Source organism: Saccopteryx bilineata, chromosome X (assembly GCF_036850765.1).
Source record: "Saccopteryx bilineata isolate mSacBil1 chromosome X, mSacBil1_pri_phased_curated, whole genome shotgun sequence".
NCBI classification, from domain to species: Eukaryota; Metazoa; Chordata; class Mammalia; order Chiroptera; family Emballonuridae; genus Saccopteryx; species Saccopteryx bilineata.
Genome location: NC_089502.1, coordinates 139,743,567 through 140,896,999, shown reverse-complemented (window position 1 = coordinate 140,896,999; position 1,153,433 = coordinate 139,743,567). Strand labels below are relative to the sequence as shown.

The window sequence follows — 1,153,433 nt, the reverse complement described above, 5'->3', positions numbered from 1 at the left end:
TGACATGCTTCTAATCAATAAAATATGGCAAAGGTGATGGGAAGTCACTTCTGTGAGACTGTAACCTGCAACTGACTAGCCAGATAGGGGTGGCTGGTGTGTGTCATCTCTTCTGGGGTTCAGGTTGGTTTGTATTAGGGTAGATTAGCTACTGAAGCAAAGGGAGCCGAGAAGGGCTAGGAATTGCAGCCTTTGGCTCAGTGGCCATTTCCCTAGCAAAAATTCTATATTAAGGAGAGGGAGCAAACATTTTTGGTGGACATTTATGCTTTCTGACATACTGCTTCTGGGAAATTGAACACTTTGCAATAGTTTGGCCAGGTTAGCATTCGAATGTGACATGAAAGGGTTAATGTTCCAGGTGCCTCCGGGAATGACTATTGCTTCCCACCAACCCCTCCATGCCTGCTTTTCCCACCCCAGAACCATCCACCAGACCGTCAGCCACCACCTGTGGTTGAGCATTGAGACTATTTCAGGCCTTCTGTCTTCTTATCCCAGGAAAAGGGGGAAATGAGATGTCCACCCTGACTGTGCACTGAGGAGATATTTTTTGCACTGAGCCTCAGGGCAGCCTGCACTTGGGACCGTCCTCCCGGCAATCCATCTCAAACTACTCCATCCACTGGCCTTGGCATTTTCCTCATCAGAGTCATTGCCTCCTTCTTAAATCATTTCTTCCTTTGGTTTCCTTGGAGATCACATTCCCCTCACTCCTTGTCCGCTCTCTTTACATTGTCAGGGATCTAAAATTTTCCTTATAGACTTCTGACTTCCTATCTTTAGCCTTAGTGTCTCCTTTGAGCTAAAAACTGTACCCTCGGCATTTCCAGGTCCCTCTCCATGGGCCATCCACACTTCGCATGTCTTTCTTGGTGCCATTCCTGACTACTAATTATCACTAGCCAACCTCTCCCACTCCTTGTCAAATAGCCACTTTGATTGTCTTTGTAACACTTATCATTACCTGAAGTTATTTGTTTATGTATTTGTTTGGTTGCTTATCTATTCTAGATATATACACCTCATGGGTGCTGAGACTTGATTTGCCTTGTGCAGAGCCTAGCACAGTACCTGCAAATAGGAAATGCCCCATAGGTATTTGTCAAATGAATACATGAAGAATTCATAGGGAGGTCCTCTTGAAGTCATAGGGACAGATTGAGGACACTAAAATGGAAGTAGCAGACTTATTGGCTGGGTGAGTTGGGGATTGTTTTTTCACCAAGATACTCAACAGGGTTGATATAATTGTCCATCAGGGTACTGGAGTGCTATCCTATTGGGGGGGCAGTGGTGAGGCAGGTAAAACCCAACAGCTATTTAGTAAAGTTTGTAATTATTGCATAGAAAAAATAATGTTGATTCACTAGACCCCTAGATCAGGGTGGGCAAGCATTTTTCTGTAAAAGGCCAGGTAGATATTTTTGAACTTGTGAGCCATGTGGTCTCTGTTGAAACTACTCACTTCTGCTCTTGTAGATAGAAAATAGCTGTAGACAACATATAAACAAACGGGAGTGGCTATGTGCAGTTAAGCTTTCTTTATGGACAGTGAAGTTTGAATTTCATATAAATTTCACATGCCACTAGATTTTATTCTTTCAATATTTCTCCAACCACTTAAACATGTAAAAAACATTCTAATCTCACAAGCCATAGAAAAACAGGCAGCAGGCAGGATTTGGCGCCCGAGCTGTAGTTTGTTGACTCCTCACCGAGATGATCAAGACAACTCAACCTTGTTTATATGGGGGATTTTTCTCGCAAGCTTTCACGATGACTTTACAGATAATGTTTCATAAAACATTTTCATGTAATCCTTGGACTTGAGTCTCCAGGGGTGTTCTGGGTGGGAGGAGGGAGTGGGATGAGAATCTCCCGGGCCTGAACGGTTAACATTTATATTGCAACATAAATTATTCTTTGCTCCAGATTGCCTGCACTATCCATGTAGAATGGTTAATGTCAAGATGATAAAATGATGCAGTCTCTTGAATTTGATTCCAGCTGTTCCCATCTTTGATATGATTTGTGAATGACAGTTATATTTTTCACTGGTGATTAGTTAATGCTGGGAAGGACAGCCAGATGATAGCTGTCTAGAATTCTAAAGCCAAAGATTTACTTGGCTGGAAAATTGTTCAACAGAATATCGTTACAACATTTACCACAAATTCACTTAGCATTTGTCATTAGAAGATGCTTAGCATTGGGGAAGCAATCTATAGCCTGAAGAATTTCTTAGACCTCCTGATTATACCATGATTATAGAACAATGGTAACCAAAATAGGCTTCCATCCACATGATACATTGCTCTTGTTTGGAACACAAATGAACTAAAGAAATGACTGCATTTTCTTCCTAAGAGCCCTTTATCAACTTATTCATGGCTAGAGGACATCTCAAGTGCGCATCTCAGTTTGGAAGCCAGGTGTCAAAAATTACTGGGTTTAGTCCACAGTGGTAACAGTGACCATTAATGAGCCACTTGACAATGTGCCAAGCACTACACTAGTTTATATTCATTTTATCTTCACATCAGTGCTTTTAAACATTATGCTATATTTTCAGAATATTTGTCCACACACCTAGTCATCAGGAGGGCAGGCAGTTTGGTCTCTTTCTCTCTCTACATGTGTGTGTCCTCTTAAATTGTGCTTCTCTGTGGATAAGGAAGGGGTGAGTTTAACTCAGGTTTCCTCAGCCTCAGCTCTGTGAACATCTGGGGCTATATCACTCTTTGTTGGAGAGGCCGTCCGTCCTATCCACAGTAAGATGTTTAGGAGCATCCCTCGTCTCTACCCAGTAGATCCCAGAAGAACTCATCCTCCCCAAGTTGTAACAGCCAAAAATGTCTCTAGACACTGCTAATGTCCCCTGGGGGACAAAATCACCACCAGTTGAGAACCACTGGTTTAATGCAATCTCCCTCAATGCAGCACTGATCATATAAAATTGTCCTTGGGACTTGACCTGTATTTTCACTTCCTATGTGAGAGGCCATCTTGGAATGAGTTTCTCTTTACTTTAGGAATCATAATCGGAACTGTGTCTAATTTATCATGAGTTCTGCTTTGTAGAAAATAGAGTTCATTATGATGCTGACAACAGTGACTGAATTCTTTATTCTGGATTCAAGTTAGTATAAAGAAGGTGTCAATTTTTTTTTGATAAGTGGAAAGAGAAGATAATAAAGGACTCTTTATCTTTTTCTCTCCCTCTCTCTCTCCTCTCTCTCTCTGTTCTTCCTCTCCCTCTCTCCTCTTTCTCTTCTTCTCTCCTCTTTTTCTCCCTCTTTCCTCTTTCTGTCCTCTTTTTTCTCTCCCTCCTCTATCTCCTCTTTCTCTCTATCCTCTCCTCTCTCTTTCTCTCCCCCCCTCTCTCCTCTTTCTTTCTATCTCTCCTCTCTTTCTCTCACTCTTTTTCTCTCTTATCTCTTGGTAAACATCTCCATGACCTTAAGGTAAATAAACTAATACTTTCTGTACATATTATTTTTGTTTTTCCTTTGTTCTATTCTTTAACTTCAAAACTTTCTGCAATAAACATATATCATTTTTTAAAATAGATAAAAATGCCTTTAAAAATGAAGTCTCTAATCCACACTTGGATTTCTAGCCTTTGTTAACAATTTCTTTGGGCAATGTGAGACTTAGCTTTCTGATGAGAACACTAATGCTGTTGTAGCTCCAATGAAAAAAGTTCTTAGGGAAACTTGAATGGTGGATACAGAAAAATAATATCAGTTAGTTAATCATGAAAATAAAATTAGGGCAACATCCTAAAATATGAAATGCCAGGGACCTGAAAAAAATGAACCTCCCACCGCCAGTTTTGAGTTATTTAATATATTCATTAAGGAACAATGGAGGGCAGGAATGGCAGTTGCTTTGAATTACATGCTATTTGGGATCAGCAACAGTGGATTAACAAGATTTTACTACATTTCAGATGTTTGTCAATGATTGATTGTCGGCATTCATATCTACATATGCTTACCAGGCTTTCAGGGCACAGGGTCTCTGAGACAGAGTTTATGTCTTTTATTGATCCTGTGCGAGGCCAGACCACACGGGAGAGCCCTAATATGTTGGCAGAGTATTTTGACCATTGATAACAATGTGCAGATTATTTAGCTCAAAATCCCAAGGCCTAGGTGGAAAGAGCCTGGGAACAAAGTCTGCAAAGGCTTTTTATGACTAAAAAGCCCCAAAGCAAGCCTAGAGCTTTCCCAATCAGCAAAAGTACTTGGCTCCAGCCTGTCATTAAAAAGTAGGCATGGGCCCAGCGCAGGGCCCAGGAGAGCAGCCCCCTCCAGACCCACGAGCAGGCTTCCCCAAGCAGAGCAGGAAGCCCTGGTTGCAGGCCCCTGGCAGCCCAGCGGGCTCCCGGAGCCGCCTGGACGCCCGCTCCCACCTGGGTAAGTTGGAGAAGTGACGGCTTTCGGGCTGAGGCCTGCAGAAGCAAAACTTCCAAATTCCCAGCCAAAGAACATAATCCTGAAGTGGAAAAACAAATGCAGTTCATACAAACTGAACCCAACAATTCCCTTTCCTCTCTGGAAAGGAACTGGTGGGAGATAGCTGGGGACAAACTTCTTCTATGGCAGAAGCCCGAAGAAACTCCGCTCGGCGCTAACGAGGACAGAGGTTCAACCCATCCAAGGGTCCCTCTAACTGGCGGCGCCCTCCACCGGGCTCTCCGTGCCATCACGACAGATTTCCTTTGGTTCTTAATTTTTGTTTAGCTTCTGGTTCTTTGACCAAGTGAAGCAATTGGCTTTCTTAACCAGAATTAAATTGTTAAGTCCCCATTGCACAAGGGAGGAAACGTTCTCAAGTAATTTTCATTCAGATGAAATGGGGATAAACTGGTCTTGAAATAGAAGGAAAGAATTAAAATAGTAACTCTATTCCCAGGTATGTTTTTCTCCCATAGGAAACAGTGGTTTAAAGTTTATGGAGCAGGTTAATGAGTTGGAGAACCTTGCCTTTTGGCCCATGTCCTAAAATAAGACTTTTAAACACACTTCAAAAATATACAACACTTCTCATTAATGGCGAATAAAGAACTGGGTCTTGAATCAGGATGTAAAGGCAAAATGATTCGTATATAATATGTAGCAGAAATGGGGTTTTTCAGAAATAAAAAATTTCATTGATTAAATGATTCCTGAACACCGAGGGCATTTATTTTGCTTTCCTTTTCTTCTTTGTGTTCTTTGATATTTTTCAAACATTTCTTAGATAAATATATATTATTAGACTGGAGAAAACAGACTAAATTTGAGAGTTGAAAACTTGATGTGATTTAAAGAGGACCTTTCGAGAAGTAGAGCTGCCTTCAACAGTCTGTAGAAAGGGACAATTAAAAATGTGTGGCTTTGCTTGAAGGTCAGGGATGGATTGGAGGACTTTTAAGCTTGTTCTTTTATTCTAATTTGGTTTCTTTTTTATGGCTTCAAAGCAGAGTCTGCCTTTGTCTCCTTTTCTACTCTTAATTTAATGAGACCGAGTGTAACTTGAAAAGCATCTATTGACTTGTGGTGGCTTAGTTTTCATTCAGTTGCATCTCTTGGACCATCTAAACGAGCACATCGCTTCTCTTCATTGGGGTGAGCTGCTGGGTGGGAGGTGCTATCGATCTCTGGGTTACAAGACAGCAAATGAGGGTGGGTTAGGCTTAGTTACCGTATTTTCCTGTGTATAAGACGCTCCCATGGAGAAGACGCACCTTCATTTTGGGGCCTGAAATTTGAAAAAAGAAATGTATTACATAAAGTTATTGAACTCAAGTTTTATTTATCATAAAATTCATACAACTCCTCATCACTGTCAAAACTCCCATCCATTAGCTTGTCCTTGTAGGAAAATGGCTGAGATTAAACTGCATCCTTGAGACAAGACTCTGGTGCGGACTTCCGAACGCCAAGTCCTGCGGGGGCAGAATGCTGCCCCAGCAAGCTCTACCGTGATTGTTTATAGGGAGCGGCTGATCTTGGTAGCCATTTCCCACATGCCTGGGGAGCGTTGGTCAGTCATCTTTCTCTGCACCTGAATCCATTGTAGACTAGTTTGACCCAGGCTCTGCTATTTTGCTTGATGAGCAAAGAGACCAATAAATATGACGAGGCTGCAGAGATTTGGGCTCTCAGTCCTAGAGGCTTGGAGTCCCCTGTACCCATCTTTTCTCTATGCTGTGTCTTGTGTGATTTTTCTTAAGTCCTGCAGTGCCTTCCTTTTGTGCACGCTGACGGCTGAGCTGGTCTTGGCATGTCCTCATCTGTGTCTGATGACGAGTCACTGTGTTCATATGCTGCCTCGTCCTCAGTTCCATCTATGGCATTTGAAATGCCACAACCACTGTATAAGATGCACTCAGTTCTTAGACCCAAAGTTTTTGAAAAAGGATGTGTCTTATACATGGGGAAATCTGGTAGTTATCTAAATCTTTTAGATATTGGAACAAATTTGAATTGAGTAACATATAAATCTAACGTTGATATTCTCCCTTCATTTCTTTTTTATCCTTCTATTTTCTTTTCTTCCTCCATCTCTCCTCTCTTCCCTCCTTTTACTCTCTCTGTTCCTCCATTTCTTCTTCACTCTCTTCCCTTCTTCCTCCCTCCTTTCTTCCCTTTATCCTTCCTTCATCCATCTACTGAAGGCATACAACAAACTAGGATCAGTGTTAGGCACCAGAGATATTAAAAAGTAATAAGCACAATCCTTACCTTTAGAAAGCTTACATTTTTAAAAAGAGTTTACTTATTGATTTTACAGAGAGAGGAGGGGAAGAGCGAGAAGTATAACTCATAGTTGCTTCATTGTAGTGGCTCATTGCTTGCTTGCTGTGTGTATAGACTGACCGGCAAGCCCAGGGCTTCGAACTGGTGATCTCAGCTCAACAATCGATCCACTTTTTAAAAAGAATTTAAAAAATTTATTTATTGATTTGAGAAAGGAGAGAAAGAGAAATGGGGGAGGAACAACTATAGTAGTTGGTTCTCACATGTGCCTTGCCCAGGCAAGCCCAGGGTTTCGAACCAGTGACCTCAGCATTCCAGGTCAGCACTTTATGCACCACCACAGGTCAAGCTGAATCTTACATTCTAATGGGGCTAAAGCCTTCAGGTGGAGGCAGAAATAGATGGGTTCTTCTGAGCTGTGTAAAGGAAGAGGGAAGAAAAGATATAATAGCTATACTGTGGGGCTACCTGTTCTTTCAAAAGGCAGGCCCCATATTCTATATAAAACATGTTTCCAGCTGTTACCAGAAAAACAAACAAAAAACTATTCTCTCGTTAGCCTAGGGAACACAAGCTTAATTTCCCGGCAGCAGAGCAATAATGTGGCTATGACCAGAGGCAGTGTCTTACCTTGAGGTCTAATTTGGAAAGGGAGGGTGCTGGTATTTCCTGTGTTGCAAGGAAGTCTGGAATAATGCATTTTGCTGTGCAAATAAGTATAGTAGTTTGAAAGCAAAGTAAATTCCTTTTAGGTATTTTTAAAAGCACATACTGTAAAGTCAATCTCTTTTTTTGCAGAAACAGCAATTTGTGTAGTATTATCAGCGAGTATACCAGAATTCCTCCAGCTGAATCCCAGGTATACCTAGAGTCCGGTCTCTTGGGAAGTTGCCTATTGGCAGTTTCCAGATCCAGGGAGAAGCCGGATGTGTTTACTCTTCCACACCCCGCCTCCTTCTTTCTTAATGGCACTGATAGCACAGTGGGCACGCCAGGGACATTGGACAAGGGCTGCATTGTCAACAGACTCCCGAAGAGTGCCTCCTCTGTGGCCTGGGAGCAAAGAGGAAGGGAGAGATATTGGCAGGAAGGTGACATGAGAGGAGTCTGTGGACAGAAGGAATGTTATAACGATAGAACATTGATATAACATTATAATGATATAACATTGATATTGTGATTGAAGTGTTTGTATAGGCTAGAAGTTCTCAAACAGGAGTGACTGTGCCCCCCCCCCAGGGGACATTTGGCACTGTACAGAGACACATTTGGTTGTCACAGTTGGGAGGGAGGTGCTAGTGATATCTAGTGGGTAGAAACCAGGGATGATGCAAAACATCTTATAGTGCACAGGACAGCCCCCTCAACAAGGAATGACCCAGCCCCAAATGTCCACAGGGCTAAGGTGGAGGACTTGTGCTCTACAGCAGGGAAAGTTAGGGAAAGACTGAAAATAATGAAAACAGGGCATCAAAGGAGTTGGTCCACTGGACAAGTGAGGTGAGGGAAAACAAAGTATTTATGGAAAATATATTCAACAGACACTGGCTTTCCTGTCCTGTGTGTCTATGAGGGTAGAAGATTATACTTGGTAATCTCATTAGGCTCAAAATACATAAGCAAACAATGTTTATAATATCCTGACTAAATTGAAAATGAAAACTTGACACCCAGGCTGTAATTAGCAAGAATGAACAACTTCCTTGTTTTTACCCAATTCACCAGGGCATTTTAACACTCAGCCATCTCATTTCCTTCCAGAGCTGTGAAGGTGTCATGATTTCAGTCTCCCTGCAGTGGAATTTTCCTGCAGCTCAGAGCTAGCCGTTCCACTTGGGTGATGTTTTTGACGGCTGTGCCTGACAGCGTCAGGGAAAATTGTTCACATTTGGGTCTCGGATGCTATCATGAGCTGAGCTCATTTTCCTCCCATCAGAGCTGTCCCTGAGGGCTTCCTGGTTTTAAGGGCAAAAACCTCAGGGAGAATGAGCTGCTTTTGAAAACTGGCGGCCCCAGCACGGGCAGTCCATCTCTGAAGTCATATAAACAGAAGCCCAGAGTGGCGCTCCTGTGTGGGCCCAGAAGAGTCTCTCTGGCCTGGCTCCCTGCAGGGAGCGGGGAGGGGGGGGGGGAGGGTCTTGGAGCTTCTTTGTGTTTGTGCTTACCCGGGAAGTTTCTGCGTGGCTATATGTAAGGACAATTGTACTTTCATCCCTTGCTCAACAAGTGATAGCATTGCTTGAACAATTCCACCAAGAAAAGATTGTCTGACTTAGAAATTTAAAAACTATATGTATTTCAGGGCCTAGAAACTGAGCTCAGGAGGAAGCAGGCAGCCTTCTGTTTTGGGCACCAAATCTAGAGGCATTGCTTAATGAGAACTGCCTGTCTGGTGGGATCAAGGGCTTGGGCTCTGCAGGCTGGTTGGCCCCCATGAACTCTGGGGTTGAGGGTTCGTGCCCTGACACTTCTGCTTCCAGTCAATCATTTGAAGTTTCAAACATCCCCCAAATCGCAACCTTCTCCATTTCAGGATGTCCTGAATGCCAGGTCTGGAATGTGGGGAGGGAGCAAGAGGCAACCGATAACAGATGCTGTGATTTGGACACCTCCCCTCCTTTCTCCGTGCAGACTAATTCTCCAGGGGCTAAAGGTCAGAAGCCGTGATTGGACTCGTTGTTCCACACTGACAGCTGGATGTTCATGTTTGTCTGTGTCTTTTGCTGTTTCTGAACCTGGCCACACCAAGCAGGACTCGCCCCAAGACTTGACATGGGAATTTAAACCAAGGCTATTCATCTCTGTCACTGTCTATGGTAACTTACTTATCGGGTACTAACAACACACTTCAAAATGCAGTAGCCCAGCCGAAAGGCTGCATAGCCAACTCCATTGAGATAGGCCGCTTGAAGATTTCCAGCTCCAGTGCCTGTTTTCTCAGCTGACCCTGTCACTGCTCTGGCTCTCATTCTTTGGGGCTGAAAGCAGACGGGAATAGGGGGGAATTATACTTTATTTATTAAGTGAACTGACTCTCAGGATATGTTCATTGTCTGGATGTCTACTTTGTCAGCTGTTAATACAGCCACTCCAGGTTTCTTTTGATTAGTGATTGCATGCTGTATCTTTTGTCATCCTGTTACTTTTCATCCATCTATATCTTTCTTATTTAAAGTGAGTTTCTCGTAGATTAAATATAGTTTAGGATAGATGAGCTTGGGGTTGTTCTTGAGTCACTGTATCTTTGGGGACATAGTTGTGACTTCTTTGTTTAAAGGGGCTGCAGGGCAGCAGATCTGGGGACATGGGGACAGACTGAAGTGAGGAAGGAAACGGCTAAGTCACCCACACACAGAAGCATGGCTGCAGCACCCACTTGGTGACTTAAGGCCAAGTTGTGCAAGAAAGCAGCATAAGTATTGGGTGAAATTCTAAGGGGAGGGCTGCCGCCACCTGTGACGTTCAGAGTACGTGCTGGAGATTGTATCAGAGGGAGTTCAAGGACAGAGAACCCAGCTACCGAGACAGAATGAGAGCGGAGGATGGGACTCTGTGATAATGTCGTGAATAGGGCACCTGCTTTCTGGCAAATTGGGTAGAACTGTCAAGGTGGTGGGACATCAAGGTCAGAGGGCACCTTCTCCAAGACCGAAGTTGACAGTGGAACCCTAGAGCCCATTTTATTTGCCCTGGATTGTGTGGGATGTGGGCTGAACGGACAGTCACATTAAGTGCAACTCTGATTAGTTGGTTATGGCAGCGGAGGGGACAGAGGTGAGAAAGCTCGGACTTGGAGCTCATGTGTAGGTGTGGAGAGGAGTCAATCAGTCAAAGGATATTTAAGAGGAAAAATCAAGAGGAGTTGGTGCTCAATTGGACATGGAGGCTGAAGAGGACGTCAAATGTGAACTTCTGTTTTTTGATTCATAAAACTGGTTGGATAAGGCAAGGTTCTGGGGAGAGATTGCAAGTGCAGTTTTGGACATGTCAAATTTGAGGTGCTCTCTAGGCATCCCAAAGGTCAGTGTTTGGGGCCGAGCTCAGCAGAGGCGTACAAATTCATTTGGGGGGGGGGGGTGGCAGCTGCACAAAGTGCTGAGGGAGGAGATGGCATGGATGACACTAAGAAGTGATTAGGAAAGAACTGAAGTGGTCAACATCTCAAAAACTGCTGTATGTCAAAATAAGGCCAAACACTGATGGGAACGTGTACTGATGCGGACACTTGTTGGCATTGGCGAGTACCGTTGGAGTCTGAAGCCCCAAATGCCTGATGGAGTGTGGGGAGGGACAACGAGAGGTGCGGACACAGAAGCAGAACCTCTGAACAGCCCTTCGAAGCACCTGACAGAAAAGAGGTGAGAGGGCAGACGCTGAAGGGCAAGTCAAGGTCGGGGAAGGTGTGAGATGAGCTTTATTATCTGAAATGCTGTGCTGAAACTCAACAGCTTTGAACATAATCAAAACCTGAGCTTTGAGAATAAATAGACTGTGCAAAAGAACTAGTGTTCATTAAATCATTTTTTGTCTCTCCATAATTGGTAATTGGTTTTTGGCTATGACACATTTGCTTGTTAATTGCTGTGCTTCCTATTTAATCGCACTTTTTATAATTCTCTTAGAACATGGCTAAAAAGGATGCAGAGGGAGACCCGAATGCCTTTCCATATTAGGGCAGGACAACTACAAGTCCTCGGCCCATTTATTTTACATTCTTGATCGAGCATCGTACAGTGAGAATGGCACTCTTGTGAAAAGGGTTTGGCAAGTTCCACATCTCCCTTTTTATGCTCCTACTATAATCATAAGCAGCTTCAACATATTTTACTTCTATATTTTAAAAAGAAGGTACGCTACTCTCTGGAGTGTATGGCATGCCCCTCAAGGTGACTTTGAAAGGTGATTAATTACAGCAGTGTCTGTTCAGTTTCAAAGTTCAAATTAAACGTACTTCAAAACTCTTATTAAAGAGAATATATTTGACACACCTGTCACTTGTGAGAAGGGCTGATTCAAGTCAAAATTAGGAAGGTGGCAAAGCTAATCATTAGGACTGGCACACCCTACTCTGTTGAATGAGAGAATCTTCTAATAACCCTTGAGCGGCCCTGTCTTAGGTACTCAAATTCTCTACGAGTTCTGTGACTTCAGAATTGATGTGATTCAAAGTCGAAAAGGAGTTGAGAGCTCAGAGGCCCCAAGCCAGGAGGGGACATGACAGAGTTGTCAGGGCGTGAGCGGGCAGAGCACACTCCGAGGGCCGTCTTTCTGCCAGCCCAGTACAACGTCTGCTCTAACAGGGATTGGCAAGGCCGTGCACGCGCCAGATGCAGCCCCACGCCTGTTTGTAAAGCTCAATTGGAACGCAGCCTCACTCATTCAGTTCTATCCTCTGGAGCAGCTTTCACTCTCCAGCTGGAGCTGAGTAGCTGCCAGAGACGGTCTGGCCTTCAAACCCTAAAATACTTACTAGCTGACCCTTACAGAAAAGGTGCAGAGCCTGCGACTATAGTGTTGGCTGCCAATCCTGGCTGCACTTTAGAATCACTTCCAGAAATGTACCGGGTGCGGGGCCACGCTCTCGACTTCAGCCTCAATCTTTCAGGATGGGGTCCAGGAATCAGTGATAGTGAACAAGGCGGTTTTAATGCTCAGCCTGGTTCAGAATCAGCACATGACATCATGCTGCTTCTACAGTACATTGCCTTGAAAACACATTTCAGGATCTAAGTGCATTTTTATATGGGATATGAGACTGGATACAGCAGGGCTCTGAAAAGTTTTGATTCTCCAAGGAATTCCTTGGAGGCCTTGTTAGAACTCTGTTTGCCGGTCCTGCCCCTGAGATTCTGACCAGTAGGTCTGGGCTAGAGCTGCAGGACTGGCGTTTCCAACCAGCTCACAGTGATGCTGATGCTGCAGACCCATGACCACAGTGCACAGCGCTTAGACCAAAAGGGTCTGCATCGCCAGTGAGAGGAAGCAAGTCCCGTGAGCTGGGAAGTTGGGGATAGATTTATGGCCCAACTGCTGAGACCGTTCCAGGCAGCACCGTAAAGACCCCCACTCCTCTGCTCTAATCATCCTTGTCTTCCCCTCCACCACTCCACCTAGCAGGTCTCCATCCCCCTACAGGTTCTCTTTTATTGTGTTTTTAAAATCCCTGGGTACTATTTTGAGTCTTGCAAAATAACTGTATTTTGAATGAAAAGAGGAAGGACGGTAGACGTGAGCAAATTTCAGGCATAAAGGAAAACAGATTATATGTTGCGAGGTCGACCAAAAAGAACAGCAGGAGTTGGATAAATATTTGTGTGGAAATCATGAATGGGAAAACACAAAATGATGAAAAGGCAACAGATAGGCAGGGACAGAGGGCCTTGGAACCACACAAACGATTTTATTTTGATCCAGCAAGCAACAGCAATGGAGAGAGTAGTCGGGGCTGAGGGAGGGCTTGGCAGTGTGACTGAGTACCAGGGACTGAGTACGTCCGGGTGGAGTAGCGCTGAGAACCGACTTCCCTTTTATAAACCCAGCAAGTTACAACCGGACCTTCATGACACTTGTCAGTGGATTTCCGTTTACATGGGCTTAGATTGCTTTGCAGATTTTGGATTTTGTAGTGACTGTAAATATTTTTGAAAGTGAAGGAGTCCACTGCAGTGAATATTTTTGTGTCTCCTTTTCTTCTCTTTTCGATATATCAGGCATTGAATCAGTTACAGAAAAAGTAGAAAATATTTGTGAGAGTTTTGCTTTAAGACATCCCCAAAGAACAAGTTTTTCATCTGCAGTACTAATATTTTGAGCCGGACAATTCCTCGTCGTAGGGCGCTGTGCTGTGCATTGTAGGGTATTGAGCAGCATTCCTGGTCTCTATTCATTAGATGCCCATAGCGCCTTCTCCCAAGTTCAAACAACCAAAAATAACTCCAGACATTGACAAATTTCCCCTTGTTGAGAAGCACTATTTTGAAAACCACCTCCCTCTCCCGTTATTGTCTTTGTATTCTCTTTAACATTTTATAAGATAGATCATCAACTTCCCAACACCAAAAGCACATGTAATTGAGCAGATATGCGTGTCTCTGCAAGCGATGCATATGTGCCCAGAGCCAGAATGGAATTCAACGTTCACTGGAGGGCGCTGGGTTGGTTCCTCAGGAAGTTTTGGGTCAATATAGCAGTACCGTAATCAAATGCCTCTATCATCTGCCCTTGACTCTTCTCCAGCAGAAAACATCTTAGTATTTTCAGTCAGTCTTGAAGTCATTTTCTTTTAAAGCTGGAAAGAAAATCTTCATCCAAGCCCACTGTCACCTTAATCCATTAAGATTCCTACTTGAATTACACGGCCAGTCACTTTGACATTGGATCTAGGTTTCTTCATTTGTATCCACCAAGGACAGAGGTGCCATGTTTCTGAGTTCTGTTACAAGGCCTGGCTGTGTAACTTGTGAGGCCCAGCACAAAATGAAAATGCAGGCCTTCTGTTCAAAACGTATTAAGAATCTCAAGATGGCGACAGCATTGTTCATGTGAGCATGATGTCAGACCTGGTGGCCTCGGCTAGCACTGCATCAATTTTGTTGTATTAATTGAAACTGCCATCTCTTTCTCCCCTGAATTACAATGCTTTCCGTCAAGCACGGAGGTTAAAAACAAAATTCTGTGACCCTAATTGACTGAAAGACTTGTACTGTAGCGAGTGTATATAGCATATATTTTTTAGACTTTCAAAAAAAAAATCCACACAGAATCTTTTCTACATCATTACAGTGATGAAGGTAAACAATGTGGACTTTCACCATATACATATTTTCTTGTAAATATGACAACACAAAGTAACTGCTATTATCCACAGTGTTCTTAAGTTAGCAAAGAGGGAGACTTCCACAACAAATAATAACATCACCCCTTGTCCTTACAAAAATAGTCAAAACTGAACCCAAACGACTTGCAGTGAAGATTTGGGTAGTAGTTGCTTTATATTGAAAAACATTATATTCATGAAACATTGTCCTCCTTACATTAACATCATAAGGCAAACTGTAGCATTTAGTGGTACCTGGAGACCACGAGTTTTAGACCCATTTATTTCAAACCTGTTCATATACAAAGTGCATTAAAATATCCATTATCCAGCTACCAAAAGCAGTATGTAAAAATTACTAAGACAACACTTTCAGTTTATTCCGGGAAGGCAAATACACATTGTTTTTATTTTGTAAAAAGTCCTATTAAGTTTCCAAAGAATGATTCATTTTTTTCCATTGAGGTGTGCATCTTTTAGGTGTGAAATTGTCCTAAGTAGCTATCAAAATATTCATCTGGGTATAAATAATATAGTAAATATATAGACTCTATCTGGTAAGAAAAGGGAGAGCGTCTGCCTGTGGAGACAGAGGCTCTGGGAAGCCACATGTGAAGTCCAGACGTGAATTCACATACTGTGATGCTGAGACAGTGGGTCTGTGGAGGGAATATAGGGGCACAATTGGTTGATTTGATAAAATTACTAAAAACAATGCCTAAATACACCAGTCCATACAGTCAAAATGGCTAACCCAGTAGCCCAGATAAATATTTTAGCAAATGAAACAATTTATAGGTGTCATGCCCTTCATCAAAGTAGAGCCAATGCCAGATTCCAGGTCCAAGAACTGCTTGAGAAAGCCTTACATCACAGACTGTACCGACACGTCAGACCAGTATGCCAAGAATCCCACCTGATAGTCTATTAGCAGGGTCTATTGGCAGGTTCCAGTGTGGGAATAGCAAATTTGTGTGTGTGTGTGTGTGTGTGTTACAACACTATGGCAAACTACTCTAGAATATACAGAGGGACCTCTACATTTTCAAGATGTGTTTAATAAAGGTCAGTTTATAATAACTTTTGAGGCACGTATACTAGTGAATAGTACTTTATGCAATGTTCCTTGTCATTACCAACTTATAAATATTAAGTGTTTTAGAAGTGACTTCTACTTGGACATGGTAGTGGAAGTCAGTTTCGTGTGCTGATGTCCTGGAGAGCAAAACCAATGCACAGTGGCACTGCCATTTGTGACAGAAAATGGTTATTTCCTCAGCTCCAGTGACAAAAAAAAAAAAAAAATCTTTGTGGGTGGGGGATAGGACAGCTCTTCAACGTAATGAAGAAATTTCACAGGCTTAAAGAAACTATTAAAAGGAAGCATGAAATAGATTTATATCATGAAATAGAATCCTACGTCTGATAAAACACAAACCAGCTTGAATTTCTGAATAATCAGTAGGATTCAAAGTGACTATTTTCAATTGCAATCTCATTCTTAACATTCTCCCAGAACCCTTAATCCTGGGAAGAGCAGGGCAAAATCAGGACGAAGGTTTCCAAACCCTTCTTTTCCACATTATCCCTCCAGCCACTGGGAGGCAATTAGCGATTCAGCCGTGGCTGATTCTGAGCTCCGTGGCCAATTCTGCCCATTCTCTCTCTTGCTCTCCATTTTAGTTGATCTAAAGCTTCTGACATCACAGTTAAAACATCTCAAGAAAAACCAGAGTAACAGACCCTATTTACTTCCCTATTAGGTTCAAAACTAGGCTTTATTTTGAAAGTAGCTGCAACTCTGCCATGCACTGTTAGAGACCATGATGAAACAAAGGTTACGAAGAGCTGATCAACATATGGGCCTTAATGTGCAAAACCAAGTCATTCCTGAAAGGGTTGTAATCCCGGTTCTGCTTCTTTTATAAATAAACTATAATTTTTCCTGTAAATACAAAACATTTTTGAAGAAATTATTAAAGACGAAACACAGTAAAAATGGGGGGCAGGGAATCGCCTGTTTTGAAATCTATCTTAGTGGATTTCTGGATACTTTTTGGCGAGATTTAATCACAATCTATAAGCCTGCACTTTCTCTGTCCCCTAAATGGTGGCCAGGAGCCAGACTTTCTATTCCCCAGAAAGCACCCCCGCGTGGCCCTGCCCTCATGGCAGCTGCTCTGTGCAGTCCAGATGGTCTGGGATGGGAAGCCCCGTTATAATGGTCAGACATTTATTCCACACAGTGAACGTGGGACACACTGGCTGCGAGAACGTGACGTCGAAGGTGTAGAGGTGGATGGAGTTCAAGGCATCGTAGAAAGCGACGGAGCCATTATCATAGTCTAGCAGAATGCCGACGCGCCGGAGGTGGGGGGCTGGCTCGATGGGGACTTCCTTGCTGTTGTGTCGCACCACCCAGTTGTTGTGGCAGCGGCACAGAGCCCAGGAAGCGGCGTTCTTCCCAATCCACTCGTGCTTTGGGGCTGATTTGTAAGCAAGGCCAATAGCATACCTGCAGAAATAAAAGCAAAAACAATGAGCATGTTGCACATGTACTTGAGATCCTTTCTGTGGTCCTTGGATCACGAGGACATGATTCTCTGTTGTCCCTGTTCATTCTCCCTCAGTGAAAACTTGGCAAGAGCCTGACGCATGTTCCTCATCTCCCCTCCCAAACACATAGTGGGCAGAAAGAGACCAATGCACTGACCCACATCCCTGTTTCAGCCCTAACAGTACAAGAGAACTTGAACTCTGTGTTTGCTGCCTTTTTTTTTTTTTTTTTTTTTTTACCCTTATGAAGAGCCACACAATGAATCTTCTAGACCGGTGCTGTTCAATAGAACTTTCTGCAATGACTTCAATGTTCTTTTCTGTTCAATATGGTAGTCAGTAGCCACTGGACACTTGAACTGTAGCTGCTAAGAATAAGAAACTGAACTTTAAATTTACTTTTAAGTAAGCGGAACGATTTGAAAGCCTGTGGCCACATGACCAGCACTACCCTACACTTTTCCTTTTGGCCATTGAGTTTTTCAACTGACGCCATGGCTGCCATTGCCCACAACTTCAAGTGCACTTTGTGGAAGGCAAGCATGGAGAATGATTTTCTTTATGGGGGTAAGTTCCTCGTGACCACTCAGCCTGTTTTCTCATCTATATAAAACAGGGACAGTGACAGTCTCCATCTCTGAGGGTTATTTTGAGGAGTAAAGAATATATATAAAATCCTGTGCATAAGGCCTGGCATGGAACATTCAGTAACTGTTGTTATTTTTGCCCAATGATACATTACTAATAAGTAACAGATTCAGAATTTAAACCCGGGATGACTCAAAAGGCCACAAACTTACACAGCATCCTCTAATGCCTTCCCTCACCAGAAAGTATGTCATTCATCACTGCCAAGAGCCGTTCTGCTTATAAACTTATAAACTACCACATTTTACAATTTTTATTTAGAAAATTAAATTTAACAGGGTGACATTGATCCATAAGAGAACACGGGTTTCAGGTAAACGTTTCTATAGCAGATGGATATCCTGGTCATTCTAAATGTTCTCTTGCTGCTCAAAAAAATGTTAGAATTCTTTCTGCAATATTCTAAGCTTCTTAATTTCTTTTTTACCCACTGAGCTATGGCTCCATAACATTTGTAGTATTTCAGTTATAAAGATAAGCAAAACCCATCGTTCTTAATAAAGAGTGAATGATGCAGACTTCAACTTTTTAATATGTTATAGCAGAAACTAGTCTAACTAGATAGTGGCATATGGTACCATAGCCAATGCAGAGAGAAAAACTTCATTGCTTTCTGATAAAATGACATTAAAAAATATATTGGGTGTAAAATACACCTTAAGAGTGGTGTGTTCAAAAATGAATATAACATGCCATGGTTGAATTAACAAAGAGCGTGGAATTGATAATCTGTTGGCCATCAATTCAGCCTCCCCTCGTCCTGCACAGAAATCCTGCCCTATGTTGCAGGGAGAATCCTGGGGGTGCATTTTCCAGATCCTCTTTCCAGTAGCAGTCTAGATCACATTCTGCCGCTGTGGCTCCCTTGCACAACACCCAGGAGTTCTAGGAAGAGGGGAGACGCTCTTTTGCAGACAGTAGACAGCAGAGGTAAGGTTTATAGAAGCTCTGGGCACACTTGCCTTTGGGCTGTGGGTAGCCTTCCGGCCCCCACAGCATGCTCCGGCTGCAAAGACTGTGCCCCCCAGCCCTTCCCAGGCTCCCTCTGCTTCCCTTCCCCCTTGCAGTGCCTAGGGGGACTTCCGGGTTTTGTTGAACCTTAACTGAGACAGTATGGAGAGGTGTTTGTTTTGTGATCTTTGTATTTTCCCTATAGACATTCTCTATGTCCTGGCAGATACCATCGCCATTTCTCAGCTAATTTGGAACCTACATTTGCATCACATATGTCTGTAGTGTTTCTTTTTTTTAAAAAAAGATTTTATTGATTGATTTTACAGAGGAAAGGTGGGAGGTGGGGTGGAGTGAGAGGTATCAACTCACAGTTGCTTCACTTTAATTACTTATGGATTGCTTGCCGTATGTGCCTTGACCGGGCAAGCCCAGGGTTTCAAACAGGGGACCTCAGCGTTCCAGGTCAACACTTTATCCACTGTGCCACCGCAGGTCAGGCAGTATTGTTTTCTTCTTGCTGCTGCACACCATTTTTATTTTTTATTAAAGAACTTTGATATTTATTTCCCATTTGAATCTTAATTGAACCCCCCTACGAAGTAGCTGCCACAGGTATGACTGACTTCATTCAGCAAATGGAAAAACACAGAGTAGGTTAAAATTAGGAGCAAAATCCAGGATCTCACTCCTTCCCCTTGACTTCTGGCCCAGTAATCTTTGCATGAACTCACATTTAGTTAACACCATTTCATAAAACACCAAATGCACATTAACAGTATTACAAAGTACTAAAATAATTACGTGTATAGTCCATTAAGCAAAGGAAAATACCATTATTTTATCATTAATCTGAAAAACTATGCACATATTTCTACTGCACTTGAAAGGAGCAGGCAAAGGTAATGTTCCAATAACTTCCACAGTGAGACTCGGAGAATTAAAGATGTATAAAAAGTATGTTTCTCAGAGCAATATTAACATGCCCCATTGCATGGATCATAACGTGCATGCTAATTTAAAGTCAAGACTATATTTCATGAGAAAATGTGTCATTAGCTGTTGTAAATCAAGGCATCACAGGAATTTGATTGTAGGGGTCACCCCTTGCTCACTAATACCTCCCAGGAAATGTTCAACTATGTTCTACATGAGAATTTTTCTGAAATTGACACAATCAGGTTTGTAAAAATCCAAAGTGTGGCAATTAATTAAAAAAATTTCCCCCCCCATGAGTTGGTTTTGACATCTGGAGGGTGTTTTCAAGGTAATGCTGATCTGTGTTTATATAACTGAAGTGGTCTGGTGGAATTTCCCGCACCATTCATCAATGGGAATGAGATCATAATGATCAGGTATCATTTATCATAAATAATTATTAATGGGCTTGTAATTATTTAGACACTGGATTCCATCCCAGATTAATACAGCACGTTAATTAACTAGAAATGTTTGCTTTTTTGCACCTGCAAAAATTCATTGTATTTTCCTTTGGGCTTTTATCTTGCCCCAGTGTAGTGAGAAACTGTAAATGCCAGTCTGGACCAGAGCCAAGTGGGCGGCAAGGATTTGTTCTCCACCCCCCGCAGGATGTTGGAACAGGAAAAATTCTGGGCAAAGAGAATTGTGAGGGTCACAACGGAAGAAAACCTCCTTGGTTGGCCAATATGGGTACCACTGTTGGGAGAAATGAGACCGCCAAGCTTGGGATTTCACTTAGCAGTTGACTTGTACCAATACTAGACGGCACTTAATCACACATTATCTGCATACATTTGAATTGAAAGTTTTTTTTTAAAATAAAGTGTGTTTGCACCTTTATCTCAACAATAACATTGTTATAATACTCATCCTCTTCAGATTATGCATTTTTTTAAAGCACGGATCAAGCCACCACTCATTAAGTACACCACTGTAAGACCTAAAGAGTAATATAATGTGTGAAAAAAGAGCATGTCGGTTAAGAGCAGGGATCAGCAAACTACAACTCGCAGGGCAAGTCTGGCCCTCTGCGTATTTTTGTACACAAAGTGTTATTGGTGCACGACCACACCCATCCAGGGATGATGTATGGACTATGGCTGCTTTTCCACTACGAGCTGAGTAACTGTGACAAAAATCACCTGGCCTGCAGAAGCGGACATCAGCTCGCCAGCCCTTTACAGGCAATGTTTCTGGCCTGCTGGTTCACAGCCTGCACTCTGACTACAGGCTGCCTAACTCTGCTACCCATGAGCCCTGTGACCTTGAGCAGGTGCCTCAGTCACGCTCTCTGGAAAATGGGAAACTAGCATCTAGCTTTGTAGGGTGTTAGGATAATGAGCCAAATGCTTAGACTAGCACCTGTGCTGGCTGAGGGCTGGCTAAGTCAGAAGGAAAGAGCTCCCTTTTTGAGCACTAGCAGCCGAGTATTCGTGAGCGAGCCAGCCGGAGTAAGGTGGGCATTTTGTGGCTGTGGAACAGGCAGGGTCAGCTTTGTGAGTTTGCTGGGCAGGTAAGCTAACTCCAGCATGCACCGCACCCTGACCACCACCCTTAGGCTTAGAGAAGTCTGAGGGCTTGAGCCCCTGGGCGGGATCCAACAGACTGCAGTGATTCCCAGCCCGCGGTCCCTCTGGCGCGGTCTAGAGTCACAAAACATACACGGCCCAGAAATTAGATTTCTATATTAGTTTTAGAGTAGGTATTGGCAAACTTTTTCAGTAAAGGGCCAGAGAGTTAATGTTTCAGCTCTGTGGGCCATAGGATTCTGTCTTAACTGCGTGACTTTGCTGTGCGGCTCCACAGCAGCCACAGACAAGCTGGAAGAGAATGGGCGTGGCTGTGTTCCCATAAACCGGAATTTACAAAAGCAGGCAGTCAGCCAGCTTTGGCCCAAGGGCTGCAGTCTGTGGTCCCACATCTTAAGGCATGAAAGAACGCTGCTGCCAGACTAGCTCTCCCCAGGGACAAGGATTCGATCATCTTAGCTGCAGTTCTTGCCATAAATAAAAATAATAGATGCACTTAAAACAAGTTATTTTTCGTACTGGCTGAATGGTAGATTAGATGATTGCTTGGCAAATATTCATTCCGTTCTCTCCTCTACGGGAGGAATATACTTCCCTGAACCATTGGCTTTGGGCTTGGCTACATGACAAGCCAATAAGAAGTTGTAGACATGTCCTTCTCATGTGTCCTTGAGAAGGACATGGTCTACATAGCCCACATATGCAAAGAGACTGAAGAGGTGCACAGAACAGACCTAGATGCAGCCTACAAGCTTAATGCAGAACCTAGCTCAGGGTAACCTCACTCAGCTGACCCAAGAGGTGGGCATTCATGAGCAATAATAACTGATTATTTGAAGCCACTGAATTTTGGGGTGTTTGTTATGTAGCATGACTGTAGCAACAGCTGACCGATAAAGGTATTCTGCACATTATTTTTCATAATGGACCCTGGTATGGGTTGATGCTCTGACAAAGGATAGAGTGAGATGTGCTTTTTATAACTGAAGACAACAGATATAATTGCCTACCATGTGCTTCCACTTATGACCACTTCCCAGTAATGCCGGCCACTGTCAATGAACACATTTCCAGCTACGCCATAGCTCCCTTGGCTGGTGAAGCGTTCAGGTGTGTGACTCTTCTTGGATGATGACTCATCACGTTCTACTGTCAAGTTATCGTGAGACACTTTTAGCTTTCGATGTGCAGATTTGGGGTCCAGTTTAAAGGGCTGGCCTAGAAAAAGGTTTACAAAACAAAGAGAAGAAGAGGAAAAGGACTGTTTATTTAATATGACCAATAACATCTTTTCAAAATTAGATTTTAAAAGCAGTCATGACAGGCCCTGGCCGGTTGGCTCAGCGGTAGAGCGTCGGCCTGGCATGCGGGGGACCCGGGTTCGATTCCCGGCCAGGGCACATAGGAGAAGCGCCCATTTGCTTCTCCACCCCCCCTCCTCTCTGTCTCTCTCTTCCCCTCCAGCAGCCAAGGCTCCATTGGAGCAACGATGGCCCGGACGCTGGGGATGGCTCCTTGGCCTCTGCCCCAGGTGCTAGAGTGGCTCTGGTCGCGGCAAAGCGACGCCCCTGGTGGGTGTGCCAGGTGGATCCCGGTCGGGCACATGCGGGAGTCTGTCTGACTGTCTCTCCCCGTTTCCAGCTTCAGAAAAATACAAAAAAAAAAAAAAAAAAAAAAAAAAAAGGTAGCTATGACATGTCTCAAAGATATAGTCTACAGAATTAACTTCAGGGAATTTATTTATTCATTTTTTCCTACTTAATCTCTGAAAAGATTTACCAGCAGAAACACAGAGGAGAAATTAGCTTCATATTTAAGAGTATGTATGTTAAATAAGTATATCAGGAGTAAAATAAAAGTATTTGACTACTGAAATCAGGGATTTGGGTTAAACGAGGGCCCTCCTGGGGAACAGCTATTGATTGCCTGGCTGGCAACCCTACAGCCTGGCACTGGCTGACACACTCCAGTTTGCTTTTGCATGGGAGGTCTTATGTAAAGCAATACCGTGTTCTATACCATAATATTTCTAGATCAAAAAGATGTAAAGAAAAAAGAGGATAAAACAAAATACATGTGGGCAGAGATAGGGAGAGAGATGACAGTGTCATGAGACACGTGGATAAACCAGATCATTCTTGTCACGGGGCTGTCCTGTGGGGGACATTTCCCACCATCCCAGGCCCCAAAGTACTAGAAGCCAGTAGCATCCACCTTAGTTGTGAAAACTAAAAGTATCTCCAAACACTGTTCAATGTCCCACCCTGGGGGCAGGGGGCAGAATTACTCCTGATCGAGAGCCACAGACCTAGGCAGATATCTGGAGTGAAATAAAGAATTCCTGAAGAAAAAGTTATTAATTTGCTAATCTGCAACAGAAACAACATTACCTGGCATTCACAGAGCCCCAGCTATATGTCAGACACACACACACACACACACACACACACACACACACACACACATATATATATATATATATATATATATATATATACTCTAATCCTCACAAGAACCCCTCCAGGATTAGTTTAAAAATCAAAAGTCTGAAGCCCAGAGAAGTTAATGGTCTCACAGTCCTTATAAGGACAGTCAGTTTTAGAGCCCAGAGATAGCTGAGGTAGCATCCACTCGTCACCCCTGGCTGTCCGCGATGCCTGCGACAGAGGAAAGGAACAGAAAGGAGGACAGAAGCAGCTGAAAAGAGAGACGACAGCTCTGTGGGGCTTATGGCGCTTACTGTTCGTCTTCAGCTTCCCAGGCTCGCTGCTGCGGCTGCCCGCCTGGTTGATGGCCTTGACCAGGAAGATGTACTTGGTGCCGCTCTGCAGGCCGTGCACGGTGTAGTGGTTCTGCTTGATGTTGGGCACGATCATCCAGCTGTCCGCTGAGTTACACAGACCTGTGAAGCCAACCGGGTGGGGTGCAGTTCTTTGGCACAGGCAGGGGGCAACATTTGCACAATTTGAGGGCATGTGGACCACAAGTGGAGTGCTTTGTCACTTCTTAGGGAGACAAGCAATAAACTCAAGTGCTCAGTGTCCTGACTCTCGTTGGTCAACCTATACTTACTATATATTCTTATTGGGTGCTCTAAAGGGAAAAACCACTTGAAATGATTGTATTGCAAATTTTGTTCAGTACGAATAGGAGCAGCCAAGGTGGTTCTGCCTGGGCCCTTAAGCATGGCTTATGTACTGATTCCTTGGCCCCACTCTCGTGACTGTCACTACATCACATCAGTGCCAAGCCTCACAGAAGGTGAGGAGAGGCTGAGTGATGTATGAGAAGTTGACTTTACTAATGTAGATGTAGTAGACTGCATTTCCGCCTCTTAATTCATCACCCTGCCCTGGATCCAGGCCTAAGTGACTTGGTAGTTGCTCCGTTAAAGAGATGGAATATGTTCCCTTATCACATGGCTTCAGATGGCCATTGACTGGCTTTAACCAATAGGATGGGGCTGAAATGTCAAGGTGCCAGTTGCAAGAGTAGGAACTGTAAGGCCTCGAGAGCGCCTTTGCCATTGCCATGGGGACAACGTTCCCCCAAGAGCCCGCTCACCCAGACAGGAAGAGGCACGGGGAATGGCTTTTGTCCAGCTAGTGCAGGAGGGGGCCAGAAGGGACTGGCCAGCTCCAAGCTAACTGCTGACAGGGGGGCTCAGAAAAGAACATTGGAGTTGCTTGTGACCCAGCATTATTAGTGTGGCTGTAGTTACCCGATTCAGGAGACCTGTTCCCAAGGGCACCCTGAAGCAGCAGCACCAATGGGCAGCTTAGGGCTGGGCGGGGGTCTGAGAAGAGCACCACAAGGATTTTGACTAGCTGCGTCCCTAGAGTGGCTGCTCTCAGAGTCGAGTGGGGCTGCTACCCTGGCTGCCTTCTCCAGGATGTGGGTTGGGGAACAGGCTGAGAATTTATGATGCTTGGAAGAATGTGCAGGAAAAAGGAAGCCCGTTTTGTTTTGCAGCTGGCTGATGCTGAAAACATCTCTTTGGTACTGGATCCAACTCTCCTCTCTCCCCTCTCTACCCATCAATCTCCACGCTAATAGAACCTTTCCCAGCTCCCTGGTGACTGGGCTGTCATGAAGTTTCCTGACTCTGGTGAATTTCCTTCACCGGTTTTTGGTAGAGGGCCTGGCCCCTCCACTTCCTGAGGGGCTCTACACTCACCTCTCCATCCTTTCCTTTCAGTAGATTTGCAAGTCAAAGGGTTAGTTCTTTTGATCTTAAGGCAACTTATACCTTACCATATTCTCAAGAAGCGGTCCCTTAATCTTTCTTTGGTCTCACCTCTGAGAGGCTAATACAACATTTCTGTGGAAAGAGGTTCACATAGGCATATCCATACGAACCCACAAATACAAACATAGCATTTCAAGGTATTCACATCCCGTGAATTCTGTCTTTAAATCCTACTAAATACTTTCTCCAACTTTCGAGTTGTTATTACTCATGGTAGTTTCACAGTTGAGAAGAACGTACAAGTATTTTGTCAATTGTGAAAATTCCCCTTGTATGATTTGTATCATGAGTGCAACATAATTTCAGACACACTTCAGTGAGTCTTTAAAATACATATACATGTGTTTGACTTTGTGAATTTCCTATCACCTCTTTACATTTCCTCCTGGGAACAGTTTTGCCAGAAGGATGGCCAGACTGACAAAGCCAGCATGAAGGAAGGAAACAATGTGAGACGCCAAGAGACTGTGTGTGTGTTCATGGTTGGAGATACAGCAGAGCTGCGACGGCTCTGCTCACCCCTCACCCGCCCCCAATTTGTTTCTCTCCAAATTATTGTGTAAGACTCAGAAAAACATCACAAAGAGTTTAGTAACATGGGACTCTCCCTACTACATATTGCTTTTGCTAATTTCTCACCTTACCTTTTCCTTGAACATAGCTGTAATAAACTCAATATTTCTGGATAGTGCCACAGCCAAATAGTAGATTTTGATCCAAGCAAAGAAGGGTCATTTTGAACTCTGAGCTCTGGGCCCCAACAAGCCTGTAACTGACTTTAGATATTTCATAATGAGAGTACAACAGCAACAAGACAAAAAACAATGAGTCCCTCTATTGCTGAGGAGAACCTCTTCATAGTCCCAGACCTTTGTCCACAGCGCTCAGGCACGGATGAAAACAATACCAGCATTCAGTACAATCAATGAAAATCCGATCAGTGTCACTGCACTTACACTGTTCCTGTTTCATTGCATATGTTACAGTAAAATGACTATTGTGGTCAAAGAAAGCAAATGTAAAAATGTTTCAATAAACTTTACATCACTGTACAACCCAGAGCCGGGATTAATGTGGTAGGGGACGGCTTTCAGCAACATTACAAAGCAGATGTCTGGAATCACTGCAGTCCAGCATCTTAACCCAACAAAGATGTCATGTTTCAGGGACCTTTTCCAAACAACAAAAGGGACCCTGACTATTTGGATTACTTTAAGAGGTCACTAATTTTTTCCTTGAATATTAAAAGAACAAAATGTTTATGAAGTAGTAAAATTTCATTGGCTCGCTTTACGTTGGGACAATGTACTCTCATGAATACTAACAACTATTACTTGCCAGGGTAATAATTGAGAAGTTGATTAAAAATGCCAAGAAAGCAACATTGACCACTTTCTTTTGGGGGCTGGAGCATGTGGGGTGCCTTGGAGTGCACTGTTATTGCGTCGCTAGTGTTGGTCTGGCGCCAGGACTTAACTTCCGACATACAGCGCCAAGGGCCAGACTTCTCTGCCGCGATACCCCACTGTGTCAGGACTATTGACTGGGTTTTAGTCATCTCTTTATGAAACACCCACTAACCATACTGAGTGAAACTTCACTTTCCTCCAAATTCATTTTCAATCATCTTTCAAGGTATTCTAACATTCACCTTTTCCAATTCCGCCTGAAGTATTAAAACAACAATGGAACTTGGAAGATAATTAGTCTGTGATGAAACTTAATTGAGTTTTTCAATTTTGTACATTTTTTTCTCATTCACAATGGGTCAGAAGCATTTCCCTACATAATGCTGCTCATTACAAGATCATAATTACATTTGGGATTTCATAGCCTTGTATAACAACTGTCATCTTGCCATAAGACATTATGTAACATGGACTCCCTTCGAAGAGGTGCATAACAGCTTCTAACATCCTTTGTTTAACAGATTGGACAGATATGAACATTCTTTACCTTCTCTATAAAAATAGGATATATGTGATAACTTTCATAAATATTTGCAAAACAACTAAAATAAATACAGATAACGTCTTTGACATAAAATCTTGAAGAAATGAATCTTTTGACTTTTTTTTTTAACAGAGACAGAGAGATTGATTCAGAGAGAGGGATAGACAGGGACAGACAGACAGGAACAGAGAGATGAGAAGCATCAATCATTAGTTTTTCGTTGCATGTTGCAACACCTTAGTTGTTCATTGATTGCTTTCTCATATGTGCCTTGACCGTGGGCCTTCAGCAGATCGAGGAACCCCTTGCTGGAGCCAGCGACCTTGGGCTCAAGCTGGTGAGCTTTTGCTCAAACCAGATGAGCCTGTGCTCAAGCTGGCGACCTCAGAGTCTCGAACCTGGGTCTTCCGCATCCCAGTCCGACGCTCTATCCACTGTGCAACAGCCTGGTCAGGCATTTTGACTTTTGCTAAGAATAAAAATAGGTTGCTGGAGAAAGGCACTAATAGAAGATTTTAAATTATGAATTAAAAATAGTTTTGGATAAATATGGACAACATTATAAAATTAAATACATATCTATTTGTTAATAAATCCATTAACATCTGTAACAATGAGTCTATTAATAAAAATAAAAAGTAATGTCATTAAGTTTGCATTAGACTGTATGAATTTAATTAATGGGAAACCTTTTATAACAGTGGTAGTCAACCTGGTCCCTACCGCCCACTAGTGGGTATTCCAGCTTTCATGGTGGGCGGTAGCGGAGCAACCAAAGTATAAATAAAAAGATAGATTTAACTATAGTAAGTTGTTTTATAAAGATTGATTCTGCCAAACTTAGTGAAAATCCGACATAAAGTACTTGGTAAGTAATTATTATTATATGCTTTAACTTGCTGTCACTCTGCTTTATAAATTTTACAAAGTAGAGTTACTTCCTTACTTTATGAATCACCATTACTATGGAACTGGTGGGCAGTTAGAACATGTTCCTACTAACAGAGATACAAAAGTGGGCTGTAGGTATAAAAAGGTTGACTACCCCTGTTTTATAAGGTTAAAAAGCTCCATAAATATTGTGATGAGAATTCAACCCAGCTAACACTTTGATTTCAGCCTTGTGGACCCTAAGAAGAAGACCCAGTTAAACTGTGCCCATGTAAATCCTGACCTATGGAAACTGAAATAATAAATAGGTGTTGTTTTAAGCTGCTTAGTTTTGGAAATTTTTGTACATAGCAATAGCAAACTGATATAATTCTTCCTAGATCAAGCAAAAACAATTTCAGAGAAATATAACATTCCTTATGTGGACTAAAATGCCACCTTTAAGCATAAAATGACTCTAAATATTTCTTTTTCTGATTACATTATTCACTCATCGATAGATGTTGCTTCTATCAATCCTCTGTGTGTTTTCAGAGAACCTTCTCTCTTTTTTGAGCGGGACAAAAAGCTTATTGACCCCAGTTCGCTTTTTGCAACAAATTATCCCTCCATTTTCTCTCTGCTCTTCTCAGACCTTCGTGCTGTCCTTTTCTGATCATCATGGGATTTCTGAGCATCTGATGAATTTCATCTTTTTAAAATGAATGTTCGATACAATCTCTGGTAAGTTTTCTTTTTTTTTTGTTTTGTTGTTTTTTTACAGAGACAGAGAGTCAGAGAGAGGGATAGATAGGGACAGACAGACAGGAACGGAGAGAGATGAGAAGCATCAATCATCAGTTTTTCGTTGCGACACCAGGCCAATTAGAGAGCAGAGAGTAGAGGAGAAGCTCGGAGAGGGGATATGAGGAAGACAGGGGAACCATTTGTTGGTGTTGGTCATTTATGTTTCAGTCACTTAGAAGTGGGGTCTTTCGGCATCTCTCTTTTAACTAATCCTAAATCAAATTTCTATTTTAAGCCTCATGTGCCTCAGATTTACTGAGGCTAGGAAGGAACCATGTAGAATAATAAGAGAGAATAGGTTTATGCAATACGAGCACATCAAGTTGATATGGATTTGTACAAAACATTTCTTTGCTGAAAAGTGACTTTTACTTTGCTAAAGAAGTTTCAGACTTGCTCCCCTGAAGTGTCAATCCTTCTGGTCCTTTGCTATTTACTCAAGCCACTTTAAATAACCCTGTGGGTGGGAGAAGTATCTCCTTTGTTATCATCTCTCTGGCCAGCTACAGTTATGTGAGAGCATTGATTGTCTCCGGTATCAAATAGGCTGTGGACCCCAGTGAGAGGGGCTTCTCTGTGTTTCAAGCAAGGTCTGAAATTCTTCCCAGGCCATGGCCAATTACTAACATTTCAAATGATGACCCTGCTCTCCTTCAAATAGAACTAGGTATCTGGTATGTTTTGGCTATTCATTTTATTATATCTTTTCTTTAATTGTGTAATAATACTCAGAAAAGTACATAAAATTAAGTATATGATATAATCATGAAATAATCAAAATGTAAGCAGAAAGTGCTGTTGACCCCCATATATTTCTTCCCAATGGTCCTACTTCCCTCCCATGCCAGAGGTAACCATCATCCTGACTTTTACTTGTAGTTCTACACGTATGAACGTATTGCTAAACAAAATAGTTTGATTTTTAAGTTATGAATGTATAAATGGAATTATACTGCATATATTCTTTTGTTTCCTGCTTCTATCTCTTAACAATATGTAAGATTCAATTATGTGGTTTGCTAGAGATGATTAATTTTCATTGCTATCTGGCCAGTAGTTTTTACTTGTTTAGTACAAGACAAGTCATGCTATCATCTTGTTGGTCAGGAAACACAAGTCACTAAATGTGCATTCTTTCCCTCCTTGTCATGCCTTAATCTTTAAATACAGAAATAGAATCTATCATAAAACAGGCATGAGACAGAGAACTCAATAGGGCATGTGATACTCACTAACAACGTTGGCTTGTCCAGTAAATATGGTGTACTGGAGCTCGTAGGAAACCACACTGAATTCATCATCAGAGGTCCAGTGAACGGTGATGGTGTCATAGGAAGCTGTGCAGAGCTCTTCTCTAATTGTTGGAGGGTTAGGAGCTGTGGGCATTAAAAATATTCATCAGTGGAGACGCATTCCTCTCTCGGAAACATTTCAGAGATGTGTGACAGGCAAAGCGGACCTTTCTAAATGGGTCCGTCAGGACTACTATCCTAGAGATGGTGACCCCATCTGAAAATTTGGTTGGCTTGTGATATTTTAATGCATAGTGTGACTTCAACCTGCTGGTATGGACTTATCTCTGTTTATCCTGAAAACATGCTTAGGAGATTAAGCAAACAATCTCCTCTATGAAAGAAAACATACTAAACAAAAAGTAAACAAGCTAAATTTTTGTAATTTCATCCACATTGGAGAAATGGCATTTTTTTTTTTTTGGTAAAGGGCTAGATGGTTAAATGTTTTAGGCTTTGTGGGCTCTGTTGCAACTACTTAACTCTGTCTTAGCATCATGAAAGCAGCCCATTTGTACTGAAATATTCATGGCCATGTTCCATTAAATCTTTATTTACAAACACAAGTGAGGACTAGATTTGGCCTGTGAGCCCAAGTTTGCCAACCTCTCATCTGTGAGGCCACATAATTTTGAAAGATTTTAATTAAACATAAATGAATGCAGAATACCCTAACTTGATAGAGTAGATTAAACTCAGTTAATTCAAAAGTAAATATTATGGGATAAAAGTGTTAATAAAATTATATAGGTTTCAAGTATACAAATTCCATAATACATATTTATATTTTAAATTGCATCCAATTAGAGAAAAATACCAGTTTGTTATCCCATAACAAATAAGCCAAATAACTGTTTGAAATTTTTCTTTCATTATTATTGTGGCCCTATTTTCTTCTCATTTTTCAATTTATAGGTGATATTTGAAATTAAGAACAAGATTAACAATCCATCCTATCTAAGAAATATATTTTCCTTCCCAAAGAAAAACATGACTCTTTGGCATTTGGTTAACTTTATCACTGGAGAAGGCTGCTGTTTTATGTCTTAAACACTTTCTAGAGCAGAAAAGTCTAAATCCTACCAAAATAATGATTTTAAATTGACTTCTACTGGATTGATTTCAGTGACTGGTTTTATGAGAAGAGTTTGTGAACAAGAAAAAGACTAGGCAGGGAGTGCTCCGCACTGGCAATAATATTTTAGATCAGGGGTTGGCAAACTAGGGCTTTGGGCCAAATCTGGCCCACTGCCTGTTTTTGTAAATAAAGTTTTATTGGAACACAGCCAGGCTCATTCATTGATGTATGGTCTATGGCTGCTTTTGTGCAACAGTGGAGTTGAGCTGTTGTGACCATATGTACTCTACAGGCGAAAATATTTACCATCTGGCCCTTTACAGTCAAAGTTTGCCAACCCCTGGTTTAGAGAATCAACCCAGGCCTTTATTCCTACTCTCTGTATACCAGTAGCTAACATCAAAAGGAGAAACATATATGCATTCTATAGAATAGTAGGAACCTTTGCTTACACTATGGCAGAGTTCTTTTATGCTCTAAATTTTGATTAGGATTCGCTAGTCCTAAACAAATCCCAAAAGAGAAAAAAGTCTATGAAAATGATAAATGTAAAATTCTGACTATTTTAGTATACTTCACTTTGCCACCTGAATACATATCCAGGACAAGTATCGGATGAAACAAGTGACTTTTATGTCTGCTGTATAAAGTCAATTAGCACAGCTTGGTCCATTGGTTATTGAGTACCTATCCGTGGCAGGCACTGCACTAAGTTGAACATTAACAATAAGTTGAACATTACAGCATTCTTCCTGGAATATGTATTTATACATTTGTCTCCTAAAGCAGCTATATGCAGGCTTTAGTGTCATGTACTGTGACTAGGATGTGGACAATCAGGGACAGCCTTCAGGAAATGCACTGTGTGGGGGAGGGCGGCTGCATTGCCAAGCACGCTTATTGTCTGTGTGGCCTCTGTCAGGGTGGGTCGCCCTGCATGGATCAGTGGAGAAATACTCATTTTCCCATACTCTAAATAGTTCATTGAATTATTTCCCCATCAACCATTGTGGAAAGATTTTGTCCTTTCTGCTTGCAATCTATGATTAAAGAAAACTTATGTTCAAAATAGGCAAGTGACTGTGAGATACATGGCAGTAGCTGCAGTCAGGGAGGAAATGTCACCTCTCCGGGCTATTAACTTGACATACCACTTGAAGGCATGTCACAGGGAAAAAAAATCTTGTTTTTACAGTCAGGCAGGCTAAGCTTGTTTTGATTAGAAATCCAATGGTTACGTCCTGAAAAGTCAATACCCAATTTACTGCAAATGAGAACAGGAGCATGCTGCCAATTTCAATATTCAGGACATTGGTACCCAAACTGGGATTTTCTTGCCTCTATCATAAACAGGACACGAGAAATGGTGGGCTAATACTCCACAAACAGTTCATTTCCTGCTTACAAATGTCTGATAAACTATTTGGACTTGGCAATATCAGCCAAGCATCATATGTTATGGCCAGAATTGATGTTATGTCTAGAAATGGGCCAAATTTGTGTTTGAGGTTGACAGCTAAGAAGGCATAATAGCAGGTACCCCATATGGTCTTTAGTTTGGCATAAACAGCCATCGGGATGATATATGGTGTTCATGTTACAAGTCAGTGCAAACTGCTTCCACAACTTCCCCTTTAATCAGTACTTTGGCATTCACATAGAGATCAGAATGAGCATACATCACTGAAATACTATTAAACAATTATTGGGAGATGGGGAGGACATAGTCTTGTCAACAAGACACGGACTTTGTGCAGAGTGGCCATGTGCTCAGCCAAACAGTCTTTCAGGCTTTTCTGCCCTTGGGCACGACCTTGCAGCATGGATCGGGCCCACAGGACACAAGCGGAAGTCTGCTAGATGGGTCTTCCGAGCAAGCTTTTTGTTTTCCTGGTAAACAAAGGCAAACTTGGCTGGCAGAGCTTTTTGTCATCACTTCCCCTATGCCCCTCTCTTTTTGTCTGTAACTGCACTGCAATACTTGCTGGGGGAGCTGTCATGTTGTGATCATGTGGCTGACCAACAAGCAACACAATGAAGGCAGCAGAGCAGAGAAAGAGAAAGCCTGGGCCCAAGGGCATCCCTGCGCTGCCGCGCAGCATCAGACCGTGCACCTCCGGTCTCCTGGTTTTCCTTGACGGCTTTAGTCACTGCTAGTTGGGTTTTCTGTTGTTGTAACCATACTCACTACCAAGTGATATTAAAAAACAAAGATCTTAAACAGGACACCATCATGAAAAACAGCTCAGCCAGAGAACGTTTTAGACCTCGGCTAATACAGGAGCCACAAACTACAGGTGGCTCTTTTCAATTTCAATTAAATTTAACACAAATAAAAGTAAAAACTCGCTTTCCACATTTCAAGGTTTCTACAGCCCCATGTAGCTAGCAGCTACCACATTGTACAGTACAGATGGAGACTGCTTCTATCATCATATAAAGTGCTGGTAGATAGTATTAGTTTAGCTAAATCTCACAGTTAAAAACTTAAAAAAAAAGGATGGCATTATATTCATAAATACTTGAAACCAGGCTTGGCTTTTTATGGTAAATCCTTTGTGAATAGATTTCTTTCTTCTGTAATCAGAGTGGCATGGTTTGAAAGAACAATGACAGCTGAGGTTTGAGGGATGACTCGCCACTCTTGTAAACGTACAAAGGCGAAAACAGCACCTCAGGTCCTTGCAAAGAAAAAACCGATCTTCTGGGTACACCGCTCCTTCAATTTAGAACCCTTTGCTTTCTGTGTGGACTATAAGAACAAGAGTCACACAGTGCTTCCTCACTCCGGCCCCGCTTTTCCGCAAACACGCACACGTGCAATCCGAGGGGAGAAGCTGATACTGTGCTGTTGGGGACACGGTCTCTCGAGGGCTACACAGCCTGAGCTGACGGCACACATCTGGCTTCCCTGTATCCGTGGAGCCTTCCTGCAGTTACAGGCAGTGGTGACTTTGGCTAACACAAACAAGCTCATCTAAACAGTCCACATTATACCAACAAATGCTTTCAGTCCTCACTTTACAGGTTAACAGCAAATAAATGTGGAAGCATGGTTAGGAATGGGAGTCGCCTGAAGTTTTCCTTTATTGTTGCTGCTTTGGTTTTTAAGCTTGGCTCCCCCTCCCCCCCTCCAATCATGCCTATTAGGAAGCACAGGACTGAAACATAGTACCAGGAATTCAAACCTGATTCGGGGCATGTTTGCATGGCAACCTTTACTAAGATGAAATTCAGTGTTTTACTAGAAAGAGCAGAGGTTTTTGGAGTCTGTACACACTCAAGCCGAATCCTGCTTCTGCAGCTCTATCACAACCTGACCTCCAGCAAGAATAACCTCCATCATTTGAAAAATGAGGATTAGGATCCTCTACCTCAATTCGACGCTACAAAAATTAAACAAGGTCACAAATACAAAAAGCTAGAGCAAAGTAATGTTAGCTATCAAAGTTAGCTATCTTTTTCCTCCACCAAGGAACTGTAAGAGATGCCTCGCTGATGTGAAGTGAGAAATACCCACGCTACCCTGAGTAACTCTCTGATGACCAACAAGTCTACTACTTGTGTTACCCATACTCTGAGAGTGAGGGAAATGCTGGTAAGTGATTTTTGTTTTGTTTTGTATTTTTCCAAAGTGAGAAGCGGGGAGGCAGTCAGACTCCTGCATGCGCCCAACCGGGATCTACCCAGCATGTCCACCAGAAGGCGATGCTCTGCCCATCTGAGGTGTTGCTCTGTTGCGACCAGAGCCACTCTAGCACCTGAGGCAGAGGCCATGGAGCCGTCCTCAGCGCCTGGGTCAACTTTGCTCCAATGGAGCCTTGGCTGCAGGAGGGGAAGAGAGAGACAGAGAGAAAGGAGAGGGGGAAGGGTGGAGAAGCAGATAGGCACTTCTCCTGTGTGCCCTGGCTGGGAATTGAAGCCGGGACTTCCACACGCTGGGCCAACACTCTACCACTGAACCAACCAGCCAGGGCCAGTAAGTATGCTTTTAATGATTGAAATTATCTTTTATTCCTGCATCCTCAATCAGTCTTGTATTGTGTTTTTTCTTTGTTTTTTTTTTTGTTGTTGTTGTTGTTGTTGAAGAAAAAGAGTGCCATAAATTGTTTCTGGGAATACTAGGCTCTGTTCCTATTGAATAAATCATAAGCATACATCTTGTGTTTTAGGGAAATTTATCTGGTGGCAAAGTATTTGTATCATTGAATATGCACAACATCAAAAAACCCACAAAGATAATACCTGTAAGATAATCCAGACATTCTAGCAATTTCTTCTCTCGGGAAAAATCTAAGGCAAAGGTATCAAATGTGTCGTTGAGGTTGATTTCAGGAATGAGAACCTGGGATGATGCAGTTGCCATGGAGACTCTGTAATTTGAACAAAACAACTTTTTAGAAATGTCAAGATGGCTTTCGCTAAACCTGCATAGGAATGATAAAGCTCATGGAAAAGAAATATCATTTAAAAATAGTGCTGTTTTTACACGTGAGCCTTAAAAGTATTCTCAGAATAGCACAGCACAGTGACACAAGGCAAATGAACTCAAGCTTACAGCAAAGGAACCGGAAAAACAGCAGAATGGCTTTCCCTTCCTTTTTACTACCAGGGAAAAAAGTCCCCATGGAGGCGAAAGAATATTCATATTTCATGTCGCTGTGTATTCAACAGCCTGGCCCCATCACATCGACCGAACCACAGCGAGGAGCACATAGCTGCAGGCCTTTCTTCACACATCTGTCTGGGAAACTGTTTGTTCCTTCCAGACTCGACCCTGCTCCACTTCAAAGAGGAGTCTCCAAAATTTCAAACTGCATAAAAGGCAAAGTGAAGATTAAAAAAGAATGTTTCCAGATATTGGATTAGTTTAATCAATTACTAGCCTCTCTCTAAAATAAACATTAAAAAAAAGAGTTTTTGTCTGGCTCGTTTTTATTTCCCTTGTATTCATTTTCTTGTGCCATATTCCCAGCAGATGGCATGGAAAATATTCATGAGCATTCTTACAAATTCCCCCAATGGCTACACTGTTTCTCCTCTTCATTTAGTGTTGCTGGCTAGATTTCTCATTTATAAACCATCATGCAAGGTATTAAGTATCAATCTCCTGCTATGGACTCTCAAGTTGATTAGTTGGAATATTTTGACTAATTAAAAAATACAAGTGATTCTCTTAAAAACAAGAAAATTGTGGCATGATGTAAACCACTACTGAGCAGATCAAACTGTGGTAGACTCGTAATCTTACTGATTTTGGTATTTCGTTTAGTTTGGTAAACACCACCAAGGACCTGCTATGTGCAGTGGGACACTGACTAGGGCAGTGTTTTCCAGCTGTTGGTATGCAGACCCGTGCAGGCCCGGCAGAAGCTTTGTGCCCGTCCACCCTGACGTTGTATGAAGGTTTCAAAAATCACTGATGTAAGGTGCTAGGAATGTTTGAGCAAAGATACAACTTTGAAATGATTTAGCTCTAAGTCTAGTTACTTATTTTCTAATTAAGGGCACTGATACTCAGGTATACAAGGCCACAAAGCTACCTGGCAATAGCCAGGAGAATTCCAGGCCTGTACTCTTCTTTTTTTTTTTTTTCCACAGAGACAGAGAGAGAGTCAGAGAGAGGGATAGACAGGGACAGACAGACAGGAATGGAGAGATGAGAAGCATCAATTATTAGTTTTTCGTTGTGCATTGTGACACCTTAGTTGTTCACTGATTGCTGTCTCCTATGTGTCTTGACCGTGGGCCTTCAGCAGACCAAGTGACCCCTTGCTCGAGCCAGCGACCTTGGATCCAAGCTGGTGAGCTTTTGCTCAAACCAGATGAGCCCGCGCTCAAGCTGGCGACCTCGGGGTCTCGAACCTGGGTCCTTCCGCATCCCAGTCCGACGCTCTATCCACTGCGCCACCACCTGGTCAGGCTGCACTCTTCCTTTTAATCTAGAAAAATGTCTTCTTGGTTACTCCAAGAGTTCTATCTCCTCTTACATTCCCTGATGGCTCTTAAAGCTTTGGATTTTATAAAGACAATATATTTTGGCTATAAAAAAATCATACCCGTCAGTGTATCAATACAATATAATATTCATCCATGAAAAGGAATGAAGTACCAATACATACTACAATGTGGCTGAACCTTGAAACATTACCCTAAGGCAGTGGTTCTCAAAGTGTGCACCAGGGTGCACTGGTGCGCCCTAGAAGATTTCCAGGTGTGCCCTATGATATTCAAGAGAAATATGTGCCTTTTGGGGACCATAAAACCAACGGGGGTTTTGGAGTTTAGATTTTTGGGGGACAGAGGTGTGGGGAATTGGCTGTAAGCTGACAGTCTGCCCAACCCCCCACCTCACTTGCCTGATTAGGCTGCAAAAGGCTGTTAAGCTGTGGTGCTGGATTGTTTACACTACCCCCCATGTTCCCCGGAAAGACTGGAGGTAAGTTTCTTCTATCCTTTGTTTGGTGTAATGTTAAGATGATATGTATAGTGGGGGTTTTCTGCACTCAACACAATTAAGAGTAAAAAGAGAAGAATTCTTCAATGTATTGAGGAGGAACCGAGAGTTTGCCTTTCAAATATATGCCCAAACATTGAGAAATCTCTAGGACACATCAGGCTCATGTCTCTTATAAACACAAGAATGAAAAAACTTAACGCAATCATGCCGGGACCTGCCGAATTTACTAAATCTTACTAAGAATGTATCTATATGTACAAAAAGATAATTTTTTGTCATTTTTTTATTTTTAACCCCTCTTTTTTATGAATTCTAAAAAGCATAACAAAAAATAACAAAAATGTTTTTTAATGTCACAATAAATTTAGTTTTGTCGTATTTATTTTGTTTAATTACCATAAAAGCACGCTTGGACTTTGTATTATTTTTCTTTAATATTTGACTTACTTATGATAACATATTTCTCAGAAATTTGTATATAGTGTGCCTACAATTATTTGTAGGATTTAAAATGCGCCCCGACTTCAAAAAGTTTGAGAACCACTGCCCTAAGTGAAAGAAGCCAGACACAAAAGGCCACACATTATACGATCCATTTGTATGAAATGTCTGCAATAGGCAAACCTACAGAGATAAAAAGCAGATGGGTGGTTGAGAGGGGCTGAGAGGAGGGGACAATGTAGAGTGGCTGCTCATGGGTATGGGTGATAAAAATGTTTTGAAACTTGATAAGAGGCAGTAATTGTCCAACACTGTGAATGTGCCACTGACTTGTACATGTTAAAATGGTTAATTTTGTTGTGTGGATTGCACTTCAATAAAAACAACTTCCATCTGTGAAATGCTCAAAATCTCTAGAAATAAAGTTTCTATAACTGCATTTCTATACATAATGAAAAAGTTCCTATAATTTCTGGTGCATTTTCAGTGCTACAGTGGGAGAGAAATAGAAGGAAAAATCCACAATGTAATAGAATGACATTGGGTCCAGAAGAAACGTTTCAAGTGTTTGAATAAGAGTGGAGAAGCTAAACCCCCTGCCTGAATCTTTTCACCAAGAAGCAGTGAATAACAGAGTTGTGATTTTGCTTGCTAAATATTGCACCCAAGGGAATTGGGCTAATTCTAGTGACTAACAACGCTAATTTAAACTAATGGAGAAAGGTATGGTTGTTAGGCATTTTTCCCATAGATGGTGAAACTGTATTTTATAAATGCTTTCCTTATGACCCATAAACACAAAAGCTCCTTAAAACCCAGAGAGAGCCTAGGATGTTCAACAAATACTTACTGAGCCCTCAAAGTATGCCATGTACTGAAGAGCCCAAAATATCTGCAACAATGCAGAAAAGTTTAAAGAAATACTATACACCTGAAATGAATACAACATAATATTGACTGTAAACTCTAAATGAAAAAAAAAATGCTACAGTGGCATTTGAACTCCTCAAATAAAAATTTCAAAGTAAGCCTGACCAGGCGGTGGCGCAGTGGATAGAGCGTCGGACTGGGATGCAGAGGACCCAGGTTCGAGACCCCGAGGTCGCCAGCTTGAGCACGGGCTCATCTGGTTTGAGCAAAAAGCCCACCAGCTTGAACCCAAGGCCGCTGGCTCCAGCAAGGGGCTACTCGGTCTGCTGAAGGCTCGTGGTCAAGGCACATATGAGAAAGCAATCAATGAGCAACTAAGGTGTTGCAACGCAATGAAAAACTAATGATTGATGGTTCTCATCTCTCTCTGTTCCTGTCTGTCTGTCCTTGTCTATCCCTCTCTGACTCATTCTCTGTCTCTGTAAAAAAAAAAAAATCAAAGTGAAACTTCAATTAATTCTGTTTCAGATGCAATTCTGTAGGGAGAATTACAATGAGTTACTATGAAACAAGCACCTAACTTTTGATGCCGTTTCCCTGTCATGCACACGTGACACAGATCTTGTGCTCAACGGGTCAGAGGGTCTCAATTGCTCTGAACAGATAACCTTGATTTAGCACCTCTTACGTCCAGTGGCAGAAGCCTCTGTTCATCCAAAATAGATTCCATTCCTAATTTCTCCTGGTTCTGTGGTCCACAACCAAATAAAACATGCTTTGGTCAAGTGACACTGTTAAAAATGCCTGCCTTTTGATGGTGGGAACTTTGGAGAGAATGGAAAGGATGCAAGTTCCTAGGCCTGGGAGGTAAAGACTGACAGCTGGACTCTTTGGAGATTACTGCAGCTTTTAATGCCAACACATTTTTTGATGGAAGGAAAGATATTTATCTTTGGCTACAATTTCAATTTCTTAATTGGAGTGACAGGCAAGAGGAGACCTGCCAAATTCAACATTTTAGGCCATGTTTTTATTCCCCAAATCCTTGTTGCCTATCTTGTGACCTTTCAGATAAGTTGCCAAAATCCACCTGGATCATCAGTGTGTGACACTTTCTCAATTCCTCACTCTTACAGCGCATGTGTGCATACACGTGTGCGCATGTTTGTGGGTATGTGTATTAAGCTCTTAACATATTGGGGAAAATAAGGGCATTGTGTTGCAGCTTGATGCTTAAGAGAGTGGGCTGCACATTCCTCCTTGTTTCTATATCTACTTTGATGCTCCTCATCTCTATGACACTCAGTTGCTAGCAGCCACATGGGGTTACTTTCCCAGAAGATGGGATATGTCTAGAGCTACACTGTTCACAGAGGTAGATGCTCTACCATTCCTGCTTAATACCCACCCCACTCCTGTGCCCAACCCTGACAATGGCACTTAACTAGGCCTCTCGGGTGAGCAGTCTACAATGCACATCACCATGGTAAAACCTGGTAAGGTCTCACAGAAACAAAATGTGGCTTACTTTGCTCAGCTCAGGATTTCCCAAGTGCATTTGGGTCAAGAGCCTTGTTGTTGTTTTAATAGCAATTAGCACCCTGCAGAACAGACTTCAAAAACCATTTATCACATGTGCCCTGATTCTTAGAATCAAGTGACATCTTTCCAGAACTGACAACTGGAGTTATTGGCTTTGTAGTCAGGGAGTCTGATGGATCCTTGAACTGACTGTGCTGGCAAGGGATAAAGGGGTCACCCTGTGGGATCTGAGAGCCTCCTACAAGCTTTGACAAATGCATAATATTAAGAGAAAATTTTCTTTAACTACCCTTTTGACGTAAATAATTTGCTACTAAAAGTGATTTTAAAATAGACAAAGACTAGCACTGAAATAAAGACACACAGGAAGGGTCGTACGGACATACTGAAACATGAAAAGAGAAATGTAACAAACATTATGGAACTGCTACGATGCTTCATGCCTGTTCTCCCTAGATAGTCACCAGCAAAGCTACCACAACTACTGATAGAAGTAGCTATTGTGAGCCCAGTTTTCTAAGTAGACAATAACTCATGAATAAATCCAAAGGATAACCATTATGAAGTGGCAGCACTGGGATTTGAACCCAGGTTTCCTGACTCCTAGTCTAAGCCTAGTGCCCTTTTACTGTATTTCAGTTGCTGGAAAAAGAGAAAGGCTCAGGAATCGACCAAGAGGATTGACAAATATAGACAGAGAGAGGGGAGTTGCAGAAACAGGGGCGCAAAGACCCCTAGCACATTTGTGCAGGCACTATATTATATATTCATACTTGATGGCGGTTTAGAAAGGTCAGCTTTCTAATGCCTGGGTTTAGTGAATAGTTTAGCTTATTTTAAATAATCTTATAAAAGTCTGCATATAATCACATCAAGAACTACACATTAGTGAGGCCTGAGAATATACTCTTGTACAAGTCATTTATAGAAAGAGAAATTAGTCATGTTCCCATTCTTGATGACTAGGCTTGTTAGAGGTAGAGCTGAATGGAACCAGAATGCAACCTGGTATGTGAGAGATCACACGTGGGCATTTGCGCGTGCATGTTGTACTTCAAATGCAGGGCTCCTTTCAGGATGTTCTATCTTAACTGTTCTGGGGCCACATTCTCTCCCCTCGTTAGGTGAGAATTTTTTCATTATACTTGCTCTAATTTTAGGGACTGCTGAGAAGTGCAGCTCACACTGGCCACTTAATCTGGACAGCTCATGATTTATAGCTGGAGGAAAGCACTCTTGGATCCCGTTGGAAACCATGATGTAAGTGTAACCACTGTCTAGTAGAGTGTCCTGCGTCCACTGCAGTACTACTGCTGTTTGCAGTTTTTAATTTTCAGATGACTATAAAACAGTTGGATACAGTCCTGACAAGAGCAGCAGACAAACACTTGGAACCTAGGAGTCAGGAGGAAAGAAACTGGCTTCTCTTAAAGAAGGGAGATCATTCTAAGGATATAAAAAGGATGATAATTAGCTCTTATTCACGTGCTCTGGAAGAGATACATGTCTAAGCAGTCACAGAAGAAAATTTTCTCAAGTATAAGGAATAACACAATGAAGCCAGTTGGATACTAGACCAGACTTATAAAAATACTGTGCATTATTGTCAATGAAAGGACAGTGAAAATGAAAATATCTATGCCTACCTCTATGTGGTCATTTATCACATAAAATTAGCACAGTCTCTAACACAAGCAAGTACACAATAAATGTTAGTTTTCTTATTCCTTCCTTGAAGAAATTCAAGTCCTAAGCTGTTATTTCTTTCCACTAGGCCAGGGGTTGGCAAAGTACAGCCCGTGGGCCAAGTCTGGCCCACTGCCTGTTTTTGTAAATGGTTCATCAGAACACAGCCCCGCCCTTGTCCTTTCGGTTCCATGTCATCTGTGCAGGCGATGTGGAGCTACAATGGCAGACCTAAATAGTTATGACCAAGATCTTATAATCAGCATAACTGTAAGTGCTTACTTTCTGGTCCTTTACAGGAAAAGTTTGCACACTCCTGCATTAGGAGAAAGACAAGCATGAATGAGCTCTCTGGGGTTTTCTAGGGATAGGATTCTGCTATTGCTTTATAGAAGGGGTCGGTGACTATGGAAATTAGAATGAATAAACAGTCCAGACCATTGGCATAGATTGGAGATGTCACTAAGGAGTGTTCACTGCTTTTCTTTGGCTCCACCAGAATTGCTCTAGCTGTTTGCATCAGCGAAAGTTAGTAATTTTTATGCCAATCAGCTGTGTACTGAAGGAGCACTGACCCTGCCAGTCTTACTGCTGAGCTAGACATTCACATGCTGTCAGTTTTATGTTCCCTATCCTGGAAAAAATGGTATTTTAAAAGCAGGAGGTATGAGATTGACAGTTTGGTCCTTTCTCTCCTATGTGAGCTGGCCTTGACCTTTTCAGGAGCAGTGGAGCTTCTCAAACAAATAGAAACAGGCCTAACAGAGAACACTGGACCACTTCTCTTTAGCAGATGAGCCCTGAGATGAAAGAAAAGATTCCCTTTTATGTGTTTGCCTTCCGATTGTTTACTATCAAGTATGCAATAAGATCAGGTCTGAGAGTCACAATACATGCTGTTTCTGTGCCATCATAAGCTTTTTCTGCACTAAAATCAGGTAGATTTTATTCTTTCCAACTGGTGGACTCTTTTTTCAAAGGCTTGAACTCCAGGTTCCTACTGAAAAGGCTTTGACCTATCAAAGGGAAGCTTCTTTAGTGGGAACAAAGCAACTCGAAAAAATCTCTTCTGCTGGGTACTCGGCCTTGAAAATGAAAACAAAAGCAAGACAAGGGCTAGGCCAACCAATCACACTCCAGATACAGAAGCCCTGCTGCTGAAAACTTCCCAGCAGCCCCTGCACTCACCTCTCAGTGATGTTCTTAGCAGTCTGGAGGAACCGCGCATGATCATTCTCCTTCAGGGAGTGTTCCGCTTGAGAGATGAGTGATGCCGACCGCTCAATACACTGCTTGCAGTTTGCAATCTGCTGGGCCAGCTTGCGAAGCCTCATCACCTTGAACAAAAAGTATGTGAGGATTACACGGGTGTCCTCCTGTAGTGAAAATGCGTTGGGCTGGACCCTTCTGATACGTGCCTTTTGTTGTATGTAACTCGTCCTTTAACAAAAGTTCAAAAAGTTGGCATAGAGAGATATTGAAATATGGCAATCTGTTGTGGGACTCTTGTCTTAGCTATTCTTTATCTCCTTGGAGAATTGTTGCTAATTTGTTTTATGAGGAAACACTGAATTGCAAATTGCTTCCCTGTTGAGGGGGAAACGAAGTGTTGCTCAGTGGCAAGTTACAGAGGGTCACCAGACCTCTCCCCTTGACTATTACACACAATTATTGTAAGGTCATAGAGAACCCTGGAATTTTATCTCAGTTTTTCAGCTGTGCCATCAAGAAAATAAAACACTTCTATAGGCACAAATGTATGGCTTAAGTAAAAGCCATTTTCTAAAAAGTTCTTTGCAATCCATGTTATAAACTTGTGATATAAAAACATTAGGTAGTGCTACTTCCCCACCTAACTAAAACTCACGTGTTAAATGAACAGAAAGGGAGCATTTTTCCCATTGATTAATATTTTTCCTGTTGAGCAGATGAGAGAAAGCCAAAAAAAGCACAGCTGGACCATTTCCCCTTGCCGGGCACGTCATTTCCAGGCACTTTGTGCTTTCTTGATAACCAAGACTATTTTGATAAGCATTTCCCAGTCGGGATAAAAATGCATGCTTGGTTCCAACCTCCATTCCAATTCCTGATTCTGTCTTACTAGAAAACGACCCTCAAACGTAATTGACCATAACCTCTGGGGCAGGCCGAGATAAGTCCACGGTAACCCACTTGACCATTTGCTCTGGAGTTTGAAATGCGCTATGAGATGAAGCTCTCTGGCCAGAAGCCAAGATAAAATTAGACTGCTAATTGGAATCGCCGTGTGCCTAGTGCCCCCATCCACACAGCCTGGGACAGGTCTTGGCCGGCTTCGTGATCATTCCGGAATGGAAAACAGCCCCGGGTGAAAGGGTAGGGAGGAGGCCAGTTCATCTGTCTTACAGACAAGGCTGGCTCAGGCTCCCTCCAGAATTCCTGCTAACTCCAAGAAATTCTTTCTTTCTCCAAGTCATCATTATCATCCCCATGCAACTCTAATCGAAGAAAAGGAAGGAAGGAGATGTCAGAGCTGGAGGCCTCTGAGGAATGTCCAATTCCAGCTCCGGCATACTGCACAAAGCAAAGGAAATGAGCGCAGCGCCGAGAGGCAGTGGCTGCAGATAGCAGGCCAGACGGAGAAAAACTCCTGAAAGGCAACGTTACGGAATGAAGTGTCAAAACTTTCGGGCAACCAATATGTGATCTTAAGCCTGGTAAAAGAATTAACTCATTATAATTATAGTGACCATCTGCAGCGGATTAACTGTGCTCATTTGTTGAATAAAATAACACTTATTTTAGAATTAAGCTTCTAACATCATTATCCAGAGGTGAAGTTAAGAAAAGCAGTCTAATTCAAGATATGAGAACATATCCATAAGAAATTGTCAGAGGAAGGAAGAAGAACTTCGAGTCCCTAGAAAAAACTAAATAAATAGAATGTTTCAATATGCAACATAAGGATGCTTTTAATTCCATGGCAGAATCGGAGATGTTTAGTACAATTCTAACAAAAGAAAAATAAAGTCAAATATTCCCTCAGAGTAACTTCATGCCAATCACTTATCCTGTCGGTGTGCCTATTAGTGACTGCACAGATCGCAGATGGAACCACACTTGGGCTCCGTTTTCTTCTTTCTTTTCTTCAGTCCTAATACTGGAAATTAAAAGTGACGTCAGTGAAAAAGAAATCGAAGCAACTTGAAATGAGAGCTTCCTTTGAAAATATGGGAATGTTTTACAGAAAACAATCGTTGGCATAAATTTAATTTTAGTACAATTTCATCTGATGCCCCAGATTGGAGCTTTTCAAGCCTGATGTGCACAAGAATCAACTGGAGATCTTTTTCTTTAAAACAAATAAAAACCATGTTGTGTGCTGTGGTCACTCTCCAATATCCTCGGTAAGGAACTAGCTGGCAGAACAGCAGGAAAGCAGGAACCAGCATTTTAACAAGCAATGACTGTTTTCTGATCTGTAGGTGATGGATTATTAGTATGCTCAGGACTAGCATTTAAAAAACTAACTAGAACAGGAGAAGCAAGGAGAAAAGTAAGTAGCTGAGTACATTCCTGGCAGAAAGGGCAACTTATGTTTTATAAAATGTTTTGTGAGTGTGTGTCTGTGCTGAATTTTATGTCATGTGTATTTCTTATTATAGGTTTCATTTTTAAAAAAAGAAGAGAAAACCACTGCTCTAAATTAGGTGTTTATAAGCTATGGTCTGGAGGCCATACCCAGCACAAAACCTGGTTGTATAAATAAAGTTTTATTGCCACTCTGACACATTCGTTCGTTTATGAATCACCTATATGTCTGACTTCACACTACAACTTTGGGCAGAGGTGAGCTGTTGCAACAGAGAACATATGGCAAAGCCTAAAGTATTTATTATCTGGCCTGGATCTTTACAAAAAAAGTTTGCCGACTTAAATGATCCTGATCACACGGCACTCATTTGAACCACACTCTGTGATACATTACCCTATGGTATAGCCCTTCAGAATCAGACACTTAGCATTGAGTAAAATACTGCTTTATTCATTAGAAAATACTTTTTAATGTATTATTTGAAAAATCTGACAAGATGCAATTTGATTTTTTCAAAAAGAAATAACTAGATACTGATACATAAGAGACTCTCCGTACATATACATGTATTACTACTGCGGAGGAAACTTTTCTGACTTGGCACTGTTTCTTTGTCCTTTGGCAGTTGTGATTGGCACACTGAATTCTTGAACTCATTCTGTACTCATCATGGAAACTGTCTGTCTGTTGGAATCTCCTTTGCGTGGGGACATGAGCCTATTTATGTCATTTTATTGGTTGTTTATTATACCTTACATATGATTTTACAAGTAACCCTTTATTTTCCTTCAAATGTATTTTAAATGCCTTTATCTCTAGGTAGGATTCCCATTCCAAAATTGCTATGTCCAAATAATTGATAATCATTTAACACAAATATCTGAATTGGCAATGAGGCTTGTCCTCAGCATTTCTATAAGGCTAAAGAAAAGCCTGAACATTTAGTCCAAGTTAATTATCTTAAAATTTGGAGATTTACAGTACATAGAAGCAGTGAAGAGAAGGACCTCTTTTTCTCTTTAGCTGTGGCCTTCCTCCACAGATCTGTGTCTAAACATAAAATGCATAATTTGCTTAATCTGGAATCTTCCATCAGCTTTTCATGTGTTGACATGAAATTTATCTCTTACTACTGAAGAAATAAGACAGTTTTTCCTGGGGTGTCTCATGGCTTGAGACTGCAGTTCATCTAAGTATAAAGGCTGTTGAGTTATTTATTTCAAAGAATGCACAATGTTCTGAGAGCAGGAATGACCAGCATGTACTAATGTAGAACAACATTGCCTGCTTGGCAACCTCCCCAGTGAGAGGATCTGTGGTGAGCTTGTTCCCACCAGATCTAATGGCCTGGTGATCGCTACCAGAGACGATGGAGGTACTCACAAAGTCGATGAAATTCGTCTTTGTGGTCTCCGCAACCCCACCAGTTCTTCCTCCAGCTCCCCAATCCCAAGTGCTGGTCAGAGCGCCCCACTGCCCTTCTCTGGATTCCATGTCCTCAGACTGTCCAGCCACCCCGGGCATCCTCCCTGGGCAACAAAGCCGCACTCACCCTCTCTGCCCAGCACCTCAGATTTCCAGCTGTGTTGGCACCATATTCTTCTTCAAAATGTAGAACTGACCCCACATGTCTCAGTCACTCTGAAGTCCAGGGCTTGGGATCAACTAGGCCTTGGTCATGTGCCAAACAGTAACTCAAGAGAAAGCTGAACCAGGCCCTGATCTTTTCCAAGTAATGTTTGCCTTCTAAGATAACGTTCCTGAGTACATAGGCACTTTTTTTAAAAAGGAGAAATTTCAGACAATTTAAAAAGTATTATGATCAACTTTCTTGTACAGAGTACCAGTTTTACCAAATCTCAGTATTTTCATCATGTTACTGTCAGAGTTTTCAAAATGAAGTAAACTACTATTGATAGCATTGAAGCCTTTGTGTCCCTTGCTAATTTCATTCATGTCCTGTTCCAGAGGAAAACACTTGCATGAAATCAAGGTTGAATGGAACTGTGTCAAACTAAAAACTTCTGCACAGCAAAAGAAATCATCAACAAAACTAAAAGGCAACCAAATAAATAGGAGAAGTTAGTTGTAAATAATAACTTCAATAATGGGCTAATATCCAAAATATATAAAGAATTCATTACAACTCAACAACAACAAAACAAATAACCTGATTTAAAAATAGGCAGGGAACTGAATAGACACTTTTCCAAGGAAAACATACAGATGGCAAACAGACACATGAAAAGGTGCTCAACATCACTAGTTATAAGGGAAATGTAAGTCAAAACAACAATGAGATAACACCTCACACTTGTTAGAATGACTTATCAATTAGACAAGAAATAACAAGTGTTGGAGAGGCTGTGAAGAAAAAGGAACCTCATTCACTGCTGGTGGGAATATAAACTGGTACAGCCACTATGGGAAACAGTATGCAGGTTCCTCGAAAAGTTAAGACTAGAATTACGATATGACCCAGCAATCCCTCTTCTGGGTATCTATTGGAAAATTTATTTTTAATTTTTAAATTTTTAATTAGAAATTAAATTTAATGGGGTAACATTGATCAATAAGAGCATACAGGTTTTAGATGAACATCTCCAGATTGCATTGTGTGCCCATCACCCAAAGTCAACTCATTTTTCGTCACCATATATTTGTCCCTCCTTTTCTTCTCCTCCCCTTGTAACCACTTCGATTTTATCTATGTCCAGGAGTCTCAGTTTTATATCTCACTTATGTGTGAAATCAAATAGTTCTTAGCTTTTTCTGATTTACCTATATCACTCAGTATAATGTTCTCCCTCGTCTGATTATTCATCTGAAAAATTTGAAAACACTTATTTGTAAAGATGCATATGGTAGGTAGAACAAAAGTAGCTCTATTTTGTCCCTCCTAACTCCCATTTTTGATAGGACTTTGCAGATCACAGTGACCACAATCTAATCCAAAAGGAATGAACATGGTTGAGAAACTCAATGGCTGTAAACACCACCCCAGTGTTCCTGGAACTGACTAAATACAGACTGACTCGCCTAAATTCCGAGGAGCAGATGAAGTTTTACCAGGTCCCTAGCAACACGCGAGTCAGTAGGAACTTTCAAACCCTATAAAACCCTGACTCCTTATCGGGGCTGATGCCTTTTTTGGCCTCAGCCCATCTGCAACCAGATGCACTAAAGTCCATTGTTTTACCTCCCTTGGCCTCCTGTGATTCCTCTCAATGAACCTAACAGCATATACCCCTATGTTCATCGCAGCATTATTCATAGTGTCCAAGACATGAAAGCAATCTAAGTGTCCTTCAACAGATGATTGGATAAAAATGTGGTGCATATATACAATGGAATACCACTCAGCCACAAGAAAAGATGAAATACTGCCATTTGCAACAACATGGATGGATCCTGAGAGTATCATGCTCAGTGAGATAAGTCAAATGGAAAAGGACAAGAACCTTATGATTTATTCATATGTGGGATATAAAATGAAAAGCAACAAATGAACAAACAAAAAAAACAAACTCATAAATACAGACAACAGAATGGTGGTTACCAGAGGGGAAGAGGGTTGGGGAGGATGAAGATGGTAAAGGGGATCAAATATAAGGTGATGGAAGGAGTTTAGGCATTGGGTGGTCAGCACACAATAGAGTATACAGATGTCATAAAGTTATACAACTAAAACTTATGTTAACCAATGTTACCCCAATAAATTTAATAAAAAACAAACGAAGAAAATCAGAAAACCAAATATAAGTATATATTACCTTATAGGATAAAAGGGGTTTTGCAGATGTTATTAAGGATCTGGAGATGGGGGATATTATCCTAGATTATCTGTGTGATCTCAATAGTATTATAAGGGTCCTTATAAAAGAGAACCAGGAGAGTCTGTGTCAGAGAAAGAGATTTGAGGATGGAAGCAAAGGTCAGAATGATCTGATGAAGAAACCATGAGCCAGGGACATGCATGGCCTCTAAAAGCAGGAAAGGCAAGGAACGCATTCTGCCCTAGAGCCTCCAAAAAGAAACAGCACTGCTGCGATCTTGCCATTAGCACAATGGGGCTGATTTTGGACCTCTGACCTCTAAAAGGGCAGATAGTAGATCTGTGTTCTAAGCCATCACGTTTGCAGTAATCTGTTACAGCAGCAATAAGGAACTGATGCGAGCATTGAGAGCCGATCCCGCACACGACCACGGAAAGGCAACAGATTCCCTTCCACATGCATACTAATAATCAGCTGCAGCTGTTCTTCTGGCAGTCACGTGTCTGAGAACCTGGAAGATGTCAGGTATGAAGAGACACACACATGCGGTGCATGATGATGGAAGAGGAAATATATCCTGTAAGGATTCCAGACTCACACTCAGTGTTGTTCTAAGTTGTACAATTTGTATGTGGGGAAAGGTAGCTTCTCAACATAGCTCAGTCAGTCCTTGGCCAAGGAACAATTTCATATTAATTTGTTAATTCACTGGAACAGCCTCAATAATTATTTGCTTTGGTTAGACTTCATCTTTTCTGATCACCATCACAATGTACATATAGAAATACTTTTTAATCTATATATAGAAAAAGTAATTTAAACATTATACAATATTAGGAGTACCTCTAAATTTTATAGAAAATAGAACACATACATTAGCTATTGTAATCTCTGTGTACTACTTAATACTTGCTAATTTGATTTAATTATACATATTTTATTATAGTTATGAGTGATAATAATATGCGTGAATTTGTTGTATCTTGAGTGAATGTTTCTACTTTAAATATTTACAAAATTATCTTTTGAGGGTGGCAGAGAAATGGCTAAAAGAAAATGAATCACAAGTATTTATTTTTCTTTTTTATTTAAAAAATCAAGTGAGAGGCAGGGAGGCAGAGAGACAGACACCTGCATGCGCCCCGACCAGCATCCACCTGGAAACCTCCATCTGGGGCCGATGTTCTGCCCATTTGGAAGCACTGCTCTGTTGCTTGGTAACTAAGCTATTTTAGCGCTTGAGGTGAGGCCATGGAGCCATCCTCAGCACCCAGGGCCAACTTGCTCATTCGAGCCATGGCTGTGGCAGAGGAAGAGCAAGAGAGAGAGAGAGAGAGAGAGAGAGAAGTGAGAGGGGGGAGGGGGGACGGGGAGGGGTAGAGAAGCAGATGAGTGCTTTTCCTGTGTGCCCTGACCAGGAATTAAACCCAGGACTTCCACACACCAGGCCGATGCTCTACCACTGAGCAACCAGCCAGGGCCACAAGTGTTTCAATATAAATATGAGTAAATTAAAAATAAAGTGATGGATTTTAAAGTTATCCAGTTTCCGATTGAATTTTGAGTAAATAAAAAAGTGGCTATAAAGAATATAATATGAATTTGTAATTGCTGCCTGACCTGTGGTGGCACAGTGGATAAAGTGTTGACCTGGACCTGGAGTGCTGAGGTCGCTGGTTGGAAATCCTAGGCTTGCCTGGTAAGGCACATATGGGAGTTGATGCTTCCCACTTCTCCCTCTTACTGCCCTCTCTTTCTCTCTCCCCCCTTCTCTCTCTCTCTTAAAATAAATAAATAAATAAAATTGTAATTGCTTTTTGAATGTAGGTTACTGTAAAACCATAGGAAATTTAAATATACAAACATTAGAAAAGAAGTACTATTAATATATCCACAAAGGGGTATATATGATACAGTGAAAACATGAGTTTTGCCACCATGAAATTATATGTATCTAAATTCCCTCAAGGACATAGGAAAGCACTTCATAATTTTTATGTTTATAAAGTCTGATTCATTTAAACATTTATTTAATACTGTGTTAATTGCTAGGACGTAGCAATAAATACAAAATGAATTCCTCTATGGAACTGACCTCCTCATAGAGGAGATAGAAAACAGTGGCCATACTAGACCAGAGTTTCATACTGCCCTCTAGAGTTGGATATGCATAGAAGACCATGACAATATAAAGAAAGGGGTGGGGGAAAATGGCCAAACAAGAGTCTTTGAACTGCATCTTAAAGACTTACAAGGAGATTATAGAAAATACAGAACCAGGAGATATTGAATATTTCTTAAGCTATTGAAGTGCATAGAAGTATGATATTTTATCTAGCTAGAGAATATGAAATCATCAGCCCTAGAAATCGTACCTTCCCTTCTTTGATCTTGGTTCCAATAATTTGTCGTCTTTGCTGAATGATCTCAATGAGAAGATCACATTCTTCCATTAATTTGGCTTCTTGACGTGAGGCATTGACCTACAGGATAGATAAAATGGGAAGCATTAATTTCGCCTTTGTTTTCAGTTAATGCTCTTTTTAATGTAGACTAGTATGTTTCTGGTAATCACTGAAAAGATATTTTAAATGTTGACTTTTCTTCCACTTATGCAGGGAAGGCAAATACAGGACTTAATGTTCACTCCCTATCTTGCATTCCTAGAAAAAATTATTATCCAACAATAGCAGTCTTTCTGCTAAACCAGATTTAGCCTCAGGATCTTTCTGAACACAATATGTACATGACTATTACCAATTAGATGGAAATTGACACTGGAAATATATTTGTAATGACTGCTTTTATATTTTGAGTGAAAGTGTGATTTTGGCTTGTTAAATATAGAAAAAAGTAAGTTTAAAAATGAATATTATTCATTTACAGAGGACAGATTACTATTAATGTCTTTTGGATAAATATTCCAAAAGCAAGTTAGCAAAGTCAAATCACATTCATTTAACTTTTCTCTTAAGCACAGACATCAACTTTGTATTTAATCACCATAAAAAATTTAAAAAACCCAGCATAGTTAAATATTTTCTTAATCTTATGACATAATTTAAAATTTTACTTCTGATATACTTCTGAAAGACCAAAGTTCTATAATGAAAATATGCCATTCTCCTGGAAAGAAAGATCATTATAAAATGGCTTGTATTTGAAGTTTTTAAGACTCATTGTATGCAAGGGAGGGTTAGAATTAGCTCATTCTTGGCAGCCAGGCTTGGGAAATACTCCCCACAAGCTATTTCCTCCATCTCATGACAATTCCGAAATGCTTATTCACAGAGACCCAGAAATCACAGCTGTGGGAAATGGAGAGAGCATGCATGAGTTTTATGATTCTAACACAGAGCAGGAGAATCTGCAGCACTACAAAGAATGACAATAGCATTGATTACTCTAGCATGTCTCAGGAAGGAGAACTGGCCCACTCATCAAGCCCTTTCGATTTGGGATACTTTATTTAACCGAAGTAATTTCATTCTGTGTAAATGAGATAAACTGGAAGTAGGGTCAGGAGTTCAGGATAAAAATCCATGGTGGCTTTTCAAAGGAATCGTGTCCTGTTTCCAGAGGCCAGGATTCCTTGACTTTTACTCGTGATCATTATAAACCCAGCAGAGAGACTACTCAAGGCATCTTCTTATTGAGAAGACGATGGTCACTGGTCACTTGCAGCAAACCACTAGATAATGTCCTATGTCAGACTGGTACACAGACATATTTGCTGAATTTTTAGTAACAAAAGAAAAAATTAATGCACTGATGGATAAATACAGAAAGTGAAACTCAGGCTAATGTTTCAAGGAAGTTAATCACTGGGCTCAATTTCCCTTTGTACTGTTATGTCATCATTTTTAGTTCTTGAGGCTTCCCAAATAAATTTACCTGTCTACAGTAACATTTAGTTGAAACCTCACTATTCTCAAGAAATTTCTTGTCTTTCTTTTTGACTTCAAATAATATTATAACTGAGCTGTGAAAAGGGCAGAATCATATTGAAACTAGGGGCACATCATGATAAAGAAAGTAAAATTTCTGGAAAGTAGTACCCTACACTTGAAAAGTATTTCCTAGACCTAGAATGAGCCCTGAGAACTAAGTTGCATTTGAGCATACAATCAAGGTAAATCTAATGGGATGCAAGCTCCATATGAGTAGGGACCTTTGGTTGCTATATTAAATGAGGCATCTATCCCAAGCTCCTGGTGCCAAACCTGGCACAGAATAGATACTCAAAAACTATCCCACTGTTAGGAATATACCCCAAGAACACCATAGCACTGTATGAAAAGAAGAAATGCACCCCCATGTTTATGGCAGCATTGTTCACAATAGCAAAGATCTGGAAACAGCCCAAATGTTCGTCAGAGGACGAGTGGATTAAAAAGGTTTGGTACATATATACTATGGAATACTACTCAGCCATAAGAAATGATGACATCGGATCATTTACAACAACATGGATGAACCTTGATAACATTATACTGAGTGAAATAAGTAAATCAGAAAAAACTAAGAACTATATGATTCCATACATAGGTGGGACATAAAAATGAGACTCAGAGACATGGACAAGAGTGTGGGGGTTATGTGGTGGGGGGAGGGGAAGGAGGGGTTTGGAGGAGGGGAGGGGCACAAAGAAAACCAGTTAGAAGGTGATGAAAGACAATTGGACTTTGGGTGATGGGAACGCAGCATAAGCAAATGGCAAAATAACCTAGAGCTGTTTTCTCTGAACATATGTACCCTGATTTATCAATGTCACCCCATTAAAATAAAAAAAACTATTTGTTGAATGAATGGATAGTGAAAATGAACTTCCAAGAAGAAACAAGGTAAAATTCAACGAAGCAAATAGCTATCATGAAATACTTACCGTATGCCCTCAATAGGCAGGTGTTAGATTTATTAGTTTTCTAGGACTGTGTAGACACAAAATTATGTCCTAGGGATTTTTTTTTTTTTTTTTTAGTGAGGGGGTGAGGAGGTTGACTTTCTTATACAGATTTATTGAAATATATTTCACATGTCATAAAATTCATCCATATATAAACTGTATAATTTTGGGGGTTTTAGCATATTCAGAATTGTACAATCATCATCACAATTTAATTTTAGAATGTTGTCAACATTCCCAAAGGAAATCCCACACCCATTTGCAGTAATGCCACAGTCGCACTACCCACCCCCTTCAGGCTTAGGGAACCACTACTCTACGTGCTGTCTTGTTATGGATTTGCCTGTTGTGGACATTTCATATAAATGGAATCAACAGTATGCGATTCTTTTTGTCTGGCATATTCACTCAGCATCATGTTTTCAAGATGCTACCACGTTGTAGCATGTGTCCGTACTTCATTCCTTTTTATGCCAAATAATATTCCATTTTAAGGCTGTACAACATTTTGTTTATTCATTCTTTAGTATATGGACCTTGGGGCTATTTCTATTTTTGGTTGCTATAAATACCATTGCTATGAACATTCATGTATAAGTTTTTGTGTGCACATATGTATTCATTCTTCTTGAGTATAGGAGTGGAATTACTGAGTCACATGTCAACTCTATGCTTACCTTTCTGAGGAACTGCCAGGCTGTTTTCCAAAGTGGCTGCATCATTTTACATTCCAACAAGAACTATATGAGGCTTCCAATTTCTCCACATCCTTGTCAACACTTGATATTGTCTTTTTAAAAAAAATCATACTAGTGGGTATGGAATGGTGTCTCATTGTGGTTTTGATTTGCATTTTCCTGATGGCTAATGATGTTGAACATCTTTTTATGTGCTTATTGGCCATCTGTATATCTAATTTGGAAATATGACTATTCAGATCCTTTGCTTGTTATGAAATTGGGTCATTTGTCTTCTAATTATTGAATTGTAGGATTTCCTTATATAGTTATCAAGTCCCTTATCAGATATGTGCTTTGCAAATTTTTTTCTCCCATTCTGTGGGCTGCCTTTTCATTTTCTTGTTGGTATCCTTTAAAGCAGCAAAGGTTTTGATTAAGTCTAATTTATCTGTTTTTCTATTGTCATTGTGCTTTTGGTGGCGCAGCTGAGAAATCTAATCCAAGGTCATGAAGCTTTACACCTGTTCTCTGAAAGTTTATCCCTTATTTTTAGATCTATGAGCCATTTTGAAGCTATGTTTTGGATGTGATGTGAAGTAGGGGTTCAACTTTATTTTTTCACTTATGAATATCCAGGGGTCTAAGTACTATTTATTAAAAAGACTGTTCTTTCTTCTATTGAAGTGTCTTAGCACTTCTGTCAAATAACAATTGATCATATTATGAGATCCTCAGGTTTTGACGTTGTCGCTAATACATTCTGTGTTTAAAGATATTCTGGTTTTGCCTGACCAGGTGGTGGTACAGTGAGTAGAGTGTTGGCCTGGGATGCTGAGGACCCAGATTCAAAACCCTGAGGTCACTAGCTTGAGCGAGGGCTCATCAGGCTTGAGTGCGGGCTCACCAGATCAGCACATGGTCACCAGCTTGAGTGTGGGATCACAGACATAACCCCATGGTCACTGGATTGAGTCCAAGGTCACTGGCTTGAAGCCCAAGGTCGCTGGTTTGAAACCCAAGGTTGCGGCTTGAACAAGGGGTCACTGGCTCAGCTGAAGTATCCAGGTCAAAGCACGTATGAGAAGCAATCAATGAAGAACTAAGGTGCTGCAGCTATGAGTTGATACTTCTCATCTCTTTCCCTTCCTGTCTCTCTGTCCCTGTCTGTCCCTCTCTATAAAACAAAAAGTCTCCTGGTTTTGACTAAACCTGACGAGGCCCCACTAGTAATCCTAGAGTAGGTGCCATGAAATGTGCAGTGTACTTGCTCTACTCATATGATGATATTAGGAAAGGAGAATCTCCATCTCTTAAGTTTCCTATTCTGTCACATGAGGTGAATACTATGTGCTCTTTCAGCTCTGTGGGATCACTGTGGTAAATACGTGAAATAATATGAGAGAATAACAAACATAAGGAAACCATGGACAAATCTGAGGTGGTATTGTCTGCATTGAGAAGTAGTTTTATTGACAGACTAAGGTTTGGTTTGTGATCCATTTCACTCTTGGATCACTGGGATTTGGGTTACTCTATGGAAGAAAACTGTCCCGGTTGCCATCGTAACTAGGTTCAATTTAATCCAGATTCTGCCTATTCAATATTTACAATGGATAGGTTTATTTTACAAAAAAAAAAATGGACTAAGATCTACTTTGTTGAGCCAAATATGTTTTGAGAAGGCTCACAGCACAACCACCATTGCCCCAAATTATAAATTCCCAGAAATTTAGAAACATGATCTGTTAATTTTAAGCCAACTATTTTCCTTAGATCTTTCAAAGAATATGGAGCTGACTCTCCTTTGAAATCAGAAAAGTGGAATCACTTTTTCTACTTTGATGAAGCTTCCAGATTTTGTAACTCTAGCATTCTTATATTCTAAAAGGTACAATAAAATAAATTGAATGCTATCCTATATTTCTAAAATTCTTCTACTACAAAGGAGTTTTCCACAGTTTTGCTGTTTCATATGTCACTTTAAAAAAGTTAATGATTTCATTGGACTTCTTTTCTTAAAGGGGCTATTAACTCCAATGTGGCAGCGTTTATCGGTTACTTATACCGTGTTCAGGTGTCTCTAGTTCCCAGGTTTGGTTTGGCAGCGGGCAGCCCCTGCTTATGATTTTAGCTTTCATTCCTGATTCATATCGTTGGATTCAGAAATAACTAAGGCTGATTGAAGTGCACTGAGTAGGCAATCTGAGGACGCAGGAAATAGCCCTGGAAAACCTCCTTTCATAGACCTATACTTCCACCATTGTCAAGTCTCCTCAGTCGCTAACTTAAAGAAAAGAGCGAAGGTGATTAGGAATGATGCTCAGTGGCAGGTGACTACTGAATGCTACCTCTGGACAACCGTGGACATGGAATCCTTATCCTTTGAGCCCTTGACATCATTGGACAAAATGGAGCTTACAGCTAAGCCCTTGCCCCATTGCAGGATCCTTAGTTCCTTTCTTTTTCATTTCTGTCACACTCAGTCACTTTCACTTCTTCCTGGGGAGGCCTCAGCCAGGACACAGCCTGCTTCTCCACAGCCAGAGGTGCGGCTTCCTTTCTTATCCAGAAATGTCTTGTTTTCTTTCCATCATTGTCTTCTAATCTTTAGTACTGACTTCATCTCTTTACAAACTACTCTAAATTAATTTCTTCTAAAGTTATATCCCATCTGAATTGCTTTTAGAATTTGTTTCTTCTTTCAGGAGTTATTATGAAAGGCCCTTACACCTTTCATGAGGCTGCAAGCACTATTGCTGACGTCATGCAAGCTGAAGCCACAGCTGCTATTACAAAGAACTTGTGGCTTTCACTTTGAAAGAGCTACAAACAACACTCAGAGTTCTTCATCTGTCCATGTGAATAATAGCAACTGGGTTCTCTAAGAGAGACATAGTTTCCATATAAGTGTAGAGGAACAGGCTGAAGAACTCATTAAATAAATATTTCAAATCATAGCATGTGCATAAAGAAAATTAAATTGGGTCACATACCCTGGTAATAAACATTGCTGAGTTTCTATCTGCCCACCAATAAAAAGGGTCCTTTTTATTGGTGGGCAGATAGAAACTCTCTGATAAGTCCGCTGGGGGAGGAAACAGAACCAGCAAAAAGATGTGGAAAGGGTGTTTGCAGGCACTTGTGCCTCTGTTTATTTTCTTTTTATTGAATTTATGGGGGTGACATTGGCTAATAAAATCATATAGGTGTCAGGTGTACAATCTTTATAATCCATCATCTACACCGTAAACTCACCACCAAAGCCACGTCTCCTTGTGCCACCATTTACCCCCTTTGGTCCTCTTCCACTGCCCCCGCCCCCTTCCCTCTAGCAATCACCACACTGTTTTCTGTGTCTGTTTTTGTTTGTTTGTTTAATCCCTTCACCTTTTTCACCCAAACTCCCCTCTGACAGCTGTCAGTCTGCTCCCTATCTATGAGCCTGTTTCTATTTTGTTTATTAGATTCCACATATAAGTGAAATTGTATGGTACAGGGGGTCCGCGGGTTATGACAATCTCGACATACAACGTTTTGAGTTTACAACGCTCACCCCATGTAAACGTAAAATAATTGAGACATTAGTGTTTCGGCTGAAGCCATTAGCATCGTACTATGGACTACGTGTGCGAACTAGCTTGGTTGCACGAGGTGGAAGAATACACAGTATTCTTTTCCTGTAGCGTAGTTGTGTTTTTATGTTCCGGATTATGATTTTACAACTATGTTAAAATAGGTAAGTGACTTAAGCTAAGGTGTGTTTTGATTGTCACCAAAATTCGGGTTATGTCACTGTCATAGGAACGGAACTATGTTGTAACCCAAGGACCCCTTGTATTTGTTTTTCTCTACCGGCTTATTTCACTTAGCATAATGTTCTCCAGGTCCATCCATGCTGTTGCAAGGGTAAGAATTCTTTATTTTTTAAGGCTGAGTAGTATTCAATTGTGTAAATGTAACTCTGCTTTTAACAGGCTATAACTCCTGACAAATTATATGCTCTATTCTTTGTATTCACAGATTCTGTGTTTGTGGATTTTCCAACATGCTAAAATTTAAAAATAATTTATAACCACCAATATGATACTTGTGGCCTTGCACATCCATTTGCAGATACGCTCAGGGCATGGAAAGATCTGAGTCACCTGGCCGGCACCCAGCTGAGGTCGCACAAGGATGCTTGGCCTTCTTGTTCCAGCTCTCATGTAAGTGCTGGATGGAGACGCAGGGCCCGGGCAGGGCAAGGGGCTCTGGATCTGGGGCTGGCAGGATGGGGCTTGAGTTCCAGCTCTACCATCTGTTAGTGAGGCAGCCTCGGGCAAGCCACTTAACACTTCAGAACCTCCCTTTCTCTTTTATAAAATAAAGGATACAGAATCTACCAGGATGACTTGCTTTTAGGATTTAGGATTATTAATCTATGTGAGGTGTGTGTGTGTGTATTTCCCCTAAAGGTAATGATTCAGTGTTAGCCAATTCAGTGTTCCTGACGATTTTATGGAACACAAGTACCATGAATGAGCATAGACAGTATTTATCTAGTGTGTCCACAACTGTTCTTAGTATTTTGCAGGCAAAAAGGGTAGAAGGGGGAGGAAAATTATGTAAGTAAGAAACAAGAACAGAGTCTCCTGTTAGCCAGTAGGGACTCATGTTTTACTAGCCTAGCCCTGAGATCTAATTCAGCACTGATGGCCACTCACCCTCATTAATGCTCATATCAGACACCAATAATCAGCTGCAGTCCCGTGTAAGTTGCTACTGGGGGCACAGTTTATCTGTCTTTTCTAGAAATGCAGTTACAGGTGTTCATTCCGCAGATGAATTAGTGATAACATAAGTGGGCTATTTGCTCCAGAGCAGTTGGTTGGCAATGCCCAGTAAAGAGCCACTGCTAAGTTTTCTGGTGAAACAGCATTACAGTGTTTCACAGGAGGGGTGAGGGAAGGCAGGCCATTTATTATTTTGTTCTTGTCATATATGTATAAACATCAAAGGGATTTAATTACATACACACACTAAAAACTGGACTATGTGTCTGTGAAATGTTCTTTTGCAGTCTGTAAACAGTTTTTAAGTATTTTGAAAAACTTGCTCTTTTCATTTGACTTTTATTCAACTGCAAAATGAGATGTTCAGTGCAGAGTATAAACATTGTTAGATTTCAGACATGTGTGGCCTTAAAAATCTTTGGAAATATTTTATGGAACTCTTAGAAGGAAGCATCAATGGGGGAAGATATCTGGCCACTTCTCGCAGCAAAATTGAGTTTATTAATATGCATTTTAGAAATCCTCATTAACTTCAGAATAAAACCTTTGATTGTGTTATATTATGATATAATAATTCCTCTCGTGAAAAGATACGTTGACTTGATAGATCACTTCCTAGTCATACACAGATGCAAACACTGAAGTGAGCTTAGACGAAGATAACCCTGATGTGTTGGAGAAAGGACATTTTATTTCAGGGTGTGGAGGAAGGAGGGGCACTGGAATTGCCCAATTCCAGATGCCATCATTCACTTGGAATTCCAGGAGAAGGGTGCCCTTCCACCTGTGCAACCCAGGAGAGCCCCATACCACACTGGCCCACCATTAGTGCACTCCGGAAATTATACAATCAAACCGTAACCCCTCTAGTGTAAGACCCAAACCTTTCTATCCTTGAAATCACTACCAACAATTGTGGGGGTTTAAAAGACAAATGTCTGTTTCACAAATTAGTCCTCCTGGCAAAAGCAATTCTGTACCATGATTCAAATTAAGGTGACTTTGAGAAAGGTTAAAACTCTTTTTTTATCTGCTGCTCTATTGCCGACGATATTGTTTAAAATTCAACAGCACTTTTCTCCATTAATAAGAATATGTAATTTTCAGTTTGCATATAAATATAAAGGCATGTTATTATATTTTAATAACACTCTTATTTCATATTGTTATGTTATAATGTCCATAACAATTCCATCACTCTAAAAAAGACAAACATTGGAGAGCTGAATTCTACTCTGCCCAGGGCTGGAGCAACTGAGACACAAATGGGCTGCAGATAAGCTAAACATTTGGCCAGGAAGATGAGGAACAGGGAGCCCTGTATTTAAGCAGGCTCTGTGCCTGCTGGGGACCGCTGACCAGGTGCAAAGAGAAACAGGAGGATCTGAAGGAGCTTTGGGTTTTATTGCCAAAGGCAGCTGTGATGAACATTCCAGAGCTTGGGGCAGGAGTTAGAGCTGCCAGAAGAACAGGGGAAAGGACTCTAATACTTGAGTTTGTATATAAAACTGAGCCAAACAGAATTGAGTAAGAGCAGGCTGTATTACTGTAATTCATCTAATATGTTTATATGTAATCTTCACCCTGAAACTCTCTCACACCAAAGTCAACTATTTGTGAACCTAACTCAAGTAGATGAAAGTGAGAAGAATGGCCAAGTTCCCAGGGCCCCTATCTTTGGAGGAGACACTGAAGTCCAGAACAAGGTTTTTTACTATTTAATATGTTAATTTCATATTGAAAAATTTTGACTAAAACTTTTAAAGCCCAAGAAAGGCTTTTTAGAAAAATAAAAAAGGAATCCCTTCCTAAAGTGCTTTTGGTCAGAAGTAGCAGAAGTGGGGCACAGAACAGCATGCGGGCTCCGCCTTTCTCAGAGTGACTTGCTGGGAAAGGCTCTGAGCCAGAGACGACTAGTTCTCCATATTGATTAACTATCCAGATGGGGCTTTGCTATATTTCTGGGATGAGAACAAAAGATACTTCCCAGGAACCTCATGATAAATGCTCTTTTCTTGAGATTCTAAGATTCTGAAGCTTGAGTGATGGATATAAGGAGCAAGTTGCTATTAAAAATGGCAACATACCGTGGTGAGCCAGGCAATAAACATCATCTTCTACACAACACACAATTATAACAATGCACTGAACGTCCAGCCAGAACACCACTGCTAATGCCTAAAACTCTGAAGCTTCACACAAGGAATTTTTCTCCCAAGAGTAGCACACACAACCTGCCCATCCAAGCTGTTGTTGATGTTGTTAATTTTTCAGTAAAGCGAAACTGTCAAACAAGGTAAAATCATTTCCAGTGAACAGGGCTAGAGAAGGCAGTAACTCGGAAGTCGGGGTCCTGGAGAAGTCTCCTTTACTTACTGTTGTAAGTTCTTGGGCACCTGCCCAGACTATCCATTTCTCACGTTCCTCATCTGCATAGCCAAAAAGATACCAACTGGGGCCATTTGCAATGGCTGGAGACATTTTCAGTTGTTACAACTAGGGGTGAAGCAGAGGTCGGGGGAAGGAGAAGGGTGTGCTCCTGGCATCCAGTTGGTAGAGACCAGAGATGCTGCTAATCTTCCAACAATGCTCAGGACAGCCCACCACACCAGGGAATGACCCAGCCAATATGACCTGAATGTCACAAGGGTTAAGGTAGAGAAAACTTGGGGTGGACTGAGTTGAGAACTAAATGAATTAGTACATGAAAAGCCATTGAAAATTGCTTGGCACGTAGTAATTACTCAATAAATGTTAACTAGCACTATTGCTAATAAACTGTTTATTTGGAATGTCCATATAGAATCAACACAGTAAGTTCTAGAACCAGTAAGCCTGTGTTGATTACCTAGAGATTTTCTAACATGAATCAAAACTTTTATCTGTTTACAGCTTTCACTAAAGCAATGGCTTGAGAAGGTATAGTATAACATCATGAGGACTAACTCCAAAATTTTGAGAGTTATTTTCAAATCCCAAATACAATCCTTAAAGGCTCCTTCTAGGTGCAGTGGGGGGAGGTGGAGAGGGAGGGTGGGAGGGAGAGACTGAGGAAAGTCTTCTAATGATATAGAATAGGAGTTGGGAAACTTTTCTATAAAGGGCTAGATATTAAACTTTGTGGACTATGTGGTCTGTTGTAATTGCTCAGTGCCACTGTTGTAGTAAGAAAGCAGCCATTGACATTATGTAATCAAATAGTGTATCTCTGTTCCAATAAAACTTTATTTACAAAAACAGGTGACAAGTCAGATTTGACTCTAGGGACACAGTTTACCAACCTCTAGCATAGAGGAAAAGACTATGGATTTTGCAGTCAAAAAGCTGCAGCTATGAAAAATGTGTTGAATTTCTTTGAGAATGTTTCCACATTTGCATATTTTCATGAAAATGTCTGTAAGCTACCTGGGCACATAGTAGGTGCTTGATAAATATTCATTTTCTTCTTCAAGGCATGAATAGTTGTAATTACTGCATTCATAGGATTTCAATTTGAAAATGAAGAGAAACCTGCACAATGTTTTTCCTTTCCCCATGATGTCCTGCCGACTTCTGTCAGTTATAATAAAGGCTGCTCTTCCCCATGCCTTTCTGAGTACACTCAACTGACTTCCATCTGACATTCTGGGCATTAATGCCACAGGCTTTTCTTTTTGAGTTTAATGGTAACTGTTCAAAGCAGTTCCAAAGAGCAGCAGCAGGATGGAAGGTGTTGCTCATAATTCATTCAAAAACAATAAACCCCTCCCTTCCTTTCTCATTAATTATACACTTTATAAAACAAATGCTTCACACCCTTCCGTTTGGGTTGGGCACACAGAAAAAAAAAATTTAACCTGTCATGGGCACTTGTTTCTATCAAGTCTTTTTTGTAGTTTCTGAACAGTGACACTTTCAAGTAATTTTTAACAACTATTTTCCAAAAAATTAGCTTTTAGAAATTGGGGTCAGAGCTAAAAAATAACTTAGAGAAAAGGATGGTTAAATGAGTGCCAGGGAGGATGGTGGTGATGTGTTTCAGGGAAGGGAAGTCATTTCTAATGGAAAGAGGAAGCTTCTATCCCATGACCTTCCATTACTCATTTTCAATCTTACATGCCATTTCTCATTAAGTGGAATTCTTTTTAGTTGTTTGCCATGATTCCTGAATAGAGATGTACTGGAAAAATACAAAGTTCAGCACCTATTCAGGCTTGAGTTACTCAAGCATAGATGCCATGGGCTTCCCTGCAAACTTGTGAAGAGTGAGGACTGGATCTTTGCTCTTTGGTATTTTTTACAGTGAGTGAGATATATTTGTTTTTGTGGGTTTTTTTTATTATTTTTATTTCTTAATTATTTTGGAGGAGATAGTGAGGCAGACTCCCACATGTACCCTGACTGGGATTCACCTGGCAACCTCATGTGGGGCCAATGCGTTGAGTACTGAACTGTTTTGAGTGCCTGAGGCTGATGTGCTCCAACAGAGCTATCCCCAGTACCCGGGGCCATGCTTGAACCAATCAAGCCACTGGCTGTGAGAGGGAAAGAGGGAGAAAAGGGAGAAAGAAGCAGATGGTCACTTCTTCTGTGTGCCCTGACTGGGAATCAAACCTGGGGTGTACATATGCCAGGTTGATGCTCTATCCACTGAGCCACTGGCTAGGGCTGAGTGAGATATATTTGATTAAGTCACTAATAAAGCTTGCATTTGGAAGTACAATTGGAAAAATTTAAGCTCTGTTTCTGTCTTTCTGATGCATCCACAAGTAATATCTATGAAATATCTTGCCTGGTGTTGCCACCATAGGATACCAGCAGGAGCTGGTAGACTGATTTTTAAATATCTTTGTTGCCTAGTGTTTAATATTCACATTTATTCAAATACAGTGAAAGAGAGGAGAGTTTGGGGAAATTAGCATGTGAATTATGGTTACGCTGGGGAAAAGAGATTTGTGCTATCATTCCTTTTTAGAGGAGATCTGTGAATTCTGTTCTCAAAGCTGGGCATGAAGCTAAGATGAAGTACAAATTGTTGCCAGGAAACACCAGTAGGGGGCGGCAAAGCAAGATAAGGAAAGGTATGAAGCCAGTGGAGTGTGCCTTTCCGAGACCACTGTGGACAACTGGAAATGAATCCAAATGGGTAACTTTGGGAAACAGTGCAGAACACTGCAGCGGATGGGGAGGAAGAGTGGTATTTAGCTCATCTCCATCTATCAGTGGCTGGTGGCAGGCTGTTGCCAGTGGATGAGCATTAGCTCACCTCTGGAATCACCTGGTGGGAAGAGCCCCAGGCGGAATCTTAGTGGTTCACAGCTGGAAGCTGTCAGGCTTGGGGACAAAGAACTGGTGAGTGCTCTATGGGCATGGCACTGACAACCACAGACAGGAGTGCTTCTACAAGAGGGAACTACAATCTGTATGTTTCTTAAAAAGGGTTTTTGTGGGTGTCAGTGGGCACTAGTCCCACTCGTCCAGCTCATTCTCTAGCACCAATGACTTAGGACTAATTACGGTGCCAAATAGAGTTTGCATTTAACAGTGCTTTCTACCCTAACCTTGGTTATTCCCAGCTTCAGAGACACAATCTATCTACATACATTCATTTGCAACTGACCATAAATTGGTCTAAATCTGAGCAATGGCAGGCAGAGTTGTCTGGGAAAGAAAACTCTTGAAATCCAGTGAGCTAGACTAAAATATATATATATATATATATATATATATATATATATATATACACACATCTGTTTATATAGAGACCCCTCACTTTCCCATCATTCCAATTTATTGTGAAATTGTTCTTTTTAAAACAATGGCTTTATAGCTTTAAGCTTCAATATGGACAGTTTCTGTAGTAAAACTGGATTTTAAAAAGCCCGAGTTAGGGATTACTCCACTATGTAAAACAGGGGTAGTCAAACTTTTTATAAAAACCGCCCACTTTTGCAGTGCTGGTCAACCTGGTCCCTACCACCCACTAGTGGACGTTTCAGCTTTCATGGTGGGTGGTAGTGGAGCAACCAATGGCGCCCCGATTGGCCCACCATGAAAGCTGGACCCCACTAGTGGGCGGGAGGGACTAGGTTGACCAGCACTGCAAAAGTGGGCGGTTTTTATAAAAAGTTTGACTACCCCTGAAAGATCAACTATATTTTTATATACAAACCTGACAGGCCTGACCTGTGGTGGCGCAGTGGATAAAGCGTCGACCTGGAAATGCTGAGGTCGCCAGTTCGAAACCCTGGGCTTGCCTGGTCAAGGCATATATGGGAGTTGATGCTTCCTGCTCCTCCCCCTTCTCTCTCTCTGTTTCTCTCTCTCTCTCCCTCTCTCTCTCTCCTTTCTAAAATGAATAAATAAAATAAAAATAAAACAAACAAACAAAAAAATCTTAAAAAAACAAAACAAAACAAAAACAAAAACAAAAACAAAAAAACCTGACAGGTGCTGCCTCACCTTCCTACCTGTGAAACAAAATGCTCCTTTTACGACTGTCAAGGTCGGGGATGGCAGAGATGGCATCCTGCCAGGTAATGGAAACACTGCTTGCTTTAATTTTATCACCAAGAACAAAGCCTTCTTGTTGTTTAATAGAACCTTTAAAAGTCGGCCTCATGGGCATAGTTCTTTTTTGTTTGTTTGTTTGAGACCACAAAGAAGAGGAATTCTTTAAGGCTGTTTCGTGAAAAACAGAAGGAAAAAATACTTTATTCTGCAAAAACTAATGCAATCTTTTGTTTAAGTAGCCAGAGCCTGACTCCAGGTTAGCAGTGGCGTGTGCTCTCTTTACATGGGCATTTGTTGGCACTGTTTGCCAGGCACCCAATCTTTCGTTAAGATCAGCTCGAGGCCATGTTGGGGACATGAAAAGAAAACCCACCTTCCTTTAGGATCTCATCCCTTTGGCATCAGCATTTTCAGATAACATGCAAAAAGAAGAGTTTGCACCCAAAAGAAACAAGTCAACACCCCCCCCCCCCCCGCCCTGCCCCGCAAGCCCTATTTATGAAATTGGGAAGCACACAAATTTTCATTTAGGATTCCAGCAGCAAACGAAGCTTTCAACACAGCCCCTGCTTCTCAGTGTCAAGTTTCACTTCTTTCTCTATTTAAAGTACAGGTGGCTAGAGCTACTGATTTCCCCAACTCTTTGCAATCCTCTTAGCAGCTAGGAACAACAGGGAGAGGAGGTGCTCTGACCACTCCATGAATGGGAAACTGTTGCCATGTCCCAGGGACAGTACCCAAAGCAATCCTATGGGCTTGCCGAGTGCCCGCAAGGTGCAAAGCACCACGCTAGGGCGTGTATGTAAATTTTACCTCAATTTAAAGAAATCTTTATGGGAACTTAATCAACTCATTTATAGTTGGAATTGATTGTTTAATGGGGTAGAGTCTGTTCAACTAGAGTTAATCAAACATTGATTTAAGGAGTCCTGAGAGTGATTATTCTTGGTTTTATAAAATTTCTTGGATTTATGAGCAGAATAATGAGATTTATAATTTGAACTTAACCACTTAAGGGAAACTACTCAGTGGTTTGTTGATATAGATGCAGTCTTTGGGCAGATGGTTTTTAAGTGCATGCCTGTTCCCTCTCCTAGTTGGTTGGACTCCTTGGGAAGCAGGATAATATCGTTCTTTTCCCAATATCCCCTGCATTGATTGAGTGAACAGGAACAGCACACGGCTGTCGATGAGATTCAAAATATTTCTACTACCCCGGAAACGATCCTCAAGCCTCTCTTCTAGTCAGTTATCACCCAATCTTAATAAAAATCATTATTCAGATTTTTATCACCAAATTCCTTTAACATTTTAAATTGCATTTATAATTGTACATATTCAATTTAGTTTATAAGCACTTTAAATGCCTAATGGGGTAAAAATAAAACCCTAACAAGGGAAACCTTCTCAAATCCTTAAGTAGCTTTTAGAAATCTAATAAATCAAAACTTCCAAATGTAGTGAAACTCAGGTTCTCTTGAGCATTACAATTTTGGTTTGAAACAAACTATTTTATGTATATCCTTAAAATCACAGGTCTAAAATCAACTACATGTTTCAGATTGGAATCTCAAAGCTAACCTGTCTAAATTCTGTAACAGGTCATATTCTTTTATGTGCTACAAACCCTTTAAGTACAAACATACATTTTAGTTCTAAATTGTTACACAAAATATTGACTCTATGGGTATTATTCAGGCCTTTATGGTTATACACAACTCTCAAACTTCTTGGGGAGGAAGAACAAAAGAACTTTATTTGCTAAAGGAAGCAAACTAATCATCTCCAAGAAATTGAAGGTACCAGGTCAAGGATTAATGTCCAAAGATTTGAAAATAATTCACAAGACCTGAAGGTTCACTGGTTCTGCTGGTACCACAGATGCGTGTTCATCGGGCCCGTTATGGTGGGGCGGACAGGGTTGCCCAGTCCCCAGCACACGGGACTGTTTCTTGCCCTAGAAATCTCTTTGTCTCTTTCAACTCTATCACCCGGCTTGGGTAGCTGATGTTCAGTAACCACTCCAGTGGCTTCACTACTTGATCGGATTCAATTCATTTCTTTACTGGCTGATTCTTGTTGTGTCTGGCTTCCAGTAACATTCCTCTGGTCATCTGAATGACTTTTACCTCAACAGGCTATTGGGATAATTAAATCAGGAAGTGATCGGAGCTTGGTCACTACTGTTTTTGTGTACATTTGCCTAAGTCCTACTGTTTTGCTTTTGATACACTCCAGGCTACACCTTGTTGTGGACCTATAACCACTTCAGAACAGTCATCCTATCCTCTCTTAACACCTGCAAGGATGAGCGAGTCACCATTTTTCCAACCTATGTCTTCCTTGAACTTTATCACAGCCTGATAACGAAACCTGGCTAGTTAGAGAATTAGGCTACTATGACAGTTTTCATCACCTCATGTATTTGAACTTGATGTTATATCGAGTGAAAATACTTTTAAAAGCATAGTAAAAGCTCTATCATAAATTCCTAGGCCGGGAAGTTACCTCACTTGGTTGTAAAAATCTTTATTTGTGCTGCTCCTCACTGAAAGCCCTTTGCATTCATTCACTGGTAGCCTTAGGCTTTTTAAATAGCTGAATTGAAAATGTCATCTTTCTGTTTCAAACAAAAATAACCAGTGCTACAATTGTGCTCTTGTTAACGAACATTTTATATGCATGACTCAATTATTTTGCTGGGGAATTTCAAAATTGGAACAAAGGTCTTCAGTTTTCACCACAGCGTTTAGCAATTAGCAATAAAAATAGAAACTAATCGAATAAAGGTAGAAGGTGATGTGTCCTATTTCTCTCAGAATCTGTAACAAAGATAATTTCAGCTTGATTATCATAAAAATCAATTTTATATTCATTTATTGGGAAAAGTAATTTAAACTAGATATTAAAAACCAGAAACTAAAGAGGTTGGTTCAGTAGCAAAATGATGCATGGTTGGGATCATGCTTGTCTCTAAATAGCACACACAGGAGCACTAACGGGACCTAATCTTCTACCTGACAGTTACTACCTGGGATCATTCCTTTCTCATCTGACTCTCTCACCTGGACCCGCTCAACTATCAAAATCTTAATGTGAAGGCTGAGTTAGAACTATGGTGGCCATTTCTTAAATTTGTCATGACCTGTTATTATTCTTTATATCATGTCAGAAACATCATCTCTACTGCTCTAGTCAAGCATGTAATATTTCAAGGCAAGGACGTTGTATATAGAATAATATAGGGGAGATGTGATAAAGAATGCCTACAATATGTGATGAAACCACATTAAAATACATCACTAAAACCATGGTTTCTCTCTCCATTCCTACTGCTTGTCCATTGAGCCCCCAATTAAGGCCCATTATTTCACGTCGCATTGAAATATTGGCTTTGGAAATCTGCATTACTAAATTCAGATGTCAGAGGGGCTGTCTTCAGAGGCACACACATATGATCATACTTCAATCTGAGCCACCTGGTAGGATTCTGAACATGACATAATAGTCATTCCATCCAAAATGGACAGATTAGCAGATAGCGAAAGGTTTGGATCATGTTTTTTAAAAATTTTCAAAGTTGAAACTTGGAAATGTTATTCTGAAAGTAAGGCCAAATTAAGTTTTATATTCATTTATTCATCCACACATTCATTCATAAGATTAATCTCTTATTCCAAAATACTGGAAGACTTTCTGCTGATATCTTCTCATTATTCCTCATGAATACAACTAAGAAGGTAACAGGACCTAACCCCCTTTATAAATCAATTTTTTTAAGGCAAGAGTATTGAATCTAAGGGGAGACACCGAAGTACTATATATGCTACAGATTACTTTAAGAAATAGTAAGTTTTATCTCCACCACCCAAAGCTAAATTTTAGCAAACTTTGGAGTAAATGATACACATAGCCCTTATATACATGCAGGAGTCAAAGTATGAATATTCTCCAAAGACAATGAATTTCTGTACAACTCTGAGTTGCTTTTCTCCTTTGGAAAATTCTGTGACTTGAACTTGTGAGATCAGCCTTTACCACAGTGGCTCATCACGATCCAGTGGCTGAATGCCATCATATTTGCACTATTGCATTATCATCCATCATCATCCTCAAACCATTTACACAAAGAACCATGGATGACTGTGGGTTACTTGATGTGGTTTACTGAGGCTCAGAATCTGACTCAAATTATACCTTGAGAGCTTTCTCACAAGTACTAAGAGAGGGTGGAAATCTAACCTTTATCTGCAAGTGAAAATGGATTATGACTGGACATTCAAGTTGGCCCCTAGCAGGACACACAGTATCCAAGATCAGACACCTGTCTACAAGATGTAAACAGCATGTCTGGTGTTCAGATGCTGGTCTGAATCCAATGGTTCTAGATGAAGCAATTGCCAAGGTTTCCATAGAGAGAGTACTTTGATAGAAAACTGCACAACAAAATTAAACACAAAAGTTCATCTTCCCAGAGATTCCTCCCCCTACTCATTTGCAATTGAATGTCTTATGGTCTTGGTGAATTACTGAAAAAGTCTTTTAGAGACTTCATCTGTTTTCCCAAATCAATTTTCATCATTTCACACAGGTACTACAACACATTGCCCTCTTCCCTTTCAATTTACAGAGCCCAACACCTGAACAAAAGTCAAATTAAATGCCATTTAATTTACCTACTAAAAGTTTGCCATAACACATGTCACCTAGCACTGGAAAAACTCAGAGAAAGCCAGTAACAGAGCAACTGCTTCATTAAAACAAAAGGAAAAAAATAGTGTAAAAACTCAGTGTGAAAAACAATAGCAAGAGGAAGTTTTTTAAAAAGGTGATTACAAAGCAACATAAGCCAAAGGAGCCAATGCCAGGACTTTGATGGGATGCTGGCTGAGAGGATGCCCTTCTAGGTTGAACCCGGCCAAGGACAGTGAAGTTAGCTGAGCCTTTATCTTCTCCAAACTGCTCTGGCAATTAGCCACCCTTTCACAGTTTTTCTTCCCCATCTCACTGTGAATTCATTCAGTCACTGGTCACTGGCAAGTTCCAAAGGGAACGTCTATTGTGTGCCCAGGTCTATTGTGTGCCCAGGCGTTATATTCCCTGTGAAAGAACTTGATTCTGAGCATGTGTGAGATTTTGGTACACATCAGTGATTCTGAGTACGAGTACTTGCTTAGTTAATAAACTAGGTCCTCTGAGTTTTAAAAGAAATGAAGGATGAGATGATGAAGAGAAAAAGTCCGTATTTGACCTAGAAATGTTAAGTTCTAGAGCTGACCCAGATTTTGATCACTTCCCATAGGCTTGTGCTAGATTCAATATATAACTGACTTCAAGCCCATCCCAATGGATTTTTCTACTGCATTCCTCTCCTGAAGAAAACAAAGCCCAGTGACTAAAACCACCTAGGTGTTGGAATCCCAGCAGTCAACTTACACCAACACTTCCCGGGAGTCAGCGGTCTCTGCCCTTTGAATGTGTCTACCTCTTGAGTCCTAAACTGCCTTGGCCTTCATGCCCTCCATACTCTAGTTTTAAACAGATTTGGTACTTACTATCAAAAAAGCCACTTCATTTGCTTACCCTTATTTTAAAAACAAATCATGAAAACAATGGGGATAGGGGGAGGCCTTCAAACTCTTTTCATTCTAAAGAAAAGCAGAAGTGAATCTCAGGAAGGAGGTGTGGACTTATAAGGATGTGGCATTTCCTCAGGATTCTGTGGGAACTCATTGATTTCATTTACAACAATTGAGAGTTGCCTCGGGGCTTTGAGTTTTTTTAGCTGCAGCTGGCAGGGGGATTATTTTCCAAGGAATGCTCATAGCCAAACACAAGGACAGCCTCAGGAAGGGGAACAGGAAGAAATACAGTCTAGGAACATAGGATGTGAACCAGGAAATTCTCTTCCACTGCACTGATCTAAAAGACTATCATGCTGGTGCCTAACAAATTGCACTACCTTATTAGAGTTCACTAGGGCGGTGATGTTTTCCCTTGGATGTGCAATCATTTTGCACCAAGATATCCGCATTATTTTCCCAATAACCAAAAGTTTCATTTTCTGAAAAGAGTTACACAGGGCTTTGTGTTCCTTGAACCGTCACGAACCCTTCACAACCAAATAAAGTTCAAACTTAGATGCAATATTAAAGTCCTCCCGGTGCTCATCTTTCCAAACCCAGTTTCAATTTATCCCAGTACGCCTTCTGTTTCTAGCTTTGTGTCCCAGGCCAACGCTCTATCCACTGTGCCACCGCCTGGTCAGGCAATTCAGTAGTAACTTTACTTTAAAAGCCTATATTTCAACTAAACATCTACTCTTTTGAAATAAAAATAAAATCAACTTATAAATTTCTTGAATGATAGATCTATCATTTGAAATTATTGAACATTACAGAATGTCATTTTCCATGTTAAGATGGGTAGCATTTTGTAAATTCTACCATACTGATTTTGTAAATCCAAGCCGTACTAATACTGCACTTAGGAGCGAGACAGTTCTAAAATCATTACAGCCCATAGTGAGAACCAGACACTAATGCTTCAAGAAGTAACTAGCTAAAATAAAATAATCACATAAAGCATTTGCAACATTTCCTCATAAAATGGGTATTTTTTTTAATGAAAGAGAAATAATTCTTTCTTATTATTCTAAATATCAAATGCCATCACCTCATAAAAACAAAATATAGCACCTGAATCATTCCATTTTGCTCATGCATTTATTCCCATAATACATGTTTACTTTATCCTATAAGGAAAGCATAATGCTAGTTCACCATCACTTACAATGTTGTTTAATCAACAAGGCTCATAATGTCCCCTGGGGGGGGGATTATTGCCAAAAGTGAACCTATCCAAGCAGAGGGTCAGAAAGACCTGGGGTCCATGTCTTGCCCTTGCTGTCATTGCCACTTGCGCGCTCTTGACATGATGAATGCCAACATGCTGCAGCTGTGGTCAATTTCATGGAAACATATCTGACAACCAAGATGTTTTTACCATACACCTGTAGTGGGTTGAACTGTGTCCCCCCAAAAGCTATGCCCAAGGCATAACCCCTAGTATCTGAGACTATGACCTTATTTGGAGCGAGGATCTTTGCAGATGTAATCAAGTTAAAGTGTAGGGTAGAGAAGGCTGGCCCCAATCCAATGACCATGGCTTTGCAAGTATTATTTGGACACAGATACAGAGACACACAGGGAGAAGGCCATGTGAGAAAAGAGGCAGATATTAGACTGCTGCAGCTACAAGCCAAAAACTCAAAGAATTTCCTGGAACCACTAAAAGGTGAGGAAAGGCAGGGAAGGATCTCCCCCTACCACCACCATCACTGCCACCATCACCACCACCCAGGGTCTTCAGAGGGGGCGCGCCCAGACCGACCCCTTGATTTCAGACATCTGGCCTCCAGACTGCTAGAGAAATGTCTGTTGTTTTACGTCATCCAAATTTGTGGCAACTTGTTACGGCAGCCAATCCAGTGCCTTTTAAATAGTGTTTTTCCATAGGCTGTTCTTTGTAAGTATGATTTGACTCTACAATATTAGGAATGCTAAGGAAAGTTGGATTAGGGAAAGCAGGCAATGGGAAGAGATTCTCTATGGTTCTAGTTCCTTCCAATTTCATCCATCTTATATTTTTTACTTCTGCAAAAGATCGAATTTTAAGAAGATTCCAGTTTTAAAAATATGTAGGTTGAGGGCATAAAAACCGTGATCTAGCAGCTTTTATATGAAACACATCACACAGAGATACTTACCTCAACATGTTGACAGGTTTGAATGAGTTTAGCCAAAAGGGTCTCCAGTTCTGTGTTCCTCTTAATAAGGTTGGTGAGGTTAGTCTCTAAGTTTTGCTGTTCAAAAAAAGAGAGGAAAAATATTATTCTGCATACTTTTAATATTTTACTATGCACAAATTACTCATACTCAGAAAACTGATACTTTTTTTTTTTAGAAACCTCAAGGAGATCTATGTGGTTTCAAGTATTTATAGATTTAAACTGGAATTTGAAAAGTCACATTTAAAAGAACCTGTTTAAAAATGTTCAAATTCCATTCTTTTGGTTCCTGTTTCTTGTATTAACAGAGGCATAATTAACTAAAATTAGTTATAGGTTACTTCTATAACCTCTATATATTTATTTCCACATCAAATCAACTGCTATTGGATTTTTAGGAGTTATCCTCTTGTGGGCAGACTAAGGTGAGTCCCTTGGAGGAAGAGATGAAGATATGAATTGTCCAGCTATTGCTGACACTATGGCCATTTATAGGCATTTCTAAGAAGTTTACTCACTCTTCATATCTTTTACCATACGTGCTTTTATTCTTTCCCTATCAACCTATCGATGCCAGATCAAATTTCCTTGAACACTTTTTTTTAGATCACTATCCTACTTCAGAATCTAGAATACTGCCTATTCCTTTAGAACATCAACTTTCAAGTTCCCCACAATGACTATTAAATATTATTTTCAACCATAATAACCTTCTATTCTGGGTAAGAGTCATTAAGAGTTCTACATTACTTCTCGTTCTGTATGCTCTTCATTTATACCATTCACTCATGCATTTATCCATTCAAACAAGTATATATTGGGTTTCTGCTATATGCCATACTCAGAGAGCTACTGGGGAAGAAATAAAAATATGTACTCCCTGTTCATAAGAAGATGGCTATGCAACAAGGAGAGACATTCCGTAATCAAGAGAAGAGTCCAGGCTTCTTGGAGAACACTGCTCCAAGAGGACACAGTCTTTCCACTGAGGCTGGAAAGATGTACAGGGAGTTTTTGGTGAACCAGAGTGGGAATTTCTTGGGACGATGGAATGGAGGTAGAAGTGAGCATGGGAAGGGTATATGGGCAGGGAATAGGACAATGCAATATACTGAGACCAGAGAGATGTAAGAGGGCAAAGGGTTAGGGAATCTATATGTTTAACATATAGATATTTTCACCAATACAATGAATATATGGAATAAAGGAAAATATGGCAAAGAAAATAGATCTAGGATTTGTAATGCCATCTAAGAAAAAGGTTTGGAAAGAGCATCAGGGGGATTTTGAAAATTAACAATTTCATAAGATGATAACAGTTCATTATGCTTTGAAATTTATTTCTCAAAATGTTTACTCTTTATCCTTTCCCAAAATTTAAGTTTAGAAAGATATATCCAGGAAAAGGATACCTTTTATTTCACACTTAAAATGCACAAGTCAGAAGCAGAAATCTCTTTGATTATTCTTAAACAAGTTATGCTTATTAATCTGGTATTTATCCCACTAATAACTTTTTTAAAAGGACAATGACCACATTTTTCATCTCCAGTAGGTTCTTTATCACATCTTCTTGTTGAATTACTTTTTGTTCATGTTCCCAGGATGCAATTCCCTCCTTCAAAATTTCAAGAGAACTAAACATACTTATTCTTAAGTTCTTTTTAGAAAAGGCAATTCATATTTTTCCTATGTTTGCATAACAATTCCCAAGACTAATTTTTTTTCTAGTTTTTTTTTTTTTTTTTTTTTTTTTTGTATTTTTCCGAAGCTGGAAATGTGGAGAGACAGTCAGACTCCCACATGCGCCCGACCGGGATCCACCTGGCACGCCCACCAGGGGGTGACGCTCTGCCCACCAGGGGCCGATGCTCTGTCCCTCCAGGGCGTCGCTCTGTTGCGACCAGAGCCACTCTAGCGCCTGGGGCAGAGGCCAAGGAGCCATCCCCAGCGCCCAGGACATCTTTGCTCCAATGGAGCCTCGCTGCGGGAGGGGAAGAGAGAGGCAGAGAGGAAGGAGAGGGGGAGGGGTGGAGAAGCAAATGGGCGCTTCTCCTGTGTGCCCTGGCCGGGAATCGAACCCGGGACCCCTTGCACGCCAGGCCGACGCTCTACCACTGAGCCAACCGGCCAGGGCTTCCCAAGACTGAGTTTATCGTGTGTCTTACAAGTTTTGTCTGACAGCTCATCTGATGTGAACTTTGGTTCCCGTGTTGCCATTTGGTGGCTGACATAGCCCAGTCAGGTGAGATGCCTACTCTGTTGTCAGGGCTTGAGGTTGCTTCCCCAGAGGGGTACTCCCACAGGACACCCATGTGCTATTGAGGCACACATGCTGGTTTGACTCGGTGCTTCTCCTTCTTTCCATGAGAATTTTGTCAAGCTTCAATTCCAGAGACGGCGGGAGGTAACTTTTTTTTTTTTTTTTTTTTCCATTTTTCTGAAGCTGGAAACAGGGAGAGACAGACAGACTCCCGCATGCGCCCGACCGGGATCCACCCGGCACGCCCACCATGGGGCGACGCTCTGCCCACCAGGGGGCGATGCTCTGCCCATCCTGGGCGTCGCCATGTTGCGACCAGAGCCACTCTAGCGCCTGAGGCAGAGGCCACAGAGCCATCCCCAGCGCCCAGGCCATCTTTGCTCCAATGGAGCCTTGGCTGCGGGAGGGGAAGAGAGAGACAGAGAGGAAAGCGCGGCGGAGGGGTGGAGAAGCAAATGGGCGCTTCTCCTGTGTCCCCTGGCCGGGAATCGAACCCGGGTCCTCCGCACGCTAGGCCGACGCTCTACCGCTGAGCCAACCGGCCAGGGCTGGGAGGTAACTTTTGAGCCAGAGTGTATCTGGGTGTCCTGGCCTCCAGGTGTCCAGGGTGGTGTCAGGCTCCTGCCATGTGCAGGACACACCCATGTATCCCCTCAGGTCCTGACTACCCCAGCTCATCTCTGCTTCTTTTGAGCAGCCCAACTTCAGCTTCCCTTCGCCGTTTTGCATTTCCTTTCACTTCTGGTCTTCGGAGACTTTCCACTTATGTTTAAGCATGGTTATTTTCCTTTAAATCCATTTAATAATATTTTATCTATAATTCTTCTGTGTTCACAATTCAGAGGAAAGTTTTGTGCATCTTTTACCTGGACTGGGAGACCAATTAGAAATCTTCAATTTTGGCTTTGAAACAAAGTGTCTCAAATATAAATATTTTAAAGGAGAAAAAAATGATCATTTCTCAGTTAAAGGATGAGATACAACAAAAAGTTGGAGAATGAACCAGACAATGATTTAAGTGCAACTTAATGATTTCTTGTTTGCATCAAGAAAAACTTTCTTTCAAAGCTCTTAATAACAAAAAAGCCAAAGTTTTTCTACTGTTTGGATGAAATGAATTGCAACCACTGGTTACTTTATGGTGAGAGACTACACATACTTTTGAGGCATTTCATTATTCAGTGTTTTTTATTAAATATGATAACTTTATAGAATATTTGTCAACTTCTTTTGGTATGTCAGTCTTAGGGAATCCTTCTTTTCTTTTTGGCTAACCCTTCAGAGCAGAAAATTTCTAGGGAAAATATCATCTAACTATTTACAGATCAATTGCCATAGGTATGACTTTTCTAAAGCTAGTCAGCAAGAGCCAAATAAATATAGTCTAACACATTTAGATTTTACAAACATCTGCTTGCTTCCCCCTCCTTTGATTAAGTACATTTCATATATAAAATCTGTTTTTAATCAACTAATATGTAGACTGAAGCCTGTGGTTTAAACATTGACCTAACTAGATCCTTTGGGGTTATTCAGATTTAAATAGCGCAAGTGTTACTGAAGTCCACAAAGAATTACGGAGCCAGTCAGAAGTATAACAAAGGGAAATGAAACCAGTAGAGACACTGTTTCCAAGAGGTACCAAAGGGGCTGACAGCACCTTTGAAGAGAGCTTGGCTAATGGGAAGGCAACCAAATCCAGTTTTCAGTGAACCATGTATCCATAAGCTTTCACTACAGGGACTTCTGTGCAGTTTTCCAGAATTTAACTGTCACTAATATCCTGTGTGGTGGTTAGCAGGTCCTATAACCTCTTGATTTGGACTATGCTTTATGCAAAAGAGAGATAATACTTTTGGCATAAGAGTCTTGGGACTAAGCAGATATAAGTATCTACTTCCCAATAGATATCTAAGGAATTCTATAGAGTACTCTGCCCACCAAAGGCTAAGTTTCCTCTCCTCACCTTGAGAACATCACTACATCCACATCTCCTTATGGAGCTGAGCTTTGTAGAAATTCAAGCAGTCAGGCATGAGTGACCAGCCATGTGAATGAAGTAAGGAGACTGGCGTTACCATCCCAGCTGAATTCTCACAGACAAATGGTTCTTGGGTTGCCTTTTCCCATCCATAATGTGTGGCTAAATCTACCTATTGTGCTATTGTTAAGATCAGGGGAGAAAATGAATACATACACCAGGGACTAGAAAAATGTTTGTTGAAATCATGGAGTATAAGATAAAACATTCAGTTTGGTGTCAGTACTAGACAGTCTAGAGGCCAACCTCATGCCTCAGGCAGTCACCATTTTCAAGCTGGATGATAGCTCTTCCTTGCAAACAACGGTTACTTTCAACTCTAGGTCTTTATCTGGGCCCAGGCAGGGCAGGCTGGGATGCTGAGACAGATCAAGAGGAGGCTGATGCCCCTCAATGCAGCCCTGAACCAGAAACTACTGGCAGTTGGTAGATGAACAGCCCAGTTCCTCACCTGAGGGTGGCACCACTTGGAGTCCTGTTCCATCAAATCTCCCAGAGAGCTTCACTGGGAGGAGCCCAGGTGCCCACAGCAATGACCTGGTCACAGCCATGCCCTCTTTCCTTCCCTTCTCTGATTGGCTTCCCGTTTCCCTGATAGATGCTTCCCAGATCACCTCCCAATGTGAATTCTGAGTCAGGGGCTTCTTCTGAGAGAACTCAACTAAAACTTTGTCCATAGACAACCTAATCCATTATTTTTAAGTATCCTTCTTATGAGAAATAGACATATTAATAGAAGATTTTATTGATTTTGAAAGATATTTGCAAATACAAGAGATTGTTTTCTCTTTCCCCATCTTTCTTCTTTCTACCTGTTTCACAGGTCACATATCCTCCAAACTCCAGGCTCTAAATCTGAACTGTCACTAAACCTATAATGTGAGCCACAAATGCAAGTCACATTTTACATTTTCTAATGGTCAAGTTAAAAAATGTAAAGAGGAACAGGTAAAATTAATTTTAATATGATATTTTACTTAACTCAATATCCAAAATATTATTAGTTCAACATGGGATCAATATTTAAAGCCTGATGAGCTATTTTGCATTCTTTTTTCCCTTTCTTTCTTTTCACTAAGTCTTTGGATCTGGCATATGTTTACCACACATAACACATCTCATTTCCATCACCACATCTCAAACACTCAGCTGCTACATGTAGCCTAATGGCTATATTATTGGACAGCACAGCATCAGAGTCTAGAATGGGGCTCAGCAAACTTTCCTGGTAAAGAGCCAGGTAGTAAATATTTTAGGCTTTCTTGGCCATTGCTCCCTGTCACAACTACTTGATTCTCCTGCTGTTTTTATAAGAAAACAGCCATAAACACTATGTAAATGGCTGGCAGGGCTGTGTCTCAATAAAACTTTATTTATAAAAACAGGTGGTGAGAGAGATTTGGCTCCTAGGTTAAGGTCCTTCCTGGGCTTGAGTACATGCTCTTCCTCTGGAATCCATGTGCATAGCAGAAAATACTACTACTACCAGGAGAGAACATAAAACTATAGTATGTCTTCAGTACCTGCTGTATTACTTACCACTTCTTAGTTCCTTCCCATTATAAATCCTCAAATGTTAATTGTGGGAACAATTAGCAGACAAAACTGAATATTCACTGGACAACCCTTTTGAAATCTAACTAACTAGTTAGTTCATTTAACAATACTATAGATTGCTAAAACAATGTATTGTACCCTTGTGGGCTTTTCCCATTGGTAGCAGTCTGAACCCAAGAAGAGGGGCTTGACAGTTTAGAAGCATTCTAAATACTATGTAACTACTTCAGGCCACAAGATTTCTGGGAAGGCAAATACTACATTGTTGAACAAAGTTTTATAAACAGGGGTTTATCTAAATAGATAATCTAGCCATTATCATTGTCTCAAATTTTACCTACAAGCAAAGTCAAGTTGCTCCTTGCCTTAATTTAGTACCTCTTCCATAGGTGGTCCCCACTATAGTACTCCCACTCTGTGAAGAATAAGGATGTACTAAATCTATCTGTTGAGAAGGATAGGCTTTTTTGTAAGCATGTAGCTGCTTGATGGAATTTAACACATCCCTCCCACCACCACCTTTAAAGAAGAACATAAATCATTCAAAATCATCTCCCTAAATGTAAAGATGCAAGAAGGCTGATTTAGTTTCTTAATATTAAGCAAAAGACTGTGTGAAAGTCGAATTTGTAAAATACAAAGTTGTAAAGCATGCGCTCCTTAAAGAATGAGGCAAAGAAAAACAACTTGGACATAGACAACAGTGTGGGGACTGCAGGGAGGGAAAGGGGGTGGGGGAGGGGGAGGCCGGTAAAGGGGGATGGATGGTGATAGAGGGAGAGGTGACCTGGGGTGGGGACCATGCAATGCAGCATACAGATGATATGTTATACAAGTATACACCTGAAACCTGGATTTTATTAACCAATGTCACCCTGATATATTCAATAAAAAGTTTTTTAAAAGAATGAGGTTCCCCTTTATACTTTATGCACAAAGGATGATAACTTGTCCTATAATCTTTGTTGTTAACGCACACACTCCTAATGCATTTTCATAGAGCCATACCCACCTTCTTTATGTTTTGTAGTTCTGAGTGAGGCTAACCTGAGTTGCTAATTTAACAATCCAGGGGAGGACAGCTGATTTTACACCAATCTCAATACGAGCCTTTGGGCATGGATGTGGACACCAGTTGAGAATAGTAAATTGCACTTAACACATGAGCTTTGTATGTCTCCCTGCACTGATACCCAATCAAACAGCAAGGTAAGCAGACAAAAACACCCCTCATTTTAGCCTTTGGAGACCTGTACCTAAGAGTCAGGTTGCAGGGAATTAATGACTTGTCATTGAGCACTACTATTAAAATGTATGCCTGAAACAGGAGATTTCAGTAATTCCTTTCGGGTTTGTCCAGGCCTTAAAGAATGTTTGCTCTTATTCTGAAGTCGATGCTTCAGAATGTCTTTAAAGTATAATATTAAGTCTGGATACCTTTCAAGGCAAACACAGATCTGGCTTGTTTCATTCCATCATATTCACAGCGACAGTCAGGAACTGTGCTTGTCAACCTGACACCCAACACCACCGCTCCAGCGCCATCAGGATATGAACATGTTGAGCGCCACAAGGCTGTATATTTTCTTCTAGGAAACTTTAATCAGAACTCTTAATATGAAAACACACCCGCATTAACACATGCCACCTGCATAAAAGCATAAATTCTTTATATGTAACTAAACTCTTAAGGTGTTTTAATTACATTGCGGGAGTTTAAGGCTATCTTCAGGTTCAACTCATGACAGACTGCAAATATGTGTGATTTATGCTGGGTCTATTTTTTAATGCCTTTTTTCATTGGTTATGATAGTTAACATTTCCAAGTGCCCTGGCAAGACAGGTCGCCCAGGGAACTTCAAAAACATAATAAAAACCCAATCTGCATACAAATTTAAGTCTAGTGTTCCACGAACTACAATTTAAAGCCATTTTGATATGTGATACTATATTTACCTTGTCAGGTTTTATTTGATATTTCTATATTAACTGCACAGAATCGGCTCCATCTATTTATAGATTCTATTGTCAAGAGTTCAGTATTTATTATTTCAGTCTGGTAGTCAATAATACACAGAGTACAATTTTTAAATACCATTTACAGTCCAAGAAGAGCTTTCAAATTTTAAGGAAGATAAATAAAATCTTAGTATAGTTTTGTTCACTTAGTTATCATTTTTGCAGCTCTAATGATGACGACTAGGTTATAGGTATTAGGGATGTGACTGGCCTTTCTTGTTCGCTCTTCACTGCCCTCCCTACTTCTGCCAATAATGAGAAGTGAGCAACTGACCAGTGAGCATATTTGTCAGTTTTGAGAGTCAATATTGAGTAAAGAAAGCTGAACTCTTAGGAACCTTTATAAATATCTAACTTAAAAATAACAATCTCCACTGCAAATTTATGCCCAGAGAGAAAAGTTTCAGAGAAAAGTGACTGTAACTTCTATCAGTGGAACCTACAGGAAGCATTTCATAAGATTATAGCACAGCACAGGTGTACAAGCCATGAATGTCCAGCCGGGCGGCTCTCCCACTGCCCTTCTGTGCTCATTTGCTGCCGCACAGGCTCACAAATCCTTCTCAATATGGCACGCTGGGCTGCCCGACACAGCCGCAGGCTGACTCAAGAGAGGCGACCAATTTGCCAGTCAAAAATTAGGTGGTGAAAGAATTATGAAAATATTGGTAAATAAACTAACAGAAGTTTATTATTTTTGCTCAATGAAAGATTTCAACTTGGGAAAGTTTTAAATTAAACGAGGGCCTGCAAACTACAGCCCACAGGCCAAACCCTGCCCATCTGTATGTTTGTGTATGGCTAGCCAGCTCAGAAGGATTTTTACAATTATATATGATTTTTAAAAATCAGAAGAAGGATAAAATTTTGGAGTTCAAATTTCTGTGTCCATAAAGCTTTATGGGAACACAGACACTCTGTTTCATTTCTGGGCTATCTGTCTGGTGCTGCCCCTGAACTGCAATGATAGAGTTGACTACTAGCCCTTTACAGAAAATTGCTGTCTCCTTAAAAAAAAAATCTTTTGCCTGACCAGGTGGTGGCACAATGGATGGAGCATCGGCCTGGAATGCTGAGGACCTAGAATCAAAACCCTGAGATTGCAGGCCTGAGTGCACACTCACCAGCTTGAAAACAGCTTGAGCATGGGATCACAGACATGACCCCATGGTGGCTGGCTTGAATCCAAGGTCGCTGGCTTGAGCAAGGGGTCACTGGCTCGGCTGGAACCTCCCCCTCCGCCCCCCTGCCCATCAAGGCACATATGAAAAAGCAAGCAATGAACAACTAAGGTGCCGCAACTATGAGTTTATGCTCCTAATCTCTCTCCCTTCCTTCCTGTCTGTCTGTCTCTCTAAGATAAATAACATCTTTTAAAAAAAATAATCCAAACACTTTTTATTAATACAGAATATTTTCTTTCTTGGTCCAACCATTTAAAAATTTTAATATAATTCAATTCACTTAATGTTTTCAACCCATGCTAAGAGAGTGCAGGAATAACCCTAAAATTTCAATCAGTCAGGTACTCAAAATTCTAAAGATCATTTTTGTCTCATTTTGTTGGCTATCATTTTCAATTCATAAGAGAAAAAAATAGCATTAATCAGGGATAAAATACAAAATCTGAGTAAATTCTTCTGTCAACTTTTGTTCAGAGAGGCAGAAGATTCAGACCGGGAAAGAGGAAGAAAGAATATTAAAGTTGGATGAAAGTTGCTACAGCAAGAGCATAGTCCAGAGTGAGTAAAAAAGGCCCAGCACAAGGATTCATTAGTTCTTTCCGGTCTGTGAATAAGTATAAAGTGTCGGGTTTATAAGTGCACACCGAATGTGGGATTACTCATTGATTGCTGTTTCTATCAATTTTATTTTCCTTTGTTCTTAATCATAAAATACACCTCAAAGTGGGAGGACTTAGAACACTACATAATTAATGTCTATAAAATCCCCTGATATTGATGGATGTCACACATGTTGTTTGTATATGTCACTTCAAGCTTTACTTCCTCCAGCACTCAGAGATTGAATAATTTTGATCTTATCCCCTTTCCTCTGTCTTAAGTACACGATGACATGGCCAGATACTCATTAACAAACATGTTCTGGCCTTTCTACTTAAATAGGGTTTTACCTGATCCCATCAAACATTTTTACCAGACCTGACTGTCTCATGGTAGGTTCTTAGCCTTCAATGAATAGAAATGCATTTTTATTTTTAAAATACGGTGGGAAGACCAAATTTTTTTCTAAGCCAGGACTTCAAAACTCTGCAGATACTTCATATTGGATGAAGTGACTATACTGAATACATTTCACACTAACATAGTCGAGTCTTTGATCTAACAACTTTGCATAGGTAACTATGATTTGCTTTGTTTCTACACCAATATTTTTAGGTTTTAGAAGAATATGACTTTTTGGACCAGCTGCTAAAAATTATTAAAATTCAACACACAGTCAGCTTTGCTCTTGAATTTGTGGCATTCCCAGGAAGGATCCATATTGTTCAGAGTTCATATCCCCATATGGGTGGTGCAAAAAGGATTAAAGCCCAGGGAGCATACACATTTCAGCTAGAAAAAAATAATAAAAAATAGTAAAATTCTATTCCATCCAAAGTGGGTCTGGTCTGTTAAGAATTTACAAAATCAATGTTATGTAAGAGAATCCCTCGTTTGGGACCGCCTAGAGAACCAGAGATGAATATGAAAGCATGCCACTGTTTCTCAGCCCAGAGAAACTATCAAAGACAGAATCTGCTTTGGGTTTTAGATGTCTGAATGTCAAATTCCTTGAATTCATTACATCTTTTGTCCCTGACTTCACCACCTTTACTAGGCCATTTCCTTCTCATTTAGTATGACTGGCACGGATTTTGTCCAATCAAGGTAGTTTTGACTGAGTTGAAATTTAAAAAACCATGAAAGTTATGGGAGAAAAGGAGCAAAATGACAATTGCTCACGAGGTGAGCGGCTGCCACACCACTTACACACTGCGATCACCTAGGGAACTGCACAAACACCATGTTCGGTCTGCACCTGCCTTCCAGCCAGTGTCGGAATTACTTAGAGTGGGGTCAGATCCAGGGATTAGGACCTTTCAAATTCCTCAGCAGATTCGAATGTGTAGCCACATGCAAGAACTCCCACTCGCCTGACTAGGTGGTAGCGCAGTGGATAGAGCGTCGGACTGGGATGTGGAGGACCCAGGTTCGAGATCTCGAGGTCGCCAGCTTGAGCACAGGCTCATCTGGTTTGAGCAAGGCTCACCAGCTTGAGCCCAAGGTCGCTGGCTCGAGCAAGGGGTCATCGGTCTGCTGTAGCCCTCCGGTCAAGGCACATGTGAGAAATCAGTCAATGAACAACTAAGGAGCCCCAGTGAAGAATTGATGTTTCTCATCTCTCTCCCTTCCTGTCTGTCTGTCCCTATCTGTCCCTCTCTCTGACTCTCTGCCACAAAAAAACAAAAAAAGGAACTCCTGAATCCTGAGGAATCAGGTTGCTAATCATTGGATCTGTGATACAGTGAACCAAAATTAATAATTGTTTCAGTTTACAAGTTTTACACTTGAAGATTTATACGGAAGAAAAGGAATATTTTTGTAGTGTAACATATGTATATAATAACTTAAGAATAAAATTATATGTAGAAGTAGCCAGAAATGTGAATTTATCATCAAAAATCACAGGAACTTTATAAAACAGTGCTTAGCAGGGAATACTGGTTATTAGTGTTAAGCAATTCAGAGGGCCTTTTTGACTTGAAATATAGGGAAATCCTTTGTAATTTCTAAAAGAACTCCTGAATGGTCTCCTCAATTTATACTCTGTAATAGTATTAGTATCAGACAAATTTGGTTTGTTGATTTTAACAGTAATTATTTCACCAGAAATATACCAGAAGTATATTTACAGATGTTTATAATTCAACAAGATTTTTTTACACAGTGTATCAAAGATTAAGGAAAAATTTTAAGAACTCTGATGACAAAAGGATAGATTGCTCCTCTACCCAGATTCTTTTAAAGGTCAGCTCAGGCCACACAACTGCCCTGAAGACCAGAAACTGCTCTGTAATCTAAAAGATAAAATGCAAAAATTTGCAATGATGGAAACCACAGTGGTAACATTTCATTCCTTCCATCTTTATCCACAGCATTCTGTTTCTGTGATGGATGGCCACCTGTTCGCTAACAAAAATAAAAATCTGGAAAGTTAATTATTTAATTTTCAGTGCTTTACAAAAAACCATTAAGGCATCTTCCCAGAGTTGATTTGTGTATATATAATTAAAGACAAAATGAAGGTCAATGTATTCGGGAAATGAACTAATTCTCATTTCCCTGGAATATATTTTAGTTTACACATACAATGTTTTGCTAAAGTGGAAGTCAACAAATAAATGTGGCTTAGGAAAATAATTTTAAAGCCATTTGGTTTTAACCCAGTGAGAGAAAATGGTCCAATATGCAGAGAACTGGGAGGATAATTCTGAATTATGTCCAATAATTATGAATTTTAACGTCTCATCTTGTCCGATGCAGAGAGTTCTCAAAATGCCCTGTGGCCTGGGAGTAGCAGGTTCGTGGGGAGCGGGTTGGAAAGGCAAATTCTTGGGCTCCTCCCCAGACATGCTGAATCAGAGACTGTAGAGGTAGGGCCCAGCACCCTGTAATTTAATAAGTCCTCCAGGCAATTCTCTTGAGTGCTAAAGTTGAGAACCATTTACTGGAATGTTGTAACATCACTCAGTGTGTGGGGAGGTTTACAATCTTTAACTAGAGGAGAAGCTAAGGAGAGGGTAAGTAAGTGATCCCAGCCTGCCCTTTGCACCTCCCCTTTCTCATGGACACCTTTTGATTCAATTACTCAGTCTTTGTCACCAGGTCCTATTCCCGGGCCTCTCCCTAGTTCCTTCCGTCTCTATTGGGGAACAAGGATCATAATGCTAGAGAGTGCTGGCCAAGATGCAGTGGAAAACAGGCAAGGCAGAGAATCGGGGAGGAGGGAGGATGTGACCAAACAGCATGGCAGAGAGAAGGTTTGGGAATAGATGTGCACCTCAGCCAACCATGCTTTTACCCCATTATCATTGGCAATTCTGAATTACTTTTTCTAATAAAAAAAATAGATAGAACTCAGATGTTCAGATTGTTCCAGAAAAAAAAAAGTCTTGGTGAAGTTACCCTAGTGTATTCTCAATTATTTATAAATGCAGTTAAAAAAATTTTAAGTGGTGTTGAAAGGGGGAGAGGGCAGTCAGCCAACAAAGGACCCAAACTCATCTGTTTATGATGAAAAAATAATGCCCCTCCCCTACTGGTTGGAGTCAGCACACCTCTAAGATTTGTTCTGACACAAAATATATCAAGCTAAAAGCAAACATGTTAAGCTTTACTCTCAGGACTTTTTAGTGTGACTTTTGTCATTTGATTTTCAAATGTCTGTGACCTTGGTTGACCAATGTGATAGGTCACTCCAGGGAGGCAGAATGTTAACATGTGACATCAGAGAAAGTTCAATAATTAAATGGTGACAGTAAGTCCTATAGTGGCCTTCCACTAACCATTGCCTTTCTCCAATATGTTACTTTTAGTTGAATGAACTATCACTTACATAGCTAATAAATACATTTTCGAATGAAACACATTTACTATAATTAAAGGCAGACTTCAGCACTGAGTAATTTTGACTATTGAGTTTTTCACTAGAATACATTCTTTCCATCTCCAAACAATTATGACAAAGCAATGACTTCATAGATGCATATTCCCTCAGCAAACATGAACTCTTTTACAGCTTCAGCTTTCTCCTCTGTCCTGATAATATTCAAATTGCGATCTCAGTCTCAACTATGATCTAAATGTTGGTCTCTTGTTCTCATTTCCATGCCAACTTTTCGCTTTGATTCCCCTATTATTTTAAAATCACTTTCTTAAACTGCATCATCTAACTCTTTGATATTTCTTCCCACTTTCTGATCTTTACAAAAGATATTACCATTCTCCAGGTTAGAACTGTAACATAATCTTAGACTGTGACCTCTTTTTCATGCCTTCTACCTTAATCATTCTTTAAGGTTGTTTGGTTTTTCATTAAAAGACCCCTTTGCTTGAGCCTTCCTTTTCTTCCCTAGGTTATCCCTCTGACCACGTCCTTCCATGAATTGCTGGTTTTCATTCCTGTAATTTTTGCCCAGCCAATTGGGTCTGTGGGTGGCCATCAAAGTAATCTTCCCAGCAAGTTTATATAACTATAACATCACATTCCCAAAAGTCCAAAAGCTATCCATTCTTAAAGGATCAAGTTCAGACTCCTGAGTTGACATGCAAAGTCCTCAAAACAATAGTAGATCTAGAATTTCCTCAGTAGAGGCTATGATTACCACCCCCCCCCCAAAGATGAATGTTCAACATCAGTTACAATGGATTCCTTATCGACCAATAACTGCCATGTCAGTTGCTCATTCTGAGTCCCTGGTTCTGTCTTTCCACCTACCTAGGATTTTAAAAATTCTTCTACAGTATCTCAGACTCTAGCAGAAGGCTTAGCTGTGCAAATAGGGGCACTAACAAATGCCTTTTCAATAAAAGAGCACATGAATAATATTAATACAACTAAAGATGTCCTGTGTATAATAGAAATCACATAAAGCTAAATCTTAGTTCTATTTCAAAATTGGATAGGATTAAATCACACCTTTCTGAAGATATCCATACATGTTTGAGACATCAAGCCAGAGCTCACCATACTGTAAAAACATTTTGGTTAAATAAGTTTCAAAAATTGCTCTCTGGCCACAGAGCTATCTACTACTCAGTGGATTGGACAATAAACTTAGACCATAGGTACTGACAGGTATAAGATGGTTTACTGAATTGTGAAGCATTAATAAGAAGATACACACTCTCTTTCAATGCAACATTATTTTACTCAACAAAAGCTATTTAGGAGTAAAGTGTACTAGTAAAATAACTGCAAACACTCCCCATATATCTCTAATTCTATATATTAAAAATAATCCAGGAATGAAATCATTAGATCGTGTTGCTGGCTCCAGATCAGACAGATGACTTAATAATGATCCATCTCCCTAAAATAAAGCTCCTCTCTGTCTGGTAATAATCAAAGAATTTACTCTACCTGTGATCTCCAATACTGCCTCAACCACATGTTAGCATTGTGATTTCTATGCATTTATCTGATTTTTCTTTGCAATGTTATTCCATTTTACATAATGATAACTAAAGAAACTGAGTCACATATTTAACTTTCTCTTCATGATTAAACTTGAATACAATGGTTTCCTGGGTTTTACCTTTTAACCACTTTCTTGAAAATTAACACTAACTATTTGCAACTATAGTTTCTCCAATAACCAATCAAAAAATTTAAAATAAAGAAAAATATATCTAAGGGGACTTCATGTTGGTTTAATAAAAAATAGCATCTTTGGTGCTTAGGATGGAAAGGTAACCCAAAGTGTCCTGAGACAGAGGTTAATAAAATAAATATATATCTATTTATTTATGGGGCCAGCTTGGAGGTGTCCCAATCAGAAAGACAGATTTTGTTTTGTCAAGATGGATTGATGTTGCTGGAGGATTTGATACTCCTGCTCTTAGGTCTCTAGACAAAATCTTAGGTTTGGAAAAGAGAGCCCTCTTATGAGCCCTCTTGAGGATGGGATGTCAAAGAGTTTGATTCTGGCAACAGCCAGCCCCTGGGGTCGGAGGAAGGCTGAAAGACAGTGGGTAGGTAGGTGGGTTTCTGGCTCCTTGTGGATCCAGATCTGTTTGATGAATCGTAATGACTATTTGGTTCCCAAGACTTGACAGAGGAGACCAGGGCCAGCAGTTATGGGACACTGCAGCACCAGGAGTGGCTCTACCACACTCCTGTCATATGGATGACAGACAGGGTGATGGGGCCTCTGTTCCCACCATTGTGCAAGTGCTTCAGTAGATGGAAATGGAAGCTTAGGTAAAGGCAGACCCCCATTGGAGGGCCTTTGCAATGTTTCAACATCTGGGAAATTCCCAAATTCTTCATAGCACCAAGTACTTTTGAAATCAGTTCAAAGAGTTCTGCCAGTGACCTTAGTCTGCTTCCTGGGCAGTTCACAAATGATTCTAACTGTGGTCTACAGAATGCTCTGCAATTCATAGAAGGAGTTCAAAGCTAAACTGGCTCAATTACAGAGTCTGATGCATTGTTTTAAAGTATGAAAATCAGTTTGTCTTTGATCATCTGAGACCCAGTGTCCCATCTTTGGCGTCACAGATCATGAAAGTCTACTGTTCCTATTTAGATGGTTCCTCCCAAATTGAATATTCAGTGTGAGCAGTGAGGATGCCACCCAAATAGTCAATTTGGTGAACATTAAATCAACCAGTGCCAATATTCTCTAGTAACATATACTGAGACTATCCCTGCTCTTCTTATAGTTAAGAGGACTTAGGAAGAAAAGACTCCTGAATCCCTCTTAGAAGGAAAGCATCATTAGGACAAGACTTCTGTCTCTTTTCCTGCACTGGATTCAAAGTATGCCCAATGCCATGCTTGCTGCATAGATTCTCAACAAATATCTGCTAAAGAAATGGATGGATTGGTGAAGGAGTGAGTGAGGGAGTGAGGGAGTGAGTGAGTGGGCGGGTGCATGAGTGGGTGGATGGGCAGGCAGGTGGATGGAAGAGGAAGTGAATTAAGGCTCCTATTGAGTTCGGGAAAATAATTTGACCTTTTGGTCCCAAATCGTGAGAATGAATTTAGGGGGCACGGAGGGTTCTCAGATTACAGAACTATGCTGGTGCTGCCTGGGAGGTGGAAGTTTTTCCAGTTCTCTTAAATGGGTACTTCTGATTCTATTGAGAGCTTTCTGGAAGGATCTAAGTACTTGGCATTCTGACATTCTATGGAAAGTACCGAAGGCAACAGGCCTATCAGTCTCCTCCTCTGCCCTGAACCCTGAATCTCTCCCAGACATGTGCTGAAAACAAGGGCTTCACTCCCGGGGCTATCTCCTCTACTCTTTGCCCAGAAAGCTGCTGTCACATGGCAGCAGACGCCATTAGTGGACACTTGTTTCTGGGTTACAGACAAGCAGAAAACACCGAGTTCAGGCGCTTCTAAGGGGTTTTTCCTTCAGGAATTCACAGCGGGTTACTGGAACTCTTTCTAAATATCTGAAATCACTAACTTTTACACTTGACCTGAAGGCAATATTCTTTGGTGCACTCTGATGCAGGCTATGTCCGTAGCACCCCTTTTGATGACCAATTACACAGATCGAGATTCAAAACCAGGAATAGAATAAGCTGTTCATTGACAAGCACTTTCTTCCCTTTAGTCCTAAAGTATGAGAGTTTAAAAATGAGGACATTAAAGTAGGTTTTTTTTATTTGCCTTTTGTATTATAACAAAGTATCTCCAAAACACATAAGCTTTAAATTGTACTTTAGTGTCTGTTTCAAGGAGTATCCCAAAAACATACAAGAAAATTGCAAAAATGAGTTCAAATCACAAAATAAAAACCCCAAGTGTGAACTTTCTGGGCACAAGTAGAGTAAATGAAGAGTCTGATACAGGAATTTGGGAGGTGGGTGGCAGCGTGGGGGTTTTAAGGGAGAAAAGCCTTACTTCAAAGACTTTTGGAACCCTTCATAAGTAGGTATTTCCACTAGACTTTCTGAGCCTGATCAGACTCCCCAGGACTGTGGTTCATTTATTTCCAAGCAGCCATTTAACCACTGGCTTAAGAGTCAACTCCATCAGGGGAGTTTTATCACCACTAATCGACCCTAGTGTGGACAATGTTCTTATGACGTAGGATAGAATTTGGCAAAATTCAATGGCCATTTAAAATAGTTCACAAACTTCTGGATCACATAAATTAAGTCCTTCATAGAATTTTCACCTAAATTAAACATTACAAATGTACAGCTGGAAGGCATGTTTAAAAAAACTTCAACTGTATACATTACAACCATTAATGTGCTTTGCAGATTTTTTTAAAGGCTGGGATGAATCCAAATTGACCATGTGTATGCTGTCTTTGGCAATCATATGGTTTTCCAAAACAATTATAGAAATAAGAGAAACATTTGCTCATTGCTACTAGTGTATGCAATGTCTCCATAGGGTACTTTGTGCTTTTGGAATAAATGCTCAAGACCTTAGAAAATCGTGTAGCTCATTATTTACCAATGTCTGCCAGTTGTAAGAGATGAAAAAGTCATGATGAGGGTTGGGGTAGGGAACAGAAGAATTAATCAATACAGTGATTAACATCAGAAATAGTGTCCCAACAAAGAGTGGAAGGATAAAAAAGGATTAAACTTAAACCTTTGCTGCTCTAAAGATGTTCTTTCCTTCAAAAGATTTCAAAGATGCTCCAACTACGTCATACAACATCATAATTACATTTGAATTTACTTTCCTTTTGGGTTAGGGAAAAAAAAAAGAATATTTAATGCAATTCAATTCCAGCTCATTAAGTGTAAGTCTCAGTTCAACTACCATGTACCAAACACAATTTTTCCCATATGACACTCACTGGTATAAAAATGTTCATGATAATATCCACATAACCACATCTGCATACTTCTAATTCATTGTGAAGTGTGTTAAGAATTTGTCAGCTTAAAAAAATCAAATATTGACCATGAGATAAACTTAATATCTGACAATATTCAGTTTTGGAAAAACAATTTTCAGTCACACAAACTCAGCACTGAGAGCACACATGGGTTCTCATACCCTCCTTGGTCCCAAGCTCTCCATGTTCTTGAGTTTATCTATTCCAAAGCATTGGGTCATTCTCCTACCCTGCCTGGAAAGGGGGGCTAGGATGAGGTAACAACTCAGTTGTTTAGAACTGGAGGAGATGATTCTTTTTCCACATAGCCCTCCTTCTACAATAGGAATCACAGTAGTAACAATGATAGTAGTAGTATATGAGTGGTATTAGCAGCTATAATAGCAGCATTCCAATAGCAATAACGGTAATAGCAGCTACCATTTCTCGAACATAATACTACATGCTGAGTATTCTGCATATTTTATCTCACCCTCTTAAAAATGTTATAAAGATGAGGGAGGAGGAAAAAGAAACACATCTGAAATAATGCCAGTTCAACACCTCCAAACAATGCTGGGGCTGTTCTGTGTGGTTGCTTTTTAAAAACTCTTCTTCACCAGTTTATAGTAGTCAATAATTTGCCTATTTAGTTTTTATTTTTTTTTCTTCTTTAATTCTATTTGGCAGTATTGACTGCTGGAGTAAATAAATAAATAAATAAATAGTTGAATAAGCTTATAGTTTACATATCCTTAACTTTAAAAAATATATTGAAATTGACAATGTATTTAAAATTGAACTCCCAAATAACAGCATGTCCTACAGGGACTTCCCATGGTACATAAGACTTCACAAGATAAAGACCAGGCCCCGAGCGGTGATGTCCCCTATCCTGTGAGGACATTCAGGACACTCCTGAAGCGTTTTGGTATCACAGTCACTGCTTGCTGTCTTTTATTGCATGGAACTTATTACTTAGAAAAAATTTTAAACATATTTTAAGATAATAATTTTTCTTTAAGCAGTAACAGCAACCCCTCCCCCCAAACAAACCAATATTTAGAAACAGTAAAATGAAGAATAATTGCCTCAATTTGGGGAAAAATAGTTCTGAAATGTTGTATTTTTATTTAAAGTATTTGAATTTCAGTAATTTATATGTCATTATTCAAGGGTTTTGTGGCATTTACTGTCCACGCTCTGTCTTCTCTATAGCTGTTTCTATAGCCTGAAACAAACCTATTTTGTACACCATTTTCTATGCCTACTGTCCATCCAAGACAACCTCAAGGATAGAACTTACCAGGATAAGGATCAAGTCAACCTTTAGCAGCTCTCTAACCATATAACATAACACTTCCTTGTCAGAAGAAACACTTGGTATTAACTCATATCACTCATCTTCTAGAACATTCCTCTGGAACACTGTTATTTCATAAAATCACTTAGGGCTATATAACTCTCAACAGCACTGGAAAAATGACTCTTCCCCTGAGCCTCAAGAATCAAAGATTAAGGCAGCAATAAAGCTTTACTAGGGTGGAGTTAGCAACGTGGCGAAAACCAACTTAGATATAGCTGTCCTCACATTCATGGGGGGAGAGATTCATCCTCCAGCATGCTGCACTCTCCTGCATTTCTCCTAACCTTACATGTGGCCATGAGGAAGCCCCAGGCTGCAGCTTAGGCCTCCTATGTCAGAGAGTAGAATAAGTCACAGCACTAAAGATAATCACTTATCACCATTTGGTGAAGATTTCTGAAGCACCAGATATTCCACTCGAGCCTTCAGGAGCATGATCTACATACTCCTCACATAAGCCATGAGAGGCAGTTGGGGCACGATCTACATACTCCTCACATAAGCCACGAGAGGCAGTTAGCAGACCAGTTTCTTAATTTGGAAACTCAGGTTTTGACATGCTCTGAAATCTTCTCAAAAGCAAACTTACCTAAGGCAGAGACAAAACTTAAATTAAGGTCGGTGGGGCTGTAGATCGCCTCTGACCAAATGTGAGTCAGAAAAACTCAAAATGCCAGGAAGATTACTGCCCAAAGCCTCAGGGAGCTGTTTATCTCAACCAGTTTCCGGATCTTCTAAAACTTGTAAGCCAATGGCCATGCATAGCATAGAAATAGGCAACAAGGGAAAAAAAGAGCACGATGCAAACATAAAATGACAAAAATGACCTATTGTTATTATGCATATTACAGTTAGTATGGGTAGGCCTCATCAAGTATAATCACTATTATTTACGTGGTCAGATGGAGTGGTAGATTATTTTAATCACCTATGTCCCATCTAGCAGGCCACACTCTATGCTGCCATTATCTGTGATGTCCCTCTCTCTATTATTCCCTATGCTGTCCTTCTATAATGCCCGTTTAGTAAACCTAGTTCAATGACTGCAGCACAGAGCGGGACATCACGATGGAAGGGCATCGTAGAGTGGAGGATGCCAGAGACAGATGAGACACTTCCTGTCAGAGACAAATTAGTTCTGTTTCACCATCGCTAGTGTTTATCCATCCTGAGAAATCATGGGCAGAAAGTGATTTTATCTTTGTAAATATGACTGTGATTTTTTTCAGGACAGGAAGCACTTTTATCAAATGTATTGTTTAAGCACAAAATGGGAGAGATGAAGTCATCTTCTCTGAAAAGTACAGGTAACTACCAAATACAGATAAATCAATCTTCAAGGAAAGTGACCAGATTCAATGACTTTTTGACCTTCCAAGAAACCCATTTTTGTGAGTGCACGTTGGAGGAAGGGCTACACAAACAGCAAATAAGAGCCAAATAACTTTCCACATTAATGGTGATGGCTTCGTTTCCACCACCTTGGCTTTACCCTACGGTCACTCCCAAGGAATCCTAGGAGGCACCTCCAGCTATTAGACATAACATTCAAAATTTCTCCAATTTATTGAAAAGAAACCTAAATAAAATATTCCCTCCTCAGTCATCAGCACAATGATAAAGAATGAAGAGATTTATAACCAATTTCTTCACTACTTGAAAAGAAACCAGATCCCACTTTCCTTAGCAGAATGTTTTTTCTTGCTTTGGTATTCTGATCACATCACTGTGTTTTCTGATATTCCAGCTGAAAAATGTCTGGGCAGAAATATTACTGATTGGCTCATGATGTTAGTAGAACAATCATTGTGATGATTATCTTAAATTTGATAAGTATCTTCAAAATGACGACTTCTCCTAAGAACAGAGATAATGAAAATTTCTGTGCTCCAGACTAAAAGTGTCTACACTAAGATACTTGTCTTAGCATACATAAGGTATTTATTTCACTTCTGCAGAAACTATGTATGTTACAGACACTGGCTCCTATAGGAAGACCACACCAAGTGGAAGAACAGTTACTGAAGGTTGGTGTATTTGTGGTCTATCACGTGGGTTTCCACTAATGAATTGTAAGTCCTAAACTAGGGGTTGGCAAACTACGGCCCGTGGGCCCAATCGGCCAGCCTCCCATTTCTATACAGTTTCACTGGCACACAGCCACACCCACTTGTTTATGTATTGTCCATAGCCGCTTTCACACCAGGGCTGACTTGAACAGTTTCAGCAGAAACCCATAAGGCCTGCAAGGCTGACAGTTTTTCATAGGTGGCTCTTATCCGTTTGCTAGCTCTTGCTTTGATGAATTAATCTGGGCCTCGGTTTCCCCATTTATAACTGAGGTTGGGCATAATTAAAGTTTTCCACCAAGTATGCACACTGGAATCACTTGGGGAGTTTGGGGTAGGTCCCGGGGCCTGAGCTGCACCTCAGAGGATCATGATTCATTGAGCTGGGCCCCGACTCAAGGAAGTCTATGAGCAGCCAGGGCAAGAACCCCTGGACGAGATAATGACAAAGGTCCATCCAGCTCAGGGCTGTCATAACATGAACCTCTTGGGAAATCCACAGCATCTGGCTGCAGGAACAAACACTTGGAAATTATGCCTGAAAGCCTTCGGCCGCGGCACTGAAGACTCACATTTGATTTATGCCATTCCAAGTCTTCAACTTCAGGAGTTTCAAATGTACCGTTCTGCACCGATGAAGATGCAGAGCTATGTAAATATAAACAGTTCCTTTGAAAGACAGATTTAAAATAGACTAGGAGATTTAATGAGAACTTTTGATCTATGGAAAAAATTTTCTTTGACTATTATCACAATTAAAACTATTATACACGAAATATAAGCCATTTGGGTGAACGTCTCGGCCGCCAGCCTGTTCTCTGCAGACTTCCCACATGGTAGAGAGCCCCAGGCTGTCTGACAGACAGCTACACCTGCAAGGTAGTCCTGGGCATGCGCTGCAGTCACTGGGAAATCCGGGGGATAGCAGATAGTATCAATGCACCTAAATCACGCTTTGGGAGGGGATTAAAGGATATTTAATAAGCCTTTGGAGGCTGCAATATTGCTGACACAGCCCGAAGGATGGCATGTGTGGGCCCAGACTGCTCAAGACGGGCCAGGCGCCTGGGGTGGAAGAAGGCCGCCTTGCAGAGCAGTGGGGTGGCTGCTGGCCTGCCGCTCCGAGGGGCTGCAGATGGTGGGAGGGATGCTGCAAAGGCTGAACTTTCTACCTCTAAGGGCAGACTTGCTCTGAGAGTGAAGCTATGTCTGAGAGTGAAGGTGAGCATTTCCCTTTGTGTGACTGGCAAAAATGCTTCAGGGCGTCTCAGCCTTGGCACCAATGATTTAGGGCAAATGGACTTCCTGTCATGGTGGCTGTCCTGTGCCTTCAGCCTGTTTAGAAGTATCTCTGGGCCCTGATCCACAAGATGCCAGTATCAACACTTTTCATTCTCAACTTGTGAGAATAAGGCGATTGTGTACCGAGTTTACCCTAAGGTCTTCTTCTGGATTTCTTACCATCCTGCCTCAAAATGGAATTCAACACAACTGTGCTGAGACAGCAGGGAACAAAATACATACACAAATGTGTGTGTGCGTGTGTATATACAATACAGCATTATTTTGTTATATCTTTTGTGAATGGTAAACATGTGAGCACCCTTGCCGGAACTAAAGTTTAAAAAAACAATCAAACGGTCTTTTTTGTAATCACTGGGGAGCAATTTGTAGACTCAGAAATGAATGTGGAGACTTGAGAGGCAACATTTTCTTGCTTATGTATTCAGAATTCTGAAGAATGGCTGGTGGGCTATGGTTTTCCTTTTTTATCTGATGGGCAAATTCTACTGACATAGTAGAGACAGTAATCTGATTAAATTATTATGGGCTGTTTCATTTGTTTCAACAAGTATTTACTGCTATAAAATACCTTGTTGTTTTTAAAAATGTTCTAGTCATTGAAAAATGAGTAATCAGATACAAAAGAACTATAAAATACAGTCATCGGACTTGAGAAATGGACAAATGATTGAGGCAGGAAGGCTTGGGCCCAAAGAATATTTATAAAATAATACAGAATGCTATGTAATTATAAGAGTGGCAAAAAAGATATGCAATGTCGGAGATGAAAGAATTTTATGGAAAGCTATGCTAGGGTAGCTTCAGTGAGCCAAGAGTTGGTCCTTTAAAACGATCTGGAGTTACTAGAGGAAGGGATGGAAAGATTGAGAAGGGAGATTCTTCACTTTTATTTATATAAACTTTGGATTGTTTGACTTCTTAGAAAAACTTGTACTGTCTTTGTAACTGCAGCAAAGGCTTCAAATTGGGAATAAAGAGGAGAAGAGATGGAAGCCCTCAGGGAATAAAATAGTAATGGCAGAATAGCCACTATCTTTTGTCCTGGGCTTCCGAACAACCAAGCATTACAGGATTCAACCCTCAATTATGACCTCTGTTGTACCGAGGAGGACATGAGGCTTAGAGAAGTTACTTTTGTTTCTTGCCTCACCCTGAGTTAACACTACTCTAAAATGGCTAGGCCAGGGAGCAGGTTGAAATCAGACTCCAAAGTCGTCTCGGACCTGCCAGATCAGAATCTGCATTCTCGTAAGACTCCCGAGTGGTTCCTATGTACATTTATGTTTGAGACATTCTGGTCTCAGAGTGTAATTTAAACTTACAGTCCTGACTGATAAGCAATCCTAGAGAGAAGGATGGATAATAGACGAAAAAGCTTTGTTACTAACATGTGGTGACCATTTTGATTTGCATCCATGCTTTGCCAAAAATAACTAAATAGGAATAAGAACTCATTTAGGACTCTTAAGAGATTTGAAATGTCAAACTCATAGACCAGGACTCTAAATTTCCATTTTTAACCAGGATAATCATATTTCAAGTGAATAAATGAATTTAGGGATCATCAGAGTCATTCATTCCTTCTTTTACCACTTACGTATAGAGTAGCTGATAAATATTAAATAATTCAGCATTATTGTAAATAAATAAAAATTCCACATGGATTTCCATATCTCAATTTTGTATTTTTACTTTTGTTTATATTAGAACTGAAAACAGATCATCTTCAATCATAGTCACCACTTTAAAGGAAACTTCTTTGCTCAGTCCAGGGAGCCCTTGTGTCCAAAGCTAATACAAAAATTCTGTGTCTCTCTGTCACCCAAGTTCTTTTTTCTTCTTACGTTTTTGAAATGTGGCATGTTTGAGCCATAGTTCCACTTGTTTTAATCATAGGCAATGCTTAGTTAGGGGCCAGATGGGGTCCCTGGGTCTGAGATCCCAACTTTCATTTCTCTAACCACAGTAAAGGTATTTAATTTCCCATGGCCACATGGTCCGTGAGGTTAAGTAGGTTCCTATTTACCAAACTTCTCCCACCCACTAGACACAGGGCTAGACGCTTGGACCTGTGTATTATCTCATTTAATCCTCCCAAGATCCCTAATGAGCAGGTATTAGCATTCTCATATTTTAGCAGGGGATACACGGTTGTTCCAAGGATCAAATAATACTTGAAAGTGCTTTGCAAACTGTCAATCTGGAGATTTGCAAATGCTAGTTATTACTCTTGGTAATAATAGCTGGTTCTTGGTGTTGAATCCACAAATACCCTTGAACCACACCTCAAAACAACTTAAAGCAGCATCTTGAAAGATAACTCCTCCTCCCTCCACTACTACCCAGCCCTGGCCTGCAAGACTTTTTTCTAGAAGTAAGGAGGCAGCATGACAGCCTTGTCTGTTTTCCAGATGGATTTCCAGAATAAAAGAGAAACTGGAGCCATTTCACTTATCTGGAGCTGGCGCTGAACACTATGAATGAGTGAGGCCACTGTTCACTGGGGCCATCTGGAGCTTGATTCAGCTATCCAGGGGCAAAAGGAGCACCCCCTCCAAGCTCCTTTGCTGGAGTTTGTCCAACTATCCCTGTCTCCTGCAGGACAGAAACAGAGACCTCCGAGGAAAGCTAAGAGGAGAGCTAAGAGTCCAGCCCATGAACAGTAGACCTTTAATGAGAAAGGGTCTGGCCCAGAACTGATCATGGATTGGAAGCCTGCCACACCAAAGGAACACACAGTGTGGATACCACTGTTGGTCCTCTCTGCACATTGCTTTTCATCAAAATGAGTTTTCACTTCAGCTTTTGGAATTAGGTGATTTTCAGATAGCAACACCTAAGTCAGATGGTTTTAAAAACTATCTCATGGACTGAGTTTCATGGAACTCTTTCCATAGCCCTTTTATATACTCTTATCACAAGTTATAATTCCGTCTAGACCATGGAAGCAATCACTTATCTTTGTTATTCATTTCTGCATTCCCAGAGTTTACCCAGCGCTTATCTCATTAGCTACACACAAATATTCCTTGGGTGAATAAATAAGGGTTCTTTTCTTCCTTTTTTTCTTTAAAGCAGTATTTGATAAAACAAATGGGGGGAAAGATTGTTTATAAAGGCACAAAGGGGAGAGAAGCTTTTCCTACTTTCCATAATGTTTCAGTAATAAAAACCTAGTCTATTCCAATGTGAATAAAAACCATTATTTTTCTGATTTTTCCACCAATAAGCAGTAAAGGGGATGCAAAGAAGGATGCAGAGGATAACGCTGCTCTTTGATGCATTCCATCCTGATGGCACAGAAGAGAGTACGGAGAACAAAACACCCCAGGGCCACTACAGCGGAGGCTGGATGCCTGCGCCTGCGCAAGCTCCTCCACCTCCTCCTGCCATCATCCTCTTGATGCTGAAACCCCGCCCTCCTCCTGTTCTAAGGGAGCCGCTGCTAACACACAGCCCAAGGCCGGCCCGCTCCATTCTTCACTCATACACCAAAGGCCATCTACAACAAAAAAGAGAGCTGGCCAACTGAGGTTGTGATCGTTCCTGTGTGTCACATCACCTATATTTGTCACATCTGTTTATACATGTCTGAGTGTGACAGTCGTGGCATAAAACCAAATGCCAGCTTCTCTTTCCTAGGAAGTAGTTGTAGGTCAGATAAACCAGGAACATGCAGTTGCTCATCCCCCATGAATTTCAAAATGGTACTTGTTCTAAAGCCATTTCTTTCAGTCCTCCACTCACTGCTTCTTAAAAGTCCATTTTACTACTTAGCCTGGTTTAGAAAGAGGGACAAATCAAAGTTTCTACTCAATTATAATTCCCCTGAGGGTTGTTCAAAGTTTCCCAAGTCAGCCAGAAACAGCATGGACCCCATAACCACTGAGTAATTTATGATACTGTCAGGAAATTCAGAACTGGATCGCACCCATGAAGTCTTTATTGTAACAGTAAATGCCCAGATATAATAATACCTCGTGTTCATGGAACGCTTACCATGTGCCAATCACCATGCTAAACACTTTACAAGCATTTTCTTTTTTGATGAGAAATATAAAATCTGCTTTCCTCTGCCAGCCAAAAAGCTATCATCATGGGTATTCAAACCCTTTAGTAATAGGCCCAAAAGTCAAAAACATAAACTGAGTAATTTGAAGTGAATTTTGTAAATTTTTTTTTTACAGTTTTATCAGATTTTTCCAAAATGTTTGTGTCCCATAGTGAAATAAATCAAATCCTGAGCCACATTCACTTTCTCAAGCCACTCATAGCCTATTTATTATTTATTTACCTAGCCAGTGTCAAAAAACTTACCAGTCTTTCTAAGAATAACCTAATTTATGGTTTATCAATGACATAGAATAAGAGAGACTTTTGCATATCAAAGCCTTAAAATATATTTAGTTGCTGTATTTTCAGCAAATTGTACTACCTTTAATTTTGTAACTGATCAAGATGAACTGTGTTCTTTCAAAACTTTTCAACTTAAGTCCAAATAGCATGCACAAATAGATATGCCTCACTTATGTTTATTTGCTTTGTATATTTAATATACAAAAATGTAATCGTTATCTGTACATTAAGACATTGAGGAAAACATTACCCTAAGAAGGAAAGTAGTGAGCCCATTTAACTGCAGTTATAATCCATTTGTTTTCACTTGAACATCTCCTTTCTTCTGTGCGGCCCCCAAGGTCATATGGGTCTATCTGTGTGAACCCAGCTCTCGGCATGAAGTCTGGCCCTTGAAGACAACCCAGTCTGCTCTGGCTCAACTGTAGGAAACGTCAGCACGGGGATACCTAAAGGCATCTTTTTTGGCGGCTCTAGAGGCAGCAGCCTACATCAGCGATGGTGGCCTACTGCCAAGCCAGGAGTGTGTTTAAAATCACATAAAATCACTGGATTTAGTCTGAAAACCTCAAAAGAAACATCAGAAATGAATGGATTGCTTGAAAGGCAGTGACATCCGAGCTGGAACTTTTGGCTGCAATAGGAAGTAGCCAAAGACACAGAAGAAACCGGGCAGCAAGGCAAGTGCATTCGAACCCCGCTCCAGAGCCGTCTCACTATGTGGTTGGGGGACAAGTCCCTTTCACCACTCTCAGCCTTAACCTCCACAGCTGCAGAACAGGCTGAAGCAATATGAGCTCCAAGGTAGTTCCTCGCCCGAAAATGGTACTTAGGAGGTGGCAACCACCTACTCCTTACAGTCAGTCCAAAAGCCAGAAGAAATAAGCACACGATGTCCAGTGTGTCGCTGCACTAGGGAATCAGGAAGAGAATCACACGTATGCCTGGGTCCACGAGCCAATTAGCAACGGCACCTCCTGTTTCTTAGTCTTCACGGCCAAGATAATTGAATCTCACACTTGCATGTGTCTGCTGACAGCGAGGCGGGTTTTCACCTATGATACTCTGTCACTTTACCAATTACAGAGACCACCAAATGTAGAGTAATGTGAATGTCGTTTCGCCCTTCTGTTTCTTCTGATATCTTTGTTTGACCTTACTTTCAAACATACACATCAGACTGTCTCAAAAACAAAATTAGTTTGGTGTGACCCTATTAGAGGAAAAATGTCCCAAACCCTTAACCTGGCATTCAAAGACTTTCAAAATCTTCTCCCAACATGACTCTTCTAACATTCTTGGTCCTGGCCCCTCAGTCAGCACGCTGGGCTCTAGCCAGCATTGTCTAGAATCCCTAAGCTGTCTTATAGATTCCTGCCAACAGGTCTCTGCTGGCCTCACTCCTAAGGAATGCCTCACTCTTCTTCTTTGATGCATAATCCACCGATCTGTCATGGCAGCTAAATCCCACCACCCTGAAGCAAGATTTCTTGTCTACTCAAAACCAGAATCATCTCTTCCTCCTCCGAATCCCCAAACACTCCTAACCTATCAATTCTACATGTCCATCAACAAGTGTTTATTCATTGTTGTGCCTCTGCCCTTTGCCAAGTGCTTTGGAAACAAAACTACAAAACACATTAAAGCAACAACATGAATCCTTATCTCACACACAAATAATACAAATGGTGGTTAAAAAATAATTGGCAGGCAGTCTACCTCCAAAGTCTACATCTTAACCATCAGGCCGTTCTACTCGCTGGTTGCTTACATCTATTGTGATGTTCTAACACATATTGTAGGCTTCCTCTGTGCCAGGCCCAAGGCTAAGGACGTTTTATTTTGTTCTCACGAGTTTCTATGCAAGTGAGTACATTATTGGCCCTGTTTCACAGATGAGTATAAGGCAGTGCAGGAACTTTAAGCAACATGTGCAAGAACTACATTTGTTTACACATCCTGTGAGCTTTACTTGTCTGTGCATTTTCCAAAACTCTCTAAGCTTATCAAAAATTGTTCCAATAATAATAAGTCATCAGGTAATAGTACATTCCTCTCCTCTGGTGAAGGAGGGGAGAGGGGGCTCATGAGGGGGAACAGACAGGTGAGAAGGAGAGGAAGGATGTAGCCTTGAGTTTCCTGTTAAAAACATATCCCTGGAGATGTTCACTTTTAATTCGTATATCATAAATAATTCTGTACCAAACTAAGAAACTTAAAATATAGGTTGAACAAATTTTACAAGTATTTGGAAACAATATTTTCATCACATGGGGACTTGAAAAGCATAGAGTGCAGACTAAAGAATTGTTCCCACCCTGGCCGGTTGGCTCAGCGATAGAGCGTTGGCCTGGCATGCAGGGGACCCGGGTTCGATTCCCGGCCAGGGAACATAGGAGAAGCACCCATTTGCTTCTCCACCCCCCTCCCCTCCTTCCTCTCTGTCTCTCTCTTCCCCTCCCACAGCCAAGGCTCCATTGGAGCAAAGATGGCTCGGGCGCTGGGGATGGCTCCTTGGCCTCTGCCCCAGGCACTAGAGTGGCTCTGGTCGCTGCAGAGCGATGCCCTGGAGGGGCAGAGCATCGCCCCCTGGTGGGCAGAGCTTTGCCCCTGGTGGGCGTGCTGGGTGGATCCCCGTAGGGCACATGTGGGAGTCTGTCTGACTGTCTCTCCCCATTTCCAGCTTCAGAAAAATACAAATAAATAAATAAATAAATAAAAATAAAGAAAAGAATTGTTCCCATGAAGTGAGCACAGGCAGAAGTACATTTGAAGGGCCAGTTGGAACCCGTGGGACCCCATACAGCCAAAACATTCTAGGAGTCATGTGGCTTACTTGTTTACATATCCCCATGGCATCATGTGGTAAAACATACTAAGGTGTCTCTATCTATGTTTTAGGTTAAAATCTAACCTGGAATTATTGTGAACTAGTTTGAAAAAATATATGGGATTACATGAGGGAATGTCATACATGGTAAAAATAAAAAAGAATGACTGATACCAGAGAATGTATAGATGTCAAGTAATTTGACATTGTTTTTTAATAAAAGGCCTGGAAATGGTGGCTGTAATGGTCCCTTTTCTGAGAAGCCACTCTCTGTCTCTCAGGTCTGGGGTTGGGGTCCCTGCTTTGAGCATGATGTGCTTATGTCCACCACCAACAGAAAGGTTTACCTGTTGGAATTCTGCACTAGACTAGAAGCTCCATGGAGGAGGAGAACTGTGTCTATTTCTATTGCCTTCACTTATTAAGCATACAGTAACTTTTTCATGATCTCTCAAAAAACCTATATGCCAGATATGGTTATTAGGAGGAGAAATGAAATAATAGGTACGATGGGACTATATTAAGTGTCCATCACATATCAGAATAAAACAAGTGTAAATTGTTCTACAAATATTTGAAATATAGTTTATATAAATTCACACCATTAAATTCAAGCCAACAAAATGCAGTGTAGATCAAAATAATGGTTCACATCTAATTGGACAAAATACATTATCTGGTTCTGCCTTATTTAGAAACTATCTTACAGATGCTTTGTCATATATATATATATATATATATATATATATATGAACATCAGCAATCTCAATATGAATTTAATTTAAACTTTCATGTGGGGTTAATAGTTGATGACTAATGAAGCAGCTGACAAATATTTACTGAGAATTATTATCTACAAGACACTGTGCTCAGTCTTAGGTGAGTGATGATAGTGTGAGCCTAAGGTCTCTGCCTAACTTAAGGTGATAAAATTCTTGATAGAGACATAACATATCTTCAGTTGACTAGTATAGGTTGAACTGTGGCTGCACAAAATGCATTTCTTGAAGTCCTAACCCCCAATACTTCAGAATATGGCCTTATTTAGGAATAGGGTCATTGTAGATGAAATTAGTTATTATGAGGTCATACTGGAGTAGAGTGAGCAAGTCCTTAATCCAATAGGATTGGTGGCCTTATAAAAAGGGGAGAGATTTGGACACATGGACAAGCACACAAGGGGAATGCTAGGTAGATGATAAGACACAGGGAGAAGACAAGCCAAGGAGAAAGGTCTAGAACACATCCTTCCCTTGCAGTCCTCAGAAGGAATCAAACCTGCTGACACCTTGATTTTGGAATTCTGGCCTCCAGACCTGTAAAAGAATAAATTTCTTTCACTTAGCCACCTAGTGTGTGGTTCCTTGTTATGGCAGCCCTAACTAATGCATTCAGTGATAAATGAATTCTTCTCACAGACGAGGGTTTCTCAGCCTGGGCACCATTGCTATGTGGGGCCAGATAAGTCTATGTGGTGAAGATCTGACCTGCACATTTAAGATGGAGCTGCACACCTGGCCTCCAGCCACTACGAGCACCACAAACACTCCTTTCACTGGAACCTGCACTATACCTGCTACTATTTTCAAAGAAGAGCCAATTCATAGAATTCTGAGGAAAACTAAAGAAAAGTCTAGCTCAGTATCCACTTACAACTTTCCCAACCGCAAATAAAATACAAAACTTTCAAAAATATAGAACCTTACAATCTGTAAACAAAACCCAAGAGTAAAACCCCAAATCTTCACCTCCAAATGAGAAGAGTTACAAAGGAAAGCTGAGATTTAATCAGAACCTTTATCAAACTATTACAAAATTCCAATGGGATGATCCACTGAAACAGGCATTATACAAATACACTCCCTCGGCCAACTTTTAGAGTCAGAATAGCAAGACAATGGTTTGGAACTTCAGCACCAGCTAACTTGAAGTGGGGCTATGCTGAAACTGAAGGGCAAGGAAAGGTCAAATTTTCTCAGTTTGTGTATTTTTATAGGTGTAACTAGAGAAAAGAAACAAGAGCTCCAAGATTGTATGTTGGAACAGAAGAAAAGAAATGACTGCGCTGTAATTCCTTGAAAACTCTGGAATGCATTATATTAAATTCTCTTATATGTTATGTGGTTCACAAACCAAACTTTTAATCCAAGTTTGGAAGACCAAGGGGCTTCTCAAAATTCAATTAAAATGATGTAAAAAGGTCCACATTATGATATGCTCCATTTAGAGAGTCATTTGGCAGGAAGACTTTTCTCTTTTTTATCTTAAAATAAGAGTTCAGGAAATGTTGGTTTTATTGTCTCTTTGCTTCAGTACTTTATGAGTGCTTTCCAATGCACAGTCTCTGAAACGTTAGGTTACTGACATGATGCTGTTTCGGATGACATGGAAGATTTTATTTGTATGAATTCTAAATGTTAGAATTTTTATGGGGTTTTTCCTTTTATGCCTAGAAACAAATTGTAATGTACAAAAGTGTTTGCCAAGTCCATATAGAAACATGTATACTGAGACCTAATATGAGTGAAAATGTCCCCCAAAGTTTAGTGCTGTTGGAAGAAATGATTATTTGTCATAATCATGGCTGAATTCCCCTCTTCAAATAATGGGCTTTTACTAACAGAAGGACAAAAAAAAAAATCTCAAACAGGAGACACCTGAGTCCTACGTATCCCAAATTAGTAAAGCAAACCAATTGCCTTGTCAATGAAATCATCCTTAGAGGCCTCAGAAAAATACAGCTACGGGCACATTTACTTTTTCAGACCCAAGTAATAATTAACAAAAATATGCTTCCTTGGTTTTTGTCCTTTCTGGGTGCTGTTACTACTTTCTTCAAAAATCAATGTTTATATTGTATTAAGGTTTATTAAAAAGGAAATATATACATTCATAAATATATGATAACTGAAATACCATAGACACCGAAATGTCATATATGCATATGATTCTTTTATTCTAACATAAGTGGCATGTTTTAGAACAAACATGCTATTTGTTTAAATGCTTATAAAAGCACATTTTGTGGAATGGCTGTAAATAAATGCTCGTAAGTATAGTTTGTTGAGCGACTGCAAATCTGTTTTGGTGCACTGGGTGCTGTTTATATGCTTCTATTTCTGTAATTGTAAGATAAAATATACTACATCGTTAACTGGCAGGCCCTCCCGGTGACAGTATCAACGTCCACGAATCCACTGACTTGATTAGACAAGTGTGCAGGGCTCATAACTGAAGAGTTCCATTTTCATCACAAAATGGGTTAGAACATGAAGTGTCTGTCACCTCATAAATTTGGAGATGTTAACTACATAATTAATAACTCCTCTGTGTCAGTATACAAGTAATGAGAAAAACTTGACTGTCAGGTTTAAATATCAAATCCGGGAGCTGTCGACTATCAAACATGATTGTGGCGTTTTAACAAGCGAATGTTAAAAGGTGGTGGTAATCAATGAAAGGAACATTTCTGATAAAGGAACAAAACATCTGGTGTGTTTACATTTTAGAAAACAAAAATACCTATGTCTAATCATCCTGAACATTTTGTCTGATCAAAAAGGGGTGGGAGGGTCTCTCGAATTTGCTAGCCATAGCAGTTTCCGAAGAATCTGCTCTAGAGACACAATTCATACATGCATCACCTTTGCTATTGTTGGCTTTTGTAGTGTTTCTGGCTCCTGCCACACAGCGTACTAGAAAACCAGCCATCGTCTGTCTTCCCTTGTCTAGATCACTAAATCCTTGGGCTTAACTGCCTCTCCATGTTTAAAGACGAATTTGCACCAGTCATCACTGGACACTTTAAGTGAGGCATGCTGCCCAAGTGATGCTTTTGTTCCCCAAGTGACATCTGGAAGCAGGGATTCACTTCAGCATGTCAACTTCCCTCATCATATCAAGAAATAGCCAAACCAAATCACAGACGTGGTCTGTGTTAATCCTAGTGTCACAAAATAAACTGTGAGGTCCTAGGCAAGGCAGACATCCATTCACGCTGAGAAGTGATAGGAGTCATTTGTGGAACGTGACGATGTGCCCTAAGTGGTAATACTCTTTTGATCATGTGATTCATTTTTTGTTTGCTCAACAAAATGGTGTGTGTTTTTCCTGAGAGGAAGGACTTCAATATATATTTACTCAAAGCTCTTAATTTATACTTCCTTTACCTTTTAATTGATGTCTTGTGAACTAAAATTAGCTGGTGAGCATAGTATCTTAGTATCAGAGCAAAGTGTCTCAGCTGAGGTTGCAATAATTAGACTCACTGTCATCTGAAGCTGAGCAGACAGGCATCTGGAGACAGCTTATTTCCTCCCTGGTGCATTCTATCCATATTTAGAGAGAGATTTCTTAATTTGACATACAATCATATTAATTATCATTCCCTGAGCTGGAGTTAATCATTTCATGTTAAAAGTGAAGTTTGGCCCTGCCCGATAGCTTGGTTGGTTAGAGTACCAACCGATGCACAAATGTTACGGGTTCCACCCCTGGTCAGGACACATACAGAAACAGATCGATGTTTTTTTGTGTGTGTCTCTCTCTCCCTTCCTTTTTCTCTAAAACTGATAAATAAAATTTTAACAAGTGAAGTTCAAACAGTCTTTCCTGTAACCATAACTAAATAAAAAGCCTCCAAGAAAAGGAATTCGTTCATGAAACCTGAGATGGTGGGAGCACGCTAGTTCACCAATAAGGTGGGTATCATTTTCACCAGGAGTAAGAGGTTACATGTCCTCTAAAATCCCACATTTACTTCCGGCATTCCTCCTCCTAGTCTTCTGTTTGCATGGTAACTAGATACAGGTACAATGTGAGTGAAATTAGTTTTCCCTGACGAGTGAGGGAAATAAATGCCCCCAAAATGCCCAAAGCCAGATTTTATCTGCAGTTCCTTCTTGATCCCTCTCCCTTTCCTCTTTCTCCCTATCCTGTCTCTCTCTCTCAACGGCAAGGATTGCAAATGATCCAGATTGTTTGACTTCGCTCTCACCTTGACAACGCTGAAATTACAAGCAGCAGTCAACTTTTACAAGATAGCCTTATTATGTAACATCTATATGCTGCCAAAAAACATGCTAAAACAAATCAGATAACAAAGGTGAAGAGAAAACCTTCACCTGCCATGTAGCTAGCAGTGAATACACTTTTTATTTCCATGACATTTGCTGGCAGAAAGGGGTTGGCTTAAGGCGGATCGGACTAACCTTCAATTTGTCATAGCGCTCACTCAAAGCTGCCACCTGATGATCTCGGTGCCGCCCAACCAGTTTACACAAGGCACAGATTAACTGGTCATCGGTCACACAGTACATATTCACCTTCTCATCCTCGTGCTCCAGACACATCAGCCCCCGGATGTGGGAGTCCGGAATTGGCTCAATCAGACGGTGGCCTGTGAAAGGCTTCTTGTTTGGGTGAGTGGCTTTCAGGCACTCATCACAGTAGGACACTTCGCAAGTGACACAGGTCTTCACAGCGTCCTGGGCAGGATCCTGGTCACAGAACTGACAGAGGACTTTCTCGGCAGAGGTCATGGCGTTGGCGTCAAAGGCCCGCTCTCGGCGGGTCTCGCTGGGGGAGTTAGGCCCGCTCACGGATGCTTTCTGGAACCTGTCGATGATGTTCTGCAGAGTGACGTTCCGCTTGAGCCCGTCTAGACCTCGCTGGCTGAGCGTGATGACATGTCGGCAGGTGGGGCACTGGAAGGCGGTGATAGACTCCACGGACTCGTTGGTGGCACAGTGTGACACCAGGATACGGTGGGCGCAGTTGAAGCAGAGGCTGTGTGCACAAGGTAGCAGGAGAGGGTCCTCAAAGAGCTCCAGACAAATAGGGCAGGTCAGCTCCGACTCCAGTGTTTCCATCTTCAGGCACAGCTCTGCTGGGTCATCAGCAAATTCCAAGGAAGCTGATCAGCTATCTGGAAACAGAACGGAAGATCTGATTAGGCGCAAAGGGGTCAGCCATGTGGGGCTGTCAGCTTTGAATGCATCTCAAAATCATTCCAAACACAGTTCATGGAAGGGCAAATCTGTGTACATTCCAAATAACTCTTTGTATTCACCGAGGAAATAAGGAGGGGACAGACACCCTAAGCAAGCAAACCAGCTAACGTTTCTCCAAGTTCCAGTCACCGAAAGCAGTTGTTTTGTGTGTGTGTGTGTGGGGGGGGCAATTTTATTCTTTAAAAGGTCTTACTCCAAATTGGCAAGTTATTGAGACTATAATTTTCATTTGTATCCTCATCACAATCAACTTATTGTGTCGCAGCCAAGTTTCACCTTCTGTTGAAAATTAAAATGTAGAAACATTAATTAATGAACTATAGAGTCTTTCATAACTTTGAATTTATGAACTTACATGTTCATGTATAGGTGTTTTAAGGACTTTATTTACTCTGCAATACCAAACCAGGCTTCAGAGAAGTAGAAACGCACTTATTGTAGAAACGGGTATGAAATGTGTATGAAATCAAATGCATGATTTCAGCGGAAATAATGCTTAAATATGATATGTTGGTTTTCAAAATCTATTCTTGATTAAAAACGCTGTTTTCCCAAAGATAACTGATAGAGGCAGCGTTCTTGGCATGTGTCTGTTACTCTTCTGAATAATTCTATTGTTCAGCGCTGGCAATGGGAGGTGGGTGGGCAGAGAAAAACAGAGGAAAATATCTAAGGGCCTTTTTAGTGGCTGCTGTGAGGTTGGGTACCAATAACTAATAACAATTTAGATAATTAGAACAAGGATTTTAGTGGCTACAATATTCATTTGATAAGTTGTAACACTGGTAATGACCACAGTTTAGAAAGCAGTTTAAGGTAGCCGCATTGCTCCAAAGCTGCTTGCAGGCTGCGGACGGAGCCCCCCCCCCCCCCCCCCCCCCCGCCTAAACACCGCCATCAAGGGCTCAGCCGGGTGGGCAGGAGGGCGAGCCTCACACTCAGAGCTGTGTTGGCCCAGCATGACCTCCAGCAGCTTTGTCGCTTCCCTCCAGGCTGCCTTCGGGTGGCCCAGCTGCACAGTCCCTTGGCCGTGAAGACTTGCTGCTTTTGTGAACTCTGCACATCAGCCCCAGTTCATTAAGGCGAAGAGGCCCCTGCTCATTAGCAGGCCTGGGAACCAAGCCTCTTTGAACCTTCTCCCTTTCAGGACCATTAGCAGCGAGCTGCGGAACAGTGCCTGGTGCACTACACGCAGCCGCTGCCAGCAGCGGCTGTGGACGAACAGTGCCATCCGCTCAGTGGACACAGGGTTCAAGCCACCCTCCAGGGAGTTTTCTAGCCCGATTTGTGGGAAGGCTTCATATCCAGAGCTCAGTTTAGCGATTCTGACAACTGCCCTTTTTGTATTCACACCTCCATTTATTTACAAAATTCTCGATTTCTAAAACACCCTGACCCTTTCTGAAATAGCATCCCTCAGAAATGCCATGTGGTGCTTGGGTTAATCTAATGCTTATCTTCTTACCAAGTGAATGCTAACCGCTCATTAAAAGTGTAGCATATGTGCTGAGCTTGCTAAAAATTAAAGAGCTTCTGGCTTCACAGAAGCCTGGTATCTTAAAAAATTCTTCACTCATTCGCTAATATTAGCTACATAACAAAGAACAAATGGGCAGCTGAGGTTTGAAATCTTCAAGCTTGCTTGTCTTTCCACAGCCTGTGATGGGAAACCCAGAGCTGCGTCTGCGAGAAACTTACCGTCCCTGCGTGGTCCCAGCCAACTCTTCCTACAGGTGGCTTGGAAGAAATTGAAAGGCTTTACCCACTAATCATTATTTTGGTTAATCATGCAAAAATAGAATTATCTGTAATTTCTTTTCTCTTTGCATCACAAGCATGTAAATTAAAGTAAAAAAAAAGTAGCCCTTTTGGTCTGCTTTGTTCTCGGGTGAAATAAGAAAAACATCTACTGATGGATCTCAACAGAGGGATGAGCACCAATTTCGTCTGGAGAGCTGTGATGACAGCATTTGTACACAGGTGCCAGGAATCCATCCCAGAGTGGCATAATCAGAATTTCTAGAGGTGGTTCCACTGCTGACCGCAATGGAAATGCTGACATTTTACTCAGCATTTACTGAATGCTAGGTATGGAGCTAGCTTGAGAAGCTAGAGCTGGCATCCTTACCACCCTACCTCTATGATCATGGGCCAAGCCAACATCATCTCTTACCTGGATTAGCGCAATGCCTTTCTAAATAGCCTCCTGGCTTCTCTCACTCTTACCCTTCCCTCCATAGCCTATCTCCCGCTCAGAAGCCAGCAATCCTGCTAAAACATGACCAGGCCTGCCTCTCCTCTGCTCTCCCCTCCAGGGGCTTCCCATCTCACTCAGAGAGAAGTTTACCAGAATAAAATCAGCCCTAGAAAACACAGACTTAGACAGTGACCTCATTTCCTCCCATGCTACCCACCCCTTGTTCTGCTCTGGGCACATGGCCTCCGTGTGATTCCTGAAACATGCCAAGCACATCCTGTCTCCCCCTTGCAAGGTCTTGGAATGCACATGACTTTCTGCCCCAGTGTCACCTTCCATGTGTACCAACATAAAAGAAATATCCCTGCTACCACCACAACCACCCACCCCTCACAGCCAGCCTTCCCCCAGCTATGTGTGCTTTCCTCCAGAACACTGATCAGTGACATTATATCATTTGTCTGCTGCCCCATCTCTCCCTACTGCCGCTGCACTAGGACATAAGCTCTGTGAGAGGAGAGAGACTTTGCTTTGCTCTTTGAGGGATGTCCTACCAGTGCCTGGAACAGCGTCTTGCTCATGGTGGGACTCAAACATTCATTGTCTGAATCAATAAATGAACGATATTGGGGTTAAACCCAGAAAAAATAACACATAACCACTGTCTTCAAGGATTTCTGAATCTATTAGAACAGAGCTCAGCAAACTTTTCCTACAAAGGGCAAGGTAGTAAATACTGGCGGCGCCCGGCTCTTCAGTCCCTGCAGCATGCAGGAGTGTACACAATCCGCGAACGAGTGCGTGTGGCTGTCCAATGAAACCATGTTTACAAAAGCAGGTAGCAAGCTGGATTTGGCCCATGTGTTAGAAGATGGAGACACGTGAAGCTAGGGGAAATATAATGAAAATCCCTCTGGGAGAGGTATGAATAAAATGCTGTGTGGGCAACAATGGCAGAATAAACTTAGACAAGAACGCACAAGTTTGGGTGCTATCAGGAAATGATATGCAATGGGACTTCACCCTGACATCAATGGAAATGATGTGAGCTGAATGTTATGGGGAAATTCGTGAAGACATTTAATAATAGCTGCTCAGAACCGGATCTTTTTCTTTTCTTGTTAGCACAGCACTTGGCACGACTCTTTGTGCAAGTGTCTATACCGTAAATGTTGGTTAAATGTCTTGAGTAATGACAAAATATCTAGATGCAAAGTGAGGCTCAGCCAGCATTCTGAACCTTTTACCTGCATGCCTGCCAAAAAGGAAGGGGAGTTTTGACTTGATATCTGTAGTGGATCCCATTTTCCCCCCTACATTTCCCCATATTTGGCCATTGTATAGATATCATCTTTGCTAAATTACAACACAATATGTTACTAGTAAGCACATATTCCATCCCCCCACATTAAAAAAAATTAGCAGTTTATTTTCTTGCTTCCTTTAAAAAAATATTTTTTGAGAAATGAAAATGCCATTCATTCTTTCATGGAGTACTGAAGTCGCTCTAGGTGCTTGATCCATGGACAAGGAATGATAACACCCGGCCCCTGTGCCCTTATGTCATGCAACAGAAGACAAGACACACGCCAAAGACTGGGGAGGGTGGAGTGAGGAAGCTTCCTGAAGGAGATGACATGCAAAGTGGGTTTTAGAAGATGAACAGGGCTTCACCAAGTACAGAATGTTTTTTTTTCTGAAGTAGCATAATTTAATTTCCAAGCCTGAGAGAGAGAGAGAGAGAGAGAGAGAGAGAGAGAGAGAGTGAGAGAGAGTGTGAGAGAGAGATGGTGAGAGAGAGAGAGAGAGAGAGAGAGAGAGAGAGAGAGCTTCTTAACCATCACTACAATGGAAGGAAATCACACTTGCATATCATTGTCAGGAAATTCTATAGCCCAACATTTTTCTGAATGGGCTGACTGGTCCTCATTCAGAGGAGGATGTGGGTAATTGTGGGAACCCCTTGCAACAAACTGGGAATGGCAACAATTCGCAGCTCACATTTCTGTGTGTCCCAGGTTTGTAGTCTAGAGCAGAGCAGAGAAGAGGGAGTGAAAGCAGAGAGCTGGAGGGGTAACCAAATGATCTAGAACTATCTGCAGCTTGGCTCTTTATTAGCTGCTGTGCCCCTCGGTGAGTGTCCACAGATGTTCCTTTTAATTCCTTCAATTCTAGCACTCACTCTAATCACATCCCTAAATTAAGCCCCGTATCCTGGGACATGCTGAATGCCAGACATCTTTTCAAGAAACTGTTACAGATTAAGGACTTCTGAGGAAAGCACTTCTTTAAAATGGAAAATTAATAAATGGAATAAAACAATGACATAAATGTTTCCACACCTCTCCCTTCCTCCTTTCCCTTCCTCTCTCATCCTGTACATCAATGAAATGGTGCTTTTCTGGTTTTCCTGTCTCTCTAACCACTGGTGACACTCCCTCCAGCTAATCTGAGTCTAGGTGCTTTCCAGCTTGCCTTCAGCGAACCAGGTTGGTCGTTCATTGCATGTTCTGCCTCTCTGAAAATGACTCCTAGGCATGGATGTTGCAGTGCCATATCTGTCCAGAATCCCAGTTCAGTACTGCCAGTTCTTTGCTCCTAGAAGTGCCCCAACTGAGGGTTCATCTCATGGGGTTCATCAGCTTCTGCCCCAAACTCATCTGCCCTACAAGCCTCCTGGTATTTTCATTCTCCTGGTCACGAATCAGAAACTTGCCACATTTTCTACTCCTTCTTCTCTGGGGGAGACAGAATAAAGGCCCCCAAAGATGTCCATATCCCAATCCCCAGAACCTGTAAACATCTTTGGTTATAAGGCAAAGGGAAATTCAGGTTGCAGATGTTATTAAGGTTGCTAAGCAGCTGACCTTGAGACCAAGAGATTAACCTGGATCATCCAGTGGACTCAGTGTAATCACAAGAGTCCTTAAATGTGGAAATGGAAGGCAAAAGAGTAGTGTCAGATGATGAGATGTGAAAAAGACTCAACAGGCCATGGCTGGCTTTGAAGATGGAGGAAGGAGCCACAAGCCAAGGGATGTGAGCAGCCTCTAGAACAGGGGTCCCCAAACTTTTTACACAGGGGGTCAGTTCACTGTCCCTCAGACCGTTGGAGGGTCGCCACATACAGTGCTCCTCTCACTGACCACCAATGAAAGAGGTGCCCCTTCCGGAAGTGTGGCGGGGGCCGGATAAACGGCCTCAGGGGCCGCATGTGGCCCGTGGGCTGTACTTTGGGGACACCTGCTCTAGAAGTTGAAAATGGTAAAGAAACAGATTGTCCCCTAGAACCTCCAGAACTTCAGACCTGCTGATAGCCTGATTATAGCCCAGTGAGACCCACGTCAGCCTTCTAACCTTCAGTGTTGTTTAAAACCATCAAGTATGTGGCACTTTGGTATGGCATCAATAAGAAACTATATATTCTCCAACCCCCAAATCCAAATCATTAACCAAGACATATAAGTACCAATCAATCCTGAGCAGTTCTTTGATGGCTTCCCTCTCTCTGTTTTATCTCTGTGTTCATCCAGATCATCTTTACTGCATTCCTAGACTATCACCCAAAAGAAATTTAAAAAAATTTTTTAATCTCCTAACTTCGTATTTTACCTCCAATCTTTTGTCCTTCAGTTTCACCTTTGCAACATACTTCTGACACCGCAGTTTTTTCCTGTTACTTCTCTTCAAGGCTGAAAACATTGTGTAGCTCACTGCTGCCCAAAGCACGAGCCCCGACTCCTTATCTCCTTTGCCCACATTTCTCCCAAACTGCTTCTTCTACTTTATTCCCAACAACTCACCTCCCATACCAGGAACTCAGTAAATGGGGCCATTTGCTCTTCCTGGGAATTGCCTTTGCTTTTCCTCTTGGCCCAGATCATTTTTCTTTTGGGAGGTATTTCTCTGTTTTCTGTTTATTTTCTTGTTTTTGTTTTCTTGTTTTTGAAGATGAGAGCAGAACCTCCTAGAGGCCCAAAGAGCCCTGGCCACTGCTGCATTTAGGGATTTGGCATTAAACAAATCATTGTTTTTAAAAGATGGCTCTAAATAGTGTGACATGTCTTAAATGTTTACAATTAGCAAAGTAAAGCTTTTAACTGGAAAACACAAAGAAATATAATTATCTTCATCACAAGTACTTATTGAATAATACTATTCCACCGTACACAGCAGTGATCAGTCATGGGACCCAGGTTTAAAGTTATATATAATCTCATTCTTTCAATACAGTTAGATTATTAGCCTTGAGACCAATACAGGTGTGCATGCGTGAGCGCACAAACACGATTCTCATATGGTAATACCATTCGGTATAGATTTGGGGCCAGTCATGAATGGGTAGCCTGAGCCAAAAGACCACTTCCCCTAACCCCCCCTCCACAATAAACCTGATGTAAGAAGGAGGCTCATACCTTTTGAGGTCAAGGAAAATCAACAGAGTCAGAGTGCTAAGGGTGAGGGGCTGTAGGGGTGATGGGACCTGGGCACCCAAGTGATGGCTAAGATGATCTGGCTGATCCAGCTGCCATGGCAGATGACCTCTTGCTACCTGTGAGCTCCAGGTCTCGTTATTCCAAGCTAGCACTCATCCCAGCAGGACTTTCCTGGAAGAAGAAGGGCTCTTTTATGTCCAAGGTATAGAATCTGGGAGGAAACAGATAGAGGTGGAAAGTTCCCAGTGGAAAAGGAAGGATGCTGGGACGTAAAGAGTTCCATGTAGGCTTTGGGCTTGAGAAGGGAGACAGAGAACTCAGGACAAGCGTCCTTATGAATTATGGAGTATTGTCATGGGGCAAGGACATGGAAGTTAAGGGAGCTCATATCTGTTGGACTCATCTTTTATGTGCTTCCCCTTTTGAAGTAAGAGGCAAAACTGCTGTCTTGGCAAGTCAATGCAGAGAAAACATTTAACCCCTGCCTCTGCTGTCACAGCCCTCGCCACCATCCTGCTTGGCCGCTCATTTTAGAATTTTACAACTTTATTCCCTGTTGTCTCTCTCCAGAACTTTCTATGAAACAATGGAGATAACCTGCACCCTGAAGAATCACCTAGAACCCTTGTGAAGATGTCATGCATTACATTAATCCATGGCCAAAGTTAATGAGTAGGCCTCCCAGTTCAAAATTCCCAGAGTATGGAAATTTTACCCATATATTCAAGAAGTGACCAGGAATTAGGCGTTTCCACACCAAGTGCATTCTATGAGTGCCATCACCCACTGAAATAGGGAGACATTTGATCGTCAGTATGTCATTCATGAATTTTTTTTATTCCAAATTTTTCTTAATGGACACACTGACATCTATCATAAGGCATACCCATTTCTCAGTGCTTCCCTACATATATTCTATAGCGTGTCTGCATAGTCCATAATCATTCTTCTAAACTGCAATATATGAAAAAAGAGCATGCATTCTAGCCACCAATGATTTTACTTTCAGTCCCTCACTTCATACAGTTCTGAAAGCCATCGCTATAGGGGAAGTTAATTAGTCACTAGCCCAAGAAATGAGCTTGGATACCAACAATGGGTGGCCTGTGATCAACTGTTGAGAAAGGACGGCTCTCAGCCGCAGCCCTAGTGGTTCCAAGGCACTTCCTCTTTTTTCCCCTCCTCAAATGCCCTCTGGGGTGTGGAAACTGAGCTTGATGTAAAATTTACCAAAACATGACTGAGGTAAAAAACACACTGTCAAAATTACACAATGTGACACCAGCCACATGAAAATGGTAGAGAAAGGGAAACTCCTCAAACTGTCAGGAAAGAGACAGCATCAGAAATGCTATGAATAAACTTAACTCTTTATGAGGCCTAAATTACAGAAACTCAATCAAGTCAATCTCCTATCCTCTCTCTTACATGGGTCATTAAGATTTAGTTGACTCATTGCCATCTGGAGTTTTGCTATGAGATTATGCCTGTTATAGAACCACAGGTGAAGTACAATGTGTCCGTAAAGTCATGGTGCACTTTTGACCGGTCACAGGAAAGCAACAAAAGATGATAAAAATGTGAAATCTGCACCAGATAAAAGGAAAACTCTGCCAGTTTCATGCCTATTCAGTGTAGTTCGTTGTGGGCTCACACACAGATTTTTTTAGGGCTCCTTAGGTAGCTATCCCATATAGCCTCTACAGCAGGCGTCCCCAAACTACGGCCCGCGGGCCGCAATGCGGCCCCCTGAGGCCTTTTATCCAGCCCCCACTGTACTTCTGGAAGGGGCACCTCTTTCACTGGTGGTCAGTGAGAGGACCACTGTATTTGGCAGCCCTCCAATGGTCTGAGAGACAGTGAACTGGCCCCCTGTGTAAAAAGTTTGGAGATCCCGGCTCTACAGACTCGTCACTGACTGATGGCCTACCAGACGGGGTTTCTCCACCAAACTGCTGGTTTCCTTCAACTGTTTATCCCACCGAGTCATGTTATTCCTATGTGGTAGCGCTTCGTTAAAAACGCGCCTATATTCACGTTGCACTTTGGTCACGGATTCAAATTTAGCGAGCCACAGAACACACTGAACTCTCCTCTGTACCGTCCACATCTCGACTGGCATGGCCGTGGGCTGCTCTACTGTATACACGGTGTTACATCATCATCTGCGTATGCGCACATGCTGCCACATCATCCTACAGAAACTGGGAGGGTTTTCCTTTTATTTGGTGCAGATTACACATTTCTATCATCTTTTGTTGCTTTCCTGTGACTGGTCAAAAGTGCACCATGACTTTACGGACACACTGTAGTTTTTTAAGGACGGTGGAATGATGTTTTCATCTTCGACCAGCAGAAATACAGACTTTCAGAGGGCTCCCGACTTCAGAATTGTGAAACGCTGGAATTATCTGTACTGTGTGAGGCAGATATGCAACAGGGATTCAACTCAGAAGTGACTTGCTCTCATCTCAGATAAACAATTTCTCATCACAAAACATTATCTCACAGAAACTCAATAGAAACTGGATGCTACATCCAAGATAAAGTCACCACAAACAGAGTATGTTAAATAACATAAGCACTCAATGCCTACATAGTCAGTCAGGGTGCAGTATTTAACTTTGATTTATAAAAACCACAGAATCAATATACTATCCAAATGCTACTTTACTGAGTAGGATCCTGGCTGATATGAGACACAGGTGAGTTAGTAAATCACAATAAAACAAGGCCATGAAGACAGGGAAAGAGGAAAGAGAGAGCTCCAATCGGGTTTTAATGACATTCTGAAAGACTGGAAATTGATGTCACAACATTGGCTATATTCCACCCCAGATTATGGCAGAGAGCAGTAAAAATGCAAAGAGGCTCTTAAAGCAACAGTATAAATAACACACTGAGTAGGAACAGGTGAAAAAAAAAAGTGATCCTGTAACATTCAATAGGTAATGCCTCCAAGATATCACTGTGGCTAACCTCCGACTGTCAACATACTCGAACTTGTTCACTTAATCAGTGACGACAACTAAGAATTTCTGCCAGCCAAATTTTAGGGCACCAGAGGGTCTGATCGAGAAAAAAGTGACAAGCAGATAAGCACTGAAGCACCAACCTCGAGATTTAAAACAATCAGTGCAACAGATATTTTTTGATAAGTTGTAATTTCATCTTTATTCTAAGGAGTGTTAAAGTTAAAATGTTTTACCTGACACCTAAGTAAGAACCAGGGAAGACTTTTAATTTCACCAAACATCAACCTGGTGGATTTCGTGCAAATTGAATTAAGCTGTTCATGAAACCTTTTCAGGACTTCCATGTCTGCCTATAACATGCTCACTTTTAGTAATTGGATCTCTAAGACATTCTTTAAAATAATCACATACTCTCTTGACCATGCAACCTGATTAATAATGAATGAACTTTCCTGCAAAGAATCATTTGAAAGCATGGCAGATATCTTTAGGGATCTGAAGGCTTTAATGATAAAATTAAAGAGAAATGGGACCTGGGTCACACTGCCTGGTTATTTTAATTGAAATCTAGTCTCCCAAATTTACTTAACAGAATGCTTAAATATACCTTCTGGAGTTCATCTACACAGCACACAAGCAAAAAGACACAAATGACAATGCAACAATGCAATCCTGATTTCTCCAGGAAAAAATGACTGATCCTACTGTCTTAACAGTGAAGAAACCCCCATAACAGTCTCAGAAATGCAATTCATTCCACCGAAAGGCTGATAAACAGGTTAAACACAGGAAGCAGCACATTTGTTCTTAAGAGTTCTTTTAGCATCTGTCCAGATTCTTACAAATAGATCACCTTGAATACCCACCAATGGACTGCACCCTAGTTCTTTTTGAAGAAACATCGCCGTAGGCAGATGGGGACCCACGAAATGACAGACAGGCCACGGAGACCAGATGGTGGGCGGCAGGCAGCACTGGAGCGGTCCTGTGTGTCTGTGAGAGCGTCAATAGTGCAACACAACAGGAAAATCGACGCGACAATTCCAGGAAGGCCAGCTCCACCTCATCCACCCCGCCGGGGCTGACGAGTTCAAGAATCAAAACTCCCTCTTGCTTTCTAAATGCCTTTTCCACGGACCCTGCTGTGGCTTCCCCATGTCCTCGCCCACTCAGTGTCCAACTGAAACCAAATGAAGACAGCTTCAGGTCAGGTCAACACGCACTGCCTTGCCCCCAAAACAGTCACTTGGCAGTGGGATCTGTATACTCTCATTGCTCACAGGGACCAGCAGTGGGTCAATGTCCTCCAGCTGAGCCCCGTGTGCCAGCTTTCTGTGCTGCCCACTGGGGCCAGCCCACCAGTGCCCGGGATCACCAAGGGGCACACCTCCCTTGCATCCTGGCCCTTTCGGGAGGATCCTACTGAGCACATGATCACATTGTGCTCTGGGTGCTGGTTTGTTATTTTATATAATATACTTACTATTTTGTGTCTATATTCTGAATTAAAATACAGAATCTGGAAGAAGGTTTTTAAATGCTATATCAGAAAGAATGATCTCTTGTCCAGATAGGATAAAGAAAAGTCTTTTTTTTCTTCAAAAAATAGAGATCGAGATTGTAATCTACAATCCTGATAACTGAAAATGTGTGTATGAAATATGCACATATGTATATACACACAACTTTTACACTCGTATACTTATACATATATAATATGCACATATAGCATATCAAACAGACATAGCGTATGTGTATATATGCATATACAACATAAGTAAACACACACACAACAAATCTGTGATGGGTGTCCCAATTTCAGTCTCCAGCATGGCAAAGAAAGAGTGAATTGAGAATGGAAAGTAATCTTGTAAAAAAAAAAAAACGAGTGTGCTGAGCTGCAGCTCTTTCAAGGATGTTGCTTATCACAATGCAAGACAAGAAACCGCAACGAAAGTAAATCATCAGGAAAGTGAAAAAAAACAAGTCAAACAAACACGCTGACTGCAAACCTGCAAGCACCACATTTATACACCAGACATCTGGACTCCACCAAAGGTGTCTAAGGAACGTTCTTGATAAAGGGCAAACAGGAGGCAGAGGCTGCTTCCTTGTGCCGCACGGTTTGGGCATCGCGACTCCCACTTTTCATGACATTGCAACACCTTGTGGGAAAGCAAAGCATGCTTTGCTTACTTAGACGTCAAAATGCAAACATCGATTTTCTTGGCGTATGTCTCTACAGGTCATAATTTCATTTGTCTTCTAACAATAAACAAAAGGATTACTCAATTTCACATACAGATGACTTCCCTGAGAAGTCCCTACGGTCCACAGAGCAGACACACATCAGCAAAGAGAATTTGAAAGAACTTTTAATCAACCAATTCAAAAGATTCCTTGTGTTAAAACAGTAAAATTGTCAAAGTTTCTCAGACATTTTGCTGTTGTAGTGGAAGATCAGCCTGAACATCTCAAGTTGCACCATCAGGAAACAACCGTTTACTCCAGCCCTCAGAAACAAAAGAAAACGATAAAGAACAACAAAATTATAATCTTCTAAAGGGCATAATCTGACAATGTTTACAGTAAAGTTTCCACTGTCAGAGGGTCTCAGACATTTCATTTCTCTTACAATTTATGTTGAGAAATAAAGCATCCAGTTTTAAAGGCAAATGGAACCTACACATATTTTATATTGTACTGAAAATGACTGAGGCTTTCCAGGTCTGCACTATACCGGGTGTCAGGCAAGCATGTGGTTCTGAAGGCAGTTATAGCAGACTTGAGGCAGAAGAAAGAGTGTAGGGACTTGTCACACTTAGTCTCCTGACAAATGTCTAAACCAACCCTCTAACGAGGCAGTGGCGGAAATGGAAACCCCTGATTCCTGTGACACCACCCACAGATTTGGGACGTGCTTCAAACACTGCTCTCTGAATGTTTTCCCAAGTGTATTTAAAGTTCGCTAGGCATTTCTATACACAGTCATAGGACAATCTCTGTCCATATAAAATCATACATCTGTCCACAATGGAATTAGGTTTTGTAGCCATATATAAATATGCACATGCATATGTATGCCCACACACACACACATCCATATACAAAAGCACCTTTGCAAAATTGCTTGGGACTTGATAGAATTCACTCTTCATTGAACTCTTGCATTAGGGCAACCTTCCGTCTGTGCAAAACCAGAAACCTGTAAATAATTTATGCATTAAAATAAAAAACCACCCACTCATATCTGAAAAGAGTTATCTGGATATGAGTAAACGTGATATAAGAAGTCTTGTCTCTGAAGAACAGAAGAGGTAAGCTAGATTTTTGCAGCAAGTAGATTCCACCTGGAAAAACACTTGCCGCTTGGGGCTACTTTTTCTTACTTCTTTTATAAAATACTCCTCTAGAAGGCAAAGTACACACTCCTCCCTTCCCACTTATCATTCATCAGGAGAAAAACATATCAACAAACAGTGGCTCATGGTGGCACTTCACAATTGTTCTCTTAAACTCAACGGCAGGAACAACCAATCCAATCCCACGACTCACTGAGGTAATGACAATGTCACATAGTAACTGAGTCCTATTGTATGAATGGATTAGGAAATTCTCTCAAATATGATAGCTCCTATACTCAAAGGAAATCACTTTTTCTCTCAACTTCAAAGTTCGCCACACACAAAAACCTCCTGCTCACAATACCCTGAAGCTACTTTGTAATCTCAAAAAATAAAGAAAAGTTATCTTTATTCACAACTCCTGGTTAAGTATTATAAAGAGCATGCTTTCAACATTTCCCCTGATCACTGAAGCCCTACACTCAGGGGACGAAGCCTTTTTTTTTTTTAAGGCAACAGAAAGAGGAGTGACTCTTTTGTTCTGAATTGTTATTGTAAAGCACCACATGAGAGAAGGGGAACGATGGGAATATGGCAATGAAAAGGACAACCATGCTGACAAATGAAAACAGGATATTAAGAACAGAGTCAGAACTGTGCGACGCTACAGAACAAAGGCGGGGGCTTCTTGGAAGACATTTGAGCAAAAATACTTTGAACAGATTTAAACACTAATGGATGAACTAGTTTTCCAGGCACCAAGCTGTCTTTAAGTCTGGGGCAGTAAAATTAGGTTATCATTAAAACACATACAATTTAAAGTATCATAAAATTAAAACTGCTTTCAAATCGCATTAAATCACTTTTCAACCTATGATCCACTGGTTGAAATATCCAGATCTATGTTTTGTCCCATCTAAAATAGGATACTGTTTTGTTTATGAAATAAGTGAGCTTAGTATATATTAGTAAGGATATTGAGTTTTTACAAAAGAAAAAAACTCTCCATTCAGAGCATACTCTAACTTACACTTTAAGAAAACATTTAAATACAGCTTTCAAGAACTCCGGACAGGTATGCAATGGGTTCTGTCTGCATTGAGAAGCAATCACAACTACCATATTTTTCACTCCATGAGATGTACTTTTTTTCCCCCAAAAAGTGGAGGGGAAAATGCCCGTACATCTTCTGGAGAGAAAAGTACGGTATTTTATTAAATATTTTAACACACCATTTGGTTCAGAATATTTTTTTTCTTATTTTCCTCCTTAAAACCTTAGGTGTGTCTTATGGTCAGGTACGTCCTATGGAGTGAAAAACATGGTAACTAGCTTACATTAACACAACTGACAGCTTTCATCGAGTCATGCTGTATCGTCTACTTTTCTTCTGGTGTACATTCTGCTAAAGCTGTTAGTATGGCAGTCCATTTAACAAGGTCATCAGAGTTCCTACAGTTTATTGGACTTATCACATGATAAGAATTATTATTATTATTGTTGTTTCTAACCAAGGGGTTCAGAAAAGTAAATAATATAATGCTGTGTTACATCTAAAAGTACAGGATCTTTCTTCTTCTCTGTTCTGATACTATTCTTTTTTTCTCTTTCCCATCCTTTCCTTCTATTGTGAGATGAGAGATGAGCTGATGCATTCTTCTTTTAGATAATGCATTTAATCCAGCTTTCTCTTTGATGTGCTGTCAGAAAACTTGGAGTTAAGCCCTGAGCTCAATTTGGCCCAACTGTCCTTGGTCTACTTTTGGCATGAGGCCATCAGTGTGGTGCCATGTAAAGAAATGTGTACCTCGAAACCACATAAACCTGAGTTCAAATCCTGGCTCTGCCATTTCTTAGCAAAGGTGGATAGGAGCTGGCTACTCAACATATCTTATACTCACAGATGCTCCACATACCTTATATAGTTTCCTTATCTGTAAAATGTGACAGTGAGAGCAATCCCAAAGGGTCCTTCGAGAATTAAGTGAGGCACGATTTGAAAAGTGCCTGGCAAACTTGTAGCTCTCATATCCTTCTTTAGACCTCAACCACCTCTTCCCACTCTTCTTTGAATACATTAGTTATCTGTACTTTTTACTGGCAACCTCATCAAACTACTTTTGGAAACAGGAAGGACATTAATCCAGTTATTTATTCAATAATGTTCATGGAGTGTCTTATGTGAAGGAACAGTATATGACTAATAAACTAGCATTTTACTGTTAATGTTAATTACTCTATAATAACTGTTTTCACATAAGCAATCTACTTTCTAGACTTTAACATACCTTTATTCATTACCATTGGATCCCAGCATGATCTTGAAGCTTCAGTTCCCTGCTTCCTGTCCCATATGAATTCTTTACCAGAATTTTTTATTTTGCAGGAAATAAGGGGCCCTGGCAAGGGTGGGGCAACTGAGACCACTAAAAACAGTAAAGGGTTTCAGATTTTTCCTACTTGCAAAATATTCAGTTAGCCTATCAGTTTTATGGATGCTGGCAGAAGACACAAGTTCCCTGAATCAGGGACAAAGGACAATTTCAGTTATAGGGCAAAGCAAGCACCATGTGTTCACATCAAAGCAAGCACATGAATGTTCACATCAGTTCTTCTGTCCCTTTCAGTCCCACCGAGCATCCCAGGTGTGTGTTGCATATGCTGGGGGTTTGCATCAGAGCTGAGCAACCCCAGTCTTAAGACACCCAGCGCTTATTATGGACAGACTGCAAGCAAAGCTGCCTGACACTCGCCCTGGAGACAGACACTATGTTTATTATAATGAACCACAAACAAACCTGCCTTCCACCCAGGATGGAAACACTCTACCTCCATGTTCCAAGGCTGTTTGCTATACAAACATCCTTGAAAACATAGTCTGGGACAAAGGCCATCAGCACCTCAGCGTACAGGAGGTACAGAAACTTGGGAGATTCATGGAGAATTCTTTCCCAACAGACACTGTTTCTGTCTCCTCCTGGAAATCTGGCCAATAATGGTCACCAGAAACCATATCACCATTAGGCTTTGTAGCAGTTACAATAGATGCAGTTAACTGACACTGAATTGCCCTTGCCAGCCCCAAGGAAGTGCTGTGTGCTCCTTGTCACCCTCCTCCAACACCAGCTGATGAATCCGAAAGCTAGCAGAGAGCAGGTGGGCCCACATGTAGCTTTCACCCAAATAAACAGAGTCCTTAATAACTTCCTCATTAGTCCCAAAGCAGCGTGTATCTGGTCTGCGAATTCAACTCTTCACTATTAACCTAAACTCGTTTTAAGAATTTGGAAGAGTAGCCTAGTTTTTCTTACATTTTTTTAATATTTTATTTATTGATTTTTTTAGAGAGAGAGGAGAGAGAGACAGAGAGAGAGAGAAGGGGGAGGAGCAGGAAGCATCAACTCCCATATGTGCCTTGACCAGGCAAGCCCAATGTTTTGAACCGGCGACCTCAGTGTTCCAGGTTGACGCTTTATCCCACTGCGCCACCACAGGTCAGGCCTAGTTTTTCTTACTTTTATAACATTAGAAATTGTGTATGTACATTAATTTGGCTTTCTTTAAGTGTTATTTTTCCTTTAGAAGTACTTTTGGAGGAAAACCATAGAGAAGTACATTTCTCTGATTATTCTTTCATTCAGCAGGTACTCATGAGGCCGCTGCATGCCAGGCACTGCTCCGGGCACTAGGAATGCACCAGTGAGTGTGAGAACAGAGGCCTTCCCTGGAGAGCTCTTGTTCCAATGAGGGAAACATAAAATAAATGAGAAAATGGGCGAGAAAACATGAGAATTACAAAGAACTATACATAAAATGAAAGAAAAAGAATGACATGATAGAAGGTAGAGGGGTGGGTACAGGTTTACTTTAGCTAAGAAGATATTTCTATATATATATCTGGACAGCTTTTCTTGTTATCCTGCCCTTTCCCCTTGCCAACAAACAAGCAAAGGGTATGTTGATTTCAGAATAGACATTTCCAGCATTTGGGCAAAGGGCTGTAAAGTTGTTAAATGTTTAGTTTCAGATTTGCCCAAGGAATAATGTCCTTTTTAGGACATTAAAGTCCAACTTTCACTATTTCTTACATGAAAAGACAAAGTGATGGATTATTGGAAAGCAGTGACCTCTTTATTTATCTTAGCAATGCAAGTTGAGAAAAGCCACAATCACAGAGTGTGCAACCCCCCCCCCAAAAAACAAAAACAAAAAACACACACACAAAAAACAGGAACTGTGGTCCTTAGAATTCCCTGAATGTTCATGTGTTTGATGGCAGGATGTTAACCTCAAGTTTGAAGTAACCATGGACATGCTGTCGAAGATATAGGGGAGGGTGTGGGGGAAATTAAGAGAGACATTTCAAGAGTCATTGGTTTTGCCACTCTAGGAGCAGAAATTTCAGGAAGAAAAAGGAAAGAAGTGGGGTAGCAGTGTGGGAAGGAAATGAGCAGGTACAGCCAAGGCTTCATGCCCAGAGGATCAAAGAGAAATTAAACCCGGAACATCCCATTGCCTGAAAGAGCTTTGGTTGCCTTACTGACAATGACAACAATAACAAAAACTATCTCAAATAAAGAAAGTCACTGGCTAGGTAAAACTGCAGTAGCAGCAGAATCCTGATGTTTAGAACCCATTTTTGAAAGAAGGAACGAGAAAGGAGACGACCAGAGAGAGAACTGTTATGGAAGAATGCAGAGTCCCTGGTGCAGCGGCAGCGTGAGTCATGGAAATGCTCGCTTGGAAGCCTGGTCGGTGGGTGCCCACTACTCTCCATGAAGCAGATAAAGATCAGGACAGGATGGAGTTGCAGGCATGGGCTGGGGGTTAGGGGGGAAGCAAATCATTCTCAGGCAGTGAGTCATCCCAATCCAAGGCTTTGGGGCCTAAAAACCAAGATTTAAAACATTTCTTTGGAGGCTTGACATTCTGTAAAATACATATTTGTAATCTATACGAAAATAAATCCCTTAAATTCCATTATCTTTTAAAAAAGTACTCTCAGGGCAGGCTAAACTCTGATTTTTCTTCCATTATTCAAATACGTTTGCTTTGTTGTATGTTTGAGAGAAATTATAAAAGTAATTTATAAAATGAGAAATCAACACATGGCCTTGAAATTAATATTAAAAACTATGATCTTACGGACTTGACTCTAAGCGTTTTTTGTTGCTACTTTGTGTATTATTTGTTTTTTGTGTAGGATTATTTGAGCCTTAAAAAAAGTTTCATTTTCATCTGAGAAATGTGAATTTCATCTTGTATATTTTATCCTTTCATTGAATCAAATTATATTAGCGGCTTTTTGAAGTAAAATGAAAATGAAAAGACTTAGTACTTGAGATGCAATCCATGTGAAATCCACTTGTGAAAAGACACCTAGCATTAGGAAGTGAGATTTCAAGGTGGCTAAGCTATATTAATGTGAATGTTAACTGGATAAAGAATCACAATGATCTGAGAAAGCATTACATTAAAGAAAAAACTTTCCAATGTCTGATTTATCATCTTTATGATAAAGATTGGTGGATTCTGTCTTGTTACGTAGCTTCTTTAGCTTGTCCTTATTTAAATCAATAGACACTTGATTCAGGGCACAGTTCCAAACAGTTCTGCCAGTTGTTTAAATCTATTCTTTCCATTACAAATTCTTCCAGTGACTCTCTCTTGTAAACGGATGCAAATATTCTGTTTCACAACTCTATTCATTTTCTTCCTTAGAACTCAGATTGGGAAATTGCTCTCTCCTGGGGCACTGGGGAAAGGGTGCCAGACATGGCAAGGTGACTTCCCAGAAGGGAGCTTTGTTGTGCCCAAGCCACTGCCAGGCAACCTCCCCGGAATATCAACTGCCAAAACATCCCAGTCCAAATAGGGGTGCTCTGAGCGCCCTCCACCCCCGGCCCCCAGCCCCAGCCCCAGCATCCAGAAGCAATTCTTTGCATGGGTGCTTCTTCATCATGATCCTGACTGGCAGTTCCAGGGATTAAACTCAGGTCCTTTATTGCACATTAGCCCCCTGGAGTGTTGAACTCCAAAACCTCAATTTTCTCCCTGGATCTCACAAAACCCTAGTTAGTCACTGTGGTACACAGCCTTTCTTCCATTCTGGGCTATCAAAAGAAAACAAAACAAAACACCAGCCCCTACAACAATAGGATGGAGATGGTATTTTGTGGGGTAGTGCGCAGACTCCAAGTTCTTTCATAGTGGAGACTTGGGAACCCATTTGCTTCCTCATCATAAAGACTTCACATTCTCATCAGCACAATCTTGCTTACAATGGCAAAAATGATCAACTGGCCCAATGAAAACTGTGTGCTGTGTGTGCATGTATATCCATCAAAACTGCTGAATGAAAATCAAACCAGTGTCTTTTTAATCAAGCAAATTTTCCTGCTTAATGACCACATTTAAAAAAAAAAAAAAAAAAAAGACCAGCCATCTGGCCTCTCTGCTAGTTGAGGTTTTGTTCCTCACTTCCTGGTTATCTTTAGCTAAACATTATAATTTCACTTATAAATTATTTTGACCACGATGCATTTCCTTCTGTACACTACTTTAAGAAACAGTAGAAAGCATTGTTCTATTTCTAAAAAATACTTCTTGATTCTAAATGGCTGATTTGAAAAGGGGAAAAAGTATTTGAAAGAGGAAGATGGAAGTCAAATAGTGAGAGAATTAACTACACTTGAATCTCTACGAACACTAGCACCTCTTACAGCGAGCTCTTTCTCTATCAAGTGCACAGACATACAGATATGTACAGATGTAGATATAGAGTAATATTTAAAATCCAAAACCAAAAAGACATACTTCCCTGTTCATTCAGAGTGCACATGTGCTAGGCACTTTCCAAGAAATGTCAGAAGATGAAATTCATTGCTGCATGGGGACTAAGAAGATTACACTAAAAGTACAAACTTCAATTAATTGAAATGCTCTGCAAATGGGAGAGTTCTGGTTAATTTAATTTTCTGGTTAACTGGACCCCAAATAGGTAACCTTTTTTCTTTCTTTCTTTCTTTTAAATCCTTGCTGAAACATTCCTAAAACGCTTGAGTCCACTTTACTTGCATAACTACAAACCACACACTGGATCTAATTTAAAGCTTCTTAGTAATTCCAAATTTGTTTCTTGGGATCTTCATCATAAAGATTGGTTTTTTTCCCCTTTAATCATAAATAGAGGAGATTTAAGAGACTGAGTTGAATATATGCTTGTATTCTGACCATGAATGTTTATATTAATCTCTTGGGAAAATATAATGTAGAAAACTGTGGTCAATAGAGAGGTTTGATTCTTTTGGCACAATTCAGATAAACTGAGGTTTTTGTTATGGTTACATGCTAAAGGAAACAGACAAAAATTCCCCCTTCTCTACCTGATGTTTAATAAGTGTTTAAAAAATGAATAATTTTCTTATAGTGCTTCCAATCAATATTATTAATACAAATTAAAGACCTTGTACATTCCTTTGATGTATATATTTAAACTCACTGAGAAAGCACTAGGGTTTAGGTTTCATGGTGGAACTCACTGCTGACTCAAAACTAGCCCCTAAATCTCCTCCCTTCCACAATGTGGTCACAAGCAATGCAGCCCTCACTTGGGCTCCATGTTTCAATTTCCCATAAGATTTTACATTGTGTCCCCTATGAGCTACCAAATAACACTGTATTGAATTAAATCATTACTCAACAGGCGGGCTCCCCTCCAGGGAGCATGCCCACGCCTTTCTTCCCCTACAGGCGTGCATCTCCTAAACTCTAAGGGACCCCAAGAGACTTGCACAGGGAGCAATGGACAGCTTGTCCTGGGCTAACCCCCTGAACTTGTCTCCAAGGCTCCCTTTCTCTGACTTTTTTTGTGTGACAGAGACAAAGAGAGGGACAGATAGGGACAGACAGGAAGGGAGGGAGATGAGAAGCAACAATTCTTTGTTGTGGTACCTTAGTTGTTCATTGATTGCTCTCTCATATGTGCCTTGATTGAGGGGCTACAGCAGACCAAGTGACCCCTTGTTCAAGCCAGCGACCATGGGGTCACTCCAGCCGGCAACCCGGCGCTCAAGCTGGTGAGCCCATGCTCAAGCCGATGACCTCGGGGTTTTGAACCTGGGCCCTCTGCGTCCCAGTCTGACACTCTATCCACTATTACACAGCCTGGTCAGGCTCTCTGAGTTTTCACTGAGCCAACAGCAGCCCGGCCTTGGCTTACTTCTGTCATTATGACTTTTATTTAAAGTGAGGCAAAGCAGCCTCGCCTAGGCTCTCCTGTTGCTTCTTCTGTCCTAAGCCCTTCCTTGTTTCACTGTCCCCAGCTTTAATGAACATACTCTCAAAACAAAACAAAACAAAATCATTGCCCAACAGAAAGAAACCTTTATTCTGACATCAGGCTTTCTGCCCTTTGGTGAAGACTATTGTAAGAAGGATTCCTGCATTGGATAGAAGATTGGAAAAATGTCAGCTAAGATCATTTCTAATTTCAAATGCCTTGACTGTGTGAGGAAAAATAAGACTGAGGCTCCTTATCTCTCTCTCTCTCTCTCTCTCTCTCTAACATACACACACACCTTTCGTAGGGGGGAGTGACGGGTGTCACCATGCACTCATCTTCGAAGCGGCACTAGGCCAAATCTAACATATATTGAAATCCTATTATTTGCCAGGAACTCTGTTAATTACTGGGCACATTGTAGAATTTTCATAAAGCTTTCCAAAAAGGACTGAATGAAGTTATTGACCTACAGAAGCTCTCCGTCTAGATCAATGATGCCATATTTAGTAGCAGTGTTGGCATTTCAGGACAATGATCATTTTGAAAATGGTACAGTTGTTACACCCTAAAAATGGGACTTTCTTGTGAGTCATAAACATACCCAGTTATATATTAATTTTATCAACTACTATGTCTTGGGCACAAATGTATTGAGAACATATGTACTAAGTAGATATTTCTAGTTTAATCTGCAACTCACTGTAGACCTTGCCCATAAGCAATGGCGTGTTTCTTCTTGCTTATTTTATCTTTCTATTTGTACTATCTTTTCTCAGTATCCTTTCACCAAGTCTTGCCCTGAAGAATGGTAGTGACACCCAAAATATAGGCATTTTTTAAGGACCCCTCAGGGAATACTATAGATATAACCTTCGATAATTCTGTAGAGACTTTCTAAGCTGGGGTACTCAAGAGGTGGTTTAAGGAACACAATGGTGATTTAGTTCCAACATCTCTCACCACGGTGATTTCCAGGTGATTAAGTGGGTATGATGTCCTTGGTCAAGGGTCTGGACAAGTGGCCCCATCCCATTTAGAATGACCAAGCATTCTTCTGGTTCATCTGTAGAAGCAGACTCAGGAAATAGTGAAGGTTGTTACCTGCTAGCTCCATGTGAAGTTGCCCTTCCATTAAATACTTGATTAGCTTCCTTAGAAAACAGCAAAGAGGTCTCATGATGCATTATTAAGTTAACTATTATGCCCCGATAGTGTGCTTATAACAATTCTTCACTGAATAAAACAAAGATTATCTGTAAAAGGAATTATTAACCTAATAGAAATAATATTTACTTGGGGGAGTTGAAGACTTCTGGGCAAAAACAAAGAATGCATTCATATACCTAATACCCAAATGATTGACATATAATGCAATTTATATAAAGCTCCCTTTGAATTTCCCCTTTTTTGACCATTCCTTCATATAACCATAGCTGACATCTCTTAAGTACCTATAATTTGTCAGGCAGTTTAAATACATTGTCTCTAATTCTCACCCAAACCTTTAAAAGAGCTACCATTGCACCCATTCTGCAGATGAGGAAACTGAGGCTCAGAGTTAAAGCATTGGACCCAGGACCACACAGCTAGCAGGTGGCGGAGTCCAGCTTAGAATATGGGTTTTTTCTGACTCTTTCCTCAACATGTTGCTGCTACATCTGCAAGGAATTGGAAATTTCTGATGTATGAATGTGGAGAAAATTTGGACGCTATAGATTCTGGTTGTGCTTCAACTACTTCTAAATTTTAATAGTAATAAAAAAAAACTAATCGTTAAACATTGGTCATGCATGTTCACCAGGATCCATTCAGGAATTTCACAAACTAAGCACTCCCCAATCTCCCTTAGAAGAACTGACATCTGGATCATATTGGCAAGTGTATGCTTTAAACGTGAGAGAAAATTAGGAGGAAAACCTAAGACCGGATTACTTCCACGAGCTCACTCACCAATATCTCCCCAAGTACTCTTAAAAAAATAATAATATGTGTGTGTGTGTGTGTGTGTGTGTGTGTAACTAGCTTGTCATCCAACCTTTATACTCAGTGAACAATGGCTTCTGACCTCCCAGTTAGCAAGTTCACAGGAGAAATATATCAGTTATAATTAATGTTTACTAGAATAAATGTAAATATTTTAAAACACACAACAGTTTCAAGCACATGTGATTTCCATTTTATTTTATGAAACACTAAAAATCCACTTGTCCACCCCATTAATTATAACCTGCTCTCAGCCCTGACCTGTACATAATTCCCTCTGACGTAAATTGGAACAAGGTGCTCAGAATGGAAGCAGCCTCCACCCCAACTGGGCTACAAAATGTCAAGTTCCCAAGCCTCTCCAAAGTGTAACCTGACATTTTTCTAAGATTAGAGGCAGTTTGTGAATTTAAAAAGAGGGTTTAAGGACTCACCACAGTTAAATCCTACAGTAACTCCTGAAATATCCAAAGTAAACAGGACTAAGGGGGCTCTGGGGACAGCAAAACCTTACTAGAAGAGAAGAAACACTCTTTATTAGTTGGTATTTCTTTGCAGAAAATAATGTACATGCATTCAACCAGAATTAAGAAGAATGCAACAATAAACTTTGAGGCAGGAAGCCCTCTAGAGATCTAGAGTCATGAATGGGCCATGCAAAATATTGCTCCTTTTGCTAAACATGATTGATTGAGTTTACACTGCCCATTAATCCTACATGTTGAAGGCAACAAAGAGAAGGGTTAACTTTTCTAATAGTATTTTCCTTGACACTGTTATAATATGTATTCATTTGTAACACTCCCCCCAAAGTGAAAGGCCTAGAATCTAACCACCAAGAAACAGCATTGGATAGATTGATCTTTCTAGTAGTCATTTTTCTGTACATTTTTATCCACAAAAAAGGGCCATACTTTACATTTTGTTTTGTGAGTTTTAAATATAATATATTGGGTGATTTTTCATGTTCAAAGTCTCTTCCGATTTCTCAGGATTAACCTTGAGTACCTTTTAGTACAACTGAAGTATTACTGCCACTTGCCAAATGAAATAAATCATGCAAGCTGAAAATTTAATAAATATTGAAATGTGGGCAATTTCTCTTTTCCCATTACAACACACTGTCAATGAGGGCGACATTGCCTTGGGCTGGAGGGGAGAAAGTTAGTTCTTGATGGCAAAAATATCTTATTTTTTATGTGCAAAGCATGTGTATACACACACACACACATATACAGTGTGTCCGTAAAGTCATGGTGCACTTTTGACCAGTCACAGGAAAGCAACAAAAGATGATAGAAATGTGAAATCTGTACCAAATAAAAGGAATACCCTCCCAGTTTCTGTAGCATGATGTGGCAACATGTGCGCATGCGCAGATGATGTGACACCGTGTATACAGCGGAGCAGCCCACAGCCATGCCAGTCGAGGTGTGGACGGTACAGAGGAAAGTTCAGTATGTGTGTTCTGTGGCTAGCTCAATTCGAATCTGTGACCAAAGTGCAATGTGAATATCGGCGCGTTTATAACGAAGTGCCACCACATAGGAATAACATGACTCGGCGGGATAAGCAGTTGAAGGAAACCGGCAGTTTGGTGGAGAAACCCCGTTCTGGTAGGCCATCAGTCAGTGACGTGTCTGTAGAGGCTATACGAGATAGCCACCTAAGGAGCCCTAAAAAATCTGTGTGTGAGCCCACATCGAACTGCACTGAACAGGTATGAAACTGACAGTTTTCCTTTTATCTGGTGCAGATTTCACATTTTTATTGTCTTTTGTTGCTTTCCTGTGACTGGTCAAAAGTGCACCATGACTTTATGGACACACTGTATAGAGATACAAATAGATATAATATAGTTATAGTATTAAGGAGGGGAGTGCTTGGGAAAAACTGTTTTAAAGGTAATGAAATATTATGTTATAGCACCAGACTTATAAATAGTGGTCTTTATATTGCTGAGCTTCAAAAGATGCATTTTTCCATCTTAAATGTCTCACCTTTGAATAAATTCCAGCCCATTTCTGAGTTGAAGAAACTAAGGTTCCACAAAACAGATCTTTAACAAGTTGATGTTTTGTGATACGCCCATGGTCCGCACATATCATATGTGCCATGTTCTTACTAAAGCCTCAGTGAGGCCTGGGCTAGGAGGCACATGTTGGGCGAGAAGATGCTGTGAAAGTAGATGAACAGAGCAGCTCTGAAAGGCCCAGGTCCGGTGAGGCTGCATTTCAAGCCTTTCCAGCTCTTGCTCTGTGCTGCCCTCTTGTGCTGTCTCAGCCTCTAGCACGCATCTTCCCAGCAACCTTAATTGGCCCGAAACTGATGGACCATCTGCCCTCCAGTGTTTCTTGGTACCAACACCCAGCAGGTGGCCAGAGAGAGAAGAGAATGCCCAAAGATACAGGTTTCCTTGCAGGAAGAAGCAAGTATCAGGAAGAAGGAAAAGCTGTAGAGTTTCTCATCTGCCCCTTAACCCTGGGAGAAAGTGGACCAACTGCCCACAAAGCTATATTGTTATCATAGGCAGTACAGGCTCACAAAGGAGCAAGGCAGCTGCTGAAAATCTTCATCATCTTCTATGGTAGGCAGACTTTCTTAAAAAGTGGCCCAAAGATGTCTGCTCTAACCCCCAGATCCTATGACTGTGCGCTGTCACTCCTGATTGCTTTGCGTTATACAGCACAGCTGACATGAGGGGAGAAAGGTGGTCCAGACAGGCCTGACCTGATCACAGGGGCTGTTAGACACTGAGAGAGGTTTTCTACCTGATGGCAGAAGAGAAACTGAAAGAGAGCCCATATATGCGAAAGACTCAGCGTGCTGTTGCTGCTTTGAAGATGGAGAGGGCCACATGAGAAGGAATGCAGGTGTCTCCTAGGAAGAAAGACTGAACCCAAGCTATCAAGGAAATGGGGACTTTAGTCCTAAAACCGCAAGAAAATGAATGCTGCCAACAACTGGAGTGAGCTTGGCAGCAGAATGTCCTCAAGGCCTCCAGATCAGAGCCTAGCCTAGCCGACATCTTGATTTCAGCTCATGAGACCCTGGGCAGAGACCCAGCAGGCTCCCCAGACTGGTGACCTAGAGGACCATGAGCTAATAAATGGATGTGGTTTTAACGTATAAGTTGATGGTAACAATAAACTAATAATACACATTCCCTTCTCTACTCTACAATCATATCAGTCATACCAATGAGTGGCATCCTGGCAATGTCTGTGTCCTAGGTCACAGACCCTGATCAGTGACAATTAGTTCAAATTAAGCTTCCAGTCTTGGGCCCCCCACTGACTTTCTCAACCCTTTGAGAATTTACAATCAATCCTGCCACTCAGGTCCTAGATCTTAATCCCCCACTCTGATCAATTGCACCTTAGGGAGATTTTCATCACCTTCACTTCATGATCCAGTTCCTGGTGCCCTCGACCTTTCCACCGTCCACCACCTGGTTGACTTAGCGCGCAACATCTCCACTCCGGCACCCATCTGATATATTTCACTCGGCTTGTCCTTCACCTGCTTACAACTTTCCCTTCTACATCTAGAACACTTCATTCATCTGTCTCTCTAAGTCCCTATGTCCTCATTTTCCTAGAATGGGCTGCTCAAAGGGTTATGTTAGAAGTGGAAGTCTGACTACTCTCCCATGCCTTAATTTTCCTAAGGTTTCTGTGTGGAAAACAGAAGCAGCAATTGCTAAGCTATACGGAAAAGTGCAAAGAGAAGGAAGAGGATTAGGCATCAGGTGTGGCTGAATTTGAAATTTTGCCAGTATTTTATCACCTCTGGGAACTGCAGCCTGGTTTCAATCTCCCAAGGCCTCATTTTCCTCATGTGTGCAAGAGTAATAGGAATATTTAACCCATAGACTTGCAGGGAGGTAAGGGCCCAGATGACAGAAACTGGAATATGCAAACACTTAAATATCACCGAGAGAAGAATTTAGGTCAGAGTTTGCATAAAATGCTTTCCATCTCTTTATCACTTCCATGTACACAGGGACAAAGCCACAGTGACCTTCTCTGAGGCAGACGTTAGCTCTGACAATTAGAGCATTGTAGCATGTAGAAGTAATCACTTGATGCTGTGTTCATTCCTTTATACATACATCATGTATATGCTTTAGAGTTTATATACCTTATATATACATTTATACACATTATGTATGTACTTTGTATACTTTATACATACATTATGTATGTATACATACAAACATAAGGAAAAATTTTTAGGATTAGGAAGAAAGTTCTGCAGTTACAGTCTTTGTTTGGATATTTCTGTTGGCTTTTCTATAAAGTTGAGTAAACCGTAAGCCCCCTGAGGACAGAGCCCATGTTGAATTCATCTTGGATATCTGCACAGTCTGTGGAGAACTGTGGTCTTACTGGGCACTTGACTTATTTATGCATCAAAAAATCAGTTAAAGAGTGAAGTTTATGCTGAAATCTGTGGTGAGCTTGACATTTCATCCCGCTCCCCAAATTCTCTTATGATCCTAGTGAATATCGGTTTTGTTTTTCTTCAAACAGACAGAGCTAAATATTTCGATGACAGAACCAAAGGGGACTTGGGGGCTTACAGGGAGTAGGCCAGACCTCTAAGTTCCTCAACTTCTGACTGGTGCTCAAATTGAAAAACAAACGCCCAAAGTAGACTATAAAATGGCCACCATTTCAGACTGCTCTATTTCTTTCGCATTTCCAGGCCATTGCCCAGGCAGTGTGGCAGTGCCTTCGGGTGCATCCTGCTAGGAGCCACCCAAGACCAACTGCTCCTGCCTGGGATGGAAAACTGGGCCTTCACGTTCAGATTTACGAGACACATTTGCTGAGAATTGTCTTTCTGTCAATGACTTGTCATTAAAATGACAATGGACACACTCACTAGTCAAATGAAAGATGATCTTTCAGGAAATGTATCAAATGCAGATAAAGGATAAAGAAGCACTGTTGGTAGTTTTAAAAAATGGGAACTTAATGAATAACTTTGCTGTTAAAATTCAGCAGCCAGGGGCAATGAAAAATTCCCCGGGCTTTCACATGCACAGCCTTGGCAGACTTCTTAATAGCCTATGTTCAAGCTATCCACAGCTTCCCCGCCTTGAAAATAAAAATCTTGAAACCACACAAGGTAGCATTATTATACTCTAAATACTCTTTGGAAAAGATCTTATTAGCTGATTTTTCATAATTTGCTAGAAAGTTGCCTGTTGCACTTTAGTCTCTCAAAAGCTTGGCCTTTAAACAGAATCTAGCATTATTTATTGCTGTAAGCTGCACACTGGCTTAAGGAATTTAACATGCTTTACAACAACCTGCTGATTAGTTGAATACCTTACTAACCCATTAGCCTAGAGCTGGGGGTCTGCAAACTATGGTCCTCTTCCTGTTTTGTGTGGCCTGCAAGCTACAAATGGCTCTTACATTTTTAAGGGTTGAAAAAAATCAAAACAGTAAGATTTTGCAACACGTGAAAATTATACAAAATCTCAGTGTCCATAAATAGGGCATTTTGCAGAGCACAGTAACCTCTCATTTAGGCTGAGCGGAGCAGTTTGCACAGAGACTGGAAGGCCCACAAGGCCTAAAATATTTGCTATCTGGCCCTTTACGAAAAAGTTTTGTGACCCCGGCTTAGATTTATGTGGTATGAGAACGGTGCAAACAGCTTGCAACTTTGCCCCCTGGGAGCACCAAGTTGTCCATAGATCCTGAAAGGCTCGCGACCTGGCTCTCAGCATTGCGCTTGTTACACTTTCATTTCCACGCTTTTTCCAAATCACTGGGGCCCAGGAAGGAGGGAAATCAACAGCAGCAGAGCCCACCGCCATTCTCTGTGGCTGCAGGAATGTTCTGCTGTGTTCCCTTTAGAGATGGAATAGGAGTATTTCAATTGGCAATAAAATCTACATAAAATCAGCAAGTGATTCCTGAACTTTTAACCCCCTTTTTAAATGCTGGGAGTGTGCTTAGCATTTTACAAAACAGCTTTACTAAAATATAACTCACATGTCACAAACTCACCCATTTAAAGTGCACAATTCAGTGGTTCTCAGTATGTGCACAGAGCATCCATCACCACTAGTTAATTCCGGAATATTTTCATCACCCTCAAAAGAAATGCCACGCCCACTAGCAGTGGCTCCTCATTCTCCCCTCCTCCCAGTTCCTGGCAACTACTAATCTTTCTGTTTCTATGAAATTTGCTTTTTCTGGAAATTCCTTATTAATAGATCATTCAATCTGTGGCCCTTTAGGACTGGCTTCTCTCAATTAACATACTATTTTTTAAAACTCCTTCATATTGAACATCACCAATCCCCAGGGTTAGAAGTATCTGATGAAAATAATCATTTAAAAGTAATGACTGTAAAATTTCCATTGGGTTTACTGAAATGGTAGAACAGCCCACAAATCTTTCCTTCTAGTCCATATGGACAGCTAGGAGCCTGAACGAGGCCCTTCTCTCATTGACTCACAAATTCTCACAGAGAGCCTGGGACATGCCATGGACCATTCAAGATGGGAACAGGACACCCCTCAGTTTCAGATCTAGCTCTTCACAAACCTTGCTTTTCGTTAGATCCCAGCTTGATCTGTCAACCCCTAAACATTGTATTGCCAGTAAATTGTGTGTATTTTCTGGAGTTCTAGTCTTTTGTGTAAAAATAATGTAATTTCTTAAGATGTGTGAAATAATTTAAGCTGCCTTCAACTTTCCAAATTTCTGAAGAAAGCTCCTGATTCCTCATCCTCTCCTTTTCTTACTTACGTGCTCCCTATTTTCTTCTCTTCCATCTTAGTTATTTGATTAATATTTTGAGTCCTATAACACACACCAAGATACTATTATAATCCATGGAGTACTAGACAGGCAAAGGGAACAAAATTCATACCTTGTCTGTCAATGAGTTTTTTTCTTAGTATCTAGAGACCTGCCATGATGTTATCGTCCACTCACTAGCAAAGACTCAGAATTTCCATTTCAGAAGTGAGCTAGGCAAAGTCTCTGTAATCCAGGCACTGAGAGTTTAAAATAGTGGCTTCAGTATCACTGGGTGTTAGAAGCCGAACGGTATCTCTTTCCTCCAATCAGGTGAGTCTTCTCCCATGGACTGATCATTTAACTGTTGGACATTTGTACTTACTAACATCGCTTGATCCTAAAGGATAGAGTCCAAATCAAACACATCTGGGCATATTTAACCTGGAAAATTACCCCCAGAAGGCCCTGTTAGCTTTGTCTTTGAAGTGCTGTCAGAGAACAGAATAACTGCACATGTTCTGCGCTGTATGAGGGGCCCAACATGGGTAGAGCAATAGGGAGACACAGAGATTTTATCTAGGGACAGACTTTGTACCTGCAAACAATGTCCCAAATTGGAATGGGTCTCGGGAGAATCCCCTGTGGACTAGCATTCCTGGAGCCATTAGAAAGGGGGTGTTGGTCACATTATAGTAATTGAAATAAGACAAGATACAAAGAAATAATCCAAGGCCTTTTATCCCCCCCCCACCCCCGGTGATGCAGTCTGTGGCAAGGGTGGTGATAAGGAACCCAGTTCGGGAGATTTTATTAATTTAAAGCAGCTATGATGGTTCAACTCCAAAGAATGGTATGTTTTAGAAAGTGATAAAGACGATGTCTCAATGTCAATGGTAACATATATATGTATTAAAGCATTTATGCAGCAATTAAGCAGAACAAAAAGGAAAGCATTAGTTAACATTTATAGGTAAATGTTAGAGATGTTTTACCTGTCCAGATATTTAATATTATATTTTTTAAAATAAAAAAGATATTTGGGCAAAAGGAATTTGGAAAAGAAAAAATATCTATTCATATATCTAAATTTGAATGGTAAATATTTGTTCCTTATATATAGATTCTTAAAATGATCATATGATCATTAGAAAAGATTTCTATGAGAAAACTTGAAATTTAAAAAACATAAGGCAGTATAGTATATGTCTGTTTTACACAAAAATCATTAACCATAGGGAGGACTCTACCTTGACATTAATTATGAAGAACACAATAATTTAAAATCTAGAAAGGTTCTGTCGCCTTAGGCTAGAACTAATCAGAAGTACTCGTCATTTCTTAAAATCACATTTTCTACCCTTGGTTCAAAGGTAAAAATCTCAAAACTAATGTACAGTTTGAAATGCTTTTAGAAGGCTTTGTGATCAGAAAAAATCATAAACTGCCTCTGCTATATACATTTCTAAGATTGACAAATCTTTTCTTCTATTGAATACTGCTTTCTTATCATGTTACAACTTGAGATGCTCCAATGAGGTTTAGGATAAGGGTATTTGAAAACCCCTACAGCTTCAATTACAATGTTCCATTGCATGGAAGTGACATTTTATCCCCAATAAGAAATATGTTACATTTAAACATTCACTTTCCATTAATTAACTCAGTAACCTCTACATTCAGCAGATAGGTAAGGAAGTTATATGCTAGGCGTTGAGGAAAATTCAGACCATCCACTGTATACGTTTCAAGGACTTATTCAAAGAGTTGTTTAAAAGAATTGGCAAAAATTGAAGTCTTTTCTTTTACTGACATTTCATGGATTTGAGTGAATGTTCAGCTGCTGTTACAATCTGAGCCAAGAATCCCAATTTGTAAGAAGATATTGTAATCCTAAAAGGTGACCTTATACAATCCTTGCATATAAAGGAATAAAAGAAGGATATCATGAAGATGGCTGGGGACCAAGGTAACATTATTAGGATTATACCATGACACTATACCTTAAAATAGAGCTTGTCAGGCAATATTGGAAATTAGAAGTACATTATTTTGGATTCTAGCAACCCCTTGTTATTTAACTCCAAAAATAAGTGACCCTCTTGCTCTGTTCATAAGGACTATGTAGGACACTGATGTGTGCATGATGTTCCTATAGCATAGATCTTAAATGAAGTTACATGAAGGATGATGCATGGAGTTCTGTAACTTCAGAGACTTTTTAGAAGAATATGTATTCTTACTTTGGATGTAAAAATTCCATTATGTAATCCTATAGACAAAAGAGGATACTTTTCTTGGCTTATGTAGATATTTCTTCCTCCAAAATCTTCTCTCAACATAATCTACAAATCCCTTTGAGCACTTTTTAAACAGAGTCAAGCAGTTTCAAGTATTTTTGAGTATTACTTGTTATACTATGAAATATTTACAAAAGCATTCTATTATTTTGGAAGTCAATCTGTATTTCAGTGCATTTTTCCTTGGCTAATTTCCTTATTAAAATTCATACATTCCCAAGAGCCTTTGCTGTATTTAAGTGTCACTTGAGTTTAGTCTGCTAAGATCACAAGCACACTGGAAAGAATGAGCACACTCCAGGACACACTATCATCTAGAAAGAGTGCTTTCTCCAGGCAGTTTATATATAAATCTCTATTCCTGAAAGAATAGAGATCTTCACTCTAGATTGGCTCTGCATCCCTGTGGGATTTGAATTACAATACAATTCAATGGCAGGGTCATATAGCTGTGAATTAATGAGAATTATGTTCAAATTCAAGCAAACTGTAGCAACTTATATTCTGTTACTAATAAGATGAGACAAGGGTGAAAAACAAAAGTGGAATTTAAATTGTATAACTGATATATAAATATTTAATTTTTACATAAAGTTATAGTTTATTTTTGTTTCAGGAAATTTGTAATTTATATGTAAATATAGAATACATATTTTAATTCCAATACCAATAAGAACATGCTATTTATAGTATTTCAAACAATAATTTTCATCCTGTTTTAATTCCAAAAAAATAAAAGTAGATTTATATAATATATTAAGATATAATAAATATAAAATATGTTATTTTAACCCTGTAAATATAATTTAAGGTAAAAAATATGTAACTTTTTATATGATAACTTAATTATTTTTACCATATAAGTTTAAATTTTAAAAACTGATAGCATTTTCTCTTGCCTCTTCTGGAATTCTTTAAATGTCTTAAGACCTCTACCATTAGACAATTCAGCAAAACAAGCTATGTCAAAAGAAGATAGCCTGACCAGGTGGTGGTGCAGTGGATAGAGCATCGGACTGGGATGCAGAGCACTCAGGTTCGAGACCCCGAGGTCGCCAGCTTGAACACGGGCTCATCTGGTTTGAGCAGAGCTCACCAGCTTGGACCCAAGGTCGCTGGCTCGAGCAAGGGGTTACTCAGTCTGCTGAAGGCCCACAGTCAAGGCACATATGAGAAAGCAATCAATGAACAACTAAGGTGTCACAACAAGAAATTAATGATTGATGCATCTCATCTCTCTCCATTCCTGTCTGTCTGTCCCTATCTATCCCTCTCTCTGACTGTCTCTGAAAAAAAAAACAACACAGAAGATATGGTATTATGACAACTGCTCTATAAAATTATGTATGCAGATATGCCTCATTTAATAAAGATGTTTTATTATATATTAAATTTTATCTCTGTTGAAGTAATTATCAAAAGTGACCGGTGCGCACCCAAACGTGCCTCACAATAAGGAGATGCTCATCAAGTTTCTGTGACCCAGTGAGTTAGCTACCTTGAAGCCTGAGATACTCCTCCTCTTCTACCTAGACCAGTGATTCTCAAAGCGGAGGCAAGGATGGCACTTTGCCCCCAGTGGACATTTGACTATGTCCAAAGACATTTTTGGTTGTCAAAACCGGAGGTGGGGGAGGGAGAGGAGGAGGAATGGGTTGCTACTGGTGTCTAGTGGTTAGAGGCCAGGGATGCAGCTAAACATCCTTAGATGGACAGAACAGCACCCTTGCTCAAGCTAGCTATATTGGGTTTTTTAAGCCAGGGACTTTTGAGTTCAAGTTGGCTAGCTGTGGGATCATGTGGACAACTCCCCCACTCAGGCCAGCAACCCCACACTGACAAGCCTGGGCTCAGAGCTGGTTACCTCAGGGCTTTGTACCAGCAAACTCAGCATTCTAGGTCTATGCTTTATCTACTGCGCCACCACCAGCCAGGTACTTTACAGGGATATTTTTTATATATACATGCAAATATATATGCATTTGTGCATGCACGTGCGCACACACACACATAGGTATCTACCTGAAAAGATGCCTTTAGACCATTATATCCATGTAATGCGTTACTCCATTGTATGTACATGTATTTAGATAGGCATGCCAATGTGTGTGAGGATGTGTGCATTCATTCAGAGGCAAACAAGTGAAAACATCCATAAAACCTAGCCTCTCTGAAACCGTAAGTTATTTCCAGCAAAAGAGAAGGTAACCTAACATTTCTTAATGCCTGATATGTAAACAACACTGTTAAGTGCTTTATATTTTATTTTTTAAATATAGTTCTTCATTTAATCATTACATAAGCCCTATGAGTTGGTGATAGCATTTCCATTTTATAGGTTAGAAAACTTGGAAAGCTTAAGGAATCAGCCAAGGTTACAGCACTAGGAAGTCAACATCCTCACCCAAGAGGTCTCTGATACTATGCTTTCGAATCTACTGCCAGGAGTGATTCTCTTAACTAAATAGTAGTTTTATCACTGTCAAAATAATGGCAAAAACCATTGTACAACACCTGGCATTTTCATTTTTTTTCTTAAAGAAAGATGCCTATGTTCAAATGAAATCTTAACCAGAAGCCCAATATTTTGGAAGTGCCAAAAAGCAGAATAAGCCCCGGGTAGCTCAGTTAGTTAGAGTGTTGCCCCAATACGCCAAGGTTGCAGGTTTGATCTCCGGTCAGGGCACATACAAGATTCAATCAATCAGCTTGACCTGCAATGGTGCAGTGGATAGAGCAACGACCTGGAACGCTGAGGTTGCTGGTTCGAAACCCTGGACTTGCCCGGTCAAGACACATATGGGAGTTGATGCTTCCTGTTTGTTCCCCTTCTCTCTCTTTCTCTCTCTCTTCCTTCTCTAAAATGAATAAGTAAAATTTTTTTAAAGAGTCAATCAATGAACGCATAAATAAGTGGACCAACAAATTGATGTTTCCCTTTCCTTTCCTGTCACTCTCTAAAAGCATTTTTTAAAAAAGCAGAATAAAACACCAAGCACTTCTTGTTGAAATGGCAGGGCACTGGAGGATGGCTCTTGTTCCCTCATCCCTTCCCTCATTCCGTGTATTCACAAAATTACTCTCTTTCTGCCCCATGCAGTTCTCCTACATGGGATTCTTAGAGCTCTGAAGATCAACGGTTGAAAGACACCACACTGGGCTACTACTAGGAGAAAATTCTCCATGGATCCCTGCTATTTTGCACATCTTATAAGCAGTGGCACTGGCAGTCTTTGTTCGAGACTGTCTTTCCAAGGACTTCTGTCTAGTGTATAATCTTAGAAGATAGTTAGTGTCTCCCCACAGAGCAATGGGCTGGCATGCTTACTGTCCATTATAAGAGATTCAGGTTCCCTCGGCTCAGGATCCATACCCATGAGGCAAACTCAACACTTGCATAGCATCCACCTGTGTTGTCCTGTGGGACTTGGAAGGAAAAGAAAACCAATGTGAATATGAAGCTAATAATACTTGCTGTGCTATGAATAATTAGGTCCTTTATCACTGACCCAGGATTCTCATGTCTTCTGCAAACATCCAAGAAACTGTGTCAGGCTAAATTGTTGGTTTGCAAGTAGGGTAAAAAGCCTCAGACCCTTCACAATTCTTGATAACTACCAATCTATAACTTATTTAACACACACTTATACAGAACTTACTCTGTATCTGGTGCTTTTCCAAATGGTAGACAAAAACTAACTCATTGACTCTTCCTTCATAATAACCCTATAACATAAGTATTATGACTATTATTTCCATTTTACAGGGGAAGTAACTGCAATCATATCTGATTAAGTAATTGGATCAGTCCCATAAAATAGTGAATGTTTGTACATATTTATAAACACTAGGTGATTTTCCTTATTAAGAGAAAGAACATACATTGAAACCCTAGACACATGCAACTGCTCTCCTCTGGTCAGTCTTGATCATAAAACCCCAGTCTTCAAGAAGGCTAATATGGAACCACTCCAATCTTCAGAAATATTAAAACTGCTCTTGTAAATGATGGGCCCTGACATTTGCTTTCTGAGAGGAAAAGTAGATGCTATTTCCTTAAAGACCTTCCCAGGGTTTTGAATATTTTAAGTGGAACCTTACTTCTTTGGAAAATGGTAGCAATTCCAACAAACTGAGTACTAATAACATAAGCATCCTCCCAGAATTAGACCCTCAGGAGCAAGCTTCCAATGCTCTGGATGTCATTTTTGCTTTATTCATTTCAGCCCCTTGATATTTGCTGGCTAAAGAGTAAAATAAAAAGTGATAAATGGACCTAGAAATCTAGAGTCTCATATGAATGTTTTCTGTGAACCAGCTTTACCTCCATTCATATGAAATTTTTAGAATTAGCTACATTAATACAGGAGTCCCTCTTGGATTATTTCCAACATACTTGGGGACAGTCAACAAGATACAGCATTATAATGAATAATCATAAAGACGGCCTAAAAATGAATATCGAGAACAATCCAAAACAGAGGATGTGAACAGACACTGCAGAAGAAATACAAATGGCCTTTAAATATGTGCAAACATACTCAACATCACTTAGAAGAGAAAGGTACAGCTACACGGTGATACATTTTGTCATGTATTAAGTAAGCAAAGATGTACAAGTTGGACAATGCAATCTTGGGGAGGCTGTGGGAAGTACTTACTGGGCACACAATTTTACTTATTCATAAAATTAAAAACTGCATACACCCTTTGACCTAACAATCCCACTTCTGGGATTTATAATACAGACACACCTGCCCTACACAAATGATGAATGCATGAGACTTTTCTATGTATAATGACAAAAAATTGCATACAACCCATGTGACTAGTAAGGGAAGGGTCAAATAAATTATGGTGCATTGTCACAATGGAATGCTGTGCAGTTGTTTATAAAAAGTAGGAAGCTCTATGTACTGTTAAGGAAAGATATCCTGGATATATTATAAAGTGGAAAAAATAGGGTGCAAATAGTGTATATGGAAGACCATTATCTATGTAAGATAAGGGAACCGTATTTGTATCTCCTATTATAATCAGAAATATTGCTGGGACTCTGCTGTCAATACATATACAGTGGTACCTTGAGATACAAGAAGACCAACATACAATTTTTTTAAGATACAAGCTGTGACTCGGTCCATATTTTTGTTCGAGATCTGAGTGAAATTCCAAGATACGAGTCATGATTCAGGAAGCTGCCGCTAGATGGCGTGTTGGTGCACGGGTCCAGTATCAGCAACACAACACCAGCATCTCGTTTTCTCACGTTAACCACAGAATCAAGTCGAATCTCATGTGCTATACTTGTTCTTGCACCATTTTTGCATTTTTTTACTAACTTTTTTTGTGTGCTATCATGGGGTCAAAGAAAGTGAGTGTAAAGGACAGTGGTGAGAAGAAGAAGAGAATGATGTCGATAGAAGCAAGAAATAATAGAAAAACATGAACATGCTGTACGAGTGATCGAACTGGCAAGGTTGTACAACTGCAATACACCTACAATTTGTACCATCCTTAAACAAAAGGATTCCATCAAAAGTGCAAATCCAGCGAAAGGAACTACAATTCTGTCCCAATTAAGAACAAATATCCATGAAGAAATGGAGAAGCTTCTGCTGGTGTGGGTGAAAGAGAAAGAGCTGGCAGGAGATACAGTGATGGAGACTGTACTATGCGAAAAGGCATGTATTATTTATGGCGAATTGAAGAAAATAGAACCATCAACCTCAAAAGAGGCAGCAGAAGATACGTTTAAGGCAAGTCATGGCTGGTTTGAAAATTTCAAGAAGAGATCTGGCATCCACTCAGTGGTGAGGCATGGTGAAGCTGCGAGTGCTGACGTTAAGGCAGCTGAGGAGTACATCACACGTTTTACTGTGCTTATCACAAAGGAAGGCTACATCCCCCAATAAGTGTTCAACTGTGACAAAACAGGATTATTTTGGAAAACAATGCCCCGGAGTACTTTCATCACTGCAGAGAAGAAGAAGCTGCCAGGCCATAAATCTATGAAGGACCTTCTGACCCTTGCATTGGTGCAAATGCTAGTGGTGACTGTAAAGTAAAGCCACTGCTAGTGTATCATTCCAAAAATCCTCAAGCCTTTAAGACTCAGAAGATTCTTAAAGAAAAACTGCAGGTTATGTGGCGTGCCAATGCTAGGGCATGGGTTACGCGGCAGTTTTTTATTGAATGGGTAAATCTCGTCTTTGGTCCTGCAGTGAAGAAATATCTTCAAGAAAATAAACTCCCAATGAAAGCATTACTAATCCTTGAAAATGCTCCAGTCCACCCACCTGGTCTTGAAGATGACATTCTCAATGAGTTCAAATTCGTGAAAGTCCTCTATCTCCCACCCAACACAACTTCAATCTTGCAACCTATGGATCAGCAGGTCATTTCCAACTTTAAAAAGCTTTACACTAAGCACTTGTTTTGCTGCTGCTTTGAGGTGACTGAGAATACAATTCTAACCCTTTGAGAGTTTTGGAAAGATCACTACAACATTGTGATATGTTTATGTATTATTGACTTGGAATGGCAAGAGGTTACAAGAAGAACCTTGAACTTAGCATGAAAAAAAGTTATGGCCTGATGTTGTTGCAGACAGGGAATTCAAAGGATTGAAACCAGAGACCGAGGTAGAAGTATTGGAAGAGATTGTGTCCCTCAGAAAGTCTATGGGTCTGGAGGTAGATAAGGGTGACGCAAATGAGCTCATCAAGGAACATGAGGAGGAACTCTCAACTGAGGAGTTGAAGGAGCTACAGATGATGCAACATACGGAGATTCTGCAAGAGATTAGTAGTGAGGAGGAGGTAGAGTTGGAGGAAGTGATTTCTACAAGTGAAATTAAAGACATGCTGGCAATGTGGGAGAAGCTTTCAAGTTTCATTGAAGAAAAAGAAACACCCAGAAAATGTTTCAACTTGTTATGCTTCAGCACTTTTTAATGACACTTGTTTGTCACATTTCTGTAACATTTTAAATGGCAGGCAAAAGCGAACCTCTTTGGATAGATTTTTATTCAAAAGTCTTACAAGTAAAAGTGCCAAAAGTGCAGCCAAAAAGGCAAAAACTGGTGATGATTAAATAAAAAATACATAATGTTAAGCTTAGGTTAAGTTTAAAGTTAAGAAAGTGCATTTTTTATAATTAACTTTTTATCTTATTTATTTATAATTATAATTTTGTGTTTTCATTTTAAGTAAAGAAAGTGCAGTTTTAGTTTTGTTTAAAGAAAATGCAGTTTTAGTTTACATTTAGTGTTAAGAAAGTGCAGTTTTAGTTTACGTATCTACAGTGCCTGCATCCATCCCTTCCTCCCTCCCTCCCTCCTCCTCCATTCACCTCCCTTAGCTGCACTCGTCTGTCTCCAAGGTAAGAATACAGTACTAAATAACACTTTTGTCTTTTATTTTTTATATTTTGTTATGCAGTGGTAAAGTATACATGTGTGTTTCTTAATTAAAAACATGTCTTTTTTCATAATTTAGGATGGTTTGGGGATGTTTCACAGGGCTGGAACGGATTAAAACTATTTTAGTTATTTTAAATGGGAGAAATTTGTTTGATATACGAGTTGACTGACTTACGAGCTTGGTTACAGAACAAATTAAACTCGTATCTCAAGGTACCACTGTAAATGGATATCGCAACTTGGGGCAGCTTAGGAGTGACAATGTATATAAACCAATTAGGGATTTCAGAAATCCTTTAAAAAGTTTATCCCCCCCCATGATACTAGTATTCAAATTAGCATAAGGACCAGACATGGAATATAATATTCTAAGTTGACTGACTCAAACAGTTGAAGCCTCTACGATCACAGGACTTGCGCTTATACCAATTATTTTCTTACTGTGTTAAAATGGTCCACAGCTAATCAGCAATTTACCTGGTTAAAATTCAGTTGGTTTAGTAGTGCTTTGAAGGAGACACTCCCTTCTGAGGTTTTCTGCACACACACAGGCGATTTGAAGACTAGCTAACAACAAAGGAGTTTAATTAGAAAACAAGAGCAAATGGTGGATTTTTGAAGAGGAACCACAAATACATACTCTGTGGGCTTTACCCTGATTATATTTGTTAATAAGGAATGCTAAAACGTGCCCCCAAAACTGTTCAAGGTCTTTTAGTAGCAAATTATACTTGTAAATTTGATATAAGTTGATCACTGGAAGAACTCACACTCTTTGAAGATTTGAATTCATAAATGTATGAAAGAATTAAATGATTCTTTTCCCTGGTGATGTAAAGTATTAAGTGGCTGAAAAAAAAATGTGTTTGAAATCAACTGAGGAAATAATTCATTTTGAAAATTATTCAATAAAAATGTTAAATAGGAAAAATATGTCTGGATACTTTATACTGAATAAATAAAGCAGAAATATGCAATGGCAAACGTAAGTGACAAGCTGGGAAATGTCCCATCAATCTCTTTGCCATCTTTTTTGTTGTTGTTTTTTTAACTATGGCAGGATTAGGCACAGCAATCTATTCCATCCCCATAATATGACAAAGAATGGAAGACTAATTCTGATTAGCAGAAAACTGGCTGGCCGCTTGGAGCCTTCAAGAAGGCAGTGGCTCAGGATCAAGAAGAAATGAATGTCTTTGAAGACTGCATCTTAGCTTGTTTTGTTAATACAAAAATCCTCTCCATCATGCAGAAGTCTCATTTCAAAAGGGAAACGCAAGTCCATGAGAATTAGTTTGGCTTCTTGGAGGTCAGAACTAAATAAACAAAACTAATAAAATGATGCTGAAATAAACAAGAATGTGAAATTGCTCATCCTTGGGGATGATGTAACTAATACTGACATAATTTCCAAGCAGAAAAGCAAAACTAGGTCAAAGCACATTGGCCTAACATAATAAGCATTTTTGCTCCCAGAATTTTACCGTGTAGGCTGTGTCTGCAGGCATTAATGTCTTCTGTTATCAATGTTCGGGGCTGTCACAAACAATTCATGTCTTATCATTCTTTGTTAGTTAAACCAAAACAATGTAGTTTACATGTGAACCATTCAATTCTGACAGCTGAAATGTTAGAAAGGGGAGCTGTTAAAATTATTCAGAAAGTATCACCTTTAGGCTGAGAAGCATTAAGCATAAATATTCATTATTTAATAGTCTACTATCATGTCTTTCTCTATTCAGAAAACCATACCCGTCTTAATCAGTTATGATAACCAATAAAAAAAAAACTCAACTGAGTCACTCACAACAGCCAGTTTTTCTACTCTTCTTTCCCCATATAGTGACTTAAAAGACTCACACTTTCTTCTTTCATTTGTTTCATTTCATTTTCCTGGACTACTTCCAGAAAGCACAGATAATTAATCCGTAGAAAAAAGGACTCACCTCATCCCTTAAACTTTCTTCCATATAAATATAATCCTTCCAGTTTTTACTCTGACATTTTCAACTTAACTAAAATCAGAACAAAAAAGGCATAGAAAAAAGGAGCATAAAACCCAAATATAGGACTATTTAACTACTTGGATTTTCTGTATGGTATTTTCTCCTAAAGGTGATCCATCTTTCCTGATATCTGTCTCATTATAAACCATCAATTTATTCATACTGTCTTGGAATTTATTAGCACAAATTAAATTAGCATGTGAGCCCTGGCTAGATAGCTCAGCTAGTTAGAGCATTGTGCGAATACATCAAGGTTATGGGTTCGATCACTGGTCAGGGTATGTACAAAAATCAACCAATGAATGCATGAATAAGTGGAACAACAGATTGATTTTTCCCTCTCTTGCTCTCTCTTCTCAAAAAAAAATTTATAAATTAGCATGTAACCTCAAAACACCCAACTTATATCTAGCTAGAAGGTATGTCATACAGTATAAAAATAAGTGCAGAGTCTTCTAGACTCAGGTTCTAGATCTAAACTTGCTCCCTGATGTGTGGTAATGCCATCATCTGTGCTAAAATTGGAATCCAAAAACACTAAACTTCTAACTAGTACTCTTTGTCTAAATTCTTAAAGCATTTCCTATAGAGGACTTGATCCGGTGCAAATAAATAGATTTCTAAACTTGGCGATGCCTTCCATTGACATATTGCTTTAACTGGCGATTCATCTAGTTACTGGTAACTCAGCAGGGCATTCGACAAATTCCACTTGTCCACAAACAGCTCCTTTCCTCTTAAGTGTTTGGAGAAGACCACTTCAAAATACATACAACTGAAGCCACACTCCACAACTTGACATATGACAGATACATTGTCTAACTCGTGGACCCTTTGAAAATGTATTGGCCTTGTTGTCTCCATAAACCATTAAATGTCTCAGAAATTTTTATTTCATCATTTTAACCATAACTCTCAGATGCTCTGTCACACCCAGAAGCAGTGAAAATGTTTTGTCCAGCATATGTCTTGAATTTCACCACAGAAAATGTGGCCGCCATATGCATGGAATAGAGTGGAAGACTTCAGTCTTCTAGAAACAACCTCTGTGTTTCTGAGTGACCTTGGGCATGCCCATCACCTGGCAAAATAAACCAATTGCACATGGGCCAAAGGCCTAAAACATCAGGTTGGGCTTAATAAAAGTAAACAGCAGATTCTATCTTTGCTCTAAGGCTTTGAGAGCTATCAGAGGGCACATCCCATTTCATAACCATTCTGTAGCCCCATCATGAAGAGTATAAGCCAAGCTGCCTGACATGTTCTGGGTTGTGTCCTTACCCAGAACACAGTCAAATAGACTACATGGTTAAGCAATCACAATATATTTTAATTGTCTTCCAATTTCAATTTATTTAGTCCTTGTTATTCCACCAACTTTTCAAAGACCTTTCTTTCTCATATCCCCTCTGATCTTAAGAAACATTTCCCGCCTGACCAGGCAGTGGCGCAGTGGATGGAGCGTCAGACTGGGATGTGGAGGATCCAGGTTTGAGACCCCAAGGTTGCCAGTTTGAGCACGGGCTCATCTGGTTAGAGCAGAGCTCACCAGCTTGGACCCATGGTCACTGGCTCGAGCAAGGGGTTACTTGGTCTGCTGTGGCCCCGGTCAAGGCACATATGAGAAAGCAATCAATGAACAACTAAGGTGTCACAATGAAAAACTGATGATTGATGCTTCTCATCTCTCTTCGTTCCTATCTGTCTGTCTCTGTCTATCCCCCCATCTCTCTCTGTCTCTGTAAAAAAAAAAGAAACATTTCCCATTCTCTTTCCTGATAAAATAATCCAGCATGTACCTATAAAATATTTAATAATTCTTACTGTGTGCCAGGCACTGTGCTTGGACTTGGGGATTCAAAGGTAATGAAGGTATAAGTCTTGCTCTTGAGTAACTCAGTCCCAAGATAGGCAAACAGAAATACATACTCCATTTCAATCACTTGTGTGGATAAGAGGAAGTTCCAACTATTTCCTTCCTATGTATTCTAGCCAAACAGAGCGTTCAGCTTACAAAGAGTGTACTTACAAAGAGCCCAAATACACAAATGCCATCACTCCCCTCACATGGCCGGCCCCTTGTGGTTCCCTGGCTGTCACTCACAAAGACTCCAATAAATCCAGAAGGTCAGGAAGGATGCTGAGAAACAAGTGAACAGGTCTGACCCCACTGATAGACACACCAGCAAATGCTGCCTGTCAAAGGCACGACCTTGCCCAAAAATACTGTCCTTGAAAAAGACAATTTTGCAGCTTGAGGCTCTACTGTCTGATATTTTCCCAATTAAAAATTCATCCTGAAGGTTAAAGGGCTAAGAGTCATGAGCTTGAGATCATTCAAATTGCTTCTCTCCCAACATCTGGTTGTCTAGATCCCTGGTCGGCTAACTGTAGCCCGAGAGCCACATGTGGCTCTTTGGCCCCTTGAGTGTGGCTCTTCCACAAAATACCACATGCGGGCACTACCTTGACAATTGTGGTTTGGAAGGAGGGGAGGGCAGGGTGGGAATATGGACAATTACAAAAAGCTGATTCACTCTCTATTAGGTTAGGCCCGGGAGAGACACCCCCGTGGGACCCAGAGGGTATTAGAAGAATGGAGAAAGAAAGGTAAAACTAGTGCAGACTTTCCCTATTTCAAATACTGCCAAGACTGGCCTGTTACAATAGTATGGCAGCTCGCTCTCTTTCTACGGTCTATCCTGTATAACATGGAGGCATGGGCTCAAAATGCAGAACTTAATCTTACATTAATCAGATTGGTTATTTTTTTGAATAGTGTTTTGAGATTATCTCAAATCATGGCATCACTTCTCACTGGAAAATGTTCTGACTTTCAAATAAACTCTTAGAGCATAAAGCATTCTTAGATTGGAGGAGACTGCCTTGAGTTATTTTTCTCTATTAAGAAAAATTAATTAAATTGCTATTTAATAATTATGATAAATCTATTTTAACTAGGAATTTTGACAGATGAATATGTGGCTAAAAATTAACTAAATTTCACAATTACAAATCATTCCTCAAGTTTCCTAAGTTAAGTAAACTTTTTTGGCTAAAGTCAATTTATCAGGCAGATTCTTATCCATGCAAATATAGTCATTAATGAGCATTTTGCTCATGAATATCTTATACTGTGTTATTGGTACAAAAAACTATATACCAGATCAATGAAAGTTGTTTGAGGGGAGGGACCATACCAAAATCATGTTTATAGCCCAAAAATGGCCTGGCTAAATGATAACAATAATTTAAAGTAGCTTCATTCAATGAATTAATGACTTTCTTAATTCTGTAAGTACTCAGTACATGTCTTTGAATGATAAAAGAAATGAAGAACCTTTATACTATACTCATCATAAAAAACTTTCTTTTTTGTCATTTTTACCCAGAACTATTTTATAGTACAAAGCAGATAAGTTCTTAAGAGTTTTTCTTGTTGTTATTGTTGTTTTTAGATATGTCTCCTCTAAGCATTTTTTTTCCAGTTATCTCAATTTTTGAGTTCCTGAACACCACCTGACCTTCCTGATCTGTGTCAATGAAATATTTCTCTCTGGAGGGAAAAAATCCTGGGGATTTGGAAGGGTCCCTAATATTTTGTCCTTTCATTTAAAGAAATTTCATGAGCATGTCAGTTCATAAAACTAGGCCAAAAACCCTTCTAGTTTCTTGTGAAATAAAAGTTGATAATGTACCAGAAAGAATCATGTTAATAAACTGTCCCATATCTAAATGGAGATTAGATTCCAGTTTGACCTGGCTTTGTAGCCCTGCCTTTAATCACAGAGTATTTCATATTCTCTCCCTTGAATGAACTCATTTCCATCGTGGCTTTGGTCAGAAGATTAAAGAATCACTAACTAATTGTTCCAAAGAAGCACAGCATTTCTCTCTGATTCTGACACCAACTCCCAGCAGTGGTGTCCACGGACTGCCCTTCCATCAGACACTTCAAGCCTGACCTCTGCAGGTGAATAATTGAAACGCACACCGCCTGATCAGATGGTGGTCTTTGCTTTTTCAAATCCCAAGTTCTGAAAATACAAACATTCACACTAAGTACAACAGCGCTGCTGATATAATATGTTGGACTTCCCTTTCATTTTATAAGTTGCTTTTTAAAAAGCATTTAAGTTATAGCTGCAAAATATTCTGGTTGTGGCTAGCTATTAATTCTTTTTGCCTACTGAGAAAAATCCTAATGATTTGGATTACCTGGGATCCTCAAATAATACGCATTTTAAAATGTCATCAGCCCCACCTTTTTCTAATAAAAAAAAGTTAGTCTTTGTCCAGTGACTAAATCCCCCTCCCATCAACGCACAGCCCAGGTTGCCATAGCTACCTTGGATGTCTATTTACCATACAAGGGATCAAAGCTAGGAGACATCTACATACACGCTTAGCCTTAAAACTTGCTGGAATGTCTGTGGATAACATGCAACTACCAATTAAAGGATTTGCTTGCAGCCTATGTGGTCCATAGCCAAGCAAACTACTAATGCAGGTCATAATGAATGAATGGCAAGAGGAAGAGAGAGAAAAAAAAAAGGCCATTTGAAAAAAAATATTTCAAATCAACCAATAATGACCTTTACTCTGACAGTAACTATTATGGTTATAACATTCTCTGTAAAGGATAGCAGGGAAGAAATGAAAATTCTTATGTGTGTTAAAGATACTGGACCTCCACCCCACATGCAAGAAACTTAAAACATATGCTGAAAGGGAACATTTCTTAGCCACATATTTTAAATTCCTGCTAGTTACAGTATCTTTCTATTTGATGTCATAAAAGCTGCCTGATCTCAATGTTGGGACAAATGAGAACAAAAATGCCTTTTAAACTGTTACAGGCTTGACTTTCAAATGAAGCAAACCATAAAACATACTTGGGATGCTACGTGCTGGTTACGGAACAAGAAAAAGAACACATACGAGAGTTCTGTTTCAATCCCTGGTTCCAAGGCTGCACAGGTAGTTTGTTGTTCGGGTGGTGAGTCTACACCCTCAGATTTGCTGTGTCTCTTTCTACCTCACCTTTCTCTGGCTTCACCTCACCATTTGTTCAATGAGGATCAAATTGCCACCTCATTCTCTCCTGGGGATGTGGCAAAAAATAAATAGATCATGTTTGTAAAAGGACTTTCTAATCCTCAAAGGAAAGATTAATACAAAGACATTCATTATTAAGCCAGATGTCCTTGGGCATTTTAATTCCAACTAAAGAATGCAAAACAGTCTAATCAAACTGAGTTACAGCTTCCTTATAATGGCACCATCCTGGCTTGTGAGAAGTTTAGCAGCTGCTTAAAGCATTGGCTAATTACCTTGTTTTCCCCTCCACACTGTAAGGTGACAGCAGTGATTTGCTTTAGTCCATCAGAAATAGTGTGTACCTTCTCTTGGCGTGGTTTCTAAAGTCATCGGGTTATTAAAAATACAAAATGTGGCTGGTAGGCAATTTTGTCTGGGGAACCTACTTTTTTTTCCAGCTGTGAGAAAGAATTATTTGTTCTTCTGTGCAGGGACAATGGGTGGCATGCTACTTGGGGAGGATATTTGCAGTTGCGGGAATGCCACAGGCAAACCTGTTGTTTTTGGCTGAGCTTCTAGAACAGGTGGCCATGCCTTCCCTTTTGCCTGGAAACATAGCAAATTCCTTCTCAAGGAAGTCTCAGGAAAGTTTCCCATTTATGATCAGAGTGCAGAAAAAGGTTGGCACACACTTTAAAATTACTTTCTGAAAAAGGCAAATCAGGTTTAGACTTTTCTTTTGACCTAACTCAGCATGACCTTAGGAACCCAAAAAATACCATGCTTCTATGCCACCCTTTTCCTGCCAACCTGGCAGAAGGTTAAACCCCTCTGAAGCTTATCGCCAGCCAAGCCGTTTTCCAATTCTGCTGGCAATTTCTGGCCACCCGCTGGTGGCTAGTCAGTGGCAGGGGTCGCTTGGCTGCCACACCATTGTTCGGCATTTGTGCAGCTCTAGGGACGGATCACTCCTCAGCGAAAAGATTGAATTTCACTGCTGAGCTGATGACACATGGACCTACTTGAGAGTTAACCCTGCAAGTCCAGGGGGGCTGCAGGGGTGAGATGATAAATTGGCTGGTAGGAGTCATTCACTCTGCCTGGATGGATGCAACAGTCAGTTTCCCCCCAAATGAAACGCAAAGTTAGGAGTATCCCACACCAGTGACTCCACCATCTCGCTCCCCTTACCTTCTTGTTCTAGCTGTGTTGGAACAATGTACTGGGTTTCTGAAATGCTGGACTGCCCGATTCTGTGGATGAGTGATGAGTAATGACTATCCCCGCACCCCTTCTTCTTCCCCTGCGTCCTACCCCATTCCATTCTCTTTCCAAGTACTAAAGAGACCAGAAATTTCTTAGACATACAGAATTGCAGGATAAAAAGCTGCCCATTCACTAAATAACCGAGCAGTTACTACAAGTGTTCCCTCAACACTCAATACTGGGCTGAATTCCAATTCATGTGAATGCCACAACGAGTAGGCATGGTCAAAATCATGCCAAGCTCCGGACAGCATGCCTTTGGCCTCAGGCACGGGGAGCATCACTCACTGCTCCAGAGGAACTGTGTGGGAATAGGGATTCTGAAAATTGAGCTCAGACACCATCGAGGAGGGGACAGGTGGCTCCACACAGGATCAAATAACTTCTTTGTTCCAGCCAAGGACCTTTGTAAAAAATGTTTTACATTCCTCATTTTCCTTTTAAATCCATTCTATTTTGGCTTTTTGTTCCTTTTCCCCATCCCGTCTGATTGCTCGACATAAAAAGAATGGGGTGAGTTTGCAGAACTTAAACTACGCCTCGGCCCCAGTTGCCAGCAAGGCGAGGACAATTCATTGCAAACACATGGCACTTGCTCCTCGAAATGGGCTTTTCTACACTCATTGAAATTTACCAAGCAGGCAGGAGGGCAGGGGGTCTTTGCACCTGACCACGGGGGGAGGGGAGGCTCTGCTTCACCTCCCTGGGCGGTAGGAAAGTGGCAGGAAGTTCTAAACCCCTCGCCCCAGGCCCCTAAATGGAAAGTTTGCTTCTTATGCAAATCACTTCCCCCATAGCCTGCAGGGTGGCCAGGGCTCAACACACAAGAAAAAGTGAGGATACTGACTTTTCCTACCCAGATTTATCCAGAGCTGGCAAAAGCAATCACTGCTCTCGTCATTCGCAGTCCTCAGCAGACTAGTGGCACTTTTTTTTTTAGTCCTGTCTTCTTCCCCTTATAAGTATTGATCTGGATATTTAAATACTGACATAAGATTCTTCCATAACTACGACCGAGTTGTAAATCACACCCTTTTGTTAGCTTCCTACATCCACTTTTTTTCTTTTCTTAATGGCAAAGCTGTAAACCTCTGCCTGGGCTGATAAGGAATTTTATCATCATGCCCCAGAGCCAGAGAAGAAGCTGTTGGTTTATAATTTTTTTCAAAGACTCAATTAAGTAAGTCCCGAGCCCTTTCTCAGTTCAACTACTTTCAGGGTTGTCTTCTGTCCAGAGCAATACAGTTTCAAAACTGCTAGAACAGAAAAACAAACGTGCATTTTTCTGGAAGGGCTGTCCGTGCTCATTTAGAGTTGGTTCCGCCTTCTCCGTCATAAAACCAGCAAGTGCTGAGAATGGGAAGCCCAAATGAGATAAGAGGCCCCGTGTAATTCTTTTTCAGTATATTCAGTTGTCTTTATTCTAACCCAAAGCATAGGATACAGACTAAAAAGCTCGGGATAGGTCCGGCACAATACATTCCAGCGACTGCGAACTGGAGTTGATTTACATATTCTACAAACCGCTTTTAAGCCCTTTACAATGACTGCCTGACATCACCAATCACCAGGAAAGGGAAAAGTGGGACGGGGTGGCGTAGGGGGACTGGGGGGGGTACACCTCAGGAAATCTGCTTCCTTGGTTCCCTTAGGAAAACGCAGCCCTGTCTTCACGCTAAATAGACCGCCCTGGCCAGGCTGACCCAGCAAGCGCTCTGGAGGGACACCCAGGGATCCCGAGCCGCGCCCTCCCTCTCCGCCCGCCGGGGCGGCCCCTGGAGCCTACCTGCCTCATGTTTAGAATTCCATGACCCATCCGGCAGGGAGCGAGCTGCCTCGAAGCCCACGCTGCGGTCCTCGGAGGGCAAACACCAACCTCAGCAAAAGCCCGCAAGACAAAAGCAACTCAGCTAGATCCACGGGCAGCAAAGAGCACGTTTTCTTCCGCTTTTTCTTTGATCTGTTGCTACATGCACTCTGCCCAAGGCAATGTCAAGTTTCTCAAGCTTTTCTCCCCCAGCCTATGAAAAGTCGGGAGCAGAGAAGCGAGGACCGCCTGGCTCTTATTTCAAATCGGGTCTCAGAGACGTCGTAGGTGGGTGGTGTGGGCCCCGGAGGAGCCTGGCCAATCAGGAGGAAGAGGTGGACCCTGGGAGCCGGAGAGGCTGCCTCCGGGAGGATTAGAGAACTCGCAGGATTTAAATGAGTGGAAGCAGCTGGAAACATTGCCCAAAGCTCCAAAAGTAAAGATGAGTTCTATTCTTATCTCAGAGCTCTGGGTGTGCTCAAAGCTTAACTAGCTTCGAACCTTAAGGCCTTGCCTTTAAGAAAGCCCTAACAACACTAAGCATTTGGAAGGTGCAGATATTTCAGCCAGGAAAGTGCAACACTCCGGACTCAACCCTGTTTTGAAAACGTTGCACCTGAAGCCCTACTTTTTCTAAGACACTCACTGGGGAGGTAACCTAATTGTCAGGCAGAACACCTGAACTGAACCCAGCACTCACGGGAGGAGGGTGCCACCTGCCTCGCTTCTATGTAGATGAACTATCTAACCACCTGAAGAAAAACAAATCTTAACGGAACGTGTGCGCAAACCTGTTGAACCGCAGCAAATGAACAAGAATCTTTGTCTATTGAGGGCCCGAGGCATACTTTTAGATAATAAAATTGATAACAGTAAAATAAACACTAATGTTCAGTTAAGAAACAAATTTTAAATAAGTGTAAAATAAGTGGGACTGTCGCTCACTGTGGTTTACCTTATCTACCGGGTTGATCCGGAGGACTTGTTATCCTCAGCAGAATTGGAGGAAAGCTAGTAACTAACTGCTTTCTTCACAACTTAAACCCAGGCTGAAAAAAAAATTTCCGAAGTTTGCTTCCTTAACTCCATATAAACAATAACTTTATTCAACTCTTAGCGGAAATGATTTCAATGCAAATCTAGTTTTCGGATTTCAAAAAGAAAATTGCAAGCAGAGCACAGACTACTTGATGTAGCACTAGTGATATGTTTTTCCTCCAAAGAAGTGGCCAAAATTTTGTGAGAATAATTCAATAAATATTTTTAAATTTGTGGTCTCTGAGAGAAAAATAACCAACTTAGCAAATAATGAATCGGCAGCTTCAGGAGTGTCATCCGCATGGGTTCAGTAGCTGTGAGCTCTGCCTAGATCTGTGAAAATCCCAGTCCAGTATCTGGGTGTGGGGGTCCATAACGTCCTCCCAGCCCCCACCTCAGTAGGCTAAAGGCCAATTTGGTGACACAAGCTGGCTTCAGTCCTCTTCTGGTACTTACTCCAGAGCTCTTCATTCTGACCTAGACCGGGATTTCTCTACCTCAGCACTATTGACATTTAGGGTCAGATCATTGTCTGTGGTGGGGCTGGGCTGGGCGCTGTGGGGTATTTAGCAGCAACCTTGGCCCACTAGATGCCAGTAATACCCCCATATTCATGACAATCAAGAGTAATCATTTATCAAATGTGCCCAGGGTGGGGGGCAAAAGCATTCCCCATAGAGAACCATTGATGTACCAGCTTTGAAATACTAGCTCTCAAACTTGAATGTGCAAGGAAACTACTGGGGAGATTGTTTAAAATGCATATCCCTAAACCCTTGCTCTGGCTTCAAGGGAATCTGATCAATTGGGAATCAGCATTTTATCACACTGCCAAAGGACTCTGATTCACTGAGAAGCACTGTACCTATTCTTGCCCTAGGTCCGCTCTCAGCCCCAGGACAGAGAGCTACCCAGAGCTGCTGACATTAAATATCATTGGAGTTAAACCTCAAGGCACAGCTATTTATCACCTTATCAATAGAAGTGTCTCACAAGTGCATTTGCCTTTTGCTATCATCACCTGAAAGAGAAATATGAGCTGGAATTGCCACCCGCATTTACTGTGCCCTTCAAAGTTTCCCCCATTATTCTTCTCCTTTGGCCCACTCTACAGGTCAAATGTCATCACTCTTGTGGTTTCCCCAAATGCCCCAGAACAAATTAATCTCTTCTCTCCTTTATGCCTGTAGACACCCAGTGGTGTGCTGGTAAATGATTAGGAACCAGTTCTCAAGAAAAAAAAAAAAAGCCAAAATTTGTTGTAGCCTTTGCCAATTTCCATGGTGTAAATGCTGCCTCCTTTGCCCCAGTGAAGACACTGAACATAGATTTGGAAAGAGCTGTGCTAAGTCAGGAGATAGCAAGCACTAGTTGGAACAAGCCATGATACACTTCTGCTGTTTCACTGCCATGCTCTCTGGTAATCTTACAGCCTGTAGTCTGTCTCTCCTACCAGTCTATAAGACTCTCCAGAGCCAGATAGTGTCCTATTCATCTTAGAAATGTCAGCCACTCTCACTGGACCTCCTGTGCAGTAGGTGCTCAACAAATGTGTTGAAAAGAAAATGAGCATGACCTGGGGTGACACAGACCTCCACAACAAATGTAACATAGGTCCCTGGGCAAGTGATATTGGCCAGGCTCTACTGGACATGGGTGGACACTGGTATGGCATCTTAGAGCACAGCTAGCAGTGCCTGTGCCACCTCTTTCAGTGTTCTAATAGGTTGGCGCATAGGGGACTAGTGTTGGTATAAAGACAAAAAATAGTATTGGTCACTTCATATACAATAGTTTATTGAAATATGTATCAGGACACATCATCGCAATCAATGAAGTTGCCTATTCAGCCACCTGAACAGTGTGCCCAGTGCAAGTGTACAGTCTTTGGGGGCTATGAAAAGAGTATGTTTTTTCTCCTTGAGAGGTTCCAGAAACCCAGTTGTTTTATACTTATGGCAGCAGAGGAAAATTTGAGGAATATTGTATTTGAGGTGATTAGTGAAGGAAATTTAATTTGACAATACAAGTCCCTGCTTAGAAAAGAAAAGAAAATCCCACCTATAATTCTTAAAAGATGTCACATGAAAGAAACAAGTTTCTACTCATTGAGTACAAGTATTCATTAAGTTAATTTTTTTCAATTGGCTAATGAAAGCAATGTGGCATATCAGAAGCAAGGATGTCAAATGCAATTTGGAGTCCATCTTCCATGTTGTGGCCAGTAGAGTATCTTATGGATCACAGATAAACCAACTGACATCTCTGAGTTAAAAATTTTTCAGTGGATAGTTGGGAAAATTATGAACTGAATGTTTGTGTCTCCTCTGCCACCAAATCCATTTGTTGACATCATAACACCCAATGGGATGGCATTAGAAGGTAATGTCTTTAAGTGGTACTTAGGTCATGGAGGTGGAGCCCTCATGCCTGGGATTAGTGCCCTTGGAAAAGAGACCTCAGAGAGCTCTCTTGCCCCTTCCACCATGTAAGAACACAGTTTCCATCAGAAACGGGAAGTGGACTCTCGCCACACAGTGAATCTGTTGGAGCCTTGATTTTGGAACCCCCAGCTGCCAGAATTATGAGAAATAAAATTCTGTTGTTTATGAACCACCCAGTTCATGGTACTTTGTTGTAGCAGCCAACATGTACTAAGACAAATAAAATCAGGGATGAAAAGGTTTTTTGGAACTACTGCTGGTTGTATGAATGTTTTGGATGGCAGATTCTGAATATAGAAAAAATCTGTGAATTCAGAAACAAAACAAACAGATGCACTATAGGAATCTTTTAGAAGAATATACCCTGTGGGCAGACTTTCAGACAGGACAGAGCTGACTAACTGGTCACTAATCAAGGCTTTTAAATAAATTGAGCTGGATGTTTCCTCACTTAAAAATTAAGAAGTCAAAACAAATCATGTTATTTTTTATTTTAATTATAACTTATTATTAAAGAATTATTTAATTATGCTTTTAGAGGTGAGATTATTTTGACATTTTCTAGGGTTTTTTATTGGTTAAATAAGACTGATTCTTCACTCTTTTCCTCTTAGTAATCTGGTAAATGCACAAAAAAGGAAGCACAGTCATAGAAGACTCCTTAAATTGGCAGTGATCTCTGAGATATATACATATATATATATATATATATATATATATATATATATATATATATATATTGTGGCAGAGATTGCAGGTGGCCAATTTAAATTGATCTTCCCTTGTTTCTTTCTACCAGAGCTTCAATTTATTTGGGAACAGAAATATGCCTCGTTCAAGAACATTTCCCAGCCTCCCTTACAGTTTATAGGCAATCATGTGAAACTATTATGGCACACGGAATTTTAAAACGAGCTATGTGTAGGGCTTCTTGGAAAACTCTTATAAAAAAGACACAACACAGTTTGCCCTCTGCCCTTCCTCCATTTCTACACCAGGAGTATGGTCTCAATGCCTGAGGGACTGGGGCTATTTTGTAAACTTTGGAAGGCTAGAACAAGAGAGTGACCTAAAGCTGGGAAACCCTGACCAGGGCCATGACTTTGGAGTACTGGGCCATCCGCGGGCTGGCTCACGCCACCTACCTGCTCCTGGGGTACCGGCTCAAACTATGAGGAAAAGGACACGATGGGGGGGTCCCGACTATAACAGAAGCCAGTGGCTGAGTGAACAATTCAGGCTGGGCCTGGACTTCTCAGTCTGCCCTAGTTCATTGACAGAGCTCATAGGCTCACTCACATTAATGCCATCCTTTGCTACATTGCTCGCAAGCACAGCCCCTGGGGAGATGAGAGAGGAAAAGATTCACATGGACATTTTGGAGAATGAGGTTACAGACATCCAAGTGTACCTGGCCATGGTCTGATACAGCCCTGATTTTGAGTACTTGAAGGTGCTCCCTGAAAATATGAAGCTCTTCTTAGTTTCTGGGGAAGAGGTCTTGGTTTGCAGGGACGAGCTCACCTATGTGGATTTCCTGACTTAACACTTCCTGGTATTTGGATGCATTCCGAGCTGCAAAGACTTTATGGTCTGCTTTGAGGGCCTGAAAAAGATCTCTGCCTACATTAAGTCCAGCCGCTTCCACCCAACATCTATGTACTCAAAGGCTGCCTAGTGGGGCAACAAGTAGGGCATAGAAGTCCAGGAGATGGGAGCAAGGAGCACACAGGGGCCTGGGAAACAGCTGGCCCTCCCTGAACCCACAGAACCAACTGTCGTGTTTTTTTCTCATTTTCTTTCCTTCACCCACACTCAGGTCCTATTTGCACCTTTCCCTTCCCCAATCACAGTTCATCCAGGTCTTAGCTCTCTAGCACTCCCTTTGCTCAGTGAACTCTCTCTCCCCCCCCGAAATTTCACTTACTACACTAAACTAGAACCAGCCAAACAGGCATTGTTTTCATTGGTTGTTTTGCTGTAAGGAGCCCAAGCAGGCCCCTAGCCTGTAGAGCTCTGCCCTGAGCTCCCACCACTGCCCTGAAGACCAGTACTGCTTGGTTTGCAGGTTGTGCTCCCCAGCATGGTCTCCGCCCAGCCCTGCCTGATTCCCGGTAAAGCCTAATCACATCTGCAGAGAGAGAATATGTATGAAAGCTAGACCACAAAAAAAGGTAGAAGGATCCTGGATTTCTGATGATACCTTAGAGACTATGAGTTAGCCCTAAACTCTATTTTCTGTGAGAAAAATAAATTGCTAATTTGTTTGGGCCAATATTTTAGAATTTGTGTTACTAGATGAACACAATTCCTAGCTGACAAATTAGATGGGGAAGATGTAGGGTGACAATAACGAAAATAGTGTAAAAGAGGTTGTTTCTTTTTTATTATATGTAGGATGTTAAAGATAATGTGTAGAATTCACAAACCAAGTAATAGAAATAAAAGTATATTATGAGAAATATGAAAGTACATACCAGAAGAAATATTTACATGTTGAAATTGATTGCTCCTAGAATGAAGTGTGAAGGGATTGTTGTTTTCATTACAAATCTTTGATGTATTTGCACTTTGAACATGCATTACTTTGGTAAAAATTTAAACTAACTAGAAGTTCTTGTCAACACAGCAGAGTCGGTGCATACTGCATTCACCTCCTCCTATGACCACATGAAAATTACAACTAAATTATACAACAATCCATCTGTATAACCATCTGAAAACTAGCTGAAAAGAAGCCCTATAACTAAACATACAAAGAAGAAACCATGTCAAGACTGGTAGGAAGGCAGAGACACGAAACAAGCTGGCCCCACATAGACATGTGGTGGTTGAGAATCCAGAGGGATATCACAGCTGCAGAGGTCCCCCCCCCCTTAGGAGTGAGAGGTTTCAGCCCCACGCTGATACCCCAGCCAAAAAAACTAGGGCCAGAAAGAGGAGCCCATATAACATCTGGCTGTGAGAATCAGTAGGGATTCCACCAGTCTCAGTGAGATGGAAGGCTGCTGGAAACCCAAGTGTCTTCTTACAGAGCCAGCTCATAAACTCTTGCTCATAGGCACTCACCTTGGGCTTGGGCAGAGGGACAGCAACTCAGGGGACACCAGAGACACACAGGAAGAAATGAGTTGTGTGGCTTTAAGGCAAAGTCTGGAGGGACAGGCGCCATTGTTCCTATGTTGAACCAACAATTGCCATCTTTCCTGGGTTGAGACCATCCCCAAATGGCCAAATCTGAATGTACATTAGCCTGGTGAGCTCCATAAGTTGCATCCTAACAAATCCCTGAGGCCCCGCTCTACCCAATTCGCACATAGCCTGAGGCTCTCTCAGCACCAACCAGCTTGGGCCTGCATTGCAGTTTTTCTTTCATAAAAAAGAAGAAAAAGAGCTGCAAAGTATAGAATGGTGAGAACAATTCCAGTGCCATGCGGACTTTTCCTGGATGTGGACTTTTCCTGGACTCCTGCTCCTCGTGACAGCTCCTAACAGACTGAACTGGGGTTGGGTTGCTTTTGTCAGGGATTTGGCATGGTGTTGGGGCCAACTTGGACTTGGTGAACATGTTAAGGACATTACTCTTTTATGGATTCTTGCTGTACTGGCCAAGAGTTTGCTTTAAGGCTTTAATCACTGTAGAAAAAAAATAGAAGACTGGATAAAGAAGATGTGGTGCATATACACCATGGTATGCTGTTCAGCCATAAGAAATGATGACATTGGATCACTTATGGCAAAATGGGGGGATCTTGATAACATTATACGGAGTGAAATAAGTAAATCAGAAAAAAACCGAGATCTGCAGGATTCCATACATTGGTGGGACATAAAAACGAGACTAAGAGACATGGACAAGAATGTGGTGGTTACGGGGGGGGGGGGGGGGAGGGAGGGAGAGGGGGAGGGGGAGGGGTACAAAGAAAACTAGATAGAAGGTGACGGAGGACAATCTCTCTTTGGGTGATAGGTATGCAACAGAGTTGAATGACAAGATAACCTGGACATGTTTTCTTTGAATATATGTACCCTGATATATTGATGTCACCCCATTAAAATAAAAATTTAGCCTGACCTGTGGTGGCGCAGTGGATAAAGCGTCGACCTGGAAATGCTGAGGTAGCCGGTTCAAAACCCTGGGCTTGCCTGGTCAAGGCACATATGGGAGTTGATGCTTCCAGCTCCTCCCCCTTTCTCTCTCTCTCTCTGTCTGTCTCTCTACCTCTCTCCTCTCTAAAAATGAATAAATAAAAAATAAATAAAATAAAATAAAATAAAAATTTATTTATTAAAAAAAAGAAGAAAAAGAAAAAAACCTTGTGAAATTTTGTCAAGCTTGGGGCATGCCAGAGACATACAATAAGAAACTGAGTTTTGTGTTGTCAAGATGAGAGCTGGCGGGATAGCTACCATTTTTCCTGTGTTGAGCCTTGCTCTTACATGGCCAATGAGCACCATTTTCCTGTGTTGAGCTTTCCCTCACCAAAGCAAAAGCTGAATCTGCATTAGTGTATGAACCCCACTGGCTCTACCCTGATGAGTTCCTGAAACCTTGCCCTACCCAACTCATGCACAGCCCAAGCCTTTCCCATGGCAACCAGCCTGTGGCCATGTTGGAGTCTTTCTTAAAAACCTCTCTTTCCATCAAGCTCCAAGTTTAGGGGTGAATGCCAGAGACATAAAGGGAGAACTGAGTTGTGTGGTATCAGGATGAAGCTGAAGGGACAGTCTCCATTGTCTCTGTGTTGAGTCCTTCCTCCCAGATGACTGAATCTGAATCTGCATTATCCTGGTGAACTCCACTAGCTCCACCCTGATGATTTCCTGAGACCACCCCAACGGCAAATGTCTGCAGGCTACAAGTTGGTGTCAGCTGGCATTGGTGTATCCTGACACTATTGCTGAGTGGTATCATTGGTACCAAATCTGATTCTGTATTAACCTGGTAGACACCACATGCCCCATTCAGCAAGTGGTGGTTCCCTGAAACCCTGCCTCAACTAATTCAATTTCTGACCAAGGCTCTTTCAGTGGCTGAACCTTATGTGTAGCCAGCAGATGGTGACAGTTCTCAGGATGCCTTGAGGCTTTTACTGACCGGCCCAGGCCTGTTACTGGTAGTAGCCAGCCTCGATCATAGCACATACCCTCCCATGTGACCCAGGCCCACCAAAGGCAGCTACAAGCCATGGATCACTTTGTTGCTCCTAACAGATAACCCTGGGCTGGTCACAGGCAGGGTCTGAATTGACCTGCACTGGAGAAGCTCCTGAGAAGCCCCGGAACCAACATACCCAGTGGTTGGCTTCAGACAACAGAGCACCACCTGATTAACTACACAAATAGCACATCCAAAGGAAGGTCTCTGCAGGCACCAGACCCCACTGGTGCAAATTCTGCTCCATGGGGTCAGTCCCTGCACAGCACTCATATGTTACATTCATGGCCAGTCCTCACAGCCACTAAACCTGAGGGTTAATCCTACCAACTGATGTGCCAACAGCAATTAAGGCTCAACTACAACAGGAGGGTGCACACAACCAACACAACGGATTCTTCTGGAGCACCTGGCTCAGGTGATCAGAGACAGTACCGCTGGGCTACACAGAGCAGATAATACATTAGGCCACCCAGCCAAGACTGGGAGATGTACCAGATTCTACCTAGTACCTAGAAATATACTCAGACACAACCAAAATGAGGAGACAAAGAAACATGTCCCAAATGAAAGAACAGGAGAAATCTACAGATAAAGAACTAAGTGAAATGAAGGGAAACAATTCACCAGGCCCAGAATTTGAAACATTGGTTATAGCCCTGGCTGGGTAGCTCAGTTGGTTAGAGCATTATCCTAATATGCCAAGGTTGTAGGTTCAATACCGGCTGGGGGAAAAAAAGGAGATAACCAATGAATGAATGCATTAATGGGTGGAGCAATAGGTTGATGTCTCTCTCTCTCTCTCTCTCTCTCTCTAAAGAATAAATCAATCAATAAGTAAATTTTTAAAACCACTGGTTATAAAGATGCTCAAGGAATATAGGAGAAGAATAGATGAACTCAGAGAGAGCTTCAACAAGAGATAGTAAGAATAAAAAAAAGACACAAATTATAAAATGTGTCTTTCTTTATTCTTACTATCTCTTTAAAACAAAGGCTATAATAAAAGAAGGACATGACATAATGATAAAGGGAGCAATCCAACAAGAGTATATAACCCTTATAAACATTTATGTATCCAACATAGGAGCATCTAAATATATAAAGGAATGTCCATCAATAAAATAATATTGATGGACACAAAGGGAGAGGTTCACAGTAACAGACTCATAATAGGGGACTTGAATACCCCATTGAAATCAATAAATCAGCCTCCCAGACAGAAAATCAATAAAGAAACAGTGGCCTTAAGTGATACATTAGATCAGATGGATTTAATTGATATTTTTAGAGCATTTCATCCCAAAAGCAGCAGAGTATGCATTCTTTTCAAGTGCACATAGAACATTTTTCAGGATAGAGCACATTTTAGACCACAAAACAAGTCTCATAAATTTAAGATGATTGAAATAATATCAAGCATCTTCTCAGACCACAATAGTATGAAACTACAAGTCAATAACAAGAAAACAACTGAAAAACATACAAACACATGGGGTCTAAATAACATTAGTAAATAATAAATGAGTTAACAATGAGATAAAGTAAGAAATCAAAAGATATTTGGAGACAAATGAAACTGAAAACATAACAACCCCAAATCTGTGGAATACAGTGAAAACAGTCCTAAGAAGAAATTCATAACAATACAGGCCTACCTCAAGAAACAAACAAAAAAACCCTCAAATAAACAATCTAAACTTATACCTAAAGGAACTAGAAAAAGAAGAACAAACAAAGCCCAAAGTGAGTAGAAGGAAGGCAATAATAAAGATCAGAATGGAAATAAAAGAATCTTAAAAAACAATAAAAAATATCAATAAAACCAAGAGCTGATTCTTTGAAAAGATAAACAAGATTGATAAACCTTTTACCAGACTCATCAAGAAAAGAAAAAGAGCCTGACCAGGCGGTGGCGCAGTGAATAGAGCGTCAGACTGGGATGCAGAGGACCCAGGTTCGAGACCCCGAGCTCACCAGCTTCAACCCAATGTTGCTAGCTCGAGCAAGGGGTTACTCGGTCTGCTGAAGGCCCGCAGTCAAGGCACGTATGAGAAAGCAATCAATGAACAACTAAGGTGTTGCAACGAAAAAGTAATGATTGATGCTTCTCATCTCTCCGTTCCTGTCTGTCTGCCCTGTCTATCCCTCTCTCTGACTGTCTCTGTAAAAAAAAAAAAGAAAAGAAAGAGAGAGAGAGAGAGAGAGAGAGAGAGAGAGGACCCAAATAAATAAAATCAGAAATGAAAGTGCCAAATGATACCACAGAAATATTAAGGATTATTAAAAAGTACTACAAAAAAACTATATGCACAAAAATTGGACAATCTGGAAGAAATGGATAAATTCCTAGAAACATAAATCTTCCAAGACTGAATCAAGAAGAAACAGAAAATCTGAACAGACCAATTACTACCAATGAAATCAAATCAGTAATAAAGGGGGAAAAAACAAAAAACTCCCAACAAACAAAAGTCGTGGACTAGATAGCTTCACAGACATATTTTACCATACAGGCAAAGAAGAATTAACACCTATCCTCAAATTATTACAAAACATTCAAGAGGAGGGTGGCTCACAAGCTCGTTTTACAAGGCCATCATTATCCTGATTCCAAATCCAGACCAGCCTGACCAGGCGGTGGCGCAGTGGATAGAGCATCGGACTGGGATGCAGAGGACCCAGGTTCAAGACCCCAAGGTCGCCAGCTTGAGCGCAGGCTCGTCTGATGTGAGCGAAAGCCCACCAGCTTGAGCCCAAGGTCGCTGGCTCCAGCAAGGGGCTGCTCGGTCTGCTGAAGGCCCACGGTCAGGGCACATGTGAGAGAGCAATCAATGAACAACTAAGGTGTTGCAACGTGCAATGAAAAACTGGTGATTGATGCTTCTCGTCTCTCTCCGTTCCTGTCTGTCTGTCCCTGTCTATCCCTCTCTCTCTAAAAAACAAAACAAAACAAAACAAAACAAAAAAACCAAAAAACAAATCCAGACCAAAACAAACAAATGAACAAAACAAAAAGAAGAAAATTACAGGCTAATATTCCTCATGAACATAGATGCAAAAATCCTCAACAAAATATTAGCAAACTGAATTCAGTAATACATTAAAAAGATTATATACAATGGTCATGTGGGATTTATTCCTCCAATTCATAAACTAATTAACATGATATACCACATTAACAAAATGAAGGATAAAAATCATGTGATCATATCAATAGATGCAGAAAAAGCATCTGGCTAAGATAGCATCAATTTATGATAAAAACTCTCATCAAAATGGGAATAAAGAAAACATACCTCAACATAAATAAAGGCTATATATGACAAACTCACAGCTAACGCCACACCAAACAGGAAAAGGCTAACATTTTTATAAGAAAGCACAAAAGGCCCCAAAGAGTCACAGCAATCTTGAGAGAGAAGAACAAAGTTGGAGGTATCATGCTACCTGATATCAAGCTATATTACAAGGCTATTGTAATCAAAACATCATGGTACTGGCATAACATCAGACATATAGATTAATGGAACAGAATAGAGAACCCAGAAATAAACCCACACCTATGTGGTCAGTTAATATATGACGAAAGAGGTAAGAAGATACAATGGGATAAAGACAGTCTAGTCAATAAATAGTGTTGGGAAAATTGAACAGCTACATGCAAAAAGAATGAAACTAGACCACCATCTTACACCATGTATAAGAATAAACTCAAAATGGATTCAAGACTTAAATGTAAGACACAAAACCATAAAAGTCCTAGAAAAAAAAAACATAGGCAATAAAACTCTCTGACATCTCTCTTAGTAATATTTTTTTTTCTGATATACCTCTTTGGGAAAGGGAAACAAAAGAAAAAATAAACAAATGGGACTACATACTAAAAAGGTTTTTCACAGCAAAAGAAACCACCAACAAAATAAAAAGAAAACCTAGTGAATGAAAGAAGATAAAATTTATAAAGAACTCATACCATTCAACACACACACACACACACACACACACACACACACACACACAATTAAAAAATGAACAGAAGAGGAGCTGAATAAACACTTCTCCAAAAAGGACATATAGATGGCCAATAGACATGTGAAAAGGTGCTTAGTGTCACTAATAATCAGAGAAATATAAATTAAAATTATGATGAGATATCACCTCACACCTGTCAGAATGGCTATCATCAATAAATCAACAAATAACAAGTGTTGGTGAGGATGTGGAGAAAAGGGAACCCTTGTGCACTGTTGGTGGGAATGCAAATTGGTGCAGCCACTGTGAGAAACAATATGGAGTTTCCTAAAAAAATTAAAAATAGAACTACCTTATGATCCAGAAATTACATTTCCGGTAATATATCTGAAGAAGTCCAAAACACTAATTCAAAAAGTTACATGCACCCTTATGTTCACTGCAACATTATTTACAATAGCCAAAATATGAAAGCAGCCCCAGTGCCCATGAATAGACAAGTGGAAAGAAAAGTGGTGGTACATATATACAGTGGAATATTACTAAGCTGTAAAAAATAAAACCTTACCATTTGCAACATGGATAAACCTAGAGGGTATTATGTTAAGTAAAACAAGCCAAACAATGGAAGTCAGATACCATATAATTTCACTTATATGTGGAAACTAAATAACAAAACAAATGAACAAAACAGAAACAGATTCATAAGTACAGAGAATTAACAGGGTTTCCAGATTGAAGGGGTCTTGGGGGAGGCTGGGTGATAAAGTGAAGGGATTAAGAAGTACAAATTGGTAGTTACAGAATAGTCACAGCAGTGTGAAGTGCAGCATAGGGAACATAGTCAATAATGTTGTAATAACTATGAATGGTGCCAGGTGGGCACTGGAATTATAAGGGGGGACCACTTAGTAAATTATATACAGTTGTCTTACTACTGTGCTATACATCTGAAATGAATAAAAAACATTGTTAAATGTCTAGTGTAATTGAAAACTAAAAATAAACCCAGTATCATTTAAATTAATTTAAAATAAACAAAATATATGCACTGGTTATTAAATCAATTTTTGTCCATGAGCCCACTTCCTGAAAACTAGCATTATTTTGTGATTATCTGGCCCACAGTTGACCAAAGTGTTAGGGGTTACATGCCTAATTGCCCATTCTAAACCACAAGTGCAATGTCACTATGTTATGGACATATGATCTGATTGGCATTTCCTTTTTCCTCCATCAGAATTTTTTTCCAGTTGAATTTATTGGGGTGACACTGGTTAACATAATTATACAGGTTCCAGGTGCCCAATTCTACAGCACATCTCTGTACAGGTCTCTGTATTGTGTGTTTATGCTCCCCCCCCAAGTCAAGTCTTCATCCATCACCATTTATTCCCCCTGTGGTATCCCCCACGAAAGCAAAGATTTAATTTGCTCAGCTAATGACTGATTTGCCATGTGCAGTGAGAAATAGTTATTAGACAGCCCTGACACAAACTGTTTTAGACAAACTTTTCTAGCTCTCTAGGAATATTCTACAGTCTAGATGCCTTAATAATTCATTAGGCTAATCAAAGATCCTATTTTCTTTTTATTCCTGCTTGCTATCATTCTTGATTTAAATTATTATTATTTTTTTTTAATGAAGAAAGATCTGAATTACTGGATCAGACTTCCAGTAATTCTATTAATTTTATTTTTTTAATGGGGCGACATCAATAAATCAGGATACATATATTCAAAGATAACAAGTCCAGGTTATCTTGTCATTCAATTATGTTGCATACCCATCACCCAAAGTCAGATTGTCCTCTGTGACCTTCTATCTAGTTTTCTTGGTGCCCCTCCCCCTCCCCCTTTCCCTCTCCCTTTCTCCCTGCCCCCGTAACCACCACACTCTTATCAATGTCTCTTAGTTTCACTTTTATGCCCCACCTACGTATGGAATAATGCAGTTCCTGGTTTTTTCTGATTTACTTATTTCACTTCGTATCATGTTATCAAGATCCCACCATTTTGCTGTAAATGATCCGATGTCATCATTTCTCATGGCTGAGTAGTATTCCATAGTGTATATGTGCCACATCTTCTTTATCCAGTCATGTATTGACGGGCTTTTTGGTTGTTTCCATGTCTTGGCCACTGTGAACAATGCTGCAATGAACATGGGGCTGCATGTGTCTTTACGTATCAATGTTTCTGAGTTTAAATTATTTTTTTGTTGTGGGTTTCAGTATGGTTAGGAATCACTAGTTATCATTCTTATTACCATTTTACTTCTCATCCTTATTCTTTTATCTTCCTTACTTTTCTTATATATGAAAGGATTAGTCTCTCAAACATTTAATATTTTAATGCCCAAAGCTGACTTTTAAATTCACCATAGAGATTAAAATAAATAAATTTTGCGAATCAGATTACAGTTATATGTTAGAATTAAGCGAGTAGGGCTGGTTAATTTATAATCACACGGACAGAAGGTGAAAAGAAATTTTAATCAAAAAAAGCTTGGAACTGGATTTGTGCTCCTTGCTTATAAAAAGACAATGCTTTCTCCTTTAGATTGGTCCCTCTCAAACACATAGAAAGATTGCTAAAATGGCTGTATTCCTTTTTTGATTGGTAAAAATCCTCTCCCACCTCACCCATAATATCTATACTTGGATTTAAGATGGCTGTGAAGATAAACACTACTTCAGAATCATGGTTTACATGTCTCTTTTGCTAGACACAAGTCAAGGTGTTTTTACTCTCTTAATAGCCCAGGAAATAATATTTGCCTTTATTTCCTTGTAACTGGATGGCTCACCATGAGCTTTTCTGTGCCAGGAACCACTTAGAGAATTCACACATACTGAGGAAGGCTTTCTTGTACCCTTCTCCTGGTACAAGATGCAAGATAAACGTTTGGAGTTCTGGCAAGAAAAAAATGCAAATGTTGAATATCAGAGCCTTAGCTTTCTCTCTTGCTTATTAAAGAACTCCAAATGTCTGAGAAACTGCATTCAAATGAAGTTTCATTTTATTTCTCCTTGGATTTATTAATTTACAAAAGAAAGAGCTTAATTGCCTGTCTAATTCATTTTTAAATACTTCCGTTGTTATTTTAATGCATGATTTAAATAACATCATACAAGAAGAAGCTAACTGTACTTATTTGTAGCCTTACCTACATTGTATCCAAAAACCCTATTAATATTCATCCTGAACTGTACCTACATGGGGGAAATATGGTCATTTTTAGAAACCAACCAATTGGTGATACTTATCTTCAACTCGACAAAGTAATCTACTCCAATTAAAGAAATTCCAAACCAGCTGATACACCACACTCTAAGAGGTCTAACGTAGTTAAAGCTTAAATTAAAAAGTGGATACCCACACTAGAGAGATGTACTATTTAACCCAATAGAACCCACCAGGAGGTATTTGTGTTGCACGGTAAGGGAAGACATGAGAGAAATCCCACGTTAGTCATGGACTACTTACGCATCAGGCAAACTTGAAGATGCAGCAAGTTCATGGTTTGTATGGTGTATCAGAAACTGGTGTATCTCTGACTCCAAAGCCCATGCTCTTTTCAGCACGTGGCATTGTAACCCTCATCCATACACGGCTCTCCTTTGGAAAGGAGAGTCAAAACCCAGCACACCATGACTCGCTCCCTCATCCTCTGGGCCTCATACAGGGCTCTTTCAGATTTACCCCTTGGGGTCTGATTTGGTTTGAAATACCCAACCTCACTCTATCTCCCAAAGTATATCACATGGCACCTTCAAGAAATAAACCAGGAGTTTCCCAGTACATTTTAAAACATACTGAAGCACTTTAATGATTTTATTTACCTTTAATGGTTTTCCAGATTTGGTCTGTGTTCATCTGATCATCGGTAGATGGGGAAAAATCCTCATGAAAAAATATGTCACTTTTGTGCTATGTAGGAAAGGGTGTGGATTGTAGGGCTATTTCTGTAGAACTTTGAATGAGGTTTTCCATCTCCATTCAGAATTTCTCAATGGCTTTACCAATGAAATACATTTCTGTGATTCATTTCCAGGTAGAAATGTAGCCTGTGGAGGTTTTTTCCTTACTCAAAGCTAATTGGTAAATCAGTGACTTAGCCATTGATCTCATTAGCAACATATAGATATCCATAAATCTCTATGAATTGATTTTCATAACTCCCAGGTCATACAAAAATCTCAGGTATAGAGACAGGTGCATCCTATAAGAAAAAGAGGCTGAGGAGTTCTCATGCCTTAACCTCATGCTAACCAAGATATGGTGGTATGCCCTGCTCATGCTGGAATGGCCAATCCCACATTCAACAAGTACTTATTGAGTGATTACTATGTGCTAGGCATTGCCAAGGGCTTCCCTCAACAAGTATACCTTCTAGTGGAGATGACAAACAAATCAACAAGTAAATACAAAGTGGGTCTGATGGTGATAGAGGTTCTGGTGAGGGGGGTAGGGAGTGTTGGGGTGGGGTAGGGAAGTTGGTGTTTTCTAGGGTGACATTTCAGCAGTTCTAAGGAAGTGAGTAAGCAAGACATTCAGCTCTGGTGGGGGCTGAGGCAGAGTTATCCAGGCCGAGGGAACAGTAATTGCAGAAGGAGCTGGGGTCCAGGAATGTGAGGGTGTGTGTGTGTGTGTGTGTGTGTGTGTGTGTGTGTGTGTGTGTGTGTGTGTGTTTGCAGGTCGTGTAGGATCTAGATCACTGGGAAAGTTCTAGGTGTTTCTCAGTGTTAGGAGGGGGAGACTCAGAGGCTCTGAAGCCACAAAATGATAACAGCCAACTGACTTTTTAAGAGTTCATTGTGGCTGCTGGGTGGAGATGTAGCCACACAGAGATTCCATTTTTCTACCATGACCCCTTCTCCTTTCTGTTCATTTATTCCCTTCCTTGATCATTAAGTGCTTAGGACATTAGATTCTGGTCAGAATCTGACTGTCTTAAGAACAAATCCTCAGGTCTGTTGACCACAGAAACAGAGTTGCAGTCAAGCTAAACATAACATCTTCATTTCAGTTGTGTTTCAGCCCCAGGGCCATAAGAACTGATAGACCCTACTGACTACACCCTCATGGAAACAGACAGAACAATGCCTAGGCTGACACAATCATCATCTACTCCCTACCCTGGCCCAAACCAATCAGTAGAGCTCACAATCCCAATACCCTCAGCCAACATGATTAATGATTTTTTCTCTATATAACTCATCCCCTGGAAGCCATCAGAAGCCAGGTCATTGAGCACAAGCTCACCTGTGACTCCAGGCCTGACATCATTTCCTTAAAAATAAACATTTACTTTCTTGGCTACAAACTCTTGTTTTGGTTTGATTGGACTCTGATGCCAAGGCAAATGGATCCCTTTAGGTCAGTAAAAAAGAGCAGCATGTTGGGTAGAAGGAAGATCACTGAGAAGGTTCTTTTGGTCAAACAGGTAAGAGATGGTGGTGGATTGGGATGAAGGTGGCAGTGGAGGTGGGGAGACTTGGGTGGATTCTGGATATATTGTGACGATAGAGAAAATGTGATTTGCTGATGGAGTGAATGTATCAGATAAAAAGAGGAGACTAGGTTGACTTCCATGTTCTTTGTTGGAACAGCTGAAAAAATGGAGTCACCATTTACTGAGATGGGGACAGCTGTAGGAGGAGCTGTTAGGAGGAGGGGCTACCCCTTGCTTCAGTCTCTTATGGGAGGAGGAGTCGGAGATACCATAAAATCATCCAGATAAAAAGAAGGCCTAGGGATATGTAAAAACACTGCCCATAAATACTTGATTTATTACTCCCAATCAATGTAGGATAGCACTGTGGCTAGGAGTCTTAGTCCAAATGTGAACTTGGTCATTTGGTAAAAGCGTAAATATGGCCCATCTGCTTATCCCCCCCCCAAAGTTACTGTGATTTGAAAGTAACAATTTGTTTACAAATATTATTTAACATTTACTGAGTGCTTACTAAATGCCAGACACCTGTAAGCACGTTTAATTCCCCTTTACCCCTATGAAAATAGGTACTCCTATTACCCCCATTTTCTAGGGGATAAAACCCAGGCACAGAGAGGCAAAGTGACTTGCCAAGGTCACCACCAAGCTAGGGGCTACAGACCCTGGTTTGTGCACATAAGGTAGCAGGTCCCTAAAAACATGCTTTTAACCACAGAACTATGAGAACACAGCACACAGTAAACACTCAAAACCGTAACCAGTACTCTGATCAGGTTAATTACCAAAACAATAAAAACATCCAGTGGTTGGTTGTATGCTTGTACAACTCTGCTTGTAATAATAACATGACCCAGTTTCCACCCATGCCTCACTTTCTCCAGCTCTATTTTGGGTACACAGCCTGTGTTCTTCCTTCCATGGAAGGCACAGTTATGCTGAAGTCTCTGCTGAGAAAATCAGAACAAAGCATTCATCATTTTAAAGTTCCCTTGAAAGAATGCCCAAGGCACAGGAGTCCTAGAGAGTCATAAAACCCATCATAAGCATGCAACTGCTGGTTTCTCGCTGTCATTAATGACATGCAAGGCTGTGACTTTCCTGTGTGCTCCATATATGGGACAGGAAACAATTGCTCAGACACACTGGCAAGTAGCTCCAGGCTTTGTCCTCCACCACAATCTTGAAGGTCTCACCTCGGCCCCAAAGTGCTTACAGATGGGACTGTCCTGAGCCTCTGCCCTTATTTCTTCCAATTATAGTCACATTGTCTGCCCTAACGAGTTTCTAAAGCTAGTTTTCATTTTATTTAGGACATGTTTCCAGATGTGCTTTTAATTAATCACTGCTAGCAATAAAAGATAACATGAGCCCTGAAGCTTCTGGCAAATACATTCTACTACAAAATGCAGTATTTTAATGCTCACGTATCTAAAGGACTGAAAGTGCACTTTCTGTACCTATTCTTCCTTGTTATGTATGTATCCTGAGCAAGAAGCTTTAAGTCTGTGGGCTTCAGTTTCCTCATCTGTACGATGAAAGCATTAGTTGCCTTGTCTGCCCACCGAAATCACTTGGAGGAGGTCTGGGTCTCACCCTCAGACTCTGGTGTAAGTGATCTGGGCTGGAATTTGGTGGGGGCATTTTTAAAAAGCTCTCCCAAGGAATTAGAGGAGCAGACAAGATGGAGAGCCACAGGTCAGTCTAGATCAGTGGTTGTCAAATTTGAGAAAGCATCAGAATCCCCCAGAGGGCTTGTTAAAATGCAAGTACGGCCCCACCACGGTTTCTGCCTCAGCAGGTTTGGGCTGGGGCCTGGAAGTTTGCAGCATTTCTGACAAGTTCCCAGGTCAGGTTGACACTACTGGTTTAGGAATCACCTCTCTAGATCAGGGGTCTGCAATCTCAGGCCTACAAGCCAAATTGTGCTCACCACTTCTTTTTTTTAATTTTATTATAAGATTTAACTTATTCATTTTAGAGAGGAGAGAGAGAGAGAGAGAAAAGGGGAGAGGAGCAGGAAGCATCAACTCCCATATGTGCCTTGGCTGGGCAAGCCCAGGGTTTTGAACTGGTGACCTCAGCGTCCCAGGTCGAAGCTTTGTCCACTGCGCCACCACAGGTTAGGCTGCCCACCACTTCTTATTGTGTGGTCTCCAGCTGAAAATGACTCAACATTTTTAAGTGGTTAATAAAAATAAAAATATTTCTATTTCTTGTCACATAAAAAGTGTATGAAATTGAAATTTCCGTGCCCATAAATAAAGTTTTATTGGAAGGCTTCCCCACTCATTCAGCCAATCATTACACCACGCTCAGGCCTTGTGTAACTGACTGCACACTTGCCTTTGAAGCCAGCCCTGACCGATACTAGCTAATACAAGCTTCAAGCTTGATGTGTGTACCTCCTGAAGGTGATCACAATATGCCACCCCAAAATATGCCACTTTGGCATCAGGATTATTTTGAGGTAAATGCAACTGAGAATCAACCAACACAGGAAGAGTTCTCTGCTCTCCTCTTAGCTGCCTAAAATCAGGGCAGAAATTTCCCTTTGAGAAAGGTGCCTCCCAAACCACAGACAGAAGAGGGACTCTTGTCAAAGATGAGGCAGCAAGCAGCACCAAGATGAATTTGCATAGATAGATGTTACTTAAAGGGCCCTCATCTTCTATTAGTTCCTCCTTATAACTCCTGGTTACTTCCCCACATTTTGTCTCCCCATGAAGTCAAGATCCTCTTCTTTGTGAAAAGGGCATATAAGTCCTTGAGTCTAACAACTTCTTTGAGTTTCACTCCTTTTCTGTGAACTCCTGCGTACATAAATATTTTGTAAACTCTGTGCCTTTTATCCTGTTAATGTGTCTTTTGCTAGTTTAATTCACAGACCCCAGTGAGTAAACTTCAGAGAGTAGAGGAAAAGATTTTCCTTCCTGACAGTCCTTACCCAAGAAATGGGAGAAGTTGAGATTTGTAGGCTCTCAGTTCTAAAGTCCCCATTACCTTACCCCAATTTGTCACTCGATATTATAAAAAAGCTGGACTCCTAGCTTTTCCCTGCAGTCTATATCATATAACATGAATGAATGGCCATTCCATCAGAGAGAGCTTCTTGGAAACAGGATGACATAAATCAGGTCACCTCACAAGAGAAGGGTCGTAGACTTCTACATGATCCCATGTCCTATCTGATAACAAATACCCACAAAGTGACTACCAAAGACCCGTGTGCAGCAAAAACCTCAGGATGGTAACCATGTATGTTAAGTGAAGGAGTTTTCTAAGAAAATGGTAGGCATGCTGTGGGCAGGAAGAAGAGAAAGGCTGTTATTTCTTCTTAAATATCTGAAATCCAAAGTTATTTCACAGTATTTTAATAAAAGTCTCATACATAAGAATCCTTTGGTGCTAGAGAAGGCGTGGAAATAGTCTACTGGGAAGAAACATGTAAGTTGTAAAGATTTCTTAAAAGCCCCCTTTCCTCCTGAATCATGCCCCTAATTAAATTTAAATCCAATATCATCTACAGTTAACTAACTGGTTTAATATCTCCCTGTCTTTTTGAAAAGATGTGTACCCTTTTCAGGTAACTATTCCCTTGACAAAGAGGTTGCTATGGATACATTTTTTTTTTAATTGAGTGCTGGTATTTTAAAACCTATGCAATTTAGTGAAGTAAGACTGGCCAGAGGGTTATACAAATTCAAGTGCCTGTCTTTAATGCTAACAATTTTATCTTAATACAGTTGCTCTATGCATTTGACACATGTTGTTCGGGAGCAGTTGGAAATTGTTTGGGAGTTCCTTAAGGAAAAGCAAGTAAGACAAATATCACGCAACTTACCTAACTGCAGTTGGATCAGCGGACACTTCACTTGCCTGGAATTTGTCTGTTCTCGGCATGTTTAACAATGAGTCATGCAGTGCATCTGCAAAGCTCCCAAGGCCAGGGCCACGTGATGATATTCTGCCTCTGAGTCCCTTGTCTTTGTTCAGACAGGCCATTAATGCATCCCACAAAGCTGACTTAATGTTACTTCAGTAGGCTTCTTTCTTTCTTTCTCTCTTTCTTTCTTCTTTCTCCTCCCTCCCTCCCTCCCTCCCTCCCTCCCTCCCTCCCTCCCTCCCTCCCTTAATTCCTTCCTTCCTCCCTTCCTTCCTTCCTTCCTTCCTTCCTTCCTTCCTTCCTTCCTTCCTTCCTTCCTTCCTTCCCTCCTCTCTTTCTTTCTCTCTTTCTTTCTTTCTTTCTTTCTTTCTTTCTTTCTTTCTTTCTTCTTTCTTTCTTTCTTCTTTCTTTCTTTCTTTCAGCTCAAATGTGATATTTAGGAAGTCGATTGTCAGGCATACAAATTGAGAGAAAAATATAGCACATGAAATCATGATGGTTTAATAAGGTATTACTCATGAGCAAGTGACATTTGGTTCTCTCCTTAGTTGGGGCAAGCTGAAAAGCATTACCTGCTACAGAGAAGAAATCAGGCACTTTCATGGGCACTCTACCTTTAACAAAGAATTTTGTGAAATATGGGCCAATTTTCATATTATGGCTGCCATTATTTTACCTGAAAATATAAGTGATCTTGCATCCTACTTTAGTCATGAATTTATTAGGGTAAGCATCTCTACCATTATGATTATACTTCAGAGGTGAAACACCAAACATTTCAAATGTTTCTAATGATCATTCTACCCTATAAATATAATATAACATCACCAAACATTTAGGAGTATTTCACAGTACTTCAAGAATTTCTTTTCAGAGCAACAGAAATCCTGAAATTTTTATCTTTCACTATAAATAAAAAATAATAAGATAGGTATTCATTTTCCTTCAAGTTCAATTGATTTTTTCTGTAATCTATAGAAAATGAAGTATATTTAAGAAGATACACTTAAAATTTTTTCAACCATACATGGAATTTTGCAAAAAATAAAGTCTAGAAATCAAGAATTGCAGTGCTACAATTCTCCAGATCATTCATACACTGATAGCTTTGCCTGCTACAAAACTATTGATTTGGTATTTGCCATGGGTCTTAAATTTTACATCCTTACATAGTGACTTAGACTCATGGACGTATATTCCTTAGGGTGACATATTTAACAGTAACATAAAACCAATGTCTACCATAATCATGTCTTTGCTCGAGAAGACTAAAAGAAATTTTCACATGAAGAAACTAAATCAGTGCTTAGTTGTCCAAGACTAAATACAAAATACATTATAGGCACTGAAACCATTTTTAATCCTCTTACTTACCTACAGATACTCCATTTAAGTTTTGAATTGTTTTGTTATATAAGGAGCAAAACTTAAAGGAGAAAGACAAAAACATTTTTAAATAAAACAGAGGGAACAGCATGGAAGTGACTATAAAATCCAGGTAAAATGTGGAAGGATAGAAAGCACATGGAAGTAAATATTATGGAATAAAGGCTTTTTTAAAAACTTCAGAAATATTCTTTGAAAATAAAGTAACAAAAAAAATTATGAAAAATTAGCAAATACTAGTAGGAAAGCCTTGCCTAATTTTCTTTTACTTGAGAGAAATAGAACAAGATTAAGAGATTAAAAATAAAGAGGAGGGCAAACAGTAATGTGTAATTTTTGCCTTCTTTCAGCACCTGCTCTGGACTCTTAATTAATCATTTACTCTAGCAGCAGACCACCAGGGAACTGCACTGAGCAAGGACAATCCAAAGCAATGGAAACCAAATCAGTTTTTACAGGTTTCCCCATTGGGATTTGGACCAGGAGTGAAAGGAGAATAATGGTCTCAGAGCAGCCTCTGGTGGCTGAATGTCAAAATCTCAAGAAGTCAGAGGCTACCTTACTGGTATTCTTAAGATTTTGTGCAAATGAAAGTTACTATTAAACAATTTCAAGGCAGTAGATCAGAATTGACTTTGTTGAGATCAAAATTAATTCATAAATCTCAAAGACTATTACAGATTATGTGGAGATTTGGTGTTGACAAATTAGGCTGTTCTGACAGCAAGCAGAGTATTCCTTGTGTTTGCTCATTAATTAAATAGTATTAAATACAAGCTTGGTACAGGGGAGTGATGTCAGAGGAATGGAAGTGTGAGAGATCTCCTTGGCCTCTACCCTCGAAATTTCAACAATATAAACAGCTATAATTCAACAAAGGGTTCCTTGCTCAACACATAAACATGTCTGAAAGATCTGCACATGGAAATATCTAAAGGTGGGCTAGTGGGAGCAAACGAGGGAGGCGAGAAGGGAGCAGAGCTCAAAGGAGCCATAGACACAACCCTGCAGCCTGGAGCTCATGGCCGGGCTAAGCCCAGAGAGGGAAAGATTCAGGTTGTGGCTGGCACTCCCTTGAGCTGGGAGGAGCAAAGAGATTTAGTGATCATTCCTGCAGGAGTGAGCAGTATGAGCTGCGGCTGAGCCCAGTAATCTGGGCAGGGATGAAGCACAGAGTTGTGGCCATGGTTGTCTGGCAACCAGAATTCTGGGAAGAGAAATAAAGCCATGAAACCTGGACACCTTTCCTTAACTTCCCAGACCTTGTCTCCCCTCACCCTCCATGTTGGGTTGCAGGGCGCATTATCTGTAAACCTGAGAACTGGTACTACAGAAACACTTTTTACCTAAGTCCATGATGGCAAACCTTTTTATAAAAACCACCCACTTTTGTAGTGCTGGTCAACCTGGTCCCTTCCGCCCACTAGTGGGCGTTCCAGCTTTCATGGTGGGCAGTAGCAGAGCAACCAAACAGTGCCGCGATTGGCCCACCATGAAAGCTGGAATGCCCACTAGTGGGCAGGAGGGACCAGGTTGACCAGTACTGCAAAAGTGGGTGGTTTTTATAAAATGGTTCACCATCACGAACCTAAGTGAAGGGCACATTCTGTGTCTAATCCCAGGGTTGGATAGAGGTGCATGGGTGATGTTGTAGAGGTTGCCATTGTTGGGAAGGCAAAGCAACAAAGGAAGAGCTGGGTTCCAATAGCTCACCTCACACCCACACATCAAGGTTATACTGGTAGTGTCTGGCTTGCTGGGGACAGCATTGGGATTTCACAGATTTGGAGCCTCATCCTCCACCATGTTCCCCTGTGGGATTGGTCCCTGGAACTAAAAAAAAAAAAAAAAAAGAACCACAAAGAAGATACTGACCTTCCCAAGGAAGATAGGTCATTTTCTACTGCCCTGCAGAGATCTGAAAAGCCAGAAATGTGCAAGACAGCTAAAAAACTTGTGATCCAATACCACATACTGGAAAACAATAGAAAGACATCTTATTATCAATCTATAGAGTAGTGTCACTCATATATAGATGCTAAGACAGAGAAGGAATTCATCAAACACCATGAATAACCAAGGCAATGAGGCATCTCAGAAAGAAAAAATTTTAAATCACCAAAAAATAAACTTAAAGACATGAAAATATGTGAATGATAGAGAATTTAAGATTGCATTTCTAAAAAAACTCAATGAGATGCAAGAAAATACAGACGAGCAATTTAATGATATCAGAAAACAAATCAGTGAATAAAATGAGTACTTTCCCAAAGAGACTGAAACTTTTAAAAAGAACCAAACAGAAATTCTGGAGATGAAGAATTCAATTAAAGAAATCAAGAATGAACTAGCAAGCAAAAGAAATAGAGCCATCAGATGAAGGAAACAACTAGTGATATCAAAGATAGAAATCTAGAATGGCAATTATCAACAAGACAGGTAATAACAAGTGTTGGAGAGGTTGTGGAGCAAAAGGAACCCTCATTCACTGTTGGTGGGAATGTAAACTGGTATAACCATTAAGGAAAATGGTATGGCAGTTCCACAAAGTATGAAGTATAGAGTTACCATATGACTCAGCAATCCTTCTTCTGGATATCTATCCAAAAAAGTCAAAAACATTTATTCACAAAGATATATGCATCCCTATGTTCACTGCAGTATTCTTCATGGACTGGATAAAGAAGATGTGGTACATGTATACAATGGAACACTACTCAGCCATAAGAAATGATGACATAGTGACATTTACGACAACATGGATGGACCTTGAGAACACTATGCTAAGTGAAATAAGTCAGAAAAAGCAAAGAACCATATAATTTCATACATATGTGGGATATAAAACTGAAACTCATAGACACAGACAAAAGTATGATGTTTACCAGAGGGAAGGGGGAAGGGAGATAATAAAGGGTAATGGGTTGAATATATGGTATTGGAAAAAGATTTGACTTTGGGTGGTGGGTACACAATGCAATATATAGATCATGTATCATAGAAATAGATACTTGAAAGCTATATAATTTTATTAACCAATGTACCCCAATAAATTTAAGAATAAAATAAAACAAACAGTATTAAATACAAAATTATCTCCAACTTTCCAATTATCTCAAATTAACGATGAACTAGTGTTGAGTGGCACCTGAATTTCTCTTTTTACTTTTTAAGCAATGAATATATATTTTTTTATTTAGAAAATTAAATTTAATGGGGTGGCATTGATCAATAAGAGTATATAGGTTTCAGGTAAACATCTCTATAGAATTTGAACTGTTGATTATGTTGTGTGCCCATCACTCAAAGTCAAATCACTCTCTGTCATTGCATACTTGCCCCTCTTTACTCCTCTCCCCTACATCCCCCTCCACTGGTAACTACTTCACTTTTATCTATGTCCATGAGTCTCAGTTTTATATCCCACTTATGTGTGAAATCATATATTTTTTTAGCTTTAAGCAATCTGAATATTTTCAATTTTTAAAAAGCTCTGTGTGTATGAGAGAGAGAGAGAGAGAGAGTGTGTGTGTGTGTGTGTGTGCGCACACACACACACGTAGAAATCTGTCCATTGGATACTTTTGGGCACATTTTCTTGTCACAACATTCCCAGCTAGAAAACATGTTTAGGACAGAGGCCCATAAATTCCATCTGGTAGAGTTCCCATTGAGCCATGTCATCTAGGATGTTTCCAAGGGCCTCTTTCCAAAATCTTGAATCTTATAATGTCACCTGTGTCAAACATCGTGTCAAAGAGTGCTGCTATCTGGGCCATCACGTTTCTGATCATATCACATTTCATATAGCAAGTTAGAATGTTTTGTTCAAAAAGAGAAAATCTACATTTTCTAAAAATACTTGAAGGTTTCAAATAGAGTTATGATGCATATTCAAACATATTTTAAAATCAGTTCCAATAGGGGTCAGCTTTACTTACGTTTAATAATTAACCAGTAGTTTCCCAGGGCATCTAGAAGCCATGGAATTCTCTTCGGACCACAACAACCTGACCAAAGATCATGGTAACTTCTGTGTGTACAGTGTTAAAATGATAAATTCCATTTATTGCTCACTCACAAAGTACCCCAGTCAATCAAATGTCAACATTAGAATGATCTAGATACCTAATTAATTCCCAAAATATAGCATATACTTTAAAATACAAGGAATTAATAGGAATGTACCAATGGTAATTTCTTAGCACCAACGAACATGGTACCATGGTAATCTAAGCTGTTAATGTTAGGGGAGCAGGATGAAGGGTATGTGGGAACTCTCTGTACTATCTTTGTAATTTTTCCATAAATCAAAAAAATGTTTTAAAATCAAAGTTCATTTTTTAAAAGTAGAAAGAATAATATGGGCAAATACACCGAGGGGAAGTGGGGAAGGATGGATAAAATTCTCTTATAGAAAAAAAGATGACTAATAGGCAGCCATTTATTATTGTCTGTTATGTACCAGGCACTTATACACCTTAACACTTACTCATTAAAATGGTGCCCTTTAAGTTCATTGATAAAAAAATGCCAGACATGTGGTGATTACATTTCAGTAAAAGAAAATTCCTGTATCTTCCCTCTCACTTATCTCCCTGTTCTCTCCTTCCCTAGGGTCTTAGGTCCACTCCAAACCCTATCTTTATTCCTTCCCTCCTTGATGTTTCTTTGTTATTACTCATATGTTTTGAGTGTCAGAATAATTGAATGTGTAATATTTGAATTTAGAGATCAATAAATCCTGATACTCAAATATTTAAATTCAGGAGTTTCTAGTACATCATATTATTTCCCAAATGAGAAAGCAAGGGGCGGTCAGTGCATCCATGGCAATGCAAGGACCCTAGTTAGAGCCAGCCTTGGACTGGCCGGGAGATCCCATTATGAATTCTCTGGACTTGAGGAGCTCCTCGCCAGCATTTGTCAAGTAACCTAATTAGTATCGCTGCTATTCTTAGCTCCAGAACAGGATCCAGAGTTCCTACTACAGTCACACGGCACAATTTCCAAGCATGACACAAAAATGTTACTTCCTTCCAAACTCAGAAAATGTAAATTGTACAGATTACAAGCACAAATAGTAGGTCACCAAGCCCAGTGTTCTTTTCAACCTCTCTTGCCTTCCCTCTAATTCCACTGATACTAACTCTAGCACTCATTAATTATTGATTCTGTTCTATCCTGCATGAACTTCTCTGTAGTTACTATTATTGAAGCCAGACATTTCTTCTGAATTTCTTCCCAAACTCTGTGGGTACAACTGCATGGCACTTTGCTCTCATGCTTTTTGACCACAGTGAATGGGGAGCTGAGGCCATGCAGTGTGGCTGAAAGTCCCAGTGAACAGGGAGTCAGGAAAGCTGTCTCCCATTCTCTCTGCCACCAGCAAGCTTCGTGGCCTGAGACAACCCTGTTAATGGGGTCTCAGAGTCCCCATAGAGGCAGCATGGGGTCGGACCTCACTCCAATCAACCACTAGGATGTACTGAGAACCATCCTGGATACCTCTTAGGTATCACATCAAGTGCTCTCGTCACTACTTCTTCCTCCAGCTACCACCATGGTGATGATTTCTGACATGGGCTTCAACCAATTTCCCATGGTGCAACTGATGGGGTGTTGCATCTGGGGGTCACAAGGACCTCTCAGTTCCTGCCTAGGAGTTCTTCTGACAGGACATGGCATTCATATCTCAGCTCTCCTAAATACACAACCCAGAAGCACAGGGAGTTGACTCTTACGGGGCCACCCAAGACTGATGGGGCACAGGAGCCTCTTGTCCCAAAGGGGAGTTGTGAGACACATTTGATAAGCTCCTCAGAACAGTCCCTGGGAGTGCTTATGGGAGGAGCCAACTTGATAATGCCCTTGGCATGGCTTTCCCACTGTCTCTGTCACTGCCCACTTCCCATGTAGACTTCCTGCGAGGAGACTATGTTCCAGGATCTTCTCTGGGGGACACAGCCTGAGACAAGCCCCTACTCTGCATCAGGCATTTTCATCCTTTCCTGCTCTAGAATGTGACGCTGCTGCAATTGCTTGCTGGCAAAGTTCAACTCTGCCCAGTGGTCCTGGTAATAAGAACAGGCTGCGAAGAGGCTGAGTGGCCAGAATAACTGAAAATTACTTCCAGCTTTTTGCCTGACTTCAAGAGGCCATCAGGCATAAGGTTCTGGTACAGTCCCCGAGTGTATTTGGCTACATCACATGGCCACCTAATATAAGTGGAAAGGAAATATAACAGGGTGTGATTTAAACAGAAATAGGTTGATGAGAAAGACCCAGAAACTGATCTTCTTTCTTTCCACTCTCTGATGTTAAGGAAAAGGTGAAGGGAAGGACATTTTCTCCTTCATTTCTGCTTAAAACAGAAGAATTTTTTTTTTTAATTTCTGAAAAACACATTTTTCTTGTTGCCAAAAGTGAGCCACGTGTGCTATCTCTGCCTTTGGAGCAGAACCAAGGGACACCAACAATTGTGTGTGTGTGTGTTGGGGCGGGGGCAGTGTTCTTTGTCGACTAAGTTTGGAAAATAAATTATGCAGCTCTCTTTTTTATAAATGGCAAGTTTTCTCTGAGCCTTTAAAATATTAATATATGTTGTAATTCTTTCAGAGGGAGACTCAGAAAGCAGCATTTCCCTAATTAGTTTTTCCATTTGCAGAACAAGGTGTGATATAGGCTTAAAGTAATGAAAAGAAAGCTGTCTTTTTTTTGCATGATTTGAATAATGTTTTAATTGGAGGATGTGGTAGGTAAATACTTGAGGCTTCTTTCTTGCTATGATCCTGATATAATAGTATTGGATAGGATACGGCTAACCTTTGCTTGGTGAGTTATGGTTTATGTGGCATTGCCCCACGTCACTCGCACCCTTCAACCTAAACAATCTGGGAGGTAGACAGAACAGGGATCCATATTCTTTAGTGAAGGTAATCAAGGGTCAGTATTTGCCTATGTTTAAATGATGGAGGAGGCAGAGCCAGGAAAAGTCAGGAAATAAGAGCTAGGTTTTCTAGTTCCTGATGCAGGATTTTTCCACTACCATATCTATATTTTGACATTTTTTATTAGTTTTCTTGTTTAGCTTACTATTCTATAAAAGATGAATCACTTTGTAATTTTACTTGCTGTTTGGCCTTTTCCTAATACGATTCCTACAAAATGAAATATATGACGTTGAGAAGGGTCAATATTGTCTTTATAAAACTTAAGAGGATTGCGTGTCTTTTAACTCTAATTTCAAATGGAAAATTAGATTCTAGAAGGGTTAATATTAAAAAGTATTAATTTTAGAAACCTCCAAACCTGAAAAGCAACAAATGATTACTTAGATACAGAAGAATAGAAGGCATATACAACTACTCATGGTTCAAAAAACAAATAGATAGGTTATAATTCGAGAGGGTGGTCATGATTGTAGGCTTCAGGTTGCATCTGACTATGTGCCCAGAGTATTTAGTGAGCTTCATCAGAACAATTCCATCCCTTTGTGTATAACCATGAAAAATAGTCACTGCCATTCAAATGTTGGCCTGGGTAAAACCATAGAGAATCAGAATGGTCTTACATGTAGGTAAAAGAGAATCAGAATGGCCTTGGCTGGGTGGCTCAGTGGGTAAAGTATTGACGTGCTGCACTGAGGTCGTGGATTTGATCCCTGGTCAGGGCATATATAAGAAGGCCATCAGTGCCTGGCCTGTGGTGGCACAGTGGATAGAGCACTGACCTGGAATGCTGAGGTCACTGGTTCAAAACCCTGGGCTTGCCTGGTCAAGGCACATACAACAAGCAACCAATGAACAGCTAGACTAAAGCACCTACTTCTCATTCCTCCCCACAACTTCGTAAATCAATAAATAAAATCTTTAAAACATTTTTTTTAAAAAAGAAGCAATCAGTGAGTGCACAACAAAATGAATGGGATAGCTTGGTTGGTTAGAGCACTGTCCTGATATGCTGGTTCAATCTCCAGCTGGGGCACATACAGAAACAGATCAATGTTTCCATCTCTCTCTCCCTTTCTCCCTTCTTCTCTCTATAAAGTCAATGAATAAATTTAATAAATGGAACAAGTAAGTTGAACTAATTGATGCTTCTCTCTCTCTCTCCCTTCCGCTCTCTCAAATCAATGGGGGTAAAATAATAAATAAATAAATAAATAAATAAATAAATAAATAAATAAATAAATAAATGAAGTGAAACTACTAGAAATTTCTCAGCTACATTTTCATTCCTTATTTTAGGGGTTCCCTTCAGCTGTCAAATTTGAACTTTGCTTTCATCTTGTACACATCACTTTGTGCCTATCAGGTTTATGAAAAAATTTGAATAAAATTCCTCATTAATCCTCAGCCACTGGTTTTATTCTAATTCTGGTTTTCACATCTTCACTTCTGGCAGAAAAAGATGAGATTCCACTGCTGTAAACTCAATTTTCAAAGGATTCATATATATACACGAGAGCAGCAACAATAGAAAAGGTTTCCCTGAGGCTGTTCCTCTCTGTATAGTTTAGCATTTGTTTTTGCAGCTGTGTTATTGTTACAGAGCCTCAGTGACTGTGTGAGTGGCTAAGCCTCTATTGCAGGTTCACCTACCTCTAGGTATGAATTAAATGCAACCAATTGTTAAACAGTGTACAAACTTGAAGTGTTCTATTCTTGTATATAAGACACTATGCCAGGTACTAGAGATTCCAAGCTCAATAAGACGCTCTTTTTCCTTAAAGAGCTCATAACTTCTTGAGTGAAAACCGAAACCCAAGTATGCAAGTATCACCATATTGTGACCAATAGTCTACTGACTATTAAGCAATGATATATATAGGTCTACACTAAACTGGCCATCAGGAAATGCACTTTCAGTCCTGCCCCTCCCCTTATCAAGCTGTATGTTCTTGAAAACCAGTCAACCTGTTTAAGACTCAGTTTATTCCTCTGAGTTTTACATAATTTCCAAAGTCCTTCTATTCAAACCCTGCTCGGGTCTTTCTTATTTTATTACTTATTTCTTTTTTAGATTTTTTTCATTTATTCATTTTTAGAGAGAGAAAGAAAGAGAGAGGAAGAGAGAGAGAGAGAGAGAGAGAGAAGGGGGAGGAGCAGGAAGCATCAACTCCCATATGTGCCTTGACTAGGCAAGCCCAGGGTTTTGAACCAGCGACCTCAGCATTTCAGGTCGATGCTTTAGCCGCTGCACCACCACAGGTCAGGCTCGCTCATTTCTAATACTTATTAAAAGGAGTGTATATCTGGCAGACACTGTTGGTTGACTGCCCTGTAGCTTTGCACCTCCATCTTTGCTCACAACACCTCCCCTAAGTGCTGTCCAGTCTAGGGCAGCGATGTACTTAGGGAGGTGTGCTCTCCAAGGGATTGTCAAGGCCAATCCTGGTAATCCCTTTATTTTGCCAGTGACTAGTTTAGGTATGGGCATGCTAATCACTTTTGACCAAGGAGCTAATAAGGGAAGTCTGCTAGTAATGTTCTAGAAAAGGTTTTAATGTCTGATGAAAAGGTAAAAAAAGGATGTGTGAAGAATAATTCTTCCTGCTTCTAGCTATGGGGCAGTGAGGAAGTGACTCTGGAGCCAGGGAAACCAGCGTCCGACCTCTCGCTAATATCAGCTGACTCCCCGAGGACAGCAGAGTGCAAAACCGAGACCTGCCAGATTCTTGATGACACTGTTATGCCAAGGAATGATTTCATTCTGAAACTAAGCATGCGAGATTTTTATTTTTAAAAGGAAAAGACAATTAGGCAATTACCTAGTGCTGGAAACTGAGGAAGGAGTAAGGAGTGACTGCTAATGCTTACAGTTTCTTTTTAAGAATAAAATGCTCTAGAATGTGCATTTATCTAAATATACTAAAAAACATTTAGTTATACATTTTAAATGGATGGAATTTATGGTATGCAAAGTATATGCCAATAAAGTTCTTAAAAATACAAAAAATAATTAAAATTTTTAAGATGAAGAGAATCTGTGCTATTCAAATCACCAAAAAGTAGCCAATTAAAACATGTAATACAAAAAGCTGAATTATACTTTAAAATGTTTACTAACTCATCCACAAATCAAATTTAATATTGTGAAAAAATGAATTCATTTCAAAGCATTAAGAGGATAAGATGAGTGATTTGGGGAAAGGAGTCCTTTACCAAATGTGATTTTGAATTTCCTCATCTGCAAAATAGAATCGAAAGTTTATGTAGCTGGCTGACATGGTAAGGACACACACAGTAAGCACATGCTAACTATTGTTCACTTTTATTATACATGAGGAAGCTGGTATGGCAGAGACAATGCTATAGGGCCATCAGATCCTGCTATATTTTGTTTTTCTTTTTGGCACACAGGAAGACCATTATTTCCCAGTTTCCTACATGAATAGGTTTTGATCATGTGACTGAGTTCTGAATTGTGGGAAAAAGTGATGCAATCCACTTGTGTCCTGGATCATATTCCCTTTCCACATGATCCCCCTATGACCCTTCTGCCAGCTCTACCAGTGTCATATTACTGCTAAACTCAAGGTATGAGACCAAATCTTCAAATTGGCCACTAAGTGGACATTGACTAGTTTAAGTTTATTAGAATATTTAATAATATTTCCTTAAATTTATAATGATCTCCTTTCACCGTTTCTTGCTTTCATTTAAAAATGAGAGGTGCCTGACCTGTGGTGGCGCAGTGGATAAATCGTCGACCTGGGATGCTGAGGTCGCCGGTTCTAAACCCTGGGCTTGCCCAGTCAAGGCACATATGGGAGTTGATGCTTCCTGCTCCTCCCCACTTTCTCTCTCTCTCTCACTCTCTCTCCTCTCTAAAATGAATAAATAAATTTTTAAAAAAATTAAAAAAATAATAAAAATGAGAGGCAAATTAATAATTAAGAAAGCTAGCTCAAAATCTATATTAAAATAAATATTAGGAAATAGCTTTAAAATAGTAGATAAAGTTTACAAAATATGTAGACAAAGTCTCCCCAGGGTAGCAAAGTAGAATAAGTCTGGCCACTCTATATCAGTATTATTTATGCCTAAACATCTACTAGAGAGAATGCCTGTAAAGAAAATGATGTCCTTAGGCACATACATTTTTTTCCTTCCTTTTTCCAAGCAGAGTATAGACATCTTATCTTCTACTGCAGCTTTTAACACACTCTCTGCATTTCCATTCTGTCTGGCGGGCTAGTTTAAAGAAAGATGTGGACTTACGAGAAAATGCTGAAGGAGAAATCTATCTCTTCTTCTAGCTGTATCACATTACAATGAGCAAGTACAAGGCCTGCGCCTGCTAATGTCAAAACAGGTTTTGTCTTATGAGTTGTATCATGTTTATAGCAACTTCTTTTTGTAGGCAGGCACAATAACAAAGTTACAATTTTTATTCATCTAAGTAAAAAAAATGCCATGAAAATAATTTCTATATAAGTTACCTAAAAGATAAATAAGTCTCCAGTGTTCTTCAGTGAACCCTTGCTGGCATCATAATTTATAATTCCATTATGTGGAATACCATTGAGTTAACATAGGAAATGATTTTAAAACTTGAGCACAATGAAAAATAATGTATAGTCAGTCACATTTGAATTTTGATTTTGTATTATATTTCACTTGAAACAGGGCTTAAATATGAATTTATTGATTTCGATATAGCTTGAGTTTGAAAATATTAATTTTTGAACATTTAATCCTAATGTATCTAACTTACTGGAAGATTTAAAAGAAATAGTCCTCTTCGGTAATAGTACGTACTTTATAACTTTAAAAAATACATTTTAAAATAAACAGATGGGTTCTAGAGAAGAATACAGAAATTGCATTTATGTTTAAGATAAGATTATGAAAACAAGACTTCAAAGAAACTTCAATGAACACTATACACCCTGTCACTTGGTAGTAAAAGTTCATACCCTCTGTTGATAGAGATACCTTAATGGAAAATTTTCAAATACACTGTAAGTTACTTGGTCAAGTCACTTTTCTCTAGCTTGATTTTGCTTCAAGAGTTTCACATCTAAGTGGGTGGTCTTGGACATATTCAGGGACATGAAACTCATTCCCTGAGCTGTAATCCCCTCTACAGTTGCATAGGTATATAAATTAAAAGATATATTAGGCAGATTAGTAAATCTCACTGTTTTAACAACCTCCAAATCTCCATGGCTTTCCACAATATGGATTTATTTCATGTTCATGTCACAATCCTACATGGAGTTCCTGTCCTGGCTCTTTTCACACACCAAGGCTCTCTCCATCTGCCATGTTCCAGGGCCTCAGAGTCTCCGCTGGGTCCTCTGTTATCTGGCCAGCAGGCAAGGGGACAGAGAGCATGTGAAAAATCTTGAAGAGGGTTTTAGGGGACGAGGCTAGAAGAAGTGTAAATCAATCTGTTGGGCAAATAAGTTTGTAAAATTTGTGTTATTTGATTTTGCTTACTTTTATTGTTAAAAATGGCCGCTGCCAGCCACTGTGGAAAACAGTATGGAGATTCCTCAAAAAATTGAAAATCGAACTGCCTTTTGACCCAACTATCTCACTTTTAGGAATATACCCCAAGAACACCATAGAACGGCTCCAAAAGGAGAAATGCACCCCCAAATTTGTGGCAGCATTGTTCACAATAGCGAAGATCTGGAAACAGCCCAAGTGTCCATCAGAGGACGAGTGGATTAAAAAGTTTTGGTACATATATACTATGGAATACTACTCAGCCATAAGAAATGTTGACATCGGATCATTTACAATAATATGGATGGACCTTGATAACATTATACAGAGTGAAATAAGTAAATCAGAAAAAACTAAGAACTATATGAATCCATACATAGAGGAGACATAAAAATGAGACTCAGAGACATGAACAAGAATGTGATGGCAACGGGAGTAGGGGGGAGAGGGGAGGGGGGATGGGGTGAGGAAGGAGAGAGGGGGTGGGGGAGGGGAGGGGCAAAAAGAAAACCAGATAGAAGGTGACAGAAGACAATTTGACTTTGAGTGAGGGGTATATAGCATAATCAAATGTCAAAATAATCTGGAGATGTTTTCTCTCAACATATGTACCCTGATTCATCAATGTCACTGCATTAAATTTAATTTTAAAAAATGGGGAAAAAATGGCCGCTGCCAGGTGAAACGGCTAATTACCTTCCTGCTTGGGAAGGGGCTTTGTTATGCTAATGTGTCCTGGAGGAGGTGTTTTCTTGCCATAAAGTTTTAAGAAAAGAAGGAAGAGGAGGAAGAGAACATGTTTTTGCAGAAAGAGAAGCAGCCAAGATGGCGGGGTGCTGAAGGAGAAGCTAGTTTGTGTAGAGATGAGACTGGAGAAGGCATGCAGATGGGGAAAAAGAGGTGTCTGAGACTAGGGGGGGCCCTTTGATTCTAGGAAAACCCAGATGAGTCAGTGGCTTTGGGACCCCTGAATGGAAAGGGAAGTGTTTTCCCTCTATGTGTTTGTTTTTACTCGCCTGCCGGGGTGCGAGGCTAGAATAAAGAAATGGCCCAACAGTTTTCGGCTCTGCTGTTTCTCTACCATCTGTCTGAATCTAATGTGAACCTGTATGTGCATGGTGGTCACATTGGCTGCAACTACTGGCCCTACACAATCCCACCTATGTTTTATTGGCCTGATGTAGGTCCATGGTCACGCCTAGTTAACAAGGGGCGGTAGGACATATAGTTTATCAGGGTCTCACTGATGGAGAGGTACTCACAGACATTGGCGAGCACTAGCAGTGTCTGTTATGGAGAGCTATCCTTCCATTGAGCTCAAGTGTTTCCTGTAGTAGCTTTTACCTATAGGACCCAGCTTAATTTTGGGTCATTTAATTCTGCTTTCACCCAACAAGTCTACAGATATTCACAGACGATCGTTCATTTGCTTTTGGGCTCCTCATCTAATCAGTCAACTTGTTCTCATATGATCTGTGCTTATGTCTTCTCATGAACTTTTGTTTTTCTTAGCTTCAGTAACTGTTATTTGAATGAAAACTAAAGGAAATATAGCAACAGTGATCCCACTTTGAGATGTAAATTTATAACTGCAAATTAACAGTGCATTCGGTTCTATTAACTCATGTTAAACTTACTTCTAATTGGTTTACCCATGGCTGCTGAGCTATATTTCTCTCCCTTTTTTCTTCCTCTTTATTGATGGAAGCCTTGATATTCTTTTCATTTCATGTTGTCAGATTTGAATACTATGGCTAGTTTAATGAGAACACTTTTGCTCCTGTCTTTCCCACTTCAAACACATATGACCATCCCTAAAAAGCAAGAGGTAGCCATAAACATGGCTGGATGCTCAGACCAAAATCTTTGTAGTTACCCGTGCTGTTTTTCTTTCCCTCAAATCTGACATCCAATTCATCAGGAAATCCTGTCAATCTCACCTTCAAAACACGCCCAGAATCTAATGACCTCTCATTATGTCCTACTGTTCTGGTCCAAGCTACTGCCATCTTTTGATTGCATTCTTGCTGAAGCTTCCTAACTGATGCGCCTGCTTCTACCTGCATTCACCCTGCAACCCCTTCCTAGCCTATTTAAAAGCTGTGATTCTTTTGAACTCCTCTGCTCAAAACTCTTCATGGCTCCCATCTCCCGCGGAGTAAAAGTCAAAATCGATGCAATGCCTACAGGGCTCTAAAAGGCCATCGCTGCTGCGACCTCATCTTTCCCAGTCTGCCCGGACTCATGCTGCTCTAGCCACTCTGAGCCCATCAGACCATGACAGAGACCGCATGCTTCCATCTCAGGGCCTTTGCCCTTGCCATTTTCTCTATCTGGGGTTCTCTCCCCTGGGATAGCACCATGATTTGCATCCTTATGTCCTTCAAATTTCTGCTCAACCATTATATATTTTTTTAAATATTCTTTTTTGTTTTTTGTTTTTTTTTAATTTTATTTATTCATTTTAGAGAGGAGAGAGAGAGACAGAGAGGGAGAGAGAGAGAGACAGAGAGAGAAGGTGGGGAGGAGCTGGAAGCATCAACTCCCATATGTGCCTTGGCCAGGCAAGCCCAGGGTTTTGAACCGGCGACCTCAGCATTTCCAGGTCGACGCTTTATCCACTGTGCCACCACAGGTCAGGCCCATTATATTTTTGAAAGGTCTTTTTAAACACATTCTATGTAAGGACAACCTCATTGTTCTTGTCTTTCTGGAGTCCCCTAACTCCCATACCCTGCTGGATTGGTCTTTATAGCACCTTTCACTATCTGATGCATGGGACACACTGTTTTATTGTCTGTCTTCCTCCATTCAAACAGAAGCCGAACAAGGACAGGGACTTGTTTAATTGACTTTTGTAGCTTCAGCATCCAGGAGAGAGCTAGACATGCTGTTGGGGCTCAGTACAGTTTTACTGCCCTCGGCTTCTGGCGTTGCCATAGCTGCCAGGTCCCCCAGCCTCGCTGGCCCTTCTCAGAAGGCTTACCCCCTCCCCTGAGTTCATCAAAATATTAGCTGTTTTAAAAATCACAAAAAATATTAGCTGTTTTTCCAGCCTTATAAATTATTTTTCAAACATATAAATTAATGAATAAAATATAAGCTTAATTAAAACACAAACTAATTCAGACTCTAATTCAGTAGTTCCCATGTCTTGTCATTTATTCCTGCCTTCTGATTTAGAAATCAACTCCCATACAATAACCAAAGTTCTCTCTAAAACAATATTGTTGGCACCAGGTATTATTAATGCAAAATCATCACAGTGCATTTCTCAGAAAATTGCTTTTAACAATTGGAGGTGAGGTCTATGCCTACCTTAAAATTTCTTATATATTATTGATCAAAAAGGTAGAAATAAAAACCTACATTTCTTTTTTAAAAAGGAAAACATGGTTCTTCTTGTGAAAAATCCAAGAATTGAAATATGATAATGAAAACTGTCTGAAAATTTTCCTCAAATTTGAAAACAATAAAATTTAATTATTTGATTGATGAAGGTTTTTAAAAAAGACAATGTAAGCTTTATTGTCTTTTGCCAAAATCTAGTGTCACTTTTTGAAAGAAAACACTTCTTCATAGGAATGCAAAAGAAAATTGCCAAAGAATTGATATTGTATAATTCGTTCCTGCCAAGCATTCTACTGGAATAACAAAAAATTCTACCAAAGTTTAAGTTTAATTTATTTTTTTCTACCAATATTTTAATAGAACTGTTCTTTAGCTTCAATGAACTAAACCCTTTAGTTAAGCATGAGACATATCTATGCATCATTTCTGGTCCTTTGGACAATGAATATTTGTGGAGAGCATATTTTATACACAGGGTTTGAGAAAAGAAAATTATTCTCAGCACAGATAGTTCTGAGAAAGATGGAATTTCTGCTGGGTGAACTGAATCTTTGCCTCAGGCTTCTGGACAGGAACATTAATATCATAATATTATGTAGATATAAACATAAAAACCAAAAGGAACTTGCTGTTATCTTATATAACAAACTTATTTATGCACTTCTTCTACCTTGAAAATATAACTGACATAGAGAAAACACTTTTGTCATGAGAAGAACTTTCCCTTCTAATTGTGTTAGCTACTTGCCTTTCTGTGGTAAATTGGTTACTTATTTAAGAACAATTTATGGTGCTCGTCCACATGCCAGAGTGGACAGGGCAGTGGGAGAGGAACATACACAAAATCTTGGAGAACCCACAATAGAGTGTGGGGGGCATTCCAAGGGCAATAATAGGACCATGTGCTACAGAAGACTGATTCATTCATTCACTCAACAAATTTGTTGAGTGCCTCGTATGTGCTAGGCACTGTTCTAGATGTTCAGGACACATCAGTGAAATAAACTGACAAAATATGTTTTTGATGTGCTTCCATAGCAGGATAGAAAGAAAATATACAAGAAACACAATAAGCAAGTGAATTACATAATATTTTAGAAGATAAACCCTATGGGGAAATAGAATATGGTGAGGTGCATTGGGAGTATTGCTGTGACAGTGTGGGGTCTGTAATATACATGAGACGTTGGAGAAGACCTAGGAAAGCACCATGATTCTCTCAACTCACTGAACATGCATTTGTGGGGTGATACCAGTATGCAGTGGAAAAATCTTAATTTGTTTAGTTCAACTGACTTGGATCAAAATCTGTTCTCTGTCATTTAATAATCTGAGCCCGACTTTTTGTCTTCAACAAAAAGAGAATAATATTTCAACTACAGATTGTTGGTAAGATTGAAATAATATTTGCCAAGCCTTTTTTTTTATATATAGCAGGCACCCAATCAAATTAGACCCTGGACTATATCCTAAGCTGAGGGACATGAGAGAGATAGCATGCACTGCATCGTTTCCATCTGTCGGAATCCAGCTATGGAGAGCGCCACCCTTCGTCCCTCAACATGCAAGCCAGGACTTCATTCTCAGAATTTTCTTAAATGATTCTAAGATAAGAAAATATCTCCTTCTCAGGTTATGATGCAATGAACATGTGAGTCCAAGAGCTGAAAGTGACCCGAGTCCCTGTATTGTCAAGACAGCTGGCCTGGTAGATTGAAGGGGGTAAAGCAAACAGAAAAGATGAGAAGCACAGGTGTTCTGTCACTGTGGCATTCTTGATTCCGTGTGTCCTTAGCTCCCCTGCTCTCAAGTAGATTGCGGACTTTGGCTACAGATTGCTAGAATCCATCCACTCATTGAATCTGGGCACAGCTATGTGGCTTTTGTTGGCCAGCAGAACATTAGCAAATGTGAAGCAAGCAGAGGCTCAAAAATAATGTCTGTGCTTTGAAACTTGCCCTCTCTTGCTGTTGGGAATCTTTCCATTAACATATGGAGTGGTCTAAACTAGACATCCAGAAGATGAGGGACAGATAGAGCAAAATCATATACACCATGCTTCTACATGGATGGTGTGTACGATCTAAGCACATAGCTGATGCTTCCTAAACCACCCAGCCTCCAAATGACCTGCCAGTGACTGCAGACACATGAGTGATTCCAGGCGGGACAAACAGAATCACCCAGCTGAGTCCAGTTAATTGCTGACCTACAGAATCATGAGCAAATGATCATTGCTTTAAGCCACTAAGTTATAGTATGGCTTATTATGCAGCACTGGATAACTGATACTCTCCTCTCTCACATACATCCAACACACACTTCCAATTATTAAAAAATGAAAATGGTGGTGGTAGGGGGTTGTGTATATTTTTTCCCCCATTTACAAACAAAAGAAATCCTGACTAAAATGAGGACTTTCTGTGCTTGCATCATTGACTTGGTGCCCTATGAAGTTAGTTCATTCTGACACTTGAACTATACCCCCAAATCCTAAGCTTCTTCTTCTGACCCCTACATCGCCACTGCCCACCTGTTCTTTGTCTTCACAAACTGCCAAAGAAACACGTCCCCACTTTGCCTCATGCCCAACACATGCAGACTGGGCCTCTTCCCATGGCCTTAGCTAAGGATCTATACCTGTCACTTCCTGTTGCCTCGTCAGTGCCAACTGCTCGACGATGTGACTCTCCATCTGTTATTGATCATCAGAACTACTGCTACCAGTCTTCACTTGTCTGTGCAGACTTCTTCTTGCAATTAGGGGAGCGATCCACTTGCCAAAGCTGATGGCCAGCTTCCATACTGGATGTTTGGTTCCATTAGGCCCAGCCTCCCACACTCTAATTCTTCTGCGTTGTCCTCTGTCTGCTACAGAGCTGGGTCTGCAGAGTTAGATGAATCTTTGGGAGTTCTAATACTCAGACGAAAATTTTATGAAGAACATGACTTTTTCAAAAGACAAATCATGCCTGACCTGTGGTGGCGCAGTGGATAAAGCCTCAACCTGGAATGCTGGTTGCCAGTTCAAATCCCAGGGCTTGCCCAGTCAAGGCACATACAAGAAGCAAGTACATACTGTGAGTTGATGCTTCCCGCTCCTCCACCCTCATCCCTAAAATCAATAAATAAAATCTTTTTTAAAAAGACAAATTATGAGGAAAGTACGCCTCTTCTGGTGGAAGAATAGCAACAAGGCTATCTCAGGAATGTGTGTGCTGCCTCTGGGGCTGGTAGGCAGTGAAGCTGGTTCCCAACAGTATGAACCAGATAAGCCAACGCACTACTTATTTCTCCTTAAGCCTTTCCATCCCATCGCCTGGATGCCTGATGCCCAACTGCCAGCCTCTGCTTCCTATTGCCAGAGAGCTTTTTCCCTGGTGCTGGAGCCGACTTCCGCTTGCTCTGGCAGGCAGAGGTGCTGAGGAATGAAAGCCTCCCATCTCCGACTCCACAGCCCTCACCCAGAGAGGGAGCAGAGTGGTATATAGATACCACAAACCTCTGTCACTTGGGTGGGATACCTCTGAGGGGTAGTTTTACACTGTCTCCCAGAGTTCCCCAATAGTTTTAGGCTCCATTGCCCATAGGGATAACTTAGTTGATAACACATTTTTATGGTTTCTTTTCCTCCCGTGTCTCTCCCTCCAACTAAATTACCTGTACTTGAAATTCTACATCCAGGAGAACCCAAACGAAGACAATAGTCCACCTATCAAATGTCTTGAAGGACAGGACTGGGTTTACAAAGGTGATGGCAACAATTTAGGGGGTGAGGAGCACTACAATGTGATGGTCAAAAGACCCAGTCACTTGGACGGTAAAGAGAGTAATAGCTGCCACCAGGCCCTGTTCACCCTCTGTCCAAGGGTCTGGATGATTGTCCTGAGAGTAGAGTAAGGGAACCAAGGATGAAATTAAGGGAAATTTTTGGTTTTAACTGGATTCATCTAAAACATGGGCACCAATCACTTTGCCCGATATCCATAGGGCAATATACTTTTGGAGTTTAATTTTTTTTTAATGTGAAGTTATTTAAGCATTACTTCGCAGATTTTTCTGGGAGAATGATACTGTGTTATGGTTTTTGTGTGTGTATAAGAGCAAAGTAGAACTTAAAAAGCTAACCAGGGGTGTTCCAATAACTATGTTCAAATATTTATGAAACATTGACTTTTTGGTTGTAGGCTAAAGCACAGAATTTAAATTGGTTAGTTCCATTGCCAAATGCCTTCAGCCTTCATTGACTTTTTTGGAATTAGTACAAAAGCAGAGATTAGATCCAAAACTTGTACAAAGATTCTGTGTGGTCCAGAAAATAATGATTCTTCACTTGTATAAATGAATTAAATATTGAATATGTTTACATCTTTTGGGACAGTGAGCAATCAAGGTGTCTGTACTGATTGGGGAAAGACTTCTATATAAATCTATGACCTATTCTTCTAACAACAAGTGGAAAATTTTTTAATAGTCCCATATTATAAACTTTCCAAGAAACAAAAGTGATTTCGGCATCTGGGAGGCAATGCGTACCATCTGAAGGGGGCTCCCTTTGCTTGCAGCCAGTATTGCACTCATTACTTTGTCAAGGATTCTGAGATCCTTCAAGCATAAAAAGAAGGATAGAAAGTCAAATCTCTATTTAATAGGGAATGTATTAGAACAGCTTCAAAATTGGCCTTGGCTCAGCTTAATGAAATTTTCCCATTGTGCAGCCGCAGCCCACCAAATCACAGCATTAAAATGACAGCCCTTCAACTGTAAAAAGCCTCCAAAATTAGAGAACTTATAAAACAAAGATCATTATTCCTCTTCCCAGGTTCAAAAAAAGAACCAAACCTGCTCTGCCTTTGAAGTAGGCTCCATGTTAGAAATGCCCTGATCCGGGAGGACACGCTTTACTCTGACAATGCACAATTGAGCACGTGAAATGCCTATGATATAGAGCCAGGAGTTTCTGCAATGAAATTCACCAGCCCTGCTGTGCTCGAGAATCATTTTAGAGGACAGCAGAGTAAACAAGATACATGAATTAGAGACAGTCCTGTTTGGTGTCGCTGAAGTTTCTCCGGTGGGATTTTACTTGGAAGGCCTTCCCCCTGGAGATTTCTCCTGAGCTCTGCTTAAATGAATTTGCCTTCATTGGCTTGCGATAAGAGAATTAGAATCACTTCTCCACCCACCCCCATCCTTTGCACTTTGCACATCCACACAATTTTTGTGATTCCAACTCCTTAAAATGTCACTGTAATATCCAATATTACCTTATCAGCATGTGCGTAAATTCTGACAGTCAAAGCTTACCTTTGATCACTCACTCTGTATTTACCTCCTTTTGGCCTGAAAAAAAAATAACATGCCCAAACTTATAGCCTTTGGAGCACAACACAGTGGCAATGTAACACACAAAGGATTGTCTGAGTCAAATGATACCGATGTCAAGTGCTGATGTGTGTAAATAATTCATTGTGTTTTCATTGGTGAGTCCAGTTTGATCTCTCATTGCTTGGTGACCCCTGGGGTCTCTGGCTCCCCAAGAAGCTGGGGCATTTCAGATTTTTTTATTACCAGCTCATAACTAATTTATACATTACTATGGAATCAGGTGACAGATTCAGCATCTCATCTATCATCATAAGCAGCTCCTGTGTTAAGGGATGGCTAATTCCCAAAAATCAATGAAGGGGAACAGAGATGAGGAAATGGGACATATATATATATATATATATATATATATATATATATATATATATATATTAAAGGAAGCAGAAGTGTCTCAAGGTAATGACTCACCAAGCCAACAAACGATAAACTTCTCTATCTCCTAAAGGTAAAACCCACTGTATGTTGCATAGAAAAATATATATCTATATATCTATATCTATATCTATATATATATATATAGATATAGATATATATCTCCATCTATTGCCCTGGCTGGATAGTTTGGTTGTTTAGCACAGCGTTCTAAGACACAAAGGTTACTGGTTTGATCCTCAGTCAGGGTGCATACAGGAACAGATGGATATTTCTGTCTCTCTCTCCTTTCCTCTCTCTCTAAAATCAATCAATAAATTTATATATATATATATATATATATATATATATATATATATATATATATATATATATCCAATTGTTATCAGTGATCATTAAAGTTCTTTATCTGGTTTCCCTGTCTGCTTTGCTTTCTTTAGTGACATTTTTACCAGAATAACTGCATTAGATTCAACCTTGTAGAAAGTTCTATTGTTGTTGTGTTTTTTTTTAAAAAAAAACTAGGTCTTTCTTAATGGGAACATTTTATTATTCTAGGAAATGACCTTAAAAGAAGAGGAAAATAGTGGAGCTTAATTACAGCTTTGATAACATATGGGCTGTGTCCTTCCTTTGGACAACAGCACTGAGTGTGGAGTTCATTTCCTTATGATTTTCTAAAGTGTGTTGCATTCTATGCACATGTTGCTATGGGATAGAAGGTAAAAGTGCAAACACTAAAAGGTCCATTTACTACATACCTTCAAAGAAACCAACAATGACTTAGGGATGTCTATTACATTCCTGAGTTTTACATGGTTTCCTGGATAGCGTTAACAGTTTTCTGCAAATGAACTAAAAAATTCCACTTCCGTCACAGCCAAGCATGTGTTCCCACCCTCTGACCCCTCAGTTGTGTCCCCACATTCTACACAAAATGCGTTCTCACAGAGCAAAGGAAAGATGGGCTACACAAATAAACCCGAACCCAGGGGAACGTGAAACAACTACTGTGGAATAAAGAAATCTCTCAACATATTCATAAGGAACATTTCTTTATGGTACTTTTCTATGTCTCAGGGACAGCACCGAAGCTGTGCCACATTCTGAAACTGTTGCTATGGCAAAGTGTCTTGTTTTATTGACTATGGAGCTCATTGTTGTGTTTAAGTCATGTAAATGATCAGGGCACAAAGGAGAAGGCCCTCAGCAGCCCCTGCTCAATCATGACAGCACCGGGGTCTTTCCCCCTTGACACACGCCATTTATGCAGCATGGGAAGGCATTTCTTTGAGAAAGCCCCGCTCCCTGGCTGCTGTGAACTGGTCTTTGGAAACATTTATGAGATCTCAACATCTTTCAGAATCCATTCTGCAGGGCAGAAAGAATACACAATGAGGAAGCACTCGCTTTTGTTTTAAAGCAAGATATTTCTATAGAAAATTTTGCATTCTCTACCTATTAACACACTTTTGTTTCCAGGATGCTGCTCTTGTCTAATATTTCAACTTTCTTTCAGTTTCTGTCACTTAGAAGCAAAGTAGGAGAGTTTCTCTTTTGTTTCCCACTTCTATTTCAAATATGTGTTTTTAATTCCTTTACTCCAGCATCAATTCACACTGATTAGACATAATTACAGAAACAGAATATGCAGAATACATTTTAATAACTCCTGCCATCTCTGAGGGAACAATGAGGATCTAATTTAATGATCTAAGTGTTGCTTGAAAGCAACATAGAGTTAAAAATAGTAATATATTTTGAAACGGAGCTTATTAGTATTTTTGGATACAAATATAAGTGAAAACGCACTATTATCTGGGTTTCAACACTTATAATTAAAAACAACAACAACAACAACCAGGCATCTTTTGTTTACGTGAAGAATTAAACGATACCCTTTAATAACAAAAGCTTTATCCAATGAAAACAGACAGTTCTGACACTCAGACTTGAAATTCTGTGATAATTTGTAGCCCAGTTTCTAAGGAAGATTTCACCACGATGAAACGCAATTATTGGGTTAATGTCGATTGCCAAGTATTGACACTATATGCGCCTCTGAAAGATGTTATCTTTGGGAGAAGCTGCAAGAAGTTTACACAGGAACTTTCTGTAGTAATTTTGCAGCCTGTGTGTCTTCAGTTATTTCAAAACACAAAACTTATAGCAAAAATCTATTTTTGATCCAGAATAGGAATGTATTTTTTTCTGACTTGTAGAGGAATGTGCTGTCTCAGTAGGGTTTATAGAATTACAATGACAGAACCATCCGATGTCTTATTCTAGCACGTGTGTGGGTGTCTGGAGTCAAAGGAGTTTTGGACAATGAGTTAACTTTCAATGGAAATTCTTTTTACCCCACATTTTCAGTTCATTTAGTAAAGAATTCTGTAAACAATTACAAATGGGAGATCTATGTGCTTGTCTTTCCTCAGATGCTCTTCCAGTGCTTATTACAGCAGTATTTACAGTTCCCATAACCCGGGGGTCCCTCACTTTCTTTAACTTTCCTATTCTCTTTTTAAAACGTTAAAAGTGAAAGCCATACTTTTGCATTCCTCACCTTCATTAGTGCAGTTTGGAGATATAAAAAAGGAATATAAAACATTCATTTGATTGTCACAACCAAAGTGGTATCTAATGTAAATGTTCGTTCGTATTTCATTTGGGGGTGATTATGTGTGTGGAGGGGAGATTTGCAATCATATGTCAGGAATGAGAGGACCACAAGAATCACCAAATTCAAACTAGATATTAACATATTAAGCATACATATATTTGGTATTTACAATACACGTTGCTGGTTATGTATTAAAGTTTTGCATTTCCATGGCATTCTTTGAGAGGCCATGCACACATCTAATGTTACTTTAATATAATTCTGTGAGCTTACTAGAGGTCTGTACCATTATTCTCACTGAGAAAAATGGGCAGTTAACTTCCAAAGATTAGACTTTGGCTTACTCTTTGTAAAGCATATTAATGGTGAGGTTGAGGATGAAAACCAAGATTCTATATCTTTGCTCAAGGTACTTCATTCTGTGACACAGTCTCTAAAGCCACAACCATGCTTTAATTGTTTTGATTGATATCTGCAATGGTGCCTCTTGGTGAATATATTTAATTAAGACAACAGGATTTAGTTATCTCTTTTTAAACTGTAACAAATAAAAAAGCATTTTGTGAATGACTTGGGAATAGTATCATACCTAATTTTTTTCCAGTTTTAAAGCTTCATTAACATACAATTGGCATACATATAATTCACTCATTTAATGTGTACAAGTCAGTGTTTTATTTGTATATTTACAGAGTTGTGCAACTATCACCACAATCTAATTTTAGAACAGACTCAACTCCCATAAAAGAAACCTGTATCTATCATTCATCACTTTCTGTTACTCCTACCCACCACCCCCAACCCCTGACGACCACTGATCTACTTTCTGTCTCTATGGATTTACTTAATTTAGACATTTTATACAAATGGAATCATACAACACGTGATCCTGTGTGACTGGCTTCTTTTACTTAGCATGATGTAGCATGTATCAGCACTCTGTTCTTTTTAAATTGCTGAATAATATTCTACTATATGTATATACTACATTTGATTTATCCATTTACCAATTGATGAACATTTGCATTGCTCCCACTTTTTGGCTATTATGAATGATGTTTCTATAAGCATTGATGTACAAGTTTTTGTGTGGACATATGTTTTTATTTCTCTTAAGTATATATGTAGAATTGCTGGGTAATGTGGTCACTAACTTTTTGAGGAACTTACAGATTGTTTCCCAATATGACTGCATCATTTTACATCTCCACCAAGAATTCCTTTTCTTCACCAGAGCTGACAAAGTCCCCGATAGCTCCTGTCACTTACTGTAGTTAGTGAACACCAAAGTCCCTTCTCTCACACACTGTGGGCCTGGCCAGGTGAAAGGGGGGAGAGTGCATTTGCTTCATATGATATCATAAAAGTGATCAGGAATTAGGAGGGGAAACAAGGAAACTAGAGATGTGTTTATCAATTCTACATCTAGAGCGCAAACCACATTTTGATGAGGAATTTAGAATTTTAGGTTACAAGAAACACACACACACACATACACAATTTCAGTAGGCCACACAAAAATAAAAAGCAAGCTAAACCAACCAACCAGTCAAACAAAACTTCCAATGTAGGTGTTTGCTCTTTGTAACCCTTGAAGAAGTAAGATATATTTGAACTGCTTTTAGAGTTTTATAGTTTTCAAAAGCAAGAAATATTTTTGGCTATAAAGACATCCATGCAAAAGTCGTCACACCTGCTTCTTGACCACGGACATACAGTTTTTAAAAAAATCTCCAAAGATGTATTAATAAACCTTTTATAATTTTTAAGATTCTTAAGTTTCTAGACAGGGATCCATAGTGACCCTGGCTTTTAAGGCAAGCTGGGACACCTTTCAGAGTTGAAACACATGCCTGGCCCTGACAAATCAAGGAAGAATCTGGATGTGAATTAGATTGTTTCTTTTTTCCACCGACCTAGCAACACTTCAACCAGCTCTTTTTGTGTGGGTAGAAAGGATGTAAACATTTCCTGGGCTGGTACTCCCAGGGGAATCAAGTGGCCATTTTTTTCTTCTTCACCTTGATTTTTACAATATCTATTAGGTGGTGCTTTGGACTTGTTCTTAGATGTGTCCTACGTGGCCTGATTCCAGTTAAATTGGTCCAAAGCTAGAAAGGAAAACTGGATGAGAGGCTTCTCTTCTTCCATGGCCTCTTTCTGTGTCACTCGCCATCAAGACAGATTTTCTGCCTGAGGAACAATCTCAAACAGGGGTAACTGGAAGGTGGTGAGTGAAAATAAAACAGAAAAAAGAGAGAAAATAGGTGTCATGAGACAAAGGTCAAAAGCAGAGAAGGGTGACAGAGAGCAAATAAACAAGAGCGATGGATCCTTGGGCTGAAGTCATTAGTGACTGGTATCCTCCTGCAATCATCCTAGTTCCCATTGATGTCTTTATGCCCTTGGTTTGTGCAGTAATTCATTGGTAATGCTCAAATTGAGTTTGCAAATAACTTTAAACCTCAGCAGGAGTTACCAGTGGTTTATAGCTTGGCAAATTGCAATTGAAACTCAAAATGCACATGATAAACTGCAAAATAATGTTACAAAGCAAATAGAAGAAGTCCCCTCTAGGTTATAGAATAGCACACAAATATTAAAAACACAATTTTTTGAATGGGAGAGGAATAAACAAAGCTAGCCAGCTAACTAATAGCAAGTATTGATTATAGAAACAAATTGAATATGGAGGTACACTACATTTTAAATACCTATCCTGTGGAAATCTGGCCATTCAAACTATTTCAAAGGTACTCTGCTTAGTTCTGAACTCCACAATTAAAGAGGGGTGTGGGGAAGTTGGAAAGAGTTCACAGGAAAGCCACAAAGACTGTCAAAGAGTTGAAGAAAAGGACCTAAGAGGAAAGAGTCAGGAAGTTGAAAAAATTCAACCTGAAGAAGAGGAGGTTGAGGAGATCATTTAATTATGGTCCTCAGCTCCCTGAGGAGCTTTTCATAGCTCTGAATTTCCACTATGGGTGGACAGAGAGGCCAGAGGCTTCGACAAGCAACATGTGAGGTATGAAGGATTGGCTGACATGTAAGATAGTAAATAACAACATGGGCTCCCGACTGTGGACAGGAATAAGGAACAACCTTCTCTAGTGTCAGGAAAGATGAGATTCTCATATATTTAGGTTGGCTTGTGGACCTTGTTGCTCAGTGTTTGGGTGGGACAGTGGGGGGTAGGTAGTGGAGATACGCTAACATAACATTCTCTGGTACTTTGGTTTTACTTCAGATCTGTGGATTCATCATTTGCCTGGCCAGATTTCTCACATTTCTAGGGCTTTGCACAAAATATCTTGCCAGGCATAGCACTTTGACATGTAACCATTCCATCTGTGAAAAAGAACACTGGAAAATAGCTTTTGAAGAGTGGGAATCTGGAAGAAAAAAGTCAGCTAAAAGGGACCCACAGGGGTGGGGGTGGGGGAAGGCACCTCAGAATGCATGCTGGGATTCAGGCTAATTAAGATGTTGACTGAATCTATGCTAATCATGTCCCACCAGACTCTGCTGGATTAGTATGTAAATTGGTAAACTCTGTTCTGAAATTGCCCTACCAGCTGAGGTCTAATTACTGACTAGACATAACAAATAATAATGGGATTTGTATTTTAGGATGTTTAATTATGGAAATACGAGGCTGGAAAAAATACCAGTTGTATTGTACAGAAAGAGCCTTCATAATGTTTTATCAAAAGTTTATGAAATTTTACACCTCTAATAAGAGCATCACGAGCTGGGAGGGTGGAGGAACCTTTTCTGAGATCCAGCATTCTGAAGGGAGACCAGAATAACAATGATTAATTCGCTGCTTGAGTGATTTCTCCAAAGCTTCTCAAAGACTAATTGTTTCATTGCTGATATACAGCATTTTGTGAGTATTTAGTTCTATCACCAAAAGAACGGGAACTCATCCATTAAGAATAACTGAGATGGATTTAACTCAGGGACTCCATAGCATGCATTCAAATGGAATTAAAAGCAACAGGCCAACAATACTTATGGGAAAGTAAGCCCCTAACATAGTCTTTCTTCATTAAAATTATTCTGATATCAAAATCATTACATTTATATATCAGAAAATGGTTATTCCCATTCTGAATCTAGAGTTTATTTCATGGTTTTAGAGAAAAGTAGTCACTAAATGGTATCTCAGAACAGAAAGTTCTTTGCAACAATTTATTGCATCATTCTGTGACCCACGCCTTCCACAAAGGAACTAACGTAGGAGGAGCTGTAAACAGTGTTTTGCACAGGGTTGTCATAGCTGCCTATATTTGCCCACCATATTGCTATTTCTCACATCATTTAAAAGTCATATGAATGATCATTAAATCTTTATTAGGTTTTATATCATAAAATAAAAAATTCATGTTGTTCTAATACATACTGATATCTTTACAGCCCTTCTGTCCACATTTAGCCATACAAATCTCATTTGCATGTCATTTTTATTTTAATTTAGGACCGGTTTGTTCCAAAACTATAAGGCTTAAAAGCCTATTATATCCCAATTATGTGCCAATGTCCCACACTTTTCTTGGGGCAATACAGTGGATTAGTGAGGAAAAGTTCTCATAATTAACAAAAATGGATGATTTCCTATTACTTGTAAGAAGTTTTAGAATGTTTGCTCTTGCTGTTATGTGGTGAGAGGATAGGTATTATCAAATAAAATTTCATGAGCAAGCTTATGTTTGCAATAGCTTCAAGCCTCTTTTGTTTGAAGTTACACATGTATATAGAAATGAAATTTGTTGGTCACCTAACTTGAATTACTGGAAATAAAGCGTTAACCTATCCTTGTGGTGCAGAGGTACAGGGTAAGCCAGTATTATTGTGGCCTGAGGGTATCTGCACTTTGTAATAAAAATTCACTGAATGAAATAATATTTAATTGAGGGCTCCGATTATTTGTCTTTGCAGATTTATTGGCATATTGATAACTGTATTTATTCAGGTTTCAACTGTGATGTAAATTTCTCAACGATTGCTAGCAAGCTATTTTTTAGAATTCTCTATTTTTGGGAATTCTCATTGTGAACCAAATTATACAATTACAGAGAGTCATCCTTTCAACAAATGAGCTTCGATATCCTCTTTCATTAAAGCATGCTGCAGATTATCTTGATAAATAAGAAGAGTGATCCTAGAACATGCCTAACTTTGGTCATGGAAATATAACCAAACCCTCCTAGTTTGCTGTTCCAAATGGAGAAATATCATGGAGTCCTTCTCCAGCAGCTCCAAGCACGCATTTTAGCTAGGGAGGTTGAGGGGCACGTGAGAAAGTCTTCCAGGCTAGGGTGCAAAAGCCAGGAGTTCCAGTTGGACCATGCTCTGAGATTTTTCTTCCTTTGCTGTGAAGGGGAACCTCTTAACTAGAAGTGCCAGGAACAAATGAAATCAAATGTGTTCCCAACCCACAGTGGACACCAAATAATTGATTGTTAAATAAACATCCAGAAGAAAAGGTTAAACAAATCCAAAATTTTCTGTTTTGTAAATTAAGGAGCAAAATGAAAGGGGAAGGTTTCATATCTTTGGGGTGATCTAACTATAAAAGAAAAAAGCATACAACATTTCTACCAAAAATATCTATTGGTATTTGTTACCTAATAATTACTATACATATATCTATATATAATTACTATATCTATATATATAATTACTATATATAATTTTAAGAGCCCATAGATATCTATAATTTTACATTATAACTTCTACAGATTATAGAATAGTTTAAAGAAGATAAAAAGAGATGCAAAAAAGATGTTTACCTATACCTTTCTTGGTAAGTATGATTTTTTTTAAAAGACCACCTACGCTGATACTCAACTCTTTATATACACAGTGCAGCTCCACCCAACAGACTAGTCAATAACAATAATAACGAAGAATGACCATGTCAAAACCGTATCAAGATACCAGAACCTTAAAGATGTAAACATAGGATTCCTGAGGCATTTACAAATTTTACTTAAAGATGGTTCTGTTTGGCACATTGAACCCACATCTTTTAAACATACACATAGCAGAGTGAAAAATGAGACCCTGGGTTCCAATTTTATGAAGATCACCAAGGTATGACCTCAAACAAATTCCTTCACCTCTCTACCTTGATTTCACCATTTATTAGGCTTCAAATCCCATTCTAGTAAGGATTAAATGAGAGAATGTGTAGAAAGGGCATAGCACATTGAGTCATTCACTGAATGCTTTTAGTACCCCTGCATTTGATCAGCTTGATCTCCCCACTGCCTTGTTCTTTCTCACTTCCTTTTAGAAAAGGACTATACCCTTACTTCAGATCCATCCAGAGGGCCTTGGAACCATTTTAGGTTTGATCATCCTTTTTTTTTTTCTTTTGAGAGAGAGGAAGGGTGAAAGAAAGAGAGAGAGAAAGAGAGAGAGAGAAGCATCAACTTATTGTTCCATTTAGTTGTGCACCCATTGATTGCTTCTGATATGTGCCCTGCTTGAACCAGCAATCTCATAGGTCATGCTGGTGCCCTCAGGATTGAACCAGCAACCCTGGGATTAAACTGGTAACCTCAGCACTCCAGGATGATGTTCTTTCCACAATACCACTAGCCAGGGCTTGATCATCTATTTTTTATTATTGCAATATGGTATTCTTCATGTGGATGCAAATTCCTAGATAGCAGGGAAATAGGTCTTTCTCTAATTGTGCTCTTATGCCCAGTTCAGTGCCCCACATAAATATTTTATTTTCTTAGGAATCATTCCCTCCTGATGACCAGCAGTCTGTAGGAATTTGCCTCAGAAAAATTCCGTTCCTGTCAATAACATACTTGCTATCCCTGCTGCCTTTGCACAAAAATGTACAGATTGCTCCCATACTATGTATCCCATAAAACAATAATTAATTATTAAGTGAGGTAGTAGACTGTCAGAATTAAAACCATGGACCCTGGAGTCAGACTACTTGGTTTTAAGTCCCTTTCTTCTACTTGCAAATTGCTTAAATGTGGGCAAATCATATAACCTCTTTGTCTCAATTTCCTCATCTTAAAAACAGGATGATAACATACTAGTATCTACCTAAGAGGGTTGGTATGAAGATTAAATGTGCTTGGAATAAGATAAAGTGCTTAATAAATATGAATCATTGCTATTATTATTATCAGGGTCTTCACAGATGGGTTTTGAGCTGCATGAGAACAGGTCTTTATGGCCACCGTTGTATCTGCAGCTCCTAGTGCAGTATATACACCTTCTCAGACTCACCCGTCTTCTCTATCTGCACACTACCCACCCGAGTTAGCCAAGTCAGAAACCTCTTCTTCTCAGCTGTCCTGCCAAGGCCCCCTTTTTAATATCTCTCAAACTCTTCCCTGTCCCCTCTTCTCCAGACACTATCACACGCTATGTTCTCAACTTCTCTTTCCTGCATTTCAGTTGGTGTCCTAGTTGGGCCTCCATTTTCCTAGAGTTCTCTCCATAAGCTTTCTAACATGGAAACCTGATTATTTATCCACTCCACTTGAAATCCTTCATGGCTCCCCATTACCTACAAGATCATGAATAAATAAAAACCATGCAGCTATGAAGAAACATATTAAAAGGTGTGGTAGTCAGAATAATGCTCCCTAAGGGATTCCATGTTCTAATTCTCCAAACCTGTGACTATGTTATGTCACATGGCAAAAGGGACTTGCAAGTCTGATTAAGAATATTGGGATAGAAAGATTTCCTTGGATTAGCCTGGTGGAGCCAAAGTAATCTCTAGGGTCCTTGTAAGGAGCAGAGAGAAGCAGGAGGGTCAGAGACAGAGATGAGGACATGACAACAAAAGCAGAATTCAGAGTGATGTGGGGTCATGAGCCAAGGAATGCAAGCAACGTCTGGAATTGGGAAAAGAAAGAAAGAGGTTCTCCCCTGGAACCTCTGAAAGGAATGCAGCCTGCTCATGCTTTGGCTTTAGAGCCATTTTGGGCTTTACACCTCAAGGAGTGTAAGAAAACAAATTCCTGTCTTTTAAAGACACTAAGTTTGTGGTAATTTGTTATAGCAGTGATAGAAAACCAATACAGAGGCAATTGGATAAATAGTGCTGACTAAATAAATGTACTGAGGTCAATCAGTGACTATACTATGAATGTGCTACACTGATGCATTTAGAAGTCTTGTTTAATAGCATGCCATTATTTCCTTTCTCTCACCTAATAGCTTTATTTTTTTTTAAGATTTTTATTTATTCATTTTTTAGAGAGGAGAGAAAGAGAGAGAGAGAGAGAGAGAGAGAGAGAGAGAGAGAGAGAGAGAGAGAAGGGAGGAGCAGGAAGCATCAACTCCCATATATGCCTTGAAGCCCTAGGTTTTGAACTGGCGACCTCAGCATTCCAGGTCGACTCTTTAATCCACTGTGTCACCATAGGTCAGGCTCACCTAATAGCTTTGGAAGAGGACTGGGGATGCATTTTCCAGGTACTTAAAACCTATCCTTTCCTCTACTCCCCTGCTGTCAGCAGGTGGTGGGGCGGAGAGGTGATAGAAACCCACATCTCTATAGAAACAGTGGAGGAAACACAATTTCATCCCAGTTTCTCAGAGTGAGGTCCCTTACTAGATGTATAGTGAAAACCAGAGCAGGCATGGCCAAAACCTAAACCAAATTCCCTTCTCATTGCCCCTAACCAAGCAAACCTAATATGCTGCATTCCTTTTTCCCAGCTTTCTTGAGAAATAATTTATATATATTACTGTATAAGTTTAAGCTGTACAGCATGATGGTTTAATTGACATATATCAATATTTTAAAATGATTATCCAATAGGTTCAGTTAACATCCATCATCTCATATAGCTGCAATATAAATAAAAGATAAAAAATGTATACGTGATCACACTCTTCACAACTTTCCTATATATCATACAGCAAGCAGTGTTAGAGTGCTACAGTCTCTATTGAAATCTAATGTGTTGTTTCTACATTGACACTTCAAAAGCGTTTTTTACTCATAAACATGTACAGTCCCTGTCCCATCTGTACTTACATCTATTGGTTGTCAGCTCATAAAGGAAGTTAGGGAACAGGCTGAAATTGTCAAGGAAGATTCTCTGGGAGCATTTAGTAGGCTGTAGGGAATTATCAATTGATAGGGGATCTGGGAAGAAAGACATGCGTATTAAGAGAGCAATAGAGGCCTGACTTGTGGTGGCACAGTAGATAAAGTTTCGACCTGGAAACTGAGGTCGCCAGTTCAAAGCCCCAGGCTTGCCTGGTCAAGGCACATATGGGAATTGATGCTTCCTACTCCTCCCCCTTCTCTCTCTCTCTCTCTCTCTCTCTTTCCCTTCTCTAAAGTGAGTAAATAAAAATATAAAAAAGAGAGAGAGATGAATAGAGGTGGCTAAACAGAGCAGGTCCCAGATCTGGGTTTGCAACCTTAGTAGTCACATGATATAACTGCATTCTTAATTTCTCCGGGCTTCAGTGACTTCATTTTTAAAATGGTTATTATAATATCTATTATGCTGTAGTGCAGCATTATCGAGGAAATTCAAATGATAACATGCTTGTGAAGAGGTCAGGGTAGTGTCTGCTACCGGAGAGATTCAACAACCTTTCATTTCTTTCCCATGGTGTCCTTTTCCTATTGCCATTATTATAAATCACGCCCAGCATTGTGATATATTATTTAACAAGACAAAAACATTTAACAAAAACCATCTAACAGAAAAAAAATTAATATATCAAGGCAAAATGAGAAAAAATGGTTAATTTATAAGCTATAAAGATTAAGCTTGTTCAAACATTTTGGTCCATATATTTCCCACCTTGTGTAATAGCGAGATGAATTAGTGAGAAATCTTACTGTTGAATTATTTAATGCCCAGAGAAGGGAATAACACACAGCATGTCTTGTGCAATGTGAGAGAATTATTGATTAACGCAACTCTCAGGTTCTAAGTAGCCAGTCATATATTTTAATGTATCAATAATTCAGAAGATTGAGCATTTTTTTTGTTATTGCTAAAACCACATTTGCAACTGAACCATATGAACATGCAAACAATTGTTAGAACAGCAAGAGTTGGTCTCCCCCTTTCTCTGCGGGGAGCCCCACCAAAACAGACGTTTCTTCTCTAACAGCAAACACGGGTCACACTAGTGACACCCAGGCACTTAGTACGCACACGCCAGATGAGTGAAAATCTCAAAGGTATTAGTGTAAAATGACCAGCAAAAGTATTTTAAAAGATCAACTTGGAAAGAAAATCAATTCTAATAAACTCAACGCTGTTGGGCTCAAATGAAGGTAAATAGTCTTTGGAGCTGGAACCAGCATGCAGCTGTAAATAGTAAATAACATTGATCAAACCTGGAAAACCTCCTAGGTGTCCTCAGAGTTCACAGATAAATTGATTAACTGTTATCTCACACTCAGGACCCCCAAATTAACTGCCTGCATTCCATAAACAATTTCTAAAGGGAAAGATAAACTGCTTGGTTGGGCTAGCATTTCAGTTGAAGAAGAATGGAAATGGAAATGGAAAGGGAAAGGGAATTAGCTTCTTTTTTTCTTCTTTTTTGGCAAAGGATACCTCAGGTAAATAACTTGCTCATTTTAAAGAAAGAGCATACATATTTTCAAGGTGTTCATATTAATGCCTATACAAAGAAACCAAATAGTTACATATTTTTAAAAACTACTATTTACACGCCTGCACATTTTCCATTTCTGAATATTCTAATAATCAGGTCATTTTAAGACTGCAACATTGAACAGAAACAACTCTATGGGCCTACTTAATTGAAGTGTAAGTTGCAGACTCTAATTAGTTGGTGCTGAATCACTTCACTTGATCATTATTTTCATGATGCATATATTCGACTGGAAAAATAGTAAGTGCACTATTTGGTATGTATTAAGTTCAGAACTAAATAATATCTAGCATTGGAACATCGTACAGAGCAAGGCTTTTAGTTTTCTTTTACTGAGGAGGGGGAAATGCAGAGTCAGCTACATTAAGCCGCATCCAGACTTTCTCAGGGAAAACAACCACAACAAAGATTACCACTCCTCCTCGTGGGGCGGGGGAGGGCGGGCAGGGTTTGCAGGAGTTTGCTTCTCAGCTCTGGGGCCAGGCTTCTGGGCTTGTCCATCACAGAAACAGCTGTCTGTCGCTTATATCTTCTCCACACATACTCCAACTCACAAGAATTTTAGTCATTTGCTTGAGGGGTAATTTGCCTCAAAGTAAATGAATATATTTCTAAACTATTCCAGCTCAAATTTCCCAAGATATAATAAAATGATATATCTATTGTTTTATTACGTATATATCAATGTATGTGTGCATATATCTATCTCCACACAAATACCAAAGTCAATTCTAAAAATAACAGATTGGAGTTAGGAAATAAGAAGTAACATTTGCCAAATAAGGTCGGAGAGCCAGCGTTCTCCAACCTTGAGAACGCTGAGGGAGACATGGTACCTATTTTTTCTGATTTTGGGACAGGTTCCTCATTTTTCCTTTCTGATTAGAACAATCGCTGAGTAGCAAATAGAGAATCTGAAGTTCTTTATGACTAACTCAAAATTCCGTTTCCCTCCTTTTAGTGGGACTTCTCACTCCTATCTCCTGCTCTCCGGAACTTACTTTTGGGAATCCTTGGTTTAGCAGCAGTGGCTCTGGTCCGCCGAGCCTTAGCTCCAGAACAGGTGACATATGTGATGGTAAATGCGTTCTCACAGGAAATAGACCGTTGCAGATTTTCCAGAAAGGCCCCATTTTCTCCTATCCCCACACAATTGTACTTCCAAATAATCAAGTTTGGATATACGTGTTTTTGCAGGGAACCAAAATGTGGCCACCAGCGACTTTTTGGGAATACCGATTTTAAGCTGTTTATTAAGAAACAAAAGACTCCGAAAGAACCTTTGACCCTCCCCCTTTCCTACCCAGGAGGTTTAGCCAGGGAAAAAATGCTTTGGGAAGAGAGCTTTAGGTTAATCACCTTAGGAATCTTCACCCTGGCAGGAAGACTTCGAGCCAGTTAGCTAGATACCCCCTGTGTCCCATTGTTTCTGAGTTGACTAGCAAGAATTTTCCTGCCTTGTGTCTTCTGCTCATCCTCAACTACCTCAACTAAGTGAGAATCGCCCATTCTCACTTCCCAAGCCTAAGAACTCAGCCCCGCTCTCTCCTTCACCCCGAAATGTCAGATCCACCCAATGATGCCTGACTGCCTTTGTCATTTTCATGCCTCTGTGAATTCTCCATGTGCATATATTAAACTTCTATTTTCTTCTATTTACCTGTCTACATTAATTTGATTATTAGCCCAGCTAGATGAACTTTAAAGGTGGAAAGCAAAGTATTATTTTTTTAGTCCCCACCCTTAAAAATATACAGTTATCCTATAAATAAGCGCATGCGTATATGGGCTCTAGGCTCTGCGTGTGCATATGTTTTGTCAGTTGCTCAAAAGTGATGGTATCAAGTTTGGGAAAAGTACAATCATGTGATGGCCAGCAGCCCTTTGTGCAGGAAACAGCACCTTTCCCAGACACTAGGCAGGGACAATGCAGGATGTCCCGAGATGGCTAGCCCATTCCCCTTCTCTCCAGCACCGGCACTTTAGGAAAGCAATGGCAGTAGCATCCCAGAGCAGTAGAAAAAAGAGCCTTACCAGTTTCTCCCACCGCGGACAAAAGCAAACAAGCCCCAGCCGCTCTAGGCCAGGCAACTCGGTTTCTTACAGTCACTTCAGTGAGGGGGACCACGAAAGCCGAAGTCTTCTTTCCCTCGATTAGGTTTCTCCCCAGCAATCCCTTCCAGGCTTTTTCTCACAAAGCGCTCGCCTCTGCCTCTTTCTAATCCCCTCCCAGGGAAAAGCAGCACACACACCAAATGACTTCTGCAGAAGCGCCTCTCCGGGGGCGGGCGGGCGGGGGAAGGGCGCCTGCTGGCATTAATGCCTTCCAGGCCAGCCCTGGAGGAGAGGTATCGAACCAGCATCTGCGCTCCGCTCCTCGGAGACACGGAGACACGACACCGAGTCCCAAGCCTCGGAACGGGGTGGCTCCCTGTCCAGGCACGGAGATGAGCGTTTGCATCGCAGTCCCCCCAGTGCCCGTCGGTGTCTCCGGGGACTGAAGGTAACTCGGCCTGAAACTTCACCTGACTTCCGCACCCCTGGTCCTCCCGCCCAGAGAAGAATATCATCAACCAAGCTGCACAGCAGCCAGCTCGAAGCTGCCCACATTGATGCAGGGCTTCCAGAGCCATGGGCCACTTAGAACGGCTGCTGGTCTTTCATTTCTCCCCAAACTGAAAATAAGCTGAAAACATCAAGAAAAGACAGAATACCACATTTGAAAACATGGATCTATGTGCTCTATCAAAGATTCTGAAAAATCACTACTTTTATAAAATCATCTTTAAAAAACCATGTTTTTAGGCTATTAGATAAAAGGAAAGTAAATGGCTAAGTTGTCAGGCATGATCATTCTTCAATATCTAAAGCTGGCCTCACCTTCCCCAAGGACAGGGGTGCACCCCTGTATTTCACAATATTCACACCTGATAAATCCAGATCCCCTTCTAACTGAACAGATTTCTTAGTATATCTCAGATACTCGGTGCTCAACCTGAAATTCCCTGTTTCCCCTCAAGTTTTTAAGAACAAGACTTACCTTACAATTACGTCATTTAAAACTCTGAAAGGAATAAATCAAAGAGGAGACAAGCAGATGGCACAGTTCTAGATTTTGCAACGAGGGCTGTTTGCCTTGGAGCCATTATTTCTAGGGCGATGCTGCTGGGCTTGTGCCTGTGTTCGGCAGCACGCCATTTGGGCCTTTGAAACCAAATGAATCAGCTTCCCACCACCAGCTCCACTGCCTCGGAACTCCTCAGAATGCCTGACCTGGGGCACGCCGCCTGTTTCTGTAGTGACCCTGCAGAGAATCAGAGGTGCCCGTTTGATGGATGAGTTTCCCAAGAGACAATGCAATCTGTGACATCACATCACGGTTCTTGCTGCACCCCTAGCCGAGGCCCCCAATCAGCCTCTCCTCTCTTGAAAGAAAATTGCCTCTGCTTGGTGACAATGCCATTTCAATAGCAAAGATGAGCGCAGGGTACTTAGTAAATGTTGTAACTTATCTGTCCTTCTTAACTTCAATTTCCTGGTTCCCCTTGGCTGGGGTGATGGCCGTAAGGCAAGCTGTGAATGTACTGGGTGGAGCATTCACACAAGAGCAAACAAAAATGCAGACCTCAATATGCTGAAAGTTGGCCGTCTGACAGCAAGAGTCACCTCCAAAAGGAACATTGGGAGTTTTTAACCATCACTATTAAACAATGAGACTGATGTCTTTCCGTTCCATGCAGTTTGAGTTTTTACAATAAAATTATATTTAGCAACTACAAATATATTTAAAATACCTATATACTTTCAGACTTAACTGGAACTTATTACTATCACATCTTTTTCTGGATTATAAAACATTTTCCTTTTTTCATTATCAAGGCATACGTAGCTCTTGAATGAACCTTGGCCACTTTGCTCTATTCTGTCTGTGTCTTAGTTCTCTGCACCAGTATGCACCACTAGTATTAACACTTAAAATAATACTTGGCTAACCCATTTGGACTTTTTTTTTTTGACAGAGACAGAGAGAGTCAGAGAAAGGGACAGATAAGGACAGACAGACAGGAACGGAGAGAGATGAGAAGAATCAATTTTTCGTTGTGGTACTTTAGTTGTTCATTGATTGCTTTTTCATATGTGCCTTGACCATGGGGCTACAGCAGAGCGAGTGACCCCTTGCTCAAGCCAGTGACCTTGGGTCCAAGCTGGTGAGCTTTGCTCAAACCAGATGAGCCTGTGCTCAAGCTAGTGACCCCAGAGTCTCAAACCTGGGTCTTCTGCATCCCGATCTGATGCTCTATCCACTATACCACTCCCTGGTCAGGCCATTTGAACTTCTTAAAGGCTTGAGGCTATGGTTGGCTGGAGGCTGTTGTCATCTGAAGACTTGCTCACCACAAGGCTAGCAGTTGATTCTGGCTATTGGCTAGAACAACTACCCACAGACTCTGCTATGTGCCCTGGGCTTCCTCACAACATGGTGGCTGGGTTACAAGGGTGAGTGGCCCAAGAGAGGGCTAGGCAAAAGTCATGTTACCTGTTAAGATCTCTCATGGAAGTCATGTGGCATCACTTCCAGTATATGAGGCAGTCATAAAATTTCACCCTGGTTCAAGGTAAGGGGACATAGACTCTGCTTCTTCATGTGGCACGGCAAGATTCAGAAAGTGAGGGGGAGGTGAATGAAAAGGTTGTTGCCAGTTTGGAAAGTATAACTTGCCATAATTATGCAGCCCTTAAAATGATATAACAGATCCAAATTTACTGACATGAAAGGACATTCAAATAATAGTGAATACTGGGTTGACAGAAAAGCAAATATGGCGACATCCAGTAGAAGTCATGTTGGCATATAATAGACGTTCAAATCTGTTGAATAAATCTTTGCATAGACATGAATTATGTGTTATGTTTGTGTCTATATTGAAAACATTCTAAGAGAAGCTACATCAAAATGTGAAGATTGGTAATATTTCTGTGATGGGATTACAGTTCAACTTTATAAAGATAGTGAGTTTATAATATTCTTATAATGAATGTTCAAAGGAAACTAAAAAGTATTTCAAAATGAATCTCGGAGGACAATAATCTGAGTTTATTGTCAGAAAGGTTAACCTAAATTGTCTTTTTTTCTTAGATAAGATAATTGAAAGCTAATTAGAATCCTCCCTGGCAAAGCACTCTTTCCTTTTCCTGCTTATTGGAAGAATTTATTGTTTAGCCATCCGTTAGCATTTCATTGATGTAAAGTATTTAAAGTATTTGAGGAATATAAAAATAACTTTCCTTTTCTTTTTAAAAATTTTTGATTGATTTAGAGAGAGAGAGAAAGAGAAACATCAACTTGTTATTCCATATATTTATGCATTCATTGGTTGATTCTTGAATATGTGCTGACTGGGATCAAACCTGCAACTCTGGCATATCAGGATGATACTATAACCAACTGAGCTACCTGACCAGGGCCTTCTTTTTCATTTGTAATAAAAAAGAGTACCAGCAACATAAAATACCATTAAAAATAAGGTATTTCATTAAAATAAATATAATTTATCTTCAACTTAGTAATGAGTGAGAATAATAATAATACTCACATTTAATCACTGAAATAGTAGGATATAGTTCAACGGGGGCCAGGATATCAGAAAGGAAAAATTGTGTTGTGCATTTCTTACACTTTACTGCCCTTTTCCTGGACATTAATATTTTTAAAAATACACGAAACAACTCACTTTTAGAAGCAAAATTGCTAACTTTTCGTAGAAGAGATACTTAGAAAATGCTGTTTACCCAAGATTTTAGAAATGATACGTGGACAAATTTGAATGTAGAATTTCCTCTTGAAGAGCAATATTCAAGAGTGTCAAATTTGAGTTATTGGGTGAAGCTGGACCAAACAATGCTGATATAATTGGAGTCATTTGTGGACACTAGGAGCATAGAGTTTAACTGGACTCATACACTGGTTTAACAGTAATCAGCTGTTAGTAAATTTTGTCATGTTTATATTCAATTGCAGCATTTCCTTTTACTTGATCCCAATTAAAATCTCAAATACTTGATGCTAGAGCTTTTACTTCAACTCTTGAAAGGTCACTCCTCTAAAAGAATGCATGGGTGAACTCAGCCCTGATTCAAAAAGGTTCCACTGCCAACTTTTAATGACAACATTATTAACATCCTGAATAAATACAGTTCCTCTTGTTTCTGGAAGCTACTTGTGTCTGGTCCTCCTCTTTGAAACTGGATCATTGTTCACTTGACTCACATGCACACACACACACACAGACACGTAAACTTCATTCATTCAATGAGTCAGTCATTCGATGGTAAACTTCATCTCTCATAAGTAAGGACTCAATAAGTGACATGTGCTGTGGGAAGGCTAAACATCAAGGCTCAGACTTTTTGGAAGGTCAGGATATTCTCTACAGAGGAAAAACTGCACTTCACCTTTCCAAAACTTTTTTCCTTTGTAAGTCAATTGTTTTAAGCAAATAAATGTTCAGTGTATAAATTTTGATATATTTTTAAATCTAAGGAAAAAAGTCACCTCTAATTAAAAATGAAGTGAGTACAGTATAATAGTTTAATACACAGATTTATAAATAGATAGATGATAGATACATAGATAGATAGATAGATGGATGATAGATAAATGATAGATGACAGACAGACAGATAGATAGATAGATTGATGATAGATATATAGATAGATACATAGATACATAGATAATAGAGATAATATTCAACTAGTTGAGTTCATACTGGATATGTATACATTTCTACATCGTGTCTTTTTAAAAGTATCATTTTTGAATCTTTAACAACTTCATTCAGGTGTAGTTTATCTGATTCTTTTTTTTTTTTTTTACTTTATTTATTCATTTTTAGAGAGGAGAGAGAGACAGAGAGAGAGAAGTGGGGAGGAGCTGGAAGCATCAACTCCCATATGTGCCTTGACCAGGCAAGCCCAGGGTTTCGAACCGGCGACCTCAGCATTTCCAGGTCGACGCTTTATCCACTGCGCCACCACAGGCCAGGCCAGGTGTAGTTTAAATACCATAAAATTCAGCCATTTTAAATGACTTTTAGTAAATTTGCCAAGTTCTGCACCATCGCCAAAATTTAGTTTTAGAACATTTCTGTCATCACATTAAGACCCTTGTGCTTATTTACAGTTTATCCCTGTTCTTACCCCCAACCCCAGGCAACTTCTTCCTCTCTATACAGCTCTGTCTTCTCTGGTCACTTCATATAAATGGAATCACACACTATGTGGGGTTTTGTGTGTGGCTTCTTTCAGTAAATAAATTATTTTTGAGCATCACCCATGTACTAACATATATCACTACTCCATTGGTGTTTATTGCCTAATAGTATTTGTTCAACAAACCTAGCATAAAAACACAGGGCTAAGCCTTTCCTTGCATCTTCATTTCTTTATGAAGATTTCTATGTCATGCAGGAGTTGTATTAAATAAACATGTATGCTTTTGTCTTGTTAATGTGAGCTTTGTTACAGGGGCTCATGGCTGAGGACTTGGAAGGGTAGAAGATAAAGATTTCTCCCTGTCTCCAAAAGTCTTTATATTTGGCTGATTCATTCCACAAATATTTATCAAGTATCTATTATGTGCTAGCCCATTGTCCGAGCTAATGAGTTCACATTAATGTTCCAGAAATGCAGAGTGCTGCTGCCTTCCCAGGGCTTGTAGTCTATTCAGAAGAAAGACACTGAACTTGAGGGGATAATGAAGTGAATGACAACTATGGAATGAGAGGTACAGTAGCATTAAGGCATGGAGCAGCAGAACCTAAGCTTTTTATCATTCTGTGGGCATCCACTTAGGACTCCAGAGTTGGTGTAAATATTACTTTAGGCTGACAGCATTTGAGATTCAACAGATCCATACAGAAGTCTTCTTAGAGCTTCCCTTATCTGACTAAAAACAGAAACTTGTGAGAAATGAGGACTGCCATAAATTCCCTCTGGAGGGTGACTTCTGCTCCGCAGAGAGACCAGAGGGACTGGGAGTAAACCTACCATCAATTCCTGCCCTGGAGCACCTCAAGGCCACTGAGATTGGTAAGGCTGCTCACACCTGCATAAGCAAACTTATGAGAGTAAAAAGTTTACTTATCATAAACTTTTTACTCTCTCAATTGTTCTCCTAAAACTCATTTGACTTCCCTAAGGAAACCTATTTGTTTTTCCCATAGAAGTCTTTCTTTCCCCATCTTCCTACTAAGTTACATAGGTAAGCCCCAAATTCTAACTAATCACCCCTTTGAGTTACTCATCACCAAGTACTCACATTGCATGTGTCAAGAGATTATTTGTTCCCTTACTAATATGTCCTTTGTCAGTTTAATTTTGTAGGTCCTCAATCATTAAACCAGAGGGTAAGAGTTAAAGTTCTTCCTCAATAGTTTTTTCCAGAAGAATCAATATTTGTGAAGAAGACATAGGCATTCGCCAGGTAGGGTGCAGGGACGGTGGAGAGCAGTGGTTTTCAACCTTTTTACACTTGGGGACCAGAGACTTAGCCAGCCAGAAGCAGAAACATGCAAAGAAAAAAGTGTTATCTCACCACACATAACAGTGTAACACAGTATAAGGTGGTGCTTCGTTTCCAAACTCCCCGTGTGCGATGCATTGAGTACTACAGAAGTTTGTCCAAATGCTCTTTGTCTATTGTGCATGACTTGTAAGTGTTTTGCATGGTGCAAAAGGTTGTTTGAATGAGCCTACAAGTTCCAAAGATATCTAGGACAACCTCAATAGTATTTTCACTGATGACACAGGTTGATAGACAGCAATCACCCTGAGTATAAGTGAATTCAACCAAGATCATTGGGTCTATAATCTTCATCCAACATCAGGGTGGTTAACTCTTTCTCAAACTGACATGAAATTTCTGGTGGACTAGCACCGGTCCGACCAGTGGTTGAAAAACACTGCTGTAGAGTGTTGCAGAGAGAGACTTGTACAAAAACCAAGGAATAAGAAACAACACTTGGGGTGATGGAGTTGAAAGAAGTCCACCAACGGTGGAATGTGAATTTTACAAAGAAGAGAGAAGAAATAAATGGAGATGGAGAAATAGGCAGGGACTAGGCTGTCCTGTCCAGTATGACAGTCCCCAGTTCCATGTGGCTATTGATCACTTAAAATGTAGCAGGTCTGCCTGACCTGTGGTGGCGCAGTGGATAAAGCATCGACCTGGAAATGCTGAGGTCGCCAGTTCGAAACCCTGGGCTTGCCTGGTCAAGGCACATATGGGAGATGATGCTTCCAGCTCCTCCCCCCTTCTCTCTCTCTATCTCTCCTCTCTCTCTCTCTCTCTCTCTCTCTCTCTCTGTCTCTCCCTCTCCTCTCTAAAATGAATAAATAAAATATAAAAAAATGTAGCAGGTCTGAGATGTGGCATAAATGTTAAATCTCTCAATAATATTTAAAATACTGATTAGTTGTGGAAATGATAACAACTTGGCTATATTGAATTAAATCCAATATATTGTTGCAATTAATTTAGTTTTTTTCTTTTCTTTTTAATTTTGCTACCTGAAAAATTTTAATCACATATGCAATTTGCATTATATTTCTATTAGTCAATGCTATACTATACCAGGGAGGGCCTAAAAAGTTAGGTTAGCATTTCTTTGTAACACAATGATGCATCCAAAAATACTGTTGACTGTATAAGTGGTCTCTATGAACAATTTCACCCAACTACATCCTAGCTAATAATTGCATTGTCTGAAACAAACAGGAGGCTGATCTTTGTCCATATTCAACCCATGTCTTTTTCTGAAAACAGTTTTTGAGATGTAATTACTAGAATAATTCTCATCTACCATTACTTTCTCATACATTTGGTAGCCTCTCCCTTCATTTCGAGAAAGACAGGGTTCAGGGACATCCGTAGGTTCCCAATACCATTTATCCTATTTCTACAAGAATTGGGAGATTGGGAAACAATATATTTCAGAAATCTACCAGGTGGTTTTGCTTTTTCAGTTACAAAAATCTGCTATTTCCTCCAAGAAAGAATGGATTAAGAGGGGTACTCTCAGTGGGGGAGAATTCTGACTATATTCTACAAAGGGACACATCTGCCAGCTCTTAATGGCTCTCTAATGATCCATCCAAGGATCAACATTCAAAGAACTGGACCCAGACCACATCAGGGGGCATTCCCTAAACTCAAACTAAACCAAAACACTGACATTTTTTAAAAGCTTAAAGCAGGAGAATTTGGAAATGAGATTGTCTCTGTTAGCAGGAGCTTTCAAAATAAGGACAGAGAAGGTGAAGATATATATACAGGGCTGCCTGTGTCCACTCATCACTGGTGACTTTCTTCCCCCATGAAAAATTCACTTTAACTCTTAAAAAAAGAGAAAATCTCAAAATATCCTTTTTCACTGATGGTTCCGTGTGCATGTTTAAAAACAGACAAGAATCCATTTTCAGTTTATTCTTGTGTATGGTACAAGAAGGTGGTCTAGTTTTATTTTTTGGCATGTATCTGTCCAATTTTCCCAACACCATTCATTGAATAGACTATCTTTACCTCATTGTATGTTCTGGCCTCCTTTGTCAAACATTAATTGACCATAAAGGCGTGGGTTTATTTCTGGGCTCTCTATTCTGTTCCTGATCAGCAGAGAGAAAGGGGGAGGGGGAGGTAGAAAAGAGTACAGGGGGAGAAATGGTGATGGAAGGAGACTTGACTTGGGGTGGTGAACACACAGTGCAATGTACAGAAGATGTAGTATAGAAACAGCTGAAACCTATGTAATTTTATGAATCAATGTCATCCCAATAAATTCAATAAAAATAAAAAATAAAATAAAACACACATGAGGATGAACTAATTGAAGGCTTTGGTCTCTTTCTCAATCGCTGGTGTGGTGTCTGTGAGAGTCCCGCGGTGGCGGTTTATTTTTGCAGCCGTGGTTGGGAGGCAGGGGTGGAGGCACAGTGACAGGCAGTGCATAGTGACGTAGAGCAGGTTTCTGCATCATGCTGCTATTGACATTCGGGGTTGTTTGTGGGGACTGCCCTGCATTAGAGGATGTTTAGCAGCATCCTTGGACTCTTCTCAACAGATGCCGGCGCAATACTCCCCACATGTCAGTTGTAACAACTAAATATGTTTCCAAACTTTGCCAAATGTCCCCTGAAGGGCAAAATTGCCTTCCTCTTCCTCTTGAGTGAACCACTGATGTAATCCCTTATAATACAGTATTTATAGATACATAGACAAAGGATTGGTGTGGTTTTTCCCAGTTGTTTCTTTCTTTCTTTCTTTTTTTTAATATGACACTCCAACCAACAGAGCTATATATCTGGCCAGGTCCTAGCTGTTTCTTAACCCTGAGTGACATGATGCATATCTTGATGTGTGTGTTTCTAAAATCTTTCTAACAAATTGGACAATGATGGAGAGAACATGTCTTCTGCTGAGCCATGAGCCTGTCAGGCAGGCTGAGATCCTAGCTGTGGTCTGGAGGGAGCATTAACTGGGGAGGGTCTGATCACACGGTGACATTCTGATGTGGTGAGTCCCTTCCCCACCCTCCACAACCATCCAAAAGAAACAGAGAAATGAGACAGACTCATAACACTGATTTGTTGTTCAGCCTTGAGTGAAATAAAATGAGAACGATGGTCCATCATACTTTTTCAAACACAGATCTTATTTAAATGCACAGCTTGCCTGGCTGGATAGCCCAGTTGGTTAGAGCATTGTCCTGAAGAACAGAAGTTGCCAGTTCAATCCCCGGTCAGGGCACACAGAGGAACAGAACGATGTTCCTCTCTCTCTCTGTCTGTCTCTCTCTCTCTTTCCCTTTCTCTCCCTTACTCTCTTTCTAAAGTCAATACAATAAACATTAAAAAACAAAATGTCACCTGATGAAACTCTAACAAAAATTTAAATTAAAAATAAATAAATAAATGCACAGCTTATGTCTTGACAAGTGCACAATTCTGGACAGAGAGGACACATTTAATAGCAAGGCAGATCGAATTATATGGATGTGCTATTCTGAATGTTGTACTAAAAGTGATTCAGAAAGGGTAATGGGGTGCCATTTCATAGTGAGGGGGTCAACACCCCAGTGTCCCCACTTTCACTTCTACAATCATATAGCCATTGAAGTGGACCCAAAATATGCCACTTGGATGTAATGATTAATCTGAGCTGAAGGCAATCGAGAACCAGCAGACATAGAAAAAGCTCCCCACCCTCCCCCATGGCCTAAAGGAGGGTTAAAATTTCCTCTCTGAATGTGTCCCCTCTCCCCTCTCCCATATCAGCAATGGGAGACAACTCTTATCACAGACACAGCATGGATTGTGATCTACATAAACACATTTTACTTAAATAATATGTATCTTCCATTAGTTTCTCCTATGTGTTTACCTTTTCACAATTTACTACCCCTAGTAAAGCCTAAAACCTTTTCTGTTGTCTTGTCGCTTATCCACCAATTTATAGCTCTTTGTTAAAATAGTATATAAGCCTCCAGGTCTGATTGCCTCTTTGGGGTTTTAATTTCATTTCTGTGAGGCCTCTTACATGCATATTAAATAAATCTTTTTGTCCTGTTAGTCTATCTTTTGTCAGTTTATTTTGTAGGGTCCCAGTCACTGAACTTAAGAGGGTAGAGGAAAAAGACTCTTCTCCCTCTCTGACTTTATATTGGCACCTGGAAGAGGCCTCCTTTCTCCCATCCAAGTACTAACCAGGCCCGGCCCTGCTTAGCTTCCGAGATCAGACGAGGTCGGGCGCGTTCAGGGTGGTATGGCCGTAGACGAGGCCTCCTTCCTAAGTGAACTCAGACCCGACCAAATTGACAGGTCATGCTGCAGTTGTGTAAATACTATAGGACTGACGTCTCCTATCGAGAAAAAAACTTTACCAACACTTTCATTCTATCAGCTGGCCTCGCCAGTTTTAACCATTACCAAATAACTAAATCCCTGGACGATACTCCCCCTATCTCCCTACAAAGAATAGCCCTTTTAGAAGCAGCTCCATTGCAAACTAGAGGCCACAACCTGTAGCTTTGCAAATGTGACTTATGATTGGAGGCGCGCATTGGATCGTCATTTGTTTTCTGTAGACTGTAGGTGTGGCTGGTCTTTCCCTAGAGCAGTTACCCACATTTGCTCCTTCCTCCTGAAAAATTATGTTGTACTTCTTGGTGGTGCCACACTCAGTCTCTGTGAGGCAAAATACATTTCTGGACATCACAGAGTCTGTAATTTAAGTCAGATGATTGCAAATACATGCTTTGAATATGTTAGAGAACTGTCTAAATCTTGTCACTGAGCACCCTGCAGATTTTAGATAGACACTTATATGTAGATTAGGTAAAGTGGCTAGCTGGGTACTTTAATGACGTTTTACTGTAATGCAGTTGGAAGGTAGACTTATCCTATGCTATAGCAAAAACTGTTATAACTTTCCTTATACTTAATATATGTTATATCTCATGGACTGTGGAAACTATGAGTTTAGGAGAAAGAAAATCCTGAAAATTTCTTTATATTTAGGAAAGTGGGATCAGGGGGAGAATCTGACATAGTAGCAGTGCAGGGAGAAAAGCAGGCAGCTTTGAGATAGCTTAAGGAAAGAATTAGATTTGCCTTAGATAAAATTAAAGGAGAGGCAACATATTTGATGAAACAATTGGGAAAAAAACCCAGGTCAGTGTTACCCGTGGTGATGGGAAGTCTACACATGCAAAGGTAATGTTCTTTTCCAATATCAATAGGAAAATGAACTTGTAAATTTTAGCATTATTTTTAATGCTATCTGCAAACTTCTTTGAAATTATGAAGACAAAAACAATTTCTTTATACAACTAAGAGTAGCTTGCAAGCCTGAACACAAACCATAGAGAATGCATTGCTGAAAAATCCTTTTTTTTTAAGATGTAAAATCCAGAACAGGCAGACCATTAAGCTAGAAAAAGAAATTAATATAACCTTACAGGAAAGAAGAAAAGCAAATATTCTAAAGCAGCCGCTGCCGATGCAAGCAAAGGTTAGAACAACACGGCTGTTTTCTAACAAAGTGTGAATCCCATTAGTGCTGAATGAAGTGTTATCCTCTCCTTAGTCCTTACATCTCAGCCAGAACAGATTTTTGATTTTACTCCCATCTGCATCTCAAGGTTGGTAAACAAGACCCATGGAGAGAAGCAAAATGGTGAAACCATTCAAAAGGCATCTTTACCTTCATGGAAGACTTTGACATACACACAATAGGCAGTGGCCAAAGGCTGCCCGAACACCCTTTAGCATGCTTAGGTGGACAAAACAAGGAGCTGTCCGCCCCCAGTTTCCCAGCTTCCCCTGCAGCCCCCATTGTCTCTTTCCAAATACACAGTGATGCTATTTCGTGATTGGTTCACTAGAAACAGAGCACTTGGAAAAGTTTCCATGGGGAGCACAGAATTTAACCTTGTTCCATTTAAAGAAGAAGAAAGTAGAAGAGATGTAGCTGCAGCTTAAAAAAAAAGTAAAACATCTGGAAGTTATCAATGATTTACTTGTTTGTGTGCCCAATACCAAGGTGATATACTAACTTAAATATTGTAGCCCAACAGACATTGATTGCTTATTACAGCAGTTCATTTGCAAGGATCTGTGATCCAAATTCTTGCATTTTTTTTTCTATATCAAGATCTGTCGAGTGTGCCTCCTAAGCCAGATTGTGCCATTGAACAGAACCAAATAAAATCACAAAATGAAGTTACCTTTTCTCATAAAGAAAAACCCAATGTAAGAAAAGCTTATACCTTGGCAAAAATTTTCAACATGGTTACAATCAAGTCATTTTCCAATTATATAAATAAATAACATTGACCACATGAAATATTCTGCCAGAAGTATATAGTTGTTATTTTTTTTAAAAGAAAAGGTGTAAAGCTAAGTGTTCAAATGTGAAATTATTGAACTTGGGTTCCATATTGAAATTATTGAGCTGAACGTGTGCAGTGAATGTGCAGGATAAATTACAGCCCTATGTGGGTAGGATAAAGAGCATTTCTATTTTGGGGGAAAAGCTTCTGATTGCCAACTGTGCAAAGCTGTACCAACTTGCCAAAAACGAGGAAATAAAAAAATCCACTGGAAATGACATTTGGTTATTCACATTAGCATTGATGACAACTGTGATTCAGAGACTTCCCCTTTTTTAATTACAGCAAGTAAACTATTTGCCAAATCTCTTTGGGAAGCTCAAATTTCATCCTAGTTGACTGGTCTGAAAATGAAGCTGTCAAGACTCCTAGGTTGAAATTGTTTTTCTAAAAAGAATGTTTATTATATAGTATGTTTCCAAAAATTGTGAAGAATCTGTTCAGAAAGGTACATCTCCAAATTGAGTTCGATGCATAGTTTTATTATTTAAAGTGAAGAAAATCCATGTGGAAATGTCATATATACATACATACATATATATATATATATTTTTTTTTTTACAGAGGTAGAGATAGACAGGGACAGACAGACAGGAACGGAGAGAGATGAGAAGCATCAATCATCAGTTTCTTGTTGCGCGTTGCGACTTCTTAGTTGTTTTCATTGATTGCTTTCTCACATGTGCCTTGACCGTGGGCCTTCAGCAGACCGAGTAACCCCTTGCAGGAGCCAGCGACCTTGGGTCCAAGCTGGTGAGCTCTTTGCTCAAGCCAGATGAGCCCGCGCTCAAGCTGGCGACCTCGGGGTCTCGAACCTGGGTCCTTCCGCATCCCAGTCCCATGCTCTATCCACTGCGCCACCACCTGGTCAGGCCATACATACATATATCAAGACCTTAGTTATTTTACTCATTTGCCTATAAGCATATACCATTCTCAGAACTCATGACTAAGCTGAATAAGTACCACTGTTTCTTTGAAGGCAAACTCAGGTTCATGCCAATACAAATTCTTCCCCAACATTCACTTAACCATCAGGAAAGTTCATTGATAGTTATCAAAAACTCTATTGGACAGTTTACTTTTTTCTGCCCTAACCCCTAATGTGACTGTTTGGAGAAAAGGTCTGTATGGAAATAATTAAAGTTAATAATTTAAAACAATTTTATTGGTTGATTTTAGAGAGAGAGGAAGGGAGAGAGAGAGTGAGAGAGATAGGAACATCAATCTGTTCCTGTATTTCTCTGACCGGAGATTGAACCAGAAAGCTCTGTGGATGATGCTTTAACCAAACGAGCTATCTGGCCAAGGCAATAATTTTAACTTTATTAAATTAATAAGTAATAGGGGTGGGGCCCTGAACTAATAGAATTAGTGTCTTTATAAGAAGAGACACCAGAAAGCTTGCTCTTATCTTAGTGCATGAACTGAGAACAGGCTATGTGAGTATACAGTGAGAAGATGGCTGTCTACTACCCAGAAAGAAAGGCTTTGCCAGAAAGTGAATCAGCTGGCACCTTGATCTTGTACTTTCTAGATTTTAGAACTGTGAGAAAATAAATTTCTGTTGTTTAAGTCACTCAATCCATGGTATTTTGTTATGGGAGCCCAAACTGACTAGTACTAAAATGAATGATATCATTTAGAAGTACAAATATATCTTAGTTTGAAATGTGTCATTACAGTAGGATCCTGGAGCAAACAAAGCATACTGGGAAAAGCAACTAAAATCACACCATCAGCATCTTTAACCTTTAGTATTTTTACTGTTTCTTGCTAAAATGCTATACTTTGCAAAATCCTCACAATTAAGTGCCATATTTAGCTACCAGCATATACAGTCCTACAAAGAGCAAAATATAAGGAGATAGTCATAAATTCATTATATCTAAAGTCAGGTTTTTTTAGCCATCAAAGGTAATATTTAATATATCTGATTATTATATATTTTTTGCAACACAAAATAAAGGCAAAGGAAATTCACAAACAAGGTGTGGCCTAAGAATTTCAAAAGTGCTTTGAATCATTTCTTTCAAAAGAATTTTCTCATTTAAAAAATGAGAAAAGACCAAAAGATAGAATCAACCTAAATGTTCATCAACTTGTGAATAGATAAATAAAATATGGTCTACCTATGCAATGGAATAATAGTCAGTAATCAAAAAGGAACAAATCATTGAACTGTATAGAACAGTGTGGGTGAATGCTGAAAATATTCCACTAAATGAAGAAACCAGATCTGGGCACCACATAATGTGTGATTCCATGGAGAGGAAATGTTCACAAAGGTGAGTGTACAGAAAGAGGAAGCGGATTCGTGGTTGCTAGGGTTTGGGGGTGGGAACAGGGTGTGCCAGTCAGAGGGAAAATGGAACCTTTATGGGGGATGGAAATATTATAAAACTGGATTATGATGAGGGTGTGTTGCACAACTCTTCACTTCATAAACTTATTGAATTGCACACCTATAACGAGTAAATTTTATGGTATGCAAATTATATCTCAATAAAGCTGTTTTATTTAAAAAAAAAGTGGCTTTGAAATGCATAAATGAGGAGCCTGGCCAGACTTCGACTGACCTTGAGAATATCAAGGGGTCCAAGCCTCGGAAACTCGGCTCTTCATTCAGATTGGTCAAAACTGTAGACAGACTTGGACCTGGTTTATTAACGTACCTTCTTTATCTTTCCACTTTTCAGTAGGAAACTGAATACAGAAAACAACACAGTGTGTGGTTTCTCTAATGTTGCCTTTGAGTTTTCATTCAGGAACTGGCCTATGTAACATCAGTGTTTCCCCAAATTACAGTGAACTTTTTTTTACATGGCAGAATTGAAATGACAGTGTTCTGTGAAGAGATTACTGATAGAGGTAGATCACTATTTATTTATTTTTTTTACAAAGAACATTATTTTAAGATTCCAAGACCCTGAATAACTTGTGGAATGCCTAAGCTTTTCAGTATCTATTTCTAGTAGCATGAACACCAGTAGCACTTGCTGTTTCTTTCTTTGTGTTGAGATGATACCAAGTTGTGTGCACTTCCACCCCTTCCTCGTACTTCTGCCCAAGTCCCCACTCAACACACACACAATACACTCCACACTGACTTTTACCTTCAATCCTTGGCTGGTCTTTTTCTTTGAAAGCTATCATCACCCCTTCCCAAGCCCACTTTCCTCCTTCTTCCTGGGGAAACCTACTCTTTCAGACTCAGGTATGCCATTACCTCCTCCGGAACTCCTACTCCTCTTGCCCACCAACAGCCTCAGCTTTCTTCTTGTGGTACTAAAAGTACTTCTCTCTGGGAACATCTCTCCAGCTGTGCTATTCAAATCAGACTGCACTTACATACAGAGCTGTCTCTGCCTCTAGGTCAAAAAGCACAGGGATAATAAAGTCTTATTCATAAATGTATCCTTAGGGTCTAGGATAGAGCTTAACACACAGTAGCTGCTTCTTAAATGTCACAAAAGGCTAGGAAGAAGAAGAAAGGGAAGGGAAGGGGGAAAAGAGAAAAGGAAATGAAAGACAAGAAAAGAAGACAGGGAGGGAGGGAGGGAAGGACAAAGGAAGGTGGGCGAGAAAATAACATGGTGAATGCTGTCTTCAGAATTCCCTCCATTACAAAATGTATTTGTTTTTGCACAGTTTAGCTCACTAAGCAGAACACGAGAAAATATCAGGATGCTGCAACCTTTCTAGCTCAGCCTCTTCTGCTACCATTGCCCTGATGAGCCCCAAAGCACTTATTGCCCTTCACCTTGGGACCATACCCCATTGTTGAAGGGAAAAGACTTAGGACACTGATTGGAGAACACTAGCTTGGAAATCCCACCAAATCACTGGGGAACCGAGGTCCCCAAACACTCTGCCTGTCTGCGGGCTCTGACAATGCTCTGGAATCTCCCAAATTCATGCAGGAAAGAGCTCTGAGGTTTGCAACAGACAGACAGATGTCTGGGGTTGTGAGGGTGTGGGGGCAGCAGGAAAAGTGAACTTTGGATTCTCTAGGTGCATCCTGAGTTTAGCCCAATTTCCCTACATCTTAATGGATAACCTCACCAAGTGGGGAATCATGGTCAACACTGAAGTGGTAATGGTAATGGTAATATACAGTACCTGCTACAAATTATGTAAAGGTTTCACATATCTTACCCCACTGGATCAACCAGAATAAATACAATTTTTGGTTCAATTTGTTCCCAGTTTAATGATGAAGACACAGATGTAGGTAGGAGATGTAAGCTGCCCAAAGTAACAGATTCAGCATGAGATACTTGGATCCCTCTTCCCTCAAACACTTGCTCTGCCTCCCACTCTCCTTCAGATTTTTGCAATTGTCTCCTTTCTTTCTTTTTCTTTTTCTTTTTTTTTTAGAGAGAGAAGAAAGAGAGACAGAAATGGGGGGAGGAGCGAGTTGCTTCTTGTATATGCCTTGAATGGACAAGCCCAGGGTTTCGAACTGGCAACCTCAGTGTTCCAGGCTGACGCTCTGTCCACTGTGCCACCACAGGAGAGCCCAATTGTCTCCTTTCTATGAGGCCTTCTTTGATCCTCTGATTTAAAATTCCAGCATCCCCCAAACCCCTTCTTTGTTTTATTTTTCTTCCTTGCACTGACACTTGCTAATCATTACAGAGCCTACACATTTGATTTTATATTGAATATCTGCCAACATTCTCCTCCTCAAGATACAAATTCCACAAGGGCAGTCATTTTTTTTTCTCTCTCCCTGTTGAGAATTCTTTTTTTTTTCTTTTTTCTTTTTGTATTTTTCTGAAGCTGGAAACAGGGAGGCAGTCAGACAGACTCCCGCATGCGCCCAACCAGGATCCACCTGGCATGTCCACTAGGGGGCAATGCTCTGCCCATCCGGGGCGTCACTCTGTTGTGACCAGAGCCACTCTAGTGCCTGAGGCAGAGGCCATGGAGCCCTCCCCAGCGCCTGGGCCATCTTTGCTCCAATGGTACCTTGGCTGGGGAGGGGTAGAGAGAGACAGAGAGGAAGGAGAGGGGGAGGGGTGTAGAAGCAGATGGGCGCTTCTCCTGTGTGCCCTGGCCGGGAATCGAACCCGGGACTTCCGCACGCCAGGCCGACGCTTTACCACTGAGCCAACCGGCCAGGGCTTCCCTGTTGAGAATTCTATTCCTAGCACCTAGACCTGGCATACAAAAATTTCTCATCAGAATCTGTTGAATATGTGAATAATTCAACAAGAACTCTGATGTCTGGGTCTGTGCCTTCTCAAGTATTTTTCCAAGATATTACACCACTTCACACCCAACTTGTTAATTGTATTCTTCTTTCTGGCTTTTACCAATTTTAAGTGTTAATTTAAGTGTCATATAAAGAAGCTCACTAAAGACAATAGGGGTGCCATCAGAATGTTAAATCTGCAGAGAACTTAATAGTGTAAAAATAATTGTGACTGGTTGACATAACAGTACATGTTATATATGCATGCACATCATCAAATCTGGATTTTCCTGAGAGTTAGAAATGTGATATACTTAATCCAACTAAAATAAATACTTCTTTATATATGTAATTATATACATTTAGGAGCTATCCTCATTGAAAAATGATGTGCTTATTTATCTATGTATCTCCACTTTAAGCATATTGATCAGGCACCCGCAGCATCTGGACTGAGTATAAGAGCTCTCTGAAGGGTGGAAATAATTGCTCCACAACCTCCAAATGCCTCTGATGTGTATTTCCTTGATATGCTTTCTATTCAGAATGTTACAAGACCAAGAAAGTGCCATCGTAAAGCCTCTGAGCGGTCTAGTCCAAAGACATCTGCATAAATTTGCTCAAACATTTCTTTAATTCATATGATCAAGGCACCCACTGTGTGTGAACATCTGTAATAACTCACTTTGAGAAAGCTTGTTCAGAACAATTACTTTAAACTCCTTTATTCTATCCTACACCAAATATCCCAACCATTCTCACCTTTCAGGGAAGAAGGGAGAGAGAGAGGATAGGAGAGATAAGAAAAGAGGACAGAAAAGTACAGCATAAAATAAGACAAGCTTTGTTCATAATGATTTCTTTTTTTCTTCTGGTATGTTCAAAATAGTACCTTTAAAACAAATCAAAACGTAAGGACTCAATGCCACTTTTATTTCATCTCCAAGATCTGACAAACAGGAATGACTTTTTTCCTAATATGAGTCACTAAAATGAATCTACTGCCAAAACAGCTCTTAAATATATATATTTTTGAGAGCTGTTGTAACTTTTGTTGATAGACTAATTATTGCTGGTTGCACTAAAACCATATGGCGTTGGTTTCACAGGAAAAGGAGACATAAATGAATGCTTAGAAACTAGTACCTAGGGAAATACTTAGCCTGGTCTCTTTCTCCACCCAGTGCCTTGTCCAGGAGGCACAGTAACTTTCCTATCAGTCACTTCCATTTTGGAAGTGGTTACAATGTCTTTCCTAACCATTTATACTTAGTTCTTCTACTTCATTGTGACATTTTAAAGGCGCATTTAGCTCTAAGCTTTACTTATTATATCATTAGCAGGTCAACGTTTTCTTATGAAAAATTTTTAAAGAAAAACAGTTCAGTGAGAGCCCAGGGACCACTACATTTCTACAGAGTGTGGTGGTTGTTAGCATCTGAACAGCCATATTTAAAATGGCCCACCACTCCTGTCACCAGTAGCTCTGCCCCCTCCCAGCCTTTGAGCCTCTAGACCCTTTTAAAAGTTATTGTGACTTGCTTTTGTGAAGCCAGTAAAGCTCCATCAAACTGATATAGCATGTGAATATCAATAAAAGTTACTACAGAACCCAAGTGCCATTGTCCTGACAAATATTACTGACAAAGGAGACTAGCTGAGAAATACTAAATTCAAAACATAAGAGAAAGAAAGGAAGAAGAAAGAGAAAGATTATAGTCACATAACTTCCTTTCTTTTATTATTTTATTTTGTTTTGATTCTCAAAACACTGTTAAATTGAATTTGCTAAATCTTGTTAAGCATTGGATGGATGGATGTTGGATAAGCTTTAATTAGAAATGTGAGGCTTTATTAAATCCCTTTGTTATTTAAGTCAATGTAAGTTTTATAGCACTCTAAGGTGGCTTTTTTTTTGAATTTTAAAATTGAGACAGCTACGAAAATTGTATCTAGGCAAGTAAACTTGTTCTCTGCCTGGTAGTATGGCTGTAGGTTTGCTCTGAGAAATTCATACTACCCTTGCCAGAAGTATTGGGTCGGTGTTATCACAAAAGAAACAGAATACAGTCTATAGTTATAAGAATCTTAGACTCCAGTAGATAAAACAGAGCGGGGACAAAGTTACAGACAAATATAGGCATTCCTCCTTTCTATAAATATTTAATATTTACAACTTTGATTTTCAAGGCTTGATACAATATGGGGCCAACAATTTTGTAAACTTCTGAATGTGTTGGCTAGAGTACATTATATGTTTGATGCAAGCTTCAGAAAGTGAGATATTGTCACCTAGCTCAATAAACATTGTCAATACCACATAAAACAAGCTTTGTGAAGCCAAAAGGAATAACCTTCACACCCTTGGATTTTACAGAAGAGAGTGAAGTTTTAGGAGTTATGTTAAGAAGCCAATGTGTTGTGATGGAGAAAACCTGGGCTTTGGGGTCTGATGATTCTCACATTGTTCTTGCCTCTCAATAGCTGTATGCTCTTGGGCAGGTTACCTGACATCTTGAACATTCAGTTTCCTCTTTCATGAAATGGAAAGAAAAAGTCTGATTCCCTATATAGGTTGAGAAGATTAAATGAGATGGTATGCCTGACACATGATAAAAGCCCCCAAAATACTGGTTCTCTTTTTTCTCAGTAATAATAAATTAATATTTATTGAGGGCCTCTCTGCCACTACACTGAGCATCCAAATTCTTCACCTCCTTTAATAATTACCACAGTTCCCTGAAGCTGGTACTATCATTATCCCCAATTTACAGATAAGGAGACTGAGATCTAGAAAGGTGGAGTAACTTGCTCAAGAACACATTCATACTGAGCAGCAGAGCTAAGGTTTTACTCCTAATCCTGCTTTAACCACTGGCCAACTATGGCCCTCTCAGCTGATTTGCTAATTGAGAGGCACTAAGTCCATTTAGTCATTGAACACGTTACCAAATATTCATGATGTTTCAGGAACTTTACAAATTGCTAAAGATTCATTGATGAGTAAAACAGATGTGACCCTTTCCCTCATGGAGCTCACGACCTAGTCCATGGGTTTTCAACTTCTGTGCTGTTGGCATTTGGAGCTGGACAATTCTTTGCTATGGAGGGTTGTCCTGTGCATTTTAGGATGTTGAGCAGAATCCCTAGCCTACACCCACAGCAGCCCCTTACACACCCACACACACGCGTGAGCACACACACACACACATTATGACAATCAGATATATCTCCAGACATTGCTAAATATCTTCTGGGGAGGAAATCACCCTGAATAATAACCACTGCTCTTGTGAAAACAATATTGAGTCTTGTGCTTAAGGAATTAAGGGAATTCCTACTCATCCTGAGACTCTTCCAGAAGATATACAGTTTCCCTTTAAAAAAACAAAAAAAAAAAACCTCCAGTTTTCTGCTATAATGGAAAGCCTATCATGGAACTATCACCTCATAAAAAGCCTTGACATTTTTCTATGAAAAGGATTTCTGGTGAAACTATCTCTCGTTTGGAAAAGGATGTCAATCAAATTGGCTCTATAGAAATATGTTTTATAGTCAACTTATGTGAAGGAGTGTGAAACATAAATTACTATGTTTTCAAAAAATATTAAAGGAATATAAAGACATAGTGACCATAATAAATTTGGGGCTAATGACACTGCTACAATAGGGCAGGTGAAGAAGCACTAAATTTGGGGAGGCTCAACTCAAGGCTTGCCAGGTTCAATCCTTCCAGCTTTATTAAAGTATCTTCAGGTTACTGGTGGTATTAATCCTGGCAGGGTAACTATTGCAATCTGAAATTTACACAGTCTTCCTTGGATGAGCCTGGTTTTTCTGCTCTTTTGGGGCGTTCCTCTCTACACTGAGCCTCTGGGACTAAAGCTTTGACAACCTCACAGCTCTTTTGCTTGAAGTATTTGGAGTTCTCGCCTTCACCACTGACAGAGGGAATAGAATACGCAGATGGTGATGGAGGTTGATATAGACCATGACTAGAATTCTGATATACTATTGAGAAGAACTCAGTTACATGACTGTCACTAACTACAAGGTAGGCTAGGAAATGGAGTCCAGCTACGTGTCCATGAGAGAAAGGAGACTTGTTTGAACATATAACCATTTTTGCCAATATGGTCAAGATTATTTTCATTACCTAAGAGTGATACATTGTCTATTTTTCTGGTTTGAAAAATTAGGATATTATGTATCTCATAAATATTCTATGAGGATTAATGAAATATGTGTAACCTACGTTCATCCCAAAGACTTTATGCTATATCTGCTATCTGGAGAATAATATACTATGCTAATTTATAGCCCCATTATGAATAGACATATTCTTAATCCCTGGAAGACATCCTGATGTGGTCAATCAGTTATCATTCACTAAGAAAAGGCAAATGTGCAATATACTGTACAAGTTCATGTCCCACAGCAATGGTGTAATATTTTCTTCTGCTCTTTTTTTTTTTTATTTTTTTTTATTTTTTTTAATAAATTTTTATTAATGGTAATGGGATGACATTAATAAATCAGGGTACATATATTCAAAGAAACATGTCTAGGTTATTTTGTCATCAAATTATGTTGCAAACCCCTCGCCCAAAGTCAGATTGTCCTCCGTCACCCTCTATCTAGTTCTCTGTGCCCCTCCCCCTCCCCCTAACTCTCTCCCTCCCTCCCTCCCATGTCCTCCCTCCCCCCCACCCTTGGTAACCACCACACTCTTGTCCATGTCTCTTAGTCTCATTTTTATGTTCCACCAATGTATGGAATCATGTAGTTCTTGTTTTTTTCTGATTTGCTTATTTCACTCCTTATAATGTTATCAAGATCCCACCATTTTGCTGTAAATGATCTGATGTCATCATTACTTATGGCTGAGTAGTATTCCATGGTGTATATGTGCCACATCTTCTTTATCCAGTCTTCTATTGAAGGGCTTTTTGGTTGTTTCCATGTCTTGGCCACTGTGAACAGTGCTGCAATGAACATGGGGCTACATGTGTCTTCACGTATCAATGTTTCTGAGGTTTTGGGGTATATACCCAGTAGAGGGATTGCTGGGTCATAAGGTAGTTCTATTTGCAGTTTTTTGAGGAACCACCATACTTTCCTCCATAATGGTTGTACTACTTTACAGTCCCACCAACAGTGAATGAGGGTTCCTTTTTCTCCACAGCCTCTCCAACATTTGCTATTACCCGTCTTGTTGATAATAGCTAATCTAACAGGAGTGAGGTGGTATCTCATTGTAGTTTTGATTTGCATTTCTCTAATAACTAATGAAGCTGAGCATCTTTTCATATATCTGTTGGCCATTTGTATCTCTTCCTGGGAGAAGTGTCTGTTCATGTCCTCTTCTCATTTTTTTATTGGATTGTTTGTTTGTTTGTTGTTGAGTTTTATGAGTTCTTTGTAAATTTTGGATATTAGGCCCTTATCTGAGCTGTCGTTTGAAAATATCAGTTCCCATATAGTTGGCTGTCTGTTTATTTTGATATCAGTTTCTCTTGCTGAGCAAAAACTTTTAATTCTGATGTAGTCCCATTCATTTATCTTTGCTTTCACTTCTCTTGCCATTGGAGTCAAGTTCATAAAATGTTCTTTAAAACCCAGGTCCATGATTTTAGTACCTATGTCTTCTTCTATGTACTTTATTGTTTCAGGTCTTATATTTAGGTCTTTGATCCATTTTGAATTAATTTTAGTACACGGGGACAGGCTGTAGTCGAGTTTCATTCTTTTGCATGTAGCTTTCCAGTTTTCCCAACACCATTTGTTGAAGAGGCTTTCTTTTCTCCATTGTGTGTTGTTGGCCCCTTTATCAAAGATTATTTGACCATATATATGTGGTTTTATTTCTGGGCTTTCTATTCTGTTCCATTGGTCTGAGTGTCTATTTTTTTGCCAATTCCATGCTGTTTTGATTATCGTGGCCCTATAATATAGTTTAAAGTCAGGTATTGTAATGCCCCCAGCTTCATTCTTTTTCCTTAGGATTGTTTTGGCTATTCGGGGTTTTTTATAGTTCCATATAAATCTGATGATTTTTTGTTCCATTTCTTTAAAAAATCTCATAGGGATTTTGATGGGAATTGCATTAAATTTGTATATTGCTTTGGGTAATATGGCCATTTTGATTATATTTATTCTTCCTATCCAAGAACAAGGAATATTTTTCCATCTCATTGTATCTTTTTCGATTTCCCTTAACAATGCTTTGTAATTTTCATTATATAGGTCCTTTACGTTCTTTGTTATGTTTATTCCTAGGTATTTTATTTTTTTTGTTGCAATCGTGAAGGGGATTATTTTTTTGAGTTCGTTTTCTAATATTTCATTGTTGGCATATAGAAAGGCTATGGACTTTTGTATGTTAATTTTGTATCCTGCGACCTTACTGTATTGGTTTATTGTTTCTAATAATCTTTTTGTGGAGTCCTTCGGGTTTTTGATGTATAGGATCATATCATCAGCAAAAAGTGATAGCTTTACTTCTTCTTTTCCGATATGGATGCCTTTTATTTCTTTGTCTTGTCTAATTGCTCTGGCCAGAACTTCTAGCACCACGTTGAATAAGAGTGGAGAGAGTGGACAACCCTGTCTTGTTCCTGATTTAAGGTAGAAAGTCCTCAGTTTTATGCCGTTTAATAGGATGTTGGCTGATGGTTTATCATATATGGCCTTTATCATGTTGAGATATTTTCCTTCTATACCCATTTTGTTGAGAGTCTTAAACATAAAATTGTGTTGTATTTTATCAAAAGCCTTTTCTGCATCTATTGATAAGATCATGTGGTTTTTGTTCTTTGTTTTGTTGATATGGTGTATTACGTTAACCGTTTTGCGTATGTTGAACCATCCTTGAGATTCTGGGATGAATCCCACTTGATCATGATGTATTATTTTTTTAATATGTTGTTGTATTCGGTTTGCCAGTATTTTGTTTAGTATTTTAGCATCTGTATTCATTAGAGATATTGGTCTGTAGTTTTCTTTCTTTGTGCCATCCTTGCCAGGTTTTGGTATGAGGGTTATGTTGGCCTCATAAAATGTGTTTGGAAGTATTGCTTCTTCTTCAATTTTTTGGAAGACTTTGAGTAGAATAGGAACCAAGTCTTCTTTGAATGTTTGATAGAATTCACTAGTATAACCGTCTGGGCCTGGACTTTTATTTTTGGGGAGGTTTTTAATAGTTTTTTCTATTTCCTCCCTGCTGATTGGTCTGTTTAGGCTTTCTGCTTCTTCATGACTCAGTCTAGGAAGGTTGTATTGTTCTAGGAATTTATCCATTTCTTCTAGATTGTTGTATTTGGTGGCATATAATTTTTCATAGTATTCTACAATAATTCTTTGTATTTCTATGATGTCTGTGGTGATCTCTCCTCTTTCATTTTGGATTTTATTTATTTGAGTCCTGTGTCTTTTTTCCTTGGTGAGTCTTGCCAAGGGTTTGTCAATTTTGTTGATCTTTTCAAAGAACCAGCTCCTTGTTTTATTGATTTTTTCTATAGTTTTTCTGTTCTCTATTTCATTTATTTCTGCTCTGATTTTTATTATCTCCTTTCTTCGGCTGGTTTTGGGTTGTCTTTGTTCTTCTTTTTCTAGTTCCTTAAGGTGTGAAGTTAAGTGGTTTACTTCGGCTCTCTCTTGTTTGTTCATATATGCCTGAAGTGATATGAACTTTCCTCTTATTACTGCTTTTGCTGCATCCCAGAGATTCTGATATGTTGTATTTTCATTTTCATTTGTCTGTATATATCTTTTGATTTCTGCACTTATTTCTTCTTTGACCCATTCATTTTTTAGAAGTATGTTGTTTAGTTTCCACATTTTTGTGGGTTTTTCCCCCTCTTTTTTGCAGTTGAATTCTAGTTTCAAGGCTTTATGATCAGAAAATATGCTTGGTACAATTTCAATTTTTCTAAATTTGCTGATATTGTCTTTGTGGCCCAACATATGGTCAATTCTTGAGAATGTTCCATGTACACTAGAGAAAAATGTATACTCTGTCGCTTTGGGATGAAGTGTCCTGTAGATGTCTATCATATCCAGGTGTTCTAGTATTTCGTTTAAGGCCACTATATCTTTATTGATTCTCTGTTTGGATGACCGATCTAGAGCCATCAGCGGTGTATTGAGGTCTCCAAGTATGATTGTATTTTTGTTAGTTTTTGTTTTAAGGTCAATAAGTAGCTGTCTTATATATTTTGGTGCTCCTTGGTTTGGTGCATATATATTAAGGATTGTTATGTCTTCTTGATTCAACTTCCCCTTAATCATTATGAAATGACCATTTTTGTCTCTGAGTACTTTTTCTGTCTTGTAGTCAGCATTATTAGATATGAGTATTGCTACACCTGCTTTTTTTTGGGTGTTGTTTGCTTGGAGTATTGTTTTCCAGCCTTTCACTTTGAATTTGTTTTTATCCTTGTTGCTTAGATGTGTTTCTTGTAGGCAGCATATAGTTGGATTTTCTTTTTTAATCCATTCTGCTACTCTGTGTCTTTTTATTGGTAAGTTTAATCCATTTACATTTAGTGTAATTATTGACACTTGTGGGTTCCCTACTGCCATTTTATAAATTGCTTTCTGTTAGTTTTGTATCTAGTTTGATTCTTCTCTTTTGTTTTTCTATCATTTGTTTTTGTTTGTTTGTGCTCCATACTTCTTTCCTCTGTTGCTACCTTTTTTAAGTCAAGTGTTTTTGTGGTGGTTTTTTAAGGGTGGTTACCATTAAGTAATGAAAAGGGTACCTACCATATTCATTGTAGTACCCTATCTTATAAGTATTTCTGCACTTCATCATCCTTTGCTACTGTTAATCTCCATCCTCTCCCCCCCTTTTTTCCTTTGTTGTCACAGTTTAAGTTTGGTTTTATTGTGTTCTTGGTGGAGCTGTTACTTGTGGTGTTGTTTTCTTTTGTTCTTTGAATCTGGTTGGAAAACCCCCCTTAGTATTTCCTGGAGTGGGGGCTTTCTGTTGATAAATTCTCTCATCTTTTCTGTATTTGTGAATGTTTTTATATCTCCTTCATACTTGAAGGATAGCTTTGATGGGTATAGTATTCTTGGCTGAAAGTTCCTCTCTTTCAGGGCTTTAAATATTGGGGTCCACTCTCTTCTAGCTTGTAGAGTTTCTGCTGAGAAATCTGATGATAATCTAATAGGCTTTCCTTTATATGTTGTACTCTTCTTTTCCCTGGCTGCCTTGAGAATTTTTTCTTTGTCATTGGTTTGTGTCATCTTTATTATGATGTGCCTTGGAGTACGTTTGTTGGGGTTAAGAAAACTTGGTGTTCTGTTTGCTTCTTGAATTTGAGGCTTTAGATCTTTCCACAGGCTTGGGAAGTTCTCGTCTATTATTTGTTTGAGTATATTCTCCATTTCATTTTCTTTCTCTTCTCCCTCTGATATACCTATTATTCTTATGTTATTCTTTCTGATGGAGTCAGACAATTCCTGTAGGGCTTTCTCATTTTTTATTATTTTTGAGTCTCTTTCTTCTTCTCTCTGTTGTGCCTCAAGTTGTTTGTCTTCTATTTCACTAATCCTATCTTCAATCTGGGCTGTTGTGTTAGCTAAGCTTGTTACCTCGTTTTTCAGCTCGTGAATTGAGTTTTTCATTTCTGTTTGATTTGTTTTTATAGTTTCAATTTCCTTGGTAATATATTCTTTGTGTTCATTGAGTTGTTTTCTGATCTCCCTATATTGCCTTTCTGTGTTTTCTTGTATATCTCTGAGTATTTTTAAGATTTCTATTTTAAATTCTCTGTCATTTAGCTCCAAGGCTTCCAATATGTTAAGTCTTTTCTCCATAGATTTTTCCACATCTATTTCTGTTACCTCTCTTTCTTTTGTATCCATAATATTCGATTTCCTCTTTCTTATCGGCATCTGAGGGTGGTCTTATTGATAGCACGCAGGCGCACTCCCTGGCGGCTTGAATGAGCGTCGCTGCGGTAGCTTCCTCCACACCCTCGTCTCTCAGATTCAAGTGATAACAGTCCTTTTGCTTTCAGTTTGTGTGGAACTCCGGAATGCTCCGAGGATAAATTTTTCTGTTTCTAGTTGATAAATTTGTTGTGATTTAGGGGAGAGCTGTCGGACGCGCTTCTCACGGCGCCATTTCCGTGACGTCACTCCCTTCTTCTGCTCTTAATGTGTGAATTATTAAAAACAAGCTAGCTACAATGTCATCATTTTTGATTACATCAAAAATAAGGGCAGAGACAGGACTGCTTCCAATTTGTAAAGTTGTTTAGCATTTAATATTCCCTTTGGGAAATCAATATGGTTTGTGGAGATTATTTATATACCACTAGTCAAGTGTGCTTTAAATAAATGCACTATGTTGCTAGAGCTATGTGAATGAATCTTTCAAGGCCAAGACTTTACTATTGAATAAAGAGATATAATCATAAATCAGCTAACTGGAAAATGCTTAGGAGAAATTATCTGGTCAGGCCTGGCCCAGTTACTCACTTGATTGGAGCGTTGTCCACATATGCCAAAGTTGTGGGTTTGATCCCCAGTTAGGGCACATAAAGAAGCAATCAGTGAATGCATAAATAAGTGGAACAATAAATCGATGTCTCTCTCTCTCTCTCTCAGGTCAATAAATTTTAAAAAACATTAAAAACTATTTGGTCATTATACTGATATAGATGAATATCTTAGGTTCTATTTCTCTAGTATTTATTCAAATCATAAAAATAAATGTCTGAACATTCTATGCCAAAACATTAATATTAAGTAGTTACTTAAAATGTACATTCTATGAAACAAATTTTATTTTAGGGGAGTGAAATGCGGGTTGATAGTTCAGACATGTATAAATAATTTTTCTTAATTTAGTTGGGTTAAAAAAAAAGTAATTGAAATGCAACAAGATAATTCCTACCCTTAAGTAGTCAGTAATGCATTCTGTAGAATTCAAGATTCACATAAATTCCTTCTCAGCTTGATGTAAGTTTGGATCAGAAGAGGACATCAGCAGGTCAGAAAGAAAAATGGAAATAAAGAGAAGCCTAGGGTTTCTGGGCTAAACCATGACCGTTCATTTCTCCTCAGACCACTTGACTCCTAGCAGAGAAAAACCAGAAATTCCTGGGAGAAACAAGAAGAAAGTACAACTAAAGGGACTCACTCCTCCGAAGATTCCTGAGGGTATTTTGGGAGTGAGAACTTGCAAATCCCACTTTGAACAGAGGGCGACCACTGGCTTTCCTTTTCTCCCTTTAGCTGTTTCTCAGACAACAGTTATGCCTTGCTAGAAGTAAACAGAATATGGAAGCAGAAGGATAAATTCATTTGTCATTACTAAATTTACAAAGGGATCCTATACTTTAACTTAACATTTACTATTAAATGTATTTAACCAGTGACTTTTTCCTGTAGCCAATGAAAAACATTTTGATTTATTAAAAATTATTTTCACATATTTAAGTTGAACACTATGAAATTGACAATGCCTGACCATTTTTGACTGGCACAATGGCAATTTCTTAAGATTAATCTTAAAGTTGAGCTTTCTAGGAACATATCCTTTGTGTGAAGTAAGATTATGTCCTGCTGAGGAACCCTGCAATAAACCAGATGGGGAAACAATGGAGTCAAATAATTCAAAGGGTTATTATTTTGAGGTAACTTGAAACCTCCACTATTCTGACCTCCAACACTCTTATATGTGAGTACTCAAGAAGTTTTTGACAAATACCATCTGATTTCACTTATATGTGGAATCTAATGAACAAAATAAACTAACAAACAAAATAGAAACAGACTCATAGATACAGAAAACAGACTGACAGCTGCCAGAGGGAGGCGGGGGGTAGGGTGGGTGGGTGTGAAAGGTGAAGGGATTAAGCAAAAAAATAAAAAAACAAAAAACCTCATAGACACAGAGAACAGTGTAGTGATTACCAGAGAGAAAGGGATCGGGGGGAGGTAGAAGAGGGTAAAGGGGAACAAATGGTGATGGAAGGAGACTTGACTTGGGGTGGTGAACCCAGAGTGCAATGTACAGATGATATATTATAGAATTGCACACTTGAAACCTATATAATTTTATTAACCAATGCCACCCCAATGAATTAAATAAAAATTAAAATAAATAAATACATAAAAACAAGTTTTTAACCTAAAAACTGACATTGTTCAATAACTCAGTAACTCTGCCAATTTGCAACAAGAACAATAACCTAATAGGTTGATTAATTATTGGACTCACAAAAGAAAATAAAGTTGTTGGCTGTTGGTACCTTCCCTTTTCCACTGTGTGCAATAAATCGTGTAGTTAGTATCAGAGTTCTCAGTCTTTTCATGTCTGGGAGAGACAGAGCAGCAGGCTTTAGGTGGCTTAGGCAAGTTTTGCCCTTCCTGGCTCATTTATCTAAGAAAGAATTTGGTGACTTGACAAGTTTCTGAAAGTGGGGGAAAATTATTTGAGTGACAGCAGCCAGAGGAACTTAGCAAATTCTGACTGCCATCATAGTTATCACCCACTGAAATTTAAACTTGAGTCCAAATTTATACAAGTGGATTCACTTACATTGTGCAGAATTCACATGCTGTTTATTAACTATCGCTGGGTCTTCTTCTGAATCTTGTACTTTTTGGATGGTATGACATTTTGGAAGCTGTAATCCTCCTATGAAATTTTCCTATTTTGTTCTAATTTAGTACACTCATCTTTAACTGCAATGACAATTTTGATTCAAAAGACAAACATTAGGAAAGGAAGTGGAAAAGTCAGAAAGTCTGGAGAAGGTTGTAGGAGGGAGTGTGTGTGGGATGTGGGGAGAGAGGGAGACAGCAGATTCTTCCTTTTTAAAAAGTGATTATTCACTTCTAAATGAGACAGCTCAATTTAACTGCCCTGAATTTATGGGTCTAACCATTGAGGAAGATTATGTGTCTTGAGTTCTCTGGGGAAAGAGGCTACCTGGCGATCCAACATTTGCGGTGAATTGTTATTACAGGTGTGGGAACTCGTTTTTGGCAATGAGAGATTTCCTACAGCAGGAAATTCAGGTGGGGTTCATTGATGGGGTGGTCAGAAGGCAGCCCAAAGTGTACACCAGTAAAGGGTTTAGGCAGCTACTGGAGCTAGTATATTCTGCTCTGTTCTTTAAAAGAATGGAGCAATCCATTGTTTGTGGCTAGATAGAATGTATGACCAATTTTAAGTGTCCGTTGACTTTATTTTGCCCTGAAGTTACACTAAAACAAGAAACAGCCAACTTTTTATTCTTTCTAGAATGATAAGATTATTTGTATTGTGTTAATAAGTCACATAAATTATATAATCATGTAATTAGTAAATTACACCAATTGATAAGTAATGCCAACAACATGATAGGCAACAATTATATCTTTACAACCAAAACGTGGGTATAGTGAAATGGCATAGCTAACAAATGCACGAGTTCCTTAGAACAACCTTAGAGAAAGGGCTGTTGCTATATCAACCAATTAGTGATCAGGAGAAATTGATGAGGTAGGTATACATTGATTTATTTTTTGAATAATTTTTCCTTTTAAAATTACTCAAGTAATTTATGGTCATTGTTTAACTATTAGAAAATTCAGGGATGTAAATCAAAACAACTTGTGAGCTGGACCACCTCCCAAAGTCAGCCACTGGTAGCACTTTATTGTATAAACTCCTAGAGTTTTTCCTCACATAAATATACCATAATATACTATACTAGAAATATTTGAAGTGGGATTATTCTATATATGCCATTCTATATTTTTCCCTTTTAATATTTTAGCCACTATATAATAGTCAATTGTACAGGTATACAATTCATTGTTTCAACCAATCCACTTGTATTGGTCCTTTAGATCATACAGTATTTTGGCTCTAATATAGATTGTTATTATCAACATCATTTTATACTCATGTTAGCAGATTTGTCCGATTACTTCTTTAGGATACATTTCTAGAAGTAGGATTGATTGGTAATAGGATATCATTCTTTTTGTGAAGGTTTTAATATAAGTGATGTGCTTTCCTTAGCTTGTATTTATTTTCAGCCCTACAACCATATCAGAGTTATTAGTTTGTTTTAAGAATTTCCAGCCAAGAAACTTTAGAGGGGAACAAGCCATATTTCCCAACTTCCTTCCATCTCTCTTTCCTCCCTCTGACAAACATTGATGGGTCACCTACCACATTCAGGCATTGGACAGAAAGTCTCCAATCACATTTGCTAGCAGGTATGGGAGAGAAATGATTTTGTATATTCACATCTTCTGTTCTCTTGAATAATACACATAAATATCATGGAAAATTCCAACATGTCAACTTCTAATCTCCTTTTCACAGATGCTTTTCACATCTGGAAGTAACACAAATTCTTGTGTCAGACCATGCTCCTTGATTTTGTTCGGAGAATATTGTCACCATCACTGTGGGAGACAGAAACCAGCCACATCCCATCTTCAGGCTGACTGCTGAACTCATTAATTTGCTCTTCTTTTTTCCTCTTCAATGATGGTACTCTGGTGCCTCCTCCCCACATTCCCACCGCCAGTCCCAGGTCGAAACCAGTGAGAGATCCAAATGCATGGGTTATTTACCGTTCAGTACCCTTCTTCCCTGACGTCAGACTCTCTATTAAATTAATGAGCTATTTTCATGATGCTCTAAGAAGCCAGAATGAAGAACAGTCTTTTTGTCAAGGAAAGTGACAGTTAATTAATGAGAGTTTTCTGTGTTGTCGTAAGTAGAAAGCCTCCAAATAGCTTTTAAATTAGTGAGAGAAAGCTCAGAGCTCACCCTCGCCCCAGAACAGCCTAACAAGCTTCAAGCCATTAACGGCTCTCTTTCGAGCCTCTGCAATGTTTGAGCTTTTACAGTGACTACTAAAGTCAAACAAACCATTCTAATAATTATAAATTAATAGAACACATCGAGGTGTACATGACATGAAACATGATTAAAACACTTCCAGCCACATTGGTCTCATATACAATACTAGGAGTTTAGGAATTCTGGTCATGCCTCTCTCAAGTGGTCCCAAGTAAAATTACACTGTATTTAAATTGTGGTTTTCTTCTCTTTTCAAGTATTTCCCCTCTTGAACAGAAAGAGAAGGAGAAAATGTTAGAATCATTGAGTTGAGGAGGCAAAGGTCAAGATGCAATAGGAAGTGTATGAAGATTTGTACTGGCCAAATATTGAAACTGAAATCGAGTTATGGTAGTAGGTTCTTATGAATGTACCTTGTAATTCTTTTCTACATTTCAGTGACTTTGTGAATGATTTAATGTAGTGGTTTTTAACGAGGGGTGACTTTGTCCTGCCAGTGGACATTTGACAATGTTTGGAATATGTTTGGTTGTCAAAATGAGGGTGAAGTTCTACTGGCATCTAGTAAGTAGAAACAGGGACACTGCTCAACACCCAAGAATTACTGGCTCTAAATGTCAGTAGTGGCAAGGTTGAGAAACCCTGATTTAATTTACTTCAGGTTCAGTTTTTGGATTCAGAGCTGACATTTGAATAATTGTTTCAAGCTGTATCAGTTGTGACAATATGCGATGTTAACAAGATTCACCTCTAGCCTAGATTATAGGTGGAAGTTTTCATTTTCATATCAGGAAACTTCTTTTATAGAGAGGCAGTGCCTCATAATATTAAGTTCTTCTAAAAGATATTAGTTGAGGGAAAAAATACTATGAAGAGGCTCAATGAGAAATGTGCCTTTTCTCTTTAAGGAAACACTGGATACATCTTTGGGTTCTAGAAAACTTTCCTTTGAAAACTCTTTCTAATTATCAGATGGGTTTAAGAAGGGTTCCTACTGAAAGTAATGCCTTTAGACCAGCCAGATGCTTCTGTAAGGCCCTGAAAGAGCAAGAGACCCCTATACGATGAGACTAGCTTGGTGGTTCTTGAAGTGGGGCCCTTGGACAGGAGCAGCAGCATCACTTGGGAACCTGTTAGAAATGTGCATTTCCAGGCCCCATCCCAGGGCTCAAGGAATGAGAAATTCTGGCGCTGGGCTCACAGGGCTTTACCAAGTCTTCCAGGTGATGCTAATAATATGCCCAAGCTCAAAACCATTGCTTTAGCTAAAAAATGGTGGAGAAATAGAGACAGAGAAACATAAGAATTTTTTTTTTGTATTTTTCTGAAGTGAGAAGTGGGGAGGCAGATAAACAGACTCCCACAAGTGCCCAACTGGGGTCCACCCAGCATGCCCACTAGGGGGCAATGATCTGCCCATCTGGAGGTGTTGCTCCATTACAACTGGAGCCATTCTAGTGCCTGAGGCGGAGGCCATGGAGCTGTCCTCAGCGCCCGGGCCAACTTTGCTCCAATGGAGCCTTGGCTGTGGGAGGGGAAGAGAGAGATAGAGAGAAAGGAGAGGAGAAAGGGTGGAGAAGCAGATAGGTGCCTCTCCTGTGTGCCCTGGCTGGGAATCGAACCTGGGACTTCCACCCACTGGGCTGATGCTCTACTACTGAGCCAACCGGCCAGGGACAAAGGGAATTTCTTAAGAAAGTCCTAGGTTTGTGTTACTCAAGAACAAATCAAGATAGTTCCTTATCCTTAACAACTTAAATTTAAAACATAAAATCTGGGTTGGGATTTTCTCTTAAAATCTTATTTCTAGTGCAGCCTGTGATTTCATGGATTTGTAGACTTAAAGCCCACTAGCTGAGATAGTTCAAGGAGCTTTATAATCTAAGTGTTGCTGTTTAGTAAGTTTCAGGTCAGGGGGTTTTGGGGTACCTTCATTTGATTAAGTTTCCTGGGCATATTCAGTCTTTTCATGATAAAAAGAGGGCAACAGTTAGTTCTTCCTATCTCTGCTGCATTCATCTCAATTTCAAGCTGTGAAAGAAATGTCATCATTCATCATGGCATTTCCATGCCCTGTGACAATGAAGTTGAAACACATTGGAAAGAAAATTCCCTGGTTCTGGTCACTATACTATCAGTGCCCTGGTTCCATCATGGAATCTTCCCAGGGGCATCACTGGACTTAGAACACCTGGAATTTTATGCTCTGGCAGAATTCCCTCTTACAGACTCCATACATAGCAAGATGCTTTCTTTTTGGATTTTGAAAAGATTACTCTTAAAAGAAAACGAAAATGCAATTAAAGAATGAGGGGAAAGCCTCCTTTTTTGCTAGTGCTTGGCCACCTAAACAAACAGAAATATTCATCAGCCCATGAGCAGCTCAAGGCCAGGAAAGAAGCATGCCTTCCCAGAGCACAGCTTAAAACAAAGCCCAAGTTCAAGTTGAGTGGGAGAGGGCATGGCAAACCCTTACTTCCAAGGGAGCCTTAATGATGTGGCTGTCGAACCCAGAAACCTATACAGCTCAAAGGGCCTTCATGCCCAAATAGAGAATTCCCCTTTTGAAAGAGGTATGACATATTCACCTTTGAGAGTTGTTCATCTTGTGCAGAACAAGCAGTCCCTTTAAAATCAGTGAGCAATCTATTATTGTTTATCAAATCTGGGACATTCTAACATGGTTTGTGTCTAGCATTTCTCATGCTTCCAGAGAGCCATGCATGAAAGTAAGTCACATGTAATATGCCAATAACTTCCTTTATAATATTCCAAACATAATGAAAGAGAACAAAAATAAAGCCATGTCTGGTAGAGCTTGAAAGGATTTTACATCCCAGGAGCCTGCCAAGATGCTAACATAAGGGAACAATATCATCAGACAAAAGGGAAAAAAATAACTACTACAGCAATTAGTGATAACATGTAGAATGCCAGGCTCTGTTTAAATAAAATAAAATTCTATCAGCAAAATATGACAATTTCAAGAAAGTGTTTATTCTAATTTCATTCTCATCAAGACATAATGTTCTCTTTTACATACTGTACATATTGCAAATTTTTAATTTTTTTACTAAGTGAGAGATGGGGAGGCAGACAGACAGACTCCTGCATGTGCCCTGACTAGGATTCACCTGGCAAACCCCCTACCAGGAGATGCTCTGCCCATCTGGGGCCACTGCACCATTGTTCGGCAAGCGAGCAATTTTAGCACCTGAGGCAAGGCCATGGAGCCATCCTCAGCACCTGGGGCCAACTTGCTCCATGGCTGAAGGAGAGGAAGAGAGAGAGAAAGAGAGAGAGAGAGAGAGAGAGAGAGAGAGAGAGAGAGAAGAAAGGAGGGGTAGAGAAGCAGGCAGTCACTTCTGTGTGCCCTGACTGGGAATCAAAACCAGAATTTCCACATGCTGAGTTGACACCCTACCACTGAGTCAACTGGCCAGGGCCCATATTGCAAATTTTAAAGAAATAATTTGACTGGTATGGATTAGAAAGTTGGTCTTGCCTGACCTGTGGTGGCACAGTGGATAAAGCATTAACCTGGAATGCTGAGGTCGCTGGTTCAAAACCCTGGGCTTGCCTGGTCAAGGCACATGTAAGAAGCAACACACAAGAAGCAACTATGAGCTGATACTTCTCGCCCCACTCTGAGCTTTTCTGTCTGTCTCCTCTCTCTAAAATCAATAAATAAAAAAAAACTTATAAAAAAGAAAGTTGGTCTTTTCTCACAAATGAAGTTAGGTGTTAAGAGGGTTTTTTTTGTGTGTGGTAAATAGGATAATTTCCATACATATTTGTGCATGTGAACAGATAGAGTTCTCTGCAGTCAGAACTAAAGGATAGCTTTCTACAGTGTGAGTGAAAGAGTGACTAATCCAGGGTAGTCAACCTTTTTATACCTACAGCCCACTTTTGTATCTCTGTTAGTAGGAACATTTTCTAACCGCCCACCGGTTCCACAGTAATGGTGATTTATAAAGTAGGGAAGTCACTTTACCTCATAAAGTTTATAAAGCAAAGTGACAGCATATCATAATAATTACTTACCAAGTGCTTTATGTCGGATTTTCACTAAGTTTGGCAGAATCAATCTTTATGAAACAACTTACTGTAATTAAATCTATCTTTTTATTTATACTTTGGTTGCTCCACTACCACCCACCATGAAAGCTGGAACGCCCACTAGTGGGCGGTAGGGACCAGGTTGACTACCACTGGCCAATGCCATATCTACAGGGCTGAGTAATAACTGATGTAAAAGCTTGGTATGTTTCAAACTCAGAGACAAATGCATATAAAATATAATTTTGTCAGTTCCTGGCTTATCAGAGCTAAAAATATAACATTTTTGCTAATGTTTCAGAAACACCAATCAATCAACAAATATTTTCCATGGCCATTCTGTGCCCATACCATAGGATCAAATTTCTCTTCATCCAAAGTTCAATTTGGAATAAAAGGAATCAAAAAACTTCCTTAACAGGCAATGCTAGCAAAAACAATTATTTTACTGGGCAAAGGAGATTAAATCTAAAAACATGTTTCTGAAAATTAGGCCAATTCAATAGTTTTACTCTTAAGACAGGATGATTTCTTCTGTAGGGTACAGGCTTGCGATTTTGGGGATTATGCACAGAAATATTTTCAAATTGGCATCCACCCAGTTATTTGGATATATGCTTATACATCTGAGTAAATGTATGGTTAGAAAAACATTTTCATGCTCTTCTATGCCAAGTATAATTTTAAAAGTAAGCACTTTGCTGCATAAAAATCATACCATACATGATGCTTCTTGTCCAGAGTTGGGAGACAGGGAATGTAAATTTCTCAAAAGCTCCTTCTAGTTCTAATATTTTTTTGCCATGTAAAAGAATCCTTCCCACTGGCTGAACTCACTGAAGTATATGTTGTTATTCTAAATGCATAGCAAATTATAGAAACAAATGTGAATTTGGAGTCTCAATCCCTTTAAGTATATATTATATGACATGGATATTTAGCAGTGCTAACCAGTTATTTATTATTTATTAGATGATAGATCTTTAAATAGTCCTTGAGGACTATTTAAATGACCATTCCAATGGGGAAAAACAAAAATCTAAGACAAACTGGAATTAAGTCAATCGTTCTCCCTCACCAAACTGGCGAGGAAAACAGCAAGAATACCTTCCTCGCTGAGAAATTTCCTCTCATTTAAATCACATAGTTAATGAATATCAATCCTCAAGGAAAAAATGGAAACATAATGCTAGTTTGTATTATTTGTTTATTTTTGCAGAAGGAATTGCTCAGGTGGCTGGAGATGTAGCTCAGAAAATTGACGTAAACAAAGGGAGGCCAGGCAGTCAGAAATTCAGCCCAACTATGTTCTAGGATAGTTATCTGTGGAGAAATCACATAGCAACCTCTGACTCTGAGTGCCTCTGTTAGAACGGCAGAATCTGCTGCCTGTGGCAAACAAAACTGTCTTTGCGAGTTTAATTTCTTCGTTATCAGAGAGATTGTGTGTCCAGGTTGAGGACCTCAAGAATCTTTATGAGAGATTGGCTGAAAATATGGAATGGATGGAGGTGGAATGATGCCCTCTGCTGGAGAGAATCAGTAATGTCACCCATGAGTTGACTGAGGCTGAAGTAAAATAAAAAATCTTTTGGTGGGGTGTTTCTGGTACAGAAAGTCCCGAGATGTACACTGCAAAAGAGCAGTTGCAAAACCCCAAACCACATGAAATTAGCTTGATTTTAAGTTGACAGTGGAATTTGAAACCAGCTGTACTTCATCCCAAAATGTTAGCACTATAAACCCTTCATCAAACCTGGAGACAATTATTTTCTCACTATCTGAACAAGACCACATTTTTAGCAGCTGAATTTTTCCAGGGAAGACTTTGCTCTCCCATTTTAGTTTTGCAGAGCGCCCCTCTTGCAGACTTGCATAAACAAGCCTCATTCAAGAACGAAGGATCCTCTGAGGCAGAGGTTGGGAACCTATGGCTCATGAGCCAGATGTGGCTCTTTTGATAGCTGCATCTGGCTCACAGACAAATCTTTAATAAAAAAATAATAATGTTAAAAATATAAAACATTCTCAGGTATTACAATCCATTCATTTCCTACCGCTCATGTTCATGGTCGCAGGTGGCTGGAGCCAATCACAGCTGTCCTCCAGGACAACACCAAATTTTTATTGGATAATGCATAAGGTACATGGGTTGTTGTGAGGTCAGGAAGTAAACTTCCCTCTTTTTAATCAAGTAGTCAGCTAGCTAATTGCAGAAACCCTTTTGATGAAGAAGATGGCTAAAAGAAAAAAAAAAGATGAGGAGTATTGTACTTTTCAGCAGGAATGGACAGAGGAATTCACCTTTGTGGAGAGAGAGAGCAGGTTCTGCACTGTGTCTAATATGCAATGATAAAATTGTATCAATGAAATGGTCAAATATAAAGTGGCACTTCAACACACACCATACTACATTTGCATCGAAATATCGAGCAGGGGACAGCAGGAAGAAAGCATGTCAAGAGCTACTATGCAGAGTGCAAGCTAGTTAGCAGCAACTCCGTGTTTGGACTCAACAAGGTGACTGGAATTCAGCTAGCTTTGCTGATGCTTTAGCAATTGTGAGAAATGGAAAGCCATTCACAGATGGGGAGTATGCCAAAACATTCATGCTTGATGTTGCCAATGAACTCTTTGACGATTTTCGGATAAAGACAAGATAAATGAATAAAAGACATGCCTCTGTCAACAAGAACTGTTCACGATCGTACCATTATGATGGCAAATCAAACTGATGCAACACAAATGAAGGACATAAATGCAGCACCATTCTTTTCTCTCACTTTGGATGAGTCAACAGATGTAAGCCATTTATCCCAGTTCAGCGTGATTGCAAGGTATGCTTTTGGTGACAGTGACACACTACGTGAGGAAAGTCTTGCTCTTTTGCCTATGAAAGAGACCACAAGAGGGGAGGATTTATTCAAGTCTTTCACTGAGTTTGCTAAAGAAAAAAATTTACCTATGGATAAACTTATTTCGGTGTGTACTGATGGTGCTCCCTGCATGGTGGGGAAAAACAGAGGATTTGTAGCGCTTCTTCATGAACATGAATAGAGCCCTGTCCTAAGTTTTCACTGCATCCTACATCAGGAGGTGCTTTGTGCTCAGATGTGTGGTGAGCAGCTTGGTGAGGTGATGTCACTGGTCATTCGGGTGGTGAACTTTATTGTTGCCCGAGCTTTAAATGATCGCCAGTTTAAAACACTGCTGGATGAAGTTGGGAATAATTATCTTGGTCTGCTTCTGCACAGCAATGTGCTTTGGTAGTCAAGAGGGAAGGTGCTCAGCCATATCATGGCTTGTCTGAGTGAAATCTGGACTTTTCTTGAAATGAAAAACGTCAAGCATCCTGAATTAGCTAACACTGAGTGGCTCCTGAAGTTCTACTATCTCGTGGACACGACTGAACATCTGAACCAGCTCAATGTGAAAATGCAAGGTGTTGGAAATACAGTCTTATCCCTTCAACAAGCAGTGTTTGCATTTGAAAACAAGCTGGAACTCTTCATTTCGAACATTGAAACAGGTTGTTACTACACTTTGAAAAACTGGGAGAGTTTAAAGATGCATGCACAGCAAGTGACCCTGCTCAACACCTTGATCTCTACCAGCTAGCGGGCTTCACATCTAATCTCCTGCAGTCATTCAAAGCATGCTTTGGAGAATTTTTTGAGCACACTCGTCTTTTTAAGTTCATCACCCATCCACAGGAGTGTGCATTGGACAGCGCTGACCTGAGTTACATCCCTGGTGTCTCTGTCAGAGATTTTGAGCTATAAGCTGCTGACCTGAAGACCTCAGACATGTGGGTGAATAAGTTCAGGTCACTGAATGAAGATTTGGAAAGACTTGCACAACAGCAATCAGAGTTAGCAAGCAAACACAAGTGGGGAGAAATGAAAAAACTTCAACCCATGGACCAGCTTATTGTCAAAACTTGGAATGCGCTTCCCATCACATACCACACACTGCAACGTGTGAGTATTGCTGTATTGACAATGTTTGGCTCTATGTATGCATGTGAGCAGTCTTTCTCACATCTAAAGAACATTAAGACCAACCTACGATCACATTTAACGAATATAAGTCTCAACGCCTGCATGAAGCTTAACCTCACCACGTATCAACCAGACTACCAAGCCATCTGCAAAACCATGCAGCACCAGAAGTCGCATTAATGGTAAGAAGTACTTTATTCATCATTGGTTAGCAACAGCATAACAACGTTATTAAAAAGAATTCAGAGACTTATTGTACTTTAAAAGTATTGGTCTTACATAAAATGCACACATTTACTTGTATTTAGTGTTAAACATATTGTTGGCTCTCACGGAATTACATTTTAAAATATGTGGTGTTCATGGCTCTCTCAGCCAAAAAGGTTCCTGACCCCTGCTCTGAGGTCTAGCCCCAATCCACTCTCTGTGATTCTGCTATTAAAACTCATAAAAGAAATTTGTCACAAAAAGCTTGCATCACATTGGCTTTCCCAGGCTTCTTAGAAACACTCTACAGGACAAAAATTTATTTTAAAATGTCATTTGAGAAAATTCAGGAAAACAGTGGTATTTCATTAAAGGTGTAAAATTTCTTCATTTCCTAGTTCTGAGGTTGAAATTATTAATCATTTTTAATTTTTAAAAAATTTATTCATTTTAGAGAGGAGGGGGGAAGGGGAAGAGGAGCAGGAAGCTTCAACTCCCATATGTGCCTTGACCAGGCAAGCCCAAGGTTTTGAACAAGCAACCTCAGCGTTCCAGGTCGACGTTTTATCCACTGTGCCACCACAGGTCAGGCAGAAATTATTAATCATTTTAAAGCAAAGGTCACTGCACCTTCATTTTGCACCAGGCTCTGTGAAATCAGTAGTCTGTCCTGTCCATACGCTTATTCAGCGTGTAGTTTTGAGCACTTCAGAGTAAGATGCTGTCCTTCCTAGGAAACACAGAGATATCTAAAGTGTGATTTTCACATTGAAGGATTTTATAGTCTTGGGAAAGAGATAAGATGTGTACAAGAAGAATAAGAACATGCAGCCACATATAATAATAATTCAATAAAAGAGGTGCGGGTGTTCCATAGTTCAAAGGGTGATGGTCAAGATCATTTCCAGCTGGGAAAACCTGAAACGCATCATAAATGGGGTGTTGTTTGAGCTGGGGCTTTCAGATAGATCTTTTTTAAATTTTTGTTTATTTATTTATTAGAGAGGAAGAGAGAGAGAGAGAGAAACATTGATTTATTGTTCCACCTATTTATGCATTCATTGGTTGCTTCTTGTATGTGCCCTAACTGGGGATCGAACTTGCAATCTTGGCATATTGGGATGATGCTCTAACCAACTGAACTACCTGGACAGGGCCAAATAGATTCTTTTTTTTTTTTCAGAGATAGATTGAGAGAGAAAGGGAGAGAGATGAGAAGTATCAACTCATAGTTGCATTACTTCAGTTGTTCATTGATCGCTTCTTATACTGCCTGATAGGGGGGCTCTAGCTGAGCCAGTGATTCAATGACACCTTGCTCAAGCCAGCAACCTTGCGCTTCAGGCTAGCAATCTTTGGGCTCAAGCCAGCGACTCCATGCTCAAGCTGGTGAGCTCACGCTCAAGCCAGCAACCTTGGGGTATGTATTTTTTTTTGTTTTTTTCTCTAATGTTGATTCATTCACACCAGATTTATTAATTTTAGTGAGAAAGAGGAAATAAATAGAGGAGCTTTTCCGTTTTGCCATCTAGTCCACATTGTGGCTTCACTCTTTTTCTTGGTCACCTTAGTTGACTTTGAAATAATAGAATTCAAATATACTTTTTTTTATTTTTTGACAGAGACAGAAAGAGTCAGAGAGAAGGACAGATAGGAACAGACAGACAGGAAGGGAGAGAGATGAGAAGCATCAATTCTTTGTTGTGGCATCTTAATTGTTTGTTGATTGCTTGTTCATTGGTTGCTTTCTCATATGTGCCTTAATGGGGGGGGGCCTTCAGCAGAGCAAGTGATGCCTTGCTCAAGCCAGCAACTTTGGGCTCAAGTCAGTGACCTTGGGCTTCAAGCCAGTGACCTTTGGGCTCAATCCAGCGACCATGGGGTCATATCTGTGATCTCACACTCAAGCCAGCGACCCTGCACTCAAGCTGGTGAGCCTGTGCTCAAGCCAGATGAGCCCACACTCAAGCCAGCGACCTTGGGATTTCAAACCTGGGTCCTCCGTGTCCCAGTTTGACTATCTACTGTATCACTGCGTGGTCAGGCTCAAATATACATTTACTCATAAACAGTGGTATTTCATGAGAAAATAGTTTTAATTTTTAGAAACCTGGGCACAGGTTCAACTGACCTGTCTCTCAGCAAGCTTCACTGGAGATGTCAGATGAAACCAGTGGGGGGTTTCATTTTCTAAGAGAGTCACTCCCTTAGAGCCTTATGTTACGAGCTCGAAATCTGTAGCATTGTGTGAGCTATTCAGGGCACATGTCTCCACAGGGTGGGTCAATCATACCATCTTACCACAAGAAAAAGGAAAGAAAAAAAAGAAAGAAAGAAAAAGAGAAAGAGAAATGGCACTTTTCCTCCTAGGGAGGATGTATGTCGTTGTGACACTGAGGGTGCCAAGCTCCATCTAGAAATCCAACTGTGTCCACTTTAGGGCCCTAAAAAAGCTCAGTGAATAAAATTAGGTACCAAAGGTACTATTTGTTCATTGCACCCACAGGTCCAGACTGCATCTCTCTCAACGTCTGCACGTGTCTTCCCAGCAAACACTCTGTTCTAAGAGAGATTTGGTTTCGGGGAAAGCAAAGGGAATACAATAGTATTCTCAAAGATCTGATATAAAAATTAAAAATGTATTCTAGGGATAAAGCTGCATGTAACCCATTAAAAATATTTTAAATAGTAGCCCTGTTAAATATCCAATATTAAAATAATAGCAGATTTTGAAAATCTTTGTACATTAGTCGACATAACCACACCACCTGCTTTGGGTCAACATCCTGAGAAAAATGAAAACATATTGCATAAAAGAAGCAAAGGCCAGTAAACTTTGCAGAGCACACAAATATATTTTCTTCCCTGCACTGTCCCATAGTTACTCTCAATACGTTCTATACTTCTAGAACCGAGCCTTCTTAATTCTTAATAAAACAAGGTATAAGTTTTTTAAAACTCACTATCTGCTTTTAAGCCTGTGACTATGGACAAAGCTATGTAGGCAAGGTATATGATAAATGATAAGTTCTGAGATTTTCCCTTAACCTTGCTTGTCTAAGCCCAATTTCTCACTAGATAATTAAACCACAACCACCAAGTAGATACTCTTTGGATATCAACTAAGCAGCATTTGTCATTATTCCTTACAAATTGATCATTTTGGTATGCCCCATACAAGACAATTAATAGATATCGCCTATTATTTTAAGAAGCTAGTAACATAATTCTCCAGAAGGGAAAAACAGTAAACATTTAGATTGAATTATCTCCTTGTACTTTGTGACAAAATGAAAATGGAGAAGGAGGCATTTGTAACATGACAGGGTTTATGTCAGGCTCAGATCAAAGATTGGGGGTTTTGGGTATCACTCTGTAATGTAAAGTTAGGTTGAACGTTTCTTTCTCCAAGAAAAGAACAGAATAATAAAGACACATTTGACTAAAATTCAACAGCCAAGCCTAGTTGAATGAAACCACTGTCTGGCAGGATTTATGAGAGAAAATAAAACTGTGTAAGTGGCACTTGGCTTTAGAAAGGGGTGGTGGAGCAGAACAAGGTCCAAGGACAGCAGAGTTCACCTTTGCCCTCATTTCCCATCTTGACAACTGTGGCATCACCACATGCTCCAACTTGAGTGACTTTGGTCTTCATAACCACTACACTTCGGCATTCTGGCAACTCGCTGACCCACACTTTTGGTGGCCAAACTGTGGTTGGTGTGGGCCAGAGAGCCAAGAACTGCTGACTAACTTCTTTCTGGAGCTTGTGGCTGCACAGGAACCAGTGGGCAACATCTGGCTGCTTCTTTTGTGCCTGCCTGTGGCACATGACAAAGAGGGACTGGAAGGGAGACCATTAGACCATCAGCAGATGTTATTGGCCTACTCTCTTGATCCCAATGGAATGCTCAGAAGAGCTAAAGCAAAGAACTAAGTCTATATTCAAATCTCCATTTATGTAAAGTCTCTGTTATGCAGCAGAAAAACGATTCACACTGTTTCTCTTTGGTCATTATTATTTTTAAACTCTGCCTTTGGAATTATGAAGGACTAGCTCATCAGAGCCATATGTAGATCCAAATTAAATGAGTTGTCTTCATTCTGCTAAAGTAGAGGGGATTTTGCAACTTCTTTTAAGACTCAAGAGCACTGAGATTCTGTCTAAACCAGTGGTTCTCACAGTGTGGTCCCCCATATAGTAGCATCAGAATGGAGGAAGAATAGATAGAGAAAAATGCAGGTTCTTAGGCCCTGTCTTAGTTCTATTGAATCAGAAGTCTGAGGTGAGGGTCCTAGCAATCTGTGTTTCATCAAGCTTTCCACGTGATTCTGTTGCGTGCTCAACTCAAGAATCAGTGATTTAAGGAGTCGCTACGGATGGGACTTCATGAGAGTAAACAGTGTCTGCCTCTCTGGGGAATGGCTTGCTTGCTAATATGTTACCAGGAACACTTCAAATTTTGTAGATGGTCCATGAAATCAGACCACTCTAGTTTAGTTGAAGAAAATAAGCCATCTGTCCCCTCAAATTCTATTATTTGACTTGTTCAAATCTGAGTTCCCAAAGATTTTTCTAAAACCCCAAAACAAAAAATATAATTTGTATTATTAAAGAGCAATTCTTTGGACCATTCTCCAGATATTGTAATTGGTTTTGTGCAACTGAAATCTTTACTTTCTCCTTGAAATAAATTTTTCCAACTTTATAGGCTTAAAGAATTTTAGAATTGGAGAAGATCTTTAAAAGTTATCAACATATGTATATATTTTAACCCAGGAAGAAAGTCAGGTAACAAGATGATGAGTACGAGAGTTTATGCAGAGAGATTTTCATGGGTTAAATGGAAGTAGGTCGCCTGACCTGTGGTGGCACAGTGGATAAAGCGTCAACCCAGAACTCTGAGGTTGCTGGTTCGAAACTCTGGGCTTGCTCGGTCAAGGCACATACAGGAAGCAACTACTATGAGCTGATGCTTCTCTCCCGTCCCCCTCCTCAAAAATTAATAAATGAAACATTTTAAAAAATGGAAGTAGGTAGCCAGCTGCTAAGCTATGAATTTCTCTATTAGAACCTGAAATCAGGGACTAACTGCATCTTCTCCATCTCCTCCCTTCCTCCACATCACAGTTCTTGGAACAGTGTGGGCACAGTTCAATAAACGTTTCTTGAAAAGTGATATGAAATAAAATGTGTGTTCCTTTTCCTTGCTCCCATAGAAGGGAGAAAGGCATTTTCTTCCAGTCTGCCAAGAAGGGATAAGTGAATATGAAAAATTACTTTAGTTTCTATTAAATAATAGGCTACTTCTTGGAAGCTACCAACCTAGTAGCCTATGACAGTGTAAGTGGATTCTATTAACAAGAAGCCCAGGATAACGAATGGGAATGATCAAGACTGAGATTTGTTGGAAAGGCTATTTGGAGATGTTTGTGTAGCACGTGTTCATTACTATGTCTGGCTCAAGTCAATTTTATTTAGCACCATAAAAACAGACTTAGCTTATGATATTTTAAGCATCTTAAACAAAGCAAGACTTATGCTTTTGGGTGTGACTTTAGACCTTCCACTATACCAGGTTTTCCACAGGTCTAGAGAGGCAAGAAACTGTTTCTTTATGCATTGCGAGTGCAAAGTTGGAAGCCCCCTCCTTCCCCCTTCTAATATCACCAGCAATGAATAGGCAGCGTGTTTCCCATAATTCAGCAATAACTGGGCTATTATTCTTTAATGCTTCAGTTTATTAATGTAACCACTGTGTCATTCCTACCATGCCCATGTAATTAAATTACCCGACAGACATTTGATATGAAGCTTGCAATCCCCACAAAAGCCCAGACTTTCTATGCCCCTTTGTGAGTCCCTAATGAATGAGTGGCACAGACACTTCTGTCATCCATGTTCACTCACTGTCCTCTCTGACTGCTCTCCTATGTCATGGGGGCTCGCTCCTGCCGACAAACTGGGAACCGTTCAAAAGCGGAGGCTCACATTTCCAGCAACAAGCACTAGGCATGCTATCACCTTCCTTTCTCTTTGTCCAGCTAACCCAGAGGCTGACCAAGTGAAATTCCAAAATCACATCTGCCTGGTTGAATCAACAGAACATTCTTAAACCTTGGCCACTGAATGCTAATCCTTCCTTAAGTCATGACTATAAAGGGAAAATCAACTGAAAAAAATATTAAAGCGATCATTGTGTCCATACAAGTACATGTCATCATGTGACTTTCTGAAAAGGAAAAAAATTCATTTAAAAATGAAGTGTATAACTTGAATTTTGCAAATGGAGCTATAATGATGACATCTCATCCAGATGCTATCCCAATGCAGTTAGTGAAAATGTACCTATGACCATTAATAAAATAATGGTCTTTCTCCTAAATCACTCAACTGTTCATTCCAAGCAATTGATTTCAAAACACAACTTGCTTTAAATATGGTAGAACTTGGACATGAATCTTTAAAATAATCAAAATAGATTGTACAGGGGGATTTTTTTTATTTCTAGGAAAAGCACTTTAAAGACTCCAGATATTTTAAAGATTTTTAAATGCATATTTTCATTTAACAAAATGCATGTAATACAATTAGCTTAGTATATATATGTTATGAGGGTAGAGAACAGATTTGAATGCAAGCCTTGCTTGTTTTTTTAATATTTAAATTACATGCAGAAAGAATGTGAGGAAATATAAATATATAGAAATAAAAATGGAGATATAACTTCAAAAGTGATCACTCTGATTTTGTAAGAAAAAAGCATCAAGTTAAAGTATATGATGCCCAAATCAAGGATATTGGAAATGTTTCCAACCAACCTACTTTCTAGATCAGAGCAAAGTCACTTCAATTGAATCTAGATAATTTAAATATTGCTAAAATCTGAATAGCAATTACTCTACTATTATGACTGCCCTTTAACTTTGAAATTTATGATATTTATATATGATTAACATAATTTTAATTTATATGATGTCTCAAGTGCAAAAGTGTACATAAAAGATATTGAATTTAAATCCTGAAAATATTTGAGATGATAGAATATTTGTTATTATAAGAGACTATTCTGTCAGTCTCAGAAGAGGGCAATGAAATCACAAGGAAGCATCTGGAACAGAGGGGACAGATAGAAAACAAACAGCTGGGTAGTAGACTGAATCTAACAATGCTGATGATTACATTACATAAAGAGCGACCAATGAAAAGGCAGAGAGTGTCAGACTGGATTAACCCTTTGAGTAGTGAGTTTATTTTTTCATGCTTGCTGATCCCCGGCAGTGAGTTTTTGTTGTTGTTGTTGTTTCAAAAAATGAAATTAATTCCAGTTACAGTTTTATTAACTTAAAATCATGTTTGTTTGATAACCAATTTATGGAAACAAGAAGAACATACATTTGCCTTTTTTTAAATGTTGCCTTACACATTTTTAAAATAAAAATTTCTGTATGATCATACTCTGCACGGTCAGGAGGCACGAAGACATACATGAATGTTTATACTACTCAAAGGGTTAAAAAAGAAAAGACCTAATTATATGCTATGTAGAAGAAATGGATTTTAAGTATAAAAACAAAAACAGGTTAATGTGAGAAGATAGAAAAACCATATACCATGTAAATACTCAGCATTAAAAAATGTTCAGGCTATATTACTGTTAGATAAGAGAGTCAGTGAATATTTCCAGAGACAAATAGGAAAATTTCATAATGACAAAAGGGCAAATCAGCGGGATGACATAACAACAATAAATTTAGATATTTTTCATAACAGAGCTTCAAATGAAATGAAGAAAAACCGCCAGAACTGAAGAAGAAAACAGAAATCTATGCTCATAGCTGTAAGGTTTTTCTACCTCCTTTTAAATAACAGATAAAACAACTAGACAAAAAAAAAATTAGGTCTTTTAAAAAGCTCCAAATGTTTGAAAAGTAAACAACACTCTGCTGAATAATCCACAGGGCACTCAGAGGGCATAAAGTCTTTAACTAAATGCTAGCAAATCAAGTCCAGCAATATGTAAAAGGCATGAATATAAATATAAATTATATTTTTATATAATTGTGGCAGGATAAAATACTAGGGCACTGATTTAACCTATGATAAGCAAGATCAAGATTAAAAGCCTGTAATATATTGCTAAGAGAAATTAAAATAAAAGAAACAAATGAAGAGCTATACCATGACTATGGCTTAGAAGATTCAATATTGTTAAGATGTCAATTCTTCTCTAATTGATCTATAGAGTCAGTACAATTCCTACAAAAGGCCTCAAGGCTGTTTCATAGAAACAGACAAGTTGATTCCAACATTTATATGAAAATACAAAGGAACTAGAACAGCTAAACAATCTTTAAAAGAGTAACAAAGTTGGAAACCCCACCCTGTTGTATTTAAAAACTAACTCTAAAACAAGAGATGTCAGAACAGTTTGTTTTTGTCTTAAGGACAGGCTGTAACCAATGAAATAAAATAGAGTCCAGGAAGATTTTCACATATACAAGGTCAGTTGATTTTCAACAAAAGGGCCAATGTAATTAAATAGGGAAAGGAATAGTCTTTTCAACAAATGGGGCTGGGATAAAGAGAAAAATCACACGAGAAAAAATAAACCTGACCTCTACCTCACATTATACAGTCATTAAATCAAGATGGATCATAGTCCTAAACTTGAAAGCTAAAACTGCAAAGCTTCTAGAAAAAAAATCAGAGACAAACATCTCACAGCCGTAGGAGAGGAAAATAATTGTTAGAGGAGATCCAAAAACAATAAACATAAAAGAAAAGAATAGAAAATTGGGCCTTATCTAAATCATAAAGTTCTGCTCATTAAAAGACATTGTTAAGAAAATGAAAACGCAAGATCTAGACCAGGACAAATATTTTACATATATATTTATATATGTATGTATTGATATATATACATATATGTATCTGACACACTAACTGTATTTAGAATGAAGTGCTCCTACAATTCAATAATAAAAAGACAACCCCCTAAACGGGTAAAACATATGAAGAGAAACTTCAAAGGAAAAATATATATGAATTATCAATAAGCACAGAAAAAGATGTTCAACATCATCATTTGTCATCAGGGAAATGTAAATTAAAACCATATCATTTCATACTCACTAGAATGGTAAAGGTTAAGAAGACTGCCATCACTCAGTGTCAGTGAGGGTGTGAAGCCACCAGAAGAATCCTCATATATTATGGTGAAGAGCGTAAAATGGTACAAGCACCTTGGAAAACTGTTTTTGCAGTTGTAGGCCTTTCCCCCCTCACACTAAAAGGAAATCTACTGTCTCTTCTCTATAAACAAGGTTGGGAATATCTGTTGGACTTTATGTATAGGTGAGAGTTCTGTTTAAATTTCTTATTGTTTAAACTTCAAAACATTCTGCCTCTAAAGACAAAGAATTCCTGCATATAATTCTATATATTCATCTATGATTTAAAAAATTATTTCTTGATTGATTTTAGAGAGACAGAGAGTAGAAGGGGGCAGAGAGAGAGACAGAGAGAGAGAAAGAGAGAGAGAGAAGCATTCATTTGTTGTTACACTCACTTGTGTATTCACTGGTTGCATCCTGTATATGACTTGATCAGGGACCAAACCCGCAACCTTGGTGCTTTAGGTGGCATTCTATTGGACTGAGCTAACCAGCCAGGGCCATTTATGAGTTTTGAGGTACACTGCCAGGGTTGATAACCTTCTAACTGGGTTAGCTATGATATCCTTAATCTAAAATTGTTGTCTTTGGCCCCAGCTGGTTAGCTCCGTTGGTAAGAGTGTGTCCTGAAACACTTAGAAAGGTTCCAGGACTCAATGCCTGGTCAGGGCACATACCAACACACACACACACACACACACACACACACACACACACACACCAATGCACAACTAAGTGGGATAACGAATGCTTCTCTCTGTTTCTCAACTCAATCAATAAATAATAGAAATATAAATAAAATTGTTGTCTTTATTCTAATTGCTATTTATACACAGAGTTTGATATTGCAGGGTTTGTTGTTGTTTGGTTTTTTTTTGAAAGACAGGTGGGAGGAAGTGTTTTTTAATTTTTTTTTAGATTTTATTTATTTATTTATTTTTTAGAGAGAAGAGAGAGAGACAGATAGAGAGAGAGAAGGGGGGAGGAGCAGGAAGCATCAACTCCCATATGTGCCTTGACTAGGCACCCCAGGGTTTCAAACCAGCGACCTCAGTGTTCCAGGTCGATGCTTTTACCCACTATGCCACCACAGGTCAGGCCAGGAGGAATTGTTCTTAAAGCAATACTTCACAATGGCTCAATTACTGATTCCAACTCCCCTCCTCCAAAGATAACCAAAGATATCACTGTTCACACCGGTTGGGGTTGGATGATGGAGGCAGGGTGCTGTTCTCAAGGTCACCAGGTATCTTAAGCCCCTGGATATGTAGCAGAAAACAGAAAAGACACGTTGCCGTGTGCACTTAGTCCGCTCATGACCAGAACATCAAACTTCGGAATTCAGAGTCTTGCTTTTTTGCTTGCTGCCTTCCTTTCCCTGCTGCCAACGGGTTCTTTGAGCTAAGGGCTCATTTCCTTTTACACTTACATGTGAGAGCTACTTAAGATGTCTTTTTTTATGGAATGCTTAAACCTAATTTAAACATAAACCAAGAAGTGGCATAGTATATTTAAATAAAATCAGAAACCCCCAAATTGTTCATTCTTTCCTCCCTAAGCATGGTTTATGATAACATCCTAAACAGTCTCTTCATATAATCAGGTATTTATATACAACCACAAGCTTTAGAGAATTCGGGCATACATGTACATGCACAGTATAGGTTCACAATCAGATATAGTTTACACACACACACATATATACTACATTTTTGAGGAAATACATGTACAGAATTATTGTATTTACACTGTAATATATACACACTCTCACACAAACATATACACACATTCTTATTTCTAAATAGTCTCTAGGTTTCCCCTTCAGGTTTGGGAAATAGAGTCTTAGAATATTGCTTTTCATTCTCAACAAAGAAGTTTAAGAGAGCTTATGAAAACCTTATTTTGATCCTTTCAAACTATGTTTAGGAACAACATAAGCTCCAAGGATAAGAGTGATTTGATGGATTTTCTCATAATTCTTGCAAAACTGGTTCCTGCAGAAACAAGCAAATCACACACACACACACACACACACACACACACACACACACACACACCAGGACCCCTGTAAGTGAAGCCCTGTCAATGCTCAAAGGCCACCAGAAAAGACTCTGCACTTTGTTTCATTCAGTAAGTCTGCCCTCTGATGGGTCCTGTTGCCCAGTTAAGCAGTTTTAACGTGTACATTTGGGCCTATTGCATCTTGAACATGTCACTGCGGCCAATGGCAGAGCTGGGAAGTACCAGTTTCATAGGAGGTCCCTGCAATAGTCTCAGAAATGCCACCTGTTTGGCACCAGTGGGAACGCATGAGACAGACAGGAAAGGGGGAGAAAGGAAAAGAGTGGGAGAGGCTGGGAGGAAGGGACAAAGAAGAGGGGCAGACCAGAAAGAAAAAGGGCAGAACAAGGAAACACTGGCATGCAGGGCTGTCAAAGTGGAAGGAGGAAAGGGAGCACTGGAGAAGCAAAAAGGAGGGAAAGTCTTGACAAGAAGATTGGAGAGAAAGGTGCAAGAAAGAAGTAGAAGGGTCTGCCTGGCTGGTGGCGTATTATCTATCCCGAGTGTCGACCTGGGACGCTGAGGGCCCAGGATCAAACCCCTAAGGTCTCTGGCTTGAGCTCAGGGTCACTTGCTTGAGAATACAGGGTCATCAACATCATGATTCCATGATCACCGGCTTCAGCATGGGATCACAGACATGACCCCATGGTCTCTGGCTTGAAGGCCAAGGTCACTGGCTTGAGCAAGGGATCACTCGCTCTGCTGTAGCTCCCCAACCCCCAATCAAGGCATGTATGAAAAAACAATCAATGACCAACTAAAGTGCTGCAACTGTGAAGTGATGCTTTTCATCGCTCTCCCTTCCTGTCTCTGTCTCTTTCTCAAAAAAAAAAAAAAAAAAAAAGTAGAAGGGGACTGAGAGAGAGCCAGACTGGCAGAGTCTAAAGAGAAGAAGAAATAAAACTGAGGGAAGAATGGAGGGACAACATTCTTAAGGGAAAGGAAGATAGAAAGCAAAGGGGAGGAGAGGTGCAGACTGGCAGAGGCAAATATGGGATAGAAAAGGAGCAAAGGGGAGGCTTTGTCTGTCAATTGAGACCACAATGACAGCTCAGCCACAGGCCAGGGTGGCAGGAGGGAGCAGTATCATTACAGCCCAGCTGTGGGGCTGGACAGCCTCGTGATTTTCCTCTGGGGCTGCTTCTCTCATGAAATGCAAATCTCAGAAGGCCAAGTTCAGGGAGCTCAGGTCACTTCTGCAATCATCAGGCAGTCCTGCCCTCAGCACAAATGTAGACAGCCCTGCTCCAGCTGTCTCACCCTCTTGATGAGTTACACAAAGCATTATTATCTTTCCTTCTCTGCTCAGGCTCAGAAGAAGAGCATACACCCCACAGGAAATGCCACAGTAAAGTAGGGAAGGTTGGAGCAGGAAGCAAAGTTGTAACCCTAAAGTAGAACCACCCACCACCTCCTGTTGGTAAACAGAGGGCGGTCCTGCCCAGGAAGGAGTAGGACTCAGACCTAAAAAGTACATGGTAATGGCGCTGGTATAAGGATACTTTGTTCGGAACCTTCTTTCTGCAGGAAGTCAGTGGGCATACACACATAGTTTTTTCCATAAGAATTTTAGGTAAATCACGAACAATGTTTTAATAGAAGTAGTACTCTTTTAGGATAAGCATACCCACGTAGAGAAAAGGAGAGACAGACAGGATACTCTGGAAAGCGGGGTAAAGTAGAAAGGAAGAGGAGAGACACAGAGTGGCAGAAACAGAGACAAATGCAATATTTTGGACATACTGATACTAGAAATTTATTCGTTGTTTCTCTGAAATACAAATTGAACTGGAACTGGGCATCCTATATTTGATCTGACAATTCAAGTTTTAGTTTTGTTTATCCACCTGAGTTATTTCCTAACTTATTTTCACTAAGTAATTGCACTGTTTCATTCTTTTTTTATATTTATTAGTTAATGATGACTATTAGGATACACCTTCATAGTATAGCAATTTGCTGATAAATGAAAAAAAAATGTTCTAAACTTTTCTTTCATGTGCTAGAATTTTCTGTTTTGTTTTGTTTTTGGTCTTGTTTGATTTTGCTTTTGATTGTAGCATTTCTTGATTCAGTCAATATTCTGTCAGGCAGAAAAGCAATGTGTTTGCTTCTCCAAATAGCAGAAGAGCTGGTATGTGTTAAGAAGAGTGTCAGTTGGTTGGATAGTTGAGTGAAGATCCAAGGAGCAGAAATAAGATTGGTGGGAACAGCTGAGGAGATGAAAATTGCAAAATTAGAAATTAGAAATCCTTTTACTGTGTGTGGGTAGCATGGATTCCCTGTCCATGGAAATGCTCAATGGAGCTATATTAATGTCTTCCTGTAGCAGTGGTGGGTAGAAAATGAAAATAAATGGCCTCTAAGTTTTCATCTAACTATGATTTTTCTGGCATTGCTTTAAAAAATGGGCCCATGCCCTGGCCAGCTAGCTCAGGTGGTTAGAGCATCAACCTGATATGCTAAATTTGTGGGTTCAATCCCCGGTTAGAGCACATACAGGAACAGATTGATGTTTCTGTCTCTTTCTCCCTTCTTCTCCCTCCCTCTCTCTTCCCCTTCTCTCTCCCTTCTCTCTCAAAAAACGGGGTAGGTGGCATGTGTTTTTCTTTTTCTCATTGCTATATGGCTTTAATTATTTAATGTATTTTAAATTAAATTTATTGGGGTGAAATTGGTTAATAAGATCATATAGGTTTCAAGTGTAAATTTCTGTATACTGCATTGTGTGCCCACCACCCAAAGTCACATCATCCTTTGTCACCATATATTTGACCCCCTTTATCCTTTATGAGCTTCTAAACCCCTCCCCTCTGGTAAATTTCATACTGTTTTCTGTGTCAATGAGTTTCAGTTTTATATTCCACATATGAGTGAAATCACACAGTTCTTTTCTTTTCATATAGTTAGCTTTTTCTGACTGACTTATTTCGCTTAGCATAGTGTTCTCAAGCTTCATTCATATTGTCAAAAATGGCACTATATCATCATTTCTTATGGCTAAATAGTGTTCCATTGTACATATGTACCACATCTTCTTTACCCATTCCTCTATCGAGGGACACTTTGGTTAGCTCCATGTCTTGGTCACTGTGAATAATGCTGCAGTAAACATAGGGGTGCATGTATCTTTGTGAATATGTGTTTTTGGCTTTTTGGGGGAGATACCCAAAAGAAGGATTGCTGGGTCATATGGTAACTCTATTCTTCATATTTTGAGGAACTGCTATACTGTTTTCCTTAGTGGCTGTACCAGTTTACATTCCCACCAGCAGTGAATGAGGGTTCCTTTTGCTCCATAGCCTCTCCAACACTTATTACCTGCCTTGTTGATAATAGCCATTCTAGATTTCTATCTTTGGCCTCACTAGTTGTTTCCTTCATCTGATGGCTCTATTTCTTTTGTTCACTAGTTCATTCTTTGTTTCTTTTATAGAATTCTTCATCTCCAGAATTTCTGTTTGGTTCTTTTTAAAAGTTTCAATCTTTTTGGTAGAATACTTGTTTTGTTCATTGGTTTGTTTTCTGAGATCATTAAATTGCCTGTGTGTATATATTTGCATTTCATTGATTTTTTTTAGAACAGCAATCTTGAATTTTCTGCCATTTCAATCACATATTTACATTTCTTTAAGTTTTATTTCTGGAGATTTTTAATATTCTTTCTGAGCTGCCTCACTACCTTGGTTATTCATGGTATTCAATGAGTTTCTTCTCTGTGTAGGCATCTATGTATGAGTGACCCTTCTCTAGTGGAGTGATACAAAGAAGTGTATTATTTATCAGTATGTGGCACTGAATCACAAATTTGTTTTGTTTTAGTTCTTTTGTACATCTCTGGATTTTCAGATCTCCAAGGAGTGGTGCAAATTGGGAGGTGGGTTCCTGCCTTGTGATTAGGTCATCCTAGCCCCAAGGAACCAACTCTACAGGAGAACATGCTGGGCAATGGGGCTCCAAGTCCATGAAATCCCAGTGCTAACCTCACAGCAGACACTTTTCTCAGTGTAGCCATGATGCATGGGGGTAGTGTGGGCTTGGGTAACGCAGCCACCTTCTCAGTTGCTTTGCCCTCCCAGTAATGATGACCTCAGATCTTCATGGAGTCTCCCCTGCATCCAAATCTTGGGACCATTCACAGAGTGCACCCTTTGCTCAGGGAAAAAGTGATTTTGTAGTATCAGTTCTTGGGTTTTTAGGTAATGTGCTTTCCAAACTGATCCCAAGGGTGAAGTGGAGAGAGCTCTGGGAGGTTAAGGTACAGCCTGGCTCTGTGGCTTTGATTTTCTGTCTGGAATGCTGACCACCAGACAACTGTGGTCACATGTCTGTGCTTTGTCCCTGCCTAGGTCACTGGACTCAGCCACTCATACTGCCCACTCCCATAGGAATGACCACCAAATCTCTTTGCATCTCTCCCGGCTAAAGGGAGTGCCAGCCACAATCTGATTCCTCCCCTCTCTGGGCTGAGCCCTGCTGTGAGCTCCCAGCTGTAGAGCTACGTCCATGGCTTGGTTCAGCATTTCTCGTTTCATACTTTCCCAATTTGCTCCCACTTGTCTACCTTCAGATGTTTCATTGTGTGAGTCTTCCAGGTGTGTTTATGCATTGAGCAGGGAATCCTTTGTTGAATTATATCTGTTCAAGTTGTCAAGGGGAGAGACCCAGGGGACTTCTCATGCCATCATTTCTCTGATGTCACTCTGTCATGTATATTATTAAGAACCTTTTTCCAATCCAATGATGAACTATCATAGAGCCTCACATTTTTGTGAAATCCTTCCTATTTGCCTGTAGAGGAATTAGCATAGGAAAGTTGGGAATTAAAAAAAGTGATAAAGTTAAAGTGTTATACTTACCATCAAATATTTTCAGAGAATACCAGGGCACTACATGGACTTTGGAATGATTCAAAAATGTGTTGGTGAAGTACCACTGGGTTTGATGGAATGTGGTCACAGGTAGAGGGATAAGTCTATGAACATGGATCAATAGAGTAGTGAGATGCCAAATGAAGATTAGAAACACTGAGTGGAGCAGACTATTCTGACCATGGAGAAACAAAGTGCATTTGAATGGAATGGGGCCTTGTGAACATAGAGTGCAATGCATACACCACCTCTTCTACCTAAAATCTAGGCTATCTTCATAGCATGTGGTCACAGCGTCATAAACCTCAGGGAAGAATCAGTCAGAGCCTAGACCTAGACCTTTGGGGGGAGGCTGCATCTGCTTTGAATACTGTCATGCCCCATGTGTGGGCATTGACCTTCTGTCAGAGAGGGCTTCAAACTTCAACCTCAAAAGATGTAAAGTTCTAGAAAATGTTGATAAAATTGCTTACATGCTTAAATATAAATCCTCTGTGTCTTTGACACATATGTTAAAGATAATCTAGAACTGTACTGCCATCACTTTTTTTTCTTATTTGTGAGAAACAGGATGCCATATGGCATATGGGGGAAAGATAAATGGAGAAAATCCAATAGGTAGATGGAGGTTGCCTTCTGTTTACATGGCACTTGACACTTTCCACCGGACTTGGGGTTGGCTACATGTTCACATTGTTATGAGGTAGGAATTAATAATGGCATTTTAGAGAGAAGGAAACAGTAGCTCCAGAAGTAAAGGCCCAGCCATGGGCCAATATAAGGGCTTTTAATTTTCAAGTTCCAAGCTTTTCTCACTCCAAACAGAGGTGCTTTCTACAATGCCATATAATTGATGCAAAGTAAACTGACCTTTATTTATGCTCAGAGAACTTACAGAGTTTAATGAATAGGGAAAAGACATGTAGTACAGTGATTAATTGCTGACTCCTGTAATCAGATCTCTGTCCATCATTTACAAGCTATATGTCTATGGGCAAGTTTCTTTCCCTCCCAGCATTAGTTTTTCTAACTGCAGAATGGGTTGAATAATATTTTATTCATTTAGTTGTGAGGATTAAATAAATCCATATGTGTAAAGTTCTTAGCACAGAAAATGTCTTTACCTACACTTATTATTTTCAGTATCATTATCTCAAGTTGTGGATTATAATTCTTTCCTTTTGTGCTGCACATTAATTTAGGATGCCTCAAAATTTATAAAGCTCAGAAACTGGGACTTTTAAAGGTAGTATTTTGTTGATAAAATATTAGAAGATGAAGCATGTTGTGATACTGTCTTTTGTTTGTGGACTCTTGTTTTGTAGGCTTGCTCTCTTAGAGGCATTTTTGAAGGAAGGGATTAAGAACTTCACAAAAAGTAACTATTCTTAAAGACTAGTCAAAGAAATCTAGAGAAATACTTTTAACCATTTTTGAAAAGTGGGCAAAATTATCAGAAATCAAGTGTGACATGTGGAACCAATAACAACTGACGAAACTTGGCTTGGAAGAAATGCATAGAAAAGAAAAAAATATTCATTGTGATCTTACAAAGGAGTATCTATGCTTTGTCAACATCATTTTTGCTTAAATGCCTCCAAATTTCTAAATCCCAGAAGATAAACTGGGACTTTTAAAGGTAGGGTTTTACTGATATGATATTAGAGAATGAAGCACTTCATGATATTGTCATTTTATCTGGGGAGGAACTATAGACTTTGAAAAAAAATTAAGACTACCAATTTCAACAATAAGAGGGTGAAAGCATGGAGGAATTCTGAAAATATTTTGAGATAGTGAAAAATCTACATGCTAGGAATCTGTGCGCAGATAAGATGTGCAGATAAAGGCTGGGCTGAACCCTGAATAAATGTAAGTGACAACAATGTAGGACAAGGACAAGCTTTCTTTTCTTTTCTTATTTTTTTCTCATATATTCTTTTCTTCTTAAGTTAAAGAAGAGAAGATTTCAGTCTTTGAAAATAATCTTTGTTCCTTTTATAGCTATTAGGAATCTAGACAAAAGTAGTTGTTCCAAGCCTGTCCATGGGGGGGGGGGAGAATAAAATCGTTTATCATTTCCTGAGCCTGCATAAGAATATATAAAATAAAGCTGAATAGAAGATTGACTCATTGTTGGGTGTGGGAAGACAGTTTACTAAATGAGTAACTTCTGAAAAAAATCATGTAAAATCAGGTCTCAAGAAGAAAGGTGATTTAAAAAAAAGAAGAAAGATGATTTAAGGAAAAAAAATAATATATAACATTTAATTTAGATGCTTTGTCTTTCTAGGAAAATGAGTGCGAAAAAAATGACACTCAAGGTTATAATGGAGTGGATGTCTGGAGGAACAGTGGCTAACACTATCTATATTCAAGGGAATAAAAAACATGGTATGCTTCTATAAAGCTCTTGGTAACAGAAATCAGTAGGAATAAGCAAACCAAGGAAACATTTTGAAATGAGATGAATTTGATAGTGAGGCCTCAATCTTCCAACTCAGTTTCTTTTTCCCCTTTTTGTTTCATGTTGCTTCCATGGACCCTCTCTTGCCCTGTCTTTCTGGCTCAATGCCTTCATTTTCTCTCTCCATTCTGCATTTGTTATTAATTTCAGTCTGAAGCTCTGGCATTTAAAATTATAAAAATTGATATGAGATTACCATATTTTACCCCCCACCCTTTTCCAGAATTGCATTCCACTAGGAATGAAAGATTAATGCTAAAGTAATGACTTTACATGACATTCAAGACTGTGGCCAAAATATAGGAAGATGGAATAAAGGGAGTTTGAGGAGGAAAGGGCCAACAGAAGGGTCTTTGTGAAAACATACTACATTATAAAGAAATCACTTTTCTACATATTTGGACCATTGACCTGCCAAAGGGTCCATGTGCTTAAAGCAGAAGGTAGAATTTAGCCCTTCTAATAACAAACCGAACTAAATCTACTTTTCTCAAATAGCAAAGAAATGGAACTTTTCACAATACCTTATTAGGACTTTTCCTTTGTTAGTACCTTAAAAACATTTTAAATGATGAAAGACAAATTGCTTGTGGTTTAAACAGCCAGAGGGCAAGATACTTTATCCTTGACTTTTTGATTTCTTCAAATAATTACAAATTATTCTCAGTAGAAAAATTAGACTTATTTTCTTCACAAGTCTATGAGATTTTCATGTCCCCATTCTAACATAAGTGTCCCTGTGGCATTTCAATTCTCCAGTCATTTGAACAATTGGTTGATTTTGGCAGTCTCTATGACTAATGCGTTAACTCCATCCTATCAAATGAACTAAAACCAAGTGTGTTTGAATATTTGGTCTACAGATAAACCTTTTGGGGGCATTCAAACAAATGAGGTGAACTTGACTTTTCTGGTCCTTTCATATTATGTTCAGGGGAAAGGTTCCACAACAGTGTAGGAGAGCCAAACCAAAAACATCCATTCCAAAAGCCTTCCTTTAAACAATATACTGTCTTTGCATTTTGTTCAATTTTGTTACTTGGGATTAAAAGCTTATTAGAAACAAGTCTTCCCTGCAAACTGACATATTCAATTATAGTCATCTGTTCTAGAGAACAGACTGCGTCTAGACAGAAGAATACCACTGTGGCTTAGAAGGAACATGATGCGTCACAGAGGCTGAGGCTAGGGCTGGGTGACCATTTTTATGATCTGTGTAGGGAACACTGTCTGACAAACTATTTTGCAGCTTCCCAAATGTATGTAGGTACAAACGACCTAAATGGCTACATCTGAGAAGAACAACAAAAAAATGAGATTAAATTACAGAGATGTGGTGATGAAGGGAGAGGAACACATAAGCCAAAGATCAATATGAAACAGCAGCATTAAAAATGCAAACTCAAAGTAAACATACAAAACCAGATGAACATAAATGAAAGCCGAGATTCCAGACTGTGTGAGAGAAAGAATTCTAGTCTTTGTTGCAGTTCCAGGATCTTAACAACTGTGTTGAGGGTGGGGTGTATGGAGTTATTTATTCACATATATGTGGAATAAGAACAAGCGGTTGGCTGGCTCTAAAAAATTAAGCATCTGTCCTGGGAAGGTTTCTCCCAAACAGAAACATACTGAGTACATAGCATACAGAGAGGAATAGGGCTACAGAAACTGGCTGTTAATGATAGAAACTTGTAAGAAAGCAGTCTTCATGTTTTGAAATGTTTAAGTTTAAATGCATGTCTAGCACTTCAGCAAGTTACAACGCAGTAGACATGTTTAATCTTATAAGGAATCTCAGTTTAAATCAATTTCCTAAGGATGAGTTTATGTATGCTATAAATCACACGTGCTTTGTAAAGCTATTGACAATATGTAAGAAAAGGATTCTGCTCCCTCAATAACCTCCCCCCCTCCGTGCCCAGCCCATGAAATTGGTCATCATTTTGAGACTGAAAATGCAATCATTGTCAATTTTCTGGTTTCCATGGCTTAGAAATATGAGAAGGCAGGGGTTCATTTCTTACTAAATTTGCCCCTTAGGTTGGAGAAGGAAGACACAAATGAAAGGAGAGGACATGATGTATGGTGGTTGCTAAGAAACATGCAATTGAACACAGGCTGCCACTTACTAATGGCCAGAGGGGGCATGGGCTGTGATAACATCAGCCAGGATAGCGCTGCCTCTCAGCCCAGCAGGGGCCATTGTTGTGGGGAAAATAAAAAGGAAGGCAGCCTTGTTAGGGAAAATGTAAGAAGATCTGGAAAAGGAAATGAAAGTCCGAGGCCCTTTTCATACTGACATGTGCTAGGGGCACCTTGTGGGAAAAGTTATGCTTTGTGTTATTTTCTACCAGTAATGAAGTTGGGTGGTATCAGGATGGATCTACACTCTGTTACTTGCTCAACTGGTAGACCATAGCTCTTCTTTGAAAAACCTGGGTCCTGTGAGTTCATTCATTAGGACCCAATGAGCCAACCCATGCTTCTGGCTCAATCAGCCTCATCAAAAGGAGAAAGGGCCTGACCTGTGGTAATGCAGTGGATGAAGAGTCGACCTGGAATGCTGAGGTCACTGGTTCAAAACTTTAGACTTGCCCAGTCAAGGCACATATGAGAAGCAGCTACTATGAGTTAGTACTTCCTGCTCCCCTCCCCCATTTCTCTATCTCTCTTTTTCCTCTCTCTAAAAAAATCAATAAATAAACCTGACCAGGCAGTAGTGCAGTGGGTAGAGCATCAGACCAGGACGCAGAGAACCCAGGTTCGAAATTCGAGGTCATAGGCTTGAGCGCGGGCTTATCAGCCGGAGAGTGGGGTTGCCGGCTTGAGTGTAGGATCACAGACATGACCTCATGGTCACTAGCTTGAGCCCAAAGGTTGCTGGCTTAAGCCCAAGGTCACTGGCTTGAGCAAGGGGTCACTTGCTCTGCTGTAGCCCCCAGTCAAGGCACATATGAAAACACAATCAACGAACAACTAAGGTACAGCAACAAAGAATTGATGCTTCTCATCTATCTCCTTTCCTGTCTGTCCCTATCTGTCCCTTTCTCTGTCTCTGTCTCTTTCACACACACAAAAAAAATCAATAAATAAAAATTTAAAAAAAAAGGAGAAAGAGACTTTAGCTCTGAGCTAACAACTTACCTAGCTCCAAATCACAATTCAACAGGCATAGTATATAACTGGCATGATCAACACAGCAGAAAAGCCAGAGTGTAGTTTCTGGGGTCTGGCCCACCTGGGTTCAATTTCTGATCCTTCCACTTGGTAACTTTGGGTAAGTTACCTAAACTTAAGTTTCAGAGGTCTCATTGTGTTTAACAGGGAATGATAACATAACTTCAAGGTATGCTTGTTTTCAGCCCAGACCTACTTCTTCCCTTTGTTCTACTAACAGGCCCTCCTCTCTTATTTTGGGGAAATCTACAGCTGATATAGGCTCTAGTGGGGGTTACAAATAAGAATATCAACACCTCCTATATCAACCCCACCTACAGCTACAGTAATTAGTACAAAGATTTGGGCAATAACTTCAAACCAGGCTGACCAGATTCATGCCATTGTGATTCAGAAAAGAGATCAGGATATCGGTTCACATATGTTCAGCACAGAACTAACTTTCTTTCTTTCTTTCTTTCTTTCTTTCTTTCTTTCTTTCTTTCTTTCTTTCTTCTTTCTTTCTTTCTGTATTTTTCTGAATTGAGAAGGGAGGCAGACAGACAGACTTCTGCATGTGCCCACTCTGAGGTGTTGCTCCTCTGCAATCAGAGCCACTCTAGCACCTGAGGCAGAGGCCATGGAGCCATCCTCAATGACCAGGCCAACTTTGCTCCAATGGAGCTTTGCCTGTGGGGGGGGGGAAGAGAGAGATAGAGAAAAAGGAGAGGGGAAAGGGTAGAGAAGCAGATGGACGCTTCTCCTGTGTGCCCTGGCCCGGAATTGAACCAGGGACTTCCACACGCCGGGCCAATGCTCTACCACTGAGCCAACTGCCCAGGGCCTGAGACCCCTTCTTTCTAGTGACGAAGCTGGCAAGGGTACTGGCAATCACATTTCCCATCACATTGGTTAAGCTGGTCTACTGAGGAAGAGAATGACATTGACAAGTAAAGACATGCAAAGACCAGAGAAAGAAGCTCCCTGGATCATATGACTACCTGGCTGTAGTTCCTGAGTTCCCTGAGAACATGGTGGTTCCCACCTTGCAGAGATCTAGATGACAATTAGAAAAGAAAATTCATGTAAAGCCTTTAACACAATGCCTGACAGAGACTATTTAATAAATGTTTATATCACTGCTTTGGAGTGAGGAAGAATCATTTCCCCTCTCTCATGCTTGGGTAAAGATGGCCATTGGAACAGTTATTTTTCACTCCTTTTGTTAATTGAGCCTCACAGAAAGTGGCCTGTCTAGGATGGAGGAAAGTGACTATAATGTGACTTCAGAGTGATGTCTGCTACTGAGTGACTGCTGACAGAGATCACTACCATTGTACCACCTGGCTCACTGAAGCAAGTTGCTGCAACTGCCCAGATGTTCTAGCCTCTGTATGGACTTATTCTTAGTGGCAAAGAATTCCTGGTTTTCACTAAGTTAAATCCAAACAGCAGAATGAAATAGGTGGGGCAGTAGTATTAAGAAAACTAGGTCCTGGCCTTGAATCTGCCACTTGTCAGTTGAAGGCTAAGTAAGCATCACTTACAGAAGGGGTGGAAATTAAGTTTACCCTTTGTGTTTACAATGCTATTGAGAAGATCCAATCTTTTGTAAAGTATAAACTCTAGAGAGCTTAAGAACATATGGAAGAATTATTAATATTTTCCTAGAGGGCAAGAGAGAAATTGGTGTGGTGACAAAGACCATTTCTACAGGTATAAAGAAGAAAGTTGAAGCAAAGATTTAGTCTACCAATTAATATACTGGAGCAACTTTTGTGTATTTACATTTAAGTTAGAGAAATAAAAAACATTGTTGTTCCTATGCTGTTCATAGTCTGCACAATGAAACAGACCCGAAATCAAGGACTAATGGAACAATGGAATCCAGAGGAAAGGCAATGACTTATGTCTGGGAGGAGGCCAGGGATGGAGACATAAAAGAGATAATATTTGATCTGAGCTTTGATGGTTGCCAGGCAGAGAGGAGCTGGAGGTGTTGCTGAGCAGAGGGAATTATACTACATGGTGTCAGGATGGTGGGACAGTGCAAGGCTTGAGAAGAACCCAAGAGGCAACAACTGTGGTTAGGACATGATATATCGGTAGAGTAGCCTGAATCTTTTTTTTGTTTTTTAGATGATCTAGTTGTAGCTGAGGGCCACTGTATCCCTTGAGATCTCAGTATGATTGACTGACATCCCATGGCCATACCTGCAACCAACTTTTAAGCTTAGACAAATTTGAAGCCAAGGTTTCTGGGAATTTCCAGTGGGTTACCAATGCTAAAGTTGTTCAGCTTCCTGCATTCTGCACATTTGACCATTGCCTCTTTGTTATTTGCATGAAATTCTGCCTTTTCAGTTTTTATCCAAATAATTATCTTCCCTCTATGTAGGAGCAAAATCTATTTCTCCACTTGGGTCATGCCTAGTGGTTTAGAAATCGATTTCAGTTGCTTGAATAGGCATTTTAGATTTCACTCTCCATCCTAGGTGGCTTATTAAAATACTTCTCTAAAGATTCTGATATCACCTATGAAGGTAATATTTCTTCATCACTACAGACAAGTCATAAATTGTTAAAAACAATAATATGAGTTGCTATGGAGAGGGCAAGAGGTGATGGACAGAGGGAATAGAGGCTTGGGGAGAGGGATGTGTTCACACTGTCAATGCCATGCTAGTCGGCTAAGTAGATGAAGGTTTTGGAGTTGAGTTAGGTGCTTAATCTGGGTATTAGCAGGGTCAGCCTGGGGACGGGGGATGGGTAGATGTGATGGGGGACTAGAGGAAAGAAGAGCCATTCTAACAGTTGAGGTCAGAGTTGATGAGAATTAGCACGACAGAGAGAGTTAAGGCAGTGGCAGCTGGGATACAAGTTTTTTTAGAAACCTAGGAGTCAGAGGAGTCAAAACCATTCATAGACCATTTCAAAACTCAAATATTTATACATTTCAAAGGAGAGCAACTCTTCCAAAATGGCAACCTCATGACCTCATTTAACTGCTGTATATGGTTTCCTAATGAAGGCAAAGGGGTATGGGTACTAAGAAATGGTAATTTGTGTGTGTTGTAGTAATATAAGGTTATAGTAATCAAATATATAGAAATATAAAAATATGGAAGCTATATAAAAGTAATTAAAATATTAAAAATAATTAAAATTAAATAAAATTATGCCATTTGGATAGGAATTAATATAGTGGCTTAGTGCCATAACTCTGTAATGTGATAAACAGACTATGACTTTCAAACAGAGCCCAGTTAGTATGTGTGTGAAGTTATACCTAAATAAGAAGTCGCTTGGTGTTATTTACATTAACTTTGTAAACTGACGTAAATAAGAACATCTTAAAAAGTGGTTTGATGTAAATATTTCAGTAGGTTGACTTAGAGGGGATTCCCTGTGAGGAACTTCCAAAAAGGTGGTTTGAAGTAATAATCCTGTAGATTGACACCTGTTAGAAGGCGTTGGCCAGAAAAGGTACTAAAGCTGAAGGGCCCCCTGCTGAGGTAGTTGCCCAGACTCCAACATTGATGTGGACTGTCTTCACGCCACTCTGAGCTCTGACCAAAGTCAGCCGAGATGTGCATGCTGACAGGGCCCCCTTAAGCTGTACCCAGGCATGCCAAAAGGATTTGTGAGTAATAAATTGCCTGTGTGATCATTGCAACTAATTTGTGTGTCAGTTGTGTCTTTCTTTAGGCGACCCCTGTGTTTTGGTAGTTCGACCCCCACCGGGGTTGCGACCCACAGGTTGAGAACCACTGGACTAGACCCAAAAGAGCTTTGTCTCCATAGGACACTGATAAATTGTAGACATTACCTAGAAGAGGAAAGCAAAAAGGCTTCAGTAGAGATGTTATCACTAAGAAGGAACAAGCCTAAGGAGAAAACCAGGACCTCACTACCCAAAGTGTGGTCCATGGACCAGCAGCGCTGACATCTCCTGGGAGCTTGGTAGAAAGGCAAAATCTCAGGCCCCACCTCAGGGTCTGCTTTTTAGTAGGATGATTTGTGTGCACATTGCAATTTGCACTGACTTTGAAGAAAGAACAGTGTTGTTAGTAACAAGGATGGTGAAGCTAAGGTGACTAAAGAGATGACTGAAGATAAGCTGGCAATTTTGCCAAGGACTCCCTGGGTACAATATTCTACTCATTGGCTCCAGAGCAGGTTGGACTCACTGTTTACATAAATACGCATTTCCAGATCACACCCCAGAGATTCAGATTCCACACATCTGAGGAGGGAGCCAAGAGTCTATTTTTAGCAAGCACCCACATGACGCTCCTGGAGCTGGTTGGTATTTGGATCTCCTATAGATCACTCTGAGCTCCCTACTTGCTACTACCTACCACTGGTTCTAAGTTGCCATCTTAACTTCGTGGCCATCAATGTCAGGATCTGGTTGCTAAGTAATCCAGTAACTTTCTCCAATCCATTGCCATTTTCAGACTTATTGACCATTGAAGGCTTGAAATTATCAACCTACATTTGTTGCTGGCCTGACTAGAGTTATCCAAGATAGCTGATGAAGTGTGAGTCTTGATTTAGAATCCTATTTGTGAACACACGTTTGCCGAGGGGAAATGCCAATGATTGAGAAAGTGGGGTGGACACAGGTTCTGTCTTCAGTATCACAGTCATGTTTGCTTGTGATGTTGTCACTTCAACCACAGTCCGTAAAATGTCAATGCAGGCTACATGATTTCTCTCACATAGTTTTCTCAATTAAAACAAGTATCTTCACAGCCTAAAATATAAAGGAAATTTCAGACCCTATGATCGAGCAACTAAGTATTTGCCCTCTCTGCCCCCTCCTGAAACTTCAGAAGAAACACCTAGCTCTCTGCTCAGTGGCCACTCCTCTCCTTGAGTCATAGGAAGGCAGTTGGCTTCTCTTGCAAAGGACTTAGTTTCAATTGCAGCACAGTTTGGAACTAGTCTCCCTTGCCTCCAATACAGGGTAAGGAGTATAATGCAGGGACCAAGATTGTGATCTCCTCAACCAATCTGCTTACTTCAAATTCTTCCAGACTCTGAGAAACAATGAGAACTTGGGCAAGTTAACCAGAGTCCCTGTGCCTCAGGCTGGCACTTAGCAAATGGAAAAATTATAATACCTATGTCACAGAGCTGTTGAGAGTATTCAATGAGGAAATGCAAGGCTATTTACTGAGTAGACAGCACTGTCAATCTGCTTCCCAAATAGTCACTCCACCTGGAAAATTGCAAAAGCAGATGGAGGCCAATTGGCCAGGCGCTTCCTCCTTGGCCTCCTGGGCTTCAGATTTCTCCAGCTTCTGCAGGGAAACTGGCACCCAAATGGGGACACTGTTTATAGCATAGCCCATTAGATGAAGATAGGTTTTTCTGCCTTTTTCTTGCTAACTTCACATTTCAGAGCCTGGAGTCCCCTACAGTTTTCTCCATTTTCTTTTCAAGAGCAAATTCTGCAAGAACTTTAACATGCCCAATCAAAATGCATCCGAACTTCCAAAGGCTCCATCCTGACCTGCCTGCCAGGCCTCTTTCCTCTGTCAGTCTCTGATGTATAACCAGTAGGGACAGACTTTCCTTCTTCACAAGTCCTGCCCCTTTCTGCAAATGCATTTCAGATCTGGCCCCTATTGGCCCTGTTTACTCAAATAACTTTTATGGTTTTAAAGGGAAATGGGAACAGGACATGTGGTGGGGAAGGGAGGGTGGAAACAAGACTCTTAATAGGCAAAACAAATGAGGGCTGAGCCCCCAGCCTCCACATGTAACATCCATGGGAGTCACAAGATTATAGAATGGTGGCAGTGGTTGGCTAGATGGGAGGGTGAACAGTATGCTCTGTGCTGGTTTGGCCAAAAAGACTGTCTTCCCTAGTAAGCAAATTATTGATTATAAACTGTTATGATTCCTTCAGAGCCATTGTGGCCAGTTGTATTATTCCATCTGCCTTAGACGTCTGCTGTGTTCCCATGCCAAAACCCTTATGAAATTTCCACTGTAAAAAAAAAGAGTAGCAAATTCGGGTCTCAGCACTCATATATAATTTCAGATTTCATTAATGGTTATTAAATACATGCCCTGAGGAAGGATAAAGTTCCTTGTATGAATGGAAAGAGAATTGAATTTATAAATAATGTGACTGTTTTCAAGGACTATTCATTAGATATATTCAGGACGCACTTAAAAAAAAGTTTTAAATGAAATGTGTTTAAAAATCTCAGAGGATAAAAATATAATTTGGGAATAATATAGCCCTGCTCAAAAAATTCTTAAAACCTTTAAGTTTGACAAATATATATTTGGCCTAGAATTTGAAAATGAATTTTGGGAATTTTTTTAAGTTATAAAATTGTTTTCATATTGTGGCCAAAAGATATTCACACTTAGAAAGTATGGAGAATATCTAAAGGTAGATGGAAAACTGGATGCTAAAAATAATGTGAAAATTTCTTTCTTTTTGAGTGGTGGGTATACAACATAATCAACAGTTCAAGTGGTATAGAAATGTTTACCTGAGACCTATTGTACTCTTATTGATCAATGTCAACCTGTTAAATTTAATTTTCTAAATTAAATTAAGAAAAATTTTTTTCTTAATTTTTTACAGAAGATCCACAATTACAGAAACACTAAAAGAGGCTATTTAAGTAATTTTGACTAAGCAAAGTCCTTTGAAGTTTTAGGCTACTAAGCCACATAACCTGGACCATATATTCTTAGTAGAAGTTGTGAGAAGTCCAAGTAAGAAATTAAAATTCTTTTCAGTCCTGTTGCAAATCTTCATAAAAACTGTACAGATGGTAGAGTTTTAGGTTAATTAGTATAAATAATAGAGAATGTTGAAAGGGATATCTTTTTCAGAAGTTGTCAAAAGTTGGAAGTACCAAGCAGTTTCTTTTTAAAAAAATATTTTGAGGGTAGTCCCTGGCTGGGTGCTCAGTTGGTTACAGCATTGTCCTGATTCACCAAGGTTGCAGGTTTGATCCTCAGTTAGGGCACATACAAGAGTATACCAAAGAATGTATAAATAAGTGGAACAACAAATTGATCTCTCTCTCTCTCCCCCTTTCTCACTAAAATCAATCAATAAATTGAAAATTATCTTGAGGTCAACTGAAATATTTGCCTGAGTGCTGACTTCTTAAGGAGAGTTCAACTCAAGATATTTTTATATCAGGTGAGTTTTCTAACATCTGTTTACATGGAATTGTCTTATTAGAAAAGAAAAGACAAGATAGTTTTGTTGCATCTGCTAGCCTGCTGCTGCTCCATGAGCCACCATACAGATGAAATGTACAGAATGCCTTCAGGAGTGATGAGTTCAAATATTAGCTTTGCTCACTAAAAAATGAACTTGGCGATATTTTTCAGTCAAAAACTGTTTTTATAAATAACCTTAACACAAATAAACTGTTGAAACAATGGAGACAATTTTTCTATTTGAATGTTCTCTCATAAGACCCCTGAAATGGAATTTTATCTTTTCAAACAAAGACTTCTCACCCAAACAGAGAGAAGCTGAGAAGAAAATCTCCCTCTCTCTGCATTCATTTCCTGAGTGAGGTGCACTGTGTGATGGGGCAGATGTGATTAGCCGACCTATAGGACCTGAAGGCCATTTTCTAGTGACCCTGTAATCTCACAATCAGTCTCAGACCTAGGGAATGTTCTCTTGAAAAGTTCATATAATTGCATATAAAAGGTCTCATTCAATAAGTCATTATTCAGTTGCAGAATACATCTAACATAATTCTTATTTTTATTATTTTCTAGGTATCCAAACTCAAAGAAGTGAGACCCAAACACATGAAAATGTTGTTTTTCATTATCTTAAAAATATTTTTTATGAGTTTGATTCTAAGATATGCGATTTTTTAACTAGGCTGTTTCTCATACCAAAAGTGCACCACCAGAAAACTGAACAGGAAAAGTTTGAAAAAGCCATTCTAGGGTGACATTTATGTAAGGGCATAAGCATGAGAATTCTGGTGCAAATCCCATTCATTTGGTTATTAAGGTGGACTGTGGCTGAAGTTTATACATTAATGAATTAAACAGAGATGCCTTGGTGCTTTGGAAAAATAAGCAAAAAGCAGTGTGAATCCAAATACGTCCTCCATTAGGCTAGAGAGCAGTAAAAGGGGCTCGTAGAGAAGATTGTAGAAAACAAAAACGTGCTTCCCTCCCTGAAACAGTAATGAAAAGTAGAAAAAAAAAATCAAGACTATTGAATCATTTCCATTGTCCAGTGTACAGATTCTTTTCAATAGTTGCTGATGGGAGATAGTAACTAACCTGGCAATGAGCGTTGAAAAATGAATTTTAAAAACCAACAAACTAAATATCAAATGATGTTTCCTGAAGCAAGGGGAGTTACCTGTCATTTCCCAGGAAGTATGAGAAAAAGAACAGATTTATCCATTTCTTACTAAAGACATTTGGTAAAAGGCAGACTAGCCTAGCTAAACCAGAACCCCAGCAGCCCCCAGGCCTAGGCTTCTTATCGACAGCCTGAACACTCAGGTGGCAGCTGTGGAATTTCAGATGAACTAATAAATATAGAGTGAGAGCCAACCGAGTTCAGCGGGAAAGAATGTCAGCAATTTACCGTGGATGCCTAGGAGTACATTGTGAGTGCATCTTGTTATGTTTCTCAGAGAAAAAGAGTTCCAGAAATTTCAGAATAGCAGAGATGGCCCACTGAAGTAAAGAAATTCAAGGACAAAACTGGGGTGGAACAGCTGGTGACAAGGACACATGACTTGCTTTTTGTCTCTGTTGTTGAATGCATTCCATGCTTGCACACTCACATGCCCCAAACTCACTACGAGGAAGCAGAAAATGAAGGTGCAGTTTGTAAAAAAAATATCTAATGAATAGATATTACTCTATGATGTGAATCTGCCACTAATTTTCTTGGCGATATGACACCATCTATCTTAACAAATGAAGGTGCTATCAAGGAGATAACCTTTTCCTACATATGCACACATGCACACAGACACTCCCCTGAAGAGGGCAAATTGAAAGCATATAGCAAACAGCCATCCACAGCATAGGTTTCTATAATCTATACCAATTAAGCTCCTTTGGAAGGGAAAAAATGTCCCATGCGATTTATTTATGTGTTTTCAAACAAGTTTCTCACATTATTTTATAAGTATAATGTAATCATTTACAAGTGAGCAGTGAAATGAAAAACCAGTACATTGTGAGTTTGGGGCAAAGCAGAGAAATTTCATAAGGAGCTTTTCGTTTCAGGAGGAACATTTTGAATAGAATATTAATATTGATTGTATCTAATTAAAATTCTGAATTATATAGTGAACAAAGAAAGACAAGTGAAAACACGTAGGGTCTGCAGACTTGTAGCGAAGGCCTCTGGGATCCCCCGGCTCAACTCCCTCCCTTTGCAGACAAGGAACCTGAGAGCCCTGACATTCCTACCATGTGAAATCACACACACAGTCTCGGGTCAAGGCTATGTGTCCAGTCACTTATGCACATATCAGAAGGGGGAGATATATACACACTCAAACACATAGAGAAAGAATGTGAAAGCAATATAGTACACAGTTGTGACAATATTTCATCCTCCAGGAAGAAAACACACATGCTGCATAGAAGAAAAATTGATCAAGTGTAGAGTCAAACCTTGCTGTTGTAGGCTGAAAGCTTGAGTGGCAGATAAGGACTTTCAGATCAAGTAAAAATGAGAGGGGTCAACATGGATGGACCTTGATAACATTATATGGAGTGAAATAAGTAAATCAGAAAAACTAAGAACTATATGAATCCATATATAGATGGGACATAAAAATGAGACTCAGAGACATGAACAAGAATGTGATGGCAATGGGGGTGGGGGTGGGGGGAGGGGGATGGGGAAGGAGAGAGGGGGTGGGGGAGGGGAGGGGCACAAAGAAAACCAGATAGAAGGTGACAGAAGACAATTTGACTTTGGGTAAGAGGTATACAGCACAATCAAATGTCAAAATAATCTGGAGACGTTTTCTCTCAACATATATACCCTGATTTATCAACGTCACTGCATTAAATTTAATAATAAAAAAATGAGAGGGGTCTCAATGTCCTTGTAAAGGATATCAGTGACTTCCCAGGGGACTGGACCTAAGTCCCATTGTCAGGTTATCTCTACGCTGTCCTCAGAAATTGATGGTACTCTCAACCTGTTTAAAAATGACCACTTCCTGTCTGAAGCCCCAAGACTGAAAATCATCTCGTTGCCACAAATATCCAGAGCACTGAGTCCCACTCATTACATTTTCACTGCTTCTGGCATGTACCCAGGCCTCCCAGCATGCTGGCAGTTGGGTCAGCATCCCCTGGAGGGCTTGTGAGGCCACGTGGCTGGGTACCACCTGCAGAGCTCCTGACTCAGTATGTCTGGGTCGAGCTCAAGAACTTGCATTTCTAACAAGTGTCTGGGTGGTGCTGAAGTTGTCGGTGCACAACTCACACGTGGACCTAGTACACTGTGCTAGTACAGTTTAGGTTGGTTGAAAATGGATTACTGAATTCATGGATGAAAAGCATCCTCCTTTATTGGACCACATAAAATATGGTGTGTGCGTCTGTGGTCTGCAGATGAAAGCAGTGACAAAGCCCGAGGTTTCCAGCATTGCCATCAGGAAAATATTGACAAGGATCCATTAGAAAAATTTTCCAAAGAGGGTTTTAAATGATCTCCGTATGCAAGATCAATGGGATGGAACTTAAAAAAAAAAAGATCTCAGTAATAAAAGCTAAATGAGTAATTACTGTAACTGTTGAGGTTTATGTATGCAGTTCCAAAGAGTGTGGGGAATTTTTATGTCATTTTTGGGTTTAATTTAGTATTTCTGAAACTACTTCATTAGAAAATAACTTTTAATTATTGAAACTTTATATCTGAATTCTTCCTTTTCAAAGAAAACTATTAATGGTTTAAGCTGGGTGTGCTTATTACTAAATTTTACTTTTTAGCAGAAAATGGAACTATCAAAGAGAAAATAAATGTTCTGCTCATGCTAGATATTCAGAACAATTAATTATTTATAAAGTAGGTTTTCTGCTTTGACTAACTTAATATGTACAAGAAATAAAAGATAATTTAAATACAGATTTGAGGGTAATTCAAAATTTTATTTATTAATCCTGGTTATGATTTTAAATCATATTAATGTATAGCAATTGCTCTCATAAGTCACTTTATATTTTGCATTAAAGACCAGTTTATCTATCTAGACAAGATACAAAGCTTCTTTGTTCTAAGTTGGCTTATTTATTCTCTTTAGTAACCCTCATCAGAATCTGTAGGCCATTGACATGAGTTTTGTCAGGTCTCCAAAAGGCTGCACATCTTCTTGAAAACAACCTTTAATAGTGCTTTCCACCATGTCACTCTCCAAATGTAATTCAAAGAGATTTTAAATTTTGTTTCTCAAGCTTTAACAAAAGCTGCAAAAATTTATAGAATGCCAATCACAAATATCTATACAACAAGTAGATGGAATGAACTATTTAAAATCTGTACACAGTTCATTCATTTTGCACTGACAGGCAAATGATTACAGATGTTCCCCACAGGTAACCTTTCCCCATTTTGTATCTTTTATCCTGTAAAACACTCATTTCCTTGTGAGAAGCTCCCAGACGGAAAATACTCCATTTTCAAGGGGCACCGAAAACATGTGTACATTATTTTAATTGTGCAGTGATGAAGGTGGGTGAAATCATGCAGTTTCTCTAGTAAATTACCATGGAGATAGCTGACAAGATGTTCCCATATGGTGAGCCCCTGAAACATGTCCTTCTAAGTGCTGTTGCTTCATTTTGCATCACAGTATATTGGAAGGAGATCAAGGGGGAGTTCGATTTGCATTTGGTGCCTCTAGGCTGTGGAGCAAGTGACTCTAATGATTTTCAAAACATTCTCCTGTGGTGTGAAGGGGTTGGAAACTCAGATGCATTGGACCTGACTTCCAAAGCCTGTGAGATAAGAAAGGTTCCTGGTGATCTGTGCTCACTGGCGAGATAACCACAGTCACCTTCACCCTCTGCAGAGCCACCTTGCTGTACCTGTTCCCCTGGGAGTGCCCATGCAGTCTCCATTCTCCAGAGACCTCCCACGGAGCCTTCCACTGCTTTCCCCTCTGCCCCTGGCTTTTCCTTAGTCACCTTTGTCATTGATGTCACTGTGCTGCTGCTGGAAATATGACTCTACACTCATCTCATCTGAACACGTTTCCATTTTCAACTTGTCTCTTCAGGGCCAAGAGGGCACTCAGGTCTCTAGTATAAGAAATGTCCACGTGGTTGGTAACATGCAACTTCAAGACAGATATCAAATGTATTCTAAGCAAGTGTGTTTAACTGCTCATATATGAGGCAAAAGGAGGCCCACTGGGGATCTGGGCTGGACTTGTCAGTTGTCCCCCTGAGAACACGTGTCCCCTCCTAACGTGCTCCCTCACATCTCTGCTCCCTTTACATAGGCCTCCACGCAAGGACACAGCCTCGTGGACGCAGTCTTCCCACAGTTCTGGGAAGAACTTTCTCAAACCAATCTGTTTGCAAAGCTCAACACTTTGCATCAAGTCAACCACCAGCCAACTACACCTCTGACAGATCAGTGCTCAATGACATGAGTCCTGGACAGGCAAGGTGAAGAATTTCGTTCCAAGGGAAATGAAAGTGCATGCTGTCTGAAAAATCTCCAACTGCACCATTTCCACAGTGGTTACTGTCCATCCTGCTTACTCTTCTCGTTTCATCTCTCTGCTGGCTTACTTGTTAAATCCCCCTCTCCTTAAGGCATGAGAAGAATGTAATATCACTTACATTCTTTATTCTAAAACTATAAAATGACTTTTATTTCCTTGGATGTGCCTCAGACAGCACAGAAAATGAAAAAGTTTACATTTTCTTTTTATACTGTCCTCATAAGCATCCCATCTTAAACATTTCATAAATTATATGTGTTTTTGTGTCTGTATTATTGGTGGTGTCAATATGAAGTTGTCTTTGTCTTGTCAGAAAAAATAAAACGAAACAGAAACTGCACTAATATAAAAAAAAGCGGCGTTGTCTTAAGCTCCTGCTAATCACAGGGGAAAGTCCATAGTTATGTTTCCTGGTCCTCCGAGAGGAAGAGAATCCATAGAACAGTCACACTGATCAATACCTCCTGCCTTGAAACTAATCATCTAAGGCCCACTATTGCTTTGATTTTCTATTAATGACTGGATAAGTACCTAAGAACTGCAGGGAGTTATCCGATCACACAATTGGGATCAACCATTATTTCTTATTTAGAACAACCAACAGTAAGAAAATGATTCCTTTTACCAAAATATAGACTAGTACTTTCAAGTAAATTTTTAGAAGAGTCTAATTATGTGGAGCCTGTGTTTTGTCCCTTCATATTTCTCTCTCTCTCTCTCTCTCTCTCTCTCTCTCTCTCTCACACACACACACACACACACACACACACACACACACACACACACACCTGTGCACTTTCGAATCTTCTATAGGTGAATGAGTTATAACCTCATTTCTTTAACTGGTGCAGAGACTTGCTTATGTAATCAATAATAATGTACTCCACCAGGCACCAACAGGGTCTTGTTCTCTAACCAAGTGCAGACACACCTTGGAGATATTGTGGGTTGGGTTCCAGACCACCACAATAAAGCAAGTCAGAATCTTTTTAGAGTGACTTGCCTTCAATTTGCAAAAAACACACATCTGTGAAGTGCAATGAAGCAAGGCGCAATAAGACGAGATATGCCTGTATTCTAAAGTGCTGGCTACTTTGGGGGCAGAGTTTAGTATAAAACAGAACTCAGGTGGTTGAAAAGGGTCCAAGGAACTCTGGGAGGTTGTGCATCCGGGATCGTCCATGTGGACTTCAGATGTTGCTCTCATGAGGTCTTGGTGGAGAACAATAGTTGGCTGCCTGTTTGGTTGCAGGGTAATTACAATGGAAAATAAGCACAATTGTGGGTCTGGCTTTCAGATAACCCAAACTAATAATATTTGGAATAAAGCACTTTTATTAACCTGTGAGTGAAAGATTGGCCCCAATGCTTTACCTCTGCCTGTATCTCAGCCTTCATCATAGTACACTGTGGGCAGGGTATACTTCTCTGACTCTTGACTTGGCCACATGACTTCTTTGGGACCACAGAATGAGGAGATTGACAGTTTGCTAGTCCTGAGACCAGTGTTCAAGAGGCTTTAGTGTTTCCACTTGCTCTCTCGCAGCTCTGCTGTTGCCATGAGAATGATCAGCTAGGTTAGCCTGCTGGTCCCAAGAGAAGGAGGGCACATGCTTGCAGCAGAGCCTCCCCAGGCCAAGAACAGATAAGCCAACATCCAGCTGATCACTAAACTTGGGAGACATACTAAATGATCATTGTGTTTGGCCATTACATGTAGGGGTGATTGGTTATGGAGCATTAACTAAGTGATACATCCTTAAATCACTACCAGCTAGATTTGGGTTGCAGCACTGATTGGTAGTAGTTCTTATGATTAGGTTATTTTTTAAATTTTTATTTATTGATTTTAGAGAGAGAGAGAGAGAAACATTGACCTGTTCCTGTATGTGTCCTGACTGGGAATTGAACTGGCAACCTCTGTGCTTTAGGACTATACTCTAACCAATCGAGCTATCTGGCCAGAGCTTGATTAGTTGAATTTTCAATTTGATATAATAACACAATAATGTTACACATATAGTCTTAAGAGAATCCTAAAATAAACACATTGGCTTTTGAGTCAAATGCTATATATTCATACAGAGGGAAAGTTCCTTCATCTCTCCAGGCCTTAGTTTGTGCCTCTGTAAAAGAATCATTACCATACTTACCTTGAAGAGTAGGAGTCAATAAATAAAATATATAATTTACCTAGCATATGGTAGAACAATAATACTAGCTATTATTTTTATTCAGTACAATGTGCAAGAAAAAGTCTATTTCTACTTGAGTCATTACTTGTATTCAATGATTTTGTTGTTCCTTTTCAAAAATTTTGCTCATTTTCTTCTGGTTTCACTTACATAACACCTCCCTTTTCTTATCTTAGGTCTTTTAAAAAATCAGTATAAATTATGCTATTCTCTTTGTCCAGTGTCCAAAAGATGAGTTACCAAAAGTAGTAAGTCCCACTGAGCTATTTACAGTGCTCTGGATACAAGTTTCAGGTCATGGAAAAAATTTCAAACATAAAATTCTTTTGAAAGAAAATCAAGCATACACATAGTTAAAAATATTCCTTAAAAAGTAAATGTTCTTTTCTTTCCCCTGTCTTCCATCAACTCCTTCAAATAAGTATTGAATAAAAGTGATATGTTGGCTCTGGCTGGTTGGCTCAGTGGTAGAGCATCGGCCTGGTGTGCAGGAGTCCTGGGTTCGATTTCTGGTCAGAGCACACAGGAGAAGCGCCCATCTGCTTCTCTGCCCCTCACCCTCTCCTTCCTCTCTCTCTCTTCCCCTCCTGCAGTCAAGGCTCCATGGGAGCAAAGTTGGCCCAGGTGTTGAGGATGGCTCCATGGCCTCTGCCTCAGGCGCTAGAATGGCTCTGGTTGCAACAGAGCAGTGCCCCAGATGGGCAGAGCATCGCCCCCTGGTGGGTGTGCCGGGTGGATCCTGGTCAGGCGCATGTGAGAGTCTGTCTGACTGCCCCCCCCCCGTTTCCAACTTCAGAAAAATACAAAAAAAAAAGTGATACGTTTTCTTTCTTTTTTAAAAAAATTAAGTGGGAGGTGGGAAGACAGAGAGACAGACTCCCCACTAGTGTCCCAACTGGGATCCACCCAGCAAGCTCTCTATGGGTTGATGATCTGCCCATCTGGGGCTTACTCTGTTGCTTGGAAACCAAGCTATTTTAGTACCTGAAGCAAGGCCATGGAGCCATCCTCAGCACCCAGGGCCAACTTGCTCAAGCCATTGCTGTGGGAGGGGAAGAGAAAGAGAGAGAGAGAGAGAAGGAGGAGGAGGAGGAGGAGGAGGAGGGAGAGGGGTGGAGAAGCAGATGGTCACTTCTCCTGTGTGTGCCTTGAACAGGAATTGAACCCAGGACTTCTGCACACTGGGCCAACACTCTACCACTGAGCCAACCAGCCAGGGCCATGATATGTTTTCAAATTAAACCCATGACTCATTGTGTATAAAGTGGTGACAACAACAAAATGCTTGCCTTCTTTTCTGTTGTAGCTACAGAAATAATTTTAATTTGGAAAATATTGTCAAACGATTTTTTTAGGAATGAGTAAATTTTTCTGAAAAGGGCCAGATAGTACATATTTTCAGCTTTGTGGAACACACAGTCTCTGTTGACTATTGAATTCTGCCATTGTAGCACAAAAGTAAGCATAGACCATATGTAAAAAAAGGTAGGACTGTGTTCTAATTAAACATTGTATACAAAAACAGGTGGGCCATAGTTTGCAGACAGCTACTATAAACACTCAACTATAAAATAAAAGTCATGATTTTTAATGTAAAATTAGTCACACTAAAGTTCAAATATGTTCTTTAATATAATAACCATTCTATATGTAAATAGCTCTTGGGCTTGCTTTTAAATAATAGACATTTTTTTAGGTTCTGTATAGCAGTGGTCCCCAACTCCCGGGCCGTGGACCAGTACCAGTCCGTGGGCCATTTGATACTAGTCTGCAGAGAAAGAATAAATAACTTACATTATTTCTGTTTTATTTATATTTAAGTCTGAACGATGTTTTATTTTTAAAAAATGACCAGATTCCCTCTGTTACATCCGTCTAAGACTCACTCTTGACGCTTGTCTCGGTCACGTGATACATTTATCCGTCCCACCCTAAAGGCTGGTCCGTGAAAATATTTTCTGACATTAAACTGGTCCATGGCCCAAAAAATGTTGGGGACCACTGCTGTATAGGACAATTATAAGGTTAGGATTTGTTCATTGTATCCACCCTCATCGTCCAAAGTTTCTTAACATTTGCAGGACAGAAAATTCCAGTATAAGTCCTTCTGGCAGGTTGATTTAATTTGGTTTCTATCTAATTATTGTGTTTAGGACATGCATTCTGTTATTTCCATATATATCAACATTGGGTCTATGTAGCATCAATCTAAAAGTATTTCCACCCACTTGCATGTTACTCAATCCTGCTTTGATGGTGACCTTATTGGACAATATACCTATTGTTTTCCAAATGGAAGCCAACAGGACTATCAATGGAAATACATATTTTCCTCAAAGACTTTCATATGGAATCTCTTCTTGGCTTCTGAAAGCTCATTATTAACATATACTTTAACACCATTTTTATTTAGCCCCTCTTCATGTTAACAGGATCTCACACTAACACAATTAGCACCATGGCTTACCCTTGTGAAGACTGGCTAACTAACATGCTCAGCTCAGAAACATGTTTGAGAAAGGTATGCATGTCCAGAGTTCACACTATCCCAGCTGCCCTGACATGCTTAAGAAAGCATTCATGTGCAAGCTAAGTTTGGTGTGCAGATGTTGGTGAATGGTTCATGAAGACCTCCACCAAGTCTGCTGCAGGGTAAACTAGCTAAAGATGAATTTTTTCCAGGTTTCCATCGTTAAAAATGTTTCATTGACCAAGATGAGTTTCAGCAATCTCATTTATTTTATTGGGTAACTTAACGTCCTTAATTTCAAAGGGTGGCATTTGGAGACAAAGCTAGACTGAGCACTATAGCCCTCTTGTGAGGCAAGATGCAGGTTCCTCTTGTCTTCCAGAAGAAATGATTTATCATGTAGCATGCAAGATCAGGCCGTAGGATTCCCTTTCATCTCTGAGCCTGTCTGTATTTCCAGGTTTTAAGACTTTGTATTTTCTTTCACTGCCCCGAGTTTGATTATTTTTGGTTTCAAAACATTATAACAAAAATGTCCCCAATGTAGGCTTTAAAGAAAAATTCCAGTTCATCACTATTGTAAAAAAAAAAAAAAAAAAAAAAAAAGATCGATTCAGGAAATACATGTGAAACTAGAATCCTGGGTTGAACAATGAACATATATAGAAATATCAGTGTTTTCAAAAGCTCACTTCCTGATGCTTTTTAATAGCATAAGGAAGTTTTTAATAGCAGAATTTGTGTAACAATTGTTAATAAAAAGCTAAAAGCAAACATAGAATCCTTTTATCTAGGAAGCATACTATTTAATGTCATGGAGGCTGACAGACCAAGACAATACAACATTTTTTTAAAAAATGGTGCTCAATCCTCAGAAGCAGCTAGTCTTGCCTCAGGGTCTGAGCAGGGAGCATCTACTCAAAAACCCCAAGGAAGACAGGCAGGGAGCAGACCTGAGCACACCGGTGGCATGGAAGAAAAAGAACAGTCATGTCACATGCGGTCATATTGCCCTATCTCTGTCTTCAGAGGACAGTTGATTGCCCCAAAGTAGTTCTCAATGTGTGAGTGCAGGTGGTGATTCTGCTCCCTTAGCACATCTAGTCACGTCTAGAGACATCTTTGGTTGTCATACCTGGAGGAAGAGGCTGTTTCTGGCATCCTAGTAGATAGAGGAGATGTAGGAGGCTGATATGCATCCACAGGACACAAGAAGGCACCCGGAAGACAGAATTGTCTGCTTCCAAATGTTAATAGTGCTGAGGCTGAGAAACCCTGTGGGACCTGGGAGGCTGTTTGGGGAGGGGGGAGGTCTATGATAAACTGTAGAGCACTGGCCTTCATAGGGGCAGCAGGTCTGAGCACGCAGCAGCTGATGTGGGCATGTGGGAACCTGCCGTGCAGGAACAGAACCAAAGGACTGAAACTTAGTTGGGATACCATACAATGACCTCAAATGATCTTTAGAGACAAATGAAAATGAAATCAAGCCAGAATCCCTCTTGACAACTCCACCCCCCCCCCCAAATACCAGGTTTCTCACTTGCAAAAAAACAGACCTGAGTCCGTTTTCCTTGCATTCACCTAAGTCAACTTTCTCAGGCATAAATCAAGGTCTTGGGGCACTAGTTCCCCCTCTGGAATCACAGATAACATACTGATGTATACCTTGAGTTGTTTTATAGGAACCAGAACCCCCACAAGATAGAAAACTGCTGGCTCTCTGACCACAGCCACATAACCCCAGACTAGATGGTGCTGGAGGGTTGATGATGAGAAATCCTAAAATATCTCTTTAACTCCAGCTCCAACAAATTAAAAGATACCCGAGAGTATCTTGATTTTATGTTGAAGACCCCTGCCCTCAATTTCACCGTTTAAAGCCAATAAGTAGACAGAAGTTCAGGTTTTTCAGCGCAAGCAGCCCACTCCCCACGGTTTCATGCTTTACAACAAATTCTTCTTTCCTTCACTAACATCTGGTATCAGTGGGCTGGCTGTGCTGAAAGAGGCACTGGGCATGCGAACCCCATTTTAGTTCAGTCCAGTAACTACTTGAATTAAAATAGTTTAAGAGTATTTTCCAGAATGACAACACAAATAAAAACAATTTCTTTCACCCAAATCTGATTTAAAAACTACGTAAAGAAATGGATCTAGGGTTACATGTTGACATGGTTATTCTAGATAAAGGAAGTCCCTCAAGGCTCACAGCATGTACCCTGGGTAATAGAAGCCTTCATGTCCTATATCTGGGGGTCAGATCCCTAACCCTTAAGCCACCATCTTAGCATCCTCAGTCAACCCATGATGGAAAACTCAATTGAGTGAATAAATTAATTTCATAGGGTCCTGTTGTTTTAGATTTAGGAATACATTTGGTAATTGCAGTGCCAATCTGAGTATGTGACTGGAAACATTTTTAATGTTTTAGAGGTTTTTGCACATTAGAAAATGAACATAATCACTTAGCATTTGCTAAATGATTAAATCTATTAGCCTTTTGATTCCAATTTTAAGTGTAAAATTCACTTTAGATTTGTGATTGTAAGTTGAAAAGTTCAACAGAATTTATTATTATTATTTTATTTTTTGACAGAGGCAGAGAGAGGGACAGATAGGGACAGACAGACAGGAAGGGAGAGAGATAAGAAGCATCAATTTTTCGTTGCAGCACCTTAGTTGTTCATTGATTGCTTTCTCATATGTGCCTTGACTGGGGGGCTCCAGCAGAGCAAGTGATCCCTTGCTTAAGCCAATGACCTTGGGCTTCAAGCCAGCAACCATGGGGTCATGTCCATGATCCCATGCTCAAGCCAGAAACCCTGCACTCAACCTGGTGAGCCCGCACTCAAGCCGAATGAACCCATGCTCAAGCCTGCAACCGTGGGTTTTGAACTTGGGTCTTCCGCATTCTAGCCCGATGCTCCATCCACTGCGCCACCCCTGGTCAGGCCAGAATTTGTTGTTTGGTAAAAAATATTGACTCTTCCAGTGAACTTTCAATTCTCTAAATAAGTATGTTTTGAGTAGTTAATAAACTTAATATTGAAAAGTTTAAATGGAAAAAGTCTAAATATTTTAAAGTTTTAATGGTAAGAAGTTGACATATTTAAAGTTTAAATGGTGATGAACTTAAATATACACAATTGCTGAATAAATGAATGCATGTATTCAATTTATAAAAGTTGTTTAAGTTTTAAAAAAAGATTCTGCCAGTTAGAGTTGTAAGTTTGCCCAGTTAGATAGATACTTTAATAGTTAAACAGAAAACAGTATATGTTAACTTTATAAATGTAGATTAAAATGTATAAAGAATTTTTAGCTAATTAAGTTTAGGAATGAGAGCAATTGTTTGAGTTTAGATTGTTCAACTTAAATTGATTCAACACTAATCAAAACCCTCTGTGAAACTATTTGTCTTTATTATATACAAAACAGTTACTAGAATTCTAAGCAGAAAAATAAGATTTGTAAGTTGAACTTAAAAAAGCTTGAGGACTATTTTGTTTTTTGTATCTTCAATAATTTAATATCAATTTAGAGCCTACATAACTGTACATAGACCTTTCTGCAGCAAGAGAAAGAAAGAAGGAAGAAAAAGAGAGCAAAAGTAAAAGAAAATGCCAGTCTTAGACTTTAGAAAATGATTAATAACAGCCATGCTTGCCTTTTACAAAACAGGAAATAATGTTTCTGTTGAACAAAGAAAAAATAGGCCATCACTCTCCAGGTTCCAAAGCTGCAAGATTTCTGGAGTGGATTCTACATGCCCCATTTGCTTCTAGAAAACCATAGAGGATTCTGTGGCCCTTGGCAGATAAGACAATGGTGCTGACTCTAGTCCCTTTTGAGAGCTCAATTATCATTAAATATAATATAAAGTCTGTTAGTTCTGGAAGAACCCTTACAGATCACAGGCCTCACCCTCCTCCTCACTTCCCCCTAGGAGTGAAATGGCCAGTTGCCATCAGGGTTACTCATGCATTCTTCCTGCTTTGTTCATTTCTTAAGGATTGTTCTACAGTATTTGCCAATTTTTCTATGGCAGTGGCTACACACCTCAATGCGTGAGCAGATGAGCAATGAGGTTCTGTGAAACCAAGCATATGGAGACAACACACTTCTGAGAACTGTCGGACAGTCATGTGCCTGAGTGTGTGAGTGTGTGCAGGAGGTGAAAGTGAAGGCTAGAAGCTACTTTTTTCCTCTAATTTTCTACCATTTTCAAAAAAGTTGAAAATTATAACGACACTGTGTGATACAATATCATAACATGCAGCTATTAAGAAAGGCATATTGCTTTTTTAAAAGAAAGGCATATTATTTTACTTTCTTTTATTTCCTGAATTTAGAAAATGTAATCAAATGACCTATAATGATAACTAATAACAGTTATAACTGGTATTTAGACAGAACTATGAGAGGCTAGTAAGCTGAAAATAAATGCTAAACTCTATGCTACTTCCTTTAAAAAACAACAAAACCAAGAGGCTAATTTAGCATTAAACCAAATAGTGCCATCTGCTGGCTGTTTGCTAATAGGTGTCTTTGTTTTTTGTTTTTGTTATTTTTCCTTAATCAGGGTCACCAAACAAAAGTAAACTCACAGGAGAAAAGAGAGAAACATGCACCCTCTCCACTCTTTCCTCTGTGCCCTGGGATTCCCTGTCATATGCCCTCTGAAATGCAGATGACAAGGCTTACTTCTAATGAAAAGCATTCCAGTTTTCTTTTTCTTTCTTTCTTTCCTTCTTTCCTTCTTTCTTTCCTTCTTTCTTTCTTTCTTTCTTTCTTTCTTTCTTTCTTTCTTTCTTTCTTTCTTTCTTTCTCTTTCTTCTTTCTCTCTTTCTCTCCTCCCTCCTCCCTTCCTCCCTCCCTCCCTCCCTCCCTCCCTCCCTCCCTCCCTCCCTCCCTCCCTCCCTCCCTTCCTTCCTTCCTTCCTTCCTTCCTTCCTTCCTTCCTTCCTTCCTTCCTTCCTTCCTTCCTTCCTTCCTCTCTCTGAAGCATACAGGAATTGAAATTGCAGTCCCTTTCCTTCCTTTCCTTTCCTTTCCTTCCCTTCCCTTCCCTTCCCTTCCCTTCCCTTCCCTTCCCTTCCCTTCCCTTCCATTCCTTTTTTCCTTCCCTCTTTCCCTCCCTCTTTCCCTCCCTCCCTCCATCCCTCCTTCCCTCCCTCTTGTGTGCTAAGCACACAAAAACGGAAAATACCTTTGATTTGGCTTGACCATCAATGAATACATTTCTAAGCAAACAAAGATTGCAGTGAATGCCCTCATCCCCCCTCCCACACACACTCCTGTTCTTTTCAATAAGGAGATGAACTACAAGCTCACTAACCAATCCAGTTATATGGGGACTTTGAATCTTTCACTGAAGCTGCACAGGACGGACATGGACAGAAGGAGGTAGAGATGATAGAGTTACAATTACTCTAGCATGAAGCATACTGTTTGCTTCTACTCACTGGCTCACATTTCGTTTCATTGTGGCATCAGGGCAAGCGAATTTTTGTGTAAACTCTTAACTGAGATGATACAGCTGGGCTTTTGACTGTCTTGCCATTTCCATAGATGAGTTGGCATGAAAAATATTTATATTTCAACCATACAAATACACATGAAATTATCTTTTTAAGAGTTTCTTTTCCTGTGTAACAAAGTGAAATGAGGGAAAACACTGAACTGACTAATCAAATTCACTGCTGCAAAGAAGCTCAAATGTCATCACTATGGCAACGTGTCAGCTAGGGTCCACCCTCTTCTCTTCCCTCAGATTGAAAACTGTGCAAATTGCCCTTCCTAGTGAATTAATGTGGCAAACACACTAAAAACAGTAAGTTTGGGGCTATGAAGAAAGGTCTTAAGACTGATTCCATTCATGAAGCATTTTAGCCTATTCTTAGTTTTCTCTCTCCAAATTTAATTAGCCTCTGAGGATGTGCTCTGCACAATGCATTGTCTCCCTTGCTCCCTCACTCTGTGTTTTCAGAGGGAGCTCATGCCCTTGTGCCCTTTGTCCTGAGGAATGACAGTGATCAGTTCCACTTTGGACCATATTGGGCAAATCCAGGTGATGTAATGCCGAAGGTGAGTCAAATATATTTAATAGGGTTTAATTTTAACATATTAAGAAGGTATGCAAAATATTCCATATTCATTGGAAGATCACTTATTGAAAAATCTGAATGAGTTTCTGACTTAGTTTTTCTAAGGCCAGGGTTTATGTAGGCAACCAGTTAGTTTTTAAACTCAGGCAAAATATCCCTTTTGTCAATTATGTGGCTGATATACATGTTCCATATTAGAGAAATTTAATCTGCACAGCTAGGCTAAATCACTCATTTTATCACAATTAACCATTTCTTTTTAAAATCTATTCTTAAAATTGTAGAAAATGATTCAACGCCATCTTCCTTAAGATTCTTTTTATACCTCATAAACTTACATTAGGATTGCTACATAGCTTTCACACAGGTAGGCCAAATCACTAAAAGTTCCTTTGTCAAAGAGCCAAATACACCAAATTTACCTCTTGTAAGTTTAATCACTTCAACAGTTTTAAGTGGAATGCTGGGTATTAGTGACTGGCATATATTTTCTGACAGTTAAGTACAGTGAAGGTAGCAGAAGAATCCTAAAGATATTAACAGTCTGGTGAAAGATAAGGCAACATATACTTACCACATGGAAAGCCATTTTATTAAAAAAATGGAACTTTATATGCAATGGAACTGTTTTAGTTACCTTTTATTTCAGTCTGGATGTTTTCAAATGACACTCCTGATTTTTCTACTTTAAACAATTTAACTAATTTTTCATGGGTTTTCAGTCTTTCCCTACTATATCTAGCAATTAAACTTTTTTAAAATTTAAATTTAAATTAAATAGAAATTAAACTTTAAGTACAAGTGAAATTTTAAATACAAATTAAAAACAGATCAGATAAATCAGCATTTTAAGTGATGAAGTTAAAATTTAATTCAAATTACTTAAATCAAAAGCAAAAATTCATAAATTACCAAAACATTTGATTATATGGTTTGATGATATACATCATTAAACTATTTTTAAAATAGTTGAAATTTATTGAAGGATTTAGTATGAGAGATAAAATCACATAAGGGATTGGAAAGGGATTATGAAAGTCCTGAAGGGACATACGAAGAGTTGAGTGAATAGTAGCATAATTTTAGACTACATCATTTAAACCTTGGCTGAGTAGCTCAGTGAACAGAGAGTCAACCCCACGTACGGAGGTTGCAGGTTCGATACCAGGTCAGGAAATACATGATAAGCAACCAATGAGTGTACAACTTAATGCAACAATTAAGTAGAACAACAAGTTGATCCTTCTTTCTCTCTCTCTCAAATTAATAAAAAAATTAAAAAAACTGTAAATGACATTAATTATAAATATATGTAATTGGGCATAATGGATCACAAAAATATATTGGTTAAAACTCCTAAACACGGGGCTTGACCTGTGGTGGCGCAGTGGATAAAGTGTCGACCTGGAAATGCTGAGGTTGCCAGTTCGAAACCCTGGGCTTGCCTGGTCAAGGCACATATGGGAGTTGATGCTTCTAGCTCCTCCTCCACTTCTCTCTCTCTGTCTCTCCTCTCTCTCTCTCTTTCTGTCTCTCCCTCCCTCTCCTCTCTAAAATGAATACATAAATAAATAAAATTAAAAAAAAAGAGATACAGGCATCAAAACTCCTAAACACGCTGAATGATGACTGCAAAAACAAACCACATTAAAAAGTCTCTAAACTGAAAAAAAATCAATTCTGATGTTTTGTTTATTGATAATGAACTAATGCATTGATGAGTGCTTTTAAAATGCTTTATTGATTATTAAATTGATTGGATACAAAATATATATGTAACCCATCATCAGTGGAATGGATCTACTGAAGCTGTTTACATACTCTTTGGAATGTTCTAATGTTATTTTTTAATAAATCAGCAAATCTACATATTAGCTTTTGGCACACTGCCTGCGAGCCAGTGTGTGTGTGTGTGTGTGTGTGTGTGTGTGTATGTGTGTGTGTGTGTGTGTGTAGTCTGGCTATTTGGTGCACTGCCTGCGAGCCCATGTGTATGTGTATGTGTATGTGTGCGTGTGTGTGTGTGTGTGTGTGTGTGTATTAAGTCTGGCTATTTCCTGCCTTTCCTCAGTGAATCACTGTTTGGCTACGGCACTGTAGAGAACAGCAGCTGCAATGACTTTTCCATTTTAGATGCTAAGATTCTGTTAACACAGCCTCAGAGTACATTGTTTGGTCCCCACGTCACACTGTGTCATATTAGAGGTTTTGGTCAACTGATACTGCCAAGTATTTTTCACGAGAACTGAGGTTAATCCGAATCTCCCTGATTATGCTGTTGTGCAGTTGACCTTTTTTGAACTTAAATACTCAATTTTTTCCAGGCTACATGTTACCTTGTTTTACACACTATGTTTATGTTGCATTGTTTTTAGTTAAGCCTACTCAGATTTATGGAAACCTCTTGATAAATCAAGGATGTGGCTTCTATGTCCCCCCATAGTTCTTTGCTTCATTTTGGCTCAAGACAGGCTATGTAACAAATCCCATCTGCTTACTGAAAGTTGTTGTCCTGTCCCAGGGTGCATACCTCTAAAACCTTCCAAGATTCCTTTTACCCAACTCTGTAAAATTAATATTATCATCTCTCCTGCCCTCATTAATTTGAATTTGAATTATTGAAATGCAAGAAAAAATGTGCTCACAAATGGCATTTGAGTAAAAATTCATCAGCAAATCATGCCAAGTTAGTGGAAAACTGAGATGAAAACAATATGATAAAATCATTAATCTTCTCAAAAGTGTTCAATTAAAAAATAAAGTATATCTTCATTAACATGAATGCCATAAATATCATAGTTACAGTGATTTTTACATAATGAACTTTAAGTTTTAGGCAGCTATATAAAATAACAAAAAAGAACGTCAAAACTACTTATATTTTATTTGGGATTTGGGTGTATTTCAATGGTACGCATACCGAGCACTCTGAGAACTGACCATAAATCAAAACAAGATAATGATAAAGAATCAAACAATAGCCCTGGCTGGATGGCTCATTTGGTTAGAGCATTGTCCTGAAGCACAAGGTTGGGGGTTTGATCCCCGGTCAGGGCACATACCGGGCACATGATGTTCCTGTCTCTCTCTCTCTCCCCATACAAATCAATAAATTAGAACAAAATTTAAAAAGAATCAAACAATAATGTGAAGAAAACCTCAACTTCAAAACCTCAGCAGTAAAGAGGAGGAAAATCTCTTACTCAATGAATAAGAGAAAAAACTGAAAATTTTAAGTGGCCTCTCCCATCCCAAATTCAGAATTCTAAAGGACACCAAGAAATGACTGGATTTGCTGGTGAATTCTCCTCCAGTTTTTGAGTAGCTATTCCCCATGTTAGCAAAGCCTTTCCTGAAGATAACTATGGCCTTGTGTCTAAAACCTGATAAACTTAAGAAAACGTTTTAGTGACCAATGTCACTCATGAACTGAAAAATAAAACATCAAAATAAAGTAATAACTAAAGTCTAATAATGTTTACAAATATAGATAATCCCAAACCAGGATGGTTTATTTCAGAAATATCAGAACTCAATGAATGGAGATCTACCCACACAGCTCTCTATACTGTACTGAGAAAGAATATTTCAAGAGGTAATGAAAGATACTTTATAAAAATGAATACATTTTCTTAAAGATTTAAATAAGAATAGAAATATTGCTCCTTAATGTATCATGTAGACTCACCTTACATGGAGAGCCAATAGCAACACTCCAGTACATTGCTGTCCAATAGAAGTTTCTGTAGTGACCGAAATGGTCTCTATCTGCACTGTTCTGATATCGTGGCCATTAGCCACATGTGGCTATTGTGATTGCAGAACTGAAGTTTAAATTTCACTTAATTATTATTCACTTAAATTTAAAAGACCACATGTGGCTAACGGCCACTATAAGGCACAGTCCAGCCCTAGAGCATGTTTCTTTATTTGAGGTGGGGGAGGCAATAATATATATTTTAACCATTTTTTGGATTGTTTGGTAGGTGTTTATATCAATCACTAAGAAAAAATTTAAAAACAATATATATTTTTAAAAGAGCTATTCTTTTCCACCCCATTTTTTTATAGGCAAGGAAATGGAGGTATAGGGAAATTAAATTTAAGTAAAATTGCCAAGATACAGAACTAATAAATGGCTGCCCTGGGGCTTAACCCTTTCTTCAAGGCCGGAAACCATGGCATTAAGACACCTGTCTCTGTGTGTTCCTTTTCTCATTTTTCTTTTTAAATCTGTCCTTTCTATTTCAAGTATTTGTGCATCTGATTTAAAATGTATCATTTGGGATTACAGAGGTCATGAGGCTTAAAACTAAAAGAAACTCCTAATAACCTGTGCAAAAATTAGTTTAAGAGTTTAGAGTTTATATAAGCAGGTCCAGCTCACATGCTAATAGTGAGCTAATAGTCAATGCTTAAGTTGGTTGTTTGGAGCAGTAAGCACTTGTTCCATGAGACACAGATAGTAATAAAGACATAGAACTCCAACAGTGATTGCTAACATACATGTTGGAACTGACACATTGAAGTGAGCATTGGTCCTTGGGAAGAATCATTCTGGAAGCCTAAATGTGAGTTCTAATTAAGCTAAACTTGTTCAAGAATTTCTACATCACTGTTTAAAAAGTTCTTCCAGAGTCAATTTATAAGTAACAGTAAAATTAGGCTTTAGATTTTCTGTGAGAAAATAACAACAACAACAAAACACTATTGTAAAAAACAATACAATAAAATTTATTAGGAATACTTAAAAAAATCATTTAAGTTGAATTTTGATACTCTAGGAAAATCTGTTTTGATTAGAATAGAACATGAAAGTGGCCAAACAAAGGCTTTTGTCAGATTCTGAAGAGGGTTTCTAAGCCCTTTCAAGTACTTCAGAAACTGGCATATTTGGCTCTTTACCATATCTAAGTCCACTTCCAACCTCAGTGGCATTTATTCTCTACTAAAGTGGTCTACTTCTAACTCCTCTTCCTTTTAGAATGAATGATCGCAATGCCTTGATTTTTATCAGGAAATAGTTGCAATGGGGTTTTTGGAGGTCCCAATGGCATTGGGCAGTGGGGCAGGAGGTGAGGGTGGAAAGAATGTGTGTGTGAGAGAGAATAGAGACTGGAGATTATAGAGCATGTGTATGAGATGAGATAATCAGAAGGGCTAGTTGGGTGGCAAGGCAGATTGGAAAGAAAAAGGAAAAGGGAGAATTTGGGTCAAGAAACCTCACAGTAGACATGTCTCCACATTGGACACCAAGGACCACACACTCAGATGTGCTTCAGTGGCTCCCTAGCATGGGAGAGGGCAGGGAAAGGGCAGGGAGGCAGGCAGTATCCCTGAATTTTTATATACTGATCAAGTCCAATTTTAACGGAGACATGAATGAATGATTTGTTTTTAGCTATCACATTGAGAAGCCTCATGAGGGAAGCAGAGCATTAAGTGTTACAAAGCAGAACAATGCAGGCATTCATGAAGCCCCTGCAGTAGACAGAGACACTAAATTTCTTTCTACCTGTCAAGGGCATTGTATCACATGGGACACTGCAAGCTAGGCCTGGCCTCCTTGAAATACCCTGGGTTTCTGTTGTGGGTAAAGGGACCCAAGAATGTCAGCCTGTATATTCAGACTGATTCAAAACCAGGTGACCCTCCAAGGAGAAAGATATATATTTTTTATAATTAGTGATAGCTTTACAGATTCTTAACCTCGGTTTCCTATGCAAACAGCTCCTGACAGGTAGATAATGGGAAAAGCCCCCTTTGAATACTTAGTCATGAGTTACAAGGACCAGACGGAGATAAGAGACTAAATTCCTACAGTCACTGTCCAGATTATATAAAGGCATTTAGACTTTCCCTCTATTCCTTCTCTACCGGCATGAAGAAGGATTTATAGGAGCCTTAACCCACAAGACAAAGCAAAACGCCAGTCTTTGCAAAGCTGAATCCTAACAATAAATTGTGCTCATATAGCAGTTTATGCCTTTTTTAAATATGCCTTTCTATTATCCTGTTTGATGTTGATAATATTACAAAGTAGGGGCAGGCAAGTTTTCAAAATGAGAACACAAAATATTCTAAAAAGTGACATGGTTAACTCATGCTACCCCAAACAAGTTAGTTACAGATTCCAGACAGTTTAGAAGGCTTGATGTCTACTCCAGTGCTCATGATAGCCAGAATATCCATGTTCAGGCTTCTCACTGGAATTCAACTTTTACTTAACTTTTTAAAAATTAAGTTCTTGCAGCATGATGAAAAAAGAGTATTCAATTCAACCTCACACAATTATTGAGTGCATAGAATGTTCTAGGTATTATTTTGTGATTAGGTTACAATAAACTAGATGTAGTCCCCACCTTTCAGCATACTGTCCAGCCTGGGAGATAAGAAAACAGGGAAATAAACAGTTAAATTGGTCAGTTTTTCCCAGGTGGAGAGGGTGGTAATAGGCATATGAACTTATTCACTTATTTTCAATTATTTACTCAATAAATATATGTTAAGCAGCTACTATGTGCCCTTAACTGTGCTTTCATGTTCAGGGGATGTATAGATAGAAAGGTCCACGAGTCCTTTTGTCTAGAATCTCTAGGAAGTAAATGCATAAATAATAGCTCAATGCTACACAATGAGGCTATTTCTAGGGCTAAGAGAAGCGCATACTAGGAGCTAGGGGATCAGACAAAGGAGCTGAAAGTCTACCTGGGGAGTGAGAGAAGCTTCCTCGAGGAGAAATCCAGCATGAAAAGTTATAGAACACCTTGTCTTGCCCTTATAAAGCTGACCACATAGCCAGAACAGCAGCCATAGAAACAGAGCCACAAGAAACGGTGCTAAGTGCCTCTGTGTTTATAAACACAGGGTGCGGTGCTAGCACACCATCTAGTGAGTCCCTTCTGGGGAGCAAGAGAGGAAGCCTCTCAGTGCTTGGGGCTGAGCTGGCCCTTGGCGCATGAACAAAAGTCTAAGGAGGTAGAGAAGGGAGAAAGTCATTCCAGGCAGACACAAAGATTGAAAACAAAAACACAAAAATCACAAAAGCATGAATGTGCATGGTAATGGGATTGGGAATAGTGAGGCATTGAGCTTGGAAACAGGACCTGATGTTTGATCAAATAGAAGACAGGAAGAAGGAGAGTGAATTTGGGAAGTATTTCATGAGTCTAGGGTAGAAAAGTAGAGAGCCTAAGTAGGATGAGTCATGATTAAGAAGAAAACATGTTCTATTTACAAGGATGTTCAGATGTAGCACATATAGGACCCAGGAAAGTTCCAACGTAAGGGATGGGAGAAAGAGAGGTGTGGAAGGTGACTCAAGTTCCCAACCTCGCTGGCTGAGTGGCTGGAGAAGCATCCAATGATAAAAGACACAAGGAGGAATGTTTCAGGGGGATGGTAGACAGAATGATGGCCCCCAAATATGTCCATGTTTTAACCCCTAGGAACTGTGACTATCTTACCTGATATGGCAAAAGGATTTTTGCAGAGGTAGTTATGTTAAGGATCTTTAGACAAGGAGATTATTCTGGACTCTGGAGATTATTCAGGTGGAGCCAGTGAAATAACAAAGGTCTTTTAAGAAAGAGGTAGGAGGTTCAGAGGCAGAGAAAATGTGATGACAGAAGCAGAGGAGAGAGGGAGATGTGAAGATATTCACGGCTAGTTTTGAAGATGGAGGAAGGGGCCACGAGCTAAGGAATACAGGTGACCACATGAAGCTGTAAAAGGTAAGGAACAGATTTGCCCATGGAGCCTCCAGAAGAAAGGCAGTAATGCCGAACCATCTTGGACTTTTTGCATTGGTTTCAGCCACTAAGTTTGTGGCAATGTTACAGCATCAACGGGAAAGTAACACAGGGAAAAACAGGGAGCTAAAGAATTTGATGTCATGTGTGTTGAGTTGGAGTATCCATGGTGCATTCACTTGGAATTCAGACCAAAGTTGGGATGAAACATGTTGAATTGGGAGTCTGTAGTATATGGGTCATGGCAACACCAAGGGGGTACAAGGGGTTGTCTCTAGGAGCAAGAACAATAAATGGATAGAAAACAGCAGCCTCAAAAGATCTCACAAGGGAAGAAGGATCAGAAAAGAAAATGAAAAGGAGGTTGAAGGGAAACCCTGAGGAAGCTGTGTCATAAAAAGCCTGGGTGAGACAGCTAGCAAGGAAATTGTCAGCAGAGTTAAGGTCTATTTTGAGGCCAAGTGGGAAGCTCTTAGAGAAAAGGGCATTGGACTTGACAATATGGCAGGTCTTTGGTGATGTTGGCAAAAGTAGCTCTAGTTCAGCTGTGGGATAAAAGCAAGATCAGGTGGAATAGTGAATGAGGCTGGGGAAAGTAGAGATGACAGTCCATGACTTCTAGAGCTTCTCTTGAAATTTGAGTGAGCAACAGGGCAAGAGCTGAGTGGGTCGAAGAAGTATTTAAGTACTGGTTTTTATACTAAATTTTGAAGTTGAGGGTTAACTGAGCATGTCATAGGTTGAGAAATAAAGATATTAAAGTGTAAGAAAGAAGAGAGAATGGTGGATAAAAGCTGGATTCTTTGAAAGCCTCAATTTTAAGAGTAACACTTGAGCAAGCCTACCTTTATTACCATGTTTAGTGTGAACATGTAACATGAGCCTAACTCCCAGTAGCTTTTCAAGTGTCCCTTAGCTGAGAAAATTCATATCTTCTCAATCCTGTGGCTTTCACAATTTATGTCATTAATTTCTATCCAACACCGGGGCTCTGACAGTGGGAGGGGTGTGGAGGAGTGAATTGAAGGTAAGAATTGTATTTGTATAAATTGCAGAGAACATCAGATAGAAGTAAAAAACTTAATCCAGGCACTTGGTCCTAAATAGAGAGATACGTCTTTTAATTTGGGGGGGGAGTTAAACTAAACTAATTGTTGAAACATTAATTCTAACCAGGAGCATATTTTAAAATACATTATAGGAGGAGAGAAGTAATTAATTCAACTAGACTCAAAGAAACATGGCTGAAGGAAGTGACGATGAATCCCTGAGTTCCCTTACACGGGTTGAGCTTATAGTTTAAGCTGAGGATGCGTATTGAAATGGCCTAGGTCAGAAAAAAAGGGAGAAAAATCTGTGTTTTGCTTAAGTACTCAAACCTACTTTGAACAAACAAAACCTCCTTTAGTTTGTGACTATAAGAGCTTCCAGTGATATAAGAAATAATGTATTATGTACTTTTTGAAAAGCATAAGGAGTAAGAATTATATTTGAAAATAAAATTTCATTGCCTGGCACTGTGGAAATTTGCCCCAAACACCTAGGACAGTGATACCTCTAGTCTATACCCTGGCATGTACAAGTTCCTTGAAAATAATATTCTCAAGATGGTTGCACTGCTGTTTGCATATTTAAATTTCATAGATGTGTTATGGATATTGAACAAGAAAGAAAACCATCAAATTGCTTTTAGTAACCCCAGGAGATTTCTCACAACCTTTCTAGTGCATCATTATGACATCAACTGTTGTTCAGAAGTCTCCAAAGATTCCATAACTCTTGTTAATTCAAAGGTAACTTTATCATTTGCTTTTGTGGGTTTAAAATAGTACCTATCTAATGACTTCCATTATTAGACCACCATATATACATCAGGTATACTTAGAAAGATCTTTTGGATAATTAGCACTACATTTCAGTAGGTTTGACCAATGTAATCCATTGTTCTTGGAGATGTGATTTTTGTATATATAAACCAATACATTTCTCTAAATATCAAGAGATTAAGTCGTCTAAAGCTCTCAAAGTGTTTCAAGAGCTCTGGATCAGTCCTACACCTGCAAGCTGCACAATACTTTCCCTAGGTGCTTTGCGTCACTAGAATATTATTTATCTGTGCCATTTTAAATGTCTATTTCACATACAAATAATCTTCATATGAGTTGCTCACTCAACAGGATGCTTTTCTGATGTGTGTAATAATGACTTACAAAATACACCTCTGACACAATAGTCTACTAATAGCCTAAAGAAAAGCCACACAGATGAATGAAGCTTAAATCTGATCTCAGGGATAAGAAAAAGGGTTTGAATCTGCTCCTCAGCATGGAGTGACTCAGGTAAGTCTTGTTTTGGGAAATGCCACTGCCGTCCCTCAAATTGCTCAGGATCAAAACCTCAAAGTCATCATTACTTCTGTCCTCTTCCTCACACACCACATTCAATTAGCTGCCCAGTCCTGTTGACTTTATGACCTCAGCATGTTTGTAATCTGACCCCTCTGTTCTGCCATCCTTAGTTCCTTCTGCCTGACTTTTGTCATGGTCTTGGAATTGTCTCCCCAGCTTCAGCAGTGTCCTTTCTCCATGACCCCTCTCCCCTGCCACCACACCTCTCATCTCATTACTTGGATTATATCATTTCCTTGCCAAAAGCCACAAGGAACTGCTATTATAAACAACATGCATGATCCTTAATCCAATATTCCAACTATAACAGTAAGGTATGTGGATAGGCTCAGTCCCTGAACGCCTTGGTGTGCTCTGCCATGGAGAGACAAAGAGAAATAGGGAGTAATCATTTAGAAACCTTTCTAGACTTTCTTTCTTTCTTTCTTTCCTTCTTTCTGATATTTGTTCTGATAATATTTATTGAAATGTAATTATATGTCTGCCGAATCTACTAATATACCTAGTTTTCAATTTGGTAAGATAAAAAATGTTAATACCCTTTTCTAGTAATTCATTTTTTGCTGTTAAAAATATATGTATCGGTATATTGAACACTGAAAACGTAAAACAGTGATCATGTGAAAGGCACTGAACAGAGCTACACCGAGTATGGCCCCTGCGTGGGCAGCATCTGCACCACTTGGGAGCTTGCTAGAAAAGCAGAATTTCAGGTCCCACCCAGCCTTATCAACTCAGAATCTTCAAGGGGATGTCCCAACAATCCGAGTGTTAACAAATCCTAGAGGTGCTTGCTGAAGTTTGAGATACGCTGATTAACAAACTTTCTGCCACTCTTCAAACCCCTGCAGCCCCTAATGGCCATTAAGCACTTTAACCAGTGTCACCCCAATACAATTCAATTAAAAAAATACAACTGTAGCTACATGATGGAAAATTTTACATTTATTCGGCTTAAATCTAAATAGCTACATGTGGCTACTGACTGCCATATTGGGCAGCACTGGTCTGTTCTCTATCCTGACATAGACAGCCACAACATCACCTCTGGGCTTTATTTGAAGCTTTTCAGTCCACACAGGAATATGTGTTTGCCAAGCCCAGCACTTTCATAACAATCTATTAAATTTTATACATCTTTCAGTATTTTCACCTGTTCCAAGAAGACCTCCAGGATTTTCTTTATTTAAATTGATTTACCTCCTTGCTTTCCTTTTACAGTGTTTTCTTTTCTAATTCTCTTAATAGAACTTATTACTTTCTGCTTTGTGCCCAAGTTACTTAGGAATGGGTTTGTCCTCCCTCAGGTGGAGAACTGTTGGTTTAATCATCTTTTATCCCACAACAGCACCTACTCGATACTTTGCAAATGGAACACATTCATCAACCATGTAATTAAATTAAATCCACATGAAACCAGAAAGAAAAGTCTTCAAAACCAACAATGCATCCTAATGTTCTTAGAAGTCAAGACAGATCAAAATGTTAACATATACAATTTAGTTTAGAATAGGAAAAATGTTAAAGCCATGGTGAAACATTTGTCACAGGATCAAAATACATTGTTATAAAAATAAACAGAGTGCTTGACTCATCATTTCTTTTGCAGCAGGAAAGCATTTTCCTTTGGCAATCCTTTACATCCATCAGAAGTGTTCCTTAACTAAATTTGAGATTAAAAACACATTTGGAGTTTTTTTTTTTAATGGCACTCTCATTGGAGAAATGTATTTTGGTGATATAAAAGCCACTTACCAACATTTTCAAGAAAGATATTAGACTTCCAAATGGATCAATATTTTGTTACAAATGAGAAAAACAATGTTTATTTTTACAGAAATGGTGAGAAGGAAACACAATTCATTCTGATTTATTTCAGAGTTCTATAGTTGATCCTATTTATACAAAGCTATAAAATTAAAATACATGAAATTAACCACACCAAACCAAACATTAAGGTGGTTAATAATTAAGTATATTCTGCCATCAATATAATAAACCTCATTAGACTTTTATAGGGATTACATACCCACACTGACTCACAAATACAGCACTCAAAAAAAACTTAACACTTCACAATGCCTTCACACAAAAGTGAATGGGAAACGTATGTTACTTTCCAACAATGAGCAATGGCAGCATTCATATTAGATTTGTAAACCTGAATGTCAAATACACTTGACAGTTTTCTGTGTACCTTTCATTATGGGAACTCATCAACTAACATCAATGCCAGCTCCCCTTGCAAGTTGTATTTTCAAAATTTTTAGGTTGTCTGATTGTGCCATGGTAGAAAATCACACTATTCAACAAGCATCTACATATGATACATTTGATGTTCTTCTCAATATGCTCTACGAAGCTTGGAAAGATGCAGGTTTCCAGGCAATACTTTTTAAAAATAGTCTGGCATTCCAAGACAATATATTTATCTCAAGAATCCATTTATTAGAATATAATGGCAACAAATTATTTCTCAGTTATCCATATGTCTTAAAAATATGCATCACTGATATAAAAAGATGTCATAGTACAAATTATATAATCTTAGTTATTTAAAAAATAAATATATGTGAAAAAAAAAGAATGCAAACACCAAACTGTTAAAATTGGTTTCCTTTGAGTGAGTAAGTAATGGTGCTGGGGGTAATAAGAAATATATTTTTACAAATTTATTTTTATCTATTTTTGCTAGTTTGAATGCTTTATAACAAGAATGTTTCTAGGAGTTCCAGTCAAGATGGCAGAGTAGGTGGACACTGAACTCACTTCCTCTCATGACCACATGAAAATTATAATTAAAGTATAGAACAGTCCACTTGAGTAACCATCTGAAGACTAGTTGAACAGAAGTCTTATAACTAAGAATATAAAGAAGAAGCCATGCTGAGACTGGCAGTAGTGGTGGAGATGTGACATGATTGGTCCCACACCCATGTGTAGTGGTTGAGAATCTGAAGGGATCTCTCAGCTGCAGAGGTCCCCTCAGAGGAGTAAAGAGGTCTCAGACTCAGGCTGACAGTAATACAGTTGTAGTAGGAAATTTAAATACCCCATTGACATGAATAGATAGATCTCCCAGACAAAAAGTCAGTAAGAAAATAGTGGCCTGAAATGACACATTAACTCAGATGGCTTTCATTGATATTTTTAGAGCATTTCATCACAAAGTAGCAGAACATACATTCTTCTCAAGTGTACATGGAACATTTTCCAGGATAGACCACATACTAGGCCACAAAACAAATCTCGGTAAATATAAGATTGAAATCATATCAAGGATCTTCTCTGACCACAGTGGTATGAAAGTAGAAATCAACTACAAGAAAAAAACTGCAAACACACGGAGGCTAAATAACATGTTACTAAACAATGAATGGGTAAGCAATAAGATCAAATAAGAAATCAAAGGTTACCTTGAGACAGTGAAAATGAAAACACAACAACCCCAAATCTATGGGACACAGTGAAAGCAGTCCTAAGAAGGAAAGTCATAGCAATACAGTCCTACCACTAATTCAAGAAAAATCTCAAATAAATAATCTAACCATACACCTAAAGGAACTAGAAAAAAAAATAAACAAAGGCCAAAGGGAGAAGAAGGAAAGAAATAATAAAAATCAGAGCAGAAATAAACAAAATAGAGTCTAAACAAACAAAACAAAAGATCAATGAAACCAAGAACTGGTTCTTTGAAAAGATAAACAATATGACAAACCTTTAACCAGACTAGTCAAAAGAGAGAGAGAGAGAGAGAGAGAGAGAGAGAGAGAGAGAGAAATGACCTAAATAAATTAAATCAGAAATGAAAGATGTGACAACTGATAACATAAAAATACAAAGGATTATAAGAAAAATACTATGAATAACCGTATGCCAACAAACTGGATAATCTGGAAGAAATGGATTTAGAGAGGCAGAATATACTGGGGTCAGACTACCAATAAATTGAATCAGTAATTTAAAAATTCCCAAGAAACAAAAGTCCTGGACTGGATGGCTTCACAGGTGAATTTTACCAAACATTCAAAGAAATAACACCTATCCTTCTCAAACTATCCCATACAATTCAAGAGGAAGAAAAGCTCCCAAGTTCCTTTTACAAGGCCAGCATTAACCTGGTTCTAAAACCAGAAAAATACATTGCAAGAAAAGAAAATTATAGGCCAATATCTCTGATGACCATAGATATAAAAATCCTTAACATAACATTAGAATACCAAATTCAGCAATACATCAAAAGGATCATAAACCATCATCAAGTGGGACTTGTTCCTGGGATGCAAGTTGATTGAATATCTGCAAATCAATTAATGTAATACATCACATAAACAAAACAAATGATAAAAATCATATGATCCTATCAATAGATGCAGAATAAACATTTAATCCAATTAAAAAATAGGCAGAGGGCCTGAATAGACACTTTTCCAAAGAGGACACACAGATGGCCAATAGACATATGAAAAGATGCTCAGTCAGCCATCATCAGAGAAATGCAAATTAAAAGTACAATGAGATATCACCTCACATCTTTCAGAATGTCTATCATTAATAAATCAACAAACAACAATCACTGGCAAGGATAAGGAGAAAAGGTAACCCTCATGCACTGTTAGTGGAATTGGTGCAGGCATTACGGAAAACAGTGTGGAGGGTTTTCAAAAAATTAAAAATATAACTACCTTTTGACCCAGCAATTATACTTCTGCGTATTTATCTGAAGAAACTCAAAGCACTAATTCACAGAGGTATTAGTACCCCTTTGTTCATTGCAGCTCTATTTACAATAGCCAAGACATGGAAGCAACCCAAGTGCCCATCAATAGATAAGTGAATGAAGAAGTGGTACACATATACATAAAAGAGAATAAAATCTTTTCATTTGCAACAACATGGATGGACCTAGAGGGTGTTAAGCTAAGTGAAATAAGTCACACAGAGAAAGACAAATACCATCTGACTTCACTTATATGTGGAATCTAAATAACAAAATAAATGAACACACAAAATAGAAACAGACTCTTAGATACAGAGATCAAACTGAAGACTGCCAGAGGGGAGGTGGGTTGGGGGTTCAGGTGAAAAAGGTAAAGGGATTAAGAAGTACAAATTGGTAGTTACAGAATAGTCACAGGGATATAAAGTACAGCACAGGGAATAGAGTCAGTAATGTTGTAATTATGATGTAGGGTGCCAGGTGGGTCCTAGAATTATTGGGAGGATCACTTCATAAATTATATAATGGTCTAACCACTATGTTGTACACCTGAAACTAATATAAAATAATATTAAATGTCAACTGTAATTGAAAATTTTAAAAAATGTTTCCATGTATTATTACTTGTGTAACCAAAAGTAAGAATTATTTTAGAAAAATAAAAAACATCCTACTTAGAGAAAAGCAGAAGAAATACGTATTTTTTTTCTGACAGAGAATTTCCCCCCTAAAACATAGTAAAAACAAGAGCAAGTGAAATAATTTTTTTAAAAAATATAATAAAAAATTAAACAGGACCCCCTAATGACCTCTGATTAAGCTTCATTAATAATTATACAGTACATAACAGTTTAGAAATAGCACTTTGCATTCATTATTGCATTTATTCATTTAATGGTGAGAGAGATTCACCACTTTTACAGATGAGGAAACTCAAACTAAGGCATGCTAAACCATTTGGCTAACTGATACTACCCAGGTAGTAAGTGGAAGGGCCAGAATTTGATCCAAATTCTGATTCTGAAGCTCAGGTGATGCAGCTCATAGAAACTGATGAACTGAATCTGATGAGAGAAATTAATCAACCCAATCTAAATAATTAATGAATTTGTAAAGTTGAATAGATTTATCTAAAGCAATTATGAATGAAACAGAAATATTTTTTTTAATAAATTTTTATTAATGGTAATGGGATGACATTAATAAATCAGGGTACATATATTCAAAGAAAACATGTCTAGGTTATTTTGTCATCAAATTATGTTGCAAACCCCTCGCCCAAAGTCAGATTGTCCTCCGTCACCCTCTATCTAGTTCTCTGTGCCCCTCCCCCTCCCCCTAACTCTCCCTCCCTCCCTCCCATGTCCTCCCTCCCCCCCCACCCTTGGTAACCACCACACTCTTGTCCATGTCTCTTAGTCTCATTTTTATGTTCCACCAATGTATGGAATCATGTAGTTCTTGTTTTTTTCTGATTTGCTTATTTCACTCCTTATAATGTTATCAAGATCCCACCATTTTGCTGTAAATGATCTGATGTCATCATTTCTTATGGCTGAGTAGTATTCCATAGTGTATATGTGCCACATCTTCTTTATCCAGTCTTCTATTGAAGGGCTTTTTGGTTGTTTCCATGTCTTGGCCACTGTGAACAGTGCTGCAATGAACATGGGGCTACATGTGTCTTCACGTATCAATGTTTCTGAGGTTTTGGGGTATATACCCAGTAGAGGGATTGCTGGGTCATAAGGTAGTTCTATTTGCAGTTTTTTGAGGAACCACCATACTTTCCTCCATAATGGTTGTACTACTTTACAGTCCCACCAACAGTGAATGAGGGTTCCTTTTTCTCCACAGCCTCTCCAACATTTGCTATTACCCGTCTTGTTGATAATAGCTAATCTAACAGGGGTGAGGTGGTATCTCATTGTAGTTTTGATTTGCATTTCTCTAATAACTAATGAAGCTGAGCATCTTTTCATATATCTGTTGGCCATTTGTATCTCTTCCTGGGAGAAGTGTCTGTTCATGTCCTCTTCCCATTTTTTTATTGGATTGCTTGTTTGTTTGTTGTTGAGTTTTATGAGTTCTTTGTAAATTTTGGATATTAGGCCCTTATCTGAGCTGTCGTTTGAAAATATCAGTTCCCATATAGTTGGCTGTCTAAAACAGAAATATTTTATACATCCTGGAATGTGTCTAATAACTGACCTCTACTCTCTCTAGTAATCCTTTCTTTAATGAAATGAACCAGCAGTGGGGGTGAATGACTTGTTCCCATGAATCCCAATCCTATGTTCATAGTTATGTCACATTTTTAAATTGAATTTATTAGGGTGACACTAGTTAACATAATTACACAGATTTCAGGTGCCCAATTCTACAACACATCTCTGTTGTATCACATTTGAAGTCCAGTTCAATGTTCATTCACTTGTTCCACAAATATATGTATATATTGATCTTCCAATATGTTGCTAATTGTGTGTGTAGGAAATGGTGTCAGAGAGAAGAATGAAGCATCATTCCTGCTTTCAGGGAAACCAAATCCCTGGAAAAATAGGTGTAAAATAACCCAATGTAAAAGAAAGAACAGCAACCCCAGAGTATTGGCAATGTTCAACAATATCTGGAGACGTGCCAGGTGTCTTAACTTGGGGTGGGATAGCATGTAGTGAGTAGAGGCCTGGGATGCTGCTAAACATGTTATAATGCACAGGACAGCCTCTGCAGCAAAGAATTATCTGGCCCAGAATGTTAACAGTGTCAAGGTTTAGAAATCCTTTGCTAAGGCATATCACTCTTTCTAGATTACTAAATGAGGAAATTTATATCGGTTAAACCAGAGGGATTTATAAGCCCCATGATAATCAGAGGATCAAAAATATGAGTAATCTACTCTTAAATAAAGACTCTTTATCTATTTTTATCTTTTATAAAGTATCTTTAAAGAAGGCAAGATATAATTTTTCTAAATGTGGGCTAATAACCCATAGTAATTCGGAAGGGTGGGAGATTCTTCATCTGCCCCGCCATGGCCGAGCTCTCATCAGCCCTCCCGCCCCAGCCTGGTGCAAATCGAGATCAGCTCTTCCCCTGTTCTGCTGTCTGAACAATTCCCCACTGCATCGGGGATAACATTCAACTTTGTTTAACACCTATGGAGCCCACCTCATACCTCAGCTCCAGCTCTCAATAAGCCCTTGTCCTTGCCTACCCAGAGGACGCTACCTTCTGGTGAAGTTGGCATCTCTCCTGTGTTCCCTTAACCCGCCCCCACCTCTGGAAGTAACTCCTTCATTAACCAATTTTCATTTGAATCAAGTGAATTTTGTTTCTGCCCAGTATCTTGACATTCACATTCCTCAATTTAAATCAGTATAGATTCTCTTTATTATTCTTTGTATAAATTCTCCCATGGCCCTTAATCATTTTTCTCCTGAGCTCTTATCATATTTTATTTTATTTTATTATTATTATTGGACAATTTTAATTAAAATTTTTTTTAGATTTTATTTATCCATCTGAGAGAGAGAGAGAGAGAGAGAGAGAGAGAGAGAGAGAGAGAAAGGAGATGGGAGGAGCAGGAAGCATCAACTCCCATATATGCCTTGACCAGGGGAAAGCCCAGGGTTTCAAACTAGCGACCTCAGCATTCCAGGTCAACACTTTATCCACTGTGCCACCACAGGTCAGGCTTTTATATTTTATAAATATGTGTGTGTTCGCATTTTAATTCTTTGTGTAGTATCTGTCGCCTGACCCAGCCAAATTATGTATGTTCCACAGGGAATATGGCTGTTTTGTCAATGACAGTTGAATGGACAAATTAAAAGGGCAGACAATGTCACTGTTGATGATAGACACCTGAATTTTAATGAAATAAATCATTATAAAAAACAATGTTAATATAATGAATTTATGGATGACTAAAATGACATATGAGATAGAAAATGCCCAAAGCTGTAAGTACATGCATGCATACATTCGACTACCATTTGTCCAGCACCCTGCAGTGCTACAGTCCTCATTCGGCATCGAGAGCAGAGGCATGGAAAGGACACGGGCTCTTTTCTCAAAGGCTCATAGGCCAGTGGGGAAAGTGGAAATGTAAAGATAATAAGGGAAGATGAGAGACTTCAGCTGGGGCACAGAAATGGAGTCAAGAAAGAAATCGCTCTCAAGGGGGGATATTTACAAGGGAGGCATTGGAAATTAAAAAAAAATAATAAAATAAAAGCATGATTTGGTTTTATTCAGAAAACACAATGGCTAATATGATTGTGAATTATTTGTTGTCCCTCAAATTCAGGGAGGAAAGGAAGAAAGTGACACCAAAGCCAAAGAGTGCTCTAGGTCAATGTCTCAGCCCAGATAAAGGGGTCCAGCTGGCATTTGCAGGCTAAGAAACATTGACATGAAAATTGCCTGGGTTTTACTACAAGAACCCAGACGTGTGGGTCCTGGTCATAATGCGAGCCCTTGTGGTACAACCCTGGTAGCCCCCAGCTGGAGTTCCTAGGAAATCTGCATTTTCTGAGTTCAGGAAGGTTTAAGTCATTCACCTGCTATCAAGTTTGATACACATCTGTATTTGTGAGTGTGTGTGACTATAATATGACACTTATAGTCCTCAAGGTAACAGTTATGTTCAACAACATTTTTTCTACTTTGAAATATTAAGAAATAGTCTAACATCCTTATTTTATTGAAATATTTGTTTACCTCCCTATGTAGAGGAAAACAGTTATTTCAACAAATGCTTTTATCACTTCCTCAATTTTGTCATGAGTTGTCCCAGCCAAAAAGGTTACAATGAGTCACAAATCATTCTGATCAGAATCAAATAAACACTGAGGTTCTGTCCTCAGTCAGTCATTATACTGGGGTCAGCGAGCTTTTGCTCTGAAGATAAGCTAGTAAATATTTTAGGCTTTGTGAGGCATACAGTCTCTCTTGCAACAAATGAACATTGCTGTTATAACATGAGAACAGCCACAGATAATATGTAAATCATGGGCATGGCCACGTCCCAATCAAACTTTAGTTACAAAAATAGACAGCAAGCCAGCTTTGGTCCATGAGCTATAGTGTGTCAGTCCCACACAAGACTATAGAGAAGGAAAGGGGAAAAAAATGAACTGAGAACAAGGAAGACAGCTCTCAAACAAGAGGGGAAATAAAATAATTGATGGCAACACTGCAGCGGTACCAAGAGGAGAATACTCTAGTTGTTAGACATGCAAAGGTAATGACAATAAATCAATGAACTCGCTAACCGCACACACATTCTGTCTTGTGATAAATGAAACTTATTGGTAGAATGTCCTACCAACTCGAACTACCGTGCAAAAATAATCCTATTTTGAAAAATATAAATAAATATATACCTCAGAAATAGGAGCTAACAATAACATGGATGAGCCCTGAAAACATGATGCTAAGTGAAGGAAGCCAGACACACAAGACCACATACTGTCTGACTCCACTTATATGAGACGTCCCCAGTAGGCAAATCCATGGAGACTGAAAGTAGATGAGTGGTTGCCAGGCTGGGGAGGAGGAAATGGGGAGTGACTGCTAAGGGCACAGGGTTTCTTTCTGGGATAATGGAAATGTTCTGAATTAGACAGTGGGGATGGTTGCACAATTCATTGAATGTACTAAAAAGCACTAATTTGTACATTTTAAAAGGGTGAATTTTATGGACAAGTTATATTTCAATTTTTAAAAAGGGGCCAGGACATTCTCATACAATGCTTCCATTTTTCTGGAAGGCAATCTGAGGCAGTAGATATTCAAAGTCCTGCAAATGTGGGAAGACAGAGAAACAGAAGCTCAGAAAATGTGGAAACTGAAGAGCAGCACAAATGAATGAATGAACTTAAAAATAAATGCATAATTTCAGCAGCTGGGATAGTTCCACAGATATCAATTTGAACACAAAAAGGGCTCTGTCATGTCTTGAAAGTGATTAAAAGGGAGTACATCACCTTTCCACACCCCTGGAGAACAGCTACAAATGCTGCATCTGTTTATATGAGCTAATGACAGATTTGACTGGACAGGAAATGATCATCACCGAGCACTAGGCTAGGACCCTTTCAACTTTGCTGATCCTTCTGACAGTTCTACAAGATTACACATTATGAACCCCATTTTATAGATGAGCAAACTGATGATCAAAAGCCATCCCTCTTAATCTCACAGGTCATATGTGACGTAGCTGTCAGCCTGTACCTCATCCCCTGAACGTTACTCAGCTGTGTTCCTTCCCTGAGAGGGGGTACAGATTAGATCCTGCCCACAAGTTCCCAGTATCACCATTTAAATTTCAGCAGCAGTCTGTCAACTGGTCTCTCTGCTCTTTGGTCCACAACTGCCAGAGGGACCTATTTGAAACTTCAATCAGCTCATTTACACCACCACCCTTAAAAAAAGCCAAGTCCTTCACCCAGATTTAGAAAAGTCTAAATGACTTGCACCGTTGGCTATCACAGGTGCTGAATCTTGCCCTTTCCTTGTACCAGCCTGTGGGCCTTCCTTCACATGAAGCCTTGAAGGCCTTTGCCAGCTGGTCCCTTTGCCAGCTGGTCCCTTTGCCAGGAATGCCCTTCCATGGCTGACTCCTCATTCACTTCACCTCCCACAGAAGCTGTCCTCATCTGCTGTTCTAAAGTAGTAATGATACACTCCTTTTCAATATTCTGCAAAGCTCTTGCTTTTTCATAGTTTCTCCTCCTCCCCTTCTTTCCCCTCCCCTCCCCTCTCCTTCCTCCCTCCCTCCCTCCCTCCCTTCCTTCCTTCCTTCCTTCCTTCCTTCCTTCCTTCCTTCCTTCCTTCCTTCCTTCCTTCTTTTTTTGTCTTTCCTCCCTCTCTTTTTCCTTCTCTCCCTTCTCCCTCCCTGCCTCTTCTCCATCCAGGAGAATACAAGCTGTAGGAGAATATGAACTCTGCGCTGTTCACTGAAGGATCACCTGCTCCAGCCCATTTTAGGCACTCAAATATTTGCTGAAAGAATTAATGATTGTGGATGAAACTTGGCAAGGTCCCATGTTTAGCTAAATGATTAAAGATCTAAATCCCACAGCACATAGTCTTGGTTCTGCAAAGGGCTACTTAATAAATGGGGGTCCTAATGACCACAAACTTCAGAAGGTCCAACACTGACCATTTACAGCTGCCCCTCCCCCAAAGTGCTGTGTCTGAGACAAGTATCTGCCTGGAGAGAGTTTTTATTACCTACTCATAAAGCCCTGAATCATGCACTTTACAGGGCAAGTGCTAATGCAGTCATAATTATATTGGTGTGAACACATTGTCATAGATATGCAGCAAACATAGACACAGGCATTTAAGAGAAACCAGCTGCTCCCAACACAAGATCAACCGTTGCATAGAAACCAGTCAGCAGACACACAGCTAAGGAACTTGAACTGAGTGACTGAAGGTGACACACCCTATAAATCAGAGTAAAATGACAGTTTGCAGCAGCACCTTAGAGTAACCAACTCACTACCCAGAGAGCAATGCATTTTGGGGAAACCTCCAACTAAGACATAGATGTCTCTTTCCTCCAAATGTGACCGCCATTTACTTTCTGTTTAATTAACCCAAGCATAAAATAAGTGTAAGTTTCAGTCTGTGGGTGATTTCCTTTCTTTTTTCTTTGGAAGCAGATCAAGAAACAAGAAGGGACATGACTTCATTATAAATTCAGCACTTACCTGCTTTTTTCCCCCTTTTTAATATTTGAAATAACAGTTGATCCCTTAAGAGACTGGAAGGTGAAAAATGTCAAGCCTTTGACCTTTTCTTAATTCACAAACCTACTGAGCCAATGAAAACATACCCACCTACCCACTCACTCCATCTCCACACAATTAGTACTTTCCGTGGACTCAGTGATGATTCTAAAGCAAGGTTTCTTGGCCTAGACACTAATGACATTTCGGATCAGATCACTCTGTGGTGAGGGCTGTCTTGTGCACTGTAGGATGTTTAGCAGCAACCCTGACCTCCACCCTCTAGATGCCAGTAGTACCCACTATCAGCCATGATAACCAAAAATGCTTCCATACATTGCCATGTTCCCTGGATGGTAAAAGTGCCCCAAGTTGAAAGCCACTGTTCAAGACACTGTACATAAAAAACTGGAAGAAAAAAAGATCAGTTAATTCTCTCTCATTGTTTTCCTCTTTTAACATATGCTGGCACATTTGCTCTCTCGGATGATATAAACTTCAATCCAGAATGCACACACGTTGTCCCTGTTGCTCTGAGCTGTGGTTGTTTCTTGCCATGTTTCTGAAAGGCAGTAAGGCCAGGACTGCTTTCATAGGAAGACTCCTTGAAATTCATTGCAAGATTTTATGCTTTCATCAAAAATTGTATGTCAAGATTACACTTTTTAAAAACAACCAGGACCTGTAAATGCCTCTGAGACTCAGCAATATTTGCAGTTGCTGGAAGGATCTTAAAACTGGTTTCAAACCAGACATTTAAAGATCATAATATTTGTACGAAGAGCTCTTTAAAGAGAAAGAAAAGAGCTGGCTTTAGTTTGAAACCAATGAAAAAACAAGTCGTTTGTCTCTGCCTTTTGCTAAAATAACTAACCTCTCTTAATGACGATATATTTAGATTAACAACAGCAAGAGCTGAACGAGCCCCGGTGTTGGCCTTACAAGATTTTACAATTCTGAAAAGGCCATTAATCACAAACAATCTATAAAGACAACCTAAAGAAAATGTGTTCCAACTGCTTCATTCCCTTGTCTTGGTCATAATCCAAGAGTAAATCCTCCATGTCTAAATCTTGCTACTCATAAAACTTCTTATCTGCTTTTACTACGTAAAGGCTATCAACCACATCACTACACACTGATTTTCCCATGGAGAAATAAGGCTGCGAGTTTGCTCACCAAGAGGCAAAAGATGGGAAGGAAGAATAAGCAAGAAATCAAACATAAATCTTCACCAGCCATTTAATGTAAAGCTGACACAGATTTAGAAAAAGCTTTTCTTCAGGGCTTTCATAAATTTTATTACTTGCCCAAGAATAATTTATTCTAATTGAAAAAGTACATTTTAAAAGCTGCCGACAATCATCCATGGATTATTTCACATTACACAGGAGCTGACCAATGGTTATGGATTTAGCAACAGATGTATATACTTCGCATGAATGGTATAATTTCTTTAAATGGTATAATTTCTGTTTACAGAGAGATGAAAAATCAATGAATACTTTTTTTCATCTTATTTTTTCTTTCTGATGAGTTAATGACTTGCTTCCCATAAGCCCATGTTTTTGTTTGGGCTGAAGAGAAAAAATACTTGGTAGAGTCTATCTCAATCTAACCTGTGGTTTTGCTTCAAAACCTCTATGAATAGCTTGCATCTTGTGATCTATTTACCACCTTGCTTATCTTATTAACAAAACCCAAACCAGACTATGTTCAGGATTATCAACTGGAAAGAATGTGGCTTGTCCAAAAAGGCAGGGATGTACCCAGCATTCTTCTCTAAGAAGAGTGTGATTCACCACAAATGTGGAGGGTGGTGTGTGTGGAAAATCTCCCCCCCCCCCCAGTTTAACTTTTGATTAGAGAGCGTTTGAGCTATTATTAATAACAATTTAAGCAGCCTTCTTTTCTATAGGTCTCCCATCAACTAATTCAACAGCTGCCTGCAGGGGCATACTGACATGATGGATTCAGTCTAGGAGAAGGAGTCTAAACGCTTCCAAATAACCTTAAGGTAATTTCTAAAAGAACCGATCATTAAAATAAATAAATAAATAAATAAATAAATAAATAAATAAATAAATAAATAAAAGAGCATCTTGTAGTTACAGGTCAAGGAAATGAATGATTTCAATACTACTTGAGTAACAAACGTTTTCCCTCTCATCTCCCCATTCAATGGAGATACATCCATCAGTATAACCTCTTTGCAAAAATTTGGTTGCTCATTTTAAGGTAAACAAACATAATTGAATCTCTTCAAACTACCACACAGTGAATGTCTTGGTGGGCCAGGCATCCACTGTATTCTGTCTCCTATTTTCAGAGGTAAAATACTTACAATTTCAAAGCTAACTCTTCAGGAAGTGGGAGGACAACTGGAGTCATATTTTGAGTGGGACTCCCTAAGCCAGGCCTGTGTAGCAGCACAGTCCTCATCAGCTTGCTTAAGCACTCACAGAGCAACCCATGGGACTCACACAATCCACCCGCAGCCTCCAGTGCCAACATCGGCTCCCTTTACCAACAGAGCCAAACTGACCTTCACCACCAAAACAGACACCTTGCAATGAGCGCTACTATGAGCATTATTTTATTCAGTTCTTTTATTCACCTTATGAAGTAGGCACCATTTATCTTATTTTACTGAGAGGTTAAGTAATTTGCTCGGGTCATGTAGCCAGCAAGGGACTGAGGCAGGTCATGAAGCTGGCTCAGTCCAAACACACAGTTGATGTTTTTCCCATTCTACGTTGAAAAGTAAGTCATCACCCTGGACTGCAGAGCTGTTGGCTCCCACTGCAAGGACATGCTGAATGGAACCACTGATATGAGGTCCAGGAATTGTTGGATAGGTTTTTCTGCACCCTGATACCAAGTGAGATACATATTTGATAGGGCACAGCATATAGGGCAGTGCCAGACAATATCAGTACTTATTACTAGGTATCATTCCTATATGTTACTGTCTCTATAAGACAAGTATGCAAAACTCCATGCTTGGTGCATTGCTACTCTAACAATGTCACCAGTGTAGTCCAGTGAATGCTGTTTCTTCTCCAGTCTTTGCCAATTAGCTGTTTCTTATTCTGCCAGCTCTTTAAACAGACAGAAAGCAGGCCTCGAATATAGGGCCAGGCTTTTGAAAGTGTCTTCAAATACAGTAACAAGGCTGCAAACGAGCACTGCACTCCAAAGCAGAAGTCATTCTACTGTTATTGATGCCTAGACTGCAGACAGGGCGGCAGGGTTCTGCATCAACAGTGGGCTTTGGTGACAGGGCCTGCAAGCTGTGGCTGTGACCTGTAGAAATCCTTGTGTTCTCCTTCTATCTAGAGCAATTATTCTCCACAGCTCCCCTTCCCAAAATGTGTTCCTTCACCTTGCACTAAAACACACCTGACCAGTCTATCCTTTCCACAAGACATGGGGTCCCCAAAAGCAGATACACTGCTCAGTATTTTGGATTGCCCAGGTGCTCTGACAACTGTGCCTGGTACATGCTGATGCTGCCCTCCCCTTTGCTCTCCTATTTTGGTGTATATCTTCTGAAAGTTCTCATCTGACTTCTTTAAATATCATTGATTCAAGTATCCACCCAGCTTTACAAGTATCCACCCAGCTTTACAACAGCAATTTACCACTTTGATTCCTCACTCCACTTTGCTTCTACTATTGATTCATGTTCCCTTATATTTTTATGGCAAATCAGAAAGGTGGAGACTTTAGAGTCACTAGCCAGCTACGTGGCGAGGGGCGTCTTTAATGGCTATGAGCTTACGAGGGTCCTCATTTGTATTTCTAAGGAAAGAGTTGAGTTCGGAAGAAGGGAGGGAAGGAAATAAGGAAGGAAAAAAAGAAAAGGGAAGGAAGGAAAGAAATAAGAAGGCAACAAAGTTAGTCTTCTATGGTCGTTGTAGGAATTTTAGAAACTGTGTTTTGTTAAGCACTTGGAATTTAATTGTCATTCATTAGTTAACAGTCATCTCTCTGTGTGTTCCAGAGTCTAGCTGTTGAATACTGCGGGGCTAAATAGAAGACATATCACATATTGAAATATGAGATTTGTCTTTGATTTTTTTGTCACCATGATGATATTTTGGGGTGATTTTTTTCTTCTTGTTGAATCTCATTGGAATTTTAATTTATAAAGTGAATTATGTTACATTAGTTCTTACTGGTATTAGGATCAACCCTGTAAGATGTCTAATATTAGCCAGCAGCACTTTTAGTTCATTAGATCAACACTCAGTTAAAGAGGGACAACCCTACTTAAACCCCTCTTACCTACCAGGCCACCAGTACTGATATTACTGTGATGTAGCCATCTCTACCTTAGTTTCTGCTGAAAAGTTTTTAATGTGAATTTTATTGGTCCTTCCTTTTTTCTTTCCTCAAGCAAATATTAGTGAGAAATAATGAACAAACAGACTTAAACATCTTCTAATCATATAATGAACCCTCAAAAAAATTTTAAAAGAGAATTGTATTTTGTTTGGACAAAATGATCAATTATTGACCAGCATTCAAAGTGCAATAAAGGAAAACACTGTAGAATTTGTAGGAAGCATAGATTTCTTATCATACATGTATGCCATAGCATGAAGGTAGCAGAAAAAAAATCTTACAATAAGGTCTGAATTGAACGTCTTCGGTTATTTAATAAACATATTATGATTGGACACCATCATTATCAAAAAGCCTTCATTACTGAGTTAATCAATATATGGTTCTGGCGAGATTACAAAAATCATTACAATTCAACATACTTCCAGAACTTCCAGAAGGTTTAGGGTGGGGTTGTGATACCAAACAGACTGATTAAAGTCTCAATTATGGCCATGAAGGTGGTGAAAGGGATATTACTGCGCAGTGAACAGTTACACCCGCCATGTGGGAGGCCAGCAGGCACTTTTTCTACATCCTCACAACTGTTAGGCAAAGCCAGTATTTTTATCCCCAAATTTCCCAAAGGAGAAATTGAGACCTAAAGAAGTCAATAAACCCTACCAAAGTCCAGACTTACTGGCAGTGGCCAAGCTGAGATTTAAAGTCATTTCTGGCTCTACACTCCTTTTGATTAAGTTAGGTCACAGAATAGTGACCTAATTATGCTGTCCTACAAATCATCATAAATGCTGCAGTCGGCACCTGCAAGATGGTCCCCAATAGTCCTTACCTCCTCACACCCGTCATTTGGTAATTACTTCCCCTTAAGTAACTTGCTTCTAACTAAGAGAATATGGCAACATTGAGAGAAAGCATTTCCATGATTGCTTTAAAGATATTGTGATCTTTGTCTTGCTAGCAAGCTTTCTCCATAGCTGGCTTTGATGGAGCAAGCGGCATGTGGAAGAGGTTGCCTGGCAAGGAACTGAGGGTGGCCTCTGGCCAGCAGCCAGGAAGGAAATATAGCTCTCAGCCCAACAGCCCTCAAGGAACTGAATGTTGCCAACAACCACACAAGTGAGCTTGGAAGCATACCCTTCCCCAGACTCCAGATAAGACCCCACCTCAGTGGATACCTTGGTCACAGCTTTGTGAGGCCCTCAGCAGAGGACCCAGCTGAGCCTGGGTTCCTGATCCACAAAACCTATGAGATAATAAATGTGTATTGTTTAAGCCTTTCAGTTTGGGGCAACTTGCTAGGCAGCAATAGATCATTAATGTAAGCACTTCCCAAAAGGGACAAATAAAAGCAACTGGCTTGCCACATGTAGCCACCACTTTGAGACCCACAGCAGATAATGATGCCAGTTTTCAAAGTAACAGATACTTCAACTCCCCACTAGATCGTATCAGAATGGGCGAAAACAATACAGTGAACACATTGCCCCTTGGGCCTGCTACCTTTACTCAACTTCTGTGTCAAAAGCATAAGACAGAAAAGGATGCAACCACAGGCAGAAAAACAGTGAACATAGATGTAATGAACTAATATGTGGACAAAGAACAAGTACACACTGAGTAATAGAAGTTTTATAAATCAGTTGATTTAACTAGGCTGGAGTTAGACAGAAATCCAACCTAAACTGAGGTTGTAAATGAGGGGATGGCTGAGTCATCCCCAGGGAATCATTTTGGCTGCTTAGGCTAGCTCTGTTGGGCTTGGCTTCATCGTCAGAAAATGGTCCTTTGGATTAGACAGTGTCCAGCTTTTACAGAGCTTTTATTTTGTAATAAATAGAGAATCAAGACTCAAATTCAAAAAATTTCTGGCCCAATTACATTTAGTAATATGAGAAATTGTTATTTCTCTTGGCTTTAAAAATTAGTCAAAGCTCACTTGGAATTTTAAAAATTCCCCTTTTTTGTTTGATTTTGTTTCCCTCTTCATTTGCAGATTGGCCCCTATGTTCAATATCAGTTCCTTTGTATAAATATTAAAAGTGACAATTTATGTTTGACAATTTCCATATTAACAGGTAACCATAGCTCTAAACTTTATTAAGCAAATGCAGAAATTTATAACTTTCTTTTTTGAGGCCAACATTTATTCATTATACTAAGTTATGCCCCATCAGCACTATTTCCTAGTACTGAGACACACCCTGTGGGGTTGAGTAGCTCTTGAGTTTGAATTCTGACCAGTTCACTTACTGACCAAATGGCCTTAATCTTCATGACCCTCAGTTTTATAATCTGTAAATGGGAATAAATATAAAGTCCTTGAGATGGAAGTTTCCATATAAATTAAATGACATGATGTAAGTAAAATGCTTATATTATGCTTGGGATATAATAAGTAGCTGTTACTGTATTTTCTCCTTGTCTTTGGTTTCCTGAAGTTTAATTATGACATGGCTAGGTAGAGACTTTTGGTATTTATTCTGTTTTGTGTTCTATGAACTTACTGGATTTGTGGTTTGGTTCCTGTAATTAATTTTGGAAAATTCTCAGCTATTATAACTTCAATTATTTTTTCTTCTCCATTTTTCTTTTTTTTCTTCTTCTGGTAGTCCCATTGTGTATATAATTATACCTTTTGTAATTGTCTTACTGTCCTTGGATATTACACTCCCTTTTATTCTCTCTCTTTGCATTTCAGTTTGGGAAAGTTTTTTTACTGGCCTATTTTTCAGTTCACTGATTCTTTCCTTGGCCATGCACAGTCCGCTAATGAGCCTATCAAAGGCATTCTTCATTTCTGTTATGGTATTTTTGTTTCTAGCATTTCCTTTTGATTCTTTCTCAGAGTTTCCATTTCTATTTATATTACCCATCTGTTCTTGCACTTTGTCCATTTTCTTCCATTAGAGCTATTAGCATATTAATCATAGATATATCTTAAATTCCTGGTCTGATAATTCCAAAAGCTCTACCATATATGAGTCTGGTTCTGATTCTTGCTTTGTCTCTTCAGGTGGTGGTTTTTCTTGCTTTTCAGAATGCTTGGTAATTTTTTGTTGAAAGTGGGGCATGATGTATTGAGTAAGAGAAACTGAGATGTAAGTTTTATGTTGATCTACCAAGCAGTTAGGTTGTGTTTGGTGTTTGTTGCTGCTAAGTGTCAGAAGCTTCAATTTCCTCAATATCCTTGTTTTGTTTTGATTTCCCCTCCTGTTGTTTTCTTGTTTCCCTAGAAACTCCTTTTTTTTTTGTACTTTTCTGAAGCTGGAAACAGGGAGAGACAGTCAGACAGACTCCCGCATGCGCCCGGCCGGGATCCACCCAGCACGCCCACCAGGGGCGAAGCTCTGCCCACCAGGGGGCTATGCTCTGCCCCTCCGGGGCATCGCTCTTCTGCGACCAGAGCCACTCTAGCGCCTGGGGCAGAAGCCAAGGAGCCATCCCCAGCGCCCGGGCCATCTTTGCTCCAATGGAGCCTTGGCTGCGGGAGGGGAAGAGAGAGACAGAGAGGAAGGAGGGGGGGTGGAGAAGCAGATGGGCACTTCTCCTATGTGCCCTGGCCGGGAATCGAACCTGGGTCCCCCACACGCCAGGCCAACGCTCTACCGCTGAGCCAACCGGCCAGGGCCTAGAAACTCGTTCTTAAATAGAGTCTGAACATTGCAGTTATTTCAGTTGTTATCTATTGTCATTATACAGGAGCTCTATTAATATGGAGTGTATGTGGAGGGGTAGGGAAACATTCTATAAATGTACGATTAGTTCTTAATTTTTCAGTGTGACTGTGCCCCTGGGCTGTAATCTTCACAGTGCATCTTAGCTTTTATTTTTTCCCTCAGTTAAGACTGAAAGACTAGAGAGGGCTGGAATTAGGTACTTCCCTTCTCACAAATCAGATTAGTGCTCTGGTAATTTCTTTCTTTCCCCTTGCTGCAAAGAATGCTCTGGGTTTGTTTCAAAATACTTACTTTTACCATAGGCTTCTTTCAAAATGTCTACTTTTGTACTTCAAAATGGTTACTTTGCCCCTCATCCTGACAAAGCACAGGGAAATTTTTCTGTGATTTTCACCATGACAATTTGGTGGGGAATCTATAAGTAAAACTCACGAAAGTCTGTTGACCCCACTTAGACTGAGCCCCCAAGAGTTTTAAAATCTTAAACTAGCTCATTTCCAGCTACTAGCAATTCACTGAAGTTACGGTTTAAGTGCTACTACCAGCTACTGGGTCCAATGACTTCTGCTTCAAGTGAACTGAACTACAGTCTCAGAACTTGCCTCTCTCTCCAGTTTTGGGGGTGGAAGTTTAACCATACACATCAGAGAACTCAAATTCTCTGATGGAGTTAAGGAAAATCATTGATTTTAAGTTTGTTTAGCTTTTTTCTTGTTGAGAGGGCAGAAGTGATGGTTTCCAAGTTCTTTACATGTTTGAGTGGAAACCAGATGTTTCTGATGTTAATATGTTTTATATTTATGAACAGGTTACACTCTTGTCAACTAGAGAGATCTATAAATCTAGGATCTAGAACTCCAATTGTCCAAATGCATTTCTATTATGGCATTCAAGTTCCTCACATTATCAACCAAAATAGGTCTTATTATATGAAATGAATCCGAAATAGGCAAATAACTGCTTCTTTTTGGTAAGTACAAATGTTACTGCAGTTAATTTTGAAAATATTCTTTTCAAGTAATCTAACTGGCAATTAATGATGAAGTTTCAAATGAAGAGTAATGAAATAAAGAAAATGTGAATAATTTAATAATGTTTTATAAAACTAAATTTATTTAATATAATAACTACTCTTTTGGGTTATGTCTTACTTATGTTTTTTTATGGTAAAATATCCTTAAAAATTTTTTTTGTGTGTGAGAGGGTTTTGTTGTTGTTGTTGTTGTTATATCGTTAGGGGCAAAATTTAAAGTCAGCAACTGATATTAGTCACCTGCCATTTAAAAAAATCATATTGGTCCCTGAATTTAAAGATTTGGAAAGCAATGCATAAGCAATGTCAGGACATCCTTAGCCAGGTAGTTAAGTTGGTTGGAGCATCATCCTGATACACCAAGGTTGTATCCAACCTTCTTTCAAGGGACACTTTGGTTGTTTCCATGTCTTGGCAACCATGACTAATGCTGTGATATACATGGGGGTACATGTACCTTTGCAAACTATGGACCAATGTCACCCCATTAAATTTAATTTCTAAATAAAAATAATAAATGTCAGGACAAAGCACTATAAAATATTACAGAGATTTGAAGTACAGTAAGGGCTAAAGTACTGAGTGGATTCAGCCAAGAAGAGGTCATCAGTGATATTATTTGGAGACAGTCTTGAAAGAGCAGTGAGGGTGGCAGGCAGGCTAACATGGGGACAGACAATTCTCAGTTATCTGTAGGTAACTAAACTTGAACAGCCACACAGAAAAAGTATATATTGGCTCATCACACACATGTAGTTGCATTTTGCTGGGTGTTAAGTTGCCATATCTTCAAGACACATGGAGAAGAGTGGTGACATAAAGAAACTAAGTAATTTAAGCCATAGCTCTGAAGAAAAAAGATTGAGAAACTCCCAAAATACTCATTTGACTCAATCAAAAAAATCATCCATTTTTTTCTGCCCCCTTTTGTTCCTGTCACTACCTTTTCTGATCCAAAACTAGATAAACGAGAGCACCCTGAAACACTGCTCTCTAAGCGTCTCTCTGAGGAATCAGAGTAATGATGGGTGATGCACACTGCTACCAGCACTGGGCCATTCCGGTCCTGCTCTGCCTGACCCTGAGTGGGGAGGACACCTCAGGCTGGAGTTTATGTCCATTCCAGTCTGTGTGGCATAGAACACAGGCCTCCCAGCCACCAGCCTGACTTGCCTGAGGACGGGCTATGTGGGAAGCATGCTCAAATCCCCACTGAACCAGTGTGGAGAATTAATTACAAGCCAGGGCACTTAGAATTGAATGTTCACCTACAATGACCTGGCAGGCGGTCTACCTGCACGTTTCCCTTTAGATTATATGATTTCAATGAGAAGGTTGTCCTTATAACCCAAAGGCCTGGAAATATTTTAAAACCTGAATTGGCCTCTTCTTGGAGACTAGTGAGGAACCTACTGGGATAACATCAATCTGCAAGCTTTCCCCAGCACTGAACACATATTTCATCCTATAATTGAAAAAGAGATTTGATTATATTCCACTGTGTCAGAGCCTACACTTGGGTCTCTCAGTGGAGAGGTCTGGGCAACAGGGAGATGGTCTAGTTTTGAAAAGAGATACTCCATAGACATCTGTGAAGAACACTGCAAAAGCGGAGTGGGAGTGATGTTTTCAAAAGGATAGTGAGGCCACTTTGGAGATCCTGAGGTTAGGTTGAAGGATGTGAGATGTGGAGCGCCCGGACTAGTGGCACTTCCGGCTCGGACTGGCATTTGCTGAGCCCCACTACACGTCAGGCACTTGACATATAAGTTGATTGAATCCTCTGAACATGTCTGAGACTGAGTATCATTATCGCTATTTAATTTTAATTTTATTTTACTTTTCATTATCATTATTTTAAAGAAGAGTAAGAAAGCACAGAAAGACGGGCAACATAGCAAGTATACATGCAAAATAACCCAAGACTACCTGTTATTGATCCAGTGAGTGACACTTCAGACATTTTCCTATCAAATTTACGTTGTGAACTTTTAGCATTCTTTTTCTTATTTTTTTTTTCGCAAAACATGCCTAGAAACCACATGTCTCTTGTCAGGGCTACCTTAGGAAATCCAAGTGCAATGGGAAGCCCTCACAGGACTGGTACCTGCTGGGCAATGACCCTGCGGTGCAGAGGCGGACGGACTTTCTCCGGAAAGGGTCAGATGCTCGAGGTTTCGGGCTGTGTGACAGGCAGTCTCTGTCACAGCAACTCGGCAGGGCTGCCGTAGGACAGCACTCGGATGGACGAGTGTGGCTGTGTGCCAGGAAAACCACTCATGGAGACAAGTTTAGATTTCATCTAGTTTTCACTTGTCACAAAATATTACTCTTCTTTTGAATTGTTTTTCAAATTCAAAATGTACAAATCATCCTTAGTTTCTGGGCTGTACCAAAGCTGATAGTGACCTGGAGCTGGCCCGTGGGCCAGTGTTTGCCAATCTCTGCTGCAGAGGATCATACCTCATTATTTTTGTCATATATGTTCACTGGTTGACTTTCAGAAAGTTTATAAAAGTAGAGAAGATCTATTGATAAATAATTAGTGAAAACTACTGAGTATAATGACATTTTAAATCATATTAACAGCAGTTTTTGGTTACTAGGGCAGCTGATAAAAAACAAGTTTTTATATTTCTTTAAAAAAATTCATTGAAATTTTTATTGTGGTAACTGTACATTCACATGCAGTTGTAAGAAATGACACCCTTGTGCCCTTTGCCTAATTTCTCTCTATGGTTATATGTAGTTGCCAAACTACAATATATATCATAGGCAGGATATAGACATTGATATAATCTACTGAGCTATTCAGATATCTCCAGTTTTACTTGTCCTGGTGTGAGTATGTATATTTAATTCTATACAGTGTTGTTACATATGAGGTCTGTCTGTCTACATCCAGAATGAAGCTACAAAAAGTTCCATCCCCACTAGGATTCTTTGTGTAACCTTCTATAACTACATCCACCTCCTTCTTTTCCCTGGCAGCCACTAATCTGTTCTTTCTTTCTTTTTTTTTAATATTTATTTATTTATTTATTTATTTTTTACAGAGACAGAGAGTGAGTCAGAGAGAGGGATAGACAGGGACAGACAGACAGGAACGAAGAGAGATGAGAAGCATCAATCATTAGTTTTTCGTTGCGCGTTGCAACACCTTAGTTGTTCATTGATTGCTTTCTCATATGTGCCTTGACTGCGGGCCTTCAGCAGACCTAGTAACCCCTTGCTGGAGCCAGCGACCCTGGGTTCAAGCTGGTGGGCTTTTCCTTAAGCCAGATGAGCCCGCACTCAAGCTGGCGACCTTGGGGTCTCGAACCCGGGTCCTCTGCATCCCAGTCAGACGCTCTATCCACTGCGCCACCGCCTGGTCAGGCTGTTCTTTATTTCTAAAATGTTATTATTTCAAGAATTTTATGTAAATCGAGTCATGCAGTATATAACCTTTTAGGATTGCCTTGTTTAACTTGGACTAATTCCCTGGAGATTCATACAAATTGCCAAAGATATCAATCGCTCATTCCTTTTTACGGCTATGTAGTGCTCCATGGCATAGATGTACCACAGCTTGTTTAACCCTGTACATGTGGGAGGGCACTTGGGTTCTTTCTAGGTTCAGACTCACATGAATAGAGCTTCTGTGAATGTTTATGCATAGGTATTTTTGTGGATATTTAATTTCTCTGGGATAACTGTCCAAGAGTGCAGTTTCTGGGCTATATGGTAATTTCATACTTACAACTTTTAAAACTTCCCTTTGCACATATTTCAAAATAAGCATTTTTAACATTATCACAAAAATACTTGATAACAAGTGATGCCATGATAAAGGCCCTCTAAAAAGTTCCTGCCATCACACATTCTCATTTTATAGGCCCATGAAGTCAGACTAGAGACATTAACTGACTCTAAAGGGTCACATGTTACAGAATGGGCAGTACACACTGAGCCAGGACCAGAAATTATTTCTGTTGCGCCATCTAATGCTCTCACCCTGCCACACTGCAGCAGAAAATTACAGATGGAAGCAGCCAAGGACAGGGTGTTTCTCACCATGGAAGACGGGACATGGTTTACCTGACTCTTCGGGACGCTGTGCGCTCACATCTAGCCACCTATCCTTGCCACAGCCTCCCTCCATGGGGTCTTCTGTGGCTTCTCCGCTCAAATGGAAATTGCTTATGGCATGGGCAGATGATCAGGGCCAGCAAAGTGCAAACACATAAACAATGTTTCCGAATTCTCCCGGGTGTGTATGGGAAATGGAAATGGAAGCTTTGCAGCTCCAGTAAATAAACCCTCTCATCAGGCCCCAGGGCTTACACGGCTGTACAGTTGACCAGTTGACTAAACCAACTAGGGAGGGTTGAACCAGTTCCGCTAAGGTTCAATTCTTCAAATCTAAAGCCTTACCAGGCAAATCCGGAGGTCCAAAACAGTCGAAAGAAGAATTTATTTCATTTCTGTGTTAAATCGGGCAACAGTTTTTTCCCCTCCACTGGGAATGACACCGTTCACTCTCTCCTCAGGACTTCAAGGCACAGCAACAGCGCATCCATACACAAACTAGTGCTGCCCTAAACAGTGTCTTTGGACCAGCAGTCTCAGCATCACCTGCACACTCGTGGGCAATGCAGACCCTCAGTCAGGCCAAGACCGGGAGGATCAGAATTTGAGCAGTTGGGGCCCAGCTACATGCCTCCTTGCTCTCTTCCCTGCAGACTCCGAAGCTTACCAAAGCCTGAGCAATGTCTTCAACCACTTCAGAACCATTTCAGGTAGATAATGGAGACGTAAACCATAACTGGAAAGTAAATTACAAAAGAACAGCCAAGAAACCGTTTCAGCCCTTTTCTGTCAATTACACAGTCTTTATGAGGTCAATATTGATATAAGCATAAGCCAGAGTTGTTATTTCTGACATTCAACAGATCATAGCTTTCTTCACACTTGCTATATTTCAGTTATGTTTCTAATGAAAATGTTGAGTTTGTGCTTCTACTTAGCACCTATTTAAAATTCTTTATCAAACTGTAATTTCCTTGAGGGCAGGAGACGTATGTCTCCATAGGCTAATAACTAGGTACCTAATAAATGTGGTTGAACAAATGAATGGCTTGTGTTTTATATTATAGCTGCTTCATCCTCTAGTAAACTGTGCACGTTAAGGTTGTACAAGATGCTAAAATATCGACCATGTTCTGACTATTCTTAAGTCTCCAGCAGATTTTCCTGAACACAACAGATTCGTAAAAACTGTTGAACAATTAGTGAACAGCAACAATCAATTAAATTGCATCTTTCGTGCTACTGCACAGACTCCAAATAATTTTACTATGAACATTATTTCCATGTGTATGTGGGAAAACAAATTTCTCTGTGCCACTTTGAATACTGTTTAACAAATATCATTACCTACAAAATGAACTTGAGAGCATGTTTGGGGAGCTGTACATAAGCAAAGGTACCTGTGACAGAGGGACTTCCTTTCAGAAGGGGCCCTGATGTAGCAATACTAAAGGAGGAAGGAGGTAGCGGATACCCAGCCAGATGAGCTGACAGGCCCAGCTTCTGTCTCTACCATATTTTTTCTAATTAAAAAACCAAATTACAGTCTCACCAGACAATCCAAATTCTGGCATTAAGGCAGGGCTGTCTCAGGCTCTTTGATGTTGAGCTCTTAGGTGTTTCCACGTTAGTGGTTATTCTCTACGATGGAGAGTAACTGACACTTCCACAGAAAGATGTTATGACAATTAAGCACTCTTGAAGGGTCAGGTGTGTGTGTGATGGAAAAAAAAACACATCTTGACTCTAAGGTAATTTAGCAACAGAGATCTGTGCTCTTTAATTTTCATCTAGCTCATGTGAAAGACGGGAAATACTAAGTGTTTTCTCCTCAGTGGTCTTTGTTATATATAAAACACTACAGAGGAATAGTTTTATAATCTTTCAGTAAAACAAGCAAATAAATCATTCACCTGTGCCTCAGAATCTAAGATGAGGAAAAGTAAAATTAAGTGTTTATGGTAAGTAGACTTCAGCAATGAAGTACTTTGAAAAACTTACAATTATGAATAATCTTAGGATGACTTCAACATAATTTTGTTTTCCATCAAAAGAACGTTTCCTTGAAAGTGACAGGAAGAGAAATGGGGATGAATATTAATTTCTTTCATTCCATATTGATGCCATTTTGCATATTTACAGAAATGGCATTTTGATGTTGATTAGGGTTTCTGCCCTCTTGAAATGTGTCTTTAGGACATGTGTGTGTGTGTGTGTGTGTGTGTGTGTGTGTGTGTGTGTATATATATATATATATATATATATATATATATATATATATATATTTGTATTTTTCTGAAGCTAGAAACCGGGAGAGACAGACAGACTCCCGCATGCGCCCGACCGGGATCCACCCGGCACGCCCACCAGGGGGCGACGCTCTGCCCACCAGGGGGCAATGCTGTGCTCCTCCGGGGCGTCACTCTGCCGCAACCAGAGCCACTTTAGCGCCTGGGGCAGAGGCCAAGGAGCCATCCCCAGCACCCGGGCCATCTTGGCTCCAATGGAGCCTCGGCTGCGGGAGGGGAAGAGAGAGACAGAGAGGAAGGGGAGGGGGAGGGGTGGAGAAGCAAATGGGCGCTTCTCCTGTGTGCCCTGGCCGGGAATCGATCCCAGGACTTCTACACGCCAGGTTGACGCTCTGCCACTGAGCCAACCGGCCAGGGCCTAGGACATGTATATTTTTAAAAGGACTAACATGTTTCTGATCCAAGAGGAAATACAAAACCAGTCTGGGTAAAACATCATCTTCCAAACAAATTTTAACTTTGTACTTAATTTGTTCAAGCACTTCACTAAGAATTTGTCTCCAGGCAAAATCCTTAAAAGTTAATTTTGAGCCAACATACGTTACAACGGTTGCTTGCAATCACTGAATATTTTAGTAGCATTAGTTCAAATTTATTTGAGCAATGCTTTACATGTGAAGCTTTAGGCTGATCTAGTCTCAGACAGATTTTTGAAAAGTATAAATCGGTTCATTGTGAACTGAATGAATGGCGTGGTAGGGGATGAGTGTCCACCTTCAGCTCTCAGGTCTCTGTCTCAACATGTTATCAATCCTTTTCACTAGCTATAGTAACAAAGAGACCATAAGTCCTGCCTAAGTCCACAGACTTCTGAAGGAAGTCTAAACAATTCTGAGTGCTTTAAAGTAAAAGCAGTATTAACCAACATATCCCAAAGCTCTTTAGCGGGTATCCTCTTCACTGAAGGCAGTGTGTTTTGTATGATTTGTCCTTCAGAGTGATAGTTCCACAGCTCACATGTTTCTCAAATATTAGGCCATCACTCTCGAGGAACTTAATGGGGATGATACTGACCAGTATTTATTGAGCACTTGCTCTGTGAAGAATACTGCACAGACATTTTCTAAGTTAGTCTTAACAAATGACTCTGGCAGGCAGGTAGTCAAAGGACTGAAGGTCAGGGAGTTAAGTGTTAAGAGTATGAAGTCTAGCTAGCAAGTATCATGGCAGAGATTCTAATTCAGGCCTGCATAGCTCAAAAGTTGTTCTCCTAGGTCAGTGCAGCTTGCACCTGCTACAAGTCATTAAACAGCAGTGGTGTTGGCTGTGGGAAAGTGAGAGTTGTGAGATCAAAGTGAGTGCTCACAGGTTTCCTTAGCTGGGATGGGAAGTGACACATATATAGTAGTTTTACTTTGGTTTATTTATAGGGAACAATATGCCTTATATGAACATATCTCTCTCTCTCTCTCTCTCTCTCTCTCTCTCTCTCTTTCTCTCTCTCTCTCTCTCTGTGTGTGTGAGAGAGAGAATATACTTAGACATATTGAAAAAGTTCCAAGACCACTCATCTAGTCTTCTAATTTCTCTCCCTTACTCACATCCCTCCATTTGTGACTATGGAACACTATATTCCTTTTCTTAAACATTACATTGTAGTTGTTACTTCATTCGATGGTCTTGAATTCTCCCTCCCATTCTTTTTCTCTTTCTAGTTACGAGGTATTGGTGTGCTTTTCCCACTCCTATTGCTTCCCTTTTGGTGTGCATTCAGTTCCTTTCTTAAATTCAATATTTAGGACTCAGAGAGAATAAGAAACAAATAGATGGTATATGGAAAGAAATTATAACCTAACATTTCCACATTTGTCTGTTTGGTCTCTGTGAGTTTTCATTTAGTCTTTGTCTTAATTCTTTGGCAAATTTCAGGGACTGTCCTAATCCTCAAATTATCACCTACCAATATTCTTCCCTTGAGCATCCCATGGAGGCCTCCTGCCTCCATGCAATCCTAGGATCTGAGTAGGAGCCATATTTCACGGGATATCATGAGAATACTCTTTGAGATGGCTTATTCTGTAACATTCTACAAGTTAAAGGATATAGTATGTATAGATATGTTCTCCCAAGGCCTTCTAATCAGTGAGCTAAGAGGAGCCTTCTACTATTTATTATGTCTTTTGCCAATTTTCTCATATCTGGGATTGTAATTCATTGGTTTTATCTTTCCCATAGGTAGAGCCTTTGTTTCATATTTCATTACTCTCATTTTCTTAAGCAGTCCCACTGGCTTCAGATCCTTAATCACCATAGAAGTAAGATAAAATTGCCATCAAGGCTCTGGCCAGTTACTCAGTGGACAGAGCATCAGCCTGGCATATGGATATCCTGGATTTGACCCCCAGTCAGGGCACACAGGAGAAGTGACCTTCTGCTTCTCCTCCTCCTACCCCTTCTTTCCTTCTTCCCTTCCCACAGCCAGTGGCTTGATTGGTTCGAGCATGTCCCTACCTAGGCACTGAGGATAGCTTAGTTTGTCCCAGTGCATCAGCCTCAGGTGCTAAAAGTAGCTCAGTATTCGAGTCCAGCTCATCGGTCCCAGACAAAATTTGCCAGTCCTGGCCGGGGTGCATGCAGGAGTCTGCCTCACTATCTCCCTTCCTCCCACCTTAAAAAAATTGACCATCAAGAGTCTCTGGAATACAGTCAGTGCCTTGGAATTAAAGTGAGGATCCTTGCTACCCTGAGTTTATCTGCATGGATGGGTAGATCACACTTGCCAGAGTAAGATAACTATGTAGGGAAGAAAATAGTGAAAACTTTCGGGGAAACTGAATTAAGCAAAGCCACAAAACTATGGGCAGTGAGCAAAACCCTCATTCCAGGTCAACTGTCCTACATTCATGAAATGAAAATGTGAATTTTTTTTGACCTAATGTGCTAACATGGATAGACATTTCACACAGCCCCAAAAGATATCAGGCCAGGGTACTTTAGTCATAATGTCATCCTTGAGAAAGGTCACAAAAGTAGAAAATACAATATTTGTAATTTTTGTGTACCTAAAAGGCCAATTATCTATTAAACAATTGTAAAGGGTGATTGTTTCAGGGAAACACTAAAAGAGTCTTTAAAAATAGTCGGTTGATTCCAGTGATTTACGTCATAAAGAAACAGACCATTTTAAGTAACACATGGGCAATAAAAGCAAGCAGATGTTTGCATTCTAACCAGGGCACTAATGGAGGTGCTATGGCACTGTATCAAAGTCATGTTTGCCATCTTCAGAATTGCCCACTGGAGTTTTAAATGCAGCTGCGTAACTTTGAGTCAACAAATGGGGAGTGTTCCTCAACCACTCTCATTTTCATTCCCTGCTGCAGGTAAGAGTTAATAATTCACTGCTAACATGCTGCGTCCAACTTGTTTCCTGAAATGAGCCTTGAAACGTGTGATTGACTATAAGATTTGAAATTGCCATAAAAACAATTCCTTGGGTTGCTGAATTACAAACAGAAGTTATTAGGAGCAAAATCACAGTAAAAATAAATGAGCAAGTCCAAACCCACAAGAGACCGGACTTGGAATTTCATGGGCAGGCTCTCAGCCTGGCAGTTACTGAGTCAAGCACTGGGTACTTGTATAAAGCTTGAGAGTGGAAATGGATTCATATACAGTGACCTCTTCCTCCTTCTCCTCTCCAGAAATTCAAGCGTTTAATATATATTAAGCCAGGTACTACTGGCCAAACAAATGACTCCTAGGAGTCTGGAAGACAATTGGAGTATCAGCTAGACCATCAAGCTATTGGTCACCACCCTAGAATCATTGTTTATTCAATCAAGAATAGTCATCTCCTCTGGAGCGCTACACAGCTTAGAAGCCCACAATCCCAGCTACACAAGCCTTTTCTAGTAGGGACATTTTCAAAGCAAGTTGCATTCATACTACTATTGCAGGTAGAATCTGTTATGGATTAGATGAGCTTCGCCACCTTCAGGGGCCAGTTTCACTGGGATGAGCCCCATTAGGACATTACTATGCAGCCATCTGGGACATGCTGCTTGGCTGGCTTCTCACATGGACTGACAGTGCTGCCTTGGCCTCGCTCATGCTCTCCCCCGCTCTCTTCCACCTGCCCACCTTCATTTCAGTGCCATCTACCCCTACTTTCATCAAGCCCCTAGAGAACGTCTTATCAGCCATTCACCAACACAAGCACAATGACCACTTTCGTCTCATTTCATATTTCTGATTTTTAATGTCACTTCCTCATTTCTTATGGTCTTCTATATTTCCCTTTTTTTGCTCATTTGCTCTAACTTTGCAAGAATCTCCCCTGAAGCTTCATTTTCACTATTTATTTTGTTCATGTCCCCCCCCCTTCTCTCCCCATCCCTTTCTTCCTCCCTCCACTCTTGGGTCGCCAGTATTTTCTAGCACTGAGTGGCTTGCCCCTTCTTTTCTTGATTCCTTAGTCCTCCACCTGCTTGTCTGCCAGGCTTGTGTTTAGATATGGAGGGTGGGCTTGGCTGGGGAGGGGTGAGTACATTTTTGTGGCTTGGGGACTTCACTTCTCCTGCTTCTCTCTTTCATTCTCTTTTTTTCTTTGTTTTCTCTTTCTCTCTTACCTCTTAGGACTTCCATTTATCTTCTAAATCATTATACTTGGTCTTAAAATATTGTGACATTTTCTCTTCATATATCTTGTGTCTGAATTTGAAGAAATCGGTTAAACAATGGCTACAGCCTATTGTCCTTAATATAGAGAAACTTTCAAAAGGGCACATGCATTTCTATATATGTAATACACAGAGAAACATACACAGATACATATAGTGTTACTTTATCAATGAAGTGACTCTAGTCAACAAGAACTAGACATAATAATATGTGGAAATATTCTACTAGAACTATAGAAGCCCTGAAAAGGTCTAAGAAGCAGCAATAAAAATTAACTTTATGATAAAAATCAATATATTTTGGCATATAACAATATGCATATTTCATTGGAATCACTAGAATTATATATTGAGAGTTAACTTTGAAATTCCTGATCAACAGCAATAAATTATATACAAGACACACACACACACACACACACACACACACACACCACTGCTATTTTCCTCACAGAAGGCAGGTCATTTATAAATAAACTTTTATATAATCTGAAACTCATATATTGACTTATGCTACCAAAATACAGCTTTGAGTAAGCAGAGAAACAAATAAATCAAATGGACAAGTATATATAAAATAAGCTGTTTCAGAGATAACACGGGACATGCTTTATTAACTAATTTATGACCTGCAATCTGTTGGCAGAGGCCTTCCTCCTCCCTGATTTCAGTCTTTCTGAGCAGGATAAACAGACCTGAAGGCCTGATGGTGTGTAAAGCTCACATCTTTATCTTTGCAAGAACTTTGTTTGGAGGACTAGAAACAGAAGTTCTCACCGTCTTTCATTCATTGTAATGTTGGATGTGTTTTCTCTTTGCTGCGATCTCCACTTTGAATCATTCTAACAGGGTCCTATATTATCTTTGAACTATTGGCAAAGGATTTAACGGCAGGTAATCATATTCATGGGCAAAGTGAACTCTTTCTCTGGTATGACACTGTCTAGCTCTGGCTTCCTTCTATTGCACTGGGATTCCTCAAACATCCAGAGTTAGGGCAACTGCTATTGCACATACTAATTGGAAGTTTCTATGGAATGCTCCTACTTTGAGCTTGGCAAAACTAAAGGCAAATGTGTCTTTCTGAAGTGAAGTAGCAGCCCCTCTGGGAGAAACAATTCAGATTTAGAACTGCCTTTTTAAACTGCCCTTATATCTTAAAATGCATTTGCACCAAAATGAACCATGCAGGCAGGGGAGGGAAGTAGAGAGAGGATGCTCTTAGAAATGTGCCTGAGACCTGTATTTCAGGAAATGGCTTCCATCCACTTCCTTCCCCACTGCTCCTGCACACCCAAATCCCAGTCTGGGTATGTACAGTAAAATCTCAAATATCCACATGGAGAATCAGGTACAGCCTAGTTATCTGAAAGTTCATACAAACGTTTCACAATCTTCCACCCAAACAGGCCACCAGTAAAATGACAAAATGGAATGCCTACCACTGTCTCCCACATGTTTTTCTATACGAAAATAAGTGTTTATTGTGTGCAAAAGTACCTGAAGGGGGTTTTGATGAAAACAATATTTTTGATAAGTCAGTGAGAGATAAGTTCAGCTCTTAAACAAGAAACTTAACAGTGTGTCAAGAACAAAGGGAAAGAAATGGAACAAGGCAACAGGAAAATTTTGGTGGTGACCTGGAACCTATAAGAACAGAACACATGCAGAGAGGGAAGCTACCTGGATTCCACAGGGCTCAAGCCCCTTTCCCCCTTCACCTGCCTATGCCCTGGTTTTCCTAACTCTATGGCTGCAGCTTTCACTGCCTAATGGCTCCCTTTAAGGAGAGAATATTTGGAAGCCACAAGGAATTTGCTGGGGTCACTCAAGGGCAGTGGAATCACACGTCATATAAAATTCTCGCTAAATTGATGCTAGAAAAATAGAATGGTAAAACCTTCACCCCAAGCCTACAGGGAGTGTGAAGTTAATCAAGTACGCTCATCTGTTAGTGCAAACTCTCAGGTTACATTTTCCTAAATTCTGTAGTCCTCTTACAAGTGACAAAGGATCTCAGCTGAGAAAAGCAATGTAGTTTAGTCTTGTATGGGATTCCTTAATCCAGGTTGAGGGAGCGGAGGAGAGGGGGTTGGAATGAAATAGAAGGAATTCACTAGACAACTGCAGTTAATAGCTGCCCTGTACATTATCAACAAGGAGAAAACTGCACTTAGGTAAACTTACAGAGTGTTGAGATCTCAGCTGTCAAGACTTTCATGTACCACCCCACACCCCAGGAAGTTATTGAAAACAGTTATTCTTCTTCCAGGTTTCATTGCTGGTGAATGTGTGGGATAATAATAGTCACTCATGTGTGTAGGACCTTAGACCATACGTGAAGTTATTTTGATTGTCCAAACAACCCTTTGAGGTGGATGTTCACGGTCTCATTTTTAAAGATGGGGAAACGGAGAGTCAGAGAAACCTAGCATCACACAGCTAGTAAATGAATGAGCTAAGATTTGAACCCTCACCAAAACTTTCAGACTCAAAACATTTGTTCATCTTCCATTCCATCAGACTACAAGGAATTCCTCCCTCTACCTCTAAACCAAGTCAACTTTCATCGTTCCCAATAACATTAATCAACACCACTATCCCTCTAGTTAGGAGAACAAATTCTGAGAGTCTGCCTTGACACTTCCTGGTACCTCACCACTGCCCATGTCTCATTCATCACCTACTTCTGTCTATTTCACCTCTGAAACATAACTAAAACCCACCCACTTCTCTTTATCTCTACCCCCATAATATTAGTACAAGTAGACATCATCTTTCCCTGGATCTCCCCCCCTAGGTTCCTGTCTGGTTCGCTGAATAGATCAGACACCCCTCAGATCTATTCTCCAGTTTGCTGCCAATGTGGCCTTTCCAAAACACAAATGTCATCTCTTGTTGAAAACTCTAATACAGTCTGACCATTTCCTCCTCCTCCAAATACACTGACTCATACTGTTTTGTACAACTCTCTGTATAAGCATCCCTTCCTTAGCAAAACTTGATTTCCTCCCCCTGCTCCCATTAGCTAAATCCTCCTAGTACAATCTCATAGTTTACACATAGCTATACTTTACAGCTTTCATTGTAGGTGCACCTTTAGCCCTGTTCGCGTGATGTTTCATCAGTGTTTGTTTTCTACACTAGACTGTTATCTACTACTGGAGTGCAGGCATTACTTCAGCCTTAGCGTGTAAGGTGATGACTGGTTCAGAGCAGGAATTTGAGAAATATCATTACCAAAGCAGTATATATGGCAACTACCCGTTTTGCTCTCTTCAGAGCCATTAGTTTCTACAACGACAGTCCTGATACTTGAAAAGACAATGAAAGCCTTCCTTAATGCTGAAGTTTTAGGCATCATCTGGACAGGTAGATAACATTATTTCATGAGTTCTCAGGGGAAATTCTTTGCAGGTGAATATAACTGATACTGGGATAATACCTGATACTTGTTGTTTGGGCTGTAGTCATGGTATAATATAATTGTTGTCATTGTCATCTGCTCTTCTCAGTCATGTAAATTCATATTGTTGTCACTTCTGTTGAGTCCTAGGTATTACTTGAAACAAGCCTCATACATTAGGAAAAGCCTGTCAAAGAAATGAAAAGGAGGAAAGGATTTCTCCAGGCCAGAGAGAAACCCTCTTATGGCTCAGAAGGGACCGGAGGAAAGTTGTCTGGACAGATAGTCACCAAGCGTGTGGTTCTTCATGAATTTGTGAACACATGTTAAAAGGGTTAAAGAATTCGATCACTAAAAAATACAGTAACTTGGTGGATATTTCTGGGGGTACAAATGGACAACTGTATTCTCAGGTAGGACCATTTAAAAAATAAATATAGTTTCGTTGTTACTTTTTTTTTTTTTTTTTTTTTGCATTTTTCTGAAGCTGGAAACAGGGAGAGACAGTCAGACAGACTCCCGCATGCGCCCGACCGGGATCCACCCGGCACGCCCACCAGGGGCGATGCTCTGCCCATCCTGGGCGTCGCCATGCTGCGACCAGAGCCACTCTAGCGCCTGAGGCAGAGGCCACAGAGCCATCCCCAGCGCCCGGGCCATCTTTGCTCCAATGGAGCCTTGGCTGCGGGAGGGGAAGAGAGAGACAGAGAGGAAAGCGCGGCGGAGGGGTGGAGAAGCAAATGGGCGCTTCTCCTATGTGCCCTGGCCGGGAATCGAACCCGGGTCCTCCGCACGCTAAGCCGACGCTCTACCGCTAAGCCAACCAGCCAGGGCCTCGTTGTTACTTTTTGATGGAAACTCAAAGACAGTACAGAAACTCTTGGCAAAGGTGTAGAAAATCATATTGTCAGACATGGAAAGGGAATATAAATTGGTACAGTATTGAACGTTAATTTTGCATTACCTTTGTAAAAAAATAAGAAATTTCACATTTTGATAAAGCCACTGCTCTGGACTGAACTGTGCCCTCCACACCCTAATCCCCAATGTGAGGGTATTTGAAGGTGGGGCCTCTGGGTGGTCATTAAGGTTACTCAAGTTCATGAGAATGGTTCACGATGATAGGATTAGTATCCTTTCTAAGAAGAGGAAGAGAGAGAGAGAGCTGGCTGTCTCTGCACCATGTGTGGACACAGTGAGAAGAAGGTGGTTATCTGCGAGCCAGGCAGACAGCTCTCACCAGACACTGAATCTGTCTACACCTTGATCTTAAACATCCCAGCATCCACAACTGTGAGAAAAAATGTCTAACATTTAAGCCCCTCAGTCTATGGCATTTTGTTATAGCAGCCTGGGCTGACTGAGATAGCTGCCCTGCTTCCCCATCACAACAACACCTGCCTTGGTCAGGAGTAAAGTCTACCAGGGCTCATCTGCCTAAAGCATACATTCTCTACACATCAGAGGAACCGCATCTGGTCTGATTCAATGTTCCATTCCACAGGGTGAGAGGCAGTGGGTGGGGAATGGGAGGACAGTGAGATCGAAGGTAACCTTGAAGGGCATGACACCTTTAGAGAGGTCCCTCTTAAGACCTCCGAAAAAACGTTATTATGGACTGAAGGCAGAAAGATGTTCTATTTGTGAATAAAACAAGTGGCTTTTATCAATAAATTTGGTAACTAGCCCAGTACCTCCCACCATGGCTGCTGGAAAAGCTTTCAAGCTGTCAAATTAATAAGTACAAAGTGAGTATTTTTGTTTTCTTTATAAAACATATTTGTTTTACCAAAATACCTTAAAAGGGGAAGTATGTTTGAAGTAACAGATTTTTTTTTTTTTAGAGAAGGAAAAAGCCTTTTGAACAAGGGTCTCAAACGCAAAGCCCTATAAGGGATGAACAGATAACAAAAATAAGCAAAAGGGAACTGGTGTGAGACATTAGAAACTATATCATGCTTCATCGAAAAGCAGATTTTTCAATCACCGAGTGGGCAAAATTGCACGCAGGCCATTAATGTGGGTCTCCTTCTACTCCAGTCTCTTAATTGTTTGTTCAAGATGCCTAATCTACTCCCACCCATTTCAGTGCAGCTAATACTACTGACCTCATGGCCAGCATTGCACTAGGTGTTTTCACACACATGACCATTTTCAATACTCATAACTATCCAACCAATTGTGTATTTATGTCTCTATTGATAGATGAGGAAATTGAATCCCAGAGAAGTTTAGGATGATTTGGCTGAACACACAATCCACTGCTTTGGAAGAAACTTGGGCAACACTGTAATTCTTTTGTTTCTTAACTTTAAGTTAAGTATATCAGTTCGAGTAAATTTGTTACCTGTTTTCTAGTAGTTTATATACTGTTTTGTTCCCCAAGGCAATACATGATGAGTGTGTCAGTACAGATCTAAATAACTGCACAATTAAGTACTTTGCCAGGAGCGGGGTGGGGGGTTAATTGGGGTTTAACTAACCAAGGCCTCTGTTGCAGAACAATACCTACAACTAATGCAGCATTTCCTGGCTCAGGCACTTTGACCAAAATTCCACTCTGTCACGTGTTAAAATTCAAACTGTCAAATTGAGGAGGTTCTGCTTAATTTCATTTCTGTCTCAAGTTTAGACAAGTGAAGAGCAGCCCACAAGAGAGTATGAGCATATGAGCACATATTATAGGGTGAGGCAGAAGTAGCTTTGCAGTAGTTCGTATGGAAAATAATATTATAATCAATAACTAACAGTATGAGAATAGACTGTTTCATATACTCACAACTGTAAACCTACTTTTGCTCCACCCTGCAAAGTGTCGAGCCATTCTTTACAGCTATTAAATACCGAGCATACCTGAGAAGGCTATATTCCACAAAGCACTGCTATCCATTTTTATTTTCCTTTTAAATAAAAAATAAAATTAAGAGACCCTTGGCAATAATATATAAAGTAACCCAATTTCTTTGAAAGTTTCACTCACAGAAGATTCCCTTATATGTAAATGCAAGCAATTAATTTAAAAAATGGAAATGTACTTTTTACATTTAACTAGAAGTCCTAGTCCTGTCTATCACCTTGCCAGCTAACTTTTCTTCAAATATATAGTTTAAATTGGTTTTGCCAATGCCCTAGATACTTGGACAATCCTACTGGCACACATCAGTTATTAATTCACGGTCCCTAATTCTGAGTCTTATATATACAACCTGAGAAGTCACGGCAGCTTCTTTTGTCAGCTTCATAAGAATTATCACTGGAACTTGTACCTTAATGATTGCCAGTTAAAAGTGAGTATAAGAGCTCTCAAGTCATCTGGAACTCTGGAAATATCTTTTCTTTATGTAGTGTCTAGGAACCTCTGACAACCCAAAAAAGTGTGGTCTTGAAAATGATGTTAAAATATAGAGATATCATCCATCTCTGTGTCATTTAAAGATGATGTGCAGGGTGCAAGGCGGTGTCTTTCTTCTGTAAATACACTAAGTTCGCTGGCATCTGCCTGACATGTTCCAACATGGAAATCCTCTCTCTGCTCACTGAAAGCATGAACCGTTTGACCTGTGTGTTACCTGCTTTGTGCCCACCAGTTGGAAAGCTCTGACTTAAAGAATGTCCCTCAAAAAGATCAACAAAAAAAATGAGTGGTTGAGAAAGTTTGTAGCCAATTATAGTTCATATGTTGCACACCATTCAAATAATGATATTTCTCTCTGCAGAAATGCTATGGGATGCATGAAGATTTGGTTTGAATTCATCTGTCTCTTATATACCCGCTTTTCTTCCAGAGTACTTAGCATAGGACTTCAAAAGGCACTCAATAAATATTTGCTGAATGAATGTAACAGGAATTAATAACGCAAAATGTTTTTGAAAAGGTAATTGATGTCAAATGGTAGGCAGAGAAAGCCAGAGAAAGTTCACCAGGGATAGGAATGCTGTGTACAAATTTGGTACTGTGTCCAAGGAAAGAATTTACACTTAATAAATAACTTTTGAAACCAGGTCCTTTTATGTCATTGCCTCTGGACAAGGCCACACTGGTGGTGGGAGAAGCCCAGCCGAACAAACCCCGATAGCAGTCTGAGAAAGGGAAATATAAATAATAACTTGATGTTACAAAGGATCCCAGTAAAAAAACACTCTGCCATCAGCTTTTCAGGAGATCCTTAAGAAGAGGCCAACGCGCGCGCGCGCGCGCGCACACACACACACACACACACTCTCTCTCTCTCTCTCTCTCTCTCTCTTCTTAAGGGTTAATGCAACACGATCGTGTTCTCACTGCCTTTCATTGGAGGATTAGTTTGGACACTGAAATAACTTTAATCTTTGAGAACAAATCCTCCTGGAACTTTATTAATACCAAAGTGTTAAATACAATAATCACTATTACTGCCTCCCAGTGAGCTACTGAGGAGCCACTGAGAAGTGGATTGGGGGGGGGGGGGCAGCCATCCGCAGTAATTCATACGCCACCCGCAAGGAGAACTCCAAACATGGGACTCAAAACCCAGTGCTTATCCCTCCGCCCTCCCCACCCCCGGAGACTTATCTATCTTTCTGGTTATATATTCCCTTGGCTGTTGATGTAATTAGTGTATAATAACTGTGTACATATCAACTCACAGGAAAAACGGCGGACGTGCTGGTTGATTTGGCTGGGAGCCATCTCATCGGCAGGGTGAGACAACCCGGTATAAACATCTGTTATTAACCGTATATTTTAAAATAGTGTTTTGTGTCTCCTGGGTTACTGATTCCCACTGAAAGCAATACAATATCAAAACTCCTGTTTTTCTGAGCCGCACCTAGGAGATAACAGCTTTAAAACATTTGTAACAGTCTCCTCGGTTCTGCTGCTTCTGTGCTCTGAAGAATTTTATTTATTAAAATGTCTACTATATCACATACACTGCTTTTCTGGGTTTCATTGTCACAGAGGTGAGCAGGTCTCACTTAAACTGAGTTCTTGTGAAGAGTTGCACTTTTTCAAGTCAAGGGCCCTAAATAAAACTGGCCACAGCTTTTGTTTTTATGAATAAGCAGTTGCCATTCCCTGTATTCAATCAATAGCTTCAGGAGGGAGTGGACTATAACTCTATAACTGTAATGTTTAAAAAAGGAGTTATTCTCTCCAATCTGCTTGTTTGCACTGATTATTTTTCTTGAACTTAATTTAAGAAATTAGTTTCTTAATATGAGAAATTAAAAATTGTTTTCTTGTGCCACTTGCTGTAATTGGTAGCATAATTCTGTTCCCTGAAACTCCTAGCATGAAGTCACTGTGTATGACAGAAAACAACAATATTTCTTTGATAGATGAGCCCTCATACATTCAAATGGTTTAACCAAGGTAACTCAGTTAAGAAATTACCTTGCCATAAAATATTAAAAAATAAAAATTTGGACCTGAGTCCCAAATCACTTTTGACAGCTATATTTAAAAAAGAAGACGAAGAAGAAGAAAGAAAAAAGACTTTCTTCAAAAGTTGTATCTGTGCCCCAGAACTCAGTTAGAATAGTTTTCTTTCTCAGTTGTCTCATAATTGGCTGTTCCCAAGTACAACTGAAATTCCCCTGCAAGCCTTTCACATTTCCATGTTTAATTACATTCAGCTTCAGATCTTTGTATACATGTAGAATATAGCCAAATTTTAAATCAATCTAGTGCAATGCCTTTGACATAAAGCCTTTATTCATCTTTCTCGCCCTATATGTAAATAGACACACGCTACTTGTCAAAATGCAAGAGTGAGCTTCTTTACATGATCTGAAACAAAGAGCCCAGGTCGGCTTCCCTGTTTCCTCAGTGTCTCTGAAGGTGCCCTTTCTTATATGCGCAGGATACAAGGATTTCGCTTCTGCATGAATGAAAAATGATACCTTCAGACTGCCTTTTCAATGACAAATTGCACTTCTGCAGAATATCACATTGTCTGTGGTTGTAAGAAGCCCACTTAGATTTACTATTACTTCCTTGGGGACCCAGCCTTCCCGCAAAGCACCCCAAGGCTCATTTCCAGTGTTTCCCAGTGCAACAAAGATGAGAAAGTTAGCTCATCGGGATGGTCTAGAAACTCCTGGTGACTAAAAACACTCTCTGGAATGTCTAAAGCGCTCAAATCATTGCCCCCGTGGAGTCTTGGTGTACAAAACAGGGAGGAAAAGTTGTGTGGAGGTATTTGCGCAGCATTGTGCGTGTTCAGGAAGGAGCTGTGGGGCGAGAGGCTGGGCTCAGCCTCTCTGCTTCCCGGGGCAGAGCAGCCGGGCTGCCACTGAGCAGAAGTGAGACAGAGAGATCGGTAAGACTCACCCGCTTCCCCATTTTCCCAGGACGGCTTTTCGTTCCTCACTGGGATCTGGAAGAGGCAAACCTGTAGTTCCTCCAAGCAGGCTGCCTCGGCTCAGCCCCGTGGCTGGGGCGTTCGGGAAGCTTGCTCTGTCCAGCTCAGCTCACTCCCCTCTGCAGGCTCCGAGCTTCCACGCCTCCCAGTAAGCGCAAAAATCCGCCAAACTCAGGTCAGCCGAACAGGTTTCCTTATATAGGTAAACATGAATTGCATTCCTGGTGAAAGAAGTTAACTAGGAATCCGGTAACCTGGTTAACTCTACACACGCCAGAATGGCTCAGAGTCAGTCAGTCTGAGTAGGGTTTGGTTGCAGTACAAAGGGATTTGTGCGATTTAATTAAAATCATCTTTATCCTGGCAGTCTGTAAAATTGGCCCTTCTAGTGTAACTGTGAGTCAACAGCCAGTATTTTATATCATGGGCTGTGACTAACCTTTTATTAACTGAAGGCATTGTAGGGGAGAAAAACCAAAGTATAGGATATTATTTGTCTTTCATGTTTTTAAAACTAGAGTAACTTGTCTTGAAATTATTTCCAAAGAAGTGAATAGGATGTGAATAGGAAGAAAATGTGAACAAACCTTTATCAAATGGGGCTCAAATGCCTTATTTGAGCAAAGTAACTAATAGTTATTCAACTTTCCCAGGCCTTTAGCAGATAACGCAATGTGATCATTTTGAGTATACTCCCTTTACAATGCAGTAATTGCCACTGTATTCTTTGATGGGCAAAATGACACATAATAACATCTATTTATTCCCTGTAATAACCCTCTTGAGACCACATACTGAACTGTTATTCGATGATTTCAGGAAAGAAATCTAAGACTTGTGAATTTGCATAATTATATGTAAAAAAATTTTAAACAACTTCCTGGACTTAAGAAGATAAGAAAAAATATTTTAAAAAGTACTCTAGGGAAAGCCGAACTCTAGGCTCAAAACATAGCCTTTAAATGTATGAAACTTCTGTCAGTGGCCCAATAATTGGATCTTTCCCCCTACATTTATCTACCACTAGTAAAGTAATAATTCTTTTTAATTCTAACCAATTCCACTAAAGTCTTACTATAAAGTACAGACTCAAGTGTTAGAGGTGAGGAGTGCCTGCTCAATAAAACTCACTTTAAAGTGAATCATTTGTTCTGATTTCATCCACTGCCTGACTGTTCCTTGAACAGTGACAATCTTAGTACAAATAGCTCAGTGCTGTATTTTAGGTCTCACTCAGCCAGGGCAAGGGGAGAGAATGAATGTTTACATACAACCTAAGCTAGCAACAGCACAAACCACTCATAAATAGTTTCTGTTAAGAGCAGTAAATTGCACAAATTGCACTGTCAGGAAGGATAACTAATCTTTGAATAGCATTTTACATTTGGCAAAGATGTTTGCATACAATTTCTTTTTATATTGCAACAGGAATGCTCTGAAGCATGTTACTATTTCCTTTCTGTGATAACAAAATTGACCTGCGAAGAATAAGCGATTGGTCCAAAGTCTTATGATCAGTCTGTGGGACATCCAAGGTCCCAGATCTTCTAGAATTTAACTCCCATAGAATTTCCAAAAATAGAGTCAACTTGAAGAGGCAGAAGAACATTAAAATGGCAGCTTTCCATGTACAAATATAATTTTTAATAATCATATGTCCAGAGAGTTTAAATGCAATATACTAAATGATTAAAATATTCTTTATAAAGTCATAACTTACTACTAAAACGACTGCCTTTAGATGATTCCAGAAAGATCATAAAATGATAAAATGAGATAGGAAGTGTATTTTTATTGAATATGAATTCGGGTTATAAAATATTATGAAAATATAACTTTGCAAATATTGCCCACATTGTTCTGCTCTCGGTACACACATTTCTATTGTATGAAGTTAAGATTCATCTTGATTCCTCCACCAGAAGGGATATTAGTATTTTTTACTTATTGAATTTTCATTAATCTTAAATAAAAACTCTGTGTGCCATGCTAGGCAAATGGCTTTCACTATTATAGTCTATTTATGATCCTGCACCCTTTATGTTCTCAGAATTCCCACTAAAGCAAGTTCTGTTTATGCAGGAACTTTAGACTTTATTAACATGTTGATGCAAGACAAAGAATGCATTTTTTTCCAGGGTAGGCTAAACATTTAAGTGCTGTAAGCTGGCCTCCAAATTTGTTCTTACGATTTTAAGCAAACAATCATTTAGGTTTTAAACACACAATATCTTGGGCTATAATTATTGAATTGGAAGGTCAAAATGAAGTTTGGATCCCTAAGTAGCACATTTCAAAGAGGGAATTCAACCCTCTGCTAAATCCATTTTGGATGCCTCAAGAAATGGTTTGGGAAAGGCTGGGTCACTGAAGCAGCATGAATTCGACCTAACCATAGAGGACCCCAATGAGAGAGTACTTGCAGCTGAATAATTACACCATGACAAAAGAACAGCACTTATGGGAAACTAAATAAAATACAAGACTTACTTGAAGGAGAGAAAATCTCATTGTGGTTTAAAGAAACATCAGAGGACAGGCTTTAGAAATTCCCAATGACATAACTAATGGGCAGTTGAGATATAATTCAAACCTTGGTCCATTTCATTCAAATACTTGCTATTTCTACTGCATCCTGGACACACCACACTACCCAAGGAAGAGCAAATGCCTTAGAGTCAGATGATGCTTCCATTCCCACTCCCATCTCCCAGGGGTGTGGCCTTGGGTAAACCACTTAACATTTCTGAGCCTGACCCCAAAGTGGAAATAAAGATGGCTGTACATCTTGCAGATTACAGATAGTTACTGATGATATCTTTTAAAAATCATTCTACACATATTTATTGGTGCTTTTTATGATGCAGGCATTTTGCTAGGTCCTAGGAATACAGCCAGTAGCAAGTTAGGCATGCCCTCCCTCCCCCTGGCTAACAACCTTACAGGAATGGCTGTGCACATCTATATTAAGGAATGGGAAACTCTAATGTTTCCCCAAATTTCTCATAATACAAGAATGTTTCATTGAATTTCCATATCAATGAAGAAATATTAATGGATAGAAGACCAAGCTGGTGCTATCACTGTAGTGAGTACAGGTTACTTTCACTGGCTGGAAGCCAGCCTTACCATGATTAGGCTGCGTAAACCTAGACTGAGCCACATAAGGCAAAAGATCAAACTCGATGCATCCATGATATCATGACAATATTTTTTATCTACCAAATGAGGAAGATGAGCACATTTGATTGAAAAGCATCTTGTAGATGTTTAGGAAGCTTAGTGTTTGAGTTATTTTTATCATTAATTCTTTATATTAAAAAGCAATGAAGGCCCTGGCCATTTGGCTCAGTAGTAAAGCATGGGCCCCGCATATGGAAGTCCTGCGTTCGATTCCCAGTCAGGGTACACAGGAGAAGCACCCATCTGCTTCTCCACCCTTCCCCTCTCCTTCCTCTCTATCTCTCTCTCTTCCCCTCCTGCAGCCAAGGTTCCACTGGAGCAAAGTTGGCCCAGGTGCTGAGGATGTCTTCATGGCCTATGCCTCAGGCACTAGAATGGCTCTGGTGACAATGGAGCAATGCCCCAGATGGGCAGAACATCACCCCCTGGTGGGCATGCCGGGTGGATCCTGGTCGGGCTTATGCGGGAATCTGTCTGCCTGCCTCCCCCCTTCTCACTTCAGAAAAATACAAAAAGAAAAAGTAATGGAAAAGACATCAGATCCCCTAAATATTGTAGCCAGTTATCTACTTACTAATCTATTATTAGTTCACTTCCATGCAATAAACATTTAATTGGTACATACCATGGATAAAGGTTTATGAAAGATACACACAGAAATGGCTACATCAAAGAATGGTCCCTAGTTTTAATGGAACTTTCTAGAAAAATCTTATGGTGCTCAATAGCTGTATCAGGGAAGATGACTGAGGTTATGTTCTGGTAACAAACAACCCCCAGATCTCAGTGGCTTATAACAACAAAGGTGAGCTTTCCATTTATGCTGCAGGTTCACACAGATCAACAGGCAGCTCTCACCTAGTCAGAGCCACCCAGGAACCCAGGCCAGTGGAGGTTACTTTCAACACATACTTCCATGATTACTCAAACAGGAAACATGGACTTGGAGAATCATGTACTGCCTTTCAAAACTTCTCTCCATAAGGGACACTTAAACTTCTGCTCACCTTTCATTGGCCAGAGCTAGTCCTCTGACCCTCTTAACTTCAAAGAAAGTGAGAGAACAAGAATGCATGACAAATTAATACATGGTAAATCATTTGGCTGGGGGAAAGAATCAATTAAGTCAGCATATTCAGTACCCCCTGGTATAATGATTGGCATTATACATTTGGAAATTACTGACTAGATCCAATTTCTATAAGAGTGGGAACTTACAGGTAGACTCAAAGATTATTAGTGTGTCTGTATGAACCTTGAGGGGAACAGTGACATTTAAAAAGGATGTCCTGAGGCAGGCTCTTCTTAATATTTCTATCAGTTACTTGAGTGATGAAATAAAAGACAAGTTGATTTAATTTGCAGATGGTACAAAATTGGATAGCTGACACCTCAGAGGATTGTATTATAATTCAAAATGACCTAGAAGAGTAGGGGGAAAATGACATTAAGAAAGAAGCTTGTGTCCAACAGTGATAAATAAAGAATTGGAATGAAGAGTCTATAAAATACATGGTAGAAAAACTGTATTAAGCTAATATTATTAGTCTGTGAGTTAAATCTACACTGGCAGATGACCACTTCTACTTGTAAAGCCTTTGCTATGGTGATATTAACCATGTAAGCGCTGGAAAACAGATATTTTCAGTGTACTGCTTCATGGGGATCCACATTATAAAAAATAAGAAAGCAGAGCAAATTCAGAAACAAAACCATAAATTTCCAAAAGACTAAGTGCCCTAGGTCAGGAATCATAAGCCTCTCTGTTGCAACTATGCTACTCTCCTGTTGTGTTCCAAACACAGCCATAGAGAATATGTAAATGAAGAGCCATGGCTGTGTTCCAGTAAAACTTGATTTACAATATGAGGCAGCGAACCTTGGGCTATACTTTGTAGACCCCTGCTGTGTACGTTATAAGATGTGTTCCAGGATGGTAAGGTAATCAAATTGACTGCAAGTGCCTCAAAGGCAAGAGAGACTCAATTTTGGCCATTTTTATACTGTTCAGTATCCTTGAACAGTGCTTTTCATATAGGTGCTAGTGAAAAAATTGGTGAAATAAATTTCATCAGCCAAAAAGTGTTACTATAGCAAGCCTCCTTATTAAATATGCAAAAAGAATTAGAACATATAATGCTTGAAAGTGTCATGGAAATAAAATTTAACATATAATTTACCTTCTTAATTTGTCAAATATTTATCAATTATACTGTGCTTATGGTACAAAAATACTAATGATTAAAAGACACAGTAAAACCTAGAGAAGAAGGATTACAATCATGAAAATAAAGGGACCAAAAATTTGCAAAGCAGAATATATGCACATAAACTTAATTTTTTCCCAAGTTCTTTATAACTAGTTGAGGTCAATGAAACAAATGCTGTCCTTATTAGACATAAGTGAAAACAGAGACAAGGAGAGATTAGGTCAGTTGTCTCATGTTATCAAACTAGTAGTGATGGAGAAGGAAATAGGACTAGGTCCCTGGGATTTACAATTCTAGGCCATCATAAACACCAAGTGCATAGGAGGGGAGAATAAAGAACCCACATGGGTGCAATGGATGTCTTGCTGTGTGTTTTTTGGTTGCCTCAAGGAAAGCCTAGCATTCTACCTCATCTCACCTTCCCTCCCCTATGTGCACCCACACTCCTCCCATCTAATCTGTGAACAAACATGGGGGCATGTACACATTCAGTGATGGAAAGTAACCTCATCAGACGATCTGATCATAAACTACTACCCGGGCAGGTCAGGGTGGGTAGCTATGCCCCATGCCATTAAGATCTTTAGTGAAAGGTTTGAACCAGCCCTGACTATTGTTGCTGTGCATCTGGGTTAGCACACCTTTGACATGCCAGAAGTAATCTTCTTTTCCAGACCCCTCAGAGGTATAGCCACCCTCAAGGAAGCACCTTCCTTAGGTCTAAATGCATAAAAGATAAGCCAAAACCATCTTTTAAAAATATACATCAGGCCTGACCAGGTGGTTGCACAGTGGATAGAGCATCAGACTGGGATGCGGAGGACCCAGGTTCTAGACCCCAAGGTTGCCAGCTTGAGTGCAGGCTCATCTGATTGAGTAAAGCTCACCAGCTTGGACCCAAGGTCGCTGGTTTGAACAAGGGGTTACTCGGTCTGTTAAAGGCCTGCGGTCAAGGCACGTATAAGAAAGCAATCAATGAACAAGTAAGCTGTTGCAATGAAAAAACTAATGATTGTTGCTTCTCATCTCTCTGCATTCCTGTCTGTCTGTCCCTATCTATCCTCTCTCTGACTCTCTGTCTCTGAAAAAAATATATACATCAGGGCCCTGGCCAGTTGGCTCAGTGGTAGAGCATCGACCTAGCATGTGGAAGTCCCAGATTTGATTCCTGGTCAGGGCACATAGGAGAAGGACCCATCTGCTTCTCTATCCTTCCCCCTCTCCTTTCTCTCTCTCTCTCTCTTCCCCTCCTGCAGCCAAGGATCCATTGGAGCAAAGTTGGCCCAGGTGCTGAGGACAGCTCCATGGCCTTCATCTTAGGTGCTAGAATGGCTCCGGCCACAGCAATGCCCCAGATGGGTAGATCATCGCCCCCTGGTGGGCATGCCGGGTGGATCCTGGTGGGGTACATGTGGGAGTCTGTCTGACTGCCTCCCTGCTTCTAAGTTCAGAAATACACACACACACACACACACACATCATACTACTGCTTAACACCTCTACTGGTATTCTCCTATGATTAGAATATAATCTCATTTCAGGCCATGGCCCAGAGAGCTCTCCACAATCTGACCTCTACCAGCCTCTCCAAACTAACCTCATAGCACCATGTCCATCCACACTGCCCTTCTTTCTCTTCCCCCAACATTCCCATCTTGTTCAGACCTCAGGACTTTTGCAAATGTTCTTCCTGCTGCCTTAAACAGCCTCCCTAATGGTGTAGGTAGATTAGTGGCCTCCCAAAGATATACAGTCAGAGTCCCCGGAACCTGTGAATATGTTCTGTTAAATGGCAATGAGAAATTAAGGCTGCAGATGGAATTGAGATTGCTAATAGACTGACATTAAGATGAAAAGATTATCTTGTATTATGCATGTGGAGCCAATGGAATCAGAAAGTCCTTATAATGTAGAAGAGAGAGGCAGAAGAATCAATGTCAGAGTGATGTCATGTGACAGAACTGACTATCTATTTGTGGCTTTGAAAATGGAAGAAGGAGACTATGATCCAAGGAATGTGTCCGCCACTAGAAGCTGGGGACAGGCTCCCCTCTGGAGCCTCCAGAAGGAACACAGCCCTGTCCGCACCTTGATTTAGCCCAGTGAGAATTGTGCTCCACCTCTAACATCGAGAACTGTAAGGAAATAAATTTAGGCTGTTTAAGACATTAAACTTGTGACAATTTGTCCCAACAGCACCAGGAAACCAATACACCTGACATCTTCACTGCTAAGTCCTTAAACCTTTAGAATTTATACAAAAATGTTCTCCAGTAAAAGGCCACCCCTGACAAAAAAGACTGACACCAGCTGTCCCAGCTCCAGTGGTTCCATAGCAATGTATCCATTTCATTTCCTTCATAGCACTGATCACCATCTGGCTTTACTGTAGTTTATTCATTGCAAAGCAAAATAATAATAATACTAAAATAAAAATTAAAAAAGCTCCACCTTGAACAAAGTAAAAAACAATGATAAACTTGAAAAATAACAATGTGGTGGTTATTTTATATTCCTTGGAACAGGAATGTTGGAAAAAGAACCAGGTTTGGATTAAGTAAAGAACATTTTATGTTGGATGAAAAGACATTTTTGACGGTAGTTGGAGTAATTGCACAATGAAACAGGCTGCCAAGAAGAGCCACAGAGGCCTAGATTGTGGCAACACTCACAAAAGAGATTAGATAACTCAAGTCAAGAGAATAAGTGGAGCTCAGCCTAGAGCATTTAGTTGATGACCTGCTTGTCCTTCCTCCAGCTTTAAAATGTGTGTAGCACAAAGCAATGAATCACAGGACAACATCTGCATGTAATTGCATTTCTGTTCCAATAATAAATGTTTCAACTGCTATGCTATTTACGAAAGCTGTTATCATAAAGAGCCAAGTGGGGGAAATTTGAAACACAAATGCTTATCTTAAGAAACCTTTCCTGTGCAATTCAGTGTCCAAGTACCCAAACACCGAATTTGCTGTGGTATATGAATTGTCCTGAGGAGTTTATTTTTGAAATTCTATTTTAAACTGATTTTTAGGTATTTGATTCCCTGTAAAAAGCCCATTCTGTTGCCCATGGTTTTCTTAGGATTTCTTGAACCCAAAGAGGAGCAAAGGCTAGAAATTGTTCCTATTTCCCTCAGAGACCTACCGTCTGAATTCGGGATCCACTGTCAATGGGAAAAAAAAGATGTTTTGCACTTCCTTTTTAGTCCTGAACATTTATTCTCAAAACAGAAGACTAGGATTACAAATTCCCCCACCCACCCCACTTCCACAAACCACCCCCACCTCAAGGGACTGTAGGCCTTGACATTGCTTGCAAAATGCCAGGGCAGTTTAAAATTATTAACAACCACCCTGGCCAGAGAGCTCAGTTAATAAGAGTGTCGACCTGAGCTCAAAGTTGCCAGTTCGATCCCTGGTCAGGGCACATACAGGAACATATCATTGTTCCTATCTCTCTCTCTAAAATAAATAAATAAATAAATAAATAAATAAATAAATAAATAAAATTATTAACAACCCATATAGAAAATAAAAGAAACTCTTATTTGCTCTGCTCAGCCGTGTGCTCTCACCTCCCGGCACTGGCAGATGCCTTTTCGGGATGCCTTGGCACAGGAGAAGCCGTCTTCTTCACTCCAAGTTCCCCAAGTCATTAGTGCTGCCGGTCAAGGCTAACAATCATTTAGGTCTTTTAAAGCTAGCTTTGAGGGAATGCATGGTCTGCAAAATAAAGCAAGTTGAATTTTTAAACAAGTGACTTTGCTTTGCATCTTTCAATTTCGTCTGTTGGCAAAGTAAAAATCACCGTTCTCCATAAAACATGAAAACCTGGTCAAGCTGCAGAGAAAAGAAAACCACAGCCCTTAAAAGGCTGCCTCTTCCCATTCGGCCAAGCAGGTGTTTCAAGATGATGTCGCTGAGAGTTTCTCTTTTAATGAGATGGCAAATAACCACGCGGAGGGAAAATCCTCAAAGAGCAATGAAAACAAGTAATTTTACAATAATAATTCTAAACTACCTCCCCATTTCCCAAGGTCTGTGTTTCTTCACTCCTAAATGCTTAGTTCTCACTTCATTAGCACTGTTTAAAACACCACAGTTGAATATCAAAACCAAATGAAAACTTAGAACATTCTTTCAGGAGGATGAAAATATATGATTGGTTTCCAAAGTTATTTTTAATTAACTCTTTAAAACCTAGACTGATGACAGTGTTTGGACTGTCAAATGGTCAGCATCTGTCCCTTGCTGGGTAGCTCAGTCAATTAAGAGCATCATCCTGAAACAGCAAAGTTGTGGGCTCAATCCCTGGTCAGGGCACACACGAGAAGCAACCAAACAATGCACGACTGAGTGGAACAACAAACGCTTCCCTTCCCCCTCCTCTCTCTCTCTCTGTTTCTCTAAAAAACAATAAAAATTAATCCCTGGCCAGATAGCTTGGTTGGTTGGAGCTCGTCTCGGAGTGTGGAGGTTGCAGTGATTCCCACATCAGGGTACATACAGGAGCAGCTCCATGTTCCTGTTCTCACTCTCTCTCCCTGCCTCTAAAAAAAAAAAAAGGTCAGCATCTAGGCTACACCATTTTTCCCACTCAGGGATGACCCTGACCCATGGTATAGATTAGGATGGAGACAGATATAGAGATCTTCATTCATTCACCAAGTAAAATCGGGTAAATACTAGGTGTCAGACACATTTATATATTAGGGTAGATAACAGCAACGTAAAGGTTGGAAGCGTTTCAAAAGCTATGTTTTAGTGAAACATATAAAACATTCCTTTTTCTTGTTTTGCAATTAAAAGCAATGTGCATTCAGTAGCAGCAAAAATCAACAAAAACCCATTGCCAGTGATAATGGATGTTGAAAGCACATACCTGTTATGATGTAGTGAGAAGGACATGTCACCTTTGTGGTATTTTTCCCAAAACCCATAACTCCATTCTAATCATGAGAAATCAACAGATAAAGCCAGTATCTTTCTTAGTCTATTTGGGCTGCTATAACAAGATACCATAGACTAGGTGGCTTATAAACAAAATTTTTTTTCTCATACTTCTAGGAGTTAAAAGTACAGGGTCAGGCTGGCATCATGGTTGGATATGCACCCACTCTGGGGCGCAGACTTCTTGGTGTATCCTCACATGCTAGAAGGGGTGCTGTGGGGTCTTTTTATGGTCAGGTCTCTCTTATAAGGGCACTAATCCTACTCATGAGGGCCCCACTCTCATGACCTAATCACCTCCCAAAGACTTCCCTCCTAACACCATCACACTGGGGATTAGGATTTCAACATATGAATTAAGTGGGGACACAAACATTTAGATCATAGCAATTAAATTGAATAACATTTTACAAAATATCTGACCAGTACTCCTCAAAACTGTGAAAGTTTTTAAAAGAATAGGAAAGAGAGAGAAAGTCACAGCCCAGGGAAGCCTAAGGAGACAAGATGGCTAAAAGCAATGTAGAGTCTTGGATGTGGACCTAGAGCAGAATGAAGGCATAGAGAAACATAAGTGAGGTGTGGAGTCTGGTTAACAGTAATGGGTAGAAATAAAAACAATGGGTAGACAGGATCTCTTGTGCTTTCTTTGGAGCTTTTTTGAAATCTAAAATTATTAAAAATTGCCTCACCAGGCAGTGGCGCAGTGTATAGAGCGTCAGACTGGGATGTGGAGGACCCAATTTCGAGACCCTGAGGCCGCCAGCTTGAGTGCAGGCTCATCTGGTTTGAGCAAAGCTCACCAGCTAGGACCCAAAGTCACTGGCTTGAGCAAGGGGTTACTCGGTCTGCTGAAGGCCCCCTGTCAAGGCACATATGGGAAAGCAATCAATGAACAACTAAGATGTCACAACAAAAAACTGATGATTGATGCTTCTCATCTCTCTCCGTTCCTGTCTGTCTGTCCCTATCTATCCTCTCTCTGACTCTCTCTCTGTAAAAATAAATAAATAAATAAAATTATTAAAAATTAAAAAATAATTAAAATAAATTCTAAAACAAGAACAAAACAATATATCACACTAGTTTTATATTGTGGCTAAAGAAGGAAAAAAACAAGATGGAGAAAAGATCCATCCAGGAAGGACAGAGACACAAAGGCAGAGACATGCCAAGACCGACAGAAATAGGCTGGTGGGCTCTGGGAAGGTGTTAGAATTCCACGGCCTTGTTGTAGGGCTCCCTGCTATTTTGTTAAGCTATAGGGGTCAGAGAAAAGGATCATTCTTTTAAAGAACTGAGAGACCTAGCATAGGTTACTGAGACACTTCTCTTCATTTTTCTACTTTCAAATGTTAGGGGTTTTTTTTTTTCCTGTGTGATTCTGAAGGTTTTACAGACATGTCAATGAATGGCTTTGGTTTAGCAAGTTTTTCAGGAACTTTGAAAAGACTGATTACCAAGCTTTTGACACTGGAAGCTGTTGTGTGCCAATATAATTCTTTTTTGAGAATCCCATACTCTCTAGTGCCCTAATACCAACTGTATACATTTAGAACTGGCCTTGACTTCATCCTAATAGGTACTTCTATTTAGAAGTCAATCTAGTTTTTGGTCTACATGGGAATAGATATAATGGGAAGCCAAAATAAATAAATAAATAAATAAATAAATAAATAAATAAATAAATAAAGAGAGAGAGAGAGAGAGTTCAAAAAGTCCCTAAGGTAAAGTTTTCACAATTGTATATACTAAATCTTTGGGGATTCTTTTCTTAAAAGAAGAGTCCCAGTATTTCACAGAACTTTTCCAGACCATTTAACCCCACAGTTAATCTGCAATTAATTCATGCTAAGAATTTCTTCAAACCAGTGTACACTTAGACTTTCCATGGTGTTTTTCTTAAAAGGACTTGAAAGAGTATTAACTGTATCAGGATAGTATTCACAAGGTGAGATATTAACAGCCAATCAAAGGTATTTGACTACTGTGTGCCCTAAATCAGTTTAAACATGTATTTTATGGGTGGGATGCTCACACCCAGGTCTACAAATCTTTAATTGGTATCGATCAGAGAATCCATACACCTTATAATATGGAAGAAATTTCTATGTAGAAACTGATTGAGACTGAGGTAATTGTTGGTGTGTTGGAAGTGGAAAAGTAAGGAGATAGATCTGGAAAAATATCTCAAGGGACTGCATATTTCATCTTGGATTAGTTTTATATCATAAATGTGAAGTTCTTGTGAGTTTGGATTTAAACTTTCATGCAGCAAATTACATAAACTCTTTAACAAGAGCCAAAGTTCTAAAGTGCTCTCTTGTATTTGTTTTCCTTTTCCACTGAAACAGCATACCAAATCTGAGTCTGATTAAGTCTGCTGACTTTGTTATCAGTGCTAGGAACTAAGTATCTATACAGAAAATTAACTTCACCTAGAAATGCATGTTTTGGTGGTTTTACTTCTAAAAAAATACTGATTAGAAATGCCGTAAATCCTGGGAAAGGCCAAACTTCACTTTTCCCAATAAAGCATTGGGTTTGTACAATACATAGGCTGGAAACAAGGCTGGGGTTTTGAGATGTGAAGACACATAATAACTTTATATTAAGTAGATGGCCATTCTCTGCCAAGCACAGTGTCTGGCACTTAGTATATATCTAGCTTTATTCCTCTGTCTCTACTATCTATCTATCTATCTATCTATCTATCTATCTATCTATCTATCTATCTATCATATATCTCTAAGTTTCTGAAGCTCAGACTATTGACATTTTGGATTGGATAATTCTTGGTCGTGTGTGTGGAGAGAGGGCGTTGTCTTGCATAGTGAGGGATGTCAAGCAACATCCCGCCACCAACTAGATGCCAGTAGCACACCTCCTCCCAGTTTCAACAACCAAATGTATGTCCAGATATTATAAAATGTTACTTCAGCTAAGAACTACTGGTTATCTCTCTCTCTTTCTCTACATTTCTATATAAGTGGAGAAGAATAAATGAATGAAAAGTTTTTTTATAATAAAATATCCAGGCTTCAACATAGCATGATCAACTGAGGTGAGAAAAATGAGTGAATTTATTGTATATGATAATATTCATAATATAGCTATTATAATAATATATATCATTATAACAATAAACTATAATACTATATAATGAATGCGAGAGAACATTTTCAGATCCTCCATGCTTCCCTCCCCTATTACTCTTTTTCTGCACACTGGGTGGCAACAGATGCTTCCCTGCACCCACTGCTTTCAGATACAGCTTAGAACCCACATAAGTCAATTGATCTACTGAGTCAAGTTAATAAATTTAGAAAAGATCATAATTATTTGAAAACTATAGTTCATTTGATCTATAAAACATAGGCTTTCTGAGGCAAAAATGGAATTTTTTCATTTAAAAAGCTTTTCTTAAAATATCAAGAGCCAGAACCTGACCTGTGGTGGCACAGTGGATAAAGCGTTGACCTGAAACATTGAGGTCGCCGGTTTGAAACCACAGACTGCCTGGTCAAGGCACATATGAGAAGAAACTACAAGTTGATGCTTCCTGCTTCCCTCCCCCTGCCCTCCTTTCTCTTCCTCCCTCCTCTCTCTAAAATCAATAAATAAAATCTTTAAAAATATATCAAGAGCCAGAGCTTTACCTAATTCAGATCAAGAAATGAAAAAAGAAATTGGACCAAAGAGATTTGGTTTCTGAAAGCAAAGAGTTGTATCCTATTTCCCATTTAGAAGACAGGAAAAGACAGTTTTTTGGGGGGTGGGGAACTGTCCAATGAGCCCAGTGGTTTGCATACAGTGTGTACTCAAATAATGTCATGTAAAATAAATAACAATACATAATTGGTTTCACTTCATACTAAATTTTAATCATTAACAAGACCATAATTGGAATACCTTGGGTCACTTGCTTTGAGTCAAAATCCTTGGGTCTGGGTCCTCATTACATATTCTTCCACCCCATCTCTCCTTAAACAGAAGCAAGATGCACTTGTGAATATCTGACTTGCTTTTAACACTGAGCACTGTTTGAGGGCTCCCAGGCCACCGAGCCCCAGGAGGCTGACAGAGTTAAGACTGGTTTCAGCCTAAAGTCCAGAGCAGCCCTGGCTGACCTGGCTCCCTGAACCTTGTCTAACTTTCAAAACATGGTGGATTTGAATATTTAATCCTGGGTTGGGTGACCTCCATTAACTTGACCCCTGGTGTAAGTGACCTCATGGCCTCATTCACTCATTCTTTCATTCATTCCTTCCCTGATGAACTTATTTCAAACTGTAGTTAAATAATGACACCGAGTTTTGTGGAAAATCAAAGGATAATTCAGGAATTCATTGTGTATACAATGTGTATGTATGTGCATGTGTACACACACATAATTATAATAATACAGATGATATGTGACATAGGAAGATCCTAAGGTAGTCTTAGAAGTTGATGAGAAAAAGATTACAGGTCATGTTTATGCTAATCTTTGTGGAAGCACATTGAATCTGGTCTTTGAGGCATGGACAGAATTTGGGCACAAGGAGAGAGTGGCTATATTGGTGTTCATTTGATAAACATTTGTTAAGCAGAACATATATGCTTAACTTCAAAAAATTTTGGCAGACACTTAATCATCATGCTTTTAAGGTTTGCACTACATTCTTTGCTCCTCTGACCATTCCAAAATATGGTATCTGAAATTCATATTTTAATTAGCCTAAGAAAATTATTTTGTCAAACCACTTCTAACAATAATTGGGGCATACTGATGAAATGGAAAACCAGGACTGGGATTCATCCATCTAAGTCATCTAAAACCCTGACACCAAGATAAGTTTCCCAAAGAAACAGAATCTATAGCTCTCTTTGACTTCTTTGACTCAATATTTCCTCTTCTAACATATGGATAATATTATTTGTCTCCCTGAGGTGTGTGGCTATTATGGGAGTTAGTAGGGTAATTTGTTCAAGTACTTTAATGAGCCAAGTGTATTTGAGATCAGTTCAGAAGATCTTTCTTCCACGGGCAGGCTGACCAAGGATTCAAAGACTAGTTCATCCATCACAGCATAAAGGGCCTTAGCAGAATCTACCAATGAGCAGAGGGTGAACTACTCACCCACAGTCCCTTGGGGGAAATTGACAACTAGATTGGTGAGTGGCTTGGAGGGCCAAGGGTAGCTGTGGGAAGGACAAAGGAGGAGAGGTCAGGTGAGATATAGAAGACAGAAAGTCCTGATATCAAGTAAGAAAATATTTCACCGGCTGGTAGCCTTGGAAGGTAAGTGATTAGAAATCTGGGACCTAGGGGTTAAGCCTAAACATAGGGATTTCTATATTCTAGTTATATTTCAAATCAAATTATACTAAGTGACACAGACAAAACAGAACCATCAAAAAGTAAGAACACAATAATAAACCAAGGGAAGCATTTGGATAAGAAAGCAAATCAGCAGTTATTATAACTGAACACAACTATTAGCTCCAAGAGCCCTGGTAGCCAGGGAAGAAAGGGAAAGAAGACAAATTACATGTCTCTGTGACATAAAGGAATAGATAAACCTTTTATGAGCACTAAGACATAGATATTTTATTCAGTGGATACTGTGGTAGGCAGAATAATGGCCCTCCAGAGATGTTCATATCCTAATACCCAGACCTAAATGTTACCTTACATGGAAAAAAGGCACTTCAAAGAGATTATCAAGTTAATGGTCTTGAGATGAAGAGATTCTCTTCACAAGGGTCCTTATATGGGAAAGAAAAAGGTAAGAAGTTCATAGAGAAGGAGATGTGATGATGGAAGCTGAATTCTCAGTGATTCTGTTCCTGGAATGGGGCCATGAGCCAAAAAATGCAGGCAGCCTCTAAGAAAAGGAAAGGAAAGAGAATCTCCCCTAAAACCTCCAGAAACAACCAGCCCTGCTGAAACCTTGATTTTAGCTCAGTGAGACCATTTTCAGTCTTTTGATCTCCAGAACTGTAAGATAATACATTTATGTTTGTTTCAAGCCACTAAATTTGTAGTAATTTGTTATAAAAGCATTAGAAAATGAATACAGACCCTTTTTCTTTTCTTTTTTTTAAACAATGGACCAAGAGAAGAATCACTGAAATGTAACTTTTAGGTCACTTCTGTTGGGAGTAAAAATAATATGGGTGAGTATGTAACTTTCTGGTGTGGCTGATTAGATATAAGTCTAAAGATTAGAGAATTTGAAGTGATGGTTTCTGAACCAGGTACATCAGAATCAGCTGGAGTGATGGGAAACATTTCATACTCCCAGGTCGATCTCCAGTCCTGGTAAACAGTTTCTATGACTGGGACCTGGAGTTTTGTATTTTTAACAAGCGTCTGTGTTAGTTATCATTGCTGCAAACAAATTGTCACACAACATCTCAAAACAACATGTATTAATTATTTCAGTTTCTGTTCATTAGAAATCTGGAAATGTTTTTTTTTTTTTTTTTCATTTTTCTGAAGCTGGAAACGGGGAGAGACAGTCAGACAGACTCCCGCGTGCGCCCGACCGGGATCCACCCGGCACGCCCACCAGGGGGCGATGTTCTGCCCATCCTGGGCGTCGCCATGCTGCGACCAGAGCCACTCTAGCGCCTGGGGCAGAGGCCAAGGAGCCATCCCCAGCGCCCGGGCCATCTTTGCTCCAATGGAGCCTTGGCTGCGGGAGGGGAAGAGAGAGACAGAGAGGAAGGAGGGGGGGGTGGAGAAGCAAATGGGCGCTTGCTTCTCCTATGTGCCCTGGCTGGGAATCGAACCAGGGTCCCCCGCACGCCAGGCCGACGCTCTACTGCTGAGCCAACCGGCCAGGGCCAGAAATCTGGAAATGTTTTAACTGGCACCTCTGTTTCAGGGTCTCAGAAAACTGTAGTACATTTATCAGCTGGGACTGGGACATAATCTGAAGGTTTAAAAGGGAAGGACCGACTTCCAAGCTCACAGTGGTGGTTGGCAAGATTCAGTTCTTTGAAGGTTGTTTGACTGAGGTCCCAGGCTCCTTGCTTGCTGCTGATAGAAGGCTGCCCTCCTTTCCTTTCCAGACAGGCCTCTCCAACATGGCTTATCTTACAAAAGCCAGCAAGAGAGTGAGAGTCTGCTAGCAAGACAAGGATTATAGTCTTAGTAATCTAATTGTGAAAGTGACATCCCATTACCTTTGCCATATTGTATTGGTTAGAAGGAAGTCACAGGTCTCACCCACATTCAGGGAAGAGGGGATTACAGCATGGTGAGATCATTAGGAGGAGGAGATGATTTTTGTGCAGAACCAAGTGGGAGGCATTAACCTAGGAGAATAAATGATTAGAAGGAATCAATCATTCCAGATGGGCTTTTGACAGGAAGTGGGTAGAAAACAATTTAAGACAGTGGGCTTTGGTGATGTCCCAGTTGTTTCCTTCCTGTAACAAATGCTAGGGACTAGCGTAGTGAAGCAGAGTGAAATTGTGTCCTTTCTGTAAGAAATGCTAGGGCAGGGTTTGGGAACTTATGGCTCACGAGCCAAATGTGGCTCTTTTGATGGCTGCATCTGGCTCACAGACAAATCTTTAATAAAAAAATAATAACGTTAAAAATATAAAACATTCTCATGTATTACAATCCATTCCTTTCCTACCACTCATGTTCATGTTCATTGGCTGGAGCCAATCACAGCTATTCTCCAGGACAACACCAAATTTTTATTGGATAATGTGTAAGGTACATGGGTCATTGTGAGGTCAGGAAGTAAACTTCCCTCCTTTTAATCAAGTAGTCAGCTAGCTAATTGCAGAAACCCTTTTGACGAAGAAGATGGCTAAAAGAAAAAAAGATGAGGAGTATTGTATTTTTCAACAGGAATGGACAGACGAATTTGCCTTTGTGGAAAGAGCAGTTTCTGCAGTATGTCAAATATGCAATGATAAAATTGCATCGATGAAACAGTCAAATATAAAGCGGCACTTCGACACACACCATACTACATTTGCATCGAAATATCCAGCGGGGGACAGCAGGAAGAAAGCATGTCAAGAGCTACTGTGCAGAGTGCAAGGTAGTCAGCAGCAGCTCCGTGTTTGGACCCAACAAGGTAACTGGAATTCAGTTAGCTTTGCTGATGCTTTAGCAATTGTGAGAAATGGAAAGCCATTCACAGATGGGGAGTATGCCAAACATTCATGCTTGATGTTGCCAGTGAACTTTTTGACGATTTTTCGGATAAAGACAAGATAATCAAACAAATAAAAGACATGCCTCTGTCGGCAAGAACTGTTCACGATCGTACCATCATGATGGCAAATCAAATTGAGGCAACACAAGTGAAGGACATTAATGCAGCACCATTCTTTTCTCTCGCTTTGGATGAGTCAACAGACATAAGCCATTTATCCCAGTTCAGCATGATTGCAAGGTATGCTGTTGGTGACACACTAAGTGAGCAAAGTCTTGCTCTTTTGCCTATGAAAGAGACAACAAGAGGGGAGGATTTATTCAGTCTTTCACTGAGTTCGCTAAAGAAAACAATCTACCGATGGATAAACTTATTTTGGTGTGTAATGATGGTGCTCCGTGCATGGTGGGGAAAAACAGAGGATTCATAGCGCTTCTTCATGAACATGAAAAGAGACCCATCCTAAGTTTTCACTGCATCCTAGATCAGGAGGTGCTTTGTGCTCAGATGTGTGGTGAGCAGCTTGGTGAGGTGATGTTGCTGGTCATTCGGGTGGTCTACTTTATTGTTGCCCGAGCTTTAAATGATCGCCAGTTTAAAGCACTGCTGGATGAAGTTGGGAATAATTATCCTGGTCTGCTTCTGCACAGCAATGTGCATTGGTTGTCAAGAGGGAAGGTGCTCAGTCATTTCGCAGCTTGTCTCAGTGAAATCTGGACTTTTCTTGAAATGAAAAACGTCGAGCATTCTGAGTTAGCTAACACAGAGTGGCTCCTGAAGTTCTACTATCTCGTGGACATGACTGAACATCTGAACCAGCTTAATGTGAAAATGCAAGGCATTGGAAATGCAGTCTTATCCCTTCAACAAGCAGTGTTTGCATTTGAAAACAAGTTGGAACTCTTCACTGCCGACATTGAAACAGGTTGTTTACTACACTTTGAAAAATTGGGAGAGTTTAAAGATGCATGCACAGCAAGTGACCCCGCTCAACATCTTGATCTCCAGCAGTTAGTGGGCTTCACATCTAATCTCTTACAGTCATTCAAAGTGAGCTTTGGAGAATTTTTTGAGTGCACTCATCTTTTTAAGTTCATTACCCATCCACACGAGTGTGCAGTGGACAGTGCTGACCTGAGTTACATCCCCGGTGTCTCCATCAGAGATTTTGAACTACAACCTGCTGACCTGAAGGCCTCAGACATGTGGGTGAATAAGTTCAAGTCACTGAATGAAGATTTGGAAAAAATTGCACTACAGCAAGCAGAGTTGGTGAGCAAACATAAGTGGGGAGAAATGAAAAAACTTCAACCCACGGACCAGCTGATTGTCAAAACTTGGAACGCACTTCCAGTCACATACCACACACTGCAGTGTGTGAGTATTGCTGTACTGACAATGTTTGGCTCTATGTATGCATGTGAGCAGTCCTTCTCACATCTAAAGAACATTGAGACCAACCTACGATCACATTTAACGGATATAAGTCTCAACGCCTGCATGAAGTTTCACCTCACCATGTATCAACCAGACTACCAAGCCATCTGCAAAATCATGCAGCACCAGAAGTCACATTAATGGTAAGAAGTACTTTATTCATTATTGGTTAGCAACAGCATAACAACGTTATTAAAAAGAATTCAGAGACTTATTGTACTTTAAAAGTATTGGTCTTACATAAAATGCACACATTTACTTGTATTTAGTGTTAAACATATTGTATGGCTCTCACAGAATTACATTTTAAAATATGTGGTGTTCATAGCTCTCTTAGCCAAAAAGGTTCCCAACTCCTGTGCTAGGGGCTAGCGTAGTGAAGCAGTCATGGTCATTACTCGCAGCCCCTCTCTGCTGCCAGCTGGGTTGCTCATTGTCCTTGAGCAGACCTCAGCATCTCAGGGCAGCAGCACAAGCTGGAGGGAGAGGGACAAAGGGACGGCGGGGGATAAATTGACATGGTTAGAGTGAGTCTCTGAAATTCATGAGTTTTTATTATTTTTACTTTCTTGTCAAAAAATGTAAATTTTGCCTTGTCACAATATAAAGAGAATTCATTTCACAATTTACACAGTCGATTTAAAAACCTATCCTATTTTAAGCTCTATCCCATTTTCCTCAGATATTGAAATGATATTCTGGCAGAAACACTGGCATGTGTGTAGCAAGCCCTCCTGGGCACAAAACTAAACAGCATTTCCCAGCCTCTTGCAGTTGGGTGGGATCAGGGAATGGAGTTGGCCTGAGGATACAAGCCTGACTTCCGAAGCCTCCTGCACAATCCCTGAAATTCTCTTCACTCACCTCTTGGCCAGATGTTGGGAACAAGAATATAGGAAAGTTCTGTGAGGGGTGACAGAGCCACCAGACTTAAAGAACCTGGGTTCCCAAACAACTCTTCCACTGTCATTGCCCAACTACACTGTAATCAACCATGAATGAGGAATGAACAGGTGTTGTGGAAGTCACTGTTCATACAGCAGCTGACATTTATGTACTTGGACTACAACAGTTGTATTATTTCCTTTGTGGGACAGATGTCACATGCTGGATATTGAGAGACATGTATTAGAATAGGTCATGAGGGTGGTTATGGGAACATAGTTCCTTTGTGTTCTTTCCTTCTCAACTATATATTAACATGCTCGATCATTCTACACACCAGTTCTCTGTCCGTGGAAATTGAGGGTTTTTTCTCAGTGAGTTTGCGTGACAGAGTGGGACCTCCTATTTTTTTTGTATTTTTCTGATTTTAAAAGCGGGGAGGTAGAAGGACAGACTCCCACATGCACCCGACCTGGATCCACCCAGCATGCCCACCAGGGGGCAATGCTTTGCTCATCTCGGGCGTTGCTCCATTGCAACCAGAGCCATTCTAGCACCTGAGGCGGAGGCCATGGAGCCATCCTCAGCACCTGGGCCAACTTTGCTCCCATGGAGCCTTGGCTGTAGGAGAGGAAAAGAGATAGAGAGAAAGGAGAGGAGGAAGGGTGGAGAAGCAGATGGGCACTTCTTCTGTGTGCCCTGGCCGGGAATCGAACCTGGGACATTCACACACCAGGCTGATGCTCTACTGCTGAGCCAACCAGCTAGGGTGGGACCTCCTATTCTGACTTGGACACTTATTCTAAGGGGGCTGATTGTCTGATTGTCTTGAATTGTCATATTCCCACCCTCTGACTTGACATCATGATACTGGCTGGCAAAAGGCTCTGTTGCCAGTCTGCACCCCAGACCAGAGAGCTTTTGTGATGATGCTGGTCTGGCCAAGCACAGGTTGGCTTTGCATACCAGCTAGTGAGATGCTGGTTTCCACTGGAAGGTTCAGTGATGGCCAAGCCCATTGCTTCTACATTCACACACAAGCCTGTGCTGTTAATGTACCAGCCCCTCTTGTGTCAAAATCCAAGACTTATGTTTTTAAAAAGAAGAAAAAAGAACATGCAAGTCATCAAATAGCAAAAGTCTTGATTTGCAATTGTGCTGTTTTTGAAGCAAGCAAATACTGGAAAATGCATTGTTTTCCACTGAGCTTTTTAGAATAACGGTGATAATAACAATAATTCTCATGATAATAATGTCATTTAGTAAGTATGAGGCCTTGTGCTTGGTATGTCATGTTATATATAGATTTATTTAAAATACTGCAGTAAAGTATTAGTATTATACTGCCATGAGCTGATGAAAAAAGTGAATCTCAGAGAAGTTGCCACTCAGCTAACAAGTGGGAGGAGCTGGAATTAGAAAGCAAATCTAATTCTAAAGGTGATATTTTATTATCATGTATGTGTGTGTGTGTAATAAGACAATCTCCAAGGAGTACAAACCAAAGTGGCCATGGTCCCAAAACACAGCTAGTGACAGAGAGGGAAGTCTAGCCTGAGTTTCCTCATCTATATAAGCTGGCTTCCTTAAAGTCAGCACATGGCGCAATGTTTTGCAAAGAACCAGAAATATGCACTTCCTGCATCATCCAACAGGAAGGCCATAGGCTGTCTAAAAGTGATGTGTCCCATGAATTAAAAAATATCTATATCAATTATAATAAATTATGCGGTAAAAATACTTAGGGATTAGGCAGAAAAGTGTTCCTAGTTGATGTTCAGCTAATGCTTGCTTCCTTATTTACTGAATGGACAAATGAACAAATGACTAATATGAGAATCACACTATTAAACACGAATGATGATTAAGGTTATGAAGTGTATGTCACCAATCTTCCTGAGTAAAACAAATCAAACGGCAGTATTTGACACACATATGAGACAAATGTCAGGTTGCTAAATATGATCTAATGATAAACTTGACAGTTTGGCTGAATTTAATTTATTAATTAAATTCTGATGCGGTTCCCGTTTGCATATTCCTCAGGTGGCCATTAAAAAATACTCGGTAACTTCAATAACAGGATTTTATTTCCTCATAGTTCTGGAGGCTGGAAGTCTGAGAAGAGGGCGTGAGCATGTCGGGTTCTGGTGAGAGCCTTTGTCTCGGTTTACAGATGGCCACCTTCTTACTGTGTGCTCACATGGTAGAGAAGGAACAAGCTCTTCAGTCTCTTCTTCTCAGGGCACTAATCCCAGTCATGTGGCCCTACCCTCACGACCTCATCTAAATCTAAGTACCTCCTGTAGATCAAATCTCCAAATATCATCACATTGGCAGCAAGGGCAACAACATATGAATTGGGGGGGGGGGACACAATTCAGTCCATAGTAGGGAGTATCGTAATGAGGAATTTGATTTTTACTTTTATAACAAATACTTTGGGTACATTTCTAGAATTTTGTCATACTGACCTCATATCACAAGCCCCTCACAGTCATGCTTATATAAAACCTGAGTTTCTTAATTTTATCTATATTTACATTTGGGGCTGGGCCATTCTTGGTTGTGATGGGCTGTCTGGGGCCTTGTAGGAAATTTGACAGCATCCCTGGTCTCTTCCCGGTAGATGCCAGTAGCCTATCCCAGAGATATGGCAACCAAAAATGTGCCCATTTACTGTCACATGTAACATGAGGGACTCAGTTGCCCCACTTGTGAAGCATGGAAGAATGAGGAGCATGTCTGTGACACCTTCCACAGGGATCTGTAAGCCATGACCAGGACTCAGTTGCAGCCATCAATTTTTGTCTGGGTGGGGCTCGGGACAGTGACCTTCCTTTCCATCTTCATTGCCTCACAGCCTCTTCTTTAAGAGATATCCTGAAATTAACCAATGACCTAGTCTAATCTCTCCACCCAGTTTATTTATTTATTTATTTATTTTTACTTGGGATATGATTGACATATAACATTGTCTAAGTTTAAGGTGTACAATGTGATGATTTGGTACATTACCACATAGTGTTAGCTAATACTTCTATCATACCACAAAATTATCATTTCTTTTTGTGGTGGCAACAATGAAGATCTAGATTCTAGTCTCTTAGCAACTTTGAAGTTTATAATACAGTACTGTTGCCCATAGCTGTACTGTGCATTAGATCTCCAGGACTTATCTGTCTACTACTAGTTGCAAGTTTGTACCCTTAAGCTACATCTCCCTAATTTCCCCACCCCCAACCCTTGGTAAGCACCATTCTACTGTTTTCACAAGTTATGCCTTTTTAGAATCCACATATACATGAGGACATACAGTCTTTGTCTTCCTCTGTCTGGCTTCCCTCATTTAACATAATACCTTCAAAGTCCACCCATGCTGTTGAAAATAGCAGTATTTCCTTCTTCCTCATAGCTGAATATATACATATTATATCTTCTTTATTCACTCATCTGATGTCAGACACTCAGGCTGTCTTCATACCTTGTCTATTGCTAATAACGCTGCAATGAACATGGGAGCGCACATATCGCTTCAATAGTCTGTTTTCATTTTCTCTGATTATATATCCAGAAGTGGAATTGCTGGGTTGTATGGTAGTTCTAATTCTAATTTTCTGAGGAATCTCCACATTGTGTTTTATTTTTCCATACTGGCTGAACCAATTTATATTTGCATATATCCAGTTTAAATTCTGGCCATATGGATAGGACTTTTTTTCCTCATCAGAATAGCTAAAGTTTAAAGTTTAATTCTCACCTAACTCTCTTGGGATCTGGCAGTTACTTCAAAAATACTGTGCTGTTCCATAGGCTACTTTTAAAAGGACTTAGATTGTAACAGATATTAAACACAGTGCATGTCACTGTTGATATGGAGAGCTATGAAATAAAAAAACACCTGATGAGCATGAGTGTTTACATGTTCCTTCTTTCTCAACAGAATCTTCCAATTAAATTGAACAATCTCTTTTGCCTACAGTTAAATGAGATTTTAATAATGTTTCATTAAGATTGCCATAAGATTTATAGCAACAGTTACATTGTTTTCAGTGCCATAGGAATCAGTTGTTTTTCTTCACGGAAACCAAGGCTTCTAAAAACACCTTATTGCTTGAGGAAACAGCTACAAATGCTAAAGGTTACTATTTTAGCCCAGAAATAAACTGAGGAAGCTTTCTTATCCTCAGAAGTGAATGGAGTTAATTCCTTAATTTGCTACCAAAAATATATTTCCACTGACTCTCCCTCTGTGAGTAAAATCCAGTCTGAAGTTCCTCAAAATGAAAGCATTTTGCAGTAAGTGGGCAGGTGTGGTTTATACAAAGAAACACAAACAATTATGCCTCCACACAGAAAGAAAAGTGACTCAAGAGTTTCCGTATTATGACTCAAGTTTCCTTAAGTTTCTGTGTCCAGATTTGCAAGTGCTATTGTCGGCAAAGTCTTCTCACAAGCAGAACATAACTTTGTATGCTTATTCTCTCTTGGCAATTCTCTAATAAGTTTATTTGGAACCAAGATATGTTATTTCAAGCTGCTCAGTCCTCAGCACAGCATGAGAAATCTGGGTTGTCTTCCATCTGCTTCTTAAGCCTTTTTCTCTCCATAATGACCCAGTAATCCAATTTTAGCTGCACTATACCCAGTGCTCTATCAGGCAGAATTTGGTTTGCTCACTTGCCTCCCAAGTACACAGGCTGATTAAAGTCTCGTTATTGTCAAAGCAAACAATGTGATTTGAAGGCTTATAAGGAACTAAAAGGACAAGAAAAAAAAAGTCAGGCCCTATTCTTTCAATATGTCATCTCTCTTTTTTTTTATTAAAAGGGCAGCAGAACATGACTTTATTTTCAATATAAAGTAAAAATTTAAAAAATGTTCTGTAAATAAGGCATGTTCTCAGGTGCTCCGTGGATGGGTTTCCAGGGCATAGGAAGAGCATGCGCTATGACTGAGAGGAAGGACTGATCAACAGTTAATAAAAAAGTTCCCTTTTCTTGCCACCCTGACTTGCCCATGTTAAACCTTCAGATAAAACCAGAGTAGAGTGCCAGCATATATTTATCTTGCTCTGCACAAAATTCTTAGCTTATATTGTTGGTTCAGATCATCTCCCTCAAGATACTTTAACCAGAAGAAATATTTGGCTTTAAATCAAGTGTCCCAGGTCTCAGCTTAAAATCAGTGCTATGCTGAGAACATTTCTGTGGGGCAGCACTTCGGTACATCTGCCTACCAGCTGCCACAAATGGAAATACCGAGAGCAAATTTTATATCACAGAGGCAGATATTTTCAATTTCTTAGAAGAAAAAAGGCAACAGAGAAAAACTGCCAAAATAGAGCAGGAAATCCTGCTTCTTACTCTGCCCTAGACATCCTTCACCCCATCCCGAGATTTTAAAAGTCATCCTACAATTTAGAACTCTAAGCTCACACTTCTCATGTTCTTGCTGTGGCTTCTGACCCCTGAGCTGACCCACTGATAACCCAGCATCAGAGAGATTAACTAACCATATGCTGAAAGGTTCGAACATCCCTTAGGGGGTATTACACTACATGGAGAACTCTGTGTCCTGGCAGGGGAAACACAGTGCAACCCAATTTTCTTACCATTACATGCATTTCACGGGCCTGGGAAAAATGGATCTCCTTACTTGTTTTACCAAACTCCATCAAAACAAGGCTAGGTATCGCCCAAACAACTAATCAGAGCCTGGATTGTATTGTGGTTCTCGAGGGGAAAGCAGAAAGATCACTGACATTTTCTTGGCTCTAAAGCTACGTTAGGGGACTTCACAACCCAAACATTCCTCAAGGGATATGAAATGTCACTATACTTGATGTGGAAAGGGTATTAACTCAAGAACCCATATATCCTCATTCTTGTTTTGGAAAATTGGTTGACGTAGAGGACAATCATCCACATAGATATTGTGCTACAATTGTTCCTAGTACCTTCTTAGCGCTTAGTCCAAAATATTGAGCTAACTCTCAAAGCCTTCATTCTGATGCCAGAAAATGAGCATGCAAGAATTCTGTGCATTATCATCAGCAAAGAGATACTGCTCAATATAAGGGCATTGCCTTCTGGGTAACTTCCATCCCAAACCAGTATACTGTTTTCCAATGGAGCCAAGAGTCAATACCAGGATGGCAAACAGCCATAGTCCCTTTCTCAAAGTTTCTTGGTCAAGGTGTCAAATTTTCCAGATATCTTTCCCAACCATAAGTGGCATCACCAGTTTCAATCATTTCTCTACTTTTCATTCTCTCTACCTCGGTTTGAGTGTAAGCCACCATCTTGTCTTCCTTGCATTATAAAAAGAATCTGTTTTGTTTGTTTCTTTTGGTAATAGTTATTAAGGTATAATATACAAACCACAAAATTCACCCACTTTATGTGTACATCTCAATGGTTTTATAAGTTCACCGAGTTGTAAAACCATCACTGTAATCTAATCCAGTTTTAGAACATTTCCATGACCCCAGAGAGATCCCTCTTTATTATCTACAGTTAATACTTGTTCCCACCTCTAGCTCTTGGCAATCACTAATCTCCTTTTTGCCTCTAGAGATTTTCCTTTTCTGGATATTTCATATAAATGGAATGCTAGAATATGTGACCTTTTGTGACTGGCTTCTTTCACTTAGTATAATGTTTTCAAGGTTCATCCACGTTGTAGCATGAGTCAGCATTTCATTCTTGATTATGGCTGAATAATATTCCATTTTTCGAATAGGCTGTACATTGTTTATCAGTTTACCCACTGATGAATATTAGGGCTATTTTCCCTTTTGGGTTACTGTGGATAATGTTGCTGTGAACATTCACATATGTCTTTAAGTGGACAAAGTTTCATTTCTAGGACTGGAATTGCTGGGCATAAAGTAAATCTTTGTGCAGCAATCTTTTAACTGTTCCACTATATCATATCTTAACCCATTTCAAGACCATATCTCTACTACAGCTAGAATGATCTTTTGAAAGTACATATCCAGACATAGTTTTGCTTCAGAAGCTTCCCATTGTTCTTAAATTAAAACCAAACTGCTACATTGTTTGAGTTCTGCAAGATCTGTTCTCACTTTTGTAGCCTCTAATCCTCTTTCTCTGTTTCATCTGGTTCCTTCCCTTTCTTTATATCAGCCAGATTAGATTTCAGTTTTCTGAACAGACTGTGATCTGTCAAGGCTTTAGTTTAAGCCTTTTCCTCTACCTAGAACCCTCTTAACTCTAGGGTTGTGGCAAAGACGGCAGCTCTGTAATGAGACACCTGAATTCACCAATTAAAGCCATGTGACGTTGGGCAAGTCACATCCCCATGCAAGAAATTACTTATTTTTAAAGTGAGGATTAATAATGGATCCTGACTCCGAGGGTCCGTGGAAGGATTACATATTACAATGTGTGAAGCTTTTAGAAGAGTTCTCAGTAAAACTTAGTGATGGCCAATGAATTCTTCATGTTTTGGCTTAGATTTGACTCCCTTTTAGAAGCGTTCACTAATCCCACATATATAGGCTTGCTCCTTTAAGTGTTCTCATTAAATTCTGTTCTCACTGTATGATACTATCATGGCCATCAAATTGTCATTTACTTGTCTGTCTACCCCTGGCAGCCTCTGAGTTTCTTAAGGAAAACTAAACCACCTCTATCTCTTCTACTACATACATCTCTCATAGCTTGGCTCTCAGTAAGTGAGCATTAAAATGTTGGCTGAATTGAAAAACTATGCTAGATATATTCTATGTTCCATCTGTTCTCACCATTCTTTGTCCAGTTCCCTCTCCTTGAGAGGCCTCCATGCACTGTTTCACCCAAACTACTGACCAGCTGAAATGTGGTTGGGTTTAGCCAAGAGGAAGATCTCACGAGATCTAGATGGATGGGTGGAAGCAGAGGTCATGGTAATTGCCCTTCCCACTTGCTCCCTGCTGTGGCTCTGCCGGAGGCTGCAATCTTCTATGGGCACTGGCTCTGTCGGGATCCCCCACTTCCACAGCTCTAGCTCTCTGTGGTGCCAGAAGGAACATCTCCTTCCTCCTCTTCTGACTTATGAGTGCCACCAGCAGCTCCCACTATTGTTAATCCCTTGTGGCTCTGCTATCCCTTTTTTCAGTCCTTCAACCCTGTCCAACCCTCTGTAAAAAGTTTGTTAACCACTCTCAATGTAAACTCATTTGAGTGTGTCACCCACTTCCTGTTGGGACCCTAACTGCTGCAAGGACTGATCATAGCCATTACTGCACATTTCACACTTCACATTCCTGCTGGGAGGCTCAGGTGGTGGTTGGTGTCTTGGGGGGGCTCTTTGCTGTGTTGTTGGAGATCTGGTGGTAAGGGAACATATGATTTCACTATTAAAATAGCTTGAAATGTTTACAGTTCTTATTTTCATATGTATACATGTCACTTGCCATATGCCCAGATGTGTTATTGCCAATGGTTTCCATATGGATTGTTCTTAAAGCATTTTGCTGGTGGATCTTGCTGTCCAGTGCACTTTCTAGTGAAGACTGGGTAGCAGTACTTGGCTTGATTGATGAAAAATCATAGTCCACCCAGAGTGCTAAGACTCTTCAAGTATCACAATTCTTTCCAGTTCCAGTGAATGAGACATTTCTTAGGCTATTAGTTCTAGTTCTACTTGATAAATAACACCGCACATGTGATACAGTAAGGTTTGTTACAGGAATAGGCTGTAAAAAGCCAAGTATCAGACTTGGCCAGGGAAGATCTGTAGGTCCAAAGACTACCTCATGGGGACACCTGTGCTTCTCGTGTTACCTGTCAAATGTGTTGAGCATGCATCCTTGCAGATCATGGTCTTGTTGGTGCACTTCCCAAGAAATAGGAGGCTTGGACTGAATCAAATAGTATATAACGACTGCTTTGTGTCAAATAGGTCTTTTGCACAAATAGGTCACCCACAGGACTTGACATTATTACACAATTAACATGATTTAAAATGATTCTCCAATATGACCAAAAGTCAGATTTAAAGAGCTCTAACCAAACTATTTCGTTGGAACCATCAAATTTGTCCTGCACTAAATGTAAGAGGCTATTCAGAGGAATTGATGAATTTTTAAAAGTGCATATTCTAAAAAGAGTGCTGTGTTGATTTCCTATGACTGTTATAACAAATTAGCACAAATTTAGTGGCTTAAAACAAAGCAACTTAATAGTTTATAGTTCTGGAGGCCAGAAGTTCCAAATGGGTCTCACTGGACTAAATACAAGAGGCCAGCAGTACTGTGTTCTTTCTGGAAGCTCCAGGGAGAATCTGTGTCCCTGCCTCTTCCAGCTTCTGGAGGCTGTCTGCATTCCTTGGCTCATGGCCCCCTTTCCATCTTCAAAGCCAGCAATGGCTGGCCGAGTCTTTCTCACATCATGTAAGTCATATACTGCTTTCATCCTCACATCTCCTTCTCTGCCTCTTTTGCCTTCCTCTTTCACTTATAGGACCCTTATAATTACATTGAACTAACATGAATAATCCAGGATACTCTTTCCATCTCAAGACCCTTAACTAAATCATATCGGCAAAGTCCCTTCTATAATATAAGGTAACATACTCATAGGTTTCAATGATTTGCATGTGAACATCTTTGGGGGTGATTATTCTGCCTACTATAACAACTATTTAACAGTTGTTAAATAATTATTATTTAACTATTGTTAACTAATTATTTAAATTTTTAGAATTTTTTGCCTTTGCTGTTACAAATAATGAAAAATGGTGAGAGTAAAAACTATGAGTCTTTTTAGTTTTCCTTATGCCATAAAAACCCCTAGATACAGTCTGTTGCCTTGATGTCTTTACAAATTAAATGAGGATAAAAACAACTACTTCAAAGAGTTTTTTAAAAAATTGATTTTAAAGAGAGAGGGAGAGAGAGAGAAAAACAGCGACTTGTTGGTCCACCTATTTCTGCATTCATTGACTGCTCCTTATGTGCCCTGACTGGGGATTGAACCTGTAACCTTGGCATGCTGAGACAATGCTCTAACCCAGTGATCTTCAACCTTTTTTGAGCCGCGGCACATTTTTTACATTTACAAAATCCTGTGTCACACCACAAAATGACACTCTAACACAGTACATATTATACATATAGTTAATAATATAGTTTCTAAATGTATTTATACTCACTTAGTGTGAAACCTGGGCCTGTTTCAATGAACACAAAAGGGATATCCTGGCAGGAATGGTAGAAAGACACATACGAAGCTCTTCCTCAACAGTTCTTAGTCTCTCTCTGTTTTTAGTTTTTATCGCAGTCAAGCTTGAAAAGCTCAGCTCACATAGATATGTGGTTGAAAATGGGAGCAATGTCAAAATAGCTTTGTTGGCCAGAATGGGGAACTCCTTGGCAACAGATAACCAAAAACTTTCCAAAGGAAGATCAGCAAACTTCAGCTTTAAACCACGATCTTATTTCAGTTCAATGAGTTCCTCTTGCTCCTTTAAAGTCATGTCCTTTCCAGCAACGGATACTGAGCTGTATGGGTCCCTAACCCAGTCAAGGCATTCTGTGAAGGCTGAAGAGAAATAAAATGACAACGTCTTCTCAAGAGTTTTCAAATGTCTGCCAATCACCTCGCACATTGCAGCAGTGTTGCCATCATGCTGTTTCTCAGTGAGCGGGAACATCTCAAGGTTGCCACGCTGCACATGTTGCCAGAGCTGCACCTTTAAACGGAATCCGTTCATTTTATCAGTGCTTGTAAGCAGGTTTTCATTTCGGCCTTGCATCCGTGTGTTCAGTTCATTCAGATAATGAAATATATCAGCCAGGTATGCCAGCTTTGCATACCACTCATCACTTGCAGCAGCTTTGAGTAATCGGACCTCTCGTTTGTCAGAAATACTTTAAGTTCCTCTCGCAACTCATACACACGGGCCAGCACTTTGCCACGCGACAGCCACCGGACCTCCGTGGGGAGCAATAAGATTTTATGTTCCGCTCCCATTTCTTTACACAAAGACGCAAATAAGCGACATCTCAAAGGTCGCATCTTCACAAAGTTCACTATGCTCACAACATCATTCAACACAGGAGCTAGATCTGCTGGTAAGGTCTTTGCAATGAGGGCCTCACAGTGCAAAAAACAGTGCGTAACAATAACATCTGGGTTTCTTTCTTTGACCCTACTTATGAAGCCTTTAATGCGCCCGACCATGGCTGCGGCTCCATCAGTGCAGACACCTGTGCAGTTTTCCCATGTAAGCCAGCTTTTGTCAAGATATTCCAATGTGACCCAAAATATTTCCTCTCCTGTTGATTTTTCTGGCAGTGCCTTGCAAAATAGGAAGTTTTCTCTAATGGCTTCTCCATTCACAAAACGCACGTTGGCCAAGAGCTGACAATGTCCACTAATATCCGTCGACTCATCAAGTTGCAAGGCAAATTTCTTACTGATGCACACCTTTTCCAAAACAACAGTTTCAATGTCCGCAGATGTGTCATCAATAAGTCTAGCAATTGTGTTATCTGAGAGAGGCACTTTAGCTATCTCTTTGGCCGTGGCAGGGCCAAGCATCTCATTTACAATGGTTTTACAAGCTGGCAGTATTAATGTTTCTGCCACAGTGTGGGACTTTTTTGATTTAGCTACGAGTTCAGCAACAAGGTAGCTAGCTTTGAGGGCTCTCTCGTTTACCTTTGTGGTTTTTCTCAAAAAAGTTGCCTGTTTCTCATTGTTTGTACATAAGCAGGCCGTAGTTTGGGGACCCATGTTTAACTTCCCCACGGCACACCTGACCATGTCTCACGGCACACTAGTGTGCCGCAGCACACTGGTTGAAAAACACTGCTCTAACCAACTGAGCTTCCTGGCCAGGGTCCAAAGGATTTTGATTTTTGAATTTTAAATGACTAATACAGGTAGAATTACTGATGTAGAGAAAGTGCTCATATATAATCCCTTAGTCATTATATATCACTTTTATACATATTATTTTCCCTGAGTTAAGAAACATAAATATTTCAGTAGTAATAATTTCAAATATTTTTGTTTCAGATGCCACTTTGTGATTTGAAAATAAGTTCATAGTTCATATCCTCTCATATTCAAAATTAATACAGAGGAAACACAATTTTTGAGACTACATGTAATTTTCACTTAAGTAGTTTTGGGTTTGGCTTTCTGCAAGACAGGAACTAGAAACTTTTATTTTTTTGGTTTCTGCCGTGGAAGCTAGGAATTCTTCCCCAAATTCACAAGCCAATCATCATATACGATTATCCATTTCAGCAACTGAGAAGTAATTAGAAGGTTGAAGGAGGCCAGGTCAGACTTCTTAGCACTGGAAAGGGCTAATAGCTGTGCCACTGTATTGACGACAGTGAAGTAAATGGCTACCAACAAAACTCACCATTTGAACTGATTGCCAGAGCAAGGGGTAAGGGTGATTCCAACAGGTGGGGAATTGTTTCTGTGGTGCTTGCATTCTAATGGAGGGTAAGAGGGAAACAATGCACCCACAGAGATAAGTGAGCCAATACATATTCAAGCAGCATAATTCCTAGAAGGGTAAATGCTATGGTGACAGTGATGTGCTGGCTTGTGTTTGTGGCAGAGGGGAAGCTAGTCAAAGGGCAGATGTCTCTGGAGAGGGGCCATTTGAGCTGTCATTTGATAGCAGGCAGCTCATGCTGTAGGTTCTTCAAAGCCCAAACCCCTGTGGCTACCCTCCTCATCTCCACAGTAGGGTATGTGTACTAAGCAGGGTGAGCAAGTCAATCAATTGGAATACAGGGTGAGAAGATGAGAAGTTTTACTTGTCTTCATTTTTATCTAGAAAATGAAAAAGAAATGAAAATTGGCTTATATTAAACTTTTTACATTGGCACCGTACACTCGGTCTCTGTGACAGTCACCTCCCTCTGAAGTATTGTAATGTATTGCATTTTATAAAAACCTAGGTAAGTCAATTTAGAGATTATAGTATCTAATTTTAACTAGAATAAATCTCACAGAAGGGATCAATGGCTTTTAAAGTTTTCTGTAAGGATACTTACCATGTGTTGAAGTAATACTACAGCGTGCTCTCAAGTTATTAATAAGGAAATGTCAGAAACAATTCTTTTCCTTATCCAATAGGCCAGGAGTCAGGAACCTTTTTGGCTGAGAGAGCCGTGAATGTCACATATTTTAAAATGTAATTCCGTGAGAGCCATACACGGACCCATGTACTTTATGCATTATCCAATAAAAATTTGGTGTTGTCCTGGAGGACAGCTGTGATTGGCTCCAGCCACCCACAACCAAGAACATGAGTGGTAGGAAATGAATGGATTGTAATACATGAGAATGTTTTACATTTTTAACGTTATTATTTTTTTATTAAAGATTTGTCTGTGATGCGGAGGACCCAGGTTCGATTCCCGGCCAGGGCACACAGGAGAAGCGCACATTTGCTTCTCCACCCCTCCGCCGCGCTTTCCTCTCTGTCTCTCTCTTCCCCTCCCGCAGCCAAGGCTCCATTGGAGCAAAGATGGCCCGGGCGCTGGGGATGGCTCTGTGGCCTCTGCCTCAGGCGCTAGAGTGGCTCTGGTCGCAACATGGCGACGCCCAGGATGGGCAGAGCATCGCCCCCTGGTGGGCAGAGCGTCGCCCCTGGTGGGCGTGCCGGGTGGATCCCGGTCGGGCGCATGCGGGAGTCTGTCTGACTGTCTCTCCCTGTTTCCAGCTTCAGAAAAATGAAAAAAAAAAAAAAAAAAAAGATTTGTCTGTGAGCCAGATGCAGCCATCAAAAGAGCCACATCTGGCTCATGAGCCATAGGTTCCCGACCCCTGCAATAGGCCATTGTCAGCCACATTGTGACTCTCTATTCATAGCTGAAGATAACTCAGCCACAAATATTTAACATTATCAAGAAAGCCATATAAAATGTGTATTGACAACCATTTTCATTAGAGACAAATCTTACCCAGGGTTCCCTTAAGATGAAGCCATCACAGTGAGCAACACATTTAAAAATATTATTTACTTACTTCCTTTTTATTGCATTATGTATGTTTTATAATATACAAAACATTCCGGCTCCTCATGTACATGATGTGTAAACTGATATACATATATTTAGGATTCGTGTGCATTTATTGTTACTTCTAGGCTTGCATAATCAAACATACTTTGTAATAACCGCTCTAAACTATTTGATAGTTTATGGCCCCTGTCAGTGACTGTCAGCAACCATATACAGGACAACCCAGCTCTGAACTCTGAAACGGATTTTCAGGACGGTGTGAAGTTTTGAGCATAATCAAGGTGCCAAGAATCACATAATCCAGCAGAATCCGGGTCGAATGGCAATTCCCTAGTGCTTTGGAAGGAACATTCCAGTTCTAGCTAGAAGCTGCAGGGAATCTGAGATGATCCCTGAGGCAATGCTGTAATTCCTGTGCCTTCGGTTCATACAGGATAGTGGCCAAGATCCCTCTGCCAAACCATTCCTCGAACCTAGAGTTCCACATCTATAGAATCTGATTAGTGACAAGTTCTGTAAGTGTGTGTGTCTGTGTACATGCACACATGTGCACCAACGTGACACCAGCCAAGGTTCCCTTTGGCCCCTTGTGATTTCATCAAACCCTTTTGAGTCACATTGGTGCTTACTTTGGATAAAGTATTTCATGAAATAGACTGTTACTTTCTTTAGTCAATAGCCAAGAAAATCCAAAGTATAACTATGAGTACATTTAGAATTAAAAGAGTTAACTATATTTTTAAGCGTCCGCGTGTGTTTTACTCTAATGGCATTGATGAGATACTTTGCAGTTTTGTTTGTCCTTAAGGACAGGCATTAGATGCATCAAGGTTTTAGACATTCTAACGTAATCAATTGCTGTGGTGCAAAGCAGCTGCCACTCTGTAAGGATTTCTGAGTGATTAGATTGTGGATGCTCCGACATGCACAACAGGATGCATTCCCAGGAGAAGAGGGACAGGAGAAATTCAATGGTGCCCCAGGCATCGCATGTCCTAGATCCCGCATTCATCAAAGTAATAACTGTCTTGTCAGAGATTTTTCTCTGCATCCCTTTCTCCTTTGTTTCCTCTTCAGCTGAACACACCCATTTCTTCTATCACAGACTAACTCATCTCAGAAACGTGAGCAGGGGAGAGTTTCCTCAGACTCAGCCAGTAATCAGTATCTTCAGAGATTTGGGGCATTTCATTTCCGTTTTTATTCTACATCTATAATATCCCATGCTTCCAAGTATAATACCACATAAAGAACACAAATAAAAGCATCTTTTGTAGATAAATATGTGTGTGTTTTGGTTATGGTACCTACTATCTTTTAGGAGAAGATAAACTCATGAAAATTTTCCTGGAAGTCACTGCTCCAGGCATTTGAGCTTTAGTGGGGCTGGGAGTGGTGGTTCTAAGAAATTCTGAAGCCAGGGACAAACTCTCTGGGTGAGGTGGCAGTTTAGAGTGGGGGTTCACACATTTGGTCAGCTTTGAGGAGGAGTGGAAATGGAGCCTCTAAATTATTTGGCCTCCACTTCCTTCTCCCCAGAGACCTGCTTGATCACTTCAATCTTTGACTATTGAGGTCCTAGTGATTTTCCTCTGCAGAGGACAACTTCCCAGGGGGCTTCAAAAGCCCAATGTCCTAAACCCAAAACACAGAAACCCAAGCAGCCCCCTCTCTTGTCATCACAATAAACATGTACCACAATAGGATGGTTTAATTTCTTTTCCATGTGGAAGATTTTATTAGGTTTAAAGTAGACTGGGTACACTGTTCTTTCCTACAGCTGAAGTTTATGATGAGGGTAACCCAAAACACATGACCACATGATAAAACAATGTAAAGCAGTGCTTCAAGAATTCCAAGTAGACAGAAGGTTGAAAGTGATCCTTTGTGTAAATAAGAGCTGGCCTCACATAATGGTACATGCTTGTAGATTTCAAAATCCAAAGAAATATGCACTTTCCCCAAGATGCCATTCTTAGGAATAATAACCATGATTCCAAAAGCTTTAATACAAATATTGTCATGTGAAGAGCCTGGACGTTCCTCATCCTCCAGTACCAGCTATTTGAATGCAATTCTGAAAATCTCTGGAGGGGCTTTTTATTTTTATGCAGGTAAATTCAAAAAAGATTCCAGCATTTCTCTTCTTAAAAAATTTTTTTGTTCTGTTTTTGGTATTTTTCTGAAGTGAGAAGCAGGGAGGCAGAGAGACAGACTCCCACATGTGCCCAACCGGGATCCACCTGGTATGCCCACCAGGGGGCAATGCTCTGCCCATCTGGGGTGTTGCTCCACTGCAATTGCAATAATTCTAGCGCCTGAGGCAGAGGCCATGGAGTCATCCTCAGCACCTGGGCCAACTTTGCTCTAATGGAGCCTTGGCTATGGTAGGAGAACAGAGATAGAGAGGAAGGAGAGGGGGAAGGGTAGAGAAGCAGATGGGTGCTTCTCCTGTGTGTTCTGGCCAGGAATCAAACCTGGAACTTCCACACACTGGGTTGACACTCTACCACTGATCCAACCGGCCAGGGCCTCAGCATTTCTCTTCTTGATCTGGTGGTCAGGTCACCAACTGACTGACTTCCTTCTGATGTTAGCCCCAGTGGAAGGAACTTCTTAGATGACTTTTGTATGTTCCTCATTTCTCTGCACCCATTGCCTCTTTTCCTGGCCAGTCCAGACATATGTCTCCAGGCCCTCCCGGGAGGGAAAGCTTCTAGCACTTCCCCCTCCACCACCACCTGCCCAGCACTTAGGAATCTTGCAGAAAGTTCTCTCTTGCTCACAAGTATAATCTTTTCATAATGTATGAAATAGTAACATTTGATAATAATAGCATTTTGGAAAATGTTTTAGATGACAAATGCAAGAATTGGGCAGAGCATGAACTAATGTGATTTGCTGGAAAAACGATATGCTTTTCAGGTAGAAGGCTTGATTCACAGTCCTCACTGCTATTCACCAGCTGACGGGACCCAGGCAAGTCATTGTTTTAGACATCATAATCCTTCTGACCTTAAAAATGTCCAAGAATATCTCTCCTACCTACTCACAGTGTGTTCGTAAGAACTGGGCTACTTGTAAAGTGCTATACAGGTTACTTATTGGTATATGATGACTGGTTACTGTGCTGAAAACATTCAGAGCAAAGCAGTACTTTTTAGAGATTATTTGATAAAACCAGTTCATTTTCTGGATGAGTGATCTGAGGCACAGAGAAGAGAAAAAACTCAGTTTGTCATGGTTACACAGCGGGTGTGTTTTTAAGATAGAAAGAATGACACAATTGTGTTAGCCTGTGTATCCGCTCAATATATAATTTCCATGATATCTATGTGGAACCAGATTACAGAATTTGACAAGAGTATTTCTTCTCAAAACACTCTTTTCATTCTTTGTTCCAGTTCCCTTTTTCTTCCTCAAAGATATCCCATGCAGATCATTTATTGCTTGCTTATTCTTATATTTAGAAATGCCTAGGCCAGTCTAGTTCCCTTTCTGGATTCATTCTTCCTGTTTTGTGTCAGAGCCTAGGGTGAAAGAACAAGGGTGCTGGTACCTGGGGCAGACATCCTTGACAGAAGAAATTCCTTTGTAATCTTCTCTGCTGACTATTCCTGCTCCTGTGCAGAGGCGGTGTGCATGCATGAACACAAATGCTCCCTCTGACCTAAGGCTCATATATAAATTTTTCCAGAGGCCCCCTGGGTTGGATCTTCCCACTACACAGTTCTCATGGTGAAAGATACACTCAGTTTGAACCCACTTCAAATACTGCCTTTGGTGGTAACCAGTCTCCTGTTGTCAAGAGTCCTTTGCTCAACAGGCAGTCATCTGGGTGAGGTGATGGCTCAAGCTCAAGTGCCTTTTTCGTGTCTGTTTGACTCATGGGAAACCCAATCACAAAAATTAGGGGATATTTTATCTCTTCATATTCATTTTTGAAATATTCCCTAATTTTTGTTGAGCAGTATATCTTGGCTTCACCCACAGCGATGCTCCTTGGTCTCTGTCCTGCTAACTCTCTCCAGTGCTTGTCTTGTCCCTTAGTCCCAGAGACAAAATCAGCAATTCTGTTACATAGGCAAACAGCCAACTAGGAAATGCAATGGCACCCTCCATCTCTAATAATGATTCTCTAAAGCCTTCCCCATCACTTGACTTAAAATTTACAAATGTGCTCTGATGGTTCTCCAGTACATCCCTAGACTTGTGCCTAAGCAGGCTGAGGGAAGTGGTGAGGACATTGCAGCTCTGTGAGACTTCCAACTCTCATTAAGTTCTATGGCATTTGTGAATAGAATGTGGGAACATTTGGTGCCTGTTGTTTTCATCCTGGTCTATCTGCTCAAATCTGTTGTTGAGCCCCTCTAGTGAATTCTTGCATTTGTTATTGTATTTTTAAACTCTAGAATTTCTATTTGGTTCTTTTAAAAATAATTTCTAGCTCTTCATTAATATTCTCTATTTGGTGAGACATCATTTTCACCCTTTCTTTTAGTTATTCAGACATAATTTTCTTTACTCTTTGAATATATTTAAAATAGCTGATTAAATTCATTGTTTAGTAAGGCCAAAATCTGGCTTCCTCACAGACAGTTTCTGTTGATTGCTTTTCCTCCAGTGGATGGTCCATACTTTATATTTCTTTGCATATATAATATTTTATTTTCGTTGAAAACTAGACATTTAGAATAATGCAATGTAACAACCCTGAAAAACAGATTCTCTCCTTTCCCTATGATTTGTTGTCATTGCTATTCTTGTTGTTATATTTTTTAGTGACTTTCTGAATTAATTGCTTAACGTCTGTATTCTTTACCATTCATGGCCACTGAGGTCTCTGGCTCAGTTAGCTTAGTAGTCAACTAATGATTAGACAGAGATTTCTTTAAATGCCTGAATCAGTAAGTCTCTGTCTTTGCGGAGGGTCTCTGTGTACATGTTGGTTCATGCCTTCAACACTCAGTTTACAACTTGGCCTTCACCTTTGCTTCCTGTTTGCAGAGAGCCTCAAAGTTAGTCAGACATGAGAGTGTAGTGCCTCCTCAGGTCTTCTTTTGAGCATGTACACAGCCGTGGGCGTACATACAACCTTACCCATGCATGTAGTTCTCCACTTTCCTAGTAATATGTTGAAGTCTTTCAAATCTCCCTACGGACATCTCATTCTCTAGCTTTTCCTTTAAAGCTTTCTTTGGTTAGCCTATTATTTGCCCTCACTGTTATCCACTGCCTGAGCTAGCTGAAATGTTCAACAAATGCCTCTAATTATTTTAGACAAACATCCCCAGTACAAAGGCTGTTAGCACCGGGCAAGCTCTGAGTCAGTCCAAATAAAGACAGCCTTGTGAATGGAGCTTCCTAGGGAGACAACAGACAAGTCAAATAGACAGTTCTGTGGGAATGAGGCTGCGAAGATCTAACTATATTTTTCCCCTACAGTAGCTACCAGATGACTGGTTTACACCCTGATAATGGGCTGTTCAAAACTAAAAAGGTAGAGATAGGAACAATGTAATTAAAAATGCCACAAAGCTCACTGTTCCTACCAAGATTCAGCATTTGTCTTGAATGAATGTTCTTGGATTGATGCAAGCCTTTGGTTAATTTTCAGAGTTCTGAAAAAGTTGATTCTGATCATATTTTGCCAGCGTTATAATTTCTCTTATGAAGAAAAGAAATTTTGGAGGTCCTTCCCCTGCTGTTTTCACTGATACCCAGTTCTCCCTCGGGGTCTTTAGCACTAACTCTGACACGAGACAAATGAACCTCTTCAACAGCTTAGCATATATCTGCTTTCATTCAGTTCTACAAAAGCAAATGATCCTCTTTGACTTCATTCATATGGTCCTACAGAGGTAGCAGCTTATGGTCACAGGTAAAAAGGAATAATGATTAGCAAATACTTTAATTAGTGCCATGTTTATATGTAAGCAAACAACCACTATTATAGTTTTTTAAATATAGTTTTCTCACTATATTAAACTTGTCACTCTTAGAAATGGATCATCTTGGCCCTGGCCGTTTGGCTCAGTGGTAGAGCGTCGGCCTGGCGTGTGGAGGACCCGGGTTTGATTACTGGCCAGGGCACATAGGAGAAGCGCCCATTTGCTTCTCCACCCCCCCTCCTTCCTCTCTGTCTCTCTCTTCCCCTCCCGTAGCCAAGGCTCCATTGGAGCAAAGATGGCCCGGGCGCTGGGGATGGCTCCTTGGCCTCTGCCCCAGGCGCTAGAGTGGCTCTGGTCACGGCACAGCGACGCCCCGGAGGGGCAGAGCATCGCCCCCTGGTGGGCAGAGCATCGCCCCTGGTGGGCATGCCGGGTGGATCCCGGTCGGGCACATGTGGGAGTCTGTCTGACTGTCTCTCCCCGTTTCCAGCTTCAGAAAAATACAAAAAAAAAAAAAAAAAAAAAAAGAAAGAAAGAAATGGATCATCTTGCATTCCAGTACAGGTATAGACCTAATCAAAGTCTTCTGGATCTTCCCAAAGTAGTCCTTGCCTTCTAATGATCAATAATAGAACAAAGGTTCTGACGTGGCATCTCTAAAATTACTCCAGTCACACACTCCCTCTTAGACATCCTAGCTTTCAGTCTAAGAGATATATTTATAGCTGTATTTGTATCTATCACCTATATCATTGTATATAATTCCCTTACTAATATTTCTTTCCCTGTGTAACTCATTTCCTTCTTGTACTTTGACAGAGTATGAGAAAAGTGAATAGAGATGCATGTCAACTTGTGGGTCTGGTATGAATACTCTAGGGATCTCAAAGTTCAGTAGTAAGGATAGCTCTCTTAATCAAAAGCTTAGTCCAAGAACCAAATTTTTCTTAGGTCCTAGAGGATGACTTAAGGCAGAGAGATAACACGAGCTGTCATTCCATCAGATTCTTGATTCCTGCCTTTGCTGTCATTCTGGTGGTATAGACTTTTCCTGCCATTCATATCTGGGCCTCCTCTCCCCTAGTGGGAAGATATACACTCAACAAACCCACTTGCTGTTGGACAGAGTCATGTGACTAGTAATAGCTGATAGGCTGTGGGCAGAAAATAATTTGTATCATTTCCCAGCTGGGGATTTTTATTGCTATTGTGAGACTGTGCGGCATTCTCTTCCCAGTGCTGTCATGGCTGGTGATGTTCCACATGTTGGTACTCCATTAGCCTGGGTTCCAGAGGTAGGATGACATAGAGAAGCTCCTTTCACAGACATGTACTATTTATCAGGTATGATAAAAAAAAATGAGTCTCATTGTGTTACATGAGTAGGATTTTGGGGTTCTGTGTTAATGTAGCAATGTGCTATCCTGACTGGTATCCTACTTCATTTCATGATTTTAAGCTTGACTGGTATCTACAGTCTTCTAGCTTGGCCATCTACACCACTGTTACCACATATATCACATTCATGAGCATCCTCATGCTTATTTGAGGCAACGCAGTGAGGCAAGGGGCTCATACTTTTTTATTTTCCTCTGAGCCTTCCACTACAATACAAACCATGACAAACCACAATCTGTTTTATATTTAACTACCATTTTCTCTCTCACACACTTTCTCTCTCTCTCTCTTTTTCTCTGTGTCTCTCTTCTCTCTGTGTGTCTCCCTAAGAGATAGATTTGACATGGAACTCAACTATTTAAAATTAAATGATGAGACTAGATGCATATTCAGAGTTCCAATGCCGCTTTATAACTTCAGCGAATCACCAGCCTCTTGGGTTTCCTGTTGCTACTCTATAAAGCAAGGACAAGAGTGATATTTCCCAAGGTGGTTTGAGAATGAGCATGTCTGGGTGTGTGGACGAGTGTTGGGGAAATGTGTATTTTGCATAAAATGAGTTATAATTAAATAAGGCATTCACTCCATTCTAAAGGAGCAGTCAGGAGAACTATAGACCTCCAGAGTATGCTGGAATCTGTTTCGTATTTTCCCACGTTTGTAACATGCTAAACTGTTCAGAGCCCCACTCCCCATTGAGATATTTGGCCTCAGCAAAAGATGGAATTGCTACATTTATTCACTGATTTAAGAATAGAAGCCAATCCAATAATAAGGATCATCTTATATCAGCCTGAAGGGGTAATAAAAATGGAGTTTCTTCAAATTCTAAATGCTTTAGTTTTTTACTTTTTCTGATTTTACTTATAAAATACCTGGCCACTTTTCATTAAAATAGCAATGCATTTAAACAGTGTTAAAATAATTAAGTCTTATAAGATGATATGTAGGGAAAACTACATTTAACTGTCACCTCAAGCATCTAGGTTCTAGTCTTTCCCAGAAGTAACTCATTACTTATACATGTTCTCTGCATATAAAAATATATGACATATACAATGTACACCTGAAACTTACATAATTTTATTCACCAATGTCTCCCCAATAAATTCAATACAAATTTTGAAAAAGAAAAAAGAAACTGCCAAATGCTTTTGCGAAGTGGTTCTGCCATTTTATACTCAAGGTGGTGTGTGTGAGTTTCAGACACGCCACACCCTTGCCAATACTTGTTCTGGTCCGCTGGGATGGACATCCTGATAACTATTGCTCTCCAAATGTGTAGCAGACACTGCTAGTTGTCTGAACCACCAGCTGTTCCTGTCTTCATTTTCCCTCATTTTGCATCATTAAACTAACACGTTCCAGCCTCCCTCGCAGCTATGTGTGTTCAAATACATCACAGGTCCAGCCAGTAGGGTATAAACCAAGGTGTGCTGGAACCTGTCTAGGTGAGCTCTTATTTACTTACTAAAGGGACAGATGTGCCAGCACCACATGCTCCCTTCCTCCTCACTCCTCAATGACTTGATTGCAGACATGGTTCCTGGTGCTGTGTTGGGCATCATGCCACCTACTATGAAGGGAAGGCAAAGAGAACCATGGCAGACGATGGTAACCCAGTGCCCCCAAACCAGAAGCCACGTACTTCCAAACTTTGAATTATGAAAGAAAAGTAAACCTGGATTTATTTAAGTCATTATGCCTTAGGTATTCTCTTATTTGCAGGATCACATTCCTCACATTCTTATCATTTATTTAAGCTATAGCAAAGGGGATCTACAGTTGATACCCCTAGTGAAAGAGAATGCCTGTTTCCCCATATTTCTCCTAACATACGGCATGATTTTAATCTTTAATATTTGTTTTGTTTTAATATACATTTACTTAATCATGGCTGAAGTTAGAACTTTATTTGCTTGAAAGCTATACATTGTATTTTCTCTGACTTGCTTGTTATGTCTTTAGAGTATTGACTCATAAAAACTTTATATCATAATAAAACTAGGTCTTTATCTGCCATATTTGTCACTTGTCTCTCAACTTTGTGTATGGTAGGTTTTTTGCTGGTCATAAATGTTTAGTTTTTATATTATGTATTTTTTAAGAGAGAGAAAGGAAGAGAGAGGCAGGAAAGGAGAGAGAGAGAAGGAGGGAGGGAGAGAAGCATCAACTTGTTGTTGCTTCACGTTAGTTGTACATTGATTGCTTCTCATATGGGCCTTGATGGGGGATTGGACTGGTGACCATTCAAGCTGAACTAGTGACCCCTTTCTCAAGCCAGCGACCCTGGGATCATGTTGATGACCCTGTGCTCAAGCCAGAGACCCTGCATCTCGGGTTTTGAACTGGCAACCTCAGTGATCTAGGTCAGTGTTCTACCCACTGTGCCACCATCAGTCAGGCTATAATATATTTTGAAGTGACATATTCTGTTTTCAAATGTTAGTTTTGCTCCTTACTGGTTTTATTTTATATAGGTAAATTGTACTGGGATTTGAACCCAGGTCTACCTTACTCTAAATCACTTGATCTTTTTACTATGCATCAAAATACTTACAATTTCACAGATTATACACTGTCTCAGCCTGTTGTTATGCACACTAGGTTATCTAAGGGAAATCACAGCTGAAGTCACAGAGAAAATTGGCTCTCTTAAGAGTGCACACTTACCATCTTTGGGAAAATGTGGCCCCCCTATGCTCTCATCGGTAGGTTATAAACAGATATGTGGGTCATCTTTCTAAGCCTGGCTTTTTTTCGTTTATGGAAAGGCTGTACTCATACTTCCAATCTTTTCTAAAAATGTGGCTTCTCTCTGACTTCATCTTTAGCATATGTGTAGATTTGTGGTAGGCCCAAGTTGGTCTCCCAAGATCAAATTGTTTCTCCCTTTTGATGATCTCTACCAAATAATTTGTTTTAATTTGTGGAACTTTCTAATGCCATTATCAATTGAGCTCCAAAATGTTATCAAGAGTTTAAAGTATTAACATAAAAATGTAAGGACCATGGATAATCTGCTTAGGGTAGGCTTGTCTCTCCCTCTATGGCTGTATAAGGGTGGGAGTTTCATTTTCATAACCGACGTGAAAATAGAATTTTACAGTACATGCAAAACCAAATCAGTCTTTTCCTCCATCCATTTCCATTTCAGACTGTGATTTTGCTTTGGCTGACATTTTAATCAAGTTGGCATTTCTACCTCTTCTGCATCTGCAAATTCCCAACTGGCTTAGTTACACTGTGAACTGAAACAGTAATTCACTTGGACGGAATTTGTTTTGAGAAATAAACCACCACTTTTGGCATTTTCTTTCTTATGATAATATTGATATATTGATTTGCAAGATATGCCATGAAATATATATGTTTATGCATATGGACACACACACACACACACACACACCAACTGAATTTTAAAAAGAGCAAGAATTGTATGCATGGTTCAATTTACCGTTAATATGATTTTTTCACTTAGGGAAACTCTAGGGAGTTAGAAGCTGAATAAAATGAACTCAAGAAAGAAGGAAAACAGTAACTATATATGTAGATTGTTGAAAACACAATTGTTTCCATCCCTCTATTGCTTTAAGCAGTATTTTTAAATATGTTCAGCATTTAATTTTAAGAACATGCTCTAATGAATCAATAACCACAAATAAATACTAGATACCCTATATAACATTTACATGTTTGAAATAATGTGACAGCAGTCAGGGATCCTGCTTTTTCACCTCCTCTGAAAGTAAATAGGAATATAATTTGTCAGCCAAAAATAGTCACCTTACAGATTGCAGATGACACTCTCTTTTTTCGTTTGCAGGAAAGAGCAAGGCAGAGTGATTTATTCCATTTACCCAGAATTGGGGAGGTTCCCAAGATGTGGGACTTTCACTGCCCAAGAAGGTCCTGGGAAACCATGGAGAATTGGTCAGCCTTAGAGCAGGGAAATATGTCAGGGGTGTCAAAAATTACACCCATCTGGGTTTGATATTGAAACACATGACTGTCCTTCATGTGCCTAGAATTGAGATCATCCCTAGGAATGCTCACCTGTTGTCTAAATGGAAGAAAAAAATTCTGAAACCACAATAAAACCTTAAAGGTTTTAAAAGCTTAAAATGAGTGCTTTTTGTAGTTTAATGTCTCCAGAGTAATCAAGATACTGATATAAACACAATATATTATAAAACACATTCAATAGAGGAAACTAACACTCCCTAGGATAAATGTCAAGTCTAAGATGAACATCAACTGAGTGTTTTGCCATGAGGGGAAGAGAGATGTTGATGGTATGGGTGGAAATGCAATATTACATTCAGAAAGCAATTTAGAAAGTAGCTTTTTTTCTTTTCTCTTTTTGTATTTTTATATTTTTCCAAAGTTAGAAGTAGGAGGCAGTCAGACAAACTCCTACATGTGCCCAACCGGGATCCACTCGGTATGCCCACTAGGGGACTATGCTCTGCCCATCTGCAGTGTCACTCTGCTTTGGCAGGAGCCATTATAGTGCCTGAGGTGGAGGCCATGGAGCCATTCTCAGCACCCGGGCCAACTTTGCTCCAATGGAGCCTTGGCTGCAGGAAGAGAAGAGAGAGATAGAGAGGAAGAAGAGGGGGAGGGGTGGAGAAGCAGATGGGTGCTTCTCCTCTGTGCCCTGACCAGGAATTGAACCTGGGATTTCCACATGCCGGGCCAATGCTCTACCGCTGAGTCAACTGGTCAAGGCAGAAAGTAGCTTCTTTTATCATTGTGAGCATTGAATTCTCTAAGATAGTGAAATACCAATTTTGTATACTGGTGGCACCTTTTGAAAAAACTATACCTGAATCTGTCACTGGTGACCACATCCAGAATTGGGGACATCTAAATGCATCTGGTGTGAAGCAGAGATCTCTGGGAAGGAGATACGTATTTACACTCATAGATTAAATATTAAGTACTTTCAAAACAACTAGATACCTCTTATTTCTCCTTCAGAGCTGACCATTTTGTAGAAAAGTGTTTTATTTGAAAGCTTTTCCATTTCTTTTTGAGTTGATGGTACAACTTGACAATATGCACAAATGAAGAATCAAAGATAACTGACTGAACTTTCCCCATTTTATTCTACAAGAAGAGTCAGTGTGTAAACTCAGATGGCATCCTGGCCAAGCTCTCTCTTCCAATTCTCATTAAATTGGTTGCATATCCACCCCAACTCTCCATTTACCCTGAGCACACAATATGTCTAAGTCACATTCTACATAAGTAAGGCTGTTACACAAGTTGACAGAATTCCAATGCCTGTAATCTTCTACCACATTCTTACAAGCCGAGCAAAATCAGGGACAACCTGGTATAAGAGCAGAGAAATTGGTCTGCAGTATGAGTCATTGAGTCATCACCTCCTAATATTTCCAGGGTTAGTGTCATGGGCTGTGTAACACAGCCATTGAAAGTGACTCAGAGCAAGGGAAAAGTAGCCTTCTATGTTATCAACTGCAGACTGTTTACGCAACAGCTAGATACCCCCAAGCAGCAGCTGAATATCAGGAGGCCTGGGAGTACCTGTAAGGCAGGCTTGGTTGGTCTTCCAATTTGTCTTCTTACCATCTTCTGAATAATTCCATTTGGGGTTCAAAAGAGATGAATTTAATCTAATATTTTGCAATCAATTTTAGGCATGGTTGAGTGTAAGTACATTTCTAAAATGAATCATGGCCCTACTGTTTGCCTAATTCTCCTTTTGTTTCTCTCAGCCTCTGTTTGCTATTATATTCTAGGCAAAGATAGGACAGTAAATTAGTATAAATTTTTCTGACTGAAACATATAGCCAAGAAAGCTCTGAGCTGTTTCTCATGAGCAAATATTTCTAAATTTATACTGGTTTCAGCATTATGTGAAAATGAAGCATTTTTGCCTCCATTTCTTATGAGCAACATAATCTGAATGCATATTATTTCATTCATATTTTAAGTGATATGTTATTTTATTGTATTTTAATTGAATTTATGAGTACAACACTAGTTAACATAATTAAACAGGCTTCAGGTACCCAATTCTACAACATATCTCTGTACACCATGTTGTATGTCCATCATCATTAATCACCCCATACCCTCAGCTCTCCCCACCCCAGGCAATCACCACACTGTTGTCTGTGCCCATAAGTTTTGGGGTTTTTTTGTCCTTTTTTGCTCAATCTCTCCACCTCCCTTGCCCTATTCTTCTGCCCCCAACAGCTAGGTACCCAATGCAAAATTTTTGTTTTTTAAAATAGTAAGGCCTTTGTTTGCAAAGATAATCTCTTATATTTATTTTTTAGACACTAGTATATTTAAAACAGTACAAAAACATTATAAAACTTCATAAATAGTTATAAAAATTTGAAAAACTATGTATTTAAGGCATCACACTTTGTTATTTGACATTTAATCCAATGGTTTTCTTAACTCTCTTTTACTTTCCATGATTTTTATCACAGACAAATCCTTCTTTCACTCTAACAAAAAGCAGTTTTTCTTTTAAATAAACATAAATAAGTAGAAATTTTTACTAAATTTGTATAATATATATTTGTACATTTTTAAAATTTATTTATGTATTTATTTCCATCCGAAAACATAGTTGGCTAAAATTGTAAAAGGACATTGCCAGAGACCACACTCCGTGTTGAACATTCCTCTGGCAGAACTTTCTGAGCTCTGGCCTCCTCAGAAGGAGGGAACATAGAGTAGCACAAATGCTGGGCGGACACTTGTAATGATGATCCTCTCCCTGACACTTGGTAGCCAGGTTGAACCATGAGAAGATGTATCTTCAATCAAGTTTGCCTTAAAGAAGTGGCAGAGAATGGGATACAGCCCATTTCAGCAGATGAGGTTTGGAGGGAGGATTTCAGGAGAAGTCATCTGGACAACTTTCCCAGAGGCTCAATCCAGTGTTTAAACATCCCTGAGATTGAAGTGTGAATGTTCGGAATGTCAATAAATTCACATTCAAATTTGGTATCTGGATTATCTGTGCCTCTGATCCTCCCCATTTCATAGCTAATAAAGAGCCAACAGAACTAATTATTTTGCTCTTATTCACCTAAACACTGTTTCTTTCTCCTTGCATTATTTATTATCATTTGAAGCAAAAACATGTTGTCAATCATATGGCTCCATATAGCTGTACCAGTCCTGTGGGAAACACTCCCCAAGCTAGTCTGCCAACACTAGGACAGTCTTAATAATCTATAATTGGCAAGTCATTCATTTTAGATATCAACCAAGATAAACAAGACAGCAGAGAATGGAGCAGAAATAGGTAAGCTTGTCACAAGCTCAAAATAATGGAAAACAGTTGCAGCATCTGCTGAAATTGTTGGAGGGGAACACCAAATACAAAAGAATGGCATGCACCAGGTAGAACAATTCAAGTTGAAAAGGAAGAAGAATGTCGGTGATTCCCAGAAAGATCAGAGCTGAAATCATTAATCAAGAGGAAAAGGAAGAGAATGCGTAAAGAAAGTCTTGAGAGAAAACATAACTCAGTGAATGACCTTGGTCTCACGTCCCTTAAACATCTCCATATCTCAACATCCTTCTTTGTACTCCCTCCTAGGAAGTTACACTGAAACATTCTGATGTCTGTCAGTCTAGGAACTGAAGTACAGATGGTGCATAACATATGCTGGTTTGACTTATAATTTTTTTGGCTTTATGATATTGTAAAAGCCATATGTATTCAGTAGAAACCATACTTTGAATTTTGATCTTTTCCTGTGCTAGTGATGTACCTATCATACTATACACTCTTGTGATGCTGGGCAACGTCAGGGAGCCACAGCTCCCATCAGCCACGTGATCACAAGGACCAACAACTATATTCCACAGCATAGTATTAAATGCATTTTCAACTTATGATTGGTTTACTGAGATGCAACCCCATTATAAGTTGAGGAGCATCTGTATATACATGTATACTTTTAATGTCACTAGTGCCTTATCCAAACTCTAAATTTAACAAAGCATCATTTATAGTTGCACCCTCTGTATTTTATTTATTTATTTGTTTGTTTATTTATTGTGACAGAGAGAGGGACAGATAGGGACAGACAGACAGGAGAGAAGAGAGATGAGAAGCATTAATTCTTCATTGCAGCTCCTTAGTTGTTCATTGATTGCTTTCTCATATGTGCCTTGACTGGGGGGGGGGCTACAGCAGACTGAGTGACCCCTTGCTCAAGCCAGTGATCTTGGGTTCAAGCTGGTGAGCCTTGCTCAAATCAGATGAGCCTGCGCTCAAGCCAGCGACCTCGGGGTTTCAAACCTGGGTCTTCCACATCCCAGTCTGATGCTCTATTCACTGCACCACTGCCTGGTCAGGTGTACCCCTTGTATTTTATTTCACTTTCATGAAAAAAATTCATTTGGAAGCCAACTCGTAAACATAAAATAAAGTAAATGTAGTGAAATTTGTCAGTAGACTTCCACATATGTGTCAATAGGAATGAAAGGAATTGTCTGATTTCTTAACCTCACACTTTTTGATCAGTTCTTCCATAAATACCCTTCTCATACCTCAAAAAGAACAAGAACAGCATATATTTAAACTGAGCTTACTGGATGAGTCCAAAGACTTGTCAGACACCTGAAGCCTTGAAACCATGGGTTCTCAGTATATAAATAAAGTGACATTTAAATTTATTCCAACTCTGCAGTCTGTTATTTAAAGGAGTTGTGCTCTTATCTCTTCTTAGTTTTACTTATTTGTTTGTTCTGATTTGCTCTATTTCGATTTCTTAAAATTTCTTGACATCTGGCAAATGTCTATTTGCCAAGGTAAAGGGTTAAACAGAAGGAAGTGGAATGGGAAGGAGGAAACACTATTGAGGTGGGTAGGAGAAGTTTCCAGATATATTTTTTTCTGCAGGTTTTATACCAAGCCAGTGGCAATGGGGACCTGCTACATGCCAGGCACTGGGTGAGGCATATAAGGCATATATGCTAGCTGGACATCAAAGAGAGAGCAAAGAAACACAACAGCCTGGCCGACACACAGGCTTAAAACCCCACTTGCACAGGCTGAAGAGAGCTTGTTGTCTCCTGGGGAGGCTTTGGCATGGCCAGAAAAAAACATCAAAGACACTGCAGACTTCAAATCCCTTCCAAGGGTGTGATCAGCAGGACAGGAAATGGGAAAGTCATCCTAGAAGGGATTTGGAAAGGAAGGGGCTTGTCCAAGGATGCCCCTGGCCCTGAACATGAGCTCTCGCCATGTGTACATTCAACAGACGTGGTACGGTGAACAGCTTGGCACCCTGTCAGTAGCAAGTCTTGCCCTAGCCTCCCACCAAGAACCTGCAGGGAATAAGGCAGAATAAGAAAAGATAATTCAATAAGAGTGTTTTGTCATCTGCATGGTTGACTTCACATTTTGAAAGGATCCCATGAAACAAGAAAGCCTGCATTCTAAAACAACAGAAGCATAAATAAATATCCAAAGGGATAGGAGAAGGCCAAATTCAACCAAGAAAAAATGAACAAGTAGGGTTTGCCTGAACTACTAAGTAGGGTTTGCCTGAAATACTATTTGGCACACTAGACTAAAACTCCTGCTAACCCAGCGGGGGCGCTTCATGCTAACAGTACGACCAAAGAGCCCCAAGTTGCCAACAAACACAAGGAAAGGCCTTTAATTCCATGTCACTGGGAAATAATGACAGACTATGAAATCGCCCATGTGCAGAGCCCAAACTCGACTGAAATTTCACATGTGGCCTGCCACTGAAGTAGAATGGTAAAAATTAAGTTGGCCAAGCTTTTTTTTTCAAAATGCAAAGTTCTACAAAAGCAAGGGATAAGAGATTTCTTGAAAAGATAGGAACATTAAAGAAAATACAGGGGATACACTGGATATATATTGATTGTATGTTACTATGTATATGTCTATTAAATCAAATAATATGCACTATCATACGTTTAGCTTTATATATTTTCAAATATAAGTATAACTTTTAAAATACATATTTTAAGTTGAGTGAAGCTGAGATTTTAAAGCAACACCACAGTGAGTGGGAATTTTTTAAATGAGCCTCCAAGTCCAATAAGCCTTTCTCTGCACACCTAGTAGGGTAGGGACCCACACATGCAGTTCGTAGGCCGTGTAGCATAGTGGTCAAGCTTAAAGCTTCTGAAGTGAAACCTTCAGGCCTTAGATGTCAGCTTCATTACTCTCAGTGTGACTTAGAAAAGTTCCTGAACCGGACCACAGAAAACATGAACATAATACCAGTACTTACCTTATATGGCTATTGTGAGGACTAAGCAAGATAATACATGTATAGCACTAGGCTGGACCTTAGCACATACTAGGGACTCAGTAAACACTTGCTATTAACATCACAAATCTCTTATAAGCTCTGTGCCCCATAACCCTCTGTAGTATCCACAGCGACTACCAGAGTAAAGAGTAACCAGCAGTACTTAATCATACCTGCTGCTGGATTTAGAAAGTAGGGTTCCACAACTGGTTTCATTCCCAAATAGCACAATATAAATACAAGTATAGAACAGAAAATTTCTTTTCTTTTGTCTATGTCATTATTTCCACGGGTTATTTTTTTATGTTATTATTAAAAAATTGCATTTTTTTCCGTGTACTTAATTTTTTTGTTTTAGTTCATCTTCTTAGAATAAATGCTTGTTCTTTCATGTCTGTATTAAATCTCATAAATAATTCTCTTAGACATCAGCACATACCTTAGAACAATGTTCCTCAATATTTCTCCAAGGAGCAATGTCTCCAGATATGAATAGGTCCCCCTATTTAAAAAAAAATTATATTAAAGTTAATTTTAAAAATGTTTGATTAAACAATGTTAATCAGGCATGTAAGATTTATCATAGCCTTAAATATGTTAATATGTACTATGTATCTCCAAGAGATGAATATAAAATGTCGTAGTTTCCCAAGTCACTTGTCCACACAACTCCCTTTACATGAAATTACTGCCTTCCCAGAACTATGACTGCCTGACAGAACTAACGCTCTATGATACATGCTTTGGGACACTCTATATTGGAAGGACTATCTTAAATCTACTGATTTTATCCTGGAAAGTGAGGCTACAATCTCAAGAGTTCAAAATCACTTTTCTACTCTGGTGGTCTGCATATCAAACTATTGTAGCTATAAAATACCAGTGCCAATGTCAGGGTTGGTCCTCATAATTATGCTCGTTGGGAAGTTGTCTCCTTTCTCTTATACTACTTCTTCTGTAGGCTCCTCCCACATTTATAGGCTCAGAAAAGTCACATTCTTCAAAAGATGAATGCAGTACTGTTTTCATTCAAGGCCATCACTTGTTCCAAAAGTGTGCTATGGTAAGCATGTCATCAGTGGATACACTGAAAGATAAGATCTCCATTTGCATTATACTGTCCACAGTGATTTAAACCTGCATTCCAATTTTGTCTCTTGACCAGTGTTTCTCAAACTTTGGGATCATAATTATCACCCATGGAACTTGAAATAAATAGTGATTCTTGGGTTCTACCAGCCCATATGCTTTGAAATACTTTTCTGGTGAGGCTTATGATCAAGTACTTTTGGAAAATTAAAACTTGGTTACACCTTATAAACCTTATTTTCTGAAAGTATATCATGTTCAGACCATAATTCATCAAAATCTCCAAAGGTGTGCAGGGTATTTGTATTTTTTAAACATCTAAGAAATTTGGAGAGCTCCACACCTCAGGCTCACCTACTGAAAGAGTGAGAGATGGAACTGCCAGGCAGCCCCTCCAGCATGAAGTCCCAGGCTTCTCCTATGAGATCACTTAATATTGGCCATGAGGTACTGAGCAGCATGGCACTGTACACAAGGGAGGAGCCCACATACATACTGAATGAAGAAGGAAGGAATGTCAATAGTAATATCTAAAAATAAACAAATAATTTCCTTTGAAAACAGGCAAAATTGAGAGCATCAAATTTGTCCCAAAACTGTCATTTGATCAAGAGACTCTTCTTTAGAAGATAGATCATTCCACTTTATCTTTCAGTATTTTCTAGTGTAAAATATCTACTTAGGCTTTCTGTGCGTGACAATGAAATACTTCCCCAAATTTCATCAAGCAGTTTCTGACTGGTGATGTGGTTTCCCAATATATTTCAATTTCTGTTTGGTCTCTCACCCCCTTGATCCTGAGTCTGTTTAGAATAAGCTCTCTATAAAAACTGTCCTTCTGAGTGGAAAATGCATGAATTTTGTGTAAAAAAAAAGACCCTCAACAGGCTACTGGGCATGGGATACTTCCTTCTGGAGAAAGGAAGCAATCTCAGTACAGGTTATGGAACTAATGAATCATTCTGTCAATTTTGAGAAACATTTATTTGTAGAATGAACAAAAATGGTAGAGGTATTGGGAAGTAAAAAGGGTTAAAGGGAACTTCTGGAGCTAATTTTGTTACAATGATTCCTATAAGACACCCCTCAGGAACCAAGATGAGATTTCTTTTTAGTAGTTCATCTTTCCTTTGGAGATAACTGTAGACTTACAGAAGAGTTTCAAAGACAGTACAGAGATATTCCCTAAATCCTTCACTCAGCTGCCTCTATTCTTGACATCTTATGTAAGCATAAAAATTTTTACCAAAACTAAAAATTAGCTTTTAGTATAATACCACTAACAAAAATACAGAACTTCTGTCCTTTTTTTTGTTGTCATTGTTCCTGTATTCTACATTGTATTAAATTGTCATGTTTCCTTATTCTCTTCTGATCTAGGGGAGTTCCTCTTTCTTTCCAGATTTTGACATTTTTGAAGGGTACTGATTACTTGTTTGGTACAATGCCCCTCAATTTGGGTTTCTCTGATATTTTCTCAAGATTAGATAGAGGTTGTACATTTGGTGCAAGAATATTGCAGAAGTGATTAGCTCTTCTCAGTATATCATATCTGGCGGTCCATGGTGCTCATAGGTATTACTGTTCACTTTTCACCTGATTAAGGTGGTGTCTGCTAGGATTCTCCACTGTAAACTTACTGTTTTTTTCCTTTCTAATTACTAAAATCTTAGAAGAAATACTATTTAAGTAAATCCCCTATTTCTTCTTAGACTATTACTCATTTTAACATTCATTGGTGGATTTTGTCTAATTATCACTGTAGAAATATTTTATTTATAAATTTCATTTCCATCATTCTTTCTCCATTTGTTAATTGGAATTCTTCTGTAAGAAAAATTTGTTGCTTCTTCCTCATTTAACACAAGAGATTGAAGGGACAAAAAGAGGCTACATAATTTTAGGTAAACCAGTAGGACAGCATATATAGATTGGGTCTTTAGAACATGATGTTATACCCCACCATCCCCTGATGGTATTCTACCCTAAAGACAAGCAAAAATACACCAGATGGAGAATCCTAGAGATTAAACATAAATGTAGAGTTAGGGCAGGAATGACAGGACATTGATGATATGAAGAAGGTTTATTCCTGGTAGTATACATCTGAAGGAGACAGAAATGCTAGTCTCAACAAAAGAATTTCTGGGGCTCAGAGAGGATAAGCAAAACAGGTTAAACAGGTTGGTGGCAGTTGGATTCTTGGTCAAAAAATAAGTCACTACTAATAGAGTTCAGACAAATGGTGGTAGGAACATGAAGAAATTCCAGAAAAAAAAAACATATGCCAAGACTTTATGAGGATTAAGACTGGACACTAAGGAGTCAGAGTAAAGCAAGGAAACTAGGCAAACATGATGGTCTTAGAAAACAGAAAACATTAGCTGGTACAGGCAGAACTGTTCTCTGTGAAATGTCAAAGAATAAATATTTCGGGCTTGTGGGCTGTATGGCCTCTGTTCAACAATTCGATTTCTGCAGCTATAGTGTGAACACAGCCACAGACAGCATGTAAAGAAATGGGCATGACAGGATTTGGCTTACAAAGAGTCAAATTTAGCCCATGGACTGTAGTTTACCAATTCCGAGCCAAATGAAACCAGTAATGCACTCAGGGCCAGAATGTCCTTTGGGCTCTATACTCAGTACCTCTTGCTTGATCCTATCTTGACTTTAAAAACCTCCCCAAGAGGCAGAGAACTAAAAAAATTGTACAATCACTTAAAACAAGGCACAACAATGTTGGGAGTTCTTGATAATGAAGGGGATTGTAATTATTCTAGTTACTGCTCTGTGTCTAGATAGAGGGGCAAGCACTACTTTGGAATTTATTAAATTATTTATGTTTATAACACATTCCCCCAAATTAGATGTAGTATATACTTTTACTTGGAAGTGAAATTTTAGAAATAACTTGCATTGAGGTTTCTTGAAATATTTTGAAACAAAATAGAATATAGGCCACTATAATTATTAAATAGCCTCAACTTGAATTTTACAATATGAGTAATTTGAACCAAGTTCTTGCTTTAAATTATCTGAGCAAGATGAAATAAAGGGAACACTAATATTCTCTCCATCCTTTGATCCATCTTTGGCCTGATGTTTTGTTTAATATTCTCCTTAAACATTATAAATCTAAAATATAAGCTTTTATAGCATAATGGTGGCTAAATAGAGGAGAATGAACCACAGGAGAATTTCAAGTGATTTTACTTTGGCAGAGTTAGAATGTATAGAAAACATTAAACTAATCCTTTTAGGAGATATCAACTCCATTTTCCTTGTACCCTCTGGGTTTTTCTTGAATCTTTGAAATCCCTTTTCTAAAACAGGAATTCTCATGAAGATATTTCTGTATATTTATTCTCAAGGAGAATAAAATATTTTTGAATTCTTTGCTAACTTAGCTTTATGATATTTTATAATGTTAATAGCCTTGGATGTTATAGAGATGCAAACATAATGCAAGATGGGCAAAATGCAGAGCCACACATCTAAGGGATGAATCAAAAGAGAAAAGTCTTTCAATATTTTCAGCTTTCATAATGTCTTATTAGTTCTGTGGAAATTTCATTTCGAGCCTGTGCCATACTTTGCAGATTTGATCTGAAGTAAGAGTCAATTTCAGTAAAATACCAAAAAGATGTTTTACTGTTTTAAATTTCATTGGATTGAATATTGGTGTAAGACATACATACATCCATGTCTTAATCTACAATTTTGTAAACCTGGAGTTAAAATATTAAGCAAATTGTTTTTCATGTAAGAAACTTGTAAGCAATTTGCTTTTACCTTGTGCAGAAAATAAAAGTTTCACACCCCAAAAACCAGTGAGCACACTATAAAGTCATTTGAGTCTCAGGGCTATGAATATTCTGATTATTATATTCATGCATTCCTTTGGGCATAAATGAAATAGGCCACAGGGCAGTTGGAGGGTGACCACAGTTCAACAAACCTTATGTTTCAGCAGATGTGGTTGTAAAATATGGCTTCGCCGAAAAATATTCACCACTAAGCAATTTTAGGACTTCACTCTAAGGTTTTGATTTAAAAACTTGGAATTTCCAAGAGAAAAGGAGTAGGTTTACTATCATATTGGTCTTGAGACACAAAAACAATTAGTTGCCTCAAGTAAGCAATAATGGGAACCAACAGAGTATTTTCAAGATACAGTATTACTACAAATCTGTAAGTCATGAGTGAGAAAGCTTTTCAGCTCATGCAATAAGCCTATTTCAGTTTCTTTTTTCAGATACTCAGGAGCTTTTCTTGGTGTATATATGAGAAGTCTTCATGTGGGTCATTCATTTTGAAAGATCAGCTCAATTATTTGAACAGTATTTTTCTCTGATTTGGAAAATAATATATGTCTTTTCAAGTAAATGTAGAATTATCAAAATGTTCCAAGATTTTAGAGGAAATATCACAGCCACAATCATTTCCTGGACTGTGGAGCTGAACACCATTATTTATAATACACATTGAGAAATTCCATAAAAGCATAAAATATACAGGAATCGAGTAAGTACCTAGACATGCAGGAGAATGGCAACGAAGGAGCTTCAGAAACAAACTAATGTCAACCTCATGCTTCAAAGGTTTGAGTTAATAAAAATTGAGTCAGACCAGCAGTACTACTTTGATCTAGATCAAAACTTCCCCCTCTAATTCCTTGGCTGTGAGAGGAAAGTGAATTTCCAGATTTCTCTTTGTAAAGGAAAAAAAAATTGAAAGATGCCAACATAATTCTTCAATGGTTTTAGGACTTGTGATTAATTTATGAAACCCTCTGAGTTGCAATCTAACATTTACATAAAATAGGAAGGCGGGGTGGGGGAACTGATGAAATTAACATGTCCAAAAGGAAACATCTAAAATAAGGCAGAATGCCCTGGTAGGATAGCTTGGTTGGTTAGAGCATCATACCAATACACAGAGGTTGCTGGTTCGATCCCCAGTCAGGGCACATATAGGAATGGATTGATGTTCCTGCCTCTCTCTTTCTCTCTTCCTTCCTTTCTCTTTAAAATAAAATAAAATAATTAAATATAATAAAATAAGTCAGGATGGAGCTTGACCAGGCGGTGGTGCAGTGGATAGAGCATCAGACTGGTATGCAGAGGACCCAAGTTCAAAACCCAGAGGTTGCTGGCTTGAGCATGGGCTCATCCGGCTTGAGCGCAGGATCATAGACACAGCCACATGGTCACTAGCTTGAGCACAAAGGTTGCTAGCTTGAAGCCCAAGGTTATTGGTTTGAGCCCAAGGTCACTGGCTTGAGCAAAGGATCACTTGTGCTGCTGGAGCCCCCTGGTCAAGGCACATATGGGAAAGCAGTCAATGAACAACTAAGGTGCCACAACAAAGAACTGATGCTTCTCACCTCTCTCCCTTCCTGTCTGTCTGTCCCTACCTTCTCTATCTGTGTCTCTGTCACACACACACACACACACACACACACGATAGATAGATGGATGGATGGATGGATAGATAGATAGATAGATAGATAGATAGATAGATAGATAGATAGATGCAGGATGCAGTACCTTTCCCTTAAGAGGTGCTGGTTCCCCACCTGGGGGGTAATTCCTACTGGGCGAAATACTTTGTACACAGAATTTTTTCATTTGTTCCAGTTTATTATTTATCTTCCTTAAAGAAATTCAGAGTGGCTTTATTAATCAGGACTCTTTGGTTGTACAATCATGACAGCATTTCAATATTTATTTTAAAATATTACTGTTTTTTTCCAGTGTTCTTGAAAATGACCATATAAAACTTCATGCACTCACTCAGACAGATGAATGAAGATAAAGACCAAAAAAAAAAAAGTTTTAACCTTATTCCCTAAGAGGTTGGCAGTGTTTCCTCACTAGACTGTAAACTCCATGAAGGCAGGCATATTATTTGTCCATAAGGGTGTCATCAGCCCTTGTATGGTGGTTTGCACATGTGATAGCAACTCAATAAATATTTGTTTGATTGATTACATCTGGGGTATCAGGCCTTATGTGATGTGTTTCCTCTATTTATCATCAAGCACTTCATAATAGCTCCTAGTTAAGCAGTATTATCTTCATTTATAAAGGCCCAAAGTCACATAGCAGGAAAGCAGAAACATTGGAATTAGAACCCAAGATTTCTTATTTCAAGTTTATTACTCCCACCCACATCATCTGCTTAAAACAGTATTCAGTGGACAGAAAATATTTCAAAATCATTCTCATCCCAGAAAATAAAGAATAGTATTAGGTCCTTCTCATTTTTACCTGCATATTTGATATAGGAATCCTTCATAAGCACAGAAAAGAGTTTTAGATCCATAATTTCTTTCAATTTTGAAGAAACAGAAAAGTCTTCAGTTAATTATTTAGAGAAAAAGCTTCACAATCCCCATTCCAATATTTTTCTAATCATGTTCCTGGGTGGAACACAGGCACTGAATTTGGAACCTGAAGCTCATTTCCTGTCTAAAATGGTTTTCATTCATTGAACGGGAACACTTGTTTTTTATTGCAAAGTTGTTTACAAAGCTAAGCTGCTGGAATTAATTTTTTTTAATGAACAAAAGAGTGATGGAATATTTAGCTGGAAGGAATTCACAGAGAGCTGCATGCAACTGGCAAAGAGTTTTAAGGAAAAGTTTTCAGTTCTAATTAAGGCTACTCAGTCCAAACTGGAGAAAAATTCAGGTAAAATTCTTTTAATGAAAGAATTGACTAACTGAAGAAAAGAAGTTTGATAACTTCTTAAAACTAAACAGAGCTTGTCCTCATCCAAATAATCATTAATTCAAGAAATATTAATGAACATTAAGTCCTTGCTAATGTCAGACTTCAGGATCATTTCATAAAGACTGACCCATACCCATAAAATATAATCAATGTTTATATTTTTATGAAAAGTGGCAAGTGACAGCTATTCTTAAAGGCAATTCATTAAAGTGAGAGCAAATTATATTCAGAACCCCAACAGGTAGGACAATAAAATCAACACATAAAGCCATGATCAGCTGTATGTATGCAAATCATTTTGAAAACCAATACTAGATGGATATTTGATTGATAGACTATATGCATCAAAAGAAAGTATTCCGTTTTTACTGGTGAAGCTTCAGTTTCCTAATTTAAATTGAACTATAATTCACATACCATAAAATTCACTGTTTTAAAATGAACAGTTCAGTCGTTTTTAGTATATTCAAAGAGTTGAGCAATCATCACCTCTTTCTAATTCCAAAACATTTTCATTGCCCCAATTAAAAAAAACTCTGTACTCCTTAGCAGTCACCCACCATTCCCTCCTCCTCCTATCCCTGGTAACTACTCATTCACTTTCTGTGTCTGTGGATTTGCCTATTCTGGACATTTACTATAAACAGAATCATACAACATGTGGTCTTTTTTGATTAACTCCTTTCACTGAGCATAATGTATTTGAGGTTCATTCACTTGTTACATGGACCACTTCATTCCTCTTTAGAGTGGAATAGTATTCCATTGTTTGGACAGAACATATTTTGTCCATCTATTCAGTTGATGGACTTTTGAGTTATTTGCACCTTTTGGCTATTATGAATAATTCTGCAGTGAATACTCATGTATACGTTTTTGTGAGAACATGGTCCTTTGATAAGGTCCACTTGGAAACCAAGAAAAGCAAGAGTCAGAAAGGTAGCTAGCACTATGCCAAAGACAGCAAATTCATAAGTAGTCTGTTCCTTTTATTACTGAATAGCATTCCATTGTATGAATCAACCACTGTTTGTTTATTCATTACTACTTGTAAGATTTGGGGTTGTCTCTAGTTTTTAGTAATTATGAATAAAGCCACTATAAACATTTACATACAGATTTTTGTTAGAATTTAAATTTTAATTTCTCTTAGGTAAATACCTAGCAGTGGGACTGTTGCATTACATGATAATTCTATGTTTATACAGAATGCTAACTTCTTTTCAAAGGACCTGATCATTTTGCATTCCCACCATGGATGTATGAGTTATAGTTGCTCAACATCCTTGCCAACACTTAATAGTGTCAGAGTTTTTGTTTCTTTGTTTCTTTTGTTTTTAGCCATTTTCATAAGTGTGTAGCAATGTCATTACGATCCCTTTAAGTTTTGATGTTCTAAGTTATCCTATGTATTTTTACATTATTTTTACCCACAAAATAACTCATTTTTCTATTATTATTATTGTTTTCTAGAATTAAAAAAAACTTGCACAGAAGAGTATATTTAATGAAACTACACATACTGGTCACTCAGTTTCAATAATTATTGTAAATTTGCTAATTTATTTCATCAAACACCAGCACCATTTTTTTTTCTGGAGTAGTCAAGCAAATCTCATACTTCATTACATTGCTAAATATTTCAACATGAATCCCTTGAATGACTTTAAAAAATAAAATGTAATCACAAATAACAAAATTAATAATAATTCCTTAATGTTCTCTAATATGTAGTCTATATTCAAATATCTGCAATTGCTTCAAAAGTGTGTTTTTAAAAGCAGCTTTGTTTAAATGTAATTTGCTTATGACAGGAAGTGGAAGCTAAGAAGTCTGAGGTCCTCCTTTCTCCAAATGATTGAGGTTCCGCTCCATTTTCAGAAATAGCTTGATGTTAGTTCAGATTTGACATAAGTTATAATTTAGCTATTCCAAATTATATTTTTATTACACAGTAGCAATTTAGGGTTATAAGGCAGATACTAAGTATACAGAGTTGGCATATCCTTTAACTCACAGAGCAAAATAATTAAAAGATGACTGGCACCATTAGAGCAGCCAACAAATTCTGTTGGCACTGAACACATGGGTTGGCACTACCAGTCCCCGGCAAGGTGGAGAGGACAAATAAAGAGGTAGGCACATGAAAAGAGATTCTTTTCTGGCCACCAGAAAGAGGGACTTGCTTCTCTCACCTGGCATTGTTCCAAACAAGACTTATTATAGTAGGCCTCAACACAACTGGAGAATTAATCAAACACCCTATCAAGAGGGGTGTGCACGCATATCTGTGTCTGTCTGGCTGGCTGGCTGTGTGCGCGTGCAGGCATGCATCCATGTATTTTGCATTAGGAGCTTCAGCCAAATAAAATTTGAGTTTTGTTTCAGAATAAAACCCAAATAAGGAAATTTTTATCATGCAAATTTTTTAATTTTTACTTTATTTAGTAAATAGACCAGAATTTATTTTGAATGGGTTCAATTTTAGTTCACAGTGGAGTCATACAAAAATTCAGTAATTAATATGCAGATTTAAAGGCAAGCAATTTGATGCGTTCTGTTCTAATTTTTTAAAATTAATATCTCAGTTGAAATTTCTGGTTGTAACAAGACTTTTCTTCAAGTCAAAACCGTAGTGCTGTGTTATATGGCAACTTACAGCTCTGAGCTCTATTTCAACGTTTGCATGAATGTATTTTCTTGCTCTATTACCATTTATTCCAGATAACAAGGCTCAAGTAAATGTAGTCTGCACAATAAGAATATAATCACTGTTTAAAATCAAACTTCAGAGCGGGTCAACATGGCATAATCTCCTGTCTAAGTGATCTGTAATTTGCCTCTCCAGATAGTCATCTTGGCCCTGGAGCAGTTTAAAAGGTAGTAGCTGCCAAAAATTGTTAACCATTAAACAAAGGTTTGCTTTTCTTTTATGTGGCAGGAACAAAGGTGCACTGTTAAATGTGTGTCTGAAAAATGTGTAGGTTTTGAAGAGTCCAATCGACTCTACAACTCTTGTTTTGGGTATCCAGAGAAAACCTTTTAAAAGTGTTGTGGGGGTTTTGGTTTGTGTTTTTGTTTTTTTGTTTTGCCTTGTTTGGGTGATCTGAGCCAAGGTATGTGGGTTTTATTTCTGGGTGCAAAGTTGACATAAAGAAAACATGGAAAACCCAAGAGTCCTGAAAGAAGGGTACATTACACTGGAATGTATTCCATCACTTGCCGGGATGGATATTTAAGAACTCGAAGTCATCATCATGGGAAATGTCCCCTTCCTGAGTGCGAAGGTGAGTTTTTATCCTGGAGTATAGTCATCTCTCCTATTGAACCACGGTAAAATTGAGCAGTCCATATATTTTATTTGCCTTGCATGGTAGCTAAAAAAGTAAACATTAGTATTTTTTGCTCACTTTTCAATTTTAGCCCACTGCATTGCTTTCAGCTTCAAAGACTTTTATACTTTCATTTTCAAGGCAACTCTAGCAGATGTGGCATTTTAAGTACCATGGGACTCAAGACTCCACAGACAGCCTCTCATGGATTCAATTAGTCACCACTAGAACCTGAAGATCTAAGTTTCTACTCAGTTGACTGTGCTCAAAACAGGTTTCTCCCAGGGCACTGTGTCTTTGCATAATTACATTTGGTTTCTGCCAAACTCCCCCTTTTGGAACTTAGAATGTGTCTTTTTAGACCTTCACCAGTGGAAGGGCAAAGCCGGGCTTTTCATTGCTGTAACAGAACCATTTGTCAAAGCCATTGGGCTTTCACATTACTTATCAAATCCCTTAGAGTAAACATGTTCGCAAAGTCATTGCTTCCTTCTACCTCCTAAAATTGGTGGGGGGGTTTTCTCTGACAGATGAAAGAAACAAAGATACCTGAAATTGTTTTTTGTTTTGTTTTGTTTTTTTACAGAGACAGAGAGAGAGTCAGAGAGAGGGATAGACAGGGACAGACAGACAGGAACAGAGATATGAGAAGCATCAATCATTAGTTTTTCGTTGCGCATTGTGACACCTTAGTTGTTGCGACACCATATTGCTTTCTGATATGTGCCTTGACTGTGGGCCTTCAGCAGACTGAGTAACCCCTTGCTCGAGCCAGCGACCTTGGGTCCACGCTGGTGAGCTTTTGCTCAAACCAGATGAGCCCGTGCTCAAGCTGGCGACCTCAGGGTCTCGAACCTGGGTCATCTGCATCTTAGTCCGATGCTCTATCCACTGCACCACCACCTAGTCAGGCTGAAATTGTGTTTTATAACCAGGGTTATTCAGGCTCATTGGTGCCATGAACATTTGGGGCCAGATAATTATTTGTTGAGGGAGCTGTCCTGTGCATTGTAGACTGTTTAGCAGCATCCCTGACCTCTACTCACTAAATTCCAGTAGCTTCTCCCAACCCCAGTTGTGACAACCACAAACAGACATTGACAAATGTCTCCTGCTAAACAAAATTACCCTGTTGAAAGTTACTGTTTTATAACCAGCAAGACAGGTACTCATCTTCTTTTATTTTTGAATTATTTGTTCATTAATATTTTTCACAGTCAACTACTATGTTAAGTAGTAATGCTGGACACAAGGTGGTACTAAACATGATCTCTGTATGCTGCTTGTCTGCATATGGATTAACCTAGAAAACCCTCAGTCTCATCTCACTCCTAACATCTCTCTAGCAAGAGTTCTGAACCACAGTCAGCAACAAGCTAGTGACCCATTCTGTGACCTCACATCTAGCCTGGGCTCATGACTTCCCTATTTGCTCCAAAATCCCCAAACCAAAGCATCTGTTTGACTTAGGTAGCCAATCCAAAGGGTGATTAAAGTCTCTTTTGAGTTCGTTCAGGGCGCTGGGTTTGTACCATTCATCGCTTATTACCCAGTTTATGCTATATACAGTTCACCATTTTCTTACTCCTTGTGACCAGCACCTCCCTCAAACAGAGGCCTGACTGGTTGCCTGAATGGAGGTTTGGGTCGATTATTGTGTAGCACTTTGGCAGCCAAACTGAAGAGTGCATAAACACTTTTTTTTTTTATTATGAGAATGACATGACCAAAACAATCACTTATAAATATCACCTATGTAAATTGTGCTGGAAAGAACTGGGAAGGGGAACCTGAAGCCATGGCGATAGCAATAAAATTATTTTACATCCTCCCTGTGGATTCGTAAAGGACATTAGCAGAATAATGGCAATGCGAATAAGAACAAAGGAACGAAAAAGAATTATTAGAAAAATGAATAAGATTTTGGAAAAGGAAGTAATCATTACACAGGAAATAAAGGTCAAAGGACTCGTAAGTTCTGAAAATATAGTTTCTTCAAATAAAAGAACTGAGATGAGTCAGGGATGTCCTGAGTTGAGATCATCAATCTCCATTAACTTTCCTCATTTGAAAATAATATTCTTGTTCTGGCCTGGTAGTTTAGTTGGTTAGAGCATTCTCCCAATATACCAAAGTTGTGGGTTTGATTCCCAGTCAGGGCACACATAAGAATCAACCAATGAATTCATGAATAAGTGAGACAACAAACTGATCTCTCTCTCTCTTTCTCTCTCTCTCTCTCTCTTCTTCCTATCTCTCCTTTCTCTCTCTTAAATCAATCAGCAAATAAAATTTTTAAAAGAAAGTAATATTCTTAAAAGTTCCCCAATTTTACATTAAATTTAGCAGTAATCTAAGAGCAACTGAATCAGGGAGTCAGATGATCCACTTTGTGAACAATATCACATAAAAATGGTGAGAAAAGCAACACAATGTGGATCAAAGAAGACTTACATGTTCCTTCTACAGTTGTGAGGAGAACAGACTGTGGTGGGGTTGGGGTAGAAGCAGGGATACCATTTAGGAATTTTTACCTTAGACCCCGGTGTCAGTGGTGGGGACTCCAAGAAGTGGTCAGATTTGGGATATGCTGTGAAGCCTGAGTCAACAGAATTTCTATCGGAATTCAGTATGAGAATTGTCTCACAAAAGACATGGCACAAGTTACTGAGTTGATAAATTTAGGAGAGTAGCCAGTTTGGGGAGACATTAAAAATTTTATTTTTTAACATGGTAACAACGAGGAGCTTGTTAGCTATCTGAGCTTAGATGTCAAGTAACCATTTGAAAATATGAATCTAAAGTTAGGTGCTTGGCTGGAAATAAAGATTGGGAATGGTATTGCACAGTTCAAAGAATTTCTAGATTAGATAGTACAAGACCTGGACATTATACAGCCAGAAACAATGCAGCCAGGGAAAATGTTCAACCACACTATGGGAAAGTTATAATGGACAGACCACTGTTGCGAGTACCCCCTGCGACATTAGGGACTGGACATTGGAAATCATCTGATAGAGCAACTGCTTCAGCCATCATGAAAGTGACCCTTTCTCTTCTAGTCATGATTGCACACAAATCTTGCACTTGTGCACTTGAGTAGAGGAAACTATCACATGTCTCCACTCTAGCTACAAGAAAAACATACAATTTTAGCTTTATAACCTTTCTAGTAGTAAAAGGCAAGCTAAAGAGGTTTGGAATGAGTGTTAAATAAGTCAGCCTGCTATTATCTCCTTCAGGAAGTCATTGGTAAATAGAAAGGATTTATGGTTATGGTAACAGGTGAGGCCACATGGGGAAAGAAGAGGGACAGTTGCTGGAATGAGTCCTTAGGCACCTCAATGCTTAGATATTAAGGAAAAAGACTGAGAAGAATCAGTTGGTGAGAAGAAAAACCAAGAAAGTGTAGTATCCTAGCAACTCAAGGAGTAAGTGATCAACTGGATTGAATGGTTCTTTGAGAACACTGAGAGAATTCATGACTGACAACAGGCATGTGAATGGGGTGATTAGACTGGGTAAGGAAGAGATTTGGAGATGGTGAAGTGGAGACAATGTATATAAAGGGACAGAGATATGGTACTGGGAGTTGGAGGGGAAAAGGGTACCAAGGAAAGATCTTTCAAATGGGAGACAGTAAAAAATTAAAGATAAAAAGAAAAGGCATAATACAACCACATTTCTAAACTCAATCAAACTCTATATTGTCAACTGTTTCTCTCACAGAAGTTGGTTTGTTTCCTGATCTTTGCAAATACTGTGTCTTAAACATTTTTCCTAACCAGTTGAATGCCCCCATCAGCTCATTGCCCTCTGGGTCTTGATACAGTCAAAGACAATCATCCTTTCATGACTGAAGAATAAAGTCTCTGATGTTATTCACACTTCTGGAGCACACTCTTCATTTTGGTTTCTGCTACCTTTAACTAACAAGTTCATCAAAAAACGCTACCTTTGTGTTATTCAGAAGAGGAGGTGTTTACTTTAGAAAGTGCTAGAATATGAAGGTCTTGCTGTAATAATATGTATCTGTTCATCTGCTGAGGCCCAACTACTATGAAAACAGAAGAAGTAACTGCTTCCATTTAGCACAGCACTCTCAGCTCTCCCTAAAGGGAGCATGTCTGAAGGATTCAGGAATTTGGTCAACTTTAATACATTTGAATTTTCATAATATGCTCTTGACAATTCAGGTCTTACAGAATCCTTCATTTATGTTTCCCATTGGGCACCTCTCTTTTCACAAACTGTTTTTAGTTAGCATTGCCTTGCCTAAGGAGGTTAGATTTGCTTTGACAAATCAGAGAAGATTTTAAAGGATGACATTAATTTGACAATTTTATAAGTATTTATGCCTTTAAATATTGAAAAGATCAGAACAGTAATTTGGTTTGTTCATCATCTGCTATTAAAAGGAAAAGTAAAGGGCAGTTTACTTTTCTTTCACTATCAGAATTTGTGACTTAGTTCACTTTCTAACTCTATTTCCCCTGCCCACGAATAGCCTTCTTGCACCCATTATCCCTAGACCCTGGCAGCTGTTGATCTGATCTGTATTCCAAGCCTATAGTTTTGTCTCTTGCAGAATGTTATGTAAATTGAATCATATAGTGTGCAGCCATTTGAGACTGCTTTTTTTACTCAGCATAATGCTTTTGAAATTCATCTGGGTTGTATGAATAGTTGTTTCTTTTTATTTCTGAGCAGTATTTGATTTTATGCAAATGCTGCTACTTATTTACCCATTCACCAATTGAACATTTGAATTGTTTCTAATTTTAGGTGATTATGAAAAAACATTTGTGTGGACAAATGAACAGAAATGTCATCGTGTAAGTATGGAGTAGGACTGCAGAACCATCAAATAAGTGTATGGCTAACTTTTATCTATAATGGTGGTGCTAACAATTTTATATGCTAACCAGCAATTTATCTCATATCCTGAAAAGTTGCTGAACTCACCTATTAATTAGTTCTAAGGGTTTGCTGTAGATTCCTTAGGATGTTCTGCATAGTCAATCGTTTTATTGAAAGAAAGGTACTTTTATTTATTTATTTCCAATTTGTGCTCTTTGTAAAATTGCTTTATTTCACTAGCTAGGAACTGATGTTAACTAGAAGTGGTGAGAATAAAAATCCTTGCCTTAGAGAATACAAGATGGCAGTGGAGTAGGCGGACGTACAAACATCCACCTTCCAGAACCAAAGTGGATTACAAAATAATTTTAAGAACTATCATCTGGAAAAACCAACTTTGGACTAAACTAAGAGTACTCTTCAACCAAGGAACACTGAAGAAGCCACACCAAGACTGGTAGGAAAAGCGGAAACGCGGAGAGGGCTGCCCAGCTCCCAGAGCGAATGGCAGCCAGGAGAGACTCGCATGGCAGAACTTAGTATATCCCAAGGTTCTCTTTACCAAGCCACAGTCGCAGAGCTCCAGAGAAAAGCAACCTGGTCTCATCTCTCTAAGCAGAGGAGAACAGAAGCTCCATTTACACATATGCTACAGATGGCTTTTCCAGTCTACCTGAATCATTACCAGCTAGAAGCAGCAGTCATTGGGACTTTGACATGAGCTGTAAAGTATAGAATTGTGACAACAATTCTAGTGCCATGTGGACTTTTCCTGGATGTGGACTTTTCCTGGACTCCTGCTACTTGGGACAGCTCCTAATAGACTGAACTGGGGTTAGGTTGCATTTATCAGGGACTTGGCATGGTGTTGGGGCCAACTTGGACTTGGTGAACTTGTTAAGGATACTACTCTTTTATGGATTCTTGCTGTATTGGCCAACAGTTTCCTTAAAGGCTTTAATCACTGTAAAAAAAAATAGAGGACTGGATAAAGAAGATGTGGCACATATACTATTCAGCCATAGAAATGATGTCATCAGATCACTTACAACAAAATGATGGGATCTTGATAACATTATACAAAGTGAAATAAGTAAATCAGAAAAAAAAGAACTGCAGGATTCCACACATTGGTGGGACATAAAAACGAGACTAAGAGACATGGACAAGAGTGTGGTGGTTATGGGGGGCAGGGGGAGGGAAGGAGGAAGAGGGGGAGGGGCAGGGCCACAAAGAAAACTAGATAGAAGAAGATGGAGGACAATCTGACTTTGGGTGATGGGTATGCAACATAATTGAATGACAAGATAATCTGGACATATTTTCTTTGAATATATGTACCCTGATTTATTGATGTCACACCATTAAAATTAATAAAAATTTATTTATTTTAAAAAAAGACCTGAAGATGGCAGCGGAGTAGGCAGACACACAGACTCCCAGCTCACACCACCGAACTGGATTATAAACTAATTTATGAAAAATCAGCATGAAAAACCAAATCTGGACTACAAGAACAGCTTTCAAAAACCAAGGAGCAAAGAAGAAGCAACAACAAACCTGGTAGGGAGCGTCTGAATCTCCCCTGCTTACAGGAACAGGGTGGAAGTGAGGCTGGGCTCTCACTCCAAGGAAAAGAGCAGTAAATACTGCTCACAGCCACTTGCCTGGCAACCAGGGTACGAGGTGTGTTGAAAGGGTCCGCTTGTCTTCCAAAAAGAAAGGAGAGAGAGAGAGACAGATGGTGAGGGGGAGAGGAATATAGGTGAGGACATGAAAAGCTGACTCATTCAGTGCTGGAGGCGGCCATAACTGGGGGAGGGGCTGATTCTTCCACAAAGCAAAATACAAAAGTACTTCCAGGTCACACAGATACAGACATCTCTCCAGCTCCAATCAGTGCAACAAGACACAGCTAAAAACAAGAAGTGGGGAGGAGGGGCAGTAACTCAGGTCTCCATGGAGATCTGAGATACACCTCCCCCTACTGAAGCTGAGAAAGCAACCCACCCCCAGAGAGATTAACTGGCAGAAGAGGACTTCAGAGCCTCAGGTCACACCCACCGCATTCCTGGATACAGTATCAAATAAGCCCCCTGCTCAGATCAGCAAACAAGACAATCACTTGTTAAGAAAACATACAAATCAAGACTTCAAAGCGGTCCAAATCCTAAAGTGGATTACAAATAATAGCTGATGCCAACCCAAGAAGACCTAGAAACAACACAAGTAAAAACGGGAGGCAGACAACACCAAGCCTAGACTCAAACAGCTTTACAAAGAAAACACCAGACACAATGAGAAGACAAAGAAGTGCAATCCAAATGAAACCACAAGAGAAACCTTCAGGAGATGAACTGAGTGATATGGAAATAATCAAACTTCCGGATGTAGAGTTTAAAATAATGATTGTAAGGATGCTTAGGGATCTTAGAACAACAATGGATGGTCATCCCGAACACCTAAATAAAGAAATACTAACTATAAAAAAGGATATTGAGGGCCTAACCTGTGGTAGCACAGTGGATAAAGCATCGACCTGGAATGCTGAGGTCGCCGGTTCAAAACCCTGGGCTTGCCTGGTCAAGGCACATATGGGAGTTGATGCTTCCTGCTCCTTCCTCTGTTCTCTCTCAATCTCTCCCTCTCCCTCTCCCCCCTCTCTCTAATGAAAAAATGAATAAATAAAATCTAAAAAAAAGTAAATAAAAAAAGGATATTGAAATATTAAAAAAGAATCAGTCGGAGATGATAAATATAATATCAGAAATGAAGACCACAATGGAAGGAATTAAAAACAGGATGGATAGAGCTGAGGATCGAATCAGCGAGTTGGAGGACAACTGGAGTCAAGGCATGAAAGCAGAGAAGAAAAAAGAAAAGAGACTCAAAAAGTCCAAGGAAACTCTTAGAGAGCTCTGTAACAACATGAAGAGAAATAACATCCGCATCATAGGGGTTCCTGAAGAAGAAGAGAAAGAACAAGGGATAGAGGCTTTGTTCAATCATATCATAGCTGAAAACTTCCCTAAATTAATGCAGGAGAAACTCTCACAAATCTAAGAAGCACAGAAAACTCCACTAAAAAGAAACCTACACCAAGACACATCATAATTAAAATACCAAAGCTAAGTGATAAAGAGAAAATATTAAAAGCTGTAAGAGAAAAAAAGGCTATCATCTACACAGAAGCCCCCATAAGGATGACATCAGACTTCTCAACAGAAATACTTGAAACCAGAAGGGAATGGCAAGAAATATTCAAAGTAATGCAGAACAAGAACCTACAACCAAGACTACTTTATCCAGCAAGGCTATCATTTAAAATTGAAGGAGAAATAAAAACCTTCCCAGACAAAAAAAAAAAAAAAACTCAAGGAATTCATTACAACCAAAACAATGCTGCAGGAAATGTTAAGGGGCATGGTGTAAACAGATCAAAGTGGGAAAAGAATATAGCAAAAGAGGAATACAGCTTTAAAGAATAAAATGGCAATAAACAACTACATAGCAATAGTAACCTAAAATGTAAATGGATTAAATGATCCAATCAAAAGACATAGTGTAGCTGCATGGATAAAAAAACAGGACCTGTACATATGCTGTCTACAAGAGACACACCTTAAAACAAAAGATGCACATAGGTTGAAGGTAAAAGGATGGAAAAAAACATTTCATAAAATGGAAATGAAAAAAAGCTGGGGTAGCAATACTTATATCAGACAAAATGGACTTTAAAACAAAGAATATACTAAGAGATAAAGAAGGCCACTACATAATGATAAAGGGAGCAATCCAACAGGAAGATATAACTGTTATAAATATCTACGCGCCTAATACAGGAGCACCTAAATATATAAAGCAGACTTTGATGGATATAAAGACCAAGATCAACAGCAACACTATAATAGTAGGGGATTTTAATACCTCACTAACATCATTAGATAGATCCTCAAGAAAGAAAATTAACAAAGAAACAGCAGACTTAAAGGACACACTAGATCAACTCAATTTAATAGGTATCTACAGAACCTTTCACCCTAAAGCAGCAGAATATACATTCTTTTCAAGTGCTCATGGTACATTCTCTAGGATAGACCACATGTTAGGGCACAAAAGTGGTCTCAACAAATTTAAGAAGATTGAAATCATATCAAGCACTTTCTCTGATCACAATGGCATGAAACTGGAAATCAACCACAACAGAAAAACTCAAAAATTCTCAAACACATGGAAACTAAATAACAGGTTGTTAAATAACAAATGGATTAAGAATGAGATCAAAGAAGAAATAAAAAAATTCCTAGAAATGAATGATAATTAGCATACAACAACTCAAAATTTATGGGACACAGCAAAAGCAGTACTGAGAGGGAAGTTCATAGCACTACAGGCACACTTTAAGAAGCTAGAAAAAGCTCAAATAAACAACTTAACCCTGCATCTAAAAGAACAAGAGAAAGAACAGCAAGTAAAGCCTATATGTAGAAGAAGGAAGGAAATAATAAAGATCAGAGCAGAAATAAATGACATAGAGACTAAAGAAACAATACAGAGGATCAATGAAATTAGGAGCTGGTTCTTTGAAAAGGTAAACAAGATTGATGAACCTTTAACTAGACTCACCAAGAAAAAAAGAGAGAGGTCTCAAATAAATAAAATTACAAATGAGAGGGAAGAAATAACAACTGACACAACAGAAATACAAAATATTGTAAGAAAATACTATGAAGAACTGTATTCCAAAAAACTAGACAACCTAGATGAAATAAACAAATTCCTTGAAACATACAATCTTCCAAAAATCAATCTGGAAGAATCAGAAAACCTAAACAGACCGATTACACCAAATGAGATCAAAACAGTTATCAAAAAACTCCCAACAAAGAAAAGTCCTGGGCCAGATGGCTTCACAAGTGAATTCTACCAAATATTCAAAGAAGAACTAAAACCTATCCTTCTCAAGCTATTTCAAAAAATTCAAGAGGAAGGAAGACTTCCAAGCTCCTTTTCTGAGGCGAACATAATTCTGATTCTAAAACCAGGCTAAGACAATACAAAGAGAAAAAATTATAGGCCAATATCCCTGATGAATTTAGATGCTAAAATCCTCAACAAAATATTAGCGAACCGGATCCAACAATATATGGAAAAAAGCATACACCATAATCAACTGGGATTTATTTGGGGGAGGCAAGGCTGGTACAATATTTGCAAATCTATCAATGTTATTCATCACATAAACAAAAGGAAGGAGAAAAACCACATGATAATTTCAATAGATGCAGAAAAAGCATTTGATAAAATCCATTCATGATCAAAACTCTCAACAAAGTGGGAATACAGGGAGCATACCTCAACATGATAAAAGCAATCTATGAGAAACCCACAGCCAACATCATACTCAATGGGCAAAAATTAAAAGCAATCCCCTTAAGATAAGGAACAAGGCAGGGGTGCACCCTTTCACCACTCTTATTCAACATAGTCCTGGAAGTCCTAGCTACAGCAATCAGACAAGAAGAAGAAATAAAATGCATTCAAGTTGGAAAAGAAGAAGTAAAGCTATCATTATTTGCAGATGATATGATATTGTATATAGAAAATCCTAAAGTCTCAGTCAAAAAACTACTGGACCTGATAAATGAATTCAGCAAGGTGGCAGGATATAAAATTAAAATACTCAGAAATCAGAGGCATTTTTATATACCAACAATGAACAGTCAGAAAGAGAAATTAAGGACGAGATCGGGCGCGTTCAGGGTGGTATGGCCGTAGACAGAGAAATTAAGGAAACAATCCCCTTCACTATTACGACCAAAAAAATAAAGTACCTAGGAGTACAGTTAACCAAGAAGACTAAAGATGTGTACTCGGAAAATTATAAAACATTGATAAAAGAAATCAAAGAAGATACAAACAAGTGGAAGCATATACCATGCTCATGGTTAGGAAGAATAAACATCATTAAAATGTCTATATTACCCAAAGTGATCTATAAATTCAATGCAATACCAATTAAAATACCAATGACATACTTTAAAGCTATAGATCACATATTCCTAAAATTTATATGGAACAAAAAATGAACACAAATAGCCTCAGCAATCTTAAAAAAGAAGAATAAAGTGGGAGGTATCACACTTCCTGATATCAAGTTATACTACAAGGCCATTGTACTCAAAACAGCTTGGTACTGGCATAAGAACAGGCACATAGATCAATGGAAAAGAACAGAAAACCCAGAAATAAACCCACAGCTCTATGGACAACTGATATTTGACAAAGGAGGTAAGGGCATAAAATGGAGTAAAGACAGTCTCTTCAACAAATGGTGTTGGGAAAATTGGACAGCAACCTGCAAAAAAATGAAACCAGACCACCAACTTACACCATTCACAAAAATAAACTCAAAATGGATAAAAGACTTAAATGTAAGGCGTAAAACCAAAAGCATCTTAGAAGAAAACATAGGTAGTAAGCTCTCTGACATCTCTCGCAGCGATATATTTGCTGATTTATCTCCACGAGTAGGGGAAATAAAAGACGGGATAAACAAATGGGACTTTATCAAACTAAAAAGCTTTTGCACAGCCAAAGACAATAAGAACAGAATAAAAAGACAAACTACACAATGGGAGAACGTATTTGACAGTATGTCTGATAAGGGGTTAATAACCAAAATTTATAAAGAACTTGTAAATCTCAACACCAGAAAGACAAACAATCCAATCAAAAAATGGGCAAAAGAAATGAATAGACACTTCTCCAAAGAGGATATACAGATGGCCAATAGGCATATGAAAAAATGCTCAACATCACTAATCATTAGAGAAATGCAAATTAAAACCACAATGAGATATCACCTCACACCGGTCAGAATGGCTCTCATCAACAAAACAACACAGAATATGTGCTGGTGAGGATGTGGAGAAAAGGGAACCCTCCTGCACTGCTGGTGGGAATGCAGACTGGTGCAGCCTCTGTGGAAAACAGTATGGAGATTCCTCAAAAAAATTGAAAATCAAACTGCCTTTTGACCCAGCCATCTCACTTTTAGGAATATACCCCAAGAATACTGTAGCACAGTTTTAAAAGGAGAAATGCACCCCCATGTTTATAGCAGCATTGTTCACAATAGCGAAGATCTGGAAACAGCCCAAGTGTCCATCAGAGGACGAGTGGATTAAAAAGCTTTGGTACATATATACTATGGAATACTACTCAGCCATAAGAAATGATGACATCAGATCATTTACAATAACATGGATGGACCTTGATAACATTATGCGGAGTGAAATAAGTAAATCAGAAAAAACTAAGAACTATATGAACCCATGCATAGATGGGACATAAAAATGAGACTCAGAGACATGGACAAGAATGTCCCTGGTAACAGGGAGTGGAGTGGAGGGGTGGGGAGGGGGCGAGGGAGGAGAGGGAGGGGTGGGGGGAGGGTAGGGGCACAAAGAAAACCAAATAGAAGGTGACGGAGGACAATTTGACTTTGAGTGAGGGGTATGCAGTATAATCAAAGGTCAAAATAATCTGGAGATGTTTTCTCAGAATATAAGTACCTTGATTTATCAATGTTACTGCATTAAAATTAATAAAAATAAGATAAAAAATCCTTGCCTTATTCCTAATCGTGGGGAGAAAAAATTCATTCTTCATCAGGAAAGTATGATATTAGCTATACAGCTATTTTTGTTGGTAAACTTTATCAGAATGAAAGTTCCTTTCTTTCCATAAACAGTCTGCATGATAGATGTTGAATTTTGTCAAATGATTTTTCTGCCTCTATCAATATTAGCATGATGAATTTCTCTGATGCTCGAATGTTAAACCCACCTTGTATTTCTAAGATAAGTCCTACTTGGTCATAATATAATTTTTTTTAATTCCTGCATTTTATTTGCTAATATTTTGTTCAGAATTTTGTGTTTATGTTTGCAAGAAATATTGGCCTGTAATTTTCTTTCTTTAAATGTCTTTGGTCTTGGTATCAGGGTAATACTGGCCTCAAAGTTTGAGCAGAAGTCTTTCTTTGCTGGAAGGCATTTATCTGCAAATTTAATTCCATTATTTGGTATAGAATTATTCAGGTAACACATTTCTTCCTCAGTGAGCTTGAGTGGCTTAAGACTTTTAAGTAATTCTTTTCATTGTATTTATCAAATTTATTAGCATAGAGTTGCCCATAATATCCTTTTATTTCCCTTTTAACATCATTAGGATCTATAGTTACATTTCCTCTTTCATTCCTGTTACTGTTAATTTGTGAGTTCTTTTTTTTTTCTTTAGCAGTTTGGTTAAACTTTTATTAATTTTATTCATTTTTTTTCAAAGAAACAGATTTTGCTTTCTCTCTTCTCTGCTTTTAATTCCATTGAGTTTTTGTCTTATCATTACTGTTTACTTTTAAATTTATTTGCTTTCATTTTAATTTACCCTTTTTACTAATTTATTAACATAGAAATTTAAAAAAATTATTTGAGACTTTTAATGCTATAAATTTTCCTGTTAGTGTTGTTTTGGCTGCATTCTACATGTTTTTTTATGTTATGTATGTCCTTGTGGTTTTCTTTTAGCTCATGGGTTACTTTGAAGTGTGTTATTTTATATCCAAGTACTTGGGAGATTTTCCAGATAACTTTTCATTATTTATTTCTAGTCTAATTACATTTTGGACAAAGACATAGTTTTCATATTTTCTTTGAAATCAATATTTTATGTTTATCACACTTAGTTTCACATATTTCACAACAGAAATATTCATGATTGATTTCATGGAGCTTCCCAAGTCTCCACTGTTTGGGTGTTACATAATAAAGTATATGTACCATATAATCTTCCTAATGTCTGAAATATTGGGAACTCTAAAGCACATCTGGCTTCATAGATTTGGCATAAGAAATTGTGGACTGGTTATTGCTTATATTATCATACATGTGATTCAAGATGTATTTCTATTGTTTTTTTAGATTATTATTGACATGAAAACATATATATAAACAATGTGACAGAAAAACTTGATGAATCAGGAATATTTCCCAAGACCATGGAGACCATGGTTCCCAGATGAAAAGTAAACATAGCAATGATAAACTTATGATATAATAGCGTTCAGTTTTCTTTGGCTTTAGCCACTTTTCTTATTGGAGACCTCCTTTGAAGTACTAAACTATCTGACAGGCAAGTTTTGGTAACCCGTGTTTTAGATTTTTCTTGGACATGACCAGAATTGTCAAAGGTAATCTCACTGCTTTTCTGTGATGAGTACTAAAAATTCCAAGGAAATCCTTGAGGAGTTAGAGAAGATAACTTTCCATGACAAATATCAACGTCATTCTAGATCAGAGTTATCTTGCTTATTGAAATCCTATAATTGTCTGTTGAAAGTAAGAAATTTGCTTATTGAAACAAAGAAAGTTGGTAGTTTTAGAAGAAATTCTAACTCTATTCCCAAATGTGTAATAATGAACCAGAGGCATAAAGTACATTTAAGTGTACCTTTAATTGCAAACCTTAGTCCAGACTTAAATTAATAGTGTAAATCTTTATAAAAATATTTGAATGGAAATGATAAACAAGGGGGGGGGCTCAACTGTGTGAAATTAGGAGAAAATCCTAAAGATCAGCTGTGAGTTAAATTAGAAAATTCAATAGATTCTATGTAGTTCAGCCAAACAGATGGGCAGGAGGAAGATGACACAGAGAGAAAGCAGGTGAAGTTATAACCTAGTTTTTATTCTTTTAATCACGCTAATTTGAGGAACCAATAGAAGTGTTGAAAACTGACTTGACATCATAAAAGTAGATGTCACAACTGATCTGCTTGCTCAGGAACTATGACCCCCCCTACCTTATTTCAGTGACATTATCAAGAGAAATTCACATGCTAGTAAGAACAGTAATTGGGGGTGGGGCAGAGGATCATCTGGTTAGCTGTATCTTTTTTTTAAAAGATTTTTTACTTTAATTTATTTAAATATTTTAGTTGAGTTTATTGGGGTGACATTGGTTAACAAAGTTATATAGGAATCTTGATAAAGTCTTTAGCAGTAGGTTGGAATTGATGTCATTAAATTACTTTTAACAGGGTGCTGCTGATGTGTTACAAATTCTCATTGAGTCTGGGTGGACTCAGTGTTAAATAGTAAAAGTGAAGTGATTATGCATTCAAGTTGAATCACATTGTTACTCTTGGATCCCTGCTTAGAAGGAAAAGTCCAGGAAGCTAAGATCAAGGATGAGAACCAACTATATGCCCCATGCCCTGGTGCTATGTGCAGGGCAGTGGGTGGGTGACAGAGCCTGTATTGCTAAAATGGTTCCCTCTCTTTCCCCTTGGGCTGTGGAGAGGGGGTGGCACATAGAAAGTCTACAGAGTCCATATGGCATTCTTGGAAAAGCACTCGTTTTTCACTTTCATTCACCTAGATTATTTACAAAACTTGATCAGGGCTTTTTAAGAACAAGTTACCACACTCAGCCTATAGTATGAATGTGACTTGGAATATCTATTCTGTTTCTGCTTCTATTTTAAATTTAGGAAACATGCACACTCATCTGTCCCAGTCTTTTTCATACAGGAATTAAACTACTGGGGCAGAATGGAGGTTTGGATAAGTAAAAGGTAGGAATGCATAACACGCTTTGAAGACAGACAAAGGCCAAGCCCGTGCTGCAGGCAGCTATGAGCAGAATTCTTAAGCCCTGTGGGAAATCAAGCTGTGCATGATTCTGTTGTAGCACTGACTACTCTTGGTTGCATTAAGTGACCACTTCAAGTGAAAGCAAAGTTCAGCTCCCCACGTTGAGCTGTACACCTGAATGCCCTTGAAAGTTGTCTTTATTTTATTTTCTTTCAAAAACTCTACAGCCTGCTGACCAGGTAAAACAATAGAACATATGGTCTTTATTTAATTTCTGCGTGTTTACCGCCAAGACAAGAGAAGGTTGAGGAGTGAAGATCTCTTGGCTGTCGCCAATCCTTTCCTTTAATCTTACTTTATTTACTAAGAGCTAATAAAAAAATCTGAAGTGCTTAACTCTCAAACATTGTTTTTCTTCTGGGCAATTGTGTTTTGGGCTCCTTGGCTTGAGTCCCCCATTCTTTCTAATGCTGAATGTGCTATTATGAATCTCCCTTTAATGCCGCATTCATTCTTCTTCCTTAGATATTTTTTCAGCTTCAAAAGTTGGTATTTTTCCACTTTTTTTCAGATTTTTCTAAGTTATTTTACATTATAATTATATCAGATTTATAAAAGTATAAAATTTAATAAGAGCAATAGTTATATGTACAATTTTGGAAAGGAGAAAATCATTTAAAATCTTACTGCCCAACTGCAATAGCTCATTATTTATTCTCTTTTAATATCATTATTGCATTTTGCATACTAACATTCAGAGTCCGTATAGAAGTCTGTCACATATGTCTTTTTTTCACTCCACATTATGCTATCATCATGGTTCCATGTTTGCTAATTCTGCTTTGTAATTATTAGGGTGCATATTCAAGTGACAGGGCCTCAATTTACTTAGCCTTCCTGCTATCAATAGGACAGTTAGAGTGGTAATACCTGTTTTTAAGGCTGTGTTAACACTGACAGGAGCTTTGGAAAGCAATCAAACCTGCACAAAAGTAACATGTAAGGGTCCATAATATGTGAGGCTTCATCTATAAAAATAACAAGTTATAGAAAATTTGTAACAAATAATTCAACAAGAACAACTCTCTTTGTTGTATATTTCAATACATACAATTTTAGATTAGGGGAGTGGACACAGATATGACTGGAGTATCAACAATCTTTTAAAAAATGTAATTACCCATCTCCATAGACTCCATTTCCTGCTATATTTTTTTCTGAAGTTTATCCTTGAAAATGTAATTCTTCCTATCTGACTCCCAGGTCAAATTATATCTATATCAAATCTCACTATATAAGTACTTTTTCCTTACATAATTCATTTTAATATCTTTTTAATAAATTTTTATTACATTCTATTTTATTTTATAATACATTTTTAAATTTTTTATTTAGAAAATTAAATTTAGCGGGGTACATTGATCAATAAGAGTACATAGGCTTCAGGTAAACATTTTTATAGCATTTGAAGTGCTGATTATGTTTTGTTTTGTGAATTGATGTTTCCCTGGATATCTTTTTAACCCTTTGAGTAGTGAGTTTTTTTCATGCTTGCTGACCCCCAGGAGTGAGTTTTATTTTTCAAAAAGTGAAATTAGTTCCAGTTCCAGTTTTATTAACTTAAAATTCATGTTTGTTTGATAACCAATTTATGGAAACAAGAAGAATATACATTTTCCTTTTTTTAAGGAAATTTTTAAAATAAAAATTTTTGTTACGATCATACTCTGGATGGTCAGGAGGCAAGAGGAGGTACATGAACATTCATACTACTCAAAGGGTTAAAATAGTTTTATTTAAAAATATTTTGTGTCATTTTTTTATGTGTTTCTCTTGTGAGAAGCATATGGATATATTTTACTGTTTATCCAATCTGATAATCTTCATATAAATATACTATTTTTTGCATTTATTTTTACTGACAAGTTACATTTATTTCCATTGCCTTCTTTTTTCTTTTTCTTCACTCTCTTTTGTCTTTGTTACTATTGTTGCTTTCCTTTTCTGACTTCTGTGGGATTAATAACTTTTTAATCTGTTCTTTCATTTATTTATCTTTTGCAAACAACCACAGTATTTATTAAAATAGCAAATTATAGAATCAACATACAAAAATCAATACACTGGCTACATATCCATAAAAACCAGTAAAAGATATAATGGAGGAAAATATCCCATTAATAATCAGAAGTAAGTAAGCAAATAAATGACTAGGCATAAATCCAACCAAAAGAGGAGCTGCACAAAAACAAATATTACCTAATGATTTTGATTAAGTAAAATATGAATTTAACTGTAGGAAATATCAGGCACACCAAAATGGAGGAAGTTTATACACAATAAACTGATTGAACTGCTAAAAAATATAAAGGTGATGAAATAAAAAAATTAAAAAACTAAGGCGCTGTTTCATAGTAAAGAAGCCTAAATACAATGGGTGATTATTAAATGGATCCTAGATTTTTAAAAACTCCATGTGTGAAGTCATTTCTGAAATTATTTTAAATGTTTGAAATTGATTATATATTAAGTAAATTTATTGAATTTATGAGCAATTCCTTGTCTGAGTATGAAAATATCCTCGTTCTTAGGAAATGCATGTATTCAGGGGTGAAATATCTCAATGTCTGCCATTCACCTTCAAAGTGGTTCAGCAGTACAATGTGCATGTAATCTTCAAAGATATTAAAAACATCAATATATAAGAAACCCAAAAATTTGAGTATAATTATAAATATTCTCAAAAGGTATAAAAATAAACTTGAAGGAATGCAAAAATATATGTCTGAGGTTCTCTAAAATTAGATTCCAAGATAAAGATTCAAATTATTATTTCTGAAGGATACGCCCCTGACATACAGTAGTTAGCATTTTGCTTTGTGATGAAAGCATCCGATATTTATTCTCTTAGGAAATTTTCAGTATTTGATAGAGCTGCATGTCAGTGTTTTTCTTTTAAAAAGATAATTTGCATATGGTGACAAACATCAGTTTAGTTTCATTCTTTTGTATGTGGCTTTCCAATTTTCCAGCACAATTTATTGAAAAGGCTTTCTTTTCCCCACTGTATGTTTTTGCTCCTTTGTCAGAAAGTATTTGCCTATATATATATGTATGTTTATTACTGGTGCTTAATTCTGTTCCATTGGTATGTGTGTCTATTTTTCTGCCAGTGCCACGCTGTTTTGATTTTTGTTGCTTTGTAGTATAATTTGAAGTCAGAGAGTTTGATACCTCCAGCTTTGTTCTTTTTTTCTCAGAATTGCTTTGACTATTCTGGGTATTTTTTGGTTTCAAACAAATCTGATAATTTTTTTTCTATCTCTTTAAAACATGCCATTGGGATTTCAATGAGGATATCATTAAATTTGTATAATGCTTTGAGTAATATAGTCATTTTAACTAGGTTGATTCTTCCAATCCATTAACAGAATATATTTCCATTTCTTTGTGTCTCTAACTTATTTTAATAAAGTCTTATGGTTTTCAGTGTATAGTTTTTATATGCTTTGTTCAGTTTATTCTTAGATACTTTATTCTTTGTTTCAATTGGCAAAAAAACATTTTTTATTTTTTCTTCTGAGATGTTGTTAGTATATAGGAATGTGCTATTTGTCACCAATACAAAGTTCAACTCAAGCCTAACAAAAATTTATTCAAAATGGACCTAAATACAATATCAGAAATAATAAATTACATAAAAGAAAATATAGGTATGAAACCTATGGACCTTAGTGTTAGAGAGGACTTTATGAATTTGACCCCAAAGGCAAGGGAAGTAAAAACAAAAATAAATGGATGGTACTATATTAAACTAAAAAGTGTCTTCACAGCAAAATAAACTATCAACAAAATAAAAAGGCAACCAACCAAATGGAAGAAGATATTTGCAGACAACATCTCCAATAAAGGGTTAATATTAAAAATATATAAAAACTCAAAAAACTCAACAACAAAAACAAACAATTTAATTTAAAATATGGGCAGAGGACCTGAAGAGACATTATTCCAAGAAGACATACAAATAACAAACAGATATCTAAAAAAATGTTCAACTTCACTAGCTATTAGGAAAATGCAAATCAAAACTATAATAAGATACCACCTCACACCTCTTAGAATGGCTGTTGTCAACAATACAAGTAATAAAAAATGTTGGAGAGAGGTTGTGGAGAAAAAGGAACTCTCATTTACTGCTAGTGGAAATATAGCCTGGTACCACCACTATGGAAAACAGTGTGGCAGTTCCTCAAAAAATTAAGAATAGAGTTACCATATAACTCAGCAACCCCTCTTCTGGTATATATCCTCCGTAATCCTATACTCATTGCAGCATTATTCACAATGACCAACACAAGTAAAACAACTGAAATGTCCTGTGACAGATAATTAGATTACCATTTGAAGCAGTATGGATGGACCCACAGGGTATTATGCTCAGTGAACTAAGTCAGAGAAAGACAAATACCATAGGATTTCACTGATATATGGAATGAAGAGAACAAAATAAATGAACAAACAAAACTGAAACAGACTCACAGACATAGAGAGAGAACTGGTGGTTGCCAGAGAAGAGAAGGGTTGGGGGACTGGTGAAAGATGAGAGGGAGTTTGGGGGGCAGAGTGAAAAAGGTGAAGGGATTAAGAAGTACAAATTGGTAGTTACAGAATAGTTACAGCGATGTAAAGTACAACATAGGGAATAAATGTAGTCAATAATATTGTAATAATAATGGATGATGTCAGATGGGTACTAGATTTATTGGGGTGATCAGTTAGTAAGTTATATAATGTTTAATCACTGAGTTACACACCTGAAACTAATATAATATTGTACGTCAACTGTAATTGAAAATTAAAAAATGGTTTGAAAAAAAGAGTATGTGTTACATATATACAATGGAATCCTCCTCAGCCATAATAAAAAATGAAATACTGCCATTTGTGACAATATGGTTGGATCCTAACAATGTCATGCTCAGCAAAATGAGTCAGAAAGAAAAAGTCGAGAACCATATGATTTCACTCATAGGTGGAATATAAAATTGAATGCAATAAATGAACAAACAAGACAAACAAACAAAAACTCATAGAAACAGACAACAGTATGGTTGCCAGAGGAGGAGAGGGGTGGGAAAGGTAGTAAAAGGTAAAGGAGTCATATATATGATGACAAAAGGATATTTTGCCTTTGAGTGGTAAGCATACAATGTAACATACAAATGATGTGTTATAGAAATGTACACTTGAAACCTATATAATTTTATCAACCAATGCCACCACATAAATTTAATAAAAAATTTTAAAGTAAAAAGATATAACTTAAATTTATATTACTTCAGTATTCATACATGTTAGCATACATAGCAATTACAAAATTTTCTAACAATTTTAAGGTTGTTAGTCCTACCCTTTTCAAGGACACAGCAAGGACTTTAATACCTTCAATATCCATAGAAATTTAGCCTCCTCTTTTTTATTGTTTATAATTTTATATATTACAAAAATACACTATTTCTTGTCAGAGTGAATTACATCCATTTACATATTTTATTAAGTTTATGCTATGTATTGTTCAGAAATCCTTCACTCCTTGTTATTTTAGTGAGGGTCTTTGGTGGGGGATAAATTCACTTAGTCTTTGTGTAACTAAAAATGTCTTTATTTTTCTTTTAGTTTTTTTTTTTTTTTTTTTTTTGTTTTTTGGTATTTTTCTGAAGTTCGAAACAGGGAGGCAGGCAAACAGTCACCCACATGCACCCGACCGGGATCCACCTGGCATGCCCACCAGGGGGCGATGCTCTGCCCCTCTGGGGCGTCGCTCTGCCACAATCAGAGCCATTCTAGCACCTGAGGCAGAGGCCACAGAGCCATCCTCAGCGCCTGGGCAAACTTTTGCTCCAATGGAGTCTTGGCTGCAGGAGGGGAAGAGAGAGACAGAGAGGAAGGAGAGGGGGAGGGGTGGAGAAGCAGATGGGTACTTCTCCTGTGTGCCCTGGCTGGGAATCTAACCCAGGACTCCTGCATGCCAGGCCGACACTCTACCACTGAGCCAACCGGCCAGGGCCTACTTTTCTTTTAGTTTTGAATGACAGTTAACTGGGTATAAAATCCTGGGTTGACATTTACCATCAGCACTCTGAGGCTATTAATCCATTATCTTCTGGCATTCATGTTCAATTATAAAGGAATGTGCTGGCAATCTAGTAGACAACAGTCCATTCTCTTTCTTTCCTCACTGGCAGTTCTTAAGACCTTTTGTATATTATCCTTCATGTTCTGTAATTTCATTACAATGTGCCTTGGTGTGGATTTTGTTTTTTGACAGAAACAGAGAGAGGGACAGATAAGAACAGACAGACAGGAAGGGAGAAAGATGAGAAGCATCGATTCTTTATTGAAGCACTTTAGTTGTTCATTGATTGCTTTCTTATATGTGCCTTGACCACGGGCCTTCAGCAGAATGAGTGACCCCTTGCTCAAGCCAGCGACCTTAGGTCCAAGCTGGTGAGCTTTGCTCAAACCAGATGAGCCTACGCTCAAGCTGGAGACCTCAGAGTTTCAAACCAGGGTCCTCCATGTCCCAGTTCAATGCTCTATCCACTGTGCCACTGCCTGGTCAGGCCCTAGGTGTGAATTTATTTCCGTTTATCCTCCTTGGTATTTGAGGGATTCTTTTTAAATTGAGGACTCATATCATTCTTCAGCTGAGATATTTTTCAGTTCTCTATCCATCAATTCCTCCATTTTCAGCTCCCCATTTTTCTGACACCACTCTGACACAGTTGGAGGAATTACGGTGCTTTGTTACAGTCTGTTGAAAGAAGAAATCTAAGCTCAGCACCTTGCCTTTGCTGTTGGGGGTGGCGATGGGGCTGCAGTCTCTTATGTGGTGTTTGGATGCAGTAGAATGGTTAGTGTCCAAAACTTCTTCTAGTTGCCCTTTTCCTCATCCTTTGGTTAGAGAGAGATGGTTTTTCTCAGGATTTTTAGTCTATGCCTCTAGGCATTCCCAGGTATCCAGTCTGGACTATATAGTGTAAAAAGTAATACTCAGGTTCTGAGTTCCCTAGGCAGTATGCCTTCCTTCTTCCACCTTTTAAAGTGTCATGCTTGTTTTATGCATAATGTTCAGTTTTTTAGTTATACGTAGCTGGAGAAATAGGGAACAGCATATCTATTCCAGCTTCCTGGAAGCAAAACCCATATGTTATAACGTCTTTGTTAGCTTTTTCTATAAATTAATTTGAGTGGGAAGAACTTAAATGATGACTTAATTATCAATATTTTTGGTTATGTTGCTTGTATTAGATTTCTTCATTTAATTTTGGTTTGCAAGCTCATTTGGAGAGGGAGATTTTGCTTCATTTCTCTCTCTCTCTCTCTCTCTCTTTCAATGATTGCCCATCTCTTTCTAGTAATTTTGTTGTTTCTTTCTCCAAACCCTAGACCCTAATTCTAGAATCAGGTTTAAAATATAAATCATAGTCCCTACTCTTTTCAGTGAGCAAGAGTTATCACAGATTTGGACCCCAAGCCATTTGGTGATATTTGTAAGCTCCTAGTTGACCAGGTATGCCTGAGTTCTCCCACTGGCTCGGCCCACAGGCAACTGTGTGGTATGGCCCAGACAGTGAGTGGCAGAGAGTTTTTCAGCCTCTTCCAATAAGTGAGGGAAGAGTATTACACACCTCAGCTTTTAAGCAGTAAGCCTATTCTAGTGCATCTCAAGTACAGGTGGAGAATCGGGGGTAATTTATTATAGTTTCCCTTACTTCGCAGAAGTCCAACTGTCTGCTGTCAGATCCAGATTACAAGAGTTCTTTTCCTTAACCTCTGCCTACAATTTTAATTTCCTGTTATATTTCTGGACCACAGAAGTCTTCACTTTCATCATATGTCCTTTTTATCTCTTTGGTACATCACTGCCATGTGCTAGGGGTAGAAACTGCACCAAAGCATGAATTTACTGGGCCATCAAGGTGGGAAATCTAAACTTTCTTAAACATGTTTTGCAAACACTTGAGGAAAATAGTTTATATAAGATAACAAGCTCCAAAATCCAAAATTAGCTCTGTTTAAGTTAGTTTCATAATAGAACCAGTTTTTTAAGTGATAGCATCAATTTATTAATTATTTTGATATATAATTATGTGGTTCTCTTATATCCCCCTTTACTTCAACCCATCATCTAAACATAGATAGATGATAACTTTATGTTAAATTGTTATTCAGTATTATTGGGTAAGTAGAAGTCAAATATTTGCTATGATTAAACCAACTCTCTTGTTAACTTCTTTTTTCTAGTTCTAATAATTGTCTCATTTTCCTTTGCTTAGTTATCTTTCTACCTATGGGTAATTCTTTCAATATCATACAACATTATGGCAATACAGATTTCCATGCAATCAAATCTCTCAGTTCAAAAAGTTACTGTTTTCTCCTTTTGGGCTTCCTCTCTACTATCCTCAATTTTTATGTTCCATTAGGACCCATTACTTTCTTAGATGTTTCACAGTTGTCTTCTCAACATGTCTCTTTACCCTCAACCTTCGCCTTGTTCCTGTGTTGCATCTCCCATTTCCAGGATTTCACTTCTTTCTCGGTGTAATGTAGTATGACCTATGCTCCACAAACTTGCTATGAACAGAGGCATGAGGGATACCATTAAAAATTTTTTTGTTATACTTTTAATTTAAATGAGTAGTTTTGCTAGAATAGCACTCTAGGTTGGAAATTATTTCCCCCAGATTTGGGTAAGTCATTGCTCTATTTTCTCCCAGCTACCAGAGCTTCAAAGTCCAAAATAGTGTTCATTCCTCATACCTTATACAGGGCCTGATTCATCTTCCTAGACTATGTTAGTATCTTCTTTTCATTTATGTGCTGCAATTTCAAAATGATATACTGTGATGTGAGACATTTTTATTCATTGAGTTATGCTCTTGTTGGGTGTCTTTTCAATCTGGAGATTCAGTATACTTGAGTTTTAGAAATATTTCTTGAATTTTGTTGCAGAGACAGCTAAAGTTCTACTGGAATTTTGTTACTCCCCATTGATATGGTCTGAATATTTGTGTCTCCTCAAAATTCACATGTTGAAATCCTAATCCTCAAGGTGACGATATTAGGACGTGGGGCCTTTGCGAAGTGATTAGGTCATGATGGCAGAGTCTTTATAAATAGGGTTAGTGCCCTTAAAAATGAGGCCCTGGAGAGCTTGTTGGCCCCTTTCACTAAGTGAGGATATAGCAAGATGTTGGCAGTCTACAATGTGGAATAGGGCTCTCATCAGAATCCAACCATGCTGGTGCCCTAATAGGCTTCTAGCATCCAGAATTGTAAGCAATACATTTCTGCAGCTTATAAGGCACCCAGTCTATGCCATTTTTATTACAACAACCCAAATGGGCTCAGACAGAATATGAAATTTTGTTTTTTCCCCTTCTAGAATACTGTCCCCTATTTGCATCCAGGTAGATGAGGTCAGTTCTCACAATGGACTAGGAGAAGTAACGTGTTACTCTGAGCCAAGACAGTGAAGAAGTGGGTTAATTACTCTGTTCTCTTTTCCTCCATTTGTCAGATGTATGAAGATAATACCAAGGTGCTAGGATGGCACCACAAGACAGAAGTGTTATAGGTCCCTTTAACCACGAGGAGAGAAGTAGCTTGGTGGCCAGTAATTAGAAGTGTTCACCTGTTATGTGAGCCAGAAATGTACTTTAATTCTATTAAGCCACTGATGTTTAGGCAGTTTGTTATAACAGTCAGTATTCCCTGACTGACATAGTTCTTTAAAATATTCCCCTAAATGTTTTTTCTGCTTTTAATTTCTGGAATGTCAATCAGTAAGATTTAAAAGACTTCCTAGATGACGTCAGAGAAATGGCACCATAAGGAGCGATACTAATAAATCTCCCCCAAAATTCAACAAGATCTTCAACCAGAGACAGAAAAATCTATCCTTGGAGCCTCCAGAAGTTCCACACTAAACACGAAGGTATAATTGAGCGAAAAATTGACTAAATATATAATCAACCCCAAAGGAAATAAGGAGGAAGAAACACTCCTCCTTCCTCACTAACCTAAATAAGGGCTGCTTTCACTGAGAACTAAGAGTATAGAAACTAAGGTGGGCATAGGGTGTGAATAGAACCAGACTGCAGCATAAACGTCTGAACCTGGCTGTGGCACGAACATCCAAGCCAAGGAAAAACTGTGCTTGTGGCAACCCAGTCAACACAAGGTAATCCTCGCGCCAAACCCAGACAAAGAAAGGCACTTGGGACAGCCATCCGCCCTGATCTCCTGGTCGGTGTGTGCAGATAGTGGGTGAGAGATTCCTCCTAGAGCCCCAGGAGTGGGCACCTGTGTTACCGGATAGAGGGGCAGGGTCAGAGGCCTTTCTGTGGGTTGAAACCGGAGTCTTTGGGTCACCCCTGCGCCCCGAAAAGCAGCACGTGGGGAGTGAGTGGGAGCGAAATTCCCTACACTCGAACTTTTCCGTGCGGGCGGGGCACCTCACCCGGAGTGAGAGGCAGCTGGTCTGATCTCCTGGTCAGTGAGCGCAAAGAGTGGGCAAGAGATTTCCCCCAGGAGTGGGCGCCCATGTTCTGGGACAGAGGGGCAGAGTCAGAGGCCTTTGTGTAGGCTGAAGCCCTGCCTGATTATGCTAGTGGTTCTGACTGATTGAGCCTTACCCAGAGCCCTGCGCTGAGTGGGAATAGAGTGGGGATTTGCCAACTCTTTGAGCCTCTTATTCTCCAGGCAGAGGCAGCAGCAACCCCATAGCTGGATCATCAGGCTACTAATTCAGGAAGGAAAGACTAGGAGAGAGGCTCCGGAAATACGGACTCTCTCATTGGCGGAGCCTGCAAATGCTAATGAGCTTCTATTGCCAACAAGACTGAAGCTCAATATATGACATCGCCATAGAGACTTATCAACTGCAAACCTCTACCTAAGCATGCCACAGGGGCAGAACCCGGGGTACAGAGTCACCGACCAGGAAGAGAGAGAGAAAACAAAAAGCAAGAAGATAACCTCTCAAAATCAAAAATAATCCACAGACTTTATAACCTATCCCATTTTATTATATTTGTTCATTTGTTTCTCTTCTTGTCTTGATTATTTTCTTCATCTTCCAATTTGGTCTTTTAATTTTCTGCTGGTCTTACTCTCTCCTCTCCTTGAACTACACTACCTATAAGTGTTACATCTCCCATTATCTTTCCTTTCTTCTTCCTTTCTCTCTATGAGGGTTGCACTCCAAAATCCTTAACTCTCTCTCTCTCTCCTTTTATTCTTTATTCTTCTTTTTGTGTTTTCCTCTTTCTTTTTTTTCTCCCTCTATATTATTTTCTTCTTTTCTCCTTTATTTTCCTCTCATTCAGTCCTCAATCACGAAGAAATTACTTTATCTGGGACTCAAATTTTTCTTTGTGGCACTTTGGGGGTTTTTTACTTTGCTTTTTTAACTCACTAGCAGTGCTCCCAACCCTGGCTCTCCATTTTATCTAGTTCTTGTTCCACTAAATACAATAGTAATTTTTAAATTTTTCCCCATTTTCCTGTTTTCTTCTTATTCCTCTCATCATATCTCTTAGTCAACCATCACCTAAAAGCAAATCATTTTATTCTTGACCCAAATTTTTCCTTTTTTGTATTTTGTGGGTCCATATCCCCTTTTTTGCCTCTTTATCACTTCTCTCCAACTCAGGCCCTCCATTATAGGTAGTTTTTGTTCTATTTAACACACTATAATTCACAGTTCACCACAAGATTTTCTCAAGAAGGAGGGGAGAGGAGAGGAGAGGAAAAAAAGGGGGAGGGAATAATTTTTTATTTATTCTTTTTTATTTTTTATTTTTATTTTTTAAACTTTTTATTCTTTATTAATTCTCATTAATACTATAAAAAAACCACCTCAGATGCCATTAAGGAAAAATAAATAGAATATTATGGATACAAAAGACAGAGAGGTAGCACAGATAGATGAGGAAAATTTATGGAGAAAAAATTTAATATATTAGAAACCTTGGAGCTAAATGATGGAGAATTTAAAATAGAAATCCTAAAAATACTCAGAGATATACAAGAAAACACTGAAAGGCAATTTAGGGAGCTCAGAAAACAATGCAATGAACACAAAGAATATATTACCAAGGAAATTGAAACTATGAAAACAAATCAAACAGAGATGAAAAACTCAATTCATGAGCTGAAAAATGAGGTAACAAGCTTAGCTAATAGAACAGGCCAGATAGAAGGTAGGATTAGTGAAACAGAAGACAAGCAACTTGAGGCACAACAGAGAGAAGAAGAAAGAGACTCAAAATTTTTAAAAAATGAGAAAGCCCTACAGGAATTGTCTTACTCCATCAAAAAGAATAACATAAGAATAATAGGTATATCAGAGGGAGAAGAGAGAGAAAATGGAATGGAGAACATATTCAAACAAATAATAGATGAGAACATCCCAAGCCTGTGGAAAAAACTAAAGCCTCAAATTCAAGAAGCAAACAGAACTCTGATTTTTCTTAACCCCAACAAACCTACTCCAAGGCACATACATCATAATGAAGTTGGCACAAACTGACAAAGAAAAAATTCTCAAGGCAGCCAGGGAAAAGAAGAATACAACATATAAAGGAAGGCCCATTAGATTATCATCAGATTTCTAACAGAAACTCTACAAGCTAGAAGAGAGTGGACCCCAATATTTAAAGTCCTGAAAGAGAGGAACTTTCAGCCACGAATACTATACCCATCAAAGCTATCTTTCCAATATGAAGGAGAAATAAAAACATTCACAGATACAGCCTGACCTGTGGTGGCGCAGTGGATAAAACGTCGACCTGGAAATGCTGAGGTCTCCCTCCGGTTCGAAACCCTGGGCTTGCCTGGTCAAGGCACATATGGGAGTTGATGCTTCCAGCTCCTCCCCCCTTCTCTCTCTCTCTCTCTGTCTCTCTCTCTCTCTCCCTCTCTCTGTCCTCTCTAAAAATGAATAAAATAAAAAAAAATTTAAAAAAAAAACATTCACAGATACAGAAAAGATGAGGGAATTTATCATCAGAAAACACCCACTCCTGGAATTACTAAAGGGGGTTTTCCAACCAGATACAAAGAACAAAACAAAATAAAACCACAAGTAAAAGCTCTACCAAGAACACAATAAAACCAAATTTAAACTGTGACAACAAAACAAAAGGGGGGGGGGAGAGGATGGAGATTAACAGTAGCAAAGGACGATGGAGTGCAAAAGTACTCAAAGATAGTGCACTACAATGAACCAGGTAGGAACCCTTTTCATTATTTAATGGTAACCAACATTGAAAAAACCACCACAGAAGCACATGATTTTAAAAAAAATAGCAACAGAGGAAAGATGTATGGAATACAATCAAACAAAAACAAAAAATAGAAAAATGAAAGAGAAGAATCAAACAAGACACAAAACTAACAGAAAGCAATGTATAAAATGGCAATAGGAAACTCATAAGTGTCAATAATTACACTAAATGTAAACAGATTAAACTCACCAATAAAAAGGCACAGAGTAGCAGAATGGATTAAAAAAGAAAATCAAACTGTATACTGCCTACAAGAAACTCATCTAAGCAACAAGGATAAAAACAAATTCAAAGTGAAAGGCTGGAAAACAATACTCTAAGCAAATAACATCCAAAAAAATGCAGGCGTAGCAATACTCATATTTGATAATGCTGACTACAAGACAGCAAAAGTACTCAGAGACAAAAATTGTCATTTCATAATGATTAAGGGGACACTGAATCAAGAAGATATAATTCTTAATATATATGCACCACACCAAGGAGCACGAAAATATATAAGACAGTTACTTATTGACCTTAAAACAAAAACTGACAAAAAATACAATAATACTTGGAGACCTCAATACACCGCTGATGTCTCTAGATCGGTCATCCAAACAGAGAATCAATAAAGATATATTGGCCTTAAACAAAACACTAGAGCACCTGGATATGATAGACATCTACAGGACATTTCATCCCAAAGTGGCAGAGTATACATTTTTCTCCAGTGTACATGGATCATTCTCAAGAATTGACCATATGTTGGGCCACAAAAATAACATCAGCAAAATCAGAAAAATCGAAGTTTTACCAAGCATATTTTCTGATCATAAAGCCTTGAGACTAGAATTCAACTGCAAAAAAGAGGAAAAAACCCACAAAAATGTGGAAACTAAACAACATACTTTTAAAAATGAATGGGTGAAAGAAGAAATAAGCGCAGAGATCAAAAGATATATACAAATGAAAATGACAATATGACATATCAGAATTTCTGGGATGCAGCAAAAGCAGTGATAAGAGGGAAGTTCATATCACTTCAGGCCTATATGAACAAATAAGAGAGAGCCCAAGTGAACCACTTAACTTCACACCTTAAGGAACTGAAAAAAGAAGAACAAAGACAACCCAAAACCAGCCAAACAAAGGAGAAAATAAAAATCAGAGCAGAAATAAATGAAATAGAGAACAGAAAAACTATAGAAAAAATTAATAGAACAAGGAGCTGGTTCTTTGAAAAGATCAACAAAATTGACAAACCCTTGGCAAGACTTACCAAGGAAAAAGAGAAAGAACTCATATAAACAAAATCCAAAATGAAAGAGGAGAAATCACCACGGACATCATAGATATACAAAGAATTATTGTGGAATACTATGAAAAACTTTATGCTACTAAATTCAACAATCTAGAAGAAATGGATAAATTCCTAGAGCAATACGACTTTCCTGAGTCAAGAAGAAGCAGAAAGCCTAAAGAGACCAATTAGTAGGGAAGAAATAGAAAAAAACTATTGAAAACCTCCCCGAAAATAAAAGTCCAAGCCCAGACGGTTATACTAGCGAATTCTATCAAACATTCAAAGAAGACTTGGTTCCTATTCTACTCAAAGTCTTCCACTTTTATGTCCCACCTATGTATGGAATAATGCAGTTCCTGGTTTTTTCTGATTTACTTATTTCACTTCGTATAAGAGACATTGATAAGAGTGTGGTGGTTACGGGGGGAGGGGGGAAAAGGAGAGGGAAAGGGGGTGGGGGAGGGGCACAAAGAAAACTAGATAAAAGGTGACAGAGGACAATCTCACTTTGGGTGATGGGTATGCAACATAATTGAACGACAAGATAACCTGGACTTGTTATCTTTGAATATATGTATCCTGATTTATTGATGTCGCCCCATTAAAAAAATAAAATTATTTTTTTAAAAATGCCAAAAAAAAAAGTCTTCCAAAAAATTGAAGAAGAAGCAATACTTCCGAACACATTTTATGAGGCCAACATAACCCTCATACCGAAACCGGGCAAGGACAGTACAAAAAAAGAAAACCACAGACCAATATCTCTAATGAATACAGATGCTAAAATACTAAACAAAATACTAGCAAATCGAATACAACAACATATTAAAAAAAATAATACATCACGATCAAGTGGGATTCATCCCAGAATCTCAAGGATGGTTCAACATACGTAAAATGGTTAACGTAATACACCATATCAACAAAACAAAAAACAAAAACCACATGATCTTATCAATAGATGCAGAAAAGGCATTCGATGAAATACAACACAATTTTATGTTTAAGACTCTCAACAAAATGAGTATAGAAGGAAAATATCTCAACATGATAAAAGACATATATGATAAACCATCAGCTAACATCATATTAAATGGCACAAAACTGAAGGCTTTCCCCCTTAAATCAGGAACAAGACAGGGTTGTCCACTCTCTCCACTCTTATTTAATGTGGTGTTAGAGGTTCTAGCCAGAGCAATCAGACAAGACAAAGAAATAAAAGGCATCCATATCGGAAAAGAAGAAGTAAAGGTATCACTTTTTGCAGATGATATGATCCTATACATCAAAAACCCCAAAGAATCTACAAAAAGACTACTAGAAACAATAAGCCAATACAGTAAGGTCGTAGGATATAAAATTAACATACAAAAGTCTATAGCCTTTCTATATGCCAACAATGAAACATTTGAGAACGAACTTCAAAAAAGAAAAATAATCCCCTTCACAATTGCAACAAAAAAATAAAATACCTAGGAATAAACATAACAAAGAATGGTAAATGAAAACTACAAACCATTGTTAAGGGAAATCGAAAAAAAATACAATGAAATGAAAGAATATTCCTTGTTCTTGGATAGGAAGAATAAATATAATCAAGATGGCCATATTACCCAAAGCAATATACAAATTTAATGCAATTCCCATCAAAATTCCAATGACATTTTTTAAAGAAATGGAACAAAAAATCATCAGATTTATATGGAACTATAAAAAACCCCGAATAACCAAAGGAATCCTAAAGAAAAAGAATGAAGCTGGGGGCATTACAATACCTGACTTCAAACTATATTATAGAGCCACGACAATCAAAACACCATGGTATTGACAGAAAAATAGACACTCAGACCAATGGAACAGAATAGAAAGTCCAGAAATAAAACCACATATATATGATCAAATAATTTTTGATAAAGGGGCCAACAACATACAATGGAGAAAAGAAAGCCTCTTCAACAAATGGTGCTGGGAAAACTGGAAAGCCACATGCAAAAGAATGAAACTCGATGACAGTTTGTCCTCTTGTACTAAAATTAATTCAAAATGGATCAAAGACCTAAATATAAAACCTGAAACAATAAAGTACATAGAAGAAGACATAGGTTCTAAACTCATGGACCTTGGTTTTAAAGAGCATTTTATGAATTTGACTCCAAAGGCAAAGGAAGTGAAGGCAAAAATAAATGAATGGGACTACATCAGACTAAGAAGTTTTTGCTCAGCAAGAGAAATTGACAACAAAATAAACAGCCAGCCAACTAAATGGGAAATGATATTTTCAAACAACAGCTCAGATAAGGGCCTAATATCCAAAATATACAAAGAACTCAACAACAAACAAACAAACAATCCAATAAATAAATGGGAAGAGGACATGAACAGACACTTCTCTCAGGAAGAAATACAAATGGCCAACAGATATATGAAAAGATGTTCATCTTCATTAGTTATTAGAGAAATGCAAATCAAAACTGCAATGAGATACCACCTCACACCTGTTAGATTAGCTATTATTAACAAGATAGGTAATAGCAAATGTTGGAGAGGCTGTGGAGAAAAAGGAACCCTCATTCACTGTTGGTGGGAATGTAAAGTAGTACAACCATTATGGAAGAAAGTATGGTGGTTCCTCAAGAAAGTGAAAATAGAACTACCTTATGACCCAGCAATCCCTCTACTGGGTATATATCCCCAAAACTCAGAAACATTGATACGTAAAGACACATGCAGCCCCATGTTCATTGCAGCATTGTTCACAGTGGCCAAGACATGGAAACAACCAAAAAGCCCTTCAATAGAAGACTGGATATAGAAGATGTGGCACATATACACTATGGAATACTACTCAGCCATAAGAAATGATGACATCGGATCATTTACAGCAAAATGGTGGGATCTTAATAACATTATACGAAGTGAAATAAGTAAATCAGAAAAAAACAAGAACTGCATTATTCCATACGTAGGTGGGACATAAAAACGAGACTAAGAAACATTGATAAGAGTGTGGTGGTTACGGGAGGGGGGAGGGAGAGGAAAAGGGGGAGAGGGAGGTGCACAAAGAAAACTAGATAGAAGGTGACGGAGGACAGTCTGACTTTGGGTGATGGGTATGCAACATAATTGATTGACAGGATAACCTGGACATGTTTTCTTTGAACATATGTACCCTGATTTATTGATGTCACCCTAGTAAAATTAATTAAAAAAAAGAAGTCCTAGATTAGTCTAGTAAATTCTTATTTTTTTTCTCACATTGCTTCTCTTTGACTTTTTCTTTCACTTCTAGTGAGATTTATCTGAAAATTTCTTCTAACCATTCTATTCAAAACATTCAAAGGCAAAGGGAGATGGAAGAAGCTATCATATTTTAATTTCCAAGATTATTTTTCTGTGATTTTTCATCTTTTATAGTATATATAGTTTATGTTTGATTCAATAGATTCCTTATCTCAGAGGATAACAAGTATAGCTTTTAAAATATTTTCCCGCTTTCTACATCCTTTATTTCCTTTTGTGTGTGTGTGTGTGTGTGTGTGTGTGTGTGTGTGTGTGTGTGTGTGTGTGTAGTGGAAGCTATTCTGCAGTGTCTTATGACCCAGGGCTGCCATGCTTCTTTAGACAATGCTAGCAATCTCATGGAAAGCTCTAGGCAGGGTCAGGGAAGCAGTGACGTGTCTTGGCAACTAGCGGGCTTCCTATAGAGCAACTGGATGGCTTACTAGCTTCTTCACTGGATGACTTCCAATCATGTAATATGGATTCTCAACTTGGCCCTGAGGTTCAGGGGCCATGTAGAGGTGGGGGGCTGGGTGGGGTGCAGAATGAGCTTTCCATAATTTGTATGCATGCCTGCATTGCACCCTCACCTCCATCTTCAAATGTGCCAGGTGTTGCCCCAGTCTGAAGCATCTCTAGTTCATGTCTCCATGGAATGAGACTCCAGGTGCTATTACAAGGATTGAAGAGAAATAATTACCTGATACAAAAGCTAAGGCTGGGTTTTGGAGACAGAGTTGGGCTTGCCTATTGGGATGGTTCACACTCCCAGAGGTTTGCAGGTCAAGTGGTGGGTTAATAATTACTTTGGTCAAGATACAGGCAACACAGGAGAGGTAATAAGTGTGGTGATGGTTTGGGGTCCTAAATGAGTAGAAAAATCCCAGCAAAGGATAATCTGAATACCAGGGTTTCTCACTTTGGGGTTTTCCTGAGAGCAGACTCATTTCCTGACATAATGACTTGAGTGGAGTTCATTTGGAAGGTGATATTTGAAACAGATGAAATGGAATAAAGAGAGTGAGAGAGGGAAGGGAGAAAAAGCCACAAAAGAATGAGTTACTGAGTTGGTAAATAGTTTGGGCCATTGGGGCTCAATCCCAAACAAGACCACCTGGGGAAGCAGTAGGACAGATCTCAGACATGTCACATCAAATGAAATGAAAGTAACGTAATTTATTGACTCTCACTGTCCCTTTTATAAGGATAACTTCTGGGAGCAATAACATCCCTCCCACTTAAGGGCAGTGGCTGTTCAAGGCTTAAAGAGTCTCCCTCTGTTTTGGAGAGAGTTCCTAGAGCCAAACAAGGAGATGCTGGGATTGAGCTGTGGCACGCAGGCAGAATGCGAGGAATGTTTGTCCCAGCTGCAGGGAGATCAGCTAGACTAAGAGCACACAGTGAAAGACACGATGAGCATCTGCTAAAGGAGGCTGTGGAAGGAGATGACGTAAGTGACTAAACAAAAGAGAGAAGCACCTGACTAGCTCAAGAGTATCAAGGTCAGAGGGTTCATACAGAGATCCTCCAAGGAGCCCAAAAAGGCCCACCTGACAAAGAAACAGCTTTAAACATCTGCCAGGCATTGAAAGAGAAAAGCCAGCCTTATTCCTTTTCCTTTTCCCTTTCCTACTCCTCCCTATGCCCAGATCCTTGAGCCCTCCGACCCACATGCTGGGGAGCTGGGGATGGGGAGAAATCCAAGCCCATGCCCCCTTCCTCCACTGGGGGCTGCAAGCCTAGAGAGTGATGGAATGCTGCTTTAAATCAGTCTTATAGTGTTCAGTGATATCCTGGACTATATACTGATTTGCGAACCAAGGCTATCTGTAGATCTCTATAACCGTAACAACTACATGTGCCCTAAGAATGAGCAGAAGAGTTTTTATCTTGGGGCAGACTTTCAACCCTTCCAAATAAAGTTCTAGTGGGAATGTGGGAGGTAAAGCTATATTTTGATTGCAGCATTGGTTGTCCTTATTTGATCTACATTTATCAGGCCATTTTAATGAAATAAAATCCATCTTTGCTTTTTTTTTCCTAGGGACCATATTTTCCAAAATGAAAAAGGTGATGAAGGATATGTCAGACAGGAAGTTTGGCTCAAGGCTGTGAGAATGAATCCAAACTCCCTACCACTCCTCACAAGGCTTGGTGTGGTCCCCAGCCTGCTTAGTCCACACAGTCACGTGATACTCAAATTCTACGCCCTAGCCATGCTGCCATTCATTCACTTCCTGCAGAGCACTATAATGTAGTTCCTCCCAGCCCCCTGGATTTATTCTCTCTCTCTTCCTCCCATCTTTCACCTCCTCTTTTGGTCCACCTAATTACTTATTATTCACTAGATATCAACTTAAACACTGCTTCCCCCAGGAAGACCCCTGAAGCATCAAAATTTCTATCACATGTCCTTCAGGTGCTGACCTAACTCTTGGCACCCCATCTCTTCTAGTTTCTTATCATTACCATGTTTACTTGTTTACTTTGTCGTGCACTCTCTGCCCTCAACCATTACCACAATCTCTGTAAGAGGTGGTCTGACTGATTCACATCTTTAGTCCCAAAAGCTAGCATAGTGTCTGGCATACGGTGGGAATATTTGTCAAATGAATTAATTTGTATATGTATTTTCATAAAATGTCTGACAAATATACATATGTTAAGCTACAGATTTGAAGAAAAGAATAAAATGACAAGACATGGAATTATGCTAGAAAATTCAGGATTTACAGTGGCTATATAGTATATGTCCCTAAGACAGTGCTTCTCAAAGTGTGGTCCCTGAACTAGCAGCATCACTGGGGAGCTTGTTAGAAATGCAAATTTGTGGCACCTCCCTCCAATCAGAAAATCTGGGGGGAAGGCTCCAACATCTGTGTTGAACAAGCCCTCCATGGCACATTCAAATTTGAGAACCACTGCCCTAATATTTAAAATGCCCCTCCCTGCAAAGCACTTAAGTCACATTTGGAAGGAAGAGATGGTGTCTATGAAACATCCCTGAAAATGAAGACCCGTATGACCTTCTTCTTCTTCATGCCATTCAAGTTAACTATCCACACTAAAGACAGTCCAACACAGTCCATTACCAGAGGCCTCAGCTGGAAAGGATTACAACTGAGCAGCACTGTCAACATCTACAAATGGGGCCCAGGTGCATGCATCTGGTCCTCCTGGCTAGGAAATCACCGGATTACTTGCTTCATTTAATTCTCCATTTTAACAGTCTGACATTTTAAACTGCATGGCTGGGTTTTTAATCAGATGGGACCATCTCTGTACCTATCTTGGCATGACAACTTACTCTGTGGGAGACTTGAATTAGCAAGGGTGTTAAGCCTCAGGTTTGGCCATGGGGAGAGGAAGTTACACTTGAAATGTTTGGCCAATCCATATGTGACCTTAAGATGTGAAATCAAAGCTGCCAGGTAGACAAGAACAGAGACCATCTAGAACTTTCAGTAAGTATTTACTGATTCCTTCTCTCAAGAAGGTTTTATAGTTTTAAAACCCTATCAAGTTCATGGAGATGGGAAGTTTCACATCTTGCATCATATTTTATTTATCCATGAGGGTCACCAATGGAATCAGTGGGACACACCTAAGATACCGAAAGAAAATCAAGTTTTTAAATGAAGTAAAAATAAATAAATAAATAAATATACCAAAACAAAGAAACAAAGCAAGAAGAGCAAATGATAAGAAGAAAGAGTGGAAAGATTTCAGTTCAGGCTAACAAAAAACAAATAATAAATAAATAATGTGGCAGAAACTGTTGGGGAAGAAAAAAGAACGAAGAGTAAAAATGCTCACCCTCTCAGTGCCAAAGGCTGTCTGTCTGTCTGTCTACTTATCCTCTAGAGCAGCTCTGCCCAATAAGGAAGCTGGTAGCCAAGAAATGCTGAGTCAATTAAAATCAACTAAAATGAAATAAAATAAGAAATTCATTGCCTCAGTCACACAGGCCACATTCTAATTGTTCAGTACCACATGTGGCTCCCATACTGAACAGCACAGGTTAGAACACTCCCATCATCCTACAAAGTCCGATTGGACAGTGTTGCTTTAGAACTTGCTCTAATGTCAAATTTGCATTTTTCCTATCCTTCTAGCTTTGGCACAGATATCTATGGATTGTTGATCATACCATGTCAGCAAATTAACTAGTGACTATTGCCAAAAACATCCTAACCTGATTTGTTTTTGAATCTTCAAAAGGCAAAAGAACAGTTTAAATGCTTGAGTAAGAAAATGAACTCAGGACTTAGTGAGAGCTGAATGGGCTTAACAGGGAAATCAAGTCCTGAACTCATCAGAATTATTCAAAAGCCTTCAGCCAAGCAAAGACATATAGCCAATCATTGGGGTCAGATAAGTTATCTTTTATACTTATTAAGCTATTAACCCTTTGAATAGTAAGTTTTTTTCATGCTCACTGATCCCCAGGAGTGAGTTATTTTTTTCCAAAAAATGAAATTAGTTCCAGTTCCAGTTTTATTAACTTAAAATCATGTTTGTTTGATAACCAATTTATAGAAACAAGGAGAACATACATTTGCCTTTTTATAAATGTTGCCTTACACATTTTTAAAATAAATCTATCATACTCCAGATGGTCAGGAGGCATGGGGATGTAAATGAACATTTGTACTATTCAAAGGGTTAATTAATATAGGGAAATTAGCAATCCTTAAGGGAAGAGCACATTTTTTTATTTTCCAGAGAGAACAACTCTGAAATATAGAAAAGCATTCCTAGGGAGTACGGTATGTAAAGCTAAAAGCAGCTGGCAAATATTATGTCCCAAGATGCTACACCTACCAGATGACAAAAATGCTGAGTCTTAGCCAGTGAATAACATTCTGAGCACACACTGTCAACAGATATCTCCTGGCTCATCAGTTGACATTAATGGCTTTAACATCAATGGTTGATAACTTGGGCCACTGAGATGGACTCTGCTCCTGTGTTTGAGAAAAACCAGAGAAATCAACATTAGTTGACTTAGATAACATTGCAAACTAAAAAGCACGAGTATTAAAATTCTAACTTTTTCATTCTCATCCTGAATTTTTTTTTTTGTCCATCTATTCTAGGATATGGCAAAGTCACCCTGATTTGTTTTTTCTTTCTCTTTTCCTTTTCCTTCCTTCCTTCCTTCCTTCCTTCCTTCCTTCCTTTTTTCTTTCCTTCCTTCCTTCCTTCCTTTTTTCTTTCTTTCCTTCCTTCCTTCCTTCCTTCCTTCCTTCCTTCCTTCCTTCCTTCCTTCCTTCCTTCCTTCCTTCCTTCCTTCTTCCCTTTCTCCCTCCCTCCCTCCCTTCCTTTCTTCCTCCCTTCCTTCCTTCCTTCCTTCTTTCCTTCCTCCCTTCTTCCCTTTCCCCCTCCCTTTCTTCCTCTCTTCTTCCTTCACATATTCTCTTTGTTTTTTCTTTATTTTTTAAAGATTTGAGATGAGGGAGATTGCTTGTTCTTAACAGGAAAAAGCAGGTAAAGAACAAGAATGTTGATTCACTCAAGGCTGTCTTAATTTCCTTTGTTTGAGCATATCCCTTCACCACCACCAGAATGCCTTCTTTAATGACAAACAATTTCCTGCTATAACAAATTCCAAGACCTTAATCCTTGTGAAGGGCCATGCAAATGTTAAATTTATAAGTCATATGCAGTTGTTCCAAGGAATTTTTATTGAGTTTCATTGGACATGCAGGCTAAAATGCAATTTCTGTCTTTTATTAGATACTAAAACTCTATGTTTCAACTAACTCAACAACAAAAAAATTGGGTGCAATACACAGCAGATGGGAGGAAAACCCATCATGTAAGATTGTGCTGGTTGTACACTGCTCAACTCCAGAAAGAACCATTTACAAAGTCTTTGAAGTGAATAATGTCCCTAGAAGTTGTACAGTGTACAACCTGCTCAACTATTCATAACAGCCTTAACAGGAAGTTTTCTATATATAATTATTAAAGGTTATATGTTTACTCAATTAAGTACTTATTGGGTACTTATCACATGTAGACTCTGTATAAGACCATGGTAAGCAAGACTGATTAAGTCTTTGTTGTCATGGAGCTAATACTTTATTATAAGAGTCAAATCATAAGCACACACTCTTGATTAAATCATGATAAGTCCAGTGATACAAGAAACAGAGTGCTATAAAGCACAGAGAAGGGAGCTCCTTGGGATGACTCAGGGGAGATTCCTAAAGAAATTTATGATTATTTTGAAATATTAGAGATGAATAGGAATTAATAGGCCAAGTGAGTATAGTTGGAATGCCAGTTTTGTTGGAGCCAAGTACACTTATCCTAGTAGTGCCCATGGCAGAGCTGAGCCATTCGAGGGTCTTATTGGGGAAGAAATCATCTCTATACAGTCACCTGGAGAGCTGTGCTTTGCCCCTGCTTGGTGACACTTGTCCTGAATCTTATGCTTTGTTCTAAAGTAATTGGTATACTTTATTCCCCACTCAATTGCGGGAGCCCACTCAGAACAGTGTCTTAGTTCCTGATGTCCTGTTATTCTATCTGTGCAAGTGGTAGGTGTCCAGTAAATATTCAGAGAAAATAAACTATCATCTAACTTAAGATAAATCAGTATGAGATCAAGACTTGGAAATTTTAGTTTTCCTTTTCCCAGCCTTTCAATTAAGTTAAATCAACATAGACATCTAACCCAGGCAGACTCTAAGCCTAGCTTTTCTGATTTCAGTTGTGCTATTAGTGAACACATGAGAGCAGTTTCCTGACATTGTAATATGACAGAAAAGGACATTTAAACAAATAATGATATTTGCAGCGAAAGACTTATGATCTCATGTTTTGATTCCAATCTTATAAACACTTGAAAGTAGCTTTATAGGTGTCTTGGGCTAATTCTGAGAGAGCCTATAGTTCTTGTGCAGCCATTGGAAAGAAAACACAGTATCCTGTTCCAATAAAAGTTTCAGACATGGCAGTAAATCAGGCTTGCCTTTCACAATACAACACTAGGCCATCGGTTTGGGCATAACATTTGGTAATATCATTGAGACACTAATGGCAATCATCATAGTCCACGTATATGCATGGTTCCCAGGGAAGCTTTCTGTTAAAACCAGAACATGACAATGGCATGCAGTTTTGATTTCTCAACCTGGTATGGAGAAGACCATAGAGACAGACAGCCTGAAACCCATTAACAAGATTAGCCTTTGCCTCAACACTAGGAGAGCAGCTTTTCTGAAAGCTCATAAACTATTTTTATATCTCCACTGATAAGTGTGCAGTGACAGTGGGAGAATGTTCTCAATTTATTTCACTCAGCTTAAAATAATTAAATGTGTTAGATTGCAAATCTAACACACAATGGCACTATTTTTTTCTCTTATTCATGACAATATGGCCAGAAACAGTGAGGTTAAGTGGCCTCAGAGAGTGGGCTTCATTATTTGGCTTATATTTTCAGCTTGCATTTAAATTAGGGGACTTGACTACCAACCTTCTCGTGGCTTTTGGATTATCATCTCTCACAAGATCTGTTTCCAGAATAGTGATGCCAAATTTGGTCATCCATGACAACAATGGTATAAATTAGAGAAATATTGGCCTCCAGGTCTCTTTGGAGAACAAATTCAGATTTAATGCTGCCAGTACCCCATATTTCTTTGGAGAAATATGCTAGAATCTTTGATTTCATCTATAGGGATACTCAATAAAAATGAATAAAGTTACCCATTTAAAAGCCTCTCATTTACTGTATATCCTCATTACTCTAAATTCTGATGATCTTGGATTACATCGGGCTGTTTCAACACTTAATTTGTCATGGTTTCTTGAAACTTTCCACAAAGCAAATATACTTTTCAGGTGCAAATAATTTATATGTTACAACATAGATATAAATATCTTTACACTCGACCATCTTTCCATATTAGCTTTTCACATAGTTGTCCAGTGAATTTCTTTTGAATTCAAAAAAAGAATACTTATGTAAATATTTCTGCATATCAATCAGCCAAAATATGTTAAGGCCAGACTGCAAGTTAGATAATTTTCAAACAACATACTTCCAATTACAAGGAGCAGTTCAGACCACTGAGCATTTTCACTGCGCTGTTGTTCTGGTCCCGAGGTCTGTTCTCTAACAAACCAACCCTCCCCCCCTGGAACACTCATAAAATGTGCCCAAGTCGCCTCATGCGGCCCCTTTCTTCAGGCTATGTGAATGTCTACCTTACTCTGCAGGCACCTCGGTAGCTCCATTCTCTCCATGCTGAGCCCTCACACTTTCTACAAAAATCGTTCTTCATAACTAAAGGCTCAGTCTTGGCTAGTTTCTGGAACCAACTTTAGCTTTGTTGGGAAGATTTAAGAAATTCTGGTTTAATATCTAGAATATCCTTTCATACTTGATTGGCTGCCATTTTTGCTTTGCTCTTACCTCCAGTTCTTATAACTGAATTTTTTCATTTTTCCCAGCCTGGTTGCCTAACCTGTGGCCTCTGGGCTCACCTCGGGCTTGACCTGTATCTAAGTAATTGGCATGAGCTCAGTCTCCTTAGGAATGAAATGTCTCCATTCTTTTTTGTTATCTTAGAATGGTGGAGGACTGTACGCTCCTGCTCCCCGTGAACTCAGGAAAGAACATTTCTGAAATCTCCTGCTGGCCCGCTGCTGTGATTGCTGAGAACCTTCACTTCCAATGTACGTGTTGCATATTTCAGAACCGCACTGGATCCCCTAACCCATGTTTCCTGCAGCCACGAGGGCTTGGTGCTGATTTCTCCCTGTGCATTATTAGTTCACGTCCTTTGAGAAGTAAACGCTGAGACAGGATAAGTGTGCAAGGACTGAATTAGGGGGCATGTCTGTGTGAAAGGAATGAGGATGGGAAGTGGAAAGGGCTGGGAGAGCATTCAGATTGTGATAGTCGAGGACTCTCAGTGAAAGAGAGAAGGGGAGAGGGTGGAAGCCCCTAGTCTCCCCCCTCAGTCTTCGGAGGGTTGGGGCAAGCTGTCAGGGCATCTTAACCAAAGTATTCTACCTAAAGTGTACCAGGCCTCTCAGGGTCAGGTCTGCCTTAGTGTCCCTTCGTCATTTAGCCATTGGAAGGGAGCAGCTTATGGGAGGGGCTTTGGCACAAACCCCACTATTGATTCCGGAGTGCAGCAGCTGAGGCCCTTGGTTAGTTATGCCCCTGTAGCCACAGGTCTGCCAGATGCATGCTCGCGGCCTCACCACCTGTCAGGCTGGACTTTAGCCCCAGAAGGCAAGTCTGCACCCCAGGAGCTAGCCCCCCCCCCCCACGAGCATACACTTTTCCCTCCAGGTCTCAGGTCAACAGCAGCCAGGCTAGGCCTTATCACAAGTAGCGCCTGCACGTGTGAATTCCGTTTTGGCATTTCACAGCGAATTTATATGTGTTTCTAAAACCCAAATTCTAAGAAAAATTAGTCGAGACATTTAGGAAATGAGAATAGGTGTTATAGTTCTCCTGAGAATTAAAACTGAGCAATCAACATAGAGACATAACTGGCTTCATGAAAACCACTGACATGGAGTCAAAAGTAAGAGCAAGAAACTCATGCATGGAGTCAAAGAACAAGGCCCACATTTCAGGAACTGGGGCAGGAGCACAGAAAAGTGGTCATGAACCAATCATTTAGCCTTTGTTGCAGCTGCTGCCATGTTATATATGTGTGTTCAATGCAGATAAAATATTACTAAGCTGATATGCATAGTATACTTGATACAAATTATATGACTGATGTTCAAGAAATAACAACTTTTGAAGCAAAATAAGTCCTCCAGGTGACAATTTTGATATATGACTCTGGATAGTGTTGGTAATCTAATGAGATCTGAATGTACGGTTATTCAGCTTCTTCCCAGTAACACCAGCATTTCTAGTGTTTGAATGTTCATTATAGGACACAATTCTTTGTAAACAATGCTAAATAAATATTATGCTTGTAATATCTATAATAATTAATAAAGAGTAAAGAGAATGTTAGAAATATTTTAACAATAATGCATAATAAAGAATAGCTTATGAAATTCTCCAGAATTCTAACTTCTCGTTCTGAGTCCTGAAGATGGGAAACACTGAGATGAAGCTTGGGAATACTCCAGAACTGACTAAAGAAATGGCGATGGCTTATAAACAATCATGCTGTCTTTGTCTTATTCAATCAGAATCGGACCCCTTAGCTGATCCGAACCTTGAACTCACTGGCTCCCTCACAATAAGGAAAATAACCACATTGTACAGCTTTCAATTGTAAATCTTTCCATTTTAGAAAAAGGCAACACAATTTTTCTTTTCAATTATATGTCCATATGGCTTGACGACCACATGGTTAAAAAAGAAAGAGCTACTACAGTTAAGAAAAAGAAAAGCTTATCATTTTAGCTATGATATATGGCTGCCTATGCTTGACTTTTTTTTTCTATGCTTGACTTTTGAGAACTATTTCATCTCTCCAAAGAGCTACTGACGATTCCACTCTAGTGCCTTGATTTGCTTGGACTGTCAAAACAAAATATAACAGATGGTGGCTCAAACAACAGACATTTATTTTTCATAGTTCTAGAGGCTAGACACCCAACATCAAGGTGCCGGCCGATTTGATTCCTGGGGAAGGCCTTCTTCCTGGCTTGCATCTTTCTGTGTCCTCACATGAGAGACAGCTCTCTGGAGTCTCTCGTTATAAAAGCGCTTTTCCTATCATGAGATTCCCACCCTTGTGACCTCACCTTGCCCTTATCACCTCCCATCTCAATACCACCACATTGGAAGGTCAGGGCTTCTGTGTGTTAATTCCGGGGAGATACATTTCGTCCATAACATCCAGCATGGCTTCTCTCAGATCAGCACAGGCTCGTAAAAAAGGAGTCCAGTTGGAGAAGGGTGGCTGGGCCCTTCTCACCCCTTTTCCTTGGTGCTCCTTATTCCCCTGGGGGTACTAGTCCCTTAGAGTCCTCGTGCTCCCCCCCCCAGGATTTGGGCAGGGAGTGAAGGGGGCAGCACATGCCCATGGGTTGAGGGCAGGACCATGTTTAGGGGCCCCACAAACATCATCATCGTCCATCCTTCCTTCATCCCTGGTGGGACCCCGCCTCCATTTTACAGAAGAGATATGTGGGGTTCAAACAGTTTCAACAATGCCCATGTCCATGTCACACAAACAGTAAGGACTAAACCTAGTTTCCTAAAGATAAAATTCATATACCATAAAATTCACCCACTTAAAGCATGCAGTTCAGTGGGGTTTTTGTTTGTTTGTTTCAGTATATTCAGAAGGTTATGTGACCATCACTGCTATCAAATTCCAGTACATTTCATCACCCTAAAAAGAAACCCTGTACCCATTAGTAGTCACTTCTCAGTCCCCCTTCTCCCAGTCCCTGGAAGCAGCTTATCTGCCTTTTGTTTCTATGCATTTGCCTATTCTGGCCATTTCACATAAACAAAATCACACAATATGTTGTCTTTTGTGTCTGGCTTCTTTCAGTTAGCATATTTTCAAGGTTCATCCATGTTGTAGCATGAATCACTGCCTCACTCTTCTTTATGGCTAAATAATATTCCACTGTGGATTCACCACATTTTATTTATCCATTTATCAACTGTTAGGCATTTGGTTGTTTCCACTTTTAGGTTCTTATGAATAATCTGCTATAAACATTCATGCACAAGTTTTTGTGTTGACACATGTTTTTCGGTTCCCTTGGGTATACACCTGGGAGTTGAATTGTTGGGTAATATGGTAACTCTAGCTTTAACTCTTTGAGAAACTGCCAATCAACCTAGTTTTGCACTGTCTAGTTTTGGTCTGCTTAGTTCTTCCCACCAAATCCAGCAATCATCACAATTCCTCTCAACCTTTGCTACACATTCTAAGTACCTGGGACCTTTAAAAAATATACTGAAGCCCAGGTGTCACCTGCAAGAGATCTGTCGCAATTGGTCTAGTCTGGGGCTCAGACACTGATGTTTATTCAGAGCTCTGAGCAGATTCTACTAGGAAGCCAAGGTTGAGGATGGCCATATGTTGTAGCATATTCTAAGCCTGTGGACCTTTCAGCTGAGAAACGAGTGAAACCTGTACATGGAAGTTTTACCTGTCTCTTGACTGCATTAGGTTTTAAGAGAGAGATGCACATGCCCATGACAGAGGTTCAGACTTGCCTTGGAAGCACTGGTGAGACCATGGCAGAGTGGCAGACCCCTTGGGCTCAGTGTACACCCAGGAAGGTAAGTGTACATCACTGTCGTCTATTCACCTTGCAACAACCCTAATCATGGCCACCCATTTTATAGATGAAATCTGGAAGCTTGGAGAGCCAGAGAGCCTCGTCCAAGGTCCTTTTGTGGTGAAGCTGGGGTCTGAACTGAAGACATCCAGCCCTGGAGTCCTCCAGCCTAACTGCTTTGTGATATTGTCTCTACTCTAATAAACAACTTTAACACTAATAAGAAAACTCTTCAGCTTAACTACTGTAAAAATATCACTAAATACAGTACTCTTTATGACCCAAACCAAAATACTCTGGTGAGAAATGAAGCAAAGAGTTTAAAATTTAGCCAAAGGCACCATGAAAATAAACACTGATACCAAAAAATTTCAGATATCCAGGCTTCCAAACTTGTGTACCTGACCCTAGGGCACAAGATGTTTTTTCTATGTACCCACGATGGACATATTTAATGTTCCTTCACTGCTCTGAGGATGGGGATTCTGAGAATGGACCATACACGATAACATCACCCTGACTCTGAGAGGAGTGTTGAAGGTTGAAAAGCTTGCTAAAAGTTTACCAGCTCAGTGCAGCCTGGGCTGCTGTCTCCTTCCAGCAACCAAACCCTATCAGTTTCCAAACTGTCTCTCTCAGTAGCCTTTGGTTTTATTTAATTTACTGCACTTGGAATTTGATAAGTTCCTGGCTAGCTCTCGCATTCTTTCGGATCCTCGTAATTCACATATTATCTTTCAGCTTTCAGTCTTTTGAATCTTCTAGTTATTCCTGGAGGAAAGCTGCCTTAGTGTTTTATCCCGTTAATGCCTCAAAAACATAGTCAGAGTCAAACACAGGGATATATTCTTACCCAGAAGTGTCATTGTGGTCCAGACACTGTGCAATGTCTGACATTTGGGGAGGTCCAATGTTGTTGATGGGCCCCACTAGGGATCTAGAGATGAGAGAGAGTGTCCCCACCCTACAGGAGCTCACATTTTTGTGGGAAGGACAGACAGCAGCCAGTTACAGAACCATCTAAGCATTCTGACACAGGTTATGTATGCGGTGCCGTCCACACCCATGGCTGAGGCAGTTTGCACAGAGTATGGAAGCCAAGGATGTTTCAACTAGAGGCTGCGGAGTACGCTACACAAAGAAGAGGGGTAGGTGTATTCCAGGAGGCAGTAGGGCATCCCCAAAGCATCAGCCAGGAGAGTTGATGTGGTCTGAACACAGAGCAGGGGGCATTGTGTGAAGAGATTTTTAAAAAAGGGTTAATCATTATATAGTGTTAAGACATGCCATGAGAAATTCTTCCTGCTTGATAACTACTAGTAATCCTTACAGCGCTTGAGAGATAGGTATTACTATTCACCCATTTTAGAGATAAGGAAACTCATCTCTAGTATGTGCTGACGATATCCTGGAATGTTCCAAGAAAAGCCATGATGGATTTGGCAGAGAGAGGTCACAGCACTCAATAAAGGATGAAGCTAAGATTCAAACCCAGGTACCCTGGCTCAAGAGTCTACAGTTGAAGTCTACTGGGCTGGTGTGAGCAACATGTATCAGATCCTGAATGACTTTGCCAGTTCTTCCCATCTGCGTATTCATTCATTCAATGCACATTCACACAATGCTACCATATGTTAGGCAAGATGATATGCTTAAAGACACAAGAGACAAGGCCCTTGAATTGTACCCTTAAGGCAATGGTGTTGGCAATGCAGTGGGCAAGTGACCATTTAATTAAAATTCTGTGGGATAATAATAAGATGCTGCCTTCTGGTGCTACAGTCTAACTGGAAAAATTGCTATAAGAACAGGAAGTACTAAAGCAAATAAATTCAGTCAAAATTATGAAAAGAAAATTTAGGCTCAGTGTTGGACCTAATAAAAGTACATCCCACAATGTGTAAATGGACAAAGATGTTGGTAAAGTACATATTGTTGCACAAAGGAATATAGTCTGGAGATGTTGATGCCAATGTAAAGAGAGTACATTTGATATAAAGGGTTAAATGGAGCAGAGAGCAGGGCAGGCTTGCTGGGCTAATAAGTGGCACCTGAGGCACTATGAACATCATCTAGGTCTCTAGCCAAATCCATCATGGCTTTTCTTGGAACATTCCAGGATGTTGTCGGCACATACTAGCACCTGGAGGCCAGCATTAAAAATCTCTCTGGCTGACTGACAGAAGCACTGACCTAAAGGAATACAGCTGAGTTCTTCCCAGAACTCACCCAATTAGTATACTCTGGTCTCAAGTGATAACGACTTCAGCAGACTGGGCACAGAACACAGGATCTCCTGAACTCCCGACTGACTTGCCACAGAGTGCGTGCACCTCCCCTCCCCTCTCCTCCAGAACTTGCCAGTGACAGGAGAGGGGAGACTACTGGGCTCAGAGTGTTTTCCTCTAAAACTCCTTCTTCAACTTTTTAAAGCAGGGACATCGCTTTGGGAAACTCTTTCCAAAGCAGATTTTTCTGCTTGACCAAAGGTATAATTTTTCCTCTAGGAAGTCAAGGTACCTCATACTGGCGTAATCTAGTTTCCCTGGGAAGAAGCCGATGCCCCCTGGGTGGTCACTGCTGCTGAGAAATTGAATGCAGATGTTTGGCGGGTCGCCTCTCCATGCATCCTGCTCTTTGTGTTTTTCTTCATGGAGAGACGAAGTGACTTCAGGACGTCCCTAACATGGGCCTATGTACTCATTAACAACAACACGGCCATGCGGGTTGCTGTTACACAAACCTCTGAAATTCATCGGTTATCCAGTGCACCCATCAGTCACCCCCATACTGACTGCCCCTCCTTTCTCCCAGCCAAAGGACACAGTAGTTGTGCCCCTTCTCATTTGAGGAACGATCATGGGAAAACTCATAAACTTGTGAAGTGCAGATCTTTAAAGCTGTGGGCTTATTTATTATTGTGAGAAACAAATGTTGACAATTTTAACCTTTCAAATGAAGAGGAGAAGGAAAGGCAATAGTTGCTGTCCTAGCGTGGTGCTGTCAGGGGAGGGTGACAGATCTTGGTTTGTTAGTGCATTTATCTATTAATTTTTGAGAAATTATGAGTGGGGAATGGAATAGGGTAAACTTATAGAACTTACCTTTGCAAATATCTCATTTCTTCTATTAAAAAAAAAAGTATTGACTCTAATTCCCCTAGAGCTACTCTGCCCTTGATTTCCTGTCATTTATAACACAACTCTTCTAAAGAATGCTGTATTCTGAGCCCAATTTCTCTTTTCCAATGCATTTTATGCTACTTCAATTTCTTTATCTCACTAGAAAACTCATTCACATGAAAACCTCCCAAACACCAAACAAGTCAGTTCTGCGCCTAGGCTGAAATTATTTTCTTTCCAAATCCTCTACTCCCTCGTTTTAGGACCACGTTCTAATCAGGTTTGTGCATCAGTTCAAGGCTGGCTTCCCTGCTCTTCCATGGTGAGGCCTGGAGCGGGCCAATCAAATCACAGCGAAAGCCCCCTTCTGCAGTACACATAGTAACCTATCGTCAGCTCGTATTTGAGTCAGCAGTACTTTCTATTATCAACAAGCCTGCCCAAACCCAGCACAACGCCAACAAAGCATTGTGATACAAAATTAAAATACTGTATTTCCATCTTCTTAGTCAGGGCCAGTAAATAGAGTATACGTCCATGTGTGCGCTGTGTACCCTTTGAGTACACAAATGTCACTCAGTCACCTTGCACTTCCATAGTTGTGCTCACTGGATGTGTTGCTTCCCTAAGTGATAATAGTAGGCTAGGGTGATGGATTGGTCTGCAAGTGCATTCCCTCTCCAATAGTAAACCGTGCCAGCAACTTTTGAGTAATTATGGGGTGGAGAGAGGAATAAGTCAAAGTTTTAAAATCACCTTCAAAACATACAGTTATTTCTTCCATCACCCAATCCTTCTCCAGATACTGCCCCATTTCTCAACTTCCTTTTACAAGAGTCCTTCAAAGTGTTGTCTTTACTTCCTGTTTCCAATTTCCTGCCTCTCAATCTCTTAAATCTCCTCCGATGAAGCCTTTGCAGCCACCACTCAGCAGGGCTGTTCAGCTGCAGGTTCGCAAGCTCCCACTGCATCGCATCACCGCAGCCCGCCTCAGTCCTCAGTCCTCATCATGCGCTGCTTGTCAGCAGCACTTTCCAGAGCTCATCACTCTGTCTCCCTTCAAACGCTTTCTATACCTGGCTGCCACGACGCCACACCATTTTGCTCCTTCTGCCCCTCGGGCTGCTTCTTCTCAGGCAACTTTGCTGGTCTCTTCTCCTCTCCCTGACTCTCTTTTTCTTAAATTGAGGTGAAATTTATATAACATAAAGCTAACCATTGTAAAGTGAACAATTCAGTGGCACTGAGCACATTCACAATGTTGCACAACCAAGACCTCTATCTAGTTCCAAAATGTCTCTATCGTCATGAAAAGAAACCTCATACCCATGAAGCAATCACTCTCCATTCCCACCACTCCCTAATCTCTGGAGACCATTAATCTTCTTTCTGTTTCTATCAATTTAACTATTCTTATCATTTCACATAAATAAGATCATATAATGTGTGACCTCTAGTTTTGGTTTCTTTGAATTAAAATAGTGTTTTGTGGTCCATCTGTATTGTAGCATGAATCAATACTTAATTTCTTTTTATGGCTAAATTATGCTCCATTGTATGACTAGACAGTTTGTTTCACCTGTTGATGGACAGTTGGGTTGTTTGCACCCTTTGGCTATTGTGCACCTACCCTTCTATTATGAGAGCGCCCTAGGACTCGGGCTTTCTACCTCTTCCCTCTTTTTCCCCTTTCCACATTTCTCTTTAGTGGATCTCTTCTGGTTACATGGCCTTATATAATGCCTGTATGAGGTATATCTCCAACTCAGACTTCTCTTCCAAACTCCACACTTTTAAAATTTAACTGCCTGCTTGACACCCATTATCAGATTGCAATAGGCATGTCAATTGCAACATATCCAAAATGGAACTTTTAATATTCTCCCTGCCTGCCATTTGCTGCTAATCCTATTCCCCCTAATCTTTCCATCTCAGTTCATGACAACTCCATCCATCTTTAGCTTTGGCCAAGGAGTTCAGAGACACCCTTGGCTCCTCCCATATTCACATTTGACTCATCCTATCATCTGCTTTCATCACTTCCACTCTGACCACCCAGGTCAGACCAAATTACCTGGTCCAGTATCATTCAGATTACTACAATGGTCTCCTGGCTGGTCTCTCAGCTTCTGGCAAGACTGGTTTATAACATACATGCGTGCACACCCACACATATACACCAACTCCTCAGGACTCTCTCTTTTTGTATGTTCTCACATACTGTTAGCCTGCATCTGATTATAAAGTTTCTTGGGCAAAAGAATTATGACCTTCCAGAGACATTTAAGTCTATCCAATTATCATCTAGTGAGAACATTCTCAACTGAAATAAGCATGGAAGAAATTACTTTGATTTATTAATTTTTAAATGTTCTTGTGTTTTGGTTTTATTTTCTTTGCTTCCAACTTTTAAGGGAAAAATCAACATAAATTAAGTTTCTTAGGTCCACTCCAAGGGAAAGAAACAAATTCTTCTTTGTTCACTTTTGAGGGTAATCTTCTATCCATTTTAATATATGGACTAACTCTTAATTCTCTGACCAGCTTTTATTCCATGTTTGAGAATTAGCTCCATGCTGCCTAGAATTTCAAAGGGCAGTAAATTAACTCTATTGAGTCCCATTCACAAATAGAAGATAGCATAACAGCATTGAAAACTTAAATCGGGGTTCAATTAGTATTAAACTAATTTTTACTTATTACATATATTATTTAAAAACATTTGTGATGTAATATAATTATCAACTTATCTTGCTATAAAGCTGAAATTTTCAACTGGGGCAATCTTTCCCCTCCCTCAGGAGACATTAGGCAATGTGTGGAAACAGTTTTTGGTTGTCATAACATGGAAGAGAGATGTTACTGGCATCTAGTGGGTAGAAGCCAGGGATGTTGCTGAATACCCTAGAGCGCACAGGACAACCCCCACAACAAAACATTTCCTGGCCCAAAATGTCAAGAGTGTGAACTTTGAGACACACTGATTTAATGTTAAAGCTGGGATAAAAGGCAATGAAAGGACACTTGACTTTGGGTGGTGAGTATACAACACAATAACAAATGATGTGTAATAGAACTGTATACCTGAAACCTGTATCATTTTATTAACCAGTGTCATCCTAATAAATTCAATAAAATATAAAATGTTAATCATTTTTTGGGACTATAGGGTATACATACACTTAAAAGAGATTTAAATTTTATAAGCAGATATTTAGTTTTCTGACTTTTAGTGTTTTTCACTGTAGGCACAGTTTTACATTTTTATTTCAATATAAATTAGTATATGTCATCTTTAAAGTCACCCATGTGGCACTAAGCCAACTTCTGGAAATACTCTGAGAAAAACTCAGTAGCAACTAATTTCCTGAAACACTGATCTGGTACCAAACCGCTCCAGAGATGATTTCAAAAGCAAGAGGAAGCGTGCATTGTACATAGTAGGTGTTGACAATATCTAGTGTTTATTGACTCCAATTCAGAATGTGTTTGCAATTGAAGGTCCTAGATGGTTTGTTAGTTTCTACGTTTATCAAACTGATATAATACTCAAATTATTTTGGGCCTAGTAGGGTCCCACAATTTCTATAAATGAAGGGTGGTGTCAAATGAGTTAGAAAGAATTTATTTTCCAATGCTCAAACCAACCTCTCTCTATTATAAGTACATATAGGCATAGGAATAGCCATAGGTACAGGTACAGATATAACTTTGTGACCACTGGGGACATCTTAAATTGTAAATCCCACATGCATCGTATTCTCTACTTTAAAAGGTGAACTAAAACATTATTAGCTTCCAGAGTGTGGACACTTGAAGAACTAATGAACATGTAGTGCAGCCGCTCTTCTTTTATTACAAACGAGGAAAGAGAGGCTCCCAGAGGCTAGTAGGCTTTTCCAAGGCCGCAGAGCTGGTCAGCAGCCAATCTCGGACAAAAGCTCTGCTCTTCTGTTAGAGTATTCTTGAGATTTTCCCAATAGACTCATTTTTCTTTGCTTGACTTGTTTGGAATCAAACTTTCCAAAACTGCGGTGTAAAGTTATGTTGTCTAATTTATTGTAAGTCTATAAACTTGATATAAGTCCCTGAGCAAGTTATTTATTTCCATTCTTTTATCGGAAATTAAAATTCTTCCACTCTGTGCACAGCACAATTCTTTAAAGTGAGCTGGAAATTATTATAATACAGACTTAATAAGTGTAACATATAATATTTAATACTTAAAATAGAATAATTATTCAGTTTATATATATTTTTTGCCATAATGACTTTAAAGAGTTATACTGCCTTTGGGAAAATTTTTTTTCCCCAAGAATATCAACTTTTTTTTTTTTTACCCCAAAACACACTAAATAAACTATAAGGAGTGACATGTCAACATTATTAATTTGGGCAATGACATACCAATTTATTTGACATGATTTTTAGTCAGAGAATACAATAATATGGAAGAAATTTCATGTATATAGCATATTTGAAATTTCACATCTACCCCGAAATCTTGCTTGGTCCTCACACCAAGCAAGAAATCTAGACAGGTTGGTGACTGCTGACCACATGTGCCATGTCCACAATTTAAAGCACAGTCACATTTAACCTAAATGTTCCCCAAAAGTATATTTCTGTGCTACAATTTTATTTGTAAATTTATACTGAGTATAATACAACTATAAGCAAACCATTGAAAGATTGATAAGGAAAGTGGGTCATAGAAATGACTTTTAACAAACCAACATCTATTTGTATATTTATCTATTTAGTATCTCTTTAATCTAATTAATGGAAACTGTTTTTCACTTAATCATTTTTGGGAATTAAGTTATTAAGCAAAGAACGGAGTTGAAAGTGACTTGAAATTTTTATCCTAAAGCCAAGTAGTCAAGCACCATAATTCTACAGGGCACCTTTCCCTGCTCCCCGGTAGGCATAATTATTAGAACATTTGATTCCAGATCATCCCTTTGCCTACGTTCTCTTTATAGCTCTTCCTGCCAGCTAGATACCAAAGTGTTGTAACAGACACTTCAAAAATGCTTGGATTCAGGCATGTGACTTTAATAGGAGGCTCTGGCTGGAGCTCTTTGCAATGAAAACCAAATCATTCTGCGTTCAAATGGAAATGGAAATATTTCAACCTGAATTATCTTTACAAGATGATTTCAGCTTTTACATATGAAAATAATAGTTGAGATTTTTATCTGTGAATTTCTCAGGAGCTCCGTTTTCAGACTATGTGGTCTATTTTAAACACACCATATGGATTATGTACTCTAAGAGCTACTCTGGACTAAAAAAAAATAGGGAAGAAAAGAAAACTGTGCAAACACAAACCACCCAGTTCTAAAGTCCCAGCTGGCACTTCTGTTACCCATAAGTGCTCTTTTCTGTTTATGTTTCTTACACCCACATGTATATATGTTTGCAGTTGGAATCCTTCACCCTTGTCTCTTAAAAATTCCTTGAGCAATAAGGCGGCTGAGAATGGGACTTTGCTCCATTTCTGTAGGTCGATATTCAATCCAGTAATGTCTACAAAGTCAACACTGCAGGAGAAGGCCCCAGAAGAATGCATGGCCCAGAGTTTTCTCCTCCCCCTTCCTTTCAAATCTGCTTGTCTGCTGTTCTACTTCCCACGGCTCAACTCTGCCTTTACTGGTGCCACTCAATCTGAGGAAGAAGTGGCATTTCCCAAAGCTGTGCACCTTACCAGCTGTCGACAAGAGCCCTGTGGAGAGATGGGCCCCATGGGTAAACTGTGGAGAGTCAAAACTTCTCAAAACCATTTATGCCCAGAGCTTTCTATGTTATTGTTCACTGTGCAAATCTTGGATGGGTCACTGGAATGCAGGTTTTTCTGGAGTGTGTTTCAATATGCCACTCTTCCTCTTCACCTCAGTGTGCTACAGGGAGAATATTCCACAGAACTCACTGGGAACTACTACAGCTTAAAGGAATGTCTCAAGAATTAGTACGATATACTAGGGCATGAGTCTCAAGTAGGGCATACAGGCCTCCCAGGTAGCTGCTGGGGAAGCTATTTTTAAGTAAATGGAGCTATTGGCACATGTCAGGACCTACCACAGAAGTAGTTGCCTATTTCAGCCTGATAATATATTCTCCTGTGATATAGTCACATTGTCACATATCTAGGAGTGACAGCAATGATTTCAGGGATGATGAGACATCAGGGGCAATGCAGAAAGTAAATAAAAAATTTAACTCTGTCATTAGGGTTTATGAATTACAAATAGCAGCAATTCTGTTTGTCTTTTTGTCCCCCACTACAGGATGATTAGCTTGAGAAAAGGGTCAGGTTGTCCCTAGCTTTTGCCCTGGGCTCTAATACAGGGTCTGCTACATATCTGTACTCAGTGAATATTTTTCCAAGTGACTTAGTGATTCAATGATCACCAAATTGGGGCATTCTGCTCAGTTTTCATATTTTTTTCCCTTCCTCTATGCAATTCCAATTCCTGTTTTCACAGAGACTCATGGGAGTCTGTGGATAGGGGAGTCAGAGAGGACATCTAGTGAGCTTTTTGTACCCAGTCTGAGAGCTACCCACATTAGATGAATAATCATCTATCTTGTTTTTAAAAACTCCAGTAAATGGGACTTCAAGGCAGCTGGAATATTCTGTTCTAAAGCTGCATGACTCTCACGGCTAAGAAAATTATCTTGTGTAACACCTTTTTTATTGATTTTAATTTATTGTGTTTACATAGATTCTAGTGTTGCCCCAAATGCATCCCCCTCCCCGTATTCCCCTCAACATCTCCCTTGTCCTGCTACCCATAGCTCCCCCCCTTCCCTTCAGGTTTATTCCCTCCTATCATCCCCTTTCCCTCTGTCCTCTTTTCCTCGGGTCCCTTGTGCAACCGTTAAAGGCACTAGAAGGATGGCGGCCATTTCCATGGAACTGTCAAATTTAATCATAACTTTCCCTAAAGACTTTGGCAAAATCACTAAAGAACAATAATTAAATGAAGAACATTCTCTGGAATCTTATTTCCATTCTCATCTTAAATACACAAACACAAACACACACACACACACTCACATGGACATTTCTCTAAGCATTTTGTGTGTACTTGTATATGTGCTTGTATGTATACTGATGTCATCTGCCTCATCACTTAGGTTCGAGACTTGAGCCATTTTCATGACCTCTTTCTCTTGTGCACTTTGCTCACGTGATCAGCCACTGAATGTGGCCCACACTGTTCCTGAAATACGACTCACATCCGCTGGGTCCTCTCCAGACTTCCACCATTAGCTCTGGCCTCCCTTCTCTTCCAGTTCCACTGTACAGTACGCTCCAACTAGTGTAGAGATATTTCCAAACTCCACCCAGTATTGTATTTGTATGGCCCTTTAAACTGCTGAAATGTCTTCCAATATGTTATTGGATGTTTGTGATCACTCTGCAAAGCAGGCACTGTGGCCTCTGAGCACAGATGAGGTCACTGTGGATGGCGAACAATGAGCTCAGTGTCCTGCAGCTGGTGATTTATTTGTCAATAAATCATGCTTCTCCCCACCTCATTTTCCCCATCATGAACCTTCGATATTTTTCTAAACATATCTAAACAATAAATTTTAAAAGATTGCTAAATGGGAACTTGTTAAGTGGGAAAAGACAAATTTGGTCTTTATATAACATTAATAAAGTTATTAGCCATTAAAATTTTAAATAAGTATCTACTGATTAAAATGAAATAAATTCTACTTAAAAATAGTTAATTTGCACTATGAAGAAACGAGATACATTTTCTGTGAATTCCTGAGGGCACTTGAGAAGTGGTATATTACCTTGAAAGGACTTTAATATTCCCTCCCCATTCGGGTTTGGGGACCTTGGCAAGTAGAACTATTTACTGGGTGCATACACTGCATTCATCTTTGCTTTTCTCCCAGTATAGGATGACCCTTTCTAGTATCTCCAACCTCCCAAATACTGCCCCGTCTCTGAGCCCCGGACCATAGCATTCCTCCTCACTACCCCTCATACCTTCTCTGCTACCCTAGGGTGTTGTTCTAAGTTTTAGGGCATTTACCAAATTGTAGCCTGTATCACGATCATCTAGGTACATGTCCTCCACCTTTAGAGAATCATTCATTCATTCCGTGGTTTAACAAAGAACCTTTCAGCGTTGCTACCATGCCAAGTCTATTCTGGGCTCTGAAAACAGAGAGGGAGTAATAAGAAAAAATACGCCTCAAGAGCACAATCTTGTGCAAGCACCTATCTTTGTTGTGTCATATGTATTGATGGTGCTGCATGGCCAGTCCAGCATATCTGACTCTAGACTCCAGTTTACAGAATGCTGTTTACTCTTTCACCTCTCCAGTGTAGTCTGAGACTGTAACTCCATCAGAAAGAAATCTTGCGTTTCAGCCTTGCATTAAGCATCCAATAGCTGACTGCACTTCAAACAGAATGGTGCTTCTATTGAGAACGAGGTATCCCTTACATGAGCCCAGCATTCCATTAACCAATGAAAGAAAGTGTTGTTTAAACATGCCATTTCTCCTTGAATTCTTCTCTTAATTATGTAGCTCAGAATAGTGATGGTAGTAGAGAAATCTGTCATAGCCAGACTTCTTTCCCACTAATGAACTAATTAGGACCTTTTAAAAAATATTTACATTTATATGTAAAGGAGAGTTGATTTTACAAAGTGTACTGAGTTCAGTAGTGACAAGAAGTGTCCATGGAATCCTTGAACAATTAGGAACAACTGTTTCAGTGCTTTGGTGCTAACTATAATTATAATCGTCAGTTCATCAGTTATATAGTGAACCTTCTGAGGGACTGTTTCCATAACCAGTGTAAACTAATACATTAAGGAAAACAAAGAGAACATAAGGGAACAAGAGAAAACGATTTTCAGAACTTTCTGTAGACGCTGGAAATTACAGACTCCATCATTACTTTATGTCCTAGCCAATTCTTTCAAAGCAGGATTTGAGACAGTTTGCAGGTAAGTACATAAATCCCAAATAAAAACAGAAAAATGGGGGCATGGAAGGAAGCAGAAAGAAAATGTACACTCTTACATTTGCCAGAAATAAACAAGTGTAACTCTGCCCTTTCCGGTTGGCCAAGGTAAAAAGGGAATTGTGACCAGTAACTGAGTCCTCCTTAGCCACATATACACAGTTTCTCCTTGGCTGCACTCCACATTGATTAAATGGTAGCTTATTCATCTTTACCTGCCCGTTTCTTAAACTGGATCTCCCTTTCCAAATGGAGGTCTGGGCTCCATTACATTTTGCTAAGTTTCTTCTATAAATGAAGACAGTGTTGTGTTGTAGCTCATAAGTGAGATGCCTGCCTTTGTACCTGACCCAGTGAAATCCATTCTAAAGTTCTAGTAACCCCTCAGAATGCTAATCAAAGCATGTCTCTCCCACATCTGCCATCCTCCCACAACTTTCCATCACGTTTAGCACAAAGTCCAGACTCCCGTATTCTGACCCCTGGCCCAATGAGACCTGGTCACTGCCTCAGGTCCCACCCCATTCCCTTCCTCAGTCCGAAACAGTGTGGTTACCTTCCTATTGCTGTAACACATCAAGACCTCCTCTGGGTCTTTGCTTTTACTGTTTCCTCTGCCTGGAAAGCTCTTTTCTCTGATCTTCACATAATCACTTCTATATTCATTCAGATTTCATGCCAATATCAAATTCTCAGGAAGCACTTTCCTGGCCACCAGAACCAGTCCGCACACCACCTTTCACCACATTAGTAGGCCTTCTTTTCTTCTGCACACTTACCATCTGGTGGGCCCGCGGTGCCTGTCCGCATCTGCGTGTTTGTCTTTCTCCTCATGCGGCACGTAAACCTGCATGAGGAGGTCCCTGTCTCCTTCATTTCCCTCTCCGCTCCCAGAACCCAGAGCCATGCCTGAAACATGCTGTGATGTCCAAATCAATAAATGAAAGGTAGTATTCTGTGAACTGATTCCATAATGTAAATGAATGAATAATATAAACATATCGCAGCTAATGCCCTTCCTAAACTATCAGGTTAAGGTCCAAATCAGTGTATTCATCCAATGTAGGGATCAGAATATTTTTCTGTAAAGAGAGAGTAAATATTTTAAGCTTTGTGGGGCATACAGTCTCTGTCATGAGAGCATAAAAACCATATATACAATATGTAAACAAATGGATATGGCTGTGCTCCCATAAATTTCATTTACAAAAATGGGCAGGAGGCCCTGGCCGGTTGGCTCAGTGGTAGAGTGTCGGCCTGGCGTGCAGAAGTCCCAGGTTCGATTCCCGGCCAGGGCACACAGGAGAAGCGCCCATCTGCTTCTACACCCCTCCCCCCTCTCCTTTCTCTCTGTCTCTCTCTTCCCCTCCCGCAGCCGAGGCTCCATTGGAGCAAAAGATGGCCCGGGCGCTGGGGATGGCTCCTTGGCCTCTGCCCCAGGCATTAGAGTGGCTCTGGTCGCAACAGAGCTACGCCCTGGAGGGGCAGAGCATCGCCCCCTGGTGGGCGTGCTGGGTGGATCCCGGTCGGGCGCATGCGGGAGTTTGTCTGACTGTCTCTCCCCGTTTCTAGCTTCAGAAAAATACAAAAAAAAAAATGGGCAGGATGTGGTCCACAGGCCACAGTTTATCAACCATCAGTATAATGTGTAAATCACAATAGTATCAGAAAATTGACAATTGCTTTATTAAAAGTAAAAACAAGTAAACAGAAAATTTCAGTGTTAAAAAAATCCAGAAACAGTAGAGATTATTTTGTCTAGAAAGAAAATTAAACCCGAAATAAGAATCCATGACAAGAATAAGAAAAGAAAGACCAAATAGTAGCAATTCCAACAGCAGCAGCATGGTTTAGGCCACGTTCACGGGCTTTACTCCGTGACTATGAAGAAATTACCCTCTGAAAAGAAGATGCTGATGAGGTCACACTTGGAAAAATGCAGACAGGTCCAGGCACTTCATTAAACAGAAAATGGAAAAAAATGTTCAAAAAAATTGGAAAGCATTCAGTTACTGGCGTACATTCAGAGGCACATGGCCAGAAAGAAGGCTCAGTAAGATAATGGTTGGAGAATGATTAAAAAAAAAAGAAAAAACAGAAAACCCAAAGATATGCAATAAGGTGGGATAAATGAAGACTGCAGAGGACACACAGAAGTGTTTATGTAAGAATACTGCAAATGCTGTAGAAAGAAGATGTGTGTGCTATTCATCTATCTGGAGATTGGAAAACATGAAGTAGAATGAAATTTGGAAAATACATATTTAAGCCAAATTATCCTACCAGAGTTTACAATAAAAATATTTTTTAAAGCCTCTTTCAGTGATTCCAGAAAGGGTTTCCAAAAATGTATTTACATTTATTTAATACTTGCCAGTTTTCAAGGTCCATTTGGACATCCCATTGCCATCTGATCATGGAGCCAGTCAGGAAAACGTTACTATCCACATTTTATAGACGAAGAGATGTTGGTTCAGAGAAGTTAGTAATTAGTAGGTGGAGATAAAAAGCCTAGATTTTGGAGATCTAAATTCAAATTATTCAAATTCTGATCTTGCCATTTACTTGTTTAAGAAAGAACTTTCTCTAAACATCTACTTCTTCATGGACTCAAAGAATGTTACACATAAAGAATTTCTGGCTATATGTTAGATTTACTTGGATTGGTTTATTTATGTATTTATTTATTTATTTATTTATTTATTTATTTATTTTTAATGTAGCAATGCCTGGGTACCACCCAAGAACAATTACACAAAAATTTCTAGTAATATGATTCATACATCAGTGATTTAAAAATGTTCTAAGGCACTATACCAAAGGTGAGGATCAATGTTCTAGTACAGTGGTCAGCAAACCTTCTCTGTAGGGGGCCAGAGAATAAATACATGAGGCTTTGTTGGTCATATGGTCTCTGTCACAACTACTAACTCTGCTGTTGCATAGTAAAAGCAACCACACAGAATATGTTAAAAATTGGGTATGGCTGTGTTCCAATAAAAAACTTTATTTACAAAGACAGGTGATGGGCCACATTTAGCCCAATGGCCATGGTTTGTCAACCCCTGATCTAGTCGAACTTTTTGTGGAAGAGAGGCCTGGAGATATTAAATGTATTGTCCAAGGCCTCATTGTTCATCAATAACACACTCTAGGCTGAGGGTCTATCCTTCTGTCCACTGGAAGTTATGGTCCCACTCCCAGCTCTCTCTTGGACTCTCAAACCAGGACTTTAGACGGGCTGTGCATCACTTTCCACAAACCTCAAACATTACTCTCAGAATAAGAACATAATCCATTATTTAGAGGGAGAGGGCTCTCAGTACATAGTAAGCTGTGGTTTTGAGTCCTACCTCTTCCACTTGCTAGCAGGGCACCTCTAGCAGTTCTCTCAGCTCCTGAGTCTGAGTTCTAACCCAGGAATTGGATACCCCACAGAGCATGTATGTGCAGACTCTATGAGTTCTAAATGACCTGGCACCGTGTCTGGCACATAGGGTTCAATAAATATTGATTCTCCAACCTGAGGACTTTTCTAATTTAAGATTCTTTTTTAACTTTATGGGGAAATCTTTGAAAAAACTAGAACATTAGTGAAAATTGAGCATTTCACCAAAATTCAGTCTCAGCACTGGAGAGAAGACCAGAGACATATCCAAAAGGGGATGGGAAGAAAGGTAAAGAAGGTATATAGAGAAGCTCCGCTAAGAGATCCTGATGGCCATGGTCCTGTCCAACCCCATTCCCCACTGACAATCACTAGCCTAGAGTTTGAATAAGTACCTATCTTTTCTGAAGCTGAGACAAGATGAAGAGGGTGTAAAAATTATACTACTTCATTCAGAGATATTATAAATGGAGTGTAGGTTTGTTCATTCTATCCTCCTAAACTTGGTTACGTGAATATTATTCTACATCTAACAATTCATTATTTTCCACTGACTGTAAGAGACACTATTAGTGAAATTGTGAATTTAGAATTTAGTTGACACCACAAGATTGATTTATACTAATACCATTAGTGAATGTACTGACTTTTTGAAATATTCTGGGGTGACCATAATGTACCTATTTTTCCTCTGAGGTATATAATATTTCTTTTTAAAAAAATTAAGATATAAGTATGTGTTCTTTTATTTTTCCTTTTTATTGAATTTATTGGGGTGACACTGGTTAATTAAATTATATAGGTTTCAGGTACCCAATTCTACAACACATCTCTGTATACCATAATGTGTGTTGACCCTCCCCAAGTCAAGCCTTCATCCTTCACCATTCATCCCCCTTTACTCTTCTCTATCTCCTCCTACCCCTCTCACCCTGGCAATCACCACACTGTTGTCCATATCCATGAGATTTTTCTCTTTTTTCTTTTTCTTTTTTTGTTCCTATGTCATATATTATAAAACATTGGAATGGCCTATTAGCAGGAATTGTTAATTGATTATGTAGCATGCATTTACTTCCTTGCTTGCTAAGGGGTCCCTATTTTATTCAAACATCCGTTACTCTAATGTCATCATGTGTTTCATGCTAGGGAAGTTGAATGTATTTGTAACTTTGCCTGTGGACCTGATTGATCTGGGGTACTACATTAGTCCTCTCACGGGTGACTAGATGGAGAATGGGTCTGTGATCTTATTATCGCCAATGAGAGAAGAGAGAAAGTCAGGTAGGGACTTCCAGAAAAATTCTTCTGAGAGGACCACAGGAGAGATTGTCTTCCCTCTTTGTCTGGAAAGTGCTGTGCCTGGTGGTGCCTGGAACCCCTGCTGCTATCTTACCTAAAGTTAAGCCAATCATTAAGATGACCTGGGCAAATGGTGTTGAAAACCCAGATCCTTGATGACAGCATCAAACCACAGAATCAACCAGCTTAATCATGCTCTACCTATGAACATTTCATTATATGAGTTAATACCTCTCTTTATGGTTTAAGTCAGCCTGATTGAGAATTCTGAAAGCATGTCACTGAAGCCTTGTATCTGATCTTACTTTCTGGATGCATTTCTCTCCCATTTCTTCTAAAATCAGTTTCCAAATTTCTTTTTGAAAATACAAAACATTATAGAGTAGCTATATTGCTACATTTGGTAACCTTATGCTTTGAAAAAAGCATAGTCTAGCATTTAAAGATTTTTGAAGAGAAATGTCCTTTATTAACAAATTTCTGCAGGCAGACCTCACAGCTGGATGGCAATATACCCAGAGACAATATCCATTAATCCTTGGGCAAAGCAACGTCTTTGGAGCTAGGACCACTTGAATGCACACATATTTGCCAATCGTGCACACAACTCAAGGAATTTTGTCTTTAATCTATCATTTCTAATTATAATCAAATGCTCACCACAGCCACCAAACAAATAAGTGAAACTTGAATATATAGCTTCAAAATAATATAGGTTATAAATTATTTCTCTCATCTTAGTGTTTGAAATTTCTGTACTTCTTTATTCCACAAACATTTATTTAGCTCCTACTATGTGCTAGCTGCAGGGGATATAGAAATAAAAAGGGCAAAATCAAACCCTTAAGGGAATCAGAGGCCATTAGCATTGTCCAAATGAACTTGTCACAGTGACAAAAGTATTCTATATAATAGCCATTATAGTAGCCATTAGGCACTTGTGGCTAATGAGTACTTGAAATGTGGCTATTGCAACTTAGGAACAGAATTCTTAATTAAATTTTAATTAATTAAAATTTTCATAGCCACATGTACCTAGTGGTTACCATATTGGGCAGTACAAGTCTAGATGGTATAGCAGACAACAAAATCAAGGTGATGACATACTGTGATAGGTACCCTACAAAGAGATGCACATGGCCCTACAAAGTAGGATTTCAGGGAAAGAGTAGTCAATTCAGCCTGAAGCTAGAAGGCAGGATAAGAAAATACATTCAAAGAAAATTGACCCTTGAATTAAGTCCTAAAGGACAAAGAGAAGTTAATCACTAAGTCCACTTTCTGTTTCTCTGATGTTAAAAAAACTGTATTAGAATATTCTACTTTGCCATGAAATTAACATATCCTATGTTATCAATCTAACCATCTCCCATTCATCAGTTCGCTTCATACATTTATTTCCTTGCACCAAGCTTATTCATTATATACATATTTTAGAGCTTTCCTGAATCGCATACTCCACATTTGATCCCAAGGGACTTATACTAAACATTTTTATGTTAAACATGTAATGCAAAACAGCCCCGGTGCCAGTTTGAACTGAATAGCTGCTAACTTGATGCTGAGTTCAAACTACCACAACAATTTTATCTGACCCTACTCTCTGTGTGTTTTCCTCTTCCATCTATTCTAAACATTAATTTTCAAATTACTACTTGACAAAATTATATCTTTAGTTATACAGACAGCAAGTATGTGGAAATTCTTTTTTCTCTCTGCCAGTTAAAGTTCACTAAGATGGTTGTTTCTGACCCTTGGACTCTGTCTGAAGCCAAGAGACTACATACCTTCTGGGTTAGTACAGAGCACCAACCTCTGTGAATTGATTCTAGGTCCTATCATGCCCCCCACGCCATGTTCTCTAACTACTATCTCTTTCCCTCTCCAAGGAGAGGAGCTGAGAATATCTGAGTCTCTGAGTTAAGTACGCTTTAGCAGACTAAAGGTGCAGAGTGAAGACGACAGGTGGGGGTAGTGACACCGCCACCAGATGAGCAGAATCATTGCGGGGCCCTGACAACCAAGAAATGGAGAGTTAATATGTCTTGGAACTTAGGTGATAGAAACAGGAATGGGAAAAGCCTGAGGCAGACGAGAGCAAACAAATAGAATTAGAACTATTAGCTTAGAAACACATTGAATGTTGGAGGACAGGAGGGACCACAGCTTTAAAGTAGGCGACTGGACAAATAGTGTAGTCGTTGGTGTAAAAACACCTTCTTTTAGGGTGGGGTAGAGTCTCTTGGATTTTAGGAGCAGCTAGCTGTGAGAAATGCAAATTTGGAGGCCAGTGATATAGAATTGAGACATCCCTGAGAGAGGTGAGAGGAATGGGAAAGTGATGAGAGCAAGGCATAAGACACTAGGTAGGGAGCAACCACATAGATAAATTGACAGTCTTGGAGGTTTCCAGGTCTTCAAAAAGCCATATGAGACCTGAAGAAGGCATTAAATGAGACAACTGGAGCAGGAGGAAACCTGGGATGGAGATGAATGAGGAACCATGGGTCTGTGATTCCCACTGAATGGGCAATATGTTCTTTGAGTGCCTTACTACAGGAAAGGAAGCATAATGCAATGCCTAAGACCTCTGATGCCATTTAACCAGTTTTGGAATCCTGACTCTGCCATTTCCTTGGACAAATCATGCTGTCTTTCTGTGCCATAGTTTCCTTCTCTTTAAAATAGCAATAGCAATCACTTCTCAGCCTTTTGGCTAAGATCGAGTGTAAAATAATAGTAACAGTGCTTCAAGTGTGCCATTGTGAGAACTAAGGGACTTAATATCTACAACGTGTAATATATGGAAGAGGTAGAAGGCAGGTTAGGTGGTCACTCAGAGCTAGAGATCTTCAAGACTGCAGAGCTTTGAGTGACGGTAGTGGCAGTGATGATCATCAGGGGAGAGGTGGAGATGGTGGTCATGAAGTGCTAGAAATGGAGGAACTGGCAGACATGGTGGGAATGTTCTCAATGTGAAAACTGAAATAAAGGAAAGGAGATAAAAAAGAGAGGAAGGAAGATTGTAAGTCTTCCTGATAGAAGACTGGTGGCATTCCAAATTTTAACATCAACATATACTATTGATCAAATATACCCAGCCTCTGTGGTCAGAAGGCTACACAACACTACCTCATCTTCTGTTCACAGCAAACCTACAAAGTCAATGTTTTCTTCCTTCTTAGAAAAGAGAAATTGACTGGCCCTGGCCAGGTGGCTCAAAGGCATGCCAAGGTCTCAGGTTTGATCCCCAGTCAGGGCACATATGAGAAGTGACCAATGAGTGCACACTAAATAGAATAAGTAAGCAGAACAATGAGTTGATGCTTCTCTCCTCCCTCAAATCAATGGAAAAACTTAAAAAGAAAATGAAATTGGCACTTAAGTATTTTATGTACAATGCCAGTGATGCCATACATAGTACATGAAAAGGGGTCCTTAGAACCTGGGCTTGTCTAACTCGAGCTGTGATGGGGAAAGTGAGAGTGGAGACAATAGGCTGGACCAAAGTGGAGTAACTGTTGAGCTAACATGCCGATGGCAAGGGGAACGCAAGGAAGAAAGATGAAGAGGCAATTCCACAAGACTGGAGGAGAGTCAACACTGGTTGCTGTATTCATAAAATTAGAAGAGAACCAATCGGTTTACATCACATCTCTCTGTTATTGCAGTTATTCACTGAGCTGAGACAGCCTTTTGTTCTTCACTTTTTCTGGGGACTAGCATAGTCATTCAGGTTGGGTTGAGTGTCTGACGATGTTTTATGTAGTCTTATTTCCTAGCCTAAAAACGTAATAGTTCCATATTCCTTTTGGAATGTGTAGTGTGATATCCCTCTCTCCCTGCTAGCAACCTGTCTTCTATGATACACACACACACACACACACACACACACACACACACACACACACACCATTTCATCCCCTTAGCAATTGGGAAATGCATTTCTGGAAGCCAGTCTCTTGGCAATTGATGCATCATTTTTCCATTAAAGAAAGTACTCATGCATTCACTAAAAATTGTAGGTTTAAAGTGTTTGGTAATGATCTCTGGTTGCTTGTCAAGCAGAATTTCTATCTGAACATAAAAATACAACTTTAATATGATTTGCAACCCTTCCACTGGGTTCCTAATTTCCTCTGCAACACAGAGTAATTTTTCTCTGTGCTGAAAATCCATTACAGGTGCTTAGTGCATTTGGTCTCTTTTGGAGGTACATCTTCTAAGTCTTACACAGAAAAAAGTTAAAAGTGCAACCCCCTATCCCACAATCTTTTAACTCTGATTTATTCCTAAACTGAAGGAATTCATCACTAGTTGAGCTAAAATAAACTAACTCTTATGACATATAATCAAATTATTGGCAGAAATAAAATCTAAAATTCCTCCTGAGTACTTCACATAAACATCAGCAGAATAATTGAGTTGAGGTAAAATATGCTGTTGAAAGGCCAAAAAGAAAAAAAAAATTCACCTGAAGGAATTTGTTTCCCTAATCTCTGATAATGTTTCATTTTCTTTTCAGGATGATTACAGAAAAAATTTCACTTGTTTGTAAAATCCTCTTTTCTTTCAACTCTTCTGTTGTTTTCCTTCCTTTTCCATATCTTTACTAGAAACTTGAAATAAAAAAACATTAGGAAATGTGTGACTTCTTAGCTAAATGATAGGCTCTCAAAATCTGGCTGAAAGAAATTACACATTTACTCAGTAGTCAAAGCTTCTAAATGAAAATTCAAGGAAGGAGGGATGTTCCATTTCCTTCTGTCCATCTGATTTTCCTTTTAGCTGGCCCAAGAACAGACTCCATTGTCCCAAATACTTTGGAACCAGGACACATTAATTTGTGAGAATAGTGATTTCTGAACCCCCAATTCAATGACATGGAGGGACACACACATGCACACATGCACGTGCACATGCAATAACTCAATAACTGCACTTGTGCATAGTCAAGAACTTGTAAGGATGACTTTCAGCACTATTTTGCTTGGGAGTTTGTCTTGTTATTCTGTCACTTGAGATTCCAAAATGACATGGTCATTTCGGAAGCCAGAACTGCAGTGTCCACATCACATGGAAAAAGTCTAAGCCAAATTTTTCAGGGTTTACCACAAAATGAACAACAAGTCAATACAACAGTGGTTCATGAGGCAATAAATTTTTCCTTTAAGATTTTGTGGTATCATTTTTATATTTGTTTCTAAGTTTTAAAAATTCTCTTAACCACCTTCTCCCCTTTTCTGTTGAGCAGCAATTTTAAAATTATTTGGTGGTTTAATAAACTTCCTTATTTTTCTCACATTCCCTTCAATTATGCCAGTATTTTTCATGCCACTCTCCTTTCTGGATGCAGAAGGAAAGGAAAGTTTGGATGTGGATTAGGAAAATTTGGGATTGACCCCAACTCTTCCATTTATTAGCCACATGGACCTTTGCTAGTCCTGTAGTCCTTCTGAGCCCAGTGGGTTTATCTGTAAACCAATGACATAAATACCTACTAATACCCACTACACAAGTAGAGGGTTCAAGGAAATGGTAGTTAGCTTTTTAAGTGTGAAGATGCTGCACATAGATATTTTTTACTCAGACACATCTCTGTGATGGGGAATATCTGGCAAAAGAATGCACTGACCTTCTTCTTTTCAGAAAAAAAAAGGGAGGCACTGTCTCAATTATCAGCACTTGGTGTTATAAGGGTGAATGTCTTCCTACTCTGATTGCCATTAAACTCCTTTTCACCATTCAGAACTATCCCAGGCCAGTCTCCAGAAAACCCTGCTCCTAGCATTTTAAGTTCACAGTCCACTGGTAACATCCCCTTACAACGTCCCATTATCTCATCTCTCTGCCCCTTGACTTATCCTCCTCTGCTTCTTATCCTTAGGGCTCTACCTCCCTTTCTGATCTTTCCAAAGGAAGGTATGTTGCTCCTTGTCATATGTCCCATGAATTGGGGATGGGACTAGGAAAACTAGGGGAGGCAATGGAATATCCCCTACTCACCTCCACATCTTCTAGGTTCCTGCCCACCATCAACATGCAATAATATCCCTAATTTTTGTCTTTTGCCATATTCTAATACATCTCTCCCTTGCCATTCATTGTTGTTTCACTCTGGGACCCTTTCCCAAGTCCTTTAAGATTATGAGCATCCACCAGCCTTCCTATTCAGTGGCTATTATCCTTTAAGACCCTATCAACACTATCGAAGCCCTGTCTGACACCACACCTCACAGATCCTTGCCCTTTAGAACTTATTTCTTTGGCATTTCTCTAAGGAAGCATGATGATACACTTGACCATTTACAGCCACAAATCCCTCAAACTGAGGGAGCCTTCTAATAGGCCACAACCCCTTACCTTTCAACTCTTTCACACCCTAATTCCTGCTACATTTCCTGTCCTATCATGACATCCATTTTCTTGGCCTCAGTCTGCTTTCCTAGTGGATCACCAATTGTTGTCACATAGACAATACCCCCCCTAATCCTTGTGTTCATGTTCTAATCCTTGTTTTGTTTTTGCTGTTGCTGTTTTTTTTTTGTTTTTTTATTTGTTTGTTTGTTTTTTACAGGGACAGAGAGAGAGTCAGAAAGAGGGATAGACAGAGACAGACAGACAGGAACAGAGAGAAATGAGAAGCATCAATCATCAGTTTTTTGTTGTGACACCTTAGTTGTTCATTGATTGCTTTCTCATATGTGCCTTGACTGTGGGCCTTCAGCAGACTGAGTAACCCCTTGCTGGAGCCAGCGACCTTGGGTCCAAGCTGGTGAGATTTTTTTTCTCAAGCCAGATGAGCCTGCGCTCAAGCTGGTGACCTCAGGGTCTCGAACCTGAGTCCTCTGCATCCCAGTCCGACACTCCATCCACTGAGCCACTGCCTGCTCAGGCCATGTCCTAAATCTTGAAACCCATGAATTTGTTACCTTATAGGGCAAAAAGGACTTGCAAATGTGATTAAATTAGTGACCCTGAGATGGGAAGATGTTTCTGGATTACACTGGTTGGTCCAATGTAATCATGAAGGTCCTTATAAGAGGGAGACAGGAGGATCAAAGGCAGACACAGAGATGTAAGGATGGAAGCAGAGACTGAAGTGACACAGCCATGAGCCATGTAATGTCAGCAGCTTCTAAGAAATGGAAGAAGCAACCAGTTCCCTCGAAACCTTCAGAAGAAGCAGCACTGATAATGACATGATTTCAGCCCAACAAAACTCATTTTGGACTTCTGACCTCAAGAACTGTAAGAATAAATTATTTTTATTTAATATTCTAGGTTTGTGGCAATTTGCTACAGCAGTGATAGAAAATTACTACTCCATCCATGCAGCGAATAGCCTGTTGACTCAGTTCTAAGAGTGCCATTAGTCAATCATTCAGTTTTGCCCTTATCCTCACCCTTAGAGTTCCTCTTGTTTGGGACTTTCCTGGATTCCTGCCTTGCCAATCCCCAACCTTGACTGACTTTTATCTCAATGATGGATTTTTAAAATTAAATTTTATTTAGAAAATAAAATTTAACATGGTGATATTCATCTATAAGAGTATATAGGTCTCAGGCAAATGTTTCCACAGGATTTGAACTATTAATTATGTTGTATACCCATCACCCAAAGTCAAATCATTTTCCATCACTGTATATTTTCTTCATTCCTGAACATCAGTTTCTAAGTGATATCGGAGCAAATCCCTAGCTAGTTAATTAGGATCATTTATAAATCTCTGGATTTTAGCTTTTTTTCCTTTAAGATTTCTCATTAGTGGCTTAGTAGTAGATGCTTCATATATTTCTACTCTGCCTGGGATCCCAATCCATAATCCACCTCTACCCACTTGACTCATAGATGAACCCACCTTTTCTGAGAAGAATGAGATCTCTACAGCCTTTGAACTTCTTTCTTTAGCTACTTCTTTTTCTTCCCTTTTGTCTCAAAATCAGTGTCCCTTCCCCTCAAATCCACACCCTCTCCAAGTCTCCTGGATCCATGCCATCCCAAACATTCCTCAGCCACACTCTATCTATTATCTTTTGCCATTTGTTCCACTCCCATGTGCAGGGAAGCACCAGCTAAGCCATCTATGATAAATCATTCTTGGGACTTTACCTAAATATCTCCAGAGATAGAGCCTCATATTTTCTTTTATTTCTTTTTATGTTGTTTCCTTGCCTTAAGAATCAGGAAGTTCTCAAGTTAGACAGCACAGTCAATTGTTCTGCCTTTTAGAGATACAGAGGAAGAATGATAGATTGAATGGCATTACTAGAAATTCTCTGGAATCATGGAGACTGCAAATATTCTTTATCATTGTATCAGTGTCTTTGTAAATATAAAATTATTCCTGATTTTGTTTTGTAAAATAGAGTCACTCTTCCCACAAATTCTAAAGAATTGTGCGCTTCATGTAATAGGCACAGACTAAATGTTTATTGAATAAATGGTCAAAGCAGCTCATAGAAATGAAAATTTTCCATGAGCTGATTATCAAGAGCCATAGAACTTTTAACACAAATAACTGGATCTGCCTTCAGGTGGGAATCTCTCCATCTCTGTGTCTATAAGTTGTTACAAAATATTATTTTCATCAATGTATAACCTTTATCATATGGCTTCCCATTGTTGAAAACAGAATTAGGTGCCTTCTACTGCTAACTCTAATATATTCTTGTTATAGGTTTCAAAAACCTCACATAATAGTTCCAACAATTTTTGCTGGCAAGTGAAGCCCATGGTGGAAGAGAAAGAAACATAAAATGGAAAAGTTATTTAAAAAAACAACAACTGATTCTACATAGATGTTAAAGATGTCAACATTTTTGGGTAAAAGAATTTTGCTTATTTTAAAATGTCTAAAATTATTCTAGCCAAATAAATACAGAACTGAGCTCTTTGCAGAAATATAATCCTTGTGGAAAAGATACAGATTTTTTCATCTAGCTATTTACTTTGTGCTTAAATTAATTGCATGTGTATGTAAAGCACACAGACCGATATTTAAAAAACATATTAAATATATTAACCTTCTCAAAATTTCTACTTTCATTCTATGAATTTACATATATATATATAAATATACAAAAAGTATTTCAATAGTAGTGCCAGAGTCCATTTAAAATACCAATTTATAAAAATATTTTAAAGAAATTTAAATAAGAGAAACAATATGGAGTGGTAAAAAGAAAGCACATGTATGAGTCAAACTGATCTAGATTTAAATCCTTATCATTCCGTATATAATATTTAACAAGTTCAATCACATCAATACAAAAAATTAGGTATAATAAATTTAAAAATATGAATAAATGATAGCTATTATTAGGTAGGCTTGATAATCAAATGTTTGATACCAGGAAACCTTCTAAAATTTCACCATGGTTATAAATCAAAGAGAAAAGATCATTGTTCAGGAGATGTACAATTGTCTGGAAAATAAAGCATCCCTAATAAACCCTGAAAAAAATAGGAAAATAGATATAAAATACAGATTATCATTGTTTGCCTCAAAATAATTTGAACTAAACCTGAAGTTGTTTTTCTAAAGTGAAGCTTGGGTGCATTCTAACATTTTGCTCTGTCATTTTCCCTTTGAAGGGAGAAAAATGAGTATATAATTTGGAAATAAAGAACTGACATTAAAAAAAGAGTAGGGAAATATAATGTAATTCTCATCTTCCAGGACTATTGTGGGGCTTAAATGAATCAGCCTCTCCAAAAACAAAGGTTTCCCTTCTTCCTTCTGTTCAAGAACTATGTCTGATTCTTTATTCCCCAAGAGTGCCCAACAAAATGCTTTGAACAAAGTAGACATGGAATATTTGTTAAGTAAATCTATGTCTTGAAACTCTTTTGGCAATGTACATTATCTGTTTTCCTTCGCAGTGTGAAAGAACCCTCAATCAAGTTAACCATTTCCTTTCACATAAAAACTGCATCTCAATTTCTTTTGGAGAAACTTATATTTTGAGTTTCTAAGAGTTTATTTTAAATTATTTTTCTTATTTGGGGCTTGGCAACCATGTGGCTAAAAAGAAAAGAGATGCCAAAAATTTTTTCTTAAGCACATTAGTTTAGCGATTCTAATGCTTCAGAAAATTCCATTCATATACTTGACCTTTGATGAATATATCTCTTCAGAGAGTTATTCCTGATTCTACTCCAGCATGGCTTCCCTCAGATCAGCACAGGCTCATAAAAAAGGAGTCCAGTTGGAGAAGGGTGGCTGGGCCCTTCTCATCCCTTTTCCTTGGTGCTCCTTATTCCCCTGGGGGCACTAGTCCCTTAGAGTCCTCATGCTCCCCCCCCCCAGGATTTGGGCATGGAGGGAAGGGGGCAGCACATGCCCATGGGTTGAGGGCAGGACCATGTTTAGGGGCCCGACAAACATCATCATTGTCCATCCTTCCTTCATTCCTGGTGGGACCCCGCCTCCATTTTACAGAAGAGACATGCGGAGTTCAAACAGTTTCAACAATGCCCATGTCCATGTCACACAAACAGTAAGGACTAAACTTGGTTTTAATCCAAGAAATAATTTAATACCGTAAAAGTTCCCCTTTTAAAGTAAAATTCAGTGATTTGTAGTAGATTTACAACGAGGTGCAACCATCACTACTATCTAATTTGAGAACATTTTCACCCTTTTAAAAAGAAATCCCATTCCCATTAATAGTCACTTCTTGCCTCTAATACTAGGCAATCCTAAATGACTTTCTGCCTCTGTGGATTTGCATATCCCGTACTTTTCATATAAATGGAATCATATAGTACAAGCATGGCCAACAGTTTTTGCTCCCAGGACAGATTAAAAAAAAAACTTTTTTCACAGGCTGGACAAAATATTAAAATAAAAAAATGTTATATACAAAAATGATTCGTTTAAGTAAACAAAATTTTATTATGTAATTAGTTTATAAATAAATGTAAGTGAGTAAAAAAATTTTAATATACAATATTATTTTAATAAAAATATAATTACATACCATATTAATATCCAAACTGTATCACAGTCAATCAAAACAATATTTAATTAATAGAATGAGCTTTAAGGGGTTATATTGCAAATAAAACAATTATTTTGTTTACAAACTGCCTGGACACGTTTTCAGTTATCAACTGAAACTGTCTATGCTACAATGCCACTTGATTCAGCACACTTGACCACAAAAATAACGAATTGTTTGACCTTGGGTGCACACTGGCAAACTCCGCCTAAAAGAATGTGGGTTTCACATCACTGCTAAATGTCAAACAGTTCATATCGAGTACAGACGAGTACAGAAGTTGTAAATCTTTATAATGGATTTTTTTAAAAAAAATAAAGAAGTATTGCGAATCCATTCGACCAATTATTGGAAGTTAATCCTAGATTAGTCACATGCGGAATTCTTTTCCACGTATCACTATCTTCTTAAATATCTCGATTTCCAATAATGAAAGACGCTTCTGCTTCTGAATAGCTGAGATTTTAAAGTAGCGGAGAATATTAAAAATTTAATCACGGGCTGCATAAACTCATTACGCAGGCCAGATCCGGCCCACAGGCCATATGTTGGCCATGCCTGATATAGTATATGGTGGTTCTTTGTGACTGGCTTCTTTCATTTAACATAATGTTTCCAAGACTTATCTATCTCATAGCAGGGATCCGTACTTTGTTCCTTTTTTCTCAGAAAAATTATACTTTTAAAGCAAACAAATATTGTGGTCATAACGTTCAAATATCATGTTAAAGCAGTATAGAGATAAAAAAGGAAATGCCAGTTATCAGCTACCAGCTTGGCCAAAATCTAAAGTGTTAAAACACTTTGTGCTGATGAGGCTGTAGAAAACCACCACTAAGTATTGTGAGGGTAAGGATGATGAACTGGCTCCTTCTTTACTGAGGGCAATTGGGTAATATCTATTAAAATAACAAATTCCCCTTCTGTAAACTCATGCCACAGATATGTCAGCACATATGTGAAATAATGCATTTGTTTCAATATTATTTATTGTAATGTAAAAGATAGGAACCACCTTCAGGTTCACTACTAGTGAAGTGGTTAAATAAATGATGATACATCTAGACACTGGAATACTCTAAAGCTCTAAAAATGAATGTGGAACTTCTATACATACCAATAGGGAAATTTCTCTAAGGTATAGTCAGACCTGAAAGAACAAGGTAGAGAACACTATGTATGGAAGGCTATGTTTTATAACAGAAGGAAATAAGTAGAATGTATATATTTATATTTTACATGCATCAAGAAACTCTGGAAGGATAACAACAAATTAACAATATTGTTTACCTATTTGGTGGAAGAGGTGAGAACATTATGACTGGCGAATGAGTTGGGAAAGACTTTTGGCATCACATATATAATCCTATGCAAAATTCTAAAATATCCGTCCAGTTGAACATAGGCATAGCTGTGAAGGGACTCTGCTAATGGAATTAAGTTTGAAAATCAGTGTATCTTAAGGTAGGGAGATTTTCCTAAAATATCTGAATGTGCCAAATGGAATCACATGAGCCCTTAAAAGCAGGAGAAGAAGGCAGAAGAGCCAGGCAGAGAAATGAAAGAAGGGGCAAGAGTCAATATTGCTGGAAGGGGGGGAAAAAAAGAATGATGGCAGGTGCTAGGAGCAAAGTGCTCCAATTAACAGCCAACAAGGAAATAAGGACTCCAGTCCTACAACCACAAGGAACTGAATCAGCCAACAACCTGAATGAGCTTGGAAGAAGATTTCCACCACAGCCTCCAGAGGAGAAGCCAGGTGGCTGACACATTAATTTCAGCCTTGTGAGCCCCTGAGCAGAGAAATCAGCCAAGCCAACTTGTACTTCTGACCTACAGAGCTAGGAGATTTTGTGTTTTTTCAAACTGCTATGTCCGTGGTAATAGATTACAGCAGCAATAGGAAACAAATGCAAATATGACCATTACTTATCTCTTTATTATAAAGATTTAAAGTTAAAAATCCAAATAGACCTCAGTAAGATAGTTGAAAATAAGGTTAATTTTCCAAGAGTATAACTATCTGTTCAAAAGTTCATGGTAGTTTTCTTTGTTTTGTGTGCCTACACTTAAACATTTTTAGTCTGAAATCACAATTTTGATAAACATCCCCTGGATAGCAAGCCTGTCTTATAAAATCTGGGTGGCAGGCTTATTTTGCCAAGGCTCTCTGTTCCCTAAATCTAGAATCTTCCTTAAAGACTAAAATGCCAGGATATAAACACAGTTTCTTTTAATTCTGAGAAAGTTACTTAGAACTGTTATAATTAAATTGATAGACACTAAAGAGACAGACACTTGGCTTAAAGGAGAATGTTTGTCTTGTCTAATTGAGATGTATAAAGGTTAAACCTGTACTTTGTCTAACCTTGAACGACATGATTCTTCCCTTTAGTACTGGGTATGCTCCAGAGTTTTGCTAAAGGAGTTCATTGTTCTTACACGGGGAAAATGATCAAATAAATGACCTTTAATACAGAATTAAGATGAAAATTCTAAGGACACCATTTGTCTTTATTATCATTTAGCTCTTTACAGCTAAAAAACTTTTTATGAAAACAAAGACCTTCCAAAATTAACTACCTTCTGTGAGAAAAAGCAGAAATATATTTCCTTTCTGATTTGTTGGAAAAGTTAAATTAATCTTACTGTTGAGAAAAATCTCTACCAATTAATCTCATTGTTAGGTAAAGAAGCAGTTCTTTTCAAAACCATTTCTCCTTTTCTAAGACCTGTATCCATGTCTTGCTACTCACTGCTGGCCAATACCTATTTTAATGGGTCTCCACCAGGGTGATTTTGCCCCCTAGGTTACATTTGGCAATGTCTGAAAATAGTTTTGGTTGTCACAACTGGGGGATGCTACTGGTTTCTGGTGGGTAGAGGCCAGGGATGCTAACATCCTACAGTGCCCAGGACAACAAAGAATTGTCTGGCTCCCAAATGCCAATAGTGCCAAGGCTGAGAAACCCTGGGTTAGATAGATATAGAAGGAAAAGGATGGGTCTATAATGGATAAAGATCTGAGGTTCTTCATTTAGGAGAAATAGTGAAGGCCACGTTAGTGCTGGGTTGTTGGAAGGAAGGAAGGAAGGAAGGAAGGAAGGAAGGAAGGAAGGAAGGAAGGAAGGAAGGAAGGGAGGGAGGGAGGGAGGGAGGGAGGGAGGGAGGGAGGGAGGGAAAGAGAAAGAAAGAAAAAAAGAAAGAAAGAGAAAGAAAGAAAGAAAGAAAGAAAGAAAGAAAGAAAGAAAGAGAAGGAAGAAAAGGAAGGAAGGAGAGAGAGAGAGAAAAATAGAAAGAGAGAGGTTGGTTCATTTTTCCAAAGTTCCCCAATAACTGAATTGTGTATCATTTTAAATTTAAATTTGTTAAAGGAAAGTAAAATTTAAATTCCAGTTCCTAAATCACTCTAGCCACATTTCAAGGGAATCAATGGCCACATATGGCAAGTGACTACCAGGTTGGAAGCATGAATTCAGACAGTATTCCTGGGACACAGATAACATTCAATACATGGAAGGAAAGAGAAGGATAGAGGGAGGAATGCAGGGACGGAAGGAAGGAGGGAAGGAGGGGGGTAAGGAAGGATGGGGGGAGGAGGGAGAGATGGAGGGAGGGAAAGAGGGGGAAGGAGGAAGGGGGAAGGAGGGAGAGAGGAGGGAGGGATAGAGGGAGAAAGGAAGGATGGAGGGAGGAAGGAGGGAAGGAGGGAAGGAGGGAGAGAGTTGACAAATGCCTACATTAAGGAAAGGAAAAGAAGAAACAAAAGCTGAGTGATCAGAGAGATGAGGAAACAGGAGAACAGAGGATCACGGAGACCAGGAGCCAGGTCTAAGGAAGATTCGGGCAGCAAGCCTGACTGCTGTGAAGCAGGTGTGCTGAGGGACCACTAAGGAAAGGCCATGGCTTTCATGCTAGAATGCCATGGGTGAGCTCCAACACAATAGCCATCCAGGGTGAGTGAATCAAAATTATACCTATTTTTTTTTGTCATATCAGCAAAAAAAAATATTTTTTGGTGTGCTGCACAATTTGAGTAATTAGTTTATGTGTGTCATGAGATGAAAAAGGTTGAAATTGTTGGGCTAACCTAGTGCTTCTTTTCTGAATAATATAGAGAGCTTAATTTTGATTTTCGCATTTGAAACCAAAATGGATTTGACATCACAACTATCTCTTTGAGTAAACCATAAGAAATAATGTCTGTGATTGCCTGCTTTCTCCAGCCTGGACTGTTGTTTCCCATGCTGAACTGCTGACTGTCATGCCAGGCCTGAGATTCCATTCCTTTTCAAGGAACGCACACAGCCCTTGAGCTGCATGCCCTGTGGCTCCTTGGGATTGATCCAAGAGCTGGAAGGTCACTACGGAGCAGCAGACATAAGGCACTACAAGAAATTCTCCCATTTGGAAAGTGCAGCTGCAGGAGACAACAAATTTCAGATTTCTAGGAAGCCTTCTCATCCAGTCTAAGAGGGGAACACATTTTCTCAGACCCTAGCTACAATATGGTTCTAGCCCTCTCTTGGCTTTGGGTTAGAGAATCTAGTTGAGTAATAACTAACAGATACCATAACACATTCAGTCTCTTTCAAGCCTCTGACATGCCTGCTTGGGGGCTGGAATGGAAGCTCATATGCATTTCAACCTCTGGAAGTTGGTTAGCTTTGCCCTGTGTCCCAGTGTCTCATCCTGAATTAAGTTTACATGAAAGGGTGTGGATAGGTTAGCATGTCTTTGTAACTTCTGGAAAAGAAATAAAGACACCATCCTTCTGATGTGAGGCCTGGAGGACCTTCCACGTAAAGAGAGAACATTCAATTATTCTTGGTGATAAAAGTAGATATTATGTAGAAGATATTCACATAAACAATTCCACTTCCAATTCATTAGCACTTGAATTGGATACTGCCGCCAACCATGCTCTGCTCTCCCACTGGTTTTGCAAGTCAACAGTCCTAAGTGAGTCCATCTACTCCCATATTACCCTGCTTCAAGTCTTTACCTCGACATACACTTCTGTTTATCTAAATCCCTCCCCATCCTCCAACTTATCCAACATTTCAAAAGGACACCACAAGATCTTGGCATTTAACTCATGAAAAGTTGCCAGGCCTAACTGTATCAATGCCCCTGCTCAATGCTCATACAATGAAATGATAGTTTAGTATGAAAAACCCCATTGCTTTTGTGAATTCTGTGATAATACTCATTACATCAGTACAGAGCAAGAGAAAGGAGCTCAGACTTAATCTGTTTTAATCTCAGTTATTTCCTAATATAAAACACTGTCGGCCTTTTCACATTCTTTTGGAAGGATTAGTGAAGGCAAACATGAATAACAAATTGACATTTCTGAGTTCTGGAAGAGCCAAAAGCAATACAAAAGGAAAGCAGACAGATCAAATTTCTGAACAGAATTATTTTTCTAAGCAGAGTTTAAAAGTTAACATTAGGAACAAATGTTAAACAGCTCTGCATAGTTTTTCTTTACCTGGAACACATTTTGCCAAACAGTTAAACTGACAAGTTAGAAAGACACATCTTGATGCTTGCTATATAAAGAAAGGAACTTTGTCTATGTGACAAGCATAATAAGAGAATTTTTTAAAGAAGAGTGTCTTAGAGAATAATTTTTATATCCCTCTAGTCACATCATTGTCTGAAGTCCCAAAACTAATGGCATCATTTTTTAGTAAAGAATATGTTGATTCTCATCAAATTTTTGAGTCATAGTGTTAAAAGAGATTTTGAAATAATCTTCTTTGGCCTCTTCATTTCATAGCTGAAGAAAACAAGAGCCAGAAAGAGAACCCAAGCCATCCATTGTCTCAAAACCAGAGATCAATGACAATTCAGGACTAGGACCCTGGTTTTCTGATGACTCATCCAATGAACTTTTCATCTATCATTGTCCCTCTTTTGCAGAAGACTATACTGTTGTATAGTATTAACTTCCTCCTCCATTATAACCCCATTCCAATTTGCTTTAATGTATCTTGACTCAAAATAACAAGAACAAACTAATTCCCATGGCCTTACTTGTCTTAATGTTCCCACAAAGTCACTGAGGAATTGCTGTAAAGGTCAGGTCTACCCAAGCCTTTTGATAGCAATTCATATTTAACAAAAAGAATTATAAAATGAATTGATCCCTACGAGACTAGTTCCATGATGGGAGTTTGGATCCTCATACCACCTTTATCCTCAATCCTAGATATGGAGTTTAGTCTAAATCCAGGTTTCTCAACTTCAGCACTATTGACTTTTGGTGCCAGATGATTCCTTGTTGTTGAGTGATGTTGTTGGCATTATGGGATGCTTAGCAGCATCCCTGGGCTCCACCCACTAGAAACCAGTAACACTCCACTCCTGAGTTGTGATAATCAAAATGTCTTCAGACATTCCAGATGTCCCTTTAGAGGGCAAAATCATCCCATATTGAGGACCACTGGTCTAAATCCTTCAGCACCTCTGTAAAACCTTACATGAAATAGGAACAAAAGCAGAGATGAAAAGTAGGATAAAAAGGAACTCACTAGCACCTCTGACTATGAACCTTCCTTGGCTCTACAGCCATTTAAGTGTTTTGGTGAAAAAGAGGAAAGTTGTTTTAACCAACCATATGCCTTTCCTCACTCCCACCACACTTTTGCCTTCAAGTGTGTTTTTGTGGCCATGAAAATAGAGCCTGCCTGTTTGTAATTATACTATTATTCTGTAGCAAATTTCGGAAAGAGTCAATTGGTGCACTTCCAAACTCCAATTCTCTTTCCTCTTTTCCCTTCCTTAGGCAGGAGTTGGAGAGAGGCAAGGAATGGGAGAAGAACGCCTCATGTGCTCAGCTTTGATTTCATTCTGATGCCTGCACCAGCGCCAACCTCTTAGGTCTCCAGAACTTGACAACCGAACCTTCAAACATCACCCTGACTCTGCCCGACTTCATGCCATGAGGTTCCCATCTGCTCAGCATTTTCTCCCAAGACCACAGAACTTCAGTGAAAGATGGTCAGGACTCAACAATAGTGACATGTGAATGGGAGAGGAAAGAGGTAAATCCACATTCTTTCTCAGAATAAGTTCCAGTCTTTTCTTTGTAGCTTGAATTACTGCTCTAAAAATGCCAATGACAGCCATGATATGGGAATTGAATAGAAATGTTTACTAGGTGTGGTTCTTATAGAATTTCTTCTCTAGTTTTTTATAGATCTAGATACAAGTAATAAAATGCTCAAAGCTGAAGTATAAAGCTCTATGAATTTTTACATATGTATACATTCATGCAACTGCTTCTCAGATCGAGAGATTTAGAACATTTCCATTACCTAGAAGGTTTCTCTTTCTCTACTCAGTTAATATTTATCCTCACACACACACACTTCCCATGGCAAGCAATATTCAGTGTCTATCAGTGAAGATTTGCTTTGTCTGTTTTTTAGCATATATTTAAAATATACAGTAGATACTCTGTATACCTGTTTTTTTCACAGAACGTCTTTCTATATTTTATGCATATAGTTTTGCGTGTGAGTGGTTTGTTCTTTTTCTTGTCATGTAGTAGGCTATCATGTAAATATACCACAAACCCTGCTAATGGGTATTTGTAGGATTTTAAAAAATATTTTGGGACTACTATGAATAGCACCACTAAGAAAATGTGTATAAGTCTTTGTTCGGATAGGTGTGTATAACTAGGAGTGAAATTCTAATGTTAAAAAACACAAAACACTAATAATTAAACCTAATTTTTATATTAGTATAAAGACTTGAAGGATACAATGATAGTCACCCATTTATTTTGCATAAAGAAAAAACATACAAACTATTTTTTATTAATGAATCAAAAACCATACTAATGCAGCTAACAGAAGAGTGAACATAGAATTTGTCCTAAAAATTTTTTTCATTGCAGAAGGGCACACTTCTTTAAAATTTATTTATTCATTTTAGAGAAGAGAGAGAGAGAGAGAAAGAGAGAGAGGGAGAGAGAGAGAAGGGGGGAGGAGCAGGAAGCATCAACTCCCATATGTGCCTTTACCGGGCAAGCCCAGGGTTTTGAACCGGCAACCTCAGCGTTCCAGGTTGATGATTGATCCACTGCACCACCACAGGTCAGGCCCAGAAGGGCATTCTTAATATTTGCTTTGGGACTGTCTAAGCTGGACTTCCCTGAGAAAACTGGGTCTTATGGTCACTCAAGCTAATTCTGACTGAGAAGATGGAAGCCATATATCTAATGTCAATTTCACAATTAGCTATTTGTTTTGACCCTGGCTAACTTGTTTCAGCCTTTGTCCTTTAATCATGACATTGGCCAGAGTCTTCATCACTAAAATGTTTATAAATACTCCATAAATAGCAAGTCATAATCAAAAGCTCAAAGCCAACAGATCCATCCAGGAAGGACTGAGAGTTGAAATGCAGAATTCTAGGGTTAAGATATATGCTTTCAAGAGCTTGGCCATACCCTCATCTAAAGTGTCACTCAATTTATGAGGTTCTCTCTCCCTTTTCATTTTCTCTTCCAGTTCTGAGTCCATTCTGACTTAAAGTAAGTTTAGGCTAGCCACATATGCTCTATGTTATTTCACTGAAAAGAAGTGGACTGCAGATCACATCAGCAGTTGTGACACACTTGGCAATATCTTTCTTCTTCATGCTTCAGTCACTAGACTTACTGTGTGATGAGAATCCCATAAGCACAATGTGACAGTGCCTGAAATTTTCACTAAATCAAATGCCATGAAATTGTTTCATCAGGATGACTCTCAGCATTGGATGGAAGGGGATTGGAGTTATCCCACTGAAGTTGATGTTTTTAGTATTATGTAGGAAAGCAATGATGCTTTATTTCTACCATATTTAAAAGTTTGAAAGCCACTCAAGACAATAGCCATAAAGTAGCAATGCCTTTGTAATATAAGGGACTGCCAGTTTTTACAAGCATTTAAAACTCTATTTGTCAAAAGAAGAAATAGAAAATTCAAAACTAAAATATCATATCTTGAAAGGAAAGCAACATATACTGGCTACCTTTATAACATCTCCAGATTCACTGTATTGAAATGAATAGTTACATAGAAAGAGTAAATTTAAGTGGAATGATTATCTGAGATTAGACTTTGTATTCCCTACCACAAAAATCAGCCATTCCAAGTGAATTCACTGGGGAGTCATAGACTGTTACAAAATTACAGGTTAGAGAAAGGACTAGAAACATAGGATAAGATTAGAAAATTAAAATAATATTTATAACATAAATTTCTTGCAGACAAATTCTTATTTTCTAAAATCATCCTTATCTTAATGCTAAGTTCATATTTTCTAACAAAATATAAAACACTTTTGGCTAAGTCTATATCTCCTAGCTCAGTGGTCCCCAACCCCCGGGGTGCGGACCAGTACCGGTCCATGGGCTATTTGGCACCGGTCCGCAGAGAAAGAATAAATAACTTACATTATTTCCGTTTCATTTATATTTAAGTCTGAACAATGTTTTATTTTTAAAAAATGACCAGATTCCCTCTGTTACATCTGTCTAAGACTCACTCTTGACGCTTGTCTCAGTCACGTGATACATTTATCTGTCCCACCCTAAAGGCCAGTCCGTGAAAATATTTTCTGACATTAAACCGGTCTGTGTCCCTAAAAAGGTTGGGGACCACTGTCCTAGCTGATATCTAAAAATTAAACAATGTGGTCACACTTTTCTGTATTTTAATAAAATCTATATCTACAGTAACATGTAACCCAGTAAAATACTCCTGGACATCTATCCCAGATAAATGAAAATTTATGTCCACATATAAACCTGTATAAAAATTAAAAATATTCATAACAGCTTTACTGTAATAGTCAAAAAATTGAAACAAACCAAATACCCATCAACTGATGAATAGATACACAAACTGGTTCATACTGTGCAATACAAACTAGCAATAAAAGGAACAAACTCTTGAAACATGCAACAGTTTAGATGGATCTCCAGATAATTATTCTCAAGTTAAAAAAAAGCTAATTTCAAAAGGCCTGTATTGTATGATTAAATTTATGTAAAGTTATCAAACTAGGTAAATTATAAAGAGGGAGAACAGACCAGTGGTTGTCAAAGGTTAGGTATGGAGAGGGGGAGTGGGTGTGACTATAAGGGGGTAGCATGAAGGAGCCTTGTGTTCATGGGACAGCTTTGTATCTTGATTGTGGTGATAGTACTTACACAATTTACAAATGTGATAGAAGGGAACTATATACACATGGAACCAATGTCAATTTCATGACTTTGACATTATAGTGTATTTATATAAGATATCAGCACTAGAGGACTGGGTATATATATGTATGATACATGCAATCTCTGTTTTATTTTTTACAGCGCCCTATAAATCTAATTATCTCAAAGTAATTTTTTTAAAGCTATATCTGAACACACTCACTCACTCACTCACGAGGTTTGCCCTCTACCTTTTGAGGGTCATTACTTGGGGAAAAAATCCTCCTAACATGACTTTTCCTAAGTAAAAAAGAAAATTACCATTAATAGTAAAGGGAAAAGTTTTTATGAATTTCTAACATCCAAATTAAACCTATTTATGCTAAAGTAACAAGTCACGTGAACCCAATCACGTCAACATTTAACATAAGTTGTTATAACATGACATAAAAAAAATGGTCTTTTAATTCCTCACTAACAAGGTTATCTATCTGTACCCATTCCACTCTTTCTCAGCACTTAGGCAGTGTGTATGGAAGCCTGTAGTCATATGCATGCATTTGAAACTCACTGTTTAAATAATTGCACAATTAGTTAAAAAAATAAAAAGAATAACAATGACAAAACTGTCAGTAATAACAATACAGATGGTGCCTGAGATCATCATTATTCCAAACAAGGAAACTAGGCATTTTCTTGGAGGAAGATAGGAAAAGAGGCACCAGCTGCCACATGACTGCTCTCCTTTCATGGTACACAGCTGCCCGGAAGGCAGGGTGATCCACCCCAGCCTTCCTGACTATCAAGAAATGCCCAAAAATATACGAAGGAATATTAGACCAAACTCCCCTGAAAAGTCCAATTCTTGTCAATTGAATGGCATAAATAGAAAAGAAGGCTAAAATAGTATATATATATACTTGGAGATTTATATATATGTAAATCTCCAAGGCAACTGGTAACTGGATATTAAAATTGTAAGGAAGTTAGTTTCTCATATTTTAAGAATATTTTCAGACTTCTGGTCAAGGTGGCAGCATAGATAAATGTGGTACTTGCATCCTCTGACAACCACATCAAAATTACAACTAAACTACAAAGCAACCATTATTCAGAACCACCTGAAATCTAGCTGAATGGAAGTCCTACACCTAGGGAATTAAAGAAGCCTTATTGAAACTAGTAGGAGGGGCAGAGGGGCAGAGGTACAGAATGGGCTGGTCCCACACCAACATGTGGCAGATAAAAATCAGGAGGGGTTTCTTGGCTGTGGAGGTGCCCCTGGAGAAGCAAGGGGTCCCAGCCCCACACCAGAGCCCCCAGCCTAGGGTTCTAGTGCCAGGAATAAAAGTCCCCATAACACCAGGCTGCACAAATCAGTGGGCATTGAGGCTGAGGGAGATGGAGAGTTGTGCAAGTCCCAGGAAGCTCCTCTTAAAGGACTCATGCACAGACTTACTAGGATTCACTTCATCTGAGCTCCAGCATGGCGGCAGTACTCAAAAGTCACCAGGGGCATAGAGGGAGGAAATGAATTGTCTGGTATCAGGACAAAAGCTGTGTGTGTGGGGGGGGGGGACACAGCCTTCTCCCAGACAGAAGTGATGGCAGAGGCCATTGTTCCTTTGATGAGCCCAGCCCTCCACAGAGCCAGCAGGTGGGCACCATATCCAAGTCTCCATCAACCTAGCTTACACTGTTTGCCTTGCCCTGATGATTCCCTGATAAATCATGGTCCCACCCTACCAAACCTCCAAACTTGCAGTCCCATCTAAAATGTTTCGAGTGGCTTTTCCATAGCAATGGCCTGTCTTGGCTTATGCTTCAGACTTTCCTAAAACCTCTCAAATAATCAGCATCTGATCTCAGTGTGCCCCATAACTCTTCTAAGTGGCTCCAGGCCTGGCACTAGCACAGCCAGTCTTCGTTTGCAGCTTGGCCTCACCTGGGCATCTGCAAGCCTAGTACAAGTAGTAGCCATCTGCAGATCGCTTTGTAAGTCAAGCCAGTTAGCCCCAGACAGAACATAGAGCCCCAGACAGACCACAGGTGGCAGCTGATTTTGGTCTGCACCTCGTGGGAGGCTTCAGAGACAGTGCATCTGGTGGACAGCTTCAGACTACATGGAAGCACCACCCAACCACCTCTACAACAACACACTCAAGGGGCAGACTCAGCAGGTACCAGAGTCCCTTTAAAGTAAGTCCTGTTTGTGGGATGGGCCCCTGCATAGCTGATCCTCCTTGGTCGTCAGTGGTCACAGCCAGTCCTTGCAGCAGATTGGCCTGGTAGCAAATCCATCCCATTGACACGCCAACAGCAATCAAGGCTCAACTACAACAGGAAGGAGTACAGAGCCCATATAGGGGGTGTACCTGGAGTGCCCAGCTCAGGGAACAGGGAGGCTGTGCTACTTGATCCTACAGTATACCAACTATATTACACTACTCTACCAAGCCTGGGAGATGTAGCAGCTTCACCTAATACATAGAAACAAACACAGTGAGGCTGCCTAAATGAAAGAACAGAACAAATCTCATGAAAAAAAAAACTAAACAAAATGGAGACATGCTATCTACTAGACACAAAGTTCAAAACACTGCTTATAAGGATACTCCATGAACTTAGGGGGACAGTAGATAAACTTAGTGAGAACTTCAACAGAGAGATAGGAAACATAAAAACAGAACTAGAAAAACATAACAAAGAACCAATCAGGAATGAAGAATACACTAACTGAAGTGAAAAATATATTACAGGGGATCAATAAGAGCAGATGAAGCAGAGGATCAAATAAGAGATTTGGAATATAAGGAAGCATAAAACACCCAATCAGAATAGCAAAAAGAAAAAAGAATACACACACATAAAAATGAGGATAATACAAGTAGCCTCTGGGCCAACTTCAAACATACCAACATTCACATAATGATGGTGTCACAAAGAGAAGGGGGAGAGAGAGAGAGAGAGAGAGAGAGAGAGAGAGAGAGAGAGAGAGAAATTGAGAACCTATGTAAAAAAATAATGGTGGAAAATTTCCATAACCTGTTGAAGGAAATAGACATACAAGTCCTGGAAGTGCAGAGAGTCCCAAACAAGATGAACCCAAAGAGGCCCACACCAAGACACATCATGATTAAAATGGAAAAGGTTAAAGACAAAGAGAATCATAAAAGCAGCAAGAGAAAAGCAGTTAGTTACCTATAAGGGAGCTCCCATAAGACTGTCAGCTGATTTCTCAACAGAAACGTTGCAGGCTAGAGCGATTGGCAAGCAATATTCAATGTGCTGAAAAGCAAGGGCCTACAATCAAGACTACCTTACCCAGCAAAGCTATCATTTAGAATGGAAGGACACATAAAAGGCTACCCAGATAAGGTCAAGTTAAAGGAGTTCATCATCACCAAACCAGTATTACATAAAAGGTTAAAGGGTCTTCTTTAAGTATAAGAAAAGAAAAAAGATAAAAAATATGAAGAATAAAATGGCAATAAATACATATCTATCAACAACTGAATCTGAAAAAAAATAAATAAATGAAGAAGCAGAACAGAAACACTCATACATACGAGACATTTTGACAGTGGCCAAATTGGAGGAGGATTGGAGAATCGGGTAAAAAAGGTGAAGAGATTAAGAAATATAAATTGGTTGTTACAGACTAGCTATGGGGATGTTAAAGTACAGCATAGGAAATATAGTCAATAATGTTCTAATAACTATGTATGGTGTCAGATGAGTACACATTTATCAAGATGATCACTTAGTAAGCTGCATAATGTCTAATTACTGGGGTGTACACCTGAAACTAATATAATGTTGTATGTCAACTGTACTTGAAAAATTATTTAAATTAAAAAGTAAGTTTTCAATGTTGATGTTTTACTTATAAAATCAATTATATATCCACACATATATGTATGTATACAAATGCACACATACATGCCTATAAATGGTAATGATCACCAGGGTTCTTTGATCTGAAATTAAGTTGTAGGAGATATTTTTGCTCCCTCCAGATCCCTGAGTTCCTTTTCACTGTTTTTGCTCTATCTCCCCTCTTTTAGGTACATTTTGGCCTCCAGAGACTGCACCCAGGACTGCCTTATGGCTATGGGAGGACCCTTGGCTGCACTACATCCTGAAATACCTGGGAGTTGACCCTTAGCTCATGACTGACATGAAGGGAAATGCAAGTCCCTTGCACCAGAGGAGGTAGCAACCTCTGAGGTTGCTCTCCCCAGCTGCTCTGTGGGGTATCAGGAGGAGGATGGGACTTGATTTCACATTGCATCCCTCCCTGGCTTTTGCCCCTGCTGCTTGCTCACCCTAGTCCCTTAACCTGCTTCATCTGGAAGCATTTTCTTAACCACTTACATGTAAATCCTCATTCCAGAATTTCTGGAGACTAAACTAAAAAGAATTTCTTTTTAATTTTCAAATTTTATTTAGAAAATTAACTTTAAAAAGCTTCACAGCAAAAGAAACTGACAACAAAACAAATAGGTAGCCAAATAAATGGAAGATATTTGCAAACAACAGCTCTGATAAGGGGTTAATATCCAAAATATATTTTAAAAAACCTCACAAAGCTCAGCAACAAACAAGCAAACAATCCAATTAAAACATGGAGAAAGGACTTGAACAGGCATTTCTCCCAAAAGGATATACAAATGGCCAACAGATATATGAAAATACTTCTTTTACATTAAAATTTTTCTGAAGTCATGGAGTATCTAATAACTGATATAAACATTTATTCAGCTTTTATTCCTGAAAGATTTATTATTAAACAAATGTTGCATCTTATAATCGAAGACATCTAAGACTATAAATTGTGTGGAGTTAAGGTGGGTCTATTTTATTCTCCAGTGTGCATCCAATGCCCCAAACATTGCCTTAAATAAATTTGACTTGATCAATTTTTGTAGAATTAATAGATTGAGAAAATATAGTTTTACTATTTGTCTTGTATTATAATTCAAATTATGAATTTCCTTGATGGTAGGACATGAATCATGTTTGTATTTATATTTTCTATGATATTTAACACAAAGTCTTGTCCAAATTCAGCAACAACAAATGTTGACTATAATTGGAACACAGATGCAAAAAAAAATTGCAGAGGGAATAATAAATTTAAACCAGAAAAGTCAGAGAAGAGAGAACAAAAGAAAGGGCAAAGAAGATCCTGAGAAGAAGAAGGAAACAGCAGACAAGAGAGGGGTGAACTAACTAATTAAAAATATAAACTGGTAGATGCAGGTCAACTTTCAAGTGAAAACAAAGAAGAGATTACAAAAACTATAATGGCTGGGAGTAAGGTATGAACAAGAGGCATATGATTTACAATTTAAGCAGAAAGGGTATGTGCATTTTTCAAGACCAGCAAGTTAAGATCTAGAAGAGATCTTCCATAGTGTACAAAATTCTCCATCCAGCAACTATGAACAGGTAGTAAGAAGTGCCATAATACAATGGTTTGCACAGCTCACCATACCACCAGCAATTTCCAGACACAACCACAACATGTAAAGACTCCATAAGCCAAGGTGGAAACACTGGCCATCCATATTCTTTGGCCTAACCAATGAACACTCAGATGCCCTTCCATCTGTCTTCCACCAAGGCCATGCAACAAGACAAAGGTCACCCTTCTCTAGTATTCGTTAGAAAGCCAAGCAGACACAGGGGTGTTATTTGCAGTTTGGTGAGGACCTGATCAAAGGTAAGGTGACTTTTGAAGCTGTCCTGCATTAAGAGGTGTCTAGATAAGACAATAGAGTAGTGGAACAAAAATACACTGTTTCAGTGGAAGCAAAAGTATCGTTATCTGTGTTTGTGTTAAAGCACATATGTGTCCATGTGTGCTATGATGTGTCTAATCACAGTTGGCAAGTATTACTGTGGAATTTGCTGACTTAAGAGAGTCGATGTCACTGGGAGACAATGAAGTCAATTAAAGGATGTTATGCTTTCTTGATATATAGAATTCAACTCATCCTGATTAGTCTCCCCGTTTACCTAGGATGCTCAAACTCATCGTGGAAGGGACAGAAAGCAGGGAAAAGTGAAGGAGACAGAAAACATAGGGCAGGGGAGACATAACAATCTGAAACAAAAATTTAGAATTTATTGAGGATGGGAACGGGATTGGTGCAGGCATGGGCAAGGCCTCAGGTACAGCCCACCCTACTTCTTGTCCACTCAGGAAGGAGGAGGCAGGAAGAAGAGCATTGGAGTATCAGCCTGTCCTACCCAGGTTTTCCCGCCATCTGTCCCCACCTGGTCTATCTTTCATGTCTCAGGAACAGTGTTTTCACCCAGGTTTTGTCTGGAGCCCAGATGGCCTACTCAGCCCAGCTCATTTTGTGCACAGGTCTCTATATCCTCATCTGAGAAGTGCCAGCTGTTGGCATGGAAACTGTAAGGCATATCTTACTTACTCGCTAGAGTGAGTAATAAGCCAGTGTTAAGGGAAATGAGCAGAGAAGTAGAGTCTCCTAAGAGGAGATGTCTTACAACTGGAACCCCTAAATTAGTGGTTCTCAACTAGGGACATTTTACCCATCACCCTCAGGCAACACTGGGCAATGTCAGGAGACACTTTGGGTTGTCACAACTTGGTGTGGGGAATACAGTTGGTTTCTAGTGTGTAGAAGCCAGAAATGTTGCTAAACATCCTATAATGCATAGGACCACTTCCCACAGCTATGAATTATGTGACCCAAAACATCATTAGTGTCATGCTTGAGAAACCCTCATCTAAAAGAAGCCCCTCCTAAAGGTTAGCATGATGCAGAAGCGGCAAGATTACACAGCCAAGAAGCACAGATTTTGAGAGAGTCAGGCATGGGGCATCTGTGGACTTCAGGAGGACTTCTAGCTCAAGGTGAGGAACAAACAGGATCTCAGAATCATGTACTTGAAATGTCAAGGGTATCAGAATCAGAATCCAGAGGCTGCCTCTTCCCAGATGTGTGAGCTCAGGTAATTACTAAAAGTTTCTCAGTCTCAATTTCTTCATCTACAAGACCAGGGTCCTAACATCTGCTGTGTAGAAATCCGCACAGGTTCAAAAGACATTGAACCTGAAGTACTTCTCAGCAGCCATTCAACAAAGAGCACTTCTTTTCCCTTTCCTTGCTCTGGAAAATTTCTGGAATGAACATCACAGTAACATCATGGTGGTAGAGGGAGGAAGGGAACAATTCAGTCCTCTTCCCACAGGCTGACATTTTCAGGGTTTCTTGATCTTCCTTCGCTTTTCCTTTTTCTCTACCTCCTTTTTAAAATTAATTTTAATGGGGTGACATTGATAAATCAGGGTACATAGGTTCAGAGAAAACATCTCCAGGTTATTTTGACATTTGATTATGTTGCATACCCATCACCCAAAGTCATATAGTCTTCCGTCACCTTCTATCTGGTTTTCTTTGTGCCCCTTCCCCCTCCCCACCTCCTCCCTTCCTCTCCCTATCCCCCTCCCCACCCCCAGTAAACACCACACTCTTGTCCATGGCCTTGAGTCTCATTTTTATGTCCCACCTATGTATGGAATCATATAGTTCTTAGTTTTTTCTGATTCACTTATTTCACTCAGTATAATGTTATCAAGGTTACAACACACAATGGAGGAAAGAAAACCTCTTCAACAAATGGTGCTGGGAAAACTGGAAAACCACATGCAAAAGAATGAACTTGACTACAGTTTGTCTCCTTGCACTAAAATTAATTCAAAATGGATCAAAGACCTAAATATAAGATCTGAAACAATAAATGACCTTCTTTTGAGAATCAAGATTTCCCATCTATCAGGGCAGGGGCTTGAGCTACAACTTTTTTCATCTGTGACTCAAGAAGTTACAGCAGAGTGACCTCACCAGGGATATATGCACAAACGAGACCAAGAAGCCTCTTGGAAAAGTATTCTTCCTAAGATAACAAAGGATCAACAGCAAAAGTGTTTCAAAGACAACAGGTGAGCTTTCAAAGAAAGGGGTCATTCTGATCACAGCATAAGTTCCGAATTAGAACTGTTCCCTTGTGCAGTCATTGTGGATTCACCCTGAGACTCTGGACAACAAAACTAATAAATATCTACTAAAAACCAAAATGTTTCTGCCAAAATTCCCAGGGCTACTGAAGCACAAAGAATCAGAGGATATGTGACTGTGGAGGAGGACCTGGCATTGCAAAGGCAATGATGGCAGTGGCTGCTTCATTCTGATGACCATGTTGGTGACATGGTGGCCTCTATCCACACTCTTGACAGAAGGCATTGGTTTCAACTGCAGCAGCAATGCTCTGAAGAGACATCAGCAGTGGATACAGTTTCTTTGGGGCCACTGGGAACAAGCAAATTCCTCTCTACAGAAACCCAGAACAGAGGAGGAGAGAGACGACATGCACTTACCCAGGGCCAGAGACATACTGTGAGAGGATGGGGGCACATCCCCTCGAACCCGCAATGCTCTGGAAGGACAACTCAAGCAGTGGAGGCAGAACAGAGAACTTCTGAAGGTTCTCATTGATATATTTTCTTTTTTCTTTTTTGCAGAGATATAAATATAGTATAATAACTTTCTGATTATAAAAGTAACACTCATTTTCGAAACTTCAACAACAAAAAAGAAAAATGGCAATTGTCAATCATGCCACTGCTCAGAGATGATCACTGCTAGGATTGTAATGTATTTCCTTTTGTCTTTTTCTTGGCTAGGGATATTTTCAAATAGTTTAAGATATACTGGATGTTCATTTCCATGCCCTGTTTTGGGGTTGTTGTTTTTTTAGATTTTTCTTTTCTTTTCTTTTTTGCTTAATCCCTTCACCTTCTCACTCAGCTCCACAACCCCATCCTTCTGACAGCTGTCAGTCTGCTCTCTATATATGAGTCTGTTTCTATTTTGATTGTTTTGTTTATTAGATTTCACATATGACTGCCTGTCTTTTTTTCCAGCTCACATGGACGTGGTCTAAGAAATCAATGCTGTGGGAAGACTTGCCATAGCCCCTGCCCACACAGCTCCAATGGACGGTGGGGAGTTACTAGTCTTATAACTTAGCTGATCCCCAATTGATACTTGTAGGTCACTGCATTCTCACTTCTCTGCTTTAATTAATAATATATATTCAAGTCCAATTCTTCCCTTTTGGGTGAGTGAAAGTGAATCTGAAGGAGTTTGACTTGCCTTGCAGTGCATGAGGAGAAAACAGAGGGACCAGAATCCGTCTCTCACCCAGACAAACACCGCACACTGTTTGTGCCCCTCCTCTCTCCGCACCTCCTCCCTTCCTCTCCCCACCCCCCTCCCCACCCCGTGGTAACCACCACACTCTTGTCCATGGCTGGGATCAGACAGCCTGGAGCATATACAGTGTAAATAAAGACCCAAGGAAGAAATAAAAGACTAGCTCTCTATGATATATTAGAGGAATGTAAAATATTAGACCTAAGGCATTCACACTGAGTCTCTTACATTCCATTATTCATATCTGAAGCTCCTTTTCTTGTTCGTGTCTTTCTTTTTTTTTTTTTTGACAGGATGCTAATTCTGATTGTAATCTAAATCAAGATTGTAAAACTAAACCATTTAAAAATATATGCATGCTTAGCAAAGGCACCCTAGGGTCTAAGAATCATTTTTAAAATTTGATTTTTCAATTTGATTCAATAAACATATACTAAATGTCAGCTCCAGAGTCTCCAACTCCATTCATTTGTAGGTACCAAAGGCCCCCAAGAGGGAGCCAATTCTAGCCTCATCTCAATTAACCCAGACTCCAATCATTAAATTTTTTTATTTATTCATTTTAGAGAGGGGGGGAGAGAGAGAGAGAGAGAGAGAGAGAGAGAGAGAGAGAGAGAGAGAGAGAAAGGGGGGAGGAGCAGGAAGCATCAACTCCCATATATGCCTAGACCAGACAAGTGCAGGGTTTTGAACCAGCAACCTCTGTGTTCCCAGGTCGATGCTTTATCCACTGCGCCACCAGAGGTCAGGCATCCAATCATTAATAAACATTTTCATCAAGTGCTTCCTATCCATTAGGGCACTGGGCAAAGAGCTGTTTGAACTCTAATATGCCTACAATCAAAACACATTTCCCTCTTTACAATAGACAAGAAATATTTCACTTTCCTCTTAACTCTCTTACATTATATATGTATAAAAGTATAACTCTTCTATATACACATACATTTTATACATGCATGATGATAAATGGCACCTAAATTATGATGTCAATGTTGGAGGGCAATGGGAAATATTAGACACTATGGCAACCCAGAGTGCTTATGGTCCACCTAAAGAGAACAGTCACTACTGGACCCAGCTGATTGATGCCTGGGGGTTTGAGAGGCCAGTGTCAAGTTTTTCAAAAAATACAACAATTTGAATTTTTAATTTGAATATCCCTTTTCTAAAAATTCATATTTTAAAAAATACTGTGTGGGTCAAAGAAAAATGACTAAAACAAGGAATGTACTCTTATACAGTACTGAGAGTGTGCATAATATGGTTCCACCTCTATGAAGGACAATTTGGAAATATCTGTTAAAATTAAAAATGTACATTATTTCTAAGTCAGATATTACAGTCCTAAGTATTCATCCTGAAGAGATCTTCCCACATGTGAAATAATGGGTGTTCACTATATGTTGCAGCATTGTAAGAGAGCAAATCGTATACATGCTCACCAATGTAAGACTAAGTAAATTATAGCACATCCATTCAACAGAATTCTATGTTGTTATTTAAAAATTGAAATAGCTTTATATAGAATAATTTCACAGGGAGAGTGCCAAGTTTTAAAAAAACAAGGTTCAGAACACTATATAAATATGCTACCATTTGTGTAAAAAAATATAAGGAAGCATATAATTGTCTATGCTTCAAGGTGGCCAAGGGCCATTGACTCTCCCTCATATGTGCAATAGAAGGAAAAGAGTCTTTATAACTCCAGATTCAGGACTTTTAACTACCTTGCCCTGGCTTTGACAGTTATCAGGAGCTCCACACTTATCCCCTGCCATTATCTTCCAGCCCATTTCCAGATGGGCACTCCAATACCTCAGTGTGGTTGTAATCATCAGACTTTAACATTTCTCTTTTCCTGGGGAGGGGGAATTCTATCTTTAGCCTTTCCTGGCTACTCCCTCTCATTCCACTAAATACTGCCTGGAATATAAACAGCCACCCATAATGAGCCCTTCCTCTGTCAAGCCTCTGTAGGCATCAAAGGATGAGCTATTGTCTCCCTCTTTTGAACCAAGTCCTTCCATGGCCTGACTAGAACACCCATTCCAGGTGGCAGAAGTATTCCATGGAGCACGAGAACCTCATTACTTACATGGCCAAATAAATCTTACAAATGTTGCATACACTTGCATATTCATAAGCACACGAGCAAAATAATGATTCTAAAGACTCTAAATTATAGAAAAATGATTGCCCATTTTCACCCCACAGTTGTCCAAGACTATTTGACTAATGATTCTTCCCTCTTTTTGTTGTATATCTATGACCACTGTGTAAAACTAATGTTTCCCAAGTGTAACGCGCTCGATAAAATCTAAGTCCACTTTCCATTTTTCTACAGCTTAGCCCGGTGTTTCCCAACGTGGGGCCCATGCCCCACAGGGGGGCAATTCGATAGTTAAGGGGGCAATTTGAAAATGGACTCGACACGACTTTAACTCTTTCGCCCCGGGCCATTTAAATGCAATGCTAGATATCGGTGCCAAATTTAACAAAAAATGCAATTCTTAAATAATTGCGGTAAATAATTATTAAGTATAATTTCATTTGACGAAACCCAAATATCAACTGGGTGATTGGCGTCGTCAAGTAAACTTCGTCCTGGGTTCACCGTGGAGCGTGCCGTATGCTGTGGGGAACCCCGGACATTTTAAAAACTCGCTAAACAACACAGTTATTCTCACCTAATTGGCCCATTGCAACTTCTGTAGTGTTTCACATCATTCAGTTGGTGTTAATTTGAAATAAGTGTCAGTCAAAACTGTTGTAAAAGCTCGTTGATTTAATAAATATACATATATATATATTGTATAGATATAATTGGTAAGTATTTGATTTTATTTTTATCAATATTAAACTCTTTATTAAGTACTTCTTGCATCGGGGCTAGAAAGCACTAATATTTTATAAATATTATTGGGGCTATAATAGTGCATGCATGATAATTTTAATTTTAGAAGCATAACTTTCCAGAAAATTTTGTCAAGTGGAAAAAATATAGATACCTTTTGATTTGTGGTGGTAGTGTAGTAAATGTGTTATATACATTTAAATAAATATGAATTTTTAGTATATGTTTACTCTATGTCACATTGAATATATTTTAACACATATTTTAATATTAGTTTTTAATTGATCTTATTTTTATTTCTTATAGCCCATAGTAAAATGAGTGGTGCAAGCAAGAAAAAAACTTGTCAATATTCGGAGGAATATTTAAAATTTGGGTTCATACCCGCTGTTCACAATGAGCTGATTCCTTTTTGTCTTTTATGCCAGCAATGCTTGACCAACAAATCAATGAAATGAGGTCGTCTTGAGGCACATTTGAAGGCGAAACATAGTTCTCATATTAATTCAGATTTGAGTTACTTAAAAACTTTAAAGAAAAATTTTGAAAAAAGAACAAGTCTCTATTTACTGCTCATACTTCAACTAATAATCGTGTTCTTGAGGCTAGTTATCAAATTTCTTTATTCATCACTAAAACTGGAGAAAATCACACTATAGGAGAGAATTTAATAAAACCGTCAATATCAGCATTTCTTAAAACGGTTCTTGAAAAAGATGACAAAGATGTAAAAGCTATGCCACTCAGTGACAATACTGTTAGCAGAAGAATAGCCGAAATGAGTGAGGATATTGAAAAACAACTTATTGAAAAGCTGAAAACAAGAAAATTCTCCTTGCAAATGGATGAATCAACTTTGAGAGTCAGTGAGGCAGTATTGATAACTTACGTAAGATATATTGATAAAGGACATTTTGCTGAAGAAATGTTGTTCTGTAAAAGATTAGAAAGCACCACTACCTCCAAAGATATATATAATAAGCTAAAAAACTACTTAGATGTAAATGATATACCAATGAAAAATAGAACATCTTGTGCTGCAGATGGTGCTCCCAATATGATGGGCAAGAAAAATGGCTGCTTAAAATTGATGAAAGATGCGAATCCAGAAATGATTCTTGTGCATTGTGTTATTCATAGGGAAAACTTGGTAGCTAAAAACATCTCGCCTGTTCTGAATGAAGTATTACATACAGTAATAAAGTGTGTTAATGCTATTAAAGCTAGTGCCAAATGTGAGCGTCTTTTCAAGCTATTTTGTGAAGAACACGATGAAGACCATGTGAGACTTTTACTTCATACTGAAGTAAGATGGCTATCTAAAGGGAACTGTTTGAAAAGATTTATGGAACTGTTTGATACTCTTTGTGATTTTTTAAGGGACAAACCTGAAATGAAGTATCTGTTAACAATAGATGGTAAAGCATTTGTGAGTTATTTAGCCGATATCTTTGAAAAACTAAATATATTAAATAAGCAACTTCAAGGAACAAATAAAACTCTTGTCGATGCAAAAGCAAAGATATTTGGTTTCATTACCAATATTGAGTTATGTCAGAAACATATTAACAACAAAAACTTTAAACAGTTTCATTGGCTCCAAAAATGTGAAGTAACTGATACCACTTTACTTGTTATTGTCAATCATTTGAATATTCTATCGGCTGATTTAAAAGAAAGATTTTCTGATTTAAAACAAATTGATTTCCCAACATGGATGATGCAGCCAATGTTAGTGGATTTGTCTGATATATCAAATATGCAGTATCAAGAAGAACTCGCAGAATTGCAAAATGATGAGTCAGTTAAAGCTTTATTTAATATCAAAGGAGCGATGGCATGGCTTTGTGAGGAAACAGAAATCAAATACCCAAATTCAACCAAATGTGCAAGAAAACTATTGCTACCATTTCCATCTTCATTTTTAGCTGAATGTGGATTTAGTGCTGTAAATGATTTACTGGTAAAAAAAAAAAAAAAAAGAAATCGGCTAGATATAACACAACGTGGAGACTTGAGACTAAAGCTAACCAAATTGGAACCTAATATAAAATCTCTGTGCAGCAAGCATCAAGTGCAAGGATCACAATAAATTAAAATAATAAAATATAGAAAAATCTGTATTAAAATTATTTGGAATTTAAATTTCTGTTTTTCATTATATGTTTTGAAATTTTACTTACTGTGTTTTGTTAACAATTTCATAGTGATTTCTTCCTAGAACCTATCATTTATGTTTATTAAGTGAACAAATCAATTTTTTAATGTTAAAAATTATGTATGTTACATAGGGGGGGGACATAAAAATTTTAGAAAGGTTAAGGTGGGGCATGGCACAAAAAAGGTTGGGAAACACTGGCTTAGCCTCTGTAGAACAGATTCCATAACTACCACCCTTTGAAGAGTAAAGGGGTCAATTATATGGTGATGAAAGAAGATCTGATTTTGGGTGGTGGCATACTATGGAATATACACATGATATATCATAGAATTGTACACTTGGAACCTTTATATTATAATTTTATTAACCAATGTTACTCCAATTAATTTAATTTTTAAAAAAGAAGAGATTCCAGAGACTTTACCAAACAAAGCCACAAAGATTATGACCAACCACAAAAGGAGACTCAATAAGGGAGGGAAAGAAACCCAATAAGTAGGGAAATTTAAACATCTAATATTTTTTTTCTTGTGACAGAGACAGAGAGAGTCAGAGAGAGGGACAGATAGGGACAGACAGACAGAAAGGGAGAGAGATGAGAAGCATCAATTCTTCGTTGTGGCACCTTAGCTGTTCATTGATTGCTTTCTCATATGTGCCTTGACCGGGGGGCTACAGCAGACTGAGTAACCCCTTGCTTGAGCCAGCAACCTTGGGCTCAAGCTGGTGAACCTTGCTCAAAACAGATGAGCTCGTGCTCAAACCTTGAGCTGGCGACCTCGGGGTCTCGAACCTGGGTCCTCCACATCCCAGGCCAATGTACCACTGTCTGGTCAGAAACATCTAATTTTATAATTTCATGGTTATATTCATTCCATATTGAAAAAAATGAACCTGACTGTGGAAAGTAATGTCACAAACCAGGAGGCAAGCAGGTGAGAGAACAAGCAGGAATGTTGAGGGTTACAGCAGGCAAAGGGTCATAAATCTGGAGCTAAGAGAACAGAAGACACTGAGAAGAGGTCAAGGTCAATGGTTCCATTCTGGGAATCCCATCAGAAACCATTAAAAAGCCACCAGAGTGAGATGGTTGTAGTTTCCCAACAGAAGCTTTAAAGATACTCCATCAGCTTTGATTTATCCAACTCCTCAGGGGCCAAATTGACTATGCATGTTGTACATGTACCATTAAGATGGGAGACACTGTAGATATGTATATTTATTGCCATAATTTGGCAGATTTTTTCTAGCACAATGTTCATATCCTGACAATATAGAAACAGATTCTATTTCTATTGTGTGAGAAGGTGCCATATGAGCAAGAGCAGGCCTTCCTTAAAGGTCTCCTCAGTCCACAGAAGGCCATGCGGTGCATGGCAGGGTGTCAGCTCTTAAAACCAGATGACCAGCATCCTACACCTGGCTCTACTGGACATTCTCTTCACCCTTCTAGGTCTCAAGTGCTCACCAGCTAAATAAAATTTGGTTCTAGATAATCTTTCATTATTTGAATATATAACACACTTCCTCACCTCTGATTTTTCACTCATACTGTGGGTTCTACCTGGAATGCTTGTCTTTTACTCATAACTAGGCTGATTCTCCAAATCTTTCAGGTCTCAGCCTAAATGCCAAAGAAGGCCTTCAATTCTATGATGGGTAGGTCCCCTACTGAAAGCTTCCATAGATTATCCATCATTCACCATCATAATTCACATTAGATTTTACCAAAATTACTTATTTCAATGTTTGTCTTTCCCGCTAGACTTTAAGCACCACTAGGCTGGAAAACATCTCTCTTGTTCAGGGCTGTCTCTTTACCGCTAAGCATCAATAGGAACTCAATATTTGTTAGGTAAAGACAAGAATGATCTCAAAATTTATATGAAACCAATAAGTCTCATTTTTAAAGACTTTTTCTGGCTCTAATTTATTAAAGTAAGCCAAATTCACTTGTTTCCTGGCTTAAGAAAGTCAATTCTTAAAATCCTATTATCTTATCTCTACATAGGTTCTAAAAATAAAGTTTTACAGATACAAATATAAAAGTTGTGTAACTTTTGGGTATGTGAAAATTGGTTTCTATTTTAATTGTACTCAGCAATTAATGGAATGCAATAATTTTATAAACAAACCCACACCCCATCCCAGTTTACCTATTTAGTAAACTCAAATTAATTGGAACTTGAAAGGAGTGGGATCTTGGTATTAAAAGGGGAGGGGAGTTGAGAAGCTCTTATTATTGATATGGAAATATTTCAATCAGTTTTTTTTTCAGTGAAAATGAGAGATAAAGAACACCAGAGGTGTTATTTATGTCTTGGACAACCAGAAATGACCCTAAGTAGAAGGGAGTAGAAAGGTGAGAGCACGTGTTTTATTGGGAGTAAAGGCAGTGTTTAGGGTGATGGCGTAAATCTCTGCAGATGGGAGAATTCATTGGAAGGCAAGAATCTCAGCATAGATTAGGAGCACAGGCTGAAGCTAGACTACCTGGATTCAAATCCTAGCTCTGCCCTAACTACCTGGGGAAACTTGGCTAAGTTACTTAGCCTCATGGTGCCTAGACCTCTCAAATGTAATGTAGGAATAGTTGTCGTATCTATGTCCAAGGGTTGTCACACAGGTAAAATGCTTTGATGCATTAAAGTGCTTAGAAAAAAGCCTACCATGCTAAGTGCTCAATATATATTAAATATGACTTTTATGACTTTTAGCTCTCTATTGCTGGGCGGGGAGGTACAGAGTACAACAAGGCTCACCAGCCTAGGCTGAGGCAACTGACAGCAACTGAAATGGCCAATTCCTTTGGATGAGGGTGCCCAAAAGAGCTGATACTGACATCATTGAGCTGTCAGACTAGAATTGCTTAGGGTTCTCCAAAGTCTCTAACTTTGGTGTGGGCAGTGGCAGCAAGGGAGAAGACAGGAGGCAGGAGGAAGACACCTGTTAACACAAGCAAGGGGACAGAAAGAGGAAGCAGTAGGCAAGAAGCAGAGACAGGAGATGCCAGGAGACAATCATCTGCTTCCATGGTCAAATGTTCGGCAGCCTTTCCTCTTTCAGCACCTTCTGGGGAACAGGATGGGAGGCATCTCAGTGGAGGAGGCATCGGAGTCCGAACCTATAACTGGCCTCCAGTTCTTTCACTCAACAGCAAAAGACACATTGGATAATATTGAGGAGCCGAGCTGGGAGATCAAAATTTAAGTTTCGCCAACAATAATTCATTTGTTAGCCTATTGTTCTTACTTTATACTTCTGAACCATTTTATGGCATTAAATAGCAGAAACAAATTTTCACCCAAAATTGTAAAAAAGCTTTATACTTTTGCATTTAGAGACTACAGATTCATCACAAAGTTGTCAGAATACGCACACACACACACACACACACACACACACACGGAGTGAAAAGGTCATTTAGAAGAGGAAGACAGATCATTGACTTCCTTTATACAGTTGGTGTAGTATAATCTGATTGTTCCTTTCACAAAGCATGTGACATTGTTGGAACTTGTCGTTAAATTCCTCTGGCAGCATGCTCTACCTCTAATCTCCGCCAGGCACCAGCTTCTCACTACCCTGCTTTCTCACCCATATCCATGTGCTGGAACTGAAAATGGTGGCTGGGCTTTCATATGGAATTAGAGCTGTGCCTTTTTGCCAGGAGGTTTCTTTCTCCTCTGTTAATTAGTCCAGTTTTCCCTTTAAGGCATGTAGGAACTATCAGTTAAGTCAAATGAAAACAATAGACCAGGTAATGTCAGTTTTTGAAACTGTTGGTTACTTTCCATATTATATCATATGGCCATGAGGATTACTCTGCACTTATGGGTGAACTATTCAGCTACTCATTAGCCCCGTGCAGACACATCCAGGCTTGTCCTGGTTAACTAACCTTTTAAGTCATGTGACATAGGAAAAATAAATCCTCTCCGAGAGGTGTTAAAACCAAATATCATACTAATAATACCTTTCTTTCCTGATTGCCTTCTCATTTTTCTCACAACACAACGATTCCAAGATAAGGACTTGGAACAAAAAGAAATAATAATAATAATAATAATAATAATAATAATAATATCTTGAGTATCAAGAAACTAGAGTCATATTTTGCAAATATATCATTGGTCCATTTTTTAAGCATCCTAACAGAGTGATAATAGAATTAGAAACTTCCTGGTTGGGGCATAGGTCGTTCCAACATTTCTAACACACCAAGTCCATAGGTTTCCCTAGCACAAGGAACAGAAGATTCAGATGTTGGCTACGGGGGATTTGTTATACTTTCTTTCTTCCTTCTCCTTTCAAAAACTATGGTCCAGGGATCAGCAACATCAGCATCAGTTGGGAACTTTTTAGAGAGGCAAATTCTCGGGACTCCTTGCAGAAACTCTGGGGCGGGGGGGGGGGGGGGGGGTAGGAGGCAGCACTCTGAGTCTTACTGAAGTCTTGGTGATTCTGGGGCATCCACCTCAGATGGAATTCCAAGCAGATATGGGCAAGGCCAGTCTGTACAGATTTGGTACAATCCTTAAAGTGCATCCTGCTTAGATCACAGAAATGAGAGTGTTAGGATCATTGTTAGTTCTATGAAGAAAAAGGAAGAGGAAAATGTGCCAATTTCCTGGTAAATTTCCCCAATGGTTTTAACAATCTTTACCATATGCAAAGCATAATGTTCTCAAAGATTAAATACCACCCTTGGGACTTAAAGAAAAGAGGAATAGAAGACCATAGTTGGGGAAAGAAATTTCTCTTTCCTGCTATGGAAGAAAAACAACACTCATTATTAGGTCATTCCCAAATCTACTGCATTGGTTTCTCAAAGAACACGTCTAAGACATAGTGGCCAGGATGAATCAGGCCACCTTTCTGTAGTGACTTTTCCAGAGCTAACACACAGCTTCTACCAAAAATTTTTTCCTGAAGAGATGAACCTAATTCCTAGTGTTCTCTCTACTCCAGTCACCAAGGAAGGGGAGGGGGTTCAGGTGAAACTACCTTGAGATCAGAGCCCCAGACTTGTGTACATTCCCCACATTTGTAGCATTCTTGAGGGCGTGAGACCACCCGTCATGACAGAGAAAAGAAGACTGATTGCAGGCAGCACAAACAGCAATTATTAAAGCCATTTCCGAGTGGACATCTCACAAAAACACATTTCTTTGTAGCCATTAAGTGGCAGTAAGGATAAGGGAGGGCTTGCCAGCTAATGGAAGAGCATGAACTGAGCAAGATCCTTCCTGAACTTATCAGTAAGAAAGGCCTGAAGGGAATGGACATGCCTGGGCACTGAGGTCATCTGAGCGCAAGCAGCCACTCCACCACTTTCCAGTACTGCCTAATCCAGTTGCTTATTTGGATTAGTTCTGCCACTTTACGATAGATGCTTTAAGGAAATCAAAATAATTTAGTGTGCGAAGTGAAATTATATGACCAGGACTAGTTGGATAATTTAATGTGGAGGCACAGACGCTTTGTTTATGAAAATTGACCTTGGTCAAATTAGTAAATTCCTCATTGCTCCAGTGACTGCTTGAGTCCAGTGGGAATATTATTGCCAACTTGTTATTGGACGACTCCTGAGAAAAATGGATGAGAAGAGTTGGGCATTGCTGTATTGTATAATACATTTTCACATGTATTTTTAATTTGACTTGAACAAATTAGTAGTCCATATTATCAATACAAACCCCTGTCACTGAAACTGAATCAGGAAATCACCAAGCATCATACTTTGCCTAACACTGAATGTTAAAAGGAGACTAACATAATGTTTCTACTAATAGCAGAGCTTTTCTTCACCCAATGTGTGTGTGTGTGTGTGTGTGTGCACGTGCAAAAAAGTACTTGAAGCCAACTAAAAGGCTGGATTGTCAACAGTGTCTAGGAGTCTGAGAAGTTTGAGCTAAACAAGAGTGACAGAAACATCATTAGCATTTATTCTTTGGGAATCAATATTCTATAGCTATCTAGGAAACCAAAGCCTCAAATGAAAAAGTCACTGAGCCAGTAGGGAAGATGCCACGTTCCTGGTCATCAAGGTGGCCTTGATTCACTCTCTGCCTACTAATCTTTTCTTTGAGCTCCCTCTGAGCCCCTCCCTAAGCGTACCAATCCTTCAGGCTTAGCCAGCTAGAGTTGTTGTGCCATGGCCCATGGGCAGGCTAATTAAGATTCATTATGTCACATCAAGGGAAGAATTCCAAACACTGGGCCCTCCACCAGGAATGTAGCATCCTTACCCTCCCACTTAAAACCCTGAGATGTTTTCAGTAAAAATAACCTTAGCTAATCTTAACTGCTGGGGAAGATAGAGATAATCTCAGTGAGGTCACAAGGGGCTAAAAAAAAGTCTTTGGAGATCAAAGAGTTATACTAAGAAGGAGTCAGAAAATTTAGGATATAACGCATTTTATATTCTTCTGTTCTTTTGAGCCTCAGATGGGAATGGAATGCTGAGATTCCCGGATGCTTGGATAGAGGTGCCTACTCACAGGTCTAGCCTTATGTTGAATCAATTCCTAGTTCTGCATATTACCGTCTCCATTAAATTAGTAGTATGCAGCTAAATAACACTCAAAACAAAGAAAGTCATCATTGTGACAGACCTGTAAAAGGCAGTTGCAAGATATTGCACAAAATAAGCAGAATAAATATTACTAGAGTGAACAGGATGCTTTATGCAACCACCACCTGACACTCCAACTTTCTTTCAGATTTCACTTTTCCTCCTCCCCTCCTCCTCCTCCTCCTCCTCCTTTTTCTCCTCTCTCTCTCTCTCTCTCTCTCTCTCTCTCTCTCTCCCTCCCTCTCTCTCCCTTTTCCAGACGAATGTACTTCCAGCTGGACTTAGGAGAAGCAATGGTGTCAAACAATGGCTTGTTAAGAAATACACACCTGTCATAAATGCAAGACTTTCTCCAGGGATATATTGAATTGCGTTCCCTGCTTCCTATGAAAAGGTGCAATGAAAAAATGAATTAACTATCAACTACCAGATGTTTCTAGCATCTCTATTAGTTTGGGAAAGATGAAACAATTGCTGCATTGTGCAGATGTGTAACTGACATAAACATAGTGTTTAGGATGTGGGGAGAAGGCTCAACTAAATGTGTCTTGAGGATAATTGATCTTTTCTTTTTGGCAATGCTTCGTAATAACAGGAAGAACTCTCTTCTTGAATTGACACATTTTACAACATCACAAAGAATAAATGGACATTTTCCTAAGGACACAATCATATGGAAATGCAATTTTAGTTTGACTTTGCTTCAATGCATCAATTTTAATTATCTCAAACTTCCTGGTGATTCTCATATACATGTGTTTCATGATTGGAAAGTTTTCTAGTTACAGAAAGTCCTAAATACTGTAAATCCCATTCTTCATAAAACAAGAATGAATTCCAGTGAAGAAAGACAGTGTAGTCAATGGTGTGGGAAGCACAGTGCTACCTACACTTGAAAAATATAAAGGGAGAACATGTAAAAATGTTTGGGTTACTTTTTACTTCACAGTCAAATGCTCAATGTTCAAATATGTGGAGCAGTCATAAATATGCATCATTCAAGAAAGCAGTCAGAAGTATATCATGACAACAACCTCAATCTCGGCCTCTGGCTCCACATTATTGCATCTCTCAAGTGTCTGGGAACCCCTGTTATCTCAGTTCCAGGGGAGAACCATGGAATGCAAAGGAAAAGCAGGTAGACAGCATTTTGTGTCATGTATACAGGGCTCACAAACAGGCTTTGCTCAGGTTTGGCTCACATGCCATATTTAATGGGTTCTTCCTAGTGACTGCCTAGGCCCTTTCTGAAGGATTCTGAGACGGAATCTGGGCTGAGGCAGAAAGAGGGTTGGAGTCCATTAGCACGATCTACCTGTACTCCAGAGGGAGCTTTGTGATCAACGGGAACTTAGTTCAAAACCACAGCTCCACTACTTAGAAGCTCAGGCATGCCAGGAAATTTATTCAACCTCCCAAAGATTGTTTCCTCTTCTCTCAAGTAGAGATAATAATAAAAATTACCTAAAGGGGCTACTGTAAAAATTAAATGAGATAACAGAGATAGAGTTTCTATCATTTCATGCCATAGAGTAAGAGCTACAAGAATTACAACTGCAGTTATGGCAGTAATAGTAGTCTTACGAGTAGTAATAGCAGCAGCAGGATTAGTTTCAGAGTCATAGTAACAGTAATAGTAGCAGTAACATTAATAGTACTTTAGGGACCTAGACCTGAAATTTTTCTGGTATGCATTAAAGATGAAAAGTAATATGAAAGCTAGAGAGAGAGAGACAGAAAAAGGCAGAGAGAGAGGTTGAGAGAGGTGTGCTGACTAGCTAAGTAAACAGGCCCAAAGGTATCCATCTTTCAATTAAAGTGGCCCCCTCAGTACCAAGGAGCTTACCCCTTGTCTGCTGGTGCACTCAGTAGTGCGGCATGTGCCAAATCTATTGAATTAAATCTGTAATGATACTCCTGAGGTGAAGGGTGTAGTCTGAGCTCTCTGAGTAAACTGGGATCAACCAAGATGTAGTGACAGGTGGTCAGGTGCTACTGAAAGTCATTAAAAAGCAGAGAAAACAAAAATGGTGGGAAAACTACCATCGCTTGAGCTGATACCTCATCCTACTGGTATCAGCTATTACGACTCCACTTTTTGAGCAGCACTCAAAGGTAAGTTTTCAGGTGGCTTGGAGAGTTAGTAGCACGTGTGCATGAGTAAGGAAGAAGGGAACTGGTGAGCGGATGAATGCTGGATACTCACGCCCCTAATTGCAGCAGAATGAGTATGAGAGGATAAAAGGATATGGGTACTTTACAAATGCTATATGCTCCAACAAATAATGGCTACCTTCAACAGTGAAAAAAAGAACAAATTCAGAGGGTGGAGTTTAAAAGAATTTTAAAAGGCACTGTTGGCAAAATATTAAAGAAATATTGTAATCCCATTATTTATATATGAAGAAATACATGTCTTATGGATAACAGACTTATGGAGATAACATATTTAAACCAGGAGTTATTGCACTAGAAAGAGGGAGAGCCCAGACATGGCCATGCAGACATAGGAGTCATTTAGGTACGTGCAGTAATTGATGTCATGTATGATGATACCCTAGCAGAGGGAAGAGATGCATTCCAGCTTCCAAGCAAAGCATGCAGAGAGCGACACACCCATAGTGAAATGGCCAAATGGACACCACCCACACATGGATAACTATACGGTTCAAACCATGCAAATAAATACAGGAAGTTGGACATTTATATTTCACATTTCTTGGCATATCAACTGAACTTTAATTACTTGTTTACTCTTGGAATAAGTCTTTCTGCTTCTCAAAGCCTGTTAAGGAAATAAAAGCAGGTTCAAAATCTATACAGTGTGATACTGTTGGCTAAAATCTATAGACATATACAAGAAAAAGAATATTAAAAAAAGTTTAAAAGGTGTGTTGGTAAACACTGAAAACCTTAGATCCAAGGTAAGTCAAATACTTATGATTATATTACAGAAGGTAAAGATAATTAATCATTCTTGAAGTCAAAGGTATATGAGTTAAAACTCAATATAAATAATATGGCTCTATAATCTCAGACAATTCCAATAAAAGTCATGAAATGCATGTACAACTGGAAAGAGAACTAAAAGCAAGTTAATGACTTCATAGGGATTCAAATAACTGTACTTATTTTTTTAATTTTAAAAAATTTATTTAGTGACTTTACAGAGAGAGGAAAGGAGAGAAACATTGATTTGTTTTTCCACTTACTGATGCATTCATTGGTTGTTTCTTGTACCTGCCCTGACAGGGGATCAAACCCACAACCTTGGTATATTGGGCTGATGCTCTTAAACAACTGAGCTATCTGGCCAGAACTCAAAGAACTATATTTCTCTGGTGAAACTGACAGAGATTCAGAGGTTGTGTTCTTAAATGTAAAGGTAATCATAATGAAAATGCATTCAGAGTATCTGGAGGAAAACAGCTCGGGATCTAACTAATGATAGTTATGAACACTTACTGTGTACCAGGCACATTAAAGATAGTTATTTATATTGTCCTCTTAATAACCCAGTGAGGCGGGCACTATTTTTATCCTCACTTTGCAAACTTTACAAATGAGGACATTTAGGTACAAAGAATTTAATAGCTACCAGGTCTTGAAATGCTGAAACGGGAGCCTAGCTTAGTCGGACACATGTTAAACTAATGGCCTTAAGCAACATTCCACACATGCATCAAAAGATGGAAACTAACAGGGGCAGCAGAAAATATTTCTAAAAAACACAAATCAAGATGCTAGATTAAATATATTAGTATAAAAATCAACATTAATTTGTTAAACTCATTTTTAAAATAGTTAAGCAACAGAACTATATATTATTTACTATGGAATACACAGAACAAAATGAAGAAATATTAAAAATAAAAGGATGGACAAATATTTATAAAGCAATTAAAAGAAAAAATTGGAAAGTATAAAATTCAGATTATATTAAAGTAACATAGTACCACTACACTGATCTAAAGTATAAGCCACAATAAAAATATAATACTCTAGATCAGTGCTGTCTAGTAGAACTTTCTGTGACAATGGAAATATCCTCTACTTATGCTGTCCAATATGGTAGCTACTAGGCACGTGTGGCTGTGGAGCACTTGAAATATAGCCTGTGTGTTCCCCTGACTGGCGAGGATGCTCCCCAGGCTACCCTGTAAGAAGGGAGAGGTTCCAGGCTTCCTTGCAGGAAGGGGAGGTTCCCGCCACAAGACAAGGGCACACATTGCAGGCTGAGCAACACCATGGGCTCCAGACAACGACTCTGTAGAATGGCGGGATGAAGGGAGGCCTGTACCTTCTAGTCCCCTGCTGCACTTTCCCCTATAAAAGCCCATTATTTAAAAAGCCCCATATGCCAGAGGTATAACTGGTAGTGTCCCAGAAGAAACCCCTCTGGCATGAAAGGCATGTATACTTTTATCATTTTAAGGCTAACATTAAATTAACAAAATACAATAATTCTACCAAGCAGAGAAAAATAGGAAGATAAAGACAACTCAAACAGAAAAGTGAGAAATTGGTAAATAGAAAATGAAAAATAGCATAACAGAAATTATCACAAAAATATGAACAAATTAAATCTACTTGTAAGGGTATATTCTCCAATTGAGTAATGCAAAAAAATAGTTGTGTGATGTTTATGAGAGATATAACTCAAACATAACCACAGACTTGGAAAAAAGCATTATAAATCATATACCTAAGAAATGACTTGTATCTATAATATATAAAGAACTTCCAAAACTTGTAACAATAACAAAACAAACAGCTCAATGTGCAAAAGATGTGAACAGACAGTTCAAAAATAAAATATACATATAGCAATCACACCACAAAAAGATGCTCAAAATTTATCATTAAGGAAATGCAAATTAAAATCACGAGATAAAATTACACATGTAATAAAATGACCAAAAATTTAAAAATTAACCATACAAGGTGTTGGCAAGGATGCAGAGGAAGTGGAACTCCTAGAGACGGCTGCTGGGGTTATAAGATGGCCCAGCCCCTTTGGGAAACATTTTGGCAGTTCCTCAAAATTTACCCATATGCCTTCCATACATGTGAGCCATTCCAAAAGAAAAGGAAATTATAGCTGTAACAAAGTCTTGCACATAAGTGATCATACCACTTAGTAATAGTCCAAAACTGGAATCAGTCCAAATGTCTACCAATAGTTGAGTAAACAACTTGAAGTGTATCCTCATATAATGGGATACTATTCAGCAATGAAAAGGAATGAACTAGTTATACATACAACAATATGAGTGAACCTAAAGTAATTATGCTTAAAATGGCAATAAAAAAGAGGACGCACGGTATAATTCAATTTATATAAAACTTTAGAAAATTCAAACTAATCTATAATGACAGAAAGCAGACCAGTGGTTGCTTGGGGGTAGGGGCCAGAGAGGGGCGAGGGGGAAGGACTAATAAGGGAGACAAGGTTAACTGTTTGGGGTGATGGATATATTCATTACCTTGAATTTAATAGTGGATTCACAAGTGCATACATGTGTCAAAAGTTATCAAATTGTACACTTTAAATAAGTACAGTTCATTGTATGTCAACTATATATCAATAAAACTGTTTAAAGGTATATAACAACATAGAAAGGGTAAAGGAAAAGAATTTCTTTAAAAATACGCAAGAGGCACATTCCCAGAGAAAGCAGGTACACATTAAACAGAATAGACAAGAGCAATCAAGATTTTAAGGTAAAAAGAATCTTCATGAAACAAAAAATGAAAAAATTCACCAGGGATAGGAACAAATCTTGAACATGTGTAAATTTAACAGAATAGCCCAAAGTATACAAAGCAAAAAGTAAAAGATTAGGAGAAATTGTTAAAATAATATTCATAGTAGTAGATTGTAAATAACTCGCTCAGAAACCAAGTACTGTACACAGCAAGGAAACAGAAGATTTGAATGACACAATTAAGCCTGAATTAATTGAACTAGAAAACTCCTTGTTCCCCACAACATCAGAGAATTGAGATTCCTCTCAAATTTATAAAATGACACTTATAGAAACAACCATGTAATAGTTCACAAAGAAAATCTCAATCTCAACACGATGGAATTAGTATCATACACTCCATATTTTCTAATCATAATTCTGTAAGATGCTGTTAGAAATTAATCTTTAAATAATAGAAGAAATATAGTAGGAATCTAAAAATCACAAATCTAATTTCTAATTACATTTACCAGCCTGAATACACACATTTGCCTTGATACCCTCCCCAGACCCCACTGAAATTACAGGGCTGTAAAAGGGCCAAAACCCACAAGCATAAAGACAGAGAGGAAAAGGCCATATCCACAACATTTTGGAAGCAGACACACAGACGGAATTTGCAATGGCAATGAGAAACCCTCAAAGCAAGCCAATTCATACCATAGCACCCTGGAATCACTCAAGAATTGGAGCCACTGGTTACCTTTGAAATTGGCTTACAGGCATAGTAGAAAATAGTACAATTAGTTCATTTCTAAAAAGCGGTGAAAGGAATATATGATATATCATTCCTAACCCAAATAATATGAAAACTACTCTAATTTCAGTAAAAGACTGCAGATATATTCTCAGGAGCTGGTGGGTCAAAAATGCTTGGGACTTGGAGATGGTCAGAAAAAGGATGCTGCAGTATGGACAGGGCAGTTAAGTAAAAGCCCACTGACTGATGCATGAGATGGCACTGTGAGGTATTCAGCCAGCATTAAAGCCCCCAGGAAGGAGACAGAGCCTTTGGGAAATTCAACAGAGAAGAGCCTCACAGATCCTGAGATCCGGGGGCCCATCACAAAGTAACTCACCTCAATGATCCTACACTGAAACCCATTCTAAAAGGCTCCGCTCCGCCAACACCCACACAGGAATCCAGAGCTAACAACTAGCTCCTTTTAGTAAGCTAGAAGCTAAGGATCCTTAGACCTCCCAGAAAGCCTCTAGCATGAAAGAGATCAACACTGAAGAAGATCTTTAGAAAACAGAGGTAAGTCAGGGAGAAAGACATTTTAAAAAACTAGAATATCATTCAAGAGATGAGAAAACATTTAGTATTCAGGAAAGACAGGTGATATTTTTTAAAAGTAAGAAATACTAGACTATAGTAAAATCATAATAATATAAATGAAAATTTATCAGGATTAAAAGTCAGGTTGATTTTATTACCCAAAAAAAGTAAAGCAAAAAAAAGAAATTGGGAAAACTAGAGAAAAAAACCCAAACATTAGAGGATATGTTTAAGAGGTATAAAAATCCAAAGAATCAGAAATTTCAGAAAGAGAGAGTAGAGAATACTGTGGGGAGAAATATGTAAGAAATAACGCAAAAATAAATTTTCCAGAAAATTAAGTTTCCAGATTGAAAATTCCTATCAAGTGCCCAACACAATGGAGTCCTTCAGTGAGGTTGAGTACTGTTCTGTTTTATTATTTGACTATAAAGTAACATATATCTAATTAATTATATTATAGTGAAGAGTACAGATACAGTGCTGTTGTCATGGATCCACTCATAGTCTATACATAGGAAAACAGCTCAGGGCATCTTTGTATGTACAATTATAGGACCAGCTTCCCTATGTAACCATGTGGAATATTTCTAGAAATGTTCTACTATTAAAAAACATAGTCACAAGAGTCAAAAGGTGGAAGCAACTCAAGTGTCCAATGACAGATAAATGGATAATCAAAATGTGGTATACAGTAGACTATTACTCAGGCATAAGAAGGAAATTTGGACACCTGCTACAACATGGATGAACCTTGAAGACTAGATGCTGAGTGAAGTAAGCTAGACACAAAACACAGATACTTTATGATTCTGCTCACAGAGTAGTCAATTTCATATAGAGTCAGAAAGTGGAATGGTGGCTGCCAGGGCCTAGAGGACAAAGGGCATGAGGAGTTGTGTTCAATGGGCAGAGTTTCAGTTTGGGAAGATGAAAAAAGTCCTGGAGATGGATGGTGTGATGGTTATGCAACAACATGAATACACTTAATGCTACTAAACTGTACCCTTACAATGATTTCAATGGGATATGTTGCTATGGATATTTTACCACAATTACAACTTTTAAAAACTAGGGTATTAGGGAGGTTTTGAAAAGTTAAACATATAAGATTCTTCTCTAAAAAAACAACTTCCATTTAACATTCTCAGCTGCATATATATGGATGTCTACAGAGGTGGGGAAAGTAGGTTTACAGTTGTTCATATGGAAAAAGATATGCAGGTCATCATTATTATAATAGCTTTATTAACTCAAAAGAATGTCACAATGGCACAGTACATATACTGTATACATACATATATGTGTGTGTGGTATTTGTCACTCAATATTTAACTTTGTGTCTACACTTCATATTTATGTAAAGCATATAAGTCTTCATGAAGACAATCAAATGACTACATACAGTAACTCAGACTGTAATTTACTAAAACTGTCTTTGAGTTCATAGTGGTCATAATTATACCTAACTGAGCATCATCTACCTTACAATTACATGGCCTAATGCAGCAGTTCTCAACCTGTGGGTCGCGACCCCGGCGGGGGTCGAACGACCAAAACACAGGGGTCGCCTAAAGCCATCAGAAACCCTGTGTTTTGGTCGTTCGACCCCCGCCGGGGTCGTGACCCACAGGTTGAGAACCGCTGGCCTAATGTAAAGGACTAATGTGCAGAAATGAAAAATGAAAAACAAGAAACATAGCAGGTGCTCACAGGGACTTTGCATTCTTTAAATAGAACGTTAAATTTATAACAGCACGTGTTCAGAAGGCGGGGCAATGAAAAAGTGTGCCTCCTGTATTTTTTGCTGAGAGATGTACCTTTTTATCTTCCTCCTCTCCATTATCCTCTTATCAGGTTGGAAACAAACTTTACAAAGTTATCTTCTACTCCATCTCAGCCTTGAAAGGTCAGTCTTACACCAGCACTTGGTGAGTAGGCATCTATTTATGGTCTCTAAGTAGGGAGAGTTTATGAGCTCCCAGATAACCCAGGTCTGCTTTAACTATCTCTTCTCTTAAGTAATCAAAGCTCTTCATTTCTTTCCTGCTTTGCCTTTAGTGGAAAAGCACACAATGGAAATTTATACATTTTAGGTTCCAATAATGTTTTATGCTTAGTGGAGAAACATTTTAAAAGTAGATTAAAGAAACCTTAAAAATTATAGTCTTACATACTATATGATCCCATTTATGTGAAATTTTAGAAAAGGCAATAATTTAATGACAGAAAGATCAGGGGTCTGGGGCCAGTAGTAGGGAGAGGGGACTCGCTGGGAAAGGACACGGGGAAACGTCTTGGCTGGGGTAACAATCACTGATTGCATACTGTTTGCATACTGTACCACAATTAATCGTACTCTATATTAAAAATGGGTGGATTTTATCATGTATAAATAAAACTTTGATTTTTAAAAAGTGCTTTGTTAAAAAGAAAGAAAATCAACCAGCCTGTAGCTCACTACTCAATCACAATCACTATTAATATACTGATGTGTTTTAAAACAATGTTTACCATAGATCTTTTTTCTTCATTTGGGAACATAAATGGGATCCTATACCTTTTTCGTAGCTTGTTTTTGTAACAATTTAATATAAGCACTTTCTCTTTTCCATGGTCTTGGAAATCACCATTTTTATTGGCTACCTAATATGTAATCAAGTGACAGAAATTATTTCATGTTTAAAATTATTATTTAATCACATGTCTTGTTAGTCATATTGATTGTCACCAATTGTTTACTTATGCAAACATTACTGAGAAGAAATTTTCATACATAAAGTTTTTTTCTTTAAAATTTAGAAACATTTTTAGGCTACATTCCCAAAAGTATAATATTAAGCCAATGGTATAAACATTTTTAAGGCTCTTGCCAAAGTCTAGCTTCTTGCCAAAAGAGCTAAACAAATGGGCACTGCCCCCAGCAATACTTATTGCCCGTTCACTCCCCCAGAATTGGATGTTATTGTTTTGTAAATCTTAAAGACTTCCTAATGACCCCTTCCCAAAGCTTTTCAGCCATAATTAACCCCTGTAATTTTTTTTGTGTCAAGCTTTTCAAAACTTTTTATTGTTCCTGTATCCATTTACCATTTTCTCGTCCTTCTTCTCTCCTGTCATCCACCCTGCCCCCTCCCTCACCTGCCTAACTGGCTACTACTGCAATTGATGGCTTCCATCTTCATCAGGTGGAACACCTATTAGAATATAAATTTGGAAAGGAAGGTTTCACCTGGGCCAAAGCAGAATTGAAGGTATGTGGCTAACAGCTTTCCCCTGGATCATAGGGTAGAAGATAGACAAATTCAATGCATTCTTTTTGTGTGTGTGACAGAGAGAAAGAGAGAGGCAGAGAGAGGGACAGATAGGGACATACAGACAGGAAAGGAGAGAGATGAGAAGCATCAATTCTTCGTTGCGGCACCTTCATTGTTCATTGATTGCTTTCTCATATGTGCCTTGACGGGGGGGGGGGCTACAGCAGAGAGAGTGACCCCTTACTCAAGCCAGTGACCTTTGGGCTCACGCTAGCGACCATGGGGTCATATCTATGATTTCATGCTCAAGCCAACGACTGCACATTCAAGCTGGTGAGCCCACGCTCAAGCTGGTGACCTCAGGGTTTCAAACTTGGGTCCTCTGCTCCCCAGTACAACATTTTATCCACTGTGTGTCACTGCCTGGTCAGGCTCAATGCATTTTAGAGACTAGAGTTTCAGAGGCCAGAGACTTCAGATTGTCTTAGGAATAAGGAGTCTTGAAGAACAGAGTCAAAGAGTTGGGCTTGAAGGCTATCATTGCCTTTCTTAAAACCTTTCTTTAAAAACAGAAATCTGGGGACAGAAGAGTCTCTGGGCCCTGGTCAGAAGCAGGCACACAATATTCAGCTAGAGGAATAAATATACTCACAAATTGCCCTTCCTTACTTGGACTCCAGGGTCAGTTCCTTCTTTGGGTCCCCTGGAAACCTTCTATTTGCCCACTATACCCATTACTGTCAACCTCTACCCATAGAGGTCCTTTACTTTCCCCATTCTTGGGTTTGTATGGAGGGTGCTAAAAAAATGCATTACATGCTGTCGGTTACCATTACAAATCTATATGCAATGCAGAGTAACTTTGCTTGGGATTTATTGTATAAACCACCAGGACAATTGTCAAGTAAACACAGTATGAAAGAGCATGGGATATATATTGGTGGTGACTTCTTATGCCAGCAAATGGGGTAAGGGTTCCATTCCTCTTTGGATCTAGAAGGAAGCAGAAGAAGAGTACAGAGATGATTCGAGAAAGGAATGGAGAATGCTTTCCTCCTCCTGCCATTCTACAGAATGAAGACATATTATGTGCCAGGAGGAGAGGCTGGAGAGCTGAGTATTCAAAACTCACAGATGAGGAGTCAATGTGCTCAGGAGCTACAGCTCTAGAAGTAGAGACCCAGCTGACTCTGGTCTTTTGAAGCTATTTTATCATCAATGCTTAAGCCACTTGAAGGATTGTGATTCATTATTTCCTGGTGAGAAAACATAACTGTTAACTTCGATCAAGTTCTGGCAAAAAAGATTTCTGTGCATGTGCAAAAAGTTTCAAACCATGTGAACATGCAGACATGAATGTTCTTATTTGGATCATCTCAGTCTGATTTCCGCAGACTCTGGGCTCCAATCTCATGGGGCATATCCATACCATGACAGACTGGGTGTTTGGGTTTCCCTCCCTCAGAAACCCCTTGAGCATCATGGGTATGCTTGATACTTCTTCGTAATATTCTCATTTAACATGTAGCCAATGTCTAGAATGTGGTAAGCACTTAACAAATGTTCTATTTGGGAGAATGAGTAAAAATGATAGACGTCCTAATTCAAATGTTCTTTATCTGCAAATGTTTTAGTGATATACCTTTAGCTGAATTCTCTTTTACTCAACACCCCAATTCAAGGAAAGATTTTAAACTCTGATGTAATAATATAGCATTGTAATGCAAAGTATCTAACCAATACTAAAAAACTTGTAAATAGTTTGAGGTTTTCTAACATGCCCAAGGGAAACTGGAACTCAGCAGGAGTATTCCCAAGACTTAACAACACAAGCAATGTGAATTTGGAACCCCATGATTATTATTAACAAAGATATGACTTTGAAATGGAAACATGATAGTGGGGAAGAGTCCGGAGAGGGGATCTCAACTGTAAAAGTCATTTAAAATGAGTTCTGCTTGTTTTGTTAATAACTATGGGATTTGCATCAATGTTACTCTGCCTTTACTTTGACATCATAAAGTGGTCTCCGTGGACCTGCTGACAGCTTCATGAGCTGACTGTGACAACAGTCTATGTCCAATGAGAAGGAACAGGCAAGTAGGGAGTACATATTTTTATAAGTGAACACACAAAAAACTGAATAAGCAAGTTCCCTTTCTATTTTTGAAATACATATGCTCACATTCTTGGGAAAAACAATTTGGTCATTTGGAGCCAATTCAAGGAATTTAACACTAATTTTTGATAGTCACTTAGTTGAAATTAATTGTTATAAATCAGTCAGTTCCATAAGTGAGACAATTTACTTAAAGCCTGTGTAATCCCATGGCCTTGCAGTCTTGCAGAGCAGACAATGTATTGGGGGATGAAAGCGAGGTAGGGGAGGGTCAATGCAACAAATACCAAATATATTAGAAAACACTCAAAAAAGACACACCCTAGGGGCACTCTGATCACTAGGAATAAAGGTAGAAAAACAAAGTCAATTTTAAAGTTCAAATTCACTCTTCTCTCCATATTTTTAAAGATGAAGAAAATTTTAAATGAGAAACTTGACATTGAGCCTAAATCATCCATTCCCTCTTGCATAATGAATCTTCTTAAATTTGATAGGAAAATCATGCAAACTTCCCTGCACTAAATGTATTTGATGCATTTCTGAATTTTCTGTTAAAGAGAAGAAAGAGTCTAGTTTAAATTCCTACAATAGTATGTTTATTATCTCAGGTAGCATACAGGGCTACTTTAAACATATTGAGAGCATTTCAGTACAATATAGATAACTTACTTTCCAATTATGACAGCCCAGGTTTAATTTTATGGTATACTTGGCAAGCAAGGAAGGATGGACTAGCATTCATCTGTGGTCTCTATGCAGTTCTTGGCTTAATTTCACCAATGTACAGGGAGAACTATAAGCGACCATTAATTAATGTACAAAAGACCAGGTGGAAATGGATGTTTATTCAGTGAACTACTATTTTTCAGTCTATTTCCACAATGTGTGAATAAGAATTTTTCTCCATCAAATAAAGAAAAGAGAACATTTTAAAAATGTCTGTACTTCCAAATATTAGGCTGAAATTCAAACACTTCTAATAAATTTTGACAGTGTTTATATATGTTTTTAATCTAATAGTTTATATACTGCTTTTTCTTCTAAAATGATTAATCTGTGAATGCACGTGGCTTTGGAAAATAGCAGAATTGTGTTTTTACAGCTCTAGTCACAGTGGTCTATATAGTTTATGACTCCACTCTTTTCGACAATACTTCAGTATTAGATTTCTTTCCTCAACCTTCTATCCATTATCCTGTCTTTGCTCTATTTTCCTTGCCATTTCTCTTTCTTTCCCATCCCCTCTTCTGTCTTTCTCTAATATGTACTGTAGTAATATAGAAGTGTGATATATTTTTATTTATAAAATATTTTGTACCTTAAATAAAGTGGAAATAATAATGCTAACTTCATAGGGTTCTTGTGAGTATTAACTAATACATGTAAAATACTTAGAACAGTGCTAGGTACAGAGGGAAAGTTAGGTAAGTATAAGTTAGCAAAAATGATCTTAATTTTGGTAGCTATTGGATAGAATTTATAATCCTTGCTCTTAATTGACAAGCAGATGAGTGAAATGTCTTGCATTTGTCTTATAAAAGCAATCTGTGTTGCTGTCTCTTTGTTTATTCTCCAGTCTCCTCTCTGGCTTTAGGAATTCCCAGCATCGCCAATGTTTGATAGCAGCAGCAGTGCTCTTCTTGCACATGACAACAAAAGCTCTCAGCTCCGTGCATGTACAGCACTCTGCACACTATGCCAAGGCTCTCACTGACATCTTTAGTTCATCCATTGGCCACTCAGTTGTTCATAAATCTCATTTAAGGACCTCTGCTTCACAGAGAATAAAATTTTCCTACCCTGCCTAGTAGCAGATGATACAAATGAAAAATAAAGCATGTGCTTATGACAGCACCAAAGTAGCAAAGAGAAAGTGAAAAGGGGAAGGGTCTCTAAAAATATCCGTTTACTGATATTTCCATAACTAACCATATTAGTTACCATGGGAAAACTAAAATACCATGGGATATTTTTCCCCTTATTTCAGGGGCTGGCATTGTTATTTTGTATTACCTTGGAGGGGTCCATTGCATGTAGGGACCATGAACCATCTGTGCCCTGCCTGACAACTGAAACAGTATGGTCTAGTGAAGAGAGCAGAGACTCTAAAGTCTGTGTTCTGGTTTTCTTCTTCCACGTCCTTGCTTTGGATGGGATATTACAATTCTCAGAAGCCTTGCTTCTTGGATTTAAGAAGGTAATACCACCTACCTCTCAGGTTTGTTGGGGACAATATAAGACTAGTGTGTTAAAGTCTGTAATGCTTGTAGGCTTCCTTCTCTCTTGCTCTTTTTTTTTAACACTAGAAGTTTGCTGAATGAACAGATGATGGTGAAGCCAGATGCCCTCATTATTTTAGGAGCAATTTCAGAGCCTGTCACACCATGGTTTCCATGCCTTACTGATCCCATATGAATGACAGGTATTATTTTATTCTGTTTAGACTGGAAAGTTTGAATTTAGAAACATTACTGAGGCATAAAATGTTGCTATTCTGAGAATGGGGCATCCAATTTTTTTCAGAGAGAGAGAAAGATAGAAAAAAGACAGGAAGGGAGAGAGATGAGAAGCATCAACTCATACTTGCGGCACCTCAGTTGTTCATTGGTTGCTTTCTCATATGTGCCTTGACTGGGGAGGGTGGCCTACAGCAGAGCGAGTGACCCCTTGGTCAAGCCAGCGACCTTGGGCTTCAAGCCAGTGACCTTTGGGCTCAATCCAGCGACCATGGGGTCATGTCTATGATCCCACACTCAAGCCAGCAACCCCACACTCAAGCTGGTGAGCCTGCACTCAAGCTGGTGACCTCGCCTCAGAGAATGGGGCATTGTTAAAAAACAAAGGGTAACTGTGTACTAATTTTCTTTGACTTTATCAGGGAAAGTATAGAGAAAGAAAATGAGAAGGGGACAAGAATGAAATGGTAAAAATGGATGTAATATATCTGCAGTCCTTTACATGCTTTATCACAGAATAGTACAATTGGCATTAATCCTCTGATACTCTAAATTTTCCATTTTACAAATTCTCAATCTTTTACCCTTATTCATGTTTTTCTACTTGCTTCCCAATTAAATAGGTGAAGAAATAAAATCACATCTGGCAATGATTTTTCATGGCAACATTCTGTTTGTGGTATAAACTTCTGCATACTACTTGATTAAGAATTCCACACAAATTGCATATGCTTATGCCATCTACAGTAATTAATCTACTGCAAACAAGGCAATTTTTCTTATCTTTTTTTTTTTTTTATTACAGAGGCAGAGATAGACAGGGACAGACAGACAGGAATGGAGAGAGATGAGAAGCATCAATCATCAGTTTCTCGTTGCGCGTTGCGACTTCTTAGTTGTTCATTGATTGCTTTCTCACATGTGCCTTGACCACGGGCCTTTAGCAGACCGAGTAACCCCCTGCTGGAGCCAGCGACCTTGGGTCTAAGCTGGTGAGCTCTTTGCCCAAGCCAGATGAGCCCGCGCTCAAGCTGGCGACCTCGGGGTCTCGAACCTGGGTCCTTCCACATCCCAGTCCGACGCTCTATCCACTGCGCCACCACCTGGTCAGGCTTTCTTATCTTATAAAAGAATTTCCACTGGGAGGAAATATGAATATTTGCTTCGTTCTTTCCCATCCACATCTTATACCAAAAAAAAAGCATGTATGTACTCTTAAGTACTTCTACAAAATTTATTAATCAGATATCCACTCAGAAAACCTAAATATTGAGATAGATACTTCTGAGAACAATTGTCCCAATGGCTTTTGAACTCTCATTCTACCAGGTATTGGACAACTGTATCGTGTTAGAGGCCAATATTTGGGCAGCACAGGATTCTTCTTTGGAGGGCTGAGGCACACATGTTCAACCTCTGTTGAACAACACATGAAAGCTGACATCCTGACAAATCAACCCCCAAATCTGTGTGTAAGGGTTTTTTCTCCCTTCTCCCTTCCTAACCTTAACAGTTATGACACTTCTCTTTTCCTATTTCCCCATCCTTCTTTTGATGAAACCAAAGAAGACACCTACTTTAAAATTTTTCCTATCTCTAGTATCCTAAAAGAGTCATATAAGTTCTGCTCTTTCTTTAGTTTTCTTCTTTTGGTGGGAGAACAGCTATCAAATGATTTTTATTTGAGACACTGAGTTTATAAACAGGAAACTTACAGAAATGCCAACTATTTACACCAACAGACTCGCTGAGATTTACTATATGCATCAACAGTAGGTCCTTTACACATGCACTCTCTTGGGAGAAACAAATACTTAAATAGCTTATCATAAAATAGACACACTCTCTAATTAGGTATGTGCCCAGAAGTTTCCTGGCACAGAGGATGGCATGATGAATTATATCTAGAATGAAGGGGTATCAGAGAAATAAATTCACAAAGGAAGGATACGAAATGAATCTTAAAGGTGAAGGGTCCCAATAACGGCAGAGCGGATCATTGGAACCACCTGTCCCCTAAAGGAAAACTGGTTTAAAAAAAAACTGATTTAGGGCATTCAACAGCTAACAAGGCAGCAAACAATTTTAAGCCCAGGAAACTGGAAACAGACAGAACCACAAGGAGGTAAGCCTGCCTTGTAGGTGCTCCTTTCTCCTTAGGGACCACTGTTCAGTCCAAAAGAAGGCACAAGAGAGGCTGAGAAGTTCAGCAGAACTTTTGACAGTCTCCTAAGTCTAGGGGACCAAAATTGGGAGCCCAAGATGACCAAAGTGAGCACAAGCCTGCTAACCATGCCAGGCTGTGGAATAAGGTGTGGAGCCAGAGTAAATTGGAAAAACACCATTCCCCATAGGTACTGCAATCCACGTGCCAGATACATGGTGGTATGCAATAAATCCTTGTTGAATGACTAATTAAATGATTAGCTCTGGGAATCGAGGGGGTGATGGCCCCTCTTTTGCCAGTTGCCCCATCAGAGGTCCTTTAGTGGCCAAATGGACACATGGCAAAGGCAAAGGGAGGTCCAAGTCCCAAAAGAATGTGAATCCACAAAGTTGGGGTTCTGAAGTAAGATAAGTTATGCAAGAAAAGGAGGGTAAAAGGGACACAGAGCTGGGACCACCAGCTCCAGCCACCTCTGTCCCACTTAGAAAAATTGAAATAGAGTGTGTAAGTGGGGGGAGGGAAGAAGAAAGGGAGCAGAGGAGAGAAGGACAGAGGTGAGAAGGAAGGACGATAACTCAGTTAAAGACACAGGATAAACGTCTTTTCTATATAACAGGAATCGTATTTTCCTAGAGTTCTTCTGCAAATGTATTCCTTAAATCCAGTATGATATTAAATAATTGTGTTAACATCAATTTCATATTGCACCACATTCAAATTTTTATTTTAACTGTATGGTTTGTGGAGATCTCTGACCCCTCTTGATTCCCAATCCTCCTCTAGATCTCAATTATTTAAGGGTTTGAGTCTCCAAGTTAAACTTTTTTCTTATTTTGTTGAAATTTTTTCCACGTTCTAAAAACTTAGCATCTCGTGTTGACCACTCAGAAGTGAAAGTTGTTCAAACCTGTGCATTTTTCTTGAAAAATTAGAATTGTGAGTGAACAAAGGCCAGGTTTCCATTTCGTAGCTGAATGATAAATGAGGCAAGCCTAACACAGCTTTTATTTTTCAAAAAGTATGAAGATTCTTCCTCCTCTTCCCATCGTGCTTAGAAGGATGAGGTTACTGCCCTAAAAACTGTAGTTATTCATATAGCAAACAGGTCTTACTGAACTGTTTGCTGTGGATGCCATGTGTTTATAAATATCCTTATACTCAGTTTCTTCTTCTCCTTTAAAGCTGATATTCTGTATGGTATGCATTAACACAAAATTGTTTAAAGGGTGAACAATCAAAAGTCAGAAAATGCCTAGTTAAAATTCTTAGGAGGAATGAGAACTTGGCCACATTACACACCCTGGGTAAATCATGACACAGTCTTTACCACATGAACAGAACTGCATTGACGGTATAAATTTACAAGGGAAAGAGGAATAGAAAAATTACATTCAGGCCACAACACCCACGTAATTGGGCTGTACAACCTCTGGAATTTCCTGACAACAGTTCTAAAATTTGGACTTTGCACATAGAGACTGTGGTAACAGTATCTGCATTTAACTTCCATGGGCTTATTAAAAGAAGAAAGCATTCTACAGAAATCTTCAATTTAGCTGTCCTTAACCCCAAATCTCTTAATTTGTGTGTCTTTATGGGATTGCAATGAACAAAAAAGAAATCAAAACAGAAGATTAATGTCTTTAATGGGCTTTTATTCTTTAAGTTTGTATTCCTGAGAAATGATGACCACTGGACTAAAGTAGACTTTCAATAATTTATCATTCAGAAATATGAAACCACAGATCTTTGTGCTTTACAATTTGTTTTCTGAGCAAGAAATAAATGGGTAAAACGTGACTGAAAAAGTCTGGAATGGGAAACTATCATTTTCTCGTTTTATTCCCTGTGCAAAGCCTTACTGATTAAAAAATCCAATTTTTCGCAAGGATAAATCTTTAGCACTACTTCTCACTCTGTACATGCAAATAACAACCGTGTGTGATAATGTGGTTTTCTAGATAAGGTCAGATTATTTCCTTTGTATCTGCTGAGAATTAGAAATTAGTGGCCATCTAAACACAATTTCCATACCAACTTCCTGAAGAGATTGAGGATTTAAAAAAAAATTGTCATAATAAATTCTAAGTCTGAAAAGTCACATTTTTCATAGATAGATGTGCCTATGCTTGGTAACAAAAGCACCTTGGAATCGCATGGATTCAAATAGATGAAAAAAAGAGTATGGAAATTACCATGCTTGAGAAGTTTAATTTAATTTCAGAAAGAGAGTAGAAATGGATCAATTTACCATTTACCTTTTACTGTGGGTGAGAAAATTCCATATACAAAAGCTCCTAATGGGCCATGGCCAGTTAGCTCAGCGATAGAGCGTCAGCCTGGTGTGTGGATGTCCTAGGTTCAATTCCCAGTTAGGGCACACAGGAGAAACACCCATCTGCTTCTCCACCCCTCCCCTCTTGTCTCTATCTATCTATCTATCTATCTATCTATCTATCTATCTATCTCTATCTCTCTCTCTCTCTCTTCCTCTCCTGCAGCCATGACTCAATCGGAGTGAGTTAGCCCCAGGCTCTGAGGGTGGTTCCATTGCTTCCTCCTCAGGTGTTCAGGTGCTAAGAAGAGCTCAGATGCTGAGCAACACAGCAATGCCTCAGATGGACAGAGCATCACTCCCTAGTGGGCTTGCTGAGTGGATCCCAGTTGGGGTGCATGCAGAAGTCTCTCTCTGCCTCTCCTCCTCTCACTGAATTAATAAAAAGGCTTATAATGGGTTAGTTTCACTCTTAAACTTATTAAACATGAATATAAATGCTTATTATTAATGAAAATTCTGTTCTCCTGAATAAAATGATAACAACAGCTGACACTGGTTGATTTATCATTTTGTGCTGGTCACTATGCTAAGCCCTTTGCCTCCTTATCTCATTCAACCCCCTCAGAAACCGTATACCAGAATTGCTATTACTATCTCCTCTATATGGAAATAGAAACAGCTGCTTAACAAGGTTTAGGAACTTGCATGGCAAGTGCACGTAATGGCAAAAGGTGCACACTGCAGGTGCACCCCAAATTCTGGTGCATAGCTAGTGAAACTATTCAGTAGAAAAGATGGAAACAACCACAACACATCTTCCTCATTATGTAGCTCAGGGCTCGGGAACCTATGGCTCACGAGCCAGATGTGGCTCTTTTGATGGCTGCATCTTGCTCACAGACAAATCTTTAATAAAAAAATAATAACGTTAAAAATATAACACATTCTCATGTATTACAATCCATTCATTTCTTACCACTCGTGTTCATGGTTGCGGGTGGCTGGAGCCAATCACAGCTGTCCTCCGGGACAACACCAAATTTTTATTGGATAATGCGTAATGTACACGGGTCGTTGTATGGCTCTCACAGAATTACATTTTAAAATATGTGGCATTCATGGCTCTCTCAGCCAAAAAGGTTCCTGACCCCGATGAACCATAGCTTCTGGAAAGTGGGAAGTATGAGAAAATGAATTTAGATTCCTACCATTCCAAACAAGTTGATTGTTGAAGAAATAAACACTGAAGGTTAGCTTCCTGAAGGTCATTTTTCAAAGGAAATGCATGTGATTGGGTAAAGGACAATTTTTTCTTTTGTGGCATTTTTTCCCAAATGGAATAAGCTAATTAAATTTATAGTTAATAATTTTATTCATTTATAAACAGCCCATAAGAGGGAGGGATTTGATAATGAAATTGAATGCAAATTTCACCCCAAGAACCAATCTTAAGTATCTTTAATTATTGAACTTCCAATTCTTTGCTTGTAATTCATTTTTACTTTTGTTTAATCTATACATTTATATATTTTAAAGAGGCATAGTACTTCCACAAAGCTTTAACAAAGTCCCAAATCAGTTGATTACAAAAGTTACCTCCCTTGCAAAGTCCATTTTTTCCCTTCCCACAATCCTATAATAAGCATATATTGCTACTTCTGATTTTTTTTTCTGTTCTAGTCATTATCTATTCCATTAACTACGGAAGAGGAAGATTCCTCACTCCGCCCCCTCCACATACACTTCCCATCTGCAACCCTCCAATGTATTGATAGGGTTAGGACATGCTACGGCCAAATATGACACCTTGTCATGTTAAATATTTCCGGCTGAAAGAATGTGAGAAATGGTAGGTGCAGGAAGTACCTTCTGACTCTCTCCCTGAAGCAGGTCATAGGACCCTCCTGTGAGAGGTGCCCTCCCTGTGCCTGGAGTGAAGCAGCATCCTTATCTCTGAAGACAGAGGGACCTAGGAATCTGAAGGAACAGGGCTTCCTTCTGTTTACTACACTTACCCCCTACCCTTTGTCTGTCACATCTCTCTTCAAACGTTCCACTCTTCATCAAACCTAGCATAAAAACATTCAAGTTCAACTGTTTCTTTGGGTCTTCATTTCCTTATGAAGGCTCCTTTTTCACCTAACACTTATATTAAATAAATATGTGGGCTTTACTTTTGTTAATTTGTCTTTGTCAGTCTAATTTTCAGATCCAGCCAAGGACTCAGAGGATCAAGGGGAAACTTCTTCCTCTTCTACAGTATTTATCATGCAATTTTTCTTAGACTGTTATTTGGTTTTTACATTATTATGACTCTGTAAATCCTATTTCTGAGTCACATTAGAAATCATGACTCTATTCACATACAACATTTAGTTTTTTCTTAAAGTGACCAATGGTCTTGTGTTTGCTTAGTTTTATGCTTACTACTGTACATTTTCCAATTATCCTCAAGCTATGTGCATCTGTCAAGACATTAGGACAATTTTATATCTCTGAATTTCTCTGAATTTCCTCTAGTTTCCTGAGCTGCTTCAATCTGGACTGTGACCTACACCTGCATTACTATCTCCTGAAACACGCTGAACAGCTTAAAACAGCGTGCATTCATTATCTCACTGTTTCCCTGGGTTGGGGCCCGGGCATGGAACAACTGCTTCTCTATTCAGGATCTCACCAGGCTGAAATCAAGGTGATGGCCACGCTGCATTCTCATCTGAGGCACAGAGTCCTCTCCCAAGCTCATGTGGCTCTTGGCGGGATTCAGTTCCTTATGGTTATAGAACTGATGCCCTAAGCTTCTGCGGACTACACACCACTCCCTGCTGTGAGATCCTCTCCACAAAATGGCTGTCTGCTTTAAGCCAACAGGAAGGAATCTCTGTGGCTTCAAATCTCCCTTACTTCTTCACTTTATGATTTCTAGACTCTCTTTTAAAGGGCTAACCTGATTCAGTTGGGCTCACTAAAGATAATCTCCCCTTTGACTAACTTAAAATTAACTGGTTAGGGACATTATTACATCTGCAAAAATCTCATAGCCTTCATTATATAACATAATTTCATCAAAAGTGTGATATCCTATCATGTTCACAGGTCCTGCCCAGACTAAGGGAGGGGGGTGTAATTATTCAGGGCATGTGTATCAGGGGGTGGAAATCTTGGGGGCCATCTTAGACTTCTGCCTACTACTATACCTGATACAGTCAATGTGCTGCTTACTGATGGGGATACATTCTGAGGATTGTATCCTTAGGTGATTTCATTGTTGTGCGAACATCAGAGAGTGCACTTACACCAACCTGGATGGTGTAGTCCAGTACACACCTGGGCTATATGGTCTAGCCCAGGCATGGCTAACATACGGCCAGTGTGCTGCATCCAGCCCGCGTAATGAGTTTATGTGGCCCACGATTAAATTTTTAATATTCTCTGCTACTTTAAAAGTTCAGCTACTCAGAAGCAGAAGCGTCTTTGATTATTGGAAATCAAGATATTTAAGAAGATAGTGATACGCGGAAAAGAATTCCGCATGTGACTAATCTAGGGTTAACTTCCAATAATTGGTCGAATGGATTCACAATACTTCTTTATTTTTTAAAAAAATTCCATTATAAAGATTTACAACTTCTGTACTCGTCTGTACTCGATATGAACTGTTTGACATTTAGCAGTGATGTGAAACCCACATTCTTTTAGGTGGAGTTAGCCAGTGCGCACCCAAGGTCAAACAAATCGTTATTTTTGTGGTCAAGTGTGCTGAGTCAAGTGGCATTGTAGCATAGACAGTAGCTGCAGTTGATAACTGAAAACGTGTCCAGGCTGTTTGTAAAATGAAATAATTGTTTTATTTGCGATATAACCCCTTCAAGCTCATTTTATTAATTAAATACTGTTTCGATTGATTGTGATACAGTTTGGATATTTATATGGTATGTAATTATATTTTTATTAAAATAATATTGTATATTAAAATTTTTTCACTCACTTACATTTATTCATAAACAAATTACATAAAATTTTGTTTACTTAAACGAATCATGTTTGTATTTAACATTTTTTAATTTTAATATTTCTTCCAGCCTGTAAAAAAAGTTTTTTTTCTAATCTGGCCTGGGGGTAAAAACTGTTGGCCATGCCTGGTCTAGCCTATTGCTCCTAGGCTACAAGCTTATACAGAGTTACTGTACAAAACAATTTGAGATTAAATCAAGCACAAGAGAAAATGACACCATCAAGACACAGGGTAAACACAGTCTTATATGAGGCTGCTGCTAGCTTAACATAGCATACTGTTTTATAGCAAACTTGTTTTTATAAGTAGAAAGAGTATATTCTAAAACAATGATTAAAACTCTTATACAGTAAATTCATAAACCAGTAACACAGTCATTTATTATCAAGTACTATGTACTGTACATAATTGCATGAGCTGTACTTTCATATAACGGGCAGTGTTGTGGGTTTGCTTACACAAACATCACCACAAACATGTGAGTAATGCATTGCACTATGATGTTACAATGGCTACAACATCACTAGATGATAGGAATGTTTTGGCTCCATTATAATCTTATGGGACCACCATCATATATGAGTTCCACTTTGGTCTGAAAGGTCATAACTATAACTGGAAGCTATCCAGGAATCTCCCTTCATCACCATCATGAGGATTCCGAGTTGCCTTTCTCCTGGATTGGGGTCCCTTCTTCCTGTACCCTATGCCTTCTTTTTTCTTGATACACTCTATAACACTGGGGAACAATTTTTTTTCATTTTCTGTTGCATGAGGTTTTAGATCTGTTTCTCTATATAGCTGCATCACTGATTCCAAATCTGAAATCTATTTTTTGGTGCATGCTCTAGTTTTTGTGCAATTTTAATGTTTTTGTTACAGTTAATGGCATGCATTGGTTTTTAAATTGGAGTTAAAGGGCAACAACTCTTGGATTGAACATAACCACAAGGCAATTAATGTTTTACAAACATCACTTTTACATAATTGTAGTTGTTTTTAAATGTAAACAATTATTATCTGATAAAAACACCCTCTTATTTTAAGATTGAATCATGGCTTCTTTGAGTAGGCATAAATGTAAGAATAGTCCTGACACCTTCTGTTATATTTGTGGCTGTTACACACTTCAACATCAAAGGCGCAATATTTCATCATTTGTGACACGTGCATATATTGCCTATTTTCAAGTTCCCCTTGGTGATCAAGACAAGAATTGGGCTCCTCATATTGTGTGTCATAATTGTGAGGAAATGCTTCGTGACTGGACAAAAGGAAAACGCAAAGGAATGCCTTTTGGTATTCTCATGGTTTGGTGTGAACCTAAGGACCACAGCAGTGTCTGTTATTTCTGTCTCATCCATACAGAGGGCATTGGCAAGAAAAAATGGCATATGATCACATATCCTAATATTCCTTCAGCAATACGACCTAACCCACACTCTGAGACAGTCCTGGATCCAGTTTTCAATGGTTTTATTTCTTCTAAGGACAAAGAAAGTAAACATGGTGATCAAGTGTATTTTGATAAGATGCATGAGGAAATGGTTGTAGAATCTGAAGGGTCTTCTTCTGATGCCAAGCAGTCATTAACCCCTCAGCAGTTTAGCCAATCCAAATTGAATGACTTAGTAAGAGATTTGGGCCTATCAAAGAAAGCAGCTGAGTTATTAGCCTCCAGGTTTCAAGAAAAGAACGTATTTCACTGGTCAGCTAAAGTATCCCATTCCAGGAAGCATGAACAAATTTTTGTGGACTTTTTTCCAAAGACAAACACTTTGTTTAATGTCATGATATCAGTAGTCTTCTCAGCCAGCTAGGTGTTACCACTTACAGTCCAACAGAATGGCGGGTATTTCTTGACAGCTCTAAACAGAGTCTGAAATGTGTTCTCCTACACAACAGTAATGTTTATGCAGTGGTTCCAATTGGTTATTCAACTCATCTGTGAGAAGATTATAATGACATAAAAACTGTCCTTGACTTTCTGAAGTATGAGGAGTATAACTGGATCATTTGTGTGGATCTTAAAATGGTAAATTTCCTGCTAGGACAACAAAGAGGTTTCACAAAGTATCCTTGCTTTCTGTGTTTGTGGGACAGCCAAGCTTGAGAGAAACACTGGACAAAGAAGGAGTGACCGAAACATGAAGCTCTGGAAGTAGGGAGGCAAAATATTGTGAATGAGCCTGTAGTTAATCGAGACAGGATCATTTTTCCCCCCACTTCACATCAAACTTGGCTTAATGAAGCAGTTTGTTCAGGCTTTGAATAGAGAAAGTGAGTGCTTTCAACATATTATTTCTGCTTTACTGCCTTGTCTTTCGAGAAGATAAAAGCAGGTGTATTCTATAGACCTCAAATTCAAACCCTCATACATGACGAAGAATTTGCCAGGAAGATGAATAAGGAGGAGAAAGCAGCATGGCAGTCTTTTGTGGCAGTTACAAAGAACTTCCTTGCCAACAAAAAAGCAGAAAACTATGAACTTCTGGTTCAAAGGATGCTGTTGGCTTTCCGCAACATTGGATGTAACATGAGCATTAAGATTCACTTCCTTAACAGTCACCTTGATAAGTTTCCTGAAAATCTTGGAGCTGTTAGTGATGAGCAGACTACTGTTGGAGCATCAAATGAGATTGTCCTCAACAAGTACACAAATGCAAGAGCTACAAATGCAAATTTTTGCCTAAACAGAATTTAAATAAGTTTTGCGCAAATTTTATGTTTAAAATAAGTATTTTAATATGTTCTATTTTGAAACTGTAGGCCCTGGCCGGTTGGCTCAGTAGTAGAGCGTCAGCCTAGCATGTAGGAGTCCCGAGTTCGATTTCGAGCCAGGGCACACAGGAGAAGCGCCCATCTGCTTCTCCACCCCTCCCCTTCTCCTTCCTCTTGTCTCTCTCTTCCCCTCCCGCAGCCAAGGCTCCATTGGAGCAAAGTTGGCCCGGGCGCTGAGGATGGTTCCATGGCCTCTGCCTCAGTGCTAGAATGGCTCTAGTTGCAAGAGAGAAATGCTCCAGATGGGCAGAGCATTGCTCCCTGGTGGGCATGTCGGGTGGATCCCGGTATGGCGTATGCAGGAGTCTGTCTGACGGCCTCCCCGTTTCCAGCTTCAGAAAAAATACAAAGAAAAGAAAAAGAAAAAAGAAACTATAGAAATCTGATGCAATCATATCTTTTAGTGTATTAGTGTATTTAGTGCATTATATAAATTATTATATTTTCACAAAGATGATGCCCAAGAAGACATTCTACTTCATTATGTTAAAATAAATGTTGAAAATTTTACAATAAGGTCAAAACCTAAAATCTTGAATTGCAAAATCACTGTAGCTTACAGAGAAAAAACTAATGTTAGATTGGAGATCAGCACACTCGAATTAGGTAAGAACAAGTGTTTTTGTGGATGCAACAAAAATTTTGTTCCCTAGTGTAATTTTGTAGAAGCATAGCTCAAACTTCCTGAAAAGGAATGCATGAAAAGCAAGTTTTGGTTTGTGTTTTAGGCACTGCATATGAAATTCTTGGTTTAAAGTTGTTCTTCCTCGGAATTTTCAGTGTCTTGTTGACCCACTGCTTTCTAGCTTCCACTATTGTTACTGATAAGTCTGATGTCATCTCACATTTGGTACTTGAATGAAACTTGTTTCTCTTTCTCCCTGAGAGTTTGTAGAATCTATTTACCATTCCCAGCTTTCTGAAATTCCTTGATAATGTATTGGTTTACTTTATTGCTCTGGATACTTACTAATCCCTTTTTATTAGGACAATTAGGGTCTTCAATTATGTGATAACATTTTCAGAATAATTTTGTTAACAATTTCCTTTCCTCTGTTATCTCTGTACTGTATTCACAGAACTTCAATTATTCTAGAACATTCTAGATGAGTCTCTATTCTTTTTATCTCATTTTCTATTCTGCTTTCCTAGGAGATTCTTTGATTTTATCTTCCAACAGTTGGTGTTATCATATTTTTTATACCTAAAGTTTTGTGTTCACTGAATATTTCTTTTTTACAGTATCCACTTCTTGATTCATAGATTTATATCTTCTCTGAAGATATTAATACTACTTATTATGGACTTTTCTTTCCATTTATATTCATATTTTAAGTTAGTTTTTGCTTCTTAAATAAAAGTAAATCTCTGGCAGTCATGGGCCATCTGGTTATGTTAAGAATGGGACCTTAAAATGATGACTGGAAGCTCTTGTGAGAGTGATTGTCAATGATGCTTTTTTTCTAAGGTGACATTTGAAAGACCTCTGATTTGAGTATCTTGTGCTCACTTCTCTTGGAAGTTGATTTCCAGAGAAGATGCTTCTGACCTCTTACATAGAAGGTACATGTCTGGCTGCCAAAATTCTTGAGCCATGTGAGGGAAGAAGGCTAGAGAGATCTTAAGTCCCATATATCAAGTTTACCTTAATCCACATGTTTTCTACTTGGTCTCTGTTTGAGCTGTGCCTAGTATTGTCTAGTTCAAAGATCATCTGCCTATCCTCCTTATAGAATAAACCTCTAGTCTCCAACTACAATGAGAGAAGGATGTTTGCTCAGCTGCCTAAATTTGGAATGGCGATATGAGGAACTAAACTCTTCAACAGGCTTTCAACCAATTCTTCCACCTGCCAAATCCTGCTCCTTTGGAGGATTCTGCAATGTACATTACGTTATTACTCTCATCCCAATTTCCAGTTTAAGAATCAGCTTTCTCTGTCTGTTAAGTCATTTAACACCCATCTATCTGCCTATCAACTTCCAAAATTTTGTCACTGTTGTTTCCTATCTCATTTTTATCCTTGTCTATTTCTATCTTCTTTTCACATTTCTGAATTGGAGGAAGAAAAGTTAAAGTGCTTGTGTGTTCAATGTTCCATGCTTTTAACTATTTATATGCAAGACAATCACAATGAAATCCCTAGTGAGTGAGTTTTTTAGGGTTAGGGGTCATTTCACCAGAGACAAGAGCCTGCCTGGAGGAATATACTTATAACAAAGCCAAGAAATTTCTGAAAAAAATGTCATGAAGAAACATTTCTCTAGAAGATATTAAAATAATATAAATATATAATTAACAAAATGGGATCATTTTGGTGGTATAGACAGATTAATGGAACAAAACACAGAAAATCAAATATATTAAAATATTTGGTATATGATAATGAAAGATTTTAAATTGGTAAAAAAAAAAGGCTTAAACAGCAAATTAACCAGTTGATAAATGATATTATAACAAATGGCTAACAATTTTCATATGCATATACTATATCAAATCCTTCATCAGAATAGATTCTGAGAGTCCCATCCCCCACTCCCCCAGGGCCAGGCAAGGGTCCCAGAGGCTGACAAGGATTCCAAGGATGCCTTTCAGTGTGGTTAGAAATCTGCCACTTGTCTTTGCTCTGGCTGTTTCGGTCCATCTGATGGCAACTGGCTTTTCTGATACCATCCCTACATATCACACACACACACACACACATTCATGTGCACACACACACACACACACACACACACACACACACCATAAGATTGTTACAGCCTTTACTATCATTCCCAAGACCACTGACCTTAGTGTCTGGTCCACAGTCCCCCATACTGCTACGTGTCAGAAGTCATTCGTGCTCCTGCCCCAGGCCTGGAAGGACATGGTATTGGAACACCATCTCCACCGGTGTCAGAACCACCAGCTCTTATTCTTGTGACTTAAAAAATTTACTCCTAAAAGAATATAGCAAAAGAGGAACACAGTTTTAAAGAATAAAATGGCAATAAACAATTACATATCAATAATAACCTTAAATGTAAATAGATTAAATGATCCAATCAAAAGACATAGGGGAGCTGCGTGGATAAGAAAACAGGACCCAAACATATGTTGTCTACAAGAGACACACCTTAAATCAAAAGATGCACACAGACTGAAGATAAAAGGATGGGAAAAATATTTCACGCAAATGGAAATGAAAAAACAGCTGGGGTAGCAATACTTATATCAGACAAAATGGACTTTAAAACAAAGAATATAGTAAGAGACAAAGAAGGCCACTACATAATGATAAAGGGAGCAATCCAACAGGAAGATATAACTATTATAAATATCTACGCACCTAATAGAGGAGCTCCTAAGTATATAAAGCAGACTTTGATGGACTTAAAGGGCAAAATCAACAGCAATACTACAATAGTAGGGGATTTCAATACCCCATTAACATCACTAGATAGATCGTCAAGAAAGAAAATTAACAAAGAAACAGCAGACTTAAAGAACATATTAGATCAACTCGATTTAATAGATATCCTCAGAACCTTTCACCCTAAAACAGCAGAATATACATTCTTTGCAAGCGCTCATGGTACATTCTCTAGAACAGACCACATGGTAGGGCACAAAAGCAGTCTCAACAAATTTAAGAAGATTGAAATCATATCGAGCACTTTCTCTGATCACAATGGCATTAAACTAGAAATCAACCACAACAAAAAAATTGAAAAACATTCAAACACTTGGAAACTAAATAGCATGTTATTAAATAACGAATGGGTTAACTATGAGATCAAAGAAGAAATTTAAAAATTCCTAGAAACAAACGATAATGAGCATACATCAACTCAAAATTTATGGGACACAGCAAAAGCAGTCCTGAGAGGAAAGTGTATAGCATTACAGGCATATCTCAAGAAGCTAGGAAAAGCTCAAATAAACAACTTGACCCTACATCTAAAAGAACTAGAAACAGAAGAGCAAGTAAAACCCAGAGCTAGTAGAAGGAAGGAAATAATAAAGATCAGAGCAGAAATAAATGACATAGAGGCTAAAGAAACAATACAGAGGATCAATGAAACTAGGACCTGGTTCTTTGAAAAGGTAAACAAAATTGATTAACCTTTAACTAGACTCACCAAGAAGAAGAGAGAGAGGACTCAAATAAATAAAATTACAAATGAGAGTGGAGAAATAACAACTGACACAACAGAAATACAAAATATTGTAAGAAAATACTATGAAGAACTGTATGCCAAAAAACTAGACAACCTAGATGAAATGGAGAAATTCCTTGAAACATACAATCTTCCAAAAATCAATCTGGAAGAATCAGAAAACCTAAACAGACCAATTACAACAAATGAGATTGAAACAGCTATCAAAAAAACTCCCAAAAAAAGAAAAGTCCAGGGCCTGACGGCTTCACAAGTGAATTCTACCAAATATTCAAAGAAGAACTAACTCCTATCCTTCTCAAGCTATTTCAAAAAATTCAAGAGGAAGGAAGACTTCCAAACTCCTTTTATGAGGCGAGCATAATTCTGATTCTAAAACCAGGCAAAGACAACACAAAAAAAGAAAATTATAGGCCAATATCTCTGATGAATTTAGATGCAAAAATTCTCAACAAAATATTAGCAAACTGGATCCAGCAATATATGAAAAAAATCATATACCATGATCAAGTGGGATTTATTCTGGGGAGGCAAGGCTGGCACAATATTTGCAAATCAATCAATGTGATTCATCACATAAATGAAAGGAAGGAGAAAAACCACATGATAATTTCAATAGATGCAGAAAAAGCATTTGATAAAATCCAGCACCCATTCATGATCAAAACTCTCAGCAAAGTGGGAATACAGGGAACATACCTCAACATGATAAAGGCCACTATGACAAACCCACAGCCAACATCATACTCAATGGGCAAAAATTAAAAGCAATTTCTCTAAAATCAGGAACAAGGCAGGGGTGCCCCCTTTCAGCACTCTTATTCAACATAGTCCTGGAAGTCCTAGCCACAGCAATCAGACAAGAAGAAGAAATAAAAGGCATCCAAATTGGAAAAGAAGAAGTAAAACTATCATTATTTGCAGATGATATGATATTGTATATAGAAAACCCTAAAGTCTCAGTCAAAAAACTACTGGACCTGATAAATGAATTCGGCAAGGTGGCAGGATATAAAATCAATACTCAGAAATCAGAGGCATTTTTATACACTAACAATGAACTGTTAGAAAGAGAAATCAAGGAATCAATCCCCTTTACCATTGCAACCAAAAAAAATAAAGTACCTAGGAATAAATTTAACCAGGGAGATTAAAGACTTGTACTCGGAAAATTATAAAACATTGATAAAAGAAATCAGGGAAGATATGAACAAGTGGAGGCATATACCATGCTCATGGTTAGGAAGAATAAACATCATTAAAATGTCTATATTACCCAAAGCAATTTATAAATTCAATGCAATACCGATTAAAATACCAATGACTTACTTCAAAGATATAGAACACATATTCCAAAAGTTGATACAGAACCAAAAGAGAACACGAATAGCCTCAGCAATCTTAAAAAAGAGGAATAAAGGGGGAGGTATCACACTTCCTGATATCAAGTTATACTACAAGGCCATTGTACTCAAAACAGCCTGGTACTGGCACAAGAACAGGCATATAGATGAATGGAACAGAACTGAGAACCCAGAAATAAACCCACACTTTTATCAACAACTGATATTTGACAAAGGAGATAAAGCATAAATTGGAGTGAAGACAGCCTCTTCAACAATTGTGTTGGGAAAATTGGACAGCTACCTGCAAAAAAATGAAACTAGTCCACCAACTTACACCACTCACAAAAATAAACTCAAAATGGATAAAAGACTTAAATGTAAGGCGTGAAACCATAAGCATCTTAGAAGAAAACATAGGCAGTAAGCTCTCTGACATCTCTCGCAGCAACATATTTGCTGATTTGACTCCACAGGCAAGTGAAATAAAAGACAGGATAAACAAATGGGACTTTATCAAACAAAAAAGCTTCTGCACAGCTAAAGACAATAAGAACAGAATAAAAAGACAAACTACACAATGGGAGAATATATTTGACAAGGCGTCTGATAAGGAGTTAATAACCAAAATTTATAAAGAACTTGTAAAACTTAATAGCAGGAGGACAAACAATCCAATCCAAAAATGGGCAAAAGAAATGAATAGACACTTCTCCAAAGAGGACACACAGATGGCCAATAGGCATATGAAAAAATGCTCAACATCACTAATGATTAGAGAAATGCAAATTAAAACCACAATGAGATATCACCTCACACCAGTCAGCATGGCGCTCATCAATAAAACAACACAGTATAAGTGCTGGCGAGGATGTGGAGAAAAGGGAACCCTCCTGCACTGCTGGTGGGAATGCAGACTGGTGCAGCCACTGTGGAAAACAGTATGGAGATTCCTCAAGAAACTAAAAATCGAACTGCCTTTTGACCCAGCTATACCACTGTTAGAAATATACCCCAAGAACACCATAGCACAGTTTGAAAAGAAGAAATGCATCCCCATGTTTATGGCAGCATTGTTCACAATAGCAAAGATCTGGAAACAGCCCAAGTGTCCATCAGAGGACGAGTGTATTAAATAGCTTTGGTGTGTGTGTATATATATATATATATATGGTGTGTGTATATATATATATATACACACACACATACACATACATACTATGGAATACTACTTAGCCACAAGAAATGACGACATCGGATCTTTTACAACAACATGGATGGGCCTTAATAACATTATACTGAGCGAAATAAATAAATCAGAAAGAACTAAGAACTATATGATTCAATACATAGGTGGGGCATAAAAATGAGAATCAGAGACATGGACAACAGTGTTGGGGTTACAGGGTAGGGGGGAGGAGAGGGAGGGGGTTCAGGGAGGGGAGGGGCACAAAGAAAACCAGTTAGAAGGTGACAGAAGACAATTTTATCAATGTCACCCCATGAAAATTAATCAAAAAATAAAAAGATTGTGTCTCATGGCTAATTCAGACAGTTAGAAGAATAGTATAAGGATGCTAATTCTGCTTCTCAGGCCACATACTGCAAAAGGGGTGATCACCCAAGCAAATTGGTGATTTGGCTCCTCTGAGTTTGCCAATTGGATTTAAAAAAAAATAGGTCAGGAACGCCCTGAAATGGAACTAACAATACATGAGCATAAATTTAAAGGACTTTTAGATACTGGAGCTGATGTATCTGTTATTGCTAAGCTACACTGGCCTCCTTCCTGGCCCACTCATGCAGCAGCCACAGAATTACAAGGTATAGGGCAGAGTAAATCCCCTCAACAAAGTTCTAGTGTTCTACATTGGGAAGATTAAGAAGGTCATTCTGGATTTTTAAGCCTTATGTGTTTCCTGGATGGCCAATTAACTTATGAGGTAGAGATGTTCTGAAAAATATGGGAGTGTTGCTTGTCAGTCCTAATGGTTTAGTCAGTACTCAGATGCTTGATCAGGGATTTTTGCCCACCAAGGGACTAGGGAAAGAACAGCGAGGAATTCTCACCCCCATAGAAGTGGCACCCAATACCAGAAGGTGTGGATTAGGATATCAAAATTTAGCATAGGGGCCTTGGTAGCTCCTGCTACCTCAATAATGCATTGTGCAGACCCAATTACATGGAAATCAGATAATCCTGTATGGGTAGACCAATGGCCCCTTTCTCAGGAGAAACTTAGGGCAGCTGCTCAATTGGTACAAGAGCAGCTACAGCTTGGGTACACTGAACCATCTAATAGCCCATGGAATACACTTCCATATTTTGATCTTATTGCCTCCTGGATTATCAAGGGGCATAGGCGACACTTACAGCTTATAGAATTTGAGCCTCAAAATTATTGTTGTTCCTTTTTTCTTTTCTTTTTAATCTTATTTTTATTAATTTTAATGCAGTGACATTGATAAATAAGGATACATATGTTCCGAGAAAACATCTCCAGATTATTTTGACCTTTGATTATGCTGCATACCCCTCACTCAAAGACAAATCCTCCTCCGTCACCTTCTATCTGGTTTTCTTTGTGCCCCTACCCTCCCCCCACTCCCTCCCTTCCCTTCCTCGTCCCCTCCCCACCCCTCCACCCCACTCCCTGTTACCATCACATTCTTGTCCATGTCTCTGAGTCTCATTTTTATGTCCCATCTATGCATGGATTCATATAGTTCTTAGTTTTTTTCTGATTTACTTATTTCACTCTGTATAATGTTATCAAGGTCCATCCATGTTATCATAAATGATCCGATGTCATCATTTCTTATGGCTGAGTAGTATTCCATAGTATATATGTACCAAAGCTTTTTAATCCACTCGTCCTCTGACGGACACTTGGGCTGTTTCCAGATCTTCGCTATTGTGAACGATGCTGCCATAAACATGGGAGTGCATTTCTCCTTCTAGAACCGTTCTATGGTGTCCTTGGGGTATATTCCTAAAAGTGTGATGGCTGGGTCAAAAGGCAGTTCGATTTTCAATTTTTTGAGGAATCTCCATACTGTTTTCCACAGAGGCTGCACCAGTTTGCATTCCCACCAGCAATGCAGAAGGGTGCCATTTTCTCCACATCCTCGCCAGCACTTATCCTGTGTTGTTTTGTTGATGAGCGTCATTCTAACTGGTGTGAGGTGATATCTCATTGTGGTTTTAATTTGCATTTCTCTAATCATTAGTGATGTTGAGCATTTTTTCATATGCCTATTGGTCATCTGTATATCCTCTTTGGAGAAGTGTCTATTCATTTCTTTTGCCCATTTTTTGATTGGATTGTTTGTCTTTCTAGTGCTGAGATTTACAAGTTCTTTATAAATTTTGGTTATTAAATCCTTATCAGACATACTGTCAAATATGTTCTCCCATTGTGTAGTTTGTCTTTTTATTCTGTTCTTATTGTCTTTGGCTGTGCAAAAGTTTTTTAGTTTGATATAGTCCCATTTGTTTATCCCGTCTTTTATTTCCCTTGCCCATGGAGATAAATAAGCAAATATATCGCAGTGAGAGATGTCGGAGAGCTTACTGCCTATGTTTTCTTCTAAGATGCTTATGGTTTCACGCCTTACATTTGTTTTTTATCCATTTTGAGTTTATTTTTGTGAATGGTGTAAGTTGGTGGACTAGTTTCATTTTTTGCAGGTTGCTGTCCAATTTTCCCAACACCATTTGTTGAAGAGGCGGTCTTTACTTCATTGTATTTCCTTACCTCCTTTGTCAAATATCAGTTGTCCATAGAGCTGTGGGTTTATTTCTGGGTTCTCCGTTCTGTTCCATTGATCTATGTGCCTTTCTCATGCCAGTACCAGGCTGTTTTGAGTACAATGGCCTTGTAGTATAGCTTGATATCAGGAAGTGTGATGCCTCACACTTTATTTTTCTTTTTTAAGATTGCTGAGGTTATTCGTGTTCTCTTTCGGTTCCATAAAAATTTTTGGAATATGTGATCTATATCTTTGAAGTATGTCATTGGTATTTTAATTGGTATTGCATTGAATTTATAGATTGCTTTCGGTAATATAGACATTTTAATGATGTTTATTCTTCCTAACCATGAGCAAGGTATATGCTTCCACTTGTTTGTATCTTCCTTGATTTCTTTTATCAATATTTTGTAATTTTCCAAGTACACGTCTTTAGTCTCCTTGGTTAAATGTTCTCCTAGGTACTTTATTTTTTTGGTTGTAATAGTGAAGGGGATTGTTTCCTTAATTTCTCTTTCTGACTGTTCATTGTTGGCATATAAAAATGCCTCTGATTTCTGAGTATTAATTTTATATCCTGCCACCTTGATGAATTCATTTATCAGGTCCAGTAGTTTTTTGACTGAGACTTTAGGGGTTTCTATATACAATATCATATCATCTCCAAATAATGATAGCTTTACTTCTTCTTTTCCAACTTGAATGCCTTTTATTTCTTCTTTTTGTCTGATTGCTGTAGCTAGGACTTCCAGGACTATGTTGAATAAGAGTGCTGAAAGGGGGCACCCTTGCCTTGTTCCTGATCTTAAGGGAATTGCTTTTAATTTTTGCCCATTGAGTATAATGTTGGCTGTGGGTTTCTCATAGATGGCTTTTATCATGTTGAGGTATGTTCCCTGTATTCCCACTTTGCTGAGAGTTTTGATCATGAATGGGTGCTGGATTTTATCAAATGCTTTTTCTGCATCTATTGAAATTACCATGTGGTTTTTCTCCTTCCTTTCATTTATGTGATGAATCACATTGATAGGTTTGCGAATATTGTACCAGCCTTACCTCCCCAAAATAAATCCCAGTTGATCATGGTGTATGATTTTTTCCATATATTGTTGGATCCGGTTCGCTAATATTTTGTTGAGGATTTTAGCATCTATATTCATCAGGGATATTTGCCTATAATTTTCTTTCTTTGTGTTGTCTTTGTCTCGTTTTGGAATCAGAATTATGTTCGCCTCATAAAAAAGCTTGGAAGTCTTCCTTCCTCTTGAATTTCTTGAAAGTTTGAGAAGGATAGGAGTTAGTTCTTCTTTGAATAGTTGGTAGAATTCACTTGTGAAGTCATCAGGCCCAGGACTTTTCTTTGTTGGGAGTTTTTTGATAACAGTTTTGTTCTCATTTGGTGTAATTGGTCTGTTTAGGTTTTCTGATTCTTCCAGACTGATTTTTGGAAGATTGTATGTTTCAAGGAATTTGTTAATTTCATCTAGGTTGTCTAGTTTTTTGGCATACAGTTCTTCATAGTATTTTCTTACAATATTTTGTATTTCTGTTGTGTCAGTTGTTATTTTTCCCCTCTCATTTGTAATTTTATTTATTTGAGTCCTCTCTCTCTTTTTCTTGGTGAGTCTAGTTAAAGGTTCATCAATCTTGTTTACCTTTTCAAAAAACCAGTTCCTAGTTTCATTGATCATCTGTATTGTTTCTTTTGCCTCTACGTCATTTATTTCTGCTCTGATCTTTATTATTTCCTTACTTCTACTACATTTAGACTTTGCTTGCTGTTCTTTTTCCAGTTCTTTCAGATGCAGGGTTAAGTTGTTTATTTGAGCTTTTTCTAGCTTCTTAAAGTGTGCCTGTAGTGCTAAGAACTTCCCTCTCAGTACTGCTTTTGCTGTGTCCCATAAATTTTGAGTTGTTGTATGCTCGTTATCATTCATTTCTAGGATTTTTTTTATTTCTTCTTTGATCTCATTTTTGATCCATTCATTATTTAACAACCTGCTATTTAGTTTCCATGTGTTTGAGAAGTTTTGAGCTTTTCTGTTGTGGTTCATTTCTAGTTTCATGCCATTGTGATCAGAGAAAATGCTTGATATGTTTTCAATCTTCTTAAATTTGTTGAGACCACTTTTGTGCCCTAACATGTGGTCTATCCTAGAGAATGTACCATGAGCACTTGAAAAGAATGTATATTCTGCTGCTTTAGGGTGAAAGGTTCTCTAGATACCTATTAAATCGAGTTGATCTAGTGTGTCCTTTAAGTCTGCTGTTTCTTCGTTAATTTTCTTTCTTGAAGCTCTCTCTAGTGATGTTAGTAGGGTATTAAAATCCCCTACTATTATAGTGTTGCTGTTTATCTCGCTCTTTATATCCATCAAAGTCTGCTTTATAGATTTAGGTGCTCCTATATTAGGTGCATAGATATATATAATAGTTATATCCTCTGTTGGATTGCTCCGTCTATCATTATGTAGTAGGCTTCTTTATCTCTTATTATATTCTTTGTTTTAATGTCCATTTTTTCTGATATAAGTATTGCTACCCCAGCTTTTTTTTCATTTCCTTTTTCATGAAATGTTTTTTTCCATTCTTTTACCTTCAACCTATGTGTATCTTTTGTTTTAAGGTGTGTCTCTTGTAGACAGCATATGTATGAGTCCTGTTTTCTTATCCATGCAGCTACCCTATGTCTTTTGATTGGATCATTTAATCCATTTACATTTAAGGTTATTATTGATATGTAGTTGTTTATTGCCATTTTATTCTTTAAAGCTGTATTCCTCTTTTGCTATATTCTTTTGCCACTTTGATCTGTTTACACCATGCCCCTTAACATTTCCTGCAGCATTAGTTTGGTTGTAATGAATTCCTTGAGTTTTTGTTTTTTTTTTGTCTGGGATACCTTTTATTTCTCCTTCGATTTTAAATGATAGCCTTGCTGGATAAAGTAGTCTTGGTTGTTGGTTCTTGTTCTGCATTACTTTGAATATTTCTTGCCATTCCCTTCTGGCTTCAAATGTTTCTGTTGAGAAGTCTGATGTCATTCTTATGGGGGCTCCTTTGTAGGTGATAGTCTTTTTTTCTCTTACAGCTTTTAATATTTTCTCTTTATCACTTAGCTTTGGTGTTTTAATTATGATGTGTCTTGGTGTAGGTTTCTTTGGGTTTCGCTTTAATGGAGTCCTCTGTGCTTCTTGAACTTGTGAGAGTTTCTCCTGCATTAATTTAGGGAAGTTTTCAGCTATGATATGATTGAATAAAGCCTCTATCCCTTGTTCTTTCTCTTCTTCTTCAGCAACCCCTATGATGTGGATGTTATTTCTCTTTATGTTGTCACAGAGCTCTCTTAAGAGTTTCCTCAGACTTTTTGAGTTTCTTTTCTTTTTTCTTCTCTGCTTTCATGCCTTCATTCCAGTTGTCCTGCAACTCGCTGATTCGATCCTCAGCTCCATCCATCCTGTTTTTAATTCCTTCCATTGTGGTCTTCATTTCTGATATTGTAGTTGTCATCTCTGACTGATTCTTTTTTAATATTTCAATATCCTTTTTTGTACTTGCTATTTCTTTATTTAGGTGTTTGTGATGACCATCTATTGTTGTTCTAAGACCCCTAAGCATCCTTACAATCATTATTTTAAACTCCGCATCCGGAAGTTTGATTATTTCCATATCACTTAGTTCATCTCCTGAAGGTCTCTCTTGTGGTTTCATTTGGATTGCACTTCTCTGTCTAATTATTGTGCCTGGGTGTCTGGGTGTTTTCTTTGTAGAGCTGGTTGAGTCTAGGCTTGGTGTTGTCTGCCTCTAGTTTTTGCTTGTGTTGTTTCTAAGTCTTCTTGGATTGGCATCAGCTATTATTTGTAATCCACTTTAGGATTCGGCTGCTTTGAAATCTTGATTTGTTTGTTTTCTTAACAGGTGATTGTCTTGTTTGCTGATCTCAGCAGGGGGCTTATTTGAACCGGTATCCAGGAATGCGGTGGGTGTGACTTGAGGCTCTGAAGTCCTCTTCTGCCAGTTAATCTCTCTGGGGTCGGGTTGCTTTCTCAGCTTCAGTAGGGGGAAGTGTATCTCAGATCTCCATGGAAACCTGAGTTACTACCCCTCTTCCCCACTTCTTGTTTTCAGCTGTGTCTTGTTGCGCTGATTGGAGCTAGAGAGATGTCTGTATCTCTGTGACCTGGAAGTATTTTTGTATTTTGCTTTGTGGAAGCATCAGCCTCTCACCCAGTTATGGCCACCTCCAGCACTGAGTCAGCTTTTCATGTCATCACCTATATTCCTCTCCCCCTCACCATCCATCTCTCTCTTTCTCCTTTCTTTTTGGAAGACAAGTGGGCCCTTTCAACACACCTCGTTCCCTGGTCTCCAGGCAAGGGGCTGTGAACAGTATTTACTGCTCTTTTCCTTGGAGTGAGAGCCCTGCCTCACCCCCTCACCCTTGTTCCTGTAAGCAGGGGAGATTCAGGTGCTCCCTACCAGGATTGTTGTGGTTCTTCTTTGCTCCTTGATTTTTGAAAGCTGTTCTTGTAGTCCAGATTTGGTTTTTCATGCTGATTGTTCATAAATTAGTTTATAATCCAATTCAGTGGTGTGAGCTGGGAGTCTGTGCATCTGTCTACTTCGCTGCCATCTTGAGGTCGCCCTTGTTGTTCCTTTTTTCAAAGGATCAACAACAATAGCTCTGAGAAACTTCCACTAAATGGCAAATTGCTCTTGCAAATCAATGGACAACTTTATACTGAAACTGTCAACTTAAAATCAGCTCAAAGTCTAGAATTATATGCCATTATCATGGCTTTTCAGCATTTGCCATATTCCCCCTTTAATCTATATACAGACAGCAACTATTTACTTATGGTGTGTCCACTATAAAGACTGCTGTCTTAGGGACAATTGCTGATGAACTATTTCAGCAGGTCCTCCTTCTTCAAAGACTTGTATGTCAACATAGAGCTCCATATTTCATAGGACATACTTGAGCTCACTCCATGCTCCCTGGAGCTTTAGCACAAGGGAATGCCCTTTTTTTTCTTTTATTCTTTTTTTTTCTTTTTTCTTTTCTTGTATTTTTCTGAAGTTGGAAATGGGAAGGCAGTCAGACAAACTCCCACATGCGCCTGACCAGGATCCACCCAGCACGCCTACGAGGGGGGAATGCTCTGCTCATCTGGGGTGTTGCTCTGTTGCAACCAGAGCCATTCTAGCACCTGAGGCAGAGGCCATTGGGCCATCCTTAGCGCCCGGGGTGGCTTTGCTCCGGTGGAGCCTTGGCTGCGGGAGGGGAAGAGAGAGACAGAGAAGAGGGAGAGGGGGAGGGGTGGAGAGGCAGATGGGCCTCTCTTTTGTGTGCTATGGCCGGGAATCAAACCCGGGAATCCTGCACACCAGGCCGATGCTCTACCACTGAGCCAACCAACCAGGGCCTAGGAATGCCCTTGTTGATCAAGCTACCCAAAAGAAAATTATTTGGAGTAACCATGACAGATCGAGCAATTCAATCTCATACTATTCATCACCAGAACGCTCTAGCCCTGTGTAAACAGTTTCAACTTTCTCGGGAAGCAGCATGGCAGACTGGGAAATCCTGTCCAAGGGGTCCTATACTACAATCTGCCCCTTCATTTGGAGTTAACTCTCAAGGACCCCTACCAGGACAACTTTGGCAAATGGATGTTACTCACATACCTTCATTTGGCAAACAGTCCTATGTCCATGTTACAGTGGATACATATTCTGGATTTATAGTAACCTCTGTCAGAACAGGAGAGGCTGCTAAGCATGTTATAGCTCATTGTCTGTATGCATTGTTCTATTATTGGATTTCCTAAACTGGTTAAACTGAAAATGCTCCTGCATATGGAGCAAAAGCATTTACTGTATTTTGTCATTCTTACAATCTTTAAAGTTAAGGTATTATTAAAGTGTACCCAGCAAATATTTTAAGGTCAATTTAAAAAAATTTAAAAGGGGGTAGTCATATCCTGGAACTCCTACGGGTCTACCATATCTTGCTTTTTACTTTAAAAAAAATTGAAATTTCTTTTGAATGCTGATGAACAGGAGATGCCAAATCTTTTTTGCCTGCAAACTACTACCTTCTTTATTTGATCCAGCTAATAACACTGTTTTGTCTTTTTCCAAATAGCTCCAGATATATGGAAAAGATTTATATAGGTGGATGGGGATCCTACAACCCTTCAGTGAGATCTTCTGAGCATGGCTTTTAAGATACCTAGAGGCAGAAGAAGCCCAATAGAGATCAGGGGAACTACCAGCTTTTAGGATACGCCCTTAAAGGCTCCAATGCCCCAAAAGGGTCTTATATGATGCCATCTGGGTCCTGCTTCAATAGTGGAAAGGAAGGTCATTGAGCTAAAGCCTGCCAGACTTACATGCCTCTGCTGTGAGGAAACAGGGACACTGAAAGGTAGGCTTCCCCCTCACTCCTCTAAAGGAGGGTTCAGTCTCTTCCAGCCCTGCTCCAGCCACCTATGACCTAAACTTTCCCAGAATGCTGGGGTTTGCCACTGAAGGCTGAAGGTGCCCAGGGCCATCAGCCCCATCTATGACACTGTGGATGAGCCTAGGGTATTTTTTCCAAGAAGCAGGTAAACTGATCTCATTTGCACAAGGGCCACTTAACTATGTCTTGCCTGAATAGTCAGGTTTTTTATTCTTCCCTTGAAGATCTCTGTTGTGGGTGTTGATAGTCCTATTTTCTGTTGCTTTAATATATAGTGTTTCCTTTATTCCTCCTACCTCAATGCCCCACTCATATTTCAGGCTGGGACCTACTCCTAATTTAGAGCTCTCTTTCCCCCTTTTTCCAACTTCTATTTTGAATCTACCTTTGCCACCCAGCTTAGTGTATCCCAAGGTTCTCTTTACCAAGCCACAATCAAAGAGCTCCAGGAAAAAGCAACCTGGTCTCATCTCTCCAGGCAGAGGAGAACAGAAGCTCCATATCCACACAAGCTACAGATGGCTTTTCTAGTCTACCTGAATCATTACCAGCTAGAAGCAGCAGTCATTGGGACTTGGACGTGAGCTGCAAAGTATAGAATTGTGACAACAATTCCAGTCCCATGCGGACTTTACCTGGATGTGGACTTTTCCTGGACTCCTGCTCCTTAGGACAGCTCCTAATAGACTGAACTAGGGTTGGGTTGCATTTATCAGGAACTTGGCATGGGGTTGGGGCCAACTTGGACTTGGTGAAATTGTTAAGGACAGTACTCTTTTATGGATTCTTGCTGTATTGGCCAAGAGTTTCCTTAAAGGCTTTAATCACTGTAAAAAAATTAGAAGACTGGAAAAGAAGATGTGTCACATATACACCATGGTATACTATTCAGCCATAAGAAATGATGACATCGGGAGACCTGAAGATGGCAGCGGAGTAGGTGGATGCACAGACGCCCAGCACTCACCACCAAACTGGAATACAAATCAATTTAGGAAAAAATCAGTGTGAAAAACCAACTCTGGACTACAAGAACAACTCTCAAAAACCAAGAAGCAAAGAAGAAGCCACAACAAACCTGGTAGATAGTACCTGAATCTCCCCTGCTTACAGGAACGGAGGGAGGGGTGAGGCTGAGAGCCCAGAGGGGATTTCACTCCAGGGAAAAGAGCAGAAAATACTGCTCACAGCCACTTGCCTGGCGACCAGGGAGTGGGGTGTGTTGAAAAGATCAGTTTATTTCCCAAGTGGAAAGGAGAGAGAGAAGGACAGACTGTGAGGGGCTAAGGAATGCAGGAAACGACCTAAAAACCTGACTAATCCATGCTGGAGGCAGCCATAGCTGGGGGAGGGACTGATCCTTCCACAAAAGAGTACTGAATTGCTTCCGGATCAGAGATCTCCAGACATCTCTCCAGCTCCAATCAGCACAACAAGACACAGCTGAAAACAAGAAGTGGGGAAGAGGGGTAGTAACTCAGTTCTCCACGGAGATCTGAGATACTCCTCCCCCTACTGAAGCTGAGAAAACACCCTGTCCCCAGAGAGATTAGTAGGTGGAAGAGGCCTTCAGAGCCTAAGGTTACACCCATTGCATTCCTGTATACAGTTTCAAGGAAGCCCCTTGCTGAGATCAGTAAACAAGACTATCACCTGTTAAGAAAACAAACAAATCAACACTTCAAAGCTGCCCAAATCTGAAAGTGGATTACAAATAATAGCTGATACCAACCCAAGAAGACCTAGAAATAACACAACTGAAAACTGAAGGCAGACAACACAAAAACCTAGACTCAACCAACTCTACAAACAAAACACCCAAACACAGACAATGAGAAGACAAAAAAGTGCAATCCAAATGAAACCACAAAAGAGACCTTCAGGAGATGAACTGAGTGATATGGAAATCATCAAACTTCCAGATGCAGAGTTCAAAATAATGATTGTAAGGATGCTTAGGAATCTTAGAACAACAAAGGATGGTCATTATGAACAACTAAATAAAGAAATAGCAAGTATAAAAAAGAATCAGTTGGAGATGACAAATACAATATCAGAAATAAAGAACACAATGGAAGGAATTAAAAACAAGATAGATAGAGCTGAGGATAAAATCAGCGAGTTGCAGGACAACTGGAATGAAGGCATGAAAGCAGAGAAGAAAAAAGAAAAGAAACTCAAAAAGTCTGAGGAAACTTTTTTTTTTCTTTTCATTATTCTGAAGCTGGAAACAGGGAGAGACAGTCAGACAGACTCCCACATGCGCCCGACTGGGATCCACCTGTCACGCTCACCATGGGGCGACGCTCTGCCCACCAGGGGGCGATGCTCTGCCCATCCTGGGCATCGCCATGTTGCCACCAGAGCCACTCTAGCGCCTGAGGCAGAGGCCACAGAGCCAACCCCAGCGCCCGGGCCATCTTTGCTCCAATGGAGCCTTGGCTGCGGGAGAGGAAGAGAGAGACAGAGAGGAAAGCACAGCGGAGGGGTGGAGAAGCAAATGGGCGCTTCTCGTATGTGCCCTGGCCGGGAATCAAACCCGGGTCCCCCGCACGCCAGGCCGATGCTCTACCGCTGAGCCAACCGGCCAGGGCCCTGAGGAAACTCTTAAGAGAGCTCTGTGACACATGACGAGAAATAACATCTGCATCATAGGGGTTCATGAAGAGAAAGAGAAATAACAAGGGATAGAGACTTTGTTCAATAATATCATAGCTGAAAACTTCCCCAAATTAATGCAGGAGAAAATCTCACAGGTTCAAGAAGCACAGAAGACTCTATTAAAGAGAAACCCAAAAAAACCTACACCAAGACACATCATAATTAAAACATCAAACTAAGCGATAAAGAGAAAACATTAAAAAGCTGCAAGAGAAAAAAAGCTATCACCTACAAAGGAGCCCCCATAAGGATGACATCTGACTTCTCAACAGAAACACTTGAGGCCAGAAGGGAATGGCAAGAAATATTCAAAGTAATGCAGAACAAGAACCTACAACCAAGACTACTTTATCCAGCAAGGCTATCGTTTAAAATTGAAGGAGAAATAAAAAGCTTCCCAGACAAAAAACAACTCAAGGAATTCATTACAACCAAACCAATGCTGCAGGAAATGTTAAGGGGCCTGTTGTAAACAAATCAAAGTGGGAAAAGAATATAGCAAAAAAGGAATACAGCTTTAAAGAATAAAATGGCAATAAACAACTACATATCAATAATAACCTTAAATGTAAATGGATTAAATGATCCAATCAAAAGACATAGGGTTGCTGCGTGGATAAGAAAACAGGACCCATACATATGCTGTCTACAAGAGACATACCTTAGAACAAAAGACACACATAGATTGAAGGTAAAAGGATGGAATAAAAACATTTCATGCAAATAGAAATGAAAAAAAAGCTGGGGTAGCAATACTTATATCAGACAAATTGGACTTTAAAACAAAGGATATAGTAAGAGATAAAGAAGGCCACTACATAATGATAAAGGGAGTAATCCAACAGAAGATATAACTATTATAAATATCTATGCACCTAATATAGGAGCACCTAAATATATAAAGCAGACTTTGATGGATTTAAAGGGCGAGATCAACAGCAACACTATAATAGTAGGGGATTTAAATACCCCATTAACATCACTAGATAGATCCTCAAGAAATAAAATTAACAAAGAAACAGCAGACTTATTGGACACACTAGATTAACTCGATTTCATAGGTATCTTCAGAACCATTTACCCTAAAGCAGCAGAATATACATTCTTTTCAAGTGCTCATGGTACATTCTCTAGCATAGACCACATGTTAGGAAAGAAAAGTGGTCTCAACAAATTTAAGAAGATTGAAATCATATCAAGCACTTTTTCCGATTACAATGGCATGAAACTAGAAACGAACCACAACAGAAAAGCTCAAAACTTCTCAAACACATGGAAACTAAATAGCAGGTTGTTAAATAATGAATGGATCAAAAATGAGATCAAAGAAGAAATAAAAAATTTCCTAGAAACAAATGACAATGAGCATACAACAACTCAAAATTTATGGGACACAGCAAAAGCAGTACTGAGAGGGAAGTTCATAGCATTACAGGCACACTTTAAGAGCTAGAAAAAGCTCAAATAAACAACTGAACCCTACATCTAAAAGAACTAGAAAAAGAAAAGCAAATAAAGCCCAAATGTAGTAGAAGGAAGGAAATAATAAAGATCAGAGCAGAAATAAATGACGTAGAGGCAAAAGAAACAATACAGAGGATCAATGAAACTAGGACCTGGTTCTTTGAAAAGGTAAACAAAATTGATGAACCTTTAACTAGACTCACCAAGAAGAAGAGAGAGAGGACTCAAATAAATAAAATTACAAATGAGAGTGGAGAAATAACAACTGACACAACAGAAATACAAAATATTGTAAGAAAATACTATGAAGAACTGTATGCCAAAAAACTAGACAACCTAGATGAAATGGAGAAATTCCTTGAAACATACAATCTTCCAAAAATCAATCTGGAAGAATCAGAAAACCTAAACAGACCAATTACACCAAATGAGATAAAAACAGTTATCAAAAAACTCCCAACAAAGAAAAGTCCAGGGCCTGATGGCTTCACAACTGAATTCTACCAAATATTCAATGAAGAATTAACTCCTATCCTTCTCAAACTTTCAAAAAATTCAAGAGGAAGGAAGACTTCCAAGCTCCTTTTATGAGGTGAGCATAATTCTGATTCTAAAACCAGGCAAAGACAACACAAAAAAAGAAAATTATAGGTCAATATCTGTGATAAATATAGATGCTAAAATCCTCAACAAAATATTAGCAAACCATATATAACAATATATGGAAAAAATCATACACCATGATCAAGTGGGATTTATTCTGGGGAGGCAAGGCTGGTACAATATTCGCAAATCAATCAATGTGAGTCATCACATAAACAGAAGGAAGGAGAAAAACCACATGATAATTTCTATAGATGCAGAAAAAGCATCTGATAAAATCCAGCACCCATTTATGATCAAAACTCTCAGCAAAGTGGGAATACAGGGAATATACCTCAACATGATAAAAGCCATCTATGAGAAACCCACAGCCAACATCATACTCAATGCGCAAAAATTAAAAGCAATCTCTTTAAGATCAGGAACAAGGCAGGGGTGCCCCCTTTCAGCACTCTTATTCAACATAGTCCTGGAAGTCCTAGCCACAGCAAACAGACAAGAAGAAGAAATAAAAGGCATTCAAGTTGGAAAAGAAGAAGTAAAGCTATCATTATTTGGAGATGATATGATATTGTATATAGAAACCCCTAAAGTCTCAGTCAAAAAACTACTGGACCTGATAAATGAATTCAGCAAAGTGGCAGGATATAAAATCAATACTCCGAAATCAGAGGCATTTTTATATGACAACAAAGAACAGTCAGAAAGAGAAATTAAGGAAACTATCCCCTTTACTATTACAACCAAAAAAATAAAGTACCTAGGAGTAAACTTAACCAAGGAGAGTAAAGACTTGTACTCGGAAAATTACAAAGCATTGATAAAAAGAAATCAAGGAAGATACAAACAAGTGGAAGCATATACCTTGCTCATGGTTAGGAAGAATAAACATAATTAAAATGTCTATATTACCGAAAGCAATCTATAAATTCAATGCAATACCAATTAAAATACCAATGACATACTTCAAAGATATAGATCACATATTCCAAAAATTTTTATGGAACTAAAGAAGAACACGAATAGCCTCAGCAATCTTAAAAAAGAGGAATAAAGTGGGAGGTATCACACTTCCTGATATTAAGTTATACTACAAGGCCATTGTATTCAAAACAGCCTGGTACTGGCATAAGAACAAGATCAATGGAACAGAACAAAGAACCCAGAAACAAACCCACAGCTATATGGACAACTGATACTTGACAAAGGAGGTAAGGAAATACAATGGAGTAAAGACAGCCTCTTTAACAAATGGTGTTGGGAAAATTGGACAGCAACCTGCAAAAAAATGAAACTAGATCACCAGCTTACACCACTCAAAAAAATAAACCCAAAATGGATAAAAGACTTAAATGTAGTCTGTGAAACCATAAGCATCTCAGAAGAAAACATAGGCAGTAAGTTCTCCAACATCTCTTGGAGCAATATATTTGCTGATTTATCTCCACGGGGAAGTGAAATAAAAGACAGGATAAACAAATGGGACTATATCAAACTAAAAAGCTTTTGCACAGCTAAAGACAATAAGAACAGAATAAAAAGACAAACTACACAATGGGAGATCATATTTGACAATATGTCTTATAAGGGGTTAATAACCAAAATTTATAAAGAACTTGTAAATCTCAGCACTAGAAAGACAAACAATCCAATCCAAAAATGGGCAAAAGAAATGAATAGACACTTCTCCAAAGAGGACATACAGATGGCCAATAGGCATATGAAAAAATGCTCAACATCACTAATGATTAGAGAAATGCAAATTAAAACCACAATGAGATATCACCTCACACCAGCCAGAATGACGCTCATCAACAAAACAGCACAGAATACGTGCTGGCGAGGATGTGGAGAAAATGGCACCCTTCTGCATTGCTGGTGGGAATGCAGACTGGTGCAGCCACTGTGGAAAACACTATGGAGATTCCTCAAGAAACTGAAAATCGAACTGCCTTTTCACCGAGCTATCCCACTTTTAGGAATATACCCCAAGAACACCATAGAACGGCTCCAAAGGGAGAAATGCACCCCCATGTTTGTGGCAGCATTGTTCACAATAGCGAAGATCTGGAAACAGCCCTAGTGTCCATCAGAGGATGAGTGGATTAAAAAGCTTTGGTACATATATACTATGGAATACTACTCAGCCATAATAAATGATGACATCGGATCATTTACGATAACATGGATGGACCTTGATAACATTATACAAAGTGAAATAAGAAAATCAGAAAAAAACTAAGAACTATATGAATCCATACATAGATGGGACATAAAAATGAGACTCAGAGACATGAACAAGAATGTGATAGCAACGGGGGAGGTGGTTGGGGGAGGGGGGATGGGGCGAGGAAGGACAGAGGGGGTGGAGGAGGGGAGGGGCACAAAGAAAACCAGATAGGTGACAGAAGACAATTTGACTTTGGGGAGGAGTATACAGCACAATCAAATATCAAAATAATCTGGAGATGTTTTCTCTCAACATATGTACCCTGATTTATCAATGTCACTGCATTAAATTTAATATTAAAAAAAAAATTTACTGGCCTTGGCCAGTTGGCTCAGCGGTAGAGCGTCGGCCTGGCGTTCGGGGGTCCCGGGTTCGATTCCCGGCCAGGGCACATAGGAGAAGCGTCCATTTGCTTCTCCACCCCCCCTCCTTCCTCTCTGGCTCTCTCTTCCCCTCCCACAGCCAAGGCTCCATTGGAGCAAAGATGGCCCGGGCGCTGGGGATGGCTCCTTAGCCTCTGCCCCAGGTGCTAGAGTGGCTCTGGTCGTGGCAGAGCTACGCCCTGGAGGGGTAGAGCATCGTCCCCTGGTGGGCAGAGCATCACCCCTGGTGGGCGTGCTGGGTGGATCCCGGTCAGGCGCATGCTGGAGTCTGTCTGACTGTCTCTCCCCGTTTCCAGCTTCAGAAAAATACAAAAAAAAAAAAAAATTTACTCCTTAGCGACTGGACTACTGCCTCCCTTCTTAAATGTTTTGAGTCCTGATCTTGTTCTCTCTGGCTTTTGAAAACAAGGGCCTCTTAAGTGTTCCCGAAGCAAAAACTATACATATCTCTAGAAGAAAGAGCCCTGGAGGTATATAGTTTTCTCATCCTGATTGAGAAACCATTTCCAAACTTAGCATCCTAAGCAATGACAATTCTTGTTTTGCTCAGAATTCTGCAATTTGCAGCTGCTCACAGGCTGATGACTAGGATATGGAATTTTCTGGTGGCTAGTACACTAATATCTGGCAGTTCATCCTGGCTCTCAGCAGTCAGTCTCAGCTAGCATTTCCTCATGTGGCTAAGGCTTCCTCACAACATGATAGCTGGATAGCAAGGGTGAGTGTCCCAGAGAGAGAGTCAGGCACAGCCATAACACTATTTAGGACCTGGCCTCAGATGTCATGCAGTGTTGCATCCACTGCATTCTATATGTTGAGCCAGTCCCAAAGTTCTGCTCAGGTTCAAGGGAGGAGGTATAGATTCTGCATCTCAATAGGAGTGTGTGTAGTCATTCTGGAAGAACATTTAGGACTGGGTGTATTAATGTGGCAATTTTTAGAAAGTATAATCTGCCATACATGGCCTCCTACATTAAAAAGAAGAAGGTGGAAAAAAATGTTTCTTTTATGTGTGTATGTGAAAAGCCCAAAGGCAAGAAAGCATACAGTTAATTTCTCAGGTGACCTTGCCCATCTGGGTTCATGGTTGAGATACAAGTGTGAACGAATCCTTTGCTGCATAAATTAAATCTGCTTTGCTTCAAGGTCATGGAATAGATACTTAACTCAAGCCAGTTACCTTGAAAATAAATGAGACTGCTAACAAGGGTAACCAGACCAAAGGAAAAAAAGTGGCTCAGTATAAATCCATTTCTGCTAGCACATGATCTATGAAGGATACATCAGGAAATCTTGTTTACTTAAATAAGGGTAGCCTATAAACACAAGTGACAGGAGTAGGAGAATATTTTGTTTTCTTTTCAAATAAATTATATGTACATTACTGCTCAATTGAATTCATTTCTAAAAGACCAGATCACATATTTGTTTTAACTAAGACAAAGCCACATTATTGCTAAAATGCAACATGACGGCTATATTTAGCAAAATCCTTGTGGAGGCTCTATTATTTGGTTTTCTATCATGACTATAATAGTCCCCCCCCCCCCACTTATCCATGGAAGTTTTAATTTTTGACAATAGTTAGAGACTATTATCTCCAACTTACAGATAAGGAAAATGAACCATAGAGAGGTCAAGTCACTTGTCCAAGAGCCCATAACTGAACCCAGCAATCTGGCTTGAGTCTAAGCTCACATCTACTATGTTCTGTTGACTTTTTAGAAACTTGCCTGACCTGTGGTAGCGCAGTGGATAAAGCATCGACCTGGAAATGCTGAGGTCGCTGGTTCGAAACCCTGGGCTTGCCTGGTCAAGGCACATATGGGAGTTGATGCTTCCAGCTCCTCCCCCCTGTCTCTGTCTCTCTCTGTCCCTCTCTGTCTCCTCTCTAAAATGAATAAATAAAATAAAAAATAAATAAATAGAAACTTAACCACCTATACATAAAAATAAAGTAAAAAAAATAAAGTATTGATGGTCATGGAATTGTAGGATCAAAGACCAATCGATTGGAATGTGTCAGCTTCCCTCTTTCTCACAGCCCTTTGTAACTGCGTTATCATTGCAGGCTTAATGACATGGAATTTCTGAGACAATGTGACCATGCAGTACCAAGTCCTACCACTAGGAGGAGACAGGGCTACTCAATTGTAATTCTTATCATGAGTCTTATAACTCCCAATGTAGCAATTGTCCTTCTGCTCTGGGTTCTCCACTATGATGACATGAAGCTCTCTTATAATCCCTTTCTCTGAGAGAATCATCATTTATGACCACACAGTCTTTCTTCCCAGGGACTAACCCTCTGACCCAGCAGCCAGATCACATTACATTCTACATATCTACCATCCAGAACTAATCCCGCATAATTCCTAGACATGGTGTCTTCAAACTTATACTAGCTGATGCCTCAGAGGATTCAAGTCCAGAAATAAAATACACATCTCTCCCAGCATGCTTTATGGGGTATTCCACACCCCAATATCTGGAAATAAGTTGATACCTCATAGAATTATGCTTACAACTTGTTATTGGATCGTAAACAACCTCTTCCTTCTCTAAAAATGAGGAAAAGCCAAAATTGAGATTCTACATATAAACAATTTATGATGCCTTTGAATTAGACATTTTCAACATTGCTTAAAAAGATGGGATCTGTCAGGTCTTATATCTGGTTGTAAGAGTTTAACTTCATGATTTGACTTTATATAAAATATTTATAAACATTAGAAATGTGTTATAGAAGATAAGTTTATTATAGTCCTTTTTTTAGCTCATCAAGAGGTACATTAGAAAACTAGGACTCGTTAGCGCCCATGCAATATGGATGGGTATAAAGCTAATAAATTTTTCATTCCTAAGCATTTGGGTCATATGTAATCAATTTCATAATGTGTTTTCTTGGTTTTATTTCTTCACTGTATTTATGTACCATAGGAGGCAGCAGAAAGAAGATGTGTCAACTATCCATTCACATAAAACAAAATTTAAAGAGAAAGATGACCTGTCAAGGTAGCCTGGTATGCTGGGAATATTATTGGCAATTGAGTGAGAGCAATCTGGGCTCAAATTGAACTCTACAACTTTCAGATAATTCAGCTTTGCATTATTTTATTTTATTTTATTTTATTTTATTTAAGTGAGAAGTGGGGAGGCAGAGAAAGACTCCAGCATGCGCCTTGGGATCCATCTAGCAAGCCCCCTACCAGGCAATGCTCTGCCCAACTGGGGCTCTTGCTCCATTGCTCAGCAACCGAGCTATTTTAGCACCTGAGGCAGACGTCATGGAGTCATCCTCAGTGCCCGGGGCCATCATGCTCCAACTGAGCCTTGGCTGCAAGAGGGGAAGAAAGAGAGAGAGAGAGGAGAGAGTGAGAGCGAGAGTGAGAGAGAGAGAGAGAGAGAGAGAGAGAGAAAAGAGGGGAAGGGTGGAGAAGCAGATGGGCACTTCTCCTGTGTGCCATGACCAGGAATCAGACCCAGGTCATCCATATGCCAGGCTGAAGCTCTACCACTGAGCCAACCAGCCAGGGCCTATAATTCAGCTTTTCAAAGCTAAGTAAAGGTTCATGGCCTTCTTACCATGCTAGAACTAATTCCCAGTAGAGAAGCTGACAGTGAAATAAGATTAACTGATGAGAACCGTTTTCTTTAAAAACTGCTTTGAACCTTATAAAGGAAGGGAAGCAGGTACAAACCAATCCCACTAGATGTCTTTAAAATGTCTGAATTATATCATTTTATTAAGTTGTTTCAGGGCTCTGATAAGTTGAATCAAGTGGTTTTAACATTTGAGATAGTTTCAGGTGAGCAAAAGGGGGAATGACTGTACTTTGGACATTAAATGAATTATAGATGACTGGTTCAACCTCCCTCTCCTTTGTTGGCGTATCCCATGAAGAAGTCAGTCCAGAGATGCATCATCCCACCTACTTCGGAGAGCTTCAAAATGGAGGCTATGGAGGAGCACCAGGAATACTAAACTGATTACACTGAAGTGGTTGCCAGGGAGGACTGCAGGTGGATACTGATTCCGCAGGCAGAAACCCATAAGAACAATGAGGAATCGAATAATAAGTCAACTCGGAAGAATCAAATTCTTTCAGTGATTTTGAGTTTTCAGCTTTCTCTTAAGCTCCTGGCTCTTTGGTTCATGTAAGTCTACTTAAGTAGCAGACCTTCTATATCCAAGGTCACCCAAGAAGTCCTGGCCACCAAGCTCAACAACTTTATTTCAGTCTTTCCCTTCTTTGAATTCTTCTGGCTCTGCCCCTGCTGAATGCACCTTCTCTCCCAAAGTGTTGCCTTGGTCCCAGGACAGCCTTTTTCTATTGCTCCTACTTCCTCCCTGTCCACTTACTTGTTTCGTTCTTTTTTTTCTTGCCTAGGCTTCTAAAAGGAAGCCTGCCTCACAGCTTAGTTTGGGCCCTCTTTTAACATTTACTTTCCTTTGGTTAGTCCATTCATTCCTTTGGTTCCTACTTTTCTTTTTCAAGTTGTGATCAACTTAAGCATGGTTCAGATTTTCTAAACTGCTTAACACATCTCTAGTAGATGAGCCACTGACCCTGAGACTGCACCATGCTTCTCTCCTTCCACTCCTTGCCCCAACGCCCACAGATTCCTCAACAGCATAGCTCCTCTCTGCTGCCTTCCTCACAAGCCGCCCCAGCTCACAATCGTGAGGCCTCTGAGGACATCCCCTTCTCATTCACCCCTGCACCTAACAGGAGCTAAATATGACAGATTTGCCCTCAAATCATCCAGGTCTATGCCACTTCTTGCCTACATGCACAGTGCGTGTTTCACCCCTCCATTACCTCCTGCCTGGAGTTAACACATCTCAAGAGAAATACAGGGTCAAGCGTTCTGGGAGTTCAGAGGAGACTGTTTATTCTGAAATGGATTATCCACATATCTGTTCAAATAACACAAAGCAGAAAAGCAGTGACTGGTCCCCAAACCATGAAAATTAGCCCAAATTGGCTACTGAAAGACTAAAATGAAAGTTGTGTCTTAAATAGAAGCTGTTGTAGAAAAATTTGATATTTACAAGCCACAGCATTCTGTTTAAAATAGACAAAGGTAAAAATCTATAGATTCTTCACTCTCCTAACCAGTCAATGTAGGGTACTTATGATAGAGACATAAGAATATGTATCAGTTTTCCAGCTGCTTTTTGTAGACCATCTGAATGAGAAACATCTGGGGTATCTGTTAAAATGCAGTTCCCATACTGTACTTTTGTAATGCAGTTCCCATACTGTACTTTTGTAATGCAGGTAGAAAATGCCATTTAAACAAGTTCTCCTTAGGATTCACATGCATGTTAACATTGGAGAGCTACTAAAATATAAGCAAAAAAATGGCTAAAAAATTACATGAAACTGTTATAAATTACATGTTTTTTCTTGTTTATACTTGTTTCTGTTTTTCAAATTTTAGTTATATAAAATTAATGTGTGATTTTAAAACAACATTATAGACTATCTCTTAATTTCACCTACATACAGGTGATAACTCACAGACAAATTCTTTCAAAAAATTACAAAGATTCTATAAAAGGAGAAAAGATTGAGGCAGAACTTTTCTGTATATTCTCAAAACTATATTTAAACTCAAAAGTGACTTAAATTGGTGTTTTTATTTTTTCTTTTCCAAGTGAGGAGAGGGGAGATAGAGAGACAAACTCCTGCATGCGCCCCAACTGGAATCCACCCAGCAACTCCTGTCTGGGGCTGATGTTCTGCCCATCTGCAACCAAGCTCACAACCAAGCTACTTTTAGCACCTGAGGTGGAGGCCCCCACAGAGCTATCCTTAGGGCCCAGAACCAATGTGCTCGAACCAATCAAGCTATGGCTGCAGGATAGGAAGAGAGAGAAAGAAGGGGGAGGGGGAGGAGTGAAGAAGCATATGGTTGCTTCTCCTGTATGCCCTCACTGGGAATCGAACCCAGGACATCCACACACCAGACCAATGTTCTACCACTTAACCAACTGGCCAGGGCCAAATTGGTGTTTTTCAACAGCCTGTCCCTGAAACAATGCCAGTCCTCCAGAAATTTCACGCCAGTCACAAAAGAGTTCACTTATTAATTTATTGAGATTTTTTTTATTCAAAAATTCCAGATGTGTAAGAAAAAGATAATAAAATTATAATGCTATTGTTCTTTTTTTAAAAAAAACTCAAGTTCTCTTGCTAATAGTTAAGGATACTGATTTATTTACAACAAAACCTGTTTCTGCTTCATAACAACATCTATATTATTTTACATTTTTATTGGCAACCTTCACTGTACCCTGGTGATTTCTCAAAATCCTCATATTTTCCTGCTGGTCAGTTTCCAAAAAATAATAAACAAATGATTAGTAACTATGATATTTTTATTCCATGGCCATGTATTCCATAAGAAACACTTGAAAAAGCTAAGTGTGATTTTAAACACTTTTAAAATCACACATTAATTTTATATAACTAAAATTTGAAAAACAGAAACAAGTATAAACAAGAAAAAACATGTAATTTATAACAGTTTCGTGTAATTTTTTAGCCATTTTTTTGCTTATATTGCTTATATTAACTTTGGGGAAAACAGGGTTTATAGACCAGATCTCAACTGTAGAGATTTTGTGAGGTGGACAGATCACCAAGAGTAGAGAATACGGGTGCACTGTCCCCAAAAGCAAGTGCCAACACCTGTACTTCCACAAGCATTAAACACACTCCTAGTTTTTCCACCTCACAAAAAATTTTAAAAAATATCCATTGCTCATAGAGAAGCTCCTACCATGGCAAGTGTAGCCCACTGCTAAAGTTTCTAGCCAAGTTGTTCTCAACTGAGAATGATTCAAACTCCCAGCTAGAGATGTGTTTGGCTGGCAGATCTGGGGAGAACTACTGGCATACAGTGGGTCTGTGTCTAGTTCTTAGAGAAGGACTGCACTAGTGCAGCAGATGCCGGGGCAGCTAGAGCGTGCTGCCCAGACTCTCAGCTGGCCGGAGTGCTAGATGGAGATGACCCACCGCTGAGTTGCTCTCTAGTCATCACCCAATGTTGAAGAGAGCCACCTCACCCTAGCTCACAACTCCCTCTGAGCGCAGCTTGCATCCAATGACCATCAAATGCAGATGGTAATAAAGGCCTGTCCCTCTTGTCTTAAGGCAGGACAACTGAAGGACCATCTAAGCTCCAGAGCTTCCTGATCCATGACCATTTTAACTCCTCCTTCTGTCTATCCTACTTCTTTCTTGCCCCCAAAAGTGTTGGCAGCACTCTCAAATAAATTAGTTGCATGTAAATTTCCAACTCAGAGTCTGTTTCCTGGAGAACCTAACTAAGACTGCAGGAGGGGATAAAACAATGGTGAGAGTAATGATAAAGGACAACATTTAAAACTGTCCTTCTTGGGAAGTCAACAGTTAGGCCACTGCAAGTGTGGAAGGCAGTGATTTTCGACCTTTTCCATCTCACGGCACACATAAACTACTAAAATTCTGCAGTACACCAAAATATATATTTCTTGCTGATCTGACAAAAAAAATAGGTATAATTTTGATTCATTTACACTGGACAGTTATTGTTGTATTGGCTGTTGTCACTTTTCTATTTGACAACCTAAAGGCAAAGAGGACAGTGCCACTGACTAAACAGTCAGGTACTACATATTTTAAAATTTTGTGCGGCATGCTGATTGAAAATCACTGATGTAAGGAATAACTGGTCAACCATCTTGCTCATCTTGCAGTATTTTATTCCCACAGCCCAGCTAGCACCACAGATTCCTGGGAAATTTTCCTACCCACCCTGGAACAAGACCTGCTTTCAAAGTCTTCATCCACATAAGAGCTTAAGTGACAGATAATATCTTTAAGTCATCTAACAATCAATGATGCCATTCAATCTTTTTGTGTGTGTGTGACAGGGATAGAGAGAGAGAGACAGAGAGAGACAGACAGGAAGGGAGAAAGATGAGAAGCATCAATTCTTCATTGAAGCATCTTAGTTGTTCACTGATTGCTTTCTTATATGTGCCTTGATGGGGGGGGACTACAGCAGAGCGAGTGACCCCTTGCTCAAGTCAGCAACCTTGGGTTCAAGCTGATGAGCCTTGCTCAAACAAGATGAGCCCTCACTCAAGCCAGCAACCTCAGGGTTTTGAAACTGGGTCCTCTGCATCCCAGTCTGATGCTCTATCCACTGTGCCACCACCTGGTCAGGCGCCATTCAACCTTGATTCAAGCTGAGTCAAGGGATCAGCCTGCTACAGGAGAATATTTGGGCACATTAGGGACCTTCAGATACCACTGAAACCACAGAAAGTCAACCTGTGTAGTGGCAGAGACAGTGCTATGAACTCACCAAACTTCATTTTCTTGTCCACATAGGCTCAATGTTCTAGATTTTCCAGCCTCCTCTACAATGCTACCAGATCATATTATTGAATTCTGATCCACACCATGTGGGTGGAAGTGATGTCTGTCACTACTAGGCCAGGTCCCTGAAACTTCCTGCATAGTTCTTCCTGCATTTTCTTTTCCTTTTTCTACTGCTTATCTGTAGATGATCCAGTCAAATTTGGAGGTCTTGGGGAGAATCGTAAAATGTATGGAACCTGGGCTCCTGAATGTCTGAATGTAGTAGAGCCTTTCCCCACACCATATGCACCATCCTTGGGTCATGTGAGGAAGGTATGTGGGCCACTTGTCACTGAAGACAGTGTTAGCTCATCCTTAACATATTGACTCCAGTTCTCTTTGAATACAGCCAGAAAAGCTACGTTTGTGAGAAGGTTCCTTGATATTTGAGGAACGCTGTCTCAGAGAAGCCCTAAATAATATCCTATTCAGGGGAACGAAGGACTTCTATCCCGTTATAGGCAAAGCCAGTGGAGATAATCTAATCACAGGCATAGCCACGTACAAACCAACAAACAACTGGCATCCTGTATTTAGCTATGGAAGACATAACCGGATTATGTAATTGCATCCACCCAAACATATTTTACACACCATTGATTGTGTGTTAATGCGTTTAAATTTTGTTTCAAAAACAAAAATATTCCGCTAGCATGCTCTGAGTAAACACACTCTTAGAAAAAAATTATGAACAAGGTCTGGGAAAAGAGAAAAAAAATCTTGAGGAAAATGAACTAAAATCTTCACTTTAAAATGAAAGTTGGAAAAGATAAGGCTGGTTGGGTAAATATAGAAAGTATACAAACCAGAAACTTAAGAAATGTGTATTTTAAAAGCCGAGATAACCAAAACAAGATGAATATTAACTCACGGTCACCCTGCTTTCTAGATTCTTATATGCCATATGTGGAGGAGAAAACAGCCCAGTGTAACAGGATGACTGCTTTTCTCTTCGAAGTGATTATTCTTTCCTGCACCGAGGGACTTGGCTACGCTTCAGTTCTCTGGGGGGACTCTATTAAAAACCCCCGAGATTGTTATCTTTGAAACCATCTTCACAAAGGGCTCAAATATGAAGTAGTATGAAACTTTGGTTTCAAACCTAGAAATGCATCTGATTTCGTTTTATTTTAAATTTTATCCTCAAGGAGTACATTACGTATTTAAGTCACTCTGAAAGGGGGCTTCCAAAAATCTTTCATTTCACAGGATTATTCACTAGACTGCAACATTTTCATCCACTTACTAATGTCTGAACGCCTCTAACACTTATCACTGGTTCAATCCACTGTGTGCGTGCGTGCGTGCGTGCACATGTTTGCTCATGTGTGTGCTTCAGGTCATTTGGTTGCATCAGATGCAGTTTTATATTTCTTTACATTTGAAATCCTATACTGATTCAGGGGGGAAATGCATTAGATAAGGCAAGATACAATGAATGGTTCCTCCATATACCTGCCCACTTTCCCCTTCCCTCCCCACCCTGGATTACTACCACTGCACCTATAATTACTTCCGTACATACATGGGTGTTTAAGTTCATATTTCTTGTGTAAGATTTTATGCCCAATTTATCAGTGGCCACAATTAAATGAGTATTTGTTTTGATTTCTGCAAGGATAATAATATTTATTTTTACTATTATCATAACAAGGATGAAATCTTTTCAACACTACTCACTTTTAACATTTACAATAAGGACAATATTTCATTTGACCTTAAACTTATACAGTGTTATATGTCAATTATATTTCAATAAAGCTGGGGACAAAAAGGTTTCATTTGAACTGACAATGAACTTTCCTTCACAATAGAGCTGTGAATGAACTTCTGCTCCACAAACTCCCACGTGTTCCATTTTTCTTATCACTAATAATAGTCATTAATCAATCATCATATATACACACATACAAATACACACAGAAAGACACATGTAATTTTTCTTCTTATATCACATTCTTCTAGCCTAAACAAAACCAGATTTTTCACTTATGGGGAAAAACCTGTAAATAAGGTGTTAAAGTAAGAAAGAGGCAAAATACATAAAAAGTCATCTAACATGTTACTGGTTAAGGGAGCCAGTGCCACACCCCACTCCACAATGTGCAGATTTTCATACCACATTTTATACTGTAGTTATTTGTAATCTCATATTAATATATCTAAAGCATGCCTGAAATAAAAATATTTTAAAATCTCATTACTAGCATTTCAGTCAAAGTCAAAAGAAGAAAGTTAAGTTGGTACCTTTAGTTCAAGGGGAAGTGTATAAGATTTTACTATTCTCACTATTTAAAATAAAGCCTGTTGAAACATACCACCTTGGGAAATGCTCCCTTACAGCTATATATGTTTTGCCACAAGAAGAAAAAAATATTAGTATGTTAGAGAGTGTTGGTATACACCTTGGCTCTAAAATGTTGGGATAAATTCTTTCATAATTTGAGAGTCTACCTGGACTAGAACCCAAGGATTCTGGGGTAAACAATATGAGCACAATCCCTGCCTTCACTGTGCTTCTGATCTCCTGGCAAAGATAGCTACATGACGGGTCACAATCCAGTGTGACACTTGTTACAACAGAGGGATTGCAGGGGGTGCAGCATAAAGGAGTTGGGACCAGTGAAGACCTGGGGAAGTGACATTTACGCTAAGATTCACAGCATCCTTCTTGATGCGGTTGTGTTTTACTGCAAGTATGGCTCTATGCAGAATAGAGGAGTGGTTGGAGGAGACGAAATGGGGGCAGTGAAAACAGGTAGAAGACCACTGATATTAATATGGGTAGGGAAAGATGGCATCCCAAGCCAGGGCAATGGCAAAGAAAATGGACAGAAGTGGGTAGATCCAAGAGCTATTTCAGAGCTAGTATCCATGAAGTTTAGTGATGAATTAGTATGAGTGGTAAGAAAGGGAATCAGGTATAAATCTAAGAATGGAAAGTGACCACTTTCGTTTTTGTTAAGTTGGATAAGTAGTTGGACTATTTGGATTCAAGATTTCTATTTCAATTGATTCTCCAGAGATAGACAAACGTCTCAGATTAGATTTGGCCTTGTGATTCATGAAAATGGTAAGAATGTGTACATGTGGTGTAATTACCACTGTAATTCAACGGGGCTGCTTTGTGCCTTAAAGCTGAGAAGCAAGCATACCTTTGTGTGTTCGGAATGTTAATTGAATTACCTCCGACTTTAGTTTATGTTCCTTAAGTACAAACTCTTTAAGTCAGGCAAAAGGGATCACTGTTATGTAGTACCATACTTAACTACCCTTTTTATAAGCAAGGATTTTCATACCAAAAATAAACAGAGGCATATAGACATAAACCCATAAATTATGCGGGCTAGTACTTTAAAGGACTATGTATTTGCACAAGGACCAGGAGAGCTTTCGTAAAAGGGACTAGGGTCCTGGGAATTCTCTCTAAAAGTGATTTATTTCTGTCAACATTCTTCTTCAACTTAAACATACACATTCACACATATTTAAATTTCTCCAGACATTTGACTTTAAAGCCTTCTGATGTTCTGAGTAAATACCTTTAGCAAAGAAGCAATAAAATAAGTTAAGGCAGTTTTCTCTTTGAATCTACCTTTCTTGTACCAATTTTCCTCTAAACACCTCAAGATTATTTGCTAATATTATTTAGAAATGTTTTCTAAAAGTATATAATATATGTACTACATTTCATATATACATATCATATATACAAACTGTTGGAATGTTTCTTAGTACTCTGCATTTTTTCTTATGAAAGGGTTCTTCTCGGCTTTCTGACAATGTGGATTTCAAACTTCATAAATGTATTTATAAAATCACTTTCGACAAACATTTATGAAACACATCTACTCTGTCTGGGTCAATGTGCCAATGTATGTCAATGCATATCATTACCATACTAAGTCAACTGTCAAAAAAAAACAACAGACAACTTAACAAACAAATAATAATGTTAAACTTCATAGCCACAAATAGAAACAGACTTATGCAACCATTTTCTACCTTTCTAGTGTATTAAGGGAACAACTGAGAACAAAAACAAGCTTTTATAAAGCTTGGTTCCTGCTATATCAGAACAGGAATTGTCTATTCTCCAACCCTGATAACCCATTCTCCAAAGAACCCTGATGATTGACTTCAATAAAAGGTTATTCTACATGGCCAACGGCACATGTCAAGTTATTTCACAACCCAGGTTATTAGTGATTGCCCAGAAAGCCTTCATATTATTTATATTTTCTGTAAAATAATCCTTATTTCCCAGTAGGAGGTAACTTTGTATTAAATGATGAAACTGCACTTTGGGATATGTATTCTATTAGTGTGTATCATATTAGTATATCATCCTTAATACAAAAATCTCGTCTGTTAGTTTAATGCAAAGCTTTACTTTCTCCTCACTTATAACTTACAGAAAGACATGTTGAACAAGTTAGTTATGTCAATACATGTCTGTTAAGCTCATGAGCTGAATTCCAAAAGGAAAGGAAGAATTTTTTTAAATGCTCTGCTTACATTGCTGCGGCATTAACATCACTGACCCAATTAAAAACATACACAGACAGTTCGTATTTGTAACATTTTGTATGATTTAAACAGCAAGGTACCTTAAAGGGAGCCAAAATACGTGTTTTGATGTTTCAAAAGTGGTTCTCTCTGGCAGAGTGTGAGTGATTCTCCAGCTAATCAGGGTGATCTCCCTTTAAATCTGGACTGGGAGACCTTAGCATAACAAAGACAATGAGCACAAAAGTCGTCTTGAATGGAGTGAATTTGTGTGTTGTTCTTCAAACCTTGCGCTACCAAGGACTCTTGCAAGTGTGAACTCTGGTACATCCAAGGAGAAATCGACCCAAGGTCTTGTTGACTTGACCTTGTGTCTTTCAGCCAGGCAGCCCACCACACACCAAACAGCTGCACCTAATAAGACTGGGCTTTGGCTCTCCCTGTGTTCTGCAATGGAACATCATGGACAGACCCTCTTATCTGGTTCCAGGGTTTGCTCCTTACCTCCTTCTCCAACACTGCCTTTACTCAGCTCATTGTCTTTTGGCTCCATCCCCTGTCTCCTGATGCTAATCCCACACCTGCTCTTTCAACAGATTGGACACTGAATACCTGGCATCTTGTCTTAGGTAGATTTGAACTCACTGTCTGGCACCTACACCTCTGGCTACCCCTCCATCCAAACTCTGGTCTTCAGGAGTCCTCTGCTTAGCCAGTGCTTTCACTAGACTCAGTCATGCCCAGCCAGAGCAAAGCAATGTGCATTGTATTCTAAGGTACTGTACCAGTCAATTAAGATAGGCTTAGTGGTGCTATGTAACAAACAGCTCCAAATTCTCTGTGGTCTAAAGCAAAGGTTTATTTCTGGCTAGTCCTACATGTCTAAAATGGGCCAGCTATTGTATATAACTCTGCTCCAAATTACCCTCACTCAGAGTTCTCCTCTACTTGGAACATCCCTGGTTCCCATGGCTGGATGAAGAAGGCAGGTAGGATTGCAAAATAGCTCTTAAAGACTTACTCAGAAGTGAAACATTTCTAGTCACATTTAATTGCCCAATGCAAATCATATAGCCCTGCCTCATGTCAAAGGGGTGCAAAGGTACAATCCCACCAAAAGGTGGGAGAGCAAAAGACATTGCTGAATGATATTAACCACTGCCACATGCACTATTTTTTTTTTACAGAGACAGAGAGAGAGTCAGAGAGAGGGATAGATAGGGACAGACAGACAGGAATGGAGAGATGAGAAGCATCAATCATCAGTTTTTCGTTGCGACACCTTAGTTGTTCATTGATTGCTTTCTCATATGTGCCTTGACAGTGGGAATACAGCAGACCGAGTAACCCTTTGCTCAAGGCATCAACCTTAGGTCCAAGCTGGTGAGCTTTGCTCAAACTAGATGAACCTGCACTGAAGCTGGCGACCTCGGGGTCTCGAACCTGGGTCCTCCACATCCCTGTCCAACGCTCTATCCACTGTGCTACTGCCTGGTCAGGCCCACGTGCACTAATTTTTAAGGCACAATATTCTATCTATTTGTTTGTGGAGCTTAAATATTGACTATAGTGTTGGTTAGCTGTATCTGTTAAGTCTTACTAATCTCTAGAGAAAGGTCTAACTTAAGGTTTAATTAAGACACAAAATGGATTGTCTAAGAAAAAGCAAGCTTTTAATATAAAGAAACTTGGTATGCTATAACTATGGTCATTGGTAGTATTATTATGAATAACAGTGTTTCATTTATCAGGCACTTGCCATGTGATAAGCATGCCTATAAGCTCTTTACATATATTAATTTGTTTACTCTACCAGAAACCCCATGATGCAAGTACTCTTTTTATTCCCACTATATTGTCAGAAACTGAGTCACAGTGATGTTTAGCAATGTGCTCAGGGTCAACAGCTATCATGGTTTACAGGATGCCAATTTAACCCTTAAATTATTAACAGAAAAGTATAATAGTTTGGTTTTTCTACTAACCACAGCGTTTCTACACTGGGTTATTATGAACATCTCGGTTTGTTATGTCTAAAGCAACGTGTCTCCTTCTGTCAAGTCACAAGTGAGCATCATTCTCACCCAACAATCAAAATAAACCTGATAAGCTACAATATCAAAGGTTTATAAAAATCCATCTGAGAGTGGGGGGTGCAAAGAAACCTAAATGAACTAATTTCCAAGAGATAATTGCCCTTCATAGGTGAGAAGAGAGCTGTAACTGTTGTCACTCAGCAGAATAATGAGTAGAAGAGAAATTCACCTGGGAAGGGATAAGGAAACATTAGCCAAGACTGCAGGGCAGGTTCGATGGTCGCGTGTGGTCTGGCATGACAGAGAAAAATGCCAAGGCACTTGGCCACAGTGCAAGTCTGCACCAACCCATCAAATCATTCCTATGGGGGGTTGTCACCATGTACTCAGAGGCATTGTGCCAAAGGCTGGGATAGGGCAGAAGAGGGATTCCCCCCTGGGATGAACAGGACCTTTCCCGAGTGCAAGGTAGGCATCCCCAAAAGCAGAACTAAGAAGAGCGCACCTGAGGCACTCCGGGCTTTGAGGCACTGAAGGCATAGTGCTTGTCAGGATAAGTTGAGAGAATTCCTCCTGTGATGCTTCCACAAGGAAATAATAGAGAAAACCACACCAGTGGACAAAACAGTTGCTTGAACAGACCCTTCACAAAAGATCATATGAAAGGCAAATAATTACATGAAAGGGCCCCCCACATTGTTAGCTACCAAGGAAATGCAAATTTAACCAAAATTTAAGAGACTTACATGAAATATTGGTGAGGATATGGAGCAACTAGAATTCTCGAACACTTCTAGTCAGGGTATAGAATACATAGTATAATTACTTTGGAGAACTATTTGGCAGTTTCCGATAGTTAAATATACATCTATCCTAGGAATCAGCAATTCTACTCGAGGTAATTATCTAAGATGAATAGAAATGCATGTCCACAAAAATACTTGTATATAAATGCTCAAAGCAATCTTACTGATAAGCTCAGAACTGGAGTCTACCTATATGTTCATCAACATATAAAGATAAGACTTTGTAAGTTCACAAAAGAGAATACTACTCAGCAATAAAGAATAGGAATTACTGATATAATCAAAACCATGGATGACTCTCAAAAACATTCTGCTGAGTGAAAGAAGCCAAGCAAAAGAGTACACATGTATAAATCTATTTACATAAAGTTCTAGAACAGAAAAAATATATATGGTGATGAAAATCAAAACAATAGTTGAAAGTTGAATTAACCAGAAAGGGGCACAAGGGAGCCTTCTAGAATGATAGAAGTGTTCTATATTTTATTTTGGATGATTAATACATGCAAATGACAAAACTTAATTGAAATGAGGATACGTGTAATTTATTATAGCTTAATTATATCTCAGTTTTAAAATGTACAAGGTCAAATATCATTATTTCAGAATACTGAGAATGAGTCAACTTCAAATGAGTCCATGACACAGAGTTAAAAGCAAAGTCCTAAAGACCACCCAAGGTCAAGATAAAACAATCACAGTGCTTGTCTTATTCATAATGTTTAAGAGTCGGGTGCAGACAAGAAAGGACTTGCTATAAAAAAAGCACAACCCTACACCTAGTGAGTGATCCTATCCTTTCATCTCTCTCTAGCCAGCGTTATCTCCTGTTGATCCACCCAAACTTGCTGATGGGGCAGGGCCATAATCTCCGTGTCAGCCTATAATTGTTCAGGGTCAGTCCTTAAAGCACTGCAGATCCCCGCTCTAACCACACAAAGCTTATCAATTGTATGGCTTGCTAGAACTCTACCATTAACTGCTTGATTATTTCCTTCTTGCTATTTCTGCTCTTAACTTCTCCATGCAAGTCTGTGCAAACACTTTCCTGTGAGGCTCCTTTGAAATGCTCACAAGCAGTGATGGAAAGTGCTTTTATGCAGTAGGGTGATTGCAGGTTAGAAAATGCACATCTTTTAGTCTTAGCACTGCCTAAAATAGTACTTCTCACACTTTAATGTGCATAAGAATCACCAAGGAATATTGTTAAAGTGGATATTCTGCTTCAGTAGGGCTGCAGTGGGACCCAGGGTTCTGCATTTATTACAAGCTCCTAGGTTATAGGGCATTGCTGGTCCGTGAACCACACTTTGAGGTCTAGGAACCAAGTATTCTTTTCTCTATTTTATGTTCCTTGTTTCTAGAAAGTGCCTTTCATTCGACTGCTTCTGGTTCAAACATGCAAGTGAGGATCCCAGCAGCACAGAGAATATCTTTTGGAATTCAAAATAAGTATTCTGGAAAGGCATTCTAACTTTAATATATTAACTCAGAATCAATACATCTCTGGTGTATCCCCATAACCAATCTACAGAATTCCCATTGCCCAGAGGCTCCCACAGAGCAGGCAATAGACCTCCCAAAATTGCATGGGACCAGAGCAGTGGGCCACAAGCAGGAGCATCACCAACACTTCAGCTCACATTGGTTAGCACCAATGTGATAAACCCACACCTTTATGGACAATTGATATTTGCTGATTTATCTCCATGGGCAAGGGAAATAAAGGACAGGATAAACAAATGGGACTATATCAAACTAAAAAGCAGGAGCTTTCTTCCTGAGAACCAGGGAGCGAGGATGGTCACAGGTCTGTGAGTGCATCTCTGGGACAGGCAAGAGCCTGCTTCCTTATTCAGGTGGGGAAACAGCTTCTTTCCCCAATCATTTTGCTAAGTACAATTTTGCTCCACAGGCAGATACAAAGGAAAACAGATGTTGACCTTTGGGCAACAGCATTACAAGAGGTAGTGAGACGATAATGACACTATGATATCTGGTATCCCATAGGAACATATTCTGAAAGTCTAAAATCTTTAATATATATAGATACAGATATATGTTAAAATGTTAACTCTATTTCTATTTTTCAAAAAATACACTGAAATCATTGAATTGAAATAATTCAGAATACTTGCATTCATAAATTCCTTAACTATTTCATTTAAGCATTTGATTTACTATTCAGAACAAAACTTAATATGTAAAACAGCAAATATCAATGTTTAATGCAATATGATATACAAGAGTTATTGTAGTTGCTCAGGTTTATTGTTAATTGGGTTAGTGGCATTAATCCTTGGGCACAGAAATACTTTATAAAGAAACACAAACAATACTACAAGGCTATTGTACTCAAAACAGTTTGGTACTGGCATAAGAACAGGCATATAGATCAATGGAACAGAATAGAGAACCCAGAAATAAACCCACACCTTTATGGACAATTGATATTTGCTGACTTATCTCCATGGGCAAGGGAAATAAAGGACAGGATAAACAAATGGGACTATATCAAATTAGAAAGCTTTTGCACAGCTAAAGACAATATGAACAAAATAAAAAGACAAACCACACAATGGGAGAACATATTTGACAATATGTCTGATAAGGGGTTGACAGTAAATCCTGGAGGGAAAGGGGAAAGGCATTGGGGGAGGGGGCATAGGAAGATATATTCAGTGGGACACTTGAATCTATGTAAACACAAATTAAAATCATAAATTTAAAAAAAAAACCAAAATTTATAAAGAACTTGTAAAACTCAACACCAGGAAGATAAACAATCCAATAAAAAAATGGGCAAAAGAAATAGACACTTCTCCAAAGAGGACATACAGATGGCCAATAGGCAGATGAAAAAATGCTCAACATCACTAATCATTAGAGAAATGCAAATTAAAACCACAATGAGATATCACCTCACACCAGTCAGAATGGTGCTCATCAACAAAACAACACATAATAAGTGCTGGCGAGGATGTGGAGAAAAGGGAACCCTCCTGCACTGCTGGTGGGAACGCAGACTTGTGCAGCCACTGTGGAAAACAGTATGGAGATTCCTCAAAAAATTAAAAATCGAACTGCCTTTTCACCCAGCCATCCCACTTTTAGGAATATATCCCAAGAACACCACATCAATGATTCAAAAGAAGAAATGTACCTCCATGTTTATGGCAGCGTTATTTACAATAGCTAAGATATGGAAACAGCCCAAGTGTCCATCAGTGGACGAGTGGATTAAAAAGCCATGGTACATATACACAATGGAATACTATAGGGCCATGAAGAAGAAGAAAATATTACCTTTTGTGACAACATGGATGGACCTGGAAACTATTATGTTGAGTGAAATAAGCCAGGCAGAGAAAGAAAAATATCATATGACCTCACTCATTTGAGGAATCCAATGAACAATATGAACTGAGAAATGGAATAGAGACAGAGGTGAGATCAATTGGTCCAGAAGGAAAGCAGACAGAGGGAAAGGGAATGATAGAAAGGAATCAGAAAAGGGAAAGAGATTGGTGAAATTACACATACATAACACAACGTTATAGAGAGCAGAATAGCAAATCCTGGAGAAAAGGGGAGAGGACGTTGTGAGGAGGGGGACCAGGGGTTGTAGTAGAGAACACTGGGGAGGGGAGATGCATGCGGGTGGACACCAGAATCTATGTAAACACAATAAATTTAAAAATTTTTAAAAAGAAACACAAAACAACTAAAACATACAGGTACACACAACATGGCAGCAAAAGAAGTCTTCAATTTGCCAAAAGATTTTGCTATTGATAGTTTAAGAAGACAAGCCAGTCATACTGTGATGAAGGTTAGGAGTTTTTGCAAAGCCAGCTTAAAATGTGAAAATAAACTCTGAATGGAGGCAGCCCAGTTAACCACTGCCCCTAAGGTCTAGGGATCCATTGATATAAAGAAATCTTGGGATTATTAGGGAACAGACATTGAGGAGTTCAATTGGGATTCCCGGTACTCAAGAAAATAGCTACATAAGCATGAACCAACAGTTAACTCTTTATTTATCTTCACTGTGTGTCTCCCATCTAGAAGTCTTCCTCTGCCATTCTAGACTATTTTATGACAGTGGTTTAAGGTTGTGGAAATTCCTGTTCCTAAAAAGCAATTCAGCGCTACTCAACATAGCACTACAAGCATTCACATAGGGCTGGGCTAATATGTTGGTAGCATTTATAAAATGTAGCATGTATAAAATTAGGCAAGCCTAATTTTTCTAACAGAACTTTAGCTGAAGAGTTGAGATTTCTCTCCATACTCTGAATGAGAAACAACAAAACCTGAAGATGATTAGATATCTGAGGATAATTAGAGCTAAACTGAGTCATTATGGAAAAGCCTTGAGTTCTTTTACAATATAGTATACCACCATCACCCCCCTTTCCATAACCCCACGATCACCCTATCACTACCTCATCACCATCATCATCACCGTCCCCCATCACCATAATTATTGCCATCATCATCACCGTCCCCCATGACCATAATCCCCACGATCACCCCATCACTACCTCATCACCATCATCATCACCATCCCCCATCACCATAATTATCGTCATCATCATCACCATCCCCCATCACCATAATCCCCACCATCACCCCATCACTACCTCATTGCCATCATCATCACCGTCCCCCATCACCATAATTATCGTCATCATCATCACCACCATCCCCCATCACCATAATCCCCACCATCACCCCATCACTACCTCATCACCATCATCATCACCGTCCCCCATCACCATAATTATCATCATCATCATCACCGTCCCCCATCACCATAATCCCCACGATCACCCCATCACTACCTCATCACCATCATCATCACCATCCCCCATCACCATAATTATCGTCATCATCATCATCACCATCCCCCATCACCATAATCCCCATCATCACCCTCATCACTACCTCATTGCCATCATCATCACCACCCCCCTGTCACCATTATTACCATCATGATCACCATCATTGTGACTACCATATACTTTTTTTTGGTGACAGAGACAGAGAGAGGGACAAATAGGGACAGACATACAGGAAGGGAGAAAAATGAGAAGTATCAATTCTTCATTGCAACACCTTAGTTGTTCATTAGTTGTTTTCTCATATGTGCCTTGACCAGGGGCTACAGCAGAGCGAGTGACCCTTGCTCAAGCCAGCAACCTTGGGTTCAAGCTGGTGAGCTTTGCTCAAACCAGAGGAGCTGGCATTCAAGCTGGTGACCTTGGGGTTTCAAACCTGAGTCCTCTGTGTCCCAGTCCAACGCTCTGTCCATGGTGACACCACCTGGTCAGGCATATATACTATTGATAGAACAGAAAGTTGTAGAAGGCTTATTGAAAATAATTTTGGCAATAACTATTAAATCTTAAAATTCATATTCCATTTGAGTCATCAGTTTCTTTCAAAGGGGTCTTTCTTACAGAAATACATGTGCAGAAATGCATGGAAAAGCTTAATACTGTATTATACAAATGTCAATTCTCACCGATAAAATTCCTATCAAAGTCCCAACAGGATTAATTTTAGACAAACTGACAAACTGACCTAAAATTTACATAGAAACATTGTTTGAAACATGGAAAAATGACAAACACCCTAAGTAATTTCCAAGACAAATTGATTTAACAAGTGTTTATTAAGTGCCTATCATGTAGCAGGTATTGTTTGACTAAGGAGATAACTAAATAAAACATTAGTATATTCCTACTGTAGAACACTAGGCTGCATATAATCAGAATAAAACACACTTATTTAACTCACATGGGAAAATACATATTGTGAGGTTTTTAAAAATCACAGGAAAACACATGCAGTATAATGCCATTTATTTTGTATAAAATCATCTCAGTCTGAGCATGTAAATGTATAAATGCATAGAAAATAACCTAGGGAGATTCTTACTAACAGAATGGATGATTACTTCTAAAGAGGAAGTTGGGATTGAGTAAGTCAAGGACAATTTTGGCTTTGTGTAATATTTGGCTTTTTACAAGAATGTGTTTATCCCACACATACCTGAAACACATTAGTCTACCTGAAGAATACCAATGAAGCATTCTTTGTCACGGTCTGGTCTAGAAGAAACTGTACTTAACAGAATGATTTCATATACCTTCTCATGGTTGTTGGTCATTTTTCTAAGACTTAAAATTCTTTAGCTGGTGGTAGACAAAAAGTTTATTTTTGTTAGAAGAAAAGGTAGGAAGGCAGGTTGATGAGAGAGAGAACAAACCAGGACAATGTTTACCATCAGTCAAACTTGGATTCTAATAATCCCTATTCTTGAGCCTGACAAATATGTATGTTCTCAATGTACACTTATAATAGAAAGTAATAGGGTGTCTAACAAAAAGTGGCTTAAACAATAGGGATTTGCTTACTCACACAACCAGAGATTCAGAAGCAGGACAGTGCCAGGTAGGACAACGATAACAACTCTCTCTTGGTTTTTCCCTCATAGTTGCAGGATGGCTGGTATGGCTCCAATAAAGCAACACATCCTTACAAGACAGAAGTCCAACGTAACAAGAAACAAGGTCTTTTATTTATGTGGGTCTCAACTTTATCAGAGCAGACAGGCTTTCATAGCACTCCCCACAAATTTCCCTTACATTTAACTGGCTAGATTTATTTAGGCCACTCCCAAATAACTCACTGGACAAGAAGTAGAATATCATGTTTGACTTAAGCCCAATCATATTTCATATCCTGAGACTGAGTCCTTCTCCTTGCCTGAATACATAACTACCTGATACCCAAAGTAATTCTGGGTTCCTCTATTAACAAAAAAATTAAAAATAAGTCACCATTGAACAGCCAATATCCTGCTACAGTAAGTAAAGATTCGGTTTCTTTATCTGTAAACTAGACCAAGTAACCTCTCCTCGTGATAGTTTAGAACACTACGTGAGATAGCACATGTTAGGCAACTGACTTCTACTAGCCCTTTGATAAATGACAGTTTTCTTCCTCAATCTCCTTCATCAATAATTATAGCATTATTTCTACAAGGAGCCTTTAAAAAGATAGAAACCCAAAAAAGTAGAAGGCAAAGTGTCTAGAGATAACTTTCCTATTCCTTGCATTTAGGTATTCCTATATAAATGATATATTTACATTCTTAACCACAAGGGTCACTATCTGTCTGAAAGTCATTACCTAAAATGCCAAATTAGTTTCTGAAAAGAGTTCTGCACAAAGCAACACAATTCAGTGATAGATGCCATTAGAGGAGACATAATCTAAGGGAAGGACTTTTCAATATTCATTTCAAGTTTATCTCTTGAAGAAAAAAGGGATCCAAACGGGTGCTAATCGGATGCTATAGCCTCACATGGCGCCAGGGAAGGGGGAGCACTGTGGGGCCTCTTCTGCAAGGGCACTGATCCCAAACTCCTGTTCCCCTCTTCACAACTAAGGATGACCACAATTCCTTTCTCATGGAAAACATCTCCCTGGAAATTCCAAAAGAACACCACAGGTCCTTTGCACATGATGAAAAGCAATTTAAAATGAGTCTACCATAAATTACTTGATGACAAATTTGGCATTTTGATTTCAGCCAGAGCAGGAGGAGGAAGAGTAGAGAGACTTTGAGTTGGGCTTCTCTCTATCCAGTTAGAACGATTTTTCTGGTGCAGTGCTTCTCAAACTTGAGTGTGCACCCGAATCACAGACAGGGCTTGTTAAATGAGATTCCTGAGTCCTGCCCCCAGTAGGTCAAGGTGGACTCCCAAAATCTACGTTTCCAACAAGCTCCCAGGTGATGCTGATGATGCTGTTCAGGATTGTTTCAATTCCTAGCAACGGAAAACCAATTTAAACTAGATAAAGAAATATATATATGTAACTAAGAGATAAAAGTAATGGTGCTGCTTCAGGCATGGTAGGCCCAAGGAGTCAAAAGATGTCATTAGTGGTTCTCTTGGAGAACCCTGCCCCCAGTGATACAGGGGCCATGAGCATGAGTGACGGCATCAGCTGTTCCCTGAATACTCACCTGTGAACTCAAGCTCTCCCATCCAAGTACTAACCAGGCCCGACCCTGCTTAGCTTCCAAGATCAGACAATGAACTCAAGCTCAAACCCAGTCAAATGACATTGGAGAGCAGAGCTGTGAAATGTATAACATTTCTGAATAGTTTCAAATTATTTCCAGGCTGCAGAACTTGAGCCTGGAAGACTTCATTTGGGGATAGGCCTTTTCAAGTAAGCTTGAAAGGAGAAAAGGAAGGCCACCTACCCAAGCGAGCCAACTTTCCAGTATCTCACCTACCAACTTCCCAACAAAGGGAGAATGAAATAACAAACACTCACATGCTAAATGCTTTTAAGGGTTTGCAAGTATTTCAAGTCAATTATCTTTCCTCTCTTTTATGCCCGATAAAACCATTTCAACAGAGACCCCCAAGAATTTAGGGCTGTTTTGCATCTTTGCCAAAGGACAATTCTCCGTGATTAGACTACATCACAAAATCTAAGAGCATGGCCCAGACAAACTGGCTAGATGAGCCTGCTGTCAACTGTTTTGCCAACAGTAGACCAAAGAACTGGATTAGAAAAAAAAATTTTCTGTCATTTGATGCAACAAGTTTTTCAAAACAATATTTTAATTTGCATACCAAGCCAAATTCACTCTCGGAGGAGGGGTCAGGCACATTCCATTGTGTAAGACAATCCTCATTCCCACGCGGTGATGTCAGCGCTCAGCGATTAATGCTCTTCCTGAGATTCTTTTTCTTGCCATTAAGGTCCCTATTATAAAATTTTAACCACTTCAGAATCAAGCAAGATGTTGCAAATCTTTGTTAGCGTTTTTTGCAAAACCAAAAGAGACAAGGCTGTCACCAACTGCCTCATGCACAATTATTTAATGACTTCTCCCTCATGGTATGAATAGGATTTCTGAAATCTATCTTCACCTCCCAGGACTTTCTTCTCCCAGGAATACTGATTTGGATAGTTTATCTTTGCCAGCATTTAACGTTTGGGGAACAGTCTGATTGTTAGCTAAAATGATGGGAGGCATTTCAGGGCTGTGAGACTAACTCTTGGTAGGAATTTGGAGGTTAATGGGAAACACACTGGGCACTTTGCTGGTTAGGGGAATAATAGGGCACAGGGAAGATTACAGACAAAATGTACCGTAATACATAAATGATATGAAGTGGCGTGAAGCAGTATAGCACAGCAGGGAGACTTTGGCAAGAGTCTGTTCTTATGAATACTTAAAAAAACACCAAGTAAAAAAATATCACAATATGTTAGTTATCTTCTATCTACCTATCTATCATCTATCTACTCTTTATTTGCATACATATTAAATTTTTTAAGATTAAAATTTATTTCTATTTGAACTCTAATCATGTTACTTTTTTAATTGTAAAAAGCTTAAAATTATAGAACAGTGAAGAAAAAAACATAATACAGTACCAACCAGCTTGAATTAACAATTGTTCACATTTAGTTTTACTGTGCTAACTTTAAAATTAAAAAAGGAGCAGTACAGAAAACATTGAAATTCCCTTAATTTTTTTCCTTATCCCACTTGCCTCTCTACTTAATTTCATGGGAACCGTTACAATATATGGTTTTATACTTTTATTTATTAAACAATACTGAATATGGTCTTCTTTACTTTCTTAATTGTAACTGTTCTCAATACACCACTTAAAATACAACAACTCGATTTTCCTCATTTGGTGTTAAACTTTTGAGCCTATCTATTTTGATAGCTACAGATCTAGGCCATTATTAATGGTAGCATCCTATTCCATCCTTTGAATACACTACCATTTATCTTTTAGCCAGCTGATGAAGCTGATGAAACCCTCGGGCGTCTTCTATTTTTCACGACTACAAACAATGCTACAAAGAATAATCTTGTCCATGTTTCCTGAGGCTACAGTGAAAGAGTTTTTCCTGGGACTGCATCAAGGCCGGAACTGCTGGGTTGTAACGTCCGCACATCTTCAGCCATGCTAAATGTCATCAAAATGTTCGCCCATGAGGTGAGAGTTATTAGTATTCCAATCAGCAGCATCAACAGTCTCCATTTTCCCCTTTTGTTGCCAAAACTCTAACTATGTCATTTTTAAGGACTCACCCAAGGGAGCCTGATAAACAGCCAAGATGAGTTTTCTGCCCATACCTGAGAGGAGACTGCAGTGGACATCTCTCACCTCTGCTAAACAGCATCCCTATTTCTAGAAAGAGAACTTCTGTTTTCTATGGAGAACTGCCCTCCCACCCAATAGGTTGGGTGGTAGTTACACAGTCATGAAGGAGCTTGTCCCTAGGCAGAGTGACCCATCCAGGAGTGGTGATCACAGTATCAGCAATCATCATTTTTCTTCAGGAGTTAATATGGGCAATAGGAAAGGAAATCTCTCCCTTCCTTATTAAGGTGAGGAGTGAGAAACAAGCTATCTTTGCCTGAAGGAGGAAGGAGCCACAGAGCAGACAGAGGCATCAAGAGTGGATCCATGGGGCCCTGGCTGGTTGGCTCAGCGGTAGAGTATCAACCCAGCATGTGGAAGTCCTGGGTTCGATTCCTGGCCAGGGCACACATGAGAAGTGCCCATCTGCTTCTTCACCTTTCCCCCTCTCTGTCCTCTCTGTCTCTCTCTTTCCCTCCTGCTGCCAAGGCTCCACTGGAGCAAAGTTGGCCCAGGCACTGAGGATGGCTCCATGGCCTACACCTCAGGCGCTAGAATGACTCCAGTTGCAACCGTACAATGCCCTTGATGGGCAGAGTATCGCCCCCTGGTGGGCATGCCAGGTGGATCCAGGTCGGGCGCATGCGGGAGTCTGTCTGACAGTCCCCTCCCCCCGCTTCTAACTCCAGAAAAATACAAAAAAAATTGGATACATGGAAACTGCACTCCAAAATAATTTGAAACAGTCTTGAACTGATATTTGTACACCAATGTTTGCTGCAACATTATTCATAATAGCAAAAAGATGGAAACAGCCCAAATGTCCATCAACAGATGAATGGATAAACAAAAGTAGTGTATACATACGATGAAATATTACTCAGCCATAAAAATAAACTACTGATATCTGCTATGACATGGATAAACCTTGAAAACATTATGCTAAGTGAAATAAACCAGACACAGAAGAACAAATATTGTATGGTTCCACATATGCAAAATATCTGGAGTAGGCAAATTCATGAAGACAGAAACTAGATTAGAGATTATCAGGGTGGGAGGGAGAGAGATGAGGAGTTACTGCTTAATGCTTACAGAGATTCTGTTCAGGGTGATGAAAAAGATTTGGAAACTGTGGGGAGAGCTGCACAACATTTTAATGTAATTAATGACTGAATTATATGCTTAAAATGTTATCTGTTATATATACTTCATTGCAATATTTTTTAAAACCACAAGCTCACTGAGAAGAAAAAAAAATATTAGATACATAGACCCCCCTCACCCCACCCCAGCCCCAGGGAAACCACTTCACTTTTATCTACGTCCATGAGTCTCAGTTTTATATCCCAGCTATGTGTGAAACCCTATAGTTCTTAGCTTTTTCTGATTTACTTATTTCACTTAGTATAACGCTCCCAAAGTCCATCCATGTTGTCATACAAAGGCAACTAATGATTCTTACATTGATTTCAGCTGCTCCTTAGTGAGATCCTGACAAAGCCTCAGTGGCAAAGAAGAGCGGGAGGGAGAACTCCTTCCCCTTGATTCTTCATTTCATTTGATTTTTCCATCTTCACCTAATTTTAGCAACAGACAACAGAAAAAGAACATGATGAAAATAACTGAAGATTTGCAAAACAAGATAGGTCATTTTAACCCTTAATAATTCATGGGAACTTTGAACCCAACAAAATTTCTGCTTTCTCAAAAATTACACATATGGCAAATCTGGCTAATTTGCCTGTACTCTTGCTCATAACATGAGTTAGAATGAAGCAAAAAAAATCATAAATAAAATAAATACATTTGCAAAGAGATAAACTATACAATAAATTTATTGTAGAATTTCCTCATGGACTTAAATATGAATGGTGGACAACAAAATTGTAAAAGGCCCCAAATTATTTCATAAGTATGACAAAACCCTAGAAATGCAATGGTCTCCAGCACAGGGAAGAATGCAGGAAGAGATTCACTTGTGTGGAGTAGGGGAAGGGGAGGAGAGTCCAAGAGCAAATTGGTAGACACTAGTGATTGCCATAGGCAAAATCTAAATACTAGTAATGGGTTAGACTGCTTTCATTAGTGTTTTCACAGTGGCCAAGCAATAAAAATGTTAAATCAAAAGGAAATTAGGCAAAATACAATAAAAATGAATTATTTGTTCAACAGGAAAAGTAAAACAAAGAGAAGATAGAAAGGAATACTGCAACATTATGAAAGTTGAAACTCCATTTTCTTCTATTTTTTCTTTTTGGCTCTGAAATAGCTCTGTAAGGACTGGGAGGAGGATAGAACAAGGGATCCAGGGAATCTCCTTTGGAAAACCAAACCAGCATTTCCAAAATTCAGTTATGCTTCTCTTCATCCAGTTTAGTGTGTTTCCTCTGCCTCTATGCTTACAAGGATGCCTTTTCTGCCTGGTATTCGTAAATACGCCATTTTTGAACTATGTAGCTTCAGACCAGGAATGGGGTGTGGTGAGACACCAAACAAAGGATCTTTCGTTTCCAATATTAGCACAAAGAGCTGCTTCTTTGAAATATATCACATTTCCAACTCTGGGAAGGCACATTTGGCTTCATATGTCAGTGGTATATAAGACCTTCCAAGAAGAAGCAACATGAATGAACTACCATGTACAGTCCATAATTCACTGTAACACAATAAAAATATGAGCCATTTCCACTTCTGACACCATGTGAGTTTTCAGTCTGTCTCACATTCATGACGGTTCAGTTGAATGCATAATGCCATAGTTAGAGGGGGGAAATTATTTGGCAGAAAGGAGGAACAAGGAGGGGATAGAAGAAATAATTGACATGGAAAATCACTTGATATTACCAGTTAAGCTCCAGAATTGGGGTTTTGAGGATAATTCCAAACAAAATCCCAGATATTGGTTTGGAAACTGTTTCTCTAATCTGTGTTCTACTTTTGTGGCTTTCCAATGAATGCTATCCCGAAATTACAAATGTGTTCTTCAAACCAAATTTCCTGTGAATTGGCAACAATTAGTTTAATTGATTGAAGAAAATATGATTAATGTTGAGAAGAACATCTTTGCTCTGAATCTTAAAGAGGGAAATCTATTCTGTTTTGGTAAAATTATGAACCAAAGTTATAAATAATTCATCACACAATGCCAATCTATAATAAATTGGAAGGCTTGCTTAAATACCGACATTTTCTTTGTAATAATAGGCTGTAATAATTAAATGTGTTACGGGGAGTTAGAGTCTTTATTAAACATCCATGTTAATTCAAGGCCAAAGTCCTCATTTCCTTTACACAGTTTCATCCTCTACTCATTCATGCAGACCCCATGGCAGCATTCATCAGCTCGCTCTTTAGAAGCAGAGATTCTAAATAAAATTGCTGCAAACAGATATTAATCACTATCACTTCTTAGACAATTGCTCTAGCTACTTTATGTATTACTTATTTTAATCCTTGACAATGTTTTAATCTCTATTTAAGAGATGAGAAAGCAAGTCCCTGAGGTGTTGGATAACTTGACCAAGACTATACTTAAATCCAGTCCTAATCCCAGGACTTGTGCTGTTTTCACTATACTATGCTCTTTCCAACTGCAAGAAGTTGACAATAGCATCATATGTGGGGCCATGTGAAAATACACCCTAAGTATTTATAGAATAATAAAACACACTTTATCACAGAAAAGACCACTTCCAAAATATCAGAGCATTAAAAATGTCCTAGGCAGCACCGAGAGCATGGGGGCCCGGCGCCACCATGCCGGTCACTGGGAAGACTTTCCCCAGCGCCGGGCGGATTCGCAGTCGGAGGAAGATGAGCAGGACTCAGAAGAGGTTCGATTAAAACTAGAAGAGACCCGAGAGGTGCAGAACTTGAGGAAGAGGCCCAACGGAGTGAGTGCTGTGGCGCTGCTGGTGGGAGAGAAGGTCCAGGAAGAGACCACTCTCGTGGATGATCCCTTTCAGATGAAGACAGGCAGTATGGTGGACATGAAGAAACTGAAGGAAAGGGGCAAAGATAAGATCAGTGAAGAGGAAGACCTCCACCTGCGGACATCTTTTTCTGCGGAAACCAACCGGAGGGATGAGGACGCCGACATGATGAAGTACATGGAGACAGAGCTGAAGAAGAGGAAGGGGATCGTGGAACACAAAGAACAGAAAGTGAAGCCCAAGAATGCAGTTCTTTCCGAACTCCCGGAAAACATCCGCGTCTCCTCCGCGAAGAAGACGGAGGAGATGCTTTCCAACCAGATGCTGAGCAGCATCCCCGAGGTGGACCTGAGCATCGATGCTAAAATAAAAAATATCATTTCCACGGAGGACGCCAAGGCCCGTTTGCTGGCAGAGCAGCAGAACAAGAAGAAAGACAGTGAGATATCCTTTGTGCCCACCAACATGGCGGTGAATTACGTGCAGCACAACCGATTTTATCACAAGGAGGTCAATGTCCTCCTACGGAGAAATAAAGAAGAGCCCAAAGCCGGTCCCTTGAGAGTGGGGGACACAGAGAAGCCAGAGCCTGATTGGTCTCCCCCTAACTGCAAGCGCCCCCCTAACGAGAAGGCCACCAATGACTATTACTATGAGAAGTTCAAGAAGATGAACAGGCAGTGCTGAAGGTGGCTCAAGGGGAGCGTGCAGAGTGGGGTGTAAACCGCACTGTCCCTCGTCCTCACGATGAGAGGCTGCCTGGACAGAAACCTGACCATTCGCTGGTGGGCGGTTCCAAAAACAGATACTTCCTCCGCTGATGACCTCGGGATTTTCAGGCTCTGAGTTTGTAACCTTTTGAAACAAAACAATATGTGGTTTTCTTATTTGGGGGCAAACTATTCTTGTGCACATTATTAAATCTTGTTTGTAAAAAAAATGTCATAGAACTGCATCCTTTAATCATATCATAAATCATTAATATCACTCAGTTATTTACAAATTAGAAATTTAATATTGATATTTTAGATTTTAATTAAGCACTTTTTAGCATTTTCATAAATATAGCATTTACCATACTACTTGTTAGTAAAAATTCAAAGTACAGACTTCGTCCACTATCTAAAAGTAGAGGAGTCCTATGAAAAAGAAACTTCATAAGCCAAAATGGCGTGAAGCAAAGAGTATCCCCCACTTCGCAAAAGTCTGTGTTAGCACCACTTCACTTTTATGAAAGACCTACCTATATATACAAACTGAAATTTCTCAATAACATACCTACATTGGGTTTGACCCAATGACCATGTCCTACAAGAAATTAGACCCATTATCCTCCTCCTCATCGTGCCTGTTTTCCTCTGTGTTGCTGAGAAGACTTGCCAACTTCTCAGAGGACAAAATTAAGAAAAAGAGGGGGAGAGTGACGTCACGGAAATGGCGCCGTGAGCAGCCCGTCCGACAGCTCTCCCCTAAATCACAACAAATTTATCAACTAGAAACAGAAAAATTTATCCTCGGAGCATTCCGGAGTTCCACACAAACTGATAGCGAAAGGACTGTTATCACTTGAATCTGAGAGACGAGGGTGTGGAGGAATCTACCACAGGGACGTTCTTTCAAACCGCAAGGAAGTGCGCCTGTGGTGAGTCAGCCCATATACTTGGGAACCGCGAGCAGCCGCGAGCGGCCGACGTGAGCCGCCACCTCGAGCTGAGCGGCCCCCGCGAGCGGCCGCCGCGAGCCACCCGCAAGCAGCCGCGCGCGCGTGCCCGGTCCGGTTGAGCACCGCTGACGTTCCCAGCGGCCCGAACACTGCGAGTGGGGGTCGCCGGCCACCGGTGCCCGGAGCGCCCCATTTGCGCGCGTGCCTTGGGCATTCCACGCGCCCAGGGCGCCCTGCTGGCCCGCACACCCAGGGGGCCCCATTATCCTGCGCCTGGTGTGGTCCAGCCGCCAGCGGCGGGGCGAGCGGGAGAGGCTTGGGAGATTCTCTCCGTGGGCGGGGCACCTCACCCAGCCATTCAAGCTAACAATCAAGCGTTGGGGGAGGGGCGCGCGCAGGCAGCCTAAAATACCTTCGGAAACACAGCTGCGACCCAATCACTGAAATTAGCTTAACCCATGAAATCTGCGCACCCTCGGTTCTAATTGATAAGATCTCTCTCAATTCAGCGTTCCAAGACAAGAGGCGTGATATTTTTTAGTGCCTCTCGCTAAAGGGGCGGGGGCAACTTCTGATTAATAGAGCCTCCATATTTAGGGATAAACGCTAACAAGAAGGACTTGGCAGATAATAAGGTTTATACTACACTAGTCGTAAGCAGAGACTAGTGCCTCTTCTTCCCTGCAAAAACAGGCTACCAAGTGTGGAAAGCCTGGGTTGAGAGGTCCAACTAAATGATAGGCGCTGAACAGTCACCTTGACAACAATTGACTCCCACCCCCGCCTGATTACACTGGAGGCCCTGACTGTCAGAGCCTTTCCCAAAGCCTTGCACTGAGTGGGGATAGAGTGGGGATTTCCCAGCTCTTTGAGCCTCTTACTCCCCAGGCAGAAGCAGTTGCAGCCTTATAGCTGGATCACCAGGCTGCTAATTCAGAAAGGGGGGAATAGGAGAGAGAATCCAGGAAAGCAAACTCTCTCATCGTTGGACCCTGCAAACGCCAACAAGCCTTTACTTCCAGCAAGACTAAAGCCAATTATATGACATTGCCATAGAATCCCATCAACTGCAAATCCCTACCTAAGAGTGACACAGGGGCAGAGCCTGGGGTACAGAGTCACCGACCAGGAAGAGGGAGAGAAAAGAAAAACGAAGAAGTTAACTTCTCAAAATCAAGAAAAACCCACAGACTTTACAACTTGATCCACTATTTTTTGTTGTTGTTGTTGTTGTTGTTTGTTTCTTCTATCTTTTTGCCTTTATTTCCTCCACCTCGGTCCTTCTATTCTCTGCCCATCTTATGCTTCCCCTTTCTTGAACTACACTACCCATGAGTGTTGCATTTTATTTTTCTTCTTCATCCTCACCCTCCTTTAAGGTTATACTCCAAAACACTTAACTCTCACTCTCTCCTCTTTTTATTTTTTTTTGTCTTGCTTTATTTTGTTTTTTTCTCTTCCTATTTTATTTCTTCCTTCGTTTTTCTCTTTTTCTTATTTTTTCCTTTCTATTCGTTTTTTTCTTTTCTCATTTTACTTTCCTCCCATATAATCCTCAATCACGAACAAATTAGTTAATTTGGGACTCAAGGCTTTTTCTTGGCTTTATTTCTCTTTTTTGCTTTTGTTTTTATTTTTTTTTCTTGTTTGTTTATTTTTGTGGCATTTTGGGTCCTCCCAACCCAAGGTCTCCATTGTATTTAGTCTTCGCTCCACTTAATACAACAGATTTTTACTTATTATTTTTATTTTTTCTTCTTTATTATTCTTTTTTGGTCCTTTTTTCTGGTTCCCTCTTATCCCTCTCATTATATCTCTTAGTTGACCATCACATACAAGCAAATCATCTTATGCTTGTCTAAGATTTTCTTCCTTTTTTTTTTTTTTTTTGCATTTAGTAGGTCCCTACTCCCTTTTTTTTGCCCCTTGAACTCTTCACCCCAAATCAGGCCCTCCATTATAGGCACGATATTTCCCTGAGGAGGGGAGAGGAGGGAAAGAGAAGAGAGAAAAAAAGGGGGAAATAATAAATTATTACTGTTTTTTTTTTGTGGGGTGTTTTACCTTTTTTTTTTTTTTTTTTTACTTTTTACTCTTTATTAATTCTAATTAGTGCTATCAATAAGACCACCCTCAGATGCCGATAAGAAAGAGGAAATCGAATATTATGGATACAAAAGAAAGAGAGGTAACACAAATAGATGTGGAAAAATCTATGGAGAAAAGACTTAACATATTGGAAGCCTTGGAGCTAAATGACAGAGAATTTAAAATAGAAATCTTAAAAATACTCAGAGATATACAAGAAAACACAGAAAGGCAATATAGGGAGATCAGAAAACAACTCAATGAACACAAAGAATATATTACCAAGGAAATTGAAACTATAAAAACAAATCAAACAGAAATGAAAAACTCAATTCACGAGCTGAAAAACGAGGTAACAAGCTTAGCTAACACAACAGCCCAGATTGAAGATAGGATTAGTGAAATAGAAGACAAACAACTTGAGGCACAACAGAGAGAAGAAGAAAGAGACTCAAAAATAATAAAAAATGAGAAAGCCCTACAGGAATTGTCTGACTCCATCAGAAAGAATAACATAAGAATAATAGGTATATCAGAGGGAGAAGAGAAAGAAAATGGAATGGAGAATATACTCAAACAAATAATAGACGAGAACTTCCCAAGCCTGTGGAAGGAACTAAAGCCTCAAATTCAAGAAGCAAACAGAACACCAAGTTTTCTTAACCCCAACAAACCCACTCCAAGGCACATCATAATAAAGATGACACAAACCAATGACAAAGAAAAAATTCTCAAGGCAGCCAGGGAAAAGAAGAGTACAACATATAAAGGAAGGCCTATTAGATTATCATCAGATTTCTCAGCAGAAACTCTACAAGCTAGAAGAGAGTGGACCCCAATATTTAAAGCCCTGAAAGAGAGGAACTTTCAGCCAAGAATACTATACCCATCAAAGCTATCCTTCAAGTATGAAGGAGATATAAAAACATTCACAAATACAGAAAAGATGAGAGAATTTATCAACAGAAAGCCCCCACTCCAGGAAATACTAAAGGGGGTTTTCCAACCAGATTCAAAGAACAAAAGAAAACAACACCACAAGTAACAGCTCCACCAAGAACACAATAAAACCAAACTTAAACTGTGACAACAAAGGAAAAAAAGGGGGGAGAGGATGGAGATTAACAGTAGCAAAGGATGATGAAGTGCAGAAATACTTATAAGATAGGGTACTACAATGAATATGGTAGGTACCCTTTTCATTACTTAATGGTAACCACCCTTAAAAAAACCACCACAAAAACACTTGGCTTAAAAAAGGTAGCAACAGAGGAAAGAAGTATGGAACACAAACAAACAAAAACAAATGATAGAAAAACAAAAAAGAAGAATCAAACTAGATACAAAACTAACAGAAAGCAATTTATAAAATGGCAGTAGGGAACCCACAAGTGTCAATAGTTACACTAAACGTAAATGGATTAAACTTACCAATAAAAAGACACAGAGTAGCAGAATGGATTAAAAAAGAAAATCCAACTATATGCTGCCTACAAGAAATACATCTAAGCAACAAGGATAAAAACAAATTCAAAGTGAAAGGCTGGAAAACAATACTCCAAGCAAACAACACCCAAAAAAAAGCAGGCGTAGCAATACTCATATCTAATAATGCTGACTACAAGACAGAAAAAGTACTCAGAGACAAAAATGGTCATTTCATAATGATTAAGGGGAAGTTGAATCAAGAAGACATAACAATCCTTAATATATATGCACCAAACCAAGGAGCACCAAAATATATAAGACAGCTACTTATTGACCTTATTTTTTTTTTTTAATTTTTTTTTTCTTCATTTTTCTGAAGCTGGAAACAGGGAGAGACAGTCAGACAGACTCCCGCATGCGCCCGACCGGGATCCACCCGACACGCCCACCAGGGGCGGTGCTATGCCCCCCAGGGGGCGATGCTCTGCCCATCCTGGGCATCGCCATATTGCGACCAGAGCCACTCTAGTGCCTGAGGCAGAGGCCACAGAGCCATGCCCAGCGCCCGGGCCATCTTTGCTCCAATGGAGCCTTGGCTGCAGGAGGGGAAGAGAGAGACAGAGAGGAAAGCGTGGCGGAGGGGTGGAGAAGCAAATGGGCGCTTCTCCTATGTGCCCTGGCCGGGAATCGAACCCGGGACCTCCGCACGCTAGGCCGACGCTCTACCGCTGAGCCAACCGGCCAGGGCCCTTATTGACCTTAAAACAAAAACTAACAAAAATACAATCATACTTGGAGACCTCAATACACCGCTGACGGCTCTAGATCGGTCATCCAAACAGAGAATCAATAAAGATATAGTGGCCTTAAACGAAATACTAGAACACCTGGATATGATAGACATCTACAGGACACTTCATCCCAAAGCGACAGAGTATACATTTTTCTCTAGTGTACATGGAACATTCTCAAGAATTGACCATATGTTGGGCCACAAAGACAATATCAGCAAATTTAGAAAAATTGAAATTGTACCAAGCATATTTTCTGATCATAAAGCCTTGAAACTAGAATTCAACTGCAAAAAAGAGGGGGAAAAACCCACAAAAATGTGGAAACTAAACAACACACTTCTAAAAAATAAATGGGTCGAAGAAGAAATAAGCGCAGAAATCAAAAGATATATACAGACAAATGAAAATGAAAATACGACATATCAGAATCTCTGGGATGCAGCAAAAGCAGTAATAAGAGGAAAGTTCATATCACTTCAGGCCTATATGAACAAACAAGAGAGAGCCGAAGTAAACCACTTAACTTCACACCTTAAGGAACTAGAAAAAGAAGAACAAAGACAACCCAAAACCAGCCAAAGAAAGGAGATAATAAAAATCAGAGCAGAAATAAATGAAATAGAGAACAGAAAAACTATAGAAAAAATCAATAAAACAAGGAGCTGGTTCTTTGAAAAGATCAACAAAATTGACAAACCCTTGGCAAGACTCACCAAGGAAAAAAGACACAGGACTCAAATAAATAAAATCCAAAATGAAAGAGGAGAGATCACCACAGACATCATAGAAATACAAAGAATTATTGTAGAATACTATGAAAAATTATATGCCACCAAATACAACAATCTAGAAGAAATGGATAAATTCCTAGAACAATACAACCTTCCTAGACTGAGTCATGAAGAAGCAGAAAGCCTAAACAGACCAATCAGCAGGGAGGAAATAGAAAAAGCTATTAAAAATCTCCCCAAAAATAAAAGTCCAGGCCCAGACGGTTATACTAGTGAATTCTATCAAACATTCAAAGAAGACTTGGTTCCTATTCTACTCAAAGTCTTCCAAAAAATTGAAGAAGAAGCAATACTTCCAAACACATTTTATGAGGCCAACATAACCCTCATACCAAAACCTGGCAAGGATGGCACAAAGAAAGAAAACTACAGACCAATATCTCTAATGAATACAGATGCTAAAATACTAAACAAAATACTGGCAAACCGAATACAACAACATATTAAAAAAATAATACATCATGATCAAGTGGGATTCATCCCAGAATCTCAAGGATGGTTCAACATACGCAAAACGGTTAACGTAATACACCATATCAACAAAACAAAGAACAGAAACCACATGATCTTATCAATAGATGCAGAAAAGGCTTTTGATAAAATACAACACAATTTTATGTTTAAGACTCTCAACAAAATGGGTATAGAAGGAAAATATCTCAACATGATAAAGGCCATATATGATAAACCATCAGCCAACATCCTATTAAACGGCATAAAACTGAGGACTTTCTACCTTAAATCAGGAACAAGACAGGGTTGTCCACTCTCTCCACTCTTATTCAACGTGGTGCTAGAGGTTCTGGCCAGAGCAATCAGACAAGACAAAGAAATAAAAGGCATCCATATCGGAAAAGAAGAAGTAAAGCTATCACTTTTTGCTGATGATATGATCCTATACATCAAAAACCCGAAGGACTCCACAAAAAGATTATTAGAAACAATAAACCAATACAGTAAGGTCGCAGGATACAAAATTAACATACAAAAGTCCATAGCCTTTCTATATGCCAACAATGAAATATTAGAAAACGAACTCAAAAAAATAATCCCCTTCACGATTGCAACAAAAAAATAAAATACCTAGGAATAAACATAACAAAGAACGTAAAGGACCTATATAATGAAAATTACAAAGCATTGTTAAGGGAAATCGAAAAAGATACAATGAGATGGAAAAATATTCCTTGTTCTTGGATAGGAAGAATAAATATAATCAAAATGGCCATATTACCCAAAGCAATATACAAATTTAATGCAATTCCCATCAAAATCCCTATGAGATTTTTTAAAGAAATGGAACAAAAAATCATCAGATTTATATGGAACTATAAAAAACCCCGAATAGCCAAAACAATCCTAAGGAAAAAGAATGAAGCTGGGGGCATTACAATACCTGACTTTAAACTATATTATAGGGCCACGATAATCAAAACAGCATGGTATTGGCAGAAAAATAGACACTCAGACCAATGGAACAGAATAGAAAGCCCAGAAATAAAACCACATATATATGGTCAAATAATCTTTGATAAAGGGGCCAACAACACACAATGGAGAAAAGAAAGCCTCTTCAACAAATGGTGTTGGGAAAACTGGAAAGCCACATGCAAAAGAATGAAACTCGACTACAGCCTGTCCCCGTGTACTAAAATTAATTCAAAATGGATCAAAGACCTAAATATAAGACCTGAAACAATAAAGTACATAGAAGAAGACATAGGTACTAAAATCATGGACCTGGGTTTTAAAGAATATTTTATGAACTTGACTCCAATGGCAAGAGAAGTGAAGGCAAAGATAAATGAATGGGACTACATCAGAATTAAAAGTTTTTGCTCAGCAAGAGAAACTGATATCAAAATAAACAGACAGCCAACTATATGGGAACTGATATTTTCAAACGACAGCTCAGATAAGGCCTAATATCCAAAATTTACAAAGAACTCATAAAACTCAACAACAAACAAACAAGCAATCCAATAAAAAAATGGGAAGAGGACATGAACAGACACTTCTCCCAGGAAGAGATACAAATGGCCAACAGATATATGAAAAGATGCTCAGCTTCATTAGTTATTAGAGAAATGCAAATCAAAACTACAATGAGATACCACCTCACTCCTGTTAGATTAGCTATTATCAACAAGACGGGTAATAGCAAATGTTGGAGAGGCTGTGGAGAAAAAGGAACCCTCATTCACTGTTGGTGGGACTGTAAAGTAGTACAACCATTATGGAGGAAAGTATGGTGGTTCCTCAAAAAACTGCAAATAGAACTACCTTATGACCCAGCAATCCCTCTACTGGGTATATACCCCAAAACCTCAGAAACATTGATACGTGAAGACACATGTAGCCCCATGTTCATTGCAGCACTGTTCACAGTGGCCAAGACATGGAAACAACCAAAAAGCCCTTCAATAGAAGACTGGATAAAGAAGATGTGGCACATATACACTATGGAATACTACTCAGCCATAAGAAATGATGACATCAGATCATTTACAGCAAAATGGTGGGATCTTGATAACATTATAAGGAGTGAAATAAGTAAATCAGAAAAAAACAAGAACTACATGATTCCATACATTGGTGGAACATAAAAATGAGACTAAGAGACATGGACAAGAGTGTGGTGGTTACCAAGGGTGGGGGTTGAGGGAGGACATGGGAGGGAGGGAGGGAGAGAGTTAGGGGGAGGGGGAGGGGCACAGAGAACTAGATGGAGGGTGACGGAGGACAATCTGACTTTGGGCTAGGGGTTTGCAACATAATTTGATGACAAAATAACCTAGACATGTTTTCTTTGAATATATGTACCCTGATTTATTAATGTCATCCCATTACCATTAATAAAAATTTATTAAAAAAAAAAAAAAAGAAAAGAAAAAGAGGGGGAGAAAGAGTCATGCTCACCCTGAGAATAAATCAGCACACTGCAGCCGCCACTGTCCAGCAGCCCTACTGAGACCCAGGGGCAGTTGCAGGGAGCAGCTAGTTGAGTTACCCAATGTGCCTACATGTTATCACCAATATAAATGCTGACTTAGCTACCTCACCCCTCTTCCTGATTATTTCACAGAGGCCACAAGAGAAAATGATACAGACCAGACCTGGGAAAAGAGGGGAGGATTTATACACCAATGTAAGAATCTGACAAAAATCTATTTTTATTAAATAGGGAGATATGAACATTTGTATAAATAAATGCTTTCTTATATGATTGAAACATTAACTGTCACTGGAATACAATGTGGTGTCTTTTTAATAGGTAGTAGCACACAACTGAAACAAGGTTTTCAAACGCTTAGAATGACTTACATGATTCTAAGAATGAAGGTCTGTTATGGGTTCCATCATGTAAGTTTCCCCTCAAAACAGCCTCAAAGATAATTTGTACCAACATATAGTTTACAGTAGACAGAATAAATGGAATAAAGTCTAAACACTTTTTAAACCTAAATCAAAATCCATTCCTCTATATTTTTGTGTGTGATTTAAGTTATTTCAATATATCTTAGAACCGAGATGGTGAACCTTTTTATAAAAACTGCCCACTTTTGCAGTGCTGGTCAACCTGGTCCCTCCTGCCCACCAGTGGGTGTTCCCGCTTTCATGGGAGGGACCAGGTTGACCAGCACTGCAAAAGTGAGTGGTTTTTATAAAAAGGTTCACCATCATGGTCTTAGGATATGAAATAAGGTAATACATGACCATTGTAGGACGAGGCTTTACCTCTGTGGTCTACCATTAATCTACAAGCCCAGCCTAATTATAAGAAAACAAATTAGACAAATTTCAATAGAGAGGCATCCTACAAGACATCTGAGCAGAACTCTAATACCTCAAGGTTATCAAAAACAAGGAAAGTCTGAGCAGCTATCATAGTCGACAGGATGCTAAAGAGACATGATGACTAAAATCATAATAACAAGAAACACTACAAAATACTTTTAAACATATTTTTAAAAGGAGGTACAGAAAACTACAAAATTGTATTAAAAGAATTAAAACAAGAGCTTCTAAAGGGAGGGAAATACCAGGTTCTTTTTCTGGAAGACTTAAAGTAATAAAAAGGCCAACATACTGGTTTAATACTATTTCTAAGAGAAGCCAAGCAAAATTTATTTGGATTGTGGTACTTTTTTTTGGGGGGGGGTACGGAGGTGGGAGGTTGAATCAGGTGAAAATGCTTGTGAAGTTTGATGAAAATTTCAAGAAATTTTTGAAATGTAATAATGAAGAAAGATTTGGTCAACAATGTTCTGAAATTATAAAAATAAGTCCCTATAATAAAAGGGTCTGGTATTAACATGGGAAAAGACAAAGAGATCCAAGTATATATAAGAATTTGTCTGTTAAAGCACGTAGTTCAACTCAAAAGGGAGAGCAGAGAGAATGCATTTGGAAGGGAGAGAAGGAAGGACAGGGACGGACGCCGGGAGTCAGACAGGAGAGCAGAGGCACGCAGGGCCTGGGGAAAGGACTCAGTGCGTTTGAGCAGGAACACGGGACAGTGGGATTAGGGAAGGTAGATACAAGTATGGAGAAGGCTCCAATGCCAGGCTCTGTGTAGCCTTTTTCCAATGGTGGGAGGACTGCTAAGAAAGGGTTCGACTGAGACAGGGGCTGCAGTGGGAGGCAGCAAAGAACACTAGCTAGCATTTACTGATTACCGACTGTACCCAAAGATTTATTCTCAGAAATTGATGTAGACCAGTTATTTTTCAAGAGTTTCAACTGGAGTACCACAATAATTTTCAAAACATGCAATACCTGACTGTTTATTCAGGGACACTGACCTCTATTTCTTTAGGTTGTCAAATAAAAAAAATGACCGCAGCCAACATGACAGTAGCCATCTGGTGTGAATGAATCAAAATTATACCAAGTAGCCCTACCCAACAATATAAAAGGATGAGTGTAGATATCCAAGCAGTGGCATTAGAGAAATTACTGAAGTCTCTCCAATACTGATGTCCAGATATTTCAAAGGGCTCCTGGTTCATGGCGGCAGTTCCCTAAACAGTGGTCAAGTCTCCACCTTGTGCCACAGTATGCTGCCCAGCCCAGGTATCTCTGATGGGGAGACCTGAAGACTTCCTGACTTTTCCTTCAGCTTACCCTGGTGCCCTGTGGCTACAGCCAGACCTGGAATTCAGTGCCACCCTGTCTGTAACACATCCCAGCAGGCTGCATTAACTCTTCTTACATCTTTACCCCCCAAAAGGGACAGTGACCCTTCCTTTAATTTCACAAAGCATTGCTAATACTAGGCTATATAATTTAATACAATTTTATTGACCACATGAGGCTGAAAGGAGAGAACTATAGTGCAAAGAGAAAATTTAAAACTAGATACAAAAATAATGTAGCTCCCAGTACCTCCCATGTTGCAGAGCAGAGCATGCCTCCTACTACCCACTCACGCTGGGAGGGTTTCGTACCATTGTGTCCCCCATAACCAAACTCTCCTGGGACCTAGAGAGAGGAAACAAGTTTATCCTTGATTTCCAGCCTCAGGTTCCTTTCCGGTGAGGGTACGAGTCTTCCCTACAATGAAGAATTTTTATGCCGATGGCTTAGAGTTACAGCTTCCCTTTGGCACAACCAAAAAGTTGACTGTGGTCATTTTTCATCCCCACAACTGAAAAGCAATCATCCTCAAAGGAGAGTCAAACATCCATCTCTAGCAACAAAATTAACCACAGAAACTTCAATACTAGAGTGTCTTTTTCTCCCAACGCTCAAATATCTGAGAACTAATTTCTTCAATTAAGAACCAGAGTTAAAATTCTGGGACTTTATTTCATCCAGACTCAGAAGTCTCAGTAAAAGGAAAGCTGTCCCCAAGCCTATGACCTAGAATGAAAACATCAGCCATGATTTGGGGGAGAGGGGAAGGGATCAAACTGAATACTCATCTCCTTTACAGAGCAAGCACCACAGTGCAGACTACTCCCTGCCCGCTCTCACCCATTCTATGATTCACCACACCCACACCCGAGTTTCACTCTATCCTGTGTTTCATCTTGAAAACTAAGAAGCTGTCCTGATGTATTGTGACCTGAGTGGTATACAGACATGCAAGGTGGGTCAGCCAATCTCTCTTTCTCTCTCTCTTACCTGATCTGCCTACTGATCACTGCAGCTTTGTACCCCACCAGGACCCAGCGAGGGAAGACATCATTTGCACACTGCACACTTGCAACCCACCTCTGTGCCCCTGGGGGCTGACCTACCTGGACTACGAGTCAGGGCCCCTGTGGGGAGTTCTGGTATGATACCAGAGAAAGTGGGGAGAGTAAGTTTGAGTAGAATTCCCCCAGCACCCTAGCTGCAGGCTCATGTCAGCCAGTTCCTGTTTGTTGCCCAAAGACCAGACCCTAGCCAGCAGGTCTCACTGATATCTCCTTGTCTCTGGGTTCCTAGAAACTGATCTCACCCCTCCACCCTTCACGCTGGGTTTGTTGATAGCAGCCATTCTTACTTGCCCCAGGGTACTGGACCTTCCCTTGAGGCTTCCATACCTTTGCAAATAGACACTTCACTTAAGTCTTTGCAAATTACCCAACATGAATGTGCCATTGGTTTCCTGTTCATACCCTGATGCACACAAGTGGCTAGGAAAGTTCTAACTTAACTCATACCATGTGAGATGGGTTATGCTCTCCAGGTGGCTGCCTTCTTGAGACACGTACCCATGTTCTCGGGAGATAACTATGACTGCCATCCCTGTGACATGACATGGCTTTTCTTCTGATTTATTGTCCCCAGTCCCTTCTTAGCTTCTTTTCCTGCACTACACACACTTGCTTCTTAATGCTGAGGTGACCTTGCCTGGTGCAATGGGCACTGAGGTGTGCTTCAGGCCCCAGCTGCTGTGAGTGTACTGCGGGCAGAAAGCCTACAGCCTCAATTTAGCAGCAAACAGCTGCCAAAGCCAAGGTCATGTCCTTCAGAGGGCCTACACCCAATGACAGCTGGTCAAATGAAAGCATAAAACTGTTGCCATGTGGCCCAAAAAGGGACCATTATGATGGGTCATTTTACACCAGAGCTATGCATGGGAATAGCCAAAGTTGACTCAGCCTGCATTGCCTGGGTCCCCTAGATGCTCCCCTCACTAGGACAGGAGTTAGGAGTTGAAGGCTCCCTGCCCTGATCGTTGGGAGTAAAAATTGGCAAGACCGCTAGTACCACTTCTTTCAAGGATACCCCCTCACAAACTCCTATGAACTCTCTATCCTCTTGACTCTAATCTTCCATTTCAGTGAGTCCTCTATTCAGGTTTTATATTTAGAATTACTGTCCTGGAGGTGCCTTGGAATGTGGTGCCCATTGTCTTCATTCCTCAGCCAAAACTGACCTGGGAAAGAGCCCCATTTTAATGACATGTTGCATTAGGGAAATAAGGCAAGACTATCTTTTGGAAGAGCTCCAGCAGTGGTTTTCCCTAAGAAGGTGGGCAGGGAAGAATGACAGGATTGAGACATAATTTTCATTCTCTGTATGTTATATCTACTAGATTAAACCTTATGGTATTACCAATATTTGACCATTTTTGGTCTACAGTTTTATTATCTTGTCTATCCTAAGCATGGTCAATTGTAGGAAGCCAGAAATTAATTAATTCATGTTTCTCCCACCATCAGGTTGTAATAACTGTAAGTGATCTAAGTTATGTCTTATTTCTTCCTCTCAAATCTTCACCCTGCTATATAATTTTCCTACTCATCTTCTACACTCTAAATTTGCTTCTGGAAGTAGAATAGAAATATATACAACCTAAGAAAAACAGTAACAGTCCCACTTTGTACCCACCCTATGTCCAATATTCTCCCCAAGTCCCCAGACAAATAACCCTCTTTCAAGAGTTGGCTATGACAACACATTGTCCTTCTAGTCTTTCTGAATTTCTTCTCCCTGCCCCCAGCACACTGAAGAGAGATAGACCATTCTGCTGTGCAGATGCCTATCAAAGGATCTATCACAATATTGGCCTCATGTGTAGACATATCTGGCTTCTTCATTATACTATTTATTTTTTCAGGAAAAAGAAACTCACATCTTTATGTCCCAAATTAGACAGTGCCAAGATCAGACTCAAGGTTCTGATAGAACAGGACCCTAAATGATTATGGGGTGAACAAACGACCTTGCTGTAAAGCTGGCATTATTTATTTATTTATTTATTTATTTTTTGTATTTTTCTGAAGCTGGAAACAGGGAGGCAGTCAGACAGACTCTCTGCATGCGCCTGAGCAGGATCCACCCGGCATGCCCACCAGGGGGCAATGCTCTGCCCATCTTGGGGCATAGCTCTGCCTCCATCAGAGCCATTCTAGCGCCTGAGGCAGAGGCCACAGAGCCATCCTCAGCGCCCCGGGCCATCTTTGCTCCAATGGAGCCTCGCTGCGGGAGGGGAAGAGAGAGACAGAGAGGAAGGAGAGGGGGAGGGGTGGAAAAGCAGATGGGCGCTTTTCCTGTGTGCCCTGGCCGGGAATCAAACCCGGGACTCCTGCATGCCAGGCTGACGCTCTACCACTGAGCCAACCAGCCAGGGCTAAAGCTGGCACTATTTCACAGCAAAAATGAATTCAGCAAATACTTTGTGCTGTAAACTCCTTATTCTGGTTTGAGTGCAATATTCTGTCTAAATGTGCAATGGGATACAACTGTGAATCATTAGCTTATGCGGACTCAATTACTCAATGGGCCGTATATGATAGATGTCTTGGATACACAGCCCTAGCACACAGAAATGCACTCTTTCTAAAAACATACCTTGACAAAGAAGGGTAGCCAGTAATATCCTGGCTCCTACAGACGATAATTCCGTTATGCTTCATAGCCTCCAAATTTCTATCTTGCTTCTAAGTGATGAGGAATTTCAAGTCTCCAAGGAGGACAAATAACATGAGAAAACTTTGTCAGGAAACTCCAGGCTCCAGGGCCAGAGTTTAGAAAACACTTATGCAGGTGAGGCTGTTTTCAAGAAGTTTCAACCATATAAATTCCTCTTTGTCAGAGTTACCACGTATTAGACTAAAACAGTTATTATATTTTCTTATTATAAGCATGCACTGTGCTCTGCATCTGGAGCATTTGCCAAATTGTAGATTTATTCCTATTTCTATACATCTGTGAAAAGAATGTGTGTTCTGTTTCATCAGGGAGTTACTTGAAGTCACAGGTTGCTAATTCCAAATGAATAGAAGCAGTGATTAATCTGGGAGATATGAGCTCTCTACTATTCATGTAACAGATGTCCATTATGATGAGTTACACATTTGTTCCATGTTTACACTAGGATACAAAAAAAGAGAACTCGACTATTTTGTAGAAACACACACACACAAAAGAAAGAAAGAAAAAAGTGGGGATGTGGAAAGGCAGGGAATTAGAAAACACTTGAAAATGTTTATTCAGGTGCCAGGTTAGATGCGATGGAGACGTGTGGTGTGTCTCCAGGGTGGCAGGTAGAGAGCGGAGGTGGGGGAGGGCCAGGGAGAGGGTACTGGGAGAGCTAAATGTTCCTGGCTTCCTTTCAGGGTGTGGATGTTAACTCAGCTCATCTCACTTGGCTGAAAGGGGCACCAAGGCCAAGACCGGCCATCTCATCAGCATCGGCTACACAGAAGATGGGATTTCAGGGGAGGCCTGACGAAAGGGAGGATGGTGTATGTCATTTCATTCAAATCATTAAAAACGAAGTTGGCAGTCTATCTTGCTGTCAAGAAGAATAAACATCAGACTATAGAGCTGGAAGGGGAAGTCCAAGAGGCTTCCTGCTGCTCCCACTCTGGTCCAATATGAACTTCATACTTCTCTCTCAAAAAAAAAAATCCTCCTATGTGTTTTTTTCCAGTTACTCTGAGCAGAGCTAACACAGGAAGAGGACACAAGCCAGGAGTGAGTGCAGAGGAAGCTGCCTGACCAAGCCACACTAGAGCTCTTAGCTTGAGAGCCGCAAATCCGGGGTTTGTAGAGCTGGGCTACTCTCCTAAAATAAGATGAGTGAAAGAAAGGTGGCCAGAACTTTGCTTTCTCTCAATATTTGTCCCCGTCCTCATATACCTAGGAACTAAAGTAGGGCCCAGCATATGGCAGGAGCTAAGTAAACACATACATAAACACATAATTTTTAAACGAATTAAATAAACATGTGCTGGACTTAAATGACACGTACACAAGGATGGATGATGTTTATCAATGCCTCATTATCTTCCACATTCACAGGCTCACCGGGCTGCAGCACATGTCACGTCCCAACCAAAAGCTGAAGAATGCTCCTTGAATGTCATAAGATGGCTGACATTTGTCCTAAACTAGACCTTTCCTGGATTTCTTTGTAATAGCAACACTTTTTAGAGGAGAGGGCAAATTCCATTTTGTTACTTAATAAAAAGATTAGCATGGCCAGCTGATAAAAATAACTCAAACAGACACACTGAGGGTTTTACTTCTAAAGCATTTTAATCATGATTCCTCTACACTTCCAGTAATATATCAAACCCCTCTCCAATTGCTTCTAAAATGTTGAATTTAAGACGTGAAACACTCCACTTTTACATCTACACCTTTCTTTTTCTTCTTTGAAGATCATGCCAGAAGTGAGCAATCCTTGCATCTGCGACACTCACGGGCCAGTTAGAGAGCAGAGCCATTCTTCTGCGAGCCCTCGTGTTGAGAGGACTTCTGGGAACCATCAAGGCCACAGGAGCTTACTCGTCTACCTTCAGCAATGCAGGGAGGAAGCACCGCAAAGGAGCCAGAACTAGTGAGGAGGAACTCAATTACTTCCAATGACATTTGTATGACATGCTGCTATGCAAAGTTAGAAGTGTTGGTAAGTGGGTACTTTGAGCCAGTTAAAAGTTTCTTTCAGGCATCCTAAATCTCTTTGCCAACAAAATTAATATTCTTATTTAGTCTAATCCCACTAAATGAGCCAAGTTGATGATGACAGAGAAAGAAAGCTTCAATTTTTGAACGAAGTAGGAATTAGGATAATACAGGGGTCAGTGAATTTCTTCTGTAAAGAGCCAAATAGCACATACTTTTGGCTTTGTTTACCTCATGATTTCTGCCATGATGGTGAAAGAAGTCACAGACAATATGTAAACAAATGGGCACAGCTGTGTTCCAATAAAACTTTATTTATAAAAGTAGGTGACAGACTGTATTGGACTTACAACCCATACATAGTTTGCTGACTCCTTGGATTATATGTAGACAGCTCTCCAAAACAAACTGAAGCCTAAAGAAGGATGTGTATCTCAAGGTCAAACTGAAAACTATAGTGTCTTTTAATTTTAATTTTCTGTATTTTAAAATGTGTTTAGCAGTATGTCCTTTTCTTGTGTGGATCTTATGGTGTTTGCCTTCCAATAACACTTCCTTAAATGCATCATTGAGATGCACATCTTTTCATCAAATTACTTGCATAAATTTAGAGTCAGTCAAGAAAATAAAGTCATTCTAAATATCCCATGAATGAAAAACTTAATATGAGAATTAAGGTTTCCATTAATGTTGGAGTATCTGGGGGAGTGGGTCAAGAACATCACTACCAAAGACCAGGGAGCAGACCCTGACTCTCAGCCTGGAGCAGCAGTGTGGGGGGCAAAAGCTGTGCGGAAATCTACCCCAGTTTACAAGCATGCTCGAGAAACTTCTCCTCAACTGGCTCAGTCTGCACCAGCAAAGCATGTGGTTCTCAATCGCTCCCTGAAAAGTCACTGAGTCTCCTGCCTGCCCAACATCCAACTGCAACCACCCCTGCGCACAGTAGTTTCTACCTCCCTCACCCAGAAAGAAAGCTTGTCAGTTACTCTCTTCAGCAAACCCTGAGTCCGAAGCACAGGGGGAAGATGACCGTAAGTGCCCGACTTCTCTGCAATGCAGAAGGACTCTTAGGAGCGATGGTAGCGATACCTACTTGACAATGGTTAGCCCACCACATTCTGCCCCTCTGTCAATGCAGCATCCATACACTCCCCTTTTACCCATTTTTAACTTCCAAATAAACAACATAATGCTTCTGTCCTACTTGATGTAACTTTCCATACACCCAAAACTCACTCATGCTTTTCCTGAACGTGCAGCCACAAAGGCCTATTTGTTATTTTATCTATTAATGGTTGATAGTTATTTGCCTTCTAGTTCAGTCACAATAGCTCTCTATTATTCTGCATTTTAATATTGAAAAAGTAGTTTGAACTCACCCTTTATATTATATAATAGGCAGAGGGGAAAAACAAATTTTATGAATATGTACAGATATATCTACCGGAAAACTAGAAGCAAATATGTATGCCTGTTACAATCTTTATTTCTACAATTGGGCACATGACCATTGCTAGTCTTTATGGTTTTCTTCTCCTAATACTCATGGGGATCATGGATACACAGCACACTCAAGTGGGGTCACCATCCACCCTGAACCCAAGCTGGGATCTGCTACCGTCTAGGCATCGTCAAGTGATCGCCTCTGTGCAGTGGTCCAGCTGAGGTCTCTCCAATTGCTGGGATCCTTAAGAGAGCCCAGGGCCTCACGTGCTCTACTCTTCTACTTCTTGGCAAGCACCTGGCTCGAGTGAGGTAAACAGATGAGAACTGGGAGCACTGAGGAGGGAGCAGAGTCCCCCGGTGCTGCCATTTCTCCCTTCCACACACTCAGCCCACCTCTACTCCACGTTTTAACCTTTCAATCTGGGCCCTGATCCTCTTGATCAGTACAAAATTTAACTTTGCCTTCAATTAATGTTCTCTCTCTCTCTCTCTCTCTCTCCCTCCTTCTTTCAAATCCAATCGATTTGAGAGAGAATATCTTCATTCAAATTACACCTAAAAGGCATGTATTAACTCTCTTTGATCTAAGCTGGGTAACTGAGTTGATTACAGACTGAGGTTCGTGGATTTAGATTCTGCCTGAACACATTTTGCTTTGTACCAAGAAAAAGCCTATTTAAGAACTTCAAAGTCTAACTCTCCTAGCCAGCCAGTTCTCAAATGTGTGCTGGTGGTCAAGGGCAAAGATAATATGCGTGATGGTTCAGTGCAAGCTCTCCACTCAATTCCTAAGAAACCAATAGAGAACATTTTCCCTTAATAAAAGAAATTTTAATGGGCAAGGGATAATAAGATTTAAAAAAAAGGAAACATGTTAAAATGTTAATATCATCTGAATAAACTTTGTCAATAAAAGCCTCCAAAATATATAGGTTAAAATACAACTTTCCAAGTCTCTCTCTCTCTCTCTCTCTCTCACACACACACACACACACACACACATATACACACACACTAATCAAAGAATTTTATAGAATAAATGGATTCCAACAAGTACTAGGGAGTGGATTTAATGTTAGAAGGACCTGGGTTCCAGTTTGCTCTGCTCTTACTGTGACTGTGATTCCTTTATCATGTCATTTAACATCTGTAAGCATCAATTTCCTCATTGGTAAAATGTAGATAATTATAATTTCATTAAGAAATTATTCCTAACTTTAAATGTGGTGAAATGGGATGTGGCATGACATTTCAAAATCTTACTGGGGCACTAACCTACCTACTTAAGAGTTATCCAGGGAATGTACTTGTGTTTGACTTTCCACGTTTTATTTGATTAGAATTTAGATGCTCTGAAGTTACATGTTAATTCATAGATTTCTGTCCAGTAGAAAAAAATAATGCCAAAGCTTATGGTTTTATTGCCCTGTAAGATATTAACTGGTTTTTAAATCTATCTTAGAAATTTATTTGAAAACTTTTTTTTCTCTCAAAATACCTACAAATACCAAGTTCCTCAAAATGCTGTTGGAATCACTTAACCCTCTTATGGTTCCCACCATTAATGAATTGAGTAAATTCTTTATATGTGTTCATTCTGTGTTGGTATGAGATTCATGTTTTTAGTTCTTTAAAAATTATACTTTGACAGTACCTATGCTGTGAAGTTGCTAATGAGAATTAAATAAAATAATACAAATAAATTAATAAGACCCTGACACATACTGAGCAATCAATAAATGTTAGCTATTATTGTTGCTATTATTAAATGCAGTTTGATCCACAGGAAATAAAAATGGCCCATACTCTAAAATTCATCCAGAGATGCCCATGAAGTTAAAACAATATAAATAAAAAGTAAATAGACTATTCACTTAATACTGAGCTCTCCAGCTTGATTTTCCAGGGGACTTTTCACTCCTCTAGAATCTGTACCAGTGAATAAAGCATCTGAATTAAGAGCCATTTTCATGGATGAGTCAAGATCTTATGATTATGGATCCATAAATGTACAAAGAATAAGTATTCTTTCCTATTAAAAAAATGTAATTTCCTGTCTGACCAGGCGGTGGCAAAGTGGATAGAGCATCAGCCTGGGATGCAGAGGACATAGGTTTGAAATCCCGAGGTCGCCGGCTTGAGCATGGGCTCATCTGGCTTGAGCGTAGGATTATAGACATGACCTCATGGTCGCTGGCTTGAGCCCAAGGTCACTGGCTTGAGCAAAGGGTCACTGGCGTGGCTAGAGCCCCTGGTCAAGGCACATATGAGAAAGCAATCAATGATCAACGAAGATGCCACAACTATGAGTTGATGCTTCTCATCTCTTTCCCTGCCTGTCTGTCTCTCTCTCTCTCTTCTCCTTCTATCTCCCTCTAATAAAAAAAAAAAAAATACAATTTCTTGACGTCATCTGGCCAATAATAGATAATAAAATTAAAATTGAGATGAAAGTAAAAATCAATATATTTACTCTTCATCCTGTTTTAATATACTCAATTGGTATGTCTCATTTCATTGCCTTCAATTTTACTGAATAATTCTCTGGATTTTAAGTTTTTAATTACTATGCCCTTATAGCTTCCCTTGTCTGATTTCAATAACTGTTAAAAAAAAACATAATGGTGTTTTAGCACAAAAAAAAAAACTTGTCCCCTAAAAAAAAATAAAGGAAAAAACGTGACAAATTTCTTCTACTTCACTATGATTTTGGTTGCCATTTGTGCTCAAACAACTTTCTTGGATTATAAATCCTCAAAAAGAACTCAATTTTAATTTTAATTTTCTGGTTTGGGGCTTTTTTTTGGACTGTATTTTAGAACCTGGCTTAGGAGTTACATCAGCTTTGGCTCAGAGGAACCAGATAAATTGGATAAATGTTGAAACAACACTTCAGAAGTAATTTATAACCTTTCCAAACTGATGTCTAAAGAAGAATGAAAAAGCATCTATAGAAAGAACCACAAATACTAGGACACAAAATTTCCCCCTACAAGTACAAGGGAACCAGATAGAACTGAGATTTACTCACACTGTACACAAAACCACAAAGAACCCGAGTCATCCAATGCTTTAAAATACCTTCAAACATTGAAATACAACAGAAGAATCTATGGCACATATTTTTAAAAAGCAAACAAATGAATATAAGGACTTAAATCAAGATTAAACATCCAGCTGGTGTTTAGTTCCAGTGAACCAAAGAAGAGTAAGTGAACAGAAACTGAAGTGGAGACAAGTAACACAGGTGGCACTAAAGTGTCCTTTGTTTGCAGTGCTTCCCTGTGTGCCTAGGCAAGGTCTGATATATGCACTCAGATGCATGCACATGCATATATATATGTATGTATGTCTAATTTATGGATTTGACATCAACTTATATGAACATATTTATTTCCTAGCCTTTGAAGTGAGAGATTACCACTGAGCGAGTGGGGACATCAGTGTTGAAGTAGCCCTTATTCAAGATGACTTGAGGCCCTTGCTACTCAATGGATGGTACTTGGACCACCAGCATCCGGGAGCTTGCTAGAAATGCAGTCTCAAGTTCCATCCCAGACCTAGATTTGTTTTACTTTTATTTATTTATTTTGATTTTGGTGACAGAGAAAAGGAGAGGGAGAGGGAGAGGGAGAGGGGGAAGGAGAGGGGAAGAGGGAGGGGGAAGAGGAGGGGGAAAGAGAGAGGGAGAGGGAAAGGGGGAGAGAGAGGGAGGGGAGGGGGAGAGAAAGAGGGAGAAGGAGAGGGAGGGTAGGGGGAGGGGAGAGGAAGAGGGAGGAGAGGGAGGGGGAGCGGGAGGGGGAGAGGAAGAGGGAGAAGAAGAGGGAGGGTAGGGGGAGGGGGAGAGGAAGAGGGAGGAGAGGGAGGGGGAGCGGGAGGGGGAGAGAAAGAGGAAGAAAGAGAGGGGGAGGGGGAGAAGGAGAGGAAGAGGGAGATGGAGGGGGAGAGGGAGAGGGGGAAGGAGAGGGGGAGGAGGAGAGGGGGAAGGGGAGAGAGGGAGGAGAGAGGTAGAGTAGGAGGGGAGAGGGGGAGGGGAGAGGGAGAGGGGGAGGGAGAGGAGGAAGAGGGGGAAGGGGAGAGGGGAAGGGGAGAGGGGAAAGGGAGAAGGGAAGGGGAGAGGGGAAGGGGAGAGGGAGAGGGGGAGGGAGAGATGGGGAAGGGGAAAGGGGAGGTGGAGGGGGAGATGGGGAAGGGGAGAGGGGGAGGGGGAGGGGAAGGAGAGAATATATATCTGTTCCTGTATGTAAGGAACATCTATCTGTTCCTGTATGTGCCCTAACTGGGGATCAAACCAACAACCTCTATGCTTTGGGATGATGCTCTAACCAACCAAACTATAGAGCCAGGGTGAGACCTAGATTTTTTCAATTGAATTTATTGGGGTGACAGTGGCTAACATAAATTATATAGGTTTCAGGTGCCCAATTCTACAACACATCTCTGAACATGGTACTGTGTGTTTAGACCCCCAAGTCAAGTCTTCGTCCATCTCCATTTATCCTCCCAGACCCTCCTCCACACCCCACCCAGCAACCAGCCCTAAATTTGAACCAAATTGCCCAGTGATTTGTGCGCCTGCTAGTTTGAGATGCACTGCCTAGATGTGGGCTATCCATTATCAAAGCTATTAGCCACAAATGTTTATTCAGCAATTGAAATGTGCTTAGTGAGACAAAGAAATTGCATTTTTCATTTAATTAAAACTTAAATTTAAAATAAATACTTTATTCTGGAACACTTGAAAATGTGTTTCAAACAATTCAGGTACATGAATGTAAACACAGATCAAGTATTTCGAATGAAAATTTAGAATCCAATTTGAGAAGTGCTCTAAGTGTAAAACACACAGCACGGTTGGGGGGAAGGGGAGGGAGGGAGAGGGGAAGGGGGAGGGGAGGGGCACAAAGAAGACTAGAGAGAAGGTGACAGAGGACAATCTGACTTTGGGGGATGGGTATGCAACATAATTGATTGACAAGATAATCTGGACATGTTTTCTTTGAACATATGTACCCTGATTTATTGATGTCACACCATTAAAATTAATAAAAATTTAAAAAAAAACAGATTTCAAAGACCTAACATCAAAAACAATTATGTGAAATGTGTCATTAATATTTTTATCACGATCATAGGTTAAAACAATCAAATTTCAGATATGTTGTACTAAATTTGTATTATTAAAATTAATGTACTTCTCTTTTACTTTTTAAAATGTGACTTCTAGAAAACTATGGCTCACATCTTAGCTCTATTGGACAGTGCAGTTGTAGCTCCATGGTCCTCAAACCACAAAATTACTGGTTCCGGGCTCCAAATCGCAGGGATTCTGATAAAATTGTTCTGGGATGGGCTGGTCTGAGGATTTTTAAACTCTCCCTGGTGATTGTATTGAGCTGCCAAGGTTGAGCAGCCATGCCCCAAATTAATATAGATTCACTAATCCCACCTGACAAATAGCGGCCTCATAAGGACCTTACGGGAGCTCCATCATTCCTCAACTGAAATGTCTCAAGTTGAAGAAGCAGCGTCTACTTTGCACCTAGAGTGAAACAGCGTCTCCACGGACACCCCCTGGGCTGCAGGCTGGGTGCTGTTGTTGTACCTCAATACCAGACAGAATCCAGCACACCGCACCAATGAAAATTGATGTTTTCACCCATCAACCTTGTCCTGAAACTCATCTCCATTCTTTTCTTCGAGTAATTCACTCCCATTGCTGATGGAGTGGATCTCAGACTTCCGCATTTACAATGATCTCCTGGATAGTCGGTTTAAAAGCGGGCGGATTGCTGGGTGCCAGCAGTTCACAGAAGCCCTGGGGTCCGGTGGCCAGCCAGCCAGAATCAGGTTTTAGCACAGAGAGTCCCAGGTCCGGGAAACTGTTCAGTGTGGCCAACCAGAACAGGTGGTCATCCTACCCCCAGAAGTGCCTTTTTACCGAGCAGCCCAGGTGACACTCCTGGATTTCAGGTGAGCACAGTTTGAGAAGCTGTCCTAGAAATGCAGGTTTGTGAATACCCTTTGATGATGCTTTCCGGATTAACCACTGCCCTAAGAAAACAGCCACAGGCATTCATGGACAGATTGCCCAGGGCTGCTTCCTGCCAGGACGGCAGAGTTGGGACAGAGACAATGGCTCACAAAGCCCCAAATAGTCACTTTCAGGCCCTTTACCAAAAATGTGCCCAGATTCCTGGGTTAGAGCAGCATCTGAGTGTTCCTTCCATCCCTAAGATGACTCCACAGGTCGGTATGCTTGCCACTTTACCAGTGAGGCAGCGGAGCTCCTACGAAGCGAAGCAGCTTCCACATGCAGAGCCCGGAGGAGAGCTGCAGCTTTCTGGGCCAGCCCAGCACAAGGCCCAGGGCCCGGGCTCTCCTCTGCCTTGGAGTCCTGCGCAGATGCGGCTCCAGGTCCGCAGCCTGGGGAAGTGTTCTCGTCCACCTCGCAGACTGCGTCACTCGGCCCGGGTGCCCTGCTGTCTCCATTTATACCCCATCAGCATTTGCTTACAGCTATTTTAGGCCCTGAGGTTCTGGAAATTTTACTTTGTTTCAGTTTGTTTTGTACCAGGGCATGCATTTTGTTATGATTAGGATGTACATAGCAAGCAGATCACTCGAATTAAGGGGACCTTGCAAATAATTATGCAGACCGTAAGGGGTGGCCGGGGATCATTTCAGACAGCTAGTCCCAAATGCAATTGTTGGTCCTTTACAACATCATTAGCATGTTTCCTTTTCTTTTTAGCATCCACTGCCCAATTCATGGAGCTTCCCTTACTGTACTGAGTCCAACTCGGGCTCCTTTTCCAATAGAGGCATTTGCCAATAGAAAACAGTTCTTAGATCCTCCTAATTAGTAGAGACACACCATATTTTTCACTCCATCAGACGCACCTGACCATAAGACACACCTAGGGTTTTAAGGAGGAAAATAAGAAAAAAAGTATTCTGAACCAAATGGTGTGTTAAAATATTTAATAAAATACCGTATTTTTTGCTCCATGACACACGGGCATTTTCCCCTCCACTTTTTTTGGGGGAAAGTATGCCTTATGGAGCAAAAAAATACAGTAATTGCCCCTTCAGTGAAGACACATTTTTTTCCCCATTTTCTAATAGACACCATCCTAAACCTGTTTCAACTGCCTCATTAGATTCTTTAACTGTCACCTGAAGTGTTAGCTATGACTCAGTTTCCTAAGATAAAGTCGACAACCGCCCTCCTCCCTCTGGGAAAGTTCTTGACTGAGGCCCGCCCACAGCAGCCAAAACCCAGACCCAAGCTGCTGGGAGGGACCTTACCGGCGTGGGCCTCGAACTGTGCGCTCCCATGCACGTGCAGGGAATGAGAAATAGGCACCATTCTTCGTTGTCTTGTTTCTTCACCGTTTAGCTTGACTCCCTCTGTTGCAGACTGATGGGAACTGAAGTCAATTCTTGAAACGCACAAGGAAGGAAAGTTCTTTGTGTTAAAGGCAGTCCGCCAAGGTGCTAATTCCATCTTTGGTCGATTTTCCCCAGGACTGCGTTCCTCATCCAAGAATTTTCCTGAGCTTGGTGGTTCGCACGTCCAAATTCCAGTTAAATAAATAAACCAGCTAAAGTGCTCTGTTCTTTAGGGACTAGCAGAGCAATTTCTGAACTTCTATCGCCCCCCAGTGGCCATTTTTGTTGGGTATCTTCAAAAATATTTAGGCTATGATTTTTCCCTCCAAAGATGTTTAAAAAACGTTTTTTAATTTTACACTGAAGATTATGGAACGTTTGTGTCGAGGCGTGTTAGTAAAATATAGTGAATAGCTGCAGAGTCACAGGGTTATCGATTCCTGCACTTGACAAGAATAATGCAACTGTCAGATCTCGCCAATCAGGGTGCCCCTTGCAATAAATTCCTACCTATCATAGCTGACATGTCCAGTATTAAAGTGATTACCCCAAGTCAGTTGTTTTTCTTTAAAATTTTCCATTGATTTGAGAAAGAAAGAGAGAGAGAGAGAAACATCAACTCATTGTATCACAGAGTTGTCCCATTTAATTGTGTGCTCATTGATTGCTTCTCATATGTTCCCTGTCTATGGGTCAAGCCTACAACCTCCGGTGCACTAGGTCGGCGCCTCATCCACTGAGCCACCTGGCCAAGGCCCAGTTGGTTTTTAATTTAAAGGATATAGATCTGGGTTTCCACTTTACTGGTCCAATAAATCACTCCCATTAACTATAATTTTCTAATTCACGTTATCCCTTTGCAAACGTTTTCACCATAACATGTTTTGTAACAGTGTCCAAAGAGGTGAGAAAACATTGACAGCCCCCAAATATAAACGTTTATAAACCGTATATGTTCAATTCTGCAAAAGCCAACATCAAACATACACAAGGTAAGTAGATATATCACCATCAAGTTGTCAAAATTTCAGCAGAATACGCATTAAGTGGCAGAATCCAATGAATAAAAGTTTTAGTGATTTCAAACTTTAACCAGGTGAAATTCAGAAATAGGTGGCAGAGTTGCCGTAAGTCATCAGACATGGAGAGTTTAATGACACTGAAGAGTCTTGATGGTCAGGAGGAACTGATGTGCGTCACTTCATTCATTCCCCCATCCACCCACCCACCTATCATCCCATCCCCTTGTCTATCCCCCACCCACCCATCAGTCTATCCTCCTACTCATCCATTTACACAGGCTTAGAAAGGTGTCCTGTGGAAAACAGAGGAGGAAAGAAGTGTGCTCGCTGCAGGAATAATTCTGCAGCCACTCAGTTGAGTGCGCTGTGGACTTGACTCTCCCTCCTGATGGCCTCCACGCACCCAGCTCTACCTTCGGTTTGTGCCAGACATCGTGAGTGGTGCTACAGAAAGAAGATGAATAAGATGTCAGACCTGCTCTCATGGTTCTCAAAGCAGAGATACCTTTACATTTTTCAATCCGGTCCATATTATGAGGCTCCATTCCTAGAAGAGGCAGGGCATTAAGATGGCCGAGGGACTTAGTAGGCCTTGCTTGCAGAGACTAGGCATGAGAACTTATCCAGCCAGAGCCACTAAATATTTTCTCTGAAAAACAAAAGATGGGATTGCAAAAATATGCACTATATTGAGGGAAAGAGCATGTATTCAATATATACAGTAAGCCCATGAGATACAAACATCCAACTTGCGTACAGCTCGTTCTTACAAACGGAGCACCATCAGGGCTGTCAGTAACTAACTGCAGGTGGACATCAGTGAACATGATATCACAGAGTTACTCGACTCCCCTGGCAAAAAACTAACCTGTGTAGGCCTTATGGAATAAGAGCAGCAGAAGACAGTATTTAGGGAAGAAAGCACGGACCTGAAAACTCCAGAACCGAAAAATCTTTCTACAAGAGTTAGCTGATGCCTTTTGTCTCATGGAAGCAGGAATGGCAACATTAGAAGAGCAAGATCCTGACACAGAGAGGCTCACCAAAGTTTACTGCATGCTTACCGAGGGCCTGAGATGCTACAGGCCGTTGATGACGAGGAAAAGAAAAGTCTGTACGCATCTCTCTGATGCCTACACTTCAAGAAACTGACTCGAGCAGCAGAATCAAACCCTGACTCTAACACCAGTCCCTTCCTCTCCAAGTCCGTCATCTTCTGCACCACCCAAGACTGCTTACGGGTCTATTGGAAAATGTTTAAGTACTCATGGGCACAGAAACGTAAAAATAAACACTAGGTGAAGATAGACATCTAAGTTGCATTTAATAAGTACATGTACCCGCTCCAACTTACACACACACATTCAACTTCAGAACAAACCTACAGATGCTATCTTGTTCATAACCTGGAAACTGCCTGTATATGAAATAGCCAAGGAATAACTTTATAGCATAACAAGCTCACAAGTTCATGTTTAATACAGTCAGTGATTTTTGGTGGCTGGCATACAGTATTTGCCTTTTTCCAGAAATAGAAGGACAATTTAGGAGAACAAGCCAGACCAAGAGGCTTATCTCCGACTTAAAAAGGGGAAGTTTCTTGCCTCCCCGCCCACAAGGGAGTTATCACTTCCTCTTATTTTCAGATCCTAATAAATTCCATTGGTTCCCACCTGCTATACCCCACCCCCACACCCCTTTTAGAGACCAGGCTCCCAGTCCTTTAAATAACACTAACCCAGTGTTAACCTCCTACACGCCAAGCATTCCTGTCACTCCCAAATCCTGAGTGGAAGTGGATGGCCTTCAGCTTCCCGTGCTCAGATAGATCCTGTCTCCTTTCGGCCAGAATGTTTTTCTCTGACCACCCTTCTCCCCTTGCCTTGGGGGATAAACTTCATCAAATCCTTTCTGTTCAACATCCTCCACCCCATTGGTCTGGGGCTCCATTATTAGTACCAAAGCGCATCTTTTCTCTTTTTTGTATCTAGCACAATGTCTTGCACATAGTAGGTGCTCAATAATTTGTTAAAAGCAAGGGAAGGGGGAACAGAGGGGAGAGGGGAGAGAAGGATGGGAGGAAGGAGGAAGGACAGAAGGACAGGAGGAAGCGAAGAGGAAAAAACAATAAAAGCAGAGAAAAGAACTCTTTTACAAGAACTCGATATTGTCTTTAATAAATACCACCCAATGACTAAATGCTCACTTGTTCTCATTAAGGAACATCTGAACCATGCTTCTGAGGTTTGTTTTTAGTGAAGTAACTTTTATGAAACAAATGTAATCTATTGGAATTAAAGGTTGAAAGTGATGGTTTTCACCGTGCTTTCCTATGGAACCTTGGGGGCCAGACTGGGCTGTTCCCTGTGAAAATAAAATACTGTGTGTCCGTAAAGTCACGGTGCACTTTTGACCGGTCACAGGAAAGCAACAAAAGATGATAGAAATGTGAAATCTGCACCAAATAAAAGGAAAACCCTCCCAGTTTCTGTAGGATGAGTGGCAGCATGTGCGCATGCGCAGATGATGACATAACACCGTGTATACAGCGGAGCAGCCCACGGCCATGCCAGTTGAGATGTCGACGGTACAGAGGAAAGTTCAGTGTATTCTGTGGCTCACTAAATTCGAATCCATGACCAAAGTGCAACGTTAATATCGGCGCATTTATAATGAAGCGCCACCACATAGGAATAACATTACTCGGTGGGATAAGCAGTTGAAGGAAACCGGCAGTTTGGTGGAGAAACCCCGTTCTGGTAGGCCATCAGTCAGTGACAAGTCTGTAGAGGCTATACGGGATAGCTACCTAAGGAGCCCTAAAAAATCTGTGCATGAGCCCACATCGAACTGCACTGAATAGGTATGAAACTGGGAGAGTTTTCCTTCTATTTGGTGCAGATTTCACATTTCTATCAACTTTTGTTGCTTTCCTGTGATCGGTCAAAAGTGCACCATGACTTTACGGACACACTGTAGTAGCCCCACACACCCAATTTACAGGAAATCTTTAACAGATAGAATGTTCTTCATTTTAACCCTTCTTCTACTACACAGTTCTTACATATATTGTCAAAGGCTCATAGAAAGCAAAGTATATGAACACACAACAAAGATCAAAAAATTTTTTGTAATTAAATTAAACATAGTCCCCAGACACTGGAATTTCTTTAAAATATTTAACTATCAGTATCACCTGCAATTTATTGTTTCTATTTCACCTGATACAATAAAATATATACTTCAAAATGTTTCCCAAGGAGTGCTGGTGCCTCTTCATTTTACCAGTCACTCTAGGGTTAGAATTCCCAGCATCGTAGCAGACTCACCTGAGGATGGATGTATTTGGACAGGGATCTCTGCAGGTGATCCTCAAAGCACACAGGTGCAGCACCTCACTCGGGTGGCTCAGTGCTCGGCGCTCCGTACTGCAAACAACAAAATAAAATACAAGGACAATTTGAGCAATCATAAAGAAACTTTAAAAAATAAGTCAACATGACATCAGAGTAACAGCTGCACGAGAGATACCCCTGATCTCTCCTCTTGAAATTTCAGCAAATGGAACAGCTATAACTCAGCAAAAGAACCCCAGCTGGGCTTCAGGCGTGCCTGAAAGATGAGTGTGTGGAACCAACTAAAGGTGGGAAGGGATGAGAGGGGAGCGGAAGATAAGAGCACTTGCAGCTGGCTCCGGAGAGGAGAGAAAGCCAGACTGTCTGGGTCTTCTTCTGCCGGGAGGAGTGCAGAGGTTGGGGGGAATTTGGAGACATACTGAACCAAAGCAGCAGAATGAGGGATAATCACCAGTGTTCCCACAGTCTGCCCATAGCCTACGCTCAGACCGACACACAAAAATACAAAATGCGGCCTCCCAGGTACCGCCTCCCTCACCTTGCAGGGCACAGAGAGTGATAGAGACAGACCCCACAATTAGCTCTCCAGAGCTGCTCTCTCTCCTGAAGAAAAGAGGTGCTCTGTGTCTGGGCCCCTGGTCTGTTCAGACAGGGGAGAAGCGTCCAGAGGCCTGAGACACCATTGCTAGAGCCATAAACATCACAGCCCACCCCACCCGTCATCATGACAGCAACGTCTCAGCGGAGGCCAGCCTGGGAATTTCACAGAGCTAAAACTTGTCATCGAGTTCTACCAACTGGAAGAAAATAGAAAAATCTTTTGGAAGTCAGCTTGGGTATTTGGTGGTGGGAGGATTTTCTTGTAATTTTTCCTTTTCTTTAGTTTTTTTTGTTGTTGTTGCTTTGTTTGTTTTTGATTATTGGTTTTTGTTTTTTGCTTTTTGTGGTTTTACACATTTATTTTACTTTATTTTCCTTTTTATTTATTTATATTTTATTTTTTCATTGTTGATTTTTGCTTGATTTCTTAAATCCCTCAAGGCACAAAAAAAAAAAAAAAAAAGACTGTGGATACCCAAGAAAAAGACTCAGTTCAGAAAGAAAGTAAAAAATCTCCAGAAAGGAATCTAAATCATATGAAAACCTTGCAGGTAAATGACAGACAATTCAAAATTGAAGTTCTGAAAACACTCAACAAGATACAAAAGAACACTAATGGGCAAGTTAATGAGCTCTGAAAACAAAATTAGTACCTCACCAAGGAGACTGAAACTTTAAAAATAAATTAAAGGCTGAGGTAGCAAGTTTAGCTAACAGAACAAACCAGATAGAGAAGAGAATCAGTGACATTGCCAGGAAACTAGAAATGAGATAGAGGAAAGAAGTGAGAGAGACTCAAGAATTAAGATAATAATAATAAGAGAGCTCCATGAGAACTGTCTGACTCCATCAGAAAGAGCAACAGAAGAATAAAGGGGATTTCAGAAGGAGAGAGAGAAGGGAACAGAGCACTTGTTCAAACAAATAGTTGATGAGAACTTCCCAAGCCTATGGAAAGAGTTAGATCCTTGAATCCAAGAAGCAAACAGAATGCCTAGTTACCTCAGTCCAAACAGGCCTTCTCCAAGGCACATCGTAAAGAAGTAAAGATAATACTTTTTGCAGATGACATGATGCTGTATGTAGAAAACCCCAAAGAATCCACCAAAAAACTATTAGAAACAATAAACAAATACAGTAATGTTGCAGGATACAAAATCAATAGACAAAAATATACTGCTTTTCTATATGCCAACAATGAAACTTTAGAAAATAAATTGAAAAAAATTCCTTTTATAAGTGCAACAAAAAAAATTAAATACTGGGAATAAACTTAAAGGATGTTAAGGACCTACATACTGAAAACTACAAAGCACGTTTTTTGTTTTAGCAAGAGAGAGAGAGAGAGAGAGAGAGAGTGAAAGGGAGAGAGATGAAAAGCATCAACTCATAGTTGCTTCACTTTAATTGTTCAGATTGCTTTCTCATATGTGCCTTGACCAGGGGGCTCTAGCCAAGCCAGTGACCCCTTGCTCAAGCCAGTGATCCTGGGCTTCAAGCCAGCAACTTTGGCTCAAGCCAATGACCATGGGGTCATGTCTATGATTCCATGCTCAAGCCAGCAACCCCTTGCTTAAGCTAGTGAGCCCGTGCTAAAGCAAGATGGCCAATGCTCAAGCGTAAGACCTTGGGTTTTTGAACCTGGGTCCTCAGTGTCTCAGGTCGATGCTCTATCCACTGTGCCACCACCTTGTCAGGCTACAAAACTTTATTAAAAGAAATTGAAAAAGACACAATGAAATGGAAAAATGTTCCGTGTTTATGGATTAGAAGAATCAACTTATTTTAAATGTTCATGTTAATCAAAGCAATATACAAAGTTAATGCAATCTCCATTAAAATCTCAATGTTATGTTTTAAAGAAATAGAACAAAAAACATCAGATTTGTATGAATTTATAAAAGAACCCGAATAGCCAAAGTAATTCTCAGAAAAAAGAATGAAGCTGGAGGTATCATACTACCTGACTTCAAATCACACTACGGAGCCACGATAATCAAAACAGCATAGTAGTGGCAGAAAAACATATAGACCAATGGAACAGAATCGAGAGCCCAGAAATAAAACAACATATATATGGACAAATCATCTTTGACAAAGGAGCAAAAACTAATAAAGAGCAAACAAATAAAATGCAAGCCAAATTTCTTCATTAGCAAATTCATCAGCTATAAAATCAGGCTTGCAGTCTGCTACAAGTTTCTAAAGGCTTACTCTTGACCTCTGTATGTTTTTCTATGGCCAACAACTAGGGTGCTCGAAAGCCTTGTCATCCGAAGCGTGGACCTCGAAGCAGCAGCACTGGCATCATCCGGAGATGCCATGGGTGAAAATATTTTCTTTATGCTCCTACAGTAACTTTATAAATTAACACAATAAATGAAATTATCTGAAGGCATGTCTACCTCATTACCAAGAGCACTGGTGAGGCAGCAGGGGGCATGTCCTGCCCATCCATGGCATCCAAGACTGGCTCCTATCCAGCACATGGCAGGAGTTCAGCAACTGTTTGCCTGACAGCCTGCCCTCCAGATTTCAGGCTCCAGACTGTAATGTCAGCTTCTGCTGTGTTTCCAGCCTGCTGCTCTGCCCTTCAGATTTCAGACTTGGCAATCCTTACAGCTGTGTGGACCAATTCCTTAAAATAAACCTATAGATAGATAGATAGATAGATAGATAGATAGATAGATAGATAGATAGATGATAGATAGATAGATATCTCTTATTGGTTCTGTTTCTTTGGAGAGTACTGATAAATTTAGTAAGATAGAGATGTGGAGACAGAAAGAGCACTCACTCCTAAGATAACCTCAGGCGTAAGGCTTCCTATTACCATAGTTGCCTCTGCTTCTGAAATAATGTCAAGGGAGGTCCAACTGAAGAGGAATCGCAAGCAAATTAGTAGAGAGCCCGCAGAGCAGAGGGGCAAGAGTGACATACACTATTTTAGCATTTGTGTTAACAATGCTTTGTGATTCACAATTTATTTCTTTGAATGTAAAGCCTTATATTGTCATTATTGGAATGTGTGTGTGAGTGTGGGGGGGTCCAAACCTTTACTACAGTAAGATTATATCTTTTACAATTTAAAAACATTTTTCCATTGATTTGAAAAAGAGAGGGAGAGAAAGAGAAAGAGAGAAGCACCAACTCATTGTTCCATTTAGCTGTGTACTCATGATTGCTTCTTGTAGGTGCCCTGACTGGGGATCCAACCTGCGACAGCAGCACCTGAGAACAATGCTCTATCCACTGAACTACCAGCCAGGGCCTGATATCTTTTAAATATTTGCACCAATAACTCTGCATTTAGAGCCTGCATATCTTTGGTTTGTGTTGCATAAGGAGACCTTGCAATAAAATATCACAAACATCTGTACTTCCTAGGATTCAAGAGTTAAAATATGAGTTTTAATATCCCCAAAGCATATTTCTTGGAAAACTGTTTGATGTGGGGCTGGTAAAGAATGGTTTGTCAGCTTGTCTTTTGTGGCTTTAATGGCCCTTTCCCACTTTACAGTGAGTCCAAACCACTCAAGAGAACCTTCCCGTCCTACAGCCACTCAAACCTTACCTTCTTGATGTCTTTTCCATTTTTACGTCTGTTCCTTCCAACTTATTATTGAGCAATGCTTACAAGAAATAAAAGCTGCCAAAGAGACCGGAATACGTATTTAGGTTGGCAACTCAAATACTCTCTTCCTAGTAGGACAACCCAGAGAAGTTGAACGATCCTTTGGTAAATATGGAATGATGACAAAGAAAGAACGAAAGCCTTGAAGTATATCGCCGTTCATACTGGTGGCTTAAATAGCCAACCATACCTGGTGATTTACGCTGCTTTACTTGCAACCAGCTCTCACTTTCCTGAATTTCATTCTGTGTTCTGAACTGCTTCTTGTATTTTACCTCCTAGATAGCCATTGTCATCACAACTGTAGTGTGTCCAACACTGAACTCATCTTGCCCCTAAACTGATGTATTTCTCAAAATCAGAGCCTTTTACTTGCTGTCTTCTTACCTTCTTCATCTTAGTTTTCTCTCAGTTTCAAACAACTATAGCCTACTGTGTTCCTCCCCTTCAAAAGAAAAATCATATTGCTCCTTGACTGTAGTTTATACTCAAAAAAGTGAAAGACAAATCTAATACCCACTGGAAATTTTATTAACATAACACTATTGTTGTTCCACTTTTTTTTAAATTTGGTAATTATTTACAAACCACATCCATTACTAATTATTTCCACAGAGAAGAAAGGATGAAATCTCCCACTCCTCTGCTCAAAACAATACTTAGGTTTCCTGCCTGGGAGGGAAGGCACTCATTTTGCTCTACATAGCTTCTCTCCAGACCAACACACATTTCACCCCCCTTGTTACCAGTGGGATTCCCGTAGTTTTCAGTCTACCATGTTAAATTTGGTCACCCAGTGGACCCATGAAGGACCACTGATGGCAACTACTAGCCCAATAACTTAATCACTGTAATTCAACAACAATAATTAGTTTATTACTCAGCACTACCCCTCATTTCAGCTTTTGAATGATTGTTTTGTGGTTTGAGGTGGAGAGAAGAGGAACAATTTTAATTGTCCCAATGTAGTTACTTAGTGCATACATACAAACACATAAGTTCACATACACATATGTGTATATGTATAAGTATATTATATACTAGCCAAGAGAAGTTACAAGCCCATGTTCTAGTTGCCAGGTATTAAGGAGAGGTAGTTTCCCACCTTTGGTTTGCCTTGAGTATGGTTCTAGGTCATGCTCCTCTTGCCACACCTGTGTTTTCCTCTTTGGCCAAACTTAAGCCCCATGAAAAGCTAACTGCAATCCCTTTCTGAGGCCTTACCTTATATCACGTCCTCATTCTCAGGCCACACTACCTTCTCACACTCCAGTCATGCCACTTCTGAAAAGGTCACAACCTCTATGCTCCCTCCACCTAGGGGGTGTGTCTGAACCTGGGAATCTCTAGGGATGTGGGATAGGCCCTAGGTCATCCATGAAGTTATAAAAGAAATCTAAGGAATTTTGACAGAGAACAGAAAATGGAAGAAGACGTAAGGAATTTTGAGAAAAATGAAGAATTGTGGGAGAGATGGAGAATTTTGGAGAACAGAAAATTGTGAAGGAGATCAGAATAAAAGGGAAAATGGAATTATGGGAGAATTGAAAATTCTAGGATAGAACAAGGGATAGTGGGAGAGATGAATAATTGTGGGAAAAAACATAATTGTGGGAGAAAATAGAGAATTGTGGGAAAGATGGAGTATTTTGTAAAAGAACAGAGAATTGTGGTACAGTAAACATTGTGAAAGAAAACAGAATTGTGAAAGAGAATATGAAATTATGGGAGAAATGAAGAATTGATGGAGAAAACAAGAAATTGTAGGAGAGGACAGAATTGTAGGAGAGAACAAAATTGTGGGAGAAGAGATATGTGGCAGTAGCAGAAAACTAAAAAACAACACAAATTATGGGAGAGAGTGGAGAATTGTGAAAGAAGTAGAATTGTGGGAGAGAAAGGGACTATGGGAGAGTGGAAAATTGTGAGAGAAGCAGGGAATTATGGGAGAGGGAGAGAACTATGAGTGAAAATGGGACTGTGGGAGAGAATGGGAATTGTGGGAGAAGCAAGGAATTATGGGAGAAGCAGAGAACTATGGAAGAAAATGGGACAGTGGGAGAGAATGGAAAATTGTGAGGGAAACTAGGAATTATAGAAGCAGAGAACTATGGGAGAGAATGGAATTATGGGAGAGTAAGTTATATGAGAAGCAAGGAATTATGGGAGAAGCAGAGCACTATGGGAGAGAATATTAAATTGTGGGAAAAATTGAGAATTGACAGAAAAAACAAGAACTTATGGAAGAGAACAAAATTGTGGGAGAAGAGATATATGCAGTAGCTGAAAACTAAAAAACAACAGAAATTACAGGAGAGAATGGAGAATTGAGGAAGAAGCTGAGAGCTATGGGAGAGAAAGGGATTATGAGAGAGTGAAAAATTATAGGACAAACAGGGAATTATGGGAGAAGCAGAGAACTATGGGAGAAAATGGGACTATGGGAGAGAATGGAAAATTGTGGGGGGAACAAGGAATTATGGGAGAAGCAGAGAACAAGAGAATGGAGAATTGTGAGAGAAGCAGAGAATTATGAGAGAGAATGAAGAATTATGGGAGAAACAAAAAACTGGCAGAGAACGGGATTATGGGAGAGAATAGAGAATTATGGGAGATAATAGGATTATTCAAAAGACAGTATTATGGGACAGAACCCAAAGATAATGGAATTATAGAAAAACAAAATTGTGAGAGAGAATAAAAAATTATGGGAAAAGCAGAGAAATATGTGGGAGAATAGATTATGGGAGTGAAAAAAGAATTGTGGAAGAAGCAGAGAATTGTGGGAGAAGCAGAAAACTAGTGGAAAGAATGAGATTATGGAAAAAATAAAGACTTGTGAGAGATGCAGAGACTTCTGGGAGAAAATAGAATTATGGGAAAGAACAGGGAATTATGGGAGAGAATTGAGATTTGTAGGAGAGATGGAGAATTGTGGGAATAAAACTGGAAATTGTGGTAAAGAAACATAATGGTGAGAGTAATGGCAGGGTAGGAAGTGATACCGATAAATCTCCCCCAAAACTCAACAAGATCTTCAACCAGAAACAGAAAAACCTATACTTGGAGCTTCCAGATGCTTCGCAATACACCCAAAGGTATGATTGAGTGAAAAATTGGCTAAATATATAACCAAACCCCGAAGGAAATAGGGAGTAAGAAATGCTCCTCCTTCCTCACTAACCTAAACAGGGCGGCTTTCTCTGGTAACTGTGAATATAGAAACTGAGGCGGGCAAAGGGGGTGAATAGATCCAGGCCGCCGCGGCACAAACGGCCGAACCAGACTGTGGCACAGAGATCCAAGCCGAGGAAAATCTGATCCTGTGGCAACCCGGGCAATACAAGCTAACACTCACGCCAAACCCAAACAAAGAAAGACAAGCGGAGCGGCCATTTTACCCGGTCTCCTGGTCGGTGCACAGTTAGTGGGTGAGAATTTCTTCCTAGGCCCCGAGAGTGGGTGCCCGTGTTGCCCCACGGAGAGACAGGGTCAGAGGCCTTTCTGTGGGCCGAGGGCAGAGTCCCTGGGCAGCCCCAGTGCCCTGGGAAAGCCACGCACGGGAGGGAGTGAGAACTAATTCCAACGGTGGAGATTTTCCGTGCTGGAGGGTGTTTCACTCAGAGGGAAACGCGCCGGCCTCATATCCTGGTGTGCGCGCGCAGATAAGGAGTGAGTGATTCCTCCGAGTGCCTCGGCAGTGCGCGCCCGTGTTATCGCACAGAGGGGCAGAGTCAGAGGCCTTTGTTTGGGCCAAAGCGGAATCTTGGGCCGCCCCAGTGCCTTGCAAAAGCCGCGCACGGGGACGGAGCGAGACTCAATTCCAACGCTGCAACTTTTCCCTGCGGTTGGGGGTTTCACTCAGAGCGTGAGACTGCTGGCCGGATATCCTGGTCGCAGACAGTGAGTGAGAGTTTCCTCCAAGCGCCCCGGAAGTGGGCGCCCGCCTGTGTTATCGGACAGAGTGGCAGAGCCAGAGGTCTTTGAGTGGGCGGAAAACCCACCTGATTATGCTAGCAGCTCTGACTGACTGAGCCTTACCCAGAGCCCTGTGCTGAGTGGAAATAGAGTGGGGAGTTGCCAGCTCTTTGAGCCTCTTACTATCCAGGCAGAGGCAGCAACAACCCCATAGCTGGATTATCAGGCTACTAATTGAGGAAGGAAAGACTAGGAGAAAGGCTCCAGGAACACGGACTCTCTCACTGTCGGAGCCTATAAATGCTAATGAGCTTCGGCTGCCAATGAGACTAAAGCACAATACATGACATTGCCATAGAGACTTATCAACTGCAAACCTCTACCTGAGTGTGCCAAAGGGGCAGAACCCGGGGTACAGAGTCACCGACCAGGAAGAGGGAGAGAAAAGAAAAAGCAAGAAGATAACCTCTCAAAATCAAGAATAATCTGCAGACTTTATAACCTATCCCATTTTATTATATTTGTTCGTTTGTTTCTCTTATCTTCATTCTTGATACTTTTTTTTCCTCCTCCAATTTGGCTGATTAACTCTCTACCGGTCTTACTCTCTCCTCTCCTTGAACTACACTACCCATAAGTGTTACATCTCCCATTATCTTTTCTCTTTTCTTCCTTTCTCTCTATGAGGGTTGCACTCCAAAACCCTTAACTCTCTCTCTCTCTCTCTCTCTCTCCTTTCTTTTTTCTTCTTTTAGCGGTTCCCTCTTTTTTTCTCTCTCTTTCTTTTCTCCCTCTATATTAGTTTCTTCCTTTCTCCTTTACATCTCCTCTCATTCAAACCTCAATAACAAACAAATTATCTTATCTGGGACTCAAACCTATGTTTGTGGCATTTTGGGGTTTTTTTACTTCACCTTTTTAACTCACTAGCAGTGCTCCCATCCCTGGCTCTCCATATTATCTAGTTCTTGTTCCACTAAATACAATAGTAATTTTTTAATTTGTCCCCCCATTTTTCCATTTTCCTCTTATTCTTCTCATCATAACTCTTAGACAACCAACACCTAAAAGCAAATCATTTTATTCTTGACCCAAATTTTTTCCTTATTTGCTTTTTGTGGGTCCATAAGCTCTTTTTTTTTCTTTTTTCTTTTTATTTTCTTTTTTTTTTTTTTGCCCCTTTGTTACTTTTCCCCAATTCAGGCCCTCCTTCACAGGCATAGTTTGTTATAATTCACAGTCCACCACAAGATTTTCTCAAAAAAGAGGGGAGAGGAGAGGAGAGGAGAGGAAAAAAGGAGGGGGGGAATAATTTCCTTTTTTTTAATTTTTATTTTATTTTATTTTTCTTTATTTCATTATTAATTTTTTAAAAAAAAAACCAACTCTTTTCGATTTTTTATTTTTTTATTTTTATTTTTTTTACTTTTTATTCTTTATTAAATCTCATTAATACTATCAACAAAACCACCCTCAGATGCCGTTGAGGAAGAGAAAATCGAATATCATGGATACAAAAGAAAGAGAGGTAACACAGCTAGATGAGGAAAAATCTATGGAGAAAAAATTTAACATATTGGAAACCTTGGAGCTAAATGACAGAGAATTCAAGATAGAAATCCTAAAAATCCTCCGAGATATACAAGAAAACACAGAAAGGCAATTTAGGGAGCTCAGAAATCAACTCAATGAACACAAAGAATATATGTCCAAGGAAATTGAAACTATAAAAACAAATCAAACAGAGATGAAAAACTCAATTCACGAGCTGAAAAACGAAATAACAAGCTTAGCTAATAGAACAGGTCAGATAGAAGAGAGGATTAGTGAAATAGAAGACAAGCAACTTGAGGCACAACAGAGAGAAGAAGAAAGAGACTCAAAAATTAAAAAAATGAGATAGCCCTACAAGAATTATCTGACTCCATCAAAAAGAATAACATAAGAATAATAGGTATATCAGAGGGAGAAGAGAGAGAAAATGGAATGGAGAACATACTCAAACAAATAATAGATGAGAACTTCCCAAGCCTGTGGAAAGAACTAAAGCCTCAAGTTCAAGATGCAAACAGAACTCCAAGTTTTCTTAACCCCAACAAACCTACTCCAAGGCATATCATAATGAAATTGACACAAACCAACAGCAAAGAAAAAATTCTCAAGGCAGCCAGGGAAAAGAAGAATACAACATATAAAGGAAGGCCCATTAGATTATCATCAGATTTCTCAGCAGAAACTCTACAAGCTAGAAGAGAGTGGACCCCAATATTTAAAGTCCTGAAAGAGAGGAACTTTCAGCCACGAATACTATACCCATCAAAGCTATCCTTCAAATACGAAGGAGAAATAAAAACATTCACAGATACAGAAAAGATGAGGGAATTTATCATCAGAAAACACCCACTCCAGGAATTACTAAAGGGGGTTCTCCAATCAGATACAAAGAACAAAAAAAAACAGAGCCACAAGTAAAAGCGCCAAGAAGAACACAATAAAACCAAATTTAAACTGTGACAACAACAAAAAGAAAGAGGGGGAGAAGATGGAGATTAACAGTAGCAAAGGACGATGGAGTGCAAAAGTACTCACAAAATAGTTCGCTACAATGAACAGGGTAGGGACCCTTTTCATTACTCAAAGGTAACCACCATTGAAAAAACCACCACAGAAGCACATGAGATAAAAAAGATAGCAACAGAGGAAAGATGTATGGAATACAACCAAATAAAAACAAAAGATAGAAAAACGAAAGAGAAGGATCAAACAAGACACAAAACTAACAGAAAGCAAGATATAAAATGGCAATAGGGAACTCACAAGTATCAATAATTACACTAAATGTAAACGGATTAAACTCACCAATAAAAAGGCACAGAGTAGCAGAATGGATTAAAAAACAAAATCCAACTGTATGCTGCCTACAGGAAACTCATCTAAGTAACAAGGATAAAAACAAATTCAAAGTGAAAGGCTGGAAAACAATACTCCAAGCAAATAACATCCAAAAAAAAGCAGGTGTAGCAATACTCATATCGGATAATGCTGACTACAAGACAGGAAAAGTACTGAGAGACAAAAATGGCCATTTCATAATGGCTAAGGGGACACTGAATCAAGAAGACATAACAATTCTTAATATATATGCACCAAACCAAGGAGCACCAAAATATATAAGACAGCTACTTATTGATCTTAAAACAAAAACTGACAAAAATACAATCATACTTGGAGACCTCAATACACCGCTGACGGCTCTAGATCGGACATCCAAACAGAGAATCAACAAAGACATAGTGGCCTTAAACAAAACACTAGAGCACCTGGATATGATAGACATCTACAGGACATTTCATCCCAAAGTGACTGAGTATACATTTTTCTCCAGTGTACATGGATCATTCTCAAGAATTGACCATATGTTGGGCCACAAAAACAACATCAGCAAATTCAGAAAAATTGAAGTTGTACCAAGCATATTTTCTGATCATAAAGCCTTGAAACTAGAATTCAACTGCAAAAAAGAGAAAAAAAATCCCACAAAAATGTGGAAACTAAACAACATACTTTTAAAAAATGAATGGGTCAAAGAAGAAATAAGTGCAGAGATCAAAAGATATATACAGACTAATGAAAATGACAATACGACATATCAGAATCTATGGGATGCAGCAAAAGCAGTGATAAGAGGGAAGTTCATATCGCTTCAGGCATATATGAACAAACAAGAGAGAGCCCAAGTGAACCACTTAACTTCCCACCTTAAGGAACTAGAAAAAGAAGAACAAAGACAACCCAAAACCAGCCGAAGAAAGGAGATAATAAAAATCAGAGCAGAAATAAATGAATTAGAGAACAGAAAAACTATAGAAAAAATTAATAGAACAAGGAGCTGGTTCTTTGAAAAGATCAACAAAATTGACAAACCCTTGGCAAGACTTACCAAGGAAAAAAGAGAAAGAACTCATGTAAACAAAATCCAAAATGAAAGAGGAGATATCACCACGGACACTGTAGATATACAAAAAATTATTGTAGAATACTATGAAAAACTTTATGCCACTAAATTCAACAACCTAGAAGAAATGGATAAATTCCTAGAAAAATACAACCTTCCTAGACTGAGTCAAGAAGAAGCAGAAAGCCTAAACAGACCTATCAGTAGAGAAGAAATAGAAAAAACCATTAAAAACCTCCCCAAAAATAAAAGTCCAGGCCCTGACGGCTATACCAGCGAATTTTATCAAACATTCAAAGAAAGCTTGGTTCCTATTCTACTCAAAGTCTTCCAAAAAATTGAAGAAGAAGCAATACTTCCAAACACATTTTATGAGGCCAACATAACCCTCATACCAAGACCAGGCAAGGATGGCACAAAAAAAGAAAATTACAGACCAATATCTCTAATGAATACAGATGCTAAAATACTAAACAAAATACTGGCAAATCGAATACAACAACATATTAAAAAAATAATACATTATGATCAAGTGGGATTCATCCCAGAATCTCAAGGATGGTTCAACATACATAAAACGGTTAATGTAATACACCATATCAACAAAACAAAGAACAAAAACCACATGATCTTATCAATAGACGCAGAAAAGGCTTTCGATAAAATACAACACAATTTTATGTTTAAGACTCTCAACAAAATGGGTATAGAAGGAAAATATCTCAACATGATAAAGGCCATATATGATAAACCATCAGCTAACATCATATTAAATGGCACTAAACTGAAGGCTTTCCCCCTTAAATCAGGAACAAGACAGGGTTGTCCACTCTCTCCACTCTTATTTAATGTGGTGTTAGAGGTTCTAGCCAGAGCAATCAGACAAGACAAAGAAATAAAAGGCATCCATATCGGAAAAGAAGAAGTAAAGGTATCACTTTTTGCAGATGATATGATCCTATACATCGAAAACCCCAAAGAATCCACAAAAAGACTACTAGAAACAATAAGCCAATACAGTAAGGTCGCAGGATACAAAATTAACATACAGAAGTCAATAGCCTTTCTATATGCCAACAATGAAACAACTGAGAAGGAACTCAAAAGAATAATCCCCTTCATGATTGCAACAAAAAAAAAATAAAATACTTAGGAATAAACATAACAAAGAATGTAAAGGACTTATATAATGAAAACTATAAACCATTGTTAAGGGAAATCGAAAAAGATATAATGAGATGGAAGAATATACCTTGTTCTTGGCTAGGAAGAATAAATATAATCAAGATGGCTATATTACCCAAAGCAATATACAAATTTAATGCAATTCCCATCAAACTTCCAATGACATTTTTTAAAGAAATAGAGCAAAAAATCATCAGATTTATATGGAACTATAAAAAACCCCGAATAGCCAAAGCAATCCTAAAGAAAAAGAATGAAGCTGGGGGCATAACAATACCTGACTTCAAACTCTATTATAGGGCCATGACAATCAAAACAGCATGGTATTGGCAGAAAAATAGACACTCAGACCAATGGAACAGAATAGAAAGTCCAGAAATAAAACCACATATATATAGTCAAATAATTTTTGATAAAGGGGCCAACAACACACAATGGAGAAAAGAAAGCCTCTTCAATAAATGGTGCTGGGAAAACTGGAAAGCCACATGCAAAAGAATGAAACTGGACTACAGTCTCTCCCCCTGTACAAAAATTAACTCAAAATGGATCAAAGATCTAAACATAAGACCTGAAACAATTAAGTACATAGAAGAAGACATAGGTACTCAACTCATGGACCTGGGTTTTAAAGAGCATTTTATGAATTTGACTCCAATGGCAAGAGAAGTGAAGGCAAAAATTAATGAATGGGACTACATCAGACTAAGAAGTTTTTGCTCAGCAAGAGAAACTGATAACAAAATAAACAGAAAGCCAACTAAATGGGAAATGATATTTTCAAACAACAGCTCAGATAAGGGCCTAATATCCAAAATATACAAAGAACTCATAAAACTCAACAACAAACAAACAAACAATCCCATAAAAAAATGGGAAGAGGATATGAATAGACACTTCTCCCAGGAAGAAATACAAATGGCCAACAGATATATGAAAAGATGCTCATCTTCCTTAGCTATTAGAGAAATGCAAATCAAAACGGCAATGAGATACCACCTCACACCTGTTCGATTAGCTGTTATTAGCAAGTCAGGTAATAGCAAATGTTGGAGAGGCTGTGGAGAAAAAGGAACCCTCATACACTGTTGGTGGGAATGTAAAGTAGTACAACCATTATGGAAGAAAGTATGGTGGTTCCTCAAAAAACTGAAAATAGAACTACCTTATGACCCAGCAATCGCTCTACTGGGTATATATCCCCAAAACTCAGAAACATTGATATGTAAAGACACATGCAGCCCCATGTTTATTGCAGCATTGTTCACAGTGGCCAGGACATGGAAACAACCAAAAAGCCCATCAATAGATGACTGGATAAAGAAGATGTGGCACATATACACTATGGAATACTACTCAGCCATAAGAAATGATGACATCGGAACATTTATAGCAAAATGGTGGGATCTTGATAACATGATACGAAGCGAAATAAGTAAATCAGAAAAAACAGGAACTGTATTATTCCATACGTAGGTGGTACATAATAGTGAAACTAAGAGACATTGATAAGAGTGTGGTGGTTACGGGGGGGAGGGGGGAATGGGAGAGGGATAGGGGGTGGGGAGGGGCACAAAGAAGACAAGATAGAAGGTGACAGAGGACAATCTGACTTTGGGTGGTGGGTATGCAACATAATTGAACGACAAGATAACCTGGACTTGTTATCTTTGAAAAAAAAAAAAAAGAAACATAATAGTGAGAAAAGAATTTTAAGAGAGATATAATTGTGGGGTAAAACAGAGTTGTGAGAGAAGAATTGTGGGAGAAAATATTATAGAAGAGATTTGTGCAAGATAATGGGGTATTGGTAGAGAAAATTAAGAATTGTGGGAAATACAGGGATTTATTACAGAACCAGAGTGTTATGGTAGGGAGAGGAGGAGTTGTAGGGAGGACAGAGAAAAGTAGAAACTGGGAAATTGTGAAAGATAGTGGAATATTATGATAGAACAGAGAATTGTGGGAGACATGAGGACTTATAGGAGAAACGGGATTATGGAAATGAAAGGAGAATTGTACAAGAGACAGGGAATTGTGGTAGCTCTGAGAAATACAAAAGCAGCACTTTCTAAACATAAGCAACTGTAGGTTTGGAAAGGAGACTCATTTTAACAGGACCAGTCATAAATTCAATTTGTAATTCCAAAGGAGCTTCAAGTTTTCCTCTGTTAAACCCTTGGGTCTAACAGCAGCAGTTCATATCACATTACCATAGATTGGAAAACCCACATCACTGTCTTATATATAGTCATGTACACACATATAGACGGTCACACCCATACACATACTTACACAAATACACATGCATATACAGACATACAAATACATACACATATGTTTTGGAAATTCCAAACATCATAGCAAAAATAAGCCTAATAAAATCATTGAGAATATTTTAAAATTCCTAAAAAAATAAAAATAAAAACCTGATAGAAAATAAGAGAAAAGTACAAGATAATAGAGTGTCAGTGTAGGAATACAGCACATGAGTAGTATAGGATCACTAAAAGAGACAATGAGAGGGAAGCAAGTTATCAAAAAATTAATAGAAGAAAATATCCCAATGTTAAGGATACAGGTTTCCAGAATGAATGGTCCCAGGTCTGACCAGGTGGTGGTGCAGTGGATAGAGCATCAGTTTGGGACATTGAGGACCCAGATTCAAAACCCCGAGGTCACTGGCTTGAGCGTGGATTCACTAGCTTGAGTGCGGGCTCACCAACTTGAGTGTGGGATCACAGACATGACCCCATGGTCACTGGCTTGAGCAAGGGGTCACTTGCTCGGCTGGTGCCCCCTGTTCAAGGCATATATGAGAAAGCAATCAATGTACCACAATGTACCACAACAATAAGTTGATGCTTCTCATCTCTCTCCTTTCCTGTCCGTCTGTCCCTGTCTGTCCCCCTCGCCCCACCGCTCTAAACAACAACAACAAACTAGAATGAACAGACCCATCAAGTGTCAAGCCAATAGGTCTATGTTAAGACACAACTTTTCAGGCTATAGGAGGAAAAAGATGTTAACAACATTGAAAAGGGGGAAAAAAGAAATGATAGCTGACTTCTCGACATCAATAGGAAAACCAGAAGAAAATGAAGCAACCACTTAACAATTCTGAGGAAATGTTTCAAAACCTAGAATTATGTATTAATATATATCCAAACTACTAGTTAGGCGGGATGGTAAAACAGACATTTTCTGATTTTCAAGACATCAAAATTAATATATGCTCCCCAAACAAAGCAAAGAAAAATACATGGTATCTAAGAACCAGAGATCCAACACAGGACAAGAATAGTTTTAAAGCAGTCTCTGGAAGACAGCTGACAGAAGTCATTTCCAAAGAGTCTAGAATTGGGCAGTGACAGAGGTGAGGTGTTTACTGAAGGGTAAGGTCTCAAGGGGGGAAATGAAACATGCAGAGTAGTTGATATATTTGAGTGCAATGAGAGGAGATTTACAATGCCAACAGAGAATTTAAGAATAATCATTAAAAACCAGGCAAAGGGGAAAAAGCAAGGTATTCAATAAATATTAAAATCTAGTGGAAAAGTTGCACAAGAAAAAAAAATTATCAACAGTCATGAATATTTTCAGTCATAACATAAATACTAAACCACAATTTCCTCCCAAAATTGTATAGTATAACTACTGGAGGCTGTTTCTTGCAACATGGATTGACAAACTAGAAGAAACAGCTGAAGAACAATGCCCGCAGAGAGGGTAAATCGGTGTTGAAGGAATCCCACCAGTCCTCGTAGGCACCTATATCTCTTCCTTTAGCACTAGGCCTCAGGGGCGCCTTCTCTATACATACTCTTGTTACTCTCTCCCCCTTTCTTCCCACTACCTGCACGCTACACTCATAATAGCCACTTCCCCCTTTGGGCCCAGAGTAGTCTGCACGTACATGTATTGAGATGTAAACTGCATGACTATCTCTCCCATTACTACAAGTTTCTGCCCTTTTTGTGTCATATGTCCCTTTGGAGTCTGGTGAAGTTTCTATTTTCTCAGAATAATATTTTTACATACATAAAACAAAATACAAGAAATTATAAAAGAAACCAATTATATTGAAATATAGTTATGAACATTTTTTAAGAGTGACTTTGATTAAGGCCAGGTTCCCCAGGAAATATACACCGACTTAATATATACAGTATTTTAAGTGCTGTCTTGATCCAGTTTTGAGGCCCTGGCTAGAAGCTGGTCGGTTCGCTTTACTTGAGCAGCTAAGTACACACCCCCAACCACTTCCCCTGTTGGGTTCTCACAATCTGGGCAACAATACGCCTGCCCTATTTGCCCCAGGGCCAGGTACCAGACAAGTGGGGATAGCCCCTATATTCCAGAGCCTGCTGAAATTACTCCTATTAGCCAACCTCAAGCCTGCTTCTCCTATCTCACCCGGTCCTTCTTTTGGAAAACAAAATTAAGGCTCTTGCCCACAGTTTCCCCTCCCTCGGCCTAATAATGGAGGCCAGTGCTTCCCTGTGTTTGGCGCTCTGTGGTGTGATGTGTACTCCCTCTCTTGGGATCTACGCAGATAATGAATTGTCTTTTCGATGGCAGTTGTTTCCGTTGGCCTAACCAAACCTAAGCAATAATTAAAATTATTAAAAGATTTGTGCATAGGTGGCAATGGAAGCTTCAGCTGATCCTATAAGCAACTCTGAAGCTGGGAGGGCCCTTCTGAGTTGTCTCTTGAGGCTAGGAGCCTGGGCTTATGTACCCTTGCAGAGACCACGCAGAGGCTGCAACCTACCGCAGGGAGGGAATGGGGTTTTGCCTGTGGCAGTTATTTTAGAGGCTGGACAAAGCCTGGAGACAGCCTCAGCCCTGAGCTGTCAGCGGCTAGCACTCCCAGCACGCTGGGCACCTGGGTTCACTTCACAGATCCACTACAGTGATGCAGAAAGGCATGTGCTTCCTATTAACACTTTAAGTAACGAGACAAAATCATCTTAATTTCAAACTAGTGATGAAAAGTATTTTGAGACAGAAACAACAATCATGTGGCATAGTTTTGCCGTGATTTCTATTAGTGCCGCATATGGCTAATACTATGAGGATTTGTTGTCTGCATCCCTGATGGGAATAAAATCCACTAAATTTCTGTTAGACGTAAGTGAATATACAAACCTTCAAATCCACACACCCAGTTAAGGCCTTGGGAGGGGGAATCTTGTTTTGTTCATCTTTGAGTTGCCAGGGTCCGCCACAGTCTGGACACCAGAGGTTTCTTGAGTTATTACTATAATTAAAACTGACAGGTACAACTTAAAAGTTAGAACTTTAAAAACTAACTCTTCAAAGCAACCCCTTCACGCTTAAAGAATCTAACGTAGAAAGACTTGCTCTGTGCTCGCGTAGACAGCGCATATACTACAAAGACTTGCTCCAGGGCAGCCTCTGGCCCAGAATAAATTCACCCTGCCCGCTCCGCCTTAGTGTGAAAGCCCCCTGGCCAGGAGGGGCGGGACCGGAACGCGGCGCTCGCACTTATAGGTCGAGACAGGAGGGGGCGTGGTTCTCTCCTTCGTGATTGACAGAAGCTCTTCCTTTTCAGCTCTCGCTTCACCTCCCGCGCACCCGGAAGTCCCGCCTTCGGAAGAGGAAGTCGCGGTCGCGCGAGAGTGCCGGCGGTGACCGCGGGGACAGCGGTGACCGAGCGAGGGGAAGGTGGTGGTGGCGGATCGCTGCCGCTCCGGCCGGAATTGGAAGTGAGAGGCGGCGCCGACCGCCCAGAGCAGCCGGGACAAGAATAAGGTGCAGACGGGCAGGCTAGCTGAGGCTAGTGGGGTCTGGGGTCCTGGGGCTGGAAGCGGGGTGATGCGCGGCGATCGTGCGGAGATTGTCCGCACCCTGCCCTGTGCCTTCTTTTCCTTCCTTCCTCAGATCCCTTTTCTGCGCTGTACACATCCCAGACTCACAAACTCGCGCTAAGCCGCGGGGCCGGGGGTCTAGTCTAGACTGAGAACCGCCCCTCTCCCATCCGATCACTACCTAGGACCCTCTGTCCTCTGGCCAAAGCCCCTTGCTGTGACGTGTTTTCTCAGGGCCCTCTTCACCTCACCCCCAAAATACGCACACTTAGACACGTTCCCCCAAAGTGTAGTGTGCATATCACACTCGTATTTCCCAAAGGAGGTAAATACTACTTAAATTCGTATTAAAGCTGTCCCTCCAAGTGGATACCCTACCCTGTAGATGTCCCTAAGGATGACAAGGGTGAAGGGACAAGGATGAAGAACAAGGGTTGGCCAGATTTAGAATTCCGGGGGAGTAGTCCCAACCCAGGCATCGGCATTCATCTCTCTTCGCTTTGGTACGTGTGAATTTAGACTTCCTTGGATTCCAGACTGCGGTTCCTGCCATGGGTTTGTCTGCATCTACCCCTGCTGTTGCAGTTCAGACCTCAAATGCTTCACAACATCAGACTCCATCCCCACCCTCAGGATGTCCAATGCATGAAGGGAAAATGAAAGGTAATTGAGCCCCCGTCTAGAAAACAAACACAAAAGAGACTCCTCGAAAGGATTTTAGTGAAGAGGCAGTACTGCACGCTAGTGGGGCCCCGGGTCCGGGACTGAGGCAGCCTGGCTTGGGTCCTGATGTTACTACTTACAGGTTATGTCACTGTAGACAAGTTACTTCTCAGCCTCTCATCTGTCAGATAGGATATAATACTGCTTAACAGGGTTGATATAATGATTAATTGAGATAATGCAGGTGGGTATAGTGTTTGTTCCACACATTGGCCCTCCCCCCAGTTTGTGTGTCTACTTTGGGGGTGATTCCCTCTCCCCCAGGGGACATTTTTGATTGGCACAACTGAGAGAAGAGGGTACATTTCATGAGTATAAGTCAGCAGTTCTGCTAAACAACTTACAGTGCAAAGGACAGCTCCCTACCCCCAACAAAGAAAGACTCATCTGGCCCCAAATGTCAAGAGGGCTGTCGTAGAGAAACCTCAGTCTAGAGATGGCTGTCTTTATTTATCCAGACAACTTTACTCCTACATCTGTGGCAGTGTTCATGTATGTAAAAATAAGTCATCAGTTGATGGACGTGCTGTTTATTCTTTAGGTGCAAATAGAAAAGCTTTCGTTTTTAATTGACCCACATCTGCTGTAGATGGTTTATATAAACAGGGCCTGAATCGGTCTGATGTGTGACTTCTTGTTTCAAGACATGAGGGGAGGAACCAACACGGCGTGCTTACTGAGTGCTAACACTTCATTGCCTTGGTCAGTTGGCAAGGATTCACCCACAGCTCCCTGTGCCAAGCAGTGGTGGGTTTCACTTGTTTGTTTTTACACTGAGAGAACAGCAATACATAAAACAGGGGAAAATCTTTGGCCTGATGGAGTTTACATTTTCATCCTCATAATCTGTGTGGTGGGTTTTTCTTCCTGTTTTATAGTTAAGGAAACTTAGAGCTCACAGAGCTCATAAGTGGCAAAGCCAGTGAAAACTGTGACCTTGGACAGGGACAGGTCAGTTCTCTTCCGGGGTTTCTTGGAACAGGAAGAATTGAGACAGGCTGAGTGTGCTTCTGCTCTGAGCATCCCTGGGGAGATCATAGCCTGTCTGTGGTTTGATTTCATTTGTTGTGTATTCAGAAGAGCTGTCAGTTGAATTTATTTGCGCTAGTCAAGAATATGAATATTTGTAGATTGAAGACCGGTGGGTTACATAACATGAAAAATGTAAACAGTATTTTTTTTCTAACACCAAGCTGGGATCAGTGACCCAGAAAAGATGGATACTATGAGTGGGAAAGCAGAGATAGGAGGTATAGCAAGTCTGTCCTCACCCCTCCAGTGGAAGAAGGGTCTGGAAGGAGAAGCAAAGGAAAGCAGGTGAAAGGAAACTTGTCTTCTTTGTGTGGGACACCCAGCGTCAAGCATATTCCTGGTGTCATTGCTACTGCCTAGGACAGGGGTCCCCAAACTTTTTACACAGGGGGTCAGTTCACTGTCCCTCAGACTGCTGGAGGGCCGGACTATAAAAAAACTATGAACAAATCCCTGTGCACACTGCACATATTTTATTTTAAAGTAAAAAAACAAAACGGGAACAAATACAATATTTAAAATAAAGAACAAGTACATTTAAATCAACAAACTGACCAGTATTTCAATGGGAACTATGGGCCTGCTTTTGGCTAATGAGATGGTCAATGTGCTCCTCTCACTGACCACCAGTGAAAGAGGTGTCCCTTCCGGAAGTGCAGCGGGGGCCGGATAAATGGCCTTGGGGCCGCATACGGCCCACGGGCCGTAGTTTGGGGACCCCTGGCCTAGGACAAGGGTTCTGCTCCACGTGCAGCGGTTTTCCTGCAGTTTAGGCCGTAGCTCTCCCAACTTCTCCTCCCTCTCCCAAGCCATCTAGACCAGCTTCAGTCCCCACGCCAGCTTCCGTCAGCACCCCGACCCTTGGGCGCTGACTGCCCGTCCTGCTGCTGCTCTCCCAGGTTTCCTAAGCGGCACCTAGATCCTACGTGGATTGTGGAACATTTCCTATCATGTCTGCCTCTTCTTTCTAACCTCTTACTGTCTACTGATGAGGAATAATAGAACCTGCATGATCTCAATTATTCATATAGCAACCCTGTTAAGACTCCAGGGGGTAGGTTTCTATGCCATGTTTTAGTCCTAGGGCAAAGCACAAGCACAATGCCTTGAGACTTTTCTCCAGTAGCTGTTTTGACGGTTCCTCTGCTCATTTTCATCTCCTGTGTCCTGATGGGGGCTGGGCCTTGTCTGGAACGTGGGACCAGAGTCAGGGAGGCCAGTGAAAGTGGCCCGGCTCCCACAAAGGTCAGTCTACAGCAGCTCACAGCTGCGCGTGCAGGCACAGTGCCTTTTAGCCCATTGCTGGGACTGTGGCACTCCCTTGCTAGGGACATGACACAGTAAGAGAAGGGGTATTTGTTTCTCTTCCAAAGGTACAGTGAATTTGTAGAACCTTCTCCCCGTTTTTAGGATATTAGAATGTTAGCTAGCTTAGCTTTGGGCAACATTCAGCAGTAGACACTGGCTTTGCCTATGGTCATTCCTGGTCAGAAATTCGGTACTTTAGGGCAGGTGACCCGTGGGCCGCATGCGGCCCCCTGAGGCCATTTATCCGCCCCCCACCTCACTTCTGGAAGGGGCACCTCTCATTGGTGGAGAGAGGAGCACTGTATGTGGCGGCCCTCCAACAGTCTGAGGGACAGTGAACTGGCCCGCTGTGTAAAACGTTTGGGGACCCCTGCTTTAGGGCCTAGATTGAGAGAGCCAGCTGTCTGGCCTCTGGGGTGACACTGTTTTCATGCTTCATTTATTTCAGGTTGTCCAGTGAGTGCAGGGCCAGCTGACCCAACTTGTGAGAGCAAGACCTACTCTGTGCCTGCCCATCAGGAGCGCGCCTATGAGTACGTGGGGTGTCCCATCGCGGGCGCTGCGGCCGAGAAGGAGGGCCTGGACCCTTGGAACCTGGTAAGCCGGGCTCAGCTCCTGTGCCTGGGACTTTCTGTGCACAGATGCTTTTGTGCAGTCCCAAGTCAAACCGCGGACTGCGAGGGCGTATTCTTCGGTTCTTTCTCAAACCAAGGAACCTGATAGTCCATCCACAGTGGGCGTCCAGAATGCATGACTAAGTGGGGTTCAGAGAGCGCTTGGGAAAGACAGTGGTGTCCCAGAGTGCCGGAGGCGGTGGGCCGGGACAGGCCAAGCCAAGGGAGCGGCTCCTTCGGGGATCGTAGCTGGGCAGCTCTGTTAGGAGTGCACCTAGAGATAGTAGAGGTGTTGATGGTTGGGAACCTTGCCGGCACCCTGCAAGATCGGCGGCCTCTACAGATACAGCTGGGTGCCAGCCTGCACGTGGCTCACTGGGGCGGTGCAGTGCCATGTCACAGCGGACAACGCTGTGCCATTGCGGAAGCCGGGAAGACAAGTGCAGCCTCGGTGAGTTCTGTGGTAGTCGGACAACAGGAGGGAACTGGGGTTCGTGTTTGGAAGCACAGTTTAATGAGAGACAGACAGACGGGCCTATCCTTTAGAAGGGCACAGGATTATCAGAAGTATTTAGAAATCTTGACCAATCTAGCAACATTTGAGGGAACTACAAACACACTGCTCACAAACATTAGGGGGTCAGGGAGCGTGCAGATACTCCAGTACTTTCAGCCTTCTGTACAGTGCATTTTCACCAATGAAATCAAAGTTGGTTTTGCATCTCAAATGCATAATCGAACAACTATCTTTGACTTGTTGTTTGCTTTTCTGATGTTCTTGTTTAATTTGAAAAAATCAAATGCTTCTTTTTTATATCGCTTCATATTCATTTTGAAATACTGTATCCCCTAATTTTTGTGAGCAGTGTATTTAGCCTGGAAAAGAAAAGGTGTAGAAGATACATATAAAACAATATATATTATATAGGACAGTGTCATCGACTGGGGTGTTTATAAACAACAGACAGGTATTTCTCACCGTTCTGGAGGCTGAAGTCTGAGATGAAGATGCCGGCAGAGTCAGTGACTGGGAGAGGGCAGCATGGGCACTCGGCCTGGGGCACTCTGCAGTGCCCTGCACCTGGAGGGGACTGCTGGGTTGAGGGAGAAGGTGGGCGAGAGCAGGCTTTCTCCCCCCGGCCACTGCACCTGGAAGGGACTGCTGGGTTGAGGAAGGAGGAGGGTGAGAGCAGGCTTCCTCCCCCCGGCCGCTGCACCTGGGAGGGGGCTGCTGGGTTGAGGAAGAAGGAGGGCAAGAGCAGGCCTTCTCCCCCCGGCCGCTGCACCTGGGAGGGGGCTGCTGGGTTGAGGGAGAAGGAGGGCAAGAGCAGGCCTTCTCCCCCTGGCCGCTGCACCTGGAGGGGACTGCTGGGTTGAGGGAGAAGGTGGGCGAGAGCAGGCTTTCTCCCCCCGGCCGCTGCACCTGGAAGGGACTGCTGGGTTGAGGAAGAAGGTGGGCGAGAGCAGGCTTTCTCCCCCCGGCCACTGCACCTGGAAGGGACTGCTGGGTTGAGGAAGAAGGAGGGTGAGAGCAGGCTTTCTCCCCCCGGCCGCTGCACCTGGGAGGGGGCTGCTGGGTTGAGGAAGAAGGTGGGCAAGAGCAGGCCTTCTCCCCCCGGCCGCTGCACCTGGGAGGGGACTGCTGGGTTGAGGAAGAAGGTGGGCGAGAGCAGGCTTTCTCCCCCAGGCCGCTGCACCTGGAAGGGACTGCTGGGTTGAGGAAGAAGGTGGGCGAGAGCAGGCTTTCTCCCCCCAGCCGCTGCACCTGGGAGGGGGCTGCTGGGTTGAGGGAGAAGGTGGGCGAGAGCAGGCTTTCTCCCCCCAGCCGCTGCACCTGGGAGGGGGCTGCTGGGTTGAGGGAGAAGGTGGGCGAGAGCAGGCCTTCTCCCCCCGGCCGCTGCACCTGGAAGGGGACTGCTGGGTTGAGGAAGAAGGAGGGCGAGAGCAGGCTTTCTCCCCCCAGCCGCTGGTGACCCTTGGCCGGGAGATTCCTTGTGGTGGGTGCTGCCCTGCACACTGAGACATTGAGCAGCTTTCCTGGTCACTGCCTGCTAGGTGCCAGTAGCACCATCTTTTCTCAGTTGTGGCAAGTAAAAGCATCCCCAGACATTTCTGAAAGCACCTGTTAGACCACTGGGCCAGGTCATCCCGGCTCCCCTTGTGGCCAGAACACGAGCCTCTGTAACCGTGCGCACCTTGACTCTTTCCCGTGGGATTTGGACATGCAGTGAGACTGTTAATGCCAGAGCTCTGCCCTGCTCACGCCTTCTGGGCTGTGCTAGCACCATGCGCGCTCTCCTGTCATCCTCCTAACAACTCTGCAGCCAGCAGTCCCTGTGGCCCCGTGGCCCCGTTCCAGAGCTGATGTCCCTGAGAGAGGGAGCAGTCTGCTCCACGTCACTGACCAGGAGGTGGCAGAGCCCGGACTGCGTCCCCGTCTGCCTCCAACCTGTGTTCTTACACCCGCGGCGGTGGACGCTTAGCGTGCCAGCACGCCCACTCTCCTGCCATCTCTACCCAGGGGCTGCGTGTGACTTCATTCAGGTGCACCAGCTAGAAAATCCATCATGCTCTACAACAAAAGGAAATTTTAGGCCAGTGCTTCTGAACCTCGGGCCATTTTTACTCCTGGGGGGACACTGGCTGTCACACTGGGGAAGAGAGTGACTATTGGGTAGAGGTTAGTGATGTTGCTAAGCCTCCGACAGTGCTCAGGACAGAGCCCGGTAACCAGATGTTGCCCAGTCCTGGAGGGCCACAGTGCCAAGACTGGGAAACCCTGGCCGACTGAGTGCCTGCATGGCCTGGCTGCGCCTGCCCTGGGAGGAAGCCCACTCGCCCTTTCCCTGCCTGCCAGTGTGGGGCCGTCAGTACGCATCTCTAACATGTTCAGTGCAAAGCAGAAAGCGGAAGGGAGACCCTAAGGAAAGCACGTTTTAATAGGAAGTGGCGTTGGACATGTATTCTCCCAGATCCCTCCTCGGAAGAATGAAGCCATTCAGTAAAGCCTGCCATAGAAAGGCTTGGAGAAATGCCTGCAGATCATGGCATTTGTTTTTGCTTCTTAACCCTTAAGGAGAAAGAGGCCGAAAATAGAACCACAAGATGTATTTACTACGTAGTAGAACTTGACCAAGAAGAAACAACCTCCGTACTGACTCTTCAAAAGAGCCAAGTGGTCACAGGGGTCTGAAATTTTGACACCAGTGGTTGTTACATGTATGGTGTGTTGATTTCCTGGAAATTGTTAATTATAGTGCTTGTTTCTACTTTACGTTACATTTCCGGTGTTTTCAAACATTTCCGCTTACGTTATTTAGATGCCGCCACCTAATCAGACACCGGCCCCTGACCAGCCGTTTGCCCTCTCCACCGCGAGAGAGGAGTCGTCCATTCCGAGAGCAGATTCCGAGAAGAAGTGGGTGTACCCTTCGGAGCAGATGTTCTGGAATGCGATGTTAAAGAAAGGGTAAGCGGGCCAGAATGTTACTGAGAACGTGGAAGTGCCTGTCACGTTCATGTAAGGGCTTTATGTAGAAAGGGAATTTGTTGAGAATAATGTTGGGGCCTAGCAGAAGAGAGGCGCAAGGCCGGGATAGTAGTCGGGATTCTCCGGAGAAGCAGAGCAGGGTGTGGGTGGCCGTGGAGGCATCGGGGTGGTCAGAGCTGACCAGCCGTTCTCGCCTAGATGGAAGTGGAAGGATGACGACATCAGTCAGAGGGACATGTACAACATCATTAGAATCCACAATCAGAACAATGAGCAGGCTTGGAAGGAGATTTTGAAGTGGGAAGCCCTTCATGCTGCGTAAGTATGTTTGAGATCTTTAAAAAAAACCCATCATCTTAATTATCTGATAAAACATTTTAGGTAGCAGGCCTGTTGCAGTGACTGTCGTGTGGCAGACCACTCTCCGCAACGGTATAAAATGACAATCGTGTCATTATGCTCAGTGGTCAGGGTTGGCTTGACAGTGGCAGGTGGGAGTCCTCTGATGGCCCCATTTGCCTGTCTGGTGAGTAATGCCGGCTGGCAGCCACGAGCCTTGCCCACCGCCTCTAGAGGCAGCTGCGTTCCCGGACCTGGAGTTCCAAAGAGCTCCCAGTGGAGGCGCGTCCCCTTTGCTGACCTAGCCTCGGGCCCAGGGCGTCGCCGGCCTGCCCAGATTCAAGGGCAAGGACCGGAGACCCCTGCCTGTCAACATGTGGAGTGTCAGAGTCCACTGAAAACAGCATGTGGGACAGGGGACATGAAATTGTTCTCTGGCCCTAGGGAGGTGCTCAGTCAACAGCATTTACCGAATCCCCAGCGGCCTCCACATCACGAAATCGCTGCACGCAGGGCCTTTCTCTGGGGGAGAACGCTGGCCATAAGCTCCCCCAGTGAAGGGCTCTTGTGGGATGCTGCCCCCTGTCCCTGTGCCCCAGGAACAGGCTGGCTGGCACCGCAGAAGACCTGACCACAGCCCTCGGAGAGCGAGCGGATTTTCTAGCCAGGACCTCGCCCTCCGCCCACTTGTGTGGTTACTCCCTTAAGGAGCAGGCCTGGCGTCAGTCACAACAGTCCCTCGGGCTCCGTCCAGCATTTTGTTTCCTCATGTAGGCCATTCATTGGTTTCAAATCCACAAAAAGTATAGGATTTGCTATGTGCCTCTGGGAAAAACAAAAAGCCAGCTGCTCTATGCAGAAGAGGCAGGTGCCCAGTACTTCGCCCTTCTTTTCTTCCCTGAGAGAGTGCCATTTCCCCACAGCGAAGGGGAGCGCCTTGGCTCCTGACTCCTGCAGAAAGGGCAGATGTTTAGAAAGCGGTAGAGGGAGGGGAACAAACCTGATCCAGAAATAAAAAGCAAGATTTTTAACAAATAGGGATATTTCTTTGAATTTTACAGTTATCTTTTGTAAATGTGATAGTATGTAAAATGCATACAGAACACTGTCGTTGATAAACTGCAACATCGTATTTCTCAAAGGAAAAGAGGTCTTTTCCTGGGCTTTTCTTCTTTGGGCTTTCTAGGGAGTGTCCTTGCGGTCCCTCATTGGTCCGGTTCGGAGGGAAAGCGAAAGCGTACTCGCCGCGGGCCAGAATCCGCTCCTGGATGGGGTGAGTGTGCTGCGGAGGGGTGACAGTCGGTGTCGCAGGACTGAACTGAGTTGTCCTTATCCTCTTCAGTGCTCTGCGCGCAGGGCCCTCCTTGTTCTTCCTGGGTAGTCAGAGCCGCACTCACCCTGGCTGGCCCTCTTTCCCGTGGACCCTGTTCCCGGTGGACTGTCTGTGGCCTGCCCTGGGTCCTGCGTCATCCTTTCCCAGTCAGACATTTGGCTGAGAGCAGGCCTTGCCCCGCACTGCTCCCGCCGTTCTCACGGCCTCTCCAGAGCGGGAGGTCCCATGAGCGGCTCACTGCTCACCAGCGTGTCTTCATTCCAGGTATGAGTTGCCTTTCGACAGGCACGACTGGATCGTCAACCGCTGTGGGACGGAGGTCAGGTACGTCATCGACTACTACGATGGCGGCGAGGTCAACCAGGACTACCAGTTCACCATCCTGGATGTGCGGCCCGCTCTGGACTCGCTTTCGGCCGTGTGGGACAGAATGAAGGTCGCCTGGTGGCGCTGGACCTCGTAGCCACAGCTGTTAGAGATGGCAAAATACAAAGTATTTCTGTTCTGAGGGATACCTGAGCCTTTCCCCACATGAACTGCACTCAGGATGTACTGGGAGGGTCAGGGGGTGATGACCTTACACTTCATTAGCAAAGGGTAGCATGCACCTGTTTGTCTAAGTTCTGTTTTCCTCCCGCAGTTTACTGCAGTTCATTTCAAGTTTCCCACTTAGCTTAAGTGGGAAGCAGTCCCTTTGGTTTCCCTGTGTATTAATCTAGAAAAGTCTGAACAACCTCTGAGAAAGAACTTCCCTCAAAACATGGAGAGAGCCGCTTTTTTTCCTTACTGTTTTCTCTGGAATATTTCAGAGGTAGACCTGAAAAGCCACATGATGCTCAGCAGCTTTGACCTGCTCGGGCATTTTCATTAAACCTGTTCGGTTCTGCCTTTTAAAGTTACCAGCATTTCTAAAGCTCCTACGATACCGCAGCGGCCCCTGAAGAAAATGCACAAGTTGACACTGGAAATGCTCTCAGCCAACTAAGATGTGTTGGCTGGCTCTCCAAGGTCTCGGAACTGTTCTGACGGGACCTTGTTATTGAATAGTTTCAACTACCCTGTGATTTGATGGTGCATGTATATTGGAACGTGTGTTTTCAATCACTTTTTGATTTTCATTTTAATTCCCATTGTTCTGATACGTAACTACTCCCAAGAAGCAGTCCCCGGTGTTTGACAAGTCGCCCACTTGGGCGTCCCATTCCCCTGCCGAAGCCTTCCCTGCAGTCGGCCTCGCCTGAACCTCGGAGGACTGGCTCCAGGTGCAGTGTTAGGGATGGCCCCTCCCTGAGACAGGATTGTATTTTGTTGAGTGTTAGAATTCACAAGGAGAGTATTTTCCCCAAATGTACGTTTGCATCAACTCAGTTCAGATTTTTTAAGGGAGCTCTAAGTTTGCCATTGAAATTCTTGGTACCAGCAATCCATAAACTGGCTGTTCCTCTGAGAACAGCATGTCACACATGACTAGTAGCTGGTTTTGGTTTTGGTTTTGGTTGACAATATTAACTCCTTTAATTTCTCCTGAATATTGGATTGTTAAGTTAGTAGATGGAATTAGCAGTCTGGAGTAATTAATTTGGTATGTATTTCTTTGTTGTGACAGCTTTGCGTGCAGTATTTTAAATCCAACAACTTTAAGGTCTACATTTCAAAATGTTTGTATATTTTAAAATAAAATAAAGCGGATGGTTAACAGGTTTTGAACATCTCTAAGAGTAACTTGCCACTTCAGAGTCATTTCCCAGGCAGGAGTAACTTTGAAAGAAGTAATGTCCAGTCCCCTTGCTAGGGGCAGCCGTCTTCTCATCGAGTCACATTATACAGCACCCTTCGGGGACAGGGTGGGTTTGGCTCCAGACCTCCACAATAAATAAGTAGCACGGGAAAGTGAGTCATCTTTGCTGGGGAAGGTCTGCCTCCATTTGTAAAAACAAGTGACACCTGTGGAACTCAATAAAGCAAATCAATAAAACGAGGTATGCCTGGATAAGGAAAATCACTGGTGTGTTTTTATAATTACAGGATAAGGCATTATGAGAAAAAAGTGTTGTAACTGGAAACAAAATTGAGTCATAGGCAGGCACCCTTTTATAGGGCTCTAGTATTTCTTGAGAAAAAGCACCTCAACAGTGCACTGTCAAGCAAACCTGATGACAAGATCGACAGCTCCTACATCCCCCGCTCTGGGGAAGCAGCCTGTGAGCTTTCCGAGCTGCTCTGTGTCTAGAAACATGGTCATAGTGACGGATCAGTAGTTCTCTGCTCTAATGGGAGGTTTTCTTTATAACTCGAACTTCATTTTGGATATTCTCTGGAGTCTGGAACTAAGTCTTTGATCTATGGAAACATTTCAGAATCAGAACAAACCACGGTACATTGGGCTAAATATGAACAAACAAGGTGGGGAGGTCAAACAGACTGCATATTAACATGGAGTATTCCCACGATCACCTAGCGAAATGCACTAATTGAACGTTCGTGCTCCCTGCCTCATCCTGGGCATGTAAAACGGGAAAGGGTGCAACCCTCCTTTGTATATTTTAAAATAAAGTCTCCCAGAGGAGAGTCTACCACTGAAATGGTCCTTTAGTGCTAGAATTCCAACATCCTCAGGGCCATCCAGGGAAGGCGAGTTCTCATGAGTAGTTTTGAATATCTAGTTACCAACTTCTGTGCTGTCACCAATATGGAAGAAGAACCAGAGTTGTTCTTCCCTAGCTGAAGTGAAAAGATGCACATCTCACGCCTCACCTCTTTGGTGACTGTGGGACTTGTACTGTGGTCTTTCTAGGCTTGGAGCCATGTGTGGTGATCAAGAATGCTTGTCCTCGAAAAGAGAACTGCACCCCCACCATGTTCACCGCAGCATTGTTCACAATAGCCACGATATGGAAACAACCTAAGTGTCCACTGACAGATGGGTAAAGAGAATGTGATATATATATATCACGTACACACAATGGAATATTATTCAGCCATTAAAAAGAAGTATCTTAGCCCTGACTAGATAGCTCGGTTGGTTGGAGCATCATGCCGAAGTGCGGAGCTTGCTGTTAGATCCACCTCAGGGCACAGACAGGAACAGATCTGTGTTCCTGTATCTCTCCCTTTCTCTAAACTAAAAAAAAAAAAAAAAAAAAATTAGCATTTGCAACAGCATGAATGGACCTTGAGAGCACTATGCTAAGTAAGTCAGAGGAAGACAAGTACATAGCTGGATCCTTAAAAAAAAATATTTCCCCCAAAACCGACCTCATAGATAACAGGATTGGTGGTCACCACAGGTGAGTGCAGAGGGTGGGGAAAATTTGTGAAGAGGGTCAGAAATACAAATCTCTAAGTAGAATATAAATGTGTCATAGGGATGGAATGTATGGCATGGTAATTATACTTAAAAATACTATACAAGTATTGCATATTTGAAAATTGGTAAAAGTAGATACTAAATGTTCTCATCACAAAAAAATTTGAAACTGTACAGTACTGCATGTTAACTAGACTTATGTGATCATATCACAATATATACAAATATTGAATCATTACAGTTTACACCTGAAACTAATATTCTGTCAATTATACTTCAATTAAAAAAAATGTACGTCCTAGAGGCAGATTACTGGTGAGAGTCAAAGCTCAGGCCTTCTCGTGCTCAAAATACCATCAACCAGGTAACTTATAAACAACACAAGTGTATTCCTCACAGTCCTGGAGCATGGGAAGTCCAAGATTAAGGTGCTGGCTGCGCGCAGGGTCTGGTAAGAAGGGCCGGGGTCACAGCTGACCTTCTCTCCTCCCGTCCCCACGTCCTCCTGTCCTCACGTGGGGCAAGGGGGTGGAGCTCTCAGGTGCTTTTCACTAATCCCATCATGAGGCTCCTCCCCATGACGTGATCAACTCCCAAAGGCCTCCCCTGCTAATTCCTTCACATCGAGGGTTAGATTTCAAGATGGGAACTTGGGGAGACACAGACATTCAGCCAATAGCACCGACCTACCAGAGTTGTTTTGAGGGTATTACAACCTGACACCTGAAAGCATTTAACAGAGCCCAGCAGGGGGAAAGCACAGTGAGTTCCGGCCATCCCTTCACTGTCACTGACAAGGAAAGGGAGACCCAAGGGCAACGCTGGGAGTAAAAGGAATACTGAGATGTAATATAGAGTCTACCACCGTCTGGCCTACTTCTTTCTCCCAAGACGAATCTGTCTAGCCTGGCCTTCAGTGACACAGTGGGTAAAACATCAATTTAGAATGCTGAGGTCGCCAGTTCAAAACCCTGGGCTTGCCCAGTCAAGGCACATACGACAAGCAATCAGTGAACAACTAAACTGAAGCAACTGAATTGATACCTCTCTCTCCCCCACCACACTCTGTAAAATCAATCAATAAAACCTTTAAAAATGTTTAAAAAAAAAAACTGTCTAGAGGGGGACCAGCAGAGTCTCCTGGTCTTCATTTGCTGTAGAATTAGCAGGCACACACTTGGGTGCTTGCTCTAATCAAGTCATATCATGTAAAGTCACTAAAGGGAAAGGACAGGTAGCAGTCTTGGACCTTTTAAAAAGTATAAATGTGGTAGGGTGACATTTGGTCTACTTAATATGCAAGTCCCACTTGACAAAAATAAAGATTATAATTAGGCTCCTGTGCTTACTAATCTAAAATGTGGCTCATCGTGGCCTCAGGATCACAAAGGTATCCCCTCCGTGAAAACGATGTACCCTGATTCAAAATGGATATTAAAAGGTTGTATTTACTGCAAATAAAAGGGTACAAAAAGTTATCTCAAAAGTGATATATTCCTCCCAACTAAGGTAAAATTTTCCTAATTACATAGTTTCTAAGACATACATTATTTTAAAGTGATGTGTTTCATAACAGAAATAATACATTAATTTCTGCAATGGAGGTGAAGCCATTGTATCTTAAATAAAATTTCAGGCCATTTGTGTAAGTGGTAAAGCACTTGCTTCACGCTGTGCACTCTACTTCCTTGTATTCTTAACTGAATGTATTGGGGTGACGCTGGTTGATAAAACCATACAGGTGTCAGGTGTACAATTCTTTTATTCATCATCTGCACACTGCATCGTGCACTCAGCACCCCAAGCCAAGTCTCCCTCCATCACCATTTGTCCCCCTTTTCCTCTTCCCCCTCCCCCTCCCCCCTTCCCTCTGGCAATCCCCATTCTGTTGTCTCTTTTTTCTCAGTCCCTTCACCTTTTCCCTCACCCAAGCCCCGCCCCTCTGACAGCTGTCAGTCTGTTCTCTGCATCTAGGCGTCTGTTTGTACTCTCCTGTTTTGAAGAGAAAGCTGACAGCACTTTAACCTGGGGTCACACATCATATAGCAAGTATGGTGGTGTGTGTGTGTGTGTGTGTGTGTGTGTGTGTGTGTGTGTGTGTGAGAGAGAGAGAGAGAGAGAGAAAGAGAGAGAGAGAAAGAGAGAGAGAGAAAGAGAGAGAGAGAAAGAGAGAGAGAGATTGTATCAGGTGCTGGAGCAAACATTAAAGTTTCTAAGACAAGTTTCTTCCTGTGGAGCCTATATCTACTTGGGGGGGGGGGGGTGTTGAGGCACGAACACATGTGTGCTACCTTACACTTATAATTAGCTTTTACTGAGTGCTTGAACATATACAATGTCATGTGGTGGGCCATAGAAACTATAAACACTGAGTGGTGTAACATAAGAATTGTGAGAAGAGAGAGGACTTCACAGTAACAGTTAAATGGAGGCCTGAAGGATGATAAAATGTCATTCTTTTGGAGCTCTGCGCAGAATCATCATTTCAACACTGCTATGCCTCCTACATTCAGGCTAAGTTCACGCGGCCAGCTCCTGTGGCCCGCCCACGCCTGGGTATGGAGTATTATCAGGTTGCTTTCGGCTCTGAGGAACGGCGTTGCTGCCTAGACTTGTGGCCACAGGAGCAAGGCTGATGTGCGCCTGGTCGATTCCACCTCTCTGGACACCGTTTCTTTCCTTGCTCAATTTCAAGCTCATCCTAAGGGGGCTGACTCCTTTCCTCACCGTCAGACGCTCCTGCTTGCCGTTGGAGTCTATGGAGCCCCGCTTGTGGTCAGGTCTGGAGGGAGCGGGAAATTCACACAACCATGAAAAAGGTTTCTCTTCCATCTGATTGGGCCAATTTAGCACTGAGCCAGTGTGCTGTCACCGCCTAGTTACATTCCCAGGGCAATGCCTCGGGCTTAGATGCTTAGATGAACCCAGACAATGATTTGGAGTAAACTGCAGTGCCCACTAGAGAATGAGTTCACTATTAACTTAAAAACCCCACTTTTAGCCATCATTTCATTAAGGACTTTTTCCTTCACTTGGGCCCCTTTCTTGGGCCGGGGTTCCCAGTCTGGACTTGGTGGCGAGGGCGACGGCAGAGGGCAGGGCTGGGAATCTGCATTTCTGTGCTGACTGCTCTGGCGCGAGGATTTCGGACAATCACTTCAGGTCTGTGAGCCTCACATTCCACAAAACTTTTTACACAGGGGGCCAGTTCACTGTCCCTCAGACCATTGGAGGGCTGCCAAATACAGTGGTCCTCTCACTGACCACCAATGAAAGAGGTGCCCCTTCCAGAAGTGCAGTGGGGGCTGGATAAAAGGCCTCAGGGGGCCGCATTGCGGCCTGCGGTCCGTAGTTTGGGGACGCCTGGTAGACCTTAAACCAAAATTCTAAGTTTTAGTTGGCCTGTTACTGTCAGGTTAGGGTCCACTGGGTCATGTCATGTTTTTACATAAAGAACCAAGCGAAATGACTTCAGGTAGCTCTGAGCACTGACTGGCCGTGTCTCCTTCCTGCAGTAGAAGGCGTGCTTCTAATTCCTCCTCCAGTTTGTCTTCCCCGTGCAGAGGCCCACTCAGAACCCCGGACTTGGCACAAAGACTATTTCCAGCTGAAGACATTTGAGATGCAACAGAGGCAGAAGAAAATCCTTCGGGAGCTTCCCCGACTGACTAAAAGCAGCAGCTTCTGGGAAACGAAGCTGCCACAGATTCCCTTGTGGGGAACTGTTATGGTCCCTAAGGAGACGGAAAAGCCACTCACACCTGTAGACACAGGCATTGTCACACACTTTCTTATCGCCCATCTGTCCTCCTAGAAAGCCATCTGTATTTCTTTAATAAAGCTCTTTGTTTTTCTCCTAGAAGCTGTTTCTCCCACTTTCCTTTCCCTACTGTTAGATACATAAACCTCTAACTGTTCCCATTCAAGGTGCCAGCTACAACTTCTGCTGGCTTCAGTTCTGCCTATGAAAGAAGCCTTTTTCTACTGTTAAGCTGTCTTTGTCAGTTTAATTTGCAGGCCCCGGGCAATGAATTTGAGAGGGTAGGCGAAGGATTTCTCCTCCCGTACACTCTCTGGGCAAGTGTGGGCATCTTGTTTACATGAAAACAAGAAACAGCTTTGCCCCCTAGCCTAGTGGGCATCAGAAGGTCCTGTCCTCCTTTTCATTCATTTGCCCAACATTTTGAATCTTGGAACTTGGCAAGAGAACCAAACCCATTAAAAGATAACACCAGAGAAATGGTGACTTGGAAGTAGAAGATGAAAAATACAGCCAAGATAGAAACACAGAAGAAGAGTGTAGAGGAAATAAGTGAGTGGATGAATGGACCAGCAGGTGGGTGGGGGCAGAGGGAGGAAGCGGGACTCGTGTACTGATTCATTGATTCAGTGATGTCTAGATTGTCTACTGTGTACCAGCCTCTAGGACAGGGGCCCCCAAACTACGGCCCGCGGGCCGCATGCGGCCCCCTGAGGCCATTTATCTGGCCCCCGCCGCACTTTTGGAAGGGGCACCTCTTTCACTGGTGGTCAGTGAGAGGAGCATAGTTCCCATTGAAATACTGGTCAGTTTATTGATTTAAATTTACTTGTTCTTTATTTTAAATATTGTATTTGTTCCTGTTTTGGTTTTTTTACTTTAAAATAAGATATGTGCAGTGTACATAGGGATTTGTTCATAGTTTTTTTTTTATAGTCTGGCCCTCCAACAGTCTGAGGGACAGTGAACTGGCCCCCTGTGTAAAAAGTTTGGGGACCCCTGCTCTAGGATATTTGCTGCTTCTGGCTGGGACACTTCACCGTATCTGCTGTCATACTCACAGTGCAGGTCACAAGAGTGGCCATTTTCTTAACTGAGCAGTCCTCCAAGGCAGATCTGGACTTGCCTTCTGTGTCCTGGTGACCCCAGAGTCCAGCCCCGGAGCCCCTGGTGAATACTGGTTGGATAGGTGAGTGGATAAATCCACCAAGCAATCCCTTCATCTAAGGAAGTTAGCGGTGGCTGTTTGAAATAAAGGAAAATCTGAAGACAATGCTAAATGATAATTAAACGCAATGAATTGTAACTAATGGATATGTAAATGGTATAATTATTAATTACAATTCAGCCAGCAAAGTCCATTCATGAAATCGCACCCATTTCTCACCCCCTGGCTTTGCTATCCCAACCTCCCTAGAAATCAGCTGTACTCTGGGCCTTTATTACTTTTAGCTTCCTTTTCCCTTTCACCATGGGAGGTGGGCAGGGCTGTGGGGCCTCTGCCACTCCCGAGAGCCCGTGAGGCTGTGGCCATCCCAGCAGCCTGGGCTCTCCGTGGACAGGTCCAGCTGAGCTCCTGTCATCATGAGAGAGACCCTGGTTCCCAGGACCTCATTCTGCTCGGAATTATCCAGACGGCTTCTGCCACCTTCTGGCTGTGTGACCTTGGACTTCTCACTCGACGCCACTCTGAGTCCTTTGTGCCTTCTGGAAAATGAGGACAGTCATGGGGCTTTTATTTAAATGTAAACCCGGGATGTCTTGGGCAAACTGGGTGGAGTTGGTCACTTTAGGCTGATGTTGACTGAATTCAATTTAGAGAATCCTCTGACCCTTCTGTGACCCACTGGGGCCTGCGGTTGGGGCTGGTGCTGCATGGGCCTTGGTGAGTCGCAGGCCAAGCCAGGCCAGCAAGCCACACCCCAGGGACCACCGCCTGCAGCTCAACATTGCCTGAGGCCACCCGTTGCCGTGTGCGGAAGAATTCCAACCTTCAGTGGAATTTTCCTTTGGCTTGGATTTTTTTTTCTCTTGAAGAACATTTGCTGCTGATTTAGTCCTGCTTTAAAATTCTGTCCAGTCAAGATGTTGTCCTGTTTTAATCTCTGTGTGACTCTTCTTCAGTCATTTCCTTTCTTCTCGGCTTATCAGCCAACGTACACCATAGCCTGGATTTTGTTCTGAGATCTCCCCTTTCATCCTCACGCTGTTTCTCTGCCAAGCAGATGTGTATTAAAATGTGCATAAGAAAAGAAGCAAGCTGGGCTTATTTAGAAATTTCCTCAATTTTCACAAACTCCATTGGTCTAAGTCATTTCTATAAAAACCACAACAAACATATGTTAATAGCTACTTAGATGGATCAAGACAAATTCATATTTGGCCATTTCTGCCATCATCATTCTGGCCCCATTGCCAGAGACACAAAGGCAGTGATTGAGTATTCATGGATGCAGACATGGCCGTAGCACGATGTAGCTGTCTTTGTGCTTGTAGGACCTCCTTGCTTTCGGGAATGAGGGGCTAGAACAGCCTGTTAAATGGTTTGTCCAACCTGAAAGAGTTGCAGTTTATTCTCTTCTTGTTAGGTATTATATAATTTACAAGGGGTTAGAAATGACGTAGGTTTCCACTCAGGTCCGGTCCTTGGGTCTTGTGTGCGCGCTCTAAAACAGCTTATTTTTCATGCGATAAAGGCATAGAAGAAACTAGCTTTTGCTCACTAAGCTAAGGCCGCTGGGCTTAAACCATACAAAGAGAAAGGGAGAATAAATATTATTCATTACACACACACACACACACACACACACAAAATTTAATTGTTCAAAAATATTCTGAGCCCTGTTTTCTGGACTGGCTATTCTACATTGACTATTAAGAGATGGACACACCTTTTGTTGCCTTTTCTGACACAGATAGCAACCTCAGTGCTATTTGGTCTTGAAGTTTTAAAAAGTAGGACTGTTAGGGCAAGAACCTTGCGGGAAGACAGTCCTCTACATCAAACAGTCCAGTCCAGAAGGGAAGGAAGGAACTGGCCAGCTCATGGTCAAATTCAAAGCCACAAATAAATACACAAGGTCAGCAGGAGGAGGACAAGAGTAGGTGGCCCAGAAAAAGGAACCGGTGATTCCTAACCAAGCAGTGTTGGTTCTGGGTCTTGCTTACCACATTTGGGCGCCTGTGGACCGCGAGAAAGGCCTGGAGGCCAGCAGGCAAATCCTTCCTGTGGCCCAGCCAGTGGTGGAAGTGCTGGACCTGAATAAGAAAGTCAGATACTGCATCTAGATCTCATTATTCTGGCACTGATCCAAATGAAGCATCTAAGGCAGGGGTCCCCAAACTTTTTACACAGGGGGCCAGTTCACTGTCCCTCAGACCGTTGGAGGGACAGACTATAAAAAAAACTATGAACAAATCCCTATGCACACTGCACATATCTTATTTTACAGTAAAAAAACAAAACAGGAACAAAAACAATATTTAAAATAAAGAACAAGTCAATTTAAATCAACAAACTGACCAGTATTTCAATGGGAACTATGCTCCTCTCGCTGACCACCAATGAAAGAGGTGCCCCTTCCGGAAGTGCGGTGGGGGCCGGATAAATGGCCTCAGGGGGCCGCATGCGGCCCGCGGGCCGTAGTTTGGGGACCCCTGATCTAAGGCCTATAGGCAGACGTGACTTACAGGGATTGTGCTGGGCAATACCTGTCTGGCAGGTGAGAACCCTGAAATCCCATCCTGTAGCAAACCACTTCCTCATCGACAACTAAATTTCAATTCAGTGACAATCAGCCTTCACTTGCAACAAATAATTATAAATTTCTAAATATATCAGTGCCACTGGGTTGACGTTCCCAAGCCATCATATGTTTTACTGGCTTCTCAGCTGTATATGTATAGTATTGCCATTATTTATAACACTTGGACTTGTGGACAGCGGATGTACATATGGAATGGGATGTGAATTCATTAATTGAATTTAACACCAAGGAACAAAGCCTTCACTTAACTTTTTATTCATCATGGCACAAGACAGAATTTTAAGAAACACCACTGAAGCTGTCATTGCCAACATGAAAATTAAAGAGTAGCATGTTTGTTTTTTTTAAAAAAAAATGATTTTTCTATGATACACATTCCCTTATGAAGTGAAAAAAACTCATACAATACTGAAGCGAATCGCCACCTGCTGGTCAAAAGAGTTTTGCAGTTGAAAAACTTCAAATTTACTACTGAAGTACGGTAGGAACATTTTACAACACACACAAAATTACTAAGAGAACATTTCCTCAGCCTTTGGTACAATGTAAATACAAAGCTGCAGTTTTTTTTCCCCCAAATATAATTTCTTTTCAAAGCATTTCATATAATTTGGTTAATACTGATTGTGGGGCAAAAGGAAAATTCATGTTCTCTAATTTGAATACTCTATTTAGATTCTTTATCACTTTATAGTTGGATTCCAGTTTGTAGTTTTGAAAAATACATAAAAATGACACATCATAAATATATATTATATATGGTCTCTATAAAATTGAATTGACCTAAGATGGGAAGGACAACTTCTTAATTTCTTTGGTAGGCACGGCCTTTTTCCTGTTTGATTAACTGAATCCTTTCTAAACAGATTCTAAAAATATATTCCATAACAATAGTATCAAATCTAATACTTCCTTTAAACATATTCAATATGAAAAAGCATTCAGTGACTATACTTCTCTGTATCTCGCTACTATATAAAAATATGGCTTTTCATATTACTCTATTTTGTTCTGTTAGTGTTTTTCTTAGACATTGAAAGAAGGGGGCTGACCCTCTTAAAAAGCTTTGGCAAAAGCACAGAAACCCGCTTGTGCATATTCTAGAACATTCTATAGATTCTCCTTGCTTAGTATAGGTGGCGTGATTAAAATTTTGTTCCTTTTGTTTTCTGTGAATATGTCATCTACGATTATCATATGTAATTTGTCACAGAATATACTAGTCAAAATTGAAGACACAATACAATTAAGCTATACTAAAGCAAGAGTTTTATATTAGAGCCAATGTGAGTAGTTTGTATACTGAAGACTGCTATCCATTTATATTTTAATATTTCCCTAAGGCTGGCTATGCAAGAGAATCTTATTATAAATGGTGAGGGTACGAGTGCTCTGTATCTTTAAGTGAACTGGGTTTCTCTTGTGTTGTTTTTTAAAGTGTAAAGGAAGAAAAGGAAGGAAGTGTCCAATTGTCCAACGCCAACTTTTTCCCTACCGGGTGAAAGAAGGCTGTGGGGCAGGAGGGTTCAAGCCGGGTGTGGGCTCATACCAGTGTTTCCGGGAGGGCGTCGGGGTTGTCGGCGGACAAGAGCTCCCAGATCTGCCACCGCTCCCTATGCCAATCAAGCCAGCTGGGCTCGCCCAAGGCCTTACTGTTCTGATCGCTGGCGGGACTGGGGCAGGAGCTGTTCAGCTTTTGCTGGGCAGCCTGCTGCTCTCGCTCAGCTGTTTGGCTTCCCTCTTCCAAAGCTGCTCCTGAGCCCTCTTCTGGCCTCTGACGCCTCCATAGCGGTGGCTCCACGGGCTGGTGGGCCGGTGCTGACGCTGGCTTCCCCGGACCAGGATAAGGAGGAGGAGGCCGGTGGTCATGCCTCCCGCCCTCCCGAGGTCTCTGGTGCGAAGGCTCGGCTCGGCTCTGCGGCCAGGCCCCATCAGGCTCGCTCTCGGTGAGGTCTTCAGCGCTGCTCAGAGTCAAGTACTGCTCGGACCTGGGCGGGGCTGGCTCCGGCCTCCGGCTGCCGCCCCGCACGTGGGGCGTGCTGCACACGCGGGATGCCGGCGGGTGGGCCCGGCAATGCGCCGTGGCGGCCGCGGCCTGAGTCCTCCGCGGGACCTGCGCGCCACTGTCCAGTTCTGTGGGGCTCCCCTGCCACCGAGGCCAATTCGGGGACAAGTTCCCTTGAGAAAGGGAGCACGGCCCCGGTCGTAGGGAGCTGCTTTCAAAAATGTCACCATAGGAACCTGGAGGCCAGAGAGAAGGGCAAGAAATGGAATTAGTATAGAGACTCCCAGTTGGGATGTCCTGTTCCTTTCCTCCTACTGCCAGCTCCAGAACTGACAAAGACACAGGACACTCTTCGCTGCCGCCACCTAAAGTAAGACTTCCCAGTAAAAGAAATGACAAGCACTTTCTGATTATTGACACGATTCCTGTAGCAGCTCCAAAGACAGATGCCTAGACTCTGCCAGGGGAGCTAGAGAGCAAGAGAAACAGTCCCTGTCGCTGACTGATGTATTGGAAAGGCCCCTCTACGTGGCTCCGAACGCTCCTCTGTCCCATTCTTGTTCAGTGCAATTTGCAATCCAGAGGAGACACAAATGACAATGTTTTGATGTTCCCACCGTGTCAATAAAAGCTGTAGGAATAAATGAGTTGAATCGAAACGCCCACTTGGTGGCAGGAGATAATGAAGACAGCAGCTGTGTGTACACTCTGCCACCGCCACCGTGGGAAAGCCTGCCTCGCTGTTCTCCGTACTCCTCTTTCCTTCTGGGCGACATTTCCTAGCCTCCGCTGCAGACAGGAAGACCTGCAAAGGAGGTCTGAGCAACAAGTGTGCAGAGATGTGATGTGAGCCAGTTCTAGGCCTGGTCTAATGATAAAAAAATCCTAGTCTTGCTTGTTGGCTCCCTCCCGTCAACTACTAGCTTGGGATGGAAAACCGTGGGAAACACTGAGGCCTCTGAAAATGGGGGAGCCGCCGGCCACACGGGACCTGAGCCCATATAGGTTCCACGTGTGAGCCCCTCCTCGCCCTGCGCAATGCGCCTTAGACTGTGACCGGAGGGAGAAACCCGCAGGTCAAGCCACTGCCAGTAGGGGCTGATGATCACAGCAGTTACCCTCGCTCACTGATCCGACTTGCTTCAGGAAACTGCTGGAGAGCGAAACAAAGCGTTTCCCGAGCAAATGAGGACTTCTTGGGCCCTCTGGCCCCAGACTGCCTCTTCTCTGTGCCAGAGAAAAAAGAAAAGTAGGCAGAGAAACATAAAAAGGTCATTTTGGGGAGAGAGGGGAGGATGAGCATGTAGACAGGGACAGTTCAGAATTGAAACAGCAGAAGGAAATGGAGCAGACCATTTCAAAAGAGTTGATCCTTCATTGGAAGGGCAGTAAAGCACTTCATAGGGCACAATGAGACACAGCTAGAGCCCTGGCCGGTTGGCTCAGCGGTAGAGCGTCGGCCTAGCGTGCGGAGGACCCGGGTTCGATTCCCGGCCAGGGCACACAGGAGAAGCGCCCATTTGCTTCTCCACCCCTCCGCCGCACTTTCCCTCTCTGTCTCTCTCTTCCCCTCCCGCAGCCAAGGCTCCATTGGAGCAAAGATGGCCCGGGCGCTGGGGATGGCTCTGTGGCCTCTGCCCCAGGCGCTAGAGTGGCTCTGGTCGCAACATGGCGACGCCCAGGATGGGCAGAGCAACGCCCCCTGGTGGGCAGAGCGTCGCCCCTGGTGGGCATGCTGGGTGGATCCCGGTCGGGCGCATGCGGGAGTCTGTCTGACTGTCTCTCCCTGTTTCCAGCTTCAGAAAAATGAAAAAAGAAAAAAAAAAAAAAGAGAGACACAGCTAGAGAGTGGGTCAGTACTCAGGTCAGCTGCATTAGGGGCTAGTCAATCAAAAATGCACTGTGCTTTAAAATACAATATGGGAGGTATTGCTAAACAATGGGACCATGTATATATGCAATAAAATACAATTTATACACTTCTTGCTATATATCATATTAACATATATTTCAGATGGATTAAAAATTAAGGTTAAAAGAATGAAATATTATGAAAGTGAAAAGCATATAGATTACTGCCCAATGCTTAAGTAAAGATACATTTTCTGAAGCCTGACCAGGTGGTGGCACAGTGGATAGAACATTAGCCTGGGACTCAGAGGACCCAGGTTCAAAACCCCGAGGTCATCCAGCTTGAGTGTGGGACTGTAGACATGACCCCAAGGTCACTGGCTTGAGCAAGGGGTCACTGGCTCAGCTGGAGCCCCGCCCCCAGTCAAGGCATATATGAGAAAGCAATCAATGAACAACTAAGGTGCCACAACGAAGAATTGATACTTCTCATCTCTCTCCTTTCCTGTCTGTCTGTCCCTGTCTATACCTCTCTCTGTCTCTGTCACAAAAAGAAAAAAAAATAAAAGATTAATTTTCTGAAAAAATTCACAAAAAAGAGATACTAATACACTTAACTATGTGAAACCTAAAAACATTCCAGATATCCAAAGCGGGAACAAAATACAAGGGATAATATCTGTGGCAAACAATATGGATAAAGAGTTAACATCTTTAGTATAGAAAGAGTTCATCAGAATCAATCTTAAAAACATTAGCACATATAAATATCCAATGATATAAATGAAAATTCAATCAGGGAAAATTCAGCTAATTAATAGAAAAACTGAACAAATGCTGATGAGAAAGAAATGCAAATGAATATAATACCGTGAGATACAACTGAGCCATAAGGAGGGCGAGATCCTGCCATTTGGGACAACATGGATGGGTCCTGAGAGAAGAAACAAATGATTTCACTCATATGTGTGATGGAAAACAGAAAGCAACAAACAAACGAAAGAAATGTATAGACACAGACTAGGCATGTTGGCGCCCAGAGGGGAAGGAGCGTGAAGGGAGGTCGAAGAGGTCAAATATATGGTGACCCAGGGAGATTAGACTCTGACTGGTGAGCACACCATGCAATAGACAGATGATGTATTGTAGAATTGTCTAGTTGAAACTTACATAATGTTATTAACCAATGTCACCCTAATAAAGCTTTTAAAAAGTTCATACAATTTTGTTTTTTAAACTAGCAAAAATGCAAACCCAATGACTCACAGTACTAATGAGATTAAAGAGACGTGGACACTGCAGTGCCACCGCTGCCACCTGCAGCCTCCAGAGAACAAACTCACACATCCTACAGGGGACATGAGGTGACTGGACCTCGGAAATCTTGGAAGGGTTTCTTATTTCTCACCCACTTTCCTGTTCTGGTTTTATAACTTGCTTTGCAAAATTTTGTGTCCTTAATAATCATTAAAACACAAAAAAGTACATAAAAGGGGTTCCTGACAACATAATTTATCACAATAACAACAAAATGGAACAACCCAGTTGCCCCAGCACTGGGCTGGAAACGATGGATATGCGCCCAGGAGTACCACGTGGTCCTTACTGATAACAATGGGAAATAACCGGAAAATGGAAGTTACATAATATAAAGTTGCCCAAACAGAAAGATTTTAGCCACGTTTAAAAACTTTCGCAAAGGAAATGACATATAGTCACGGATTGACATATTTTGGTGGAATGGTTAAGTATAACTTTATCCCCCCCCCCCCCGTTGCCAGCACTTCCCAATTAATTTTTGACAAGCATGTAATATGATGATAAGGCAAAATGAAAAGAAATTAATTTTAAAAGCCAATGAAACGAACAAATACTTTTTAAAAAATAATAGTTCACCTGTCATGCCTGGGTCTTTGGATCCACTTTTTAATGTTGAATGCCAAGTTCCCCAGATATTAAAAGGTTCTTCTGACATATCTAGGAAAAAGAACATTGAAAAGGTCTGTAATTCACAATGAAAACTGAGGAGCAGAAATCAATACACAAGTATTTTTTATAACATCTCTTCTGTGCGAAGCGCTGTAGTTGAGGGTTGTGATGGATACAAAACAGAATATGAGGCAGACCTGCCTTGCTTATTTCGTTTGGGATTTAATAAAGACTCTTCTATATTATGGCCATGGTAGAGAGAACAAGGGCCTCCTAAAGATGTCTGTGATGCAATCTCCAAACCCTGCAAAGATACAACGTTCAGAAGGGATTTGGCAGGTGTGATGGAATTTAGGGATCTTGAGATGAGGAGATGATTCTGGATTATCTGGGTGGGCCCAATGTCATCACAAGGGTCCTTATAAAAGGGAGGCAGAAGAGAAGATGAGACATTGATACCTTTGAAGATGAAGGAAGGGGTCATGAGCCAAAGTATGCAGGCAGCCTTTAGATGCTCTTAAAGGCAAAGAAACAGATTGTGCCCTAGAGTTTCCAGAATGAATGCAGCCCTGTTGATCTATTTTAGACTTCTGACATCTAGAACTATAAGATAATAAGTTTGTGTATAGTTTTAAATAACTAAGTTTATGGTCAGTTGTTAAAGCAGCAATAGGAAAGGAATACAATAGTGATAAATTGGCAACAGCTCTCCAACCATATTAACATAGAGAGAGAGGAACAGTTAGAGTTCCTGTATCTAGTACTACCGCTAGGAATACTCTACTAGTGGCATCAACAGATTCACCCCTGCATGTATCCATTCATACATCCCCTTAGTCTGTCCATAAATATTTACAGAGTAGGGCGCTATTTTATCACCATCTCATTTAATACTCACTACAATCCTGTGATGTTATCATAATGAGTATTTCTAGAAGCAAATGTCAACTGGGTGCTTCCCTGTGTCCCACAGTTCATATGCACTATATTCTCTCACTTAATTTAATCCCAAAGAGATGCCCTCTGAGTCCATTTTACAGATGAGGCAAGTAGTGAAAGGAGTGGGTAAGAAGTGCCCACAGGGTTACGTACAAAGTATTATCAGGTGCTTATACATGCCAAGTTCTCCGTTAAGGACTTGACATGAATAAGCTAATTAAACTCTATGAATTAATACTGCTATCTTAGTTTCCATAGGAGGAGGAAATAGGACTGCAAAAGCTCACTCACTCACTCAAAGCGCTGCAGGAAGAGAGTGGCAGCGCAGGTTAGCCACTCCAAATCTAGTGCTCTTGTTGGATACTATTCACTTCTAGTACCCTCGGGGTAAAGTTATTTCCAGGGAGAAACTTACAAGTTAGACAGGGCTTTTCCACCCAGTGTTAGTGAAGCTGGGGCTGGTTATCCTTTGTTGTGGCAGCCCAGAGCTTTACTCCTAGATGCCAGTATCAACTGCTTCCCAAGTTGTGACAACCAAAAACGCCTCAAGACATTGTCACATGTTCCCTGGGGGCCAAAACTGAGACCCAGAGAGATAGAGTTTGCCAAGATATTCAATGGATAAAAAGGGCTAATGCGTGCCTTAGTGTATCTGCTAATAGGTTAGAGCCCGCGTGTATCTTAGCCTATCTACTGGAAACCTGCAAAGCAGATACTGGTCCTGAGAGGAAGAGTCAAGCTTTCCTGGTGTGGACTTGTCTAATAGTATCACTTTGAATCTGTGTTCAGAAACCATGCCTCTCATAACAGCAAAGTTCTCTTCAGATTGCCTTTTCTGTTGTTGCTGTAGAGAATATTATATACACAAAACCTACCACTAATTAAAAGAGAAAAATTAAAAATCAATGATATACATCAGAGAGGAAATAGTTAAAAATCTATGCTACATCTATTTAATGGAAATACATCATGGCTACAAAAAAGTTAGCAACATGAAAAATGCTAATAATAGGATTTTAAGTAAAATAAGCTTACTTCAAAAGTAGCTATACTATGAAAACAAATGTATAGAGTTAAGTATGCATATGAACAAGGACTAGGAAAGTAAGTCTCATATTTTAAAAACAAATCGAATGCCTGATGATAACATGGGTTATTGCTATCATTGCAAATTAAAGAAAAATTTTTTGACATTACTATTTGTAAAATAAAAATGCTACAATTTAAAAAAATACACCCAGAGTCCTTTCAGAGTGGTTCTTTGGATTAAATTATAAATTTAAGATCAAGTAGCAAGAATTTGTACCGTGTTTTCCAATTATTACTTAAAGACTGTTCTGCCGAGTCCCGGCCCGAAAAATTACGCTGTGGACAGCAAGAACACAACCAAACATTTAGTGGTCAAATAAATGTGGGAAAGGCTGCAAACCACACCCTCCCTCCCACTGCAGAAATTCAATGGTGACCATTAGCACTTTTAAGAGTTTGAAAAATTGTACAATAGATACACCATTAAGTTGGTTAACCCAGCATTTCCCAAATGTATTTGACCATGAAACCCTTATTTTGCCTAAAAATGTTAATCTCCCTGGAGACTAAAATTATGTTCTTTCTGGAACATGATGTCCTGTTATAGAGTAGGTTCAGCTTGTTTTCTTCACAAAAGTATCAGCAATCATTGGATGACATCTTAGACTAGCAAATATGCACTCAAAGTGACTGGCTAGGACACATTCAGTTCCTGGGATGCCGGAGGGAGAAGGCTCCGCTGGGAACATCAGTTGTTCTCTGGCATGAAGTTGCTTCCCAGATATCTGGGTCGGCAGGGACCCTCCAAGACGATGACTGCGCTCATCATACCTCCCTTTTCCTACAGGAAATTGTCAGCAGGTACCTAGGGAATGCTCACTGATTTACAGAAACCTAAGTAAGCCTAGGAAGGGATAAAGAGAAGGTCCCAAGGGCCCACACCACAGGCAGTCAGAGTCACTGATTTGGCCAGCTCCTGCCAGGCACCAGTTACCTTTTCCAAGCCGCGGTCCAGGAGAACTCTCCCTTGATTTCAAAGATGGCAAGTGGCCCACCAGCATGTACTGCTCTGGTCCTTTGTAAAGTTTCTCCGAGCCCCCCGGCGCTGTGTTCTCTTGCATAGCCAGCAGGGAGCGCTCAGAGAGCACTGGGGAGTTGTTATCATAAGGGGAGAGGTCTCCGCTGGAGGCCTTGTTGGAGTCTGTGGATGAATGCCTTCCTCCCATGGAAAAGGAAACTTCCGACTGCAACATGTCAGGGCTCCTGGCACAAGGAAACAATTACAGGTATGTGAGCATGCTAATAATTAATGACAGGATCCAAACAATGTGACCGTCACACAAATGACAGAAGAACTCACGGACACAGGGGCTGAAACAAACAAACGAAGAACTTTTGAACAGTGTTCCGACTTTTACATGAAATCACCAGCAGAGGGCAGTAAAACACAACAGATGTAACTGGAAATGTCAAGGTGAAGGGAGGGGGACTGCTGAAACGGAGATGGATCCCTGTCCTACCGACTGCTTTGCTGAAACGCTTGTGAGATAAATCCTGATTTCATTGCAAAGTTAAAGTAGGAGCACCTATGGGAAATTGCTCAGAAACTATGAAAGGGTAAAAAAATATATAAAAAAGATTCAGAAACTTTTGATCAAAGAGAAACGGTAATTCTGTTTGGGGCAAGAACAACAAGATGTGCCCACTGGAGAATCTTAAGGGGCCGACATCCTGTCGGAAATATGACTTGAAGAAAGGCTTTGCAAAGACAGTCAGAAATATCTGAAAAGAGAACTGAGTCATGGGCAGACTATGGGGAGGGAACTATATGTGCAAAAATAAAAATGGTCCCCGGTGGGCATTGATTAGAAAGGAATGAAAAAGAACAAAAGACAGATGTGATTATTTTGTTCAACCAACCAAATTTATGACTATATGTGTGAGTGTGTATGCTCATAAACATAGGGAAATCAGATTATGCCCATTTGATGAAAAAAATAACTGAACAAAATTTAGAAATAGGCTTAACTTGGCGGAATATATTCAGGGCATTTAAGACACTTAATTTAACAAGAACTAACTTGGGATTCATATTTGATATCTTTAAAATATAGCGTTTCATTCATTAAAAGTATATGTAGCAACCATGAATGATCCTGAATTTAAGAGATCCATATAACTAAATATTTCTATTTTTAAATGAATCTTTTATCTTAAGGTAATCGCAACCAATCAATTAAATTAATTGTGGTGCATATTTTGACATTATAGTGATTCCTTCTGGCCACGGGATACCATTCAGTCAAATAAGGTGGTAATTACTCTATGGTCCCTGAATCTGGTGGAAAAGTGGCCCAATTTTAGTGTTGTGGTAAGGACTTCCTCTGTGTTAGCAATTGAAAAATGTATTTCCTGGAGGGCTAAGGCTCCCGAGGCTATTGGGAAACGTCTGCCTCAGATTTTACACAGTCCAGGATATGTGAGTGTATGTCTCCTGTGTGTAAATAAATATATATAACTTTGCAGCTGTGAAATCAATCAATAAATAAATGAAAGTAAAATCTGATGTCCGTACTGTTAAGTAAGGAAAAACTGCTAGTTAACTCTTCCTTTCCTCAATGTCCTGCATTACAAACCATTCAGATAAAACTACAGGTAAAACTACATAAGGTTCATTGTGGCTTCCCGGACATCTCTCCTCCCCCCACCCAAACACTCAGTGGAAGTTAATCCATCCTTCCTGTGGCGATGCTGCTGCTGCTGCTGATGGTGACACCACTGGTGGGAAGAGTTGCATGTACAAAATGGCTGAAATGATAAATACACGACCACAACTAGTATCCATCGCATTGAAATACATCGAAAGTGATTCTACAGGACACAAGTTCTCTTACAGACTGACATCAAACATGCTAGTTCGCATATCCAGTACACTTTATATGTGCATGAATTGTCACAGCAACAGAAATAACGGTGAAAATGTGAATGGAACGGGAAAACAAGAATGTCAGGATCGTGACAAGACTGAAGTCTTACCTGTCAACATCTGTATTTTCTACCTTCCTCAAAATAGTGGCCCTGACATCTTTAAAGGGAAATGATGACAGATTGATTAAAAGTTCTGGAAGTTGTTGTTTCCCCCCTACTTTGCTTCACTTTACTAGTCTTTGCTTTCTTTTGGTTTCAATTTTCAAAACAGATCCTTTGCGATCTATCTTCAAGTAGGTAAACACATTCCCCAGTAATCCTTCCCTAATCCAATAGGCTTGCGCATGCAACACGAGGAGGGGCTCCTAGGGGCTCCCGCTTCCACGCTGCCGGCAGGGCTTCGCGTCCAGGACAGCATGTGACAAGCCTTGCCAGTCCCTGCAGCCGCTGGGGGCTTGAGCACTTATGCTGAGTGCTCTCACCTACGTGGAATAAAGAAATCGTTTCCTTGCCTCCTCTTTTACACCCATGACAAATAATCTTATGGGAAAGAGACAGAGGACAACCATAAGAAGGATGTTCCAGAAACTTTAGGCCTCCAGTAAATGAAGAAGAACTGGCAGGCCGTTACCAGACCTGCTGGAAAGGGAGGGGGCACTATTTACCCTCCACATCTAACCAGAGGGGAAGACGCCTCCTAATTCTAGTTGAGGAAGAGTTACTATGAAAACGAGAACTGAATGTGTTGAGCTAGTAGCTACATGGAGCTCAGCTCAGAATCAGGGTTCTATGTTCCGACCAGGGATGAATATTGTATTACTGGACTAATTTCAATTGTCGTCCTTGTTTAGTTGATATTTTTCTAGTCCTTAATGAAAATGTCTTATGTTTCCCCAGCAAGAATTAGCTGTGGTGTTATATTCATAATAGTGGGTACATTAAGCCTTATTTTATGGGATATTTTAAGGAGAGTCAAGTCAGTCCACAGCCAAAGGAAAGTAACTGCCAGAGCTACAAACATCTCCTCGGCCCCTTCCATTGGGAGGAAAGTTTCGGAGAGGTCGTACTTTAGCTCATGGAGATCCCCCGCTTCTGTCTCGTGTTTTGCTCCTCTGTCTTACAAAGCAAATAGAAGAAAACACATTCAACAAAATACTCGAAGTTGCAGACTCAACACTTATGTGCATAAAGAAACATAACCCTACGAAAGAAGTTTCTCTTAAACCTCAGTACAAGGGACATGGGGGTTTCTGCCAAGCGAGTAGGCTATTTAACCCTATGGAACCATGCATTATGTAATAATAATGTATCTCTTTCTGCAGCGGGCGCCTAAAGGCTCCGAGTGTTGCGACACCGCTCGCGACACTGTGCCGCGCCTCTGCGCACTTCAAACCCTGGCTGCGTCTCAGCTTCCCACTCTTTCCATTGCTTTCCTGTCCCCGCTTTCTCAAGTTACTTACCACACACTTGTTCCACTTTACATATTTTTTTCAAGCCTCTTGAATAAATTGTTTTGAACTGATATTCGGAGAGGAAAATCACACCCACATTAATTGTTGCGGGGAGGGGGTTGAAAGGGCAGCATGCTTCATGAGAACACTGAGTTTGGTTCAAACAAAACAAAATAAAACAAGAACAATAATAACAATAACAAAAATAATGGGAACTGCCACGCTCTTTCTTCCATTTTCATGGCATGATTGGATCTTATCAAGCAGATGAGGGGAGGGGGAGGGAGGGCCACAGTCCCTTTCTTCTGTTCTCTGGGCTGACTCTGCAGAACCTCACCCAGTGGCTCTGTCCGGCAGTAGCCACCGCCCTGGAACTTGCTGGAAATGCAAACTCTCCAGCTCCATTTCAGCCTTACTGACAGCACCAGCTACAATCTGTGGGACCCAATGCAAAATGAACGTGCAGGGCCCCAAGTTTAAAAAACTTGGAATTTCAAGATGGTGACAGCAGATCACTGAGCCAAACGTGGGCTTCCCCTGAGTGAGGTGTCTCGTGCACCTACTCAGGCTGCCACCACCAAGCTAGCTTTGTCTACCTCAGGGCCATCTCTGGCCACGTGGCCAGCAAAATGTATTTCAAAAAGTCCTCCGCATCATTGTGATGCGTGAGGAGCCTGAGAGCCCCTGATACCAAACCTACCTTCCCTTCTTTAAGCCATCGATGTGACAGTGGGCTATGAATCTAAGTAAAATCAGGGGGGAAAGCACCGGTAAGCGCCCAAGCCCTGCACTGGCTGGCGGGGGGTGCAATGTGCTGGTCTGGCCCTGGAGGCGGCGGGGACAGTAGCAGAACGAGCGAGGGAGAGTGTGTCCATGCCAGTGAGCTCCAATCAGCAGGGTCCAGATAAGCAAATCACGTTCGGTCATCGATAGAACGTGTTACGGTGAGGGCTGGGGTCGGAGAGGCCAACCTGCCTTTCCCTGCTCTTCGGCTTCTTTCATCTAAGTCAAGCCACCAGAGTGACCACAGCTGGAGCCCCAGTCAGGGGAGGAACTGGGGGAGGTGCCTAAGGCTAATCCCTGGATGTAGAGGGGTGAGGGGTCCCAGGTGGCACAGGCCATGAGCCTCCTCAGGATGGCTGGGGTCATGGCCAGGGACACAGGCAGATGGGGCCACCCAGAGAAAGGTGATGTCCTCCTTTCCCAGACATCCAGAGTCTCTTGGCAATGGAAGGGGATACAGTGCGAGTGCCCGTGGCAAGCAGCTTGTGAAATACACTTCTGTGAAATACCTTGGCCTACGGTGAGGCTGAAAGGTGCTATTTATGTCGAGTTCGCTGGGCAGCAAGCATTGTACCGAGCTCGTGCGGACAGCTCGCCTTGTTCCCAAGCACAGCCTAGAGCTGAGCGGAAGAAACAGGCAGTGCTTAAGCAACACGCCTCTCTAGCAGCACAGGGAGAAAGGGTCAAGGCCCTTCTAAAACGGGTCTGATATGCACTATTTAATGTTATTCAAAATCAATAGTAAAATGTTATAATTCATACTTAGAGTTGGTGGCCCTTTTAAATGTTTAAAGTATTTCCTCCCTATCATTTTCTTTTTCAGCAGGTCATTAAGGTGGTGGCCAGATTTGCCGAAGAAGCCGTAATCCACACGAGAGTCCACCAATGAATAAACAACAGGGACATAGGCAGTCTAGAGGTTTAAGCAATGTTAGTGTCATATCATGCTTTATCATTAAATCTATTGGCGACAAGTCCAGGACCTTCATTTGCATATCTCTGAAAAATAATTAAAGTGGCCACCAATGTCTTCACTAAGATTTGCCCCGCCCTGGCCGGTTGGCTCAGCTGTAGAGCGTCGGCCTAGCGTGCAGAGGACCCGGGTTCGATTCCCGGCCAGGGCACATAGGAGAAGCGCCCATTTGCTTCTCCACCCCTCCGCCGCGCTTTCCTCTCTGTCTCTCTCTTCCCCTCCCGCAGCCAAGGCTCCATTGGAGCAAAGATGGCCCGGGCGCTGGGCATGGCTCTGTGACCTCTGCCTCAGGTGCTAGAGTGGCTCTGGTTGCAATATGGCGACGCCCAGGATGGGCAGAGCATCGCCCCCTGGGGGGCAGAGCACCGCCCCTGGTGGGCGTGCCGGGTGGATCCCGGTCGGGCGCATGCGGGAGTCTGTCTGACTGTCTCTCCCTGTTTCCAGCTTCAGAAAAATGAAAAAAAAAAAAAAAAAGATTTGCCCCTACGATGATTCAACTCTACGAAGAAAATTTTAACTTCAGTGATCCAAGTAAACACAAAGAAATATTCATGTATGTATTTATATAAAATATTTACTCTATTGATTCACTAAATGAGAAATAGTTTCAAAGCACATAGTGGCCTCTCTATGTCTAGGAATTTCGTGGGTTAGAGGTTGGGAATGTTGGGTGGATAAATTGCTGGTTGACATGGGTTTGCTTTCAAGAATGGATGGATTCCTCATGAGACCTGAAAAGCCCAGGACCATACAGCATGCGCGGCTAGTCTCGGCTAACCAAATAAGCATGAGATGGACATGGAGAGCGAACCACTTTCTCACCCTCTGCTGCCCCCTCCAGGTCAGGGGGTAAGCAGGCCGGCAGGGCCCTGTGCACAGGCCTGCCCTGCCCCTGCAGCCGCCGCCCCTGCTGCCGCCGCCCCTGCTGCTGCCGCCCCTGCAGCCGCCGACGCTGCCGACGCTGCCGCCGCCGCTGGCAGCACAGAACTTGTTCTGTGGATAAATGGAAAACTCCGCTTCAATCACCGGATGTGGCCAGCCCAGCTCCTCGCTGAGCTACCCCAGTGAGAAACGGCCTTGGAGATTTCAGACTTGCGTTGGCTTCATTCTTGGCTCAGTGGTTCAACTGATAAACCTCAGTCTGTTGGAACTCAAAGCACATAACCGTCTCAGACGCTATTAATTGTACTGGGAAAGGAGTCCACTGCCACACAGCTCTGAATTTATGAGGGATTTTCACATTAATCATACTCAATTCTGCAAAGCCTCCCTTATGCAGAATCCTAGGGACAAAGGCACCCTGCCCGGAAGAGAAGCTCAGATAGATCCAAACTCCCTCCCAGGAGCTGAAACTAGCACCCCGGCTGTTCGAATTTGCCCAGGGCTTCGGTGAAATTTTGCCCCTCAGTTTTAGCTTGTATTCATTCCCTCCTAACAGCCCTGGCATGAGGAGGCATTTCTGACAGGTGGAGAGAACAATATGCTGACCTTACTCATTTTATTTCAAGTATGCCTGATAAAACATCTTCCAGTGAATATTTTGCCAGTTTATAAAGAAGCTGTGAGTCACAGCAGAGGTGTTGGAAGAAAGAGGTGATGTGATAAAGTCTCCCTTCGTCTTGAATTACTGAAGGCACATTTATAGCTTTTGAAATTTTTCATTATGGAATGCTCTATTCCATACATGTTTTCCCTATAACTACTTGGCTGAAAAGGCTTTTTGGAAAGGTGTGTGTGTGTGTTTCTGTGTGTGTGTGCGCGTGCGTATACTTAATAATTTCCAATGAATGGAACACAATGACAGTTGAAGTCACCAGCTACTGCCAGTCCATAGGCCTCATTGCTGCTATACTATACTGGTACTGACTTTCTGTCTCGGGGAATTCCCCGAGAATTGTTTTGATTTTTAAACCTTAGTAAAAGGAAAACAGAATTATAGTCCATTTTGAAATAGCCCATGGTCTTGTGAAAGAAGACCATTTTTAATGATAATCATCGAAAGATTAAAATAAACACTTGTTTGATAATCTAAATGTGATACTTTTCAATTATGAGAAGGCCTCAGGCTCCTCCATCAAGAAGAGGGTAGAGTTCCCATTCAACAGGAGGAACATCCAACTCAAGAAACAATTACTTTCCAGTTTGGAAATGTCACCTTTTGAGCCAACCATGGGTATTCACCCATGTCCTGGTTGGCTGGTCACTGGTTTTGCTATTTGGGGGCAATTTCAGTAAAAACTCTGTGCAGGCCACTAACAGAATTAAATACAATGACATTTACAAATATATAGCAAAAGATGTGGTCCATTCCTATCGGCCTTCTCCCCAAATGCAGTTCAATTTGTTTTAGCTTGATTTTGTTTCCAGAATACAGTAGGAATAATGCTCTTCATCATTAAACCATATATATAGATACACATGGTTTTATGTAATTTTTAGTGATTAATTTTCCCCAGAACATTAAAGCAGTTGAATAGATACAATATTGTATTAAGCTTAAAAGTTTCACTTATGACCAAACAGAATTTTATTATTATTTTAATTTCGGTTAACTTAATTAAAAATTATTTAAGATTGGCACTTGGTCCAGGGACATTGTCAAACCAACAGAGCAGTTCCATCAGGCGAGAATAAGAGGAAGAAGCATATCTGCAAGACGTTACTGATGACTCGCTCTCACTGAGGCTGGGGCACCTTTGCCCCAGGCGCCAGTATGGCTCGGCCAGACACTAGTCTTGTAAAATTCTTTTGATATTTTGCTCATAATTAATTTTTGGCATTAACTCTAATTTTAAAATATTACATTTCAATATTGTTTCTTTCAGTGAGAGCTGGTTAGCATGCCCTTCCATTTTGCACCTAGGAGTGCGCCTGCTTCCCTTTGCCCACTCTGGTCCCAGCCCCGCTAGGACACCTGGATTCTGGTTCCGTGGCAAAGCCTGCGTCCAACTCTCTTGTCCTCTGTGATCTACCTTCCATTCCCATTCCCTATTTCCTTACATCCCCAACTCAAAGCATGGGAGTTATGTTAAGTATCTTTGAACCAAAGGGCATATAATTCTAATAATACACTGGGCAAGCAATTTAAAACCTAAAGTCTTGCATTGTTAGTAATAAAAATCTCTTCTCCTCTCCCTTTGGCATTCTGCTTGGTTCAAGTCCAAATGTAAGTGGACAAGCACAAGACAATAACGGGTCCTCCTTTCATGCCTCCGATCTGCTGCTGCATAAAGGGGAGAAACACTCCCACCGAAGCCAAACCTCACGTGCCCCAAGGATCACTGAATGTTTGAGCCTTTCACACAGAAGCTATAATAAATGTTTTTTTCTGGGTTCTATACTCTTAGTTTTTAAATTGAATTTATTGGGGTGCCCTATGTTCACAAAACCAAACAGGTTTCAAGCATACAGCTCATTAAACATCATCTACACGCTGCACCACGTGCACTCTGCCCAAAGTAAAAGTCTCTTTCTGTCCCTCCCCTCCACCTTGACCACCTCCACTGCCCTCATCCCCTGTCCCTCTGGCTGTCACCTCACTGTTCTCTGTGTCTATGTGTCATGCATATATGTTTTTTTTCTTAATCCCTTCACTTTCCATCCAGCCCTAATGCCCCTCCCAGAATAGATCAGACAGGTGTCCATCTATTCCATGTATCCATGCCACTGCTTCTATTTTGCTTGTTAGTTTATTTTGTTTTTATATTTCACGTCCAAATGAGATCATATGGCATTTGTCTTTCTCTGCCTGGCTTAGCATAATACTCTCCAGGTGCATCCATGCCATCACAAAAGGGAGACTTCCTTCTTTTTCATGGCTGCATAGTATTCCATTGTGGAAATGGACCACAGTGTTTTTATCCACACTGTTTTTGAAAAGTTACTTTTGCACTCCAAATAAAATTTCGTACAGCTTCCCCATGGAGCACAGGAATCTAAAGCCTTTTTTAGGTATGTGCACCGATGGCAAAGAACAGAAGGTTCAGGGACAAACAAAGAAAACAACAAAGGGTTGGAAGAGAATAATGAGGGATACTGGGCATCCCTGCCCTTCAGGTCGTCATTTTAGAAGCTATCATTCCTTGCCACTCTGTCATCTTCCCGCAAGGTGAAGGGGACAAGGTCTTTCAGTCTTTTCATAGCCTCACTGTCAGCCTCTTGGCTGAGTGTCACTACAGAAAGTCTTCAAAACCAGATTCTGACCATTCCCTTTATGCCACAACTAGACTGGCCCCTCTTCCCTCATCACGCAGAACTGTGAGGTCATCTCTAGTCCCTTCCAGAAACTCCCCGGCCTAGCGTGAGCAGCTCCTGTCTCCACCTCAGTGCCTGTTCACCCTCCCTGCTCTCTCTGGTCCAGAACCAGTGCCATCATCCTGATGCCAGTCAGATCAGGCATGGGCAAGTGGGCTTTGCCTTCAAAACTTGCCTACAATGGAATGCGGACAGGTCTCTCTTGTGCCATATTGCCTTCATAGACTGCTTGTCTCCTACATAGTGAGGTAAAATCTAGTGGTGGCCAAGTCTTTGTAAATAGTTGTAAATGAAGAAAATGGTGAAATTTGAAATAACATGTAAGCAATTATTAGCATTTACTAAAAAACATACTATTCTAATAGCATGGCTCTATAAAGTTTTTATCTGTCATTTGCATATGAGAAAACGGAGGCAGAGAGATGAATTTATTTACCTAAGACCACATGGCTTAATAGCAGTGGAACTAAAATTTGAACTCATGTGCCCCGGCTCTGGACCCAAAGCTCATAACCAGCATGTTATACTCTACAGGGCTGTGCTATTGATGGGTAATTGACATACCACTGTAGTCAGCACCACCTGGCAATTTGGGTACCATAATTTGTCACCACTGTAATCTAGCACTATCATGGCTTCATGGTCTGGTTCCCTTCCTTTGTCAACACAGAGAGCACTTTTTAATGTAAAAAACCACCCATCGTGATAATAAACATGTAGTGCTACTGCTGTGGTGCTAAGCCAGGGCTCCGTATCCTTGGGCGCTCAGGGGAGTCACATGGGGAGCCTGTACAAAGCCCAGTGTGCAGACTGTCCCCCAGAACAAATGAGTCAGTGTCTCTGGGGGTGGCTCCTGTGCAGAGCTGTTCTTCAGGCCGCCCAGGCAGCCCCCACTGGGCAGGCAAGTCTGAGAAGCGACGGCCTGGCACAGACCGTTTTGTACTCGGCAGGGTTCGTCATCACATATCTGCTATTATTTTTACTCTGGTAGGCCTCCTTCAACAAGCCTGCAAGCTCTTCAAGGACAGAATATGCCTTGATACTGGGAGTTTTCACTCTTCAAAGTGTGGATCACAGACCAGCAGCATCACAGTGTCATCTGGGAGTTTGTGAGAACAGGTTCTCAGACTCCGTCTCCCAGACCCGATGATTCAGAAAGAGTACTTTAACAAGGTCCCCTGCTAATCCGTACACATAGTCAAGTTTGAGAGGCATTCGTTTAAGGCATGAACAGACTACCTACAGCTTGAGGGGTAGGGCTCAGACCTCAAAATGCCATTAAAAAGAAATAGCTATTTATTAATTTATGTTGTTTTACTTTATGACATCATTATCAACCTTCTGGGCTGCTCCTTGGCCTGTACCTAGAGGAAAAAACCAAACACTCCGTTCTCCTTACAAATAAAATCTTCTTCAAATGTTTTCTGTTTGATATCGCAGGTCTCTGACATCCACAGAGCCCCTGTGAGCTGAGCTCGCTTTCCTTGATGCCCTGATGCCCAGTTAAGATCATGGCCTGGTTCAGCTCGCCTAGACTTTACAGCTCTGATTCTCGCAGAGAGAGAGGAGAGGAGAGGCTAGACAACTGTACAGCTTGGGATGGCCTTCATCTGAACACTTTTTTTCCTTTTCTTAAGAGTCAAGAAAGAAAGTTTCATTTCCTGGCATTTATATGCAAAGAACATGCTTGAAAACCGCCTAATAACTATTATCAACCATTTTTTGAAGTACAATGCTTATATATTTTCAAATGCCAAGGAACAACTGAAATTTGGCAAGTCCGAATCGGTCTTTCGTTGTGTTTTCTAGCCTTCCTGCAGAGTACCTATGAAATGTTATAAATGCAGCCTAATGAGTGACTCACTAATAGAAAGGCCGTCAAGTCTCTTCCAGCACAGGAGAGGGGCAGTAAGTGGGCTCATTAAAATTCTGGTGAGGCAAGTTAGACTGTGAAGGAAAGCTATTTGTTATTTTAAATTAGAACTTCCACCTTGATGACAAGTTAAAAATCTACGAATAATTTAAGTTAACCAATTCTCTGAAATGAAAAGCTAGACCAGGAGATGCAGCCCATTTATGTAATTTGAGCATACTTTTATTCACGCATGGCTCTTGGGGCTGGAATCCAAGCAGAGTGCCTTGCTTGGACTGGAATGTGGCCGGATAATGATTGGCACAGAGATGGATTTTCAAAAGGACATTGGAAAGAATGGGCCAATTAGCAATTCTTTCCTGCTTTGCAGGAAATGAAGCAAAGCAGAACTGAGCAGTGCTTCTCATCTAAGGACCCAGGAAAGAAGCAGGTGCGAACAACATGGGACTCCTTTTCACCAAATTTCTTTAAAGGATGTGATATTTTTATATCTGAAATAGTTTGAAATGAAAATCAACACATCACATTTGGCATCAATATAAAGAAACGATTTAACATGTGTTAATGTTTCTAAGATATCACTGAATGAGACGTATCATTATTTTATATATGATTAAGAAGAAAAAATGCTAGGAATTAAATTAGAACATGCCACTGATTATAAGGTGAAGCTTAACCTCACAGACATATCGGGAAAAAATGTGTATTAGAGTTGGTGAAATTCGGGAGATGAAAAGCACAACGTAAATGATACCTCCAGGAGAGGGTAACAACAACTTTTGCTGTCACAAATGTAAGGCTCGGTGTCATAGTGGCACCATCGCTCCTGGTAAGGTTGCAGTATTATCGCCTTAACTGGGTTTGCCATATGTTCAGCACACCCATACACTCTGCCTCTGTAGCAAGTGATTGCAATTAATCATAAAATCTGACTAATGCAAGAATCTCTTGCTCCTCCTTTGGGGGCAAAAATGCCAGCAAACCATAGCCTACAGCACGGCTTGCATTCTCCTCATTGCACACCTGGGTGCATGCGGGGAGCAAGGTCTATTTTTATCAAAAGGATGCCAGCTATAAAGGGCAGGGAATTCAAGACAGTGCCTACCTCTAATTTCAAAACAGGCACCCAGACCTCGGCTGAGGCTGTCTTGTGGTTTGGTAATGCGTCACTTGCGCTGGTAAATTACACACATAAGATGCATGCAGGCTCAGCCTTTTGGGCGCCTAAGAACAGTTATCAGAATCCTGGAAGTAGAATCACTGATGTGCATACTAGTCAGATCCTTGAGGTTCTTGACAGTGATTTAGTGCTTTTTTTCTGGTAAACACAGTCAAAGGCCTCAAGGGACTAGAAAAAGACAAAAAAGAAAAGGAAAAAAAAAATCCCATGAAGCAGTTGCTAATTCAATACGTGGAGTGGTATGACGGAAGCAGTTTTTAGTTAGGTGGACTAATTAGCTATGCCAGAAAGTTGCCAAAATTCCACTTCAGGTCACCCTGCACGGAGTTCTGGAAACCGTTACAATTCTTTATAAATGGAAATAGAACTCCCCGAGCGGCTTTAGAAAGTGGCATACTCACGAGGACTGGGAAGCCTTTCTTCGGAGCAAATAGTCCACCACGTCGGGGTCGGTCTCCATCAGGCTGATCAGCACTTCGTTCTGGAGATCTGGAGGGACCTGGAGGGGCCAAATGTTGAGGCATAAATAAAACCATCCCAGAAAGAGGCAGGCCAAGGCCACTGTCAGCTTTATTATAGCATACATCTGAGGCTTAAGAGAATGGAGTGAGGTTGGTTAAAACCAAACCTACACTTATATGATCATATTAATCAATGTCACCCCAATATATTTAATTTAAAAGACCACACATACACCAACACATATAGCTAGTTTAATTCCTGGGACAAACTGGATCATTATTACACAGTCATACCCTCTTATAACTGGAGACACAGCCTAATCACTTGAATATCTCTGTTGTTCAGACTAGAATTTCCTTGGTTTTGTATAAGCAAAATATCATAGTTAAGAGGACTGGTTTTCAGAATTTACTGCCCTCATGGGGACACTTTGGAGTTTGTATTTATATTTATGCCAAAGCAACAGGTATCAATTACAACTGTCTCGAGCAGTTCTGGATTATATGATCAGTTTATAAGCAGACAGGTCCTTGAGTTTGAGTCCTACAGGTGCTTGTGTTTGAGTCCCAGTTCCACGTAGTGTCTGTGGGACCTTCGACAACATACATAACCTGTCTACACCTCTGTTTCCTTACCTGTAAAATGGAGGTAACAATAGTAGATACCACAAAGAGGTGATTAAATAACTTATAATATGTTGAGGATTTAGAACAGTACCTGGCAGATAGTAAACAGTACAAAAATGCAGACTACCATATTTGCACATGTCATTTTATCACTCCGTGCCTGTCTTCATTCTGTTCTTGCATCCTGGCCCATTAACAACTAAGTTTCTCGCTTCATAATTGGGCAAGGCATTCACTCGAGTTCTGTAGATAAGCATCCCATGTTTCTCTAAGCCTAATGTACAGTTCATTAGAAGACGGCCCTATGATCCTGAATCAGTCATATGGAAATGTTCTACAAGAAAAGATTGAACTCAGCTCCAGTGGCTTTCTACACTGTAGATACTGGTAGCTCAACCAAATGAAATTCAAACTATTGAAAGAAAATACATTTTTAGTCTAATTCTCTCACACATGGGCCTGGAAATAAGACTTAAGAACTGCAGGGGCAGATCTTCAGAGAATAAGTGGTTGGTGGGAGAATTTACCTCCTGTCTCCTGTAGAACTCAATTCTTCTTGAGATTTGAGAAGCTGGAAACAGTTTTATTAATAACAGGATGATAAAGCAAGACAACGCTTTCCTTCTCTCATAAATCCTCCTACTTTATCCTGAATCTTCATTAACGACGTCGCCAACCCCTCATTCACAAATGCACAATCTGGGTTGCATTCAAGCTTCTCTTTGTCTTTTTCCCTCCCTGCTCAGAGCCAGGAGATCTCCTTGATTTCCTCCTCTCTGTAGTGCCTGTTACTTCTTTCCTCTGTCTTCTGTTCCAACTGCAAGGATCCAAGTTTGAGCCCTCATGAGCTCTCTGTCGTGGTCATCTGTAGGCTATTACCAGCTTCCATTTCCCTCTTCTTATAACAGCTATCCCCCAAGTTTCCTTTGGAGAACCAGCTGCTCTGCAACCCTTAGCTCATGGGTGAGGTGTAACCTAGTCTAAGTCAATGATCATTCCATTCGCAGGCTACCATGGATGCCTGAGCAATTGGCATGTGACTCCATTAGAGACAACAAAAAGCCATGAGCGTTTTTCCCTGAGACCCGAGAGAGAGGATGTAGGGCCTGTAGTCATATGTGGCCCAAGGATTATGTTGAGAATTGAAGAAATAGAAAGAAGTCTCTTGACATTATGTGAGTCTTAGGTAAAACTATGCCTAAAGACATATTTAATTTTTTTTATCCCTTTTTAGAGAGGAGAGAGAGAAAGAGAAAGAAAGAGGAGGGGGGAGGAGCAGGAAGCATCAACTCTCATATGTGCCTTGATTGAACAAGCTCAGGGTTTCGAACTACTGACCTCAGCATTCCAGGTAGATGCTTTAACCACTGTGCCACCACAGGTCAGGCTGAAGATATATTTGATTTTGGATTTTTCAGCTATGTGGCCCCAAAATTCCTTAAGCTAGTTTGAGTTTTTAGTTGAAAAGAAAGATACATCCTTGATGGGCCTCTGGGGTAACAGCTTGCTAGCTTGTATACTATCTACTTCCTTCAACACGTGCATCACATTTCTTCTCTGCATGGTTGTCTGAATGCTCCAATCAAGACTGTCACTTGCTCAAAAACCCTCCCATCCCCACAGCTGGAGCCCTTCAACCTGCGCATTTGTCTCAGTCTGCGTTTCCAATTTTCTCCTTAGCACAGCCATCCTCACACACCCATCCCTTCAGCAGCACTGTGCTCTCACTCTGGCCTTTCCCCACCTCCTTCCTTGAATTCAATACATAAATATTTGGTAAGTGCTTACTGAATGCCAGGCACTGGAGGCTGGGAGTCAGCTACAAACGAAAACAGACAAGAATCTTTGTCTCCTAGAAGCTGACAACAAATACGGGGAGGCTGGCATTCAATAAACTAACAATGAAAACACAGCATGGGTCACATGGAGAAAAACGAAGCAAAGAAGGACCGATGGTGGGTGCTGAGGAGGGGAGTACAATTTAAATAGTGCAGTCAGGTGATGGAGAAACCGACATTTTAGCAGAGAACTGAGGTTGATAAAGGAATTGCAGGGGATCATTCCAAGCAGAAGGAAGAAACAATCAGCAAAATCTTGAGTCAGGAGCAGCAGGAAGACTAATGAGGTTGGAAGAGAGTGAGAGGAAGAGGTAGTGGCAAGAAGTGAGCCAGGTAGCCAAGGGCAGATGTTGTAGAATCTTATGGGTCATGCTTGGGACTTCTGCTCTCAACCTATCGCGACGGCAAGCGGATAAGAAATACTTGGCCCCTGGAGATAGTGAGGACACAGATGATAGCATTAGCTAATATGTGGTGGATAGAGAAAATGGGAGGGAGAAGGGGCAGGAAAAGAGAAAGAAGAAAGAATGACTTCGACGTTTGGGACCTAGGCCCCTCCCTGGAAAAATGGAGTTGCCATTGACTGTGCAGAGAACTGAGGGAGGGAGGGGCTGGGATCCAGGTTTAGGAGCACGGCTCTGATACGATCAGGGTGCAAGGCCTGGGAGACACCCGAAAGAAGGAGAGATCTAGCAGGCCACTGGCAATAACGACCTGGGGTCCAGGGGGGAGGATGGGGCTGGACACAGAAATTTGGGAGATGCACATCGATGACATTTAAAGTTCTGTGACCAAATGCAATGGCCTGGAAATGGGAAGGAGCAGGAAAAGGGGCAGGACTTCTCCATCAAGGCTTTGAGAAGCTATTCTCGTTATTAAATAAATTAAACAAAAAGACTGATCCTTTTTACAGTACATTTTGCAAATAACATGACCCAATAGTATGCACTATTATATCATTTTTTTCCAAACAGTAATACCTAAAGGTGAAAATGAGTAGAGTGCTCATTTTTTAAAAATGAACAAAGCAAAAAATAATAGAGGCCAAAATATGTATCCTGAACTCCTTTTAAAAGAAAATTACATGAACAAATTATAAAAAATATGTGTATTTTCATTCAGTTAAATTGAAAAATGTCTACGCTTAGACATGTAATGAAAAGCTTTTGCTCTAAGCACCAATCCATTCCCACTGAAAGCTCAACCACCAGCACGCATGTCCTTCTGAGCAGTAGCATCGCGATCCTCATCCGTGAGAGGCTATGATGTGTCTAATAATTAATTAACTTGGATACATTATTAGAATAGGTAACAGGAAGTATCATTATTTAAAAAATAATTTTCCATACATTTTGTTAAACTCTTCTGTAAGTCAAAGATTTTACTCATTAAACTAGGCCTGATTCCCAACCAATTATAATTATTGAGGATTTTTTTTTATAGTTTATATGACCTTTACCTGATACCAAATGCAAACAGGAAGGGTCAGTGCTATCAATCAATCTACAGTTTCTTTTTAAAAGACCCAAGATACCATTTTGGCTTGGAGACACTATTTAAAAAGAAATAAAAAGACACAGTTTAAAAATGTGAATCCATGTACTACAGGAAGGGGAGATAATATTTTCCTATGATTATGTAAGACTGACTACAGTATCCATTATTTTAATTAATTAATTTATATCTCGTGTTGTTACAAAATGATTTAAAGCAGTTTCAGAAAGTCTTATGATAACTCTGCATTTTTAAAAATAAAGGAATGGTTCAGAAAATTGGGGCCAGTGGAAAAATGAGGGTGGAGAATTTGAAATGTTACCTGGAGCTGACTTATGTTCATACAACAGTATCCAATGCTATTTTCTCAGTAATGCCTCCAATCCTTGTCCATATTTGCACATTTCATCTTATTTCATAAAAATTTCCAACTAATAACTCAGTTAATTAGATTAGTATTTGTTTTCTATTAATTTTGATACTTAATAGAAAAACAAAAGTCAACAAATTAATTGACAGGAAATAGGAGCTCACAGTAAATAAGAGATATCCAGGCAGAGTCTTCCCACATGCATTCTTTTGCAGGAAGTAGGATCCTATTGAAAAAGTATCTAAGAGTCGATAGCCTGAGGTACAGTTTTGGCTCTGCTTCTAATTAATGTAAACTTGGACACATCAGCTGTCTTCTGTAAGATTTTGCTCCAGCCTTTGAAAATCCAGGGATATCCAATCTGGCCCATTGGCCTTTATGGATGTGTTATGGGGATCAAAGGGGCTAATTGCAAAGAGGTTTAGAGTAAATATTTTATAGAAATAGATGAAATAATTAATAAATTAAACACTTGAAAGAAAATATAAAAGCAGATAATATAGAGATGGCCAACATTTGTTCTGTGACTTTCTTCTTGACTAAGCCATTCATTGTAGCCTTATCCTGTATGCTTGCAGAGAAGCATCAGTTCCTTCTCTTTTGCTTCACACTTCTGATGGGTAACTAAGTTACAGGATTTCCTCTTGACATGTTTCTGCTCCTGACCTCCCCCTGAATATCTAGAATTACAGTTTTTGACCTCTTGGCCCCTCAACTGCAATGGTCTTGAATCCAGACTGTGTAGCTTCTCCTTTCTGGTTTCTTCTCTTCCATCAGATCTCAAGTTTGGGTTGATCAGAACATTGGATGGTAAATTTCCTGAAGGCAGGGATTATCTGACTTGTCCACCTGGAATGGATACAGGTTCCTAAGGTTGTAGTTTTCTGTCAGCTAGCCTCCTTTGCAGCTAGTGCAAGATCGCATGTGCTGATACTGACCAAGGCTTCACAGGTGAATTTTACCAAACATTCAGAGAAGAATCAACACCTATCCTCAAACTATTCCAAAATTTTCAATAGGAGGGAAGACTCCCAAGCTCATTTTACAAGGCCTGCATTATCTTACTTCCAAAACCAGATAAAGGCCCTGGCCAGTTGGCTCAGTGGTAGAGCGTCAGCCTGGCGTGCACATGCAGGAGTCCCGGGTTCGATTCCCGGCCAGGGCACACAGGAGAGGCGCCCATCTGCTTCTCCACCCCTCCTCCTCTCCTTCCTCTCTATCTCTCTCTTCCCCTCCTGCAGCCAAGGATCCATTGGAGCAAAGTTGGCCCGGGCGCTGAGGATGGCTCTGTGGCCTCTGCCTCAGGTGCTAGAATGGCTCTGGTTGCAACAGAGCAATGCCCAGATGGGCAGAGCATCACCCCCTGGTGGGCGTGCCAGGTGGATCCTGGTCAGGTGCATGCGGGAGTCTGTCTGACTGCCTCCCCGTTTCTAACTTCAGAAAAAAAACCCAAAAAACCAAAACCAGATAAAGACTCTACAAGAAAAGAAAATTATAGGCTAATAACCTTGATGAAAATAGATGCTAAAATTCTCAACAAACTGTTAGCAATCTGGATCCAGCAATACATTAACAAAGGTCATACACCATCATCGAGTGGGATTTATTCTGGGGATGCAAGGCTGGTACAACATCAGCAAATCAATAAGCATGATACACCACATAAATAAAATGAAAGGTAAAAGGTCACATGATAATATCAATAGATGCAAAAAAAAGCATTTGATAAAATCCAACACCTATTTATTTTAAAAACTCTTAGCAAAGGGGGAATAGAAGGAACATAATTTACACCATACAAAAGAATAAACTCAAAATGGAGTAAAGAATTAAATGCAAGTGCAAAACCGTAAAAAAATATTAGAAGAAAATATAGGCACTAAAATCTCAGACATTTCTTGTAGCAATTTTTTTTCAGATGTATCACCTCAGGCAAGGGAAACAAAAGAAAAAATAAATGGGACTATATCAAACTAAAAAGTTTTTGTACAACAAAGGAAACCATCAACAAAATGAAAAGACAACTGCTGAATGGGTGAATATAATCACCAATATATCTAATATTTATCCAAAATAAATAAAGAACTTATAAAATTCAACATCAAAACAAACAAACAATCTAATTAAGCAATGGGCAAAGGACCTGAATAGACACTTCTCCAAGCAGGACACACAGGTGGCCAGTAGACATTTGCAAAGATGCTCAACATCACTATTCATCAGTGAGATGCACATTAAAAACACAACGAGATATCACCTCACATCTCTCAGAATGGCACTCATTAATAAATTAACAAAGAAAAAATGTTGACAAGGATGTGAGGAAAAGGAAACCTTCGTGCACTATTGGTGGGAATGCAGACTGGTGCAGCCACTGTGGAAAACAGTATGGTGTTTCTTCAAAAAGTTAAAAATGGAATTGCCTTGCCTGACCTGTGGTGGCGTAGTGGATGGAGCGTCCACCTGGAAATGCTGAGGTCACCGGTTCAAAACCCTGGGCTTGCCTGGTCAAGGCATATATGGGAGTTGATGCTTCCTGCTCCTCCCTCTTTCTCTCTCCCTCTCTCTCTCTCTCTCTCTCTCTCTCCCCCTCTCTCTCTCCTTTCTAAAATGAATAAAAATAAATAAAAAATTTATTTGACCAACAGTCACCCCACTAAATTAAAAAAAAAAAAAATTAAAAAAAAAATGGAATTGCCTTATGACCCAGCAATTCCACTTCTGGGAATTTATTCGAAGAAACCCAAAACACTAATTCGAAAGAATATATGCACCCCTATGCTCATTGTAGCATTACTTACAATAGCCAAGATCTGGAAGCAGCCCAGATGTCCATTGGTAGATGAGTGGATAAAAGCTGTGGTCCATTTACACAGTGGAATAGTATGCAGCCATAAAAAGAATGAAACCTTGCCTTTTGCAACAGCACAGATGGAGCTGGAGAGCTGTGTGCTCAGTGAAATAGGCCAGGCAGAGAAAGACAAGGACCATGTGATCTCACTCACATGTGGGATCTAATGAACAGAATGAACTAAGAAGCAAAACAGAGACAGACTCACACATAGAGAGCAGGCTGACAGCTGTCAGTGGGAGGGGCTAGGTAAAGAGGGCGGAGGGATTGAGCAAAAAAGGACACTGGAGAGAGAGAGAGAGAGAGAGAGAGAGAGAGAGAGAGAGACTCACGGACATAAATAACAGTGTGGTGATTGCTGGGGGCAGGGGGAGTAGAGGAGGGTGGGGAGTGGATAAATGGTGATGGACGGAGACTTGACCTGAGGTATAAACACACAATACGGTGTAAAGAGAGATGTGTTGTAGAACTGGGCACCTGAAACCTGTGTAATTATGTTAACCAGTGTCACCCCAATAAATTCAATTTAAAAAATAGCTATTCATGTAAAAAAATAAAAAAAAATCTCTACTGGGTTTTAGTCAACTATTGAGTAACTTTAGATATTTTCTAAGGGTACCATTTATGGTCGTGTTTATCTGGAGACTCAACGTCTTAGATTTTCACGTGTTCCTTCAAAGCTTACTGCTATTTCAAAAATCAAAAGAACTTTGGACTCTCCTGCTTGAGAGAAAAAAATGTAAACACTGCACATATGAAGGAATAAAACTGTCACAATTAAAATCCACCCTGTCAAATTAAAAATGAAACCTTGACTGACAGCCTAGGAGGGTATAACTGCTATGATGTAGTTTATTCCATAAACCAGAGAGAGAAAAGCATTTCATGTTTTCTGCATTTACTGAGTCACTAGAAAACACTATTAAGGGCCTCTCTGAGAACAATTCCCAGGCCTCTGTCCTTCTGTGCTTGCCGCTGAGAATTCCACGCTAATCTGCCACTTTGTGCTGGACCAAGAAAGATGCTTTGACATTTAAAACCCTAACACTCCTCAGAAACAGTAAATATCACCGGAAGTCATGACGGCATTTTTTTTTTTTTTTTTAGTTAAAAACCTTTTAACTTTTATTTTAAAGTGCAAGAAATCACTTTGGCTGTTTATGGGAGCAAAAGCTGAAACATGGGTGAGCCCAGCCTAGAACCTTTTGTGTGACCCTGTTGCAGAGGATGGCTAAATATTATGCACAGGTGCCTGGGTACATTTGGAGGGTCAGAACTCATTAAATTAAACCATTGTTTTCTCAAGTGCCTGATACACGCCAGGCGATCTATGGCAGCTTTGCACAGTAATGAACAAAATAATCGAAGAGCCAGGGATCATAGAGCTGCACTGGAGGACGACTGAAGGAGGATGAAGAGAAATGAGCAGTCTTCGCTCCATAGCAATTGGTTCAAGGAAGTAAAACAGCTCAGAAGTAATAGGCTTCTGCCCTCCTTCCCCTGCGCCTGCTGCTGACCTTCCGCCACTGTGGGCGGGGACAAGGCAACAAGGCGAGCAGGCTTCAGCAGGAACATGGACTGGCTCCTGCAGCCACGTGCTGGCCTGAACATCAGGCAGGTAGATCGGTGTTCCGAACAGTTCAGAGGGATTAATACCATTAAAAGAATGGTATAATTTCTCCTTTGCTGCCCTTTCAAGCTGACTAAAATATTCTTTCTTCCTTGCAAATGAACTCCATATCTGCGGTGCCATATTGAATGAAGTACCTGTCTTCTATGGTGGGAGCATCATGCTGGAGAAGTCATTCGCTTAGTTGCTGCATCACTTAGGCAAAAGATGTTGGCTTATTTTTCATGAAATGGTGGTGAAATTTAGATAAGCTGATGATGTGCGTAATGGCTAGCCAACCCCCCGCATAGACACAGTGTTATTTAAAAACAGTGCTTACATAAACCAGGAAATGGAAATCCTATTTCATTATCTGGAGATGTTGGTGGGGGGCAGTTTCTCTTTTGATGACCTGGATCACTGCCTGACTCCTTTGACTTGGCAAGCAAACAAGATTGGAAGAAAATGCAATTTGCATTGGGGAATGAAGAGAACACAAAGCAAAGCTTGGCTTCCGAGCTTGGAATCCTCATCTAGGCCTCTGACCTTTGTTCCCAGTAGCTCTTATTTGAAAGTTCCCATGTGTGCTGCGCTTGTCCCCAGCTCAGGCTGATGGAGCAGCGGGGTGGGAACTCGCTGGGGTTCCCACGTCTTCACGGCTCTCCAGACTTTTCATCAGCCCACAGGAGTGGTGCCTTCTTTTGTTTCCCTCTTCTAGAAAAGAAGCCCTAGTAGGAATCCTATGGTATCAACCCTTAGAATGAACTGACAATTTTCTCCGCTCTGCTCTGAAGCTTTTATTAATTTCAAGAGCAGGGATAAGTTTTCTCTGGGCTTCTCAGCATCAGTTACAGAAGCAACAGCTATCCATCCAATTACATTGCTAATGGCTTAGTGAATGTTTTCTGCCTTACAATGATACCCGGGGCTGTGTCTAGATATGCATGCATCAACCTTCTCTTTTGTTTCCAGTGTTCCCAGAGAGTGTCACTTTATGTCACCCAATTTTTTTAAATTGTTGCTACTATCAGAAATGGAGGGTCAGGATAGGAAGGTAAAGAAATCTAAGGAGTATGGGCACTGAACCAAAAACAAATAACAAAATGCATTTTTTCTAGCAATATATTGCTGCAGTATTTATTCAACAAATAATTACTGAGAACCCATTTTCTGCAAAGTACTCTGGATGTCAGTGAACAAAACGAATGGATGGCCCCGTCTTCATGAAGTTTGCATTCTATTAGGTTTCAGTAAGAATAATAAACAAGTAAATTATATGGTGAGTTGAGATAAATGCTATGGAAAAAAGAAAAAGAAGAGCGTGGTAAGGGACTAAGAGGATATCCATGCAGAGCGGGTCATGCTGTTATTCCGAGTGGTCAGGGTGTGCTTTGTGGCAAAGGAAACGATAACAATGCAGAAATTTCATCGCTTCAATGGGACCTTTTCTCCCGTCTTTCCCTTTGATTCAAACCGGCCTCATCCTGCCCGACTCACCTGCGTCCTTCTCACTTGCACGTCCATTCCCTTAAGAAATGAACCCTTGGCACAATGAGGTTCTGATCAGCATCAAATAATCTTAGGAACAAAGCCTCAGGTCATTGACCACAGAGTCAGATGTCAAACTAGAGACGACATCTAAGCCCTCAGTTGTGTCTCAGCTCCAGACCCAGAACTATGATGAAACCAGATAAAGCGATGCCATGGCTGACAACAGGACCAGAGGCACTTATCAGATAACCCCTACCCTGGTGCCGACCTGTCAGTAGAGATCATGACCCTGACCCTGACCCTACCTCCCTTAGTCACCATGATTACTGATCTTCCCGTATATAACCCATGCCCCGGAAGCCATCGGGGAGCCAGGTCTTTGAGCATTAGCTCACCTGAATTCTTATCCAAAGTGTTTTAAAATGTCATTTCTATTTACAAAATAATCCTTTAACCCTTTGAGTAGTCTGAACGTTCATGCATGTCCTCACTCAAAGGGTTAACAAAAAACTCACTACTCAAAGGGATAAAGTAGGTAACTTCATCTCTCTCTTTTTACAACAGGGAAACAGGGACTCAGGAAAGTTAAGCGTGAAGCCAAGATCACATAGCAAATACATACATGGCTAGCAGGAATCTGAATTCTGTAGCTCATTGCAAAGACCATGGTCTTCCCACCATCCTGGGTGTTTCCCAAGATGTGGTTTCCTAAACTGTGGTTATGAAAGAACCAGAATGCCCTGCAGGTGTTCATTACATTCATTGAGAAGTACAGATTCCTGGGCCCCATCCAGTGCTACACAGCCTGATTCTCTGGAGTTCAGCCCAGGAATCTGAGTGTCTGACAAATTTCTTTGTGACTCTGCTGCATGCTCGAGTTGGAGAACCACCACTACAATCTGCTGCCTTGGTCTTTTGACAGAGTTATCCTGGTGGTCGCTGTTCAACAGAGTGCTCAGGATGGCTGTTATCACCACCAGCTCTAGGATTTCCAACACAGTGCCTGAAAAGCAAACAATTGGTGCAAAAGACCTTCCTAGTCCGACTCTTGAAGCATGTGTCAGCCTCTGAATCTAGGCCCTTCTTCTGGATTATGGGACAAAGGCAGGTTCTTTTCTGCCCTTTCTCATAAACTCAGAGACTGGCCACTTGGGAGAGGCATCAGGAAATGAAGGACATTATTAACACTCGGAACAAACTTTGGGCTTCTGCCAAGCCTCTGTGGGTTTTTATATCCCTTCCATCAGTTCTGTGGAATCACTGCCTCCAGGGTATGTTCTGCCTTCAAGGACAAACTCATAGCCACCTTTTCTTTCTTTCTTTATTTTTTTGTATTTTTCTGAAGTGAGAAGCAGGGAGGCAGAGAGACAGAGAGACAGATTCCTGTATGCATCTGACTGGGATCTACCTGGAATGACCACCAGGGGGCGATGCTCTGCCCATCTGGGGTGTTGCTCCATTGCAACTGGAGCCATTCTAGCACCTGAGGCAGAGACCATGGAGCCATCTTCAGTGCCAGGGCCAATGGAGCCTTGGCTGCAGAAGGGGAAGAGAAAGATAGAAAGGAGAGGGGGAAGGGTGGAGAAGCAGATGGATGCTTCTTCTGTGTGCCCTGGCCAGGAATCGAACCTGGGACTTCCACACACTAGGCTGACGCTCTACCACTGAGCCAACTGGCCAGGGCCATAGCCTCCTTTTCTAACTAGTCTACTTTCTAATTCCATGGGAAATGATGGCTCTCTTTCTGAGTTCAGAAACCCAAGAACTTTGAAACTGCACAATTGCAAACTACCTTCAACTGTCACATCTTATCTTGCTTTATTCTTCTTTGTTTGGAACTACTAATTCTGAAAGTTTCTTTAAAAACAAAGCAAAATAAACCAGCTATATACAAGATTGAATTTTGTCCACTGACACGCACAGCTTTGCCACCAGTCACAGGCTTTGGTAAAACCTACAGAATTCTGAAATGCCAAATATGACAAGAGAATCTACAAAGTGATAAGACTAATTTTCTTCTGTGCTTTGTGGAAATAAAAGAGGTGAAGTCAGTGCTAGGGCACAGAACCATGCAGGTTTTAGAACCAGCAGAGATCTTGCTTAATCTTTCACTCTAACTGAGTTCTCTGATACTAAAGAAATAGAAATCTAAGAGAGTGAGGTCACATAGCTAATGTACAGCAAAGACAAGACTATAGCAAATTTTTCTTTTTTTTTCAATGTTATTTTATTTGTTGATTTTTAGAGAGAGGGGGGAGAGAGAGAGAGAGAGAGAGAAGGGGGAGGAGCAGGAAGCATCAACTCCCATATGTGCCTTCACTGGGCAAGCCCAAGGTTTCGAACCGGCGACCTCAGTGTTCCAAATCAACGCTTTATCCCCTGGCGCCACCATAGGTCAGGTTACAGCAAACTTTTCTGCTTCCGAAGACAGTTTTCGTCTTATTGACCCTGGCTTGGGATCTTTGTCCCACCACCCCTGCTACCCCATGTCTTTTTTCTCAATATATAATTCCCATAATCTATCGGAAGGGATCAAGAATGGTTAACTTATTCTGAGAAAGCTATCCTTAATTCCTTCCTGCCCAAACCATTTGATATGTATAAGCAGTGAAGTTTAGTAATATGGAAATCATATGTCACAAAACTACCATTGAGTCACTTATTAATTTAACCAATATTCCTTGTTTCTACCACATACCAAGCGCAGACACAATGCAGTACAGAAAGGAGATAAAAGAGGACCAAACTTCATCTTGTCATGGAGCTTTTATTCTAGTAGGGAAGCACTTGCCAATCAGGAGACACTAGTAAAAGCCTGTATGAGTAGTAGTGAGTGCTGAGGAGAGAAAGCAGGGAAGGGAATGGGAAGTGAGGAAGTATGAACGTGGTCAGAGGTGGGGCTGGAGTTTGGACAAGGTAGCCAGGAAAGGTCTTGCTGAGAAGTAAAGACTACAACCAGGGGGCCACAATGTAAGCTTTATACCGGAGGAAGTCTTGACATCAAGTTCTACAGAGAGTTGCAAACAAAGATCAGATTGGGAAAATGTTGGAAAAGGTGAAAAACTGCTTTTTTTCTGTAGTTTTTAGTAGCCCAGGTGGCAGGAAATGGGAAGCAAAAGAATGACACAATGAAAATGGTGACCACTGAACTTTCAAGGAGGCCAGGAAGAGTACTTTAGTATCTGAGGTGGAGACTAATGTCTGACGGTTTGTGATTTCATGTGAAGAGCTTTTCTTAGAATACAGACTTTAGAGAACAGAATAAAGATTGATGAGAGGCATTATTTTGTTAAAAAATCCAGAAAGCATGAATTAATGCCAAGACTACTTGGCAAAATGATAAGTGACTAAAAACTTGATGAAAATGTTGAAAAGTTCAGTCATTTGATTCATCCAAATATGTAATTAATTATGAGAATTTTGGCTGTAATGTGAAATTTATAGAGTCAATGACAAATTCCACATTTTTTGAGAGCTTACGGTGTACAACACAGGAACAGTGTTTCAGACTCAAAGAGGAGCAAGATACTGCCCTGCCTCAGTGAACTTTTCATTGTGCTAAATCCATTTTCTGTTCCTCATAGGCATCCAGCAGGAATACATTTCCCAGCCTCCTTTGCAGTTAAATATGACTTCTGGCTGACTTCTGGCCAATAGGATTTGAGCGGGCATGATGGATATCCCTTCTCAGTTTGGCCTATAAATCCTAGTGGATGGCAGAATCTCAAGATGCAAGGAGCCGACGTCCCTAAATCACCACTTGAAAGGCTTTCAATCAAACATCTGATTAAACTTTATGTCAACAAGGTATTTATGTCTGTTGCGTGTTGAGATTTGAGCCAGCTCATGTTGCCCAATTAATATAATTATTAATTAACATTTGCTTGGAATTTTATAATTTGCAGGATACTTTCACATATCAAATAATTCTGGAAACCACCCTGGGAAATAGGTTATATTTTTATTTTTCTCAGTTCATAAAATAGAAATCGATGCTTATTGAGTATTGAATTATTTGGCCAGGATCAGATAAGTAAGACACAGAGGGCAGAGATTTTAAATCATTGGCTCTCAAATTGGCAAAAAAAAATAATTGGTATAAGACCAAATATGGAAATAAACCTAATGCAAGGCACCTGAAAAATATAGACAAACTATTGAGGAGATTCAAAAGAGGAAACCAACATACTTGGTTGAAGAGACACAAAAGGCTCCAGTGGACTAGGTAAGATTTATGGTGAGTGTTTGCACAGTGACAATAAAACTGAGAGAAGAAGTGTAGAGAAAATTCCTGTAAATTCTGACAAGCAGTGTGAGTGGTAAACAGAAATAGTAGAGAGCTGGCATTTGTTCTAAAGTTTCAAGGGAAGTTGGAGCAAGCAATGCAGTTTTTTGAAGGAAAACAGGAACTGGTAATTCAATACAAATCAAAAAAATATTTATTGAGTGTCTGCCAGACGAAGGGCCTTCCAAAAGTGTACAGAGGATACAGAGAGGAGATAACAAGGACACAGCCTGTGCTTCCAATGTGTTTATAATCTGTTAGGGACAATAGTCCGAATGACTACAGCGCAATGTGAAGACAAAGACCAATAAGAACGGCAATGGGGCCCAAGGGACAGAGAAATGACACAGGTAAGTGGCATGAGAAGAACACAGGAAAGACAGGTGAAGCTGCATGGAGGAGGTCACGGTCTTGCCTTTGGAGGAGGGGCCAGCTCCAAGGATGGTTATGAATATGTAAATCCATGAGGAACACATACAATGCCAGAGGGAATGGTCTGATCAACACTTTGAGCAAAGATACTGTTATATGAATGATTAAATGACTCCAAAATGTGACCATTGTACAGGGCACAACAAAATGAAATTTATAATTTGAATGTGTGTTTAAACATGGAATCACAAACTTACAGTGATATCATAGGTAATAAATTTCTATTTTTACTGAAACCTCATGGCTTCCAATGAATTCCATGACCAACACTATAGACTCAAAGGTGGTGTATTTGAGTTTCATTGAGCCACCAAGAGGCAATCAATAAGCAGTCTACTAAGATGCCCTGCCAAAGGAGGGCCGCCTACCATGAAGAGGGCTTCATAATTTTCAATCATTTTCTGCACCACAGCAATGATGGCTGTGCTCTCCTCTGCCCGGGCCGAGCTCTGAACTGAGAATTCTTTGTCTGATGACTTCTGCTTGTGCAGCAGGTTGGGGCCAAATATGGTGGCCAAGTTCAGAGATGTCATTTTGTTCCCGGTGATCTATAGAAACAGAGAGTGCAAGAACTGTTGTTATGGAGTACTTTTGCTTCATATCTTTGAGTGAAGCTTATAGCACAGTGGCTATTTCAATACCATATTGAGTAAAATTTTACAACTCTAAGTTGTTCATTGTGAAACTGTTTCTCTATAACATTTCTATCCTGTCTGCTATTCAAAAGCGTTGATGTCCATCCATCCCTTCCTCCCTCCATCTACCGATTCATCCATCAATCCATCATCTCTTTATTAATCCAGTCAGTCAGGGACTTACCATAGGCTATATTATTTTAATTTTTCCCAACAATAATCACAACACTGTCCTTATTTTAAAGGTTCACATTCCAGAAGGAAAAGAAACTTATCAATGCCGAGTAGTGAGTACAAAGCATGAAGCTATCAACTCCAGAGGCCCCAGGGATGCTCCACAGAAGTGGTGATATTTGCACAAAACCTTGAAGGAAGAGTAGTTTGCTAGGCTGAAAAGCAGAGGCTCTGTGACAGAAGGCAGTGTCACAGTGGTGAGATCGTCAGATGCTAACATAAAAACATGTAAACTACCTTAAGGGCCCTCAAGAAGTGCAGTGGGGCAGAGGGTTCTGAAAGAAAGGCAGGCCAGGGTCAGGTAAGAGTCATTGCCACATGTCCCTTGTGCGGCAAAACTGCCCGATTGAGAACCACCGGACTAGGCAACAGTTTTTCGTTTTATTTTCCTTGCTGATATTGAAAACCTAGGAATCCCTGGATAAATAAGTGTGGGGACAGTGGCTGCCTGGTGGTGATCTGCCCAGGCTTTGAGAGGCACCCGAGTGCACAGCACAGAATTCAAGAGTCCCGATTCTCCACCATGAAAAAGCCTCCAGAGTCTAAGCGAGGGTAAGGGGACATTCTTTTTAGAGGGTGAGGCTGTTCCCAGGTTTGTCACCAAGTAAAAGGATTCTACACAGTGAACACAGAATTTTCAAGAAAGTGTTCCTTACGTATGACTGTTCAGTTATCTTTTCGTTTGTTTTATTTCATTGATATAAAACTTGATGAGTTTTCACTTTATTTTTCATTTCTCTTTCTGAAAATTCATGGCTAAGGAGAAAATCAAATAGGTGGCATTCTCCAATTCATTCCTCTAGAGCTCAGGAGTGCTTTCCCTCCTCCTATTAAAGTAATATCACAGTTTTCTCATTTTTAAATGTTAACAAATGGAAGACTTGTGCATGCACGCGCACGTGTGTGTGTGTGTGCGCGCGCGCACGCGCGTGTCTGAGAACCCTCATCCTAGACTGCCGTGGCTGTCTTCTCATTGTCTCCCAGATTTTGTTTTCTCTTAAAAGAATGTTTAGTACAAGGACAATCCAGAACTCTGCTTCCGCTCTCTCCTTCTCCTGTTGCTATACTGGGAACGCAACCCAATCTGTCTGTAGAATTGCACATAGATTCCAGCTGCAGACCACGCTGCTGTGGTTTGTTGACACTGTTTTGTTTGGTTTTATTTTGATTTTACTGTTTTTTTAATTGGAGACTTGTTTATGACAGTTCCCACCCATGCTCCTTATGCCTCAGCATGTCTGCACATGTCTGTGTGACACAGTGTGCACTTGGGGTCCCTTCATCATTGCATTATTAGCCAGCCTATTAGAAGAAAAATTTATCTCCACTAAATAAGCATCCTAGATCATCTCTAACCCTAATATGAATGGCTCGCCTTTATTAAAAGCTTAGTGTGTACAGGCACTGGGCTAGGACCTTTCCACAGGCTGTTGACATTCTCGCTAGGAGCTCATGCAGCAGCTGCTGCTTCTGCCCCTTTCTGTGGACACAGATGTGACACTTGGAGCCTGGAGCCAGGAGGGGGTGTGGCTGGGAGAGGAGCTGGCGGCCTGGCTGCAGGAAGCCGCGCACTCCCCACCCCTGCCCTGTGGTGCCCAGGGCTCACACCTGAGTTGCAGACCCTGTGAGCACGGGGATGGGACACACGCTTTGGAGCAGGCCCCGGCTCCGCTATGGCTCCAGGCCACCCTCATGGTTCCCAGGGCCGCATGCCTCCGCAAAGGCCAGGCGCCCGGGCTCTGCTGTGGTGCTTCTGAACTTCTCCTTCTGCCTCACAGACTCATTGAAAACTCTCTCACCAAGAAAATGGACGTTGACATCACATTTTCCATGCAATGCCAGAGGGTTCTCGGACAACCTGAAAAACCACTGCTCAAGAAGTTTCCATTATGTTCCTACAATATTCTTTCTTGAAGAAATGAAATCTTTCCTACTTTGAGTACTTATTTTTTCCCTAAGGAGCAAAACAAATAGCAAACTAGACAAAATGGACTAAAACAAACAAACACAAGCTAGAAAAACAACACAATTTGCTAAAATACCACTATTTTTCCCAAGAAAAACACTGATCGACTACTCAACAATTTTTCTCAGGCCCTTGTTTTAGACATCTTCAAGATTGCCATTGTTAAGGATGAACTGAATTTTAATCACCCATTTACAAAGGAAATATTATGTTCATTTTATAAAGAAGGACTCTTAGATCTCCCCCCACCAGCTCCGTATCCCTTCCTCTTCCTCTGCTTTACAAAACAAAGTCAGAGAGCATGGCGCTGACCGAGAGCATGGGAGCCTCCAGGCAAGCTTCTGGACTCTCTGCCTCAGTTTCCTTCTACATTCCAACCCATGACAACCACCCAACAAATAGGTAACACATCTAAGACAAAGTAACAAACAGGTAAGACAAAACGCTGAAAGCAGCTTTGTTTCTTGACCATATTTTACAATTTAATTATTGACTCACTCTAGCCTGCTCATCCTGCATTCTCTACCCACTCATGTCAAACCAACTGAGAGAACAATAAACACAGAACCTCTCTCTAGTCTCTAGTTCTTCTCCCTCAACTCGTAACTTCTACCGGAAGGGGTTTATAGCTAACTCCCACCCCTCTGAAGTGCTTGTCTTGTCTGTTTACTCAATCCCTACACACCTTCTGATGTGTCGTTTAAATCTAATCTCCTCCTTACTGGAGAGAGATTAGATTTAAACGACACATGGTCCATGGTCATCACTTCTCTGGACTTATGCAGTGACTCTGCATGGCATCCCTGATTCTAGATGCGCCTCATGTCCGCGCGGCCTCCACCTCTGAGATGCCCCAGTGTCTCACAAACAATACTTAGAAAAGTTCTGAAAAACACTCCCTGGTTTAGAGACATTTTTGGTTGTCGCGACTAGGGTGAGGTTTGGGAAGGAGCTGCTACTTCCATCAAGTGAGTAGAGGCCAGGGATGCTACTAAGTATCCCACAATGCATAGGGGAGCTCCTACTACAAAGAATTATGAGGTCTCTATGGCAGTAACGTGGAAACTCTGAAACCCTGAACTGGATGGACCCTGAACTGGACTAGCAGATCTTTTCTACTTCCTATTCTATACTTCTGTTCTTAGTAAGTTAGATTAGTCTCAGTTTGAGGCACATCCAGGACTTTAATAATTATGTGACCAACACGACATAACCATTTTCCAACACGACAACTTTGTGTGTGTTAGAAGGAGTCTCTTCCTCACAATATTTTACTGCCTTCTGTTGGGGTATTGTCCTAATACTGCAAATTGACAGGGCCTCCAAGGAACGCAGAGCCTCTCCAGAGTCGCAAAATGCACAAGCGCACAGCCTGAACAACCACACGCAGATGCTCCCTGGGAAACACTGGAAGGGTACTTCCCACTCTGACCGTCAGTTTCCCTCTCTGAAACACAGGGCAATCACATCTCCCTCATAAATGAAGAATTAACTGTAATAGACAAACACCCTCGAACATGGCTAGCATATGTTAAGAGACATATAACTGCTAGCTAGTATTTCAGAATGCTAAGTTTCATTTGTACCAATCCAGGAATATATTTTTCTCTTTGGTATAGGCAATGGAGTCTTCATCAACATTTGGACGAAAAGAATGTCTGAAGATGATTCTAAAACAGCAAGAGTGAGTTCAATTGGACGTTTTTCTTTCCTCAATTCCTTCTTAATTACCTGCGACCCAACTTTCCCTCCTTACATAGCACTTAAGAAACATCAGCGAAGCACTGACACACCTAGGAACACAGACAGCACTGCGCCCTCACCCAGTGATTAGGCAGATGATTTCACAGCTCCTGTCACATCTACAGTCGATAAAGAATGACACCCAGATGGGGAATACGACTGCTTAACAATTACGAGAATTACAGTGTTTCTATCAGAGAGCTGTGTCTGCCGAAACAAGGTGTTGGTACTGTATGATGAAACCCAAAGCCAGCAGAGGTACCACTAATTAAAACTACTATGCAGACAAATGGCTAATTCAGGAGAGTGCCATTCTTATACCTAAAGGGAAGACGAGGATCAGAAGCACAGAACTGCCTTTCTGGATTAAAGTGAAAACAATCATATATGACCATGACTTTTGGGAAAGATATTTGCAAACACGGAACTAAATCCACAATGCAGCCGAGTTCTGTGGCGAAGCGTGGAATGCCTTTGGCCCCTTCTTGTTAATGTTTAGAATGGGTGTTAGCATATTGAAGGGTCCCAGATCACCTGGGGAATCCAAGGGTAAGGAAAAGTATGACTGCGTGGCATCAAAAAAAGAAACGGATCTCTTGCTAAGGTGAAGGTTAAATATGCTACTGGTTAAAAGGTCACCTAAAATTGTGGCGAGCACCTCCTCAGTCCCAGGTTCAAACCTAAAAACATCTTGAAGCATATGAGTGTGACCAAAGCAAAGCAGAGCCCAAGAGCTCAGATGGGGGAGGCCTGAGTGGGGTCCAGGTCCAACAAGAACATCCGCATAGGGTCCAGGCGGCTGTGCAGAACCGTCTGCAGCAGCTGACACACTGTGGCATTGAGATGCACGGCAGTGGTCAGCAGGCCGTGGCTCCCAGCTCCTTTCATACCTGGTCTGGGCCGACCTTCCACTGCATTTGGAGGCAGGGTTGAGGAGAGAAAGGACCTCCCAAAAGAAAGATACTAGACTTCTAGATATAGGGCAGATGGGAGCTCTAGGAACAAATTGGAAGAATAAAGAGCTGATATCACACTTCAGCTGCAAGTTAAAGAAGCAGATAAACTGATTACAGGGTAAGTAAGCTCCCCTCACATCGTGTACTCCATTTTTTCATGACTGTAAGCACTTTTGTAGCTCATTGTATGTCTGCTTCATGCAGGTGGAAATTTGAGGCCTTGAGGTAAAGCATCGTCATGAGAAATGACTGCCTTCTAAGAAGCATCCTTGAGACATAGGAGGTTAACAGCCTGTGCACTCTTAGGAACTGGTCCTCCAGAGAAATCCCTGCACTCATTCTTCCTACATAGACAGGTTGGCAAAGGGGGGACGGCATGTCCTCCAGGTGAAATGCTTGACCAACTTGCTGGCTTATTCTTAAATCAAGCGAAGGGAAGGGTCACCTTGTGTCCAGAAACAGAGGGGTGCCTACCTCCTGCCCGTCTTTGCTGACGTTGTCCTCGGCGTGCCTGGCCACAATAGATAGGAAGTGGAGGAGGCGGTGCAGCGTGTCGCAGTTGCAGGGAGGCAGCAGGTAGATGAGGAGCTGCAGAGTGCCCAGCTGTTCCTCTGGCTCCAGCACTGAGCAAGGCAAACACAGGTGCTCCGGGTAAGTCACACAGGGGGTCACACTACGGAGGCTCAAGGAGAGGCCCTCTCTACTTCCTTCAGGAAGGGGTCGTCAAATCCCATCTCGGTCCTTCACCCACCCTCCTACTGATTTAGCAATTTAGTAGCCAGGGTCTACGAAGGCTAGAAAGATAAATTAGGCCCAGGGAGATGTAACATCTAGAGCAGGCGTTATGATCCAGGTTAGAGAAGTCACTTTATTTCCCTCACTTTCTTCCCCCCTTCTCCTGGCATTACTCATCATTTACTTCACGTAGTACTGTCTTTTAGTTTTGCCAAATATTTACTAACAAGGACTGAAAATTGGTAAACATTTTAAAATTTGACTTTATAACGAATTTAAGGCCCTTTTCTGTTGAGCAATACCCAGGGATAGACTTTTTGTTGGCAATGATCGAGACAGAGCACAATAGTGACCTCTTTCTCTCTCATGATCTTATTTGACCTGCGCATTGGAGGAAGAAAGCTATGGGAACTGGTGCAGCTGCGGCCTGTTCTCACCTCCTCCCTCTTCCTTCCTCCTCCTTGGGCTCTGGGTCTATAGCCCTGAAGCAGCCACGCTGCTTCAGGATGGTACTGGGCTATGCCATCCTGCTTCCCCGGACTGTCACCTGTCTCCCTTTCTCACTCTGGGCATCTTTCTCATTCTTTCCTTGTACAAAAAATGCAAACTCATTTTCAGGCACAGACTCAATGTGAATTCTCCCCATTACTTCAAAGCATCAGCAATCAGCACTTTCTACTGTCCTAGGGTCATCTGAAAGCATCCCAAATTCTTCTTGGCTACTACCATTTATTCCATTGCAACTTTCTTCTTAGTAATTCTCCCCAGGGTAAATCTCAGAAAATTCCCCCAACAGCCCGCTCATTAGACCAATAAATAAGGACAAAAATGTTATTGAGAATCACATGCACAAGGTTTGGAAGAGTGAGTGGGACACCCTGGTAATCCGGGACACACTCCTGCTAAGGGCTGTATTACGCACTGAGAGTGTTGATGAAAGCTGTGTACAGCTCCCTGGTGAGAAGGGGGTCCGGCATGTCCCTCAGGAACTCCTTCAGCAGGGCAGCCACATCATGAACGCTGTGCTCTTCCTCCAGACAGACGTCAATGCCACGGTCAAACTCCTCACGTAACTGGAAAAGTAATAGTTCAAGTGGCAGTCTCATAACACCACACCTCTATGTAGGTTCAGTGCCCAGTGAAAGGAGAGCTGTGACTTGCAGCATCTGGTAGTAAGTTTAAGCAGACCCAAGGCAGAGGTGCAAACAATACGTCACCTTGATCTACAGGGTCTATGCGACCCAGCTATGAATACATTATCTGTTTATAAATGCATTATTAAATAAAAGGATCTGTGGGTTTACTGTTCCTGATGCAAGCAGAAGAGTTTGATAATGACATCCAGAAGTTGTGAGGAACAGCTAAGGGTTAGGTCAACTATAAATTGTGGGAAGGAGGAATTAACCTATTATACAGCAGTTTGGCATGTCAGCAATCCTACCAAGTTGGAATTTTTACATTTTACAGAAATACTCAACAAGAAAGCAAAGAGATCTTCCTGCAAACAATGTAATTTAAAACCCCAATGAGCCATTTGTGACTAAGTCTTGAAAAATGACAATAACTACATAAAAGCTGCCTTATATTTGTCAAAGTAGCCTTATTAACAGTTCCCATAAGGATTCCCTGCCTTAAATCATTATACTAGATTAGCATTTATAGCAGCAGGAAGACACAATAGCAAGAAGAAGGGAGTCATAACTCTGTACCCTGCTATCATTGCTGACAGCTCAACTTCTCTTATGTACTGTTTTCTGCTTTAGAAACAATTATGGGAGCTCATGAATCTATTCCATGTGATAAACTTCTGTAAGAGTCCATGCATTTGATCATTCATTCATTCATTCATCTATTTATTCAACAAAGACATGCTACACATTTCCTGTATACCAGGCCCTCAAAGTATCTTGGTGAATGAAGAGGCAAAATCTTTACCCTTCTCAATGCTCATGCTGATAGAGAAACAGGTAATAAATTGGTAATCTTATATGTTTAATTAACTGTTAAGATTGTGATAATTGTTCTGAAGAAAAACAGTAGGGTACTAAGGAAGGGATTTAAGATTAAATGGTGAGTCAGAGCATCTTTCATACTTGAAATCTAAGTCTAAATAACCACAAATTACACACACACACACACACACACACACACACGATAATATTTATCTCTTTTAGGGAGAGGAGAGAGAGAGAAAGGGAGGGAGGAGGGAGAAGCAGGAAGCAGCAACACACAGTTGCTTGTTGTATGTACCTTTACTGGGCAAGCCTGAGGTTTCAAATGGGTGACATCAGCGCTCCAGGTTAACACTTTATCCACTGTGCCACCACAGGTCAGGCACCATGAATTATATTTTTATTAGATAATCTACATGCAAAGGTTTTCCTTTGCTGGATCCAGATATAACTTAGGAGTAATTCCTGACATACCTCGCCACCTGATGCAAATGGCCCTTACTGTCCTAAATTGCTCATTGAGTCCAAGCAACTTCTCATTATTGTGCATCAGGCAGCCAGAAAGAAGGCTTCCACTAGTGCTACTCCTACTTGTGATCACTCAACAGACAGTGTTTCTTTCCTGAGCACACACACATGCAGGAAGGATGGGTCATGGAAAGAGCTTGGTCTAAAATGTGTGATCTTTAATTTAACACTGGTTAAATCATGCAATCTTGACTGACGTTTCTTAATCTCATTAATCCTCAAAAGAAGTGGAAGGAAGGGGTTACTGCCTGAGCTGGTGGGTGGAGTCAATGAGACAATGTTTGTGAGAATATTCTACAATTCTGCATAGGCCTAAGAAATGTTACTAGGCTATCTTCCTTCCTGCATGTCCTGTTGGGAAATGGAGCTCAATAGTTTCTTGTTTAACTGTGAAAAATAAAAACCAGCCCTGGCTGGTTTGCTCAGTGGTAGAGCCTCAGCACAGCATGTGGATGTCCTGGGTTCGATTCCTGATCAGGTCACAGAGGAGAAACAACCATCTGCTTCACCACTGCTCCCCTTCCTTTCTATCTCTATCTTCCCTTCCTGCAGCCATGGCTTGTTTGGAGCAAGTTGGCCCCAGGTGCTGAGGATGGCTCCATGACCTCACTTCAAGCACTAAAATAGCTCAGTTGCCGAGCAGCTGAGCAACGGCCCCAGATAGGCAGAGCATCACTGGTAGGGGGCTTGCTGGGTGGATCTCAGTCGGGTGCATGTGGAAATCTGTCTCTCTGCCTCCCTACTTCTCACTCAAGAAAAGAAATAAATAAAAACCAACCAACAAATCAAATAGAAAACACACTTCTTTTGAAAGCCCCTCTTATCTTGACAAAAATAATAGTTGAGGAGGTATTTATCTCAGTTTGTTTCAATAACATGAACAAATACCATATTTCTTTAGCTTCATCCAACTAAAATTTATTTTGAATTGGCTTCACTTTTACAATGTTGAGATCCTTATTTCTTTCTCTTGGAACCAACATAGGGAAAATAACATTTTCATTTTCTTTTAGCCAACAAATGAATTCTTTTCTCCAAGGATGGGTTGTCTATTATGAAGCCATCATGAACCCAGATACCTGCCTGATGATCAGAACCTATTCCTGAAGCTCTAATAGCAAACTTTCATTGCAAGAATGCTGCACTGTGCTTAAAGAAACTAAGGGCACAGTCCCTGCATGAAAAATAAATTGGGGATCAATGGTTCTATGGAAACTCTGTAAGAATTATTTATTTATGAGCTAGTAAAGCTAGAAACATAGCACTGTATAAATGTTTAATGGCATTATTCTTACTGCATTTTAGTAAAAATGGGTGCTATACAATTGTTCCTATTTCTTATCACTTACTGAATAGATATTCTCTGAATCTCCTGCTGTTACAGTTTCAATAAGATATTTATAAATTAGCTTTATTTTGCTGTATAGGAATGCACATCTAGACACGTTGCTTTCAAATGCTTGATCCTAACTCAATCACAACCTTTCTGAGCTTCTGAGTTGTTGCCTTTTGCCTCTTGGGACTTAATTATACTATAATTGGCAGGAAGGTACAGAAAAGATATTCAGAAATGAATCTGTATAAGCTTTAACCTGGCACGAGGTAACTCAATTGAAAGTCAAGTGAAATGTACAATATATGCTTCACTTTTCACTTACTTGTCTCACTCTCTTTTTTGAGCTTCCAACTCGGAATATCCCCACTGTTTGGAGGCCTGCAAATAAGCAAACAAAATCAACAGTCTTGTTTTATGGCTTGAAACTCTGGAGAAAATTAAAATAGAAACAGAATAGAAGGCTAGCACTGGGCTGTGACATACAGATCGCTAGTAACTTGACAGGGTTCATGAATGTTTATTTATCCTTCACTGTATTCTCCAGATACCTACAGGTTAGCACAATAAGCACCAGGATAATTTTATGTTAAACATTTCTGATAAAAAAATTTTCATGTGATACTTCCACACCTCCATAGGAGAAAAATAATGTAACACTTTCTCATTATTCAGAATAATTATGAATTTTATCTTAATTTTTAGCTCTGTCAATATTTTGATAAACCTACCTTTGCCCACCTGTTTCTATGGCGAGAGAGAATGCTAGTGCTTTTAGTCAATAGTATGCTAGAAGATATAGTATGCTAGAAGAAATAGTATGCATAAGCCAGTCAAAAATCCTTGTAAATATCATTTAAAATGTATGCAAAATACTTTATTGTACTCTTTTATGGATTCTTGCAGTATTGGCCAAGAGTTTGCCTAAAGGCTTTAATCACTGTAAAAAAAGAAATAGAAGACTGGATAAAGAAGATGTGGCACATATACACCATGGTATACTATTCAGCCATAAGAAATGATGACATCGGGTCACTTACAACAAAATGGTGAGATCTTGATAACATTATATGGAGTAAAATAAGTAAATCAGAAAAAAACAAGAACTGCAGAATTCCACACATTGGTGGGACATAAAAATGAGACTAAGAGACATTGACAAGAGTGTGGTGGTTATGGGGGTGGGGAGGGAAGGAGGGAGAGGGGGGAGGGGAGAGGGAGGGGCACAAAAAAAACTAGATAGAAGGTGACAGAGGACAATCTGACTTTGGGTGATGGGTATGCAACATAATTGAATGACAAGATAACCTGGACATATTTTCTTTGAATACATGTACCCTGATTTATTGATGTCACCCCATTAAAATTAATAAAAATTTATTTATTAAAAAATACTTTATTGTATGAAGGTTATACAACTTACTTCATATTCCTCTCTGAATGACATATAGGTCCCCTAACACACATGGCACTTGTTTTGTATTATGAATGACTCTATTATGAACAACTGTACACAGGTCTTAGTTCACATTTCTGATTTTCTTAAAATCATGCCCTGGAAGTGGGATTATATGGTCAATGCATAAAAAAAAGAGTTATCTGGCCCCAAATGTCTGTGGCATGGAGATTGAGAGATGCAGCCCTAAAAAAAATTAAATCTCTTAAAACAAATATCACTATCACACATTAGAAATTTCAACAATAGTTCCTTAATATTATTCAATTTCCAGTCAACGTTCACGTAAGTTTCACAAACTGTGATAGGTTGATGTGCCTTTTAGTTTCTTCACGCCTGTGTCTCCCTGTTGGGCTTTTGCCTCGTCATTAGTTTCAAGAAGAAACAGCACTGAGTCCCTCTGTAGCCTTCCCAACCACCTGGACTTGGACACTCATGGTGTCATTTGTATGTTCCTCTCTTTCTTTTTCCTCTGAAGACCTGGTAGCGTCGGAGTTTCCTCTGATGCAGGTTTGATTTGTGGGGCAAAAATACTTCATAACAGGCATTACATACTTTCTCCTGGGCCACAGAATGTCTGAATGGCTCCCCTCCCTGTGCAAGCCATTATGTATGGCCACTGATGCTCATCGTCTACATTTAGTCTTTCACTGGTGGCTCATTCTGTCTTTATTTGGGACAATCAGTTATGAAGTGATGCCAAAGTGAAGCTGCCCGTGGCCATTCTGCCACCAAAGAAAGAGAGCCGATCTAAGAGTAAAGTCAGCAAACAGACGCGTGTACGCGTGGCATCATCTGAACCCTGAATCCAACTGTTCCTGAAATCTACATATAGTACTCAGATTTCCAGTCTGCAGATAGGATTTCTTTGGTGGGGTACTTTGCTTTGCTTAGCCTAGTTTTATCTAGGTTCTTCTTTCTTGCCACTGAAGTTCTGACTAGCACAATCTTTTTGTCTATTTATTTTATGATCTCGGCATATGCCGTATTAAGTATAAGACTTTTGGCCCTCGCTGGTTGGCTCAGTGGTAGAGTGTCGGCCTGGCGTGCAGGAGTCCCAGGTTTGATTCCCGGCCAGGGCACACAGGAGAAGTGCCCATCTGCTTCTCCACCCCCATCCCCCCTCCTTCCTCTCTGTCTCTCTCTTCCCCTCCCGCAGCCGAGGCTCCATTGGAGCAAAGATGGCCTGGGCGCTGAGGATGGCTCTGTGGCCTCTGCCTCAGGCACTGGGATGGCTCTGGATGCAACAGAGCAATGCCCCGGAGGGGCAGAGCATCGCCCCCTGGTGGGCATGCCAGGTGGATCCCGGTCAGGCGCATGTGGGAGTCTGTCTGACTGCCTCCCCGTTTCCAGCTTCGGAAAAATGCAAAAAAAAAAAAAGAAAAGACTTTTTAATTGGTTTCCCAGGGTTTTTTAGTTAGAAACGATAACAGACACAAATATTCCATTTATCACTTCTGTATCTTATAAATGGTATCCTGAATTTGCAGAGTAATTTGAGAGAATCATGGTGAGAAGCTAATTATCTTGGTGCTTTGCTCTCTTGGGTGGGATTTTACTTTGCATTTAATTTCAAAAGATTTCTGGACCCACTTGTTCTGTCATTGCTGTGTCTGCCTCATAATTGAGTCCAACCCCCAGCCTAATTTATTGCTTCTACTGCTCTGAGAGCTTGAAAACAGGATAATCAAGCTATTAGAATCAAATCCAGAATTGTATTTGTTCATCTGCAAAATGAGCATAAGTATCCACTTCAAAAGTTAGACAATGGTTCAATCAAATAACGCATATACGCTACTCAAAATCCTATCTGTCATTGACTATTATACAAAGAGAAATATGCCCTCATTGAACGGAGTGAATCTTCTTTGTGCAAAATGGAAAATTTTAATACAATAGTAGGTCTCAGCAATTGTCCTTTTGGCCTCATTTATGTTCTTATTTTCTGATGGTTTTTAGATAGTTGAAATTACTATATAAATGATATACAAAATAAGGGCATTTTATACACAGGTGAGAGTCTTCATTCGGCTGACTCCTTCATGGGCTGTTCAGAAGTGTCCTTTCTATGATATGATTTTCTCAACTATAGTACTTATTCACTGGTAAAAATTATCATAATTTATAAAATAACTAGTCAGTGATCAATTGTTAAAATTCTTATATGTCGCAATTGATTATCTACTTTAAGTTTTAAAAATTATTTTTTTTAATTTTTTACTTTTGGGGGGTAGAGCAAATGATAGCATTCAGATAGCCAATGCTGTTCTCTGACATAAGCCTCACAGTGATTTTTCTCAAAGAGAAAATACAGTCTAGCCAAGGGGTCCCCAAACTACAGCCTGTGGGCCGCATGTGGCCCCCTGAGGCCATTTATCCAGCCCCTGCTGCACTTCTGGAAGGGGCACCTCTTTCATTGGTGGTCAGTGAGAGGAGCATAGTTCTCACTGAAATACTGGTCAGTTTGTTGATTTAAATTTACTTGTTCTTTATTTTAAATATTGTATTTGTTCCCGTTTTGTTTTTTTACTTTAAAATAAGATATGTGCAGTGTGCATAGGGATTTGTTCATAGTTTTTTTTATAGTCTGGTCCTCCAACGGTCTGAGGGACAGTGAACTGGCCCCCTGTGTAAAAAGTTTGGGGACCCCTGGTCTAGCCATTCAGGAACCTTGACTTAAGACAATAACTGAGAAAAACACGTGTACATAAAAAAAGACATAGATCTGGCAAAGAAATGTGACTTTGCTGAGTCTGTCCCAGAAATTAATGTGGTCGCCTTTCTCTCCTTTTCATCAGAAACTGAAATGAAAACTAGACCCAGAGCACCTGAACCTCAGGCTTAGGAAATTCAAGTAACAAGGGCAGGCAGGCATAATAAGCAGGAGGCCCCACCCTAAAATCGGCCTAAATCCCAGGAATAGAACAGAGTTTGACTTTCCATTATATTGTCTTTTCTAAAAATGTTGTGCTTCTGGGAAATTGAGGATGCTTAAGGAATTCTGACCTGACATTACAGAAAGCACATTTGGATGAGATGTGCTTGGGGAAGGGTGATGGACAGGAATATATATGGAGGCTAGGTAATGTCAAGACGGATTCTGGAGAGAATAAAAAGACCTTTGATAAATATTTATAAGGCTAAAGTGAATCAAACTCTTGTTACCCATTTCAAAAACTGGCACACAAAGTCTTATGAAAAAATTTTTTTTGAAGTTTTGCTTTTTTTCCCCATTGGTTTAAAGCGAACAAGATTAATAACTGTTTGATCTTGAACGTGCCTCTTCCTGTCCCACAGCCATCTGGTCTGAGCACCCGGGACTCCTGGGATAGAACTGGCTCCCCAGTTGGTCCTCTTCCCTTCAGGCCTGAAACTGCACTTGAACCATTCCAAAAAAGCAACCGAATTTCCCTGTTTTTTAATCAGCTTAAATAAAATGCTATTTTACAAATGATCGTTTACTTTCAAAAAGAAAATAAAGACATACCAAATTTTCTTTCACAAAGGCAGTTGCTCAACCAGGAGTCTTACATGATTGGAGTAGAATTTTCTTGTTTAGAAGTCTTTAAAATATTTACAGTTCACTCTCTATATACTTTCTAGGGAAAATAATAGTTATCCAAATGCCTGTTTCTCTACCTCATAATGAAACTGAGCCTGAATTTACACAGTCACAGTACTTTACTCTTTAGTTGTTAAGCTATTTTTTAAAACAATTCTGTTCAAGCAATATTTATTGAACATCTACAATGTGTTAATCATGATACTAAGTGCTGAGAATTCAAAACGACTAAGGCCATTTTCTTTTACCTCCAGTTTACCTGCCAAGAAGGGACAGATAAACGCATGTACACAGATACATATATTAAAATTTTGTATAAACAAATGAATTTCAATATGATTACATAATTAAATAATTAAGCCACTCATATTATCAAGTTATTTCATATATGAGTTGATTAACAGATTTAGATATATCCTTAATATTATTTAATGAAGTCTCTATTATATTAAGGGAAATAAATTAGAATGTTCACAGTAGTTACGTTATGTCTAAATAATAGCCTGAGAATTTTTTTTTTTGTATTTTTCTGAAGCTGGAAACGGGGAGACACAGTCAGACAGACTCCCGCATGCACCCGACCGGGATCCACCCGGCACGCCCACCAGGGGCGATGCTCTGCCCACCAGGGGCGATGCTCTGCCCACCAGGGGGCAATGCTCTGCCGCAACCAAGGAGCCATCCCCAGCGCCCGGGCCATCTTTGTTCCAATGGAGCCTCGGCTGCGGGAGGGGAAGAGAGAGACAGAGAGGAAGGAGGGGGGGGTGGAGAAGCAAATGGGTGCTTCTCCTATGTGCCCTGGCCGGGAATCGAATCCGGGTCCCCCGCATGCCAGGCCGACGCTCTACCGCTGAGCCAACCGGCCAGGGCCAAGCCTGAGAATTTTCTTTGCTTTTCTGTTCCCTTTTTTATTACAATGAGCATATTATTTTTATAGTAAAGAAGCAGTTTAAAATGCATGCTGACACTATAGCAAACAAATTTAGATTACAGAAATGGCCATTTGATGAGCCAAGTCTAAATTTTAGTAAAATTTTTAAAGAACTATACAGTATTTTTAAGTCAACATACTAAATGGCATTGAGTTGCCAAAAGGGTCAATGTAAAGAAATTTTAAGTGGACATCCTTCCACAAAAATTTAAATAGTAATATAGAAACCTGTTGTCAAAAACTGTATTTTCTATTCACTTAAAGAATGGTTTTCAGCCTGACCAGGTGGTGGCGCAGTGGATAGAGCGTCCGACTGGGATGCGGAAGGACCCAGGTTCGAGACCCCGAGCTTCGCCAGCTTGAGCGCGGGCTCATCTGGCTTGAGCAAAGAGCTCACCAGCTTGGACCCAAGGCCCCTGGCTCCAGCAGGGGGTTACTCGGTCTGCTGAAGGCCCACGGTCAAGGCACATGTGAGAAAGCAATCAATGAACAACTAAGAAGTCGCAACGCGCAACGAGAAACTGATGATTGATGCTTCTCATCTCTCTCCGTTCCTGTCTGTCCCTGTCTATCTCTGCCTCTGTTAAAAAAATAAAAAAATAAACAAAAAAAACAACAACAAAAAAGAATGGTTTTCAAATTTTTTCTTAAGAAACTGGACTTTTATTTTTTAAGGGAAGCTTTATGAGTAACTTCAATGTAGAAGAAAAGGTAAAAGTGGGTCTGATCTGTCTGAAGGGGGCTCTGGAGACAGACATAGTCAAAAGATCTTGCCCTCCCTTAAATTGCCTGGCCTCAAGGGTCACTTCTGAAAATTCTTGGGGTCTGGGAAGTATGTATGCCACCAAGTAGATTTTCTACCCAAAATCTTGGTTAGCCCAGTAATCGTTTTTTTTTTTTTTTTGTACAGAGACAGAGAGAGGAATAGATAGAGACAGACAGACAGGAATGAAGATATGAGAAGCATCAATCATCAGTTTTTCGTTGCAGCACCTTAGTTGTTCATTGATTGCTTTCTCATATGTGCCTTGACCGTGGGCCTTCAGCAGACCGAGTAATCCCTTGCTTAAGCCAGTGACCTTGGGTCCGAGCTGGTGAGCTTTGCTCAAACCAGATGAGCCTATGCTCAAGCTGGCGACCTTAGGGTCTCAAATCTGGGTTCTTTGCATCCCAGTCTGATGCTCTATCCACTGCGACACCGCCTGGTCAGGCTAGCCCAGTAATCTCTTAAGCAAACACATCTATAAACTCTCTTCACACACACAAAAAACACTTTGGCCCAGAGTTTGATCTAATGAACACAGCATTAAAGTAGATGCTTGAATAAATGAAGCTTAATTCAATGAAAGTCTTTCGTACTTGCTCAATGACCAGACAAGTGCGCTTACCATGTTTTTCAAGATGCTGACAGCAGCTGTCCACCAGTCTGGGAACCTGTCTGTAAATGGGGTTCAGGCTGAGTTTCTTATCTCTGGCTTTTTCTTTCTTGCTTGGAGCCTCCATAGGCAGGGAGAGTTGTAACGCTTCTAGCAGCCGAGAATGGTTGTCATCAAGGTCTGTGATCGAGTCCACCGACATTGCACCCTGCAAATCACATGTAGACATGAACAAAGTGCAGATGGAGAAAGTAGAAACAGCTTCCCTGCATGCCACCCAGAAATCCTTCCACCTGTAACTATTGGTCACACTTCCACTGGTATGGCTTGATTTAACTGTGCTGCTTGTATACTAAAAAAAAAAAATCTTTAGAAAAAAGTTAGTAAATCTGTATGACACAGTGTAAGGTATGGTAGTTACAGACAATATTTTCTGAATGAAAGACAAGAGATGGCAAACATATAGTTAAAAAATATATATAGTATTTTTCTGAATTGAGAAGCAGGGAGACAGAGAGACAGACTCCTGCATGCACCCAACCAGGATCCACCTGGCATGACCACCAGGGGGTGATGCTCTGCCTATCTGGAGTGTTGCTCTATTGTAACCAGAGCCATTCTAGCACCTGAGGCAGAGGCCATGGAGCCATCCTCAGTGCCCAGGCCAGCTTTGCTCCAATGGAGCCTGGGATGCAGGAGGGGAAAGAGAAAGATAGAGAGAAAGGAGAGGGGGAAGAGTAGAGAAGAATATGGGCACTTCTCCTGTGTGCCCTGGCCAGGAATCAAACCGGGACTTCCACATGCTGGGCCGACGCTCTACCGCTGAGCTAGCTGGCCAGGGCATAATTAAAATATTTTGAGCTAATCACTTTGTTGTTTGAAACAAACAAAAAAATCATATATTCAACAAATAAGGTAGTTAGAGAAGTCTTGTGAATAATAATAATAATAATACCCTCAACTATGACTCTAGGAAGATTTTGAATAGGAGGATTCCATAAAACAGTCTTAGTTTGTTTGCTTCCAGAAGCAGCAGGAAGTACTTGATTGGGAAAGTGGCCCCAGGAGAGCCCTGCAGGGGAGGGGAAAACAAGAAGGGGAAGGGGAGCAGCGAGTGGGGGAATGTCACCAAGCCTATGAGTGCTGAGGGCAGCCGGAGTCCAACTGTGTGAGGATCTCTGGGACACAGCACAGATCAAGCATCTCGGAGCTAGCCCTGCTGAGGTGGTGGGGGCTGCCGTATCTCCGCTGCAAGTCACAAGAGCCGTTGGCTAAGAGCAGCTTCTGGTAGGGGCAGGCAGGTCGTGTTAATGCCTCAGCACTTGCAGCCTGTCATCTGCATGGGTGGGCCCCGCTGGCCCTCAGATAAAGCCCTCAGCACAGAGCCGTGGCACTGGTAGGTAGAGAGAGGGCCAGCATGCTAGTAGTGGTGAAGGCTGAAGGGAAGGGAACATGGACTGACCATGTCTGCACAGCCACCCGCCCTTCGATGAAGCATGGAGGAAGAAGTTGGCTGGGTTTCCTGGGGAGTCCTGAACAGAGGAGAGGGAACTGGGGAGGCCAATTGTGTGACCCTAGATACCTAGAAAATTCTAATGTAGAGTTTTGTTGTTATTACCATATATGGGTTTATGCAGACAGTCTGAGAGACAATGACATGACTCAAAGAACAATTCCATCATGCAAATTCAAATGTCCAATACTGTTGTCATTTCCTCATCCTTAAAAATAACAAACCTTGAAAAACAGAAGCTGCTCAAGTACCCCCTATCTTGGAGAGGCCCTGAACGCTGGCGGTTTACTGAGAAATAAGAATTTCAAGTGACAAGTATGCAGGGCTTTAACTAGTGCAGTAGTCAATGGCTGGAGGTGACAGGGATTTGGGGCCTCCAGGTGAGAAAAAAAAGGAGAAAAGTCCTTCCAGTAACCTAGGGAGTTTCAGAGATGTTCAGCAAGTGACTCAGCCAATCACCAACCAGTTATCCTGAAAACTCAACACTCTTGGATTGAAATGTGAAATTTAAAATGTCAAATAATAGTGAAGAACCTAGAAATAGTATTCACTTAAAAAATGGTACCATACCAGTATTGATTATACATACATACATATACATATACACACATGTACTTCTATGGTTAAGAAAAAAAAGTTCCTTTGATAAGGAAAAATCTCATTGTTTATGAAGACCAGCAGCAATTCACTGGGCCAGGCATGGCTCTCAGTTGGAGATGAAGAGATTACCAAACACATCTATCCCTGCCCTCAAGCCTCAGAGTCTCATGTCTGGGTCCCCTAATACAACAGAAGATTGCCATAGACCAGGATCAATGTCGATGTAAAACGTTCAGGATATCATGGGGCATACGGGTTACCATGGAGGGCACCCAATGGCTTTGAGAGGGATCAGGGAAAGGCTTTGAGGGTGTCCCACATACCATATAGCCAGTGTAATTTCTCCAGGAATGAAGTTGTTGGCAGATACCTGGACACAAATGACATCTCCAGCTTGCACATGAGCAAAGGCTCAAAAAATAACCTTATACATCTTTAGTTGTCCTAGCATTGGCATCAGAGAAAATACTGGCCAACTCACCCTCCTCCTGACCCGTGGAGCTGGTTCGGGGGTGTTCGGGGATGTGGACTCATTTGGTGTCTCCGAGGTGGAGCTGAGAGATGAGTTACTGCTCGATAGTTCTTTGTTCTGTCTTTTATTTCCAAATGGGAGGAGAGAAGCAACGAAATCCGACGCATCCCTTTGCTCATCCTTCTGTGAGTCCTGCTTGAGTTTATAGGCCCGGTCATTCGCAATGACTTGGGATAGAGGCATTCCAAATGCCTGCGGGATGAATTCTGGAATCAGAAAACAAACACTCATTTTCAGAGGAAGACTGAACCAGTGAAGACTCTTACTCATGTTTCAGACCTCAGGGAAGACAGGTTCAAATGACTGCTCTTGGAAGAACTGATTGCTCAGTCCAAGATATGAAGATGACTTTTGTGTGTATCAGAGTGGCCAAGGATGCCACTTCGATAAAGAAAGATAGTATGTATGAAGAATATTGGTTTTAGAATCTTAGCCTCTAGTTTTTCTCCCCATATTTCAAGTATATTTTAAAAGAAATAACCTTGTAGAGAAATGTGATGTTTTTGATAGAGTGTATATAATACTTTATCCTCAGAAGTACACAGTTTTACAAACTGTTCACCTTCAAATTATGTCTCAAGAACCCCCAAAGCTTACAAGGCATGGCAAGACTGTGCATTAATACATTATACATTCATTCTATTGAATACCTATTCCATGCCACGTTAGACTACACAATGGGGCGTACAAAGCTTATGAAATGTAGGTTGAAGGTTCTGAGAGAGGGGTGGAGGGGTGCAGCGAGATTATGTAAGTAAATCCACTAGTGTCTAGTGTATGCTAGCATACAGAGCTGCATGAAGCGAAGACTGAATTTCAGTGAAGTAGAGAGACTCTGAGGTTCCCAGTGAAAGAGCCAGCACACGAAATGATAATCTGGGAGATGGAGGAGCAATCTGGGAAGATGTCTGCTCTTTCCTCATTGTGTTGCCTGCCCCCACGTGCTGTTTTCTGTCGGCCAGGCTGGGGCTGTCCTCTCATGATCTGCACTCTAGCCATTCTGCCGGCCACATGTGCAAGCAGTCTCTCAGCATTAAATATACAGTGAAGGCTCAGGCCACAATTTGTTCAATCCTTTAGCAGGAGCAATTGTGGGGAAGGAGCACGATGCAGAAGTCTACGGCTTTATTTGGAGTTGTACATGCAATTGCATTCTGGACCTCTGTAACAATTTGTATACACTTGCATTGTAAGCACGTCAAATCTTAGCACCACGCATTTTATTGGAAACATTTTCGATTCATGCTGAAAGGCATTAAAAATCAAATTAAATTATTCCTTTTAGACTCAATATTCAGTCTCCTAACAGCAGCAAATTTGAGTCTAGCCTCTCCATTATTTTTATAACCCCTATGAATAAAACCAGAATGACCAAGCGAAAACATTTCTAAAGTTTGTTCTTTGAAGAATAAAACTATCATTAGGTCAGGTAGAAAGAGGCTTTCAGAGGTTTTCTTCTTTGATCCAAGGCAACATTTCTATCATCACTGAGCTAATGGCCCAGTATACATTAAAAGCACAAATAGCACTGGAAAAGTTTGCACCTCCGTTTCCAGCAAAAGCATGCATTTCATTTGGAAGTGGGAAATGAAGACTTCAGCATTTGGGGATTTCCAAGGGATGCTTACTCTTCTCTACAACAAACTAGGTAGTATAGAATAATACAAAAAAAGTAATTTAGGAATTTGTTTTGAGTGATCAGTGTGGACAGGGTAGCAAGATCCGATATTCACTACTGATAAGAGACCTCTACTACTAGCAACATTAGACACCAAAGGGGATCAAACCAGACCACCTGCTGTGCACCATGGGATTTATTATGCAAATTAACACTCTCTTGTCTATGTGAATAACCGACTAGTTGTCACAATGGTTTGGAGAGGTCTAGAAGCATGTGGATGACAAGATGGACAGCTACAAAGAATATATAAAAGCTGTTAGGGGATAATAACCACAAAAGGACACTGATATACATATCAAGTGACATGTGTCTGCTCACGTAGGCATGCTTGTAGCAAAATTTAATATGAGATGGGGACTACTGATTTCTCTCCCAGCCATGTTTTTTATGAAAGGAAAACCAACAAGTCTTACTGAGAGATTTTTAATATCACTGGAGGGAAAAAGGAGCTAAAATAGGTTTCCTTTGGAATCTATCATTTTTAATATCTGAAAGTATATTACTCTACTTGTAAATTGGAATAATTGAATACAAATTAAACAGCTGGAATATCTCCCTAAACATATTCACTCCCTAAAGAGTGAAGTTATTCTCCCTAAATTTTTATTTCCTTTATTCTTGTTCAAGAGGTGTACCCACTTATAACAGACTTCTACTTCTAATAGGTTTTCTTTCTTGCCTCAGATTATTCTTTCAGTCATAGGGTTCCGATATAGTCTCTTTAGGTTCTTGTTGCTTCTCCTGAGGGCTCTTACAAGCTTCAGAAAGGAGACCTCTTTACGGCTCTAAACTTTTGTTGCAGTGTCTAGTTTCTGTAAAATTCTAGTCGGGATTCCTTGAATATTATTGCTTCTTATAATATGGCTACTGTGAAATAAAGAATTCATCACAGGTATCCTGAGCAAAACCCTTCTTCGTGTGTAAATACAATGTTGAGCACCCACGCTTTTCTGTGGGTCCAAAGCTCTTCTGTTAGAGGAGAAAAAGGAACCTAGAGACTCTGAGATGACACCAGCGAATAAAGCTGACAATATGGTCTTAATACCCTAAGGACATTACCCCAGACCCAATATTCAGGGGCTAGGGACAATGTGTATCATGTTCTTATCTATGGTATAAGTTCACCAAGGAGACTGCTTCTCCTGCTGTTCTCATTAGTTGTGACTGTCTACTTTCCCTACCCAGGAACTGTGGGCTCAGAGGGTGGCATGCCACCCTCTTGACTCCCTCCTGCAACTTCCAGATCATCCCCCTCCCTCCCTGTGGCAGAAACGTGCTATTGCAAGGTTCCCCCTGTCACCTGTTCACTGCTATCTTCTATTGTCACTGACTGTGACTCATGGCTGTCACCAATCTACCATCATCCTAGATGACTTGGATGTCTACTTATATGACCCAGCTGATTCCCTGTCCTCACATCTCTGTGACCTTCCCCACCCCTCTTACTTTCTCCGGCATGCCGCCTTTCCATCCTCTCCCTCCCCCGCATCCTGGACCTCATCCTCAGCGCTGGTGCTTCCCCCTCTTAAATCAGGCTTCCTCCCTCCAGTCTTTTGTCAGCCCATCCCAAGTTCATGTTTTACACTGCAGTGTCGCACTCTGTTTAAACACACCATTAAGCCACCCCCTCCTCTCTATACTTTGCTGGGGCCTCAACACTCTCAGCATATGGACCAAAAGCTGTGTGGTGGCCCACACAGTCTCGTGGGGCAGTCCCTTCCTCCTCTTCCCGGAATCACATTGCTGCTGTTTCTGAAGTCTCCAGTGAGAGCAGTCAATAACAGCGTTCAATGCATTTTTCTTTCAGAGTTCCTACATAGTGATAACCGATACTTGAGTTTTCTAGTGCTATTTAATGATGCAAAATAAGTTGTAACAATTATTCCTATATAGTGCTACATCACAGCTCACATATAGTAACCTACCCAGACAGTCAAGAACAATAAAATATGGCGTGTACAATTTCAGCATAAAGAAAGGTGCCAGATATGAACAATCCCCAGATTTTATATTGATAAATATATGGCAAGATCTGAAAACATCCTGTGGGGAGCGGACACAGCTCCCAGACTTAAGCCATAATAAAACCCATTCCCCTGGTGCTCTTATTAGGAACTACAGTAACTGGAACAAACTAGTCATCTTTAAACCTTTATTCCCAAAGTGATTCCTTTTTGATACAAAGCAAGAAATTATCTAAAGTTCTAAATGTTCAAAAAATGTTTTTTGTTTGCCACGTAATTTTACTAAGAGAAATTAAGGGCTTGGAACTATTCTGTATGAATATGTTTTCTGAACCAGCATCAATCTTAAGTTAGTTTCCATATGGAAAGCAAAAGTTATATGGGCACTGCTTAAGGGGCAGGAGGGAGGCAGGAGTGTCACATGATCTACTTTATAGTATGTCAAGCAATTAAATAAAATACAGGACATGATTCATTCTGACTGAATCAATTAATATGGTGGTGTGCCAAACATTTAATGAATCACTCTTTATTGGGAAAGCAATTCAATTCTAATAAGCTGCTCGTATTTATTTTTAGATGATCTAACCCAAGAGGTCATTTAGAGTTTCCTGTTTTCCTTATTTTACTCTTGGATCCAAATGATTATCCTTTTTCACATGTGCAGCTGTTTTGAACCAAAATGCGAATATTCAAATGGAAGAAAATAATGTGACCCACTTTGCAAGACCTGCATGCTGCCTCCTAACACTCTGGTTCCCAGGACATCCTTAGGATGGATGTGTTGACATGGACAGAACTTTATGTTTAGAAAAAATGCCAAGAATGAAGCTTTGGTCAAGCCTAGGACAACATCTTTCTAAATATCACAGCTATTTAAAAACAGAAAAGAAAAACATCTTTATTTATTTATTTATTTATTTATTTATTCATTTACTTACTTACTTACTTATTTTTGCTGTGAAACCTGATATTTCTCCCCTCAGGTGGGCAATATGTCTTTCCTTCAGAATCACAAAGACCTGTTTCTTCCCCCAGCCAGCTCCTTGTTCAACCCAACAGAACACGGCCAAGTTTTCACTGAGCCCATATAACACACACAAAGGTACAACAGCCCAGTGCATATAGGTAGATTTCTTCCCCTGGTTTGTCCTTCCCTCGTCACCCATGGCCTTGCTTCCGGCTGTTGTGATATAAGCAAGCATATATACATCTCTCTCTGTTGTGAGAACTCGAACATCTGCCACAAAAATACTCACTTTGCTTACCTAGCCCGAATGGACACTTCAGAAGAATCACCTAAAGTCTACATTATGAGTAATCAAATCCCAGTATCAATATCATCATCCTAGCAGAAACCAACTTTAAAGATTACACATTAGTAATAGTCTGAATGATCCCTTTAATGTACTCCATAAACAGTGAGAACTACCCTAATCTAGCAAGGTAAAGGTGGTCTGTGGCAGGAAGAGAATGAATAAAACTAGTTTGCAAAAGCTATCCTGGTTATTAATATTCATTGAAAAGTCAGGACAAGAACCAATTAAATAAAATATAATTTCTCAGACAATGATAGGTAGCTGGACAAGAGTTAACACCCTTCATCTTCATTACTCCTGCAGCAGGGCCCACTGAGACAGCATATGCCCTGCTAGGTTTACTGGTACATACAGACCCAAGTTCTCATCCTACAAGTTGTACATTAGTAGTCTGTAATTACTCATTACAGACCAATGAAATCAGACTTTCTCAGGCATGGGATTAGACATCGAAAGTGTTAAAGATTCCACAGATTATTCTATTGTGCAGTCAGGGAGAGAAAATCACAGACATTTTTCACTTCCTTTACTGCAGTTTGAGGTAAACATTTGAAATGTATGAATATATTTAGGTTGGGGGAAGTGCTACTGGCATCTATCTAGTGACTAGAGGTCAGGGATGCTGCTAAACACCTTACATGATGTACAGGACAGCTCCCACCACAAAAATTTTATCCAGTCCAAAATGTCCCAAGATTGAGCAATCATGCTCAATGGGAAATAAAACATTGGCTTTCCATTCTTTAAAATTCTTTATTTCTTTTTATTCTGAAGAACCAAATGTCATGATTCTCTAGGCATGATTTAAGACAGGGGTAGTCAACCTTTTTATACCTACCGCTCACTTTTGTATCTCTGTTAGTAGTAAAATTTTCTAACTGCCCACCAGTTCCACAGTAAATGGTGATTTATAAAGTAAGGAAGTAACTTTACTTTATAAAATTTATAAAGCAGAATTACAGAAAGTTAAAGCATATAATAATAATTACTTACCAAGTACTTTATGTCAGATTTTCGCTAAGTTTGGCAGAATAAATCTTTATAACAACAACTTACTATAGTGAAATCTATCCTTTTATTTATACTTTGGTTGCTCCGCTACCGCTCACCATGAAAGCTGGAATGCCTACTAGTGGGTGGTAGGGACCAGGTTGACTATCACTGATTTAAGAAATGGGAGAGGAGTCTGGGGTCAATGACAGGGACTACGTCTTATCCAATACTGATCAGAATGCATTTACCTTCATACCTTCAGTTTTATTGCCTTCCATTACTCTTCAAGTGGAAACTCAATAGTTATATAAAAGAACTCCCATGTGAGGCATATGGCTCTCCTTACTCACTCATTTACTATGGCACAGAAGGTAAAAATACATTCATATGATCACACTATTCAGCCCTTATTTCATATGGGACCACAGAACCAAACCACAAAGAAGTTCTACTGTGCTAATGGGGGCCAGGTGACCCTTGTGTGGGCTCAATGAATATTAGTTTGAAACAGTGCACATCAAGTGGTTTATGAGGACCCTAACACATAAATTCAGATGTATTTTCTTTTTTTGGGGGGGTAGTTGCATAGTATTTCATAGGATAGCTATATCTCATGATTTAATTAACCATTCCCCATCTGATGGGTATTTGGGTTGTTTCTAATTTTTCACTATAATAAGTAAAGGGAACACAAAAGAGTATAAAGAGAGTCAATAATTCCCAAATCACATAGGGCAAAGAATAGCATGGTGTGATCTAACATAAGAACGTTGAGAATGGCTCGTCTTCAGTAACCCATAAGGATGACACTGCTTCCTTCTGGTAGTCATGGCAGGAGAATCCAAACTCTTTCTCATTCAACTAGCCATGCCTAAATATCTGCATTTTCCAGGCAGCTGGTTAGTGTTAGAGATACTATCCATGGCCACTCAACCCAGGTTCTCTCTATGCATAGCTGATGGGCCAGAATAATAATTGGAACCATGAACTTGGCTGAAGTCACACTTTGCTCAAACCAGTTGAACTCATCAATTCAGTACAGGGCCACTCAAACACAAAGGAGTAGACCAAAACAGTCCTAATGACATTCCATCTTAGAAATCCAGTTTACATAATAGAGTTGAACCACGTAAATCTATGTAATTCAAAAACCCCACCAAATTCAACCATTGTGCTCCATGGAAGATGTATTCACTTTATTCCATTGTGTGTCCCTTACCTCTGTCTTTGTTTTTCTCCTTCCCTAGTGCATCTAGTTTCTTTCTCAAAGATTTCTTCCGCTTTTGGCCATCTGTAAATATGAAAAGAATGAAAAGTTGGAAAAACAAGCATACAAGTGATATTTTACATTATCAATAATTACGTTTGAGCAAAAGCATGACTTCTCACTTACTTCACTCATAATTTGACATTTTAAACAGAAGAATGTCTCTGAAAATGCAAGAAAATCCCTGGCTTGGACTGCTCACATCACTAGAATCTTGGTGGATGCTTTTAAATTTTGTTTCAATCTTGGAAAGTACAGGAAACTTACCTCCTTCCAGAGTAATTTAGTTTTGACATTTTTAGATGTTTGTTTTTACTATTAGATGAGTCACTACCTTTTCTTCATGTTTATGCAAACCAATGTCATCTTTTTAAAAATTTTTATTGAATTTATTGGAGTGACATTGGTTAATAAAACTATATAGGTTTCAGGTGCACAAGTCTACAATACATCATCTGTATGGTGTATTGTGTGTTCACCACCCCAAATCACGTCTCCTTCCAACATCATTTATCCCCTTTTGCCCTCCTCTCTCTCTCCCCATCTCCATATCCCTCTGGCAATCACCATACTGTTGCCTGTGTCTATGAGCTGTATTATGCTAAGTAAATAAGTGAATCAGAGAAAGACAAATATACCATATGATTTCACCTATATGTGGAATCTAATGAACAGAATAAGCTAACAAACAGAATAGAAAGAGACTCATAGACACAGAGAACAGACTGACAGCTGTCAGAGTGGATGGGGTGGGGGGCTGGGTGAAAAAAAGTGAAGGGACTATGCAAAAACCAAACAAACAAATAAACCAATGTTATCTTGAATCAAGTCTTCATAAAAGGAGAATCAACAGTACACATGGCTTTGGCATTCATGAGCTGGCAGAGTGTAGCTGGAAAAAGAGATGATTTTGAGGGTTAGAGAACTCAGACATAATTATTGCTGCACCATTTACTAACTGTGTTACTTTGGACAAGTCTCAGTGTCCTCATCTATATAGTGGGAATTTCATAGGGTTGTTGTGAGAATGAAATGAAACAGTGCATATCCAGTGGTTTATGGGGACCCTGACACATAAATTCAGATGTGTTTTCTTTTTTGAAATAGGAGAAATAGTTGCATAGTATTCTATAGGATAGCTATATCTCATGATTTAATTAACCATTCCCCCACTGATGGGTATTTGGGTTGGTTCTAATTTTTTACTATAATAAGTAAAGTATATATTCTTTTAGCCTCCTGTACTTGCAACAATTGCACTTAATACATTTAGTTAACTCACCAAATAATAAAGATACCATTCATATCAAGAGGCAGCTGCAATTGAATTCCTGGGATATCATCATAAAATATTGGCAACCGTCATTGCAATAATGCATTTCGGAATTACGCAGCTGTCAACTTAACATGTGGGAGGTGCAAATCAGGAATCCACACTATGATCAAGTGGGGGAAACAGAGCCCATGCCACAAAGAAGCTTATGTTTAAAGGGGGGATTAAGAATTGTTTATTTTATGGGATAAACTAAGAAGTGTAGTAAAGAAAGAACTCATCCCAATAACATGTAAAAGCAAGACTGTGATATCAAGACAAGACTAAATATGCATTCTTAAACAGAAATGAGCATTCTTGGGATCCTCACGGGGCTGCGGATATCCCCAACTCCTCCTTTCTGAATTTTTGGAGGCAAAAGATATCACAATATAATCAACAGGCACATTCAATTCCTCCTTCCCTTCAAAAAGCAAAAACAAATATTTCAAAAATTATTCTCCTCCCATAAAATGGAAATAGTTCATAAGAGTCTTTACTCTTGCACTCACGAGATTGGTACAGGGGAAAATTATGTAAATCAGTTACAACTGCAGCAAAGAGCCATCAGACTCTTTCATTATGTGTATGCTCTTATCTTCACTGTGTAAAAGACGATCTAGCTATAGGGACTACCATAACTTCTTATATACACACAGACAATAAACATACTGAGCACACAAGATTCTAATCTGTTCTCCAGATAGGAATGACAGGTCTTCGACTTTGTAACACTTTGTTCATCACAGGTTCATAGCACCAAATGTATTTGACTATAATGAGAGTATATTTCTTTAAAAGAGCCTATCATTACTTTAAAATTAGTAGTTGACCTGGAAGAATAACTAAATGATATATAAAACCATACAAGATTTATTTTTCATATACATTGGACAGATCTTACAATGCAAACAAGTTGTCAAAGAACCAGAATACATATAGGAGACATTTTCTTTTAAGATAGAATGATTTTCTAAAACAACTTTTTAGTTAGGGGATACATCATATATACAGATGTGTATAAATATAAATATACAGTTTAAATAATAATTAGGAGGCCAACTCACACATAACCAACAGCCATGTCCTGGTATAGACTACCGCTAGGACCAAGAAACCCTTATATGCTTCCTTCCCCCTCACCCAAGGTCATCACTGGTCTGATTTTTGCAATAATCAATTTTCTATTATTTTTTACAGTTTTACTATCGATGTATACATTTATAAGGATGTATACATCCTTTTAATTTTGAATTTGCATAGATGGAACCACACTATAGGTATTCTTTCTTGCCTCACTTACTACTTCCATCAACACTTCCTGAAATTCATCCTGTTGAGGCAGATAGCTGGAGTTCACTCATTTTGATTGCTATACAGTATTCTCTTGTATGAATATACCACAGTCTATTTAACTCATTGAACTATTGATGGAAATTTAAGTTGTTTCTAGCTTGGGAATATTAGAAGCAATGTCTCTGAAAAATTTTGTTCATCACTTCTTATGTATTGTGCAAGAAACTCTCTAAGTCAGTGGTCCTTAAGATGTGGTTCTAGGACAAAGAGCATCAGTATTGTCTGGGAACTTGTTCAAGATGCAAATTCTATGGTCCCATTTCAGACCAACTGAATCAGGAATTTCGGGGTGGTCCCAGCAGTGCATGCTACACCAAGCCCTCGGGGTTCCGGCTCACAGGGACATCTGAGAGGCACAGTTCCAGGGGACATGAGTAGAAGCCACCCTACCAGGCCAGCACGTGTGCCATCTCAGGCTTCAGTGGGCAACACCAAACTGTTTTCCAAGGATACTGCTCACAAAAATTAGGAGATATTTCAAAATGAATATGAAGCAATAAAGTATCCCCTAATTTTGGTGAGAAGAATAGTTTTATTAAATATTAATATTCTCACCAGTAAGAGAGTTTACATGGTTTCACAAGGATAATATGGACGTCAAACTCCAATTTCATGAATCTCTCTTATAGGAAAAATGGGATCTTTTTGAATACTAGCCTATGATTTTTTTTAAATAGCTTAACTATTTACAACAAATATTCTCTTGTTCATTCAATTAGACAGGTGAACATTACTGACAGGAAGCTGATGAAATGCTGGGTGATGTGCAACACTGTGAGGTGGCGTCCTAATTTAGCATGCCATGTTCTCACTTGAAATCCTCAGGAAAGTGACCAGAGCTGTGAAATTAAACCGCTTGCTAATTCTATTTTCCCTAGTGAACAATCAGCTGTTTGCTTAATGAGTATCCAGTTTTTGAAGAATGTCTTCTATTCCCATAGATCATAGAAAACCTGCCCAGGAGACTGTTATATTAGGTGGTACCATAGAGAACAGTTTATGTTCAACTAGTTCCTTGTGGCAATAAGTGTAATAAGTGCATTGCATATTTTACAGAAATGTAAGCTTCCTAAATTATCAATACCTGCACAGCGATGTCTCACAGTGCCAATGGTGGTGAGCACATGCTTGCTAACCATTCCCAGGTGTGCACGCTTACACATGACAGTGACCAGGAAAGAGAATTCAGGTCACATGTCCTGTACAAAGGCATTTTGGAACAGGCACTTGGAGACTGGACTTCATGCACCATCCTTTTAGGACACCATGTCCCACAGACATACATAACACAATAGCAGATGGTGTGTCAACCAGCCCATCACACACTAGTGACCCCAAAGCAAAGGAGCCATCGGTATGGAGCATGGTTAATCTGGGCACCCTCTTGGGGGAGGCCAATACCAAATAGGGTCTTCAGGATGGTTGAGAACAAGAAAAGAGGAGATTTCTCCTCTAGGACATGCTTTCCATGAACTCATTCATTCACTGTCATGTGGAGTTCCATTTTAAGGCCTGTTTCTCTAGCTAGACTAGAGTCTCTCTGAGGGCAGAACCATATTTCCTAGGCTTTGGTCTCATTCCAAGCGAACAGCACAGGGTGGGGCACACTGCAAGGACTTGTCAGCACTGTCCATGGCCAGAAGTCATATTGAGGTTTGGGGTTGGTTCTGAGAGAACCCAAGACCAATGAAGTACACAACTCTTACTATTAAGGGGATCAGATTCAGAGAATGTGGGTTATAAAACAGTATTTTACATTAAATTCCTTCTAGAGATAATAACAATAAAATGTTGTTCAAGGAAAGTCTCATGTTTTAATTTTATTATTTTTTAAATTTTCTATTGATTTGAAAAAAAGGAATGGGGGGAAGAGTGAGAGAGAATGAGAAGCATCAACTCGTTGTTCCATTAGTTTTGCACTCATTGATTGTTTCTCGTATGTGCCCTGACAGGGGATCGAACTCACAACCTCAGCATGTCGGGACACTTTATCCATTGAGCCACCGGGCCAGGGCAAGGAAAGACTCATTTTTGATGATAGAAGAGAAAGGGTTACTTTGGGGAAATGGATATTGCCAGAAAGGGGGCATGAAGGAGTCTTCTGAGCTTCTGGTAATGTTCCATATCTTGATCTGATCAGCGGTTACATGATGTCTACATATTAAGAACCCACTGAGTTGTACTTGTGCACATTCATATTTATGTACATTACTGTGTGTTTGTATATGTGTGTGTGTGTGTTATTCCTCAATGAAAATAATATCAAAGGACTACCATTTTAACAGAATGGCACAACATAATAATTATATTAACTGAATGAGGCTGAAAACTTTGCAAGAAAGTCTTGCACAAGAGACTTCTTGAACGTTTATCTTTTTTAAATCCAACCAGCACAACTTCCCCGTGACACAGACATACAGTGGTAATGAACAGCTCATGTTTACTGAGCATGTGCTATAAGCCAAATGCTTAGTCTATGTGACCTTGTGACATCCTCAGAGAAGGTCTATGAAGTCCACACTATTATTTCCTCCATTTTCATAGATGAGGAAACTGAGTTTAGAAGAGGTTAAGCAACTTGTCCAAGGGCAAAAGTGGGGGAGTAGTAAATTCAGAACTTGCACTCAGGACTACCCAACAGCAACACTGGTGCTCTTAACCTGTGTCTGAGTGGCAGTGCGGAAGAGGTGCCTGCTTGAGGGAAGCGACATGACAGGCCAGATTTATGGAACAGCCTGCCCAAGGTAATGTAGTTACTAGGAAAAGGGAAAGAGAAACAGAGTATCTGTAAGCTCTAAATATTCACCAGGGCCCTGACAGGGTAGCTCAGTTGGTAAGAGTGTCATCCCAATACGCCAAGGTTGCGGGTTTGATCCCTGGTCCGGGCACATATAGGAATCAACAAATGATGCATGAACAAGTGGAACAATAAATTCATGTCTCTTTCTCGTTCTGCTCTGTCTAAAAAATCAATCAATCAATCAATAAAAAAAATAAATATTCACCACAATTGGTATGAGTCATTTGAGCATCTATATTATCTAATACACATCAACATACTCATCCCGAGGTAGCTTTCTGATTGACTCATTTTACAATTAAGGACACTAAAAATCAGAAGGAAAGCAAATGGTCCAAAACTCACAGGACTGGTAGGTGATGGAGCTGGGATTCCAACCCAAATTCCAGCTCTTTCCACAAAGCCCAATGCTGTCTCAAGAGGGGTGGCTAAGAGTGGAACCCCTCTTCTGAGGGTGATAAGATGAACATCCGTCCCTTCAGGTCCTTCTGCCTCTGCATCATGAGAGATGCTTCTGGAGGTATTTGCAAGACAACGGATGTTCACTTGTGAGGGTCACTCAGACTCTGCCCCCCAGAAGTATGGCTGATGGAGGAGTAGATGCAAAGGCTCACCCCTTAGTGGGGCAGTCACAGAGAATGGGTGCAGTCGGCCCCAGTTCACAGGTGCACCTGGATACGGGATGGGGCATGGCCAGAGGTGGATTTAACGGTGGGTGCACCGGGCGCGCACCTTGGGCCCTGACTTCTGAAAGGTCCTGAAAAACCCCAACTTTACACTTTTTCCTAATGTAAGGGTCAATATTTTCTTCTGTGCCCGGGGCCTCAACTGACCTTAATCTGCCTCTGGGCGTGACCAGCTAAGTCCTTCACGTGCAGACTCTATAAAGATTACATTACTGGAAAGGAGAATAAATTGCCTGCACTGAGGTATGAAATAAAGGAGAAACTTGCTAAATGTCTTCTGAGGACAAAGCCTCTCCTAATGCTTCTACAGATGCAGGCAAGAACTAGCCTGGTGGGTACAAAGGAGCTGCATCCGTTCCCCTGCTCTTTGAGTGGTGTGTAGCCCGGGTGATTTATAGGAACTTGAGCTCCAATGCAGACTGCTGGTAAGTTTACAGACATAGCTGGATTTCTACCCTCTGGACAGAGACAGAAAAGCTGGGCTCGCTGTGCACACTCGTCCCGGGCCACCAGAGACCCCGAAGCCTGCGCCCCGCACGCCAGCAAGCCTTGGAGTGTGCAGCTCCATCCCAACCGAAAGGAAGGTTCTAGCTGGTTTCAAATCTTCAAAAAGGTCCTGCTGAGAAAAGTTTGAAGGAATGCTTTTTGGCACTACCTCCTCTGCTTTTCCCAACCACAGCTGTCTCATTATTTATTTGGACCAGAAAAATAGACTCTCAGAGAATGCAAACCAAAGGAATTTGTAGGCAGTGAGGCGAGCTCAGTTAAAAAGTGAGGGAAAATGATACCAAAGAGACACCTGGGGGGTAGAATTGGAAGCGGCCCTCTGGAAACTACATATAATCGAGGCCAGGGCTTCTCAGCCAGGGCACTGATGACATTTGGGCTGGGATGACCCTGCCCTAAGGAACTGTCCTGTGCGGGAGGGTATTTAGTAGGCTCCCTGGGTACAAATTACTATAGTACACAGCGCGACCTGTTGTGATGACCAACTAGGACTCTGAACATAGCCAAACGTCCCACAGGGGCAAAGTCACTGTAGTTGAGAACCACTGGTCTATGCAAAATTCTACCTAGAGAATAGCTATGTGCTAAAACCATGTGACATCCCAACTACAGAATAGTCACATTTTCCCTTGTCACAATGTTCAATTGATAGCCAAACTCAGTTTGTGTTTTAAGCAATAGAAATACACATAAATGAGCCTGGTCACTGGTCCTCCGGCCCCAGTCCAGCCTTCAGATGACTGCAGTCCCAGCAGAGCTGGATGGTAACCATGAACCAGAACCTGAACCAGAACAACATGGCTAAGATACTCGCAGGTTAAGAGAGTCTCCAAGACTGTGTGAGATAAGAAATGTTTGCTTTTTTTTTTAAAGGAAGATGAAAAGAAAAGATGCCTAGCTAAATGCATGTGGTATACTGGCTGGGACACTGGAACCGAGGCTATTACTGGGACACTGATAAAATTTGAACAAAGTCTGTAGTTTGGTTGAGACTAATGCACAAAGTTGGTTTTTTTAGTGCACCTAGTTTACATAACATGTTATCACTACGGGAAGCTGGGCGAGGTGCATAAAAGAAGTCTTTATTATTGTTATAACTGTTCTGTAAATCTAAAATTATTCCAAAATAAAAATTATTTTTAAAGAAGCCCTTTCTCCCAGGCACTGGATGTATTCAAGTAAAGGTTGAAAACTCATCTGTCAAGCTTGCTCCCTGGGGTACTCCTGAGACACACAGATCTGAGAGCTCAACTTTATGGCAAGAAGGTGACTCACAAGCCAGTTTCCCGCCTGCCTAAAACTATTGAAATGATCTTCCTGCCCTCATGTCCCTGATCTGAAAGAAAACATGTGTCTAGGCCAACATAAAATATCCACTAGGCCTGCCAGTCTGGTGTAGCATGTTTTCTGCACAGGGAGTGGACACATGAGGGTCTCAAGTAGATTTGTTTTTATGGCCTTGGCGATGTCTTCACATACGGCTCAGTAGACTGTCTCAAGACATCTCCTGTCTCATAGACTTTCTAAATTCCTTTTCTGTTTAAGTTATTCAGATGTGGTACTTGTCATTTGTATCCAAGAACACTGATTAGTACAGAAATCTGCTTATTTTGCAAGTTCTTGTGCCTATCTTGATAAACCAAGATATAGTCTTTAAATTATGTACATGAATATGGATTAGGTGAGTTATACAATCTGTGGATGTCTTACAGAAGTGTTTACTAAAAACATTTTATCCTTAACTAAAATTCATCCTTTAGTCTCATCTACTTCCCCTGTTTAGGATTCTCAAGCCACAGACCTCTCAAAATTAAGGCAAGAAAAAGACTAAGCCAGATATTTTATTTCCAGTTTGAAAAAGGAAGTTTATCAAAGAAATAATAATATCATTAATGGTCCCAAGCATTTGAGGGGCATTCATTGTGCCTAAACCGCAGGTCTAGTGTTTTCCAATGATTAACCTCCTCGATGTAAGTTAATTTGGGTGAATATGTCAACATTGGAAAACAGATAGGGACTGATGAGAGCTGAGCTACCAAAACCCGAGGCAAAATCACAGTTCAGGAAATGTCAGACTGAACATTCGTGCCAGTTATTGGAACCAGTTACTGCATCGCCATCCTTAGTAGAATGACTTCAAAATTGCTCCTGCTACTTTAAGTTGTCTGCTCCATATTCAAGAAAGGGAGGCGGAGCAGCCCTGATAGAAAGGGGGAAGGGATTACCAGGAAAATGGCCACCTGCGCTTCTTGGCAGGAAACATGGCAGCAAGCCCAGGATAGGGGAACCAATGGGTCTAGTTAAATACTCTGATGGAAGAGTTGAACTTGGATTAATCCTAGCAATTGAGGAGAGGAGCCAAGGGTCTCTTCTCCATTCTAAAAGTGTCAAGGGATGTTGCATCACAGAACATGACTAACTTCCTCAGCTTGGGAATATTATTTACACTGTAACAGGTATTTGTTTACAGGGCATCTTCTCCTAGAAAATGGGCTCATCCCCATCCACTGACCCATCCCATTGCTCCATCCCTCCCTCCATCCAATGTTGAGAAGCACACATTGCAGGTGAGAGAACTGGGTTCTGTGAACTCAAATGAAAGGACACTATCTCAGCATTGGAGAAAATCAGTTTCGTGCTAAAGACAGATATATGGAAACCTTACTTTAAAAAAAAAAAGCTTCAGTGGAGACATTGACTAGGTGGTAGCTTGGGAAGGCGAATGTTTGAGTTCAATCCTAAAGGACAAAGCGTTACCCTTCTTGGGACCTTTAAATTTTGATAGGGATTTTCTCCAATAAAGCACATGGTAACTGCTTAATCTAGGAATCCTTTCTTATCCTAAGCCTCTTCATATTTTATTTCAAATAATCCAAACTTTCACTAACAAATCATTCTATTGGTTAAAAAAAAAAGGTGAGAAAATTTCAAATTTGGGAGTGAATTGATACTTTATTTAGTGGGAAATAGGGTTCAAGAGAGTGACAAATAAGGGTTCTGGAAGAAAACAACCTATATGGAAAAAGTGAAAACCAATTCTTAAGCCCAAAGCTCCCCTGCCATTCAGTCAACTTGGAGAGAGATATATATGAGATCTTCCATGTTATAGACCAGTGGTAGTCAACCTAGTCCCTACCACCCACTAGTGGGCGTTTCAGCTTTCATGGTGGGCAGTAGTGGAGCAACCAAAGTATAATAAAAAGATTTAACTATAGTAAGTTGTTTTATAAAGATTTATTCTGCCAAACTTAGTGAAAATCCAACATAAAGTACTTGGTAAGTAATTATTATTATATGCTTTAACTTGTTGTAACTCTGCTTTATAAATTTTATAAAGTAAAGTTACTTCCTGACTTTATAAATCACCATGACTGTGGAACCGGTGGGCGGTTAGGAAATTTTACTACTAACAGATACAAAAGTGGGCAGTAGGTATAAAAAGGTTGACTACTCTTGCTATAGACTGTTGGTTAGTTAATCAAATCCATAGGTCAATATTTTCATTTATATAGCATCCCGTCTTTAGCAGTTCTTCCATCGACCTTGACTGAAATAGAAGCAGGTAGAAATACAGTTACTGAGTCTTTTCTCTTGGTCTAAATTCTAATGAATTAAAAACTGTTTCTTCAGCTTTCTAGCATTTTTTGAGTTAGAGTTTTTGGAGTTTTTTTTTTTCTTCAAAATTTGTTTCCATAGTGTCTGTGTCTCTCAGGGAAGAAAATATTCATGGTATTCTTAAGCAATACAGATGCCTATCCTTAGAGCTGAGGCTCCCCAAAGTACTTGTGAAATGTACTAATCCCAACAGTTTACATGTTGAAGTGGTGGTGAAATTATCAAAGCTGTGGTCAGAAAATAAGAACATTCTGTGAGCCTCTTACTGTTGCAAAGGCAGTCAGATCTTGGAGGTCACCATGTTTCCAGCTAAATTAAACACTAAAAAACCTTTTCGGGTTTTGTACAAATTATTTTGGCAAGGTAATTAGTTCTGAACTGTTTCCTCAAGAGAGAAACCTTGTAGATTCTTGAACCTCAAAGCAAGTCTTTTCTTATTAGAGACAATCATCAAGAGATTTGATTTGTGGAACATGCTGCATTCTATCAAAATGTGAAGTGGGGAAAAAAAAAGTGAGGTGGGGAAGCTGATCCCATGGCTTGGATGCCATGGGCTTAAAAGCTCAACTATGTTTTTTCTATAACCAGGTATTCTTTGTAATCATTGCTTGCTGTAATAACTGGGCATGATAAAATTATGCCCTAGAAGGATTTTACTTGCTGTCATTTTTTTCCACATTCGATTTCTATGAGTATTAAAAAAATGAACTGTAACTATAAGCTCATATGCTAGTGGGGAAAACCTGCTGTTATCTTTTCCTAAGCGAGGAGCTAGTATGTCTTTCCTAGGCTCCTGAGTTTGCACCTCTCATTGCACATTCCTTAAATTGAAAATGGTATTTTAAGTTAGTCTAGGTAGGCACTGGACTTGCACAGACAAATTTTCCAAATATTGCAGCAAGAAAAATGGGGTTTGGCCAGTCATTTTCTTAAGCTATATTTCCCTCCTGGAGTGTGAAGGAAAGAAAGCAGGTAGGAGAACAAAGAGACAGAAATCACTTATCCCAAAGAAATATCGTTGATTGTTAACTCAAGGATGTTCAACTCCAAATTATGAAAATTTCCTCACTGCTCATTTTAAAGCCAAAGCTCATAGCTCAGGTTGAATAGGTAGAGCCAGACAATGGTGTGTACACAGGGTGTGATATTTGACTTCGGTAAGGGCTAATGCTATCTACTTTCTTTTGACATATATTGTTTTTATACTGAACAGGTAAGAAGGGAAGCAAATATCTGTAAATCATAGACTTTCAGCCTTGGGAACTCCTCAAAATTTCTGAGAATTGCTCTCGTATAAACAGCTCTCTCACCAGGTTAGTAACTAAACGGATGATAACATTAGATGAAAACTATTGGGTTCCTCATTCTTTACTTTTCCATTCTTGTTGATTATTCTTTGAGCTATGATTGAATGTAGTATGATTGAATTTTCAATCCATTTCATTCAGTTTCTCAAATATTTCCTGAGCAGCAAAAGCAAAACACTGTACTAGACACTAAATCAAATAAAGATGATATAAAAATAGTTCCCTCCCTATTGCTTGTTTTCAATGGCAGAAGATGATATTGCTACTTGTTCACCAACAGTTTCATATCTAAATCCATCTTTATCCTACTATACCCCCCCCAATTTTTAGTTTCCCTACTTTATTACCCTAGACTCAGGAAAGGAATCTTAGGTCAAGCCAGTTCTGGTGATTTCTTCCCTCTTGCTATTATTGATCTGGGCACTGGCAGGTGTTGAATTCTAGAGAGCAAGGAGGAAGGGAAGTCTGCTGGGAGGCAGCAGTGAAAACCTTCTATCACTAAAAAGATACTTGCTAAAGCATCACTGCCCAACTTATCTAAAAAGCCTCTCCATGCTGCCACCGGAGCAGTGAGCCGGACGCCGCAGGATCCATTTTGTGACAACGAAGGAAAGCGGCCATGGAATGAGTGGTCCACTGATGACGGCGGGGAAGAAGGATGGAAGGGCACTAGATTGATGAGTCCTGGATGAGCCTCGCTGTGGGCTCCTGAGAAAGTAATAGAACCAATCTACTTTGGGTTTGGTTTTTATCATTTGCAGCCAAAGCATCTTAACAGTGGGTAATCTAAAACTCTGCTGTGGGATGTGTTTTTTCTACTTATATTTGCACCAGCCTCATCGTGCAATGCCAGGAATCCCTAAGAAAGACATCCCTGGACGTTTGGGATTTGAAAGTGTTGGGTGGGATCTAAAATAAGAAGGTAAGAGGAGAAAGATGAGATTCCAAAGAACTATAAATCTGGAAATAAGTTCTAAGATATGTATTGCTAAAGTCTCAGTTATCAAAACTGAGAAAGTGATAATAAAGCTCATAATCAGCCCAGACTGGAGACTGACTTATCATCAAAGCCACCATTTAATGCATAACTTATATTCTTATAAGCTGCATGGTGGAATCAGTTGTTTATGCAACTCATAAAAATATTAACTTTTCTTACTTGTTTAGTGCCACCAAGGGACTTTATTACGCATTTTGAAAAAATATTTGGTCACATATAATATAAACACTAAAACATCTGAGAGCTATAAAGTCTGACCACTAAAAAATGCCCAATTGTTGCAAAATAAAGTTAAGATAGCAAATAAATTGAAATGACTGGAATGGTATAGTATAAATAATAACCATAAATTATTATATAATTATATATTTTATATATTATTATATAATAACTATAAATTATATTAATTATTGAATTAATAGTAATCTCTTAAATGAGAGGTCTGCAAGCTTTTTCTGTAAAGAGGCAGGTAATAAATATTTTTGGCTCTGTGGGGGATATGGTCTCTGTCAACTACTCCACACAGCTGCTGTAGCACTTAGACCACACAGAAACAATGAGAAATGAGTGTGGCTGTGTTTTAATAAAACTTTATTTACAAAAACAGACAGTAGGCTGGATTTGGCCTTTGGGTTGTAGTTTGCCCACTTCTATTTGAAGTGAAGAACCTTTAAACTCTTCTCCAGAGCTTCTTCATTTGTAAAAATTTTATAAACACCCACTAACTGAATTTTTCAGAAGTTTGAGGGCTCAATTTCAATTTATCTAAAAAGCCTGATTAAAAAAACTTGGTATTTAATTTCAATTAATACTTATTTGCCTTCATTTCACCTATGGGGAAACAAAGAAAAAGGTAAAGATGGAAGTCCCTTTTCTATTTCATATTTCAAGGATGAAACATTCTTTGTAATTATCAAGTTGACTTTTGGGCCATAATCTCAACAGGGAGAATGGTGTAGTCTTGAAATCTTTGAGAGGTGCCAGAATATTTCAGAAACTTCAGTGACAAAAGTTTTGTTCAAGATTCCAAAGCCTTGTGCAACACTAGTTGCTGCTCCAATCTAGATATATAAATATGTGTAAATGCGACCAGTAGAGACAAGATCTTGGATAGAAAACTATATTGTCTGAGAACATACGGGGGCCTATTTGTGCCTACGAAGGCACAAAGCATATGGCTTAAAGAACCACCTACTAGCATACTGGCCTGCCTACTAGGGACCAGGACAGAATTGTATACAGCAGCACATGCACAAGAATTTGACATGGCAAAAGCTCTGGGGTCCAGGAGAGCACCCAAGAAGAAAATTACAAAAATCCCTGCAGGGACAGCTCTCTGTCATCCCCAGCTTTTACTGGGGTAAGTGGCGAGGCAGCTGCTTCTATCTATGAGGGGAACCAAAGGTGACTTGGATGGATGATATTCACAGCTCTTATAATACAATTGATGTATTTGTGTTTTCTCTGTTGACTGACTAAAACTCCTTGAGGATGTGGACTCTTTTGAACATGAACTGAAGCCTCCATTAGAGGCTTCTACCTCTTTAGAACTGAAAGCCGCACACACACTCTCCTCTGAGCTGCGCACCACAGCAGAGAACAGCCGCAAGTCTTCCACACTGACATGTTTGCCCTTCCTTTCCTTCTTGGTTGCCTCTCCTCCATTCCATCTGCATTCCCAGACTGTGTTAGTCAAACCGGGTCATAATCTATTAATGAATCAAGTAAGTGTAGTGGGTCATGACAAGTGCATTTGAGAAAATGATACAGAACCAAATAGAAGGTGATATGAGAGAAATTATGTGAATTATCAAAGTGTATCTCTGATAAAGATAAGTACCACTTGGTTCATATGTTTCCTGGGCTGAGATGTAAAATGTATTTCTTACTGTAGCACGTGACAATTCTGAAACCTACTGCTCTAAGATAAATAAACTGAAATCTTGATGCATTCTCAGAACGAGCTGCAAACAAAATGGATTTCTTCCCTTCTGTGGAATCCTATTGTAAACAGCTTAGAGAGCGAGATCACTAGGTAACAGTGGGCCACGAGAGGTCTTAGGTTCTTGGCATTTTTCCAACAAAGGAGTAGTAGCTTGTGAGGTAAAAGATTGCTTTGGTGGTTTTGGGTATGGTGTGCAGAATGAGGGCAAACCCGTAAACTGAGCAAAGCACGTGACAGTGAACGGCTATAGTTGAGGTAAGACATAATGATGACATGTCTACCTTTGAGAACAGCTATAAAAATTTAAAAAATAATAAAAGAAAAGATTAGGTTCTTTCCTTCACTCTTCCCTGTCTCTCTAAACAGCATCAGTCACCTTTCTGTCACTTTCCCCAGTGGCCCCAGTAGCAGTTCTGAAGTAACCTCGGGGCTTCCCCACTGCTTCACCCCATGCCCAGTTTCCAACTTATATTGGTGGTCTCGTAGGGTTGATGTGAGGTTTAAACGAGCTAATAACCCCAATGAGTTGGTGATGATGAGAGTATAATGGTAACTTGTATTGAGAGTGTATAAGATATTGGGAGATGTTTTAAACTCATTGGGGTTATTAGCTCGTTTAAACTTCACATCAACCCTACGAGACCACCAATATAAGTTGGAAACTGGGCATGGGGTGAAGCAGTGGGGAAGCCCCGAGGTTACTTCAGAACTGCTACTGGGGCCACTGGGGAAAGTGACAGAAAGGTGACTGATGCTGTTTAGAGAGACAGGGAAGAGTGAAGGAAAGAGCCTAATCTTTTCTTTTATTATTTTTTAAATTTTTAATTGACTTCATTGGGGTGACCTTGGTTAATAAAATTATACAGGTTTCAGGTGTACAATTTTGTAACACATCATCTGTATATTGCAGTGTGTTCACCACCCCAAGTCAAGTCTCCCTCTATCACCATCCATCCCCCTCTGCCCTCTTCCCCCTCCCGCACCCCCTTTCCCTCCTGCAGTCCCCGCACTGTTGTCTGAGTCTAATTTTAAAGGAGAACATGCATGCATACATGTACACACTCATTCACTTTCGCAATGATTCGCTGCGGGTCAGTTGTTTATTGGGCAGTATACATGGTGTTCCAGGTTCCAAGACAAATATGCTATAGCTTTGCCTCAGGGGAATCACACTGCCCTGGAAAGAGCACAGAGGGGTCATTGCAAAGGCATAGAAGATGCAATTAGTTTTGCAGCTCACACAATACAATCATTGGTTGAGGGCCTCTAAGCCCAGTGGTCTAACATTTTTTGATCCCACTATTTGGCGGTGTTTGCTTCCTACCAGCATTTCTATCTACAATGGAGTCATAGATTTTACCCCTGGTTTCAACTCTGTTTTTATTTATTTAAAAACCCCCAAAAGCTTTAACAAACAGTTCTAACACATTACCTTTCAGCTAAACATTGCCAGCAAGAATAACGTAGAAATGAGATAGTTATACTTTCTCTAGGGTTCCTCTCTAGGGTTGCTACACAAACACCCAAGCTTGATTTCCTTGCCCACCTGGTTGCCCTTATTTTTTAAATCAACATTTAAATCACAAACCAAAGAGAGCTGCAGTATTAGCCTACCAAGAATATCATTTTCTTGATTCACTGGATTGTTTACTTGGGTTTTACATCGCCTAAGGGACAATGGCGAGGGACCACTTTATAAGGAAGCCATGTCATTGAGCAATTTTGAGGCAGTCTTTTATTAGACTATTGCCCACATTTTTCTAAACCATCAGCTCTTCCTTGTTCCATGATACTGTTTTCAAAATACGTAAACAAAGCCTTTCTCAATTGTGTTGTCAAAAATGAACTGAAGCAAGAGAAGAAAGAGCACCAAAGAAAACAGAAATGTGTTTCCCTCCTGTGGAACCACTGCACTTTAAACACTTAGTTTACAATGTAATGAGGGTAAGCCACATTACTACACCACCTGCTTGACTGACTATGGCAGAAATCAGACACTTTCATTTTACTTTAGACCAGAAGTCAGCAAATTTTTCCTGGAAAGGGCTAGACACTAAACACTTGAGACTCTGTGAGTGGTATGGCTGTCACAACTCCTAAATTCTGCCATTGTCACAAGAAGGCAACTATAGGCAATATGTAAGTGAATAAGTATGGCTGTATTTCAATGTCTTTATTTACAAAAACAGATAGATGGTGAACTGACTTTGGCCAGTAGGCCAGTTTGCTAACCACTGCTTTAGACCATATGAAATGTGAAAATGTGATCAAAATAATATTAACTGAGCCTAACATACTATCTGAGATATAAGTGGTACTCCGTTCATGTGTTTTGAATAAATGAAAAGTTAACACAGGCCTTTAGGTGCTGCTCAATTTCCAGACCATTCGTTCCCACATTTGTTTCTTGCTTCTGGTGTGAAGGCGCACAGTAGTTAGCCTGCCTCAACTAATACAGCCTCAACTAATACCAATGGGTATCTGTGAGATACATTCTTAGTTGTGGAACTGTTGGGCCATTTAAAAGCTATATGTTGCCAAATTGCCTTGTAAGTTGCTGCCACAATTAGAGTCCTACCAACATTAAAGGACTGACTGTTTTCCCCTGAAGCATATTATCCAACCTTTGAAGCCATTCTAATGTAAAGGAAAACTCTCCTTGATGGTTAGCTTGCATTTCTTTAGCAACTATGAGGGTGAATGTCTTTTCAAATATTTATAAACCATTTGTGTTTCTTTTACCTAGGAGCTGCCTGTGACATGTCTATATTTCTATTTTTTTCTCATATTAATTTGTATCAAAGCTTTCCATGGTAGAGAAGTTCACCTTTAGTTTGTCACATGTGCTGTAAATTTCTGTCTATTTATTTGCTGGCAACACAGATGATTCTGTTTTTTAAAAATATATATATACTGAAATGTATCACTCGTTCTATGTTTTCTGGGTAGTGACTTTCCCAATGTAAAATAGATAATCATCCAGCTATGTTTTGATAGTTTCATTGTTTACATATTCACATCTTTCTTTCATATCAATTTATTTAGATGTGAAGAGTAAGGTCAGAATCTAGCATTTTCTCTTCAATGTTTTTCTCATTGTTGCAAATAAAATAATAATCCATCATTTTCCCCTGACGAGAAATGCAATAGTTACCATGTCAGTTCACATATCTATTTTAGTTCCCTTCTGAACTCCGTTGTCTCGCATTGATCTGCCTATTGTGAAGCAGTACAATACTCTTTCAGCTGCTCTAGCTTCATGACATTGTAATAAGTGGATGAAAATCATTCTCATTCACCCTTTTCAATATTTCCCTTCCTATTTTCACATAATTATTTGCCCATATGATGTTTAGATAAATTTAGTGAGATTACAAAAATAAATTCTGTTGATGTTTTTTGGAATCACATTCAGTTTATAGATTATTTAGATAATTGACATCTTTATTTTATAGATTCCTAACTTCGTTAACCAACTTGGACTCTATGGTCTGGGATTACAGTCACTCCTTTGGAAACTGTATTAGGTTCCTATCACTGTTATAACAAATGACCACAAATTTCATGGCTTAAACAACTCTAATTTATTATCTGACATTACTAGAGGTCAGATGTCTGAAATAGGCTAAAATCAAGGTGTCATCAGGGTTGTAGTCCTTTCTAGGAGCTCTAGGGAGAATTTGCTCATTGCCTTTTCCAGCTTCTAGAAGCTAGGACTGTCGGCCCCGCCCAGGCTGCCCTGTGAGTCATCGGGAGGGAGAGCAGGCGTCATTTCCACCCGACGGCCAAATCAAGACCTGGTGGGGTGGGATGGGTCTGTCCTAGGGAGAAGCAGTAGCCGTCCTAACAGAGATTAGTACTCACATTCCACCAGTTGCCACAGTGGCTTTCTTCTAAATTGAGCTGAGGCTACCTTTGTGTTAGATTGACATGAAAAGATACAGTGTGTGTAAGGATTTCCTCATGGAAGGAACTGGCTGTGGTTGGGGCGGCAAGCAGCGCATGCCAAAGAAGCCAGGCTGAGGTCAGTGAGACATGCCTGTCCTACCAGACCCTTGCCACAGCGACCTCTTCCTCCTCTTGCACTCTTAAGACCTCCAGCAAAGTCCCAGATTGCAGCTTAAAGAATAAGAGGCTCTAAGAGTCACCCACCATCCAGTGAAAACTGTGGTCAGTGTTTATGTGCTACTCTTTCTAGTCAACAAAATAGAGCCTCCTACCAGAGGTGAACTATCCAAGTTCACACTTGGGGGGCATGAGGGAACAAGTCCTCCCATCCTGGTCTGAAGACTCCCAAGCCAGGGCCCTTTCCATGAGCACAGATGAGCCAAGAAAGCCACACTGCCAGCACGGTGGTTGCTGGACTGAGTACCTGTCCATGTGAGAGCAAGGCTGCTCAACCACTGCACCTGGGCCCCCGGGGCCTGACAATGCCTCTTGGGGGCAACTGTTCTGTGTATTGTGGGATGCTTCACAGCGCCCTGGCTTCTACCCAGTAGATGTCAGCTGCATTCTTCCTCAAGCTGTGACAACTGAAAATGTTGCCAGACATTGCCAGATTCACGTGGAGATGGAGGGCAAGATCACCCCTGGTTGAAAACCACGTATCTGTGTGTGTGTATGCATGTGCACGCTATATGGATTATTTTAGAAATAACTATTCATGGCTCATCCCCTCAATCCCCTAATAAAACAAGGTAGAATTTCTATGGATACTGAAATCCTCCAAAGATTTTCTAGCTTTTAGATGCTTGTTCCCCTTTCCTGCTTTCTTTTCCATTTCAGGCACACCAGCCAGTACTGCTCGTTATGATGGGTTTACTCTATTTGTACAAAACATCATAGCTTTTCATTCTACCTCAGACTGCCTCTCTGCTACATACTCATACAGATTGTAAAGGCTCCTTATAAGAGATGGTAAACATTCACAAACAGACTTTTACAGATTAAAGGATTTCAAATACACGCTTTTCATCTTGACCCGAATCAGGCTCTGTGTTTGTAGAAACACCAGACAGCCTGGCCAGGCCTGGCTCGCGGGGCACGGTGGTGAGCCCCAACATAAACAGGCCAGGTGAAGGGCCAGATAAAGATGAGTTAACATTGGTATGATCCCTGATTCGGGGTTTGCATAAGGTCAAATGACAAGTTTAATAGCTTGTAAAAACATTCTTTTCAACTGGTCATTTTGAAATCATGTTGAGATAGATAAGGTTTTTCTCCTAGCCCTGAGGTTGACCTTTCTGAAAGTTCTCATTGGTTGTTCTAAAGCCATGTAAGCTGTTGGGAGATACCCAGCTTTCCTTTCTAATGCCCCAAGTGGACCTCTACTTTAAGTCAACATGTTAGTTGACATGTATACTGCCCCTCTTGCCACATCTTTCCAAATGGACAGCAATGCCAGCCAAGGATGAAGAAGCTGTGGTTTCCTTCCGGGTAGCGTCAGGTGGGAGCTGACCTTGCCGCTCCACTCTGGCAGAGCAGACGTCTGACTTGCAGTGTTTACCGATGGAATGACAGACAGGGCCTTACCTTTGGGAATGGTGATCTGACAGCTCAGGTCACAGTCCTGCTGCAACTGATAAAAAGCCACTTCCTGCAGCCGGGCCCGCTCCAGCTCCGACAGGCTCTGGATGGGGACTGACCTCAGCCGCACGCTGCGGCCCGACGCGCTGTTCCAGGTGAAGTCACCCTGCAGACCGAGGGGAAATAGCAAGAGTTACACAGGTCTCTACGTCTCGCGGATCGCATCTGCTCTCTTAGGCTGTGATAAAGTAATAAAGAAAACTTCAGTTTTGTTCCAGCATTGGCTCTCAACCCCTAAATTCAAACCCACTCCTAGTTGACTGAGGATTCTCTCAGTGAGTTGCAAACATCAAAACCTCGAGCACCTGCTGGCCACCTGACCCCACACAACAATGTACACGTAGGCCAAAGAAAACTGGGTGGGAAGAAGCTGCGAGGGTCCCACTTCCTCTCTTTTATGGAAACACATGGAAACTTTTCAGTTTTGTATCTCAGTAACAGGAAAACTGCTGCTAATTGCCATCATGTGCACTGAACACAGGGGAGTCGATGTGTGCTGACAGCCTCCCATGTCCCAGTGACTGCATGGTGACGCTTTCGTGATTCCCTCCAACAACCTCATGAGGTGGCTACTGCTTCTGACCCTATTCAATATAATATTTAATAAGATACATTATGTAATAATAGAATCTAGTATATTTGTAACGTATTATATATACTTATGAAACATTATAATATATACAGATGCTCCTCAACTTACAGTGGGATTTCATCCCAATAAACCCACTGAAAGTTGAAAATATTATAAGCTAAAAAGGCATTGAATATACCTAACCTAGCAAACATTGTAGTTCAGCCGAGCCTATCTGAAACGTGATCGGAATACAATATCTGAACATGCTGGTGCCACAGTACACTGGAGAGGATCAGTTATTTACCCTCCTGATTGTGTGGCTGACTGGGCACTGTGGCCCACAATGCTCAGCATCGCGAGGGTACATATCACTAGCCCACGAAATGGTCAAAATTCAAAACGTGAAATTGGTTTCTAGTTTAACACTATCACAAAGTTAAAAATCTTAAGTGAAACCACCATAAGTTGGGCACCGTCTCTATTTATGATCATTATATTAATATTATAGTAATATATAATATATATAAATATAATATAGACAAAGTTGAGGCTTAGGGAGGATAAGTAATTTCCCCCAAATCATAAAATTTACAAGACTTGGAACCAACCAGGATTAGAGCAAAAAAAAAGTTATGCTTTTAAACTCTATACTAAATTGTAACTTGAGTTTCTATGTATAGCCTTCTAGTGAGATATTCTGATCACTATAAGTACAGAGATATGGTCAGTAAGAACTGCATATATTTTTAGAGACATGAGGCACCTGATGATAAAATAGTCCACATCAAAGAATCAAGCAGTTCTGGTTAAGATGGCGCCATAGCCTGACCTGTGGTGGCGCAGTGGATAAAGTGTTGACCTGGAACGCTGAAGTCGCCGGTTCAAAACCCTGAACTTGTCTGGTCAAGGAACACATGGGAGTTGATGCTTCCTGCTCCTCTCCCCTTTCTCTCTCTCTCTCTCTCTCTCTCTCTCTCTCTCTCTCTCTCTCTCTCTCCTCTCTCCTCTCTCCTCTCTCAAAAAATGAATAAATTCTAAAAAAAGATGGCGCCATAAAGCCAATAGTTTGGATGTCCCAGTAGAATAACAACAAAAACTAAAACCAAGAATGAAAAAAACATTCTGAAACTTAAAAGTCAAAGCAAAGATGACCACAACTCTGAGGACATTTGTGTATACACACACATGCTTCTACTGTCCATGGACAGTGAGAGGCTCTACCCTCCCTGCAGACAGTAAGAAACTGATGGCGTAGGAAACAATGCTTCACAATCCTCTGAAATGCGGTGTTCCCTTACTGAGGACGGCTTTTTGTGAATTACAGATGTCAACCTGGGCACAACAGCTTTGAAGAGGCAACAATTGTTTCATCCACAATCAAAAGAAGCTCCAGAAGAAAGGAGTAGTGCTGGTCCTCACAGGCACTGCCAGGGATTTGTTGTGAATATGTGGAACACTTAAGGAATCTCTTCTTCATCACTCACCTTACAGAAGGGAGACAGAAAGCCTCGTACCAGCAACTATTTATTTTTATTTTATTTTATTTTATTTTTTTGTATTTTTCTGAAGCTGGAAACGGGGAGAGACAGTCAGACTCCCGCATGCGCCCGACCGGGATCCACCCGGCATGCCCACCAGGGGCGACGCTCTGCCCACCAGGGGGTGATGCTCTGCCCCCTCCGGGGTGCCGCTCTGCCGCGACCAGAGCCACTCTAGTGCCTGGGGCAGAGGCCAAGGAGCCATCCCCAGCGCCCGGGCCATCTTTGCTCCAATGGAGCCTTGGCTGCGGGAGGGGAGGAGAGAGACAGAGAGGAAGGAGAGGGGGAGGGGTGGAGAAGCAAATGGGCGCTTCTCCTATGTGCCCTGGCCAGGAATCGAACCTGGGACTTCTGCACGCCAGGCCAACGCTCTACCACTGAGCCAACCGGCCATGGCTGTACCAGCAACTATTAATACATCTCTGTTCCTTCCTGGCAGCAAATTCCAAATTAGAATGTTCACTCCAGAGTGAATGGCATTATGTTAATCCTTCGATATTTTCCCTCTTTATTTGGCATTTCATTTATTTATTTATTCACTGATTTTTTAAAATAGAGATATGATACTTCAGTAGGGACAGAAAATAGACAAGGTAAGTAAGGAAAGGGTACAGTGTGCTCAATAAGATACCTGCCAGGGAGGAGAACAGGGGCCAGGACGGGGCTGCCGGTCCTGGTGGGGAACAGGGACACAGCCCTGAGTAGAGGACGGCCAGGAAAGGCTTCACAGAGAAGGCCACGTCTGAGCAGGAGTTGGAGGAAGCGTGGGCCTTTTGTTTGAACATCTTCACATGCATCAGTCTGCAGCCAGAGGATAAGACAGGAGCTCAGGGGGCCCTGCAGAGAGTTGGTGTGGCAACGAGTCGGGGGAGGGACGCAAGCGAGCACCTCTAGGCAAAGTGGGCAGGCTGCAGTCACCTTTAGTGAACGGAAGAAATTCTTCCACGGTTTGTGTATTTGGAATTTGTTCTTTTGCTTTTTGGTAGAACTGGACCAGGCCCGAGTTTAGACTGGCAGGAGGGGAGACTCAGGCCTTGGGTGGACCCCTCACTCGTACCCTTTAAGTTTACAGCATCACCAGGTGCAACATTGATGAATTGCTTTTTTCCCTCCAAATAGAAAGTTCCAGATAAATCAGTGCCTGTTAAATGTGAAGTTTAGGTATCTAAGGGAGCCAACTGCTATTTCAAGTGTCAAAATGGAATTACATACCTATTTTTTTAAAACCATTGAAAAATGTGGGCTCCAATGGGCTCAATTATCTCTATTTAGCAGGAGTTGGTTATCTCTTTCTATGAGAGGCTAGATAATAAATATTCCAGGCTTTCTGGGCCATGTGGTCTCTGTCAAAACTACTGCCCAAGCTGCTCAATTTTGCCTTTGTGGCATGGGAGCAGCCACAGACAATGCATAAGTGAACGGCGATGGCAGTGAGCCAACAACCCTTCACTTACAGAAAGAAGGTGACAAGCTGGATTTGGCCAGTGGGCTATAGTTTGCCAATTTGTGAACCAGAGCTTATGGCTGAAATAAACCAAGCCCTAGAAGACACATTTTCTTTTTATTTACTATATCCTCCTGGTTAATTATCAAACAAAATTTAATAAGCACTTAATACAGGCTAAGAAAAGTCCTAGGCTTGGGATTATCAAAATGACAACAGAGTCCTGTCTTGAAGGAGTTAGACTTTGGTAAAAAGAACACGTAGGACACAGAGATTGTGATGCTAGAAGTAAGTAGCAAATGCAATGGGGTATCTGGGAGCAAAGGCTTTAACGTCTGTCTGGGGCATTCAGAAAGGCTTCACAGAGAAGCTAGTGTTTCAATGGAGACTTGAAAGTTGAATAAGAGGGGGTAGGCTTTGCCCAGTAGAAATGCAACCGTGGAAAAAACAGCGGCTGTCAAGGCAAATGAATTTGAGAGAACAGGCTTGTCTGGGGAAAAGAGAAGACTGCAAGGAGGAAAAGAGCAGAGGCCCAGCCATGTCGAAGTTAGGGCTACATCGTGGAGGGCTTTCTCGGTGGGCACTGCAGAGTAGACGGGAATTTACTCAGCACGTGATGGCTAGCCATCAAGGGACTAGAGGTGCTCAGAGAAACGTGCTCAGATTTACATATAGGAAAGAAGGTTGGAAACAAACTGTATATAAATTGAGGGAGGGACCAAGTAGAAGATACACCAATTAGAAAAGACGTTGGGCTAGGTAAGATGACGATCCAGATTTGGACAGACAAGGAGACACTCTGACCCATACTGATGCTTGCGGACAACTTGCACACTGTGGGGAGGTGGGAAAAAGTAACCTAGGATGACTCTGAAGTTTCTATCTTTAGCAACTGGAGGATGGTACACTCATCACCAAGATAAGAAAGAGGAGAAAGGATTTAGGTTTTGTGCGGAAAGGAGGAAAATGTTCAAGTTCTGACATTCTTAAAATGATAATCTTATTTAAAATAAATAAACAAAACCTATCCTCAAATCTGGCAAACAGACCTCTTTCCCGAGCCTCCCTTTTCTTCTCTCCCAACAGAACAGTTCCAAATACACTCAAGTAATACATAGTTTTGGAAACCGTTCCATACTCAGCATAATAAAAAGTGAAGTGTGATGCTTAAAATTTCTCTTAGCCCATTATTTATCACAGCCTGTAATTCTTCTTAGACTTTTAAGCTTCTTTAGTAAGTCTGGAGTTATCGGCTAAAAGAGAGAAAAGCCTTGGTCTCTTTGTAACGACTTGCATGTAAGGAGTTCTTCTCTCCCGAGGGTAGTTCTTGCAGCAGCTGGAGGTTCAATACAAGGCCACAGTCAAATCCCAGGAAGAGAAAACAAGTGTGGCCATGTCCTGAAAGCCAGGAAGCTGCATTAGCTAGGTCTTGGAAGGGTCATTTTAAAAAGAAGGTAACCCTGTCTGCAGAGCCCATTGGGCCTTAAACCCTCCCTTAGCCTGTGGCTAAAAAAGGAAAAGGATTTTCCTAGCAGAGAAGGTTATCAAATAATAAGCAAAGAGGGACTTCACAGATGTCTCCAAAGGTACCCATTATCAAATGGGCAGCATATTAAAATACAGTGATATCATTCAGTTACAGTTTTGATATGGACGAACGACTAAGATGTCTCCTAATCTGTTATATACCACAAACTGGAATAACTGAAACCTAAGAATTCATACCAACTGCTCGCATTCATCGCCCTCCCACTCTCAGCCCTCCACAGTCCACCAGTCACCGTTTTCCACCACTGGCCCAAAGCAGCAATGACCACATTCAGGCTCTGCTCCTTCCTCTAATCTCAGTTCCCTCAGTGCTTCCGATCTATATTTCCACCACTCTGAACTTTCATAGGGTTTTTCAAATTAAATACAGGTTTTCTAAAGCCAGAACATGTTAGGCCTATTATTGGGAAATCATAGAATTAACACCATTAATATTAATACATGGACTAAAAACATACTCATTCAGAGTATCTTGGGATCAAGTTAGGAGGTAGAAGTGGCTATTCTAAATGACACAGAACAATGTTCTCCATTTTTATTTTTATTCTCAGTACAATATAGACATTTGTAGCATCAAGAGGCCCAATTTCAGAGCCAAGTACAATGTCAAGTAAATGTCACAAAACAATGGCTAGGAAACAATGCAAACATAATGTCTTAAAACTACAGTTGTATTGCTTTGAAAACATGATGATTTACTGTTGGCTCATAGTGAGTTACTTGACATAATGCATCAACCCACATCATCATTTAAAATTCACTTGTTTAGGCCCTGGCTGGTTGGCTCAGTGGTAGAGCGTCGGCCTGGCATGCAGGGGTCCGGGATTTGATTCCCAGCCAGGGCACACAGGAGAGGCACCCATCTGCTTCTCCACCCCTCCCCCTCTCCTTCCTCTCTGTCTCTCTCTTCCCCTCCCGCAGCCGAGGCTCCATTGGAGCAGAGATGGCCCCGGCGCTGGGGATGGCTCCTTGACCTCTGCCCCAGGCACTAGAGTGGCTCTGGTGGCGACGGAGCGACCCCCCGGAGGGGCGGAGCGTCGCCCCCTGGTGGGCAGAGCGTCGCCCCTGGTGGGCGTGCCGGGTGGATCCCGGTCTGGCGCATGCGGGAGTCTGTCTGACTGTCTCTCTCCGTTTCCAGCTTCAGAGCAATGCAAAAAGAAAAAAAATTCACTTGTTTAAATAGCCCTGCCCTTCCTCCAAAGTACAGTATTCACCCACTGTCTATTCAAACAATCATAGGATTTGAGTCAGGGTGTTCACAATTGGGAACCTAGGAGTGTAAAACAAGTCTGTTTCTTTCTCCGCCTCATCACCTCCCTATTCGAGTTACTCGAGTTGAGAAGGGAAACCTCGACTGTGGCTCCCATGAGAACTACACAGATTGATGTTGGGAGAGTCATTGAACAAAGCTATGGCATTCCACATCTCATTGCCTCTTCTGATAGTTCCCAGGGGTCACATTGTTTAGGTGCTTAAAATATATTTGCCTTTATATTATGGAAATTGCCAAATACATGCAAAGAGACTAGATTAATAACCCCCCCGAGGTTCTGATCCTGTTTTCAGGCATGCAGTTGGACATCCATATGTTCTAGTTTCCTATTGGCTGATTGTCTCATGTAGTCAGGATTGGGAACCTCTGAGCTCAAGGCTTGATCGGGTTTAGGTTTGAGTTTGCACCCCATCATTCAGTTTGGTTGTAGTAAGTCTGCTGTTCCTGAAAAACAAATTCAAAAAGTTCTCCACCACCAAAAACAGATGCAAATCTACCCCAAGAAATAAGGTTATTTCTACAATAGAATGGTGAAGATGTTATTTTTGAAACAATTTTTCAGCTTTAAGATAACTAGGCATCAGTGTGTTTGTTCTGCTTTCTTTTATTGAACAAATGTGGTGATGTCATTATCCTTATTCATTCACTCAATGACAAAAATGACTTGAACTGTCACACAGCATCTAAAGCCTATGCTCTCAGCCACTACAACATCCTGGCTGGTGGTTCCAAGCTTGAGAGATGCCCTGCAACCTGCATCTTGCTCTGCAGAGGCTGAGGGAAGCACAGCATGGAGCTAGTGGGTGGGAGATGCAGGTGGGAGATGCGGGGTGGGAGATGTCGGGGAAAATACGGTGGGAGATGCGATGTGCGTGGGAGATACGGGTGGGAGACGTGACATGGGTGGAGATGCGGGTGGGAGATGCGGGGTGGGAGACACCCGGGAAGATACGGTGGAAGATGCGGCAGGAGAGCCTGTTGGGGCCCCTGACCCCAGTGCAGCCAAGTCCTAATCCCCAGAACCTTCAAAAGTGTTACCTCACCTAGCAAAAAGAACTTTGTAAATGTGATTAAATGAAGGGATCCTGAGACAGGAAGATTTTTCTGGATTATGTTGATGAGTCCAATGTAGTCACAGGAGGAGGTGGAGTGGCAGAGTCAGAGGAGGAAATGTGACAACAGGAGAGCTGTGTGTGTGTGTGTGTGTGTGTGTGTGTGTGTGAAAGAGAGAGAGAGAGAGAGAGAGAGAGAGAGAGAGAGAGATTTAAAGATGTTAGGCTGTTAGGTTTAAAAATGGAGGGAGGAGCCATGAACCAAAAAATGCAGGCAGCTTCTTAGAAGCTGGAGAAGGCGAGACAGAGCTTCTCCCCCTGAGCCTCCAGAAGGAAGCAGCTTTCATGAGAGTTCAGCCCAGCGAGCTCCCTGGCAGATTTCTGACCTCCAGAAATGTGAGATATTCCATTTGTAAAGCTTTAAGTTTGTGGTGACTTGTTGCATGCAACCATAGGAAATGAGTACAGAAGGATCACGGGGGAGCATTAGAACGGGGGTGTGGAGGTCGGGGCCCACTCCAGGCGAGGGTGCGCTCCCAGATGCTTTGGAAGGAAGTCTGCACCCCCATCAGATTCTGCCTCCCGGCTCCCTGGGGCTAAGGCGCTGCTTCACACACTTTGCTCACAAAATAGAATTACAGACAATTATACATAGTAAATACTTTAGGCCTGGGGGTCATTAAAACTCTCTCCGTCTCAATTACTGGGCTCTGCCAATGAAGCTCAAAAGCAGCCTAAATCATATGCAAATAAAAGTTCCAATAATACTTCACTCCTGGGCACTAAAATTCAAATTTCATGTAATTTCCATGTCACAAGCATACTTTTGATTTTTTTCAATCATTTAAAACTGTAAGAACCATTCTTAGCTCACGGGTCCTACAGGAACAGGCAGCAGGCTGGGTGTGGCCTACCGCCTATAGTTTTGCTGACTCCTGACATAGAGATTATGGCCATTAAGTGCCCTACACATATTCATTTAGCATCTACAATCACGTGCCAGAGACCCAGACCTAGGGCACTGCATCATGACCTGTATTCATCAGCTAGATTCATGAGGACAAGAGCCTTGGCTGCTTTATTGACTTTGGTATCTAAGATAGTACCTGGTACTTAATTGTCATTGAATAAATATTTATCAGTCAAGGGACTAAATGAATCGGGTGTATCATAAGTTCAAAAAGAAGCTGAAAACCTACCAAGCCATATAATGTTGCGTCTATGTGGGAGAATGTCTTCTGAATTTGAATAAAATGCTAAGGAACAGTCTGTTGAAACAGATACTGTGATGAGTCAAAAAATGCCTATATAGATGGGCAGAAAATAAATGTAATAATATTGGGCCTGAGGAATAGTGACTCCATGACGCCTACAATCACCTCAGGTGAGCAAGAAGGCATGAACACAAAGGTCAATGCTGCCTTGTCGCCCTCACGACAGAAGCCACAAAGTACTAAGCAAGCACCCAGAAGAGCGCCAAAGCCCACCGGCACAGCCTGCGTGTGTTTCTGGCTGTTTCTCGGCTCGCAAATGCGTGTTCCAGGCCAGTGCTTCTCTTGGATGACTGTTCATCTCCGAAATGGATGACTCATCTTAAAGCTTTCTGGATCCAGTCTTTTCAGCGGTCATCATAGGGTGTTTTTTAAAGACTAAAAGTGGATAGTTTCAAATTTGTTTCAATTTCATAAATGTAAGTGGAGTTAAAACTGGCCCAACGTTTCTGGATAGACCAAAGGCCCTTACAGTTGTAAAAATCTTTTTATTCTGGGGTACTATAAAATAGCATTGATGAAGGGTAGCAATAGGATTCAAAAGGATATACCACTGGTTCTTGGGGGCAATTTTGCCCTCTTGGGGAACATTTGGCAATGTCTGGAGGCATTTTTGGCTGTCGTTTTTGGCTAGGAAGTGCTACTGGCATCTCTTGGGTGGAGGTCATGGATCTGCTCAACATCTTACAGTGCACAGAACAGACCCCCACAATTAAGAACTATCTGGCCCAAAATTTCCATAGTATAGAAGTTGAGAAACCCAGACCCAAATTACACAGAATCACTTTTAAATGATGGTGTCAGGAGATATTAAGAATCATTTATGAGTTTTGTTTAACATCAAAGGCATATACTATATATTCTTAGCTATATTATGCATTATTATGTATATTATACATGTATAATCTATTATTCTGTATATAATGTAAACAATCATCGAAGTTATTTAAAACTAGCATTAAGAAGCACAAATACCCATCACCCGAAGTCAAATCTCATGCAACATAATCAATAATTCAAATGCTATAGAAATGTTTACCTGAAACTTATGAAGTCTTATTGATCAATGTCACCTGTTATATTTAATTTTCTAAATAAAAAAATTTTTAAAAAGCACAAATAGCACAAATCAATCTAAAAGGGGCAAACTAAATAAAAAGTCTCAATATAACAGAATCTACATGAACTGGAGAACAATTCTCCGACAGCATTAGCTAAAGAGATTTTCTTTCTACCAGAAGTATATGTCTTCATACTTAGGGGGAAAAGGAGCAAAAGACAAACCAAATATAAACAATCTAATATCTGTGATTTATTCAGAAAGATCATTCTTTTGAGTTGAACTGCATCTTTCCAAACAGACTTGATTTTCCCATGAACTAAAATTGAAATCATTTTGGTTTTGGTCTGTCCCACATTGTTTCCTTATGTCCTTGAGACTACTCTCTAATTGTACCATCTCTTTAACCTCAACCAACTGTCAACTTTCCAAGGTCAAGGGAGCCAGCAAGGAGTGATGCAGGGCTGCTCACGATATGGTCTATGGACCTAGGGCAACTGCCCTAGGTAGACAGATGTTCTTCTTAAATATGCAGGGTTCTGGGTTCTGAGGCAGATTTACAAAATCAGGGTCATTAGGAATGATGTCCAAGCGCCTTCATTCAAAACCAGCATTGCTAGATAGATGATTCTTATTTTTTCACAATGAAGGTTGAGACCCACTAGTATGATGGTGAAAACCTGGGTTTATATAGATGTGAGTTCTTTGGAAAGATTTAGAGTAACCCTGAGCTTCAGTTTCCTCATCAATAAGATAGAGCAAAGAACAAGATGGCTTTCAGGCTTGTAGTGATCACAAGAAACAATGCAAGTGAATTTCTTGTGGAATGCTTATTAGCTCCCAGCAAGCCCTAAATATAAGATAATTTCAGTTATAATTGATATTAATCATCATTAATCTAAATTTGCATCCTCTATTTAAACCTGGCAGTTTTAGTGACATCAAAAACTCTTCAGAAATGTGTGTTGAATTATTCATCATTAAATGGCTCCGCTATGTGTAAAATGTCTTTTCTAGGTATTTACAAGCGAACCATTAAATTGTGCTTCTCTACGGGTGAGAGGCAGAACAGAGCAGATCAGTAACTTAAGGCCTGAAACATGGCATGACATTTACATCAACCATGTCAGGGGCTGACTTTCTTTGAACTGTTTTCTACTGTGGCCAGCTGTCATTTATGGATAATTAGTACAGCCAAGGTTCCCAGATAATCACAATGTGTTGCCAAAGCATGGCATATGCTTCAATACCAGGCTTACTACCAACATTTCTGAAGGGCAGCCAACTTCCTCATAACTCCAGAACAAACACATCACCAATGACAAGGAACTCCCTTCTTCATGAGCTTCTGGGCAAAGTTGAGGATCTTTGCATAGCTGTTACACCCGTTTGGACTCTTTTCTTTTCTTAATTGAGTTTATTGGGGTGACACTAGTTAACATAATTATACAGATTTCACATGCCCAATACTACAACACATCTCTGTAAGCTGTATTGTGTGTTCTCCCTTCCCAACCCAAGTCATGTCTTCATCAAGGACTCTTAAAAGAGGTTATTCCTTCACGAACTCAACAGAAAAACATTTGCTAATTCTTCTTTTTTTTTTTCTTTTTTTTTTTTTTTGTCTTTTTTCTGAAGCTGGAAAAGGGGAGAGACAGTCAGACAGACTCCCGCATGCGCCCGACCGGGATCCACCCGGCACGCCCACCAGGGGCGACGCTCTGCCCACCAGGGGGCGATGCTCTGCCCCTCCGGGGCGTCGCTCTGCTGCGACCAGGGCCACTCTAGCGCCTGGGGCAGAGGCCAAGGAGCCATCCCCAGCGTCCGGGCCATCTTTGCTCCAATGGAGCCTTGGCTGCGGGAGGGGAAGAGAGAGACAGAGAGGAAGGAGGGGGGGAGGGGGGGAGAAGCAGATGGGCGCTTCTCCTATGTGCCCTGGCCGGGAATCGAACCCGGGTCCCCTGCACGCCAGGCCGACGCTCTACCGCTGAGCCAACCGGCCAGGGCAATTCTTCTTTTCTTGATTCTTCAGCCATCCTTCTCAATAGATCTTTAAGAAGAGGTAACACACCTATAACCTACATAGCTTTCATGTTTAACTTATCTATTCTGCTCTGCATTTTAAAGCAGGAATTTTAGAAAATTCTGAACAGTTGGTAGATATGGCAGTCAATTATTACCTTTCACTTTGGTATATTAGCTATTTATTCCTCCACTAGAGTGTTCAAATATGTCACAGCATCATGATGTAAAAGCATGCCTCATTCATTCAATAATGAAGGAAGACTTTAGTGAGCACCTTCCACAGGACCGTCACTGTTGCTGGTCCTGGGGAATTCACTGGTGAACAAAACAAAGAGCCCTGCCCTCATAGAGCTTCCAGGCTGGTGGAAGAAAGTGATCAGAAATGAACATAACAGATGAGCAAATTATATAGCAGGTGCAAGGTGATATGCCCTGGAGAAAAAGAGCAGGCACAGCAGGGTGAGGGTGTCAGGGGTGCCGGGAGGGTTTCCAGGGCACCCTTACTGAGAACATGCTATTGGAGCCAATGCCCATGGAGGTGAGGGCATGATTGGGCAGATTTCAGGATGTGAGCATCCCAGACAGAGATATGAGAACACAAGGGCAGCATGGGGGTAGTGGCCAAAAGCAAGGGTTGGCAAGCTAGGCTACCTGGGTTTGAATCCCAGCTCCACCACTTTCTAGTTATGTAGCTTTCAGCAAGCTATTTCTTTTCCCATATTTTGCCTTCCTAATCCATGACATGGGGATGATGACCAGCCAGGGTTTGGCAAATTACCACCTGTGAGTCCAATTCTGCCAGCGATTGTTCTTGTATATAAAGTTTTATTGCAACACAGTCACATTTGTTTAGCTATTGGCTGCTTTCATTCTACAGGAGCAGAGTTGGGTTTGGCAGAGTCTTCCTGGTCTGCAAAACTGAAAATACTTATTATCTTGCTTTTTACAGAAAAAGTTTGCTGATCTTTAGACCAGACTAAAAGTAAAGACACATCTATAATTAGGATTTGTCTTGTCAGATCAACAGATCAACATTTTCCTCCTCTCCTAAGATTTTGTTTCTCTGGACAAGATCCCAAAAAGCCTGTAAAGAAGTCATACAACATAGTAAGAACTGGGGATTTATGAAAGTATGTAAAAACATAGGTAAAATAAAAGTGATTATCTGCAAATGGCCTGTTCACCTGAATTATTGATGAATCAAAGAAATAGAAAGGAATATTGTGAAACCCAGAGCTGTGCTAACACCATTAAAAAACAAACGAACAAACACGTAACTCACATCTTCACATCTTATTTCCAGTGGAAATAACCTTTCCAATGGTTCGCATACGTGGGGACATAACAACAAAGTGGAAGTCCCCAAAGACAAAAATGTCAGAACAAAAGGGCAATTTCGTTTCTGTGTATCCCTCGTTGAATTGTGGACCTGTCTCCCAGCCACCAATTTCATTCTGAATGTTAAGCCTCTCCTGCACCTCGGTTGGGGAAGAGGTGAAACCCCCTGCAGAGATCCCAGGGGTGTGGAAAACAGAAACACCTGCGAGAATTAGGAACTTCTCTATGACAGACAAGCTGATGGTTTTGCTCATCTTTCTATAATTAAATTTAGTTCACTGGAATTAGAATGACAGCCTTCCGGACATAGACCTTGAAGATGCTGCTAACATTTACAGATGGAACTGAAGTTACCGTTCTAAGCCCTTTATTTATATTAATTCATTTACTTCTTATAAGCACTCTAAGGAATGTGTTACCATTATTATCCCCACATTTCAGGTGAGAAAACCTAGGCATGGGTCTTAATGAACTTGTTAAGATCACACAAATAGGAAGTGGCAGAGTTGGGATTTGACGACTGCAGAATCTAGACCCATAACTATTATTTGTATTTCCTTACTTCCCATGATTGATCGGTATGAATCCCTGCCCTTTACAAAGGAGCAAAGCAACGTCTAAAGAAGTCAGGTGACTCCTGTAGTAGCAGACTGAGACCTGGGACATAAGGGTCACATTCTGCCTTTTTCCATCACCAAGTCTTTTCATTATGAGACATACCGTTAACATTAGGTAAGCCAGACAACGTTTAAAAATCCAGAGGCTTAAGGCTTTCCTCTTTTGTAAAACAGAGCACACTAGATTTATTATTAGCCTTACCTGATATCTAAGTTGTCCTACAAAGCCCATATTTATTATCGCCACAGCAACTGAAATGTTGCACTGAATTCAATAAGTCCAGAGGGGAAGATAAGCCAATTTATCCTTTCAGACCTCTAACCGCCAGTGCCGAAACTTTTGCAAAAGTCAAACCAATTATGCTGTTCCATTTCGGCACGACATGCCCCTTCCTGCTGCAGTTTGTTCATTTCAAGCTGTTCCAACATTATCAATCAATCGGAAAAGAACGTTCTCATAAATCTCCACCAGCACGGTGAGTGCTCGGCTGTCTCACCTCTCAGACGCTGATCAATCTCCGTTTCTCCAACATCACAAATAGATGTGCAAGAATCACAACATTTTATCACAATCATCTTCTTGAAAAGAAGCATAAGTATAGATATTTATATTGCTTACCCATGAATTATATTCAGCCGTGTCTTTGCTGTCCTCTCTAATTTAACTGAAATAGACTTGGAGTAGGAAAATGAGTCTGTTTAAAAAAAAAACTTTTTGGTGAAAAATGCATCCTAAAATGGCAGATTACATTGAGTGTCTCAGAAACGGCCCAGCTGGCATAGCTGTGACTCCCACGATACATATTGTTGCCAGCGACCTCTTCTACCATGAATCCTGGGACCCAAAACATAACATGCAATCTTTCCATTGAACCAGTTCTTGTCTCTTCAGAATGGATGCAGGCCATGTGTGTGTGTGTGTGTGTGTGTGTGTGTGTGTGTGTGTGTGTGTGTGTGTATGTGGAGAGTGTTGGGGGTTACAAAAAGAATTCAGAGAAATTGAAACTGAATTTCCTGCTTTTTACTTGAATAAGACAATTTGCAAGAGATAATCTGGAGCTAGGAAAGGATTCCTTTAAAAAAAAAAGTCCCCCTTTGGGCAGGGATCTGCAAATGGTAATTGGATTGTAACTGTGCAAACAATCCTTATTAGGAATCAACCAAAGAATGTGGGGAGGCTTGGGTAAAACCCCTGAGAGCAGGACAGAGCACACAAGGCACTTTCTTTGTTAAAGGACAAGTTCTCGGTTCTTAAATTATATTTTAACACCGCTGACTTCATTTTTCCAACACTAGTAAAAAACATTAAAAAACAAAAAGGTTTCCTTCTCTTTTATACTGAAGCAGAACACATGTTCCAAATTTTATGCTCTTTGTAGAACCGTCCTTGAGAAGTTGTTCATTTCCTGAACAGAGGGTGTGGAGGTCAGAGTGGATGTGGCCACATGGCCATGCTGAAGAGTGTGCAGGTGGGGGTGCACGTGGGATGGAGGTGGCGGGAGACATCCGTGAAGAGCAGAGAGAAAAAGAAAGATTAAAAACATATCCCAATCACCATTATCTGGCTCTTCATGCACTCCACATGGTACTGAACCAAAAACAAGTCAAAAAGACATCTTTGTTTCCCAGTTGGTATGAAGTTATAGTTCCCTCGTGGTCACAAGTGAATTCCAACAAAAGAATCACCGTGGTTGTAACTGACAAACCGAGAAGCGATTTCATGGAAGATACTACTGACTTAAAATTTAGAGACTGTACGTTTTTTACTAGGATTCCATCAAGTTAATCATCACTTGATGTAAGCCACACACAGCCTCCATTGCTGCTATTATTTCTTTAGCAAGAGGACTTTAAACACAATAAAATACAGCAGATGGTTTTCTTTCCTAGAATGATTACACTTAAAGAGAAATTCAGAGTAAACATTTACCTTTATTGCATATACCTCCACCTCTAGTGCCCCCAAAATTTGAACATTGAAAAACTGTCATGATTCCAGCCTATAGTGAACATGGTCCGTGTAATCTGAATACTCATTAATGAATTACACACTCTAAAAGTGATGAATATAATATTTCACTTGAAATTGGTAAGTATTCATTTGTCATTGTTAGGCAAATCATCTTTTAGTGTATGAATAGATGAAATCAGCTTGTAGTGTCCACTGAGTGTTTACTAAGTGCCAGGCATCATTCTAATCACTTTAAGGGCACTGATTCATTTAACCACTAAAAGAATTATGAAAAAGTAACTTACATTATCACCCCCATATTACAGATGAAGAAACAGAAGCTCACAGAGGTTAAGTAATTTGCCCAAAGACTCAGAGCTCGGAAGTAATGTTATCATCCAAACAACTATGAGGTTTACAAATGAACTGGGAGAAAAAGCCACGACCCAAAGTCAGCACTAGTTGGAGCCATGCTGTAAGTGTCTAATGAAAAATAGACACAGCGATTTAATAAGAATGATTACCTAAGACTGGAGTGATGGAGTGACCTGTTAAATCAATTATATGATGGCAACATACACTGTCAGGTCAATTAATGATTCATAAGAAGGTGACTATTTTTTTCCTTTTTTTTTTACATTCAATATTATTCTGTATTAGTTCCATTTGTGCAGCATAGTGGTCAGACGGTCATATACTTTACAAAGTGTCCCCCCGATATTTCCAGTGCCCCCTGGCACCACATTATTCAGTGTACCTCCTATGCTGTACTTAACATCCTCACGACCGTTTCGTAACTACCAATCTCATATAATCTTGAGACAGTATCTTGTGAAATTCCTAGTCGGTTTTAAAAGTGGAACCAAGTCAGGCTTGCAAGGAAATGCAGAAATAATGAAGACGTGTATCTTTGGGAGTCTTTGGAACCACACATTCAAGCCAGAAAAACAAAGGGTGACAATAAGGAATTGTCTTTAAAATTCAAATATCAACTCTTTATGAAGAACCAATAAGAGACCAAAAAGTCACCCACACAGCCTTAGAAATAAACATTAGGAAGCAATTAAAAGGTCCAATCCATGGAAGAACTTTGCTAACCAGAAAAAAATGCCAAGAGCACAACAGTCACCTTTTACCCATTTAACTCTTTGTGAGCCAAGGCTGCCAAGCAGCACTTTACTGCCTTAGCATCTATGGCTTTAATCACTCACTTGATTCCCATCCCGGATCATTTCTGTTTAGAACATTGGAACAGCGTCCCACCCATTGTGACAATATTAGTAAGGAATGAACTTCTACAGTGCGATTTGGAGATGTTCTTGATATCGCAGCTAACCTCGCCTTCCTTAACTTCCTTTTTACACACAGATAGCAAATCTAAGCAGTCTGAACCTGAGTCCTAGCTCCTAGACCATCTCCTGTACTGCTCCCCCCGCGAACCACACAGCACTTCCTTCCTCTCCACATTTTCACATAGAAAAGGAATACTTGATCACCTGGATGGTGAACTAAAAACTACCCTTTATGAGCCACTTTGCAGAACACATAGAAAGTCTTTTACAAACAAGATAAACATATGTTTAATGACATCTTTCAGGTTGTCAAATATAGAAACAGGTGATGCTTTTATGTTTCAGAATTATGACTTACTCTGATAAAATGGCATGGTGAAATTTCATTTAGATCAGTGTTTTTTAACAGATGGTTCATAATTGTCTATAATCTTCATTCAACATCAGAGTGGTTAACTCTTTCATGGACTGGCACAAAATTTCTGGTGGATCAGTCCTGGTCTGTAGAAGGGCTATTGAAAGCCACTGGTTTAACTCACTTTCACTAGTGACACATGCCTTCTTGGTCCAATTAACCTCTTTTGACCAGACCCATAGAATTGGCACTTAAGGTCCTAATATTTTTTCAGACTGTACATAAAAAATACAAATTTTAAAGGATGTCTTTGTCTTTCTGCTAGCATAAAGAACACAGTAAAAATGTGCTATGTTTTTGTTTAATCTGCAGACTATCTTGGGTTGCTCAGAACTTCCAGGGGGAGGTCACAAGTGCAAGCACAGAAGGAAGAGTATGCATTTTCTTGCTCCTGTCATTTGCTTTCTTCACCATTATTCTCTGTCCACTCCCCGTCTCAGCAGTTGACCTTACTCTAACTTTTAGCAACTTCTTGCTACTGTGACCCATTTTCATTTAGATCTAAAAACCTATCATCAAAGAACAATATTAGGTAACTGAAAGGTTACTTAAGATTACAAGTCTGAAATAGTCAAAACCCCAATAAATAACATCTAACATTTTATTAATCCTTATTTCCTTCATGAATAGTTGCTATACTTGAGGAGGCAGGTACTAGGATTATCCCCATGGCGCAGACAAGAAAACAGACAAAGGGAGCTTAACTAATTTGCCCAAAGTCACACAGCTAGGGAGGAGGTTCAAACCCAGGCAGTCTATTTCCAGATGCAATCGGTTTAATCCTTAGACTGCATCACAGCATGCCAGTGCCCTTTACTTCAGCACGTCCCTTGGACATGTGCAGAGTAAGTATGACAGAGCACCCAACAGAGACCAGAAGGTGTTTATGCCACTGGAGAACTCTGGTGAGGGAACGAAGGGTGGCTGGGTGTGCAAAGCCCTTAGGGAATAAAGGTCCAGAAATGTGCAGGATTGGAGGCGGGGCAGCAGGAGGAAACAGAACAGAAAGCGATTACCTCTGAGAGGAAGGGGAAGAATTGGCTTTTGTTTTCAGAAAAGAAGAAAAGGCGTTTTAGCAAACCTCCCATATGTCATATCCTTCACACGTAGAAAGACACACACTAAGTTTTCGAGTATAGATGCAACCTGAAGAAAGCAATGTTTTAGGAAAGATGAATAATGCAAAATGGTGCAAGACAGCTAGGATGGGGATAGAGAGGAAAAGCAAACACTGAGGTCCACAATGTGTGTGGTAAAGGAGGCCCTATGAATGACATCAACTGATCGAATGGGACTTTTGGCAGCAATAACACAAGCAGCCCTTAGGGACACTTTTTTATGAGAGTCCCTCATTTTTTCCAATAAATCTGGATCCCAAGAGAGTCAGGTTTAATATTATACATGGAGAAATAGCTTCGGGGGTGAGTGAGAAATTCATGTCTCATTGTATATGTTGGGGAGGCTAGAGCTAGAAAAGATCATTCTCCCTGGTTCACACAGATACGTGGAATGACGTCACTGGTTGTAATATACTGCAGAGGATGGCATTTCTGATGTAGGCTGCTCCTTCCTCCTACATCCTGAAGAAAGTGCAGTTACAGGATGGGTGCTGCAGGTTCCACCCAAGGACACAGAGCCGAGGACACTCATTACGGGTAAGATGTCCTATGAACTCTCTGCAGAGCAAGTAATTTCTTCAGATATGGGCAGAGTCCATGTGCAGCAACAGGACTACCTAAAAGACACAGCACGGATGGTGAAGAAACGTGGCCCTAAACTGGAGAACTCAATCCCAAATCAGATATTCACCAATCAGCAAGGTAGAAAGCAAGCCTTAAGGGCAGATGAATATCGAATTTAGGAGATGGAAAAACTCTATACTGAAAGTTAATGGGCAACAACAACAGAAAGGACCAAAGTGAATTCCACTCTCTCATTTCGATATTGCATTTGATAGCATTTCGTTTCATCAATTGCACTTAACACTCTGCAAAAATCTCCTCTCAGTGAGCCTCGGTAGGAAAGAAAAACAACCCTAGAAAAATTAGATTAACCTTAATAAATTTACTACATTAATGAGCTAATTCTGAGTATCATCAAACATATGAACACCAATCACCTCTAATTTGTTGCCCAGAATGTGAGCTGTTGGCACAATCCTCTCATTTTTAGTTTAACATCATTTATCTTATTAAACTCTTTGAATAGCTAGATCAAAATCAGTACAAGCTGTTGTAATACTTCAACCTAACTGAGAAAGGCAACTTACACATTTCCAATCAAAGGCCAGTAATTAACTCATAGAAACCTTTACTTGTCGAGAAAATGAGCGAGCAATGTGTTTCAAATAAAAACTATATGTACCACCTTCCAAGACTGAAGGAAAAGTCTAGCTTTAATAATATTCTTGGAAAATTGGCTTCAAAAGCATAATTAGTTCAAGTGCAAGTGGTGATAAATTTTAAAACAAACTATAAGGAGCAACAATTCTCAGATCTGGGTACACATTAGAATGACGTGGGGTATACCTCAATTTAAAGAAAAAGGAATCACTCAGTGACATTTTCAAAAATACTCATGCCCATACCCATTCAGACCAGTGAGGTTCAGCAGAGACCCCTCTATGATGATAGAAATTTTTGTTACCTGTGCTGTCTGATGTGGTGGTCACTAGTCATTCACGATAAACTAGCACTTGAGATGTGGGCTAGTAAAATGGAATCACTGACTTTTTTTATTTTTTGATATCTCTGACACAGACAGAGAGAGACTGAGAGAGGGACAGATAGGGACAGACAGACAGAAAGGAAGAAGGATGAGAAGTATCAACTCTTCATTACTACACCTTAGTTGTTCATTGATTGCCTTCTCATATGTACTTTGACTTTGGGGGGGCTCCAGCAGACCAAATGACCCCTTGCTTGAGCCGGCGACCTTGGGTCCAAGCTGGTAAGCTGTGCTCAAATGAGATGAGCCTGCGTTCAAGCTAGCGACCTCGGGGTTTCGAACCTGGGTCCTCCACATCCCAGTCCAACGCTCTATCTACTGCGCTACCACCTGGTCAGGTGACCGCCTGGAATCATTAACTTTTTAATTTCATTTATTCTTCATTGATTTAAATGTTAATAGCTGCAGTGGCTGGTGGCTACTACGTTGGACAGCACAAGTTTAGAGCCAATCAATTAGACTCTAGGGCTGAGCTCAGGCACAGGTAGACTCACAAAGCTCTCACGGGATTTTAACGTGCAATCTGGGACAAGGACCACTGTCATAGCCCGGGATTTTGGAAGGCATCAGGAGTGGCAAATTTCTTGTACTTTTCTTTCCCATAAAGCATTACTTTTTTCCAAATGCCACAAAACATTTGCCATGCACCTGCCCTCTCCCCCTCCTCCCCCCACTCCTCTCTTGTCATGACCCCACCACAGCCCCATGCAATGGTGCACTATCAACACATTCCCCAGTCACTGACCCTGCCAGATTTCTCCAGTACCAAGGGCGGACTCTCACCCTTTCCCCTTATTTTTCACCGGCAGCAGAAATTAAAGCTAATGGTGCTACTGAGATTAAGAATCAAAACCCCAAACTTGTGCAACCATAATGTTCCCTTTCACAGGCTTGATCCAGGTGCCACTTAGTATGATTTCCGCCATAGACATGGAGGGAATATTTCTAAAGGGACTTAACAGTTGAACAGCTACAGCCTTTGGAACTCCGTGAAAAGCAGGTGTTGTCTGCTCACTGGAGGCTGTTTCCTTCGAATGGGATGCAATGTCACAGCACAGTGCTGGCAGCGAGGGCTCTGTGGCCTGACCCTTACCACCAGCTCTGAACCCCAGCTCAGCCCACAACTAGCCACGTGAGTATCTAAGCATCGAAGCCTCAGTTACCCGCTCTGTAGAGTGGGGATAAAGAGAGTTCTTCGGGGAAAATGGACTGATGCACGTAACATGCACAATCAATGAGACGTGCTGCACACACTCTCTTAGACCCAGGTTTGGATTCCCCTCCACACAAGTTTGTGGCGAGGAAAGCAACTAAGCAGGGCAAACTTTCAGGAGGAAGTCATGGAATTCACAAAGGTACGCGCCAAGCAAATGACTAAGTCAAGTGGCACTAGGAGCCATTAGATAACAGTTACAAAGAAAAATAATATGGTAATGTGATTTTTAAAAAATATTCATCTTATTTATTTTTATGAGTCTACATTTTTATTAACTTCCATACCACCCGTTAATGTTAATGGAACAAGAAAGTGTGTGCTAATAAACATGGACGAACATCCCTTGATTCATAAAACTGGTTAAGACTCAGAATTCCGGAGTTCAGGAATATCATACTGTACAAGTCTCCAGCACATAGTCATCCTGTCGACCTTTTGGGAACCCCCACAGCCAGAATCCAACTATATGCTCCAATGTTGGTTGTACTCCACGTACTACTGATTTATGGGCATATGTTCTCCACTGACTTTTGCTGCCTTCTTCCTTCTTAAATATCCACCTATGGGCAGAGCAATTCTTTTTTTTTTTTTTTTTAATTTTCCTTCATTTCCTCTTTTTTTTTTATATAATAAATTTTTATTAATGGTAATGGGATGACATTAATAAATCAGGGTATATATATTCAAAGAAAACATGTCTAGGTTATTTTGTCATTAAATTATGTTGCAAACCCCTCGCCCAAAGTCAGATTGTCCTCCGTCACCCTCTATCTAGTTCTCTGTGCCCCTCCCCCTCCCCCTAACTCTCTCCCTCCCTCCCTCCCATGTCCTCCCTCCCCCCCACCCTTGGTAACCACCACACTCTTGTCCATGTCTCTTAGTCTCATTTTTATGTTCCACCAATATATGGAATCATGTAGTTCTTGTTTTTTTCTGATTTACTTATTTCACTCCTTATAATGTTATCAAGATCCCACCATTTTGTGTAAATGATCTGATGTCATCAATTCTTATGGCTGAGTAGTATTCCATAGTGTATATGTGCCACATCTTCTTTATCCAGTCTTCTATGGAAGGGCTTTTTGGTTGTTTCCATGTCTTGGCCACTGTGAACAGTGTTGCAATGAACATGGGGCTACATGTGTCTTCACGTATCAATGTTTCTGAGGTTTTGGGGTATATACCCAGTAGAGGGATTGCTGGGTCATAAGGTAGTTCTATTTGCAGTTTTTTGAGGAACCACCATACTTTCCTCCATAATGGTTGTACTACTTTACAGTCCCACCAACAGTGAATGAGGGTTCCTTTTTCTCCACAGCCTCTCCAACATTTGCTATTACCCGTCTTGTTGATAATAGCTAATCTAACAGGAGTGAGGTGGTATCTCATTGTAGTTTTGATTTGCATTTCTCTAATAAGTAATGAAGCTGAGCATCTTTTCATATATCTGTTGGCCATTTGTATCTCTTCCTGGGAGAAGTGTCTGTTCATGTCCTCTTCCCATTTTTTTATTGGATTGTTTGTTTGTTTGTTGTTGAGTTTTATGAGTTCTTTGTAAATTTTGGATATTAGGCCCTTATCTGAGCTGTCGTTTGAAAATATCAGTTCCCATATAGTTGGCTGTCTGTTTATTTTGATATCAGTTTCTCTTGCTGAGCAAAAACTTTTAATTCTGATGTAGTCCCATTCATTTATCTTTGCCTTCACTTCTCTTGCCATTGGAGTCAAGTTCATAAAATGTTCTTTAAAACCCAGGTCCATGATTTTAGTACCTATGTCTTCTTCTATGTACTTTATTGTTTCAGGTCTTATATTTAGGTCTTTGATCCATTTTGAATTAATTTTAGTACACGGGGACAGGCTGTAGTCGAGTTTCATTCTTTTGCATGTGGCTTTCCAGTTTTCCCAACACCATTTGTTGAAGAGGCTTTCTTTTCTCCATTGTGTGTTGTTGGCCCCTTTATCAAAGATTATTTGACCATATATATGTGGTTTTATTTCTGGGCTTTCTATTCTGTTCCATTGGTCTGAGTGTCTATTTTTCTGCCAATACCATGCTGTTTTGATTATCGTGGCCCTATAATATAGTTTAAAGTCAGGTATTGTAATGCCCCCAGCTTCATTCTTTTTCCTTAGGATTGTTTTGGCTATTCGGGGTTTTTTATAGTTCCATATAAATCTGATGATTTTTTGTTCCATTTCTTTAAAAAATCTCATAGGGATTTTGATGGGAATTGCATTAAATTTGTATATTGCTTTGGGTAATATGGCCATTTTGATTATATTTATTCTTCCTATCCAAGAACAAGGAATATTTTTCCATCTCATTGTATCTTTTTCGATTTCCCTTAACAATGCTTTGTAATTTTCATTATATAGGTCCTTTACGTTCTTTGTTATGTTTATTCCTAGGTATTTTATTTTTTTTGTTGCAATCGTGAAGGGGATTATTTTTTTGAGTTCGTTTTCTAATATTTCATTGTTGGCATATAGAAAGGCTATGGACTTTTGTATGTTAATTTTGTATCCTGCGACCTTACTGTATTGGTTTATTGTTTCTAATAATCTTTTTGTGGAGTCCTTCGGGTTTTTGATGTATAGGATCATATCATCAGCAAAAAGTGATAGCTTTACTTCTTCTTTTCCGATATGGATGCCTTTTATTTCTTTGTCTTGTCTGATTGCTCTGGCCAGAACTTCTAGCACCACGTTAAATAAAAGTGGAGAGAGTGGACAACCCTGTCTTGTTCCTGATTTAAGGTAGAAAGTCCTCAGTTTTATGCCGTTTAATAGGATGTTGGCTGATGGTTTATCATATATGGCCTTTATCATGTTGAGATATTTTCCTTCTATACCCATTTTGTTGAGAGTCTTAAACATAAAATTGTGTTGTATTTTATCAAAAGCCTTTTCTGCATCTATTGATAAGATCATGTGGTTTTTGTTCTTTGTTTTGTTGATATGGTGTATTACGTTAACCGTTTTGCATATGTTGAACCATCCTTGAGATTCTGGGATGAATCCTACTTGATCATGATGTATTATTTTTTTAATATGTTGTTGTATTCGGTTTGCCAGTATTTTGTTTAGTATTTTAGCATCTGTATTTATTAGAGATATTGGTCTGTAGTTTTCTTTCTTTGTGCCATCCTTGCCAGGTTTTGGTATGAGGGTTATGTTGGCCTCATAAAATGTGTTTGGAAGTATTGCTTCTTCTTCAATTTTTTGGAAGACTTTGAGTAGAATAGGAACCAAGTCTTCTTTGAATGTTTGATAGAATTCACTAGTATAACCGTCTGGGCCTGGACTTTTATTTTTGGGGAGATTTTTAATAGTTTTTTCTATTTCCTCCCTGCTGATTGGTCTGTTTAGGTTTTCTGCTTCTTCATGACTCAGTCTAGGAAGGTTGTATTGTTCTAGGAATTTATCCATTTCTTCTAGATTGTTGTATTTGGTGGCATATAATTTTTCATAGTATTCTACAATAATTCTTTGTATATCTATGAAGTCTGTGGTGATCTCTCCTCTTTCATTTTGGATTTTATTTATTTGAGTCCTGTGTCTTTTTTCCTTGGTGAGTCTTGCCAAGGGTTTGTCAATTTTGTTGATCTTTTCAAAGAACCAGCTCCTTGTTTTATTGATTTTTTCTATAGTTTTTCTGTTCTCTATTTCATTTATTTCTGCTCTGATTTTTATTATCTCCTTTCTTTGGCTGGTTTTGGGTTGTCTTTGTTCTTCTTTTTCTAGTTCCTTAAGGTGTGAAGTTAAGTGGTTTACTTCGGCTCTCTCTTGTTTGTTCATATAGGCCTGAAGTGATATGAACTTTCCTCTTATTACTGCTTTTGCTGCATCCCAGAGATTCTGATATGTCGTATTTTCATTTTCATTTGTCTGTATATATCTTTTGATTTCTGCGCTTATTTCTTCTTCGACCCATTTATTTTTTAGAAGTGTGTTGTTTAGTTTCCACATTTTTGTGGGTTTTTCCCCCTCTTTTTTGCAGTTGAATTCTAGTTTCAAGGCTTTATGATCAGAAAATATGCTTGGTACAATTTCAATTTTTCTAAATTTGCTGATATTGTCTTTGTGGCCCAACATATGGTCAATTCTTGAGAATGTTCCATGTACACTAGAGAAAAATGTATACTCTGTCGCTTTGGGATGAAGTGTCCTGTAGATGTCTATCATATCCAGGTGTTCTAGTATTTCGTTTAAGGCCACTATATCTTTATTGATTCTCTGTTTGGATGACCGATCTAGAGCCGTCAGCGGTGTATTGAGGTCTCCAAGTATGATTGTATTTTTGTTAGTTTTTGTTTTAAGGTCAATAAGTAGCTGTCTTATATATTTTGGTGCTCCTTGGTTTGGTGCATATATATTAAGGATTGTTATGTCTTCTTGATTCAACTTCCCCTTAATCATTATGAAATGACCATTTTTGTCTCTGAGTACTTTTTCTGTCTTGTAGTCAGCATTATTAGATATGAGTATTGCTACGCCTGCTTTTTTTTTGGGTGTTGTTTGCTTGGAGTATTGTTTTCCAGCCTTTCACTTTGAATTTGTTTTTATCCTTGTTGCTTAGATGTGTTTCTTGTAGGCAGCATATAGTTGGATTTTCTTTTTTAATCCATTCTGCTACTCTGTGTCTTTTTATTGGTAAGTTTAATCCATTTACATTTCGTGTAATTATTGACACTTGTGGGTTCCCTACTGCCATTTTATAAATTGCTTTCTGTTAGTTTTGTATCTAGTTTGATTCTTCTCTTTTGCTTTTCTATCATTTGTTTTTGTTTGTTTGTGTTCCATACTTCTTTCCTCTGTTGCTACCTTTTTTAAGTCGAGTGTTTTTGTGGTGGTTTTTTTAAGGGTGGTTACCATTAAGTAATGAAAAGGGTACCTACCATATTCATTGTAGTACCCTATCTTATAAGTATTTCTGCACTTCATCCTCCTTTGCTACTGTTAATCTCCATCCTCTCCCCCCTTTTTTTCCTTTGTTGTCACAGTTTAAGTTTGGTTTTATTGTGTTCTTGGTGGAGCTGTTACTTGTGGTGTTGTTTTCTTTTGTTCTTTGAATCTGGTTGGAAAACCCCCTTAGTATTTCCTGGAGTGGGGGCTTTCTGTTGATAAATTCTCTCATCTTTTCTGTATTTGTGAATGTTTTTATATCTCCTTCATACTTGAAGGATAGCTTTGATGGGTATAGTATTCTTGGCTGAAAGTTCCTCTCTTTCAGGGCTTTAAATATTGGGGTCCACTCTCTTCTAGCTTGTAGAGTTTCTGCTGAGAAATCTGATGATAATCTAATAGGCCTTCCTTTATATGTTGTACTCTTCTTTTCCCTGGCTGCCTTGAGAATTTTTTCTTTGTCATTGGTTTGTGTCATCTTTATTATGATGTGCCTTGGAGTGGGTTTGTTGGGGTTAAGAAAACTCGGTGTTCTGTTTGCTTCTTGAATTTGAGGCTTTAGTTCCTTCCACAGGCTTGGGAAGTTCTCGTCTATTATTTGTTTGAGTATATTCTCCATTCCATTTTCTTTCTCTTCTCCCTCTGATATACCTATTATTCTTATGTTATTCTTTCTGATGGAGTCAGACAATTCCTGTAGGGCTTTCTCGTTTTTTATTATTTTTGAGTCTCTTTCTTCTTCTCTCTGTTGTGCCTCAAGTTGTTTGTCTTCTATTTCACTAATCCTATCTTCAATCTGGGCTGTTCTGTTAGCTAAGCTTGTTACCTCGTTTTTCAGCTCGTGAATTGAGTTTTTCATTTCTGTTTGATTTGTTTTTATAGTTTCAATTTCCTTGGTAATATATTCTTTGTGTTCATTGAGTTGTTTTCTGATCTCCCTATATTGCCTTTCTGTGTTTTCTTGTATATCTCTGAGTATTTTTAAGATTTCTATTTTAAATTCTCTGTCATTTAGCTCCAAGGCTTCCAATATGTTAAGTCTTTTCTCCATAGATTTTTCCACATCTATTTGTGTTACCTCTCTTTCTTTTGTATCCATAATATTCAATTTCCTCTTTCTTATCGGCATCTGAGGGTGGTCTTATTGATAGCACTAATTAGAATTAATAAAGAGTAAAAAGAAAAAAAAAAGGGTAAAACACCCCACAAAAAAAACAGTAATAATTTATTATTTCCCCCTTTTTTCTCTCTTCTCTTTCCCTCCTCTCCCCTCCTCAGGGAAATATCGTGCCTATAATGGAGGGCCTGATTTGGGGTGAAGAGTTCAAGGGGCAAAAAAAAGGGAGTAGGGACCTACTAAATGCAAAAAAAAAAAAAGAAAATCTTAGACAAGCATAAGATGATTTGGTTGTAAGTGATGGTCAACTAAGAGATATAATGAGAGGGATAAGAGGGAACCAGAAAAAAGGACCAAAAAAGAATAATAAAGAAGAAAAAATAAAAATAATAAGTAAAAATCTGTTGTATTAAGTGGAGCGAAGACGAAATACAATGGAGACCTTGGGTTGGGAGGACCCAAAATGCCACAAAAATAAACAAACAAGAAAAAGAAAAAAAAAATAAAAACAAAAGCAAAAAAGAGAAATAAAGCCAAAAAAAAGCCTTGAGTCCCAAATTAACTAATTTGTTCGTGATTGAGGGTTATATGGGAGGAAAGTAAAATGAGAAAAGAAAAAACGAATAGAAAGGAAAAAATAAGAAAAAGAGAAAAACGAAGGAAGAAATAAAATAGGAAGAGAAAAAAACAAAATAAAGCAAGACAAAAAAAAACAAAAGAGGAGAGAGTGAGAGTTAAGTGTTTTGGAGTATAACCTTAAAGGAGGGTGAGGATGAAGAAGAGAAATAAAATGCAACACTCATGGGTAGTGTAGTTCAAGAAAGGGGAAGCATAAGATGGGCAGAGAATAGAAGGACCAAGGTGGAGGAAATAAAGGCAATAAGATAGAAGAAACAAACAACAACAACAAAAAAAATTAGTGGATCAAGTTGTAAAGTCTGTGGATTTTTCTTGATTTTGAGAGGTTAACTTCTTCCTTTTTCTTTTCTCTCCCTCTTCCTGGTCGGTGACTCTGTACCCCAGGCTCTGCCCCTGTGTCACACTTAGGTAGGGATTTGCAGTTGATGGGAGTCTATGGCAATGTCATATAATTGGCTTTAGTCTTGCTGGAAGTAAAGGCTTGTTGGCGTTTGCAGGGTCCAACGATGAGAGAGTTTGCTTTCCTGGATTCTCTCTCCTAGTCCCCCCTTTCTGAATTAGCAGCCTGGTGATCCAGCTATAAGGCTGCAACTGCTTCTGCCTGGGGAGTAAGAGGCTCAAAGAGCTGGGAAATCCCCACTCTATCCCCACTCAGTGCAAGGCTTTGGGAAAGGCTCTGACAGTCAGGGCCTCCAGTGTAATCAGGCAGGGGTGGGAGTCAATTGTTGTCAAGGTGACTGTTCAGCGCCTATCATTTAGTTGGACCTCTCAACCCAGGCTTTCCACACTTTGTAGCCTATTTTTGCAGGGAAGAAGAGGCACTAGTCTCTGCTTGCGACTAGTGTAGTATAGACCTTATTATCTGCCAAGTCTTTCTTGTTAGCGTTTATCCCTGAATATGGAGGCTCTATCAATCAGAAGTTGCCCCCGCCCCTTTAGCGAGAGGCACTAAAAAATATCACGCCTCTTGTCTTGGATCGCTGAACTGAGAGAGATCTTATCAATTAGAACCGAGGGTGCGCAGATTTCATGGGTTAAGCTAATTTCAGTGATTGGGTCACAGCTGTGCTTCTGAAGGTATTTTAGGCTGCCTGCGCGCACCCCTCCCCCAATGCTTGATTGTTAGCTTGAATGGCTGGGTGAGGTGCCCCGCCCACGGAGAGAATCTCCCAAGCCTCTCCCGCTCGCCCCGCCGCTGGCGGCTGGACCGCACCAGGCGCAGGATAATGGAGCACTCTGGGTGTGCGGGCCAGCAGGGCGCCCTGGGCGCATGGAATGCCCAAGGCACGCGCGCGAATGGGGCGCTCCGGGAACTGGTGGCCGGTGACCCCCACTCGCAGTGTGCGGGCCGCTGGGAACGTCAGCGGTGCTCAACCGGACCGGGCGCGCGCGCGGCCGCTCGTGGCGGAGGCTCACGGCGGCCGCTCGCGGCGGCTCACGGTGGCAGCTCGCTGCGGCGGCTCGCGGTTCCCAAATATGGGCTGACTCACCACAGGCGCACTTCCTCGCGGTTTGAAAGAACGTCCCTGTGGTAGATTCCTCCACACCCTGGTCTCTCAGATTCAAGTGATAACAGTCCTTTCGCTATCAGTTTGTGTGGAACTCCGGAATGCTCCGAGGATAAATTTTTCTGTTTCTAGTTGATAAATTTGTTGTGATTTAGGGGAGAGCTGTCGGACGCGCTGCTCACGGCGCCATTTTCGTGATGTCACCCCAGAGCAATTCTTTAATGTAAGAAAATGTAACGTTACAATCCATGAGCACCATGACAGTCTGTAGTCAACACAACTGCCAATGGTTGGGCCCGCTCCGCAGCGACTCACAGCGCAGATCAGATAAGCTGGGAGCTTCGCTCCAGTCCCTGGACAGTTGCTGTGTGAAGAATAACTCACATTTCTCGGGCATGTAAATATGTATCCATTATTATTCCTAGCCCTGAGTCGGTCCTCCCCCCTTTAATCATTTAACACTTTTATGAGGTAAGGTCTATTAATATGTACCCATTTCACAGACAAAGAAATCAAGCTCCGGGAGGTTCAGTAACTTGTCCAAGGAAACTGACTGCAAGGGAGAGACCGGGCGTTCAAAGTCACGGGCCTCAACCCCAGAGTTCGGGGTCTTGGCCACCACCTTGGACTACCTCCCTGTGAGTGACATAGCTTTCTTTGAAGGTATGACAAGGTATGACTCAGGCTGGCACACCAGGCTGATTATAGAGTGAGGGGGCTCGAGGCTCACCTCAAACCCTCTTTCATTTTGTTTTTGTACAAAGTAAAATTCTAAAGATAGTAAACGATGTATTATCAGTAATAAATCATATCTAACACCTCGACTAAAGCATGACTTGACCCTGAGGTGACAACAGTTGGTCTAAAGCAGGGCTGGTCAGACTCCACCCCAGGCAGATCCAGGCCCTTGGCTGACTTTGTACACTGGAGCCCGGCAGACCCAGGCAGGGCTGGATCCTGGCCCAGGAAGCGCCGAGTGGTCGCCGTGCAGGTGCAGGATCACTGCACCCACCACTTCACCACAAAAGGTTGCTGACCCTGTCACTGAAAAGAAATCACCAGACATGTCACATAGGAAATGACATTTTATGGAGCATTTCACAATTTCAAACAGCAAAGGAAGCTCTTCTTTTTATAACCATCATTATAACATGTATGCATGCCTGAGCACGTGGGTCTATAGAAATTGTTCAATAGCTTATTTTTCCTTTATGCTTCTTTTAAGGTCCCAAATGGTCTAGACACTTGAGATGTATAGGGAATCACTTGTGATGTGACATAAAGGAAGGGCACAGAAGGATTAGGAATGTTTGATGTCAATTATTTCCCCAGAAAACTCTAACTTCAGGTGACACCTCCCTCCTATAGCATCACAGTCACCTTCCTGCCCCTCATGGTCCAGCTATTTTCTCGATTCTTATTTCAACATTGGAAATCTATTTGCTCCCCTACATCTGTGTCTTTTCTCCCTGGCAAGACTGCACATTCCTGACGGACAGACACAGCACTCAGAAGAAACAGCACTTGCATATTCATTGGTTGAAAGAAAGCTTTGGGGGAAGTGCACTCTACGTCTATACAGAAAACCATCTGTGTCTATTAGTATGGAAACAAGACCAGTGGGTAATATTTATATTTAGGACATTTGTCCTAAAGTTACTAAAACGACTTCCAGTAAAAAATAAAAATCTCTCTTCCCGGCTTTTACTATTAACTGTCAAAACACATAAAAGGGCAATTGAACAGAGAAAAACAAATTTGCAGGATGACACAAAATTCCAGGTATAGCATAAAAGCAAACCGTCTCACTTACTGACAGAGATCTGAGTTTTTTGTTGTTGCTATTTTTCAAACATTTTTTTTCCAAGAATATATTTTCCTCAATATACTACTCTTAAAATGATAAAAAGTGTTTCAGAGACTTGGCTAAATATTTTTGCTTTGAGATAAGGCAAATAATACTTCCTCTGAACAATGACACATATTGAAACTGAAGTTTTAAAAATAAATTATACAGGTAAAATATTGCAAAGGCTTGGAGGGTTATAAATAATGGGTGCATTTTTAATAGACTTCAGTTTTAGAGCAGTTTCAATTTCAAAGCAAACTTGAGTAGAAGGTACAGAGATCTCTCATAAGCCCTCTGCCCCCACATATGCACAGCCTCCTCCATTATCAACACTGCCCACCACAGTGCCGCACCTGTTACAATCGATGAATCTGCATTGATTGACACCCACATCACAGTCACCCTAGGTTCATAGTTTACATTAGGATTCGTGCTTGGTTTTGTATGTGCTACTGGTCTGGACAAATGTGTAATGACACATATTCACGATTATAGTATCATACAGAGTAGTTTCACTGCCCTAAACATCCTACGTGTGCCCCATCTTCACCCCTTCCTCCCCAAAAGCCCTGGCAACAATGATCTTTCTGTTGTCTCCACAGTGCTGCCTTCTTCAGAATGGCATAGAGCTGGAATCACACAGTACTCTATGTAGCCTCCTCAGGTGGGCTTCTTTCACCTAGCAATATGCATTTAAGTTTCCCCCATATCTTTTCACAGCTTGATAGCTCGTATCTTTTTAGCATTGCATAATATTCCATTGTCTGGATGGACCACAATTTGTTCATCCCTTTCCCTGCTCAATGACACTCTTAGTTGCTTCCAAGTTTTGGTAATTATAAATAAACATCTACATGCATATTGTTGTGTGGACAAAAGTTTGCAACTCCTTTGGGTAAATACAAAAAAGTGTGTTTGCTGGATCTTATTTTAAGACTATATATAGTTTTGTAGAAACTGCCAACAGGGCTGTACCATTTTATAGTCTCTCGAGCAGTTAATGAGAATTTCTGGTGTTCCAGACCCTCCCCAACCCTCGGTGTTGTCAGTGTTCTGTATCTGGGCCATTGCGGTGGGGTGTAGTGGTATCTCGTTGTTTTAACTTACGTTCTCCTGCTCACATATGTGCAGCATCTTTTAATATACTTATTTGCCATCAGCATAACTTCTTTGGTGAGATGCCTGTTAAGGCATTTTTCTTACTGTTGAGTTTTAAGGGTTCTTTGTCTATTTTGGACAACAGTCCTTTATCAGATGTGTCTTTTACAAATATTTTCTCCCAGTCTGTGACTTCTCTTCTCATTCACTTGACATTGTCTTTCACCGAGAAGAAGTTTTTAATTTCAATGAAGTTCAGCTTATCAGTCATTTCTTTCATGGATCATGCCTTTGTGTTGAACCTACAAAGTTATCAACATACTCAAGGTCACCTAGATTTTCTCCTGTGTTATCTTGTAGATATTTTATAATTTTGTATTTTGGTTTGTGACCCATTTTGAGTTATTTTCTTTTAATGAAAAGAATAAGATCTATTTCTAGAATCCTTTTTTGAGGAGGTGGCGATGGTATGTGGATGTCTAGTTGTTCCAGCACCATTTGTTGAAAAGACTATATTTGCTTCAAGGTATTGCTTTAGCTTCTTTTGCAAAAATCATTGACTATATTTAAATGAGTCTATTTCTGGGCTCTCTATTCTGTTCCATTGGTCTGTTCTCTTGCAAATAACATACTGTCATGATGACTGTCATTTTTTTTTTTTTACAGAGACAGAGAGAGAGTCAGAGAGAGGGATAGGTAGGGACAGACAGACAGGAACGAAGAAAGATGAGAAGCATCAATCATTAGTTTTTCGTTGCAACACCTTAGTTGTTCATTGATTGCTTTCTCATATGTGCCTTGACCGTGGGGCTACAGCAGACCGAGTAACCCCTTGCTCGAGCCAGCAACCTTGGGTCCAAGTGGTGAGCTTTTGCTCAAACCAGATGAGCCTGCACTCAAGCTGGTGACCTCGGGGTCTCGAACCTGGGTCCTCCGTATCCCAGTCCGATGCTCTATCCACTGTGCCACCACCTGGTCAGGCAATGATGATTGTCATTTTTAAAATATTTTTCTTTTTTATTGAATTATTGGGGTAATATTGGTTAATAAAATTATATGTGGTTCAGGTGTGCAATTATATAATACAACATCTGTTTATTGTATTGTGCTCCCTACCCCAGGTCAGGTCTTCATCCATCACCATTTATCCCCCTACACTATCCTCGACCTCCCCCACCCCCTTCCCCACTGATTCTCTTGTCTGTGTCTATGAGTCTGTTTTCCTTTTGCTTAATCCCTTCCTCTTTTTCACCTAGCCCTGCAACCTCCTTCTTCTCTGACAGCTGTCAGTCTGTTCCCTGTATCTATGAGTTTGTTTCTATTTTGTTTGTTAGTTTTCTTAGTTCTTTAGGTTACATGAGTGAAATTACATGGTATTTATCTTTCTCTGACTAGCTTATTTTACTTAGCATAATCCTCTTCAGGTCCATCCAAGATGTTGCAAATGATAAGATTTCTTTCTTTTTTTTTTTTTTACAGCTGAGTATTCCATTGTGTAAATGCACCACAGTGTTTTTTTTATCTATTCATCCTCTGATGAGCACTTGGGCTGCTTCCAAATCTTAGCTATTGTAAATAATGCTGCAACAAACATAGAGGTGTATGTATTCTTTCATATCGGTGCTTTAGTTTTCTTTGGATATACTGACAGAAATGAAATCTCTGGGTCATAGGCAGTTCCATTTTTAATTATTTGAGGACATTCCGTACTGCTTTCCACAGTGGCTGCACCACTGACAAGTGGGAGGCGATAGCTCATTGTGGTTTTAATTTGCATTTCTGTGATAATTAGTGACATTGAACATTGATAATTCTCACTTTACACTAAGTCTTGAGGTCAGTAGTGTCAATCCTCCTACTCTGTTCTCCATCAATATTGTGTTGACTACTTTGTGTCTTTTGCCTCCTCATATAAACTTTAGAATCAGTTTACCAACATCCACAAAGTTACTTGTTGGGATTTTGATAGGGATTGCCTTGAATCTGTAGATCAAGTAAGAAGAACTGCCATCTTGATAATACTGTCTTCGTGCTCATAAACATGGGGTATCTCTCCATTTATTTAGTTCTTGTTTTTATTCCTTAAGAGTTTTGTAGTTTTCCTTGTATAGTTGTACATTATTTGATAGATTTATACCAAAGTACTTTATTTTTGGAAGGTGCTAATATAAATGGCATTGTGGTTTCAATTTCAAATTCTACGTATTCATTGCTGGTATATAGGAAAGCATTGACTTTTGTATATTAAACTTGTCTCCTACAACCTTGCTATAATTGCTTCTTATTAGCTCCAGGAGGTTTTTGTGGGGGGTTTTGTGTGTTTTGTTGTTGTTTGTTTTCTTGTTTGTCGCTTATTTCTTATTTTGTACATAGACAATCACATCATCTATAAACCTGGTAGAGATCCAAGAGGTAAAACTCACAGAAGTGTGGGGGTCTCCTGCTAACTGGGTCTCCCTAGTTTTTAGCTCTCAGAGTTGCCCACACTGAGCTGCCAGCAATTCATCAATGACAGTTCAAGTTTCTGTCCCTGGGCACCGGTTCCCTTGGGGGCTGTGAGTCTCTGTATTCACATGTCAGTCACTTTATTTTTGGAGGCGGCACTTTTCCCTGAGACCTCACTTCACCTATGGACCTAAGGAGGGCTGTGGACTTTTCAGTTGTCTGGATGTGTGCTGTCAGATGGAGTGGCAATGGCCAAACTGCTTACATGCCGAAACAGTACCTAAAATCCTGACATGATATTTTTGAAGATAAAATTCACATACCCTAAAATTTATCATTTTAAAATATATGATTTAGTTTTTTTTAGTATATTCACAGATACGTATATGCGACCATTACCATTATCTAAATGCAGAATATTACCCATTAGCACTCTCTCCTCACCACTGTCCCATGGAGGGCCCTGCCCACCTCTAATCTATCTATGTCTCCATGGACTTGCTCATTGTTGATGTTTAATATAAGTGGAATCATACAATATGTGGCCTTCTGTTTCCGGTTGCTTTCTCTTAGCATGTTTTCAGGGTCTACCACGTAGTAGTATGCATTAGTTACTTCATTCCTTTTATGGCAAAGCAATCATTGTGTGGCTCTGCCAATTTTGTTTACCCATTCATCAGCTGATGGACATTTGAGTTGTTTCCACGTTCTGGCCATTCTAAATAAAGCTGCTGTCGCTATTCAGGTATAAGTTTTCATGCGAACATGCTTTTGGTTCTCCTAGGCACATACCTATGAGCAAAACTGCTGGATCGTATGCTAACTCTATAAATATTCAAGCAAAAACTTAAACAACATGAGTCCAAACAAATATTTAAAAATATTTAGTGCAAAACTCATTTTCCACTTAATCCCTCTCATGTGAGATAAAATATCAACAACTACAAGTAAGCCCCTATGATATTTCCACTTCATATAGATTGGCCATTGGAGTTTTTACCAAGCAGTGAGAAGAAACACACCCTTCCATTTCTTTTCTTTTCGCAAGCTGATGATCATAACTGCCTTCGAAACTGTAGAGCTCTGTAATGTTCACTTTTTTAGAAACTGAGCCAGGTAATGGCTATATCAGAAAGAGCCAAGAAACTCTTAATCCCTTAATGTTCAGATTTTAATTCCAAAGGCTAATTGTTGATATCCAGCCTGGCAATTTTACATGTTCGTATGAAGTGCAGTCTACAGCCTAGTTTCTTTCAGGAGATATTCTTGTCTGTATCAGGAGAGAAGCTAAAAATAAAACACCACGCAGAGTAATTCAGTAGCCTTGTTTTAATTATTGCGTTCTTTGATTCTATCGCTCTGTGGGTGAGGTTGCAAGATAATTGTTCAAAACTGCAAGAGTTGATCAGAAGCAAAGAAGTAATAAAGATGATCATATGAGCTTCTTTCTGGCTCTACATAACACTGCACACCGTCCGGTGCTGGGGAAGCAAGAAGTCTCCGCGACAGAGAGTGTGGTTGGCAGAATAAGAGCCCCCTGAAGATGTCCTGACCCTAATCCTTGAAACCTCAAAATACTTTGTCTTAGATTGCAAAAGGGACCTTGCTGATGTCATGGAAGTCATGATTTCAAGATGGGAAGAGTCTTCCATCTTATCCAGGTGTGCCCAGCGTAAACACACGGGCTTCTAAGAAGTAGACTCTTTCCCAGCAGAATTCAGAGAGAGGAAGAGATGACTATAGAGAGTGCTCAGTGCTGCAGCCCTTTCACTGTGAAGATGCAGACAGAGTGCCATGGGCCAAGGGATGTGGGTGGTTTCTAGAAGCTGGAAAGGGCACAGAGGTGGATTCCCCCGACAGCCTCCAGAAGGAACACGCAGTCCCATGGACACCTGGATTTAGTCCAGTGAGGTCTGTGTCAGGTCCCTAACCTAAAGAGCTGTGAGGTAATCAGTGTGTATGGTCGGAAGCTAGGAAGTTTGTGATAGCTTGTCATGGCAGCGAGAGGAAATGAGTACAGGAAATTTCTACACATATAAGGGACTCATCAATTATATATAATGCAGTATCTCCCAAACTGTTCCTCAATCCAGTAAATTAGAGGAAGTTGTTTGTGTTAGCTCCATCTAAAAGGGACACAATAAACAATGGCTGAGGAAAAACTGAGAAGTCCTGCAGAGGGAAATTAAACTCAGAGCATCTTCTAAATATATCTGCCATCATCGCACCTGCTTTTGTTTTCCTCTTCAGAATGTAGTTGGGAAATGCTGACCTAATTGCACCTGCGCAGTTGAGAACCTGAGACCCCAAAAGAAGTAACTTTGTCAAGATGGCACTTTGGTAATGCAAAGGCACAACCCTGGTCTTTCACTCCTCATCTGGAACCCTGTCCAGGATGCCACTCTGTGCCACGGACAAGAAGAGGACATCGCTTCCTGGCATCTGAGTCTTTCTGATTAGCCTTCTGGTGGGAGAAGAGGACATTGGGGTAGGATCATCCCAACAGAGTACATAACACATACAATTCTCTACTCAATAACATCAGAAACAAGTGGCTGCTTTAGTACTGAATGTATTTTATTATTTAAAATAGAAGTGCTCAACAAAGTATTGAACATTTACTAGTTTCACATTAACTAGCGGAATGCAATAAAGTATTTCCTTACCATGATTTAGCATATTCCTAAAAACTCCAAATACTGCTGCCAAAGTCCATTTTACACAAACTCTGGTTTCCATAAATGCTAATTTGAGAAAGAAGTGAGGTACAACCAAATGCCGTTGTTTTCCTCTGTAGAACTTAAATAAATAACACTTTCTCCACTTTCCCACTGCCCATTCCGAGAGCTGTGAACCCACTGTCCTTTGATGTTTTTCAGATTCACGTTATCCATGTCTTTTTCCAGAAAGTGAATATTTTTCCCCACCACCTCAGCTTTAAAATAATAATAATAATAATGACTAATAAAGCGAATGACTTTAAATACTTATTTTGTGCCAAAGATTACTACCTGTTTAACATGAGGAATCTCATTTCATCTTTATAACCGATTAAAATGTTACTATTAACATCTGTATTTTACAGATGAGCCAACTGAGGTACAGTGAGTTTAGGTGTTTGGCCAAGGTCACACAATAAGAAGTGGCAGAGCTAGAAGCTGAACACAGCTTGATTTAGAGCTAGGGTCCTCTGTAAGCACTAGCCCAGTGCTCCTGCCTCTCAGGGGACACTTGGCAATGCCTGGAGACACCACCTCTGATAGCAGAGAATAAAAACAATAGAAACACATGCATATGTTCACCAAAAAATGTGCACTAGAATGTTCACAGCAGCGCTATTTGCAACAAACAAAAACTGTTAACTACCCACCTGCCTATCAAAGTAGAGTGGACAAATTGTGGTATATCCACATGGAATCCTACATAGCAATGAGAATCAATAAATGCCAGCCACCTACAACAATATGGAGCAATCCCACAGAGAACACAGAAAAGAACACAGATGACGAAACCATTGATCCAAAGTATACAAATGGGCAAAACCAATCTGTGCTATGAAAAGACAGACAGTTAACCTTAGGGTGAGGTGACTGGCCAGAAGTCCAAGGGGACCTTCGGGTCCTGGTCATGTTGTTTCCTCTCAATAGCTACCACTTGAGGATGGGATTCTTAGGGACCCTGTAGAATGCCTGATGCATTTCTACATTGTTCCAATTTATTTACAAACACAGATTACGTTTGCACTCAGGGAAAGAGACAGAGAAAATTAAGATGAACAAAATATGCCTTCAGTTTGACATTGTTATTGTTTCACCATTCAGGAAGATGAGGGATTTTGGTGAAGGAAACAATAATGGAAGAAATCGAGTACTTTGCCTGCGGGGTTGCTAACGGAACCCAGTGGTGGGGGTCTCTTCGGTTTGTTGCTGGCAATCCTAACAATTGATTCAAATTAGCACTTGTGTGCTGGGCTGCTCCACATTTAGATCTGCTGTGGTGTGGCCACCGCAAACAGAATTCTTGGCCACACAAAGGATGTATCTACAGAACATCAAAACAACTGCTTGATTAAATTTGTTTGATTAAATGAACAAAACCATATAGTCAGAGGAAGGAAAATTCCAAACAGCTACACCCAAGTAACCCACTCAGATGGGTGGTTCATGAAATGCACCCGTTCACTGAATCGCCATTTTAGCAGCTTCATGCAGACTCTGTGAAATGGTCAGTTTGAAATGAAATACTTGAGGACAAACCAAGAGAGCACAAAAAAACCTTTTTTTCCCATCCTCGGCACAGATTTCATGAGTGCCCATTGTGGATCTGCCATCATGCTAAAAGTCCATGGGTCTGACACTACTAGTTTATAATCAATTGCAAATGCCATTGTGTTAAGTTCTTCATTCGACCCATGGCACTGAACAGAAATTCTTTTAAAAGAAAAAAAAAAAACCATGTTTGGGTAGAGTTGATAAACTACAACTGTTTATATACAGTAAAGGTCTTAGAGACAAATATAACAATTAATTCATAAACGGAAATAGATCGTGTCCCAGGAAAATCTCAACCACAGCTACACATTATTATATTCAACTCAAACAGAATTTCTGAAGGTGGCACCTGACCATCAATATTTTTTAAAGCTCTCCAGGTGAATAAAAATACAATAAGAGCTGGACTCATTACTCAGACCAAATCAGAAGCTAAGTGGAATGGGACCCAGACATTAGTATTATTTAAAAGCTACACAAGCAGTTTTAAAGTGTAGTCTGCACTGAGACCATTTAGAAGATGAAATTTCTTTTAAATTTATATTATAAAAAAAAGTAATAGGTGGCTTTTCAAGAATTATTTTGTGCCCTGGCCGGTTGGCTCAGTGGTAGAGCATCGGCCTGGCGTGCGAAAGTCCCGGGTTCGATTCCCGGCCAGGGCACACAGGAGAAGCACCGATCTGCTTCTCCACCCCTCCCCCTCTCCTTCCTCTCTGTCTCTCTCTGCCCCTCCCGCAGCCGAGGCTCCATTGGAGCAAAGATGGCCCGGGCGCTGGGGATGGCTCCTTGGCCTCTGCCCCAGGCACTAGAGTGGCTCTGGTCATGACAGAGCTAAGCCCAGGAGGGGCAGAGCATCGCCCCCTGGTGGGCAGAGCGTCGCCCCCTGGTGGGCGTGCTGGGTGGATCCTGGTCAGGTGCATCCGGGAGTCTGTCTGACTGTCTCTCCCGTTTCCAGCTTCAGAGAAATACCAAAAAAAAAAAGAATTATTTTGTAAAGAAACACAATATTATTTGGTCTTAGCTTACGCAGTTTTGCTAGAAAATGATCGCAAGGTGATATTCTATTGTGTTATACATTTAGATGTTTCACCTAATATATCAAGTGGATTAGCTCCCATTTGTTAAGTGCTTACTATGGTTAAACACCGTTCCATGTGCTTGCTTTAGATAATTTCATTTGATCTCCACAACAATATTATAAAGAACTGAGTGGGGACAGATATTTCCAGTGAAGCACCACACAGATAGGCTTTTCCCAGAAGAATAGCTCTCAGTCAATTTTATAGGCCGACCTGGTAGACCTTGCCTCCTCCAGATGCTTTGTCTATCCAACATCCTAACTGCCAGGGGACGGAAATAGATTAAGGAAAATGTCTTACAAATACTCACACTTAAAACCTGGAAAACATCCTTAGAAAATACCTTTGAAAATAAACTGAAGTCAGCATGAGTTTAATGCACTCAGTAATATACTTGTTAAAAACAAGAGCTAAAAGCAACATTCTGTAATTGCTACAGTCCATGAGAAATAAGAAAATTTACGTTTCGTATTTACAGCGAAACCGCTGTGGAACAGCAGCCTGCTTATAAACACGACTTGAGTTTCCTAACTTCAGTCTGAGAATACTGGTGCTCCAAGTTACACAGACTAAGGCGTTTTGAGAAAAACACTTCCTTAAAATTGAGAGTAAGAAACATGCCAGTTCTTACATCAATCATTTTAAGATTCCCACTCTGAGCAGGACAGCTCTTGAGAATTAGAACATGCCATAGACAGAACTTCCTTCAACACATTTATTTATATGGGTTACTGCGGAGGATGAGCGCGTCTTCCACTCACGCATTTCTGAACATAAAAGAGGTCACACTTAAAAACCGACTTTGTGAAATGTATGTATTTCTAAAGCCCACATGCTTCCTCTCTTTTTTCCATTCCCTAGACTAGTAGGATATGATTTAACTGTGATTGCTCACTTGATTTTGTTAGCCACAGTATAAATCAAATCTCATGCTTCTCTTTGCTGCTTAAGGGCTGTTTATAGTCTGCAGCGTAATTTTAAAGCTGAGTTAAGCAAAATTCTTTGGGAACCATTAATACACATCTATGGTTGTGGCATAGAATGTTCCGAATGCCAATTTATATACTATCTGAATGATTGGCACCACGGTTTCAATCCTTTATAATAAAAGTAAAGAACACAGGTATGTACCATTTTATCTTCAAATAACAATTTCAGTCTTTTTTAATCACCTGAAAAATGGGTGATTTTTTTTCCCACCAGATGTTTTACGAACAATAATTTTATTGAAATTTTCTTTCCCCTATTCATATCTCTTCAGTAAATTTTTAAAAAGAAGTCACAGATTTTAGAATTTAGTCTTTACTGCCTGGACCTTCAAGGACCCTGCAACAGTGGTCTTTCCACGACTGCATGCCAGCTCCAGGCACCCGCCTGCCCCCCACGCCTCTATAGCCACTCCATTCAGGGAACTGCAGACCTGTGGTTCACACCTGGGAACAACTGTGCCTCCCTTGTTCTCAAAAAACATGTGGCCATGTCTGCAGACATGTTTGGCCATCATAGCTAGGGCAACAGGTGCTCCTGGCGTCTAGTGGGTGGAGACCAGGGACGCTGCTCAGCACCCTACAGGGCACAGGACGCCTCCCACACACAGAGAATCTAGCCCCAAACGTCAAGCATGCTAACTTTGAGAAACCCCACTGTACAGGTTCTCAGAGATCCATTTTCCCACCACATTTCCATTACCTCCTAAAAAGCCCAAAGTTATTACCAGTCACTCCCTATTCTTCTCTCCCCTTAGCCCATGGTAACCATGAATCCACTTTCTGTCCCTAGATTTTCTTGGGATTTCCTAGAAATAGAACCATGGTCCTTTGTGTCTGGCTTCTTTCACTGAGCATATTTTCAGAGCTCATCCATATTGCAGCTAGGGTCAGAACTCCATTCCTTTTTAATGGCCGAATAATATTCTATTATATGACTATCATGCCATATATGTATGTTTCCTGTGCCTTGAATATCACAGATACTCACTAGATATTTTATCTTAATGCTTTAAACATTCTGGAAGTGTCCAGAACGCTATTAAGAATAGACCTAGCCGATGACTCTGCTTTTCCTCAGAGCACAATGATGTGGATGATATACGAGGTAAGATTTTTAAAACTGGTGATTTGATGATTCTAAAGCTATGTTAGTACTATACTGGGGAAAATGTCATCTATAATTAGAACAAACATGCATTCACTGCACAGAATTCTGTGATGGGGCTATTTATTAGATATGTTTAATTTCATTTCAAGTAGAAATTCCTTATAATAAAATATATGTGAGTAGAATTATAATAAACTAACTGCTGGCCTTCTTACTGACGTATTTCCTTCCTGAGAAATACATCAGCTTCACATCTAATAAATACTCCAAGCAGACATACCATTCATATTGTAATTTTTTAAAAATAGAGGTTTGGAAATAATTTTTAAGTTATTGCTGAATTTTTTATAATTTAGGGATGTGAGAGAGAAGACACGAATTGAAAAGCTGCTCAGGGCTCTGCTCACGTTGGAGGGGCCATTAGCTAAAACAATAACTGGAATGGACAGCAGGAATGGCCACAAAGCCGGAACCAGTGACATCGTCAGTACTGAGGTCCCACCTCATATTCATTTCCATAGAGTTAGCAGATCATGTGAAAAAATTATTCTGACATTTTACATTTCTGTAAGAGCTGAAGATGAAAGCTATGCTACTAAAGTGTAATAATACAAGTCTTTTCTCCCCAAGAATTATAAAAAAATCTCTGCACATCAAATATGTTAGAATGATAGTTTCCAACCTTTTAGATGGCAAACTATTTTCCTTTGTTCCTTTAAATTTGCATATTTCCTCATTGAGTAATTACTAAAATTGTCATTCTTAATATTGGAAATTATGCTTAAGAAAAGTCAAATGCAAACTGAGTGGCATTACCAGCTTCCCCTTCCTGATATTTCTCCATTTTCCAAGTAGTAAGGTAAATGGAGAAAAGAGTCAAGAACGCTGGCTAAGGTCCAGCGTCATGGGTCCATGGCCCCACTGTGATTCTGACCTAGGCTGTCCCGCCAAAAGCAAGTTCTTTCCACCACAGCATGTTGCTTTTGTCTGGAAGCTACCCATCTGTGTATGTGTTCATTGAACCCCAGAAGGAAACTACAGCTTACTTTTGGTGTACTTTGCCTAATAAGCAGAAATAAAAAAGCTTATTTTTACATTACTGTGTTCCCTCCGTTAACACAAATGCAGCATTTTCACTCCCAACAGTCACCAGTTAATTACCATTTCCCCTATTGAAATTACCCCACCAGACATTTAGCAAATGCTTACAGATCTTTCAAATTACCAGCTATACAAACTCTACTAGTGATGTAGGAGAAAAGGGACCCTATCACTTTAAATAAGTATATATTATTTTGGCCTTTGATTTTATGTTCAGCTTTTTTCCCTCTTGAGAATGAACATTAAATAAACCCAGGGCTCTAGCGGATCTAGTACTATCACTTACTCTTCACTTTTGCTGAACATGGATGAAAAATATTCCACCCCAAACTTTCTGTACCTCTCTTGTATTTGTTCCATTCATAGGTTATTTACGAAAATAAAATAAAATATTGACTTCCCACAGACTTTCAAGAATGACTCCTGTTAATATTTTGGTTAACATCTCCCCAATAACGAAAAAGTAATAGAGGGGTTGGAGGGAAGGAGGAAAGGAAGAGTAGGAGAAAGAGGAGGAGGAAGAGGCAGAGGAGGAGGCAGACAAGGAGGAAGAGGAGGAGGAGGAGGAGGAGGAGGAAGAGAAGTATCATTTTAGAGAAAGAAGACTTGAAGCTTCTCTTTTCCCTTTAATTATATATGTCACAAACATCTTTCTATGTCAACAAATACAGACTGACACCCTCATTTTGAATATCATAACTGATTTGAACCAGCCCTCTCTCCTGGTAGATATTGTGGCGTACATGTTAGTTTATGAACACTTCTATCTACTTTACATTGTCCTCAGAAACAGCTGGCACTGGCTTTAATTTAATCTTTCCTTGGTAACTCAGTGTGTGTGTATCAGTTAACGCACGATCACTACAGAAGCTGAAAGTATAGAACTTCAGGCTGAAAGACTGAAGTGGTCCTACATACACTTAGTATGCCCCTCCCCAATCCAGCCAAAGAACTATTGGAATATTATAGATGGCCAGCCGTTACCACGGCCCCCAAAGCCCTCTGGTGTTGCTACTGTCTCTCTCTCCCCTCCTCACCGCTTTCTCATCCACAAACACAGACATAGGCACAGAGTGTGTTAGCTTCCTGAAGGTGAGAGAAATAATTTTTTCCAACACCCACTTCCAGTGTTCTCCGTCCCAACTCAGAATGGAGAATCCCTCCAAAGGTCGTGAGTAGTTTGAGAACTGTACTACTGTCTTATTCATCCTGGTGCTCCAAGGTCAATGACTGTGGTAGGCATATACCAAGTGCTCAGTAACAGCAGTTTTCAAGTGATGGCGCAATTTTGGTCTTTGAGGGATATGTTCACAGCTCGTGACCCTAGGACCACCTCTCTTTACTGCATAGCTTTCTTGTTTCCTAGGCTTCGTTTAAAATGTTACCTCTTTTCTTTTCAGGACACTTGGGGTTGCTGAGTCAGTCACCACCTCTGATGGCCACCTGGAATACTATCACAAGGCATTTCCTTTTTCTTACATGTGCCTTTCTTTATCTGGTTCCTTACCTGTGTTCCTGCTTCTCCTATGTGTCTTGTCCCAAGTCTACTCACTTTTAAATGTTGTTAGCCAGTGGAAGACCCCTCTTCTTTTTACATAGCTTCAAACAACCAGCCATAAAACATAGTTAAGTCCAATGTGTTCTGAAAACCGGTGCTGATGCTTTGCAATCAATAAAGTATGTGGATATGGGTGAGAGAGTTTTGTTTTTTCTTTTTTGTCGTTATTCTTTTCAAGTTACTACTTGGGTTGAAGAAGATTCTGGAAGCCTAGGAATTAATGATGATGTAGATGACAACGATATAATAATAAAGCTTTATTATATTAAGCAAATAAACTCAGTTAAAAATAAGGAAAAAATCAAATATATACACCATAGTATATATTTTGGGGGAGTTTCTTTGTTTTTTAAACTCTATTTATTGATTTCACAGAGAGAGTAAGTGAGAAACAGACAGACAGGAACATCAATCTGTTTCTGTATGTGCCTTGACCAGGAATTGAACCAGCAATCTCTGCACATTGGGATGATGCTCTAACCAACTGAGCTATCCAGCCAGAGCTATATTATAGTATATTTGCTTATAGTATATTATATGTTTTCTAATAGGTCAGAGCTGAATATATTCAGGATGTTAAGGTAATGGATTCTAAACCTTTCCAACATCTCCATTTTTAGGTCCTCATCAGAGGCCATTTGTATGAAATCCACAGGAGAAGTTGACAACAAGCTCAGTTACCTCTCTCAGCTGTTTAAAGGTCCATCTAAACGCTGGTGAGATTTCTTTGTCTATGGAGAATCCACATAAATCAAAGACATTTTACATATATTTCCATAAGGTCATGGATAACATTCTTATATTTTTTTCAATTATTTAACTCATTCATCTAGGACTTACTTGGTGAGAGAAATTTTTCTAGGCACCAAAGAGCTCAAGAGAAAGTAAAAGACACAATGTCTTACTTTCAAAGGATACAAAGGGAAGTCAGTATGTTTATCAGAATTAATTAGTAAAGGTGTGTCTGAGTTCTGAAGAGGGTACAACTTCATTCCAGCAAAAGCCCAGCCTAGAGAATGACATTTTCTTGTAAGTAAATGTCTACAAAAGAAATGTTTAAAAGTTGACTTTGGCTCCAGTTATGTAAGAATACTCACTCTTCAAATTATTCTATAATATTGGACAATCCAGGACCTGTTTTAAAAGAAGACTCAAAAGTAGAGCTCCTATGGATGATAAGAAAGGTTTCTGGAACTTTTAACACCTGACTTACCCAAAGAGCACTTGTATAACTCAACTACAGTACTGCTAAAAACTTAAGCAAAGGAGGGACCCCGAAAGAAAAGGAAACATCCCCCCATCAGTCAAAAGGCAGCACCACAAGTCTGAAATTTTTGAAATTTTCTCACAATTGAGCCTCAGGGGCCAGCACCGCTGGGAGCATCCCTTTTCTTGTCATCCACACATACTTCTGACAAGCCCGGGCACATGATTTTACAGCACGCTGCAAACTAAGCAGCAAATTAGAAGGGGAGAAGGTGCTACATAAGCAACATGGGAATAGCAATATGTGATGAGCTGCAAGTCGAGAAAAAGTAGACCTACCATAAAAATGGGCAAAATACATTTTTAAGAAAATTACAAAGCCACACACACACACAAAGAGGTATAATTAGTTGTTTTTGAGTGCCTATTTGTCTGAGATGAGGCACCACAGGAAGTGAAGACTGCTTCGACTCTTTAACGACCAGGGGTTCTCCATTTTTTCTGGTATTTATTTGATTGGGCCAAGGTGGGGCAGTCTAGGGCAGCTTCCTGCTGCCTGGGACGCAGCGGCGCTCTCCTCCTGCCAGCTGCTGACAGGCAGGGACCATGAGGGTGTTTCTGGGTCACAAGGTGTCCGAATATGCTACTTTCATAACCCTTTCTTGGACCCTCTTAGCAAGAGTGGTAACCTATAATTGATAAGGGTGTCTATTCACTCCTCATTTTGGAGAAAAGCTTTTAGAAACTAATGAAGTCGTGTGCGTATTTGTCCCCTATAGTTACACAAATGGTCTCAGGTTCATAGGCACTCAACATGGATGTTTGAAACAAGTGCTGCAGTGAAGGAAGGCACATTCTAGGGTCACATTGTCTCAGTCACTCCTGAGATAGTGCCATAGAAGAAAATATTTCATGAGATGATCTATTTTTAAAACAGTGATTTTTTTTTAAGAGAAAATATAATTTGCTATCAAAGAGCCAGAAAAACAAGAGCACAAATATTTTGGAATTGCTGTAATGGCTATGTAACAAAATGATCAATTGAATAAATTGTTTTCTTTTGATAAAGTTACCTTATTCCAAAATAAAATATTGCTTAAGAAAAAAATTTCATTGCCTGGCCTGTGGTGGCGCAGTAGATAAAGCGTTGACCGGAAAATGCTGAGTTTGCCTGTTCGAAACCCTGGGCTTGCCTGGTCAAGGCACATATAGGAGTTGATGCTTCCAGCTCCTCCCCCCTTCTCTCTCTCTGTCTCTTCTCTCTCTGTCTCTCCCTGTCTTCTCTAAAAATGAATGAATGAATAAATAAATAAATAAATAAATAAATAAATAAATTAAAAAGAAAAAGAAAAAAATTTCAACTGAAAATTTGTATTTTTCCCCAAAACACTGAGCAATTTTTAAAATGTACATGTGGGGCTTCAATTAGTGAAAAATATTCCAAGCAGATAGATCCGTATTTTTATACCCTATGACTTAGGCTACGCAGTACGGGAAGTGAAATATAAAGAACCAAATCATTCCTATTGTATTTCCAGAGCCTTAACAAATGTGTACAGCAAACTGGCAATAACTCAACATCTAGTGGACCAGAGAAATTAATGTCACAATAAGGAACCCTGCTGACCTTTGTGGCAACAAGGCCACTCTCATTTTTGAAAGATGCGACAGAGTAATGAGATAAATTCTGTAAAGCTACAAGACACTCTCATTCTTGAATGATGAGACAGAGTAATGAGGCAAATTTTGTAAAATCACAAGACACTCTAATTCTTGAAAGATGAGACAAAATAATGAGTTAGATTTCATCAAACTGCAAGACCACTAGTAGTTCACCAACGGCTTGATTAGTAAAGATTAACCACAATTTTGTAGGGAATTATGTCCTGAATCTTTTTCAAGCACTCTGTTATACTTAATCAAATAAAATGGGAGAACAGGTCGAAAAAGAATTTAATGTCATCTACATTTTTTTTCCTCTGCCTCCTACTCTCCTTTAGCACCTTGCCCTGTACCCCCAACTGCCTTCCCCTCAGTGTAACCTGATGCCAATTCCCCTAAAGTCCTTGTTTCAACTTCCTTCTTGCCTGGCATACCATTTACCTAGAAATGGATTCCTATATAAATGCGAACCCTGGACACAATTCGCTTTTAGAACCCTATTCAATGGTCGCTTTCACTTAAACATTTCTCTGTTACAGTTCTCCACTTTCTTTTTTTGCAATTTCTCTCTTTCTATCTGATTGAAAGGTCTACCTTTCTTCATGAGGGCTTCCTACTAATTCATGCTAAAAATCATCTTAGAATCTTATTTATCAGCATTTTAAAGCATTGACTGTATGCCAGGTGATAACTTTCTATTCCCCTCCCCCCCAAGCCCTTCCCAACCCACCGATATCTCTCATGTTTTCACACTAATCCTCCTAAGTAGGTTCCTTAGTTATCTCCATTTTATTGATAAGGAAACTGAGGCTCCTATAGGCTAAGCATCTTGTCAATGGTCAGTCAGCCCTTGGTGAAGCTAGGGTCAGGACCCATGTAAGTCTGAGCTCTAACTCTTAATGATATACATTGCTTTTCATGGATATTTTTTCCTTGAGTTTAATTCAGCCAATGTGGAGCACCTATATAAAAACATATGTACAAACTTTAAAAATCTTATTTTAGTAGTTAAAAGAGATCTGGCTATACTGCTAACATTATCTGGGTATATAATCAGTATTTCTTTTATTAATCTACTATGGATAGATAACTCATCAGCTGCCTCCCTCTTATCACTAGTTACAAATTTGCTTTTTAATAGATCCAATTTTTGAGTTAAAAAAAATCAATATGCTTTCCTAAAGTAGAAGAGCAAAAGAAATGGATTTAATAGCTAGATCAGAGTTCCTCTTAGAGAGAAGGGCTTTAGTTATTATTGTTTAGGCAAAGGAGAGACTGCTGAGAACATGGGGATAATGCAACTAAAGGCACAGTTAAGAGGCACTCAAAAAGAAAGAGGAATTTAGATTTGCTTATAAGAGAAAGTAGGTTGGGCCATAAGGGCGTAGGCAAAGAAGGGCCACCACACTGAGAAAGACTGCATTGCTATGTGGGATAGGGGGTCAGAGCAATGTCCCCTCTGATACATATTTGTTTGCAAGGATCAAAATATTCAATACATTTTCAATGTGAGGTCTGATATGTGATGTGTTTCTTGCCTTGTCTTTTAGATTACCAGTAAGTTCTGGTACTATGATAACCCCAAATTCATGGTTGCTTGAATGGCAAATGGCTACAAGATGGGGCCAAAAAGAAGAGATTTTCTCCCTCTTTTGGTGGACACCAGAATGGTGTCAAAGGAATAGCCATAAGGAACAGAGAAAATACCTTCAATGACAATAGAAAATAGAGCAGTAGTGATCACCGAAGTATAATCCCTAAGAGAAATATTGAGGAGAGCTTTGGGGTATTACCAGAATGGGAGTTTGAATCAACTTATCTTGATCTGAAAGAGATGGGAGTTTCTATAGAAACTCAACCATCTAACTTATTTTGTAAGGAACAATGTTATGTTTGCTGGAACCAGGGAACAGACAATGACATAGCTACTTCTTAAAGGTAAATTTGAATATATCAGCATGTGCAGTCAACTTATTTGCTGACATAAAAACACCATGATTAAATTTTTGCCTGTTAAACCTATTATTGCCCATAATGAAAGACTCTATATGCAATAATCACACATACAGCCTCATGTTTGATCATAGCTTCTAAAAATTCATGATACAGGGATTTTTAGTTATACTCGACACATTTTTCCTTCAGAAACCTGATTGGTTGTTCTAGATGCCATGAATGATATAAATTGAGTTCTTAGCTGGAAGAAATCTAAAGGATCAAGCATCCCTGAGCTTCAGACAGAAACTTACTCTGAATACACCTATTCAAAGGTATGCTGATTTCATTAATTATTTGCTATCCTTTCTCTGTGCTTTTTTTCTACATGTCATGTTCAAAAGCTACAATGTATTCTGCATTTCTAACACTTTATGCTTTTACTATTCAGTTACTTGTTCAGTTGGACCATAATTGAATTAAGACTCTAATTACTAAATGACTTAATTTACTTTCTAATGCAGCCAAGTATCTATATTTATTTAAATTTCAGTTCCAAACTCCTAAAGCACTTTTCGGAGCCAAATTTCAAAGCAACATATTTATTTTAATTACTTGTCAAGACAAAAATAATTTTTCACGTTCTTGTGATTCATTACTTTGAAAAACATTTTGTTTAATGACATCAAATAGAATTATCAACTAAACATTTTTCCTCATTAATTCAAACTTTTACAAAACAGATTTAGGAGATAGAAAATGTCAGTGTGCTCTCCATAGCCAGCATTATCACTCATGGTATTCACTTCCTAGGTGAAACTTAAGGTCTCTCTTCCCACAGTTTTCAAAGTTAGTCAATAATTTGCACCACAAAGCAGTGTGCATATTTTAGGATAGCATATTTTGCTTCATGTCTCAAAGGTTTCATTTGTGGAGTAACTGCAGTGCAGTGTCAAACAAAAGGAAGATGCCATTAACTAAATATAGAATCTTTTAAGAAGAAGTTGCTCAAAATTCATGGAGTAACCACAGAATATGGCGCCATCTTCTCCCTTTTATTCAACCACATCTTATGTTCCACATCAGGAGCTCAGAGATGTTACCTGGGGGTCTTGCCTGAAGCCCTCCTTGTGGGAATGCCTGGAACCAAACTCCACTCCTTACTTAATCTATTTTAGCAAATTACTTAATGTCTTTTCTCAGATAAGTAGGATTGTTTTTAACAGAAGCAATACTCAGGTAGACTGTACAAAAAAAAAACACACACACAAAAAAAACAGAAAATACCTCTGTGCCTCCTGGCTCTAAAATGTATCAAACGCTGTGCACCTGGATGTTCTCTTCAATTTTCGAGTCAACCCTATTCTTTTGCTCATTCTTTAGAAGCTACACTTAGCTTCTATGACTCTACAAGTGGCATGGGTAATGGCATGCAAGATCCTGCGATGCTAGATTATTCGGGTCCCTTCAACTTGGTCAGCTTTGGACTGAATGGAAAAGCATCTTTATCACTATTATGACTCCAAGTCAACAACCTGGAAGGACAACTGGAAATGACATATGCATGGAGTACCCGCACAAAGAGTGGCCCCATTCTCTCTACCAATAGTGGACCAATATGGAATCTATGGGTTTTAGGGAGCATGAATTATGTCCACATTTGAGAAGAGATAAGAAAAGTATATGTTGACATATTTCAGGGCCATCAAGAAATGGGGACCTGGATTCTGTTTGCCTGCCTCCTGGGAGCAGCCTTCGCTATGCCTGTGAGTAAAACACCCCCTTGCATAAGTAAATGTCCAATTTCACAAGCTTGGAGATCAAACTTCCCCAGAGTTGGTAAACCTTAGGGTTTAAAACAGTACTAAGATCAGATGTCCTGAAAAATTTTTGTGTTTAAAAAACTTTGAAGAGCTTGCTATTAAAAAAAAAGATTCTCAGAGGCCTCCACCAAAGTTTCTGAGTTAGCCCAGCTGGGGTGGGCCTAGAACTCTGCATTTTAATGAGCACTCCAGGAGATTCTGTCGAAACAACAAGTTTGTGACTATCATCACCCATCTCTAGATGGGTGAAACTTTTGGAAGGGACCCTTGAAAGGCCTTCAGAGAAAGAGCTTAAAGCAAATACTACAAAAAATCCCCAATTTCTCACAAGTGTCCAAAGCTCTCCCTGCTCTCCAAACCCCACTTCAGAGAGTAAAACTTCTGTGTTGGACTCCCTTCTAGAACCATCCTTCTGTTCTCAGAGGCCTCATCCCTTTGGGTGCACCGACTAAGCACATGACTTCTGCACGCTTGTCTGCAATCCTACCGTCGCCCACTATATACAGATCTTTTTTACATCCAGATGTACCAAGGACCAGGTAGTCTGACCCCTTCTCCCTAGACCTGGGTCCAAAAGGTCAGAGAGCTTAGACCACATGAAGGAAAAGTAGGGCCCACCTGCTTTTCAGTGGCATAAAGGGCAGTTGATACAACCAGACACCGGCAAAGCCCGTATATCTGCCTCCTCTCTGGCCCCCAAGACTGATATTCTGTGCTCTCCTCCCTGAAGGCCTCCAATGTGGCAATTCATGGTCCCCTGAGGAGCCTGTGCATTATAAATGCAGCCATCTCCACTCCTCAACCCAACACCCCTACTCCCCCGGGGCGGGCAGGCGAAGGCTTACATCAGGGAAGGACAGAAAAGCCAGTTACTTGACTAAAGGAGTTCACACTCAGATGAGAGCAAATTAACCGTTTTATGAAATTCAAGCATTTAAAAAGATCAGCCCCTTAAATAGCTTGATGTCTGAGGAAGATGTTCTGCCTGATTCTTTCCCCTAGCCTTCTCACCCATTCCATGTCAATTAGCACTCTGGAATTCAGGCATCAGTCACCTGGCCTGCTATTTGCACATGACAGACAGCCCTGCTTTAGATAACTATTCAGGTTGTTTTTCATTTTGAACTTTGAAATGTTTCTGCTATAAAAACATTGACAGAATGATAAAAAGAATCGGCCTAAAACTTTATCAATCTACTCTTTCATTTTTATGGGGATTTATAATGTTTCCACTTCACTGCACCCATCTTGTTCTCATCTTCATCAATAACTCACATGTAGTTGTTTCTTTTGTTGTCGTTGCATTACTTACTTTGCACACGAATTATGAGACATTTCTTTGATACTTAAGCACCCCTCCGCTTCCTGTTCTATAAGGTAAGGTTTGTGAAATGATTCTCTAGTTGGTATTCTGTAATTGTGTTAAGAGAAGCAAATCTCTTCCCAACATGGAGTGAGTTTCATCAGGAAATGCGATGGTAGGTGGGATAGAGTAGGGGCAATTGACAATTTGGATGGAAAGGTGTCCGGATGGAAAGGTGTCCGAAGATCACTGGGAGATAAATGTGCACTGGTCTCCACCTCCGGATCTCCCACCATAGGGCTGCAACCCTGGGAAAGTCATTCAGTTATTCTGGATGGCTTTAAAGTAAGAAGGCTCTTCTCCTACACAGTATGTATGTGCAAACTAAAAGTGGACCTCATATATATTCTGCATTATATAGACTTTTTGAAGTAGCTTCAGTCTCTCTTGATGTGAACAATTGCATATTGACTTAATCTCTTCCTCTCTCCCTTTCTCTCTTCTCTCTCCCTTTCTCTCTTTCATTCTCTTTTCTTTCTCCCCTCCCTATAAAAGCTACCACCTCATCCTGGGCACCCTGGTTATATCAACTTCAGCTATGAGGTAATTTTTCTCTTTACTCATTTTGACCATTGTTTGAGTTAACCATGTCCTGGGATCTAGAAGGAAGAGTGTGTTGGTTTTTCATTCAGATGTCTCTCAGCCCCACTGTTGCAGCTCCCGCTACTAGCCTCCAGGTTTAAGCCACAATGAGTTGCCTCAGGCCTGCATTGTCCCAGCACACTCCTGCCTGGCCTCTCTGAATGGCCTCTCCTACTCAGTCTCTCCTGCTTATATGGCTCTGAAAGTATCCCCCATGAGCTATCACTCTGGCGGGCTGCGTGTAGGGTATCTTCTAGCCTAGCTCCAAAATGTGGGCAACCAGGTAAGAGGTTATTGAAGATTCTTTCCAGCGAGAAAACCTCCGATGCTTCGATGTTCAAACTCTATGTATCTCCCTACTTGTCTTTACTGAAAGACCAGTGACCAAGCAGTCTATGAGACAATCTTCAGAGCAAGAAGCAGCTTGAGACTTCTGGAAATTGGGTTGGAGGCTCTCTTCAACCCCATACTAACCATGTGATCTTGGGCAAATCATTTTCTTTCTCCAGAATATTGTTTTCCTCATCTGTAGAAGGGAAATCATTATAATACCCACATTTAAAAAAATCATTATAATATCCACACTGTCTGGGGAGCAAAATAGATAAGCAACATAAAAGGTGCTTTGTCAAGTATAACTGTTCAGAGAGCAGTAAAACTCTTATTTCTCTCCTAGGTTCCCATGACAATCTGTGAGTCTATTTACTCATGTAAAGTGAGGGGAAAATAGTAATAAGAATTTGAGGCAAGATTTTCTGTTAAACCTTAAAAGACTGATGTATTTGACCAGAAAAACTTGTGTTTATAAGATGAGAAACAGTGTTTCTTCCTCCCTTATTTTTCCACTGTGACATCCTATAAAAATTCTATGATTAATATTATGTCACATTAACTTTTGTTTTGTTTTGCTCTTGCAAAGATGCGCAGGAGATGTGGAATGAAACAGAATGGCTACTTTTGTCAGCTCAGTCAAGCCCATGGACCTCTTTAACACCCTGAGAGCTTGTCTGTGTGACTGAGGGTGGTGACATGTGCCTCCGAGTCTATGAGAAAACATGAAAAGTGTGTGTGTGTGTGTGGGGGGAAGTGACAGTGTCAAACACACAGGAAGCACCTGGCAACTGTTTGCCCTCCTCTTCCTCCCATAGAATCCATATTTTCAGATTGCCGCTATTGACAGGAGTGCATTATTGAATGCATATTTCATGCAACCCTATTAAAACACATGTATTTTAATGTCTCCTTCTCTTAAGGTGCTCACCCCTCTGAAGTGGTACCAGAGCATGATAAGGCAGCCGGTATGTAGATATATTGTTCTTTATTCTCTTAAAATACAAAGCATATATTTCAATTCCCTTTTAAGTGAAATAACATATCTATGCCACATAAGACACTAACAGGAAGTCTAGTTTCTGAAAGGTCCTATCTATGAACACAGTTAGAAATTCTTGCCCAGGAAAAATGCATAAATATTCAGACTGTCCTAACGACAAAGAACATTGCTACTTCTCCAGTTGGAAGCCAATGGAGCCAATGGTAAACCTGACTCTCTGTTTTTCACCAGTACACTTCCTATGGTTACGAACCCATGGGTGGATGGCTGCACCACCAAATCATTCCCGTGCTGTCCCAGCAGAACCCCCCGAGTCACGCCCTCCAGCCTCATCACCACATCCCCGTGGTGCCAGCTCAGCAGCCCGTGGTCCCCCAGCAACCAATGATGCCAGTTCCTGGCCAACACTCCATGACTCCAACCCAACACCAGCAGCCACACCTCCTTCCGCCCGCCCAGCAGCCCTACCAGCCCCAGCCCGTCCAGCCTGTCCAGCCGCAACCTCAGCACCCCATCCAGCCCCAGCCGCCCGTGCACCCCATCCAGCCCCTGCCGCCGCAGCCACCTCTGCCTCCGCTGTTCCCCATGCAGCCCCTGCCCCCAATGCTCCCTGACCTGCCTCTGGAAGCTTGGCCAGCGACTGACAAGACCAAGCGGGAAGAAGTGGTGAGTATGCCCCGAGGCCACTGCCACACCTGGGGAAACGGTAAAGCGAACTGGGCCCCTGGAGTTCTAAGTTCTCAAACAGTCCGGGTTCTTCAGTTTCAGAAGCTACAAGTCACAGACTCTATTAGTACAGGCATGTGTTATAACTTGCTATCAGCAACAAGTTTATCTACATGGCTTAGTAATTAGGATCATAGTCTTTACAGAGGGCTTAAATTCTTTAATTTCTACCAGAATATATATTACTACAGCCTGTTAACTTTAAGGACAATAGGAATGTCTGTTCTCCTTATCTTTCAAGTATTAGACTAGCAAGAGTAGGCTAGAATGGCACTGAAGGGTAATTTTGGGGAGTGAGGGGATGCAGATATTTGAAGAAGTAGGTGGGAAATCTCTTTAAATACCTAAAGGAAGATGACCTGTCTATGGTGGCTTTTACTCTAACTCAGATAAAACTAAACCCGACAGACTGTCAGATGTTTTTTCAGTGCTGGGGTTTTATAGATTAAATTTTGAGCAAGAAGTTTCCATAATCAAGCATAAAATCTTCTCCCATTACAGAAAGCTCTTCCAAATGAGTGAGAAATAGCCAATAAAATAAATGCCCTTTATCCATATTCATAAACCCCTACTTCTATGTATATGAGATTGTATAATTCTACTGGCTGTATGTATTCAAATGTAATTCTAAGTTCTAAGTGCTGTTGCTAATCTTCTGAGAAGCAGTGAGGTGGGAATGCTGTGGGTGGGGGGCCAGGAGACCTGGGTTCGCGTTCAGGCTCTGCTCTCAACGAGGAGATGGTCTTAAACAACTTGCTGCAAATTTATGGGTATTTCCCTTCTTCAAGATAAGAGAAAGCGACTAAGTCAGATCATTTTCAAGCCTCTGTTCAAGTACAAAGACCATAGTTTCCCAATAAAAGAAAATTATAACATATGCCATATACAGCTTCAAAATTATGGAGAATATGGGGCAGTACTCTTGAAAATTGATTGTATCACAAGTAATCTGGTGCTCAGAGTTGATGATTCCAGTCTAAGCTAAATGTTCCCTCTTTGTATAGAAAATACATTTATTTATCTCTTAATAGTTAAAAATACATTTGTTTACCTCGTTATTAATAGTTAAGGCTATGAGCTTCCTAATGTGTTCACATCCTGCCAGAGCTATTTATGAATGGGTGACTTTGGACAGGTAGTTTAAACTTTAAAACTTCTGTGCCACTCTAATAAGTTTAATTAAAAATAAAAATAGGCCCTGGTCGGTTGGCTCAGCAGTAGAGTGTTGGCCTGGTGTGTGGAAGTCCTGGGTTTGATTCTCGGCCAGGACACACAGGAGAAGTACCCATCTGCTTTTCCACCCTTCCCCCTCTCCTTTCTCTCTGTCTCTCTCTTCCCCTCCCGCAGCCAAGGCTCCATTGGAGCAAAGTTGGCCTGGGTGCTCAGGACGGCTCCAAGGCCTCCACCTCAGGTGCTAGAATAGCTCCAATTGCAACGGAGCAATGCCCCAGATGGGCAGAGCATCGCTCCATGGTGGGCATGCCGGGTGGATCCTGGTTGGGCTCATGCTGGAATCTGTCAGACTGACTCCCCGCTTCTAACTTCTGAAAAATACAAAAAATTTTTTTTTAAATAAAAATAGAGCAACAAAACCTCCAGTGTAAAAATAGAGTATAAATATTGATAGCTTTGTGAAGTTGTTTTATAAAAAATAAAGTGATGAGGTCAGAGCTTGGCATGCAGGAAGTATTCAAAAAAAGGTAACAATTGTTATTTTACTATTTAATAACAGTTTTAGGTTTTCTGACGACAGGAGCCTCTCTCCTGGATACCTCATTTCTAATGTCAATGAGATAACCAAGAAACTTTGAAAATTACAGTCAGAGGTATATGGCTGTACATTGTGTTGGCACAACTGAAGTCATACGTGTTATTGTAAGTGGTACTCACTAAGAATATTGTAAATTATTTTAATTGTTCCTTTTGCTGTTTTTTTCAGGATTAAAAGATCAGAAAATGAGACAAGAAGTGAAGTAAAGACTTTAGTTGCTTTTAGAATGACACAATGATTTGTGCCTAGAATCACTTTACTTAGGAAATTCTGTAACTAAAAATAAGTACCATTAGCAAACAATAAAACTGTTTTAAAAATTATTCACGTCTTTGTGTTGAATTAAATTTAAGGCCTTGGCCAGTGGGCTCAGTGGTAGAGCATTAGCCTGGTGTGTGGTTGTTCTGGGTTCGATTCCCAGAGTACAAAGGAGAAGCAACCATCTGCTTTTCCACCCGTCCTTCTCCCCTCCCCCCCACAGCTATGGCTCGATTGTTTCGAGTGCATTAGTCCCAGATGCTGAGGATGGCTCTGTGGAATCTCTGCCTCAGGCACTAAAAGTAGCTTGGTTGCAAGCATGGCCCCAGATGGGCAGAACATTGACCCTAGATGGAGTTGCTGGGTGGATCCCAGTTAGGGTACATGCTGGAGTCTTGTCTTTCTATCTTCCCTCCTCTCACTTAGAAAAGAATGAATAAAATAAAATAAACAAATTTAAAATTTCATGTCACTGAGAGAATAGTTTATAATGGCTAGTCTTGAATAAGAGAGAAACTGTTCATTTATTCCTACAAATTGACCATTTTTCAGGGAAATGAGTACTGTATTTTTTTAGAAAAAATTTTAAAATATGCTATCTCAAATATTTTTATTTTTTCTTTAAAATTTTTTTTATTTATTGAATTTATTGGGGTACAGGTTGCAAGTGTACAACTCAATAAAACAGCATCTGCACTTCACATCATGCATCCATTGCCCCAATCTTTTTTTTTTTGTATTTTTTTTTTGTATTTTTTTGTATTTTTCTGAAGCTGGAAACTGAGAGGCAGTCAGACAGACTCCCACATGCGCCCGACCGGGATCCACCCGGCACGCCCACCAGGGGGCGATGCTCTGCCCATCTGGGGAGTCGCTCTGTTGCAACCAGAGCCACTCTAGTGCCTGAGGCAGAGGCCATGGAGCCATCCCCAGCGCTCGGGCCATCTCTGCTCCAATGGAGCCCCGGCTGCGGGAGGGGAAGAGAGAGACAGAGAGGAAGGAGAGGGGGAGGGGTGGAGAAGCAGATGGGCGCTTCTCCTGTGTGCCCTGGCCGGGAATTGAACCCCGGATCCCCGCATGCCAGGCCGACGCTCTACCACTGAGCCAACCGGCCAGGGCCCATCGCCCCAGTCTTTTAAAAAAACAGTTTATATGTTAGTAATAATAGCTGATAAAGTAAGAAAATTATAAACATGTACTGTCAATGAACCTAAACCAAATGAAGGAAAGTTTATATGAAGAATTCTTTACATTGAAAAAGATAAACTCTTAAGAAATGCTTATATTACAAAACAAATTAAGACTGGGAACATGGGCTTTATACTTCTCACCACGTTAGAAAACAAAATCTGGACTTTTGATCTTATTTAACTGAAAAAGATTTTTTAATGAAATTATGTGATATGAATAATAATCTCCTAAATTTTAAATTATTGAGATAATTACTTTTCTTAAGAAAACTTTGGTGCTTCAAATAATCAATAATTTTGTATATATCATTTCACTTCATAATCTTTAAGATGGCAAATTCTATTATATAGTCTTCAAAATGTTAACAGATGCAGAAAAGGGACTCAGACAAAGATTCCTTTCTCGCTCATCTTTATATTTGAAACCATTTTTCCTCCTACACCCACACAAAACTATAAACAATGTTTTCAGGGTTCATGTTACACAGCACCCACAGTAACTTTATTCCAGTACTTTTATGATTAAGGCCCCTTAATCATTTTCTGGAATAAATAAACATAACTTTACTGGGAGCATGTGAATATTCAAACAAATAACTTGATTTTTAAAAATTTAGTTTGAATACAAAAGAAAGCTTTTACTCAACTTGTATGGTGAAATTCTAATCAATTTAGTCAATATTTATTAATCACCCTCTCGGAAAAGGCACTATTCCAGGTCCTAGTGGAAACAATAAGTCGCCATCCATAAGTAATCTAGAATCTACCAAAAGAATAGAATAAATGCACAAATAATAAGAGAAGGGCTAACAACAGGAACACTGTAACAGAAGTATAGTCAAAATGCTCTGGTGACTATAGTAGACATCATTAGCTCGTTGTCCAACAGCTTTCCACGCCACTCATTCCCTGTTAGGAAAGCTAGCATTAACCCCAGCATCTGGCCTTCCCTGAGCTCAGGAGAACTGAGGATTGGCTATTTGGGAAAGTCATTAACAAAAAAATTCTCCCTTTATAATAACTCAAGCAATACATATGTGTGTACACACACACATAATTCAAATCACATTCGGAATTATAGGTAAAATGTCAGGCTTCAGACTCTAAAGACTAGTCACTATGGAATGAGATATACCACACAAGATAATTTTCACAAGAAACTGAAACTTGTGTATTAAATGTCCAAACGTGTTTTAATATAATCATTTTGATGGTGGTTGTTTATAATGAACATTGTTCTACTGCATTAAACAGTGTATATTAACCACAACATAGCATCTTCTTGATGGTCCAGAATGATACTTATGAACACCCATCAGTGAGGTGTGTTGTTGTTGCCTTGGAAATTCAGAGGTAATAAGGCACTTATGCTTCTTTTAAATTGTTTTGTACAACTCTCTTATTCTGTTTGCTCCTTTCTGCTCTTGGTTATCGGCAATTCTTCTTTTAGTTAACGTGTATTAACATCTTCTAATATGTGGCTTACTTTGTGTATGTGTGTACAGATAGACATAGATATAGACATAGATATAGATATAGATATAGATATAGATAGATAGATAGATATAGATATAGATAGATATTCCTAACAAAATAAAAGACATTGGCTTTGGAATTGCTATTCTGAAAGGCCCACAGTCACTTTGAGATTATTTTATTTCTTGATTCTCTAGCCTAAGTTTTTTTTTGTTTGTTTGTTTTTTTTAATTTTTTAAATATATTTATTCATTTTTTTTAGAGAGGAGAGAGAGAGAGATAGAGAGAGAGCAAGGAGAGAGAGAGAAGGGGGGAGGAACTGGAAGCATCAACTCCCATATGTGCCTTGACCAGGCAAGCCCAGGGTTTCGAACCGGCGACCTCAGCATTTCCAGGTTGACACTTAATCCACTGCGCCACCACAGGTCAGGCTATTTCTTGATTCTCTAACTGTGACAGATAGCCACAACTGACAAAACTCTGACATGTAGATGTCACCACCTACGGTAACATAACTGATGTACACTGAATGAAACAGCGCTGCTGCCTGACCTGGGGTGGCACAGTGGATAGAGCGTTGACCTGAAACACTAAGGTTGCTGGTTGGAAACCCTTGGTTTGCCGGGTCAAGGCACATGTGGTAGTTGGTGTTTCTTGCTCCTCCGCCTTCTCTCTCTCTCTCTCTCTCTCTTTCTCTCTCTCCTCTTTAAAATGAATAATTTTTTTAATTGAGCACTGCTAATTCATTAAAACTCAGGCTTAGTCAGTTGTCCAATGTTGCATTTATTTGAATCAAATATGGAAAAAAATTATTGGCTATCAATGACCAAGACTCAAAGTCCAGGCTGAAATAAATAGCAATAGTGATCCTAAATGTACTAACAAACCCAAACTTAAACTTAAAGTATTCTTAGATTAATACAGCAAAAGTAGATTGTTTACAAAGCCGTGCTATGTCTTTGAAATTAAGTGAAAAAGACACATAAGTAAAGCACCTCAAAGAAGTTCTCATCTCAGTCCCATGTTACCAACAAATTTGAAATCTTCTTTGCTCTGCTCTCATTCATTTTTTAGTGAGGACTTCTGTAGACATCATTTTTTCCAGAGTGTAAATACATGTCTAGGAATTAGCCTAAGCGAGCCATCCAAATGCATGGAAAGATATGGGCAAAGCGTTGAACACAGCATTATCTGTATCCATGAGAAATTGTATTTCACTTCATTTTCCTGTCTCTCCGAAGGAATACTCTGATAAAAAGGATGCTTTAGAAAAAACGTTATTAGTGGAGAAAATGTGATACACTAAACTTTAAGATCAACACTGCATATCATTTGGAAACATTATACATGACCATAACATGTAAATAATTGAAACACACACATAAATGTGCAGAGAAAAAACTAGGAAGTAAGGAGGTATAGCTGTTTGCATGAAGATCCAAATCTTCCACAATAAACATAAACTACATTTGCAATCAGAAACAAATTCAATTTTGAAATGTTCATTCTCCCTTTCTCCTGCTTCATTCCAGACATGCCTCCTTCCTTCAGTTCCTTTTGATGTGAACTTTGGAGCTTGGTGGGTCCCCTTCAGATAAATCTCAAGTACAAATCAGTTTATGTGTGCTTGATTGTTCAGAGAAGGATTTTGCCCAAAGAAAGGTGAAGGAAAAGGAGCAATTGGCTTTAGTAGGAACAAAAATGAACAATGCAACCAAACAATTAAGGAGAGATGTGAGTTATGAAGTGAAGAACTAGAAACAACACGAACAAAACAAAACAAAGAAATGACCATGAAGGCAGCTCCTGCTGAAATTCTGCTGAAGGTTAACTGGGTTCAAAGAGCAGGCAGGTCAGAAGGAAAATACATGTCTAAGCCCTAAAACCTTAAAGAGCTGGGGGCTTGCCATGACTTTTCACATTAAATGAGTTTTCTTTTGATTCAAATAATGCCTGAACTACTTGCTGGCTTAAAACTCATCAACTGTGTAATTTTGTTTTGAGGTTGCAACTGGCTAGCATATAATTCTTTCTCTCCTATGCTTAATTACATTGGGTCTGAATCATCTGAAGAGTTCAACCTCAACGAAGAACAGCTCCAATTAAGCAATAAATGTTCACAATTCACTTAATTAAAAGGGCAACGGAAAATGAACTCTAATGATCTAGTTTCCAGAATGTGTTTCCATAACCACCTATCTTGATAGATGCATTGAGGATGGAGGCTCAAAGGATTACTTGGAACTAACCTCCACTTTGTCAGACACATTAATAGTTGCCACATATCCTAAATCAAAATCCAGCTATGCAAGGTGATAATACATTGGGATATTTGAAATCACCAACAGCCTTGCATGAATCCCCATGTGGCTATTCAAAAATAGAAGAATTAAAATGTAATACAATTTACAACTCAGTTCCTTGGTCACACTAAATGTGGTTTACATGCTAAAGGCCACATGGGTTCGCGGCTGCCATATTGGAGCGCAGAGATAGGGAACATTCCCAGCGCCTCCGAGGGCTGCCCTGGGCAGTGCTGCTCTCTGCACTGCTTCCTGAGGTGGAAGAACAAGCTGTATGAATTCAGAGACTTAAACAACAGATGAAACAAAAACAGATTTGCTGGTTCAAACCGAACATGCCAACTATCCCTAACAGGTCACTGTCCAAGCATTCCAGGAGCCAGGGTCCTGTATGGGAATTTTTTAAGAACTGCAGAAGTGCCCCTCCCTGCCGCAGGTTGAGTCACACACAACAAAATGCATTTCACTCTAGTTTTCATTTAAACAGATGAATCCAGAGCTCAACTAAATGAAATGTTCTGCTTGTAAGAGAAACTTTCAGATCCAAAGGAATGGCCGTTTATTTTCAGACATCCACATTGCAGGTAGAAGCCTGCGGCGGCCCTTGACCTAGGGTTTCACTGGGAATAAGCCAAAGGGTAAGCTGACAGAAAGATTAAAGTAAGACAATAACGTCATCTCTTATCCAGCCCTGAGGGTGCTTGACTGCCTGTAAATATCAGAAAATATTTACATTCTTTCCTATTTTGTGGTTCAAACCAACGCGCAACAAGGACAAATGGGCGCGCGTGCGCACACACAGAAACATCCCAGTGAGCTTACCTGGAGTAAAAGGACAAGGTGGAGACATGTGCCATTTGAGTAGCATGACATTTTATATGAAACTTCTCTCCATTCTAACCACTTAGAAGCTAAATGGTTAGCATTTCAGTTACCATCAATCACCAAGGCACATTACACTTCCTCCAATATAAAATGCTATCAAGAAAACAAAGGTCAAGTTGCTGATTTTATTTACGAGCAATGTCCTGTCAATCACCTCTCCTCGCAACCTGACACAAAATACTGACTTTTCCCATATATCTGAAGTTGGCCCCTTAGAAGGAAACAATTGCTGAAAATACCAAGATTGCGTTTAAGGCCAAGACTTTAAAAAGAACAAAAAATAGCAAACAACTGTATTAATTTTTTAAAAACATCAAATAGCTCTAACTGTGAATAGCTTAACATGGTAATTACAAGAGAAAAATGATTTCAACCAATTTCTCACATTTCCAGAACAGAACATAGCTGCGTTCCATATTGCTTCAATAAACTAGTCACAGCCTGTTTGTTGTGAAATGCTTGTTAATTGGAGCTTTTACTTTTTGTTTGTAATTTGGCTCATCATTCCTATTGTCCCCTTTTGGTCTAGAACCTCATCAGCAGGGGTCATTGGCTGACACTCAGTTATTCAAAACCACTTCCCTGCAGGGAAGATCACCCTGGCCTTCTCTGAACTACCTGACTCATCTAGCAGATAAACAATCCTTGAGGAACAAGACTGGGCTGGGAGCGAGGAGCAGGGAAGAGGTTAAGAGACAAAAGAAATACTCAGTTGGGTCCCAATAAATCATTTGCCACAATAAATCATGTGCAAATCATCTATCAAAAAAAGTCAAGATCAATAAAGCCCCCTTAGAAATAACACTGCCCTATCATCAACAAAAAATAGCCCAGGGGCCTACTTTTTTTATTAATAAAAAAAAAAAGTTTTAAATATCTTCCTCGGAACAGCCAAATTTTGTTTTCTTCTCCAAAGAATTTTCCATGCTTCCAATTTGCTGGTGGAATGTGGGGGCTCTGGGGTGAGAGAAGTGTCCACATCAGGGCCCAGAGGGCTTCCCACTGTGTGCGGGCTCCACAGCCAGACTGCCTGGGGTCACAGTCATGATCTTCGCTTATCTGCTGTGGAAACTTGGACAAGGTTCCTAGCTTCTCTGGGCCTCAGTTTCCTCCTCTAGAAAATGGAATATCCATCTGAGTCCTTTCCTGTCAACAAGCCCTTGGCTCTGTAGTCCCGCAAAGGGAACATTACACAGTTGAAAACAAGAATGACATAGAATTGGAACAAAACATGTAAAATTTATATGCCAAAGCCTCCAAAGTCAAACACATCTGTCATTTATCATTGTGCCATCTCTGACAGATTGCCACCTGAACACTTCCCTTACTGATTGCTGCCTTGCAGCATCCCTGCCTCTATGGTCTGACATTCCCAGAAGCTGTTCTTTGCCACCCTCAAGAGTATATCCTCCAGGAGGGTGTGATGGGATACACAAGGCTCACTGAATGCCAGAGCATTAGACCTCTTCCCTCTGAATGTCGTCCTTCCCCTCCTTTGTAATGCCTGGTCCCCATTTATCATGACTTTTCAACTCTGATTCTCCTGTCTCCCTGGCATTGGTCACAGCTCAGCTAGTTCCACATTAAAGATTTCCTTATATAAGTGTTTTTATTTTCTAGAGCAGTGATTGTCAACCGGGGCAGCTATGCCCCCTGGAAACATTTGGCAATGTCTAGAGTCACAGTGGAGGGTGGGGTGGGGGATACAGTGGTACCACTAGTTATTGGTAGGGAGAGACGAAGGATGCTGCTAGTCATCTTGCAATGCACAGGACAGTCCCCACAACAAAGGCTGGTCCAGCCTTGAAGGTCAGCACCACTGAAGGGAGAAACTCTATTCTAGAAAACATGCCAATGTTGAATCAGGCTGTATGTTCAAAAACTAACATACATAAAGAATGAGACTTTGAACAAATCTAGATGTCTGTGTGCATTTTTGAAACAATTAAGAAAGAAAAACCAAGAGTTAAAAATCTTAAAGTTGGTAAACTGGATCTAGGACCTCATTACAGTGGGGGTTTCACTTCCTGCACCAAGTGTATCAGCCCAAATCTGAACAGCGTGGGGAGTGACCAGAATGTTAAAGAAACTTTGCCAGATGAAGAGATGGCTGCCCCGGATTAGGTCAGCTGATGGCTCTAAGTCACAGCCATTCTGCAGAAATGGAAATAGTTATTTGTTCCTTATAAATTACTTAAAGGTGAGAGTGATATTTGCTTCTTGAAAGGTGACTTAAAAGTGGTTGTGTTACCTGAGTAATGAAGAGAAGAAACATAAGCAGACCATTAGCCATTAGTGGAACTGCTGACTTAGAGCTCGCGCGCTCCTTTAGTTTGCCTGGGAAGGGTCCTGTTTGGGGATTTGCTTGAACTTGGCCTGATCATGAGAAATAACTAGTTTTGTCCATAGAGTGGGTAGGGATCTCAGATGCCTTAATTCTCGTGATGTTCAGAACCATCACTCTCCAACAGTATTATCTGATAAAAAAATAAGAAGGTTTTAGCGAAAACACCATTCCCAGAAAGCCTCCGATAACCATGGAGGTCACCTATCTGATGGACCCATGACGCAAAACATCCTATCTGTGCAAATAGCAAACTGCAGACATTCCTCCGAGGAAGATTAAGCCTCTCCTCCTGGCCTCCATCCACCACACATCGGGAAAATGGCTGTATGTAAGCATCAGCTCAATGCCTCCTCGCCTAGGGACTGTCTTGCCCTGGTCCAGCCGGGCCACAGTGCTCAGGGCTCAATGTACCCCGGGATATTGGCGCATGCCTCCATCTCAAGTAACAACTGTTTCTTCTTTGGTCTCCCTGCTAGCTGGCAAGCTCGAGGCTGATTTGGAAAAATACCTGGGAACTGGTTAGTGTCCTTAATATCTGCTCACAGAACCATCATTAGCATTAAAAAAGCCATCATATTGTAATATACAATTAATGATTATAATAACATCAAACATTTACTGGATTCTTCTTATAGTCTAGGCGTGTTCTAAGCACAGGACATATATCCCTCATTTAATTCTCACAACCTTACAGAGGAAAAGTTGTCTCTAACCTAACTTTACAGATGAGGAATTGTCCACACTTTAAACTTTATAAAGAAATGAGGCACTTCTTAAAACATACACACCCTGTCCTATTTTTCTTTTTTCTTTACGAGTGCCATTTGAGAGGTAAACTAATTTGTCATCTGCCTCTAGGATCCTAACTAAAACAGCCTGTATCTATTTTTAACAGCAAATACGAATTCAACTGCATCAGAGTCATGAAACTTGTTTCCTTTTGTCACTTAATTTCTCTGACCCATTTGACCTCCCAAGGAAGCACTAAGGTGGTAACTGTAAAACAAAAAATCCTCCAGAACCCCCAACCCAATAACTCCTGTGCCGCTGCGATAAACCAGCACCGGCACCGACGGGGAGGGACCTCTGCCCTTACGGGAGTCATCACCACACAGGGCAGCCCTGCCATGGCAACCGGGAGAAACCCACGCAGCCCAGGCCCGGCTGTGCACCTAACCTTGAACAGCCCTCACTTCTTCCTTGGTTCCAGAAGAGGGACTAAAAACAAATAAATGCAAGTCCGAGTCCTCAGAAGAACGGCAAGGTGCTGTCTTTCTGTCATTGATTCAGGCAGAGAAAGCTACAGTGGGAACTAATGGTGTCTTGTTAGAAACTCCAGGCCTTGGCTCTCCTCTCTATTATCTTCCTTGCTGGTAGCCCACTGAATGCATATTCAACACATAGAAAAGCCGTTCAAAGTGGCATTATGAAGTTCACCAGAATGACCAGAATAGGAAGGCTGCTAGTATATTCTTACTGTGATACTGAATCAGAGCTAATTGGCTGGCATACTCTCTGTACCTGGCATTTGACATCCATATTCAAATATATAAAAAGGTTCAAATATCTCAATAGCTCCTTGCATTGTAGTTTCTATGAATGTTAGCTCCCAAAGCAACACTCCAAACTGGCTCCTTCCACACATCCTGAGTAGGAAAGAATATGTGAATTTGCACAGCTGCATGCAGTAACAAATTCAGGCTCAGAAGGCTTACACAATGCCATTTTTGCCCCGTAATAATGAACTTGGGTTCAACCTGGGCTCCACAATAATTTTTTAATATAAATTTGAAAATAGGCACAACAGAGCAACTTCAAAATTTCCAAAACATTTCTTTTTAAAGAGAGTTGCAGATTTTTAGAGTACTTATTGAAACTTGCTAAAATGTGCAATTCCTATCAGCAAGATTTACAAAGACAGCTGGAAAATAAACGACGATTTTACTGCCTGTGTGGCTCATTTTTCCACAGATAGAAAGAAATGTCCTTGGTTACCAGTAAGAGGTATCCAGGAGCCTGCTACCACTGCAACCCGAGTTGACTTATTTTATTATTTTTAAATTTTTCATTGAATTTCTGATGCATGGATGGACCTGGTGAGTTGACTTATTTCATAGTTGACTTATTTTATTAGTGTAAATCATCAGAATCATGATATTAAGTCTTTGCTGTCCTTCAAAATGAAATCATCCAACAGATTGTTAATATAGGTGATTTAAGAGCAATAAATTTGCTCCCAAAGCAACTTAGTTTTCAATGAATTAAATACTATATATTTCAATTATTTCACACATATAGTAGCACATGTGTATATGACAAAGAGGGGGAGAAATCTGAAGTGGCCTGTCACACAGCCCAAGGTAATAGATGACAGTCCTGTAGGAAGGCCTATGACTCACCTTCTGAGAGTTAATAAATGCTCCCCAAATAAACTAATGTCTAACATGATACTGTCTGCTCCTTTAGGAAACATTTAAAGAAACTTCTACTTGTAGTTCTAAGAAACCAGCAAGTATCTCAGCTCTGTGAACACATCTGTAATATTCTAAGTGAATAATAAGGAAAGGCAGATTCTGAGGTTGTTTCTATGAAATCATAAAAACCCGGAACCATAAACAAATAAAGTTTGGATGTGAGGGGGGGCTTTTCAGACCCCTGGCTCCTGGTGCGTTCCCGCTGCGGGTTCGTCATGTCTCCGTGCTCCTTCCCCGGCATTCGGCGCCCAGGATGCACCCTCATGCGAGACAAATCAAGGTCCAAACTGTTCAAGTGAAGTGACTGGCCAAAGAAAAACGATGCATGAAAAAGAAACAAAACAAGACAAAAAGACTGAAAAAATGAAAGCTTAAGATGGTGAAAATGATGCCATAAAAAGCAGGCAGAGATCCTGCCGAGACCCGGACGGTGTCCCAGAAGGGGTCCTGCGCAGGTGCTGCTGTCCCGACCTTTTGCACAAACTGAGAGTGAAAACGATGCGAAGGTGGGGGCCAGAGGGATATGGGGCAGCACGTTTAGAACCAGATTCAGGAAAGTCAGAGCCTGAAGATTTTCCATACAGGGGGTTTTTAGCAATTAATCTGGGATTCTTTGCACAATTCATTATTTTTGACCACTGCTGTGTGTTCCAGCATTATGAGGATGTAATTCTTTTTATGCAGTTGCGTACATTTTTCTTTGCCAAATTTAATGTGTCAAATAAATGAATTCATCTAATTAAAAAAAAATTCGGTTTTTACCAGAGGCTGCAAGCAGGAGAACCAAGGCGTTCCGGTTTTCTGAGCCACATCTGGCTCTGCTGCGTGAAGCGGCCACAGGGAAGAGGCAAACCCCACTCTGCGGTTTCACATCTGTGCCCGCAGTACTTGTAGATGTCATAGAATCTTGACCCTGCATCATATTGAGAGGAAGGCCAATGTCTGCCTTTGTCCTAAGTTATATAGTACCCTATGATCCAGACCCAAGGACAGGCTTAAAAGCAAATATCCAGCCTTGGTTCTGTCACGGACTAGGCAGGGGACCCCACCATAACCTGATCCATTCTCTCTCTCGGTTTCCTAATCTGTTACTGAAAAACACTGCACTAGAAGGCCCGTAAGACCCGTGCAACAGTAACAAATAAGCCAATATGCATCTTTAAAGACAAATTGCATCGATTTTAAAATGCTGAGAAAATAGCCAAAAGGAAAGGTGCAGGAGAAATGGCAGACAGCACCGAGATTTACTCTAAGGTTTCAATAAAATATGAATATCTTGACAACATCCCACATTCCAAACACCCTGGATCAAGGCTCTGAACCCTCCTAAAGCAGTGGGCAGAGACATCTTAAGTGTCATTTGAATGATCGGAACTTTGAAGTTGAAAGAGATTCAAGTGCTGAAATAAGTGGAGTGAATCCCTCCAAAGCTCACTCTTCTCCAACTCTTCCCTGCTGCGTCCGCCTTCCCTGGATACTGCTAGGATAACGACCTCACGAAGTCTTGTCTTCTCGTCGTATTGCAGAGGCCCTGCCTAACTTCATGCACAAAACAGAGCCTGAAATGCACACGCACTATCTTCTTACCTCTCCAGGGTCCTTACACCTCAGCAGCAGCAGCAGCTCCAGGCAGAACTGACCCCCCATACTCCCACGCAGAGGCCCGGTCTGGTGTGGGAGCGGAGGAGGATGGAGGCAAGGACACTGCTCAGAGAGCTGGGGGAGCCAGGCCAGCAGGCTCCTCAGCTGGAATGCATGGCTAGAGGCCCTGGGAGGGAGCAGGCCTGGGGTCACTGTGATCCTCTGAGTCAGACACCCTGGGGAGCACTGGGCTCTAAAAGGCTTCCTTGGGCATACAAGGCTGAGAGGCACCGAGCACTTACTGGGGGGAGTGTCTGCACCTTCCTTACAAAGTTGATGCAAATAGTTACAGAGCCTTTTGCCAGTTTCCGGTAAATGGTAGAGATACAATACGGTAAAGGGTAGAGATACAATATGAATGCTGAACAGAACAAGTCATTTCAATGAAAGGCTAACTCACATATCTGATAAGGGACTTGTATCAAGAATATATAAAGAATTCTTACAAGTCAATAACAAAAAGACAAACAGCCTGATTTTAAAGTGCGCAAAGGTTCTGAATAAGCATTTCTCTGAAGAAAACATTCAAGTGAACAATAAGCACATGAAAAGGTGCTGAACACCATCAGCCACCAGGAAAATGCAAATCAAAACCACAATGAGATACCACATCACACCTAACAGAATGGGAAAAAGAAACGTTGGCGAGGACGCAGAGGGAGTGGAACTCCTATATGTTGTTGATGAGAATGTAAAATGCTTTGCAAAAACAGTTTGGCAGTTGCTCAAAATGTTAAGTATGTAGCACCCATATGACCCAGCAATTGCATTTCTAGTTATATACTCAAGAGGACTGAAAATATATGTTCACACAAAAACATGTACACATAATTGTTCATGGCAGCATTATTCAACAGATCAATGGGTAAATAAAACGTAGCATAGCCATGCAATGCAGTACTTGGCAGCTATCAAAGGGAATGAAGTTCCGATTTATGCTACAACACAGATATTCCTGGAAAACATCATGCTAAATGAAAGAAGTCCGACACCAAAGAACACACACTGTATGACTCCATTTATAAAAATGTTCAGAACAGGCAACTCCATGGAGACAAAACAATAAATTAGTTGTTGCCAGGGACTGGGGGGACTTGGGTAGTAATGACTAAGAGGGATGGGCTTGTTTTTTTGGGTGATGAAATTGTTATAAAACTGATTGCAGTGATGGCTGAACACCTCTGAATACACCATTAAATTGCAGACTTTAGCCTGACCTGGGATGCTGACGTCACTGGTTTGAAACCCTGGGCTTGCCTGGTCAAGGCACATACTGGAAGCAGCTACTATAAGGCGATGCTTCCCGCTTCTTCCTCCTCTTTCTCTCTTCTCTCTCTAAAAATCAATAAATTAAAAAATCTAAAAAAACATACACACTTTAAATGAGTGAATGGAACAGCATGTGAATTATATCTCAGTAAAGCTGTTACACTAAAAAGAAATGCTAGTGCTCTGCTTTGCCACAAGCATTCCTCAATTCCATGGAGCTCTTCTCAGGTCATCATCACTCCTGTAGACTCACCTACGTGGCTTGGCAGGGGCCATGGTAAGAGTGGGCTGCCATCGAGCATGGAGCTGGCCCCTGGTCCTCTGGGACCCTACTCCTCAGCTTCATGGCTAGGCCAATGGTAACAAGGATTCTGCTCCAGTCGTGGTTTTTAGCCCATTCCTCCCTGAATTCTTCGGTAACTCCCTTCCCAGTATGCCTACGGTTCCCATTTCAAACTTACAGTTGTATCCTATGTGGCCACCACCTCCAAATAGGGTACATGTGACTTAAGCAGTGTGCCCTTACAGCTCAGTGACTTCTTATGGCTGATTTCAGTAGTTAATTGTCACCTTTCACCTTCCCCCCCCCCCATGGAAAAAGATCTATTTTTTGTTGAGCATTTTAAAAACAAAGGTATTGCCCTTCGGGGATATTCTGCACTTTTACTATTATAAGTAAAAATAAAATTAGCAGGTGATGCCAATAAAGGAAGTAATTCAATGAAGAAATTACCACAGTGATCATGGGGTTAAAAGGAATCAACATTCTTATATAATTTTATCATCCACTAAGAGAAGTATATTAGAATCACTGACATTTTAATCACTTTTGTAATTTAAGTTTTATCTCTCAATTACAGTTACACTCAACATTATTTTGTGATAGTTCCAGGTGTAGAACATAGTGCTTAGACGACCATAGACTTTACAAAGTGGTCCCCCTGCTGTTTCAGGATGACACATTTAATTATTACCATTCATTATTATTTGTTTTTGCATCCTTCATCTTTTCAAACCATCCTTGGGCACAATGGGCCAATGCCCATGAGCATTATTTTCTTAATGATAACTAGTTCCATCCTGCCCCGTACTCTAAATTTTGTTTGAATCAGTGTATTCTGCTATTGGATTAAAGTCTTAAGACAAAGGTTTGCTAGTGGCCCAAATTAGCTGCAACGCACAGTATCTGGTATTTGTCACACTTTAGACCATCATGTTATTTTTGCCTATTCTAAGTTTGTCTTAAAAATTTCCACCTTTAGCCATCCTTAAATTATTCACTTTTTAAGTTGGTACCATTGCCCTCTGAGGGATGGCAGGGGAACTATGAAGGAGGAAGCATTCCCATCTGAGGATAACCAAGGACACAAATGAATGCTTCCAGAAGACCCCGCCCATGTTCATTCTGGGCTGGAATGTCCATACAGGCTCTTTCTCAAACACACTGGAGTGCTGTGGGTAGTAGAAGTCAGATAATAAAACTCAGAGGAACACTCTATGTTACTTTTTAAGGCAAAAAGTGGGGGGAAATCAAAGGGTTTAACAATTTTATTCACTGGCTTGCATTCAGCGACTCTGAAAATTTGGCCACTGCTCAGGTTTGTGAATTTCGATGGAAAATGAACTGTGTTTGGCAAGCTTAACCAAATATGAGGCTGATAAAAAAATGTTTCATGCTTTCTCAAGACCTTATGCCACTAACTGTGTGGGATTGGAAAAACTGTTCAAATGTCAATTTAAACACTGTAAATAAATGATTTTCTATACCCATATGAATTAATAAAATCCTCTTGATTTCAGACCACAACTTGAACTAAAGTTTCTTTGAGTTTTAATTAGGAAGTGTTTCACTGGGAACATGGACTTCAGATTAGGCAAGTAAAGCTCAGTAGAGTTCTGTTTTGGAATCAGAAATGTTCATGTAATACTTTATGAAGAATTGACTGAAAATTTAATTGACATGAAGGTTGTTAGGAAGCAGGTCTTGAACTAAAAAAAAAGAGGCCAAAAGAAATAAAATATTATCGTAACAACCCAAATCATTACATAAAAGAACAGTGTGGTGAGTTCCGTTGCAAAGTTCATGACTTGTGAATATTATCTCTCAACCAGCCATCTCCGAGTTTTATAGAGTTGGCTATCCAATTGCCTTCTTGACTCTTCTATCTGGTATCTCAGGGTCATCTCAAACTTCACTTTTCCAAACCTGAACTCCTGACTTTCCCTCCTGGCAAATGTCTTTGTAGCTAAGCCTCCTACATCTTAAGAGCTGTTTATAAGTATTTTGCCTGGCATGCACACCTGCTCAATAAATGTTGTTGATGATAATGAAGATGATAATGAGTTTCATGCACTCAATTTGTTGAACCAGAAACCAAATAGTTTTAAAGTTTTATTCTCATCTTTACTTCCTGCCCCACATTTAATCCATTCCTGGGTTCTGTCCACTCTGAGTCCACAGTAAATCAGAAACCTGAACTGTCCTCTCCAACTCCACCTCCATCATCCCACCTCCAGCCTCCATCACATTTCTCCCAAACACATTTAACAGCCTTCTAAACAAACCAACCATGTCTACTCTTGCCCAATTAATAGTCCATGAAGGAAACCAGAATGATGTTCTGAAACATCAATTTTCATTACTGAGATGTATATACAGTGTGGTGTCATGCATTTATTAAATATATTAAACAAGCTTATGAGGTAGGTACTGTTATTACTTCCATTTTGCAGGTGTGGGATTGAGCAAAGAGAGGTTGAAACATTTCCAGGATCACTGTGCCTCTAAGAAGGAAAGCCAAGTTCATACCTGAGTCATCTGGCTCCAGAGCTGAGTTTTCAACTGCTGTACAAAGCACCTTGGCATCCGCAAGCGTAAAAAAAACAACAAGCAAGCAAAGACTATCTATTCGCTTCCATTGCACGTAGACTATAATCCATCTGCACTGGACCGCCCTGTGCCAAGAGTCCGGGCCTGCCTCCCCTGCTTCCTTCCCACGCCTTTCCCTTCCTCCTGTTCTCCTGACACTCAAGGACAAGGCAAGCTGGGTCCTGCAGATGGATTTCTGCCCATGCAGAAGTTCCCAGTGCCTGAACTGCTCTTTCTAGGCATTTTCACAGGACTGTTCTTCCTCCCTTATCTTAGATCCCATTCCCTCAGAAAAACCTGCTGTGACCTTCCCAATCAGAAGTTGCTGTTCCCTGGCTCCTCGATCAAACCACCATGTTGGTTTTCTTCTCAGCACTTATGTCAGCTATAATTGCTTCCATATGCTTCTCCATTTGTCTCCATATGCTTCTCCAACTGACTGTCTCGCCCACTGGTCTGGAAGCTTCACAATGATAGATAATGTTTATGACCTATTTTTCTACTATCTACTAGCATCACGTTTTGTACAGAGTAGGTGCTGAGACAATTTGATGAATGACTGTATGAATACAAGTATACTTTAGTGATGGGAGAAATTCCCACCTGGTCCTTAGATTCTCCAAGCAGGATTGCAGGATCAGAATTGTAACCACCGGGGGAGGCTTTTTATCAAATGTAGATTCCTAGGACTGTGTTATTTTAAGCACTTACGTTTGAGGCCTATCACCTACTTTTCTAAAGAATTTTTTCTAATTTTGACTTTGACATGATTTGGCAATGAGTAACTCACAGAATTCTTGTCTGGTGTGCTTTTTAAAGTAATCATTGAACGTTTTCAAGAATACTTGCTAAGAGAGAAATATGTACATTATAAATTGCTTTTCACATGTGATAAGATTGTTAAAAGTATTCACTGACAAGGAAATGGATACATACTATGTTTTTAGATATCTAGGTAAGCATTTAAATAATTACCTTGGGAGCCAATAATTTCCTTTTTAGCCTGCAGACTCCACCATACAACTTCCGGGGCCCAGGAATCTGCATTCTAAAAAAACCTTGCCAGAAAATTTAAAGGCCATTTTTTTTCTAGACTTATGGCTATTTTTTTTAGAAAAATATACAACCAATATCTAGTGCCCACTCTTTAAATCTGTGGTTTAATTCTGAGAAATCCAAGATGTTTCACATTAATGAAAAAATACACTATTATTTGGTATTAAGCTAAGTCTTCAGAAATGCAGATTATCAATAAGTATTTTTGGTCAAATAAATCATCTTTGGTTACTATCTTCTGTTAGCCTGAATGTACACATGGGAATAAAGGGGCAGATGTTCTTCGCTTTGGAGGGGAAGAATGGGACATTTGGCCAGATGGAAAGATTAGCATAGTTAAGAGCCATAGCCCATAACTTGCTTGTGTTTTAGACCATTAGTGAATAATATTAAGAAAATTTAAGTCAGGAAGAGGCTTCCTGGATTTCTCAAAAGCAAAGGCAGCTGTTTTTTATCTTTTAAGGAAAGATATCTAAAGCCCAAAACATGACAGAAGAGTTTAAGTCAAAAAAGAAAAATTCAGCCATGTTTGTGATGCCTTCAGCTTCCGTAGCCCAGTCTTTCTCGACCCCGCCTCAGTGAGGCATCGGCATCCGGAAGCACTGTTCTTACCAACATTATCAATAAACTTCACAGTGCTAAGACCTCTGAGCAATCCTCAGTCTCCATCTTACTGGACTCACCAGCAGGGCAACCGCCAAATTTACCCAAACCAGAACTCTGAGAGTCGAAGTGGGTGCTATTGATACATACACTAACTGATGAGTGTGCATTCATTACCTAGGATTATCCTAGCAAACAGACTCAGCACAGACCCTGGTTCTGCAAACAGTCATTTTTTCTCATTGAAGGCGATTTCCCTTGAGCAAATCTTCAGAGTGTCAGTGAGGAACTTCCAGTGATATCTTTTTCTAGAAAAGTATTAATAATGCAGACTATACAGAAAAAAAAATACAGGTAGAAGAGCCTCCCTAAACCCCATCGTGAGGACTGAAACTGCTACAGAGAGTGTGTTCGTTCTTCAGTGCCTCATAGGGTTCCTAATGATGCCTGCATTGTATTCACAACAGACTAGTACCATAGCATGAAGTGTATTTATTGTTCAGGCAGACAGTGCAGAGTGGCACACCTGGGCATTCGGGGACTGAGTGAGCTGACTTTGGTAATAGCAGCCCTCCTGTCCATGACTGGTTCTGGAAACAAAACCAAAAGCCATCATTCTTCTCTACCACCAGGGGCACAGGAGGGAAGGCAGCTGGAGGTTTCGACAAAATGTTTCCTTGAGCCTGACCTGTGGTGGCGCAGCGGATAAAGGGTCAACCTGGAATGCTGAGGTCCCTGGTTCAAAACACTGGGCTTGCCAGGTTAAGGTACTTATGGGAGTTGAAGCTTCCTGCTCCTTTCTCTCTCTCTCTCTCTCTCTTTCTCTCTCCCCTCGCTCCTCTCTAAAATGAATAAATAAAATCTTAAGAAAAATGTTTCCCTGAACATAAGTAGGAGACACTAGACACAGGAAGAGAAATCCTCTTCTTCCTGTATGCCAGGCTTTTGCAGTCTCAGTGCTGGTGACATACTGGGCTGAATCATTCCCTGTTGTGGTGGCTGTCCTATGTCCTGTCAGATCTTTAGCAGCACTTCTGGCCTCTACTCACTAGATGCCAGTAGTAGTATCTTTTCAGTTATGACAACCAAAAATGTCCCCACACACTGCCAGATGTCCCCAAGTGGGGACAACCTCAAGTTGGGAACCACTGGTCTAAACATGGTCCGATTAAGCCCCAAACTGCCGGCTTCTCCAATACCAGCATAGAGGCACTTAGAGGGACATAAAGTGAAGAGAACTACAGGGAAAAGGGCCAGAATTGCTAGATGAAACCTACCATACCTGTGGGGTTTTGGTGACATGAGCCCCTAAAATTTCTCTCATTACTAAAACTGGCTCAAGTGGGCTTTACTGTTATTATCAGCAGGAGCATCAAAGCACACTGCTTCATTACAAGGCATTCTACAGCTTGGAGCAATGACCCAGGTCCCACCTTAGGGCAGAACTCTGTGGGTTCCTTTGTATGTGCAGAACCAAAATGAAGTGTCTCATCTTATCATTTGTTAATTGCTGCTTATTGACACTTTTTATGGAATTGTAGAAGTTTGAAGCAGGAAGGGATGTTAGGAAGGAGAATTAAGCTAAAACCTATATCTATGTTTATCTTCAAAGGAAGAGTTTCAGCAGAGGATTAAGCCCTGTGCCTCCAAATATCAGGAAAAGAGCCATTATCCACTTCAAAACACTTCCCGAGCATGATGAGTCACTATATATCTTGTATAAAAAACGAAGGCAGACATCTTCTCATGCTGCACACACTGAAATATTCCCTTCTCCTTAAACAGGAATTCCACATGGTTGTAAATTATCTACTTCTACAGTGGACTTCCTGTCATTTCTGTGGGCAGAGCTGTCCTTTAATTTTATCATCCAGCACTATATATATATATATATGAAAAATGATGAACAAATAGAGCTGGCATAATTAGTGGACTGCTAAATTCAGTGTGTGGGAGGAGAAGGAAATGAAAAAATATCTATTTCTTTTATTATTTTTATTGTTTTAATAGTATTATTCTGTATTTTCTTTGTTTATTATAAAAGCAAGGCAAGCTTATAACGAAAGAATACAAAATACAGAAATAAGCAATATAAATAATATTAAATAATATTTAATCCAAGAATCAATGACTGATTATGGCTTAGAGAATATCCTCCCAAACATGTTTCTTACATATTCAGATTTTCTCCCTAAAAAGCATCCTATTATTTCGAAATCTATTCTATTGTGTTTTAAAGGTCACTTCTATCAGATATTTAACTTGTGCCTAATTTATCCCCATTGTAAATGGTGCTGCATATGAATCATTTGGCTGAATATAAGTTATATATACATGCTCAAAAACAAAAATGTAAGGGGAAAACAAAAAATTCTGAAAATGGACCAGTGCTGAGTATAGCACTGGCCGGTATTCTATCACCATTTGCCTGCAGATCCAATGACAGAAAGCAGCCACAAAGGAGAAAGGGGAGAGAAGAGCCAGCCAGTCTTGCAACGAAGGAAACTACCCAGTTGACAGACACGATAGGGCCACCCTATATGAACCTAATGCCAAATAGCTACATTTAAATATATATCCACATATATGTGTTTATATCTGAACCCATATTTGTACTCATATGTTTCTATACTCATATCTATGCCTGCACCTATATATATATCTACCTGTAACTGTACCTGTATATCCATCCATCCATCCATCCATCCATCCATCCATCCATCAGTGGTTCTCAAACTTGAATGTGCATCAGAATTCCCTGGAGAGCTTGTTAAAACACAGATTCCTCTACATGCCCCCCTCCAGAGTTTCTGATTCAGTATGTCTCTGTCAAAGTATAAGAATTTGCATTTCTAGTCGATTCGCAGGTGATGGCGGGAGTCACTGGTGTGGAGACTACACTTTAAAAAGTGCTATATACATTCCCACCTGTATCTTTACCTCTACCTCGTTACCAACCAATATGTCAGTGAATATATGGTTACCACCACACTTGAACTTCTGTCATCACCAGTTGTTAATATAAGCCAGTTATATACTATACAAAACAGGTAACATGGTGCTTTCAAATATTCACCACTTAATTTAATAATAAAAAATTTAAGCTATAAAAATGATTCCCACGTATCTTCTTCCTCCCAGGAGAATAGTTCAATTGTGATACATTTCTTGCTTTTACTTGGTTTTCACTGCCTTTGGCTTTTAACTTGATGTATTTACATCTTAACGATTCAAATTTATTTTCCAAACAGTGAGATGAAACAGGGACGACTCAAAAGCAGCTTCATTTTTAAATTGGCCAGGCTTTTGTAAACAAGCTCTTGACTGAACAATTTATAATTCTCTAAACAGTTGGGGGGAAAATATCACACAGTAAAGCAGATGTTATTCTCCTAACTTCATTTTTTTATTTTATTCTTTATTTTCAGGTCTACAATCATTGTCTATAGTACTGAACCAATCACATTCCTCTAAGTCGATTTTGGCTTTGCTGGATGTTAACCATGTTAATCATACTCAAGATGTGGTTCAAAAAGCAAAGCTTCTCAGAGGCAGTTCTGCGCCCTGACTCCTCCTGCTAGTTTGCCAGCGCTTGATTTAAGGGTTGTGTTGGCACACATTTGCAGCATGCAATGGGAGCATCATTCCCCAGATGCCAACATTAACCTAAATAAAGGCTAGGACAGCACCCTCTGAGGGTCAAGTTAAAGAATACGGGCTGGGTTGACTCAGACCTCAATGGGTACCAATTAGAGGGAGACAAGACATGGACACGAGGAATTGTAATTGGTTGTTTAAATGGATAAACAATTGAGAAAAAGAGGCGTTCTATGCTGGTGCAGTTGGGAAAATCTTTATATTCCATTTATTCAAATATTTTAGAAACAGAGCTTATTTCTCCAGAAATCAAAGTGCAGACATCGAAAAGGAGGGTCAATTTTTACAGATGAGGTTAAAGCAAAGACTGTCTAGAGCGAGAAGTCAATGTGTGACAAGAGAAGGAATAATCCCAAGAATGATGAATTTCACTAATGATTATAAATTATGGCCACCTGCAACCTATCACGAATGTCTTTTACGATGAGAGAGCAGAGAGACTGAAGAATAGGGGAAAAAAGAAAGCTTGTGCCCTAACAGAGAAAAGGAAGGTGTGTTTTGGCCAGTTCAGAGAAAATAACTCTATCCTTATTAATATAGCTATAGATAGGTATATAAATAGATAGAAAGACAGACATGCATACATCCAAACACACACATACACACATTCAGACTTTATGAAATAATTCCAACTTATATATAAGATCCTTGTTCCCATTAAGTATGCAAAATGCCTCTAATTGCAAATATTTGAGCGAACAGCCACGGAATGAATGATACACTCAGCAAACACTGAAATCAAGCTGTCACTAAAAAACTATGTCACAGAAGAGACAACTCATAGACTGTAGTAATACAGAAATCTGCATTTTAACAACTATGGCTGTATATTCGTGAGTGTTTGTTTAAAGACATGTGTTTAAAGAGAATTTACTGGAAGCATTGTAATAAGAGAAATGGGGACTGCTTCTGAAAGTTTTTTTGATGCAACAATTGGCCTGTAGTTACAGTTTGTTTAAAAAGCTATTCTATTCGGAACAAATTTCGTTGCAAAATAGTATTTGGAAGTAAAATTAGTATAAAAGGCAGGAAAAGCAAATGTTTTATGAAATGAATATATTTTCTAAAGAAATGTACTATTTTACTTACAAGGAATGGTGAGATAAATGCTACTCACAAGTAACTTCTCAATAAAGTGAACGAATGAATAGAATTCATTTAAAAACTCAGTTGGTTCTCAGCTCTTAGAGTTTGAGAACTTCAACAGATATAACACATGCATGCTCATTCTCAGATTAGTGTAATCCTATTAAAAACAAATGTGTGAGAAGAAGTTATAACTGTCCACCACACCATAACGTGCAGTTTGTCTACAATTGTCATGGCAGTTTCCACATTGTTCAAACTCAGATTAAAAGCACAAATAAGACACAAAAGCAGATATGCAAAACAAGTTAACATTAGAAATTCAAAAACATTTGTCACAGGACTGGAGTGAAACTTCTTACTCCCATCATTAATATAAACTGACCTTAAATATCAAAGCTGCTCATATATTACTGAGAAAGTTTTATGAAGGAATTCGGGAAATTGAGATAAAGAAGCCATTAAGAGATTATCTTTTCTTTATACTGTGATGGGACATACATGAGTAAGACAGTTGGTACGCCCACTAAAACGCTGATGCCAACTTTAGAGTTGCAAAATATCCCAGGTTTGTGGAAACATCTCAAGAAATTTGGAGGGGCATTAAAAGTATTCTAGTGAATCTACAGTAGTCAGTATCTCAATCTAACTACTCTTGACATTTGGGACCAGATCATTCTTTGTCATGGGGGGCTGTCCTGGGCATTGAAGGTTGTTTAGCAGCATCCCTGGTCTCCACCTACTAGACGCAGATAGCAAACCATTCACCCCCAACTGTGAGAACATCTCCAGATATTGGCAAAAGTGCTCCAGGGAGCAGCGTTTATGCAGCGTGCTAGTACAGACTTTACACCAACTGCTTTGATCAACTGATGTAGTAAACATAAAACAGCCCAGAATTTAATATTCATGCAGAGCTCCCTCTGTGAATACTCCCAAGTGATGTGTACACATTTTTATATTTAGTTACCACAGACTGACAAATCTAGAGTGACTGCTTCTTAGGTATAAACATTTTTTTAAATCCACGAAAGTATTTCTGATGATCTTAGGAAAATATCCAAGGATTCTCATCCAGAATTTGTGATCTGGAGCTTAACCCAAAACATCAGCACTGGTTTGCATAATGTCCTCTCCAACATGGAAGCACAGACTGTGTGAGCACTGGAAATTGTGTGGGAACAATGTTGCTTATGTTATGCTTTAGATGAAGGAAAATAATCTGTTTCTCCTGTTTAAATAGAAACTCAGAATAATATTGCTGAGGATGGCATACCTTAAAATTCTACGGATTCTGAAATTAGTCATTAGCTATATCTTATATAAATAGTGATAATTTGTATTAATTACTCAGAAATCAGCTGGGGAAAATCCTACCTGGGGAGATAGCCAGAAAATACTGAATAACCATTTAAGTGAGATTTTTTTTCCCTTAAAATTTGTCTTAGTAGAACTTGCTATTAAAATGAACAAAGAGCCTGACCTGTGGTGACGCAGTGGATAAAGCATCAACCTGGAAATGCTGAGGTCGCTGGTTCGAAACCCTGGGCTTGCCTGGTCAAGGCACATATGGGAGTTGATGCTTCCAGCTCCTCCCCCCTTCTCTCTCTCTGTCTCTCCTCTCTCTCTCTCTCTCTCTCTCTCTCTCTGTCTCTCCCTCTCCTCTCTAAAAATGAGTAAATAAAAAATTTTTTAAAATGGACAAAGAAAAAGTATAGGCAAATTTTCTTGGGCACATTTATTTTAAAATATGTGACTACATTGTTTAACAATAGTATATATGGAGATCAAAATGCTTATCCATAGTTATTAAAATTATAATTATTCACTGACAATGCAGAGAAATTATTCAAATTTGACAAGAATAATTACTGAGCAAGTCAAATAGGGATGACATGACTTCCTTAAATTAAGAATAAAGGACAAAAATATGAAAGCTACCACTTTTTATTAATTTTTTAAAAATTGTTCCTTTCTCATAATTTTCTCATGAAGATGATTCCTTTATCACTAAATGTAATTCTATTATCAGATCACCAAGATATTTCATATCATTAAAGGGACGTCAGAAAAAAATCTTTGTTAGTCTGTACATATAAATTATTGGTTCAGAAAATATTGTTACTATGTTATTTACATTTCTACACAAACAGTTCAGATTTAAATTTTGACTCCTATAATGACTTGACATTTATTATTGAAATTAAAATAATCTAAAATATACCTCATGTGAAAGAGGACTTAGATCAAAGTTCTTTTTGACAAAAAATAGTTATGTTTCTTTTTGCTAGATTAGCGGTTCTCAATTGGGATGACTTTGCATCTCACTAGACATTTGGGGGTAACTATAGACATTATTGGTTGTCAGAACTGGGGGAGGGGACTACCGGCATCTAATGGGTAAAGAGCAGGGACATTGTTAAACATTCAACTATGCGTAGGACAGCCCTTCATAGAATAGAATAATGCAGTTCCAAATGTCACTGTGCTAAAAAGTTGGGAAACGCTGCTTTAGGTAAAAGAAATACCCTGTTTAATTTGCCCAACAGATCAAGGGGCAGCCCATTCAAAATGCTGTCATGAGAGAGAATCCCCTTTGGAGAGCATGTCATCTTTTACCATAGAGACTTTCCCTCTCTCACCGAAAGGGGGGGGGTCTTAATCTCTTCTTGCTACTGTTGGCATTTTAGGAAGCAGGAAACAAAATAGAAGACCGGAGGACAGTCCAAGCAGCCCCGATTGAGCAGTCCCTGCACTGCTTTCTCTAATGAAATCCATCTTATTTGAGCAGCAAGTATGTACTTGGGTGCTGAGTCAAAGCAATGTCTTTACTGTGAAACAGGAATTACTTGCACGCTAAGAAAAGCACATCATAAAAATCAATACAGCTAAACTTAAGCAAGGAGCTTGAATGACTCCCTTTTTCCCCTTGATGTCAGCCATAAGTGATACTCTGCATTGCTCACGAATCACTATTAAAATCAAACTTTTAACAGCTTTAAGTAAACATCTTCATTTTCCACAAAAGTAAGTGATGGCAGAGTAATGTGATTGCTTACAATTAGTTACAAGTGCCTCATGGTGAACTAAACACGTTAATGTGGGACTAAAATTTCTCTTCAGTGGCTTATAGTATCCTTTCCAAATACAATCATTTTAAACTAACTTATTAAATAATATCCTGGAAGACTTGACCCCTTAATTAAAACATGAGATAGACCTGACACAAATAATGTGTTGATTATAAAATAAATGCACATCAAGTTAAAAAAAATAAAACCAACTTACATTCCTAAATATAAATTGCTTTTTAATTTTGCACTAGAATTTAGCACTGTGCAAATTACTCATGTTTGACTCCACCCAAAGGGAAAAAATATAAAACTTCATGCTAGGAAGGGAAAGAGGTTTCCTGTGCTTTTAGTTTTCCTGAGTGTCTGTGATATTCTCTAGTTATGGATCATCAACATATGAAGCAGGTGTCAAGTTGCTGAATAGTGTAGGGGTGGGAGCTGAGGCAGCAAGGGGCGGCTGCCATTCAGTCCTGCTAAGAAAGAAAAGAAGACCTTGCTCACACATTTCATTGCAAAGTTGTGAAAAGAGAAAAAACAAAGTGCTTCTTGAATTTCCAATTGTCCAGGACAAAATATACCAATCATTTACCGTTTAGTGTAAATTACTTTAATCAGATTCTCTTGTTCTAAGGCCAAAATGAGTTCAACCCTTTAAAGATCTGAAGAGACTTGATATTTCTGGATGCTTTACAAAGTACCAAATAAGAGTGGACTGGTAAACAGCTTCAGGAAGGGCACAGCCAGTGAACACCACAATCCAGAGGAACAGTATTGGTGGGTAGAGTGGCATTTCCATACTAAAAGATAAGCAAAAACACTAACCAAGCTCTCTACTCAGCGCCAGCAATGCAGTTGCTGTGGTAAAAAGATATGAACGGTAGAGTTTGAGCCAACTTCCCAAGGGTTCCTAAGAATTTTTGAGTCGAATGCTACCTGCTTTTCAGTGTAATTTTATGGTAAAGAGGAAAATAGACTGTGTTTATCAAAACAAAAAGACTGGCTCTTCATTTGCAACAGGCTCGGTGAGTGCAGAAGTTACTCTAAATCTTTGGCTAATCTACTCCATTAGAAAAATCACTTTACAGGAATGCCAAGAGAAGTTGGCACAGCCACGCTGACTTAGTCAGCACCTGGCCCGCTTCTCTGGACATGCATTAACGTGGCTCCCTTTCAAATAACATTCAGAGATAGTTTATATTGAATCCCTTCAATTCAAGAAAATTACTTTTGTTTTGCAAATGATGTTGTTTTGACATTAGATTGGTGAAAATGTTCTCGTTTTACTGAAAAGAAGAATAAAAGGGTTTTTGAAATCATTTCTGAACTTTGTGCATTCATTTCCAAACACCTGAGTGTTATTGTTTTTCTGTGACAGACACAGCTGCGATACAGAAAAACATGTCCCAAGGACTGAAGAAGACCAATACACAACTGGATGGCATGGGGGAAGGTACAAAATCTTTTCAGTAAAATTTAGATTAGATTTATTTTAGAGCCGTGACTTTACAAAAAGTCACCTGAGGCTTTAGAGTACAAAAAATTTTAACTTAAATTTAATTTTCAACACACTCAATATTAATCCACAGCTAAACTGTCCTTCATACAAATAACTGAATGTTCTAATCAAATTCTCCTGGGGCTATTAATTCTTTGAAAGACGATTTGATAGTCATGGAGGTATTACGATGACTCATTAAAACAGCCAAGTGTTAGAAATAAAGTGTTCCTCTAAAGGGCAGCTCTAGCATCTTTGTAACTCAACTAATCCCATTACCTCTACACAAGAACAGAGTCCAAACTTTAATAATAAACTTCACAAAAACTGACAGAACTGAGCAATGTTGACACCAGGGTTAGGATTCATCATAGGAAGTGTTGAAGGTGATGCTAGTGGTGTGATTCATCGTTCTCTCCATGATGCTAAAGATTGGATGGATCCATACTGGAATAGACATTTTTCAATATTTCACAAGTCTGGCTTGGATATTCGATAATCTAACTTTCTTATCACCGTCAGTGGTTTGTTTAGCTAGGAAAACACAGAAGAATGGCAAATTGAAACTTTTGAACCCATATTCCCCTTCACCTACGTGAAATTAAGGAATAGATTTCACACCTCTTTTAATGAATTGATTAATTCAGTCATCAAATAGTCCAACTAGCACTCCCTTATTTCTGTTATCTATCCCACCTCCTTCCAGCAAGTTGTTCGAGAATTGCATCTGTGTTAAAGTATGTTCACAAGAAGTTTCTGGGCATCGTTTTATACCCACCACCACTACCACCACCACCACAACAACAACAACAGTTAACAAGTGTTTAGCACGTGTTATAAACAAGCTCCTGTCCTATCACAACCCAGGGTGTTTCACCATGCTAGTTACCAATATTAAGAGAGCCCACCAAATTTCTCAAGGGTTAAGATACACATGGGTCTTGGAATTCCAGAAAGCACAGCAACTGCCATCTCAGCCTCTCTGAATAGGATGGTCTTGTGTAGAAAAGAAATAAGCACCATCCTCCATGCAGCCCATAAATGTCAACTGAGGGCCCCTTGTGTGCCCTGCACTGAGAGGCCTTAACTCTAGATATGGCCACTCACTTTCTCACTGCACCAACACCGTCGTTTTCATTTGACAGAGAGAAAGGCGGACAAACTTGCCCACAGACCCACAGCGAGTGAGAGGCAGAATCAAAATGAAGAGAACAGATTTCGCTAATAATTTCAGTCACTTGGTGAATGATGTCACCATTCATCCCGGCACCCAGGCTGGAAACTTCCACACACATCCCCCACCCCCTCCACCTGGTTTTCCCTGACTACCTCTCCCAAACTGGTCAGCTCCCCTGAGCGGCTCCTCAGACCTCTCTCCATTCCAAAAGTCTTGTCCTGGCCAAGGCATACATAGGTCTTCTTTTTTGTTTATTTGAAGGAAAACTAGCATGGTGAAACACCCTGGGTTGTGATAGGACAGGAGCTCGTTTATAACATGTGCTAAACACTTGTTAACTGTTGTACTTGTTGTGGTGGTGGTGGTGGTGGTGATGGAATTACCACCCAGAAACTTCTGTGAACATACTTTAACACAGATGCGATTCTCGAACAACTCGCTGGAAGGAGGTGGGATAGATAACAGAAATAAGGGAGTGCTAGTTGGACTATTCAATGACTGGATTAATCAATTCATAATATAATATTTGCCATTTTATTTATTTATTTACTTTTATTAATTGAATTTATTGGGATAACACTGGTTTGGAAAAACATATGGGTTTTAAGTACACAACTCAATAAAATCTCATCTGCACCCCTCATCACGTGCCATCACCACAGGCAAAGTCTCCTTTGGTCCCCATTGTCCTGTCTTTCCCCACCTCCACGCCCCCCCTTCCTTAAAACATGCCATTTTGAATTGTATTAGTTAGTCAGTGGCAATGAGTCCATTCACAATGTTGTGCAGTCACCACCTCTGCCTACTTCCCAACTAGTGTTAGCACCTCAAGGTGAAAGCCATAGCCATTAGTGCCTCCCTGGTCTCCTTCCCGTTGTCCACTGATATACTTCCTCTCCCTATGGCTTTGCTTATTCTGGACGCTTCCTATAAATGGAACCATATAATATGCAACCTCATGTTTTTGGGAGTCCATCTGTGTTGTAGCATGAATCAGTGCTTCATTTCTTTTTATGGCTAAACAATGCAGCACTGTACAGACAGACCATGTTTTGTTTACCTATGCATCTGCTGATGGGCATGTGGGTTGCTTTCACTTTCTGCCTATTGCAAATGTTCATGCACAGGTCTTTTTTTGAATACCCGTCTTCAATTTTTTTGAATCATATACCTAGGAGTAGAATCGTTTCTCCTGAGTATAAGCCTAGGATCAGGATTTCTGGGTCTTGTGGTAAGTCCACGTTGAACTTTTTGATGACCCCCACATCGGCTTGCATAGACTCACACAATGGACGGTTTCCATGCCTGAAGCCGTCCCGTCTCTGATCCCTCCCATTCACTGCTAGAAGTCTAGAGATGCCATTCCACTGCTTATAAACTTTAGTTCCCCAATATTCAAAAGGACCACCAGCAACGCCTCCTGGCTTTGGACAGTGAGCATGAGCTCATCTCAACGTGCTGGTCTCAACTGATTCCATTTTCCTTTGACTTTCCCCTCGGTCTCCTTTCTTTCTCCCCTCCATGATACTGCCCTAATCTCCAGCCCTAGAGCACACCCTCTGTTCCAGGAATGTGTCCTTCATAGACTGGTTAGCTGACATTTCCCCTAGTATATCAGCACTCGCCTCTCCTGAGCTCCCTGAAATGCCATTTCTTCGCAGCTGACTTTCATGATGCTTCCTTGATCCAGCTGGAGACAATGTTGCTTTATCTGCTCCCCTGCTGATATTTTACCTGGGCTATTGTTAGGATATTTGTCCCCAAAGACCTTTCATCTCAAAGATCTATGTACAAGTCTCATCTCCCACGTAGCATGTAAATTTTGTGAGGGCCAAAATCATACTGTCCATCTTAATACTTTGAACACAGTTGGCATTTAAAAAACATTTGCAAAAGAACCAAATGAAGGAATAAAGTCAAATAAAGGAATAGACTAACTCGGCATATCAGATGTAAATGTCTCCTTTGCTTTTTCCATTAGTGCCATCCAGTGTGCCTGCCTCAGGACCAGAGCTGAACAGGTATAAACAGCTTGATCAGAAAGGCTGGTGTCTAGAGGTAAACCCCAAACAGAAACCATGCTTGATTAGCTTTGTGACTTTAAGGAAGTTACTCAGCCTTTCTGTGCTTCAGTTACCTCATTCTCAAGATGCAAATAGCTTAGCTTTAATTATTAAAATGAACTAATATTTATGAAGCTCTTAGAACAGTACTTGGAAAACGGCAGCAAGCTGCTTGAGTGAGAGCACTAGGCAAACTCCATGAGCATTCAAAAGCTATGTATCTGTAATTGATATACCAGGTTTGGGAGGTCTGAGGCCATCACAGAGAAGTACTTCTGCTCCTGGTATTCCTCCTCACCCAATGCTGTCATGGGCAAGATAACTGATAACTATTGGTTGAATGGACTTCCCTGGGCAAACAAAACTGATTACAAAGAAATCATAGCCATAACTGGCTATGGCTTACTTTAAAACAAACTACCAATGTCACTCCATTAAGCTTAATTTCTAAATAAAAATAAGTAAAAAATAAAAAGAATAAAACGGTGAAGTTATGTTTAAACAACTAACAAAATTGAGCGTATTGTGAAATCTGCGAGAATAAAGTACCTAAGTACAAGAATATGTCCCAATGATATATTTACTTCTCATTCTAATCTATTCATTTCAATTCTTTTAATAGATTTGAGGTTTAGCTAAAGCAGCGGTTCTCAACCTGTGGGTCGCGACCCCGGCGGGGTTCGAACGACCAAAACACGGGTCGCCTAAAGCCATCGGAAAATACATATTTTATTTAAAAATGTATTGTATAATAAATATATATTTTCCGATGGCTTTAGGCGACCCCTGTGTTTTGGTCGTTCGACCCCCACTGGGGTCGCGACCCACAGGTTGAGAACCGCTGAGCTAAAGGGTCCTCACAAGAACTGGACCCACTGCTCACAATCAGTAACCCTCTTTCTGCTACCACGGTCTCTAACGAGCTCCTTAGATCCGTCCCCTAGAATTATGCTTGCTCTGAATAAACTCAAATTATTCAGGTTTCGTTTGTACCGCCCATTACAAAGCCTCTCATAACATCTAGTTTATTTCTGTGTTTTGGGGGGCTGATGAATCTTAGAGATGTATGTATCCGTTCACCTTTCATTTGAAAGTTTTTGTTATACAAACAAAAAGCGAACTAAAATGTTCCAAAGGGTGCATGCATTCCCTTGTCCACAGTGCAGAAAGCCCGCCTGCTGACATACGTGCAGGTCGGCCTGCTAGTGGCACAGGAGGTCTCCTCTGCTGATATCTAGTGGAGTGAATACACGACAGAGTCTCTCTTCATTAATACCCAGGGTTTGACCCAATTTCAACAGTTTGGGGAAATGCACTTTTTAAAATTACACTTTTCATTTTGAGATAATTGTAGATTCACATTCATCTGTAAGAAATAATACCGAGAGCTCTCCTGCTACCCTTTACCCGGCCTCTCCAAGTGCAAAATAACTCCCCCAGTCATCTTGCGTAACTGTAGTACAATATCACAGCCAGGAAACTGACACTGATACTATTCAATGACTTTATTCAGATCTCACCAGTTTTATGCGCGCTCATTTGTGTGAATGTGCGTGTGTATTCAATCCTATGCAATTTTATCACACGCAGATCTATGTGACCACAGTAATAGTCAACACAGAAAATTCCATCACCACAGAGATCCCTCATAGTATCCCTTTAGGGCTACTCTCACGTCCCTTCAACCCACCATCTCTTAAATCTGGCAACCACTAATCTGTTTTCTATTTCTTTAACTTTGTCCTTAACAGTGTTATATAAATGGAATCATGTGGCATGTATTGTAGTTTTTGGACAGGCTTTACTCACTCAGCATAGTGCCCTGGAGATCCACACAAGTGCTCAGTGGATCAACAGCTCATTCCTTTTTCATTGCCTAGTTGTATTCCATGGGGTGACCACACCACCGTTTTTGTAACCAGAAATACTTTCTTTGATTCGATGCAATTTTTCTAAGTGCACCACGCTACAGAGAGTAATATGACGCAGTGGGGAATAACATAAACATCCTTGTTTTTAGGATAAGCCCTCCACAGAGAAGTGACAACTGAAGTCACTTTTCTATATATTTTAAACTAAAGCTTGTCCAGGTGTTACAGTCAGCTAAGTATTTCAGCCTAGACTATTTTAGCTCTGAATTATCCAAATAATTATCTCAAAAAAATTTTTGTTTAATTTAGCATACAGAGAATGCCTCTGTACGAAGTAAGCAGTGGGAACTTAAAGTAACTAATGATTATAATTATTAGGGTTTAGTCATCTGGCCATTTTCTCCTTTGAAATTTACAGGGAGCGTCTGAAAGTTCAAACACACTGTACTTTTGGCAAAGGACCCTCGTGCTTTGTCTGTATTTTACTGCTTCCTCTGCACCTGGGACAAGCTATTTTTGGACTGTCTAGACAATCACCCCGGCTCTAAAGGCCTTTTCCTTTCTTTTCACATCATCAGCGAGCAGGGAAGGTAATAAATAGATGATGCTGGCATTCTCGCATCCGAGGTACTATTCCAACAGGATCAGGAATGAAAGTGCCTTACCCTGGCTCACAACACTGACAGCCTGTCATCTATGGTCTCAGCCTTCCACCAATTGATCACGTTTAAACCAACTGGAAGTTCCCCCACCACCCATACCTCTGCACGTGTAGTATCAGGATCATACTTTTTCTTTAAACTGTATGAAATGGTTAATATCTGACCATTTTGGACCTATAAAAATGCTGATTTTGAATGACCCAACCCAAGAGAAGAGTCCTTTCTGCAGGACAACGATGAAGATCTAAGCAGAGGCAAGTTCCTCCAGAGCCAGCAGTGTCTCCCTTTCCAACTGGCAAAGTCTTCTCAGATTTCAATTCTTCACTTCTCAGTCACTCTAGTACAACTCCATGTGTTTTATAGTCCCGCTATTCAGATAAAACTAGGTTAGTCAGTATCACCAATGATGCCATACTCTAAAGGTCAGGGATGCTATTCTGTCTTCATTCCATGTGGTGCCTGAGCCGCGCGACACCTAGCTGACCGCTCACCCTGCCGCCCTCAGTCCATTTCCTTCTGTGGACCTGGCTAGCACAGCCCTCTCGTCACTTCTGCCTTCACTGGCCACCTGCTCTGGCTTCTCCGCTGCCAGCCCTTCTCCTCTCCAGCCCTAACTGCTGGTGCTCCTCACGGCTCTATTCTAGACCAACATTTCTTAATTCAGACCTTCTTAAGGTGTTCCCAGGCTGTGAACCTACTGAATCAGACTCACCAGAAACACGCTCTACAAGGGAAGGGCATTTTGCACTTGAATTGCTAAACTCCCAGCACTTGGAATGGTTCCAGGCATACCTCGGTGCTCAAAAAATATTTGTTGAAGAAATAAAATGCCTGAAGGGCTTGTGAAAATGTGGCTCCCAGGATGCGCTCCTGGGCTTCAAGATTGGGATCACAGTCCATCTGACATCCGAGAACCCAAATCACTGGTGCTTTGTCAGTGATCTTCCATCGTGTTCTTCCATTGACCCAATATCCTTTCCCACTTTCTCATCTCCCCATGCTTGGGGAAGCTCTTCTCAGAGCCTACCTCGACACGGACGCAGTCCCATCTCCCTGCTGCAGTTCACAAAGCCCTCAGCTTTTGTGGGATTTGCTGTCCCTCTCCTTTCTCACAAACTTCTGGAGTCCCGCCTGTCCTGCCAGCCGCCTCAGACCATGAAGGTTTCCCTTTACTATCCCTTCCCTCATCTCCTCTAAGCCTTGCTCACAGTGGGCCCCCGATAAAGAGTGAATGAATTAATACTTTTGATATGGATTGATAGTCTATTGATATTAACATATCAAAAGTATATTAACAATAAATATACTACATGCTTACAGATTCTAAGTTAATGATATATAAGTAATTAATAGTTAAGTAATGATGCAAATTTCCCTTTCCAGCTCCGAACTCCCCTCTGAATTCACAAGGTGTGTCCACCTGGTGGTCTCACTTCCCCACATGGGTATCTGATGGGTTTCTCTGTTCAGACTGCCCCAAAACCAACCTATTCACCCCCACAATCGTGTTTCTCTCAACGCTTTCTTCAAGTTAGCCCACCTGCTTAAGCATGAACTTGGGAGTCCCGTTTGACTTTTTCTTTTCCTTCACCAGTCCCCCGTCCCATACTCGATCAAACACATGCTTTTGTTTCTTCTACCCTCTGAAATATATCTGAAATCCATCCCTTCATCTCCTCAGCTACTGCTGAGGCCCAGACCTCCATCAACAGTCAACTAGATAACTGTTATGGCCTAACGACCATCCTGTGTCCATTCTTGCTTTCCAACAATCAATTTTCTACACTGAACTCAAAACATCAATCAAATTATCCCCAATTAAATACTCACCCCAATTCAATGGCTTCCTGCTGCAATGGAAGAAGTGCACACACCTTAGGTGGGCCCTGCCTGTTTGTTCCAGCACCTCATGAGCCTGTTCCCTTTCCTCACTAGAATCCCGACTGCTGTTTTACACATGCTGTTCCTTCTGCCTGGAATGACTGGCTCCCACACCCCCTCTCCTTGCCTGTTTCACATAGTTGGTTATTTCTTGCCCTTTGGTCCTCAGATTAAATGTCACCTTCTAAGAAAATCTTTTCCTTGCACTTTATGTTTATAATTAGATTTTATCTTCTGATATCTGTTATCACAGGATTCTTGTTCTCTACACAGCATTTTCCACAATTTGAAACTACGGATTTACTATTCATTGTTTATTAACTTGTTTCTGCATGGAAAGCTCCGGGTCAGTTTCACTCACCATTTTATCACCAGCACTTCAAACAGAGTTCAGCCCATAGTACTCTCAAGAAATACGTGTTTCATGAATGAATAGAGAAGGAATAGCCAAAATAGAACAGCTCCAACAGATTAGCAGTTGCCAGGGCTGGGGTGCAGAGAGGGGGTGGTTATAAAAGGGGCAGCATGAGGGCATCTGTGGGGGAGGCAGAACGCCTCCGTATCCTGATTGTGGTGGTGGTTACACAGCTCTATGTATTTGTCAAAACTCATAGAACTATACCCCCAAAGTGGAAGATGACTTGACTTTGGGCGGTGGGCACACAATGCAATATGAAGGTCATGTATCATAGAAATGTATGTTTGAGACTTATGTAATCTTATTAATCCATGTCACCACAATACATTTAATTTTTTTAAATGCTGTATGTAAATTTAAAAATAAATTAATAAAGTTATTATGTTTCTGAAACCTAAGTCAACTCAGAACAAATGGAAAAAAGTCCAGGTTTCACAGGTTCTGGCTCTTTCGTTAGGGGTGCATTGACTTCTCATGTTCATGAGCAAGTATTGACTCAAACCACACTGCCCAGTTTCTCACTTATCAATTTAAAGAAAGGAAACCGGAAACAGTATGAAAATGTGGAGAATAAACAAGAAAAGAAAAGATACAATGGTAAAATAATATTTAAAATAATCATGTGATAAAATATCAGCATTTCTTTGTGACATTTGGCTCTGTTTGTATTGGCTCACCCAGCAGTGCAGCGGCTGTGGGCTGATTTCATAATGGTGCCTCCCACATATACACCCACGCCTGACCTCTGCTTTGTGCTGTTGAAAATGACTAAACTTCACATATTATGCTGGCAAAAATCTATCCCTTCCCTGGAGGGCTGTTACACATAGGGAATTATAGTTTCACAGCTGAACGATGTTTCTTTCTCGAAATATTCACCATCAACTTTCATTGGAACAAAGTTATATGGGCTGATAAATTGTTGTCTCATGCCAAATTATTACTCATCATTTTATAAATGTAAACTATAAATTGTAATAAAAACAACACCCAACATATGCCACTGAGAAACCCCATTCTATCAGGGGGAGGCAGGATGCAGAGATATTAATAGATTCTTTACACATGAGTTGCACTCTCTAAAGTAAGCACATGACATACAAATTTCATCTTGTGACCTTCCCCCAACCCACCCCCACTATTGACTTTTATCTATTAGAACATGTTGATGGATATACCATGTCAAAATGAAATATTTGGCTATCTAACTCCGATTTGGGGAAAGGGAAATGGTGAGCTAATCTCCTCTTTTATCAAGCTGAGTCACTGAGCCCGCTCTGTTGCTATGCACGTGTAAGTCAATGCCATAGCAACTTCTCTTTTGCTCTTAAACACACAACAGCAGAACGATGCTAACAGGTACATTTGTTTTCAATCCTTAGATTTTTATTTGTTTTCTTAGTGGTTTTAATTTTATACTATATTTTACAGCACAGAGTTCTTTAGTAATCCTTTGGAAGTCTTATCATTGCTCACTGTCACATATATCATCAATATCCGTCTAACAGAAGTGCTTACTTCTTGGAAAATTCTCCCATAGTTTTCCTTTATTCTTCTCAATCCCTTGCTCACAATAAAAATTTTGCACTTTGGACAGTATAAGCTGGACCCCCTTTAGAATTCTCTTTATGAGGATCCTAAATTTAAATCAAGCTGAAGTATATTACTTGAAATTCATGAAATCTATAAATGCACAGATTTCTCATAGACCTATTTAAGTAAATTCAGTGAAAGTGTAACTATCATTTGGTATGTGCTAGGAAGCGTGCCAGGTTCTAGAAAGAAATAACAAATTCTTCACTATTAAGGGATTCAGGAAACATCCAACAGGCGGAGATAAGAGCATGTTCTAGTTTCTATGTGCCCTAGCTGTAGAAAATAAGGGGTAGGCACTCTTGAATTTTACCACTGTGGGGTTTAGATTTTTCACATACATAGTATTTTGTACTAACTGACTTTAGGCTGGTTGTGGAAAACCACAAAACATACCGCTTCCATCACCACTGTCTGTCAAGTGTTGTTGGGACATGAACTAGAAGAGTAAATGACTTATTCCAAAAACACCTGAAGAGGTTTCAGATTCCATACTTGACTCTAAGCTTGTTTAGCCACCTGTGCCGATATTCCAATTAGTTAAGGAATTAAGGTGGGTTATTTTATAGATTGGCAATAAATTTCACTGAAGTTTCAGATATCCATCTCCCCTTCCACAATCATGCTAATGTATACAAAGCTAGGAGATTTTGGTTCAAGTCATTTTTCAATTAAGCAGCCACTTATCATTTGAAGAATGTACATCAGTTCCCTTAGAAAATGAACTCTCTCACCGACTAGATGCATGTTAAAATGTCTCAGTGAACTGGCATCTTTTCATTTCTAATCAGGTGGAGAGGAGTGAGCTCCTGTTGCTCTTAGACATGGGAGCAAAGGTTCAATTCCATAATCTCTCGTGGTTGTACCTGTAGAACTAGAAGGTCCTTGTACTTCTTAATCATATTTTCAGTTATTGATATACAATGATGAGGTAATTTTTGCATGTGTAGGAATATTACCTTATTACTTTAACAGACAGTCCTGAGGTTAATATTCACTTGAAAAGTTCAGACTATAGAAACACACTTTACATCACTAATTCTTCAAGTGTGGTCCCTGGGCCAGAAGCTTCCATCTCAGATGGCAACTTGTGAGGAATGCAAGCGAGTGACCCTCACCACAGACCAACAAAGCCACACACTCTGGGAGTGGGGCCCAGCAGCACCCATTTCAATCAGCTTACAGGGGATTTCAATGCACGCTCAAGCTGGAGAAGCACTGCTTTATATAATCCAGATCTCTCATTTGTCATCATACATTTACTTAAGTTGAGAAACAGATCTTTTCTTCTTTTTGATGCTGAGTTTTTTTGTATTTGTTTTGTGTTACTTTTGGTATTTTTACAAAAGCAGGATTTCTGCCTGTCCTAGTGTGGTTATGACACATCATCTAGTTCCTGAGAAACTGAAATGTCATTGTAAACATTTTAGCTTTGAATAGCAACCTACTCAAAATATGCATTATTAACAGCAATAATAAAAAGATGACTAATTTGAATAACCTAGCTACTTGGGACTGAAGAAAGAACAATAGTTTAGAGTCAGAGGGACTTGAGGCTAGGACTTAAGATTAAATGGGGGTTTCTCCACCTCTGTACTATTAACATTTGGGGCCAGATACTTCTGTGTTGGGAGGGGATCTATAGGATGTTTTAGTGGCATTCTTGTTCTTTACAAATTAGATGCCAGGAGCATCCCTCACTCCAAGTTGTGACAGTCAAAAATGTCCCATTGTCAAATGTCCCCTGCAGAGGTAAATAGCCCACAGTTGAGAGCTACTAGGTTAAAAGATTTGGACCAGTTCTACTGGTCCACCAAGGATTCTAGTCTTGGATGCACAGTAGAATCAATTAAAACACCAGTGCCCATGGTCCATCTCAGCCCAGTGTGGTAAATCTCTGTGGGTGGGCTCAGCGACCCATCCATGGGTACTTTTTCAAAGCTCACCAGGTGGTACTAACGCGCAGCCAAGACTTACGCGCACTGTACTGACTCTTTTCTCCTTACTGGGGAGCAGCAGAGTGCAATACTACCTGTTCTAAACACTACACAGGACGCCCCAAGGGGAGAGTGAGGGAACGCTTGTGAAAGTACTTGTTCCACAAAGCATTAATTATGTTAGAGCAGCAGAGAAAATCATGTGTTTCAAAAAACTGCCATGAAATTGGAAAGCTGGATCCAGTCTTTTATTATGAATTAGAAAAATTTATATTCAGTGTCTCTGACGTGCATCCCTCATTTACAATAGCAAAAGGTGTGGGGAATTCGCCACGTCTTTCTCACTAGTGAACTCAGAGCATTATTTAGTCATGGATGTAGAGAAAACCACATCAAATCGGATCAAATTGGTCCTATAGTGCAGCAATGATGATGTGCACATCAAAATCAACCCGCTAAAAATGTTCTATCCTCTTGGCTCTCAAGAATTCATTTTAAGAAACAGGAAAGAATGCATAGTCATCTGAAAATAAATGGTCTGTTTATAAATTGTTAGGATATGGAAAAATCATGGGGATAAAAAGTCTGGTATAGGTTTCAGCTGTGTTCATATATATTATTTATTTCAAAAACGATTTTTAAAATATATGAAGCAAACAATACCTAATGTTATTGAATCTGAGTGACAAATGCCTAGTTCTTGTTTAATTTTTCTATACTTTTTATGTTTGAAATATGTGATTAAAATGAAAAGGGGATGTTTAAATCAGTTTGAACAAGCACCAGAAAATATTCTATAGAAAAATAAACAAACAAACAAATGTGTTTTGCTTGGTATCCGGTGGCCTAGGGTTGTCCCAGGGATAGAGAGGTCAGCTGGGGGCAAAGCGGCTCCATATCCCAGTGCCTGCCTCAGTTTACACCGCTGGTATGTTCAAGGACGAGACAGTAGGCCTTTGACATTCAAGATTGGTTTTGAATTTGATCAACATGGAAGGGAATCTTATTAGTTTATTTTTGTCAAATGTTCGACCAGCATTCAACTAAGCAAACTATTAGGAAATATCAGCTTCTACCCTCCTGCACTCCTGTCTCATTTCTCTGGAAACCAACATGGCAGCTCTATGACAGTTTATGCAAAAGGCAGTGAGAGGAAAGAGCGCTAGGCACATGTTTTAGAAGAACCCGTTTGCTTGAAGCAGTGCAGTCAGGTGGGCTGTGGCGAGGAAACAAGCAGAACACTCTTTCCCTCGGAGCAGGAGCTGGCACCCTGCAGCCACGGGCCCAACGCAGCCGCAGCCGCGCTTTCTAGAAAAACAGTATTCGCTTGGCACAGCCAGCTTGGCCCCTTCTCCTGTTGTTTCTGGATGCTGACAGTGACTTCAGAGGTGAGTAGTAGCAACCAAACCATCATGGGCCCCCAAACCTGAAATATTTACCATCTGTCCCTTGATATAAAACTCTCCTAGGCCCTGGCCGGTTGGCTCAGTGGTTGAGCGTCGGCCTGGCGTGCAGAAGTCCCGGGTTCGATTCCCGGCCAGGGCACACAGGAGAAGCGCCCATCTGCTTCTCCACCCCTCCCCCTCTCCTTCCTCTCTGTCTCTCTCTTCCCCTCCCACAGCCAAGGCTCCATTGGAGCAGAGATGGCCTGGGCGCTGGGGATGGCTCCTTGGCCTCTGCCCCAGGTGCTAGAGTGGCTCTGGTTGTGGCAGAGCGACGCCCCGGAGGGGCAGAGCATCGCCCCCTGGTGGGCATGCCGGGTGGATCCCGGTCGGGCGCATGAGGGAGTCTGTCTGACTGTCTCTCCCTGTTTCTAGCTTCAGAAAAATACAAAAAAAAAAACACAAAAAAAAACAAAAAAAAAAACTCTCCTAAGTTCTGTCCTAGGGTCAGAACCTAGGGGCCCCCAAACCTGAAATATAATATTTACCATCTGCCCCTTGATATAAAACTCTCCTAAGTTCTGTCCTAGGGTGTTAACATATAAAATTTCCCCATGGAAACTTAATAAGTGATCGGACAAAATGAAATGTTTTTAAATGACTTTTTGAACTACAGTCATGCAGTAATATATATTTGTACTAATAAACCAATGACAATGATTCAAATATTAATCACTACCTTTGCTCTTTAAAAAAAACCTGATGCAATCTACAAAGGAAACCTAACAGAAGATGTATTGGTGATTAATAATTTAATACATAATCTAATAACCATGTATGGTGTCAGATGGGTACTAGACTTCCGCGGGTGATCACTTCATAAGTTACATAAATGTGTAATCACTGAAACTAATCTAATAATCTATCTGAAACTAATATAATAATAGGTCAACAATGATTGAAAAATTAAGAAATAGTTTGGCACTCTCTCAACCTGGCTTTTTCCTAGAGTAGAATTATTTTAATTAAATAGCTGTTCACTGCTGAATAATTGCATTACATGTAAAAAATATATATAGAGAGAGAAATTTACTGATCAAGGGTTCTTCCCTTTTTAAAGAAATATAGAAGTCATAGTTGTATACTAGGTAGAAATAGAAAAGTGATAGTCTCCTTTAGTCATTTAAAAATAATTACCTTCAAAGAAAGTAAAGATGATATTTATGTTTCAACATAAGTAATAGCCTATTTTTACTTTATTTCACATGGCTGGACTTTCCAACGCTTTGGGAGATACTAGGAAAAGGAGATACTTCTATAGCTACATAAGTCGTATCACTCCCAGCAGCCTCATAAATTAAAAATGAGACATTACTGATACTCATTCCTTTGTTACTCCTCAAAATGACATCAAAACAAGAAAATAGTAAGTAATAAAACAAAGTGAGTGCAAAGCTATGGTTGCCAAGGCAACCACAATCCTATTTCCTTTGAACTTTGGCGGAGCATCTACTATAGTTCAATCCAAGTTCATGCTTCCTTAGGAAACTTATATAAATTCAAAGTCTCTATTATCTATAGCATATCATTCTAATCAAGAAGGTGATGACAGGGATGTAGAACATGAACTGAAATTCTCATGGCATTCCCATTTTGGAAGAAAGATGGGGAAATAACACTAGCTACTTGTACACAATGGCCAGGGAAACATTTTCTTCCACTCCTCTGCACATACATTCGTGGTACTATGCTGGTTACTGCCATGCATGGAAACTTGAGGTTCACTTATAGATAATGCAAGAAACACAAATTGAATGAGCTCCAATTCCCTTGTAGATCCTCATGGCCTTAGAGAACTATGACAACTACAGAATGGCTGGTACGCACACTCCATAGATGACGATTTGTTGTCCTTTGTCTTAAGGGTGAATATTTATGATCATCAATTTGTCTTCATAGTAAAGAGAAGAAAGCTTTTTCCATACAATTTTAAGGAAGCCGTTACTGATCATTTGTATGTCATTTGATGCTGTCTTCAGGAGTGACAGGGATGTTGCTTACTCTAGGAGATGGTCAATATCTTGGAGGTTGGGCAGGCAGAAGTTACCTCAATGAACCCTAAACAACCTATGCTAATATTTTCCAACTCGTACTCTCCAGTTGGCAAGTCTATATAGATGGTTGGTGTTGAAAGTCTGAATGCATTTTCCCATAGAAACTGATATACAAAGTGGCTTCAGTTGCCAAGTTAGTTGATGTAGTCTCATTTCATCCATATCACACTTGAAGGGCAGAATGAGAGATATAAAGAGAAATGGGAAAAGCATTGTCATTCTTCTCATACCCTATAAAAGAGAGTAGACTCTCAATTACGGTACGGGGAAATGAGCACTGGGTTGGGTCACAGGTTCCTGCATGTGCCTCCAGGCCAGAGAGCATCTCCTGTGATTCCTGTCCAATCTCCTGGATCAGCTTGTCTATTCTAGGAAGTCAGTTCATAACTTAATGGATAAATGGAACAATGAGTAACCTTGACATGTGATTCTGGACCTAGTCATTTCAACAGTTCTGAAATTGGGTCTCCTCCGCCGTAAATTAGATGTTTGGGGAGGGGAGACCTAGTACTATTCTTCCCTTGTTTTCTAGTTGTGTCTTCCTTAGATTCATAGGCAGATTATTTACTCCTATTTTTTGTACCACAGTGATAAGAATGGTTTCCACGTGGGGGTGAATGGGAAGATGTATGAAAAGGACAGAGACAGAGAGAGGATATGCCTTTCACTACTGGTAGGAGTTGGAATATTACAGTTTTAGAAAGAAATTTGCTGAAAAAATAAGCACCTACCAGCTTATTTTCATTGACTCAGTTATAGAATAACAAACCCACCTGGATCGCCCCCCTCTCAGTGAAGTCCTTTCGAGTTACCTCTACCCCATCTTTCTGGTGTGTCCTCACCTTGGTCTTTTCTTTATGTCTTGTTCCTAGAACACTTATCACAATATCACTTACTTTATTTCTGCTGACTATGTATTGGCTATCCCTGACACACTAGAATGAAAGTACCACAGGGCCTGGTGAGGCTCTGTTTTGTTCAGAGCTGTCTCTCCAAAGCATAGAACAGTGTCTGCTCATAGTTATACATATTTATTGAATGTACTCATTTTGTATATGTTTACTGAATGAATAAATCACTGAAAAAGAGAAAGAAATGCGGTCTTCTTTAGACTAACAGAAGGAGTTAGACATTTTAAAGTATTGATATATGTTTTCCAAAGAAGAAAAGGAAGCATTAATTAAAGACAAATGTAGTAGGACAGGGACAATAATTTTTTGTTAGAAAAACAAAGGTGAAAAGACTGACCCAATACCCCATACTACTACCCATCAAATTCAGTAACCACAGTGGTTGGTTAGATAAAGATGCTCTTGATATATTACATATAAACAGGTATAAAGAAGGAGTGCTGCTGGATTCTAAGCTATACTGGGGCCTGGGAGCCAGCCTGGTGCAATAGAGACATGAGACCTTCAGAACTAGTGGGTGTACATTTGAATTTGTTCTGGGCTCTTAATGCCTATTGACTGTGGGCAGTTGGAGAACCTCCCATATTTGTTTGTTTGTTTGTTTGTTTTCATTTATAAAGCTAGAACATAACCCATTGTCTTACAATGCTGTTAGGAGAGTGAAATGAAAAGATGGAAGTAAGCCAGGAAATAGGAGACCTTCAATAGGATAAGGACACTCTCACTGTTGCTTACCACCATGCTCCCAGCTCTGCCCTCACTTGCAGTAGCTGTGCTTAAGTCACTTAACACCCCCGATCTCCAGTTCTCTTTTCGACAAAATGAACGATTGGGTTAGAATGATGCCAATTGGATCTGCCACTCTGAGATTCATGAGCACTCAGTTTTACTTCCTCAAATTTATAATTATTAGGCTGGGTAAAATAATGAGATCTTTTAGAGACAATCTAGCCTTTTCCATAGAGAGAGGCTTATTAAGTTTTGTGAATTGTCTGTGTCATAATTCTACACTCATAACCCTAAAATATAATTTTTTATTAAATAATCTGGGAGAAAATTATCCCATATTTCAGCAATTCAAACTCCCGAGTTTTTCAGTGTTTGGGAGAGGATTAAGGGGCGGCCAATATTTTAAGATAAATTTAATTTAGTGCTGAAATCTTCCTTTATGAAATCTGCATTTATTACTGTGTCCAAAAATAGAATCTAGGAAAGAGAAATGTGGCTCAGAAATATCAAGGGACCTCCTCTGAATCCAGCAGGGTTTCATATACTTTTAGTTGATTTACACTTTGAAATTGTTATTCATTCACAAGTTCCCACATTTTACTGCCTCAGACAGGATGAATTTGACACCTTATGAGTCATGAAAAAAGGAAGAAAATCAAGTCACTGAGCAAATTATTTTCCCTTTGGATCATATACACACCATAACTGTGATGCAGCACTTACATCACAGAGATATTTGCTTAGGATTAGCCTAACATAATTTACTGGTTGCCATCTAGTCTTTAAAAATCCTTTTTAAAAATTGATTTGAAAGAGCTCCCAGGGGAGAAAAATCTTTTCATTCTAATACTCCTATAAAAAATGGTCTGAAAAATTTCCAAATACACTGGTGAAAAAGAGCTCCCTTGAATACAAACACAATTTTGATTCCTTAAACACACCCTTGGGTCATATTCAAATTAAACACACACACACACACACACACACACACACACACACACACACGTTCTGCACCACCCACTTCCCTTATTCCTTCCTATGACCAGAAAGCAAAATGTTTTACTGCGGCCACACACACCCTTTATATCTGCATAAAAATAATGGCTTTAACTGTTTAAGGAGGCACAAGAACATAATCAGGGCTGGAATTAGTCAAAATAATTTTTAAAAGTTTTTAAAATAAAAATAAACATTAAATTCTAATATGGTTTCACCTGGATAAACAGCTACTATGTTAAAATAAACATCGATATCACATGATTAAATACAGGTGACCTAGAAACACCCAACTTACAAATATCCTGTACATGGCAACAGCTGACCCAAGGGAGCCGAACCAGGACCAGAGCAGGCTCTCCCCAGACGTAGAGGCAGGAGAAGGGTTCCCCTAGGATTCACCTTGGTCTTCTTCTGCCGGACACCGGCACTGGTGGTGGTTTAGAGGAGGGGGAAATGGGAATCCATGGTTCTCATAGCACTATAGTACTCCTCTCCCACCATGCTAACCAAGGAATCCATTTCCCATAAATGTTACAGAGAGTGCCACGGTTCCCAGGCCAGTCCATCAGAAGTCTGCTGGTCCCACAGTGCAGCTGGAACTGTGCTATTAATACTAGGCTAACTTCCCACTTGGAAGCCAACTCCATCCCTGACAGTGCCCGTCAACTCTGTTATGGTTAAATGGATTTGTGGGCGGTCCTGGGAGTCTGCCAGTTAGAACATCCTTTCTGTGGGAAAATTCCTGCTGAGGCTCCAACAGCTCACTGATACATGGGTGTAGACCACACGTTGGGAGATCCTTAGGCATTGGCAAATCAATCCTCACCTTTCCCTTCTGGAAATGCCTGGGTGATCATTATAGTAATCCCCTGCACAGATAAACACATAGCAGGTCCACACTTAGCACACAACCTGCTTCAGGGTAACTAATGGGTGTATTTTGCTCTCATCATTAATATGACAACAGATGTACCCTCCCAACACACACACGTACACAAAAATATATACACAGTACACATACACATACTCTACAATACTCTGTGCAAATCTGTTTTCATTTATACACAAATGTCTTTGTCTTTTCTTGGGGAAAAGATAAACTGTGACCCAGGCTTGAGCTCTCTACTTTAACAGTTGCTCTTGTTCTGGGGATTGGTTTGAACTTACTCAGCCACATTTCCAACTGGCCACCCTCAGACCAACAAAACAACTGTAGGACAGGAAATGAAAGAGTTGTAATCAGGAATCGACCTGGGGCCTCATTAACATCCTGTTGGAATCAACTGAAAGACTCACTATTTTATATAAATAATATAATAGTCCTCTTGAATCAGTGGAACTTAATGTGTACAAAGGATACTGTTCTCACCAATTGCAAAGCAATAGTTCTGGTACAAATTAGTGAATTACAAATTCAAATAATTTGTACACACACACAGAGCTAACAATGCAACAGAGAGATGTTGGATGATTACATTAGCATATTGGAATCTGCTAGGAAATAAAGGATATTTACTGCCTAGGAGCCATAAAAATATACACTGTTAGCCAGTCCAAATGAAGCAATGGTCATGCTAAAGCAGGTACGTCCAGTATAACTTCAGTTTATTCAACTGAAGGTAGCCAAGACCTTCAAAAAGAGCACAGGAGCCACAGGAGGCCAGAGTAGTGTGTGGAAGAGCAGAGGGCCTCCCAAATGTAATGTCTTAAGTCAGCTCATCAGAGTCTTTAATCAAAGGGCAAGGGCAAAGACAGGAGCTAAGCTCAGTATAGTGACTTGTCCTCCAGCGAGGAGACCAGAAGAGAAAGCACAGCCCACCTGAATAATCTCCCACAATCCTCTAGTACAGAGCCATTAATGATATTTCATTTTCGGTGTTACATTTTTGTACTTAATCATGCCCAAAGATAAAATATTCCAGCACCCAGGAGGAGTCTGAAATGAAGTAAGATTTATTCCTTAAGAATAAATGTCTGAGAATGATCTTTTAGTTGGCATATAAAATACCAATATACATATATAAAAATTATATACTATGTATATATATATTATGTTCAGTCAGATTGATGTCTATATACAGTTTACATGTTTATATCTATACACATTATGGATGTTAACTGATCTTCAAAAATGCTTTCAAAGTGTATTATCAAGCCTGCTTAGTACACATCCATTTGTGGGTGGTTAATTAGAAATTGCTGCCTCACTAACATGCTTCCAAATTGAAGGTAGGCTGCAACTATGCACATCTGTCCTGGCTGTGGAAAGTGTCATTTTTGGCAACACTATAGAAGTTTCAATAAAAAGATCTGTCCTCCAGGGTAGCTGTGGCTACTTGGACTGTTCAGTGTGATCAGTACACAGAAGCAAACCATGCATAAAAGTGTTGTTGTTTTTTCTTCAGAAGTGGGGAGGCAGAGAGACAGATTCCTGCATATGCTCTGACTGACTGGGTTCCACCTGGCAAGTACCCTAACTAGTGATGCTCTGCCCATCTGGGGCTGTTGCTCTGTTGCTCAGCAACTGAGCTACTTTAGCACCTGAAGCAAGGCCATGGAGCCATCCTCAGTGCCTGGGGCCAACTTGCTCCAATAGAGCCATGGCTGTGGGAAGTGAAGAAAGAGAGAGAGAGGGAAGGAAGAGAGGGAGGCATGGAGAAGCAGATGGTCACTTCTCCTGTATGACCTGATTGGGAATTGAACCCAAGACATCCACACACGGGGCTGATGTTCTACCACTGAGCAAACCGGCCAGGGCAAAAGTGTTCTCAAATAAGCATTTGGAAAGAAGGCAAAAAAAAAGTTTCCCAATGCATTTAGGTTACCTGCATGGTGCTGTGGACAAGAAAGGTATTAATTCCACACAGTGTGCTCTCCCAGGTGAAGTATTTTAAAATAAAGGCAGTGTGTGTGTGATGGGGAGAGTTCTAATGTCAAGATACCCTGAGAAAGAAATTCCTTCCTTTCAGGAAGTTTACCAGTCTTAACCAATACTTAGAAGTATTTTGTGTTGAGATATTTGCTGGGGTCCCCTTGTTTGACAGAAACAATCTGTCTCAGGGACCAGTGATACTTAGACTAAACTGAATGTTTTAAATGGGTGGTGGGTATGTCAGTCTAGGCTAAGTACCCCAAGGGGAACACCTATTTCTTGGTAGCTGAGCAAACAGTTTAGTAGTCAGAAAATGTGGTAAGTGGCCCAGATGAATTTTTGCCTGATCCCTCATTCTTTGTTTCAATTCTCTCTTCCCTGGTGGTTCTGCTTCCTCTCAGCATTTTCTGCTCACTCTCCTTGACGTCATTATTGAAGAGGGTGTGCCTTGCAGCCATTTTCTAAAAAATTCATTGCCTAGGATGTTTAAGGACCCATCAAACTTTTGTGACTGCATCAGGCAAACCTTTCATGCAAACAGATGCTTAGAATACCTGAAATGACAAAGAACTTAATTTTTGTTGTTGTTGTTGTCAAGCTAACAAAACAGGTTGGATTTTTGGTGCCCGCTGGCTAAAAAATGGTAATATTTGGGATAACTTGATCTTTCCTAATAATGGCAGGGTGACACAGTGGTTAACCTTTAATACCTTTTACTTCTTTACTGGTTTCCAGTATCTACCAAAGCGAATATAACAGTTATAAATATCCACAATGTCCACACTTGTCAGGGTTGATGTACAACACGTAGCCCACAAAATTGTTGTGATGATTAAATGACATAATAATTGTAAAGCACTTACAATGAAGCCCAGCATGTGAAAAGAACTAAATATATGTTCCCCATCCCCACCATCACTACCACTATATTTATAGCCATCAATGCCACCATGATCACCACCACTGCCATCAGCACCAGTATGACCACCACCACCATTATTTATTATAAAATGAGCACTACTAACTATGGATTTATAGTTAGCAGAGGAATGTGACCTTGGATAGTAAACTGAAAGGTGTACACAAGTAACATAGAGTTGTTCTACATAGGATGCCCTGATTGATAGATCATCATTCTCAACATAATTACCTCGCATGCCATATAGTAGTCACTTTTCTCCCATTACCATGGAGCCTGACCCCAAAAGGGTTAGTTAGATAAATGGTAGTAAAGTACTAACAAATTTCCTTTTGTGGAAAATGTGTGGACCAGACAGTAAAATGTAGCAGAAATAGTTATACATTCAGATGGATTTAAGAACTCTGACTATCAGGTACTATTTAATAAAGAGGATGAATCTACAATACTAGGCATTTGCTTAACATGTTCATCAAATATTTACATATGGTATAAGTCATGCTTATCAAATTTGCAGGTGACACTAAGCTAGGAAGAATAGATCATAAACCAAGATAGAAAACTAGGGTCTTAAAATATTGATTAAATTTATTTTAATAATTTAATTAGAACACAAGTTTAGAATGAGACTAAAAACAATAATTCAAAAAAATTAGACATTTGTGTTCACATAGTAACAAACTTAATTGGAGCTAGAGAGGTGACTCAAGGAAGAAGTAGAGCTCTTAGATGGTCCACTAAGCTGAAATGAAGTCTGATAAAAGTGCTAAACCAGGCAACAGAAACCTGGGCTACAAGAAAAGAATAATCCAAGTCAAGGTAAGTGCTAATGAAATGGGCTCCACCCAGGCTAGAGCACATGTAAAGCCCCAAACTACACCTTGGAGGCCACACCTTTGAAAGACGCTGATGCACCCAGCAAGCCCTGAAGCGGGCAGTGAGGATGAGGAGGGGAAGGTTCTGGAAACACTGTCATTTAACAAAACTTCGAAGTTCGGGAAAAGAATTGAGGCTGTTTAGACTGGAATTGCTAAGATATGGGGTAACAGAAATGCTGGCTTAAAATACTATCTGAATAGTGGTCAGGTGAACTCACTAGTAGACATAGTCTACCAAGAAAGATTGCAGAGAACTGAATGGCAATTCCAGAAGTAGGTCTGAGCCTTTCCCAAAGAGTCTCTTTCTAAAGAAAACCTTTACCCAAGGATAAGTGATCTACTAAGTGATCTATGGGGAAGGGGGCTCTTAACACTCAGAGGTTCATGCGGGTAAGTATTTGATCATCCATCCCCAATGTATGAAAAAGACTCCTGCTTTGGGTGAGAGGACAAACATGACCTTGTTAGGTCCCACTATTGTAATTCAATTCTCCTGCATTAAGTTTCCATGAAAGATATGAAGAAGATGGAAGAGTTTGTTAAGGGAGACCACGGGGATGCTTAGCAACAGAAGATGAGAAGTTTGTTGCTGGCTCTGGGTGGCTGAGGAATGGAGCAGATGCTGCAGCCTCCACAATTAATAGATGCATGCTAATTAATTAATAAAGGCCTGAACCAAATTTCAAAACTTTGTTTAAGGCTGGTACTATTCTGATGACATTGGAGTAGGAGACATCATCCCCAGCGAACTACAGGCTAGTTCACGGCCTCTGGAGAATGAAACGATGCCGTATGCTTTTTTACGTTCCCTACAGCACCTTAGGTACTAGACACATGGCAGGAGTTCACTGGCCACTTGATGCTTGGTTAACTTTCTGATTTTTCTCCAGGGGATTCAGGTTAAAGAATGAGGAGTGGTTAGCCAACAGTGGAAATTCAAGTTTGGCAAGGTGACTATTTGCTTGACTGCTTTTACTAGGGTTTATGACCCTAACCTAATTGGAAGTATTTGGACATCAGAATAATAAAAGCACAGTTTTCCCTACTTTGTAACAAAATATCATTGAAGTGCATCAATATAATTTTTTTCTTAAATCTTTTGATTGCTGTAAGTTTTTAAATTTCTTTTAAAAAATATTATACTTTTCTTTTGTCTAATAGGACATTAATGAATTCTGTTAGACTGCACATCAATATTATAATGATTTAATATAATCATTTGATATATTGTAAGATGCAGTATTGTATTTCAATATATGTATATACATAAACCTTTATATATATATGATATATATATACCTTTTAATATCTAACAAAATTTCTAGAAGATTTACATCTAAACAAAGTAAGAATTTATTAAAAATTAAATAACAGAATAGCCACATCACCTTGACCCAGAAATAAGGGAAATGATAGCGTTAAAGCAAGATTAGAACATATTTTGTATGTTCTGCTGGAGGGAGTACATTTTCAAATATCCTCTTTATCTCTCTGTTGCTATGTTGGTTATGCATTTAATACTGACAGAGCCTGTGCCTCTCATTAATTCATTTTCACCTTTTATTGCTGGGGAATTTCATCACAGCTAATATTATCTGAAAGTAGATAACAGTTCTGGTTAATGGAGAATGCCATGGCTTTCGCTCCTGGAGTCTCTGAATATTTCATTGTGGATTTTAATTACAATGGTGTTATGCTTATGAACCAATCCCAAATTGCACTGAATTGGGAAGTCATTTCTTTTTAGTTACCTTTTATAATTAATCTCAAAATGACAGACATATACACAATGCATCATCCTTTGCAGACACTGGTTCATCATTGGATTTAATCACTTCCAGAGCAATGGGAATGGACGAAATCCAAGTGGCTCTGATTCACAGAATCCCTGGCTTTTCTCCCGTTCAGCTGGTGGGAAACTCTTTTTCTTTTTGAGTCAGATGAGAGATGGAGTTAGAGAACCCTGTGCCCTGTGCACTCATGATTTTGATCATGTCTTTATTGGTCTCCAAATCTGATATGATTTGTGGTTAGTTGATAAGATTTTATATCAACTGAGATCTTAGCTATATCTTCTTTTTAAAAATTGAGACAATTCACATACCATAAAATTCTCCATTTTAAAGCTTGCAGTCCAATGAGTTTTAGTATATTCATAGAGTTGTGCAATCATCATCACAATCAATTTTAGAACATTTTTATCATCCTCCCCCCAAAAGGACCCATACCCAATAACAGTTACTCTTCACTTACTCTCCCTCAGTCCCAGGCAACCAGGAATTTCCTTCCTGTCTCTATGGATTTTCATATAAATGCAATCACAGTATGGGCCTTTTGTGTCTGAATTCTTTACTTAGCATATGATTTTGAAGGTTCATCCATGTTATAGCATTTATCATTTCTTTTTAAAGCTGAATAATATTGTAATGTATGTATATACCACAGTTGCTCATCCATTCATCAGCTGGTAGTCATTTGGATTGTTACTACTTTTTGGCTACTAGAAATAATATTGCCATGAACATTCAGGTAAATGTTTCTGTGTGGACGTAGGTTTTCATTTTTATAGGAAAACAGTTAGGAGAGGGGTTTTTAGGTCATATGATTATTCTAACTGTATTTTAATTGTTTTCCTCGGGTAGCCCTGAGTGATCTCAATTCTTCTGTTAATTCTCCTATACTTTAGTGATTCTGTTGCCTTTTTATAATAGAAAAATCAGTTGGGATATTTAATTCTATTCTATCATCATAAAAATTATCCATTCATGTCTATGAACAATTTAATGCAAAGTCCTTCAAAGAGTCAAAACTAAATCTTAGGTATTTATGTTTTGAAAAATAAATTCATCTTAATTTGGGAAAATTCTGTATATAACAGAATGGGTAAATTCTCCCTTAATTAATAATACTTAATTATATTAGCATCTGTTATAGTATTTTCTTAAAAGAGCAAACACTTCAGGTACTGGGTATCATCAATCAGTTCTTTCTTATACAAATGTCAAGTCCTCTGACAGATGGTAGTATCAATGTACTGAGAAGCACTATCTGCTTGCCCCAAAACCTGGTCGTGTCACGTCCATCTTCTCTGAGACAAATGGACCAACCTGAATTAGTGATGTCAGAATAAAGCTACTTTCATATGTGACCATTTTTCTTTTTTACATTGAGGAACACATAATTACTCTGAATAACAGAAGAAGAAATTTCATTAGCTAATAAGAGGAAATTATTTATAATTAACAAACTAATTCTGCAAATTAATTGCCCTTAAGGAAGATTAAAGGCAAAAGATGAAAGGCAACCAACCAGTCTTGCTCGTAAGTATTGTCAATATAACTTTCAAATCTTATTTAACCTTCATAGAAGGCTGTTCAAAATGCGCATCAGTACCAAACTTCCTACCATCATATTCCAGTGCAATAAAAATCCCTCATCAGCTTAGCATAAGCATTAGCAAACACTATAATTGTACATGCAATGCTTCGCACTTTAAAGAGCCCCTTTCTGTGTGTTCTAAGAAGATGCTTTTCCAGGAACTGTGTAGACTTCCACTTTGCCTCCCTCATCCTGCCTCCTTTGGCTTCAGTGAAATCACTTTGTGAAATCCACTGCTATTCGAGGCCATGAGCTATTTATCAGTCAGTCAGTCACATAGATCAAATTCACCTTTGAATCTTATACGAATACTGTCCACATCATAAAATGTTTTTCCCACCCTTTCAGTTGACTGAGATATATAAAAATTATAATAAAGGCACTGTTTCCCTCTGAAACTTCACTTCGAAGGCCCCTTTAAAAAGAAGAAAAAATAAAACCATATATAATTATGTTGAGGCAGAAGATTTTCCATCAGGGGCATTCCTACTGATGTCGCTTTTTTGAGATGACTACTGACTTCCACAAATCACTAAAGGAGGCCACCGCCCTGGAAATCAAAGGGCTATGCCTCATCCCCAAGTGGATGGGCAGTATGTTCAGGGAAGTGAAACCTCTGGGGTCAGCATCAGCATGGTGTTGACAAGGAAACTCATGTGTGTGGTGCAGTGTGGGCTGTTTTTCAAACTGCCCTCAAATTTTTGAAAGCCCACAGACACACAGTTGGGTTGCCTTCCTCCCACAGCTCAAAACAATTTCAGTTCACCTCAGTCCACTCCCTGCCTGGTCCACGTGCTAGGGAAATACAGCGATCTCAATATTCAACTCAGGCAAACAAGAATAACAAGGCTAATTTTTGTCACATTACTTACTACTCATGACCAGGTATATAAGTCTGACATGGCCCTCTCTCTGCTGTTTTTCCACGTGACTGGAATCTTTCCCTACAGGCATATAATTCTCATCAATGCAAAGGTAACTGCTAAACATTTGTATCTTAGTAAGGAGGAATTAAGTAAGCAACGGATGTTTAACAGTTGGGGTGTCCATCTCCTTGATATAAATAACCTTTATAAAATAATGATAAATTGTCAACTAAACTCAGCTGGTAAAAATAAGTTCACTGAACTTCTTTTTTAGACAACCTGAGTTGGAACTTCTCTTCTACCAATAGTTACCCATGTGACCTTATAAAAGTTACTTAACTTTGTTAGCAGACTGAGGTAGCTGCCTACCCAACAGCCATTTGCCCATCTGATATTGTTGGCCATTCAACCTTTCTCTGTGTGACAGAGGTAGATGACCAAAACCCTGGCTCCACCTCTAGTGCTCCATTACCTTTAATCAGTTGTGATTATACCATTCCATTTGCCGGGACTGTTTTCAGAGGGGAAATGGATGTCAGATTAAGTTCAGTTGCAATTACAAAAAGAGCAAGAAATAAAAATTACAGTGGCTTTAAATAAGATGCAAGTATAATTCCCTGTTGGGAGAAAGAAATCAGGTGTTAGGCCACCTTGGGCACCACAATGACATCACGGATGAAGTGTCCCTAGCTTACTTGTCCCTGCCCTGCCTCAGGTCCAATGTAGCTGCTTGAACTCTGGACAACATATCTATACATTGGCCAACAGGCAGCCCTCCCTGGTGGGGCTTTTGTCAGATGACCGCAGCTAGCCATATCGGAGGCAGCAAAGGTAGGTAGGGAGAAGACAGGGGGAAGGGGCTGCAACTGGCAGTCATTGCCACAGCCTATGTCTTAATTCCAGCCAATGACCTATGAAAAAGCTTCTAGAACAGACAACTTCACTAAGAAATAGAAAGAAAGAGATGGCGTATACTTCTTCTGATAACTGTTATATCTCAATGCACTGCCCTGCAGGGGAAAAGCGGTGCTTCCCTAATAGTCTGTACATGGATCCCAAACCACTGTGGATCTCTCATGGTGTCAGACAGCAACTCCATTCCCGTTTGAGCATGGTGTGGGGGGAATATTATGTTATTTACACCTGAATGCCCCCTAATTTACTTGATCTGTCGAGTAGGTCTTCCAAATTTGAGGACAGTTATTTTTCCTTCTTGGTCTGTACTTTTACAAGCTTAAAATTCTAGAGCTATAAAAGACCAACCAATTATTATTTTAAACTTTTTTTATTTATTTATTTTATTTATTCATTTTTAGAGAGGAGAGAGAGACAGAGAGGGAGAGAGAGGAAAGAGAGACAGAGAGAGAGAGAGAGAGAAGGGGGAGGAGCTGGAAGCATCAACTCCCATATGTGCCTTGACCAGGCAAGCCCAGGGTTTCGAACCGGCGACCTCAGCATTTCCAGGTCGACGCTTTATCCACTGCGCCACCACAGGTCAGCCAATTATTATTTTAATTGCTACTATCAAACTATACCTTGTTTTATTTTCAAATGAATGCAGAAAACTATGTTGCATTCATTTACTCAGATAATTAAATATTTCTTTAAAATCATATTAGTTTTGAAATCCTGGCTTCACTATTTCTGGTATTGTCATCTGGAGCAAGTAACTTAGTCAATGAGGGCCACAGTTTCTTTATGTGTAACAAGGGGGAGAGCTATCTCTTTTTAGAAGTGTGTGAAGGTCAGATATATAGGTAGAGAACGTGATGTCAGGTATTCAGTAGGTGCTCAATAACTGGCAATATCTTATCATGGACAGCCACCGAGGACACAAAAATGAAATGAATAGATACAGTTGAAAATTATATTCATTACTTTCTTCTCTCCTTCATTCCTTCATTCATTTACACATGCACATATAAAACTAGAATCCACCTAGTTCCAGAAGGTAGTGAAGCAGCCAAAGGCAAATATATTAACTATAGCAACGTTTTAAGTAATAGAATAAAGTGTGGATACCAAGGAACAAATGGGTAGTCAAAGAGTAGAAAGCAGGAGACAGTGGATGATACCGATGAATAGAAACCACGAAGGAAAGAGAAGGAAAGTCAAGAGAAGGTATCTGAGACTAGAGAGAGGAAATGGGTCAAGAAGAGGGGAGGGTTGGGGGAGGGTTGAGGGAGGGAGAGATAAAGAGGAGGAGGGAAAGAGAGAGACTGAAATTGCTATTTAGTGAGTAAAGTTCAGTCTACAGCCTGGTAAATGTCTAACATTGCTAAAGATTCGTATTATACACAGTGGTGAGTTCCTGTTGAGTCCTTTCTGAAGTGGCGTTCTAGTTCTCCCAAAGGCTAAGATCCTCTCCCCCTCTTACATTCCTTCCCTCGTAAATTTTGCAATGAAGTTTTACTACCTGAAATAACCAAGCATGTCTCTGTTCCCCAAAACACAAAAGATTCTAATAAAGGACTTGTGGAAATGGAGGAAAAGAGGTTGCCAGGGAGAAATAGAGTTTGGATTAAAATGCCAAAGAGTTTAAGTGCAATAAGGAAGGACTCATCTTCCTGAATTTGGTGATGAGGTCTTCAGTAACCTTGGAAAAAGGAGATTCAAGAAAGAGTGACGGGGTGGAGGCCAGCTGCCAGAAAGAGATGAGTATGTGAAGTAGCTTTGAGTGGCAAACTACTCTTAACAAGAGGTTTAGCTGTAAAAGATCCAAGATATGGCTTTCAGGAGAGGCTTGCTCAAGCAAGAGTTTTTACATGAGAAGATAACTGAGTGTGCAGATGAGAGGTTGAAACTAGAGAAGAGTAAGGTGAGTCTATTTGGAGTGGATGCTGAGGAAGCATGTCTGCATGGAATTTAGACAGGGAAACAGAAACTTTGCCTTTGACATAGGATGAAATGGGGCCTATGCTGCTTAGTTGAATTTCATCTGTGATACATCTTTTACCACAGGACAAATTGACCTAGTACTTTCACATGGAACTAGCTGTAACAAAGGACTATTTTAAGCTTTGAATTAGTTTGTTTTAAGCTCACAAAGTATTAAGTGTAAACAATGTGGCTGTCTATAATTTGCTAATTATAGTTACTTGCTTTGTATCATAAGCCCGTCTCACAAGAGAGCTGAGGGGGCTGGGTTTCTGGAAGTGATGGATCTCGTAGTTGAAGCTGGCCAATGAATCACCCAGGAAGTTTGAGAGACCAGGATGTTATTACCTCCAGATCTTGGGGCTTCCAGGCTTCTGCCCTATCAGTCAGGCACATCTGCTTCTCCAAATGAAGGAAACAAAATCAGAATAGAAGAGACAGTTGGCAAAGCCACAAGGTCAACCCGTGCCCTCTCCTTCCTGCTTTCCTGCATTGACCTGAGCTATCTACGGGAGCTGCCTTGGAGCAATTCTGTGCTCTGAGGGGGGAAAAAAACTAAACTAGAAACGACTAATACTACTTGTCTTTTTCAGTATCTCTGAAATGCCATCTGATTCATTTACTCATGCCACAAATTTTTATTCATTTTCTACTAAGTGCTCGACTCTGTTCTAGGCACTGGAAAGAGTGGTGGTCATAAAATAATCTTCTTATGTAGTATTCATGGTGACAGGTCATGATAGGGTTAATAAGGATTCTCACTGTTTATTTAAATGGATGCATCTGTAAATCTCACTGAGCATACTGCATTACTGTTTACAAAAGATGATGTTGCTGTTTATTTTTCCATGTGGAAGATGCACTCGTTGTACTTTCTACTTACGAGGTACAGCTCAGGGTGAACAAACCCTTAGGATAAATACTCCATTCTAAAACCCACAAAAGATGAGGAACTCCAAAGGTTACATGTGTTTCATTTCATCACAGCCAAGGTTCCATATCTATCAAAAGGTCCAGGTGACGTATCAGAGAGGGAAAGTTTATCTTGTAATCATCTAAAATAGCTTTCTTATCACTCCTCCAATACTGACTTCTCAACCCGCCTAATTATCAATTTGAATTCATCTTCCATGAATGTATCTAAAGTTGCTCTAAAATAAGCAAAGAAAAAAACTGACCAACACAGACAACAGTGTGGCGATTAAAAGAGGAAAAGGGCCTGGGGGAGGTGGAGGAGGGTAAAGGGGGACAGACGGTGATGGAAGGAGACTGGACCTGGGGTGGTGGACACACACTCCAATGCACAGATGATGTGTTATAGAATTGTACGTCTGAAACCTGTATCATTTTATTCATCAATGATACTCCAATAAATTCAATAAAACATGTTAGACAATGTCACTTATTAAGATACTGGATTAACAAGAAAACAGAGATGCTCTCAATGTGTGACTTTCATGAGGTTAACTCTTATTCTATAATCATGTTTCCTAATATTGCTGCTGTCAAGCTTACAGGGAATTATCTAGTCCTGTTCAGTTCTATTATATTACACCCACTTCTATATCCTTATCGCCTATAAAATACTGGCGAAGAAGAGGGGCTTAATAAATATTTCTGGAATAATATCATTTAATAAATAAGTAACTGTCACTCTTTTTCATTTGTACACCTTAAACTACCTATCTCTGCCTTTATTTTTTTTACAGACTAGAGAATCCTAATATTTTGATGGATTCTCATCAAAGAAGATTTAGGTGTTATCACAGGTCCCAGTTTGTTTAGGGCAGTTCCAGTTCCTGTCTAATGTTCCACTGTCATTATTACTAGTGACCTTTTCCCATTCAAAATGCCTTGATTTGAATGAACCTGCATCCACTATTCCCCTGGGCTCCCTAGAGACCCTCTATAATATTGTATATGTTGATCTCAGTCCAGGCAAATCCCTCTTTTACATTGCAAGAAAGATGCTAAGGTGCTGTTCGCTTCCTAGTTCCCATCCTTGATGATCAAGTGTTTGACCTTTAGACTCCTGGGTAGGGGTCATCTAGGCACAATCTAGGCAAGGCTAGTAGGCACATTCCAATGTGCATATGTCTCATCCCGGGGCTGTTGTGCAAATTCAGATTCTGTTCAGCCAATGTGGAATGGTGATAGAGATGTTTCATTTTTAACTGGCTCCCAGGTGATTCTGATACTGCTGGTGTGAGGGCCACATTAGGAGCAGCTAGGGTCAGCAAGGGCTCTTAATGAGCCACGACTTAGAGACCAGCCATTATGATATAATATCTGTCAGTGTTAATGAGCATGCACTTTGGATGCCATGGCACTAAGGTCAAATCCTGCCTCTATCACTTGTGTGACCTTAAATAAGGTACTGCGTTTCTTTAAGGTCGAATTTTCTTACGTATGATATAGAAAGAATGCTATCTGTCTTAGAGGGATGATGTGAGGATTAAATAAGACAATAAATATAAAACAGCACTGTCCTCACTCATTGTAAAAGATCAAATGAGTGGTGTGACATCCTCCTCCTCCTCATCATCAAAGTGAAGTCTGCCTTCTTCCCTTTCCACTCCAGCCAGCACTTCCTTGCAATTTCTCCCATTTCATTCGCACCTTAAATGAGCAGGGCCATGTTTCGAACAGTGAATACCTAAAAACAATGTCTGCTTGGGGATGCTATGCTGTCAAGTTGTCAGTACACACAGGAGTTACAGTCAGGGTTTGGTCGGATCCACTCGAGAGGCAGGAACAAATATTCAGCTGAAAGTTGTTGGTTAACTCTAGTTCATAGATGTTCAATTGTCTTTCGGGCAGATTCCAATCTCGGTGCTATGTCTGCCCCCCCCCCAATTTGTTTGTGTCGTTAGTGACAGGCAGGAGCAATTCAACCACATCCAGTGGTCTTCAATCACTGGTCCATGGACTGCTGTCGGTCCACCAGAAATTTTGTGCTAGTCCATGAGAAAGTTAGTCACCCAGCGGGTGAAAGCCACTGGATATACTATTCTAACACCCAGTATTACCAGCAGAAGAAACAAAGTAAATATTAGAAAAACAAGGATATTAAAAAAAACTTTTAAAACTAGGTTTACTTGTTTTAAACTTTGTCTCTTTTTCTTTTTCTAATTGTATATCAGAAGGCAAAATTCCGAGTATTTCAGTTTTACTTTCTTTCCTGTGGCTTTGCAAAAGTCACATAACTAGAACCTTTGTATTAACTATCATAAAGTGAGAGGATTAAAATAGCTCTTTGTAAACATAAACTTGCTATTTAAATATATGTGGTAAAAAAAATCTGACTTTGGGTGATGAGTATGCAACATAATTGAATGACAAGATAACCTGGACATGTTTTCTTTGAACATATGTACCCTGATTTATTGATGTCACCCCATTAAAATTAATAAAAATTTATAAAAAAATATATATGTGGTTATAATCATTGTTGCAGTCATCGAAATTATTATTATCTTCTTCCTCATCTTTAAAGTCTTCTCCAGTAATAAGCATTTCTCTTTCTTCTGATGTCAGTCCTAATATAGGTCCAGTGTGCTCTCTATCAATCCCATCGATAGAGTCAACAATGGAAGGGGAAAAGTGAGATCAGGAACTTGGATAATTTTCTTAACAATTTAATCCTTGACTTAGTCATTGTAAAAGTGGATACTGAGACTGAAGTCACACCTCCTACAATTTGAAGTTTGCTTTACTATAATGTTTCATAATTTCATTCATTGACTTATTTAGCTCACAGAACAACCAGGCCAATTTTCCTGAGGTTAATCATGCTGTATCCTGAAATATCTGCCTTGACACCCGATGGCAGGTCATTTTCAAAGGACATCTATAACAGAAAATACGTTCAGAACAAAGATTGACCCAACTGTAGAATGACAGAAAGGAGGGCTTGCTTATTGAGACAATAAGTAGAATTTTATATATATATATATATATATATATATATATATATATATATATTTGTTGTTGTACTCAACATTGACAGATCTCATTTGGTGCATAGATTTCAAAAATTCCTTAAGACCTCAAATGTGATTTGTGATTTATTTCCTTTGGAGTAGGATTCTGAATGCTGAAAAATAAAAGTGCTTGTAACCAAACTTTTCTTTCCTCTAGGAAATGGAACTAGGACTAAATTGACTGACATTGTATAGAAGGAGCAATACCCGCCCTTCTGATTGATACTCCAATGTAGAAGCAGTTTCTTGCTATTAATCGAGACTAAACAATTATCTGCCTTCCAGCTATATAACAAAAAATAACAGAGTCAAGACCAATACCCATGGAAATTATCCCAAGATACAAATACAAGCCTGAGGAGACATCTTTAGAGCTCAGCCTGCTGAATCTGAGGACTAGGGTCTCACGAAGGACACTGCTCCCTTCACTGAGTCACCAATCTAGGTGCCTTCTCTGTGCTACAAGTATGGAGTAAGCCCAACGTGCAGCAGCTTTCCCAAAGCCTATAGAGTTTTATTAATCAATGTCATCGCAATAAATTCAATCAAAAGTAAAATATTGTAAATAAAATAAAACTCAAAAGTGGATCCAGGAGGACTATGGCTTACTTTGCCTGGCATTTGGGAGCCGTACTTGAAATATTACACACTTCTCTAGGGTTCAGATTTGTTTTTCTGGCCCTTGGGCTTTTCAAACAACAGGGGCTTGATGGCTATAAAGGAAAACCTCTAAGGAAGGTCATTCACCAGGACACAGCAGATATACAATATTTCCAGCATCTCAAATATTTCTATTGGACGTTTTATATCTAGATGCTATAAAAATTTAAGGTGGTGCTTTTCAAAATTTCCTTTCCAAAATTTCTTTGCAATTTCTTCTCTCAATTCCCCAGGGCAATCTAATACCATCTTAGGAGCTGTGATTTCAATAGATAGTTGTATGTTTGCTTGGTCAAATTGGCAAACCAAATAAATTGGGAAGAGTATAACTTCCTTGGAATGTGCTGGTTTCTGGTTACTCACGGCTTAATGTGTAAGAATTTAAACTAAAACGAGTTCTTCGCATTAACAGACAAAAGGGCCTTGTCTGACTATCTAAATTGACTTCCCACACAGGAACCTAAGTGATAGCAAGCTGTTACAATGGCTGACTCATCCTTTAAATATCAGCTCCCCCCTTATGTTATTCTCTGATTAAATACCACCTTCTGAGAAAGCTTCCCTTCTCATCCCACCAACTCCACTCCATCATCCTGTCCTCCTATCTTACTGATGACCACCTGGCACATTATATTGTTACTGATCTGTTGCCAATCTCCTGATTCTACACTCTAAACTCTTTAAAAGGAAGCATTTTAATTATTTTACTCACTATGTGTCCATAACATCTAGAACAGTACTTCTATTTTTTTTCACTTTGTATATGTGCAATCTATATCTGTCGAGTGAATTTATTAAAGGAGCCCCCCCCAAAAAATTGGATACAAAATCTTGTGCATGTGCATTTCTCTGGAGAGAAAATGCATAACTTAGATCTTATTATGTAAGGATTAGGTCTATGGTCTAAAAAGAGTAAGAACCTACCTCAGTTATACGTGTATAATGCCATTTCATTATCAGTAACATTATTATTGGCAATGTCCATAAGTGAAAATTCTGCAACTGATAAAATGCTCACTTTTCTAGAATCATACAAAACAGACAAACATAAATTGGGAAATCAGTGACATGAAATGTTTATATTTTAAGGGCCAGGGTGGTGTTGTTCATATAGTAAAATTTACACTGAAAAGAATGGAATCGATGCTGAACAATTTAGATCACTTCAAATTTTATTCTACTCCTTCTTATTCAACACATATACATATTTACAGATGTGCAATTAATGCCTATGCACATTGTTCCTTTCAAGGTTTCCCTATGAGATTTTAGCGGGAGCTCTGGAGGGTCAAGGTCAGGGGCAGAATTCAGGCCAACCTAAGGCAGACCCACACAAGCCTAAACTGTGGTCTCAGCACTGGCAGCTTCCCCTGTTCACTAAAAGATAAATGCCCCAGCCGGGGCTGAAGACCACAAGAGGGAAACGGGGTGTGAGCAGAGATAAGAGTTCTAGACAAGAACAAGGGCTAGGTGGGGAAGTTGAAGAGGACAGAAAAAGAGATTGGGCCAACGCTGTGTAGAAATAGAGACCACGTGGGTTCAAAGGAAAGTGATAAAGTTAAATTAGAGCGAAAGGAACAGGAAGATATAACAAGTTCAAAATAGCCATAAAGAGCAAATAAATAAGAAACAAACAAAATGGTAAAAAGGGGGGGACTGTAATAATGAAGGGAAAAGGAAGTATGTAGCAGAGCAAAAAAAGAAAGTAAAAAAGGGATAAATATATAGTGATATATCATGAAACAAGAAAACAAAAAATATGATATAAATTTAGAAGGGACACAATAAAGTGACAATGTCTCTTTAAACATATCCCATCTGAGTACAAGTGGCCAAAAGCAATGGCCCCTGTGTCAGTGCTCATGAGAAATCCAGTTTTACATGTTGCAGAGCCTTGGAACGTATAAGACACTGAAACTTCGTGGAAAAGTCCTGTTTCATTGCTATGATACTCCCTACCTAATGTGCTGGTTTCACACCAGAGCGATGACTGAGGTAGACCAGAGCTCGTAAGAATACTCTGTTTATCTTTACTCTGTCACTTGGATTCCCTAGCATTATCTTACTCGCTGCTGAGTCTGGCATAGGAAAGGATAGAATATCCCGGTGCTGGCGAGGGTGTGAAGAAAAGGGAACCCTCCTGCACTGCTGCTGGGAATGCAGACTGGTGCAGCCTCTGTGGAAAACAGTATGGAGTTACCTCAAAAACATTAAAACTGAACTGCTGTATGACCCAGCAATGCCACTTCTGGGAACATATCTGAAGAAACCCAAAACACAAATTTCAATGAATAGATGCACCCCTAGCTCATTGTAGCGTTATTTGCAGTAGCCAAGATTGGCAACTAGCTCAAATGGCCATCAGTAGATGAGTGGATAAAAAAGCCATGGTCCATTTACATATGGAATACTATGTGGCCATCAAAAAGCAGGTGATCTTACCTTTTGCAACAGCACAGATGGACCTGGAGAGCAGTGTGCTCAGTGAAATAGAAACTTGTCTGTCAGAGAAAGATGAGTACCGTAAGACTTCCCTCATATGTGGAATCTAATGAACAAAATAAACTAAAAAGCAAAATAGACAGACTCATACATAGAGAGCAGGCTGACAGCTGTCAGAGGTGGGGAATGGGTGAGGGGGTAGAGGGATTGAGCTAAAAAGGACAAAAAACGAAAAACTCATGGCCACAGACAACAGTGTGGTGACTGCGGGGGTGGGGGAGGTAGAGGAGGCTTTGGGGGAATAAATGGATAAATGGTGATGGATGGAGACTTGATTTGGGGTGGTGACCACACAGTACAGTGTACAGAGATGTGTCATAGAATTGGGCACCTGAAACCTGTATAATTATGTTAGCTGATGCCACCCCAATAAATTCAATTAAAAAATTAAAAATCTTACGTACTAAAAAAACATGTGTGGCCCTGGCCGGTTGGCTCAGTGGTAGAGTGTCGGCCTGGCGTGCAGAGGTCTCGGGTTCGATTCCCGGCCAGGGCACACAGGGGAAGCGCCCATCTGCTTCTCCACCCCTCCCCTTCTACTTCCTCTCTGTCTCTCTCTTTCCCTCCTGCAGCCGAGGCTCCATTGGAGCAAAGATGGCCCGGGCGCTGGGGGATGGCTCCTTGGCCTCTGCCCTAGGCGCTAGAGTCGTCCGGGAGGGGCAGAGCATCGCCCCCTGGTGAGCAGGGCGTCGCCCCCTGGTGGGCATGCCGGGTGGATCCCGGTCGGGCGCATGCGGGAGTCTGTCTGACAGTCTCTCCCCGTTTCTAGCTTCAGAAAAATACCAAAAAACAAAACAAACAAACAAACAAACAAAAAAACACATGTGCCTTGAGATTTAACAAATAAAGCCCCTTAACAAAATAAAGCTAGTTATTCCTTCAGGCCCTTGAAAAAATTACGACACAAATGCCTCTACTTACTTGTTTCTCTGCTATTTAGGGGCTTGAGCTATCTGGAAGATAATCTTACATCTAGAAGTAAACCCAAAACTTTCCGGTGAACTTTCTTTTCAAGAGCAGAAAGCTCTGAGATGCCCCCTTGGCCAGAGTTGACAAGCTCGATAGTGAGTTAACAACTCTGGTTAGGGAACGAGCATGGCGATCTGGTTCCCTGGGGCAGTCCTGCGTCCTGCCCTCCGAGCTGGGCATGGCGCCTGTGGGAAGGGCTGGGGACAGCTGTGGGGAAGGGGAAAGAAGGAACCAGTCGGGTCCACGGCACTGTCCAGTCCTCTGGGAGTAGGCCAACGTTCCCACACACCCACAGGCCCTTTTCTCTGAAGGCCGGTCCACACAGCAGTGCGCCAAGTACCAGGCACAGCGCAGGATGAGTGCATGGAGAGAGGAGAGGTGATCTTCGGAGGGTCTGCCCCCGCCGCCCGCTGTGGCCCCCGCGCTCTGCCCCCGACTGCTCCTCCATGATGGGTGGTCCGCAGACCACTCTGCCCTCAGAACACAGCTGGCAAAGGCGGGAGGCGTGTGGCTTGGTCGTGGTGTGCCCAGCTCTAGGTGGGTATGCCAGTCATGCTTCTTACATAGACATTTCACACACCACTGGGTTTGGTTTGGTTTTGGTGTGGGTTCCCTCCTGTTCCGGGGTTATTTTAATGAATTCGCTGGGGGGACACTGACTCGCAGAACCATGCAGGTTTTAAGTGCACAACTCAAATAAAACACCATCTACGGCCCAGGTTGTGTGCCCATCACCCTGAGCAAAGTCCCTCTCCGCTCCCATTGCCCCACTAGCCCCTGCCCCCTGCCCCCTGGCTGCCACCGCAGTGTTGTCTGTGTGCCCGTGCTATTATGTACATGTTATTTTTGCTTAATCCCTTCGCCTTCGTCCGTCAGCCCCCAGCCCGCCTCCCCTGACGCTGTCCTTCTGTTCCTGTGCCCATGCCTCCGTTTCCATTTGGCTCATCGGTTTGTTTTGTTCAATAGATTATGCTGATAACTTTGAGGAAAAATGTAAATTGATCCTGGCAGGGTTAAACTTCAGTGATCTGGAAAGCTCTTGTGCCTGTTCCCCAGCCTTCCTTAGCTGTGCCTGGTCAACGAAGGCTCATTCCAGATTCAATTCCTCAGTGATGCTGCTACCCTCAAACCCTCAGCTAACACGGTTTGACCTTCTCCCCTCACTTAGCAAAGTCATAGCAACCTTACGCAGAGGGATACAAATGGCACAGTGAATTAATTATCTGTTGAAATTCTTATTGCACTTCTACATATACGTTAGTCTGTGGGTTCTCTGATTCATACTTTTGACCACTTAGCAACAGGATGAATTGTTTCCAGTAAATATCCTGCCATCAAAATAATGAAACCATAAGTAAGATACATCAATCTGATTCCCTTTTATCAGGGAATTGTTGAGGATGGCATTATCTAGTGCTGCTCCCTGAACTTGGCTATTTTTAAAAAGATGGTTTCTGAGCAGCCCAGCTATATTATTCTGTCTGGATCACAGTAGAAAGCGGTCAGGGATTTTTCTACCACCTTACAGGATTTTTACACTTTTTTCCTTAATTTATTGATTTGAGAGAGAGAGAAAAAAAAAGTGAGAGAGACAGGAACATCGATCTACTCCTCTATGTGCCCTGACAGTGGAGCGAACTGGCAACCTCTGCTCTCTGGGATGATGCTCCAACCAACTGAGCTATCCAGCCAGGCCCACCTTGGAGGACTTAAATGCAGCCAACCTTATGTATAATGCTTAATACTTTAAAAGAATACTCTTTTTTTTCTAGTCACAATATAGATGGTGAAGGAAAAAAATATATACAAATTTGAATGACTTCTTTAGGTTTTCCAAAAATATTTAACCTCCTGAAATAAAAAAAGTCAATCAATATAATGACTAAATTAGGGGATTTTTTTTTTTCAAATGTTAAAAATATCCTATTTTTTAGGTTCTAGCAGTGCTGTTAAAAGAATGGGGCCTCTAGAGAATGGTGCAGGATTATAGCACAAACTACCTAAACACATGTTTTGTCTGACAGTTTTTATTCTTTACAATGCAGCCTTGCCTATCATGTAGTCCTCACAAAATTCATATGACAACCAAGTCATGAGCAATTATTGAAGACAGACCTGTGTCAAAATAACTATTCCCCTGGCTCTCCAAAAGACAACTCATGATTCAAAAAATGCACATATAGAGTGGGAGATTTATTTGAGGGCAACCAGTAAATCAGAAACTGTAATTTGCAATTTAGTTCTCTGTGGTTCTTGTCGTCTTCAAGGGCTCTTACTAAGTTCGATTGTAAGTTTAATTTCAGATAATAAAACCCAAAACACAACCAGCATATATGTTGACAATTTTTTTAACCTGAACTGAATCTCAAAGAGTTCCCTCCTTAGGCAGAGAAAAGAAGAAAAAAGAACCCCCTATAGCTTTGCGGCTGGGCATGGCTCCTAGATTTGCAGTCGGGCTGGTTTCCCCATGAGTCACACTGTCCCTAGTGCCCGCCACATTTTCCCCTTTTGGATGCCTGAAGAGAAACTTGTATTTGAAAATGAAACAGTGAAAAGAGGCGAGGAAACCAGACAATGGTGTCCAGCTCAGTAAGACACAGAATGACTTGATGTTTTAGAGCAGAGCTTCTCCCACTTGAGTATGCAAGAAGAGCCCAAGGGGCGTGTTAAAACACCCATTCCTGGGTCCCACCCCCAGATTTCCTGTTAACAGGTCTGCTGAGGCCCATGATTCTGCATTTCTAACAAGCTACCAAGTGAGGCAGATGCTGCTGTCCCACAGACCACACCGGTTTAGAGCATATCTCTGCCTTGGCATTACTGGCATTGGAAGCCATATAATTCTTTGTTGTGAGGCCCGTCCTGTGCACTGTAGGATGCCAAAGGATGTTGAGCAGCATCCCTGGTCTCTACCCACGAGATGCTAGTAGCACTTCCTCAGGTGTGACAACCAAATTGTCCTCCAGATATCACCCAATGTCCTCAGGGAGCCAGACTGGCCTCACTGAGAACCACTGACTTAGAGGATAGGTTCTGAATTTTACAAAATCTGAAATGGAGACTAGATGAACTATTTTATTACAGTTCCGGTGCAGTGTCCAGTTACTAATTTAAAAGTGTGGTTGTGCCTTCCCCATACGGCTGTTGTAAGGACCAATTGAACGAGGATGTATTGATCATGTAGCATGGGCCTAGCCCCAAAGCAGGATTCAATAAGGGGTAGTGAGTTTCTTTTTAAAAATAGTCTTTGTATGAGTCAACATCCTCCAAACTCTGTTTATCACAGAAGGGTCAGTTTCTGTCTACTGAGTTAGAGAAATTACAGTGTGCAGAGGAAATAACAATAAAATAAACCCAACATCTCTTTCTATAGTCACGAAGCTTAAAACCTAGTTCCATGACTAATATGTTCAACATATTGTTGTGATTCTGAAATAACCTTCATTGAAGACATACATGTGTTTCTTAAGTTGTCTCCAAAGCAAAATGTTATGTCAGTTCGTTAACTCCCTTTCACCCCAATAACCTCAGAACATAAAAGTCAGTTGCCAAAGAGCAAAAGCAACCAAAGAGATTGAGATACAAGTTTCACAAGAAACGGGCTAAAAGGGTAAGGCAGCATTTACATCTCCTTACCCACGCTCTCCCAGAAGGAGCACTCTGGTTAGCTTTGCTCTTTGACCACCAGGAGGAGTACCGCACTTTCTCACATGGGCACAAGTATTTGTCAGCTGTGCGTTACAGAGGCTTACAGACCGGAGTTGAAAAAAGCTTTTGGTGACTTCCTTACAGGATAAAAATATCTCCTGGCATGAATTCAGCAGAGAAGGCTGTACAAACCACTTCTGTATATAAGGTCCTTTGAAACGTTTTTATTCCAAACAGTGCAGCAACAGTTATTTTTGATCCTGGGATGCAAGAGATGACAAAGTTCGCTGACTCTTGGTGCTCCTTCTTTCTTTACATTTAAGACAAAGCATTAGAAATAAGACAAGTAAAAATTAATTTTATGTAAGAGAATGTTTTGAAAGTTATAGACGAGAAAAGTGCATGGCCAGTGACCAATAACTTATTAAGCAGATGAGAGTAGAAAGAGGTGAGTTGAAAGAACACAGAAGTGGCCATGTGGCTTCCTTTAGCACTTCCAAACCAAATGTCAAAACACAATACCATTCGCATCCTTACCCAGTCCTCTGCATTTTATCTATTCCATCGGCACGCAGTGCACACATGTTATCACTGTCTTGCTAATTCTGTCAGCAAAAAATTTTAAGATCTTTATTTTTAGAATATGTTTTAATATTCTGGTAACTGGTATGGTTTTTAAACTAATAGAAATTCTCCAAGATATAAAAACAAAGGTTTAAGCAGAAGAAACAAAGTGGTTTCAGATAGTTCCTATATCCATAGAATAATTTGAAACATCGGCCGTGCAGATTGTGGTAGTGACGGTGGTAAAGATGAAGGCTATGACAATAGTGATGGAGGCGATGGAGATTTAGCTAAATTTCATGAAAGCCTATCACCATGAGACAGATACTGGGCTAAACAATTTATATTAATAGCTAATTAAAACCTCTTCTCAGCCCTAGGAGGAATGTAAAGAGCTTTGTTCATTTACTTGTTTTAAAGTTAGGGCATACACATCACTCTCAACAACTTTTCAATGCCCCAAACACAATGATAAATAACTAGATAAACATAACAGTGCTGTTAACTAAGTTAATGATTATTATATAGAGAATGTTTTTATGTGCAGATGAAATCCCACAGAGCTGGACTTGTGAAGGCTGGCTCCTCATCTGATGAGTTATGGCCCATTTGCATTGATGCCCACACGAAAGAAGGCAAGAATACACAAACTATATGGATCTTGCCACATACACAGAGGGTTTTCTTACTACAATCCACTCCTATAATTTTCTCTATAGTTGCAACATTTTACAATGAGCATGTGCACTATGTGCAACCAAAATCAAAACAACTTTGTCTTCTTTGGGCAAACAAAAGATGCAGCTTCCAATGATATTCTCAGAATGAGTACTTGCATTTATGTATCTGAAACAGGGACGTACATATCTATAAAGCTGTTTCCTAAGCTACTAAAGAGTCACCAAGTTTCTCCCCGAACAAGTCAAAGTACAAATGAAACCAAAATAACCAATACAAATGAAAATGCACCTATATGGTGTCAGGTGGGCAGGGGAAATACTGGTGGACCACTCTGTAAAGTACGTGACTGTCTAACCACTAAGCTGTGCACCTGAAACTAACACAAAACCGTACTGAATATAAACTGTAATGGGAAAAATACATTTTTAAAAAGAATGTACCTAACTGGAGAGGCAGATGTGGCATCTGCAGCCATATTATTAGCAATAATAAGTATTTTGTGTCTGAATATGTAAACCCTACATTATTTATTAGATACTCTATTTCCTCTTGGCTAAAATCACTTTGGGGCTTGAGCCAAAGCCACCCCTGAGTAAAAGGCATTGGTCAGATTAGCATTTACCAGAACATTCCAAAGTCAATAAGGCATGTATTTTTAAGAGCTTTTTTGTTGGCTATCTTTAGGTCAGCGGAGGAAGAAGTTCCAAAGAACCAGAACTGGGAGTTCCACAAGTAAACAGCCTGCTTCATGGTCCCTTGTGAAGAAAAATCTGGAAACTCTCAAGGGAAATTTATTGCTGATCTAAAGTGACTCGATGAAACCCAGGATCAGGGAAACCTCTGGAGAGTAAGGGTTTGCCTATTGTCTTATCAGAGTAAATTATAAAATCAAGACCTTCTAATATCAAGTCAAGAAGACTGCTACAGGGCCTCTGGATATGTTACCTCTCTCTTTCTACCCCTTCTCTACAAAATAACCCAGGGTGAGTATAAACCCATTAAATATCAAAGGTATGTGGGTTTTATTACTGATACTTGGTCTGTGGTTCCTGCCATCTGCAGCTCTGCTGTTTTGACCCCAAATTTCTGACCCATATCCTGAATCTGTAACCTCAGATACAAATTATCAGCCAATATGATGACTGAGAGGTAGTTCATACATCGCCACCTCTCCTAAAATGGTAATAACACAGCTACTTCCTCTAATCTCAGAGAACACTCTCCACTTTGTGTCTAAAACTCAGTTGGCTATGGCTTACGAAGAAATAGGCTAAGGAGTGACAAAGCTTTAGTATATATGAGGACTGGTAAAGGGAGAAATGATCCAACTATAAAGCAAAATAGAGTTCCAGCTGGGGAAAGAGAACAGGGTGTCCCCCCTTGCCTCCGAGCATCAACTAGAAAGCACGTGAAGCTTATTCAGATATTTTTCCTGATTCAAACACCGTTGAAATTTGGAAAGACAGCAAATAAAGGACTGAGAGAATTTGAATGCTTGAGTAAAAGTGCAAATGACACTGTAATATTACAGTGTGTAGAAAAAAAAGATGAATAAAATAAAGATTAAAATGATAAGATGGTCAATGAGATGCACAAAACAATATGAGAGCATGAAGGATTTCAACTGAGGATAAAACCATGGACCCAAGATCAACCTGCTATCAGCACTTACATGAAACAACCTGAAGTGCATCCCTATAACTAAGATTTTGTCTCTAATCTTTCCCCGCTAAAAAGAATCAGGGATCCTTCGACAGTCATCAAATCTATGTATTGCAGTAAAGGACAGATCAGGTACACTCTGTTGTCACCAGGATGCATGAATGTTTCCAAGTGTGTGCCAAGTGGGCCAATGGGCCAGCTTGACAGAGACCTCATTGACAAAGGTATGGCAATTTAAACATCAAACAGGAAATCAATAATTCTGCAAAAATCCATGAGATCAACATGATATGCAACAACAAGAAATAATATATTATGTAACAATATACATTATTTTCCCCAGGAATGTTTACTGGAAATGCTGCAAAGTGATGAACCCAAACACATGCTTGTCAAATGCAAGATTTGCTGAATTTTGTTAAGCCAAAGCGAGCAGTAAAATATTGCAGAAGGTACTTCAAACTGGGTAGAGTGCAGAGCTGTGGTTCTCAACCCTGGCTACACATGAAAATCAACTAGGGAGATTCCTAAAATATCAGTACTTAACTACGGGTGATGGACACACCACACAGTCAATAGTACAAATGCTATAGAGATGTTTACCTGAAACCTATGTACTCTAATTGATCAATGTTGCCCCACTAAATTTAATTTTCTAAATAATAATAGTAATAATAATAAAGATAAAAATACCAGCACCTAGGCACTAACCCCAGACCAAGTAAATCCGAATCTCTGGAGAGGGAACTGAGGCCCTGGTAGTTTGGAAACTTTCCCACATCATCCTAGGGAGGGTAGAGAAGCACCAGTCTAGGGTGAGCACTATCCTGGGGACTTTCCAAGGTGAGCACTGAAAGTCCTATGTCCCAGAACACCCTCAGTACAGGGCAGACAAGGATGACTGCTCACGCTCCTCCAACAGGTGACAAAAAGTTGTCACCAAAATTTTCAGTGAAAATTAGATAAGAAAATACTATGAAAGCATTGGATATAGGTGACCACGATTCACCAGGATGCAAGAAAAGGTTGAGGCTTAGAAAACACTACTACAAAAGCGCCTGTACTACAACAAAGGCTCACTGATGCTGAAGCATCAGGTTGGCAAACTGTAGTTTTTGGTGTCTTGGTCCCAAATGTCTGAGTGAAAACCCTGAATTTGTAACTTTGAAGTCACATTCTCAACCAACAACCCTGTATCCACCATATCTCTATTTTCCTCATTTGTGTCAGGAACCTTGCAACTTTGAAAAGTATGTGAACACTCATTCGAAGACTAAGGCCAAGGCCATTGCTGGTGCCGGTACCAAGTACTACTAATAATGGTGGTGCTAGTATGGATATTAATGCTAATGCCAGTACTAGTACTAACATTAATATACACACTAGTATTGGTATTAAAACTACTACTAATGTTAATAGTAATGCTAAGTACTACAACTATTAGCAATACTACCAATAGTAGTACTTCTCATACTAATACTAGTGCTGATCCCAGTAATAATACCAACATACTAATAGTAGTATGAATATCAGTGTTAATATTAATGCTGGTGCTGGTGTTAATATTAATGGTATTAATGTTAATGCTATTACTTAATACTAGCACTGACTTTAGCATTACTAGTAATGCTGCCAACACTAATGCTGGCCCTAGTACTTAATCTGGCACTAATACTAGTACTATTAGCACTGATATTTATGATAGTATTAACATTAACTTTAATATTAACGTTATTGTTAATGATGGCACCAGTACCAATACTAATATAGATACTAGTACTTATAAACTATATAGAGCTAATAAAAAATTAATAAAACTTTCATATTAATGTTATTGAGCTAGATATGATAACTTCTGGAGTAAACATGAAGATATACATGTTTTATTTGTTCTTTGAGGTCTTTGAATTGTTTGGGAGAATCTGACATATTAAACTTATGATATTATTTATAAAGTACTTAGAATTTAATAATTTAAGTTTGTAATCACTGTTCAAATATTTGAGGAAATCTAATGTGTTAAATCTGGAACTTGAGACCTCAAAAGGAATATTTAGATGCTCACTAAAATTTTAATGTTTAGATTTGAAAATCTGACTGGCTGGTATTTAAAGGATCAACAGAAAAGTGTTCTTTTTCTTTTACTTCAATTCAAACATGTTCAGATTTACTAATGAGACTTTTTTTTATGTGAAACATAACAGCTTAAAAATATGTTTTTAAAATATAACTTGATATGGAAATGCAGAGTATTGCTCAAACAAACACTCGGGCTTGCAAAAACACAATTGGTGTGATGTTTCTGGAACAGGTACTGTGCTGCGGTCTCACAGGGGACAAGAAGGCAAAGACAATTCCTGGAAAATCAGAAGAGGGAAAAGGACAGACAGGCACAATGAATCCATCTTCAACTCTGAATGCAAAGGCCAAAGGGGGCCCACCCAGTCACCGTGCAGTGACAGCCCCCGCTGTAAAATTCCTGGCAGGCATCCAAGAGGCCTTTGTCGCAGTGATCCAGATACTTGAGTTGAGAGCATGTGACATGTTTTATCAATGAGGCAATTTATGATTTATCTTGGAAGAACCATCTGAAGAAACAAGATGAAAGCTGCTTGTGGGACTTAGCAGAAATAATTTCAAGTAAGCCCGGATAAAGGCTGTTTACATATTATTTCAGAGTGCAAAGGCTGCTAGAGACAGCAGGGCTGAAGGGGAGGCTGGCCACAGGGTTGCGAGGAAGGCGAGCCCATCTTGCGGGAAGGGGAGCGGTGAATCTAGACGTGACGAGATGCCTGAGTGCTGGAATGGTTCACTTGGCCCAGGGCCACCAGCCATAATGGGAACCTGGGAGCCTGGCAGACATGAGGTGTCACACTTAAATGCTCAGGTGGGGCAAACAGGGACAGAACAGCATACGTTTGAAATAACTAATGTACAATCAAAACACACTGGTCTCAAATTAAAATAACATGCAAGAGAGGATCAAAACGCAAAGGGATCAGCATCAAGTGAAACATCCTCTCCCAGCATTTTAAAACACACTGAAGAATTCGCCACAGGGGAGCATGTCGCCTCAAGATGGAAGAATGAATAAGAGGGAACACAAAGGAAAGAAAGAAAACTAAGCTACAAATAGCAGTAAGGGAAAAAATACAGGCAAGCGATGATGGGAAACATAAATGGGAGTGCAGGCTAATTATCTGCTAGCAGCAGAAGAAATGCTCCTTTAAAAACAATAGCAGTTTTCAGGTAGAATGAGGTTAACAGTTGAAATGAAGGCAGCAGTCAAAAGATGGTCATGGATTAAGTGGATTCTATTGAGCCAGTAGTTTCCCTGCAAGTTCAGGTCTAAGCCAAGGACAGAAACTTGCAAAAACTCATTTGGTCAAAAATATAAAAATAAAGGAGAGGCAAAAGAGTTTGAGCAGCACTTCACAGACAGGAAGAAAGCGGCCACAGGTGAATGTGGGAAAGTGAGCAATAAAGGATATGGGCAGTGAAGCTGTTATCTACTCACAGCAGCAGCTGTCAGCCCTGGCTGCATGCTACAATCGCCTGGGCAGCTGGAAAATAAACACCTATGCCCCACTCCCAAGAACTGAGTTGGAATCTGGGGGGTTCAGGCGCGAGCATGAAATGTCCATGGCTCCCACATGGTTGTGGTCTGCAGCCAACGTTGAGACCAACTGCTCTGTATGCACAGAGCAAAAGCACGAGGTCCCGTGTGCCTAGACTGCACCTGAAGCACCCCAGTAACTGCTGCTGACGTCATTTCCTCAGTTGAGCAGGGCAGATAAATGATTTGATTTTCCGCTTCACTTTAGGACCTTTAAAATTCAGAAGGAAGAAAGGAAGAAAGTTTTCTCAACTAATTATTTTAAATATTTGTAACCACCTCTAAGTAGAAATCCAGTGTACCAATGCTCTTCTTCATACTGGTAACAATCCATCCAGCCACAAAATAGAAACCAGAGGCACAGAGAAATAGTGTCTTATTTAGCTCATAAAATAGCCACAGATTCTTTTTCAGCTTTCATCTCTTCCTTACATTAGCAGTTCTCACGGGGGTCAATTTTGTCCCCTCAGGGGACATTTGCAATGTCTCAGACATTTTTGTTAGTCATAATTGGGGACATGCTACTGGTATCTAGTGGGTAGAGTCCAGAGATGCTGCTCACCAGCCCCCCCGGTGCCCGGGGCATCCCCACAACAAAGATGACTGGCCCCAAATGTAGCTACATGCTGAGGCTGAGAAACCCAGCTCTCAACAATACACTTAACATGTCCACAAATAATAACCAATATTCTCTGCCTTCCAATCTGAATGCAAATAAAACAAGTTTCAACAAGTACAAATGATATGCCAAGTTAAAGAAAAATAAAAGGCCTCTCACAGAAAGTTAAACCACTAATGGAATGATTTTGTGGGTTTACCACAACAAGAGATCAAGAACTGAAGGCTAAGAGCCTTGGCCAACTAGTCGCTGAAAGGAAAACTGTATTTCCGATTGAATTGAGTTTAGTCAGATACACTGAGAATCTTTTAAATGAAGCCTTCTCAAGGACATTCTTTATCATCAATATTTAATAAAAGATATCTAAAATAAGATATTCATGTTGAACAGTACATTTTATACTTCATGAATCGTGTATTTGTAGAAAAGCAAAGGGTTTTTAACCTGTACACTTATATTCATTTCTAACAAACCACTTAGTAAATTTACTCATTCTATGGAAATCAACTGAAAGTGAAATAGGAAGATGCTTTTCAAGATTGCTAAGCAAGTGGACGGGGAGAAATAACACGAGCCCCAAATGTGAGAAGTGGGTATGGCTAGAACTGGGGAAAGTCTTATCCGGTTCAAGACAAAGAAAATGAATCATCCCCCGCCCCGGATCTGTGATAACAGTAATGTGGCTCAGGAACCAGAAGACTGTTTTAAGGAAAGATTCACAAAATATGAAGGCTATATATTATAAGTCAGAAAACACTGAAATAGGACCATGAGTTCTAAAACAGGCAATTTCAATAATTGATGAAACCCATCTCCAAGGTATCAGTTATTGAGGGCCAGAAAGCCAGACTAATCAAACCAGTGGTTGTCGAACTTGGCTATACATTCCATTCTGATAAATTGGGGATTGTGGGCTTTGTTTTTAATGATGCCCAGGCTCCTTCCCAAACCAAAGAAGTCGGAATATGCAGGGTGGCCCTGGCCTTTGGTACTGTCCTGTACAGCACACCTCAAACTGCTACGTGTGTGGGGGTTGCCTGGGTTCTTTTAAAATGCAGATTCTGACTGAGTGGGTCTGGGCGGATTTGTGATTCTTAATTTCTTGATACCAACAGTGCTGGTCTAAGGGCCACACGTTGAATAGTCAGTGTTTAAAGTTTCATGGATGATTCTAATATGTAGCCAGCATTGAAAAGCATCAGTAGCTGAGCCCCTAGCTTTCAGTTGGGCATAGAAATGAAATAGAAAATAATAAAATAGCATTCCTCAAACAAGGAATTACTGTCTTAAATCAGAGCTTTCACTGTCATGCAATCCACACATCTTTGTCTTAACTTTCAAAAGCAAAAGAAAAGGTCAATTAAAAAAAAAAGGAAACAAGTTCCAATGATGACCAAAACAAGCCCGGTTACTCCTTTGGAAGGGCAACCCATTCCATGCTAACCCTGCACCAGTGCAAACTGCATGGCCGGCCTTAGCAGCTGCTTTCTCTTCGGTGGAATGCTCCGATTCCAGTAGGCAGCAGGTGTGCACTGGGGGCTCCTTCTCACCATTCACGGCTCCTCCCGAAGTGCCACTTCCGGTCCCATCTGGCCATTCTCATTTCCTTTCCTTATCTTACTTCTATTTTTCAGGAATTTACCATTAATTAATTCATCAATAACAATAAATGATCAGTGAACTCAAAGGAACTTATGACCATTCCAAGCCCTGCCGAAACATGAATGCATCCTATCTCTTGGTCAGTATAGAGGGAGGGCAATCCTAAGGGGATAAAAATTAAGAAATGATTTTAAAACTCCAGCTGGCTGGCATTTTGTTTTGTGGAGTCTTACATTTATAGACTAATCTCTCGTTGATGATCTCATTGGATGCCTAGGAAAACCCCACAAAGTAGAGTAAGGATTACCTGAGCCTCAAGGTGGAAAACCACCTTTGAGATGCCACTGAGCACCAAAGTATGAATTGAAGGCAGGCCTTCCACGTCCTGGATCTCTGTACTTGACCTAGCTGCCTTATTTTTCCAACATGCTCTTAAAAACCAAGGATGCAATTCTAAGAATATACATACATTTGAAGAATAATAGCAATTTAAGAGATCTTATGGTAATAAGTGCACATTTATCAGAAAACAATTTAAGTTTTTAAAATCTTGACTTTTTTCTATTTGAAAAAGCAATACATGCTTGTTTAAGGAATAAGGAGAAATGAGAGAAAAGAAAACAGAAATTTAATGTAAAAAAAAGAAATCCCTCCAGTTCCATCCCCTAAATAACGTCACTGTAAATAATAATGATATCAATAATAATATAGCTTTATAAGATGAACAAGTTTTAGGAGCCAAATGTATGGATGATTTCTCCTACACAAACCTCACATGTCCTAAGAATCATTGCCTAAAACTATGCATTTGTATGCCACACCATGGATGAACTTCAAAAACATAATGCTGAGTGAACGAAGCAAGTCATTAAAGGCCAGATATTGTATGATTTCATTTTTATGAAATGTCCATAAAAGGTAAATCTTCTGAGATAGAAAATAGACTAGCAGTTGCCTGGGGCTGGAGATGGGAACAGGGAATGACTGCAGATGAGAACAAGTGACTTCATTGGGGTGATTAAAATATTCTAAAGTTAGATTGCGAATGTCTGCCAACTGTGTAAATTCATTAAAAATTAATGAGTTGTACACATAGATTGGGTGAATTTTATGATATGTAACTAATACATCAATAAAATGACTTCAAAGTATGCATTAATAAGAGAATCAAAAAGTACTTACTTATATATTAAAGGTTGGAATCAATCTACATACTCACACTTAAAGTAAACTAGTAACATTATAGCATCTTTTTTCTTTCTAGGTTGCCCTCTTAGAAAAATCAAAATACAACAAATGAGGACACCTTTTTTTTTTCCTACTTATTCAGGATACACAGTGATCTGATCAAACAAGCATCTTTCTGTGGTTAATATAGAAACATCCCATGGATCTAGACCCTAGACTTCTAAGAAATTCAACTTTCTAAAGTCAGAAGCAAAATGACATCTGAACAACTACCTGAATTGCCTACATAGTTTTAGGATCCCAAGCAAAATGAAAATGCAGGACCTCTTGCTCGAAATGTATTCAGAATTTCAAGATGTTGACAGCACAGCATTAAACCAATCATGAGGACCTTTCGAGCATGTTTGCTCTGAGTGGCTGCACAGGTCAAATACCCATAAAGCCAGTCCTGGCAACCAAACTATCAATAGTTACCACAAAAGCTCTGGACCAAGACTATGCAGCTTATTTATGGCCTTTGTTCTGTCTTCAAACTCTCATATGTTCTTTTTCTATAGGCACACCAAGTGGACTTGGTCATGGGACTTGGTCAATCAGAGTCATTAACAAGAAGTGAGTGAAGGCTTTCAGAAGGAAGAAGCCTCCTTCTGATGAGAGACATGAAGAAAGAGACACTAAAAAGCAGACCCAGATATATAAATTCATTACAATGAGGCCAAGAAAGAGTAACCTTTTCCATTACACCCTCTATTTACAAAGAGGATGGCATATACTATATTTTAGAGAACAATTATCAGAAAAAGTGAGAATTGAAGATTGAAGGGGGCAGTAATGTGCTAGAGAAACACATTATAACTGACTCTGGGGAAAACCCCTGATTTCTCACCTTTGCCAATTTCCATGGTGTAAACACTCCAATTGTGGCAAATCTCAAGGTATCAAGGTAAGGAAATGGAACATGGAGTTGGAAAGATATACATGCAAGCAAGCTCCAGCATTGGAAATACAAGACAGGCCCAAGGATCAGGTGGACAAAAAAATTTAGTTCTGTTTTTTTATAAAACATTTTGTCCTATACGTTAGCAAAAGGGAAGGTAACCATTGCTATTTATTAAAATGAGATTTTCATTCCTGTGGCAAAATCATCAGGGATAATCAAAAATTGACTACAAAACTATTTCCCTTCCAAAAATAATTATTTCTGAATGATTTCACAGTTCCAGATTATATGCATAAAGAGCAAACCAACTGTGGGAAGGACTGAAATCTGTGCCAGTAATATGGTTTTCAAAAAATAGTAATATTTGTTTTTAAAAAGGATGGTATGGCCAAGTAAAAGTATTTCCTCTTTTCTGTTTTAATGGTTTAACCTATGAATTATCCTGTAGGAGTACTATTATCATACCAGAGATAGAGAACTCTTACTTTCCTTTTTGAGACTCATACTCTTTATAGCAAAAGCATATGACTTCCCTATCAGTTTTAGTTGCTTCCGAGAGAATGAGAATAAATAGAATGTTGCAATGTACACATTTCAAATCACCACAGGCTATGTTGAGAATCTCTAACCCACACCATAGCTCCACCTCTGGCAAATTTTAAAACCTCATAAAAGTAGCCAACCACGTTCTGGCCCATGGCACGACACCACACCACACAACTCCTACATGGTGTCCAAGGTAGCAGCCATCTTGCTCCCCTAGTATGTCCGACATGTCCCTCACTACTTGTCAATGTCCTTCTTTTATCCAGAGGCAACAAACAGAAGTCTGGAACAATTGCTCCTCTTATAGTAGCTGCTCTGTCCTCCAAAGTGTACAGGGGGCAAAGTTATCTTTTTCTATCACCTGATAAAGCTAGTCAACCCACTTATATTTTTGAAAATTATTTATTGAGTGTTTATTATATGCGGGTACTGTTCCAGGATTCATACTTTCATTATTCTTGTTAGGTCCTGGTCCAAATTCAGACCTAGTACTTGGAAGACAAGGTAATATACTGTGCACATAGCAGCCCATTTAAAAATAAGTTCTGGAACAAATGCCAAGAAGAGAAAGAAACATTGACTTAAATAAAGAAGCCTATACAACTGTGATTATGCTCATTACATCTGTTTAGTATAAACTCTATATTAAAAAAGAAATCTCAGAGTGTATATTGAGATTATTAGGTTTAATCCAGTGTCTTCGCTGCCTTTATTACTTGCTGTTATGAGCACATGCAATATCTTACTTAATCTGTTATCCTCTAGCCTGGAAAAATAGAAGGTTTGATAACCTCATTATTTCGGTCCATGAAAATAATCACACACACACACACACATAGGCATGCACACACCCACTACATGATCAGATGTGGCAGAGCTACTGTCAGTAAGAGCTGCTGGTAAGCAGAGCACATCTTAGGAAAGCCAGTGCCCAGTAAATGGGTACAGGTTTGTCTTCCTATGGAATAGCTGATATTATAACTGGCTGGCATGATATGTCTCCCAAAAAAAAACATGACAGGAAGCTCTTAACTCATGGACGCTGCTTCCAGAGCAGAAATGTTAGTGTCAGGTTGCTAAGCTGTGGACACGTCCAAGGTGTGTGGACCCTCCTTGGTGTATGAAGATAGATGGGCGTGTTGACCTTTCAACATAGCCCTCACCAATAAGAGAGAATAGTAGCTTCCACAAACACTAGTAGCACTGCAGTTACTGAAGGTCTGAGGAGGAAAGTGCCAGGATGCAGAGCCCACATATCATCTAGGCCGTGGAGGCATGTGGGAAAAGGTAGCCCACAAGGGGATAATATACACCTATGTGTTTAATACAACAGCATCAATATGTCATGTGAAAAATGTAATATATATGGGCTATAGTATATAAAATATAATATGGTTAATGTATTATATAAAACACAAAAAATACAGGTTACGATGTATGATATACTTTATCTGCCCCACATAATTTCATTGCTTTCCTAGGCTTTATGAAAACAACTGCAGCCAACCATCCTCTAAAACCTGGAATGATGTCAGGCCAACAGAATCCCCATGTTGGGATCAACTCAGTGATTACATTCTTGGAGAAGCAGTCTAAAGCAGGGACTCTGGAGCCAAATTGCATGTGATCACACTAATTACTTCGATGACTTTAGGCAAGTTACTGAAACTCTCAGTTTCCTCACTTATACCATAGGGATAATTGCACATGTCCTCTAAAGTTGTTACGAGGATTAAAGAAGTTAGTCTATAAAAATCCTAAACCAGAATTTGGTAAATAGTAAGTGCTTATAAAATACCAAACCAATGGGAGAATATTATTGTTCTTCTATGTTCACAGAGTCAATAAGAATTTCACTCATCTACAGCTGAAATGAACACACAATTCATTCTGTGTTATTGTTTTTACCTAAGAAAACCTCTTTTCAGAGTTCAAACAAATCACAGAACTTTTAAGTCATTGTTAAAATTGATGTGATATACAAACTAGAATGACAGCGCCATTCTCTTTCCTTGAATACATTAGGTAATCAACATCAATAACTTTTTCCTAAATACAAAAAAAACTTTATGCACCTGCTTTGGATTTGCTGACGTTGACATTTTATATAAGGTCATTAAGAACTGAGATGAAAACAATTTGATACTCTTGTTAAATCACTAAAAGGCATAATATAAGATGTATTTTAATGATTGTATTCTTATATTTGGATAATAGTACCTTCATATGGCATGACAAGTCTTTCATTTCAACAGTTTGTAGTTTGATTCTTTTCTTACTTGACATTGTTTAGGGATTCCAAATATCTTCACTTCTCTTGACCATTGACAGGGTAGTTGAGGAAAGACAAACACAAAACCAGACTGTTTTCAGGTGAAAGCAACCTATGGACAATTTATTTTTTGAGAACTAAACTTTTAGATAGTAACTTTTCTCTACACAGCCAAGAGTCTCAAGCCGTGTTTAGAGGTACAAGTCAACAAATTAACATCCTTGATGACTCACCATTTCAAAATAACTCAGATTGTAATTCCAAAGTTATCACTAGAAATATCGCTGGCATTTATTCCCTTAAGTATACTTACTAAGTGGTGCTGAAACACAAAAGCCCACGGGAAAAATGAGAACTTTTACATTTAGACTAAAAAGTGGACACACACAGAGATATGTTCTTTCTCTAAAGTGGATATATTAAATGGTAGGTTTGACTGCTGTTTGTAAGTACGACCCTGTGGGAGGGAGACAATCAATACAAATTGTGGAAGCAAAGGCTGTGTCTTGAATAGGCAGTCATTACTGCACCTATCACCCAGCAATGGGCTGATGTGATTGTATGTGCCTCCCCTATTAAATGGAGCTTTTTTCCACTTAAATGGCCTTGGCACTTAGCAGTTCCTAGCACACAGTAGGCAATCAAGAAACATTTCCTAGGATAAAGACTGAACAAATGGATCACTGTCTTAAGCAGCACGCAGTCAAGTTTGGGAAGTGAGATTAATGTACATAAAATAATTTATCCTGAAAACAAATAAGGACATCAACAGACTTGTGCAGATCGAAATGTCAGAGAGGATGAGATCAGAACTTTTCTACATTGTTGGTGGGAATGTAAAATGGTTCGGCCACTTTGGAAGACAATACGGAAGTTGCATGAATGAATAAACATAGAGCTACTGTGTAATCTAGCAATTCTATTCCTAGAGATATTTCATTTCAAGGGAAATGAAAACACATACCTACATAAAACCTTGCACATCAGTGTTCACAGCAGCATTAGACATAAGAACAAAAAATAGCATTAACCCAAATGTCCGTCGACTGATGAATGGGTAAACAAATGTGGCTTCTTTATAAAATGGAAGATTATCTGGCCATGAAAAGAAATAAAATTCTGATGCATAATACAACATGGATGAACCTGGAAAACAGGATACTAAGTAAAAAAATCCAGATACAAAATCCATATATTACTTGATTCCATATGAAAGATCCAGAAAAGGCAAATCTATCGAGGCGGAAAGCACACAGGGGTTGGTAGGGGATGAGGGAGACAGAGTAGGGAAGGGAACGGCGGGGGGCTGACTGCTAATGGATGTGACATTTCCTTTGAGGTGATGAAAAATGTTCTGAAGCAGGTGCTGATGGCTGTACAGCTCTGTGAATGAGCTAAAACCCACTGACTCATACACTTTAAAATGGAGAATTTAATAGCATGTGAATTCTATCTCAGTTTGAAAAAAAAAAAATTCCAAAGAGGCATGGGTGCAGAAGTCCAGGGGAGAGAATGATAAAGTTGAGAAGACTCTCAGACTTGCAGGAGAAAGTGTGAGCTGACCTAGGTCTTCAGGAATGCGTTGGATTTAGGTATGAGGAGGGAAGGCAGTGAGGATGAAAGGGAGAAGATGACAAAGTGAGGCTGGCCACTGCTCTGATCATGACTAGAAAGGCCAGCATGTGTTGCAACAGTACTGTCAGAGAATCTCTACCCTCCCCTGCTGGGAAGCACTTCCGCCTCGGCTCCAGGGGGAATTCACAGCTAAGGAACAGAGCGCAAAGCAAAGCCTCTATTTTCACACCTGTGGCTTATCATTTTCCCTGTAAAACACTGACTTCCACCCAGCACATTATTGAAAGAAATCCCAGACACCCTTCATTTTACCCAGAAATATTTCAATATGAAACTCTATATTTAACATTAACATACCTTGACCTTTCATTGTATAATGATACTTGTCCTGTGGCTGTCCAGTATGCTATTTCCCCAATATTTGAGGGTCTGAATTTCAAGAAAGGGGATGTCAATGTGTCCAGGGGGACAGCAGTGGCATCTCCTACTCATGTCAATAGATCTGGAAACCCCAGCACTTTGTTTTAATGAGTTTTTAATAGTTTACTATTGGACTTTAGAGGTTGTGCCTCCACTTGGAACCAGTTCCATTCAGGAGACAGTATCATGGTGTTGCAGAGCAGAATGGTATTTAAAAATAACATTCTCAACACATTCATCAACATTCCAAAAATATTCTACTTGGCTTTGATAGCACCATCTGAGAAAAGGCTGGTCATGATGATCACAAACTTTAGGAGGAATTCTTGCTGAAATAGAGCTCTGTGGGCAAAAGAGAGAAAGCACAGAATTCTTGGGACCAGAAGGCCATCCAAGGGTGCTAATCCAGCTTCCCAGTCCATAACAAATGCCCTTGGACAGCCCTTAGAACTAGGTATCATCTGGCCTTGAACTCTCACAGCTTTATGTCCAGCCAGCTCATGACTGGACAGTTTTTTCCCAGATGGTCCCAATAGGCTGGTCAAAACCATAAACGAAGAGAGAAAATATAACCTCTAGAAAAATGTACTGTCTAGAACAGGTTGCTCAATGTCCCACTACTACTGAAATGTAGGGCTGGATAATGCTTTGTAGTGAGGGCTCTCCTACACATTGCAGGATGCTCGGCTGCATTTGCGGTCGCCATCCACTACCTGCCAGTAGCACACCACCCCCCTCCCCAATTGTAACAACCAAACAGGTCTCCAGACCTTGCCAAATGTCCCTGGAGGCAAAACTGCCTGGGTGAGAACCACAGGCCTAGAGTAAATTACATGGAGGAAACAGATTTACCAGGGCACACCCCTTAGACCTGCATTACCACTACTCAACTAATTGCTCTGCCCCTCACATGTTTAGTGGTTCTTCAGTGTGTTCCCTTCCAAGCTGAATACTGTTAAATATTGATGTCCTCTCAGACCACAAGGAGAACCAGTTTCTATTTAAAAAAATACTGCCCTAGCTGCAATAAAGGCAAAGCAACAAACATTTAAACCTGCACATGATGCAGTCAATCATTGTCATGGTTCTTGTTCCATCCGCACACATGAGGACTGACACTACAGGTAGTCACTACGAATAAGATGATAACAAACAGACAACTGTCACTGATCAATGGGTAATATTTCAAAAATTAGTTTTTCAATCGGTTCTTAAGAAACTCAATAAACACTGTCTCTTAATAACCATATAAGATTACCAGTGTTCAAATTTTAACCTGAAAAATCTACCAAATCTGCATCTCAGCTGAACTTTATTACTTGTGCGGTGAAGAACTAGAGAAACCAATGATGCTACTTGATCACATAAAACTAAAACAATATTTATTTTAATATTTTTAAGACTTTATTCATTTTAGAGAGGAGAGAGAGGGAGGGGGGAGAGAAAGAAAGAGAGAAGGAGGAGGAGCAGGAAGCATTAACTCCCACATGTGCCTTGACCAGGCAAACCCAGGGTTTCCAACCAGCAACCTCAGTGTTTCAGGTCGACGCTTTATCTACTGTGCCACCACAGGTCAGGCTACTTTTTTATTTTATTATTTTTAAGACTTTATTCATTTTAGAGAGGAGAGAGAGGCAGAAACTAGCCACTCAATATTGAATAAGAACATACTGTGTTCACCTTGAAACCTGATGCCACAGGACAAACAGATTTAAGAGAAAGATTAGGAAAGAGATCTAAGACTAAGGTGATCATGTTTCTAAAGTGATTTTGGGACACTTTAATTTTTTTTTTATTTTTCTGAAGCTGGAAACAGGGAGAGACAGTCAGACAGACTCCCGCATGCGCCCGACCGGGATCCACCCGGCACGCCCACCAGGGGCGACACTCACAAAGAACTTGCTCAAAGTCACCCATTTAGTAGGTTCCAAAGTCCAGATTTGAAACCATGCCCAGTTCCAAATACAAATTGAAAGGATGACATTGCCCAGAAATGTAGGGTCTGATTCCAAGCTCTTGACCACATGATTGCACTGTATGTGAGAGTCTACATTTGTCTCATTTTAAAGAATTACAATTATTAACAGATGAAAAAAGTTCAAATATGCATATAATTTTCCCACCCATTTTGTTTCCATCTTTGAACATTTTCCAAAAAATAAAGACCGTCTGTGACTCATGCTTTGAGCCAATTCCTAATTTAAGCAAAGTTTTATATAGCAGATTAATTAATAAGTTAGAAGAGCACTATCTCCATTTTGCATGAAAAAATGCATCATGACAACTTGGGTTTTACCAAATAGCAGTCATCTATCCTGTAGGATGGCTTTGTCCATCATTGTGCTTGTATCAAGAGGTCCAATAAGTGCCAACCCCCCCCCCCCATGAATGTCAGTTCCAAGACAGTGCCCTGGGAACACCAAGCCATGATTAAAATATGACAAACCCCAAAACTGAAGGCAAAGAGTCCTGTACCTAAACACCAGATCACAATGTTTCACACAGGAAAAGTAGTTGAAATGTCTATTCCACTGTTGCCTGCCACTCCCTTCTTCCCAGGGCCCTATTATATAAAGGCTTAGGTGTTCTGGGGAATAATTGGGCGTCAATTGTGGCAGGGTGTGGGAGGATGCCTAGGTTACCTCCAGAATTCCATACTTGATTTAGGAGGTGGGCAATTCCTATTTATATAACCCCTGATGAAGATACACCCCAGCCACTGGGGAGGGGGGTTGCCAAAACAGGTAGGTGATTTCACTTGAACACATTGTACTAAGTGCAAATTTCATTACTGCCTTTATCTTCTTAGAAAGTAACAGGTATCATTGCAAACAATAGTTTGCGTGGGCTGCTCAGTGTGGGAATGCCAAGGGGCTTAAACGTAAAGCCGAGTAGAACAGCAGCAGAGAACAGAGCTGGATTGTACCATGCAACAGGAGAACAGGGCTCCATGCCCCCCATACCTACAGAGATACAAGACCCTGTCTACTTTAGGAGAGAAAAGAAAATGTGATTCTGGAGGACCCAGAGCCGGGGTTTAGGCATCAGGAGGGGAGTGGAGAGTCCCACTAATTAATATGAAAACTTCCCAGTAGAGAACTGAATCAAATCTGTCATCCTCTGGCTTCTGATTCAGTCCTCTGAAGTTTTGGTGATAAATATGGTAGCCACTAGCCATTGTGACTATTGAGTACTTCAAATGTGGCCAGTTGGAATTAATATGTGGCTTAAGTGTGAAATACATGCCGTATTTCAAACACTTGGAATGGAAAAATTATATATATATGTATATATATATATATATATATACATATATATATAATGTATTTCCTTACTAATTTTTCTATTGGTAATATATTACTATAATGACAGTATTTCAGATACATTAAATAAAATATATGACTGTTTCTTTTACTCTTTTACTTATTTAAATGTGGCTATTAGAAAATGTAATACTACCTATGTGGTCTGGATTACATTTCTATTGGACAGCACTAGTCTGAAAGCCGAATATTACTTTAAGGCATGATTTATGTTGGGCTCAAAGACGCTTTCATTAGGAAAGTGTTGCTTGACTGAGCTTGGCTCTCTATTGCAAAACGTTAACTTCAAACATACTTGAAAACTGAAATTTCATTCACTGCCTTCTTGGCAAAATCTGTTGGATAAACAAATCTTCCTTTTTGAGGCGTGAAAAGGGATGGTTAACAATGTAAGTAAATTTTCTTCCTTTTCAGACATACTTAAATCATATTAAAGCAGAGATGAAACAGGCTCTAACATGGAAACAGGCTCATAATTAGGTGCTAATGTTGAATATCCTGCAATGTTTCAAAAAGACACACGGATGGGAAAAGGCCAGGCCTGCGCGAAGCAGGACAGAAGAAAATGTTGACTCCAGGGATGCAAATACTTTGCGGAGTGTGAGTTCCCCACGCCCATGCTTCCCTGGTGCTACCTGCTTTTCGGGGTCTCCTCTCCACTTGCACCACCACCTGTCTGATTCACCCCTGAGCCAGAGGCAAAAGCCATCTTCCCCATCCCTCCGATGAGCCTCTCTACTCTGCATCTCCATTGCTAATCTGTCTTGTACATCACCATTGTGCAGCATCCTAAGCTTCGGCTCCAGAACCTATCACAGCAGCAAGGGGTCTTCAGGTTGGAAATTAGGTCCTCCGTGCATCAAAGCTGACCCATAGCACTCCACACAGCCCGCCTGAGCCAGCTTCCAAAGATGCATGCAACTCATTAACAGTTAAGTCATTCAATCTCTAAGTCCCTCTTCAGTTTTTTTTAATGCAACATATAAATTAAAATATAAAAAGCACCCTTTTACTTTGCATTTATTTCTCCAAAAACCATTTTATATAATTAGATTCAATGACAGTAAGAGTGCTTGTCAACAGGAACGAAATTTTCTTTGCAATTCATAAGTTTCTGCCCCTGAAAGCCTCATCTTAGGAAATGTTGTGCTTGTGGGAGGTTATAGATTTTTTTCTAATCTAGAGCTCAAACAAAGAGTGATAAAAGAATACTGCTGTGGGTAACCTCAGGAAGGAAAAATGTCTCCAATTTAAAAAAAAAAAACACAAAACAGCAGGTCCCAGCTCTTAAGGCCCTGGTACAGCAAATCCTCACCAACCCTGGCTCATCTGGGAATGAGTCATTCTAGATAAGCAGGCATCCTGGATAGGCCAGAATTCATGTTCTCTACATCTTATTTTAAGAGTTTTTATTTTTCTAATGGAGACATTTCCTTGTCTTTTAAAACCATTAAGCCAGTTAGTCTTATAGGCATAATTATAGGTGAATTACAGGTAAAGTAGTGCTGAATAGGTCTGTCACGGTATTACCACATGAAGTGATTGTGTCTCCCACCAAAAGCACTGCCAATCCATCATGACTGACAATATCTTCCCAATGTGCCACTCAGTGTCCTTATTGGCAAACTGTGAGGGGCTGCTAGTGCTTTTCCTGCAAGCTTGGAGCAATTCTGGGTTCTACCTCTTCACTGCCCTCTCTCTTTCTACTGTCTACAGCGTGGAAGCTGATACGGCCTTTTGAATCAGCTAACATGAGTTCAAAACCCAACTCCAGGCCCTGGCCAGTTGGCTCAGCGGTAGAGCGTTGGCCCAGCGTGTGAAAGTCCTGGGATCAATTCCAGCCATGGCACACAGGAGAAGCACCCATCTGCTTCTCCACCCCTCCTCCTCTCCTTTCTCTCTGTCTCTCTCTTCCCCTCCTGTAGCCAAGGCTCCATTGGAGCAAAGTTGGCTCAGGCACTGAGGATGACTCCATGGCCTCCACCTCAGGCACTAGAATGGCTCCAGTTGCAACGGAGCAACTCCCCAGATGGGCAGAGCATTGCCCCCTGGTGGGCAGGCTGGGTGGATCCTGGTCAGGCATATGCAGGAGTCTGTCTGACTGCCTCCCCGCTTCTAATTTCAGACAAATACAAATACAAAAACAAAACAAAAAAACCCCAAACAACTCAACTCCACCATTTAAGATCTTTGTGACCTTGGAAAACAGTCTCTGCAGGCCTCAGTTTTCTCCTATATAAAGGGTGACAAATAAACCCCATTAAACAGTTGTTTGAAGGATTAAAAAGTACACAGATAAGGCATCTAGTAAAATGCTTGCCGTAGAGTGGATATTGGAGGGGAACCTCTGTCTTCTATCCCTGACCCTCTGGCAACAGAAGACCACACAGACCTCAGCTGGGAGAGTGAGCCATGAACAAGTGCGAGCACAAGGACGCATTTTCAAAGATACTGATCTTTCTTCCTTTTGGGAAGTTCATAGTGCTGTTTAGCCTGAGGCATTTGACTGAGCTTGCTGTAAATACATACACAATATAAACAGACACACACACCACCACCACTACCACCACCACAACCACACCAGTTAAGCAGACTATGCTACATTTGCCTACAAATGTCCACATAAAATGCATCCTAGTTTCTTGTGGTTGGCAGTCATGGTCACTCTAAGTGTGTTGGCCCTGATTAATGTGTAGGGTGTGTGGGTTTGGGGCATTCAAATATATCCTAGTCTCCAGCAAAAGGCCAGACTATGCTCACGTAAACAGTCCTCAGTCATTTTGTTTCTGTTTCCCAAGACATAAAATAAACTGGCTGTCACATACATATTCTAAGTATACTGAGAAGTTTCTTAAGTACATATATGGCAAAGCAACACATAAATAAATAACCGAGGAGCTTTTGTTCCATAAGTAAATGTCCTTAGCCAATGACCTTACAGTGGAATACACTGTTTAAGTCTAGTATTGCTTGTTTCTTATAACTGCTTTATTGAGGCACCGTATTTCCCCATGGCTAAGACGCAACATGTTTATCACCTCAAAAAGAAATGCTATACTTGTTAGCAGTCACCCTCCATCTCCCCCACTTTCAGTCTTAGGGTACCACCAGTCTACTTTGGTCTCTGTGCATTCGCCTGTCCTGGACGTTTCCTGTAAATGTAATCACACAGTATGTGGCCTTTCTGTCTGGCTTCTTGCACTTAGCATAACGCTTTCAAGGTTCATCCATGCTGTAGAATATACCAGTACCTCATTACTTTTTATTGTCAGATAATATTGCATTGTATGGCTAGACCACATTTTATTTATCCATTCATCAGTTGATGGACATCTGCATCTTTTCTACTTTTTGACTGGTATGAATAATGCTACTATGACCATTCACATACAAGTTTATATATGGACACATATTTCATATCTCTTGGCTATATACTTAGAAGTGCAATTCTGAACCACATGGTAACTCTATGTTTAACTTTTTGAAGAACTGCCAGATTGTTTTCCAAAGTGGCTACACCATTGCACATTCCCACTAGCAGAGTATGAGGGTTCCAGTTCCCCATGTTCTTGCCAACACTTGTTATTGTCTTTTTTATTATGACCACCCTAAAGAGCATTTCTCTGATAGCTAACCATTTTGAGCATGTTTTCATGACCTCATTGGCCAACTGTATGTATGTTATATTATATATGTTTGTTGGCTATTTCAGGGTGAATGGGGTGAGGGTATGTAATGGAACTCAACAAAATCATGGAGAAATCAGATACAGGAATGATATCCTGTAGTTCTTTTTTTTAAAAAAACTTCTTTTACACAGTGAATGTCTTAAGGAATTCATAACTTTAATCTTGAGACTAGAATTTGTGAGCTAACCATAAATCACTCAATCAAAACACAGTGAAATGCTATTCAAGAAAATGTTGGGAAAAGTGGTAAGATTAATAGCTAAAAAAACTACTATAATACCATAACTTTATAAAAAACTATGAAAATGGAAGTGTAAATCATTTATCCGTTGGTCAAAGGTGTTATCATGGAATCTTGTATCAAAGACTGATACCCTAGCTTGCTAACCTCTCAAACAGATTCTACTGAAGTAATAGGTGTTAAGTGTGTGGTGTGGGTGGAACTGGATGGTTAATAACTAAAATAGGAACAAACTTCGGAGGCACAGTAAGTTGACAAGCACTGTTGTAAACAGTGTGGCAAGCACTGTATACTTTTCATTTACAATATATGTTACCTCGCCACAACTCTGCAAGATTTTCTTTAAATGTTGCTCTTGGCAGTGGTTTGCTTGTTTGTAACAGAGAAGGGCAACCAAGTCCTTCCAGGCCCACAGCAACTCCTGCCGATGTTAGCAGCCCCTGGGGCTCCTTAAGCACTATAGACTCACCCTTAGCCATGGCTGATTGGCTGGGGGGGGGGGAGGGACAGGAATGATCCAACAGTCACCCAATCAGTAAGGGTTTATGAAGAGGCATGAAGAGTTTTCCCAGCATGAAAGTTATTACCCAAACTAAACCAATGAGATTCTGTCTGTTGCTGGTTAGCTACTGGAGCAGAAGAAACCAGGGACAGCCACAAGCATACTTTAAAATGGTAGGATCCCAGAGTAGTCATCCATAAATTCTTCCTACCATGGTTGACAGGATATCTAGGATTGGTGATCCTATGATGTCCTGGCAATAAAAACACCTCCCAAGTGGTCAAAAGCCTGTGACACAATCTAATCATGTCTTTTTATGGATGAGGATCGAAACACATGAGTGTGCATGCACGCACACACACACACACACACACTCAAATATATAGCAACAAAGCAGATGAGAGGTGGTCAGGGGCTGGAGATTGATAGAAGTGAATGGAGTGTGACTATTAAAGGGTATGGAGTTTTTTTTAGGGGGGACACAAATGTTGTAAAATTAACCTCTGGTGATGGCTGCACAATCCTGTGAATACTGTACTGAAATCCACTGAATTGTACACTTTAAATGTGTGAATTATAGCTTAATAGAAGCGTTAAACAAATGATGCTATACCTAGGGTTTACAGAGGAAGCCGTCCCTACATAACTGTGTGTCTGTGGTAGACCATTTAGCATGCAGTCCCTCTAGTTAATGAACTCATTTTCAGCTATCACAAGACAGTCTTACTAATTGCTATGAGATGAAAAGCCCATATGAATGAAACCATAGGGGCTGAGTGATCTTGACCACAAGGGCAAGGGAATGATAAATAGAAGCTGGGATGGGGCGAAGGAGGAAAGGAAAGATGTTCAAGTTGGAAGGGGATATTCGTATAGTACCAGAAAAGAAAGAAAGGGGGAAACAAAAAGAAAGTGGGTGAAGAGCTGTTCTCAGTAGACTCTCTTTAAACAAAGGGAATAATTCCTACAGCCCCAAACAACCTTCATGTCATGTCAATAAGGTCAAAGTGTCCGAAATGAGATGAGGAGGACAAGGTGGTGACCCTGTGGCTGTGACTTCATTATATGGCATGCAGACAATAGGTTTGTGTCACCAGAAGGGATTTTATGTATATATTAATATTTACATTTATATTTATATTTACAATGTTAACTTTATCATAGTATAACTTATACATCATAAAATTCAACCATTTTAAATGTACAATTCAATTTTTTTTGTAAGTTTACCAGAAAGTACAGCCATAGCTATAACCCCGTTTTGGAACATTTCCACCACATTATGTCGACAAACCTGATGGTTGTTCAGATGCCGGATTTGCCTTTGACTTGAGAAAGCCGAATGTCTTAGACATCTGGTATCTACCTCAGTGGGATGACTCTGTGTTAACCACAAGTGTATGCTTGGTCAGACTACTGTGAATCTTGAGTAAGTGTTAAAAACTGGGGCTTTCTCTCATTTATTACGTTTTTATTATTCTAGGACAGTGGCCTGGAAGGGAATAAGAAATGTTATATTGTTACTAATGCACTTGAATTTTAGTTGTATAAGGTTGATTTAAACCTTCATTTCCAAATAAATAAGTTTTGATTCTGTTATTAATGCACACTCTTTACAAACCACTTAATTTAAACATAATTTACACACCATAAAATCCACCTGTCAATTTACAGTTGTGCAACAGTGCCGTAATCTAGTTCTAGAATGTTTCCATCCCCCTAACAAAGTCCCTGGAGCCCAGACTCAGTCACTCCCCATTCCCACGCCCAGCCCCAGGCAACCACTTACCGCTTTCTGTCCCTACAGGGCTGTGGAAAGAATTCTATTTCACACACATACCCAAAATATAGATCAAAATATATTAACAAAATACTACTTTTACACCCAGATTTTAATGTCTGTGATGTTTAAACATTTTAAGTAACAAATAAGGGATGCAAAGAAACCACTGAAAACCAGTCCTAGACCATGTTTCTCCACCGTGAAATACTATTTGAAAGCATCTGACAACCAATAGACAGCATTTTTCCATAATGCAACATATTCCTCATTAAGTCAAAGGGGTCCATTTTACCCTCCTCCAGCACCCCTCCTTCCTACAAGAGAAACTCTCTAACAGGTTAAAACAACGCATAGTACATATTCTTCATTATCTTTGCAGACAAAGCTCTGGAGAGATGGAGTCTCCCTTCAATTAGGATCATAGGCAGAATCAAGCAAACAAAACTTGCCAAATGACATTCGTTCCAAAAGCCTTCCAAGGGCTCCAGTAAAGTTTCTATACATTAAATTCTCTTTAATGATATCTTGGAAATCCATCAGATTAGACAAAAAGCTACAAGCTTTCTTAGAAACCAGGTAATACTGTGAACATGTCCTAGTTAATTATATATCTGTATTTTAAGGAACAATCATTAATTGATGCCTTTATTTTAATTAACAAGGTGGTGTTATATAACTCCTACAAAATAACCCTTTGCCCTTTAACAACCAATGGGGAAAAATTCTTATCATGGCAAGCTGGAAATTGCTTCTGCCGTGAATATTCACAATTTGGTACACACACACACACACACACACACACACACTATGATTCTCAGTTCCCAAAAAAATATTATTCCCAAATTGCCTTTCTCTATTAAAGAATTGATCCTTGGCCAATATGAAATATATATGAAATTGAGTCATTTCCACATACGTCTAGCCCAGCACAACTGTGAAAGTAGATAAATTGTGTTCCATTTTGGGTTGGCACCATCAATTATTGCCATGAAACACAACACTCATATTGGGGTCATTCCATGGATTTCTGATGGAAGCCTTCACAGGCCACAGGTTGTTGGTTTCCAAGTCCCATATACTGGCTGTCACAGGGTGCTGACCTGGTTTTTATTTTCAACTGGAATTTCCTCCTCCGGGGTCATTTGGTCCCCACCTCGGGCATTTTCCTGGTTCTCTGCACAGTGCCCCACCTTGCCCCTTGCTTTGCAACTGAAGACAATTTCAGGCTCTCATCCTCCTCCAAAGTCCAATGAGAAGAAGACTCAGGGACATTACACTTGCTGTCTGGTGGGAACCAGGTTTTGTGAGCTTCCAAAGGTCCTCTTAGGAGACACCAAGGTGACATTACTCAGGAAGCTGCTGAGACCTGAGACAAGACCTGCAGGAAGTGATAGCAGGAGGCCATGTTGTAGGGCTAAGGCTGTAAAGACATCTCCATTCAAAGGGTCACAAGAATGTGGAAGAGTCAGCCAAAGGAAACATCACAAAGCTAAGACAGGGCCCCGACCCTCAGCAAAACATGGACTGCATGGCAGGACCAAGGGCTCTCTCTGCCCAGCCCTTGTGGTTAAGCCCTCAGTGAGCTCTACAGAGTTGAGAGAACAGGGAAGTGGTGTTTGTAGGGTTAGCCCTTGGAAGCCCTTCACATTCTTCAATCTGACAGTTCTGGATACACTAATATCAAAATCACAGATGCAAAACAGGCGGAACCAGCATTTTAACCAATGAGTAATGGCATTTTTCAGAGTTCAGTTCTCCACTTTCAACTGTTAAGAATAGCCATGTTCGTGAAAATGATTCTGCCTAGAATATATAGAGAATAAGCTGTAAAAATGCTTTTTTAACTTAAAAATTCCAAAGAGTTTTCTGGTGACAAGGGAGATTTCAGACACTGCATCTTTGACGTGGATGCATCTTATTTTGTCTTTGAAAGGAAGCCTGCCAGTAGAAACTAGATATTATCCCTTTTTTGACATTTCCCTTTAGTGTTGGACACATACCCTGTTTTCTACACATGCTGGTGAATAAATGAATGTTCAATGACATTTTATCTGTATCTGAATGTACCCAGTGTTCCCCTCCACACTAAAGATGTATGTCCTGTTTCTTTCACCCTAATTCTTGTATAACAGCAGACCTATGTACAGCACCTGTGGTAATCTGAGACAGATGATTAGACCAGAGATCTGTAAACATTTTCAGTAAAGGGCCAGATTGTACATATTTTAGGTTTCGCGTGCCACACAGTCTGTTGCAACTATTCAGCGCTGCTGTTGTTATATGAAAGCAGCTAGAGTCAGTATGTAAATAGATAGGCATAGCTGTTTTCAACAAAACTCAATTTATGAGCACGGAAATTTGTATTGCATATATTGTTTCACATCGCAAAATAGCCTTCTTTTGATTTTCCCCCCACTGTTTACAAATGTAATATTATTAGTCTGTGGGCTATAAAAAAGCAGGCAGCAGTCCAGATTTTGGCCTGCGTGCCACAGTGCACTGCTCACTGATTTTGATAACTGAGTGACTGAGACAGGACAGGTGCTCCAGTCCGTATGAGCACCTACAGAGCACACGGGGGGGGGGGGGCAGGGTTGGGCAACTGTCCAATCAGTTGATATAATGAAGAAAGAAAGACAGGGCAAAGGTTTTATATTTCAGAGAGGCGATTTGGTATGTGTCCATTATTTTTCATTTATCTTATATTCACATGTCAGAATTGATCAAAATAAAAAGCTAATTTCCAAGTGTTGGCTCTGATTAGTTTGAACTAAAGGATTAATAAGCGATCACATTCACAATTTCTTCTGGGTTTTAAAACAGGAGCCAAATTTACAAATCTTTTTAAAGTGACACTAGCAAATCAAAATAGATTTTTTTAAATGTCCTGGGAGGTGACTCTAAATGTTTTGTTTTCTTTTTGATAGATGGAGGAAGCGGAGCTGCTAAGCCCAAGGAAACAGGGGAAGGCCGTGACAATTTGGTTTAAACATTAATACTATTCAGTCTATTATTTTTGTCCAACACTTTCATCTTCTCCTCAGATGTGGTTTATTCTTTATTCTATCTTGATTGAATGTGATGCAGTCTATTTTTATATTTCCTTGATATCTATTCAGTCTACATCGAATCAATGTGGATTTGTGCAGACTGGTATCAGCGAGCTGGTTTCATCATCCTGCCTTTGTTGTTTAATTAGGTCAGAGGGAATTACGTATTGATTTATGACAGAAAGAACTGATTGACCAAATGGGGGGGAATTGAGAAAAATATGCATCTGCTCTAAAAATCAGCGTTTTCAGGAGAATGTGATTATAGATTGTGTGAGAGTGAAGGATTTGCCCTATTTTTTTCACCTCTTGATGCACTCAGACCTTTGCCATGGCCCCTCTTGGAGGGAGCGCACTTCCTCACCCACTGATATTAAGTTTAGACATGTGACTTTCCCTGGCCAATGGAAGGTGGGTAGAGAAGACAGTGTGCCAGAGTCCTGCTGAGGCATTAAGAATCCTTAGTCAGTTCCACTTGCCATATTGCACCTGTACACTTCCCCAGGTAGATGCTGCCCCACCAACCTGCGCCCCAGAATAAACAGACATGTACCAGAACTGAGACGATGGAGCCAAATCCTACAGGACTGGCAGCTTGACCTTGAGTCAAACAACTGAGCTTTGCACAGATGAGCCAGCCCCCACTGACCCACAGATCCATGAGAATAACTGATGGTTGTTTCAACCCAATGACTTTCTAAGTGGTTTGTTACACAGCATCAGTGTGGTGATAGCTAACTGATACAAACAGTTCTACATTTTAGACAACACAGCTATAAAGTAAAGCACCATTTTGTGTATCTACATGCATATGTGTATACATGCCAGGAGTTTCAGATTTCATTCCTTTTTAATGATATCCAAAATAAAGAAGTGTTACCTGGTGTAGAAATCTATCTCATGGAAGACCCCATGGTTCTTCAAATACATGTTCCCTTTAGACTCCCTACAATGGGCAATACGAAGTTCCTACACAGTAATGAATGATGGCATTACCTGCCTACCTAATTAAAAGCAACAGATTGGCCTAACAATTTAAGTTTTGAAAAACATTCTCTATTTCTAATAAAGGTCACAAAAATTGCATAGTAAAGCTGTGTAATAATTAAAGCATCCAGTAAGAGTGTGCCTATGTTTGCAGAATCAGACAGCATTGGCACTTTCTACACCTTTTTTTTTTTTTTTAAAGTAGCAGGGGCCAGATAAATGCAGGAAGTCTTTATAACTGTGTCCCAATGATAAGGTTTCACTCTGCAGTCATCCTGAATAAAAACAGCTATTAGAGGTTTTTTGAACCAGCTAATCTTGATAAGATTCAAACTTTCCCCAAGAGAGGTCTATGAACTGCCCCTCCCTTTGAAGTGAATGAAGAATAATGCATGTGTACCATGAATGATGCCAGGGTTTACATAATCCTTGTGCTGTCTGGGGCACATCTGGGCCATGGGTACCACCAATACATGAGGGCTTGTGTTTCCCCTGGTTCGTAGTCGTGGAGGGCAGAGTGCCATCTCCCGTGTACCTTCTCCAGGCTGCCGCAAGTTTAACCACGCGATTGTCATTCCTGAAATGGATGTCCCATGAGAACAGCCATGCAAAGAGGGAGCATGGAGCATTTATGCAAGAGCTAAACTCTGTGATGTTTCCATCGAAAGTACTTTGCTAGAGAAAACATAATTGTTACAATTACAAAATTACCACAATACTGAGCTAAAAATACCAAACAGGATGTCCTTTATTTGTGGTGGTATATGTTACTAACAACAAGAATACCAAAATCTTCCCTGATGTCACTATCAATTCACCTTACTTTCTTCTGTTGTATTTCTGAACCTTTTGGCAGGAATGATCAATGGAGGCAGGAAAGTTCCTATTGTGCCGGAAGGACAGAGGGAGTCATTTAAACGGTGTGGTTTTATGGAGAATGGGTGAGCGGCTGCCCAGATTAGAGACAGAGGTAAAAAGCAGAGTGGGTGTGACTATGACGGAGTTCTTTTGTGGTGATGGGACTGCTCTGTATCTTGAATGTAGGGGTGGATCTGCCCAACTATACATGTGATAAAACTGCATGGAGCTCTCCCTCCCTCCCTCCCTCCCTCCCTCCCTCCCTCCCTCCCTCCCTCCCTCTCTCTCTCTCTCTCTCTCATACACACACACACACAAAGGACTGCATGTAGAAAATTGGTGAAATGTGAACAAGGTCTGCCTGTATTCAAGTGAATAGCATTGTAGCAATGTCAATTTCCCAGTTTTGATATTATGCTACAGTTTCATAAAATGCTATGAGAGAAGCTGAGTAAAGGGTACCCAGCATCTCTTGGTAATATTTTTGCACATTCCTTTTTTTTTTAACAATTATTAAAATATTAAAAGGTTTTAGAAGTGTCATCTCAAAAGCATCATCTCAACCCAATGCCATTCATTATAAGAGGCAGCCATCGTGCGGTGGTTCAAACACTGTGACTCGGCAGGCCGACATTCCAGGATCCGAATCTCAGCACCACTGCTTACTAGCTGTGTGACCCCGAAACAAACTGACAGTCAGTGCCTTGGTTTCCTCATCTTTTTTTTGTGTGTGTGACAGAGACAGAGAGAGGGACAGACAGGAAGGGAGAGAGATGAGAAGCATCAATTCTTCAGTGCGGCTCCTTAGTTGTTCATTGATCGCTTTCTCATATGTGCCTTGACAGAGAGCTACAACAAAGTGAGTGACCCCTTGCTCAAGCCAGTGACCCTGGGCTTCAAGCCAGCAACCTTGGGCTTCAAGCCAGTGACCATGGTGTCATGTCTATGATCCTATGCTCAAGCTGGTGAGCCTGCGCTCAAGCCAGCGACCTTTGGGGTTTAATCCCTGGGCCCTCTGTGTCCCAGTCTGATGCTCTATCCACTGTGCCACTACCTTGTCAGGATCCTCCTCTTTTAAACAGCAATGATAATAGGACCTACCTTACAAGGTGCTTTGAAGCATTAAATGAGATAATACATGTAGAATGTGCAGGGTTCATGCAAAGCATTCAATAAACATTGTCTACTATTATCATGACTGTGGGTCGGCCAAAATATTTCTAAGAGCTTAAACTCAGTAATTGTTAATTAATCACAATTCATTTATTTTGCTGCCGTTCAAAGACAAACTAGGCATTAGGCACAGGGTATGGAGTCCAGATAAGTTCCCTGGTTCTGGCTTCTGCACCTGTGAATGTTTTAGTTCTGCAGGATACGGCCTCTAAAAGAGTAGTAACAAGCTGGAAACTATGAAAGTAGATGCGCAGGGGCCTCAAGGAGGAACTAACGCCAGTAAGAGGCGCTTTCTGTAGCCCAGGTTGAAGAGTGAGCTTCTGTCCGCTAAGCCAGCAGGGGGCCAGGGTGGTGGACTGGGCCCTTGGTTCCAGCCACTTCTTAACCCATTCCATAACCAGAGACAAATGAGAATCATTTCTCATCAAAATACAGATTAACCCATTTGAGCTGATATGTAACTTTAAGGGTTAAAGCTCTTTAACCATCAACCAGGAAAAGAGCTAAACCAATTTTTCCTTTTTTGTTGTTTGAAAATAAATTAGATTACACTACCCTAATGGGCTCAGGGGAGGGGGATCAATTATAGTTTGATTTTATATTAATACATTGAGAACAAAGCATTTCAAAATTAAGTATGGAGTTTCTTAATATTAAACTAATTATAATATGTGTGTAAAATATATCACTGTAGAATGAGTGAGGAGTAAGTACTTCAATAGGCTTGTCATACATATACATCCTGTATGAATGGACTAGGCATGACACATTACTGTTTTAAATGTGGTAAATAAAATAACTCACAGGGGAGAGGAAAGAGGTATTACAAGAAAGTTGGGGGTCTTCTATATACTCAGGAATTTAGGGTCTTTCATAATGTAGGTGAACCCCAAACAAGACTGAACATGCATGTAATGATATCTTCTGTTTGCCAACTCCCTCCCCACCCTCTGACCAACAGAACAACGACGTCTGCCCATGTGTGTTCTGGCCTGAGCCCTGCGAGACTGATGTCCGTGGACTGCATCTCAACGGGCTGGCTGGGTCTGCTAAGAAAGGAGATGGGAGAGCAAGATGACCACACATTGGGGGGTTTACCCTCCCACTCCATCCCTGCTCCTCCATATTTTGCCCTTGCTGCAATCCTTCCTGGGTACATTTCCAAGGTCTCTTCCAACCTAGGTTGAAAGTTACCAGGTTCTGGTGGCACTGGTCTCTCCTTGTGTCCTTGTGGTAACAGCTTCCCCATGTTGCTAATCACTGGGTGCTTCACCACCACTGTTTGGTTTCCTTAAACCTACTGACAGATAGGTGCTAGCTAGTTCATTCCTTGCCTTAAGCCGGTTTGAGTGTGCCCAGGTCTGTTGCCCGCTGGGACACTGATGGATACAATGCCCTTCTCTGTGAGTCAGTAGCTAAGGTGGGAGAATGCCTTCTCTTTTGAGATCAAAGTTAAAACTATGTTACACGTTTTGCTTATTCCATCAAACTGACATCATAATGGGACTGTAAAAGGTCATGTGCATAAATACTTACAAAATAATACTACGTGTTACCATTTTCAAATTCTTCCCAAGACCTGAACATTCCATTTCCTTGCTAAACTATCACTACTCTGCAGACCTCATTAAAGTGTAACCACCAAATGAGAACTCCAGAGCAATGTCAAGGGCTCTGCCCTTGCGCAGTGGCACCCCTGGCACGGGCGGGGGCTCAGCAAACACAACGCAGAGGGGTTCCCTATGTGGGCAAGAGGCTTTTAGCCCCTTTATTTTACTTGGACTGATTTATATATTTCTTTATCAGATACTTCAGTCAGCAGAAGAAAGGGGTCATTGAAAATACCTTTTAAAGTTTATTCATCATAAAGTATTTTTCTTTCTCCGTGGCATGCATTGTCAAAACCACAATGTCAAGTCTTCTGAAAACTTCTTCTGAAATCTAGTTCAGCTGATGCACCAAACACTCACATTTTACTACAATTGTTTTTAAATGAGAAGAGTTCTAAGAATGTGCCCAATACAAAGAGATGGGGGGCAGGGAGAATCCTGACTGGTTTTCATTTCCCTGGATCATGACATCTTCCAAAAAGATCCCTAGTAACAATGACCGTATATGAACAAACTAGTCTCATACTTTGTGTATAACTTATCCAAACACAAGTATCCCAGTCACATCCAAGTGGTAACCATGGCAATAAAGAAAGCAGTACCATATAATTACTGATGCGAGTCCCTGTTGTTTCATTTGACCTACCTTTAAGTCTTTAAGTATTCAGAATACATTTAAGAATAAACTAAATCAGAAAAGCTGAGGCTATTCGTGTTCTTTTTTTGGTTCCATATAAATTTTTGGAATATGTGTTCTTGTGTTCTATATCTTTGAAGTATGTCATTGGTATTTTAATTGGTATTTCTTTGAATTTATAAAATGCTTTGGGTAATATAGACATTTTAATGATGTTTAGTCTTTCTAACCATGAGCATGGTATATGCTTCTACTTGTTTGTATCCTCCTTGATTTCTTTTATCAATATTTTATAATTTTCTGAGTACAAGTCTTTAACCTCCTTGGTTAAATTTACTCCTAGGTACTTTATTTTTTGTTGTTGCAGTAATGAAGGGGATTGTTTCCTTAATTTCTCTTTCTAACAGTTCATTGTTTGTGTATAAAAATTCCTTTGATTTCCTTGTATTAATTTTATATCCTGCCACCTTGCTAAATTCGTTTATTAGTTCCAGTAGTTTTTTGAGTGAATGGCACTCATTAACAAAACACAGAATAAGTGCTGGCGAGAATGTGGAGAAAAGGGAACCCTCCTGCACTGCTGGTGGGAATGCAGACTGGTGCAGCCACTGTGGAAAACAGTATGAAGATTCCTCAAAAAATTAGAAATGGAACTGCCTTTTGACCAGCCATCCCACTTATAGGAATATATCCCAAGGACACCATATCACAGACTGAAAAAAAGAAATGCACCCCCATGTTTATGGCAGCATTGATCACAATAGCGAAGATCTGGAAACAGCCCAAGTGTCCGTCAGTGGACGAGTGGATTAAAAAGCAGTGGTACATATATACAATGGAATACTATGGGGCCATGAAAAAGAAGGAAATATTACATTTTACAACAACATGGATGGACCTGGAAACTATTATGTTGAGTGAAATAAGCCAGGCAGAGAAAGAAAAATATCATATGACCTCACTCATTTGCGGAATCCAAAAAATAATGAGAACCGAGGAATGGAATTAAGACAGAGGAGGGATCAAAGGGACCAGAGGAAAAGAGGACAGAGGGAAGGGGGATGATAGGATGGAATAACCCTGAAGGGAAGGGGGAGGGCGCTGTAAGGAGGGGGGCAAGGGGGGTGTTGAAGGGAATAGGGGGAGGGGGATGCATTTGGGGTGACCCTAGAATCTATGTAAACACAATAAATTAAATAATTAATAAATAAAGGAAAAACTGACCTTTTGACAATAAGGATAGAACCAGAAATTCTGAGTACATTAGAAGACATTCATTTCTAAATGTTGATGATCTTGGTTCAAATTTTTGCAAGCACTTAAGACCTTTAAATATATTTACTCCTCATTATTCTCGAGCTTATAATCTAAAACAGGCTTGCTTAATTAACATTCTGTGAAGTGGCAGGGACTTAAGAAAGTGTCCCACAATCCTTGTCACTGGTAGACTAGATAGACCGCCAACACACCTGCCCCGTGGGCTGCTTGGGAGATTTTGAACCTAATGGGATTGAGAGGGAAGAGCTGGAAGGAGTCGTCCATCACCTTCTTGCATTTGCTATTCTTCCAGTGCCTTTCCCTGAGCAAGCCAGTACCAACTCAGATCCTCAAAGAAAGCTCCCAGGGCAGAGTGGGCCTGGGCTTCTCACTCACATATAGTTGCAGACCCAACATCCATGAAGGAAGGTTTTCTGGGAACCCCTCACATCCTCGTGTGGAGATTGTAACTGCTAATTTTTAGAGCCAGGACTAACATTTTAAATAAACTACTATTCCAGCCGAATCAGAAGAGAGGCAGAGGATTAGACAAGGCTGTTAGACATGTATAAATCAAAAAGCCAGCTAAAGTGTCACATGGGAGAGAAGACAGAAAAATCTTTAAGAAATGAGGCCCAAGATTCCCCGGGGCATCAGAGTTGAGGAGTGAAGAAGCGAAGAGCTCAAAGCAATGATGCTTCTGAAAGGGCCACCACTGCCCTTCCCAGACTAAGCCCCACGCAATGTGAAACATGCTATTTATGACCAGGACTGACATGTGGAAAAGGAAATTTGCGTTTTGTCAACTCCATCTCTTAAACAGCAGAGAAATACATGGAATGCATTTTAGAGGGCTCCATACAAAATGATTGTCAAAAACAGTCAAGATTTCGATGTCTGCAAAGATACATGTAAACCAAGGTTTCTCAATCCAGCACTACTTACATTTGGGCCAGGCAAGTCCTTGTTGGGCTGTCCCATGCATGGTGGCATGTGAAGCAGCATCGCAGGTCTCTACCAACCAAACAGCAGTAGCGCCCTTGCCAACTGTGACAGTGAGCAATGCCTCTGGACATTACCCAGGTCTCCCGGCTGAGAACCACTGGCTTAGATGGCGCTGCAGAGTATACTGCGGACCATGCCACACAGACGAAGCTCTGCTGAGCCTGTTGTACCCTTAGAGAACCCAGATGAAGTTGAACGCTAGGTCATAAAAACCAAAGAGCTCTCTGAAAACGTGCGTCACATCAGAGTCACCTGGGGTAAAGTACTGGGTTCTACCATTTGGACCCACTTTGCTGCTGAATCCTAGACTTTATAGGGGCTTGTTGAACAGAAAGTGGTTCACCATGTAAATGAATCAGGGTTTTCCAAATATGGCTGATATCAGAATCAATTCCAAAGCTTTTTCAAAGTATTGATTCCAAATCCAGGCTGTGGAGATTCTCATTTAGTGCGAACTGGGTGAAACCCTGAAGCCAGTGTTTTTTTCCCAAACATCAGCTAACGATGAGCTGTGTTCTAGACCCCCTGGTGTAATGTAGGTAAAAACAGCTAGGCAGCCACATTCATCTCCTCACAGATACCCAGTGGGCACCCACTCTGTGCTTGGGACCTACACTAGGCAGTGAGGGTACGATGGAAAAACAATGACTGGGTCCCTGCCCCAGACAACCCTACACCTCAGCAGACAGAGGCAGACAAACAGTGAATGTATAATATAAACAGGGGTGGGGAAAAGTAGGTTAATAATGATAAATAATATGATAATTAATAAATAAATAACAGTACAAGAATAAACTCTGATTTTCACATACTCACAACTGTAAACCTACTTTATCTCCCCACTCACCGTGTAATGCCAAGTAGCGATGCGAACAGCACCAGCGCCAGCTAGTGTGGTATGAGCAATGGGACTGCAGTGGGGTCAGAGGCACTTTGGAGAAAGCAGTCAGGGAAGGTGACACCATTTTTCCTGCAACTTACAGGACACCAAAAATGCTTACCACACAAAGAACACCCCAGGCAGACAGGACAGCAAGTACAAAGGCCTGGGCAGGAAGGAGCAGGTCGCACGTGAGGACCAGAAAGTGGACTAATGTGTCCGGGCACTGGTAAGGTGAGGAAGGGTGTTAGGAAGTACTGGGGGCCCTACAGGTGGAGCTGGAAGGCCAAGGTCATGGATGAAGGTATTAGTCTAAGTATAATAGAAACCAATCAGAGAACCTTAAGCACTGACATGTTATGATTTCATTTTCTTTTTAGAAATCCCACTGGCCCCAGGATTGTAATACAGGGTGACCGCGCTGCTTGGTGAGGACGACGGGTGCCAAGGGTTTGGGTTTAGGTGACAGCAGGGAAGATGGACAGAAAAGGATGGATCTGCAGTGCTGGCAGGGATGGCTCGGAGACTCCCTGCGGGAGACCAGGAAAGGGGGCAGTCGGGATGCTCTCTAGGTGTTCCGACTTGGCAGCTCACTAAATAGCCAGCCATTTACTGAGACAGGAAAGACCAAGACTGAGACCGACTCAGGTGAGGGGCCAGTGCGGGCGAAACCCCAGCGGAGACCGCTGTGGGACTGCTCAACAGCATCAGGCCGAGCGAGAGCCAGATGCAGCAGGCCCAGCGTGATCACACGTGGGGACCGGGAAATGTGGAGGATACAAGTGTGTTACCAGAAAAAAACTAGGCAAAGGGTAGTGTTCATTTTTCTGTGATTGGCAGATATCTCTGCTACAAAACACCCAACAGGAATCTGATTATTTATCAATTAACGATGGTGCTGAAGAAGCGTTTTGCAGGATGAAAGATGTGGCTTCCTAAGATGATGGCAGTTCTAGACCAAGGAGGCCACATCCACGCACAGCTCTGAATGCGGCAGCAAAGAAAGCGTGTGGGAAAGGTACCTATGGTTAGTAGAGGGGATGTGTGTGTGTGTGTGGCAGAGTCAGAAGAGAGACATAGAGAGAGACAGATAGCAACAGACAGGAAGGGAGAGAGATGAGAAGCATCAATTCTTTGTTTCAGCTCCTTAGTTATTCACTGATTGCTTTCTCACATGTGCCTTGAACAGGGGGCTACAGCAGAGCAAGTGACTCCCTGCTCAAGCCAGCGACCTTGGGCTCAAGCCAGTGACCATGGGGTCCTGTCTATGATCCAACACTCAAGCCAGTGACCCCACGCTCAAGTTGGTGAGCCCACGCTCAAGCCGGGTGAGCCTGCATTCAAGTTGGCGACCTCAGAGTTTCGAACCTGGGTCCTCCATACCCCAGTCCGACATTCTATCCACTGTGCCACCGGCTGGTCAGGCAGTACAGGGCATTTAATAATTGCAATCAATATTAGTTAGTATTAAACCTTATATTATTATATTAATACAATTATTAACATTAGTTAATATTGATATATTAATTAATATCTTATTAGTTATTTCTTCATAGGTCGCAAAATTCTTGCTTTTGTGAGGAGACAAACAATAAGGAAACAGTATAACAGTGAATTCTAGGCCATGCTGCTGAATTTCCTGAGATGCTTACATTGCAGTGCTATGATACCGATTCATGTTCACTCGGCCCTGCACCAGTGCCCAGCTCTGGCTATCTTCTCAGTTACCAAAGAATATCCTGTGGTCAGCACCGCCAAATTATTAAGTGAACTTAATGACTTCAAGGTCTTGGGAAATCCGATGTTTATAGAGAGTAAATTTGGAAACTTTTATATTGAAACCTTAACTGTTTGGGTGAAGAGAGGCTCCATTTCAGGGTCAGTCACTTAGCCCTTCTGCTGGGATCCTCAGGGAGGGGTTAAGCAGAGCAAGGGAACGATCAGCGTTTCATGACAGAGTTGTGGTTAAGAGCACAGATGGTGGAGCGTCTGCACCAAACAGGAAGTGAGGTCAGCAACAGAGCAGCTCAGAAGTAGACAGGTCCAGGGACAGGAATGGCTGAATCTTGACAGCTGGACTCCATGCAGACTAGCACGGAATCCGAAGCTAAGTCCCTGCTTTTGACCACACCTCAGTAAGGAGAACACATACCTCACACCCACAGATTTCTCTTTCCAGAGGCATCACGGAGACTTCGTATTGTTCCCTTTCACAGAAGGAAGGCAAAAATAATTGTGTTACCCCAGGGAGTTGCTTGCGATAACAGTATCCATAGACTATTCCAGAGCGCCTCTGATAACTTGTTCGAAAACTAAGGCTCAGTGCAGTCATTTTACGGAAGGAGCTGCCATACTTAATTGCATGGGTTGTCATGAAATTCGACATATGTTACATGATCTTGGCAGACAATCAAGGTTTGTAATATTTTCTTTGTGGTTAACAGAAGAAAGCATATGAAGACTGTTGGGGAAGGCAAGTTAATATAATCTTTAAAGCAGGCCAAGTGACCTGACTGGTGAGGGTCCCCAGCAGCAGGAGAATATTGTTAAAGTCATGATCACAAAAAGTGAGGTGGTCGCTACTCTACTCCCAGCACCTTGTGCTGTGTTTGTGGCTGTCTCTGAACCTCGGTGTCGTCCTCCCTCTGAAGTTCTGCATGTTCACTGAGTTGTGTATATAACATTCATAACATTTACCATGTCTTGTCTCTCAGATTTTCTTATTACAGAGCAATTGTCGCATCTTAAAAACAGGCATGAAAATCAAGTAGATCAGTGAGTCTCAAGTGGGGGTGATTTTGTCCCCCAGGGGATATTTGGCAATGGATAAACACATTTTTGGTCACGTGGGGTGGGGTAGGGAGACACTATGCTACTGGCATCTAGTGGGTAGATGCCAAATATCCTATGTACACAGGACAGCTCCCACCACTAAGAACTATCCAGCCCAAAATATTCATTTTGCTGAGGTTAAGAAAACCTGAGAAAGACATAAAAACATGGTATTAGACTCAATGGATATTTTAAATTTTGGTTTTTGTCTATACCAGTCCAATTAAAGAGCTATTCGGCCATGCAATTTAGCAATATGGATGGTCACATTAAGTCACTGAAGGTGCAATTTTTGATTGTTGGTTTATTATAGTAACAAAAGAAAGAGGGAGAAGGATAATTCGGCTCATCTATTTCACTTGCCTAAGGAGTCAAACTCTGTGAGGTCAGGACACCTGACTAAAGCTTCGTTCTGTCCCCTCCCTTGAACTCCACTGCTCTAGCCTGGATCTCCTCCACCATGAACTAGAAAGCCTGTCTACCCCACCAGCTGGACGTGAGGCCGAAGCTGACACAGATGATGTCCAAACACTTTGCAACTTGCATCAGACAATAAAGATTTTTTTAATACTGTGATCTGCAGTTTCCCTGGAAGCGCTGCCAGGAAATCATTGATTTGTGCGCGTCAGCCTTGGCCCGTGCACTGCAGCACCTCTCTAGCCCGTCCAGACGAAGCCTGGCCGGCGCAGGGGCCCGAGCACTTCCCAGATGCTTACTGCTCTCAGCCTTCTGCCCGGCCGCTGTCCTAGTACAGGTCAGCTTAGCTCCCCTGACCCAGATGCAGGGTGCTCTCTGGCTCCTCCTCACCCTTGCCTCTGTCCCGGGACCGCAGCAGACTGTTCCAAAAGCAAATATGATCGAGTCACCAAAAGACCGTCAAGGACGACACCCAGCTGGAAGGATGGAGTCACCATCAACTGAATGTGGGAAAACCGTGGGAGGAGAACATTAGCGCTAACACACATTTTTATTATGATAAAACAGGGCAGTTGTGCTATACTTCGGAGTGTAACTGATTATATAAATACAGGATGCTCTTATCTACTCAAGTGTTTGCATTTCTCTCTTTGTGGCCATTACGACCATTTAAAAAGATGAGTGATTTTCACTATTTCCTCATCTCTTTGGAAAACTGACCATCTAACTGTCACACAATAGGCATTCAACAAATGTTCGATGAATGAACAAAATGTGAGCTACTGGTTTCTTATATACAGTCTCATCTTGGACAAATGAAAAAAGCACAGAAGGAAGAACGTTAAGTCCTCGTCCACCAGACTATTTTTCAGAGGAACAAAAGGTACTAAGGACACATGGAGGGTTAATTCTTTGCCAAGAAGATGCAGACCAAAAAAAAAAAAAAAAAAGCCTCCATGACCCCAGGAGCAAAGCTAACGTTGAGCAGAATAAGTGGGATATTTGTGCTAAAAGGCAAAACAAGCTTTTGAAACAATGTAAACCAGTATGGGAGTAGCAGAGAAGAGCACAGTGCTAGAACTGATATTAAACCACAGAGGGTTATGTTAATATGAAAAGCAATGGGTCACACTTAATAAAGAACATTCTTTTGACTTGTGACTGGCACAGGGCTGCTGTATCATTCTAAAGCATGCAGAAGAAACTTCAGGGGCCCCAGGTGATTTCTCCTAGCCTGAAAGCCAACAAATCCCCTCTGTAATCTTTCTTTTCATAGTCTTAAACCAGAAAATACGTATGTGGGGATCTATGCTAGAATAAAGGGCTATTTCATCAGCCGATTTTCAAAGTGCGAGGAGACATTAGCACCAGCTAACAAGACAGCTGAATAAAAATCATTTTTAAATTGTTTTGTGAGGCACTGGATTTATTTGCACAATTGAGGCAATAATCATTCATAGAATGAATAGACAAACTCCACCCTTTTTAAATTAAGGAGTCGGTTCTCACCTTTCCTCCTCTACCTTTTAAATGCTATTAGAGACATTATTTTACAAATTAAAGAGCACCAGCCCACAATTCAAAATCTGAAAAAGGTGCTGGGGTGAGATGCTGATTGGATATAATGAGCACAGACTCTAACCCTTCTGCACAAAGAAACCTCTGCTAATGGTTACCCCCAATTCTATGTTAAAAGGAAAATCACTGAGCCCCTAGTGTCTCCAGAAAATGAATAAGCATTAGTAACTCACAAGTGCCTCACTTGCCATTTCAAGACATGTAACTCTGGCAAAACTAGGGAAGGAAACATCATAGGTCTAAAATGCTCACCTGGTAAGAGACCTTAATGATGTTCGAATTCAAGCCCTCTTTTTTCCAGCCCAGCAAAAGGAACCAGCAGACATTCCCAGTTAGCCCAATGGCCCCCAGCCGGCCCAGCTGGTCCGGGACCTGGTCAGCAGCTGGCATCAGCTGGGACGGCTCCGGGACCTCTGTACCCACCTACCCTACTCGGCTCCTTTCTTGAAAAGTATACTTTTATGTGGAGGACCTAAAAAGTATATTTTATGTGCATTTTGGAGGACCTAATCCCAGACAGGTAATTGTCTTGGCTTTATTATAAGGAATGACGATTCTGGTCTTAACGTACTGCATGTTTCTCTCCAATTTTTAAAGTTGGCATTCAAAGCATGTCCAATCTCAACAGTGAAAATCGTGTCCAGGAAAACTCAGTAAAGTAGCAGAAGACAGACCAACTGCAATGCCCCGCCTTAAAATAATACCTCTTACAACTGAAGACCAGATGCCTGAGGGCTGAAGTGAGCCAGCCTGCTGCCCGCCTGCTGCCTGGAGGCGGCATTCGGGACCTTCAGCACTCCTTCCTCAGACACATTTTCTTTTTTGTCTTTTTCTCGACTCTCTCGCAAAAATAAACTCAATCTAGAAGCTGATTTGGTTGATCAGTCATTAACCTTGAAATCTTGACTCCTTCCTTAAAGGAAGCAAAGCCCATGAGCTTTCTGTTCGTTGTGTCCCGCAAGACCCCAGCGCCAAGCACAGTGAATGGAACACAATAAATCCCCGTAAAGATTTATGAAACATGTGAGTCAGCGGGGAGAAGGGAGGCCACTGACAGAAGACCCCTGACATCCTCTTGTGTGTATCCGATCATGTGCAACATTCTGTCCCGCTACAGATTCGGAGGGCAACGCACACTCTGTCTAAGGAGCAACGCGGCTGCACCCTAACGCACCCTAACGCACCCTGCACCATTCCTCCTGCGAGTCCCCTCGCCACACCTCGGGTCAGGAAGCGTCCCTGCTCGCCACCCCGCTCTTTTCCCGTTCTCGCCGCGTCTCTGGCCGAAGGCGGAGTGGGAGAACCTGGGCCCAGCCGCAGAAACTCCATTCTCAGCCCCGGCCGGAGAGGCAATAGCAAGGTGCAGCCCCCGGCCCCGGACACAGTGGGCACTGCGGGGTCCGGGCTCGGGGCTCCCTGTCTAAGGGACAGCTGAGTTTCCGAGCAGTGGACACTGAGGGTCGGCGGGACGGCGCACGCAGCACCTCTACTCCACCCCCCACACCACTGAGGACCTCTGGAGAGCCACGGACCCCACCAAAGACGACTTGTCCCCTCCCAGGCCGGCCAAGTGGCGCCCCCTGTCGCCTATTTGCTCCGGGACACTCACCGCGTAGTGAAGCGGCGGTTTCTCGCGGTGTACCGGGTCCCCCATGTCGCTACCGGGGAAGAGCGGCGGGTCCCCGGGCACGGTCTGGGGTCGCGGTGCCTCTCCGAGGTCCCTTTATTTCACTGCCATCCCGGGCTGAGCCCGGACGCAGCCCTGCTCCCTCCGCCCCAAGCGCGCCAAGTGCCCAGGGCACCAGCGTCCTGCCGCGGAGCTGGAGGGACAGGGAGGAGCAGCGGCAATGGGAAGAAGGGGGAGTAGCAGGCGGTGGGGGAGGAGGGCAGGGAGGAGGAGAAGTTCGAGGAGGAGGAGGAGTTGGAGGGGGGAGGGAAGAGAGGACGAGGAGGGGGAGGAGGAGGAGGAAGAAAGAAGGGGGAGAGGAGGGAGCGGCAGAGTCAGTTGCGATGGGCGGACGTTTCAGCCCTTCCGCGCCTGACCGGTTCCTGTCGCGGCGGCTGCGGCCAGCTGTTGAGGCTACAGCGACCCAGCGCGCCCACGACAGGTGTCAGGGCGGCGGGCGCTCCTACCTCCTACCACCCCGCCCCTGATCAAGCCTTCAGCACCAGCGAGAGGGCGAGCTTAGGTTTCCAAGAAAGACTTTCACTAAGTTGGGAGCCCGCGCCAGGGAAGGCGGAGTTTCGGCGTTTGGAAAGCCCTCCTTTGGGAAAGTCTCAACCGCGGGAACCCTAGGAAAGGGCAGGCGGGAGAGGAGCCCGTAGCGCTGACAGGGGCAACTGCTCAGGGCAGGGAGGCCCGGCGGCCGGGTGGCCCAGCCGCGCTACTTCGGGCAAACTGAGCCTCTAAGACTTGCAGGACCTAAGCGTGTCGAGAGAACCCCACTGCAAGGCGGAGTACTGGAACGCGAGGACTGGCTTTGGTGCCAGGCTGGGGCTGAGCCGGGGGTGGGTCTGGGGGTCTTCCAAGTGCTGCTTTCTGTGTCTCAGTTCTTAGTAGCAAATCAGAAAACGACATCGCAAGGATTTGGAAGTAGAAGAAACATACACAATTTGCAAATGCTGCCGGATAAAGCAAACCATTGTTAGCACACATGGGAGGCTCACGGCACCAGCTAACGCTGCCTCTGCTCTGCAGTCCCCACATGGAAGCCTGCGCCGCTAGACCCCGCGGAGACGAGCCCCGGTTCCCTCCCCGGGCCTGGCCTCTGACTTCTGGGCGCTCTCCTACAAGCTGAGGCCAGACAAAGGCAGGGTCCAGAGCCAGAGTGGACATCCCATACCCGATGAAATCAATCAGTTCAAACCCAAGAGGGCTGGCTATCAAGTGGAAGATGAATTTGTAGGTGGCTTGTGTCTATTCTTCAGGGTCCCACTGTACTGAACTTTTTGAGTGGCCCTCCACCTGCTCTGTGGGGATGGGGGTAAGAAAATAGCATATGGCCCCCATGTTTGGGCCCTTACAATTTGCTTGCATGGCCCACTCACCGGCATAGAATGTTTCAGAACAACTGTCTGCATCATTGTAAAGAGCACTGGGAATGTGAAGCCAGGGAGCAAGTACCTTGAATAGTCTCCTACTAGATAATCCCATGACAATCATCCACTACAAAAACGGATGATTATATCTACTAAGACTGGCCCTGCACCTACCCTTTGGGCCAACAATTCCACCTGTAGGCATATAGAAAAATGAGGGTCAGTGGCCTCCTGTGTACAAGCATGTTCGTAATATCTTCCAGCAGGTTCACCGAAATGGAAACAATCTAAATGTCCAGGAACTAGTGTGTGATGGGCCAACCATGATCTATCCATACCACAGAATACTCCCCAGCAATGAAAGGAAAATGCTACTGACACACACAATGACATGGCTTAGCCTCAGAGACACCATGTTGAGAGAAAGAAATCACATACAAAATAGGACATACTGTAATATCATACTTATTTATTCTGGGATTGAAATTCATATGTTAAGCTGAAATAGGCAAATATGGCCGATGATGCTAGAAGCCAGAAGAGTGATTAAAAAGATGGGAGGGATGCAGGGAACCTCCTGGGGTGTGGGAAGTGTCTGGTATCTCGAACTGCCTGATAGCCACCCAAGTGCACCCATACGTGAAAACTCATTGAGTGGTGCAGTTCAGATTTCTGCAGTTGACACCCTGTCACTATGTGCATGCTATACTGCAATATCCTAAAAATAAAGATAAATTTAAAATCACCCTGGTCAATAAGCTCGGCTGGTTAGAGCACTGCCCCATGGTACAGAGTTTGCTGGTTCAATCCCCGGTCAGACCACATGCAAAAACAGATGTTCCTCTCTGTCTCTCGCTCTCTCCCTTCCTTTCTCTAAAATCAATAAAAGAAACATTAAAAAATAAATTTGAAATCAATCTCCTGCTCAAAACAGAAACTTCCAGCAAGAGTGCTGCCTGTCTTAGGGCAGTCACTCTCCCACTGGCTCAGGTCCCCTCCCTGCAGCCTGCCCTGACCGGGCTCCTCTCTCTGTGTTGTGTAGGAGGCCAGAGGCTGCCTGTCCATCCATCCGGGGCGATCACCCTGCTCCCCAACAGGTCCAGCCAGAGCTAGAGAAATGACACACTGGGTCGCCTCTCCACTTTCATTCTGTCTGCTTCTGAAAGCAAGCTGAATGCTAGTCATCAAGGACCCTGGGAATAAGGCAGAGAACTAGCACCAGCTTGCTACACCGCACCCTTCAGAGAACGCAGCTGGGGCTTCGAAGGAGGGCTGCTTCCACAGTGCTCTCCGTCTAGGGACCTCCGCCTCCCTGTGTGCTCTTTAGAAAGATGAACTCTCCAGCCTTTGGATTTCTTTCTCTGTCATACCTGCAATTAAGTTCTTGAAACTAAAAATGCCTTTCCCTAATACAAGGTGGGTACCCGGATTTTAAAACCCTTAACTCTAGTACTTGGATCATTACTACTCCATGTTAAAATCAGGTCATCTTAGACTTTGTATTTTGTCTTTGAAAAATGTATTAAATCACTAAACATCATTATCGTAAACCAAAAAACAATCCATTTCCAAATTGTGTACAGTAAGACCTCACTTTAAATCATCCGTGGGTTCTTAGAAACTGTGACTTTAAGTGAAACAATATCAAACTTCTAAATAAAGACCTCAAACACTCTTAATATGAAACAATGAAATAAACGAGCTACATCTACATTTGAGAAAGATGAATTAAAACAACTAAAAGAATGATTTTCCAACCCACAGATTCCAGTTCAGGGTCAACGTGGCCAGAGCCTCTTAGAGCACCAGCTGGAACCCACCTGGACAGGGCTCCCTTCCATCTCAGGGCCACGCACACCCACAGCCGCACTCAGACTGGGACAGTGTAGACAGGACAGTTCACATGACAGGCACATCAGTGGGATGCAGGAAGAAACCAGAGTCCCCGGAGAAAGCCCACGCAGACGTGGGCAGGACATGCAAACTCCACGCAGACAGTGGTCCCAGTGGGAATCAATTGCCCTCCCCATCAACATTAAGAACAAAATGATATGACATTGAACAAAACAACATTATTCAAGGACCTGCTTTATTTACATCTCAGAAATGACTTCTGCCTGCTAGCATATTTCTTGTTCAATTCTCATCGCTAAATTGGAGTGAAATTTTCAAGTGCAAGAGAGCTGCTGTTTTTTGTTTTGTTTTTTCCTGTTTGAAAGGTTTGGGGACATAGGACAAAGCATTTAAGAAATTATCAGTCCACGCTGCAAGGCTCTTAAATTTACCTCAGAGTGAATCATACACCTCTTCAGTTCTCAATCCATTTGTTCAAGACTGGAGATGAGCCTAAAAGGTTGTGCAGAACTCTAAGAAGTCTGTTGAATCTTAAACAATTGAAATTCCATGCATTATTTCTATTTGCTGTTGAGTTCTTTATTTTTTTGGATATTAACCCTTTATCATATATATGGTTGGCAGATATTTTCTCCCATTCTGTAGGTACCTTCTCATTCTCTTTTCTCTTTTTTTGTAATAGAGACAGAGAGAGGGACAGATAGAGACAGACAAGCAGAAAGGGAGAGAGATGAGAAGCATCAATTCTTTGCTGCAGCACCTTAGTTGTTCATTGATTGCTTTCTCATATGTGCCTTGACTGGGGGGCTACAGCAGACCCAGTGATCCCTTGCTCAAGTCAGTGACCTGGGGATTCAAACCAGTGACCTTTGGGCTCAAGCCAGTGCCTATGGGGTGCTCAAGCCAGAGACCATGGGGTCATGTCTATGATCCCACATTCAAGCCAGCAACCCTGGGCTCAAGCTGGATGAACCTACACTCAAGCCGACGACCTCGGAATTTCAAACCTGGGTCCTCCGCATCCCAGTCTGATGCTCTATCTACTGTGCTACCACCTGATCAGGCTCATTTTGTTGACTGTTCTTTTTGCTGTGCAGAAAAGCATTTTAGTTTTATGTGTCCCACTTGCTTATTTTTACTTTTATTGCTTGTAGTTTTGGAGTCATAGCGATAATTTTTTGTGGTGGAGGCTGTCCTATGCATCATAAGATGTTTAGTGGCACCCCAGCATCTACCCACTAGATGCAAGTATTATCCCGCTCCCCAGGTTGTGACAACCAAAAACATCTCCAAACATTGTCAAATATCTCCTGGGGGCAGGGGGAAAAATCACTCCTGTTTGAGAACCACTGCTTTTAGGAAATATATATCCATAAAATTTAGACCTTAATGTTGCCTGTTTTCTTACGTTATATAAATATGTCATAAGCACGTTTTTATTACATCTGGCTTCTTTTACTCAACATTAGGGTTTTTTTGTGTGTTTTTTTTGTTTTGTTTTGTTTGTTTTTTTGTTTTTTGTATTTTTCCGAAGTTAGAAGTGGGAGGTAGTCAGACAGACTCCCGCATGTGCCCCACCGGGATCCACCCACATGCTCACCAGGGGGCGATGCTTGGCCAATTTGGGGCGTTGCTCTGTTGTGGCCAGAGCCATTCTAGGGCCTGAGGTGCAGGCCATAGAGCCGTCCTCAGCACCAGGGCCAACTTTGCTCCAAGGGAGCCTTGGCTGCGGAAGGGGAAGAGAGAGACAGAGAGGAAGGAGAGGGGGAGGGGTGGAGAAGCAGATGGGTGCTTCTCCTGTGTGCCCTGACTGGAAATCGAACCTGGGACTTCCACATGCCAGGCCAACACTCTACCGCCGAGCCAACTGCCAGGGCTCACATTAGGTTTTTAAGGTTCTTCCATGTTGTTGTCTGTAGCTATAGTTAGTTCATTCCCGTTGCTGTCTAGTATTCTATTGTATCTGTTTAGTGCTTCTTATCTTTTCACCTGCTAATGGACATTCATGTCCTTTCCAGTTTGGGGCTACTGAAAACCATACTGCTTGAATATCATTCATGCATCTCCTTGTGCACGTGTGCATAGTTTTATATAAAGGGCACAAACAGAATTGCTGGGTCATAAGCGAGCATATCTTTAACTTGACTGGACAATGCCTAACAGTTTTCTAAACTGATTGTACCAATTAGAATTTTTATTTATACTACAGTATAAATAGACTGAACATAGTTTACATAAAGCATGAACATAGTTTAGAGTTGTCTCTCTTCTAGGTTTTCTCATGGGGCTGCAAAGATAAAATTCAGGAAATCAAACACCAAGGTCAGGAAGGAGAGATGGGGGAGGAGCTTAAGGTCTTCTTGCCCAAAATCACATGACTGCAGGAGGACCTGCTGGCCTGCTAGGAATCGGGATGGCATTGCTGACCCCATCCATAGGTACAGGTAGGAGCAATGGGTACACTGGTTATGTTTTTGAGGGGGGACATTTTTTAGGGGAAATTCAGCATAATGAGGGGATCTTAGCAACCCAACTGTAAACATAAGTGCCATTAAAAGAATTGCCACTTTGCTCCATGGCCATAATTCTCCCTTTCATATCAACCATAACAGGGGTATGGAGATGGGAGAAAGCCCAGGGAGATGGAAGTTTTTATTTCTATCTCAGGTAAGTTAGAGGGCTAATCCCTAGTCTAAAGACAGACCTGGTCTGAAGACCAGTGAATAAGGAATTCCTGGGGGCCCTAAGAATGGTACCTGGGGCTGCAGTGACGCAGAACAGAGATGCTAGAAAAGAATGCTCTGGCATTTCCTAGTAACACTGCCCTTGGCCTTGACCCCTACAAGCAAGAATATTAAGACGTTATACAGGGAAGGGCAAAAGGAGGTTTACAGTTGTAAGTACACAAAACAGAGTTTATTCTTGTATTATTTATTAACTACTGTGCTATTTTCTATACAAGCAACTGTAAAGCTACTTTTGCTCCACCTTGTATATCAACCAGAACTGAGAATGGGATGAACTAGGAACGCAGGGAAAGAAGGCGAGGGAGGGAAGGTGAAGATAGAGTGGCCATAACAATAAGTTCAGTTTGATATCATTGGTTTGTCCTGTTCTTGCCATTTTAATATTTTTACTGTAGAATTGCTACTCAGTGCCTTGAAGCCAGGGAGAATGCCCTTAAGAAGTATCCACAGGGAGATTTTCTAAAACAAATTTCTATTCAAGGCTCATTAAGCAGAAAGAAGAGGCTGCAATTTTGTAGTTATGACTTCCCAAAAAACAATTTGAGAATAAAGAAATTACTTTTCATTATATCCATACACTAATATTAGTCTATGGCCTCCACCCCGTCCCCGCCCCCGCCCCAGTCCTGATCTCCTTTCCTCTGCACGCTGTCTGTCGTAAGCAGTCAAAGCCTGGCGATGCTCGTGACAGCACAGGTGCTTCTGGTGCTAGAATCATTATCAGAAACTACAGCAGTTCCACTTATCATTGAGCACCCAAATCACTGGCCCTCTGTCCAGGCTCATGCTTTGCAAACAGCAAATCTGGATCCCTGGAATATTACTGCAAGGAAAGCATGACTGTCTATTTTATTCAGGAGGCTAATGAAGTAATTGTGCATACCTGGTAAATGGTGGAGTCAAGATGGAAATGGAAGTTGCATCCAAATTTCTTTGCAGATCATTTCAGTATGTCTTAAAGGAAAGACTCATTCATTAGATTGCTATGATATCTTCTTCTTTTTTTTTTCCTTCTTTTTTTTGAAGCTGGAAACGGGGAGAGACAGTCAGACAAACTCCCGCATGCGCCCGACCGGGATCCACCCGGCACACCCACCAGGGGCTACGCTCTGCCCACCAGGGGGCAATGCTCTGCCCCTCTGGGGCATTGCTCTGCCACGACCAGAGCCACTCTAGTGCCTGGGGCAGAGGCCAAGGAGCCATCCCCAGTGCCCGGGCCATCCTTGCTCCAATGGAGCCTTGGCTGTGGGAGGGGAAGAGAGAGACAGAGAGGAAGGAGGGGGGGTAGAGAAGCAAATGGGCGCTTCTCCTATGTGCCCTGGCCGGGAATCGAATCTGGGTCCCCCACATGCCAGGCCGACGCTCTACCGCTGAGCCAACCGGCCAGGGCCTATGGTATCTTCTTATACAGGGGACAGGGAACAGACAGTGCCAGTGCCCCATCCATATCTCCTAGGCCTGAGGTTCTCAACAGAGACAATTTTTCCTCAAGTGGACACTTGGCACTATCTAAACGTTTTTTCGGTTGTCACAACTGTGGGATGAAGGGTATGGGGAGACAGTTGCCATTTGTGAGTGGGTACGTGCCAGGGATGTTGTTAAACACCACTCCTCACAACAAAAAGCTATCCTGCCCCAAATGCCGAGTGCCAAAGTTGAGATACCCTTCATAGACAGAGAAATGCATCCTTTGATTAAATTTTCACTGTGTAGTACATCTCATAGCAACAACAAATGTTCTTTCAGTGGAGTGAGCTTGCATCACCCAAGAAAACAAGGAGAAATCTCCCCAGAGCAGAAGAGTCGGGCTGAGCTCTGACACTTTCTCCACCCAACACAGCGCGTCAGAAGGATGACAGCTAAAATTGGCCATTTGTGTGCTTAAAACCAGAAGCTATGAAGTTCTTTGGAACACTTGACTAGTCACCCAGTGAAAGTACTGGTTCCGAAGGCTCAGCAGTATAACGAGTGATGCTAACACCTGGCATTACTCTGGTGTCTGAAACTTGCAAAACAATTTCAGATGTGACAGTGCCCCCTCCTCCAATTAATCTATTTTGTGATTATGATTTCATTTTTAGAGGGGAACAGAACATATAAGGCAAAAGTTAAGAATTTGTTGTCAGAAGTATAATAAAATGAGGAGAATGAAGCAGAGTCCCCTTCGCATGCCAAGTCACTTAACCTGTCTGTGTCCCATTAATCCCCCAAAGAGAGAGGATGAGCCAGACTTTCAGATCCCTAAGGAATGCTTGGTACTTAAAAGCCAAACACCAACAGCTCAGCAGGGCCTTCTTTGCCTTGCTGTGCATTGAGGGCCAACCAAAAAACTGCTCCAAACTTATTTGTTGATTCTTCTTCTTTGGGATCATGCTCTATGAAAGTAGCTCTCAACCAAGTGCAGTTCTGTCCCTTAGGGCATATTTGGTCATATCTGAAGATATTTGTTATTGTCACAACTTGTGGTGGGGGCAGTAGTACTGCTGATATGTAGTGGATATAGGCCAGGGATGCTGCCAAACATCCCACAATGTCAACAGTACGAGGGTTGTACAATCCGCTTTACATGTAAAACTGTTCTGGTCCAAATTATTCTAATGCATTAGAATGTAAGCACTTGACTAGGTTTCTTACATTATTTCAACTTTGGTTGCCATCTTTCTTCCTGTTCATACATACAACACAAAATAAAAGATATTACCTGAAGAGATTATGAGATTTCTTCTCCCATTCAGCAGAAGATAGGACAAGAAGAAAAAGTACCAGAGGAAAATGGCTAGTCTGTGTCTGGATGTACGGTCTTCAGAACCATGTGCATCAGAATCGCTTGGGGTGAAATCTGTACAAGGTAGACTGTGAGGACCTCCCCAAAACACACTATTTGTGTGGTCTCTTGGAACATCACCTCAGAATTCACAATTTTAGCAAGATCCCTTATTATCATGTACAAGATAGTTTGAGGACCAATGATGTGGTGATACCAAAATGAAGAAACTGATGCTTACAAAGGTTGAGTGACGTGTTCAAGGTCATGCACACAGCATGAGACAAGGTCAGAATTCATCCCTAGTTCAATTAATACTAGACAAAGGAGGCAAGAACATACAATGAGAAAATGATAGTCTTTTCAATAAATCGTATGAGAATATTGGACAGCGACATGCAAAAAAATGAAACTTGGCCACCAACTTACACCATACACAAAGATAAACTCAAAATGGAGTCAAGATTTAAATGTAAGTTACAAAACTATAAAAATCCTAGAGGAAAACATAGGCAGTAAAATCTCAGACATTCTCATGGCAATATTTTACCTGACATATCTCCCTGGGCAAAGAAAACAAAAGAAAAAATAAACAAATGGAACTACATCAAACTTAAAAGCTTTTGTACAGCAAAAGAAACTATCAAAAATGAAAAAAGGTAACCCACTGAATGGAGAACATATTTGCCAATGATACATCTGGATAAGGGGTTAATTCCCAAAGTATATGAAGAACTTATACAACTCAACACCAAGAAGACAAACAACCAAATTTTAAAAAATGGGCAAAGGACCTGAATAGACATGAAGAAAAAATGCTCGATGTTACTAATATCAGAGAAATGTAAATCAAAACCACAATGAAATACAACTTCATACCAGTCAGAATGGCTCTCATCAATTAACAAACAACAAGCGTTGGCGAGGGTGTAGAGAAAAAGGAAACTTCGTGCCCTGCTGGTGGGAATGCAGACTGGTGCAGCCACTGTGGAAAGCAGTGGGAGTTTCCTCAAAAAATTAAAATGGAACTGCCTTATGTCTCAGTGATTCCACTTCTGGGAATATATCTGAAGAAACACAAACCACCAATTTGAAAGACTATATGCACCCCTATGTTCATTGCATTATTATTTATAATAGTCAAGATCTGGCCTGACCAGGCAGAGGCGCAGTTGTTAGAGCATCGGACTGGGATGCGGAGGACCCAGGTTTGAAACCCCAGATCACCAGCTTGAGCGCGGGCTCATCTGGTTTGAGCAAAGCTCACCGCTTGGACCCAAGGTTGCTGGCTTGAGCAAGGGGTCACTTGGTCTGCTGAAGGCCCACGGTCAAGGCACATATGAGAAAGCAATCAATGAACAACTAAGGTGCCACAACAAAGAATTGATGCTTTTCACCTCTCTCCCTTCCTGTCTGTCTATCCCTATCTATCCCTTTCTTTGACTCTGTCTGTCTCTGTAAAAAAAAAAAAAAAAAAAAAAAGATCTGGAAGCCACTCAAGTGCCCATCAGTAGATAAGTGAATAAAAAAGCTGTGATACATTTACACAATGGCTACCTGGATATAAAAAAAAAAGAAGGAAATCTAGTCCTGGCTGGAGAGCTCAGTTGGTTGGAGCGTCATCCTGAGGAGCAGAGGTAGCAGGTTCAATCTCTGGTCAAGGTACATACAAGAACAACTCACTGTTCCTCTCTGTCTCTCCCTGCCTCTCTCTCTAAAACAAATTTTTTAAAAAATAAGATGAAGAAGAAGGAAACTGAACCTTTTGTAACAGCATGGTTGGACCTGGAGAGGATTATGCTAAGTGAAATATGCTAGAGAAAGACAAGTACCACATGATCTCACTTATATGTGGAATCTAATGAATGAAATAAACTGACCAACAAAATACAGTGTGTCCGTAAAGTCATGGTGCACTTTTGACCAGTCACAGGAAAGCAACAAAAGACCATAGAAATGTGAAATCTGCACCAAATAAAAGGAAAACTCTCCCAGTTTCATACCTATTCAGTGCAGTTCGATGTGGGCTCATGCACAGATTTTTTAGGGCTCCTTAGGTAGCTATCCCGTATAGCCTCTACAGACTCTTCACTGACTGATGGCCTACCAGAACGGGGTTTCTCCACCAAACTGCCGGTTTCCTTCAACTGCTCTTCCCACCAAGTCATGTTATTCCTATGTGGTGGCGCTTCATTATAAACGCGCTGATATTCACGTTGCACTTTGGTCATGGATTCGAATTTAGCAAGCCACAGAACACACTGAACTTTCCTCTGTGCCGTCCACATCTCGACTGGCATGGCCATGGGCTGCTGCCACTCATCCTACAGAAACTGGGAGGGTTTTCCTTTTATTTGGTGCAGATGTCACATTTCTATCGTCTTTTGTTGCTTTCCTGTGACCAGTCAAAAGTCACCATGACTTTACAGACACACTATATAGAAACAGAGGCATGGACACATGCAATGGACCGACAGTTGTCAAAGGGGAGAGGGATTGAAGGGCTGGTGAAAGAAGGCAAAGGGATTAGGAACACACATAAACTCACACACACACACACATATAAACACACAGACACAGACAACAGTGTGGTGTTAACTGGAGGGAAAGGGGTTAGGGGCAGGTGGAAGTGGGCAGAGGGAGGACGAATGGATAGGGAAGGACTTTGCTTTGGGTGATGGATGCATGATCAGTGTGCAGATGATGTTTTATCGAGTTGTAGAAACCTGTATGGTTTTGCGAACCAAGGTCATTCCAATCAATCAATCAATGTATGCAGCTCCCCAAAAAGGAGAAAAATAGGCCTGAATTTACGGATAATGGGTGAAAATCAGATCCACTTGTAGTTATTGAGGGAGAAATGAAGATAACACTTGGCCCAGCTCCTCAGGACCCAGAGCCTGCTCAGGAACTTGCTACATTTTCCTGTGGTTGTGTCAAGTTTTCTCCCCATTGTCTTCATGACTTATGGGTAAAAAGAATGTTACACATGACTTCTTTCAAAGCTCTTAGGGTAACTGATCTCCATTAAATTTTATTTTTCAAAACCTTGGAATTCTTTTTCTCACATTAACATGTCAAGAAATGACAAATGTGTTTAAATTACACAAATTATTAGTCCTTTTAGATTTCCCAAGGGGGAAAATTCCTTCAGAATCTATTGAAAAACCTTCCCATCTAGAAAATAATTCTTTGTCTCCCTTCCTGGCAAAATAAGGCTATCAGCCACTTGTTCCCCATTGTTGATGGAAAAGTCTGAGATTTAGAACACAAGAAAAGCTGTCTTATACATCATAATAGACAATGTGCTGACTTCAAGGCTATCGGTTTGCATTTCTGTAAGTCCAACTTTTACAATGGAATGATGGAAAGAACAAAGAAAATTCAGTCTGTGGATGCTGAAGGACATGAAGACGGTGATAAACAATGTGAAGGGATGTCATGTGAAAGAAAGAAAACCTTGTCGGTTGTCTCCAGCAAGCTGGACGAGGACCGAGACTGGAGGTTTTGAAGACTCATATTTTGACTCAACATATGAAAGAACTTGCTACATTTAACTTGGCAATTCCATTTCTAGGTATATAATGAAGAGTAATGAAAACCTATGTTCACACAAAAACTCGTCCATGAATGTTGACAGCAGCATTATTTATGATAGCCAAAAGGTGGAAACAACTCATTTGTCCACCGAGGGAGAGAGGGAGGAAATCTGTAGAACAAATTGAATGTGCAAGAACAGGAAGGCAGCTATCCTGGGAGGTGCTGATTTCTTCTTCCTGGCAATGCTAAAGTTGAGCGCATATGACCATCAGATGGACAGGCTGTGCTATGTGGCAGTTTCACTCCGGGACATGCAACTCTAAAATGTCATAGTCGATGTTTTATCCTTTTCCTGTTTCCCTGACTATAACACGAGTGACTCAAGACTAAAGAATGTCTTCATTCATTCAGTCCATTCTTTCATTCATTCTTTCAATGCAGACTAAAGGCAAGGACTTGTGCTATTTCTCTCTATTAATAATATAGTTGCTCTCACCTTAGGTAGCATTCCCAAGAAGCAGACGCTAAGATAAGGATTCACGTGCAAGTGATTTATTAAGGACATGTTCCCAGAAAAAGCTGGTAAGGGATAAGCCTCACAGGGTAGGAAAGGGGAGAAGGCCAAGTAACAGCGTGATTTCTGGCCAAGGCCAGTCTCAGTCCGATCCTGAAGGGCGTTCTGGAGTGTAAATTCCATCTCAGAACTGTTCCACCTCAAAAGAAAAGGACTGAGCTTGAATTTTTGCCCACCTGCCAGTCATGGGCTATGGGATGCCCTGGGTGATATAACTCCTTGCTCTTTGTGGGGACAGGGAAAGTGCTGAAGAACCCCAAGGGAAGTCCTCTGAAGTTCATAGACATTGGTCGTTAGAAGCCAACCAGACAGAAGCTGGAGGCTGGGACAGGCACACAGACTGGTGAAAGGTCCGAGATATTCTAGGGAGAGCACCAACAGCAGGTTCCACTATATGTCTGGATTGAAAACTTGTTCATCTCCTCTCTGAAGGCTGTTCATGACTCCGTTCACAGCCCCAGACACATTGCCAGTGCAGTGACACGAGTGGAGCCCCGTGGGTCATTCCCTTCTTGGCCGATAGAGACTTTGTCTGGCGTCTCACTTCGCATACTGAGAATCTCCTGAAGTGGTCATCTGCCCGCAAACACTATAGGGAACTTCTCAGCAGCTTCGGCAGTCTCACTTGTCATTTAGCCACTTACTTTAAGGTTGGGCAGGTTCCCCAAACTGCAAACGCAGAGAACTGTTTCTGTCTGGGTGACTCGACTTGCCTGGATTCCCTTTCTTCCCCTGAGTTATCACAGACAACCAGGATGCCAGTCCCTTGGCACACGGTGGAATCCTCGCTGCTGTATCAATCATGGACGACAGCATTTGTTGAGTCCCATTATCATTGTGAGGATTGCATTTGTGTGAGCGTTGGTGTGAACGTGTGTAGCACTTAGAAGCATGCCAGCCTTCTCTAAGCTCTCCATCAATGTTCACTATCATCACGCCGGGATAGAGCTGCTCTTGGGTCATCCTCAAAATGACCTGCCAAAGAACTTGCAACCATCTTTCAGACCTATTTCCACTTCGAAAAAGAGTTTTCTATTGTCCTCCCTTTCTGCTACTTCTTACTATCCCTTTCTTCTTCCATTTCCTCTGGGGTTAACATACCAGATGGGGTTAACAACAACACTCCTCAGCACCGAGGAGAAAAACAGTGAGTATTAGGTAGACTGGAGAATAAGACAGGGGTGGTGAGGGAAGAAACAAAAAGCTCCAGAGCCTCTTAACATATTTTGGCGGTGAGAAGAGAGCCAGAGGGCTTTACTGCGGAGCATGGCTTTGTTTGTATCTACAAAAGTGCACAAGTTGAAATTCCATAAATAGAGGAGCTTCTGTACCACTTTCTATTGCTAATATTTTCTTTTCCTCTGACGTCCGTCCCCAGCATTTCAGTTCAGGGTGAGCGCTTAATAAATGCATGACGACTGATGTTAGAAACCGTCACGGGAGCACATTGCGTATAGACAACTCCAGTAAAATGCCAAAGGTGAAAAATCACCATTTGATTAATTTACAAAACCCTGAAAGAGAAAGCATGCTACATTTCAGTGTTGTTTGTTTGCTATGTTTTGTGCGTTCTAAAGAACCAACGAGAGTACATGTTGTCTCAGGTCTGGCGCAGGCGTCCGTGAGAATGGTTTTACATTTCTAAACTGTTGAAAGAAAAATCCAAAGAAGAATAATGTTGCACGACAAGTGCAATTATATGAACTTCAGATTTCGACATTCATAAATAAAGTCTGGTTGGAGCACAGCCATGCCCACATGCATGTATTTGTTTATGGCTACTTTCGACAGCCTAACATATTTGGTCTTTTCCAGAAAATGTTCGCTGACCCCTGATTTAGAAAAACTAAAATAGCACTTTGTTTGTTTGATTTTTTTTTTCTACTTTTGGTTTTCATCTCCTTCCTCTTGGAGTTTGACAAGTCCAAGGAAAAACTATTATCTTCTATGTATTTGTTACTATTAGCATCTCAATTATTTTACTTATAGCCTTGTGGCAGACAGACAACGTGCTGGAGATAAACCAGAATCCAAACTGGACTCTGCTGCTGCACACAGCTGAGCTTTCAGAGACACGTTTATGTTATTTCTGGAAGTCTCAGATAAATGCACGCAGGACTTGCTTAGTCTGTAGGAGGCAAACAGACTCCTCCCCACCCATTTCTTCTATAACAATATAGATCACCAAAAATTAACATTCCCTTGTTGTGTTTGTATTTACTATTCTCAAATCACTTGTTCAAAGTGTCTGCTCCCTCATTGTTTTCTAAGTCTCAGCAAATGAAAAGCTTTCCCTGTGTCTCACCTTGCAAGTTCAATCCTGTTTTTCAGATATATGCTGCTCCTTGTGCCCCCCTCCATGCCAAATTGACTGGGTTCACACCGTCTGCATCAGACTCAGTTATCCGCCACCCACACCACATGCTAGGACAGCAGAAACGCAGATGGTTCTAAGGCATACATATCTCTATCTGGCCCTTGGAGTCTGACAATTCTGTCTTGTCTTCAAAAACCCTAGGCCACTCAGAGGAAGTGAACTTGAACTGTTAACAGTTCATTTATTTTTATGGCATAAACTTTTCAATAGGCTGTGACTAGGTCATGCCGTGCTATATAGACAAATATGTGTGTAGATAAAATTTTCAGACTAGTCAAGATTCTAGAAGGCATTCAGAAATCCAACCCATTTTCTACGACCAGCAGGATGCATATAGCATTCTCCTCACATTCTGAACATTCCAAAATGCAGCCATCCACCACCTTCGGGGCTCCTTGCCAGGGGAGATGCCCTTTGAAATTCTAGGTCACACATTGAACATGCAACTTTTTGTTTTCCAGGGGTAAACTCCCTCTGTCTGTAACATCCTTCTTCCCCCATCCCATCCATCACCTCCCTTCCCTATGCCTTCTATTTCTCCTTTGCCTGTATAACTCACACCAGCTCTCTGGATTTCCGGGACCTATACATGCCCTCCCCACCAAATGGCTCTGCTGGCCTTCTGAACTAACTCTATCAGGGCACTCACCCCTTCTCTTTTTTCCTCCTGAAACAATGCCCTCCTCAAAGACAGGGGCTGTCACAGCCATCTTTTCACTCCCAGAGCCTGGTCGCATGCTTATGACGCAGCAACCACTGTATATCTGGAGGAATATCTGTTGAGTGCTGCTGTTCAATGTGACTCCAGGCGATGTGAACAATCAGCCCTGGGTGGCTAGAGCCCCAGCAAGTCTGGGAAGAACCCAAACTGGAATCAACTGCAATGGCAGTGACTACTGCTCGAACTAACCTGCTGACTTGGCCAACAGAATCTTTTCCTTGGGCCCAGCTGTGACTTTCATGTCCAGATGCTGAAGGCTGCAGTTGGCTCACAATTATTAACCAGGACACTATAATGTGGTATTAAAAAGCAACACCTTTGAAAATCATCATTGTGGCCCTGAGGAAAAAATAAACCATGTCTCATAAAACGAAAGTCCACGGGAAATCCCAGGAATGCTGTCCAATCTCAGGGCTGGCATTTTAGACTATAGAATAAATATATCGAGGGCGTTCCACAAGGAAATCCAGCATGACTGAGAAGTAAGTATGGCTCACAGAACAGGGGGACTTCTCAGGGCACATCAGGCTCCACAGGGCTTAGGAGGCAGAGCTCTCTTTGGTTTCTCATGAAACAAGCAGACTCCACTCCCAAGCCTGTGAAGAGGCTGAGCTTTGATAACTGGAAGTCCCATCGTTGCACATTCACGCTTGTTCAAGTCTCTTATCAGAAACTGAGACCAAACTCCTGGATGGTTCGACACTAAGGAGCAGAGTGACTTGCTTCTAAGACAAATTTCTCCAAACACTTTGGCCCCAAAGCAAGAAGCCCACTTACCTTATGACTACAAGAGCTTGGCAACGGCACCTCGCACATCACCCAGCTCCCTAACTCCACCCTCCTCCAGGACCACGAGGAAGACAGGGGAAGGAATGGAAAGATTTTCCCTAAGGAGGAGCTCCTCCGAAGCAACTGGGCGGGCGTCGCCCTGCCTTCTGCAGCTAGATCTTTATTTCCACAAAACTGGGAGTCAGGTAGTTTTCTGTGGTTTCTCCTAAAGTGACATTTGGATTTTTTCCCCAAAAACTGTCATTTGAGGAGCTGCCAGACCAGGGGGTTGCATCAAGATCATCTAAATCTGAGATTCTTATAAATAGTAGGTTGCAGTTTCTTCTTATCTTGTCAGTTGTCTTTTTCTTTCCTTTGGAGGATGGCAATTTTTAAGGTCTCATGAATATCTACACACACACGTATATATATATATATTCAAACACACATATACACACATGCATGTGGTTATGTTTTTATATATATACACAATACATATATAGTCTCAAGTCTCAGTAAGATACACAAAAGTGTTATATTCTATTTTCTTTTTTTACAGGGACAGAGATAGAGTCAGAGAGAGGGATAGATAGGGGCAGACAGACAGGAACAAAGAGAGATGAGAAGCATCAATCATCAGTTTTTTGTTTTGACACCTTAGTTGTTCATTGATTGCTTTCTCATATGTACCTTGACTGCAGGCCTTCAGCAGACCGAGTAACCCCGTGCTGGAGCCAGCGACCTTGGGTCCAAGCTGATGAGCTTTTGCTCAAACCAGATGAGCCCGCGCTCAAGCTGGCGACCTCGGGGTCTCGAACCTGGGTCCTCTGCATCTCAGTCCACGCTCTATCCACTGCACCACCCCCTGGTCAGGCAAAAATGTTATATTCTTATATTAAAGAATTTGGATAATGATGAAAAATGAAAAGAACTACATCATATGTATGTACCAGAACTTTGAGATTGAATAGCTTTATTTATAATTATTCAATTATCCAAATTTAGTTTTTAGCAGTGCCTTTTTTAAAGTATGGCCATCAATTACTCTAATAGTTGGATTATTACATTCCTTTTATTCATTATTAGCATTTAATATTATTTTTAATTTTATAACTCCTCATTTGCATCCATAGGAGGAAACAAATGTAACTCAATGTATCAGCCAAAAAAACTGTATGAGTCTTTAAAAGGACCTAGCTACTTCTGACCTTCTCCATTAAAACCTGCTCAGTTCCCGGCTTTGTGGCAGTAATACTTTAATCCTTTTGTAAAATCTAAAAATTGCTGTTTCAGAGAAGTAAGCACCTCTCGGCCAGCCTCCCACAGCAGCCCGGGATGCCAGCCAGAACGCGAGAATGCCGTCGAGGCAGACAGCACAGCACACAGCGGTCTCAGCCTCCAGCGCCCCCGCCCAACTTTGCAAAGTTGAGACTAAACAGAAATAAGAAAAAAAAAAAAACACAAAACCCTCCCTCCAAATTGCCTTTTCCGGATCCTTAAATTGCACGTTCAGCTGACCATGAGGCCTTCCTTTGTGGCCGGGAAGCCCAGGGGCACGGCGTCTGCTCCATGGGTGAGTCCACTGCAGCTTAGACCCAGCCTTCTTCTCTCGCCTGGGACCCCTAGGGGCTGAGACCACCTGGAGGGTCACACAGTCAGGGTGGAGGCTGGAAATGGAAAACGTGTTCCATGTGGTACTGAGACTAGAGACTAGAATGCAAACATAGTCTCAAACAAAAGGCGAAGCCTATGTACAGCCCAGTGTGCTTGTCTTACAAGAACAACATTTTATTGAAAATCTAGCTAAGAACAGCACTGCTAGGTTTCTACTGTTAAAGAAATGTGTATTCTTCTGGGGTCTTGTTAGGGGGGGCTCCTTATTGAAATAATATACAAGCGGAACAGTGTGTACCTCAGTACATTTGCCAAAGTGAACATCCCTGTATAACGACTGCCCAGAACAAGAAAAATCCCCTCCTGATCTTTAGCTCCTGAAAGTAACCGCTATCCTGAGCACCAGCAAGTAGGTTGGTTGGTTTGTGAGCTTTAGATCAATAGACTCCTGCAGTGGACAGTCCTTTTTGTCTGGCCTCTTCCACCACTGTCTCATGTTATGGCGTGTAGTAGCACTGTATCTTCATGCCCGAGGAGTATCCCATTATATAAATAAAACAGGATTGTTTTCCTTTTCTGTTGCTGAGAAACATTTCACCAGCCTGGGCTGTTCATGAATCAGAGTGCTGAGAGAAATATGCTAGCATGTGCCTTTTGGGGAACACAGGGAGACATTTCCGTGGGGTACATGCTGGGGAGAAGTGCTCCACCTCACAGAGTGTATCTGTTCTGCTTTAGTCGGTTCTGCCCAACACTCTGCCAGAATATTTGTACCAACCTACACTGACACAGCAATAGCGATGTACGAGAATTCCAGCTGTCCCGTACGAACACGATACTTGGCGTTGTCAGTTCTCTCTTTTTCTTAATTATAGCCATTCTGATGGGCAAGTAGTGGTGTGCACTGTGGTTTTAATCAACATTTCCCTGTTGACTGATAAGCTGGAGCACTTCTCATATGTGGATTAGTCTTTAGATATCCCATTTGTAGTGTCTGTTTTAGTACTTTGCCTCATCTTCCCTTGAGTTACCAGTTTAGAATGGGGTTGGTCACATTTTCATGGAAAGAGCCACAAGGTATTTTTGGCTTTGTGGGACATACAATCTCTGTCACAACTCTCAACTCTGCTATGATAGCACAAAAGCAGCACAAACTATATATAAATGAGTAGGTGAGGCTGAGTTCTAATAAAACTTTATTTACCAAAACAGTCAGTGGGCTGAATTTATCCCACAGGCCATAGTTTGTTCACTTGTTGTTTAAAAGATCTATGTGGTATGATTTTTAAATATTAGCAAAAGTCGAGTTGCATATCAGAGCTTGCTAACTGTCTAGCCCATATCCATTCTTCTTGGTATGGGAATACTAAAGGAGATGCTATAATATATGGCTGAAAAATAAAAGATATCAGAGACCAAGTATTGGGTGGAACACTTCTAGGAAATTGTTAAAGGGGAGCTGTTTCAGCAAGGATGACCACCTGAGTTCCCCTCTTCCTTGTTCTTTATGTCAGAGACATGTGTATGATGGCCGGATTGATACCAACCGCCTTATGATCATGAGACAACCTAGAATGTGAAGGCTGGCATTGAGAATAGCAGAACAGAGAGAATCTGGGACACTGAAAACTATGAACTGCTCAGTTCAATACTTTCACTTGTTTTATATGGAAGAAATTTCCCCCTACCGTAAGATACTCTCGGTTTTGTTACCAGAAGTCAGTGCAATTCTTAATGGGTAAAAGAAAACTCCCATCCTATTTATTGTACACCGCTCACAAAAATTAGGGGATATTTTATCATGTCATATTCACTTTGAAATATCCCCTAATTTTGGTGAGCAGTATATTTTTATTCCTTCTGACTCTTTACTGAAATTTTAGACTTCAGTTTTCTTGTTTAGCCATATCGTTCAACATCACTGAACACTTAGCACACGTTCCTTGATCTTTCTGCACTCTCTCTCTCTCTCTTTCTGGCCTGTTCCTCCCCTTGGTCATACACTTTCAGATGGAAAAGACATATCCCGTATTTCTCTGTGTCCATAGTGCTTAAAAGCAAACTCCTCGTGTGTAATTGTTGCCCCTCAAAATAATTCTTTTGATGATAATGTTGATGTTAAAGATGATGAAGAACATCCTTCTTTTGGCAAAAGGACAGCACATTTTTGATCAGGAAGACAGTTAAAGAAAGGCAACTTTGGGGTCTGTAGGCAAAGGGCAGGGCTGGGCAGCCTCTTAATAGACACGCAGTTCTGTAATACTAATACTCTAAATTTAGGCAGCTCTAAATGACACTCTCTTAGGCAGTTTGCAGTCTTCTGGAACACTCCAACGAGGCTGACTTCTTACATTGAGTGCATTTCAGCTGAGGTTCGGGTGACCGCAAAATGCTCTCTTACAAGGCTGGGGAGAGGGGCTCACTTTTCTCAGTTGCTGTCCCTTGCAGCTGTGTAGATCCAAGCTCACTCCCTCCTAAAACACTATATCCTGAGACAGTACTCTATATAATTTAAAAGTATGAAACATACTTTCCAAATCATAATCGAACTCCACAATTTTAAAACATACTTGTATTGTATTTTCTATAGTCAGTTTCCCTCAGTTCACAAGGTGCTATATTTTGGGTTCGAGACCATTTTCAGAGTTGACTGTTTCAATGGGAGGCTACTAGACTGAGAACTACCGAGAAATATAGCACATTTGCCAACTTGTAGCTCACAGTCAAGACCACAGAATAAGACCCAGGAAATACCTGAAAAGTCTACTGAAATCCAACTGAAGATAAAAACACAAGCTTCATTAAAGTGTTAGAGACGATATCCATTACAATTTTTATGCCAGATGTGCCCAGGGAGAAAACATCACAATGTGACAATAAAGAGATTGGAACAAGGAATTTTTCAAGACTGAAGCCATCGATCTGGCTTCATTGTTTTTGTCAGAGAGCTGCAACTCTGGCCCTCTGAGATTTCACCTAGAAGGTTTGATCTGAGTTAAAGAGAAGATCAAGGCTCGCGGAGGCTGACAAAAGAAGAGCAGCATGGGGAGGAAGGGAGACTTATAGCTAACATCTCAAATAGACTCCATGAATTAGCATTACTCTAAGAATCACATCTCAGCTGGTACTGAGTTTCAGCTAACCAAATGAATGCTGACCTGTCAAATGGAGTGGTCTCACGTAATTATTATGCCTTCATTATGGGCTGACAATGTCGTCTTCATAGTTTCATGTGGGAGGCCGATGCTGAGTACAGGTTTGAGTGCTTTCTTCGCAAAGGCACATGCCAGGAGCCACACAAGCCAAACGTCTACTCCCAGCTCTAACAAGCAGTCTGTTCTATGTGAGACAGGATTTACTGAGGGAGGAAAAAAAGATTTTTCCTTCTTCTTTAAGACCAAAGAAAAGACTGCTTTTTCAACCACCTTAGATGTCTTCAAATGTCTTCTATCGTAACCCAGTCTGTTCTAAACTCATTCTCTTTCATCTGAAACGTTTATTGCAAAGTGCTTTCCAAGCAGGGAAGCCTGATCCCAGTAATAGTGTGAGTGTAAACGCCAATATAAAAGCCATTATATGCTCAGTAGCAACTCCTCCTTGCTCAGAACTTTAAATTCTGTTTCTATTGGGAAAAGAACATTCTTTCAAAAGCACTGTTCTTTTCCCTGTTGTCAAACCTCGCTTTGCCTACTTGGTCAAAAACTGAATTTGTCAAGACTTCAGTATGCAGTCCATATGAGCATGAAATGGTTCAACTCCCAGGCTCCTAAAACTGGACAGGAAAGGTTCAAAGACTTCTATAAAGGAGTAACTCCTTTTGGGATTGGAGGAGCCCTTAAAACTTTTACCCATTCTTGAAAACCAAAACATGCAAACTGCAAGGAAGCTGGATAATTTTTACCTCTACTTGGATGCTCTTTAGGGGAGTGCTATGTAATAATTACATCTGGGTTACAGACAAAAACATGGTTGTCCTAGACAAATAAATCTAGAGGTGTGGATGCCCTACCCAGGGGGCCCTCTACCAATGCAAGCCTAGGTCCAAGTGTACAGAGAGAAGCCCAGAGCGGTCTGGGGATGTAGGCAATGCTCTTTAGACCATCTGTTAAATGACACCGAACCCAGGGCTGTGCAATATCAAATTAGAGCAATGGTATTCAGGGGACATTGGGCAATGTATGGAGACATTTTGGTTGTCATAATGGGGAGGGTGCAGGGTGGGAGAAGTGGAGGGCTGCAACTGGCATCTGATAGGTGGAACCACCCTCACAATATAGTCTCTCCTGGCCCCAAATGTCAAGAGCACCAAGGTTCAGAAACCTGAACGAGGGTAAGCAGAAGCCAGAGCAATACCTAGGATGGCATGGCCATTCCAAAGCCCACTGGCATGAGATTCAGAGTACATGCACTCCCTGCTGTGCTCAATGAATGGTGTGCAAGGGACATCCAGTAACAAGTTGGGCAGAGTTAACTTTCCATCACCCCACATTCAGGGTTTACCACTTGCTTCATGCAGACAGAACAGAGTTAATATTAAACTCTTGTTATTATTTATAGTCAAGTAACACTTCTAAATAAACAGCAAATACACTCTATTCCATCCAGAGGTTAATGATCTTAATGAATTCTTCTGTGTTTTTTTCTCTACAATCTGGAATATAAGGCTCCCTGAAAATACTGCTCCCTGAAGCTGTCCGAACTGAGCTCTCTGGTGCACATGCCTGCGTCCGTAGTGAGAAAAGCAGATCAGACTCTGGTATCGTCTTTCTGAATGAGGGCTGAATAAGGCCCAGGCTACCTGGGCACGTTCCAATGAAAACTTCAGTCATTACACTTTAAAAAGAAAAAAAAAGGTAACCAGTGATGCTACCTGGTACCCACTTTCCAATGAAAACAGGACCAAAATGGATGTCAGGAGTTTTTTCTCCTTAATTGCTTTTCACTTCTCTCAATTCCGCTCCTCAGATAAATTCTCCATGTGACTCATGCTGAAAAGAAAAATTGAGAAATTTTCTTTCTGCCAGAAGAGCCGCTGGCAAAAAGTTGACATTCCATTCCTTTCCTGTCCTACCAACGTACACACATTTAACTCCAAAGAATGACTGATCAAAAAATAGCCCTTCTGGGCCCCAATTGAAACATCAAACTACTTCAGAGAGTGGCAAGTATGGTAGTAAATATTTAATAAGCCTTAATGGCACATATTTAAATACTCTAAGGGGAAAATAAACCCACATAATTCTGATTGACATTTTAATGAATATTTATTTATTTGTGGAGAACTAGCCTCTACTCAAGTCTGTCTTCCAAATCAGAACAGCAACATGGAGTCTTGACATTTTGTCAGTTATTTTTGGTCAATCCATATTTTACTATCCAGACAAAAAAGGTGCTTACTAATGAAGAGTCTCTAAAAGTGGGGAACAGATTTTAATCCAATGTTAGCTTTCCTAGAAGACACTGAATTTCCACGAGGAAATATTTTAGAATACAAGTATCAGTACAACAAACACAGAATCACACTCTCTTTCTTATGCCTATGGATTGATTACTTGGGAAAAAGGCCTGACACTGCAATGTCAGACACCCACATTTCTTCAAGACCAGGGAGAACATACTCAAGAGTTCAAAAAAGTAAGTTAAGATGAAAACCTATGACTGTCTGCACCAGACTATCGTGACCCATGAGATTTCCATAAACCCATCTGTAGTTAGAACAGTCCATGTGTCATTATCATTTACTAGTTACTACATTTCTAAGTATATAGTCACAACAAACTATGGTATAGATAAGTGCTTTTTTTTTTTTAAGTCAAAACTAAGAAGTTAAACTAATTAAAATACCAGGTTGAAGAGACTTGCCCACAAGATTACATAACCTACTGTAGTCTTTTTTTTTTTTTTTTAACTTAAATCAGGAGTCAGCCAACTACAGCCCATGGGCCAAATCCAGCCCATTGCTTGTTTTTATAAATAAAGTTTTATTGGAATATGGCCACAATTCATTCCATGTATTATCTGTGTCTGCTTTGGGCCTACAAATACAAGGTCAGTGGCTATGACAAAGACTTTCTGGCCTGCAAAGCCAGAAGTATTTCCTCTTGGCCCTTGGTAGATATAACTTGCTGGCCTCCACCTAAGATCCCTGGACTCTTCCCAGTGGGCACTTTTACAGTGGGGTATTTATGGATACAGTTAATCTTCAAGAAAGAATGTTATCTATAGATTTAGCAACAAAATACGCAAACAATCACAAGTCAAGAACACATGGTTTTAGCAGGAAAGGTGTTTCCAAAGGCTGCTGACTCTGCAAAGCATTAGCTTGAAGCAATAATATCGGCATAAATGATTTGTGATTGACATAAAGAGTTTGGCTGCTGTGTACATTTCCCAAGGCAAGGGTGAACATTTTTGATTTGTTGTGGTTGTTTCTAAATAGTGGGAGATAAAACAGCACTACTGTATAGAAACAGCTATGCTAAAATGCTCTCAGATCACCATAAGATAGTACTTCTGTAAAGGAAATTGGCAATAACCAAGATAGACTTCCAGAAGAAAATAAGTACAATAGGAGTGAACACATTTCTCCACACTACGCCTTCCACGCATTGCATGGTGTCCACTAACAAGCAACTCCGGCCACCCTTTTTCGCGTGTCCACCCTAACTGCACTCCTTTAGAATCTTAAACTCTGAACACTTCAATCTTTGAGCACTGCCTCCAATTGTTCCACCTTTCTTGATTTTCTCCCAGATAATCAGCCCCTTGTTGACTTCAGCACCTTCCTTATCCAGACTGAATTCTGGAGTCAGCTTCAGAAATTCTTACTGCCCTTCCTTTGTCTTCTTGTTGTGATTCCACAAAGTTCACTCCTGGTCAGTGGGACCACCCCAAGTCCCCTCAAGGTGGATATTAAGTACACTGGGAAAAAACTGCACGAACATTGTTTTGTACTGATTTCAGCCTAACAATAATCAATGTCATGCCTGGACCAGAACATGTGGTTCTTATGATTCCAAGATGCCCTTCAGCAATAACCATTAGGAAACTTTGAAAAGATGCGGGTTTATTACTTACAAGACCTGGAATTACACAGCACACTGGGAGCCACACACCAAACAGCCAGGGAGAGCCAGAGGGGGAGGGTGGGTGAAGGGAAGTGAGAGAGCATGAGAGCACAAGTCTGGCATTCTGCTTTCATTGGAAGAGAGGCTGAGGCCCTAGGGTTTCACCGGCTCACTCTTTATTGACGGATTTAAAACATAAGAGCAGGAATTAGAGAAAACAAACAAGTAGTCAGTTGTTAAAATCACCCAATATCTAAAACAAGGAGCCTGGTGGGGTGAGGCAGCAGGCTCTCTATCAGTCAGGTGGTCACAATGTGTTTACCAAGATAGGCTTCTTTGAAGTGGATGACTCTTTGAAATGGATGCCTCAGCCACCAAAGTTTAAGTCAGGCATTGCATTACAAAAAAGCAAAAAATACAAATGTCAAGGCTCACACTACAATGTGCAGACGGCATTATGCTAAGTGAATAGTCAGAAAAAGACAAATCAGTATAATCTCACTTATATGCGGAACCTCAAAAAACAAAACAATCAAACTCCTGGGTGTAAAGGACAGGTTGGTGGGTGGCAGAGGCAGGGGTTGAGCGATGAGCAAGACAGGCGAAGGCAGTCAAAAACACAAGCTTCCAGTTATAAAATAAGTAAGCCATGAAATCTGGACCCCAACACATTCAATTTTCAAAATACTGTATCGCATATTTGTTAAATTGCTAGGAGAGTAAATCTTAAAAGTTCTCACGAAAAAAAATAGTAACTATGTACGGTGACAGATGTGAACTACTAAACTTATTCTGGAGAGCAATTCACAATATATACAAATATTGAATCATTATGTTGTACACCTGAAACCAATATAATATATGTTAATTATATCTCAATTTAAAAAGCAGACACTTCTCCCAAGAAGACATACAAATGGCCAATAGATATATGAAAAGATGTTCAATTTCACTAGCTATTAGAGAAGTGCAAATCAAAACTACAAGTAGATACCAGCTCACACCTGTTCGATTGGATGTTATCAACAAGACAGGTAATAACAAGGGTTGGAGAGGCTGTGGAGAAAAAGGAACCCTCATTCACTGTTGGTGGGAATGTAAACTGGTGCAGCCACTGTGGAAACCAGTGTGATCGTGGTGGCGCAGTGGATAAAGCATCGACCTGGAAATGCTGAGGTCGCCGGTTCGAAACCCTGGGCTTGCCTGGTCAAGGCACATATGGGAGTTGATGCTTCCAGCTCCTCCCCCCTTCTCTCTCTCTCTCTGTCTTTCTCTCTTCTCTCTCTCTCTCTGTCTCTCTCCTCTCTAAAAAATGAATAAATAAATAAAAAATAAAAATAAAGTCTAGTCTTTAAAAAAAAAAGTTAAAAAAAGAGTTACCATATGACAGACCAGTCCCTCTTCTGGTTAACGTGAAAACCTTGAAACTGTTTACTCACAAAGATGTACGCACCCATTCAGCATTATTCACAGTGGCCAAGACATGTAGACAACCAGAGTCTCCTTTGATAGAAGACTGCATAAAGAAGATGTGCTACATATCCACTATGGAATACTATGCAGCCATAAAAAAAGATGAAATGCTGCCATTTGTGACAGCCTGGATGGATCTTGAGAATATTATGCTAAGGAAAGTACATCTGGAAAAGGGAAGAACCATATGATTTCATACAGACGTGGGATATAAAACTGAAACTCATAGAGCCTACACTGCGGTGGTTACCAGAGGGAAGGGGATAGGGGTAGTAAAGGGTAAAAAGGGCCAAATATATGATTTGATTTTGGATGGTAGGCACACAATGCAGTATACAGATCGTGTATCATAGAAATGAACACTTGAAACCTATATGATCTGATTAACCAACGTCACCCCAATAAATATAATAAATAAATAATAATAAATAAAACCATTAAAATGTGCCAACAGAACACAAATCCACAGTTCCTATCTCAGGGAGGCCTGGATCACCATGTGGCTATTAGTCCATTGCGTTCCTCCCTCCTGCAGTCCCCTCAGCCCTTAGCCTACAGTCCACTCCCCTTGTCAAGCCCTTCCCCAAACTTGTGCCACTTGAAGTTACCTCTTCTCTCACTGAGAAACCAGCGCTATGGCTGGGACCTTTTCTTCCTTCCCTTAAAATATACTGATGTCTGGGTCTGATACAATTGGTCGAGGGCTGGCCTGCATCTGGACTTTTAAAGGCTCTGCACCTGATACACTCAAGGCTGGAACCACTGGCCTAGACCCTAATTCTACCAAAATGACCATGGTCGCCAGAGCCCTCTCTCCTAAGCTCTAGGTGACTGACCTACCAAGAAGCTCCCTGCACTCTCCACATGGACGGTAAGCAGGCAGCTCAAATTTCCCACATAAAATGACAAGCACCCCCGCCACACATCATAAAGTATCTGTCTCACTGAGAAGCCTTGCCTTTATTTTGTCTTCCAAGAGAGGGGCCAGTAATGCCTCCAGAATTTTGTCCACAGCAGTTTGTTTTGGGGCAGGAGGCTGGACTCGGTTTCTATGTTTATAGGGGGGAGCAGGGATGACAGGAAGCTTGCAGAAATTATGAGAAGCTGGACCTTTCACTTTCCTTGCCACTGCCAGCTGAGGGGCCACACTCCCCAAAGCCCAACAAGGCACCAAGGCCCTACCTCGGAGGTCTCTCTCCAACCCATTACTTCCTTTGTGCTATCACCACCAATAAATACTCTTTTTGCGACCCTGGCATTAGCTCAGTCCCTTACCTTCCCAAGACCTAGTCCGTATATACCTCTCTCCCCTTCCAGAGCTTTCTAAAATGCCAAATAGATCTGTCACATGCCATTAGCAAAGGCAATACAAACATCTGGGTAGCCCTGGTGCTCTGCTGGTAAGCGCAGAAGACACAGCACGCATGCGCACACTGTTCAGTTCCCATGTCGACATCCCTGCTCTGCATCTTCTGCCCAGTGACGTACGTCCTCACTGGGCCTTTATGGCTGAGCTCTAAAGTCACACTTTTGTGAAGTCTCTTCTGAGAACTCCCTTCTTGGGCAACTCCTGCCTACTTACATGTTTTGTCTCAGATTAAAGTTCACCATTTGTTTTCTACATTTGCCTTCCTTCCCTGACTTAGTTCTTCTGTCCGGGACCACACCATCCCGATTTGTAGATTGACCCTTGAGCGGGTCTGACACGCTGCAGGAGGTGCGGTTAGAAAAGCTGAGGGAATTGATATAAGAAAAGTCCAAGGATTCAGAAGGATTCCAGGACAATTTGTATCTGAATGACATCAGCGACCACAAACGTCTTTGGGCAGATATGTGAGTAGATGCTCATGGACTGACATGTCTGCCAAGTCCTGGTTCAGAGAAAACTAGAGGCCCTGACCTTCCCCAGAGCTGCTGGGAAACACGTGGAGGCGCTCACGCAGGTGTGCTATTATTTCCCGGTGACAGGTGAGGTATCCACCCCGAGAGCGATGGCTGAGGGTGAGCACGTTCCCAAGCTGTGCACGCTCACAGCTGTCATCAGGACAGTCTCCAGATAACAGTGACTGGGCAGTTTGTTCTTGCTCCTCGAAGGAGGGCTTCCAGAACAAGAAGTATGGTGATGTGTAGTTAATATTTGCACAGGAGTTGATAAACGATTTGCACCTAAAAAGACCCTCTCTAGAGCAAAGAACAAGTTTGTGTGCGAGTGTTTTCTTCTGCTAACTCCTGTGTGTTTGGTCCCTGATGGACGGGAAGGGTGACAAGTGAAATTCTCCGGAAAACAGCTTGCTGCTCTTGCAGCCGTTTGAACATGTGGTATTCAAAGTACAACTAGCGGCCACTTCCCTGTGCTCTGCTACGTAGGTGAAACTCTAAGCAAGTTAAACACTGCGAGGCAAATGGGTATCTATTTCTGGAGTTGAGCACCTGAGCCCCTCAGGCTTCTAGGTCCAAGAACTTTGAGGTGAACCCTTCACTGTGAAGCTTGCCCACGGCTGGGTGAGTAACAAGCATCTTTCCCAGGCTGGGTGACTATGACAATTCTCTGAGAAGTCACAGAAAACTCACCCTGAAGAAACCCACATCAGGGCCTCAGATGCATACACTGACCCTGTTGTTACTTCCTGAATGCTAGCCATTCCAAAACCATAAAATTCATGGTCTATAGCACAGTTCCTCAGCCCGGGCACTAGAGATCTGTGTGGTTGGGGCCTGTCCTGTCTGTGGCAGGATGTTTAAGAGCGTCCTTGGCTTCTGCTTACTAGACACTATTAGCATACATGCACATGCACTCACACACAAAAAAATACACTAGTTGTGACAACTAAAAATATCTCTACATATTGCTAAACATCTCCCGGGGGACAAAATCGCCCCCACCTCTCATGGAGAATCACTGGTTCAAAGGATGTTGCTTTCAGCGGATTCATCAGGGGGCTGTTAGTATGGACCCCAAGTGAGAGACCCGAACATCCACACTGTGGGTGCAGCTACGCGTCTTAGCCCCCGAGCAATGACTGCCCCCCCCTGCATGCATCAAAAGTTTCCTTAAAGCCATGTCACATGGAGCCTCAGGGAAGAGTTATCAACAATAGTAGCCCCTTCCAAAAGTTCATTTCAATAACTAGTAGTTGCAGTAATATAATCTAGCTGTTAAATGCAGGGACAAACACCAAGATATTGCCTTTATTTCTTTCTCAATTATTTGCAATTATTCCAAGAGGAAATGTTATCACTAAGGCCTACGCTGAACCAAAAAGCAGGAGAAACACTTGTTGTCATAGCAACGAAGCCACGGTGCATTTCCTGTAACCCATGAGTTCATAGTGCAGGCTCCCAGTGGCATCGGACTGGATTTTCTAATTGCTTTAACAGAGGAATCAGTATACTCACATATTCCAATTCAAGAAATAATTCTTGAATTCACTTCACTTACAAGTGATGATGAACATTTGAATATGGGGTTCCTCTAGCTTTATATTTGGAGAATATTTCAAGCGAAACGCCAAATGCAGTGGTTCTTTGTAGATTGCTGACTTCACTTCAGAACCTGAGAACTGAAGTAAATGTTCTGAAAAGCAAATGTCCAGTGACTCGCAACCCCACTAGTGTGTACACTCCTCCCTACTTTTGTTGGTGCCTCTGTCCACCGTGCCTTCCGCACCTTGCACAGGTGTCACCCCCTGACTCTCCAGGTTAAGATGATGTCCCCCCATGGCCACAGAGCACCTGGCCATGATCTGTCCAGTGCACTGACATTGTTTCACTGTCCCAACTCACTGCTGGGCTGGATACTCCTAAGAGGCAGAACTGACGCCCTCCCTGACACTTTATAAGCTCTAATAAATGTCTGCTGAATTGAGAGAACCCTTTTAAGTTTGGCACTAATGAAAAGATGAAAATCAAAGGATAATATAAGAAACTCATTCAAGAATTTAGAAAAACAAGTACAAGTACAATTATGAACCAACACCCATCCCAGACCTCAGGTAGGAGATGTCGAGTTAGTATAGATACAACCTGACATTCTACATTGTCCATCAATGGGTTTAGAACACCCACGCCACTCATGCACCCATTCATTCGAGGAGTGTCTACTGGATGCCTACTATGTGCTAGGCATCCAGCAGGTGAGAATAATCATGTTTAATACTTAGCTATGGTTTGAGTGTATGTTACTGTCTCAACCACATAACCTGATCAGAGGGATACGTAGAAACTCACCGAGTGGCCGTGAGTCCTGAGATCATACAAAGTGAGAGATACACCTGTTCTGATGGATGCCATGCTTAAGAGTTCTTTTTTCAACCACTCCCATTCAGAATAACACCTTGGAAGAACTTTACGCTTCTCAATAAGCAATTAAAATTTCCCAACCATAAAAATTCCAACATTCAGTTCATATATGAAGCATATTAGTTCATCAGGGTTTTATTTCAAGGGGAACTGTCACAGAAGCAGGCATTTGCACACACGAATTGCTCTCTGCGACAAAGTCCCCTAGGCTGTGTCTAAAGGCAGAAAGCTCACTTAGTTATTGAGATTTAATAGCAAAGAAAAGCCAAGCTGAAGCGAAATTAATTCTACAATTTTTCTTAGCCTTGCCGAGTCGTCAAAGCCAATTTTTCCCAAACTACTCCATACCAGCATACTCTGAAAGGCTGGTCTGGTAGCACCTTTACATTAGCATTTATAAAAAGCCCCTGTTCAAAATAAGTTAACGCTAGTGTGGGTTGTGAAAACCCAGAAATAATCAGATACACTTGGGTCCTCAGAACTTAAGAATGAGCAAGCTACAATTTCATCTGGGATGTGTTAAATTTATCTGCTAAAATTTTATGTGGGGTAGGGTAAGCTTTCTATTTTTACAAATTTGAAGAATGTTCTTAGATACTGCCCTCTGCAGCACGCTAAAGATATCCTGGCTTGTTCGGCTCCAGTGTGTGCCTACCCTGACTTCCAAGAGACACTCAGTCCCACAGAGTGCTTCTTGAGCTTTGAGTACTTGAAAGTGGCATGGAAACAAAAGAAAGAAAGAAGGTAGTATACATCTGGTACAATGCGTAAGGACGGTGGATGGGGAAGAATAAAAGACATTAAGTAGTATTTCTGGGTATCAAATACTTGGTTATTTCCAAGAAGGTCAAGTAAATGACTTTAGTTATTTCAAAATTACTTATGGTTGAATAAAGGAAGAAAGAAAATTGAAATAGACTCATAGATAGAGAACAGACTGATGGTAGGCAGATGGCAGGGGCGGGGGGACTGGGTGAAAAAGATGAAAAAAGATGAAAAGATTAAGAAGTATAGTTTGGTACTTACAAAATAGTCAAGGGGATATAAAGTACAGCATAGCCAAGAATATTGTAATAACTATGTAGGGTGCCAGGTGGGCACTGGAAATACCAGGGAACCACTCTGTAAAGCAGATGATTGTCTAACCACTATGCTGTACACCTGAAACTAATACAAAATAATATTGAGTATGAGCTATAATTAAAAAATAAAAAATTTTTTAAATCACTTCTGGTTGTACCAACAGTATTTTTTTGACCCATCCAAAATAAAGACGCACATGAATTCTATGACAGACCCCTGCCCTCTTAAAGTGCATTATTACTCTTCAAAGCTCATTAAAGCCTGTCAATCGGGTTTTTGTTTTAGTATTTCCAAAAGAAGAGTACACAAAGTAGCATAAATAACATGTACATCAACTCTCGTTTGATGACTTTCCCATTTCAACATGCTTTGATAAGACGTCGTCCGGAGCAGCCTCCTGTGGGTTTGCACTTCAGGTGTGTTTTTCCGTCTTTCCTTGGCTTTGTCTCATGCTGTCCCCGAAAACAAAAAAAAAGGGTCAGTCTCTGCAGTAAGCTGCTTCTTGAAGGCTCATTTCTGAAATGAGTGGGTTCTCACGGAACCTTTCATAATGAAGCTCCTTTTTGATAAAACTCACACCTCTGAAATAAAAGCTCTAAAATAGTTTCCACGAAGCATTCAGAGTACAGAAAAAGAGAGGGTGACTAATTTGCAGTCCCTGAAATAAAACGAAGAGGATCTTTTCTAAAGAAAGTAACTATCTGAATAAGAGGGATTTGTTGTTTCTTACAGAGGCTTTCCAACAATCTGGCATTAGAATTCACTGGAGTATTTTCTATAGTAAGTTTCCATATGCAGCCACATTGGCAAGAATCAACGAGTGTGGTTTTCAGGTCCTGGAGCTGCTTAGGCTTCTGCTGTATTCTGCTCACCAACTGTGCAGCCCGGCCAGCCCTGCTTTATGTGAGTCACAGTGGCAAGGCCTGCATACAGATTCTCAATTTCCACTTCCATGTGAAACAGACAGTTCAAATAGGGAACCTAAGAAGTCCTTGGTCCCCACTGGGCATGTTAGATAGCATTTGGCATGGGAGAGGCTTCATGACACAGGCCACATACTACATAAAATATTTGTTATTCAGTAAATACACCTCTATCCAGTTTGGCTTACAATTGGAATTACTGCAGAATATGGACCGGTATTGTACTATCTTGGAATAAGAGCTATTTGGCTTTATAGCAGAACACATTTTTTTCAAGCATAACTTGGGGCGATGCCAGATCTTTATTATAAACATGGAAAACAACACTTAATCTTTCATGAGTTTTCCTGGACTCTATTTCCTTATTATTCAATGGGCAGATTCCAATATATCTCCTTGTCATTGGAGAGGAAACATATTCTCCAAAGCAGTGGGAGAAATTCCTATATTTACCAAATGGAAATTCCTCCGTTGGTTTTCCAGGTCTCTTGAAAATAACCACAGGAAGAAATGGGATATACTCGTACAGAATCCAGACTCTAAAGTACTTTTGCAGATTTTGCAGGGTGAAGACAAAAGAAGAAATTGTGACATTCCACTCGGAATAATGGTGTGGGTGATATTAACATGGCTAGACTTGCTGGTGACATCTTTGTTATTCTCTGAAGCAGGATGAGAGGCAGAACAGTGGGTGACACCGGCTCCTACCACTTATGAGGCAACCATCTCAAACTGCAGCTCCCTGATCTTACTGTGGCTGTATAAATGCAGCCAAGGACTTCATTACCTCAGTGTTACTGAGGCAAAACTGAAACGTTCAAATTTATAAACACAGCAATGATATTAGACCTTGCAAACTGGAAAAACACAAAGGAGTTTGTACGTACCTCTGGTCAATAAATCAAGACCTGGCTGATTCAGGACATTTTGATGTTCCCATGGTAACTGAAATTAATTTCCCTATTTTGTCTACTTTCACTATCTGTGACTTCTCTCTTATTGTGATTTTCATCTTTTTTTCCTGTGAGTGATTTTATGAAGTATCATATTATACTGAAATATAAAGACAGGAGACTAGATTCTTCCACTTCTGTCACTTGGTACCCATGGCCGGTCATTTAAAATCTTTGGGGTTTGTTCTCCATTTCTAAAATGGGAGATAATAATACTTGCTGTGAAGTAATAAGATGGCAGAATGTGTGTAAAAGTATTTGAAATTCTAGCTCGATGTCATAATCTGAAGATGATATAACTGCTGATATAGGTAGCTCAAAAAGGTCTACAGAGAAATGATCAGAATTAACAAAAGGCTCAGCAAGGGGCTGCAACAATTTCAATATGAAAAAACAAATCACCCTTTGAGAAACCTGCAGCCAGCAGTCATCAACTATAATATTAAAAACTGTGCCATTTATAATTGCAAAATAATATATAATGTACTCAATAAACAATCAAATTATGCAAGACCTTTATGTAGGAAATTACACATTTTTTAAAATTTTTTATTTATTCATTTTTTTAGCAAGGAGAGGGAGAGACAGAGGGAGAGAGAGAGAGAGGAGAGACAGAGAGAGAGAAGGGGGAGGAGCTGGAAGCATCAACTCCCATATGTGCCTTGACCAGGCAAGCCCAGGGTTTCAAACCGGTGACCTCAGTATTTCCAGGTTGATGCTTTATCCACTGCGCCACCACAGGTCAGGCAAAAAATTATACATTTTTAATTACTGAAAGACACTACAGAGGTCCAAAGTAAGTGGAGAGAAATACCATGTTCATGAATATAAAGACAAAATATCAGTAAAGATGTCAATTTTTCTCAGTGTTCTTATGGATGTGCTACAATTTCAATCAGAATCCCAAGTGACCACTTTTTTTATAGGAGTTGATAAGAATAGGCTCAAGAATGACAAAGATTTTCTTTAAGGAAAACAAAATGTAAAGAGACGTGACCTACCAAATGTCATTAAGAGAATGTGGCAAGGGTGACAGAATAGACAAAGAAAATTTGAAACAGGACAGAACTTAGGTACACACTCACATATTTAAGGAATTTTGATATGTGAAGACCTGGCACCTTGAAATAAAGATCTTCAGTTGCCCAGTCAATTTGACCAGTGGCAGGGGTTGGCGGTGGGACAAGCTCACCAATGTCTCCTAGGACCCAGCAGAAAGTGGCCCTTCTTGGCATATTACCGAACACAAGAGCACTCCCCAAAAATGAGAACAATACAAAACCTAGGTTACAAAAAACAATCCTGATAATTTTCTAATATGATCAACATAATTCAGAGAAAAATAATAATTATGAGGTTCACTAATTAGCATATTTATTCCATCTAAAAATATAAAAGATGTCTTGCCTTGAAAAAAAATGCATAATGAGTATTCAATAGGCAATATAGTTTCAAAAGTTTGTACATTTCCCCCATATTATTTTTTTCTTGTTACTCGTAAAAGGGGGCTAATACTACTTAGAGGAAGGCTTAACCCTGAGGCTCAGTAAAACATATACAATGACACAAAGATTTAGTACTGTCAGGTTAATACCTCTATCAACAGAGAGAAACACAGCATGTGGTAGTCACAAGTAGAACCCTATCTATATCTCCTAGATCCACCTTGAAGATCCTCAAGAACCATGAAAGGTGTGAGATTTTACCCTATCTGTAGGCTAACAAGTCTTTCTGCCACACATTCATGGGCACTGGCAGAAGATATGGGACATCTGAATCAGAGACAAAGGTTAGATTATTACTCACAGCAAGAGTAGTACCAGAGTATCAGCATCTGCTCCAGTTCCTCTGAGGCCCGGTTCCCACAGGACTAACTAAAGAGATTTCCTTGACACCTGCACACATAATGGATTGCATTACAGGACAGGGACTCTCAGCTTAGGGAACCTAAATTTTTATAATGAGCAGTAAGCCTGTTGGAATTTTGTCCAGAGGGAGACACTATCTTTATTATACTGACCAGGAAAAAAAAGCCCTCTCTCTTAGAGGAAGGCATGACTTCACTCTCTCTCTCTCTTTCTCTCTCTCTCTCTCTAAGAATGGTCACTATATATATGTTTTTGAAAAGATATTCCAAAACAACGGTGTTTTGCCCCTGATCACAAAATATATGAAATGTGAGAAGCACATAGGTATCGTCTTTCAACACGGATCACCTGCTGACAGTTCCCTACATTCAGATGGCTTCCTGTATCTGCTGCAGGATGGTCTCAGCCATGGGTGTGTGCCAGATCACCCACACAGGGCAGACTGAAAATGCAGAGGGGTTGAGGGCCCAGAAATATTCCAGACGATGACGTCCATGCCCCTGCCTCATCATGCCCTGGGACATCTCTGAGGGGTGTTCTATACAATGTTAGCAGAATTGAGGCCCAGGTTCACACAGCAGTAATCAGCTCATTAACACATTATTTATTGGCTTTCCTCTTTTCCCTGTGTCACCTCCTTACTTCCTCACTGTGCTCCTGGGATCAGAGAAATAAATAAACTATCTGCACTCAATTCCTGGTCTCAGAGTCTGTTTTGGAAAAACCATGCCAAGATAGTCAGAGCAGAGCAAGAAACTCATGCTGAATGCTCAGTGTCCATAACTGATATCTTTATTTTGTGATGTGTAGACATGGCCTCAGAAATGGAAGGAAATCATACTTTAAACATCTTGGTATGAAAACAAAGTATTCCGTCTAGTAGGACTGTTTCTTATTCACAGACGTTACCATGATGACTCAAACTTGATTCTCCTGAGGTCCTAGTTGTAATAAAGCGAGATAATCCTAAACTTGATGGAGTCCAACCTTCTGCAACAGATTTAGGGAAGACTTTGGCAAGGCTGCCGGCCAGGGAATGAGCTCATTCTTCAGAAATATGCCTCTGCCTCTTGCCACTCCAGTATTTTGAAATGTGGCAGGGCAGGGATAAGGAACTGGCTTGGCATAAACCAGTATATCTAAAACCCGATGTGTGTAAACATACAAATTGCCTGTGGGTTCCTAGAGCTGGGCAGTAATGCCTGACTCATCCCGTCTGCCCCAGGGCTCCTCCATATGGCACACTATGGCTAAAAGAGTATGTTTTGGAGTTGTACCAACTAAACTATGTGTCTTTTGGCAAGCTTCTACATCTTTCTAGTACTTGCTTTCTTCGTTTATTAAATGGCGGTGATAACATCTACATCTCATGGTTTTGTTGTGAGAATTGTATGTAATAATATATGCATAAAGCTTATAACCACAGGTGTCCATTTCTTTCATTCAGCAAGTATTTTATTGAGTGTTGTTTATGTGCTAGACATTGTTCTAAGGGGCTGAGACACATCAGCAAACAGAATAGACAAAGATTTCCTGTCCAAGTGGACCTTATGTCTAGAAATATAAAATAAATAAGAAATATAACACACACGTAAATGTTTTAGGATGTTAAATGGTGGTAAATGCTACAAAAAAAAGAGAAAAGTGCAGCAGAGTAGGGAAGCGTTGGGAGGGAGGGAGGTGGGAGCTTGCGGTATCAGACAAGGTGGTTGGGGTTCTCGATGAGAGGTCGGGATTAGAGAAAAGATTACAAGAGGAGGAGGCAAATGGAGAATGGGTATTTGGGGAAAGAGTGCTCTAGGCAGGGGCATAGATATACTAAAATGTCTATTAAATATCTTCCATAACCATCTTCATAGTGGTTCTTAATTGAATTAAACAATATTGACAATACTAATAGAAGAAACATGGCAAAAACTAAGCCCTGGCTGGACAGCTCGGTTAATTGGCGTGTTGTCCCAGAGTATGGGGATTGCTGGTTCGATTGCCTAGTCAGGGCACATACAAGAACAGCTCAATGCTCCTGCCTCTCTCAAAAAAGAAAAAAGAAAAAGAAACATAGCAAAGACTTATTATGTACCAAGTACTATTTAAGCTTCCCGTATATTAACTAAATTGATTCTCATAGCAACTGTTTGATATAAGCACTATCTTTGAGAGAGGTACCATAATATTTTGAGATAGTAAAACAAGCAGAGAGAAATTACTTAATTGTTCAAGGTCATATAGCAATTAAGTGGTGGAGATCAGACTCAATCAAAGCATTCTAACTCAAGTATTGAGCAAAGAGATAGAGGCATTTGCCCAAGTTAATCCAATCACTAAGGAAAGAATCAGATTTCGAACAAGTATTTTCAAATTTGCAGATCAGAGCTCAGCCTATTCCATGACTTCAGGTAATAAACTGTGGTATGACATCCAGATTTAATCTTCTTGCTCTTGAGTAACTCACTCTGTTATAAATATTTGTTTAAATATCTGTGTTTCACCAAGCAATCCCACTTCTAGGTATTTATGTGATAAACAAAAACATATGTCCTCCCAAAAATTGATACAGAAATGTTTGTAGCAGCACTGTTCATAATAAAAACCAGAAGCAGTCCAAATATTCATCAGCTGATGAATGAATAAACAAAATGTGGCATATCCGTACAATGGAGTTCTGCGCATCAATCAAAGGAATGGAGTTCTAATACCTGCTACAATCTGATGAGCCTCGAACCTTTGGGAAGCTGAGAAAGAAGAAGCCAGACTAAAAAGATCATGTGTTGTATGATTCTATTCATATAAATGTCCAGAATGGGCAAATCTTTAGAGACGAAGTAGATTAGTGGTTGCCAGAGGCTGGGGCAGGGAAAAGGGTGCATGACGAATATTATTGGGGTGATGTCAATGTTCTTGAGTGAAATATGGCGATAGCTGAACAATTCTAGAAATTTAATAAAAATCATTGATTTGTACACTTACGATGAGTGAATTTCATGGCATACAAGTTATACCTCAGTAAAATTGTTTTTCAAAGAGAGAGGGATATCAATGATTTCCCCCTTGTGTTTTTGTTTTCACCTCTGGCTTAGGACAGTCAGGATCTCTACCGGACCAGGCACATACTATTTTGCAATGAGTTTTAAACTGCAGAATCTTTTTGTCGCTATCTTATCATTGAAACTGGCACATTAGTCATGGCACCTATGTGGTCAGAAAGTTCCTGGCAAAATACACATGTATCCTCCTGTGAAAAGAGAGAGAAAAAGAGAAAGAGAGAGAGAGAGAGAGAGAGAGAGATGTCTGCTGCCTCTTAAACTATTAATTATCCGAATGCAGGAAGTACCTGCAATTTTCATTTCTATACCCTGAGTGCCTAGCACAGTTCTTGGGCACAGAGAGAAGCTCCTAGCAGCTTGGCAGACTGAAGGACGAAATGAATGAGGTGGTGCAGTTGACAGATTTGCCTCATTGTATTTTCATCCCCAGATAACTCCATGGTCCAGATTTCTTCTTAAACATCACAGTCAGGCTTCGGAGACATATCGCAGGGAATGTGAAACAAACCATTTTTCTTGTATACGAGACAGCTCAGCACCACGTTATCAAAGAAACCACATTCCTATCTTGGAGGCTGAGGCAGAGGGAAAGATGCGACCAGGGGCTAGACTTCTTGTAGGCATGCAGCTCCCCTGCCGCAGGCACTGCTGGCCAAGGCTCAGGGGCCCCTGTTGAGGAGAAATAGATCAGAGCTGACCAGGAAGGGCCAGACACGACGCTCATCACCCAGGGCGAGGAGAGAAGCCGAAGGAAGGACAATAGCATCTCTGGAAGTCAAAATATTTTCTTTTTGACTAAAGGAAACTAAAGCAAAGCTGCTTTCCTAATTTGGGGCACAGACATTTTCCATATTTTTGTAGAAACCTTATTTATGAGACACGAACAGAACCAGGGGCAGGCAGAAAGCAACAGTGTCTGCGGACCTTTTAGTACATGCTGGGCCGCACATTTTTCTTCCTGTACTTTTCAAAATGCTTTAAAAAAAGAAAGTCCAACTTGTAAAATCACCCACATCTAATTTTCTCTGAGATTTAAGGCCAGAAGATGTGACCTGAGCTGAGTCACAGCTGAGTCAAAGGGAACGAACTGCGCCGTTCCTCCTCCACCCACAGCAGTGCCCTCTTCATAAAAAAAGAGAAATCAAAATTGTGTTTGTCCGAGATGAACATCAAACTCGCAATGATGTGGGAAAATGACCTTTCGCTTTGTTTGTACGGGGCAGCGACGGGCCCTTGCATTTCCTCCTTCCCAACTCTCGGAAAACTCTTTCCCAGTCTATTTCAGTCTGGTCAAGGAACAGCACAACAGAAATGGAAGCAACTTTGTCACTTTCATGACTCAATCAGGAAAGGAAGCATCCATGCCTGGTTTAAAACTTCATTCCATATTGATTCATTGAATTTTTAAGATGGCATTCTGATCTCCCAAATCTTAGAAAGCAACTATTTTCTGCAAAAAATCAGCCGTGAAGGCTGGACCGGGATGGGATTCAAATGCATCACATCATGTGGCAAAGACTCTACAAATGCATTTATCCTCAACTTTCTAACTAAAATCCCATGGTGACCCAACAGAAAATAAAAACACACAGCACAGTGAGAGCGTGCCCTGTCTCAGGGCTTGCTGGACCCACACAGGCGTTTCTGCTAACTGCATGGTTGATTGACATGGTTTTTCAAATGTAGCAGGGAGGCCCTTGAAAACATGTGAGAATATTCTTCCATGTCTCCCCTCCTGTCTGCCCCATGGTTGAGAAGTCCGCGGGCTGTCTGAGCCTGACGTCTGGGCGGCCAACTTCCTACTGTGTGATGGCAGCATTGTGCGTCTCTCCTCGGTGGCGGACTTCTCTCCTCCTGCTATCAATTCAGGACCGCGGCACCCGCGGGACAACGGAAAAGAGGAGAAAGCGGGGCTGGGAAAAGGGTCTGACTGTGAGACTTACATAGTGCGCACACGTATTTGTCTGGAATTCAACTCTGGGTGCTCTGGAAAGGTTGTGGGGGGCAGATGAAGAAGGAGGAGGGCGGGAGGAGAGAGGCCACCAGGAAGTGCAAGCACTGCGTAAGTATTGATTCCACACGACTTTCCACTCAGTGGAAAGCACATACTGGTAATTCTGAAAATGTCACTGCTGCTGATCAGAACCACTGACTTTGCTCCGTGGGTGTTTGTCTCTGCATGACTCCCACAGAGACAGCCTCGCACCAAGTTAAGCTGGATTTAGTGTTCAAAGTCATCCATTATTAAATGCAACATGACCTTCAACTGGAAGCCAACTAATTCAGACAGTGCTCAATCAAAGACCCTGAGATGAGCTCCATTGTCAGAAAATAAATTAGCAAAGTGGGGAGAAGTAGAGGAGAAAGAAAATTCCATCTGGATCGGGCAGAGCAGGACCACTTTAAAGTAAACTAGACATTTGACTTTGCACTAGGATCTGAACATATCAAACTACTGGCCAATCACTGATCTGAGACAGAATGTGACCAGCACCCATGGGGCAAAGTGTGCCCTTAGGGGGTTCCATCGTGAGAGGTTATCATTAATTCACATAGAAGGGATTGCTGCTTGTTCATTTTTCCCTGCTTCCTTGGTTAGAGAACCTCACTGTCCTTTAGGGAAGACAATGTGTCCAGCCAAAATAGTTTTATTTTACAGCCTCTCTTGTCCTTGGGCATTGAAAAGGCCCCGGATGCTGGCCAGCAAAACATGAGCAGCAATGTGAATAAATTTCTGGGAAGGCTCCCAGCTAGATCATTCATTCATTCATCCTTCATTCATTCATTTATTCATGCACTTCCTCAGAAAACATCTATTGACCACCTGTGTGATCCAGCCACTGGGCAAGCAGCTGGGAGAGAAAATGAGATATGGCCCTTACCCACAGTCTGTGGGAAAGGCAAAGAAAGGCTCAACAGTAGAGCGTCGGCCTAGCGTGTGGAAGTCCCGGGTTCGATTCCCAGTCAGGGCACACAGGAGAAGCATCTAGATGCTTCTCCACCCCTCCCCCTCTCCTTTCTCTCTATCTCTCTGTTCCCCTCCTGCAGCCAAGGCTCTACTGGAGCAAAGTTGGTCCAGGCACTGAGGATGGCTCCATGGCCTCTGCCTCAGGTGCTAGAATGGTTCTGGTTGCAATGGAGCAACACCCCAGCTGGGCAGGGCATTGCCCCCTGGTGGGCATGCCGGGTGGATCGCGGTCGGGCTCATGCAGGAGTCTGTCTCTCTGCCTCCCTGCTTCTCACTTCAGAAAAACACAAAAAAAGTCAACAGGGAATCACGGGATAATATGATGACGGTCACCTGCCATGGGAGTGATTGTGGGGTACTGTGCAGACAAAGAGGAAGGGCACAAACTCAGGTAGGAGTTAGAGAAGATTTAGTTAAATTGGTGACATAAAGTGAATGAGCAGTAACCAGCTGAAGCAGTGGGACAATCACAGCAGGAGTGACATATTTGATGGCCTTGAGTGTCCTCCAGGGAATTCATCGTTTTCATTGGGCCTTCAGTTCTTCAGCCTCAAAGATCATTAGATAAGCATAGGAATTAGGAGTTCTATAATTGAAAGACTCCCTGAAGGAATAAGCTTTTAGAACAAGTGGTCAAGTTCAATTAATGAATAATAGAAGAGGAAAGGAAATCCACCCTGTCTAAAAGTCCTCTATCCATGTCGCTCGCTGCACGTATATCCAGCTTGTTGATTCTAAATGCAGCATGTGTTTATTAGTGTTTTCCCACCACCTTTAACTTATCCCTTTCCTCATTGATGGACACTGGATTGCCTGCAACTCCCCATTGTCGCGAAATGCTGCAATGAGCACGTCCTGTGTTGTCCTTTATGAGCCTGTGAAAATTTCTCTGGAAGATATGTACATACTCAGGAGCAGAAGTGCTGGCTAAGCTTGGCTCCCAAGTGGCCACGCCAGTCTATCTCCTGACAGAGCACATGAGTCCCAGACCCTCGTGTACTCCTCAACGCTTGTGGCATTGTTCTGTTTTCGAACTTCTGACAGTATGTTCAATTTAAAGTGATATTTCATTGTTAATATGCTTTTCTTTAATAATAAATGAACCTGAGGATCTCTTCTATACTTAATAATAACAATATCTTTCTCTCTCTCTCTCTCTCTCTCTCTCTCTCCCCCCCCCCCCAGGAATGGACTATTTATATCCCTGTCTGATTTTTCTATTGGGCTCCCTAATCCTATCATTGCTTCCAAAACGTAAGTTGTAGCAAAGTGCTCCTATAGACAGTGAGCTTCCTGGGAGTCAGTACAGGGAAGACAGAGAGAGGCAAGATGGCAGAGTGATAAGGACATGGACTGTGTAGCCATCTGCCCTGGTGCGAATCCCACCCCCAACCCCAACCCTTACAGTCAAGTGACCCTGGATACATTACCTAACCAAGAGTGCCTCAGTTTTCTTATGTGTAACCTACTGCATGGGATTGTTGTAAAGAATAAGTGTGTTATAGGAACTGTTTAAAATGGTACCCAACATGTAGAAAGAATATTCAGGTATTAGCTATGATTACTTGACTACTGTGTGCCTACTACTTAGCCACGCTCTGTGCCCCTGAGAAAACAGATACTTGTTCTGCCAGGCAGTGGAAACAGGGCAAAGAGAAAACAGCGCCCCCTAGGACCCGAGCTCACCATGCCTACACGTATGTCCTTCTTACCAAGGTGTTGGACTCTGGACTGCTGTTCTACTACCTGGCTAGGCTCTTTAAAGAGCTCTGCCCAAATCCACCCATCCTGCCACTTCCTACGTTGCCTGCAATGTGGCCCCACGGTGCTATCACAGTCGCAGGGAGCTAAGACTGTGAAGCACCCTGAAGAGAAAGGGAAGATGGATGAGGGGACTGAAGGAACCAGGATCCCAGGTAAACGTGGAGACACCAACCCAGCCCCTCTTCAATAAGAAAACAATAACGTCCTGTATTTTAAGCTATCATTATTTATGATAGAAGCAACTATATCTCATCCTCCTTTATACGTTTTTGAAGTGTAAGGTAAATTTCACCTTGAGATATCTAAAGCAGGTCCTCTTTCTGGTTGAAGACAGACCACAGTGGACCTTTACACCAAAGGGGAACATTTGCAAAGCTATTGCTTTCTCTTTGGGTAAGTAGGGATTATTTACTTTTCTTTATTTCAAAAGAAATCAATGTGCAGTCAATTCAAATATTTCTTGCTGAGTTTTTCTTGTTCAGCATTTTAAGTGCCTGTGATTAAATTTCTGATGGCCGAAGGCACACTGACATGAAACTGACACAGGGCCACAGAGTAACAAGGAGCGCCCAGAGTATATCAAACGGCAGGGAGGCCTGTGTCTCGGCACTCGAACAACTGCTCATCAACTCTAATTGCAGGGGGAAAGAAAGGCACAGGATGTTCCTACCTGTTTAAAAAATTAACACATTTCAGCCAAATTCTCCTTTTTGTTATCTCCAGTAATTGCCAAGCAAGTTCAACTGCAAAGCCAAAGAATCTGCCAACCCCTTCCTTCACAAGTTGACTATTTTTTTGTGTATATTGCTCATTTTCTTCAATATCTCATCAGAAGTTCCTTAGACCTACACCTTTAGATAAATTACGTCTTTTTACTTAACCTCAACAGACCTTATGTTCAGAGCAAAACCAACATTTATGAACAATTAATTTGCCTTCCACTTCTGTCCACCAAATTAAACAGTTGGAGCAAAAGGAACGTCAATCTGCAGATACGGAAAACAGGCATAGTGGGTGAGCTGGCTTCCCGCCTTGCCTCCATCTATTCACGGCAAAGTCAACCTGGCTTTCAAGCCTAGAACTTCCTCCAGTACCACCCCTTCTACTGCCCCCCCCCCACTGCCGCCTTCTGTCAGCTTTCTCAATCCCCTTTGTTACTCACCAACCATTAGGTTTGGACCATTCTAACTACTTATGCTATCACACATCGTATAAAATCAGGAAGTCTTATTGTTTCCCCGTTTTCTGCAGAACTTGGTTCCCTTTCTCTTTATTTCTAAAATATAAGAAAACTAACACCCCAGTTACTGAGCTAGCTGTTACTGTATTTATACAGGCTTTGCATGTAAATCTGATTTTACTTCTCAGTACTCTACGAAGTAAGAACCGTAGGAAATCAGGAAACCTGAACTCGGAGGGGATCAGGAACTTGCTCAAGTTCCCAAGACACTGCCACTTGATGCTCCAACCTTCTTCTCCCTAGTGTGGCACTGCTCACTAGAAGTATGACACTAGCCACATATGTCATTTTAAATGTACTACATGTCATTTAGTAGCCAAATTTAAAAAGTAAAAATAGACAGGTAAAATTTATTTTAACTGTATCTTTTATTTAACCCAAATATCCCAAATAAGATCCTTTTAACATTCAATCAATGTAAGAAATAATTACCAATAAGATATGTTACATACTTAGAACTTATCTCAGTTGGGACCATAAATTTTCATTAGAAATACTTAACCTGGATTTGGGTCTCATAAAATACATAGTTGAAAAAGTAGATTTATATACCCAAGTTGTACCAAACATGTTTAAATTTTTCTGAGTACTTAACATACTATCCGCTGTTTTAGTAAAGTTTAAATTCATTATAATTACATAAAATTAAACTCCTTTTGTCAGTCACACTAGTCACGGGTCCAGCTCTCGGCCGCCATAGGGGTCAGTGGCTGCCATATTGGACAGCACAGTTCTAGATCTAAAAATATGTTCCAGGCAACTCAACTAGATGTCTCCACCTGAGCCCATGCAGTGAGTATGCCTCTTCCTTTTTCTCCTCCACGAGAAGAGCTCGTGTTTGCAATCATCCAAGGCCCAGCCTCCCCCAATCCTACAGAGACTCTCCCGATCCTCTCATGAGGAAGTTAGCCTCTCTTCCTCCAAACGTACAGAGCACTTTCTCTGGGCCTCTTGAACAGCAATCATCACACTTCTCTTCGATAATAGATGCTCCCTTTATTGCTTGTCTCTTGCACCACCATCTCTAGCCTGCCCCCAAATGTGTAAAAAGCAGCTCTTCAAAAATATATTTTGCATAAATCAACCAAAGTCATTTATAAAGGAAATATGGAAAAGAGTCTAAGCCTTTGGAATGAACATCTTTACTCTCCACAAACAGAACCAGAAGAAAAAGAAAACAACTTTATTTTTTTTTTTAATTATAATCTCTTTGGTGTCTGCATATAAGCTGGGAAAGACTGTGAGGAGAGAAGAAATATTAGTGTATCTCATTTGTATAAGTTTTATAACAGACACATTGGTCTCACAAAACAAGCAGGCTTTTAAATGTACATGTTTATATATGTTTCTTATAGTAAGGTCGAATAAATATCCAGACAACCTTCCACGGGACATAACTAGGAATATCCGATGCATTTTAGGGCCATTGAAGAGCTGCGTGAGCAGGTAGCAAAGGAAGGAGCCCTGGGGGTCATCCGATCACAAGGACATAGCGGCCCTACAGCCAGCGCTGGCCTGGGAGGCATTTGCTGATCCTGGTGAACCTAAACCCTAAGTGTCCTAGTCTCATAGGATTCAGGGGACTAGAAGCAAATTCCAGAGTCCGCCCAAGGTGGCAAGTAGATAGGGCATCCCTTCCATAAAGCTGGGACTCCAGCAAGATATACCCTTCAGGCAAAGGGGGACACCACTCCCTCCAACCAGAAGAAGATGTCTTACGACACCCTGGCCAGTGGAAACAGCTCCAGCGTACATCATCAGAAGAACAGGTGCATTGCGGTATATGTAGGAGCCAATGTGGCAGAGCACCAAGAAACAGACAGTGCAATAAATGCAGCATTGCAGATGAGGTTACAAACATAATGACAAGCAAAAGAACCAGCCACAAAAAAAGTACATATTGTATGATTCCATTTATATAAAATACAAAATTGAGGAAAACAATTCATGGTGATAGACATCAGAGTATTCGTTACCCTGGGAGACGGTGGGTTGAAGACCATCAGTATTTTCTACCTTCAGCAGCACTGTATTTGGAAGTTAGAGGGTATATGTCCACTTGTAGTATATGTTCATATAGGTGTATGGATTTACCTATAGGCATACAACATAAATTATAGGCATATAATATATACAAATTATAAGCCTTTAATTTATACTTCAATTAATTTGTTTAATTATAGCCTGACCAGGCAGTGGTGCAGTGGATTGAGCATTGGGCAGGGACACGGGGGACTCAGGTTCGAAACTCCAAGGTCGCCAGCTTGAGCACAGGCTCATCTGGTTTGAGCAAGGCACACCAGCTTGAGCCTAAGGTTGCTGGCTCAAGCAAGGGGTCACTTGGTCTGCTGAAGGCCTGTGGTCAAGGCACATATGAGAAAGCAATCAATGGACAACTAAGGAGCCGCAACGAAAAATTGATGATTGATGCTTCTCATCTCTCTCCATTCCTGTCTGTCTCGATCTGTCCCTCTTTCTGTCTCCCTCTGTCACACACACACACACACACACACACAATTTATATATGTATAAGTATATATTTAATTATAAATAAATACATTTCATTTATGCTCATATCCTCTGTAGAATGCTGATACAGTCTCTTAAGCAGTCTCTTGCTTCATATGCCTTGCTGACTTGTAGCGATTCTAACCACTAAAGCACAGCCTCAAGCTCCGAGGGAATGGCCCCCTGCAGCCTAAGTACTCAGGCCCAGGGGCAGCTGGCTGTGAGCACCGAGCTCGCACACCCGTCGCGCCGCACACACAGATGGAGAAGAGAGTGACACCAGACAAAGGGCGCAGCCACTGTCATTCTCTGAGATCAACCGCCCATCTGCTGCCTATAGAAGTCAATTCCCAGGAGCCAGTGGACCACCACGTGTGTGTCCCAAGGAGCAGGAGACAGAGATGGGCTCGTCTCTCCTATCCGATGGCACTCTGTTCTGACAGAGCCAGTGACTGTGTTGGAGAAACAGTAGGAAGCAGCCCCAGTCTCGAAGCACCGTTTCCATGGCAAGCAGGACGCCAGTGCAGAGGGACGGATGGGGCTGGGCCACACCGCAGGGCTGCAGCTGGCACTAGAGGCCCACCTGAGGGAGCAGCAGCTAGCTGGTCAGCTGCCCAAATACTGCAAGTGGACGTCGTGCCCTCCAATTTCACAACACAATGCTGCTGAATATTAAAAAATAAATGATGAGGCTACACCAGTTTCCATTAGCATAGTTTCCAAACACTTTCAAAATCCCAGTTTACCAAGAGCTTCCATAGTTCTTTTGCTCACAGTTACTTTCGTGATATCAAAAAGGACTGGCCGATGGTGGGTTCCCTGGAGAAAGAGCCGCATTTGGACAAGTTGAATGAGTAAACCTGCTTTAAAAAATATATTCACCAAGAGCCTCTGGGCATAAGGTATTATTTCCAAGAGCCCAAGCATTCTTGGCTACTTGTAAGTATTACTGGAAGGCGCTCAAAACAAACACTCCATTTGCCTGATCTTCAGCAAAGAAAATATCAGCCTGTGTGAGCTAATGTGGATGTTATTTTAGAATTAGCTCTGCTGCCATTTCGGGGGAGCTGATACCATTGTCCTCACCTCGGAGTCTTTTCCACTGAGGTTTAGAAGGCAGGAAAGCTACGAAGCTTATGACGTTGAGTGTGATTCTAGAAAATCTCACATATGGGTAGATTTGGTTTGGTCATGTAGAAGACTTCCCCTTAACTCACTAGGTATCTGGATCACGGGGGCGGGGGCAGGGACTTTGAAATATTGGTAGGAACAGCACGGGCTGGTTTCATGAGCGTACAATCCGGGCAGCCATCGGGGCTTGGCACTGCCAAGGGCCCCACATTTAGTCTAATACTCTGCTGGCGCCATCTTGAAATTATTAGTGAGTCTTGAATAGGGCTTTGCGTTGTTCTACAATAGTCCCCCATCTGTTGTTTTGCTTTCCGTTAGCTGCGGTCAACCACGATCGGGAATACTCAATGCAAAATTCTACGAAACCAACAATTTGTCATAAACTGCACACCATTCTGAGTAGCGTGATAAAGATCTCACACCAGCCTACCTGGGACATGATTCATCCCTTTGTCCATTAGGTCCACACTATAGACACCCTCCCATTAGTCACTTAATAGCTGTTGGGGTTATCAGATCAACTGTCAGGTACCTTAATGCTTGTGTTCAAGTTGCCCTTATATTACTTAGCAATGTCACACTCACTTAACTTTTATTACAGTACATAATTGTGCTATTTTATTATTAGTTATGGTTCCTCTCTTACCAGGTCTGATTTTAAGTTAACCCTTAGAGGTATGTGTGGATAGGAAAAACAGTGTGCATGGGGTTGGTACTATCCACAGTTTCAGGCCTCCACCAGGGGTCTTGGGACATGTCCCCAGCAGATAACGGAGGACTGCTCACAATATTCTATTCATACTCAATTAAAATTTTACTTTTTAGCAGCTGGGTCTCTTTAAAGGGCTTGGCCCACCAGAAGGATGAAAAAAAGATCAAGGGACATACATGTGAAAATACAACATCAGAAGGAATGGAAACTGGTTTTGTGAGATATAGCAATTCTCTGTACAATTCTGTGCAACTTTTCTAGAAATCTAAACTTACTTCAAAATAAAAAGGCCATTCCGACCTGTGGTGGCACAGTGGATTAAGCATTGACCTGGAATGCTGAGGTCGCTGGTTCGAAACCCTGGGCTTGCCTGATCAAGGCACATATGGGAGTTGATGCTTCCTGCTCCTCCCCTCTTCTCTCTCTCTCTCTCTCTCCCCCTCCTCTCTAAAATAAATGAATTTTAAAAGGCCAGTTCATTAAAAATTTACAAAGTGAATTAAATATTTTTAACATACAATTGTAAAAAACCCCAAAACAAAAAACAATCCTTTCACTTCTGAAAATAAAAAACCCCACAACATTCTTCTAAAAATAAAACCAAAAACATTCTTCTGAAAAATCACTGGATCAAAGAAAACTTCAAAAGTCTCTCTCTCTCTCTCTCTCTCTCTCTCTACACACACACACACATATACATACATATTTTTTTTTGAGAGAGAGAGAGAGAATGAGAGAGAGAGGCAGGGAGAGAGAGACAGGGACACTGATCTGTTTCTGCATGTGCCCTGCCTGAGGATCAAACCGGCAACCTCTGCACTTTAGGACGATGCTCCAGCCAACTGAGCATCCAGCCAGGGCTTCACTGTTGATATTTGAGGCCAGATAATTCTTTGTTTTGGGAGCTATCCTGTACACTATAGAAAGTTTAGCAACACCGTTGGCTTCTACCCACCAGATGTGGTCACATACCACCCCCAAGTCGTGACAACCCCAAACATTTCCAAACATTGCCAAATATACCTAAGAGGCAAAATTTTTTCAAGTTCAGAACCACCCAATCAAACAAACAAACTGAATTGTAGGTAGTGATAAGTGATAAAAAAAATAATAATAAAAGAAAACTGAATGATGGATAAAGTGCTGGGAGGTACGAGTTTAGATTTAAGGATCAGAGAATGGTACTCAGGAAGATGAGTCCAAGAAGCAGACACTGGTAAGTGGGGACAGAGAGCTCCAGGCAGTGGAGCAGCAGGGGCCAAGGCTGTGAGACAGTGCTGAAAGAACATAAAGAACACAGTAGTTGCGGTGTGATGACAGGGTGGGCAGAGCGAGGTCACCAGTGACTTGTGATTTACGCTTTGAGAAGATGATTTAGTGGCTTTGTGGGAAGGCGTTTGGGGCAACAGGAGCAGAGGGAACAGGCTGTGCAGGTGGGAGAGGACAAGTGCTGGAACAGGGCTTGCTGAGGGGTGGGGGACACTGGGCAGCTACGGGGCATGAAGCTGGAGAGCGGACAGGCCTGCTGACAGACTGAGTGCAGGCAAGTTCCCCTTCCCCTTGGGTCTGCTAAGCAGGACCCCATTTCTCATAGTCCTGGAAAGCCACCTCTACTTCCGTATGGGCCAAACTTGGCACACTTCCCTTGGCTTGGGCTCAGCTCTGGGTCTTCACCCTTCTGTACCCTTTTCTCTGGTAGGTTGCTCCTAAGCCCCACCCAGGTCAGCTCCATGTCCGGGGTGTCATCGTCCCCCAGCCCCCACCATGTAATCACATTCACTTTCCTTCCAAACACTGCCAGCGTTCTGGAGCTGAAACTTGTCCCCATGAATATAAAAACTCGCTGTTGCCATTACGAATTCGAGAAGGACCTAGTGGGTTTCATAAAATGACCTTATGAACAAAAGACATGGTAGATATAGGGGTCAGAAATGCAAGAAAGAGAAATGACTTTCAGCTTAATGGTGCAACATAGCAGCCCAAGGAGGGATATTTAAGCAGTGAATTTTCGCCTGACCAGGCGGTGACATAGTAGATAGAACATCGACCTGGGATGCTGAGGACCCAGGTTCAAAACCCTAAGGTTGTTGGCTTGAGCACAGGGTTGCTGGCTTGAGTGTGGGATCACAGACATGACCCCATGGTAGTCGGCTTGAGCCCAAAGCTCACTGGCTAGAAGCCCAAGGTTGCTGGCATGAGCCCAATGTCGCTGGTTTAAGCAACGGGTCACTGGCTTGGCTGAAGCTTCCCAGTCAAGGCACATATGAGAAAGCAATCAATGAACAACTAAGGTGCTGCAACAACTTGATGATTCTCATCTCTCTCCTTTCCTATCTGTCTGTCCTTATCTGTCCCTCTCTTTGTCTCTTTCTCTAAAACAAACAAACAAACAAACAAACAAAGTGATTTTTCTAGTGAATATGCCTGTAGGGGATTAAATTGTGTCCCCACCAAAAGGTATGTTTAAGTCCTACCCTGGCACCTGAGAATGTGACCTTATTTAGAAATAGGGCTTTGCAGGTATAATTTCTTAAAATAATCACACCAGATTAGGGTAAACCTTAAATCCAATGGTTGTTGTCCTTATAGAAAAAGGATGTGCCAGACACAGACACACTCAGGATGGCAGGCTGTGTGAAAATGGAGGCAGAGCCTGGAACACTGTAGCTACAAGCCCAGAACACCAAGGATTCCTGAGAGCTACCAGAGCCTGCGATGTGCCAGGGAGGCTTCTCCCTGAGAGCCTTCAAAGGAAGCATGGCTCCGCTGATGCCTTGATTTTGCACCCTGGCCTCCAGAAGTGAGAGGAATAATTGTGCGTTGTTTTTAACCACGCAGTTTGTGGTTATTTGCTTTGGCAGCCCTGAGAAACAAATGCAATGCTCAATTGGGCAATTTGAGCCAAGAGGTACATTTTATCTACATGTGAATTTTCTGCTAAAAAGCTATAACAGAGCATTTGCAAGATAAAGCTTAATAAGATGAAGAGCTCTGGCATTTGACCTTCCGAGTTCTTTTGGTATTATACACAGGTGCCCTGGTTACACTGTTTATTTCCCTTTAGCGGCTGCTGGAGCCCAGAGCTTTGGCGCTGGGTTCTTCTTCACAATGAGGTTTAATGTGCACGCTCAGCGCTCTGAAGCCTGAGTACTGTGGGTGGGGCACTCAGCCAAGGTTGGTCCAGCCTTGACCAGTTCTCACCCATCCTTCCCACAAGCCATAGGCTTCACAGAGGCCCATACCACCCCCAAAGACCTGGGCATGGTCTTCGGAAAGGGTCACCCTTGTTCCACACCTGAGTCAGCCTTGGCAAAATGCCAGGGAATACACCACAGTGTCACCTGCTGGTCTTGCCTATCGGTGCTCCTTTAGGTCTATATCCATCATTCCCAGATCAGAGAAGTGTTTCTTGTTTACGGCTACTTCCACCCCACCCCCCACCCCGTGGCAATGTACATGGAGAAAAAACCAACTAACCTAAGGAGACAAGGCCATTATCTTTAACAACACCAAGAATCACTACTGTGCCCAGAATCATGAACCATATAGCTGGAACCACTTAGAATCAAGGCCCAGACACTTGCTGTTATATATAAATAATTAAGTTCTTAATCATAGTTTTGGCTAATAATAATTCCCAAATTATAAATGACCCAGGGCATTGCAGCTCCAATGACAGAGCACACTAGGCAGTTGGAAGAATGTTCTGTGTGGTGGTACTTCTCTGTAGTGCCACCAGTAGGCAGGGGACTAGCTGCCTCTATCCTTAGTCATTCAGAAGAATAAAGACATGGATCCAAATTCAAGTATAAACGTAGCACACAGATGGCAATTTTCAAACATTTTATATCACAATAGGAGAGTTCTTACTGTAATACACTTAATTCCAGTGATCGTTTACCTCAATGCTTCCTCTCCCCTCTCACTCTCTGTTCTTCTAAAGTTAAAATTTGAAATATTTTTTTCCTAATTAAAAATGGAACTGCCTTACAACCCAGCAATTCCACTTCTGGCTATATAGCAAAAGAAACCCAAGACAATAATTCAAAAGAATATATGCGCCACTGTGTTCATTTACAGTAGCCAAGATCTGGAAGCAGCCCAAGTGCCCATCAGTAGACAGGGAGATAAATATTCTGTAAGACACACACACACACACACACTCACACACAATGGAATACTACTGAGCCATAAAAAAGAATGAAATCTTACCTTTTAAGACAGTATGATGGACCTAGAGGGTTTTATGCTAAATAAAGTAAGTCAGACAGAGAAAGACAAGTACCATATGATTTCTCATATACGTGGGATCTAAAGAACAAAATATACAAATAAACAAAACAGAAACAGACTCACATAACAGCAAACAGGCTGACAGCTACAGGGGGGAGGCTGATTGGAGGCTGGGTGAAAAGGTGAAGGGATTAAGAAATACAAATTAGCAGTTACAGAATAGTCACAGGGATGTAAATGACAGCACAGGGAAGAGAGTCAGTAATGTCATAACGAAGTATGGGGCCGGTGGGTACTGGAAATAGTGGGGGACCACTCTGTAAAATGCAGAATGTCTAACCACCATGCTATACATCTGATACCAACACAGAATAATAATGATTGTGAACTGTAATTAAAATTAAAAATATTGATTATACAAAAAATATAGTGAGCAAAAGCAGCTAGATAAAAATGTGTATATACCATACGATTCCAAAAGAAATTTGAGAACAAGAAAAATTAATCTATAGGGTCAGTAAGTAGATTAGTGGTTGCCTCATATGAAGGGTGCAGGTACTTACTGAGAAGGACAACCAAGGAGCTCTTTGGGGTGATGGAAATATTTGGGGTTTTTCTTCTTTTTATTGAATTTATTGAGGTGACACCAGTTAACAAAATTATACAGGTTTCGGCCCTGGCTGGTTGGCTCAGCGGTAGAGCGTCAGCCTGGCGTGCAGGGGACCCGGGTTCTATTCCTGGCCAGGGCACATAGGAGAAGCGCCCATTTGCTTCTCCACCCCCGCTCCTTCCTCTCTGTCTCTCTCTTCCCCTCCCGCAGCCAAGGCTCCACTGGAACAAAGATGGCCCGGGCGCTGGGGATGGCTCCTTGGCCTCCGCCCCAGGTGCTAGAGTGGCTCTGGTCGCGACAGAGCGACGCCCCGGAGGGGCAGAGCATCGCCCCTTGGTGGGCGTGCCGGGTGGATCCTGGTCGGGCGCATGCGGGAGTCTGTCTGACTGTCTCTCCCCGTTTCCAGCTTCAGAAAAATACAAAAAAAAATTATACAGGTTTCAGGTGCCCAATTCTCTAACACTTCTCTGCACCGTAGTGTTCTAGCACCCTCTGTCCATCACCATTTATTGCCCACACCCTCTTGCAGCTTCCTCTAGCACTTACCGCACTGTTGTTCGTGTCTGTGAGTTTGTTCTCTTTGGTGATGGAAATATTTGATATCTTGATTGTTGGGGTGGTTAAATAGATATAAACATATATACACATATATCATATAATATATGTGCCAACTCTCATCAACCTGCACAGTTAAAATGTTACGTTTTATTAAATGTTAATCATACTCTAATAAAGTTGATATTAAGAATAAAATATAATGAGATACAATTACATACTCACCAATATGACTAAAATTATAAAGATTGGCAAGACCAAGTATTTACAAGGATATAAAGAAATTAGAACTCTTGAACAATGATGGAAAACATTTTTGACAGTTAAATAAACAGCCTTCCTATGACCCAACAATTCTACTTCTAGCTTTATTCCCAAGGGAAATTAATACATATGTTCACAAAACAATTTGTACAAGAATGCTCATAGAAGCTTTATGTGCAACAGCCAAAGACTGGAAACTACCCAAATATCCATCAACAGGAGAATAAATAAACAAATTGTGGTGTGTTCATACAATGGAAAACTACTGAGCAATAAAGGAACAAACTAACAATGTTCACACCGTGGACAAGTCTCCAAAGCCTGTGTTAAATAATGACACATAGAGAGTACATACAGTTGAATTCCGTTTATAGAGATCGCAAAAGCAGACAACACTGACCTACGTGGACAGAAATCAGAACGGCAGTTGTCTCTGGTCAGGAGAACTAACCAGAAGAAAGCCTGAGGAAACTTTCTAGGGTGACGGAGACATTGTATATATTATATGTATTAATCTGGGCAATGGGGGGTGTTTCTCAAAATTCATCAAGATGAACACTTTAAGATTGGTGCATTTATCTGCATATAAATTATACCTTGACAAAGCATGAAAAACAAAAAATAAAATTCAAACCCAGGAAGATTTGGGCGAGGGTGGAGAGCTCTTCAGAGCTAATATTCATTTGTACTTATTTTCTCATTTTCCTATATTTCAAAGATGCTATTTGTCAAGAATAGTCTTCACAAACAACCAAATTCCTCCGAGAGCAAAGTGACTTGGAGCTCCAGTCCTCCGAGTGCCCGAAGAAACAAACACAGGAGCCGCCGAGATGTGGAAGCCCCGAATCTCTGAACTCACAGAGAAGGAATTCTAAATTGGGAACCCAAACATTCTCTGTTTCCTAGCAGACGTGCATGTGTGCAAAAGCTTCAGGCAAGCGAGGAGGCTATTGAAACAGAGGTCTGGTCGTCCCAGATGTTGTCCAGTGCATTCAGAATCAACTCAGTGCCCGCTTTAAAGAAATGTGGCTTTCTCCCAGAGTAACTCATGACGACTCGTGCACTCCGCAGTCACCATTAATCTGACTTGTGGGCCCTGGGCTTGAAGACCTTGTGGGCTAAGTTTGTCAGATGCCTTGGACAGAGAGTGCTTGCCACACAAAAAGCACTGCTTTGCCGGGGGGGGGGGGTAGTTATTGTTGCTATCACGAACTATGAAGCCACATGACTGCTCAATCACCAAGGACTCTCCCCAACAAGAGCAACACCACAGTCCAAATCGTCACACCACTGCTCCTAGGACTCAGCAGCGGCAATTTTATATTGAGACATCTAGTTACACACACATTCCTCAAAGGTAGCAGCCTCTGGTCAAGGGGTCCTGCAGTAAACTTAGTTGTTTAGGAAGCCTCTGCAGGTGTAGAATTGCGACCACAGGCTGGTACCATGTGGCACGTGTAATCTGGCAATTCTCAAACTTAGAAACCTCGATTCAGGGCTGGCTTCATGAGCACACAACCTGTGCATGGCGCTCCATGCTCAGAAGGGCTCCGAATGTGCTTGAATATTCAGCTGTGACCATCTTGAGATTCTAAATCCTTTTTTCAAACAGAGTCTTGCGTTTTTATTTTGTACTGGGCCCAAGCTCAAGATGGCAACCCCAGGGTCTCGAACATGGGTCCTCTGTGGCCCAGGCCACTGCTCTAATCACTGCACCACTGCCTGGTCAGGCAACAGTTTTTGGAAAATGAATGTTGTTGGGCAGATAAAATGTATTATGCTCACTTTGTTAAAGATGACGCCGCCCACGTGGAGGCCGTCACCCAGGTGATATTAATGTGTGTTGGGGATCGTTGTAGCCTGGGGCTTGGTTTTGGGATTAAGCCTTCCTCACCCTTTTTGATGTGGGGTGGTACAATCCAATCATGCCTCAGAGAAGTGACTCTACTAGAGACTTCCCTATTTTGTATATTGGATTAGAGGTTGTGAAGCTACAATATAAAATGGGGGCAGAACAGAGTTTGTGCTCTTGGTTCCTGAGATTATCTTCAGAGGAGAGAGCAGAGCGGAGAGCAGAGAAAGGCCACGTGGAGTAGGCCAGGAGAAGCAGCCAAGATGGCGGAGTGCTGAGTGAGATGCCAGTTTGTGTAGAGTTTGTATCTGGGATAAGGAAGGAGATGGGGAACTGAGGAGAATAAGGCTGGTGAGCTAGAAACCTTTGATTCTAGGAAACTCGGATAAGTCAGTAGCTTTGTGAGTACTGAATGTGATTGGGTTTTGGAGCCCAGTGTGTATTTTTACTTGCCCGCCGGGTGCAAGCTAGAATTAAAGACTATGGCCCACCAGTTTGTGGCTCCGCTGTTTCTTTACCGACTGTCCGAATCCAATGCGAACCTGCATAGGCCAGAAGGCTGCTGTGATAGTGGCCCTGGCCTTGGCTTCTGGCTTTACAAATGTTAAGTAATCATTCAAGTTTTAGCATGTTAGCTACTTTTTGCTTTCAATCCTTTTTAGCTGAATAAACCAAGATACCCAGAAAGAAATCAGCACTACATATATCATAGCCCAAGCCCAGAGTCCCCTGGACCACTGAACAACAGACAGGCGAGGCACCTGAGCATCTGGGATGGCAGTGCGTTCCCATGACAGCGCCTCCTGTGGCTCCACTCCCAGCTGCAATTCCCTTGCACCAAAAGCTCACCACTGCCCTTTCTGACACAGGGTAAGCAAGTCTAAGAAGGGTGAGAAGCAACACCGTTTTTTAAATTTTTTGATTGGTTTTATTCTAACCACTCAAAATTCAGCTGTTCTCTTATGTCACGATAGCATTAACAACCAAACCCTTAGAAAATTCATCCACAGAACATACAACATCAGAAGTCAGCTGCTTCTGGCCTTTACCAGTACGAACTACTACTGCATCCCTTGGAGTGTTATCATTTACAGAGGATTTCCCGCCTGTGCCTCTAATATTTCCATGGCTGTGCTAACTAGAGGCTTTTAGAACAGGGGCCACTGTGGAATGCTTGAGAACTTCCATGGTCCTCTGTGACTTCTTCCATTTCCAGGAGCATCTCTCTGGGACGGGAGCATGTGCTTCTCACACGCATGCGCATCCACACATTCCAGCAGGCATCAGGCCTTAAAAGCCCACATCCATGTGATGAGTTTGGGAAAGGACACTGAAGCTGAAGAAAAGAAGGGACCAGGGACCATGGGCAGTAGCAGTGATGCTTAAAGGGATGTGATGGCAACAGTCTGAGTGGCGGGGCTCTGGCGAGTGGAGGGAACTTAAGCAGCCAGCAGAGTAGGGATTCGTGGTGGAAGGCTATGCTCGCAATGAGGCTGGCGGGCGTCTCTGTAGCGGGGACCCTGGAGAAAGAATGCACCCTAAGCACAGGTGTCCAATGAAATGTAAGACATCTAGTTCCGTTTGAATTTCAGGTAAAGGAGGCATACTTTTGTAGTATAAGCATATCCCAAATATGGCACAGGATAGATTTATATTTAAAAAGTACTTCTGGTTTCTTTAAATTCACATTTATTTGCTAAATCTGGCAACCCTAATTCCAAAGGAAGAAAGCCCCTACTCAGGTAGAACCAGGTAAGAGCGACAGGGTAGAGGAGATTCTTAATGCTGCTTACTGCTGAAGATATCCCAGGACAAAGCCCACTCATTGCCCTGCCATGAAACTGGTTAAGAAACTGGACGCTTTAACGGAAAGGGTTCCACTTTCTTTGGGACCATGAGCTACAACGGTGAATGTTTCTGTCGGCCACTGATATCTTCCATGACTATAGGAAGAAAGACTACATGTGTAGTGAGGAAACAAACCCCTCGGAGAAAGAAGCAGAGCCAACAGACTGCGCCTAGAATCAAGTTAATTCTTGTAGTGCCACTGGCCTCAACTCCCTTACCTGTAAAGTGGAAGACTAATTCTTACCGTGTCAGATTGCTAAGAGAGGGATTGAACTAACATTTGCAAAGTGCCCTGAATGGCTTACTTTCCATTTGAAGGCCTTCGATAATGAAGTGGGCCCACCTTACCTGCAAAGAAGATTAATGCTGTTATTTGATCGGTTGGGGGTACATCCTGGAAGTCAGTGTGAGCTTGAAACTGGCTTCCCTTGAAAAAGAACGTGGCATCTGATGCAACTTTGCCCTGGTTACAGTCTCTGTGCTTAGAGGTGGCAGCGGGAGGGGGAGGAGGGCAGGAAGAAAAGAGGGAGAGGGGGAGGGAAAGAGAGAGAAGAGGGAGGGAGAGAGAAGAGAGAAGAGGATAAGCAGGAGTGAGGGAGTAGAAAATAGAGTCGTATACTCAATTAAAATTACAAACATTTTCATGGATCTTTTATTTATCAAGGATCTGTTGAGCTTCACTCATTTAAAAAAAAGCTAAAATTTACTGAATGCTTCTTGTCATAGAAACCATCTTTAGCATTTAATTTTCAGTATTACATTTACCACTTAAAAAGAAAAAAGAAAGACTATTAAATAGTAGCTTTTTACATTTGAGAAAAAAGAAGCCCAGAAAGGTTAAATAATTTGCCCAACATCACACAGCTCAGCGAGTGAGCAGGGACTGAGCCTGCATGTGCCTAAAGTCTATGGTCCTGTTCTCAGCCATTCTTACTCCAAATGCCACCGAAGGCCAATTACTAACAACGAAGCAGCACATAACACACCCCTCAGCTAGGCAGCATAACTGCCTCAATTCTGTGCACTTGAGGTCTTCAGCGTAAATAAAACAGAACGCAGTGCAGCGTCTCCCCATCTGGAGTTTCACAGCCTATGGCGGAGACAGATGTAAGTACATCATTTCAATGCAGGATAATTGTCTAATCAACTTGCTGGAGAGCCTCAAGAAGTTTCATTGGGAAAATGCTCTTCATTACACGATGAATGACAGCTTATCAGGACCGATCTCGGCAGAGAAGGGGGAGGAAAGAAGTAAGATTCTCAAAAGGCACGCCAGGCACAAGGTGTTTTAAGAGAGGTGAGCAGTTGAGAGCATTCAAAGCAAAACTGTAGGAAATGCCATCTCATTTCCAAAAATACTCCGAGCCTGCGTAAGGTGAGTTTTCCTTCACAGCCCGAGGCAGTTCTTAGTCATGAAATAACATGATTTTTAAAGGTCCCTCTGCCTTTTTTCTCTTCCACAAACATAAGTGAAATGAACTTTGAGACTGCAGAATTTTCTAGTGTTTTATATAGTTTTTAGGGGGTCAGATACTCAAATGTTAAGCGAAAGTATAATTTTATAAACTGCAACGTAGATTTACAGACATCACTTGTTTTCCTTGTGACGACTTGAGCAGGGACAGTGAGCATAGCTGCTGTATCTGCCCATTTCCTAGGTTCAACAGGAAGGCATTTCCTGCCAGAACTGAGCTAGCTAGTTCTAGAGAACCCCGCCCGAGCTCCCGTGCAACTCGGTGGCCCTCCATTCTTCCTTTTGATGCGCAGAGGTAGCGATTACTGAGCAGATGTCTTATTGATCACATCTGGCTCGGGAGACCAAGCAGTGCTTGATTCTGAACTGCACACTTGGAAAGCAGCAGGAAGCATACGATTCGGTTAGGCTGGCACCCAGAGGGGAGCGGGAAAATCGGGAGGCATGACAGGCAAGCCCAACACAAACACACAAGCCACCTCCTAATAAGGAAAAATGATGTTTTGGCCATTCTCTTGCAAGGAAAAAAAGGCTGGGTTATAGTGACCTGAAAATAAACTTACTCAGACGTCATGCTAGGTCAAGTAGGAAACCCAAAACAATCACTGGGTTACCATGGGTGAATTCTACATCAAAAGTCAAATGAGTTCAAGGAACCAAAGAAAAGAAATTTTAAGGGTATTTGATTTTTGTTGGGGGAGTGAACAAAATTTAGGTCTCCGTGTATCCATTGTTCATTCATTTATTCACTTATTCAATGCATAATCTTTGAGCGTCTATGGCAGGCAGGCACTGTTCTAGGTCTTGGTAATATACCAGTGACTAAGCCAGGTGAAGAGAGGAAAACAGAGAATGAAAGAGTAACTCAATTATAATTTCACATGATAAGAAGTGCAGGAATAGCTTACTCCTCTCCTTCCTTCCTTCATGCCTTTCTTTCTTCATACATTATCCAATCCAAGGGCTCTAAAGTGGGCCTTGCAGGGTAGGGATGTATCTGCACAGGGCAGGGGTAGGGTGTCAACCAGTAGAGTGTGCAGAGCGCAGGAAAGAGGCACAGGGCATTTCCCCAAGGTGACCTGCTGCTGGAGGTTAGAGCCCTAGTGACATGGGGGTGGTATTCACACGGGTGGGAGAGGGTGCTGGCTTGGGTGGCACCTGAATGGGGTGGCTAGGGTGTCCATGTGCCACTTGGGGGAAGTGGTAGCACCAGCCACTTAGCGTGGGGTTTTGGAGCCAGATGCCATGAGAGGCAGGCAAATTCGGGATTTCCGAGCCCAAGGGAAGTGAGAAAGGCATCTATGTAGAGTTGGAGGCGTTGTTGGTGACAAGGAAGATGAGGTACATCTAGGGGAATTGACCCACTATGGTTATATTGATGGTCGCATGACCAAACTCCTCATTGTCAGAGAAGCGAAGGAAGGGAGAAAACGAATATTATACGTGTGGTATTGGATTGGAATTAAGGATTTAAGTGAGAATTCACAGATTTAAATAAATAAAAATAGATAAAGAAGGAAACACATATGTAGATGTAAATATATGCACAGGTTTCCTGGGATCTCTCCAGAGAGGTCTAAGAGTTATGACAATAGCAAGAGTATACTTTGTGTCCAGATCTTAGTTTCTAAAAGACCATTTTCTACTAAATAGAAACAGTAGCTGATTTGAGTGCTGGAGCAGGAAAAGTACAAAACAAAATGGATTCTCCTGCAGGTGAGCTTCAGATAAGGCTGCCAGCTTGACCTCAGTCCTATAAAAGACCCCGAGGTAGAAGAGTCTACTAAGCTGCTCTGGACTCTGCCCCGGGGAAACTGTGACATAATGAATAAGCCTTGCGTTAAGGCACTAAGTTGGTGGCGATTTGTTATATAGTAACACAGAACTAATACAATAGCAGTACAGAACTGATACAATGTCTGTGAGGGATAAAAAACGTTCTCCCTGCTTCAACAGCTTTCAGTCATTTATTCCGTTATGTGCAGACCAAAGTGGCCTGGCTGTACACAGAGTGGTGTCGTGTGCAGAGCCTGTTACCTGTACTAGTAGCGTTTAGTAGTAACATCATAATAAGCTACTGTTTATTATAAGATTGATTATATCCGCTATTATAAGATTTGAAACAGAAGCTACTGTACTAATTTTATATTCAAGTGAGCAAGATGCACAGAATTATCATGTGCTCCTCATTAGCATTGATATTGGAGAGTGATTCATTTGGCTAGCTGCATTATCCTGAGCTAGCAGAAAATATTATTATACTTATTAACACCATTTTTGCAGCATTCTTATACAAACAGACTTCTGCATCTGTGTTTCTGAAATGAAAGCACAGGATTGAACCCAAGTCCAGTAGGGGTGTCAGAATAGAAAAGCCGTAAGACCCAGTTCCAGGCCTGTCTGTGTGGCCCCTGCCTCAAGGTCTTGGGCTACGCATCTCACCTCCCTGAACCTCAGTCCCATCACCGCCAAAGTGGGGGTACACTCACCTCGCTGAGTAAAAGAAAACCAAAGTGTGATTTATTGAAGCGTTTGGGGGGGGAGAGAAACCTTTTAAAAGAGAATATATTATCCCAGTTCTGAAAGAGTATTTGTTGTTGTTGAAATAAAACTATACACATATAGGAAAGGTGAGGCCAATTATTCCTGGCCATGTTTTGAAGCCATTTGGTAAAAAGATCATTTCCTGGAAGCACTTTAAAATGAACATACTAGCTGCATTTGGTCAGGGTCTCTAAGGCACTTGTGATAACAATCTTAAGAACCATCAACTGAGGTAAATGGAGGAAAGCACTTGTCCTTTTGTCTGTCCCAGTAATTAAAACAGCACCCTGGAAGGAGACCTCTGTGTTGTAATCTTTTCTGGCTGCATCTGCAGAATGCCAAGGAGAGTGAAAACTGAAACATTCGGGCAAAGCAGGTACTTGGCACTTCGGTTGTTTCACTGGCTTAATCTTTTCTCCCCCTAATATACTGATTCTAGCTGGCTTTTGTGTGTAGACGTAATCGTGGTGTTTATAGCTGAACTTGGGGTCGTCCACCTTTGGCCTGTCATGCGTTTGATCTGAAGGTATTTGTAAAGTTTACATGTATGAAAAGGTTTTCTCAGCTTCGTCAAGCAGAGTTTTTCTCCCTTCTAAACATACCACAGGACTCTCCTTTTCTCCAAATTAATAATCCTGTGCCTCTCCACTATTTTCCTTTCATAGACAAAATGGCATCTCCACATTGTCCTTCTCAGTGGCCCTGCAGAAGCCTCCAACGTTCCCAAATCCTCTGCAGTTCGTGTCTCTGCCTTCAGGCATGTATAAGTGACCTGTTTCCTCACGCCGCCTGGATGCCCTGGACTCCGAGTGCCCTGACCTCTGGCTCCCAGCGTTCATGTTCTTGGTTTTCCATCCAGCTCATTCTTCCTGCTGGAAGGGGCGGGGCTGGCAGCCTCCTACCGGCACTGCTGGATGCCAGGGCCAGAGGAGGGAGCCGCGAGGAGATCTCCCTGGACAGAGGCCATCTTTACATCCTGAGGCGCCTGCCTTTGCCAAGCGTGACTTCAGGTGGAAATAATCTTGGAGGAAGAAGGCTTACCGAGCTGTGTTTTGCATCTTGTGTGTACCAGCTTTCTTCTCAAAGACTGAGTCAGACCTAGGTGGTTGTGGGTCGTTTTGTTTATTTGCTTAATTTTCTCATGGGAAGAGTAACAAAATTCTCCAACAAAGTTCTTAGCACTGGAGGATATCTGAGGAAGGGAAAAATTGCCTTGGCCATTTGTAAAAATTTCCCTGTATGTGATTTTATAAAATGAAAGTACTGGGAAGGGCGTTGAAAGGCAACTGGTCCATCTTTTTTCTTTTTTATTCAGATGACAAACATTTGTTGGGCCCTTTCTTTCTTTGCAAGCTACTTCCTAAGGCGCTTCACCATCATCCTCACTGTGGTCCACCCGCCCCATCTGTGGGGACCCCTCTCTGTGCCTGTGTCCCCCACTGCCACCTGACTAACTAGCTTATTACATTGGACCTCCCTGAGAAGAAAAGATATTTTTCCCAAGCACATTTGTTACACTTTTCACTAAATCCCTCAAGATTCAGAAGCAAAGAGAAACATTTGTTTGCAAAATGAAACTCACAAGAATAGCAGACAGTGCAGGTGTGCTGGCAAGCTTGTGAAACTCAAAGATCCAATATGGGAAGCAGTTGGAAAACGTTTTCTATAAAGAGGCAGCTAGGGAAGATTCTCAGCTCTGGGGGCCATTCACAACTACGTAACTCTGCCTTTGCCGTGTGAAGACAGGAACAGACAATACTGAAAAGGTGATCAAGATTGTGTGGTACAAAAACAGGCCGCTGGGCATAGTTTACAGATGGCTGATCTAATATATTGTCAGTGACAGTGTAAATCTGTACAAGCAGGTTGGAAAACTAAGGCTGAATATATATACACGCACACACACACACACTAACCCTCAGCAATTCCATTTCCACATATGCACAGGTGGCGGCCCAACACCAGAAATAAGGCAAATGTTCATCATTAGTAGAACAGATAGTAAATTGTGGTATAGTCATACAATGTGATACTTCACAGCAAAGAAAATGGGTGAATTACATTCGACCACCTGGAAGAATCTCACAAAAAGTGTTAGAATATTTGATGTGTGATTACAGTTATCTAAAGTGTGAAACTAATCTCTGTGGTTGGAAGTGGGGAAGCTGTGTATTTCTGGCGGTGGACGGGTAAGTCCTAAAAGCGACCGTGTGAGGGGTGCTCGGGGCTCTGCTTCCGGTGAGACCCTGTGTCATGAGCAGGTACTGGTGACATGGCTGTGTCCACTTTGTGAAAATGGGCCCACGTGGGCATTATGATTTATACACTTTTGTGCATGGATTTTATACATCAATAAAATATTTATAAATAAAACCTGTGAAAACTTCTTCAATATCTCACACAGTTCAACTCTCACTTCCTCACTGAACCTTCCTTCAAGGCCCTGGGACAGAACTAATCACTTTCCTCTGATTCCCATGACACACTGTGCATTCCACTGTGTACTAATTCATAATCATTTATATATCTTCTTGCCGTAGCTAGACTCTGCTGCTTGCCAACAGGGAGCACACTTTAATTATCTTCGTGTACCCGAAGATGAACATGTTGAACGACCCAAAGTAGACTAGAAATAGACACTACTGCACAAGCTCAAGCAAGCGCTCTGGGTGTTCATCGGACAGTCGCACCATGGACTGATTACTGTCTAGCCCTTGCCAAAAAGTCAATGAAGTCATCTGATAATCCAAAGAGACTGTTGCAGAGTCTCAAAGGAAATTTCAACCACCTCTCTCTCCCCGCAGCTCTTCAGAGACTCCACTCCTTATTTGTTAGATTGCAAACAAGGACAGTGCCCAGCTCCTATTTACTCAGCACCCCAAAACCTGCCTTTAAGTTCACAAGATCTGAGCTACACCCTCTGTTTCCTTTTGGCAAAGGGTGGAAACCAGACATATCCATTTGTACACACACACACACATAAAATCTATGTCTTTTGCAAAACCAAGGTTGAAAATGTGCCTATTTTATTATCCAATGCCTCATATATAAAGCCCTGCAAGATATATTTCTCTTTAATTCAGTGGAAGAAGAAATAATGGTGATCTTGCTGATAAACTTATACATTAAAATTTTCTTTTGGGCCTGACCGAATAGAGCATTGACCTGGGACGCTGAGGCCCCAGGTTCAAAACCCCAGGTCGCCCGTTTGAGCTCAGGCTCGCCAGCTTGAGCGCAGTGTTGCCAGCTTGAGCACAGAATCATGGACATGATCCCAAGGTCACTGGCTTGAAGCTCAAAGTCGTTGGCTTGAGGCCCAAGTCACTGGCTCAGCTGGAGCTCTCTGGTCAAGGCACATTTGAGAAGGAATCAATGCGCACACACAACAAAAACAAAGTGAAGCAACTACGAATTGAGGCTTTTCATCTCTCTCCCTTCCTGTCTCTCTCTCTCCCTCCCTCTCTCTCTCTCTCAAAACATACAAAGCTCAACTCCGTCTTTCATCCTGTTATGTGGTATACAAGTAGGTCTTTAGGAAAATGAGGCAAACACATGGACACCCATTGGCCTACTTAGCTGGGAGACACAGGCTAGAGATTCAATAAAGATCAGTGATAGAAAATGTTGGTTTTGTGTCTTTCCTAGAGGTAAACACATAGGGAAAAATAAATAGAATCAATTAACAGCCACAGACAATGTTATAAAATATTTCACATGCCACATTGAGAAAGCCCTATGCTAAAAGTAAACTCCAAATTTCACTGGTGTTTCTTTTATATTTTCCCTAGCCCTGATAAATTAAGACATCTGGAAGAACATGGGATATTTTTTCAAAGTAGAAAATGACTGAGAGGTCTGGGCGGCTTTTATTTATTTTAAAAAAATATTTTTTACTTATTCATTTTAGGGGGGGGGGGAGAGAGAGAGAGAGACAGGAGATGGGATGAGCAGGAAGTATCAATTCCCACATGTGCCTTGACCAGGCAAGCCCAGGGTTTCACACTGGCGACCTCAGCGTTCCAGGTCGACGTTTTAACAGTGTGGTGATTGCGGGGGTGAAGGGGATAAAGGACAGTAATGGGAGAGAGTCTGTGTCCATGAATTTTTCTTTCTTTTTCTTGTCCTCTTTTGCTCAATCCCTCCATCCCCCTCAGCCAGCCCCCACCCCTGACAGCTGTCAGCCTGCCCTCTCTTTATGAGTCTGTCTCTATTTTGTTTTAGTTCACTTTGTTCATTAAATTTCACATATGTGTGAGATCATATGGTCCTTGTCTTTCTCTGCCTGGCTTATTTCACTTAACATAATGCTCTCCAGGTCCATCCATGCTGTCGCAACAGGTAAGATTCCCTTCTTTTTATGGCCATGTAGTATTCCATATGTAAATGGGCCACAGCTTTTTTATCCACTCATCTACTGTTGGGCACTTGGGCTGCTTCCAAATCCTGGCTATTGTAAATAATGCTGCAATGCACATAGGGGTGCATATATTCTTTCGAATTAGTGTTTTGGATTTTTTCCAATAAATTTCCAGAAATGAAATCTCTGGGTCAAAAGGCAGTTCCATTTTTAATTTTTTGAGGAATCTCCATACTGTCTTCCACAGTGGGTGCACCAGTCTGCATTCCCACCAGCAGTGCAGGAGGGTTCCCTTTCCTCTACACCCTCGCCAGCACTTATTGTTTTATTTATTGACGAGAACCATTCTGACAGGTGTGCAGTGATGTCTCATTCTGGTTGTAATTTGCATCTCTCTAATGATTAGTGATGTTGAGCATCTTTTTATCTGTCTAGTAGCCATGGCACATATTTTTATTTGCTGTGAGAATTTATAGAATTGTATGTCCTTTGAGAACCTAATGTATTTGCAGATTCCTCCTTGTCATCCTTGAAGGGTTTAATAAACTCCAATTTATTGGATAGTCTATCTTTTCCTATACCAAACTCAGCAGTGAGAGACAATGCTACTTTTATTTACATGAATTCGCAATCCATCAGGGTGCCCATGAGTTAGAGGTTTTAATCCCCATTTTGTAGGCGAGAAACTGAGGCTTATAAAGGTTGGGGACCTTCCTAAAATCATTCACACACTCAATGACAGAGCAGGCCATCTGATTCTCAGTCTAGGACAGTGCATCTCAACTGGGGGTGATAGTGCCTTTTAGGGAGCAAGAGGCAATGTCTGGAGACAGTTCTGGTTGCCACAGCTAATATGTAAGGGAGGAGTGCCACTGGCACCTAATTGGTAGAGGGCAAGGATGCTGCAAGTTATCCTACAGTGCACAGCAGCCCACAATAAGAACTCATCTGGCCCTGAGTGCAACAGCACTGATGTTGCAACAGCACTGATGTTGAGCAACCCTGATCTAGGTCAGTGGTTTTCAGTCACCAGTCTGTGGACCACTGCTGGTCTGCCAGAAATTTCGTGCTTGTCTGTGATACAGTTAACCACCCTGATGGATGAAGAATATAGACCCAATGATTACAGACTCTATAATCTTTATACAACATCAGGGTGGTTAACTCTTTCACAGACCGGCACAAAATTTCTGGTGGCCCTGCGGTTGAAAACTACTAGTCCAGAGAATATTCTCACACACGCACATATGTGCACAAACACACACACTCATAATCTGGCTGCTGCATGGACATTTGTACCATCGAGGACATCTGGACCACAATGCATTCTACTCCACTGCAACCACAGCCTATAGAGTCAGCTGGAGGACCTAAAGATCCAGAGTAAGTCTGGAGGCTTTCCCCAGCCAATGCTGGCCATCATATATGAAACAGGAAGTGTGGCACGAGAAGGGATGTTAAACCAACAACTCGCTAGAAGAACCCCAGCTGAAATTCTTTCCCTCTATGATAGTGCTTACTGTTTTCCTAGTCTTCAAATCCTTGAATATGTAAACTCAGGTTACAAATATTTTTCTGTATCATCCCGAAGCACAGAAGTTGCAGGTTTAATCCCCGGTCAGGGTACAGACAGGAACAGATCAATATCCCTGTCTCTCTCTCCCTTTCTCTCTCTCTAAAAAAAATTAATCAATAAAAAAAATAAACTTGTTGTTTTAAAAAAACACAAATTATTTTTAAAAAAGAAATATATTTCTTGTAGGAGCAGCCATAAAAGTGTCAATGGACAAATATCAATGATTTATAAGTTATCTCCCCCTGTGTTTGAACACCGAAACTACTTAGTACATAATACCTCAAGATTCTGGGTACCAATACCTCCTGATGTTTTACCTCCTTTTTCACTTTTCTTCCTTCTTTTTTTATTGTTAATTTTAATGGGGTGATATTGATAAATCAGGGTACATATGTTCAGAAAAAACATCTCCAGGTTGTTTTGACATTTGATTACGTTGCATACGCATCACCCAAAATCAAATTGTTTTCCGTCACCTTCTATCTGGTTTTCTTTGTGCCCTTACCCTCGCCAGCACTTATTCTGTGTTGTTTTGCTGATGAGCGCCATTCTGACTGGTGTGAGGTGATATCTCATTGCGGTTTTAATTTGCATTTCTCTAATGATTACTGATGTTGAGCATTATTTCATATGCCTATTGGCCGTCTGTATGTCCTCTTTGGAGAAGTGTCTATCCATTTCTTTTGCCCATTTTTTGATTGGATTGTTTGTCTTCCTGGTGTTGAGTTTTACAAGTTCTTTATAAATTTTGGTTATTAACCCCTTATCAGACGTATTGTCGAATATGTTCACCCATTGTGTGGTTTGCCTTTTTATTCTGTTCTTATTGTCTTTAGCTGTGCAAAAGCTTTTTAGTTTGATAAAGTCCCATTTGTTTATCCTGTCTTTTATTTCACTTGCCCGTGGAAATAAATTGGCAAATATATTGCTGCGAGAGATGTCGGAGAGCTTACTACTTATGTTTTCTTCTAAGATGCTTACGGTTTCACGGCCTACATTTAAGTCTTTTATCCATTTTGAGTTTATTTTTACTTTTCTTCCTTCTTAAAATATCTGAGGTAATTTATTCTTTGCCTTCTATTGAAATAAGACCCTTTATTTCAATTATAACCAATAAGACTTAATATCATTGCATAATGTGATTTTAGGATCACACAATATCTTTCTTTTCTAGTCCTAGAAGAAATTACTATGCCAATCTAGTCCAACTGTTTCTAGATGGACAGGAAAGCCTGCCCCTGGGAGGGGAAATAACTTGCTGATTGAAGAAGCAAGGCTAGAGCTGAGACCGACATCCACGCTGCCCATTCTCCACCCACCCCTTGCCTCTCTCATGGTGTCACCATTCGTGTCTTTGTGGGAGAAAAAGCCAGGTTTTCACCGAATCACCTATTCCATATACAAGTTGCCACACAAACTCCAAATGTTCCCCTCCCTTTTTCTAGTGTTGTTTGAGGACGAATGCGTGGTGCGGCTCCCTAGGCTTCCGTTTATTTGATTCGGCAGACACTGAGGGCATGGTCACTGTGTGCTGCACACTCTTCTGGGCACTTTACAGACACTCATTCATTTACTACACCTCCTACCATAGTTGTAGCTGTGAAGACTATCGAAATCCAAACGCAAGATGGACTTTCTGCTGGATTCTGAAATACCCAGTATTATGTATGTTTAATTATGAGAATGATCAAGTTAGGGGACTATAGCCTCTCTTCCATGTGTCACATGGAAAGAATGAGAGAGAACAAGCTCTCTGATGTCTCTTCTGAGAAGGACACTAATCCTATTGAATCCGGTCCCAACCTTGTGACATCATTTAACCTTAATTATTTCCTTACTCCAAATACAGCCACACTGGAGCTAGGACTTGAACATGAAGTTGGGTCGGGGTTGGGGGAGTACATACATTCAGTCTGGAAGAAGCTCCTTGAAGGCTCGTGTCATCTTAACCAGCTAAAGAGAATACCATCTGAGATCCTGGTACCCAGGATCAGGAGGAGATGGGAGGAAAGGGGAGAGCCTGAGGGTTTAAGAATGGGTATGGTCCACTATACAGCCTGTATCTGGTCATAATAATAACTTGGAATTTTAGCTCAAATTCTTTACAGAATCCAGTGTTGTGCCTTTTGTGCACCTCAGAATCACGTGATTCCCTATTTCAGATGTAAACATTCTATTTTCACACGTAAACACTGAGCTTCCACAAAACCAAGTGGCCCTCCAACACCGCAGGCAGACTGTGCACACTCGCAGTCCTCCCTGATGTTTTCCTGCAGGAGGATGACTGGTCATTGATTTAGTATTTTAAAAAATCAGGGTGCCTGCTAAAAAACACAGTGTTGTTTTAAGAAATGTTCTATTCAGGAATTTGCAGTCATAAGTCTAAAACCCAGAAGGTTATCAGAAAAGAAATCCCAAAAGTGAGAAAGGTTAGAAAAACATGAGACACTTTGTCCTGTGTTCAAAGTTGCATCAACAAATGCTGAAGTGGAAGGAATGTGGGTACAGCACGCCAGGAAAAGGTCCAGTGCTTCCAGAGGCCCCACTTCCAGGAATAAACCCCTCTCACCTTCCCACGTGAGGAACAGAGGACCCTGGGGTAACAAGGAACATTCCGATGTTAAATGAAGGCTATTCACAGACAACGGCTGATGGGTCCAAACGCTCACACAGGAAACATTTGGGTGACCTTTAATGTATCACATTAGGCCATGGGATGCCCAAAATCATGTAATATGTACTGTCTGGTAGAAGAGATATTGAATGAGGGCAAAATTATAAATGGCATTTTACTGCAAACGACTAGTCACAGAAAACTATTCTCTCTAGGAAGAATCTAAGATGGAGTAATTATTCCCTTCTCTTCTGTCTCGAAGGAAGTTGGAGCAAAACTAAGACGGAGATCATTATACTTTCCAATAAAGGAAACGGAATGTGAGCATGGTAGATTGCATTAAAGACTCCCAATTCTGCAGTTTCCTTCATTCACACCGTATGGACTTCCTGTCACTGGAGTACATTTCCTGCCTGTTGAGTTTATATTCCACCATGTGACTTGCTCTAGCCAATGGAATATTGGCCTGCATGTTGCAACTAATGTGGCTGGGTGACTGGGCTTACAGTCCTGTGCGTGCCATGGCCATAAACACAGCCTCCCCAGGACCTCCACCACTCAGCCTGAGACCTGGAGTGAACACAGACGCTGGACGTGATCCTCCACCTGGTGAGAAGCCGAAACCAACTGGATCCAGAGTCTGAAGCCAAGTCACTGGGCCTAGGCTTACAATGGCCCAGCATACTTCCACCCCCCAAGTCCCCATGCCACACCAACCTGAAGAATAACAAGTGATCATGGTGGTCCCTTTAAGCAAGGAGTCCATAAATTATGACCTGAAGACCAAATCCACCTGCTATCTAACTCACCCACCAGCCAGCTAGTAATGGAGGTGACATTTTTAAAGGGTAGAAAAAAATCATAGGAAGATTTTGTGATGCATAAACATTATATGGGATTCAAGATTCAAGTCACAGTGTCCACAAATAACACAGACATTCTCATTCCCTTATGTATTACCTATGGCTGCTTTAGCACAACAATGGCTGGGTTGAATAGCTGTGATAAGTAGCAGAACCAGAGCATCTATTAGAATGGTCTATAAAAGCCTCATATTGCTTCCTATGGTTAGAGATTCTCGAGTAAATTGATTCTATTTCCTGTGTGTCTGTGGATTGCTTTGCGTTGAAATGCAGTGACTAAAACAGAGGGAGAAGACATCTGCGGAACACTTGCAACTCCAGAAGAATTCAACATTTGCCTCCCACTGACACCGGGCAATACTGCACCCAGACAAGAGATCAAAAGAGATGCGTGCAGTTCCTTCCCTAACCCCTGGGAGGGCGTGGACCCCACCCCGCTCATCCTCTATATTCCCCTCAGTGCCTTGCACATTTCAAAGCCTGCAACTAAGTGGTAGGGATCACTGGATCCATTATTATTTCAGTCCATCGCAGAATATCCTAACTAGCCCACTCTGCTGGTGGGTTGCAGGAGTGTGGAGGTAGGAAGCCCTCAGGCCAGACAGGTGGGACCTGGGGAAGGCAGAGCCCTCAAGGCTAGTCTCCCCAACCAGAAGCAGCCTTGCCCTCTTACCCTAGCATGCCACCAAATGGTGATTACTTTCTCTACATACCATGACGTGACAATGGTTAAGATGCACTTGGGGCAAGTAAGCTAGGATATAACATATAAGAAGCTTAGTTTAGTCTGATAGCTATTTAATTTTAAAGTACAGGGGATACACTATTAGGTCTCTTTAATTAATTTTTCACTAATCAAGAGTAATAAAAATGGACTTCAAATTATTCCAAGACTCTCATTAATTGTCCTGGAGATCAGGATGTTCAGAAGTGAACAAATCAAGCTCCGTATTCTCTCTCTCAGCCTGTGTAGGAACCTCCCTCCAGGCTGTGGTGGATTAATTTTATTTGATCGTGCCAATTAATAGTCTCTGCAGATACACGGCCTTTGAAATGTGACTTTTCAACTATTGCCATCAAAAGTTGGGTCTATTTCCCCACCTTTGACTCTGAGCTGGCCCCACACATTGCACTGGCTAATAGGCCGTAGTAAAAGTGATAGCGCTTCAGTTTTAAGCCTAAATCTTATAAGGTCTTTAATGCTTCCACTCTCTCTCATGGATCCTGGCCATGAGAAAAGCCTAGGAAAGTCTGACAGAAGACCAGAAACCATATTGAAACAAGCCCGATTTTCTCACCCTGACCATTCTAGACCAGCCAACTTTCAAAAGTAGAAGAGACGCAGCCAAGATCAGCAGAGCCACCTCCAGAATGCACAACTCACTGCACATGCATGAGACAGCCCAGGCGAGATGAGAGGGGCCACTCAACTGATTCATGGATATGTGACCAATAAGAAATGTTTACTGTTTGAAGCCACTGAGGTTTGGAGAGGTTTGTTCTGCTAACTAGTACACAGATATATTAGCATCAAGTTTCTTCCCATTCTAACAAAGCAAAAAATGATTCTTTTCTTCATTTCTAATATTCAAATATACATTGATTCATGCATTCAACAAAATATTAATTGTCTATTTAGTGTCAGGTGCTGGAAAAGGCTCCAGGGTTAGAGCAGTGAAATCCACACAACCAATAATTGACCGGAAAATGACATCTCCAACGCGGCACTCTTATCTTTTATTTTATTTTATTTTATTTGTTTTAGAGAGGAGAGAGAAAGGGAGAGAGAAAGACAGAGAGGGAGAGAGAGAGGAGAGAGAGAGAGAGAGAGAAGGGGGAGGAGCTGGAAGCATCAACTCCCATACGTGCCTTAACCAGGCAAGCCCAGGGTTTCGAACCGGCGACCTCAACATTTCAAGGTCGATGCTTTATCCACTGCGCCACCACAGGTCAGACAACACTCTTATCTTTTGGAGCCTAATTGTATTTGAATATTTTAGAATTACTGCAAATTCATCATTTTCTAAATCTTAAATGATCATTTTCTTCCCCAGGACCTTCCGTTAAAAAAACAAACAAATCAGCAACAAGAACAACAAAAGGTGGCCTGTGGTGGCACAGTGGATCAAGCATCAACCTGGAACACTGAGGTCTCTGGTTCGAAACCCTGGGCTTGTCTGGTCAAGGCACATGTGGGAGTTGATGCTTCCTGCTCCTCCCCACCCTTCTCTTTCTCTCCTCTCTCTAAAATGAATAAAAAACATTTAAAAATAAATAAATGTTAAAAAAACCCAAAAGATTTTACTCCCACCTTTGTTACTACACATCCATTCATTTGTGCATGAAAGAGGGATCATGAACTGTGCTCAAGTGAGTTGAGACTTCAAAGAATAATACTCAAGACTACCTTCAGGGAGGTCCAATTCTTACTGGGTGCAGAGTTAAACCACATTTCCCAGTTGTCTTACATTTAGGTGGTGTTGTATGACTAATTCTTGCCAAAGGGAAGGAAGTAGAACTAATGGGTCACTTTTGGTCCAAGGTACATAAGGGCAAGTGTGACTTTTATACGAACAACCTCTCCTTCCCCATCCATAGCTATCTTGGTGTGTATATATTTTTCTTCTTTTTTTTTTTTTTTTTTGTATTTTTCTGAAGCTGGAAACGGGGAGAGACAGTCAGACAGACTCCCGCATGCGCCCGACCGGGATCCACCCGGCACGCCCACCAGGGGGCAATGCTCTGCCCCTCTGGGGCATCGCTCTATTGCAACCAGAGCCACTCTAGAGCCTGGGGCAGAGGCCAAGGAGCCATCCCCAGCGCCTGGGCAATTGGTGCGTATATATTAAAGAGGGTGGTTTTACACAATGGAGAAGGCCTGGATTCCAGAGTGAATACTTGAAGGAGAACTCCCAGGATTTCCACCGGACTTAAACCATTTGCTTTGGTCTTTGCATGAGCAAGACAAGTCATTGAGATTTGAGGTTACTGTTTATAGCAATTAGCCTATGGCAGGGTTTCTGGCCTCAGCACTACTGACATTTTGGGCTGGAAATGTCATTGTTATGGGGAATTATCCTGTACACCGTAGTATGTTTCAGCAGCATTGCTGTCCTCTACCACCATAAGCCGGTATAGCCACATCCTTTACTAGCTGTAACAACCAACAATGCCTCCAACCATCACAAATGTCCCCTGAGGAGTAAAATTGCCTCCGTTTGAGACCTACTGCCTTATACTGCCCAATACACCAATTTCTGATCTATCTGAAGGCTTCTCTCTTCTCGTATATTCGTTTCCCAATTTTATCATTGGAAATCTAAAAATCTAAAGTCCTCTGTGTGATTTTTGATATCTTCTTAATTTGACCCACTCTTACTTTTCAAGTTTCTCTTTTTAATTTTATTTAATGTTTTGTTCCACATATAACTAATACCGTGCAGTATTGTCTTTCTCTGCTGGGCTTATTTTACATAGCACAATGACCTCTGGGTTCATCCCTGTTGTCATAGTGACGGAATTTTCTTCTTCTTTTTTAAGGCCAAATTTTATATCTACATCATATTTTCCTGACCGATCATCCACTGATGATCACTTAGGTTACTTAGGCTATTTTCATACCTTGGCTGTTATGAATAATGCTGCAGTGAACGTGGGAGAACAGATATTTCTATGAGATATCTATTTCGTTTCCTTTGTATTTACCAGGAAATAGGATTGCGGGATCATAGGAGAGTTCTAATTTCTTGAGGAACCTTTATACTGTTTTCCACCAAAGTTCTTGACAATTACCATCAACTGAGTCTCTATAACATCGCCCTCTGCTTCTTTGTGTATGCCCCGCTCACACTCACCGCACACACTTCCATCTCTGTCTGCTCCTATTATCCACTCCCATGAGACTCTCAAGCCCACCCTCACCTATTTCTCCCCTCTGTACATCTCCATCACCACACAGGTATCTAATATGGAGTGAAGAATGAGTTTCGTGTCGCAGGTGAACTATGACTAATGCACGTTGGCTGCCGGGAGCACGGCATAGAGGTGAGATCGTTACACAGGCTCGGCAGCAGCATGTTATGATCAATTAGTAATGTTTCCATGAACCGGAAACAGAATGGAGGAACCCATACCATCCCAGATTGTCTCATGTTGCTCTCGGCTGACTTTCCTTAATCCTATTATAATTTCTGAAAATCAGTACCAGTGTTTCACACAGGAAGAAAACTCTCTCAGATGATCAGACAATAAAATAGCCATTTATAGGTCATTAAAGGTTCAGAGAACTTCTTGAAATCATGTCTAAACTTTTACTAGAACATTAATTAAGAAGGAAGTTACATCCTGAGACAGTCATCCCCTCGGTCCTGTGTTAATCACATGGTATTTTAGGGAGCTTTATTTTCATTGCTTCAGATTACCAGTTTCAGCAGCAGCTGTATCTTCTGTACTTTCCGAGGCATCAAATATATCCCCTCCTTTTTTGATAAACAAACCTTTCTATCAATAATCTTGGCAAAATTTCTGAACTTGGGAAAAACCTACAGGCCATAGAAAGTTACACATTTTAAAAACAGTTAAGAATGTCTGCCTTCTAAATGTTTCACTTTGATTCTTCTTTCAGAACATATTTTGTATTAAAAGAACCAAATGTGTCATTATCGTGGGCACAAAATCATCTTGTTTACTAAAAAGTGATTCATTCAAATTGGTAATGGAAGAAATATGTCCCCTTCCAAGAACAGTAAACTATGTATTTGCTCAAACTATTCTCTAAAATTTACTTGAGTTTATCTCAAACTTTCATGTGGTTCATGAAATTTTACTGGTATTTCTAAAATAAGAAATGAAACCACAGTTATTGAGAGGGAGTCCAAAGACCCCATGAGTATCTGCATTGCTCGAGCGCCCCAACAAAGAAATTTCCAATGGAAACTAACAGTTTTCCTGTTGAAGTCAATTGACGATGATAAACATTGATCATCCAGGTTGCCTGTCGATCTTATGTGGCTATTTCTAACCCTATATCTGGGGAACTCCAAACTCCCTCTGCACTGACACCTGCATTTGTAAAAGCAGCTATTGAGCCCTTCCTATGTGTCACATGGAATGCTCCTAGTTGAGACGCTATTCTATACACACTACGTCTCCTGCACCTGCCAGCTTCTCTCTCATTCCCATGGCCATCACCCTTGTACTGCATCTCTTGACTCTTAGTTGTGCCTCTACTATCTGTGCTGGAAATTTTAAATAAAATTGGCCCATTTCTCCCTGATGACAAAAATATAACCAGCCAGTGGGGGGCGCATAAAGGCAGAGTTGGGTTCAGTAGAAGCAATAACAACTGGGATAATAGAGAAAATGAGAATGGCAGTCCAATGCTCAGGTTTCAGCATCAGACAGCCTGGCTTAATAACCAGGCTCAGACACGCACTGGCTGAAAGCTTTGAGAAATGATTCAATCTCTCATGCCTCGGTATCCTAAAATGTAAACTGGAGATAATAACAGGATGTACCCCATTAGGCAATTGGGAGAATTCAATGAGTTAACACAGGCTAAATGCACACAAATTCATAACACCCATGAGTTTTCAACAACTTAGGGTACTATTTGTGCTCTCATTTTTATAATAAAGGAAGTGAATCACTTACCCATAAGGGCAGAGAGTGCTAACTAGTCAGCAATACTCTTTCCTCTTCTTTCAAGATAAATGAGTAGCCTGTACTGCCCAGCCTGCTCTGCACTTAGGAGTGGCCATTGGCTGATTTCTAGCCAGTGGAATATGAGAGAAAGGGTTGTGTGTTATTGCCCGGATTGGCTGGTATAACCCTTCCGCTGAAAGCTTTCCTTTCACAATGTTTCCCCTTCCAACCAGCTGGAATGGTGTGATCCCTTTCAATTAGGTCATTTACACTGGGCCATTTACACTGGTGTGGCCTTGGAAGCGATATGCCAAAAGTGAGAAGAGGACCGTCCTATGGGGTCCTTGCACAGAGGAGAGCTGGGTCTATCCTCCGTATCCCCCATAGCTCCATCCTAGTCTAGCTTGAAGTATGGAAGCAATACTTAATAATACATACATACATACATACATACATACATAAATTTCTATTGTTTTTGAGCCATTGGATGCTTTGGTCTATTTGTTACCTTATTCTAACCCAGGATTTCTCAACCTTGGCATCAGTGGTATTTAGAGCTAGATAATTCTTGTCTGTGGGGGCCTCTCCTGTGCATTTCAGGATGCTTAGCAACATCCCTACCTTCAAGAAGCCACTAGTAGTCCTCCTCCCAACTGTGACAACCAAAAATATCCCCTGAGGAACAATAATCACCCTGGCTAAGAACCACGCTTCCAGCCTATCCTATTAAGATACCAGTCTTCAGGGGTACTCAGGGTGCTGTGTGCACAGTCTGTTTCCAGGGCTGTTTGAGCAGGTGGTTGATTATTTTGAAGTTTGTCCGTGATCTACAATCCCTTTCAATTCGGCCATTTACACTGGGACCTGCATTGTTGGAAAAGATCATTCACATTTACTGGTAGATGGATTCGTAAAGATAACTCAGTCCCTAAGGAAAACAGGACCTGGAGATGTTATAGGACTTCCCACGGCTATGCAGAAAGCAGAGCTCCCAACTCTCAGTTTAATTTTGCTTTTAATACACCATACTGCCTAGCATGAGACTGATGGATACATTGTTTTGTTTTATTATTACATACCTTTCTCACCAAATAAAATCATCTAATTTATCTTTCATAGTTTAGTTCAAGGAAAATGCCCAAAAAAAGATGTGAGGAGGGCAGCTCTGAAGGACACCAGTTATTCACCATGTACTGTATATAAAGATCTGTCAATCCTTTATTTACAATGACCATAATTTACAGAGGAAAAAGTCTACGCACGAGTAATTAATTGACGTCAGGCTCTATTTACACATGTTGTTAGTAACTACATGGGGCCCATCTGTCCAGAATGGATATTAACCAGGCTCACCAACCTACTAACTCTCAAAAGGCTAAACTCGTTCTCAAGGCACTGAGTATCAGAAAAAGAACTGAGAGCTAATCTGCTGTACTATGGGTACCGATGGCAGAGTCTGAAAATATAAAAACCCTTCTTAATCCATATTTTGACCTTGGGTTCTCCCAGAAGCAGATAATGAGATGGGAATTTGCATGCAAGTAGTTTAACTGAGAGGAGGTCCAAAGAAGTATTTGAAGGGGAAGGGAAAAGTGAGACAGGAAATGGAAGGTAGCTAATTCAGAATACATTAATGAGCAGTTGACTACTGTGGGCAACTGAGGCTCAATCCTGCTACACCCCCCCCCCCAGACTGTGTAGGTGCTTGACTCATCTTCTCATCCAAAAGGCAAAGAAGCCGGTGGTGTTAAGGGTTGCTTCTTGGGTAGAACTCCCTGCCATTTCCAAATTGCCTTGCTATTGGCTAAACACAAGGAAGAGGGAGGGTGGCAGAGGAAGCCTTCCAAGTAAAGAGTTTTGGGTGTTTACAGTGTAAAGCCTTCAGGTGGGTGTGGGCAGGGCACCAGAAAGCATCTGCTATGGTCCAGAACGAAGTCACTGACCTTCTACTCCTCTTCCCCCTGCCTTTCCCCTCAGCCCCAGCAGTCTTTTGCCCACGGAGCTCATTTCTGCATTCAGGGAAAGGAAGTTCATGCATTCTGGGTCGATCTCTAAGGCTGAATTGTTCTAATTTAGAGATTCCGAACCAGTGGGACATAGATATTTTGAGGTGGGAGTGGGGAGCCTCCGATTATATAAGGAAACCTTCAAATCTCTTTTCACATAAGACATCATCGGTAAAAAATTTATCTCAACATATATATATTGCTATTTTTATATGTTGTTTGATGCTATTGTGAAAAAAAATCATATGAAATCATTTTAAAGCACAACTTCATTTGCTAATTTCTGTCGTTATGTGCTTTTTAGGCAAACAAAAACTACCACAATTAATCATTTGAATCATGGAAGGTTAAAATAAGGGGTGGGTGTCTCCATAACTGAAAAATTGGTAAACCATTGGTTTGATGGTTGGAGAACACTAAAGGAGAGTTAGCCCCAGTGATGGTTTGCTGACATGAAGGGTGTGTGTGTGTGTGTGTGTGTGTGTGTGTGTGTGTGTGTGTCTTCAAGTCCATCTGCTTCCAAAGTATTATAAAATGCCACCTAGACTACACTGAAATGTTCAAGAGTCCAGGGTGCAAAGTTAAATGTGAGCTTGAATCCTAGCTCTATGACTCAGTAGTTGTTTGAGCCTAGACAAGTGTCTTTCTTCTATGAGCATTGTGAGATTTAAATAAGATCTATGTGGAGAACTTTCCATTGAGAGCCCGAGAGTGAGTAATCGATGCATGAGAGCTGTCTCAGCTTACTCACTCTTCTGCTGTACCTTCTCATTTGTTCCCAAATCTCTTTATCAATGGCACGAGGTAAATTTGGATTTGAGGAAATAAAAATATTTGGGGCAAAGTATAAGTATGCCCCAAATATCGCATGGCTCTAGAAGGACTGGAGGCAATATGCTTTCAGAAGCCCCGGAATGCAAACCTCATTAGCTCTGCGGTCTTTGCAAAGCATTGCACAGGTCATACTTATGCTAAATACCACATAATGCATGGATGTATTTATACTAAAAAATTTCACTGTTCCTCTGAAATTCCTGTTTAACTCGGTGTGCTGCATTTTTATTTGCTAAGTCTGGCAACGTTCCATTACATGAATATGCCTAATCACACAGGTACAAAAACCTTTAAGATTTGTGGACATGAGTTTCAGTTCAGGTTTACAATTTCGATAAAAATTTTTGAGCAGCGTGGCTGGATATGTTTCAGGAGACTTCATCTGAAGATTCATGCTTTTGGACAAGTAATCACTGAAGAACCAAGACTTCACATTCTGAATCTCTGTTTGGGAAGAGATGGCCTATTGAGCTATTTAATTTATTCTCGTAAAGAACAGCACTTATGGTGCCCTTCTGTGACACATTTATATGAAAGCTTCGCTAACCTCTCAGTACGGACAAGACAAAACACTGCCAGCTTATCTGGGCCGCATCTGCCCATTCCATTCGGGCACACGTCTGCGTGAACCCCGGCTGGCCTGACGTCAGCTCTGTTGCTCCTCATATGCCGCTGCCTGCATTTTACTAGCAGGGTTGCCTAGCATGTTCCTCAGGGTTTACAAATACAGGAGACTACAGAAGAGGCTGCCTGTCCTTTCGATCCACAGAATGTTATCAGTACAGATTCTACAGATGCTTTGAAAAGACTACAGTGGACAATGATGCTGTAGATCCTAGGGCTTCTAAAATAACAGACTGCCCACACCCACCTCAAACTGAACTGGCTCCAGCAAGATCTGCATGCAAAAGGACCCAGATTCTGGACATTAATGGCCAGGTCCCCGGGTCAAGTACGACAGATTTCCTGAAGCAAAAGTCTTTATTAAGATTTTGAGCCTGACCAGGTGGTGGTGCAGTGGATAGTGCATTGGCCTGGGACACTGAGGACCCAGATTTGAAACCCTGCAGGCTTGAGCATGGGCTCATACAATTTGAGCACGAGCTCACCAGCTTGAGTGTGGGATCAGAGACACAAACCCATGGTCGCTGGCTTGAGCAAGGGGTCGCTGGTTCAGCTGGAGCCCCTGGTCAAGGCATATTTCAGAAGGAATCAATGAACAACTAAGGTGTTGCAATCAAGAATTGATGCTTCTCATCTTTCTCCCTTCCTGTCTGTCTGTCCTTGTCTGTCCTCCCGCCCTCAATTAAAAGATAAGCTTTTGAGTCCTCCACCAGGTCTCCAAGGCATACATAAACAAACAAATAAGTAACCTGAAACTCAGCTGTAGCTTCTCCTGCACCCATATATGAGTTTAATGGTTTAAATTCTCAAAATGTTACTAAAACCAACACAATAATGAAACAGAATAAATGCGAAGATCAGCATAACTATCAGCAGAGTGGTTGACATTCTAGACTTTGTTATGAAAAATATTAACCTTAAAAGAAATCTGGCTGACAGAGACCAAGAAATACCTGTGACTCCGGTGGCTCTCCTCCCCCAACCATGTCCACTTTTAGTTCTCCACCCTTGGTCTCAAAGTGATCTTTTCAGTGTTCAGCATGATGTCTGGAACATAGTAAGTGCTTGACAAATGTCAGCTCTCAGCACTACTAATAGATACCGCCCTGCTTGAACTTTGACATTGGTGGACTCCAAGCTGGCTGCTCAGCGTCCCCTACAGCTCAGACTTCGTGAGACCAAGGGCAGTCTACAATTCCCACTCTAGACCAATGTTTCTCAAACGACCTGCACTGAAAGACTGGGGTTTGTTTTTTTTGTTTTTGGTTGTTTTTTAAGCCATTGCAGACTCACACTTTTACAAAATGTAATAAAAATAAAATAAAGTACTAAAAAATTGTGGAACAGGCACAGAAAACACAAGTCCAATTTTTTTCAACTTAGATCCAATAGATATAAAATGATGTTGTCAAATTTCTGTTAAAGTTTCTAAATATATTGTCACTCACTTTGTTTTTCTCACTACAGATTTGCAAGGACTGTCCGAGGACCAGAGCCAATCTGGGAATCACGCATTCAGTGACACAGATCTAATGTCACTGCACAAGTATTTCACCACTAAAAACATACTCTCACACTAGAAGAACATTATTGTTATAATCAATGAGCTGACTTTGGTTATTTTGTTTATAACTCTGGTAAGCCAAAGTAATGTGTTGGGTTTGAAATTTTATCTAACAATATTTTTTCTGGTAGATTAAATTTCTGGTTACATATAATATTTAGGCTGATGTTAAAAACTGTAATTTCCTGACCACACAGACTGTCAACGGATGAAGGCATCTGCTCAGGGAATATAATTTATTTCTGCTTAAAAATGTATTGTGAGTAATATTGTGTGTGTGTTGAGAATATGTCACTCTCGAGTTTACAAGCCCATTGCAATAACCATGCTGTGTTATTGCTTGAAATACCTATCCCACCCTGTCTACCAACGAAAATTCTGCTTATCTTATAAGATGCAGATCGAGTTACCTCTCCAGTGCTTTCTCAACATCCATTCACTCATTCGCCACCCATTCGTCCACCCATCCAACAAAGGCATACTGCCAGCACCGTTCTAGGAACTGGAGATATGACAGTAAACAAGCCATAGCTCCGGCCTTCTCGGCCCTTGCATTTCAGAAAAAAGGAGATAAAACAAACTAACAAGTATGTTCATAATATAGTATCAGATGAGTGTAAAGTTTTATGAAGAAACTAAAACATAGGCTCAACTTGCCTCCCGTATCAGAACACAGGGAGGGATTTCAGAGACTATTCCTTCAGTTTCCCCAAAGACCATGTCTAACTATTACCATTCTAGATACACACAAGAGAACTTGATTCATTACACACAATGGATGCCTTAGCGGACTGAGGTCTTAGTTCTCAGACTGAGATAGAATGAAACAGAGAGTAACTGGCCCACTTGTTTAGCTAATGTGCGAAAGGCAGCCTCTGCCAGAAGTATACAGGTGAGTAGAGATAAAAAAAAAAATAAAAATAAATAAAAAACCACCTCGAAGAGAGAGCCAGGTGGGGACCTGAGGAACGAGCATTCCAGACAAGAAAAACCAAACAGAAATCCCCAAAGAAGCAACTTTTGAGTCTGAAGAACAGCGAGGAGGCCTGTTTTCAGTCTGGGGACTGGTCGCCCTCTCCTGGCAATGCAAAAAGTAACAGGAACTAAAAATTGGCCTCCTCTGGCTAGTCCAAATTCAGATGTTTGTCTGACTGCTGCTTTAGCGTCCTCCGTATGCATCAAGTTTCCAATTATGGTCAACAGATTGGACAATAACTGTAAGCTTAAAAACATCTCTGTGTATCATAATGCTCTCTTCAAATTTAACTTGTTAGGTTGTTTTCAGTCTGGGGACATGCTGCCCTCTCCTGGCAATGTGAAAAATAACAAAAAATAAAAATCCACCAGCTCTAGTTAGTCCAGGACATCCTGCCCTACGCCATGTCCCTTTGCTATTTGTAATAACATACTCATGTCCCTATACATATCCACTGGAAGGCTTTTACCCTTTAAACTTGATACATATAAAGGGGTGGTGAAGAACATGGCTAAGAAATGACATCAACTAATAAAAAATGAATGAATTAATAAAATTGTATTTTTAAAGTAATAAGGCAAAATGTATTAGATATTGTTGCTACACTGCCATGTGTTCACTAAAACCAAATCCCTCTCCTTCTGTGCTGTGGTCATGTGACTGGGTTCTGGCCAATGATGAAAGCAAGAGGGATGGTGAAGAACTTTCGGGCTGGCCCAGAAAAATCTTCTACAAATCATCCAGGTGAGATTGTCTCCCTAGCCTCCGGCTGGAAATGAAGGATTCCTAGGCCCTAGGGAAGCAGTCAGCAACCCACAGCCTGCCCCAGGCTTTTCACTCCCCACGAGCTAAGAACAGTTTTTACATTGTGGTTGAAAAAGACTAAAAAATGAAGAATATTTCATGAACATTATATGAAGTTCAAATCTCAGTTTCCAAAATAAAGTTGGAATGGCACACAGCCACCATCATTCATTTATAGTGCCAATGCCATTTTTATACGACTGCAGAGTTGAGAAGCTGGGACACACATCCCACGATCCACAGAGCCTAAAATGTTTACAAGCTGGCCTTTTAAACGAACACTGCTGATCCCTTGCCTCCTTCTGAGTCGAGCTACAAGATGGACGGAACTGGGGTCCCCAAATCACTACAGGGAGTCTGCCCACCAAATATTGGACTGGCACATAGGAGAGAAACTTGCCTTTGGTTATTGCACTCAGATTTCAAAACATATCCTTTTCAGGACACGAGGTTTCTCTCTCTCTCTCTCCCTAGGACAGGGGCAGACAGATGAGTGAGACTGCATTAGGTAAACTGAATAAAAAAGACATAAGAATGCACATTTAAAAGTATATTTTAAAGAAGATATCATGTTGTACTTTATATTCACAGGGCTTATTTAAGTCCTGAGGGGGGATACAAGGGTGAGGAGAACAAATTTTCAGTAACATGTTAAAAGACTGTGTGGCATATCACCTCATTCCACTAGGTGGCACTTAAGAGCATTTACACTTTCAAAACTATTTTGGGATCATCACACGGTCTTTAACATAATAGTTGGTATTTAGCGACGACTACTGTATATTCATTATTAGTGCCATGGATACAGAAAAACAAAAATCAGTACCCCTCCCTCCAAAGTATTGATCATTTATAGATTTAGATTAAAAAATGTTCAACTGAAATGTAAATCATCCTAACCCCCAAACTAAAGTCTTCTCATTCCAATAAACTTGGTGCTCATTTGATAATTATTTAAATCTTATAAATGTTTTTTTACCCAAATGTTATGGGTCCCACTCTACATAAACAAAATACTGCCTCCAAAGTCTTTATTTACAGAGGAGAGAGACTTTATTAACCTTGTCCTCAAGGTGCATTTCTATCATGACAGTTACTGACATAACACTACGCAGTTATTTTTTTATTCTTACCACACTTAGCCCAAAATACATTGTGCATCCTCAAGAAAAATTTACTGAATCAGAATCATAGTTTCTAGGCCATGACAAAAGGTATGGACTATATACCAGGGGTCGGGAACCTATGGCTTGTGAGCCAGATGTGGCTCTTTTGATGGCTGCATCTGGCTCGCAGACAAATCTTTAATTTAAAAAATAACGTTAAAATATAAAACATTCTCGTGTATTACAATCCATTCATTTCCTACCGCTCATGTTCATGGTTGCAGGTGGCTGGAGCCAATCACAGCTGTCCTCTGGAACAAAACCAAATTTTTATTGGATAATGCATAGCGTACACAGGTCGTTGTCAGGTCAGGAAGTAAACTTCCCTTTTAATCAAGTAGTCAGCTAGCTAATTGCAGAAACCCTTTTGACGAAAAAGATGGCTAAAAGAAAAAAAGATGAGGAGTATCGTACTTTTCAGCAGGAATGGACAGAGGAATTCACCTTTGTGGAGAGAGCAGGTTCTGCAGTGTGTCTAATATGCAATGATAAAATTGCATCGATGAAACGGTCAAATATAAAGCGGCACTTCAACACACACCATACTACATTTGCATCGAAATACCCAGTGGAGGACAGCAGGAAGAAAGCATATAAAGAGCTACTGTGCAGAGTGTAAGCTAGTCAGCAGCAACTCCGTGTTTGAACCCAACAAGGTGACTGGAATTCGGCTAGCTTTGCTGGTGCTTTAGCAATTGTAAGAAATGGAAAGCCATTCACAGATGGGGAGTATGCCAAAACATTCGTGCTTGATGTTGCCAATGAAGTTTTTGACGATTTTCAGATAAAGACAAGATAATCAAATGAATAAAAAACATGCCTCTGTCGGCAAGAACTATTCACGATTGTACCATCATGATGGCAAATCAAATTGAGGCAACACAAGTGAAGGGCATAAATGCAGCACCATTCTTTTCTCTCGCTTTGGATGAGGCAACAGATGTAAGCCATTTATCCCAGTTCAGCGTGATTGCAAGGTATGCTGTCGGTGACACACTACGTGAGGAAAGTCTTGCTGTTTTGCCTATGAAAGAGACAACAAGAGGGGAGGATTAATTCAATTCTTTCATTGAGTTCGCTAAAGAAAAAAAATCTACCGATGGATAAACTTATTTTGGTGTGTACTGATGCTGCTCCGTGCATGGTGGGGAAAAACAGAGAATTCATAGCGCTTCTTCATGAACATGAAAAGAGATCCATCCTAAGTTTTCACTGCATCCTACATCAGGAGGCGCTTTGTGCTCAGATGTGTGGCGAGCAGCTTGGTGAGGTGATGTCACTGGTCATTCGGGTGGTCAACTTTATTGTTGCCTGAGCTTTAAATGATCGCCAGTTTAAAACACTGCTGGATGAAGTTGGGAATAATTATCCTGGTCTGCTTCTGCACAGCAATGTGCATTGGTTGTCAAGAGGGAAGGTGCTCAGCCGTTTCGCGGCTTGTCTGATCGAAATCCGGACTTTTCTTGAAATGAAAAACGTCGAGCATCCTGAGATAGCTAACATGAGTGGCTCCTGAAGTTCTACTATCTCATGGACATGACTGAACATCTGAACCAGCTGAATGTGAAAATGCAAGGCATTGGAAATACAGTCTTATCCCTTCAACAAGCAGTGTTTGCATTTGAAAACAAACTGGAACTCTTCATCACTGACATTGAAACAGGTCGTTTACTACACTTTGAAAAACTAGGAGAGTTTAAATATGCATGCACAGCAAGTGACCCTGCTCAACATCTTGATCTCCAGCAGCTAGCGGGCTTCACATCTAATCTCCTGCAGTCATTCAAAGCACGCTTTAGAGAATTTCGTGAGTGTACTCGTCTTTTTAAGTTCATCACCCATCCACACGAGTGTGCAGTGGACAGTGCTGACCTGAGTTACATCCCCGATGTCTCCATCAGAGATTTTGAGCTACAAGCTGCTGACCTGAAGGCCTCAGACATGTGGGTGAATAAGTTCAAGTCACTGAATGAAGATTTGGAAAGACTTGCATGACAGCAAGCAGAGTTGGCGAGCAAACACAAGTGGGGAGAAATGAAAAAACTTCAACCCGCGGACCAGCTGATTGTCAAAACTTGGAACGCGCTTCCCGTCACATACCACACCCTGCAGTGTGTGAGTATTGCTGTACTGACAATGTTTGGCTCTATGTATGCATGTGAGCAGTCTTTCTCACATCTAAAGAACGTTAAGACCAACCTATGATCACGTTTAACAGATGGAAGTCTCAGCGCCTGCATGAAGCTTAACTTCACCACGTATCAACCAGACTACAAAGCCATCAGCAAAACCATGCAGCACCAGAAGTCGCATTAATGGTAAGAAGTACTTTATTCATCATTGGTTAGCAACAGCATAACAACGTTATTAAAAAGAATTCAGAGACTTATTGTACTTTAAAAGTGTTGGTCTTACATAAAATGCACTCATTTTCTTGTATTTAGTGTTAAACATATTGCATGGCTCTTACAGAATTACATTTTAAAATATGTGGCGTTCATGGCTCTCTCAGCCAAAAAGGTTCCCAACCCCTGGATTATATGGTAAGGGTAATTAAAGAAATGTTGAAAGGTTTTGTGTTTTGGGAAAGACCACTGTGGCGTGGAGAGAAGAATTGGAGGGCTGAAGTCAACAGTAGATACCAGTTAGGGGGCCTGGACTAGGGCCATGGGCCTCTCCATGGAAAGAGAGAAGTGGAGTCAGGGGACTCGAATTTCATCTACATGGTTACAGTCCTTGTCTCTGTGGCAGAGAAAGCTCGTGCAGGGCAGGTAACTGACTGAGTGAAATGCCTTCCCCCTTCCTAAGTCCAGTAGCTCAGCCAAGTTCCCGGAACCCTACGAACTGCAGGCAATTTCACCCATGAAATGAAAACACTGCCCACTTCACCAGTGTTCTCCTGGGGATTAAATAAAATAACATCAAAAGAAGGTGTATGATGTAGTACCTAGCAATTCACAGGTGAGCAGCAAGGCATGTTCTCGGTTCCAGTGTCTGCTCTAGAAAAACCCCTCCCACCCTTGTACCCATGTTGAGAGTGTAGCTCCCTGCTGGGTTTCCCGGCGCTACAGCGATGGTGCAGGGCAGGAGGACCCCTTAGCCTTGGCACGAATGACATCTGAGGTTGGATCACTGTTTGTTGTAGGGGGCTGTCCATTGCCACTTGGAGCTGTTAGGATTATCATGAGATCATTTGAGCAAAACACTTTTGCGTTGTCTAGACCAGGGTCTGTCAAAGTCGGCACTATTGCCATTTAAACCTAGATCATTCTTTATGGAGGGCGCTGTCCTGTGCACCGTAGAGTGTTTAGCAGCGTTCTCAGCCTATACCCACTCCCTCCCTCCAGCTGTGACAAACAAAAATGTCACCAGACATCACCAGATGTCCCCTGGAGGGCAAAAGTCACATCCAGTTGAGAAGCACAGGGGTCTCCAAACTTTTTACACAGGGGGCCAGTTCACTGTCCCTCAGACCATTGGAGGGCTGCCAAATACAGTGGTCCTCTCACTGACCACCAATGAAAGAGGTGCCCCTTCCAGAAGTGCAGTGGGGGCTGAATAAATGGCCTCAGGGGGCCGCATTGCGGCCCGCGGGCCATAGTTTGGGGACGCCTGGATAGGACATGGTCTAGAACAGCTTTGTCCAATAGAAATATCATGTGAACCACAATTGAGAGCCACTGTGTTATTTTAAAAATTTTAGCACGCATATTAAAAAGTTAAAAAAAAACAGATACAATTAATCTTAAACTACATTCTACTTCACTCAATATTGCCAAGACATTATCATTTCAACACATAGTCTACATAAGAATTATGAAAAACATAGTTTATCTTTTTCATATTAGTCTTTCAAATTCGGTATACCTACTTAATCCCTGCAGCTCAGCCCCGTTTGGACTTGCCACTTTTCAAGCGCTCAGCAGCTACCTGCAGACAGGGGCTACTGTCCCGGACAGCGCAGGTACCAGGTGCTCTCTTGTTTTCTTCCCCTCTTCCACACTAACCTTCCTCAATCTTATTAGTCTTATTTATTTATTTTTTTCATTTTTCTGAAGCTGGAAACAGGGAGAGACAGTCAGACAGACTCCCGCATGCGCCCGACCGGGATTCACCCGGCACGCCCACCAGGGGCGAGGTTCTGCCCACCAGGGGGCGATGCTCTGCCCATCCTGGGCGTCGCCATGTTGCGACCAGAGCCACTCTAGCGCCTGGGGCAGAGGCCACAGAGCTATCCCCAGCGCCCGGGCCATCTTTGCTCCAATGGAGCCTTGGCTGCGGGAGGGGAAGAGAGAGACAGAGAGGAAGGCGCGGCGGAGGGGTGGAGAAGCAAATGTGCACTTCTCCTGTGTGCCCTGGCCGGGAATCGAACCCGGGTCCTCCGCACGCTAGGCCGACGCTCAACCGCTGAGCCAACCGGCCAGGGCCTAGTTTTATATTTTTAACCACTACTGGAGATGACCCTGTAAATGTCACATAGCTCCTTTTTATTTTTTATTTATTTTTGGGGTTTTTTTTTTGTATTTTTCTGAAGCTGGAAACGGGGAGGCAGCCAGACAGACTCCCGCATGCGCCCGACCGAGATCCACCCGGCACGCCCACCCGGGGGCGATGCTCTGCCCATGGGGCGTCGCTCTGTCACGACCAGAGCCACTCTAGCGCCTGGGGCAGAGGCCAAGGAGCCATCCCCAGCGCCCGGGCCATCTTTTCTCCAATGGAGCCTCGGCTGCGGGAGGGGAAGAGGGAGACAGAGAGGAAGGAGAGGGGGAGGGGTGGAGAAGCAGATGGGCGCCTCTCCTGTGTGCCCTGGCCAGGAATCGAACCCAGAACTTCAGCACGCCAGGCCAACGCTCTACCACTGAGCCAACCGGCCAGGGCCACATAGCTCCTTTTTAACCACAGTGAAGTGTGGGATAAACAACAGATCATGAACCAATGGTTCCTCTCTGTTTGCTCCAGCATATGGCTACCACTACATTCGTTGACATACAATACAACTTCAAGGGTGCCGCCCTCCTGCCCTGTATTTCTGATGTGCTCTCCCTAGCTGTGGTTATAGAAGTCTTGTCCCCTCTGCTCACTGACCAACACTTGCTTTTCTAGAATTATTCCCATTGAAATGCAGGCTCCAGGCACCCTTACTGCCTCCTTGAGTAACCGCTTAAATCTCTACGGGGTGGGTCAGTAAGCGTTAATGTGAGGTTCTCCAAACAATGCGGGCTCAACCAATATCTGCCAGGGAGCACTGGGTCCTTACATGAGGCTATCTGGTTCGTTCACTTGGGCTTAAAACAAGAGTGCTTGCTAAAATGAGCAGGCCACAGAGGCCGCTCCTCCTTAGTGGTCAACAGCTTTGATGTACTACAAAGGGGTGCCTGTAGGACGTCTGCGCTTCTCGTCTGCGCTTCTCGGGTCGCCACATTTTCTCTGCATTCCAGAGCCGCCCATCTTTGCTCAATCCCACACCCACCTGCGCTGAAGGAGACCTTGCCTCTGCGCCTGCATTCCAGACGCTCATTACCAGAGGCCTGGCTTACATCTGACAGCAAGTATGGCGCAAAGATGTCCCCGATTAATGTCCTAGAGAGGATGAATCTGTGACACGTTCAAGTCATACAACAGCAAAAGCATTCAACTGCCCATTGTTGTTCTGCATATCTCCCTCCGGCTGGAATTTAAAACTATGTTGCTGTGGCTCTTGAAAACCAGCTTCATATTTTTTCTAAAGTATGTGTCTTCCTTGCCATCGAGTCGATGAAATTTGTGCACTTACTCATTCTGTGAGGATTTTGTCAGCATCCTTTTGAGGTTCTGCTTCAGCTGGTTTTCTTTGCTTAGTCAACCTCAATAGTCCCACAGCATAACACAGAGCAAGGCTGGTGGGCCAGAGCCTGGGGAGTGAGCTGCGCCAATTAACCAGCTTCCCGGGCGTAGCAGACGCAGTCGCTGCCCCTCACATGCCCTCAGCAGTCACTGTTCCAGCACAGATCAATGACACCCTGCCGCACACGCAGCAGCTCTCTAAGGGCTGTCTGTGGGCCAGAGAGCATGGAACAGGCCAGAATGGTAGGGAGCGCATGCTCTGGGAGGCAGCTCTGAGCCAACGGTACATGGGAGCCGGATAATAAATGCCCCAGCCTCCTTGCCCTTGGGTGGGATAACTCCGAGGCATGTTTCACACTGGCTCCCAAGTTTCCCTAATAGCATGGCAGCCCACTAGCTAACACAGATATTTGACAGTATATACTTCTTTTTTGTTTGGTTTTTTTGTTTGTTTGTTTTTGACAGAGACAGAGAGAATCAGAGAAAGGAACAGACAGACAGGAAGGGAGAGAGATGAGAAGCATCAATTCTTCACTGTGGCACCTTAGTTGTTTAGTTGTTCATTGATTGCTTTATAATATGTGCCCAGATGGGGGAACGGAGGGCTACAGACCCCTTGCTCAAGCCAGCGACCTTGGGCTCAAGCTGGTGAGCCTTGCTCAAACCAGATGAGCCTGCACTCAAGCTGGAGGCCTCAGGGTCTCGAACCTGGGTCCTCCGCATCCCAGTTTGATGCTCTATCCACTGTGCCACTGCCTGGTCAGAAGACAGTATGCTCTTTATTGAGAGTCCTTCCTCTTCTATCTCCTCTGTTTCTTCTCTGTTCCTCTGCTCATATTCCCCAAACAACCTCCTGAACTCGAATCCTAGACTTGGATTGTCCATCTCAGAGAACCCCACCCAAATCATGCTAACTTTCATTAAGAGAGAAATAGTTTGTTTCTTGTGAACAATGACCATCAAGAGAGATGATAAAACCTTAATAAAGGCTGAAAAATAATTAACCTTATTGAATTAAAACATGGCCCAAAATCATACTCCTGGACTGAAATGTTACTGTGAGGAAACAAAGAGTTTATACAATTATTTTCATATTTGTTTCTTCTATTTGAATTCTTTCTGTGCCATATCTACCAAGGATAAATGGTTTGAACTCTCCCAAATAAATGCATACTAGGATTTTGCATAAATGAAAATTAGTGGTTAGAATATTTTCAGTGGAATATCCTCCAAATTTCTAGACCTAAATACTTAGTAAATTCTGATTTGTTTCTGTCTCAAATAGGTAGAATGCACAATCACAATCACAATCACAAATACTTCCGATATAAATTCTCTTTTCATACACAATGGAGACGCAGAGCTGTCCCCTAACCTTCTGCCACAGTAATAGAGGACCCAATTTGACCTGGCATATACCCAGCTAGAATAAATATGATGTTGCCAAGCTTCCATTACAATTAGAAGTGGCCATGCAATTAAGTTCTGGGCAATGGGATGTGAGCAGAAATGTCCTATTACAACAACAGAGAACTGCCTTAAGAGATAGTCCTTCTCAACTGTGCTGATTTGCCAACCAGGGGACATTTGGAAATGTCCTGGGAGATTTTTGGTTGCCACACCTAGAGGTTGCTACTGACATCAAATGGACAAAGACCAGGCCATGGTCTCTGTGCAAACTTACTACAATGCACAGGACAGCACCCCACAACAAAGAATGATCCTGCCCCAAATGGTAATAGCACTGAAATGCTGAAACTCTGAATTAGACATTGGTTCTGGAACAAGAACTAAGAAAAAAAAACTGCTTCTGGTTCTTTCAAGCTCTGCACAGAATCTCAGTGCCTTTGGCTTCTCTGATATCTACAAAGTAATGAGACAATGCTGTCTCATGCTATTAGCCATGGTATTTAAAGTATTCTGAGTCCTGGATTTTTGCTTACCCTGATTCATGTTCTCTGTCACCCACTAAAGCTCTGATTCTCTTAACTTTCTGGTCTCAGGACCCCTTTAAACTCTCACAAATTACTGAGGGCGCCAAATGCTTGTGTTTATGTGGGTTTTACATATCGCTCTTTATTGAATAATAAAAACTGAGGACATTTTAGAACATAAGCACACACTTCATTAGCTATCAACATGATGACATCACCACACACCACGTGATCTCAGCAAAATTCTATTGTATACTCGTAAAAGAATGAAAGTAAAAACACACAAGTAATTTCTTCATATTATCATGAAAATAATTTTGGCATCAAGGAACTCCTGTAACTCAAACCCTCAGTTCCTCAGATTATACTTAAAGAACCTAGGACTACAGAACCTACTTTAAAGATGTAGGTATTGATAAATATTTTTATTTTAGTATGATTTGTGATACAAAGGGCTCGTTCTCCTTGTAAATACATGCTCATCATTTCTAAAAGGTTCTGAGAGTACTTTTTTCTTTTTTCCTTTTAGTTGAATTTATTGAGGTGACACTAGTTAACAAAATTATACAGGTTTCAGGTGCCCAATAATACAATACATCATCTTTCTTTATAGCTTCTTCAAAGCCCAGGAAATATACAGATAAAATAGATGGTGACTTTCGTTATTTTTAATATTAAATATGTGCACTGAACTAGCTTATTGGTCTTGGAGATCCTTTGAGAAAAACAGTCAGTTGTTCTGAATTTCCTCTAATATGAAACATCTGGAACTATCAGAAGATCATGGTTGCATGTTTAAGGAGTCCGAGCCCAATGAAATCTGGTAATGAAAAGGGATTTTGAGATCTTGAAATATATTTCTCTTTGCTTTACCTAGCCCTTCATGAATCAAATTTATCTCTAGAAGAGCAACACAAATTGTAACTCCAAAAAAAATTAATTTCCCAGAGAGGGGAGCCAGAATGGTTTTTTTCTTTATGAAGATTTCAGAACTCAATATTTTTGTAACTTTATCTGCTTAATAATTTACTCTTAGAACGTCTATAATAATAACCAATTATTGAATTGCTCGTAGAGAGGACTGGCTATCTATGCAAAATCTCAGGATTAAGACATCAGTAAATAGAAAATGGTGAGCTTTTCAGAAAATATATCTAATTTTTAAAATATTACAGTACTTCATTTTGAAACACTCATTTTCTCCATTTCTTAATACTCTGGACACTAGGTTTTTTAGCATATATTCCTGGAAACTAATTCAATTGTTCCTTTTAAATAAAGATCATGATTAATCAAACTTAGCACTATTGACATTTGAAGCCAGGCAATTCTGTGTTGCAGGGACTGTCCTATGCATTGAGGAATATTTACTAATATATCTGGCCTCCACCCACCAGATGCCAGTAGCACTCCTCAAGTTGTGACAACCAAAACTGTCTCCAGACATTGCAAAATTGTCCTGATATAGGTCCACCAATGTCCCATTCAACTGTGTGAGAAATGAGTCACTGACACAGCAAACTTGATCATCACAAGCGAACTGAGAAGACTCTGGAATATGGCTCAAATGATCTCACTACTGCACTACAGTGGTTACTAGGAGGAGGGTGAAGGGGAAGAGGGATGGAAGAGGGGGAGGGACATAAAGAGGGACAAATAAAAGGTGACAAAGGATGATTTGACTTTGGGAGATGGGTATACAACATAATCGATTGTCCAAATGATGTGGAGATATTTGCCCCAAATCTATGTACTCTAGTTGACCAATGTCACCCTGTTAAATTTAAATGTCTAAATAAAAAATTTAAAAAAATTATATCACTAAATCCTAGCAACTCAGGGTATTATTATCCTCCCCCCTTGGTTGTTCACATAAGGATGGGAGCCTGCCGATGTCAAAAGTGAGTGACAAAACAAAGACCAGACCCAACACTGGTTAACTCCAAAGCCTGTATTCCTAAACAGTGTGCTGTAATCACAGCCCAGAAACCGTGTAAAGCACTGTGTGTGTGTGTGTGCATGTGTATGTGCCTGCATGTGTAAGTATATGTGTAGAAAGAGAGAAGGGGAGACTTCTACATTCTAGTGCTAAGGTTTTAAAACTTGCTTGCTTTTTTTCTTTTTATTAACTTTAATTTATTGTGTTAACATGGATTCAAGTATTCCACTCGATATAACTCCCTCACCTTCACCCCTGTCTCCCATTGCACCCTAAATCTTCATTGAAGCCAAGATTTCCTAAGGAACAGAGCAATGCAGTCAACACCATATACTCATAGATGGAGTACCCATTTTCAAAGAATAATACAAAGAAAGTGCCCTAATACTAAAACCATAGCAAGTGTAATTCAATCTTTGATGATTTAGAAGGTACCTTCAGCCCTAGGACTCCCCAAACCTTTTACTTATATAGAGGCTGCTTTAAATACATACTTCTCGGCATTTGGGGTTATTATGAAACATGCAAAATGAAACATACAACATGTGAAAGGTATGCTGTCCATGTCATGGATAGCTCTCAGTAAGACATGAGGAGAAATAATGAATGAAATGATTTTTAAAAAGTGAATGTATGACTACAGGATCTATATCAACAGCAGATACCTTTAAGTCTAGTTGGTGTTTATTTAGAACTCAAAATGTTTGAAAGCTTAAAATTCATGTATAGGGAAAGTTCCACTGACCAAAATCCTCAGAAGTCCCAGGCTTACCATATGTGGGGCAAAGCGGCAAATACTTCAACCACAGCGAAACCCGAAGTTGCCTTAAGAATAAGGCCACGGTTCTATTCTAATCAACCCTAGAGGCTGCCTGTCATTTTGAAATTGGCCTCATACCACTTTATTTCTCAGGTAGAAAAATCTGGAACCCAGAACAAGTGTCTTTCTAAATCTCCACTATACTTGTTGATGCCCTGCTTAGAATGGGGTTTTCAAGCCAGGGTTAGTCCCAGTATCATCAGTTCTCATTTGGAGCTGAATTTATTACTGACATATTGGTCATTTGAATAGCGTGATTTCTGTCTTGTGAATTAACTCATTGCCCGTCAGCTTTCCTGAACCCAGGCTGCTGCTGTGCAGTGGTAAGAAGATCAAACATTTCAGCAAATAGAAGAAATGGCAAATATTTTATGCTTGACCTCTATAATGTAAGTTTCCCAATAGGGCTGCCACTATTTGGTAGAAATTAAAGCATAATGTAAAAAAACTCAAGCAGAGTCTTTGAAGAAATGATTGTATCAATCTGAAACTCCCTACAAAAAAATGGGTAGCTAGCTGATTGCATTTAATGTTCAGCTGGAGAAGCATCAAACCTCAAGTTTAATTCACTTTAGACACTAGCAAGCTGTGGGAGCTGGGGAAAAGGCTTTGCCCTCTCTGATCTCCTCATCTATAAAATCAAGAAGTTTAATTCTCCACACAATAATACCTTTCCACAATGGTGACTTCAAGTAGATATTGTGCTTCTTATCTATAAATATGAGATTGAGTAACAGCTCTGATCATTTCAATAACCCTTAAATTTAAAACATAAAAGTTCAGGTAGTGGTATAATAAATTTTCTTAAAAGTTTTGCACAATAAAAGTTAATTCTCTCAGATAAAGCCACTGGACATTTTTTAAAAAGACTGAAGTTTCAAAATGGCTCACCGCCTATGACTTCCATTAACAAAACAGGGCACAAGCCAATATTTTGAAGCTTAAGCATGGGGGTCAGGTGGACACCCTGACCTTATCCTTCATTTTTAGCTGATATTTGGAGGAAAATATTCTTCTGAACTTTAGTCTCAACATCTCTCAAATGGGAATAAGACTATTTCGATCTGAAAGTTGCTCAAAGACCACATGAGCTGATGTCGGCACAAGGTAACATCTCAAAATGTGATCATAAAAATGTTGACAATTTTATTATTCACAGAGTATCTTACCATGACAGCATGTTTCCAACCAGCTGAAAGAAAATGAAGTGGAACAAAATAGTAATGGGTCACGTTTTTGTGAAAGGGTGTAAGAATTCCCAATTTAGGAAGGTAAACACGGGCAACGCCCATGGGCAGAGAGTCAAGGACAGAGCCCCTGGGATTTGCTCTGCAGCTGACCCTCTGTTTTGATTTCTTTTGAAGTTTTGCTTTCAAAATAATAAAGAAAAAAGATGAAAAATTAGCTTTCTCCTACTGAGAGAATTAATAAAAGATCTATGATTGAAGGGCTGGCTATTTTATTGTCTTTCATGGAACTCCTGAGATATATTGTTTTTGCTTTTGATGCTGAGACATTATTTTATTTATATTTATATTTATATCCCTAATGCCTAGCACTTATTGAGTTTGCAATAAAAGGTAGTTAACTGTCGATAAATATCTTTCTCCATCCAATAAGCCCTTTTAAATCATCATAGTAGAAAGAATTTAATTATAGTAGCAAGAATCTCTAAAATATGGATATTTAAAATACTACAAAATATAATACATGAGGATCAGGGAAGTATTAAGCCTAAACTTATGCCTGTTCTTCCCCAAGTTCCATCAAAGTGTTGTCTGGTGTTCAGAAGGTTACAAAGCAAGGAGTCAAGACTCACACTTGGAAACCACTTTCAACTAATTCTATTAGACTTTAGACTTAAGTAATTTCCTTCTCCTCTGACTGTCTGTTTTCTTTGAAGGACCATGTGTTGCTGTTTGGTTTTTACAGTGGCTCTTCCCATCTCCATGGACTGTCTCAGGTAGCTGCCTGCTCACCTGTTAATCACGTCTCGGCACCTTCCAAACTCCTCTCACAAAAATTGAAGAAACTCAAAACTCCGCCCACCCCTCTCTTTCCTAGTTCTCCATCCAGTGTTCCTCCCTGTGTCAAACATCAAGAAAAACTGGAGATGGAGATGAGCATCTGATAAAATGTTATGTGTATCGAATCAATTTGTGGTTCTATTTCTCCAATAAAACAGTGCCTGGAAACATGACACGTGTTGATAAATGAAGAGGGGGTAATGGGCAACGTACTAAGTGGGACCCAGTAACATGTGGGCTGTGTTAGTTAGTAAAACAGGGCTGGACTCACGAGTAAACACCCAGGACATTTTCTGAAAAACAACGGCTACAAGAAAATCTGAGCCGTCTCAGCCTCACGTTCTTTGCAGTCATCTGGGCAGCAGAATCTTTGGCCTGTCCAGAAAACCTAAAAATAGCTATGGCTCCACATGATGCCCTCTAGGTAGTGACTTGCCAGTGGAGCATGTCACAACAGTTCCACTGCAGTGTGAAAACTGATGCTTGGATTCCCAAGGGAGGGATCTGCCTAGACTCGGGAAGCTTGCCACTTGGTGGCGACGCCACCTGCCATGGTGGCAGAAAGCACGGGGGATCGCCAAGGGGTTATGGAAGGAAAACTAGCTCTTCCAGACCCTCACTTCTCACTTACATTTGCACGCGAATAACCTGGGGGTTTTGTTGATTCTGCAGGTCCGGGTTGGGGCCTGGGGTTCTGCATTTCTAGTGATCGCTGAGGTGGTGCTGATGTTACTCGCCTATGGCCCACACTTGGAGGGAGGAAATGGAGTCTTTCTAAGTGGGGTTGGTTCTTCAGTCCCTTCCCTTTGATTAGCCAACTGGTCCACTGAGCAGTCGGAGCTTAACAGGAGCAGAAATAGAGACACAAAAAAGTCAAGGTGAGCGGGCAGCAGAGTGGGCCTCTAATAGACTTTGTCCTTTTTGTTGGCATCACTTCCTCATGTGTTATGGGCCAGAACTGGGTCACAGGACAATATGGAAGCTATCTGGGAGGTTGAGGAAGATAGTATCTGGTGTTTTCAGACACTTCCGGGGGAGAGGGCACACTCTGCCATTAGGGAGAAGAGGAAGCACTCCAACAAAAAGACACAGTCCTTGAAACTACATTGGAAAGATGCACCCATCCAATTTCACAAATTGTTATGCAACAAAAGGCGGAGAACCACTAATCCAAGCAGTCCTTCTAAAACTGCCCAGCGGGCAGTACCTGTATTTGCCCCGAGTTTCCCAAATGAAAGGAAGGGAGTGAGTGATAAATGGGCCTCTGGGAACCCAAGTCGATTCGCAGTGTAGAGCAATGGGCTGACCACCTTTCAGGACCTCATGGATTCTGGACTCACTTAGCAGTGGTTCTCACTCTGGGCCACCTGTCAAAGAGTCGCCTGGGCAGTTGTGAAAAAAGAAAAAAAATGCTGATTCTTGGGTGCCACCCTCAGATCTTAATCTCCCTGGAATACAGCTTGGGCACCAGAATTTATAAAAGCTCCTGAATGAATCTAATATATTGAGAGCTGCTGCCTTGGAGCTGTGCGTGTCAGTCTGTAACGTGCCCACCAATTACCTGAGGGCCTAGTGTGCAGATCACGTTCAGCAGGCCTGGGGGGGCTTGGCTTCTGCAGGTCGCAGAAGCTGCACGCTGCTGGAGGTGCGGGCGCTGCTGGAGGTGCGGGCGCTGCTGGAGGTGCGGGCGCTGCTGGCCCGCACGGCCCCTGTCTGGCAAGGGCTTGAGCAGAGGCACTCAGAGTGGGGTCCTGGAACCGCTGTGGGCTGAAACTAATTACTGTCATTCCATGACCAGCAGAGAATTTGCGAGTGCTCTTTAGAAACCTTTTTTTGACATTACTGAGACGGCCAACTGCCTAATCTTGCATTTTATAAAAGTAAGAGATCAGAACAAAACACCTGTCTTTGGACAGAAACCCTATAAAGCAGTGGTCCAGAGGGCAATTCCCTCCATCAATGTGCAGATCTAATAATCGCATCTTATTAACTATTGAATGCTGCGTACTGGACACAGAGGGCACTTAGGAATATTGGTCAAATGAAAAAAAAATGAAAGGAGGAAGGAAAGAAGGAAGGAGAGAGGGAGGGAGGGAGGGAGGAAGGGAGGGAAAAGGGGGGGGGGAGGGAGGGAGGAAGGGAGGGAGGGGGAGGGAGGGAGGAAGGGAGGGAAAAGGGAGGAAGGGGGGAGGGAGGGAGGAAGGGAGGGAAAAGGGAGGGAGGGGGAGGGAGGGAGGAAGGGAAAGAGGGAGGGAGGGAGGGACTGAGGAAGGAAGGAAGGAAGGAAGGAAGGAAGGAAGGAAGGAAGGAAGGAAGGAAGGAAGGGAGGGGAGAAAGAAGAAAGGAAAGAAGGGAGGAAAGGAGGAAAGGAAGGAAAGAGGGAGGGAGAGAAAGGAGGGATGGATGTTGGCCACCTGGTTGTGATTAGGGATTGGTTGGGAGAAGGCATAAGCTTATGTAGAGTTCAATATGCAGAGAAAAAGGCTGGGAAACTGGGAGTAGGTTGCAATTTAATTTGGTTTCGAACTTTGGCTGCTAGCTTCTACACTGTACTCTGGAGACACACAGATGGGCAAAGGTAGTCCTGGATGCCCCAAAGCTCAGCTTATCGCCCTGCTACTCAGCGTGGACTGGCAGCATCACTGCTCTGAGAAACGCACAATGTCATCTGGCCCCAGACCTGAGGGGTCAGAGGCTGCATTTGAACAAGGCAGTGACTGCACGCGGTACAGCTAGAGACATGTTGCTCCAAGCAGGTGCTTCTCAACCTTGGCTAAGCATTAGAATCACTTAGGCAAGTTTGAGAAACCCTGAGGCATAGAGCACACCCTAGAAAATTCAGTCTGGACCTCTGGAAGTGGTGTCCAGGCACCAGTCATTTGTAAACCGCTCCAGCGGCTGCAGGGTGCGCCCAGGGTCGGGAACCCTGCTTCTCAGGTACATGGAGGTGGAACCACAGGCCGAGGAATCAGCACACACTGAACAGGCAACAGCGCGGAAGGAGCCTCGCTGGATTGTGAGCTGTGAAGTCCATTCCCCACTCTGCAGAGAAACTATAAGGGGGCCATTCTGTGTGCTGGGGGAGGGGGGGGATTGGCGGGCAGCGGTGGCGATGTCAAAGGGCGGGATAGGGTGGCCCCTCCAACAACTTGGTTTGAATGAGGGAGAACCAGCAGGGCATATCTGAGACAAATTCTTCAGCGGAGGCTGGGTGGGGAAATCCAGGGAACCAAGGCAAATGTTCAAAAGCAAGAGAGAGAGGCAATATTGAAAAAAGCTCAGGAGGTGGAGGAGTGGTTAGAACAAGGAAAAAGGGCCAAGAATCAGACTCACAAACATCAGGGTATCTTAGTATTGCCATAATGGGCAGGCAGGTCTGTGAAATGGACCATGAGCCTGAATGAAGGAAGGGTAAAGGGTCAGGATGGAAACTATGCTGTGAACTGAAAGAAAGTCAATGGTCAGATCGTGAATTATGCACATTCTACAGCACAAGTCAGCTGGTTTCTCACAGCGCCATTTACAGGCTAATGCTCAGGAAATCAGGAAATTTCCTGTCTGAGCTTTCCATCCCAAGCAGATCAAGTTTTACTATATCTAGAAAGTCAAGGATTTAGTAAGGAAGGAAATGTGTTCCTGATACTAACCTCAGAATTTCAGGTTTCAGAAGATGAGTCTTAATGGGTTGTATTAAGATATGTTGGCGTCCTTACCACCATCACCTCAGAATGTGACCTTATTTGGAGATGGGGGTCTTTACAGGGATAATCAAATTAAAATGAGGTGCTCAGGGCGGGTCCTAATCCAATAGGACTGGTACCCGTGTGTGTGTGTGTGTGTGTGTGTGTGTGTGTGTGTGTGTGTGTGTATTCTTGCTGTCTTAAAGGACTGATATCCTTATAAAAGGAAGAAATTCAGACAGAAACATACACAGGGAGAACACAATGTGACGATAAAGGCAGAGGTTACATTTTTGCTTCCATAAACCAAGAGATACCAAAGATAGCCGGCAGAACTCGGAGATAGGCATGGACGGCCCTTCCCTCTTGGCGTCAGGAAGGACCGGTTCTGCTGATCCCTGGAGTCAGCCTTCTACTCCGTGGAACTGAGAGACCATCAGTCCTGAGCCATGGGTCTGTCCTCCTTTGTTACAGAAGCCCCAGCCAACAAACACCATGAGCTATACGCGAAGAAGAAGATACAGATAAGATCAAGGCCTGGCAAGTTTAGTTGTTGTAAAATTAAGATAATGATCATGATAACTATTAGTAGAGAGTATGTTTCATGAGGGATGGGATTTTTTTAAAAGCTTTACTTGCAACAAATCAGGCTTGAGTGGGGAGATAATCCAATCTAGAACAAACAAGCAAAATACTTGTTTGGAACTTTTTTAAAGAAGAGCTACGATCGGATGAGCTAGTCAGAAACATGGAAAACAGTCCTTTCTGACTTATCCTGGAAGCAATTCACCACTGACTTTACTAAGGCAGATAATAGATTCCGAAAGGCCAAGGGGGCGGGGACAGAAAGGGTTGGGAAACAAGAAAAAGCCAAATGGATGAATAAGGGAAGGAAGAAGAACAGAGAATATCAACATGTGTTGCATAACCAGTTCTTGAAAAATGTGTCAGCGAGTGCCAGGCCAGCTTCAACTGGAAGTAACTGGCCCTGCTCCTTTGGGAAAGCGGGACAGCGACACCAAGTCAGCGTGACCATCGTCATGGCTTTAACCAATTTTAGGAAGGCCTTCCAAGGGCACAGAGTCATGAGAATGCACCATATTTGAAAGCTACTAAAAATGCTAAGAACCATGGCAAAAATCTAAACATTTTGGCCTAAATGTAATCAGCTAGAAGTTCCTTTTAAAAATCATCCCATTCAATCTTTTGATGTTAGCAATTTGGGGGTTTGAACCTTTTTTCATCAAAAAATGGACCAAAATACTCTGACTTTTGAAACTTTCTTGGTAGTCAGTCTTTGGTACGCTGCATGAATAATACAAAATCCAACCTGGGTCTCCCACATCCATTTGAGGTTTTTGGATAATCTCTCCCTGCCAGAGATTCTCATGATGAAAAACATGTATGATGACATGTCAGAACACAGGAAGGTCAAGACTGGAAAATGTGGTGAAGCAGATCAAGATAGAAGGACAATCCTTGTCCACTGAGCCTTTTAGATGAGCTACTGATGACTAAGTATCTGGTGAGCGAATACTCTGTGACTGGTCTGTGCTGGGCTCCATCTGGGACAACAAACATGTCTGACGGGGTACCGAAGGGTCCAATACGACAGAGGATGATAAGGACAATCTTAGAAAGAGATCTACAAATACAAGCCAGTTTGTGAAATGTGTCCTTTGATGGCATAAACAATTAATTCACTTCAAATTCATTCTATGGTATCTACAAAGCTACAAAGAAAACTAGAGCCCATCTATTAGTCAGTTTGGGCTGGTATACTAAATACCATAGATGGGAGGCTTAAACAAGAAACACTCATATCTCATGTTTCTGGAGATGGGAAGTCCAACACTAAGACGCCAATGGACTCAGCGTCTGGTGAAAGCCTCTTTCTGGTTTGCGGACAGCTGCATGCTTGCTGTATCTTCGCCAAAGGAGATACAGTGATAATCTCTCTCACATCTCTTCTTATATGAATGTGGGGCAGCAAGGGGCGGGTGGGGACACACACTCATTCCATAGCACCAGACAGACACTTGGGAAGGAGTCAGGGCTGATTCTTTTTTTTTTTTTTTTTTTTTTTTTTTTTTTTTTTAGTGACAGACAGAAAGACAGAGAGAGGGATAGATAGGGACAGACAGGCAGGAAGGGAGAAAGATGAGAGGCATCAATTCTTCATTGTGGAACCTTAGTTGTTCATTGATTGCTTTCTCATATGTGCCTTGACTAGGGGGCTACAGCAGAGCGAGTGACCCCTGTGCTCAAGCCAGCGACCTTGGGCTCAAGCCAGTGACCTTTGGGCTCAAGCCAGTGACCACAGGGTCATGTCTATGGTCCCACGCTCAAACCAGCGACCCCACGCTCAAGCTGGTGAGCCCATGCTCAAAGCCGGCAACCTCCGGGTTTTGAATCTGGGTCCTCTGCATCCCAGTTCGATGCTCTATCCACTGCGCCACCGCCTGGTCAGGCCGAGGTGATGCTTTTTTGTACATGGTGGTCCTGGCTTAGGGTGTGAGGTGAATACAATACAGTGTACAGATGATGTGTTGTGGAATTGGGCACCTGAAACTTGTATAATTTTGTTAACCAGTATCATCCAATATAGTCAATAAAAAGGAAACACAGCAAAGGAGTCCATGTGTCTAGAGACAGATAAGAGTAGAGGTCAGAGTGGTACCAGAAGGGGGTCAGAGTGCATTGGCCAAGGCAAGAATCATGGGTATGACACTGATTACATGGTAGCCCACTGAGGAGTGTTGAACCAGAGGGGTGGCATGCTCTGTATTACCTACCAGTAAAAGAGAATACTGACTGCTCACGTCACCCTTCAAAAACCTATTTGGAATCTCTATGCTATGCCAAATACCAGGCCTTTTAACAAGTAAAAAACAGTCTCTACCTCATTCTGTTGCTATCACATATCCTTACCATGGAGATCACCAGCAGCAGCCCTGTCAACACATTATCATTAACTTTGCTATCACAAGCATCATCTTCAAAACCAGTGCTCAGTACACTCTACTGAGTAATGGGCCCAGATCTAACACCTTTTATCAGGAGAGCTTGGTGTTTGGGGCCAGCTGGATGTACATCTGACCACCATGTACTGACAGGGGCTCACAAAGTGATTGGAATGGCGGTGAGAAAGACCCACAAGGCCAGGCCACACGCCAGCACAAACGGGTCGACCTGTACCATATTACAGCAAGGCGGCTATCTGACTAGCCGGCTCAACTAGCAGCTTCCGGCAACAGATTCACTTATTATAAATAACACAGTTTCTCAAAAAGACTAACATACCCCGCAAACACATACACACAGACTTATATTTTCTTGTGAGGCTGTTTGAGGACTACAGCAAAGGAGTTTCCCCAGAAAAGGAGATCAATTACTATTAGGATAACACAATATAGCTAATTGTGCTATGGTATGATTCTAGGGTTACTTTTATTTCAGGAATTTAATTTCAGAACCTAAATTTCTTCCTCAAGCTCTAGAAATGAATCTGCTTTCAGAATCTTGAGTGCTTCTAGAATATCCAGTTTTTTGGTACCTATATTATAGTAAATTTATGGGACTGCGTCCCCACCCCGCTAGATCTTAAAATTCCCAAAGAAAGAGATCATGTCTTATTCACATCTGCACGCCAATAACTTATTTGGGGTCTGGCAGATAGTAGGTGATCATTAAATCTTCATCAAAATAAGTTGTATTTCCTGCTTCTTCCCCCACAACAGCAATCACGTTGTCTATTGTAGGATTTTGCTGTTGTACAAAGACACTGTGATAAAAAGGAAACAATGTTATTTCCAACCAAGCTTTGCTAACAGAAACAGGGCTGAAAGAAGAGGAGATGGGGTTTGATGTTTTTCTCTTTCCAAGAAGTTAATACCTGTTATTCGGCTGGCGGTTTCCTCTATAAATCCTATCACCCATGTAGAAGTCCTTTCTGGAAGAAGATGAAAAGTTCTGAAATGAGACTGTGAGAGACAGCATTGCAGCTATGAATAGAATGCAACATGAATGCTAGATTACTCATGATGAGGAAGATAGCGGTACCGCTGCTACAACAGAAATGAGACTCTAATGAAGCATTTGCAGGGGTCAAACATGGCACCAACAGACTGTGGGTGTTAACCCCACAGCCACAACAATGTCTTGAATTTTAACAGTTTTGGCTTTGTTTTTACTGAAAGTCAAAAAATAAATGGAAGAAGACAAAAAACAAAAATTCCGTAAAAGAAATAGAGATACTACAGGAGCCAAAGCATGAGAACAACATCATTTCAAGAATAAGCCTTTAAAAGCAGGAGGCATACTGCCTTTCTTTTTATTTGTCAAGGATGAGCCTGGTGATTCATCCCAGTGTTAGTTCTCAGGGCCAAACCTGTAAGCACAAGGAACCTCACCCCCAAACCATCACCATGGTAAGTAACATCAAGTCATCCTGAATTAGAAGACTGTCAATGGTGCCACAATATCAAGTGGGAATTTGGGACCAAATCATGAGAAGGAAGGTTTCTCACCTCCAACATGCTAATCAAACCCAGGCTTGCTTTTCAACAAATCTTAACTCCTAAGTGAGACCTAATGTTAATATGGCCTCCAATGACTTGTATGGATGAGAAATGTCTCCGACTGGAAGCATACTCCCTAAATCATTCTAAACAGAAATGGCTTGTTGACCCACCACAATGCACGAGTTAAAGAAAGCAGGAATGGGACCCTCACCAGGAATTACTGGGATGGAGCTACTTTCTCCAAGCCCATACACTCCACAGTATTTGCAGCCAACATTAAAATCCAAGCAATTTGCCTGGACAATGATGAAGCCTGACCGTCATTACACTTTAGCGGGGCTGCGGCATAACCCTGGGGCATTATTTATTGTTGGTGTTTGCTTCTTCCCCCCAAAGGCCGTGGCTGATCCGGAACATCTGGGCTCCATCGCTGACTGGGAAGCTTCTGAGAGCCCTTGTGCCGAGTGAGGCAATGGAAACAGAAAACGATGTCGGAGGGTTGTCCACAGGCATTTGGACAATGCCAAATGTCATGTGCTTTTCCAAAGAACATTCAGGATGCAAATAAAAATCAAATAACACTTCTTCTTGGCAAAAGAATGGACTTAATTTGCTTTTGTTTTCTTCTCTCTTGCTTTTAACTTGAACTGGGCTGCAGAGGGTTATGGAGACTTTATCAACTCTAGACGCTCTCCTAAGATAAAGAGCTTTAGCTCAAGTTGGAAAAGGAGAATTGTTACTTCTAGGAAGAAGCCTTCCACAATGGCTCATCCAGAGATATAAACTCCCTCTACCTCCAGATTAACTGTTTGGGGGATTACTGGGGACTGTCCTTCTGCCCCAGCAACATGTCTGTCCCTGCTATAGCTACTTTTCAGCTGAAGTGACAGTTCTTCCAAAACATCAGAGTCCCATGTATTTGAGCAATTTCAAAATCATGATCCCCTGGTGGCTGGCAGTGGTCCTTTATGACGAGGCCTTTTTCTTTCTCCATCACCTCTGCTTCTATTACCTCAGGTGATTTACAGTGGTTTAAGGGCTTAGCACCTTTGCACATGCTAAGTCAGGGGTCCCCAAACTACGGCCCACAGGCCGCATGTGCTCCCCTGAGGCTATTTATCTGGCCCCCACAGCACTTCCAGAAGGGGTACCTCTTTCATTGGTGATCAGTGAGAGTACTGTATGTGGCGGCGTTGCTCATGTACAGTACTACTTCCGGTGACGCGCGATGCACACGTCACGGCTCCAGAAGCATGTCATATCACTTGTTAGGGCTAGCAGTGACAAATATGGAACTGGACATTGACCATCTCATTAGCCAAAAGCAGGCCCATAGTTCCCATTGAAATACTAGTCAGTTTGTTGATTTAAATTTACTTGTTCTTTATTTTAAATATTGTATTTGTTCCTGTTTTGTTTTTTTACTTTAAAATAAGATATGTGCAGTGTGCATAGGGATTTGTTCATAGTTGTTTTTTTTTATAGTCTGGCCCTCCAACGGTCTGAGGGACAGTGAATTGGCCCCTGTGTAAAAAGTTTGGGGACCCCTGTGCTAAGTGGACCCTCTGTCTGCTTGGAATGTCTTCCCATTCCTTCTCTGTTCAAATCCCTGTTCACCCTCCCAAACGAGGCTCCAGTTTCAGCTTCCTGCTGTGATTACATTGTTGATTCTACCACAATCATCCATACTGTTTTATACCTCTTAGTTCTCTCTCTCTTTGAATTCATTAAGGTGGAAGCTTAAGTTATTAATTTGAGTTTTCTTTTTAATATAGCCATTTGAAGTTATGCATATCTCTTGGAACAATGCCTTATCTGTATCATAAAGTGTGATATATTGGTTTTTTATTCATTTAAAACATCTTTTAATTTCACTTGCAATTCCTTCTACAAAATATTGATTATTTAGAAGTGTGTTGTTTAATTTCAAAATATTTATTGATTTCTCAAATTTCTTTCTATTGATTTATAATTTAATTTAATTGTAATCAGAGGTCATACTTTGTAGGATTTTAATCCTTTTAAGTTTATTAAATCTTGTGTTTCAAAAGAATTTAAAAGTGGAACTACCACAGTTTTTTGAACAACTGCTCTCAGACTTCCAAATCTTCAAATTTAAAACAATCTTGGAGGCTGAAATGCCAAGTCCAGAATTTTGTAATGGAATGGCATAATCACTCATTCACACATTCTTAAAATGCTCATGTATACATCTCTCCAAGCCTATTATCATATAATTGCTATATCAAGAAAGCAGAAAGCTCAAAGTCTATGATCCCACACAACAGGACTATTTGGAGTTATTCTGTTTCAAAATGAATAAAACTGTATCATGAATTAAATATCAGGAAAATATAAACAACACAGAAAACTATAAGAAGACAAAGTTTAAAAAATCATCGCAAGTTCCAAACCCAGGGATGATTTTGTAACTCACTCTCTAATTCTCACAAAGAAAACAACATAATTTACTTATGGGATTAGCTAACAATTTCAAAACAGAGTAGCACATAAGACCCTCAGTGATTCTGAAGGAAAACCCCTCCCTTTTTGCCATTCCAGTGCCAACAGCGACCTTTGCTCTGGCTCCCACCATTGAAATGCAATGTCACTCAAGGTTCGCTGGCTATTTTGAGAACAAGCAAATCTAATTACTCAAGACTTTTGCAAGCTCACGACACCCGGAAAAAGTTAATGCTTTATGTTAATGTGATTCACTTTCTATTTTTGGAACTTTATTACTTTGAACACATGCCAGCTGTCATATTTCTAATTTAATGGCCTAATTGTGAAATTTCTATATCACGTGTACCGGACTGGCTAATTTCTGGTTTGCAGAGAAAAATTACAAGTAAGTTATTTTATAAAATATGACCATGGAGCACCTAGGATAAATGCATCCTTATGACCACATATTAATTTCATTTTTAAAGGCACTGAGGGAAGGGAGAAGAATATATCTTTTTATTAGAAAACTCATAAGAAAACAAAAAAATATATTAAAAACATATATTACTTGAAGTAAATAATTTCAACATTAAAATTCCTCAAAGGAATTGATTACCAACCGAAATTATGTGAGCCAAGAGTTGGAATACCCACTTACTGAAAAAATCTTAAGAGAACTCAATTCAATAATCATGAACATGTTTGGGAATATAAATGACATGAGTCACAGAGCAGGCATTATCAAAATGTGTCATGAAAAAAACTGAGTATTATTGTACTTCCCAGCTCATTTTCAGTTTAATGAATCCCACCAGATGCACATAATCAGATGTGCCTTAATTGAGAAGAGCAAGCATGTCTTTTTCTTACACGCCTGAACACACATGTAAGTAAACATCTGCTGGTTAATCAGAAAGGTACTCCCATGAGCCAGGACAATAATGCATTTATACAAAGACTAGAACACACTTTGCATATATTCAGCCTTTATAATAATTAGTAACTTGATCACAGGTACCAGTTCCTAATTTCATATCATGCTTTAAATCTAGAGGAAACTGACATAAATTCGCATTTATGTTTACACGTTAGTACATGTACTGGTGAAGTGAACACTATGTTTACACATTAAATCAATGTGCAGTTAAATTATGCAACATATACTGGTATTGTTGGTTTCTCCTACAGCTGAAACATAATACCCTTTGATAAGTTATTGCTGATTATCCTAGAATTTCTGGCAGGCCTTATATTCCATAGCATGTCTCTTAGCATCTTAGTTTGGACTTGTCACCGTTATATCAGCCTAGAAACTAAAATGTCATGTTAGACCCTGGCCAGGTGGCTCAGTGGATAAAGAGTCATCCTGGTGAACCGAGGTCACAGGTTCAATCCCTGTTCAGGGCACCTACAAGAACTCAATTAAATGGAACAACTAGGTGGAACAACGAGTTGATGTATCTCTCTCTCTCTCTCTCTCTCTCTCTCTCTCTCTCTCTCTCTCTCTCCCTTCCTGTCTCTCAAATTAACCAAAAAGTTAAAATAAAATATTGTATTAAAGGTCATGAAGACTTAGATGCAGCCCCAAAACCTCTTATAAAATAGTTTGTTGGCATTTATCGGTGTCAACAGAAAAATCACATGAAGTCTAAAAATGTACCTTTAGTCCAAAAAAATAATAGCAAGAAGAGACAGTAAACCAGTGTTTGGTGCAACAAAGGGACATTTCCAATATACCCAGAGAGGAAAGAATACAGCTTGCAGTTATATACTATATAACTTTGGGAAATATCTTAAATTTGGGAAATGATCTATATCTACTTTGGGAAATGATCTTAAAATTTATTATTTTCACTATTATTATCCTTTTCTGTTTCTAACCATTATTAAAAAAACTAAATTTCAATACTAGAGATTGTTGCTGTGAAGTACTTTCCAAACAGATTTTTTTTTAATCTTCAGAACAATACTGATTATAATTGCAGTAAAAATTTCCTAGAAGAACCTGACTGGTGGTGGCGCAGTCAATGAAGCATCAACCTGGAATAGAAATATCAGTTGCTAAGATATTAAGAAAATTTGAAGTTAATAGTTTAGTTGGGCTAAACTGAGAGTCCCTAGTTGCTTAGATAGAGTACCTATAATTTGGCCTACCCAAAAGATCAATTTCTTTTACAAAGTTCTGGTTTTATAATGTGTTCTTGAGAAAAAATACATAATAGTTTGATATTTGCTATCTAAATAGATAAAACGTCTTCATAAAACCAAATCATTAATATGCAAAAACTATTTCACATTGTGATGAAAAGAAAACTGACTTCTAGCATTCTATGAGGAATAAATCAGACTTTATGATTTGTAACATGCAGCAACATTTTTTAAAAGCATTAGGTCAATTTCTTGGTTGCTTCAGCCTTCCAGTCCTGTACCCAGGCCAAAAGCACAGCTTCTGGAAGCAAATATTGTAAATCAGATGACAAGGAGAATAGGCCACTGAAAACAACCCTGACAGTGGTTCCAGCTCTCCTGGCCTGGTCCCATACCCTGCAGGACTGGTCTGACAGAGCAGGTGTCCAGGGATGACCCACTGGCCGGTCTTCTTACCTCCCGGGGAATTTTTCCAAAGCTTGTCTCTGGTGGAGAGGACTCATTAAAGACTGGACCTGGTCATACAGGAGGAGAATTGGTCAGCAGATTAAAGTGTACAACATATTTTGCCAGAAAGTAAAGAAATCTCAGAGTATAACTACACTATGCAGAGTAAGGACAGGGGTACAGAGTTGCCCAACTTTCCTGGCAGCCGTGCTGGAAGCAAAAGCTCAGTCTCACCCCAGCAACGGGTGAGGGGACACCTGATTGGTGGGTTGCTCTTTTATCAGTCAGCAGCAAAGCAGACGCACAGCCCTGGCTCAATGCTGTGCTGGTGGTCGTAGCTGTTTCATGCTTGGAGCACGTTTAAAAAGTCCTAGTCTCTTTCTATTTCATGTGAATGACTGTTACAAATTCCTAAGGGCCAGTATGTCCCCCAGTTGCTATTTCTCCCATAACCTCTATTGGCCTGTCTGGATTAGAAATGTTTTTTTGTTTTGTTTTGTTCTGCTTTATTTTGTTTTGTGGTTTTGAAGAGAGGCAGGGAAGAGAGAGAAATAGGAACATCGAGCTGTTCCTTTAGGTGCCCTGACCAGGGACTCAAACCAGCAACCTTTGTGTTCTGGGAAAATGCTCCAACCAACTGAGCCGACCAGGACTTAATTTTTACTGATTTTTAGAGAAACAGAGAGAGGAAGGGAGAGAGAGGAGGTGGAAGGGAAGCATTCATTTTTGTTCCACTCAGTCATGCATTTTTGCATTGCTTCCTGTGTGTGCCCTGACCAGGGATTGAACACACAACTTTGTTGTATTGGGACAACACTCTTAACCTATGAGCTAACCAGCCAGGACCTAGATCAAAATGTTTTTAAGAGCATCTTCAATTTTGGAAAAATAACATTCCCTTCTTTGAGTGTTCCTGGCTCACAAATCAGCTTCAGGAAATTTCTAGAAACAGTATATGGCCTATACTGTCTGTAAGCACCTCAGTACCATGCTCTTTCTTTTATGCTGGGCCCTGTATCCCAAGGGCTAGAACTCCAGGAGCTACGTTTCCCAGATTCCCTGCCTTCACAATCCAGAGTGAGGGTACACAGCTCCGTGTGAGACACACTTACAAGGCAGAAGAGATGCCAAAACCCAATATGGTGACAGGCACGTGTCTTAGCTTTGGCAGATGGACAATGGAAGGTGCTGCCAGCTGCTTCTGGGTACAGCAGGTCACCAAGGTCATCAGTGGAGTCTCCCTAATGCTACTATTTTCCTAATATCTAGATTGCTAGTTGAAATCCCTTCCAATTCTTCAGTAAGACTCTAACTCATGTATTAAATCACTTTCTTCTTGAAATATCTAAGGGTTTTCTGCTTTCTCAACTGAATCCTGGTTACTGCAGAATGGCTAAGTCATAACTGGGGTTCACTATTGGTGGAGAGGCCAAAAGGAGTTAACTGGACTCCACAGGAGCAACTCGGGTACCCACAGCATGCACCAGGCAAAGGGTCACAAGTATGACTGAGCTCAACACCAGCGATGGCAGCTGTCAGGGAGGACTCTGACTCACAAGGAGAGGTGAGATTCTAGTTCCTGGAAGAAATAGAGTTGACTAGCTTTGGACCTGACCTCGAAATCTAATATTGATATTTGAAATGGAGATATACTTCCTCTTCACCCAGGGTGCAAATTTAGTGCGAGCAAGATAAAGATTGTGTGTGAACCCAACACAGCGGTACCCTGTGTCACCTGGCTGGTGATGCAGGAAAGACGGACTGTAGCTCTAGTGAGGCGAGGAAGCTATCGGAGCAACCGCAGCAGTGAAGGGAGCAGGCAGTGGGGAAATGCTGCTCTATCTCTGACTCCCCAGGGCTCGCTCACCAGAGCCCAGTATTTCTGCGGTCTGTGCCCTTTCACCCTCAGGTTCCCCTTCTGCAGCTTGGAGACCCTTGGAGGTTATGGTCTCCCTTTTTGCTGTCTTTGTAGAACCACTGATCACATTAATGTCAGGCTTTATGTCAATTCACGGCTAGATAAAAGTACAGTCAGTAATGCCTCGGTTTTCGTTGGCTTCGGTTATCATCTGTTTCGGTTTTGGTCATTTGCCTCGGTTTCTGTCCGCGTGCTCACGTGACCTTGCTACTAATTTTGTGAAAACAAAGGGTGACCCACGTGTACTCCTGCTCAGCGTGGCATTGTTACTCATTGTGTGAGCATCACTCCGCATGTCTAGTCAAACAATTCCATTGTTTTCCAGTGTTTTTGTGCTTTTTTAAATTGATTATGAGCATTAATACTACAATTCCATGTCAGTGACTACTGCGTCTACAGTATCTGCACCTCTCTCTCCCCTCCTTGCCATCTTCCATATGCCAAGAAGAGTCTTCAGAAAGGTAAGGCCATGTTAAATGTTCATTTATTCTTTACGTTAGTCTTTTATATTCATTTTATATTAATTCCTTATTGTTTTTAGTATTAAACACTATATTTATTCTCTATAAAATGTGTTTTTGGTATGTATTTTGGAGTGTCTAGGACAAATTAATTGGATTTACATTGATCCGTATGGAAATAATTGCCTCGGTTTTCGTCAGTTTCCGATTTCGCCAATTTTTTTCAGATGGATTATCGGCGAAAACTGAGGCATCACTGTGTAAACAGAGCGTCACTTAAAGTCTCTGGGACTTACTGTTTTCCACAGAGGCTGCACTAGTCTGCATTCCCACCAGCAGTGTAAAAGGGTTCCCTTTTCTCCACCTCCTCACCAGCACTTATTCTGTGTTTTTTTGTTGATGAGCGCCATTCTAACTGGTGTGAGGTGATATCTCATTGTGGTTTTAATTTGCATTTCTCTAATAATTAGTGATATTGAGCATTTTTTCATATGCCTATTGGCCATCTGTATGTCCTCTTTGGAGAAATGTCTATTCATTTCTTTTGCCCATTTTTTGACTGGACTGTTTGTCTTTCTGGTGTTGAGATTTACAAGTTCTTTATAAATTTTGGTTATTAACCTCTTATCAGATGTACTGTCAAATATGTCCTCCCATTGTGTAGTTTGTCTTTTTATTCTGTTCTTATTGTTTTTGGCTGTGCAAAAGTTTTTTAGTTTGATATAGTCCCATTTGTTTATCCTGTCTTTTATTTCCCTTGCCCGTGGAGATAAATCAGCAAATATATCACTGCGAGAGATGTCAGAGAGCTTACTGCCTATGTTTTCTTCTAAGATGCTTATGGTTTCACACCTTACATGTAAGTTTTTTATCCATTTTGAGTTTATTTTTGTGAATGGTGTAAGTTGGTGTTCTAGTTTCATTTTTTTTTTTTTTTTGCAGGTTGCTGTCCAATTTTCCCAACACCATTTGTTGAAGAGGCTGTCTTTACTCCATTGTATGCCCTTACCTCCTTTGTCAAATATCAGTTGTCCATAGATCTGTGGGTTTATTTCTGGGTTCTCCATTCTGTTCCATTCATTTATGTGGGGTGGAGGGGTGGGGAGGGGGTGAGGAAGGAGAGAGAGGGGGTAGGGGTAGGGGAGGGGCACAAAGAAAACCAGATAGAAGGTGACAGAAGACAATTTGACTTTTGGTGAGGGGTATGCAGCATAATCAAATGTCAAAATAATCTGGAGATGTTTTCTCGGAACATATGTACCCTGATTTATCAATATCACTACATTAAAATTAATAAAAATAAGATAAAAAAAGTCTCTGGGACTTGGTTTCCTTTCGTGAAGCCCTGATGCTAATCCTATTACTCAGGGGTCTCGGGAGGATTAAATGAAACATTTCATGTGTAAGACCGTTCGAATGTAAAGAACTGTGGTAACCCTCCTGGAATGGCAGCCGCCGTGGGCACTATGCAGGGCCATGCACTAAACAGGGAGTTAGGACCTCTCGGGCAGCAATGGGTTGCAAAGCATAACAAAAGCCAAAATTAAAAACAAAACTATTTTTGCTGTTTTGTTTCTTTAAAAATACTATCACTTGCCAAAACTGTTTGTCTTTCAAAGACATGGCTTAGAGCATGCTCAAACAATTTCTAAAATGTGGAAACATTTGTGGAACTTGTGGGAAAACACAATTTCCAAAAGCTTAAGTCAGAACAAAGCCACGAGAAATAACAATGTCCACATCACCGACACACACATCAGCGCACACCCGTCCCCAGTGCAGTCTGGCCCACCCACAATGCAGGCCTCAGAGCAACTGGTGACAGCACTGATAAACAGCATTTCATCAGCAAATCTCTGAGCTAGCTCAGGGTTGCTCTAAACATATCGAGTTGACATGTTTGAAACATGGAGTCTCGGTTTGTGTTCCCCTACAAGTGGACCCTGTGACAACGGTCTGAGTGTGAATAGTTTATGTGGGAAGTGAGACAGAAAAAGAAAAGAAATCACTAGAGGTGTGTCGTCAAACAGGTTTCTTCTGTGGGCACCGGAGCTCAGTCCCACTGGGAAATGCTGGGACAGAGTGTAGGACATGTTGAGGGACTGAAACGCTGGAGCACTCCCCCAAGTCCTCACCCACCTCCACAGCCTTAACGCCCAGCACTTGGTCAGGAAAGACAGAAAAGAATGCCCTCTTTGCCGGTGTTCTGGGAATGCTGAGAAGGCAGCAAATAGTTACCCAGCCCCAAACGTCAACAGTGTCACAGTTGAGAACCCTTGTTTTAGATAACGAAAAGGTTAACATGTAAAGCAAAAGAGGCACATGACTTTGCAACAGATGTTGCAGGGGGCCTAGTTTCGGTGTTGAGGGAAGGGAGCAGGCTAAAAGAATTTCAAAACGTTTTAATTAGAAACTGCTCACCTCTCCTTACACTTTAATAACACGTGGAATCCAGGTAAGGTGATCAAAACCAAAGCTCTGCCTGACTGGTGCTGGCGCAGTGGATAAAGCATCAATCCAGAACATTGAGCTCACTGGTTCAGAACCCCACGGTCGCAGGCTCTGGTGTGGGCTCAGCAGTGTGGTATTGCTGGCTCGAGCAGGGGAATTGTCCACCTGATTCCAAAAGTTCTCCAGCTTGAGCCCAAAGGTCGCCCACATGAAAGGCCCAAGGTCACTGGCTTGAGCAAGGGGACACTGGTTCAACCCCGGTCAAGGCACAAGAAACAATCAATGCACAACTAAAGTGAAAGCAACTACAAGTTGATGCTTCTCATCCTCTCTCTCCTTTTCTCTCTCTCTCTCTCTCTCTCTCTCTCTCTGTCTCTCTCTCTTAAAAAATACATAAATTAAATTAAATTTAAAATAAAAAACACAATAAACAAAACCCAAAGCTCTGGCTCTAGCACCAATGGAAACAATGTTGTACCCTTGAGTATTTGTATTGCTGACCGCTACAGAAGTCAGGGGGAGTGATGTCTGGAGCCCGGTGACCTCTCCCAACCACACACCCTTCACTGAGGTCTGGGTATCCCCATATTTCCTCTGGCATGTGCTGCTATAAACAGTCTTGGACGTTCCTCCTCATACTTCTGACGCTTCGGGCCTTCATACTTCTTCACACCATCCAGGGGGCCCACAAGGACTCAACAGGCATTTCTGCTGGCTGCCATGAAGTCTTCATTCCATGACATCTATTTTCCTCACATTTAAAAAGTTGGCTTAACAGAAGCCTCGGAATGTGGTGAAAATGCATAGAGAAAAGCTCTGAATAAAATGCAGAGTAAAAAACTAAAAATAAACTTCTTGTGTATAGCAAGCTCAAGTTCTCAGTTAAAGTAAAACGAAACATCTGTTAGGGACCTTTCAGTGGGTCTTTCAAGACGGAAAAGGAGAGGGGCAAGGTGAGAGGGGCTCTGAAAGTGACACCAAGTCTCATGAATTAGGACATTCAGTTTATATCCATTTGAGGAACTGGCAGAATCCGAGCCGAGTGAACCCACCTGAATTAAAGGAATGGCGAAGAAAGCATGTCCTCTTCTTTCATTTCTGAGCCTCCAAGAGATTTTTAAAAAATCCTCATCTGCTTCTCGGATTTCAGAAGCAAGTGCAAGTTAAATCTGAGATCATTGACATGACTTTTGCTGCTCATTTGATAAAGAAACATGGTTTCTTTTATGAAATTCTAAATATTTGCTAATATGTTGAATAGTTACTCTCTGGGCTGGCGGTTGGCGATGACGACGATATACTGACGATGATTATGATGGTGATGGTCCGCAATTGAGTGTTTAGTGTTCCTGCGATTATGACTAACAGAATATATGTCATTGTCTCAGTCTCTCAACGCGACCACAGGATATTATTATTACCCTCATTTTACAGCGCAGAAACGGAGGTTTGGGGTTTCAGAGTCGGTAGTGGTAGCTGCTGGAATTTACCCAGTGCTGTCTGAGCGCCTGTGCAGATACCATCTCTCCGGTAGTGGCATTTTGGAAAGAGCCAGTATTACTTCGATACATAATTTTAAAATACTAAATCTACAATTTTAAACATAGAAATTCTTTAAATTATATGCCTGTAGGTTGGTATTGGAATTGGTATTGGGTTTTCCTTCTAGGACATTCTCTCTGGGTACTGCCCACTACTTACTTCCATAGAGGGGCAGCCTGACAGATGGAAAAGGCAGAACTGTAATGCTAGATAGGTCAGCGTTCAAGTACTTGCTTCCATTCTCTCTAGCTGTATGAATTAAGGCGACTTCGTTACTGCAGCAGATGGAATTCTAAAGCTGCCCCCCCCCCAATTCCCATCCCCTGGTAATCAATCAAACACTAATATAAGTGCTGCAGCGAAGGGGTTTTGTAGATGTAATTAAAATCCCAAGTCACTGAATCTTAATGGAAATTATTTAGATATGCATGCTCCAATCACATGAGCCCTTTAAAAGACAGAAGTCAGAGATTGGAAGTGTAAGAAGGATCTGGCATGTCACTTACTGCTGGCTTTGATGATGGAGAGCGCGCAAGCCAAGGAATACTGGTGGCCTCTCAAAGCTGAGAAAGACCCTCCACTCACAGCCACCACGGCCACAGAGACCTCAGTCCACAACCACAAGAAACCAAATTCTTCCAGCCACCTAAATAAGCTCAGAAGTGACTCCCCCAAAGCTTCCAGTAAACACATCCATTACATTTGTGCTCATTTGTCATGAAGCCATAGAAACTAACATGGTTCCGCGCTCTAAGCTATGTCCTCAATAATGAAATAAAGGGTGGTCCTGCAAACCTTGCAGAGTGCTGGGTGGTTAAAATGAGGACGTAGCTGCTGTCCCTACAGTGTGCCTGTCACAGAACAGGCAGTCAGTAAATGTTGCTAATTACTCTGGGGGTCAAGGTCAAGGGGCTGGTGCACTTGAACACAGACAAAACATGACTCTAGCATAAAACCACAAACTAAATAGAAATTTGAATTAAATGATGATAAAGTATAAATTAAAGCAAAATGAACATGCACCCTACAAAGCTTATAGAGGAAGCTACTAACTCATGAAATACATTCCAGGAACTGACTTTAGGCCAGTGGCTTGTGAGTGGGTACGCATTTTTCCATGAGAATAACATTAGGATCTAGTGATTAGGGCTCAAGTTCATTAAGCCTCACTAACTTGTTAGGTGCCTACATGTCTTTAGAAGAACCAAGTCATAATAAGCAAGGTTTCTTTGAGGAAAACAACCCTTCTCATTTACACCATACTTTTTACTCTAAAATGAACTTACATCTATTTTGTATTTTAACCCACATAGCAATATTTTGAGGTAAGTGCAGGGAGGCAGAGACAGCAAGCTGATGACTCAGGATTTGTGCTAAGCAGAAGGTCTACATTTCCCCACACTCCTCACAGCTGGGATGAGGACATGTGACCAAGTTCTGGTCCATGGAATGCAGGCAGGAGTGATGTCACCTCCAAGTAAGGCTCGTAGGATCTGCCATTCTTTCAGGCTCTTTCATGGAGCACACAGATTGAACATGGAGGAGCCACCGAATGGAAGAAGGCTGAGTACCTGAATGGCTATGTGGAAGTCTACCCTTCAAACAACTGATTCCATTCCAGTGCATACAAAACATGAAATTTTAGTGTGTTAAGCCACAGAAATGTTCAGACTGTTCCATCAATTAGTTTTTATTGCAGCAACTAGCCTACCCTATTGTATTTGAATTTTCAAATAAGGTGCTATCATAACCAAGACCTAATGTATGCAGATTCTGCTTAGCCATCAGGTAACAGGAAGACAGGAAAGAGGTATCAGAGGTTGGAGAGACAGGTGACATGCATGTTATGCAGCAGCGAGGCACTTGCTAAAACTCACATCTGTGATGATCTGGTAGACCAACCACATACCTTCAGATGCAGCACCTTTAGAATTAAAGTGTTAACATGTGTTGGCAACTCTTGACTGCATTTAGAGCAAGAGATTCCAAGAAAAAGGGGGCTGGAGAGAGAATTTCAATTATTCAAACAAAAATGATAAAAACAGTGATTCCAAAATTTGAGCCTAGAAGGTTGGAGAAGCTTCTAGATGCCCACCAATAGAAAATAAAGTCTTGAAACGTTAATTTGTGCCTGGCTCCCACACCCATTTAACAGATGCAGTTCCAAGCAATTACATATTTGCCAGAGATCACATGACTTTATGAAGGGACAGATCCAGAATTCGAACTCGTATCTTGTGAATCTGGCTTCAGTTTCCTTTCGTACATTTTACAGCCAAAATGCTACAGTAAATCATAATTTTTCAAAACTGTGTCGATGGTTCAGGAGCTAAACAACAGTGAATTTCCTTGGGAACCAAATAAACTCTTCGTGCTTTTTATGGGAACTAGAACGTGAAATGACTGCTTCAGTTGCCCTAAAATGGGATCCCTGCACTGTTTCCATTTCCCATTTACAGGTCCTCGTTCTCCCTTTTATCTATGAGATTTGCCTCTTTTGGAGCAATGCTAATATTCTATTAAAAATTAGATTTGACAACTTGCTTTTTTGTCGGCGGGGACTATGGTATATATTTATATACACTATTGCTCTGATAAAATGTTCACAGTGGATGCCGAATAATTAACTATTGATTACTGAGCGAAAAAAATACTGAGTAGTACAAGACACATGCTAGAATTATGTGTGGTTTACTTCCACTGTTAGGTTGTAAATTACATGCAGAGGAGAAGACTAAGTTTATTTCACCCTGTGACTAGTCTTAGAACAACATCAAGCACACAGAGTACCCAAAAACTAACTGCTTATGAACAACTGAAAAGCACTTAATACTTTACATGAAATAGACATAAACATATACTATCAGATTGGAATCTGTGTTAATTTGGGTTCGCCCAGAGGCATATGCTGAAGCTAAGATTCAGGGGCCAATCATTTGTTTAGGAGGGGTATTAGTTTCTTGTTACTACTGTGACAATTTACCACAAACTTAGCGGTTCAAAACAACACAGATTCATGACCTTACAGTTGCAGAGGTGAGAAAAGCCAAACAGGTCTCACTGGGTAAAGTCAAGGTGTTGGTAGGCCAGCATTGCCTTTGGAGGCTCTAGGGGAGAATCTATTTCCCTGCCTTTTCCAGCTTCTAGGGGTGGCCTGCATTCCTTGGTTTGTGGCCCATTCTTCCATCTTCAAAGCTCATGGTGTAGCACCCCTCTGACCGTCCCTCTATAGTCACACCTTTCTCTGCCCACAACCTGGGAAGAGTCCCCGCCTTGAAGGGTTAATGTGACAACACTGGGGTCACTCCAATAATCCAGGCTATTAATCTTCCCCTGTGCAAAGTCCCTTTGCCATGTAAGGTAGCATTTGCACAGGGGGGTTAGGACCTGGACTTCTCTGAGAGGCCATTATTATGCCCACCACAAAAGATGACACCAGAAAACAAGGGAGTAGAACAAGGAAGAGACAGAAGTCAACTAAATGTGAATTAACAAGGCAGCCTTTACCAAGGGCAATGGGATCACAGCTCTTCCAGGATGCTCGAGACACAAGGCAGCATGCTTCAGAGCTACCCCGGGGCAGGGGAAGGGCCCACCAACTGCTCACCCATTGCCATTTGAAGGCTGCCATGATAATTAACTCTCTGACACTCTTGGCTTGCCCTGTGATGGCAAGTGTATTCCCAGAACAGAAAGAAAGCACTAAGAAGAGAGTTACAGATGTTCTTCTCAGGAACTTGCCATCAGGAGGAAGCCATGTTTGAAATCGTCTTTTTCGACCATATCCCTTTCAGAAGGGCAGAGGCCCAGAATGTGGGAGGAATTGCCCAAGTTCACATGATCAAAGAAGAACACTTGTGGTGGCTTCCACTTAGTATCCCAGGCCATTATATATCAGGTGCTACTTCAAGGGCTTGGCATATGCTTCCACATTTCATCTCCATAACTCTTTGACATGAATATTAATATTGTCCTAACAAACTTGGCCAACATCACACACCTAGGAGTAGCTTTAGATGTGACAAGTGGCTGTTTGGTGGAACAGAAGTCTTTGAAAGATGGGTTGGCTAACTATAGCTCACAGGCCAAATTTGGGTTGCCCTTATTTTTGTACAGCTCATGAACTAAGAACTAAACACATTATTCTAGATGTAGTCTTAACGAGCTTAAAAGATGCAGGACTATATCACCTTCTTAATTCTAGATGCTATATTTCTATTAATGCAATCCAAAAAAAAAGGAGCTCAACAAGCTAGCTCTATTATCAACTTACTCCATAAGTTGATAATAAACACATAACAATTTTTATTTTAAGCATGTTCCCTCTCTTCAGGATTTATACAGGTACAGTGGTGCCTTGACACACGAGCACTTTAAATCATGAGCAATTTGAGAGATGAGCAGTCACTCGCTGGATTTTTTGCTTTAAGTCATGAGGAGATATTTGAATCACGATCTTCCACCACCCTCCACTAGATGGGCTGCCTAACATTCTGAAAGGAAGAAACAAACTTCCATGGAAAGGTTTCTGTTGAAACGGCCTCTAAGTGAAAGCGAGGAAAGTGTGGTGAAAAAGCCAAAAGTCAGTGAAGAACATGATGATGATTAAGCAAAGTAAAAAAAATAGCAAAATGTTTAGTGATGAAGTTACATAACATACATAGTGCATCAGTTAAATTTTGCAATTAAATGTAGCGTTAAGTGTGTAGAGAGTAAGTTATGTTAAGTGATAGCACATGAAATGCAAACCTCCTCTGCCAGTCTCCGCCCTCTCTGCCAGCATCTTCACCTGACCTTTAAGGTAAATACACTTCATAAACCAGTTTACTTCTTTACATTCTTTATTATTATGTGTATATATATACATATACATATATATGTATATTTATTTGTTATTTGTAAAGTACATTTTCTTATTTAAAAGCATATAAAACAAAAAATTCATGTGGTTTTTGGGGGCCAGAACAGATTAATTGCATTCCTATTAATTTAAATGGGGAAATTTGATTTGACACACGAGCAAATTGTCACAAGCTGGGCCGTGAAACGAATTAAACTCGTGTGTCAAGGTACCACTGTAGTTTCTCTGCATTTACCTTTACAAATTTTTATTTACCCTTGTTACAGTTCATTTCGTTAGGTTCAGCCCACTAATCAGGGGTATGCAAATCTTTATCTCTGGCTCTCAACATCTCCTCTCACCTTTACAGCTACCTATGGGACACTGGCCTCTGAATGACTCCCCAGCTCTTAAAACACAGCAGAGTCAAAACAGAACACCTCATGTTTCTGTCCACACTGCATTGCCTCCTATGTGATCCTCACCCTCTAACTGCCCAGAGGATTGTATCATGGTCATCATCTCGAGGGAGCTACGTCCTAATATCTGACACACTCTCTAGCATATATGAGTACACTCACTAAATTTCAAAAGAAAAAAAAGAAGGAAGGGAGGAAGGGAGGAAGGGAAGAAAGGAGGAAGGGAGGAAGGGAGGAAGAGAGGAAGGAGAGGAGGGAGGGGGAAGAAGGGAAGGAGTGTATTTTTTTTTATATGTAGATCAGGTACACGGTGGCATAGGAACAGGTGATGTAGATAAGCTTCATAGATGTGTTATATAATGAAATGAATGAAGTAAAAAGATCCAGGTAACGTGTTTTGAAGACCAGTGCAAAGAGAAGCTGGCTTTTTCCAGAAATACCGGCGCAGGAGCGCGTCTTCCAGATCTTCAGCAGCAGGATGACGATGACCGCCAGATAGGATAAGTCCCCGGTGAGCAGGAAGATGTTCATGGTGGCGGCGGCTCAGACGGCCCCAGAGAGGAAGCGACGAAGATGGGAAGGAGGGTATTTTACACTTTTTTTTTTGCAAGAGAGACAGACAGACAGGGACAGACAGACCAGAAGGGAGAGAGATGAGAAAAATCAACTCATAGTTGCAGCACCTTAGTTATTCATTGATTGCTTTCTCATATGTGCCTTGACAGGAGAGCTACAGCAGACCCAGTGACCCTTTGCTCAAGCCAGCAACCTTTGGGCTCAAGCTGGTAAACCTTCCTCAAACCAGATGAGCCCACACTCAAGCCGGGGACCTCGGGGTTTTGAAACTAGGTTCTCCACATCCCAGTCCAACACTCTATCCACTGCGCCACCACCTGGTCAGTCAACCCTCCCCACTTGATATCACAACACTAGTCATGTTGATGGCGCTCTTCCTCTCTGGTAGATCCGTGCTGCTCACATTCAGGCACATAGGTCCAGCCCTGGTTCAAGTGAAAATTCTATTTCACCAGGTCTCACGAGTGGCCGGAAAGTGTATTTCTCAACAGCTCCAAGAACCCCACTCGAGGGTAAAACAAAGTTTGAAAACGAAATTTTAATGCCAAGTTATATTACTTCCAGGTACTTAATTTCCTCCACAGTGTGACAGAGCCGCAGGAAGCACAAGTTCGGAAAAGAAGCTGGAAATGAAAGATGCCATTTAACGAGTTTAACTGTGAACATTAGAGATTTGTTCAAAACAGTTGCTTTTTTTGGTAGCCATCACCCTATGGGCTCTTCTCTTATCCTACATGACATATTGTTTCACTTTCAAGGGGGTGCTTCTGGCGTCTAACGAGGTATGCCAGTGGTCTGCGCTGCCTGCAGCGGCTGGTGATATAATTGGGAGGTGCTTTCTGTCCTGATGTTGAGACACTAAAAGGGAAAAGACGAAGCCAGAAATGATTTCTCTGGGGGTACACATACCCGGTTAGTGCTCACAATGAACCTGTTAACATCTTCTCCTCTGCTTCTCCTCCCGGGAGATTTTGTCTCCTGACAGTTTTGAAAGAGACTTTCCCAAGTGCTGAGTCTCTATTTTTTACAGTAAAGTGTTTGCCTAGACCAGTGGTCGGCAAACTGTGGCTCATGAGCCACAAGCGGCTCTTTGGCCCCTTGAGTGTGGCTCTTCCACAAAATACCACGTGTGGGCGCTACCTCGATAAGGAATGTACCTACCTATATAGTATAAGTTTAAAAAATTTGGCTCTTGGCCCTGGCCGGTTGGCTCAGTGGTAGAGCGTCGGCCTGGCGTGCGGAAGTCCCGGGTTTGATTCCTGGCCAGGGCACACAGGAGAGGCGCCCATCTGCTTCTCCACCCCTCCCCCTCTCCTTCCTCTCTGTCTCTCTCTTCCCCTCCCGCAGCCAAGGCTCCATTGGAGCAAAAGATGGCCCGGGCGCTGGGGATGGCTCCTTGGCCTCTGCCCCAGGCGCTAGAGTGGCTCTGGTTGCGACAGAGCAATGCCCTGGAGGGGTAGAGCATCACTCCCTGGTGGGCGTGCCGGGTGGATCCCGGTCGGGCGCATGCAGGAGTCTGACTGCCTCCCCGTTTCCAGCTTCAGAAAAATACAAAAAAAAAAAAAAAAAAAAAATTGGCTCTCAAAAGAAATTTCAATCGTTGTACTGTTGATATTTGGCTTTGTTGACTAATGAGTTTGCCGACCACTGGCCTAGATGAAGTCATCTCTTTTGGAATTTGAGACTTTTCTATGAAAATACAGCTAAACCCACAAGCTGTAAAGAATCATCATTATTCACTTAGAAATACCTTTTAGGTGGCTGGGGCTCTGGAATTTCCTGGATTATAGGTTTGGGGAAGTTTAGACAGGCCAAAGGTCTCTTCCCCCCAGAAAAGTGGTCCTAGGGAGTTTGCCACGTCCTAAATTGAGAGGGACCATGGAAAGTGGGTTATTTATAATTACTTAATCAAGATCTTATATTTGATACATTTTAATAATTAACATTTATTGTATACACATTGATAAAATTTGAAAATATTTACTGAGAAATATTGTGATTGTAGTTTTTAAGTGTAGCTTAAACGTTATACTGTTCTACTACAGTAATACCTTAGTGTTGCAATGTAGTTAATACTACAACACTAAGGATTTGTAACTTTCTCTTTATTTCTTAGCTCAGAAAGCAAGTAGAGATGCTTCCTACACATGTTTGTTTTTCAAAGTGAGACCATAACTGCCCTAATGTTTCTCTAAGAAATATCCCCTTGCATAGATATAGCATTTTTGATCATCAGGGCAAAAGTGACCCTTCATGTGCACAGAGTGGAAGTGTTAGGCCCATTTATGAAATAATATCCCATTATTTAGATGGCAGTATCTCCAAACTGTTATTCACCAGCCAGTCTTAGGAGCATGGTGTGGGGCAGGGGTCCCCAAACTACGGCCCGCAGGCCACATGCGGCCCCCTGAGGCCATTTATCCAGCCCCCGCCGCACTTCCGGAAGGGGCACCTCTTTCATTGGTGGTCAGTGAGAGGAGCACATTGACCATCTCATTAGCCAAAAGCAGGTCCATCGTTCCCATTGAAATACTGGTCAGTTTGTTGATTTAAATTTACTTGTTCTTTATTTTAAATATTGTATTTGTTCCTTTTTTTTTTTTTTACTTTAAAATAAGATATGTGCAGTGTGCATAGGGATTTGTTCATAGTTTTTTTATAGTCCGGCCCTCCAACGGTCTGAGAGACAGTGAACTGGCCCCCTGTGTAAAAAGTTTGGGGACCCCTGGTGTGGGGTATGCCCATGCTGGGGCCCTGCCCAGCAGTATCGAGCATAGCAGGGCTGCCTTTACATCATTTTTATGTTGAATCCCACTCCTTTCATTATTCTTTTCTTTCCCTTCTTTTCCAAGTGAGAGGAGAGGAGATACAGAGACAGACTCCTGCATGTGCCCCAACTGGGATCCACCTGGCAACTCCTGTCTGGGGCCGATGCTCTGCCCATATGGGGCCAGGCTCACAACAGAGCTATTTTTAGTGCCTGAGGTAGAAGCTCTACAGAGCCATCCTCAGTGCCAGGGCTGATATGCTCAAATCAATCAGGCCATGGCTGTGGGAAGAAAAGAGAGAGAAAGAGAGAGTGAAGGGGGAGAGGTGGAGAAGAAGATGGTCACTTCTCCTGTGTGCCCTGACTGGGAATCAAACCTGGGACATCCATATGGCAGGCAGCCGCTCTACCATTGAGCCAACTGGCCAGGGCCCTTTTATATTCTTCAAGAAGTGTAAAACTGGCCTGACCAGGTGGTGGCACAGTGGATAGAGCATCAACGTGGGATTCTAAGGACACAGATTCAAAACCTCAAGGTCACAGGCTTGAGCGCAGGCTCACCAGCTTGAGTGCAGGGTTGCCTGCTTGAGCGTGGGATCATAGACATGACCCCATGGTCACTGGCTTGAGCCTAAAGGTTGCTGGCTTGAAGTCCAAGATCGCTGGCTTGAGCAAGGGGTCACTCGCTCTGCTGTAGCCCCCCGGTCAAGGCACATATGAGAAAGCAATCAGTGACCAACTAAGGAGACTAAGAAGCTGCAGTGAAGACTTGATGCTTCTCATCTCTCTCTCTTCCGGTCTGTCTTCCTGTCTGTCTGTCCCTATCTGTCCCTCTCTCTGTCTTTGTCACAAAGAAAAATAAGAGGAAGGGTTCAGTCAAGTTAGCATTGTAGGGGACACCACCGGCGACCAACTTTATGGCCTCTGTAACTCTCTACATCCACCTGCAGGTATATATTTATATTTAGTTTTACTGACTTTGTAGCAGTCATGCCGAGCTCGGGGCGACTGGCTTCCACCCACCGCAAACTCGCCCTGGAGTAAAATGACCAGTTCCACTGCCCATGCATTCTTGCTAGTCTGTTTTTCAAGTGCCTCATCTTTTAATACAAATGAGTGGCTAGAAATCATTATTTGCGGACAGCCTTTGATATAACAACAACAAAAAGCCTAAAATATAACAAAAAGTTGACTTTCAAGAAAATAGATAATTCAAAGAACAGAAAATAACTTGAAAATCTGAAAATGCTCAGAAATATTTGGGAAATTCTTGCATCCATAAAACAAAAAACAGCACGAACTTTAGGAAATGACAATGGGCACATGACGCCTTAAGGGACACAAGAGGACCGATTGTGCAAAACCATACAAGAATGGTCCACATAGGAGGTCAATCATCCAGATTAGAATAAGGAGTTCCAAATGAATGGAATAAATTCTAAGCAACAGGCAGATGGAATTAGAAAGTGGAGAAAATTAATAACATGATCTGTAAGTCATGCATTTTTTTATTCCCAAAGGGGGGGAAAAACAATAGTAAATAGAAACTACAGAAAAACAAACACTTCAAATTGTACAAGGAAAGAATGCTTCAAATATGAAGCAAGCTCAGATGTGGCCTGGTTCGAACACTGCCAGGGGTATGAGAAGGGGAATCTACTTGGGCACTGGCACGTGGATGAAGACTACAATCCCAGATGAGGAAACTCAGTCGCAGCATCTGACTTCGCTAGTCAGTGAACAATATTTAAGTGATTGTTATAGTGGAAGTATGAGTTACAGTTTTCCATTTCTAGAGTACATCTCTAGGCAAAGCAGGTAAGACTTATCACAGCTGTGGGACAGAATGGAATATTACCAACTCTGACAGTGTGCAAGCACTCGGGGAAGGGAGGCAATGGAAGAGTGTTGTTCTCAGGAAGCAGGAAGTCCAGATACTGTCCCTACTTAAAGAAGATCACTTACCACTCTATATGTTATATAAACATCTAACTATGCTGTTCACCTGAAAATAATATAAATAATAAAATGGCAACAAATACTTACCTATCTCAACAATTAATTCAAATGAAAATGGATTAAATGCCCCAAGACATACAGTGACTGGATGGATAAGAAAATAAGACCCTCCTCCAGGCAGTTGCCCAGTGGATAGAGCATCAGCCTTGGAAGCTGATAACTCAGGTTGGAAACACCTAGGTTGCAGGCTTGAGCGTAGGCTCATCCAGCTTGAGTGCAGGATCACATGCTTGAGTGCAAGGTTGCCGGCTTGAGTGTGGGATCACAGACATGACCCAATGGTCGCTGGCTTGAGCCCAAAGGTCGCTAGCTTAAAACCCAACGTTGCTGGCTTAAGCAAGGGTTCACTGGCTCAGCTGGAGTCCCCCAGTCAAGGCACATATGAGAAAGGAATCTATTAACAACTAAGGTGCCACAACTATCAGTTGATATTTCTCATCTTCCTTCCTATCTGTCCTTGCCTGACTGTTTTTCTCGGGAGGGGGGGAGGCTTATATAACAAGCAGTAGTATTTACAATATTATTACTGCAGCAGTATTTACAATAACCAGAATATGGAAGCAATTTAAGTATCCATCAGCAGATGAATGGATAAAGAAATAGTGCATTTATACTAAAAATCATTGAATTGTTAAAAAAAAAAAAAAAAGTTGTGAATTCCCCTCACCAAACTTTCATGTATGTCATGCTGCCTAGGTGACAATATGATGACCTACAGACTAGAACAAAGAAAACTGGATAACAGATGCTTTGTGCTAAATGGCACATCACTGAGCACTTCCTATGTGCAGGGTCCCATGTTGGTCCTGAATAGGGATTTTCCCTTTAAATTCTCCCCATAGGCCTGAAAGTTAAATGCTATTATTATCATCAATTTACAGATGAGAAAAATGATGTACTGGAAATATAAGCAAAGTCAACCAGCTGGTGATCAGTGCTGAAGCTCATATTTGAACCCAGGGAGTCTGGGGGCAGAGCCTACAATATCTCTCTCTTTCTCCCCCCCCCATAAAGTATTTTAGCTAATTGTTAACTGTCCTAGTTGACACTTAGGTGGTAGAACAGCCCTGTCTTTACCAAAGAAAGGAAGGTGGGAACTCAGCCTGGCCACTTGTAACTGACATTCTCCAGGCCCCCATTGCTGTTGACCATAGTTGGCCATTGTTTAATGATTTCCTTCTTTGTATCAGTACATAGATTGCCTTAACTCTGATAATCAGCTTCAAGCTCATCCTTCTGAGTTTTCCAAAACGTAAAATATTTTGGAAAAATCAGCCAGCCTTTTTTTATTGGAAAAACACTTAGTCAAGCAAAACTGCCTATTTTCAGAAATGCCTTGAATGAGTAAAGCACTAGTCAAATTCCACATTGACTGTGTTTCCATGAGTCATATATAAGAAAAGGAAGTTCACGGGTGATCACAAGACAATGGCATCTGAAAGGAAACTCCTGCCGAATAGACAACTCTGATGTGGTTAAAATCACAGCTAACACACACATAATATTTACTATGCCCTCAGTACTGTTTTAAGTGCTTTATATTTACTCATTTGATATTCACAATAACTCATAGGGTACGTTGACTAGTCCCTTCTTTAAGTGATGAAACAGGAATGAAGGTTTACACAGCCAGGTCAAGGCAGAGCTGGGGTGTGGAAGCAGACAGTTCACACTGTGAACTGCTACCCTCACTAACCACTCTGGATGATTGATGGATGAGCACGCTGGAGCCTCTGCAACTAGAGATTACTGGGAAAGATTAATGCAACACATTGAAATCAAGTCCATTTCACGGTTGTCATCATTTCCACACGCTCAGAAAAGAGTTTTGTCAGTAAGTGATGCTTGTTGCAACTTAGGTGAACCTGAGCAAGTTGTTTAAACACACAAAAGAAGCCATAAGGGCTACTCCAAGTTAGACGCCAGATGAATTACCAGGAAATATATGGGCTACACAGCCAGGAAGTCATTCCTCTTTTTCAATCAAATCGTATTTCTCATGTTTACATGGGATGGAATTATTCAAGAGAAAAAGCGAACAGTATAGCCAACTAGTCTACTATAATTTCAAACAATGTCATGGTTCATTAGATATTTCGGTGTGCTCAGCCAATAAGTGTTTTTTAATGGAGAATGATTACAAACCTAAGTAAATAAAAAAATCCATAATAATAAATCATGATCAAGTAGGCTTTACCCTAGGAATTCAAGGAGGTTCAACATTAGTACAGCTACTAATAGAACACCCTATGTATTTATTTTAAAGGATGATAAAAACATTATCATTCTAACAGATGCTAAAATATATTTTACAAAATGTCAGGGGCTTTCTAGATTAAAAGAAAAATATAACTACTAATAAGTCAAGATAGAAGGCAAGTGCTTTATCTTGGTCAAGGGTATCTACCAGAAATTAGAAGTGGTCCCGTTATACTCCGGAGCAAGGCAAAGAGGCCTATATTCAACATCATACCATAAGCCTTCATCAATATATAAGACAAGAAAATGAAAAAGAAACCTTAAATGTGGAAAAGAACTATGCCAAACTGCTACTATTGTCAGGTGAATGATTTTCTACCTACAAAAGCAACCCTGTTAAATTAAAGTTTACTAGAACTAATATGAAAGCAATAAGGTCACTGGATATAAGACCAACATATAAGTTAATGGATTTCATATATGCCATCAATAACTAAATTGAAAAGATAATGGAAAAAGAGACTTCATCTAAGTCAGCAAAACTATCAAGAAACAAGCCAAAAAATAAATTTAAAGTACTGAGGTATTACATTCATAAGAATTGCACCAGATCAATATGAAAGTTTTGCAAAAATAAAAATCTGGCAATTGTCGGTAGCACTTTGATGAATAATTAGCACCAAATGGGAGCATGTCAGCCACTAAAGTCTCAAGAGGGAGAGATGCTGAATTATTCACTTTGGCTGCCCAATCTCATTTGTCAAGTAATTGATATTTTGCCAATGCAGCCAGCTTCAAAGGCAAAAGCAGCCTCCGTCCCTCGGGCATTTATCTTCATGCCGTCAAGTGTGTCTCAGGCCCTCCCCTGGCAGAAGGGCCCGCGATGCCTTTCTGACCAGCATTCTGTCACACAATGCCCTGAACAGGAGGGACTGCCCAAAGGCTGCTGTGTGGCGCAGTTATTGTGAATTGCCTGTTTCAAGGAACATGAACGACTTCATTTATTGAGCAAGAGCCCACCTGGGTCTCTTCTTATTCAGACCACGTTGCTGTCAAAGCTGTTTGGAGATGTGTATAGCTCCAAGATGTTATAGTAATGAATTCAGGTGTAATGTAAAGGCACAGAATTACATAGACTGCAAAGCAATGTGTTTGGTAATCCACCAAATGAAGAAAACATACATGTCACAGAGAAAAGGACTCTAGATAAAAATTCGGGAGATGATAAAAGACCTAGAGGTCTATAAAACCTGCAAGAAGACCCTAAGTCAAGATTGATTAAAGGGTTCTAAGAGCTACAGCCAGAAATGAAGAATGGCGAGATTCGCAAGGAAGAAGATAGGAATGCAGTTATAAGCGTAACTAATTGTATGGTTCCAAGCCATTAGTTTCCAATCATTTAAAACAGGAAAAGAATCTGGGATGTTTGCTCTCTTCAGGAAAAGACTGAGCTATGACTCTCCCATAGGGTCGGTCCGGAAAGATGTCTCCTAGGAATAAATACATCAAGGCTGCTGAGGGGCTGTTGAGGGGCTAAAAAAGTAAGTCTTTCAGCAGCAATGATTTCCTAAAAGGATTAACTCTTTAATATGTCCATAAATTCTATGGACCCAAGCATTCTTCACCCCCACCAAAAGAGCAACTGGATAAGAGTTATTAAATTTATTTACTAGAACAAATCTTTACATACCAGGATTTCAGTAACCTTATGCTTTTGGTATATTTAACCCTTTTCCCTGACTTCCAAGGTGATATGTGTTCGTTGTAGAAAGCATTATTATTTGTCATTGTTAAAAACAGAAGTATACCTGACCAGGTGGTGGTGCAGTGGATAGAGCATCCTGGGACGCTGAGGACTCATGTTCAAAACCCTGAGGTCACCAGCTTAGGCATGGGCTCATCGAGCTCGAGCACAGGCTCACCAGCCTGAGCATGGGGTTACCAGCCTGAGCTTGTGATCATCAACATGACCCCATGGTCACTGGCTTGAAGCCAAGGTTGCTGGCTTGAGCAAGGGGTCACTGGCTCAGCTGGAGCATCCTGGTCAAGGCACATATAAGAAAGCAACCAATGAACAACTAAGATGCTGCAACAAAGAGTTAATGCTTCCCATTTCTCTCCCTTCCTGTCTCTCTTTCACAAAAAATAAGAATAATAAAAAACAATAAAAAATAAAAACACAAGAGTGACTTTTACAGATGTGTCTTGTCATTTACGGAACCTCCCTGAGGTGTGCAGAGTTGGAGGTAGAGACACCCACTGCTCAGGTCCCGAGCCCTGCTTTCCATCTCTGTCACTAGTCATTCTTACAGGAATCTGAGAGAGCCTCACTTCGGGGAGGATACAACATTTTGAAGACTGTGAGCTTAGGTTATTAGTTTAGGAAACCTTCTAAAACTCTATTGGCCACCATTTCAAGACCTACAAATGTCGACAATCACCACTTCCCACAATAATTGTGAATGTAAGAGGGTGCAGAAGCTTTGTACAAATGCCTGTCCATTCCTCTGAAATGTAAACACAGAGTTCCCATAGAACCCAGCAACTCCACTCCTAGAGTTATCTCCAAGAGAAGTGAAAACGTGTGCATGCAAGAATGTGTACACAAGCGTCATAGCAGCATTGTTCATAACGGCGGGAAAAGCAGAAACAGCCCAACTGTCTGTCAAACGATGAATGGTGTACTACACAGCAGGACATCACTGTGCAGCAAAAGGAATATAGCGCGATCCACACATGCTGCGGCACAGATCACCTTGGAAACGTTATGCTAAATGAGTCAGTCCCAAAAGGCCACATGTTGTATGTCTGCATTTATATAAAATGTCCACAACGGGCAAATCCATAGACACAGAAAGGAGAGTAGTGGTTGCCAGGGGCTGGGGAGGAGGGGAGGAATGAGGACTGACTGCTAAAGGACACAAGATTTCTTTCTGATAAAAATGTTCTGAAATTAGATAGTGATGATAGTTATACAACTCTGTGACTATACTAAAAAATGCCTGATATGTACACCTGAAAAGTGTGAATTTGGGGTATGTAAATTACAGCTCAAGGAAGCTGTTGTTAAAAAAATAACTTTGTGCCCTGGCTGGTTGGCTCAGTGGTAGAGCATTGGCCTGGCGTGCAGGAGTCCCGGGTTCGATTCCCGGCCAGGGCACACAGGAGAAGCGCCCATCTGCTTCTCCACCCCTCCCCCTCTCCTTCCTCTCTGTCTCTCTCTTTCCCTCCTGCAGCGGAGGCTCCATTGGAGCAAAGTTGGCCCGGGTGCTGGGGATGGCTCTATGGCCTCTGCCTCAGGTGCTAGAATGGCTCTGGTTGCAACAGAGAAATGGCCCAGATGGGCAGAGCGTCGCCCTCTGGTGGATGTGCCGGGTGGATCCCGGTCGGGTGCATGCAGGAGTCTGTCTGACTGCCTCCCCGTTTCCAACTTCAGAAACACACACACACACACACACACACACACACACACACACAAACCCCTCTGCATTCTGTTATATGTCAGTAATCCTACTGTCAGTATTTGTATGTAGGATAATGAGGTACAGTCATCCGCCGTACTGGAATTTATACTGGTTTTAAATAATGAAAATCTGTTGTAACTGTTTGCAGTTTCTCATGTATGGATATCAAGCAGAAAACTGCACAGAAAGATACCCTGTTTCTAGAAATTTGTGAGTGGATTAAACTATACTCACTGAGAAAATATATGCACTTGAAAAGCCTGCCTTTGAGAAGCATTTCAGCAAGCTCTTCTTATTTTCTATAAAAACAGGGAGCTCTTCTAAGTGAAGGAAAGAAGGTGTTGGGTTACTATCTACTGAAATGCTTAGTCGGAACAAAATTATCTAATGAGGAACCCGATAGGCTGGTTTGGAGGGGAAAGGTTGATACATGAAAGTGACAAAATCCAGAGCAGCCCACTTATGTGGTGATGTCTCATTAAGAGACTTGCAGAAGTAAATTTACCTCATGGCAAAAACTTTTGCCCTCACTCCCCAAGTCCCCCCTTAATCTGTGTGAACTTTAAACTTAATGCTAGTTTAGGAAAACCCAGCCAACCAGCCTAAAACCCAGTGATGAGACAGGCTTACAACACTCCTTCCCATTAAAATGTAAGAAAGTAATTAGTCAGCCACCATTGAGAAGAAAAAAAAAAGACTAATTAGGTATGCATTTAAGAATCAGCCTTACATTAAAAAAAGCAGGGGTTGAAAGAGAAGAGAGAATGACAGGGTAAGGGGAAAACAGAATGCAATACAAATTATAGCAGCTTTCCTGGTTCTGAGGGCTGGATGGCCCCGAGTGAGGGTCTGATACTTTTTAAACATAATGCAATGATAAAAAGGTTTGAAAGAATCCATTCAGACTTTAGAAAGATTTAGATCATGATTCTACAGAGATGGAGTCTCCCAGAGGTCAATTACCACATTATAATTCTTTGTATCCTCCCTTTCATATGACCTACATTATTTTTGGCCAATCTTAATTTCCAAGATTTGGTTTTATCATCCCCATAAATATATACGTAGTTGTCAAACCATGCCCTGATGTTTGGTTTAGAAAATAATATCATCTATTTCTAGCCCCAAACACAATGCCTCAAAGAACATTTGGTGAATTACTAAACAAATGATTAAATAATATGAATACAAATAACTTAAAGAAAGCACAATGATTTAAGAAACTGAGGAAATATTTGAAAACAAATACTAAGAAGTCATTATATAAAACATAGCACATGCATACGTCAGAATACGTCACCATAATTTAATATGTTTCCACAGAGTTTTATGACACAGGAGGATGTTTTTGTCTTGTTAGTAAGTAAAAGGACACAAAGACACAGGTATAGTAGCATCTCAGTTATGTTAAGAGTCACAGAAGCCTATCAAGAGCATCTCAGCATCATTAGTCACCTGGACAGTGTGAACACAAACCACAATCACATACCACTTTATACCTGGGGGGCTATTACCAAAGAGAGAACAACAAGACTAGGCGAGAATGTGGAGACAGCAGAACCCCTAGGTATTGATGGGTTGTAAAATGGTGCAGGCGTTTAGCAAAACAGGTAATTTCTCAAAAACTTAGAGTTGCCAGATGACCCAGCAATTCCACTCCTAGGTATATGCCCAAGAGAATTCAAACCATACTGAGAAAGACTTGTACTCAAATGTTCATAAAATCCTTATTCATAATAGTCCAACAATTGGAAACAATCCAAATGTCTGCCAGCTGGTAAACAAACAAAAAAGCGGCTTATCCATACAATGAAATATTATTTGGCAATAAAGTAATGATATATGCTATAACATGACTGAACCTCGAAAACATTATAATGAATTAAGGAAGACACAAGAGACCACATATTTTGATACTATTTATATGAAATGTCCAGTGAGTCAATCCATAGAGACAGAAATAGATGAATGGTTGCCAGGGGTTGGGGTGGAGGGTAATGAAGATTAATGGCATTGAAACAGGCTGGTTTTCTTGGGGTATTGAACATCTTCTAAGATAAATCTGGTTCTCCAAAAGTAGACCTGAGATGAAGAATTGTGTGAAAGTGATTCATAAGTATTCCCAAAATAAACCAGAAGCAAAGTGGGAGAGTAAGACCAGGAAGGTAAGGATGCCAAGCAAAGATGTGGTATCAGGCCAAGAGCCCAGGTTAACTATGATTCAGTGCCTTGGGGGGGTGAGGAGCAGGGGAATACAGGGTGGGTTGCACATCTGTCATCTGATCAGGAAGCTGGAATACTTATGACCACATACACTTGTACACACACACATACACAGCACCACAATGCCAGTCTGTCACTGGCTGTCCCTGCCACGCCCCACCCACCTGCCAAGAGGAGTAGATTCCTGGGAACTTGTGGTTTTCTGTATGTCAGCCAAGTGCTGAGGCTCGCTGGGGTAGGTCCTCCAAGAAGGAGACACAGGTACCGGCTGCTGGGACTGAAAGCACCTAAGAGCCCATGCGCACAATAAATGGAGCGAGGATGCCAGAGAATAAGGATGAAACCCTGGCCACAGCTACAGCAAGCATTTCATTAGATAGGCAGAAAAAAAGCAAAATGTTTCTGAGAAACTCAACACTATTCACAGTGTATATATAATATGTAAAAAACACACAGTGTATTAATGATATAACCCACAGGTACATAATAATGAAGGTTTAACAGTATTTCTGACATATTCTATAAAAAGATGTGGTTACTGCTTTCTTTGGAGAGAATTCAAGTCAAAGACGGCACAGAAAGAGAGACGTCACTAGCTCCAGGGAAACCTGGTGGAGAGGCTGCACGTGGGAAAAGCACAGCTGGAGAGCCTCTGGTGAACTTCCTGTGCGGGAGGAGATGCCCTCACCGCCTGTTAGGGCCTATTCACACCTTTAATTCCTGTCAGCCCCAGAAGTGAGCCCATTAAGTACAAAAGTTTGGCATGCTAAATAAACTGCATTGTGCGGGAAGGAAGGAAGTATATTTAATATAGCTCATTGGCTGGTCATTTTCTAAGTTTATTTGCAGAAGTTGATTTCCTTCAGATTTGCAATGACTGACCAGTCAGTTTATAAGATCTAGAAACCCTGTAGATACCTTAAACTAATCTGGAAACAAAAAAATTCCTGAAGAAAACGTCAGAATAACAATTGTCATGTCCAGTCATGCTTTCTTCACAGTATTGCTCAGGACCATCATGACCACTGGGGGGTTTATTTGTCCTCTAACACTCTAAAGTTGACCACTCATGCAAAACCTCCTGTTGCCATGACTACTCTGTGAGGAGCAAAAAGTGTGACCTTTGGCTCTTATAGAGTGGCCTGTAGAATTATCCAAAGCTGGCCCGGGAAAATATCAGTGAGAAACCAACAGAAAAGGCTACATGCTATTCCAACTCCCTGCCATTCTGGAAAAGGAATAACTATGGAGACAGTAAAAAGATCCGTGGTGGCCAGGGGCTAAAATGTAGGGGGAGCCAGGGAATAATAGGCAGAGCTCAGAGGGTTGTTAGGGCAGTGAACTACTCTGTAGGATAGTGTAATGGTAAGCACACGTCATTACACATTTGTCAAAACCCACAGAATGTATATACAACTCCAAGAGCAAACTTAATGTACATCATGGATTTGGGGATGATGATGTGTTAATACAGGTTCATCAATTATAGCAAAAGTGCCACTTTGGTGCAGGATTTTGATAGTGGGGAAGCTGTGTGTACGGGCATATGGGAAATCTCTGTATATTCTCAATTTTGCTGTGAACCTAAAATTGCTACTGAAAATAAAGTATGTTTAAAAAAAAAAAAGCAGGGAGCAGAATAAATGGTCCTCTTAGCTATTAGCTCTTAGTAGCCCTTAACTCCCTATGCCCATTCACCTGGACTGTTGGCAAGGGCCAGCTAGGTTACTGGCAGTCTCTAGAAATGAAAATGAATGCAGGCCTCTCATAAACAAAAATTATTATGAATTCCAAGATGGTGACAACAGCATTAAAGCAAGCATAGGCCCCTCTAAACACAAGGTCTCATGACTGCCCAGGGCACATGCCAACAAAGCCTCTCTGGCCATTGCATATAAGGTTGCCACTCCCCTGCTTAAAACATTTAGGAGCCCCAGTGAACCATGAGGAGGAAGTCTGAAATCCTTAACTAGTGCCCTGTGGCCTTGGGGATCATTCTACCTCGCAATGGCTTCGTTTCTCACAGCCTTGCCCTACTCTCTCTGTTCTAGGCACCTAGAGCTTCATTCTACTTCTGGAATTTTCCATGCTTAGCCTCAGTGTCTTAGTATGTATTTCCATTACCAGAACTCTAATTCCCTCAATTTTTTTTATCACTAACTGCTACTGATTTTACAGATCTCAGTTAAGCAGAGAAATGATGGCTAAATAAATCAATGTTTAGATTATATGTTAAATAATATATCAAATGTGAAGACTATTTCAATACTAATTTAGAAAAAAAATCTTTATGCAAGAAATAACTTTCTAACTTGAGGATATGTAAATATATGTTTACAAAGCAGTTTTACCTAAACTGAGGCCGACTGATAGTTTTCAATACAGCTTGCCCTACTGCCAATTTTTGAAGAAGCACAAGTTAATGAATACTTGCTTTTGTTTACAAAATTAAAAAAAAAAAAGAATCCTGCAATGATGCTGTCTTCTGGATGAACAGTTTCCTGCCAATTTCTCAATCCTCTTAAAAATGAAAGATTAAAACAAGGCTTAGATGAGTCCTCCAGAAACACCAATTTTATATTATACTTTCAATTAGACTTATACAAAATTATTCAAATTATCCAAAAATGAGCAAGCAAGCACTTAGAGAATAAAGTCTCCCCTCTGACCCCCAGGTTGGGACTTTGCAATCTGTTCAAGTCTGGCCTCTTAATTTTCTGGTCTCCTGACCTGCAGTTATATACAAACCCAGGCAATGTAGCTCTTAAGACATTCTAAGGTTTCACACCATATTCTCTTTTTTTTCATTCATTTTTTTCTATTATTCATGCATTCACATTAATTTTTCTTTTTTTACTTGTTAACTGAATTTATCAGGGTGACACTGGTTAACAAAATCATACAGGTTTCAGGTGCCCAATTCTACAACACATCTCTGTACGCCATATTGTGTGTTCACCACCCCAAGTCAAGTCCCGTCCATCACCATTTATCTCCCCTGTCTTGTCTTTGATTACATTATTTTCCTGATTTGTTGAGTGCTTTGAAATATCTTGTCTCGGCTCATCTGATCCAAGCATTTTGTTAAAACAGCTCATGCTGTGAACCTATGTTCTCATGCGTATCCAGGGTGACCAACCCATCCTGGTTTGCCGGGACTTTCCCGTTCTACCACTGAAAGCTCTGCATGCCAGAACTCACCCCCTCAGTATCCCAGGCAAACAGGGGTGCTTGCTCATCCTGCAAACGGTCATGGAAATTAGCAGCTCATCTGTGTTTTCCATAAACTTAACACAGGGCTTTAAGCGTAATGCTTACTCAGAAGAAGTATTTTTGATTAATTTCAATTGCATACATTTGTGTCACTGTATTTTACACAGCCATTTTCACAAGTGATTTTCTGTGAATTCATCATAAGGTCCAAGTACTGTTATAATGAGATAAAATGGTCTGTCAGTTCCTGGCAACCTAGATAAAAAGAGAAGTTTAAAGCCAAAATGTGCATAGCTTTTCAAAGTATGGTAGAGCTAGGAAAATCTTTGTTGAGTATGCAGCTTATCTGTGACAACCAAGAAATACCTGAATAGGACTGAAGTTTATGGACAATGAATGTAGCTGATTAATATCTGTCCTATCACCTTTATTCTTGGTGTTAATGGGAGGATATGAAATCGTCCCATTTTTCCTTGTCAAATATATTACATTAAAAATGACTCTGAATCCCCAAGGGGGAAGCAAATATTCTGTAAGCTGTAAGGAATTATGGAGTTTATCACTGTTAATATAAAAAGCACAGCCAAAATCAACATGTTTAATCAAAAACTGACATCAGGTCAGGGCTTGAACTTGGCTCTTGAGAAAAGCTAGCGATCAAGATCAAGCAATAATGTTCCAGGCAGAGGGAAGAGTGTGTATAAAGACTTCCAAGTGAGAGACCATGAAGCATATTGAAGGAACTGAAGAGTTTATTTTGTTTGAGATAAAATGCAGAGGACAGCTAGCGATATACCAGCGATGAAGAGTTAGAGGTGAATTCAGATCCCGGAGGGTCTTACAAACAAGGCCATGGAGTTTGGAACTGATTTGAAGAGCACTGGAGAGACATCAAAGCTTTTCAGTAGAGAAGTGGATGTCAGGTTTTCATTTTCAGACAAGCCACTTGAATAACAAAAGGAGAGAGTACATCATTGATAGGTCAAGTTGGAGGCAAAGAGTCCAGTGCTGAGGCTGTTACAGAGACTGAAGAGATGTTTAAGAAGTAAGACAGGTCACTTAACAACTTACTGGACACGAGGTAGGAACATGGAAGGGAGAATGGCTGAAACTGGCATTACAGTGTCTGGCTTCAGCAATCGAGGGGCCTGGCGCCCTTCACAGGTATGGGCACTCTGGGAGAGGGTTGTGTGGGGTTGGGCAGGATGATGAATTCAGCTGCTTTATATATTGATGCCTAAGCTGAGAAAAACTTACAGGGAACACCAGTGTACAGTGACATGTTTATAATCCAAATAAATATTTCTTTTAAGAAATAGCTCAACAATCAAATACAGTTTCAAAACAAGCATTTCCACAATAAGTGGAACAGAGGTGCCAATCTTTTCGTAAGCCTGCGCTTTCAGGGATAAAATGCCCTGTGTGCTAGGGAAGCTCTTTTATTTCTGTAAACTTTCTCTGTGACAGCAAAACTGCCATGCACCATTCTCAAAAGCCATCTGAGCAGAACACAGGCCAGGTGCTGCCCATGCGTAAATTCCTGAGAACCCAAGGGTCGTCAAAGGAAAATGCCATCCAGAAGCAAAGTGAGCATTCTGACTCCATAAGAAGCCTTAGGACACATCTGGACGATAACCACACCAGCTCAATGAAATCGTCAAAAAGTCAGATGTTCTTGATGTTTAACATTAAAAAAAAAAAAAAAGCCTAATATTCTATTTCAAGACTACACCCTGAAAAAAATCAGGGAAAGCCTCAGCGTTGCCGTAATATAACAAAATCTTTTACAAAACTGAAATTTGTGAAGATGTTATTGATGCCCGACCCCTAACCTTCACCTCTGCCTGTTCAAAGCTGCCTGCTGGGAATACCTGTAAATCTCTGCCTCAGGGTTTTTCTGGATGAAGGAGAAGACTTCCTTGTACAGGACAAGCTGGAAATGCCAGAAAGTTAATGCCCCTGGAAGCAGCCCTTGCCCATGACCAATGAGTTGCTGGCGGGCAAATCCATCAATCTCCTAGGCCCCAAACGGAATAACACTGGGAGATGTTCTGCACTGTCTTCCAAAGTCTTCTGGCAGGATCGAGCCTGCGAAGGGTAGTGGGCAGGCATCTGCTGAGCGCATGCACTTCAGTTTGGAGGTGTTTCAGGAAACTAGTGGAGAAATGTGACGTGAGATAGGAAAGGAGAGGTATCCAATAGTTCAAGGTCACGGCTGTGGACAGCTTGGGCTCAACCCTGCTGGGAACCTCTGGGAGACAGTAGAGAACATGACAGATTTATCCCAACAAAGCTCAGGAAGCTGTTGTATTCATGTGCCAGTGCCCATTGGTCACGACGAAGGGTAGATCCTGGTAGCTGTGGGCTGCTTGGCATTTCCAGTCTGCACCATACAGAGGCCAGGCAAACTGCAGTGTCCAGAGAAGCAGAGGTGTGCCAGCAGATGGAAGCCAATGGTTGAAGCGCCCAGGAATGGTGAATGCTAAGGGACACTGACAACATCTCCCACAGAAAGGCACAAACCCCACAGAGGGTGCCGGAGAACAATTCCCAGGGGTTGAACGATGGAAGTCCTTGGAGCTAGCAGGGTTTGGGGAAGGCTGGGAGAGAAAGGCAGGGACACTGGGTGGAGAAGAGTCTGTCAAGGAGGCCCATTAGGGGAGAGGCTGCCGGACCCATCCGAAAGAGAGCTGGAACTGGCGCAGGCTTGATGCCAGGGAGAAAAGGAGGAGCTAAAGAGAAATAGAATCCAGAGGATGGGACGAATTATGTGAGAGTAAAAGTCCTGAAAAGAAGATGATTCTTAGATTGATGGTTGCCAGCAGGAGGTGGGGTTGAAGGGGCTGGGTGAAATGGTGAAGGGATTAGAAGTACATATTGGGCCCTGGCTGGTTAGCTCAGTAGATAGAGCATTGGCCTGGCATGCAGATGTCCCAGGTTTGATCCCTGGTCAGGGCTCACATGAGAAATAACCATCTGCTTCTCTTCCCCTCCTCTCTCCCTCTCTCCTCACCCTCTTCCACTCCTATAGCCAGTGACTCAGTTGGTTTGAGCACAGTCCCAAGCACTGAGGATAGCTGGTTGATCTCAGTGCATCAGCCTCAGATGCTAAAACTAGCTCAGTTGATTCAAGCATTGGCCCCAATGGGGTTTGCTGGGTGGATCATGGTCGGGACACATATGGGAGTCTGTCTCACTATCTCCCCACGTCAAAAAGAAAACAAAAAAAAGAAGTACAGATTAGCAGTTACAGAATAGTAACAGGAATGTAAAGTACAGCACAGGGAACAGAGTCAGTAATACTGCAATTATTTTGTGTGGTGCCAGGTGGGCACTGAAAATATCAGGGGGAACATTCTGTAAAGTATATGATAGTCTGACTACTATGCTGTACACCTGAAACTAATACAAAATAGTATTGAATATAAACTGTAATTTAAACTGTTTTTAATTTTTTTTTTTTTTTTGTATTTTTCTGAAGCTGGAAACGGGGAGAGACAGTCAGACAGACTCCCACATGCACCCGACCGGGATCCACCTGGCATGCCCACCAGGGGGCGATGCTCTGCCCACCAGGGGGCGATGCTCTGCCCCTCTGGGGCGTCGCGCTGCTGTGACCAGAGCCACTCTAGCGCCTGGGGCAGAGACCAAGGAGCCATCCCCAGCGCCCGGGCCATCTTTGCTCCAATGGAGCCTTGGCTGCAGGAGGGGAAGAGAGAGACAGAGAGGAAGGAGAGGGGGGTGGAGAAGCAAATGGGCGCTTCTCCTGTGTACCCTGGCCGGGAATCGAACCCGGGTCCCCCGCACGCCAGGCCGCCGCTCTACCGCTGAGCCAACCAGCCAGGGCTTAAATTTAAAAAGTATTTTAGCCTGGCCTGTGGTGGTGCAGTGGATAAAGCATCAACCTGGAAATGCTGAGGTCGCCGGTTCGAAACCCTGGGCTTGCCTGGTCAAGGCACATATGGGAGTTGATGCTTCCAGCTCCTCCCCCCTCTCTCTCTCCTCTCTCTCTCTCTCTCTCTCTCTCTCTCTCTGTCTCTCTCCCTCTCTCTCTCCTCTCTAAAAATGAATAAATAAAATTAAAAAAAAAGTATTTTAAAGGTAATTCTCAGATGTTAGTCTTGAGAAATCAGATGGGTGCACCATTGATTACACCAGGGACACAGAGGGACAGACCATTTTTGCTCCAGAGTGAGCACACAGCTTAATTTTCCACACATATTGAGCTGGAGGGTTCGGGGTACCGAGTACAGTATGCTACGAACAGTACTGGCTGGGATTCAGAAGTAATCTGTGCTGAAGGCGGAGATCTGATGTCATCAGAATATACACAAAAATCTCTCTACAAAGATTTTTCTTTTTTTAATTTTCCAGCTAGAGTTTATATTACATATTATTCTGTATTAGTTTCAGGCGTACAGCATCGTGGTTAGACAATCATGTACTTCATAGAGTGTTCCTCTTGATAATTCAAGTACCCACATGGTAACATACATGTGACGTACATATTACCACAATATTACTGACTCTATTCCCTGTGCTGTACTTTACATGCCCATGACTGCTCTATAACTACCAATTTGCACTTCTTAAGCCTGTCACCTTTTCCACTCACTCCCCTAACCCCCGCACCTTGTCCATCGTTGGTCTATTCTCTATATTTGAGTCTATTTCTATTTTATTTGTTTTGTTCTTTAGATTCCACATATAAGTGAAATCATACGGTATTTGTCTTTTTCTTACTCACTTACTTAGCATAATAGCCTCTAGGTTCATTCATGCTGTTGCAAAAGATAAGGTTCCATTCTTTTTTATGCCCGAGCAGTATTCCATTGTATAAATGTACCACAGTTTTTTATCCACTCACCCATTGATGGGCACTTGGGCTGCTTCCATATGCTGCCTACTTATTGTAAATAATGCTGAAGTGAACAAGGGGGTACATATATTCTTTGGCAAGGACATGGATGGAGGAAAGGGACCCCTCGTGCACTCCTGGTGGGAATGCAGATTGGTGCACCCACGGTAGAAAACAGTATGAAGTACTCTTCTTCAAAAAATTAAAAATGAATCGCTTTATGATCAGGTATTCCACTTCTGGGAATTTATCCTAAGAATCCAAAAACACTAACAAACAGATTTTTTTAATATCTACTATATGCCAAGCCCTGTGCTAGTCCCTGAAGATATGTAGCGGTGAGTGTGAAGGAAGAAGTCCTTTACCCCGTGGAGTATGAGTACAGCTAACAGCTTCCGCCTACTGTAGATGCTGGCAGAAAGCAGGCGGCAGAGAACACATCCAGAGAGAGCGTGGACATGGACAACAGAAAAACTCTGAGCTATTCCAACATCAGAAGGACAACCAGCAAGGGGAAAACATTTGAAAGGAACCAAGAACAAATGGCCAGTGGAGTAGAAAACGTACCAAGGAAGATAAACAATGAAGAGAAGTCACAATAACCATGTGGTCTTACCGGTCATTGTGTGCTGAGCAAAAACGTAAAGGCAGTGAGTTCAAGAGGTGATTAAAGATCAAAAAAGAACTAGAGCTATGGCATAAATGTGGGCGTTATAAATATTCCCTGCAGCTAGATATTTGCTATAAATAAATGTAACTAATAAAAGTCTAACGTTGGATCCTTCATAAATATTTCTAGCTTATTTTGTAGATGATGATATATCAATAAAAAAAAAGCTATACCTCACATTAGTACAATGCTTTAAAGTTTACCAAACAAAATGCATGTCTGGGTAGCTGCCAGGATTCTTGGCGCAAACAACAGAAATCTGGCTCTCACTTAAAAATAAAAGGGTATATTGCACTATATTGGACGCATGTCAGAGTTTTCTAGGGAGTCAAGCTTGGAAAATGCACAGAAATGAAGGGAGGCAAGGTAACAAAAGTATCTGTTCTGGATCTGGGGCACTGCCACAGTGCCCGCTCACTGGTGGCACGAGTGGCCACTCCACCCTGCCACCCGTCTCTAGGCCCCTTTGTCTCAGCATCACTCATTCAAGGGGCCCTGCTCAAGCAGAGAATCTGATTGGCTGAGCCTAGGTCACACGCCTTTGCTCTGCCCACCTGGGTGTGGACCAGCTCTACGCTCAGTCTCTATACTCACCCAACTCTTTTGGGCTTTGTTAAACTCCCATGTGGTGAAGTATTGTCTCCATTCCACGTGGAGAAGACTGGGAATCAGAGCAGTTACAGGTAAGCATTAGCATCAGGATGCAGATCCTAGCCTTCTAACTTCAAGTGGAGAACATTGCACTGTGTAGGATTTTTTATGGACTCATCCTCTGCCCAGAAAATCAGTATGTGTAAGAACGAAGGTCAGTGGTCAGTAAAAATTCCCAAAGACTGAGACCCACTGACCTGGCCCACCTACTTGACAATTATTCTCAAGTCACAGAGATTGTCATTATGTTCATTCATTTATTTTGGCCTTGAGTGTGATTGTGTACTCAAGAAATGACCAAGAACATGATATTTGTTCAGAAATATCATGTGGAGTTCTTACCATGGAATTGAACACCAAAGTTTTTAAGCTCAGTCCACTGGCAGTGACTCGCTGGCAGCCATCAGACCCTGAGCAGAAATTGTGAAATTCCTGAATCAGTTTTCAGTGATTTAATCCAGTGAGAGTATATGTTTTATATTGGGAAATAGCAAATGCTATTCAGATGAAGGAAATCTATAAATTCCAATCCTTTTTTTGAATTGACCAAGCTTTGATGAGAAAGTCTTTTTATCTCTCACACACAAAAAAGGTAGAAAATAATGCTCTGGAATGTGTTTAACCCTCAGCCAATTGTGGTTCTTGCTTACAAACACATGGATGCATGTGTGTGATGTTTAAAGACCCTGTTGTGTATACGTGTACATGCATGCGGGTGTGTATCTCTGTGTGTGAGTGTGTATTGGGAAGATGTTTTAAATACATGAGACTTGAAATATCAAAGGGTCAGTGGTTTTTGTGATTCTAATAGTATTGTTTGATTTATGAACAAGATATTATTTTTGGCCTTATTCATATAGTGGTGAAAAGCAATTAATGTCTGAATACAGTTTACCAAGAAAAACTATGTACTTCATTCTTCTATTTTCATGTTTTATATTCACATAATTTATTCTTAAAGCAGAAAACAGGGTTTTGGGGAGAGGACTTAAGTTTTCCCTAAAGGTGTACTTTTCTAGTCTGGATACAAATTGTGGTAGTCCTTTTGGGCTGCTATAACAAATCTACTATAGACGGTGGGGGGGGATAAATAAATATATATTTCTCAGTTCTGGAGGCTACAAGGTCCAAGATGGAGACATCAGCAAATTCAGCGTGTAGTAAAGGCCCACCTCCTGGTTCATAGATGGTGGTCTTTATGCTGTAGCTAGGGATCTCTCTGGGGTCTTTTTCATAAGGTCACTGACCCTGTTCCTCTACCCTCCTGATCTACTAACCTCCCAAGGCCTCATCTTCTAATAGAATCACCCTGAGGTGTAGGATTTTAACATATGAATTTAGTCCTTTGCACATGCTCTGTATCATATTTCTCTGATTTAATAAGATGAAAGAATATAACAAATCAAAATAGAAATTAAAATAGTCATAACTGTTTTTATGGATGAAGCCATTAAAAAGGTTAACCTAGATCACTAAGCTGTGGCTGTGTGTGCTGGCAGTGAGCAGCCTCCTCCAATCCCCAAAAGAGTCTTAAGGCTGGGCTCCTGTCTGGGAAGTAGCACCGAGGTGGTCCAGCCCTGATGGTGGCTCGCAAGTGGCCTTTTACCCCTGAGCAGAAGTTGTGAAATTACTAAATCAGTTCTCAAGTGATTTAATCCACTGATGTGTGTGTGTGTGTGTGTGTGTGTGTGTGTATAATACATATACATATATATATATACATATATATATATATTTTACAGAGACAGAGAGTCAGAGAGAGGGATAGATAGGGACAGACAGACAGGAATGGAGAGAGATGAGAAGCATCAATCATCAGTTTTTCGTTGCAACACCTTAGTTGTTCATTTATTGCTTTCTCATATGTGCCTTGACCGTGGGCCTTCAGTAGACCGAGTGACCCCTTGCTCGAGCCAGCAACCTTGGGTTCAAGCTGGTGAGCTTTGCTCAAACCAGATGAGCCTGCACTCAAGCTGGCGACCTCGGGGTCTCGAACCTGGGTCCTCTGCATCCCAGTCCAACGCTCTATCCACTGTGCCACCGCCCAGTCAGGTTAATCCACTGATACTGAAAAAAATTCATTCTGGTAAATAGCAAACACAATTCAGGTTAAGAGAATCTATACCAATGAACATTTGATGTGAATATTGTCCTCTTCTGACTTAGACTCACAGGTTGCTTAGGATTATAATATACATTTCCTTTGTTTTGTAATAGCTCCATATTTGCCAACTTGAGATTAAAAGCAAGAACAACGTTTTTCCCACAATACTTTCCCTCTTACTTTGGATCAGCCACTCCAGCCTCCAACCAAATTTCTCTCCTGTTAAAAAGAACTCTGACCAATTGGCTTTATGGGGTCATTTCCCAGCCTTCACAGAGTGACAGTAGGACCGAGAAGCTCACGGGTTCTCACCTGTCACACCTGGCACCACACTCGTGCCACACACATGGGCAGTTGAGGAGGCAGGTATCCAGGACGGACCTTGAAATCCAGGGCTGCTGTCCAGCCAGTTGGTGGGGTTGGCAGGCCTATAGCATTCTGGGGCCGAGCCAGGACACTTAAATGGCTCTCACTTCACCAGCTGCCATGGCCATGAACCTCAGGCTCCAGAGACCACTATACTACCACCCCTTTGAGACTAGCCCTCGTAATCCAATTCAGAGTCTGAGATCGCATCTTGGCCCTTCAGGGATGGAGCGCCTTCTATGGACCCTCCCCCGGCACAAAGCTCACCTGGCTACTCCCACCCCAGTAACACTCAGTCCCTGGTGACTCACCCTGGTCAGCCTTCAAAGTGTGAGTCCCCAGGCACAAAGCTCACCTGGCTACTCCCACCCCAGTAACACTCAGTCCCTGGTGACTCACCCTGGTCAGCCTTCAAAGTGTGAGTCCCCAGGCACTTAGCTCAAGCTTCCCCACCCCTCACTCATGTCAATAGCACTTTGTGTCCTTTTATGACTAATGGCTGCCTCCAAGACTCCAAGACTCGACTGTACACTCCATGACAACAGGGATTTTGACTGCTTTGCTTATCATTCATTGTATTTGGTGCAGCGCTGAGCACCTAGTACTAGCTTACTCAGTGTTTACTGAATAAACCACAGGGCCTATGATCTTTATTTTCTCTGACTTGCTCAGGTAGCACTTCTTGTATGAAGCTTTCTCAGATTGCCTGAGAAATGACTGCCCCTTTTATCCCTTCTCTATGCCCCCTGTACCCTCACCGGCAAAGTACATAAAAGCACAGCAGGGACGAACAGGGCTGCTGGCGCACAGAGGCACTCAGGGAGGAACAGGGCTGCTGGCGCTCAGAGGCACTCAGGGAGGAACAGGGCTGCTGGCGCGCAGAGGCACTCAGGGAGGAACAGGGCTGCTGGCGCTCAGAGGCACTCAGGGAGGAACAGGGCTGCTGGCGCGCAGAGGCACTCAGGGAGGAACAGGGCTGCTGGCGCTCAGAGGCACTCAGAGGAGGAACAGGGCTGCTGGTGCTCAGAGGCACTCAGGGAGGAACAGGTCTGCTGGTGTTCAGAGGCACTCAGGGAGGAACAGGGCTGCTGGTGCGCAGAGGCACTCAGGGAGGAACAGGGCTGCTGGTGTTCAGAGGCACTCAGGGAGGAACAGGGCTGCTGGTGTTCAGAGGCACTCAGAGGAGGAACAGGGCTGCTGGTGTGCAGAGGCACTCAGGGAGGAACAGGGCTGCTGGTGTTCAGAGGCACTCAGAGGAGGAACAGGGCTGCTGGTGCGCAGAGGCACTCAGGGAGGAACAGGGCTGCTGGCGCGCAGAGGCACTCAGGGAAGAACAGGGCTGCTGGCGCTCAGAGGCACTCAGGGAGGAACAGGGCTGCTGGCGCGCAGAGGCACTCAGGGAGGAACAGGGCTGCTGGCGCTCAGAGGCACTCAGGGAGGAACAGGTCTGCTGGTGTTCAGAGGCACTCAGGGAGGAACAGGGCTGCTGGTGCGCAGAGGCACTCAGGGAGGAACAGGGCTGCTGGTGTTCAGAGGCACTCAGGGAGGAACAGGGCTGCTGGTGTTCAGAGGCACTCAGAGGAGGAACAGGGCTGCTGGTGTGCAGAGGCACTCAGGGAGGAACAGGGCTGCTGGTGCGCAGAGGCACTCAGGGAGGAACAGGTCTGCTGGTGTTCAGAGGCACTCAGAGGAGGAACAGGGCTGCTGGTGTGCAGAGGCACTCAGGGAGGAACAGGGCTGCTGGTGCGCAGAGGCACTCAGGAACAGGGCTGCTGGCGCTCAGAGGCACTCAGGGAGGAACAGGGCTGCTCGCACGCAGAGGCACTCAGAGGATGACCCCAGGAAAGGAGAACACCAAGTTCAAAATAGGAAAAGGGTTAAACAAGAGAAAGCAGTCACCTGGAGAAAAATGAATTGAGTTCAAGAATGTGAAACCATGAGTTTAAAAATAGCTATATGTATTAGTCAACTAATGCTTCAATAATGTTACATAACAAACAACCCCAAAACTCTGTAGCTAACAAAAACAAGCATTGTTTCCTTGCTCAGGCATTTTGGGTGGCTGTTTCAGGCTGGGCCAGCTGGGTTTGGCCCCAGGCTGCAGGCTGGGTCCAAATCTGTCCTACGACTCCCCAGGCTAAAACTACTCCCCAGGCTAAAACCGTTACTTACTGTGTAACTGACTGGGCTCCAGACCTGCGTTTAGGAACTCCCCCCACATTCTCCATCCTCACCAAATGGCAGCACTTGTGGAAATCTTAGGGTTAGGTTCTCTACAAAAGTCTGAGCCAAGGAGCTGCAAACAGAACATTTCTTATAGAATCCTCTGGAGCCCTGGTCGTCAAACCGCAGCTCGCGAGCCACAGGCGGCTCTTTGGCCCCTTGAGTGTGGCTGTTCCACAAAATACCACGTGCGGGCACTACCTCAATAAAGAATGTACAGCCCTGGCTGGTTGGCTCAGCAGTAGAGTGTCGCCCTGGCATGCGAGGGACCCAGGTTCGATTCCCGGCCAGGGCACATAGGAGAAGTGCCCATTTGCTTCTCCACCCCCACTCCCTCCTTCCTCTCTGTCTCTCTCTTCCCCTCCTGCAGCCAAGGCTCCACTGGAGCAAATATGGCCCAGGCGCTGGGGATGGCTCCTTGGCCTCTGCCCCAGGTGCTAAACTGGCTCTGGTCATGGCAGAGTGATGCCCCGGAGGGGCAGAGCATCGCCCCCTGGTGGGCAGAGCGTAGCCCTTGGTGGGCGTGCGGGAGCACCGGTCGGGCACATGCGGGAGTCTGTCTGTCTCTCCCCATTTCCAGCTTCAGAAAAATACAAAAAAAAAAAAAAAAAAAAAAAAAAAAGGAATGTACCTACTTATATAGTTTAAATTTTTAAAATTTGGCTTTCAAAAGCAATTTCAATTGTTATATTGATGATATTTGGCTTTGTTGACAAATGAGTCTGCCGACCCCTGCTACGGAGACCAACCTATGAGGAAGCAAGGGTGGGGGACAGGCAGCACTAGGGACTGCCCTGAAATGCAATGGGGCCCCCTGTGACCAGACCTGGGGCGCTGGAGCCAGGCTAGCCCCTCAGAGGCCAAGGGGCCAGGACTTTTGTCCCTAAATCAGCCAGGCAAGGGCTACAGCTCATCCTCAGGGGAACTCTAACCTTGGGAGGTCCCACTTTCTGGGGCCAAAGACAATGCCAGCAGTTGGACCGCAGTCGGCTTTCCCTTCCGAGAGGCCCAAACAAAGCCCCCATTGTGGTTTGTACCCACCAATCTGCTTGGGAACCTATGCTAAGTAAGCGGAGGAGAAAAGCTGGAGACTGTCCATGCGGGACCAGAGAAGGGCGGAGTAAGAGGGGAGGGGAATAGTCTCCATCTGGTCACTAAGACTGGTTTGCAGTCTGTACTTGAGGTCCATAGGTTTCTGAGACTCCACACCCAAGCTTCAAGTCAAAACGACAAAGGTTGACCCAGAGCAAGGGAGCTGTCCACTCTTCCTCCCTTCTGCAGGGAAACCAGCAGCATGCTTGGCGCGTACAGGGGCTGGTCTTGGTTTGTACTGATCTGGGTAATGGGTAGAAAGGAGACCTGAATTGAGTCCAGAGAAGACAATGTGATCTAATGATAGCCCAAATGCAACTCCAACCCAGGAGAAAAAATCAGATCCAGAAAGGGGGCAGTGCTGTGAAAGAGACAAGATCCTGAGTTGGCTGAGCATTGAGAGGGGTGGGAAGAGGGAGAGGAGAGGAGAGGGGAGGGGAGGGGAGGGGAGGGGAAGGGAGGGGAGAAGAGAGGGGAGGGAAGAGAGGAGAGGGGGGAGGGGAGGGGAGTGGAGGAGAGGAGAGGAGAGGAGAGGAGAGGGAGGGGAAGAGAGGGGGGAGAAGAGAGGGGAGGGAAGAGAGGAGAGGGAGGAGGGGAGGGGAGGGGAGGGGAGGGGAGGAGAGGGAGGAGAGGAGAGGGGAGGAGAGGAGAGGGAGGAGAGGAGAGGGAGGAGAGGAGAGGAGAGGAGAGGGAGGAGAGGAGAGGGGAGGGGAGGGGAGGGGAGGGGAGGGGAAGGGAGGGGAGGGGAGGGGGAGGGGTGGGGAGGGGGAGGGGGAGGGGAGGGGAGGGGAGGGGAGGGGAGGGGAGGGGAGGGGAGGGGAGGGGAGGGGAGGGGAGAGGAGAGGAGAGGAGACTTGAGAGGCACATTATGCAAAGATGGTCACCATGCTGTAATGAGTGGAATTTAAGGACTTGGATCATTGAAGACCTTTCGTGTCATGGAACTTAATTTCACTTTAATTGTTTGAAATGTAACACACTCTTTAAAATACAACCTAATTCTTTTATTGTAGTGAATATTTCGACTTTTGGAGTTTGTTGGATTTGTGTTTATTTGAATGCGACATTCAGTTAGACTGGATAGGAAGTGGCTTAGCTGTACCCAAGTTATACAAATGAAATGAAAGAACCAATGAAAGATTTGCAAGGACGGAGGTGCAACCATTTGATGGTTCTCCAAGTGTTGTCTCAAAGCGTCCAAGCTTCTTCGTCGTCCTTGTAGAGCACGGGATCAATGAATGAACCCTGAAAGAGCAAACGAACAGGTCCACGGGGTCACATTCTCTGCTGGAGTGAAAGAGAAACCAGTGGCCAGGATCTCCTTGGGCCTAACCCAGGAACTGGCGCCAAGGACAGTAGGAGCATCTTCTTCGTCTGAAAGACCCCACTGCCCAACTTCCTCTCAGATCTTTTGAGACTCAGCTTTACTTTTTAAAATCTTCAGACTCTATCTGGACCCAACAGTGAATTCAGTCATTGTTTCTTTAGGTGGCAACTGCACTTGCAAATGAAACCTATCAGTCAGAACTAAGTGGCTGAAATATGTTAGGAAGACATTTAGCAAAACATAAATGCTGCTCAAAATGTGGTAATTAAAAGTGCCACATTGCAAAATCACCTCATTCAATGTTCAGTTCTCCCCAACCTGTTTCCTATTTCCTTTGTTCTTCTTGTTTCCCTCAACAAGATGCTCAAGTAATTCTCCAGCAGTGTGTATTCAAATAAGTGAGATTTCCTTCTTACAGTTGCTAATTCATGAACTAGATTCATAATTCCTATATGTTTTATGGATTACATTTAAAATACTAGGAGCATCTTTATTTTTATATAAATATTTTTTAATTTTTTATCTATTTTAGAGAGAGAGGATGGGGGGAAGAAGAGAGACAGAGAAACATCAAAATGTTTTCCTCTTAGCTGTGCATTCAAAGGCTGCCCCTGTGTGTGACCTGACCAGTGATTGGACCCACAACCTTGGCGTATCAGGACAATGCTCCAACCAGCCAAGCTCCCCAGTTCAGGGCTACTACAAGCATCTTAAAATGCTTAGCTGTTGCCAACAATGATCTAAGATTATAATCTGTATAAATATGTTCTTGGCAGACTAAAATTTTTACCCCTTTGCATTTTCACAACATAAAATTCTCACCTCTTCCTGCGTTCAATGTTGCTTTGTAAAGAACCTTATTTCTCTTATCATGGTTTCCACTGTCTCAAGTGATAATATCAACAGAAGTCCAAAGAGGTGGTGGACAGTCACTATGCACAAATTACACAGTTCATTGACAGGCAACATTTCCTGTCTAGAGTTACCAGAAAAAGCCAGAAGTAGGCATGACTGTATATAATAGGAGGATTGCTGTATATAATAGGAGTAATTACAGCACAATAGTTGATTCCACATTCTTTGTTTAATTAAAAGCAAGTTAGGAAGATATTTCCACCATTATTTAGTGTTCAGAGAGAGGTCAGGTGATGTTTGAGCTGCCCAGAGGAAAACTCCACGAAGCGAACAGAATTAGAATTACAGGCAAAGAAAGTAACTAACAATTTGAGGTTATGTTCAGGATTTTAAAATCTCCATCTTCCTTTGTAAATATATATTTTAAAAATAGCTATGAAGGAATGTAATCTAGTTCTTATTATTGGCTGCTTGGTTACTGTTAAATGAGGTCATGTATAAAAGTATAGCTTGTCACAGTGACCTTATATTCTACTTAAAATTTATGTTTAGTTGTAGCCAGAAAGCTGGGCCTACAAATAACTTGTAATCTTATGGCGTCTCTCAACAAAGTTCTGAGTCAAACAGTGCAGAATCTTAACAGCACAACTAATATTACAGGCTATAATAAAATGAAGGGAAAATAATCTCATTTTGGTTCTTCTTAGGGTATTTGCTTTAGAAACACAAATTTAAGAATGAAATCAGCCATCTGTATTTAATTGTATCTCATGGATTACACAGACTACTACAGATGCTCCTTGTCTTATGATGGGGTCTGTACTGATAAACCCATTATAAATTGAAGATATCCTAAGTTGAAAATGCAGTTAATACACCTGACCTACTGAACATTATAGTTTAGCCTAGTCTACCTTAAACATGCTCAGAATAGCCCACAGTTAGGCAGAATTATCTAACACCAGGACTGCACTGTAGAGCATCTATAACATCTTCCAGTGGTTAAACCCTGGGGACAGAAAAATACTGAAAACAAACAAGGCAAATACCCTCAAAAACTTACTCCTTTTGAAAAAGCAGGAGACTATTTTTCAGTATACAAGTAAATAATGAAAAACATTTTACATACAGAGATACACAAACACTCTTTTGGTTTATAAGTAACAAAAATTCAGTTCAAACTAGCTTAATCCTCCAAATACATTGGAAAGATCTTGTGTGTCCCAATCTCATGGGACTAGAAAGGTCCCGTGTACAGTAGGCTTGGGGGAAAGTAAAATGATCATAATCCCATGTGATTGTTCATCTGCACATGGCTGAACAAAACTGCTTGCCAAAAGGCAAGCTTGATAGGAGCAACAGCCCCTCTCTTATTCAATACTGTACACGCAATCTCTCATTTCTAGCACACTGTAGACTTCAAACTAAGGTCTCCCAATCCCAATTTGGAATTTCAGATTCTGAGCCAATCAGTTATCACTACACATATTATGAATATTTGCTGGGACGCATTCCTTTATTTTTATTTATTTATTTATTTTCAACTAAGTAATTAATTTTAGCAAGTGAGACAGAGAGAGGTACAGATAGGGACAGACAGACAGGAAGGGCAAGAGATGAGAAACATCAATTCTTTGTTGCGGCACACTGGTTGTTCATTGATTGCTTTCTCATATGCGCCTTGACCAGGAGCTACAGCAGAGCGAGTGACCCTTTGCTCAAGCTAGCGTGACCTTGGGCTTCAAGCCACTGACCTTTGGGCTCAAGCCAGTGACCATGGGGTCATGCCTATGATCCCACGTACTAGCCAGAGATCTCGCACTCATGTGATTACCAGGAAAATAGAAATGTTCTAAATGTAGACAAATCCAATTCACAATCTTTCATACTTGAGTGCACAGCTGGAGAGTTATTCTTTTGGATAATATCACTTTTCAAGGAAGGTGGGCTTTAGTAAAAAAAAAAACTTAATAGTAGAGATTAATAATACCCTAATCTCTTTAGTAACTGAAGCTAATTTACGAGAGCTATAAACTTTAATCTATTTCCAACTTTAAAAGCAGAGAACATAAATCAACCAGAAAAGTATTTATGGCTAGCTACCAAAATTAAAATTGATTCTCTTTTGGACAAAAGTAGCAAGAGCTCTGGATTGGAGGAAAGATGTAGGATCTAGTCCCTGGTCTGGAACCAGATACTATACAGCTGTAAGCAAATACGTTGGGCTCTTAATCTTGACTTTTTCCTCTACAATGTTAAAGTATTGTGTCTGTTGGATGTCTCTAAGCTACTTTATAGCTCAAAACTAATTTATGCTTAAACAGCCATGCAGGTTTGTTTTATTAATTTCACTTGGTTAACATATAAATGAATAACATCTAAAGACATTTCAGTCTTAAGTTTTGTGTCCATGACAATGCACGTCTGGTGACTCAATGAGAAAGGGCAGCATGATTTGACCTGTGGTTTATTCGGTGTGGAGGGATTCAAGTGTGTCTTCACTTGGCTTATAGTCAAAATGCTGACATGGAATACTGCCCTCTAATAAAAATAATTCTCATTATGTTTGGCCAGAAATCTGTATGTGATGAAGAGTGGGGTCCACACAACCAATTGGCATATCAACTTTGGTAACTTGGCCTCCTCTCTTCCTCCTACCAGACCCCTCCCCCCTTCTATCCCTGTCCAACATCATTAATCAAAACCAAGGCTTAACTATAAATAGTTGCTGGAATTGACTTAACTAACTTTAACATGGAGGGAATGGGCTGGAATAGGTTCCAACTTGGCTACATTTAGCGTCATTCCTGAAGGTTTTCCAGCAAGGTCTAAACCTCCTGCTGCCCTCTTCTCCTTCACAGTCTGCACCACCCTTCTGCGTTACAACTGCTGGGGAACTTCACTTCTTACCGTGTAGGACAACCTCACTCTCTTAATTGGCAACATGCAATGCCTGTGCTCGGTCCCAGAGATAAATACACAGTGTCATAGAGACATGTCCTAATAAGTCATTCAAAAATGTCTAGAGGTTTTAATTAGTCTGATCAATATGCCAAATACTGAGTTTGGCTAAAAATAAAGCAGGTTTATGGAGGCTTTGGTTATAAATACAAAAAAAGAAAAGGATAAAATTACTGGGGTATGAAGGTAATAAGAAAGTATCTAAGCCTGACTGGGGGTGGCACAGTTGATAGAACATCGACCTGGGACACTGAGTTCCCAGGTTCGAAATCCCGAGGTTGCCGGCTTGAGCGCAGGCTTACCAGCTTGAAAGCAGGGTCGCTGGCTTGAGCACAGGATCATCAACATGATCCCAAGGCCACTAACTTGAACTCAAAGGTCTCTGACTTAAAGCTCAAAGTCACTGGCTCAGCTTGAGCAACCCCCCCACCCCACCCCCGTCAAGACATGTATGAGAAAGCAATCAAAGAACAACTAAAGTGACAACTATGAGTTAATGCTTCTCATCTCTCTCCCATCCTGTCTCTCTCTCTCTCAAAAAAAATAAAAATAAAAAAGAATAAAGAAAGCATCTAAAGGAATTGAACTATCAAAATAATCTGAAATATAATGAAAAAAACTTTCATTTTCTAAAACTTTCTTTTGTGATTTATGAATTTTAAGTTCATGCTGTCTAGTGCTCTCTTTACTACAAATATGTAGTTGTAATAAGTGAAATATAAAAAAAGGACACCAAAAGACAACAGCAAAACAGAAAACAAGCCATCCATTCTCAGGAACCAGTAGTGGTCAGTGTGACATCACAGCGTGCTGGGTGCTGGGAGGTGGCGTTGTCTTCCCAGTGGGGAACTAAACATCCTCTACTTAATATGAAGAGCTGAACCCAGCCTCTAGGTTTTAAGATAGACTGGATCTGGACCCTTCTGCTTGTTAAAGGAAGTTAAAATCAACTATTGCCATTTAATTCCATGATTTACCATTGGTTAGCAAGAGGGAGCAAATAATTCTGTTCCATAGGGAACATTTGGCAATATCTGGAGTCATTTTTGGTCATATGTAAAGGGAAAGAAGTGCTACTAGTATCTAGCAAGTAGAGGCCAAGGATGCTGGTAAGTACAGTACAAAGTACAAGACAGTGCCTCACAACAGAACGTCATCTGGTCCAAAACGCCAAGTTTCCCTGTTCAGAAATCGTCAGTTATCTGGAGGTATAGACCTGTGAATGCAAGATCTGTCTAGAATAACATCTGTATGTTCCAACAGCTGCTACTGGGTTGGAAATTGCCCCTGCAATATTTCTAATACTGCAATTTGACAAGAACTCAGTATCATCATAAAAGATGTGGGTCTGCCCTGGGGGCCTAGGGAGAAGTCAACTGGGAAATGCCAGACACAAAGCAATGTCAGTAACGAGGGGGGGGGGAATAGTGAAAAGGAGAATTATGATCCAGGCTCATAAACAGTGAATTACCTACCTAATGGGTAAAGGAACAATGTCAGAAATTCAATTTGTAATAGACAGAGCAATGCTCAGATTTAAGGTTAATTATTCAACGTTACATACAAAAAATTATCTTTGAAATGTTACGAGCAGTTTATTGGCAGTATATAGTTTACTTGAGCTAGTTGGGTTTCTTTGTGTTTTTTAAGTGGACATATTATACATACAATGTAAAAATCTGAATTAATATGTAAAAATCATAAGAGCAAATATTTTTATAAACAATAATTAAATGTAAAAACAGAAAATTCAGTTTATTCATAATCCAAAGAGCTATAGGCTAAATCTCAAAATGCTGACAGCCCAGGGTGAGGGCAGAGGACCAAAGGGACAAGCGGAGGGTTTCGTGAAATCCATTTTAAGAAACAACTTCCAGAAGAGACACATGCGAATTTTCATTCAGTTGTCCAGAGAAATGTTTGACTTGTGGCAAATCTTCACATCCCTTCCAAAATGATGATGTGATTATTTTGAAAGAAGAAATGTTCTTCTGATTCTAATTTTTTTTTTACAGAGACAGAGAGAGTCAGGGAGAAGGATAGATAGGGACAGACAGACAGGAACGGAGAGAGATGAGAAGCATCAATCATCAGTTTTTTGTTGCTACACCTTAGTTGTTCATTGCTTTCTCATATGTGCCTTGACAGGGGGGGCTACAGCAGACCGAGTAACCCCTTGCTCAAGCCAGCAACCTTGGGTCCAAGCTGGTGAGCTTTGCTCACACCAGATGAGCCCGCGCTCAAGCTGACAACCTCGGGATCTCAAACCTGGGTCCTCCGCATCCCAGTCTGATGCTCTATCCACTGCGCCACCATCTGGTCAGGCTGATTCTAATTTTTGATAACTAAAGGGAGTTCAGAGAATATTATACATTGGTCATTTTGCTATGAAAAGTGAACTCAGAGAGATGACTCTGATATTTGACTTCAAACATTTGAATTTCAAAGAAATATTCACTGTCTGTGCTTATTGTTTGTTCTGCAGATGTATTGGTCATCTTTGCACTTTATTAGATGTGACAACCAACATTGCTCTTGTTGTTATGATCTCATAGCTCCCAGTAAAGTCACATCTTGAAAGGAAAAAGAGAAAAGGAGAATGAAAATACAAAAACAAGAGAGCGCCGAAAAAACAAACAAAAAAGTTCACTCAAAATTAGCCTGTGAACCCAAATTACAAAACATGTGAAGTAAATATAACATGAAAAAAGACAGTCAATAATATTTATATGCAGAATGTGAATTCACTGATAAAATTAATTTTAAAAACTAGCTTGACAAAATCTTTTTAAAAGGTATGTTTAAAATGTTTAGCAAAATAAAAGATAAAATCAAACCTACAAAAAGAAGAAATTACATCACAAAACAAGGCAAAAAGAAGGAAAGAACAAGTGAATATAAAAAGAAATTAAGTAAAATTTGAAAAAAAAATATAGTTTTTAAAATTAGAAATCAAATAATTGGATCATCTTTAGATGTGAAATAGCTGAAAAGTTAATTAGTAAATTAAATTTGCACAGAAGCCAGCAGAAAAAAAAAAAACTAAACTAAAAACTGTGAAAGAGCATTTAAAAATCAGGAAACATTGTTTAAAAGATCCAACTTTAGAGGCTTTTAAGAAATTTAGAACCTCTTATTAGGGATTCAAAAAACTGTTTGGAACAACTGATGAGCAGTATTTGAACATGAATATACAAGAGTTTTCCAGAATTAAAGAAAAAATGAGAATCTTCAATTAAAAATATTCTATGAGTATTCAGCAGCATAAATACAAATAAATGTCATACCTACATACATTTTAGCAAAGAAAAAATAAAAAATAATTTTTTAAACATGAGGACAGTTTAAGAGACCTCAGGGACAACATCAAACATAACAGCATCCACTCCATAACGGTACCATAAGGAGAAGAGAGAGAGCAAGAAATTCAAATAGAGAAACTATTTAAAGAAATATTAAAAAGTCCCTAACCTGGTGAAGGAAAAAGACACACAAGTCAGGAAGTACAGAGCCCCAAACAAGATGAATCCAAAGAGACTCAAACCAAGACACATCATAATTAAGCCTAACTGGGAAGTGGTGCAGTGGTTAGAGCATTGGACTGGGATGCAAAGGACCCAGGTTCAAAACCCCAAGGTTGCTGGCATGAGCACGTGCTCATCTGGTTTGAGTGTAGAGTTGCGAGATTGAGCGTGGGGTCATAGAAATGGCCCCATGGTCGCAGGCTTGAGCCAAAGGCCGCTGGCTTGAAGCCCAAAGGTCGCTGGCTTGAGCAAGGGGTCACTCGCTCTGCTGTTATCCCCCACCCCTGTCAAGGCACATATGAGAAAGCAATCAATGAACAATTAAAGAGCCGCAATGAAGAATTGATGCTTCTCATCTCTCCCCCTTTCTGTCTGTCTCTATCCCTCTCTCTATATCTCTGTCTCTGTCATAAATAAATAAATAAATACACATCATAATTAAAATGGCAATGGTTAAAGAAAAGAAAAGAATCTTAAAAGCAGCAAGAGAAACAGTTACCTACAAGGTGCTCCCATAAGACTGTCAGTTGATTTCTCAACAGAAACATTTCAGGCCAGGAAGAAAAGTCCATAAAATTTATCTCTCATTTATATATTTAAGTAAGAAGTAAAGCAGGCATCCCCAAACTACGGCCTGCAGGACGCATGAGGCCCCCTGAGGCCATTTATCCGGCCCCCGCCGCACTTCCGGAAGGGGCACCTCTTTCATTGGTGGTCAGTGAGAGGAGCACTGTATGTGGCGGCCCTCCAATGGTTTGAGGGACAGTGAACTGGCCCTCTGTGTAAAAAGTCTGGGGACCCCTGAAGTAAAGGAACCCCTCTTAACTTGATAAGCATTTTTTTAAAACCCAGGACAAAATGATAGATGACCACTTCCCCTCAAATCTTGTCTGAAGACCATAATCAATATAAACAAAATGAAACAAAACAAAAATAAGAGTTGAGCGATATAAGAATTAGAAAAGAAGGGCTATACTAGCCCATACTGGTGAAGATATGATGATCTCCCATAGAAAATCTGAAGAATTTATAAATAATTAGGACAAGGAAGAGAATCTAGCAAGGTTGCTGAATGAAAGTCAACACACAATAATCAATGGCCTTACCATATACCCATAATAACAAAATTAGAAAGAAAATACACTTTACAAAATACGAAGATAACTATACAGATTTTAGGAATACATGAAATTAAATTAGTATGAGGTATATTAAGAAAATTTTAAAATATTACTAAGAATAGAAATCCTTACTTTAGTAAGTGGTGAAGTATACCATTTCGTGATTAGAAGACTCAATAGCATACATAAGTCAACTTTCCTAAATTAATCTATAAATTCAGAGCACTTTCAAACAAAATTCCAACATGACTTCTCAGGAACTCATTAAGTTTATCATAAAACTTACAGAAAAGAAGGGCCCAAGAATAGCCAAGAAAACTTTGAAGAACACCCTGTTCATCAATAGGAAGAAAGGATGACAAAATTGTTGTTATATTTATAAGATAGAATGTTCTATAACAGTTAACACGAATAATTAGAACTATGATGAGCAAAGAAAACACACGGCAGAATGATACCAATAAATTAATACCACTTAAAGATTTTGTTTTAAACATGCAAAATGAACAATTTAGTCATTAATATGTAAGTATACAGGTCAAAATAAATTGTCTTATTATCATGTTTCTCCCACTTTTGTTTAAGATTTTATTCACTGATTTTAGAGAGGAGAGAGAGAGAAAGGCAGGGGGGAGGGAGGAGCAGGAAGCCTCAACTCACAGATGCCTCTCACATGCCCCTTGACCAGGTAAGCCCAGGACTCCAAACTGGCGACCTCAGTGTTCCAGGTCGATGTGCCATCCACTGTGCCACCACAGGCCAGGCTTGTTTCTTCCAGTTTTAATGAATAATAATAGCACAGCAATAGCAACCATGTAATTAGGCCAGCGTGATTAGGAACACAAACCTATCTCCAAGTGTTGGCTCTGCCCTTACTGGCTTTGTGACTTTGAACATATTATCTAATCTCTAGGCCTCAGTTCCCTCATCTGTAAAGGGAGGATTAACAGAATTCACATAAGATTAATAGGAGGACAAAATATAATTACTGATCTAATTCACTCAATACCCGGTCTGGTAAATAAAAATCACTGACTAAATGATGATTGTGCCCTTGCCGGATAGCTCGGTTGGTTAGAGCATCGTCCTGAAGCGCAGAGGATGCCAGTTCAATATCTGGTCAGGGCACATACAGGAACAGGTCAATGTTTCTCTCTCTCTCTCTCTCTCTCTCTCTCTCTCTCTCTCTCTTTCTCTCTCTCTTTCTCCCCCTTCCTCTATCGCTAAAATCAATAAACAGACAAAAAAATCTTAAATGATGACTGTTACTGCTACTGCAGAAACCATCTCCCCTGTAGGGTTCAGAGACTGGCAATAGCAAGCTCCAAGCCTTTGGGTAGAATGCACCATTCAGAACAAAGCTATTCTTTCCACAAATTTCAAATTCTAAAGGTTACTTCTCCAGTCAACTCACCGTCTTTTGTCTCTACTTTTAGACCCATAGGCAAACCTTCACTAACAATAAAAGTGTACTATATAAATGTCACTGTAAATTTGAGGGGAAAAATGAAACAAAGACGAGCCATTGTCTTTGCAATAAATTACTTCACTATCCAATTGTTTAAGCCACAACTGTGAAGGGACTGGCTTGTGTAGTATGAGATTACAGAGAAAAACAAAATGTACTAGGTGAATCTGACTGTCACCTAAAATGTTTGACTTACGAAGAAATATTTATGATTTTGCTGTCAAGGCAAAGTTCCTGAAATAGGAATCCAAAATTATTTCATAGACAATTATTTGAAAGTTATAGAGAAAACTATATTACTATAACTTTGGAAAAGCAACTGTCTCCAATATCATCTTCTGATTCAGGAAAGATAAATGAATCTATAAAAAGGGAATTGCATTATTATTCACTGTCAAGAATTTAAAGGATTTTTTATTGAAAGCCTTACTAGTCTTTTCTGTGTGTGACAGAGACAAAGACAGGGACAGACAAACAGGAAAGGAGAGAGATGAGAAGCATCAAGTCTTCATTGCAGCACCTTAGTATTAATAGTTCATTGACTGCTTTCTCTTATGTGCCTTGACCACGGGGCCACAGCAGAGCAAGTGACCCCTTGCTCAAGCCAGTGACCTTGGGCTTCAAGCCAGTGATCTTTGGACTCAAGCCAGTGACCATGGGATCATGTCTATGATTCCACGCTCAAGCCAGTTACCCTGCACTAAAGCTGGTGAGCCTGTGCTCAAGCTGGATGAGCCCGCATTCAAGCCGGTGACCTCTGAGTTTCGAAACTGGATCCTCCATGTCCCAGTCCAACGCTCTATCCACTGTGCCACCACCTGGTCAGGTGAAAGCTTTACTAATCTTTTTACAAAAGCTTCCTTTTAAAATATTATATGTTGGGTTCATTTTGCATCTGTGCAAACAGCAGCAAGACTATGTTCCCTTCTATGATGTTCTACAGTATGTTGATTATCAGAGCACAAAGAAATTCTAACCATGCCCAATTCTAGGTACCACTGTGAACTAGAATAAGAATAACTACTTCCTCCAGAGTGCCCCTGAAAATGCCACCCCAAATCTGATATATCAAAGCAAGTGGGTAATGATACATGAAGTCCCTTTCCTCAATACGGAGACTTTCTCACAAAATAGATAGAAGGATGGTTGGGCAAAACTAGAATTTTTTCCCTGTTTAAATCTTTCAGGTGACTGTAAATAGGTCCTGCTCTGCTATCAGCACAAAAAAATCATGTGTTCTAATCATTCCACAGCTCATTTTGGTCATGTGTCTACATTGACTGTTTAATTATTATTGACATGTGATCATCACAGATACTACAGGACGTGGGGGGGTGCATGCGTGTGCACACATAAGTAGGAGAGTCTTGCAGGGTTAATATCTTTATTTACACCAAATTAAATTTATCTCAAGAGAGAGCTAGGAAAGGAAGGGACTTGCCTACTTTCCTGCATCTCCACTTCAGCCTTCTGCCATCCCCTTCAGTGATCACAGCATCAGTGCAGCCCATAACCTCACAGTTCTTCAATTTCCTCAGAAAACTCCAATTTATTCCAGTGGCGGCATTCACGAGGATGGTCATCTCACCTTGGATATTTGTCATCGTTTGGAAGTGTTTGAGCTGCAAGTGTTCTCTGATTACAAATGTCTATATCCTTGGCCCTGGTTAGTTGGCTCAGTGGTAGAGCATAGGCCCTGCATGTGGACGCCCTGGGTTCAATTCTCGGTCAGGGCACAGAGGGGAAATGATCATCTGCCTCTCCACCCCTCCACCTCTTGTTCTCTCTTTCTCTCTCTCCTCCCATCCTGCAGCTGTGGCTTGAACAGTTCCAGCAGTTTGGCCCCGGTACTGAGGATGGCTCCATGGCCTCCCCTCAGGCACTGAAATTGCTTGGTTGCTGAGCAACGGAGCAGCAGGCCCAGAAGGGCAGAGCATCACCCTTTAGGGGGCTTGCCAGTTGGATCCTGGTTGGGGTGCATGTGGGAGTCTGTCCCTCTGCCTCCCTGCCCCTCACTTAATAAAAAAGAAAAAAGTCTATTCTTCCATTTAACATATGTCCTTAATCTTTCTAAACCTCCTCTTTATTGTCATTTTTAACTTATTCGTTCATTCAGCAAATATACATTATTTATGTCCAGCACTGCATGTGTGTGGGGGTACTATAATGAATAAGACCAACATGGTCCCTGGCCTAATGAAGCAATTATGAATATGGAATATATATCTCTCTTCATTAGGATATTGAATTCTGAAAAAGAAATGTGCTACAAATCACTCCTAACTCCCGAAGGCTGTATTCCATTATTAAAGCATATACTCCCTGCAGTTGGAAGGCAGAGTCCCTCCTCTGCGCCCAAGAATAAGCTGCTCCCCAAGGCACCAAGTGGCCACAGAACGGCTGGCCTGAGGTTCCTTTCACACACCCTTGAGAGTTCTCTGCCAAAGCTGACCTCATGTCTTAACCACAAACACACAGCTAATAATAGCTTCTGCTCTTAAGTTACAAAATACAATTCTTAAAGGCAATCTTTGAGTAACAGCCAAATGTCTGAAAGGAAAATTTACAGAGCCTAACCAGTAACTACTACCAAAACAAAACTCCCAGCAGCCACACGGCACTTCCAAGTTTCACCAGCAAAGTCCTTTGAAATGAGTCCAAGGCTCCTCCAACCAGTGTGTGCGTCTGTTCACCCTAGAGGTCAGCTCTATTAATTACCCCTGCCAGCTTCTGTTTTCTCAAAACAAGTAATAGATGAAAGTTTTTTGTGACAGGATCAAGAAAAATGTGTAACCAAATATTTTATATCTTTATGTATATTTATACATCATTGTTAGTAGAATTTGGCATATGTTTAGTAGCTCTGAGGGAAATATTTATGTAAAGTGTTACATTTAGTTTTTTAAGAGCTGACATCTCCTGTATTTTTCATCCTTCAATTCAAATATCAAATTATAACATCTTCATTCCACTATTCAGAATATTAAAGCAAAAAATCCATCCAAGAAGTTCAATTTAAGTGACTTCCAAATGGGCAGATTGTGAACTGTGAAGATATCAAACTCCATGGGCAAATAAAATTCCTCCTGTGTGGCTCTGGCAGGTAAAAAAGTACTATAACCTTTATGAAGACAGGGACCATGTGTCTTCTATTCACAACTATATGCTTAGTAGGATGGTTGGCATGAACTAGGTGCCAATTAAACATGTAATGTTTGAATTAATAGTGAGTGAGAGGGAGGGAAGATGGATAGATGGATGGATGGACGGATGGATAGATAGATGGAAAGGTGATGAATGCATAGATATGGCTCTGTATTTATTTTGATGAGTGGAGCAAAATTTAGGGGTAGAAAATAATCAGTGAGTTATGGTAAGATTCCTGATCTGTGTTAATGACACTCTTCCTCTGACTGGCAATAAGACAAAATACTCTGAGAAAAGCTTAGAAGTTAGGTCAGTGGTCGGCAAACTCATTAGTCAACAGAGCCAGATATCAACAGTACAAAGATTGAAATTTCTTTTGAGAGCCAAATTTTTTAAACTTAAACTATATAGGTAGGTACATTGTTATTTACTTAATTAGGGTACTCCTAAGCTGGCCTTTGCTAAACACTCAAGGGGCCAAAGAGCCACATGCAGCTCGCCATGTTCAGTTTGCCAACCAAGGAGTTAGGTGAATTAAGATATAAATCCTGGAGCGATCTCTGATTAGCCATGCAATATTAGTCAAATAACATCATCTTTCTAGGCCCATTTCCTCATCACTAAAATTGCAAAGTAAAATTTACTTGGAAGGTTACTGAGAGGATGAAATAACAATGAAAGAACTCATTGGACCACCTGGCAGTGTTTTCCAATGCTGCCCTAAAGGACATGTCACTCACATACAGGGAACAGAGATGGCCTCAGAAAATTCAGACCTGAGCAGGTGGTGGTGCAGTGGATAGAGCATCAGACTTGGATGCAGAGGAACCAGGTTCAAAACCCTGATGTCACCAGCTTGAGCACGGGCTCATCTGGCTTGAGCAAGGGCTCAACAGCTTGTGCACAGGGTCGCTGGTTTGAGTGAGGGATCACAGACATGACCCCAAGGTCGTTGGCTTGAGCAAGGGGTCACTCGCTCTGCTGTAGCCCCCTGGTCAAGGCACATATGAGGAAGCAATCAATGAACAACTAAGGAGCTGCAAGGAAGAATTGATGTTTCCCATTTCTCTCCCTTCCTGTCTATCTGTCCCTATCTGTCCCTCTCTCTGTCTCTCTGTCCCTGTAGCAAAAAAAAAAAGAGTAAAGAGAAAATTGGGCTCCACCTACCCAGGTGGTGGCGCAGTGGATAAAGCAACAGCCTGCGATGCTGGGAACCCAGGTTCAAAATCCCAAGGTCGCCGGTTTGACTGTAGGGCCATCTGGCTTGAGAGCAGGCTCACCAGCTTGAGCACGAAGTCCCTGGCTTAAGCATGGGATCATAGACATGACCCCGTGGTCTCAGGCTTGAAGCCCAAGGTCGCTGGTGTGAACAAGGGGTCACTGGCTTGGCTGGAGCGGCCTGCTCTTCTCCCCATCGAGGCACATATGAGAAAGCAATCAGTGACCAACTAAAGTGCCACAACTATGAGTTGATGCTTCTCATCTCTCTCCCTTCCTGTCTGTCTACCCCCCTCTCTCTTTCTTTCTAAAAATAAATAAACAAATAGATAAATAAATAAATAAAAGGAAGGAAGGAAGGAAGGAAGGAAGGAAGGAAGGAAGGAAGGAAGGAAGGAAGGAAAAATTCGGGCTCCTGGAAATCTATAATCACTTCAAATATACTATAGATAGATAAAATATGTATGTCTGTGTTGTCACATTATGTCTTTAAGTAAAATGCTCCTGAAGATGAGCTGTGATCATCTCTTTCCTGAGAAAAAGGAAGTTTATTCTGACTGTTGCCTGATTCCTCATGTTGTATGTGTTCCAGTCTAGTTTTAAAATCTCACAGTGTGGGCAGAGGAAGGCCCCGAGTCTATAGCAGAGGTCAGCACAGAGGTGGATTTAATGGAGGAGCACCAGGCGTGCGCCCTGGGCCTCGCAAAACCCCAACTTGACACTTTTTTCTAATGACACCAAGTTGTCTCTTTCTTTTAAGGGGGCCCAATATTTTCTTCTGTGGCCAGGGCCTCAACTGACCTTATTCCGCCTCTGGGTCAGCAAACATTTCCTGTAAAGGATTGAACAGTATCTGTTTTAGGCTTTGAGGGCCGTGGTCTGTCACAACTACTTGGCCTGGTATTGTGGAATAAAAGCAGCCAAAGACAATAAATAAATAAATAAATAAATAAATAAATAAATAAATAAATAAATGGATGTAGGCATGTCCCACCAAACTAATTGGTTGACACTAAAAGTTCAATTTCCTATAATTTTCACGTCACAAAACATTCTTCTTCTTTTGATTTATTTTACAACAATTTCAAAGTGTAACAGAATTCTTAGTAGTGTGTATATAAATTAATGAAACCATAGACAGACCTGTCGTCCCATGGGCCATAGGTTATTAGCTCCTGGTGTAGAGCATGCAGTTATTTTAATATTGTCTGTAGACCTTTCATAAATCAGCAGTATTTGTATGTATGTATTTATTTATTTATTTATTTGTATTTTTCTGATGTGAGAAGTGGGGAGGCAGAGAGACTCCCACATGCACCCCACCGGGATCCACCCGGCACGTCCACCAGGGGGTGATGTTCTGCCCATCTGGGGCGTCGCTCTGTTGCAACCAGAGCCATTCTAGCGCCTGAGGCAGAGGCCACAGAACTATCCTCAGTGCCCGGGCCAACTTTGCTCCAATGGAGCCTTGGCTGCGAGAGGGGAAGAGAGAGACAGAGAGGAAGGAGAGGGGGAGGGGTGGAGAAGCAGATGGGCGCTTCTCCTGTGTGCTCTGGCCGGGAATCGAACCTGGGACTTCCACAAGCTGGGCCAACACTCTACCTCTGAGCCAACCTGCCAGGGCCAGCAGTATTTGTTTTAAATATGATGCTGATATTGTGATGATCCAACGTTGAAGGTTTAAAAGTGTAATAATTAGCCCCTCCTTCAGGCTGGTTAGAGCTGAAAGTGCAAAGTATGGGTTCTAGCCTTCAAACACACACACACACACACACACACACACACACACATTCAAACACACACACACACAAATATACATATATATATTCGAATACACACACACATTGTCTTTAAATTTATCTTTTATAAAAACTCTGAAAAAAACCTACAAAATAAAAATTGGCACCTACTCTGCCAGAGGCTATTTCGTCTTCTGTCTTATAAAAGCCAACGAAGTGGCCCAGGCTGAGACTGAAGGCCCGCGGCCCCATCAGCTCCAGGGAGGAACCAAGAGCAGGGGGCTTGGGGACGCAGCGGCTTGCCCCCGCCCCCGTGGCCGGAAGTGGGGGTCACCCCGTGACCTGCGGCTGTTGAACGCTTCCGACTCCGCACAGTTTTGTCCCTCGGCGCTTGCCCCCGCTGCCGCTGTCTGTGCCTCGAGCCTGGGCTGTCGCTCGCACTCTCACTTGCGCTCACGCCCCACTCACGGAAGTCTCTCACAAACATCGAGGACGATGGCCACGTCGCAGCCCGACGATGACGACGAGCCGAGCCTCAGCTTCCCCAACTACCCCGAGTACCCGATGGGCTCCCTGTACGTGGGGGACCTGGAGGCCGACGTGACCGAGGCGACCCTGTACGAGAAGTTCAGCGCGGCCGGGCCCATCATGTCCATCCGGGTGTGCAGAGACGTGCTCAGCGGCCGCTCCCTGGGCTACGCGTACGTGAACTTCCAGGAGCCCGCCGACGCCGAGCACGCCCTCAACACCATGAACTTCGACCACATCAATGGCAAGCCCGTCCGCATCATGTGGTCCCAGCGCAACCCTGCGCTTCGCAAGAGCGGTGTAGGCAACATCTTCGTCAATCACCTAGACAAAACCGTTGATAATAAAACGCTGTTCAGTATGTTTTCGCCCTTCGGCAACATCCTGTCCTGCAAAGTGGTTTCTGATGAAAACGGCCCCAAGGGGCATGCCTTTGTCCATTTTGACACAGAGAAGGCAGCAGACAGGGCGATTGAGCAGATGCACGGCAAGCTTCTGAGCGGGCATAAACTGTTTGTCGGGCGATTTAAGCCGCCAGACGAACGAGAAGCAGATCGCAAAGCCAAGGCGAAAGATTTCACCAATGTTTACGTTAAGAATTTCGGGGATGACATGGGTGATGAGGACCTCTGGGAGCTCTTTGTTAAGATTGGACCTCTCACAAGTGCCAAAGTCATGACCGATGCAAGTGGCAAATCCAAAGGTTTTGGATTTGTGAGGTTCAAATGTCATGACGACGCACAGAAAGCTGTGGACGAGATGGATGGAGTGGAGGTCAATGAAAAAATACTTTATGTTTCTCGAGCTCAGAAAAAAATGGAAAGGCAGACAGAACTGAAACAAAAAATAGAAGAGATAAAGCAAAATAGGCTCAGCAGACAAGCAGGTGTTAACCTTTACGTGAAAAATCTGGCTGATGATATTGACGATGAGCGTCTCCATAAAGAATTTTCTGCATATGGTACAGTCACTAGTGCAAAGGTTATGGTGGAGGGCGGTCGCAAAAAGGGCTTTGGTTTTGTATGTTACTCCTCCCCGGAAGAAGCCACTAAGGCAGTAGCAGAAATGAATGGTAGAATTGTGGCCAACAAGCCACTGTATGTGTCTTTTGCTCAGCGCAAAGAAGAGCGCCAGGCTCATCTAGATAGCTATTATATGCAGAGACTACCAACTGCAGCAGCCATGCCCACCCAGGTCATGCCTTACCAGCCAGTACCTCTGAGTTACTTCATGCCAGCTAGCGCAGAGGCTGAGAACTATGCTGCATATTATCCTCCTACCCAGGCTGCTCAGCTAACACCAAGTTCTGACTGCACTGATCAGCCTGCGGGACTTGATCCATTCCAAACAGTGCCGGGTGCTGTTGGCCCAGCCTCTCCAGGGCCACTATTTGGTACCATGACACCATCTTCTTCAGAGTTTCCACAAGTCGTCTCGACACAGCCAGAGCATGTTGCTAAAACATCAGCACCAACAACGGGTCCGTGTTCTAAAGCTGCAGCTGCTGCTGCTGCTGGTGCTGCTGCTGCTGCTGCTGATGCTCCTGGTGCTGCTGCTGCTGCTGCTGCTGCTCCTGCTCCTGCTGCTGCTCCTGCTCCTGCTCCTGGTGCTGCTGCTGCTGCTGCTGCTCCTGGTGCTGCTGCTGCTGCTGCTGCTCCTGGTGCTGCTGCTGCTGCTGCTCCTGGTGCTGCTGCTGCTGCTGCTCCTGGTGCTGCTGCTGCTCCTGTCCGCACCACTCTACAGTATAAATACTTTGACAGAGTTTGCAATCCTCAACAACTTCATGCACAGCCCCAAGCTACCAAAAAGCAGCCTACTCTTTCTCTACAAGGCGACAAGTCTTTGATCGCCTCCACGCTGGCATCCGCCTCTCCTGAAGAGCAAAAGCAAATGCTGGGTGAATGGCTGTTTCCTCTGATTCAAGCCATAGACCCTGTACTTGCTACTAAAATCACCGGCATGTTGTTGGAGATGGATAATTCGGAACTTCTTCATATGCTTGAGACTCCAGAGTCTCTCCGCTCCAAAGTGGATGAAGCAATCACTTTACTGCAAGCCTATCTGGCTGCTGAGGAGCAATGAACAGTGCCACAGGGGGTCCAGCTTCATCAGGCACCACAAGAAGAAACTTGGGCCTCACTGAAGAAAAATGTCTACACGTCGAAACACGTAAATATTATGGAAAGAAAACACTGCAAAGCATAAATTTAGAAATAAACTTTGAACTTTATAGGCTGAGAAAATGCCATGTTTAGCCAAGATAATGCTAGTCCTAGATTATTTATTGATTTTAAAGCAACAAAAAACACAAAAAAGTAGTAAAATAAGAAAAATGAGTTAATATTTTATAGAATGAGAAAAAGTGTTCAGCAAACAAAAATTTAGAGTATTTATTTCTTTAACTTTATAATTATTGTGGTTGGATTATGAAATTTTTGCTTGAGTAAAAATGTCTTATATAGTGAAAAAGTTTAATATTTTACCTAGAAGTAAAGCACTATTATCAACTACTTTATTAAGTTTGAGAATACTTAAGCTAAGCACGTGTCTTCTACTGGACATAGATTAGCAAACATCAGGTTAAGAAATAAAAGATAAATAATTTCTTCTGGTTTCTACTTAATTGTTGAAGTGTGTTTTACAGTGGTTACTATTAGAAAGCATATTTCATTTCCTAATATAATATATAACACATAACAATCTCCTATCCTGCTGTTAGAAAGCCTTTGGAATTACTATTTCCGTGACTTATTAAAACCTGCCTTTGATGGATGGACCTGGAGAGTATTATGCTAAAAGAAATAAGCCGGTCAGAGAAATCCAAGTACCATATGATTTCACTCATATGTGGAATCTAATGAACAAAATAAACTAACACACAAAATAGAAACAGACTCAGAGATACAGAAAACAGACTGACAGCTGTCAGAGGGAAGGGGTGGTAGGGGGTAGGGTGAAAAGGTGATGGGACTGAAAAAAAAAACCCTCATAGACACAGACAATACTGTGAGGATTACCAGAGGGTAAGGGGGGTTGGCGAGGTAAAGGAGGGCAAAGGGATAAATGGTGACGACAGGAGACTTGACTTGGGGTGGTGAACACGTAATACATCATACAGATGATGTCTTATAGAACTGTACACTTGAAACCTATACAGTTTTATTAACCAATACCACCCCAGTAAATTCAATAAGAAATTTTTTTAAAACCTGCCTTTCGAGGTAGAGAATTGAAATGCCCCCAACCATAGTTTAACTTGTAACTGGCAAAGCTCCAATTTAATTTGAACATGAACCATCTAAGTTAGAAACTTGGCATTATTTTTCTTCTTTATTTTTCTTTAGAAAATTACATTTTCAGTTGGCCTAAATCTGCATAGATGATCACAGTATAAAAATTTTAAATATAATTTCTACCTTTATTTGACACATTAACTCAGCAGGAACTGCTGCTGCTCAACTGTCAATATTTTTTCCAGTTTTCACCAATACATAGAAGCTGTATATAAATGAATACAGTTCACTGTTGCTATGAATTGAATGTGTCCGGCCCAAACTTCATGTATTGAAGCCCTAGTCCCGATATGATGGTATTTGGAGGTGTGGCCTTTGGGATGTAATCAGGGTCAGTTGAGGTCATGAGAATGGGATCTCCCTAATGGGATGCGTGGCCTTGTAAGAAAAGGAAAAGACCAGAACTCTCTCTCTCTCTGTCATGTGAAGACATAACAAGAAAGCAGCCATCTGCAAGGTATGGTATTTTGTTGTAACAACCCAAGCTAGGACAACTGTATTGCTATATGTAGTTTGAAACATGCTTTCTCTTTCTGTGCTGCCCTCAGCAAGTTGTTCTTAGTCTATTTTCAGCCAAATGAGGATTATAGTGGCAGCTGACTTGGCATTATCATGAGGATCAAAAACAGTTAATATTTGTAAAGCATGTAAGGAGCATTTGATGAATACTGACTTACAAACATACTCATATAATTACTTCTAGATCTAGTGGTTTAAGCTATATATACTTGGCTAATTATTTTATTCAAATATTCAGTAAGCTTGAACCAACTAATAGTCATGTGAAGATATAATGAGAGAAATGAAAATTAAAATAACAAAGAGATACTATTTCTCAATTCAGCTGTTCTGTTATTTTTGAGGTTTTTTTTTCTTTTTTACTATTCAGTGTTGACAAATAAAATACTCTGAGGCATGTTAAATGGCCTAATCTTTCTGGAAAGTAATTTGACAATATTCCTAAATACTTAACATTATTCATAAACTTTGACTCATTGATTCCTCTTTTACTCTTAATGGAATAATAAAATGTGTAGTGGAAGATAGATATATGAGGATTATTTATAGTAGACAGTAATTAAAATATAAATATCCAACAATATAAGAATAATGAAAATATGGCACAGCCTTACTATGTTTATCTTGGCAGCCATAAAAATTTATATTTTTAATCATCTTTAATGACAGGAAATTTTTATTAAGAGAATGTTATGTAAAAATGCTATAAAACTATAAATGGGACATTCTCTAATTGTATTAGTGATCTATTGCTATATAATAAATTACCTCAAAACTACACAGCTTAAACACCACACATTTGTCATCTCACAGGTTTTATGGGTCAGTAATCCAGGCACAACTTAGCTGGGTCCTCTGCTCACAGCTTCACAAGGCTGTGATCAAGGTGTCCACTGAGGCCGACAATCCTGAGGTTGCTGGCAGAATTCAGTTCATTGAGGGCTGTTGGACTGAGGCCTTTTTTTTTAAGAGAGAGAGAGACAGGAAGGGGGTGGGGAGAGAGCTGAGAAGCATCAATTTATAGTTGAGGCACTTCAGTTCTTCATTGATTGCTTTCTCATACGTGCCTTGACCAGGGGCTTCAGCCAAACCAGTGACCTCTTGCTCAAGCCAGCAACCTTGGGACCATTTCAGTGATCTTGTGCTCTAGCCAGCAACCCCACACTCAAGTCAGCAACCTCAGGGTTTTTGAACGGGAGACCTCAGCATCCCAAGTCGATGCTCTATCCACTGCAAGCCACCGGTCAGGCAGAAGCTTTACTTTCTTGCCGGCTGTTAGCTATAGAGGCCACCCTCAGTTCCTAGCCATGCAGGCCTCTCCAACATGCCAGCTTGCTTCAAGAGAGTCTTCTAGGAAGTCAGAATTCATGATGTTTTTTGCCCTAATAATGGAAGTGACATACCTCAAATTGACCATATTCTCAAGTTACTGACAGGGAGGGGCTGACACAAGGCTGTGGATTCCAGAGGCATCACTGGGGACCACCATAGAGACTGCTTACCACATGTATACACATTTATACATTAACATAGTATATAAATATGTAGAAAAACTGCAAAGAAATACACCAAAATATTCCAACTAAAAATTTCTAAAATAAAGGATTATGGGTGATTTTTAGTTTTATCTTCACATTTTCTACATTTTGAGGGGTTTTAATAAGTATATTACTTTTATAATTACAAAAATATCTGTTTTATTCTCAAATGATCATTTTTATGATAAAATACTCCTATAAAGGTCTGGTTGTAGTTAAAATGTCTAAATCCAGTGGACACTTTCAAACATCTGGTAACTAAATGGGTACTCGGGATATGATGAACTGTATTTGGCTTCCTTTTAACCCTTCCTACTATATAAATTTATGAACCCGGGAGAAAGATCTTTAAATAACCAGTTTGTTTTTCTTAGTGCCAGTACCCATAGTTTTAGTCACAGTCATAGAGAAGAATGTTACTACACTGGCAAGTCAACTATTCAATAAGAATTTTTTCTCTTCACTTTGGGCATTGCAATGTCCTTGGTGCTTCAGGGAGACATAGTCCTTGTGCTCAAGAAGGTTACATTCTAATTAGTAAGAGAGAAAAAAGACACATTAAGTAACAGCACAGAGTTCTTTCTTTGAGGTATACAAAACACCCTCATTTCCGACATGCCTGCACCACTGTTGCCTGAATAATACACACAAAGGAAGCCCGAAGTACTCCACAGATTCTTCTTGGAGGAGGTGTGACGGAGGCCTTCCAAACTGGGTACCACCTGAATACTTGTGGAAAAAAGAACAAGGCATTCCAGCTGAAGTTTGACCAATACAATCTCAGGTTATGTCTTTTACTCTTATGTAAATTATTCCTAACACTCCTTTCCATACTCCAAAGCATCCCTATTTTGACAATAAATTATATGAACATCCTAACTAAAAGTAGAAGGCATTCCTGTTCACTCAAGTTGAGTTAATCTGCTCAATAGATCATCCTACCAGAATCAGCAAGAGAATGGTTTGCTCATTTGGGTTATTTCTTCATTTATTTGATGTGAATTTAACTTAAAAGGGTAATTTAACTTTTTTGATGTTGTTTTATTAAGTGACAGGCAGGCAGGCAGAAAGGCAGAGAGATAGACTCCTGCATGCACCCCAATCAGGATCCACCCAGCAAGCTCATTTATAAGCGATGCTTTGTCTCTCTGGAGCCACTGCTCTGTTGCTCAGCAACCAAGCTATTTTAGTGCCTGAGGCGAGGCCATGGAGCCATCCTCAGTGTTGGAGCCAACATGCTCGAATTATTTGAGCCCTGACTACAGGAGAGGAAGGGGGGGAGAGGGGGAGAAACAGTCACTTCTCCTGTGTGCTCTGACTGGAAATTGAATCCGGGACTGCCACATGCCAGGACGATGCTCTACCAGTAAGCCAACCAGCCAGGGCGGTAGTTTAACTTTTTTATTGTCACTGTAGAATAATAGCCAATTAGAGAGAGGGACTGTTAACAAGAAAGGATTTTTTTTCAGGTTCCCCTGCCTCCTCTAAGCACAACCCACGGCCCTCACCATGACAATCAATGCATATAATTGTATTTTTTTGTTGTTGCCCAAAACAGTTTTCAACTGATGGCAGATGGAAGGGAGAATTCAGGCTATCAATTTGACCTGAGTTTTATGTTTACTGTAAAAATGCATATATATGTCTCCGTTCATCAACCAAAATTTTAGACACTTGCTCTGGAGTGAAGGTAAGAACATAAATATTTTTTAATACATTTCTGGGAGATTCTGATACCCACTCTCCCAATCCTCCCCAACCATAGGTACTACTAGTCTAGTTGATCAATTATACCTGTGTACAGTTTGACCTCACCCGATGGCCAGCATATCCGCAGGACACCAGTGAGCTGTAGCTGGTCACTGGCTACTGCTTATAGACATGGCTGACACCCTCAACATCCCCCTCGTGGACTGTGGCACGTGTCTTTAACACTAGGCCTACCACACCTGCCTGCTTTTTCAACCTCCAGACCTGAGCAAGAAGGGACCTCCTCGTGCTGCTCTAAGGCGGGCTCCATCCTCACCTTTGTTCCACATGCCTCTCCCCACAAGGTCAGGTGTCCTCAGGACAAGTGGGCCTGCCTGTCAAGCAGCACCCTTCCTTTCAGCCCTCTGCTTTCCTTACTCTACTGTGCCTCTGACCCCCCAGAGGATCTTCCTCCAATGATATGCTAAGTCAGGATTTCTGAAGTGGGTCTGGGGTTCCATGTTTCTAAAAGCCCTCCTGCTGCTGTGAGGAGCAGGGGTCTGTATTATGCTCTCTACCCAGGCGAGAGTGTATTTTTTAATTGCATATCTTTTTTTCTTTTTTCTTCTGCAGAGCAATCAGGATACGAGCGCAGACACTAGAAAGATTCCTAAAGTTCATGGTGACAGGCATGTCTAGAGTCTGTAGAGTTTACAAAGGTCTCCACGGGCTTGGGGGAGAGGATTACGTAGGGTTTCTAGGATTCTCCGGGACAGGGATTGAGATGAAGTTTCTTCCCCAGATTACGTCTAAGAATTAGAGTTGAAGGTTCACAGAATTAAATGACTTGCTTGCCTGACATCAGTCAAGATTTTGGAAAGAGACTGCCCCTCCATGATCACCAGGTCACACGAAGTCATTCAGCATTGTTGTCATCACAAGAAAATGACAACTTGCTCCAGAGAGTTCACTGGTGACTGTGCAATGTGAAATCCAAATTCTGGTCAGGCCAAATTTAACAGTAACTTCATGCAACCAAATACACGCTGGGGCAAAGTAGGTTGACAGTTGTGCGTGTGGAAAATACAATAATGAATAAATAATAATATAATAAAGTGTGTTTCACATACAACTGTAAACCTAATTTTGCCCCACTGTTACAGAAAATTTTAAGCCGTGATCAATTTGATAAAAATAGGTGCATACTTTCACTTTACAAAGTGAAACTAAAAAAGCCTTTACACTATCCAAGTTGAGCTACCTTCTAATAAAAATGTTGTTTCGAGGTAGTGCCTTACTTATACACTTGTAAGTTTTCAATTTAAGGAAAAAAGCTTGGCCAAAAAGGGAAAAATAATCTATTAACCAATATGCAATTAATAGGAAAATAATCTATTAACCAATATGCGTTAGCACGATCGAGATTTTTTTTTTTAAGAAGAGCTGTTTTTAAAAATCCTTGTTGCATAACATTCGTTACTCAGCACACGTGGGCTGATGGTGCAGGCTTGGGCCTCAAACAGAAGAGCTGAAATAGTCGGGATGCTTAGGGCAGGCAATTCCACTAAAATATGGCAAAAGGCAGCAGTGATCATATTTGACACAAAATCGGCCATTGTTCAAGACTGCTGGGACCATATCAACTAATTTTAACAATTCCTAGACTATAAAATACTGTTTTCTAAATGTTGCTTTCACTTTCATTTCTTCTGAATTGTTCCTCTAATAATGTATAGAAGCAAAAATCATTAGTCTAATTATTTGAATCCCTATTTGAGAGAAAAGGCTATTGTATCAATAGAAAACAAAAATTTTGACAGTGAGGTTTTGTTTTCTTGTTTTGTTTTTTTTTAGTGGGAGAGAGACACACAATACATAGACAGACAGACAGGAAGGGAAAGAGATGAGAAGCATCAAGTCTTTGTTGCGGCACCTTAGTTGTTCATTGACTGCTTTCTCATCTGTGCCTTGACCAGGAGTCTGCAGCCAAGCCAGTGACCCCTTGCTCAAGCCAGCAAACTTGGGCCCAAGCCTGTGACCTTGGGCTTCAAGCCAGCAAGCTTGGAGTCATAACTATAATCCCACACTCAAGCCAGTGACCTCGGGGTCTCGAACCTGGGTCCTCAGCATCCCAGGTCGATGCTCTATCTGCTGCACCACCGCCTGGTCAGGCGATAATAAGTCGAGTTGTAACTCAAGTTGTCTCTGTGTAAAAAGCTGGAAAAGTCACTTCACTGACTTTAGATAAGTTTCTGTTTCCCAAGTTCTTACGAAATCTAATTATTTTTTCTATAATTGCTTTTACCCTTTCCTCTGAAGTGTTAGCTGTAATAAATGCAAATTATGATAATGTTTTATTGGCATTTAAAAATATTGGCTTGGTGGCTTAAATTAAAAGTATCCCTTTGGGACTCTCTGAAATTAGTTTTTAGGTAGTTTCATCAATGTTTAGGTAGTAGGTAGTGACAAATTCATCCTTACAGGGAAAGAAAAATGGGCAAGTTCAGTAACACATAGGTTGTTTTCCTGTCAAAACAATATGGCCAGAGCTAAATTACTGACAATTTTCAGTGAAATAAACAGCCATCCTATATTTCATTCCCAGAAGAAAGCAAACCTAAGGATTTGGCAGGTAGAGACAGTGAATGGAACAAGTTTGCTTACAGTGGTGGGACACCTTCTGAAAGCAAAATACAAACAGGTATCACCGGAAGAAACAAAAGTGGGAAGAAGAGACTGTTCTTAGTCATTTCATATCTAGAATTATCTACTTCAGTGCAAACTAAATACTGAATAATGTTTATAGTTGGACTACAGAAAATGGTAATGTCAAAAAAGATCAAGTGAGCCTGACCAAGCGATGGTGCAGTGGATAGAGCGTTGGCCTGGGACACAGAGGACCCAGGTTTGAGACCCTGAGGTCGCCAGTTTGAGTGTGGGCTCATCTGGTTTGAGCAAGGCTCACCAACTTGAGCCCAAGGTCACTGGCTTGAGCAAGGGGTCCCTCGGTCTGCTGTAGCCCCCCGATAAGGCACCTATGAGAAATCAATCAATGAACAACTAAGGAGCCGCAACAAAGAATTGATGCTTCTCATCTCGCTTCCTTCCTGTCTGTCCCTTTCTGTCCCTTTGTCTCTGTCTCTCATTTAAAAAAAAATCAAGTGAAAAACAAAAAGAGCAAGTGTAAAAGTGAAAAACTCAGAGGGAAGCAATGCAAATTTAGTTGTCGGAGGTAATCTGCCAGAACTAAACCTTAATGAAGGGATTAAGCATACGCACGCACGCACGCATGCGCACAGATAGCAGTGTGGTGACAGCCAGAGGGAAAAGGGGCAGGGTAGACAGAGGTGGCCCAAGCAGGGGAAGTGGGGACAGAAAGAGACTTTGCTTGGTCAGTGGGCACACAATCCAGTGTGGAGATGATGCTTCATTGAGTTGTACACTTGAAACCTGTATGGTTTTATGAACCAATGTCACCCTAATAAATTCAATTTAAAAGAGTTTAAAAAATTGTTGGCAAGTTGGCATACTTTAAAAACTGAAGCTTGAAAATAATTCAGGCTATGTGCGCAAATAACCAAATTTCAAGCATTTAGATGAGTTGTTTATATGACCAAACAACCAATTTGACTGAACTATTTTAGATCGGTAGTGATTATTGTCATCTAAATGTTATCTATACCCTCCATTAAAATCTCCATTTATTCTCAGTTGCAACAGTAATTCTTCCTGGCATCTGTGTATAGAGAACAGGAGTCAGCAGGCCAGACAACTCTGCACTGCTCTCCTGTCAGAGAAAACAAGACCACATTACTCCCCCTCCATATTAAATTCAAGTTCTCATCCCCAGCAAAAGAAGAAGGTATTTCCAGCAGACAAAAGAAAACTCATATATAGCCCCAGGCTAACTAGTAATACTAAGACTTAATTTTTTAAAATTTAGAAATGTATTAGCTAGTAAGAGAGCAAGGTTCAAGTTCTAATTTTGTATACTAGAATGAATAAGATTAAATGGATAATGAACGCTATCTTCAGACAAATGTCGGACTGCAGAAGAATGTCACATTTGTAAAGGGGAAAGATTATAATGTAGCTAATCTGAAAACCAGAAGTTTCAGGAAGCACCAATGGACGGCCTCATCTGAAAGGATTCTGGATGCCCAAAGCTGGGAATGGTACCCCCGAGTCTAAGAAACATGAACGGGTAAGGCAATGCCAACGCACTAGGGCCGGAGGCAGCAGAAGCAGAAGGCTGACACGGAAAGGGAGCATTGGGGCAGATGATGAAAAGAGTGTAAATTTTTTTTTTAATTTTCCTTCCAGATTAGAGAAATGCTCGATGCTCTGGCTTAGCAATAAATTTTCATAGAATTTTTTTTTCATAGAGAGAGAGAGAGAGTGTGTGTGTGTGTGTGTGGGAGAGAGAGAGAGAGAGAGAGAATGAGAGAGAGGAGGAGAAAGATTAAAAGAGATTATCACCAACCTGCTTCACCACCAACTCCCAACCCCTATGCCCATGGCCTTAACTGTTAAGGGTTCTTTTTCTTTTTTTGAAGGTTAAAAAAGACCTTTTATTTATATAGACTGAAATGATTATATGCTAAATTAAAGAGCTAGATTGTACAAGAAAACTGCTTGAAAATTCCTTTTCTGGCCCCGGCTGGGTTGGTTCACTGGATAGTGTTGGCCGGGTGTGCTTTCGTTCCGGGTTTGATCTCCCGTGAGGCACACATGAGAAGCGACCACCTGCTTCTCTCACCCTCCCTCTTCCCCTCCCACAGCCAGTGGCTCGATTGGTTCGAGCATCGGCTACAAGGTGCTGAGGATAGCTCGGTTCATTTGAGCATTGGCCCCAGACGAGGTTGCCAGGTGGATCTCGGTCGCGGCACATGCAGGAGGAGTCTGTCTATCTCCTTTCCTGTCAGTTAAAAAAAAAATTCCTTTTTTGATGTCTTCCAAGAATTGGATTCCATTATACATGCTTTCTTCTTTCTTTAGACCTAACTTCAGACTGAAGTTGAATAGAAATATGGCTTACATTTTCCCTCAAATCATTCTTGGGCTCCAGAGAAGGTGCTGGACCTTTGAGTAGACAAGCAGGTGGCTGGTTACAGTACCTTGTAACTCTGGAGGCTGTTCAGTAGTATACAGGACCCAGCTCTCCTAAATGGGGTCATGCAATTAGCAAAATACCTAAAACAGCCAAAGCTATTCTAGCTATGGTTAATGGACAGATCAAGAAAAACTAAGTAGCCTGACCTGTGGTGGCGCAGTGGATAAAGCGTCAACCTGGAAATGCTGAGGTCGCCGGTTCGAAACCCTGGGCTTGCCTGGTCAAGGCACATATGGGAGTTGATGCTTCCGGCTCCTCCCCCTTCTCTCTCTCTCTCTCTCTGTCTCTCCTCTCTAAAATGAATAAAAAAAAAAAGAAGAAAAAAGAAAAACTAAGTAAATTCTATCCAAAGGTATTTGCTGTAAAGGTATATGAGAGCCATACTTAACATTTTAAAGCCTCCTTTTAAATGTTAGCCAATTTTATTAACATTTTAAGTGATTTTTAGAGTGTAAGAAAGTAATTTTAAAGCTATGATGTGCCAAAAAAAAAAGTATGTTTGGATGACTATTGATGTTATCACAGGAATGAATCACATCTCCACTTTCTTACCAATGTGTTCTCTTACAGTAATATTTTTGATAAGCTTCTGATTCCATAGTTTTAAAATCTAATAAAATGTAAAGGAAACATAAAAGCAATGCCCCAGGGAAGCAAATATGAATATTCTAATCTCTAATTGATGCTCTGTCATCAGGCTAAAGTTGTATATGCCACATCCATTACTCAAGAAAACATAAACTGCCTGACTAGGCAGTGGTACAATGGATAAAGCATCAGACTGGGACACAGAGGACCCACGTTTCAAAACCCCGAGGTTGTCGACTTGAGCATGGAATCATAGGCATGACCCCATGGTCGCTGGCTTGAGCCTAAAGGTCATTGGCTTGAGCCCAAGGTCACTTGCTTGAGCAAGGGGTCACCTGCTCTGCTGTAGCCCCCCCCAGTCTAGGCACATATGAGAAAGCAATCAATGAACAACTAAGTTGCCCCAATGAAGAACTGATGTTTCTCATCTCTCTCCCTTCCTGTCTGTCTGTCCTTATCTGTCCCTCTCTGTCTCTCTCTCTCTGTCTCTGCGTCGCAAAAAATAAAAATGAAAGAAAAAGAAAACATCTCTGCATCTGCAGAGTCTTGTAGGTTTGTGTCTGTATTTGGTTTCCCATCTGAACATAACAAAAAACTTCAAATACTAATCTTTTCATTGAATTAAAGAAGAAAAACTCTCCTACACTAGAATTGGGTGTCATCCTAACTTTGCTTTTGTTTGCTTCCCAAAGTCGTGGTGTTTTTAAAAATAAATGCAAATCTAGTCAAGAACAGTGCTGCTCTCACCTTGAATGACCTTCTATTTTAAAGTATGCAGTGAGGGAATACGAGGATATATCAAGAAAATAAGAGGTTTGCTCAGATGCTTAAAAAGTGCTTTCTGGTTTTGCTGCTTTACCCTGTTACTGGGACTCCAGTTGTAATCTCATGCGACAGTGATTGCTTCTTCCTTGAAACTGTTGTTTAGGGTGCTTCTTTCTCAGAGCTACTGCTCATATTTATCTCCAAGCCTCAAATGTTTAGAAGAGTCTCCTCTTCATATACTGACAGCCTAACTACCTCAAGACACAGTAAAGGCTTCCCCTTCCACGAGGCCCTGTGATCATTCCTAAGCACCCCCAACTCTCCCTTCTCTCAGTTTAGATGGAGTTACCACATGCCCCAGTACAGTTTGATTCCCAGTGTAATTCTTCCTGTGTACTGTCTAACCACAGTAGTCATCTGTATGAAAGTTGGGCAGTTTTACATCACAAGATTTGGACAGTGACAGGGGCATGGGTGTTTGACAAATATTTGCTGTTAGATGGACGGGTGGATCAATTCTTCTCCTAGCTGGTAAGTGGGAGACAGTCTAGGGAGAAGGCTTGTCCTTGACACAAGCAGTCCCCTAATCATCCGATTTCACATTCTGCCTCACTTTGACAATTCAGCATATTTTTCAAAGCAGCAACCCCCCTGAATTAGCAGTGACGGGACTCACTGAAACCATGCACAAAGGGAGGGAGAGGAAAGAGTAAAATCTATTCCCTCACATGGAAGAAGGGTGCTGGGAGGTCCAAGAAGATTGTGCAGGTGGGAGGGAACTTCCCCCAAAGCCAGTGATTTGGTTCTTCAGCAACAGAGTGCATGGCCCGGTATTTGGCACAACGTCCTGTATGGCAAGCGGCTCAAAGGAGGAGGAGGACCCTTCAGCTGTGAGATGCTGAATAGTCTCTTTCTACCTTAAGAAATTAAGAAGGTCATACCACATGTGACATTTTGATAAAGTAACAGATACATTTGGTCACACAGACATTGAAAAACTTCAGGGACAAATTCAAATGTAAGAAGCATGCACTGAAATTATGTATAGCTATTTCCCCAACCTGCCTTTGGAGCATTTCGGCACAATATATATTCTGCACGCCTGAATACACTTCCTAGTTTTTAAAAGGCAATATTCTCCTGTTCAAGTGCTCTTAGGCTAAAGAATTTTCGCAGCCTGCAGGAAGGAGAGCCTAGAAACTGCTTCAGCACATTCTGAGCATGCCCATGTGGTTTCTGCTCAGCTGCAGGTGATTATCAATCATAGCATTCTGGCAAAGGCTTGACAACATCATTTGTTTTCTCATCTTTTTTTCTCTCATTGTGCTTTTCTCCCTATAGAAAAATACCGCTTTAAAAATAACAGACATCCAGACTTTTACTACATTGCTTGATGGACCAATGAGTAGTTTATAACTGGACCTTTCTTGCACTCGTGTTCAGTCCACGGGCACAGAACCATTCCATCTTCTCCAATTCACCATGTATGCACGGCAGTACCAAGCAGTACACCAGAGACTCAACACTAAACATAACGTTTCATTTGTTATATCCAGTACACTTTGGAAACAAGCGGCAGAATTCACACAGTCCATTCGCAGGTGCCAAGCGCCTACACCCACTTTGATGCTGTTGTCGCTTAAAAGCATCTTAGAGCTACTTTTTGGAAACTCTTCTGAAATGTTTACTCATAACATGCCTTGTAGTCACACCTTGGTTAGGCCAAAGAATTACATTCCCAGTAAAATCAACTCTCATATTTGCCAAAGGAGCAAAGGACATGAATTTGTTAAACCTCAGTGTAGCCAGAAACCACACTCCCAGCTATATATGCAAGAGAATTGAACACATATGCCCACACAAAGACTTGTACAAGAATGTTCAGAGCAGTGTCATCCTCAACAGCCAAAAAGTGGAAATAGCTTAAATGTCAATCAACTGAGAGATGGATAAACCAGATATGGCCAACCCATACAATGGAATATTATTCAGCAACAAAAAGGAATGAAGTACTGATCCATGCTACAATGTGAATGAACCTTAAAACCATTGTGCTAAGAAGCCAGACACAAAATACTACATATTAAATAACTGCATGTGTATGAAATGTCCAAAATAGACAAATGCAAGGAGACAGAAAGAGAGGCCAAATTAGTGGTTGGCAAGGGCTGCAGGCAAGGAGGAACGGGAAACGACTGCTTAATGGGTAACAGGGTTTCTTCTTCAGATTTAAAGTAAAATGCTCTCAAATTGATGGTTGCACGCCCCTGTGCCTAGATTAGAAAACACTGAATTCTACACTTTAAATGGGTAAGTGGCATGATGTGCGAATTAAATCTCAATAAAGTTTTATTTAAAAAGTGAAAGGAAATGATGGCTATAATATTAATAAATGGGCTCACCTGTAGCACTTCCCTCCTTGAGTTTTTGTGAACAGCACATCTGAGATTTTCCAAAAGGCGCTGAGGAAGGAAAGAGGCTTCTTAGCCATTACCCCATCCATGGACCCCCATCCCCCCATCTAGCCGTCCACGCAACAGCAGCAGACAGGACAGCCCACAGGGCACAGCTCCTCCTGCACTGTCCCAGGCGCCCATGCTCAGGACCTAATAGGAGCACGTCTCCTCTTCCACATCCTTTCTTCTTGGCAGGCAGCCAAGAAGAAAGCCACTTACTTAATGTGAAAAGTATCAATAAGTATAAAACCTGTGAAAGCCTCACTAGTAAGCATATATTCCCATCCCAAAATTGTGTACTTGGCGCTTTACACACAAAAATTTCTGCACAAGTTCACCCCCCAGAGGGTTACAGTGTACACTTCTTGGTATTGGGAAGAAATGTTAGCACCTTCCTCACAGACAGAAGTAACCACTCTCTCTTCTATGCTCCCAACACAATTTGTTAACTTTTTACTGGTTTTTAACCTAACAAGTAATACATGTGTATTTCAGAGGAACTGAAAAATACAAAAATGCAGAAAGAGAATTTAAATTCATCCAGAGATATCATAACAATTATTTTGATGTTTTTCTTTTCTATACCACTTCAAAATTCCAAGTGTTTGTCTCTCTCTCTTTCTCTCTGTCTCTCTCTGTCTCTCTCTCTCTCTCTCTCTCTCTCTCACACACACACACACACACACACACACACACACACCTGTAGATTGGGAACTGGCCCCTAGCAATATGGCAGAAATTTCCATTAATAGGAGGAGTCTATTCCACCATCCTTTGAATCTAGACTGGTCTGTAACTTAACCAATAGAGGGAAGCAGAAATGATAGTGAGCAGTTAGCAGATTACAAGTCAAGAGGGTTTGAGGCATCATCTCCTTCTCTGATAACTGAATCCACCATGAGTGCAAGCCTGAGCTAGCCTGAAGTCGTAGCTGAAACTAAGACATGATAGTAGCCAAGTAGACAAAATTGTTGAGAAAACCCATTGCTTCGATTTGACTAAAATTATTTTTTACAAATATGAATATCTGAATATCTGATTTAATCTGCAAATGTCCACCAAAAAAAGCACATTTCAAACAGTTGTACCACTCAGTTTTAAAAGAATCCTTATGTTAGACTTCCCTTCTAAAAGATACTTAATTAGTAAATATCACAGGAATTAATGACATCAATTTTTGGCAACCAAGAATATTTTTTTATTGATTTTTAGAGAGTGGAGAGAGAGAGAGAGAAGGGAGAGGAGCAGGAAGCATCAACTCCCATATGTGCCTTGACCAGGCAAGCCCAAGGTTTCGAACCGGCGACCTCAGCGTTCCAGGTCGACGTTTTATCCCACTGCACCACCAAAGGTCAGAACCAAGAATATTTTAAGTTTAAAATCAACCTCAAAGGTAACCAGATCAGTATATTTAAAGAATGCAGCAAAAGCCAGCCACATTTAGCTTCTCTTTGTACAGCACCCTCCAAATCCATATTTCATTCTCTAGAGATATTCACGCAACTGCTGAGGATGCTAGCCAATGGTATTTTTCCCAATGGTATTTATTATAAAACAATCCTGGCAAGTGAAAGAAAACAGCACACACTGCTAATATTTTGGTAGAATTATGTGTTTATTCTAGCACTGTGAACAAGAGAGAAGGGAGCATCGAATGAGCGCAGAGGAATGCTGCTGATGTAAACGAATATTGACTCAAAGGCCGCCCGTCCTCCTCCTTCTGATAGCGGCATGACAAAGAGTGTTTTGAGCTTGGATTTCTCCCAGCCTCACACCCCAACAAACACAGTACCCAAAGAAATGCTTGTTGATGAATCCAATTAAAATATGGAAAGAGGACCTGAACAGACATCTCTCCCATGAAGACATACAAACAACAAATAGATATATGAAGAGATGCTCACCCTGGCTAGATAACTCCATTGGTTAGAGCATCGGCCCAAAGCACAGAGGTTGCTGGTTCGGTCCCTGGTCAGGGTACATACAGGAAAAGACTGATGTTCCTCTCTCTCTCTCTCTTTCTCTCTGGCTAAAATCAATAAATAATTTTTTTAATATTACATCGATCTTTAAAAAAAGAGATGCTCCTCTTCACTATTAGAGAAATGCAAATCAAAACTACAATGAGATACCACTTCACACCTGTTAGATTACCTATTATCAACAAGACAGGTAATAACAAGTGCCAGAGAGGCTGTGGAGAAAAAAGAACCCTCATCCACTGTCGGTGGGAATGTAAACTGGTACAGCCACTATGAAAGAAAGTATAGAAGTACCTCAAAAAATTAAGAATAGATTTACCATACAACCCAGCAATCCCTCTACTGGGTATCTACCCCCAAAACTCGAAAACATTGGTATGTAGAGACACATGCAGCCCCATGTTCATTGCAGCATTGTTCACAGTGGCCAAGACATGGAAACAACCAAAAAGCCCTTCAATAGAAGACTGGATAAAGAAGATGTGGCACATATACACTATGGAATACTACTCAGCCATAAGAAATGATGACATCGGATCATTTACAGCAGCAGTTCTCAACCTGTGGGTCGCGACCCCGGCGGGGGTCGAACGACCAAAACACAGGGGTTGCCTAAAGCCATCGGAAAATACATATATTTATTATTTTACTCATGGGTATCTGCATTTGACAGGAATCAAACTGCATTCTTTTTGATACAAATTAAATTATAGTATATGTATCTTAAAAGCTAAAATGTAATGGAAAAACTACTCATGAATGGGTGGAACAACAAATTGATGTTTCTCTCTCTCTCAATAAATTTTTAAAAACATTTTAAAAAAAGACTGTAGGTGACTGATTCTAAACGCTCCTCCCTGTGAGCCATGCTGCAAATTTTGAGTCCAGCTGAAACTCTTCTGGGAAGTTCTGTGCAGGCTCAGGCTGACCTTGTACTGCTACTGATCCATCTCTAGTGAACATTCAGTCATGCGCAAAAGGTTACAAGGTAGTTGAGAACCCTGGAAGGAATCTCAACCAACAGAGGATGAAAACCCCTGAGGACATTATCCAAATCCCCATCTTTCTGACAAATCAAAGAAGGCCACAGATATTTTCTTGCTTTTCCCATCAAGAGATGGAACCTATTTTCCTTGCCCTTGAATATGGGCTGATTCTGTAACTCCAACCTCACCAAATACCATGAGATCATCATGCAGTGAGGAAGCCCAAGATAGCTACTTAGAGAAAGGGGCAACATGAAGCAACACTGAGGCACCAGGCATGTCAGTAAAGACATCTTAAACTTCCCAGGCACCCCAGACATCAGCACAAAGCAGCCAGGGAAGGGAGCCCAGCTGATGCCACGCAGAGCAGAACTGCCCAGCCGCCCTGATCTAATTCCTAACCCACAGAATCATGCCACCAAGTTCGCATGGCAGGGGCAGGGTGGGGAGGATGTTATGCAGTAACAAAACTAAAACAGAGGCAGATCATCCTGAGAAGAATTCTTTGTGTTTCCCAGTGGTCCTTGTGGAACCTCAGTCACCACTTTGTCACAGCTAGCTGTGACTTCCACCCAAGTCCACCTTTGAAGGAACTCAAAGACACAGATCTTTTACCTCTCCTACAATTGTCATGGAGCTTTGAAAGCTTCTATTTTCAGGCCTGGCCCGTGGTGGTACACTGGAGAAAGCAACGAACTGGAACGCTGAGGCTGCTGGCTTGAAATCCCGGCCCTGCCTGGTCAAGGCAAACATGGGGGTTGGTGCTTCCTGCTCCTCCCCCCGTCTCTCTCCCTTCTCTCTCCCTTCTCTATTTCTCTCCTCTCCAAAATAAATAAAATCTTTTTAAAAAGCTTATATTTTCATAAAAACAATTTATCCACATTGCTCTAATTATCTACGGCAATGACCAACCATTCATTTTAATTTTAAAATTTTATTTTGTTATGAAGTTTAAACTTGTATGTATAAATATATAGATACAGAAAGAAATTAGAGTGTGATCTAAAACTCTAAGAAATCTTTCCAAATAAAAGAAACAAACTTTTCTGTATTGCAAAAATATTACATACAAACATTTAATTAATGACTTAGAATCTTTGTAGGTTAGTTTTCTTTTTGACCATTCATTTCTTATTCAATAAACTTAAAAAAAAGCTTTACCTTTTAAGAACAAGTTTAAATTTGAATGAATGTTGACATAAGCTATATCTACCATACTTTTATATAAATTAGAAATGATACCTTATAAGACTAAAACTGATGGCATGATTTTAAGAATTTCCTGTAAAGGGGATAGTTCCAGATGAAGAAAGGCAAACTAGACAATCATGGCCCATTGACTCTTCTGCATCTAGGTCCCCACTACCCAAGGGAGAACCAAAACTCGGAATAATACTGCAAAGAACCTGACCAGGCAGTGGCGCAGTGAATAGAGCACTGAACTAGGACACAGAGGACCCAGGTTCAAAACCCCAAGGTCACCGACTTGACCGCAGGCTCATCTGGCTTGAGTGCAGGCTCACCAGCTTGAGTGCGGGGTTGCTGGCTTGAGCGTGGGATCATAGACATGACCCCATGGTCGTTGGCTTGAGCCCAAAGGTTACTGGCTTGAAGCCCAAGGTCACTAGCTTGAGCATGGAGTCACTCGCTAGACTGGAGCCCCCTGGTCAAGGCACATATGAGAAAGCAATCAATGAACAACTAAGGTGCCGCAATGAAGAATTGATGCTTCTCATCTCTCTCCCTTCCTGTCTGTTTGTCCCTATCTGTCCCTCTCTCTGTCTCTCTGTCTCTGTCACACACACACACACACACACACACACACACACACACAAAAGGTATCCTAGCCCTGGCCGGTTGGCTCAGTGGTAGAGCATCGGCCTGGCGTGCAGGAGTCCTGGCTTCGATTCCCGGCCAGGGCACACAGGAGAAGCGCCCATCTGCTTCTCCACCCCTCCCCCTCTCTTTCCTCTCTGTCTCTTCCCCTCCCGCAGCCAAGGCTCCATTGGAGCAAAGTTGGCCTGGGCGCTGAGAATGGCTCTGTGGCCTCTGCCTCAGGCGCTAGAATGGCTCTGGTTGCAACAGAGCAATGCCCCAGATGGGCAGAGCATCGCCCCCTGGTGGGCATGCCGGGTGGATCCCGGTCTAGCACATGCGGGAGTCCGTCTGACTGCCTCCCTGTTTCCAACTTCAGAAAAATACAAAAAAAAAAAAAAGTATCCTAATTTAGTTAAGGAGGAAATGAAGTAAATGGGTTAGAGCTGGACTCTGATCCAGACTGCCTGGGTTCAAATCCCAGCTCTGCCCTAGGACCTTGAAGAAGTTACAAAGCATATTTATGCTTCAATTTCCTTATCTGTCAAATGGGGATAATTAAAGTACCTACCTGGAAAAGTTTTCATGAGGATCCCATGGCTTGGTTACAGTCATGAGCCACATAATTGTATTTCAGTCAACGATGGACTGTATATACAATGGTGGTCCCATAAGATTATAATGGAGCTGAAAAATTCCTATCACCTAGTGATGCTGTAGCCATCATATTGTCTCACTATTTAGATATGTTTAGATATGCCAATACTTAGCATTGTGTTACAATTGCTTACAGTATTCTGTACAGTAACATGCTCTACAGGTTAGTAGCCGAGGAGCAACAGGCTAGACCTTACACCCTGGGGGTGTAGTAGGCTGTGTTATCGAGCTTTGTATAGGTGCACTCTATGATGTTCTCACAACAAGGACACATTTCTTGGAACAAATCCCCGTCATTAAGCAGTGCATGACCAAGTAAGTGCCCGGCATACAGTAAGTACTAAGAGATGCTACGGGGAAGGGGCAAGATTTAATAAAATGGAATACTTGCCCCAGTCACACAGCTCGGAGGCAACAAAGGTAGGACTGGGATGAAAGTAATACTTTAGTAAAAATATTTATTCTGTACTTACTGTGTGTGGCAGGAACCCTGGTCTTTCCACCATGGCAGTTGAAGAGGGCTTAGGTGACCACCAAGTGAATGAGTAGACCCAGCTGAGTTGGACAACAGCAGAAGGCAACTGGAAATTTATCTTGCAAGCTGTTAAGTAAGGTATACTTTTCTTTCTTTATTTTTATTTTTTGACAGAGACAGAAAGAGTCAGAGAGAGGGATAGGGACAGACAGATAGAAAGGGAGAGAGATGAGAAGCATCAGTTCTTCATTGTGATATCTTAGTTGTTCATTGATTGCTTATTCATTGATCTCTTTCTCATATGTGCCTTGACTGGGGGGCTACATCAGAGCAAGTGACCCCTTGCTCAAGCTAGTGGCCTTGGGCTCAAGCCAGTGACCTTGGGCTTCAAGCCAGCGACATTTGGGCTCAAGTCAGTGAGCATGGGGTCATGTCTATTATCCCATGGTCAAGCCAGTGACTCCGTGCTCAAGCTGGTATAATTGGGCTACCTTTTAATCAGTCTCGGTATTCTCATCTACAAAACAAAGATTGATACTATCACCCCACACAATTGTTGACCTTCTACAAATACTAATTGTTATTTTGCTTATCATTATTACCATCACCCAACAACTGAAATAAGTGAACAAGGAATCAATCAGGAGTCCCAGTTTGGGCAGAGTGATACATCACTCAAAAGCCAGAAAACCTACTGGTTCATTCCAGGATTTCCCTGGACAAAATCATTAGCTATAAAAGAGGCCTTTCATAAGAATCCCCGAGGCAACATTGCTATTTTCACCTCAGGTTCCTCTTTCCACCCACATTGGGTTCTCAGAGTACTATAATTGTTTCTCATCCTCTGAGAGATCAAGTTACTGGCAGCACAAGCTGAGTTGATCTGATGCTTATTCATACTTCAGCTCATGGATAGGGTATTAATTCACCTGTTTCCATAAGCTGTCCAGGTATATAGACACAAAAACATTCTTTTTCCTAATCCGTGGGCCACCCGACTCAATTCACTTACAACATTTCCAAAGACATGGATATTCTAGGCTCTGCCTTCTCCTCCTGAGTCCCTCAGCCGCTGAACGGTGGTTTCACAAGTTGCTTTTCATTCTAACGGCTCCTGAGAAACTTGGGTTGCCTCACAGCTCTGGCGGGATATGGCCAGGCAATTTCAAGACTGTAAATAGTTTTTCAAGTCTCTGCCTATTCTGAAAAACAATCTTTTTAATAGCTTCCTTTCTCCTGTTTCCAAAGTGTAATAATGACACAATTTCCACAGGAACCAATCTCAGAAAATCCTAGGCTGGCTGTTGACTCCTCCATCCAATCTGCCAGAGCCATTACAACCTCCCTTACTGCAGCTATAAGGACAGCATTTAATAGCCAATCAGGCTTGGCCCTACCACATAACTTCTCCTCTATATTTATGTTTCTGTTTTATTGAAAAGATGATGTAGCAATGATACTGGTATATTTTCTAAAAGTCATAAACATCATTTTTAAATTGACATCAAAATTCACGTATCATAAAATTCACCCTTTTAAAGTCGACCATTCAGCGATGTTTAGTATATTCACCAGGTTGTGCAAGCATCACCTGCTTCTAGTTCTAGAACATTTTTGTCATCCCAGAAAGAAACCCAGTACCCATTGGCAGTGACTCCCTCCCTCCCTACTGCCAGTCTCTAGCAACCACCAAGCTACTACTTGTCCTTACGGATTTGCCTATTCTAAACATTTTATATAAATGGAATCGTACAACATGTGGACCTTCGTGTCTGGCTTCTTTCACTGGCCATAATGTTTTCAAGGCTCATCATGTTGTGACACATATGAGAATTTCATTCCTTTTTATTGCTAAATAACTTTTTATTGTACAGATAGACCACACTTGGTTTATCCCTTCATCTGCTGATGGGCATTTGGTTGTTTCCACCATTTTGGTTATTATGAAGAATGCTGATAGGAACATTCATGTACAAGTTTTTGTGTGGACACAGTTTCACTTCTCTTGGGTATGTACCTAGAGATGGAATTGTTGGGTCGCCTGGCGACTGTGTGTTGAACTTTCTGAGAAACTGCCAGAGTGCTTACAGAGCTGTCGCACCAGCACAGCCTCAGCAGCCAAGTCTGACAATTCACTCCCTGCACTGTCGCCCACACTTGTCATGATCTTTTATATTAGAGCCATCCTAGGGGGTCTGAACTGATATTTCGCTGTGATTTTGATTTGCATTTCCCTAATAAGTAATGAAAACATCATTCTTTACCAATCACCAAAGTAACTCATTTCATTTTCTCACACATCACATTCTGCTTCTTCTTGCCCTTTTGAACCATAGTTGTGATTCCAGTCTCGCTCCCTTTAATATGAGCAATGGCTCAGAGCGGATGGAGTAAACTGCAGAATAAGGCGTCATGCCCCCAAGGCATGTCTCTGGGACCGGGAGAAGCACTGTGGGAACACAGGCTCCCTCCGTCATTGACTGGATGATGGATTCTGATGTGAAACACGCCCTGAGCAGGGCACCTGACTGGAAGCACTGCGATTCCACTGTGGGAGAACGAGCTCACCTTTCTGCAAATCCTCAACATGCCATGACACGTACCAGAGTCAAAGTTCATTGAAGGTGGCATCTGGTGGAGCCATAAAGTAGAAACAGGGCTTTCTCAGATAGCTATGGGACCAGGCAACCAAAAGCAGAGTAAGGAGAGAAAACCAATCTCTGCAGGAAACCTCTACATTAAATCATAAAATCTGTATCCTGAAGTTCAAGGCCCAGACTTACTGTCTGCCCCTTCCACTCCCATACTCTGTTCCAGCTGGATTTCTCTAAATCCTTACACAGATACATCGCAAGTCCCCCAGAAGATACCTAAAACCATATACAATATGGAACCCTATATACCCTGTGTTTTTTCCTCGACATACATATGTACATACATACCTGTGATAAAGTTTAATTTATAAATTAGGCACAGTAAGAGATGAACAGCAATAACTAAGATAAAATAGAAAAATTATACCAGTACAGGGGGTCCTCGGGTTACTATAATCTCCACATAAGATGTTTCAAGTTTATAATATGCACTCCCATAAAAACTTTAAAAAATTAAGATGTGAATGTTAAGGCAGATTTCGAAAGAGAAGTCATCAACCTTCCCTTCTAGCCCAGAATAATTATTTAAGAAGGTAGAGAGGCCTGCAACAGGTCCTGTCCCTCTACATCAGCTGCTTCTCGAGATGAAACACCTGTAGTGCAAGTAGAATCTTCTCCAGCATCTCCTGCATGTTCCTCAGGCAGTCCTGATTCACCTGACCCAGTGTCTCCAGCACCTTCTGCAGGTTCTCCTGCCTCTCCAGCTTCCTCCTCCCAGTAGGTCACTCTCTCCCGCCTTGCAAAGTCCCTTCCAGGGTGCAAGCCAACCACAGGAATAAAGGGAAGGAATTTGTCACACTCTTTTTTTTTTTTGGTCAGTTTTTCTGTTACTACAGTACAGTGTACGGTACAGTATATTTATGTCCTTTTCCTTTTTCTGTGGCTTAGCTGTGTTTTTTATGTTCTAGGTTATGATTTTACAACTGTGTTAGGATAGGTAAGTGACTTAGGATAGGGTGTGTTTCAACTTACACCAAAATTCAGGTTCTGTCATTGTCATAGGAACAGAACTGTGCTGTAAACCGAGGACCCCATGTATACTGTAATAAAACTTGTGTGAATCTGGTCTCTTTCAGAAAACTAGAAGGACTTTCTTTTCTCTTCACAATTTCATGGATTAAAGATTCATTCTCACTATAAATCTTAGCAACCTCAGCATAAAATTATTTTTCTTTCCTAATTTGTTTTTTAATTTACAGAGAGGAAGGGAGAGGGAAAGAGAGACAGGAACATCGAGCTTCTCCTGTATGTGCCCTGATCAGGGATTGATCCAGCAACCTCTGTGCTTCAGGATGATGCTCCAACCAACTGAGCTGTCTGGCCAGGGCTTAATTTTTTTTAACTTATTGACTGACTTTTAGAGAGACGGAGAGAAGGGAGGGGGAAGAGAAGCATTCATTTGTTGTTTCACTCAGTCGCTCATTACTTGGTTGCTTCCCGTGTGCACTGACTGGGGATGGAACCCACAATCTTGTTGTTTTGAAACGACACTCTTAACCGACTGAGCTAACTGGCTAGGATTCTTTTGTAATTATGTAGAGAACTTTCATCTTTTCACTCTGAGGAAGCACTTTATGGTTTCTCTTTGGCATATCCAAATAGCCAGGGACATTATTCAGTAAAATACTGGTGACTTGAACACAAACACTGTGACACCAGAACAGGTGATCTGATAACCAAGATGGCTACTAAGTGGATAGGGGACAGCACTGGGAAAGGATGAGCAGCATCCCAGGCCAGATGGAGCAGAATTCCATCACACTACTCAGAATAGCATGTGACTTAAAGCTTACGAATTGTTGCGTGACAGGTGCTGGCACAGTGTATAGAGCATTGACCTGGAACACTGAGGTCCCAGGTTCGAAACCCCAAGGTTGCCAGCTTGAGCACTGGGTCACTGGCTTGAGCGTGGGATTATCAACAGTATCCCATGGTTGCTGGCTTGAGCCCAAGGTCACTGGCTTGAGCAAGGGGTCCTTAGCTCAGCTTGAGCCCCCCCGTCAAGGCACATACAAGAAGCAATCAATGAAGAACTAAATTGAAGCAACTACAGTTGATGCTTCTCATCTCTCCTCCCTCTCTTTCTCCCATACTATCTCTCTCTCTCTCTTTCTCAAAATCAATTTTTTTAAAAAAAACATGAACTGTTTATTTCTGGAATTTTGCATTTAATATTTTCGAACTGTGGTTACCACAGATAACCAAAACCATGGAAAGTGAAACCACAGATGAGGGAGGACTACTGTACCATGTCCCCTCTTAACTACCGGCCGCTTCTTCTAGCTGGAGCGCTATCTCCCTTCTTTTTGTCTGGCCAAAGTCTCCTCCTCCACCGGTTTCAGTTGAGACGTCCCAAACCTCCTTCATCCTGTATCAGCTTATGGTTAATGAAACAAAATTAGCACAAATGTCGTGGCTTCAGACAACAACACGTATTCATTTACAGTCTTGGAGGTCAGAAGCCCCACTGAGCTAGGACCAAGACGTCAGTGGAACCACACTCCTTTGGCAGGTTCTGGGGGAACACCCACTTTCTGTGTCCTCTAGCTTCCATAGGCTGCCCCGCTCATTGGCTGAGGACTGCTTCCCCCATTTCCAAAACTAGCAGTGTGGCATTTTCAGCATCTCCATCTCTCTCTCTCTCTCTCTCTCTCTCTCTCATTCTATCCTCATGTCTCCTTCTCTAACTATGACTGTCTTGCTTCCTTCTTATAGACACCCTTGTGATTACATGGCTTACCCACATATTCCATGATAATCCTGCCATTTCAAGATCCTTGATTTAGTATATTAATCTTTAGTATATTGAGTCTTCTAATCCATGAACAGGGTATGTTCTCCATTATTTAGGTTTTAAAATTTTCTTTACATCAGAATTTTGTAACTTCCAGCATATACATCTTTTTTTTTAACTTTGTTGATTGATTTTAGAGACAGAAAGAGAAAGGGGGAGAACAAGAAGGAGGGATAAAATGAGGAGGGGGCAAGGGAGAGAGAGAGAGAGAGAGATGCTTTCATTTGTTGTTCCACTTAGTTGCACATTTATTGGTTGCTTCCCGTGGATGTGACCTGACCGGGGATTGAACCTGGAATGTTGTGTTGCAGGACAATGCTCTAACCCACTGAGCTAATCGGCTAGGGTCCAGCATATACATATTATGAAAGTTTTATTCCATTTATAGCTAAGTGTTTCATTTCCTTTGAAATATTCCAATGGTTATAAATGATATTGTGTTTTTAATTTTTTCCCACATGTTTATTGTTAATATATAAAAATGCAATTGATTTTTGTCTATAGATCTTATAAATTTAGCAAGCAATATTATTTAACAAACATTTATTAGTATTCTACTCTTTGTAAATCATATCATATCTTATGAAGACTATTAAAGTATAGTTAATCACTAATTTTTTAAAAAGATGCTTAATTTAGTCACACCTGCAAAGTCCCTTTTGCCATGTAGCATATGCACGGGTGCTGGGGATGAGGACGTGGACATCTTTTGGAGGCCATTATTCCATCCACCAGAGTCCTGCTATCATGTTGCCACAGCATCTGAACAAGCACAAGGACTTATTTGAAAGTACTGCTTTCATAAAAGAGTAAGCACCTTGTGGGGTCCTGTGTGATTGTTCTACACACATCCCCAGGGTCAAGGGCACGGCCAGCACTCAACAAACATCTGGCGTCTGCCCAGCTGCGTGGCCACTTTGGCTTCGCTGAGCCAGAGTTCCTGGGGGCAGGGGAGAAGGCAGGCTAAGCTTATGTTGTAAAAGGCTCAGAAATAACAGGCTAAGCAGTTTTTATTTCTTTCTGTACACTCTGAGCAGCAGTAAACATTTTGCTCAGGGAGTTAACATGATTACAATTATGCGTTTGGAGTAGAAGGTCAATGAGCCAGATGGAGAGGGGCGACTGAAGGCAGGGTGACCACGTGGGACACCATAGCAAATGAGGACCCAAAATGGGCAGTGGCAATGAGAAGGAACAGCTGGAGAGAGATGTAAGCGCTTGGGCACATTCCACATCAAATCCTTTCTAGAATAGAGCAAATGAGAAGTAAGCACAACAGGATTTGATAACTTATTGGAGAAGACAAGAGAAAAAAAAAAAGAGAACATTGGAGACATCTCCATCCATCTCTGGTCAAACTAATCAGGCGGGAAAATGGTGACACCTACCAGGATAAGAAGTACAGAAAAGGTGATGTGCTCAGAGGAAGGGGGTGCTGATCTGTTCGGCTTCAAACACGTCGCATGTGAGGAGTCCAGTGGCCATTGTGTGCACAGGTCTTAGAGAAAATCTGAAATAGATGCCAGGAGCTCATGCGCAAGACTGCAGCTACACCCAGAGTTAGGGAGTGTCCCCAAGAGGGATAATGGCTCAAGTCACAGAGTGAATGAGATTAGCAAGGGAGAATGATTTAAAGGAAGAACTGCCGAAGCATGGGGATGGGTACACACAGACAAGCACAGAGAGAGAGGAGCAGGAGACCTTAGACGTGGAAAAGCCAGCAGGAAGCGGGGAACCGGGACTCCTCTGTGTGTGGCGGGGAAAGGAGGCGGACGGCTAAACCGTGCCTGCAGTTTTGCGCACAGGTCCGCCAAAGGAGGGCCAAGAAGTCTCGGACTTTGGGCACCTTCGCGAGAATTGCTTCAGTAAGTAGTGGCAGCGGAGAAGACATTGCCAAGGTTTGAGATGCTCCTTGGTCACTTACTTTTTCCCCCAGAAGTTTGCCCGTTTACATTGAGAATGAAGAAAGATTTCAGAGTGGTTCTGCCCTAAGCATGTTGTCTGAATTGAGTTGAACCCTTTTAGTCCCTCACTTTAACTATAAAAGAAGGAGGCTGCAACTAGAAGGGACCCAGGGTCCCTTTTGAATGTAAAATGGGCTCTTTCCAATCCTCAAGGCCCCCAATTCCAGTGTCAGTTCAATTCCAAGGCATCTGAGACGTCTTCACATTCTTCTCTATTTAAGTTAAAATTTTCCTTCAAAGCAAATTCTAGCAGAGATACTTCAAAAGAGAGAAAAGGAAAGTTCCAGAACTATTTTCCTAATCTATAATTTGTGAGGCATTATGCTGATTACAGACATAATTCCCTATAAAATGCCCTTTGTCAATTTCCACTATGAAACTGTCTTACTCTAATTACTTCCTCTTTGGTGACATAGGTGAGCCTCTATTTTTAATCACAATATTCCTCCCTGCCCATGTTTTAAATTTTAATTCCAGTTTCCATCATTATATATTTAACATTCAATTCTTCCCTACATATATATTTAGACATCCCAATTTTTTTCTATCCTTTTGAAAAGCATTTTTTTTTTCAAATTCAGAGCCTTGGTTGATTTATGCCAAAAAAGGAAGAAGAAACTGACAAACTGTAAAGACAGAGCATGAGAGAAAACGGTACTGGAAAGCAAACCCCAGAATTGCATTTCTTGTATAAAGTACATATTACACAAGGTTTCTCCAACTTGGCACTAAGGAAATTTAGAGTAGCGTAATTCTTTGTTGTGAGGACTATGCTGTGTACTGTAGGGTGATCAGCAGCATCTCTGGCCTCCATTCACCAGATGTCAGTGGCATCCCCTCATCCCAACTCTGGCAATCAAAAATGGTACCGAGGCCCTGGCTGGTTGGCTCAGTGGTAGAGCATCAGCCCCACATGTGGAAGTCCTGGGTTCAATTCCCAGCCAGGGCACAGAGCAGAAGCCCCCATCTACTTCTCCACCCTTCCCCCTCTTTTTTTCTCTCTATCTTTCTCTTCCCCTCCCTCAGCCAAGGCTCCATTGGAACAGAGTTGGCCCGGGCACTGAGGACGGCTCCATGGCCTCTGTCTCAGGTGCTAGAATGGCTCCGATCACAATGGAGCAACACCCCAGGTGGGCAGAGCATCGCCCCCCGGTGGGCATGCTGGGTGGATCCCAGTCAGGCGCATGCGGGAGTCTGTCTGACTGCCTCCTCCCTCAACCCTCCCACCCATGCTTCTCACTACAGAAAAAAATTAAAAAAAAAAGAAAAAAATGGCACTGGGTGTTGTCAAATGTGCTGAGGAAGCCAACTTGCCCCAGTTGAGAACCATTGGTCTATAGAGACCAACCTATTAGAAGTAGTTGAATAGTGCAAGAAAACAATTTCCTAAAATAGAAAGGTAAGGTATTGTTTTTATTTATGCCAACCTCCCATTTGTTTTTAGAATCCTTGGCCTGGTTTCCCCATGCCCATATCAGCTGAGTATCTAGCCTCTCCCTTGTTTTACTGTACTGATATATGACCCACCAGACACCAGAGTGACCTTTCTAAAACATATATCTGACCATGTTACATCCTCACGCTTAAAAAGTCACCAATTTCTCCCATTTTCTCCCACAGGGTTTCTCAACCTGGACACTCTTGACATGACTGTTGGGGGCCTAACCTATGCATTAAAGGTTGTTTAGCAGCATCGTTGGTCTCTAGCCACCAGATGCCAGTAGATCCTCCCCTATAGTAGGAGGATAATGTGTCACCAAAGACATCCACACTCTAACCTCTGGAACCTGCGAATATGTTACATTACATGGCAAACGAGAAAGAAGGTTGCAGCTGGAATTAAAGTTGCTAGTCAACTAACCTTAAAGTAATGAGATTATCCTGGATTATTCAGGTGAGTCCAATGTTATCACAAGAGTCCTTCAGAGAGACTGAAGGAGAAATGACAGAGATGCAACATGTCCGGCTTTGAGGAGGAAGAAAGTGGGCCTCTGGAAAAGCAAAAGATTCAGAGCCCAGAGCCCTTGAGAGGAACACAGCCCCTCCAGTGCCTCGACTTCAGCCCAGAAACCCATTTCAGACTTCCATCCTCCAGAAATGTAAGATAATAAATTTGTGTTGCTCTAACCCACTAAATCTGGGGTAATTTGCTACAGCAGCAGTAGAAAACTAATACATCACCATCCCCAGCTATGACAACCAAAACTGTCTCCAGCCATTTCTAACTGTGCCCTGGGGACAAAGTTGCCTCCAGTTGGAGAACTACTGCTCTGCAAAACGTACACTCCAAATTCCTGAGATGTGCACAGTGGGCTCTTCATAATTAATGCTACCCAACCTGTTGTACTAGTTAGTACCCAACACAGAGCAAAACGCAGGCTATGCTCCAGGCACTCCGAACGTCTAACTTCAAAAACACTTTAGTCTACACGCTTTACTTCTCTGCAGATTTGAAGCCAAAGGTGGCCTTGAAGGGTAGGCAATGTGCTTGGCCCTCCTGCCACTTTTAGCCGTGCCCATAGTTTTTATCTTCCAGGCACATCTAATTTCTGGTTTTATTAGCTTATTACATACAAATCCATGTGGTTGCTATGAAACCGCCGGTGCCCTAGCCTCCTCCTCCAAATAAACCATTGCCCTTAAGTCCATCTATGTCTTCTTCATTGGAAACTGGGGCATCACCAACATCTCTGTGCCTTTGTACATCTACTCTTTTCCCTTTCTTCAAGAAATTACTTCCCTTGTTCTTATAAATGGCACTCATCCTTGAGATCAAGTTCAAGTTCTCTACACAGTGAAGCATCCCAAAGACTCCCCAAGGCATGGTGAACCATCACACCACCACCACCACGCCTGTCCCTCATTGTGTTGTGATCCTTCTGCACTGTAACTATTGGGTATTCATCCACCCTCAGCAGACCCTGAGCTCTTCAAGAGCTGATCCCATATTTTAGCCTCTCTGCACTCCTCATGGCTAGAGAAATACTTGTGGTCAAGAAGTGACTTGTGGCATGAGTGAAAAAAAGAAGTCATGGGTAGAGAAAAATCAATATAATTATGGGTTATCAGAGCTGGGAAGCTCCAGATCAGCAATGAGCATAATCCCAGCTCTGATCCAAGAGGATTAGAAGAACCCCAAAGTTGGAAGGAGACCTTGTCGGTGATCAGACAAGTTGAGAGGCATGCGCCAATTGTATCACCATTTATCCTTTTGTCTTCTCGCTTTTTCTACTCAACAGGTATTTTACCCAGCATGTTCAGGAAGCAGATTTTATTAAAGTAATCATGAAATATATAGTGAGGAAATATAAGGTCTACCGGAAAGTTCTGTCCGTTTCTATCACACCAAGTTTCGACAAGTAAGCACGTTTATTTGGCGCATGTGTGCCTCTCTATTTTTATCACTTAATGTATACATACTGACATAGCAAGTTAACTAAAACGAAGTTGATTCACGTTAGTCTTATGTGTGAAGCCATAGTGTACCCATGGCTACTGATAAAGTTCATTTACGCCACTGTAATTTTTACGAATTTCAACAGGAAGAAATGCTATAGAAGCATGTCTGTTGCATCCACCATATTCCCCACACTTAGCACCCTCCAACTATCACTTGTTTTTGTCCTTACAAAATTTTTTGAAGGGCAAAAAATTCAAAAATGAAGAAGATATCAAACAAGCACTGGTTCAATTTTTCGCATCAAAAGGTAAAACATTTTTCAAAAATGGGATATACAAATTGCCCTCCCGCTGGCAAGAAATCATTAATAATAATGGCAATTATATTATTTAATAAAGTTTATTGACGGTAAAAAAAATTTGTATTTTGTTTTATTCCAAAAACGGACAGAACTTTCCGGTAGACCTTTTATTAATAGAGTAGTAGACGACTTTGACTAACAGCTCCAGGTTTCAGGTCATACAATGGCCGTTTGTACACTTTGAGCACAAGTCATAGAGCTGCAGGCATTTATGAGACTCTTGGAAGCGGGAGCCATTGTAAGAACATTAACTTTAAAAACAGAGAATCTGCTGAAAGAACTAAATAGAAATGGATGTGATCCATCACTGGCTAAACCTGAAGGAAGCTAAGTTCTTAAGTTGGCCTATGGATCCAACAGAAAAGAAACAAAAAAGGTAAACAAACCCTAGGTCCCAGGGAACGTGATCCGCAGAGATTTGGAACTGGATGCAACTTTACCCCAAGTGAAAGCACTTCCATAAGTGCTCGCTAGAGGGCCAGCATGGAGGGTCTCCATTCAACCCACTGTGGCAGTGATTCTCAACTGGGCGATCTGGACTCCTAGAGACCTAGGACAGTGTCTCTAGACATTACCCATTGTCACGCTGGTGGGGAGGATTGCTAGTGGGTAGAGGCCCAGGATGCAGCTAAACACCCTACAGTGCACAGGACAGCCCCAGCACAAAGAATCATTTGGCCATGAGTGTCAATGGGGCAGAGGCTGTGAAACCTTGAGCCACAGCAAACAGGAAAAGCACAAGAATCAAATCTGTGGCAACCAAATCTTCCCCCTAGGGTCCATAAGTAACCTTGCAAGGTGCTCATTTGCTGGACTTTTGACATCATTAGCAAAGATTCGCTTTTAGGACAAAGGACCCAGCTTGCTAGCTGGTGAGAAAAGCAAGCAATGCTCAATAAGATGAATTTCCTTCGTTTTTTAGAGGGTTCCAGGGCATTGAGCCTTTAAAAGGTAACCCAGGACATGACATTGCAGACCGGGGGTTACATTAGGGTATTTGGGCCTGTACTAAACAAAACCAGCCTTGGGTCTTCATGTCAGGACTCTGGCCAAACACTCCCGCCTGCCTCAAAACCAAAGGGAGTATGCACGCGTGTGCATGCACACACACGTGAACATTTATGAGAAAGTGTTGTTCTTTGGCTAAATGGGTACATCCTTAGTTTCAAGCATTGACAAGAGGCAAAGGTCACAGTAGAGGAGCTTGCAGACTACCCAAATACCGCATAGAACAGGTAGAAGCCGCCAGTATGGCTGCAGTTCACATACCTGTCCGTGGGCTATGACATTTAATGGCAACAGTCTCTGTATATTATAGTCCAAGTATGTATGGTTGCTAAGGAAACAGGGACATTCTTAATGATACAATCAGGTTTAAACACGAATGTCAGTGGCGATCTCATCCAAGAACTTGGCTTGTTTTTGCATTTCTCTTGCTCTCAACTCCAACAGATTAATCTGATGATGTGTGCTGCTGATATAGAGCAGGAATCTAGCTAGCCCCTTCTAGATACCAAGAGAAATTCAGTATTTAGATATTGACATTTAGCTCTTTCTCAGGCTGAGTTCTCCGGTTTGGAGAAAACGTCTTGCTCTCTGGCTTGACTTTTCTCTCTACTCAAGAACATGAGCAGAACAGTCAGCAATGTTTGTTAGTTTTTCTAACCCATGCTCCCCAGCCAACAGCTGCAGTGACTTTGACAGTCACAAATATTTTACTAGTATATGATGCCAATATTTCTGATAAATACTGCTGATTTTTCTAAGACGATCTATTATAAGTCACAATCTCATAGTCATCTCGTGCTAACAGCGAGGTATGAGCTTGGAGGTTATTTTCAAGCTGTTTTTCTTGGTTCTGTTTCCTTTATTTTAGTCTAGAACTCCAGCAATTGCACGGTATTGCATTTCATTTCTGTCATTCTAACTGTACTTTAAAATATTTAATTACAATCGATGGAATCTCCCTTCCTTTATGGAAACAGATCCAAGGCAAATCTATAGCGTTTGTGAGTCTGAGATGAGAGTTATTCGTTTTAAAAACAATTACTATTTATTTTCTAAAAACATGGTGCTTTCCAAGTACTCATCAACCAGTTTCCCAGTAGCTGTTCTCCATTCTTCCTAAGCAGAGAGCACACACTTTAAAGGTAACAAATAACGTAGCTCCCTCTAAGTTCCTTATGCATTATATCTCTTACTAATAAAATAAGTGAAATAAAGACAACTGCTAGTCGTCTTTAATGGACCGTGGGCAGGTTTCCATGATTTTTCACAGCATTAACCAGAGGTTTTTCCCCAAAAACTAAACTAGTGTTCTATATCATAGAGTTCTGAAATTAGTCCGTTAGGGAGAAGAAAATATCAAAGCTAGAGAATTCTAGTAGTTACTGTCCCCTGCCATCCAAACACACAAAACTACATACATATACTATCAGCAACACCCTCCAGAATGATGTTCCTGAATCCTCTGTAGAACAACCAGATGGCAGGCCTATTTCATCTAATCCTTACAAAGCGCTTAGAAATAGATCGTTTCAATTCCTAAAAATATCAACTTTCGGTGGCGGGATCCAACAATCCTCTGGCCTGGCCCGCAGCGCAGACAGGAGGGTCAACGAGCTCGTCCCATGTTCCTCAGCGCCCACCACTGCTCCAAGTGCAACCAATAAGCCCTGACAAGACACACACGTGTGGCCACTAGAGGTGGCCCATTTGCAGGAACCATTCCCCAGCCAAAAAGGAACAGTCACGCCATGGAAAACTCTCACTGGGTCCCTGGCTCTGTAAATGTGATCAAATTAAAGAACTGCCCAGGTGTCCGTCCTTGGGCTATGCGGACCCGCGCGCGGCACCAGACCCCTACCTCGGACTTCCACGCGACGTAGGGCTGGCCATGGCTGTTGGGTGGGGACTGGAACTTTCTCTGCTGGAGCCACCTCCTGGGAGAAGCGAAGATGCTATTGGAGCCTCCCCCGGAGGAGCAGAGGATGGCGCTGCGGCCACTGCCCGGTCCGGCCAGGACCGAAGGCAGGTCCCAGGCCATGCTCTTCTTGAGGCCGCTGCGACCCAGGGGGACCTCATAGTCAAAGTGGAAGCTGCCAGAGGGCGACTTCTCCTGTGGGGTACTCGGAGTGGAAAAGGATGAGCAGAGGGGTCTCGGGGGTGGGAGGCGGTTGGCCCGGGGCTGTGGGCCCCGAGGAGAGGGCGCCGAGCGGGGCCCGAGGCCCTCGGCCGCGGGCAAGGGGGAGCAGAGGCGGCCCCCGGCGGCCCCCGGCGAGCCGCCCTCCACGCCCACCTCGCCCCCGCAGCCGCGGATCAGAGCAGGGTCCAAGCTGCGGGTCTGGCGCAGCTTCCTCTTGGAGAAGCCCTGGGCTGAGGCCGAGCCGCTCGAGGCCGGCGAGGAGCAGGAGAAGACACTGTGGAGCAGGCTTTGCGCGGACATCTCGGCAGGGCTATGCCCGAGGGCCACCCTCTTCCCGCTCTCGGAATGCTAGCGATTTGGGGCGCGGAAAGAAAGGGGGCGCAGGCGACGCTGCCAAGCTCGGAGTGTGGTGGAGGACAGTGCCAGGCTCACGTGCCACCAGCGCACTACAAGTGCCCGGTTGGAGGCAGAAGCAGGAGATCCATCATCAGCCTTCTAGGAAAAGGGTCGGAGGGCCTTCTGCAGTGGCTACGACCTTGCCCTGGATCCAAAGTTGCGGAGGGGGTAAGGAAGAGGAGGCGGACGGTCCGGCGCTCGCTGGGTTCCCAGTTCCAGCCCGCCAGCGCCACTCCGCCTTTCCAGCCGAGGAAGGAGACTCCGGGCTCCTGCTCCCTGGCTCTAGGCAGCCCCGAAGTCTCCAGCAAGCTCCTCCTCGCACCCTGAGGACGGTCGTGGGGGGCTAGGGAGGAGGCCGCCTGGGCGTGCGCCCAGGGCGCGTCTAAGCTCCCAGGGCAACAACAGGGACTTCCTCCAGCGAGGGAGCTAGGCGCCGGGGCTGCGCCGCGGGGGCACTGTCGCCGTCTCCTGGGGCCCCTGAAGCTGCGTGTCTGGCCTCCACTTGGCTGCTGTGCTCACTCCTCCAAGGGGTTAGGCACGAGGATGTCTCCAAGCTCCAGGTTCCACAGGTTGCCAGTCTTACCACAAAGTGGGGACAAGGAGCCCACTTCGCCCAGGGCCTTCCAAGGACTGGGAGGCTACGACGGGAGAGAATTCCTGGCAATGCTCAGGGAGCTAAGGAGAAAACCCCAGGGGCGGGTACCCATGCTCCGCTCGGGGGGCACTCTTGATATCGCAGCCCAACCTTGAGCCCAGGGAAGGCGCGGAGAGGTCTCCGCACGCGCGCTCAGGCGGCAGCCGGGACCGGTACGGCGGGAGGGAAGCCAGGTCTGGCGCTGAGGCGGAGCCAGGAGCCGGAGAAAGCAGAACCTGGAGCAGTTTTCCAGGCGTCCAACCTGGGAGCCGCCCCTGATACCGGGTCTCCTGGGGAGAAAGCCGTGAGGACGGAAGTGCGGACCTTCTCCCGGGTCTCCCCTCCCCCAAATCGAGGGGGCGCCAGCTCCACTCACGTTTCTGGAAAGGAAAGGAAGTGTCAGATTGCACCCCACCCACTGGTGTCAGATGGGCAGCCCAGGACGGTTGCTCTGAAGTTGAAGTTAAATGTCCTGCCCTCCTTCCCCCTCCACCCCTGCTGGTTTTGTTTTTAAAAAGGCTAGAGATTCCTTCCGATGGGCTTGAGATGGGACCTACTAAGTGCTGGGGGGTGGAGGGGTGGCTCGCTGCGAAAATGTACTCTGGGAGGAGGGATAAGCGAGGCCGGGCGGGGTCAGGCGCCTCCGGCACGGGGCAGGCGCTGGACGCAGCGTCAGCCGGGAGCTGCGGAGATTGGCGCTCCCAAAGCGCTGGGTCTCTGGTTCGGCTCTGGGACGCCTCTGGGCGCAGCGCGCCAGGGCCACATTCCTAGGAGGCTGGAAAATGCTGGCGATGTCCGTGTTCCCTGCTTGGAAACCAGTCTGGGAACAGCTTCTTCTGCTACTGTCCCACCCCTGGAATCTATAAAATGCAAAAGCTCGCCTGCCTCTCCGCGGGCTTTTTGACGTAACATTTAAGTTTTGGAACGCTTCTTAACCATCTCATTAGGGGGAGCAGAGATAATGCTGGAAATACCAGCGTACTTTATATAACTCTCTTCGTGTGCCCCTTTACCACATCATTTCAGGGTGAAGAGAATTTTATACAAATGTAAAGGCGACTTTCCTTTACCATTTCTTTTATTAAAAAAAGTACAATGAACGTATGCATACAGGTGTGTCTGACACACACAGTCGCTTTGTTGTGTATATATCAGCATTATCCAACTTTGATTTTGGAAGATTTCTTTTATTCCCTATAAAATTTTCAGGGGGAAAATTAATTTCTTTGTCTTTTTAAAAACTGTGTTCGATGTTCCTAGATATTCGACTATCTAGGAGAAGGCACGCTATGAAATCTATTGTAATTCACAGAAGAATTCGATGCCTCAACAAGGGCTTTTTCCTCACCCCAGGCTCTCTGATGTACATTGTAGTTTTTTTGTAAACGCGGCAGAACAGGCTGCGCCCAGGGAATTCCTTCCAGTCACACTAGGAGCTATCTGCTGCCTGAAGACCAAAGAGCTACAGACTTTACATTACACTGCCATCCATGTCTTCTCACCCAGAAACTTCAGCATTTTCAATGGCTGGCGATTGGGTGTTCTGTGGGGAGGCACAACATTTAAAATCGCTTACTGCTTACTTCCTTGCCTGACTTCCACCAAATAACATGTGGGGGATTGTTGGTGTTTGCGTTCTTCTCTCCTCAAAAGGAGTCACTTTAGAAGTAAAAGAGGGTGGGTCTTGCCTGCCCTTGTCTTCCTTAGCAATACCTTGTAACTTGTCACGAGTAATGAAAACACTTAATGTCTCTACCTTTGGATACCATTGCATGGAATTGGTTATGCCTCACTGGAGTTTGGCATTTGGGGTAGATGGTTAACAAAGTCACACTCCATAGAATCACTTATAACTCAAGGTGGTTGAGCAAATGTAATTTAGGGTTCATATACATTCTGTTTCTCTAAGCCCATATGATGACCACGGGGTTGAAAATGCAACCCTGGCATAATTATGTCGGGCTCATAAGAATGCCCTCCAGGCACGAATTCACACATTCTTGGTCATGGAGAGCCAGTGAGCAGAGGAGCACGTCTATTGGCACTTGGTGCTTGGAGCAGACACATCCAGTTCATTCATCATCTTGTTTCTAAGGGGTCCTGACCCTCCATTAGCCTGGGGCTTGCCTCACAGTTGGAAACAATGAATAAATTGTTTAAATATTCATAAGTAAAGCTCAGGCTCCTTTAAAAAAACCCAGTATAAGTATATGTACTTTTAAAACACAGTGAAAAAAATGGCACTTCTGGAAAGAAAACGTTTATAAGAAAAGTATTCGAATTTTTAAGTGATATTTTAAAAACTATTTTGATTTCCAACCTGATTGCTATTAGGTTTATTTTGCGGTCATTGTGGCTTATGGTATATTCATTCATTCTTAGTTAGGGCATCCTAGTTTACTCTTGTGTGTTATACAATCACTTTGCTTATATAGACCTACTCACATGGACCTTTCTGATTGATTGTCATATTATGACAAACTTGATTAAGGAAGATCGCGGTTTCATTTACCAATTACAAAAACGGCTGGTCTGCTCTGCTAATCCCCAGAGCCTTTCTCACTATTCATAAACCTGCTTAAGAACCAATAGAAATGGTAGCCCAGAAACAAATAATCTGGAATATATATATACTTTAAAAATCAAGTCTCTAAGACTTTGCTCCTTCATTTGGGCATTTGCTATTGAAAAGTAGTATCCATATTTGTGGGATTTTTGTTTTGTTTTGTTTGCCTCAGAGCTCAAGTTAATCAAAGCCTTAGGATACCTTTTATTAAAGGACAGAACAGTCTGTTCACTATTCATTCCCCATTATACTTATCCCAGAAGTTCATGATTTAAAAAAAATCTGTTCCACCTGACCTGTGGTGGCGCAGTGGATAAAGCGTCGACCTGGAACGCTGAGGTCACCAGTTAGAAACCCCCAGGCTCGCCTGGTAAGGGCACATACAAGAAGTAGATACTATGAGTTGATGCTTCCTGGTCCTTCTGACCCCCTCCCTTTTCTCTCACTCTAAAAAATCAATAAATAAAATCTTTTTTTAAAAAAAAAAGAGTATGAAAAGGGGAGGGGAAAAAATCTGTTCCATCTGGTCATGGCATAAGAATATTCTAATGAAAGTTCTAGAGGCCTTGGTCTGACATCAAGGTATCCTCTTATCAAGAATCCCAGAAAACTTATCAGTTTTCTCTCTACTCCCTTGACACCCTGTTCTATAAACATATACATGTTACTACCCAAGAATATGGTCCATTAAACTTAACTTTCCTCTTTCTTAACTTTATCCCTTGAAATTTTTCTTATCTGCAGCCAAAATTCCTCTTTCCCCTTGGTGTTAAGACCCTTGAGCTATTTGGAGATTTTGATCCTGCCCCTTGAGTCTGACTCTGTGGTTTGGCTACACTATAAAGTTCATATTTTGCTTGAAAAGCATCATTGTAGACGATGTCCTCTGGATTTCCTCCAGTCGCTCATTTCTTTGCAGTCCTGAGGTCCAATATTTCAGGTTAGGGCATCCTGTTTTGCCCTTGTTTTGTTATATAATCCCATTGCTTATAGAGTCCCAAGTCACATTGCACTTCCTGATTGACTGCCCTTATATAATATTTCAGATTTCTATCTGATTGGCTCCCAGGTCTTAGTCAGCATCACTGATTTTTGTTTCATCCTGTCTGTCTCTCAAACTGGTTCTGATCCCTCTGGTATCATTTCCACCTTAGCAGCGTGCAGGGTAAACGGCTCATAGCACCTCGCTCTCCCGTAGAAGTCAAGGGTTCTGCCTCCAAGCTCCTGAACCAAGAAAAGAGGAACATGATTGTAATCTGCATTGTGTGAAATATATGAGAAATGTGTGGAGAACTTTTACAGGGTTTAGGAATGCTAATTACATTAAATAGCCAGATTGCCCTACGCCTAAACTACTTCTTGACTGCAAGCAAGGAATGTTTTGCAGCTGAACTAAGAATGTTTCTTTAGATTCCTATTCTGGTATCTCCCTGAATGAATATAATTGCCAAGAAACTTACACTACAATTGATGGATGTTAGTGGAGGTAAATCTGCAGTTGCAGGATATTTCCATATGGATAAGATTAGTAAAAACTTACTTTCTTAAACACCAACCCAGCACTGAGGAACAGGAATCATTTTCCAAAAAATGGAAGGGTTGTCATAGTCACTCTCCAGAAGGTAAATATAATGATTTGCAAGATGTAAGGGTTATTTGAGAGCTTGAGTCCTAACTGGTACTATGGTGTGAGAAGACAGACAAAGTTGTAAGTTTCTCTCTTCACCTTACAGAACAATGTAATATTATAATACCAGAAGAGATATTCAAGAAGAAAAAGGGAAAGGGTGCTAAACATGACTATACTGCTTTCTAAATCAAACTTAGTGTTGTACTCAAGATCATTTGCTCAGACAGTTTGTTCCTGACCCTTTAATCAAAACAATATAAAAACAACACTTGTTGGAATTTACTGTATAGTGGGCACTGAGCTGAAATTATACATGCACTATCCAAATCAACAGTCACCCCCACACAAAATTGTAATACTTAACCCTCAGTTTTATAGATGAAGAAAACCAAGACCTACACCAGTCCCGTAGGTTTCCCCCTGGGTAAGTGGCAGAGATAGTATTCAGATCTATGTGATCTAACTTTGACCGCTAACTCTTGTGGGACTAGAATTGCAGATTAAGGTGCCATTCGATTTAGAAATGCTTTGGGACCCTTTTGGAATGGATTTCAATTTGTTGATTTCTTATCTAGTTATGTGACCTTGGGCACAGCACTTTACAGTTCTCATTCTCACTGTCCACCTGCAAAATCATACCCACTTCAGAAGACATCGAGATGAGTAACAGACCTAATGTATGTCGAATGCTTAGCACAGAACATTCTAAAAAAATGAATATAATGATAGGGTTATATAAGCAATACAAAATCTATTATTTTTAAATTATATCATAAATCCAGATATATTGAACAACCATACCTAATGTGAGTTCACCTGGTCTTACACTCAGAAGACCTACTCAGACCTTTCGAACTTGTTAATGAATTGTTTGCTTAAAATTATTTGAAAAAGACCCATGGTCAACCCGGTGACTAGTCACAGCTGAGATTTTCACCACTCTCCTCAAGTTTCAGTGAGGTGTTGTCAGTACCAACTAAATTATATCAGCATGGGCTTTCAAAACAGGGCTCTTTCTTGAGTTAAATGAAAGACAATTTGGGGTTTTCTATATTCAGGATTTTTTCTGCCTCTTTTATTACATTTCTATATCAACAGGCCAGTTTCTTGGCTCCATATTTGGGATCAATTTCACATTGCCCAAAATTAGAAACACGACCCTCTTTTTAAAGCAGGCACCCAGTTTAGGTTTTCATATCCATCTAGTTAAGATCAAGATCTATAACAATTTCTTTTGACATTATATTCAGAAACCTAAATGACTATTTTTATAATCTATCTCACTTATCCCCACTGCGTGTCTAATTTCACCATCCCTAACCAATCATGGCACAGTGGATAGAGCGTCAACCCGGACTGCAGAGGTAGCTGACAGGAGGCCTGCGGTTGCCAGCTCAAGCCCAGAGTCACCAACTAGATCCTGAGGTCACCAGCTTGATCTCAAGGTTGCCAACTTGAGCCTGAAATCACCTGTTCAGTCCCTGGTCAAGGCACATATGAGAAGCAATCAATGGATGTACAATTACATGAAACGAGTTGATGCTTCTCTCTCTCTCTCTCTCTCTCTTTCTCTCTCTCTCTCTTTTCCTGTCTCTCTCTCTCTCAAAATAAATAAATTAATTAAGGGAAAAGTTCCTGTATCACTTGCAACACTGTCCATTCTCTCGTTGTCTGTGCGAATATTAGCAACGTGCTGTATGTTTTCTAGTGTTTGATCCTCACCTTCTAAAAGCAGTCTGCATAGACACGCTGTTCTACCCTTTCACTTACATGTTGATTTCTCCAGTTGGTGTGAAGATAGTATTTTTAAATATGAACCCTTTTGTTTTCAGGGCACCCATCAGTGAGGCAGCTGAAAAGCAAGGCTGAACAAAAATCTTCAGCCAGGTTGCAGTATGGATGTGCTTAGCAGAGTGCCAGGGGCCATTCATAAAACAAGCAATTGTTTACCCGCAGCCAGCATTAAAAGAATATTCCAACAGCAAATCCTAAATGCATGACCGTTGTCATTTTTGTTTTTAGTTTCAAAAATCAGGAGTCTTTTAATAATAATAATACGAATTGTCTAACAACCAAATTGCATTTCGGCTTATCAACATTTTTGAATATGCACGTTGTGCCGGAGCCTTTCCTTCCTTGTTAGTTTCACTTTCTTCTGTCATTGAGGGTGAAGGTGTCTCAAAGTAAATGCATTTTAGCTGAACCTGGTGTGTGGCTCACCTGTACTTTATTACTTAAAGTATTTCTTTTTTTGTATTTTTCTGAAGCTGGAAACAGAGAGAGATAGACTCCCGCATGCGCCCGACCGGGATCCACCCGGCACGCCCACCAGGGGGCGATGCTCTGCCCCTCCGGGGCATTGCTCTGTTGTGACCAGAGCCACTCTAGCGCCTGGGGCAGAGGCCAAGGAGCCATCCCCAGCGCCCGGGCCAATCTTGCTCCAATGGAGCCTCGGCTGCGGGAGGGGAAGAGAGAGACAGAGAGGAAGGAGAGGGGGAGGGGTGGAGAAGCAGATGGGCGCTTCTCCTGTGTGCCCTGGCCGGGAATCGAACCCGGGACTTCTGCACGCCAGGCCAACGCTCTACCACTGAGCCAACCGGCCAGGGCTTAAAGTATTTCTTAACATCTCCCTGTAATATGTTTTAGAACTTTTGAGGATGAAGAATTATGAAATAATGTAAACCATTTTTAACATTTTGTTAATTACTCTGAAATTTCCCATAGTCTAAACATTTTTTCAATATTTCTAATTTTTCAAAGTAACTAAATAATGTGGAGTTTTTCCTCTAAAATTTTCATTTTCCCCCCCATAATCTTCACTCATCTATGTTGAATAGAAACAGGATAACGTATTTGCCCAACATGTGCTTCTAGTGACAAGATAGGGTGGGGTGTGTAAAGAAGAGGGGAAGAGAAAAATGGGTGCTGTGCCTTGGCCTTTATATTTGTTTCTCATCTACTTTACTTAGAAATAACCTACCAGCAATAAACTGTATCAGTGAGCATTGACAGCTATGCATACCTATGAGACCACCAGCAAAATTCGGATTCAGCACGCTGCCATCACTTCCTGGTATGCTTTTATTAATGCTCCAAGAACATTGACAACTAGATTATGCCCCACATAATGGTTAAATTGGGCCTTCAGTCAATATAGAAAGGGAGAAAGAACTAAATAGAGATCAGAGCTTTTTACTTCTTGTGATGGGTTCTGTTGTGTCCCCTCCAAAAAGATACATTCAAATCCTAATCCATGGTACTGGTGAATGTGACCTTATTTGGAAACAGGGTACTTGCAGATGGAATCAAGTTAAGATTAGGTCAGACTGCATTTGTGGGTGAGGGCGGGTCCTAAATCCAAGGACTTGTGTGTTTAGAAGAGATAGAACACAGCTTGGATAGACACACATGCACGTACATGGTGGAAAGACCACATGAAAATGAAGCAGAGAGAGATTGGAGTGCTGTGTCTACAAGCCAAAGGTTACCAAGGATTGCAGACAACCTCCAGGAGCTAGAAGAGAAGCAGGAACCAGACTCTCCCTGACAGCCTCCAGAGGGAACCACTCCTCTCACCCGCCATCTTGATGGTGGCTGTCTGGCCTTCTTAACTGTGAGAGAATACATTTCTCTTGTTTTAAGTCATCCAGTTTGTGGTAATTCGTTACACTTCTTAAGCATAGTACACCACAGCTTGGTTCTCATTCTTTCTAACTATGTAATAAAACCCAGAGCCAAGGAATTAATTGATCAAAAAGCAATCTCAGAGAATTTAAAAGTAAGAATGGCTAATGAATGCTGTCAGCGTTTCATTTGAAAAGAAAGGAGAAAAACGATCAACCCATCAGACATCATGCCTAGGTGTTCCGCATGATGAGCGCCATCACTGTCATAGCAGCAGCTTCGCTGCGGCTGGGTCCCACACGTGGGTCTAGCCCCCCTTCGGGATGGCGTGGACTTCTCCCTCTGGGAAACTTCTGCCCTTCTGTGCATTTGTTTCAAGAAAAGTGTTTGGGGTTTAATTTTGTAATTGACCAATGGCACATAGAAGTGTATCACGGACGCAAGCCAGAAAGAGAAACTAAAATCCGGAGAACTGTGATGCTTTCATTTAACCTTTTTTGGTGTTTAATTCACTCTGCATTAAAGAGGCTGAGCGCACCCCTGAGATGCAAATGCGTTCAAGTGCCCGGCTCAAGAGAAATAAATGCCTTTGAAAGAACGGCTGGGAGCTGATCAAACTCCTCAACGGACATGGAAAACTGAAGCCCACTGAGGTTTGCTCGAGACAGACCACCAGCCAGGCAGTAGAAAAAGCAGAGCTGCTCAAGTTCAGGACTGCACGCCCTTCATTTGCCTCCTGTACAATTTATTGGGAATTCCTCGGGTATTTTTCACAGTTCACTGCTTTGTGGCATGACACAGATTAGAGACATACCAAAGAACTCCCACCCCCTTCTCTTTTAAAGACATACGAATGAAATAAGTCACACAAGGATTGTAATAGCAGGTTGTAGACCAGGGAGCAAAATGTAAGGGGTTTTCTCCTTTTTAAATGGAAATGGCTTGCCCTGGCTGGTTGGCTCAGTGGTAGAGTGTCGGCCTGGCGTGCAGGAGTCCCAGGTTCGATTCCCGGCCAGGGCACACAGGAAAAGTGCCCATCTGCTTCTCCACCCCTCCCCCTCTCCTTCCTCTCTGTCTCTCTCTTCCCCTCCCGCAGCAGAGGCTCCACTGGAGCAAAGATGGCCCGGGCACTGGGGATGGCTCCTTGGCCTCTGCCCCAGGCACTAGAATGGCTCTGGTCGCGGCAGAGCGACGCCCCAGAGGGGCAGAGCATCGCCCCCTGGTGGGCGTGCCGGGTGGATCCCGATCGGGCGCATGCGGGAGTCTGTCTGACTGTCTCTCCCCGTTTCCAGCTTCAGAAAAATACAAAAATAAATAAATAAATAAATAAAAAATGGAAATGGCTCCACAAAGCAGTGTCACCGAGTTGGCAAATGCTAACTGCCCAGGAAGGATAATCATACAGCTAATTGTTAGTACAGGCTCAGCTACTAACTAGCCCAGTCCACTCACCTTATGCAAAATAAGTCCCTACTCACTTCCCAGGTCTTGGCTTAAGCATCACTCTCTTGAGAAGCTCTCCCTGATTTCCCCTGTAGCTAAATTAGGTCCATGTGATATAGTTTCTTACTCTCAGACTTCTTCATGATAGCATTTACCAAAACAATAACTATATGGTACTCATTAGTGCAGTTATCTATGCTCAGGCTTTGACACCCTCAAGATCATATGCTTCCTGAAGCGAGTGACATCATTGTTTAGTTTCCCCCATGTGTTCCCTGTGCCGGAATAGCTCATATCACATAGGAATAAGAGTTTAATCAATAATTATAAACTGCCTGACCTGTGGTGGCGCAGTGGATAAAGCGTCGACCTGGAATGCTGAGGTCGCCGGTTTAAAACCCTGGGCTGGCCTGGTCAAGGCACATATGGGAGTTGATGCTTCCTGCTCCTCCCTCCCCCTTCTCTCTCTCTCTCTCTCTCTCTCTCTCTCTCTCTCTCTCTCTCTCCTCTCTAAAAATTAATAATAAAAAGTAAAATTAAAAAAATAATTATAAACTGAGCTCTCAGCCCCAGTATTCTTATCTGAATTTTGGCTCTTCTGGTCCCTGATGGCTCTTGCCTTCTGCGTCTCAGAAAACTTGGAATTATCTGTAGGCATCAGTGGGAAGTATCTTTATTGATCTTACTCGGTGCGGGAGCACTAAAATAAGCAATAATAATATGGGCATCTGCTTATCAAAACCATTGATATTTCATTAAATGCATGGCCTCTGAGTTGGATGTCCCCTACTTGGAAACCTAGGGGTGTGTGTGTGTGTGTGTGTGTGTGTGAGAGAGAGAGAGAGAGAGAGAGAGAGAGAGAGAGAGAGAGAGAGAGAGAAGACACATCAACCAAACTTGGACAAAGTTATTTAATTCTTCAGAGACTCAGGTCTTCTTCTGATACATGAAATTAACAGTTAAAGATGTAAAGCATTTAGTACATTTTCTTTTTTAATTTTTTAAAATTTATTTCAGTGAGAGAGGAAGGAGGACAGAGAGAGAAAGACAGGAACATTGAGCCATTCCTGTCTGTGCCCTGACTGGGGACCGAACCAGTAACCTCTGTGCTTTGGGACAATGCTCTAACCAACCAAGCTGCCAAGCCAGGGCATAATACATTTTCTGATATAGAACAAACACATAATAACTGTTACCTATTTTTTTTTTGTATTTTTCTGAAGCTAGAGACGGGGAGAGACAGTCAGACAGACTCCCACATGCGCCCGACCGGGATCCACCCGGCACGCCCACCAGGGGTGATGCTCTGCCCACCAGGGGGCGATGCTCTGCCCCTCCGGGGCATTGCTCTGCCGAGACCAGAGCCACTCTAGCGCCTGGGGCAGAGGCCAAGGAGCCATCCCCAGCGCCCGGGCCATCTTTCCTCCAATGGAGCCTTGGCTGCGGGAGGGGAAGAGAGAGACAGAGAGGAAGGAGGGGAGGGGGGTGGAGAAGCAGATGGGCGCTTCTCCTGTGTGCCCTGGCCGGGAATCGAACCCGGGTCCCCCGCACGCCAGGCCGACGCTCTACCGCTGAGCCAACCAGCCAGGGCTATTACCTATTACTAATAAAATTTATTAGCATAAATTACAGAAATAAGGCACATGATATGGCTTATCTAGACTTGTCTATCTGTATGTATTATCATGAAATCAAATACCTTATAAGAATAATAGTAATAATACCCAACCCTTAATGTGCATCAAGCACTTTGCCAAGTGCTTTATATGGATTACATATTATTTAATCCTCACAACTTGATGAGGTAGTTATTATCTTCAGTGTCCAAAGAAGGAAACTGAGTCACTAAAACGTTCAAGACTTGCCTAAGTGAGCCAGGATTTTTCCACATTGACTGGTCACTGTTGGAGCCAATAAACTAATCCCAACACACGATACTAACTGGGATTTTTTAATATTTTCTGTATAAGGTGTGTGACAAAAGAAAAGTCATGCTAATCTTTCCATTCACCCAATGTAGACCACATAGAGAGCTGGGAGTGTCGGTCTGGGGGTCAGGTGTGGAGGAAGGTAGGGGAAGGGCTAACCTTGCCCAAGCACCTATTCTATGCCAAAAACCTTTATACAGATTCTTTCTCTACCACATTGCTGTGGTGTGAATATTTGTATCACCATTTTATAAACCAGTGATTCATAGCTACATCTGTCTAACCTCAAAATCCATCTAATTCTCACTATACTTCATGAATGTTGAATCTGGCTAAAAAAGCGAAACAATCGCTGTCATCACAAAACATGAACGGGAGAATTTGCCCTTCGTCATTTCTGAATGTAGATGTAGTCATAGCTGTTTCTCGTGCATATTTTTATTTATTAAGAGTTCTAGCTTCCTTCAGGGTAAATCTTTAAGTTTTTTGTTTTCTCTAGTATCACTATCTAGTGCTTTAATATATATTAAAGCACTGTGAATATATTCTTTTGAGCATTTTTTATGTACTGCATATTCTTCTTAAGTTGCGAAGCCCCAGCCTGACCAGGTGGATAGCACAGTGGATAGAGCATCGACGTGGGACACTGAGGACCCAGGTTTCAAACCTGGAGGTTGCCAACTTGAGCCCGAGCTCATCCAACTTGAACACGGGTTCACCAGCTTGAGCACATGGTCGCAGGATTGAGTGTGGGATCACAGACATGACCTCAAGGTCTCTGGCTTGAGCAAGGGGTCCCCTCCCCCCGTCAACACACATATGAGAAAGAAATCAATGAACAACTAAGGTGTTGCAACAAAGAATTGATGCTTCTCATCTCTCTCCCTTCCTGTCTGTCCCTATTAGTACCTCTCTCTTCTGTCTGTCTGTCTGTCTGTCTCTCTCTCTCTCTGGCCAAAAAAAGAAAAGCTGTGAAGCCCCAAACAGACCCAGTACTCTTGTGAAGAACATATTCAAGCTCTGTTTAGTTTGATTGTGTGTGTCAAATAAGGAGTGAGGCTTTTATTCACCTTTTATAATTTGCTTGATGTCTTTAGGGTGGTGGTAAGTACATCAAATTCTTGTTATCTATAATGTCAAGGGAGGCCAATGCTGTTCAGAACAGCTCCTTTGGCCCAAGTGAGTTGTCATGAATGGAAAGTCAGTGTTCCTGAGCCAGATGATCCTTGGGGCCTTTCCAAATTGCCTGCTGGAGCAAACAGTGACTTCTTAAATGGAGATTTATCTGACAAAGCAGAGGTCCAAGAAACGATCTATTTGGCTCAAGCATATGACGCAAGGTGAATTGTTAAGATAATGGAAAAAACGTGTTTAAACTACTGTACGTGAGAGCCTGATTTGTGGAAATAATCAACTTTGATTAGATTGCATAAACTTTTTATTCTAAATATATTTATATATCACTGCTCAAAAAACTAGGGGATATTTCAAAATGAATATGAAGCGATAAAATATCCTCTAATTTTCTGTAAGCAGTGTCTATATCCTCTATTGACAGTAAGCACTTACATCTCAGTAGCTGCCTAGCAGTTTTTGTGCATGCAGTTATGGCCTGGGTCCACATCTCCTCTTTGACCTAGTTGTTAGTACCTCCACCAGTGATGAGATTCATCCAAGTTGGAGAAGCATAGCATCGAGTCCATGTAGTGGAGAAATGGAGAAAGCTATGGCATGGAAATGGCAAGTGACATGTCCATGATAGATGAGACTGTGTTCCATTCAGTGTTTTTACCCCAGAGTATTCCACAGTGCCTGATACAAGATAGGCACTCATTAAGATGAAAAAAATGAATGAGTGAGTGAATGAATGAGAGATTAATGGAGCTGGCATTCTTGCCACCTGGCACACTGAGGTCACCCTCCATAATGCACTTCTGAATTGCATATGTGACATTAATTCATTCAGCTCATTGCATTTTATTGAGACACAAGTCACATATCATAAAATGTACCCAATTTCAGCTCAGTTCATTTTAACTCAATTTAGGCAAACAGAGTTGAGTTACATATATTTATTTAAAGTCTTTTTGAAGATTTATTGGGAAACAAGGTGAACAGGCACCATTAAAACTAGTTTTGGAATCCATCTCTTGATTTACTTGTGAATGCATCACTTGAGACCAGTTGAGAAATGAGTATATTTTTCAAAATATATATTGACTATAACTAAAAGAGATCGCCTGATATATTTGTAACTTAGTGGAGAAATAGTCCCAGCAATGAGGAGCTTGCTCTTTTCAGTAAGAGTCTTGCTAGTGAAAAAGAGCTTCCAAAGGAGAGTCATGGGATTTTCCAATGATTGACCAGATCCAGAGGCTAAGACTTCTAAAAAGGAGCCAGATGGATTTATTATTACTGATTTCCAGCAAGATAAAGTATTTGTTTTCACAGATTGCTTTAGTGTACTGGTTTCACATTTACTGTTGTTTTAAAAGGCAAATTAAAAACACTGGAAGTGAGAGGGCCAGATAAAACCCAATCCCAAACTGCCCTGGAGGAACAGTCATTGATAAAGGGATCGTGACCCCCCTTCTGTGGCCCTGGACAGCCCAGAGCCCAAGGGATTGTTTGCTTTTTAACTCTCTCTATTTGAAAAAGATTTAATCCATGGTCAACTGGCTTCTTTCTCTTCTAGGAGCTCAAATTATTAGTCTCATACTGACTATCACCAACTTTTTTTTTTAGTGAGAGACAGATAGGAACAGATAGACAGAAAGGGAGAGAGATGAAAAGCATCAATTCTTCGTTGAGGCACCTTAGTTTCTCATTGATTGCTTTCTCATATATGCCTTGACTGGGGGGCTCTAGCAGAGTGAATGACCCCTTGCTCAAGCCAGTGACCTTGGGCTTCAAGCCAGCGACCTTTGGGCTCAAGCCAGCGACCATGCGGACATGCCTATGATCCCACACTCAAGCCAGCAACCCTGCACTCAAGCTGGTGAGCCCACACTCAAGCCAGTGACCTCTGGGTTTCAAACCTGGGTCCTCTGTGCCCCAGTCCAATGCTCTATCTACTGCATCACCACCTGGTCAGGCCAGGCTGTCATCAACTTTAAAAATTTTTATTTTGCAGCCTGACCTGTGGTGGCACAGTGGATAAAGCTTCGCCCTGAATGCTGAGGTCTCACGTTCAAAACTCTGGGCTTGCCTGGTCAAGGCACATATGGGAGTTGATGCTTCCTGCTCCTCCCCCCTTCTCTCTTTCTCTCTCCTCATTTAAAATGAATAAATAAAATCTTTAAAAAATAAAAATTTAGGCCCTGGCCGGTTGGCTCAGTGGTAGAGCGTTGGCCTGGCGTGCAGGAGTCCTGGGTTCGATTCCCGGCCAGGGCACACAGGAGAAGCACCCATCTGCTTCTCCACCCCTCCCCCTCTCCTTCCTCTCTCTCTCTTCCCCTCCCGCAGCCAAGGCTCCATTGGAGCAAAAAGTTGGCCCGGGTGCTGAGGATGGCTCCATGGCCTCTGCCTCAGGCACTAGAATGGCCCTGGTTGCAACAGAGCAATGCCCCAGATGGGCAGAGCATCGCCCCCTAGTGGGCATGCCGGGTGGATCCTGGTCAGGTGCATGCAGGAGTTTGTCTGACTGCCTCCCTGTTTCCAACTTCAGAAAACTAAATAAATAAATAAATAAATAATTATTTTTCAATTACAGTATACATTAAATATTATTTTGTAATCTTTTCAGGTATATAACATAGTGAGTAGACAATCATGTACTTTACAAAATGTTCCCCCTGATATTTCCAGTGCCCACCTGGCACCATGCATAGTTATTTCAACATTACTGACTATATTCCCTATGCCTTACTTTACATCCCTGTGACTGTTTTGTAACTACCAACTGGTACTTCTTAATCCCTTTGTTTTTTTCCCAGCCCCCAATCCTTTCCCTTCTGGCAACCATCAGTCTATTCTCTGTTTCTATGAGTCCATTTCATTTTTTTTATTTTGTTTTTTCGATTCTACATATAAATGAAGTCATATGGTTATTTGTCTTTCTTTGTCTAACTTAATTCACTTAACATAATACCCTCTAGGTCCATCCATGCTGTCGCAAAAAGTAAGATTTCACTCTTTTTAATGGCTGACTAATGTTCCATTTTATATAAGTACTACCTTTTTTTTTTAACATAGTTGTCTATTGATGGGCACTGGAGTTGCTTCCATTCGTTGGCTATTGTAAATAGCACTGCAGTGAACATAGTGCTGCATATATTCTTTTTAATGTTTTGGATTTCTTTAGATATATCCCCAGAAGTGGAATTGCTGGGTCATAAGGCAGTTCCTTTTCTAACTTTTTGAGAACCCTCCATACTGTTTGTGGCTGTACTATTTGCATTCCTACCAATAGTTTAGGAGGGTTTTCTTTTCTTTACATCCTTGCCAACACTTGTTTGATCATCAACTTTTTAAAAAGATTTTATTTATTGATTTTACAGAGGGGGGGTAGAGCAAGAAGTATCAACTCATAGTTGCTTCATTTTAGTTGTTTATTGATTGCTTCTCATATGTGCCTTGACCAGGCAAACTCAGGGTTTCGAACCAATGACCTTGGCATTCCAGGTTGATGCCTTATCCACTACGCCACCACAGGTCAGGCTAATCATCAATTTTTAAAGGACGGTATTAACTCAATGAAACCATCATCTGATAAGATTGAAACCCCAATAAAAGTAACCTGCTGGTGAGAAAGACCTTTTCTAGTTTTTGTTTTGTTTTTGTTTTTTTGGAGGGAGGCAGGGGTCAGCTGTTATGTTCTATGTTAAAGTGCTAAGGGAAATGAAACCTCTCCCAACATATAGCCCCTTTTGTGTGACAACCACAGTACACCTTGGAAATACTGACTTTCCCTCATGACCTTTATAGACAAAGAAAAGCTCTGGCACAGTACTCCTGACTAATCTGACCCAAATCAGACATAGTTTCAACAGATGGGTTTGACCCTCCAAATTCTTGTCAAAACATCTCTTGAGCTACATCTCCCCAAAATGGACGAGCATGGTTTTTTTTTACCCTTAGTCAGTCAGTCAACAAATATCAAGCAACCATTTATGTACTAGGAGTTCTCCTATATAATATAACAGTAAACAGGAAAGAAAGCTTCCCTGCCTTCAAAAAAGTCATCAACTTGCAAAGGGAGGTACATAACCCATCAACAAGTTAATGTACAATTTCAAGA

General features: G+C 40.7%; 5 protein-coding genes, 1 long non-coding RNA gene, 1 other non-coding gene and 2 pseudogenes across 15 annotated transcripts; 6 read left to right on the top strand and 3 right to left on the bottom strand.

Annotated features, from left to right (window-relative positions):
* Nucleotides 1–13,132: 13,132 nt before the first annotated feature.
* Nucleotides 13,133–359,911, bottom strand: MID1 (midline 1). Of its 6 annotated transcripts, none has more exons than XM_066249082.1 (10): nucleotides 359,773–359,911; nucleotides 110,066–110,781; nucleotides 74,450–74,545; nucleotides 52,207–52,314; nucleotides 43,670–43,818; nucleotides 35,728–35,855; nucleotides 30,345–30,488; nucleotides 23,974–24,135; nucleotides 22,244–22,451; nucleotides 13,133–17,083 (listed from the first exon to the last, which is right to left on the bottom strand). In XM_066249082.1, the coding sequence occupies exons 2-10, from the start codon at nucleotides 110,723–110,725 to the stop codon at nucleotides 16,735–16,737; spliced, it is 2,004 nt and encodes a 667-aa protein (XP_066105179.1). In that variant the 5' UTR covers nucleotides 110,726–110,781; nucleotides 359,773–359,911; the 3' UTR covers nucleotides 13,133–16,734. The 6 variants fall into 6 exon arrangements, with proteins under 6 accessions (XP_066105179.1, XP_066105181.1, XP_066105178.1 ...); XM_066249084.1 differs by lacking the exon at nucleotides 359,773–359,911 and adding an exon at nucleotides 314,073–314,090; XM_066249081.1 differs by lacking the exon at nucleotides 359,773–359,911 and adding an exon at nucleotides 160,675–160,913.
* Nucleotides 165,275–165,855, top strand: LOC136317870 (glutathione S-transferase Mu 4 pseudogene; annotated as a pseudogene).
* Nucleotides 359,912–606,862: 246,951 nt separating the features above from the next.
* On the top strand, nucleotides 606,863–607,849 carry LOC136316956 (splicing factor C9orf78 pseudogene; annotated as a pseudogene).
* Nucleotides 607,850–635,022: 27,173 nt separating this feature from the next.
* On the bottom strand, nucleotides 635,023–656,540 carry LOC136317584 (uncharacterized). The gene is made up of 3 exons (XR_010727898.1): nucleotides 656,319–656,540; nucleotides 637,849–637,947; nucleotides 635,023–635,168 (listed from the first exon to the last, which is right to left on the bottom strand). It is a non-coding gene; the product is annotated as an uncharacterized lncRNA (long non-coding RNA).
* Nucleotides 656,541–656,797: 257 nt separating this feature from the next.
* Nucleotides 656,798–667,818, top strand: HCCS (holocytochrome c synthase). Its single transcript, XM_066249791.1, has 7 exons — nucleotides 656,798–656,945; nucleotides 657,521–657,664; nucleotides 660,513–660,661; nucleotides 663,999–664,147; nucleotides 664,367–664,486; nucleotides 665,694–665,780; nucleotides 666,105–667,818. The coding sequence occupies exons 2-7, from the start codon at nucleotides 657,553–657,555 to the stop codon at nucleotides 666,301–666,303; spliced, it is 816 nt and encodes a 271-aa protein (XP_066105888.1). The 5' UTR covers nucleotides 656,798–656,945; nucleotides 657,521–657,552; the 3' UTR covers nucleotides 666,304–667,818.
* A 9,101-nt stretch (nucleotides 667,819–676,919) lies between these two features.
* On the bottom strand, nucleotides 676,920–1,137,484 carry ARHGAP6 (Rho GTPase activating protein 6). Of its 3 annotated transcripts, none has more exons than XM_066249698.1 (13): nucleotides 1,135,695–1,137,484; nucleotides 760,664–760,823; nucleotides 740,556–740,627; nucleotides 733,329–733,585; nucleotides 730,747–730,942; nucleotides 723,735–723,790; nucleotides 720,519–720,669; nucleotides 719,336–719,484; nucleotides 713,696–713,875; nucleotides 698,271–698,368; nucleotides 685,422–685,690; nucleotides 682,427–682,507; nucleotides 676,920–678,915 (listed from the first exon to the last, which is right to left on the bottom strand). In XM_066249698.1, the coding sequence occupies exons 1-13, from the start codon at nucleotides 1,136,271–1,136,273 to the stop codon at nucleotides 678,218–678,220; spliced, it is 2,946 nt and encodes a 981-aa protein (XP_066105795.1). In that variant the 5' UTR covers nucleotides 1,136,274–1,137,484; the 3' UTR covers nucleotides 676,920–678,217. The 3 variants fall into 3 exon arrangements, with proteins under 3 accessions (XP_066105795.1, XP_066105796.1, XP_066105797.1); XM_066249699.1 differs by lacking the exon at nucleotides 1,135,695–1,137,484 and adding an exon at nucleotides 930,218–930,441; XM_066249700.1 differs by lacking the exon at nucleotides 1,135,695–1,137,484 and adding an exon at nucleotides 863,845–864,059.
* Nucleotides 812,244–816,487, top strand: AMELX (amelogenin X-linked). Its single transcript, XM_066249936.1, has 4 exons — nucleotides 812,244–812,297; nucleotides 814,213–814,260; nucleotides 815,553–815,597; nucleotides 815,864–816,487. Exons 1-4 carry the CDS (start codon nucleotides 812,244–812,246, stop codon nucleotides 816,485–816,487), a joined length of 771 nt encoding a protein of 256 aa, XP_066106033.1.
* On the top strand, nucleotides 1,099,801–1,101,861 carry LOC136317009 (polyadenylate-binding protein 1-like). Of its 2 annotated transcripts, none has more exons than XM_066249445.1 (2): nucleotides 1,099,801–1,101,298; nucleotides 1,101,503–1,101,861. In XM_066249445.1, exons 1-2 carry the CDS (start codon nucleotides 1,099,816–1,099,818, stop codon nucleotides 1,101,859–1,101,861), a joined length of 1,842 nt encoding a protein of 613 aa, XP_066105542.1. In that variant the 5' UTR covers nucleotides 1,099,801–1,099,815. The 2 variants fall into 2 exon arrangements, with proteins under 2 accessions (XP_066105542.1, XP_066105541.1); XM_066249444.1 differs by having other exon boundaries at nucleotides 1,099,816–1,101,327; nucleotides 1,101,523–1,101,861.
* On the top strand, nucleotides 1,129,941–1,130,016 carry TRNAV-CAC (transfer RNA valine (anticodon CAC)). The gene has a single exon. It is a non-coding gene; the product is annotated as a tRNA-Val (tRNA).
* Nucleotides 1,137,485–1,153,433: the final 15,949 nt, after the last annotated feature.

Bases quoted from the DNA above. Each gene is read 5' to 3' on its own strand.
- ARHGAP6 (XM_066249698.1), bottom strand. From the start codon at position 1,136,273: ATGTCCGCGCAAAGCCTGCTCCACAGTGTCTTCTCCTGCTCCTCGCCG. The intron at 723,791-730,746 runs GTAAGCGCACTT...GCTTATTTGCAG, and splicing joins TCAGCATCTTGAAAAACATG to GCCTCCAAACAGTGGGGATA. The intron at 698,369-713,695 runs GTAGGCGGCCCT...TGGCCCCTCCAG, and splicing joins ATTATGAAGCCCTCTTCATG to GTCCCTCCAGATCTCCAGAA.
- LOC136317009 (XM_066249444.1), top strand. From the start codon at position 1,099,816: ATGGGCTCCCTGTACGTGGGGGACCTGGAGGCCGACGTGACCGAGGCG. The intron at 1,101,328-1,101,522 runs GCTGCTGCTGCT...ACCACTCTACAG, and splicing joins CTGCTGCTGATGCTCCTGGT to TATAAATACTTTGACAGAGT.
- AMELX (XM_066249936.1), top strand. From the start codon at position 812,244: ATGGGGACCTGGATTCTGTTTGCCTGCCTCCTGGGAGCAGCCTTCGCT. The intron at 812,298-814,212 runs GTGAGTAAAACA...TCCCTATAAAAG, and splicing joins GAGCAGCCTTCGCTATGCCT to CTACCACCTCATCCTGGGCA. The intron at 814,261-815,552 runs GTAATTTTTCTC...CCTTCTCTTAAG, and splicing joins ATATCAACTTCAGCTATGAG to GTGCTCACCCCTCTGAAGTG.
- MID1 (XM_066249082.1), bottom strand. From the start codon at position 110,725: ATGGAAACACTGGAGTCGGAGCTGACCTGCCCTATTTGTCTGGAGCTC. The intron at 74,546-110,065 runs GTTAGTCCGATC...TTTTTTGAACAG, and splicing joins AGCGCTATGACAAATTGAAG to CAAAACTTAGAGACTAACCT. The intron at 24,136-30,344 runs GTGAGTATCACA...TTGGCTTCACAG, and splicing joins TGGACAAGCCAACGTTGTTA to GTCTGTGTAACTCAGCGGAC.
- HCCS (XM_066249791.1), top strand. From the start codon at position 657,553: ATGGGTTTGTCTGCATCTACCCCTGCTGTTGCAGTTCAGACCTCAAAT. The intron at 660,662-663,998 runs GTAAGCCGGGCT...TACGTTATTTAG, and splicing joins GCCTGGACCCTTGGAACCTG to ATGCCGCCACCTAATCAGAC. The intron at 664,148-664,366 runs GTAAGCGGGCCA...GTTCTCGCCTAG, and splicing joins AATGCGATGTTAAAGAAAGG to ATGGAAGTGGAAGGATGACG.